The 1,136,608-nt window shown below is 47.0% G+C and overlaps 1 protein-coding gene across 1 annotated transcript; it reads left to right on the top strand.

The window, feature by feature from the left end:
* Nucleotides 1–322,061: 322,061 nt before the first annotated feature.
* Nucleotides 322,062–1,106,851, top strand: LOC147750996 (NACHT, LRR and PYD domains-containing protein 1 homolog). Its single transcript, XM_086918888.1, has 10 exons — nt 322,062–322,673; nt 395,311–395,462; nt 419,816–420,160; nt 444,217–444,255; nt 587,975–588,100; nt 643,645–643,683; nt 771,701–773,483; nt 891,038–891,124; nt 1,057,012–1,057,179; nt 1,104,814–1,106,851. The coding sequence occupies exons 2-10, from the start codon at nt 395,399–395,401 to the stop codon at nt 1,105,151–1,105,153; spliced, it is 2,991 nt and encodes a 996-aa protein (XP_086775014.1). The 5' UTR covers nt 322,062–322,673; nt 395,311–395,398; the 3' UTR covers nt 1,105,154–1,106,851.
* Nucleotides 1,106,852–1,136,608: the final 29,757 nt, after the last annotated feature.

The following is a 1,136,608-nucleotide window of genomic DNA, read 5'->3' as shown; positions in this document are numbered from 1 at the left end:
CCTTTTTAAAGCTGTCATGCCACCATGCCCCTCATGTAAAAGTTCCTCAAGCTTGTTTCTCATACTAAATGGCACTACTAATTTATCACATCTTCTCAGAATTCCTTTAACAACAGATAACTCACTCCTAACCTCTGCAACAAGTCATTGTGCAATTTCCATCCATTATTATTAGGTAATTTTTTATCACTTTACTAATGATTACGTCATCTGCTATGGCCTGTTTCCAATCTGATTCCTCAATGGCATGACATACATCATCCAGATTCGCAACAATCCACCCGTCTTCTTCAAACCTCTCTTCGGTGTTTTCCAACTTATCCACAGGTAAACGAAATAAACAGTCAGCGTTTACATTTTTAGAACCAGGAACATACTTTAACACAAAATCATATTCCTGTAGACGATAAATCCACTTAGCAATGCGCGGAGAAGCTCTGCCCGCACCAGCTGTAGAAAATATGTCAATAAGAGGTTTGTGGTCTGTATAAAGTTCAAAATTAGGTCCCCAGAAAAAAGTACGAAAATGCTGTACTCCCCACCAGCACGCTAAGGCTTCTTTTTCAATAGTACAATAAGTGCCCTCTGCTCCCTTGAGCGTGCGAGAAGCAAAGGCTACCACTCTTTCTCTTCCTGCATGTAATTGCATCAATACGGCCCCCAAACCATAACCACTAGCATCAGTTACAATAATGCTTTTATCATTGGGGTGGAAAGGCTTTAGAGCTGTGGCTCTAGCAACGGCTATTTTGATATTATCAAAAGCTTATTAACATTCATTTGTCCACACATAGGTCACATTCTTCTTCATAAGTTCACGTAAAGGAAAAACATGATTTGAAAAATTATAAATAAACCTTGAATAATATTCTGCCAACCCTAGAAATGATCTCAACTGGTCTTTATCTCGAGGAATGCGAGCTCTCTCTAAATCTTCAACTAGTTTGAGTTTGGGCTTGATCCCATCTTGGGATAAGGTATGACCTAAATAATCTACTTGAGAGTGCAGAATTTACACTTTTGTAAACTTATTGTTAGACCAGCTTCTTCTAACTTGCCTAGTACAGTTCTTAAAGTCTTATCATGTTGGTGATCGTTTTCACCCCACACCAAAAGATTGTCTTGAAAGACTAGCACATTTGGGACATCCTTCAAAACCCTTTGCATCACCCTTTGGAAAATTGCAGAAGCAGATGCTAGTCTAAAGGGCATTCAAATAAATTGGTATGCACCTTCAGGGGTTATGAACAATATAAAATGTCTAGATTCTGGTTGCAATAAAACTTGATGGTAAGCACTTGACAAATCCAAAGTTGAAAACACTTTTCCTTTATTCACACTGGCAAGCATTTCATTAATGTGTGGCAACGAATGTCGATCAACCCATATATACTCATTTAAATCCCTCAAGTCCACACACATGTGAATATTGCCATCAGGTTTTGGAGCGATTACAATGGGATTTAACCAATCAGTTGCTTCTATTGGTTATATTATGCTTTCCTCACATAATCTGTTAAATTCCTTCTTGAGAGGTTCTCTCAATGTTACAGGAACATTTTGAACCTTGTGCACCTTTGGAATAGACCCGTCTTTAAGAATTATGTGGTGTCTAAATTTCTTCAATCAACCTAACTCTCTTTAGAACAGATTAGGAAAACTGGATATCCATTCATTATGCATTGTGGTTCTGTCTATCAGAGGTACGAAATGCATTGGGAAAAGCCTTATTTATCCACACGGATCTATGGATTTATGGATGTATAATTATGACATGCTTCAATATGTGAATTTCAACATTTGAAAAATGAAAATAAATCTAAGGATGACTCAATAGGAACAAATTTATTATTTATTGGTCATATATGATCTAAAAACTATACAGATCGCAGCGTCAATCCAAAGCAGCAGCGCCCAGAGGGTCGTTCCTAAACTTAAGGGAACGCTTTTTTGCTATATGAACAAACACACCTGATGTTCGACTAGGTGATACCTCCGTGGCACGCGTTATCCGAACAACTGTTCGGACTTCCAGCCTGTGCCCAACCGCCCCCCTTGTTTGCAAGTTAGATAATTCTTTCACATACTGCGACGTGTTCTCAATCCGCTTTGCAATTTCCAAAGTCTTTTCTAATGTGAAATCCTTTAAATCCAGTAATTTTTCCTGTATTTTTGAATTGTTGGTAGCTTTTATTAATTGATCTCTAATTGTCTCATCTCTGAGATCTCTGAATTTGCATGTTATAGATAATCTTCGTAACGCAGCTACATACTGTTCAATCCTTACCCCATGTAATTGTTTGCGAGAGAAGAATTTGTGTCTTTCTACCACTATGCTTAGTTTCTTTCCATAGTTTTCAGCAAGTGCTGCAAGAGCTAATTCATAAACATCGTCCACTTCTTCTGTAGTATCATCTCCTGCACTTCTCAAATTGATGACAGGCTTTGGAAGAGTTTTTAAAACTTTTCTCCCCTCTACACCTAGGCTCAGTTTCAACATTGCTAATTTCCTGCTAGAAACATAAACTTCTCCACCAATTACTTCCAAATACATTGTGAAAGTATCAAGCCAATCTTCCCAATCCATGCATGTAGGACCAGGCTCTTCCAAAAATACTGGTGGTAGAAGAATGGATTGAGTTGTCATAGTGAAGCAGTAGTTCTCAGTGCAAAAAAAACTTACAATGATGAAATAGTACTAGAGAAAGTCACATCAATTGTAAATAGTATCTAATTTCCAGTATCGAAAGATAACAGAAACAGGATATGCAATGAAGAAAAATTCTCACCCAGTGCCAGAAAGAAAAAGTCTGAGATCGCACAGCAATGTTAATTGCAGAATTTAAAAATGAAAATTGTTAATGTGGCGATGTTGGAACTACAAATTCCGACGTTGATATATGTTGGACCCGGCCCTTTTTGGCAGGTTCACCCCGAGACTTTTTGCTTTTTCCTAGCCTGTTTCTGGAACCTGGTGGTGGTGATTTTAGGCCTCTGCTCACTTTTTCACTGTGGTACAGTGTAAAGTGTGTGAGCTCTCTGTGTATGTGTGGTGAGTGACCTGCCCTCCTATAGGAATGAATGGGGAATATGTATGCCCACGGTAGTTCCTGATGTGTGGGGAGTGCAGGGTCGAGTTTGGTATGTGCGAACTCGTGAGATTGAATGCTGCACAATGATATATGCGGCATGATTGTGTCTAGTGTAGAAGTGCCACTTTTAGAAGTTGGCATATTTGTGTAATTTGTGTCTGGCGTGTGATTGGCTGAGGCTGGCTGGTGAGCCTGGCTCCAAGAATCTGGGAGGGTCTGCCTCGGTGGTGAATGGAGTGTTTAGCATGCTGATGTGAGGGGAGGAGTGAGCCTGGGCCTGCTTGTGGATTGACCGTCTGGCTTGAGGGTCCTGAATGAGGCTGGGTTTCCCCCACACAATGCTGGCTCCACCCCCTGATGTCCCTAGCCTGGCCAGTGAAAGGAATTCCCTATAACCAGTTCTAGCTGGTTCTCACACTGCCTGCACCCTTCTAGACAAAGGATTTCTCTGTATAAAAAGGGGTTGTGTCCTCTTCCAAAATGTTCTTGTTTCTGACTTGAATCCTGCCAGGGACGTGCTGCTGCTTGGGCTCAGGGGAAGGCTTGCCTCCCTGAGCCCTGCCCAGCCCCTGGACACCTGATGGACTTTCCTGGGGGAGCTGGAGGACTTTTCTTTGTTGGGAGCAGCTGTGCTCCACCTCTCTTGTCGCTGGGAGCGCTTTATCTTGGCTTGGAGCGCCTGGGAGCGCTGTATTTGCCCTTAAGCGAATGAGAGCACTTTTTGTGTCCATAGTGCTGTGAGCGCTTGATTCATGCCCCTAGCGCTTAAGAGCGCTGTATTCTTGCTGTTAGCGCTGAAAGCGCTCTGATTGACGATTTTAAAGTCCCCTGGCAGGTGCCCACCCCGCCAGGGACCTTGCTGCTATTTTTGTGCCTGATCGAGTGCCCACCTCGATTTATTATTTGCTTAACACCGGTGCCCACCCGGCATTGCCCTGTGTCTTCACCGCCGCAGCCCAGGACAAAGAACTACCGGGAGAGGCTTCCCGGAAGAGCCGCGCCGCATTGGTTGGCTGGGGGAGGCTCGTCTCGGTGAGCAGCGCTCCGATTGGTCGGGAGCAGTGCCGTGTCAGAGGGGGCTCGTCAGCAGAGATGCTCTGGGATTGGCCCAGCGCTGGTGGAGGCCCGCAGGAGAAGAGAAGAATCATGGCGGCCGGTCGACAGGGCTCCCGTGAACTGAGGGAGCCCTGCAGCAAGAGGAGCTGAGAGGTAGCGTGGCCGGGGCTCGAGTGAAGAGCCCTGTGTGCGGGCAGAGCCCCGGCCCGCAGCCCGAGTGCGGAGGAGTGCCGGCAGCAGGGGCATGCCGCAGAGAGACGGCGCGATGATGGAGCCTCCCCGCAGTAGAGCCGGTGAGTCGGGGGTGGGCTGTAAGGAGAGGGGGGCATCGGAACACATGTCAGTGTCCGCCCCCCGCCCCCCCCCCCCCCCAGTGGCGCGATCTTTGCTCCACGGGCCTTAGTATATTCAGAGTCCCCAGTGGGGGACTCCAACAACGGGGCAAAATTGGTCTACGAGCCCCGAGGCTCCCCAAGGCGGCAAATGTTTACATAGAGCCCGCAAGGCTCTTCAGAGAGGCTCGAGGGGGCAGTTCCTTTGTTTAGAGCCACGAGAGGCTCTGGGGGCATTCTTTATTATAGAGCCCCGAGGCTCCCTGCCCACGTTGTTGTTTTACGAGCCCAGAGAGGGCTCTTGGGGGGGCAAAGTTATTTTTAGAGCCTGTGTGGCTCCAGCTGGGTGCAGCTTTTGTTCTAGGGCCAGTGAGGGCCCTGGCGCAGTTTTGTTGATTCACAGCTGCCCAGCAATTAGTGGGCAGCTGCACCGTTTAGGCCCCTGACTTTTGGACACAGGGCGTCCTAGCCCCAACGAGGCCAGTTGGCCTAGGGACTGCCACAGGTAGTGACTTATGTAAGTTTTGCGCTATGTGATGTGGTGCTAGGAAATGTAATGCATTTAATATGATTACGCACCTTGATCTTACACCTCTGAATGTTTTTAGGTATCATGTGTTTTTGCGCTATTGAGTTGTGGTCTGGCACCTCTGAATGTTCTTATGCATCATGTGTCTTCCTTGTTCTTACACCTCTGAATGTGTTGGTTTATGCATCATGTGTTTTTCCTTCCTTACACCTCTGAATGTTTTAGGCATCATGTGTTTTCTCCGGTACCTCTGAATGTGTTTTGATACATCATGTGCCTTGTTCTTACACCGCTGAATATATGTTTTATGCATCAATTGTTTTCCTTCCCTACACCTCTGAATGTTGTGATGCATCATGTGTAATGTGTTCTTGCTTATACCCCTAATTTTACTGTGATACTTAGGTGGTTGTTCTTTCTAGAACAAGTGGTCCTAGTGAGGTCCTGGATCCCTGCGTGACATTCTCCTAAGGTGGTTAGGGTTGCGTAGGTGGTACTTACCTGTTACCAGTGTTTACTGGTTGTGTGCTATATTTGCTTATTTGTGCTACAGTGATTTTATATCCTATATTCTAATTTCTACTAAGTGCTGATTCTGACAGTGGCCCATGTGGCCCTGTCCTGTAAATAATCCCTTGTGAATATTGCCCATGCCAGTTGGCACAATGTACATGTGTGATTACTATCTGATGTGTTTTGACAATACAAAAGTTATTTTTATATAACCTTGTGTGGAGTTCCTTTTGTGGTGTGCCTGGGATGTTGTTGCTGTTGTGTGCGTGCGCAAATGCTTTACACATTGCCTCCGGGATAAGCCTGTCTGCTCGTGCCAAGCTACCAAGAGGGTGATCAGGGGTTATCTTGGCGTGTGACTCCCTTGCCCTGACTAGAATGGTGGTTTCTGCCTGGCTTTGGCGTCAGCCTTAGCCAACCAGAAATAGCCAGTTCTAACAATATACAATTGCGTCCTTTGGAATGTAAGTGCGTATTGCATGATCTCTTCAGTGAGTTTCACTTACATGAGAAGTCAGCGTAATTGGAACACATGAAAGCTTAATTCGTCCAAAATGGCTGCACGTTAAACGTCGAGCATAATACGTCATGCATCGTATGTGATGCTCGACTCTACTTTCACCAGAATACTGCAGAATCAAAGTTCCGGTCTAATCATAAGATGACTGCTCACGCATTCAGCACTCGCGCCTGTGTAATGATTCAAATTGGCGCGGGTGCACACGGAGACTCCAGAAAACTGACAAATACAGCAATATACGTTTTGTTTACGGTACCTACATGTGGTTTTCGACGAAAAGTGATTCCATGATATCTGTGCAATACACACGCTGCGGAGGGTCTTCAGGGCTTCCAAAGCGGCGATCAAATGATTTTGCCTCGATGAAAAGCCAAATTGCAATTAAAAAATGCTAAGAGTTCCGCTGTTCTCTTTTGTTTCACAAGGTGTATCCCATCCTTGTCGCCATTTTTAAGGAGATTAAACAACTGTATTCTTAGAAGAAATGCTTTATTAAACATATGAAGAGTAACCCCCAGCAGCCGCTCCTTATCAAGCTCAGCCAGCACTGTGCCTGGACTCCACAATCCAGAATCCAGTGATAGAGCCAGCAGTTGCTATGAACCGGTTACCAAAGGAATAGAATACGCATTACACATTATATGTTAATAGGACATAACAAAAACAACTCACCTTGCGCTCGCCGCAATGCGGCAAGCGCAAGGTAAGTAGTTTTAATTATTTTTTAATCCCCAACCAATCCCGGTCCCCGACTCCGCTTCACCGCTCTTACCTGTGCCGGCCGGCACTGATAAGGAGCCTTTGAAAGTTGTCAGCTTATGTTGCTGTCTGCTTCCCATAGCTCAGCTTACTCAAAACATACCTGTTGACTAGTACCGACTACAGTCTACTGATAGATGAGAAATCCTTACTCTGCTAATGCATAGAGGTACAAAATTGTCAAAAATATAGTGATATGTTCTTGCACAGACATGCCACTGCAGTAAATGTCATAAACCTGGCCATGTGATAGGTCAGACGGCGCCAGGCACGAATGGGCTGCCCAATGCGCTGTTTAAATGTGATCTAGAGTTTTGGGAAGGATTATTCCATCCCCTATTCACAATTCAAATCTATGGCAGAATGTAAAAATGTCCTAGCTATTGTAAGGGAAAGCTACAGTTCTGTTCATGAAGGCGAGGATTATGTTTTACTTTCTTCAAATTTTCATTCCAGCAGACATCTAAAATACATGTGAAAACTTCACTTTGCACGAACGGGGACCAGCGTTTACAACGCAACTTTTACCACGCACTACCTTTACCACGCAACTTTTACAGCGCAAGTTGTTACAACGACTTGCGCTGGGGGGCGCTGTAGGATAGGGAATGGTTTAATTTACTATCCAAAACCTTCCCTACTATCCACGGGGACTGGAGTTGGAATAGTAAATTAAACTATTCACAATCCAGCGCCCCCAACGCAAGTCGTTGTAATGATTTGCGTTGTAAAAGTTGCGTGGTAAAGGCATGCGTTGTAAAAGCATACGTAGTAACGACATATATCCTCCATGAACACATGGGAAGAGCACATCAGTTCATCCAATCATCATGCAGGAATCCCTTTAAATTCCCCTGTAGACTCTCCTGCCTTCTCTTTATTCCTGAGACCGTAGCCATTGCCAGTCACTTCCCTACTACTGTTTAAAGGATTCGTTTCCTGCAAAAATAGGAGAGCAATTACTTTCAAGACACGCCATCGGAAGGAACATAATAAGTATTCTGCATCATGATAAGGGCATGAAATATCACCATTATACAGAACAATATACAGCAGATATTCAAGATACAGTACATAACTCAAGTAACTCAACCTATCCACCCTTCATGCTGCCCACCATTCCCTTTTGCAGGTGGGCCAATGGTTGGCAGCCACTGGGAGGGCTTATCTTTGCCTCCATTTCTTTAATGGAACTGAATATTTTTCATTCTATGTCAGGACAGGAGGTAAGGATTATGGTTGTTTCAAGCTTTTTAACTACCAATGTAGCTATGTTTGAGACTGGTTTAAAATAAAATCACTTGAATCCAAATACCAATTGGCTGCACCGAGAATGTTCCAAGGTAGAATGTTTTAGAGGCCATAGCCTCTCTGGCTGAGTGGACACCTTAAACCTTAGTGTTTATGGAAGCCTCCTGCAGAGCCCATCTCACCCACCTAGCAATTGTGCGAGACGAAACTGCCTTGTGAGGTTTACCAATAGCAATAAGTAGTTGTCGTTCCCCTGGGGGAAAGATCTTATGCGTCATACTCTTGTATGCCTTGATACTCCTCACCATATATTACTTAAGCACATCCTGAAAAGAAGGGTCGGAGACAGTGCAAGAACTACATTTTGTTTGTCAAGATATGTGGAATGTAACCCCATCCGGGGTAAATACTCTACCTTTTAATATCTAGAGCCCAGACATCCGAGACATGTCTACAGGACACGAGGCACAACAGTGTAGTTAGGTTTGCTGATAGTTCTTTCCTGGAAAGGTATTTATTACTCGGACACTAGAAAAAAAAGGTGAGTACCTTGTTTACATCTAAGAAAACTGAATACCTTGGTTCCAGGGAGAAAGACAGCTGTATATCCATAAGTAGTTCAGTGATTCGTGGGTGCTCCCCAATAGGGGGACCCCCAACAGGAGTGTGGCCTAGTGAGATCGCCGATCTGAAAATATTGACTGACCTATTCACCATGCCATCTGAAGTCAAAGAGGCCAAGAAGTTGAAAATGTGGGAATCTTCTGTCCGCATGGTATTCAGATTCCTCTGCTTATGCCAATCCATCCATCTCAGCCATGCCGACCTGTATCTCTTGATGGTCCCGTTAGCCCATGCCGTAGAACGCAGGTCTGCAGCCTGTCTCAAAAGGCCTGGGACTTTCCATCGTTTCTTCTAATCTTCCACACCATAATCCAGAGTGTCCTCCAGAACCAGATGATGTAGGTTCCCCGATGGATCCTGGAAAAGATCCAGAATTAGCAGTAAATGGTTTGGAGAATCCCAAGAAAGTTCCATCAGTATCGGATACCAAGCTTGAGATCTCCAGATAGAGCTTACCACCACCAGATCCGCCCATTTCCTCCACACTGGGCCCTGAACCGTACTATCATGGAGAAAGGAGGGTAAGTGCAGCCTACCTTTGATGTCCAATTCTGAAAGTAACCATCCTTTACTGCCACCTGGGATGCGGCCTCCAGCTGAAGCCATTTTCCAACTGATGATCCAGGCGCTATACAAAGAGGCCCACCATGAACAGGCCACATCTGCTCGAAACATCTGGAATACCAAATGATCTAACGTCCACATGCTCACATCCTGATAGTGCCTTGAATGCAAGTCAGCCACCTGGTTGGAGATCCCTGGAAGGGGTTCTGCTGTCCCAGAAATCTGGTAATGTAGGCAATAATTCCACATGCTCTTGGCAAATTCGATAAGGTCTGAGTCCTCATGCCCCCTTAGTAGTTGATATTAGGCCTGGGTGGAGTTTGTGGAGTGCTGCTATGCGGAACTCTGCGAAGTGACAAAAAAACGTCACCGCGCTAGGCAGAGTTCTGCAAGCACCGCAGTGCATTAGGTTGTGCTATTCGCACTGACCTTTAGCACCAGGTGCTTGTCCCGCACTGTAAAATCACAGTGAATGGCATCACACACAGCATGTTCTACTCGAGTGTCAGCTCCCTCAATGTGAACAGAATGTTTCTGAACGCGTCCAGTAGCAACCATTCGCGACCGACCACATTGAGAAATCTTACTGGGAGGTGATTTGGACTAAGATTTTCCTTGCTCGTGCTCGTCAGCTTAACGTTAAGGAGCAAAGAAAAACTCAGCTCTGCAGAGTTTTTTGCAAATCTGTGCACAACGGGGAGCGCGGAATGGGAAAGACTCTGCAACTCCATGAGCAGAGCAGAATGTTATGCCCAGGCCTACTTGATATACTTAAGCACCACAAAGTTGTTCATTTTCAACAGGACACAAGAGTGGGCCTTCTCCCTTGGTCCAACCCTTTACTGAAAAGGATCCCGCCAGTAGTTTTAAGCAGTTGATGTGCAGTGTTTGTTTTTGAGCGGATCATTTTTTGCCTGTGGAAAATTCGCCACATCTGGCCCACCCAGTCAGAGCCCCTGGCACCTGATTCCATTCATGAAGTCTGGCTGGGATCCAAAGATCATTCTCCCAGTCCAGGCCTCCGTGTGGGATAGCCACCAGTACATTTTTGCCTTGGTCTGCTCCAAGAGACACACCCTCTGCGAATACACATGTGTAAGGGTGTCAGCCTCCAGAGGGCCTGGGAATGCACAGACTTGAATGGAGGACAAGAGAAGACCCATTATCCTCTCAATCTGCCAGAGGGAAGTAGTCAGTCTGGACAGGGTCTTATGCAACTCTTTCCCAAACTCAGCCATTTTCAGAGAAGGAAGGCTCAGGATGGCCTATGTGGAGTCCATCACAAATCTCTGAAATATGAGATCCTGCATCAGTACCAAAAACAACGTTTGCCATGTTGATGACAAAACACAGAGACTCTAACAGATATACTGTTGCCTGGAGATGGTCTGTCAGGGATTGGTCCATAAGGAAGATGTCGTCCAAGTAGACAATCAGGCACATACCTCTAGCAATGAGGTACTCTATCACTGGTTGCAGAACCCAGGTGAAGCACCATGGCACTGAGGAAGTCCGAACAGAAGGTTTGTGAACTCGAACGCCTGATGATGCCGTAGGAATTTAAAGAAATGACAAAAAGGTGGTAACACTGGTATCGTAAAGTTTGCGTCCTTCAGATCCAAATGCACCATCGAGTAGTTGGGTCTCTTAGGCAGTGTATTCCCTCCATCTTGAAGTGGCAGAAGACCAGCCACTCATTGAACTCCCTGAGGTTTATGATGGAGCACTGACCCCTGTCTATCTTCTCCACCAAGAACACATTGCGGAGGAAACCATAGGGATGGATAGTCATTGGAGTTATGGCTTCCTAGGTTTAATGATCTGTGATCTCTGCATCCTCCAGAGATGTGTCCTGTAGGGAGAAGACAAGGGGGTGAGAGGTCTGGACTGTAAGTAAATCAGTAAGTAATTCTTTATTTGAGTCAATTAATTAAAAGGTCTGGCTTGGGGAGCCATAAAACTCAATCCAGAACCTCTATATTGTCTGAAGGACTCATGAATCCAATGTCTATATCTGCCACTTGTGAACCAAACCTGCCAACCTGCCCCGTAGTCTTGCTTTAGAAAAAGGGTGAACACTCACAGTGAGAGGTTCCCTGGTTGTTGCCACCTCTGAATACTCCCCTGGAACCACATTGGCGTGTGTAGCCCCTTATGGGGAAGAAGCCCCCGAATCTGCTTTGGTTTTGTCATTGGCCCCGCTTGATGCCTAGGCCTCTGGAGGAGGTTGGATCCTGGAAGTTGCCTGCCCCTACCACCCCTGAGAAAACTCTAGGGGTAAATATTCTTTTTATAGATGCTTGTGCATTGTCCTAGAATTAAACGGAGAAACACATTTGTCTAGCTCTTTGATAAAAGGATCCCTGAAGAAAATCACTTGGGCCATCAGACCCCAAATTTTGTGTTGACCTTGATCATGAGTGACTAGCACTTCTCTGTTGATAGAACGCTGTTGGCATTGCCCAGCAATATGATAGCTCTTTGAGCCCAGCCGAATAGTGTCTCTAGAAATATAAGCAACCCAGATTCTTTGGGTTCTTCAACCATTTCGAGGATGTTGGCCAAGGAACCTGTTACATCCAGCAGTTCGTCTTGACAAGATCACCAGGCACATCAATCCCTTGGTTGTCCCATACATATTTGGGCAAAAAGGAGGCCATCTGGTGTCAGTTTCGGGGTGAGTGCAACTTTGCCATCCACGGGGGCCCTCCACCCTCAGGCAGTTGTGGCTTTCTTCATCTAGGGGTTCAATTAGCTACTTTTTCAGCTGAGGTCCATTCCATGGAAGGGGGGTGTAAGATGTCCTCCAGCACAACCATATTGGACATTGTGTTAAGGGACCATTCCGCTCGATGGTATCAGTGTATGGTGGCACCAAGATCTGTTTTGGCCTAAATCCCATCTGAGTTCCCTTGCGAATCACCCCTGTCAAGGGGTTGGGGATAGATCCTGCAGTGACTGAGGCACTTTTGTTTGGGGCCTGAGTGTTGGGGTGGAACACTGAGAAGTTCCAACTCACTCCTCCTTATTCCTCCGAAACTAAAAAAGAAAACCACCCAATACCGATCATTTTCTGGCAATGCGCCCAGGATGTGGAACGCTCTCCCTAGACTCCTCAGATGCAACCCCTCCTTCTCCTGTTTCAAAAGCGACCTGAAACTCCATCTCCTTAACAAATCCTTTCCTGACCAATGTCAACTAACCTAGACTTCAATATCCAAATGGCTCTTCCCTCTCTTGACATTCAATGATTTTTGGTGACCGGTCTGAGCGAACCACCTTTTTTTCTTTATTGTCTCCCCCTGCGATGCACGACGTACTTATTTTTCATGCTGTATTCTTTTCTCTTGTGATCTCTGGTTTTGCTCCCCTGCCTGCCTACTATGTAATGCAATCTCATTCTGTGTTTTTTAACAGTGTGTATGCAAAGCGCTCTGATACCTACGGGTCAAGCTAGTGCTATATAAAACTTTTAAAATAAATAAATAAATAACATTAAAATAAAATGGTCGGGGAGGACGCACGGAACAAGGATGGCCGCGTGAGCTCTCGGCTCCCGGGACCCCAGCAGCCCGTTACATCATCCTGACCTCTAACCTGTGCCCTGCCGGTAAATTCAGGCAGAGAAAGTAAAGCGATCAGAAGAAGACCCTATCAATCCATACTTATTGTGGAAGGTGTCTTGAGAGCGATATAGTGCAGGGCAAAGGACCCTGGTCTGTCCTGGGACGCGACGGACGGTCGGCGCTCTCGGCTCTGGGGCGTCCACTGGAGCCCCCGCAGAGGGGGGGCGACTGCTGTGATGGGGGCGAGGCAGGATCCAGAGAAGACTGTACCCTGGACGTCTAGAGGTCCGAAACAAGTGCAATCCAACAAACTTGACCGCTACACGCTACCCAGGGGTCCCAGGTGGAATCCGGGAGATCCGCGTCATCGGGAGGAGGCATAGGTGGCGCCCTCTCTGAGCCAACTTTAACAGATGTGATGGCAGTGATCAATGGAGTCCAGTCATCCCTGGGAGGGGATTAGAATCGTTGGACAATAAACTTGAAGCGGTCACGATAGAGGACAACCTGATACGTGCGGATCTCATGAAGGCCAGCAAGAAGGTGAAGTCGCTAGACATCAAGACGGCCAGTTTGACGGACGATGTGGCGGAGCTGCAGCGGGAGGTGCGTGACCTTAAGACGACCTGAGATGCTATGGATCGGAAGCTGGATGAGCATGAAGGGAGAGGCAGGCGCAACAACGTACGTATTCACGGAGTGCCTGAGAAGACAGAGGGGCAGGAGCCGGATTTGTTTGTAGAAGACATTATCCATAATCATCTCAAGCAGAAGAGTCTTAGTAACTTCTTCACAATTGAGAGGGCTCACAGAGTGCTGGGCGGGAGACCGCGACCGGGGGCACCCCCTCGCCCGATGATCACCAGAGTGCTTAACTTCCGTGATCGAGATGCTGTTCTGTGGGCATCACGGACGGGGACCCCCCAGCAATATGAAAATGCGACAATTTCCTTCTTCCCGGATTTCACCCAGGCAGTACAGAAGCTGAGGCAGAATTTCCTCTCAGTGAAAAGGAAACTCAGAGACAAGGGGCTGCGTTATGCAATGATGTATCCAGCTCGGCTGCGGGTGGAACTGGAAAGGAAGGCCTGTTTTTTTGACAACCCGGAGGTGGCTTCGGATTGGATTGACAGCAGACTCCCGCCTGAGACGGCGAATTGGAAACTGATGGTAGGGGCTAGTGACTTCAAAGAGATGGTTAGCGGTAGCGGAACTGTTTTGAACTGCGGGGGAGCCCTCAGCGTGGGGGCGGCTCAGTGGTTGTGTATCTTTATCCTGGCAGACTACACTATAGCAACGAACTGATTAAGGGCGCAAGAGATCCTTTCGGGGCTGGGGGGAGGGCTGGGGGGAGGAGCGGAGCAATGATTACCTCCTCTTACTACATTTAGTTAGCCATTGGGGGGGGTTTTGGGCGACAGGCACACTGCGAGTTGGGGATGGGCGTTAGCCATATGCAGGGGTGCAGGGAGGGAGGGTGGGGAGTGGGGTGGTCAAAGAGATCCGGTTCAGAAATCCTATTGTATACACTTATTGCTGAGTTTTTCTTTATTTTTTTTCTTTGTAAAAAAAAATAAAGAAAATAAATTTTAAAAAATGGTCTGTAATCAATGGGGAGGTATGGGTTAGAAAAGCTCTTTCGAGTCTGTCAAAAGTGACAAGTATGACCCCTTATTCACGCTTTCTCTTTCTGGGTCCTGCACCATGCTGCCTCTGAAGTTGAGGAATCTACGGTCTGAGTAGGTCTTCCCTTTAGGGGAGGTCTTCAAACCACTTTTGTGCCCTCTCTAGCAGTTTCTGCTTAAGGATCTCCATGGCATCATAAACAACCTTGCATTAAGAGGCATCTACAACCTCGCAGAACTCACTGTTCAAAGAAAAGTAGGAGACATACATCCTCTGATCCCTGCATGTTGATGGTAGAATGTGGGACTGTGGGGTTCCCAGATGTATATATAAAGCCCAGAGGGCTGAATCTAGTAGATCTAGAACCCCGGGGAACTTAGAACCAGTTTCGCCCTAGTTAGAGAACATCAGCCAGGTATATATAGCCTGGTTCCAGTGACACAATATGCTTGGGACCCACATCTGGGCATGCCCCTCTGACTTAGGGCAACATTATAAAGTATAATTAAAGGTGGCAGGTAGAATGCTACAACTAATCTCAGCTACTGGTACCAAACTATAACTGGGTGAAGAGCACTAACTAGGGAAAAAACAGTCCTGGGTTGCTTGCCATCTGGTTTTGGGAGGTCCTATCTTGGCAGTTAGGCCTGGTCTTTTCTCATTGGACCAGAGTCAAGAGTGATTTACATTAGACTGGGTCCAAACTGAGGTGGCATGGTGTGCAAGATAATGATGCACTGCTATACAGCCCAAGCAATTACCATTAGCAATTACTGAACACGTGCTCTCTGGCAATCAGATTGTACTGTCCCTTGTAACCACTCACATGACTGCTCTTTGTCCAACCATCAGGTGCCTTGTAGAAGTGATCCACAAACTCCACCCAGGACTGATGGGGCAGCTTAAGGCTGCCCATAAATGTTTGAGTATACTTCTCAGGGGTGAGGCCATAAATCCTGACAAGGACGTGCTTATTGAGGGGATACCTCATCCTGTGCCCGTCCCTAGGGCAAGTATTGCATCCCTTTCTTCACTGGGAATGTGCCTCCTGAGGCTGGCTGCACAATCCTCCACAGAGACCCTGTCCATTTCCAAGACAACCCCATAAGCCTCAAAACACTTGTCAATATCATCCCTTACAAAAACCTTAGGCACCAGATTGTTAGGAATGTGGACCCTGCTTTCTTGACTGGGTGCTGGGGCAACCCTTCCACCATTGTTGCTGGACTCCGAGACCTGCTTAGCTTTTAGGTCCAGCTCCTGGTTACTCATCTCATGAAAACAAGGAATAGGGGGGGAGAAGGAGGTTAAGCCAAACTAGGTCGGCCTCCAGTCTATATCAGAAAATCAGGAACCCACTATGAAGGGTTCAGAGACCTAGTTTGTGTGTATGGTTACTGCCAATTTTGTCAGTGTGTACCAAAATGAGAAAGAAAAATTTCTCGTAGTCCGCTAGTCGCAGCACGCCACTTTTCGTAGAGAACTGGGATGGCCCCAATGATGAAGCATGTCACCGTGGGGAAACCCCGGTGAGTGAGGGGACTCTAGAAAGCATGATTGCTTACCTTTAGCTTACTCTTTTGTTTCATTGCCTGATCATTCACTGAGGCGATGGGTAATTTGAACTGTGGGTCCAAGAGGGCTGCAGGTAGAAAGCTGGCTGAAGAACTAGAGGAGCCTGCCCCCTTAGTCGTAGCAGAGTCTGTGCTTCCCATCTAAGGGTCTGCTGCAACAGAATTAATAGGGTGCAAGAGAGTGACAGATAGACAATGCTCAGCAATTTTTATTTCTTTGCTTAAGACACATACTGTGCGCTGGACAAATCCATCCAAAGAGGTGCCAGTCTGTGGTTTGGACAGGTTGGCAGTTGGCTTGTAATTCTGCATTCTTGCTGGTCGGAATGAGTTCTAAAATATGTGCTCTGGCAATACCTTATTATTAGTTTTTTTTCTTGGAAATTGTTTATTGAACATTTAAATTCAGCAAGTCACAATGCTAGACATGTACAAATTGGTACAATTTGAAATTGTCTGCGATTAGGTTTGTCCTCAGCATATGTGGAATGTCCTGTACGACCGTTAGATATTAGAGGAAGACAACTTACGGTGAATACTTCAAATGGTACAGGTGGAACTACATTCCGATGAATGTCACACCTTTGGTCGAAAGAAATGGCCAAAGCCAAAACAAGTTAGTCAAATCAACTAGTCTATGTAGCAATTTGTTCTGCCAAGTACAACTTAGAATGTCTCTGTAAGGTCAGTCGAGACTTCCAACACTAGTACAATCTGCCAACTGTGGTCTTGGCTGCAGGGGAGTAACACAGGCCCACGTAGCCCCCGCGGTGCGGGGGGGCCTCTAGCTTCAAGGGGCCCCCTCGGCAATGCACTGTGTCCGGAGAGCTCCTGATGAGCCCAGAGGAGGCCCCTCTAAGTACCGTGCAGGGAGGCCCCCTCACTTTTCGTTACGCCAGTCGTGTATGCGCAGCAAGGAAGCACCCTCCCAGCATTCTGATGAAGGTTCTTGACAGCAAGGAGGAAGAATCAATCATGAAGCAAGTAAGATATTATTCTCTTCAGCGGGCACAAACAACAGTTGTACCAAGATGTGTTGACAGTTACCCTGAGAAAATGCAAAGAATGCTAGTAAAAGAATTTAATAGGGAACAGCAGATCCCCCACTCATAGGGCCCCTAGAGAATGGAGGTGGGCCACTCCTTTCGCCTCAAGTTCAAAGGCAAGCAGAGGGCACTGAGGCAATTAACAAAGCAAAAGCTTAACAGGCAGCAGGAGCCTAAATAATGACAAACCTTTTGGTGTCGATGAGACATTGGGGAAAGGACAGCTGGGCTAATTAGGACTGGATTTGTGGTCCACTGGCTCCAAAGCTTTTCTAAAATCTTGCACATCACAGACCTGCACACCTCACAACTCATCACAAAATGCCCCTATGTATGTATGTATAGGCATTTATATAGCGCACTACTTACCCGTAGGGTCCCAAGGCGCTTCGACCGCTGCGAAACCCTTCCTGGCTTCCCTGAGAGATGGTCCCTTAATGGGTATCTCCAGGGTGAGACCAGGCATCCCCGGCGGTCTGATGGGGCCGTTAGTGAAGATGAGGCAAGCTAATGCCCAGAGTTGCCGAGTGTGATCGCTGATCAGAGTGGGCACCGAGGCGAGAGAATTATCGAGTCCGCTGACCCTGGTCCAGAAACCTGCCGCGCTGGGAATCGAACCCTGGTCCCGGGCCGTCCTCTGCTCTCGGGTCTGCCGCCTCTAACCAGTGAGCCACACTACTACAGACTTGGAGAGACTAACTCACTATTGCCAAGCACGCAAGTATCCTAGGCAACTCCATTGGGGACTCCCAGTTGGCCAGTTACATTTCATTTTCTATGTCATGCAGGTGGGAAGTGGACAGAAGACAGCACTAAGCACACCCGATGTTAACATTCAAACTACTTTCCCTGACTGTGAAGGGACTAAACTCCCAGAATAGGCAGTAACAAATGCTTAGTTATCTATTTAAGCACTCTCCAGATGTGGTCTTTCTTCGTGAAACCCACCTATCGCAGCAGAACTAGTTTTAGACTCAGCACAACCCTTACCCCGTATCCTACTTTGGGTGCCAACCCCCATACAAACAGCAAGCATGGCGATCTTCTACAGACCCAATTTGAGGGAAAGAAGGAGTCACAATTACAAGAGACAGAGAAGAATGCTTCACTAAACTCCAACTTGCTTTTGCACAACACACCTCATTCCCTCTTCAGTCTTTTCGCATACAACAAAGCCCGGGCTCTTTTAGCAAACAACAGGGGGATGCAAAGGGTGATATAATAGTTGTGGGTAGCTTAAACTTCGCATGGGACAAAGTTGGATAGGGTCAGAAGGTCATACACAGGCACAATGGCCATGTAAGTGGAACTAAAAGAGAATTCATAGACTTAGTCCAGACAACTGGAGGTACCTCTATCTTTCAGGAAATAACTTTTCTCACTACTCTCAATCGCAAGCCATATACTCAGGTATGGATTGCTCACTGACTTTCTACACTCTGATTTGCTCTCTCATGAAAGTGGCCATGTCCGTTTATTCAACTTCCAATCACACACCTTTGCAAATGACATAGGAGAGGAGTGTACGCCCCATAGGGCTATTATGCATATGCGGTGATAATGCTTCAGAGTCCTGTAGATACAGCGATAATGGCACATGCAATATATTCTTTGGCGATAATGCCACCGTGGGTGTGCACATTAGTATTGATCTGGAAACATTAAAGGCAACCCTGGGGGTACTGGAATCATTGGGACAGACCTGGGATTAGAGAATGGTGCAGTGTGCACAATAATCACGCTCAATAAACGTAATCTATGGCAGTGTTTATCATTTAATATAGAGTTATTTAAAGGGGGCATGTAGAATGGAATCCCAAAAATACGCTACTTGACTTATAGCTCCCCTGTTCCCAAAAGAAATCTGATGTCACCACGTGCAATGTCTCGCCATATTAGCATAGTGTCTTACGAAATGATATTGGAAACTTGACCATCCTAATAGTAGTTTCTTATATTAAACATTTTTTCCTTAGTGTTGCCTTTCTCTAAAAGTCACACACCCCAAACATAGCTTGTACATATCTCCTCTCCTTCTAAAATGTTTATATCTGTCCGAAAAATGACAAAATAATGTGTCTGCCTTTTCACATACACTGCTTCTCCCAAGCAGGGACAGTCCGATGTTCCTACTGTGCCGAGTCCCTAATGCAGCGCCTTCCGTACCTTCAGTATTTCTGCTCCTACCTCATTGTATCACTGTACCAGACAGCTGATGCTCTTCTTTTCCACTTGCCACTCTGGCTTATGTCGCTCTTTTCGCAGGATCTTGCACTTCTGTTGCTTTTTACTGTACTTTTTCTTCCATCGCTCAAAGTTCTTCACGGGGTCTGTGCGGTTGTTAAACCTAGGAGCTTTCTGGGCTACTGAGGAATCAGGTGTCTGGGACTGAGTGGTCTCCATGCGGATATCTGGCAGAAAGCATATAACCCAGTGCCTCTCCTACTCTCGAATGGTAAACTCACAAGTACTCCAGTGCACATACATCCATTCTGCGCATTCCTTACTGCGCCGGGGCGTAAAAGAGTCACAAGGGTAGCCGTTTTAATTACAGGGAAGTCTCTGTTGTGATCAAAGCAAGTTGCCGATTGCACAGGACCTTGGACTATTATCTTCCCTACTCTGACATGGTTACCTCCATGAACAGGACAGTAGCTCTGTACAAACTCTTTGCTTAATATCACTGCTATGTAGAACAGTATAAGAGTATTTCTGATAGACTGCGGTTGTCACTACAAAATCTTTTTATGGCCCTGCTTACCAATATATTAAAACAGCGATCAATTAATGCGTCCAATGTGTAGAACACAGCCTTCAAAACAAGCATTTGCAATGCAATAAGGCTCGCATTTACGCGAGACCTATTGCATTCCAAATGGGAATGCGGGCAGGTGGGAGTGCCGGGAAAGGGGGTGAAAAGGCACAGACTCGAAGTAAAGGGGCCAGTAGCCATGGAAGGATACAATTGACAACATGGCCATCATAAGCCTATAAACCAATCGGAAGCCATCATTTAGGAAGGACAAAGACACAAGTAAGTAAAAAATATGGGCGGGGGTGTGGGCAGAGCTTTCCTCACATACTGAACTACCCCAGATCTTCACTAGAGCAGCGCTTGCACGCTGAGTCTAGGCTCAACCTAAAAATAATTTAAAGGAAAATGCTATCTAAAACAATCTGTTTAAGAATGATTCAAGATCGTCAGGGAAAGACTCTCTCCAGAACAAAGCTGGCTCTACCAAGGGTCACCCTTACAGGCTGGGGTCCTGGGCCGAAAACACCTGCTACAACCTATGTATCAAATAAACTGCTTACCTCACCGCCTGGCAGAGGGAGTCAACCTTTTTTTTTCATTGAGAGAGAAGCTGTGATAAGATGGGCAGTGCAGGAATGTCGAGTGTTTTGTAGGAGATGAGAATGGGGCAGTGCTGCTTAGGGTGACCAATGCTGAATTTTCAAGTCTCGCCTTCGCAGCGCGCATGCGGTGCACAAGCAAATGACCTTTTGCCGTCATTTTGGCTTTTCAGCCAAGCATGTGCACGCGTTCCATTGCCTTCAATCGCAAAGGCGTGCACGTCAGGAGATTCACTTGTGGGATCGCGCGGCCCATCTGGTCACAATTATCGCTCCCGCCCCCTTCCTCTTGCAACCGCCGCGCGAGGCGCTCGTGTTTGTTGCTTGTTTAAAATTATAAGTGCTCGGGTGTCTATTAGGCAGAACGTTACGTTAATTGCTACAATACAAGCAAATTAATAAGATTTACAGCAACTTAGTGAGACGAGGACTAATGCTTCGCTTTATTCCCCCTGGATCTGCTGTCTATTGCCGCCATTCCTTGCACAGAAGACTGGCTGGAGCTCTTTGAGGCATCGCTTGTTCGCGGCCGCTTCATCAGTTCACGACTGCTGAACCCAGTAAAGTTCCAACTGTTTCGTATGCAGATACATATTATTTTTATAGACTCAGCTCGCTCTTGGGCCCTTAGAGCCAGGCCGGAACCCTGGCTTAGATCGCCATGTGAATTCTTGGCCTCCCCACCTCTGTTAAATGCCTATTGTGGTTGGTGGCGGCAATGTCATGTCTTGTTTTAGGACTTGTGCCCTGGTGCTAACCCACAACAGTCCAGCGCACTCTGTGCACGCAGACATACTGCGCGCAAGTTGCGCTGTTAAGAGTGCACCACCACAGACACCCACCCGTGTGCTCGCCCACACACAGTCTCGCACACCCATGCACACGCACACACATGCACAGTCACTCGAACGCGCCCGCACACACATGCACGCTTAGGTGCTACAGAAAGAGAGAGCGCTAGCTTCTGAATAGCGATGAATTTGGGCAGACAGCAGGGCACCTTCAGTGTAAACTTGTGCCCCCTGGTCTAGACAGCTGCATGTAGGAGTTAGTGATGGCCAGAGGCGGTGCAAACGGCAGGGAGGCTGGGTGTGTGTAGGCAGGAGTGGGGGGGAGAAGAAAGGTGTTGGAGGGGGGCTGGTGGGTGTTGATTAGGCTAAGCACAGTTGGCGATGGAGATGATTTTGTGTTTTGAGTGAGCACTGCCCCCCACCTCCTGTAGTGGAAAGCTATCAAGCCTGCAGCTGTCTCTTTCCTGTGGGGGTGCCACACTGGTGAGTGGGGATGGTAGGCTATAACGTTTTCCACTATCTATGCACACCTCCGCTTTGTACAATGATTGTGAGGTTTGGCACTGGCTTAGTTTCAATGCTGCAGTGAAGGAGGTGGGGCAGATGTGTGTTGCACTGTTTTGTAGAGGGCCCGAAGTTAACGCTAAGGACCCGTTTCTTTAGGTAACTGGATTGATGCGTTACAGTGTGTGGGGTGCAGATGTGTTCTCTGATGGGGCACCGGCTGAGGCACCAGAGAGGTGGCTGGGGTGCACTTGCTTGGTGCTATGGGTGGATGCCCCAAATGGTTTGGGGAGCAGACTCGGTGCAGTGGATTTAGACGGAGGTGAAGGGCAAAGGCTTGTTGCTCTCGATACAAAGGGCAAAGGCATGGCACATTAGCAGAGGCGTGGCCTCCAGCGGTATAACAGGTGCAGTGACACTGGAGTGCAGAGGCCCGAGGGAGACCCGAGGGGCCCTCTGAACACTGATTATTGTTGCACTTTATAATTCAAACAGCAGCCAAGGTGGTGGTGGGGGTGGGTTGACTTCACTTCCTTGCACTAGCGCCAGTCGCGCACTGGAGAGATGAGAGCATGTGAGACATAGGACGGATGTCCCGGAAAATGGCTGCACTTGCCTCTTGCACTGGAGTGTGAGGCAACATGGTACTACTCACTAGTCCCAGTAGGTTGTAGATATCTAAGGCGGGCTAGGATAGAGAACAAGCATTGGCACAGCCAATAGGTCTCCCTTTTGGGACCTTACGAGTGTTTAGTCATGCAACATTTGATGTTTTTGCACCAAGGCAAATATGTTGGAGAACTGAACATTTATAAGGTCCCAAAAGTGAGACCTATTGGATATGCCAATGCTTGGTTTTTATGCCTTTGGACAGTCCTTCTCAGGGGAGAGCATGGTCTTTGAATGGTATTCATTTTATTGACCACAGAGGTTTCTTTGAGGAGGCTTTGCAAGAATGCAAGAATTAGATGCAGACCCAGTATCCTGTTTTAGCGCATAACCTTGCAGCCCTAACAGAAGATCTCTGTAAAAACCCTTGAGCCCACCGTGATATCTTTTGCATGTGTTTTACACAAGCTATAGAGCCCAACTCGATTGGAACAATCTAGTAACCCTCCCCTAAGGAAAAAGAATCCTTTTGGTTTAAATAACTTCACCCACTAGGGGTACATCCACTCACTACCCTAATCCTTTTCCAAAAGAGTGCTCCTGTGCATCTCACAGGCTGTAGCACGCTTGTTCCGTAATGGAATGGAAAGGAACTCTATGATGTAGCAGGCCACCAAGGGGGTACCCCTGGTGGGTGAGGGTAGAAAGAAAGGAAGAGTTAATCAATAGTGCTAGTAAGAAAAAGGAGGAAAGAATGAACAAAGGTAGGACAGAAAACAAAAAGTAGACAGGAACAAAGGAAAACGTTAGGGAAAAGTAAGCATAAGGGAAAGAGAATAATGAAAAACAGAAGAGGAAAACTGGGGGGAAGGAAAGAATGGAAAATGAAGGAATTAAGGAAAAAGGAGGAAAGAGTAAGGAAAAACAAAGATAAAAGGTACCAAAGAAGAATGAGGAAAGGATGGGAAGGAGATAAGTAGAAGGAATAGGGAAGCAGGACAACAAGGAAAATGAAAAAAAGTTGGAAGAAAGGGAGGAGAAGAAGAGAAAAACAAAAGATAGGAAGAGAAAATGTAGTAACAATGGATGAAATAAAAGAAGGAAGAAAAAGAAAGGTAGTGAGCAAGGAAGGGAGGATTTAGGAGGGAGACAGAAAAAGACAAAGAAAGGAGCAAAGCAAGCATCGAAAAAAGAAAGCGAGAAATAAATAAATAAAGCAAGTCAACAAACGGAAGGACTGAGGGACTAAAGGAAGGAATGGAAGTGAAGGACCAAGTAATGAAGAAAGGAAGGACGGGGGAAACATCCTTTACCCCGCATGCGTTACTCCGCATGCCATTACCACACATTTTTTGCACTACAAAATCTTTTACAATGCAGGGCTTTACACAACAAACTATTACAACGCATTCCCCAAAGTAACGCCCCGGTAGAGTTAGAATAGTAAATTGTGTTGCATGGAGAATGTGTTGAAAAGGATTGAGTTGTAAAGCCCTGCGTTGTAAAAGATTTTGTGGTGCAAATAATTTGAGTAATGGCATGCGGAGTCACGCATGCGGGTAAAGTGTCCTATTCAAGGACAGGAGATGGAGCAATAGGAGGGGGGGAAGTAGGGAGATCGGGGTGGAATAAGAAGGGGACATATAGGAACTTAAGAAGCATAAGGAGGAAAGAAATGGAAAGAAGGAAGGTAGTAAGGAGGAAGAAAGTGCTGGAAGAAGAAATTAGTAAGAAAGGAAAAATTTATTGAAGATGAACAGGAACTCAATATAATGGAGAAATCATTAAGAAGGGTAAAAAGGAAGAGAGAGAAAGAAAGTAGGAAAGAAAAGGGATGACAGGAAAAAAGAAAGCTGTACTCCCCTACGAACTGTGCTCCCCTGGTCCCCATATTTTGGGGTTCCTCTTATCAATGAGCAGGTCTTTTAGGTAGGACAAGGGCTAAAGTGTCCCTGGGCTTGACTTTGTGGTTGTAGGCTTTTTTGGGAAAAGGCAAATTGGGGATTATACCTGAGGAATACTTTGGCAGTAAAATGCTTCTTTTGAAACCATTCTCTTTCATTATGTTTTAAGTTTTTTCAAAATGTATGTTATACAATGAAACGTTTGAGCTTATTTTTTGCATAAGCCAATCACACTTAGCAAACCCAACCCTCTTTTAGTTTGCACTTGTCCACTGTGCTCGTTCGTATGCTGCACTTGGATTGATGCTTTCCACCCCATCCAATTTACTACAAGTTTGTTAGGCAGTTTCACAGAAGGGAGAAGGGTAACCGAGCCCATGTAAGCAAATACTAGGTTGTTACATTTCCAATTGTATTTGTTAGGTTTGCTTAAAAGACACCGGAGCTGCCAACTTATAACTGGGGAACCAGGTTCCAGTCTCAGTGTTGGATCAATATCCTGCCATTCTGAGCAAATCACTTAATCGCCCTGTGCATATAATAAAGAAAGAAATGTGTCCATGTGTAAAGCAAGTAACCAGTGTTTAAGTAAAGTGCTCCAATATCTCTCGGTCATGTTTGCACAAAACTGCAAAAAGGAATAGAATACATGAAAATATATTTATAGGGAGTATCTACCCAAGCTACTAGTAAATGTTGAGAGGCAACCGTTTCTTAAAACACCAGTCCATGGGCTATAACGGTGCCTCCAACTGTGCCAAATGTTAATGTTACTGCACACTTTTTGCAAAACTTAAAACTGAAGGTGAATTTCAGTTTTCTGGAAGGAGTGACGGGCTATTAACCACCTAATTGTGACTGAACGCCACATGGAGAAGAAAGGGGAGGGGGTACTGCTGAAGGAAGTGACCCAATTAGTGCCACCCGTGTCACTCTCGACCTCCTCTAGCCTTCCACTAATGAAGAGTTGATGGCGCAGTAAAGAATACAAGTAAACTAGTTTATTCACATAGTACTCTGCAGTGGGGTCTAATCTGACCAGCCTCCTATGCTGGCTGACGAGGTGTCGCGTCGTGGTGGCAATAACGACCGACACTTCTTTATGGTTTAGGAGAGCTTTATTGCTGCACATCCATCCTCGTCCCTGTCCCTACTCTAACCGCCCCCTTGGTTCCTATTCCCCGGCTCCTCCCGTTCCTGCTCCTCCCTCTGTCTCCACCCCTCAACCACTAGACTGCGTCTCACCATACTACATCTCCCCCTTTCTTAACAAAATGAGCTTAATGTCCTTAGTGTTCGAAGTTCTTCAATCCGCCACACGGGTTGGCGAACAGCCTGCTCTTCGAGCCTCAGTAGTGTCGAATCCGAGGTGGGCTTGACTTTGGTCGATTTTTCTGTTGTCTCAATCAGGGCGTTCTTGATCACGTTGCGTGTGGACTGTCTGCTCTCACATTCCGCAGTCGGCGTGTCTCTTTCCCGTGGTGTAACTACTGTTGGTTTAGGTGCTCGATCTCTTTCATGGGTGGATAGTGTTCTGGTCCTCTTCCGAGCACCCTCATCCGCTTTTGCTTCCGTTTGTCTTGTCCGGTTGAAGGCAACACTGTCCTCCAGTTCAGGGTCATGTATGCCAGACGGTATGGTGTTGTCTGATGAGACTGTCTTGGCTTGGTCCAGTAATTCATTCACCGCCTTTATCTTTACTGCCTTTTGCCTCGTCAGGTCAAGAACAACACTGTCTTCCTGTTTCGAGTCTGGGGTGCCGGCCGGGGAGGTATGAACGGTGGAGGTCAGCTTGGTATGACTTGGAGATTGATTTGCTGTCTCGGGTTGTGTCTCCCACACCTGCTCGCGCCTGGAACAGGCAGACTCTGGGGTCAGCTGAATGTTAGTGTGTCTTGTTCTCCTCCGATGATGGCTTAGTTCTCCTGACACGTCTGGCTTCCTTTGCGGATTGACTGGTTGGTCCGTTTTTATTTGGGTACTTTTGGCCACGATGCCGGATTCCGTTTTGCAGGACCAGGACCAGGGCCTTCGAGTCAACCTTGCTGCCCCTACCCGGGGTGACGGTGTGGTATTAGTGTCACGATGCACATGTGCTCGATGCGACGGGTTGTCTGGTGGAGTGATCGAGTGTGCATTGACATTGGTGTGGGACACGTCGCTCTCGACGTGAAGAGTGTCCCTTGGGTTGCTGATGTGTTCAGGTGATTGGTGCCATGGCCGGTGTCGGGGCCACGACTCTGTCGACTCAAAGGATCGGACCGAAATGCTGTCCGAATCAGAGGAGTTCTCCCTCACTTCCCTCTGAGAATGTTTCTTTAAGAATGTTGCACGTGGTGGTTGTCGGGACCATGACTCTGCCGACTCAAAAGATCGGACCGACGTGCTTTCCGAATCAGAGGGGTGCTCCGTCAGTTCCCTCTGTGAGTGTTCATTTGGGAGTGTCCTACTAGGTGGTCTTCGGAGCCGGGTAGTCCGTGACGAGCTGCTTTCCCCTTCGGAATTGTTTTCGAAAAGCTTCTCCATGTGTCTTTGTTGGAATATCTTCAACGCTGTCTCATTTGGGAGATTGTTTGAAGATTCCGTGCTTGTTCCTTGTGCTTGATCCCAAGCTTTTGCCTCTTCGTTCTTCTCGTCTGATGTTACCCATCTACGCTCTGTTCCTTCGTTGTCGCGGGGCCCATGGATGCTTTGGGGCCCATAAAGGCATGAATCATGGCATGGACCAGTCCGTCTTGTGTGATCTGGTTCTCCTTCCCAATTGCTTGATGTTCCAGCACCTCTGACTTGGGGTTTGTGTGTTCTCCGGCCAGATGTTTCCTTGGACTCGTCTTCACTGCTTGTCGACTGATGTCCCTGCGCCGACTTTCGGTGTTGGCCAGTGCGACCCCTTCTTCTCTGGTTAGTCTTTCTCTCCCACTTGCTGTGCGGGATGCCTTCTTGACCAGGAGTGCGATCTGTCCCACTTGATGCTCTTTCTTCCTCCTTTGAATGACTCTATGAGGAACTCCTGGGGAATGAATAGCTTTTTGGAATCGTCTTTTGGATGGTTGACTCTGGGTCATCTGACTCCGAGCAGTCCTTGGTTGACCTTGAGTAGTCGGCTGCTGAGAAATCTGACTCTGAGTAATCCGTGTCATTTTCTTTGTCACTGTGTCTTTCCCGTTGTCTTTTTGCTGGTCTGTCTTCCCTCTCTCTCCTTTCAGTTCTGTTTGTGTTCTGAGGGTTATCTGTCCGGGCGTCTTGATAATTTGCTTTCAGATTCGAGGCCTTTGATTTGTCTCTTACCTTGACGTGCAGTCCAATTTCAGCCTTCCTGATGATTTCTTCCAGTGACCACTTTCCTCGCAAGATCTTGAGTTTCGTGTCGGGGTTTGCGCAGCCTTCAATTATCCGGAGTCGGACTGCGTCCTCATTCGTGAAGGTGTTGAAGTGGCAGCCTTGTACCAGGTTTTTTAACCGAGTGATGAAGGTTGGCAGTGGTTCACCTGGTTCCTGCCGAGCTGTGTTGAAGGTGATGCGCTCTCGATCCACTTCCGTTTGTGCGGAGAGACGGGCACGTAGTTTCTCTTGGAGTCTTTTATAGAGGTCTGTGTCCTCTTCGGAAAATGTTTCGATTGGGCATCGGCCCTCTGGACCCACCAGATGGAGGAGCAGCGTTAGGCATTTCCTCTCTCTTTGTTCTCCATTGGCATCCAGGAAATCACTCAGTGTGGCCAGCCATTGGTTCCGTTGGAGACACAGACTCCAGGTGTCCGTCTGCATCCCTGGGGGTGGTGCTTCAAAGCAGGGATTGAACTGTCGTGCGATTTCTTCCCCCGCCATAAGAGGAGGATTTTGATGGATCACGTTCGCAGAGCACCGGCTGTTCGCTTGTCTTCTCGTCTTCGTAACTGATTTGTATGTAGTCGAAGCCTGCGGTCTAGTCATGCGCTGGGACGTTAGCAATGCTTGTTTGGCCTTTGCCAGTGCTCGCTCGGTCTTTGTTAATGCTTGATTCTGTTATGTTCGCCAGTGCTTGTTTGGTTTTCAGCGATACTTGTTTTCTTTCTTGGCTGTGATTTATCCAATGCTTGTTGATCTGCGTGTATCGATGCTTGTGTGTCAGCGATACTTGTTTTCTTTCTTGGCTGCGATTTATCCAATGCTTGTTGATCTGCGTGTATCGATGCTTGTGTCTTTGTGCCTGGATCAGTGCTTGTTCCTTTGTATGTACCAGTGCTTGTTGATTTGCACGTATCGATGTTTGTCTAGTTGCATGTATCGCTGCTTGTTTATTTGCATGTACCAGTGCTTGTTTACTCTTAGCCAGTACTTTGTCTTTGCATGTACCAATGCTTGTTGATTTGCATGTATCAATGTTTGTCTTCTTAGATTGCTTCTTGCATTTGCATGGGCTTGTTTGTCGTCTTTTCAGCGCTTTGTTATCCTTCACTTGCATTCGCCAACGCCTGTTTGCATGCGTCAATGTTTGTTTTGTTGCAGTCACCAATGCTTGCTTCACTTACAGTTGCCAATGTTTGTTTATTCTTCACTTGCATTCGCCAATGCTTGTTTGCATGCGTCAATGTTTGTTTTGTTACAGTCACCAATGCTTGCTTCACTTACAGTTGCCAATGTTTGTTTACTCTTCACTTGCATTCGCCAATGCTTGTTTGTATGTCTCTTGCCCTTGCCAATGATTGTTTGGTCTTTGCCAATGTTTGTTCGTCCTTTACCACTGCTTGTTTATTCTTAGCCAACATTTGTCTTTGTATGCACCAATGCTTGTTGACTTCCCTTTGCCAATGTTTGTTTTTCTTTTGTCTTTACCAATGTTTGTTTTGCACTTACCAGTGCTTGTTTTCGGGCCCTGTGGCACTCACCAATGTTTATTTGCAATTTCAGGTCTTCTGCCTGACCTCAAAATGGCCGCCGATGATCCCTCGCAGGGGATTGGACACTGCTGCCTGACTCCAAAATGGCCGCGCGGGAATCTCGTTTTCGACGGGATTTCGGCCGTTTTTCTTCGTTTTTCACCGGAATCACAGTATTTCCTTAGCGCTTCCACTCACCACTTGCCGGTTGCAGCCAGGATCCACCGCTGGAGTCAATGCTTCAGGTAGGGTCACTTGTCTTGATTTCTGCCGCCGGGGTGGGCTCCCGGTGGGCACTTCTGGGCACTTGCAACTTCTTTTGGCGCGAACAGCGCTCGGTCAGCACCGCTTGGCAGGCGGTCTCCGTGGGGCGCCGTTCTCCACGCGAGGGCACTTTCTCTCTTCTCTTGGGGTCTGGCAGAGTCAGGGTAGGCTCCTGGCTTCTGCTCCTGCAGCGCTGGCTGGACACCGCGCTCTCTTGCACAAGTCGCGTTTTAGCGCGAAGGGGTCACTTCTGCCTCGGGCGTTGCGACGCTTGGTGCCTCGGCTCCCTCTTGAGTCCCTCCCAACTGCTGGGGGGGGGACAGGGTCACCTGCTACTGGCTTCACGTGGCAGGTCGCAATTTCGTCCTTCTGGTCAGCGTCGCCTGCTCCTCGAGGCACGCTGGGGACAGGGCTCTCTCGTGAGGGTCGGTGGGGTTCAAGCACATCCCACCCTCGTCGCCAGCTGTCGCGTCGTGGTGGCAATAACGACCGACACTTCTTTATGGTTTAGGAGAGCTTTATTGCTGCACATCCATCCTCGTCCCTGTCCCTACTCTAACCGTCCCCTTGGTTCCTATTCCCCGGCTCCTCCCGTTCCTGCTCCTCCCTCTGTCTCCACCCCTCAACCACTAGACTGCGTCTCACCATACTACACGAGGGACTGACTCTAGTAAGCATAAAGTTACATTATGTATGTTGCGGAGCCCACAAAGACCCACCTACTATGTAAAAACACAGATAGCTGTCGTAATACAATGTGGGTACAGAACAGAAGTGTCAATTCCTCAGCCTGGTACGAGCTATCTACTGCTCAAGGTCGTCCGGCTTATCCTCTCCACTAGAAAGGTGGGAAAAGGCCTCTATGTAACAGAAAAAGGCATGCGTTAATGTGAAAGTTTCAACATCAGAGAAACGGTACTTACCAAGGACCATTTCTCGTAAATGAGCAAGTAACAGTTTTGATTATAATACAAAATGGCGTCTTCGAGAACTAAAATGGTGGCACAGATGTCAACGTAACTTACATAACATCTGCGTTTACTAGTTGCGTCTACAAACAGTCTGCAAATATAATGTATTAGCGATATAAATGCTAACATAATATTGGGTAAGATACAAGTAATATGACAATATTACGGTACAATTCTAACAGACCCTCCTTTTAACATTATATGCTAATAGGGACACCTTTATTCTTGCTATCAGGTAAGGGTCCTTACAATTCTAACAGTAAAGAAAAATACAGTCATACAGACAATAATATGTCAGGTACGAATATGTATATAGGCATTGCCAACGTAAGGAAGAAAATGACACTAAACATTAGCAGTACAAGTAACATCAGGAGTAGATCATGCAGGGGGCAAACCATGAAGATGGGACCAGTGCTAACTCCTCTTTGGATGATACGGGGCCACCTACACAACATGGCTCTCTGTTAGAGACCCCCCTCCCCGCTTGCGCTCCCGCCTCCCCCTCTACTTGTAAGCTTATAGTGGCAATAACACCAGGACTTCACCCACTTAGGGGCGGTACCCTAGCGACACATGTAGGCCCACGCCCTGATCCATTAAGCCCTCGGGCTCTTGCCTAGAGGGTCCCACAGATAAGTTAGGCCCCCCATTGCCAGTCCACCTTGTTTATATTTATGGGATTTGTAAAGCGCATGACTACCCTTGGGCATCTCAGCGCTGATGTGATGGAGAGGTAAAGGCAGTGAGCATGTAGTCTTACGGGAAAAGCCATGTCTTGAGTTTTTTCCTAAAGGATGCTTCATCAGTGGCATCACTAGGGGGGTGCGGTGGGTGCGGACCGCACCGGGTGTCACCCCATCATGGGGTGACACCAATCTGGTTACACTGCTGGCTCGCTGTGTAACACTGCAAACACAGCTCTGCACTGCAGTGCAGCCTCAAGCCTGTTCGGTTCCTGTTGCTTTATTATATAGTGCAAGCGCACGGTGTGCAGCGCACGCAAGGTACTAAAATACTGCAGACAGTGCACGTTGCCACGCATGCACGCACCTCCTACTATAGAGTGGTGATGTGCTTGGCGTACCCAGTTTGTGGGTCCCAGGGCCGTTAATCTTTAGCGCTACCAATGACGGCCCTGGGACAGCCCCCGCGCGCTGTGTTCCTCTGACGTCAGCACCACGTCTGTGGAGAGACAGTCTCGGCAGGGAGTGCGTGCGCAGCGCTGCTAGAATAAATTGCGCATATTACCTCCAGTAAGTACCTTTGGTATGTTTTTCACTTTACAAAAATATTTTAACCTTTATTAAATTACGTCCGTAATGTAACATTCAGTTAAATGGATGCCTCTAGTTTTACTCCTAGGAGGACGAGTCAACATTTCTTCCATATCCTTTCTGATTCAGAAAATTGAGCATTCTCGAGGTAGGGAAAACAGCTATTTTGTAAAAGAATGACAGACATAATGCAGTTTTTGTGGAGTCATTCATTCTAATAAATGACATTTTTGACTGGCAGCCAGTACTGCGGGGATTTCATTCTCTTTGGTAAATGTCCCATGGCACACGAGTAGGGCTTTCCGCGGCGCCACCAGACAAGTCCACGTGACGGGGCCCCCATGCTAGACAGCACTTTACTGCCATTTGTTAAAGCAACGCATCTGTAACCTGTTATAACAATAGGCCCGTCTTTTTTACATTTATGACGTGTGTCCTGTGCTGCACCGAGTTAATAATCCTTGCTTTTTCCTGGTGCAGGACATAGCTGGTCAACTGTGCTCATTTTTGTTTTTTTTAGTAGTAAATACATTTATTTCGGCATACATGTCATAAAAGTTTGCAAATCTTCGTCAACAATACAAAAATAAAAGCACTTGTAAATTGAAAAGGTAACAATGCATGTCCTGATTCTACAATTACACATTCAAAACATATCCTAAGGTGCCGTTTTTAATTTAATACCAAAATGACCGACGATACAGGGGTTGGTCTGGATTAAATAATGCCTTTTCCAAAGGGACTGATGTAGAAAAACAATTTTCTTAATTATCTTTATTAGAAAGCATTATTGTGTGCCAAAATACAAGGACAACGCATTCAGATCATCAGCGCTGGGCGCATTTCGGAGCAATGACAGCAGATGCCAGCTTTATTTGAACTCTTGCCCACCACACAATGTGTCCACCACACAAGGCTTTGTCTGGCATGCATCTCCCACCCCTGCCAATCTGCCTCTCCTTCTCTGGCAGATCCCTTTGTTGACCATCTGAGATCAGAATAACTGCTGTGCAAAACTTAGAGAGCATCCTGAGTTTCAAATGTCCCCTCAATTGCTAGTTTTCTGGATAGTGTTATGTGTGAATCACAACAGTTAACTGCATCTAGCCCCGAATTTACATCACATTCGTGGTTGAGTACTTTAGTAAATACAAAGTAACGCAAAGCAGTGCAAAGTGCTGCCTTGCGCTACTTTCTGTCTTGTAGGCATTACATGGGTGCAGCATGGGTGTTCACTTACATCCACCCATGTATTTTGACACAAACCCAGATTTACAATGACTTTGCGGCAAAATGGTTTACCTACCCAACAGATGTAACGAGAAGAAATATCTTTTTCTCCTTCTTAATTGCTCTTTCCATGTGTAGATTGTTTTTGTGTAGGAAGGTGTCCTTTCCTACACAAGGACAATCCTGCCTGTAACACAGGCACACTTATTCTATGGGCAAAGGTGCCTGCAGAGGAGTTAGGCAGCTCACAGTGAGCCAGAGCAAGAAGGGAGCATAAATGCTGCTTATCTTTGTAAATATGGAGACATTTTTATTTCTTCCTTTCAGGATGAACGGCACAGCAAGTTCTGTTGCTGCGCCACGTTAAGTTAAAAAATAGTAAATGCGTCCTTAACTGTTTTCCAAAGTATGCCTGAGTTGCCACATTGGAAAAGTGCCTGCTCTGAGCTAATCTACATCATATCACGCTAAAATGACGTACCTCCGCATATAAATGATTGTAATCAGTTTTTCAAATGGTCGCTGGTGACTGGTCCCCTTGCCAGTCCTCAATGTTTGGAATGTCCATCGGGGTCACCTCTGTGGTAGGGACAGACTGTCTACTATTCTGTGCATGACCTAAGCACCGTCGATGTGAGGTTCACAAGCTTCTTGTGTTTTTCTTGCTATGTGCATACGTCAGCGGTAAGTGGAGATTTTAGGTGGGACAAAACAAAGAACATGTTCTGGAAGCAACTATCCAAATCTTATAAATATACTTGTCCAAGATGGAGGTGCAAAGTCTGATAGATGAGGCCGCTCGTCAAGGACACCATCGGTACTGCTCTAGCAAAAATGTCACTTTTCCTGGAAATCCAAAAGAGAGGGAACTCAGGTCAAAATAAGAATTATTCACAGGCTCAACGTACAAGAGTAGTAGGACTCCTGCATCGGTTTGCCAGATGTGGACGTACTGTGCATTCACGAGTTAGACCCAGTACCGGCTTGCACAGGTATGAGCAGGGGGGCGGGTTGGTGGAAGCCGACAGACTATGGGTTAAGTAATATTACATTTTGTTTTTTTATTTTACAGAGTTTTATATAGCGCAAACTTGGCCCGAATCGGATATCATACAGAGTTTTTTATGGCGCGAACTTGACCCGAATCGGGTGTCAGAGTTCTTTACATCGATTTACAAAAGGGGGTGGTGATGAACAGAGTGTCTGAATTGAGCAGACCACTCTTACCCAGTCCAAAGATCAGGGCTTGATCCATCACCGTTATTTATCTCACTGCCCCATCCCAGCTCAGAACCTGGCTATATGCAAATCAGTCTGTCCCTGGCCCAGTGCATCATGGGAACAGGGCAGACTAAACTACCAAGCCAATTCTTTACCAGAAAGGAGACAAGCTACCGGGGACCGGTTTCTGGCATTTCAGCCTCTTCGGCCCGGCTTGCTTGAATCCTGATGGAGCAGTGAGAAAGGGACTCATGTCTGAGTATACCCTGCCACACCTATAGTGGCCAAAATCGATTTACAAAAGGGGGTGGTGATGAACAGAGTGTCTGAATTGAGCAGACCACTCTTACCCAGTCCAAAGATCAGGGCTTGATCCATCACCGTTATTTATCTCACTGCCCCATCCCAGCTCAGAACCTGGCTATATGCAAATCAGTCTGTCCCTGGCCCAGTGCATCATGGGAACAGGGCAGACTAAACTACCAAGCCAATTCTTTACCAGAAAGGAGACAAGCTACCGGGGACCGGTTTCTGGCATTTCAGCCTCTTCGGCCCGGCTTGCTTGAATCCTGATGGAGCAGTGAGAAAGGGACTCATGTCTGAGTATACCCTGCCACACCTATAGTGGCCAAAATCGATTTACAAAAGGGGGTGGTGATGAACAGAGTGTCTGAATTGAGCAGACCACTCTTACCCAGTCCAAAGATCAGGGCTTGATCCATCACCGTTATTTATCTCACTGCCCCATCCCAGCTCAGAACCTGGCTATATGCAAATCAGTCTGTCCCTGGCCCAGTGCATCATGGGAACAGGGCAGACTAAACTACCAAGCCAATTCTTTACCAGAAAGGAGACAAGCTACCGGGGACCGGTTTCTGGCATTTCAGCCTCTTCGGCCCGGCTTGCTTGAATCCTGATGGAGCAGTGAGAAAGGGACTCATGTCTGAGTATACCCTGCCACACCTATAGTGGCCAAAATCGATTTACAAAAGGGGGTGGTGATGAACAGAGTGTCTGAATTGAGCAGACCACTCTTACCCAGTCCAAAGATCAGGGCTTGATCCATCACCGTTATTTATCTCACTGCCCCATCCCAGCTCAGAACCTGGCTATATGCAAATCAGTCTGTCCCTGGCCCAGTGCATCATGGGAACAGGGCAGACTAAACTACCAAGCCAATTCTTTACCAGAAAGGAGACAAGCTACCGGGGACCGGTTTCTGGCATTTCAGCCTCTTCGGCCCGGCTTGCTTGAATCCTGATGGAGCAGTGAGAAAGGGACTCATGTCTGAGTATACCCTGCCACACCTATAGTGGCCAAAATCGATTTACAAAAGGGGGTGGTGATGAACAGAGTGTCTGAATTGAGCAGACCACTCTTACCCAGTCCAAAGATCAGGGCTTGATCCATCACCGTTATTTATCTCACTGCCCCATCCCAGCTCAGAACCTGGCTATATGCAAATCAGTCTGTCCCTGGCCCAGTGCATCATGGGAACAGGGCAGACTAAACTACCAAGCCAATTCTTTACCAGAAAGGAGACAAGCTACCGGGGACCGGTTTCTGGCATTTCAGCCTCTTCGGCCCGGCTTGCTTGAATCCTGATGGAGCAGTGAGAAAGGGACTCATGTCTGAGTATACCCTGCCACACCTATAGTGGCCAAAATCGATTTACAAAAGGGGGTGGTGATGAACAGAGTGTCTGAATTGAGCAGACCACTCTTACCCAGTCCAAAGATCAGGGCTTGATCCATCACCGTTATTTATCTCACTGCCCCATCCCAGCTCAGAACCTGGCTATATGCAAATCAGTCTGTCCCTGGCCCAGTGCATCATGGGAACAGGGCAGACTAAACTACCAAGCCAATTCTTTACCAGAAAGGAGACAAGCTACCGGGGACCGGTTTCTGGCATTTCAGCCTCTTCGGCCCGGCTTGCTTGAATCCTGATGGAGCAGTGAGAAAGGGACTCATGTCTGAGTATACCCTGCCACACCTATAGTGGCCAAAATCGATTTACAAAAGGGGGTGGTGATGAACAGAGTGTCTGAATTGAGCAGACCACTCTTACCCAGTCCAAAGATCAGGGCTTGATCCATCACCGTTATTTATCTCACTGCCCCATCCCAGCTCAGAACCTGGCTATATGCAAATCAGTCTGTCCCTGGCCCAGTGCATCATGGGAACAGGGCAGACTAAACTACCAAGCCAATTCTTTACCAGAAAGGAGACAAGCTACCGGGGACCGGTTTCTGGCATTTCAGCCTCTTCGGCCCGGCTTGCTTGAATCCTGATGGAGCAGTGAGAAAGGGACTCATGTCTGAGTATACCCTGCCACACCTATAGTGGCCAAAATCGATTTACAAAAGGGGGTGGTGATGAACAGAGTGTCTGAATTGAGCAGACCACTCTTACCCAGTCCAAAGATCAGGGCTTGATCCATCACCGTTATTTATCTCACTGCCCCATCCCAGCTCAGAACCTGGCTATATGCAAATCAGTCTGTCCCTGGCCCAGTGCATCATGGGAACAGGGCAGACTAAACTACCAAGCCAATTCTTTACCAGAAAGGAGACAAGCTACCGGGGACCGGTTTCTGGCATTTCAGCCTCTTCGGCCCGGCTTGCTTGAATCCTGATGGAGCAGTGAGAAAGGGACTCATGTCTGAGTATACCCTGCCACACCTATAGTGGCCAAAATCGATTTACAAAAGGGGGTGGTGATGAACAGAGTGTCTGAATTGAGCAGACCACTCTTACCCAGTCCAAAGATCAGGGCTTGATCCATCACCGTTATTTATCTCACTGCCCCATCCCAGCTCAGAACCTGGCTATATGCAAATCAGTCTGTCCCTGGCCCAGTGCATCATGGGAACAGGGCAGACTAAACTACCAAGCCAATTCTTTACCAGAAAGGAGACAAGCTACCGGGGACCGGTTTCTGGCATTTCAGCCTCTTCGGCCCGGCTTGCTTGAATCCTGATGGAGCAGTGAGAAAGGGACTCATGTCTGAGTATACCCTGCCACACCTATAGTGGCCAAAATCGATTTACAAAAGGGGGTGGTGATGAACAGAGTGTCTGAATTGAGCAGACCACTCTTACCCAGTCCAAAGATCAGGGCTTGATCCATCACCGTTATTTATCTCACTGCCCCATCCCAGCTCAGAACCTGGCTATATGCAAATCAGTCTGTCCCTGGCCCAGTGCATCATGGGAACAGGGCAGACTAAACTACCAAGCCAATTCTTTACCAGAAAGGAGACAAGCTACCGGGGACCGGTTTCTGGCATTTCAGCCTCTTCGGCCCGGCTTGCTTGAATCCTGATGGAGCAGTGAGAAAGGGACTCATGTCTGAGTATACCCTGCCACACCTATAGTGGCCAAAATCGATTTACAAAAGGGGGTGGTGATGAACAGAGTGTCTGAATTGAGCAGACCACTCTTACCCAGTCCAAAGATCAGGGCTTGATCCATCACCGTTATTTATCTCACTGCCCCATCCCAGCTCAGAACCTGGCTATATGCAAATCAGTCTGTCCCTGGCCCAGTGCATCATGGGAACAGGGCAGACTAAACTACCAAGCCAATTCTTTACCAGAAAGGAGACAAGCTACCGGGGACCGGTTTCTGGCATTTCAGCCTCTTCGGCCCGGCTTGCTTGAATCCTGATGGAGCAGTGAGAAAGGGACTCATGTCTGAGTATACCCTGCCACACCTATAGTGGCCAAAATCGATTTACAAAAGGGGGTGGTGATGAACAGAGTGTCTGAATTGAGCAGACCACTCTTACCCAGTCCAAAGATCAGGGCTTGATCCATCACCGTTATTTATCTCACTGCCCCATCCCAGCTCAGAACCTGGCTATATGCAAATCAGTCTGTCCCTGGCCCAGTGCATCATGGGAACAGGGCAGACTAAACTACCAAGCCAATTCTTTACCAGAAAGGAGACAAGCTACCGGGGACCGGTTTCTGGCATTTCAGCCTCTTCGGCCCGGCTTGCTTGAATCCTGATGGAGCAGTGAGAAAGGGACTCATGTCTGAGTATACCCTGCCACACCTATAGTGGCCAAAATCGATTTACAAAAGGGGGTGGTGATGAACAGAGTGTCTGAATTGAGCAGACCACTCTTACCCAGTCCAAAGATCAGGGCTTGATCCATCACCGTTATTTATCTCACTGCCCCATCCCAGCTCAGAACCTGGCTATATGCAAATCAGTCTGTCCCTGGCCCAGTGCATCATGGGAACAGGGCAGACTAAACTACCAAGCCAATTCTTTACCAGAAAGGAGACAAGCTACCGGGGACCGGTTTCTGGCATTTCAGCCTCTTCGGCCCGGCTTGCTTGAATCCTGATGGAGCAGTGAGAAAGGGACTCATGTCTGAGTATACCCTGCCACACCTATAGTGGCCAAAATCGATTTACAAAAGGGGGTGGTGATGAACAGAGTGTCTGAATTGAGCAGACCACTCTTACCCAGTCCAAAGATCAGGGCTTGATCCATCACCGTTATTTATCTCACTGCCCCATCCCAGCTCAGAACCTGGCTATATGCAAATCAGTCTGTCCCTGGCCCAGTGCATCATGGGAACAGGGCAGACTAAACTACCAAGCCAATTCTTTACCAGAAAGGAGACAAGCTACCGGGGACCGGTTTCTGGCATTTCAGCCTCTTCGGCCCGGCTTGCTTGAATCCTGATGGAGCAGTGAGAAAGGGACTCATGTCTGAGTATACCCTGCCACACCTATAGTGGCCAAAATCGATTTACAAAAGGGGGTGGTGATGAACAGAGTGTCTGAATTGAGCAGACCACTCTTACCCAGTCCAAAGATCAGGGCTTGATCCATCACCGTTATTTATCTCACTGCCCCATCCCAGCTCAGAACCTGGCTATATGCAAATCAGTCTGTCCCTGGCCCAGTGCATCATGGGAACAGGGCAGACTAAACTACCAAGCCAATTCTTTACCAGAAAGGAGACAAGCTACCGGGGACCGGTTTCTGGCATTTCAGCCTCTTCGGCCCGGCTTGCTTGAATCCTGATGGAGCAGTGAGAAAGGGACTCATGTCTGAGTATACCCTGCCACACCTATAGTGGCCAAAATCGATTTACAAAAGGGGGTGGTGATGAACAGAGTGTCTGAATTGAGCAGACCACTCTTACCCAGTCCAAAGATCAGGGCTTGATCCATCACCGTTATTTATCTCACTGCCCCATCCCAGCTCAGAACCTGGCTATATGCAAATCAGTCTGTCCCTGGCCCAGTGCATCATGGGAACAGGGCAGACTAAACTACCAAGCCAATTCTTTACCAGAAAGGAGACAAGCTACCGGGGACCGGTTTCTGGCATTTCAGCCTCTTCTTTACATAGCACCAGTTGCATTACATGAAGACACATTAATTTTTTGTTAGGCACGGGGAGATTAGGTTATTTGCGTAAAATCACAGGATGTTCAGCGTCATTGCCGAGACTCGAGCCCATGCGGTAAGTCGTGAGGGGGTGACACCATGAGTTACCCGCACCGGGTGACACCAACCCTAGTGACGCCACTGTGCTTCATTTTCAGTGAGTCAGAGCTCTGGGCCTAAACTGTTCCAGAGTGTTGGTACCAGATGGGTGAAGGATCTTCCACCCCATCTGGCTCTTTTGATTGTGGTCGCTTTCATCAAGAATTTTGAGCTTGATCTAAGATGTTGATGGGGAGAATAGTGGGCAACCAGCTTTTGGATAAGGGTGGGATCCCTCCAATACATGGCTCGGTGGGCCAGACTTAAGGACTTAAATTTTATTCTTGCTTGAGTCGGGAGCCAATGCAGTTCTCGCAATGCTGGTTTGACTGATTGCCATCTGGGTATGTTCAGTAGCAGTCCGGCAGCAGCATTCTGAATAATTTGTAATCTATTTGATACATATTTGGGAGAGCCAAGGAAAAGAGAGTTGCCGTAATCCAGCCTCGATATCACTAAGGCATGGACTACGGTGCTCCTGGCGTCCTCTGGGAGTAGGGATATAATTTTCCTAATGAAGCTTAGCATTCCAAATAAGTGGCAGATAATTTTTTGGCCTGTACCTCCAATGTTACATTCTGGTCCAGCCACATACCAAGATTTTTTATGGCTGCTTTGGGGGTGGGAGAGGGCCCCCAGCTGGCTGGCTAGAAGATCTCCGATCGAGGATTGAAGTTGTTACCCAGAATCATCAGTTCTGGCTTATCCCCATTCAACTTAAGTCTACAGTCCGCCATCCATGAACCAATTTTTTCTAGGCAGGGGACGAGTGGTCGATGGTCTGAGTTGACAGAGCCTGAAATTGAGAACACTAGTTGACCTTTAAACTCCGCTAAACTTTAACCTACTTCTAATAATATCTAACTACCTAAGTATCCTACACCTTAACTTTCAATTTGTTGCTTCCTCCTAGTGTAGCCTTCCTACAAACCCCCCTCTTTCTGCTCCACCTCTGTTAACAACCCTAATCTTAAACTGTAACCATGTCAAAAGTAGCTGCCAACCGCCACTAAGAAAAAGCCTTCCCCTTCTCTCAGACCTTTCAACACCCCCCCCCCGCCTATTTAGGAACTGTTAGCATACCTTCTGATGTTCAAGGTCCTATCTAGTGCTTCTTTCACTTGTATTAGATAAAGCTCCACCCCATAGTGAGACAAATGAACTCATTCTCCCCTGGCTAAATTGACCGCCTCATATTTCAACTCTGGATGGTGCACCCAATCAAAAGCCTAGTACCGGCAAAAACAGTACACCTGCAGATCTCAATTAATTTTTCACCTAGCCTTATCAAAAGCGGCAGGCCTCCCCCCCTCTACTGTCTCCTTGGGATAAATAAAATCCACAGGACAAAGCATCCAGACCACTGTTGCCTGATTTCCATTAAGTCCCCCTTCATCAGTTTTAACAAGGTTAATCCTTTACATACCACTAAGTAATTTTCCCCTAAGTGTATTACTAACATATCCTAACTAACATATGTATGTGCATCGCTTCAACAATTTATTTAAATATTCCATCAAATCACAGCATCTCATTACACCTTTGCTGTGCCATGTGACCTTTAATAAACGCTTGTCGAGTTTGAGGTTCAAACCGTGACCCTTCTGAATTGCTTGTTTCCAGTCCAGGGAGGACCTGGCCTGGCAGTCCGGGCTGGACTGTTCCCATTGGGCGCAGGGTCAAGACTGATTTGCAAATGGCTGGGTCGAAACTGGAATGGCATGGTGAGCAAAAAAAAACTATGGATTTTGGCCCAGAACTCTGTACTGGGTTGAATGTATGACATTGCTCTGCATTCTGAACATCAATTGTTATTTTTGCATTTGTCACCCCAAGTGGGACGGGTATGCCCAGATGTGAGTCCCGTACTCTCCATGCCGCTGGAGTCAAGCTATCCTGGCTGATGAGGGCTGAAAGCCCGAAACCGGTACTAGGATACTTGATTCCAGTCCAGGGAGGACCTGGCCTAGCAGTTCAGGCTGGACTGTTCCCATTGGGCAATGGATCAAGACTGATTTGCATATGGCTGGGTCCAAACTGGAATGGCATGGTGAGCAAAAAAACAATGGATTTAGACCCAGATCTCTGTACTGGGGTGAATGTATGCCATTGTTCTGCATTCTGTCCATCAATTGTTCTTTTTGCATTTGTCACCCCGAGTGGGACGGGTGTGCCAGACGTGGGTCCCATACTCTCGATGCCGCTGGAGTCAAGCTATCCTGGCTGATGAGGGCTGAAAGCCCAAAACCGGTACTAGGATACTTTATTCCAGTCCAGGGAGGACCTGGCCTGGCAGTTCGGGCTGGTCTGTTCCCATTGGGCACAGGATCAAGACTGATTTGCATATGGCTGGGTCCAAACTGGAATGGCATGGTGAGCATAAAACAATGGATTTAGGCCCAGATCTCTGTAATGGGGTGAATGTATGACATTGTTCTGCATTCTGTCCATCAATTGTTTCTTTTTGCATTTGTCAACCCGAATGGGACGGGTATGCCCAGACGTGGGTCCCATGCACTCCATTCCACTGGAGTCAAGCTATCCTGGCTGATGAGGGCTGAAAGACCAAAACCGGTGCTAGTATGCTTGTTTCCAGTCCAGGGAGGACCTGGCCTGACATTCGGGCTGGACTGTTCCCATTCGGCGCAGGGTCATGACTGATTTGCATACGTGTGGGTCCAAACTGGAATGGAATGGTGAGCAACAAAGCGATGGAGTAAGGAACAGATCACTGCACTGGGGTGAATGTATGACATTGTTCTGCATTCTGTCCATCAATTATTCTTTTTGCATTTGTCAACCCGACTGGGACGGGTATGCCCAGACGTGGGTACCGTGCACTCCATGCCACTGGAGTCAAGCTATCTTGGCTGTTGAGGCCTGAAAGTCCAAAACCGGTGCTAGGATGCTTGTTTCCAGTCCAGGGAGGTCCTGGCCCGGCAGTTCGGGCTAGACTGTTCCCATTGGGCGCAGGGTTAAGACTGATTTGCATATGGCTGGGTCCATACTGAAATGGCATGGTGCACAAAAACACAATGGATTTAGGCCCAGATCACTGTATTGGGGTGAATGTATAACATTGTTCTGCATTCTGTCCATCAATTGCTCTGTTTGCATCTGTCACCCCTAGTGGGACGGGTATGCCCAGACGTGGGTCACGTGCTCTCCATACCACTGTATTCAAGCTATCCTGGCTGATGAGGGCTGAAAGCCCGAAACCGGTCCTAGGATGCTTGTTTCCAGTACAGGGAGGACCTGTCCCGGCAGTTCGGGCTGGACTGTTCCCATTGAGAGCAGGGTTAAGACAGATTTGGATAAGGCTGGGTCCAAACTGGAATGGCATGGTGAGCAAAAAAACTATGGATTTTGGCCCAGATCTCTGTACTAGGGTAAATGTATGACATTGTTCTGCATTCTGTCCATCAATTGTTATTTTTGTATTTGTCACCCGAGTGGAACGGGTATGCCCAGACGTGGGTCCCGTGCTCTCCATGCCACTGGAGTCACGCTATCCTGACTGATGAGGGCTGAAAGACCAAAACCGGTGCTAGGATGCTTAATTCCTGTCCAGGGAGGACCTTGCCTGGCAATCCGGGCTTGACTGTTCCCATTGAGTGCAGGGTCAAGACTGATTTGCATATGGCTGGGTCCAAACTGTAATGGCATGGTGAGCAAAAAAACAATGCATTTCGGCCCAGATCTCTGTACTGGGGTGAATGTATGGCATTGTTCTGCATTCTGTCCATCAATTTTTCTTTTTGCATTTGTCAGCCCGAATGGGACATTTATGCCTAGACGTGGGTTCCATGCTCTCAATGCCACTGGAGTCAAACTATCCTGGATGAAGATGGCTGAAAGCCCAAAACCGGTCCTAGGATGCTTGTTTCCAGTCCTGGTCTGGCCGGACTATTAACTGGAATGGCAAGGTGAGCAAAAAAACAACGGATTTAGGCCCAAATTACTGTACTGGGGTGAAAGTATGACATTGTTCTGCATTTTGTCCATCAATTATTCTTTTAGCATTTGTCACCCTGAGTTGGTGTGAGGTTTTTCCTTTCTTGCGCCTGCCTAGATTTCAATAAACTACAACTTCCAGGAGCCTTTGCTTCAGGAAGTATATTATGGGACGTGCCCAGACTATGGTGCACGTAATTTTGAGTCCGTCCTTTGTGTTGGTGGTTTGTTTCCAGCCTTCGGGTGGTGGCAGGAGCGGCTGCTCCTGTCACGGAGAAGATTAACGTAGCGGAGCCGAAAAGAAAGTAAGATTCAGCTGGGGACTTCGCGCTGGGAGCCGTTTGCTCACGGATTTCCCCAGATCTTTTGAACTTTGTGCTAGTATTTGTGTACTCGTATTTTTCCGATACGAGTGGGATACCGACTGACTTGTTTGCGGTTAAGGAGCGCTGTGGCGGTTGCTGCGCGTGGCCTTTGGAAGGCTCTGGTTCTCTGTGGAGTTTTGTTTGGACTGTGCGAGGATTCACAGCGGAGCGTAGTGGTGTTCCACACGCTGCCGTGTGTGTTTGTGTTTTCTTCTGGAGCGGTGAGGTGGTCGCAACTTCCCGCTGCCGGATATCTGGTGGTGGTTTTAAAAGGTTATTGAACAAGCGGAGCATAGGGGTGGTCTCAACTCCATGCTGCCGTCTTTACTGGTTTCTCTATAGATAGCTATCAAAGGAGTAAAGAGGTGGATTTAACACTTGCTGCCTTCGTTCGTTTATGGGAACTGATATATATACTTTAATGAAAGCATTGGTAATTCCTGTGGAGTGCTAAGAGAGCTTCATCTCAAACTCAATAGGTTCTGCTATTTCTGGGGAAGCAGAATCAACAAAGGGTCACTTAGAAGTTCTGCTCTACATAATATGGTGTGTGCACACTCGCTAAAGATTCATATGCGTTGTATGTTAATAACTGGATATGTTATAACCTGTGCATTCATTTACAGGAGTGTGAACTGGGACTCCCTTATTTAGCGCTGGAAGATTTATTACAGCCTTTAAAGTTACAGGAGCTCCAGTGAGATATAATGAGAGTAGGGTTGTATGCTGCCTAGTATTTATCCCTGTTTTGTGTTTTGTCATTTCAGAACCCTTGTCCCTGCTGACCCTTTCCCTTCCCAGGTCCACTATTCTTCATTTATCCCTCACCTGCTGGTTCGGACACCCTGTGATTTACTTTCGGGGTGTTGGTAACAGCTGGAGGTGGAACCCATATATTCATCAGCCGGATCCTGCGAGGCGGGCCTTGACAGTTGGACGGGTATGCTCAGACATGGGTCCCAAGCTATCCTGGCTAATGAGGGGGATCAAGCCTGAAACCTGTCCTAGGATCCTTGTTTCCAGGCCAGGGAGAACCTGGCCTGGCAGTTCTGGCTGGACTGTTCCCATTGGGCGCAGGGTCAAGACTGATTTGCATATGGCTGGGTCCAAACCGGAATGGCATGGTGAGCAAAAAAACGATGGATTTAGGCCCAGATCTCTGTACTGGGGTGAATGTATGATATTGTTCTGCATTCTGTCCATCAATTGTTCTTTTTGCATTTGTCACCCCGAGTGGGACGGGTATGCCCATACGTGGGTCCCGTGCTCTCCATGCCACTGGAGTCAAGTTATCCTGGCTGATGAGGGCTGAACGCTCAAAACCGGTGCTAGGATGCTTGTTAACAGTCCAGGGAGGACATGGCCTGGCAGTTCGGGCTGGATCGTTCCCATTAGGCGCAGGGTCAAGACTGGTTGGCATATGGCTGGGTCCAAACTGGAATTGCATGGTGAGCAAAAAAACAATGGATTAAGGCCCAGATCTCTGTACTGGGGTCAATGTATGACATTGTTCGGCATTCTGTCCATCAATTGTTCTTTTTGCATTTTTCACCCCGAGTGAGACGGGTATGCCCAGATGTTGGTCCTGTGCTCTCCATGCCACTGGAGTCAAGCTATCCTAGCTGATGAGGGCTAAAAGCCCGAACCGGTCCTAGGATGCGTGTTTCCAGTATAGGGAGGACCTGGCCTGGCAGTTCGGGCTGGACTGTTCTCATTGGGCGCAGGGTCAAGACTGATTTGCATGTGGCTGGGTCCAAACTGGGGTGGTGTGTAGTGCAAAAAAACATTGGATTTAGGCCCAGATCTCTGTACTGGGGTGAATGTATGACATTGTTCTGCATTCTGTCCATCAATTGTTATTTTTGTGTTATGTAATAAATGAAGACATGTTGCTGAAACTTATTGCAGAAAAAGGAGGTGGGCCCACCAAGAATCCGAATACTGGCATGGTACACGCACCGTGACAGGCAGTCTCGAGAAACCAACACCATTATTATCTGGAGCGAATGGCTAAATGTCTACAGATCAAAGTAAACTACCAAAAATACTCCGCTTAGTGGAAATCTAATCAGCAGGAGTGACAACCAACTCTCCTCTAAAAAGTAGGAAGATCAGCCATGTACATTGTCGGGGGATATGTAAAACAATTACTTGTAGGCCAAGGGCTGCAATATTAGTCAATGAAGAAGCAGTGCTCAAAGGACGTTGTTGTTGAGACTTCTTGTAAAAATAATAAATGACTCGGGCACGCTAAGGATAAAAAAACCCTGAATGATTACATGCTCCATGACACGCAGTCTCGTATACCAAACCGCGTGACTGGGAAGGCAAAATTGACAATTTTAACAACTGGACACTCCACTTGTTTGATACCTGCGGGAGTAAAAAGAAAGAAAAGAAAAGGGCATACTAGCTGTATCAAAATTAACTCACCTCTACAGTGCAGGATGGTTGTTCGCACACATTGTCGGGGGACATGAATGTACGTTGGATATGTGTGCCTGCTAGCTGTTTGTAATGTGGGTTCACCCGTTATCCGACTACTTCCTAGTGAGCACGTGAAGAGTACCGGAACTGTAGTCTTCCAGTCTCCCTTGATCTACTTGACGGATAATGCCTCCTGAAGGATTTATAGGATTTGTCACTGTAAAATCAGTTGAAGGTATTTTTTAAACATTCACGAGCGATTGCTGAAGAATGATAACAAAAGAGACAGTTTAATGTGATAATTAAGCAAACACAGAAACCAAAGGTTAAGAATTGTTAAAACCTATTGTGACAGTTTGCAGTCACAAATGAAAATTATTATTAGAAAATTAGAACCTGCCATGTGAGAGGAGGTGTGCCCATTCACATTCATCATCAATGCCGAACATAGTTTTACAGTGGACAGTCCTATCTCATTGATACTTTGTATACCCTGGCTGGAAAATTGATCTATTAGTGCATTATATAATAGACAGCCAAGGTATATCATCATTAAGCCCTCTTTCTACTGTGCCCAACCTGAAGACCCATTTTTGTTCAATCCTCAATAGGGTGTTTCTCATGCTGGGTGCCGTAGATGGCAAAGTGGGATTGTCCAAGACAGTCCACCACCGGTCCCCTGCATTATGGTTCTTCTCCAAGAAATGTTTTCTCAGTTTGGTTGCTTGTTTTTCGCACCTAATGGTGCTTTTGTGTTCCAGTATGCAGGTCTTAACTCTGTGGGTAGTCATACCCACGTACCTCAAGCCGCAAGAACATGTAATCAAGTATACAAGTCTCTCGCTGTTACAGTTTGTGTGCTGTCTTAACACCCAATATTTTTCTGTCCTGATGTCAATCATCTTAAGTTACAGGGGTCTGTGTGCATACTGTAATGTAGCGCTCTAGTGTATGCACGTCGCGTGGTGACGCGACGTGCCGGCGGCCATTTTGACGGCTGCGCGCGCATCCCCGGAGAGAGGCGCGAATGTCGGAGAGTGGAGCACATCGGCTCGGTGCTCTCTAAGATAGATATAAGATTAAACCAGCGTAACTCCCCATACCTGTGTCCTGTCTTTATTGGGTACACCTGCACCTTTACAATGGCGATGAGGGCGGGATGGTGAACAAAGGAACACCTAGAAAAAAAAAATAAGAAGCACAATAGAGACAGACAACCAGGACAGAGGAGGAAGGTTAGCTGAACCAGGCACATGAGACGACCAGCTAAGCGTCAACCTGCAAGTAAGCAACCACACGCTGCAAGCTATCATTAGAGAGCGCAGCAGAGCCCATAGCCTCACTGACACCAAACGAACACTGGGGGGAGAAAAAAAAAAGGGCGAGCTGAAGACAAGAGCACCCAAGATAACCTACGACCCCACAACCAAGGGCATCAACGCTGGCTACCTCAGGAAAGAACGAAGGGGCAGACACAGAGAGTCCCCATCTACAAACCAAGAAACAGGAGGGAAACAGTGCGCCAGGCAGTCCCAGAAGCCACAGCGGTACGCCACCCACAGAAAGGCGCGAAAAGATGTGCGCACAAGCGGCGTATGCAACAGCCCCAGTGCAATTCTTACCTAAACCAGGGGAACCCCTCATGAAGTGGGACGATTGGAGAGACTATATTGACAACTTCATAGAAGTGCTCGAAGACGAAAGTGATGAAAAATTCACCAGCAAGAGGAAGAAGTGGATTCTGTTACATAATCTAGGCCCGGAGGGGCTCAGAATCTACAAGAATCTAGTACCCAAACAATGAGGGAGCACAGATGACGACGTATGTGCCCATGCGATAGATGACTTAAATGAACACTATAAGCCGGCAGTCTGTGCATCGATAGACAGATTCAACTTCCAGCAAAGGAAGCAACGACCAGGGGAATCAGTGGAAGAGTACGTGGCGGCACTAAGAAAACTGGCGTCCACGTGCAAATATGACACATTCCAAGATGAATTCATCAAGGATCAAATTGTGATGCACACCACGAGCACGGCTATGCAGGACAAGCTGTGGGCCAGCGGCGACGCCACGTTGAAAGAGGTGATGGTGATAGTCAAGAGGGCAGAATTGGAGCGCAGGTGCGCGGATGCGGCGAAGAGAGAGACGGTGCCATGTCCAATGGTGAACAGGGTAGAAGACGAGGAGCCCCGCAAGGACTATAGAAACAAAGCATCCTCATCGAAGGGACCCAACAAGTGGCAAGGCAACCCAGGTCCTCTGGGAAAACAGACAGGGAACAATAAGAAGGCATGTTATAGATGCGAAAGCTGGGCCCACGAAGCACATGACAGGAAGTGTCCAGCGTTTCACGCCAAATGTATGTACTGTGGAATCGTAGGTCACTATGAGAAAGTGTGCCGCAGGAAATCCTCCAGGAGCATGGTGAAATACATCAACCAAGAACGAGAAGACCGAGAAGAAGTCGTGGAGGAGGCTGATAACACCGTACTCTGCATCTACGACCAAGTGTTGAGCGTAGACAACAAAAGATCGACAAAGCCGGTACTGGACATGACGATCGGAGGAGTGCCGATAAGTATAGTGGCAGATACTGGCTCGCCCTACACCATAGTCCAGAGAGCGGAGTGGAACGAAACGTTCAAGCCACACTTGGGCCCGGACCTGAAGAAATTAGACATCCGACCAGTCACGTACAATGGAGATCGCATACCCATGGTCTGATTCAGGCCTTTAAAGTTTGAGTTCAGAGGACGCACCGCAAACTGCAAACTAAATATATCGGAAAGGGGACCATCTGTGCTGGGATGGCTAGACCAGGGCGACCTGGGCATCAAACTGGATCCAGGAGGGAAAGAGCAGATACTGCTCACTGAACCTGAAGTTTGGCCAGACCTGGACAAGTGGAAGAGAGAATACCCCAAAGTTTTCGAAAGCACAGTGGGAAAGCTAGAAAAATTCTCACACAAAATAGTTCTTAAAGAAGAAACCATACCGGTGTCTCATAAGGTGAGAAATGTACCCCTGGCAGTGAGAGAGGCGGTGCAGGATGAAATGCAAGAATTGGAAAGGAAGGGGATCATCGAACCGATCACGTACGCTGAGTGGCTGGCGCCATTGGTGGTGGTCATGAAACCCAGCGGGAAGGTCAGGCTATGCGTAGACCTGCGCGAATTGAATAAAAACATTGTGGTGGAGAAGTTCCCCTTGCCAAGGATCGAAGAGATGTTGGCCAAGACGAGAGGAATCAAGTGGTACTCTACCATAGATTTGACCTCAGCATATCACCAAATTGCATTGCTCCCGGAGAGCAGGAAATTAACATCATTCATTACCCCCTTCGGGTGCTACCAGTACCGCCGCATGCCGTTTGGACTGGCATCGGCGGCAGCGGTGTTTCAGAAACGTATGCACCAACTATTTAAAAAAATGGATGGCATCCAGTACTTCCAGGACGACATCCTGGTGATCGGGCGAGACAAGCTAGACCACGATGCAAAACTAAACAAAGTACTGAAGGTCTTGGAAGATAAAGGACTCACGGCGGAGTGGGCAAAGTGCCGGTTGGGCATGGAATCAGTGACCTACCTAGGGCATGAAATCAGAGTGCAAGGAATCACACCAAAAAACGAGAACGTAAGGGCGATTTGTGAAGCACCACCACCCGCTAGCAAGGGGGATGTCAGGTCATTCTTAGGAATGGCAGATTACTACACTAAATTCGTGCAGCATTTCGCAACAAAGACGCATCACATGAGAAAGCTGACAAGAGAGAGTTCGGTGTTTTGCTGGACGGAGGAAGCTCAAAGAGAATTCGAGGACATCAAGAAAGATATAGTAGGAGCCATACCCCTGCAATGATATGACCCCCAGGGCAGGACAGTGCTCACAACAGACGCCAGCGACAAGGGATTGGGCGCGGTGATGATGCAGGACCGAGGGCAAGGAGTGATGGAAACCCTCAGTTTTGCATCCCGCACACTGAGCGACACAGAAAAGAAATACAGTGTCATTGAAAAGGAGATGCTGGCAGTTGTATGGGCAATGACAAGGTTCAGACAATTCCTGTGGAGCACACGGTTCCAGTTAAAGACGGACCACAAACCTCTGGTGAAGGTACTAACGTCCAGAGGACATGCGAGCGCCACTCCCAGGATTTCGAAGATGACACTGAAACTACTGGAATTTAGATACGATGTAGAATACATCCCAGGCAGTCGGAACAGAGTGGCGGACTACTTAAGCAGGGCGGCGGCCATGGAGCCTGGAGAAGAAGATCAGTCAGGTGGAGAACAAATGGTAGCCCTAATGGAGGACCAGGAAAGAGTTATCAGTAATCTGGAATGGAGCGAAGCCTACAGTGAAGACCAGACCATGCAGGAAGTGAAAACATACATTACAAAGGGCTGGCCAGATAAAAGACAAACCAATGAGAACCTAAAACCGTACTACGAGGTCAGGGAAGAGCTGTCAATGGACGATCAAGGAGTGTTTGTTTACAGGGGAGACATGGTCATACCCCCAGCAGGCATGATTACGAATTTATTGACAATACTCCACGAAGGTCATTTAGGGATAGGAAAGATGAATGTTGGACAGGCCACGTGAAGGGCCGCTCCCCCTCTGCCCGACCCGGCCCGAGCCCGGTCCCTCAAGTGTCACACACCACCACTTCACGTTTTCCGTCCCCTCCGGGACCCTTGCCTCGGAACATATCGACCTCGTGGGCCCGATCCCCTACTGGCCCGCGCGCCCAGCCTGGGCGCCATCTTGGACACTCCGCCACGAGGCCGCGTGGCCCCCGATCGACCCCAACCCTGGGCCTGGCCAGGCCTCAGACATCCCGGCACCACCATCCACCCAGGAGGTGAGCGGACTACTTGGCAGGTCAATGGGAGAAAGAGGTGTCGATGGCTCTCCCCCGCCAGGTGCCGCTCGGCCACAACCTCCCCGGGCGCTGGCTCCACCCCCCTGCTGGGTGTCTGGACCCCTTCATCCCGGACCCCCCGACCTCCAAGTGCGAGGGTCCGGACATCAAAGGGCACCAGCCCTATAACTGGGGCAGCTCCAGAGCAGGAAGGCAGTTGTATCCTGGAGTCGAGAGACGCAGAGAAGAACTCATCCTTGACGGACTACTGGCGCTGCCGTAGCCCTGCCTTGTGAACTATCGTCCTGCCTGCTGGCGCTGCCGCAACCTTCGTAACCTTCATCGTCGTCGGGACCTGCTGGCGTGGCCGCGGACCGTTTGTAACTACCATCTCCATCGGGACCTGCTGGCTCCGCCGCGGACCGTCGCTTCCTTCATCCATCTCGGGACCTGCTGGCTCCGCCGCGGCCCGATCATCTAGAACGCCGAGCTCGAGGATTGAGAGCTATTTTCATCTATTGGTAACAAGACTGTCCCGCTACCCCTTTTCCCAATCCAGAGACCAGAATCGAGGGGACCCCTGAGTCCAGACCTCCTTGTATCATTTTACCGTACTTAAAGAATTGCTTATAAAGTATTGTTAAACCTTATCCTGGTGTGGTGTCCGTCTGTGGGGGGGAAGTTACTTGTCTGTACGATCGCTGGAGACGGCTCTCCCCGGAGACCTCTCCCCTTATCCTCGGCCGACCCTCCCGGTCCGTCTAACATTGGTGGCCAGCGGCGCGATCCGAATCACCGCATAATCGTACAGAAAGTAGCTCACCCCACGACGAAATCACGATGACAACCAAAGAAAGCGGATCCACCGAGAAATTTCAGATGGAGAAATTGGACGAGTACAGCCATCGTGAATTAAAACAATTCTGCATCGAACTAGGTATCGCTACCACCGGTCTAAGTACCAAAGACGATTTCAAGCATGCCCTAGAGTCCTGGGCAGAAACCGGGGCCGTCGGAACCACCGACCAAAACATCGCAGCAGTAGAAAAAAACACCACGGCCCCCGAGGAGCGAAGAACGGGTCTCTCGCAAGACGAGATCCAGGAACGAGAAAGGACACGACTACATGAACTAGAAATGGCCCGGCTCAAAATGGATGTTGAACTTAAATTGGCCGAACAGAAACTGAGCTTAGAGCACCTGCGTCTCCGAGAAGAAAGAGAGGAAAAACAGAGACAAAGGGAGCTCGAGGAAAAGAGACTGGCATATGAACACGAGCGAAAATTAGCTGAGATAGACTTACGCAAGCAGAACAAAGAATTAGGGGTGCCCGAGCAACCCCACACCCCAGGGACAACAGATAAAAAGGTACACATCCCCAAGGATGTCGTTCGAGAATACTTCCGAGAGGACGACATCCAGCAATGGTTCAAGGCCTACGAAATCGCTATGACCGCCCACCGGATCGATCGAAGCGACTGGGGAGCCGGTCTATGGGGGAGATTCCTCAACGAGGGCCGCGATGCCCTGCTACAGCTCCCGGACCACCAGATGACCTCCTATGACCACATGAAAGCTGCCCTCCTCACCCGCTATGGGCTCACACCCGAGATGTACCGTCAGAGGTTCCGAGACTGCACCCGCATCCCGGGTACAACTTGGGTGGACTACGTGAACTATTTTAGCCGAGCCTTCGAGGGCTGGATCAAAGGAAGCAATGTCACAACTTACGAACAACTATTCAACCTCATGGTGTGGGAGCATCTATCAAACAATTGCTTCATTGAGCTCCGGCAGCACCTCCTCGACAGCAAATTGACTGATCCACGGCAGCTCGCAGCCGAGGCTGACCGGTGGGAAATCACCAGAGTAGGCCGAAATGGATCCTATGAACAGAACCGGAACAACAACGGTCAGCACCGTCCCCGAGGAGGAGGAGGGGGCCAAGGACGAGGAAGAGACAACGCTCCGGCCACCCCCACTACCAGCACCACCCCCCGGCCAACCGGGGCAGCACCCCGGCGCGACCGGGATACAGAGCCAATGTCACGTGTCACCGATGCCAACGAGTCGGCCACTATGCAAACGACCCAAATTGCCCACAGTACCAGAGCCCAAGACCCCGTCAAGTGGCCGCTGCTGCCCTGGGGGAAGAACAGATCTCCGAGGAGCAGGAAGAATATGAGCAAGAGCATCAAGAATGGGAGCCAGCCGCCATGGCTCTAGCATGCTTAGGGGGGAAAGACATGGTCCCGCGGGTCCCCCTACCCGCTAACACCCGGAAGTACAGCCAATGGGTGAACATCAATGGACGCCAGGCCGAAGCCCTCCGTGACACCGGGGCCAGTGTAACAGCCGTCCGCTGTCACCTGGTGACCCCAGAACAGTTCCTACCAAACATTCTCTGCCCTGTCCGTTCAGCCGATAACTCGGAAAGTCTGTGTCGGATGGCCTGCGTCCCTTTCGAATGGGGAGTGGTCTCCGGCATGTTGAAAGTGACGGTCCGGGATGATGCCCCCGTAGACTGCCTCCTGGGAAATGACCTTGAAAGCTCTCCGTGGGCAGCCGTAGAACGAAGAGAACACCTGGGGATGTTAGGCATCCCGGACTGGGCGTGCGTCACCACCCGGTCCATGGCCGCCCGTGCCAATCCCCGACTAGAGGAACCCGAATGGCCGGCGCCTCCTCCCCCGGTCGCCCCAGTCGAAGACACCGACCGTGCCGTCCCCCCAGAACCAGCTCAACCTCCGGACCTCGCTGGCCTCGACCAGTGGCATCAAGAGGGGGGGCCCACACAGGAGCAGTTTCGCCAAGAGCAGAAGACCTGTCCCTCCCTCGAGGGACTCCGCCAACAAGCCCTCGCCCAGAGCGCAGGGGATACCTCCGGAACACATTGGATTTACTGGGACAATGATCTGCTATACAGTGAGCAAAGGATCGCGGAGCTGGGGGCCAGTCGAGTGCTAGTGGTACCCCTCCGTTTTAGAGACTTCTTGCTAAACCTGACCCACGATGTCCCCCTGGCTGGACACCTGGGTCAGGATAAAACCTACAGCCGCCTAGTGACCCACTTCTTCTGGCCCAAAATGAGGAATGATGTACTCCAGCATTGCCGATCTTGCCCCACGTGCCAAGCCAGTGGAAAGAGCGGCCGCAAACTAAAAGCCCCCCTGCAACCATTTCCCGTGGTCACCACCCCGTTCGAGAGGGTCGGGATAGACATTGTGGGGCCCCTGGACCCCCGTACAAAACAAGGACATCGGTTCATCCTGGTACTGGTGGACCACGCCACCCGCTACCCCGAGGCTGTTCCCCTGCGAACTGTGACAGCCCCGGTAGTCGGCCGGGCCCTGAAGGGGATCTTCTCCCGTGTGGGCTTCCCCCGAGAAGTCGTCAGCGACAGAGGCACGAACTTTATTTCCAAATATATGAAGTCCCTCTGGCAACAGTGTGGGGTCACCTACCGATTCACGACCCCCTATCACCCTCAAGGAAACGGACTCGTCGAGCGGTTCAACCGCACGCTCAAAGGGATGATTGGGGGGTTGGAAGAGCCCCTCCGTCGCCAGTGGGATGTGCTGCTGCCGTGCCTCCTCTTCGCATATCGAGAGGTCCCCCAGAAGTCCCTCGGCTTCAGCCCGTTTGAATTATTGTATGGACATCCCGTACGAGGGCCTCTCAGTCTAGTCAAAGAAGGCTGGGAAATGCCCCCTCTAAAGAACCCTCCAGATGTCTTCAAATACCTCCTAACCCTCCGCAACCAGACCCATTGGCAGATCGGCCTCACACCCCGGGCCCGAACGATCTGCATTTTCCACTCCTGATGGCCATTATCATTTCAAGGTCATGCCCTTCGGCATGAAGAATGCTCCAGCAACAATTCAGCGGCTCGTCAATCAGGTCTTGGCCGGGCTCGAAGGATTCAGCGCCGCCTACCTAGACGACATCGCTGTGTACAGCCACCATTGGTCCGACCACCTCCACCACCTCCGAGCGGTGCTACAGGCCCTTCAGCAAGCTGGCCTCACGATCAAGGCCAGCAAATGCCAAATTCGTCAGGGGTCCGTAACCTACCTCGGACACCAGGTGGGAAGCGGCCTGGTGGCCCCTCTGCAACTCAAGATTGCCGCCATCCAGTCCTGGCAACCCCCCATCACCCAGACCGAGGTACGCGCCTTTCTGGGACTCACGGGCTATTACAGACGGTTCGTGAAAGACTATGGTACCATAGTGGGACCCCTCACAGAACTCACGTCCAAAAATCAACCCAAGAAGGTCAACTGGACCCCAGATTGTCAAACAGCCTTCGAACAACTGAAGGCCGCCATGTGCTCCGCCCCTGTGCTCCAGGCCCCCGACTACAGCCGGGAATTCGTCGTCCAGACGGATGCCTCCGACCACGGCATTGGGGCGGTCCTGTCTCAATTGAACACCGAAGGCCTTGATCAGCCAGTGGCCTTCATCAGCAGGCGACTCCTACCTCGAGAACAACGCTGGAGCACCATCGAGAGGGAGGCCTTCGCCGTGGTATGGGCCCTCAAAAAGCTCCGGCCCTACCTCTTTGGCACACACTTCCGGGTGCAGACCGACCACCGACCCCTGCAGTGGTTGATGCAAATGCGGGGGGAGAACCCAAAACTACTACGTTGGTCCATCTCCCTACAAGGGATGGACTTCACTGTTGAACACCGGCCGGGGCCAGATCACGCCAACGCGGATGGCCTGTCCCGCTTTTTCCGCCTCGACGAGGAGAGTCCCCAAGAGGATGGGTGACTCTCCCCGCCTTCAGCTGGGGGGGACGCATGTTGGACAGGCCACGTGAAGGGCCGCTCCCCCTCTGCCCGACCCGGCCCGAGCCCGGTCCCTCAAGTGTCACACACCACCACTTCACGTTTTCCGTCCCCTCCGGGACCCTTGCCTCGGAACATATCGACCTCGTGGGCCCGATCCCCTACTGGCCCGCGCGCCCAGCCTGGGCGCCATCTTGGACACTCCGCCACGAGGCCGCGTGGCCCCCGATCGACCCCAACCCTGGGCCTGGCCAGGCCTCAGACATCCCGGCACCACCATCCACCCAGGAGGTGAGCGGACTACTTGGCAGGTCAATGGGAGAAAGAGGTGTCGATGGCTCTCCCCCGCCAGGTGCCGCTCGGCCACAACCTCCCCGGGCGCTGGCTCCACCCCCCTGCTGGGTGTCTGGACCCCTTCATCCCGGACCCCCCGACCTCCAAGTGCGAGGGTCCGGACATCAAAGGGCACCAGCCCTATAACTGGGGCAGCTCCAGAGCAGGAAGGCAGTTGTATCCTGGAGTCGAGAGACGCAGAGAAGAACTCATCCTTGACGGACTACTGGCGCTGCCGTAGCCCTGCCTTGTGAACTATCGTCCTGCCTGCTGGCGCTGCCGCAACCTTCGTAACCTTCATCGTCGTCGGGACCTGCTGGCGTGGCCGCGGACCGTTTGTAACTACCATCTCCATCGGGACCTGCTGGCTCTGCCGCGGACCGTCGCTTCCTTCATCCATCTCGGGACCTGCTGGCTCCGCCGCGGCCCGATCATCTAGAACGCCGAGCTCGAGGATTGAGAGCTATTTTCATCTATTGGTAACAAGACTGTCCCGCTACCCCTTTTCCCAATCCAGAGACCAGAATCGAGGGGACCCCTGAGTCCAGACCTCCTTGTATCATTTTACCGTACTTAAAGAATTGCTTATAAAGTATCGTTAAACCTTATCCTGGTGTGGTGTCCGTCTGTGGGGGGGAAGTTACTTGTCTGTACGATCGCTGGAGACGGCTCTCCCCGGAGACCTCTCCCCTTATCCTCGGCCGACCCTCCCGGTCCGTCTAACAATGAAGTTGAGAACCAAGCAAAATTACTGGTGGCCAGGCATGGACCTACGGGCTGAGCGGCACGTCAGGGATTGCTTACATTGCCAAGGAGCAGACAAGACACTCAATCCCCTTCGACCAGCTCTGAGAAAATTCGACCCTCCACAGAATCCGTGGGAGGAACTGTCCATAGACAGCTTGGGCCCGATCTTGGATGGACAAGGCATCCAAAAGTATGGGTGCGTCCTCATTGACAAATATTCGAAATGTTCCGAAATGAAGGTGGAGGAGGTGATGGACACAGAGACAATCTTAAGGTTTTTGGCCGACACGTTTGTGAGGGAAGGCATTCCCAAATCCATCCTGAGTGATAACGGCCCCCAGTTTACCTCAGACAAGTGGATCGGCTTTATGGAAAGAAATGGCATCCTCTCTAAACACACTTCAATCTACCACCCCGCCGGACATGGACTGGTAGAACGTTTCAACAGAGTAGTGATGGGGTCAGTGCAAGCGGCAATATCAAACAACAAAGACTGGGAGAAGGAAATATGGCATATGGTGTGGGCATATAGAATCACCCCCAAAGAACAGGATATAGCCCCTTTCAAATATTGAGGGGCCGTGACCCCTTCACAAAGGACAACCGAGTATGGAAAGAGAAAACCATAACGAGTAAATGGTCCCCGGCAGTGGTCCAAGCCAACTTGGAAAAGGCACAGGCAATATATGCCAAACACAACAACAACCGCAGGAACGTGAAGGATACTGGGTTAGAAGAAGGCGATTGGGTGCGAGTCAAGTTAGCAACGCTGCAAAGGAAGGGGGACAGCAAGTACAGTAAACCACTGCAGGTCAAGGAGGTGTATGACAGAGCGGCCTTGTTGAGCGACGGAAATGTATGGTCTCAGGACCGCATGGCGAGATGCAACAAGGTACTACGGTGGAGTCAAGATGGATTGGATCTAGAAGGCATGGAGGAACCCAACGCAGAGCAGGAACAAGTTGATGTGGAATCGGACGTGAGTAGAAGAGAACGTGGCGAGGAGCAAGGTGACAATAGCAGCCAGGGAATGGTGAAGGAAATGGACATAAGGAGTTCAGGGGAGAGCGCGGCCGCACTGAGAAATGAAGGGGGTGGTGCAGAGACTCACGAGAGGGAGACCGCACCTACCCCGGTAAGACTGACCTGGAGGGGAAGAACTGTGGTGAGACCAGCCAGGTTTCGAAACTTTGACATGAGCGGTGGACTGTAAGTTAAAAGTTTCATTGTTTGGAAAAAAGGGAGATATGTAATGTAGCACTCTAGTGTATGCACGTCGCGTGGTGACGCGACCTGCCGGCGGCCATTTTGACGGCTGCTCACGCATCCCGAGAGAGAGGCGCGAATGTCGGAGAGCGGAGCACATCGGCTCGGCGCTCTCTAAGATAGATATAAGATTAAACCAGCGTAACTCCCCATACCTGTGTCCTGTCTTTATTGGGTACACCTGCACCTTTACACATACCCACACGAGCCACAGAGGTAATGTCTTTGTACATGTGGGCGACCCCATAGAGTTTTTTTGTCTGGTAATTTGGAATGGACTTGGTCTAGTATGAACCAGACTGTCTTTTAAATCATGTCTCCTTTTGAAAGCGAATAGGAGTTTCTATAAGGATTGTTTGCCCTTGTTCAGGATATGCCAGTTCCTTTTTTTTTCCCAGTTTAGCAAGTGGCTTTTACATAACCCAGAGTAACTAGCAAGAGGTCTCCCCATCATTTCGACAAGAAAAGTGCAGTGATTGTCACCACTAAGTGCCTTCAGCTTCGCTCCTCTCTGGACTGGGCACAGGCCAGCATCTGGGAAAGCATGCAACCACACTGTCTTCCGTTTAAATCTTTCATCTGACTTAGATTGTTGAAGTCGCAACCCTAGGCTCCCCACTCTTCTATCCTATCCCCCAATTCTGTCCATTTCAATCCTGTAACTCCTTTTCTCCCCAACAGCTCAGACACCCTGAAAGCCTCAAAGAACATCCAGGACATCAATGTAGAGAACAGAACTACCTCCGTCATCTCTCTGCATATGTCCGGCAGTACTCCTAATATGTTGCCCAACAGTTCAGTCAACACTGGCCTCCTAACCCGCACCGACTACCTGGTTCCCTTCCCCATTCAAACAGCATTCTTCTCCCTAGCTCTCTAGCGCATAATCCCAAAACAGGTTGCCCATGAAGGCAATCCTCGCTAGTCTCCCCGTAATCGTAATCCAAGATAGCCCATCTTGATCAATGCCAAGATATATTAAAGAACATCTAGCTAGAAATTATGTCAAGCCTGCAAGTACGAACTTCTAGTGGATTCTGCCAGAGACCCAAGCAACCTTTCTTGCCTATGTCCCACAATCCCGTCAGCACAGGTGTTTTGGCCTTGTCCGCCTACGTGGCCAGCCCATGGAACCTTTCCAATTGTGAACAAGACAAAGCATCCACAATGTCATTGTCCACCCCAGACATATGCCTGACTTTACATCCTATATCATGCCTCAAGCATCCCATTATGAACACACACAGCAGTTTAAGCACACGTAAATCCCTTTCTGACTGTTTGTTCACCACATATACCACTGCCATGTTGTCTACTCTAAAAAGATCATTCCTATGTGCCAGTTCCTGCCACCAGAGTGTGATTTCTACTACAAGCAGGAAACATTCCAGGAAAGCAATGCTCTTGCCCCGATGTTTCTGGTTCCCTGAAACTGATGCCCCCTGCTGCGTCCGAAAATATCTGGATGTTCCGTTTGCACTCTTTTGTGGCCATCATTGTGACGCTATTGAAATCCTCCAGAAACCTGTGCCACCTGCGGAAATCCTGCCAACAATCGCATGTGAGGGTGTGCGGCCAGAGTCCAGCTAACAACAGGGTCAGTCTCCTAAACGATGTTCTCCCTATCCTCACTACTCTGCTCACAAAGTTCAAATGCCGCAACAGCATGTGTACTTCAATATAACCTTGATCCAAAAAGAGCGCTGTAATTAATCAAAATCCCCAAGTTAATTACTCTTTATGAGGTTCAATTTACAAAAAGTCCATAGGCAGTTTTATATGTATCAAATTAATGCATTTTATTTCACAATGTTCGCTTCATAACTCCGGATCACACCATAATAATCAATGTCAGCCGAAACGTTTCGCCCATTAGGGACATCATCAGGGCTTAAAACATTATTATTTGCAGTTAATTTCTAACCGGATACCCTTCTTGGCAGCATCCATATGTCCATTCAATTGTATGTGTGATCTTTCAGTTCCTCTGTTCAATTCAAAATGAAGTCCATCTGGTCGGTGCGATCCTTCCTGCCAAGGAAGGATCACATCGGCCAGATGGTTGGTAACTAACTGCGAATAATAAGATTTAAAGCCCCGATGATGTCCCTAATGGACGAAACGCATTGGCTGACATTGATTATTATTGTGTGATCCTTATTGCTGCCGACAGCTCTGTCTTCCCTCCATCTGACTCTCCACTTCCTTCCCCCCGCTGAACCCCCCTATCCAATCCAGCTGGCCCTGACTCCCATCAGTTGGCACTGTTGGGGCCACAATCTGTTTCTCAGGGACCTTCTGTCCCTTACTTCTGCTTCCTACCCCCTCCTCTCCTAGTCATGAGGGCCTTCGTTTTCTCTATTTATTTATTGGTTTTTGTAGAGAGCAAACTTTACCCGAAGGTGTCAGAGCGCTTTACAATAGAACCAGTTACATTACATAACAGCTTCAAAGTACATGAATTACATAAAAGATACAAACAAATAAACTCTGAATTCACATAAGAATGGTAGTAAGTATCTACATCTACTAGATACTAGTGGTTAGAGTTACATATATACAAGTTTCAAATTCACTCAAGGTTGCATTTTAAGAAAAGTTGATGTGATTAGGGTTGGTCAAATATATATTCCATATGTACGAATTTTGCCGTTTCAAGCCTTGTATACCAACACGCGGAACGCTTTTTGTATCAGAGCTGAAAGGGAATGCACGCAGCTAGAACCTCGTGTGATTTATGATTCCCATATCGTGGGACTGTGTATCAATAATGGACTTCTGAATTCAGACTCTACAGAGTGTGTATGTACATGACCACACTTATACCGCGTGTTTGGCTTACATTATGCCAGACTTATACTAAAGCTTTTACTTATGAAGCTCAGAAACTACGTCGCTGTCCCCTTCTAATTTATTATTACGACTATTTAGGAGGACGATTCTGTTTTTAAACGTTGAGAAGATAATTCGCTGGACTAATATCTCCTGTGATTGAGAAGGAGGCAGAGCACCCCATATCATATACTGAGTGATACTTATCAGTTGAGAACCATTGGGAAACATTATTGCAATTGTCCTGATGAAGGCGGTCAAACATTAAATAAACCGCCGAAACGCGTCGATGCCTATGGAGCAATACTGGAATAGGAAATTAAGGAAAATTCGAAAAAATTGTTTTGTTGGAATTTAGTCCTTTTCCCGTAGCTCCTTTTTTATTGGAATGTTGAATTTATTTATTTCATAGTGTTCCGTCCTGTATATGTTTCCCATTTTTAATAAAATATAGTGTATGTCAATAAATTGTCTAGATCTACTTTTATTATAGTGTTTTCACTTAATTTTTTAATATTGTTTATTTTGCTTCCTTGTTATAATTTGATATTGGTGAGTTTATGTGTTTGTCTGTAAGAACTTGTCTCTCTACGGTGATTCGCCCAAAGGGAATTATATTTTGACTTGTGTCAATTGTGGAACCCATTCCCTTTGGTTTTGGGGTCCCTCTCTCTTTTATTAGCGAATTTCACAGACACCAGTGACCCATTCATCCCACCTCACTATTTGTGCCCCTTGAATGCCTTATGCATCCAATGTGTCCTCCTCCTCTTGTAAATCGCCTGTTTCTAAGGCCGCGTGCTTCTGGGTCTACGAATTCCTAATTTTTGGTTGAGCATTCAAGACCCATTTTAATTTCTTTTGTGGGCTTAAAACCATTATCCTGCTCTTGACTTGTTTGTTTCAGTGACCTTAAAAAAGCCTTGCTTGCTAATGGCCAGTCCTGCCTCTTTGTCCCTCCTTTCCTAGGTCTCGGCCTGACGTGAGCAGCACATGCGCTGCTCTCGTCATACGAGAGGTTCTTGGAATCAATACAGATTCCGAAGCTCTCGGAGGCGGACTTGAAGCCCTGTCCATCTTTTTAATTGGTTACCATCATCTTACATGCAAAACGCTAGCTTCTGATTGTAAAGGAGGCTTCTTAATCCCTCCTTGTTGCCGCCTTGTCTCCTTTTGGCCCCGCCTACCAGGGTTGGATCGTTTACCGGCGGCGTGACACTCTCTCCTTTGTTAGTCCCCATGCACTTTTTTCTTCTCACTCGGCTTTGGCACAGTCAGACGTGTGTTTATTTTCGCATCGCTCTTTCACTTAAAGTGAAAGCGCGATGCGAAAATAAACACGCGGCTGACTTTGCTGTACCGCGCTTGTTTACTCATGCATTCATCCAAGGAACAACTACCAAAGTAGGAGGCCCCTTCTTGGACCAAAACACCGGTACTGCTTTCATGACTTCCCTTTTTTTGTTGGTGACCTCGACTTGGGCGATAGCGAAAGAAGGCTCTGTAAGATGAATGGCTTCCTTTGAATCATGCACCAGCTGGGATGCGGGGAGGGCGCAGCTCCTTGTCTTCAATCTGTGGAGGCCTTTGCGTGTTCCTTTTGTAGATGGGTGTTTCCTTCACAACGTTCTGCTATTGCTGAGATGTGCAGAGAGCACGTGACGGTCCGGTGCGAACAACCAAAGCAGAAATAGATTCAGAAGGGAGGGCCTGTATTAGTAATGATGCGTGGAACATTTCAGCAGAATCCTGACAGTCGTGGACGTCTAACTGAGAGTTTGTTAAAGCGAATTCTTCAGAATCTGAGCTTCCTCAATTCCCTTAGCTTTCACCTGCACAATTGGCTCGTGGCCAAAAATCTGAGCGTTCGGGGGGCGTGGCTAGCAGCCGAACGTAATGGCTGCCTAGTTGAGGAGCTCCTGTGAAACCGCTGCCCTCCAAACAATCCTGTGCACATATCTGGCATTATTTCAGCCTCCAGGGGCTGGGACTGAGGTCTGACACCGGGCGGCAACAGTTGGCGTGAACTCCGGTGCTGATTACTAGCTGGTTTTAATCTTTTAATCACTTTTGTTTCGCATTTTGTTTCTGTTGTTTTAACTTGTGTCGTATTCTCCTGCTCTATCTCTGTTGCCTGAGGCGGAAAGCCGGGTGATGCTTTGGCTCTTACCTGCTATCATTACTGCAATTTCTATACTTACTCCTCTACCTTTTGACTAGCGTGCCGCCCCTACCGTCCCTCACCCATTCAGCCAACTTGGAGCTGAAGGGTACTCTGGGACTAGTAGGCAGTTAACTTCCTCAGTGGCCATCTTGGGGGGAGGCAGGCCCGCTGGTCGGTGGACTAGTGTTGCTGCCTCTCGCAGGCATGCTATAAATTTGGATGCCCTTTGCTCCGCGCAGCCGACGCGAGCAGCGGACACTCCTCCTACGCGCCGAAGGAGCGCCTAAGGAAAGCCCGTCTTCGCCCGTCAGCGTCCCGGAGGCGGTTGGGTGCGGGCGGGAGGAGGTTCGGGGCTACTTATCTATGGGAAGGATACTGAAATACACGTCTGCTGAGCTCTCCACACTTAGGGGTAATGTCATCAACTGTTGTACTGTATTCCCCAGTAGACCTCGAGGCAACAGGCGCTGCCCTGGCTGTGGATGGTTACCAGGTAATGGCTCTAAATCCATCCCCGAGAACATGCCTATCTACTTCACTTGCCTACTTCTCAACACTAGGTCTCTTAGCAAGCATGCACTAGATCTATTTAATTTACTATCCAAGATTAAACCCACCTGTCTCTTTCTTACCGAGACATGGTTGGGAGATTGTTCAGGCCCGGATATTGCCACTGCACTCCCTTCCAACTACGTCATCTATAGGAAGGATAGGGCCAACGGCAGGGGTGGTGGAGTCGCAATGGTGGTGGACAACCGGTTCGCCTACTCAATCATTCCCACGGATGACATTCAGGGGGCAGAGGTTTTGGGATTTTCTCTGTCGCTTTCACCTTATCAATCCTGTACTGGGCTTTTGGCCTATAGGCCCCCTGGGCCTATGGGCTCTTTCCATGAGGAGCTCCAGTCCGTTATCTCACCTTTGTGTTTGAGATCCAAACATTGCCTGCTTCTGGGCGATTTTAATATTCACATGGACGAGATGGATGCGGCTGCTAATATTAAGATCATGGACACAACCATCAATCAATCAATCAATCAATCAATCATGATATTTGTATAGCGTGCTACTCACCCGGAAGGGTCTCAAGGCGCTGGGGGAGAGGGGTCCGCTACTGCTCGAAAAGCCAGGTCTTGAGTAGTTTCCTGAAGGTGAGATGGTCCTGGGTTAGCCGAAGGTGGATGGGGAGGGAATTCCATGTCTTGGCTGCCAGGTTTGAGAAGGATCTTCCTCCGGCGTTGGCTCTGCGGATGCGTGGGACGGTGGCGAGGGCGAGGCTGGTCGACCGTAGCTGGCGGGTGGGCGTGTAGAAGGTCAGGCGGTTGTTGAGGTACTTGGGGCCTTGGTCGTGGAGAGCCTTGTGTGCATGGGTGAGGAGTCTGAACGTGATCCTCTTGCTGACGGGGAGCCAGTGTAGGTCTCTCAGGTGGCCGGAGATGTGGCTGTGTCGGGGGATGTTCAGGATGAGTCGTGCGGAGGAGTTCTGGATGCGTTGGAGTCTTTTCTGGAGTTTGGCTGTGGTTGCGGCATAGAGGGAGTTTCCGTAGTCCAGTCGGCTGGTGACGAGTGCCTGGGTGACCGTCTTCCTGGTTTCGGTGGGGATCCATTGGAAGGCAACCATCCCTCTGGGGCTTACCCCTTACCTATCTACCCCCACTCACAAAAAAGGCCACATTTTAGATCAAGTCTTTTCTACAATCCCTATTGATGCAAGTACTCCAGTACCAGTCCTGTGGTCGGATCACTATTTGGTGAACTTTCAGATTACCCGACAGGACAGAATATCTCCGAGTGCCAATGGCTGCCAATCTCCTGCTTCCCGTGCCTTCCATCGCGTTTCATCTGATATGCTGGCGCAGGCCTTGTTATCGTATCCTTGCCAGCTATTGGGTGATCTCGAGGCCGATTTGAACCTCTTGTAATCTTGGTTAGCAAAGTGCTTGGATGAATTAGCTCCCCCCTTGGCTGCCCGTAAAAATTCCTCGCGGGCTTCGGCCCCTTGGTTTACACCTGCACTGACCGAGAGTCGACGGCAATGTAAGAAAGCCAAGAGAGATTGGCGTCGGCACTACGATCCTCTGTCTAAAGAGGCTTATAGGGGCTCCATTAAGAGGTATCACAGTGACATCACCTTGGAGAAAAAATCCTATTTCGCTAGGAGAATTGAGGCAGCCACCAATACGAGCAAAGAAATCTTTTTAATAGTAAAGGAATTTACCTCACCTTCCTCGAGTACATCCAAACTTGTCCATTCTGAATTATGGGTCTCTCAATTAGCTGATTTATTTGCAGCAAAATTAAAAATATCCAGGCCTCTTTTTCACCTCCCGGTGATGTTGTAGTTTGCGGTTTCACTCTCCTCTCACCCTCTTCGGCTGCCGAAGGTCCTGTTCTGTCAAGTTTTCCCTCCCTTTCCCACACGGCTTCGCTGGACCTTCTTATCAAGTTGAAGTCAGGCTCCCCTTTGGATCCCTGCCCGGCCAAATTTCTCGCCAAAACAGCGCACGTGATCAATCCCTTAATCAACCCAGTGCTAAATCGTTCTTTTAGCACGGGAGTGGTCCTGCAGGTATGGAAGCAGGCCCTTAAAAAAACCTAACCTTGATCCTATGATTTACGCCAACTATAGACCTATCTCTCTTCTCCCAGCTTTTGCCAAGATTGCAGAGAAGCACGTTCATTCTTCTCTCCCCAATTTTTTGGAGACTAATGACATCTTTCATCATACCCAGTCGGGTTTCCGGGCAAATTTGAGCACGGAAACTGCATTGCTGGAAGTAACCGAGGTAATCAAGGAGGTTTTGGACTCTGGGGGAAAAGTGATGTTGGTGATGTTGGATCTCTCGGCGGCTTTTGACACTGTCCCCCACAGCCGTCTCCTTTTAAGACTCCGTAAGATTGGTCTGAGGGGGACGGTGTTCAGCTGGTTTGAGTCCTTTCTAGCTGATCGCCAACAAACGGTCTGGGTCCCCCAGTACTCAGCTGTAGTGCCGCCATTGGAGGTAGGACTTCCCCAGGGCTCAATTTTGAGCCCTACTCTTTTTAACGTCTATATGGCCCCTCTGGCGGCGCTGGTTGAGTCCCACGGTGCCCGGATTGTTTCGTACGCCGATGACACCCAGCTCCTCTCCTCCTGTGATAAGAACTCGGAGTTCAACGGCAAAAGTATCAGGGGTTGTCTTGGGGCTGTCTTCGAGTGGTTTCAACTTAATACCCTCAAGTGCAATTCTGATAAGTCAGAGGTGCTTTTCTTTGGCTGCCCTCCCGATTCGGGCTGGAAGTCCTGGTGGCCAGAGGCCATGTTTCCATCTTTGGCCGACACCTCCGTGGATAAAAACCTTGGGGTGAAAGTAGACAGTGGTCTCACGTTAAAGCCTCAGATCCTTGGCCTCGTTGGTCAGTGCTTTGGTCTCCTTAAAATGCTCAGAAAGTTCCTGCCATTACTATCTTTTGCCCATAGAAGAACTACTGTCCAAGCACTGATAGGCTCACGCCTGGATTATGCCAATGTGTTATATCTTGGCCTTCCGGAATTCCTGATATCACGTCTGCAAACTGTGCAGAATTCTGCCGCGAGGGTAATTTTCGGTCTTCATCGGAGATCCAGTGCGAGAGACCTCTTAAAGGCCCTCCATTGGCTTCCAGTTCGGAAGCGTATCATTTTCAAGGCGCTCACTCTAACATTCAAAGCTCTACATGGCACAGGTGCCAAATATATTAGGAAAAGACTGAACTTTTATTTGCCTTCTCGGTCGCTCAGGTCATCTTCATTGGCCTTGGCTTCCCTTCCCGGCAATAAAATGAGTGCGCATCGGAGGTCGATCCTTCAAACGTTTGGCGCCACAGCTGTGGAATGCTTTGCCTCTGTCCTTGCGGAAGAACGTCAATCTCTTAGTTTTTAGGAAAGACCTTAAGACTTGGCTTTTTGTACAGTAGGTTTGCCATCTCCTCCCACTCCGTTTCCTCCTTGGGGTCTAAAGCGCCAGGACACTCTTAGGAGTAGCTGAGCGCTATACAAGACATATATTAACATAACATAACATAACATCGGCGGCAGAACGGAGGAGATCCGTTCACGTATGCAGAAGCGGCCTGTGCAAGTGACGGAGACCGGGGACTAAAGTAGTGTGGTAGAGTCGGCATCGGATCCGAGGTGGGAGGAAGACGGAGCGGCGAGGTGCCGGTAAAGAGTGCCGCCTGCAGCGGAACCAACAGCGGACTTTGGCGAGTGCCCAGCAGAGACACTAGAGTTCGGGGGTCCCACTCATGCCCACAGCGTTGAGGGATAAGTGGCTCAAATAGAGCGGAAAGCAATTCGGAATGCAGTACGGCGGCTGGACCGGCGCGACTTGCAAGATGGCGGTGGGCGGCTGCTGACGATATCGGCAGCTCTAAGGACTGAGGGCGGCGTGGATTTATTCCCAGCACCCAGACGGACGATCTCGGAGCCCCGCAGAAGATAAAACGGGACCCTGAAATAACAGCAAGCGGCAACAGTGACACTTGGGATCCCCGACATTAGTGTATACGGTGGGGGTAGCGCTGGCGCGGACGCGACTGTGCCCCCCCTGATGCCTGGCCCGTTGCTGCCCTCTCAAGCGTGCAGACACCACAACAGCGGCAAGTGGGGGCCATTTGAAAGCGTGGCATACTGATAGCCTCTGAGTCAGGTCAAAGGTGGGATCCAGACAGTAATCAGCCCAGCTATACCCCACGGGCTCATCGCGCAGGCATCGCTATAACCCGGAGGATCACAAGATAACTGCTGGCTTCTATGGATACGGCGGCGATCTGCCCGACAGTTCGCCCCCGTGGAATCATGCGACATGACTCCACGCCACAGTGGGGAGCGGTGGAACGGTAGCAGCAACGCAACACCAGAGGCGAAGATCCGAGGAGATTAGTGGCAGGGACTGGTCGCGCTCACACCCACTGAAGACGAAGAAAGCAAGTGGGACGACATACCCTTGATAAATACACATGAGCAAGAGGCGGAGTGGCAGTACCCACCGCGACCACCCATCGGAACGGCACAAGGTGGGGAGTACCCGACCGCTCGCTGAGGGAAACATGGCAGGGAGAGGCCCCAAAGCTAATCACACTTAGGCAAAACTGGACAAATATGCGTTCGACAAGAACTCGACAGCGCACTCAGAAGGGTGCACACCCATAGGGAATAGCTCGGAGGGGAATGGAACAGGGGGGAAAAAAATTACGCTGAAAGACGTCATGAAGGCACTGGCCAGAGTGCAAACCACGGTGGGTTCTATCTGAACCGAAGTCTCTTTGCTCCGAGCTGACTTACACAAATTGGCACCGCCCATACGTGTGTATAACTCTACAATAAACTTTTTCCCGGATTACACCGCAGCAGTATCTAGACGCAGAAGGAGCGTCCAGGAGGTGAAACGACTACTGAGAGCCCGAGAGCTGCCATACTCTATGATCTTCCCGGCGAAGCTTCGAGTGGTTGCAGATGGACGGACGTGGTTCTTCGACACACCGGAGGCGGCCCAGGACTGGATTGAAGGATGGCGAACGATGGGGAACCAGAATCGAGGGAACAGATAGCGGCGACGTCGAGAGGGAGAGGAGGACGACCCGGAACCACACGAAACACGACACCCAGGCTCGGAGCAGAAGCTGGACCAAGACAAAGGATAAGTGGAAGGCCATGGCGAATGCCACTGGATGCTCTGCCAGTGAACTGATCAGCAGAGACAAGTAACCTGTGTCACATCCGAGGCTGTACCGGCCGATATGGCGGGCCGAGGTGGGCCCCGGAGGCTATAGAGGGCTGAGGCCTCCACTGGACCTCTTACCCCAGACACGCAAGTACTATGTTGTTGGGAGGGAAAAAGCACTCTGCTGTGTTGGGGTGGCGGGTAGTTACAAGTCCGCCAAGCAGTGAGGCAGGGAGGGCGGGGAAGGGATGGGGGGGAACAGTTGTTAGTTTTTGTTATTGGTTAGGAATGTTTAGTGGAAATGATCACATGGCAGCGCAGCAATCACAAGACAGGCTTCTGGCGCAGGCTATTTACACTTGGTTAGCAGGGATTAGTGGTGGGGATCAGGGGGGAACACAGCGCTTAACAGATAGGCCCCTAGCCCAGGAGTCACGACACACACCAGAGATTTTGAGCTATCGCGCACGCGAAGAGCGTAGGTTCAATGCACTGGCTGACGCCAACCCCACCTGCTCGGTGGTATGTCAGTCGGCACCACTGGGAAATGGGACACCCGTTACAGTTAAATGTCTTCGATGGCGTCGACCACATTCCCTAGTGACCCGGGGGACACGACACAGTGTACATCGATACCCCCCTAAAACTTTTGACGTGGAACATAAGGGGACTGGGGGACAAAATAAAGAGGGGATTGATATTACACGCACTGAAGCGTCATAGCCCGACACTAGTGCACCTCCAAGAAACGCATCTCACCGGAACAGCTTGTAAGGCATTAGACAGGTGGGGATACCAAATGATCACACACTCCGAATTTTCCTCGGGGTCATAGGGATCCGGTATCGTGATTAGGAAGAAGTCGCCGTTTATGGTCTTACAGACTAAGGTGGAGCACCAGGGGTAATTTGCTGCAGTACAAGGCCAGTGGGAGGGCAAACTCCTAAATATAGTGTAGGTATACATACCGCCAGCGCTCCATTCGGTGGCCCTACCAGCACTTGGCGACTTCCTGCTCGCGCTCCCAGAGGGAGACCTAATCATCGGAGGGGATTTCAACACTACAATCTATGCTGAGCTAGATAGATACCCCGCACGACGGCAACAGCCTGGGCCCACGCACTTCCAGGGATTCATAGAAGCAATGGGACTCATAGATATATGGCGTCACACCCATCCTAATACTTGTCAATACACATATCACTCCTCGGTGTATAATAGTCTCTCCCGGATAGATTATTTTTTAACATTGGGCACCAGCCCCCAGACAGTCGAGGAAGTGGACATAAAGCCGAGAGGCATTTCGGATCACTCCCCGATAGTGCTGACGCTCTTGTGTCCACAAAAGGCAAGACAGCAGCTCTACCCGATCTATCCCGGTTATCTTAAGGTCTCTGCCATTAAGAAAGAACTCCGTGCAGCAACAAAACACTATTTTGTGGAGAACTCGGATTCAGTAGATTCAGCAGTAATATTATGGGAGGCGTACAAAACGGGTGTTTAGGGGACAAGCCATTGCGTCCATCACTGGACATAAGAGGCTGAGTCAGAGGGAGCTGATGGACCTAGAACTAGCCCTTGCGGAGGCGGATTCAGCCTACACACGCTACCCAACTCATGACACAGCGAATACCTTGAAACTCCGCCAACGACAACACAAAGATTATCTCAAAAAACAGACCATGACCAGCATTGCACTGACCAAACAAGGGGACAAGGCTGGTTCAATGCTGGTGTGGCTGGATAAGAAGGGGGAAGGCACGAAGGGCATACGTCAATGGAGATCACAGGAGGGGTCTATGCATACACACCCGGAAGAAATAGTGTGATTATTGGCTGAACACTTCAGAGAGGTCTACACTCCAACTACAATATTGACAGAGGAAGAGATATAGGACTCCCTAGAACAGATTGGGATGCCGACTCTGACACGACTTTGGAGCTGGAAGGGGAGCTGACTCTTGAGGAGTTGCAAACGGCGATTACTGCAGTGAAGTCAGGGAAGGCGTTGGGACCCAATGGGTTACCCATAGAATGGTTTAAGCAAATGTCAGACACACTAGGCCCACCCCTATTGGCGATGTACAAAGAAAGTTTAGAAGCAGCCAAACTCCCACTAGACCAACGTATCGCAACAATAGTGGCGATCCTGAAACCTGGGAAACCACCGGCGGAGTGTGCGTCATACCGCCCGATATCTCTGTTGAACGCTGAGGCGAAGATATTGGCAAAGTTATTGGCGAACAGGTTAATGGTCCATTTACCACACTTAATCCACCCAGATCAGTCCAGTTTCATGCCTCACAGGAATACAGCGCTCAATCTGAGGCGAGTGCAGGGGGCACTGTCAAGGGCCCCATTACTGACAGGCCCGACGGCAATATTATCATTGGATGCGAGAATGGCATTCAATATGGTTGAATGGAAATATTTATTCGGAATACTGAAACGGGTGGGTTTTGGCTCCAAATTCTGTGCATGGATACGGCTCCTGTATACAGCACCCGTGGCCCGAGTAACTGCTAATGACCACTTATTAGAAGAAATACCGCTGGCACGGGGCACGCGACAGGGTTGCCCCTTGTCCCGCTACTCTTTGCATTGGTGCTGGAACCTCTGGCAACAGTGATCAGAATGACTACGTTGCTTAAGGGCATTGACTGGAAGGAGGGATGGGAGGACCACCTGTCGCTCTACGCCGACGACATATTGGTGTATCTCAAAGAGCCGGAGAGCTGAATACCGGAACTTCTTAATCTTTGTCATTCCCATGGGAGACTCTCGGGATACACGATTAATTGGACTAAATCAGTCATTTTCATCCTACAGGGGCCTCCCCCAGCGCTCCCGGCGGACTGCCCTTTACTGATAGCGGAAGACTCCTTTAAATATTTAGGAATCCACATCACCAGAATTCCAGCCGAATTTTTTGTTAAAAACCTGGCACCACCATTAGAAAGACTGAAACGAGACGTAACACACTGGGCATCACTACCCCTTACACTGCTCGGGTGAGCTGCATTATATAAAATGAAGGCACTCCCTAGATTCCTCTACATCCTAGAAAACACGCCAGACGCAGTCCCGCCCCGTTATTTTCAACAGGTGGGCGCACAAGTGACACTCCTTCTATGGGGTGCGAGGACAGCCTGTATTGCTCAAGTGAAACTCTATAAAAGCTGGTACGATGGGGGAATCGCACTTCCAGACCTCCGATTGTACTATTGGGCGGCACAACTTAAAATAATAAATCACTGGATCCACATACCCCAGACCGACCCAGCGTATAAGGCAGATAGGGAACAACTGGGAACAAATAATATGCTGGCAGTACTGTATAACAAAGGTTCGATTTCACAGTTGACTGGCCCCACTAAACACACTGCCCAGATCTGGTACACAGCGCAAGCTAAATTGGGCTGGAGAGGGGTGGTAACCAAAATGACTCCACTTTGGGACACCAAAAGATTAGGGCAATTACGACGTAGTACAGGTTTCACGCATTGGGATAATATAGGAATATCCACAGTACGGGATTTGTGGGATACGGGAACGGTGATGCCCTTTGAGCAACTACAACAACAATACCAGCTAGGCGCGAATGAGAAATTTAGGTACATGCAAATACGTCACGCCCTGCCAAAAGCGATACCGCCAGAGACAGAGGTGCCGGAGGCCTCCCCGATGGAAGACCAGTTACTCACAGAGTTCATGGATAGAAAGGGCCAACTCATTCACATATCGGAAATTACTGAATAACTTGCCGGGCCCCACTGCTACACTTAGAACCAAATGGGCGACAGACATGGGTGAATTTGATGATCAGGAATGGCAGGAAGCGCTAGCGCCGCCTAAGGAGGTGGGAATCTCTAGTAGACTCCGGCTAGTGCAACTTAAAGTCCTTCACCGCATATACTACACGAGGACCACTTTACACAAGATGCAGAGAGCGGCACACCCATTCTGTCTCAGGGGCTGTGGGGAGGAGGGAACCTTTTTACACACTGTCTGGGATTGTCCGGTTCTGACAGGCTATTGGCGACAAGTTCTGCGCACCATATCTCAAACAACAAAAGTGTCACTCTTACCAAATTTGTGGGAACCCAACGACCTTTCTCGCTACCTCCGTATTTGGGTCACATTGGGATTCATGATTGCTAAGCGGAATGTTGCACAGAAGTGGGGGGCAGCGCAGGCCCCAACACTGTCATCATGGTGCAGAAACATGGACTTGACGATGATCACTGAACGAACAATATATGCTAACAGGGGCAGCCCACGGAAGTGGAATAAAATTTGGACAATGTGGAACACTTGCCGGGGAGAAATTTGCGACCCACTGCCAGAGGATGAAGGTGAAAGTTCAGACGAGGGGGAGGAGGAAGGGTAAAGGCCTAGTGCGAGATTACAGAGAGGGCGTGCTAGAGGGACGATACGATATGCACGCAGTTACCATAGACGGCTGTAAATGTATTAAATGATTTCATTGTGCTGGGAACATACATGAGCAATGCCATGATATGTAATGCCACTTGCTTATTGTTTCAAAATAAAAACAGTTAAAAAAAAAAAATCTGAGCGTTCGATTCCTGAACTTTCTGCTGAAATTATCTACCACCGAAGAGCTGTCCGCTGTCAAACTTCACATTTTTGTAATACATAAACTACAAACATTTTGCCTAGTGAAAGAATCAGATCAGCAGCTCTTGTGGAGAATACCATATGTATATCCGGGTATTGTTGCTGCCCGTCAACCGCTATCAGTGTTGAATAGCATTTTAGGACCCTAGTGTAATTTTCCCAATTCATGCCCTTAAATAGGTATAAATCACCTTGTCCTTATGTAGGCATAGAAATCATAACCATATTTAGACATGACTGATGCAGTCCAAATACGGCTTGGCTACTTCCACTAGTTCTGAAAATCCACAACGATTTCTTGAATAACTTGGCTTCAGCAGTTAGGGACTTCCCCTTGCTTGAATATTCATTTGTCCAAGAACTCATGGAGTTTTCAAAGAACTGAGACTCTTTGATGACGTTATTATGTCCAACTTTACGTCAAACTCAGCACCTTCAAGGTATAAATATGCCTACACTTGCCCAAGCAAACACACAGTGGTTTGGAGCAGTTCGACTATCTACTTGCCCGACGCATCCTGCTACAGCAAGTGCTGAAAGAAGCCGACCCTCCAGCAGACGCACTGAGAGAGACGCTGTCTTTTTCTCTTGCCGTGAAATCCAGCTCCAGTGTTTCCAAGCTCCCCTTGCGGGTTGTTGGGAAATCGAGTCCTGAGACTGACCTCCTTCATTCTAAACCAAGGTACGGAGCTGATTAGACCCTAAGAGAAATCTTGGATAGATTCTTGGCAAAAGAATACTAAACTTATGCTACACCACACTTACTTCTTCCCTCGTACTAGACTTAGGTTAGGTACATAGGGGTAGGCGTATTTTAGAAACACCAGTTGAGGACTTTTAGTCTTAATTTATTCATGTATGTATTTTATGGCTTAGAAACCATACCATGCCTTTACAGTATTATTTCATAATACTCTTCTTACTGTACGTGTTATACTTTACAGCCAGTATTACGATTGTAGCAGTTCATTTCTTCTGCATGAGAAAGAAGACTGTTCAATAAATGCTTTTATTGAAAATGCCCGTCTCTCTGTTTTTCTGCACCTCTGATGAAACAAAGCATGCACGATTGACTAGGTAAAATATCTATCTATTGTTTCGACGACTCTGAAGATTCGTTTTATCTTGGGGAAACAAAGTTGTCATGTTTATCCGGTTGTCAGAAACTAATCCCTTCTTGTTTATTCGAGAAAGTTTCTAGTGACCTCTGAGCTAGCTGGCACTCACAATTAAGTTTAATATATTCGATAGAGACCTAGTAGACCTAAGTCCTACGTCACATCTATAGGATATATTATTCCAATGCGCAGAGCCTCTTGGGAATATAGGAACTATACTACCTGGTGCCCAATGTTTGGTAAGGCACTAATTTAACGCTAGATACTAGAGTAACTTAGTCGTGCTTTTCACAGAGACCCATTTTTCCCGTAAAATACTCCCAATAGACGTCTGGAGTGGGTTAAAAGATAAAATATCCGCCATAACTGAGTAGGACGAAAATCCTATGTATTCGTTTTTGGGTTTTTTCAACGTTGAAGGATACGGTGTTCCAAAAATATTGTGCACCTTATCTTTCTTTCCTTGAAACTTGCTCTGCAAGACTTTCAACAAAATGTTGGATACCTCCAGCAGACGCACTGAGAGAGACGCTGTCTTTTTCTGTTACCGAGAAATCCAGCTCTAGTGAATCCAAGCTTCCCTTGCGGGGTGTTGGGAAATCGGGTCCTGAGACTGAACTCCTTCATTATAAACCAAGGTACGGAGCTGATTAGACCCTAAGAGAAATCTTGGATAGATTCTTGGCAAAAGAATACTAAACTTATGCCCCACCACACTTACTTCTTCCCTCTTACTAGACTTAGGTTAGGTACATTGGGGTAGGCGTATTTTAGAAGCACCAGTTGAGGACTTTTAGTCTTTATTTATTCATGTATGTATTTTATGGCTTAGAAACCATACCATGCCTTTACAGTATTATTTCATAATACTCTTCTTGCTGTACGCATTATACTTTACAGCCAGTATTACGATTGTAGCAGTTCATTTCTTCTGCATGAGAAAGAAGACTGTTCAATAAATACTTTTATTGAAAACGCCCGTCTCTGTTTCTCTGCACCTCTGATGTAACGAAGCATGCACGATTGACTGAGTGAAATATCTATCTATTGTTTCCACAACTCTGAAGATACGTTTTATCTTGGGGAAACAAAGTTGTCATGTTTATGCGGTTGTCAGAAACTGATCCCTTCTTGTTTATTCGAGAAAGTTTCTAGTGACCTCTGAGCTAGCTGGCACTCACAATTAGGTTTAATATATTCGATAGAGACCTAGTAGACCTAAGTCCTACGTCACATCTATAGGATATATTATTTTAATGCGCAGAGCCTATTGGGAATATAGGAACTACACTACATGGTGCCCAACGTTTGGGAAGGCACTAATTTAACGCTGGATAATAGAGTAACTTAGTCGTGCTTTTCACAGAGACCTCTTTTTCCCATAAAATACTCCAATAGACGTCTGGAGTGGGCTAAAAGATAAAATATCTGCCATAACCGAGTAGGACGAAAATCCTATGTATTAGTTTTTGGTTTTGTTCAACGTTGAAGGATACAGTGTTCCAAAAATATTGTGCACCTTATCTTTGTTTCCTTCAAACCTGCTCTGCAAGACTTTCAACAAAATGTCGGATACCGACGACGAGAACGGTGGACCCGCAGGCAATAATGCCCGACCGGGTTTAGACGTTACAGGTCTCCAACAGAATGACCCGGATTCTATAATCATCCCGGAAAACTTAAGGAAAACAATAGCTTTAAAGCTTATAGAAAATGGCCTATCACCAAGAGGTGGTAGAGTTATATTTGTTATAGAGGCACACAAATATCGGCAGACAGAGGTATTCTATTCATGGATTTTCTTCACAGAAGCAAATCCAACAACACATGTGTTCCACTTCTACAAGATAGAGGAACCTCCAGCGGAATACGCTCCTTTCGAGGACATTGAAATTCCACTAACTTACCAAGAGCATCACCTCTGGTTTAAAGGCGCCCTACAACATCAAAATCACATTACCAGGCTTGGTCCACTAGGTAGACCAGGAGCAACATGGCCGGTACTAGCCAGCTATACACCACATCCTTCCATTGAACAAATGACAGGTCCACAATTATTAGCTCAGCTAAAACAATTAATTAAAATACATAGACAATTGGTACAATATGTCTTGCGGACTCTAACAGTCTAACCTGCTATAAGAATTCCACAGCAAACCCCACATCAGGGGAACATAAACAAAATTACACCACAGACTATACAATCAGTCATTGGTAAATTACCCACAAAAAGGGAACAAATTCCATTCTGGTTAGCTCAAAAAATTACTCAGATCGAGGCAGTATTTCCTGATTGTACACCTCATGAGAAACACAGGATTCTAACAATCTGTTTACCAATGGGGATTGCACCACAACTGGAGGACTGTGACACTTGGGGTACAGTCTTTGTTGCAATCTACACAAAAACACATGGTGGTCCGTCCATGGTGGTGATACCACACGTTCTGAAACAGATTCAAAATGAATACGGGGCAGAGCTGCTTTAAATCTCGGTATGAAATTACTGAAGGATTTCAAGCAGGTCTCAGCTATAATATTACGGAATATTAAAGGTGAGGCAGCATCCATGACGATCCGCCAAAAACTAAAAGAACTTGATGTAACTGAGCAACCGTATGAACTTGCCAGAATAATAGAAAAATCCTATGAAGAACTAGGTAGAGATAGTTTGGGAGGGAAACCAGTAAAGCCCGAACTGACAGAAATTCCTGAAAAAGTTTTTATCAAAAACACGCTCAATACTCCTAAAAAGAAGTGGGAAAATACTAGACAGACACTTCCTAAAGAGAAGTGTTCTCAATCTAGAGGTAGGTCTCCTCAAAAGGAGCACTCTGAAAAGAGATATAACCTCAGAAATAGGGATAATTTGAGAAAACCTGATAGATTTCAAGATACTGATGCACGTTCCTCTTGTACCTTTCAGATTTCCTTGCAGAAATACGAAAGAAGAGGACGATCCGAACACAAGGAAGAATGTGTTAAGTCCAAAGAGGATCAAAACGTTCAAAAAAATAAGAAAACTAAATTCACCAAAAAGAAGGTAGCAGCTCTGGGGGCAAGATGGCCGCCGAGACGCCGTAGTGGATGGTCGCACCCTGTAACCCTCCTGACTGGAAAGATGAGGTGTACTACGTGCTCATATGCTTAGATTGCAGACTTACAGATTTGCAGATTCACCGATCTACTACCAAGCTAAGTTGATTTAATCTAATCTGTTGCGGAAAATTTGCCCTTCTTATTGGGAGAAAAGTACACTCGATACTGATAAAAAGCGATGCTGAGAGAACTCACTGGCTTGCTTTTTTTGATATGTGACTTTCCACAAGAGAAAAAGTGGGCTCTGCAGAAATATCTGCACAAACACTGTTCAGCTTTGATTTCCCGTTCGCCCCTATCTGGAAGTTGCTATTGGAAAGCTGCTTCAAAATCTATGGCTTCAAAACCTGCACTTTACTCTAGGAAGAATCGTGACCGAGACGATTAGAGCCGTGACTCCGAGGTGGAGGGGGATATGGATAACCTCGGGGCCCCAGCGCTTAATTTAAGAGGGAAAGCGCGATCTAAAGCGCAGCAAAGGCGAGAAGCGGCAAAGGAAAATAAACTAAAGAAAATACGTGAAAAAGAGGAAGGAATGAAAAAAAAGAATGTGACTGTCCCAGCGTCAGCTATTGTAAGGAGAAGAGAGGAAGCAAAACTCACCGCTGGGGAGTTACTTGGAAAGGAAACTGCACTCCGCCAGATGACCATAGTTGAGACGTTTTTGCCCGCAGCAACACCAGTAACGACTGACCAAACAACTTTGCAGTCAAATCTGCCACAGGGAGTGAGAGTCCCCACGTTGGTGAGCCTGTGCAGGATGTTGCAGCCTGCTGTGGAGAGGGAACCATTTGAGCAGGCAGGAGCAGATGGGGATGGTACCTGCACGCTCGAGGCACAGCCTCTAACTGAAGTTACAGAGGCAGCAGAAGGCGGAGACTTTTCTACAGCTGTGGAAGAGGGCGGACCCAAGCTCTTAAAGGAGAAGGTCACAATTCATTTGGCACCAGTGGTATCTGGAGTTAAAGGGCCAGGCGCAGGCCAAAGCCTGGTGGAGGACACTGTTGTAGAAAAAAGTAATTCTGAGGCTGCAACTAACTTAATTGAAATAGAGCTAAGGGTTGATAAAGATATTAACTTGGATTTAATTAATAAGAGGGATGCAAGCACACGCAAATTACCTGATGCACTTCCTGCCTCTCCCAGTGATGAGGTCTTTTTCACTGGTAATGACGAGGCGGATGATGAGGAAAGTATGAATGGAAGTCTGGGATCAACGACAGACACGGAGTCAGAGACGGAGAGTTCAGATGATGAAACAGTGAATACTGACACGGGAAGTAATGAGACTGTATCAGGGACTGACTCTGAAAATTCCTCAACTCCTATCAGTGGTGAGATAGAACCTATAGATAAAGAATATAAGGATTCAGTTCAAAAAACAGTGCAAAAAGACGCCTCTTCTAGATCAAAAACAAATCCTGAGGGCAGTATCAGAACTGTGGAAAAAATTAAAACTAAGAGCAAAAAAAAGAAGTCAAGCAAACGAAAAGGGAAATCTAGACAACAGAGATTGTCAAAGGAACGCAGAGGCAATATGAAAACAGTGGTAAAAAAACTAAATTTGGATAAGATGGCAGAGAACTCTGTAACACCGGCAGATGAGTTTGTAAATGGTGAAACTCTGGACTCTGCGGACCGTGGTGCGGATGGTGGTATGTCTAATTTTGAAGTTTTATTTACAACATTAAAACAAATGCAGAGTGAGGCTCGCATTGAGAGCCAAAAAGCAAAGCGCAGGGCTAAACATGCGAATAGGAAAATACAATCCTCCTTGCGTAAGGTCAGCAGGTTGTATGAGGAGATGGCTGAGAGAGTCTCTGAAGTAGAGACTAGAACCGGGAAATTAGAAGATGATATGGTCAAAGTGAAGGATGACAGAAAAGAACAAGATAAGACTACGGCTGACATGTTATGGAAACTCGAGGAATTTGAGAACAGACAAAGACGCAACAATGTACGCCTGATTGGAATACAGGAAGGGAAAGAAGGGAGTGATGTTCCGGGGTATGTTGTTGACTTATTAAAGGGTGCCCTCCCAGAGTTGTCTACATGGGATCTCGACCACGAAATACAAAGGGCGCACCGTTTTCCTCTGATCCAGAAAGCCGCGCAGAGTAAGCCTCGCGCAATACTTCTATACGTGGGGAATTTTCTTCTGCGAGAAGAGATAATCAACAAAGCGAAGCCCCAAGCTAAATGCAAATACAACGGCGTAGAGTTCTTTGCACGTCCTGACTTTTGCCACACCACTGTGGAAAGAAGGTGGAGGATGAGGCAGCTCATTACCCCATTTCAAAACATAGGTTGTGAGGCTTACCTTCTGTATCCCGCTCGTTTGAAGATTGGAGTAAATGGGAATTTTAAAATTTTCTACTCTGAGATACTTGCACAAGAATATCTTAACTTTTTGCAAGACCAACGGAAAACAAGGCACAAGGAGAATGTTGAGAATAACGATCATGCAGTAGCTCTTAGGGATATTCCCCAAAAGAAACAAAGATAAATATAATATGGAAAATAGAGACTGTGTAAAGTAATTTTTGGGGACGAAAAGCTACATATGAGGACTTATTTAAAACAATAGAGGAAACTGTTTGCTCAAGGTCTATGAAAAATGTATTTGTTTTTCACTCCTCTTTATCGGATGGTTTTCTTGAGTTGTAGCTTTTTCTGCTTCAATAAGTAAAGATTGGTATTAATACAAGAAGGATTGTGGTAGAGGTTGAGCACGAATAGGGGTGGTATTTGTTGGACATACACTGAGCACAGTAAGCTGAAGGGAAAGTTAGGGGGGTTGACGGGTTTGGCATCCAGGAGGCAAAAGTCGGCCAGACATAGGTCCGTTGGACCTAATTTCCTGTAGGGGGGGGGGTGGGACTCTGAGGGTGGGCAGTCTGGGTGGGGTTGGGGATGGGCAGGGAAATGGACAGGGCACAAAGGTATAAGACACTTAAGAGGATTTGACAAAAGTAATTTGTATCAACTGTATGATATGTGTAGTGACACTGAGGATGTGGAAGACAACATTGAAATTAACAGGGAAGTCTATTTATTCAGTGTGCTAGGCCTAGTATTGTATATTGTTTCTAGAACATTAAATAAAAGCAAGCAGATAGGGTCTGAAGAGAATTGGCTGGGGAAAAAAAATAAAATGAAAAATGTCTTTTAGATTAGTGACATGGAATGTATGCGGCCTAAATGATGTGACGAAAAGGCAGAAGATAGGAATACGGCTACGGCAAATGAATGTAGATTTTGTGTTTCTTCAGGAGACACATGTAATGAGTACCCAGGAGATCTATCTTAATCAGCTGGGGTTTCAATTAATAGTTGCTTCTAAACAAGGAGTAAAACAGAGAGGGGTAGCGATTCTATCGAGGGATAGAAATGTAGTAACAAGGAGAAAGTTAAGAGATAATTGGGGGAGATGGGCGATGGTAGAGGTACTATTAGGGGGGGGGTGTGGACAACATTAGTTGCAGCATATGGTTCTACACAGGACGATCCAGAAATTCTGCAATTTTTGGATTCTGAGTTGGCAGACTGGGCCCCTCGAGTTATTATAGGTGGAGACTTAAATATTGACGGAGCGGAGGGTCTAGGATCAGGCTCAATAAGACAGTATAAGGGTAGGAAAAAAAAGGTCTACAAGGCCCTTACTGATCTTCTAGAAAATAATACACTGCGAGATGTCTGGGGGTCAATTAGATCGAAACAACTCGGTTATACATATTATTCAGCACCGCATCAGATATGCGTTAGGCTGGATTACTTCCTGGTTTCCAATGATTTAATTAGTATAGTGGAAATTGATAGACTTCCTCGGATACTTAGTGACCACAATCCCCTAATCCTAACGATAAAGCAGAGTGGGGGAACAACAATAAGAAGGGAGTGGACATTCGAAAGGGGATTGCTTTTAGATGATGATTGTATAAAACATATGTCTAAATGGATTACTGAATTCTTTGAATATAATAGAGGAACTGCTGCAGTTGGCATAGTATGGGATGCCTTTAAGGCAGGAGCACGCGGTGAAACGTGTAGTTATAGTGCCTTCAAGAGGAAAACAGAAAGACTGCGATATAAGGAGAGAGAGGGAAAAGTACTGGAGGCAGAAGAACAACTTAATAACTGTGTAATAAGGGGAGAGCCGACTGAACAATTCGTAATAGAATTACTGAAGGTGAAAAGTGAAGCAGAGGAAGAACTTGCTAATAGAGCCGCAAAGCAATATACAATCAGAAGGGAGAGATGTTACGAGTTCAGTGAGAAAATAGGGCGAGTCCTTGCTATACGAACCAGACAGATAGCGGCGGCAGGGACGATTAAGGAAATAAAGGATGAAAATGGACAACTGCATTCAGATCCAGAAGAAATTCGGGAGGTCTTTAGGAAGTTTTACCAATCTTTATATGATGAGAAAGATCCCAGTAGTATCGATAGAATAAATGAATATCTCCAGAACATTGAGGTAAAAACTATATCCCCTGAAGACGCAGAGGAATTAGAGACCGTGTTGGACGAAACTGAGATTAAAGAAGCAATGACTGCTCTACCCTCGGGGAAGGCTGCTGGACCTGATCAGCTACCGATTGAGTTTTATAAAACTTTCTGGGGATGTTTAGGTAATAATTTAACTCAAATATTTCAAGCTGCACAAAGTGGGGTATCCATTCCCAAATCCTGGAGCGGGGCAGATATAGTATTAATTTAAAAAAATGAAAAGCCTCCGAATGAACCAGGTTCGTACCGCCCAATAACATTGATGAATAATGACACCAAAATTTATTCGAAGGCACTGGCTGCAAGATTTGCAAGAATTATAAGCAACCTGGTTAGTGATAACCAACATGGGTTTATTCCTGGTAGAGGGACAACTCACCATATCAGAAAAGTTATAACTTTATTTGATGTGGCGGAGGTAGCAGGAGACCCGATGGCAGTTATGCTTTTGGATGCGGAAAAAGCATTTGATCGGGTCTCCTGGCAGTATTTGTGGCAGACCCTAGTTAGAGTTGGGATTAGAGGAGGCTATTTGAAAGCAATTCAGACTTTATATATGGACCCAGGTGCAGCATTAAGGATAAACGGGGGTATAACTGGTCAATTTAAAATTAAGAGAGGAACTTGTCAGGGATGTCCTTTCTCTCCCCTGCTATTTGCCATCTATATGGACCCCTTAATACGGAAGATAGAGTCAGCACCAGAGATCACCCCAGTCAGTACAGCTCTTGGGCCATGCAAGATATTAGCCTATGCTGACGACGTTGCGGTGATAACACCTTGCCCTACGGAAGCAACTACGTTTGTAGAGGCTGAGGCCTTAAGATTTGGACAAGTCTCAGGGTACTCACTGAACGCGTCTAAAACTCAGATTATCAAAAACTCTTTTACACCATGTGAAGATAGAAGAGTAGTGCCGGCAGGGAAATACCTCGGAATTAATATTATGTCTAATTTAGATAGTTTGGTGGATAATAATATTGCCCCAGTAATCGAAAAGGCAAGAAAAGATCTGGATTGTTATGAGAAATTATATTTATCATTAGTTGGGCGAGTTAATATTATTAAAATGCTGATCTTACCCAAACTGCTGTATCTTTTTAGGGCAATCCCTCTTCTAATTGAAAATAAGTGGTTTAAAACTTGCGAAAGTATGGTAAATCGGTTTATTTGGGCTAGAGGTAAAACCCGGAGGGCATTGAGGTATATGTCCCTTCCCAGGGAGAGAGGGGGGTGGTCACTGCCGGATCTAAAGGTATATTATTGGGCTGCAGCAATACAAGGAATGCTTGGATTAATTGGGGGGCTGAGATGGATGGATGGGATAAGACAGGCTCGCTGGCTATATATGGTTTAGCTCTGGGTACAAATGCTGAAAATATTTTTTTAAGATTTACTGATGGAAGTTACTTTAAAAGAACACGTTTCAAGATAATTATGGCGGCCTACAACATATGGAAAGGATTTTCCAAAAAAGTTGGAATAGGGAAATATAGTGTATATACTAGATTCAAAAATAATCCCTCATTACCTAGGGCTGTGTTTTCAGGAATGGTATATGAAGAATGGGAGAGTCGAGGTATAAGAATGATTGGTGATATGTGGGATGATAATGGCATCTTACAATTTATAGATTTGAAAAATAAGTACATGTTAAACACAAATCATTTCTTTAAATACCTTCAAATAAGGAGTTGTATATTAAATAAAAAAGGGGGAGCTCTAGGCTTTGGGAGGAGTATAATGATGGATCTCATACAAAAAGGTAATGACTGTACAATAAAAAGATTTTATTTAGAAATGACAAAGTTAAAAAAGGATGATCTTGACAAATGGATAATTAAATGGTCCTCAGATTTAGATATAGCTAGAGAAAGAGATATTTTCTCTGAATCACTTGAGATGGGATGTAAATTACTATGCTCAGCGTCTCTTCAGGCCCAGCACTACAAGAGCCTGTATCACCTGTATTATACGCCATGAAAAATTGCTCAATGGGGGGCTGTGTCGGGCATCTCGTGTTTTAGATGTGGCAGTATGGAGGCCAATTTGTTACATATTTTCTCTACTTGTCCACATTTAGATAAGATAAAACAAGATATCGGGATTTTTTTCCGGAATGCCTTAGACACAACAATAGAGTTGGACTCAGCAACTATTTTGTTGGGAATATCCCCCAACGGACAAATTAATTGTAAATATTTTTTGTTTGTAGCAATGTCGATTTTTAGATTGCTTGTGGCCTCAACTTGGTTAGATCCAAATCCTCCCACGTATCATCAATGGCTTGGAAAAACTTTGTCAATACAAAAATTGGAAACAGCTATTTACTCTAGGAAAGGGAGAAAGGGTAAAAAGCTGGGTATACAAATCTGGGGTACTTTGATTCAATGGAAGGCTGGAACTGAATAAGGTATTTTGAGGAATATATGTATTATGGAATGCTAACATATATTATTTGTATCCGTATATATTATGATAGGATCTGTATGTAGTATGTATATTGTAATATTTCACTTTCCCTTTTTCTTTTGAATATGTGGTTGAGTATGTGGCTGCCTTATGAAACTTATTGTGCCTTGTCCATGTAATGGGGGGGGGGGAAATAAAATGTGGGGAAAAAATGTATCAATAAAAATATTTTAAAAAAAAAAGAAGGTAGCAAGTCTTAAAATGAGACATGCCGAGGATCTTGAGGAAACAACTAAAGAACGGGAAGTGCGCTCAGACAATGCTGGACAGCGCAGCAGTAGTTACCATAGCTCGCAAGATCCTGAAGGTTCATCTGGAGACAGTGGACTTGAATGAGTATATTCAAGCTGAAACTGCTGATACCAGGGTTAGCGTGCCCCATAAGTTATATGAAGTAACACTCCGGATAGAGGGGGACATAACTAGAAAAATAAAAGCACTCTTTTGGGAAAAGCTATCAAAGGGTTATGACATCCTTCTGGCTGAAAAAGACTGGCCACCTGAATTTGTCAGGGAGTGCCCACATGGCGAAGAGTTCATTATGCCAGCCTTCTCCAATCATATTCCTATTCATAAAAAATACACCTATGCCAGAAAATGGGCTGTGGCCCAGGCTCCAGCATTATATAAAAATTATGTGGGATGGGATGAGGACTCTCCTAACCATAAGATCCAGTTAAAAAATCAACCTACTGCTCAGAGGCAGTACCCAGTTAAGCAAGAAGCTAAAAAACATGTCAGGGAGATCTTAGATCAACTTCAATACTAAGGGGTGATTGAAACATGTACCTCGTCCATGAACAATCCTTTGTTTCCTGTCTCCAAACCAGACACTACATATCGTCTAGTTTTAGACTACAGACATTTAAACTCTTGTTGCAAAACCTTTGCAATAAATAATGCACACAGTGCAGCACTGATGAATAACATCGTGCGCAAAAAATATAAAACCACATTAGATATTTCAAACGGTTTCTTGTGTCAAAATATCGCACCTGAAAGCAGGTACTTTACCGCGTTCTCAATTATGGGGACACAGGGTAACTTCTGTCGTCTCCCCAGGGATTCAAGGATAGTCTGGGGTTATTTTCAGCCAGAGTAACAGAGTTACTGCAAATGTATGTTGATGAGGCATTATCTTAAGTCGATGACATCTATCTTACAGACGATGATTTGGGCAGGCACTTGAACAGGGTGAACACCATAATACATGGTTTGGCCTCTCAAGGGTACAAATTCAATTTTAAGAAATCAAGAATTTCCCACCTCAACGTCCTATTCTTAGGATACGAACTTTCAAGTGAAGGCAAAAGCCTGGCAGCAAACTTTTTAGAGAAATGTGCTCTGCTCCAACCTCCAAAAACGCTGAAAAACTTACAGTCAATACTAGGCTTCCTGAATTTCGGAAGAACTTACATTCTAAACTACTCAGAAAGGTTTCAACCTCTCTACGAACTAATCAAACCTGATCTCAAACAAACTAATTGGACTCAAAAACACACAGAAATTCTGCGTTCAGTGCAAACAGACATGTTAGCAACAACCCATTTACAGACACGCGTAAACATACGCAACCTTGTAATCTGAATCATCCCATGGAGATGCAGATTCACATACCTAACCTTTAATGAAGGTGAAAAGGTACCAGTAGCTTACAAATCACACTTGTACACACAAGCTGAAATGAAATTTACTTCAACAGGTAAAATTCTGACAGTGGTTCAAACCGCAGTAGTAAAAGAGAGAGCCCTCGCGCAGGGAATACGCATAAAGGTCGTTACTCCTGTACCTGCCTTAGAGGCAGTGACAAAGGCAAGCATTCCAAATGCAAAAGCTTTACATCCATGATGGATACACTGGGTTAATTCTCTTGCTGCAACAGACGTTGAATACGTTTTTAACGCCTACTTGAAAACTCAAGAATTTTTCCAATACGAACAAGAATGTCCAATGCCCACTGAGATTCTGCCTCTAGAACATTACGGATGTATAATTTATACAGACGGATCAGCACAGCCCGCAATTGGTGGTAAACAAGCTTATAGTGCACGATTGTTAAAGGTCGCTGGCACGATGGGAAATTCTGACCTATGGTCACAAAAACTCAATCTCTTGGAGACTGTACAGCTCAGCGAGCTGAACTACAGGCTTTCAAGATGGTGCTGGAAAATAACAATCGCGAATTCCCCACACTCATAGTGTGTGATTCATATTAATGTGTCCAGTCTTACAATGAATACTTGCAGAACTGGGTTCAAAACGGTAGCACAATCAAGCATAAACTGCTTTGGGAACAAGTAGTTCTATTACAGAAAGAACTAAAAAAGACTCACGTGATCCATACACTGAGTCATCAGTGTGATGGCGTTCACGTTGCAGGGAATTCATTGGCTGATGAAGCCGCAAAGGCAGCTGTGCAAACAGCTTCCGTAGCGGCAATCACTTGCTCAAAAACAAAAATAGACAGCAAAATAATGCAGGCTGTCACCGCTTCCAACAAAGACTGCGGTAAAACATTACCGAAAGGCTTTCCACTCAAGTACTCATATATAACACATATATAGCACGTGCAAATAATGTTCCTTTTGCTCGAACCCCTGGAGTGGGGGATAGAGGTATTCCAAACATGGAACATAGATTAGGACTAATTTTAGCAGCACATGAAGGGCTCCCCTATGCAAATGCAGGTGTTTCCGCCACAGTGTCATTATTAAAGCAAAGATACTGGTGGCCGTGCATGAGGAAACAGACGCAAAACTATGTTTTGGAAAGTGAAATCTGCCAGAAAATGAAAGTTTCAACAGTGAAACGTCCTGCGCAGATGCCCCTTCTTATTTTAGATAAACCACTAGCGTGGTGCGTTTACCTGGGCCACTGTGCTCCCTTACAGAGGGACGGCAACTATAAATATATCATGGTCGCAGTGGATTCCTGCTCAAGATTCATTTGGATGTGGCCTCAGCGCTCGGCTGACGCCCGAACTGTTATAAAAGATTTGCGAGTCTTTATCGGCACATACGCAATCAGCTCGCTACATTCTGACCAGGGTCCGGCATTTAGCTCTCGAGCTTACAAAGAGGCCATGTCCAGCTTGGGCATTGCATTGCGGTTGTCGAGTCTATTCCATCCTGTGAAAATTCAGTAGTGAATAGAAAAAACCGTGACATAAAGCAATCTATAACAGCTAGGGTATTAGGCTCGGGTGACGGATGGGTCAAACATCTAATAAGTGTCCAACGTAGTCTTAATAATCTGCCAATGAATTGTCTGGGTGGAATCACTCCATATGAAATCCTTTTTGGTACTAGAATGATAATCGAAGACCTTGATCGTCATACTTCAGTGGTAGAACAAAAACCCTTTGATATCAAAGACCGTTTGTCTGTTTTGCAGGACTTAAACGAAACACGGAGACGTCTAAGCAACACATTACAGAAGCAAACAACCACTGAAGAAAAACCATCTGTCCCAGCAAGACCTGTCTGGATTCCAAAGATTGGGGATCTAGTCAGAGAGAAAATAGCGGATAAGAAGGAATTTGGGCCTTCTCACAGAAAACCAGTACCTGTACTAGCAGTTCAAGGATCAAGAACAGTGTTACTGCCGCCCCTTGCTGGAAAAAAGGAGAACCGGTCCGTATCAATTGACCTGGTAAAACCAAATCATGTGGCCGATAATAAGTAGTAGGCCCAGTGGACTCCAAAGATGTAGCAGACGACCAAATCTTGCTACCATCCAAGAGGTTCAAACTGAAAGACTCATCACTTTTGAAGAATCTGCAATGAGAAAAGAAGGACTAAGCAACGAAGCCATAAAACGTGTGCCTCTTGAAACCCAAATAACAGTTCATCAAGACACTCCCGTCTACAATGATGTAGCATCTGACTATACTAATATGTCAAGGTACCAAGCAGCTCCAGCGATCTCAAATAATCCAGATGCGATACCAACTATTGACAGAACTGCCTCTGGCTATGTCACCAACTTTGATACCTTTTCTGAGGATCCCAGTATGCCTGAAATAACGCCAACAAATAAAACTTTCAAGGAACAAGTAACAGAACTTTTTCACCAGCTTGCAAATACACATCTGTTTTCACCATGGTTTGAATTTTGGATTGTGTTAGGTGTACTATTTCTCCTACTATGGCTCATTCTTGTTTTAAGTTTGGGAAAGCTGACAGATGGGAAATATAGTAAAATGGAAACAGCAAGTAAAAACATCAACTTACTCCTGAAGCCACACAAATCATCTCATCGTGAACAATAAATAAGGATATTTATGCACTTATATAGCGCACGACTACCCGGAGGCATCTCGGCGCTTGTACGAATACCGCCAAGGAACCCTTCCTGGCCTTTCCCTGTGAGGAGCCCACTCCTGGGCACCCCTAAGGTGAAGTCAGGCATCCTCACCGTTGTTGAGGCCGTTGTAGAGATTAAGCAAGCTATTGCCCAGAGGTGCAGAGTGGGGCTCATGATCAGAATAGGCACCGAGGCGAGAATGATCAGGTCCGAGGAAATTGAGCCCAAGACCCGCAGAGGCGGGAATTGAACCCTGGTCCCGTCCAGACTACTGCATCAGGGTCTGCCACTCTAACCATTGAGCCACACTTCTCTACCTGTCATCAGTGAACATCATAGCTGTTCCTCTAACTGGCGGTATAGCATGGGACAGAACTGAATATGACATTTATGGTCCGGTAGAGCTATTGAAGATTCCACACCAATTTAAGGTTTCCTTGAGTGATTTTGTTTCACCCAGCACATTTTCTGATGATTGGGACTTTGAGACTGTTAATAACATGATGGCAGACTTAGAAATGTCAGCAAAATTTGCAAAACATGAATACTTAGAAGGTTCATCAAATTATGAAGAAATGTATTGTTTTAATCATTTTGGTAAACATTTTTTGCACAAATCTGTAAACCCTAGAAATGTTTTAACTGATAATTATTGGGAACATTGTCCGACACCACCAAAGGGTAGCTCAAAAACCTTTTATTTACAAATTTCCATACTTCTTAGGTTTTAATGTCACAAATCCAGAAACATTTTACTTTACAAATTTTAATAAGACAGGAATGAAAAGTATGTTGACTAACACGAAGCAAATTTATTCTGCATCCTTTTATGCTCGATTGTCCACATTAGGTTTTGACTTTTGGAAAGACAACATTAAGACAAAAACTGTCTAGGGCACAAAGGACTGGCAGGTGCAAGGTTTAGAAGCCTTATTTAGAGCCTGCATCATCCCAGAACAAATAATGTTTTTAAATGAAACTGTTCAACAGACATCTTGTCTTGCCCTAGCTACGATAAAAGATTTAAACAAACCGTCCATACCTAAACCCACACCAGAGAGTAATAGAACTACAGATGAGGAGGTAGACGTAAACTATATTTTACAACAGGACAGAACTAATCCTGATTGGAAAAAATTGTTAATCTGGCCCACAGACACGAATAACTGTCAAGATAGATTCCTGAACAAGACACAAGGGTTTACAGTAACTAGGCCATATCCAAGATATGTCCAGAGACAACATCCAGGGATAGTAACAACTTACAGTGTAGGAAAACTGTGCCTTGAGTGGCTACAAAAATCCGCACTCCCAGATATAAAACAACACTTAACTTTACTTAAAGATGGCATTGATTTAAGGGAATTCTTACTAGGACCTCGCAAACAACGTCATAAACGTTTCATGTACGCCGGTATATACGCTGCTTACAATGAAGCATGGAAAGTCATGCAAATGGAAACTGCAGAACGAATACGATAAATTGATCGTATTAATTTAGAGAAAGCACTCTCTGTAGTTGACAATGGGTTAACGACTCTGTCATCCAGAATTTATTCTTTGGACAGCATTGTATCCTCTGCCATAGACATACTGGAACATGTTGCAACATGGACAATCTCAACAGCGTTCTATAATGCTGCTAAGCTGGTCGTTACAAAACCTTCGTTCAGGCTATGTGCCTTGGCATCTAATCAACACCACGTCAATGTTTACTGGATTTAACCTTATCTCTTTGGCACAGAGGGGAGCAGACTATACGGTGCTGAGCATAGAAAAACTGGAAAGATTACTATTAACCATTTCTGAGAAACCAGTCGTTGAATGGATAATACATGGCACCATCACGATACCAGTGACGATTTTCCAGTTTCAGTATTGCTTAAAACACATACCAGCAGGCCAGTATGAAAGGTTGGGTAAAGAATACATAAAGTCGACCTGGGATTTACCATACACACACAAATGTTGGAGTGGGGAAAAGGAGGTATTTCTTAGTGGTAAAAATTGCAAAACAACACTGAGCGGTACACTTCTATGTCAGGGTATTAATACATGGAGCCTGCGATGGTTCTTTACCAACTTATCCTGCCACCTGCAGGGTTCCCCGGCAGCAGTGATAGATCCAATTTTTAGGCTGCTTTCCAATGGGAGCTGCATAATGTTGAAGGATCACAGCTGTTGTGGAATGATGCCAGGAATAGCCTATCTCGTTAGTGTGTCAGCCAAGGTCACTTGTTGTATGCAAGTATTGTTTCCAAAAACCAAGACAGACAGGGAGTCACCGCTATGGCCTTCACTGAACATCTCTTCTATATGAATTGATACTTTAAGCAGAATGAAAGTCATTCTTTTACAAAAAACTGTGCCACTGACCTCATTCAGAGAGACATATCATATAATATGCAAGTTGGAAGGTCCTCTGCAGAGATACATGCCTTATTATCAACAAACTGCGTATCTTAAACATGTCTGATACCAGTGGTATTGTACATGTATTTAAGACTATTTTTTGGGGACTGTTAGCACCCTTTGAAGCAGTCCTAGGCATTTTTCCAAACTTTGTGCACTCTGTGTTCGGCGGCCTGCCTCTCATCTTGGGACTCGTAGCAGGGATACTATTTGTATTCCTTCTGCTCCGTTATGGTAAGTCCAGACACCAGCGATACCCAGAAAACCATGGAGAACACTCTTCTGGCCATGCAGTTTCGTGAGCGCATGACACAGATTCTTGGCTTGGCTCGTTTGAGAGATCTTAATACCACATGGTTCCTTTCGTTCAGACCAATCTGGCAAGATTGCATCTTACCTGTTCTACGATGCCTGCTTTGTGGAGAGGAATGCGTGTTGGATATCTGTCTGACACTTCCATCAGCACTGCCAGCGGATGTTGACGCTTTGCTTGGTTCAGTAACGGCTCATGCATTGTGTTGCCCCCAACGGCTACCAATCCTGATGACGGCATTCATTGAGGTCTCACCGGCAATTCCAGTTGAGGGTGAGATACGTGGACCAAAAGGCACACAGGTACCATCTACTGCAAACATTGCAAATGCGACTGACGCTGACGACGATGCTTCTCATCTGTGTACGATTGATCTACTTAATGAAGTGGTTCAACTTTCACCTACTGTGGTAGATGATTTCTGTGCCAGCTTAGAAGATTTAATGTTTTCTCCTGACACCGAGAATTATTTTTGAAATTAGCACACAGCGTTCTATGTACTCTGAATTCAACCTTCACTTTTCAAAACAAACACTTATAGCTTTTGAACTCTATTTTTCTACGATTTGATTTTACTTTTTCCAAAATTTTCTTTTTTCTTTTTGGCACAAAGTAATCTGCTTAAAGTAGAACTATTCTTAGAGAACAAAAATTCTTTGAATACTTCCTAGAAACAATATTGACCTTATCCACAAACCAAAACAGTTTACATATTCTGTTATGGGATGGTCTCGATTTTTTTTCTGTAATTCAGAGCCATTTCATTAATGTAAATTTTCGTGATTCATTCAGTTAGCATTGCCAATATCATATTATATGCTTACAATGAAATCAATGCTTTTAAATGCGTACTGTACAAATGCTCATTTTACATGTGCAACCATTTCAAAGGCATTTTTATGTATTTTTGGGTGGTATTGTAAACATATGCTTTAGATATGTTTTACTTCTTAGATTTAGTAATGTCGAACATAATAAAGTGGAGTGGGTGTTGTATAGCATTTTAGGACCCTAGTCTAATTTTCCCGATTTATGCCCTTATATAGGTATAAATCACCTTTTCCTTATATAGGCATAGAAATCATAACCATATTTAGACATGACCGATGCAGTCCAAATTCGGCATGGCTACTTCCACTAGTTTAAAAATCCACAACGATTTCTTGGAAAACTCGGCTTCAGCAGTTAGGGACTTCCCCTTGCTTGAATATTGATTTGTCCGAGAACTCATGGAGTTTTCAAAGAACTTAGACTCTTTGATGACGTTATTATGTCCAACTTACGTCAAACTCGGCACCTTCAAGGTATAAATATGCCCACACTTGGCCAAGCAAACACACGGTGGTTTGGAGCAGTTCAACTATCTACTTGCCCAACGTATCCTGCTACAGCAAGTGCTGAAGGAAGCCGACCCTCCAGCAGACGTACTGAGAGAGACTCTGTCTTTTTCTCTTGCCGAGAAATCCAGCTCCAGTGTTTCCAAGCTCCCCTTGCGGGGTGTTGGGACATCGAGTCCTGAGACTTCCTTCTAAACCAAGGCACGGAGCTGATTAGACCCTAAGAGAAATCTTGGATAGATTCTTGGGAAAAGAATACTAAACTTATGCTACACCACACTTACTTCTTCCCTCGTACTAGACGTAGGTTAGGTACATTGGGGTAGGCATATTTTAGAAGCACCTATTGAGGACTTTTAGTCTTTATTTATTCATGTATGTATTTTATGGCTTAGAAACCATACCATGCCTTTACAGTATTATTTCATAATACTCTTTTTGCTGTACGCATCATACTTTACAGCCAGTGTTACGATTGTAGCAGTTAATTTCTTCTGCATGAGAAAGAAGACTGTTCAATAAATACTTTCATTGAAAACACCTGTCTCTCTGTTTCTCTGCACCTCTGATGAAACGAAGCATGTACGATTGACTGAGTGAAATATCTATCTATTGTTTCCACGACTCTGAAGATACGTTTTATCTTGGGGAAACAAAGTTGTCATGTTTATGCGGTTGTCAGAAACTAATCCCTTCTTGTTTATTTGAGAAAGTTTCTAGTGACCTCTGAGCTAGCTGGCACTCACAATTAAGTTTAATATATTTGATAGAGACCTAGTAGACCTAAGTCCTACTTCACATCTAAAAGATATATTATTTCAATGTGCAGAGCCTATTGAGAATATAGGAACTACACTACATCAGTAAGTGTTATCCTGATGCTAAGAGTCCAAGGAAAAGAAGGACTGGTTCCGCCCATCCTTTCATTGACAGAAGTGCTCAGAGTTTCCAGTTTCGCAGACGCTTTGAAAGAAATAACATCACCCACGGGTCAATTGAGGAAAACACTTCTACTCCATCATGTTCTTGGGAGTTTTCACATGTATGTGACCATTGTGCGTGAAGTCAACACACTTAAAACTGAGTCATTTGCACTCAGGCATAATTTAGGCAGCCATTGTTTGAAGGTTTTTTGTTCAGGTGTGTCAGTGTTCTTGGCACCAAGTATGCAATTGGCAAGGTGTCGCCTGTAGGCTCATGACTAGTACGGCTCTGAGTATGTGCTCTTAACGAGTGACAGTGATGTCATTCAGATCCACGTGTTCTCTTTAGGTTTTGCTAGTTGTGAGACTGATGGAGACGTCTTCAATGGTGCATACCGTGTTTGGCACAGTAGAGGTGCCAAGCTACCCAGCAAAGGTTGTCACTCCTTCCAGGTTTGTGGGGGATCTTGAATTTAAAGTCTTTGAATCAAAGACCCTACTTCACCATCCCAGAGGCATTTTGTTAAAACTATATAATAGCCACACGACTGAATGGCTCTACTTCTAGGATTTAGAGGACACTTTTGTTGTGTCAGCCAGGTTGTGACTTGCACAGGAGATTATCTGATTTTTCTACTGGGGGTTGAGTAAGTGAAGGGGCCTTGCTAGGGGCCAGGCGTTGTTATGGCTGTTAGGCCATTGTCACGGTTCCCCTGTGCCCGCCTCCCACTTTTAAGGATTAATGGAAAGGGTGTGTGCACAGGCCACATTTAAAGTGGCATGAAGGTCAGAACTCCCAAGGAGATGGGGAATCAGATTCTAGTCCTGGTGATGGAGCAAGTTTGTGCACGTAAAGCGACTTGTTTGTATTCAGCCCTCTCAAGAATAATATTAACGTACTAATTAATATGTTTTGTTTACATATTAATTGCACTACACGACATTTATAGTATCTAGGGGAAGCTTGTTTATGTGCTTTTATTAACCGTAACTCTATAGCACTAAAATGGCCGCCGCAACGCAGGATTTCTACTGCGCATGCCTATGTCATACTCACGTGACATGACGTATTATTCCGCTGGCTGGGAAACCTTTGCTTCTGCGCACTAGAACTAAGATGGCTTCTCTATGTTTTAAATGTGCTAAAGCTTGCATCGCTGCTTTTGCTAAATTGTTTGTTCTGCCTAATCCTAAACGCTGTAGTTAAAATAAAACAATGGGAATAGAGTAGAGATAAGTGGTATACAGTGCATTCATTTATTTCTTGTTCTAAATTTGTTTCTCTTCTATTTTTGCCTGTATCGTACTTTGGGCCTCACATGTACTTCTGAACTCCTTCTTTGGAGGAACTGAACCTGTGCAAAGAAACTCAAACTACTGAATCATTGGCATTGAACTCATGCCAGCATCAGACTTGAAATGTGAAAACTCTGGTAACATGACCCCTTAACCCTGCCAGAGGAACCTGAACTATACAAAGTTATTACAATGTTATAGATATTGAAACATTCACTGCTGGGTGGAATAAAAGTGCATGGGAAAATAAAGTTATTGGACGGAACGTAATTTGAATACAGAGTTACCTCATATCAATATGGTGTGATGACCTCTCCTCGTCTTTTGACAGATCAAATTGAGGGATTCACACATTTGCAACATTTGAGGGTGGTATACTGCCCTGGAAAATGGTATATCTAAGGTAGACTTAGCTAGTTAGATTGTTCGACTTGTCCGAATAGCTGACCTCTCACTGACCCAGCGCACTCAATAGGCACTCAAGAGCAGAGGTGCTGGCGGAGCACTATGTCAGAAGATTCGTTAACCCACTCAGGGTCCGACTGTTAGCTGCAGAGAGGGGTGTGACGGAGGCGTTGCACTTTAGCTGTGGGTGCCGGTCCTGACCTGTGGTGGTTTTGTCCTGATTCAATTTGGTCCGTACCTGTCCAGATTTCTGGTCTGCATCTGTTCTATCCTGTTGGCACCTGCACTTTTGGTGTTCTGTCCTTTATCCCAGCCCGGGCTAGGGTTGGTCTTCACACCAATCTAGGTAACTATAAAAATCCATGTGGGTACGTCTTTGTACTGTTTTTTCCCCCTTTCTACCCTTCCTATGTTTCAATGCTTAAATGAAAGTTTTCTTATTTTTGCTTAATTATAATTATTGTTGGTTGATCATGTTTCAATTAATGTAGTATGAACATTGACATTTACATTTTTACATAGATAAAAAGGTAAACCTTACCCGAGTCTGTAGTTATTCTATGAGTGCAAATGTTTATTTTACTGCCTATTATGCTAACACCTTTGATCTTTTAGGACTCTAGGTAACGATGACTAGGATTGGTATGTCAAATGGTATAGGTCCTGAATGGTTAAACAAATTTGTTAACTGTAGGGTTACCTATTTAAAAAAGTAAAAGGTTTTATGGGCCCAGGTGAGTATGGTAAAACGAGCAGGTAAACCTGCACTCTATCAGTTATTTTGGTAGCAGAAGATGGTTAGGGTTTATTTAAGATAGATAGTAAGTCAAGTTAGGATTATTGATTTGTATTTTAAATTTGAATTTATGTATTAACCAAACTTGCTTGTAACTGTTATATGTTTTGTTATGGAATCCCCGGGGGAAGAATAACAGTTGGTAAATGGAAGCCACTCTGTAGTGAGGTCACTTGCCTGTGGAAGTAAGTGCATGGTTAGGTAAAACCAGAAGCACTAATTTAGGAACTATCTGTGTAAATGTGTGAATAATTGATAGCAAAGAGTTCGCTAGTAAAACTTTAGTGTAATATCACCTAGAAAGGGTCACACTAAAGGAGTAACAGGTTCTTCTGAGCTTGATTGACAGCAAAGGGGTTCGCTGGTGAAACTTTGGCCTTATATCACCTAGAAAGGGTAAGCCCGAGGGAGTAACAGGTTCTCCGATACTTGCGTGAAAGGTAGACGGAAGGGATCTACTTGTAGTGATTGAAGAGTAAACGGAAGGGAGTTACTCGCAGTGAGTGCAATTCATCTTTTCTTTGAATTAGTCACTCAGGCACAGTGGCGAATGTGTTTACGTTGTTAATTAGTGAAATGAGCATTTAAAAGTGAAAAGAAGTAAGTTCTCGTATTGCCTTGCAAAGGAGGGAGTCAGTTGCAGAGTTGCGCTGACGTTACTTAGAGCCGCGCTGGTATTGGTTGAGACAGCGGGTGTGTAGCTGAGGTAATACTGTAAAGGAGGGGTGAGTACTGGAGCGTGAGAACTTGTCTCACAAGAAAAAGCCGCGCAACTATTGGTTGAGTTTATTTGAATTCTAATTGCCGATTGGACATTGAAAATTAAGAAACGTTCTGGTATTGAAAGTCTTTTTTATAAACAATCGAGTGTCTTTGTAAATAAAAGCGACATAAAATTACATGTGGCATTTAGACCCAGCAATAATAGGAAATAGACCCGATTGGACGTACTTAGGTTTTGCGCAAGAGCAATACATAAGAGGAAGACCTCATATCATGTACGGAGATAAAAGTAAAATGTCATTTTTTAAGAAGGCTAAACATTTCTTTAAGAAAGATAAACTGATTAAGACCAGAGAAGGGATTATTATTCCACCACCAAATACGCCCGCATAATACATGATGGTTGAAAGGAGCTATCACACTTGCGTGTGGTTAGAAAACTGGATAGAATATACAAAAGATGATGGAGTTTTGGCATTCCCAGAAAATGGCACTTTCAATGGCAGAGTTTTTTACAATTTAAGAACACGCATGAATTAATTAGATCAGTGGTTCCCAAGCTTTTGACTCCTGAGGACCCCCATGTGCATGTCCCATGGTCCCGACAGGATAAATTATCATTTTGGGTGCGACACAGAACCAGATTGGCAGACCTGGTGGCCACGGGATATGTTCCCTCCGTCCTGCTCCTCTCAGGTTGCTAAGAATCTGGGGGTGAAGATGGATAACAGGCTTACCTTGAAATCCCAGATCCTGGGGGTGTCGGGCATTTGCTTTGGCATCCTCAGGATGCTGCGGAGGTTTCTTTCTCTGTTATCCGTGGAACATAGGACGCTGACTGTCCAGGCTCTGATTGGGTCCAGGTTGGATTATTCCAACGTTCTTTACCTGGGCCTCCCAGAGTACTTGTTGCAGCGGCTTCAAGTGGTACAGAACGCCGCCGCCAGGGCAATCTTTGGCCTTAGCAGGCGCTCCAGGGCCTCGGGCTTGCTGGCAACTTTACACTGGCTTCCTATCCGCAAGAGGATCGCCTTTAAGGCGCTGACCTTGGCCTACAAAGCTCTTCACAAGGAGGGAGCCAAGTACCTCCAAAAGAGACTGGTCTTTTATCATCCGACCAGGTCTCTGAGGTCGGAAGCCCTGCACCTTGCTGTTGTCCCCCGGGTAAAGAAAGCGCGCCTCGGAGGCCGCTCCTTTGGACTGCTGGCATCTCAGCTGTGGAACTCTTTACCACTGACCCTGCGGGGAGCCACCAGCCTACTGGCTTTTAGGAAAGGCCTTAAAACTTGGCTGTTCACTCAGTAGCCGGTCTTCCGTGAATCTCTGGCCCACTCTTCTGTTAGTTTTTATCTGGTGTTATGTTTGTATGTTGCAGTATTGTCTCTTTCTCCAATAAAGCGCCGGGACACTCTTTTTGAGTAGCCGTGCGCTATAGAAATAAATAAATAACATAACATAACATAACATAACATTTACGAACGATTTCCCAAAACTCAGAGAGAAACCTGTAGAATGGTACAGGCAGGTCGAAAGATTTGTAAAGGTCTCAAATGTGTTGCTAAAAGATTTGGATGGGTTATTTGACAGTGTTGTTCCTGTAGATTTATGGACAGAATGTAAAATCGCAGTCGATTGGCCTAATGATGAGTGCCCTAGAGACCCGAAAACAGTTGATGAGGTTATGAAAACGTATAATCAAGTAATACTGTACTTAAAGGAAAGGTACCCCCAAAAGAAACTGACTGGACAAGAACAGAAAGAACTACCCAAAATAAAGATGAATCAGTACATGCATACCATAAACGCCTTTTACAGGTATTCAAGCAGTACAGTGGCTTAGAAAGCATTGATATAAAAGACATGGCACATTTTATTTATCGGTTTGTGTCTGGATTAAAACCAGAAATTTCGCAAATGATTAAAGATCATAAAATCTGTTCGCAGGCCAAACAAATAGATGACATTTTGAAATATGCAAAATATTGGGGAGGTGAGATAGACAATAAACGAAAGAATTTGGAAGAAAAAGTAATGTGGGCACAAGTAAAATTAGCAGAGCAAAAAGAACTCCAATTGAGCAAAATGAAAAATAATCAGACTCAAGGAGATGGAAGTGGGGGCAAACCAAGGGGAAAATTCAATAGAGATGAAGCTAAAAAGAAGTTTCCATGTCACAGGTGGGGACAATTGGGGCATTAGAGAAACGAGTGTAAAGCTGTATTAAATAGTAATGTGCAAACTAGCACTTTGAATCCACAGACGCAGAATGAGGTGTTGAATAAACAGCAACCACAGGTAATACAGAACCAGTTACCACTAGAACCTATGCCAAATGCTGGAAGACAAGTCTCATACAGTGTGGAAACCACAAATTGGGAGGGAAGTGCTAGAAAAGAAGCAGTGACACCACAATTTCTTTTGAGTGACACTTACTTTGATGAAGACAGTTTCTGACGGTGCCTGAGAAGGGAGGACGAGGAGTGCATACTTGGGGCATCCTTTCCGGTAGATCAGTCATGGCCATATATTGAAGGAAAAGTAGAAGGAAATTATGTCACCTTTTTATTGGACACTGGCGCAACCCGTCTACTGTGAGAACAGCAGACGTTCCAAACCTACCCCTCTCGCAAGAAGCGATCCAAGTAGTGGGTGTTTCTAATAAACAAAATCAGTACCCCAGTTACAGAACAAATGGAAGTCAGAATAGGCAATTTTAAAGAGATGGAAAAAACAACGAAGACTACAAAGGAAAACTAGATCGCTTCAGGATAATTGGTATCGCATCAATACACAATCATGTGCCCAGTGTCATCATCTGGAATTCCTAACAGTCCTCCCTTGCCTCTCTTGTCAATCAGAGATGGCAACAGAAGAAGGCTGTATCCTTCCATGCGATTCTCTCAGAAGGAAAAGACAAATTAGATTGTGTGAATAAAATATGGGAAGTTTTCAAACGATATCAAATGTGCAGTGCAAATGGAAATGTGCAAATAAGTGTTTTTCTTTAAAAGGATAAACTGCTGAGTTATAAACTATCTACTGGTAATCCTACCAATCTTGCAGTTTTCCTAGTAAAAGCAACGTGAAAAGTGAAAAAACAGAACAGTTCGAAACTAATCACTGTTCATATGGTCTGGTCGACATGTTTCAGCCATTTCGGAGTCCTTACCCCTGGCTTTCTTCAGGACCAATCGATTTAATTGTCACTTCATTTACAAACAAAAATGAATAAAATTCATACATACAGTGTCACTGTTATGTTAGTGGTGTTCAAACCCTTGGTAGGCATAATGACAGAACTGCATCTGAAACAAATAAGCGAAAAGCATTTTCCTTATATACACTAGCCTTCATATTCAATTCTTCTATACATACAATGGATGTAATCACTTCTTAGTTCTATTTACGAAACGCACACAAAGCACTCTACGAAATCGGACCAGAATGCCTCAACACACGACTGTCCTTCTACACCCCCTCACGCCAGCTACGATCATCCAACCAAGCCCTGGCCACTGTACCTCGCATCAACAAAACCACCATGGGAGGTAGATCATTTTCCTACCTAGCAGCTAAAACCTGGAACTCACTTCCCACTCACCTTCGCCTTACTCAGAACCACCTAGCATTCAGAAAGCAACTTAAAACGTGGATATTTGACCAGTAATTCCCCACCCCTCTTCAAGCGCCTTGAGACCCTATGGGTATGTAGCACGCTATATAAATTCTCTGACTTGACTTGACTTGACTACCATCACTACTCAAGGGATAAGCCTCACCTCACTCGGCACCAGCTCGGATTTATGAGGGACCGCTCTGTAAAAAAATAGTCCAACCACAAAATTTTGTGTCACCTTGATCATCAATACAACAATAACAAATCAAATAGCAACCTTTATTAAAAATTCACAACCATCAACGGTGGGAACTCGATCGAATCTGACTATTGTCATTACTGTCTCCTCGATCTAGATATGTTAGAGCATTCTGAATAATCACTATATATACACTTGTCAACAAAAGCTGAGATGAACTGCCTATGTTGAGTATGTATGCACTAACTCCAGCCATCATCAATCGCCGTGTATCTAGACCCAGAGAACCACGAGCACCACATGTTCAACTGGTAGCCGCAACGTGATCTCTAAGACGAGAAAGTGCTTCCATATGTCCGCTGCCTCATAGTAAAACAACCACCCTGTGGCTCAGTGCAGAAGGAGTCACGTGCAGCGCATACTGCATTTAGATGTCATAATTCGTTCTGCGAATTGATATAACATAAAATTATTTCGCCGAACAAATGGGGAAATGTGTAGCCCTGATAGCATAACACGCTCAATCCTTCTGTATCGAATTAAAGCGCTTACATTACCAAAGGACCCCCAGCTAGCCTAGGTATCGAAAAAACGCCCACAATTGAATACAGGACTCCCACCATTATGTATATTACGTTTCTTCTATCAAGACAATAGATTTGCATAGTCGGCATATGTCCGCTCTAGGAAAAATAGGAATGTGCCTGGCGCCTACCTATACATCGGTACCCCCGGTCCGATCCTACACTGGAGTGGAGGTATCTGTGCGAGGCTCAATGCGCCATTTTATTTTCGTCATCTACGAGTGCCTCCGCTCGCGCTGAGATGACGCCAAGACACAAATAGAACTACTCAAATAGAAGTGTCCTGATGGAATTTGTAGTTTTCTAATTCTAAATATGCACAAGGCATTCTCGTAATGTTTACATCACAAATATTGTGATAGCAACAGTGTTTTAAAAAAATTCGCTCTATTATAGTCCTGACAAGGGAAGACAATATTTCTTCCTTTAATTCCTCTGGTGTATCTATACTTATGTCGAGGAAATACAACTAACACTGCTTAGTTATGAATCATGATGATGCCGGAAAAGGTATATCTTGATTTCGTTATAAATTCCAAAACAGAAACTTATTTTTCATTACTGCCAAATAGTGTGGTTTTGCAATTTCCGCTGGCTAATCCAAGGTTTCTCAAAAACAGAAAAATATACCACCATCTCCTCAAATATTGATAATATATATTGTTCTAACCAAATGTGATGTGTGTTCAATGGAGTAGTACTGGAATGTTTACTCATCGTAGATGTAACCACAAAAATGGCTACATCATGTTAATATTTGGGGACTATTGTCACTAATCAGATGGTATCTACTATTCTGACCACATGTGATATGTACTCCATGGAGTCAACTAGAATGTTTATTTAATATATGTGTTGCCCCAGAGATGGTAACAGAGTGTAGATGTTCTTAAGACTGTTAATGCCAATCTATAGGTTACCTATGAGAAAATGGTTGTTGAAAAAAATGATTTACTCTATCATTTTATCATGAATTACTCATAAATTCTCAAGACAACACGTTGTGTACAATTTTCATCATGGTGATGTACTAATCAGAAACTCAAATAAATCTTTTTCCAGATAATGCCATCCAAGGGATGGTATCATTCAATCCCATTTCATCACTTGACAGTTTGAAAACCCATCTCTGTTCACGTTGGAAAAGTAAATTGGAGATAGTGCAGTGTGGTGGAATAACAGGTTTCTCTAATACTGTCCACTCAAAATCGTCTGGTTTGTGATTTTTTTCAAAGAAATATCTTGTAAGTTTAGTTACAGTTTTGTTTCACCTGAAGGTGCTCTTATTCTCCATCATTCTGAGTTTAACCTTCCTGGTAGTCATGCCAACATATGTATTATTGCAGGGGCACCTGATTAAGTAGATTAGATTAGAGCTATTGCAGTTGGTGTACGGGTAATGCGGGATATGCGCCCAAACGAAACCACTGAAGACTGTTGATATTGGCGGTACCAAACCCTGGGAACAGAGGTTTTTCACCAATTGCAATAGTTCACAATTATGTGAAGTTGGACATAGTTGTATTGGCCTTACAGAGTACTGTACAAAACCTCACCTAGACATAAGAGAAGAGCCATTAAAAAATTCAGAACATGAGCTATTTGTAGATGGTTCATGCATGCGACATGAAGAAGGAGGATTAAGTGCTGCATATGCTGTGTGTACTTTATGGGGTCCAGTCGAAGCATCTTATTTACCTGGAGTCAAGTCTGCTCAAATAGCTGAATTAATTGCATTGGCAAGGGCTTGCAAAATTGGGAAAAATCTAAGCATGGGCGTAAAATCCGTTCCGCTCGCGGAATTTGCGGATTTTTGGCAAATTCGCAATCTGTGAATTTTCGCTAATTTCCCAAAAATTCGCAAGTTTGCGTGCAGCGGATGTTTTTGCTTGGTGATACAATATTGCGGCGCGCGGCGTTCACTTACCATCATTCAGCGTTTGCAGAGTTGTTTTTCTCCATGTTTTGCGTGTGCTGCGCCATTTTGGATCTTGCTGCGGGATCATGCGGGAGTTTGTCGACCGCGATTACATCATCGCGGCTTGCCACCTTGCATAGCGAGAGTTTGTCAACGCGAGTACGTCATAAAGGCCCGTGATCACGCATCGCGGGAGTTCGCAATTGCGAACATGTAGATGCGGTGGGCAGAAACAATCTTGCACTCGGGAAATTGCAAAATTTTCAATTCTGCACAAGAAATCCACCAGCAGGCAGCATAAACCTTCTGAAAATTATGATTTTTATCAGAATAACTCCTTAGGTTGACATTTGCCTGCACTTTTTTTTTGCAAGGAGTGCATTTTGGGGAGGGTGGGAGGAAGGAAGTGCCCCACAGTCTCCAACTTCCTCTTCCTGTCCAGCAGGCTCCTCCCAGTGCTTTGTTCATGTCCTGGTCACTTTGATTTGGATCTTGACCTGGAAGGATTACTTTTTGTGGATGCTGCTGGATATTTGGATTTGAGGCATTTTTGTCTTTCTTTGGATCACTTTTGGATTAGAATTTTCACCAGTAAGTTTGTTTGGGGCATTACAGTTGCTGCAACTATAATTTTGGAACTTTTTCAGCACATTAAATAAAATATATTGTGGGTAGCCACAGTATTCAGTGGGACCAGGGTTAGTTATGGGTGCATGATACAACTGTTTTGTTGAATTTCAACATGATTTAGGGCATGGATAGCATTGGATTGTGGTGATGTTTGTGTGTTTTTCGATTTTTGGGCTGTTGTTGGGGCCTTTTGCCCAGGGGTACTCAGTGGTGCATGGACTGAGTCTTTCTGTGGGGTCTCTTTAATGTAAACATCGTGGAGGGCGTGGAGGGCATGGATGGCATTGGATTGTGTTGATTTTTGTGTGTTTTTCAATTTTTGGGCTGTTGTTGGGGCCTTTTGCACAGGGGTACTCAGTAGTGCATGGACTGAGTCTTTCTGTGGGGTCTCTTTAATATAAACATCATGGAGGGCATGGATGGCATTGGATTGTGGTGATTTTTGTGTGTTTTTCGATTTGTGGGCTGTTGTTGGGGCCTTTCGCCCAGGGGTACTCAGTGGTGCCTGGACTGAGTCTTTATGTGGGGTCTCTTTAATGTAAGCATCATGGAGGGCATGGATGGCATTGGATTGTGGTGATTTGTTTGTGTTTTTCGATTTTTGGGCTGTTGTTGGGGCCTTTTGCCCAGGGGTACTCAGTGGTGCATGGACAGAGTCTTTCTGTGGGGTCTCTTTAATGTAAACATCATGGAGGGCATGGATGGCATTGGATTGTGGTGATTTTTGTGTGTTTTTCGATTTTTTGGGGTGTTGATGGGGCCTGTCCATGTGGGTGGGGGCCATTTTGAAGACTGGTACAGGCAGGGCCTGGCCATGTGGTGGGGGTCTAGGGGCTATTTGGAAACCAGGCAGTGTGCTTTGTTGTATCATAGGCCTGCACCCAGTCTGCCATGCTTTCATCCATTATGCCCAGGGGTACTCAGTGGTGCATGGGCCTAGTCTTTCTGTGGGGTGTCTTGAATTTGAACATGATTGAGGGCATGGATGGCATTGGATTGTGGTGATTTTTGTGTGTTTTTCGATTTTTGGGGGTGGTGTTGGGGCCTGTCCATGTGGGTGGGGGACATTTTGAGGACTGGTACAAGCAGAGCCTGGCCATGTGGTGGGGGTCAAGGGGCCATTTTGAAGCCAGGCAGTGTGCTTTGTGCCATAGGCCTGCATCCAATGTGCCTTGCTTTCATCCATTATGCCCAGGGTTACTCAGTGGTGCATGGGGCTAGTCATTCTGTGGGGAGTCTTGAATTTGAACATGATTGAGGGCATAGATGGCATTGGATTGTGGTGATTTTTGTGTGTTTTTCGATTTTTGGGGGTGGTGCTGAGGCCTGTCCATGTGGGTGGGGGCCATTTTGAGGACTGGTACAGGCAGGGCCTGACCATGTGGTGGGGGTCTAGGGGCCATTTTGAAGCCAGGCAGTGTGCTTTGTTGTGCCATAGGCCTGCATCCAGTCTGCCATGCTTTCATCCATTATGCCCAGGGGTACTCTGTCAGTGGTGCATTTTATTGTTCTTTCCATTTTGGGGGGTGGGTATAATAAAAATGCTTACTTGCAAACTATTAATTGAAGCGCTACATATGCAACATTTATTTAACTGATGTTCTTCTGGCTTTGTTTGCTTTTAGGTGCAGAAAGACGAATCATCAGCCTCATCGTTCCTCATCAGTGCCAGGAACAAGTCCTGCTGCGGTGTGTGCAGCACAACGTCACGTGTGGCCACAGACAACTCTGCAACTTGTGCAACTGCAGCCTGCTGTTCTGACATCTGAAGAAAATGGCCCCAAAAATAGTTGCCCGTAGCTCCTCTAGCAAGAAAGTTGCCAGTAAGGAGCAGAAGAAGCAAGTGGCGCCACTTACCAAGGAGACTGGTGTGCCGACCGCCGCATTTTTTGGGAAAAAAAGTACTTCTGCAGCAGCAGCGGGGTCTGCTGGGGACCAAGCTGGGAGCAGCACCTCCGCTCCATTGGGCTCAGTGCCACCACCACCACGCCAACTTAAGTCCAAGCCCTTGAGTGCTGCAGAGGCAGCCAGTATAGTTGTTCAATCAACATCGACCAGTGATGTTGGCTCATCGCAAGAAAGTAGCAGCATCCCTCAATCAACACAGGTTGTTGAAACTCATCTGACGAGTGTTCAACAACCACAGCCGCAACAACAACCACATGTGCAAGTACAAGCCCAAGTACATGTGGAAGGAGAGGCGGCGCAAGGAGATGCGCAAGCAGAGGTGCATGGAGCGGCACAAGTGCCCACAATAGCTGTTCCTCCCGAAGTAGGGGCACGTCAGGAAATCGACATTCAAGCCGAGGTATCATTTGAGGAAGCCACTCCTCCTGATCATTCATTGTCTTTCAGATCCCTAGCAAGGAAAAGATCAAGGATGGTGTCTACATCTTCTTCAAGCACCCTTCCTTCTGGTGATATGGATGAAAATAGGGAACCACCACGGCCGTCTGAGAGTGAGGCACACCATGATTTGACAAAGGTAGCTAAGCGTAAAAGGAAGGTCCCCGAAAGTCTCATAGTTATGGAGTGTGATGATGACGCTGAACAAGAAGTGGCGTATACTCCTGCTGATGAAGACTCTCACAACGACGACGCAGTCATCATAGACGTCACTCCAGCCTCAGCGGGCATGCAGCAAACAGACATTTTTACCCTATCCCGAAATGCTGCTGAGCGTGATATTGGCGACGTGGCAATGGGACCACCACCAATGCAGTTAACTAGTACACCACCACCTACAGCTTCCATATTTTCTCGCCAGAAGGGACGTCCATCCACCTCGACCTCCATTTCCTCAATTAGTGGTGCTGTAAGTGCACAACGTAGTAAATTTCGGCAACACACATCCTCCACTTCATCTGGCATTAGCATTCCCAGTATCGCCTCCTCTGCCCCCCACAGACATTTGAAGTCCGCAGTTTGGGACTTCTTTAGTGTTAGCCCAACAAGGGAAAACATAGCCATTTCTACCATTTGTAAGCTTACAAAGTTAGTCATGGTAAGCTTGTTACCAACTATGGTACCGGAGGCCAGAGAGGTCATCTTGAGAGACAGCACACTGTCAAATTGCATGCGCACCTATAGGAGATCAAGGCAGCCCGAATTACAAGTCAACAAATTGTATCCGTTGATGTTTCGTCTGATGATGACGAGGAGGAAGAAGCGTCAAACATTTCTTCACTTAAACCCAGTACCCCTGTCAGCAGCACACCCCCTGCAAGATATATGAGCCACACTAAGAGTGTGGGAGAGAGTGAGATACCAATGCAAAAAAGTTCATCATCACCGAGCGTAACTGGGTCAAAGAAGTCATCAACATCCCGTAAAATGGTCCAGCCCACCATTAGAAGCATGTTGTTTTCAGATGCGCCATTTGAACGCAACCACCCAACGGCGCGCCTGTATAACACTAAGCTGGCTAAAATGCTAGCGCTGGACCTTCTCCCTTTTTCTTTTGTGGAAGGGGTGGGTTTTCTTGAATTAGTGGCAACGCTCTGCACTAAATGGAAGGTTCCTAGCTGCTTCTATTTTGCCAGAGTTGCGGTTCCAGTACTACATGAAGATGTGCCGGAGGTGATTGGGGCAGCTTTGCAGAAGAGTGCTGTTCACACTATACATCTGACAGCAGACTTGTGGACCAGTTGCCAAGCCGTTGATTACATGTGCATCACTGCACACTGGGTCTCTTTTTCAGGGGTTAAAGCAAAGCTAAAGACCCGTACAACGTTTTTAAAGCTGCTCGGAAACATGCAACACTAGCCATGTTTGCCATGGAGAAAAATCATACAGGAGAAAACATTTTGCATGAGTTTAACACAAAGGTATTTCAATGGCTGTCTCCAAGCAAACGCATGATTGGTTATGTTTCCACGGATAATGGCGCCAATGTAGTTAAGGCCATGGATAAGGGTAACTATTTCAGAGTGCAGTGTTTGGCGCACTGTATAAACCTGGTTGTTAAAAAATTCTTGAGTGAAGAAAGTCCAGTGTGCGAGTTACTGACCACCTGCCGAAGAATGTGCACACATTTCAACCATTCTTTTAAGGCCCGGAAGCAGCTGAGGTGCCTGCAACATGAACGTAAACTGCCAGTGAAATCACTCATCCAGGAGGTGCTAACACGTTGGAACTCAACCTTCTACATGCTTGAGCGTCTGTATGAGCAGTATGCGGTAGTCGATCAGTATTTCTTTAAACTGGGTACACCTATGACTGACCTGAGGATACAGGTGGAGCAATGGCAGCTAGTTAAAAGCCTGACAGACATGCTTCGTCCTTTTGAGGTCTTCACGCGTGCAGTCAGCAGGGAGGACTGTAATTTGGGAAAAGCTATTACATTGTTGAGCATGCTAGAGCACCAACTGAAGGCGGTGTCTTCTACGTTTCAAAAAAATGGAAAGCAAGGAGCATTTGAGTTGGCAGAGAAGTTATTACAGCGCCTACTTTGCGATGAACGTCTTCAAAAGTTCCACACAGAACAGCATTCCATTTGTGCTACTATTCTGGATCCACGTTACAAAAAGGCAGGGGCAGGCAGAGTATTCTTTCCTTTTGATGACGCAGATGTTACAAAGTACAAACATTGCCTAGCTGTGTCAGCCAGTCGGTTTGAAAGAGAACGGCAGGAAATTGAAGGAAAAGGCAGTACATCAGCATCAGCAGGCCATCCGGAGTCAAAAAAATCCACTTCTGCATCTGTGGCTGTGGCAGAAGTGAGTGATTTTCCCTCTCAGCCGTTAAAGACACTAGCAACCGTATCATCTGCACCAGACACAACAGTAACATTGTGTGAAGAAGAGGATTGGCTAACTCAGCTTGGGTTTGCTTCTGAAAAGGTCCCAGAAAAAAGTAAGCAAAGTGGAGGAACCCTGGAGAACCTTGAGTCGATGGTGCAGGACTATCTGAATGACTCAACAGAGGTCTATGTTCATGATGAACCATTGGCGTATTGGCATGGGAAAAGAGATGTGTGGCCAGAGATCACCAACCTGGCTATAAATTACTTGTCTTGCCCAATCGCAAGCGTGTCTTCTGAACGTGTTTTCAGTGCTGCTGGTGGCATTGCAATTTCCAAAAGGACCCGCCTCTCGCCCAAATGTGAAGAGGTTAACAATTATCAAGATGAATCATCACCTCATACCACCTGATTACAAAATACAAGAATGCACGCAGGAAGAAGATGAGGAGGACACCAACTTAGATGAGGGAAGTTCTTCTCTGTTAACTGACCTACTCCCGTCTGAATTCGCAGAGTTTGTGGACGAGCTCTTCTTCCCTGACACCGAGCCCTGAAAATGAGTCAATGAATCACTAACTTTCTTTTTCGTCCTTATTCACTTTTATTCCTGTGTGTCTGTCTTTCTTTGTTTTGCAAAATCTATATCAATAAAAACTTTAATCACCTACTCACAAAAACAAGCCCATCAGCAGAACTGTCTTCACTTATTTGCTTATTGATTTGAAGGTGCCGCAGTCTGCATTCCTCAGGTTCATAAGTTCACAAGAACATGCTCCTCTATCCTCCTCCTCCAGACTCCTATTTCCCTCAAAGCAGATGGCTGGATTACACCAAATGAAGAAAGACTCTGCAATTGTGGGGGTGTTCTACTTCTTTGCGGGTGAGTTGACAGGCCTGGGGCATTGCTGTGAAGGTCTAATACCGGATAAAAGTGGTTTGGAGAACATCGGAGCAGAAAATGTTTTTGCGCTTTTGCTCACTTGCCTGTCTTTGGGGAGCTGTTTGTGGGGCTTCCAGGTTTTTGTGGGTGGGTTTTGGGGTCTGGGAGCACTGCTAGCACAGTCTAATGTTGATTGCATTTGTTTTTCAGGAAATCCATGGTGGAAAAGGGGAGTTAGGGCCTAGCTGCACAGCGTATTTGGACTGAATTGAAGGTAGGCCCATTTTTGCTTTTTGCCTGTTTGGGGATGTTCTGCTTTTTGCGGGTGTCTGCAGGGGTCTGGGGGCATAGCTCGGAAGGTCTAATATCGGAATCAAGTGTTTTGGACCAAATCCATGGTGAAAAAGTTTTTTCCATTTTTGCTTACTTGCCTGTCTTTGGGGTGATGTTTGGGGGGCTTTCAGGTCTTTGTGGGTGGGTTTGGGGGTCTGGGAGCACTGCTGGCACAGTCTAATGTTGATTGCATTTGTTTTTCGGGAAATCCATGGTGGAAAAGGGGAGTTAGGGCCTAGCTGCACAGCGTATTTGGACTGAATTGAAGGTAGGCCCATTTGTGCTTTTTGCCTGTTTGGGGGTGTTCTGCTTTTTTGCGGGTGGCTGCAGGGGTCTGGGGGCATAGCTCGGAAGGTCTAATATCGGAATCAAGTGTTTTGGACCAAATCCATGGTGGAAAGATTTTTGCATTTTTTGCTCACTTGCCTGTCTTTGGGGTGATGTTTGGGGGCTTCCAGGTTTTTGTGGGTGGGTTTTGGGGTCTGGGAGCACTGCTGGCACAGTCTAATGTTGATTGCATTTGTTTTTTAGGAAATCCATGGTGGAAAAGGGGAGTTAGGGCCTAGCTGCACAGCGTATTTGGACTGAATTGAAGGTAGGCCCATTTTTGCTTTTTGCCTGTTTGGGGGTGTTCTGCTTTTTTGCGGGTGGCTGCAGGGGTCTGGGGGCATAGCATGGAAGGTCTAATATCGGAATCAAGTGTTTTGGACCAAATCCATGGTGAAAGAGTTTTTGCGTTTTTGCTCACTTGCCTGTCTTTGGGGTGCTGTTTGGGGGGCTTCCAGGTTTTTGTGGGTGGGTTTTGGGGTCTGGGAGCACTGCTGGCACAGTCTAATGTTGATTGCATTTGTTTTTCAGGAAATCCATGGTGGAAAAGGGGAGTTAGGGCCTAGCTGCACAGCGTATTTGGACTGAATTGAAGGTAGGCCCATTTTTGCTTTTTGCCTGTTATGGGGTGTTCTGCTTTTTCGGGTGGCTGCAGGGGTCTGGGGGCATAGCTCGGAAGGTCTAATATCGGAATCAAGTGTTTTGGACCAAATCCATGGTGAAAAAGTTTTTGCGTTTTTGCTCACTTGCCTGTCTTTGGGGTGCTGTTTGGGGGGCTCCCAGGTTTTTGTGGGTGGGTTTTGGGGTCTGGGAGCACTGCTGGCACAGTCTAATGTTGATTGCATTTGTTTTTCAGGAAATCTATGGTGGAAAAGGGGAGTTGGGGCCAAGCTGCAGAGCGCATTTGGGGCCAGCTGTAGGTCGCCAATTACCGGTCGGTAACGGCCGCTTTCGACCGTTACCGACCGGTAATTGGTTTTTGACATGTAGGGGCCATTATTTTACAGAATTGGTAAATTTACAGATTCTGTAAATTTACCGATTCTGTAAATGTACCGATTCTGTAAAATACTGAATCGGTAATTTTACCGATTCGGTAAAACCCAGATGTAGGTAGCACTGTTGACAGTGCTACAGGCCTTCAGAATTCGGTATTTTACCACCCAATCCAATTGGGTGGTAAAATACCGAATTCAGGTGTACAGTCACATCTGTGCATGTACCCCTGTGCCATGTGACACACAGACATGCCTTAAGGGCATGTATGTTTGCCACATGACACACAAGCCTGTACTTGGGGTGCTAGAGGGTGTCAAAGTGACACCCCCTGCACCCTTGCAGGATTCAGTACCACGTTGCGCCCTGGAGCACTGGTTACTAAGAAAAGACACTGCGAAGACCCCGAGCCTTCACTGCCGGGCCAGCTTCAAGTGAATAAACTATATTGGGTGCTGTCATTACTGTGAGGAGGGGGACAGCGTCTTGTTTAAAATGGCACCCTACCTAGTTTAAAGCATTGTCTTTGTTTGTGTTTTATCGTTTCAAGTAATTTTAGCATGCTCCTCATCAAATGGTTCCCTGATGATAAAACAACATCACGGCCAAGAGGCATATCCAGCGTAAATGGTGAATCCCCATTTGGAAATATTTATCCCATAGCTACATTCTGTAAATGCTGTGTGAGGACGTTTACAAGGTCACGTCAGTGTGTTTGTCTTCATATAATTTGTTTTCACACTGCCCGAAATAAAGCGGTTCCGATTTGCTACCAAGCACCCATAGCAATGCACCTGAGCATGAGTGTGTTCACCCTCACCTCACTCATCTGTTCTTCCATACCCGCACCAATGAATCCATCCTTCTCTACCCCACGCTTCAGTGATAGACCACTTGTCCACTCACTGTCAATCCATTGACACACTCACTATTACATCCTTTCATTTACACACACGCACACCCTTTTTTTGGTTTTATTGTAATTATTGTGAGGTAAGGAAGGAATATTTACAAACGGAACAGAATAAAAGAAAGCGACACATTTTGTGTGATTAAGTGTTTAGAATGTGTCCATGTATATATTTGGTTTGGATGACAATAGTGGATATATACAGAGTACTTTATACATCTCATACATGTCATTTTCCCACAGTCAGTTTAACCGAACAAACAAGACATAGGTAAATAGATTCCTAACTCTTCATCTAAGTGTGGTTGCTATCAGAATTTAATCCATCCAATATTTTGTAGAATAATCTCAGAATGGTTCCCAAATGTCTTTGGGCTAATCCCATTCAGGGATCAACATATTGAATATTTCTGTTGTTGACTTCCTCTAAATGGCATCTCTCACCCAGGTGGACACGCTTGGCAGGGAACTTTCCCCCAGCAGATCGCCACACATCTTTTTGCCTGCAGCAACAAGGCGGTTGGTCTGTGCACTGGCGTGGGTATATCTGCCATGTATCCCATTCGCTCTACCAGAGGAGAGCCCAGCACCACACAAGCCAGAAGCTTATGAAGATCACCCATTCACACTTGCATGTCCAACCAATATACAAAGCCATCCTTCACATTGTATTGTATTGCAAGCTTCTCGTCCACATGTAGCGTTACCTACTCTTCCAGCCTCTCACTCACCCAAGTATTCATTCATTCATTCATCCATCCACCCCTCTTTCATTCACTTACCCATTCCGCTACTCACACATTCATCCGCTTACTTCCTTATCCATCTACCTAGTCGTCTTCAACCCAATATTTATCTCCCGCTTATCCACCTATTTACTCTTGAATCATCCTCTCCACCCATCTTCCAGCCACCCCTGAACACATCCACCTGCTCACTCGTCCACCACCCTATTAACTCCACAAGCTCAGTCAGCCATTCACTCACTCAGCCATTTACGCACTCACTCACTCAGCCATTCACCCACTCACAAGTCTCTTCATTCTCACCACTGACCGGTTTCCATAAGTTTTCCCAGGACTTGGGCATGTACAGCATCATCTCTGGTCTCACCCTAAGAAAACAACGCTTAGGGAAATTCTGGGCGCAGCACTCAAGGCGCTCTCCAGTGAGTCGCCACAGGGCTCTGCCCCCTCCTCCCCCCAACACACTCTTTTTTTTTTTTTACTTTGATTAGTGCAGCGCCGTCTTCATGGACACTGCGCTATGCAATGCAATAGGTGTTGCTTTTGGTATTGTGAATAACAATGTCTTTTAATTTTTTTAAAGACATTGCCATTTACAATGTCAATAGCTCAAAATAATGTAATTGCAAGACCTATTGCATTGTAAATGCTTATTTTTATCCTGCACGCATGCGCTGTAATTTCACTGATCACCTTTGTCTATTTTATTTTACCGAATTCTGATGCCACGCTCACTGTCAAGTGCTGCCTCTTGCTCTACATTGAAAGTCTCTGTGAGGGTTCTTGATACAATTAATCACCATGTCCCATTTTCAGGTTGGTGCGTTTATCTCTTTTGTATCAGCTGTATAAAGCGATGGAATGTTTCTAGTGGAAAACAACTCTCTCTCTTGGTGTAAGCAGGCACACATATGTTGCGTTTCCTGTTTTCTTTAATGACAGTATTTCCTCTGCACTCTACGCGTAATTTGCACTAACATTAGACGGACCGTGAAAAATAACAGTCTGGGTAACTTGTCAGCCAGTTTCATGGAGATGACGTGACTAAGAGCCAGTAGCCCACAGATGACCACTTCACAGTTTGGTCCTGATTAGTGTCTGATTTTGAAGCTAAAGTTGAAAAGGTTAGTGCAAACTGAACACCCTGTCAGCCCTTCATCCTCTTTGTATTCACTGAAGAACAAGCATTTGCAATGCAATAGGTCTCGCATTAGGAAAGTTTGAGCTATTGGTATTGTAAATGACAAATTTTGTATTTATGTGTTAGTTTTTAAAATAGCGAAATTAATAGCTTTGTCATTTACAATGCCAATAGTTTTAACTTTCGCAAATATGACACCTATAGCATTTCTAATGCAATATGTGTTGTATTTACATGACTTAGATGTATTGATATTACAAATAACAATGGCTTTACATTTTTTTAATAACTAATACTTAAATAAAAGCTATTGTAATTTATAATGGCAATAGCTTAAACTTTTGTGAATAACTTTTGTGCAGATTATGTTCAGTGTATGTTATTGTGACAAAAATCCAAGAACAGAAGTGAAATATTGACATCTTTTTGTGACATTTGTAATAAAGCTTGAAACATTAAGAGAACATATTTGAACCAGGTGTTGTTGAATGGTTGCACAGATTGATGCTGTGGTGGCGCTGAGTGATGTTGTGGTGGCGACGAGTGATGCTGTAGCGACGAGTGATTCTGTGGTAGCACATAGTGATGTTGTGGTGCCCCAGAGTGATGCTGTGGTGGTGCTGAGTGATGCTGTGGTGATGCGATAGAGTGAGTGCGATAGATAGATAGAGGGAGGGCGATAGATAGAGGGAGGGCGATAGATAGAGGGAGGGAGGGCGGCAGATAGATAGAGTGAGGGCGACAGATAGAATGAGGGTGACAGATAGATAGAGTGAGGGCGACAGATATATAGAGTGAGGGCGATAGATAGATAGAGTGAGGGCGATAGATAAATAGAGAGGTGGCCTCGAGGTGGACATGGTGGTGACCGTGCTGGTGGTGGTGGAGATGGTGGATATGGTGGTGGAGGACGTGGTGGTGGTGGACATGGTGGTGGTGGACATGGTGGTGGTAGTAGTGGTGGTGGACGTGGTGGTGGTGGAGATGGTGGTGGTGGACATAGTGTTGGTAGATGTGGTGGTGATCGATGTGGTGGTGGTGGGTGTGGGCGTGGTGGACCTGGTGGATGTGGTGGTGGTGGAAATGGTGGTGGGTGGTGGACGTGGTGGTGGTGGAGGTGGACGTGGTGGAGGTGGATGTGGTGGTGGTGGAAGTGGTGGTGGTGGTGGTGGTAGTGGTGGTAGACATGGTGGTGGGTGGTGGACGTGGTGGTGGTGGACATGGTGGTGGGTGGTGGACGTGGTGGTGGTGGACATGGTGGTGGGTGGTGGATGTGGTGGTGGTGGAGGTGGGTGTGGTGGAGGTGGGTGTGGTGGAGGGGGGTGTGGTGGTGGTGGACATGATGGTGGTGGACATAGTGGTGGTGGAGGTGTTGATTGTGGACGTGGTGGTGGTGGACGTGGTGGTGGTGGATATGGTGGGTGTGGTGAAGGTGGGTGTGGTGGTGGTGGACATGATGGTGGTGGACGTAGTGGTGGTGGAGGTGGTGACTGTGGACGTGGTGGTGGTGGATGTTGTGGTGGTGGATGTGGTGGACGTGGTGGTGGTGGATGTGGTGGATGCAGTGGTGGTGGATGCGGTGGTGGTGGATGTGGCGGTGCCCAATGTTTAGAGGGGACTGGCCCCTTTACGCAACAATAGTTGTGTTTACACAACAGAGCTGCCGGTTGCTTCGTCAATTATTGTCAAGGATTGTTTGGGTTTAGAAACCGGTTGGGCATTGGCATAGCCAATAGGTCTTGCTTTTGGGACCTTATAAGTATTTAGTTATGCAGTACAATATCCTTGGTGCAACATTAACTGTTGCATGGCTAAACACTTATAAGGTCCCAAAGGTGAGACGTATTGGCTATGCCAATGCTTGTTGTGGCTTGGACTAGCTTGGATGCAGTGCGTCCTGCTGCACCCAGAGAGCTGGGTAGGGATACACACTGCACTGGCTTGGGTGCTGTGCGTCCTGGTGCTAAAGAGAAACGCGGGGAATATTTATATGCCCATACTATGAATGTGGTAGCATGTGTGTGTGTTGACCTGCGTTTTGGTGCCGTTCTGTGTGCCTGAGTCTTGTATGCGTGCTTGTGAGTCCGCATAGGTGCTTATAAGTGTCCTTGCATACTTGTGTTTATTGTATAAAAAAATATATTGTGTACCATTGTGTGCCAGTGTATCTTTGGTGCTTGGGTATGTATGGTGTTTGTGTGTCATCTATACTTGTTTTTATGAGTGGTTTTATATGTGCGAGTGTCTGTGCTTTGTGTGTGTTACTAAGTATGTGTTAATCTGCGTGTCTGTGTTTGGTTACGTTCCTCACATATGTTAACTCCAGCTGTGGTGGACACAGAAACCCCCTTTGTTAGGCAAAATGTAGAAACATATTTTTATTTTTACTTTCTCAAGCTAAAACAGCCCCATCAGTAGATAGGTTAATATTATTATTTCTGCAAGTACATATTTCTGAAACGTGCCGATAACTAGCCCTATACCACAAACACTTAGTGTACCTTTGCCCATAAGAGTTAGGACTCCTTTTACCAGCATTTGAAGGGTGAAAGGTTGGTCTATCCATTGTAGCTAGTAACATAGTATGGAAAAATCAGTCCTACGACTGTACCGAGTGGTATGTAAATAGGTTCAGGTCATTGATGGACGAAATGGAAACAAGTTTTCAGGAAGTATAAACAGCCTGGCGAAATGCGATGGGGGTGGTGGGGGCTTGGAGGAGAGAAGATGAAAGCATATGCTAACGAGGGTGCGGACTTGAAGAGACGGGAAGATCCCGAGGACTGACTATGTGTTAATGATAGGGAAGGTGAGAGAGCTAACGGACAGAGAAATGAAGCAAGGAAATGTGGAGTGGGAGAAAAAGAGAAAAGAGAGAAAAGTACAGAGAAGGGAGGCAGAGATGCGAGGAAAGAGACGGAAGGTAGAATAGAGAGGTGAAAAGAAATAATAGATTGAGAGAAAACTATAGAGAGGAATTTGCACTTGCACCAAATCTGCAAGCAGCCACAGGTTAGTAAGAAGGATGCATAGCTTGAAAGAGGTGGCAATGCCTGGTAGTCCGGTAATTGCAATCAAAACTATTGATGAACAGAGTGGAACCTTTACCCCTTCTGAACGAGTCTTCCATCATGATCCCTAAACCACCAATGGCAGGCACTCTGGGGTCACTTGTGCCTGGTAAAATGAATCAGTTTATCAGGGATATGGTTAATGGTACAGGCAATATGATGGGTGTACAGGTATCTGTGGACTAGACTCGTTAAGTATTTGCCTGGCTTGCATGGCTGCAATGCAGTCCAAGCGAACGGCAATAGGTCAGCTCACTTGCAAGTTTTTTCGGGATGGGGGGGGGGGCGTTGGGGGTTAAGAAAGAACACTGTTTCAGTGAGGCTTACATACAATACCTAAATGGAGTTCGGAAGCGCATGTGGACAGTAAATACATTATTTCCAAAGTCCTCAAAATATTATTTGTACCAATCATAGGGAGAGACACCGCATGCTTTCATAAAAAGTTGGCTTTTAAGTCCTGCTATTATTATCTTTCGATTACCGTTTCTACTTTGGTCTATTTTTTGGAACCACGTACACACAAAGGATGATGTGTGGACTTAGTTACTGTAATAAATTTGCTAGGGAGTAATACGTAGATGGCCTCAGAGCCCACACACGAGATAAAAGTAGTGTACACAATGAAAGAGCTAGCGGCCGCATATTTTTTACTAGAACACACGATCTATATAATAGTCACGACAGCAAAGTATAGCATCGACGTCCTTGTTTTAATTTTAAATATCTTTGCGTTCCATAATCCTTTTTCTTTCCAAGCCTTTTCCGATAATACACATGCAATAATAACAAGGATAACAGGCGTCCAGCAACTACAATTAAGGAAGTAAAAAACAACCAGTGAGCAATGTGAACGCGTCTAGCGTTCGGGTTTTAAGAAGAAGGTATGCAAAGGCGAGCTGCCAATTACAGAGGCCCAAACAGTTCAAATAATTGAACACTTTCGCTTGCATAAAGCCAGCTCTGCAGGGGCCGGCGGACAATTAAGTATGCACAGAAAATAACATCAAAAGGGCGAATAAGTAAGGCATTCACCCTTATTACAAAACTAAACAACCACAAGAGACTGCGGGCCTGGCCGACAATTTTAAGTGCTGGAGGGAATGAATAAAGCGAGAGCATGAGGCGTTTGCGTGCATTAACACATGGCAGCAGGAGGGGGTGATTCAAGGGATTGAATAAAGCAAGCGTGCAAGGCGTTTACGTTATTAGAAGAGGTGATACAAGGGATTTAATAAAGCAAGCGTTCAAGGTGATAATGTTAGTAGACTTATTGCAGTGTATGTTAACACATATCAGCGGGACATACTGTCCGTAGGGTCGGGGCGGGTGGATGTTTTGTTTGCCTTAAGCGGCTGGAACACGTATCAATAGCAGTAACGGCGTGTGTGTTGTGTAGCTCAGTGCCACCCGTAAAATGCTCGAGGGGGTGAAAGACCGACAGCAGAGAGCTGTTAAGTGAAACAAGCATGGTAGTTGCAAAAGAAGCCAACAGAACGGCCCGGCTCTACCCTGCAACCTCCAGCAAATCCTGCTCTGTTTGTGGCCTGCCTGCTTGCAGGGGGATATGTGGAAGTAGAGGGCTTGTGGTGGTGGGAGAGGTGGAATAGGCAGCGAGTGGCGGGTGAGATTTGTGGCACTGGGGAGAGGTGGAATAGGCTACGGGTGGCGTGCTGGGGATTTGTGGCGGTGGAGAGAAGTGAAAGAGGCAGCAGGCGGCAAGCTGGGGATTTGTGGCGGTGGGTAGCGGTGAAAGAGGATGTGGGTGGCGTGCTCAGATGCTTTTTTCAGCTATTTACAGCTCAGAGTTTGATGTTGATCAAAGTGTGGATGAGAGTGGTGGAACGGAGTTCACAACATAGATGAGGGGAGCTTGCAGTGTCTGTGGTTGGCGGGGTGGGAGGAAGAATAACATCGACCAAGGAGCAACATGGAGCTGGGATACAAAGCACACAGGTGAGGAAGCAACACAGGAGAAGAGCAAATGCGGGAGGGCAAAACATGGAGAGGGGCGGGGAGAAGCAAAGAAGACGGAGATCAATACTACACAGGTAAGAAGAGAAATACACAAGGGAAATAGCAGGAAACATGAATGACTAATGCGTGATTTACTAAAAGAAAAAATGTAGTGCCAGAATATTAAGCAGTGGAATGACAATTAATGATGCCATGCTCCGGGGAACACAAGAAGAGGAAGGAGAGCCCACACAAGCCAAAATAACAAGCTCTTGGCATTGCTGTGGGGAGGGGGGGAGGAGAAATGCGAGACACGGCCTAGTGGCCGTGAAAAGTGTGAAGCAGGGGGCTGGGGAGCGGATCCCTTTGAAGCACGGCCTCGCGGCCGTGAAAGTGAAACAGCCTGAGGCCGAGCGCACGCTGGGGGATGTCTGTGGGAGGGAGGCTGATGGCATTCATGTGGACGCGCTTTCCGCTTCAGTAAGCCACACAAACTGTCCGAAATCCGCTGGTTTCAGAGCTTGGCTTGCCCACAATACTCTCGTCTATTTATTCCTTGCGGAATATAATAGTCGAGACCTAAAAACAGATAGGGACACGCTATCATGAGGTTGAAATAAATTTCATAGTTTGTGTTATCACTGCCTTCTTCCCCCAAACCTGCATGCATTGCATTCCCCTTCCACACTTGAATGTTGCAGACTCATAGAAGAAACAAACAGCACAAATAAAGAGTTCAGATTGCATGAATCTTGGTACGTCTGGATTACCTGCACATAATACGGAATCTGTGCAAAGTTTGCCTTGAACGGACATTCCGACCAAGTACGGACAAAGAGAGGCATTCTTCGCGTGCCATGCACCTTGGCAGCAGATGTAGCCTGTCAGCTGTTCTTATGCCCATTCCGAACAATGCACAGGAAGAGCCAAGTGGTGACAAGCACTCCCGAACCTCTGACTCAGTTATATTCAGAGTTCCACACATGTAATCTATGCGCCTACCTTAACCTTGAGTGCAGTACAGGTACTGTTATTCTCAAGAATAGTAGCAGTCAGGTATTCCACCCACATGGTAATCCCAATAAAGATTGTGTAGAAATCAAGGGATTGAGCGTTTCTACTGTTTTTAGGTCTCGCCTAACGAACTCAGCACATGCGCTACTTCGCCTTGGTGAGACTATTGTCGTCGCTTTGGTTTGTGAAGGGAGACAACCATGTGCGCGCAAAGACAGGCAGTGTGCAAGAGCATGACGTCTCCTCTCTGACATCTCCTCTCACACTTCTCTCCTCGCACGCTTCATTTAGCTTTCAGTTTCACTGGCAGACAAGCGCTTGTTATTGCAGGTGCTTTCCTATAGGACCTGGTTGACTGAAGCTGGGCAGCACAAGGCGCTATACTGGAGCCAGGTCTTGTCACCTTATGCTGACTTTATGTTGGCATAGAGACATCTTGGATTGGTGATGCAGTGGACCGGGTTGCAGGAAGAATAACGCAGATGTTTAATGCTCCTAAAAGGCCTTTACGGGTAGCTTTGTAAAGCACTCGAAAACGTTAGACAGAATTACTGTTAGTACTGTGAAAACAGTGAGATCTGCTTAGCACCAAACTCCCTCTTTGAGCACCTCTCGGTGCCCACTGTAATCAAAGGGCGAGGTAAGCGAACCAGAAATATAAGGTGCCGATGACAGGAACCAACTAGTCCCGGAGGAGGGGAAGCCAGCAGCAGTGGGGCAGTTAGCGCTGAGGGTTGATCAGGGCTGTGAGGAGTAGAGCGTCTGACTGGGGACCAGGGGTGAGAAGAGCAGGGCGGCCTGCAGCCTGGCGGCGACCAGGTTAATAAACGGTAACCCCGAGCTGCAAGTTGGCCAGTGACGCAAGATGGCGTCATCTTGTGGGACATGTCGTCTTACCTCCATCACACCTTGTACAGGACTGAGCCAAGCACCTTTTGTAGAAATTCAGAGATCATGGGATTTTGTGACACAGCCACTATCGGCTAACATCATCCCCTCCCTCCCAAGGGCTGTGCAATGGGTCACGTGGTGTTGGTTACTTCACTATCATTATGTTGCCCAGCCTCCATTATAGTTTGTAAATGAAAGTATGCTGGTGCCTGAAACTCCTGGTCAGACGTACGCAGCTCGTGCAATCAAACGTCGACCTCTTTAACACCTTGGGTGCTAGGGGTTTTCCCCTTCTGTGCTGATCCTTGGTGAACTCCATTGTTCATGACGAGCTCAGCTCGTCGTAAGCACAGCTCAACCGTGCCTCATGACGAGCTGAGCTCGTCATGAGCAGCGAAGGGGTTAATTCACTTCTAGACTGGACCTTTTCCTGACCGTTGCACGTTCGTGTTTTCTCCCTTTGTTACGCATCACTCCCATTCTTGATATCTGCCCTGGAGGTTTCTCCTATTTACCCCTCAACTCCTCACCCCTTTACCACAAGTTGACCCCATAAAGAACCCAGGACCGTGCATCATGTCATAGATAAACCTCACCCCCCACCCCTGCTGGAGCTGTGTTCATACTGTGGGCTGAGATATCATGATTTTTTACACTTCCAATTGTAACTCGGTTATTGCAGCGCTCAGAAAACATAAACACGAGAGTTCCTGGGCACCCTTAGCTCGAGTTCCTCCTATTACCAAAGATGAAAGGAGAGTCCTGCAGTGTTTGGTGACTGTGGTTTTTAGGCATGTGGCCTGTGTGTTGTGAGGCATGGGGGGGTCTTGCAGTAGGATTAAAGGAACAGGAGCAGCAGGACCCGTGGGAGTAGAACTGTTACCAGTAGCTGGAAATGATTACATGCAGTGCTTAAGGGAAGCTCCGGGGGTCGAGGAATGTATGCGTTGGTTAAGGTGTTCATCTTGCTCCATGTACTCACTAACGCTGTTTTTCCGGAACTGGCCTTTCCTGTGACTTCCTGATGCATTCTGGGTGTTGTAGGCTTGGTTTACTTACACTGATTTTTCAACAACTATACTTCGTGTAGGAATGAAGTGGATGTAAAAGGCCCACACCAGATGCATGTGTTGAACATGGCGTGAGTTATTTGGTCACTCAAGGTGAGGGGCTGTGTTGGTACCAGGTGGGTGAAAGGTGGGTTGGTAATCTGCAGATTATATGGGTGAAGATTATTAAGAGAGCTGCTCTTGTAGGTGAACCAAACGAAGCGTTTTTAGGGCTCGCCTTTCCTATTCCGCAGGAATAGGAAAAGAGCCCTAATGCAGCCAAACCATACTTCAGGCCAAGCAAGGGCTCTCCAGAGGATTTTGGGAAGTGCAGGCCTCGTGCACGAGCTTGCCTGAGCCTTCTGCCTATCAGCCTGCCAGTTCTCCCCCCCTAATTATTCACTTCACTGACTCTGGCTCTTCAAAGGCCCTGCTCCCCGCCCCCCCCCCCCCGCCTGCACTTCCCGGCCGCTTGCCTTTCGTCCCTTAATCTCCCCGTGACTCCCCCCTCACCTCTCCCACTCCACTGCTTCAGGCCCCCACCATTTGCTCAGGACATTGCTTGTTGTCAGTGACCTCTCACAATGCTATGCCATCCCTACGTGCCTAAACTCCCCTCCCTCCGTGTTCCAGCCGCTGCGCCTCAACTCCCTGCTGGGGAGTGCCAGCACACCCTACACTTGTGCGCCTACTCTCTCATCGTGACAACACTCAATCGGTCATACGACCCACCAGTCCTCCTGCTACTGCCTGTCATGCCTGTGCCCCGTTCTTCATTCCTTTGCTTTCTGTGCGCTTGTATCATCTTCTATATAGTCTCTACCTGCACTCCACAAGCTTCCTGCCGCAGGGGTTGTGGAATTTTATAAAATATATACTTGATTACTTCCAAAATCTACTTATCCCGTTAACAAAAAAATCCACTTTTGCCGTCGTGCAGAGAGAAGACACATTTCGGCAGCATTCCCATTATATAGGAGTTTTGGTAACTGCGTCTCTTATTGTGCCATGGCTCATGTACTATTAGGGGTTGGTTTCCCTCGAAGTTCTAATTTTGCCACCTCTCTTCAAATCTGTTTAGATCTCGGTCATGAGCTGAGCAGAATGTAATTCCCATATGGCAGAGTAATCGTGTTTTTTTTTGTTACTTCAGTTTAGCGTGGCTGTTGGTGCTACCGCAAAAGTAAGTTGCCTTTGCAGGAGCGTTTCCATTTCAGAAGCGGCAATGCGTTTATAGCATTACTGCCTAGTTATAATGCCACAACAGGAGAATGGTCTTCCCATTTGTACCGCAGCTGTCTGTCTGTGTCCGCATTGGGACAGGATGTGGCGTAACAACCACATCTGCTGACTGTGAAACTGGGTTCAAGTATCGCCGTTGGCTCAACTTCCTTTGATTAGGGGCAAATCACTGATTCGCCACGTGCATAAAAAAAAGAATTTGCTTGATGCAACTGGTGCTCATGTAAAATACTCCAATACCTTTTGCTCCAGTTCGCGCAATATAAACCTGCAAAAAATGGCCCTGTTCATGCCACTGTGCAGTTATCGCAGTGGAAGATGTATGGCAGCATCCACACTGGCCGCAGCAAGATCAATAGTCACCAGATTCAAGCAGAAATAATGCTCAGCCCTACGAGCCTTCTCTTACATTAGTTCACGTCATGTCTTTAGGCTATAGACAGTATAACTTGTAACAGTCTGTAAGCCCCAATGTCACTGCAGGAGCCCTCTACATAGCAAGAAAACAAATAAGCTGGAACTGTAAAGAATGATTTGAGTCTGGTGCAGACATGGCATGGCATATCACAAATTCCACAGCACATATTACCAGAGATGTCTTTTTCGATCGGGTGGTTTTGAAGACTCGCTAGAACATTTACTTGAAGAATACAATAGAGGGGGACCTGCACTAGTGCGAGAGAGCAAGCATGTATATAGAGCACATGACATCCCTTAATATGGCAGGTACGGCCAGTAAATAAAAGACAACAGACTTTCTGTCTTGTTATCTCTGCTGCTTGGCGCTGAGGTCCAGCATGGCTGGTGTCCCCTAATGTAAAAACCAAAATCCCCTGCCACTGCTGAACCATGCTGTGAAGCTGTATAGGCAGAAAAGACACTGGGGACAAGGAAGAAACTGATCGTCGTAAATGTCTAGGGCCTCATTTATGAGGCCCCTTGCGCCATCGGAACTTCACTTTTCATGAAGTTCCGTGGCGCAGAAGCCTGCGTGGTATTTATCAGGCAGCAGTACGCCAGTTTTTATGGCGTACTGCTGCCTGATAAATATCAGTCCCTTTAACGCAGTGTCCTGCGTTAAAGGGGCGTGCAATGGGTGTTGCTGGGGGCGTTCCCAGCAACATCCATGGCCTTTTGACACTGCCCCAGATTTACAAGAAATCGTAACTCTGAAGCAGTGGCAAAAGCTTACGCCTCCCCAGGGGAGGCGTAAGGGAGGCGCAACAGGAAGAAATGTCTTTATTTCTCCTCGTGTTTCCTTTTTAGGTCTCGCCTGTCGATGCGCATGCGCATCGAGCAAACGAGACTATGGTGGCTTATCCACTCTTTATCCAACTTGCAAGGAATCGTGGCGATTCCTTGCAGTGCACGAGAAATTTAAGCTCAATGCGCATGCGCATTGAGCTTAAAAGCGCGTGCACATGCCCCCAGCCGCCTGCCTTGCCTACTCTCCCAGCTGGTGCCGCTCCACCCCCTGCGGCATCAAAGGCTTTCACAGCCGGCCAGCCATGCTTTCAGTTTCACGACCGGCCGGCCGTGTGAAGTACATTTCAAAGCCCGCTCTCCCTGCTCCGCCCCCTGCTCCGGCCGAGACGCATTTCTCCTCCCCCCTCCTGGGTCAGGTTACCCTGCTTTCTCTTTCGCTTTTTTTTCACCCGGTGACATTGTTGCCTTTAGCCCTTCCCTCACCTCCTCAAGCCGTTACTCGTTGCCTCTTACTCTCTCTGTATTTTGTTCCAATATTCATTTATTCTTCATTCAGGTTTCCGCAATACGGACAATACTTGTTTTGTTTTTGGGAACCCGGTAGAAAACGGTGAAACATTTTGGATGTAAGTTTCCTTCATTTTTTTTACTGCGGTTGCCATTTGCGGCACGCAATGAGGATTGTACACAGTGGTGAAGGTTCACTCGTATCTATTATTTCCATTTAGCACCACAGACTATGTACCTTTGACTATTTTTCTCATTATATGAACACGACCGATATGGTGTAACTTGATGTGCAATGGGAATGTGTTAAACAGACAATAGTGCCAGTAAGGCACACTCCACCCCGCCGGAGCCTCGCATCACTCTGCAGTCTCTGCCTCGCGCCCGCCATTGCCCCCTCCCCTTCAAGGGGACTGAGCACGTGCTCTCATTATCTCACCTCCCTTTATAATTAATTTACGGTCTTTGCAACTCCCCAGCCATATGTTGCTTTGTTTTCGCTGCTTCTTTGTTGTTGTGTCGCCACACATCCGCCTCTCACCGCACCGACGCCACTCACCCTCACTCACCCTCAACCCCTCACCCTCACTCACCCTCACCCTCACTCACCCTCACCCTCACTCACCCTCACCCTCACTCACCCTCAACCCCTCAAACTCACCCTCACTCACCCTCACTCACCCTCAACCCCTCACCCCCTCACCCTCAACCCCTCACTCACTCTCACTCACCCTCAACCCCTCAGCCTCACCCTCACCCTCACTCACCCTCACTCACCCTCAACCCCTCACCCTCACTCACCCTCAACCCCTCACCCTCACTCACCCTCACCCTCACTCACCCTCAACCCCTCACCCTCACTCACCCTCAACCCGTCACCCTCACTCACCCTCAACCCCTCCCCCTCAACCCCTCACCCTCACTCACCCTCACTCACTCACCCTCAACCCCTCACCCTCACCCTCAACCACTCACCCTCAACCCCTCACCCTCACTCGCCCTCACCCTCACTCACCCTCAACCCCTCACCCTCACTCACCCTCAACCCCTCACCCTCACTCACCCTCAACCCCTCCCCCTCAACCCCTCACCCTCACTCACCCTCAACCCCTCACCCTCAATCACCCTCAACCCCTCACCCTCACTCACTCACCCTCAACCCCTCACCCTCAACCCCTCACCCTCAACCCCTCATCCTCAACCCCTCACCCTTAACCCCTCACCCTCACTCACCCTCACCCTCACTCACCCTCACTCACCCTCACCCTCACTCACCCTCAACCCCTCAAACTCACCCTCACTCACCCTCAACCCCTCACCTACCCTCACCCTCACTCACCCTGACCATCACTCACCCTCAACCCCTCACTCACCTCAACCCCTCACTCACCCTCACTCTCACTCATCCTCACTCACCCACAAACCCTCACCCTCACTCACCCTCACTCACCCTCACTCACCCTCAACCCCTCACCCTCACTCACCCTCACCCTCACTCACCCTCAACCCCTCACCCTCAACCCCTCACCCTCAACCCCTCACTCACCCTCACTCTCACTCATCCTCACTCACCCTCAACCCCTCACCCTCACTCACCCTCACTCACCCTCAACCCCTCACCCTCACTCACTCACCCTCAACCCCTCACCCTCAACCCCTCACTCACCCTCACTCTCACTCATCCTCACTCAACCACCCTCAACCTCACTCACCCTCAACCCCTCACCCTCACTCACCCTCAACCCCTCACCCTTACTCACTCACCCTCAACCCCTCAAACCCTCACCCTCACTCACCCACCCTCAACCCCTCACCCTCACTCACCCTCAACCCCTCACCCTCACTCACTCACCCTCACTCACCCTCAACCCCTCCCCCTCGACCCCTCCCCCTCAACCCCTCACCCTCACCCTCACTCACCCTCACTCACCCTCAACCCCTCACCCTCAAACCCTCACTCACCCTCAACCCCTCACCCTCAACCCCTCACTCACCCTCACTCTCACTCATCCTCACTCACCCTCAACCCCTCACCCTCACTCACCCTCACTCACTCACCCTCAACCCCTCACCCTCACCCTCAACCACTCACCCTCAACCCCTCACCCTCACTCGCCCTCACCCTCACTCACCCTCAACCCCTCACCCTCACTCACCCTCAACCCCTCACCCTCACTCACCCTCAACCCCTCCCCCTCAACCCCTCACCCTCACTCACCCTCAACCCCTCACCCTCACTCACCCTCAACCCCTCACCCTCACTCACTCACCCTCAACCCCTCACCCTCAACCCCTCACCCTCAACCCCTCACCCTCAACCCCTCACCCTTAACCCCTCACCCTCACTCACCCTCACCCTCACTCACCCTCACTCACCCTCACCCTCACTCACCCTCACCCTCACTCACCCTCAACCCCTCAAACTCACCCTCACTCACCCTCAACCCCTCACCTACCCTCACCCTCACTCACCCTGACCATCACTCACCCTCAACCCCTCACTCACCTCAACCCCTCACTCACCCTCACTCTCACTCATCCTCACTCACCCTCAACCCCACACCCTCACTCACCCTCACTCACCCTCACTCACCCTCAACCCCTCACCCTCACTCACCCTCACCCTCACTCACCCTCAACCCCTCACCCTCAACCCCTCACCCTCAACCCCTCACTCACCCTCACTCTCACTCAACCTCACTCACCCTCAACCCCTCACCCTCACTCACCCTCAACCCCTCACCCTCACTCACTCACCCTCAACCCCTCACCCTCAAACCCTCACCCTCACTCACCCACCCTCAACCCCTCACCCTCACTCACCCTCAACCCCTCACCTTCACTCACTCACCCTCACTCACCCTCAACCCCTCCCCCTCGACCCCTCCCCCTCAACCCCTCACCCTCACCCTCACTCACCCTCACTCACCCTCAACCCCTCACCCTCAAACCCTCACTCACCCTCAACCCCTCACCCTCAACCCCTCACTCACCCTCACTCTCACTCATCCTCACTCCCCCTCAACCCCTCACCCTCACTCACCCTCACTCACTCACCCTCAACCCCTCACCCTCACCCTCAACCACTCACCCTCAACCCCTCACCCTCACTCGCCCTCACCCTCACTCACCCTCAACCCCTCCCCCTCAACCCCTCACCCTCACTCACCCTCAACCCCTCACCCTCACTCACCCTCAACCCCTCACCCTCACTCACTCACCCTCAACCCCTCACCCTCAACCCCTCACCCTCAACCCCTCACCCTCAACCCCTCACCCTTAACCCCTCACCCTCACTCACCCTCACCCTCACTCACCCTCACTCACCCTCACCCTCACTCACCCTCACCCTCACTCACCCTCAACCCCTCAAACTCACCCTCACTCACCCTCAACCCCTCACCTACCCTCACCCTCACTCACCCTGACCATCACTCACCCTCAACCCCTCACTCACCTCAACCCCTCACTCACCCTCACTCTCACTCATCCTCACTCACCCTCAACCCCTCACCCTCACTCACCCTCACTCACCCTCACTCACCCTCAACCCCTCACCCTCACCCTCACTCACCCTCAACCCCTCACCCTCAACCCCTCACCCTCAACCCCTCACTCACCCTCACTCTCACTCATCCTCACTCACCCTCAACCCCTCACCCTCACTCACCCTCACTCACCCTCAACCCCTCACCCTCACTCACTCACCCTCAACCCCTCACCCTCAACCCCTCACTCACCCTCACTCTCACTCATCCTCACTCAACCACCCTCAACCTCACTCACCCTCAACCCCTCACCCTCACTCACCCTCAACCCCTCACCCTCACTCACTCACCCTCAACCCCTCACCCTCAAACCCTCACCCTCACTCACCCACCCTCAACCCCTCACCCTCACTCACCCTCAACCCCTCACCCTCACTCACTCACCCTCACTCCCCCTCAACCCCTCCCCCTCGACCCCTCCCCCTCAACCCCTCACCCTCACTCACCCTCACTCACCCTCAACCCCTCACCCTCAAACCCTCACTCACCCTCAACCCCTCACCCTCAACCCCTCACTCACCCTCACTCTCACTCATCCTCACTCACCCTCAACCCCTCACCCTCACTCACCCTCACTCACCCTCAACCCCTCACCCTCACTCACTCACCCTCAACCCCTCACTCACCCTCACTCTCACTCACCCTCACTCAGCCTCAACTACTCCCCCTCACCCTCACTCACCCAAAACCCCTCACCCTCACTCACCCTCACCCTCACTCACCCTCAACACCTCACTCACCCTCACCCTCACTCACCCTCACCCTCACACACCCTCAACACCTCACCCTCAACCCCTCACCCTCACTCACCCTCACTCACCCTCACTCACCCTCACTCACCCTCACTCACCCTCACTCTCACTCACTCTCACTCACCCTCACCCTCAACCCCTCACCCTCAACCCCTCACCCTCACTCACCCTCACTCACCCTCACCCTCACTCGCCCTCACTCACCCTCACCCTCACTCACCCTCACCCTCACACAGTGCAATAGTTCTCAGACCATTTCAGTTAGAGCTTTTAGAAATGTTTATGGCTTTTTTTATTTGTAATACTTTAGCATTGGCTACAGGAAACAAAAATGCTAAACATTTACAAAAAAAAACCCATAAACAATTCTAAAAGCACTAACTCTAATGGTGCGAGACCTATTGCATTTCCAATGCTTGTTCTATGTGTGCTGCATTCTGCAGCCCACATAGAAAAAGGAACAGCCTCGTGTGATTATTTTTGTACAGAGAGGTTTCCCTTCCTGTACAAAAATAAACTTCCCCGCAACGCAGGCACCCATGCACCATTGTGCAAGGGTGCCTGCGCTGGCGCAGGCAGCCCATTGTGCGCCGGCGGAGGGGAAAAGGACAGGAATGCGCCGTATCTGCCCTTTTCTTTTGCCGTAGGGAAGCGCAGCAAGAAGGCCTGCTGCGCTTCCCTACGGCAAAAAGTCATAAATGAGGCCCCTAGAACTCAGATAGAGACCCCTCTGAGATCATCTGACCGGACTGTGAAGGGCTTATATCCATGACGTCACCTCGGAAGAGAGTTGTAAAACCACGACCAAGAGTGAGTAATTTTTGATACCGTAGCCAAACTGGTGTCTTGTATCTGTAAATCGTGTGTGGTGTAGAATAATAGGGCACCCCCATTGCAGCAGAAAGTCCCTAATTTTAGTAGCTGATATGGAAAAATGAACCAATTTTGTTTCTGTGCCACTCCTCAGCATGAAGCATTACCGTTCCTAGGAGGGCATCATAAAATGCCGGAACACTATCACTGAAGCATCATCAAACCTTTATGGAAACATCTAAATAAGTCCCCCTCCCACAGTGTTAATATTTCAAACCATGCTACCAGCCCCATCGGGTTCATGGGGCCTTCATAATGCCAAAAGAACACGTATTTAATCTCTCGCTGACCCCCAGGGTTGTACAAGCTAGAGAAATTGCGAAATTCGGAGTGTCACTTCTCGCCCAAAGTGTCCGCTTCAGTGTCCTGAAAGTGATCAAGGCTGCTGGTACCAAAAACTATTATTGGAGTGGTAAAGCTGAAACTTGTTTATTACAGGATCAATAAAAGAATATGAAAAAATATGACGCCCTAAATGATAGTAAACAATCACTCAACTTGTAAATCTTGACATCTAGCCTGCTTTAATACAATAATAAACATTTGGGAACAGATGTTCATTGCAGCAGAAGGTACATGGCAGCATTGTGAATGAATGTTCGGCAGAAAGCCCAGGATGATGGACCCTATAAACGGCCAAAACAAAGGCGAATGCGTGCATTGCACTGGAGATGTATTTAGGTGATGTTACATAACTTGTTTGACATTTTCGTCTGTGTTGTGCGCATGCTTCCATTTGCCACCATGCATCTGTGAGACACTTCGTGCGCCAGCCGGCCCCTCTCCGCCCCTTCCTTTCATGGCCTTTTGTTCTGCATCTGTGAGCCACTTAGTGCACCAGCCGGCTCCTCTCCGCCCCCTTCCCTTCATGGGCCTCTGCATTTGATCTTTATCTTTGACGAGTCTTCCTTCCTGTGCTCCGTCCCCGCCACAGATGCTTCCAGTCTCTTCCACAACTCCACAGAGCCACATTAAACTATAAAACAGCCCGAAATACCCACAGTGAAAAACGCATGCCACAATTAAATACCCACAGTGAAAAATGCATGCCACAAGAGCCACCCCCTCATACCGCTCACCGCACTGCTTATTAAAAAAATTATATTTCTTTGCAGTGTTATCTAACACCAACTCGACCTGAAGGGATCGGAGCGCTTTATCCCACTTCATTTAATAGCCCTCCCCCTCCCAGCACACGGGCGTCTGGCAGCTTGTTACACCTTTGTCGCCACTTAATCTCCTCGTGTTGTCCCACCCCACCCCCCACAGCTCCTACAATACTGTTTTTTAGGTCTCGCGACCTATCGATGCGCGCAAGCGCATCGAGCGGAGCGAGAATTCATGTCGGCAAAACACAAGTCAAACCAAAGGGCTTTCAGCCCCGCGGTTTTCTTGCAGTTCACGTGTACATGCACGCGCATCGCATGCAAGCCCAGCCTCTCGCATTCCCAGGCTCTCCCGCCCCCATCCGGCATCAGGCTTCTCCTCCCCTAGCAGCACTCCTCCCACACCAGCAACTCCCCCCTCCCACACCAGCACCTCCCCTCTCTCTCCCCGCAAACACAGCCTTGCCCTAGCAGCACTCCTCCCACACCAGCACCTCCCCCTCCCACACCAGCACCTCCCCTCTCTCTCCCCGAAAGACAGCCTTGCCCTAGCAGCACTCCTCCCACACCAGCACCTCCCCCCTCCCACACCAGCACCTCCCCTCTCTCTCCCCGCAAACACAGCTTGCCATTTATTTTTTTAATGCAGCACACTTTGTACTCCAAATTTCACAGAATGCTGAATTGGAGTGGTTTTGTTGTTTTCTTTAATTGTAGATTTTAACCCAGATTTTGAAAATGGCCACTGACACCTAGCAACGTGAGCATTTGGTGTTGCTTGTTGACTATGCGGCAGTATCAAACCAGAAAGGATAGCCCAGAAGGAGTGGCCTCGGTATCAAGGAGCCCTACACCCCGTGAGAGAGGGGGACCCCTACCATGAGCTTCCTGCACAGGCGCTTCATTGCGGCCCGCAGCAGCTGCTGCCTGGAACCAGGGCTGGACTGGAGTTCTGGCATCATTTAAAACCCGCCTGGACTCTGTTGGACTCCAAACAGCCTCGAGGGCTGCTGGAGACAACCAGTGTGGTTAAAAGAAAACAGGATGTGCAGGCATGGATGCTGCAGAAAAACAACAAAGCAACAAACAGCGCATGCAATTCAAAGCGTGCAGCTGCCCGCAGAAATTAAACACCCGTCTCTACAAGCGGCCCTTCAGAGGGGAAAAACAGACATTTTAAATACCGGCCTGACTGCTACAGGATAACGAACCCTATCACCTTCAACAAAAAACAAACATTTTAAATACCGGCCTGACTGCTACAGGATAACGAGCCATATCACCTTCAACAAAAACACGTTTTAAGGCTCCAAAGTTTAACGTACAGTGTAATGACAAGCTACGGCGACGAGATGCCCGGGGTTCGAACCTGAACCCACGGGGTGACTCCTCCCAGCCAGGCACAGAGACCGACACTGGGGGTCAGTCCTCTGCAAGCCCACACAGGCTGCACCCTCCGGTGCAAATTCTTATTAACCCCAGCACCTTCAGCTTTTCCACACAACAGAGTGCATACTATGTTGGCTTTTATCGGGGAAAGGGAGCGCCCGAAGAGGCCCTTCCACCGAGTAAACACAGGCACTGTACAACCCCCTGCCGTCCAATGTTGAATGGCTCCAGCCAAGCCACGCTCCTTGCCCCATTTTTTTAATTCACATGCGATGCCGTAGCAGTGCAAATATCACATTCTGTTATGCCCACATTAGACATTGCTGGGCAGGCTGCTGTACATGATCTGTGTAGTAAACCTGCTACGCCCCCTGTTTATAGTAAAAATCTGTTAAAAAAAACAGGAGTGACATAAAGAGCAGTTATTAGAACTTCACTTAAATTAAATGAGCCCTTTTACTGTCTTTTGGTTTTTAAAATCCAGTTGTTACTGGTGAATAAGCCCACACGGTAAACTGCCTCAATCAGTACTTATTTTAAGGCGGAATGTATCTCTATTTATGTCTGTGCGGCCTGTTGCTGAACTATCCTCCGTGCAGCCAGAAGAACAGAGTTCTTAATCCAGTTTGAACAAATGTATCCCTCGTTCCTTAATTGACAGAATCTAGATGCACAAGGAGACGTGCAAACATCCGTCAAAAAAATGTTTTACGTAAAGAGAAGCAGTTAGCGGGGTGTTTTTTTCACTTGTTTTTTTTCGTTTATTCCATGAACTAGATTGTGATTTTCCTTACAGCAGTAGTTTGCCAATGAGCAGAGCAGCTATAACCTGCACCCTGACAGCCGGAAGGGTTAGTTTATTGAGAGCAAGATAAGAAAATACCTAACTTGTCAAAGCTTCCATTAGTGCCTTCCCGCGGACTCTTAAAGGTCTGCAGTTCTATTATTTTCATGAATCCTATTCCTGATGGGTTTTTAAGGTCGGAGTGCATTGCCTGCTACAATACCTTACGGTCACATTTTTCCTCGGACCAGAAAGCGTTTTAATTTAAACCTAATCAGGGAGCCAGTTCTCTTTAATTAGTTTAACATTTTCCTCCGGGAACCAACGCACTCAATGTCTGAATACTTTGACATTCTTCATCGATTTTGTATAATTTATATTTTGTATAAAGCTGCATGTCTTGCATGCGTCTGTCTAAACCTAAGCCATAGTGTTTGTGTACGACTAAGAATTTGCACAAATTCCACATAACTTCATATGTTTAATATATTTGCACACTGAAACATTGTTTTTCTCCAATAAATCCTGAGATTTGTAGTCTGTAGCAGTCGCTTTATTGAAGTTTCAACAACACGACCAGCTCAGGCAAGCTCCTGACTGCAACTATCTCAGAACAAGCACTGGCGTTGCCAATAGGTCTCGCAGTAGGAAAGTTGGAGCTATTACAATTGCAAATAACAATGCCTTTTATTTTTGTTTTCATTTTAAAAACATAAAGGGCTTTGTCATTTACAAAACCAATAGCTCCAACTTTCCTACTGCGAGACCTATTGGCAACGCCAGTGCTTGTTTGTATATATATTTTTTGGTGGAAAATTATAAAGCGTAAACTGGACCCGAAGTGATCAGAGCGCTTTACATAAACCGCATTACAGATGGACACATTACATTTTCAGGCATGTGGAGATTAAATGATTTGCACCAATCACAGGATGCCTGAGCCGATACTCGAACCTGGTTCTCCATCTTGAAGGTAGGCTGCTCTGGCCATTATCCCACGCCTGACCACTGCTCAGTGGACTGTTTACTTCCTGCGCTGGCTTCATGAAAGGCTTACAGCTGCAGTTTCAATTACCATGCTCTTTGCTTCTGTGTTTATTAAGCTTCTGCCACCACAATCTCCTCGTGCTGACCCCTCAGCCAACACAGTTGTTTTTTGCGCCTTTGACGCCACTTATTATCCCTGTGCCACCCCCACCAAGCCACCCCCTCATACCGCTCACCACACTGCTTATTTAAAATTATATTTCTTTGCAGTGTTATATAGCACCAACTTGACCCGAAGGGATCAGAGCGCTTTATATGATCACCAGTTACATTACAGATGAACACATTCCTTTTTCAGGTACAGGGGGATTAGGTGATTTGCACACAATCAGAGGATGCTTGAGCCAACGCCGAGATTCGAACATGGTTCCCCAGCTTCACGGTCAGCTGCTTTGGCTGTTATGCCACATCCGGCCGCTGCTCCCTCCTCTCCTGTTCCTCCCTCTTTCCTCCTCCTCATGTAGTCACTCAATCTAGGCACACCTCCCTCATCATTTGCCAATGCTTGTTGTTATTTGGCAAACAGTGGACACACACAATATTTCTAAAAAGTGATAATATAGTATTCAATGCAGCTATGAGCCTTAGTGCAACAGCCTAAGAAAGTATAAGCACAACAATGTTTTTACAGTCTGAAATAACGAATGCTTTTTTATTTCATGGGCACATTTCAAGAAATGCAGGTTTTTGATCATCCCAAGAGTAAGAGGATGTACTGCGGCAGGTGCAAGAGGCTGTCTAAGCAAGCACTCGTGCACTAGGGCCGGTGTATGCCACATTTGTTGGCACTTCGCCCGGAGCACATTGTTGCTAACGCCCCCCCCTACCACAACACTGCTTTTTTATATATTTTTTTGTGCAAAATTAGAACCCACACACACTCTGCACCCTCACACACACTGCACTCTCACACACACTGCACCCTCACACACTGCACCCTCATACACTGCACCCACACACACCCCACCCACACACACTACACCCACACACCACCTCCCCACACACTCTGCACCCTCACATACTCTGCACCCTCACACTCTGCACCCTCACACACTCTACAATGTAACATACACTCCAAATACCACTCAGTGTCACATAATTACACTCCACATAATTACACTGCACTCAATGCAACATACACTCCAAATACCACTCAATGCCACATAATTACACAGCACTCAATGTAACATACACTCCAAATATCACTCAGTGCCACATAATTACACACCACATAATTACACTCTACTGAATGCAACACACACTCCACACAATACCACTCAGTGCCACATAATTATATGTTACATCATTACCCTGCACTCAATGCAACATACACTCCAAACAATACCACTCAGTGCCACATAATTACACTCCACACAATTACACTCCACTGAATACAACATACACTCCTCATAATACCACTCAGTGCCACATAATTACACGCAACATAATTACACTCTACTCAATGCAACATAAATACACTCCACATAATACCACAGTGCCCCATAATTATATGCTACATAATTACACTGCACTCAATGCAAGATACACTCCAAATAATACCACTCAGTGCCACATAATTACACGCCACACAATTACACTCTACTGAATACAACATAACCTCCCCATAATACCACCCAGTGCCACATAATTATATGCAACATAATTACACTGCACTCAATCCAACATACACACCAAATACCACTCAGTGCCAGATAATTACACACCACATAATTACACTCTACTGAATGCAACACACACTCCACACAATAACACTCAGTGCCACATAATTATATGCTACATAATTACACTGCACTCAATGCAACATACACTCCAAACAACACCACTCAGTGCCATATAATAATAATAATAATAATAATAATAATAATAATAATAATAATAATAATAACACAATTTTTAAAGCGCCTGGCTGCACAGAAAACAGTGTGTCCCCGCGCTAAATGCTACTACATCGCCAGAGGCAAGGGCAAGGGTGAGCCATGAAGTGCAAAGGGAAGAGGGGGGTTATGCAGGGGGGAACAGGAACGTTTTGAGTTTTCCCCGGAACCTAGTTTCAGAGGGTTCCATTCGGAGATTGAGCGGGAGTTTGTTCCAGCATTTGGAAGCCAAGTATCTAAACGAACACCCACCCATCCTAGCTCTGGTGATTCTGGGGAGTTTGAACAGCATCGTACCAGATGATCTTAGGTTCCTGATGGGGCGATGCATAGTAAGAAGATTTTTCAAATATTCTGGACCTTTGCCATGGGCGATACGATGCACGAAACAGAGGGACTTGAATTTGATTCGCTCCTTAATAGGGAGCCAATGGAGTTTAGCCAGAGCGGATTTCCCAGATGCTCTGCGAGGAAGTCTGAGCACAAGGCAAGCGGCAGCGTTCTGAACGCACTGGAGTTGGTGTAGGCCTTTTTTGCCCAAACCTATAAGCAGAGCATTCCCATAGTCGAGATGGGGGGTCACCAAGGCATGGACGATGGTCTTTCTGGCTTCGATGGGAAGGAGGTCTAAAACCTTATGGAGGACCTTCAGTATGCTGAAGCACCTAGCTGTCACTTTACTGACTGAGATTTATAGGAGAGATCTCAGTCAAGTGTTATGCCCAGGTTACGCACCGAATCCGCAGGACAAGGTGGGTTACCTAGTTCCGTAGGCCACCACATGTGTGACCATGCTGAAACTGATTTCCCTACCACTAGCAGTTCTGTTTTATCGCCATTAGGGCGCAGGCAATTGCTATTCATCCATGATGCCACTGATGACAGACAGTTAGAGAAATTGGTGGCATCTTCTCTGTGGTCGGGCGTGAGCTTGAACATCAATTGGGTGTCATCAGCATAGCTGACAATGCCCACCCCAAATGCTTCTACTATGCGAGCCAGGGGTTCCATATAGATGTTAAACAAAGTAGGGCTCAGACTCGAGCCCTGGGGAACCTCACGGCTTGCCTTCCTGAGAGAGGATTTGAAAGGGGGACAGTGCAACTGAAATACTATAATTATATGCTAATTATATGCTACATAATTACACTGCACTCAATGCAACATACACTCCAAATACCACTCAGTGCCACATAATTACACACCACAAAATTACACTCTACTGAATACAACATACACTCCCCATATTCCCACTCAGTGCTACATAATTACATGCCACATACTTACTCTATACTCAATGCAACATAAAGACACTTTATCTGTCTATCTATCGCCCTCACTCTGTCTATCTATCTATTACCCTCCCTCTATCTATCTATCACATCCACGCTATCTATCTATTGCATCACCACAGCATCACTCAGCACCACCACAGCATCACTCAGGGGCACCACAACATCACTATGCGCTACCACAGCATCACTGAACGCCACAGCATTACTCGTACCCACCATATCACTCAGCGCCACCACAGCATCAATCTGTGCAACCATTCAACAACAACTGATTCAAATATGTTCTCTCAATGTTTCAAGCTTTATTACAAATGTCACAAAAAGAGGTTAATATTTCACTTCTGTTCTTGGATTTTCTTCACAATAAAATACAATGAACATAATCTTCACAAAAGTTATTTACAAAAGCTATTGCCATTATAAATTACAATAACTTTTAGTTAAGTATTAATGATTAAAAAAAATAAAAGCCATTGTTATTTGTAATATCAATACATCTAAGTTGCGTAAATACAACACATATTGCATTACAAATGCAATAGGTGTCACATTTGTGAAAGTTAAGACTATGGGCATTGTAAATGCCAAAGCTATTAATTTCGCTATTTTCAAAACAAACACATAAATAAAAAAATTGTCAATACCAATAGCTCAAACTTTCCTAATGCGAGACCTATTGCATTGCAAATGCTTGTCTTCTTTGCCATCTGTCATTAAATGAGTTCTTGTGGATGAACGTTACTGATGCAGGTTGAGTGAAGTCCATTTAGTGATGTGTTCTGGTAGTACTGTATTGGTGCAATGCTATAGGTCTCGTATTCACTCGAATTTGAGGTATTGGCATTGTAAATGACAATGCCTTTTATTTATGTTTTGTGTTTTGGATTTTAAAACATACATAAAAGGCATTGTCATTTACAATACTACTAGCTTAAACTCTCGAAAATGCGAGACCTATTGCATTGCAAATGTTTGTTGTTTTTTTATCTTGGAGGGTGAGCTGATAAGTGGAGAATACCTGACACCATTGCCAGCAATGTACACTCATGCCTGTGCAAAAACAGTGTCTTCGTATAGATAAATGTGAACATATTTATATTTACAACATTCAAATGCTTATATGCTTAAATCCACTTTCTTAAAACCTTGTAGTCCCAGCTCTCTTTAAACAGAGCATGCTTCTGTTCTGCTCCTCTTTTGCAGCTGTGTGAAGCATATCCATCATCTGCCATAACTGCCTACATACAGTGCATGTCTGAAATTGACCGCTCTTGTCCATAAGTGGGCTCTAAGTAGTGTATACCATGGCCATGTTTACTTTACCAAGTTACTTTGTTAACATAGCCATTGTTTAACTGAACAATGGCTATTAAAGCTCATAATATGGTAGGGTGTGAACTTTTTTTCTTTAGTTATTCACTCCACTGCAAAAAAACCCCCATAAATAAACAACATTGCAATTTACAATGCCAATAGCTCCAACTCCAGCAAATGCAAGACCTATTGCATTGCAAATGCTTGTTAAACTAGTCTGGCCTCTCTGCTTGCAGGCCCCTCCCCGTCCTAGGCATAAATTGCTGAGCGAGCCTCCGCGCGGCTCACCACCTGCTTTTTCTTAGCCCCAGGGGCCACTCCCAGAGCTGTGAGGGGACTTCTGCTAAGTACCTAGCTTCCCCAGTGTTGCCAAATTGAGGTATTACCCTCACAAATGGGCGACATTTGTCCCATTTGTGCAGGGAAAACCCATACCTTTAGGGGGGCTAGTCCGTGCCTATCAAGTTTGGCAGCAGGGTCCAGGATTGGCGAATGAGCGCACAAAACGGCTGATGGCTGAGGAATGATTGGAGGAGGACCAGGCCAGCCTGTCCACTGTGAGGGACTGTCCAATCATGTCCATGATGATGTATGTACATGCCCGCCCCCACCTCCTCACACGTGCAGCGGCTGAGCAGTAGTGCATCCCACGTGTATGTGGTAAGTGCAAGCACACCTGTTTGCAATGCTGCATGTGGTGCTTGCACTCTAGCATAGTGGTGTGGAGCGGCTGACCGATGGTACCGTGCTTGTGGGTCCCAGGGCGGTCAATCTTATAGCGTGCAAAAGCGATACCAATGACGGCCCTGGCCATCAAATTTGGCCAGCCCAGGCGCAGTGCTTTTAAATGCAGTGACCGTGAACCACACGCTCTCTCTGGGCGGCGCGCGGGGGACGGACGGACCGTCGTTGGGCTCAGCCTCGGACAGACAGTAGTGTCAGTGGGCTGGCCTTGCTGTCAGTTGATTGTGCCTGCGACTGCTATTTATGTGCCTGCGACTGGTATTTATAGTTGGATTACCTATGCCTCTAATGCTTGCCTACCAGCCATGGCGAAAAAACATAATAATCACCGGCCTCCTGCTCCTTGGTTTACAGAGCAGTTAAAAGCGGAAAAGACCAAATGCAAAGCTTTGGAAAGAAGCTGGAGAAGGAAATATACCTTCGAGTCCAAAAACATCTATAAAGCCACATTGAAAAAATATCATGCTCTATGTAAGAAGGCACAAGCTGACTATTTGTCCTCTACTATTCTGGGGGCAAAAAACTGTCCCCGTACTTTATTTTCTATGGTGAAGAAGTTAGCAGGTTCAGAGACTCAACCTAGTCCACCTGTTCTTGATGAACCACTATGTGACTCTCTTGCTGACTTCTTTATAAATAAAGTTAAACAAATTCATCAGACATTAGGTGGAGTTTGTGTGTCAAACCCGGCTCAGCTTGTTAGTGAGCGGACTGATACTATGGTAGAAGACTCTCTGTTAAATTTGGAGCAGTGGTCTTCATTGGACACTGATGCCTTTAAAAAATTTTAGCGAGCATTAAATCAGGCTCGCCATGTGACTTGATTCCTTCCACAGTACTTCTACAGATGGAAGAACCCGCTTTAAGAGTGGTCATGGAGCTCTTAAATGCTTCTCTTAGGGAGGCAGTAATGCCAATGGCTTGGAAACACACTATGGTCCTGCCATTGTTAAAAAAGCCAAATGCAGATCCGGCCATGCTGGCTAATTTTAGGCCTATTTCCCTCCTCCCAACTTTCTCTAAAGTTTTAGAGAAGCATGTGAATGGCCAATTAGCCACGTTCGTGGAATCTTCCGAATTTCTGCATACATCACAATCTTGTTTCAGACCAGGGTTTTCTACCGAGACCAAAACTGTTGGGCGTCACTGAGGTGCTACGCCAGCGCCTGAATGATGGTAATACAGTGGCTCTTATATTATTAGATTTAAGTGCCGCTTTTGATATGGTTTCACATACCGTATTAATAAAATCTTTACAGGCACTGGGCATTGCTGGTTCGGCGCTTGCCTGGTTGTCCTCTTTTCTAGCGGAACGTACCTTCCAGGTGTTCTCTCCTAGGGCCACTTCAAAGTCCTTTACATCCCAGTATGGAGTACCTCAGGGCTCTATTTTGAGCCCTCTCTTTTTTAACATTTATGTGCAGCCCTTAGCAGTGATCGCTGAAGCGGCAGGGCTTACACTGTTTTCATACTCCAATGATACTCAAATCATCTTTTCCTTGTCGGCTGATGGGAAACAGGACCAGTCTACTCTGCAATTGGGCTTGCGCAACATCGCTGCCTGGATGCAGCTCAATTTGCTCAAGTTAACGGGGATAAGACGGAAGTGCTTATCTTCGGAAAAAATTCTGAACATTGGGGCCCTCAACATTGGCCTGACGAAATGGGGCCCTTACCCAAGCCCTCCTCTCAGGTACGCAATCTAGGCGTTATTATTGACAATAAATTGTCAATGAAACAACAGGAAGTACAAGTTGCAGCCACCTGTTTTACCATCTTAAAATGGCTAAGAAAAATAATCTGGATTCTCTCTTTGGACACCAAAAAGACGGTGGTCCAGGCACTTGTAACATCTCGCCTGGATTACGGCAACGTCCCTTTTTTGGGGTCTAACAAAGATGTACTTCGCAAGCTTCAGGTGGTGCAAAATTCTGCAGCTCGTTTGCTCTGTGGACTTCCCAGAATGTCCAACACGGGTAACGCTCTGAGAGAACTGCATTGGCTGAAAATAGAACATCGTATAAAATTTAAGGCCCTGTGTTACAAGTTTAGAATTAAGATTGGTTCTGTGCCTAAATACTTACAAGATCTGGTATGCCCTTACCATCCCTCTCGACTTCTTCGCTCTTCTGCGGATGCGCTTTTTGTGATTCCTAGGATTAAGCTGTCGAGAGTGGGTGGTCGTTCCTTTTCCCTACTGGGACCCACCTTGTGGAATTCCTTGTCTGCTGTGATGAGGAGGGAGAAGCTGTTTCCCAACTTTCGTAAACAATTAAAAACTTGGCTTTTTAATCAATATTGCTAATGCTAGATCACTGTTATGCTTCTGTTGGCTTGCGCTGTGAAACCTTTGTTAGGTAGCTGTGCGCATTATAAAAATAAATTAACATAACATAACATAACTGCTAATTTCTCAGTTGGTGGACAGTGAGGATTAATTTGCATGATCTTCCATGGTTTAAATGTACAGACTTGCTGGCTTTTAGTTTACTTCGTCTCATTTTCAACAGATCTCTGTTGTCGGGCACTACCTTGCCCTGGGAATTCCCTTGTGTTTTGTAGCTTATTATACTAGAGCACTTACACTGGACAACATTGATTTGCCTTTACTGAACCGTTGCTCGGTTTGACTTGAAGTGAGATTGCGTTTTCTCCCGACTCTGTCTTTTCCACGCTATCCTGTGTATGATGGATTTGTATTTTATTGTGCTTGTTGCGCTACACACCCTCTCTGATTTTTATTCTATGTGTGTCTTCCTCACGGCCTAGTTGACCCTGGTGCTTTTTCCCCTGCAACTACATTAGTTAAAGTGTTTATGTAACTGTGAGTGGTGTGGCCTTTAAGACGATCTAGGTTGTAGTGTAGTTCCTATTTTCCCAATAGGCCCTGCGCATTGGAATAACATAAACAGTAGTATCGACGTAGAAGTGCGGATCTTCCAGGCCTCTACTGACTATGCTAAACTTAATTGGGTTTGTTACCAACTAGCTCAGAGGTCTCTGGAAACTTTCTTGACTGAATAGGAAGTGAGCAGCTTCCCTGGTACAGACAAGAAGGGATTCAGTTTTCCAACAACCGTGCAACATGACAACTTTGCTCCTTAGATAAGAGTCAGTCTCGAGAGTTGTGTGAACAATAGACAGTTATTTTACTCAGTCAGTGGTTGTGCAGATTACTTTCACAATATGTAGAGAATAGAGAGACGGGCGTTTTCAATAAAGGGTAACATTTATTGAACAGTCTTTCTTCTCGTACAAGAGAAATGAATTGCCACAATTGCAAGACTTGTTATTATAAAAAGTACGTACAGTAAGATAAGTATTGCGAAATAATACTGTAAAAGCATTGATATGGTTTCTTAGCCATACAATGGTTTAAAATGAATAAAACATATATACATTCATATGTACATTAGGCTAAAATACTCAACTGGTGCTTCTAACTACGCCTACCCCAGTGTACCTGACCTAAGCCTAATACTTGGGAGGGGAGTAAGTAAGTAGCTTTAAGTTAAGTTGGTTTTGCCAAGGTTTGCTTCAAGAATTCTCTCTAAGGGTTTAGTCAACACCATACCTCTGGAATAGAATGATGGAGGTCTGGTATCTCCTTCAGGGGCTTGATATCCCAGTCACCCGCAAGGGTAGACTAGAAACGCCGGAGCTGGATTTCTCTGCAGGAGAAAAGACAGCGTCTCTCTCAGCGCATCGAGGAAGAGGAGGGGCAGCGTCCGCGGGCAGCTTGCATCTGCTGGGCTCTTGCAGGGGACGGCTGTTCAGCTCCTAAGTTCACCACACCATCGTTCGCTCGTTAGCAGCGATAGCAGTAGTGATAGCAGCGAGGCTATTATCAGCATAACAGCAGCAACTTCAGCGAAAACAGCAGCGTTTGCTTAAGGCAACGTTGGTAATATTTATACCTGAAAGGTGCCTTGTTTGACGTAAGATTTTGGACATAAGACGTCAATAAAGATGTCACTAGGAGGGGATCGTCTATCAGTGCTCATTAGAGTTCTATTACTAATCAAAACATAGCAAGTGGGGCTTTCCCAGGTTGCTGAGTTTTTATCTTATTGAAGAACTCAGAGTGTTAATCTAGGAATCTTAGATAGTAACTTCTGCTATGTCATTGCACTAATTAGCTGCACAGGAAGTGGCAGAGGAAGCGATTCTGAAATGTGGCTCTGTTCGTGTGAGGCCAGAGACGAGTTTCTGATTATAGCATTTGATCGGTCATGCCAATATAGGAGTATAAGGGGATTATAGCCGTATAGGGGCATAAGGTCACAGTATCGATCAGGGTCCTAGATCCCACACCCACTCCACGAATTCATGTCCATCAAATTACTAAAACTAGAGCAATAAGATGCATGTGTAACATTGCCCACCCCAAAATACATATATGCATTTGAAATAGGCGTATTTGTAATACGTGAAAATATAGGCACTGTATGTTTTTGAAGCATAGAAATCATTCAAAAATCATAGCATATGAAATCAATGAACAATTTTGCAAAAAGAATTACACATGAAATATCTCTGAATACAGAAAAGAAGGGCGAGATAATTTCATCACATATAAATGCATTGCAGTAAAATGTGCTAGAGGCTGGTGTAAAGTTATTATGTCTCTAGATGTATCTAAAAATAGAAGTAGAAGCTTCTGTTCTCTATGAATAGTTCTACTTTAAGCAAATAATTTTTCGTGCCAGAAAAAAGGTGAATATTAAAAAGTGTTCAATTCAAAAGAATTAATGCTTGAACGGGGAAAATAGAGTTCCAACGCTTTTAGCAGTTTTTGTTGTTCAAAACTGAAGGCCGAATTCAGAGTTCATGGGAACGCTGTGTGTCGGAATGCTTCTCTAAAGTTATTGTTTCTGTTCGGGTGAGAACATCATATCAGACAGGCTCTCAAAGAATTGGTCTACAAAATCAGGTGACAGTTCGACCAAATTCGATAGTGCTGTAACTTGGCAGGTGTGAGAATGATTGCTGTCATCAAAGGCAGGATCAGCAATGTTCACAGAAGGTCGTACTTGGGTGATGTTGCTTTTGTCACTCGCTCCACTGTTACCACCTAGTCGTAGCACAGGAGTCTCAACGAATGCCGTCAGCAGGATTGGTAGCCGCTGGGGACAACACAATGCGTGAGCCGTTATCGGACTTAGCAAAGTATCGATATCCATTGGTACTGCTGATGGAAGTGAAAGACAGGTGTCCAACATGCACTCATCTCTGCATAGCATACATCGAAGTACAGGTAAGATGCAATTTTGCCATATCGGTCTGAATGAAAGGAACCAGGTCATGTTCAGATCTCTCAGCCTGGCCAATCCAAGGACTTTAGTTATTCTGTCCCGGTAGCGCACTGCTAGGATTGTTTCCATTCCCATAGGAGTCATGTCTGAGCCGTGGCTTGCCATATCGGAGCAGGAGGGTCAAAAATAAAATCCCTGCTACAAGTCCCAAAAATAGGGGTATGCCGCCAAAAACAGAGTGGACAAAATTTGGAACGATTCCCAGAATTGCTTGAAATGGTGTTAGCAGTCCCGTAAAAATCGTCTTAAATATGCCTGGGATGCCTGTGGCACTAGACATGTTAAGGAGTTGGCTCAACATTTCTACGAAATGCACGGGGCAGTTTGTTGATAAAAGGTCATGAACCTCCGGAGCTGTCCTTGCAACTAGGAGATCATACGTCTCTTTTGATGACGTGATGGGCACTGTTGTCTGCAAAAGCACAGACTTCATTTTGCTTAAAGTATCAATTCGTATAGAAGAGAAATGCAGACGAGGCCAGATGAGAGTCTCTATGTCTCCAGGGCCGCTCGGGAACAATGCTTTCATACAGCATTTGACCATGGAAGTTACGCTTACGAGATACGCTTTTCCTAGCAAAAGGCCACAACATCTGTGATCCGTTCTTAGAATGTAACTCCTATTCGCGAGTTGCATAAAGAAAGGCTCTATCTGCGTTGCAGGTGTCACAAGCTGGTGGCGTGAAAGGTTGTTAGAATTACCTTCACAGGCTCCGTGTAAATTAATACCCTGGCACAAAAGTATACCGCTTAGTGAACGTTTACAGCTTTCACCACTAAGAAATACATTTTTGTCGTTGTCACTATAGCATGAATGTGTGTATGGTAATTTCCATGCTGACTTAACATATCCTTTACCCAATCGTTCATACTGGCCAGTAGGTATGTATTCAAGGCACTTTTTAAATCGGAAAGTTGTTATCGGAATTGTGATAATTCCGTGTATTATCAATTCAATGACAGGACTTTCTGACATTGTCAATGGTAATCTCTCAAGTTTTTCGATGCTCAGGATTGTATAGTCTGCTCCTTTCTATGCCAAGCTGATTTGTTTATCAGTAAGGTTAAAAACGGAAAACAATGACGTTGTGTTGATTAAACGCCAAGGCACATAGCCTGAACGAAGATTTTGCAGCGTCCAGCCTAATTGTACAATAGAACGTAATTGTGACTGGCCATGCTGTAACATTAGCAAGTCTCTGTCTATTATATCAAAGGCAGAGGATACAATATTGTCCAACAAATATATTCTGGAGGACAGAGTCATTAACCCATTGTCCACTACAGAAAGTGATTTTTCCAAATTAATACGATCAATTTCTCGTATTTTTTCTGCTGTTTCAATTTGTGTGACTTTCCAAGCCTTGTTGTATGCAGCATATATGCTGGCCGCTATGAAACGCTTTTGACGCTGTTTGCGTGGTCCCAAAATAAAATCGCGCAAATCAGTACCCTCTTTAAGTAAAGACAAGTGTTGCTTAATTTCAGCCAGTGTGGATGATCCTAGCCATTCGAGGCAGAGTTTCCCTACACTGTATGTTGTTACTATCCCTGGATGTTGTCTCTGGGAGTATCTAGGGTCTTGTCTGGTCATTTTTAACCCCTGTGTTTTATTCAGGAATCTATATTGACAGTTGTTTGTGTCAGTAGGCCAGATTAACCACTTTTCCAATTAGGATGTGTTCTGTTTAGATGTAACATTTTAGATACGTCTATCTCAATATCTGTTGTTGTATTTTCAGGTATTGGTTTTGGAATAGACGGTTTGTTTAGGTCTTTGATTTTAGCTAGGCCAAGACAGGATGTTTGGTGAATTGTGTCATTTAAAAACATCATTTGTTCTGGTATCATGCAGGTTCTGAATAATGCTTCTAGGCCTTGTACCTGCCAATCTTTTGTACCCCAAATGGTTTTTGTTTCAATGTTATTTTTCCAATAATCAAAACCAAATGTCATAATTTTTTCATAAAATGCTTCTGAATATATCAATTTAGTGTTTGTCAGCATTGTTTTCAATCCTGTTTTATTTAACAGTTTGTAATAAAACGTTTCTGCATCACTGGTGTTAAACCCTGAGAAGTACTTGAATTTCTCAAAGAATGTTTTAGAACTGCTTTTAGGTGGTGTAGCACAATGTTCCCATTGATTATACTTAAAAACATTTCTAGGCTGTGCAGATTTATGCAAATAATGATCGCCATAATGTGTAAAACAGAACATTTGTTCATAACTAGACGAACCTTGTAAATAATCATGTTCTGTGAATCTAGCTGACATTACTAAATCAGACATCATGTCATTAATACTGTTAAAGTCCCAATCATCAGAGAATGTACTAGGTTTTACAAAGTCACTTAAGGAAACCTTCAGTTGATGAGGATACTTCAGGATCTCGACCGGACCATAGATCTCATAGTCAGTTTTCTCCCATACTACCCCACCGGGTTATTGGAATGGCTGTGACATTTACTGTTGACAGTTCTCTTTTCTTCACGTGGGATGATCTGTGTGGTTTGAGGACTAAGTTGATGTTCTGACTTGCTGTGTCCATTGTATTGTAATAAACTTTCCTAAAATTAAAATTAGGCATAGAAGGAGTATAAATACCCCTGAAATAATCCAATGCTCAATCAACGGTGCATCCAGATATACTTCTTTGATTTGTTGAAAGAGTTCCGTTGTTTTTTCTTTAAAAGTCTTTTTTGTTTCTGGCATCACTTCGGGGTTACTTTGATCCTCGGAAAAGTAGTCGAAGTCGATGAAATAACCAGAGGCAGTTCTGTCAATTGTTGGGATTGTTCTTTCAATCTGTCTTTCGGTATCACTTTCTGATGCCACATTATTGTAGACTGGTGTTTCTTGACGAACTGTTTCAATCTGTGTTTCAAGAGGCACGAGTTCCATGGCATTATTGCATAGTCCCTCTCTGTGCACTGCAGGCTGATCGAATGTGATTAGTCTTTCAGTTTGAACCTCTTGGATTGTTGCAAGTTTGGGTATTCTGTTGTTTCTCGGGAGTCCACTGGGCCTACTGTTGATTATAGGCCACATGCTTGTGGTTTTACCAGGTCGATTGATACAACTCTGTTCTCCTTTTTACCAGCAAGGGGCGGTAGTACTACTGATCTTGTTCCGGTGACTGCCAAGACAGGTACTGCTTTTCTGTAAGAAGGCCCAAATTCCTTCTTCACTGCTATTTTTTCTCTGACTAGATCCCCAATCTTTGGAATCCAGACAGGCCTTGCTGGGGCTGTTGCTTGTGGTGCCTCGTCAGTGGTAGCTGGCTGTTGCTTTAACTTTATGTTGCTTAAGGATTTTCTTATTTCATTCAAGTCCTGTAAAACAGCCAAACGATCTTTGATGTCAAAGTCTGTTTTCTTATCTTGTACCACTGATACTTGACTATCTAAGTCCTGAACTCTCATTCTAGTTCCGAACAATAGTTCGTATGGGCTGAAACCTTTTAGAGAATTTCTTGGCAAATTATTAAGACTGATTTGGACACTTATTAGATGTTTGACCCACCCAGCACCCAAACCTAATACCTTCGCTGTTATGGATCGCTTTATGTCCCGGTTTTTTTTTTACTACCACACTATTCCCTTCGGGGTGTGACGGACAAGAATACCGCAACCCAACTCCCATGCTGGCCATGGCCTCCTTATAAGCTCGAGAGCTGAAAGCAGGACCCTGGTCAGAATGGAACATGGCAATTGCGTATGTGCCGATAAAGACTCGCAGATCTTTTATAACCGTTCTGGCGTCAGCCGAGCGCTGGGGCCACAATTTTTAAGTGTGTTTAGCCTTAATGATGTACAATGGGACGCGTTTCTCTTTTTTGATAGCGCGAATAGATCGCCTAATGCTTTCTATTAGGGCTTCTGACACTACACTGGCTGGTTCTTCACTGCGATCTCTGTTGCAGTCTTCACAGTTTTTTGCAAACTCATGAATATCTTCACTCATTTCCGGCCACCAGTACTCTGATTGCAATTCTCTCAGGGAGTCCCTGATTGTTTGGTGTCTTAGACCCAACCCCATATGTGCTTCCTGTGTGAGGAAGCCCCTCCGGTCCCTGTTTGGAATTACCCTATCCCCCACTCCAGGGATTCGAGCAAAAGGAACGGAGTTTGCATCGATTACGTATGCATAATTGAGTGGATAGTTTACGGGTAGTGCTGCACAGTCGCCTTTTACGGTTGTTTTTACTGCCAGCATGGTTTCCCCATCTATGTATTTTTCTGCACGCTTTTTTGTGGCTACGGAAGCCGTTTTAGTTGCTTCCACTGTGGCTGTGTTAGCCAATGAATTCCCTGCAACGTGAACGCCATCACGTTGAAGACTCTGGGCGTGTATCACGTGAGTCTTTTGTAGTTCTTTCTGTAAAAGAGCTACCTGCTTCCAGAGCAATTTATGCTTTATTGTGGCACCTGTGTCATCTTTATAATCGTTTTCAATCCAGCTCTGCAACTTATTGTTGTAAGAGTTAACGCAAAAATGAGAATCACACACGATTAGTGTGGGGAATTCACGTTCTGCATTTTCGAGCGCCATCTTTAAAGATCTGATTTCAGCTCTCTGAGCCGAACAGTACTTCACTGATTCAGTTTTTGTTATTTTCGGTCTGAATTTACCGCACAGCCAGCGACCTTTAACAATCGCACAGGCTGCATCGTAGGATTTGCTCTCTACGTTGAAATGCTGTACAAATCTATCTGTATAGATTATACAGGCGTATTGTGGGAGAGGCAGAAGTTCGATTGGCAGAGGATATTCTTCTTCATATTCTAAATCATTCAGTTCTTCGAATTGCGGGGCAAAATAGTATTTCACATCTTCCGCTCCTAGAGAATCTATACACTGTATCCATTTCGGATACAGTGACACTGTAGGCAGGTTTACTGGGCTGAATAGTGCCTCGAAGGCGGGTTCCGCTGTCAGGATATTAATCCTTTTGCCGTGTGCTAGTTCTCGTTCATTGGCTAATGCAATTTGCACTGCTTTCACAGTATTTTCTGTGGGACTGAATGTCTTTTCTACTTGTGTGTACAAGTGAGATTTAATTGAAATTGGTACCTTTTCTCCCTCATTAGAGGTTAGGTATGTGAATCCGCATCTTCCTGGGATGACTCAGATTACAAGATTGCGTTTGTTGTCACGTGTATCTAATTTTGTTTTCGCTAACATGTCTGTTTTCAGTGATCTCAAAATTTCTGTGTGTTTTTGAGTCCAGGTGATTTGTTTAAAATCAGGTTTAATTAGTTCGTAGAGAGGTTTAACCCTCTCTGCGTAATTTAGAATGTAAGTTCTTCCGAAATTCAGAAAACCTAGTATGGATTGTAAATTCTTCAGCGTTTTTGGAGCTTGGAGTACAGCGCACTTTTCTAAGAAGTTGTCCGCTAGGCTTTTTCCTTCACTTGATAATTCGTATCCTAAAAATAATACTGTCAGATGGGCAATTCGAGACTTTTTTAAGTTGAATTTGTAACCCTCTGCTGCGAACCCAAGTATAATGGTGTTCACTCTTTTCAAGTGAGTATCCAAGTTGTCGTCTGTGAGATAGATATCATCTACGTAAGATAATGCCTCATCATCATATATTTGTAGTAACTCTCTTACTCTAGCTGAGAATAGTCCTGGGCTGTTCTTGAACCCCTGTGGGAGCCTAAAGAAATTTTTCTGAGACCCCATTACGGAGAAAGCGGTCAAGTACCTGCTTTCTGGTGCAATGTTTTGACAAAAGAATCCATTAGATATGTCTAATGTCGTTTTATATTTTTTCCTAAGTATGTTGTTCCTTAGTGCAGCACTATGCGAATTTTGTACTGCAAATGTTTTGCAACATGCATTAAGGTGTCTGTAGTCCAAAACTAGACGATATGAATTGTCTGGCTTGGAGACAGGAAACAAAGGATTGTTCATTTGAGAGGTGCATGTTTCAATCACCCCCTGGTATTCAAGTTGATCTAAGATCTCCCTGACTTGTTTTTTAGCTTCTTGCTTAATGAGATACTGCCTTTGGGCAGTTGGTTCACTTTTTAACTGGATTTTGTGAGGAGGGGAGTCCTCATCCCATCCTACATGATTTTTATATAATGCCGGTGCCTGGGCTACTGCCCATTTCCTTGCATATGTATATTTTTTGTGAATTGGAATGTGATTCGAGAAGGCAGGCATAATCATTTCTTCGCCACGAGGGCACTCCCTGACAAACTCTGGGGGCCAATCTTTTTCAGCTAACAGAATATCATAGCCTTTTGAGAGTTTATCCCAAAATAGACCTCTTATTTTCCTAGTCTTATCACCCTCTATACGCAATGTTATTTCGTATATCTTATGGGGCTCGCCAAGTCTGGTGTCGGCAGTTTCAACCTGAATGTATTCATTCATGTCCACTGTCTCCAGATGACTCATCAAGATCTTGCGGGCTATAGTGATTTCTGCTGCACTGTCTAGCATTGTCTGTGCCCACTCCCCGTTTTTCAACTGCGTCCTCAGTATTCTCGGCATGGTTGATTACTCTAATACTGGCTACCTTCTTTTTTGGAAATTGAGATTTTTTACTCTGAGCAGGTTCCTTGTCTTTGGACTTGGTGTGCTCTCCTGGGTCTGACCGTCCTCTTCTTTCCGATTTCTGCAAAAAAGATCGAGAGTGACGTGTATCAATACTTTGATATCTATCAGGCTTTTTCAAATTATCCCTATTTCTAAGGTTATATCTTTTCTCAAAGGGCTCCCTCTGGGGAGACTGGTGTTCTCGAGTCGGAGTTCTTTCCCTCCGTCGAGGAGACCTTCCTCTGGACTGGAAAACTTTTTCCTTGGGAGTGGATTGTTTATTTCCATCCCAGCTCTTCTTAGGAGTATTTGAATTATTTGTAATAAATAATTTTTCAGGATTTTCGAGCAGTTGGGGCTTTACTGGTTTCCCATCCAAGCTGTCTGTACCTAATTCTTCATAGCATTTCTCTATGATTCTGGCAAGCTCAATTGGTTGATCAGTTATATCTGTTTCCTTCAACTTCTGGCGGATCGCCACAGATGCTGCTTCTCCCTTTATGTTGGCTAATAATATAGCCGAGACCTACTTGAAGTCTTTCAGTAATTTCATACCAAGAGTTAAAGCAGGTTCTGGACCGTATTCATTTTGATCTGTCTTAGTACATCTGGTATTACCGCCATAGACGGAACACCATGTGTTTTTGTGTACATGGAAGCAAAGACTGTACCCCAAGTGTCACAGTCCTCCACGTGTGGTGCGATTCCCATAGGAAGGCAGATGGTCAAGATTCTGTGTTTCTCGATAGGGGTAGTATCCGGAAATACTGCCTCTATTTGAGTGATTTTTTGCGCTAACCAGAAAGGAATTTGTTCCCATTTTACGGGTGTTTTACCAAGACATGATTGTATGTTCTGTGGTGTGATTTTATTAGTGTTTCCCTGGTGAGGGGTCAGCTGTGGTACATTAACAGCTGGTTGGACTGTTGCAGTCCGCATTACATATTGGACTAATTGCCTATGTATTTTTATAAGTGTTTTTAGCTGTACTAACAGCTCTTCTTTTGACATTTTTGCAATGTCCGGATGTGGGGTGTAGCTGGCTAGAACCGGCCACGTTGCTCCTGGTCTACCTAGTGGACCGAGCCTGGTAATATGATCATTATGTTTTAGGGCGCCTTTAAACCAAAATAAATGTTCTTGGTATTTTAGTGGGATTTCAGTCTCCTCGAAAGGAGCGTACTCTTCCGGTGGTTTCTCTATTTTGTATTAGTGAAACTCTTTTGTTCTAGCGTTTGCCGCTGGAAAGTTTATCCATGAATAGAATACCTCTGTCTGCCGATATTCGTGTGCCTCTATCACGAAAATCACTGTACCACCTTGTGGTGTCAGTCCATTTTCTATAAGTTTTAACGTTATAGATTTTCTTAAATTGACCGGGATGATTATTGCACCCGGTTCAGTAGTCCTGTCGGGACCCTGCTGAGTCGCATTTACTGCACCCCCAGTGGTTCCGTTGTTTTCTTCTGACATTCTATAAATGCAGGTTTTGCAGAGCAGGTCTCCAAGGAGACAACGATTAGGTGCAATTATGGAACACTGTATCCTTCAACGTTGAATAAACCAGAGCTTTACATAGGAATCTCTTCCTACTGAGTTCCGGCGGATTTTAACCTTTCACCCACTCCAGACGTCTATTGGAGTATTTACGGGAGAAAGGGGTCTGTGTGAAAAATGCACGACTGAGTTACTCTAACGTCTTGCGTTAGTTTATCGCCTTACCAAACGTTTGGGCGCCATGTAATGTAGTTCTTATTTTCCCAATAGGCCCTGCGCATTGGAATAACATAAACAGTAGTATCGACGTAGAAGTGCGGATCTTCCAGGCCTCTACTGACTATGCTAAACTTAATTGGGTTTGTTACCAACTAGCTCAGAGGTCCCTGGAAACTTTCTTGACTGAATAGGAAGTGATCAGCTTCCCTGGTACAGACAAGAAGGGATTCAGTTTTCCAACAACCGTGCAACATGACAACTTTGCTCCTCAGATAAGAGTCAATCTCTAGAGTCGTGTGAACAATAGACAGTTATTTTACTCAGTCAGTGATTGTGCAGATTACTTTCACAATATGTAGAGAATAGAGAGACGGGCGTTTTCAATAAAGGGTAACATTTATTGAACAGTCTTTCTTCTCGTACAAGAGAAATGAATTGCCACAATTGCAAGACTTGTTATTACAAAAAGTACGTACAGTAAGATGAGTATTGCGAAATAATACTGTAAAAGCATAGATATGGTTTCTTAGCCATACAATGGTTTAAAATGAATAAAACATATATACATTCATATGTACATTAGGCTAAAATACTCAACTGGTGCTTCTAACTACGCCTACCCTAGTGTACCTGACCTAAGCCTAATACTTGGGAGGGGAGTAAGTAAGTAGCTTTAAGTTAAGTTGGTTTTGCCAAGGTTTGCTTCAAGAATTCTCTCTAAGGGTTTAGTCAACACCATACCTCTGGAATAGAATGATGGAGGTCTGGTATCTCCTTCAGGGGCTCGATATCCCAGTCACCCGCAAGGGTAGACTAGAAACGCCAGAGCTAGATTTCTCTGCAGGAGAAAAGACAGCGTCTCTCTCAGCGCATCGAGGAAGAGGAGGGGCAGCGTCCGCGGGCAGCTTGCATCTGCTGGGCTCTTGCAGGGGACGGCTGTTCAGCTCCTAAGTTCACCACACCATCGTTCGCTCGTTAGCAGCGATAGCAGTAGTGATAGCAGCGATGCTGTCATCAGCATAACAGCAGCAACTTCAGCGAAAACAGCAGCGTTTGCTTAAGGCAACGTTGGTAATATTTATACCTGAAAGGTGCCTTGTTTGACGTAAGTTTTTGGACATAAGACGTCAATAAAGATGTCACTAGGAAGTGATTGTCTATCAGTGCTCATTAGAGTTCTATTACTAATCAAAACATAGCAAGCGGGGCTTTCCCAGGTTGCTGAGTTTTTATCTTGTTGAAGAACTCAGAGTGTTAATCTAGGAATCTTAGATAGTAACTTCTGCTATGTCATTGCACTAATTAGCTGCAAAGGAAGTGGCAGAGGAAGCGATTCTGAAATGTGGCTCTGTTCGTGTGAGGCCAGAGACGAGTTTCTGAATATTGCATTTGATCGGTTATGCCAATATAGGGGTATAAGGGGATTATAGCTGTATAGAAGCATAAGGTCACAGTATCGATCAGGGTCCTAGATTAGAACGCAACAAGGTCTGCAGTGATTTCCCTGCACATTGTCTCTATTTACACTAATGTAACATGTCAGCAACTTCGGCATGCAACTTTTAAATTTCCTGCTAATGGATTGTGTGCCTTTGTGCTTTAAATGTGATTTTTATATATGGATGTCCTGTTGGTTTGTTGTATGTCTTATTACCATTGTCTTGGAATATGTCACTTAGGAATTCCACTTTAAAGCATATTAGTGTTTCTTGTCTGTACTCTTGTGTTTTTCCCTTCTGTCCTTTTACAGTTTTTTATGTTTTGTTTTGTGACTTATTATGTGTTTTTGATTTGTGTCCTTTTACATGTCAATTTCAGCCCTGATGAAGTTAACAGTGAGAGAACAAAACGCATTGGCTGAGCTTAATGTGTTATTAACACTTTGAAAATATTAATTGAAAATAAAGACTTTTCAAAATACAAGAGTATCTTGGACTTCTTTGCCTGGCGCACACCCACTTGCAGCTGCATCTTTCATGATCTGGAACACAGAGACATCACGTAACGGCTGGTGCTGGGGTTTCAGTGTGCAGGAACTTTGAATTTGGGAAACTTATGTGAGGAGCAGGACTATTAGTCCGCCTTGCTGTTAAAGCTTTGCTCTCTAGCTATGTAGGATATGTGACTGCTACATCTTTTAACTCTCACTGAGTCATGCAACACATCTTGTACATTGATTTACACACTTGCATGATTTATTGTCAATGTGTATGTTATGTAAAGCACTCTGACACCCTGCATTGGGTTGAGTAGGGCTATTAAAGAAATTAAATAGTGCTATTTAAATTATGTCTGTAAATACTGAGACAGACCAACACATCTGACATTTTTACAGTTCATGCACTTATATAAAGGGACTGAAAAAAGTCAAAAGCATGCCTCACATAAGTACCTGTGAAGAGATAACAAGTAGCATACTTTTGTTTCCCTCCGTGGCATTTACATTTAGGTGTGAGGTTCCAGGCCACTCGATCAAAAGGAGGTCAGATTGCCCCTTATCTTAACCTTTATCTTTAAATGAAAAACTGGGACTAGACATAACATGGATCCCTCCAGCAAATACATTATCCTCCATAGTTTCCTTACCAGGGGCATATGTACAACGAAAAAGAGCATTCTGTATGTTAAATGATATGTTGTTTTTTACAAGTGTAATATGCATTTTGAATCAATACATGATGCTTAAAGCGCAGTCATATGAGATGCCATGGAATTTTAAAGGGGTGATGCTGAATGGAATAACTCTGAATGGTTCTGTGGGGTGCATGTTCCCAGCGTGCTAAGTATTTAAAATGTTGTAGTTTCACTAAAAAGGAATGTGGTTTGGGCAAAAAATGGTATAGGATTAATTTTGTGTTTCTGTATTGTTTTAATAAAAAGTGCATTAGAATCCATTAGATGTTAGATGACTATTTCTGCTGAATTTGGACTTATACTTGAGGGGCTTTGGGCTTGGGACGGGCCTCAAAATCTGGTAACACTGAGCTTCCCTGCTGTGCCACCCCGGCGGTGAACACACCCATACGGCCTCAGCCACACCACCTGCCGCGCCAGCCAGGCTTGAGCAGGTCCATTCCCCTGCCTCCGCCAGCACTTCCTGCACTCTGAGATCTATGATATAAACTACAACAATTTTTTTCTAAACAATTTGCTGCCAGCAACCGTGTCCCAGTCCTGCCAAGTATCACGCATCAGATCTGACACTACTGCATTTCAGTGTCGTGTGCCGCATCACTGCACTTAAATGCATTGTCACGCATTTTAATCATGCCACTGCCTCTCTGCTGTAACCAGCGCTGAAAGTAACTGGCAATGCCAGGCTGCTAGCGCGCACCTGTAGCCTGCGCCAGCTATGCTGGTCCCCGCAGATTTGCCGACCGGGGCACTGCCAACAGCACTGGCTCAGTACAATTAGTTAATCTTGTGCACTGCTGCATTGTAATTCCCGCCCTGAGCGGCTGTGTCACTCACTGACTACAGCCAGGCCCGGCCTGAGGTCCCCCGGACAAGGTAGTGCTCTGCCCAATCATAAAGAGGCACCCGGTCTGGGCCTGCCCCAGTCAGCTAGTGGCTCTGTGATAACTAGATGTGGCGCTGCGGGGGCGATGTGATGTCACCTCCTGGAAGGAAGCGAGGATTCAAGAAGCAAAACTAGGGAGGCGTGTGTGACCGGCAGCTAACTGGACCACAGCCGACTGCCTTACCGCTGCGGTGTGGTTCCCAGCTTCCTTGAACACACACACCTACCTGTCTGAGGTAGCCTGTATCATGCCCAGTGGCCAGCATTGCTGTGGGCGAGGTCCGAGTCGGTTTGCGTCTGCTGAACACCTGCACCACTAACTAGCTGACTCTTGCCAACTCTTCTGACGCAGAGAAAAAGTAAGTCAGTGCCCAGCCTAGCGTAGCCCTGATGAGACAAAGGAAAGCAGATTAGAAACGCACGCACTCCTTCACTTTTTTTATTAATGTGTTCAAGTTCGTTTTATTTAGGGCAGCCAGCCACAAGTGGGGGGAAAAACATAATTCCTGAGATCAGGCTCCCCCGGCCTCTGCAACCATGTGTATCTAGTGTCTTCACCAAGCGCGGCCGTCTGAACTATTAGGCAGTCTGAACTGGCATCTTCTTGTTTATGGGTCACTTGCAAGGGTGCCTGGCCGTAGCTGGTTTCCCAGCTTGCCAGCACCTGCCCAACTCGTGTCCACTCACATAAGTTGGAGCTGTAGGGCTCGCAGGCGGGCATGTGTAGCAAAGCGGACATGGTGAACGTGTTAGACCTGACATCATTGGCTTGAGTCTCTCCTCCATTTTTTCTGTTTGCCTCTACTGTTTTACGATGTTTTGCTGGATAATGCTTTGGGCACCGTGCCACCGCTGATCAGTGCCACAGCGCAAGTGCTCCCGATGTTAAATTGATGTATCGATTGTATCCATGTTTGGCTTATGTGGTTTACTGTCAGTCCCTAGTCTAGTGCACCAGGAGTGCCGGGGCTTGTAAATCCAAATGCCACTCGTGGGCTTGCAGCACGTGTTGTGCCACCCACAAGAGCGGCCTCGTAAAAGAATGTCTACGGGTCGGTCATTGCGAGACCCACGTGCAGTCTGGTACTGTCACGCGGGCTGCGCAAGTATACCTACTTGCCAGTCCCTCAAACCTTCCCTTAACTTCATGTTAGTCACCTCTATGGTAGGCCCACGGGCAGGGTGTGTTGTAAGTATAAGGTAGGACACGCCTGACCAAGTTGGCATGTCCTGATAGTGAACAACAGCCATCTTCGTTCTTCACTATTGCGAGGTAGCCTGCTCTCCATTAGTTAGAATGGGCCGCCGGGATTATTAATGCTATGATCCTAGTTGGCTTGGGGAGTATGGTGCAATGTCGAGTTTGGTATCCCTGAACTCGGGGTTTAATTACGCATCCGTTGGTATGGATGGTTTTTGGACTCTGGGTTTGAAAATAGCACTTTTAGAAAGTGCCTATTTTCTTGTCTAACCATTTCTGGTTTCTGCTGGTCTTGCGTGTGTGTGACAGGAGCTGGGTGGCTCCAGAGGTCTGGATGAGTCAGTGTGGGATGAGTGGGACATTTGCGTTGAGAGTAGGGGGAGAGTAGTTGCTGATAGCCTGCCCTGCCTGATACACTGCTGGCTCCACCTCCTGCCAAGCGACGGATGGCTCTGTGCCTGCCATGGACGATCCTAGCCCCACCTCCTGCCAGGAGGCCGATAGCTCTGCTCCTGCCAGTGACAATGCTGGCTCCACCTCCTGCTGGGCGTCTGAGGACCCAGCCCCGCTCAGTGAATAAGCCAGGTGCTTCTGCCTGGCTCCACCCACAACAGACCCATGATGTTGGGAAATTCCCCTGCATGGACAAAGGGATCAAAGCCGAAAAGGGGTATAAGAGTAGGACCCCTGAACTAAGAAATCAGATCACTTCTGACAAGGAACCCTGTAACCAAGGACAAGAAGCCTGCTGATCTAAGGACTTGCCTACCCCTTCTGCCAGTGTGCTGTTTGCTGGGGGGGAATCCTGCAGTGCTTCTTCATTTTTGCCAAGGAACCAGGAGAGAGGAACTGTGTGTGTACTCTCACGCTTGCTAAGAAAATCTCCAAGGACTGGAAGAGTGCAAGTCTCCTGCTGAAGTCACAGGTCTAAAGGACTTCATCTGCTTAAAGTGCTATTTGCTGGAACCTGTGAATCCAGCACCTCTGAAAGAACCAGCAATCTCGACGCCGACGGACGTCGCCGAATCCAGCTCGACATAGTGAGTAACGGCTCCAGTGTCCCGCTTCCTCGACGCCGGCCGCCGGGCCCGATCGACGCCAGCAGCAACGCCAGTGAGTAGTGAGTTCGGCTCCAGCTCCAAGGGACCCCGTGTCTGCACCGCTGCTGATCGCATCGCCCTCGTGCCCTCTCGACGCCGTGAGCGCTGCTCACACTTGCAACAGAATCATCGACATCGATGACTGCTGAGGCCTGATCGACACCGAAGACGCGACGCCGGATTGCTCGACGCTGCTGATCATCGTGTGCTTCATTTTCCAAGGTACTGTGTTGTTGGGGGTCCGTGTGACTCCGGGCTCGACGTAGCGCTCCTCGTGGTCGACGCCGAACCTTTGGATTAGCTTTGCCTCGACGTCGTGTAGCTCCCGTGTGGATTACCTTGTTGCTAAGAGCTGTGTTTCCAAGAAGAAGAATTGCTTTGATACGAAAAGACTTTGTCCTAAAGAAGCATCCGCATTTGAACTTTTATTTATTAAGATTGTGTATATTTTTGTCGTTATTTGGTCTTGTGCTAAGCCTTATATAAAAATCCTCATTTTTATAATACTACTGTGTCGTGTCCATTTGTAGTGTATTCACTTTATTACTGTATGTGGTCATAAATGCTTAACGCACAGCCTCTGAGATAAGCCTGTTCTGCTCTGCCAAGCTACCAAGGGGGTGAGCAGGGGTTATCAAAGGGTGTGATCCCCTTGCCCTGACTAGAAAAGGTGTGTCCCTATTTGTCAGAAGTGTATACCTCTGCCAACTAGAGACAGCCGGTTCTAACATTGGTGGGTCAGCGGTGAGGATTTGAGCTTTGCATTTATGACCCATGTGCAGTGATTAGTGTGCGCTACATAGCGAAAGCAGACCATAGCGCAGCCACAATCTACTTGGAAGGATTCCATTATTGGTTCTCCGCTTTTCTGAAGCTTGATTTTTTTAACACTGCCAGTTTTGACCATGAGTGACACCGGAGTCACTACCCCTGTTGTTGTTGAGGAGGAATTTGATAGAGCGAAGATAAACGTCTACAGATTGGAGGAGCTGAAATCCTTTTGCAAGAAATTTAAAGTTCCTACCAAAGGTCTCAAGGCTAAGGAAACATATCTCAAAGCATTGCAGGCCTGGTTGGAGGCCAGAGATCCCACTGATCCGGTGGTGGTACCGCCAGTGGAAGGGGAAGAGGAGGCGCCAGTGAATGGGCCTGAGTCCTCTCCCGGAAGCAGTGTTTCCTCCAAAGGTCTTTCCCCTGAAGAACGAGAAGAAAGGGCGAAGGAGCGTGCATACAACATGGAAATGGCAAGGCTAAAGATAAATGGGCAGTTGGAGTTAGAAAATGCAAGAGGTAGAAGAGAAGGTGATTTGGAGACCAAAAGATTAGATTTTGAAAGAGAGAAGTTAGCTTTGGAGCGTGATACCAAGTTGAGGGAGTTGGACATCCAAGCTAAGAAGTTAGAATTGAACCCCTCTGGTGACAGCATCCCATCTGTGCCTGCAGAAAGTAGGTTTTATTTTCCCAAAGATGTGATAAAAGATTATCATAGGAACGAAGATATTGGTCAGTGGTTTAAAGCATATGAGTTAGCATTGTTGGCCCACCAGGTCCCTGAGAAGAATTGGGGAGCGGGGTTGTGGGGTCGCTTTTTGAATGAGGGGAGAGATACCGTGTTAGACATGCCTGTTGAGGATAGAATGTCGTATGCTCATATGAAAGATGCTTTAATGTTGCGGTATGACCTAACCCCCGAGAAGTACAGACAAGCTTTAAGAGAATGTAAGAAGTTGCCTGGTATGACGTGGGTTGAATATGTGTCTTATTTTTGCAGAGCCATGGATGGTTGGGTAAAGGGCAGCAAAGTGGAAAGTTATGAAGCTCTTTATGATTTGTTTGCTTGGGAGCATTTGTCTAATAACTGTTTTCCAGAGCTGCGCCAGCACCTTATTGATAGCAAGATATCTAACCCTAGAAAACTTGCTGAGGAGGCGAACCGCTGGGTCAGTACCAGGGTCCACAAGGGTCCAGTGGGAGACTCAGCCAAAGGTGGGCAGGGTCCCCAGCAGAAGAGTGGGGGGGACAAGGGTAAGCAGAAGGAGTCTCAGAAAGGGCCCCAAAGTAATCCCCAAGGGAACCAAGGGAAAGGTTCCCATCCTCCCCCTGAGAAGAAGCCAGGGGCCCAGACGGGTAAACCTGTTCATAGGGGCCCCCTAACCTGCTACGTTTGTGGGCAGGTGGGACACCGGTATTATGACCCCCAGTGCCCCATGAAGAATTCGAATGCACCGCCGCGTGCACCCCCGTCAGTTGGCGAGTGTAGCCCTGGGAGGGGAGGAGATGGTTGTCCCTGGTGGGAGGGGTCCTGCAGAAATGTCCCTGGTCTCGCTAGGAGACATGCAAATGGTCCCTCCACCCCCTCTGCCTAGTAACACTAGTAAATATAGGCAGTGGGTGACCATTAATGGCCATAGAGTGGAAGCTCTCAGAGACACCGGAGCGAGTGTGACAGCTGTCAAGTGTCACTTAGTGTCCAGAGAGCAGGTGGTTCCCCACGCATTCTACCCTGTGATAGCTGCTGACAACTCCCAGAAAGAGTGTGAGGTAGCTCAGGTTTCCTTTGAATGGGGGGGAGTTTCAGGTACTCTTCAGGTTGCTGTGAGGCCCGCCATGCCTGTTGATTGTCTCCTGGGCAATGATTTAGAAAACTCCCCTTGGGCTAAGGTGGAGAGGGAGACGCACTTGAAAATGTTGGGTGTGCCAGAGTGGGTGTGGGCAACCACTCGATCGATGACAGCGAGTAAGGGTGTTGATGGGGTCCAGGAGCCTGAAAGTACGGCCCAGGACCCAGCTGTGAAGAGAAGAGGCAGGAGGTGCGGGAAACCGGTCCCCGCAGTTCCCGTGGTCCAGGAGGAGGTAGACCCTGAGGGGGATGCCCTGGAACCCACAGGGGAACAAATTGCCGAACTGGGAGACCTGCCCGAGCTGACCCATTGGCAGCAGGATGGTGGTCCCTCCAGGGAGGAATTCTGTGCCGAACAGAAGGTGTGCCCTTCACTTGTGGGTATGAGGCAGCAGGCCTCAGCCCAATCCTCAGGTGATCAGTCAGGGTCACATTTTGTGTACTGGGAGAACGACCTCCTGTATAGCGAGCCTAAGGCTGCTGAGCCTGGGTCAGCCCGTGTGCTGGTGGTACGCCAGCGCTTCAGAGCCTTCAGACTGGGTTTGGCTCATGACGTTCCGTTAACTGGACATCTGGGGCAGGACAAGGCCTATGACAGGCTTGTCACCCATTTTTATTGGCCTCAGATGCGAAGGGATGTAGACATCCATTGTAAGACTTGTCACACTTGCCAGGCAAGTGGGAAAAGTGGAAGGAAGCAGAAGGCTCCCCTCCAACCTTTTCCAGTGGTCAGTACCCCCTTTGACCGGGTGGGTATTGACATTGTTGGGCCCCTGGACCCCAAGACAGCCCTGGGCAACAGGTTTATCCTGGTCTTGGTGGACCATGCCACACGGTACCCGGAAGCCATCCCTCTCCGAACAGTGACGGCCCCCATGGTGGGACGGGCACTGATGGGTGTTTTCTCCCGGATGGGGTTCCCCAGAGAGGTGGTGTCAGACCGGGGCACCAACTTCATTTCTAACTATATGAAGTCTCTGTGGAAGGAGTGTGGGGTAACCTACAAGTTCACCACTCCTTACCACCCTCAAGGAAATGGGCTGGTTGAAAGATTCAACCGGACCCTTAAAGGCATGATCATGGGTCTTGAAGAACCAATGAGGCGGAAATGGGACGTCCTCTTGCCATGCCTGTTGTTTGCTTACCGTGAGGTGCCGCAGAAGTCTCTCGGGTTCAGCCCCTTTGAGCTTTTGTACGGTCACCCGGTAAGAGGGCCTTTGAGTCTGGTCAAGGAAGGCTGGGAGCAATCTCACAGGAAACCTCCCCAGGATGTATACAGTTACATGCTGGCCTTTCGGAACCAGACTCGGCGCTTCAGAGAACTTGCTCAGGCAAATCTGGAGGCCAGCCAGAAGGAGATAAAGCGTTGGTACGACCGGAATACCACTCTGGTAGAGGTTCAGCCTGGTCAAGAAGTATGGGTCATGTCCCCTGTGGAACCTTGTGCGCTCAAGGACAGGTGGACTGGACCGTTTAAGGTTGTGGAGAAGAAGAGCGATGTCACCTACCTGGTGGACTTGAAATCTCCCAGGAACCCCTTGCGGGTCCTGCATGTCAACCGTTTGAAGCCCCACTTAGAAAGGTCCGAAGTGGGCATGCTCCTAGCTACAGACGCTGGAATGGAGGAGGAGAGTGAGCCTCTTCCTGACCTCCTGTGTGCTAAAGAGCAAGACGGGTCAGTGGATGGTGTGGTCCTCTCTGACACACTGACCCTTGAGCAGAAACAGGATTGTCGCCACCTGTTGGGACAATTTCTGGATCTGTTTTCCTTGGTTCCGGGTGTCACTCATTGGTGTGTCCATGACGTTGACACCGGAGACAGCCCTCCTGTGAAGCACAAGGCTTACAGGGTGACTGACAAGGTTCGAGCATACATTAAGGAGGAGGTCTCCAAAATGTTTGCGTTAGGGGTGATTGAGTCCTCTAGCAGTCCTTGGGCCAGCCCAGTGGTCTTGGTCCCGAAGGCTGCAGCGCCTGGTGCTTCACCAGAACTTCGGTTCTGCGTGGATTACCGAGGACTCAATTCAGTCACGAAGACTGACGCGCACCCCATCCCCAGAGCTGATGAGCTCATTGATCGGTTGGGGGCTGCCCGGTACCTTAGTACGTTTGATTTAACGTCTGGGTACTGGCAGATCGCCTTAACCGATGGGGCAAAAGAGAGGTCAGCATTCTCCACACCAGATGGGCTATACCAGTTCCGGGTGATGCCCTTTGGGATGAAGAATGCCCCTGCCACCTTCCAGAGGTTGGTCAACCAGGTCTTGGCTGGACTGGAGGATTTCAGTGCCGCCTACCTGGACGACATCGCAGTGTTCAGCGCCAGCTGGGAGGAACATTTGCTCCACCTCCAGGAAGTGTTGTTGGCCCTGCGCAAAGCAGGCTTCACAATCAAAGCCAGTAAGTGCCAGATTGGGCAGGGTTCTGTGGTGTACTTGGGGCACCAAGTAGGGAGCGGCAAGGTTGCCCCCCTGCAACCCAAGATTGATACCATCCTGGCCCGAGCACCGCCCAAAACCCAAACTCAGGTGAGAGCCTTCTTAGGACTCACGGGTTATTACAGGAAGTTCGTCAAGGATTACGGTAACATTGTGCACCCCTTGACTTCGCTGACTTCCCGGAAGCAGCCACGAAACGTGATCTGGACTGATGCCTGTCAAACGGCCTTCGACACCCTGAAAACTGAAATGTGCACAGCACCTATACTTCAGGCACCCGACTTTTTGAAAGAATTTATTGTCCAGACGGACGCTTCAGAGCATGGCGTGGGGGCTGTTCTAGCTCAGGTGAATGAAGAGGGCCGAGACTTGCCTGTAGCCTTCATCAGTCGGAGGTTACTCTCCTGGGAAACGAGGTGGAGTGCGATAGAGAGAGACGCATTTGCTGTGGTCTGGGTGCTGAAGAAGCTAAGACCCTACCTGTTTGGGACTCACTTCCGGGTTCAGACAGACCACAGGCCCCTCAGATGGTTGATGCAGATGAGGGGTGAGAATCCAAAACTGTTGAGGTGGTCCATTTCCCTACAGGGGATGGACTTTACGGTGGAACACCGCCCTGGTACAGATCACGCCAATGCTGATGGTCTGTCCAGATTTTTCCGCCTTAGTGATGAGGACTCCCTAGGTCAAGGGTAGTTCTCCCCACATTTCAGCTGGAGGGGACACGTGTTAGACCTGACATCATTGGCTTGAGTCTCTCCTCCATTTTTTTTGTTTGCCTCCACTGTTTTACGATGTTTTGCTGGATAATGCTTTGGGCACCTTGCCACCGCTGATCAGTGCCACAGCGCAAGTGCTCCCGATGTTAAATTGATGTATCGATTGTATCCATGTTTGGCTTATTTGGTTTACTGTCAGTCCCTAGTCTAGTGCACCAGGATTGTCGGGGCTTGTAAATCCAAATGCCGCTCGTGGGCTTGCAGCACGTGTTGTGCCACCCACAAAAGCGGCCTCGTAAAAGAATGTCTACGGGTCGGTCATTGCGAGACCCACGTGCAGTCTGGTACTGTCACATGGGCTGCGCAAGTATACCTACTTGCCAGTCCCTCAAACCTTCCCTTAACTTCATGTTAGTCACCCCTATGGTAGGCCCACGGGCAGGGTGCGTTGTAAGTATAAGGTAGGACACGCCTGACCAAGTTGGCATGTCCTGATAGTGAACAACAGCCATCTTCGTTCTTCACTATTGCGAGGTAGCCTGCTCTCCATTAGTTAGAATGGGCCGCCGGGATTATTAATGCTATGATCCTAGTTGGGTCGGGGAGCATGGTGCAATGTCGAGTTTGGTATCCCTGAACTCGGGGTTTAATTACGCATCCGTTGGTATGGATGGTTTTTCGACTCTGGGTTTGAAAATAGCACTTTTAGAAAGTGCCTATTTTCTTGTCTAACCATTTCTGGTTTCTGCTGGTCTTGCGTGTGTGTGACAGGAGCTGGGTGGCTCCAGAGGTCTGGATGAGTCAGTGTGGGATGAGTAGGACATTTGCGTTGAGAGTAGGGGGAGAGTAGTTGCTGATAGCCTGCCCTGCCTGATACAATGCTGGCTCCACCTCCTGCCAAGCGACGGATGGCTCTGTGCCTGCCATGGACGATCCTAGCCCCACCTCCTGCCAGGAGGCCGATAGCTCTGCTCCTGCCAGTGACAATGCTGGCTCCACCTTCTGCTGGGCGTCTGAGGACCCAGCCCCGCTCAGTGAATAAGCCAGGTGCTTCTGCCTGGCTCCACCCACAACAGACCCAGGATGTTGGGAAATTCCCCTGCATGGACAAAGGGATCAAAGCCGAAAAGGGGTATAAGAGTAGGACCCCTAAACTAAGAAATCAGATCACTTCTGACAAGGAACCCTGTAACCAAGGACAAGAAGCCTGCTGATCTAAGGACTTGCCTACCCCTTCTGCCAGTGTGCTGTTTGCTGGGGGGGAATCCTGCAGTGCTTCTTTATTTTTGCCAAGGAACCAGGAGAGAGGAACTGTGTGTGTACTCTCACGCTTGCTAAGAAAATCTCCAAGGACTGGAAGAGAGCCAGTCTCCTGCTGAAGTCACAGGGCTAAAGGACTTCATCTGCTTAAAGTGCTATTTGCTGGAACCTGTGAATCCAGCACCTCTGAAAGAACCAGCAATCTCGACGCCGACGGACGTCGCCAAATCCAGCTCAACATAGTGAGTAACGGCTCCAGTGTCCCGCTTCCTCGACGCCTGCCGCCGGGCCCGATCGACGCACGCAGCAACGCCAGTGAGTAGTGAGTTCGGCTCCAGCTCCAAGGGACCTCGTGTCTGCACCGCTGCTGATCGCATCGCCCTCGTGCCCTCTCGACGCCGTGAGCGCTGCTCACACTTGCAACAGAATCATCGACATCCACGACTGCTGAGGCCTAATCGACATCGAAGACGCGACGCCGGATTGCTCGACGCCGCTGATCATCGTGTGCTTCATTTTCCAAGGTACTGTGTTGTTGGGGGTCCGTGTGACTCCGGGCTCGACGTAGCGCTCCTCGCGGTCGACGCCGAACCTTTAGATTAACTTTGCCTCGACGTCGTGTAGCTCCCATGTGGGTTACCTTGTTGCTAAGAACTGTGTTTCCAAGAAGAAGAATTGCTTTGATACGAAAAGACTTTGTCCTAAAGAAGCATCCGCATTTGAACTTTTATTTATTAAGATTGTGTATATTTTTGTCGTTATTTGGTCTTGTGCTAAGCCTTATATAAAAATCCTTATTTTTATAATACTACTGTGTCGTGTCCATTTGTAGTGTATTCACTTTATTACTGTATGTGGTCATAAATGCTTAACGCACAGCCTCTGAGATAAGCCTGTTCTGCTCTGCCAAGCTACCAAGGGGGTGAGCAGGGGTTATCAAAGTGTGTGATCCCCTTGCCCTGACTAGAAAAGGTGTGTCCCTATTTGTCAGAAGTGTATACCTCTGCCAACTAGAGACAGCCGGTTCTAACATTGGTGGGTCAGCGGTGAGGATTTGAACTTTGCATTTATGACCCATGTGCAGTGATGAGTGTGCGCTACATAGCGAAAGCAGACCATAGCGCAGCCACAATCTACTTGGAAGGATTCCATTTTTGGTTCTCCGCTTTTCTGAAGCTTGATTTTTTTAACACTGCCAGTTTTGACCATGAGTGACACCGGAGTCACTACCCTTGTTGTTGTTGAGGAGGAATTTGATAGAGCGAAGATAAACGTCTACAGATTGGAGGAGCTGAAATCCTTTTGCAAGAAATTTAAAGTTTCTACCAAAGGTCTCAAGGCTAAGGAAACATATCTCAAAGCATTGCAGGCCTGGTTGGAGGCCAGAGATCCCACTGATCCGGTGGTGGTACCGCCAGTGGAAGGGGAAGAGGAGGCGCCAGTGAATGGGCCTGAGTCCTCTCCCGGAAGCAGTGTTTCCTCCAAAGGTCTTTCCCCTGAAGAACGAGAAGAAAGGGCGAAGGAGCGTGCATACAATATGGAAATGGCAAGGCTAAAGATAAATGGGCAGTTGGAGTTGGAAAATGCAAGAGGTAGAAGAGAAGCTGATTTGGAGACCAAAAGGTTAGATTTTGAAAGAGAGAAGTTAGCTTTGGAGCGTGATACCAAGTTGAGGGAGTTGGACATCCAAGCTAAGAAGTTAGAATTGAACCCCTCTGGTGACAGCATCCCATCTGTGCCTGCAGAAAGTAGGTTTTATTTTCCCAAAGATGTGATAAAAGATTATCATAGGAACGAAGATATTGGTCAGTGATTTAAAGCATATGAGTTAGCATTGTTGGCCCACCAGGTCCCTGAGAAGAATTGGGGAGCGGGGTTGTGGGGTCGCTTTTTGAATGAGGGGAGAGATACCCTGTTAGACATGCCTGTTGAGGATAGGATGTCGTATGCTCATATGAAAGATGCTTTAATGTTGCGGTATGGCCTAGCCCCCGAGAAGTACAGACAAGCTTTTAGAGAATGTAAGAAGTTGCCTGGTACGACGTGGGTTGAATATGTGTCTTATTTTTGCAGAGCCATGGATGGTTGGGTAAAGGGCAGCAAAGTGGAAAGTTATGAAGCTCTTTATGATTTGTTTGCTTGGGAGCATTTGTCTAATAACTGTTTTCCAGAGCTGCGCCAGCACCTTATTGATAGCAAGATATCTAACCCTAAAAAACTTGCTGAGGAGGCGGACCGCTGGGTCAGTACCAGGGTCCACAAGGGTCCAGTGGGAGACTCAGCCAAAGGTGGGCAGGGTCCCCAGCAGAAGAGTGGGGGGGACAAGGGTAAGCAGAAGGAGTCTCAGAAAGTGCCCCAAAGTAATCCCCAAGGGAACCAAGGGAAAGGTTCCCAGCCTCCCCCTGAGAAGAAGCCAGGGGCCCGATGGGTAAACCTGTTCATAGGGGCCCCCTAACCTGCTACGTTTGTGGGCAGGTGGGACACCGGTATTATGACCCCCAGTGTCCCATGAAGAATTCGAATGCACCGCCGCGTGCACCCCCCGTCAGTTTGCGAGTGTAGCCCTGGGAGGGGAGGAGATGGTTGTCCCTGGTGGGAGGGGTCCCACAGAAATGTCCCTGGTCTCGCTAGGAGACATGCAAATGGTCCCTCCACCCCCTCTGCCTAGTAGCACTAGTAAATATAGGCAGTGGGTGACCATTAATGGCCATAGAGTGGAAGCTCTCAGAGACACCGGAGCGAGTGTGACAGCTGTCAAGTGTCACTTAGTGTCCAGAGAGCAGGTGGTTCCCCACGCATTCTACCCTGTGATAGCTGCTGACAACTCCCAGAAAGAGTGTGAGGTAGCTCAAGCTTCCTTTGAATGGGGGGGGGGGGTTTCAGGTACTCTTCAGGTTGCTGTGAGGCCCGCCATGCCTGTCGATTGTCTCCTGGGCAATGATTTAGAAAACTCCCCTTGGGCTAAGGTGGAGAGGGAGACGCACTTGAAAATGTTGGGTGTGCCAGAGTGGGTGTGTGCAACCACTCAATCGATGACAGCGAGTAAGGGTGTTGATGGGGTCCCGGAGCCTGAAAGTATGGCCCAGGACCCAGCTGTGAAGAGAAGAGGCAGGAGGCGCGGGAAACCGGCCCCCGCAGTTCCCGTGGTCCAGGAGGAGGTAGACCCTGAGGGGGATGCCCTGGAACCCACAGGGGAACAAATTGCCGAACTGGGAGACCTGCCCGAGCTGACCCATTGGCAGCAGGATGGTGGTCCCTCCAGGGAGGAATTCTGTGCCGAACAGAAGGTGTGCCCTTCTCTTGTGGGTATAAGGCAGCAGGCCTCAGCCCAATCCTCAGGTGATCAGTCAGGGTCACATTTTGTGCACTGGGAGAACGACCTCCTGTATAGCGAGCCTAAGGCTGCTGAGCCTGGATCAGCCCGTGTGCTGGTGGTACCCCAGCGCTTCTGAGCCTTCCTACTGGGTTTGGCTCATGACGTTCTGTTAGCTGGGCATCTGGGGCAGGACAAGACCTATGACAGGCTTGTCACCCATTTTTATTGGCCTCAGATGCGAAGGGATGTAGACATCCATTGTAAGACTTGTCACACTTGCCAGGCAAGTGGGAAAAGTGGAAGGAAGCAGAAGGCTCCCCTCCAACCTTTTCCAGTGGTCAGTACCCCCTTTGACCGGGTGGGTATTGACATTGTTGGGCCCCTGGACCCCAAGACAGCCCTGGGCAACAGGTTTATCCTGGTCTTGGTGGACCATGCCACACGGTACCCGGAAGCCATCCCTCTCCGAACAGTGACGGCCCCCGTGGTGGGACGGGCACTGATGGGTGTTTTCTCCCGGATGGGGTTCCCCAGAGAGGTGGTGTCAGACCGGGGCACCAACTTCATTTCTAACTATATGAAGTCTCTGTGGAAGGAGTGTGGGGTAACCTACAAGTTCACCACTCCTTACCACCCTCAAGGAAATGGGCTGGTTGAAAGATTCAACCGGACCATTAAAGGCATGATCATGGGTCTTGAAGAACCAATGAGGCGGAAATGGGACGTCCTCTTGCCATGCCTGTTGTTTGCTTACCGTGAGGTGCCGCAGAAGTCTCTCGGGTTCAGCCCCTTTGAGCTTTTGTACGGTCACCCGGTAAGAGGGCCTTTGAGTCTGGTCAAGGAAGGCTGGGAGCAATCTCACAGGAAACCTCCCCAGGATGTATACAGTTACATGCTGGCCTTTCGGAACCAGACTCGGCGCTTCAGAGAACTTGCTCAGGCAAATCTGGAGGCCAGCCAGGAGGAGATGAAGCGTTGGTACGACCGGAATGCCACTCTGGTAGAGGTTCAGCCTGGTCAAGAAGTATGGGTCATGTCCCCTGTGGAACCTTGTGCGCTCAAGGACAGGTGGACTGGACCGTTTAAGGTTGTGGAGAAGAAGAGCGATGTCACCTACCTGGTGGACTTGAAATCTCCCAGGAACCCCTTGCGGGTCCTGCATGTCAACCGTTTGAAGCCCCACTTAGAAAGGTCCGAAGTGGGCATGCTCCTAGCTACAGACGCTGGAATGGAGGAGGAGAGTGAGCCTCTTCCTGACCTCCTGTGTGCTAAAGAGCAAGACGGGTCAGTGGATGGTGTGGTCTTCTCTGACACACTGACCCTTGAGCAGAAACAGGATTGTCGCCACCTGTTGGGACAATTTCCGGATCTGTTTTCCTTGGTTCCGGGTGTCACTCATTGGTGTGTCCATGACGTTGACACCGGAGACAGCCCTCCTGTGAAGCACAAGGCTTACAGGGTGACTGACAAGGTTCGAGCATACATTAAGGAGGAGGTCTCCAAAATGTTTGCGTTAGGGGTGATTGAGTCCTCTAGCAGTCCTTGGGCCAGCCCAGTGGTCTTGGTCCCGAAGGCTGCAGCGCCTGGTGCTTCACCAGAACTTCGGTTCTGCGTGCATTACCGAGGACTCAATTCAGTCACGAAGACTGACGCGCACCCCATCCCCAGAGCTGATGAGCTCATTGATCGGTTGGGGGCTGCCCAGTACCTTAGTACGTTTGATTTAACGTCTGGGTACTGGCAGATCGCCTTAACCGATGGGGCAAAAGAGAGGTCAGCATTCTCCACACCAGATGGGCTATACCAGTTCCAGGTGATGCCCTTTGGGATGAAGAATGCCCCTGCCACCTTCCAGAGGTTGGTCAACCAGGTCTTGGCTGGACTGGAGGATTTCAGTGCCGCCTACCTGGACGACATCGCAGTGTTCAGCGCCAGCTGGGAGGAACATTTGCTCCACCTCCAGGAAGTGTTGTTGGCCCTGCGCAAAGCAGGCTTCACAATCAAAGCCAGTAAGTGCCAGATTGGGCAGGGTTCTGTGGTGTACTTGGGGCACCAAGTAGGGAGCGGCAAGGTTGCCCCCCTGCAACCCAAGATTGACACCATCCTGGCCTGGGCACCGCCCAAAACCCAAACTCAGGTGAGAGCCTTCTTAGGACTCACGGGTTATTACAGGAGGTTCGTCAAGGATTACGGTAACATTGTGCACCCCTTGACTTCGCTGACTTCCCGGAAGCAGCCACGAAACGTGATCTGGACTGATGCCTGTCAAACGGCCTTCGACACCCTGAAAACTGCAATGTGCACAGCACCTATACTCCAGGCACCCGACTTTTCGAAAGAATTTATTGTCCAGACGGATGCTTCAGAGCATGGCGTGGGGGCTGTTCTAGCTCAGGTGAATGAAGAGGGCCGAGACTTGCCTGTAGCCTTCATCAGTCGGAGGTTACTCCCCAGGGAAACGAGGTGGAGTGCGGTAGAGAGAGACGCATTTGCTGTGGTCTGGGCGCCGAAGAAGCTAAGACCCTACCTGTTTGGGACTCACTTCCGGGTTCAGACAGACCACAGGCCCCTCAGATAGTTGATGCAGATGAGGGGTGAGAATCCAAAACTGTTGAGGTGGTCCATTTCCCTACAGGGGATGGACTTTACGGTGGAACACCGCCCTGGTACAGATCACGCCAATGCTGATGGTCTGTCCAGATTTTTCCGCCTTAGTGATGAGGACTCCCTAGGTCAAGGGTAGTTCTCCCCACATTTCAGCTGGAGGTGACACGTGTTGGACCTGACATCATTGGCTTGAGTCTCTCCTCCTTTTTTTCTGTTTGCCTCCACTGTTTTACGATGTTTTGCTGGATAATGCTTTGGGCGCCGTGCCACCGCTGATCAGTGCCACAGCGCAAGTGCTCCCGATGTTAAATTGATGTATCGATTGTATCCATGTTTGGCTTATTTGGTTTACTGTCAGTCCCTAGTCTAGTGCACCAGCAGTGTCGGGGCTTGTAAATCCAAATGCCGCTCGTGGGCTTGCAGCACGTGTTGTGCCACCCACAAAAGCGGCCTCGTAAAAGAATGTCTACGGGTCGGTCATTGCGAGACCCACGTGCAGTCTGGTACTGTCACACGGGCTGCGCAAGTATACCTACTTGCCAGTCCCTCAAACCTTCCCTTAACTTCATGTTAGTCACCCCTATGGTAGGCCCACGGGCAGGGTGCGTTGTAAGTATAAGGTAGGACACGCCTGACCAAGTTGGCATGTCCTGATAGTGAACAACAGCCATCTTCGTTCTTCACTATTGTGAGGTAGCCTGCTCTCCATTAGTTAGAATGGGCCGCCGGGATTATTAATGCTATGATCCTAGTTGGCTCGGGGAGCATGGTGCAATGTCGAGTTTGGTATCCCTGAACTCGGGGTTTAATTACGCATCCGTTGGTATGGATGGTTTTTAGACTCTGGGTTTGAAAATAGCACTTTTAGAAAGTGCCTATTTTCTTGTCTAACCATTTCTGGTTTCTGCTGGTCTTGCGTGTGTGTGACAGGAGCTGGGTGGCTCCAGAGGGCTGGATGAGTCAGTGTGGGATGAGTGGGACATTTGCGTTGAGAGTAGGGGGAGAGTAGTTGCTGATAGCCTGCCCTGCCTGATACAATGCTGGCTCGAGCTCCTGCCAAGCGACGGATGGCTCTGTGCCTGCCATGGACGATCCTAGCCCCACCTCCTGCCAGGAGGCCGATAGCTCTGCTCCTGCCAGTGACAATTCTGGCTCCACCTCCTGCTGGGCGTCTGAGGACCCAGCCCCGCTCAGTGAATAAGCTAGGTACTTCTGCCTGGCTCCACCACAACAGACCCAGGATGTTGGGAAATTCCCCTGCATGGACAAAGGGATCAAAGCCGAAAAGGGGTATAAGAGTAGGACCCCTGAACTAAGAAATCAGATCACTTCTGACAAGGAACCCTGTAACCAAGGACAAGAAGCCTGCTGATCTAAGGACTTGCCTACCCCTTCTGCCAGTGTGCTGTTTGCTGGGGGGGAATCCTGCAGTGCTTCTTTATTTTTGCCAAGGAACCAGGAGAGAGGAACTGTGTGTGTACTCTCACGCTTGCTAAGAAAATCTCCAAGGACTGGAAGAGTGCCAGTCTCCTGCTGAAGTCACTGGGCTAAAGGACTTCATCTGCTTAAAGTGCTATTTGCTGGAACCTGTGAATCCAGCACCTCTGAAAGAACCAGCAATCTCGACGCCGACGGACGTCGCTGAATCCAGCTCGACATAGTGAGCAACGGCTCCAGTGTACCGCTTCCTCGATGCCTGCCGCCGGGCCCGATCGACGCCAGCAGCAACGCCAGTGAGTAGTGAGTTCGGCTCCAGCTCCAAGGGACCTCGTGTCTGCACCGCTGCTGATCGCATCGCCCTCGTGCCCTCTCGACGCTGTGAGACTGCTCACACTTGCAACAGAATCATCGACATCGACGACTGCTGAGGCCTGATCGACACCGAAGACGCGACGCCGGATTGCTCGACGCCGCTGATCATCGTGTGCTTCATTTTCCAAGGTACTGTGTTGTTGGGGGTCCGTGTGACTCCGGGCTCGACGTAGCGCTCCTCGCGGTCGACGCCGAACCTTTAGATTAACTTTGCCTCGACGTCGTGTAGCTCCCGTGTGGGTTACCTTGTTGCTAAGAACTGTGTTTCCAAGAAGAAGAATTGCTTCGATACGAAAAGACTTTGTCCTAAAGAAGCATCCGCATTTGAACTTTTATTTATTAAGATTGTGTATATTTTTGTCGTTATTTGGTCTTGTGCTAAGCCTTATATAAAAATCCTTATTTTTATAATACTACTGTGTCGTGTCCATTTGTAGTGTATTCACTTTATTACTGTATGTGGTCATAAATGCTTAACGCACAGCCTCTGAGATAAGCCTGTTCTGCTCTGCCAAGCTACCAAGGGGGTGAGCAGGGGTTATCAAAGGGTGTGATCCCCTTGCCCTGACTAGAAAAGGTGTGTCCCTATTTGTCAGAAGTGTATACCTCTGCCAACTAGAGACAGCCGGTTCTAACATTGGTGGGTCAGCGGTGAGGATTTGAACTTTGCATTTATGACCCATGTGCAGTGATTAGTGTGCGCTACATAGCGAAAGCAGACCATAGCGCAGCCACAATCTACTTGGAAGGATTCCATTTTTGGTTCTCCGCTTTTCTGAAGCTTGATTTTTTGAACACTGCCAGTTTTGACCATGAGTGACACCGGAGTCACTACCCCTGTTGTTGTTGAGGAGGAATTTGATAGAGTGAAGATAAACGTCTACAGATTGGAGGAGCTGAAATCCTTTTGCAAGAAATGTAAAGTTCCTACCAAAGGTCTCAAGGCTAAGGAAGCATATCTCAAAGCATTGCAGGCCTGGTTGGAGGCCAGAGATCCCACTGATCCGGTGGTGGTACAGCCAGTGGAAGGGGAAGAGGAGGCGCCAGTGAATGGGCCTGAGTCCTCTCCCGGAAGCAGTGTTTCCTCCAAAGGTCTTTCCCCTCAAGAACGAGAAGAAAGGGGCGAAGGAGCGTGCATACAACATGGAAATGGCAAGGCTAAAGATAAATGGGCAGTTGGAGTTAGAAAATGCAAGAGGTAGAAGAGAAGCTGATTTGGAGACCAAAAGGTTAGATTTTGAAAGAGAGAAGTTAGCTTTGGAGCGTGATACCAAGTTGAGGGAGTTGGACATCCAAGCTAAGAAGTTAGAATTGAATCCCTCTGGTGGCAGCATCCCATCTGTGCCTGCAGAAAGTAGGTTTTATTTTCCCAAAGATGTGATAAAAGATTATCATAGGAACGAAGATATTGGTCAGTGGTTTAAAGCATATGAGTTAGCATTGTTGGCCCACCAGGTCCCTGAGAAGAATTGGGGAGCGGGGTTGTGGGGTCGCTTTTTGAATGAGGGGAGAGATACCCTGTTAGACATGCCTGTTGAGGATAGGATGTCGTATGCTCATATGAAAGATGCTTTAATGTTGCGGTATGGCCTAACCCCCGAGAAGTACAGACAAGCTTTTAGAGAATGTAAGAAGTTGCCTGGTACGACGTGGGTTGAATATGTGTCTTATTTTTGCAGAGCCATGGATGGTTGGGTAAAGGGCAGCAAAGTGGAAAGTTATGAAGCTCTTTATGATTTGTTTGCTTGGGAGCATTTGTCTAATAACTGTTTTCCAGAGCTGCGCCAGCACCTTATTGATAGCAAGTTATCTAACCCTAGAAAACTTGCTGAGGAGGCGGACCGCTGGGTCAGTACCAGGGTCCACAAGGGTCCAGTGGGAGACTCAGCCAAAGGTGGGCAGGGTCCCCAGCAGAAGAGTGGGGGGACAAGGGTAAGCAGAAGGAGTCTCAGAAAGGGCCCCAAAGTAATCCCCAAGGGAACCAAGGGAAAGGTTCCCAGCCTCCCCCTGAGAAGAAGCCAGGGGCCCCGATGGGTAAACCTGTTCATAGGGGCCCCCTAACCTGCTACGTTTGTGGGCAGGTGGGACACCGGTATTATGACCCCCAGTGTCCCATGAAGAATTCGAATGCACCGCCGCGTGCACCCTCCGTTAGTTGGCGAGTGTAGCCCTGGGAGGGGAGGAGATGGTTGTCCCTGGTGGGAGGGGTCCCGCAGAAATGTCCCTGGTCTCACTAGGAGACATGCAAATGGTCCCTCCACCACCTCTGCCTAGTAACACTAGTAAATATAGGCAGTGGGTGACCATTAATGGCCATAGAGTGGAAGCTCTCAGAGACACCGGAGCGAGTGTGACAGCTGTCAAGTGTCACTTAGTGTCCAGAGAGCAGGTGGTTCCCCACGCATTCTACCCTGTGATAGCTGCTGACAACTCCCAGAAAGAGTGTGAGGTAGCTCAGGTTTCCTTTGAATGGGGGGGAGTTTCAGGTACTCTTCAGGTTGCTGTGAGGCCCACCATGCCTGTCGATTGTCTCCTGGGCAATGATTTAGAAAACTCCCCTTGGGCTAAGGTGGAGAGGGAGACGCACTTGAAAATGTTGGGTGTGCCAGAGTGGGTGTGTGCAACCACTCAATCGATGACAGCGAGTAAGGGTGTTGATGGGGTCCCGGAGCCTGAAAGTACGGCCCAGGACCCAGCTGTGAAGAGAAGAGGCAGGAGGCGCGGGAAACCGGCCCCCGCAGTTCCCGTGGTCCAGGAGGAGGTAGACCCTGAGGGGGATGCCCTGGAACCCACAGGGGAACAAATTGCCGAACTGGGAGACCTGCCCGAGCTGACCCATTGGCAGCAGGATGGTGGTCCCTCCAGGGAGGAATTCTGTGCCGAACAGAAGGTGTGCCCTTCTCTTGTGGGTATGAGGCCGCAGGCCTCAGCCCAATCCTCAGGTGATCAGTCAGGGTCACATTTTGTGTACTGGGAGAACGACCTCCTGTATAGCGAGCCTAAGGCTGCTGAGCCTGGGTCAGCCCGTGTGCTGGTGGTACCCCAGCGCTTCAGAGCCTTCCTACTGGATTTGGCTCATGACGTTCCATTAGCTGGACATCTGGAGCAGGACAAGACCTATGACAGGCTTGTCACCCATTTTTATTGGCCTCAGATGCGAAGGGATGTAGACATCCATTGTAAGACTTGTCACACTTGCCAGGCAAGTGGGAAAAGTAGAAGGAAGCAGAAGGCTCCCCTCCAACCTTTTCCAGTGGTCAGTACCCCCTTTGACCGGGTGGGTATTGACATTGTTGGGCCCCTGGACCCCAAGACAGCCCTGGGCAACAGGTTTATCCTGGTCTTGGTGGACCATGCCACACGGTACCCGGAAGCCATCCCTCTCCGAACAGTGACGGCCCCCGTGGTGGGACGGGCACTGATAGGTGTTTTCTCCCGGATGGGGTTCCCCAGAGAGGTGGTGTCAGACCGGGGCACCAATTTCATTTCTAACTATATGAAGTCTCTGTGGAAGGAGTGTGGGGTAACCTACAAGTTCACCACTCCTTACCACCCTTAAGGAAATGGGCTGGTTGAAAGATTCAACCGGACCCTTAAAGGCATGATCATGGGTCTTGAAGAACCAATGAGGCGGAAATGGGACGTCCTCTTGCCATGCCTGTTGTTTTCTTACCGTGAGGTGCCGCAGAAGTCTCTCGGGTTCAGCCCCTTTGAGCTTTTGTACGGTCACCCGGTAAGAGGGCCTTTGAGTCTGGTCAAGGAAGGCTGGGAGCAATCTCCCAGGAAACCTCCCCAGGATGTATACAGTTACATGCTGGCCTTTCGGAACCAGACTCGCCGCTTCAGAGAACTTGCTCAGGCAAATCTGGAGGTCAGCCAGGAGGAGATGAAGCGTTGGTACGACCGGAATGCCACTCTGGTAGAGCTTCAGCCTGGTCAAGAAGTATGGGCCATGTCCCCTGTGGAACCTTGTGCGCTCAAGGACAGGTGGACTGGACCGTTTAAGGTTGTGGAGAAGAAGAGCGATGTCACCTACCTGGTGGACTTGAAATCTCCCAGGAACCCCTTGCGGGTCCTGCATGTCAACCGTTTGAAGCCCCACTTAGAAAGGTCCAAAGTGGGCATGCTCCTAGCTACAGACGCTGGAATGGAGGAGGAGAGTGAGCCTCTTCCTGACCTCCTGTGTGCTAAAGAGCAAGAAGGGTCAGTGGATGGTATGGTCCTCTCTGACACACTGACCCTTGAGCAGAAACAGGATTGTCGCCACCTGTTGGGACAATTCCCGAATCTGTTTTCCTTGGTTCCGGGTGTCACTCATTGGTGTGTCCATGACGTTGACACCGGAGACAGTCCTCCTGTGAAGCACAAGGCTTACAGGGTGACTGACAAGGTTTGAGCACACATTAAGGAGGAGGTCTCCAAAATTTTTGCGTTAGGGGTGATTGAGTCCTCTAGCAGTCCTTGGGCCAGCCCAGTGGTCTTGGTCCTGAAGGCTGCAGCGCCTGGTGCTTCACCAGAACTTCGGTTCTGCGTGGATTACCGAGGACTCAATTCAGTCACGAAGACTGACGCGCACCCCATCCCCAGAGCTGATGATCTCATTGATCGGTTGGGGGCTGCCCGGTACCTTAGTACGTTTGATTTAACGTCTGGGTACTGGCAGTTCGCCTTAACCGAGGGGGCAAAAGAGAGGTCAGCATTCTCCACACCAGATAGGCTATACCAGTTCCGGGTGATGCCCTTTGGGATGAAGAATGCCCCTGTCACCTTCCAGAGGTTGGTCAACCAGGTCTTGGCTGGACTGGAGGATTTCAGTGCCGCCTACCTGGACGACATCGCAGTGTTCAGCGCCAGCTGGGAGGAACACTTGCGCCACCTCCAGGAAGTGTTGTTGGCCCTGCGCAGAGCAGGCCTCACAATAAAGCCAGTAAGTGCCAGATTGGGCAGGGTTCTGTGGTGTACTTGGGGCACCAAGTAGGGAGCGGCAAGGTTGCCCCCCTGCAACCCAAGATTGACACCATCCTGGCCTGGGCACCGCCCAAAACCCAAACTCAGGTGAGAGGCTTCTTAGGACTCACGGGTTATTACAGGAGGTTCGTCAAGGATTACGGTAACATTGTGCACCCCTTGACTTCGCTGACTTCCCGGAAGCAGCCACGAAACGTGATCTGGACTGATGCCTGTCAAACGGCCTTCGACACCCTGAAAACTGCAATGTGCATAGCACCTATACTCCAGGCACCCGACTTTTCGAAAGAATTTATTGTCCAGACGGATGCTTCAGAGCATGGCGTGGGGGCTGTTCAAGCTCAGGTGAATGAAGAGGGCCGAGACTTGCCTGTAGCCTTCATCAGTCGGAGGTTACTCCCCAGGGAAACGAGGTGGAGTGCGATAGAGAGAGATGCATTTGCTGTGGTCTGGGCGCTGAAGAAGCTAAGACCCTACCTGTTTGGGACTCACTTCCGGGTTCAGACAGACCACAGGCCCCTCAGATGGTTGATGCAGATGAGGGGTGAGAATCCAAAACTGTTGAGGTGGTCCATTTCCCTACAGGGGATGGACTTTACGGTGGAACACCGCCCTGGTACAGATCACGCCAATGCTGATGGTCTGTCCAGATTTTTCCGCCTTAGTGATGAGGACTCCCTAGGTCAAGGGTAGTTCTCCCCACATTTCAGCTGGAGGGGACACGTGTTAGACCTGACATCATTGGCTTGAGTCTCTACTCCATTTTTTCTGTTTGCCTCCACTGTTTTACGATGTTTTGCTGGATAATGCTTTGGGCGCCGTGCCACCGCTGATCAGTGCCACAGCGCAAGTGCTCCCGATGTTAAATTGATGTATCGATTGTATCCATGTTTGGCTTATTTGGTTTACTGTCAGTCCCTAGTCTAGTGCACCAGGAGTGTCGGGGCTTGTAAATCCAAATGCCGCTCGTGGGCTTGCAGCACGTTTTGTGCCACCCACAAGAGCGGCCATGTAAAAGAATGTCTACGGGTCGGTCATTGCGAGACCCACGTGCAGTCTGGTACTGTCACGCGGGCTGCGCAAGTATACCTACTTGCCAGTCCCTCAAACCTTCCCTTAACTTCATGTTAGTCACCCCTATGGTAGGCCCACGGGCAGGGTGCGTTGTAAGTATAAGGTAGGACACGCCTGACCAAGTTGGCATGTCCTGATAGTGAACAACAGCCATCTTCGTTCTTCACTATTGCGAGGTAGCCTGCTCTCCATTAGTTAGAATGGGCCGCCGGGATTATTAATGCTATGATCCTAGTTGGCTCGGGGAGCATGGTGCAATGTCGAGTTTGGTATCCCTGAACTCGGGGTTTAATTACGCATCCATTGGTATGGATGGTTTTTGGACTCTGGGTTTGAAAATAGCACTTTTAGAAAGTGCCTATTTTCTTGTCTAACCATTTCTGGTTTCTGCTGGTCTTGCGTGTGTGTGACAGGAGCTGGGTGGCTCCAGAGGTCTGGATGAGTCAGTGTGGGATGAGTGGGACATTTGCGTTGAGAGTAGGGGGAGAGTAGTTGCTGATAGCCTGCCCTGCCTGATACAATGCTGGCTCCACCTCCTGCCAAGCGACGGATGGCTCTGTGCCTGCCATGGACGATCCTAGCCCCACCTCCTGCCAGGAGGCCGATAGCTCTGCTCCTGCCAGTGACAATGCTGGCTCCACCTCCTGCTGGGCGTCTGAGGACCCAGCCCCGCTCAGTGAATAAGCCAGGTGCTTCTGCCTGGCTCCACCCACAACAGACCCAGGATGTTGGGAAATTCCCCTGCATGGACAAAGGGATCAAAGCCGAAAAGGGGTATAAGAGTAGGACCCCTGAACTAAGAAATCAGATCACTTCTGACAAGGAACCCTGTAACCAAGGACAAGAAGCCTGCTGATCTAAGGACTTGCCTACCCCTTCTGCCAGTGTGCTGTTTGCTGGGGGGGAATCCTGCAGTGCTTCTTTATTTTTGCCAAGGAACCAGGAGAGAGGAACTGTGTGTGTACTCTCACGCTTGCTAAGAAAATCTCCAAGGACTGGAAGAGTGCCAGTCTCCTGCTGAAGTCACAGGGCTAAAGGACTTCATCTGCTTAAAGTGCTATTTGCTGGAACCTGTGAATCCAGCACCTCTGAAAGAACCAGCAATCTCGACGCCGACGGACGTCGCCGAATCCAGCTTGACATAGTGAGTAACGGCTCCAGTGTTCGCTTCCTCGACGTCGGCCGCCGGGCCCGATCGACGCCAGCAGCAACGCCAGTGAGTAGTGAGTTCGGCTCCAGCTCCAAGGGACCTCGTGTCTGCACCGCTGCTGATCGCATCGCCCTCGTGCCCTCTCGACGCCGTGAGCGCTGCTCACACTTGCAACAGAATCATCGACATTGACGACTGCTGAGGCCTGATCGACACCGAAGATGCGACGCCGGATTGCTCGACGCCGCTGATCATCGTGTGCTTCATTTTCCAAGGTACTGTGTTGTTGGGGGTCCGTGTGACTCCGGGCTCGACGTAGCGTTCCTCGCGGTCGACGCCGAACCTTTGGATTAACTTTGCCTCGACGTCGTGTAGCTCCCGTGTGGGTTACCCTGTTGCTAAGAACTGTGTTTCCAAGAAGAAGAATTGCTTTGATACGAAAAGACTTTGTCCTAAAGAAGCATCCGCATTTGAACTTTTATTTATTAAGATTGTGTATATTTTTGTCGTTATTTGGTCTTGTGCTAAGCCTTATATAAAAAACCTTATTTTTATAATACTACTGTGTCGTGTCCATTTGTAGTGTATTCACTTTATTACTGCATGTGGTCATAAATGCTTAACGCACAGCCTCTGAGATAAGCCTGTTCTGCTCTGCCAAGCTACCAAGGGGGTGAGCAGGGGTTATCAAAGGGTGTGATCCCCTTGCCCTGACTAGAAAAGGTGTGTCCCTATTTGTCAGAAGTGTATACCTCTGCCAACTAGAGACAGCCGGTTCTAACAGTGAAGTAGCTTGATGATTTTGTGGTATGAACCACAGGAAAGTCAGGCGAGAGCATATCTTTAACATGGCTCTCATGCTCCTGGCCTCCCCCGCCCCCAGACAACATAATGACTGTCTGTCTTTGATGCTGCTTGCAGCTATTCTTGTTGTTCACACCAAAGGAGCCTACATGCCCCATACATACTGCTTACAGATTTCTTTTATGGCTAAAACTTTGGTTAAACTTTGCCCGCCCTCTGTACCACGTCGTCAGCTGCAAAAGAGAGCCCTGCTGCAGCTGGGAGCATATGCCATCCTGACACCGCAATATTGAAAAGGTCTGTAAAAAAATAATCATGTCCCATTAACAGCAGCACTGTGCATTTGTTCTGAGGTATAGTTTTCACCCTTTGACCAAATATTTACCTCTAATTATATTATTATTCAAATTGAGTTATATTCTTAGTCTTAATGAGTCGCACTGATTTTAATTGGTGACTACTTCTGCAGCCATCAAGAACGTTTACACATTTTGGGTCTGTTAACGAAAAAGAATATTGTTGAAAGCTATTTTCAAAAGCGATCTCACTTTGCACTGCAGTCTGTGGGTTATGAGAAAGGCTGAATACAAGAATAAGTTATGAAAAAATGAAACTTGTATGAAAAAAAGATATTAGGAGCTGTCTTTAATTTGTTACTAAGTGTTACATATGAGGTAGCGAAACATTATTCATAAATACCCTCAAAGCTTATAAATCTCACACAGGAGCAAACTGAAAACCTGGCAGCTATGCCCATGCCAGCCACAAAGCAAAGCACCCACCCCCTAACTAAAACAACTACTGAAACTACAGAAATCAACTTAACTGGCTGGTGAGATCCAGGCAGAGAAAGGCACAGCAGTTACCACACAGGGCTCTTTCTGTCACTGCTAAACAACATCCTGTTGCTTCCTCCAGCGGCAATTGCTCCGACCAACTGCCATCACCATAGTGCCAATATCGGCCCGCACACCAGCCCCCCATAACATATTGTATACCCCATAAATAAACAGACAAGACAACTTGTTGATGGGAAAACGTTGCTGCAGGTTTATTAGCATAACTTATGACAAAACATGGTGGGTTATCTTACAGACGATCCAAAGGCAAGCCGCCCCTTGCAGCTTGCCACCTGATAGGCCAAGTAGCATCGCGGCCTTGGCCAGACGGTGCTTAGCGGTTGTGGTGAGAGAATAGCCCCTCCCATATCCGGTGAACCATTGGTCCACCCTCTTGCTCACACCCCCCCCCCCCCACGAGGGGCGGAGCGTTCAAGCGACCCCCGGTTGTCCAGGTTTCCAACCGCCCGTAGGATAACGGGGCGCTGTCGCACCCCAGGGCATACCGCACAGATCTCCCAGGAATATTGGGACTCAGCACCCTTTGTGCTTCTGAATAGGGTACTCCTGAGTACCTTTCCGCCTCTGAATCGTCCTGTAACTCTGCCTGCAACACAAATAACAGATATTAAAAGAATAACTCCCCCCGCCTCCTGAGATGCAGGGTAAGCGGCAGGGAGGGCAACATCGAGGGAGAGGAGGACAAAGAGGCCGCCTAGAGGGGGGGGAAGCCTTAAGTACTCATACCCTCCCCCCACCCCCCCCACCCGGCCGGAAGTGACGCGCCTTCGCCGAAGGAGCTGACGACTCACAGGGCTGCTATGCTTGCCATCTTGTGGCTCTAAGGGGTCCGCCCTCTTATGGGGGTCCGCCCTCTTATGAGGGTCCCCTGCGGCGACGAGTCGGTCGGCCAGCATAGTGCCAATATCGGCCCGCACACCAGCCCCCCATAACATATTGTATATTCCATAAATAAACAGACAAGACAACTTGTTGATGGGAAAACGTTGCTGCAGGTTTATTAGCATAACTTATGCCAAAACATGGTGGGTTATCTTACAGACGATCCAAAGGCAAGCCGCCCCTTGCAGCTTGCCACCTGATAGGCCAAGTAGCATCGCGGCCTTGGCCAGACAGTGCTTAGCGGTTGTGGTGAGAGGATAGCCCCTCCCATATCCTGTGAACCATTGGTCCACCCTCTTGCTCACACCCCCCCCTACAAGGGGCGGAGCGTTCAAGCGACCCCTGGTTGTCCAGGTTTCCAACCGCCCGTAGGATAACGGGGCGCCGTCGCTCCCCAGGGTCCAATGCACAGATCTCCCAGGTATATTGGGCCTCAGCACCCTTTGTGCTTCTGAATAGGGTACTCCTGAGTACCTTTCCACCTCAGGATCGTCCTGTAACTCCACCACAGCCCTGGTTGTGGCGACCGTCGCAGCCAGGGCCCCCCACCTGAGCTCACTATCTTACTCACAGCCTGCTGATACTATGGCTTCCTGAAGGTTCGAAAGGAATAAGTCCATGCCTACCCTGGAGAGGTGAACTCCTTCCTCATCGAAGCATCCGGTGGATTTGGCGTGAAGTTCCCCATGTCTGATAAAGCCAAAACCCATCAGCTAGGCGAATTTACGCATAGTGCAGTTAACCCTCCTGCGCGCTACCTCTAACGCTTGCCCAGAGCGTGCCCCGAGCCAAACCAGGCGTGGCGTGATCTCAGACCACCACAGCTCACAGGACCCTAATAAGTTACCTATCTTGGTAATGTTCACCTTCATGTCCCTCAGCAGAAATCTTTTACCCAGAATAGGTAGGGCGTTCCCTCCCAGGTGCAGTAATAGCACGTCTGGGGGATGGGGGTGCGCCTGTAATTCTTGTTTCAATATACCCAGGACCACATTCCAACGCAAGCCATTGAATCCGCGCCATAAAAATTGAGTTTTGATAAACCCATGTTTCCACTTTCTGCTTTCGACCACAGAGCCAACTTGGACATACCCTCGTGGCCCAACACCCAGACCATTGTTCCTGGTAAGTAAAGAGAAGTGGTGTATGAAACTACTTTTATTAACACAAGTTAAAACCACACTGCAAATCGATACATAACATAACATACCGTTGCGGGATAGGGCCTGATAACTAGCCGCTCAATGATTGTATGGCTAGTGGCCAGGTTGGCTTCACAATTACTGGTTTTTATTTCTATTAAAACACTCCTAACATTCTGTTGAATAACTGCAACCTAGATATTGCTTTCTGGTCTAATGTACCTCTTGTAACAATTTGAATGCCATCTCCCCACTTGCTTTATACCTTCTATGTGTAAACCCTCGGAGAATGCTGTAGTGGCTGCACCTATGCGGAAGGAGTGCGTGCAAAAACGCTTGCCCGGTGTAGATACACCTGACCACACCAAACTTGCTTGCATGACATGTTCCACTTCATATTTGGAAAGGGGTGCCATCTGCATGTATGAGGAGATATCCATCCACTGCCGGGCGTATGGCTAGATTGGCAACCAGTAGACTAACTTGGCAGAACTTGTTCAGTCCTAGGCTTTGCAACCAAAACACCTTCCCTCTCCCCCGCTGGTCAGTTTTAGATTGTCGCAGCGTGATCTTGAGTGCATCGCCTATCACTGACACATCTTGCAACTGGATTGCTACACCAGTCGTGTCGTTCTTAGATCTAGCCACCAGTTCGCAGATCCTAAACGCACCAAAGAAGGCCAAGCTGAAAGTGGTGGCGAACAGTGACGCCTCGAAATCTGAGGTGGTGACCTGGACCAGCCAATTTATCATGCCTTGCAGCATATGGAAGTCAATGGGTGATCTGCTGTCAGGTGCCTTTGGTTCGCTTCTAGCCCACCCTTTTAATACTGCCCTAATTACAAAGGTCTTGGTAGGGTCAGCCTGTCCCTTTAGCTTGGCGTGGTGGCTGATGGCTGCTAGGTGGCCCGCTATCCACGAGTGGCTCTTCTTTAGCCCACAGGATGAAAGCCTGCACTCTCAACTCAACGGCTGCCCTAGTGTCCTCCCACGCCCCAATTGTGGCACAAAATTTTTCAACGCATGCTGTGTATCTCTTGTTGGTATTAGGTGCCAGCGACAGCTCCCCCAGGGCCCTCATTCATTTTACCACTTCAACAGGTACCAGAGATGTGCCGGGAAGGGGGTGGCTTCCTCTCTCGCTTTTGGCCAAGCATCTAGAAACCGTTGCCACTGAAAACGAGAGAGAGCGTCAGCCGCAATGTTCTTAGTACCTTGAATGTGGCGCGCCCCGCATTTGACATTGTTGTACAGGCAAGCTCGCACCAGCTTGCGCAGTAAGCATAACACCAAGGGGCAACTGGCAGAGTGGAGTTTATGGCTTGCACTACTGCCAAGTTGTCCGACCAAAGCAGGACCCTTTTGGTGGACAATATTTTAGGCCATAAGTGGAAAGCCACAACAATGGGAAAAAGCTCCATGGCAGTGATCTTTGCTGTAACCTTTTTCTTAAGCCCGGCATTGGGCCATTTCTGAGCGCACCAATCCCTGTCTAAGATGGCGCCAAAACCGTGCTCACCAGATGCATCCGTGTAGAGGGCAAGATTGGGGCTGCCAGCCCAGGGAGCCCTACAAATCACTGCCCCATTGAAATTGACCGGGAACTCAGCCCACATGGCCAGGTCATGCTGAATGCCTTTGCTCAACTTCACCATGTGGTGCTTTTTGGAGATACTGGCAGTAGCCCTAGCGAGTCTCCTGGCAAAGACCCTACCTGCTGGGATGATTCTAGAAGCAAAGTTGAGGAGACCTAAGATGCCCTGGATGCACACCAGGGAGGCCCTATGCAATCCAGCTAGCGCTTAAATTTTGTTCGCCAGGTCGTGCACTTTTTCTGCTGGTAATCTCGACTCCCCTGCAATAGTATCAATCTCTATTCCCAGGAAAGTCAAAATTTGCGCTGGCCCCTCTGTCTTACCAGTTGCGAGGGGGACCCCCAAGTGATTTGTGAGAAGTATAAAGTCTGACAATGCCTGAGAACAAAGCTGTGTCCCGTCGCTCCCGATGAACAAAAAGTCATCTAGGTAATGAGTCACCCCTTCCACACCGTATGTGTCTTGGAGTGCCCATTGCAGAAAACAACTAAAAGCTTCGAAATATGCACAGGACACAGTGCAACCCATGGGCATGCATTTGTCATAGTAGAACTTACCGTCTAGCTTGAAACCTAGTAGGTGATAGCTGCTCGGGTGAACTGGTAGTAACCTGAAAGCTGATTCAATGTCTGCTTTGGCTAACCAGGCTCCTCTGCCAGCCCTCCTGACCAAGTCCAATGCTATGTCCAGCGTACCGTAGGACACAGAGCATGCTCCATCCTCTAAACCATCATTGACCGAAGTCCCCTTAGGGTAGGAGAGAAGATGAATGAGTCTGAAGGCACCTGGTTCTTTCTTAGGTACTACCCCCAGGGGAGATATGACAAAGTTCTCTAGCGGGGGGAGCAGGAAAGGTCCACCCACTCTGCCGAAAACTCTCTCCTTCTCTACTTTCGCCCTAACCACCTCTGGTTGTTCTTTTGCAGATCTGAGGTTGTCTGTGTCCTTGCTCCCCAGGGCACGTGTAAAAGTGATCTTGAAGCCTTCATGAAAACCAAACAACAGCAAACGGCTGTCTGCTTCTAAGGGATAGCGCCTGAGCAAGGGAGTGATGTTGTCTAGAATAACTGGAGACACACCCACCGGAGCTTGCAGTGGGGAGGGGGGGATGTGAGGGGAAAAAAGGAGAAAATGAGCACCCAATACCGCCCATGTGCTGCGCAGGGGCTGAGTGGGGAAGCGTGGACGGGGGAGCCAGCGTTGGAGTCTTGCTGACTGCCTCAATTTTGCTGCCCCCCTCTTCCTGCTGGCTGCGGGCTTTGTTTCGTGTGGCAGGAGGTTGCGGGGAGGGGTCCCCCACAGGTGTGACACTCATGTAAGAATTTGCATGTCTTACACCAGGAGCAAGACCCGTTGTTAAATAGAAGGCATGTCCCTTCGGGGACCGCTTGAAGCCCCCTCTATGTTCTCCCCCTCTTCGGCCTCCGCGAAAGGCATGCTTGCCCCTTTCCCGGAACTGAAAGGAACCCCCACGGAAGACTGCCCCCCAGGGAGACTACCTTGAGCACCAGCAGAAGTCTGACCACGTGCACCCATGTGCTCCATCCAGAGCTGCACTTCTTTTTGATCCCAGTTCATCTCTGGGCATTGCGACATTTTCCTTCTAAATTCCCTGTCATAATTGACCCAACCATTGCCACCCCATTTCAAAGCTGCATTGTGTATAATCCTGGAGTACTGGACCAGGCCAGGGCCCTGTTCAGGACATTTCTCCATAGTGACGGACGCTAAGAGAAGGCTTCTAACCAATTTGCAATGTTCTTTTCAGGCCATGGCTGGTACTTAACCTTTTTGTCGTCTTCCTTAGCCCCTATCTTCCTAGCGTCCATGTCCTCCTGTCGCAACATAAGAAGCCTGAATATATCCAAGAACTCCCTTTTCCATATCCCTTCTTTTGCGGCCTGCAGCACTTGCCAAGCCAAGGAGCAACGCCCGGAAAGGAGCGGGCGGTGGATACAGCAGGAACTGTGGATGGCAGGAAAATGGGCAATGGGCTAACAGCAGGAGGGACCCCTGCATTAATGACGGTTGTAGATAAAGGCGGGCTGGGAACCAAGGGAGGAGCGACCGGGGGAGGAGCGACCGGGGGAGGCACTGCGCTCTGCGCCCCCAGGCCTATTACCAATGGTGTGTTCACTACCTGCGGAGTTCCACCCTGAATGTTAGGCTGACCAGAGGACCAAACAATAAATGCTGCCGGGGCAGGATTCACATTATCAACGATATTCTCACCCCCTTGAGACGGGCCTGCCACTGTAGACCCTGCTTGGAAACGTTCCATGAAAGTGTTCAAAGTATCCATTATTTTAGCAAGGTCGTCTCTGGTTGCAAAATTACCTTGGGCACCCTGGCTGTCCCTTGTGAGGACCGGAGTTGGAGGTGGGACAATAGACACCTGCGAAGGGACCTCCCGGGGGGTCGACACAGTTTTGCTTTGCGGTGTCGGCAGCGGTTCCTGCGGGAAATCCCTAACAGTGGGCTTTCAGATCCGCTTGGGCCTTGAAGGGGAGGCATTGGTGCTGTTCTGCGGTTCCGGAGGTGGCGATTCGCCCATGTATCCAGAATCCTCTGGTTCAGGGGCATGCATCAAGCTCTGAGCCCAAGCAAGGCCTTTAAGCTTTGCCATTTCAATAAAGTACGCCCACTGTGCGTCCTGAGAGGTACCCGGCAACAAGTCCTCCACTTTGGTAGTCTCTGGAAAAAGAGGGGGTGAACTGTGGCTGTCCATTCTCACTTCTGCTCGCCCTCACGAGATCTGGGGATAAAAAGTAGGATCAGCCACAAGAAAATAAAATGACAGTAGTTGTTCTGTCCGTCCAGCGCTACCGAGCTGATCGTGTCCCAGACCCCTACATACTTACATAACCACTGATAGAGAATGGACCTGAACGGAAAGTGTGCTCGATGCGGTAGAGACTCTGCGAGCGAGGGTGAAAGTGGTCTAAGAGAGAAAGAATTAACGTTACTTGGTGCACTTGAACGTGACGCTCTTTCCGACATACACTCTGCCTGCTCCATCCTCCCTTTAGCAGGCCAACCACCCCCTTTTTGTCCCCTTCTAGACAGGATCCCAGCCATATACCTGCTTCTGCTAAATTCAATTCTTTGCTCAAAGGACAACGATGCTCGTCCGTTGCACCGGCTGTTTTGCTTTGACTCCTGTAATATAAAACAAAATTGTAATAAAGTTCTTTTCATCCCTTCCGCTGATTCGTTTTTCTGCCTTGTTCCTTTAGCTTTGGCGTTGTCAATCCCCAGCCCAGCTCTCCTCTGGACAGTCCTTCGTAGAAGTAAATAAGGTACTCCCTTCCTGTAAGTACACACATGTTAGCACCGCATATTAAAATTTTATTTCTTTTATGCATGTCTACAACTTTTGCCCTATAACCTGTAGCCACACCGATAAAGAGACACAAGGGATGGAAAGGGCAGCACTGTCTGGCCGGACACCCTTTGCAGGTAGTTCCCCAAAGCAGGTATGAAAATAAACGCCTGTCAACCTTACCAAGGAAGCGAAGTCCGGGGGCCTGAGGGCAGACCGAATGCCCCTAGCGCCCCAACCGTGTGGCGGCCGCAATCATAAAGCCCGCGGCGAGAGCCTGCACCATGTGTAATTCCTCTTGTGCCCTGAATGCCGAGAGACATAACGCTTAAAGAAGCTTAAAAAGGAATGCCATGTTGTACCATTATGTAGCGTTAGGCGGTGCCTAACGTTCGCCTGCGAAGAGGGCACAGAGAGCAATGCACCAGATATCGGGAAAGAAGAAACACGCAGCCATACCCTGGGCGCGTCCCCCCGAAGTCGGAGGAGAAAAAATGTGCAGTCGTAACCCTAGAAGGCCCGGACGCTGGTACTCTGCGTGGGGCGTCCGCAACCAACCAAAGTTGCACTTCCCAAATGGGTGCCCGGCCCCCTTGTGGCACAGCCCCCAGATCCTTCCCCGTAAAATAGAACATGAGCAGGGCAGCATGGGCTGACGGGAAGTTGATGGACATAACGGCTCCCCACGTATATCACTACAACCACCTGGGCGTAAGCTTCAACAAACTAACTAGACAGATCCCCATCTGCATCGGGAGCCCGCCCTGACACAATAACCTAGATATTGCGTCGTCTCAGTGACTTAAGGGAAAATAGAATCGCCGGCCAGTATCAGAAGTGAGGATGACATATCCAGCCTCTGGAATGTAATTCCCGCCCGAGCCGCGCAGCCAACCCAAACGTTGATCGCGCGCACACCACTTAAAATTGTTCTTATAGCGGCCTAAAAACTGGAGCGACCACAGAGAGTCTAAACCCGCTACAAGTCCACATACCACTCCTAAAATGTTACGCATACCATACCAGATGCGAGTAAACCTTCCTTCGCATGTGATGCCTAAAATGCCAGATGTGAGTAGACCTTCCTTCGCAAAGTCCCGGAGCATAGCCCCCCGAACAAGGAAAGAGAAGCCAAGATGGCCGCACCCGGGCGCCCTTACCCACGTGTGCAGTACCCCTAAGCCGCAACTGAAGCCAAGATGGCCGCACCCGGGCGCCCTTACCCATGTGTGCAGTACCCCTAAGCCGCAACTGAAGCCAAGAAGGCCGCACAAGAGCGCCATTACCCATGTGTGCAGTACCCCTAAGCCGCAACTGAAGCCAAGATGGCCGCACCCGAGCGCCATTACCCATGTGGTCAGTATTTCTATGCCGCAACTGAAGCCAAGATGGCCATACCCGGGCGCCATTACCCACGTGGGGAGTAGAACAGCAATGCCCCTGCACTACACAATTGTGTAACACATTACAGTAATGACATTTGTGGCGAAAGATGATCAGTGAGTATACATCCACACTTTCGGAGTGACTTTATAAGGATCAGTTACTCCAGGTTCAGGTACAAGAGTTCCGTAAAAGAAAGAAAAATGTTCAGTTCTTGGTGTAAAATAATAGGTTTATTGTTCCTTTGTTAATGCCAACACGTGTTTCATCGCAGGGAACCTACTGCGAATCTTCAGGGCTGGACGGAAAACACAAAAAAGGTGCATTTGCAAACGGTTCTTATTGTAAAAGCAGAAGGTTGGTGACTTGCCAAAGTGAGAAAGTGGTCATGCATGTAGTGACTCTGTGCAATTGTGACATGTTTGGTATCACAGTGAATTCGTGATTATATAAACGGTGCGAGTGGTAGAGTGGGTCTATAGTGACATGTATTGATATCCTTTATTACTTTTTGGTGCCACTGTCTGTCTGAACACTGGATTTAGGAACATTGCGTTGGTGATGGTAGGTCTAAACATTTGCCGTAGAGAAAGTGTAGTGGTATTGTGAAAAGGGTGTGACTGTGTTTGAAAGGGCGATAATCCCAAGTGACATAGGTAAACATGTGAGTAAAATCAAGGTTACGTTTAATGCAAAACACACGTTTATCTGTATATAGCCCTAGTTGAACGCTTAACATATACTGCCCTACTAAGGCCTAGTATCATAGTTACTTCACTATGCATAAACTGTAGGTAAGATAAAGAATTCGCCTGGCTGGCTAGTTCAGATACCCTTGTGGCCGGTTGTTTAAGGTTTATTCAAGATAAATTCAGAAAGCCTTGATGAGTAAGCGTTATGTGTTTTGCAGATGTGTGTTGTTGGTTGAAAAAGACCTACATGTAATGTGTCGAAGGTAGCACTGACTAACGTTAGTGAGGGAATTGGATACATCTTAACGGTTGCGAAAGAGGATAAAGGAGGAACTGGTCTTATAAGGTGATGGAAATTGGATATTAATGGTGATGTAATTTTAAGAAACTTTGTTGTTTCTATCAGGCTCCAAGAACTAGCTTTCGGGTTAGAGCTTCGAACAGTATGTCCCGCTTACCTTCGTGAGGAAAGTATGACAAATTATGTCAGAATGGTGCGGAACGTCCGTGTCAGGACGAGATTCTTGTTAGTAGAACCGTGTGAAAGAGAGGTGTGTAGCACGCTGCCCGCGTGTTCACGGAATCTGGGTGGGAACAAGCTATATTTAAATTCCCGATTGTTACCCTCATGGCGAACACGCACAATCGACAAAGGAACTCGTAATATGTAAAACACACTTATACCTTATTCGGTTAAGATGTGTATCTATAACCGGGAGGAGTTGACGATAATAAACAAGGTCTCTTGGTTAAAGACATGCATTTCATGAAGGCGGGTACACCTGAAAAAGAAGGATTAGGTGAAGGCGGGTACGCAAAGAGAAATACTCTTTTGTTAAGTTCGGTTGAACGCTGGATATATAATCCACTCTAAACGGGGGAGAGCTGGCTTACCTTCTTAGTATTGAACTCCCTCTTGTGGTTCCCGGTGCCGTTTTACGATGACGGTCACGTGACGGGAAGTGTGAGCCGGTTATATACCGGAAATCCGTCTTCTACTCCCTGAATAGACTAGAGCGTATATGTCTATTCCGAAGGGGATCAGTTAGAGTCCCTGAAAAGAAGAGTTACTATAAATTATTGGTGATAAGTGTTTGGAGAAGTGGCATGTCGTTCGGGCAGCGTTAATTTTCGAAAAGCTCAGTGCATTTAGATGCGAGTAGAGCTGTGGGAGGCTGTGTTTTAAACGGTCTTATTTAAAATATCGAGGAGCCATAAATGACAGTTCGTGATATGAGAGCATTACTCATAAGTCGGCGGGTTATGAACAGGAATTAAACTGTAGTGTACTGTACAGAAATTCCTAGTTGAATTCTTTTATATGGGGCTGATGTGTAACACAGGAACACTTACTAGTGGGGCAAGGTGTGCCTAGTGGTGTACATGTGAATTGACGTTAGCATAAGGATTATGCTATTTATGTAAATTAAGAAAGAGAGAACTGATCATAGTGTGTCTGTGAATAGATATTGCTGGATGGGTTTTACTATTCATTCACATTACATAGGGAGACAAGCATTGGTCAAAGAGTTTCATCACAGTCTGTTAACCTAGGAAGTACTGGAGCTCGGGATCATAGTTAAGCCCGAATTCAATGCTCCGGAGACGCATGATCCAGGTGGCTTCTTTTCGTCTCAGAGTCAGTTCACGGTTACCCCCTCTGATATGGACGGGCACTGTTTCGATTCCGTAGAAAGACACACTAAAGTCCTCCGTGTTTGCCTGACACTTGGCTACATGAAGGGCTACAGGATATCTTGGATCTTGTTTTTGGATGGCTCTCATGTGTTCCGATATTCTGTCTTTTAGCATCCTGATAGTGCTTCCTACGTATTTTTTACCACATCGACATTCTATTATGTAGATCACATACTTTGTGGTACAGTTGATATTGACTCTGATGTCATAGTTTTCTAGTTTGGGTCCTTGAAAGTGCTTGGTTTTGTGCTTAGCCCATTTGCACATCGTGCAGAAACCACATTTGAAAAACCCATTGTTGCGTTGGGTTAGCCAATTAGGGGCCACATCCGCCTGGGGGACGGTGGGGCTCAGTCTATTTCTCAACGTTCTCCCTTTGCGAAAGGTGATTTGTGGAGTGACCGGGATCAGTTCTTTCAATATCGTGTCTTCTTTAAGCAGATCCCAATGTTTGGTGATACTTTTTCTGACTGAATGGTGTAAACCATTGTACTCAGTGATCATTCTAATAGTAGAGTCTTTAGGTTGTTTGGGGTTCGTCATTTTAAGAATATCCGGTCTTTTGATTTTAGCGAGTCTTTTGCTAGCTGACGATAGTGTGGCCTTTGGATAACCACGTTTCACAAATCTAGACTCCATATCCTGGACAGTTGATTCAAGATCTGTGTCATCACTGCAGTTGCGTCTTGCTCGCAGAAATTCTCCGTAAGGTATTGCCTTAATCTGGTGAGGAGGATGGAAGCTGTCTGCACGGAGTATAGCGTTGCAGGATGTTGGTTTCCTGTAGAGTTTACTTTCCAGCTTGTCATTCTTTACATAGAGTTCCAGATCTAGGAATTCTATGTTGGTTTTGCTGGATTTCATGGTGAAACTGAGTTCCCAGTTGTTTTGATTAAGGTGGTTGGCAAATTGTTGTAGTAGGTCGTCTGTTCCTGTCCATAATAGAATACAGTCATCTATGTAGCGACCCCAAAACAGAATAGAGTCTGTGTATCTGCTTCCATGGGTGCCCCAAATATGGTCAGCTTCAAATGTACCCATGAAGAGGTTGGCGAAGGAGGGGGAGAATTTAGAACCCATGGCTACTCCACGTTTTTGTTGGAACCATTGTTTGTGGAAAATAAAGTAGTTGTTTTCAAGGATCAAGGTCATCATGGAAATAAGCATTTGAGTATGTGCCCATAAGGATGCCGGTCTGTTCGATAGTACGCGAGTAATTTCTTTTAGGCCTAGAGTTGGATTGATACTAGTGTAGAGTGCTACAACATCCATGGTCACTAAGGTAGTGTTGGGTTGCCATTCCAGGTCACTCAAAAGGCTCAACATTTGTTTCGAGTCCTGTATATAGGAAGGAAGATTTCTCACTAATGGACCCAGAAACACGTCCACATATTCCGCCAGTCTTTCAGTAGGACCCCCTATTCCAGAGACGATGGGTCTGCCTGGTGGGAAAGGGAGATCTTTGTGGATTTTTGGGAGAGTATATAGCCAAGGGTACGTGGGTTTATTAACTTTAAGGTAGAGATATTCGTCATCATTTAATAAACCATCCTCTTTCCATTTGCGTAAGTGGTCGTTGATGGTCACAGTTAGTGGACCCATAGGGTTGCATGCAAGTGGTTCATAGCAAGTGGGATCTGCTAATTGGCTTAATATTTCATTATTGTAGTCATCAGTGTTCATAACCACGATGTTTCCTCCTTTATCTGCCTCACGAATAACAATGGTGGGAATTTGTATGAGTGTTTTAAGTGCATAACGTTCTCCTTTAGTTAAGTTATCCTTAAATGTAAATGTTTCATTCAGTTTGCTAGTGTTAATTTTGTTCAAGTCTTCCAGAACCCGTTTATGAAAATTGTCAATGGTGTTTCCACCCGGTAAGGTGGGTATCCAGGTGGATTTGCTCTTGAGACCACTCACAGTCCCAAGTTCTGTGTCTATATTGAGGTCCTGCAAAAGTTGCTCCATTTCTATGGGACTATCTTCTCGTTCAGTAATAGACAACAGTAGATGAGTGGCTTGTACATCCTTTATTGTAAGCTCATCATGCAATACAAAGTCAGGAATATTCAAAACATTTTTGTTAGTGCAAGTTTTACCGGCAAAATGTTTTTTAATTTTAAGATTGCGGACAAATTTGAAGAGATCTATCTTGGTTTGGCAGATGTCTCCTGTGGAGTAAGGATTAAAGTTTAGACCTTTAGAGAGGAGTTTATTCATGTCGGGAGTTAGAGAGAAAGACGAAAGGTTTATTACTTGAACATCGTTGTTCACACTTTCTATTTCCTCATCGTCCCTGATCTTAATTTTTTGCGGTAATCTTCGCTTACCTCCTCTACTACCTCGTGGGGAGTATTTCTATGCTGCAACTGAACCAAACCCGGAATACCACAAAACTGTGTAATACAAATACCACGATCGCGGAGCCCTGGTAACCACAACAATTTCCAAAATATATTCCAGCCCTCTCGGACCCAAAGAATGGTGAATGGCCCTCTGCGTGGACGCCATTTCTCCCGGGGACTCGCCAGTGTCGGCTGTAAACCACATACACTTGATACTCTCTCAGGCCGTCCTAGGGAGAGTCCTAGGTACAATGGGGGGGACCGGCAGTGGTACAAGTTCCGCAAACACTGATGTAAGAAAACGACTCCTGTGACTCCTCTGCCAGGTCAAACTGTAAGGGAAGTCGCGGGGAAGACCACAACACCTCCCCTACCCCAAACTGGAAGCAGCAGGGAGGGAGGGAAAACACGGGCGGGTCACCCGCCCGTCATAGGCAAACAATTCATTCCTACTCCCCAGCGGAGGAAAGCCCGCTCCGGGATGTTGAGACGAGGCTGTGAAATACCCCCCCGTCGGACCATGTCAAAAAGCCGCCGTGAACGAAAGCTTGCTCACAAGGAAAACCAGTGACACTACAAACCATCCCCTTGGCCTAGAGCCGGCGGGAAGCACACAACGCTGTGCCCAGATCACCACCCCCAAACCGCACATATCGCACACAAAAACAAAATAATATCATGAAGCATTCAATGATAGCACGCCCCAGCTTCAGCGGCCCGCTCCTATGCAGGCCACCCGGCCCAGCTCCGCTCCCATTATGGGGGGAGCAGGCACGAAGGGGGTAGAGCGCTCACCTTAATTCCAGCGATTCCTGGGCACGACCAACATCGAGGATAAAGAGGCCGCCTAGAGGGGGGGGGGAGCCTTAAGAACTCCGGCCCCACCCACCAGCCCGGCCGGAAGTGACGCGCCTTCGCCGAAGGATCTGACGACTCACAGGGCTGCTATGCTTGCCATCTTGTGGCTCTAAGGGGTCCGCCCTCTTATGGTGGTCTGCCCTCTTATGAGGGTCCCCTGCGGCGACGAGTCGGTTGGCCCGCAGTCAACCCGGTGTACTCTATATCAATATTGCACAATTTGCATGGCTAAGATAGTCTTTTGAGCAGCTGCAGTGCCTACCTGCCCTCCGTTACCGAGGACTGCAGTCACGCGTTCTGTCCCCCATTATTGTCCTTCCATTTCTGGTACTTTGCAGCAGTTTTAAGATATTCTTAGAGTTCTTCGTTGCTCAGTGGGACGTAATTGCTAATATTTGTATGTTTCCTTCGTCTTCATTGCTTGATTTTACTTGCGAAAAAGTGTCACTCATAGTTCTTGAAATGTCACTCATAATTGCACTGAAACTATGAAAATGTCACACATAGCAATCTGAAACCTTGGCAGCTATCCCCTTCCCAAAATGGTGACACTGGGTGTAAAAAGGCTGTTTGCATATTTGGGCTAAGAGCCCAAACGGTCCTAGCCCCTAAGGAGCCCATATGCATCCCAGGCTGTCCCAAAAACCCCACGGGGTTGGGGGCACATTTCCCTGTGGTTGGCTGCCCCGCCCCCTCCCCTTGCTTCACCGCACTGTAAACTGGACATTTTTGGTCAAAGTCAAACATTTAGAGACTCCTACATTTAGCTTTGGTAACATGTCTTGAAACGATAGTTTGTGTGTTTAAAGGTAGCTTGTATCTTTTACAAAATTCCTCTTAGCTGCTAAAATGTCTAGCTCCGTTCTTTGTGGCGGAAGCTAACCGGTGATAACAACAATCTTAAGTTTCGGTTTCTTTTTCACTTTTCAACAGGAAGAAGCTGCAATCGGTTCGGTGAAAACCTGATGGTAAGTTATGGTGAAAAGTATAGTGTTTCTCCATCCAGTATTTCGTGGTGCAGTGTCGCGGAAGGCTGTGACAGGTTAGAAGAGGACCCGGAGACGGCGTTTTGTACTTGGAGGCTTTGTTAAGCCTCTGTAAGACGCCGAGGTGAAAATGGCACTAGTAGAGAGACGGGTCTATTTGGGAACGATTTTAACAACCTTTTTCTAATTTTACACAAACCGTTTCACCATTTTTTGCTTTTAATAAAACAACCAGCACCATTCCTGAACAGTTATGTGCCGACATCGAGGTGCCTATGGAGGAAAAAGGCGCCTCCGGTATTTTGACGCCATTATGGGCGAGGCGAGGGAGAAGCAAGCCAGGGTGCCTGCTCCCCCGAAAGAAATGGATATTCACAACTCTTTCAATTTTAGACTTTATGGAACTGTGACTCAAAGTAATTATATTTTGCGTCAACCCTGCATTCACTCCTGCAGCTATGTGGATGCGTACACCAACATCTGCGGGGATGGAATTAATTCAGAGAGCTTTCATAAGGTAAACCAGTACATTCCCCTCCGATTATTTTAACTTGCTTTCATTTTTCATGAGAGGCGTACGTTACATTTTGTACGTATTTATCTTATGAAAGGTAAACAAAATATAGCACAATGTTTTTAGCGACGTCACTGGCCCCGCCTCACCCTTCCCTACTTTTGTTATGCACTTCAATCGACGGCTGGGTTATCACACCTCAGAAACAAGCTAGCGCTTAAATTTTGTTCGCCAGGTCGCGCACTTTTTCTGCTGGTAATCTCGACTCCCCTGCAATAGTATCAATCTCTATTCCCAGGAAAGTCAAAATTTGCGCTGGCCCCTCTGTCTTACCAGTTGCGAGGGGGACCCCCAAGTGATTTGTGAGAAGTATAAAGTCTGACAATGCCTGAGAACAAAGCTGTGTCCCGTCGCTCCCGATGAACAAAAAGTCTTCTAGGTAATGAGTCACCCCTTCCACACCGTATGTGTCTTGGAGTGCCCATTGCAGAAAACAACTAAAAGCTTCGAAATATGCACAGGACACAGTGCAACCCATGGGCATGCATTTGTCATAGTAGAACTTACCGTCTAGCTTGAAACCTAGTAGGTGATAGCTGCTCGGGTGAACTGGTAGTAACCTGAAAGCTGATTCAATGTCTGCTTTGGCTAACCAGGCTCCTCTGCCAGCCCTCCTGACCAAGTCCAATGCTATGTCCAGCGTACCGTAGGACACAGAGCATGCTCCATCCTCTAAACCATCATTGACCGAAGTCCCCTTAGGGTAGGAGAGAAGATGAATGAGTCTGAAGGCACCTGGTTCTTTCTTAGGTACTACCCCCAGGGGAGATATGACAAAGTTCTCTAGCGGGGGGAGCAGGAAAGGTCCACCCACTCTGCCGAAAACTCTCTCCTTCTCTACTTTCGCCCTAACCACCTCTGGTTGTTCTTTTGCAGATCTGAGGTTGTCTGTGTCCTTGCTCCCCAGGGCACGTGTAAAAGGGATCTTGAAGCCTTCATGAAAACCAAACAACAGCAAACGGCTGTCTGCTTCTAAGGGATAGCGCCTGAGCAAGGGAGTGATGTTGTCTAGAATAACTGGAGACACACCCACCGGAGCTTGCAGTGGGGAGGGGGGGATGTGAGGGGAAAAAAGGAGAAAATGAGCACCCAATACCGCCCATGTGCTGCGCAGGGGCTGAGTGGGGAAGCGTGGACGGGGGAGCCAGCGTTGGAGTCTTGCTGACTGCCTCAATTTTGCTGCCCCCCTCTTCCTGCTGGCTGCGGGCTTTGTTTCGTGTGGCAGGAGGTTGCGGGGAGGGGTCCCCCACAGGTGTGACACTCATGTAAGAATTTGCATGTCTTACACCAGGAGCAAGACCCGTTGTTAAATAGAAGGCATGTCCCTTCGGGGGACCGCTTGAAGCCCCCTCTATGTTCTCCCCCTCTTCGGCCTCCGCGAAAGGCATGCTTGCCCCTTTCCCGGAACTGAAAGGAACCCCCACGGAAGACTGCCCCCCAGGGAGACTACCTTGAGCACCAGCAGAAGTCTGACCACGTGCACCCATGTGCTCCATCCAGAGCTGCACTTCTTTTTGATCCCAGTTCATCTCTGGGCATTGCGACATTTTCCTTCTAAATTCCCTGTCATAATTGACCCAACCATTGCCACCCCATTTCAAAGCTGCATTGTGTATAATCCTGGAGTACTGGACCAGGCCAGGGCCCTGTTCAGGACATTTCTCCATAGTGACGGACGCTAAGAGAAGGCTTCTAACCAATTTGCAATGTTCTTTTCAGGCCATGGCTGGTACTTAACCTTTTTGTCGTCTTCCTTAGCCCCTATCTTCCTAGCGTCCATGCCCTCCTGTCGCAACTTAAGAAGCCTGAATATATCCAAGAACTCCCTTTTCCATATCCCTTCTTTTGCGGCCTGCAGCACTTGCCAAGCCAAGGAGCAACGCCCGGAAAGGAGCGGGCGGTGGATACAGCAGGAACTGTGGATGGCAGGAAAATGGGCAATGGGCTAACAGCAGGAGGGACCCCTGCATTAATGACGGTTGTAGATAAAGGCGGGCTGGGAACCAAGGGAGGAGCGACCGGGGGAGGAGCGACCGGGGGAGGCACTGCGCTCTGCGCCCCCAGGCCTATTACCAATGGTGTGTTCACTACCTGCGGAGTTCCACCCTGAATGTTAGGCTGACCAGAGGACCAAACAATAAATGCTGCCGGGGCAGGATTCACATTATCAACGATATTCTCACCCCCTTGAGACGGGCCTGCCACTGTAGACCCTGCTTGGAAACGTTCCATGAAAGTGTTCAAAGTATCCATTATTTTAGCAAGGTCGTCTCTGGTTGCAAAATTACCTTGGGCACCCTGGCTGTCCCTTGTGAGGACCGGAGTTGGAGGTGGGACAATAGACACCTGCGAAGGGACCTCCCGGGGGGTCGACACAGTTTTGCTTTGCGGTGTCGGCAGCGGTTCCTGCGGGAAATCCCTAACAGTGGGCTTTCAGATCCGCTTGGGCCTTGAAGGGGAGGCATTGGTGCTGTTCTGCGGTTCCGGAGGTGGCGATTCGCCCATGTATCCAGAATCCTCTGGTTCAGGGGCATGCATCAAGCTCTGAGCCCAAGCAAGGCCTTTAAGCTTTGCCATTTCAATAAAGTACGCCCACTGTGCATCCTGAGAGGTACCCGGCAACAAGTCCTCCACTTTGGTAGTCTCTGGAAAAAGAGGGGGTGAACTTTGGCTGTCCATTCTCACTTCTGCTCGCCCTCACGAGATCTGGGGATAAAAAGTAGGATCAGCCACAAGAAAATAAAATGACAGTAGTTGTTCTGTCCGTCCAGCGCTACCGAGCTGATCGTGTCCCAGACCCCTACATACTTACATAACCACTGATAGAGAACGGACCTGAACGGAAAGTGTGCTCGATGCGGTAGAGACTCTGCGAGCGAGGGTGAAAGTGGTCTAAGAGAGAAAGAATTAACGTTACTTGGTGCACTTGAACGTGACGCTCTTTCCGACATACACTCTGCCGGCTCCATCCTCCTTTTAGCGGGCCAACCACCCCCCTTTTGTCCCCTTCTAGACAGGATCCCAGCCATATACCTGCTTCTGCTAAATTCAATTCTTTGCTGAAAGGACAACGATGGTCGTCCGTTGCACCGGCTGTTTTGCTTTGACTCCTGTAATATAAAACAAAATTGTAATAAAGTTCTTTTCATCCCTTCCGCTGATTCGTTTTTCTGCCTTGTTCCTTTAGCTTTGGCGTTGTCAATCCCCAGCCCAGCTCTCCTCTGGACAGTCCTTCGTAGAAGTAAATAAGGTACTCCCTTCCTGTAAGTACACACATGTTAGCACCGCATATTAAAATTTTATTTCTTTTATGCATGTCTACAACTTTTGCCCTATAACCTGTAGCCACACCGATAAAGAGACACAAGGGATGGAAAGGGCAGCACTGTCTGGCCGGACACCCTTTGCAGGTAGTTCCCCAAAGCAGGTATGAAAATAAACGCCTGTCAACCTTACCAAGGAAGCGAAGTCCGGGGGCCTGAGGGCAGACCGAATGCCCCTAGCGCCCCAACCGTGTGGCGGCCGCAATCATAAAGCCCGCGGCGAGAGCCTGCACCATGTGTAATTCCTCTTGTGCCCTGAATGCCGAGAGACATAACGCTTAAAGAAGCTTAAAAAGGAATGCCATGTTGTACCATTATGTAGCGTTAGGCGGTGCCTAACGTTCGCTTGCGAAGAGGGCACAGAGAGCAATGCACCAGATATCGGGAAAGAAGAAACACGCAGCCATACCCTGGGCGCGTCCCCCCCGAAGTCGGAGGAGAAAAAATGTGCAGTCGTAACCCTAGAAGGCCCGGACGCTGGTACTCTGCGTGGGGCGTCCGCAACCAACCAAAGTTGCACTTCCCAAATGGGTGCCCGGCCCCCTTGTGGCACAGCCCCCAGATCCTTCCCCGTAAAATAGAACATGAGCAGGGCAGCATGGGCTGACGGGAAGTTGATGGACATAACGGCTCCCCACGTATATCACTACAACCACCTGGGCGTAAGCTTCAACAAACTAACTAGACAGATCCCCATCTGCATCGGGAGCCCGCCCTGACACAATACCCTAGATATTGCGTCGTCTCAGTGACTTAAGGGAAAATAGAATCGCCGGCCAGTATCAGAAGTGAGGATGACATATCCAGCCTCTGGAATGTAATTCCCGCCCGAGCCGCGCAGCCAACCCAAACGTTGATCGCGCGCACACCACTTAAAATTGTTCTCTTAGCGGCCTAAAAACTGGAGCGACCACAGAGAGTCTAAACCCGCTACAAGTCCACATACCACTCCTAAAATGTTACGCATACCATACCAGATGCGAGTAAACCTTCCTTCGCATGTGATGCCTAAAATGCCAGATGTGAGTAGACCTTCCTTCGCAAAGTCCCGGAGCATAGCCCCCCGAACAAGGAAAGAGAAGCCAAGATGGCCGCACCCGGGCGCCCTTACCCACGTGTGCAGTACCCCTAAGCCGCAACTGAAGCCAAGATGGCCGCACCCGGGCGCCCTTACCCATGTGTGCAGTACCCCTAAGCCGCAACTGAAGCCAAGAAGGACGCACAAGAGCGCCATTACCCATGTGTGCAGTACCCCTAAGCCGCAACTGAAGCCAAGATGGCCGCACCCGAGCGCCATTACCCATGTGGTCAGTATTTCTATGCCGCAACTGAAGCCAAGATGGCCATACCCGGGCGCCATTACCCACGTGGGGAGTATTTCTATGCTGCAACTGAACCAAACCCGGAATACCACAAAACTGTGTAATACAAATACCACGATCGCGGAGCCCTGGTAACCACAACAATTTCCAAAATATATTCCAGCCCTCTCGGACCCAAAGAATGGTGAATGGCCCTCTGCGTGGACGCCATTTCTCCCGGGGACTCGCCAGTGTCGGCTGTAAACCACATACACTTGATACTCTCTCAGGCCGTCCTAGGGAGAGTCCTAGGTACAATGGGGGGGGACCGGCAGTGGTACAAGTTCCGCAAACACTGATGTAAGAAAACGACTCCTGTGACTCCTCTGCCAGGTCAAACTGTAAGGGAAGTCGCGGGGAAGACCACAACACCTCCCCTACCCCAAACTGGAAGCAGCAGGGAGGGAGGGAAAACACGGACGGGACACGCGCCCGTCATAGGCAAACAATTCATTCCTACTCCCCAGCGGAGGAAAGCCTGCTCCGGGATGTTGAGACGAGGCTGTGAAATACCCCCCCGTCGGACCATGTCAAAAAGCCGCCGTGAACGAAAGCTTGCTCACAAGGAAAACCAGTGACACTACAAACCATCCCCTTGGCCTAGAGCCGGCGGGAAGCACACAACGCTGTGCCCAGATCACCACCCCCAAACCGCACATATCGCACACAAAAACAAAATAATATCATGAAGCATTCAATGATAGCACGCCCCAGCTTCAGCGGCCCGCTCCTATGCAGGCCACCCGGCCCAGCTCCGCTCCCATTATGGGGGGAGCAGGCACGAAGGGGGTAGAGCGCTCACCTTAATTCCAGCGATTCCTGGGCACGACCAACATCGAGGATAAAGAGGCCGCCTAGAGGGGGGGGGAGCCTTAAGAACTCCGGCCCCACCCCCCAGCCCGGCCGGAAGTGACGCGCCTTCGCCGAAGGAGCTGACGACTCACAGGGCTGCTATGCTTGCCATCTTGTGGCTCTAAGGGGTCCGCCCTCTTATGGTGGTCTGCCCTCTTATGAGGGTCCCCTGCGGCGACGAGTCGGTTGGCCCGCAGTCAACCCGGTGTACTCTATATCAATATTGCACAATTTGCATGGCTAAGATAGTCTTTTGAGCAGCTGCAGTGCCTACCTGCCCTCCGTTACCGAGGACTGCAGTCACGCGTTCTGTCCCCCATTATTGTCCTTCCATTTCTGGTACTTTGCAGCAGTTTTAAGATATTCTTAGAGTTCTTCGTTGCTCAGTGGGACGTAATTGCTAATATTTGTATGTTTCCTTCGTCTTCATTGCTTGATTTTACTTGCGAAAAAGTGTCACTCATAGTTCTTGAAATGTCACTCATAATTGCACTGAAACTATGAAAATGTCACACATAGCAATCTGAAACCTTGGCAGCTATCCCCTTCCCAAAATGGTGACACTGGGTGTAAAAAGGCTGTTTGCATATTTGGGCTAAGAGCCCAAACGGTCCTAGCCCCTAAGGAGCCCATATGCATCCCAGGCTGTCCCAAAAACCCCACAGGGTTGGGGGCACATTTCCCTGTGGTTGGCTGCCCCGCCCCCTCCCCTTGCTTCACCGCACTGTAAACTGGACATTTTTGGTCAAAGTCAAACATTTAGAGACTCCTACATTTAGCTTTGGTAACATGTCTTGAAACGATAGTTTGTGTGTTTAAAGGTAGCTTGTATCTTTTACAAAATTCCTCTTAGCTGCTAAAATGTCTAGCTCCGTTCTTTGTGGCGGAAGCTAACCGGTGATAACAACAATCTTAAGTTTCGGTTTCTTTTTCACTTTTCAACAGGAAGAAGCTGCAATCGGTTCGGTGAAAACCTGATGGTAAGTTATGGTGAAAAGTATAGTGTTTCTTCATCCAGTATTTCGTGGTGCAGTGTCGCGGAAGGCTGTGACAGGTTAGAAGAGGACCCGGAGACGGCGTTTTGTACTTGGAGGCTTTGTTAAGCCTCTGTAAGACGCCGAGGTGAAAATGGCACTAGTAGAGAGACGGGTCTATTTGGGAACGATTTTAACAACCTTTTTCTAATTTTACACAAACCGTTTCACCATTTTTTGCTTTTAATAAAACAACCAGCACCATTCCTGAACAGTTATGTGCCGACATCGAGGTGCCTATGGAGGAAAAAGGCGCCTCCGGTATTTTGACGCCATTATGGGCGAGGCGAGGGAGAAGCAAGCCAGGGTGCCTGCTCCCCCGAAAGAAATGGATATTCACAACTCTTTCAATTTTAGACTTTATGGAACTGTGACTCAAAGTAATTATATTTTGCGTCAACCCTGCATTCACTCCTGCAGCTATGTGGTTGCGTACACCGACATCTGCGGGGATGGAATTAATTCAGAGAGCTTTCATAAGGTAAACCAGTACATTCCCCTCCGATTATTTTAACTTGCTTTCATTTTTCATGAGAGGCGTACGTTACATTTTGTACGTATTTATCTTATGAAAGGTAAACAAAATATAGCACAACGTTTTTAGCGACGTCACTGGCCCCGCCTCACCCTCCCTACTTTTGTTATGCACTTCAATCGACGGCTGGGTTATCACACCTCAGAAACAACATAGCAGTTTCTAGGTGGTAATACCAGAGCCACGCCCCCTCCAAATCCGCCTCCTCTGCAGAAGTCTCTAGTTTCCAAGGTCCGACCAGTTCAGTCTGTCTGTGTGTTTGCTTTCTGGCAGTTGTGGTGCCCACATTACACAAATAGAAACAACCAAACCTAGAACGTAGATTAAAAAAAAACCTGGACGGGATAATTTACGCGTGGACTCGTAAGAAGGTTGAAAACTCAGTTTTTTGCAGGAGATTCTCTCAATCTTTATTATCAAGCTTAAGGTGCAGGTGAAACCAACCATTAAGAGGACGTGTAACTCCCTGACATCCAACAAAACAAGCATTTGTAAATGTATAGGCATTTATATAGCACACTACTTACCCGGAGGGTCCCAAGGTGCTTCGACCGCTGCGAAGCCCTTCTTGGCTTCCCTGAGAGATGGTCCCTTAATGGGTATCTCCAGGGTGAGACCAGGCATCCCTGGCAGTCTGGTGGGGCCGTTAGTGAAGATGAGGCAAGCTAATGCCCAGAGTTGCCGAGTGTGATCGCTGATCAGAGTGGGCACCGAGGCGAGAGAATTATCGAGTCCGCTGACCCTGGTCCAGAAACCTGCCGTGCCGGGAATCGAACCCTAGTCCCGGGCCGTCCTCTGCTCTCGGGTCTGCCGCCTCCAACCAGTGAGCCACACTACTTCACTTAGTAATGCAATAGGTCTCGCATTAGGAAAGTTTGAGTTATTTGTACTGTACATGACAAATTTGTTATTTATGTGTTATTTTTGAAAATTGTGAAATTAATTGCTTTGTCATTTACAATGCTAATACTTTTATTTTTTGACAATGTGACACCTATAGCATTTTTAATGCAACATGTTTTGTATTTACTTGACTTAGAAGTATTGATTTTACAAATAATGTTTTTTTCTTTTAAATAATTAATACTTATATAAGTTTTTGTAATTTATTATGGCAATAGCTTAAACTTTTGTAAATAACTTTTTGTGAAGATTATGTTCAGTGTATTTTATCGTGACTAAAATATAAGAACAGAAGTGAAATATCAACTTTTTTGTGACATTTGTAATAAAGCTTGATACATTGAGAGAACATATTTGAACCAGTTGTTGTTCAATGTTTGCACAGATTGATACTTTGGTGGCGCTGACTGATGTTGTGGTGGCAACAAGTGATGCTGTGGCGTTCAGTGATGCTGTTGTAGCGCATAGTGATGTTGTGGTGCCCCTGAGTGATACTGTGGTGCTCCTGAGTGATGCTGGTGTTGTGCGATAGATAGAGTGAGGGCGATAGATAGATGGAGTGAGGGCGATAGATAGATGGAGTGAGTGCGATAGAGTGAGGGCGATAGATGTGTGTGGTTGTGTGTGTGTGGTTGTATGTGTGTTGTATGTGTGTGCGTGCATGGTTGTATGTATGTGAGTGCGGTTACAGAAGGATGTATGTGGAAGAGAGCAGCAGATCAGCATATGCTGCAGAGGTCCTCGTGTGTCGGTCGGACAATTTTTATGAAACAATAAAAAGTTTAAAATAACTCTAGTGAATAATGTTCCTGTTGGAGAGGGAGAGGGAAACCATTCTAAAGTAGCGCAGAGGGTTAGTGTGTGTGCTGCAAAAGAACTTGTACCATGCCGATCACAGTACTGAGTGAACTATGAGTAGCGCTATGAAAATGAAATGCACATCTATGAGGGACTGTGGAGAGACGAGGGGCACTGTTGGAGGGTGGCAGTGCGGGAATTCGCGGAGAAGAATGTCGGGTGGGGAGCATGGGGCAAAAAAAGGCTGTTGCTATGGGCGCCACCCGCGTGAAAGCCGGCCCTGGTGGCGTAATAATATAATAGAAATACCTTGCGTTGATGAAATACGCCACTAGAGGGCACTGCACATTTAAAAACACAACGTGACCCTGAGGCACAGCAACGTTTCACCAGTCTCGAGCAACAATAGTCTAAATACGAATCACAAGAATTTCAAGTTTTTTCTATTGAAGTTGGTGCTACACAGTACGATTATGGCGTAATATGAGCACATTTGAAGTGCAATCAAAAGCTATACTGTATGAACGGGATCCGTTTTAGACTGATGCCAGAACTTAACCTCGCGGTTCCGTTTTACTCCGTGGGTGGCAAAAGTGCATAAAAAACAAGAACAAACAAGCTCTTGGCATTGCTGTGGGGAGGGGGGGAGGAGAAATGCGAGACACGGCCTGGCGGCCGTGAAAAGTATGAAGCAGTGGGCGGGGGAGCGGATCCCTTTGAAGTAAAGCTCTCGGAGGCAGGCGGCTCGGGGAGCAAATGGTAACAAGCATTTACAATGCAATGGTCTCGGCAATATTATAGGTAGAGCTATTGGCATTGCTCATTCTTTTTTTTGTATCCCTAAATAAATGGCATTGTCATTTATATTGGCAATAGCTTAATTGCTTGCATATGCGAGACCTATTGCATTAGCAGAGAGAGAGTGAGGTAGTGAGATAGAGAGAGAGAGTGAGGTAGTGAAATAGAGAGAGAGTGAGGTAGTGAGAGAGAGAGTGAGGAGATAGAGAGTGAGGTAGTGAGAGACCAAGAGAGTGAGGTAGTGAAAGAGTAAGGTAGTGAGGGAGAGGGATGTTATGAGGTAGTGAGATAGAAACAGAGAGTGAGGTTGTGATGTAGTGAGATAGAGAGAGAGTGAGGTAGTGAGATAGAGCGAGAGTGAGGTAGTGAGTTATATAGAGAGAGTGAAGTTGTGAGGTAGTGAGAGAGAGTGATTGTGTGCTTTGCAAAAATGTCTTAAAAGAAATCCACCATCATTTGCATGCAAAAGGAGCAGAAAAAGATTTTTTTGTTAATAAAAAAATGGTAGTCACAAATAGAAATCCACAGACTGCTCAGCGAGTAGAATAGCTTTTTTGTGCAAAGCTTCTCTTTTTATAGCTTTTTTCCTCGCTGTGCTGCTGGTTTGCTTGGGCGTCGTCTGGCTGCTCCGCCTGACGGAATTGTCAGGTTATCTTTTATTCACCGGAGGATGAAGGGGAGAAAACACACGGGCTGTTTAAATCAAGCCAGGCAGGGGGTCGGGCCTGCCTTTCTCACAGGCAGCGGGGATGCCAGGAATTAGAGACATCAAAAACATGCAACAGATGGAATGAGAAAGTAAAAGAGGGAAAACAGTGGAAAATGGAGAAAAAAAAAGAACGTGCACAAGTGAGATATTAAGGCACAAGTGTATGGGGTGAATAAAAAAAGCATGAAGTTGAATCGAGACTATGTAGTCTGCCTTCTTCGTATTCGGCCCCTCTGATATTCGTAGCTCTGGCGTATGGGAAAAGGCTTCGTAACTAATGTATAGATGAGAGACGGAGCAAGGAAGGCATATGAGGAAGAGAGGTGGGAGGTAGAGAGGAGAGACTAAGAGAAATATGAGCTAGAAAAGTGAGAGGTAAAGGGGAGAGAGGCAGCGGTGCAGAGGGCATGGGCAGTAAATAGTAGAATTGCAGAGGGCTTTTATGATAAAAAAGGCTTGACATGGAAATTTGAAATGAGCAGCATATATGAAGTCAGATCAGAAACATTTCAGGATGAGTGATAACAGGTGGGATTAGGAGATGGGATTCGAATTAAATAGCTGAAAAGTGGCTACAAAGTAGAGAGAATTGCCGATAGCAACATAGCAAGAAGAAAGAGACCCAATAAAGGAAAAAAAGAGACTGTGACGAGAGGAGTGACATTTAATGGAGTACATATAGATGACAGTGAAAGAGCTCAGAGGGGGTCAAGGAATAGTGGGGTGGAAAGGCAGAGATACAGAACACTGGACTGGCATTAAGAGAAAGCGCAGTGAAATAACAATGAAAGAGTAAATACAAGAGAAAGAGAGAGATTAGAGGTGTGCCAATGGGAAGGGAATCTACTCAAGTATCCGCAAAATACCAGTGGCATGACAAACAACAGTAAGGAAGACAAGTGATTTGGCACAGAGAGAAAGAGCAGCCTAGAACCTCAAAAAATATAAACACAACAGCAGGCTAGAGGGAGAGAATAGAGAGTGCTTGAAAACACCATAGAAATGACATTGAGATTAAAAGGTACATAAAAACATTAAAGAGATGAGATCAAAGGGAATGAAAGCATAGAGGATAAACTGAAAGAGGTCAGAGTAGAGAGTATGTATGATGAACAATAATGTTTTTGAAATGTTAAAGTCCCTCCTCGAACCAATAGAGGTTAGGTTACGCTGTCTAGAGACAGTATTGAAAAATATCCATAAGGACATAAGCGCCCCTAGTTTTGGTTTGAACACTAAGGTACCTCATGCGGCGACCAAAGTAAACAAGCCACCTTTGGCTGATAAAGGCGCCACTGTGGCTAAAATTATTGTGCCAAAGTATCCTAGCTTTCTCACAGGGGAAACCCAATAAACCCTTGTAGGCTTGGGCAGTTTCTAGTTCAAAACATAAGATGCTACAAGGGACTTGTTTGCAAGACGTTGACTCTTAATTAACGAGTGGTTTGACAATTTCCACCCTTGTGTATCCACAGGATATCTGGTTAAATTCAAAGCAACATAAATGTAGGGAAGGTAAAGATACAAAAGAGAGCTGGAGAAGGTGGGTTTGTGCTGAAATAAATCTTTACTTCAAATAAATGATACGGGATAAGAGCAAAAGTAAATTTAAGCAGTGAGAGTCATGAACTAAGAAAGACAATTAATTTCTCAATAATTCATAACCCTAGGTATCAGCTCCAAATGATTCAAACAAACAACCCAAATTAAATAATAAAACGTGGTTGAATGATGGCGTCGAGCGACAGCATTTAAAGGAGATGATAGCTAGATGTCGACGTTTCGGTCTTGGTTGTGTTCATCAATAAGACCTTCATCAGGACGATGTTGTGTTTCAATGCTGTGAACAACTCCCTATGTAAAAATAAATCAATTAATATTATAAACCTATTAAAAAATAAATCAATTCATAGTTATTATAGACCCTACCAAAGCTCTATATACAAACAACTGAAAGTTATTAAATGAAGAGAAGTAGCGACCCCTTCCCGGTGATACTTCTACGCAGTTAAAAAATCAAATGAACAGTCAATATGACTGAGTGTTAACTCATGCGGATATTTGCGTAAGACATCATGGATAGAACATTCAATCCAGCATTGGTTAATCATTTACAATTTAAAAACCATCTCTACTCCTTGATTCGAGAGTTTTAAAAAAATATCTACGAACGACTTAACCTTAGTAAGTCTCATGAAGGAAACCCTTAAACATGTATATTCTACTAAACATGTCAGGACATCTTAATCTAGGCATTTGCAGCGATGATCAAAAGGTACCAGCTATTGGGAACCAAAACTAAGCAAAGTAACATTGTCTTAATTAGACAACAGTTGGAAGGTCATAAACAGATTAATTAATGACACATGTTTATACATTAATATGAAAAATTACATTTTAACAGTTATAGCCAGTTGACAGGTAAATGAGAACACAGAATTTAAAAAATTCAGAGTTTATAAAAATCCATGTATAAATTCGAGTTTGTCATCATGAATCCCATTTATATGTCAAAACATTATTTGCAAGGATGGTTATTAATGACATACCGGAGAGTGTTAAGAAGGAGCCACAAACAAGTATTCAGGCGGTCTGTGGAGCAATCTACAGAATGAAAACAGACCCCATCAGTCTATTTGACAAAGACCGATAGTCCATTGTGATCAATTGAATCGTATAATAATTACCTGGTAACTCGACGGAAATAAGCCCACGTATTTGAATTGTGGTGAAATGTCGAATAGTTTAAACAAATAGTCCCTTGCGTTTCCACTGTTCCAATATTAATGAACTCTATTGGTTCCAGATTTAACAGCTCATTAGCTGGCCTGGACTATTCACCACAATTCAAATACGTGGGCTTATTTCCGTCGAGTTACCAGGTAATTATTATACGATTCAATTGATCACAATGGACTATCGGTCTTTGTCAAATAGACTGATGGGGTCTGTTTTCATTCTGTAGATTGCTCCACAGACCGCCTGAATACTTGTTTGTGGCTCCTTCTTAACACTCTCCGGTATGTCATTAATAACCATCCTTGCAAATAATGTTTTGACATATAAATGGGATTCATGATGACAAACTCGAATTTATACATGGATTTTTATAAACTCTGAATTTTTTAAATTCTGTGTTCTCATTTACCTGTCAACTGGCTATAACTGTTAAAATGTAATTTTTCATATTAATGTATAAACATGTGTCATTAATTAATCTGTTTATGACCTTCCAACTGTTGTCTAATTAAGACAATGTTACTTTGCTTAGTTTTGGTTCCCAATAGCTGGTACCTTTTGATCATCGCTGCAAATGCCTAGATTAAGATGTCCTGACATGTTTAGTAGAATATACATGTTTAAGGGTTTCCTTCATGAGACTTACTAAGGTTAAGTCGTTCGTAGATATTTTTTTAAAACTCTCGAATCAAGGAGTAGAGATGGTTTTTAAATTGTAAATGATTAACCAATGCTGGATTGAATGTTCTATCCATGATGTCTTACGCAAATATCCGCATGAGTTAACACTCAGTCATATTGACTGTTCATTTGATTTTTTAACTGCGTAGAAGTATCACCGGGAAGGGGTCGCTACTTCTCTTCATTTAATAACTTTCAGTTGTTTGTATATAGAGCTTTGGTAGGGTCTATAATAACTATGAATTGATTTATTTTTTAATAGGTTTATAATATTAATTGATTTATTTTTACATAGGGAGTTGTTCACAGCATTGAAACACAACATCGTCCTGATGAAGGTCTTATTGATGAACACAACCAAGACCGAAACGTCGACATCTAGCTATCATCTCCTTTAAATGCTGTCGCTCGACACCATCATTCAACCACGTTTTATTATTTAATTTGGGTTGTTTGTTTGAATCATTTGGAGCTGATACCTAGGGTTATGAATTATTGAGAAATTAATTGTCTTTCTTAGTTCATGACTCTCACTGCTTAAATTTACTTTTGCTCTTATCCCGTATCATTTATTTGAAGTAAAGATTTATTTCAGCACAAACCCACCTTCTCCAGCTCTCTTTTGTATCTTTACCTTCCCTACATTTATGTTGCTTTGAATTTAACCAGATATCCTGTGGATACACAAGGGTGGAAATTGTCAAACCACTCGTTAATTAAGAGTCAACGTCTTGCAAACAAGTCCCTTGTAGCATCTTATGTTTTGAACTAAAAGTATCCTAGCATCATCTCAACCCCAGGAGGCGCGAAAGTGAAGACCCCCAACCCTAAACAATCACAGAATCCAGCCAAGCCCAAGACAACTCCCCAAGTAACATTTAAAGACCCTATACCTTTGACCCCTAATCTGGACTCGGCCCAAAAAGATAAAACTGAGGCCCGAAGAAACATCCATCTCCCTCCTGATGCCTGTCCTTATGTAATAATTTTGACAGGAGTCACGGAAATTTTACCATCAGTAGTAGAATCCTTCCAGGCCCATAAAAATAAAGTGTGCCACTGGTTATCAAAAAATCATCCCCTACCGCCGAACATCCCAAGTAACATCTTAATGGTGGAGAGAACCTCATGGGTAGGTGGGAACAGAAAAAACTTGCAAGGGGATTGTATCGTGGTAACTTTTGAAAACCCAAAAGTGGTAGAACATATCTGCAGAGGTACCTCTCGCTATCAAGCGAGTACTGTCACTGCTAGGCCTCTCTCTTATTTCTACCTACCTGCAAATCAATTGGACAATAGATGGTGTTGGTTAAGGGGCCCACATGAACAAAAAGCTAGACAGAGATTCAATTTCCCATGGGAGGCGCAAAAACATGGGTGGGATGAGGGCAGCGATGATGGCTGGAACGAGGTCAGGAGAAGAAGAGGTAGACCTTTTCAAGGAGGGTTCGCCACAGGGTTACAGACCGGCTACCCACTCTATCACCATCAGACTGCGAATGGGTATGAAAATTACTTTAACATTCCAATGGCTAATCGCTATGAGTGTCTGCCAAACATGGACTGGGTTGATTGACAAAAACAGGGCTCACTACCCAGTCAGATGCAAAATATCCCTTCCATTCAACTACTAAATGAAAATAGCATCCAGGTTGTGCAGGAGGTAAATACTGATCCAACCTTAATTACTGATCAGAGTGGTGAAGGCGGAGTTTCACCGTGCGATAAAATAGACAAAGTATCGGGAAGGGGGGAGATAATCTTGGCAACATGGAACATTGCTGACCTTAAAAGCAAAGTGGATGACCCCTTCTGGAGGGATTTCATAGACACCATGGATATATTAGCCATTCAGGAGACATGGGATACTCAAAACATACTCACAGTCGATGGCTTTACCACCTTCTTCCTACCAGCGATTGGCTCAATACGGGGGCGGGCTAGAGGGGGATTGGCTACTCTGATATCCACTAAAATCCCTGGCACATACACTGAAATAGTTACTGATTGTCCCTATTGTCTCGCGGTTCAAATTAATTACAGGGGTTTCCATAATGTGCTAATAGTGAACTTCTATAATTCCTTTGACAGGGACCACTCAGTCAGTAACCTGATGATGTTAAATTCTTTTTTGTCCAACTTTAAAGAATCCATAGAGCATGACTGCTCTATCATATTAATGGGGGACTTTAATGTTCATGGTTGTCAGGACAAATGTCCTTCTAACGATCTATTTGGTCCTCCGGATGAGGAAAACATCCACTTTGAACACTCAGATCAGGACATTCTCTTGGAATCCTTGCTGGCCGAAAATGGGTTAATGCTGCCCACTGGGTGCAACGAGGCTATTCCTACATTTACTGGACCCGGCAGCGGGTCCGTAATTGACTATATCTTTCTAAGCAGTAGCTGTGGTAGCCACATTACTAGCTATTCAGTTGTGCGATCCCATTCTAGCGCCCATAACCCAGTTATATTAAAGGTTAAGAATGTAATTTTTACCAGAGAAAGTGGACCGAATTTTGGTTGACAAATGCAATATGCGGCCGACCGACCAAGCACATAGAATCAAGTGGTGTAAGATAATCCCAGAGGAGTTCCTTTGTGAACTCTGTAACAGTAGCCGGGAGGAACTAGAGCTTTGCATGGACGATCAGGCGGGGGACAGTGAAGTTGTGGAGGCGTATAGAAAGATCTGCTTCGACATTCTCTCCAACCTGACACGTCAGGGTAAAAGCAGAGCACAAGGGAAGGAAGGCTGGTTTGATAAGAATTGCTCTGCTGCGAATCATAAACTTAAAGTAGCACTTAAATACAAACCAGTAGATAGATTGCTCGTGGCCTTTCTTAGGAAAGAATATAAGAAAGTCGTTGAAAGAAGGCGACGTGAGATTAGACAGGACGCATGGGCTGATTTGACATCAGTTGATGTGTTAAAAAGTAGTGCAAAGTTTTGGGCCGTGGTGAACCAACCTTATTTTGCTGACCCTGGTAATAATGAACTGGATTGTGGAATCCAAGAAGATAAATGGCATTCGCACTTTAAGTCTGTCTACGAACAGGAGAGCTTGGGGGCAGAGGGCCTGACCACCTTTTCCCAATTGCCTTATACCCTAACTGTGAATGAGGATGAGGTGGCCGTGGCCATTGGCAAAATGACTAGTAATAAGGCTCCCGGGCCGGACGGCGTTCCCTCCGACCTTTTTAAAGCTGATATTGTATTCTGGTCCAAAATTTTAGCAAATGTTTTTAATAGAATCTCAAAAGTAGGAATTCCAGAGACATGGACTCAGTCGGTGATTGTCCCTATTTACAAAAAAGGGGATAGGGGTGACCCTGGAAATGACTGCCCTATATCTCTCATCGATTCCGCAGTTAAGGTCCTAGGGAGAGTGGTCCTATGCAAACTTACCGAATGGTTAGAGGAGACTAACACCCTTTCCCCTCTACAGTACGGTTTTAGAAAGGGCCGTATCACCATCGATCAAAGTCTGAATTTACAACTGCTTATTGGGAAGTACACAATAGCGAAGCAAGGATCTCTATATATTGCCTTTATGGATCTGTCCTCGGCATTTGATCGAGTAAACAGATCCAAGTTGTGGGGCCAGCTCCTTAGCATTGGAATAGACCCAAACATTGTGTATTTCTTAGCAGACCTTCACAGGGACCTTACAGCTACGGTACGATATGATAGAAAAGGGAACTGCACGGATAAAATCAGTATCACCAATCCAATTACACTATATATAAACAACTTGGGTGGAGTTCTGGGTGCAGCGTGTAAGGACATCCCGAGGGCAGGGAAGTACTCACTGCCCGCATTATTATATGCGGACGATGCTGCTCTCTTAGCCAGAACTGCAGTGGGTCTTCAAAGTTTGTTGAACTCTTTTTATGTTTTTATGATAAATCTTGATTTAAGTGTTAATTATGGTAAATCCCACGTTATGGTGGTGGGCAAACAGGGGAAGGCCAAAAAAAATGTAATGACTATGCATTGTAATGGACACAAGCTGGCAAAAGTCTCTAGATTCCCTTACCTGGGGGTCGTCTTCGATGATAGTTCCACCTGGCACCCCCAAATGTTGGAGAAAAAAAAGGCCTTGGCTCGCTCCATTTCGGCGGTGCTGGGCTTTTCACGTAAACTAGGGGTGAAACCCCTTGAGGCGGTTCTAAAGGTATATGCTGCTAAATGTATTGCCATCGCTATGTATGGTGCAGATTTGTGGGGCTTTAGGCCAGTTAAACAGCTACAGGTTACGGAAGACAACTTCCTTAAAACGATTCTTTCTCTCCCAAGATCCACGGCCAGCTTCATAGTCCACCAGGAATGCGGCGTGGATTATTTGGAGGATCGAATCGCAATGGCCCCCCTCTTAAAATGGATATCAGTCTGGCTTAACCTGGAGCTTGAAGTGAATCACGAAATTTTTAAGGATTGCCTAATGCTAGATCACTGGGACAAGATCCCCTGGTTAAAATATATACAACAAACATGTGTAAAGATGGGTCGGCCTGAATTGTTTATTGACCCAACTAAACTGGTGAAAGGTGATTTGAAGTGGGTTAGAAACACTTTTTTGCTGAACAGAGGGATGGATAGAGAAGGCACAGAGCTGTTAAAGCCTTCAGTTAGGTCTCACCAACTGATTGTTTCCCCTGGCCATGATTTGGAACTCTACCTAAAGGTTGTCAACAACTCAAACCACAGGTATCTTCTTACCAAGTTCCGATTGAATACAATCCATCTATTAATTTCAGGCCGCCCTGGCTGGACCAAGCAACTGGATCTAGACCTGTGCAATTGTGACAGTTGCTCAATCATGGATACTGTTCACTTTTTAGGTCTCGCCTGTCAATGCGCATGCTCATTGAGCTTGCGAGACTATGGGGGCTTAAACAGACTTTAACCAACCTGCGATTCCATGGCGATTCCTTGCAGTGCCCGTCAAATTGAAGCTCAATGCGCAAGCGCATTGACATTAAAAGCGCGTGCACATGAAAGGGACAAGGCTCCCTCCCACGGCAATCCCCAACCCCATCCACCAGCACCTCCCCTCTCTCTCGCACATGAAAGCCACATGGCTCCCTCCCACGGCAATACCCACCCCCAGCCGCCAGCACCTCCCCTCTCTCTCCCTGCACACAGACAGGCTCGCATTCCTCCACAGCCAGGCTGCCATTTCTCACCCCCCTCCCCAGCCACCAGCTCCTCCCCTCTCTCTCCCTGCAGTTTCACGGACATGTCTCGTCTTAAACCCTTAAACATGCACAACTCACACACTGAAAAACACTATTTATAAAACAAAATTCGGCAGCCTTCGACATCGGTTCCCCAGCCCCCAGCCGCCAGAACCTCCCCTCTCTCTTCCCGGACACAGCCAGGCTCGCAATTCTCCTCCCCCTCCCCATCCGCCAGCACCTCCCCTCTCTCTCCAGCCAGGCTGCCATTTCTCACCCCCCCTCCCCAGCCACCAGCCCCTCCCCTCTCTCTCCCTGCAGTTTCATGGACGTGTCTCGTCTTAAACCCTTAAACATGCACAACTCACACACTGAAACACACTATTTTTAAAACAAAATTCGGCAGCCTTCGACATCGGTTCCCCAGCCCCCGCCGCCAGAACCTCCCCTTTCTCTCCCCGGACACAGCCAGGCTCGCAATTCTCCTCCCCCTCCCCATCCTCCAGCACCTCCCCTCTCTCTCCCTGCAGTATCACGGCCGTGTCTCCAAGTTGCAGCCCCTTCCTTTCTGCTGATACTTAGTTTGTATCGAGTGCCGAGGCTGCATACTTAAGACCAGGGCTTCAAACTGAGCCTGCAAAGGGAAGCCGCATTGAAAGCCCCCTCAGCCACCCACACGATCAAGCCACACGAAACAGATAGAGGGCTACCATTGTATTTTGATTTTGTTGGGCTCTGGCTATTGGCATTGTAATTTATTGTTAATTATCTAAACTGATAAATTAAAGGCATTGTCATTTGCTCCTCCCCTCTCTCTCCCTGCAGTTTCACGGACGTGTCTCGTTTTAAACCCTTAAACATGCACAACTCACACACTGAAACACACTATTTTTAAAACAAAATTCGTCAGCCTTCGACATCTGTTCCCCAGCCCCCAGCCGCCAGAACCTCCCCTCTCTCTCCCCGGACACAGCCAGGCTCGCAATTCTCCTCCCCCTCCCCATCCGCCAGCACCTCCCCTCTCTCTCCCTGCAGTATCACGGCCGTGTCTCCAAGTTGCAGCCCCTTACTTTCTGCTGATACTTAGTTTGTATCGAGTGCCGAGGCTACATACTTAAGACCAGGGCTTCAAACTGAGCCTGCAAAGGGAAGCTGCATTGAAAGCCCCCTCAGCCACCCACACCATCAAGCCACACGAAACAGATAGAGGGCTGCCATTGTATTTTGATTTTGTTGGGCTCACCAGCATTTGAACGCTGGCTATTGGCATTGTAATTTATTGTTAATTATCTAAACAACACTCTAACACTCACTGCACCTCACTCCCTCACCCTCAAACACCCTCAAACACACTCAGCCACACTCAGCCTCGCTAACTCTCACCATAAACACACCTCAACCTCACACACCTTTAACCTCATCACCTCACCCTCATTCACCATCACTCTGCCTCACACCCCATAACTCTCAAACTCACCCACTCACACACCCTCACACTCCCTAACTCACCCTCACACATCCTCAACCTCACACCATCACACTCCCACACACTCACACTCCCTCACTTAACATCAAACACCCACACTCACCCTCACACACCCTCACTCCCACCCTCACCCACTCACACAACATCAAACTCCCTCACTCACCCTCAGACACACTCACACTCACACAACGTCACACAACAACACCCTCTCCCCCGTCACTCAGACTCACTCACACTCACTCACAATAACTCACACTCACGCTCACACAACCTCACCCTCACACACCGTCACACACCCTCTACCTAACACCTCTATCACCCTCACTCACCCTCACACACACTCACACTCAGACACCGTCACACACCGAAGCCTCACACACCCTCACTCACCCTCACACTCACACACACACACCCTCACCCTCAAACAACTTACACTCACACACACACGATCTCATCACAGCCACACAACACTCTCACACTCACTATACATCACACACTCTCAGACACAAACAACCTCACTCACCCTCACCCTCCCTCACCCTCACAAACACTCCCCCTCACCCACAGTGACAGACTCAACATTCAAACTCGCACACCCTCACTCACCTTCACACCCTCACAACACTCACCCTCAATCACCCTCAAACTTTCACCTTCAATCACCCACACCTATCATCACACACTCTCACATCCCATTACCCTCACCCCCTCATTTTCACACACCCTCACCCCATCACACACAATCATACTCACACCGTCACCCTCAATCACCCTCACACACCATCACACACCCTCACACCCCCTGGACATCACATCCAATCACCCTCACACCTTCCAAGTCCACCCTCACAACCCTCACTCATACTCACACCATCACCCTCACTCACACACCATCACACACCCTCACACCCCCTGAACATCACATCCAATAACAATCACACTCACACCGTCTGAGGCCACCCTCCTAATCCACCCTACAACACCACCCTACAACTCCACCCTCCAAAATAAATGCGCATCTATGTTAATGCAAGCAAAGCTTTTGCAGTGCGGCTTGATGTGTACCTTACCAAAAAAAAAAAGAAAATATTTTACATGTATAATATACAAAAAAAATTACTGATGTCTTTGATTTTGGATTCAGCGCTAACAACAGCATCAATAAACATTACACAGGTCTCTTAGCTTCAGAAACAACGCTTCACAACATTAATACATTTGAAGTATACAATATTCATGGAGAAAATATAAACACTTATACCCATCTTCACAACAACTCTCACTCACACCCACTCACACCCTCACACACCCTCTCCCTCAGCCTCACACACCATCACTCATCCTCAAACTCCCTCGCAACCTCACACACCATCACTCAACAACACACCCTCACCCTCAACAACCTCACCCTCACACACCCTCACTCACCCTCCCCCACTCACCCTCACACACCATCACTCTACATCACCCCCTCACCCTCACACCCCCTCACACCCCCTCACCCACCCTCACCCACAGTCACACACTCAACATTAAAACTCGCACACCCTCACTCACCTTCACACACTCACACCCTCACAACACTCGCCCTCACTCACCCACACATAGCATCACACACACTCACACCCCATTACCCTCACCCCCTCATCTTCAAACACCCTTACCCCCTTACCCTCACAACTCTCACACCCTCACTCATACTCACACAGTCACCCTCACTCGCACTTACACACCATCACACACCCTCACACCCCCTGGCCCTCACATCCACTCACCCTCACACTCACACCGTCCAAGTCCACCCTCCAACTCCACCCTACAACACCACCCTACAACTCTACCCTCCAACTACTACTCCACCCTCCAACTACTAATCCACCCTCCAACTACTAATCCAACCTCCAACTCCAAATGTAAATAGCATTAGCCAACATTTAATTACCCTCACAACTCTCACACCCTCACCCATACTCACACAGTCACCCTCACTCGCCCTTACACACCATCACACACCCTCACACCCCCTGACCCTCACATCCACTCACCCTCACACTCACACCGGCCAAGTCCACCCTCCAACTCCACCCTACAACACCACCCTACAACTCCACCCTCCAACTACTACTCCACCCTCCAACTACTAATCCACCCTCCAACTACTAATCCACCCTCCAACTCCAAACGTAAATAACATTAGGCAACATTTAATTCAATAACAAAACATCGGATTACACACTTGTAGGTATTCAAAAATGGAAACTTAATGCATCGCGAGGACAGTGCACCAATTAATACATAAAAACGCAGAAAAGGATTGTTAAATATAACATTTTTTAAGAAAAAAATTTAATCTAAAGAGATAAGGGAAACATCTGAATACACAGCGAGTAATACACCAATTTAAAAGGGGACAAAGACATCTAAAGGACACAAATTCACAACATAAAGCAGTTACTAAAGTAAGGGGAAATAAATAAACCATTAAACAATGGTGGGAAGAATCCACAAAACAAAGAAAGTGCGTAATCACAAGAGCACGAGACCTCACATCCTAATTGCAATTATTCCATAAGTACAAAAAAGTATTCCACTCAAACTACACAACAAAAAAATTCCAATTTTTAAAGGTGGCTTCATACTTATACTTTGCCACAATTAATGCGCATCTGTAGGCGGAAATGTAAAAGGAGGTAAACTTTGTCTCTAATGAGCAAACACAGACAAAATCAATGCACATCTATGTTAATGCAAGCCAAGCTTTTGCAGTGAAAATTTATGTGTACCTTTCAAAAAAATGCAAACTTTTTACATGCATTACATAAAAAACGTTACTGATGTCTTTGTTTTTTAATTCAGCGTTAACAACAGCATCAATCAACCTTACATAGGTCTTGATTCGCTTCTAAAACAACGCTTCACAACATCAATACATTTGAAGTGTACAATATTCACGGAGAAAAAATGATCACTTATAGGCATCATCACAACCACTCACACCCTCACCCTCAGCCTCACACACCCTCACTCATCCTCACCCTACATCACACCCTCACACTCTCACATCATCACACCCTGAATCACACTCATACCCTCACACACCATCACTCACCAACACACGCTCAGCCTCACTCACAACCTCAAACCCTCAGACACTCACATCCACTCACCCTCACACTCACACCGTCCAAGTCCACCCTCCAACTACACTCTAAAAATACAATACCACACTACAACTCTACCCTCCAACTACAACTCCACACATAAATAGCGTTACGCAACATTTACGCTCACCCCCTCATCCTCACACACACACTCACAACACTCACACCCTCACTCATACTAAAACAGTCACCCTCAATCACTCTCACACACCATCACGCACCCTCAAACACCCAAAGACTCACATCCACTCACCTCACCCTCACACCGTCCAAGTCCACCCTCCAACTACACACTATAACTACAATACAACCCTACAACTCTACCCTCCAACTACAACTCCACCCTCCAACTCCACACATAAATAACGTTAGCCAACATTTATTTTAATACGTAAAAATCGGATTACACAATTGTAGCTATTCAAAAATTAAAACTTAATGCAACGCAAAGACAGTGCACCAATTAATACACAAAAATGAAGAAAGGGATTGTAAAATAAAACATTTCTTTCACAAAGATCATAAATACACACAAAATAGGCAAACATCTGAATACACAGCAAATAAGGCAACAATTTAAAAGTGGATAAAGCGAGCTAAAGGAAATAAAAATCACTACAGAAAGCACTTACTAAAGTAAGGGAAAATAAACCATTAAACAATGCAAGAAAAAAACAAAAACACAAATACAGTGCGTAATCACAAAAAAAGCGACTCTGGTGTTGCTCTGACTGATGCTGCTGTTGCACGAAGTGTTTTGGTGGTGCTAAGTGCACAACCACAGGAACACCAGACACCTAAACAGCATCAAACAGCATCAAAAGACCACAACTCAACAACACAACAGCCAACGCCCCTTGCACACGCAGCTGTTCACAAACATCTAGGGAAGTACAGAAAATACAAAAACATCCAAAGACGTCTCCCCTTATGCCCATAAATTGGAAGCAACACCCTTATTCTCACTATTGCATACATCAAAGATAGTTCACATACACATTCTGATCTAACACATAGAAAGCTAAAAAACACAAAAAACGCTTGGGAAAAATAATAGACTGCATACACTACTACAAAGTCACACATACTGTGGCAAACTCCAAAAGGCTCACATGCACTCACCCTCACACTCACACCGTCAAAGTCCAGCCTCAAACTACACCCTATAACTACAATACCACTCTACAACTCTACCCTCCAAATACAACTCCAGCCTCCAACAGTACACATAAAAATCGTTAAGCAACTATTTCATATACACGTACAACGCGGATTACACACTTGCACCTATTCCAAAATGCAAACTTAAAGCAACGCAAGGAGAGTGCAGCTATTAATACACAAATATGCAAACAGGGATTGGAAAATAAAACAGTTCTTTCACAAAACGCATAAAATACACACATTACATCACTGTGCATCCTCTTAATACATTGATAGGGAACATAAATTCTGCAAATACAAAAAGTTTCCTTTAATACATCGATTACCTCAATAACATATAATCAGGATAATTCAGCATCACAGGAAAAAACAATGCAAACACAACATACATAAATATAATAGCAACTAAATAGTACTTAGAAATTCCAACAACAGCTCTTGTACGTCAAATAACAAACACCAGCTAAAAATACATTACATTACACTTTACGAAAACATATACATTACATATCGACGAATAAAAACAAGACTTTAATTTACATTACATAATAATCATTTACAAATATTGCGATCAGAAACAAAAAATACCCTCCTATTCATTCGTTAAGTTAAACATACTATAGATACTACATTACATTACTTAAAGAAAACCTTTGGAATACATTCTTACCTGTCAAACGACGCAGCAACAGCACAGGAACAAGAACACGCCTTCCACGCATCAACATTCTCGATCTTCTGGGGAATTCCACCGTTGACGTAAGCAAATCAGAACGCAACGTCAAAAACGTCGCGTTCCGATTGGCTACAAATAAACGTCAAGGAAACGTAAACACTCACAACACAAAAAAAACTAGAACGCTAACGTAGGCAACGTCAAGGTGACGCATTGCGTCGGCCATTTTAAAAATAATACTATTAATACGGGACTCCACTGACACAAAAACACACACATAACACCACACATTAATTAAAACACACACACAGTTGAATTACATAAAAAAATACACATAAGGCAGGACAATTACAAAGGGAAGCTCGATCACGCGTTTTTCCACACGACACATATTAAAAAATTCTTATTAACATACACACACTCATAACATCACCCTCACACCCCAAAACTCTCACACACCTTCACACACCCTCAATCACCCTCACACAACATCACCCTCACACACCATCACACACCTTCAGCCTCACACACACTCACTCACACTCACCCTCACACACAATCACACCCCCTCACACTCACACACACTCACACACCCTCACTCCCCTCAAAAACTCACACCCCTCACAACAAGCTCACACTCACTACACCGCACAGACTCACCCTCACACACTCACCCCCCTCACACTCTCTCACCATCTACACCCCTCAGCCTCACACACCCTTACCCTCATCCCCTCACCCTCACACACCCTCAATCACCCTCACACCATCACCCTCACACACCATAACTCTCACCCTCAACAACTCACACACACTCACACTCCCTTGCTCACCCTCACACACACTCACACCCCCTCACACTCACACCCCATCACCCTCACACACCCTCACTCCCCTCACAACCTCACACCCCTCACAACACTCTCACACTCACTACACCTCACACAATCACCCTCACCCTCAGCCTTGCAAAATATCAACATCAACACCCCTCACCCTCACACACCCTTACCCTCATCCCCTCAACCACATTCACCCTCAGTCACCCTCAAACACCCTAACTCTCAAACTCACCCACTCTCACACCCTCACACTCCGTAACTCACCCTTGCACACCCTCACCCTCACACCATCACACACTCACACTCAATCATTCACCATCAAACACACACTCACCCTCACACACCGTCACACAACATCGCTACACTCACAACCTCACACCCCTCACAACACTCTCACACTCACTACACCGCACACCCTCACCCTCACAGACTCACCACACTCACCCTCTCTCAACATTAACTCCCTCAGACTCACACACCCTTATCTCATTCAGTCACCCTCACACACCCTCAGTCACCCTCACACCCTCACACTCACACACCCTCACCCACTCACACAACCTCACACTCCCTCACTCACCCTCAGACACACTCACACTCACACAACGTCACACAACCACACCCACACCCCCTCACTCACACTCACTCACACTCACAATGAATCACACTCACCCTCACACACCCTCACACACCCTCTGCCTAACAACACCTCTCTCACCCTCAAACACACTCACACTCACACACCGTCACACACCCGAAGCCTCACACCACCTCACTCACCCTCACACTCACACACACACACCCTCAGCCTCAAACACCTTACACTCACACACCCATGCTCCCCTCACACCCATCACAACACTCTCACACTCACTACACCTCACACACTCTAAGCCGCAAACAACATCACTCACCCTCACCCTCACACACACTCACACCCCCTCACCCTCACATCCCATCACCCTCACACACGCTCACTCCCCTCACACCCTCACACGCCTCACAACACTCTCACACTCACTACACCTCGCACCCTCACCGTCACCATCAAACACCCTCCCGCACACTCACCCACCCTCAGCCTTGCAACTTGTCACAATCAACACGCCTCACACACCCTTACCATCATCCCCTCACCCTCATTCACACTCAATCAACATCACAACACCTAACTCTCAGACTCAACCACTCACACACAATCACACTCCCTAACTCACCCTCACACACCCTCACCCTCACACCGTCACACACCCACACACTCACACTCCCTCAATCAACATCAAACACCCTCACTCACCCTCATACACCCTCACCAACACACACCGTCACACACACTCAGCCTCACAAACACTCACTCAACTTCACCATCACACACACTCACACCCCCTCACACTCACACTCCCTCACACTCACAACACTCACGCTCACACCCCTCACCCTCACATCCCTCACTCTCACACCCCTCACCCTCACACCACTCAAGCCACAAATGGGTGTGCGATGGGAGGACGCTCAGCTTGCAGGGCTGTGCTTCTATCCCCTGCTGCACTCTCCTGCTCTCTAAAAGGTGGCATAACAACAAAAGCTGCCATCAAAATCACGTCAATAAAAAATCATGTGGCATTCCAAATGCTATAGGTGTCACATTCACAAAAATTACAACTATTGGCACTGTAAAGGACAAATCTATCAATGTAGCTATTTGGAGAAACTACACACAAAAAAAAATCATTTACAAGACCAATAGCTCCTACTTTTCTAATGCGAGACCTATTGCATTTCCAATGCTTGTTTTTTTTTGTGTGTGGTAAATAAAGTATTACCCTGTCATAATTTCTATACTTAAACAAAGGGTCATGCATAAAATGAGAGGCAGAGTCCGTGGTGCCCGATTCAAAAGGGCTTTATTTCAATAACTCGAGTTAGGGGAGAATCGGTTCCATCACCACTAAGGTTCAGGAAGGGTCTTCTAAACTTTATTCACAGAGTACAATATTTATACATTCAATTCGTACATAGGGAGGAGCGCTCCAGGCAGAGCAAGAGAAAGAGAGATAAGAAACATGTGGGCGTGCATGAGGGCTTTCACTTGAGGAGTCATAGGTGAGTCATAGGTGGGTGGATACATGGAGGGGGGTTGCATGGCCAGCTGGAACCTTTGCCCTACTTGTGTGCGCAACTTGATCATGACGTGCAACTGACGTGTAACTGGGGGGAGCTGACTTTCGGTCTGGTAGCGAGGCCTTCAGTGTCAGGGCAACCAGCACGTCTGGTATTATCTGATATCTTAAGTCCGGGGATGTATTATCTGAAGCAAAGGTCGCTCATCACCAAGAGCCGGTGTGGGCATATATTTCTTCGTTCATTGCGTGGGGGCCTTGAGCTTTCTATGGACGCGAGCTCTGCAAATCACTTAAACGGAGACAGAAAGGCTAAGTCCTATCTCTGCAGACGGGTTCTGTTTACCTCCTTCACCAGGCAGGAATGTGATTCTGTAGAGCAAGCTGATAACTGTTGTGCAAAATACTGTCTTGGCAGCCCCGTGCTGGGCCCCTCTCGGCTTAGCCAAATGTATGCGAGGTCAGGGATACGTAGCTACAGCCCTCAGAGTGTCTGGAGGCATGAAACTTCAATTCGGGGACTGGCTGAGCCACGAAATGGAGAAATGGGTTCTTCACGATATATTAAAAGTGCACAATGCAAACACATGGGCCACTTGGGCCTCAGTGCAAAAGTAACGTTTCTTTTTATGGAAGACTTGGTGACTGGCATCCTAATGTGGGACGTAAATGCAGAGGCATCATTATTGCGGCCATATAGGGAAAATGCATGGGTGACATGCACATACACTAAACTTTGGGGTACACGCAGGGGACATATTGGCCATGTAAAATTTATTTTTCCTCATTCCCTCCTTGTCCCCTACTGTACCCTTCAGGACACATCTATTTTCATGAGACCGTATATTTGTTCATACAGCATCATTTGTTCATCTTTGATCCTTTGTATATGTGGATGTGGAACACAGGCAGTCGCACACAGGCCGCAAATGGCCGGGCCACACTGCAGACAGAGACAGCAGCCGAATATCATAAGCAGTATCATTCCTAGGAACGACAACACTTTCCATCCCCAAGCCGATATTACACCCCAGAGCCAACTGGACCAAGTCCATGTGCCTGGGTCTTGATGTATATCATGAGCAATCTTGTGGAGCCTTGTTATTGCTGCGTACACAGATGGCGCGTTATTTGGAATGAAAACGCAGCAACTGGAGCCGATCACCCTACAGGCCCCGCCCCTATCCGCCAGGATGACGTCAAGAACAAGGCGGTTCTGAAGAACAACAAGTCTCATGGCAGACTGCTCCTGGGTCAAGTTCGCCAGGGCAGATGCAGTCTCATTCACAACTGCTTCCAGAGTTCTTGTTAACCTGCGTATGAGTTTACTGTTTTGGACGGGACCTATGAAGAAAAAGAATCCTTTGTTGAAATCTGTATATTGCTCCCAAGCTGTCTCAGTCTGATCAATCTCTGAGGAATCGGTCTCTCTCCTGTGTCTAACATGCTCTAGTCGTGAATCTCGATGATAATGGGATGGGGCCAGAAAGACGGGTGGCAGCAGGAACACTATATAGCATGTCCCATCCCAGTCTAAGAGCAGATGTACATAGGCTGTCTGACCGCAAATGAAATAGGTATGGCGAGATGCTTTGAAAGAAGACTTTCCTTTATCATTAAACTCTACTACAGCATTACACTCGCTGTGTCCCATATGTACTGATCCTTTCTTTCTAACGAACAAATCACCTTTTACTGGTAGGACTGAAATAAACGGTGGACCTACATTTTACATGGGCTGAACATTCAGCATTATAAAGCTGAGGGAAGCATTTCCTTGCTCGTACTCTTCATTTTCTAGATCGGTCCCCTTCCTTTGGGGGAGTCCGTCTTCGTCTGGAAAACATACCTCATTCATTACTTTATTCAAGTTTCCGTATATCCAGTCACCCTGGTAAACTATGGACTTTCTGTCTAGTGATGACATTAAGGCAAACCATGCTCCGCACGAACCATTGTGGGAGAACGGAAAAGGGAAGAAGGGCAGAACTCCCTTCGTCTTTTGATAAGGCGGGAGTTGGCCACATACCCAGCAATCAGTCGCATTGCTGGTCTGATGAGAACGGTGCAACATCCGAATGAAAGTATTGTTGTGCAGGGCTAGTCGATATGACAGTTCATGGGGTGGCAGTTCACTAAATGTATGCTCTACGGTGTTATTAATGGAAGAGTGTATATGTGAGGCAATAGGAGGAAAGAAAACATGTAGTATTAAGCTGACACAGATTATAGTGATGCACAGAAGAGAAAGAAGAATCAAAGATACTATACATCTACTACGTAATATCTTGCAGTATTTCTCTTTCATTTTGCTCTTTTTACTATTGTTGTCCGCGATCTTATACATGTCAGAAATCTTGTCTAACCGATTCACCACCTAGTGGACTTAAATGATTAAACGTCGTCTGGCTTTCTAGATCGTAATTTGGACCTGTACTCTTGCTGTGGAGTCTTTTCTAGCAAAGGGGGCTCAAAGTCTGTAATGTCTTTATTCTTTACCAAAGTTCCAGAGTCTCCAAAGTACCGTTTGCAATGATGGGCATGAAGCCATCCTTTTCTCCCTTCGACTTTGATGGCTGTCCTCGTTGTTAGTAACACTAACTTCGGCGCCTTCCAACACGGCTCAAGGGGGCTTGATCGATCAAAGTTCCGGACGAACACGTAATCGCCTGGTGCTATGGCGTGCTCCTTGACCTGGGTGTTGTCAGGGAAGGCGGCGGCAACCTGTGAACGACAAGAGAGTAGTGCAGACATCAAGGAAGCCAGGTAATCTGTAAGCATGTTACTGTCAACATCAGTTATTTTCTTAGGCATAGGCGTACCCCACATATTCGGCGGTCTACCGAAAACCACTTCATATGGAGATAGGCCTGTTCTGGAATGGGCTACCATACGCATGTAAAAGAGGGCAACCGGCAAGGCTACCATCCAATCCACGCCTTTTTCTGCACAGATCTTTGCTAGTTTCGTCTTTATTGTCTGATTATGTCTTTCTACAAGGCCTGCTGCTTCAGGGTGTCGTACACAATGGAACTTCCAGTTATATCCTAACAGAAGAGACACTTGTTTCATTAATACAGAGGAAAAAGGCTGACCATTGTCTGAGTAAACGACACGGGGCAATCCGTATCTAGGGAAGAATTTGCGCACCAATTGCCTGGCGGTTGTCACAGCAGTATAATCTGGGACTGGATACGCTTCTGTCCATCTAGTTAGTGCACACACAACTACCAGGGCATACTTGTAACCTCTACATCTGTCCATTTGGATATAATCCATCTGGAGGACCTCAAAAGGGTGGTCAGGAGGATGAAATCCGCCTTGTTCCACCGGGATGCCTTTACCTGGATTGAACTGACAACAGATCATACATGTTCTTACTTTTTGTTTCGCTGCTGCACGCAGGTGCTTGTTAAACCAGATATTTTGTAAGCTGTCTATCATTGCCTTCTCTCCCAAGTGTGCTGGACTATGTGTTGTGTTTATGATCACTTGTACCATGGAATCTGGAAGAAACCATGTGGCTTTTCCCTTAGTCATCCAACCTTGGTCAGTTTGGACCCCTCCTTGTTCAGTCCATCACTTTATTTCATCTGAAGTGGCATGTGTCTGTATGTCGAGTACATCTTGAGAAGGATCCCTGACTGTCATGCTATTAGTCAGTAATGGTACCTCTGTCCTTGTTGTGTCTGTTGGTGTCTGGGCTGTAAGTTTAGCAGTTCGGTCTGCCAGGTCATTACCCTGGGAAATGGTGTCTGTAACTTTGGTGTGTGCTTTGCATTTCAGGATAGCTATGGCTGCAGGTAAATGTATTGCTTCCAACAGGGCCTGAATAAGCGGGCCGTGCTGAATTTTGGCCCCGTGAGAGGTCAAGAAACCTCTCTCCCTCCACAGTACTCCGAAATCATGAACTACGCCAAAAGCATATTGTGAATCTGTATAAATGTTCACTTTCAAGTGCTTAACTCTTATGCAGGCTTGTGTCAGAGCGATGAGCTCTGCTGCTTGTGCTGACAGTGTGTCTATTCTTTGTGTCTCTATGACTTCAGTAGCAGTGGTCACGGCATATGCTGCCACTAATTCTCCTGCACTCGTTCTCATGCATGATCCATCTACATAGAGTGTTAGGTCAGGGTCTGGAAGTGCAACATCTGTCAGGTCTTGTCTTGGTTTCGTCACTATATTCATTACTTCCACACAGTCATGTGGTGCGGTGTCTACTGTACTTGAGGGCAAAAGTGTAGCAGGGTTCAGAATGTTACATCGTATGATCTCTATGTGTGGTTGAAATAACGTCAGTTCATATCCTGTCAGTCTCGCTACGGTCAAGTGTTGTGTCTGTGTCCTGTTCAAGAGAACTTCCACTGCATGTGGTACCTGTACTGTCAGGGGGTGTCCCAGCACTATCGAGTCACTTTGTCTTATGGCTAGGGCTGTTGCCGCAACCGATTTCAGGCACGCAGGCAGAGCCTGGGCCACTGGGTCCAGTGTACTAGAAAAATAAGTACAAGGCTTGTGTTTTCCTGCTTGATCTTGTGTGAGGACAGATAATGCTGTTCTATCCCGTTCAGTTACGAAAAGCATAAAGGGTTTGCTGTAACTTGGAGTCGCCAAAACTGGCGCTTGACATAAGGCTCTTTTTAATTCCTCAAATGCCAAGGTGTGTTCTTGGGTCCAAGGGAGGACAGTCGAAGACGCTGCCTCCTGTGTTGTCAATTGTATGAGTGGTTTGGCTTGATAGGCATTCTGGGGAATCCACTGCCTGCAGTATGAAGTGAGGCCAATGAAGTCCCGTACTTCCTTTTGTGTCTTGGGCTGTGAAAGGTTAGAAATTAACTGAATACGTTCTTGTGTCAGCTGTCTACCCCTCTTGGACAGCAAGTGTCCAAGGTACACCACTTGCTGTGCACAGAATTGTAACTTTGAAGGGGACACTTTGTGCCCCTTGTCTGCCAGAAAGTGCAAAACCGTCAGTGATGCATCTTCGCAGTCTGTTTCTGATCGTGCTGTAATTAGGATGTCGTCTACGTACTGTATCAGTGCTGTGTCGGTAGGCATATTAATACTGTCCAGCTGTCTTTTTAATGCTTGACTGTAAATGCTAGGGCTTTCTGTAAAACCTTGTGGTGCTCTCGTGAATTTAAAACTGCGTCCTTTTAAACTGAACCCGAAAAGATATTGGCTATCAGGATGAATGGGAATGCTGAAAAAGGCATTTTTCAAGTCAATGACTGTAAAGAACGTTGCCTCAGAATCAATAGCAGTCAGTAATGAAGAAATGTCTGGGACCACTGGGTATTGTGGGACTACGCATTTATTCAATTCTCGAAGGTCAACAACTAGTCTGTAAACTGGTGGTGCATTAGGGTCTGATCGTTTAAGGATAGGAATGACAGGTGAGTTACATACATTCGAGTCAGTCTCCACCACCACCCCTTGTGCAATGAGTTCGTCAATAATTTTCAATAAGGCCACTTCGGCATCAGGTGGTAACTTGTATTGTCGTATACGTGGTAGTACTACTCCTGCTTTGATAGTGACATGGTGTGGTGTTATGTTCATGTAACCTACGTCAGTCGGACCTTGTGCCCATAGGTGCTGTGGTACATTCTGGAGCCTGTGGTCAAAATCTGTCAACACATAATGTCCCTTAAAATCACGTAAGAACAGTCGCACTCCCTCTGGAGAACAACAGATAACTGCTCCTAGTTCTTTTAATGTCTTTATACCAAGTAAGTTTTCTGGACATGATTTAGTAAGTAGCAAGTCTGTGGTACGTGACAGTGGACCAACCCCGAGGGAGACTGGTTTCGATACTTCATTAACAATAGGCTTTCCTGAAAATCCCAGGGAAACATTCTGTGAGCCCGAGAGAGGTGCCCCTGGAACCTCGTCATGGCTGATGGTAGTTCTGCTCGCCCCTGTGTCAATCAGAAACTTTCTGTCCTGTCCCAGTACACAACTATGTACATACGGACCCTCTCAGAAACTTCAATAAGGGGCAAGTTAACTTCCCTCTCAAGGCTGTTTCATGAGAACGATTGATATTCTGGATAGTCTAACTGTGTGTACTGATACATTTGTGGTGTGGCATGAACAGGCGGTGGTGGGGGTGGAAAAGTCGCTATTGTCTGTTGTGTGCTCTGTTGGGTGCTATTTTGCCTAGGAGTGTGTGGTCGTTCTTTTGTCTTGCCTGTAGCTATATTGTGTTTCAGGACAGCACATTCCTTTACATAGTGGCCTGGTTGTTTGCAATAATTACAGTTCCCCTTGACAGGTGTCGTGCCATTTTTGTTCGTATTTGCCGGTACCGTTTGGGCAACCAGCACCTTCATTTTTGTCTCTTTCATGCGTCTCTTTTCCTGATCCTGCTCTTCTCTAATCCTGTTCTGGTGATATTGTAGCATCTACAACATTTGTGAAGGGCTGTTTGCTTGCCAAGTACTCTCAACCTTCAGTACTCTATTCTTGATCTGGGGTAAGGAATTCTCTACTAATTTGCTCACGAAAAGATGTGGATATGATTCGCTACCGGGCTTAAGGCCACTATTAATAGCAAAGCATTTCTCAAATCTAGAATAGAAATCGCTTGTGTCCTCTTCTTGTTTTTGTTTTCAGGCTGGAATAGCATCCCAGTCTTCCTTTTTAGTAATCAATAGTCTCGGCAAAACCTGTATTAGGAGTTCAGGTAGTTCTTTAGCTTTGTCACCAAGACCAACCCCCGGGAGCCTGCCTTTATCCTCTGTTTCCAATGTTTCCCAGCTTAACTTTTTCTCGCCCACCTCCCAGTCTTTTTCCTTAAGCTTTTCATAAATGCCTGCAGGCAATAGTACTTTCAGTAGTTTCAGAATGTCAGTGTACGTATAATCTCCGATGCCGAGGATATCTTTTAATTCTCGGTGAAACCCCCCCCCGGGTCTTTATCATGGCAGGGCAGCATCTTTTTCATTTCCAGTATTTCTAATTTCGTCAAGGGGGTGTAAACATACACCCGTTGAAACTCATTGTTTGCATTTTTGACGGGGTGTACCTCTCGTAGGGGGTTCTGTCTGTCTACGTATAGGTGCTTTCTGTCGTGGTGTGAGGCGGGAAGCATGCATGTGGTCAGACAATTTATGTACTTATGTCGTTGATCCAGGATGACATTAATTAATTCAGTACCCAGGCCTGTCCATCTGTCTAGAAGTATGTCGTCCAGTAATTTATACAATTGACCGGGATCGGAATATTGATTCTCATACAACGTTAATAAATGTTGGACCTTGTAAATACCGGCCAAACGCTGTTCGTTCGGCAGGAGGCTCAAGAAAGTCTGGGCCACTATATCATTGCTATATATATTGGAATTGGACACCCACTGGGTGGCTGACCGGGCCAACTCCATTTCGTGTGGGGTGTGAGATCGCTCGCTCTTTATCCGTCGGTTCAGTGCTTTTTCAGTAGCTTGGAATAGATTTTCAAGGGAATATCTTTCTTTTATAGCCGGCCCCTGTTTACAGTAGTCGAGGCACTTGGGCCTGTCAAACCGTCGTGCATTGCCTACATAATTCATTTCGTCCTTTGCCTCGTCTACCTCTTCCGTTGATGACTCACTCTTCTCGTCAGACTCTACTTTATGTGTTGCTAATATTTCCTTTCGTATTTTCTTCATCTGTCTGTCCCTGTTTATCATGCCGACCGGCATCTATGTTATCACTCCATTCTATCAAACCAGGCTTTACATCCCCGTCTCCTTCGTCTTGTTCCCTGATCAGGCAGTTAATAACAAACCGGAGGATGTAGTTCTTAACCCCCACCTTTCTGTTTTGCATGGCCTGTGCTATACTCTCGGGTCCCTCCCCCGTCCTAATGAAACGGTATATTCTATCTAGGTGGTCTTTCATATCTGGTAGTTTGTCCAAATATGCGACGGCTTGTCTTAGTCTTAGTGAAATCACGAGCATTGAGCCCTTTCCTGGTTCTGGATCGTATATTCAGTGGGCGATTGCTACATCTATAGTAGGCTCCCCTCCCCCTACGGCCCCTTGTCCTACGTCGTCTTTCACGAGCTGCTGGAGCTGGTCCGCTGCTGGGGGCGGAGGGAAATCTGCGTTTGCGTAGTCCGGTGGGGACCCTTCTAGATAGGAGGAAATAAACGCCTCAGATGCTGTTGGCTTTATTCTACGTACTCTATAGGGTACAGGTGGTGGCGTTCGCGACCTACGGGGTGTTTCTGGGAGGGTCACTCTGGCTAGTTCTTCTGAGAGGACGGGATAAATACCAGTAACGACGGCATTTCTTTCTCTATCAGCCTGTTCTGCTTTGACCCGTTCCCCCTCCTCCCGCAGCTCTTTTTCTTTGGCTTTTTCCGCTGCTTGTTTAGTTCTCTCTGCTTGGTGGAATTCTTTCTCTGTTCTCCTATGTGCTTCTTTGCGCCATAACTCAATGGCATCTTTCTGAGAGGGTCTTGATTTCTTTTTCCATAGCGCTTCCTCTACTCTCATAATGCATTCAGAATCCCACGTTCCCGAGGAAGGCCATCTGTACTTCTCCTCTAAATCCTTTGTGTAATCTACCCATAAGTCTAAATACAATATGGCATCTAGCCCGTGCTTATTATACATATAATGACCAGGTGTGTCTCTAGGCGGGATGTTAACTGACTCTTCTAGTATGCCTTTTCTGGTCCCTATCTGACGTAATTTCGAAAACAGTGGCATGTTGAAACCAACACAATGAAAACACAATACACACCAAAATAATCTGACTGAAACAACCATTAACACTAAAACAGTTACAGTTTAACTGATACATAGAGTTAAACATTTAAACATGTACTTGAAAACAGTTAACTTTATGCACTGGAATACAGCACAACCATACCGGTCTCATAAATGAGACACGTCTTTACCGTGTTCACGTTTACCGTGAACCCGTCTTTACCGTGTTCGAGTGAACGAACCCGTAATACCGTGTTCATATAAATGAACCCGTCTTTAACTTTATGCGTTCCCCATAGTGGTACTCACCGGGAAGCAGAACTTGAAGGCCTCGGAAAGTTGATACTGCGCATGCGCGGAACAGGTGGACCTTTGGAAACCTCGGACCTTGCTCTCTCACAGGTTGGGCTCTGGTTGGGATGATCCGGGATCCTCACCGCCTCGTATGGATGCCTGGTCGCAGTCCATCCTCCTCCGTGGGCCTGAGGGAGTAAGCGGGAAGTCCCGCTGGCGTGTACACTTTGAAGTCCGTCACGGCTGTAGCAGGGGGCAAGGACTGGACCTACATCTCCGGCGCGTGGGGAAGGGGATTTGTCCCTGTTCGGGCGCCAGATTTATGTGGTAAATAAAGTATTACCCTGTCATAATTTCTATACTTAAACAAAGGGTCATGCATAAAATGAGAGGCAGAGTCCGTGGTGTCCGATTCAAAAGGGCTTTATTTCAATAACTCGAGTTAGGGGAGAATCGGTTCCATCACCACTAAGGTTCAGGAAGGGTCTTCTAAACTTTATTCACAGAGTACAATATTTATACATTCAATTCGTACATAGGGAGGAGCGCTCCAGGCAGAGCAAGAGAAAGAGAGATAAGAAACATGTGGGCGTGCATGAGGGCGTTCACTTGAGGAGTCATAGGTGAGTCATAGGTGGGTGGATACATGGAAGGGGGTTGCATGGCCAGCTGGAACCTTTGCCCTACTTGTGTGCGCAACTTGATCATGACGTGCAACTGACGTGTAACTGGGGGGAGCTGACTTTCGGTCTGGTAGGGAGGCCTTCAGTGTCAGGGCGACCAGCACGTCTGGTATTATCTGATATCTTAAGTCCGGGGATGTATTATCTGAAGCAAAGGTCGCTCATCACCAAGAGCCGGTGTGGGCATATATTTCTTCGTTCATTGCGTGGGGACCTTGAGCTTTCTATGGACGCGAGCTCTGCAAATCACTTAAACGGAGACAGAAAGGCTAGGCCCTATCTCTGCAGACGGGTTCTGTTTACCTCCTTCACCAGGCAGGAATGTGATTCTGTAGAGCAAGCAGATAACAGTTGTGCAAAATACTGTCTTGGCAGCCCCGTGCTGGGCCCCTCTCGGCTTAGCCAAAAGTATGCGAGGTCAGGGATACGTAGCTACAGCCCTCAGAGTGTCTGGAGGCATGAAACTTCAATTCGGGGACTGGCTGAGCCACGAAATGGAGAAATGGGTTCTTCACGATATATTAAAAGTGCACAATGCAAACACATGGGCCACTTGGTCCTCAGTGCAAAAGTAACATTTCTTTTTATGGAAGACTTGGTGACTGGCATCCTAATGTGGGACGTAAATGCAGAGGCATCATTATTGCGGCCATATAGGGAAAATGCATGGGTGACATGCACATACACTAAACGTTGGGGTACACGCAGGGGACATATTGGCCATGTAAAATTTCTTTTTCCTCATGTGATCACTTTAAGGACATTAGGAAAAAGTTTATTATACCCTTGTTAAAGGGGAAAGGGTTTAGACAAGTTAAGCCAGCTTTACTGCATCTTCAACTATTAGCAGATATATGGGAAATCTACAATGTAGCTACATTCTTAACCATAGCGGTGAGACTTAGTAAAAAGATCAACTGGTCCTAGATGATTTACTGTAAATATTGACCATTGTAAATTGAATCAAGTTGTAATCTAAATTCTTTGTATTGCTTTTTATAGAATGATGTATATATCGTCGCTTTTAAACTTTGGCATCATGTGTTGCATATTTTAACGGGTATTCCCTTCTCTTTATATATCGGACTTTTTATGCTGCCTGGTGACTTGTGGACCAATTATTATATGTTCTGTACTTTTATGGTTTTTGTAATTGAACCAAATAAAGTATTTCTTGAACTTGAACTTGAGAGTATGTATGTGAATCATGCCAGTCCTTTCTAAAATGAAAATTGAAAAAAAAAATATGGACTGTAATTTTTCCTGGGTCACAACCCTAGGAAGCTGAAATCTCAGTGAGATATGAACAATTCTTCACTCTCGCAGTGTAGTTTTGTAGGTGATGCAGGCTCGGTTTGTTGCCCTACATTTACCTCATAGGGAACAAGGAGAGATCGATTTCCACTACCGCATCCAAAGCATAATGCCAAACTCACCTTGTAAGCTTTAATTTTTTTTATACGAGGGCCCTCTTCCAAATTAAGGCACACACTCAACCCTGTATCAAAGAATGCGGGAACCAGCCTGCTAGACTCTCAAACAAAGCACCGTGCTCACTGAGCCACCATGATTATGGAAAGATGCAAGGATTCACACCCTCCTCTCCTAAATAAACAAAGAGAAAAACACATTTCAATGGTAGGCAGCGCTCCCCTGAAGGTGAATCACAAGATGGCAAATAGGACTGTAGCGAGAATGAAGTGAAAGACGACTGCTCTTCCATCAAATGTACATCTCATAAGAGTAGCGGCAAGATAAAAAATAAAAAGTGAAGCCAGGCACACAGCTGCGAGGGGCACAGCTCACAGTTCCATGGGGTACACTGTGCAATTGTAAAGACACAGCGCCCAGGATAATAGGACAAGCCTGTGAACGATGGAGGATAGTACCCCGAAAAGAACCGAATATTCGTAATATAATATAATGTATTATATGATGCAGCCTGAAAAGCTACGCTAGTTAACCAACCCATGTGCCCAGCTTACAACGCCCGGAGGCGGTGGGCCGATCTCACCATTACGGCGCATGTGAACAGTGCCGGAGAGTCTCAGCGGCAGGAGGTGCGTGACGGGCTTTGGGGCGTACTGTGGTTTAGGACTCCCTAGCAGTTTCAACAGCGAAGGAAGGGCAACGAGGTATGATTCCCAGCTCGAAGAGGTTACTACTGTACTGGTGAGGCTTGTGTGAGTGCCGCGCTCAGCCGTGTGTGGGGCGGGAGAGCCCCGCTTTGTCGTTCTGTGCGGGCCGATCCAATAAGCAGCTGAACTTGTTAATGGCCCTGAAGGAAGGCCACGCACAGCGTAAGAAGATTCCCTCCCCAGCTGATAAGGAGAGGGGTCGAAGGCCTCTGGGGTCCCCTGCAGTGAGAACTAGAGTGGACTGGCTGTGGCTGGTCAGCATAGCTAACAAAATAGTGTGACCTGGTCATTGGGAGCTGCTAGCTGACTTCAAGGAAGGGGGCATGGGGTTTGCAGGTCTGATCGGGACGGGGAGGTATTGGAGGGCGGCTGTGGCGACTGCCTCAGGGCCTTGAGTTGTCTTGACTCTGAATGGTCCCCCTCCCTGTGGAAAGATGTAAGACTTGGGGGGGGGGGCAATGTGGCCTATCGGGCCCTGGCTGATTGGTGATGCCAGTAAAAGTGTGTGGCCCAAGACTCTGACTCCACTATACTTGGGTAAAGACCTGAATGCGAAGCGGCTCAGTGGCGACCTCAAGGGGCTATGGGATCCCACTTGGACGGCGAGTGCTGGTGGGTTGGCAGTAATTTCAATACTCTGGATTTTAGTGAGCAAACAACCTGACCCAGCCGGCCACTACAAAAAGGAGAACGTTAGGGGGAAAACACCAACACAAAACAAACAAAAAGAACGCATGACACAGACGTAACAAGCCTACCTGGTAACCTCTTGCAAGGATACAGAGCAAAATAATATTGCTACCAGCGCCTGACCAGGCACTAGCTTTTGACTACGTGATTGGCCGACCCGGCTCGGAGTACAGCTGAAGCCAATTGATGCTACACACGTCCTTGGCGGATTCCTGCTGCTGAAGGGGCCCCAATGGTGAAAGATAAGGTGCATAAAGCGGCAAGTGTCCACACAACTACTCAATACACAACCCGAGGCACCCTCAGCAGAGATTGACGAGTCAGACTGGGGGTGCGGGCCTGACAATGAAGAAGTAGAACTGGAACCCACTAGATCGGATCTCGTGGCTGCCATTCAAGGGTCCAGAAAGGTGTTAGAGGACCGCATTGATGTTAACCTGCTAAGGACTGATCTCCGAAAAGTGGCTGACTAGGTGACCACAGCGGAGGCTGATATAGTAGAATTGTGAGGAGATGTAGTAACTCTCAAACAGCATGCGGCGCAGATGATAATGGCCACGTAGGCATTGGAGTGGCGTGCTGAGGATGATGTGGGAAGCGCTAGGTGTAGTAACATATCTGTGCTAGGAATTCCCGAAAAAGCTGAACAAAGCTCACCTGAACAATTCCTAGAACAGTGGATTCGCACGCAGCTCCTACCTACCGGACTGTCTCCTCTGCGATGGAAAGGGCCCACAGTGCGTTGGTGCCGCCCCAGCCTCCGGGAGCTCAGCTCCGTGTACTGATAGCTAAATACTCAATTATCGGGCCTCCCACCTAGAGAATCCCCGTGGGCAGAAGCGTGGATGGGGTCTCGTCCGAGTAAAAATACTCCACAGCAAGCAGAACAAGCAGAGCTGCCTGCAGGGAGAGCTCAATGAAAGGGTCTTTGTCGGCTGGTGAGCAGGGGTAACACAGTGATGGAGAGCAGGAGAAGAGGCACTGGGCAACACGGAATCGCAGTGTCCTGGAGGGCTGGCACAGAGTGCAGGAGCCACACTAGAACGTGTACAAGAGGATGGATATCCAATCGCGCCTCACAATACTCGCGGGGGGACGGGACTCGCGCGCGGGGGGGGGGTTTAAAAAATACATTTAAATAAAACTTACCTGACTGCCCGTGTCCGCGCCAGAGCAGAGGAAGCGGCTCTAGTTTTCGGCAGGAGCCGATAGCCTCTGAATCAGCACAGCGTGTGTGCAAGGAAGCGGCAGGAGCAATTTGCTTCTCCTTGCATCGCGTGTGGACGGTAAAGACAGCAGCTCGGATCCGACGCGCTGGGTGGAAGCCCCATCCGCCGTTTGTGCCGGAGCATGTGCGCTGCATCACCGTACTCTGCGCCGGCTGGGCAACAATGGCGGCCACAAAGCTTTCCAAAATTTCGGATTCGGGGGCGTGTTTTGCTGTGCTGAGTGACGGACGACGTCACGAGCTAAAGAACAGCAAAACTTACGACCCGAATCCGAAAGAGACGGGGCTTGTTTGGAGTGGCTCCCTTCTCTTCCAATGGCTGGCCTCCATTTAGGAAGCCAGCCAATGGAAGCGAGCGAAGCTGAGAGGCGGGTCTAAACTGCCCTACTATACAACATAAGATCTCCGGACCGGAAGCTGCTTCGCAGCTTATAGGTCCCGAGACCTAAAAAGCGCGTGCATGTGCACATGCACTCGACGTAATCCGCAATGGTTTCAGAGCTTGGATGAGCCTCTATACTCTCGTCCTATTATCGCTTGCGCGATTAATAGGACGAGACCTAAAAAGCATTTCGGACGATTGTCATCGCAACTCAGCGCTCTAACATTAGAGCTAATGCAGCACTTTAAATCGGAAGGGTACATCGCCAGTGACAGATGCTAGGGGAAGCTCCTGCTGACTAGCCCAGAAGCTGCTTTGAGCGCCTGGTTGACGTTCCTCCATCTTGTTTTACATACTCCTTCATTCGTCACGTGGTGTGATCGTGGGTACTGCATGATTCAGTGACAGGAACAGATTAAGCCTGATGCAGAGCGCTTCGTAGAACCTACAGCTCGCCTTTCAAGCTTAATAAAGTAATCCAGAGACTCTTGTTGTCTTCTGCAGAGATCGTTGTGAAACCCACAAGCCAAAAAGTTCACATCTTGGTTCATTATTTATGGGCCTGCTGCAAGCATCTAAATTTAACTAGCAAGACGGAAGTGTGAATCTTTGGAGAACTTCTGTATTATTACAGAGTTTTTCTCCCAACACTACAAACGTACTCAGACGTTAATAGTTCTGATGTCGATGATGCAGCAAAGGTGGGCGAGCCAACAAATTAAGCATCGTAGAGCCCGTTAGGAGCCAAATCCTGAAACTATTTGCTATGCAAAAAACAAACCACGCAAAATCTAATAAATTCGGTTCATAATTAAACAGGCATTGGCAAAGGCAACAGGTCTTGAGCTATTGGCTGTTCCAATGTACTTTAGCCATGTTATACGCCGACATGGTTGCTGTTCAGCATGACTAAAAGTTAGTGTCTTAGAAAAGAGTGCATAGTTGCCAAGGCCGTACTTCGCACCCAGCGATATCCCGGTAGGCCGGAAGGGTGGGGGCCATGTCATGGGGGCCGATTTTGCAGCAGTGCTGCAATTTCGCCCCACTTTAACAAACGCAGCAGGGACCCGTCTGACTCAATTGCCAGGGCTGGTTTACGATTCCAGTTCAGCCCTGAAAGCTGCCAAGGTTTCAGAATACTATGTGTGATATTTTCATAATTTCAGTGTAATTCTAAGTGACGTTTGGACGACTATGAGTGACACTTCCCACAAGCAAAATCAAGCAATGAAGACGAGGGAAACATATAAGTAGAACAAACTACACCCATTTTAGCAACAAGAAACTTTAAGCAGATCTTAAAAGTGCTGAAAATGGAAGGACACTTACCTAATACCCTTATTTATTTATTTTATTTTATTTATTTAGGACGTTTTCTATAGCGCTGTCAAGACCCGGAGGTAACAGAGCCCTTTACAGTAAGAGAATGACATAAAATCAGCAGAGACATGACATATGAAAGGTATTAGCAGTCAGCGAGTGTCATAGTGAGCGGAACATAATTGTACTGCAGAACATCTTTGGTTACAGGATTCAGTGTAGTCGCATAGTTCAGGGGTTGCTTTCTGGCCCGAGTTATCCACAACCAAGAGAGCGGATAAGGAACAAGGATTTGAGTTGGCTTTTAAATTTCACAAAAGACGGTATAGTTCTGATGTGCGGGGGGATGGAGTTCCAGATTTTGGGGGCATTTCCCGTGAAAGAGCAGTCCGCTGTTATTTTTTTTTCTGGTTTTAGGTAGGATGAGCAGGAAGGAGTTAAAGCTTCTCAGATTCCTGGCTTGGCCTGCTTTTTTGAGTTTTTTTGCCAAGTATTCGGGTTTGCCGGTATGAAGGGCTTTGTGGGTTAGGCAGGACGTTCTGATGTTACTTCGCATTTCTACTGGGAGCCATTTGAGTTCTTTGAGTGCTGGGGAGATGTGATCAGATTTTTTGATGCCGTTGATCCTTCTGGCTGCCGCATGTTATGTTGTTTTGATCGGTGCCAAGTTCGATTTAGTAATACCTGTAAGGATTGCGTTCCCATAGTCCAGTCTTGACAGTACCAGAGATTGAGTGGCCAGTTTGAGATCCTTGTTAGGAATGTAGGGTTTGATTTTGTTCAGAAGTTTGAGGTTAAAGAATGCACTTTTGGCCGAGTTCTTTTAAAAAAAAAAATGTTTGTCCTCATTTTGCAATTATACGTATAAGGTTTATGATGGGAGCCCATTCCTTCAAACATTTGTGCCTTCACAGCTCCTTATTTGCCATCCTGTGGAGGGGAGTTTCCCTTTACCGGTTGTTTTTGGTTTGGGGTCTCCTGTGAGCTTTATCATAATCAATAATTCTGTTTTTTTGGGGTGAGCTAGCCCTCCTGGCTACTCAGCGGGAATTTTTCCCGTCTGAATTATTGTCACCGCTTTAATCATAGGACTTTGTATTCCGGGGCCACATTAATACGTTAAAGTACCTGATTCATAGAAATTTTCTCAGATTTCCCAAAAACTAAACTTTTTACTGGGTTTCCCTTTTCTATCGCTTCTATTTGTTTTTATTATTGAGTTTAGCCAGTCCCCATGCAGTGGTGATATTGGTTTAACCCAATTTATGCATATCTCTCGCCTAGCTAGTAGTATCAGTAGAAACAGTAAGTTTTCCTGTTTTTTTGTTAACTTACCCCGATCAATATTAGAGTCGATCCCAAAGATAATAAGAGTTGTACTTCTTGCCAGAAAGAGTCGAGGATGGGGCATTCTTTGAACATATGTAGGCCATTTTCCCTTTCCAGTCCGCATTTAGGACAGGTCTTTATGCTGGCTCCCTTGAATTTTGATAATCTTTTCGGGGTCCAATATGCCCTATGTATAGTAAATAGGTGGTTTCTCTTCAGAGCAGCTGGTTTTGTGATAGTCCAACACTTTTCCAGTGATTTTAGCCAGATATTTTGTAGGTCTAATTCTGGTATAATTTTCCTCCAAACTGCATCTGGGATGAGTAAATCTTCTTCTCCTGCTGTAATTAGAGCCCATACCACCTAGATATTTCTTTTTTTATTGGGATGGTTTTCAGCATTTCTTTCTCTATATCCTCATTTCTCTTTTTCTCCTCTGTAAGCGATTTAGCCCAGCTTACAAGTTGGTAGTATTTAAATTTGGACACTGATGAGCTTGTATTAGCGACCAATTGATCCCAGGAGATTATGCAATTTTCTGTCATCAACTGGCCCCATTTTTTGAATCCTGCTGCTTTCAGGGGTAGGGCCGAAGAGTCTTTTAAGCAATCTGGTGTGCCTGCAGAACCCCAAATGGGGGCCTGAGAGCTATAATACAGTATATTTAGAGTGCTTCTGACTTGATACCATAATTTTGCTGCATTGATTAGGATCTTTAGTTTTATCTTTTAGAAACTTTTTGGGTGTCCAAATTCATATAGGAAATGATCTATTCTTCCTGTCATATTTTGTAGGAAATCGGGGTAAAACTGGTAATTCTTAAGAAGAGGCCTCATATTTTTAAATTGGAAAGCCTTACAGTATTCGAGAAGGTCAGGACTGGCGATTCCCCCATCATATTTTCTTCTCCTTAAGTTTTTTCCATGCGATTCTTGTTCCTTTAGATGACCATATGAAGCTTGTGATTTCTCCTTGAATTTTTTTTAAGGCATCTCTCTTGAATTCCAATGGTATAGTGTTAAAGAGGTAGGTGAATTTGGAGACAATGGACATTTTTATTATGTTTGATCTTTCCAGGAAACTAAGAGGAGGCCCGTCCCATACTTTGAGTAGTTTCCAAGTTTCTACAGCAATTCTGTTGAGGTTTATCTGAGGTACTTTTTCTATATCCTTAACCAAAGTAATACCTAAGTATTTTATTTTATCTTTAGAATATGGGGTGTTGTGGTGCGTGTTTCAGCTTATGGCCTCGGTTTTTTCTTGGTTTGTCAAGTACCCTGAAACTCTGCCAAAATTGGCTATTGTGGTCTCTATTGCTGCAGAAGAACTCTGATAGTTATTTGTGAAGATCATCAGATCATCTGCATATAGTGCCACTTCTTTGGACCATTCCTGATGTTTAAAGGGAGTTATTGAGCTGTGGTTTCTCAGGGAGCTTGCCAAGGGTTCAATATATAAATTAAAAAGTAGGGGTGATAGCGGGCATCCTTGCCTTGTTCCTCTTTGTATTACAATATTGCTGGTAAGGCCCCCGTTGACAAGTATCTTCGCCCTTGGTTTTTTATATATCTCTGCTACCATGTGGCCAAAATTCTCCCCTAGATTGGATTTACTTTGACTTTGTTCAGGAATGTCCAGTTGACCCTGTCAAATGCTTTGGCAGCATCGAAGGTGATTATGGTCAAAGGGACTTTTTCGGAGATGGCTATGTCTATTGCAGCAAAAAGCTCATGGGTTATTTCTTGTAGTTGTCTTCCTTTTACAAAGCCTTTTTGATCAGGGTTAATCAGTTTTGTCATTATCGAGGCTAGTCTCTTTGCCATGACCTGCATAAAGATTTTATAGTCACAGTTGAGTAATGAAATAGGTCTGTACGACTCACATAGTGCTGGGTTGTTTCCTGGTTTTAAGATTATGCTGATGGTCGCGTCGTTCCAGGAGTCGGGAATTTTATCCTGTTCTTTATAAATTAGATTTAGCAGCTCTGTTAATGGCAGGGCCAAGGAATCTCTCAGGATTATGTAGAGCTCGTTGGTTAATGCGTCTGGGCCTGCTGCTTTCCCTTTTTTCAGGCCTTTTATAATGGTTCTTACTTCATCAATTGTGATTTCAGCGTTTAGTTCCTCTTTTTCCATTTCCGTTAGTAGAGGAAGTGGTATGAGCTCTAGGTAATTCCAAATATGTTCCTCTGTAGGATTTGTGTCCTCCTTGTATAGGTTGGAAAAGAAGTTCATGAACTCCTGCATTATTATAGAGTCCTCAGTGCTTGGTTCATTTTGGTTGTTTTGTTGAATGCAGATTATTTTATTTCTAGTTTGGTCTTTCTTCGTTTTCCAAGCCAGCATTTTACCGCATCCTTCTCCATATTCGTGGTTGATAATTTACCGGCTTCCGATCTTTTCCTCACTTTATTTTCAAGGAGGTCGACTAGTTTCTCCTTTAGTTGTAGCCTTTCCTTTTCTAGTGTGTCTTTGATATCTGGAGTATTTTCCGCCACAATTTGAAGATCGAGCGCTTTTTTATCTTTTTCCATACCTCCAACTTCTAGTTTTGTACGTCTAGATCTGTAGGTTCCCATACTTAGTAACTTTCCCCTTATGACAGCTTTATATGTGTCCCAGGTGTTTTGTTTTGATGTGCCAACTTGATTATCCTCAAAGAAATTTGCTGTGGTTATCCCTAGTTCTTCTTCTGCCTGGGGGTCTAGTAGTACTGTACGGTCGACCGCCCATCTAGGTTGTGTGTTGTTTTTCGTTATTTGTAGGGTTAGTTGGACTGCCGAGTGGTCGGACAGATGTTCTGGTAAATGTTCTATACTCCTGACATTACCTCTTAGACTCGTATTTATCAAGAAGTAGTCGATTCTTGATCTGTGGCCAAGCTTTTTATTATGGAAGGTATAGGGGTATTTTTTGCCGCCTTTTTCTTTCCACATGTCCATCAGCCCCAGGTCATTTTTATAGTTACATAGCTATTCCCTCATTGTGGGTACATTTGTTTGTCTTCCTGGGGGAGATCTATCCAGACTGGGGTCTATCAAAATGTTATAATCGCCCCCTAAGATTATCGGTGCAGTTGTTGATAGTAATTCTGTGTAAAGTTTTTGCAGAGGAGTTGGGTCATCTACGTTTGGACCGTAGTAGCCTGCTAGTGTGAACGAGTTATCATGTATTCTTACTTTAATTATGGGCCATCTTCCTTTGTTGTGAACTACCTTGTGTTCAATTTTGGCTTTGAGTGTTTTTTTGAGGATTATTGCTATGCCTTTGATGTTACAGTCCTGGTTGGTACAGACATAGGCGTCAACCCAGCTGAGATTTTTCATTATTCAGTCCCATTCTGCACTTAGGAGGTGCGTCTCCTGTAATATGATCTTTTTGGCCGAGTTCTTGATGTGTTTTATCATGTTTAGTTTGGATTCTAAGGTGATGCCAAGAGATTTAACAGAGTCTGCTAGAGTACGATTCCCTTTGAGCGCATCGATTGCTTTTAGCCATTCGGTGATTTGCGGGTTGTCTTCCTTGTTCGAGATGAGGAGTGTCTCGGTCTTGTCAGGATTTAGTTTCAAGTGATTGTTTGTCAGCCATTCTTGAACATCTTTCAGGACATCATTTAGTCTATGGATGTCATTGAGGGAGGAAGTTTCCAGATAGATTTGTGTATCGTCCGCGTAGAGGTGGATGCGGATGTTGGCTTTCCTGAGTAGCTTGGATAGTGGTTCAATATAGATGTTAAAAAGCTGAGGAGAGAGCACCGATCCTTGGGGGACGCCCTTGTTGACCTGCTGGGTGTCGGAGGTGAAGTTCTTAATTTTTATTATTTGCGTTCGATTGTGTATAAATGAGGATAACCATTTGAATACTACCTCGCCAAGGCCAGCTCTTTCTTGAAGAGCCTTGATGAGGAGTTTATGGTCCACGTATCAAATGCTGCAGAGAGGTCAAGGAGAATGAGGAGGCAACATTTGTCTGAATCAAGAGATCCGTGGATATCATCTATGATGTTCAGCATCGCTGTTTCTGTGCTGCAGCCTTGTCTAAAGCCAGACTGGAGGGGGACTAGGAGATTGATGTTGTCCAGATGCTGAGTCAGTTGCAGAAGTACGCAGTGTTCAAGTGTTTTAGAGAGCTAAGGGAGGTTAGATATTGGTCTGAAATTGTTCAAGTCTGTTGAGTCAAGACCGGGTTTTTTCAGCAGGGGGTGACTTGCCCCATTTTTAGGCAGTCAGGGCCACTCCATTTTTTAAGGAGCTGTTTATGATTTTGCCCCATATAGGTGCAAAAGCGTGCTTCATTTTCTTGATTAGTAAGGGAGGAATGGGGTCTGAGATATGTGCTGATGGTTTGGAGGACGAGATCAGCGAGATTATCTCTGCTTCTGAAACGGGGCGAAAGCTCAGCCAGGGGGTGATCGAAGAGGCGGGAGAGAGGGCCTGAGGTACAGCCGTGCTGGTCTTATTGGGGTGTGATTTGTTGATGTCAAGTGATAGTTCAATTCTTGTGATCTTACCGTTGAAGAAGTGGGCGAAATTGTCGCATAGTTCTTTGGACGCCTGCACAGATGAGGACAGTGGCTTGGAGGTTTGTTGTCTGATGATGCTGTAAAGCTCCTTCGGTCTGTTTTTGGCTTTGTCCAGTGCCTCGCGGAAGAAGCTGGATTTCTTGTTTTTGATGTGGTTGTTGTATTTCCTGCGGGCTGATTTCAGTTGGTCGCGAAGGATGGCGGTTGGGTTGTTTCTCCACTTTCTTTCTTTGGCTCTTAGGATTCTCCTTTCTGCGTTGAGGTCAGCGTTGAGCCATGTTCTGGATGGGATAGCTCTGCTTCTTTTGAGCTTTAGTGGTGCTAGTTTGTATGGACACTAGCTCAGAATTATAGCAGTCGGTGAGATCACTGGTGGAAAAGGTGCGCTTTGTTGACCGGTGGAAGAGAGCTTAACTGACCTTCCAGGATATCCAGGGGTAATGGGGAGAGGTTTCTCATCCATTTGGGGGGGGTCTTGAGGAGGTTTATGAGAGATAATGGGGTGATTGATATGAAATAAGATCATGTGGTGGTCTGACCAGTCGACTGGAAGGATGTGGTTGACCGTGATTGATTTCTTTTGTGAAATGATGGCATCCAATGTGGCTCCTTTGTAATGAGTCTCCTCAGTGCAGTGTTGTTTAAGGTTGTTATCATAGAGGAGGCTGGATAACAATTGGATTAGAGGATTTTGTGTCTCGTTCCAGCGAAGATTCAGATCACCAAGAATTAGGTTATTGGAGTCGCCGAGTGCGCCTTGTGCTATCAGGTCGGATAGTTGTTCTCCAAAAGCGTGGTTTCTGCCAGGGGGGGGATAGAGCAGGTGACACAGTAAAGAATCCTTATCTTTGGTCTTGATGATGGCGGATAAGCATTCAAATGAATCGTAATCAAAAGAGGTGGTTTCAGAAATGTCCAAGCTGTCCTTGTGGATGATAGCCACCCCTCCTCCGGTTTGCTCTAACCTGTCTTTGGCAATGAGGGAGAAGCCAGATGGTACCAGCAAATCTAGGCAGGGAGGAGATATCTTATTCAGCCAGGTCTCCGTGAGGAACGCAATGTCAATATCATGAGTCAGGATAGCTTCAGCTAGTTCCGCTGCGTGGAGTGAGGCCGATCTGAAGTTGATTAGTAAGCAATTGGAGAATTGCTCCTGATTACTGGCAGATTTATCTTTAGTCTCCCTAGGTATGGCAGTGAGGACCAGGTGTCTCTGTGGTTTGGTGCTGGGAAGGTCTTTCCGGTGACCTGTGATTACTTGGATTTTGGATTTGGGAGAATCTAAGGCGGGAGTGTCGTATGCAGCGGCTAGTAAGGCTGCTTCACTGTCTGACATAGGTGCTTCTGTTCTGAAAGGCCTTGAGGTCAGGTGTTTTGTGTCTGATAGAGTGTCTGTGATAGAGTATGAGTCTTGGTCCTAGGGAAGGGGACTCAGTTTTTTTGCGGTCTGCTGTGGACAGGATCCCAAGACCTTGTAGGGGGGACCGTGAAGCTGGGTACTAGGGGTTTCTGTGGGCCTAGGGGTGCTGTTAGCGTTGACGATGTGGGCAGTCAACGAAGGGCATTTAGAGGGTCTGCGGGCTATACCTAGGTTAGAGAGGATTTCCATTAGGCCCTGGGAGATTGCATCAATCTGGTTTTCGATAGCCGCAAGGTGTTGTGACATGGAATTGAGGGAGGGGTTGAGGGCATCTAGGGTAACGCCAAGCGTGTTGTGGTTCAGGTTGAGGGGTTGAGGGATTGGGGGAGAAGACGGAGGAAGGGGAGGGGAAGGGTAAGGGGAAGGCTTTGAGTGACTTAGAGCTGGGATGAGGCTCGTGGGGAGGGGGGTTCTGAAGGCGAGGTAGTATTTTCTGTAAGGGGCTGTGGGAGGCGGTAGCTGTGGGAGGTGTGGCGGGTGGAAGGAGGAATTGAGGGTGGGGTTAGAGTTTCCTGTTGTGGCTGGTTGGCAGTAAGTGTGCGTTGTGATGCGGCGGTGCGAAGAGGAGCGTAGCGGGCAGTAATGGTATCGCGGTAGAGAGGATCATAGTCTTCTCTGTTAGCAGTGTGTGTGGGTGTAGAAGGGGTTGAGGCGGGGTGAGGTAGGGTTGGGGGGGCTGATCTTAATGCGGGGAATAGGGAGTCGAAGGCTTCAAGGTTCTCGTTCTTAGCCTGAATGAGGACCGTGCCGTTGGTGTAGATGGTCACGGTTGTGTAGCCTCTACCGACCGATCTGAAAGGGAGTATAGTGGTAATTTTGCAACTATGGGAAGTGGATGTGGTTTTGGCGATAAACAGTTGCGTTCTGATCATGGAGATCCAGTAGTCCGGTCTCTCAGTGTGGAATATAAGGTCCATCTTAATTGGACCATCGGAGGCCGAGTGGTAGATGTCTGTGATTAGGGTTTCCCTGTGTTGGCGGATAAGTTTCTGTTTGAAAGTGTGTCTCAATTTTGTAGAGAGGATGGGAGGGAAGATGACGGTGAAAGAGTTTCGGCTATGGGGTTTCAGGTGGGTAGGTAGTACTTGTGAGGAGGGGAAGGCCGGTCTCGAGCCATCCTGAAGGTAGTGTGAGCGTGAGGGGACCTGGTTTAGCTACGGTGTTACGCTTAGGTGATGCGGGAGGGCAGGAGTCAGGCCATCAGGGCTTCACGCCGGCGCGACTCACCTAAGCCTGTGTCCCGGAGTCCTGTAGGTCATTGTATCTGGTGTCCACGGGCCGTAGAGTCCTTGTCGACAGCCTATTTTTGGGTGGGCGTGGGGGGTTTGGAGCTTTACTTCACACGAGGGGGGCTGTTTCTGTGCCATGGAGTCCAGTAGGTCCTGTGGGTCCTTATAGCTGGTGTTCTAGGGCCGGAGAGTCCTTGGTGTCCGCCATTTCAAGGACAGGCGCGGGTTGACGAACTGTTAGAATCCAGTAGCTCTGCAACGTGAATCAGTCTTTGCGTTGGTGGATGTATACCTTCTATCTTATCCCAAGAATAAATATACTACATGTACATTACAACAAGGACCATTCATCTTTATTTTACTGTATTTAACATGGATCTCTGTGTGTTGGACGTTCTCGTAATAACTGAAATCGAGTAGAGGTCGGTCCAGGTGGCCCCGGTAAGGCTCCGGCCAGGAGGAGTCCGTGAAACCTCTATTTTGAGGTCAGGTGCGGAGGTGGCGACCAACGAGTGTCAAGCAGCCCAAGAGACTCCACCTATGTGGTGGTGGACAGCCCCTTTCCGTGTGATAGATGGATCAGCAACATCCGAGACCGCGGGGAAGTCGGGCCAGGCGGCTCTGGTGAGGCTTCGGTCAGGGGGAGTCCTCGCTCTCCGCCATTTTGAAGTCAGGTGCCGAGGAGGTGAACATCGAGAGATAGGCAGCCCAGGTGGCTCCGCCTATGTGGTGGCGAACATCTCAGTTCTACATAGCAGACGACCCAGCAACAGCCAAGACCGCGGAAAGGTGGTAGGCGGCTCCGGTGAGGCTCCCGTCAGGAGTAGTCCTCGCAATCCGCCATTTTGAAGTCAGGCGTGGAGGTGGTGATCGGCGAGAGTCTAGCAGCCCAAATGGCTTCGGCTATGTGGTGGCAAACATCCCATCACCACATAACAGACGGCCCAGCAAAAGCCAGGACCTCGGGGAGGTGGTAGGCGGCTCCGGTGGGGCTCCGGTCAAGAGGAGTCCTCGCGGGCTGCCATTTTGGAGTCAGGCGCGGAGGCGAGAGTCAAGCAGCCCATGTGACTCCGCCTAGGTGGTGGCAAACATCTCATCGCCTCAAAACAAAAGGTCTAGCAACAGCCCATATCTCTGGAAGGTGGTGGGCGGCTTCTGTGAGGCTTCGGTGAGGCTCCGATCAAGAGGAGTCCTCGCGGGCCGCCATTTTGGAGTCAGGCATGGAGGCGAGAGTCAAGCAGCCCATGTGACTCCGCCTAGGTGGTGGCAAACATCTCATCGCCTCAAAACAAAAGGTCTAGCAACAGCCCATATCTCTGGAAGATGGTGGGCGGCTCCTGTGAGGCTCCAATCAAGAGGAGTCCTCGCGGGCCGCCATTTTGGAGTCAGGCGCGGAGGCGAGAGTCAAGCAGCCCATGTGACTCCGCCTAAGTGGTGGCAAACATCTCATCGCCACAAAACAAAAGGCCAAGCAACAGCCCATACCTCTGGAAGGTGGCGGGCGGCTCCTGTGAGGCTCCTGTGAGGCTCCGGTCAAGAGGAGTCCTCGGGAGCCGCCATTTTGGAGTCAGGCGCGGCGAGAATCGAGAGGGAGACTGTGGCCGATCTCCCCCACCAAATGGCAGACGACCCAGCAGCAGCTGAAAGGATTGCGGAGAGGTCGATGTAGGCGGCTGTAGGCGGCTCCGGTACCGGTATGTTTTGCTCTGGAGGTGTCCTGGGGTCACAGGAAGGCAGGGGAGCGTCGATCACGTTTACGTGTGATCCGGCGGACAGTCCCTGCTTTCCGATAGCGTGAGTCAGGGTGCACTTCCTTACTTAGTTGTCCGGTGGGAGGCCGGGAGCTGTGCGGGGGGCATCGCGGGTGGGGGACACTGCTTAGATGTTAGTTGTCCGTGCAGGGAGCTCGATTTTGCAGCCCCCTACCCCAGCGGCCATCTTGAATTAGGGTTTCCCTGTGTTGGGGAATAAGTTTCTGTTTGAAAGTGCGTCTCAATTTTGTAGAGAGGAGGGGAAGGAAGATGATGGTGAAAGAGTTTCGGCTATGGATCGTACCGTAAAGCACATGTGTAACCATGAGAGCTGCCCAGACCTCTCAGGCTGTTACCTACCCCAGCCTCCATGTTATTTACACAAACCCAGAGCTGCGTTTTGAAGCACAGGTGCTAGGTATGACACTTACTGTGCTCCACAGAATTGACAGTCACATACGCACAGGCTGACTCAGTGAAGATGTATTGTATGAAATAGAAACATTTATCAGGGGCTTGCCCAGTCCATGCATGAGAATGGAAGCTCATGTTTAGCATTAGCTTAACATTAGTGACAGCAGTAACATGCAGGACGGATCCGGTGAGTGCAATAGTAGCAAGCGCAGTACAGATATAAGGCATAGGTGCCAGTAACATGCAGAACAACAGAAGCAAGTCAGCTATGGAATGCTCAGTCTTCATATTAAAAAAGAGCTCAGTGTTTTAAAGCTCCAGTGGCAGAGATGTACATGATAAGATCAGTCTGTGTGTGATGGCAGCAGTACAGGTAAATCAGTGACTGTAATGTGACTGACAGCAGATGAGACTGAGTAAAACTGTAGCAATGAGATGCCACGTATGACAATTGAAGCACACTCATAAAAGGCGGTAGTTATGTACGACACAATAGAACTAGTTCTGTAACCCATACATAATACCACCAACCCACAGCCCTGAGGCTGTAACCTACCCCAGGCTCCACATTATTTACACAACCCCAGAGCTCAGGATTGAAGCACATGTGACACTTACTGTGCTCCAGCAGTGGTCGGGCCCACGGGTCGTCAGACTTGAGAGTTACATATGCACCAGCTAAGTCAGTGAAGAAACATGCGGTGCCTGCAGCTGCAGTGCTGGTCTGACGGCAGGTCTAGCCGCCATAACAACTCCCAGCCCTGCACAGACTCTGCTATGGTCCGCAAGGAGTAGAGTGGTCTCCTCCTCGCCGGCTGGCTGCGCCCCGGCACATGCATTCTGAAACGATGCCTGGCTGCTGAGCTTAGTGTTGTGACTTCACCGCAGCAGGCTGCCTGTGAGGCATGACCTCTCCTGCATCGTTCTGGATCAGGCCTATGGGTTGACAGACTTTAGCTTCACATACAGCACAGGCTGTCTCTGAAGAAAAGAGCAAGGGGTGGGCCGGGTACGTGCTCACCGCTGACAAACTTCAAGTATGTCAGTGCGAGTCAGTGGACAGAGTCTGTCCTCTCCTGGCTGCCTCTCTCGGCATTAGCCATTGGCCATTTTCAAGACTGACTCACTCTATCATGTGTGGCACAGTGAAACTGAATGCAATGCCTCAGCAGTAAATATTGTTACATTGTAACCTTCCAGCTTACCATAGCCAGCCCAGTCATGAGCCAGCCACCCTCAAGTCTGCCGCAAACAGTGCAGCCTGGCTTTCTCACTGTTTTTAACAGTGCTCGGCTCCGGCTTCACAATTGTGACGTTACAAATGTGTGACTGTGCATTTCAATGCAGTGATGCGAATCAACATAGTGAAATGCATTAGTCTAACGCCTGATGCATGTTACTTGGCAGGTCTGAGTGGAGTGGAATGTCGTAGAGTTGAATGGTGAAGAGAGTAGAGTAGTAGAGTGGAGTGGCATAGTGTTGTGTATTGCAATGGCATAGAGTGGAGTGGCGTAAAGAGAGTAGAATGGACAGGTGTAAAATGCATTGGCATAGAATTCAGCAGCATACAATGCAGCATCTTGTAATGAAGTGGCATAGCTTAGAGTGTCGCATAGTAGAGTGAAGTGGCATATAGGTTGGAGCAGTGCAAAGTGGAGGGTTGCAGAGTAGAGTATAGTGGCGTAGAGTGCAGTGATGCAGAGTCAGAGTAGAGTGGCATATGTAGACTGCAGTGGCATGGAGTGGTGCTGAGCAGAGTTGATTACACTGGTATAGAGTAGAGTATAGTGCTGTTAGTGCAGTGGCATAGATTGCAGTGTAGTAAAGTGGAGTGCTGCAGAGTGCTGTGATGTAAAGTGGAGTGATAGTGTAGAGTGGTGTAAAGTGCATTGGAATAGAATGGAGTAGTACAGAGTAGAGTATGATAAAGTTAAGTGGCGTAGAATGCAGTGTTGCAGAGTAGAGTGTCGTAGATTGTAGTGGTGTAGAGTATAGTGGCATAGAATAGAGTGGTGTAGAGTACAGTGGAATAGAGTGCAGTGGCGTTGGGTACAGTGGTGCAGAGTCAAGTGCAGTGGCGAACAGTGAAGTGGTGTAGAATAGAGTGATCTGTTGTAGAGTTCATTAGTGCAGAGTCTTGCAGAGTAGTGGCATAGAGCACAGCGGCAAATAATTCAGTGACATACAATGCAGTATCATAGAATGCAGTGTTGCAGAATTACGCTAAAGTTGTAACTGATGCACATTGCTCTTTCCTACCCACAAGTGCCACAGTGTCACAATGCAACAGCGATGAATGTGAAGGACAAGTTTTTGTAGCCCCGCAAGACGCTACTCAATGTGTAATTAACATAGACGTATTGCTTTTGGGTTACTAACAATCCCCTAAAGCATGGGTACTCACCAACTTTCTCTCGTGGGCCAAATTTACAGTGTGGTTTGTGTCCGAGGGCCACACCAGTGGGGGGGGGGGGGTGGGGGGGGGGGTCAGTGGAGAGGGGGTGGGGCTAGAGCAACAAAATAAACTGTGGACATGAGGTTGAACACAGGTCCCTGCAGCGGAGGCCTTCGTCCACTGAGCCACCAGACCCGGCATACACACATCTCTCTTTCTCTCTCTCTCTCTCTCTCTCTCTCTCTCTCTCTCTCTCTCTCTCTCTCTCTCTCTTTCTTTCTTTCTTTCTTTCTTTCTTTCTCTCTCTCTCTCTCTCTCTCTCTCTCTTTCTCTTTCTTTCTTTCTTTCTCTCTCTCTCTCTCTCTCTCTTTCTCTCTCTCTGTCTCCCTCTCTCTCTCTATCTCTCTCTCCCTGTCTCCCTCTGTCTCACTCACTCTGACTGTCTCACTCCCTCTCTCTCTCTTTCTCTCCCTCCCTCTGTCTCCCTCTCTGCCTCTGTCTCCCTCCCTCTGTCTGTCTCCCTCTGTCTGTCTCCCACCGTCTGTCTCCCTCCGTCTGTCTCCCTCCGTCTGTCTCCCTCCTCCCTCTGTCTCCCTCCTCCCTTTGTCTCCCTCCATCTCTCTGTCCCCCTCTCTCTGTATCCCTCCTCCCTCTGTCTGCCGCCCTCTCTCTGTAACCCTCCTCCCTCTGTCTCCCTCCCTCTCACTGTCTCCCTCCTCCCTCTGTCTGTCTCCCTCCGTCTCTCTGTCTCCCGCTCTCTGTATCCCTCCTCCCTCTGTCTGCCTCCCTCTCTGTAACCCTCCTCCCTCTGCCTATCTCCCTCTCTTTGTCTCCCTCCTCCCTCTGTCTCCCTCCCTTCCTCCCTCTCCCTCCCTCTACCTCCGTCTCCCTCCCTCTACATCCATCTGTCTGTCTCCCTCCCTCTCCCTCCCTCCCTCTGTCTGTCACCCTCTCCCTCCCTCTGTCTCCCTCTGTCTGTCTGTCTCCCTCTGTCACCCTCTGTCTCCGTCCCTCTGTCACCCTTCATCTCCCTTTCTCTGTCTCCCTCACTCTGTCTCACTCTCCCTGTCTCCCTCTCCCTCCCTTTCCCTCCCTCTCTCTGTCTCCCTCTCCCTGTCTCCCTCTCCCTCCCTCCTCTCCCTCTGTCTTCCACCCTCTACCTCCCCCTGTCACCTCACCCTGCCTGTGTGTGCCCGGGCTGAGACAGCTTCCCAGGCACACACACACACACACACAGCAGCCGCACCCGAGCACTTCACAGGTCTTCAAAAGACCATTTTCATGTTAATAAGGCTTTGTTGCATTTCACCTCTTCTTAGGCGCCTGCAGCTCCACTTTATCACTGGAATCGCCCCGGCCCCCACAGAGCAGCAGAGCCTCTCAGAGTTGCGCTGCTGAAACCCTCAGTGTTTGCAGACACTCTAAATTTTTTTTCCAAAAACACAGGTACGATGTCTGTAAGGTCCGCGGGCCGCCAAGGAAGGCTTGCCAGGCCGCTGGCGGCCCGCGGGCCATACTATGAGTACCCGTGCCCTTAAGGGATCAGGGGAATGTGGAAACAGCAAAAACTGTATGTTGTTATTGACAGTATACAACCCACTGAACTAAGTAGAATGAACACTTTTGAGTTTTTTTGTTGTTGTTTTTTTTTGCAAAATACATGAATTAGTCGGAAAATAACTCGAAATTAACAGAATACATAGCCAAGAATACTCTTACATACACCAAAAGTTTCATAAATAAATAAGATACACTTGATAGATCATTAATAATAGATACAGAAACATATGTTAAACAGAATCAGAATTAGCCATACAGTAAGATAGTCCATAAATGCAACCAATATCAATACAATCAAGATAAGAAAAAAGGTAATAGGACCACCAATCACGTTGCAGCTTCCAGATAATTGGTAACTCTACCCCAGATTTCTAAACCAAGCTTCTTTTTCCTATGCCCTTTAAGTGCATATAAACTGTACTCCATATTATGGACTGCGAAGAAGCGGGCCCTCCATAATTCGAAAGAAGGCGGTTCCTGTTGTAGCCACCAGGAAGCTATTATCAGCCGATATACGGCTGTTACTAGAAATATTAATTTTGCATGTTGTTGTAGTGCAACTGGAACTGATGCACCCATTTCTACACCTAATAATATCTGTGTTGCACTTAATTGAACTTGACTTCCCAAAATGATAGAAAGGTAATTCTGAATCTGATTTAATAAAGTTGTTAATCTCGGGCAACTAAAAAAAATATGAAGATCATCCGCAGATAAATATCCACAACGAAAACATTTCCCCATATTGTCACCCGGCCATTTAGAAATCTTATCGGGTTTGTAATATAGATTGAATGTGGATTTATAATGCTGTGCAGATAACTTTGCTGACATGAATAAATTCGAAGCCGTCTCCAGAGAATTTTCTATCCGTATATCCTGTCTCCCTAATTTATTACCCCATTTGATATTTTGTTGAACTAAGTCATCAGACTTACTACTTAACGTATGACCATATAACACTCCTATTTTAACCTTTTTTATATTGTCTTCAATTAGTGCATTCGCTTGGAGAATTATTACTTTCTGAGACAGGAAATTCCTGATTTGCAGATATTTTACGAAATCCTCCCTAGGGAGATGATATTGCACTCGTAGTTGTTCGAAGGACTTAAGAGAACCATCTCTATAAAAATCCCCCAACAACCTTAATCCTTTTTTCCACCATACATACACAACCCGATCCCATAAATCAATTGGCAAAAATATCGGGGATGTTAATGGTGTATACCATGAAATTTTCTCTATACCCAGCTATCTCCGTAGTGTTCTTCAAGTCTTATATGCAGCGATCAAAACCTTAAAACGTGTGCGTTTATAATAACTCCAATCCTGGTAGAGAAATAAGCAATTTTTAGCCTTTGAGCCTAATAACATCTGATAGATTGACGGGCTCTCTGCCGGGTTCAAAGGACCTATCCCTGTTAGTAAAACATTCATGCCTTGCAGCATGCAAGCATAGTAATAAAATGTGAAATCAGGAACCGCCCAACCTACTACATTTCTTGGTAAGGTCATATAACGACCAGCACGGCGGGCTCTACCTCCGGCCCACATAAAGCGCATACAAAGAGTTTGTAATTGTGCCAGGCTGGCTGTAGAAATTTCTAAAGGAAGACACCTAAAAAAATATAATATTTGTGGCAATATCATGTTAGTATGAATTTGTAGAGCGCACGTTCACCCTGGGGTTTCTTGGCGCTGTGTACCGCTGGGGAACCCGTCCTGGCTTTCCCTGTGAGATGGTCCCTATTGGGCATCCCCAAGGTGAAGCCAGGCATCCCCGGCAGTGAGTGGGCCGTTGTGGAGATTAAGCAAGCTATTGCCCAGAGTTGCAGCGTGGGACCCATAGTTAGAGAGGCACCGAAGCAAGATTTATCGAGCCCGCTGACATTGGTTCCGTACCCTGCCGCGTTGGGAATTGAACCCTGGTCCCGGGCCGACCTCTGCTTCTGGGTCTGCCGCCTCTAACCGGTGAGCCACACTTCTCCATTTTTAATAGACTGCAGCGACCGACTAACAAGAGATGTAGACATTCCGCCTGAGCTAACTGTTTCCGTACTCCAAATATTAGATCCTCCCAGTTAGCCTTAACCAAAGCCATTGGTGAGGTCCTTAGCTTAATCCCCAAATAAATTACCTCTTTACAAACCCGCACATCCGAGTATTTTGTCAGGTTAGCACATAATAGCTGAGTTTTAGCAGCATTCAATTTATAACCCGCAGACATCCCGAACTTCAAAGCTAAACTTTCAATTTCTTGCATTGCAGCAGCAGGGCATGACGTGACTACTGCAACGTCGTCCGCATAGGCTAGGACTATAAAAGAATAGTTTTGTATCATAACCGGAGGGATCTTAGAACTAGATTCCAGCATTCTTAAAAAAGGCTCAATATATAGGGAAAATAAAAGAGGTGAGCAGGGACACCCCTGTCTGGTACCCCTTTGTATTTGGACCAAGTTAGATACTAGTCCCATGGTGCTAATACGGGCAGTACAGGGCTCCACAAATCCACTCGCCCGCTCGCAAATGCGAGTGAATTTTCAGCAGGTCGAGTCAGTTTCAAGGCCTACTTGACCGGCCTGGCGAGTGCTAACTGGTAGGTGCAGTAGCATGTGGAAGGCTCTAGGTGGCAGCATTGCGGTGCGGTGCGCGATGAAAGGCTTTAGGGGGCATCGTGCACGCACTGCCTATTGTTTGGGGGCCAGGGCCGTCAATCTTGTAGCGCGCGAAAGCGCTACCAATGACGGCCCTGGCCTGCCCCCGCGCTGTGCTGCTCAAAGTGCAGCAGTGACGTAGCACGCCACCACACGTGCTCTCCTCGGTGGAGTCGGGACTCGGGACAGAGTGCAGGGCGATTTGGCCTGCAGAGGTGAGTCAGTTTCGACAACTTGCGTTTACATCCTTTTGTCAAATGAGGCTGAGCTGACTGATCCGATCCGCTGAGACGGCGTCACAGCATGTTGTGTTATGCATTAATTTGTTAAGCTGTGTCATGCCATTTTATCGTAAGGCATGTCTAGTTACTTTGTGCTGTGTCATGGCACGTTGTCCTTTGCCATTCCTGATATGTTTTGCCTAATTCCATTTGCTACATGACCTGAAAAGATTCTGAATTGCCATGCAGTGCTGTGATGCACGCATTAGACAATATGTAAAACACCGTCACGAAACAGAGCACGCCTGAACTGCTACCTCACTGAATACTCGTGTTGGCATTAAAAATATTTTACACAACACGCTCAAGTGAGCCACACGCATACTTATGATTAGCTAGTCCATACGACAGACACAATGTTTTCCATCTTATTATGACCGTATTCTTACAAACATCGTGGTTTTCAATGGTGTGTGAATGTAACGTTTAATGGGCATTTTTAACATCTAGCGCCCAGTCGCTTGCTACCTATAGCAGACATATCACAGCATCTAGGCAGCAAGCTCATTTACTTCTTCCCTGCTAATTTGTCATGTAGTCCGCAAAGCAAATGTGGCGGTCTTTAGGCCCAGCTCCGGCTCCCTCCCTCCACCCCCATGACGATGGCTGATTTAAATCATGTGTGCAAATGTGTTCAGAGCTACCGCCACGCTTTGTGTACATGTCAGTCACCCTTGCTCCGGCTCCCTCCCTCCACCCCCACGACGGTGGCTGATTTATATGGGCAATGACCAGAGCTACCGCTTGTGTTTTTAAATAGCAGTCAGAAGAGATTTGGCGCTGAAAGAACCTCGGCGCTGCCAATCAAATTTGTCCGGAACATTTGTATAACAGCAATCACTAAGGGAGCGGCGCAGAGAGTGGTATTATCCTGCCTGTTTATCTTGTTGTGGAGCGCGGCATCTTTATTCCTTAATTAGAGCATTTGTTATCGTTCAGCCTCTGCGTCCACTTTTGTAGCAGCTTGCCTTTTCCTGCCACGTTATGTTCCGAGTGTATTTTATTGGTACTTGAGCATAATGAGGTATTTCATGTGAAGAATTTTTAATGGGTTGTCAGTTTTGAACATTGGTATGACTTCCCATTGTAGAACCTGGATGAGCCTAGCAGCCCAAACAAGTGAGATTTATCCAGTGCACCCTCGGACAAATGCAGCTCTTTAATACCTTCATAACTTTAAGTAAAGTTGCTCTAAATGAATCTCGGGCACCTGCTTCCTCCTGCACAGTTGGATGGCAGTTACCTGGTAGCAAGGCTAGCTGGTACGATTCCACTCTCTTTCACACCGATGGTCTCTGAATGTCTACCGATGGTCTCTTTAGCGCTGTTATAGGGGGGAGCCGTTACAGGGCTGGGCCCTAACCCCCTCATTTCCTTTCACTTGATTTCACTTGTTTTTCATACTTGTCGTCCGTGTTTTCTCTCTCACCTTCTAACTATCTTTCTTCTCTGCCACCTTTTCCCCTTCCTGCCCCCTCATTTCCTTTCACTTGATTTCACTTGTTTTTTATACTGTCTGTGTTTTCTCTTTGTCACCTTCTAACTATCTTTCTATTCTGCCAACTTTTCCCCTTCCTGCCTTTGTGCTGGGTCATGATCTGATGACCAAAAAAGAAGTCCCCGTCGCTAAAATGAAGTGCCGGTACTCTCTACCTACCACCCCTGGCACAGCCTATCTTACTGTTATTACCACACCCGAAAATCTTTTCTATCCTGCACATTGTCTTATACATGGATTTGTCTTCGGTTTTCTCTTTTTCAGAGACAGATTAGGCCACCTATAGTACCTGCTGGCCGATCTGGGGCTGAGTTTCTGTCCCTTTTGACGCTTTATTTTTTTACTGATGTGTGGCTTTTTTTAATTCTCCTGTGTACAAATAGAGGTGGTTTTGAAAACAACATGGTAAGGTCTGTCTCAATAAAATATTTTTAAATTTTAAGTATTTCCCTGCTTTAGGACTAACGTGCCTAGGTATCAATAAACCTCAATGGAGAGTTAGTGACCTCATGTTTGCTACTAAACGTGCCTTTCTAAAGCAGTTTTTTGGCATCTCATTCAGTGAGCCTCTCTAGCATGGTCATTTTTCCAAATTAACATAACTAGTCAGTGTCTGTCTTCTCGCAGTATATATGATGCCTGCCATTTGCATACCATCTCAGTGAGTCTTCTCTGTACATTTTCTCAATCAGTCTCCTCGGTCACTTAGGTCTGTTACAGGTATGTTAACTTTCAAGATTAACTAAGTGACTGCTGTAAACTTTGGGCGACGTAAAGTTTAATTTTCTGTTTAGTATGAATCTGATTTGATTTACTAATACACCAGCACTGTAATGCCAGTAGATCTGACTAAGTGACTTTACAAGAATGTTGTAATGTAAAGCGTTCCTTGCAAATAGCATGGGAAATTGAATTATATGCATTTATGGAAGCAAAGAATTGTATAATAGAATGACATTGGTGTAGTAAGGTCAAATGAGAGTTGCACTGTCAAGCAAGTCCTAAACTGTGCCCTTGAAAATGCAATCTCGAGCTGCTGCATAAGAATATTTGTATGTTTCCTCACCTTCATTGCTTGATTTTGCTCGCAAGAAAGTGTCACCATCAGGATTGTGCAGATTGTGTGACCACTAAATTAAATGGGTGATAACTTAATCAAATTTGCCGTTAATTTGGTTGGCCAACGTTTTCCTGGGTTGTTGGCGCTGCAAATGTTTTAAAAAAAGTCCATTATGCGATCAATTTGTTGGTCGAGTGCATTGCGGTTAGGTCGAGTAGAAAAGTCTACTCACTCGACCTGCAGGTCAAGTGAGATTTTTTAGATTTGTAGAGCCCTGCAGTAGGATGTAAGTAAAGCGTCTGGAGTGATGTAATAAAATCAGGACCAAACCCCCTGCGCCTCATTACGTCCCATAAAAAGCACCATGAGACCCGATCGAACGCTTTTTCGGCGTCTAATAGAATTAAACACAAAGGCTCCTGACTAACATTAACAAAATCAAATAAAGTAATTACCCGGCGGACGTGATCCGCCGTTCCGCGCTGTGGGATAAACCCATGCTGTATAGTAGAAACTAAATTCGAAATTACACCGGATAGTCAATTTGCCAAAATCTTCGAATAGATTTTGCCATCCACATTTAAAAGCGAAATTGGGCGGTAAGACCCAGGTAGATTCGCAGGCTTGCCTTTTTTATGAAAAACTACTATACATGCCTCGCTCCAACTCCCCGGGGGTACACCCTTCTGAGCGGATCGCATCGTTACAAGAAGATCAGTTTTTAAAACAGAAAAAAATGACTTATAAATTTCGAGGGGTAACTTATCTGGGCCTGCTGCCTTCCCACTAGCTAATCCATTAACTGCCAATTCTAGTTCTTCTAATGAAATAGGAGCCTCTAGGCTTTCTCTTTCATTATCCGATAAATCTGACATACAAAATTGGTCTATAAGATTAGCAGCCCTGTCTGTCTCCCTCCTCCCTCTGTCTCCCTCCTCCCTCTGTCTCCCTCCGCTCTCTGTCTCCCTCTCTCTGTATCCCTCCTCCCTCTGTCTGCCGCCCTCTCGCTGTAACCCTCCTACCTCTGCCTGTCTCCCTCTCACTGTCTCCCTCCTCCCTCTGTCTGTCTCCCTCCGTCTCTCTGTCTCCCGCTCTCTGTAACCCTCCTCCCTCTGCGTGTCTCCCTCTCTTTGTCTCCCTCCTTCCTCTGTCTCCCTCCCTTCCTCCCTCTCTCTCCCTCTACCTCTGTCTCCCTCCCTCTACCTCCATCCGTCTGTCTCCCTCCCTCTCCCTCCCTCCCTCTGTCTGTCACCCTCTCCCTCCCTCTGTCTCCCTCTGTCTATCTGTCTCCCTCTGTCACCCTCTGTCTCCGTCCCTCTGTCACCCTCACTCTCCCTTTCTCTGTCTCCCTCTCTCTGTCTCACTCTCCGTGTCTCCCTCTCCCTCCCTTTCCCTACCTCTCTCTGTCTCCCTCTCCCTGTCTCCCTCTCCCTCCCTCCTCTCCCTCTGTCTTCCACCCTCTACCTCCCCCTGTCACCTCACCCTGCCTGTGTGTGCCCGGGCTGAGACAGCTTCCCAGACACGCGCACACACACACACACACACCCACACACACACGCACACAGCAGCCGCACCCGAGCACTTCACAGGTCTTTAAAAGACCATTTTCATGTTAATAAGACTTTGTTGCATTTCACCTCTTCTTAGGCTCCTGCAGCTCCACTTTATCACTGGAATCGCCCCTTCCCCTACAGAGCAGCAGAGCCTCTCAGAGTTGCGCTGCTGAAACCCTCAGTGTTTGCAGACACTCTAAAAAATGTTTTCAAAAACACGGGTACGATGTCTGTAAGGTCCGCGGGCCGCCAAGGAAGGCTTGCCAGGCCGCTGGCGGCCCGCGGGCCATACTATGAGTACCTGTGCCCTAAAGGGATCAGGGGAATGTGGAAACAGCAAAAACCGTATGTTGTTATTGACAGTATACAACCCACTGTACTAAGAATGAACACTTTTGAGTTAAAAGTATTTATTGCTACATGAACATTTGGTTTCTTAGCACATCTAAAACAACTACACAGAATATTAAAAAAAACAGCAAGCAGACACATTAAAATAATAACAATACTCAATAGTAATAATAATAATAATACGAGAATAAAATTAACATTTTCCCGCATTATTAAAATGTCATATAAAAATATTATCTCGAACCTAACACCCTAATGCCTACTAATATGCTCTTACAGTGAGATCATGAAAGGCGGAGCAACTAGCAATCTAGATTTTTTTACGGAGAATAGACGCCCTGCATACCTTGTTGACAGCAAAGGCTGCCTTTATCAGAGGAACGTCTGGGCCATCATGGAGTCTCCCAGGTCTTTCTTAGCAAGCTACCAACCTCATCCAAAACTCTCATGTTCCAATCATCCCTAAGGATTAGAAGTCAGCCCAGGTGTTCTGCTGTAGCGGATGCCTGGAAAGGGCTATTAATCTAACACCATAATTATGCCGTACCCATACTTTCCACCCGAACCATAGCTTTGCCTTTCTTTATGCCAAAAAGAATATGAACCCGGAACAGCTCCTCTCAGACAACATGCTCTACCTCAAACCATAAAATACATTTTTCCTCTACCTTAGGATGGGGAGGTAGCTAATAGGGCTGGAAACATTGACATTTCCTCTTCTGGGGACTCATTATCCCTGCCAACAACACCTGTCTGATCACCATAGTTCCTAAACAGTATTCTTGAGTCTTCAACAGTTTACTTACTTTTACACTATGATTACTTTGCCTTGTTCATTTTTTTTAAACAGTAGTTCTTTATTGCACTTTCGTCATATATACACACATAGTGAAAGACATAGATCAAGTGCATACTACAAACGTATATATCATGCATTACATATTTTGCTTCATATGTCCACCGTGTGATCAAGGTAAGACTGCCCTCGAGTCTGTCCCATGAGAGCCTTATCAGCATTAAGTGATAATTAGTAACAATTCACCATCTCCTAGATAGAGCTTAACTCATGAAAACAATTGTCAGAAATCTGTCTAGTGCCACTCTTTGAGCAAGCACTATCCCACAGTGAGTCTCCGTGTCGGTCAGGGGTAGGGAGGAGGCTGCAGCAGGCCTATGGAGTGGACAGAAAGTAAGAAAGAAGGCTGTTGTCACAATGTCAAGGGATGGGAAGCAAAGCTCAAATGTCCATCCCACAGTCACCCACTGTGAGTCGATACACATCAAGTCCACCGCCAACTGCATAAGAGCATGGCAGCCAATGAATACAGAGCCTCAAGTAGGGCGGCCATCTGTGTTTGCCCACAGTTTTTCCAAGTATGTGTCCCGTTGTGTCGGCCCTCCCTGCCTTGGTAGAAGTGAGTGCCAGGCAGTAGTCTCGGCAGCTGCCCATTTAAAAAGGTTTCTAAGTCACAAAGACAGTGCGGGGGAGGGGAGGGCAGGGCTGTGGTGGACTTTCACAACAGCGTTATGCGGCATTTAAATAGGCTATACGTCAGGTCTACAAACATTGTGACATATTTGTTCTTGCATGTACAGAATTTTAGACCCGTACAACAAACAGTGTAGTGGATCCAGTTGTAGGGGACGTCCAGGGCACCAGTCAGTGTACATACAGGTACAAGGCGTCCACCCACTATTTGCTCAGGGTGAATGCCCTCCTCTCCCCTGCTAATAAGTTGGGCCCCACAGAAATATGGGGAACTTGCCCCAGTGTAATTTTGAGACACCGGCACACGTTCATCAGCTCCAGCACGTTCTCTGCTTTCGATTACCAGCAGCAACGTACAGGCAGCGAGGGGGCTTTTTTTTCACCTCCAACTGGGCAACGGGGAAGACAGAAGTTAAGGGGCCACCAGGCCTCCTTTTGATTGAGTATGGGACTGGAGCTGCCCTGGAACCTCGCAAATGCACCGGCGAGGAAACAACAGCACACAGCTTGTTATCCCTTCACAGGTACTTAAGAGATGCATGCTTTTTAGGTCGAGGGACCGTAGGAAGTCCGGAGAATTATTGATTCTTAGAGTGTCTGCTTCATCCCGCCTCTCTTTTCCTCTCTCCTCCATTGGCTGGCTTCCTAAACGGAGGCCAGCCATTGGAGGAGAGATGCGTCACTCCAATTTAGCCCCGTCTTTTTCGGATTTGGGGGCGTAAGTTTTGCTGTTCTTTAGACAGTGATGTTGTCTGTCACTCATAACCACAAAACCACGCCCCCGAATCCGAAATTTTCAGATGTTTGCGGCCGCCATTGTTGCCCGATCGCGTCTGGCCCTTGCATCCCCGCCGCCGCCTGCCAGAAGACTGCAGTGTGCTCTATCTGCCGTTTTCATTTATTTATTTAATTCACCGGGAGCCTACCCCGGATTGCCGCCGCGAGTCGTTCTCAAGCCCCCCCACCCCGCTGCTGGCCCGGGGATCCTCTGAGAGGCGCTGTGCCCGCCTCCAAACTCCAGGACCGCGGTGCGATTGGTTACCGCAGCCGCGACCCGGAAGTACAGTGGGCCAGGCAGGAAGCGGACGGGAGGTCTCCCCGCGCTCCTCCCCGGCAGAGAGAAGAAGCCCGTCCCCAGCCGCCGCTGACCCGAGAAGCCCAGCAGCCCTGCCCGTGGCAGAGAGGAGCCGTCGCCTCTCCAAACAGCCGGCGAGTGCCGTTTTTCTTGCTTTTGCCCCCCTCCAAGGTGTGAACTTAGTTCTGTAATGTACCGCACAAGCACCATCCACACAGAACAACCTGCCCCATGCCATCCACAAGCAGCACCCACAGAGCAGCCAGCACTATATTCGTCGCCCCCAACTCCCGGAGCTGCCAGCAGAGAGACCTGCACTAGAGTCACCGACACATCGCCTCATCGGCGCAACATATTGCTTTGCCAATGCTGTTTTCCAAGACACTGTTTCTGTAGTTTTTAAACATAGCTTATTGCTGTTGTGTAGTGCCTAATGCATTCTGCACTGCAGACCATATTGTTTCGGGGTTCGGACTTCCAAACTTTCGAGGTGCTCGTGCTGTGAAGACTCTTTGCAGAGCTGTTGTTATGAACCTAAGAGCAGACCACCCTTTCTACTGTGAACAATTTATAATCTAAAAATGCACACATTGGGTTTGTGAGAAGCGGGTGTTTGCCATCTTTTCAGCGTTTCCACCAGCTCAGAGCAGGCGATACCTGTTAATCTACTCTAAGTCTTCACCAAAGGTACTAACGAAAGCCAAAGCCTTTTATTTGTCTTTTTGTATTTTGCTGGGCATGCGAATCGGTATGGCTCGGTTAGGGTTTATGTGAAAAGTATGGGGGAATTTAGCAGTAGTTGATAACAAAACTAGTATGTAAGGCAGGGCCGGCATTTCCATAAAGCAAGGTAAGGTAGCAGATGTAGGGTGCTACACCAGACAGCGCCAAATCACAAGATCAACACATTGCTTTTTTATTAAGTGACAATGATTGCTGCAAAAACAAATTGCTATTTTGTGTGTAACAAAGACAATCCTACAACTGGTTCTGGCTTAGGGAGGTGGACAAGCTTTGGTAAACATGTATACATATTACATGAGGTGCAATATATTAACGTCCAGGAGTGATCAATGCACATGAAGTAAACTTCGCTGGGTTGTCAGTGCTTGATGATCATTTTGACAATGTGCTCTAGGACGTTGCAGATCTTTAGTTGGCAGGGCTAGAACAACAATCCAGAGCAGACCTGGGAGACGTCATAGCAGCTTCGGATTGCACTTAGCGCACTAAAGCTTCAATAGCAGGGAATGCTAGATACATTGGGTTTAAATGGTGCATTTCAGAGCAATTTTCCAAATATTTTCTTTACAAAGCTGGTTATAAATGATTCTCATCAGTAGTCCCAAATGTGAACTAAAGAACTAATACATTAGTTTAAGATTTAGCAAAGGATGCGAGTGCAATTTTTTTCCATAACAGCAGATCATGTATGCACCTTTTAGAAGACTGATTTCTCAGTCCAAAACGCTGGAGGCACAGCAGGCAAATGTGTGTGCAAAAAGAAAAGCACTGCTAATCTGATGCAGTGTGCACCACCTACAAATGCCCACTGAAAATCATATGTCACATTTTCATACAGTACTAGGAAATAATGGCCAGCACTTTTCCTGAGCCATTACATATTCCATCACCATTTTTGTACCAGAAATTAAAATATCACAAGAATCAATCCCACTACATGCCATGTTGCTGCTATTGCTTATCGCGAGTTGAGTGCAAGCTGCACTCACTTCGGCACGTGAATAGGGAGGGGGCATGCAGAGAAAATGTTTGCCAGCAACATTGGGCAAAGTTGGAAAATTTATTTCAACGGCACCAGCTTAAGTTATCCGGCATCATCCTAAGGGAAAACACTGTACCCTGCCTACTGAAAACCTGGATCTCCTGTTGTAAATGTCTCATGGGCAGAACTTCCGGCACCAGAAAAGCTTTGCTTGCTGGCAACTGTGAGGGGGTGCAGGGGATCAGCATGGAGCCTGGAAACAATGGCACAGTAGAAGGCTTGGATGGTGGATCTCCTGATGTTTGACATGGGCTCAGCAGTCCACCTGCCACTTAGTTGCTCTTTGCTGCATCAATAAAGGTTTCCCGCTGCTGTGATGGCCGCCGAGGCTGATCTATAAAAAAAAAAAGTCCTGAAGGAGTAATTATGCATGCATAATGACACAAAGTTGCAAAGTTGCAAGACAGTGGATTTGCAAAATAGCATACCCTTATATGTGTTCACTCAAGTACTAGCACATTGTACATGCTAGTACTTGACCATGTGAGTCACAAGCTTGTGGTACTGATGTGTGCATAATGACACAGTTGCTGTTTCCACACATTATTCCCTATTTTAAACCCAGGTCTCTGAATTGAGTGCACAAACACCTGGAACACACCGCATAAATTTGACAGACATTAATGTTCAGGTCTAAATGGCACCCTTGGTGCTTACATTGTTAACCTATTTTTGTGTCCCGCTATTGGGCAACAAGATGCAAAATGCAAATACAACATCCATGTTTTCAGTTACTTTTTTGTGCCAAGCATACATTTGGTGATTAGGATTCTGTCTTTTTTAATATTCCTAGTGTCAGATAAATAAAAAGTGCTTCAGAGATGTGTTCCATGGTTTTTGATACTTTTACCCTCTAGTTTAGTCTGCTTAGATTTGGTTGGTAAGATCGGATTTGTGTTTCATAACTGGAAGTGTAGTGAGGTACCAGTTTTTGCTGGTATTGTTGGTCTTGTAACTCGTAGACATTGATGATGGTAAGTTGTTTAAAATTGATCCTTTACTCCTCTTGGGGTCCACTGATGTCCTTCGGGGCCTGAGTGATGCAGTTTGGCATCTTTGGGGTTTATCATTCTCACTGCTTGTAAGCTCTGGAGCTTCTGCGCGTGATTGGCCAGTTTGAAGCAGTCTAGATAAGGCTTGTTCAATACCTTCATTATCAGGGTGATGTGATGGCTCATTTGGAGGAGGGGAATCAACCTTTTAGCTTTATAAACTGACAACTGATGTTTCGCATGACACCTGTGGTCTGAGGAATGAAAGAAAGCTATATGTCAAGCCAGACTCCAATAGTTTTGTTTTTATTATTTGGCTTTCTTTACTCTTAATACAATCTCTCCCAATTTGTTTTAAAATGATTAAGCTTGGTTGTCTAAAGACACAATATCATGGGTTTCCTAAAACTGCGCGTGTAATACATTGGTAAAAGTCTTTCCTAGTGGCTAAACTTAATTTATATAACGCCCCTAGGTTGAAGGCGTTTATGTTATTTTAGAGAAGATTTAAAAATTTGATGGACTCACGGCAAAAAATATGAAGCTACGTGATCTTGTGTATGAATTCTCCGTTTTTTCTTGCCTTCTGCACCCTGATTGTGCCGCTTTTCTTGCCTTCTGCCCCCTGATTGTGCCGGTTTTCTTGCCTCTGCCCCACTGATGGTGCTGTTTTCATTGCCTCTGCCCCCCTGATTCTGCCATTTTTCTTGCCTCTGCCCCCCTGATTCTGCCGTTTTTCTTGCCTCTACCCCCCTGATTCTGCCGTTTTTCTTGCCTCTGCCCCCCTGATTCTGCTGTTTTTCTTGCTGTGTGTGTTGGGCTCTGTGTGTGTTGGGCTCTGTGTGTGTTGGGCTCTGTGTGTGTTGGGCTCTGTGTGTGTTGGGCTCTTTGTGTGTTGGGGGCTCTGTGGGTGTTGGGCTCTGTGGGTGTTGGGCTCTCTGGGTGTGTGGCTCTGTGTGTGTGTGGCTCTGTGTGTGTGTGGCTCTGTGTGTGTGTGTCATATGTGTGTGTGTGTGGCTGTGTGTGTGTGTGGCTTTTTTGTAGGTGTCTGTGTGTGTGGGTGGCTCTATGTGAATGACTGTGTGGGTGGCTCTGTCTGTGTGTGCGCGGGTGGCTCTGTCTGCGTGTGCGCGGGTGGCTCTGTCTGTGTGTGCGCGGGTGGCTCTGTCTGTGTGTGCGCGGGTGGCTCTGTATGTGTGTGTGCGCGTGTGGCTCTATGTGTGTGCGCGTGTGGCTCTGTGTGTTTATGCGCGTGTGGCTCTAGGTGTGTGCGCGTGTGGCTCTAAATGTGTGTGTGCGTGTGGCTCTGTATTTATGTGTGTGCGCGGCTCTGTCTGTGCGCGCGTGGCTCTGTCTGTGCGCGCTTAGCTCTGTGTGCGCGCGTGGCTCTTTTTGTGTGAGCGCGTGGCTCTGTCTGTGTGCGTGGCTCTCTGTGCGCACGTGGCTCTGTCTGTGTGCGCGCGTGGCTCTGTCTGTGTGCGTGTGTGGCTCTGTCTGTTTGCGCACGTGGTTCTGTCTGTGTGCGCGCGTGGCTCTGTCTGTGCGCGCGTGGCTCTGTCTGTGTGCGCGTGCGTGGCTCTGTCTGTGTGCGTGCGCGCGGCTCTGTGTGCGCGCGCGTGGCTCTGTGTGTGCGCGCGTGGCCCTGTCTGTGCGCGCGTAGCTTTGTATGCGCGCGTGGCTCTGTCTGTGTGCGCGCGTGGCTCTCTGTGCGCACGTGGCTCTGTCTGTGTGCGCGCGTGGCTCTGTCTGTGTGCACGCGTGGCTCTGTGTGTGTGCGCACGTGGTTCTGTCTGTGTGCGCGCGTGGCTCTGTCTGTGTGCGTGCGCGTGGCTCTGTGTGCGCGCGCGTGGCTCTGTGTGCGCGCGCGTGGCTCTGTGTGTGCGCGCGTGACTCTGTGTGTGCGCGCACGTGGCTCTGTCTATGTGTGTGTGTGTGGCTCTGTCTATGTGTGTGTGTGCGCGGCTCTGTCTATGTGTGTGTGTGTGGCTCTGTCTATGTGTGTGTGTGCGCGGCTCTGTCTATGTGTGTGTGTGTAGGTGCGCGGCTCTGTCTATCTGTGTGTGTGTGTGTGTGTGTGCGCGGCTCTGTCTGTGTGTGTGTGTGTGTGCGCGGCTCTGACTGTGTGTGTGTGTGTGTGTGCGCTGCTCTGTCTATGTGTGTGTGTGTGTGCGCGGCCTTCAAGCATTCTGTGAGGTACTAGCCCAGAAATTGGAGGAATTTACACTAAGAACTGACGCAATAGAGTTTGAGATCCCTAAAATCAAGGAAGCTCTGCAAACTACCTCAGCGGATATGGCAAATTTAACGGCCCAGAATAAAGAATTGAAAGACTATCTTGAACGTCTGGAAAATCATCAGAGGAAGAACAACCTGAGGCTTATAAACATTCCTGAAGCCCTTGAGGGAACACATATAAAGGGGTTTGTGATTTCCTTGTTAAAGGAAACACTGTTGAGGAAAACTCGCCCAGTATCGACCTCGCGCATGAGATACAATGGGTGCATCGTGACCCATTCAAGAGGAATTTAGCCAAACAGAAACCTAGGAAGATTCTGGTCAACTTTCTGTCAAAGAGCTAATTTTAACCTCAGCTGTCAGGGAAGGCACTATAACATCAAGCGGTCTAAATCCTTTTTCCTTCTCCATAGGATCTGATATATCTTACATCACTGCAACAAAACAGTGAGAGCTGGGGAAGAGGTTAGAGGAGTTAAATGGGTTGGGGGCCAGGGCACAGCTGAGGTTTCCTGCGTCATTACGTGTAATGTGGAATAATCATATGCATCAGTTTCGCACGGCTGAGGAGGTGGATGCTTTTATTGTTAAGATCAAAAATGAGGATGGAGTGTAGGAAGGGAGGGTGTCAAAGTTGAGTGGGCCCCTAGCCGGTAAGACCATAGATTTAATTGTTAAAGTAATTGTTTTTTTCTCTAATGCCCTAGGGGGTGGAGACCGAATAGGCTCTGCCTAATGGAAGGGAGGGTTCACCATGGGGAAGGGGGTCATAGGGTGGGGAAGTGGGGGAAAGGGGTGGGGAGCAGTGGGTAAAAATCAAAAAAAGTGCCTCATCTCTAAATCAATAACTGTCCGTCTGTTTTGTTTTGAGTGTTTACAATTTGATGGCAGGAAATCCTCTATGGAAAAGTGAGGTTAAATTAATCTCATGGAATGTGAATGGGTTAAGATACCCTCGCAGACAAAGGCTGGTACTGAAATATTTAGAACTCTCCTCTGCCCAAATTTGTCTTATTCAGGAGACGCACTTAAGCTATACAGAATGCCGTCCAATATTCTCTAGAATCCCCTGGGTAAAATATTATTGTACCTCTCAACAAACAATCTATAGTAAGGGAGTAGCAATTCTGATTAAGCAGGGGGCATCTTGCTCTATCAAATCTGTACAGACCGATCAGACAGGGACGTGGATAGTGGCTCAGTGGACTTTGGAGGTTTAGAGCTAGCATGTGCTTCATTTTATGGACCCAATGTCGACGCTCCAACACATATCTGTAAGCTACAATCTAAATAAATTGAAGTAGCCCCTCCCCTGATTATTGGAGGTGATTTTAATGTTTTCCTCGATCCACTAAAAGATAGATCAAATCAGAGCCACTATATAGGGGACCTTCAAGTTCGTCGAGCCATGAAGAATTTGCTGCACAACCTGGAGCTAGTTGATGTCTGGAGGGCAAAGATGGGGGATACCTAGGGGTTCACATTCAACAATAAGAAGCATGGTCATTCATCCAGAATAGACTATGTCTTAATTGACAGGTTTAGCCTGGAAAGGGTGTCAGGGATAATGGTATTACCTATTTACCTATCTGACCACGCGCCTGTGTCATTCTCCTATACAGGGAAGAGACATAAGCTATAATCCAGAAGGACGCTTAATAGAACTATGCTAATGGACCCTGAGATTATCCGGACCATTAAATTATCTTCCCTAGACTATTTTTCTATAAATATGGGCTCGACGACCCTGGATTTTGTCTGAGACGCCTTCATTGCTAACCTCTAGGGCGGGCTACATGGTCTTATATGCTCGAAGAATAGGGCAGAGGCCCGGGAGCTACAGATGATTGAGGGGAAAATCCTTCAGTTAGAGGCGGAGAGAGATCGGCTCAGCCAGGGAAGTCTAGGAAGGTTGGCACAAGTACTGAGAGACCTAGAAGGCACCCGGCAGGGGAGTATAGGGGCAGATTGGATCAGACGTGCAGGGCCCAATGGCTGACTAAAAATATGCAAAACTTTGAGTACGGGGAGAAGGCAGACGCTCTATTGGCATGGAAAGCTAGAGTGGATCTTTCAAAGAACAACATTAATGAATTGATCATAAATGATAAAGGAGAGAAGTCAAGCAGATCAGAGGACATGCAAGCCTGCCTTCTTTCTCTCTTCTCAGAGCTTTACAAAGAGGAAATGGTGCCTTCCTCTGAATGCATGCAAAATTGGCTGAGAAGGAAATCTCTGCCGACCTTAACGGATGACAGCCGTGATAGTTTAAATGCTCCAATTACTTTAGAAGAAATTAAAGATCAAATAAATAAATATGAAAATAATAAAGCCCCGGGTAAGGATGTGCTCCCAAGTGAGGTCTATAAACTTTTATCGGATGGGCTGGTCCCGATATTGGGTACTCTATTTAACTCTGTATATAGTCCGACAGGACAGGTCCCCTGGTCCTGGAAGGAAGCAACCATCGTACTAATCCTTAAACCGGGGAAGGATCACCTAAAAGCTGATTCTTACTGACCAATCTCCCTGCTGAATGCCGATTATAAGATCTTTATGGGTATTCTGGTGGGGAGATTGGCCAAACTGGTTCCGAATTTGATTAATATCGATCAGAAGGGCTTTTTATCATGTAGATATATCCAGGACCAGACACAGTTTGATTGGCAACATCGACCTGGCCATGGCAAGATCGGACCCCTTGGCTATGGTGGCCTTGGATGCGGCTAAGGTATTCGACAGGGTATGCTGGGTCTACCTCTGAGAAGTTCTTGGTGCAATGGGCTTTGGCCCTATCTTTATTCAGACCCTGAGAACATGTTATCAGGGAGCCTCTGCAAGGATCCTGTTGAATGGTATGTTGACCTCCAGTTTTAGCATTCAGAGGGGAACAAGACAGGACTATCCCTTTTCCCCCTTGCTGTTCAATATTTATATAGAGCCATCAGCTCTAGCTATTAGATTAGACAATTTAATCCACCCTTTTAAATCTCAGCTTTATCGGTGTAAGTTAGCCTTCTATGCCGACGACTTGTTGTTATATACCAGCAATCCGGGGGCGGTTATACCAAGGGTCGAAGCCCTTTTGGAAGAATTTGGCTCTTTCTCTGGCTATCTAGCCAATACTTCTAAAACAGAGGTAATGTGCTTGAACATAGACCAATGGGAGGGCATTACAAACAAAGAGCTAAAATACTTGGGCATCTTCATTGTTAAAGAGCTGAATAAAATCCCCAAGATCAGCTTGAATAAGATCATCAAAGAAATAGATCGCCTCTTTGCCAGATGGAGAAATCTTCCTCTGACAATCTTTGGCAGGGTTAATCTGGTGAAGATGGTTATCCTTCCCAAGCTGACCTACCTGTTTAATGCAATCTCGTTGGTATTTCCCAAGAAGGGCAATTGTAATAATAATAATAATAATACCGATATTTATATAGCGCGAACAGCTACCTCACAAGGAGGTGTCCCGGCGCTGAGTGATCATTTTTTCCAGGTAGGAATGGACGGAGAAAGGGGAGAGAGTGTTTAGTTATTCTGGGAAAAGAGCCAGGTCTTTAGCTGCCTCTTAAAACTGGCTTCCGTTGGAGCCAGTTGGATGTTGACCGGTAGGGCGTTCCAGAGTGTCGCCGTGCAGGCAGAGAAAGATCTGCCTCCAAGTCTGGCTCTCTTGGCGCGGGGGATAGAGAGCTGGTTTCGTGAATTAGAGCGCAAGCATCTCTCCTGATAGTATCTGGGGAGTCTAAGCTTTAAATAGGAGGGGCAGGTCCCCTTTTGGGCTCTAAACGCCAGAGTTAGAGCTTTAAACTTGATTCTGCAGGCTACAGGGAGCCAATGCAGATCGCGCAAGTACGGAGAGACATGCTGTTTAAAAGGGATGTTTTTTAGCAGTCTCGCAGCCGCGTTCTGCACGATCTGCAGTCGTTGCACCAGATATTTGGGTAGGCCGAGGTAGAGGCCGTTTGCGTAGTCCAGTCTGGAAGTGACTGTAGCATGGACCACCGTCTTGCGACAGTCTTCAGGCAGAAGGGACAGAAATTTGCGAAGGTTTCTTAGTTTATGGAGACAGCACGCAGAGACCTGCTGTATATGTGAAGAAAAGGAGAGACTCTCATCCCATCTTACTCCCAGATTTTTCGCGTTGGTGCTGGGTAGAGGAGGGATACCCATTTCGGAGGGCCACCACAGGCTTGGGGGGGGCCGAGTATGTTTGCCAAAGAAGATGACTTCCGTCTTGCTCGCATTCAATTTGAGTTTGTTTGCATTCATCCATTTGGCAACATCTCGTAAGCATCCCTTCATATTGCTGAAGGCTGCCTCTGAGACGTCCGAGAAGGGGAAAATTAGTTGTGTGTCGTCGGCGTATGAAATCGCCTTGACACCCCAATTAGCAATAAGGGAAAAGAGAGGAGCCAGATAAATATTAAAAAGTAGTGGACTGAGGGCCGAGCCCTGAGGGACACCACACCAGAGGGGTTTAGGTTTTGAGGAAAGGGGGCCCAAGGCTACTTTCTGGGTACGATCCGTGAGATAGGACTGTAGCCAGCCCAGAGCCTTATCTTCCAGGCCTGTGTTTTTAAGCCTTGACAGTAGCCTCACATGATCCACAGTATCAAAAGCGGCAGATAGATCCAGGAGCACCAACATAGCCGATGCTCCTGAATCTAAAGACCACCTGATCGACTCAGCCACTTCTATCAGAGCGGTCTCAGTGCTAAAGCCCGCCCTGAAACCCGACTGGGTTTCATGTAGTGTGTCTCTTTCTTCTATGAACCTGTTCAGTTGGCGCTGTATCAGTTTTTCAAACATTTTGCCAGGGGCTGCTAACAGGGAGATTGGCCGGAGATTGCTCAGATCATCCGGGGCACCGTTTGGTTTCTTTTTTAAAGGCAGGAGTGTGGCATGTTTCCAGCAATCAGGGAATAGACCAGTTTTGATAGATGTATTCCAGATATGTAGCAATGAAGTGGCAATTGAGTCCGACATCATTTTCCAGAGCTTGGGCGGGCATGGGTCATCAGGAGCCCCTGATTTACATTTTAGTAGTTCCCTTTTGGCCTCGGCGAGGGAAATAGGATGGAATTGAGCTAAGGCGGGGAGGGAAGCCACATTATCATTTGTGTCGGACATGATTGTGGGCTCGGGACTGGTGAAGGTGTCGTAGACTTTCTCGATCTTCTTATCAAAAAAGACCGAGATGTCCTCGCAGAGTTTCTCCGACGGAGTCACTTCAGTTTCAATTGCCCGAGGTTTAAAAAAGGATTGAACAATTTTAAAAACTTCCTTGCTGGATTGTTCAGCTTGCTGAATGGAGGTCGCAAAGAACAATTGTTTTGCTTTTTTTATGGATTTGTGGAAAACACGCAGGGCTTCTTTATAGCAAATTTTTGCTGATGTGGAATAGTTTATCCGCCAGAGACGCTCTAGTTTTTTGCAATGACTTTTTTCAGCCAATAGCTCAGTCGAGAACCATGGGGCCGAAGGGGATTCTCTGCGTGATGTAGCGATTTTTGCAGGCGCGATAGTATCCAGCGAATTACCTATCCAGAGATTTAGAGCCACAGCGTCCGAGTTCACATCTGATGACAGAGTTGGAGTAGTGGCTGAGAGAGCAGGACAGAGAGTCTCTGCTGATATGTTAGCCCAGTTTCTGCGAACATAGGATCGTCTCCCTTTTGTCTGGTGGTGGGAAGGGAAGGAGAAAGAAAAAGGGATTAAGAAGTGATCCGTCCAAAGCAGTGGTTGTGCGGTTTTGGCTGAACAGTCTGGGATATTGGAGAATATCAAGTCCAACGTGTGGCCTGCCTTATGCGTTGGTTCCGAGATAATTTGGAATAGGTTCGCCGCTTCCAGAGTAGAAATAAGTTGGGTGGCTAGGGGGCAGTCTGGGCTGTCAATGTGAACATTGAAATCGCCAACTGCAATAAAATGGGGGTGAACTATTGAGCTTTGGACTATAAGGTCCATTAGTTCGGCAGTATAGTTGGTGAGGCAATCCGGGGGCCGATAGATGATCAGGCCGGCTAGAGACAAATGGGGGTTTATTTGAAAGCAGAAATGAAGCCCCTCAATGCCTGGGATGGAGGTAGGCGTTGAGGAGGATAGTGTATATTTGTCTTTAAAAATAATCGCTACCCCACCGCCCTTTTTATCATTTTCTCTGTTTGAGACGCTCATTTTGTAGCCTGGTGGGACAGCCAGTGAGATAGAAGCTACACTGTCCGCAGACAGCCATGTTTCTGTAAGAAATAGAGCGTCCCAATCAGAGTCCTCTAATAGCAGCCAGATGTCGTCAGCATGCCTGGGGAGGGATCTGCAATTTAATAGGGCGGCTTTAATAGTGATGTCAGGGTGGTTAATCGGGGAGCCTGTTTTAGAATTTAAAACTGCTGTTTTAGGGGGTGGAACGTCGCGAAGTGTCGTGTGGCACACCGGACATGATTGCGGTGGTGTAACGTTGGCCAGGTCATACCTGAGAGCATGACAGGGATTGTCTGTATTCAGGGCTAGTAATGCAGACTTGGACCAAACGATCCGGGTGGCGTCCCTACTCTTACCAACAGCGTGGCTGGCGCTGGTCGCGGTCCCGTCGCGGACGGGCGCAGACGGGCTTGGCTTAGGCGCGGCTTCGGCGCGCATCCGGCGCGCCCGCTGCGCCAGCCCGCTGCGCCGTCTGGCCGGAATACACATTTTATAGTGTGTGAGGAGGGTGGGAGGGCAGCGCGACTAGAGCGCAGCCCCAGCCCCAGCCCTACCTAAGATGGCGCCCACCTCGGCAAACAGCAATTCCCAAAAGACGGCTGGGCGAGGCAGGGCAAAGGAAGTAAAGCGTGGAAGAAGGTGTCAGTGTACCTACATCAATTCCCCAGCTAAAATCACTATTTAGAGCCCCCCAATTTAAAATGTTATAAAAACGCTATTTCGCCGTTTTTCCCCGTTTTTCACACCCAAAATCGTCAATACATCTGCCAAAAATAAAATCACTCGCAGCCCTAGTGTCTCTCACTAGGGAGAGCTCTGTACGATCCAAAGTAAGATTGGGAGCTTCATTTGGGGAGACAAAGGAGCTTCATTGTCATGTAAGAAGCTGAGACGTAGGCTCATCAAGGGGGTGTTGGCTCTCCGGGATTTTGGTTGGTACTCGGTTGCTTTTCAGTTAAAAAGCATCCGGATGTTACTTCTAAAACCGGAGGAGACTTTCCTTGGGAGGCAGCTGGGCGAAACGGCCCGATGGAGGGTGGAGGTGGTGGTGCAGGTTTCTTGTTCAAGTTTGGGGCCCGAGGTTCTGTAAACGAGTCCGATTGAAGGTTCTTAGGGCCGCCTTGGAAATTTGGTATAAAGTAAGATGTAGGTGGGGGATTGGGTACTACTCAGATTTTGCACCTATATGGGACTCCCCCGGGAACCCGCATTGTCTGAAGGATAGTCTTGCAATACCAATCAAAAGGGCGGTTATCACTATCTGGTCAGATCTTTTAGCAGCAGAAGGAATCCACCCTTGGGTGGTATTAAGCGTTAACGTTGGAACTGGTTTTTCCAGGTTTAAATATATACAACTTGTACCTGGTTTGAAGTGGAAAAGGGGGATATAAGAGGAGACTGGGAGACGGAGCAGTTCCTTCAAACAGTACATCTAAGAAGGTAAGACATTTCTATCTGGTATAGGAAGCTTTTGGATGCAGATGATTTGGAACTCCCCCCGCAATATACAGTCTGGAATCAGTCCCGTTTGAGTCCCACATTGTAGATCTGTATCAGCCCTCTTTGAAGCGACTCTATAAATTTATTAAACCGGCCAGCTTAAAGAAAAAACACTTTTTTTGTCATCAACAGACTTTATTATACACCTGCTAAAATAGCCAAGTTTGCGTCTCTATCCACCCCAAAATGTCCGAGGTGCAAGACTCTCAATGCTAATGATATTCATATCTTCTACGAATGTTCTGAACTTACAGCTTTCTGGAAGGGAGTGGGGGACATCCTATGTGGCATTTTTAAAGTAAAAATTGAGGTTAACGCTTCTCTAGTAATTTTTGGTGAGGATGGATTGTTCAGTTTGAATTTATCGCAGGCTCACAGAGGGCTGTTGTTATATTTGGTGTTACTCGCCCGGAGGGAGATCTGCATGAAGTGGAAAGAACCGCGGCCTGAGATGTGAGGATTGGCTTAAAGCCACGTTTGCCAAGGCTAGTTTAGATCAAAGAGGAACTGGGTAAAGTACGGTGAACATCTGGCAGCCCCTAATGAATTGGGGCCTTGATTTGGGATTAATATAGTTCCAGCTGGCTTCTCCCGGTCCAATGATTGCACCAAGCCTTCGTCAAACGTGGCTGGTCTGGCTGACCTAAGCAAGTGCAGCAAGCCGTAGGGCGCCCAGTTGGTAACGACGGCTTTCAATAAGATCTGCAGACATTTATTGGTGAGATGAGTACAAAAAAAAAATAACATACACATATCAGAGCTTCACTTCCAGTGAGGTTACTTCCTGTGATGCCACGTGGAATGTCACGCGCCATGATGTCATGTGCTTTGAAATCACTCATCATGATGTCACTTGCATACTGCCTGACTTGGTCAGCCGCCCACTTCTTTTGTTTAGGACTTGTGCCCTGGGGATGTCCAATTTCTGGGCTGGCCCACACCATACAGTAACAATCTGCCTCCCGGCACATACACCATGTGTATTTCTGGCCCAACTCCGGGAAGATGCGGTATAGGTGCGCAGGAGTGAGGTATGTCTGGTGTAGGTAGCTGAAATGTGTGTGTTTCAAATGTGGGTTCCTGGAAACCCTTCTGTTTTGCTCCAGTGGAAGGGACCACTTCCTATCCATGAGCTCTTGCCCGAGTAAGAGGGCCCATTTATCTCTTAGGGCATATAAACTGGGGCTGTGGGATACCAGCAGCATCTTGTAAAATAAATGTAATCGCTAATCTGCCCACGCCATGTTCCAACACCAATTGCAACATTGGGGATATGGTGGGTTATATCATGGCTGTTAGGGCATTGTGGGTCAAGAATTGGCCTATATCAATATCATAGTGCACCATGAGGTTTTGTAAGTTCATCAAGGTTATATGTAAGTACAAATCACCTATCCTGAGTATGCCAGCCTCCATCTACGATCTTATGTTTTGTTGGTAAGCCACAATGCAAATTGCTGGGAGTAGCATTAATGGCAGGTTAGGTGCGTAAGGTGTGGAGCTGCACCTGGGTTGGACACACATATGCTAAAAGCGTTTGGCCACAGTGGAAAGGCGTCCCATGTATAGGGCATCATTCTGGATACAAAAGACAGCCCAACATACCCTGGCCTAAAGGCGTGCAAAACAGACAAGCGCTATGGGTTAGGCGTATTCGATAGCCAGTGCACGGGCCACTGTCGCTGCACCGCCGCATAGTTCACAGCTCATAATGAGGGGCCCCAAACCCCTCCTTTATAATGGAGCATACAATGTATGGAGGGCCCCCCCTCTTCCTGCCAGTACCCCATATAAAGTCAGATAAAATAATACCTAAATCTCAGAAGGAAGGCCGGGGAAGAGGGAGTGGGAGTTCAGAGATGTGGTTGATCAGCCCAGGTAGAACCAGGGTTTATGCTACCACAACTCTACCCATTGGTTGACTTCCAGAATGTCATGGAACAAGGTACGCTCGCCATCACCACCCCTAGGTTGTCCTGTACTCAGTCATCATCTGAGTGATAAATAGTGACACCCAAGTATCTGAAGGAGCATTATAGGTCTGGAATTCATCAGAGTGGATAAAGGAAAGTTTTGGCCCAGTTAAATTTAAATTTAAATCGGTAAAACAAGAGGGACCCTAAGGCCAATGGGACAGAGCACTCATTTGTAATGAGATTGATTTATATTGTGGAATGTAAAATCTTTATTGTCCTGACATAAAAGACACTGCATGTTGTTACATGACCACGACTGTTGTGTAGAAAAACACACCATTAAAGCTTCATGCATTTTTATATCCTTGTGGTACTCGCTTTTTTGAGAAGATAACACATTGAATACAGTATGTGTGTTGATTGACTGGTTCATGTTCGACGTGTTGATTAATCTCTATATAGTGTAATAAACAGATTTCCCAAGGGGAGATTCTCTCTTAACAATCCAGTTGTCAAGCCAGATGCAGCACCAAACCTGTCTACAGTTCCCATCACTCGTGGTAGGTCCCTACGTGTGTCTCTGAGATATGCTAAGGTGTCATCCGCACACAGCGAGATCGCCTCCCACACGTCTCTGCTTGTTATCCCCCACTGTGGACCCCGTAGCCAAAACAAGCCTGTCAGGGGTTCCAGGGTGAATGTAATTGGTGAGCACTCTCAACCCTTTCTGGTGCCTCTGCCCACCTGAAAAGTTGATACGATTTCCCTGCCTGTGGAACCTGGGAAAATGGATCCGCATTCAAATGATCAATCCATTTCAGAGTCTCGGGTCCCTGACCCATTCTGAGTAGCGCTCCCCTTAAGTAAGTCCAGCCCAGCGTATCAAACACTTTTTCCATGTTTACGGAAGTGATGCTTGAGGGTGTTCCCTCATTGGATGAAAGAGACACCTCAAGTTGAGAAACCTATTCTTCCCAGCATGGTGAGGTAAGTCAGCAGCCTATTCACAATTATTTTCCCAAAGATCTTTCAGTCTGTATTGAGAAGAGAAAGTGGCCTCTTATAAGAGGCTTTGATCATTCTCCTGTTTGTGGGTGGGTGGTGAGGAGACGCAGTGGTGACAGAGAAGGAGGGTGGGCGAAGCAACATGGAGGACTGAAGCAACAAGCAAGGCGGTGGGGAAAAGAAATAACAGGCGAGATAGCAATGTGGAGTGTGCTGGGAATAAGTGCAGACTGTTGGTGCAAACTCAAGTAGAAGCTGCATTTGAGCGAATGGACCGTTTGTCCTGACTGAGGTTTAACATAAATTAATCAACAATATATCTGTGACAGTGAAGCACATTAGACTCCACAAGAATGATACAGAGTAGTAGATTTCCAATCCACAATGTTTTATTAACAAATTATTGAAGTTATAAACTCAAACCATTCAAATTAGTCATAAATCATTTATTGTCATTAAATGCGCTGGTCAGTAGAATTCAGAGCGATTCAAAATAGCAAATATAAAGACAGACTTTTCAAGTTATCATCAGCAAATTGACCAAGTTTTAATTATCCCTGAAAATAAATTCCCTAGCATGATAAGCTACGAATTCAAAGGAAGGAGAAAAACTGAGCAGACTTCGTTAAAAAGTAAAGCCTCTAGAAGGTAGAATCAAATGGAAATTCATTCAGTTATAAGAGAAATTATTTTCTCCGAAGTCCAACTCTTTTTGCAGGAGCAAATAAGACATCTAGGGGCTTATTTACAAGTCCCTTGCACCACTTTTGCGTCACTTTTCCCATATTAAAAGTGACGCAAAAGTGGCGCAAGGGGCTTGTAAATCTTCCCCCTAGTCTCAAGAGAATGGAAAAGGACAACTTAATCTAGCCAGCAATGCACAATTAAAAGATACAATTCTCGACAAGATGCAACATTCCCTACGGTTCTCAGGGAGAGGAGAGCAATCGGGATCAAAAATCACGATATCGGACGTCAACCATCTTCTCAGCCATCATAAATGGAACTTTTCTGCTGTACGACCTTGAAGCGATATCTCGTAGCAGGATGATATATCGTGGTCAGCCTGTCCTCAGTACAAGTGCAGGGATTCCTTGGTCAGCTTTCAGTGAAACACATAGAGATGAAGCATTTTGCAGCAATCTGATTAGTGAGAACTGCCGCAGTTTGGCTCCTGAGGCGAGAAGGAGAGAAAGAACTCAGCAGCCAAAAGCACATTAACATGTTCCTTTGAGTCATTTAAACTAAGGCCTAAGTTAACTGAGGTAACTTAACGGGAACTCCAAATGTTATGTTATGCAAAACAATTCCCCCCTAAGATCAGTCAGGGAATCATCATACATTACGTTCATAAATCTGAGGTGACTGATTTTCAAATGCCAATTGTTGACTTCTTCGGTTTACATCTTTACTCCTCCAGATCCCTCAGTTCATCATCTCCACATCTCCTCAAGCTCCACTTTTTCTTGCTTTCATTTCCTCCCATTTCCCTTTGTCAGATTCTCTTCCTTTCATTTTTATCCAGTTTATAGCTAAGATAACAATAATCAATATCAGGTCAAAATAGTTCCTAATAATCTATTGTTAATGCCACTAAGCCATCTATTAACTTCAGAAAATCCTTTTCTAATTTCCTTCCAGGCACCTGTTGCTTCCAACTCCTTCAAATCTTTAGAAACATCAGAAATATTAAGATTAAACCTGTTAATTTCACTACTCTGGCTGGGCATGTGCGTAAAGCACTGCTGAATGTGTTACATTCAACAGACTCCAACCTCTTTTGTGAGTAAAGTATCTAAAGCAAGCTTGTTCTGTAGAACCATGCCCTAATTGCCACAAGTTCTGTATTAATAGTGGATATGCTTCAGCTTGTTAATTTCAAGACTCATTGTAGATAGCTTTCTAATCCTCACATCATTCAAAACTACTCCTATAGAAGGAATCATAGGAGGAAAGATGTTGCCACCTATTTGGGAACCACTATGCTTGGCTATCCCATGAAAAACTGTTCCTCTGCCATCTATCTCATCTACATAGTACACCTTAGGGAACACTGAAGCTAAGTAGAAGCTGCTTACCCACTTTGCAGGAAACTGAAAAGAAGCATTCTTCCCACACACAATAAACTCCAGGATTAAAAGGATCCTTTTCACTGAACACTTGATCTCCCAACACCACTGATCTCTGTGCTCATTCAGTCCATCAAGTCATCTACAAGTATCTATTTTTTTCTTTTCTCCTCATAAAACAAAGCTTTCCTTCGTTGTGCTAATCTAAGTTGAACTTTATCTGTATCTCAGTATTTTGCGTTTAACCTCTTCCTTTTCCCACTCACACTTAGTCCTCAACTCAATTTGTTCCCTTCTGTCTTTCAATCCTTTAATAAACGTACATGCTCCAGTACGTTATGCACTTTACTAGCTGATCTGCTGCTAATCTCTTTTGGTGTTAACATTTGAAATATTTGGGAATTTGTAAGTGTTCTTAACTCATTTTAAGGTGTCAGTGTAGGCGCAGCGGCTGTTTCTACCTGTGTTTCAGTGGCCACGTTCAGAGCCACTTCCTACTTTTGCACATTAACAAACTAGAGCTGCCATTTTGACGTGGTGGTCTAGTTGTTAGGATCAATATGCCTGGCTACTTAAGGCACACCAGGGCATGGGCGCAAAGTCACCTTAATGCGTTGGCATTACTTTGTGCACTTAACTCGCTGCTAATATTTATTTGTGCAAAAAAGTGGAATATTTGGTAATTTTTAAGTGTTTTTAACTCATTTTAAGGTGTTAGTGGGGGTGGAGGGCAGGGGCTGGTTTTTCCTGTGTTTCAGTGTCCGCATTCAGAGCCACTTCCTACTTTTGCACATTAACAAACTAGAGCTGCCATTTTGACATGGTGGTCTAGCTGTTAGGATCAATCTGCCTGGTTACTTAAGGCACACCAGGGCATGGGCGCAAAGTCAACTTAATGCGTCGGCAGTACTTTGTGCACTTAACTCGCTGCTCTGCTGCTAATATCTTTTTGTGCAGAAACTTGAAATATTTGGAAATTTTTAAGTGTTTTTAACTTGTTTTGAGGTGTTAGTGGGGGTGGAGGGCAGGCACTGGTTTTACTTGTGTTTCAGTGGCTGCGTTCAGAGCCACTTCCTATGTTTGAACATTAACTAACTGTTTGACGCCATGGTCTAGTTGTTAGGATCAGTCCAATTTCCTCTCTAATAGAACTCAAATGGTCTTACTCGGCGATTTTTCTTCCAACCCATTCTCACTGCCTTGTGGAGTCCCTCAGGGTTCATCTATTACCCCAACACTTTATAATATCTATGTGCCATCGTTGGCTCCCCTGATCGAATTCTTTGGCTTTAGTTCGACTTCCTACGCAGACGACACCCAAATTGTGGTGCCGTTGTTGCCAGGAATGATGCTGAAAATGGCATCACAGCTCCATGACTGTATGACAGCTGTTGAAATTGGATGGCACAAAATTGACTTAAACTCAACTCCGGAAAAACTGAGGTTGTGTTGTTTGGCAATGACCCCAGCTTCTGGACCCCTGGATGGTGGCCGGGTACATTGGGTCCTCTTCCCACTCCCAGCAAGAAGGAAAAAAATCTGGGAGTTTGGATAGATAATAAGCTCAGTTTAGAGATCATGTGAATGCGTTGGCCTCTTATACCTCGTATATCCTTAGATCCTGTAGAAATATCATGTAATTTCTGCCCAAAGACAGTCTACAAACAGTTATCCCTGCACTAACCATGTCAAGGCAGGATAATTGCAGTAGCCTCTTTATCAACCTTCAGGAAGGACTAATTACAACTTTTACAGAATGCAGCGGCTAGACTGCTTACAGGTATACCAAAATATGGCTCTATCTCGGTTGAGATTAGAAGGCTTCACTGGGTTGTCTGCAAGGAAACGTGTCCAGTTTAAAGCCCTGTGCATGGTCTACAAAGCCCTTCAAGGAGCTGGTCCATAGTATCTAAAACAACAATTTCATTGGTATGTACAAAAATGATCACTTCGTTCAGCAGAGGCCAAACTGGTATTGGTGCCCTTTGTATGAAAAGCCAACTGGGGTGGCAGAAGTTTTGTGGCCTGCGCAGCTAAGGCCTGGAATGGTCTCCCGCTACATCTTAGATGCATGACAAATCCACTTGCATTTAGTAAGGCGTTGAAAACATGGCTCTTTTCTGCTTAAATCCGGATAACAGTCTCTATGTCTTTATGCCTTTTTAGGACTTCACATAGCCCCAGGACACCTCCGGGTAACAGTTGCGCTCTACAAATGCCAATAACATTAAAATTAACCCGCCTACTCAAGGCACACCAGTGGGCGCGCCTTCAGTGCACCAAAGGCAAGCCCCACAGCGCCCGTCTGCATCTGGCCGGGGCCAGAGACCCTGCCAGTTTCTCACTATGGGCCAGATGTAGGTAAATTTTATTTTCCGACCTCTTAAATACCGAGTCATACCGACTCGGTATTTCAGAGGTCGGAAAATAAAAGTACCGAGATGTAGGTAAATGCAGATGTGCAATTACCGAATCGGAAACAGTCGGTATTTTCCGATGCCCTTAGGATTGATTGGGCATTTACCGGTCGGTATTTACCACATCGGAAAATACCGACTGTCACAAGGGTGCAGGGGGTGTCACTTTGACACCCTCTGGCACCCCCAAAAGAGGCTCGGGTGCCATGTGGCAGGCATACCTGCCCTAAGGGCAGGTCTGCCTGTCATATGGCATAGGTGTGCATGCACACATGTGCATGCACACCAGAAACGGTATTTTACCATCAAGTAGTATTTGATGGTAAAATACCGGTTTTGTACTGCTTGTGGGACTCAGAAGAGTCCCACCTACATACCAATTTACCGGAATCCGTAATGATACCGACTCGGTATTTTACATACTCGGTAAATTTACCTATCGGTAAATTTACCGAGTCTGTAAAATACAGGGACCTACATGTCAAATTGCTCTTACCGGTCGGTAACGGCCGAATTCGGCCGTTACCACCCGGTAAACGCCTACCTACATCTGGCCCTCAGTGTTTAGTTTACATATATCGAAAGAACTACTCCAACTGAATAAGGCACAGGGTAAGAATTGCAGGCATGCAATGGCACAGTTCAAGCAAAATGTAACTTCAAGCTAGGAAATCACATACCACCTCCCACATGCCCCAAACCATTAAAAAGTACACATCACACCCACAAGGCACAGATGTACTTGCTGCACCGCAGATCTCTGCCAAAACACAGCTCGAGCTATTCATCTTCTTAGAAGAGAAGAAACAGGAGGCCCTGTTTCTCACAGAAGCATGGCTCAAAGAGGAGTCAACTTCAGACATAGTGATGTCCCTCCGACCTGGCTACTCTATATCGAAATGTGATAGAAAACATAGAAGAGGTTGGCAGGGTAGCCATAATCTTCAACGAAGAATTGATGGGAGCTTTTACACCCATCGACAACACAAGAAGCGAGAGCCTACTATTTTCACTTGGGCTTTTCCCCCCTTTCACCTTCTCGGACATCGTGATGTACCGCCCCTCAAGGACTGCCTCCCGTTTGCTCAAGTACTACCAGAAATAGTCGCAGAATGTAGTAATCCAAAAGCAAATTTTACACTATTAGGAGACCTGAATTTATCCTTTGAGGACAATGGATGTGATACTGCCAAAGTGCTACCTCAAGATCTAGCTGCAGTACAATAAAGGCAAATGGGCAAGACGCTAACACACAGTGGAGGTCACCTCATCTCCCCTGTCTTTACAAACATTACAGACCTGGTTACAGATGATACAATCCAAATGTTGTGGTCTGATCACCACATAGTCCCCCTCTGGCCTGATTTTCCTAAAGCTATAGTAGAGCAGCCCTGCACTCCCAAGACCCAAACAATCTTGGTCCAACCTCGATTTTGGAAATGGATACACACACAAATCGTTTTTGCCCCCAGAATGATTGGGCACACAGTGGAGAGGTACAGCATATTAGAGAGCTGGATAAATAACTCATTGAATCCTTTTGTCCCCATCACACTTAATAAGTGCAATCAGACAAATGGCTGGGCTCTGTGGTATACACTCGAGCTGCCTGGACTAAAAAGAGAAGCCCAAAAAATGGTAAGAAAATGGACAAAATCATATGATACCTAGAGCTTCAAAAAAGCCACAAAAAATTATCAATGAGCTATAAGGCAGGCTAGAATTGCATACTTTAGGACAAAGATAGGGAATGCCCCTAACCCATTCAAGGAACTGTCTAAGGTGGTAAATAGTCTCATGAAATTACCATCGAGCTCCGCAGAGTCCCCACTTTCAGAAGAACTTTGCAATATGTTTGCCAACTTCTTCATCAATAAAGTAAAAAAAATCTTGAGCCTCCTGCCAAATACGGTCATGTCTAACCCAACCCCATTGGCAGGGCCAGGGAACGGAGCCAAACTAACCTAGTTTACGTGCACTAGGATATGAAATCACGATATCAATCATAGCGCCCCTAAAATTTGAACCTCTGCTTGATCGGAGTTAACACCCTCCTGTCCATTTTCACGGACATTCTCAGACACTCCCTGGCATGTGGCAATGTCCCCCCAACCTGGAACATACTGTAGTAAAACCTTTACTAAATAAATCATGGCCAAGCCTCTCCTCGCACAAAACTTCAGACCTATATCTCTACTCCTGGTAGCTAGAAAGGTATTCGAAAAACATGTCAATAAACACCTTTTGGGCTTACTAGAAACCCATGTCACTCTCCCTCCTACCCAGACGGGCTTCAGACCAGGCAGTAGCACTGAGACCACCCTGTTCGTTGCCACCGAGGAACTCTGGTCAATTCTGGACCAAGACAGCTCATCAGCTATGTTAGACCTGAGTGCAGTCTTTAGCACCATCTCACACTCAATTCTCATCCAGAGGATGCTGGAAGCCAGAATGTCAGGGATGCTCTAAAATGGTTAGAAGCCTACCTGGACAATACAAGCTTCCATGTATGTGAAGAAGCCCTCTTCTCAGCCGTCCACCTTTTACAATGTGGGGTGCCACAGGGCTCGTTCCTGAGCCCCACACTCTTTAATCTTTACGTACCCCCCTTGACAGAAATCATGTGAGCACACTGCCTCGCCTTAGTGTCTTATGCAGAAGTCACGCAGATCATCATTGGCCTCACATCAGAGTCAGGGCGAAGATCCACCCAACTTAACTCCTATATAAAACAGGATAAGACAGGATGTCTGCCAGTAGCCTAAAACTTAATGGCAAAAAGACGGAAGTACTAGTGGTCTGCAACAACCGCTCAAGGTGGACGGAACAGTCATGGCCAGACTACCCGGGAGAGCTTCCAACCCCCTCCCAGGCACTATAAAGCTGGGTTTTTGGATCAACGACAAACTCACGATGTAACACAGGCCAGACAACTTGCTGGATCCTGTTTTGGAATTCTGAGAAAGCTCAAAATATTCCTGCACATGCTACCGCTATCCACCAGGAGGGTGGTCGTGCAAAGACTGATTAACTCACATCTAGACTATGGAAATTCCCTGTATGTGGGAAGTTCAAAGTATGTGATGAAAAGACTTCAAGTAGTGCAGAATGCTGCATCCGTTCTTAAAAAAAATCCCCAAACATCAATTTGCCGGTGCGGCACTAGCAGCCCTGCACTGGCTCCCAGTGCAGAAAAGAATTCACTTTAGGCACTATGCATATGCACTATGCATTGCCCATTGGGCCCTACATGGGAAAGCCCCACTCATTATTTAGAAACAAATCAATCCCTATGTTTCCAATAGGTCTTTATGGTCCGGGAATCTTTGGCTCTTGATGGGGCCAGAGTCCAATAGAGCTAGAGGCGACAGTTGCTCATTTGCTTACATTGTCCCTGAACTATGGAATCCGCTCCCTGCCGAATTTAGATTCAACCAGTCCGAAGCCAGCCTCTGAAAATTCCTTAAACTCATCTTTTCTAACTCCTTGCATCATCCCTACGTTAATTAGATAATCTGGCTGGTGTGTTGTCAGCGCTGGGAGGACTGGTCGGGTAGCTCCACGCTCCACAAAAACAGCAGAATAGAATAGAATTGAATAAAATCATCCTCAGCTCTAGTCAAGTTACTGGTCATCCCTTCCATACTGTATCCTTATACCTGCCATTATTGTAATTGTGTTTATATAGTACTTACCACCTCTGATGAGTAATCAAAGCACTTTTTTTGGCAAGTAGCAACCTACTCCGGTACCCAAAAAGGATTAGTATTGGCTAATGTGATTTATTTTGAGCAGTGGACATGCAAGTCTTTTAGTTGGATTGAATAGGATAATGGAGGGATAGAAGAGGAAAAAGTCTAGAACATGTTATTTAGGAGATCATAATAGGATGAGGTTTGGGATAAGTAAAAGGAAAGAATTTAGAATGGGTTATGTGGGAAATCATAGACGTAAAACGAGGTTTGGTTTGAGTCGAGGAGGGCTAGAGGAGGGAAGAGTCTAGAAAAGGGTTATTTTGGAGATCATAGTAATAGAATGAGGATTGGGACGAGTCAGAGAGTGGAGGTAGAGGATATATTGAGAGAGGTATAGGGTGAGAGGTTAAATAGTGCATTGAAGCCATTACATTTTTTTTAAATTCTTCTACAGTAGGAGTAAGTAATAAATATATAGATACATAACTGCATAGAACGGGTGTTCATGTATAAGGAAGATAGCATATAGAGATTTAAAGTTGTATTAAATAAACTTAGACTTTCAAGTGTTGTTGTACTTGAAGTTAATTTATTTGTATATTTTTATAACTTTTTTATTGCAATGTTCTATTTTCCTTAATATTTCTGTAGTGAAGCACTTGTAGATAAAATATTTATGATAATATTTACATATTGTGATAGATAAATAAAACTGAGACCCATAAGCATTTAAATCATATAGTTTTCATGAAAGTATGCATTGACCTATATACATGTTAAGCATAGAATAATATATATTTAACCATAAGTGATATTTACATTTGCTAAGCGACCAAAAGACTATCTATGTTTACAAAACCATAGTTATTATACATATTAGTACAAAGAAATACACATATCTATATACATACAGATAATCAAATTGTAATTGTTTGCATACACAGAGATGTGTTGGACATTACTGTTTGGGTATGGTGATTATGTAGGAAAGAGCCAACTCATGAGTAGTCTTCTGAAAATAAGATGGTTATTCGTGGGTCTTATGTTTGGGGGTAATGAATTCCACAGTTTGTCTGCGTGAACAGAGAAAGATGTACCACCTATTTTTTTTCTTGTGTGTTGGGTTTTTGGGCAAGGCGCCAATCTTGGGCGGAGATTCCTATGTTTAATGTATCTGGTGATTTTATTCCTGATGAAATGTGGTCCTGTTGCCACACCAAGATTACACACTCTGACCGACACCTGGTGTGTAACTTGTGCCAAGACACCTCAAAATGTCCAGACATTCTGTCGACGACACTTTGGACATCTTTGGATTCAAAGAGTACCATCATGATGGCCACTCCAGGCCTCAGCAGCAAATGAGGGCTTCTTTTCGCATGGTGACAATCCGGAGTTCGAGCTCAAAATCCATGATCTTCCACCAGGACAAACTGTGAGTACTGTGCCCCTTCCAGCGGGGCCACTGTTGCAGGGATTCTGCTCAGACACAGAACTGTGCACAGAGACCCAGGACCTCAGTGAATTGTGGTGGACCAAAAAACTCACCTCAGTACCTAGAAACCCTAACGACTAGCATCAGTGTCACATTAGCTCTTCGTCCTGTAGCAAAGGAACCAATGATTAGACAACCCAGAACACGCAAGTTAGGTTATACTCAGGAATGGTGGGAAGCAAGAACACTCTTTCGTTTTTTTATTCTCATACCAGTCCACAACAGGAGTAAAAAGAGAAACGGGAAAGGTTAAAATATTTATTTTAACAACGTGCTCTAATATGCAGTATCTTTGCTAACACAAGCAGACATATGATTAGAAATAAAATGATCAGCATGGTTACAATTCCATAAAACACAAAAGGATAAATTATATTACAATGATGGGGAGAACAGGTCTTATAGCGCCTAGTATATCACCCTCCCTAGCTAGGAACTATGGGGTCGATTAGGATGGCAGACGGACAAAGTCCGTCCGCCATCCTGTCTGGGGCAGGCACCGTCCGCCACAAGGGCGGAGGTACCGTGCCCCGAATTAGGATACACCCGCCACAGTGGCGGGTGCATCCCGCATTTTTAACATTGCAGCCGATGGTGCTGAAAGCACCCTCCGCCGCAATGTCAAAAGTGCAGGTTGTGCGTTTCACAGCACAACATGACAGGCACCCCGCGGTGCCTGCCATGTTGCACTGTGAAATGCAGGGGGGTACCATAGGTACCCCCCATGTGCACCCCCCACCCCTTCACCCTGGGGGCCCGCAACGGGCCCCCAAAGCATGGACCGTATGCCTTTTCATGGCGGCATTGCCGCCACAGAAAGGCATTTCCCTCAGCCCATCCTAATATGGCTGGCGGTGTCTGATAGACACTGCCACCATATTAGACCTTTTCCGCCAAAAGCGGCGAACGGTCTTCCCGTCCGCCACGGTTCCCCCGCCATTGTAATATGGCGGGGGAAATAGGTGGTGGACAGGCAGGGATGGCGGACGGATCGCCACCGCCTGCATGGCGGTGGCGATCCGTCCGCCATCCTAATCGGCCCCTTAGTTTTATAAAATGTCTTTTAGGCGTATGTGGGGGACTCCATACCTCTAAGATCAGCGGGAGTGTATCACATCAGGATCTAAAAAAGTTCACTGTCTCTCTGGAAACGGAATTCTTCCAAGTGCCTGAAATCATGCCTACACTGCAATATTAAAGGTGCCAGAATCTCCGTTGGCTGCAGCTGCATGTGTTATATCTAAAACGTGAGCCGATCAGCCCAAACAACAGCTACCTTGTTATAAGAACCTTGGAGGCTTTAGCACTCACTGTGCAGACTAGGGTCGCGATGTAAGTCTAGGGATGCCGAAAACAAGCCCTTCTCATGTGAACTAATTCACGCAGCCTAACTTACAACAGCTATATTCAGTGCTGTGTGCAAAAAGCAGCAAAAGGTAAAATGGCGTTTAAACTTCTGATAAGCCTATGTTAACATAGCAATGTGGGCAAACAAGGCCCAGCCCTCACTACACCACAACTCCAACAAACCATCTCAAAGGATTGGCCATCTGGTTCTGGCCGACAAAGCTTTCGCACGGGCCACCACTGCTTTCGAGCCATGGTCGGTACCGAACAACTGTACCGGACATGCCTAGCCCTGGCTTGGCACTGAAAATACACTGCAAGTCCCATGCCCACCAATCATCGCCCTCGAACAGAGACTCAGAATCAAGAGCTCCGGCGCCAAAACCTTGGTCCAACTCGACCCCGAAATCAAGTACATCGGAACAGAGATACTTGATGTCCAAACCATCGGTGACGAAAGTCGCTTAGGAACCTAAGTCTGACACCTTTTCCAAACAAAAGGCTGGCTCCAAAACAAATAACCATGTACTTGAAAAACTACAGGAACAACCCAATTCCAGACAGAAACAGCTAGTAATTCACCCTGGCACTTGTCGCATCTTGGCTACACCTCCTCAGCCACAGGAAAAGCCAGCCAAAAGACAATTAACTTTTGAGGAAGCATTGTAGTAGCCCTGCTCACCAAAGCACCAAAACAAGGTATACAAAGCCACCAGTAAACCACCTATTAGTCCATCCACCACCATCACAAGTGGAACCAAGGGCACACTGTACACAACCTTCACCTCCGGCAGACACACACTGTTACCTGGAGGGCTTGATTCACTCTTTTGAAGACCAGAGGGATGATTGCAGCTAGTATTCTTCCCCTCACCCCAGATGAATTGTGTGACACTTAACACTGACCCACCTGCAGACACAGACCCGAATCTGTATCCGGCAAAACCTTCCCTTCCAGTTGATACCACCACATATCATTACATTTTTTGTTTGAATCTGTTTATTGAGAAAAAAAGTTTTTGGGTTGCTATTTTTTCTCCATCCATGTATAAATAATCGTCAAATGTATAATGCCTATTAACATTGGAGCGCTTGAATATATGACATACAGTGCAATGCATAGCAGAAATGTACAATAATAACGACCAATGCTTTACATATTTGCGCAGAAATGAGTCCATAAGATGGGATCTGAAATGATATGCAGTGTGGAAAAAAACCCATATATGCATTGGATATTGGTAATTACAGCAAGCAAATGATGGACGGAATGCTGGCAATGCAAATATTCGCCCCCAGTCAAAAGATCTGGGTTAAATCCATCATTCTTTTGCCCACTACGCCACCGGAGTTTGGACCCAGCCATATGCAAATCAGTCTTGACCCTGTGCCCCTTGGGAACCGTCTAGACTGAACTGCCAGGCCAGGTCCTCTCTGGACCGGAAACAAGCCTCCTGGGACCAGTTTCAGGGTATGTCACCCTTCTTCTGCCAGGCTAGCTTGAATCCAGTCGCACAGTGAGCAAGGGAGCCACGTCTGGGCATACCCATCCCACTTAGGGCAAAAAGTGTTACAGCAAACAAATGATGGACGGAATGCTGACAATGCAAACATTCTCCCCAGTCAAAAGATCTGGATTAAATCTATCGTTCTTTTGCCCACTACGCCACCCCAGTTTGGACCCAGTCATTTGCAAATCTGTCTTGACCCTGTGCCCCATGGGAACAGTCCAGACCGAACTGCCAGGCCAGGTCCTCTCTGAAACCGGAAACAAGCATCCTGGGACCAGTTGCAGGGTATGTCTTGATTCTTCAGCCAGGCTAGCTTGAATCCAGTGGCACAGTGATCAAGGGACCCACGTCTGGGCATACCCATCCCACTGAGGGCGAAAAGTGTTATAGTCTAAGGAGTTATTTCTCCCAGGGATGTAGATCTGGGCATAATCAGATAAAGCCGGTGTGACGTCACTCCAATAAGCATGTAGTAATGGGCAAACCCGGAGCTTGTTAAAAGCATTGTGGGCATGAAGCATCTGTTTTCTGGTAATATCTATTTATTTTAGCAGGGGTGAGATAACCCTGTGTATTATGGAGAAGTGTAAACGATTTAAGTGGGCATAGCGTGGGATGTGTTATGGACCCTCCAGAAGTGAAGCCCATTCCCTGTCACTGCAGCGGCAGGACATATCTGTCTCCCATCGCTTACACAAATTGAGGAGTTTTGGGGTGGTGTGTAAGTGCAGAGAGTCGGCGAGCCAGCGCGTGAGTTGTCTGCCCGGCCCCCATCATCTGTAAGTTCTGGACCGTGGGATGCGTCAGATGTTCCGAGGTTATATCCCCCCAGTGATATCATAGTGTGTTGATCGTTACCAAAAAGGGTATATCCAAAATGTGTCACTGGGACCTGGGTATGATGCAGTGAGTACAATATAAGATTGGTCCCAGTAGAAAGTTATTCAACATCAACAAAACATAAAGAAATAAAGAACATGTTAATCAACCAAGTTGTATATTTGGAGGTCCAATGTTATTTAATCCCACTGAACACTATCTGTATATATATATATGATTATATCAAAGCAATACCAGACATAAGTGCCCCCAAACAGAGAAAAGAGGAGGGGGGTTGAATATAAAGGGTATGGTGATTCGAATGAGGATAAGAGGGTATACAGAGAGGATATTGTGTAAATCACATAATTCTTGACATGAAGAAACAACGGCTCAACTTTAAGCCACATGAATCAAAACAGTATCCATACAATGCGTAGCCATGCTTGGAAATAGTATCACAGTGCAGAATCACTGTTGATTAAGCTGGCGAACAGTAAAAATGTTGATGTTTCGACCCCAAATAAAATTTAGGTTTCTTATTTCCGTACGGTGGACCTTCCTCAGACTGAAGTGAAAGGGAAAGGGGGCACTAGTAGTGTGTTGATTAGAGACTGGTGGAGCAAAATGTGTCCTTGGGGCAAGCCTTCTTCCTCCATTAGCGTCTTGTACGTTGCCAATGTGCCACCCCTGTACAGGTTGTCTAGAGTGTGTAAACCCACTGTGTGCCATGCTGACAGTTCTGATGTTGTTGTACCTACAGTTTATGAGTCCCAGCAGTGCCAGTCCTGACGCATAAGGGAGAACATGCTTGGTAATGTGTAAGCATCTACGATAACACCTATATGCCACTTCTAATTAATAAGAGCGGTTTTGGTGGTCGTGGTTTCGTTCAAGGATGAAGTAAGTCATTATTTCGAACAGGGACCACTCAGGCATGGACATGGCGGTGTCGGATAGGTGTAGACCAGGGGCGGCTGGTGACATTTGAAATTGGTGTGGCGTAAAAGTTGAGGATAAGTGTTATGTCGATAGCGAGCGAGCCGAGTATCATAGGAGGGACTCGAGGGGAGATGGACTTGCAAAGTGTGTGCAAATGGAGCATTTTACAGAAAATTTGAGAGGGCAAGAATGTTTATAAAGCAATGGTGTACACTTGAAATATGCAAATACATTACAAAATACCCCATATCTTACAGCACTAAACGAGCCTCCTCTGCTCGAAGTGCCTCTTCTACACTCCGTGCCTTCTCTGCCTTACGTGCCTCTTCTACCCTCTGTACTTCCCCGGCCCTCCGCGCCTCCTCTGCTTTCCATGCCTCTTCTACCCTATGTGCTTCCTCGGCCCTCCGTGCTTCCTCTGCTCTTCCGTGCCTCTTCTACCCTCCGTGCTTCCTCTGTCTTATGTACCTCCTCAGTTTTAAGTACCTCCTCAGCCCTCTCATCCTCTCTTGCCTTATGCTCCTCTTCTACACTCTGATGCACCCCGTCTACGCTCTGCCCCCTTCTGCCCTGTGATCTTCTTCTGCCCTCTTCACCTCTTCTACCCCTTTCCCATCCTTCTCTCCCTGCGCCTCTCCCATGGCCGCTTCGTCTGTCTTCTTTTCCTCCTCTTAAACCCCTCACACTGACACGTGAAGCTCTGCCAGTGCTGGGAGATGGATATCAGTTAGTGCCCAACCGCAGGCCAGGAGCTTTCTGCGATAACCAACTGCACCTGGAAACGATTAACATTCAGCAAGATGTGGATCTTGCGGCTGGTGGAAAGTTTTTCAGCATTCACCTGTCAATCATCATTTGTTTAGCAATGATTTCCCTAAACTGAGCAATTAATATATGAATTAGAGGCCTGGGTACAGCCGCATAACGAGTGAACACGTTCATTGAGAACTTTACAGCTGGGATTGGGAAGAAAAGAAGCAAGAATTTAACACTCCCGATTATTAGACCCGGAAGCGCAGTAAACTCCCCACTCCAAAAATACAAGCGTGCGTGGACTCTGTTCACCATCTCAGCCTTCTAACTTCTCTCACGGCCATATGATGGACTAATTTGTGAGCACGTCATACACTGTAATTAGCTGTACTTGTGAGCTGATTACACACGAGGGTCAGCCTGTAACAAACGTCCCCAAATACCAACAGGCAAACAGTCGTGGCTCACATGCATCGCAAAACTGGGGGGGGGGGGGGGGGGGGGGGGGTTGTCATGCAGGGTGGGGGCCTGGGAAATTCAGAATGAAATATAAAACTTACCTCACACACAGCCGGTCTGCGCCACTTCTGCTCTTCTTGCCGCCTTCGTGAACGGGGCTGGTGCGGACTGGCAGCCCCTCTCAGCCAATCCTGGCGCTGCCAGCAGCGCCAGGATTAGCTTAGGGCATGACTACTACTCGCCCACAGCACGCCCATTAGGAGACCACGGGGCTCCTAATGGGCATGCGCAAACAGGTGACAACACGAGTGCGCATGAGTGGACACGGTGCGAAAATTCGCCCTCCGTCCCACTCATGCGCACTTGTGTTGTGCTGCTGCCTGTTGCCCCCCACTGGTCTGACAATCATGTCAGTCAACATGACGCCAGACCACCCACCCCCTGAAGGGGTGGGCGGTCCGGCGTCATGCTAACTGACATGATTATCAGTTCTCTCTCGGGCCTCGGCATCTGTGAAACACCGAGGGAGCTGCGGGCGGCTGCGGGCGGGGGGCTACGCCCCAATGGACGCACCGCGGCCGGTGTAGACCCGACAGGCACTGCGCAATCCATTGAATTTGAGCAGCCAGATAGTATTGCTGAAACTGTGGGGCTGCTAGGCCTCCGTTGTTAGTGGAGGACACAGAGCTTCGCCAAGGCAACTCTGTATCTCGACTTGTTTCAAATAAAGTCCCGTACTTGTTAAAATTTCCAAAAGAACGCAGCTGGAATGTAAATGAGAAGATTGGTAAAAAAATTACGAAGGCCGGGTAAAATTACCATTTTAGTTAAAGCCACCCTCTCCATGACCTCTAATTGCAGTGTGCACCAGCATGCCATCCTCGTATGTTGGGACTGCCCGGGTGACGTTATCATAAAAAGGGTCTGACATGGTGTGATATACCTTTATGCCCCGATATTTAAAAGTGTGTTGTTGCCAGTTCAGTCGTGCCTTTCAACTACTCAGGGATGGCTATATTCAGGAGGAAGGGGAACACACAGGACTTCGCCCAGTTGACACTTAGGCCTGATATGTCTGCAAATTGTGTCAGAGTGGAATCAATTGTGTTAGGAACATTGTATATGTCGCGTAGGTACAGTAACATGTTGTCAGCCTATAAAGAGACAATACATTGGACTACCCCAGGGTGTTCCCAAAGATGCATGGTTCAATAGCCAATTAAATAATAATGGTGACAGCGGGTAGCCTTGACGTGTGCCTCTGTTAATAAGTATATCTGCTCCTGTTTTGACTGATAAGTGGGCTAGTTTATAACAATTTCACCAGCCTAAGGAATCGAATGCTAATTCCATATCTAGCTAAGATTGCAAATAAATAATTCCATTCCAGGGAGTCAGAAGCTTTCTCAATGTCCAGTACCAGCCAGCCAGCTCAAGACCAGTTAGTGGGGCTTACTTCAGGACCCTGAAAAAACGACATGGGTTTAAATAAATGTTACATGTGTGGACAAAACCGTTCTCGTCCGGATGCACCAGAATCGGGAGCAGGGGTGTAGTTCCGTAGCTCAAGTGTCTGGTTTGGTGGTTCCGAACCCGTTCAATAAAGGTCGTCGGAAATAGACGATTCTGGTATCAGCGGACCGCAAATCACGAGTGCGGTATGTACGAGTGTTTTCGCATTAATCGATCTATGAGAACACTATGTATTTAGGGATTTCGTTTGAACCCTCGGGTTCCATTTTGTGTGCGGCAGCCATTTTGTGTGGTTGCCCTCACATAGGCCGATGACTACGGCCGAATAAGTCCTTGAGACACGTACACCTTAGTTGACTCCTGAATGACCTGGCCGAACTGACTCCTTGCCCGAGGCTGACCTCGCTGAGCCAGTTCCTTGTTAAGCAGCTGGTCAGATAAAGATCAAAGAGCAGGACGTGCCGAAGTTTACAGTACACTGCACCCACCTTTCTATCTTGCTTCCAATCTGTTTCTGCTCCTTCTTTTACAACATGATTACTGATTTGGGTTGAGGTTTTATGATGGGTTGTCCGGCCTGATCGAACAAGAAATTGGAATGTGCTTAGTCATTTCTGGTGGGCTGGACAACGGAAAGTGGGATTGTCGTCATGCGATATGTTTGAAATGTCACTCCGTGATTGGTCAGTTTGTATGTAACCAATGTTAGTCTGGAATGTTGCCTGAGGCCTGATTTTTGGCATAAAAGACCATGCTCCGCTCATTGAAATTGTGCAGTCACTAGCGAACCACCCGTGTTGTGCTTCGTAGACCTCTGTTCCTGGTTGCAGCCAATAAACTTTGGTCTTTGACGTCATCAAGAAGCGTCCCGTGTCTCTGTTTGCCAAGGCAGGGGAACTCGAAGGCATCGGGCGTTTTCCCTGACGCCGCTGGGTTCTAAAAACCCAGTCCTTCAGTGGGCGCCCAACGTTAGGCGACTTCAGCGGTACCGGTCCAAGCCCGAAGATCGTGGAGAGCTTCGTGTGGAAATTCTGGAGGAAAGCCAACCACTTCATCGACCCCTGTATGTCGTCGTGGTCCGAAAGTCTTTGCTGCGAGGTTTCCCGCTTTCCGACGGCTACGAAGGACTGCTGCCCTGACTGTCGCCCTGTCTTGGAGCCTTAGACGATTTGTAGAGCGAGACGATAGACGGGTCTTCTGGTGACGCCATCGACATTTCAGTTAAGTATGAGTGGAGCGTCTCCCAGTCCTTAGTTTGTTTTGGTATCCTTTAGTGGATCGCTTTGATTTGGTACCTGCAGGCCCCAAAGCCAAGGGACTCGTGTATTCACGAGACTATCGTTTCCAGATTTCCCTTGTAGTTTGAAGCTAGACTAGTGAGCAACGATGCCTGGTTTTAGCAGACTTGGAAAGATATTTGGTTGTGGTTGTTCTAAGGATTGCCGGTTAGAGGTTTCGTGTCGGTTCCTCCAATTGGAACTCCTACATATGATCTCTATGTGAAGCATGGTGTGGGTCCCATTAGTTATAATGACATCTGGGTAAAATATACGAGGAAAGACGGTGTCCTACAGTGGCCCCGTTATGGTAGTTTTGAAACTGAGATTCTAGATAATCTCGAAGTTAAATTGTTCAAGAAGAAAGCCCGGCCGGCAATGTTTGACCCTTTTCGCATATGGCGCAAAGAGGCCAAACAGAAAGAAATTAAATTAGCGTAGAAGAATAAACGAGAACGAGGTTTGTCAATGGTGCAAGCTGCTATAGCGTATAGGGATAATGAGGAAGAGCAAGAGAGCGAACAGATGCTTAGGGTTAGGAAGTTAGCGGTAGACAAATGCTACCCAGTTTTGCCGCGTACAGAGCAGGAAGAAAAGAAAGATCTTGCGACATTAAAGGATCATTCGCATCTATTGAGTTCGCCACCCCCTTATGCACAGAGTGCTACGGCACCACCGCCACCAGTTGTAGTTGTGCAACCTCCGGTTGTTGTGCCACCTGCAATTCTTCCACAGCCAGCTCCTCTTCCGTTGGCTACTGTTCCTTTGGCGCAGCCTCCTCAGGGGCCGCCAACTTTGCCTCGTCCTTCGTCTGCTACTCCTACGCCTATCGATAATGCTTCTTCTGTTCCGACTTTGGATTCTTCTACTATTGTTCCGTCTTCTCTTATTCTTTCATCTTCTCCTTCTGCTAGACAGAGAATGACTGCTGCTTTTTCAGGTTTCCTTTCTCCTTTGTTGGGACAATTGGGTATGTCTCCAGTTAGTGAGCGTAGACAATCACGTAGTCAGTTGCCTGGTATAGATGAGCGTACAGTTTTGGATCACATGGCACGTAGATGGGTTACGTATACTTCTCAGTACGATATTGGAAGTGTTATGGATGCTTTTCGCCAGTGGGAAGCACCAACACAGCGATATGTCTTTGAGATGATGTGTGTGTTCCTTCATGAACAATGGGTTGACGAAGTAGGTCAGGCTCCTACTGAATTGTATCAAGTGCGTTCCGAGTTTGCGAAAGGGACCATTGTGAGTCTTCATGACACTGAGAGAGCAGTTGCGACTATCTTGTCGTTTCGTAGCGACACCCCTTCTGAGCGTTTGTTTGAGCCTGATTCGTCAGTTAGGAGAAAAGCGCGTCAATATCCGATGCGTGAGGTTCCTCCAGTTTGGAGACCTGCTGATCCTAATGCTGCTCCACCTGTTGTTGCGCACTTTCAGCGAGTATGGGTACATGTTCCTTGGAAGCGTGTTGAAGTTTTGGCGATTAAGCAGTCTTTGCCTGATCCGCGCAAAAATCCAGCAGGCTACTATAAAGAGCTCACTCAGACTGTGGGTTCGTGTATCATGAATTTGGCAGACATAGATATGTTGTTTGGAAATGTTGTCCCACAGCCCATTTGGAGTACGATTCGGCATACGGATCATGACCAAGAATTAGGTGATACACGGGTTAATATTAGTGCTGCGAATGATAGACAGGTTGGAGGAGCTAAGCCTGAAGATCTCATTACTCAACTTCCTGGTAGGATAATTAATTATATGAAGACTTTGATGCCTGAAGTACGTGTTAATTGGGACAAGTTGTCTGCTTGTAAGCAGAAGAAAGACGAGACGGTGTCCGACTTTTTAACGAGGTTTGAAGAGACCTTTGTGGATCATAGTGGTCAGGATATGGCTACTGAGGGTGGCCAGAGATTGTTCGTCGACAAATTTGTACATAATTTGCTTCCCGAATTGTGTACTAAGCTGAAAGATTCTGAAAGTGCTTGGGCTGTTTCCACGTCAGCGCAGATTTTAGCTACAGCCCAGTACTATGAAAATAGGCACAAAGATGAGTTAGAGAAAGCGGATAAGAAGACTAAGGAATTGAAGACTAAAATTCTTCTACAACAAGCTTATCCACCCTGTACTAGTAATCGACGTGATTATCAACAGAATCAGCAATATTCGAGAAACTCGCAAAGGAACGAGTCTTCTCAACAGCGTTTTCCGTATGGGCCTAATCAGTGTGCGTATTGCAAAGAAGAGGGCCATTTTAAGAATAGTTGTCCGGTGTTGTTACAACGCACAAATGGTTCTTCTGGTGTAAGAGGTCGAGGTCGAGGACAGAATGGGCGTTCTTTGCCTCCACAGAATTCAATGAATAGTTTTGATCAGCAGCAAGGTTCGTCTGGTAGGACAGCACAGTACTATGCGGACGACTACTACATTGAAGGTGAGAAAGTGGATAGTAATGATTGTTAGGACAGCCATAGACAAAGAGAGGGAGTTGTTTCAGTTCCAGTAGACCAGAGTGGACCTTATGTTGAAGTGATTGCATCAGTGTGTCAGAGCCTTTTCTGTTAGACACTCGTGCTACGAAGAGTTCTATAATACACTCTAAACTCCCTGGCGCACCTTTGTCTGTCTTTGAGAACGTTTCTGTAGGTTTTTCTGGCGCCCCGGTCACAAATCCGATTTCTGCTCCGTTGTCTCTTTCTGTTGGACCTCGTAAGTTTGAAGCACCCCTCATTTTGACTACAGGTTGTGGTGAGAACTTGTTGGGATTGGATTTATTGAAGAGATTATATGCCACGTTGTATTGTTCTCCGTCAGGAGTACATCTTACGTTGGGTGAGAGAGTGATCTCTCCGATGTACATATCGAAAGACAGACTTCCACCTGAATTATCTTCTTTACCAGATTCATTATGGGCTACTGGTCCGAATGATGTAGGTCTTTTAGAGATTCCTCCATATGTTGTGACGCTGAAGGCGAATGCTAGGTTACCGCGCATTCCACAGTACCGTATCTCGAGTGAAATGAAATGAAATGAAATGAAATGAAATTTAGGTTTTATATAGCGCATGGCTGCCCGTGAGCGTCCCAGCGCTGGGATTGCAGAACTTCTGAGGGTGAAGTCGGAGAGAGGGAGGAAGTTATTGCGGGAAGAGGTGTGTTTTTAGAAGCTTGCGAAATTTCAAAAGATTGGTCTCAGAACGAAGATGAAATGGCAAAGCATTCCAGGAGGTGGCCGCTGTAACCGAGAAACGGCGTCCTCCAGTTCGGGCTTTTCTGGTTTTGTGGACTGTGGCCAGATGACCTTGAGCTGAGCGTAGGGGCCTGTTGGGTCTGTATGGGAAGATCATAGCTTTTAGCATTGGGGGCCCTTGATTTTGCAAAGCTTTATGGGTAGAGCAAAGGGCCTTAAATTTGACCCTTTCGCGGATCGGCAGCCAATGTAGTGCCTTAAGGGCGGGTTTGGCTGAGACTCTGCGAGAGGTCCCAGTAAGAATCCTAGCAGCAGCATTCTGTGTTCTTTGAAGAATGTTGATCGTGGATTCTGGGGCAGCTAGAAAGAGAGCATTGCAATAATCTAGTCTTGATAAGACTAGACCTTGAACGAGCAATTTCTGTGAAGGTCCTGGAAGTAGAGGGAGGATCTTTCTGGTGGAACGCAGTAGCCCCACACAAGTGCCAGCTGTTTTTTTCGCTTGCGTTTTAAGGGATAGGTCCTGTTCAAGCCAAAAACCCAGACTTTTTAATTCAGTCTTGGGTTGAGGGAGGGGGCCTAAGCATGCTGGCCACATGGCGGATGGAAGAGAAGATATTTTATTTCCCAGCAGCATGAGCTCAGTTTTCGAGCCATTTAGCTTGAGCCTTGAGGAGGACATCCAGGCATGAATTCCCTCTAAACAATCATGAAGGTTTTTAACCTTGTCCTCTTCCAGAGAGAATGATACGATCATTTGGGTGTCGTCAGCATATGTGACGGCTTTTATCCCAAAAGGGGAGACCACATCTTCCAGGGGGGCCATGTATGTGTTAAAAAGTGTAGGGCTCAATGAAGAGCCCTGGGGGACCCCACACTGGAGAGGGAGAATGTCGGATCGCACATTCCCTTCGCAGACCTGAAATGTTCTGTCTTTTAGAAACGAAGAGAGCCAGCAAAGGGCTGTGCCCCTTACTCCCAAACTAAAGAGGCGCTTAATGAGAGTTTTGTGGTCCACCGTGTCGAATGCAGCGCTTAGATCCAGGAGGATCAGTAACACTGATCCTCCCGAATCCAAGATGCATCTCGCCTCTTCAACTACCTTCAAAAGGGCTGTCTCCGTCCCTTGACCCGGACGGAAGCCTGTCTGTGTGGGACGAAGGAGATTGTTGGTTTCTAGGAAGGCAGACAATTGCTTGTTGACCACCTTCTCTGCAATCTTACTTAGTCCAGGAAGGAGTGAAATTGGGCGGAGGTTGGTCAAATCTGCAGGGTCCATACCAGGTTTTTTCTGAAGAGCTTTGACAATGGCGTGTTTCCAGTTGGGAGGGACCACTCCTTGGTTAAACGAGGCATTAATGAGGTTGGTGGCCAAATGCGAGATGGTGGGTCCAACTTGTTTGAGGATGTGGATAGGTGCTGGATCATTAGGGGAGCCACTTTTCAAGTCTGAAAGGACTTTTAAAAAATCGTCGTCAGAAAGTTGGTTGAAACTGTCTAAAGTTGGACCACTGACGGAGGCTGATGGGGCGGTCAGGGGATTATCATCATTTAAAGGAGGGAGTGACTGTAAAATATTGATGATTTTATTTTGAAAGAAACAAGCTACTTGGTTGCATCTGGCAACTGTGGGTTGTTGGTTTGAGGGGGTGTTGGGTGAGCTCTTTAACTATTTTATAAGTCTCACGAGAAGAATTAGAGGCAGCTTTGATTTTTTTATCAAAGAAGGAGGCTTGGGCTGCTTTTCGCGCCGCTTTATAAGTCCTCATCGCTGATTTGTATTCTTCCTTGATGGTGGGGTCCCATTTTTTCCTCCATTTACGCTCATGGATTTTGCAGATTTTCTTGAGGTTCCTGAGTTCCTGTGAGAACCATGGTGATTTAAAGGTGGTACTTTTTTTCTTTAAGTCTAACTTAGGGGCGACTATATCCAAGGTGGAGGTGATCCAGTTAGTGAAGTTATCGTTGGCTAACACAGGGTCAGGGTCTGCAGAAGGGGTAGATCGTGTCAACTCCTGTGTCCAGTCTTCGAGAGGTATTCTGGACCATAGTCTGTCCCGTTCTCTTGGAGTTTGCAAGTGGCCGGTGATTTTGCTAGTTTGCCACGTAAAAGGGATGAGAAAGTGGTCAGACCAGGGGAGAGGGAGTGAAGGGCGAGCTTCAATTTTTGTGAGATTGGCAAAGAGAGGGTCCAGGAGGTGACCCTTAGTGTGGGTTGCCTCTGAGTTAATCAGATGAAGGTCAAGTACTTTTAATTCTGAGACAAGATCCCCAGCAATTTTATTAGTACTGTCCTCAAAATGTAGATTTAAATCGCCAAGCAGGATAAAATTAGGGGTCAAGGTACAAGATGAAGTGGTGGTATCCAATAGTGAGCTGACAAAGTTACCTGTGGTCCCCGGAGGACGGTATATCAAAAGACCTGACAGGGATTTATTGGGAGTTAGTTGAAGTGAGAAATGAGCACTTTCACAGTCCTCAATCCCTCCTTCTTGTAGCCTGCAAGTGAAGGAATTCCTGTAAATAATCGCTAGTCCGCCTCCTATGCCTTTTATTCTGTTTTGATGGCGTATGAGGTAATCCTTGGGTAGCATACTCACAATATCAGCATCTGAATGAGGCGTTAGCCAGGTTTCCGTGAGGAATAGAGTATCTAATTGTAGGTCCTGAATGAGCGTTTTTATCTCTAACGCATGCTTGACAGCCGATCTGCAGTTCAGTAAAGCCAGACTGAGGCTGTTGGTTGTCTGGTTGGTGAGTATCTCAGGAGCATCGTTATGGAAGGTAATTAAAGGGATCGGAGTTGGGAGTGAATTTGCCGCGCAAAATTGTAGGAGGTAGTCCCTTGTGTGTCTAATTCGATGCTCGTACAAAATGGGCATAGTGGCAGGCCCTGTGCCCGGACGGGCCCAGACGGGCGTGCCTTTGGCGCGCCTTCGGCGCGCCTTCGGCGCGGACGTGCATGTCCGTTATTTTTATTCATGGTAGAGGGGGAGGGAGGAGGGTGATGGTGAGCGAGCACTTTTGGCGATTATCTATGATCTGATCGAAAAGGGTGTAATTGAGGAAACGAGTGGTAATGTGTGTAATAGTCCTGTTTTGCCTGTTCTGAAGAGAACAGATTCTTCACAGCCTCCTGTATATAGGTTTGTGATCGATCTTCGCGAGGTAAATAAGATTTTTGTTCCACAGTTTCCTGTTGTGCCTGATATCACCGCTTTGTTGACTCTGATTCCGGCTACAGCCACATGGTTTTCGGTGATTGACTTGAAGAATGCTTCCTTGCATCCCGATTGCCATGGAAAGTAGAGATATCTTTGGATTCTCTTTAGGAGGACGAAGTTTCCGCTTTAAGCGCGCTCCTCAGGGCTATTGCGAGATTCCATCGGTCTATAGCCAAGCTTTGAAAACACAACTTGATCTGTTGGTTTTACCTGATGGTGCTGCCCTTATTCAATATGTTGACGATTTGCTAGTTGCTGCTGCCAATGAAGAGATCTGTAGAAAAGCTACCTTGTCGTTGTTACGCCACTTGTCTGATTTTCATCAAAAAGTTTCTCTCTCCAAGTTGCAATATTGTCGACAAGAAGTAACCTACTTAGGTCACCTCTTATCGAAGGAGGGAAGGAAACTGACCCCAGAGAGAATTCAAGCTATTGCGAAAATGAGTGTTCCTACAACACAGAGAGAAGTACGTGCGTTTTTGGGTATTACGTCGTACTGTAGACAGTGGATTCCTAATTTTTCTTTGCTAGCGAAGCCTTTGATAGCTCATACTGTTAAGGATACTCCAAATCCTATTCCTTGGACTGACGAATGTCAGAAGAGCTTTTCCGAATTTCGTAATGCGTTGTGTTCGGCTCCTGTGTTGGGTACTCCCATCTACAGTAAGCCTTTCACATTGTATGTCCACGAGAGAGAGGTATGTGCATTGTCGGTGTTGACTCAGCAGTTTGGCGATAAGCAACGTCCATGTGCGTATTTTTCGTCGACTTTAGATCCGGTAGCTAGAGCGTTGCCGAGTTGCTTGAGAGCTATAGCGGCAGTGGCTGTTTCAATTCGACAATCTGCTGGTTTGGTTATGGACAACATGTTAGTAGTAATGGTTCCACATGCAGTGGATACCTTGTTGAACCGTACCAAGACACAGCACTTAACTAGTGCGCGGTTGTCGGGTTACGAGTTGACCTTGTTAGCGAGTCATGTGCACATTAAACGATGCAACATGTTGAATCCAGCCACGTTGTTGCCAATTTCAGTTGAGACAGATGATAGTGAAGAACAACATGATTGTTTTCTTAGAACTGAGGAAGAAACGAAAGGGAGAATAGACCTTAGGGATACTCCTCTTCCAGAGTGTGATGGTACTTTGTGGGTTGATGGTTCGTGCTTTAAGTTGCCGAATGGTGATACAACTGCGGCATATGCTGTTACGACTTTGCATACGATTGTTGAAGCTGCTCGTATCCCACATAATTCAGCGCAGGCAGCGGAATTGATTGCATTAACGAGAGCATGTGTGTTGGCAAAAGGAAAACGAGTGAATGTGTATACTGACAGCCAGTACGCGTTCGGTGTGGCTCATAGCTTTAGGCGTTTGTGGCGTGAACGTGGGTTCTTGACTTCGCATGGAACGAAGATCCAGCATGGGCAGATGGTGAATGAACTTCTTGAATCACTTACTTTGCCGTTGCAAGTAGCGATTGTGAAATGCAGTGCCCATAAAAAAGTTACGGATGATGTTGGCCGCGGAAATGCATTTGCGGATGAAGTTGCGAAAGAAACTGCGAGAAATATGATGAGCCGAATGTATGTTGCAGGTCCGGTGAGATGGGTTCCAGAGAAAGTATGTGTGAAGATATGATTGAGAGTGTGAAACCCATCCAAGCTGAAGCTACAGAGAAAGAGTTGAATGAATGGAGAGAAAGTAAGGGTAGATTGGACTCGAATGGTTGTTGGACTGATTTGTCTGAGCATCAAGGATGGTTGTTGCCTGACGCGTGTGTGCTTCCAGTTGTTACAATGGCTCATGGGATGGCACATATCAGCGTGAAAGGGATTTGTAAGTTGTTGGCTCCGGTTTGGCAGAATGCGGGAATTCCCAAATGTGCAGAGAATTTGGTTAAGAACTGTATGGTGTGTCTGATGTATAATCCTGGTAAGGGAACTCCAAAACCAGCTGGTCATTTTGCTCCTCCTACGTATCCGTTCGAGGCTTTGCAGCTAGATTTCATCCACATGGAGAGATGCAACAACCTGAAATATGTCCTGGTGGTTGTTTGCTCCTTCTCTAGATGGGTGGAAGCTTATCCTTTGAAGGACAATACTGCCTTGTCCACAGTGAAAGCCCTAATAAAGGAATTTTTCCCTAGATTTGGCTTGCCGAGAATTATCTGGAGTGACAATGGGAGTGAATTTGTGGGTCAAGTAATGAAGAGAGTATGTGAGGGATTAGGAATTCGGCAGACGTTCCACGCTGCAAATCACCCCCAATCAGCTGGTTTAGTCGAGGGCTATAATGGCACCTTACAGTTGAAATTAGCCAAAATCCAAGCGAGCACTGGTTTACAATGGCCAGATGCTTTACCTTTAGCGCTTTTATCCACAAGAATGTATGTGCATTCGCGAATGGGTTTGAGTCCGTATGAGGTTGTGTTTGGTCGCCCGGCGAATATTTGGGGTGTACCAAGACCAACAACGTTTAGTGACCTCGAGTATCCTGTGTTGCTTGATTACTTGCACGAACTGACGGCTAAATTGCGTGTCAAATAAAATAAATGAATTTTTTATGATTTTTAGGTCTCGCCTGTCGATGTGCATGCGCATCGAGCAAGCAAGACTATGGTGGCTTATCCACTCTTTATCCAACTTGCAAGGAATCGTGGCGATTCCTTGCAGTGCACGAGAAATTTAAGCTCAATGCGCATGCGCATTGAGCTTAAAAGCGCGTGCACATGCCCCCAGCCGCCTGCCTTGCCTACTCTCCCAGCTGGTGCCGCTCCACCCCCTGCGGCATCAAAGGCTTTCACGGCCGGCCGGCCATGCTTTCAGTTTCACGACCGGCCGGCCGTGTGAAGTACATTTCAAAGCCCGCTCTCCCTGCTCCGCCCCCTGCTCCGGCCGAGACGCATTTCTCCTCCCTCCTCCCCCCTCCTGGGTCAGGTTACCCTGCTTTCTCTTTCGCTTTTTTTTCACGCTCATGCTTATGATTTCTTTATTGTATCTTGTGCTTCTCCGCCCATCTAATGGTTGTTAGTGCGCTTTACGTTTGAACAGCCATAGAAAATGAGATTTCTTATATAATAAATATTTAACTTGCATACAAATGGGAGTGCTTTAGTGGGAGAGCGTGACAATTGTTCGTAGGGATCATTTGAAGATAGGGAGGTGCGTCATTTCCTGTGGAAAACGCGGAAGAGACTTTTCACAGTTGAATGGAAGGGGTGAAGGTAAAGTGTGTTATAAGAGGCATTATAGCATGTACACATTTTGTTTGGCCGTCTCATTGAAGTAACACGCATGCAATGCACTCTATACTATTTTAAGCTCATGCAATAAAATAAGCTCTTGAATTAGTACTTGGAAAATATTTCAGTACATAGACTTATGACACGTGCATTGCGACTAGGCTCATTTCAGTAATATACGTGTGTTCCAATTGTGAAATGACATCCAGAATTGATATTCTATTTATCACACCAAGCCACCCTGTGCTTAATCAAATCGCTCCCTGTATTATATCAGAACGCAATTGATAACGTGTTTTTAAATATAAGCCCCTTTTCCATCTTTGTTTTGTTTTTGTTTTGCCAAGTAAGCATAGGCATTCCAGCGCCTATCGAATAACGTTTCGAGGCACAAAGGGTCTCACAGTAATGCTTTTCACCACTTTTATTGTGACACTTTATTATCGCCAGGTCATTATTAATAATTAAAGGATAGGCGATTACACACGATCCTTACTTATCGTATGCATAAGCAAATGCATATTATTTTTGGTAAATGCGGGTTTCACCAAATTCAAATGCCTACGCAGCGCCAAATGAGTTTGAGCGATAAAGGCGACACTAGAAAGGGAGCCGGGAGCAGAGGAAACTGTCCTGTAGCATTTGTACTTGCATAATTTTACTCAAAAGACCATACCCTTTAATTATTTACATTTTTCTCCAGCCACATACAATAAAATATATATTTTGTGAAGAACTTCTTAATCCTCTAGTGTGGTTTCCTGATTTTTTTTACTTGTTTTTTTATTAAATCCGCCTCCACTGTATCAGGGGTTTCACGATTAGTGCTGGAAAATCAGATTTAATGGCGCTGAAAAAATGTAGATTAATCGTGCTGGAGCAGCGGTTTAATCGAACGCCCTCTTTGTTTATAGCATCCGGGGTAAGCTGGCAGCCTCATTGGGAAGCATGCCTGCCCCTCTCTTTGAAGTGTTTTTTGTACAGCAGCGCATTGAGGCGGCGCAGGCGCTCTACACGTGACCTATGACATAACACGCGGTAAAGCTTCTCAAAAGCACATCAGGGGTTAAATGTTAAATTTAAAAAAGGACCCTAGACACATATTCTCTCTTCCATCCTACAGAGGAGCCCAAGCGCCTATCTTACAACTTTTCGAGGCTTCGAGGCACAAATGGGTCTCACACCAATGCTTTTCGACGCTTTTAGTGCAACATTTTAATATGGCCAGGTTGTTTTTTTAAATATTTTAAGAACAGAAACATACATGGGATCGTTACTTTGTTACTTTTTTTTTATTTAGCCCAATTGTCTTGAAAGAGCTTGGCAATTCAAATCACACCTGTACTAAAATGCAAGGCACTTAGCTGCCCTCCTTCCAAAATATCAGATATACACATACATTGTATTTTTTTTCTGTTTGGTGCATTTCTTATCTGCAAAGGACACTCTGTAAACAGAAAGCATCTCCAAATGTGCCCTCCATAGCAATACATATTATTATTATTATTATTATTATTTCTCACACCCTCACTCACCCTCACACACACTCACGCAACGTCACACACCCGAAGCCTCACACCCCCTCACTCACACTCACCCTCACACCCCCTAACCCGCACACCCCCTAACGCTCACACCCCCTAACGCTCACACCCCCTAACGCTCACACCCCCTAACAATCACCCCCAACCCTCACCCCCTCACTCTCACCCCACACCCTCACCCCCTCACCCCTCACCCCTCACCCCTCACCCCCTCACCCTCACCCCCTCACCCTCACCCTCCACCCTCACTCACCCTCAACCCCTCACCCTCACACCCTCAACCCTTCGCCCTCAACCTCTCACTCACCCTCACTCACCCTCAACACCTCAGCCTCACCCTCACTCACCCTCAACCCCTCACACTCACTCACCCTCACCCTCACTCACCCTCAACTCCTCACCCTCACTCACCCTCACCCTCACTCACCCTCACCCACACTCACCCTCCCTCAACCCCTCACCCTCACTCACCCTCAACCCCTCACCCTCACCCTCAAACCTTCACCCTCAACCCCTCACTCACCCTCACTCTCACTAACCCTCACTCAGCCTCAACTACTCTCACTCACCCTCAACCCCTCACCCTAACTCACCCTCACCCTCACTCACCCTCAACACCTCACTCACCCTCACCCTCACTCACCCTCAACACCTCACCCTCAACCTCAACCCCTCACCCTCACTCACCCTCACCCTCACTCACCCTCACCTTCACTCACTCACCCTCAACCCCTCACCCTCAACCCCTCACCCTCACTCACCCTCACTCACCCTCACTCACCCTCACTCTCACTCACCCTCAACCCCTCACCCTCACTCACCCTCAACCTCTCACCCTCACTCACCCTCACCCACCCTCACCCTCACCCTCACTCACCCTCAACCCCTCACCCTCACACAGTGCAATAGGTCTCAGACCATTTCAGTTACAGCTTTAAGAAATGTTTATGGATTTTTTTATTTGTAATTCTTTAGCATTGGCTACAGGAAACAAAAATGCTAAACATTTACAAAAAAAACCATAAACAATTCTAAAAGCACTAACTCTAATGGTGCGAGACCTATTGCATTTCCAATGCTTGTTCTGTTTGCAGGTTAACTCTCCACCGAGGATCTACTTATTTTTGTTTTTCGAACCGCCATCCGGGTTCAGCTGTAGGGTCGCGGTGCCAAGTCTTTGGAGTGCAAGCCTGAGACACTAGGTCGAAGGTTCCGGTTGGCCTAAGGGAGTTGCCCTGGGTTGACATAGGCATTCCGTTGCATAGAACACCCTACCATCGCGAGCAGCATATTTAGTTAGGATGGATTTCTTCGAGTTGGAGAGACCTGTAAGGACAATGAACTTTAAGACTAAGATATGCAAGCTGATCATACAGAAGAGATTTTTTTATACCATGTTTGTTTTTGTTATTGAGTTTAATGATATTTTTAATTGGTTATGTGACATTCTCTTTTAAAGTGACGTTTATTCCCACTGTGCAACCTACACCTCCACCTACTATTTCTTCTCATTCTTTTCATCCTTTGCCTGAACATGAGGTAGTTAGACGATTGGAATTTGCAAATAATTCCTTTATTCAACTTTTGCACCAACACCAGTTAGTGATGAATACAACGAACTGTTGGATTTGTGGTCTAATGCCCCATACGACCGATAAAGGTATACCGTACTTGGTTCTGCCTTTTAGCTTAAATGGTTGTATTTGGGCTTATAGAACAATGTTTATCTATGCCCATAGTGTCTATCCCCAACGTTCAGTGAAAGACAACCCAAAGAATAGTGCTCTGGTCAAGGGTATAGTCGACATGATTAGGGGGATTAGTTCGTATGAGACTATTCCGAGAGATGAGACACAAGCATACATTGGTTGGAACGTTACTGGATATGGAGTTAGTCTGAGTGTTAACCAGCGAGCTAAAAGTTCTCCACCGATTTGGATAGTGCCCCATCAGGGTCGCTATTGTCTGCAGGGTAATGGCAAGAATCCGAGAGCTCAGCTAGGGAAGAGCGTTTGTACTGACACCTATGTATTTACGTCTCAGTCTTCCCCAGCATTTCTAGCCGCTAAGGGTACCTATTTTGTTTGCTACGACAAAGCATATACATGGTTGCCTCCTGATTTTTCAGGCACATGTTTTGTTTCCTTCCTGTTGCCTCCCACTTTTACAGCTGCGGCAGATTACCATAAGATGAGAGTTGCTAGAGGTGTTTTCAGTCAGGAAGATACTGCATGGCAAGAGTTGGGAGATTTCTTTAAGGGTTTTCTGCCGTTCTGGGGACCGATGGCTAACAGCAGGAATATTCGCCAGTTGACGAGAGTGGTTGAGTCCACCATAGTTGAAACTGCCGGTGCCCTTAGTAACTTGACTGCTGAGCTCCAGTCGGATAGACTTATGACACTTCAGAATAGGGTTGCCCTTGATGTCATACTAGCAGACAGAGGTGGAGTATGTAAACTGATTCAATCGAGCTGCTGCGTTTTCATTCCAGACAACGCTCCGTCAGTCTTCCTGGCTATTTCCAAGCTACATAAGATCTCCGGTTCTGTCCATTTGGATAAAGGAGATTGGTCGTTGATGGGATGGTTATGGGGATTGATATCCACCTGGGGATGGAAGATTCTGATGGTCATTGGGATGGTCTTAGCTATCCTTTTCTTGTTCTGTCTCTGTGTACAGTGTGCTCCTGCTATTTGTGGCCTTTGTGCTACTTCGTGTACAAGGAGACCTGTCCTGAGATAGGGACGAGGTTCTAGGATGATGTTACAGCAACATATCGATGATATCGATGATTTGATGATGATAAATCCAGATTCAGACTGACATGAGTTTGGGTTTTTGTTGCCTATGTAAGGGTAAAAGGAGGGTCTGTAGTTCCGTAGTTCGAGGGTCTGGTTTGGTGGTTCCGAACCCGTTCAATAAAGGTCGTCGGAAATAGACGATTCTGGTATCAGCGGACCGCAAATCACGAGTGCGGTATGTACGAGTGTTTTCGCATTAATCGATCTATGAGAACACTATGTATTTAGGGATTTCATTTGAACCCTCGGGTTCCATTTTGTGTGCGGCAGCCATTTTGTGAGGTTGCCCTCACATAGGCCGATGACTACGGCCGAATAAGTCCTTGAGACACGTACACCTTAGTTGACTCCTGAATGACCTGGCCGAACTGACTCCTTGCCCGAGGCTGACCTCGCTGAGCCAGTTCCTTGTTAAGCAGCTGGTCAGATAAAGATCAAAGAGCAGGACGTGCCGAAGTTTACAGTACACTGAACCCACCTTTCTATCTTGCTTCCAATCTGTTTCTGCTCCTTCTTTTACAACATGATTACTGATTTGGGTTGAGGTTTTATGATGGGTTTGTCCGGCCTGATCGAACAAGAAATTGGAATGTGCTTAGTCATTTTTGGTGGGCTGGACAACGGAAAGTGGGATTGTCGTCATGCGATATGTTTGAAATGTCACTCCGTGATTGGTCAGTTTGTATGTAACCAATGTTAGTCTGGAATGTTGCCTGAGGCCTGATTTTTGGCATAAAAGACCATGCTCCGCTCATTGAAATTGTGCAGTCTCTAGCGAACCACCCGTGTTGTGCTTCGTAGACCTCTGTTCCTGGTTGCAGCCAATAAACTTTGGTCTTTGACGTCATCAAGAAGCGTCCCGTGTCTCTGTTTGCCAAGGCAGGGGAACTCGAAGGCATCGGGCGTTTTCTCTGACGCTGCTGGGTTCTAAAAACCCAGTCCTTCAGGGGCGCCAGGCCATCTGCAAGAATTGTTGCTAATATTTTATAGTCTGTATCAAGTAATGCCAGTGGTCTAGAAGAGCCGGTGAGTTCAGGACTCTTATTGGGTTTGGGCAGAGATTTAGCTGTTGCTGCTCTTTGGGAATCTGACAGTGTTCCAAAAGAAATGGTTTTATCATAAATTTGTAGTAGGTGCGGGACGAGTTGTGTGATATATGCCTTTTAAAATTCAGATGGTAGCTAGTCCAGTCCGGGAGTCTTACCTTTGGCCAATGCCTTGATGGCGTTTCGAACTTCAGTCAAATTTAAAGGTTGATCTAATTCCAGCCATTCGATGGCAGGGATGCTGGGTATAGTAAGTTCAGCAAAAAATTACCTATATTTATCAGGGTTTGAGTCAGTGACTGACTGGTAAATTTTCAGGTAGTGGTGAGTCAACTCATCATGTATGACGCTTTGAGTGTAAAGGAGGAAACCTGGGCTAGAGCGCAAGCTTTAATGGGTCTTTAAGGCTGGTCCTGACGGATAAGCCATGCCAACAGACGTCCTGCTTTCTCCGCAGTGGCATGTGTGCATGCTGAGTGTGCAGCATAGCTGAGGCAGCGCAGACGTTTTAATAATGCAGGATGTTCGCGTCTCGAGTCAGTTAGTGCAGCTGATTCATTTGGGTGGTCTCCAGCCCAGGTTTCCAGTCTTAAGAGTTTGCGCTCTAAATTAGTGATGTCTTGTGTAAGCTCTGGTCTCATGTTGCTCTGTGTGCCCAAAAGTGTTCTCTCAGTGTCACCTTGAAGGCATCCCACTAAATTAAGCTAGTGGAAGCAGTACCTGTGTTATGTTGAAAATAGTCGGCAATCATTGAGCCCAGTAAAGCTCGAAAAGGAGGATCCTCCAAGAGCATTGGTTGAAAACTCCAAAAGGGAATAAGGCAAATTGTGGTCTCCTATTGCGCCTGTAAGAGTTGAAGGTTTTCATCAGAGAGTGTGCGTCCTAAATATTCTATTTTCATGATAGAGGGGAGCAGCGATGGCCATCTAGTCATCCTCGTACTATTACATAGTGTCCCTCAGGATCTATAATCGAGTCCTCTATTATAAACAGAGTTACAGGTCTAATCCTCAACAGTGCTCCACGAGCATAACTAGAAAAGTTGGTTTCATAGATCTGACCTCTCCACTGGCGCTGTAGTCACTTGTTTTCTACTTGTGTATAGGGAGTTTCTTGTAACAGTGCTATATGCACCGAGTGGTGTCTAGGGAGTAATGGCGCGATGGCTTATGCATGCCCTGACATTCCATGTAATTCTGTTAAAGTGTGTCGTGAGTGATGTGCTCTGGTACCCATCCCTCTTGTGTCATCGTCTCGCCAGTAGGGGCGAGGGGTCTTGCGTATGAGAAAAATATTATGTGAAGTGAGTGTCAGAGACTGAAGAGTACATGAGTTGTAACAAACAATTAAACATATTTTAACAACAAAAGTGTATTGTAAATACCAAAAGAGCAGAGGCACAACTAGTATCCACCCAAACAAATAAAAAATTCTCACAGGTAAAGTCAGTCAGACAGAAATCTAGTGGAGGACAGCAAAGGTGCCAATAGATGTTAACCTTGCTTAGGTGAAATTATATTTCCGGGGACTCGTATTGCTCATTGATACATAGTATCTGCCTTACCCTCTTAACACTGGTACAATAGTTAATGTTTAGCTGGAAGTGCCATCACAATTAAAAGAGGTTTATACCTCATACCTGTAAGAGATGACACACCTGGCAGGGACCAACAGGGTTCGAAGTCTTGGACATGGGCAAGGAGCAGTAGGAGGATTGCAAAGTGTGCCCGAGAGTTATGAGAAATGTCAGACAATGTCGTTGGACAGCTGTGGAGTTATTTCTGAAGGTGCAGTCGAGTCAGTTCTGGAAGGGCAGGACTGCATTTGAGGAGCCATCGCCACTAAGTGATCAGACAGATTCCTCTTCTATTCTTGTTCTCCCAGTGCCGCCACGGTCTGCAGCACCTGTTGACGTTCCTGAACCATCTGCTCTGAATCGGGGACAGCTTTTAAGGAAGAATGCTTGTTATGGGATATCTATAATGGTGTCCCCTTCTCGTCCCTCGTTGGTTCACAGTGTCCATGCTCATTGGCCTGTCAGTCGTGGAGCGTCCTCTGGATTCCAACTAGTCCCAAACATCTTCAGCGGAATCAAAAGAGTGGGATTTCCCCTCACTTACAATGCGCAGGTGTGCTGGAAATAGAAGAGAATATTTCATTTCAGAGGATATTAACCAATTATCAGCAACGCCTCAAGACATTGCCTGTTACCCTCTACATTTAAAAACCTCAGAACTATACATAGCAGCAGTCACTGCATATCTCCAAAGCAGGGAACAAATTTCGACATAAGGGATTCCGGTCATTAAAGCTTTTCTAGAGGGTCTCAAAAGAGCTATCTCACCTATAGTTACTCCAAAACCAGCTTGGAACCCTCAATATTGTGTTAACAAGGTATTAATAGCTCTCTCATTTGAACCTTTACACTCATGCCTTCCCCAGTTTCTATCCTAGAAAGCTACTTTTCTCATTGAAGTCACTTCACTTAGATGTGTCAGTGAGCTCCAGGCATTAACACTAGAAGAACTGTTCTTTTAACTTCATAGAGACTACGTACCAACCCTAAAAATGTTCCTAAGGTGGTCTCACAGTTTCACTTAAATCAATCTAAGTGAACCTGATTCTGTCATGGTAAGAGCTTTACACACACTGGATGTAAAAAGAGCTCTCATGTATTATATTGAGAGAACTCAATCATTCAGAAAGACAACAACTTTTTATTGCTGTCTCAAATCCACATAAAGGAAGGGCCATATCTAAAGCAAGCATTTCATGATGGATTGTAAAATACATCCAAACTTGTTACACTAAAGCTAAATGAGTTCTACCTATCCCTCCAAAGGCTCACGCAACTCAAAAGAAGGGAGCCTCCATGGCCTTTTTTGGCAATATACCTATGGCTGACATATGTAAGACCGATACATTTACTACACTGCATACATTTACAAAACATTACTGTGTAAATGTCATGACCCCTCAAGAAGTCAATGTGGGCCAAAAGATTCTAATTATATTATGTCAAGCAAACGCAACCCATACAAGTTAACAACCGCTTTGGGAGAAAAACTGATTTACAGTCTATGCTAAGCATGTATACCTACCGCCACACATGTCATCTAATGGAAAATGTTTCTTACCCAGTAAGCATCTGTTTGTGGCATTTAGTGCTGTAGATTCACATGCGGCCATGTGCCTCCCCTCCTCCCCAGACTTCTGTGTTTGTTGCAATTATATACATTAAACATTTAACTATTTTCGCATGATCGTCTCACTAGGATACATCATCCTTCACACTCCACCCTCACCCGCCAAGTAGAAAACATCTAATAATGGAGTTGAGGACCATGCACATTGCAAGCAAGAGGAGGAATCACTACAACTTGTGACTCAAAAGACTTCTTTGAACTAAAACAACTTGCACACTTCCGAGCTCAATACTAGCTAGTGGACTTATGCTAAGAATCCTAAGCACTACATGCCACAAACAGATGCTTACTGGGTAAGTAACATTTTTCTTCCATTGCAGATAGGAGACCCAGATGAGGTTATAAAACTCCTCTGGGAACACAACTGTGCCGAATCATGAACCACACCAAACCCATATTGGCTGTCAGTTAGATGGTGGCTCTCAAATTTTTAGAGATCCTTCAGGCTCTAGTTATAGGGCTCAGTCCAGTTACTTGCTTGAAGGTTACATTGCACAAATAGGAGGCTTCCACTACACCTAGATTGCAGACAGCATAGGCTGCTTTCAGAACTCCTCATCCATCTCTTAAACAAGCTGTTTACAAACAAGATACAATTGGGTCAACCCCATTATCTTATTTCATCAATAACAGGCAAGGGCAACAATATAGCAGGGTTGACACAGGAACACCTCCATAAAGCAATGTTGTCTTCAGTGATGATTAGTTGCTTATATTTGGCCGGCCTAATACGTGTCATGTGATATGTTTGCTTGTGGGTGAGTAAGATTTCAAAAGAATGGGGAACCTAGCTGAAAGGGGGTACTCCATAACTATGCCCTTACATGCTGGCACCACCTTCTGCAGCTACTATGTCAAGAGTTGCAGAAACAGAAGCAACAGAGCATTTGAAATTTGCCTGGGTCTGTATAAACACTTACAGCGAGCACCCAACACATTCACAACAGTACAATACAAAATCCCTATTATAGTCAGGCATTCCTAGAGCTGAGGTGAGACAGAGGCTTTCTTCCAGTTTGAGAAATGCACTCAGGCATTCGTTGTCCTGAGGTAGCAAATCAAACACATCTTGGTGTGTAAGCATCTGTAGAGGCTTTGCCACTAGGGAAAAGTTGGGGATCCACTTACATCAACAGCCCTTCATTACCAGAAACATCCTGACTTCTCATTGTGTTTTGGGAAGGTTCATTCTCAGTGTGGTGGAGATTCTCTCTTGAGACACCTTTCTAGCTCCTGTCGCAATATGGTGTCCCAGATACAGGACTCCCTTCTGACAATATTTCAGGTTGGTTGGGAACACTTTATGATTGGTCTCTGCCAAGTGAATAAATAAGACAATGGTGTCTTGCCTGAATACATCTTGTGTTGTCTATGCCACTAATGGGTCTTGGATTGCACTGAATCAGAACTGTGTTGCATAATAACTGCAAGGTCTCCAGATTTTGATTCAGTATCTGGTTGAAAATCAAGGGGCTTTATGTATACCCCTGTGGGACTTTGCACCATGCCAGAGCTTAATTTTGAATTCAGAATGTAAAAGGGAACATGCTGTCCTCATGCAAAGGTATGTAAAAAGAATGCTTGGCATAGGTCCATGACCGTGAACCACTCTGCGATGTTGGGTATCTGACAAAAGCATCACAACAGTATTCGGTACCACAAGACAAGGGACAATAATATTGACCTTTTGCAAGTCCCCCACCATTCTCCAGCTTTTATTTCACTTCTGCAAATCCATTATAGGTGAATTGCAAGTACTCCCAAGTATCTCCTTTCTATAGCATGGACTCATTTATGGGCACAATTTGAATGACTGTCTCTGGTGAGAGGTTATTCTCACAGGTTCAACATCTTTAGTCAGGCCAATATTCATGCCAGTACAATCCCAGACTTCCTCCTTCGCGGAGTCCTGTAGATTAGAGGATAATGTTCTCCCTTGTCAAATCCTGGAGCAATCCAACAGCTGACTTCTGTGTGTTCAGTTTAAAATCTTCATCCTTACTGTGTGTCTGAAGCTTGACACCATTAGATGTGCAATAGATCAAGCAGTTGAGCTTGCAAAGTAAATCCTTGCCCAGTAAACTGACTGGACTCGAATAACATAATTACAAACTGATGGTTTTCTTAAAGGGTATCTATCTTACATGGGATGATAGCTGAAACAGGATTCACAATCTGATTATTGGAAATGCCTACAACTTAGACGTGTTCTCCTGAGAGGCTTAGGTTGGAATCCCTACAGTTCCAACTGTAGACAAGGTGGCTCCTGTGTCAACCAAAAGTGACATGGGTGGTTATTGACCTCTATATACACATATGGGCCATGTCAAGGACTCTAACCTGTTGAAATCCAGGATTGCTGAAGTGGCGTTGTTCCGGACAATCCCTTCTCTTGGCGCCAACACCAATTGGTCGGAACTAGTGACAGCATGCACCAAGTTGGGGGAAGAGGGTAGATATTGTGAATGATATCTGACTGTGCTTGTTTTTGTCCTCAGCTCCAATTGTCTAGCTCAAGGTGGACTAGGATGAGTGCTTCCTCTTTTGTGGAAATTACTGTTAATGTTAACTCTGTGACTTTACTCACATGTAACAAATACACAATAAATAGTTTACACTTAAACAAAATGTTCAGGTTGGAAAAAAGTCTCTTCTTTATTGTCCTTGATGGTTATTTTGGAGAGCTTGAAACAATGTACCTTATTGTCTCACAAGGAGCTGATTATCCCTTATTAATTCTCATTGTTCCAGCAGTCTCGAGTAAGCCATTAGTATTTTTTTCTCATATGAAGGGATGGGTGGAGCCCTACAATATGGGCTGTTTCTTTGGTTCTTTCCCTGTTGAATAACTCAGAAAATCATTATAGTTAAAAGGTTTCCATGCAACTTGTTCTTGAGCTCTATAGTCATGTGATTTAGAGTGAAGGGAGAAACTGTTCGCTCAGTAATAACCTCTCACTTTCTTTTTCTTATTAACAGGGGCGAGTCCATTAATGCAACAGCATCGCAACGAGAAGACGGCAGTGCTGGAAGACAAACACGCTGGAATATGAAGTCAGGCAAGTCTGTGTGGGAAATCCCTGGAACTTGAGTGCGGGAGATCCTTGGGTCGGGAGCCAGAAAGCCAAGACAGAGGGCATGGCTTTAATAGGCAGGAGAAAAACAAGTTGGCCATCGAGTCAAGTGACTTCAGGAAACCCTTCTCAAAATATCGTGATATTGCCTGTGTCCCATACAAAGAGCAAACAATTTGTGCCAATGGTTTACAACAGTAACAGTGGTTTAATCATGCTGGATGAGGCCAAGTGCCAGAGGTCGTCACATGGAGAGTCACATGGGGGAGGGGGTCCTTCTAATGATCTTGGTTGTGGCATAGGTCTGGACTAGGTAAACGGAACATGCTGGGTCCCTTTGGGAGTATTATTAGAGGCAAGCTCAAAAGAAGGGTCAAGAGTGGAAGTCAGAAAACGTGCACGTAGCATAGGTCACTACAGGCCACTCTGGTGTACCTCAAAAAATTCGCCAAGCACACAATCTTTTTTTTTTTTAAACAAATGTTATTGTTTTTTAACAGGTAGCAAACAGGCCTGGGCGTAGGATGCGTAGCAGCACTACACCTAGCTTCACGTAGTGCACGTATTCCGCATAGCATAGCTGATGACACTTTGTACTTGTCTGCACTATGAAAAAAATGGCAAAATAATTGCAAATGCACCCTGTACAGTGCCAGTTATGATAAAGTATCTCTATCTTTATATGCCAAAGTACACATAGTACTTTCTCAAAAGTGAAACTGATAAATTAGCAAGCAGTGAGAGAGGTGATGATTTTGGTATCCTCCCTAACCTAGGGGGAGTACCAAACAGATGCCTTGAAAACAAAAAAGCACATCTTATTGAACGATTTGGTGGTGGCCCCATCCTCTTAGGACCACCCCAAACAGTTATTGGCAAAAAAACATTCCCAACCAAAGGCCCTCCAAAGCATTATGGAATGAGATTAGCAGTGGGCAGTGAATATTATATAGTACCTAACATCAAAATAATTTTACAAAGAGCTTCAGTTCAACTGCTGGTTACTAGATGCCCCTCACGAGTCAAATGCAAATGCCTGATGAAAGGGTTTCAATGGTTTTGCATTTGACTTGTGAGGGACATCTAGTAACGACTAGTGGAACTGCAGCTCTTTGTAAAATTATTTTGGTATTGGATACTATAATATTCACTGGCCACTGCTAATCTCGTCCCATAATGCTTTGCAGGGCCTTTGGTTGGGATTGTTTTCTTGCCAATAACTGTGCTTGGGGTAGTCCTAAGAGGATGGGACCACCACTGAAGGTCAACAAAATGTGCTTTTTGTTTATGCTCTTTGTGTTCAACGCACCTGCTTGGTCCTCCCCCTAGGTTAGCGGGGACCCCAAAATCATCAGCTCTCTCATTGCCTAATTGTTTTATTGTGAAAGTTCACTTTTGTGAATTGGTTATGTGCTTTTAAGTATGTAAAATTGCTTTTTCAAAGCGTCTGAGGATGTTGTTAATATAGCTGCTATACTATGTGATTAAGCACAGTTTTAGTGCTGTACTACATGCAATTTGCAAAGTGCCAATTAGTACAACTTCTTTTGCATGCTCCAGTAGTACTAAGCCCAGGGATACAATCAGTACAGTGCCAGGTAAGGCCACAGTGCATCCTATTACAATGAAATACAGTACATTCCTTTTTGTTTAGTCTATATAGCAGCGATCCATTCACTGGAACAATGCTAGATAATATCTGTAAATCAACTTGTTTCTCACATTTTTAGTAGGCCTGCTGTTCCCTGGTTCCAGCCCCTCTAACAATTATCCCCTGCCTCTCCATATAACACCAAATTTATTTTTGTGAAGTCCCACTTTCCCTTCGGCCCCCTGGTAGTCTGCCTCCAGTTCATGTGCCACTGGGCTCAAGCACAAATCCCCCCCTGCACCTATCTCTACTATTTGTCTTCAATTGTCTTTCAAGCGTGTTTCAGGTTGTTGGGGACTGTCGGGGGAGTCCTCGTCAGAGTCTTTTAAGCATTCCACTAGTGCATCCCAAGCTCTAGCCTTATTTATGGTGCTTCGGCCTCTCCTCACCTCCTGAAACAGCGCGGCTCCCTCACATCCCGCCCACTGCGCCAGGGTCTCTTTCCATTTGGGTACCTGGGGGCTGACAGACAATTTTCACTTCATAGTTATTGCCCATTTCGCCTGACTTTATGCTTGGCCAGTAGGGGGAATCCCCCAAGTAGGCAAACTAGCAGTGTGCAAGAAAGGGTCCTGTCAGTTAGTTTATTAATGGATGCTACGATTCCCTTCATATAATCTCGTAATCTTGTGCAGGCCAACACCATGTGGAGCATCTCAGCTCCATGCTTCCTATACCTAGGGCATTCCACACCTTGTGCCCCATAATTCCGCATTCTTTTCCCTGGCGTAAGGTACGCCCAATGCAGGAAATAATAGTTAATGAGTTTTAATTCGGCATTATGGGAGACCGGGTATATGTTAGCAAGTATCTTGATCCAATGTGAGTCGGAGATAGGATCTTCAGTATCCTCCGCCCATTTTTGGTGCAGTTTCTCTAACGGTGTGCTGATGCCTGCTCTTAATGCTCTATAATCTTTTAAACATTGTCTGTGCACTATTCCTGTGTTTGCATTACTCACTGCTATTTACCTTCCGCCCCGGTCCGTCACGGCTTCCTGTGCCGCTTGTTACGGAGGGCAGAGAAGGCAGGAGGAGTGCTTTCGGCCTCCACTCCCTGAACCAATCAGCTCGCTAGTTGGAGGTGGGAGGGGACCTTAAATGTGCATGGGGGGAAGGATGCGCAGCGGACGCGCGCAGCGGGCGCGCCGCGGGCGTGCCACCGCCAGACGCTAGACCCCCTAATGGTTCGGTAAGAGGAGTGCTGGCTTATTCCAGGGAATGTTTGCTGTCCCTCCGCGCACAGTCCAATCCGTGCTGCCTTCGCTTGGGAGAGGGTATGGAGGGGCCGTTTTGTTGCCGCTACTGCGGCTTTGATGCTTCCCCCGCATCGTCGGCCCCTGTAAAACCCACCTTAAAATTTCTCCTACTCAACGCCCGCTCCATGGTGAAACATTATATGGATATCTATGATCTTGTTGAAGATGAGGCTCCTGATGTGCTTTTTATTACTGAGTCCTGGTTAACTGAGGACACGGTGGCTGAGCCTGGATTAGCTTTACCTCCTGAATACAGTATTTTGACCGTGAACAGGGCAACGAGGGGAGAGGGTTACCTATTATCTTCAAGTCTAAGTTCCCTTGTTCCCTGGCCAGAGAGCCCGTAGTGGGGTGTGAATGAGCTCGTTTTGTTGTCCCTCTTACCGCGCATTTCGCCCTCACCGGTCTCCTAGTGTATCGCCCTCCGGGTCCTGCCGCTGATTTTAAGTCCGCTATTATCGAGGCTGCTAGTTCTCTAGCCTTGACTTCGGCTAATTTTATCCTCCTCGGAGATCTCAATCTTCATTTCGATCTCCCCGCTGACTCTGAAATTGGTAGCCTACTTGCGTATTTCGCTGCCTGCCAGTTAAGACAACTGGTGGTGGGGGCGACCCACTCTGCCGGTCACCTGTTGGATCCGGTCTTTTCTAACATCCCGGGGCTTACAGCTAGGGCACCCAGATCAGTGTGTTGGTCAGATCACTGTTTAGTGTCCCTCTCCCTACAGCTCCCTTCATTACTCCCTAGAGTTAATCTTAAATCTACGCTTAGACGTTGCTGGCATAAGCTTAGGCTGGAGGAGCGCTTCGCCGCTTTAGAGGCTTGTCCTCCAACTCTAAGCAGGGATCCTGATCAGGCCTATAAATCATTTTGTAAATGGCTCACATGTGCTTTGGATTCCCTCATCCCGGTGAAGCAGTCTGTGAGTCGCTGCACTAGATCTAATCCCTGGTATAACGATTCCCTGGCTACCGTGCGTAGCGCCTGTAAAAAGACTTGAGCGGGTCTGGAGAAAGAACTACGACCCAGAGGCAAAAAAAAGGTACCAGGACGGGATTAAGACCTATCATAAAGCGATTCACTTGGCACGGGCTGCTTACCTTACAGATTAAATCAAGACTAGTAAAAACCCCATTAAATGTATTTTTAAAATCTTGAGTGATTTTAAAAATAGAAAAAATCCACCTGTCCATACCTTTTCGTCTGGAGAGCAGTGTGAAGCTCTGGCCAAATTCTTTATCCTGAAAGTGGAAAACATCTACAAATCTTTTTCCAGCTGTCCTACGGACCAGATAACCGCCCCGGTTCCTTTACCTATTAACACCTTATCGGCCATTCCTACCATCACTGAGGATGAGCTTTGTGTTCTAAGTAGTAGGGTCAAATCAGGATCTCCTTTAGATCCTATGCGGCCAGATCTCGTTAGAGACTGCTTCCCGGTCCTTCTCGATCCTCTTTGCCAAGTTATTAACTCCTCCTTTACTTCGGCGGTGGTACCACAGGCTTGGGAACTAGCCAGGGGGGTCCCCCTGCTGAAAAAACCCTCCCTTGACCCCACTAAACCTGAAAACTTCAGGCTGATATCTCTCCTGCCCTGGGCCGCCAAAGTGGCAGAGGCTCACGTTAACAACACCCTTGCGTGCTTTCTGAATAGCAATAGCATTTTGGATTCATCCCAGACTGGCTTCCGCCTGGGACATAGTACTGAGACCGTACTCCTGGCTGTGTGCGAACATCTGCGGTCCATTCTGGATGAGGGTCAAACAGCGACGCTGATCCTGCTCGACCTCAGCGCCGCGTTTGATACCGTCTCCCATCAGATCCTTCTGCGCCTCCTGGAGGAGGCGGGGGTAGTGGACCGGGCCTTGGACTGGTTTCGCTCCTTTCTTACAGACAGGGAGTTTCAGGTCACATCGCCCCCTTTCTTTCTCAGGTCCATCCGAGCAAGCAGGGGGTTCCTCAGGGCTGGGCCTTGAGCCCCTGCTTGTTCAACATCTATGTCCAGCCTCTGGCGAGAATAGCGCGTGAAGTCTGCCTGACCTTGGTGTCATATGCCGACGACACCCAACTGGTGGTAGCCCTCTCGGATGGCGGGGTCTGTGGCCCTGTGCAGTTCCGGGCTGGGCTTGAGGCGATTTCTGAGTGGATGACCAATAACTGCTTACAACTTAATGCTAGCAAATCTGAAGTGTTGTTGGTGGGTAGAAACAAGGACCTTTGGAGCACGCAGTGATGGCTGTCCTCTATGGGTTATGCTCCAACCCCGTAGCCAGTGGTAAAGAATCTGGGGATTTGGCTTGACTCCATCTTGGGGTTTCAGGATCATACTAAACAAGGTGGCTGGCACCTGTTTTGGTCTCCTACGTGGCCTTAGGTCCATCTTGTTTTTTTTTTATTCTGCCACGCGGCAGTTGATAGTTCAGGCCACTATCTTGTCACGCTTAGACTATGCGAACTCCCTTCTGTTAGGGGCTAATAAGGCGGACGTGCATCGCTTACAGAGAGTCCAGAACGCTGCGGCACGGGTCCTGCTTAGGCTCCCTAGATTCTGCTCCACTTCGGGCACCAGCAGGTGACTCCATTGGCTGCCAGTGCAGAAAAGGATCGAATTTAAAGCACTTTGCCTAGCGTTTAAAATTTTCAAATTTTCCGCCCCAGAGATTCTATCAAAATTGTTGACCCCTTACATTCCCAACCGCCAGCTTCGTTCGGCGGAGCAGCTGTTGGCTGTGGTCCCCCGTGTGAAACGTGCTAGAGCCGAGGGGAGGTCCTTCTGCTTTATGGCCGCGAGGCTATGGAACTCCCTTCCTGCCCAGATCCGCCATTTGGATGATTTGTTCCCCTTCCGTAAAGCCATTAAAACTTTTTTATTCCCTTGTTAATTGTGTCGCTGCCTCTGCCCATTGCCGCTAGCGCCGGGACGCCCCTTTGCTGGGGCAGCTGCGCGCTTTATAAAATTACCTAATAAAAAAATAATAATAATATAGAAGTGTGACTACATGTACCTTACTGGACTACTCAGATGAACTGGTGGTTCTGCTGTTCCTGCCCTCCAGTGATTTCGTATAGTTATCGTTACTCCTGGGACTCTTTCTGCTACACCGCGCAGTATCTCATAAGCCTCCGAAAGCTCCTCAAAGGATAACAACTTGCCATCTCTATAGAGGTCTCCCAACCCGGGTTATGCCCACGTTCGCCAACTCCAGCACTCCTAGTAGAGCTCTTGTCCTGTTTATAATCTCTAGGGCCTGCAATGGCAAGCCTGGAATGTATGGGTACGGGTGCAGATACGCTGCATGCACTGCCTTACAGCAATGACACATTGTCGTCAGTTCCCTGATGTTTCCCGAAAGGGGCAGCTTGGGTGTCATTAGTATCTGGAACAGTGTGATAAGCACTCAGTGTGCCACCAGAGATCCTCCCCACAGGGTTCATCCGACTATATAACCATTGATCAAGCAAGCCATTAAACTTGGGCTGCCATGTAATAGATCTCGAAGTCAGGTGGTATCAATCTCCCATTGTCCGTAGGCCTGCGCACTTTGGCAAGATCACTTGCCGTCTGCCAGCCCCCCAGATAAGTTCTAACAACAAAGAGCTCAGTTCGGTAAACAGGCCCCGGAGAATTATGATTGGTAGTGTGGCAAAAAAATAAAGCAAGCGAGGGAGTGCCACCATTTTCCCGATTGCTATCTTGCCTGTCACCGCTAGGGGCAGGGTCTTTCAGGACTTCTACACGGGCATGAAAGGCTCTAATTCCCACCCAAACATATCGTCCAGCACGTCCTTGGTAGTGTGGTATACCTTAATGCCCTGGTATTTCATGCAGCAACCCTCCCACACAAGGCTGCGGCCTACCTGGGCTCAGGGGAACATGAGCGTTTTTGACAGTTTATGTGAAGTCCTGATATGGAACCGAATTGGTTCAACAGTGAGACTGCCTCTTGGAGGTCCCTCTCCGTGCTGGCCAGGAAGAGAAGCATATCGTCCTAATATAATGCAGTTTGATGGGATGTAGTCCGACGGAGCAGTCCTCCATTAGCATCCCCCTCCTGAACCTTACAGGCCAGAGGTTCAACTGTGATGACGAAGAGCAGGGGAGAAAGTGGGCATCCTTCGGGGTCCGCCTCCCAACCACATAGGCATTAGATGTGACCATGCCAGTTCCCACTTGCACAGAGGGTTCTGTGCTTAGTCCATTCGATGAACCCCACCCTAAGCCCATTTTCTCCATCCTCTGGTACAAATAGCCCCATCAAAGGCTGTCCAATGCCTTTTTTTATAGATCAAGACTATTATTGCCTCAGTTTCGTCTAGTGTCCTGATATCTAAAATGAAATTAAATGAAATTGGGTATTTATAAAGCGCGCGGATACTCACAAACAGTGTCCCGGCGCTCATCACCAACCGTAACAGAAGAACCCGCCCCACCAACCATAGGGATGTATGACGATGCAATGCATATGAGAGCAACGCATACCATTTACATCGCATTGAGCGTTACATCGCATGCATTTACCACGCAAACCATTACCTCGCACTCCGCCTTCACATGCATTAAAAAGACCTTCACGACGCACACAAATACCGCGCATTCTATTACATTGCAAAAATCTCCCTAACAGCCCCAGAAAACACACTACGATGCCCTGACACAAAACAGCAAACAGTAAAGCCCAAAACGGTACCATACAATACTCTTAACCCTAAGCCCTAACCCTAAATCCTAAAACACTACCATATAGGACACTTAACCACAAGCCCTGAAACCCTAAAGCCTAATACACTACCATTTACAATTCTTAACCCTAATCCCGAACCCTAAAGCCTAAAACACTATCATACCTGACTCTTAACCCTATGCCCTAACCCTAAAGCCTAAAACACTACCATATCCGACTCTTAACCCTAAGCCCTAACCCTAAAGCCTAAAACACAATGATATACGACCCTTAACCCTGGGCCCTAAACCATAAACACTACCATATACTACTATTAACCATAAGCCCTAAAGCCTAAAACAGTCCCCTCCACTACACTCCCCATCAAGTACCTTAAACCCTAAAACACTAAGAGTACAGCGTCGTCTCTCGCTGTGGTTCCAGCATTGTCTCCCCGCTGTCCATGTCCCGGCACCCGTGTTGCAAAAGCGCCCGCGATGTAATGGCATGCGTAGTGAACGCACGCGCCGTAACGTCGCGTGCATTGTGATGGCATGCAACGTAAACGCATGTGATGTAACGCATTCGTGGCGATGGTCGTTCGCCCAACCATAGTGTTATTGTCATGGAGAACAATTGATGTATTTTCATCACTGTGTTCCTCCATGGTGTAAACCCAGTCTGATCGGGGGTGTATGAGCGTGGGCATGTGAGCGAGAAAGGTGGGAAGCCAGCACCCTACTCAATATATTCTAGGTCCACGTTAAGCATGAACAACGGGCAATATGTCCGAACATCCTGGGATTGCTGCCCTGGTTTTAGTAGGGGGACCACCAGTGCTTCTCTCATTGTCATAGGCAGTTTACCGGCCTCTCTGGCTGCAGAGAAGACCTCCACCAACATGGGAGCCAGTTCCTCCACATATTTGGCATAGAACTCCTCTGGGAAGCCGTTGGTCTCTGGTACTCTCCCTCGAGCTATGTTTTTAATGGCTGCACGCACCTCCTGTATTGTTATAGGACCTCCCAAGTCATCAGAGTCCTCCGCACTAAGGGGCAGCAAGGGTGCCGTCCTCATAAAGTCAGTCAGAGTCTCTGGTGGGGGCTTGATGGGCATAAAATCCCTTGTAATATTTGTAGGAGAGTAGGGTCTGCTTTCCTATGGTCACCCCAATTTTTGCTTTTTGCTTCACTGGTTTTCGACTTAATGTGGCTGTGGGCCTGCTAATCAGACCCACAGCCTGCTGTTCTCTCTCTAAATTCATAACCATGTACTTTAGGTACATCTCCAATTAGATATTGGGTCACCTTATCAGCCCCTGTACAGTGTACTATAGGTATTTATCATCCAGTTTAGGGCACCACTCCAATCATCAACAATCAGTTCAAAGTTTCTCAGAGTCCAAATCCAAAATTAGGAGTCTTGATATTTTCTCAGTTCAGTTTTTTACAGTGAATGTTGGTGTTTTCTACAATTGCACACGGTATGCATAGACTTTCCTCTCTTTTTATTTCTCTCCCACCTTTCCTTTCCCCTCCCCGCTTGCCGTTTTCCTTTTTGTGATTTATTTGATAACATTATATTGCTGCTTTTCTCTAGTAATAATTTATATTCCTTGATTACTTATCTCTGTAGTAAGAGTCCAGCATTTTAGGAGGAATAATGAGACTCTAGATTGTCCGTAAATAGAAAAGAGGTTTGTAATCCTCCAAAGAATTACGTAAACTTCTAAACGATTTTCATGTGATGTTATGTCATGTTTTTAATACATACAATGGTGTTGTGTGTTTTTTCTATGTATTTATATGGTTGTATGTACAATTTTATATGTAGTTTTTATATATATATTTATGTGACTGTTTGTCTTTATATATGTTTGATTATTCCAGCCCTGAAGAAGTTCTGGTGGTTCAGAACGAAACGCGTTGGCTGATGGTTCTTTTGAATATAAGAAAATAATAAAAAACTGAACTGAGAAAATATCAAGAGTCCTAATTTTGGATTTGGACTCTGAGAAACTTTGAACTGATTGTTGATGATTGGAGTGGTGCCCTAAACTGGATGATAAACATTTTGGATTCACGTTTTACGTGAGGTGCCCCTGGACAGAGGGTACCGGTTTTCTCAAGTGGCACACTGAACTTATTTTCTTTTACTTATCATGTCTGGTTGATACGAGTTTGGTGCTACATTCTGGTGCTATATCCACTGTCCATTCTTATGGTTGAGTGTACTATAGGTACCCAGGGCATAGGTGCATCCAAGGTCTACCAGGGGCTGCAGCATATCTTTTGCCACCCCTGGCTGGCCATCCAAAATGACACAACTGGCTGATCACTCAGCTGGGGCAAGGTGGTGTAATCACCCCTTGCTTAGATATAGTATACCTATGTCTAAACCTATATCTGGACACATATACACCTATAAGTCACTCCTATGGCAGGCCTTAACAATACTGGAGGCAGAGTGCTTGGTTTTATGTGAGATGGTGCTATAGCATGAGCTGAGCCTGTCTGCAGCTTTCGGAACCATGTCCTTTAGATGTTCTGGGATATTGCCATACCATATACTCTTAAGTGCATTATGAACCTTGCGGTTCACTGCTAACTTTGGCTTGGCTTTATCAAAACATGCCGTGTAAGGTGTCATACGCTTTGGAATACTACCCCCTCACCAGTCCTGGCGACGGGGGTAGCATTCCACCCTTCTAGAGGGAGAAGACATGTTAATTTCCTTAAACGCGGTTAAATCTAACCAGAGCCTCAGCATCACAAAATGGATGCTGCTGCCACAGACACAAGTCTGGCCTCCTGCTGCTGACCGAAACTCCGGCAGGGGAGGCTTGGACAAAAGGTTTCCTGTCACAGGGAGTTGTTACACCACCCCAGACAGGAGATAGTGGATTGGGGCAGGGAGGGCTGAATGAAACTAGACACTGCCTGGGGCACACAAGGTGTCCCATGCAATGTCCAGTTCAAACCGGTGCTGGGGCTCTCCAGCCCCAGCTCTGGCACGAAACTGGACAAAGGGAAAGGGGTGTAACCACCCCCTTCCTGGGTCCCACCCATAGGAGGGACCTAGCAGGAGATCCAACCCCTAGATTTGGAATAAAGGTAGGAGCTGTGCCAATGCACCTCAGATAAATCCTGACTGAAACTTTGAAACTGACCCTTCGACATCCTACTCGACGTAGAAGACTGAAGAATCTCCCTTGTGGCCAAGGAGTGGCCACCCTGTGCAAGCAGGCACCATCAAACGCATCAAGGCTTTCTTTGTAGTTGCTCCCGCTGGAGCTCGAGCGACAGAGACCGACAAGACCCAGACTCCCAGACATCCGATAGCCCGATCCACAGTCCCAGCAAAGCTGAGACCTGTGGAGGCAACACGAGACGTGAGACCGGCCATCTTGAAAAGTCGACAAAATGCTTCCTGTGCAGCTCCCGAGGCACCCTTGACGCTGTACTTTAGGGTTTAAGAAGCCCCAGCCCCGAGCAGCCTGTGCACCGAAGATCACCTCTCCACACTCATTGAGTGCTGCGTGGGGCCCTTTTGCACTTTTCCTGCTCAACGCGTTGTCCGGTCACTTGCCCGTTGGCTAGTGGCCTCTGAGACGATGAACCTTTGATTTTGAATTGCTGGTCTGGTTGCTCCAGACTGGCCCTAGCTCCCCTGAAAAGGAGCCACTGATCTGACCCTCCCGGTCCGATCCAGAAGACATCTTCGAGTCCTGCATGGGTTGCATTTGCCAAGGCTTGGTGACAGAAAGAGCCTTCGTGGGACAGTTCGTGTCCACCAGCTGGTCATCCTCGATCCTTCCTGGTCCACGTGGCAGCGGAGACAAACTACTCGACAGCACCTGATCGCAACCCGACACTGCCTGGTTCCGTCCTGGTCCCGTCTGCTTTCAGGTACTCTACATCTTCGATCCACCCTTGGATCCAACCGGACTCTTCTCTCCTGGTCGCCTGCAACATCTTTTCCTCCAGGCTCCATAGAACTCCACGAAGAAACCCGACGCACTTTGGCACCTATGCACCCGCTTCCTGTGGGTGAGGTAATGAGGGTACTCCGGTGCCCCTGTAGTGATTTACATCTCTAGTGTCCTAGTTTCAAGTGGCTAAGTTCTAGTCCAGTTGGAAGTCTCCTAAACCCATAACTTTCAGATTTTTACGTACCATTGACTTGTATGGTAAACGCGGTTGCCTATAGACACTGCACCCGCATCCTGTGGGCCTCCTATGTCCTAACCTTCGTTAGTCCAGTGTAGGCCCAGCGATTCCCAAGGCCCTAGACCTTACCATTGTTCATGACGTGGTACTTATACCACTTTTTTAATATATGGTTTGAGTGGCCACCCAGCCTATCCATAATTGTGCAGCGTATTGTATGTTATATTGAGTTCTTTGTTTAACGCTTGTGCTTCTGTGCTCATAAAGAGTATAGGGGATTATTCTAGAAATAAATACATATATTTTGTAATATATAACTTGTGTGGTGTCCTTTCATTTGATATTTAAAGGATTGCATGTGGTAAAACAGCTGGCTTCACATGCCCTCTTGAGTTTAGCCTAGATTTGGAATAAAGGTAGGAGCTGTGCCAATGCACCTCAGATAAATCCTGACTGAAACTTTGAAACTGACCCTTCGACATCCTACTCGACGTAGAAGACTGAAGAATCTCCCTTGTGGCCAAGGAGTGGCCACCCTGTGCAAGCAGGCACCATCAAACGCATCAAGGCTTTCTTTGTAGTTGCTCCCGCTGGAGCTCGAGCGACAGAGACCGACAAGACCCAGACTCCCAGACATCCGATAGCCCGATCCACAGTCCCAGCAAAGCTGAGACCTGTGGAGGCAACACGAGACGTGAGACCGGCCATCTTGAAAAGTCGACAAAATGCTTCCTGTGCAGCTCCCGAGGCACACTTGACGCTGTACTTTGGGGTTTAAGAAGCCCCAGCCCCGAGCAGCCTGTGCACCGAAGATCACCTCTCCACACTCATTGAGTGCTGCCTGGGGCCCTTTTGCACTTTTCCTGCTCAACGCGTTGTCCGGTCACTTGCCCGTTGGCTAGTGGCCTCTGAGACGATGAACCTTTGATTTTGAATTGCTGGTCTGGTTGCTCCAGACTGGCCCTAGCTCCCCTGAAAAGGAGCCACTGATCTGACCCTCCCGGTCCGATCCAGAAGACATCTTCGAGTCCTGCATGGGTTGCATTTGCCAAGGCTTGGTGACAGAAAGAGCCTTCGTGGGACAGTTCGTGTCCACCAGCTGGTCATCCTCGATCCTTCCTGGTCCACGTGGCAGCGGAGACAAACTACTCGACAGCACCTGATCGCAACCCGACACTGCCTGGTTCCGACCTGGTCCCGTCTGCTTTCAGGTACTCTACATCTTCGATCCACCCTTGGATCCAACCGGACTCTTCTCTCCTGGTCGCCTGCAACATCTTTTCCTCCAGGCTCCATAGAACTCCACGAAGAAACCCGACGCACTTTGGCACCTATGCACCCGCTTCCTGTGGGTGAGGTAACGAGGGTACTCCGGTGCCCCTGTAGTGATTTACATCTCTAGTGTCCTAGTTTCAAGTGGCTAAGTTCTAGTCCAGTTGGAAGTCTCCTAAACCCATAACTTTCAGATTTTTACGCACCATTGACTTGTATGGTAAACGCGGTTGCCTATAGACACTGCACCCGCATCCTGTGGGCCTCCTATGTCCTAACCTTCGTTAGTCCAGTGTAGGCCCAGCGATTCCCAAGGCCCTAGACCTTACCATTGTTCATGACGTGGTACTTATACCACTTTTTTAATATATGGTTTGAGTGGCCACCCAGCCTATCCATAATTGTGCAGCGTATTGTATGTTATATTGAGTTCTTTGTTTAACGCTTGTGCTTCTGTGCTCATAAAGAGTATAGGGGATTATTCTAGAAATAAATACATATATTTTGTAATATATAACTTGTGTGGTGTCCTTTCATTTGATATTTAAAGGATTGCATGTGGTAAAACAGCTGGCTTCACATGCCCTCTTGAGTTTAGCCTAAGACTGCTTTTGTCCATGCTACCCCTAGGATAGCTGGTTTATAAGGTTGACTTACAACCAATCATCATTATGGTCGTTTGGACTGGTGCAAGGTGCTCACTAGAATAGTGATCATCATATACCAGGCCAACTTCTCACATTGGTGTGCAGCGGTTGGGATTTGAGCTTGCTGTTTGTTTTACCAATTGTAATCTTTGACAATATCATTTGAAAGATCACATCAAGTACCTTAGGTACATATAAACAAAGCTTAACATACTTAAGTTCTACTGAACTTAGTGGTTGTAGACCAAAGGGCTTAGCACACCCTGACTACAACCTCTAGAGAGGTTCAAGTAGGTAAACACATAGTGTAGGTAGGTGCACCACCTTCACCTCACTAGTCATGCCTGGCACAGGTGAATCATCCAGTTCTCTACCTGTGGGTGACCCTCACAAGGCACCATCCAGTTATGAAAAACTCAGCTTTAAAGACTTGAGTGCCTTATGCATCTCAAGAGGGCTGAAAGGGGTCATAACCCCACAATCCCCATCCTAATACATATCCTGGAGACAGCAGATAGTGGGAAGGCTGAGGAAGTCCCCCCAGTTAATACAGGAGAAGGGGTCTCCAGAGAAGATGACACCATCGCCCCAGAAGATGAGGAGGTAGATGGGATTGAGTCAGATGATCAGGAGAATGGTCAAGTTCAGGTCAGAAGACTTAGCAGGGCCAATGTAAGCCTACATGGGGATAGAGAGGTGCTAAACCTTCCCAGACCTAATAGTAAACTTTTCCCTGGCAATAGAAGGGATAGATCTCCTTCCAGGGAGTCTAACCATTCTAATGCCTCAAGGGGTTCTCAAAGGGGAATGTCTTCCCCCCCCAGAGAAGAGAACATGAGGCTAGGATGAGATCTGTCCAACTTCAAATTGAGAAGGAAGAGGTAGCCCTGGCCCAAGCTAAACTTGCTTTAGCAAGGGAGCAAAGATTACGTGTATTAGATTCCACTGGTGGCAACAGTATCCCTAAGGATAAAGACAGGTCCTATGATCATAGAAACCTGAGTAAGATTGTGCCCCCATACAGAGATGGGGATGACATCCACAAATGGATAACTGCTCTTGAGAGAGCCTGCATGGTACAGCAGGTTCCTCAAGATCAGTGGGCAGCAATCTTGTGGCTCTCCTTTTCAGAAAAAGGGAGAGATAAGCTCCTCACTGTTAGACCTGAGGATGCTAAAAACTACACTGTCCTGAAGAGTGCTCTTATTGAGGGTTTTGGCCTAACCACTGAACAATATAGGTTGTTGTTCAGAGACACCCAAAAAGCTCAGACTCAGGACTGGACTGATTTTGTTGATTGTGCCACTAAGGCTCTGGAAGGTTGGTTGCTTGGTAGTAAAGTTAAGGACTATACAGGATTGTATAATTTGATCATGAGAGAACAAATCCTTAACTGTCAGAACCAGTTGTTGCACCAACACCTGATTGACTCAGATTTGACCTCTCCCCAAGAACTGGGAAAGAGGGCAGATAAGTGGGTCAGACCAGGGTTAAGCAGAAACCCCAGAACCAAGGAGGGGATCAAAAGAAGACAGACCAGAAGGGTGGAGATCAGAAACAAAAAGACCCCCAAAATACTACTAATGAGGGGGGTCCCAAACTGGAAAGAAAAAGAAGAAGAATGATGGCCCAAAGAAACCTTGGTGTAATTACTGTAAGTCAGTTTCTCACTGGTTTAGTGAGTGTGTAGGAGAGTAGGGTCTGCTATCCTATGGTCACCCCAAATTTTTGCTTTTTGCTTCACTGGTTTATGACTTAATGTGGCTGTGGGTCTGCTAATCAGACCCCCCAGCCTGCTGTTCTCTCTCTAAATTACTGCCAATGCACTCTAGGTACATTATGAATTGGAACTGGTTCACCTTATTGGCCCCTGTAACAGTGTACCCTAGGTACCCAGGGCATAGGTGTTTCCAAGGCCTACCAGGGGCTGCAGCATGTATTGTGCCACCCCTGGCCTGGCCTCCATATTTGACACAACTGGCTGATCACTCAGCTGGGGAAAGTTGGTGTAATCACCTCTTGCTTAGGTGTAGTATACCTATACCTAACCTAAACTGGACACATATGTTCCTATCAGCCACTCCTATAGAAGGCCTCATCAATCCTGGAGGCAGAGTGCGTGGAAATATGTGAGATGGCGCTCTAGCATGATCTGAGCCTGTCTGCAGCTGTCGGGAACAACTCCCTTAGCTGTTCCGGGATATTGCCATACCATATACTCTAAAGTGCATTATAATCCTCGCGGTTATATGCTAACTTTGGTTTGGCTTTATCAAAACATGTCGAGTAAGGTGTCATACGATTTGGAATACTATCCCCTCGACAGTTCTGTCGACGGGGATAGCATTCCACCCTTCTAGAGGGACACGACATGTGCATAGCCTTAACCCCGGTAAAAGTTAACCAGAGCCTCAGCATCACAAAATGGATGCTGCCACCACAGACACAAGTCTGACCTCCTGCTGCTGGGAGTCCTTCCAGCGAGGGAGGCTTGGACAAAGGGTTTCCTGCCTTGGGAGGTGCGAGCACCACCCCAGACAGGATTTTGTGTATTGGGTAGGACAGGGCTGAATAGATTGAGACATGCCCGGGGCACACAAGGTGTCCTCGTGCATAAGCCAGTCCAAACCGGTCCTGGGACTTTCCAGACCCAGGCCTGGCGAGGAGCTGGACAAAGGAAAGGGGGTGTAACCGCCCCCCTTCCTGGTCCCACCCAGAGGAGGGACCTAGCATGTGATCCACCCCTCAGATTGGGAATAAGAGTGGGAGCAGTGCCCTAGCACCTCAGATCATCCTGAATCAACTTGAAACGAAGAAGACGACTGGACTTCGACATTCTGCTGCACAGAAGACTGAAGAGTATCTCCCTTGTGCCCTAGGAGTGGCCACCCTGTGAAAACAGGTACCAACCAGCAACTCGACGTCTGCTTTGCCGCCGCCTCCCGCCGGAGCCCGAGCCCAGAGCCTGACAAGACCCAGACTCCCAGACTTCTCACAGCCCGATCCACAGTCCCTGCAAAGAAGGGACCCGTGGAGGCACCGAGAGACGTGGGACCAGACCTCTTGGAAGACCCCCGAAAAGCTGACTGCGCAGCATCCGAGGCACCCTCGACGATGTGCTTTGGGGACTGAGAACACCCACCACCGAGCAGCTCTTGCACCGAAGATCAGCCCCCCAGCATCTCCACGATCTGCGTGGGGCCCTTTTGCATTGTGCCACTCGACGCGCCATCCCGGCCACTAGCCACGTGGTCAGCGGCCATCTTGGCGACGAAATCTACGAACTACACTGCGGGTCTGACTTGCCCTCGCTCCTGTAAAAGGGAGCACCCGCTCTGACCTTGCTGGTCCGAGTGATAAGCCTTTTTCGATTCCTGCGTGGCTTGCATTAGCCAAGGCTTGTTTGTTCCAATCAAGTTGCCGACACCGCCAACAGCCAGAAGCCTGCGTGGGACAGCTCGTGATCGACTCCTGGACGTCCCCGACCCCTCGTGTCCACGTGGCTGCGGAGAGAATCTACACCTCAACGCCTGTTTGCACCCGACATCGCCTGGTTCCAATCTGGTTCCACGGTAGTCACTGGCTAGTGACTTTGAACATTGTCCCCTCTGCTTTCAGGTCTTCACATCTTCAGATCCACCCTTGGATCCACCGGAACTCTTCACGTCGAGCCGCCTGCAGCATCTTCAGCTGCAAGCACCATCGACCAGCGTGACAAAACCCGACACTACTTCGACCCTATGCACCCGCGTCCTGTGGTGAGGTAACTCAGCAACGCCGGTGTTCCCACACTGGTACACACCTCTAGTGTCTGTGTCTTAAGTTTCAGCTTTCTAGGTCACTCAGAAGGTTCCTAACTAACTAACTTTGTACTTTTTACGCACCATAGACATTGCATTGGTGAGTGCGTGCACTTTAAACACTGCACCCGAGTCCCGCAGGCCTTTCCCGACTTAGTCACTGCTAGTCCCGATCAGCTCCAGCGATTCCCAAGGCCCTAGGCCTGTTCCCTTTTCGATTGGTATCTCTTATACCACTTTCTTAGTATATGGTTTAGGTGGCCCCTAGGGCTCATCCATATTGTGCAACTTTTGTGTATTTTAAACTGTCTTGTGTTTAACGCTTGTGCTTCTGTGCTCATAAAGAGTCCAGGGGATATTTGTAGTTAATAAATCTATATATATATTTTCAATATATATATATGTGTGGTGTCCTTTCATTTGGTATTCAAGGGGGTTGTATATGGTAAAACAGCTTGCTTCACATGCCTTTCAGAGTTTAGCCTAAGACTGCTTTGTCCACGCTACCACTAGGATAGCTGGTCTATAAGGTTGACTTACAACCAATCATCATAAGGGTTGCTTGGCATGGTACAAGGTGATCACTAGAACTAGTGAGCATCATATACCAGGCCAACTTCTCACATTGGTGAGCAGCGGATTGGGATCTGAGCTTGCTGTTTGTTTTACCATTGCAATCTTTGAGAGTATCTTTTGAAAGATCATACAGGTACCTGCTAGGTACATATAAAACAAGACTAGTATACTTAAGTTCTACTGAACTTAGTTGTTGTAGAGGATAGGGAGTAGCACACCCTGACTACAACTACTAGATAGGTTTAGTAGGTAAACACCAGTGTAGGTAGATTGCAACATATCCACCCACACTAGAGCAATGTCTGGAGCAGAGGGGTCCAGTGGACTTACTCCTGTTGAGAGTGACCCTCCAAGGGCACCATCCGGATTTGCGATATTTTCCTTTAAGGAACTAAGACAGCTTTGTGTCTTAAGAGGTCTGAAGACAGGGCCATCCCCTACTACAGACCACCTTAGAGAGCTCTTAGACCAGTCTGAGGCTCTAAAGACCTCTAAGGCAGACCCCACAGGGACTGCTGATGGAGGCTCTCCTTCTGAAGATGACAATACTGATGCCCCTGTCCCCATAGTCCAGGTAGATGAGGGTGACCAAGTCACTGGAGCTCCTCAGGTAGATGAGGAGGAGGAAGAAGAAGAGGAGACAGAAGGGGGGAGCAGTGATTCTGATGATGGCAGAAATAGTCAGGTGTTAGTCAGCAGGCTTAACCAGGCTAACTTAAGTGTATTTGGGACTGAAGCAAGGATGACCTTGCCCAGGCACCCAGGTGGACTTAACCAGGAGCATAGGAGGAGGAGGAATCACTCAGGTGACTCCAATACCTCCCAGGCTTCTAGAGGTTCTCATGGTAACTCCAGAAGGGAGATGACTAGCCCTCAGAGAAGGGAACATGAGGCCAAAATGAGAGAGGCTGAGCTTAGGATCCAGAGACAAGAATTAGAAGTTGCCCTGGCCCAAGAGAAACTTGCTAGAGGAAGACAGCCTAGAGAGAGTGGGGTAATAGAACCCACTGGTGGCAGCGTTATCCACAAGGATAAAGACAGGTCTTTTGATAACAGAAACCTGAGTAAGATTGTGCCCCCCTACAAAGCTGGGGATGATATCCACAAATGGATGACTGCACTTGAGAGAGCCTGCAAGGTACAGCAGATCCCTCAGGAGCAGTGGGCAGCAATCTTGTGTCTCTCCTTTGAAGGCAGAGGCCGAGGCCGAGACAGACTCCTCACAGTTAGTGATGGGGATTCTAGAAACTACCTGGTCCTGAAGAGTGCTCTGATTGATGGGTTAGGCTTAACCACTGAACAGTACAGGTTAATGTTCAGAGATACCCAGAAGACACAGAGTCAGGACTGGTCTGAATTTGTTGAGTGTGCCACTAAGGCTCTGGAGGGATGGTTGCTGGGAAGCAAGGTTACAGACTATGAAGGATTGTACAATTTGCTGATGAGAGAACACATTTTAAATAATTGTCAGAACCAGCAGTTGCATCAACATTTGGTTGACTCAGATTTGACCTCTCCCAAAGAATTGGGAAAGAGGGCAGATAAATGGGTTAGAACCAGAGTTAAGCAAAAGAACCAGAACCAGAACCAGGGTGGTGACCAGAAGAAAACAGACCAGAAGGGTGGGGAGCAGAAAGCTAAAGACCAGAAGTCTTCAACAGGGCCCCACACTAATACAGAGGGTGGGTCTCAAACTTCCAAGAAGAAGAAGAAAGAAGGTCAAAGAAAACCCTGGTGTAGTACTTGTAAAAACACCTCTAACTGGACAAGTGAGTGTAAAAAGGGTGGAGCCCCCAGCACTGCAGCCCCTAAGGCACCTGCACCCACTAGTACAGCTAGCAGTGCTGGTCCACAAACCAAGGGGGTAGTGGGTATCACCTTGGGAACTGAAGGAGATTCTGACCTAGTCAGAACCCTTACACAGGCTGTTCTGATTTGTGAGGGGGACATAGATTTGGCCCCTACCATAAGTCCCAGTAATCTGGGCAAATACAGACAGACACCTTTGATTAATGACAAAGTGGCTCAAGCTTACAGGGACACATGTGCCAGTGTCACTATGGTGACACCTAACTTTTTGGACACTGGACAATACATGCCAGGTGATAATTACCTGGTGACCAATGCCAGCAATGTCACCACTACCCATGGCGTGGCAATTGTTAACTTTTCCTGGGGAGGGGTAACTGGCCTAAAAAGAGTTGTGGTTAGTGCTGATCTCCCAGTTGAATGTTTGTTGGGCAATGACCTGGAGAGCTCTCTATGGTCAGAAATTGAGTACAGGACTCATGCAGAGATGTTAGAGATATCATCACATGTCCTTGCTGTGACCAGGTCACAGGCCAAAAAGTGCCTCTCTGAACCTCAGGTCTTGGATCCTGGAACAATGGACCAAGCACCTTCCAAGAAGAAGAACAGGAGGGTAAAGGCTGTGCCTTCCCAACTGCCTACAAGTGAGGATCAGCCTTCACAGGAAGCTGGTCTTGAGACCCCTGAAGGAACTGTCTCTGAAGAGCTTGAACCTGATCAGGTTGAGTTTCTGGGGACAGGGGGACCTTCTAGGGCAGACTTGGGGCAAGCTCAGTTAACCTGTCCTTCTCTTGAACCCCTCAGACAGCAGGCTGCTGCTGAGGCTGCTGGGAATGCTCAAGGTGCCCATAAAGTATATTGGGATGATGGACTCCTTTATTCAGAGGGTAGAGACCCCAAGCCTGGTGCAACCAGGAGGTTGGTTATACCTCTGCAATTTAGGGGCTTCCTACTTACCTTGGCCCATGATATTCCTTTAGCAGGACACCTAGGCCAGAACAAGACTTGGGACAGGCTTGTCCCTCACTTTCACTGGCCTCACATGTCTGAAGACACCAAGGAGTTTTGTCGCTCCTGTGTAACCTGCCAAGCCAGTGGTAAAGCAGGTAGCACCACAAAGGCCCCCCTGATACCACTACCTGTGGTGGGGGTTCCCTTTGAAAGAGTGGGGATTGATATTGTAGGTCCAATGGATCCCCCTACAGCATCTGGGCACAGATTCATACTGGTGGTGGTGGACCATGCCACCAGGTACCCAGAGGCAATTCCACTTAGGACCACAACAGCTCCTGTTGTGGCCAGGGCCTTACTTGGAGTTTTCTCCAGAGTGGGGTTTCCTAAGGAGGTAATATCTGACAGAGGTGCCAACTTCATGTCAGGATATTTGACAGCTATGTGGAAGGAATGTGGTGTCAACTACAAGTTCACCACTCCTTATCATCCACAATGTAATGGGCTTGTTGAAAGGTTTAACAAGACCCTAAAGGGTATGATCAAAGGATTACCAGAAAAGCTCAGGCGAAGATGGGACATCTTTCTACCCTGCCTTTTGTTTGCTTACAGAGAGGTCCCTCAAAAGGGGGTTGGCTTCAGCCCCTTTGAATTGTTGTTTGGGCACCCTGTAAGAGGACCCCTATGTCTAGTGAAGGAAGGATGGGAGTTACCTCTCAAAAAGCCTAAACAGGACATAGTGGACTTGGCTTGACCAAAAGGCTGTCTTGGTTGAGTACCAGCCAGGACAGAAGGTATGGGTGTTGGAGCCAGTGGCCCCAGCAGCACTCCAAGACAAATGGTCTGGACCCCATACCATTCTTGAGAAAAAGGGAGAGGTTACCTACTTGGTGGACCTAGGAACTCCCAGGAGCCCCCACAGGGTGCTCCATGTCAACAGACTAAAGGCATATGTCAACAGGGAAGACATGGGCTTGCTCATGGCTACAGATGAGGGACAGGAGGAAGAGAGTGACCCTCGCCCAGACCTGCTCACTCAGAACCCTGAGGATGGCTCAGTTGATGGTGTGGCTTTAGATAGCAGCCTCACTGAACATCAGCAACATGACTGTAGACAAGTTTTGCAGGCATACAGGCATATGTTTTCCTTGACACCCAGTCAGACTAACTGGTGTACCCATGTGGTGGACACTGGTGACAGTCTTCCTGTAAAAAGCAAGATTTACAGGCAACCTGACCAGGTCAGGGACTGTATAAAGACTGAGGTGCAAAAGATGCTGGAATTATGTGTCATTGAGCCTTCAGAGAGCCCCTGGGCTAGCCCAGTGGTTCTGGTCCCCAAACCTCACACCAAAGATGGCAAGAGAGAGATGAGGTTCTGTGTGGATTACAGGGGACTCAATGCTGTCACCAGGACAGATGCACACCCTATTCCAAGGGCAGATGAGCTCATTGACAAGTTGGCTTCTGCCAAATATTTGAGCACATTTGACTTGACAGCTGGCTACTGGCAAATCAGGTTAGCTAAGGAGTCTAAAGCCAAGACAGCATTTTCTACCCCAGGTGGGCATTATCAATTTGTGGTGATGCCCTTTGGTTTGAAAAATGCACCTGCCACCTTCCAAAGGTTGGTGAATCAAGTCCTTACTGGGTTGGATGATTTTTGCGCAGCATATCTGGATGATATTGCTGTCTTCAGTTCCACCTGGGAGGATCACCTGGTCCACCTGAAGGAAGTGCTTGAGGCTCTGCAAAAGGCAGGCCTCACTATCAAGGCAACAAAGTGCCAGATACGGTTGTGTACCTGGGCCACCTTGTAGGTGGAGGCCAAGTTCAACCACTGGGGAGTAAGATCCAGACCATCAAGGACTGGTCCCCTCCAACTACCCAGACTCAGGTCAGAGCTTTCTTGGGCCTGACTGGGTACTACAGGAAGTTTGTTAAGAACTATGGGTCCATTGTGACTCCTCTTAATGATCTGACACCCAAGAAGATGCCCAAAAAGGTTCAGTGGACAGTAAACTGTCAAAAGGCATTTGATGACCTGAAGAAGGTCATGTGCTCTGCACCTATTCTGAAGAGTCCTGACTACTCAAGAGAGTTCATTGTCCAAACAGATGCTTCTGAGTTGGGAGTGGGAGCAGTGCTTTCACAGCTTAATGTAGATGGTCAAGACCAGCCCATTGCTTTTATTAGCAGAAGGCTGACCCCCAGAGAAAAACGTTGGTCAGCCATTGAGAGGGAGGCCTTTGCTGTGGTGTGGGCCCTGAAGAAGTTGAGACCATACTTGTTTGGCACTCACTTCAAGATTCAGACCGACCATAAGCCCCTCTTATGGCTTAATCAGATGAAGGGTGAAAACCCCAAACTACTCAGGTGGTCCATTTCCCTCCAGGGGATGGATTTTACAGTGGAGCACCGCCCAGGGACTGACCATGGCAACGCAGATGGTCTCTCCAGGTACTTCCACTTAGAACATGAAGACAAAACTGGTCAGGGTTAGTCTAATGTCCCAGCATTTGGGGGGGGGGGGGTTGTGTAGGAGAGTAGGGTCTGCTATCCTATGGTCACCCCAAATTTTTGCTTTTTGCTTCACTGGTTTATGACTTAATGTGGCTGTGGGCCTGCTAATCAGACCCACAGCCTGCTGTTCTCTCTCTAAATTACTGCCAATGCACTCTAGGTGCATTACAAATTAGAACTGGTTCACCTTATTGGCCCCTGTAACAGTGTACCCTAGGTACCCAGGGCATAGGTGTTTCCAAGGCCTACCAGGGGCTGCAGCATGTATTGTGCCACCCCTGACCTGGCCTCCATATTTGACACAACTGGCTGACCACTCAGCTGGGGCAAGTTGGTGTAATCACCTCTTGCTTAGGTGTAGTATACCTATACCTAACCTAAACTGGACACATATGTTCCTATCAGCCACTCCTATAGAAGGCCTCATCAATCCTGGAGGCAGAGTGCGTGGAAATATGTGAGATGGCGCTCTAGCATGAGCTGAGCCTGTCTGCAGCTGTCGGGAACAACTCCCTTAGCTGTTCCGGGATATTGCCATACCATATACTCTAAAGTGCATTATAATCCTCGCGGTTATATGCTAACTTTGGTTTGGCTTTATCAAAACATGTCGAGTAAGGTGTCATACGATTTGGAATACTATCCCCTCGACAGTTCTGTCGACGGGGATAGCATTCCACCCTTCTAGAGGGACACGACATGTGCGTAGCCTTAACCCCGGTTAAAGTTAACCAGAGCCTCAGCATCACAAAATGGATGCTGCCACCACAGACACAAGTCTGACCTCCTGCTGCTGGGAGTCCTCCCAGCGAGGGAGGCTTTGATAAAGGGTTTCCTGCCTTGGGAGGTGCGAGCACCACCCCAGACAGGATTTTGTGTATTGGGTAGGACAGGGCTGAATAGATTGAGACATGCCCGGGGCACACAAGGTGTCCTCGTGCATAAGCCAGTCCAAACCGGTCCTGGGACTTTCCAGACCCAGGCCTGGCGAGGAGCTGGACAAAGGAAAGGGGGTGTAACCGCCGCCCTTCCTGGTCCCACCCAGAGGAGGGACCTAGCAGGTGATCCACCCCTCAGATTGTGAATAAGAGTGGGAGCAGTGCCATAGCACCTCAGATCATCCTGAATCAACTTGAAACGAAGAAGACGACTGGACTTCGACATTCTGCTGCACAGGAGACTGAAGAGTATCTCCCTTGTGGCCTAGGAGTGGCCACCCTGTGAAAACAGGTACCAACCAGCAACTCGACGTCTGCTTTGCCGCCGCCTCCCGCCGGAGCCCGAGCCCAGAGCCTGACAAGACCCAGACTCCCAGACTTCTCACAGCCCGATCCACAGTCCCTGCAAAGAAGGGACCCGTGGAGGCACCGAGAGACGTGGGACCGGACCTCTTGGAAGACCCCCGAAAAGCTGACTGCGCAGCATCCGAGGCACCCTCGACGTTGTGCTTTGGGGACTGAGAACCCCTACCACCGAGCAGCCCTTGCACCGAAGATCAGCCCCCCAGCATCTCCACGATCTGCGTGGGGCCCTTTTGCATTGTGCCACTCGACGCGCCACCCCGGCCACTAGCCACGTGGTCAGTGGCCATCTTGGCGACGAAATCTACGAACTACACTGCGGGTCTGGTTGCTCCAGACTTGCCCTCGCTCCTGTAAAAGGGAGCACCCGCTCTGACCTTGCTGGTCCGAGTGATAAGCCTTTTTTGATTCCTGCGTGGCTTGCATTAGCCAAGGCCTGTTTGCTCCAATCAGGTTGCCGACACCGCCAACAGCGAGAAGCCTGCGTGGGACAGCTCGTGATCGACTCCTGGACGTCCTCAACCCCTCGTGTCCAAGTGGCTGCAGAGAGAAGCTACACCTCAACGCCTGTTTGCACCCGACATCGCCTGGTTCCAATCTGGTTCCACGGTAGTCACTGGCTAGTGACTTTGAACATTGTCCCCTCTGCTTTCAGGTCTTCACATCTTCAGATCCACCCTTGGATCCACCGGAACTCTTCACGTCGAGCCGCCTGCAGCATCTTCAGCTGCAAGCACCATCGACCAGCGTGACGAAACCCGACACTACTTCGACCCTATGCACCCACGTCCTGTGGGTGAGGTAACTCAGCAACGCCGGTGTTCCCACACTGGTACACACTTCTAGTGTCTGTGTCTTAAGTTTCAGCTTTCTAGGTTACTCGGAAGGTTCCTAACTAACTAACTTTGTACTTTTTACGCACCATAGACATTGCATTGGTGAGTGCGTGCACTTTAAACACTGCACCCGAGTCCCGCGGGCCTTTCCCGACTTAGTCACTGCTAGTCCCGATCACCTCCAGCGATTCCCAAGGCCCTAGGCCTGTTCCCTTTTCGATTGGTATCTCTTATACCACTTTCTTAGTATATGGTTTAGGTGGCCCCTAGGGCTCATCCATATTGTGCAACTTTTGTGTATTTTAAACTGTCTTGTGTTTAACGCTTGTGCTTCTGTGCTCATAAAGAGTCCAGGGGATATTTGTAGTTAATAAATCTATATATATATATTTTCAATATATATCTGTGTGGTGTCCTTTCATTTGGTATTCAAGGGGGTTGTATATGGTAAAACAGCTTGCTTCACATGCCTTTCAGAGTTTAGCCTAAGACTGCTTTGTCCACGCTACCACTAGGATAGCTGGTCTATAAGGTTGACTTACAACCAATCATCATAAGGGTTGCTTGGCATGGTACAAGGTGATCACTAGAACTAGTGAGCATCATATACCAGGCCAACTTCTCACAGAGTGCACTAAGAAAGGTGGTGCCCCTTCCACTGCAGCCCCTAAGGCAACTGCACCCCCTAGTACAGTCAGCAGTGGCAGCCCCCAAAATAAAGCTATAGTGGGGTTAACCATGGGTACTCAGATGGAGTCTGGCCTAGTCAGAGTTCCTACTCAGGCAGTCTTGATCTGTGATGGGACATGGATATGGCCCCTACTATGAGTCCCAGTACTATGGGCAAGTACAGGCAGACGCCTTTGATTAATGGTAAAATGGCTCAGACCTACAGGGACACATGTGCCAGTGTCACTATGGTGACACCTAACTTTGTGGACCCTGGAAAACTTGTACTGGGTGATAATTACCTGGTGACCAATGCTAGCAATGTCACTACTCCCCATAGTGTGGCAATTGTTAACTTCTCCTGGGGAGGGGTAACTGGCCTCAGGAGAGTTGTGGTAAGTGCAGACCTTGCAGTTGACTGTCTTTTGGGCAATGATCTAGAGGACTCCATGTGGTCAGAAGTGGAGTACAGGACTCATGCAGAGATGCTGGGTATTTCAGCACATGTCCTTGCTGTGACCAGGTCACAGGCCAAAAAGTGCTTACCTGAACCTGTTATGTTATGTTATGTTATTTTATTTTATATAGCGCGCAGATGCCGCAGCCAAGAGGCGTCCCGGCGCTTTAGGAGATGGTGGAACACAACACAGCAGAGGTAACCAGATAGGAATGGGACTAAACTGTGGAAAATAGGAAGGTTTTTAATGCCTTCCTAAAAGGGAGCAGGTCAGGGATGGAACGGAGTGGGGCAGGCAAAGAGTTCCAGAGAGCTGCCGCCAACACTGAAAAAGATCGTCCACCCATTCTAGCTTTTTTAAAACGTGGAACAATGGCTAGATTTAACCCTGAGGATCGAAGGGCTCTGGAAGGGGCATAGTGAAGGATTGTCTGCGAGAGGATAGGAGGGGAGGGTAACTTAAAAATTTTAAAAGTTAAGCAGAGAGCTTTAAACTTAATTATTTGACCTACAGGTAACCAGTGGAGATCTTGAATGGTTCGACGAGCAGAGACGAACTTCGGAAGGCCGACCAGCATCCTGGCCGCCGCATTTTGAACCAGCTGAAGGCGAGCTAGTTCTGCCTGATTCACGCCCAAAAACAGAGAGCTGGCATAGTCCAATCTGGTGAGAACCAAAGCTTGGACTATGATCTGTCTGGTGTCCGCATCAAAGAATTTGAAGATAGGTCGAAGGCACTGCAGGGCACCAAAACATGTACCAGCTACACGTTTAGTGTGGGGAGTGAAAGAAAGTTTGTCGTCAAGCCACACCCCGAGATTTCTAACTTCAGCTGCGGGAGTGGGAACAGGGCCCAGCTCGGATGGCCACCATTGGTCTCCCCACAGCCCACTTTCCCTACCAAAAATGATGACCTCGGTCTTAGAGGCATTGAGTTGGAGTCGATTATTCGCCATCCAGCCTGCCACAGCTTTAAGAGCTGACTGAAAGGTAGGGGCATCCATGTTGGAATCACCATTAAGTGCCAACGCCAGCTGCGTGTCATCGGCGTATGACACCATGGTGAGACCATAACTGTGGGCTACCTCCGCCAGCGGCTGAACATACAAATTAAATAGGGTAGGGCTGAGGGCCGAACCCTACGGGACACCCTGAAGAATGGGGCGAGGAGCAGAGACATAGGGTGGTGTAGATACTTTGAAGGTTCGATCCGTGAGAAAGGATCGGAACCACTCAAGTGCTACCTCTCCAACTCCTGCCTCCACAAGACGATGCATAAGGATCTGATGGGAAACCGTGTCGAAGGCGGCACTGAGATCCAATAGGATCAGTGCCGCCGTCTGACCCTGGTCCAGCATCTTCCTGATGTGCTCCACCACAGCCAAGAGAGCGGTCTCGGTACTGTGGCCCGCTCGGAACCCATTCTGGGAGTTGTCCAGTATGTTAGCTTCCTGCAGGTGAGATGATAGTGTGATTAGCATGCGCTTCTGCTAATTTGGCTAGCCAGGGGAGAAGGGAGATTGGCCGATAGTGTTCTGATTTTGTAGGGTCAAGGGAGGGCTTTTTAAGAATAGGGATGATAGTAGCCTGCTTCCATGCAGTGGCAACACTGCCGGTGTTAAAGGAGAGATCGATAAGACTATGCATGGCCGGGTAGCAGCACTCGGCGAGTCCCGAAATTGAGTGGGTCTCATAGGGTCATCCGGTGAACCGGATTTGACTTTTATCGTCAAGGCTTTGAACTCCTCTAGAGTGGGACTAGGGATGATTAGCAGTGGTTTAGGGACCATTGGTACGATAATATTCTCACTGATGGGGGGCTGAGAGAATGACCTGTAAATGGCCTCCACCTTTTCAACAAAGAACGAGGCCAAATCCTCACAATGTGCCAAGGAAGCTTCAAGAGTAGTAGTGGCAGTCTTTTTACTTGTGAGGTCCTTGCATACCCTAAAGATAACCTTGGTAGGATTCGTACTGTTCTTTATCTCCTGAGAATAGAAGGCAGCCCTGGCTGTGCATATGGCCCGATGGTACACTCTGGTGCAGGCCCTATAGGCCGACTTGAGGTCAGCGTCATAAGTTTTGCGCCATGCATGTTCCGCTTTTTTACAGGAAGATTTAAGCGTCTTAAGGGATTCGTCGTACCAAGGGCTAGAGGGACTTGATCTAGTCTTACTCCACCTGGCCGGTATAAGAATATCTAGTGAGTGATTTAACCACTCACAGAAGCTATCATAGCCAAGGGAAACTTCAATAGGGGGCTGAGGATGGTGCTTCATCAGAAGATGGTGAAAGTGCTCTAAATTCAAGTTTCTCCAGGGACGTTTGAGAGGATGTGCAGGATCTTGGAACAATAGACCAGACACAACCCAAGAGGAAGAGCAAGAGGGTTAAGGCAGTGCCTTCCCACTTGCCCCAGGTTGAGGATCAGTCCTCACAGGAGGCTGATTCTGTGATCCAAGAGGAGACTGTCCTGGAAGAGCTTGAACCTGATCAGGTTGAGTTTCTGGGGACAGGGGGACCCTCAAGGGCAGACCTGGGGCAGGCTCAATTAACTTGTCCTTCTCTTGAACCCCTCAGACAGCAAGCTGCTGCTGAGGCTGCTGGGAATGCTCAAGGTACCCATAAAGTGTATTGGGATGATGGGCTCCTTTATTCAGAGGCTAGAGACCCCAAGCCTGGTGCTTCCAGGAGGTTGGTCATACCTCTGCTATTTAGGGGCTTCCTTCTAACCTTGGCCCATGATATTCCTCTAGCAGGACACTTAGGCTAGAACAAGACTTGGGACAGGCTTGTCCCTCACTTTCACTGGCCTCACATGCCAGAAGATACAAAGGAGTTTTGTCGCTCCTGTGCTACTTGCCAAGCCAGTGGTAAGTCAGGTGGCACCACAAAGGCCCCCCTCATACCACTACCTGTGGTGGGGGTACCCTTGGAGAGAGTGGGGATAGACATTGTTGGACCAATGGACCCCCCAACAGCATCTGGGCTCGGATTTATACTGGTGGTAGTGGATCATGCCACCAGGGATCCAGAGGCAATTCCCCTGAGGACCACAACAGCCCCTGTTGTGGCAAGGGCCCTACTTGGAGTTTTCTCCAGAGTGGGCTTTCCAATGGAGGTACTTTCAGACAGAGGTACCAACTTCATGTCTGGATATCTAAAAGCAATGTGGAAAGAATGTGGTGTTAACTATAAGTTCACTACACCCTACCATCCACAGTGCAATGGGCTTGTTGAAAGATTTAACAAGACCCTAAAAGGTCTGAAAAGCTTAGGCGAAGATGGGACATCCTTTTACCCTGCCTTCTCTTTGCTTACAGAGAGGTCCCACAAAAGGGGGTTGGCTACAGCCCTTTTGAGCTTTTGTTTAGACATCCTGTAAGGGGTCCCTTGTGCCTTGTGAAGGAAGGAAGGGAGTTACCTCTCAAAAAGCCTAAACTTGACACAGTGGACTATGTACTTGGTCTCCGCTCCAGGATGGCTGAATACATGGAGAAAGCTTCCAAAAACCTTGAGGCCAGCCAAGAACTCCAAAAAGCTTGGCATGACCAAAAGGCTGTGCTGACTGAGTACCAGCCAGGGCAGAAGGTGTGGGTGTTGGAGCCAGTGCCCCCAGCAGCTCTCAAAGACAAATGGTCTGGACCCCACACCATAATTGAGAAAAAGGGAGAGGTCACCTACTTGGTGGACCTTGGCACCCCTAGGAGCCCCCACAGGGTGCTCCATGTAAACAGACTGAAGGCATATGTGGACAGGGCAGACATGGGCTTGCTCATGGATACAGATGGGGAGCAGGAGGAAGAGAGTGACCCTCTCCCAGACCTGTTATCCCATAACCCTGATGATGGCTCAGTTGATGGTGTGGCCTTAGCTGGCAGCCTCACTGACCAGCTGCAACAGGACTGCAGACAGGTTCTACCGTCTTACAGACATATGTTTTCATTGACACCGAGTCAGACTAGCTGGTGCACCCATGAGGTGGACACTGGTGACAGTCTGCCTGTGAAGAGTAAGATCTACAGGCAACCTGACCATGTCAGGGATTGTATAAAGACTGAGGTGCAGAAAATGCTTGAGCTTGGAGTAATTGAGCCATCAGAGAGCCCCTGGGCCAGCCCAGTAGTCCTTGTGCCAATACCTCACACCAAAGATGGGAAGAGAGAAATGAGGTTTTGTGTGGACTATAGAGGCCTCAATGCTGTCACTAGGTCAGATGCTCAGCCCATTCCAAGAGCAGATGAGCTCATTGATAGATTGGCGTCTGCCAAGTTTCTGAGCACATTTGATTTGACAGCTGGTTATTGGCAAATCAGGTTAGCTGAGGAGTCCAAGGCCAAAACAGCATTCTCAACCCCTGTAGGTCATTATCAATTTGTGGTGATGCCCTTTGGATTAAAGAATGCACCTGCCACTTTCCAAAGGTTGGTGAACCAAGTCCTTCCTGGGTTGGATGACTTTTGCGCAGCTTATCTGGATGATATTGCTGTCTTCAGCTCCACCTGGGAGGATCACCTGATCCACCTGAAGAAGGTTTTAGAGGCCCTGCAAAAGGCAGGCCTAACTATCAAGGCAACAAAGTGCCAGATAGGGCAGAGCAAGGTTGTGTACCTGGGCCACCTGGTAGGTGGAGGTCAGGTTCAACCACTGGAGATTAAGATCCAGACCATACAGGACTGGGCTCCTCCAACCACCCAGACACAGGTCAGAGCTTTCTTGGGCCTGACTGGGTACTACAGAAAATTTGTAAAGAATTATGGGTCCATTGTGACACAATTAAATGTTCTGACATCCAAGAAGATGCCAAAAAAGTTTCAGTGGACAGTTAGCTGTCAAAAGGCATTTGATGACCTGAAGAAGGCCATGTGCTCTGCACCTATCTTAAAGAGTCCTGACTACTCCCAAGAGTTCATTGTCCAAACAGATGCTTCTGAGTTGGGGGTGGGAGCTGTGCTTTCACAACTTAATGTAGATGGTCAAGACCAGCCCATTGCTTTTATTAGCAGAAGGCTGACCCCTAGAGAGAAACGTTGGTCAGCCATTGAGAGGGAGGCCTTTGCTGTGGTCTGGGCCCTGAAGAAGCTGAGGCGGCCATACTTGTTTGGCACTCACTTCAGAATTCAGACAGACCATAAGCCCCTCTTGTGGCTAAATCAGATGAAGGGTGAAAATCCCAAACTGCTCAGGTGGTCCATTTTCCTATAGGGGATGGACTTTACAGTGGAGCACAGACCAGGGACTGACCATGGAAATGCAGATGGTCTCTCCAGGTATTTCCACTTAGAACATGATGACTTATCGGGTCAAGGTATATTTTAATCTCCCTGCGTTTGGTGGGGGGTGGGGGGGTTATGTAGGAGAGTAGGGTCTGCTTTCCTATGGTCACCCCAATTTTTGCTTTTTCTTCACTGGTTTTGACTTAATGTGGCTGTGGGCCTGCTAATCAGACCCACAGCCTGCTGTTCTCTCTCTAAATTCATTACCATGTACTTTAGGTACATCTCCAATTGGATATTGGGTCACCTTATCAGCCCCTGTACAGTGTACTATAGGTACTCAAGGCATAGGTGCATCCAAGGCCTACCAGGGGCTGCAGCATATCTTTTGCCACCCCTGGCTGGCCATCCAAAATGACACAACCGCCTGATCACTCAGCTGGGGCAAGGTGGTGTAATCACCCCTTGCTTAGATATAGTATACCTATGTCTAAACCTATATCTGGACACATATGAATGAATGAATGGCATTTTGTACCGCGCATACTTAGCCCCAAGGGGCATCAAGGCGCAATGTTGTTGCTCCCGCCGGAGCTCGAGCGACAGAGACCGACAAGACATAGACTCCCAGACATCCGACAGCCCGATCCACAGTCCCAGCAAAGCTGAGACTAGTGGAGGCAACACGAGACGTGGGACCGGCCATCTTGAAAAGTCGACAAAGTGCTTCCTGTGCAGCTCCCGAGGCACCCTCGATGCTGTACTTTGGGGTTTGAGAAGCCCCAGCCCCGAGCAGCCTGTGCACCGAAGATCACCTCTCCACACTCATCGAGTGCTGCATGGGGCCCTTTTGCACTTTTCCTGCTCGACATATTGCCCGGTCACTTGCCCGTAGGCTAGTGGCCTCTGAGTTGACGAACCTTTGATTTTGAATTGCTGGTCTGGTTGCTCCAGACTGGCCCTAGCTCCCCGGAAAAGGAGCCACCGATCTGACCCTCCCGGTCCGATCCAGAAGACATCTTCGAGTCCTGCATGGGTTGCATTTGCCAAGGCTTGGTGACTCCGATTCGAGAACCGACACCGCAGACAGCAAGAGCGTTCGTGGGACAGCTCCAGTCCACCAGCTGGTCATCCTCGATCCTTCCTGGTTCACGTGGAAGCGGAGACAAACTACACGACAGCACCTGATCGCAACCGGACACTGCCTGGTTCCGTACATATACACCTATAAGTCACTCCTATGGCAGGCCTTAACAATCCTGGAGGCAGAGTGCTTGGTTTTATGTGAGATGGTGCTCTAGCATGAGCTGAGCCTGTCTGCAGCTTTCGGAACCATGTCCTTTAGCTGTTCTGGGATATTGCCATACCATATACTCTTAAGTGCATTATGAACCTTGCAGTTCACTGCTAACTTTGGCTTGGCTTTATCTAAACATGTCGTGTAAGGTGTCATACGCTTTGGAATACTACCCCCTCGCCAGTCCTGGCGACGGGGGTAGCATTCCACCCTTCTAGAGGGAGAAGACATGTTACTTTCCTTAAACGCTGTTAAATCTAACCAGAGCCTCAGCATCACAAAATGGATGCTGCTGCCACAGACACAAGTCTGGCCTCCTGCTGCTGACCGAAACTCCGACAGGGGAGGCTTGGACAAAATATTTCCTGTCACAGGGAGGTGTTACACCACCCCAGACAGGAGATAGTGGATTGGGGCAGGGAGGGCTGAATGAAACTAGACACTGCCTGGGGCACACAAGGTGTCCCATGCAAAGTCCAGTTCAAACCGGTGCTGGGGCTCTCCAGCCCCAGCTCTGGCGCGAAACTTGACAAAGGGAAAGGGGTGTAACCACCCCCTTCCTGGGTCCCACCCAGAGGAGGGACCTAGCAGGAGATCTAACCCCTAGATTTGGAATAAAGGTAGGAGCTGTGCCAATGCACCTCAGATCATCCTGACTGAAACTTTGAAACAAAACTCTGGACCCTTCGACATCCTACTCGACGTAGAAGACTGAAGAATCTCCCTTGTGGCCAAGGAGTGGCCACCCTGTGCAAGCAGGCACCATCAAGCGCATCAAGGCTTTCTTTGTTGTTGCTCCCGCCGGAGCTCGAGCGACAGAGACCGACAAGACACAGACTCCCAGACATCCGACAGCCCGATCCACAGTCCCAGCAAAGCTGAGACTAGTGGAGGCAACACGAGAAGTGGGACCGGCCATCTTGAAAAGTCGACAAAGTGCTTCCTGTGCAGCTCCCAAGGCACCCTCGACGCTGTACTTTGGGGTTTGAGAAGCCCTAGCCCCGAGCAGCCTGTGCACCGAAGATCACCTCTCCACACTCATCGAGTGCTGTGTGGGGCCCTTTTGCACTTTTCCTGCTCGACGTGTTGTCCGGTCACTTGCCCGTAGGCTCGTGGCCTCTGAGATGACGAACCTTTGATTTTGAATTGCTGGTCTGGTTGCTCCAGACTGGCCCTAGCTCCCCTGAAAAGGAGCCACCGATCTGACCCTCCCGGTCCGATCCAGAAGACATCTTCGAGTCCTGCATGGGTTGCATTTGCCAAGGCTTGGTGACTCCGATTCGAGAACCGACACCGCAGACAGCAAGAGCCTTCGTGGGACAGCTCCAGTCCACCAGCTGGTCATCCTCGATCCTTCCTGGTCCATGTGGCAGCAGAGACAAACTACTCGACAGCACCTGATCACAACCCAACACTGCCTGGTTCCGTCCTGGTTCCATCCTGGTCACTGGCTAGTGACCTAGACTCTGTCCCCTCTGCTTTCAGGTACTCTACATCTTCGATCCACCCTTGGATCCAACCGGACTCTTCTCTCCTGGTCGCCTGCAGCATCTTTTCCTCCAGGCTCCATAGAACTCCACGAAGAAACCAGACGCACGTTGGCACCTATGCACCCGCTTCCTGTGGGTGAGGTAACAAGGGTAGTCCGGTGCCCCTGTAGTGATTTACATCCCTAGTGTCCTAGTTTCAACTGGCTAAGTTCTAGTCCAGTCGGAAGTCTCCTAAACCCATAACTTTCTGATTTTTACGCACCATTGACTTGTATGGTAAACGCGGTTGCCTATAAACACTGCACCCGCATCCTGTGGGCCTCCTATGTCCTAACCTTCATTAGTCCAGTGTAGGCCCAGCGATTCCCAAGGCCCTAGGCCTTACCATTGTTCGTGACGTGGCACTTATACCACTTTTTTAATATATGGTTTGAGTGGCCACCCGGCCTATCCATAATTGTGCAGCTTATTGTATGTTATATTGAGTTCCTTGTTTAACGCTTGTGCTTCTGTGCTCATAAAGAGTATAGGGGATTATTCTAGAAATAAATACATATATTTTGTAATATATAACTTATGTGGTGTCCTTTCATTTGGTATTTAAAGGATTGCATATGGTAAAACAGCTGGCTTCACATGCCCTCTTGAGTTTAGCCTAAGACTGCTTTTGTCCATGGTACCCCTAGGATAGCTGGTCTATAAGGTTGACTTACAACCAATCATCATAAGGGTCGGTTAGACTGGTGCAAGGTGCTCACTAGAATAGTGATCATCATATACCAGGCCAACTTCTCACAATATTCCTCAAATCTACTATTTATATCATCTAGTCTGTAAAGTATCTCTCCAGCAGCCGACTCCACCTCCAATATCAATGACCCTAGCGGGTGGGATTGGTGAGCCAGGCTAAAATCGTTTCTGCTTTATCCCACTCTGCATGTGCCCTGGCCATATATTTTCTGTAATCAAAGCACCTGACATTTTCTATGTGTACCGCAAATCGATCCTTCGCTTCGAGAAGTGGTAATTATAATTCCAGGTGTCCAGGGCGGGCCCTCTCTAAGTCCCTCAGTGTATGCTTCTGAGTTTCTACCTCCTGTAGCACCGTTTGCTTGAACCCTGGTACCTCAGCAATGCATCTGCTCCACAGTACTGGCTTAAAGGCATTCCATTCAGTAAGCAGGGATGACGTTGACTGTGCATTGTCAATGAACTCCATGATGGCTTCCTCTATTGTTTGCTGGACTACTGGTTAATCGAATGTCGGGATGTGAGGATTTTCCCTGTGCCAGTCTAGTGCCAGGAGTATTGGGTTATGATCACACACCATGCAGCAGAGGTACTCTGCATGTCTCACCGTGCTGTGCATGTCCAGCGAGCAAAGAAAAACATCCAACATGACTTGTAGGTCATGCATTTTGGAAAAAAAGGAGTAATCCCTAGCAGTCGGGTGTAGCTTCCGCCAGTAGTCTTGTCAGTGCCCATCGTTGTTACCCGTCTTTAAAAGTGTGTGAAACCCACACTATTGGGGAGTCACCTATGGTTGACGGTGAACAATCCAAAGCAGAATCAGCCACACTGTTATTGTCTCTCCCTATTATAATAGACTGTGTTAGGTGGACAGCTAGCTTACGCAAAATGTTAGTTAAAAATCTCCCTTGTTATGTGTTAGGGGCATACATCCCAATGATGGTCAGGTACTGTCCCCGTAACCTACCTGTGACCAGAACATGCCGTCCATGTGGATCAATTTCCCTCATTTACTGAAATGGGACTCCGGGTAGAACCCAGATCTTGACCCCCTGTACGAAGGCAGAGTATGTCGTGGCATAAATGTGTCCTCTCCAACGCATGTGGAGAACATCCCCCCCAGGTTAGTTAGGTGGGTCTCCTTTAAAATGGCGATATGGGCTCCCCTGCTCTTTAGGTAGGCATGGATTTTATACTGTTTCGTCATGCTATTTAAACCCCTAACATTCCCACTAATAAGTGTATAGGTTAAGGGGGTAGCCAGTCAGGAACCATAATACCCCTAAAGGGCAATCAACAAAAACTAACCAATACCACAACTCCAGGATTAGAAATGAACTCACCCCCATCCAAACTATCAGAAAACATGTCAACTTTCGCTCATGCATCCAATGCATAACGTAACAAGCATTTACAATGCAATGGTTTTGCCTTTGTTAAAGTTTGAGCTTTTGGTATTGCTTTTGACAAATGGTCTTTTCTAACTTCTTTGAATTATGTGTAAAACGTGACTGGGAATAGGAATCGCTTGTACCGAAGCACCTCCGTGGCCCTCTGCAGTATGAACATATTCGGCATTGGATATATTGTATTATATAGTCTGCCGTCATCCCTGAAGATGCTAGGGACATTATAAGTGCCCGCAGTTTATTTTTGGTTCCTGTCTGCATTAGAAGATGTGGCGAGTATCACCGTCCTGGAACTACACTCCTTTTTTCGGGGGGGGGGGGGGGGGGTGTTGGAATGTCCCCCCCCCTCCTCCCCCGGCCTCATCCAACGCCCTCCTTCTCCTTTCCCTGGGGGTAGGAGCGTTCCCGAGACCTCATTTTGTTTGCTTTAGATACTTGCCAAAGTGCCACCATTGCCTACGTTACGTTTGTTCTTGTGCTTGAGTGTCTGCCGTTTATTGCAGTATTATACCTCTACTTGTACTTTGTACGCCTTTGTAACTTGAACACGTCACTTTTTCCTCCTGTAATGTACCGTTTGCTACCTCTTGTATTTTGTGTGCTCACAATTGTCACTTTTGCCTCATGTAACTTATCGTTTTCTTTCGTATTTTTTCCCTTGTAATTTTCTCCTCATGTATCATTACTCTTCCTATTGTGACGCGCTCCGACACCTTCGGGTAGCATCCGCGCTATATACCAAAAATATAGCTGAGAATTTTGTCCACTTTTAGCTGCATCAACAGAAGACACACAAGTTCATCTACTTGATTTTAATGCATGGGGCTATAAAAAAAAGTCCAACAAAAAATGGGTAACAAAATCAGCCCCTCTACGGGCATAATGTTAGTTATGTCCAAGCCCACAGAAAGATTCTTACTTATTGTAAAATTATAGCAGTCACAAGCACCCCGGATAGACCGCAATACTTGCCCAGTCCCTGCATTTGACTGCACAAAATACCACATTTGTCGTCATCCTCAGACCAAGACATATTGGCTAAGCATTCCCCTTCCAACTAAAAAGAAATGAGTGCCTCAGTGAAAAATAAGTAACGAGTCTTCAATACTTGAAATGTAGCTGCATTTGGGATCAAACCCACCTCTCTGCAGAAATCCCAATAGGATAAACGCCGTAGGTAGAAAAGAAGGTTTACTTTTGCAAAAACATTCTCTCAAGAAGTGCAGCAATATTACAAATGTGTGCATCACACTTTTCAGGGCAGCTCGGTGTCAAACAAGAGTGATTACCAAGCTTAAAGGGTTGGCAATCATAAAACATGAACACATTGACTGTGGTATTTACGAGGAGGAGTGCACCACAGAGGATAAGTAGGTACCCTGTGAGGCACAGTTATCTAACAGAGTCTGGTTGGTAAGGCACTTTTTAGGTCGTGCCTGCAAGCAGCGTGCATGGGCTGCAGTTGCTTGGTGACCTACTGAATCTAAAAAAAAAAATAAGTAGGTCGAACCTGCAGGCAGATGCATGCGCTGGCGTCGCTTAGTGACCTGTTGTATCTAAAAAAATAAAAACCTTAAAAAGAGGCTTTTAGCTCGCCCAATTTTTACCATACTTTGGCATCATTTTCACTCTTCTCAACTGCCGCCTAAATTGGAAGCACCACAGGCATCAATTTCCATGTGTGGCGCATGGACGAGGTACATGCTGTAATTGATTTATTATTATTATTTTTTTCTCAATAGCACAAACTCGACCGGAGCGCTTAACATGAGCACAAGTCACATTACACAAGGTCACATTCATTATTTTTTTACCATGTGCTTTTGGGGGCAAAGTTCCAGGAGATTTGTACTGGACATTAATTCTACAAGGAAGACCCCTTGTGTGTGCATTTGTTTTGTCCTTCTCTCCACGCCACCACACTCCACTCTAATATATTCCACTCCAACACAGCCCACTCCACTCTAATCCAACCCACTCCACTCTGATTCACAACATCCGCAGAAATCCACAACTAAGTTCTAGAAAGGATCTATGTAGCAGCGTCGGAGTGGGACAGAAAATAGACTCTTGCCGTTTGCAAATCAGGACAGTTTTAACCTTGCAAAGACTTGCTGTATAAGTGTCTTGCAAGGTATGGACGACTGCATGCATTTGAGTTTGCTGCAGGCAATATTTGTGGTCATATAAGAGAAATCAAAGGTAAAAACCTGCCCACCAGACCTGAGGCGTTGAAAGTAGGGGTACGGGGGAGGAGGGGTTGCTGTGGAATTCTGAAGTTGATGTTGCTACAAATTTCAATAGTTTTTCTGTAAAAGTAATGTTAATCGGCACTTCATTTCGAAAAAAAATAAATGGTGATTTTCCCAAGGCCATCTTACTAAGATTAATTAATGGAAGCAGTCTGCAGCAGATCCAGGAGCACACGCTGTTGTCACTTCTTTAGGAGGACAGCAACATGATGTAAAATATTGTGTTGCTAGGGCACACTACTCTTTTATCTGGTGTCCAAAGTATACATCCGAGTCAGCCCCAAGAAATGTAGCTTTAAGATATTTCGGTTTGAGGGCATTTTATTTTCCGAACTGGAGGCACGCCCACCTCGGATAACAAGAGGCAGCATGTAAGCACATTATAAATCTCACAGAAGCAAATTCCGAGAAGCTTTTCAGAATGCAACGAGTGTGCTGCTCAGAGCACAAAATATATTATACATATACACTCCCATGAATGACATACATTTTTACACCTCAGAGCCTAGGAGGCGTGTTGTACACCTCAGAAAATGAGATGCAATGTAAATCTCAGATAACGAGATACACTGCATGCCTCTGAGAACGAGATTAATTACACAACTCAGATAAAGAGAGTCACTGTACGTTTTTGGAGTGAGATACAAAATAAACGTGCAGGAATGAGCTAAGTTTGATCCGCGGCTGCTGTTAAACATAGCTGCACGTTAAGGAAAAAAACTGCTATGCCATACTCGGCCCTGGCTGTGTCATAACACTATTTTTTTCTTTAATTTCTACCAAGCTGCACATCCGACACGCTGCAGTACAACATGGTTAACAACGGGTAAGCCACGACAACAGGGCAAGCCATGACAACGAGGCAAGCCAGGGCAACGAGGCAAGCAACAACCAACGGGGCAAGAAACAATAACAAGGAGGGGGAGCGTAGGGGCCGGCTTAAAGACACATGCACTCCTATGGATTGCAGCAAGAAGAAACTAGGGTCGACTGTGATGTCGGAGTATTCTGTGAATATGACACGAGGTAAACGGAGGGAGGGGGAGGGGGGGGCGGAAAGGCACGGAGAGCGGGAGGGGGTCGGGAACGGCCACACACGAGGTAAACGGAGGAGGGGGGGGGGCGGAAAGGCACGAAGAGCGGGAGGGGGTCGGGAACGGCCACACACGAGGTAAACGGAGGAGGGGGGGGGCGGAAAGGCACGAAGAGCGGGAGGGGGGTCGGGAACGGCCACACACTGACAGTGGGAGGGTGAGGGGCGGGAACAGACACACACACACGGACAAAGCAACAAACTAAAAAACAAAGCACTAACCTGGACATCTTTCGGCAGATCTCTTGCTTCCTGCTCTCCACTCCTCCTCCCGATGACGTGGTGGAGGCTCGGCCGGCTGGGCCAATCCCAGCGCGGCCCTGGCTGGAGGCGGACGGCTGCTTCCTTCGGCTGGCCGGCCTGAGGAGAGGGAGGGAGACGGGCTGCCACGGAGCGGGAGGGAGGGGCTATCGAGCGACTTTTGTGCAATGTCCCGAGCAGGAAGGCAGAGACAGGTGCCGGCAATGCCGGACCAGATTCGGGGGCGTTCCCGGCTTTTGGCTGACGTCGCGTGACGTCGGCAAAAGCCAAAGAATCTCGGGAACGCCCCCGAATCTGGTCCGGCATTGACGGACAGGCCCTTCGTCCAATGGCTATGCTCCATTTATGGAGCTAGCCAATCGAAGGAGGGGGCGTATCCCGACCCACACACACAACTCAAGAGGTTTTTTGGCGCATGCGCAAAGCGCATGGCCAGGCAAAACCTAAAAATTGAGGAGGTGCTTTCACTCAGGCACATCCAGGCTTTACCTCACTCCATCCGGAGAAAGAAAAAAGGTTATCTGCTTATTGTTAACAAGCTAATCTCACTCTAGGAAGTCATTTTGAATATCTTCATGTCAGGTACCCCCTGTGGTTACTCCTCCAGCCTCCTCCCCAGCCTAATCCGACTGCTCCCAGCCTCATAATATTAAATGAGATCGTCTGCTGTCTGTGGGGTAATCGGCAGAAGGGAAACCTCCGTAGTGCCAGAGAAACCCAAAGCCTGGTCCAAGTCGGGGTTCTCCTCTCCCCCATCCCCTTTCTCCGACGGGGGCGCAGATCCTGTTCCGCTTATAGCTGCCACAACCTATACTGCACGCTGGCACTCCTGCATAGCCTGGGTTTGTGTCGGGATCGCTCCTGCTCCAGGATTCACCAGCAGCTGCCATTGTCTCAGTCCTTTTCTCTGTCTGTTACTGGAAGGTCCTTTCTCCTGTCAAGGGAGCTGTTTAGTCCAGTCCCAGAGCTGGATTGGGGTGCTGAAGAACTGTGTTGAGTATTTATGGCGGACTCGGAGTCGCGCAGGGACTAACAGGGCATATGTGATGCCCAGTTGCCGTAAGTGATGTTGGGCCTCTGTGAATGAAGCCCGCTTCTGCTGCACTGCTCTGAAAATGTCAGGAAAGATCATGACTCTTTTGTTCTTCTACTCTACTTTGATCCGGGCTCGGGTCAGGATATCTCTATCCTTGAAATGCAGCACTTTGGTGACCACTGGCCAAGGCCCTTCTCCAAGTAGTGGAGGTCTTGAGGGCACAGGATGGGCTCTTTTGATTGTAAAGTTTGAGGACAACCTTTCCGGTGCTATCTCTGTGCGGGCCTAAGATCATTTTTTCTTGGCCTGTTCTATGCATCTTCTGCCCGCCATTCAAGTGCCTTCGATAAGGGTGCCTTTTCTCTTTAACCCGGTCCCCAACCTTCTTTAGTGGACACCACCTGTTGGGCCTCTGGGTGGAGGGCCCCCTACTGCCCTGGGACAGGTGCCCCTTCCCCAGCCACGACTCCTCAGCCGACCGACAGTGCCAGCATGCAGCTAAGGCTGTATTGTTAGTCCTGGTCCACAAATGTGTTTGCACCAATACTCGCTGCTATAGCCAAGTGTTATCCCTCAAGGTCCAGGGTCAAGTCACTTCTTACCTTTCGGTTAGGGGGCGACCCCCAGGGATGTAGAGGGATGATGTACTCCATGCCATGCACCGCCAGGCACTGAGTACTGCTATGGTTGCAGCTGCGTGCTATGGTTGCAGCTGCTTGCCACAGTGAGGCAAACTGCTCTGGTGAGGAGGAATGTGGGCTTCTGCCCCTGCCGCCGATGCACTGCTGCCAATTACATCTGTGCTCCCCGGTCCACTGTTGCTCTCGACCCCAGCAACACCTCCCAAGATGGCAACTACATGCTCTCCTGTGGCAGGCAAGTCCGGTGCCCGAGCTTCACAGCTGGGTCTCGGGTCCCACCAGAAGCTCAAAGGAGGGAAGCCCAGTCCAGCCGGGGGGGAGGGGTGGGGGAGGGCAGGGCATTTGCTTCAGGTATTCTCCCCAGGTCTCAGGTGTGCAGAGTGGAGGATGGGCATCAACCCCCTTCATTTCTGGTGGCAAGATCAGCTGCAATTTCCCTTGATGAGTCTGGATGGCTGGGCTCTGCCGGGAGCACCATCAATCAATCACATTGGTGCCAAGCCATGCCCCCTAACCACACAATCTTTGTTCCCTCTCAGGCACGATCATTGTGATTGATCAGAACCTGGATCTCCGAAACTGTTGTAGACCAGGAATGTGCAAACTCAGAGCTTGTAAAAGAGATTTGCTGAACTCTAAGGTTTGGTCTTACATTAAACTTCAGACCATTTGTATTTTGCTGCATTAAAAGAGCTTGGGGCACTTTAGCATTTTGAGGTCTTTACATTTGCATTTGTGGGGGTGCCATTCTTTTTTGTAACATTGTACCAGCTCGTGCTGTGACACTAGAATGGATGGATCTTTTAATTTTGTGAGCAGGCCTCTTCATTATATATTTTAGGCCAGCAGCACCAAATCTCTATCATGACATCATGAAGAGTGCTGCACCACCTATCTTACGCTGTAAAGAACCGTGCATAACGTCAAGGACAGCCCCCTACAGTGGTGTTTGTCTGCAGGCCCTGCTTGATGTGCGGGAAAACTGCTGCTGATCTGCAAGATCAAGAGAGAGGGTCCGGGCCTTCCTGCTCCCACAGTTTGAAGTAAGTCATAACCTCTCCTGTTTTCTGTCTCTGTCTAGCTCCTCACTTACTGAAAACCGTGACTCGTCTCCAAGAACTGCCTCTTACCCTCTCTTTCCCCTCCTTTGCTTCATTCGTTCCCCTGTGAAATCGATCTAAAAAGGAAGTAATAGCTTTTGCTGGGAATGTCTTTTTCTGACATTTTCTAATCCAAAGTGCAGCCTCGGAATGGAGGTTAGTAAGCATGATCTATGTGCACCCACTCCACCAGACACTTTTTATGAAAATACCTGCCCACTGGACACCTATATAGGGATTCCGCTTTGAGAAGGTACTCTCACAGGAGAGATATGCTATGTACGTGGGAGTCACACCTGCTTCATAGAATGCTCAGTATAGCACTCTCTCCCCACACCATACGATATGTAAATATTTTGCTTGAATGGCACTTAGGTGAATCTTTTTGATCTGACTATGTGAGTGTTTTAAACGGAGGCCTCGGAACAAGCAGCGCTTGCATTGTAAAAGGACGGTGTCTGGCTCTGAATGCGCCTCGGTCCCACGCAGAGCAGCACCACAGAGGCTAGGTGCACCTGGGGACATGTGGAGGCTTAGGAGGCAACACGCCTAGACGTCTCCATGGCCAAGGGAGGCTGACGACGTAGAACACTGGCTTTCACCCTCACCCCCTAGTGGTAGGGGCTCCAGTAATGCGTGTTTTAAGCCGTGGCGCGAACAGGTCTTTTTCAGGCTGGGGTGTGGTGCACGGAGGGGGTGGGAGCCTGACCTCGGCTCTTGTCCATTGAGGCTGTGTATGAGGCCCTTACCCGCTGGAGGGAAGGAGCGCCCAGGAACGGCCTACTCAGAGCTCCAGCCAGCTACTACCCTGGTACTGAGATGGGACAGACACCTGTGTGAGGAACGCTTCCACCTCAGGGGGGAGGAGGCCAGGAAGGTGTGTGCTCTGAGCTCCTACCACAGTCCTGAACCAGAGGGTGTGGAGGGGGGTGGGGGTTGGGTAAGGGGAGGAACATGCCCTTGGCACCCCGTAGATGGTGCAGTGTGTGTGATAGGCATTCCAACCTCAGAGGGCAGGAGGCCGGAATGAGGCCTGCTCAGAGCAGCTTCAGCAACAAACTGACCTGGACATGAGGGGGTGATGGGGATAGGGGCATCTTCCCCTACCACCCTTAGGAGATGCTGCATGTGAGGCCTGGACCAACTTGAGAACAGGAAAAGCAAGGAAAGGGCAAACCAAAAGTACTAACTCTAGTGCTATGCACAAACAGAGCCTTGCAGCCAAAGGTGTGTGGGAGAAAAGTTCATCCCGTATTATGGAACAGTGAGTCATTGGCCACTTAAGGGCACAGGGCCAGCCCCTGCTCCACCTGACTCCCAACAGTGCCCCGTGGAGGAAAAGAATATATACATCACACTGTCTGGGGAAGTTTGAGCGCATTCAAGTATGTCAGGACATTATACTTAATAGGCAGCCATCACTATCACGTCTTGGTTGGATCCATCCACCTGCCAATAACCGCCACCTACCTGCCTCCCTCTAAGCTCCCATCCACCTGTTTGCCTCTATCCTCCCATCCACCTGCCTCCTCTAAGCTCCCATCCTGCTGCCTCCTCTAAACTCCCACCCACCTGCCTCTAACTTGCTATCCACCTGCTTGTCTCCCATTCACCTGCCTCTTCTAACCTCCCACCCACTTGCCTGCCTTTAACCTACTACCCACCTGCCTGCAAGCTCCCATCCACCTGCCTGTCTCCCATCCACCCTTTTACTATTTCTACACCACTCTCGACTCTGATGGCCAACCCGCTGTTATTTTGTTTTTATTTATTTTATTTACTTAAATGTGCACTGCATACACAGAACTATGCATGGACTGTTTGTTAGGTGCGATGCTATGTTGTCTCAGCCTCTTTGTAGAAGATTATTGTTATATTATGTTATAGGGAATTTATTGAGCGCACATACTCCAAAGGTCTCTTGGCCCTGAATTGGAAACTACCCCAGAAGCAGTCTCTGTGGCTCTTTGCACTCACCAGGATAGACATGAGTGCACACGGTGTACATATTACACAGAATATCTATAGATGAAGAATACTTGTGGAGTTCAGCAGTGCCATTGAGGTAGCCTGTCTGTCACGTGGACAGGAATGACCTAGGAAGTGCAGAGAGCTTTGAAAATAGCAAGAGGGGAAATCAGAGCTACATGGCTCCTCCTGCGCTCAGTGTTTCTTGTGCCCCACCGGGCACACATCATGTCAGAGGATGGTGATGGCGGTAACATTTTGCTCCCCCCCAGGAAAAATTTCTGCAGACGCCCATGCCACATTGCTAACTAACTCCCTGCATTTCTGCACTGACACTGGGACCATAACCTGAATTTGCCACAGATGGGTGATCCTGAAATTCTCTTTGTGCTAACTTTCTTTGGGTCATCACAAATCTCTCTTTGATCCTCTTCTGTCTGTGGTAAATATTTTAGTAATTTACCTTGATCGGAATTTCTATATTATCAATAAGGTCAAGTATGAAGAGCAGAGTCCGTGGTGGTTCGAATTCAGGGTCTTTATTCAGTAACTCGAGTTAAGGGAGAGCTCCGTCACCTGAGGAGGATCGGGAATGATCTCTCCTTTATTCAATGAAAACATGGTATTTATACATTTCTGACATAGAAAAAGAGGAAGGAGCTTCCCTTTAATGAAGGCACATGTCTTATGTTGCAATTAAACAGAAGTCATGGCAGAGGAGATGAAGCTGCGTCATGATAAAAGAGGAAGTCACGAGAGAAGCAGAAATGTGGAGAAATAACCCTAGGCTGGTTCCGTAGATAAGAGAGAGAGATGGTCGTGACAGGATGTCTGTTGTCCTGTTTCAGCAGTCGGGGGCTTTTCTTCTCGGAATTGGTTGTCGTGTCTTAGCAAACAGGGCTTATTTCTCGGAATCAGCCCGACCATAGGGATGTGGTTGCAAATGGGGGGCTTGTTCTCGGAATCGGCCTGACCATAGGAATGTACGGTTGAATTTAGAGGAAGAAGTGCGTGTGTGCGACTTTATGTTTGCATGATCGTTTTTTTTTTTAGTTACCGACACGATGAGCTCGGGACCTGAAAGAGAGGGTGTATAATTGGACATAAACTACGAAAAATAACCATTTTCCACATTCCCTCCTTGTCCCATAATATACCCTTTTAAGATTCTTTTTCCCTTAATCTACCTCTATACTCATTAGGTTGTCCACTTGTTCCTGTAACATGATCCTTTCCTTCTCTTTCTTTCTGTACTGGGGTCTAGGAATGCAGGCAGTGATACAGAAACTACAGAGGGCTGGGCCACACTGAATACAGAGGCAACAGGTGAAGAGAATGGCTAGAGCAAGACCTGCTATCGTAAGGATCTTCCATCCCCATGAGGACAGGAGGCCCCAGAGCCATCCCGTCAGGGACCAGGCAGCAGTGTCTGCGTCTAGTTTCTTGGAAAGTACATGAAGGCGGGAAATGGCAGAATACACTGAGGGTGCATTATCTGGAATATATATACAGCAGCTGGATCAGATCAGTTCACATACGCCACCATGGTCCGCCAATATAATATCTAGGACCATGCGGTTCTGCAACGTCATGAGTCTATCGGCAGCCATCTCCGCGGTGATATTGCTTAATGCACCAGCTGTTTCGTTTATGGCTCCCTGGACTACACGAGTCAGTTGTCTTATGTGGCGGCTGTTGATCATGGGCCCCCAGAAAGGGATGATTCCTTTGAAGAAATCGCCAGCCTCTTGATCCGCTGTGTCTTCGGCATCTATGGCCCCCCTTCGCCGTCTATTAATTACGGTCGGAGGGTTACTTAGATGATAATCTGCTGGAGCGGTGTAGGTATGGGGGGAGGAGAAATGCAATGTAGCACTTCCCGGACCAGCCTTGGGGTAGCCAAGTACGTGCGTGAGATCCACAAATAAAATAAGTGTTGGGGGCGGTGGTCATCGTTGGGAAGTTCAGATCAGGTAGATTGTATGTCTTATTACACTCACTGTCTCCCATTTTCTGACCCTTGCCCTTTCCTCTTACGCAGAATAGGCCCTTATGGGGCACAGCCCATCCTCCCTGCTCTGTCCGTCTCTTTTGGACTGAAAATGTTTCCCTAAAGGAGGTAGTGTTGTTAAAGAGGGAATAGCTGGTATTTTCACGATTATCTGCTCGTCCCCATGTCACAGTGAAATCTACCATCTTTTGAACAGCGCGCACTGTCTTGGTTTTTATCTCGTTCCAGGTACTAGCGTTTTTGGTCTTAGTCTCAGGGATGTTTCTAACAGAAGCGGAGAATATCATAGAGAGAGCATAGGTAGATCCAGCATAGCCGAAAGGGAGAGGGATGAAAGGCATTCCTCCATGTACGGAATGTGGCATTAAGCCACAGACCCAACAGTTGGTTTTGTTAATAACCAGTTGGTGTTGATGGAGTGTGGAGATGAACGTGTTATTGAAAAATTCTTTTCTTCTATTTTCGAGATCCGGAGGGAGATCTACATGTGAGTGCATAGCTGTGTTGTCCGAAAGCGTGGGGGAAGAAGATGGAAAAGTTAGATGAAGGAACCAACCTAGGCAAGCCATGATGCAGAAAATAAGAATCATTATAGAGAGGAAGATTGAAACTTTGTTCTGTAATAATTTTGCACAATGAGTCCTTTTCTACATGATTCGGCTGCTAGTCTGAGTCAATTATGCATACGTGACCGGACACTTCCCAGCAACCGCTTCACCAAGACTCCGTCTTGGGCTTAATTAGCCACCGGTAGGTCGAGGTCAGATGCAATGTCTCTAGTCTGTTTCTGATAGGATCGCAGCCGCGATTTGTACTCTTCTTGGGGTAAAAGTTCTGGAAGAGGTGAAATAAAGTCTGTCGTTTCAGTGTCTTTGTTCTCGGGGTCAGCAGCAGTGTCCGAAGGAGTGGGTCCGAAGAATCTTTTGCAGTGGCTCACGTGTAGCCAACCTTTCCGGCCTGCTACTTTGATTGCAGTCCTCGTCGTGAGTAGTACCAGCTTGGGAGACGTCCACCTTCTTTCCAGAGGGCTGGTGCGGTCGAAGTTCCGGACCAGGACCCAGTGTCCAGGTTGGATGGCGTGCTCCTCGGGCGTGGTCTTGTCTGGAAAGGCTGCAGCCACCTGTGAACGGCAAGAACGTAGTGCAGACATCAAAGAAGCCAGGTAATCTGTCAGTACATTTGAATCAACATAAGTTAGCTTTTTAGGAGATGGGACACCCCAGATATTCTGAGGTCTCCCATATGTGACTTCATAGGGTGACAGACCCGTCCGGGAATGTGCCACCATCCGCATGTAGAATAGAGCAACTGGAAGGGCTGTAACCCAGTCTATTTGTTTGTCAGCACATACTTTAGCCAGTTTAGTCTTTAATGTCTGGTTATGTCGCTCGACTAGACCTGCTGCTTGGGGATGTCAAACACAGTGTATCCTAACAGTAAGGAGACTGCTTCCATTAATTTAGAGGAGAATGGTTATCCATTGTCAGAGTAGATGACTCTTGGCAACCCATATCGGGGGAAAAATTCCCTCACCAATTGTTTAGCTGTCATCTGGGCACCGTAGTCTGGGACGGGGTATGCTTCAGTCCATCGGGTTAAGGTACAGACTACTACGAGGACATACTTATATCCTCGACATCTTTCCATTTGGATGTAATCCATTTGGAGGACTTTAAAGGGGTGATCCGGAGGATGGAACCCTCCTTGTTCAACTGAGACACTTTTCCCGGGATTGAACTGACAGCAAATCATACAGGTTCGTACTTTTTGTTTGGCTGCTGAATGCAGATGCTTGTTGTGCCATACCAAGTTCAGACTGTCTAACATTCCTTTTTCTCCTAGATGTGCGGGACCATGGGCAGTTTCTATGATTACGGGAACCATTATGTCAGGGAGAAACCATTTGGACTTGTCTTTTGTTATCCAGCCCTGATCTGTGTGAGAACCTCCCTCTTCCTCCCATTTTCTCTTTTTGGTCTCTGTAGCTTGGTTTTGGATGTCTACTACATCTTTGGTGGGATCGATAACTAGACAGATAGTTCTAATAGTGGTTTCAGCATTTAGTGTTCCTGTCTGAGCAGCATGTTTAGCTGTGGCGTCCGCCAGAGCATTACCTCTAGTGACAGAGTCCATGACTTTGGTGTGTGCTTTGCATTTCAGTATTGCTACTTCTGTAGGTCTGTGTATTGATTCTAGTAGCTGGAGGGTAAGATCCCCATGTTGAATTTTTGTTCCATGGGAGGTTAGAAAACCTCTCTCCCTCCATAGGATGCCAAAATGATGGACTACCCCGAATGCGTATTGCGAATCGGTGTAGATATTGACTAGTTTTTCTTTTGACCACTCGCATGCTTGTGTGAGAGCTATTAGTTCTGCTGCTTGGGCTGAATGCACGGGTATTCTGGCTTCTAGGAGGACTGTGTTTTCTGTAGTAACAGCATAGGCTGTTGAAAGTTCGCCTGATTGGAGTCGCATACAGGAACCATCTACAAACAGTGTGTGTTCTGGTGTACTTAAAGGAACTTCTACAAGATCAGACCGGGGCTTTGTGACTAGTTCAACTATCTCTAAGCAGTTGTGAGTCTTGTTATCAACTGGAACAGCAGGCAGCAGCGTGGCTGGGTTGAGGATATTGCATCGTTTGATGATGATGTGGGGTTGGAATAAAGTGACTTCATAACCTGTAAGGCGAGCTATGGTCAAGTGTTGTGTCTGTGTCCTATTCAAAAGTAATTCTACTGCATGTGGAACTTGTACTTCAAGAGGGTGTCCTATAGAATCACTTTGTCGTATTGCCAGAGCCGTAGCGACGGATTTTAAACAGGCAGGCAAGCCTTGTGCAACAGGGTCGAGAGTACTGGAGAAATAAGCACAGGGACGATGTTTGCTGGCCTGTGTTTGTGTGAGTACTGACAAGGCTGTACCTTCTCGTTCTGTGACAAAGAGGACAAAAGGTTTGGCATAATCAGGTGTAGCTAGGACAGGTGCAGAGCATAATGCTTATTTAAGGGTGTCAAAAGCAAGAGTATGGTCAGGTGTCCATGGCAATGGGGAAGAGGTTGCAAAATCGGAGGTCCTTAGTTGTATCAGGGGTTTGGCCAAGTATGCGAACTGGGGAATCCACTGCCTATAGTTGGAAGTGAGGCCAATGAAGGCACGGACTTCTTTCTGTGTCTTAGGGACAGGAATGTTAGAAATTAATTGGATTCTTTCAGGTGTGAGTGCCCTACTCTCCTTTGACAGCAGGTGTCCTAAGTAGGCCACCTGCTGTAAACACAATTGCAATTTCGAGGGTGACACCTTGTGGCCGTGCTGTGCAAGGAACATTAGGACAATTCGTGATGCTTGTTCACATTCTGGTTCGGAACGTGCAGTGATCAATAAGTCATCGACATATTCTAACAATGTTGTATTTGAGGGCAGAACAATGTCGTCTAACTGTCTTTTTAAGTGCCTGACTGTAGATACTGGGACTTTCTGTATATCCTTGAGGAGCTCTTGTGAAACAGAAACTACGACCTTGTAGTGAGAATCCAAATAGATACTGACTGTCTGGGTGAATGGGTATACTGAAGAAAGCATTTTTAAGGTCTATTACTCTAAAATGTGTGGCATCAGGATCTATAGCAGTTAGCAGAGTACTGATGTCAGAGACCACAGGGTATTGTGGTACCACACATTTGTTGAGTTCACGTAAGTCAACCACGAGTCTGTAAACTGGTGGTGCACCGTCATCTGTTTTCTTTCGTACTGGCAAAACTGGCGAATTACATATGCTGGAAGGTACCTCTGACTACTCCTTTTTGTATCAAGTCATCGATAATCTGAATAAGGGCTTGTTCCGCATCTGGAGGTAACTTGTATTGTCGGACACGAGGTAGGACAACACCTTCTTTTAATGTGACCATGTGTGGTGTAATGTCCATGAATCCCACATCAGTTGGATCAGTAGCCCATAATGTAGCAGGAATGTCCCTTAATCTGACGTCTAATTCTCGTGTGGTGAAATGACCTTTGAAATCTCTGAGGAATAGTCGTATTCCTTCCGGGGAACAGCATATCACAGCACCCAGTTCCTTTAGTGTCTGGATGGCAAGTAAATTTTCGGGACAAGATTTAGTAAGTACCAAATCGGTGGAAGTTGTAAGAGGGCCAACCTGAAGTTATACTGGTTCAGAAACCATGTTGATGACTGGTGTACCTGAAAAACCCAAGGAAATACTATTTGCGCCAGAGACGGGTACCTTGGGAACTTCGTTGTGTTGTACTGTCGTCCTACTGGCCCCGGTGTCTATCAGAAATTTTGTTTCTTTACCTAAGAGCTTAGCATTTACATAGGGACCTTTTGGTCGACCGCGACCGGGATCAGTGGACGACTATCGTGTTCCTCCCAGCTATTCTCATGAAATTGTGGGGAATTCAGGATAGGATGACACTGGGTACTGGTAGAGTTGCGTGGCCTGTTTAGTATCAGCTGGAGGAGCTGATGTGGGAACAGAGGGTCGAGGGGGATAGGTGCGAGGTTGTGTCTTCCCAGTGGCAATATTGTGCTGTAATACTGGACAGTCACGCACAAAGTGGCCTGGCTTTTTGCAATAATTGCAGGTAACTTTTTCGTGTGATGCTTGAGGTTGTTTAGGGGTCTGTTGAATCGTATTAGTCTGTGCTACCAATACCTTCATTTTAGTATCCTTTGTCCTTCTTTTCTCCTGTTCCTGTTCGTCCCTAATTCTATTTTGGTGGTATTGGAGCATATGAAGTGCTTGTGAAGGGGAGCTTGCTTGCCAAGTACTTTCAACCTTCAGTACTCTATTTCTGATCGTAGGCAAAGCATTCTCTACAAATTTTGAAACAAATAATCGACTATAGGCGTCTCCACCTGAGGAGAGACCGCTGTTGATAGGAAAACATTTCTCTAATCTGGTATAATAGTCCCCTATATCCTCATCTGGTTTCTGTTTGCATGCAGAGATAGCATCCCAATCTTCCTTTTTAGTGGCCAACAACTGGGAGAGTATTTTAGGGAGAAGGCGAGGGAGTTCCAGAACTAGAGATCCCAGGCCTTGTCCAGGATCTCGGGTATTTTCTTCTGCATCCAGAGCTGCCCATGCTACCTTTTTCCCTTCAACCTCCCAATCTTTTCCTTTTAATTTATCATATGTTCCTTGAGGCAGTAGGACTTTGAGAAGAATATTGAGATCCTTATAAGTAAAGGAACCCATTTGAAGAATGTCCTTGAGTTCCCTATGGAAACCCGTAGGATCTTTCTCGTGAGAAGGGACCATTTTCTTCATCTCTAATATTTCTAATTTTGTCAAGGGAGTGTAGACAAATGTTTGCTGTAACTTTCCTGCAGAGTCTACGACAGGGTGTACTTCTCGGAGGGGGAATTGACCTTGGTCATAGTGATGGGGATTTGCGTCATAAATATCGGAAAAGTATTGGACATATCGTTGTCGTAGATCTAGGAAAATATTAAGGAACTCTTGTCCCCTTGCCACCCACCTCCCTTTCAGGCAGTCTCGTAAGAGAGGATGTAACTTTTTGGGCGGGCAGCCAGTATCTTCGTACATCGAAATGAGGTGTTGAACCATATAGATGCTAGCTAGTCTTTGAGATGCCAGAGGGATCGATAAAAACATTTGAGCGACTATATCAGGGCCATATATAGAGTATTGGGATACCCAATGGGTGCTCGATCGAGCGAGTTCTTTTTCTTGGGTTGTGAGTGGAGGTTCGTCGTCCATCGAATCATCCAGAGCTTCTTGTGTTTGTTGGAATAACATATCTGAAGAAGCTGACAATTTTTTAGTCTTATTTCTGTATTGTCCGCTACTTTGAGAACGAGGGATACGGGAACGTACTGCTCCTTGAAAAGCAGTTTCTTCTTCCCTGTCTGTACTCTCATTCTCTGTGTCCTGGGTAGGGGCGTCTTTTTGATGTGAATCGGAAACCTTACTGGTAAAGAGAGGGATAAAGAGATCTATTTATTTTATTTTATTTTAACTTCCTGTTACCACCGCTTGATCTAGCTGAAGTAGATCGTCAGGAACTTTCTTCCCAGCACTAGATATCATTCGGATAAAACAAGTGATCATAAATCGTGAGAGGCATTTTCTATGGGCTATAGTTCTATTTTTGATAGCCTCTTGTAGGGGTTCTAGATTTTCTCCTGTTCTGAGAGCCTCGTAAATTTTATTTAGACAATTAGTGATATTTGGTACTTCTCGTATACCTTCTAGGGCTTCTCGTAAGCGATAGGAGATATCTGCTTGTGAACTTTCCCCTGGGATCGGGTCGTATTCACATTCTAACATGGGTGGAACTCCACCCGAAGTGTCAGGGATGGATTCCGTCTGGGTAACTACTCGTCTGGCTGTTATTTGGTTAGTGTATGCAGGAGGCTGTTCCATTAAATAGGTGGTAATGAAATCTTCGGGTACGGAAGGAACCTTGGGACGAGGAGGTGCTGTGGGGATTTTAGGGTCTGAACTATCCTCGGACCCTATCTTTTGCGAGAGGACAGGATATATACCCGTTATGGAGGCCGAGACCTCCCTTTTCTTTTGTTCAAGATTAATATCATCATTCTGATCCTGTAACTTTTTCATCTTACTTTCTTCTGACATTCTCTTTGCTTTCTCCACTTTCCCTTGTTCTTTCTGTTCCTTTCGGTGTGCTTCTTTCGTCATATTTCTACACTCTCTAACATCGAGGGTCTTGCTTTCTTTTCCCAACATTTCCTTTCAACTGCCATGATACAATTCAAATCCCATGTGCCACTTTTTGGCCATCTGATCGCAATGTCTAAATCTTGAGTGTAATCTTCCCAAAGATCTAAGTACAAGATGGCACCAATTCCATATTTCATATACATGAAATAACCGGGAGTATCCTTTGGGGGGACTGGTACATGTTGTTCCAGTAACCCCTTCCGGGTCCTCAGTTTACACAATTTAGAAAACAAAGGCATTTTGTCAAATACAAATAAAATTTACACTCGAAAAACTTGATATACCCTGGGTATCAGAGTACAAACATACCGTTTTCTAGAAACCTAGAACCCGTCTTGACCGTGTTCTGAAAATCAGAACCCGTCTTGATACACCCCCAGCAGTACTCACTGAGGTGCAGAGAACTTGAAGACCTTGAAGATCTGGTCACTGGTTACGCAGCGCTCTTGGTCAGGGACTTGTCGGGGTTCAGAAGACCTCGGACTCGGCAATCTTCACAAGTTTCGGGCTCTGGGTCGAGACTTCCGCTGTCGTCCTCACCGCCTCGTGTGGATGCTCAGACCTCGGTACAGCCTCTCTTGGACACGAAGGAGTTCATGCAGGAACACCCTGCAGCGTGCACTCTTTTGAAGTCCGTCGATGTCTTGGAGAGACAGGTTCGGGTCCGCATCACCGGCGTGTGGGGAGAAAGGGAAGTACCTGTTCGGGCGCCAATTTACTGTGGTAAATATTTTAGTAATTTACCTTGATCGGAATTTCTATATTATCAATAAGGTCAAGTATGAAGAGCAGAGTCCGTGGTGGTTCGAATTCAGGGTCTTTATTCAGTAACTCGAGTTAAGGTAGAGCTCCGTCACCTGAGGAGGATCGGGAAGGATCTCTCCTTTATTCAATGAAAACATGGTATTTATACATTTCTGACATAGAAAAAGAGGAAGGAGCTTCCCTTTAATGAAGGCACGTGTCTTATGTTGCAATTGAACAGAAGTCAAGGCAGAGTAGATGAAGCTGTGTCATGATAAAAGAGGAAGTCACGAGAGAAGCAGAAATGTGGAGAAATAACCCTAGGCTGGTTCCTTAGATAAGAGAGAGAGATGGTCGTGACAGGATGTCTGTTGTCATGTTTCAGCAATCAGGGGCTTTCTTCTCGGAATTGGTTGTCGTGTCTTAGCCAACAGGGCTTATTTCTCGGAATCGGCCCGACCATAGGGATGTGGTTGCAAATGGGGGGCTTGTTCTCTAAATCGGCCTGACCATAGGAATGTACGGTTGAATTTAGAGGAAGAAGTGCGTGTGTGCGACTTTATGTTTGCGTGATCGTTTTTTTTTTAGTTACCGACATGATGAGCTCGGGATGTGAAAGAGAGGGTGTATAATGGGACATAAACTACGAAAAATTACCATTTTCCACATGTCTCACATCCAAATCATTACTGCTCTACGTTGCATTTGCACGCTTCGACTGCCAACAAATTACATTGTAAAAATGCAAGCAAACCAAGAACGAACTGAGACACAAAGTTACTTAGATTTCCTCTTTCGGGATTTTGAATGCCACTATGCTGCCTGGAAACCTGGATTAACCTCTCATAATCAGCATGCACAGACTCTTTAGACTCTTGAGTAGCTTAACATTTTCAACCAATCAATCTCTTTCTCTGGCACCTTTGTCTTTAAAAAGGCACTCACCTGATTATATTTGTCAATGACAGTAAGAAGGGGCATTTGTTTGAGCAACTCTCGGCGGTTCCTCAGTCAGCTTGTGCACTTCCAACTTGTACTTGGCACACAAATTACTAGGAATGACGATACCAAAGAAAGTATTAAAATCTCCCCAACCTCCTTTGAAGGTTTCACAAACCACTCAACCTGAGTTTACCAAAGGTTTGAATTTTCGCTCAGTTTTGACTACAATTCTGAGGTACCTGCACATATCTACCCCGATACACCTCTCTCAGTTGGGGATCTTTTACCTTTTTGGACACCCTACCCATCTGGTCCTCCAGAATCGTTGTTAAACCTGACATTTTTGGTGCGGTATTCCAACAAACGTTTTGCCTTCATGCCTCCTGTTTTGCTAAATTTGTTTTGTTGGCATTACGACTGTGTCTACTTTACCACTGCTAACCATTGCTGACATGCTTGTGCTCTTCTCTTCAAACGCTGCGAAATTAGCCTATACCCAATTGGCACATTGCATTTACTTGTAGGTCCCTAGTAAATGGTACTACATGTACCCTGGGCCTGTACATTTTATGCTACTATCAGACCTGCAGTACTTGTGCCACCCATTAAAGTAGCCTTGTAAAACATGTCTCGGACCTCCCACTGCAGCTTGTCGAGCAGTTTTAAACTGCAATTTTGACCTGGTAAAATAAATGTTTTGCCTGGCTAAAACTTTCCTTTTTCACTTTTACAAGTCACCTGTAAAGGTAGGCCATATAGGCTCCTAGAGAATGGCACAATGTATTTAAAAAGTCAGACACATGTGCTTAGGTTTTAGATCTCTGGTCAGTGAAAAACTCCTAAAGTTGTTTCTCACTGTTGCAAGGCCTGATTTTCCTACTGACTAACACTGGGTTATCTTATTACATTTAATAAGTGATGACTTTAAATTAGGAGCAGATAGAGATATGAAGCTTACACTGGAATAATTTGTAATTCAAAATCCTCTTAAATGGTACAGTCGGATTTTAAGTCACAATTCTAAAATGTTTTAGAAAGTTGGCATTTTCTTGTCCGAAACATGGGCCTTCTACCAGTATCCTGGGTCACATGACTGTAAACGACTCTGCTGTTGGGTTTGCTTATTACTTCCAGACAGTGACACAAAGTGGACTTAGGTGTGGACAAGAGTTGTCATTCTGGCAGGATGACTGGGAGGAGCTATAACCAACCCATCAAACTTCAAAGGAAACACAGACATATGTACGCACACACTCACACACACACCCACACACACACACACTACGGTAAGACCTGCTTTTCATGGTACAGTGACCACCAGTGATAATCGGCAACGCAAGAGCTGTACTTCGTGCTACAGCTGTGACAGCCTGCGGTGGCCGTTAACATGAAGCTACAGCAACAACCATCCGCGACGCATGACCAGCTCTTTGCGCTACTGCATTACAGCGACAACCATCCAAAGCGCTCTACCTGTTCCTCGCTTCTTTCTTCACCACAAAGGAACTCTTTGCGCCGGACTCAGAGGGTAACCCTTCAGTGTGAATAACTTCGTCCTTATATCTGACCGCACTACATCATGGTTGGCCTGAACTTGTGACTTTACCCCGGCCTTGCACTAATAGATTACCACCAGTGGAGCGTTTTGATTTTAGGTGCTATTTGTACCTAATATTTTAACATTGAATATTCTCTGGTTCTACTAATCTGATTTTTGTCGTTCTGGTGTCATTTTATTTATTAAAATTTATAATTGTTTGTGTGCTGTATTAATACTTTGCACGTTGCCTCAAAGTTAAGCCTTACTTCTTTTTGCTAAGCTACCAAAGGGTTAAGCACAGGTTATCTTAGTAACTTTGTGATTCACCCTGAGAACGATTGTCATTGTTTCTTGAATGGGGCTTCCACCCACCTCACCCAAAAAACTAATTTCTTGCTATTGTCTCTTCTATTCTTTCTCTTTTCTATTGGAGCCCAACAATCTTTTATTTTTTGGAAAATCACACCATCTTTGAATGTTACCAACTAATTTCCTTACGTGTTATTTTAGTTCAGGCGTATGCAAGTTCTTAAGAATTTCCCCACTTATGAACATCCTGAAATTCTTCCTTAGTCCCTGACTTTTGGGCAAATCAACCCCAAACTCCATGGCTATTCCTTCTAGAATTTCATGAGTCTCACAATCACACCTAGCAGCTTCTTTGCACACAAACAAGAGTTTATCCTCATTGTACCAATCTATGAGCTCCAAAACAAGATTTCCCTTCACAACTGCCTTGATTCTGCCTTCAATCTCAAAATATCCAGTGGCTTTGAAGGGGCATCCGTCTCTTGGGTTTGTGGCACAGGGCTTTCCATAACTTCTACTGGCGGCACATTTGCAATGGGAGTTACTCCTGTTTGGGCGCGTGTTCCTATATCTATAGCAGTATCTTCCCCTGATGAACTCTGAATTGTGAACGTACCTGGGGCTGTGACAATGACAGTAGTACTCCTAATGATGGACCTAGTCTTACAAGGGAAAAATCTCCCTCGGGGAGACTCGAATCGTTGGTCTACAGGTGGTGGATTCCCTCCAGGCCATTGATTCCCACTGGCCTTATGAACAGTATTATACAGAGGTAATCGGGAAGTCAATAGATTGTGTTAAAGGTTATCACTTGAGTTGCTATCACTCATCTCATCTTACTTTTCCACGACACCACATTGTCCCTCCATTCTTGCTGTTCTGTATCTAATCTTGCTTCCATCGAACTGTCTACAATATTCAGGTCTGATATTTCTCCTTCGCTTTCACATGTGAGGCACGCTCCTAGGCATTCAAAACCTCATGTTGAGCTGATATGGATAGGGGTTTCATCGTTTATAAAACTCACCTCAAATTATCAAATATTCTCAAATTAAAATCCATGTATGTGGAAACTGCAAGGACCCTTCATTCACAGTGATCTTATTCCATTCATTTGATCCAAATACATGTGTATGTAAACTGACTCTAGTTATCATATAATGAGTGAACAGCCTTTGGAGGGGCCTCCTGGATGGGCCTCCATGCCCCCACGGATAGGTATTCTTACATTTTCACTAAACAAAATGTTCCATTTCTTTCAAATATTCCTGTTTACTCTGAATGTGGCGTAATGAAAAAGTCTATAAAATAACCAACAGTTCTGGTAATTCACAATGCAATACGCAACAACACTAGTACCCAATCTCAACACGACACCACTGTGCCAACCACTCACAGCACAGCACTCTGACATAACGATCAATCCTATGGTGGCAGACATACCAACTGACCACTACCAGTGTGGCACCTCATGACGTAACTCACAGCACCTCGCCCTCAACAGTGATCAGCTTTGCAACAGCAAATTAATAATAACCAATAACAAAGCAATAACTCTAATCTGTTCAAATGAAGTAAATTCAAAGTCTCCAGTCACTCTAGGTCAAGAATGAGGATAACACCCTCTTGATGCTATCACACACACAAAGTGAATTCTCGACCGGCTCGAAATCACCCTGACTAGTTCGATCTTCCACTCCGTGCAAAAGGATTAACCCAACACCAATCTCTGTACATCCTCACAATAGCATCTTAAGAAATCCCTATCTTTTTGTGCGGCCTGTAGTACTTCAGCCTGTAGCACTTCTCTTCACTTAAAAAATTAATTTAACTCAATATCTATATTAAAATTTTAGACCTCGACAGGCTTGATAATCAAACTTCAACTCTTTGCAACAAGCCTGTTTCTCTTCATAAGTTCAAGCAGTATACATGAAACAGCATTTCAAATCTCAGCTACACCACCAAACCCTCCTAGACCCAAATAGATGGTGTCAGCATATAGTGCCTCTAGAAGTCAAAATCAAACCAAGATTGTCATGTAAATGAGAAAGGATTTGTTCAGAAGTTTACCTCTTTCAGCAGGAGCAAATAAGACATCTAGGGCAAGATGTGCAAAAGTTAGGAATATCAATTTCCTAATTTCGATTTTTTGCAACTCGCAATTAGGAAATCACCATTCCTAATGTATGAAACTTTTTTGAGTTTCATTAGCTATTCGTAGTGGGTCACGTATAGACCTACCACATTGATATTAATGAATTAGCTCGAACTTTGTGCCCTACTATGGCTCATTGCCATCCCATGAGTTACCACCAACTTACACTTGACTACAAATTGCAAATGTTTTGCAATCGCATTTCAGTCGCAAAACATTTGTACATACCATTCTAATTCGGTATTAGGAAGGTGTGGCCATAACACTCCCATTCAAATACTGAATCGCAAAACCCAATTTGAGATTAGGTTACAAGTTACCGAATCACAAATTGGGCTTTTTACATCACTCAAATCATTTTTGCAGTCACAACAGCCCGATTCCAGAATCTGGCCATTTGCGAGCGCTAGAATAATTAATACATGTAGCCCCTCTAGTCTCAAAGAAAAGAGGCATCTGAATCTAACCTGCTCAGCAATGCACAGTTAAAACATAAATTAGCTACAAGATGCAACGCACCTCAGTGTTCTCAAAGAGCGTAGACCAAACACGATTGAACATTTCACGGTATCAGGGGGGTCAACCCTTTTCCCAGCCATTACATAATGGACGTTTTCTGCTGCACGTGTCGACCTTCGAGAGAGATATCTCGTAGTAGGAGGATACATATTGGTCAGCCTTTCCTCGGCACAGGTGCAGGGATTCATTATTCAGCTTTCAATGAGAGACATGAAAATAAGCAATTCTCACAGAAACCAAAACATTTTGCCACAATCTAATTAGTGTGAACTACTGCAGCTTGGCTCCTGAAACGAGAGAAAAAGAGAAAGAACACAGCAGCCCAAAGCACTTTTCATGTTAGCGTGAGTCCTTTAAAATGAGGCCTACATTAACTATGGCTAACTTAATGTGAACATCTTACTGTATACATTAGTGTATGTTATGCAAGTTAGTCTATGTTATACAAATTGAAAAATAGTGACAGAGTGTCACCATTCCACTGTAATTGCACAAGGCAGGGGCCCTCCTGCTCTTCAACATGGGAAGTGCAAAAGCATGACAAAACCCCCACTTGTGAGTCAGGTAGAAGCCTTTAACAGCCCTTAAGCGTTGGTCAACGTGGAGTGCAACCAGAAACCCCCAGCTATAAGCAAGAGCAATATATTTGTGTAGTATCCTTGTGATGATGTGTGATGTCACTTCAATGGACGTTGTCATGTGTGTGCCTGTCATGTTTTGATGCCACACTGTGCTGCATTCTGTTTCTCATGCTGCACTAGTCCTTGGGTTTTAGTCCCATGTGACGTTATTTGTACATTTGGGTGTTAGTCCCAAACAATTTTTTTACTTGGGTGTTAGTCCCATAGTGTTCTTCACATGAGGGGTGGCATATTGGGTTTTCGCCACAGTCTTCTCACGTGAGAAGTACTTCCTTGGGTGTCATTCCACTCATTGTATTTTAGTCTGGGGTTATGTTTTCCCCTCACTTCTGTCATAATTGTCTTGCTCACTTGTAGTATGTGAGCTCTGCATTTATTACTTACTTTTTTTATTTGTTCATTATTAAAGGAGGAGGATAGTGTTAGTGTTTTTCTATTTCTATCGCTTTCTTCCTTCTTTCTTTTCTTAGTTGTCTGTTTTGTCTGTTTTTTCCTGTTATTTCGCATTCATCCCTGGGTTTACAGATTTCTTGCAACTATTGTATATTTTTTACTGTGTATAGTTTTTCTCTTCATAGTTATTTTCTCTTTTTATTTTTCATTTTGAGAGAAAGAGGATAATGTAGTATCCTCAGGTTGTATATATGTTCCTTTACTCCTCTGCATCCAGCTGCTCAGCCAGTGTGAGTGTTCCGGTTAGAATGTTAGTGTGAGTGGAATGCTTGCGTGCATGTGGTCAGTTGAGGATGGGCTGAGCTGCTCCTGGTGGGGCTTATTGTATCTACATCTATGAACTTAATAAATCACTTCTACTTATACCTGGCCACGCTCCAGCGTCTACTTATGACACCCGAACATGTGTGACGAGCCCACTACAATTTGCCATAAAAATGCATAAGGGGGCTAAAAATACACCAATCATTCTCTATGAATCGCACAACACATCCAACTGTGGGCAAGGTGATGGAACAATTACAACAATTTCCATTCTTGTACAGACTGGGGGAGAAAGGTACTCAATGTGCTTTTCACTTCAGTATTATCATCCCATCAACCTCAGTTGCCCCCTTATTTAGGTTTTTTTAATGGAAAAAAACGTTATACCTGTGCTTCTTTATCAGCTCTATCCATTTCTGCCAAGCATTCAACATCAGTATTGACATGCGCTTCTAGGAGAAATGACACTTTCTACATTACATTTACTAGCATTGATAATAGAATAAAGATTTGCATTTTGTATAAGCACATAGAGGCACCCGAAATAGAGACACTTTTACACTCCGACCAATACAGTTACATACGCCCATCTTTAGACAGTCCAAAATACTTATGAAGAAATCAAAAACCTTCTTAGGGGTCCCACTAATACTTGGTCCTTTTAAACCAACACAGAAGAAATTGGCACAGAAGCTGAAATATAAAAGAACATCTTTATTAACCTCAAATGAGTGAGACTACGCACACAGAAGCCTTAGAAACTGAATGAGGCAGTCTGAGGAGTGCAGAAAACAGAGGCCTTACATATGCTTAGGGTTACATAGTAATCATAAGACCAAGGGGCAGTCCTGGCACATGTAAGCATGCAAAAATGACTAAGATGGGCATACAAGATCTACTTGCTCAACAAAGTGGGAGGAGAGTTACTTCTCCATACAGCAGCAAAAATAGCCTGACAGTTATACTAGAGAAGCAGGTGCATTCCACTAGCTAGGCTCTTCTGGGCATGTGCGAAGGTGGAAAATGCTAAATATAGTTCGTTTCTAGGCAGATTAAAAGAGCAGTCAACACTGAGGGAGGACAGAGCACATGGCGAGCACGTGGCAGTACATGGCAAACAAAATGGCTGCCAGAAATACAAAATGGCTTTCACAAAACGGATAAGATAACTTCTAAATACAGGATGGCTTCTGCTAATGCTAACCCATTGCTGTCAATTTACAACACTTACAGTAATCAAAGTACACAAACCAACGGGAGAGGGCGCACTAGTATGCACATTGTAGGATGTAGGGTGACAGGCAGCAAAATAACGCACAGCTCTTTCGGCACACATGAAGAAAACCATTTATCAGCTATTCGCATGGACAGATTGGCTGGAAATCAAAAATATAAATACTTTATGACGTTGTCAATTTAATACATTAGCAGTCTCAAAATGTGGGCAAATTTCAGTAACCATGCAGTCATCATGCAGTAATTTATATAATGTCCATTATTTACCCAGGCCAATATAGTCAAACAATTTGTTTGGTATGGTAATTAGTTATCTAGTGCTGTTAACAAAATTAATTGTGAAAAGGTGCAGCATCAAGTATTAAAAAAGAAAAAAGAAGATATGCACACAATTTGTTCACTCTGCTGGCCTGTACAACATTTTTCCATCAGTGTCGGCTTTGTTTGCTTTGCATTGCAAAATGGGGGATCTTGTGGAATTAGGCTGCTTTGTGGTCAGGCAAGTCCAATGATAATCATGGAGTTAATGGCTAATTTCTTTCTTCAAAATGACTGCTGGCTAGACATAACTTACTTTTTACCAGCAGCAAACCAGTGAAAATGGGATGTATGACGGTACAACGCGTACCGTTACAACGCGTACCTTACGATGCAGGTTTAACAACGCAAGTCGTAACGACTTGCGTTGGAGGGGCGCTGGATAGTGAATAGTTTTATTTACTATTCCAACTCCAGTCCCCGTGGATAGTAGGGAAGGTGTTGGATAGTAAATTAAACTATTCCCTATCCTAGAGCGCCCTCCAGCGAACGTCGTTGTAACGACTTTCGTTGTAAATCCTGCGTTGTAACGGTACAGCGTTGTAACAGTTCCGGTGTAAAGGATGTTTCCCGTGAAAATGCCAGATTCTATTTCAAGAATATGGCCCTAAGCTCAACTGCATTTCTGAACAAGGCGTTGGCTGCCCAGCCATTAAACAGTCCAGCAGTCCTATACACAACAGAAAAATTCCCTGATTCCTAATTTATTTTCAAAAGGATTTGACTTATGAAAGAAGCATGTGGGACAAACACAATGACCCCCTCACCCCCGCCCACTGCAAGTGGTGAACAAGCATTTGCAATGCAATAGGTCTCGCATTTACCAGACTTTGAGCTATTGGCACTGTAAATGTCAATAGCAAATGCAAGACCTATTGAATTGCAAACATTGTTTGTTTCCAGGCGCCCATGCATCGCTTCCACCTAATAGAGGCTATGCCCGTTTCTTTAGACGAGCCGTGTCTAAAGAAAGGGCATGGCTTCTATTATTTGCAAGCACAGCATGGGGCGCTTGGAAACAAACCACCCAAAAAATATTTGTTAAGCAATAGGTGTTGCATTTGCGAGAGTTTAAGCTGTTGTCATTTACAATAGCAATAGTTCAAACTCTCCTAAATGCGATACCTATCACGTTGCAAACAAGCGGCCACCCTTGTACCGGCTGCTTGGACAGTGAAACCGCGCATGGCGTGCTGAACATAAGTAAAGCAGATCATGCCAGCAGTAGGGCAAATTAAACCCATTAAAGAAAATAGTGCTTACAGAGCAAATAACACAGATGGTGTAGCAACCAAAGTAAAAAGGCCAGTCCTCATGTGAGGTTACAAATGAAGACAAGGCGATACTAAGGAGGAACTAACAAGCTGATTACCGAATCAGAAGCCAGCATTTACAAAGGACAAAAACACAAGCCAATGAAAAATAAGGGCGGAGAGTTGGCGGAGCTTCTAGTGCATACTCTAATACAGCATGCCTTGCAGAGCAGCACATGTACTGCCCAGGCTCGACCCAAAAAGTACATTGCAGTGAAAAAATGAGTTAATTAGACATCCCTTTGTAGCAGACCAAAGGAGGATGCTGAGAAATATAGGAGTTTTGTTGAATCACACTAACAACTTACATGCCTCAGACATTTTCAGAATCACAAGTGAAACAAATTGCTTTTATAAAAAGCATTCACAATTGAAAAATAGAGATATATTTTAAGAACAAACAGAAAAGTATTGGAACCGTTTAACAGTAAAGCTAAAAGTAATAGTATTTAGTTCTTGCTTTCTTCGACTTGTTTGAAAAATGTAAATATGTCTAGAAAATGTAATTGATGATATAAGAGCCACTTTATAAAAATGCATATTGCGTTTGTGCTCAAATGTAAAAGGTCTGGCTTACGTTCTACAGTTTACCATTATTTTTTAGACCTACACTAAACAGCAGATGCACTGTCTTGAAGAGACTATTGCATTCAATATGTGTTGTGTTCCTTGTCTCGCCCCTCCTGCAGACAAAAAAGTGCTTTGACATGGCCAGTGCTGGCCCTGTCATACCGCTTTTTTTCCACGACTTTCATCCATGCTTAACAGCAGCTCTGCTGCTATAGCACATAGCTAAAGACATTGACAACGCCAATAGCCGTCGCATTGCCGAGACCTACTGGCTTTGCCAGTGATTGTTTTATTATTATGTTAAGGATTGTCTAGAAAGTCGGCCTCAGGGATGGCAAGTGGTTGGGATTAATTCACTTATTCCTTCCACTTTGTTAGGTCTCGCCTAATCAGCGTGCATGCGCTGCTTAGGAAAAAGACCATTTGTAATCGATTCGCTTTTTGCCCTAAAAACGTGCACGCGTTGCATTGCTTTCAGTGGCATTTATACACGTTTGGTGATTCTCTTGCGGGAGCGAGCTTTGACACCATATGTTTGTAATTAACTTGCAAACATATGGTGCCCCTGCTCGCTCCCGCAAGGGAAACACTCTGCGAGTCTTTTTTTTTGGGCTGGTGCTCGATCTCGCGCGCACTACTTGCGGGACGCTGCATTCTTTGAATTCCTTGTTTGATCTGTAAATGTAATCATTTGAAAATGAACGATGCAGTTCTTGCTTTCCATCTACTGGCCACTGTTGTTGTTTTTACTTGAACCCTTGTTCTTTAAACACTGAATCTATCTAAAAATAGTTTCTCTGTTGTAAATATTTGAAAAGGCTGGTGCATTCGGACCATAAATTGAGCAGTTAACGCTTCATTTGACAAATTCTGCTTCTAGATTTTTCTCCCTTACCTCGTATTCATCAGTGCGTGCTGCCCCATGATCTTATGGTTTATGCGTTTCAACTCCCTATTATTTAAGTCCTGACTAAATTACAACTATGATTCCAATTTCAATATTTTGCGGCATGACGCCTATAAATTCACGTGTGGTCTTGGCCCGCCATCTAGTGGTAAAGTCCGGAATGTTTCCAAATGTTTTGTCAGATCTGTGCGCGTCCACATAAGGTGCTTGCAATAGACAGATTAGATTGTCAGGGGGTCAACAGAAGCCCCACAATCTTCCTTGATTCAATTTAATTCCCGGATTTGTCGGGGCTTTCAAGTGAGGAAATCAGCTGCATAGTATTTTCCGGGTTCCACTCATGGTGACAACCCGGTGCTTTGGATGACGACTTGACTCCCAATTAATAGTCAATTATGGGGTGCTTTGTTTTTGGCTATTTTGATTTCTTTCTCAGACGTGGAGGACACAACTTTCAAGTTTTGGTATAAGAGCTCTTAGAAGATGACACATCCATTTGACGCTTAGATTACATTCACTGTCATCCAGAGGCGCAACTAGAGCCAAATTTCGGTTAATAAAAAATTTCGGGGGGTGGGGGGCTAATTCTTCCAGCAATAGTCAGAGTGGAGATGCAGGGGCTCTAGAAGGGGTGGAAAAACAACACAGCCTCATTAACAAGCAAATGGTATTTTAAAGACCTTTAAAGTACTCAGGTGTGGCTGTGTGTGTGCCTGGGAAGCTGTCTCAGCCGGGCTGCCACACACGACGGGGAGGGAGCTGAAGCCCCTTGAGCCCAGTGGGTGCTGCGCGCCTGCTGTCATCAAATCGGTAAGAGGATGTGGTCTGAAGGCTATATTGCCGACTTTGGAGTTGGGAAACGAAGGTTCTGTAGTAGGGGATCTCTGTGTATAGTCATAATCTAGTGAATAGTCCCGCCCATGTGTGCGGACCCTGGAGCAATCAAAAATAATCTCTTAAGTCGTCAAAAAATGCAGAACTGCACAGACACCTTAGAGAGAATTTTAAGAAAGATAATGCAGCCTATATCCACAGGCTACACTGTCCAGTACTTCTACTAGAAATTCCGCCAAAAATCCACAACAGCACAGCCTGTCCAGATTTCTCCACAGAGAAAAACTTTCCTTTTCCAGCAAAACCCTCTGGAATGATAGAGAGGAAGGAATGGACAGACAAGCCCCATAGGCTGCCATTATGTGGCTCAAAACAGGATACTGTGCCTTTAAGAGAACCTTCCAGAACTCTCTCAGTATCCCAGAATGCACAGCAGGCCCCTCTTACTTCCAGTTCTTTTTTCCTGCTAGCAGGACCCTGGAGCATTAGCTCTTCTTTTTTTAGCTTTTTTTATTCAATTTTTGTGATAATTTTGGATTTTTGCAGCTTCACTCGACGTCTTTGGTCTTTATCTACATTCTGCTGTGTTTTTTTGGCAGAATTTCTGCAGTCTTCTTGTCATTGTACTATTTCTGTCTGACAAGTGCTTTGTCTGCAGCTGAAATAAAGACCAAAGCTGAAGCTCACAGGGTTTATAGTCTGTGTTTGCCTGTGTCTTTTGACACCTGTCTTCTCTGTAACTTCTTTTCTAGGAGGCTTCGGCTCCCAGGTTTGGAGCAGGGGAGTTTGAAGGCATCTTCAGCCTCTGGGTAAGGAGAGGGTAGGTCCTCTACCGGTCCCCATGCTGTGACCTCTGGGGTTCTCCTCAGTAGGGGTACGTCTGAGCTATGACGCGGTTCCGGTCAGCGTCGAGGACGTCATGGAGTGCCTTGACGTCATGGAATGCCTTGACGTCATGGAGTGCCTCGACGTCATGGAGTGCCTCGACGTCATGGTGTGCCTCGACGTCATGGAGTGCCTTTGACGTCATGGAGTGCCTTTGACGTCATGGAGTGCCTTTGACGTCATGGAGTGCCTTTGACGTCACGGAGTGCCTTGACGTCATGGAGTGCCTTGACGTCATGGAGTGCCTTGACGTCATGGAGCGCATTGACGTCATGGAGTGCCTTGACGTCATGGAGTGCCTTGACGTCATGGTGTGCCTCGACGTCATGGTGTGCCTTGACGTCATGGAGTGCCTCGACGTCATGGAGTGCCTCGACGTCATGGAGTGCCTCGACGTCATGGAGTGCCTCGACGTCATGGACCAGTGAAGCTCGACGTCATGGAGCAGTGATGCTCGACGTCATGGAGCAGTGATGCTCGATGTCATGGAGCAGTGAGGCTCGACGTAGAGGAGCAGTGATGCTCCTTTTGGGGCGTTGGTCGCTTAGGCTCCGCTATCTTCCGTTAGGCCAGACGTCACCGTTATGGATGGCTCGGCGTCTCTGTGCAGTGCTGCTTGATGTCGATGTACAGCAATGTCGTAGAGACAGTCACTGTCTTAGTGATGGCGACGTCGTAGTGAGGTCGACGTCATGGGTTACAGCTGCGGAATACTTGCCGTCGCTTGACGCCTGGGTCTTGTTCCAGGCGTCGCTCCGTGGTGAGCCTCTCTTCGTAGGAGGGGACTTTGTGTTCCCGGCAATGTCCACTCACGACGCCGTGCAGTTGATCAGCGTCGAGGAACCCTTCTGATGGGGAGTCTGTGGCTACTTACCACGTGTAAGCGGGGGACGTTGGTCCTTCTGCTTAGTTTTGAGTATTCGCATACCTACTCAGGGTCTGGGTCGCCTCCTGCTCTGCCACCACTGGTGTGACCACCGGGGATGTTTCGGAATTCTCTCGATTCCCTCTCCCACCCACCACCCCAGGGGCATTTGGCCCCTCAGTCTGCGAACCCCCGTGCCTTGATGCCAGGGAGGTGTCTTCCATGAGTACGGGGAGGCTCTCTCCTCCACTTAACTGGTCGGCGGTACTTAACTTTCATACACTACCACCTGCCAGGAGGTTCTGGCTTCGACCATACTCCTGACTTGGTCACAGGGGTGGCGGCATGCAGACAGCATGCTGTGGCCCGCTGTTGCTTGGCCGTTGTGGTAAGACCCCTGTGTGGGGGTGTTTCTCCACCAACTATGTCGGAGCGGAGTTTTTCTCTCCTGCCGACCCCCAGGTATGGTAGATTTGTCCTACATTGCCATACTTGTATTCGTCTGACGTCTCCGCAGCCTGCGGCTCAGCGGTTGCTTCTACTCTCCTGTTCTTTGGGCAACCCTTGGGCTGCCATGAGGGTAGTGAGTGGCCCGCATGAAGTCTGAATCGGAGATTTTTGAAGGCTGTAGGTTTGGGGCGTGGAGAACGGCTTAAGGCCTTCCGCCCTTTCTAGCGGCGTCTTTTCCTCCCAGAATTTGTCTGTGGTCCCGGGCCGCCATTTAATAATTCACAAGTATATTGTGCGCATACGCGGGAGAGCTTGATGCTCCTCGGCGAACAAAGGCCGGCCGGGTCTAGACAGTCTTCGTTTGTCAGCCCTCCTCCAGCAATTCCACCGGTTCACTCGCAGTTTCAGCTGCGCGAGTTCCGAGCGGAGGCCGTTACCCTGTTGGGAAGCAGGGAGATAATACGTCCTTCGGTCTCTAAGAGAAGGTCTGTAGTCATGGTGCTTTCGGGTGCGAGAGAAGGACCAGATCGAGTTCAGGCCCATTCTGGTTTTGCGTTAACCGCTTCGCCGCGGCGGCTTTTCCCGCTGTGCGCGGCATTTTTAAAAATCCCGCGTAACGTGACAAAGCCAGCTCGTCATCCGCGCAGCGCAGGTAACGCCCATGACGAGCTGGCTTTGTCATCCGCGTCGAAGGGGTTAAGCAAACGGAGGTTTGCTGTCTTTGTGCTGGATTTATCCTTAGCTGCAAAGAGGAGGATGGCTGTGCGCTATAGGCCTGCAGGATGCGTACCTCCAGGTGCCCATTCCTTGGAAACATCAGAAATTCCTGCGCTTCCTCCTCAGCACCAATCACTATCAGTACACCGTACTACTGTGTGGTTTGAAGTCTGCACCCAGGACTTTTTCAACATGCATGGCTGTGATAGCAGCGCACCTGAGACAAAACAAGGTGTTTGTCTACCCATACCTGGACGATTAGTTGATCTAAGCCTCCAACTTCCAAGAAGCACGATTGCACTTCAACAGGACGACTGTCCTGCTGGACCATCTGGGGTTGCACATAGATCTGTCCAAGTCTGTCCCGATCCCGGTATAGTTCCTGCAGTACTCGGGAGCCTCCATCAATACGATGTCGGCTAGCGTGTCTCCCTCGAGGAGAGACTCTTATCCATCCTTTGAAAGGCTCAGGCTCTCTTAGCTGCTCCATCTACAACAGTGAGGACGATGTCTTCTCTACGGGGATCAATGGCCTCTTGTACCTTCCTCACTCCGCATGCGCGCCTACACATGTGGGCGCTACAGGACGGTTTGGAGGACCAGTGAAACTAGAACAAAGGGTGTTGGGACGACCGGATTCAGTTATTTCTTCACGCCCAACTGTCCCATAGATGGTGGTGCTCAGCAGAGAATATCCTCAGAGGGGTTCCTTTCCACAGGGACTTCCCGACTCGGACTATCGTTACGGATGCGTCTCTCCTGGGCTGGGGAGCGCATTCAGACCATCTACAGATCCAGGGAGCGTGGTCTCCGACAGAGTCCATGTCTCACGTCAGTTTCCTGGAATTCAGAGCTATTCACTTGGCACGGAAGGCCTTTCATCTGTCCTTCCAGACCGACTCCTTGCTTGTGCGGACGGACAACACGACCACGATGTTTTACCTCGACAAGCAGGGGGGTGCCAAATCACGCACACTGTCACAGGAAGCGCAGGCGATCTGGCACTGGCTGTTAGCCAGAGGAGTGACGATAACGGCGTCTCATCTGCCAGGTGTGCAGAATGTTCAGGCGGACGCGCTGAGCAGACTGATTCAGAAAAAACGCGAATGGGTCATAGACGACGAAGTACTAGGAGACTTCTTCGCAAGGTGGGGGACTCCAGACGTAGATCTTTTCGCCACCGCCGAAAACAGCAAATGCCGAGACTTCGCCTCCAGGTACTACCAGCAGGGGACGCTAGGGGAATGCGCTATGGATCGACTGGTCGAACAGCTTTCTGTGCGTTTTCCGCCCATTCCCCTGATTCCGGCGGTGCTCATCAAGCTGTCCCAGTCCAGGGCACGGATGATCCTGTTTGCCCCGGAATTAGTCCAGGCAGTGGTGGTTCACGGACCTGCTTCACCGGTCTCTCCTTCCTCACATACGGCCGTTCGGGGGGGCAGATGGTGCCCCCCAACCTCTCGTCTTTGAGTTTGGCGGCATGGCTCCTGAGAGAGTGCAGTATGGCCATTTGAATCTACCATAAGATTGTATGCACATACTGAAGGAGGCTAAGCGACCTTCCACTAGGGCTTCCTATGCTTACAAGTGGAAGAGATTTTGCATCTGGTGCAAGTCCAAGAACAATGATCCAATGACGTGTAAGGAAGATGTCATCCTTCCGTATCTTCTATATTTGGCGCAGTCTGGCCTTACTGTTCATTCCATTAAGGTTTATCTCGCTGCACTGACTGCCTACAGGAAATGCCCTTCACAGACTTCCTTCTTGCAGATCCCTGTGATCATGGACTTTTTGGAAGGCTTGAAGAAAGTGTTCCCTCCTGTCTGGCTTCCTTCCCCTTCATGGGACTTGAATGTGGTGCTGTCCAGATTGATGGAGGAGTCTTTCGAACCTATTCATAAGGCTTCGTTGCAGCACCTGTCCTGGAAGGCTGCTTTCCTCGTGGCCATCATATCGGCCCGCAGGGTGAGTGAAATTCAGGCGTTGTGTTACCAAGAACCTTATGCTGTATTTCATGCTGCTAAGGTTGTTATGCGTACTCTCCCTAAATTTCTTCCAAAAGTTATCTCTGATTTCCATGTTAACCAGGCCATAACTTTACCTATGTTTTTTCAGAATCCTTCATCTCCAGCGGAAAGGTCTCTGCATTCCCTGGATGTTAGGAGGGTGTTGAAATTTTATCTGGATAAAACCAAAGATATTTGTAGGTCAGACCAATTGTTTATCAATTATGGATCAGTCAGGACCGGTCTTGCTACCTCATAACAGTCCATCTCGAGGTGGATTGTGTCCTGTATACAATTGTGTTAATAGAAGGGTAATAAGACCTTAGGGGGTAAACCTAAGGCTCATTCCACCAGGGGCAAAGCTGCCACTACTGATTTGCTTCGTACTGTTCCTATAGCAGAAATCTGCAAGGCGGCCACTTGGAAGTCGGTCCATACCTTGCTAAGCATTATTGTCTGGTCACTGATGCCAGGACAGACGCTCAGGTTGGGCAGGCTTCGCTGAGAAATCTGTTCGCACAGTAGTGGTGTTAATTCTATTCTCTCCACCGCCGCTTTGATGTGGGGATGGGCTTGCCATTCTATTTACTAGATTATGACCATACACAGAGATCCCCTACTACAGAAGGAGTAGTTTCTGTCCTGTAACTCCAGTTCTGTAGTAGGGGTATCTCTGTCATAGTCATAAGCGCCCGCCTCCTCCCCGGTGGAGAAAGATATTATGTACGGAATGCTCTGCTGTGCATTCTGGGATACTGAGAGAGTTCTGGAAGTTTCTCTTAAAGGCACAGTATCATGTTTTGAGCCACCTAATGTCAGCCTATGGGGTTTGTCTGTCCATTCCTTCCTCTCTATCATTCCAGAGGGTTTTGCTGGAAAAGGAAAGTTTTTCTCTGTGGAGAAATCTGGACAGGCTGTGCTGTTGTGGATTTTTGGCGGAATTTCTAGTAGAAGTACTGGACAGTGTAGCCTGTGGATATAGGCTGCATTATCTGTCTTTAAATTCTCTCTTAAGTGTCTGTGCAGTTCTGCATTTTTTGACGACTTAAGAGATTATTTTTGATTGCTCCGGGGTCCGCACACATGGGCGGGACTATTCACTAGATTATGACTATAACAGAGATACCCCTACTACAGAACTGGAGTTACAGGACAGAAACTACTCCTTTGAGCCTCTGGGTCGCGCCCACATCCTGTGATTCTAGGCAAATCACTTAAACTCCCCCTGCCTACCAAAACAAGCATTTGCAATGCAGTAGGTCTCGCATTTACGTGAGTTTGAGCTATTGGCAGTGTAAATGACAATGCCTTTTGTTTATATTTTGGTTTATAAAACATAAATAAAAAACATTGTCATTTACAATGCCAATAGCTTAAACTCGCGTAAATGCGAGACCTATTGCATTGCTAATGCTTGTTGTTGCTTGTCGTTCTTTGACTTCTTTGACATATTTTAACATTTCTAAAGAATGTTACTGAAAACTCGACGGCCTCTTTACAAAATGCATTTACCGATTGGGCTCAACTGCAGTAAGTCTGTGTTCTTCCCGATTACGTCAGTTTCTTCACATTTGTCTCCAGGTGGATAGGCAAACATTATTTCTGTAAATCATAACAATGCTTGTGCCTTCTTTTTTAACCCACAGTAACAAAACCAAGTGATCGCTGTGCGTGGAAGTAAATCGGGAAATACCAGTTAATTTATGGAGATAAAGAAGAAACCAAAATATACCAATGAATTCCACATTGAGCATCCCTTTGTGCACTGTGACTATGCTTCTAGCGTCGTACATATCAGGTAAGTGTAAACTCAGTACTGAGAGAAGGCTTTGAAACTATAGGTTCCGTTTTACAATGACGTCATTAAAATATTTCCTTCTGATATGAAAACATTCCAAAAGTTCAAAAATCACACAATGGTTCATACCATTGCGTTATTTAAATAAAGAAGAAAACAAGGGTAATTGTAAAACACATTAAGAAGTAACGAAAAAAGAACAGTGCAAACTTAAAACGTGGCTTATTGTCACAAGGCTTGTGGTAAGTTTTCACAACACGGAAGACATAAGATTCACTAAAGGTCCCTGTGCGTTGCGGGAGGGCCTGGCAGGCAACAGAAGTACTGCACAGCGTATTCCCCCTCTGTACATAACAGCACATCTGGCCCATGGCTGGTTCTGCATTAGTCAATATCACATGATGTCATCAGGCTCCCTGCCATCAGCAGACGTGGCAGAAGATGCGGGATGGGGAAGATGACTCATCAAAAATGCAAATTCATGTTTTTCATATCCATCCTTGCATGCACGTTGCTGTGTGGAGTTTCTGCAAGGTAGAGGCCAGAAGTACACGGCTGACTGACTCCGTCTCCTCTATCTGGCCACACCACCAGGTACAATGACAGGCAGGCCAGAATAAGCACATCATGTCATGAGAGAGAGATGGTCACACAAATGCGCTGGGCACTTCCACGGCTGAGTCCTCTGCATGCATGGGTGTGCAAAGAGGTTATCCATAAGGACTGTATCTGCTGAATAGAGCAGTATCTCAGTCCTAAATACAACAAAGGTGTGGGATGACGCCAATGACAGGCGAGCTGCTGTGCAAATAAAATAGCCTGTATAGAGGGGAAGGCAACAGAGAGCACCCAGGGAGCGAACCCACCAGAAGTGGTAGAGTCATGGCGCTGAACGACAAAGGATGGGGTTGAGAAGGGGAAGATTGAAGAGTTGACACGGGGGAGGATTGTGGGAGCTGAACCATGGTCTGGACGGAAACGCAGGGTAAGTAAAACACCAGCGAGTTGGGGAGAGTCAGAGCAATCCTGTCCATGCATGAATCAGAAACCCCCAGAAACTGTGCCCATTCCAGTCCATCACATATAAAATCCAACAAGCGGTACCACTTTGCAAAGGACATCTGCCAGTGACACCATCGCCTGGGGTTTAAGTCTTAGCCAGTAGATAATCTGATGAAGAGCAGATTATTCTAAACTATATGGATGTGAGCCAAAGCGCCTGCTTGAACTTCAGACTCACAGCTGTATAGAGCCTGGGAATAATAGGCTATAGCCTGGGTTAGACTGTCCAACCACAGTCCTTGAGAGCAACAGTAAGGCCAGATTTTCAGAATAATTATTAGTTCGAGGCATGTGAACTGTAGATCACATGCTGCCTTCTAGCGTTGTGTCCGAATGCGGGCACACCTGGTGGTGGAGAAGCATAAAGAGCCTAAGATGATATGGTTGCTTTGTTGGCCCACATAACTGGTCATTATTCTCAGCACTGCTAGGAGGCAGGCAGCATCCCACTAAAAAAAATGTAGTACTTTACACGAGCCTTTTTCAATAGACTGCCAATTTAGGCCCTGACTACCAGTTGATCAGAATTTTGTATCCCCGCGTAAAAACCTTTTTGCCCAGTGATTTGAATTCTTAGTTGAGTGGAATTTATCACTTTCATTAAATTTCGACAGGTCCAACCTACCGGAACTTAGCAGGAGAAAGGTGTATGGTATTTACTGCACCATGTATATTTTGATGTGTCAAGCACCGACACCCACATGTTATTTCCCAAACAATCTGAATAGCTGCTATTTATCGCTCCCGATAAATAATGTACCCCAGGATATTGTTCTTTATCATGTGCAATAAATAGCACCTGCATTCCGAAAAACTCTGAATCAGGGTCTTAGTCTGTCACATTAATCTGCTTCACTAAGGCATCCCAGTGCTGAAAAAAAACTTTAAAGCTACTACTACTACATTCAGGTCACAAAGAATTCTATGATGGGTGAAGTGGGAGTAGACCAGATTTTCCTGAGTGAAGTAAATTGGCATGAGGGGGGTGTAAAAAGATTCCGTTCCAATTTGCACTTCAAGCATATACTTCAACTTCATGGGGTGTCGACAATAGACGATTGACTATGTCTTGTCCTGGGACTTCAATGGTTAAATAGGCAGCTCATTAAGTAGAACTCAGTGTGCAACTTTACATATGTTATGTAGACATACAAATTGGCACTTCTATGTGCCAGTTCCAAGTGCTCCCATACATGCCTCCTTTCAGCTAGAGATAACGCACAATGGCGATGTGGGGGGGTGGACTGGGTGTCAAGCAGAGAGACTTACCATACACATTGTTGCAATGATATTTCATTACCATCTTTATATAAGCATTTTGGAAAAAACTTGTTCCATTATACATACAAATGTACACATACATAAACCAGTGCAGTTTGTGTCCCAGTGAATTAGACCATAGAACCTATGCTACTCTTAGTGACATTACTGTGATATATACAGAGAACAGTTTCTATTTTACATTCATAACATCAAAGAAAGGGCGACCCAGAAGTATATATACAATTGTGTCAGCAACAATTTAAACAATTGGAAACTGTTGTTGTATGGTCTGCCACTTTATATTGTGCTGCTATAGCGAAAATGTATTCTTTTAAAATTGCGCCGTGATTTTACTTACTTCATTTGCACCTTACCTGATAATTTTAGAAAGCGATCATTTAGTCAGCTGTTTCCTCATTGTTGTTACCTTCCCAGCCTGTGCCCCGTTCCACCGCTGGTGTTCCCGTTTGCGTGGAGGGCACATCGGCAGACATTGGGTCCCCGCTCCCATTGGCTGGTGGTTGTCAGGTGGGACGCCAGACTCGTGACCTCACTGATTTAACCGGGTCGACTAGAATCCTCGGTTAGTCCGTGCTCCCAGTGTATGATCACTATGCTCTGGTTGCCTGTGTGTGATTTTTAAAACTGCATTGCTGCTATAGCGAAAATGTATTCTTTTAAAATTGCGCAGTGATTTTACTTACTTCATTTGCACCTTACCTGATAATTTTAGAAAGCGATCATTTAGTCAGCTGTTTCCTCATTGTTGTTACCTTCCCTGCCTGTGCCCCGTTCCACCGCGGGTGTTCCCGTTTGCGTGGAGGGCACGTCAGCAGACATTGGGTCCCCGCTCCCATTGGCTGGTGGTTGTCAGGTGGGACGCCAGACTCGTGACCTCACTGATTTAACCGGGATGACTTTCTTTGCGCACAGCGATCATGCACAGCGAATATGCGCCGAAGTTGCGCCAAAGTTAAGCCCGTCCGTGACCCGTCCGCGCTAAGGACGAGCCAGGGGCCAGGCGCACGGGGCCTCGTTTTGAACTTCAAGAAAATTGTGAGCTGTATTCTCATGCCACACTTCTCGCACTTAGACCCCCGTTCAAGCTGTGTCATTTTACCTCTCCTCCTGATATTCTTGTCAACACTCAATGTTGTAAAGGGGCCAGGAGATCTACACGCCCCCGACATCATCATCATAGAAAACAGGCCAAACCAGGAATCAAATCACCTGCCCCTAATTTTCTTAATGAGGCTGGCTTGCTTTTAAATGCCAGGTCTTTGGTCCGTAATAATGTTGCATTCAACGACTTTGTCTCTCAAAATAAGCCTCCCTGGGTCTTTATCACCAAAACTTGGGGTTCTGAAGCTTCAGGCCCAGATCTGGTGGAGGCAGTTCCGGAGGGCTATATTCTGTCCAGAATGGATAGGATTGGTCATAGGAGGGGGGGGGGGGGGGGGGGGGGGGGGGGGCTGGGAATCCTGTTTAGAGACACTTTCACCTGCCGTATTGAGCCTCTTTCTTCGCCTTCTGACAACTTTGAGGCTCTGCATTTCTCTATTAAATTTCTCCCCTCAGCCTCCTTCTCGGGCATTCTTTGTTATAGACCCCCGGCCCTAGAACGACTTTCCCTCAGGACATTCTCAAACTTATAGAGCCATACGTTGATAAGCCACAATTTAGCATCTTGGGCGACTTCAACTTTTATTTAGAGGCCTCAGAGGCTAAGGACACATTAGCACTTGTAGACGGCTTAGCCGCATGCGGGCTGGGCCAACTGGTTAACGGCCCTACACATTTGGCTGGGCATACGCTGGATGGCATCTTTTCGAATGATGCCAGACTCACGACTGGCACACCCATCCCTCTTTCTTGGTCCGATCATTGGGCAGTTCCTTTCCATTACAAAGTAATTTCCACTCCCTTTAATAAATCTAAGAGCAGTGTGTGGGAAACCAGAAGGAATTACAGAGCGATCAACAATGACACTATGTCACTGAATGCTCTTAGCTGTACTTCCTTGGCTGATCCCAATAGGGCTGCCTCTGATCTCTCCAGCGCCCTAGGCAGTGCCATAGACACCCTTGCCCCGGCCAAACAGCACTATTCAGCCCGAAAAAGTCCTTCTCAATCCTGGTTTTCTGACCGCTTAAGATCTATGCGTCAGAAATGCAGGCGACAAGAGAGGTCTTGGAATGCTCGCCCTGACTTACAGGGAAAAGCCTTGCACAAATCCCTACTTAGAGATTACAAGAAGGCGATTGTCGAAGAAAAAAGGTGCAATTTTACCAACCTCACGGCCTCCCTTAAATCTTCAAGAAACCTGTTTAATATAATCGACTCTCTTTCAGCACCTAAATCAGCCGATCCCACCATCCAAACACAGGAACTCTGTAATAACTTAGCAAGTTTCTTTCATTCTAAGATATCTATAGTTCACTTGAAAGCAGCAATCTTGAGCTTGATGCCAACACAGCAGGCCCCCTCCTCTTACCAACCCCCCTAACGATTAATGAGGTTGATGCTCCACCTAAACCGGAGCTCACGTGTTTCCCCCTCCTGTCCCTAGATGATCTCAATCTCCTACTTGATGCCGCCAAGTCGTGCTCGCCCCTCGACCCTTGCCCTTTAAAAATTCTGAAGACCTGTAGAGGGTCTGTTCTTCCCCCTTTATTAGAGGTTATGAACATGGCGATTAGCGAGGGGATTTGCCCCTCCCCTTGGAAGACTGCCGTTGTTAAGTCATTGCTTAAGAAGCCCTCTCTTGACCCGGGAATACTGAAAAACTATCGTCCAATTTCCCTACTCCCTGTCCCTGCTAAGATACTGGAGTCTCATATAAATCGTAACCTATCTGTTTTCATCGAGAATTCTAACTTGTTAGATTCCTCTCAACATGGGTTTCGGGCATCCCACAGTACTGAGTCTGCCCTTACGGTTGTGACCAATAAAATCCGGTCTGAGGTTGACAGGGGACACTCTTCTCTACTAGTGTTATTAGATCTCACAGCAGCCTTTGACACCTTGTCCCCGTCAATCCTGATCTCCAGGCTCAAGGTAATCGGTTTAGAGGGTTCTGCCCTTAGTTTACTCTCCTCCTTCCTTCATCATAGGGAGCAGAGAGTTAAAATGGGCGATTTTCTTTCAGATTCTCAAGAAGTGCAATGTGGGGTTCCTCAGGGCTCGTCGTTGAGCCCCTTACTATTTAACATCTATGTTACCCCACTTGCTAATGTGGTAAGATCCTTTGGTCTTGATGTGTTATCGTACGCCAATGACACTCAGATCCTGGTATCTATCACCCAGCCAGCTAGCGATGTTGCCCCCAAGTTCAGAGCATGTATGGAAGCAGTCTCCCGATGGATGGTCCGTAATTTTCTAAAACTAAACGGCGAAAAGACTGAAATCATGGTCTTTGGAGGGAGCCAAGATCTTTGGTCAAAAGACTGGTGGCCTCTGTCTTTGGGAGAATGCCCCTGCCCCACTCTTACCGCCAGGAACCTTGGAATCTTAATTGACCCCGCTTTATCATTCGACTCCCAGGTAAACAGGACAGTGTCAACTTGCTGTGGCATAATTAGAATTCTTAGGAAAATCGCCCCCTACCTGTCCCTGGTAGCTCGGAAACAATCAACAGTTGCCTTAGTTTCATCTAGGCTAGATTATTGCAATGCCCTTTATAGTGGCATCAGCAAAGGCTCCATCCACCGTCTTCAAATGGTACAGAATGCAGCGGCCAGGATGGTCTTAAACCTTCCTAGACTCGCTTCTGTAACCATAGTCAGAAGGGACCTTCACTGGCTTCTGATTCCATCTAGGATCTCTTTTAAACTTCTCCGTCTGGCCCACAGTGCTATACATGGCTCAGGCGCGGAGGGAATCAGGTCTCTTCTATGTGTATACACCCCCTCGAGAACCCTCCGGTCATCATTTAAGAACATGCTTTCGGTTCCCAGATTCGCTATGGTGAGATGGGGAGGTAGAGCCTTTTCCACCTTGGCTCCTAAACTTTGGAACTCCCTTCCCCTGGAGCTTTCTAGCCAGTCTTCCTTGGCGGTTTTCAGGAAACATCTGAAGACCTGGCTTTTTTCCCAGGCATACAAGGGAGCGCGCTCCTAGCGGTCTTTTGGTCCTGTTATCTGGTAGCCTGGACTTCTCTGTTTGTCTGTTTTGCGCCTTGATGCCCCTTGGGGCTAAGTATGTGCGGTACAAAATGCCATTCATTCATTCATATTGTCAACGACGTTTCGACCCTAAAAGTTTGTAGGGTCTCCTCAGGACTAACCAATGTGGGGACACCTGCAGAGAATAATGGTAGGTATGTATTTACTGGGGGCCATCTCATTAGGACGGTGGCAAAGGAGAAACTGGATTAACAGGTAGCTGGTGGTATGTCAATGAATACCTGAAGGTGGCCTGCCCTGCAATCAAAAGAAGAGGTGGCACCGTGGTGATAAAGTGAAAGGCAAAACTCTCAGGGGTCCCGGCCGGGAGCTGTGGGAGAATCACATACAACAAGGGTTGGAAGGCAATCCCAATGTAAGTCATAAAACTAAAGGCTGTTAGAGGGTAGGCAGAACACTTACCCCACGTGAGGGTGAAGATGGCAGGTACGAATATAAATATAGCCGGCCCAGGGGCTCCGTCTTAAGAATATTTCAGTGGGGCAGGAGATGCGCGGGACTGTGGAAATAAATAAAAGAATTGCGGCCTTCTGTTTAGGTGCGTGCTATGCAGGCAAGGATATATGGAAAATATATTGCTTACCGGCTGGCGCACGATGGCGCACACAGCGCCTGAGAGAGAATATTAGGCAATTTGGATGAGGACACCGAAGGGTTCCGTATTACGTGTAGTTTGCTCCCGCTGTGGGCAAAAGAATAATAAGGAGGGCATTAAGTAATAGTCCATAGTGTCAGGAAGTTTAAATATCGCATATGCAACAGGCATGTACCTTCAATCTGTGTGGCAGCAGGCCTTGCTCTCCACACTATCCGTACGTGATGCGTCTGCTCCTGTGATGGGATGACAGCGAATGTCACGTACCACACGGTTTATATGGGTGACGTGTCCGTTAAAGACTAAACTAATGGAGGCAGAGCCCGGATGGGTTCTATGACTCTGTGTTCTATCGTGGGATGGTGATAGATATAAACGACAGACTGGTCGAGCAATTGTTGCATCTATCAGTGGTATTGATGGAGCTAAAAGGATCATATTGTGACCAAAGGGTGCATATTGAGTGTCTAGACGTGGTAAAGTATCTCGTATTCAAGGTAGCAATAATAAGTAACGAACAATTCATATATGATGTGGACGCATGGCTGTGTATATGCGATTGCGCCACATATGGTTAACAAGGATTATCATACAGTACATGATGACAAAACTATCACCACAGATACAATGCACCCTTTGGTCACAATATGATCCTTTTAGCTCCATCAATACCACGGATAAATCATGTTCTCTACACCACTAGTATTAACACTGAGCTCTATTGGACGATACAGTTCCTCAGCATGTCAGCCATCACTGCTAATTTGACTGGGATTCCGTCGCAATGGTATCTTCTTATTTTATTTAGAACCGCATTCCGTTACGAAGACTCGGGCTATTTATATCTATCACCATCCCACGATACAACACGGAGTCATAGAACCCAACCGGGCTCTGCCTCCTTTAGTTTAGTCTTTAACGGCCACGTCACCCATATAATCCGTGTGGTATGTGACATTCGCTGTCATCGCACCACCGGAGCAGACGCATCATGTATGGATAGCGTGGAGAGTGTTGTAAATATGATTCTAGATTTATAATGTTGATGTAGTCTGTTTTTAATGTTGTTGCCATATGTATACACTTCTAGAATACTACCACTGTTCCTTTGTTGTGATCTCACCTAGCTGAGATTCCAGTCTCGACAGTTAGAGTCTGGTCAGCTTGTGAGATACACGTTTGTCTTTGGGCTGCGAATAAACTTGTCAAACTTCTCTACATGTTTACTGTTTCGTGATTGATTCAACTTACAACATTTTGGCGTGAGATTGTTGTGCTGACCAGGCAGTGAGAAGCTTCAGTTTTGCAGCAGAGGGATTTAATCCATTGGAGGAAAACACAGAAGACAAACGGTATCCACACGGGAATCGAAGCCACGGTGTGCAGAGCGGCGATTGAAATATCGATACTGAGAGACTTTGGTGAGAGCGTGAATTTTTGGAGAAAGGGTGACGAGTTACGGTGAGCTGACTTTTAAAAATGTATGCACGAGCGAAGCTTTCGTTGTGGCACGTATTACTTGGCAACCAGCGTCCTTAGCAACAGCGTCGCCAAGCAGCAACGTACAAGCAAAGAGTGACGCGCAAGTAAAGCTAGCGTATCCGTACAGTGTCACCTAACGTCATTTCGTTAGACATAAGCGTCCATCTTTGTTATGTAAATGCGACGCCTCAGTGAATAGACTCTTATTCTTACGTTATCTTAAAAGCGTTAAAATGTGCATGATTACGACGAGCAAGATCACGCACGGTGATACGCTCACCTTAATCTACACAAACTCTGCATTGTAGAGCGAAAACACACCAAACGTGTTAGCACGAAGGAGAGAAGAACACTTGGAGAGTAAGGCTATGAGATCAGTTTGACATCATCTTTGTGGAATACTTATTCTAAATGTATGGTGATTATAACAATTCATCTCAACCTTTTCTAGAGTGCAATCAATAATCGGAAAAGTGCTCATCATACATTTCACTTTACTCATCTTCTTTCTTGTATTAAGGTTATATTGTAAAAGTTTATATACATTCAGATGGTGATAAATGTGTAAAGCTGATTCAGTTCTGAATTAAATTTACTTCCGTGTGTTAGTAACTATTTAGAGCAAAGATGTCACCACCTCAATTTTTAAGTGAACCAGGTAATCCTCAGATTTTATGGGAAGGTTGGATAGTTATGTTTTATAATTACATGGAGGCATTGGATGGAGAAGACCAAAGAGGAAGAAAGCTTTATTGATGACCACTTTAGGGAAGGAAGGTCAAAGAATATTTAAGTATCTTCCTCAAGTTTTACCATCCAGCAGTCAATCTCCATTGGATGAATTCAAGGAGTCAGTTTCAAGACTGGAAATAAGATTTGCAAAAGAGGAGAACTTGGTCATGAACAGGTACACATTTTACAGAATAAACAGCGTGAGGAAGAATCTATAGACGATTTTGTTGCTCGGTTGCGAGAATTATCTGTAAAATGAAATTTTGGGCAGATGACGGATGAATTAATTTGTGACCGATTGATTGTTCAATATAACAATCGCAAAATACAGGAGAGGTTGTGGGCAGCAAAAAATCCCACTTTAAAAGTTGCAATTGATTTAGCAAAGGTTGTGGAGGAATCCGAAAAAAATGCACGAGAGAGTTACAAAAATGTGGTTCTGAGCAGAAAATTGCAGAAATATCGGATAAAACTTTAGTGAATAGTGATAATAGTGATGATGATGGTGGTGCAATAGCTCTAGTAAGAAAGAAAGGTTATATTTTGCAAAAGAAGAGCTTTTCTAACAAAAATCAGAACATATTTTGCACAAAATGTGGTAGCAATGCACACAGTTCGGATGCAAAATTTTGCTTTGCAAACACCAAGGAATGTTTGAAGTGTGGCAAAATAGGACATTTTGCTAGGATGTGCAAGAATAAAACTAAATCCAAAGTGGCAGTTGTGGGTGATGGGTGTTGTTAGACGGACCGGGAGGGTCGGCCGAGACTACGGGGAGAGGTCTCCGGGGAGAGCCGTCTCCAACGACTGTACAGACAAGTAACTTCCCCCCCCACAGACGGACACCACACAAGGTTGAAGGTTAACGAGACTTTATATGCACTTCTTAGGTTACGATGATATGATACAAGGAGGTCTGGACTCAGGGGTCCCCTCGATTCTAGTCTCTGGTTTAGGAAAAGGGTAGCGGGACAGTCTTGTTACCAATGAGTGGAAAATAGCTCTCAATCCTCGAGCTCGGCGTTCTAGATGATCGGGCCGCGGCGGAGCCAGGCAGGTCCCGAGATGGACGAAGAAAAACGACGGTCCGCGGCGGAGCCTGCCGGTCCCGGTGAAGATGATGGTTACAACGGTCCGCGGCCACGCCAGCAGGTCCCGACGACGATGAAGGTGATGAAGGTTGCGGAGGTTGTGGCAGCGCCAACAGGCAGGACGATGGTGCACAAGACAGAGCTACGGCAGCGCCAGTAGTCCGTCTAGGATGAGTTCCTCTTTACGTCTCTCGACTCCAAGATACAACTGCCTTCCTGCTCTGGAGCTGCCCCAGTTATAGGGCTGGTGTGCTTTGATGTCCGGACCCTCGCACTTGGAGGTCGGGAGGTCCGGGATGAGGGGGTCCAGACACCCAGCAGGGGGGTGGAGCCAGTGCCCGGGGAGGCGATGGGCGAGCGGCACTTGGCGGGGGAGAACCATCGACACCTCTTTCTCCCATTGACTTGCCAAGTAGCCCGCTCACCTCCTGGGTGGATGGTGGTGCCGGGATGTCTGAGGCCTGGCCAGGCCCAGGGTTGAGGTCGGCCGGGGGCCAGGCGGCCACGTGGTGGAGTGTCCAAGATGGCGCCCCAGGATGGGCGCGTAGGCCGGCAGTGGATCGGACCCACGAGGTTGACATGCTCGAGGGCCGGGGTCCCTGAGGGGACGGAGGACGTGCAAGGGTGGTGTGTGGTACCTGCGTGACCGGGCTCAGGCCGGGTCGGGGGAGAGCGGCCTTTCATGTGGCCTGTCCAACATGCGTCCCCCCCAGCTGAAGGCGGGGAGAGTTACCCATCCTCTTGGGGATTCTCCTCGTCGAGGCGGAAGAACCGGGACAGGCCATCCGCGTTGGCGTGATCTGGCCCAGGCCGATGTTCGACTGTGAAGTCCATACCTTGTAGGGAGATGGACCAGCGTAGTAACTTCGGGTTTTCCCCCCGCATCTGCATCAGCCACTGCAGGGGTCGGTGATCGGTCTGTACCCGAAAGTGTGTGCCAAAAAGGTAGGGCCGGAGCTTCTTGAGGGCCCATACCACAGCGAAGGCCTCTCGCTCTATGGTGCTCCAGCGCTGTTCTCGTGGTAGGAGTCGTCTGCTAATGAAGGCCACCGGTTGATCAAGGCCTTCGGTGTTCACTTGAGACAGGACTGCCCCAATGCCATGGTCGGAGGCATCCGTCTGGACGACGAACTCCCGGCTGTAGTCGGGGGCCTGGAGCACAGGGGCGGAACACATGGCGGCTTTCAATTGTTCAAAGGCAGCTTGACACTCTGGGGTCCAGTTGACTTTCTTGGGCTGGTTTTTCGACGTGAGTTCTGTGAGGGGTCCCACTATAGTACCATAGTCTTTCACGAACCTTCGGTAGTAGCCTGTGAGGCCCAGGAAGGCTCGGACCTCGGTCTGTGTGATGGGGGACTGCCAGGACTGGATGGCGGCAATTTTCAGCTGCAGGGGGGCCACCAGGCCGCTTCCCACCTGGTGCCCGAGGTAGGTTACAGACCCTTGTCCAATTTGGCATTTGCTGGCCTTGATCGTGAGGCCAGCCCGCTGGAGGGCTTGCAGCACTGCTCGGAGGTGGTGGAGGTGCTCGGACCAATGGTGGCTGTATACAGCGATGTCGTCTAGGTAGGCGGCGCTGAATCCTTCGAGCCCCGCCAGGACCTGATTGACGAGACGTTGGAATGTCGCTGGGGCGTTCTTCATGCCGAAGGGCATGACTGTGAAATGGTAATGGCCATCGGGTGTGGAAAAGGCAGAACGTTCTTGCGCCCGGGGTGTGAGGCCGATCTGCCAGTAGCCCGCCGTCAGGTCGAAGATACTGAGGTAGCGGGCAGCTCCCATGCGGTCGATCAGTTCATCTGCCCGGGGGATGGGATGCGCGTCTGTTCGGGTGACCGCGTTCAAGCCCCGGTAGTCGACGCAGAACCGAAGTTCTGCGGTGGTGCCGGGGGCAGCTGCTTTGGGGACCAGTACTACAGGGCTGGCCCAGGGGCTGTCTGAAGCCTCGATGACCCCGAGGGTGAGCATCTTGGCTACTTCTTCCTGGATGCAGGCCCGTACCCGATCTGGCACGCGGTAGGCCCGGTGGCGGATAGGGGGGCTGTCCCCCGTGTCTACATCGTGCACACACCAGGAAGTGACACCTGGGGTGAGGGAGAACAGGCTGGCGAACTGTGATAGGAGAGCTTGACATTCCTGACGTTGCTCTCCGGTGAGGGTCTCCGAGAGTCGGACCCCATCCACGGAGCCGTCTTGCTCCCGAGTCCGTAGGAGGTCAGGGAGGGGCTCGGAGTCTTCTTCAGCCCCAGTGTCTGTGGCCATCAGGAGGCTGAGTTCTGTACGCACAAAGTGGGGCTTTAGTCTGTTAGCGTGGAGGACCCGGAGTGGGTTCCGGGAGGATTCCAGGTCGATGAGATAGGTGGCAGGGCCCTTGCGCTCGATTACTTTGAAGGGCCCCGTCCATTTGTCTTGTAGGGCGCATGGCTCAGTGGGGGACATCACCCATACCTGTTGTCCAGGTTCAAATTCAATGGATGAGGCATTCCGGTCATACCACTTTTTCATGTCCTCTTGACTGGCCTCTAGGTTGGCTTTTGCTAGTTCCCGGAACCGCCGGGTCTGGTTGCGGAGGGTTAAGAGATACCGGAAGACATCTGGAGGGTTCTTTAACGGAGGCATCTCCCAGCCTTCTTTGACTAGGCTGAGCGGCCCTCGCACTGGGTGTCCATATAGCAGTTCAAATGGGCTGAAGCCCAGGGATTTCTGGGGGACCTCTCGATAAGCGAAGAGGAGGCACGGCAGCAGCACATCCCACTGGCGACGGAGGGGCTCTTCCAACCCCCCGATCATCCCCTTGAGCGTGCGGTTGAACCGCTCAACGAGTCCGTTCCCTTGAGGGTGATAGGGGGTTGTGAATCGGTAGGTGACCCCGCACTGTTGCCAGAGGGATTTCATGTATTTAGAAATAAAGTTCGTGCCTCTGTCGCTGACGACTTCTCGGGGGAAGCCCACACGGGAGAAGATCCCCATCAGAGCCCGGCCGACTACCGGGGCGGTCACAGTCCGCAGAGGGACAGCCTCAGGGTAGCGGGTGGCGTGGTCCACCAGCACCAAGATGAATCGATGGCCTTGTTTTGTGCGCGGGTCCAGGGGCCCCACAATGTCTATTCCGACCCTCTCAAACGGGGTAGTGACCACGGGAAAGGGTTGTAGGGGAGCTTTTAGCTTGCGGCCGCTCTTTCCACTGGCTTGGCACGTGGGGCAAGATCGGCAGTGCTGGTGCACATCGTTCCTCATTTTGGGCCAGAAGAAGTGGGTCACTAGGCGACTGTAGGTTTTATCTTGTCCCAGGTGTCCTGCCAGGGGGACATCGTGGGCCAGGTTTAACAGAAAGTCTCTAAAACGGAGGGGCACCACTAATACTCGGTTGCTCCCCAGCTCGGCGATTCTTTGCTCGCTGTACAGCAGATCATTGTCCCAGTAGACCCAATGAGTTCCGGAGGTATCCCCTGCGCTTTGGGCGAGCGCTTGCTGGCGGAGTCCCTCGAGGGAGGGACAGGTCTTCTGTTCTTGGCGAAATTGTTCTTGCGTGGGCCCCCCCTCTTGAGGCCACTGGTCGAGGTTAGCGAGGTCGGAAGGTTGAGCTGGTTCGGGGGGGATGTCACGGTCGGTGTTTTCGGCTGGGGCGACCGGAGGCGGTGGCGCCGGCCATTCGGGTTCTTCTGGGCGGTGGTTGGCACGGGCGGCCATGGACCGGGTGGTGACGCACGCCCAGTCCGGGACGCCTAACATCCCCAGGTGTTCTCTTCGCTCCACGGCTGCCCACGGAGAGCTTTCAAGGTCATTCCCCAGGAGGCAGTCTACGGGGGCATCGTCTCGGACCGTTACTTTCAACATGCCGGAGACCCCTCCCCATTCGAAAGGGACGCAGGCCATCCGACACAGACTTTCCGAGTTATCGGCTGATCGTACAGGGCAGAGAATGTTCGGTAGATACTGTTCTGGGGTCACCAGGTGACAGCGGACGGCTGTTACACTGGCCCCGGTGTCACGAAGGGCTTCGGCCCGGCGTCCATTGATGCTCACCCATTGGCTGTACTTCTGGGTGTTAGCGGGTAGGGGGACCCGCGGGACCATGTCTTTCCCCCCTAAGCATGCTAGAGCCATGGCGGCTGGCTCCCACTCCTGATGCTCTTGTTCGTATTCTTCCTGCTCCTCGGAGATCTGTTCTTCCCCTAGGGCTGCAGCGGCCACTTGGCGGGGTCTTGGGCTCTGGTACTGCGGGCAGTTTGGGTCGTTTGCATAGTGGCCGACTCGTTGACATCGGTGACACGTGACGTTGGCTCTGTACCCCGGTCGCGCCGGAGTGTTGCCCCGGTTGGCCGGGGGGGGTGGTGCTGGTAGCGGGGGCGACCGGAGCGTTGTCTCTTCCTCGTCCTTGGCCCCCTCCTCCTCCTCTGGGTCGGTGCTGACCATTGTTGTTCCGGTTCTGTTCGTAGGACCCATTCCGGCCCACTCTGGTGATTTCCCACCGGTCAGCCTCGGCTGCGAGCTGCCGGGGATCCGTTAACTTGCTGTCGAGGAGGTGCTGGCGGAGTTCAATGAAGCAATTGTTCGACAGGTGCTCCCATACCATCAGATTGAACAGTTGTTCGTAGGTCGTGACGTTGCTTCCTCTGATCCAGCCCTCGAAGGCTCGGCTAAAGTATGTTACATAGTCCACCCAAGTTGTACCCGGGATGCGGGTGCAGTCTCGGAACCTCTGACGGTACATCTCGGGTGTGAGGCCATAGCGGGTGAGGAGTGCCGCTTTCATATGGTCATAGGAGGTCATCTGGTGGTCCGGGAGCTGTAGCAGGGTGTCGCGGCCCTCATTGAGGAATCTCCCCCATAGACCGGCTCCCCAGTCGCTTCTATCGATCCGGTGTGCAGTCAAAGCGATTTCATAGGCCTTAAACCATTGCTGGATGTCGTCCTCTCGGAAATATTCTCGTACAACATCCTTGGGGATGTGTACCTTTTTCTCTGTGGCCCCTGAGGTGTGGGGTCGCTCGGGCACCCCTGCTTCTTTATTCTGTTTGCGCAGGTTGATCTCGGCTAGGTTCCGTTCGTGTTCGTACGCCAGTTTTTTTTCCTCGAGCTCCCTCTGTCTTTGTTTCTCCTCTCTTTCTTCTCGGAGACGCAGGTGCTCTAAGTTGATTTTTTGTTCGGCCAACTTAAGTTCAACGTCCATTTTGAGTCGGGCCATTTCTAGCTCGTGTAGTCGGGTTTTTTCTCTTTCCTGGATCTCGTCTTGCGAGAGACCCGTTCTTCGCTCTTCAGGGGCCGTGGTGGTTTTTTCTGCGGTGCTTTGATCGGGGGTTCCGGCAGCCCCGGTCTCTGCCCAAGATTCTAGGGCATGCTTAAAATCGTCCTTGGTGCTTAGTCCGGTGGTAGCGATACCCAGTTCGATGCAGAATTGTTTTAGTTCACGATGGCTGTACTCCTCCAATTTCTCCATTTGGAATTTCTCGGTTGATCCGCTTTCTTTAGTTGTCATTGTGATTTCGTCGTGGGGTGAGCTACTCTCTGTACGTTATGCGGTGATTCGGATCGCGCCGCTGGCCACCAATGTTAGACGGACCGGGAGGGTCGGCCGAGACTACGGGGAGAGGTCTCCGGGGAGAGCCGTCTCCAACGACTGTACAGACAAGTAACTTCCCCCCCCACAGACGGACACCACACAAGGTTGAAGGTTAACGAGACTTTATATGCACTTCTTAGGTTACGATGATATGATACAAGGAGGTCTGGACTCAGGGGTCCCCTCGATTCTAGTCTCTGGTTTAGGAAAAGGGTAGCGGGACAGTCTTGTTACCAATGAGTGGAAAATAGCTCTCAATCCTCGAGCTCGGCGTTCTAGATGATCGGGCCGCGGCGGAGCCAGGCAGGTCCCGAGATGGACGAAGAAAAACGACGGTCCGCGGCGGAGCCTGCAGGTCCCGGTGAAGATGATGGTTACAACGGTCCGCGGCCACGCCAGCAGGTCCCGACGACGATGAAGGTGATGAAGGTTGCGGAGGTTGTGGCAGCGCCAACAGGCAGGACGATGGTGCACAAGACAGAGCTACGGCAGCGCCAGTAGTCCGTCTAGGATGAGTTCCTCTTTACGTCTCTCGACTCCAAGATACAACTGCCTTCCTGCTCTGGAGCTGCCCCAGTTATAGGGCTGGTGTGCTTTGATGTCCGGACCCTCGCACTTGGAGGTCGGGAGGTCCGGGATGAGGGGGTCCAGACACCCAGCAGGGGGGTGGAGCCAGTGCCCGGGGAGGCGATGGGCGAGCGGCACTTGGCGGGGGAGAACCATCGACACCTCTTTCTCCCATTGACTTGCCAAGTAGCCCGCTCACCTCCTGGGTGGATGGTGGTGCCGGGATGTCTGAGGCCTGGCCAGGCCCAGGGTTGAGGTCGGCCGGGGGCCAGGCGGCCACGTGGTGGAGTGTCCAAGATGGCGCCCCAGGATGGGCGCGTAGGCCGGCAGTGGATCGGACCCACGAGGTTGACATGCTCGAGGGCCGGGGTCCCTGAGGGGACGGAGGACGTGCAAGGGTGGTGTGTGGTACCTGCGTGACCGGGCTCAGGCCGGGTCGGGCCGGGGGAGAGCGGCCTTTCATGTGGCCTGTCCAACAGGTGTGAAATTAAAAGGCATTTGAACAAGATTTTAGTTATTGGGGAATCAGATATAAGTATATGCCAAGAAAGGAGAGAAAAGAGACCCAAAGCGAAATTTATCATAAATGATAAAGCCATCGATCTTATGGTTGATTCAGGTTCGAAATGGACAATCATTGCTGAATCAATGTTGAAAGAAGTCTGTGGTGAAAAGTCACTTTTAAGCAGTGACATTTGTCCTACAGGTTTTCAGGGAGAGACGATTGACCTCCTAGGGTATTTTGAAAGTAACATTTGTTTCAAGAATAGGGCAACAGTTGGCAAAGTATATGTATCAGTGGATGGTCCACCCATTTTGGATTGGATGCATCAGTAAAATCTACATATCATTGTCAACCCTAGGGCAGATGTGCAAGTTATGGTAATTGATGATTTCAGTATAAAGGAAATCTTACTGGGTTCTAAAAATGTGTTGAGGGATGAGTTGGGAGAGTTAAAAGGGTATGTGCACAAAATTTTGTTAAAAGAAAAAAATGCAATTCCAACTCAGCACAAAGCAAGAAGAGTGCCCATTGCAGTGAGGGAAGAGGTCAAAAGTGTCATTGAAGAAATGCTTCAAGGGGGATAATTGAGCCGGTTGAAGCATCCACATGGGTTTCTCCGGTGGTTATCACGCAAAAGGCTGATAAAAAAAATAGATTTTGTGTTGATCTAAGATCATTAAATAAAAGTGTAGTAGCTGATGTTTTCCCTTTACCCAATATTGGTGAACTGGTTTCATGTCTACAAGGTGCTAAATTATTCGGCAAACTCGATCTGAAGAGTGCATACCATCAGATTCGTCTTCATGATGAGTCCAAACATCTCACAGCTTTTATAACCAATGAGGGAACTTTTCAATTTACAAGGTTACCTTTTGGCCTAATTTCTGCATCCAGTGTATTTCAAAGGATGGTTACAGAAATCTTCAGGGGCATAAAAAAGTATTATTCTTCCAGGATGATATACTTATATTGGGGGATACAATTGTTGAACACAATGATGTACTCAAGGTTGTGTTATCTAGGATTGAGGAGGCTGGTCTAACACTGCGCAAAGAAAAGTGCTCATTCTTGGTACAGGAGATAGAGTATTTGGGCTATGTAATTACGGCTGAAGGTGTTACACCTAAGAAAAACTTATCGTTGGCGATTTAATCAGCTCCTTGTCCAGTGGACAAAGATCAATTGAGATCCTTTATGGGATTGATCGAATTTTATGCCAAATTTGTAAGAGACTTTTCAAGTAAGACTTATGTACTGAGGAGTTTGTTGAAAAAAGGTGCAAGATTTACTTGGAGTGATGAACATACACATTGCTTCAACTTTATTAAAAAAGAATTGTGTGATGCAAAGGTATTGACCCCATTTGATATCAAGCGTACTTCGATTCTAATGGTGGATGCAAGTAGCATCGGGTTGGGTGCGGTGTTGTTACAGAGACATGGCAATGAAGAAAAAACAATAGCCTTTGTTTCTCGTCCTTTAAGCTCATCTGAACAGAATTATTCCGTAATAGAAAGAGAAGGGCTTGCTGCTGTTTGGGGTACACACTACTTCAGGACTTACCTTTGGGGTACTAAGTTTCTGTTAAGATCTGATCACAAGCCTTTAGTGAATGTGTTTGCTCCTGGTGGTGCAGGTAAGGGTTCACCCAGACTAGCAAGGCTTGCTTCGAGATTGCAGGATTACCAATTTGATTAGTATTTTGTTCAAGGTTGGCGAAATGTCCAGGCCGACTGTTTATCCAGACTTCCAGTTAGGGATGAAAATTCTGGTGATGTTGCTTTTGAGCCTCAAGAGGAGGGTGCAGTTGCTTTCTTTCAGGATGTTATATCCCTTGGTGAAGGTACGTTTTCGAAAATTGAGTGGTGTTCTGGCATGGAGAGATTTGGCATTACTGAAAGTCATAGAACTTATAAAATCAAGCACCAGGCGTGGGAGCACTGTTGAACCATTGGTGAGGCCTTTCCTAAAAGTATTGGATGAATTTTCAGTTTCGAATGGTGTGGTTTTAATGAGAGGGGACAGGTTTGATCCTCCATGTTCTTTGAGACACAAGCTTTTGAAGTTGGCTCATGAGGGGCATTTAGGCCAAACGCTCTCTCAGCGTAGGATAAAAGCTAATTTCTGGTGGCCTTCTATAGATGCTGATACAGTGTCCTTTCTTGAGCATTGTGAAAGTTGTAAGGAGGGTGAGAAAAGGCTAAAGATTGTGTCTAGTCAGGAAGTGGGGAAAATTAACTCACCTGATCAACCATGGCATAGTATATGCTTGGATTTCATAGGACCAATGGATGAATTACCTATCAATCAGCGTTTTGCGATTGTAGTTGTAGACAATTTCTCGAAATGGCTGACAGTCATTTTTGTTAAGGAAATCACTACTGACTGTACAATCAATTTTCTTAAAGGAGTAATTCTCGGTGAGGGTTTCCCATCAATTCTTATAACTGATAATGGGACACAATTAACGTCTAATAAGATGAAAATGTTCTTAGAGAACTGTGGTATAATTCATCATCGCACTAGCCTATATAATCCTCACGGTAATGGTATTTGTGAAAGAGTGAACAGATTGGTAAAGGGCATAATTCAAATGACATATGCATAAGGTTATTTTTCAAATGAAAGAGTTCAAGAAATGGTTGGGGCTTATCGCTCCACTCCACACAAGCAGGACACTAAGTCTCCGTTTGAGATGATGCGGGGTAGATCTCCGGGTACAAAATTGACACCTTCATGGCTAAAGAAACATAAAGTAGATTTTTCACCTCAAATTAGTCAAAAAAAGTAATTTTTTTCGATTTCAGTGGGAGATTTAGTAAAAGTTAAGCCAGGCAGAATTTCTAAAGGTCTCACAAAGTTTAGAGGACCGTTTATTGTAAAACAATTGTTTCCACATTATGTTGTTCTAGAAAACGGCGAAAAGTGGAACTATCGCAGGATTGAGTTATATCAAAAGAGATCTAATTGTGACAGAATGTCCGAACATTTGTCAAGCAGTAATGGGTATATGTTATCTACTCAAGAAAGCGTACATTCTCCTGCTCTGACAGAGTACAAGAGAGAGGAAGGTGATGGTGATGCCTCACATCATCTCAGTGTACTTATTCATATTGATCTAGAGAGAGTACTTTATCTCCCAGTGTTTTTGTATACAGACACTGGTTTGACAAATGATATTATCAGAAGCTCAAGATCTCGTCGACCACCTGTCTATTTGGAGGATTATATTTGTTGATGTCCTGATGTATTAATTTTACTTGTCATTTTTGTTTTCCTTTCTTTAGCGTTCCAAGGGAGGGAGATGTGTTGTAAATATGATTCTAAATTTATAATGTTAATGTAGTCTGTTTTTAATGTTGTTGCCATATGTATACACTTCTAGAATACTACCACTGTTGCTTTGTTGTGATCTCACCTAGCTGAGATTCCAGTCTCGACAGTTGGAGTCTGGTCAGCTTGTGAGATACACGTTTGTCTCTGGGCTGCGAATAAACTTTTCAAGCTTCTCTACATGTTTGCTGTTTCGTGATTGATTCAACTTACAACAGAGAGAAGGCCTGCTGCCACGCAGATTGAAGGTACATGCCTTTTGCATACGCTGTATTTAACCTTCCTGACACTATGGACTATTACTTAATGCCCTCCTTTTTATTCTTTTGCCCACAGCGGGAGCAAACTACACGTAATATGGAACCCTTTGGTGTCCTCATCCAAATGACCAAATTTTCGCTCTCACACGCTGTGAGCGCCATTGTGCGCCAGCCGGTAAGCGATATATTTTCCATATATCCTTGCCTGCATAGCACGCACCAAAGCAGAAGGCCGCAATTTCTTTATTTATTTCCACAGTCCGGCGCATCTCCTAACCCAATGAAATATTAAATATTAGTTAGACGGAGCCCCTCGACAGCTATATTTATATTTGTACCTGCCATCTTCACCCTCACGTGGGGTAAATGTTCTGCTTAACCTCTAGCAGCCTTTAGTTTTATGACTTACATTGAGATTGCCTTCTAACCCTTGATGTATGTGATTCTCCCACAGCTCCCGGTCGGGACCCCTGTGAGTTTTTCCTTTCACTTTATCATCACGGTGCCACCTCTTCTTTTGATTGCAGGGCAGGCCACCTTCCGGTATTCATTGACATACCACCCTGTTAATCCAGTTTCTCCTTTGCCACTGTCCTAATGAGATGGCCCCCAGTTAATACATACCTACCATTATTCTCTGCAGGTGTCCCCACATTGGTTAGTCCTGAGGAGACCCTACAACCTTTAAGGGTCAAAACGTCGTTGACAATATAAAGTGGCAGACTATTTAACAACAGTTTCCAATTGTTTAAATTGTTGCTGACACAATTGTATATATACTTCTGGGTCGCCCTTTCTTTGATGTTATGAATGTAAAATAGAAACTGTTCTCTGTATATAACACAGTAATGTCACTAAGAGTAGCATAGGTTCTATGGTCTAATTCACTGGGACACAAACTGCACTGGTTTATGTATGTGTACATTTGTATGTATAATGGAACAAGTTTTTTTCCAAAATGCTTATATAAAGATGGTAATGAAATATCTTTGCAACAATGTGTATGGTAAGTCTCTCTGCTTGACACCCAGTCCACCCCCCCACATCGACACTGTGCGTTATCTCTATTAAGATTCACATCATAGGATTCCACAGGAGCCGTTGTTTTTCTTCTAAACTGTTACACTCAGGCTCCGAGTGAGTAGGGTTCCCCTGTTCCCCAGTCCAGTCCTTTCAGCTAGAATCTGTAACATATGTATTTTCACTGTGCTACTCACGCATGAAGAGTATATGTCAGACAAATACATCTTCCTGCAGAATCCTCACCTTATGAATTATCCTTTCAGGCATCACACTGTTTGGGAAACCTTTTCTCCAGCAATAGGTCTCCAGTACCGCTGGGTGACACCCCCCCCACCCACACACACACAGGTGACGACACAGGAGTATATTAGGCGCCAAGTGGTGTTCTGGTTGCAGGTCCTCTTTTTCTGTACCTCATCGCTGCAGGTCCTGATCTTTCTTAGTGCTCCACTGCAACAGTGAATAGCTCTAATGGGTCCACCTAAGATTCCATATTTTCTCTTATCACAGGTGCTGAAAGAAAATGTCCTTGGGAGACGCATATGACATCTGCATGTGGTGTTCTTGTTGGTACCTGCTGCTGGGGTCTGAGGCTCTCCAAAATCGATGGATCCTGCAAAAGTTTTCTCTTTTACCTTTAATTAAGTCTCCTAAGAAAGAACATTCTTTAATAAGATCTTCCCACAAAAAAATACAAAAAGTTCCGAACAAACAAAATTGCTCTTCTTCCTCTAAGAAAAAGTCCTGCTCCAGAATCCATTAGGAGTCTTGACCCTGTTCCCCCAATGCCAGATTCTTCCTCGCTGTTGTCTTGGCCGAGCCCCTTGGCTAATGCTATAAAGGAAGATGCCACAATTTCACTGCAAGTTGAGACCTTCCATCTAGTGATACTAGATTTGTTCATAATGACTCAAGTTCCCTCTGGGCCTGGTATGGCCAAGGGAGAGCCTGATGCTGTCGACTTGGTGCCTGTGGTGGCTTCAACCCCAATGCCTCCTGACTTCTTACCTCGACAGGATACGACTCTGATGCTTCAGAAGTCAAAGTCGGCTAAGGCGCAGTCTTCTGTTCCTTTGGTGCTGCCTTCAACACAGCACTGCCCTTGGAGCAATCTACAGCACTGCTTTCATAATTATCAAAGTCTGAAGCAAATTTGAGTTGGCACAGAGAAAGCAAAAGCATGTTTTTAAGATGTGCCTTTGATATCACCTCTTCCTAGGTCTCAGAGATTTCCCAGAACTTTCAAGTGGTATTTGCATCTGAATCTGGGGCTATTGCCATGTCTGATAACAATTATGGCCTTACAGCAAATGATGATATGAAGATTGTAGCCTCCTTCTCCTCTGTAATACCGATCTTATCTTATATCTTTATTTACAAAGTGTAAGCGGCTTGGATACTTCTACAGAAGGGGATATCCCTTATCACTTTGGATTCCCTCTATGTAATTCACCACCGTGGTACGAAAAGCAGCAGAAGTGTCAGAGTCGACCTTGCCTTATGCGGAGAGAAAATCTAACATTTTAATGGAAATATTGCAACCAGCACCTTCAGCTTCTGAGGCCTTTTCCTCCTTCAGTGAGGTTGTTCTAGAACCAGTCTTTTTTTGATTTTTGATTTAGTTTTTTACAGTTTTATATAGCGCAAACTAGACCCGAAGATGTCAGGTATCAGAGTGCTTTACATGAGACCAGTTTTGTTACAGATGGACACATGAACTTTTGTTAGGCACGGGGAGATTACGTGATTTGCCCAGAATCACAGGATGTTGACCATCGTTGCCTAGACTCAAACCCAGTTCCGGGGTCGATTGCTCTAGCCATTAGGCTACATCCTCTCCCCTTGAATGAAAGAAATACTTTTTGGGCCCAGAAATCCATAGGCAAAGATCCACACAACATAGACATTTTAGGGCCTGTATTGTCGGGCCCCAGCAGTCCACAGACAAGGTTCCAAACAACATATATGTGCATTAAGTAACCCAGAATTTCTTTTACCAAATCCTTCACTGAAAAGTCTGATGGTCTAAAGTTCATTTTCAAAACTGAATCCAAATGCCTTCCAGGCTTTACGTTAAATACAAGAAATCCTTATTAGCAGACAGAGTCAGTAAGCTTTATTCTTGCCTACTTCTCAAGAGGTGGGAGAACAGAGTCTGTCCGTGGCGCCTCAGACAGCCAGTAGACACCCTTGGCTCTGAGGTCCAGCCAGCACTGGACTGCCAGGTCATAGTGGTGGTCACCGCCCTATCTAGGGCAGTGAGGCAGTCACTTCTTTGTTTTACTTGGATAGCCATGCATGGCTGTCCCTGTGCATCAGGGAAGTTTGTATTTTGCTTTGAAGCAGCAAACCTTAGTTTCGAGGTCGTTTCAGCACGGTGGCCCGTTTGGGTTTGAATAGTAATGAAAGGTACAACCACCTTATCAGCAGATGTACGTTCATTACAGAGATCCCACTCCACAGGCCGGTGAAGATCTCAAAATTTAGCGAGCACTTCTAATTTGAACTGGTGGAATGGTTTCGCTGACCCCCAAATATATACAATTAATGTAGAATTGTTACATAATTGAACTAACATAGGGAGCCTTGTACCGAAGGCAAAAAATATATCATGCAAATAACTTTAAAAAGAAACAAATGAAAACATTATTTGGCATTTCTCCATCTTATAAAAATGTTTGTTGTTTTGATAGGCAACTGTGCTTCAATGATAAGAGCCCATATGCACGAAGATGTGCTGCTGCCTTGTCAAGGGGCCTACATTGGAGACTTCATCTTGGAATTCCTTGTTATCAACTGGCAGCGCTCTGAAAATGACGCAGTTGTGCACAGCTTCTTTCATGGAGGAGATCAGCCTGAGTATCAGGAAGAGGAGTTCAGAGGACGGACACAGCTATTCCCTGGAGAGTTTCAGGAAGGAAACGCGTCTCTGTTATTGAAAGATGTGCGAGCGTCTGATGCTGGGAGTTACACCTGTCACTACATACTGTATGACAGGTACCCCTACACACCTCAACACCTTGTACTTCAGATGCAGAGTAAGTGCACTCTTGTGAATTTGATGTTTCTATTTGTTTGGTGGAGGGAATCCAGGGATGTGGATCCCTTTGAATGGAGGAATTTGTGCTTAAAATTGAACAGCCTCAGATAAACAGCATCAGAACTATATCAATATCATTTGGAGAAAGAAGACGTTTGGCTTAGTTGAGTCCCTGTAGATAGATGGGTATCATTTTAATGCTTACATTGGTTTTTATTGTTGTATGACAAAAAGCGAAGGCACTCAATAAAGCTGTGACATCTCAAAGGTTCAGCTTTATCATAACAAGTAGCAACATTTTTTAAATAGATCCTCGTGGCCACCCACCCAACTCCCCTTCTCCCTCCGGGTGCCCAGTCAAGCTCCAAACCATTAGAGAGATGATGTATTAGCAGGGGTTCATGTAAATGGATTGTCAGAGTAGCTCATTGTGCAGGACTAGTCAGTAAGAGCAACCTCAGATATCTGGGACAGGTCAACTCTGTAAACTCATGTGAGAGGAGTGTGATATACGGTTGCCAGATATCCCGTATGAATCCCCTTGCTGAATGAGTGTTAAAGAAAGCCTCTCCATCCCCAGTGCATGCCAAATATGATTTAGCAAATTCTGCCAGGACAACAACTTCTCTGTTCCCCAGTAGGTTAATATAGACTGGTGTGCCGCACCCAGTGCTTGAGCTATATGTCGGGCCCTTCAGGATTTAGGTGGGTATGTGAGTGGGTTGGGAAGTCTCAATATGATATATGAGGGGAATCTGGACAGCTAGGTATTAAGGTGAGCATCAATGTCAGACAGGATCTCATTCCAAAACGATGTTAGTCTAGGCCATTCCCCCAGAATGTTTACCAAAGTTCCAGTAGAGTCTCAATGTCTCCAGCGCCTATCACTACTCGCTGGATTCCCTCTATGTAATCGAACTGGGGTACCAATAAGTGGACATTTTTGCTACAGTCTCTATGCTGGAGGTGTTAGATGCTGTATAGCATGCACAGTAATAAACATCCTGCCATTCCATAGGGGACAGTTGTCTGCCAAGTTCCAATTCTCATCGGACCTGCGCAGGGGACTTCAACCTGGACTCATCATGTAGCAGTATCCCATATAGTTCGGTAATGAGAGACCTATTAGAGTCCTTCCTGAGAAGCCAACACCTAAATTTGTCAGTTGCTGTTGTGCTGCCTCCGTAATTGCCGGCTGCATCAGCTAATGTCTGATCTGTATATATCGAAACCGTTCCCTTTCCGGGATAGCAAAGTCAGCAAGCAGGGAGGCAAATGTGAAGGGGCCTTCCGCATCGAAAAAGTGGCCTATAGAGCGGCACCCCGCTTGTTGCCAAGCTCGTAACAGTATGCTATCTAGACCCGGGGTAAAGTCTCCATTTCCCACAACCAGATTTAAGGGGGAAGGAAATGACGTATGGCCTCTCCGGATCACCTTCAGGGTAGGCGTGGTGATCAGGGATAATTTGAGATTTACAGGGAGGGGGGTTCAGGACAGAAACAAAACCTTCCATAAAGCCGTTCCCGCCAGTGTTTTGTTCATAAACATCCATGTCTTCTCCGGTTCAGGGCGAGACCACTTTACTGAATAATGAAGATGTGTCACCTGGAAATATGTAGTATGCATAGGACTCCCAAGCCTCCCTCGATCAGGAGACACCAGCTGCGAATACATTTCATCCGGAGTCATTTACCCGCCCACACGAAACGCTGTAGTGCGTCTTGTAGAGTCTGAAACATCCCTGCCGGGGGCTGTTGGGGGAGTGTTTGGAAGGTGTATAGAATCTTGGGTAGAATCTGCATTTTAAGGGCGGCGAATTACATGTTCCTCACCCCAAAAGCATACCCCGGTAATGTTTGGGTTATCCCTGACGTTTTGGGCAAAGGGCTCCATATAGAGTACAAATAGTAGGTGACAAAAGGGGCACCCCTGCTGCGTGCCACAACGTATGGGGAACTGGGGTGAGCTTCTCCCATTGACTCTTAGAGGCCTTTGGGTCCCAATAATTGCTAAGAATCTTGGCGCAGAACCGTTCCCCTATGCCAAAGTGAGCCCGCGTCTTGGCTAAGTAGGGCCAGTGAATGCGGTCAAATGCCTTCTCTGCGTCAATGTAGAATGGCATGACTTCTCCTTGGGAACCATTGGCTTTGTCTAAGAGATGTCAAATGCATTTGGTGTTGTCTGCACAATGTCTTTTGGGTTTGAAACTTGTTTCATCAGGGGCCACCAGTCCGGGCATTAAGGGCATGAAGCAAACTCCTAGTATGCCCGTAAATAATTTTGCATCAACATTTAAGAGGGAGATGGGTCGATAGGACCCACACTGCAGTTTGTCTTTACCTGGTTATGCTAGGAACACTATGGAACCTTCCGTCATTGAGGGAGTAAGTGAGGCCGAACCCGTGATGGAGTTAAAACCTCTAGTAAGGAGTGGAGCTATGGATGAACAGAAGACCTTATAAAAGGCTGCGGGGATTCTGTCCAGGCCAAGCGATTTAAGGGATTTCTGCCTAGAGATCACTGATATGACTTCCTCTATTTTTATTGGACCATCTAGTCTTGCTGCCTGCTGTTCTGTCAAACGAGCCACTTTGGATTCTCCCAAATAGTTAGCTGTGTTATGGGAGGGAAGAACCTGTGCGGAACAAAAAGGTCTTTGTAAAATTCCCCGAACCTTCCGCCACAGGCCCATCCCCCTCAACCAAGGCTCCCTCTTCAGTCAGTATGGAGTTCACCATGGTAGCTTGACGTAGGGCTCTGAGTTTATTCGCGAATAATCTCCCACATTTGTTCTCGCCTCCATAAAAGGAGTGTTTGATGCGGAGAACGGGGTATTCTGCGCTATCTCGATCCAACCCTGCTAGTTGTTTCCGGGCAGACTCCAACTGACAACACATTCTAGGGGCCCCTGTGCGGTGATGGATCCTGCGTCTGTGCTTTTGAATGTTTATCCCCCCTTATTTTGTTGTCCGCGGCTGAGATGTAGATAATTTCCCCTCATATGACCGCCTTCAGGGCGTCGCAGACTATCGAGTTGTGGGTACCAGGGGTATAATTAATTCTCAAATAATCCCCAATTGCTATCTTTATTTGCTGGACCACCCGAGTCCCCGCAGGAGGGTCTCCTGCTGCCACCATGTACAGTTGGTAGTGTCACTGTGCTGGTGTGTAAGGTCCAGCAAAAGGGCAGAGTGAACCAGTCACACAGAAGGGGGCCCCTGAAACAAATAACAGGCTGAGGAAACAAGGGAAATCAGAAATTAAATCATGACAGTAATTCTCTGCCTGTATACAAAGTCACACTGTGCTAACAGTCACTGATACAGTACCACAAACATGAAACACTGACCTTCCACCTTCCAAAGTATGGTACAAAGAAACAATAAATATCCAAAATATGAAATCTATTTATTAAATATAATTTTGCAATTTATATAAAAACATAGTGAAAGTTATACCACTATAATCCAAGCACATCCTACATCACACACACACACACACAGACGCGCACGCACACACATGCACACACACACACACACACACGCACACACACGCACACACACACACACACACACACACACACACACACTCATTCGACCAAACAGAAACATACCCACAAATACTCATACGTCCTACAAAGTAAGGGTTCAACATTTACCAAAATATTGATATGTACACAAAAGGAAATACCCCCACACACAATATAAAGCAATTAATAAAGCAATTAATAACTCTGTGATATCAACAAGAGTGGAATAAATGAGAACAATAGCAACATTAACACATAAGTAATCAGTTGATGGTACAATTCATGTTTAAAGTCAAATGTATTCCCAGACGGGGGAGACAAGAAAAACATCACATTGACAAGATGAGCTCCAGTGCCGATGCGCGTTTCGGTGTGTGACCCAATTGTGGGTCTCACCTTCTTCAGGGCGCACTGGTCAGGTGCAAAATGGGGGAGGACGAGCCTGGAACAAATGACCAAATAGATGCCAACAGAAGATCAGACGTGAAAAGAATAATAAGTGGTCTTTGAGCCCAAACCAAATTCAATGGGACAGCCAGGTCCCTAAGCCAGGAGAATATAATATCAGAGTCCTAGAAAGTAGAACCCGGGCACACGCACTGCAGACAATTTGGTCACACACCGAAACACACGTCGGCACTGGAGCTCTTCTTGTCAATGTGATGTTTTTCTTGTCTCCCCCTTCTGAGAAGAAATTGGATTTTAAACATGAATTGTACCATCAACTGATTACTTATATCATGTGTTAATTTTGTTATTGATATTATTTAATCCATTCTTGTTGATATCACAGTTATTAATTGCTTTATATTGTGTGTGGGGGTATTTGCTTTTGTGTATATATCAATATTTTGGTAAATGTTGAACCTTTACTTTGTAGGACGTATGAGTATGTGTGGGTATGTTTCTGTTTGGTCGAATGAATGTGTGATGTAGGATGTGCTTGTATTATTGTGGTGTAACTTTCACTATATTTTTATATAAATTGCAATATTATATTTAATAAATACATTTGATATTTTTGGTATTTAATGTTTCTTTGTACCATACTTTGGAAGGCCAGTGTTTCATGTTTGCGGTACTTTATCAGTGGCTATTAGCACAGTTTGACTTTGTATACAGGCAGAGTGATCAGACAGTCAGCGCAGTTCGATTTCCACTGAGTTGAGTGCCATCTACACATCTCTAGAACCCAGGAAGTGCTCCAATCAGGCAAATGATTTATGTACGTGGGAATAGAAGATGTAATCTCGCGTTAGTGGTTGGCGATCCCGCCAGAGAACCCTCAATCCCATCTCTTGGAGCCATAGGGCTCTACCTGCGGTAATAGCTCCCGCCGCTCCCTGCCTCAGGGCAGAGCAGTCCAACTTATTATGAAAAACTAGGATAAGGTCCCCCCCGAGCACAACCCACCATTCCTGTGTTGTGATAGGGTCTGCTACAGCCCTGAACAAGAACTATTCCTGCCTCTCGTTAGGTGTATACAGGGATCCTATTATCGGTGTATGTGGTCCTAATGGATGCGATAAACCAAAAGGCGGCCTCTAATTTCTGCTAATTTGGATTTCACTCCCCCCCCGAAAAGAACGGAACAATAATATTGCTACTCCTGCTGCATTACGTGCAGAGGAGGAGAAATATTGTTGGGGAAAGACCCTGGATTTGAGTCCATGTCAATCACTTGCTAGTAAGTGAGTCTATTGTAACAGGCAAATAGCATGTGTATGTTCTAGATAGGAGAGGATAGCACGTTGTTTAATGGGGTAATTGAGCCCTTCAACATTGAGAGTCAAAACCCTGACTGTTTTGTGGAGATGTCATACAGTAATTCTCTCATGTGAGAAACCTGCATCCCAGCCCTAGAATGAGCCCCTTTCAGTCTAGAAGTAGAGATGATTCGCCCACCCTGGATGTAGGAAACATAAAATGACTAAGTCCTAGTGATGATCACCCCTAAACAAATACCCCAACAAAAACAATCCAGTGTCCTTGGAACAAGGAGGGGACCAAAGTATCCAACATCAGTCCAGTGGTGAAAAGACAGTAGAGGACTGTGACCATCACTTCAATGCCCAATGTGCCCCTCCCCGGACTCCCTCAGACCCCCAACACCTCCCCACAGGCTCAATTTGCAACATGCTCAGGTGGGGTGGTCTTTGGATACAGAATCCTCGTAAAACCTTTCCAGAAGAGACTTTCTCTCTGAAGTGATCATGGTGGAGTCCGGTCTGGCCCTTCCAGGCCCAGAAGAGGGTCATCTCCATCTCGGACGCCTGTCAGCTCTGTGCCCCACATGCCGCTGTGAGGGAGCAAATTGAATAAGCTGCTCATGTCATCGAAAGATGATTTGGAAGGGATGCCCCCAGGAGTATGGAACATTTTTGTCCCTGAGGAGTGCTGTAACCGGGCGAAACTCCTGTCTCTTCTAGAGTGTGGTGGCTGAAAGATCCTGGAACAATGGCAATATATGACCGCAAAACTGTACCAGCGGCGATTCTCGGGCTTTGCGAAGATTCCGTTCCTTTAAGAGGAAGTCATGATCGCAAGTCAAGATATCTGTAGGCCATGTCTCTCTGGGACTCAGGCGGTCCACCCTGTGAGTTCTGTCCAAGCAAATCTCGGAGGCTTGTGTGTCCCCTCGGATCTGAGCGAATACAGCAGGCACGTAGGCTTCAATCTCTTCCCCTTCTGCTGCCCGTGGGGCACCCTTATTCGTATGTTGTTCTGTTGAGATCTGTTTTCCAAATCCTCTGCGTGGGCCCGTAGATCTGATAGACGGAGTATTTCCTGTTGCAATTGCTAATTTCTTCATCCCAGGTAGTCTCATGGTTTTCTAGCACCTTCACTCTACCTCCAATGTCAGTCACTTCCTTTCGAACAGCCTTCCGCTCATCCGCCAGGAAGTCATTTCTCAGTGAGGCATACAGGGTCTCCAAATATGGGTGCGTGACCGGGTCTCTAGATCCTCTTTATCCGGTGAGGCCACTCTACTGAATGTCATCTGACAGTCCAATCTGAGGACCTGCGGTCTTGGCGAATATGTTTTTTGAGGGTGCCCCCCTTCTTGTTGTGTGCAGCCGCAATCCAGCTGCCCTGGTCTGGGTGGATAGTCAGGTGTCTCAAGTGTCCACTGGGCCAGCCCCCCTGGGTCTCCACTATCCACCACTCCAGCCTCAGCCAGCCTTGATTTATCTTGCAAGTGAGTAGGCTCTCTCTTGTCGGTAGGCCGTGTGGACCCCTACAGACACCTTCTCAGTCAAAGCAGCGTGTCTGATAGGCCACCCACGCACCTGTTCTACAGTGCCCCTCTGGTACGATTGCCAGCGCTCTCCTCTGGGTTTCGCCACCGCCTTGATCCAGGCAGCCGCCAGTGCCAGCCACCAATGCCGACAGGTCACCTCAGCTCCCTGGGCAAGTTCACCTAAGACGGCCCGCAGCACCTCCAAGCGGGTTCCCCCGCAGCTCTTTGTATCCTCCAGGTGCCAGTCGAGGGAGAACCAGCAAGGTCCTCAGGCTACTGATCGCGCAAGCGAGTAGTTGCGTAGGCGGGCAATGCGGCGATGCTGCCCCCAGAGCTCCTCATTGCAGGAGACTTTACCTCAGCAGATCCAGCTGAGTCCAGTCCAGGCTGCACCGTCCCCACCAGAATCCACGGCTCTGTGCAGGGATCGTGATGCCTCAGGGGGGGTTCTGCGGTTTTCATCAGCAGCACTGTTTCCTCAGCTCCTCCCCTCGGTCACATTGAAGGGCAGGCGGGAAGGCCAGGGGATGCCGAGGACAGAGGGACAGAGAAACACGTCCTAACTGACTGCCATCTTGGCCACGCCCCCCTAACATTTTTAATATTGTAGGGGTTTTCTTTTTAAAAGGTTAGGAATTTTACTGTTCGAATGGAAAAAAGGGTTGTAAAAAGAATTAACACGTTCCTTTATCTACATTTTGCTTTCAGAACAAGAAAACAACCCGCATTTAAATGTCTGATTAATGGGTGCAGTAAAATTAGCAAGCCCTTCCACCACTGTCACTGCTTCGAGGCACAATTTCACGTACCTTCTTATGCTATTTTACTTTTGGCAGGAGCTTCATGAACAACAGAAACAGGGGAAATTACACCCTAGCCTCCTTTTACAATGACAGTCCCTCATCCTTCAGCAGTTGTCATGCCAGAGGGGATTGGTTACAAATAGTGCAGTAGGTGTAGTAACAACAGGGACCCAAGAGCCTTAGGGTGCACTGAACCTATGTTATGGCTGAAGTGTGATAACCACGCAACGGATAAGGTTCACCAGGGCCCATATTATGTTTGTTACACCATTACGTCCTGGGATAGTAAACCTTATTGATGTAAACACAAAGCTATTTATTTAGCTCTGTAAGTCATTTACCCAGCATCAAACAATGTGGCCAAGGTGGAAAGAAGACGGAAGAATCCGGTGTCTCTGGTTTCTTTCTGTTCTGTTTAACCACTAGACCAATCCTCTCTATATAGATATGAAGTCTATTAATCAATCAATCATGAAATTTGTAAAGTGCACTACTTATACATGAGGGTCTGAAGGCGCTAGTGGGAGGAGGTGTGCTGCTACTGCTCAAAGAGCCAGGTCTTGAGTAGTCTCTTGAAGGTGAGTAGGTCTTGGGTCTGCCGTAGGAGGATGGTGAGGGTGTTCCAGGTCTTGGCAGCGAGGTAGGAGAACGATCTGCCGCCGGTGGTCGCTCTTTGGATGCGGGGGATGGTAGCGAGGGCGTGGTCGGCAGAGCGGAGCTGGCTGTTAGGGATGTAGAAGGTAAGTCGTCTGTTGAGGTATGCTGGTCCAGTGTTGTGAAATGCCTTGTGTGTGGGTGAGAAGTTTGAAGGTGATCCACTTTTTGACGGGCATCCAGTGCAGGTCTCGCAGGTAGGGTGTGATGTGGCTGTGTCGAGGGATGTCGAGGATCAGGCAGGCAGAGGCGTTCTATATGCGTTGCAGTCGTTTTAGCAGTTTGGCCGGGGATCTCGTGTAGAGGGCGTTTCTGTAGTCCAGCCTGCTGCTGACTAGGGCCTGGGTGACCGTTCTTCTTGTGTCGGTTGGGATCCACCTGTAGATCTTCCGGAGCATGCGGAGGGTGTTGTAGCAGGAGGAAACTGAAAGTGTGCACTGTGATAACATTTTGAAAAGGTAATTTTAGGACATTTAATTCTGAAGTTTTATGAAATTTGCATTGTTGGAAAGTGGGCTATTACTAGTGGGAAATTTGAATCTGCCACTGGCAATAAGGCCTCTAACACAGTATAGGGCTCAGAAATGTATTCCCATGCTTAACCCCTTGTAGCTTGGTTTCGAGCAGGCAGGCTTAACTTCAGGGACAGGTATGTAAAGCATTTAAAAACACCAATTCAGTAAATAATTAAGACAGTATGCATAATAAAAATCCAAAACCAATTGATAAAAATAGGAAATATTCTTACTTTCAGATGACATCAAAATGAAAATACTCCAATGTTGGGACCCAGAGATATGAATTTTAAAGATTAAACACTTTCTAGTGCTTAGAAATCAATAGTGTCAATTCTGGACATTTGGTTGCCTCTGAACAGGACAAAGTCAAGGTTTGAGGCTGACCGTGATGGAGCCCTGGTCGTATACACTAAGCGGCAGGCATCGGTCAAGATTTTACCTTTTCACTTAGAAACTTTGTTGGAGGATTTCTCAGCAGACGTTGTGCAGCATCCTTCAGCAGGCTGTACTCTTGGTGGAGTTGATACAGGTGAGCTCTGTTAACCTGTAGCTTACAGGGAGCTCACTCTTTATTCCTCTTGGAACAAGATCCATCCAAAGCTCTGTAGTTCCAGATATGCACCAAGAGCAGTCAGTTAGAATGCAAGGCCTGATGGTGCAAATCAACTTTTCATCTTGGCGATCATTCTTCTCTCAGTTTCATGCAGCAGAGCTAAGACGCACTGCCCCTCTCAGATCCTTATTCAGTGTTCTCTGGGGTCACACAGGAGTGCACTCCTGTCCAGTGAGGTGCAGGACAACACCCCAGAGCATGACCATTTTCTCCAAAGTGATGCACAATGGTCTCCCAGATAGCACTATTTCTCCAAAATTCAAACTGGCTGAAGTTCCAGCAGAGAGCCAAGAGCCGGCTAAACAAGCCTCCAGGGTGGTTTATCTCCATATTCTCCTTCCCCCTGGTGTCTACCCATTCCTTCCTTAAGCCTGCTATCTGGCTGGGTTCAAAGAGTAGGGCTGTGAATAAAACTGGTTTCTTCTGCCTGTATCCTCCTTCTATTGAAGATCATTTTGTACAACCCCTACCCCTGCTCTGCCATTCCTATGTAGCAGAGCCCTCTCCTCCCAGAATAGTCCTTTAACGCCAAGGGCTACTTATCACCTCATCAAAGCATCCTGGCAAATCCACTTAACTGTGACTAATAAGGACAGATTACTGGAAGGCTGAATATTGGCTTACAGACAAGAAAGTCTTATAACTTCTTGTCTGTACATTATAGGATATATTCAACAATGATATATTGTTGGATTTATCAATATCATCTAGTAAGTCTTTGAATTATATTTTTCGGGTTTTCCTGGCAGAAATTATTAATTAATAATTTCTTGCCATGTTAACCTATGTGGCTGGAGAACTGCAATGGGGAAAATGAACTGGGCAATTTCTCCAACACCAGGGTATAAAAACATCTTGTTCGAGGCATATGATCTGCAGATTACACACTATGCATTAGATCGCCACCTGGTGTTGGGCTCGGATGATTGCACTTTGTTATTGTTCTGGAAAAGTCTTTGGAAGTCACAAGATAGGTGACTCCTCCTGTGGACCAGAAATTGACGCCCAGAAGTGGCGCCGTGAAATCTTATATATTTCACTGCGTCACTTCTATGACCTTTTCCTGCGTCTGAACGCCCCCCTGCATACATTATACCTGGCGCAGGTATAATGTAGCGCAGGGGTTTACAAAGTGACGCATCTACCTAGATGCGTCACTTTGTAAATATGGTGCAACAAGGCACATTTTTTACGCTGCTGGTGTGTCACAAAAAGTGACGCACCGGCGTCGTAAAAGTGACGCACGGCCTCATAAATGAGGCCCCAGGTCTTTATTGGGAAGGTCATGCCAATCATAGGTGTACCCTAACCCATAGTGTACCCTAAGGTATGTAGGTGTTTTCACTGTATTCTTAGTGCATTTTCAGCTTAGCACAGTCCCTGGCCCTGGTTAGGCAGAGCCCAGGGACAGTCAGAGTCAATTGCCACCAGTACCAGTCAGCAAAAAAAAAATGTTAAAAAAATAGGGCTGCCCAGGGCGCAGGATGACCTTGCAACATGTACACATTAACTTAAGTGGTCCTAAAAACATGGGGATCTCTAAAAGGGATGTGGCTTGTGTAATTAAGGGTATGGCTTAAACACTTAAACTATATTTCTGTAGTAGGGGATCTCTGTGATGGTCATAATCTAGTGAATAGTCCCGCCCATGTATGCGGACCCCGGAGCAATCGAAATAGTCTCTTAAGTTGTCTTCATCTACAGTCCTGCATAGACACTTAAGAGAAAATCAAAGACAAATAATGCAGCCTAAAATTACAAGGCTACACTGGCCTGTACTTCATCTTGAAGTGACAAAAAAATAGCCAAATATTATTCAATTTTACACACTTTGTAAAGTTTCACACCTAGAGAAACTCCCCTTCACAAAAATCCTTTGTCATGATAGAGAGGAAGGGTTGGACAGACAAGCCCCATGAGCTGCCATTATGTGTCTGGGAAAGGGATACAGTACCTTTAAGGAACTCTCCAGAGACCCTCGGTATCCCAGGATGCACAGCCAAAGGCCTTATACTTTCAGTTCTTTTTTCCGGCTCCTGCTAGCAGGACCCTGGAGCATCGAGCTTTACCTTTTTGGGTATATCTTCAATTTATGGAACTTTTCCAGTGTTTTGAGTGTTTCACTCGACATCTGGGGTCTTCCTCTTCCAGTTGCTGTGTTTTTTTTACCAGTTTTGCCACCTCTTTATTGTCGAAATGCCAGCTTTATTCGACAAGTGCCCTGAGTGTGGTAGGAAGAACGCAAAATCTGACCCCCACAGAGTGTGTATACTATGTCTCCCTTCTAGCCATGTAAATGTAAATGTATTTGAGCTTGTAAAGCGCACTGCTACCCGTAGGTTTCCTGGCGCTGTATAACGCTGGGGAACCCGTCCTGGCTTTCCCTGTGAGATGGTCCCTATTGGGCACCCCCAAGGTGAAGCCAGGCATCCCCGGCGTTGATGGGGCCGTTTGTGGAGATTAAGCAAGCTATTGCCCAGAGTTGCTGAGTGGAACCCATGGTTAGAGTGGCACCGAAGGCGAGATTTATCGAGCCTGCTGACATTTTGGCCCAACACCCTGCCGCGTCGGGAATTGAACCCTGGTCCCGGGTCGACCTCTGCTTCTGGGTCTGCCGCCTCTAACCAGTGAGCCACACTACTCCACATGTCCCTGACTCCTGTGATATTTGTCACTCTTTCTCCAGGAGGACCCTGCGTGACAGGGAGAAGATTTGTCTCCAAGGCTTGGAGCAGAGGAGACATCAAGAAACAGGTGGGACTTCTGGGCATGGAGGGACTCTATCTTCATCCTCTGCCCGTGCATCGGCCTCTGGGGGGCTCCCCAGTCAAGAAAAGGCCCAGAAAAGGCACCGGTCCCTGTCGACGTCGATGGCTTCGACATCGGCGTCGAGAGGTATGACTACCATCTGCTCCCCATCGACCCAGGGCTCTGGGCCGAGTGACGTCGCAGTTCGGCGTCGAGGGGTAGGACGTCGAGACCTCGGACGAGGTCAAGGAGTTCACCAGTGTCCACACATCATTGACGTCGCGATCTTTCCCCAAGAGGCAGGCGCTCGCCGTCGAGGCGACACCGCCGTTCACCGTCCACGTCAACGCGAAGATCGACATCGAGGAAAGAAAGATCGCCATCGAGGGGAAGACACTCGACGTCGGGGAGTTCAGCGACATCACGAAGGTCGACGCCGAGAAGAAAGACGTCGAAGAGATCCTCGTCGAGGAGAGAAAAATCGACATTGAGGGGTGATAAGTCGAAGTCGAGGCCCAGAACAGTGTCTAGTGCCTCTGTGGTGAGCGTCTCATCTTCATCAGCGAGTCACCGGTCGTGCCGGCGCTCGCGCTCAGAGAGGTCGGCCTCCAGAGTGTCCTCTCCGAGGCCTGCTCGCAAGAAGAGAAGAGTCCTTAGGTCACTGGAATCTGATTACTCCCGGAACTACTCACCCTCGGGGCCAAGGACGCCTGCCTCCTCCGCCTCTCCCACAGCCTCCTCCTCCTCCTCTTCCTCCTCCTCCGCCACCGCCTCCACCACCTCCTCCTCTTCCACCTCTGCCTCGACCTCCTCTACTGAACCCGGTGGTTCCGGCACTACCTGTTCCGCTTCCGCGGCCCCCGGGGCCAGTGGTTCCTGCAAGGCCTAGAAAGCCAAGGTCAAGATCCAGAGGGAGGCATCACTCTCGCAGTGAGCGTCGATCCTCAACGAGGTCACGCCATCGTTGGCGGAGGGACAGGTTGGGGTCCAGGTATACAGACTCGTCTAGCGACAGGAGGTATTCTCCCACTTTGTCAGACTCTACTCCAACGAGCATTGCCCCAATGGATGACATTGTGACTTTCCAAGATGTGCTGCTGAGGGGGGCCATGAAGTTGGGGATCACATTGACTGTGCCCACCCCAACCACTTCCGTGATCTTTGAAACGTTGCAGCGCAGACACCTCTCTCGCCCTTTGCTGCCTTTGGTGCCAGGACTGGAAGAACCGGCCATGGAGCTGTTTCTGACACCGGCCTCTGTGAAGTCGGCGCCATCGCAACTTCAGAAGAAGTACAGGCCCCCGGATTCTGATCCAGCATTCTTGAGAGCGGATCCTGTACCGGATTCTGTCATTGTGACAGCGGCCAAGAAACAGCATTCTACTGCCCCGTTGTCTACTGTTCCTCCAGACAAGGAGAGCAGGCACATGGATTCGCAGGAAGGAAAGTCTGTAGTATGGCTGCCACCTCAATGAAGGCAGCTAGTGCATCAGCGCTTTTGGGCAGATATGATCGCTCGTTGTGGGAGTCCCTGCAGCCATTCATTGAGCTCCTCCGGAGAGACAGGAGGGAAGACTTCTAGGAGATTCTTAATGAGAGCATGATGGTCTCAAATCAGGTCATCAGTTTGGCGGCTGATGCCTCTCTCCTGGCTGTGCATGGATACTGTCATGGCATTAACTTGAGGCGACATTCCTGGTTGCGCCTTACCTCTCTTAAACCCGAGGCGCAACAGCGGATTGCTAATTTACCCTTTTCAGGATCCACCCTCTTTGGGGCTCATGCGGACGAGGAAATGGCCCGCATGAAGGCAGAAGTGGAAATGCTGAAGGCTGTAGGTTTGGAGAAAACGAAGGAGCAGCGGAAGTCATACCGTCCCTTCCAGAGGCATTACTCTTCCCAGAGGTATCAACGGGGGCAAGGACGCCACGCTGGACAACTACAGCAGCAACAACAGCAATAGCAGCGACAACCCTTCCAGAAACGTCAGAGGGGCAGAGGCGGACAGCAGTCCTCCTCGGCGAATAAGGGCCCGGCCGGGTCTAAGCCCTGAGGAGTTACTTCCCCCTTGTCCGTTACCCGCTCCGGTGGGGGGAAGCATACAGTATTACTTGGCAGAGTGGAGAAAAATTACTCAGGACAAGGAATATTGTTTGCAATGGATACAGTCTTCGGTTTGTCAGCCCTCCTCCAGCTATTCCACCGGTTCCTTCGCACTACCAGCTGCGAGAACTCCAAGCGGAGGCCTATACCCTGTTATGAAAAAGGGCGATAGAAGACGTCCCTCTGTCTCAAAGAGGAAAGGGTCTATACTCACGGTTCTTTCTGGTACGCAAAAAGGACAAGAACGAGTTCTGGCCCATTCTCGATTTGCGACAAGCAAACAAATGGATTCGCAGGGAGAAATTTCCCATTCGCATGCTGTTCTTGCACCAGATTTATACTCAGCTGCAGCGAGGAGACTGGCTTTGCGCAATAGATCTACAGGATGCGTACTTCCATGTGCCCATTGCATGGAAACACCGGAAGTTCCTGCGATTCCTAGTCGGCACCAATCACTATCAGTACACCGTACTACCGTTTGAACTGAAGTCTGCACCCAGGACTTTTTCAAAATGCATGGCAGTGGTGGCAGCGCACCTGAGAAAGAACAAGGTGTTTGTCTACCCTTACCTGGATGACTGGTTGATCGAAGCCTCCACCTTCCAGAAAGCGCAATTGCATTTCAACAGGACGGCCATTCTGTTGAATCAGCTGGGTCTTCACATAAACATGTCCAAGTCCGTTCCAACTCCTGTTCAGTACCTGCAGTACTTGGGAGCCTCCATCAATAATATCAGAGCAAGCGTGTCTCCTTCGGAGGAGCGACGCTTAGGTTCTCCTGTCGGTTCCATCAACGACAGTAAGGGCGGTGTCTTCTCTTCTGGGGTCGATGGCCTTGTGCATCTTCCTCACGCCACATGCATGCCTTCACCTGAGATCACTGCAGGAATGTTTGGAGGATCAATGGGACCAGAAACGAGGGAGCTGGGACAACAGGATCCAACTTTCTCTACACGCTCAACAGTCTCTGAGATGGTGGTGCTCGGCGGAGAATCTCCTCAAGGGGGTCCCTTTCCAGAAGGACATTTCCACTCAGACTATTGTGACGGACGCGTCTCTCCACGGCTAGGGAGCACATTCAGACCATCTTCAGATCCAGGGAACGTGGTGTCAGGCAGAATCCATGTACCATATCAACTTCCTGGAACTCAGAGCGGTTTATTTGGCGCTGAAAGCCTTTCATCCGTCCTTCCAGACCGACTCCTTGCTGGTACAAACGGACAATATAACCACAATGTATTACCTCAACAAGCAGGGGGGCTCGAGATCGCGCACACTGTCCCAAGAAGCACAGGCGATCTGGCACCGGCTGTTAGCCAGAGGACTGATGATAACGGCGACCCATCTACCAGGTAAGCAGAATGCTCAGGCGGACGCACTCAGCAGGCTTGTTCAGGAGAACCACGAGTAGGTCTTAAACAACGAGGTGCTAGGAAACATCTTCGAAAGATGGGGCACCTAGACATATGCAAAAACAACAGTTGATGGACAGAATGCAGAACAATGTCATACAATCACCCCAGTACAGAGATCTGGGCCTAAATCCAGCGATTTTTTTGCACTCCACACCACCCCAGTTCAGACATGGCCATATGCAAATCAGCCTTGACCCTGTGCCTAATGGGAACAGTCCAGCCCGAACTGCCAAGCCATGTATTTCCTGGACCGGAATCAAGCATCCTTGGACCGGTTTCTGGCTATCAGCCGTCATCAGCCAGGATAGCTTGACTCCAGTGGTGTGGAGAGCATGGGACTCACGTCTGAGCATACCCATCCCACTTGGGGTGACAGATGCAAAAACAACAGTTGATGGACAGAATGCAGAATAATGTCATACATTCACCCCAGTGCAGAGATCTGGGCCTAAATCCATCGTTTTTTCGCACTCCACACCACCCCAGTTCCGACATGGCCATATGCAAATCAGCCTTGACCCTGTGCCTCATGGGAACAGTCCAGCCCGAACTGGCAAGCCATGTCTTTCCTGGACGGGAATCAAGCATCCTAGAACCGGTTTCTGGCTATCAGCTGTCATCAGCCAGGATAGCTTGACTCCATTGGTGTGGAGAGCATGTGACTCACGTCTGAGCATACCCATCCCACTCGGGGTGACAAATGCAAAAATAAAAGTTGATGGACAGAATTCAGAACAATGTCATACATTCACCCCAGTACAGAGATCTGGGCCTAAATCCATCGTTTTTTTGCACTCCACACCACCCCAGTTCAGACATGGCCATATGCAAATCAGCCTTGACCCTGTGCCTCACGGGAACAGTCCAGCCCGAACTGCCAAGCCATATCTTTCCTGGACCGGAATCAAGCATCCTAGGACCGGTTTCTGGCTATCAGCCGTCATCAGCCAGGATAGCTTTACTCTAGTGGTGTGGAGAGCATGGGACTCACGTCTGAGCCTACCCATCCTACTCGGGTGACAAATGCAAAAACGACAGTTGCTGGACAGAATGCAGAACAATGTCATACATTCACCCCAGTACAGAGATCTGGGCCTAAATCCATCGTTTTTTTGCACTCCACACTACCCCAGTTTAGACATGGCCATATGCAAATCAGCCTTGACCCTGTGCCTCATGGGAACAGTCCAGCCCGAACTGCCAAGCCATGTCTTTCCTGGACCGGAATCTAGCATCCTAGGACCGGTTTCTGGCTATCGGCCATCGTCAGCCAGGATAGCTTGACTCCAGAGGTGTGGAGAGCATGAGACTCATGTCTGAGCATACCCATCCCACTCGGGGTGACAAATGCAAAAACAACAGTTGATGGACAGAATGCAGAACAATGTCATACATTCACCCCAGTACAGAGATCTGGGCCTAAATCCATCGTTTTTTTGCATTCCACACCACCCCAGTTCAGACATGGCCATATGTAAATCAGCCTTGACCCTGTGCCTCATGGGAACAGTCCAGCCCGAACTGCCAAGCCATGTCTTTCCTGGACCGGAATCTAGCATCCTAGGACCGGTTTCTGGCTATCAGCCGTCATCAGCCAGGATAGCTTGACTCCAGAGGTGTAGAGAGCATGAGACTCATGTCTGAGCATACCCATCCCACTCGGGGTGACAAATGCAAAAACAACAGTTGATGGACAGAATGCATTACAATGTCATACATTCACCCCAGTACAGAGATCTGGGCCTAAATCCATCGTTTTTTTGCATTCCACACCACCCCAGTTCAGACATGGCCATGTGCAAATCAGCCTTGACCCTGTGCCTCATGGGAACAGTCAAGCCCGATCTGCCAAGCCATGTCTTTCTTGGACCGGAATCTAGCATTCTAGGACCGGTTTCTGGCTATCAGCCATCATCAGCCAGGATAGCTTGACTCTAGTGGTGTGGGGAGCATGAGACTCACGTCTGAGCATACCCATCCCACTCAGGGTGACAAATGCAAAAACAACAGTTGATGGACAGAATGCAGAACAATGTCATACATTCACCCCAGTACAGAGATCTGGGCCTAAATCCATCGTTTTTTGCACTCCACACCACCCCAGTTAAGACATGGCCATATGCAAATCAGCCTTGACCCTGTGCCTCATGGGAACAGTCCAGCCCAAACTGCCAAGCCATGTCTTCCCTGGACCAGAATCAAGCATCCTAGCACCGGTTTCTGGCTATCAGCCGTCATCAGCCAGGATAGCTTGACTCTAGTGGTGTGGAGAGCATGGGACTCACGTCTGTGCATACCCATCCCACTCGGGGTGACAAATGCAAAAACAACAGTTGATGGACAGAATGCAGAACAATGTCATACATTCACCCCAGTACAGAGATCTGGGCCTAAATCCATTGTTTTTCTGCACTCCACACCACCCCAGTTCAGACATGGCCATATGCACATCAGCCTTGACCTTGTGCCTAATGTATGACATTGTTCTGCATTCTGTCCATCAACTGTTGTTTTTGCATTCGTCACCCCGAGTGGGATGGGTATGCTCAGACGTGATTCCAGTGCTCTCCATGCCACTGGAATCCAGCTATCGTGGCTGATGAGGGCTGAAAGCCCGAAACCGGTCCTACAATGCTTGTTTCCAGTCCAGGGAGGACCTGGCTTGGCAGTTCGGGATAGACTGTTCCCATGGGGCACAGGGTCAAGACTGAATTGCATATGGCTGGGTTCAAACTAGAATGGCATGGTGAGCAAAAAAACGATGGATTTAGGCCCAGATCTCTGTACTGGGGTGAATGTATGACATTGTTCTGCATTCTGTCCATCAACTGTTGTTTTTGCAATTGTCACCCCGAGTGGGACGGGTGTGCTCAGACGTGAGTCCCGTGCTCTCATCGTGGCTGGTGAGGGCTGAAAGCCCGAAACCGGTCCTACGATGCTTGTTTCCATTCCAGGGAGGACCTGGCTTGGCAGTTCGGGCTGAACTGTTCCCATGGGGCACAGGGCCAAGACTGATTTGCATATGGCTGGGTTCAAACTGGAATGGCATGGTGAGCAAAAAAATGATGGATTGAGGCCCAGATCTCTGTACTGGGGTGAATGTATGACATTGTTCTGCATTCTGTCCATCAACTGTTGTTTTTGCATTTGGCACTCAAGACATAGATCTGTTCGCCACCGCCAAAAACAGCAAATGCCGAGACTTCCCCTCCAGGTTTTACCAACCGGGGACTCTAGGGAATGCTCCATGGATCAGCTGGTCGAACAGCTTTCTGTGCGCTTTTCTACCCATTCCCCTGATTCAGGCAGTTCTAATCAAGCTGTCGCAGTCCAGAGCGCGAATGATCCTCATTGCTCCGGACTGGCCTCGACAGTGGTGGTTCACAGACCTGCTCCACTGGTCTCTCCAACCTCACCTGCGGCTTCCATGTCGCCCGGACCTTCTAACTAGGTTCGGGGGGCAAATAGTGTACCCCAACCTCTCATCATTGAGTTTGGCGGCATGGCTCCTGAGATAGTATAGTATGGACACTTGAACTTGCCTGACAACTGCATGGAGATACTCAAGGAAGCTAAGAGAACTTCCACCAGGACTTCCTATGCCTACAAGTGGAAGAGGTTCTGCATCTGGTGCACGTCCAAGAAAGCTGAACCTACCTCTTGCAAGGAAGATGTCATCCTTCCATATCTCTTGCATTTGGCTCAATCTGGCCTTAATTTCCATTCTATTAAGGTTCACCTCGCAGCATTAACTGCGTATAGGAAATACCCTTCACAAACATCCTTCTTCCAGATTCCTGTAATTAAAGATTTTTTGGAAGGATTGAAGAAAGTGTTTCCTCCTGTTAGGCGTCCGTCGCCTTCATGGGAATTGAATGTGGTGCTGTCCCGATTGATGAAGGATCCTTTTGAACCCATTCATAAGGCTTCCCTGCAGCATCTTTTCCTGGAAGGCGGCCTTCCTTGTGGCTATAACATCGGCCCGCAGGGTGAGTGAGATTCAGGCCTTGTGTTGCAACAAGCCTTATACAGTATTTCATGCTTCTAAGGTTGTCATGAGGACTAAAGTGATTTCTGATTTTCATGTCAATCAGATGATAACTTTGCCTACATTCTTTCAACATCCTTCTCCTCTTGCGGAGAGGTCTCTTCATTCCCTGGATGTAAGAAGGGTGTTGAAGTTCTACTTAGATAAGACCAAGGATATTCGTAGGTCAGACCAATTGTTTGTCAACTATGGTTCGGTCAGGACTGGTCTTGCCACTTCTAAACAGCCCATCTCTAGATGGATCGTGTCCTGTATCCAGTTGTGTTACCAGTAGGCTAACAAGACGTTAAGGGGTAAGCCTAAGGCCCATTCCATGAGGGGCAAAGCAGCTACAACGGCTTTGCTATGTAATGTTCCCATTGCAGATATCATAATGAAAGAAAGAGTTCTCCCAGATAATTTAAGGTCCAGAGGGGGGAGAGACAAACCAAGCAAAAAGTACAGAACCTCAGTAGGGACCTATATATAGGTCCCTACTGAGGTTCTGTACTTTTTGCTTGGTTTTTTCCCATTGCAGATATCTGCAAGGCTGCCACCTGGAAGTCCGTCCATACATTTGCCAAACACTACTGCCTGGACTCTGATGCCAGAGCAGATGCTCAGGTTGGGCAGGCTTTGTTGAGAAATCTGATTGCACAGTAATAGTTTATCTGTTTTCCTCCACCGCTGGTTTGGTTTGTGGGGATGGGCTTGCCATTCTATTCACTAGATTATGACTATACACAGAGATACCCTACTACAGAAGGAATAGTTTCTGTCCTGTAACTCCAGTTCTGTAGTAGGGGTATCTCTGTTATAGTCATAAGCGCCCGCCCTCCTCCCCGGTGGATGAAAAGATAATGTACTGAATGCTACAGGCCTAGCTTTATACACCTTCAAAAAGAACTGAAAGTAAAAGGCCTTTGGCTCTGCATCCTGGGATACCGAGGGTCTCTGGAGAGTTCCTAAAAGGCATGGTATCCGTTTTCCAGACACATAATGGCAGCCTATGGGGCTTGTCTGTCCAACCCTTTCTCTCTATCATGACAAAGGATTTTTGTGAAGGGGAGTTTCTCTAGGTGTGAAACTTTACAAAGTGTGTAAAATGTAATATTATTTGCCTATCTTTTGTCACTTCAAGATGAAGTACTGGCCAGTGTAGCCTTGTAATTTTAGGCTGCATTATTTGTCTTTGATTTTCTCTTAAGTGTCTATGCAGGACTGCAGAAGAAGACAACTTAAGAGACTATTTCTATTGCTCCGGGGTCCGTGCACATGGGTGGGACTATTCACTAGATTATGACTATAACAGATACCCCTACTACAGAACTGGAGTTACAGGTAAGAAACTACTCCTTATGTGATTTCTGTTGTTTGCCCCTGACAGGTACTTTTGGTGCTTCTCTTACCTTTCCTGTGATAACAGCCGGATATATAACATAACTAACCTACCCTTAAAACTAGCCAGGACTAATAGGGTTGTCAATAGTTATTAGCTATTTAAGATAAATGAGCAACACTAATAATGTTGTTCTCAATAATTAATATGGAAAATGTTTTCCATTCTGAAATTCTAAGACTGTAAATTAACCATTACTGGGGCCTGTGGAAATGTTGACTCTGTTAAACATGTATGACATTTGTCTCTCCACATCAAATCCACCTGCTGGTTCTCAGTCAGTGGAGCTACGCTTCTTCGTTATTGAAAAGGAGCTTCCACTGGAGTTGCATTTTTTTTTCATGTGCCTACTTTTTTTGTTATAACTCTTCAACATGCTGCACAGCAGCCACACTGCTCTACAACATAGCTTAAAGACATTGGCAAAGTCAATAGCTCTGGTTAAACACAAGGTCCCAAAGGCGAGACCTATTGGCTATGCCAATGCTTGTTTAACTGGGAAGGGTACCTAAAAGATGATGAGTGGCAGAAAGCCATAGTTTTTTATCAAGTTGTTTTCACAGGACCCCCATAACTCATCTGCCCCTTAGTATATATCCGAAGCTGGGGCGGATGATTTGGGGGACTGTACACAGCATAAAATAATAGATGGGTAAAAGGATGTAAATTGCAGGGATGTTTTTCACACCAGGGTTGAGAGTGGCATCATAGACACTCTCTTTGTTTATTTGATGGCACTCAAAAACCCTTAGTGACAAACATAAAAACATCTCCGTAGTTCACAGTTACCCATTTGTAATTCTATATATGTATTGGGACAGTTTACACCCATTGTGTGAAATTCACCCTTGATAAACAAAAGGGAAAGTGGCCTGACAGTACTACTCCTTGATGCTCTCCAGATATTCAGATTCACATTTCTACATGCCCTGCAGTAAATAGGGTCCTCAAAAATCAAGTAACTAGACATAGTGATCGAGAGCAGATGTGAAGATCGCAATATAAGATAACCATCCACCAGCTGTAAAGGTCTCTAAATAGAAATTAAATGTGTGATTTGGGAGCCCTAGGGATCTTGGAGGGAAAAGACTCCAGTAAGCCTCTGGCAGTGTACACAAACCCACCAACCCCCTTAAACAGGAACCTGTCCGACAAGTACAAAGGGCCTGGATTAGACTTTGGCGTATAACTGTTACAAATGTAACAAATTTCCTTCTGCCTAATTACAAATGCATTGCATCCTATGGCACTTCTAATGAGATGGACGAGATATCCGACATGGTTGTAACTGTCAAACTCAAATTAAGTCCATAGTGTCCCTGCTCATTGAGATGGAAGGAGAGAGGCCTTTGAATTGGCGTCTGGATGCAAACAGGTCTATGCTGGATAGACACTAACTAAGAAAGAGAACGGGAACAGAAAGTTGTTGAGCTCCAGCTTGAGCTGATATGAGTGAGTGGGAATACATGACTGCGGAAGCCCGTTTGCGTACACTTGAATGTCAAAAGCTGTCAACCACATCCCCTAAACGAACGTCGAGATGCACAACTCTTTGATCTGCCTCTTCTTTCCTCGCATGCTGCAAATATGGTAACGGGCATTCTGGATCTCATCGTTCTCTTTTTTTTTCATTTCTCTTTATTATGTTCAAGTTACTAATGGTCTTCCATCGGGGTATCTCCCTCCACTTCTCGTATCTATTTTCTTTCTATTTACATTCTTTCTATTTACATTCTTTATATAGCTCAGCATAACTAAAGTGGTGTCAGCATGCTTCATAGTATGCCAAACAGCTGATATAGATCTCTCTTAAACCGAACAAGGTTCTATATTAAGGACTAAAACAATGAAATAACTCTGAAAGATATCTTCATAGAGAATTCTCACTCAAGAGCTTGAGGAGCATCAATTTAGACAAGCAAAAGGGAAGATACCTAGAACAATGGTTTTGAGAGTGGGTGGTTGATCGCCAGGAGGAAGAAATTGAATCTGGAGAATCACAGAGCTTTAATATTAAGAAAGAATTTCTGGAAAGGGGTGGGAGCAGAAGGGAAGAGAGGGGAATGAATGGCAATGAAAATAGAGACATTGAGCGTCAGTGGGTTAATATATGACCAAATGATGGGAGGGAGAGTTGGGTCCTAGTAAGAGTTGGTGTCATTCAATTCCTTGGGAAGCATTTTGGCTATTTAGTTGTATAATTTCGTTAAAGGAGAGGAAGAATTGGAACCAACAGAAAATGATAACAGGATATGTGTTAGAGGACCATGACTGAAAGGGGAGCCAATGTAAGTATCTTAGTACAGGAGTGATATGATCAAATTATTTCTTTAGTCTCAATCTTCTGAGCTGATCAAAGTTATGAACTGTCTAAAGCTTCTATTCAACTATTGCCTTTTGCTGTACTAGATTTTTTCAGTTTCATTACTTATTTCTTACATCTTTATTGACCTCCGAGGGAGCCGTCTACGGCAATGTCTGCAGAACCTGCCATCTTTGCTCGGCCCTCAGTCGTTGCGATCGCCCTCTTCCCCTTGCAAACATTCTTCCTGCATTCATTTGTGAGGAGAATATAACGTAGGTTCTTAACTTGGTGAGCCTAGGGGAATTTTTCAGTCTTATTTCTATAATTTTTGCTGATCGTGTGGTGGTGGACTTTGCAGGGTTTATGCTTGAAAATATGCAAAATATACCAGAAATGTTGCTGTAAATGGTATTTTTTGTATAAGCCAACGGTTTGTTTAATGCATATGTCTTTTTTTAATGCAGTTCATAGTACAGTTGCACGATTATAATCCCATATTATAGAGCCAATTTAACAATTATTATTTGAGAACAGTTATGTCTGCTATGTGACATGTGATACAGACATAAGGCATAATATGCATTTATAATCCTGATTTTCAACTGAGTGAAAACAACTTTATGCAAATACATGTATTTGGGTAAGAGTCGACATTCATTTGATACATTTTAATTAGTATTTCTTTCATTTTTCAACAGATGAAGACAATTTGATGGTCTTCCCTCCAGATTTACACGGTACCATTAATTTTTAAGCAACCATTTTGGTCTTAATGTATTGAAGAGTAATGTTTATAGTAAGAATTGCCCTTAGTGAGGAATGCATTAGGGAGAGCTGCCCTTAGTGAGACTTTTCCTGAGTGTGGGCTGTCTTTGGAGAGAAGTGGCCTGAGTGAGAGCTTCCATTCCTGAAGCAAACAGTGAGTTTAATGTATATTAGAACATTGGAATGTTGGGAGCTATGTTCCTTTCTCACTTTGTACTGCACAAGTTGTGTTGTATGATATTTGAAAATTGTATATCATGGTACAGCATTTTCTTTGATATTGACCATAATGGAGTTGCAGGGTTATGGATAGTGGAGATTGGAGATTGGGCTGTCGCCAGGTTTTGGCTTGAGGCGTTGAAGAAAAATCAGCAGTGGTTCAAAAAGCAGAGACTCTATTACACGCGGAAGTGAAAAGGAGGTAGAAAATTGTGGTAGAGGGCTGTGTGGTATGGGCGGAGAGGGATATGCTAGGTGTGATTTGACGTTTCATATTCTTGGGAATGATAGAGTTTCATGTGTTTAACTTATTGGTGTGTTGAAAAGGAGTATTTAGGAAAATTGTTCTGAGAGTGTGGTAGGAATAGGTCTTTCTGCTAGTGTGTTTTGTGTCTAGGTGAAGAACAAGCATTTACAATGCAATGGTTTTGCCTTTGTTAAAGTTTGAGCTATTGGCAATGCTCTTGACATTTTTTTTTTAACATAAATGGCATTGTCATTTGCAATGCCACTAGCTTTATCTTTCGCAAATGACACCCACAAACACCTCCAGAGAGCCCCCCAACACACACCCTCACAGAGCCCCCTCCACACACTGCGAGCCCCCCCACACACTGCGAGCCCCCCCACACACTGCGAGCCCCCCCACACACACTGCGAGCTCCCTCCACACACTGCGAGCCCCCCCACACACTGAGAGCCCCCCCACACACTGAGAGCCCCCCACACACTGAGAGCCCCCCACACACTGAGAGCCTCCCCCACACACTGAGAGCCTCCCCCACACACTGAAAGCCCCTCCCCCACACACTAAATGCCCCCCCCACACACAGAGGTATAAAACAATTCCAGTGGAAACACAGTGAGGCCCACCGGCATGTAACTGCAGCACTGAAAAACTACCTATGACAGATTATATCTTACCTGTCCATGGAAACTCACTGTTGCCATTATGCTGAACGCATTATGGCCAAAACCTTCTATACAAATATTAGAGCAGTGCTTAATCTAAACATATCAAAGCAGTGGCTACACTGTAGTGAACTGTTACATGTGTATAGTGCTTCATAGGCTTGACGAGGCCACGAAGCACTTCGATTCTCACTGGGTCCTAGGTGCAAGGCTGTAGAATGAGCTATGAGGGATGAGTTGAGGTGCGCGTGGTTCGAAGACATGCTTCAGATAAGGTGTGGAGTTTAGTTTGAGGAACTGCAGTCGTGCATACCTACTTACCCTTTGTACAAGTCAGACATTTTATTGTGTTTCTAGTAAACGGAACTGCTAATTAAGTCTTTTGTACTTTGGAAACTGTAGGAGACTGTCAACATGCATTAGTGTAGCAGGCACTGAAATTCAGAGTTTGGCCGTCTGCACAGAGGTCCTACAAGTTGGATTATTTGTTCTGAATGGAGGAGCAGACAGTAACGGTGCAAATCCTGAGCATAAAGTTATTTTTTGGTGATACAAGTACAGTTTCTGTTAAGGGTTGCTCAGTGAGCTACACACATTGCTTTAAAGGCGATCTTTCTAGATACTATGAGCCAATACAAGTAGAAATGGGCCATATGGGAGGTCATATTGCATTTGTAGATTTTGCGCCATCTGGCTGCCACATTTTGAATTCTCTCAGTAGTAGGTACGGTACTCTGAAGGAGCACCCAATGGCATAGTCATGGTGAGATTGTATAGGGGTAATGACAGCTTTTACTGTTTGCAGAAACCACAGGTAAGAGACAATTTTACTTGCGAGACTGTATTACCGGAAGAGGAACTTATTGCATCAGGGATTATGCGAACAATTCCATATTTAAAAGAACTCAAGATCGGGCATGGGCTTGGTTTTCTTTTACTGACTAACCTTGCAAATTAAAGCAAGTGGCTGGGGGAAAATAACGAACACTAAAATGCACTGGAAACTTACTTCCGGCGGTCCCTAAAGGCTTTTAGCTACACTTGTTGACATCAATTAACAAGGAGAGACGAGACGGATCATGAAGCCCACCTCAGAGACATATTATATAGCTGCTAGGGTGTCAAATCCTCCCCTATTGACCCCGGAGAGGGGATTCAGCCCTCCACCCCCGACTCCTCCCTCAGGGCACACACTCTGACACATGGAACAAGGCAAGCAATGGCTTCCCGGCCCCACTCACTTTCAAAAGAAGCCCAAAACAAACATTCGTCCTACCAAAACAAGCCCAACAAGCATTACAATGCCGGAGACACAGGGGGAGGAGGGAACGGCACACAGTGGGAGGGGGGGGGTGCGGGAACGGGCACACATAGACAGCGGGAGGGGGGGCAGGGGAAGACAGCAAGCACTCACAAAAATGAGAAAAACATACCGGGCAAAGGCTTCAGTTCCGAGGGAGGGGTGGGGAATTCAGCGAGAGCGGGCGGGAAAGGCGAGCACGCCCACAGTGCACTGGGGCGCCATGACAGCGGGAGGGGACTCGCGGTCTCTCCAGTGTTCCGCTGGTTCTCCTCCAGTTGGCGTCGGGCGAGGCTCCTCCTCTCGGGTGCCCCGCCGAAGACGGGGCGGCGGCTGCGGGCTCCTTCTCATGGCCCGAGCAGGAAGGCGGGTGCCGGCAATGCCGGACCAGATTCGGGGGCGTTCCCGAGAATTTTTGGCTTTCGGCTGACGTAGCGTGACGTAGCCAAAAGCCAAAAATTCTCGGGAACGCCCCCGAATCTGGTCCGGCATTGACTGACAGGCCCGTCTTCCAATGGCTAGCCTCCATTTATGTAGCTAGCCAATGGAAGACGGGGGCCGTTCCTGTCTCCCCTACTATACTCATTAGGTTTTCGCCTGCGCGAAAAAGCTGCGCAGAGCGCAGCTTTCGCCAGGCAAAACCTAAAAAGTGTAGAGGGTAACTTAAGGTATTAGAGGAGATCACTGAGCACGTGCCTCCTCTGCCTTGAGACGAACAAGAAATGTCTAAATGTGGAAAAGGTATTGTGTTCCGTTTTTGGTCCCATTAGATGGAAGCAGATGGCAGAGTGGGGAGGCCTTCTCTCTTGTGATAGGTCAGACAGCTCAGTCTCACAGGACGCTGTTTTATACTGAAAACCGAGCCCATTGCTGATGAACAATATGATGCAACAAATGTGGAAGATTTCTTGCAAAATCCATCTGTGTCCTATATGCTTTTGTAAAATGTCACCGGCATGAAGACTCCATGCCCCAGAAGGTCTTCTATACCACAAAAAGAGATATCTCTCGGACTCAGACTCCTTCCAAATGAAGCAACAACAACAACAATACATACCACTCACCAACATATCAGCTGTACCTCTGAGATGTGGATTATGAGTTTCATTTTAAGTAGCTCTTAAGATCATTACTGTATGCATCTTTAATTTTTATTTAACCTAAGTATTAACTTCCAATCTCTTTAAATACACAGCAGGCACAATAACAATAGATATCCTTGGCCTTGATGCCTTTATTTGTTAAACAAGGGCATGCCATGCATCGAAGTCATCACAATGTACAGTGCAACGCATTGAAAAAGTATTAAGTGAAAACCCATTCCCCATAGTAACCCCTCAAAAGTAAAGACTGTGAAAATATTAGAATGCATTTAAGCACATATCCAGTACGTTGTCCCCAACTTTACTAGGGTAGGAGTTAAAATAGTAATTTAACCCAATCGTGCAGTGGGTGGAACATGGGTTTTGCTGGGTTTAGGGATCTAAAACAGATCAACATTTTTGTAGGAAGATATTTTTAAGGTGTGACAATATCTATATTTTAGCATAAATATGTTTTTCGCACATTACCTTTTCAGATATACTAAATTGTTATGTATAGCGGTCACAGAGATTCATTAGCGTGAAGAACTGTTTTCTAAATCCAGCTATGATGTAGCACTAGTGGGTAATAGAACTTGTTAACCACTGCCGCCTGCTCATAAAGAAATTCTAGACTATTCTCGCTGTGCTCTCTTAGAGCCTGCCGGAGCAGCGCTGGAAATCAGTGAGCACAGGATGGCACAAAAGGAGATGGGTGGCAGGAGGCCTTGTGTTTTTTTATTTTTTATTGTGGACGGGGAGCAGAGACCATGTTATGTATAATTTCTCAGTTACCTACCAATTGAAAGCAGGGGCAGATGATTTTGAGGACAACACATATACAATTATAGAAGGGTAAAAAGTGAATTAAGGGGTTATTTTTGTTACCTCATGGTTCTAAGTGACATCGTAGACAACTCGAGCTTATCTCTTGTTGTATATGTACTTGATGTCACTCAGAACCCCTTGTTAAAGAACATCCTCCTAGTTCATTGTATTATGTATCATGTATTATGAGACAATTTGAACCACAGTCTGGTTATTTACTGCAGTGACATCACAAAAGTGGTTAACCACTGTGTCCCCTTTGGTCTGCTTCCTTGTCTGGGTCTCCAGAGACCCAAGTGCCTTAGAGGAGTGGCGGTCTCGTCTGCTTTATGTTGCCTCTCCTGGGTATCCATAGACTTGAGGGAGGTGCAAAAATACATCAGTACTATTCCCCTGCCAACCTCCTGCTCCCCTGTCAATGCTGGTCACACTAGTACTGAGAGAAGAAAGTAACCTGTGCTGTCAAGCGCTGTCACAAGGCCACTTTCAGCATGGTGGTGGATCTCTGATCTCAGTGTGAGAGTGGAAAGCAAGGCTTTTGGCTGGAAGGGTGTGGGATTGTACACACGGTAGGTGGCAGGAGACTAGGGGCCAGATGTACGACCATTGTATGACCATTGGAAATTGTGGCTCGCAAATTGCGCCAAATTGCGAGTCACAATGTGCGAGTTGCAATTTGCGAGTCACAATTTCCACTGTACAACAGTGTCTGAGACACTGTTTGCGATTCCTAATGGGGCCACACATTTTATGCCTTATGCATAATAATGAGGCTGTCACAATTTGCGACCCCATTGGGAATGACTGGCACTCCCACGAAGTGTGGCCTGCTGGGGTCAGCAGACCTCCATGTCTTGGGCAGTTTAAAAAAAATGCAGCTCGTTTTCCTTAGAGGAAAATGGGATGCATTTAAAAAAAAAAAAATAGTTTTTGTTTAATTTTTTAAGGGCAGGTGGTGATCCCTTGGACCACTGCTTGCTTTGAAAAAATGTTTATCCCTGGGGACCCTTCCCGTTTGCGGATAGTTTACCACCCTCTTGAAGAGGGTGGTAACCTGCGAGTGTTTTTGGACTGCAATTGTGGTCGCAAAACATTCTTACATGGGTGTTGGACTCGCTATTAGAAAGGGACGCCCTTGAAATGCCCCCAAGTCGCTAACCCTATTTTGCAAGTCGCTATTTAATTAGAGACTCTCACAATGGGGTTAGTACATGGGCCACAGGTTTTTTGCATGCGCCAGCAGGTCTAAAACACATTTGCGCATTAGGAGCAGAGATTAAGCGCACCAATAGGAAATCTCAGGTTCAACATGTCTCCCATAAAAAAACGTTTTTGTTTGATTTAATAGACTAAACTAATGTTTCATGTATAATATGAACCTAGCACACTTATAGGCTACATTTGAACCCTGACTTGCCTCGCAATAGCGAGTGGGTGAGTAGATTTTTCAAGGCCTGGCATTATGTCCTAAGTACTTGTAATAAGGCAGACGGGTTATCTGTCACATTTGTGATGGAGAACCCATTGCTCAAACTGTAAATCAGGCCCATAGTGTACCTGCTCATTAAGATCTAAGAAGAGCAGCATTTGAATTGATGCCTGGATGCAAAAAGGACTGTACTGGAAAGACACCAGCAATGGAAGAGAATGGGGCCAAAGAGCTGTTGAGGTCATGCTTTGGGTGATGCAAAGTGGTAGGGAGAGATGACCTAGGAAGTCGGTTTGCATGTTGTTGTATCCTTGAATGTCAACTGCAATCAGCCACTTCCCATAAACTGATGTTCCACCATCAGATTATTTATGTCTACTTGTCTTATCTATTCTCTGTTCATACATAAACATAACTATTAGGGCTTTGTTACAGGGAAAATTCAGAAACTATAAAGTGCTATCCGATTAACTGAGTTCCAAGACTGAGTGTGGTCACAATTCATATACATTCAATAATATGTGAAGCACATTTGTTTCCACAAAGATGACAGAGTATTCAGTTTCAAACCAAGAAGGTTCATTTAAAGTTAAAGGTCTACAGAAGGCAAAAATCATCAGATTAGCTGTCATTCAATATTCAAAATCTGTATGCTTCAATCAACATGCAGTTGATATGCAAATCAAAGCCATTACAATCTTATAGAAAAGAGGATGATGCACTATAAGGAAGCCTCTATAGAAAGTTAAAAGGAAAATCAAAGTTCTGCTCTAAATCGAAACTCTTAGTCTCTGTCTCCATCTGAATCTGAAGTACGCAGTTGAGCTCTGCACTATATTTAAGGCACAATTCTAATGTTTTGCAGTTAGAAATGGGATACCTTGCTTGCCAGGGCTTGCGCCAAAGTCAGTCAGAGACCACCACTCCTAAGTCAGGGCAAGGGAGTTACACGCCAAGATAACCCCTGCTCACCCTCTAGGTAACGTGGCGCGAGCAGCAAGGCTAAACTTGGAGGCGATGTGAGTTAAGTATTTGTGCACGCACCCCAGCAACAACACCCAAGGCCCACCACAAAGGAAACTCCACACAAGGTTATATATAAAAATAGCCTTTGTATTACACCAAAACACATTAGATGAAAACACACACTTTACAATGTGCCAACAGGCACAGGCAGAATTTACAGGGGATATGTACAAGACAGGGCCACATGGACCACTGTCAGGGATCAGCACTTTTAGAACTTAGCACTAGGTAGAATTAGCACTTAGAACATAGAATATAAATCACTGTAGCATAAAATAGAACATAAAGCACACAACCAGTAACTACTGGTAAAGGTTAAGTACCACCTACGCAATCCTAACCACCTTAGGAACAGGTCACGCAAGGAACCAGGACCTCACTAGCACCACCTGTACTAGCAAGAACAACCACCTAAGTATCACAATACCTGTAGGGGTATAAGCACATAACGCATGATGCATAACATACATTCAGAGGTGTAACATCAAGGCACATGTCGCATTAAAAACACATTCAGAGGTGCAGCAAAAGAACAATTGTGCCAAACTCGCATAAGTTACCACCTGTGACTGTCCATAGGCCAGCTGGCCTCGCAAGGGCTGAAATGCCCTTAGTCCCAATGCCAGGCAGGCTGCGCAGGTAGCCAAGAGCACAAGCCTAAACGTAGCAGTTACCCACAAAGTGCTGGGTAACTGGTGCAAACAATGGGGCCAAACGTTGGAGCCTAGTGGGGCTCTAGAAGACTGATTGCCACCTAGAGCCTCTCCCCACCACGCTGGGCTCCTAAAACAAATGAATGCCGCCACGAGCCTTCTCTCAGGCTCAAGAACAAGGGTGAGGAGAGGTACTGCGTGGGAGCCTCGGGGCTCTGACCAACACTCGTGTCCCCTAAGAGCCTCTTCTGGGCTCTTCAGCAATGATGGGCTGAGCCTCGTGGGCTCAAAGAACAATAACTGCCCCCTCAAGCCTCTTGGGACTCGTAATACACAAGATGCGGGTGGGGAGCCTCGTGGCTCTACAAAGAAATGCCCCCGAGCCTCTCGGGCCCCGTAACAACTGGGGCGTCTTGGGAGTCCCTCACGGGGACTCGGAAACAGAAATGCCTGGAGCCTCTCGGGCTCGTGACTACGAAGAACTGCCCCCAAGAGCCTATCCAGGCTCTCCACACAAAATGTGGCCTTGGTCCTGGAGGGGAGAGGGCGGGCACCGACAGCGTGTCCCGACGGCCTCCTCCCTTTACCAGCTCTCCCGGCCCCCACTCACCGGCTCTCCTTGGGTTTCCCAGCTCCTGCTCTGTGCTCCGGGGCTCTCCCTTGCTCTCGGGAGCCCCGGGGGAGGGATGCCGGCTGTGGGGCGGGACTTCCGGTCAGGCTGCGCTCGGATTGGCCGGCTGGTCAACCACATCTGGTCGTCGCGGGCAGCGCGGCGGCCCGTTTCAGCCACTCATAGGCTGGGGATCAATTTACCGAGGGGTGGGCTCCATCGAGGTAAATTGAAAAATGGCAGCAAGGTCCCTTGCAGGGTGGGCACCTGCCAGGGGACAAAATACTCGAAAATAAGCGAGGTGGGCACTCGCCAGGGCAACCATGAGCAGGGTGGGCACCTGCACAGCAATTGACGCGCTCCCAAGCACTACAAGCCAAATAAAGCGCTCTTAAGCGCTAGAACCAAAACAAAGTGTTCCCAGGCGCCAGGGGCAAGGCAAAGCGCTCCCAAGCGCTAGGGGGCAAGAACAGAGCTCCAGCAGAGTTCTGGGTAGGCAGGGGGGCAAGGCTGGGCCCAGAGCCAGCTCACTGGGCCTCCAGGCAGGGAGGCAGTCCAAGTGGCGGTCCTCCTGCCCAGCAACAGCAGCAGCCCCCTCAGGATCCTGGAAGAGAACATTTTGTTAGGGGACACAGCCCCTTCTTATACTTCAAATTCCTTTGTCTGTAGGTGCAGGGTGGGGGAGAAACCAGTCGCAGCTGGTTTTGGAGCACCCTCGATGGGCTCAACCACCCCTTTCATTCACTGGCAGGGCTAGGGTCATTAGACGCACCACAGGGGGCATAGCCAGCATTGTGCGGGGAAAACCCAGCCTCATTCAGGACACAGGTGCACTCCTCCCCAGCCATCAGCATGCTAATCTCCACACTCACCACCGGGCAGACCCATCATGACTCATGGAGCCTGGCATCCCAGCCAGCTCCAGCCAATCCCATGCCAGCACCTTCACAGCACACATACAGCCATGTCTAGAAGTGGCACTTCCCCACTAGACACATACACGTCGCACATACCATTGCGCAGCATTCACTCTCACGAGTTCGCACATACCAAACTTGAGCATGCACGCCTCACGCATCAGGAACTACCAGCGACACAGACCTTCCCCATGCATTCCTATGGAAGGGCAGGCTAACCTCACTCCACGCACTCAGAGTGCACACACACTTTCCACTGGGACACAGTGAAAGTTCGCAGAAACCAAAAATCACTACCACTGGGTCACAAACACAAAGCAAAACATTTACGGGTGAACCTGCCAGAAGGGCCAAGTCCAACATTTGCACATATACACAAAAGTCTCAGGAAAGCTGTCCAATCAGCCTATAGCAAGGTGATAAAATTACATAGTCGGCAGATTCTCAAGTCTTTCTCACAAGCTTCCTTATATGTCCTTCAACCTTACACTATCTGTAACAAAAATAAATACATGGACTAATCCACACACTGCAGGTGTGTTCTTGAATGCGCTATTCATTAAAATATTCCATGATAATCACAAGGAAAAGGAAATAAAAAATGTGCATGGTAAAGTAAGAGAAAGAACATCACCTCCATCAGCATGAGAAATTCAGTTTGCCAAGAAATGAATTGCTTAAAGCAAAGATGGGAACCAACATTTGCCATTTTAAAATGTAGAGCTACATTAGCAAATGGTAATTTCAGCATGAATAAATACAATTTCAATCTAGAAATACCATTTGCATGTTTATGTTACTATGAATTTAATGCAAAATAATTAATATTTAAAAACTCATTCATAACCAAAGCACTCTTTACAGGTACCCATACAACTGATATAGATCTCTCTTAAACCGAACAAGTTGCTGTATTACGTACTAAGACCACAAGTGAACTGTTGAATTATATTCATTGTAAAATCTTACTGAAGTGGATGAGGAGCATAATCAAAGAGAGAAGAGAGCTTAGAAGAGGGGTCTCCAACCTTTTCATTACTGAGAGTGTAATAATGAATTTTACGATTGATAATACCCCCAATTCGAACTTGCATTTCCAAAACACCATGCTGTTCCTCCAGTACTTGATGAACAGCATACATCTGAAACTGAACTCTGATAAAACAGAAATAGTTGTCACCAAAAATAGGTTTGTCCTCTGAAGTCCTCCTTCTGGCCATTCAGTGGGAGAGTTGATCCCCTCTGCTGGGCTGTGGCTGATCACCGCCTGGCTGACTGGGACACAGAGAGACGGGGAATCAGCGAGAACTGTCCACAACAACCACACAGTGAGAGCGTCCGCAGAGGGACTGATGGCATAGACACACTCATCTCCCACCCCCCACACACGACAGAGACCCTTGACGGTGGAAAAGCACCTTGGGCCCATGTCAGTGGAGCAACCTGTGGTACTACGGGCCCCCACACCAAGATAGCGGCATAAAGCCCGATAAGGTCCCCACTGCGTTGATGGGCACGGATGGGGCCCTGGTGCTGCTGCTGACCTCCGTGGTGGAGAAAACCACATGTGCAGAAGTGGTGGGCGCCCATTAAGCCAAACCTCAAAAGGAGAACATCGAGGGACCTAGGCCCACCCATTCCACCCAAGTAACAGCTGGGGCGGAGGGGTCCCACCTGGCACAACGAGTATTTCAAGTGCCCAGGGACCGCATTACTGTGAGGCCCATGCAGGAGTGGCGAAGCAGTGCAAACGCACCCCTGGTTGAGAACCAGTGGCCAGACATCATGGGCAAGCCTGACACCAGACAGCCTTAGCTCTCCTTTGAACAACGCAAAACCCCACCGCCCCTAGAGAAGAGTTGTCGGCGGCCGTCATGAACCACTCGTCATCACCAGAACCTAACATTCGCGAAAAGTTCATGGACCTGAAGCAATCCCTCTCGGCCATAGATGTGAAAATAGACTCAATGTCGGATCGACTGGACCGGCTCAGGGACAAGGTCTCAAACCACGATGAACATATCGCGGAAGTCAAACAGCTCATCTTCCCTCTGGACGATGAGGGCACAGTCACCAGGGAGAAGCTCCTTGGGAAGGAAGAAGGCTTGGATGTGATCAGAAACAAGAACGAAGACCTCGAAACGAGGTCGCACCGCAACAACCTGCGCATTGTGGGAGTCCTGGTGACCACGGCCATGACCCCAGTGGATGACTATGTGGAGGAAATGCTCAAGACACTATTTGGAGACTCCCTATTGCCTGTCTGTATTGTGGAGCGCACCCACAGATGGTTTGGTCCGCGGCTGCCACAGGGGGCCCCAGCCAGGATAATCATTGCACGCCTGCTGTATTACAGAGATCATGATACTGTGCTGGCTAGAGCCCATGACCTTCAAGAAATGAGATATCAGGTTAACACAATCTCCTTTTTCCCTGATTTTACCCTCACAGTGCAGACCACAAGGAGAGAAATTGTACCAGTGAAGAGAATGCTGCAACAACAGGACATTAGGTATTCTCTCCTTTAACCAGCAAAGCTCCTCATCTTCCACTCTGAAAATACTTTGTTCTTCTTCACTGACCCCAAACTAGCCTCCAAATTTGTCCGCTCCCTTAAGCGCCCTGCACCGGCTGCACATGCGGGCAGAAGCCAAGCAAGAGGTGACCCTCTCGATGAAAATGACTAAGACCCTGGATGACCAGCATTAGGATGGCAGGGCGGTGTCATCGCTTGCCGAGGGGGAGATGATCCCCCATGTTATACACTCTCTCCCTCGAAGTTGACTATTTCTCCTGAAAAAACATTGAATTGCTTGCTCGAAGAATTGAGTGAACCTTCCTCCGAAGGCATTTCGTCCAGGCATCCAGCATACATTTGCTGGGATATGCCGAGCCCCTGGTGCCAACCCCAGGGATGAGTCCCATCTTTGCTTCAATTGTTGGCCCGCGTTGGCCTGTTTGGGGTGGGGTAATGTCACCTCCTCAACAGTGGCGTAACAAAGCTTGGGGGGCCTCTGCAAAGTTATTGGAGGGGGCCCCCTCACCCATGGACCCAGTCAGCAGCTGCCAGGCTAGGGGCCCGCTGCCCATGTACAGTGCTGGCGGGGACCCCTGGTGCTCAGGGCCCCGCGCCACAGGGGCTCCTTGGGTTTATGTTACACCACTGAGTAGAATGAGGTAAGGTAATGAGAGGAATGAGGTAGAAAAAAGGTGTAAGAAAGAGGGGGAGTGGCGAAACAGAGAAATGTCTGAAAGAGATAGAAAACGAGATAAGATTGTAGCGAGAAAAACAAAGCAATAAAGAGGTGAGGTAAAAATAGAGATGAGATTCTATGAGAAGAGAAGTAGATGGGGAGAGATACAGGGAAGTCAGGCTGAAAACGAGCAGCATGTCACAGAAAGAGGAATGAGGTAGAGAGAGTTGAGGTAGAGAGAATTGAGAGTGACAGATCAAGAAGATGTATTCACAGAGTGATGGTGAAAAGGTCAATGTCATAGAGAGGCTGAAGGAGTTAAAGTCGATTGTGATATATTGAGAGAGAAAGGCGAGGTAGAGAACGCTAAAATAGAGAGGTGGAGAGGATGAAGGTACATAGAGAAAGAAAGAGAGAGGTTAAGGAGAGTGTTAAGGGAGGAGAGGTGAGGTGAACTGAGGCGAGAGAAGTGACACCGATAGATTAATTATCAATCGGATAGTCACCATCTGCTTGAGAGTGCAAGGGTTAAGGGTTGCAGGCCAGACATGCAAACTAAGGGGCAGATTGTTTTATTTTTTAGCACAGCAACCAAAGTTACTAGCACTGCATTACACACGGGAAGAAAGCACCCTAGAGCTATATTCACAAAACAATTGCCTATTGCTGTTCACTGTCTTTGCTGGTGCACATACAGGCTGCCTAACACAGTGCACATCCTTTGACCATGCTGCTGTCTCGCATTGATTTGCATTGAAAGCACCCCCTTTTCCAGTACAAAACTCTATACATAGACTGTTCTTAAGACTTCCACACATTATCTGTGTGCTATACTGTGCAGCACACATTAAATGTGTTTAATGTTTATAAAAATGAATATATTTTTTCATGTTAGTATATGCTTTAAGGAGGTGTTAAGTTTTTTGTATGCAAAGCGGACCACGGCTATTCTAGTAGTTTTAAATTTACATCAGTGCTTCCACTAATCTGTCCATGTTACACCTAACTAATGCCCCTTGATGCAATGTGGTGCAAAGGGGAGCAAAGCACTATTTATACTGAGAAAATTGAATCTCTCTAGCGCAAAATTCTTCTTGCTCTAGAAAGGTAATACCCTTGCAAAAGTTCATACTGCCTAATGTCACTTGGTGTGACTTTGCCCTGGCCCAACCCATGAGTAAATATGACAATACATCGATTTTAAGTGTGCTTAGCTCTCAAATTAGAAAATTGGGGGGCTGCTTGAAAGATGTGGGCCCTAGACAATTGCCTACATTGGCCATACCTCAAAATGTCTCTGCTGAACTAGGCCCACACTAGGCCTCGTCTCCATCTGTCAGGCTGCTGCTGTCTCTTATTAATCATCGTGAATTTAATTTTCATTATGACATCAAACACAGCAAAGTATGCATCGTTTGTTTTAAAATATTATGCTCTCAAAGAACATCAAAGAAAGCCCTCTCTACTTCCAAGACTCTTCCTGCTTGCACACAGAACATTTATGAGTCTTTCCATTGTTTACTGTAAGACGTACTTTGCCACTACCAAAGACAACTAGTACCTTTTATAATACTGTACTGTGATTTATAAATGAATCAATTATTTTTTGCCTAACTGATGCTGATTGTGCAAATCTTCATTGCTTTCCTTGATAGAAAATACAATATAAACATTTAAATTAGGTGGGAAGATGGATATTTTTGGTACTCTACTTGGGATGCTGCTTATTTCTCAGTCGATTTGCTACTTTGATTAGGGCTGTTTTTCTGATTTTGCTAATTTTTGCATTGAATCCTATAACCGAGAGCTTTCATGGCAGTTGATTTCTATTGTTGTATGATTAATATAGTGAACCGAGCTAAATTGTTGCCTTTTGCATGTGTTCTTTAATATTGTAATAAACCTCCATGGTTCTTCATAAACTACTGATCTCGAAACTAAGGGGCATATTTACAAGGGCTTTTCCCTGCTTTTTTGACTTACAAAGCCAAAAATGCGGAGATAAAACCAGCGCCCTATTTACAAGAGGGTGCTAACATGCATAATCGCATGTTGGCACCCTTTTTCCCAACGCGATGCAAAGTGGGCATTACTGGGCGAACCCCAGATGGGCTACCTTGCAAATATCGCTGATGTTTACATCGCGATATTGACAAGGCAGCCCACATGATTTTCGCACATAGTTGAGTTTGGCGAAAACTGCAGTTTTCGCCAAAATCTAACGTCTGCTAAAATCCTGACTTAGCCATCCCTAACATAGGGGGTGAATTATGCTGATATGACCCTCTGGGTCATATCAGCAAGGTTATCGCCCTTTTTGTAGGCAACATCGCTGAAAAACCAGCGATGTTCCCTGCAAAAGGGAGATAACCTCGCTATCTCTGGAATTTTTATCGCCCTGGAGTAACCCGTTGATAAATACCAGAGATAGCCTACGATAATATAATTATCGCTAAGTACGGCCAGCGATGATTATCGCTGGCCGTTGTTATTATACCCCGTAGTTTTTGAGCAAGACCTTTCCTCCTAATTGACTGTATGTTTGCAATGCTACTTTGAAACTTCTCTTTAGAGACACATTACCTTATCTGTGCTTGAGGGAAACACCATCCCTGACCACACAATCTGGGTGCCACTATCATGATAAATATACAAGTCATAGTGCCAGACGGGCCACAACCCCCTATCTTGAGAGTTTGTAACTTTTCAATGTTTTGCTATTAGATTTTGTTGCAAGACATCGATACATCAAGGTCAGAATCCCTGCCCGAAAAGGATACCCAAGACACATCCCTTCCAAATAGTGATTCTGAAACCAATTTAAATCCCTTTTAGAGAGTCAGAAAAGCTTTGCCATTTTGCTAAATCAGTATAGAACATATGAAAAAGGGTTTTAGCGTTTCTGATGGTTTGCAACTGCTAAAATCCTTTGTGCATCAGTCCGCTACTGCCTCCTCTTTCTGACCTCAACACATAGCTTGGCTTATAGCACATCAGACCCCAAGCTGAATGTGCCTGAAAGTGCCACCATTATACCCAGTGCCATGGCACACATTTGTCTAACCACATAAATAGGTCCTGCTTTTTAAACTTCAAAACCTCTTGGCAAAAACTGTTATGAACTCATTTAAATGGAATGAAGGCCTCAGGGTCTCTGGCAAATTTGTTTTTGACGACGATCCCAGGAGGTGACATGAATATGGTATGTATGTTCCATATGAGACATTAGCCTACTGGGATGCTGACACTGATGTTGCAAGAGGTATTGCATTGGAGAGACCATATTAGGCACTCTAGTGAAGTGTGGGGCCATATAGTAGCAAGAATGTATGATCCCCCACATTAAACAGTATAATTCTCCCCACACTGCAAGAATCATTGGGCTTCTATTACTGTTGCCGTGAATCCACTGTGCCACTGTGAAAAGGGAGGCACGGGCCTTGGAGACTCAGAGAGCTCCGAAATGCAATATGTGCATGCCAACACCAGCAAGAGACCTGTCCAATGGCCTCATGCACTAATGTACTAAAAGTGGCTCAGAGACAAATGGGGGAAGTGATCCAGGAGAAAAAGTCTGGTATGCACCAATAGGAGTGTAAATTCCAGGGAGGGATCGTCATTATTTTCTTATCTAATACTAGCAACAGCAAAAAATCTTTTTAGCCATGCCCTGCAAAATTGCTTCATTTTCTCTGGCAACTCTTGGATCAGTAAATTGTCTTTCGAGCTGTTTTAGAAGAAATAATTACAATAATGTGACACTAATTGAGTTGTATGACATATGTTCCAGCACAAACTGGTGCTGCGTGCCATTAAGGTCACACCTAAGAAATAATTCTGCTATTATTGAACCACTGGTGATGCATACATTTAATCCAATTGCGATGCCCTATGTGTACCATTTCTAGAAGTACTCTGAAGACCATTGGTGTGGTAAGGGGTGAATCACTGTGAACCATTGTAGGTGATTTATGTCAAAGAACTTCGTGAGGTGAAGTATTATTGGAGAATAATAAATAATTAATGAGGAATTGTGAAAAGATTATCTAAGGAGCAGGTGCCCCATACCCCACTTAATTGTGACCGGTCCTCTAACCAATCTAGGCCCTTTCAGACCCAACTGTCTTGCCTTGCGGGTCCTGCCTTCCTCTTCTGCTCTTTCTTTTACCGCTTGTGCCTCTGTTCTCTTTTCACTAGTGTTAGTCACTCTTTTCACCCGATTTTCTGCCTGCTTTATCTCTCACCCCTCGTACCTCTGCGGCCTTTTCACTCATTTCTGTTACTCTTTTCACCCGTTTTTAGGTCGAGCGTCAGCGAAGGACCATTAGTCAGCGCTTTCGGGGGAACTGAGACAGCGTTCGGGCACGCGCCTCTGCTGTCTCAGATTCCTCCTCGAGGGCGCGCACGGCACCATGCACATCCCCTGCCTCGCATTCGCAGCCTCTCTCAATCACACACAGCCACACTCACGCATGTGCGCACACACACATACACCCACGCAGGCACAATGCATCGGGGCACGCATATACACACGCACAGCTAACAGACACACAGCCACACATATACATACACACGCACAGCTACACACGCGCGCACCCCCCCCCAACCCCACTTACCGCATCGGTGCAACTCTGGAGTTCAGCCGCCACCGCGGGGCTCTCCCTCGGGCATTGGAGCCCCGCGTCACCACTGCTCCTCTCCTAGCCAGCCAATCCGTGGGCGCGGGCTTCCAGCAGGAAACGGAAGTCTCGCCCCACGGCAGTTTTCCGCACGCACACGTCTTGTTATCTAAAGGTGACCCAACCGTGGCTGCGGGTGTGTGAAGGACGAACTTGCGTACTAACTTGCGTACTTCTAGCGCCTCAGCAGTCGTGAAGTGGCCGAGACATGCTTGAAGTAAAGCTCTAGTGTGTGCTTCTCGGGGACCCTGGCGGCAGGCTTGCCGGCGCCGGTCGATCACTAATGCATCTACCCCGCTGTATTTCCCGGCAGTGTGACGTCTACGCTGCTAGCGCCAGGCGTGCTCTGCCAGCGATAGCGCCTGGCGCGCTTTGGCAGCAGAGGCGCTGTGCGCGATCATCATATTAAAGGAGCTGCTCTGGACTCCGTGCCCCCCGCACTCCCTCCCCCTCCATGGCAAGCTGTGCTGACGGACAGTGCCACGGAGTTGTTCAATAAACTTCAATTGTTTCAGATCCTAAAAGTGTGATGTGTCTCATCAGTTCAGTTCATACGTCTTTATTTCAAAGTATTTTATTTTAAAAGACAGACATTAAAAACTCTGCTCTAAACTTAACACAGTGATGAAATAAATACTATTATTTAAACAGTCTTCATAACATTAAGAATTTCTGAATAAAAATTAAATCCCAAGCACAATGCTTCTCAAGGTAGGTCTACTACAGACGACATACAAAGATGCATATGTACAATGGATAAAACATGATTAAATTTAAAGACGTCAGAAAATACGTAACATCAATATTAAAACAGGTGATCAACTATCTGACTGATGGGTGCTTAGCTCTGATGATCCAAGACCACCCCAGAAATGTTGCCACTGCAATGGCCACTGGGTCTGATGTATTGGTCCGTAATAGCCATAGTGCCTCCAACCCCACCCGTGTTCTCATATTTATACAAATCGGTTTTAGCCATTTTCTCTGGGGTGCTGAGTTTTCAAGGCAAACAAAGAGAACATGGCCTATTGACTCTTTTTGGTCCCTGCACCATGGGCAGAACTCATTAGACTGCCCACGCCATTTACTAGTAAAAGTTCTCAGGGGGAGCGACTCAATCCTAAATTGTGCCTTATCATAAACTGCAACACTGTGGCGACAAGTTAAACTCCCCAGTCCAAACCCACAGGTGCCTAAATAACAAACTGGATTATTCGCAGTGCATATCCACAAGTTGCTGGGGAAGTAACCGGATTTCCTTTAATAAATCTACACTGGCATTTGTGGAAAGTGTTGACGTTAAATGTCCCTATGCTTCAAAACTAAGATTTGCATGTTTTTGTGGGGCATTCACATCCCCTATTCAAGCTGACCGAGCGTTACATCGGCCGCAGGCTCGCGCTCACGTCCACGGACGTTGATTGAACAAACTCATGCCAGAGAAACATGCAAGCGAGGCAGCATTTATTCAAGCCTCCAGGCTTTGGAACTCCCTGCCTATTCCCAACTGTCAGGAAACCAAAGACCTCTCGACAACTGAAGACATGGCTTTTCCCATAAATTCCAAATAGGAATAGGGGTACTCCGAATTTTGTTTGCGGTCAAGAGGTGGGAGTAGCAAGTAGCAAAAAAGAACAGGAGCAAAACCTCTTACAGTGACCTAAAAGTATTCAACAATTTTGGCAATTAAGTCAATTATTTATACGAAGGATGCATCTGATGACACATTACATTTCTCTCATATTTGTTGTTTTTTTATTATTTATTCTTTGTTGTACAAAAATATATATACTTTTTTGATTTTTCTGCAGTATTCATTTACATGACATACATAAATAATACATTTAAATAACAATTGATATACATTTGTTCAAGTGTGTTATATTTACTGAAATTGATGTTTTAGATAGAACCCCTTATGAACTAGTGTAAACATTCATTCCAGCATACATACACATACTTTCTCACATACAAACAACAGTGACAAAATACATAAAAAAAATTGCAGGCTTTGTGATGAAATATTATTGTTGTCCAATACAAGACTCCTCGTAGTGTGATATCAATCTCTCAGAAATCAGGAAACAGTACATGTAGGATCGTTGTGATCTCTGTTTAAGTTATTTTCCACATTTTGTTTATATGTTATTTCAATTTGTCGCTTCCGAGGGTCTTTGTATGCCTACAGCCTACGTACGTTTCGGTGATATTAAATTCAGAATCACCTTCTTCAGGGCCAATTTGGACTACACCAATGTATGCAATGGTCATAAACTGCGGGGTTCTCTTTGGTCTTAATATTTAAGGCAGTAAGGTAGAAAAAATTCTACTGTGGCATTGATGAGGCGCCTAGTATTGTCTGTTGATGGAAGTTCTTAAAATGGCACAGTCATATAGCTGTGAGGTCTATTGACATATGGGTAAGTAGTGATGATTAGCTCCTAACCCAATTTCAAGGAGTTTTCCTATGATGCTCTTATATCAGAGGAGGCAGGGTTCTATGTGTAATTTTCTGTATTCTTTTTGTTAAGCTTTGCAGTACCTCAAGGGGAGACATATATCGCAACTTGGTTTAAATCAGGGATACTGTTCCATCGTAAACAGGGTGCCGAACGCCGTGTCTCTGGCAGAAAGCCCATCCATGTAAGTTTATATTAATTTATGTATAAAGTACCTTGAAAACATTACTTTAACGAGACAGACTAAGGCTGTTTAAAAGGCCACACCTAAAACTAGCTAATTCTAGGGCTCAAAACGGGAAGGTATGACATTCTTTCAATATATCTGAATGTTAGCGTCATTTAATTTCCTGTTCCGTATTCATGCCCTGCCCTGTTGTTGGCATACTATATGTTTAATTGTGCATAGACGACTTGTAACCTTCAAGCCATTAGCTGATGCTGAGTAAGTCAGAAGAAAGTGTTATCTGAGATTCCAGACTGTACCTTAAGACCATCCTTGTTTGTCGGGCTGGCCCCGAGAGGAGCAGCACCACCGACTGCTGCGTGCGCCTGTGCCGACAAATATAATGAAGGCCACCAGCCAGCCCTGCCCCCGCCCCCCACGCGCATACGCGTCCCGGAAGGCGGAAATTCTGGACTCGGAGGGAGTAAACAAGTGTGTGTGCGCCACGCCCGCGCTCATCCACCTGTCCGCCGCAATTCATCGATTTAATATTAAGAAAGAGTCTGCTCAGATCTGCCTTGCACCGTCCACTCTCGATTAGAGTATCGAGAGACTAGTCGCCAGTCGGGGGCCCGCAGTCAATGTCAGTCCTGCCTGCAGTCGCACCATTAAGAGAGCCTCAGTAGGCTCAGTAGTCACACCCGGGGCCCCGGCCGTGGCCCCGCCTACCATTCGTATAATTTCAGGGGCCCGGCTGGGGCCTCGGGCCGCACCATTCCTGAATCAAGAGGCCAGCCGCCAGAGTGAGACTGTGGACACCATTTATAACTGTTACTGCCGCCCTCATGGGCCCCGGCCGGGGCCCGGCTGCGGCACCATGTAACAATTTAATACAATTTAATAACCGCACCACCAGTCCTCGAGCTGCAGGGCCCAGTCCGGGGCCCAGACAACATAAGTGCCTCACTCACACGTGTGACGGCCGGGGCCCGGGCCGCATCATTTCGAACTTGACTCTCAGCACCATTTCGAAGTCTCTCAGGGGCCCCGGCCGGGGCCCGCGCTGCGCACTATTTTGTCAGAGCCTACTGGGCGCCACAATTTATTAAAGAGGCCGGGCGCGTGGCGTGCGTGCCGTCTATGATGTATTAAGTGAGGGCGCCGGGGCCCCCTGGAGCGCAGGCCCCCCGCAAGGCGGAGGCTGCGGGGGCTTGTTACGCCCCTGCTCCTCAACATGCACAAGGACTCTCTGGAATGAGGTACACTGCCTCCCTCCTTTCGGGAGGCGCTAATCGTCACCATCCTTAAACCTGCCAAAGACCCACAGCTCTGTGATTCATACAGGCCACTCTCGACAACAAGATACTTGCAAAACTGCTTTCAACCCGACTGCTTACACTACTGCCCATGGTGTTGAGGCCTGACCTGTGCGGCTTTGTACCCGGGCGGAATACCTCCCACAATCTTCTAACTTTTTTTGCGACCATGCAGGCGGTGGACCACTCTCAATCTGTGGCAGCCATTTTTTTTAAATGCAACTAAGGCCTTTGACACCTTGGAGTGGCCGTACCTATTTTCTCTCTTCTCTCGTATTGGCATCAGCCCCATCATTCTCAAGAATATCGCTCGACGGCGAGGTTGAGGATTAATGGGTTAGTGTCCCCCCCCATCCCGGTGGCTGGGAGTACACGGCAGGGATGCCCACTTTTCCCCCTGCTATTTGTGGTGGTGACTGAGCCGCTTGCAGCCAGACTTAGTCAGCAGTATGCCCGGCGCGGCTTAGACTTCACTCCACAAGTGATATTAGTATCTATGTACGGGGGCGACATGACACTATCCGTTCAAAACCCAGCGGAGAATCTGGACCCCCTCATTCAGGAGGCTATCCGATTTGGTGGTGTATCAGGGTCACTATAAACTGAGGGAAAGCTATTATCTTTCTGCTCACTCCCGCCACCACCCCTTCCAGTCGGAATTCCCGCTTCAATGGGCGGACGCTCCGGAGAAATATCTGGGGATCTGCCTCAGCAGGAGCACTGCAGACCTATGGATCTATAATTACAGTAGGCTTATGGATTGGAGGAGAGGAGATTAAAGAGGTGGAAGACTTTCCCACTTTCATTGGGCCGACTGGCCTTTGCCAAGATGGTAGTCCTCCCCAAGTTTTTATACGTGTTTGTTAACCTGCCGCTCACCCTAACCGCTGAATTTAAACAGCGTTATGCTTGAATCTAATTTCTTTAGCATGGGCGGGTAGGCAGCCCTGTATTGCGTTGGAGACGCTGACACTACCATTCGAGCAAGGAGGTATGGGCGCCCCAGACATGCAGTTGTACTACAACTGCGCCCAGGCGCAGTTTGGGTACCACTGGGTTTACCCCACTCTGTTCATGGCACACACTGTCCCGGAGAGCGATCGAGCAGATCCGATTCCACTGCACATGGTGATCTTTGGACCCCAACACAGACCCCGAGCCGAGATTGACATGGTAGGCTGCACAGGGTGGGCGTGGCAGGAACTTAAACGCAGACCTTGTCTGGAGACATTTTTTGCCCCCTCAATACCACTCACCAGACACCCTGAGCTGCCCTTTACCACGAAGATGGGGGTGTGCCACGACAGAGGAAGCTCAAACTCCATACAATGGGGTGGGCATTCCCCGATAGGGTATTCATCACCCTAGACGCCACGTTCGGGAATGATAACACCGGAATGCTGAACAGGCTGACATATTATCAGCTGAGGGCATCACTGCGGGCACTTTTTGTGTCCTCCCCTGTGGCACCTTCGACATTTCAGGTGCTGGAGGATTTTCTGGTGAACCCTTCACCACGGAAACTTATCACTCGACTGTACGCCGGAATGCAGCAAACGTTGCCGATATGAGTTCCATCTGCCCAGTGGGAATGGGAGGAGATCCTGGGAGGCCCCTTTAAAGAGGGAAGATGGGCTTACTGCTGCACGCAGTTAAAGGAGATGTTGCCTAACTACAGGCTGCAACTTATCCACTTTAAGTTTCTCCATATGCTGCATAGAACCCCGGTGTGGATGAGCAGAGTTGGCTTATGTGAGGATGCACGGTGTGGGCACTGCCGAGCGCCAGAGGCCTCCTTCTTGCACCTTGCCTGGGAATGTCCAGAGGTGGCAAGATTCTGGTAGGGCATCTTTGACGTGTTGGACGCAATGACTGAATGCAGAATTGAGCACTCCCCCCTAGAGGCCCTTCTGGGGTAGGTACGCAGAGTGTCTGTGGAAAACAGAAGACTGGTTACAGTGCTACCCCTGCTAGCAAGCCGATCTGTTGGGGCCACAGGTGTAGCCAGCGAGTGGCTGAACGGCTCAGGGACACAGCATTCTGCCACAATCAGCTGTCTGACTATTGGAAGTTAATGCCAGTACAGTCGCGGGCGAAGGACATATGGGCACCGCTGCAACGCTATCTTGACTCCCATCCTCTCAAGAGTAGAGAGACCACCTCTGTGGGGACATAGGCATTGCAAATGGACTGCGGGAACTCTCTCCCGAAAGTGCCGTACTAGCCGCTATAAATAGCATCAATAGCCCGGTGAGGGTCAGAGAGCACCCTATTCCACCCTCTCCCTCTGCATCCCCCCCCCCCCCCACCACACTTTTCTCTACCTGCTTTCTTTCTCTCTCTCTTTTCTATAAAGGCTGAATGTCACCTGCCAACTTACATGGAAATATAATGCTACAGCACACTGAGTAGAAGTCAACTGACAGCTAGACATTTGCAAAATCACAATGTATGAGATTGATGATCCCTGTCTGATATGCTTGTTGACTTTATCGAGTAGCACTGAATATAAGCAAAGTGTTCTGCTAAAAACAATTTAAAAAAAGTGCAACAACCCATTTTCTGAGATGACCAGAGATGGCATAAATTCCCTTGTTCATGAAAACCTGTTTAACCTTTAAGAGGTTTATGTTTTGTCTTCTTCTCAAATTTGCTTCTCCAAATAAAATTCCTTATTTTCCTCACAGCCCAATGTAGAGCTAACACCTCTTTTTCTAGAACTAAAACAATTAGCCTTGCATCTCTTTAGGCTCCTAGAAATTAAAAGAATGGTGCTTTCAACACCACACCACACTGTAATAGAAATGCACCCAGTCTCTTCGAGCTGACATTTTGTATTATGACAATGGAGTCACCAGATTGAAAGCTCTGGAGATATTGAACACTGCTAACACAATTCTTCAACATATTAAAATTCTCCTCATACAAAGCATTCCATGATGGTGCATTCAACACCACATACACACTGCAATAGAACCTCACTGCAATAGAATAGCACTCAATGCCTTTGAGCTGGCATCTCTTATTATGACAGTAGAGTCACCAGGTTGAAATCTCTGGAGACATTGAACACTGCTAATCAAATAATTTAACACATTACATTTCTCCTCATACAAAACATTCCACTGAAATACACACCCTTTTTATAGAAGACCCTCATCTTATGTGCCTTATCTGCAAAGTTGGGAATAAACTTGCTTTAGTATTCACACATCCCTAATAACCTAACTACTTATTTGGAACTTGGACTAGGCATTCCACAGATAGCTTTAAGTTCAATTCCACAAGACAAAATCTGTGGCTAAGATACTCTGTTTAAGTGAGATTAAAATTACAATGTCTAACTCTTAACGTAAGGCCACACTTTTCCACATTCTTAAACACCTCTAGAACTCTTTGATTGCGTTCATAGTTTTTTTTTCAAATATGAGTACATCATCTTGTAGATTTTCACAACATCTGCATTCCTAAGTACACCCTCCATAACCATTATAAAAATAGCAGCTGCTGAAATGAGCCTAAAAGGCATCCTTAAAAACTTGTACATGTCTAAAGGAGTGACGAAAGCTCTTAGGTCTTGGGAATCCTGACGCAACCGCACTTGACGACATGGAGAGGTTAATTCCAGTGTCAAAAATACTGTGCACCCTTTATCATGGACCACATCTCTGTAACGTTGGGATGGGGATAGTAATCCACTACCACACACTTGTTAAATTCACACAAATCCATACACAACCTGGCATCACCACTAGACTTATGTGCTATCACAGCATGAGCTAACCATTCCATAGCATGTACCTCTCAATTATCCCATTGGCCTTCAAATTCTCTAGGTCTTCCAACATGGCCTCTTTCACCATAATGGTAACGTTCATGCCTTTACTGACATGAGATGTGGAATCATTTTTGAGTTGACTCTTTTGCACATACTCTTTAAGACATCCTATAAGCTTCACAGCACTCCTTTTCACAATCAGATCTCTCTTCTTCAATCTGAGCTACCACATTCTTTTCTCTTAACCTGACAGTGCATACCTATTGAGATCAGGATACAACTGCAAATCTCTTTGGTAGAAGTGACAAACCAGAGAGTCCCCTTTCACTGAGACATTGATTCTGCCAGGGGTAGATCTGTCTTTGAAGAAAATACAGCATTAAAATATTCTAATAACTTAATATGCCTCCCTCCATATCCTATGGGGTGAATATTGGGTTAAAACAAAGACACCTTTCCCTTTAGCTGAGTTTCAAAAACCTCTCTCGGAATCAAAGTGATTTCGGCACCTTAGTCAAATAATATTTTGATTGGTGCATCCTCAGTCAGTACCTCTTCGACAGGCCCATCTTTCATGTAGTCGCAAACTTGCACAACAATTTATTCATTTTCCTCCTCATAACTGCAGAATACTTCACTGACTTTCTTGCATACTCACCTGAACTACAACACTGGGCAAAATTACCCTTCTTGCCATATATTTTACAAGTAGCTTTCCATCCGACACGGTCATTATTGGACATATGCCCCTGGGATCTACATCTAAAACGTTCCCCTCGAAAACCTTTGGTATCTTTAACTTGATATTTATCTTTGGTCTTTAACTTCACTTGAGATTTTGTGGTTAAGGCAGGTATCCTATTTTATCTCTTGAGAGCAAGCATTACTGTGTACACATGACCTAGCAATGACAAGGACTGACGATAGTGATGGATTATCCTTATACCAGAACGTTTCTTTAGCTTTCTCCCCACTGCAACCTAACATGAATTGATCCCGCCTAACGTTCCTCACAGTTGGACCCAACATTACAATCTAAGGCCAATTTTCTCTCTTTTTGAAAAATATTTTATTAAGTCAAAAAAAATCAGATCACATACTCCCTTGGCAAGCCAATGGGCACACATAATTTATAGGCAAACATTATTATAGCCAAAAGAAATAGTACAGCTAGTGACCAGGTAAAGCGAAAAAAAAAGAAAATACCAAGAACTCAAACAGTGGCAGAGTCCTAATTGCAATGGCGAGGGTGAAGCAAAAAAAAGTAACATCAAATGAAAATGAAGTACATTCAGTCTGCGCAAAATCACAACCATTGATAAATAGCAATCTACAGATCCAAGTTGAACAGTGCCCATATTCTATCAAACCTCCAGAGTCTATTCAGAATCATGCATTTGCCAGATGGTTGCCCACCACTTGGTAGCACGCGGGGATACTGCTGAAACCCAGGATTTGGCAATGCAAAGTCTGGCTGAGACTGTAAGTATAGAGAGCCGCCGTCTTAGCCCAATATCAAACTGCAATCTGTAAATAGAACAATAACAAACAAGGCATTAATAGGCCCACATCTGGGTACGTGTTCAAGTAGGGGAGAAAACACATCACAATGTAATACAAAACATCAGTACGAGAAATAAGGTGGGGGGGAGGGGAGCAGGGGGGAAACAAAGCCACATTACGTTAGGACTAGATAGCATTAGGAATGTCGGGTCAGCGGGAGAGAGGTGCATCCAGAACTTCGGTGAGGGGAGGTGTACACACATCGCCCCGGTACGCATTCCACTGACCCCAAATTTTACCTCACTTCCTCGGTCTACCACGTGCCACATACACCGTTTTCTTACGAAACATACACCAGTCCATGTTCTCCTTCCATGCCGATAGCGTGGGCGGCCTCTGGGAGCCCCACAACTGGTCTATATCTCTCTTGGCAACCATATTTCCCAGGGTCGCCCACTGAGTCTGCGCCACATTATAATCAGTTGGTTCCAATACATTCAGCAAGCAACGCCTGGCTTCGGGTAGTAGTGCAACACCCGTGACCTCTGTCATCACTGCATGCACTCGATTCCAGAACACTGCTATCTCCGGGCATTCCCAAATTATGTGGAGGAAAGTACCAATTAAGCCGCACCACGCTTGCAAACCCCATCAACAGAATAACCCATACGAATCAAGCGAGGGCCAGTCACGTAGATCCGGTGCAGAATCTTAAGCTGCACGAGTCGGAGACGGGCTGGAATCGCGACCTCCTTGGGTGAGGATATCGCAGACTGCCAGTCCTCATCATCTAATTCTAAGCCATCATTGGTCCAAACCTCTCTAAGGTGTACCAACAGATCAGCACGGTCGTTAATCAATTTTTTATATATCAAAGAAATAGTGCTGTCTGGAACGTATCCGTCAAGCACCCAATCTTCGAGTGGGGACGATTCCGGGATAGCAACACCTGCAGGAAAAACCGTATTCAATGCGTGGCGGACCTGAATATAACGGAAAAACTCCTTGTCATTAAGTTCGTATTCTACCTTCAGCTCCTCGAAGGTCTTAATCCTATCTTTGGCCCAGAGGTCGCTTACTTTGCTAATACCAATCCTGTCCCAGTTCTCAAAGCCTTTCGTCCTCCACAAACTACCCAATTTATCAGATGCATAAAGCGGAGTAGCCCGGGTCAGTCGGTCTGTCCATCCCATTGCCGCGTTCGCAGACTTCCACACTCGCACTGCTATATTAGTGGGTCCCAACAGTTTTCCTCCCGCAGACTTGGAGTAAAGCGCCCTGTTATAATCTCCACCCGGTAGCTGCCACTTATCCATCTCGAACGCGGGGGTTCAAAACCGGACCGTACATTCCATGATTGATCACTCCCAGCTGGGAGGCCCAGTAGTATCGCTTGATATCCGGAAGTGCGATATCGCCGTCATACCAGGGAAGCGTCAATTTGGCGAGGGCGATACGCCGACCTCCGCCCTATATCAACTGCCTCTGCAGACTCTCCACCTCACGGAAGTAATCCGCCGGAATTACATCGAACGTGTTCTGAAGCGCGTATAAAAACCGCGGCAAAGACATCATTTTGAACAGAGCTGCACGCCCCAGGGGGGACAAAGGCAGTCTACACCAGGCCGCCACATCAGATTTTAACCGTTGGAGTGGAGGAAGCAGATTACGTTCATAACGGGCATCGGGTCCAGTGTAATAAAGACCCCCAGATATTTTAAACCTGTGTGTGCCACCTGTATAGGACAGCTGCGCGGTAAAGAGGGAGTGTCACCCGAAAGTACGTAAACACAGGACTTAGTCCAATTAATCACAGGGCCGGAGTTCCTCCCGAACGAGTTCAGCACATCAATCAGTACTATCAAGGACTTTCGAGGTGACGAGAGATACAACAGGATGTCATCTGCATATAATGATATTCAATCCTCAAATTCTGGGGTCCACTGAATGTCCTTCATTGATGGTTCCCACCGCAGCCAAGCCGCCAGGGGTTCCAAGGTGAGGGCAAAAAGAAGTGGGGACAACGGGCACCCCTGTAGCGTGCCCCTCCCCAGAACAAAGGACTTGAAAACCCGACCATTTACCACAATCTGAGCTAATGGTTCCTCGTATAGAAGTTTTACCCAGCCGATTAAACCAGAACCGAAACCAAACTTTGCAAGAGCAGCCCAGAGATACGGCCATTCCACAGTATCAAAGGCCATCGTAGCATCCAAAGAAACCAAGATGGCCTGATCACGCAGCGACGCCACTCTCGCCAGGACGCCATGTAGGCGTCGCAGGTTCAGAGCCGTGCTGCGATGTGGAATGAAACCAGTTTGATCCGGATGGATCAGGTCACCGATCACCTTTATCAGGCGGTTTGCCAATAATTTTGCTAGGATCTTGGGCTCCGCGTTAAGGAGTGATATAGGCCTATAGGATTCGCAGCGATCTCGCGGTTTCCCCTCCTTATGAATCACCACGATGGTCGCAAGTCGCTGATCACGGGGAAGGGAGCCGATGTCTCTCGATTCCAAGAACATAGCACGAAGATGCAGCGCCATTTTGTCGGGACGCAGCTTGTAAAGCTCGATTGGGAGACCATTAGGGCCCATAGCTTTTCCCGAGCGGACGGTTCGGATAGCAGCTGCCACCTCATCAACCGAAAATGCTGCGTCCATCAAATCCCTATCTGAGTCCGATAGGCGCGGCAACGCGATGTCCCTTAGGAGTAGATGGGAGCCTTCCTCTGGTCTATCGGAGACTGGGGAGTATACATTTCGAAAATGTTCCGCAAAACACTCCACAATCTCAACCGGGTCAGTCACACGCACTCCATCAGCTCTCTCAACCACAGGAACTACACGACTCGCCCTCTCCTTTTTGTCTAACCAAGCAATCAGCTTCCCAGCCTTGTCTCCCACATCGTACAGCCGTCCCTTCTGCCCCCTACTAGCAGTTCTATTAGCATCCGTTACCAGGGCTCTATAATCAAGTTGTTTGAGACCAAGGACATGAACCTTCTCCTGAGTGATATCCACCTCTAAATCCCCTTCCAACTCAGCTATTTCGGCCTCTAGGCGGACCACTGCCTCATTTTTACTTTTCTTAGCAGCAGCGATTAGCGATAGCGCCTGTCCACGGATAACAGTCTTAAAAGCCTCCCACAATGAAACAGAAGAGGATACAGACCCCACGTTCTCACTGAAATAATGGTCCAAAGACTTAACCAACTCAGCCCTGGTTTTGGGGTTACGGAGATACCAAGGGTTAATCGGAGCCACTCGACCCTCAGGACCCATCTTCATATCCATCAAAAGCCACAGTGGGGAGTGATCCGAAATACCCCTGGCTAGATGTCTAACTTCCATTACCAAGGAGGCCCGCGCAGCTGGCATCAAGATATAATCAAGCCTAGAGAGGCTACCGTGAGCGCCAGAGTGAAAGGTGTATTGCGCCTGTCCCGGATGCAGTAGCCTCCAACAATCTACCAGCCCCAGCATCTGCAAAAATTCACCAAACCAAGACTGTGATTTCGTGAGGTCCCTGGGGGGGCTGCGGTCCTCCCTACCGGAAACAACAGAATTGAAATCTCCACCCATAATCAGAGTGCCCTCAGGGAGTCCCAAAACCACCCTCCCCAGATCAGCGAAGGTCGTGGACTGCAGCCCAGGTGGAACATTTACAGAAAGCAGTGAGATGGTCTTCCCCTCCCACCTACCAGTGAGCACAGCATAGCGTCCCCTATCATCAAGGATTATGTTGTCTACCTCCAGGGGGAGGGAACTCCTAAATAGGATACCCACCCCTCTAGATCCAGTGGTGAATCCAGAGTGTGCAATTAGACGATACCCTTGCCGATTCATAGTGCGGCATGTGTTGCCAATCAAATGTGTCTCTTGCAGTAAAACTACATCAGGGGAGAGGCGTCTCAACAGTTGTAACACAACCCCACGTTTTATCCTGTCCCCCAACCCATTGACATTCCAGCACAATAACTTCAACCCCCTACCCCCACCCCAAAAGCATGTGCCGAATCCACCCCATAGCGAACAGAACACCCAGATCAAGATGTAAGATGATGTGTTGCTTTGAAACAAGATAAAACACAAAACCTCCCCCCCACCCCCCAACAAAGCCAGAGAATACACCCCTCCACCCTGCACCCCTGCGATAGACTCAAAAGCCACCCCAACTTGCAGTGTGCCTGTCCCCCAAATATAAACTAGTCTACAAAAAGAAACCCGGAGGAGGAAGAGTCCCATTCTCCCTCGCCACCTCTGAGTACAGTACCATAAGTATCGCAAAAGTCATGAAACCACAGCAGCCAGTTCTGTACACTGTCCGAAAACCAGCTACCACTTCTCATTCTTGCTCCGACGGGCCACCCTCAGCTCCTTCAGTCCCACCAGAATGTTCCGAGCGATCACGCTGTGCAGGCAACGTGTCAAGCCAGTCACTCACGTTCTCGGGTGATCAAAGAAGAACATCCGTTTATTGTGTTCAACACGTAGCCGAGTTGGGAAAAGCATTGCATATTTCATACCCATGTCTCGCAGTCGCCGCTTCACTCCCAGAAATCCTGTCCTTTGTTTCTGAACGAACTGGGTGAAATCAGGGTAGAAGCTCACCGTAGTGTTTTCAAACTTTGTGGGGCCGCCCACTCGCGATGCCTGCAGGATAGCGTCTCTATCTCTGAAAATGAAGATTCTGGCAATTATAGGCCGCCGCGGGGCACCCAGTTTCGGCTTCCCACCCGGCACTCTGTGTGCACGTTCCACTGCAAAGAAGTTACTCAGGCCTTTGGGGGCGCGATGGTTTAAGATGAGGTCCTCCACGAGGAGATCCACGGTGAACTCTTCCGATTTTTCAGGGACCCCAATGATACGTATGTTATTGCGTCTGGCCCGACTTTCAAAATCCTCCGGTCGGCGAGCGAAAAGATCATTGGAGGATCGTAGGTTGCGAACCTCCGTCTGTAAATCGGAGACATCAGTCGTAAGGCTGGAGGTCTTCAAATCCAAGGATTTGACCTTTTCGTTGGTTTTTGATAAGTCAGTCCTGATCAGGTTGACATCAATTGCCACGGTGTCAAGCTTTAGAGCCAGAGCCTCATATTGTTGACCAATGGAGGTCTTCATACTAGCAATGGCACCCATGACATCACGCAGGGTCAAATCATCCACCGCATTTGAGGAGTCGCCGGCGTCCTCCAGGGACCTATTCGCACCACGGGGGACCCCCTAGGATGGGTATAGCGGTCCATTATGTTCGTTTGAATAGTGCCCCCACGATGAATGGTCTTGGTCTTTCGTTTCTCTCTATCAGGCTTGCCCGCCATTTTGGGTGCTGCGTCCCGAAGGGGCCTTTGGGATCTGGTAAAAATGACTCCTCACAATTCACCCACGGGGATCCCCGAATGCGAGTCCCGGCGGGATATCCCACGACCAGGGACACCCTGCAGTTGGCACACAGTGAAGTTGCGGTGTCCGGCTCCCGGGTTTGTCAGAGCGATGCAGAAATAGGAGGAGGCAAAGGAACCAAAAACGAAACCGAAAGTTAACTCTGGGATCGTAAGCGAGACCCCGTTGGCCGTTGTTGTTCAACTACACCTGGGCACCATGAGGACTCGAGCCCCGGGCAGTTCCATGGAGCAGGCCACAAAAGATCAGAGTATCGTAGTTGCAGTTCCCGGAGTCCAAATCAATTTCTGGAAACAGCTATTAAATCAGCTGGGTTGCGTTGTCAATAACCCGTCGTCGTAGTCAGGATAAAATTCAGGATAGATGCGGGAGGTGGCGAGGGTCTCGGGAGCCCTGAGCTCACGCGACCATCTTGGTTATGCGCGAAGCTCCTCCTCCTATCCCAGCATTATTGCCATAGGAGTAACCTGGAGTTCATATCCAAAACTTGCCGTAGCCAAATATAACACCTCTTCGCAGAACATCTCAAGGGTGAGGCATGCATATAGCATATGAGGAATATTTGCTGATTGACATAGACTCTTAGGACAGCTAGTTTTCTCTGGATAAATATTCACCCCCCACCTCATGAGTTTTTCTGGTGTGTAATATAACATGCATACAGTCTCACATTGCTGCAATTTTAATTCAACAGAATGCACAACGCCGTCAATCCTCTCTAAGGCCCATTATATTTCTGATAGTAACTTCTCCTGATAGAGCACTTTGCTCCATTTAGCTGCCAGGCCAAGACGGTCATCACTCCTATACTCACTAAACCCTTGATAAGTCATACTAATCAACTATATCTGATTAGTATTAAGGATTTTTGACAATATACCTGAGCCTTCCAGATACATTGACACCTTACATTCAGTGTGAAAATAATCCCTCAGCTTTAAATATTTTAAAAAGTAATAACGAGGGAGGTCAAACTCAGTTTGTAGCTCAGTAAAAGTGTAAAAACCAATCACATTGAAAGGCTGCCCAAATGTCAATTAGCCGGACCTGTGCCACACTTTATAGTTACAAAAACAACAGTTGTTGGACAGAATGCAGACATTGTCATAAATTCACCCCAGTACAGTGGTCTGTGCCTGAATCTATCGTTTTTTTGTTCACCATGCCATTCCAATTTGAACCTAGCCATATGCAAATCAGTCTTGACCCTGTGCCTCATGGGAACAGTCCAGCCCGAACTGCCAAGCCAGGTCCTCCGAGGACTGGAAACAAGCATCCTAGGAACGGTTTCAGGGTTTCACTCCTCTTCAGCCAGGATAGCTTGATTCCAGTGGCATGGAGAGCACGGGACCCACGTCTGGGCTTACCCGTCATACTCGGGGTGACAAATGCAAAAACAACAGTTGATGGACAGAATGCAAAACATTGTCATACATTCATCCCAGTACAGAGATCTAGGCCTAAATCCATCATTTTTTTGCTCACCATGCCATTCCAATTTGAGCCTAGCCATATGCAAATCAGTCGTGACCCTGTGCCTCATGGGAACTGTCCAGCCCGAACTGCCAAGCCAGGTCCTCCATGGACTGGAAACAAGCATCCTAGGACCGGTTTCGGGGTTTCACCCGTCTTCAGCCAGGATAGATTGATTCCAGTGGCATGGAGAGACGGGACCCAAGTCTGGGCTTACCCGTCCTACTCGGGGTGACAAATGCAAAAACAACAGTTGATGGAAAGAATGCAGAACATTGTCATACATTCATCCCAGTACAGAGATCTGGGCCTAAATCCATCATTTTTTTGCTCACCATGCCATTCCAGTTTGAACCTAGCCATATGCAAATCAGTCTTGACCCTGTGCTTCATGGGGACAGTCTAGCCCGAACTGCCAAGCCGGGTCCTCTGTGGAATGGAAACAAGCATTCTAGTACCGGTTTCGGGGTTTCACACCTCTTCGGCCAGGATAGGTTGATTCCAGTGGCTTGGAGAGCACGGGACCCACGTCTGGGCATACCCGTCCTACTCGGGGTGACAAATGCAAAAAAAACAGTTGATGGACAGAATGCAGAACATTGTCATACATTCACCCCAGTACATAGATCTGGGCCTAAATCCATTGTTTATTTGCTCACCATGCCATTCCAGTTTGAACCTAGCAATATGCAAATCAGTCTTGACCCTGTGCCTCATGGGAACAGTCAAGCCTGAACTGCCAAGCCAGGTCCTCTCTGGACTGGAAATAGGCATCCCAGGACCCGTTTCGGGGTTTCACCCCTCTTCAGCCAGGATAGCTTGACTCCAGTGGCATGGAGAGTACGGCATCCCAAAACTGGTCCTAGGATGCTTGCTTCCGGTCCAGGGAGGACCTGGCTTGGCAGTTCGGACTGGACTGTTCCCATGAGGCACAGGGTCAAGACTGATATGCATATGATCAGGTCTAAACTGGGGTGGCATGGTGAGCTAAAGAATGATGGATTTAACCCAGATCTCTTGACTGGGGTGAATGTTTTGATTAGTTCTGCATTCCGTCCATCAGTTGTGTGTCTTTTGCTTTCCCGCCCTAAGTGTGTCAGGTATGTACAGACGTGGGTCCTGGGCTCACTGTGCCACTGGTATCAAGCTATCCTGGCTGATGAGCGGTGAAATCCCGAAACCGGTCCTATGATGCTTGTTTCCGGTCCAGGGAGGACCTGGTTTGGCAGTTCGGGCTGGACTGTTCCCATGAGGCACAGGGTCATGACTGATTTGCATAGGGCCAGGTCTAAGCTGGGGTGGCATGGTGAGCAAAAGAATGATGGATTTAACCCAGACCTCTTGACTGGGGTGAATGTTTTAATTTGTTCTGCATTCCGTCCATCAATTGTGTGTCTTTTGCTTTCCCGCCCTGAGGGCGCCAGGTATGCCAAGACGTGGGTCCTAGGCTCACTGTGCCACTGGAATCAAGCTATCTTGGCTGATGAGGGGTGAAATCCCAAAACAGGTCTTAGGATGCTTGTTTCTGGTCCAAGGAGGACCTGGCTTGGCAGTTTACGCTGGACTGCTCCGATGAGGCACAAGGTCAAGACGGATTTGCATATTTCCAGGTCTAAACTAGGGGGGCAAGGTGAGCAAAAGAATTATGTATTTAACTCCTCAGATCTCTTGACTGGGGGTGAATGTCTTGATTTGTTCTGTATTCCGTCCATCAATTGTGTGTCTTTTGCTTTCCCGCCCTAAGTGCGCCAGGTATGCCCAGACATGGGTCCTGGGCTCACTCTGCCACTGGAATCAAGCTATCCTGGCTGATGATGGGTGAAATCCCGAAACCAGTCCGAGGGTGCTTGTTTCCGGTCCAGGGAGGACCTGGCTTGGCAGTTTGGGCTGGACTGTTCCCATGAGGCACAGGGTGAAGAGTGATTTGCATATGGCCAGGTCTCAACTGGGGTGGCATGGTGAGCAAAAGAATGCTGGATTTAACCCAGATCTCTTGACTGGGGTGAATTTTTTGATGTGTTCTGTATTCCGTCCATCAATTGTGTGTCTTTTGCTTTCCTACCCTTAGTGCGCTAGGTATGCCCAGACATGGGTCCTGGGCTCACTCTGCCACTGGAATCAAGCTATCCTGGCTGATGATGGGTGAAATCCCGAAACCGGTCCTAGGGTGCTTGTTTCCAGTCCAGGGAGGACCTGGCTTGGCAGTTCGGGCTGGTCTGTTCCCATTAGGCACAGGGACAAGACTGATTTGCATATGGCCAGGTCGAAACTGGGGTGTCATGGTGAGCAAAAGGATGATGGATTTAACCCAGATCTCTTGACTGGGGGTGAACGTTTTGATTTGTTCTGCATTCCGTCCGACAATTGTGTGTCTTTTGCTTTCCCACCCTAAGTGCTCCAGGTATGCCCAGACGTGGGTCCTGGGCTCACTGTGCCACTGGAATCAAGCTATCCTGGCTGATGAGTGGTGAAATCCCGAAACTGGTCCTAGGATGCTTGTTTCCGGTCCAGGGAGGACCTGGCTTGGCAGTTTGGGCTGGACTGTTCCCATGAGGCACAGGGTCAAGACTTATTTGCATATGGCCAGGTCTAAACTGGGGTGGCATGCTAAGTAAAAGAATGATGGATTTAACCCAGATCTGTTGACTGGGGGTGAATGTTTTGATTTGTCTGCTTTCCGTCCATCCATTGTGTGTCTTTTGCTTTCCCCCCCTAAATGCACCAGGTATGCCCAGACGTGGATCCTGGACCGACTGTGCCACTGGAATCAAGCTATCCTAGCTGATGAGGGGTGAAATCCCGAAACGGGTCATAGGATGCTTGTTTCCGGTCCAGGGAGGATCTGGCTTGGCAGTTCAGGTCGGCTTGTTCCCAAGAAGCACAGGGTCATGACTGAGTTGCATATGGCCAGGTCTAAACTGGGGTGGCATGGTGAACAAAAGAATGATGGATTTAACCCAGATCTCTTGACTGGGGGTGAACGTTTTGATTTGTTCTGCATTCCGTCCGACAATTGTGTGTCTTTTGCTTTCCCACCCTAAGTGCTCCAGGTATGCCCAGACGTGGGTCCTGGGCTCACTGTGCCACTGGAATCAAGCTATCCTGGCTGATGAGTGGTGAAATCCCGAAACTGGTCCTAGGATGCTTGTTTCCGGTCCAGGGAGGACCTGGCTTGGCAGTTTGGGCTGGACTGTTCCCATGAGGCACAGGGTCAAGACTTATTTGCATATGGCCAGGTCTAAACTGGGGTGGCATGCTAAGTAAAAGAATGATGGATTTAACCCAGATCTGTTGACTGGGGGTGAATGTTTTGATTTGTCTGCTTTCCGTCCATCCATTGTGTGTCTTTTGCTTTCCCCCCCTAAATGCACCAGGTATACCCAGACGTGGATCCTGGACCGACTGTGCCACTGGAATCAAGCTATCCTAGCTGATGAGGGGTGAAATCCCGAAACGGGTCATAGGATGCTTGTTTCCGGTCCAGGGAGGATCTGGCTTGGCAGTTCAGGTCGGCTTGTTCCCAAGAAGCACAGGGTCATGACTGAGTTGCATATGGCCAGGTCTAAACTGGGGTGGCATGGTGAACAAAAGAATGATGGATTTAACCCAGATCTCTTGGCTGGGGGGTGAATGTTATGATTTGTTCTGCATTCCGTCCATCTATTGTATGTCTTACACTTTACAGTTAGTCATAAAACACCCCCGGAAACACTGGGTTGTCCCAGAGCGGTGTAATCCTGTGACCTAACTGTGTGGAATATTTGGTACAAATTTCTCGCCAGATAGTTTACGTGTCCCTAAAAACGTAAACCTTAATGGCTTCTAATAATTGGTGTCTGGTATTGCCTCATCATCGACATGTGCGCTGACCCTCAGTTCGCACACACCAGAGACCATAGACAGAATCCTGGCATTATTCTGCATTGATTACAGAAAAGGCTGTAAATTCAGTGCAAATAAAAGGGGAGAGCAGGTGCCCCTGCAGAGTACCCGCTAGATCCTAAAAGACAGTAAAGATATCGCAGCATATGCCAGTTTAGCTGAGGGGGACTTATCCACCAGGAAATCGACGTAACTATCCTAACAGAATCATGGCTATCTGATTCATCCTCCCCATGCCTAAATCTTTTAGTCCCCCGAACTACTGCATCGTGAGACTAAACAGGCCAAACAAAAAGGGTGGAGGCATCGCCTATATACATAGAGCTGACATTCCCATTACGAAAGTACAATCAGACCTCCTAGAGTCATGTGAATATCTCGGTCCGTCCTTGAGATCCGTAGACAATCAAATTTGCAAACTTCACGCATTTTACCACCCCCCAGGAAAAAATATCATATTCATAGACCAGCTGATAGAATTCATCACTGCAAACTCTACTCCCCATTTCAATGATTTTTTCCTAGGAGACTTAAATCTTCACTGGGAGGATCATACTGACAATCAGATCAATCTACTCAAAGCCTTCCTTGATGATTATTTACTAGTTCAAGAATTCCATCTACCAATCCATTCTAAAGGCTCTACCTTAGACTGAATCATCTCTAAAGAAAAAGCTGTCAATAAAATCGAGATCATCCTTTGCGACTGGTCTGATCATCACATCATTACTTTCCAAATACCCCACATAAAAATGAAAACCTCTTAACAATCAATAAAACCCAGAAAATTGATTTGTGGCACTAGAGGGCTCAACATGGAAAATCGCGCTGCACGCTGTGGGAAAGAATTGCAACCTCCTAAAAACATGGTAGACGTCAGTGACCTCACGGATTAGTACAACAATACGATGACGAGCATAATTGAGGACATAGCCCCTTTAAATCTCAAAAGGGTCCCCGACAAATATAAAAGCCCCTGGTTAAACGGATCCCTTAATGAATAAAGACCATCACTCAGACTAACAGAGCGGAAATGGCGACAACACCCTTCCTCACCCCATTTAATCCAACTAAGACAGGCCAGAAAGGCCTACAATAAAAGCATTCTAAATTCCAAATAAAGACTTCTTTAGGGAAGAACTGGATAATGCAAAAAACAGACCGGGGAAACTATTAGAACTGCTAAAATATCAATCCAACAAAAGGGCCCAATCTGCACCAACAGCTACAAAATCGAATATAAGCCGCGAAGATTTCTCCTCCTTCATTACAGCCGAAGCCAAATCGATGGAGGTGGAGCTAAAAAAAACCAGCAGAATGCCCCTTGACCAAAAAGAGCACCCCAGCTAAGCCTCAATATCAACCAGCTCTGGAAATGCCTAAAAATAATGCTTCATGTTCAGAATTCAAGCCTTTCATTGACTTAGATATTGCAAAGATTATCTCGACCGTTAAACCAAACAATCATTTGAACGATCCTCTACCTGGAAATTGTTGGTTTACAATAAACCATCTGCTCATCCCCTCTTGGTCAAAGATCTTTGACGCTTCGCTATCACAAGGCTCGCTACCGGACTGCCTAAAAACAGGGCAAGTCACTCCAATATTAAGAAAAGAACCCCTCAGATCTTAACAACTTCAGAGTAGTAATAAAAATTATCATGTTAGGCAAAGTCCTGGAAAAATGTGTACAGGAACATTTGAGCCAACACATCTATGAATTCAAACTGCTGAATAACTTCCAATCAGGATTTAGACCAAACCACAGTACTGAAACAGCAATTCTGCACATCGTGGGGGATGCTCTACTTGCCCTTTACAACAATGAAACCTGTCTCCTAATCCTCTCATCAGCATTCGACGCTGTAAACCATGCCAAAATACTAGATCGTCTGAAAAATAGGATGGGCTTAGAGGGTACAGTCCTAAAGTGGTTTAGTTTGTTCTTAGCGAACAGATCGCAAACATTATCTGCATCATTCAGAAATTCTATTGGAGTACCTCAGGGCTCAACACTATCCTCTGCTCTATTCAATCTGTACATAGAGCCACTAATAGAAATCTTACAACAAGCAATCATCTCCTTCCACATGTACGCAGATGTCACACAGCTTTACATCAAGATCACATCAATAGAAGAGAAAGGTATCAAGAACCAGGGACTAAAGAGAAACGGCCATTGGCTAACCAGTAATCACCTCAAGCTTAAACCGCATAAAACTGAATTCCTTCTGATTTCCCCCAGAAAAGCTCTACAAGCATCCTAGAGTGGACCAAACTGATCACCGCACTAAACTGTACTCCGAGGAGTGTAGATTCAACCAAATCCCTGGGAATTATGCTAGACAAAAACCTGACCATGCTAACACAGGTGGACTGATGCAAGTAGTAACATCTGCCTGGCTTGTGGAGGTCAAAAGGAAACTATTGCCCATTTTCTATTCGCCTGCCCTGTATATGCAACCCCAAGGCGTGTTTGACTTACCCCAATGTGCAAATTACTGGGTACAAATAGAAGCGTCAAAGCGGAAAGGCTTATATGCACCAGCACCTTGCCATTTATTTCAATAGCAGTAGCCAAATACTTAGGGTGGGTGTTAAGACAGAATTCAACTCAAATCTGGGGTAATTGTTTGTGAATAGCAACTGTAATTTATTTAGTTTGACCATGTAGTATGAATGACCAATATCTGATTTTAATAGTTTTTTATCTCTTTGTAAATTAATGTTATTTTACTCTAATTATTGAAATGAATTTCTATTTCTTCGAATTGTACAGATTCCGTTTTTAAGTTAAACTTTCATACATGCAAATTTTAAATCCTTATCCTGTATGTATTGTGGATGTTTTATTCTTTGCTTTTATGAGTATATCTCAAATAAAGCTATTTTGACTGACTGGCTAACACATATTAACACGATGACAAAAAATGCCTGTTTCCATTTAAGCTACCTCAGAAAACTGAAACCTTTCATAAATAACTCAGACCTTAAAACAGCAGTCCAGACACTAGTCATATCGAGGATCGAGTACAGTTGCACAATTCTAGCTGGCCTTCCCAAGATTTCAACAGCACCATTAAAACCCTGTCTCAGTGCAGCCACAAGACTTATAACTGTCTCCAGAAAATGTGACCACATCACCCCTCATCTGAAAGCGCTCAACTGGCTGCCTTACGAAGCAAGAATACCACTAAAAATGGCATGTATCACTCATAAAGCGATACACTACAAAACACCAGTGTACCTAGCCCAGAAAAGCACACTATCAGGAGGATGCCGTGTTTCGCAGAGTTATGGAGATCTATTACTGAAACCGGCCCTCTTCCGAAAGAAAATAACTTATGACCGAGCTTTCTCTGGTGCAGCACCAAGAATTTGGAATGCTCCCCCCTAACAATAGAAGAATTTTGTACATCTCTGCTTTAAAAAACTTAAGCCAAATCTTTTTTATGTGCAAATTCCTTCCATAATCTCAGCAGACTTGACATTATCAGAGGTCCTTGTTCATACACATGCTACGTCTCATCGAACACTAACCTCATTTTGGTCTTGTATATATGAATGTTAAAGCTCAAATGTTTCTCTAACAAATCAATGTACAATTACTTATGACCTTGTTGCTTGCTGTACACTGATTTTTTTTTACTAAATCTACATGGCGTTCATGTTGTTCTAAGTTTAAAGATATGCAAATGTAAAGCGCTCTGATACCCTATTCAGGGTCATGTTCGCGCTATATAAAACACCAAATGATAAAAAAAAAATACAAAGCCTAAACCCATTTGCAAAATTGATCACCAGTGGCGCTCCTCTGCCCCACTGATTTTTAGCAGTGAAATAAAGGGAAAATAAAATGATAATAACTTGTGTTATTATCATTTTATTTTCTCCTACTTCCGCTGCTTTGTGTGAGGGGACTGGGGCATGGGAGGAGTGGTAGCACCCTCCTAAGTGTGCAATGACTGTATGGCCGGCCAAAAATTCTTACACACTTCACATGTTCTCCATGCAGGCTGCATTGAAGCTTGCGTGGAGAAGATCCCCAGGCTCCCAGTCAACGTCTGAGAGCCGAAACACGGCGCTCAGGCCAATCACAATGCTGCTACGGCAGCGTTGTGATTGGCTGTCTGGGAGCCTGGGTGTGCTTCCTGTTCAGGCCAGTGAGGGAGGACTATGGAGGAGAGACGTGGCAAGGAAAAGGCAATAAGGTACGTTTTTTAATTTTATTTGTAATACCTACTTCCCCTGCGTCCTCTCCCCCTCCCGCCACTTCCCCTACCCTCCAACCTCCGATCTGTGCTGGCTGCCACTGTCGATCACCGAAACGAAAAGCCCCCATTATATTCCATAAACATTCCCAGGCTACTGAGTCAAAAGCCTTCCCGACATCTAATTAAATCAGGGCAAGCTTTGTACCCAATATCTCTGCTACATCAAAAGCAGAGATTGCAGTGTTGATGTGACTTTTGGTGTCTCTGTCTGGAATAAACCATGCTGTTTTCTGAAGACTATATCTGGTAGAAGACAGGCGAGCAGCATAGCTAGAACTTTATTGAGAATATTAGCGTCAGCATTAATGAGAGAGATGGTTCGAATCATACCCATCTCCTCTGATGGTTTACACTTCTTCACAAACTCTGTTATATTGGTCGTATTCCAGGTGTGCAGTACTTTGCCAACCTCATTGATGTACTGCGTTACCCTTATAAGTGAAGAAATTATAACATCCTTGAATGTTTTATAGAATTCCAAAGGAATTTAGTCTTCGCCTGCCACTTTCCTGAGGGCAGAGCTGTGATGGCAGCCTCTAGTTCCCCGGCATGATATCTATCTGTAACAATGCTACCTGAGATTCCTCTACATTCGACAACCTACTAATCTCAAAGTAAGCCATCACTTTCAGAGCACAGGAAGTTTAAGGTTGTCTATATATTACCTGGTGGGATGGAAAGAACTGCTCAGCAATGGCTTGAGGGAGAGTATGAGCCGACCGTCTCTGCCTTTAATACTCTTTTCAGGCACCTAGCTTTTCTATCTGAGATTTGATGGGCCAATACTCAACTGACCTAATCCCCATATTCATCCTGAAGAGCCTTATTTGTAGGTCAAGCATAAACAGCGCTTATGCTGTCAGGCGATCTGTTGTATGGGCTTTGTTGGGTCTGACTCCTCCTTTGCTTAGAATTGGATTTTATCTGTGTCACTAAAGAATGGTAGCCAGCAAATGGCTAACATTTGCTGCATATTCCACCTTTTCTCTGAAGTTTCTGCCCATGGAGTATTGGCTTGGGGATGAGCAGCGATGCGCATGCTGCAGCAGTGCATGTGAAGCCAGCCTTCACGCCCCTTGTTAGGTCTCGCCTAGCAAATGCAGCGCATTCGCTGCTTCGCCTTGGCGAGACTATTGTCGTCGCTTTGGTTTGCGAACGGAGACAAACGATGTGCGCGCACAGACAAGCGATGTGCACGCACAGACAAGCGATGTGCACGCGCATGGCATCTCCTCTCTGCAAGCACACAGCGTGCTTTCACTTTCCGTCCCCCCGTCGGCTCCACGGAGACAGCTTGTTTCCTTAGTGGTGGTTTTATTGTTGCTTGTCCTGTCGTAAAGCAAATTGGCTTTCAAGCCTTTCGATTTTAGAATTGGGATAGGCTTGTCTCGCGCTCTGTGACAGGAGCTGTGCAAGGCGTTGTTGCTGCACTTTTTATACGTTTTATGAGAAGATGCTCTGGCACTATGAAGTGCAAGCACTACAGGCCCTTTCAGAGAGTCTAATCCCAGAAAGATATCACACCAGTGTGGGCTGTACTCGGTTTATGGCACTTGGGACAAGTGAACACTCGCAGAATAGAGAATTGCAGCTTATGACGTGCGACACTATTGGGGGTTTAGGCTACACCTCTGGGTTTTGATGGGAGGGGCTAGTGCGATGGCTCAACCAGCGGTGTCTTTGACCCTTGTATCAGTCCGCCAAGCTGTCCCCGAATTCAGGTGTCAGTCTTTTACAACAGTGCTCGATGTGTTCTACTTTGTGACCAACTGTGAAAACTCAACAGAACAATGGAATGTGATATGAATCAGAATCCTTCTCTGTCCCTGGGCTTTAGTAGGAGGAGGACTTTTCCAGGTGTTTAACTCTGCAATTTCCATAGTAGCGTTCCCAGGCTGCTCAAAAGCAATGGTTTATTGTTGCAGTTTTTATAGTTTGAAAGATTTTCCCCAAATCTGCTACACGAGCAGGGAGAACCCCAGCTGGAAATGCACTTTTACTGAGTTGGTGAATATAAATTAAGTCTGTTGCATATCTATTGTTAATTGCTAAGTCTATTAAGTCTAATGTTGATGTCCAAGCATAGTCAACCTGAGACCCTGGGCATCTATGCATAATTTAATTTACTATGTGTTCTGCCCCACACTTCATTGTCCTTCTCAAACCAATTATTTATTTGATATCATTTTTATCTAGTCGCTGGGGCAATGGATTTTCAGTTATAAGTGCAATGGGGTCTCTCGTGTACATTGGGTAAAGTCTGTAAAAGCTTGTGTGTGAATGTGTTTCAGCAAATTTGCTGATGTGTGAGACATGCATGAATTCGTAAAATACATCAGAGCTGCACTCACAACTCTTAGCACTGCCAATGCACATGTGTGCTGTATGTTGGAAGCCCTTTTCATACCAAGTATGTATGGGTGATTTTCATGTTATATTTTGTCCCAGTGTATTGATGTGACTGCTTCTAAAGAAGTAATCTCAAAAGGAATGCCCTATAAACACAGATTCTTTTAAGCCATGGGTAAAATGGGCAGTGTTCTATGGCCCCCCCTTTCAAGGAGCCACTCGGGCACTCTCTACCACTCACTATACCTACCACTACTTCAATATCCCGTTTCTCAGCCACTCTCTGCCACACTCCTCTACTCTCTGCTGCATCTCTCAACCACACCCCTCTCCTTGCATCTCACTGGTCTGTTTCCAACTCCGTTCACTGTCTCTCCTTCACCTACTTTACCTTTCTCTCAACCTCCTCTTTACTTCTCTCTCATCTCTATAACACACCTCTCCCGACCTCTCACCCTCTATTTTGCCACATTCTACCTCGGCTCTCCAACATAGTCATCTCCTGTTACCTCATCTTTTCACCATCTTTCTCTCTTGCTACAAAATCTACCAATTTATTTCGCAATTTAGTCACTGTTAGACGGGGACCCGGAGGGTCGGCCGAGTACAGGGGAGAGGCCCCCGGTGAGGGCCCTCTCAGGGAATCGTACAGGCAAGTAACTTCCCCCCCACAGATAGACACCACACAGAGATGAGTTCTGCACACTTTTATATATATCTTTAGGCAAGGTGACTGACGATACAGCAGGACCAGGATACGAGGATCCCGTCAATTCTAGTCTCTTTGGGGGAAAAGGGTAGCGGGACAGTCTGTGTACCGGTCCGGTACAGAAGCAGCAGAGGTGGAGCTCACAATCCTCGAGCTGTAGGGTTCGCAAGGAGGGGCCGCGGCAGCGCCAGCAGGCCTTCAAGATGGTTCACGAAAGGAGGAGCCGCGCCAGCAGGCCTTGAAGATGGACTCACAACGAGGAGGGCCGCGGCAGCGCCAGCAGGCCTTGAGGATGGTTCACAACGAGGAGGGCCCGGCAGCACCAGCAGGCCTTGAAGATGATTCACGACGAGGAGGACCGCGGCAGCGCCAGCAGGCCTTGAAGATGGTTCACGACGAGGATGAGCCGCGGCAGCGCCAGCAGGCCTTCAAAGGTGGTTCACGAAGAGGAGCCGCAGCAGCGCCAGCAGGCCTCCAAGGATGAGTTCGCCTCGGTGTCTCTCGACTCCAGGATACAACTGCCTTCCTGTTCTGGAGCTGCCCCAGTTATAGGTCTGGCGCCCTATGATGTCTGGACCCTCGCACTTGGAGGTCGGGAGGTCCGGGATGAGGGAGTCCAGACACCCAGCAGGGGGGTGGAGCCAGCGCCCAGGGAGGCTGGGGGCGATCGGCACCTGGCGGAGGGGAGCCATCGACACTCCTTCTCCCATTGACCTGCCAAGTGGTCTCTTCACCCCCTGGGCGGATGGTGGTGCCTCGATGTCGGGGCCTGGCTAGGCCCGAGGCCGAGGTCGATCTGAGGCCACGAGGCCTGGTCGTGTAGTGTCCAAAATGGCGGCTGGGCCAGAGACAGGGGTTCTGGAAGGGACCCGGGCCAGCCGATACGGTGGCATTCAGGAGCCAGGGTTTCGTCGGAGAAGGGCCGCGGGTTGCCCCGGCGGGTTGCAGGGGTGGTTCTTGTCCGGGGAACAGGAGGAGCAGGGGTCCGCGACCCGCCATGCGGGGAGGGGACGGCCCGGCCACGAGGCCTGTCGAACATGCGTCCCCCCCAGCTGAAGGCAGGGAGAGTCACCCATCCTCTTGGGTACTCTCCTCGCCGAGGCGGAAGAAGCGGGACAGGCCGTCTGCGTTGGCGTGATCCTGGCCTGGGCGATGCTCCACAGTGAAGTCCATCCCCGGCAGGGAGATGGACCAACGTAGCAGCTTCGGGTTTTCCCCCCGCATCTGCATCAGCCATTGCAGGGGTCGGTGATCTGTTTGCACCCGGAAGTGGGTACCGAAGAGATAGGGCCGGAGCTTCTTGAGGGCCCACACTACGGCGAAGGCCTCCCGCTCGATGGTGCTCCAGCGCTGTTCTCGGGCCAGCAGGCGTCGGCTGATGAAGACCACTGGCTGATCAACCCCCCTCTGTGTTGAGTTGGGAGAGGACGGCCCCCACACCATGATCTGAGGCGTCCGTCTGCACTATGAATTCCCGGCTGTAGTCGGGGGCTTTGAGCACGGGGGCGGTGCACATGGCGGACTTCAGGTTCTCAAAGGCCGCCTGACATTCAGGAGTCCAGTTGACTTTCTGGGGGTTCTTTTTGGACGTGAGTTCTGTGAGGGGCCCCACAATGCTGCCATAGTCTTTGACGAAGCGCCGGTAGTACCCGGTGAGCCCCAGGAAGGCCCGGACCTCTGTTTGGGTGACCGGGGGCTCCCAGGACTGGATGGCGGCAATCTTGAGCTGGAGGGGGGCCACCAGGCCACTTCCCACCTGGTGTCCCAGGTAGGTCACGGACCCTTGGCCGATCTGGCACTTGCTGGCCTTGATGGTTAGCCCGGCCTGCCGTAGGGCGTTCAGGACCTCCCGGAGGTGGTGGAGGTGTTCTGCCCAGTGGCGGCTGTACACAGCAATATCGTCCAGATAGGCGGCGCTGAATTCCTCCAGACCCGCCAAGACTTTGTTCACGAGTCTCTGGAAGGTGGCGGGTGCGTTTTTCATTCCGAAGGGCATCACCTTGAAGTGGTAGTGGCCATCTGGGGTGGAGAAGGCGGATCGCTCCTGGAAACCTGGGGTGAGGCCGATCTGCCAATAGCCCGCTGTCAAATCGAAGATGCTCAGGTAGCGGGCGGCCCCCATGCGGTCGATCAGTTCATCTGCCCGTGGAATGGGATGAGCGTCGGTCCTGGTGACGGCGTTCAGACCCCGATAGTCTACACAGAACCTGAGCTCGGGGGCGACGCCCGGGGCGGCGGCCTTGGGGACCAGCACGACCGGGCTGGCCCAGGGGCTGTCAGACGGCTCGATCACTCCCAGAGCTAGCATTTTGGAGATTTCCAACTGGATGCAGGAGCGTACTCGATCAGGCACCCTGTACGCCCTGTGTCGGATAGGGGGGCTATCCCCGGTGTCAACGTCGTGGAGGCACCAGGGGGTGACCCCGGGGATGAGGGAGAACAGGTCGGCAAATTGTAGTAGCAGTTCTTGGCAGTCTTGGCGTTGCTCTGGGGACAGGGCATCTGAGAGGTGGACTCCCTCCACGGAGCCGTCTTTCTCGAGCGTTTTCAGGAGATCAGGGAGGGGCTCGGAGTCTTCTTCAGCCCCACTGTCGGTAGCCATCAGGAGGCTAAGTTCCGAGCGCACAAAGTGGGGCTTGAGTCTGTTGGCGTGGAGGACACGTAGGGGGTTTCGGGGTGACTCCATGTCTACCAGGTAGGTGACGGGGCCCTTGCGCTCTACCACTTTAAAGGGTCCTGTCCATTTGTCCTGAAGGGCGCAAGGTTCAACCGAGGACATCACCCGGACCTGTGGTCCCGGTTCGAACTCGATGGATGAGGCATTCTGATTATACCAGCGCTTCATGTCTTCCTGGCTGACTTCGAGGTTGGCCTTGACAAGTTCCCTGAACCGCCGGGTCTGGTTCTGGAGGGTCAAGAGGTACTTGTATACATCAGGGAGTCTTCTGAGGGGCCACCTCCCACCCTTCTTTGACCAGGTTGAGGGGGCCCCGGACGGGGTGTCCATACAAGAGTTCGAACGGACTGAAGCCCAGGGATTTCTGGGGGACCTCCCTGTAAGCGAACAGGAGGCACGGGAGCAGCACATCCCATTGGCGACGTAGGGGTTCTTCCAGGCCCATGATCATCCCCTTGAGGGTGCGGTTGAATCGTTCCACTAGTCCGTTCCCTTGCGGGTGATAGGGGGTCGTGAATTTGTATGTGACCCCGCACTGTTGCCATAGGGACTTCATGTACCTGGAGATAAAGTTCGTACCCCTGTCACTGACGACTTCTCGGGGGAAGCCCACCCGCGAGAAGATCCCCATCAGGGCTCGGCCCACCACGGGCGCCGTCACGGTTCGGAGAGGTATGGCCTCGGGATATCGGGTGGCATGGTCCACCAGGACCAGGATGAACCGGTGTCCCTGTGCTGTCCGGGGCTCCAGGGGCCCCACAATGTCTATTCCCACCCTCTCAAAGGGAGTTGTGACGATGGGGAAAGGTTGCAGGGGGACTTTCAGTTTTCGGCCGCTTTTCCCGCTGGCCTGGCAGGTGGGGCAGGCCCGGCAGTGGTTCGCTCCTCCTCCCCCCCGCGGGTGGTGGGGCCCTTGGGAGGCTCTGTTCTGTTCGCTGGGCCAGCTCCGAGGGACTCGGGTGCTCTCCCATCGGTCTGCTTCGATGGCGAGTTTCCGAGGTTCGGTCAGCTTACTATCAAGGAGGTGCTGTCTAAGTTCGATGAAGCAATTATTGGAGAGGTGCTCCCATACAATAAGGTCGAATAATTGCTTGTAGGTGGTGACCTGGCTGCCCTTGATCCATCCCTCGAAGGCTCAGCTAAAAAAGTTCACGTACTCCACCCAGGTTGTACCAGGGATGCGTTTGCAGTCTCGAAATCTCTGCCGGTACATCTCGGGCGTGAGCCCATAGAGAGTGAGGAGGGCGGCCTTCATGTGGTCATAGGATGTCATCTGGTGGTCGGGGAGTTGCAGCAGGGCGTCTCTTCCTTCGTTGACGAATTTTCCCCATAGCCCGGCTCCCCAGTCGCTCCGTGGGATTCGGTGGGAGGTCATTGCTACTTCGTAGGCTTTAAACCATTGCTGGATATCATTGTTCCGGTAGTACTCCCTGACGACGTCCTTGGGGATGTGGACCTTAGGGTCCGTAGGGGCAGTGGGGCTCTGGTGCCCGGAGACGCCAAGGTCTTTGTTTTGCCGTCGAATTTCTAGCTCCTTCAAGTTGCGCTCATGCTCGTATGCTAGTCTTTTTTCTTCCAGCTCCATCTGGCTCTTTTTCTCTTCTCGTTCTTCCCTGAGCCGTAAGTGTTCGAGGGTTATTTTTTGTGTTGCCAATTTGAGTTCTCCATCTAAGCGGAGTCGAGCCAGCTCCAATTCGTGGAGCCGTCTTTTCTCCCGTTCTCGGGCCTCTTCGGACGAGAGGCCCGATCTTCTTTCGTCTGCAGGGGTGGTACTTGCTTTGGTGGTCTTGAGGCTTTGATTTTGGGGTGGGGATGTTTCCGTCTCCACCCAAGATTCTAAGGCGTGCTTGAGGCCATCTTTCGTGCTCAGTCCCGTGGTAGCAATGCCCAGCTCTATGCAAAATTGCTTTAGTTCTTTGTGGCTGTACTCTTCCAGCTTTTCCATCTGGAATTTTTCTGTTGTTCCACTCTCCTTTGTCGTCATTGCTGCTGTGTGTCGTGGGGTGAGTTACTCTCTGTACGATTATGCGTCGGCTCGGATCGCGCCGCTGGCCACCAATGTTAGACGGGGATCCGGAGGGTCGGCCGAGTACAGGGGAGAGGCCCCCGGTGAGGGCCCTATGAGGGAATCGTACAGGCAAGTAACTTCCCCCCCACAGATAGACACCACACAGAGATGAGTTCTGCACACTTTTATATATATCTTTAGGCAAGGTGACTGACGATACAGCAGGACCAGGATACGAGGATCCCGTCAATTCTAGTCTCTTTGGGGGAAAAGGGTAGCGGGACAGTCTGTGTACCGGTCCGGTACAGAAGCAGCAGAGGTGGAGCTCACAATCCTCGAGCTGTAGGGTTCGCAAGGAGGGGCCGCGGCAGCGCCAGCAGGCCTTCAAGATGGTTCACGAAAGGAGGAGCCGCGGCAGCGCCAGCAGGCCTTGAAGATGGACTCACAACGAGGAGGGCCGCGGCAGCGCCAGCAGGCCTTGAGGATGGTTCACAACGAGGAGGGCCGCGGCAGCGCCAGCAGGCTGAAGGACTGGGTTATTTAAGACCCAGCGGTGCCAGGGGACAACACCTGAAACCTTCGTGGGTAACCTGTTCCGGCGTACAAATGACAGAGACATGGGACACTTCCTTCGGCGTCAAAGATTCGAGGTTTATTTACTGCAGGGAACACAGAAGTCACGTGAAGTACACAGTCGGTATGTTCGCGGGATCTGATTCAATTTGCTACTGTGGATCGCTCCTTTTTATACACATTTCTCTCATAGGTTAACATGGTACACAAAGGTTTACAACTTGGTTCCCATAATTATCCCCGAGAGGGGTCGCTTTGATGTGTTCAAGGTCCGGAACATAAGTACAGAAACATTTGGCGGTTCCCAACTGTAAAAACCCATCTTCCCGCCACTAGTACATTCCAATCGGCAGTAAACAGATCGAAGAAGGAACAGAGACAGGTGCGGAGGAAGGCAGAAACAGTGGGGAGATCGGAAAGGGTGTAAAAGGGGTGGTATCGGGAAACACGAGCTGCAGGCATCAAAGGGACGTGCCTAATGAGATGCAGGGCTGAGACAATAGACCGGCACGGCAAGATGAGCCTCGAGCAGGGCCATCTGCCTTACAGTATCATCCCCCTCATCATAAAGACACTTTCAAAGGAAATGTGTCTTCCGCAAGAGTCTTGGGAATCCCAGGGTCGCGAAGCGGACAGCGTCCGTTCGCTGGCTACTTGAGGGCAAGAGACAAAATGGATGCCGTATCTAAGATGGAACCCGTGGGTACAGATAGAAACCCACGAAACAAACGAACGGTTCAGGTTAGCACAGCGAAACTGCGCACACCCACTAAACTCGTCATTTGCGGTTCATAGATACCAGACTCGACCATATTCGTGCGAGTCGAAAACACCACTTACGATCGTCACGGAACCTCAGACGCTCCTTTTGCCCTCATGTAGGCAAGCACTAGTCAGAATCATACTCGATATTCATCAGACCGTCTAGATGTTGCTGCAACATAACTCTGTCCAACTGAGCTCCTTTGGTAACAGGCGGCTGTCTTATACACGTCGTAGCACAGAGGCCACATAAGGCAGGACCACACTGCACACAAAGGCAACACGTGAACAGGAACGCCACAACAACTCCGATGATCATCAGAATCTTCCAACCCCAAGTCGACATCAGGCCCCAAAACCACCCAAGCAGCGTCCAATCCCCTACGTCCACGTGTATGGACTCAGAGATCTTATGCAACTTTGAGATGGCTTGATAAACAGTCGGAGCGTTATCTGGAATAAAAATGCAGCAGCTCCAATGGATCACCTTACATACTCCACCTCGATCTGCTAAGACCACGTCTAAAACCATACGGTTTTGTAACGTCATAAGCCTATCCGCCTGAAGTTCTGTGGTGATATTACCAAGGGCACTGGCAGTGATATTAGCTGTCGATTCCACCACTCAAGTCAACTGTCTCAGGTTCCTACTATTGACCATAGGTCCCCAAAACGGGAGGAAACCCTTGAAAAAGTCTCCTGCCTCTTGACCGGCAGTGTCCTCTTCGCTAATCACGCCTCTCACAACTCTAGTCTTGTGATAGTCTGCATCTACAGTGAACGTCGGAGGCAACAGATTTGCGATAAAACATGAGCCCACAAAGTCGGAGGGCAACCATGTATACGCACGATCATGGCAGACAAAGTATGTACCCTTGGCAGCCAGAAACACAGTGGACGAGACCATCGGCAGGATATAAGTCTCGGAGCAAGCACTCTCTCCAAGACGAGCTTTCGATCTTCGGCCACGACCCATTAGACAGAAATTACCAAGGTGGGGTACGACCCATATCGGAGGCGAGCTCCTGAGCTGCTTTTCACCAGTGAGTGCACTATACTCGACCTTACTCAGGACCCTATAGGCTTGCACCTCTTCCTCTGGGATGAGCGACGGCTCAAAGATATCTCTATCTAAATCCTCTATCGCTATAGACAAAGGCTTCTGATATGAGCCGGGACCAGAGTAGGGAGAACGTGGCTCTCGATTGGGGTAGGAATCTAGTGCACTTCGAAACATTGTTTGGAATGCTCGAGCTGAACCCTGGGAACTATAAGTTAGGACCAGATATGGAATTCCCTTATCCGTGGTATGTGGCATTAACCCACACACCCAACAATTAGTAGTGTTAACCACTAACTGATGCTGATGAAGGAGCTGAATAAAGGAATTATTTCTGAATTCCGCACGTCTAGCCTGTTCGTGTTCGGGTAAGATATGGAATGAATGAGGGGATGCAATGGAGGTAGATTTAGGTTCAGAAGTAGGAGTAGGTATGGCAGAAGGTAAGAAGTACGACATCATGTAATACACCCCACCCGCCAATAGCGAAGAAACAGTCAGAAACAGTAGGAACACTTGAAACGTGAAACATTTGGTACGAATAATTTGTTGCAGTTTGAATCTTTGCGCCTGAGCTTCTTCCAAGTCCATCAGCTTCGAAAACGCCATCCCCTACAACCGTCCGCAACGTTTCTTGACGCACTTCGTTCTGTGTAGCAGTAGTCAATCCCTAGGAGTTCCCAGGAACCGACGGTCTTTGACCTAGCGCCAAGACCTACTAACCAGAAGGAAGTACACGCGCGGCCCTACGGTACACCTGGATGCAAGGTATCTTATTCACAATGTATGTACAAAAAGTCTCTTAGCTGTGGAAGTAAAAACACATAGATGGAACGAAACTCAATATTTACAAAAATAATCACACTTATACGGGTGTTTTAGACTGATCGTGGCAAATGGGATAATGTAGTTGTCAAGGGTCGGAACGGAAATTTTTTATTAGTCTCTGGTGTTGGATCGCAAAAAGTATCGAGTTTTCCCAGGACGTGTCTGTTCGTCAAACAATGGATCCGATGAAGGAACAGAGTTCTGCTGATCAGTCGATTGTTCAGATCTTGAGTCTTGTGATGGCAAATGTTCAACAATGTCTTTCTGTTGCGCTGAGGATTCTCCGACAGGCTGTGCGTCGCTAAAGGGTACAAAAGTCTGTGGTCCTTCGGCTTCAGATGAAGCAATGCCCTTCCTCACCCACGAGTCTGCCGGTAAAGGTATGGGAACCTTCTTTGTATGGGTGGCGTGCACCCAATTTTTGCGCCCTTCCAAACGGACGGCAGTTCTCGTGGCAAGGAGGACCTGGAAGGGTCCAGTAAAGCGGGGTTCCAAATTCTTTTTGCGAGCAAAATTGCGAGTAACCACCCAATCTCCGGGTTGGAGCTGGTGGCCTGGACCCTCCGTCTGCGTCGGCAGTGCTTCGTAAACCTGTTGGTGAATTAACCTCAGTTTAGCAGTCAGATCATGAAGATAATCAATCAACATTGGGTACTCAAGATTAGAAAATACACCCGGTCTAGGAACCCCCCAAACATTCGCAGGACGGCCGAACACTATTTCATAGGGGCTGAGCCCTACTCGGGAGTGTACTGTCGCCCTTGTTGACAACAAGGCAAGGGGCAAAGCGTCAGGCCACGAAAGACCAGTCGTAGCCTGAATCTTAGCCAGTTTGAGTTTAAGGGTGCCATTATACCCCTCAACCAAACCTACTGACTGGGGATGATTGGCGCTATGGAATTTTTGATTAATTCCAATGCCCTTACACACACTCTTCATCACACTCCCTACAAACTCACTTCCGTTATCAGACCATACAATTCGGGGCATTCCATACCGAGGAAAGTATTCCTTCAGCATGATTTTCGCAGTAGACAAGGCTGTATTATCTTTAAGAGGATAGGCTTCAATCCATCGGGAGAATGCGCAAACCACAACTAAAACGTACTTCAGATTATTGCATCGCTCCATATGGATGAAGTCTAGCTGGATTACTTCAAATGGATATGAAGGGGGAGCAAAATGGCCAGGAGGTGTGGGGGTCCCCTTACCAGGATTGTATAACATACATATCATGCAATTCTTCACCAATCTCTCAGCACATTTCGTAATACCGTCATTCTTCCACACAGGAGACAACAGCTTACAAATACCTTTCGCACTAATATGTGCTAACCCGTGTGCCATTGTCACAACAGCCAGCACATACGCATCTGGCAACATCCACCTCTTGTGCTCCGACAAATCGACCCAACAACCATTCGCATCCAACTTTCCCGTACTCTCTTTCCACTTCGTCTTTTCAGTCTCAGTGGCCTCATTCTGAATTGCTCCCACACTCTCGATAGTGTCCTCACACATACTAGTCTCTGTAGGCCACCTAACCGAACTCGTCACATACATTCTAGTGCTAAGGTTCCGGGCAGTCTCCTTAGCAGTCTCATCCGCAAATGCATTACCACGGCCAACATCATCCGTCACCTTACGATGCGCACTACATTTAACAATCGCTACGTGCTTAGGCAACATAAGTGCATCCAAAAGATCATTCACAAGCTGTCCATGCTGAATCTTCGTGCCATGCAACGTCATAAAACCTCTCTCTCTCCACAATCGTCCAAAGCTATGAGCGACGCCAAAAGCATATTGGCTGTCGGTAAACACATTCACTCGTTTCCCTTTCGCCAACACACACGCTCTAGTTAGAGCGATCAGCTCTGCAGCCTGGGCAGAGTTCTGATTCAATCTTGCAGCATCCACGACAGTATTCAACGTTACCACAGCATACGCAGTAGTCACATCACCATTTGGCAATTTAAAACATGAACCATCCACATACAAAGTTCCATCGGGATCTTCCAAAGGAGTGTTTTTAAGGTCCACTCGACCTTTTGTTTCCTCCTCAGTCCTTAAGTAACAGTCATGCGCTGCTACTTCATCTGACTCTGCACTAATTGGCAATAAAGTCGCCGGGTTCAAAACATTGCAACGTTTTATCTGAATATGACTTGCCAAAAGCGTCAACTCGTACCCAGACAACCTCGCACTCGTCAAGTGCTGAGTTTTCGTACGATTCAAAAGAGTGTCAACTGCATGCGGAACCATCACCGTAAGCATATTATCCATGACCAATCCTGCTGATTGTCGGATGGACACCGCAGCTGCCGCTGTTGCTCTCAAACAACTCGCCAATGCTCTAGCTACCGGGTCCAAGGTCGAGGAAAAATATGCACATGGACGTTGCTTATCACCGAAAGGTTGCGTTAAGACACTCAACGCACAACCTTCCCTCTCGTGAACGTATAGTGTAAACGGCTTGCTGTAGTCAGGAGTACCTAACACAGGAGCCGAACACAATGCATCACGCAGTGCAGAAAAACTTTTCTGACATTCTTCCGTCCATGGTAAAGGAGTTGAAACATCCTTACACATTAGAGCCACCAATGGTTTCGCTAACAATGAAAAATTCGGAATCCACTGTCTGCAATATGACGTGATACCTAGAAAGGCACGCACATCTCTTTGGGTTGTTGGCACAGATATTCGCGCAATGGCTGCAATTCTCTCTGGGGTCAACCTTCTTCCCTCCTTTGACAATAAGTGACCTAGGTAGGTTACTTCTTGACAACAATATTGAAGTTTAGAAGGTGACACCTTGTGATGCAAGTCACAGAGATGTTGCAACAACGACACCGTAGCAATTTTGCAGATGTCCTGAGTGTCTGCAGCCACCAATAAGTCATCGACGTGTTGAATTAAGGCTGCACCAGCCGGCAACATAAATGCATCCAGTTGACCCTTCAAGGCTTGACTGTAAATCGATGGACTCTCACAGTAGCCCTGAGGAGCACGCTTAAACCGGAAGCTACGACCACCAAGAGAGAAACCGAAAAGGTCTCTGCTTTCTTCGGCAATCGGAATGCTAAAGAAAGCATTCTTCAGATCGATCACCGAAAACCAAGATGCAGAAGCTGGAATCAGAGTCAGTAGCGCCGTGATGTCAGGCACAACAGGGAACTGAGGAATCACAATTTTATTTACTTCCCGTAAATCGATAACAAAACGATAAACAGGTGGTTTTGAAGGATCGGTACGTTTCAGAATAGGCAGTACAGGGCTGTTGCACACGTTTCCCCTGGTCTCCTCAATAACATCTTTCTCGATCAAATCATAGATGATCGCTAACAGTGCTCGTTCACCGTCAAGAGAGATTCGATACTGGGGAATACGTGGCAATCGCACATTAGATTTCAGATGAACAACATAAGGGGAGATGTCAAGCAGGCCCACGTCATTGGGACCTGTTGCCCACAAAGATGCAGGAAGAGAACTCAATTCCGGTGGAAGCTTATCGAGAGACAAGTACATTGGAGAGACGACTCTCTCACCCAAAGCAAGCTTTACTCCCGCAGGAGAACAATACAAAGTCGCATACAAACGTTTTAGCAAATCCAGGCCCAAAAGATTTTCACCACAACCAGTGGTCAAAATCAACAGAGCTTTCAGCTCACGAGGCCCAATTGTAAGTGACAAAGGGCACGAAACCGGATTGCTAACAGGGGCGCCAGAGAATCCAACGGAAACATTTGTTAAGCCAGACAAAGGTGCGCCAGGGAGTTTCGAATGCATGATGGAACTTTTCGCTGCACTAGTGTCCAACAGAAAAGGCTCAACGACGCCCGATGTGGAAACTGTGACGTAAGGCCCTCTCTGATCAACCGGAACTGATACCACTCCCTCTCCTTGTCTTTGGCTGTCCTAGTAATTACCGTCGTCAGTTCCCTGATCGTCGTAATAGTCATCTACATTATACTGCGCAGATCGTCCTTGCGATGATCCACGTTGATCAAAACAATTGTTGGAATTTGACGAATTGTCTGAACGATCGTTGGGAGCACCACGACCCCTACCACGTGATGTCTGCTGAGCACCACCACGACCTCCTCTAGACGAATTACCACTGTTACGCTCATTCAAAACAGGACAGTTGAATTTTAAATGTCCCTCCTGTCTACAATAGGCACACTGATTGTACCCTAACGAAGATCTTTGCGAAGAGGAGTCATTTCGCGATTGCGACCTATTAGATTGCGACTGCGATCGATTCCGTTGCTGCGAATCAGTCTGATTCGAACGCGGAGGATACGCTTGCTGCAACAACACCTTAGTTTTGAGTTCCTTCGTCTTTTTATCAGCGCGGTCATTCTCTTCTTTCTCCCTATTCTCATAATATTGTGCCTTATATATTTGAGCAGATGTAGTGACAGCCCACGCACTCTCAGAATTTTTTAATTTGTTGCTCAAATCAGGCAATAGGTTAGAGACAAATTTATCCACAAACAACCGCTGACCACCCTCAGTACTCATATCCTGACCACTGTGGTCGATAAATGCCTCCTCAAATCTCGTAAAGAAATCAGAGACACTCTCGTCCTTCTTCTGTCGACAAGCTGACAACTTGTCCCAGTTCACCCTCATAGCTGGCATAAGCGTTTTCATCAGGGTAATGATTCTCTGAGGGAGAGCAGTAATGAGCTGTTCAGGCTTAGCCCCACCAGTTTGTCGTGTATCTGCCGCAGTAAGAGCAGCCCAATCACCACCTAATTCATTTGCGTGATCTTCCTGACGGATCTTGGCCCACACCGGTTGCGGTACGACATTGCCAAACAGCATATCGATATCGGCAAGATTCATTATCGTAGCATCTACGAGCTGCGACAATTCCTTATAATACCCTGCAGGATTTTTGCGAGGGTCAGGCAAAGATTGCTTCACCTGTAAAACTTCTGATCGTTTCCATGGGAGATGTATCCATACTCTCTGGAAATGTGGCAGGACAATAGGAACAGCAGCAGCATCACCTGGCATCCACACGGGTGGAACTTCACACATGGGAAACTGACCACACGTATCTAACTGTCTCTCAACATCCTCAACGAACAATGCTTGAGGTATCGGAGAGGGACGGAGAGCTAATAATTGCTCGATGGCACGTCGAACATTGGTACCCACTACCATTCCACACGAAAACTGAAGCTGTAAGTTGGTCAAAGCAGTTAATACATCTTCCGATGCATCTGCCGATATTTGATCGCGCAAAACCTTGCACATTTCTTCAAAAACATACCGTTGTGTCGGTATATTGAATTGACTAAACGTATTTAATACCGATCGTGGTGGATTCCTATAGGGGTGCAGCATCCATGACATCGCCATATTGTACAACGCAGCACGTTCCCTATTACCAGGGAGCTGACTACGTCTTTGTGGACCGTCCGAATCAGCGGACTCAGAAATAGGTCCAAGAGAATTAGCAAAATTAGCAGCCATCGAAGGGGTACGACGTCGAGTAGTTGGAGAAGTATACGATAGAGTAGAAACAAGAGAAGGAGTAGGAACAGAAGAAGCAGTAGGAGTAAGTAGAACAGGAGCAGTAGCGGGAGCAGGAGTATGTGGAAGTACAAGCGGAGGAGCAGTAGGAACAGCAATAGGCAAGGGAGCAGGAACAGTCGGAAGAACAGGTTGAGGAGCGGGTACAGGAGCAGGTACAGGAGGAATCGCAGGAGCTGCGGTACCCTGTGCGTACGGAGGTGGTGACTTCATAAGATAGGACATTAAAGGATCCTCAACTAATTCCTCCTTCTTATCCGACTCCGTCGGCAAAGCGGGATAACATTTATCTATAGTCATACGCTGAAGCCTATCAAAAACTTCCTTTTCCTTTTCCTCCTTATCACGCTGAAACTGCTCTGCTTTCTTTACAATGGTAGCAACACCATCTCTTTGATTACGCTTTGTCTGTCTGATCTCTTTCTGTCGGGCTTCTTTACGCCACAACTGAAAGGCATCAAACATGGCCGGCCTTGACTTTTTCTTAAACAATTTAGCCTCAAGGTTATCTAAAATCGGGGTCTCAAAACTACCATGGGGTGGCCAACTAAGGACACCATCTTTTTTGGTGTAACGAATCCAATATTCATTAAAGGTAATCGGACCTAACCCGTGCTTACTGTAAAGCTCATAAGTGGGAGTTCCAACCGGAGGTATCGGACACGAGTCCTCCAGCCGGGAATCCGTACCACAACGTCTGAAACAACTAAACAAAGTACTACGACCAGACATCTTGCACACTAGCCGAGTTTCACAAACGTCAAGGGTTACGGGATTTACCAAGTCCCAGCAAAGAGCAAAAACCCTTGGTTTTTGGCGGCTGCAGTCGTCAAATATTACAACAAAGAACCAAATACGAAGAACCACAAATGCAATGGAACCATGCAACAACTAAGCAACCACAACCAAGGACTCTGGGAGCGACCCACAAATACTTAACTCAAAGATCGATGGCGTCACCATGAAGGCCCGTCAATCGTCTCGCTGTACCAAGGTCTACGCCAGGCGCCAAAACAGGTCTACAGTCAGGGCAGCAGTCCGTCGCAGCCGTCAGGAGGCGGGAATCTTCGCGGGAAAAGTCGTCGGGCCACTTATGTCGACAACAGGATCGATGAAGCGGGGTGCACCTTCCCTCGGAGATTTCACACGAAGTTCCTCACGATCGTCGGGCTTGGACCGGTACCACTGATGCAGCCCGACGTGGGCGCCAACTGAAGGACTGGGTTATTTAAGACCCAGCGGTGCCAGGGGACAACACCTGAAACCTTCGTGGGTAACCTGTTCCGGCGTACAAATGACAGAGACACGGGACATTTCCTTCGGCGTCAAAGATTCGAGGTTTATTTACTGCAGGGAACACAGAAGTCACGTGAAGTACACAGTGGGTATGTTCGCGGGATCTGATTCAATTTGCTACTGTGGATCGCTCCTTTTTATACACATTTCTCTCATAGGTTAACATGGTACACAAAGGTTTACAACTTGGTTCCCATAATTATCCCCGAGAGGGGTCGCTTTGATGTGTTCAAGGTCCGGAACATAAGTACAGAAACATTTGGCGGTTCCCAACTGTAAAAACCCCATCTTCCCACCACTAGTACATTCCAATCGGCAGTAAACAGATCGAAGAAGGAACAGAGACAGGTGCGGAGGAAGGCAGAAACAGTGGGGAGAACGGAAAGGGTGTAAAAGGGGTGGTATCGGGAAACACGAGCTGCAGGCATCAAAGGGACGTGCCTAATGAGATGCACGGCTGAGACAATAGACCGGCACGGCAAGATGAGCCTCAAGCAGGGCCATCTGCCTTACAGTATCATCCCCCTCATCATAAAGACACTTTCAAAGGAAATGTGTCTTCCGCAAGAGTCTTGGGAATCCCAGGGTTGCGAAGCAGACAGCGTCCGTTCGCTGGCTACTTGAGGGCAAGAGACAAAATGGATGCCGTATCTAAGATGGAACCCGTGGGTACAGATAGAAACCCACGAAACAAACGAACGGTTCAGGTTAGCACAGCGAAACTGCGCACACCCACTAAACTCGTCATTTGCGGTTCATAGATACCAGACTCGACCATATTCGTGCGAGTCGAAAACACCACTTACGATCGTCACGGAACCTCAAGGCCTTGAAGATGGTTCACGACGAGGATGAGCCGCGGAAGCGCCAGCAGGCCTTCAAAGGTGGTTCACGAAGAGGAGCCGCGGCAGCGCCAGCAGGCCTCCAAGGATGAGTTCGTCTCGGTGTCTCTCGACTCCAGGATACAACTGCCTTCCTGTTCTGGAGCTGCCCCAGTTATAGGTCTGGCGCCCTTTGATGTCTGGACCCTCGCACTTGGAGGTCGGGAGGTCCGGGATGAGGGAGTCCAGACACCCAGCAGGGGGGTGGAGCCAGCGCCCAGGGAGGCTGGGGGCGATCAGCACCTGGCGGAGGGGAGCCATCGACACACCTTCTCCCATTGACCTGCCAAGTGGTCTCTTCACCCCCTGGGCGGATGGTGGTGCCTCGATGTCGGGGCCTGGCTAGGCCTGAGGCCGAGGTCGATCTGAGGCCACGAGGCCTGGTCGTGTAGTGTCCAAAATGGCGGCTGGGCCGGAGACAGGTGTTCTGGAAGGGACCCGGGCCAGCCGATACGGTGGTGTTCAGGAGCCAGGGTTTCGTCGGAGAAGGGCCGCGGGTTGCCCCGGCGGGTTGCAGGGGTGGGTCTTGTCCGGGGAACAGGAGGAGCAGGGGTCCGCGACCCGCCATGCGGGGAGGGGACGGCCCGGCCACGAGGCCTGTCCAACAGTCACTGTCTTGCTTCAATCACCCCCTTTGTAAATGTTTTCCCTCTACCATGCCTCACTACCTTTCATTTCTTCTTACTCTACTGCCAGTTTTTAGGTCTCAGCCTGCGATGGCTGCGCTTGCGCAGTCTATCTGGCGAGACTTAATGAGATAGAGAGAACATCACTAGCGAGGTTAAGCCCCGCCCCTCTTCTCAATTGGCTGGCCTCCTAAACTTTGGCCAGCCATTGGAGAAGAGGTCCTAGTGACGTTCTTCTGTTTTTTTTTTTATCTTTAAGCCCCATCCTTTTCAGATTTTGTTCCTTGACTTACTGCAGAAGTAAAAGGTTTCTTATCTTCTTTATGGGTCCAGATGGCCCCATAAAGAAGATAAGGAACCTTTTACCCCAGCAGGAAGTCGGGGCGCCCAGTCTGGAAAGGACGGGGCTTAGAGACAAATGGCGAGAGCTTGTTTTGATTTAATTTTGTGGCCGCCAATGCTTGTTAGTGATCCGACCCCAATACCTAAGTTTTGTCAGCCTCCACTGTGGCCTCCTCCCAAGAAAACTCCTTTGGGTTGAATTTGTGAGGCTTAGGAGGGCCAAAGTCCTTGCCTTTCCATATGTTCACGGTTGCGCAAGTAACATGTTATCACAAGTCAACTGCACTAGATCAGACCAAACTGGACTGAAGCAGCACATTTTCCTGGGCTTGTCTAGGCTCTCCCTACCCAACCCATACTGCAGCGACCCCCTCCCCTTTCTTTCCAAATGAATCATCCCCTTCGTGGCCAATTGGGGCTTGACAGCTCACGCACACCCTTTTCCCAATCCTAGACAAACATTTCCCCCACCCCTCTTTCACACACACGGCTTCTCTCACCTCCCTGCCAGTGCCGGTTTCACCAAGGCTAGATATGATCTCTGAAGCCCCTCCCCCTTCCCACCGTGACCCCGCCTCCCCTTCACGAAGGTCGCTCTATCAAATCCTTTCTACTCGGCTTCAGTGTCATCAACTGCTACAGCGGTCAGTCCAAGAATCTTTTTAGCTTAAAAAAGCAGGCGCGAGTCTGCACAGAAAAATCACAGAAACACTAACAGACCCAGTCACACCCTCACACAACCTCTCACCCTCACACCCCCTCACCCCCACACCCCCTCACCCTCACACCCTTTCACCCTCACACTGCCTCACCCTCACACCCCCTCACCCTCTCACCCTCACACCCCCCTCACCCTCACACCCTCACATCCTCACCCACCCTCACACCCCCTCACCCTCACACCCCCTCCCCCTCACACCCCCTCACCCCCCTCACCCTCACACCCCACGCACCCTCTCACCCCCAAACTTACCCCCTCACCCTCAGCCCCTTCACCCTCCATCACCCTCACACCCTCACACCCCCTCACCACCTCACCATCACACCCCCTCACCCTCACACCCCCTCACCCTCACTCACCCTCACACCCCCTCACCCTCACTCACCCTCACACCCCCTCACACCCCCTCACCCCCTCACCTTCACACACCCTCTCACCCTCACACACTGTCACCCTCACACCCGCTCACCCTCACACACCCTCACCCTCACACCCTCACCCTCACACCCCTCACCCCCTCACCCTCACACCCCCTCACCTTCACACACCCTCACCTTCACACACCCTCACACACCCTCACTCACCCTCAAACACCCTCACCCCCTCACCCTCACAACCCTCTCACCCTCACACACCCTCTCTCACTGTCACACCCTCACCCTCCCTCTCCCTCTCCCTCTCACCCACCCTCTCACCCCCTCTCACCCTCACTCACCCTCACACACACTCACTCATCCTCACACACCCTCTCACCCTCACTCACCCTCTCACCCTCCCACACCCTCTCTCACCCTCCCAACCTCCCTCTCACCCTCACACACCCTCTCAACCCCTCTCACCCCTCCCTCACTCATCCTCACACACCCTCTCACCCTCACTCACCCTCTCACCCTCACACCCTCACCCTCACACATCCTCACACCCTCACCCTCACAACCCCTCATCCTCACACCCCTCACCCTCACCCCCCACCCTCACACCCTCATCCTCACAACCCCTCACCCTCACTCACCCTCTCACCCCCACGCACCCTCACACACCCTCACCCTCACACCCCCTCACCCTCACTCTCACACACCCTCACACCCTCTCACCCACCCTCTCTCACCCTCACACCCCCTTTAAAGAAAATGTATTTTAAAAAGTTTTGTATAGCGCTGGCTAGACCCAGAGGTATCAGAGCGCTTTACATGATCAGGATAGTATAAGGCATGGTATAAAAAGCATAATAACAAAATAAAAACACAACAAAATTACAAGATCGAGTAGGAATGAAAACAGGAGTTGGAGCAGTAGACTACAGGTAATATAGGTATAGCGGATTACAGGAAGAGGGTCATATATTACAGAGACAAATATGGTATCATGAAAAGATATCAGGAGTCGGGCACAGGTTAGAACCCCAGTAGTAGTTAAGGAGGTGGGTTTTGAGGTCTTTTTTTAAGCTGGCGTAAGAGGGGTTACATCGAAGGTTTTTTGGGAGGGTATTCCAGATATTAGGGGCATTGCCAGAGAAGGAGCGAGATTTGTGGTTTTCTTTTTATGCAGAGGGGGGATTAGGAGTAGGGCGTTGGTGCTTCTCAAAGGACGCGTGGTACCAGCAATGCAGAGTTTCTTGGATAGGTACTGCGGAGTGTTTTGGTGGAGGGCTTTCTGAGTAATGCAGGCCTATTTGTAGGTTGATCTCCCTTCGATAGGGAGCCATTTAAGTGATTTGAGAGCTGGGGAGATATTTGCAGTCTTTGATGAGCCTGGCTGCAAGGTTGAGCACAGCTTTAATAGGAGCAAGGTGGACCTTGGGGATTCCGTTGAGGATGGCGTTGCCATAGTCAAAACGTGTAAGAACCAGTGATTGAACTGCAAGTTTAAAATCTTCGATGGGTAAGAATGGTTTGATTTTCTTGAGTTGACAGAGAGTGAAAAGGGCTCCTATGGCGGAGTTTTTGATGTGAACATTAAGGGAGAGGGTGTTGTCGATGGTGATGCAGAGAGATTTGACGTCCAGCCAGGTCCTCTCTGGACTGGAAATAAGCATCCCAGGACCCGTTTCGGGGTTTCACCCCTCTTCAGCCAGGATAGCTTGACTCCAGTGGCATGGAGAGTACGGAACCCAGGTCTAGGCATCCCAAAACCGGTCCTAGGATGCTTGCCTCCGGTCCAGGGAGGACCTGGCTTGGCAGTTCGGACTGGACTGTTCCCATGAGGCACAGGGTCAAGACTGATATGCATATGATCAGGTCTAAACTGGGGTGGCATGGTGAGCTAAAGAATGATGGATTTAACCCAGATCTCTTGACTGGGGTGAATGTTTTGATTAGTTCTGCATTCCGTCCATCAATTGTGTGTCTTTTGCTTTCCCGCCCTAAGTGTGTCAGGTATGCCCAGACGTGGGTCCTGGGCTCACTGTGCCACTGGTATCAAGCTATCCTGGCTGATGAGCGGTGAAATCCCGAAACCGGTCCTAGGATGCTTGTTTCCGGTCCAGGGAGGACCTGGTTTGGCAGTTCGGGCTGGACTGTTCCCATGAGGCACAGGGTCATGACTGATTTGCATATGGCCAGGTCTAAGCTGGGGTGGCATGGTGAGCAAAAGAATGATGGATTTAACCCAGACCTCTTGACTGGGGTGAATGTTTTGATTTGTTCTGCATTCCGTCCATCAATTGTGTGTCTTTTGCTTTCCCGCCCTGAGAGCGCCAGGTATGCCAAGACGTGGGTCCTAGGCTCACTGTGCCACTGGAATCAAGCTATCTTGGCTGATGAGGGGTGAAATCCCAAAACAGGTCTTAGGATGCTTGTTTCTGGTCCAAGGAGGACCTGGCTTGGCAGTTTACGCTGGACTGCTCCGATGAGGCACAAGGTCAAGACGGATTTGCATATTTCCAGGTCTAAACTAGGGTGGCATGGTGAGCAAAAGAATTATGTATTTACCTCCTCAGATCTCTTGACTGGGGGTGAATGTCTTGATTTGTTCTGTATTCCGTCCATCAATTGTGTGTCTTTTGCTTTCCCGCCCTAAGTGCGCCAGGTATGCCCAGACATGGGTCCTGGGCTCACTCTGCCACTGGAATAAAGCTATCCTGGCTGATGATGGGTGAAATCCCGAAACCGGTCCGAGGGTGCTTGTTTCCGGTCCAGGGAGGACCTGGCTTGGCAGTTTGGGCTGGACTGTTCCCATGAGGCACAGGGTGAAGAGTGATTTGCATATGGCCAGGTCTCAACTGGGGTGGCATGGTGAGCAAAAGAATGCTGGATTTAACCCAGATCTCTTGACTGGGGTGAATTGTTTGATTTGTTCTGTATTCCGTCCATCAATTGTGTGTCTTTTGCTTTCCTGCCCTTAGTGCGCTAGGTATGCCCAGACATGGGTCCTGGGCTCACTCTGCCACTGGAATCAAGCTATCCTGGCTGATGATGGGTGAAATCCCGAAACCGGTCCTAGGGTGCTTGTTTCCAGTCCAGGGAGGACCTGGCTTGGCAGTTCGGGCTGGTCTGTTCCCATTAGGCACAGGGACAAGACTGATTTGCATATGGCCAGGTCGAAACTGGGGTGTCATGGTGAGCAAAAGAATGATGGATTTAACCCAGATCTCTTGACTGGGGGTGAACGTTTTGATTTGTTCTGCATTCCGTCCGTCAATTGTGTGTCTTTTGCTTTCCCACCCTAAGTGCTCCAGGTATGCCCAGACGTGGGTCCTGGGCTCACTGTGCCACTGGAATCAAGCTATCCTGGCTGATGAGTGGTGAAATCCCGAAACTGGTCCTAGGATGCTTGTTTCCGGTCCAAGGAGGACCTGGCTTGGTAGTTTGGGCTGGACTGTTCCCATGAGGCACAGGGTCAAGACTTATTTGCATATGGCCAGGTCTAAACTGGGGTGGCATGCTAAGTAAAAGAATGATGGATTTAACCCAGATCTGTTGACTGGGGGTGAATGTTTTGATTTGTTCTGCTTTCCGTCCATCAATTGTGTGTTGTTGGACAGGCCACGTGAAGGGCCGCTCCCCCTCTGCCCGACCGGGCCCCGAGCCCGGCCCCTCAAGTGTCACACACCACCACTTCACGTTTTCCGTCCCCTCCGGGACCCTTGCCTCTGAACATATCGACCTCGTGGGCCCGATCCACTACCGGCCCGTGCCCCCAGCCTGGGCGCCATCTTGGACCCTCCACCACGAGGCCGCGTGGCTCCCGATCGACCCCAACCCTGGGCCTGGCCAGGCCTCAGACATCCCGGCACCACCATCCACCCAGGAGGTGAGCGGACCACTTGGCAGTTCAATGGGAGAAAGAGGTGTCGATGGCTCTCCCCCGCCAGGTACCGCTCGCCCACAACCTCCCCGGGCGCTGGCTCCACCCCCCTGCTGGGTGTCTGGACTCCTCCATCCCGGACCCCCCGACCTCCAAGTGCGAGGGTCCGGACATCAAAGGGCACCAGCCCTATAACTGGGGCAGCTCCAGAGCAGGAGGGCAGTTGTATCCTGGAGTCGAGAGACGCAGAGAAGAACTCATCCTTGACGGGCTATTGGCGCTGCCGTAGCTCTGCCTTGCGAACTATCGTCCTGCCTGTTGGCGCTGCCGCAACCTTCGTAAACCTTCATCGTCGTCGGGACCTGCTGGCGTGGCCGCGGACCGTTTGTAACCACCATCTTCATCGGGACCTGCTGGCTCCGCCGCGGACCGTCGCTTCCTTCATCCATCTCGGGACCTGCTGGCTCCGCCGCGGCCCGTCCATCTAGAACGCCGAGCTCGAGGATTGAGAGCTATTCCATCTATTGGTAACAAGACTGTCCCGCTACCCTTTTCCCAATCCAGAGGCCAGAATCGAGGGGACCCCTGAGTCCAGACCTCCTTGTACCATTTCACCGTACTTAAAGAATTGCTTATAAAGTATCGTTAAACCTTAACCTGGTGTGGTGTCCGTCTGTGGGGGGGAAGTTAAGTACCAAAGACGATTTCAAGCATGCCCTAGAGTCCTGGGCAGAAACCGGGGCCGTCGGAACCACCGACCAAAGCATCGCAGCAGTAGAAAAAAACACCACGGCCCCCGAGGAGCAAAGAAAGGGTCTCTCGCAAGACGAGATCCAGGAACGAGAAAAAACACGGCTACATGAGCTAGAAATGGCCCGGCTCAAAATGGATGTTGAACTTAAGTTGGCCGAACAAAAACTGAGCTTAGAGCACCTGCGTCTCCGAGAAGAAAGAGAGGAAAAACAGAGACAAAGGGAGCTCGAGGAAAAGAGACTGGCATATGAGCACGAGCGCAAGTTAGCTGAGATAGACTTACGCAAGCAGAACAAAGAATTAGGGGTGCCCGAGCAACCCCCCACCCCAGGGACAACAGATAAGAAGGTACACATCCCCAAGGATGTCGTTCGAGAATACTTCCGAGAGGACGACATCCAGCAATGGTTCAAGGCCTACGAAATCGCTATGACCGCCCACCGGATCGATCGAAGCGACTGGGGAGCCGGTCTGTGGGGGAGATTCCTCAATGAGGGCCGCGATGCCCTGCTACAGCTCCCGGACCACCAGATGACATCCTATGACCACATGAAAGCTGCCCTCCTCACCCGCTATGGGCTCACACCCGAGATGTACCGTCAGAGGTTCCGAGACTGCACCCGCATCCCGGGTACAACTTGGGTGGACTACGTGAACTATTTTAGCCGAGCCTTCGAGGGCTGGATCAAAGGAAGCCATGTCACAACTTACGAACAACTATTCAATCTCATGGTGTGGGAGCATCTATCAAACAATTGCTTCATTGAGCTCCGGCAGCACCTCCTCGACAGCAAATTGACTGATCCACGGCAGCTCGCAGCCGAAGCTGACCGGTGGGAAATCACCAGAGTGGGCCGAAATGGATCCTATGAACAGAACCGGAACAACAACGGTCAGCACCGTCCCCGAGGAGGAGGAGGGAGCCAAGGACGAGGAAGAGACAACGCTCCGGTCGCCCCCGCTACCAGCACCACCCCCCCGGCCAACCGGGGCAGCACCCCGGCGCGACCGGGATACAGAGCCAATGTCACGTGTCACCGATGCCAACGAGTCGGCCACTATGCAAACGACCCAAATTGCCCGCAGTACCAGAGCCCAAGACCCCGCCAAGTGGCCGCTGCTGCTCTGGGGGAAGAACAGATCTCAGAGGAACAGGAAGAATATGAGCAAGAGCATCAAGAATGGGAGCCAGCCGCCATGGCTCTAGCATGCTTAGGGGGGAAAGACATGGTCCCGCGGGTCCCCCTACCCGCTAACACCCGGAAGTACAGCCAATGGGTGAGCATCAATGGACGCCAGGCCGAAGCTCTCCGCGACACCGGGGCCAGTGTAACAGCCGTCCGCTGTCACCTGGTGACCCCAGAACAGTTCCTACCAAACATTCTCTGCCCTGTCCGTTCAGCCGATAACTCGGAAAGTCTGTGCCGGATGGCCTGCGTCCCTTTCGAATGGGGAGGGGTCTCCGGCATGTTGAAAGTGACGGTCCGGGATGATGCCCCTGTGGACTGCCTCCTGGGAAATGACCTTGAAAGCTCTCCGTGGGCAGCCGTAGAACGAAGAGAACACCTGGGGATGTTGGGCATCCCGGACTGGGCGTGCGTCACCACCCGGTCCATGGCCACCCGTGCCAATCCCCGACCGGAGGAACCCGAATGGCCGGCGCCTCCTCCCCCAGTCGCCCCAGTCGAAGACACCGACCGTGCCGTCCCCCCAGAACCCGCTCAACCTCCGGACCTCGCTGGCCTCGACCAGTGGCATCAAGAGGGGGGGCCCACTCAGGAGCAGTTTCGACAAGAGCAGAAGACCTGCCCCTCCCTCGAGGGACTCCGCCAACAAGCCCTCGCCCAGAGCGCAGGGGATACCTCCGGAACGCATTGGATTTACTGGGACAATGATCTGCCATACAGTGAGCAAAGGATCGCGGAGCTGGGGGCCAGCCGAGTGCTAGTGGTACCCCTCCGTTTTAGAGACTTCTTGCTAAACTTGGCCCACGATGTCCCCCTGGCTGGACACCTGGGTCAAGATAAAACCTACAGCCGCCTAGTGACCCACTTCTTCTGGCCTAAAATGAGGAATGATGTACTCCAGCATTGCCGATCTTGCCCCACGTGCCAAGCCAGTGGGAAGAGCGGCCGCAAACTAAAAGCCCCCCTGCAACCATTTCCCGTGGTCACCACCCCGTTCGAGAGGGTCGGGATAGACATTGTGGGGCCCCTGGACCCCCGCACAGCACAAGGACATCGGTTCATCCTAGTACTGGTGGACCACGCCACCCGCTACCCCGAGGCTGTTCCCCTGCGAACTGTGACAGCCCCGGTAGTCGGCCGGGCCCTGATGGGGATCTTCTCCCGTGTGGGCTTCCCCCGAGAAGTCGTCAGCCACAGAGGCACGAACTTTATTTCTAAATATATGAAGTCCCTCTGGCAACAGTGTGGGGTCACCTACCGATTCACGACCCCCTATCACCCTCAAGGAAACGGACTCGTTGAGCGGTTCAACCGCACGCTCAAAGGGATGATTGGGGGGTTGGAAGAGCCCCTCCGTCGCCAGTGGGATGTGCTACTGCCGTGCCTCCTCTTCGCATATCGAGAAGTCCCCCAGAAGTCCCTCGGCTTCAGCCCGTTTGAACTGTTATATGGACACCCCGTACGGGGGCCGCTCAGCCTAGTCAAGGAAGGCTGGGAAATGCCCCCTCTAAAGAACCCTCCAGATGTCTTCAAATACCTCCTCACCCTCCGCAACCAGACCCGACGGTTCAGAGAGCTGGCGAAAGCAAACTTGGAGGCCAGTCAAGAGGACATGAAAAAGTGGTATGACCAAAATGCCTCCTCCATCGAATTTGAACCCGGCCAACAAGTATGGGTGATGTCCCCCACCGAACCATGCGCCTTGCAAGACAGGTGGACAGGGCCCTTCAAAGTGGTCGAACGCAAGGGTCCCGTCACCTATCTCATCGATATGGAATCTTCACGGAACCCCCTCCGAGTCCTCCACGCTAACAGACTGAAACCCCACTTTGTACGTTCAGAACTCAGCCTCCTGATGGCCACAGACAATGGAGCCGAAGGGGACTCCGAACCCCTCCCTGACCTCCTACGGACTCGGGAGAAAGATGGCTCTGTGGATGGGGTCCGACTCTCGGAGGCCCTCACCCTGGAACAACGCCAAGAGTGTCGAGACCTTCTGTTGCAGTTTGCCGGCCTGTTTTCCCTCACCCCAGGCGTCACTTCCTGGTGTGTGCACGACGTGGACACGGGGGACAACCCCCCTATCCGCCACCGAGCCTACCGCGTACCAGATCGGGTACGGGCCTGCATCCAGGAAGAAATAACCAAAATGCTCACGCTCGGGGTCATTGAGCCCTCAGACAGCCCCTGGGCCAGCCCAGTAGTACTGGTCCCCAAAGCAGCCCCTCCCGGCACCACACCGGAACTCCGGTTCTGCGTCGACTACCGGGGCTTGAATGCGGTCACTAAAACGGACGCACACCCCATCCCCCGGGCAGACGAGCTAATCGACCGCATGGGAGCTGCCCGCTACCTCAGTATTTTCGACCTGACGGCGGGCTATTGGCAGATCGGCCTCACACCCCGGGCCCAAGAACGATCTGCATTCTCCACTCCTGATGGCCATTATCATTTCAAGGTCATGCCCTTTGGCATGAAGAATGCTCCAGCAACATTTCAGCGGCTCGTCAATCAGGTCTTGGCCGGGCTCGAAGGATTCAGCGCCGCCTACCTAGACGACATCGCTGTGTACAGCCACCATTGGTCCGACCACCTCCACCACCTCCGAGCGGTGCTACAGGCCCTTCAGCGAGCTGGCCTCACGATCAAGGCCAGCAAATGCCAAGTTGGCCAGGGGTCCGTAACCTACCTCGGACACCAGGTGGGAAGCGGCCTGGTGGCCCCTCTGCAGCTCAAGATTGCCGCCATCCAGTCCTGGCAGCCCCCCATCACCCAGACCGAGGTACGCGCCTTTCTGGGACTCACGGGCTATTACAGACGGTTCGTGAAAGACTATGGTACCATAGTGGGGCCCCTCACCGAACTCACGTCCAAAAATCAACCCAAGAAGGTCAACTGGACCCCAGATTGTCAAACAGCCTTCGAACAACTGAAGGCCGCCATGTGCTCCGCCCCTGTGCTCCAGGCCCCCGACTACAGCCGGGAATTCGTCGTCCAGACGGATGCCTCCGACCACGGCATTGGGGCGGTCCTGTCTCAATTGAACACCGAAGGCCTTGATCAGCCAGTGGCCTTCATCAGCAGGCGACTCCTACCCCGAGAACAACGCTGGAGCACCATCGAGAGGGAGGCCTTCGCTGTGGTATGGGCCCTCAAGAAGCTCCGGCCCTACCTCTTTGGCACCCACTTCCGGGTGCAGACCGACCACCGACCCCTGCAGTGGCTGATGCAGATGCGGGGGGAGAACCCAAAACTACTACGTTGGTCCATCTCCCTACAAGGGATGGACTTCACTGTTGAACACCGGCCTGGGCCAGATCACGCCAACGCGGATGGCCTGTCCCGCTTTTTCCGCCTCGACGAGGAGAGTCCCCAAGAGGATGGGTGACTCTCCCCGCCTTCAGCTGGGGGGGACGCCTGTTGGACAGGCCACGTGAAGGGCCGCTCCCCCTCTGCCCGACCGGGCCCCGAGCCCGGCCCCTCAAGTGTCACACACCACCACTTCACGTTTTCCGTCCCCTCCGGGACCCTTGCCTCTGAACATATCGACCTCGTGGGCCCGATCCACTACCGGCCCGCGCCCCCAGCCTGGGCGCCATCTTGGACCCTCCACCACGAGGCCGCGTGGCTCCCGATCGACCCCAACCCTGGGCCTGGCCAGGCCTCAGACATCCCGGCACCACCATCCACCCAGGAGGTGAGCGGACCACTTGGCAGGTCAATGGGAGAAAGAGGTGTCGATGGCTCTCCCCCGCCAGGTACCGCTCGCCCACAACCTCCCCGGGCGCTGGCTCCACCCCCCTGCTGGGTGTCTGGACTCCTCCATCCCGGACCCCCCGACCTCCAAGTGCGAGGGTCCGGACATCAAAGGGCACCAGCCCTATAACTGGGGCAGCTCCAGAGCAGGAGGGCAGTTGTATCCTGGAGTCGAGAGACGCAGAGAAGAACTCATCCTTGACGGGCTATTGGCGCTGCCGTAGCTCTGCCTTGCGAACTATCGTCCTGCCTGTTGGCGCTGCCGCAACCTTCGTAAACCTTCATCGTCGTCGGACCTGCTGGCGTGGCCGCGGACCGTTTGTAACCACCATCTTCATCGGGACCTGCTGGCTCCGCCGCGGACCGTCGCTTCCTTCATCCATCTCGGGACCTGCTGGCTCCGCCGCGGCCCGTCCATCTAGAACGCCGAGCTCGAGGATTGAGAGCTATTCCATCTATTGGTAACAAGACAGGATTTAGACCAAACCACAGTACTGAAACAGCAATTCTGCACATCGTGGGGGATGCTCTACTTGCCCTTTACAACAATGAAACCTGTCTCCTAATCCTCTCATCAGCATTCGACGCTGTAAACCATGCCAAAATACTAGATCGTCTGAAAAATAGGATGGGCTTAGAGGGTACAGTCCTAAAGTGGTTTAGTTTGTTCTTAGAGAACAGATCGCAAACATTATCTGCATCATTCAGAAATTCTATTGGAGTACCTCAGGGCTCAACACTATCCCCTGCTCTATTCAATCTGTACATAGTCACTAATAGAAATCTTACAACAAGCAATCATCTCCTTCCACATGTACGCAGATGTCACACAGCTTTACATCAAGATCACATCAATAGAAGAGAAAGGTATCAAGAACCAGGGACTAAAGAGAAACGACCATTGGCTAACCAGTAATCACCTCAAGCTTAACCCGCATAAAACTGAATTCCTTCTGATTTCCCCCAGAAAAGCTCTACAAGCATCCTAGAGTGGACCAAACTGATCACCGCACTAAACTGTACTCCGAGGAGTGTAGATTCAACCAAATCCCTGGGAATTATGCTAGACAAAAACCTGACCATGCTAACACAGGTGGACTGATGCAAGTAGTAACATCTGCCCGGCTTGTGGAGGTCAAAAGGAAACTATTGCCCATTTTCTATTCGCCTGCCCTGTATATGCAACCCCAAGGCGTGTTTGACTTACCCCAATGTGCAAATTTCTGGGTACAAATAGAAGCGTCAAAGCGGAAAGGCTTATATGCACCAGCACCTTGCCATTTATTTCAATAGCAGTAGCCAAATACTTAAGGTGGGTGTTAAGACAGAATTCAACTCAAATCTGGGGTAATTGTTTGTGAATAGCAACTGTAATTTATTTAGTTTGACCATGTAGTATGAATGACTAATATCTGATTTTAATAGTTTTTTATCTCTTTGTAAATTAATTTTATTTTACTCTAATTATTGAAATGAATTTCTATTTCTTCGAATTGTACAGATTCCGTTTTTAACTTAAACTTTCATACATGCAAATTTTAAATCCTTATCCTGTATGTATTGTGGATGTTTTATTCTTTGCTTTTATGAGTATATCTCAAATAAAGCTATTTTGACTGACTGGCTAACACATATTAACACGATGACAAAAAATGCCTGTTTCCATTCAAGCTACCTCAGAAAACTGAAACCTTTCATAAATAACTCAGACCTTAAAACAGCAGTCCAGACACTAGTCATATCGAGGATCGAGTACAGTTGCACAATTCTAGCTGGCCTTCCCAAGATTTCAACAGCACCATTAAAACCCTGTCTCAGTGCAGCCACAAGACTTATAACTGTCTCCAGAAAATGTGACCACATCACCCCTCATCTGAAAGCGCTCAACTGGCTGCCTTACGAAGCAAGAATACCACTAAAAATGGCATGTATCACTCATAAAGCGATACACTACAAAACACCAGTGTACCTAGCCCAGAAAAGCACACTATCAGGAGGATGCCGTGTTTCGCAGAGTTATGGAGATCTATTACTGAAACCGGCCCTCTTCCGAAAGAAAATAACTTATGACCGAGCTTTCTCTGGTGCAGCACCAAGAATTTGGAATGCTCCCCCTAACAATAGAAGAATTTTGTACATCTCTGCTTTAAAAAATTAAGCCAAATCTTTTTTTATGTGCAAATTCCTTCCATAATCTCAGCAGACTTGACATTATCAGAGGTCCTTCTTGTTCATACACATGCTACGTCTCATCAAACACTAACCTCATTTTGGTCTTGTATATATGAATGTTAAAGCTCAAATGTTTCTCTAACAAATCAATGTACAATTACTTATGACCTTGTTGCTTGCTGTACACTGATTATTTTTCACTAAATCTACATGGCGGACATGTTGTTCTAAGTTTAAAGATATGCAAATGTAAAGCGCTCTGATACCCTATTCAGGGTCATGTTCGCGCTATATAGAAAACACCAAATAATAAAAAAAAAATACAAAGCCTAAACCCATTTGCAAAATTGATCACCAGTGGCGGCTCCTCTGCCCCACTGATTTTTAGCAGTGAAATAAAGGGAAAATAAAATGATAATAACTCGTGTTATTATCATTTTATTTTCTCCTACTTCCGCTGCTTTGTGTGAGGGGACTGGGGCATGGGAGGAGTGGTAGCACCCTCCTAAGTGTGCAATGACTGTATGGCCGGCCAAAAATTCTTACACACTTCACATGTTCTCCATGCAGGCTGCATTGAAGCTTGCGTGGAGAAGATCCCCAGGCTCCCAGTCAACGTCTGAGAGCCGAAACACGGCGCTCAGCCAATCACAATGCTGCTACGGCAGCGTTGTGATTGGCTGTCTGGGAGCCTGGGTGTGCTTCCTGTTCAGGCCAGTGAGGGAGGACTATGGAGGAGAGACGTGGCAAGGAAAAGGCAATAAGGTACGTTTTTTATTTTATTTGTAATACCTACTTCTCCCGCGTCCTCTCCCCCTCCCGCCCCTTCCCCTACCCCCCAACCTCCGATCTGTGCTGGCTGCCGCTGTCGATCACCGAAACGAAAAGCCCCTATTATATTCCATAAACATTCCCAGTCTACTGAGTCAAAAGCCTTCCCGACATCTAATTAAATCAGGGCAAGCTTTGTACCCAATATCTCTGCTACATCAAAAGCAGAGATTGCAGTGTTGATGTGACTTTTGGTGTCTCTGTCTGGAATAAACCATGCTGTTTTCTGGAGACTATATCTGGTAGAAGACAGGCGAGCAGCATAGCTAGAACTTTATTGAGAATATTAGCGTCAGCATTAATGAGAGAGATGGTTCGAATCATACCCATCTCCTCTGATGGTTTACACTTCTTCACAAACTCTGTTATATTGGTCGTATTCCAGGTGTGCAGTACTTTGCCAACCTCATTGATGTACTGCGTTACCCTTATAAGTGAAGAAATTATAACATCCTTGAATGTTTTATAGAATTCCAAAGGAATTTAGTGTTCGCCTGCCACTTTCCTGAGGGCAGAGCTGCGATGGCAGCCTCTAGTTCCCCGGCATGATATCTATCTGTAACAATGCTACCTGAGATTCCTCTACATTCGACAACCTACTAATCTCAAAGTAAGCCATCACTTCCAGAGCACAGGAAGTTTAAGGTTGTCTATATATTACCTGGTGGGATGGAAAGAACTGCTCAGCAATGGCTTGAGGGAGAGTATGAGCCGACCGTCTCTGCCTTTAATACTCTTTTCAGGCACCTAGCTTTTCTATCTGAGATTTGATGGGCCAATACTCAACCGACCTAATCCCCATATTCATCCTGAAGAGCCTTATTTGTAGGTCAAGCATAAACAGCGCTTACGCTGTCAGGCGATCTGTTGTATGGGCTTTGTTGGGTCTGACTCCTCCTTTGCTTAGAATTGGATTTTATCTGTGTCACTAAAGAATGGTAGCCAGCAAATGGCTAACATTTGCTGCATATTCCACCTTTTCTCTGAAGTTTCTGCCCATGGAGTATTGGCTTGGGGATGAGCAGCGATGCGCATGCTGCAGCAGTGCATGTGAAGCCAGCCTTCACGCCCCTTGTTAGGTCTCGCCTAGCAAATGCAGCGCATTCGCTGCTTCGCCTTGGCGAGACTATTGTCGTCGCTTTGGTTTACGAAGGGAGACAAACGATGTGCGCGCACAGACAAGCGATGTGCACGCGCAGACAAGCGATGTGCACGCGCATGGCATCTCCTCTCTGCAAGCACACAGCGTGCTTTCACTTTCCGTCCCCCCGTCGGCTCCACGGAGACAGCTTGTTTCCTTAGTGGTGGTTTTATTGTTGCTTGTCCTGTCGTAAAGCAAATTGGCTTTCAAGCCTTTCGATTTTAGAATTGGGATAGGCTTGTCTCGCGCTCTGTGACAGGAGCTGTGCCAGGCGTTGTTGCTGCACTTTTTATACATTTTATGAGAAGATGCTGTGGCACTATGAAGTGCAAGCACTACAGAACCTTTCAGACAGTCTATTCCCAGAAAGATATCACACCAGTGTGGGCTGTACTCGGTTTATGGCACTTGGGACAAGTGAACACTCGCAGAACAGAGAATTGCAGCTTACGACGTGCAACACTATTGGGGGTTTAGGCTACACCTCTGGGTTTTGATGGGAGGGGCTAGTGCGATGGCTCAACCAGCGGTGTCTTTGACCCTTGTATCAGTCCGCCAAGCTGTCCCCGAATTCAGGTGTCAGTCTTTTACAACAGTGCTCGATGTGTTCTACTTTGTGACCAACTGTGAAAACTCAACAGAACAATGGAATGGGATACGAATCAGAATCCTTCTCTGTCCCTGGGCTTTAGTAGGAGGAGGACTTTTCCAGGTGTTTAACTCTGCAATTTCCATAGTAGCGTTCCCAGGCTGCTCAAAAGCAATGGTTTATTGTTGCAGTTTTTATAGTTTGAAAGATTTTCCCCAAATCTGCTACACGAGCAGGGAGAACCCCAGCTGGAAATGCACTTTTACTGAGTTGGTGAATATAAATTAAGTCTGTTGCATATCTATTGTTAATTGCTAAGTCTATTAAGTCTAATGTTGATGTCCAAGCATAGTCAACCTGAGATCCTGGGCATCTATGCATAATTTAATTTACTATGTGTTCTGCCCCACACTTCATTGTCCTTCTCAAACCAATTATTTATTTGATATCATTTTTATCTAGTCGCTGGGGCAATGGATTTTCAGTTATAAGTGCAATGGGGTCTCTCGGGTACATTGGGTAAAGTCTGTAAAAGCTTGTGTGTGAATGTGTTTCAGCAAATTTGCTGATGTGTGAGACATGCATGAATTCGTAAAATACATCAGAGCTGCACTCACAACTCTTAGCACTGCCAATGCACATGTGTGCTGTATGTTGGAAGCCCTTTTCATACCAAGTATGTATGGGTGATTTTCATGTTATTTTTTGTCCCAGTGAATTGATGTGACTGCTTATTAAGAAGTAATCTCAAAAGGAATGCCCTTTAAACACAGATTCTTTTAAGCCATGGGTAAAATGGGCAGTGTTCTATGCCCCCCCCCCCTTTCAAGGAGCCACTCGGGCACTCTCTACCACTCACTATACCTACCACTACTTCAATATCCCGTTTCTCAGCCACTCTCTGCCACACGCCTCTACTCTCTGCTGCATCTCTCAACCACACCCCTCTCCTTGCATCTCACTGGTCTGTTTCCAACTCCGTTCACTGTCTCTCCTTCACCTACTTTACCTTTCTCTCAACCTCCTCTTTACTTCTCTCTCATCTCTATACCACACCTCTCCCGACCTCTCACCCTCTATTTTGCCACATTCTACATCGGCTCTCCAACATAGCCATCTCCTGTTACCTCATCTTTTCACCATCTTTCTCTCTTGCTACCAAATCTACCAATTTATTTCGCAATTTAGTCACTGTCTTGCTTCAATCACCCCCTTTGTAAAATGTTTTCCCTCTACCATGCCTCACTACCTTTCATTTCTTCTTACTCTACTGCCAGTTTTTAGGTCTCAGCCTGCGATGGCTGCGCTTGCGCAGTCTATCTGGCGAGACTTAATGAGATAGAGAGAACATCACTAGCGAGGTTAAGCCCGCCCCTCTTCTCAATTGGCTGGCCTCCTAAACGTTGGCCAGCCATTGGAGAAGAGGTCCTAGTGGCGTTCTTCTTTTTTTTTAAATCTTTAAGCCCCGTCCTTTTCAGATTTTGTTCCTTGACTTACTGCAGAAGTGAAAGGTTTCTTATCTTCTTTATGGGTCCAGATGGCCCCATAAAGAAGATAAGGAACCTTTTACCCCAGCAGGAAGTCGGGGCGCCCAGTCTGGAAAGGACGGGGCTTAGAGACAAATGGCGAGAGCTTGTTTTGATTTAATTTTGTGGCTGCCAATGCTTGTTAGTGATCCGACCCCAATACCTAGGTTTTGTCAGCCTCCACTGTGGCCTCCTCCCAAGAAAACTCCTTTGGGTTGAATTCGTGAGGCTTAGGAGGGCCAAAGTCCTTGCCTTTCCATATGTTCACGGTTGCACAAGTAACATGTTATCACAAGTCAACTGCACTAGATCAGACCAAACTGGACTGAAGCAGCACATTTTCCTGGGCTTGTCTAGGCTCTCCCTACCCAACCCATACTGCAGCGACCCCCTCCCCTTTCTTTCCAAATGAATCATCCCCTTCGTGGCCAATTGGGTCTTGACAGCTCACGCACACCCTTTTCCCAATCCTAGACAAACATTTCCCCCACCCCTCTTTCACACACACGGCTTCTCTCACCTCCCTGCCAGTGCCGGTTTCACCAAGGCTAGATTTGATCTCTTAAGCCCCTCCCCCTTTCCACCTTGACTCCGCCTCCCCTTCACGAAGGTTGCTCTATCAAACCCTTTCTCCTCGGCTTCAGTCTCATCAACTGCTACAGCGGTCAGTCCAAGAATCTTTTTAGCTTAAAAAAGCAGGCGCGAGTCTGCACAGAAAAATCACAGAAACTTTAACAGACCCAGTCACACCCTCACACAACCTCTAACCCTCACACCCCCTCACCCTCACACCCCTCACCCTCACACCCTTTCACCCTCACACTGCCTTACCCTCACACCCCCTCACCCTCTCACCCTCACACCCCCCTCACCCTCACACCCTCACACCCTCACCCACCCTCACACCCCCTCACCCTCACACCCCCTCCCCCTCACACCCCCTCACCCCCCTCACCCTCACACCCACACACCCTCTCACCCCCAAACTTACCCCCTCACCCTCAGCCCCTTCACCCTCCATCACCCTCACACCCCCTCACCCCCTCACCCTCACACCCCCTCACCCTCACTCACCCTCACACCCCCTCACCCTCACTCACCCTCACACCCCCTCACCCCCTCACCTTCACACACCGTCACGCTCACACCCGCTCACCCTCACACACCCTCACACCCTCACCCTCACACCCCTCACCCCCTCACCCTCACACCCCCTCACCTTCACACACCCTCACACACCCTCAAACACCCTCACCCCCCTCACCCTCACAACCCTCACACCCTCACACACCCTCTGTTAGACGGACCGGGAGGGTCGGCCGAGGACAAGAGGAGAGGTCTCCGGGGAGAGCCGTCTCCAGCGATCGTACAGACGAGTAACTTCCCCCCCACAGACGGACACCACACAAAGATAAGGTTTACGTTCTTTATAGGCAAACTTAAGGTACGGTAGAATGGTACAAGGAGGTCTGGACTCAGGGGTCCCCTCGATTCTAGTCTCTCGGATGGGAAGGGGGTAGCGGGACAGTCTTGTTACCAATCTGGCAAAGGTGATGATATGATGGATAGCTCACAATCCTCGAGCTCGGCGTTCTAGATGGACGGGCCGCGGCAGCGCCGGCAGGTCCCGAGATGATCGTAGGTAGCGACGGTCCGCGGTGGCGCCAGCAGGTCCCGGTGAAGATGGTAGTTACAACGGTCCGCGGCAGCGCCAGCTGGTCCCGACGAGGATGAAGGATTCAGAAGGTTGCGGCAGCACCGGCAGGCAAGACGATAGTTCTCAAGGTAGGGCTACGGCAGCGCCAGTAGTCCGTCAAGGATGAGTTCTTTACGGTGTCTCTCGACTCCAGGATACAACTGCCTTCCTGCTCTGGAGCTGCCCCAGTTATAGGTCTGGCGCCCTTTGATGTCCGGACCCTCGCACTTGGAGGTCGGGAGGTCCGGGATGAGGGAGTCCAGACACCCAGCAGGGGGGTGGAGCCAGCGCCCGGGGGAGCTGGGGGCGATCGGCACCTGGCGGGGGAGAGCCATCGACACTTCTTTCTCCCATCAACCTGCCAAGTGGTCCGTTCACCTCCTGGGTGGATGGTGGTGCCGGGATGTCGGGGCCTGGCCAAGCCCAGGGTTAGGGTCGAGCTGAGGCCACGCGGCCTCGTGGTGCAGTGTCCAAGATGGCGGCCGGGCCGGGCGAGGGAGCCGGTAGGGGTTCGGCCCCATGATACAGAGATGTCCGGGGGCAGGAGTCCCGTATGAGACGGGGTGCGGATTGCTTCTGTGGGTAATACCTGGTGGGCCGGGGCTCGGGCCCTGTCCTGCGGGGAGGGAGCAAGCCCTTCATGTGGCCTGTCCAACACCCTCTCTCACTCTCACACCCTCACCCTCCCTCTCCCTCTCACCCTCACCCACCCTCTCACCCCCTCTCACCCTCACTCACCCTCACACACGCTCACTCATCCTCACACACCCTCTCACCCTCACTCACCCTCTCACCCTCCCACACCCTCTCTCACCCTCACAACCTCCCTCTCACCCTCACCCTCACACACCCTCTCAACCCCTCTCACCCTCACTCACCCTCACATACCCTCACTCATCCTCACACACCCTCTCACCCTCACTCACCCTCTCACCCTCACACCCTCACCCTCACACATCCTCACACCCTCACCCTCACAACCCCTCATCCTAACACCCCTCACCCTTACCCCCCCACCCTCACACCCTCACCCTCACAACCCCTCACCCTCACTCACCCTCTCACCCCCACGCACCCTCACCCACCCTCTCACCCCCTCTCACCCTCACTCACCCTCACACACGCTCACTCATCCTCACACACCCTCTCACCCTCACTCACCCTCTCACCCTCCCACACCCTCTCTCACCCTCACAACCTCCCTCTCACCCTCACCCTCACACACCCTCTCAACCCCTCTCACCCTCACTCACCCTCACATACCCTCACTCATCCTCACATACCCTCACTCATCCTCACACACCCTCTCACCCTCACTCACCCTCTCACCCTCACACCCTCACCCTCACACATCCTCACACCCTCACCCTCACAACCCCTCATCCTCACACCCCTCACCCTCACCCCCCCCACCCTCACACCCTCACCCTCACAACCCCTCACCCTCACTCACCCTCTCACCCCCATGCACCCTCACACACCCTCACTCTCACACACCCTCACACCCTCTCACCCACCCTCTCTCACCCTCACACCCCCTTTAAAAAAAATGTATTTTAAAAAGTTTTGTATAGCGCTGGCTAAACCCAGAGGTATCAGAGCGCTTTACATGATCAGGATAGTATAAGGCAAACATGGTATAAAAAGCATAATAACAAAATAAAAACACAACAAAATTACAAGATCGAGGAGGAATGAAAACAGGAGTTGGAGCAGTAGACTACAGGTAATATAGGTATAGCGGATTACCGGAAGAGGGTCATATATTACAGAGACAAATATGGTATCGTGAAAAGATATCAGGAGTCGGGCACAGGTTAGAACCCCAGTAGTATTTAAGGAGGTGGGTTTTGAGGTCTTTTTTGAAGCTGGCGTAAGAGGGGTTACATCGAAGGTTTTTTGGAGGGTATTCCAGATAGTAGGGGCATTGCCAGAGAAAGAGCGAGATTTGTTGTTTTCTTTTTATGCAGAGGGGGGATTAGGAGTAGGGCGTTGGTGCTTCTCAAAGGACGCGTGGTACCAGCAATGCAGAGTTTCTTGGATAGGTACTGCGGAGTGTTTTGGTGGAGGGCTTTCTGAGTAATGCAGGCCTATTTGTAGGTTGATCTCCCTTCGATAGGGAGCCATTTAAGTGATTTGAGAGCTGGGGAGATATTTGCAGTCTTTGATGAGCCTGGCTGCAAGGTTGAGCACAGCTTTAATAGGAGCAAGGTCGACCTTGGGGATTCCGTTGAGGATGGCGTTGCCATAGTCAAAACGTGTAAGAACCAGTGATTGAACTGCAAGTTTAAAATCTTCGATGGGTAAGAATGGTTTGATTTTCTTGAGTTGACAGAGAGTGAAAAGGGCTCCTATGGCGGAGTTTTTGATATGAACATTAAGGGAGAGGGTGTTGTCGATGGTGATGCAGAGAGATTTGACGGAGTTGGACAGTGTGCGTGAGCAATTGAGTGCGTTAAGGTCTGCGATCCACGATTGAATGGGGAGACGGTTCTTTTTGAGGGCAAAGAGGATGATTTCAGGTTTTTTTGGGTTAAGTTTGAGATGATTAGACTGGAACCAGGATTGAATCTTGAGAAGGGAGTTGTTCAGGTGTAAGATGTCAGCGTGAGTTTTCATCTTGTAATAGATTTGGGGGTCATCCGCGTATAGGTGGTAGTTGAGGCCTGCTTGTCTAAGAATGAGGGGTTCCATAAAGAGGTTAAAAAGGGAAGGGGAGAGAGTAGAACCTTGGGCCACTCACCCTCACACACCCTCTTACCCTCACACACCCTCACTCACCCTCACAACCATACCCTCACACCCCCTCACCCTCACACCCCCTCACCATCACCCCCTCACCCACACGCCCACTCACCCTCATACCTCCTCACCCTCAGACCCCTCACCCTCACACCCCCTCACCCTCACACACACCCACACCTCACACACCCCCTCACCCTCACACACCTTCACCCTCAACCCCCCTCACCTTCACCCTCACCCTCACCCCCCTCACCCTCACATCCCCTCACCCTCACTCACGCTCACGTCACAATACCTCACCCTCACACCCCCTCACCCTCACACCCCATCACCCTCACACCCTCACCCTCACACATCCTCACCCTCACACACCCTCACCCTCTCACCCTAACTCCCTCAGACCCACTCACACCCCCTCACCCTGACACACACCCACACCCTCACCCCCTCACCCTCACACACCCTCACTCACCCTAACACCCTCACCAACACCCCCCACCCTCACCTCCCCTCTCACCCTCACACACCCTCACACACCCTCACACACCCTCTCACCCTCACTCACCCTCTCACCCTCCCACACCCTCTCTCTCCCTCACAACCTCCCTCTCACCCTCACCCTCACACACCCTCTCAACCCCTCTCACCCTCACTCACCCTCACATACCCTCACTCATCCTCACACACCCTCTCACCCTCACTCACCCTCTCACCCTCACACCCTCACCCTCACAAGCCCTCATCCTCACACCCCTCACCCTCACCCCCCCACCCTCACACCCTCACCCTCACAACCCCTCACCCTCACTCACCCTCTCACCCCCACGCACCCTCACACACCCTCACCCTCACACCCCCTCACCCTCACTCTCACACACCCTCACACCCTCTCACCCACCCTCTCTCACCCTCACACCCCCTTTAAAAAAAATGTATTTTAAAAAGTTTTGTATAGCGCTGGCTAGACCCAGAGGTATCAGAGCGCTTTACATGATCAGGATAGTATAAGGCAAACATGGTATAAAAAGCATAATAACAAAATAAAAACACAACAAAATTACAAGATCGAGGAGGAATGAAAACAGGAGTTGGAGCAGTAGACTACAGGTAATATAGGTATAGCGGATTACAGGAAGAGGGTCATATATTACAGAGACAAATATGGTATCGTGAAAAGATATCAGGAGTCGGGCACAGGTTAGAACCCCAGTAGTAGTTAAGGAGGTGGGTTTTGAGGTCTTTTTTGAAGCTGGCGTAAGAGGGGTTACATCGAAGGTTTTTTGGGAGGGTATTCCAGATAGTAGGGGCATTGCCAGAGAAGGAGCGAGATTTGTGGTTTTCTTTTTATTCAGAGGGGGGATTAGGAGTAGGGCGTTGGTGCTTCTCAAAGGACGCGTGGTACCAGCAATGCAGAGTTTCTTGGATAGGTACTGCGGAGTATTTTGGTGGAGGGCTTTCTGAGTAATGCAGGCCTATTTGTAGGTTGATCTCCCTTCGATAGGGAGCCATTTAAGTGATTTGAGAGCTGGGGAGATATTTGCAGTCTTTGATGAGCCTGGCTGCAAGGTTGAGCACAGCTTTAATAGAAGCAAGGTGGACCTTGGGGATTCCGTTGAGGATGGCGTTGCCATAGTCAAAACGTGTAAGAACCAGTGATTGAACTGCAAGTTTAAAATCTTCGATGGGTAAGAATGGTTTGATTTTCTTGAGTTGACAGAGAGTGAAAAGGGCTCCTATGGATGAGTTTTTGATATGAACATTAAGGGAGAGGGTGTTGTCGATGGTGATGCAGAGAGATTTGACGGAGTTGGACAGTGTGCGTGAGCAATTGAGTGCGTTAAGGTCTGCGATCCACGATTGAATGGGGAGACGGTTCTTTTTGAGGGCAAAGAGGATGATTTCAGTTTTTTTTGGGTTAAGTTTGAGATGATTAGACTGGAACCAGGATTGAATCTTGAGAAGGGAGTTGTTCAGGTGTAAGATGTCAGCGTGAGTTTTCATCTTGTAATAGATTTGGGGGTCATCCGCGTATAGGTGGTAGTTGAGGCCTGCTTGTCTAAGAATGAGGGGTTCCATAAAGAGGTTAAAAAGGGAAGGGGAGAGAGTAGAACCTTGGGCCACTCACCCTCACACACCCTCTTACCCTCACACACCCTCACTCACCCTCACAACCATACCCTCACACCCCCTCACCCTCACACCCCCTCACCATCACCCCCTCACCCACACGCCCACTCACCCTCATACCCTCACACTCCCTCACCCTGACACACCCTCACACCCCCTCACACACCCTCTCACCCCCTCACCCTCACCCTCACCCTCACCCCCCCTCACCCTCACACCCCCTCACCCTCACACCCGCTCACCCTCACACATCACACACCCTCTCACCCTCACACCCTCCCACCCTCACACCCTCCCTCACCCTTGCACACCCTCTCACCCTCACACATCCTCACTCACCCTCACACACACTCTCCCTCACTCACCCTCTCACTCACCCTCACACACCCTCTCACCCTCACCCACCCTCACACCCCCTCACCCTCAGACCCCTTCACCCCCCTCACCCTCACACCCACCCCACACCCCTCTCACCCCCACACCTCCACACACCCTCTCACCCTTACACACTCTCACCCTCACACCCCCTCACACTCCTCACCCTATCTCCCTCAGACCCACTCACACCCCCTCACCCTGACACACACCCACACCCTCACCCCCTCACCCTCACACACCCTCACTCACCCTAACACCCTCACCAACACCCCCCACCCTCACCTCCCCTCTCACCCTCACACACCCTCACACACCCTCTCACACCATAACTCACCCTCACACACCCTCACACCCCCTCACTCACCCTCACCCCCCCTCACCCTCACACCCCCTCACCCTCACCCCCCCTCACCCCCCCCACCCTAACACCCCCTCACCCTCACACCCCCTCACCCCTTGCCCTCACCCCCTCACACCCCCTCACCCTCACCCACCGCTCAGCCTCACACCACCTCACCCTCACACCCCCTCACCCTCACCCTCTCAACCCCTGACCCTCACACACCCTCACATCACGTCACCCTCACACATCCTCACACTCTCTCACACTCTCTCACCCCTTCACACTCACACCCCCTCACCCTCACACCCCCTCACCCTCACACAACCTCACTCACCCTCACAACCACACACCCCTGACCCCCACACCCCTACACCCTCTCACCCTCACACACCCTCTCACTCTCACACACCCTCTCAACCTCACACACCCTCACTCACCCTCACACACCATCTCACCCTCACACACCATCTCACCCTCACACACCCTCACTCACACCCCTCACCCTCACCCCCCTCACCCCTCCCCCCCCTTCATACCCTCTCACATCCCCTCACACACCCTCACCCTCACAAACCCCCTCACCCTCACACCCCTCACCCTCACACCCCCTCACCCGCTCACACAGCCTCACCCTCACACACCCCCTCACCCTCACACCCTCACCCTCACACACCCTCTCACCCTCACACACCCCTCACTCACACCCCTCACCCTCACTGTCACACCCCCTCACCCTCACACCCCCTCACACACCCCCTCACCCCCCTACAACCTCACCTCCCCTCACCCTCACACCCCTTCACCCTCACACCTCTCACCCTCACACCCCTCACCCCCACACACCCTCACCCCCACACACCCTCACCCTCACACACCCTCACCCTCACACCCTCACCCTCACACCCCTATACCCTCACCCTTCACCCTCACACCCCCTCACCCTCACACATCCCCTCACCCTACCACACACCCTCACACACCCACACCCTCACACACACCCTCACCCTTCTCACCCTCACACCCCCTCACCCTCACACCCTCACACCCTCACACAGTGCTTAATTTGTAAATAAATTAGTGCCGGGCCCTTGACATGAGGACACTAGAGCTTGCACCATCCAGTGCCTCTGGCAGCACTGCCAATAACAGCACCAACACACTACTAATCACCACCCTCTTACAAGTATGACAAGTCATGGTATTACAGACCCCCAAAGCTATAAGAATGGATTTGGAGGCAGAAACTAATAATTGAAATAATAAACAGAAGTTGTTGTGCTCGTATCTAAATTGGCTGACAAGACTGTCATGTGGCAGACAGTCATAAGCCCTGGTGCTGACAATTAGGTGCCAATGCTGAGCACCGGAAAGCACCAGCACAAATTAAGCACTGCCCTCACACCCTCACACCCGCTGACCCTCTCACCCTCACACCCCCTCACCCTCTCACCCTCTCACCCTCCCACCCTCACACCTCCTCACCCTCACACCTCCTCACCCTCACAGCCTCACACCCCCTCACCCTCTCACCCTCCCACCCTCACACCCCTTCACCCTCACACCCCCTCACACCCCCTACCCTCACACAATCACCCTCACACCCCCTCATCCTCACACCCCCTCACCCTCACACCCTCTCACACCTCACACCCTCACTCTCACACCCCCTCACCCTCACACCCCCTCACCCTCAACCCCACACCCCCTCACCCTCACTCACCCTCACACCCCCTCACTCACACACCCTCTCACCCTTACACCCCCTCACTCACCCTCACACCCCCTCACCCTCACAACTTCACCCTCACACCCACTCACACCCTCACACCCCCTCACCCTCACCCACTCTCACACACCCTCACTCACCCTCACACCCTCAGACCCCCTCACAGTCACAACCCTCTCACCCTCACTCACCCTCCCCCTCAGCCTCACACACCATCTCACCCTCACACACCCTCACACACCCTCACTCACCCTCACCCACACCCTCACCCACCCTCTCACCCTCACTCACCCTCACACACCCTCACACAACCTCACACACCCTCTCACACCATCACTCACCCTCACACACCCTCTTACCCTCACACACCCTCACTCACCTGCACACCCACACCCCCTCACCCCCTCACCCACATGCCCGCACCCTCACACCTCCTCACCCTCACACCCCTTACCCTCACAACCCCTCACACACCACCTCACCCTCACCCTCACTCACCCTCACATCCCCAAACCCTCACCCTCACTCCCCCTTACCCTCACAACCCTCACACCCCCTCACCCTCTCACCCTCCCACCCTCTCACCCTCTCACCCCACACCCTCACACCCCTCACCCTCACTCACCCTTGCACACCTTCACACACCCTCACTCTCCCTCTCACACACTCTCCCTCACCTTCACACCCCTCACCCTCATACCCCCTCATACCCCCTCACACCCCCTCACCCTCTCACCCCCTCACACCCCCTCACCCTCACACCCTCACCCTCACACACCCTCACCTCACATCCCCTCACCCCCACACCCCCTCACCATCTCAACCCTCACCCTCTCACCACCTCACCCTCACACCCCCTCACCCTCACACCCCCACCCTCACAGCCCCTCACCCTCACCCCTCACACCCTCACACACCCTCTCATCCTCACACCCTCTCACCCTCACCCCCGCACACCCTCACACACTCTCTCACACCCTCACTCACCCTCTCACCCCCTTACCTTCACACCCCCTCACCCTCACACCCCCTCACCCTCACCCCCTCACCCCTCACCCTCACACCCCTCACCATCACCACCCCCTCACACCCTCACCCCTCACCCTCACACCCCCTCACCTTCACACCCCCTCACCCCCACACACCCTCACCTTCACCCCCCCTCACCCTCTCACCCCCTCACCCTCACACCCCCTCACCCTCACATCCCCTCACCCTCACATCCCTCACCCTCACACCCTCTCACACTCACACCACCCCTCACCCTCTCTCACCCTCATACCCTCTCACCCTCTCACACCCTCCCACACCCTCACACTCTCTCACCCCTTCACCCTCACACACCCTCACACATCCTCACACCCCCTCACCCTCACACTCTCCCACCCCTTCACCCTCACACCCCCTCACCCTCACACACCCTCACACACCCTCACACATCCTCACACCCCCTCACCCTCACACCCCCTCACCCTCACACCCCTCACACCCCTACACCCTCTCACCGTCACACGCCCTCTCACCCTCACACACCCTCTCAACCTCACACACCCTCACACACCATCTCACCCTCACACACCTTCACTCACACCCCTCACCCTCACACCCTCACCCCCCTCACCCCCCTCACCCTCACACCCTCACCCCCTCACCCCCTCACCCCCTCACATCCCCTCACACACCCTCACACCCCCTCACCCTCACACACCCCCTCACCCTCACCCCTCACACCCACACACCCCTCACCCTCACACCCCCTCACCCACTCACACAGCCTCACCCTCACACCCCCCCTCACCCTCACACACCCTCTCACCCTCACACACCCTCACTCACACCCCTCACCCCCCTCACCCTTACTGTCACACACCCTCACCCTCACACCTCACACCCACACACCCCTCACCCTCACACCCTCACCCCCCTCACCCTCACACCCTCACCCCCTCACCCTCTCACCCCCTCACATCCCCTCACACACCCTCACACCCCCTCACCCTCACACACCCCCTCACCCTCACCCCTCACACCCACACACCCCTCACCCTCACACCCCCTCCCCCACTCACACAGCCTCACCCTCACACACCCCCTCACCCTCACACACCCTCTCACCCTCACACACCCTCACTCACACACCTCACCCCCCTCACCCTTACTGTCACACACCCTCACCCTCACACCCCCGACACCCCCCTACACCCTCACCCCCCTACACCCTCACCCTCACACACCCTCACCCACCCTCACATCCCCTCACCCTCACACCCCTTCACCCTCACACCCCTTCACACTCACACCCCCTCACCCTCACACCACTCACCCTCACACCCCCTCACTCTCACACCCCCTCACCCTCACCCCCACACCCCTATACCCTCACACACCCTCACCCACCCTCACATCCCCTCACCCTTCACCCTCACACATCCCCTCACCCTACCACACCCCCTCACCCTCACCCCCTCACCCTCACACTCACACCCTCACAGCCCCTCACACACCCCCTAACCCTCACACCCTCACCCTCACACACCCTCTCACCCTCACACACCCTTACTCACACCCCTCACCCTCACCCCCCTCACCCTCACTGTCACACCCCCTCACCCTCACCCCCCTACACCCTCACCCTCACATACCCTCACACACCCTCACATACCCTTACCCTCACACCCCTTCACCCTCACACCCCTTCACCCTCACACCCCCTCATCCTCACACCCCTCACCCTCACACCCCCTCACACTCACACACCCTCACCTCCACACCCCTTCACCCTCACCCCCTCACCCTCACAATCTCACCCTCACACCCCTATACCTTCACACACCCTCACCCACCCTCCCATCCCCTCACCCCTCACCCCTCACACCCCTTCACCCCTTACACCCCCTCACCCTCACACATCCCCTCATCCTACCATACCCCCTCACCCTCACACACCCTCACCCTCACACACCCCCTCACCCTTCTCACCCTCACACCCCCTCACCCTCACACCCCCTCACCCTCACACAGTGCTAAATTTGTAAATAAATTAGTGCTGGGCCCTTGACAGGAGGACACTAGAGCTTGCACCATCCAGTGCCTCTGGCAGCACTGCCAATAACAGCACCAACACACTACTAATCATCACCCTCTTTAAAGTATGACAAGTCATGTTATTACAGACCCCCAAAGCTATAAGAATGGATTTGGAGGCAAATACTTATAATTGAAATAATAAACAGAAGTTGTTGTGCTCGTGTTAGACGGGGACCCGAAGGGTCGGCCGAGTACAGGGGGGAGAGGCCTCCGGTGAGGGTCCTCTCCGGTAATCGTACAGACAGGTAACTTCCCCCCACAGATAGACACCACACAGGAATGAGTTCTGCACTCTTTTATATATCTTTAAGCAAGGTATTTGGCGGTACAGCAGGACCAGGATACGAGGATCCTGTTGATTCTAGTCTCTTTGGGGGGAAAAGTGTAGCGGGACAGTCTCAGTACCGGACAGGTACGGGGGTAGCAGGTGTGGAGCTCACAATCCTCGAGGTGGTGGGGTTGCAAGTAGGGGCCGCGGCAGCGCCAGCAGGCCTTCAAGATGGTTCACGAAAGGTTGAGCCGCGGCAGCGCCAGCAGGCCTTCAAGATGGTTCATGTAGGAAATGGGACCCCCGGCCGGCCAGGGCTTGCGCCACAGCCAGTCAGAGACCGCCACTCCTATGTAAAATCGACCCCTGCTCACCCTCTAGGTAACGCGGCGTGGGCAGTCAGGCCTATCTCAGAGGACATGTGTGAAGCATTTGCGCACGCACCCACCAACAGCAACATCCCGGGCCTCCCACAAAAGGAACTCCACACAAAATAGTTCCACGCCCCATGGACCGATAGACATACACAGACTAAAAATAATAAAAATTAAAAAAAATTGAAAAAAATGAAGACATAGGCCCAACCAGGCTACCCACCTGGTACTCCTTAGTTGTCCATGACTAGGACCAGGCCCTAAGCCATCCAGATACCACTGGTCCCTGCTAATCCGAAGTGGGGGGCGGTACCCCTGGCCCACAATAGCCATTCTCCACTCCCTTTCTCAGTGTAGCCACGACTACCACTGTTCCTTCCACCTAGGGTCCGCACCCTCAGGCTTGCCAGAGGTCACGGGCAAGAATGCCCCACCCTACCTCTACTTCTGAGGTTCCGCGCTCTCCCAGGAGAAACACCCTCAGAACACATTCTCCTACCAGTCTTGGAATTTCCTCCCTCTACTGGTCTTCCACCTGGGAACCAAGCGTTCAGCTCTCCCCAAGGCAAGCCGCGGCCGAGCCAGCAGGTCTTCCTTGTCCGGGATACAACTTAACATAAATTCAACAAAATGAGCCGCGGCAGCGCCAGCAGGTCTCAGTGTTCAGCTCTCCCCAAGGCAAGCCGCGGCAGCGCCAGCAGGTCTTCCTTGTCCGGGATACAACTTAACATAAATTCAACAAGATGAGCCGCGGCAGCGCCAGCAGGTCTCAGTGTTCAGCTCTCCCCAAGGCAAGCCGCGGCAGCGCCAGCAGGTCTTCCTTGTCCGGGATACAACTTAACATAAATTCAGCCAGGGCGACACCTGACGCCTAAAACACATTCAGCGGTGTACGGAACACATGATGCGTCAAACACATTTAGCAGGGAAAGGGGGGACACCTGACGCATCAAACACATTCAGCGGTGTACGGAACACATGATGCATCCAACACATTCAGCGGGGTAAGGAAGGACAGGATTATCGTTGATTCAGCAAGCTCCCCATCCCAGAGAACTTACACTCCATTACTCAGCACACCTCAACATTCCTCCACACACCGTCCCCTAGACTGGTAAGACAGTTTTCCACCGCCCCTGATTCCTCAACCTGACCCTTGTGGCACAGGTACCATTACTCTAGGGAAGGGACAAGGACCATACACATTTGAACACAATTACGCAACCACTACTGGATCCCACCCTTCTGGTGAATCAAGAAACCATATAGCACTAGGGAGATGATTTACCCTCCCAAGCTAGGGACACCTAACTCACAGTATACATGCACACATTTTTCCACAGAACAGACATTTAAGTAACCTTTAAAACTTTCCACAGAGCGGGTATTTCTATTAATCTTTAAACATTTTCCACAGAACAGACATTTTTAGCAACTTGACCTGACCCCATGTGGCACAGGTACCATTCCTCCAGGGAAGGGTCAGGGACCATACACATTGAACACAATTACGCTGCCACCACTGGATCCCACCCTTCTGGTGAATCCAGAAAACACATTGCACTAGGGAGTTGATCTACCCTCCCGGGCTAGGGCCACCTAACCAGAACACATTTTTCACAGAACGGACATTTAAGTAACCTCCTAAAACAACAATCTCCTTTCTTTGCGACCATTTACAATACAGAGTTTTTGTAGGGAGGCCAGTTGTCGTTGTGGTACTGCGGAAACACAAGTCCGGATCCCACCGCTAGCCACCAGTGTAGGAAATGGGACCCCCGGCCGGCCAGGGCTTGCGCCACAGCCAGTCAGAGACCGCCACTCCTATGTAAAATCGACCCCTGCTCACCCTCTAGGTAACGCGGCGTGGGCAGTCAGGCCTATCTCGGAAGACATGTGTGAAGCATTTGCGCACGCACCCACCAACAGCAACATCCCGGGCCTCCCACAAAAGGAACTCCACACAAAATATATATATGAATAGTCTTTGTATTAAGAAGGACACATAGGAACACACATTGTACAAGGGGCCCGAGGCACGGGCAGGGGGTACAAGGAAGAAGGTACAGGGCAGGGCCAAGGGGCCCCTGCCAGGGGTATGCACATGATGGATCTGGCATTAGAACACATATCAACTGGGAGCTTCCTAGAACTAGCAGTAGAACTCACTCTGACCAGGAATCACATATAGGGGACATCTGGTATTCCGGAGGGAAGGGAGGACAAGGTACATAACACAACAGAGGCCCCCATCAGCAGGGCAACACATAATAATTCTCAGCCTCACATGGATATTAGTCAGAAGCACCCCCTAGGCCAAATGGCCTTCCTGGGGCAAGGGCGCCCAAGAGTCTCGATGTTCAGGGCGGCTGCAAGTAGCCGGGGGCAAACCTAAACGTGGCAGCTGCTCACGAAGTGCTGGGCAGCTGAGGGGCGTCGGGGCAGCCTCGCAGGCTCAGGGAAATAATTGTGCCATGATGGAGCCTCTTGGACTCCCGGACAAAAGATGCTGGGCGGAGCCTCGCTGGCTCGAGAGGACCAGGGGCAATGGTGGAGCCTCTCGGGGCTCATGGATACGTTGGAGCATCTCGGGGCTCAGATCCAAGGGACTGAGGTGGAGCCCCGCCGGGCTCAAGGGGACAAAGGTCAATGGGGGAGCCTCTCGGGGCTCAGGGACTAGGTGTGGGCCGGCGGGGTCCCTTCTCGGGGGACCCGGCATTACTGGGGCCCCACGGGCCTCGGATCACCCCAATAGGATCACTCGAGGGGAGGAGCAGGCACCGGCAATGAGCCCCGACGCTCCTCCCGCGTTCAGCACTCACCGGGCCTGAAGTTGTCTCTCCTCGCTCCCCAGGCTCCCTCTCGCTCCTGGGGGCCCTGGGGGGGGAAGCAGCAGTTCTCTTGAAGGCACGCAGGGGCGCGGAGTAGGCTCCCGCTGCTCCCTGCATTCCCGGCTCTCCCTCTTCCGTCACGCAAACTCCTCGGGCCGCTGTCCAATCCCAGCGCGGCCCGGGGAGACGTCAGCAGCCCAGTCTGGGCCAACAGCCAATCCCAGCGCGGCCCGGGGGAGGGTATTACGAAGGTCCCGGGCCGGCGGTGGTGAACTCGGGGGCTTTGTGAGGAGTAGGCTCCCTCGAAAGTATGCCAGATAAGGGGGTAGGCGAGGTAGGCACTCGCTGGGCGTCGGGCCCTCGTAGAACAGGGCGAATGCCGGGTGGACACCGGCTGGTTGAACACAGCACTAGTTACAGGGATGAGGCACTCCCAAGCGCTAGGGCAGGAGTATAGCGTTCCTGGCGCTATAAGGGGAAATAGAGTGCTCCCAAGGGCTGGGGGTTAGAAGGAAGCGCTCCCAAGCGCTGGATGAGGAAAGTATAGTCCATAGAGAGTCCAGGACCTCAGGTGGAGCATAGCAGCTCCTGGAAGAGGAAAGGCCATCCGAAGTCCAGGAGTAGGGCAGGGCCCAGGGAGGCAAGCCAACCCTGAGCCCAAGCAGCAGCAGCCCCTGGCAGATTCAAGTTAAGAACAAGAACAAGTCCAGAGTGTCGCAGCACCCTTTTTATACACACATTCTTGGTCTGAAGGGGCAGGCAGGGAGAGAACCAGCTGGAACTGGTTATGGGGGGATTCTTTACACTGGCCAGGCTAGGAACATCAGCCGCACCCCAGGGGGTGGAGCCAGCATTGTCTGGGGAAAACCCAGCCTCATTCATGACACTCAAACCAGACAGTCAATCCACAAGCAGACCCAGGCTCACTCCTCCCCTCACATCAGCATGCTAAACACTCCATTCACCACCGGGGCAGACCCTCCCAGATCCTGGGAGCCAGGCTCACCAGCCAGCCTCGGCCAATCATACGTCAGGCACACATTCCACAAATATGCCAACTTCCAAAAGGGGGACTTCTATACTAGACACACTCATGCCACATATACCGTTGCGCAGCATTCAATCTAACGAGTTCATACATACCAGACTTGACCCTGCACACCCTACGCATCGGGAACTACCGAGGACTCATCCATTCCCCATGTATTCCTATGGAAGGGTAGGTCGCTCTCTCTTCACACGCACTCAGAGGGGGAATCACCATCCCCAGGTTACATATACCATAAAAACTTCAGGGGCGGACCTGCCAGACGGGCCAAGTCCAACAGTTCACGAAAGGTTGAGCCGCGGCAGTGCCAGCAGGCCTTCAAGATGGTTCACGAAAGGTAGAGCCGCGTCAGCGCCAGCTGGCCTTCAAGATGGTTCACGAAAGGTTGAGCCGCGGCAGCGCCAGCAGGCCTTCAAGAAGGTTCACGAAAGGTTGAGCCGCGGCAGCGCCAGCAGGCCTTCAAGGTGGTTCACGAAGAGGAGCCGCGGCAGCGCCAGCAGGCCTCCAAGGATGAGTTCGTCTCGGTGTCTCTCGACTCCAGGATACAACTGCCTCCTGCTCTGGAGCTGCCCCAGTTATAGGTCTGGCGCCCTTTGATGTCCGGACCCTCGCACTTGGAGGTCGGGAGGTCGGAAGGTCCGGGATGAGGGAATCCAGACACCCAGCAGGGGGGTGGAGCCAGCGCCCAGGGAGGCTGGGGGCGATCGACACCTGGCGGAGGAGAGCCGTTGACACTCCTTCTCCCATTGACCTGCCAAGTGGTCTCTTCACCCCCTGGGTGGATGGTGGTGCCTCGATGTCGGGGTCTGGCTGGGCCCGAGGCCGAGGTCGACCAGAGCCCACGAGGCCTGGTCGAGTAGTGTCCAAAAGGGCGGCTGGGCCGGGGACAGGGGCTCTGGAAAGGACCCGGGCCAGCCGATACGGTGGTGTTCAGGAGCCAGGGTTCCGTCGGGGAAGGGCTGGAGGTTGCCCCGGCGGGTTGCAGGGGTGGTTCTTGTCCGGGGACAGGAGGAGCAGGGGTCCGCGACCCGCCATGCGGGGAGGGGACAGCCCGGCCACGAGGCCTGTCCAACATGCATCCCCCCCAGCTGAAGGCAGGGAGAGTCAGCCATCCTCTTGGGTACTCTCCTCGCCGAGGCGGAAGAAGAGGGACAGGCCGTCTGCGTTGGCGTAATCTTGGCCTGGGCGGTGCTCCACAGTGAAGTCCATTCCCTGCAGGGAGATGGACCAACGCAACAGCTTCGGGTTTTCTCCCCGCATCTTCATCAGCCATTGCAGGGGTCGGTGATCTGTTTGTACCCGGAAGTGGGTACCGAAGAGATAGGGCTGGAGCTTCTTGAGGACCCACACTACGGCGAAGGCCTCCCGCTCGATGGTGCTCCAGCGCTGTTCTCGGGCCAGCAGGCGTCGGCTGATGAAGACCACTGGCTGATCGACCCCCTCGGTGTTGAGTTGGGAGAGGACGGCCCCTATGCCATGATCTGAGGCGTCCGTCTGCACTATGAATTCTCGGCTGTAGTCGGGGGCTTGGAGCACGGGGCGGTGCACATGGCGGACTTCAGGTTCTCAAAGGCCGCCTGACATTCCGGTGTCCAGTTGACTTTCTGAGGGTTCTTTTTGGATGTGAGTTCTGTGAGTGGCCCTACAATGCTGCCATAGTCTTTTACGAAGCGCCTGTAGTACCCAGTGAGCCCCAGGAAGGCTCGGACCTCTGTCTGGGTGACCGGGGGCTCCCAGGCCTGGATGGCGGCAATCTTGAGCTGGAGGGGGGCCACCAGGCCACTTCCCACCTGGTGTCCCAGGTAGGTCACGGACCCTTGGCCGATCTGGCACTTGCTGGCCTTGATTGTTAGCCCGGCCTGCCGGAGGGCGTTCAGGACCTCCCGGAGGTGGTGGAGGTGTTCTGCCCAGAGGCGGCTGTACACAGCAATATCGTCCAGATAGGCGGCGCTGAATTCCTCCAGACCCGCCAAGACTTTGTTCACGAGTCTCTGGAAGGTGGTGGGTGCGTTTTTCATTCCGAATGGCATCACCTTGAAGTGGTAGTGGCCATCCGGGGTGGAGAAGGCGGATCGCTCCTGGGCACCTGGGGTGAGGCCGATCTGCCAATAGCCCGCTGTCAAATCGAAGATGCTCAGGTAGCGGGCGGCCCCCATGCGGTCGATCAGCTCATCTGCCCGGGGAATGGGGTGAGCGTCGGTCCTGGTGACGGCGTTCAGACCCCGATAGTCTACACAGAACCTGAGCTCGGGGGCGACGCCCGGGGCGGCGGCCTTGGGGACCAACAAGACTGGGCTGGCCCAGGGGCTGTCGGACGGCTCGATCACTCCCAGGGCTAGCATCTTGGAGACTTCTGACTGGATGCAGGCGCGTACTCGATCAGGCACCCTGTACGCCCTGTGTCGGATAGGGGGGCTATCCCCGGTGTCAACGTCGTGGAGGCACCAGGGGGTGACCCCAGGGATGAGGGAGAACAGGTCGGCAAACTGTAGTAGCAGTTCTCGGAAGTCTTGGCGTTGCGCTGGGGACAGGGCCTCGGAGAGGTGGTCTCCCTCCACGGAGCCATCTTTCTCGAGCGTTTTCAGGAGATCGGGGAGTGGCTCGGAGTCTTCTTCAGCCCCACTGTCGGTAGCCATCAGGAGGCTAAGTTCGGAGCGTACAAAGTGGGGCTTGAGTCTGTTGGCGTGGAGGACCCGCAGGGGGTTTTGGGGGGACTCCAGGTCCACCAGGTAGGTGACGGGGCCCTTGCGCTCCACCACTTTGAAGGGTCCTGTCCATTTGTCCTGGAGGGCGCAAGGTTCAACCGGGGACATCACCCAGACCTGTTGTCCCAGCTCGAACTCGATGGATGAGGCATTCTGATCATACCAGCGCTTCATGTCCTCTTGGCTGGCTTCGAGGTTGGCTTTGGCGAGTTCCCTGAACCGCCGGGTCTGGTTACGGCGAGTCAAGAGGTACTTATATACATCAGGGGGAGCCTTCTGCGGGGCCACCTCCCATCCTTCTTTGACTAGGCTGAGGGGGCCCCGGACGGGGTGTCCATACAAGAGTTCGAACAGACTGAAGCCCAGGGACTTCTGGGGGACCTCCCTGTAGGCGAACAGGAGGCACGGGAGTAGCACGTCCCATTGGCGACGTAGGGGTTCTTCCAGGCCCATGATCATCCCTTTGAGGGTGCGGTTAAATCGTTCTACTAGTCCGTTCCCTTGCGGGTGATAGGGGGTCGTGAATTTGTAGGTGACCCCACACTGTTGCCGTAGGGACTTCATGTGCTTGGAGATAAAGTTCGTGCCCCTGTCACTGACGACTTCTCGGGGGAAGCCCACCCGTGAGAAGATCCCCATCAGGGCTCGGCCCACCGCTGGCGCCGTCACGGTCCGGAGAGGTATGGCTTCGGGATAGCGGGTGGCATGGTCCACCAGGACAAGGATGAACCGGTGTCCCTGTGCTGTCCGGGGCTCCAGGGGCCCCACAATGTCTATTCCCACCCGCTCAAAGGGGGTGGTGACGATGGGAAAGGGTTGCAGGGGGACCTTCAGTTTTCGACCGCTTTTCCCGCTGGCCTGGCAGGTGGGGCAGGCCCGGCAGTGGTTCGCTACATCGTTCCGCATCTTCGGCCAGTAGAAGTGGGTCACCAGGCGGCTGTACGTCTTGTCCTGCCCCAGGTGCCCGGCAAGAGGCACATCGTGTGCCAAGTTCAATAGGAAGTCTCTAAATCGGAGGGGGATCACCAGCACCCGGCTGGCTCCCAGCTCCGCGATCTTTTGCTCACTGTAGAGCAGCTCGTTGTCCCAGTAGATCCAGTGGGCCCCTGATGTATCTCCTGCGCTCTGGGCTATGGCTTGTTGTCGGAGGCCCTCGAGGGAGGGACACGCTCTTTGTTCCTGGCGGAACTGTTCTTGAGTGGGGCCACCTTCTTGGCGCCACTGGGCCAGCTCCGGGAGGTCTTGGGGTTGACCCCGTTTTCCGTTGTCGGACCCCGGAGGACCAGGCTCAGGGGTGGTTTCTTCGGTGACAATCGGCGGGGGAGGCTCAGGCCACTCTGGTTCCTCTTGGCTGGGGATGGCGCGGGCGGCCATGGATCGGGTCGTTACGCAGACCCATTCAGGGAGACCCAGCATCCCCAGGTGCTCCCTTCGCTCAACGGCTGACCAGGGGAGCTTTCGAGGTCGTTCCCCAGAAGGCAGTCCACCGGGGCATCGTCGCGGACAGTTACTTTTAGCATGCCGGACACCCCCCCCCCCCACTCGAAGGGGATGCGGGCCATCTGGCACAGGCTTTCGGAGTTGTCTGCCGACCGTACTGGACAAAGTACATTTGGTAGTACCTGGTCAGGGGTCACCAGGTGGCAGCGGACTGCGGTCACACTGGCCCCTGTGTCACGGAGGGCTTCCGCCCGGCGTCCATTGATTGTGACCCACTGGCTGTATTTCTGCGTGTTGGCGGGGATGGGCGCCCGCGGGACCATGTCCCTCTCTCCTAGACAGACCAGGGACATGGCAGCTGGTTCCCACTCGGGCTGGTACGGCTCGTACTCTTCAGCGTCTTCTTGGCCTGGCTCTTCTCCAAGAGCGGCGGCGGTGATCTGGCGGTTCATGGGACTCTGATTTTTTGGGCAGTTGGGATCATTGGCGTAGTGGCCGGGTCGCTGGCATTTGTGGCAGGTAACGTTGGCGCGGAAACCTGGTCGCGTTGGAGGGCTACCTCTTCCGGCCAGGGGCGGGGGATTGCTAGTGGAGGGCACTGTGACGGTGTCCCGGCCCCGACCCTGGCCTCCTCCTCCTCCCCGTGGCCGGTGGGGCCCTTGGGATGCTCTGTTTTGCTCGCTGGGCCAGTTTCGAGGGACTCGGGTGCTTTCCCATCGGTCTGCTTCCATGGCGAGTTTCCGAGGTTCGGTCAGTTTACTATCAAGGAGGTGCTGTCTTAGTTCGACAAAGCAATTAATAGAGAGGTGCTCCCATACAATGAGGTCGAATAATTGCTCGTAGGTGGTGACCTGGCTGCCCTTGATCCATCCCTCAAAGGCTCGGCTAAAAAAGTTCACATACTCCACCCACGTTGTACCAGGGATTCGTTTGCAGTCCCGAAATCTCTGCCGGTACATCTCGGGCGTGAGCCCATAGCGAGTGAGGAGGGCGGCCTTCATGTGGTCGTATGATGTCATCTGGTGGTCGGGGAGTTGCAGCAGGGCGTCTCTTCCTTCGTTAACGAATTTACCCCATAGCCCGGCTCCCCAGTCGCTCCGTGGAATTCGGTCGGAGGTCATTGCTACCTCGTAGGCTTTAAACCATTGCTGGATATCATCGTTCCGGTAGTATTCCCGGACGACGTCCTTGGGGATGTGGACCTTGGGGTCCGTCGGAGCAGTGGGGTTCTGGTGCCCGTAGACGCCGAGGTCTTTGTTCTGTCGTCGAATTTCTAGCTCCTTCAAGTTGCGCTCATGCTCGTAGGCTAGTCTTTTTTCTTCCAGCTCCCTCTGGCTCTTTTTTCTTCCCGTTCTTCCCTGAGCCGTAAGTGTTCGAGGGTTATTTTCTGTTCTGCCAGTTTGAGTTCTCCATCTAAGCGGAGTCGAGCCAGCTCCAATTCGTGGAGCCGGCTTTTCTCCCGTTCTCTGGCCTCTTCGGACGAGGGGCCTGATCTTCTTTCGTCTGCAGGGGTGATACTTGTTTTGATGGTTTCGAGGCTTTGATTTTGGGGTGGGGATGTTTCCGTCTCCACCCAAGCTTCTAAGGCGTGCTTGAGGTCATCTTTCGTGCTCAGTCCCGTGGTAGCAATGCCCAGCTCTATGCAAAATTGCTTTAGTTCTTTGTGGCTGTATTCTTCCAGCTTTTCCATCTGAAATTTTTCCGTTGTTCCACTCTCCTTTGTTGTCATGGTGGCTGTGTGTCGTGGGGTGAGTTACTCTCTGTACGATTATGCGTCGGCTCGGATCGCGCCGCTGGCCACCAATGTTAGACGGGGACCCGAAGGGTCGGCCGAGTACAGGGGGGAGAGGCCTCCGGTGAGGGTCCTCTCCGGTAATCGTACAGACAGGTAACTTCCCCCCCACAGATAGACACCACACAGGAATGAGTTCTGCACTCTTTTATATATCTTTAAGCAAGGTATTTGGTGGTACAGCAGGTCCAGGATACGAGGATCCTGTCGATTCTAGTCTCTTTGGGGGGAAAAGGGTAGCGGGACAGTCTCAGTACCGCACAGGTACGGGGGTAGCAGGTGTGAAGCTCACAATCCTCGAGCTGGTGGGGTCGCAAGTAGGGGCAGCGGCAGCGCCAGCAGGCCTTCAAGATGGTTCATGAAAGGTTGAGCCGCGGCAGTGCCAGCAGGCCTTCAAGATGGTTCACGAAAGGTTGAGCCGCGGCAGCGCCAGCAGGCCTTCAAGATGGTTCACGAAAGGTTGAGCCGCGGCAGCGCCAGCAGGCCTTCAAGGTGGTTCACGAAGAGGAGCCGTGGCAGTGCCAGCAGGCCTCCAAGGATGAGTTTGTCTCGGTGTCTCTCGACTCCAGGATACAACTGCCTTCCTGCTCTGGAGCTGCCCCAGTTATAGGTCTGGCGCCCTTTGATGTCCGGACCCTCGCACTTGGAGGTCAGGAGGTCCGGGATGAGGGAGTCCAGACACCCAGCACACCCTACGCATCGGGAACTACCGAGGACTCATCCATTCCCCATGTATTCCTATGGAAGGGTAGGTCGCTCTCTCTTCACACGCACTCAGAGGGGGAATCACCATCCCCAGGTTACATATACCATAAAAACTTCAGGGGCGGACCTGCCAGACGGGCCAAGCCCAACAGTTCACGAAAGGTTGAGCCGCGGCAGCGCAAGCAGGCCTTCAAGATGGTTCACGAAAGGTAGAGCCGCGTCAGCGCCAGCTGGCCTTCAAGATGGTTCACGAAAGGTTGAGCCGCGGCAGCGCCAGCAGGCCTTCAAGAAGGTTCACGAAAGGTTGAGCCGCGGCAGCGCCAGCAGGCCTTCAAGGCGGTTCACGAAGAGGAGCCGCGGCAGCGCCAGCAGGCCTCCAAGGATGAGTTCGTCTCGGTGTCTCTCGACTCCAGGATACAACTGCCTCCTGCTCTGGAGCTGCCCCAGTTATAGGTCTGGCGCCCTTTGATGTCCGGACCCTCGCACTTGGAGGTCGGGAGGTCGGAAGGTCCGGGATGAGGGAATCCAGACACCCAGCAGGGGGGTGGAGCCAGCGCCCAGGGAGGCTGGGGGCGATCGACACCTGGCGGAGGGGAGCCGTTGCCACTCCTTCTCCCATTGACCTGCCAAGTGGTCTCTTCACCCCCTGGGTGGATGGTGGTGCCTCGATGTCGGGGCCTGGCTGGGCCCAAGGCCGAGGTCGACCCGAGGCCACGAGGCCTGGTCGAGTAGTGTCCAAAATGGCGGCTGGGCCGGGGACAGGGGTTCTGGAAAGGACCCGGGCCAGCCGATACGGTGGTGTTCAGGAGCCAGGGTTCCGTCGGGGAAGGGCTGGAGGTTGCCCCGGCAGGTTGCAGGGGTGGGTCTTGTCCGGGGAACAGGAGGAGCAGGGGTCCGCGACCCGCCATGCGGGAAGGGGACAGCTCGGCCACGAGGCCTGTCCAACAGCTCGTATCTAAATTGGCTGACAAAACTGCCATGTGGCAGACAGTCATAAGCCCTGGTGCTGACAATTAAGTGCCGGTGCTGAGCACCGGAAAGCACTAGCACAAATTAAGCACTGCCCTCACACCCCCGCACTCTCTCACCCTCACACCCTCTCATCCTCTCACCCTCCCACCCTCACACCCCCTCACACCCCCTCACCCTCAAACCCCCTCACCCTCACACCCCCTAACCCTCACACCCTCAACCTCACACCCCCTCACCCTTACACCCCCTCACCCTCACACCCTCACTCACCCTCCCACCCCCTCCCCCTCATACCCTCTCACACTCACACCCCCTCACCCTCACACACACTCACCCTCACCCCCTCACATCCTCACTCTCACACCCCCTCACACCCCCTCACCCGCACCCCCTCACCCTCACACCCCCTCACTCACACCCCCTCACCCTCACACCCCCTCACCCTCACACACCCTCTCACCCTTACACCCCCTCACTCCCCCTCACACACCCTCACCCTCACACACCCTCACCCTCACAACTTCACCCTCACACCCTCACACCCCCTCACACTCACCCACTCTCAAACACCCTCACTCACCCTCACACCCCCTCACCGTCACAACCCTCTCACCATCACACACCCTCACTCCCCCTCCCCCTCAGCCTCACACACCCTCTCACCCTCACACACCCTCACACACCCTCACTCACCCTCACTCACCCTCACCCCCTCACCCACCCTCTCACCCTCACTCACCCTCATACGCCATCACTCACCCTCACACACCCTCTTACCCTCACACACCCTCACTCACCTTCACACCCACACCCACACCCCCTCACCCTCCCTCACCCACATGCCCCCTCACCCTCACACCTCCTCACACTCACAGCCCTCACCCTCACACCCCCTCACACACCACCTCACCCTCACTCCCCCTCACCCTCACAACCCCTCACCCTCACACCCTCTCACCCTCACACCCCCTCACCCTCTCACCCCCTCACACTCTCACCCCCACACCCTCACACCCCCTCACCCTCACACCCCCTCACCCTCACACCCCCTCACCCCCTCACCCTCGTCCCCTCACCCTCTCACCCTCACTCACCCTCACACCCACTCATCCTCACACCCTCTCACCCCCTCACCCTCACACCCTCACACCCTCTCACACACCCTCACACACCTTCACTCACCCTCACACACCCTCTCACCCCCTCACCCTCACAACCCCTCACCCTCAGACACCCTCATTCACCCTCACTCACCCTGTCACCCTCACACACCCTCTCACCCTCACACACCCTCACTCACCCTCACACACCCTCTCACCCTCACACACCCTCACTCACCCTCTCACACCCTCAACCACCCTCACCCACCCTCACTCACCCCCACACACCCTCACACACCCTCACTCACCCTCACACACCCTCACACACCCTCTCACCATCACACACCCGCACTCACCCTCACACACCCTCTCACCCTCACTCTCTTGGACATGGCTTGCCTGGGGTGACGACTTCCCTTGTAAACTCCAGGCTCCTGAGGGGAGAGTTGGGCTCGCAAAACAGTTTTACTGTTGCGTATTTCACTTGGAGAGCGCTGGATGGGTTTATGATTTCACTTGGAGAGCGCGGGGTGTGTTTATTTCCCACAGTCTCTGAAGTCGCATCTAAGTGCTGCGGCTGGTCCATTTTGCAGGGCTATAGGGGGTGCTGTATAGCGTGCCTTCACTGTTCGCTGTCCCGCCTTCTCGAGGATCATGTCTCTCCAGCCAGACATATGTCCAGGATAGCACCCCCTCCCGTTGTCAGACGCTGATTGATCCAAAGTCTAATGGTCCTAATTTACATCTTTGCCGTAGGCTCTTCCTTTGACACCCCACCCCCACTCTCATATGCTCCAAGTCTTCACCCCTCCCCCCAAAACAGCAACGGGATCGCTATTCACAGAGTCTCAAATATGCAGAAGGTGGTCAACACCTTGTCCCCTCCAAGGTGACCCTGTGGGGTCTCAGCCCCAGCCTTATAAAGGGCTTGGGGTCTCCTTCAGTGTAGGGACCACAATACCCCAGGAGGGTAGCGGAGGATGCCGGGATTCCCAGAGAATGTAACCAGTGATGCTCCCTACCAAGGGGGTGTACCCTTAGACGTCTGTCCTCACTGGGGACAGTGCCAAGAGGCCTGTCTGTGAAGGGAATGTAACTAGCGCCTGCCTACAAAGGGAATGTAAGCCTAGATGGCTGCCTGCTAAACCATTGTTGCTGTAGACGCCTGGATGCCCTGAAAGTACAGTCACAGATGTGTTAATACAAGGGAATGACTGTGGAATGTAACCATACATGTGTACACACTGGAATAACTAGATGATGTAACTTCCACAGCCTGGAAACATAGGTGTGTATATATCCTGTTACGCTTGCAGTGTGACTACCAGTGTCAAAGGTTACAACAGGGGTGTGGAATTTAATAAAATATCTCCTTGTCCATGGGGCAGGCTGCTTAATAAATCTACTTGTCCTGTAACAAAATCCACTTGTCCCCCTTGGCCATGTAATGCAGCAACAAATTACGCAGCAATCTCGTTATGTAAGAGTTCTGATATAGCCTCTCTGATTATGCCAGGGTTCATACCATAGTAGTGTTTGAATACTAGCAATTCCCTTATGCTGCTATGTTTCTACAGGTCTACATACTGGGGTTGAAAGTAGTGGTAAGCAATAGTTCCAGGGTTGGAATTCACTTTTTAGTCTGTGCAAAACTACTAACGTGCATGTTTTAAGGGTTTTCACCAATTCTTCTCTAATCATTTCCCATACTGAGAAGGGTTGGAATTTTACTACTGACAGTGGCAGACTTAAAACTTCTTCCAGGGGTGGGAAAAAAGTGGTTGGAGGAAAAGAGAACTTCAAAACATTCAGATTTTCACATAAGCAAATCTACACCTGCATATTTGCTCATGCTAAAATGCAGTTCACAAATATTTTCTGGGAGTACTATTTCTTGGCCTAGTTCTTTAAATTCTTGTGAACTCATGGAAACTGTACACATGCACTTTATGCAAGGATATATACCATGGATGCACTTTTGAGACTTTCTTTAATAATTGAGCCTCTAATTAGGCCTGGCTTTAACCATGACCTTTTGTTTTGTTTTTTATTTTGTCTCTCTCCATCTGTCTTATCAGCTGGCATCCATGTAAGTGACTGTATTTTGCTCTTTTAGAAGAAGCATAGTGGCACACAAAGTAGTTTTGTTCAGTGCCCAGAACCACTGTGGCAATGTGTGCTGAGACCAACATTTTTTTGTTTTGCTTTTGCCAATGCTTGTTAGAATGGTGAGGACCCAGCAGCTCCCACACTGTTAAGGTTTTACAAAAGTCATGCCTAAACAAGTCACTCCTTGACAAAACCAAAAGGCTGACCACCAATTTCAGACCCACTGGATTTGCCAATGCTTGTTTCTTCTTGTTTTCCATATTCGTATTTAAACTGGTTACACTGATATTCCATTCTGAATATTTTTATGAAATACTAACATACATCAACATGTTACTAAATGATGCTGCAAAGATACGGTACCTAAAATCTTACAGTAGTTCACCTAAATGTTTCCTTTTCTTACATGTTTTTTTTTGTGAACGTTTTATTTTGAAACCAAAGAATCATCACTCTTGCTTTCAAGCTTCTGCAAATATTTGCATATAATCAGAGAGCATTTTGGGTGCAATATACAGAACCTTATATTATTAAACTTTGAAAATGTGTGTACACTTTTATACTGGAACCACCGTCAGTAGTGCTGAGTTTAAAACATTTTCTTTTAGTGCTCACCCTAATAATAAAGGCTTTGCGTTAATTAACCATATATACAAGTTTGAACAGCATTAACACACAGATTACATATAAACACACACTTTACCTTAATTGTAGAGAGTGCCCTTTCCTGAGCCACAATCTGGTAATGTAAACTGGCAGCCAAAGGGTTTGTGCTGTAGGGGGTTGGGCCTACTTGTCCCAAGACCAAAATGCACATTAAAACTTGTTGCCCTTGACCCCTGACCCCAAACAATATGTCCCGGGGGCATAATTCTAGATTCTTTACGATTGTGGAAATGTCATTAAAGACTGTTACACACCCAGGGAATGTAATTGCAGATGACTCTTAAGCAGCTATTGTGAATGTGCAGTGCTGCTGTGTTATTCGGTAGATGTGCAGAGACGGGGCAGCTGTGGGAACGAGGTTAGACAACTCGGGCAATGAGTAGGTAAGTAGGTGATCGGCCTAAACTGGGGAATGACTGCCCGAATGCTGACTGACCAGCTATGGAAATCTCACTGATCACTGATTCAGAGAGTAGAACATGCTGCCAAGAGGAGGGAGGGGGCAGGAGGAAGGAGATGGCAGCCATGAGAAGGGAATACTGTGTAACCTGGTTCCTATGCTTCAAGCCTTTGCTGGCTCTTGGAATTATGCTCTGGGGCTCTGTGTTTGTGTGTGTGGCTCTGTGTATGTGTGTGTGGCTCTGTGTGTGGCTGTGTGTGTGTGTCGCTCTGTGTGTGTGTGGCTCTGTGTGTGTGTGTGTGGCTCTGTGTGTGAGTGTGGCTCTCTGTGTTTGTGGGCGTGGCTGTGTGTTTGTGTGGCTCTGTGTGTGTGTGGGTGCAAATGCAATAGGTCTCGCATTTGCGAGAGATTAAGCTATTGGCATTGTAAATGACAATGCCATTTATTTATCTGTTTTCTAAACCAACACATAAATAACAATTTTGTCATTTACAATGCCAATAGCTCTAACTTTTGCAAAGGCGAGACCGTTGCATTGTAAATGCTTGTTTCTCCATTGTTAACTTCTTTCCATCATCGCTTTCGCACCCCTCTCCTCTCTACACCCCTCTTGTTAGACGGGACCTGGAGGGTCGGCCGAGGACAAGGGGAGAGGTCTCGGGGAGAGCCTTCTCCAGCGATCGTACAGACAAGTAACTTCCCCCCCACAGATGGACACCACACAAAGATAACGTTTAACGTTCTTTATAAGCAATCTTGAAGTACGGTAGAATGGTACAAGGAGGTCAGGACTCAGGGGTCCCCTCGATTCTAGTCTCTTGGAAGGGAAAAGGGGGTAGCGGGACAGTCTTGTTACCAATCTGGTAGTTACGATGAGATGATGGGTAGCTCACAATCCTCGAGCTTGGTGTTCTAGGAGGACGGGCAGCGGCAGCGTCAGCAGGTCCCGAGAAGATCGTAGGCGGCAACGGTCCGAGGCAGCGCCAGCAGGTCCCGACGAAGATGGTAGTTACAACGGGCCACGCCAGCAGGTCCCGACGAGGATGAAGGTTGCAGAAGGCCGCGGCAGCGCCAGCGGGCAGGACGACAGTTCACGAGGCAGGGCTGCGGCAGCGCCAGCAGTCCATCAAGGATGAGTTCTTCACGGTGTCTCTCGACTCCAGGATACAACTGTCTTCCTGCTCTGGAGCTGCCCAGTTATAGGGCTCGCGCCCTTTGATGTCCGGACCCTCGCACTTGGAGGTCGGGAGGTCCGGGATGAGGGAGTCCAGACACCCAGCAGGGGGGTGGAGCCAGGGCCCGGGGAGGCTGGGGGCGATCGGCACCTGGCGGGGGAGAGCCATCGAAACTCCTCTCTCCCATTGACCTGCCAAGTGGTCCGCTCACCTCCCGGGTGGATGGTGGTGCCTGGCTGTCGGGGCCTGGCCAGGCCCAGGGTTAGGGTCGAGCTGAGGCCACGCGGCCTCGTGGTGCAGTGTCCAAGATGGCGGCTGGGCCCGGGCGATGGTGCCGGTGGAGGCCCAGGCCGGTGTTACGGAGATGTTCGAGGGCAGGCGTCCCGTGTGGCACGGGCTATGGGTTACTTCTGGGGGTGGCTTCTGGAGAGTCGGTGTCCTGGCTCTGTCATGCGGGGAGGGAGCGAGCCCCCTTCTGGGGCCTGTCCAACACCTCTTTATACTTATTTCTTCCTTCCCTCTTACTTCACTGCTTTCTCTACCTCACCCACTCTACCACTGTATCAATCTTACTTCTCTCTATCTTTACTGTCTCTCTACATTACTAATGTTTTCTCTCCACCATATCTTTCTTTCCCACGTTTACCCATCCCATCCTACATTTCTCTCTCCATCACCACATTGTTTACCTTTTCCCATCCTCTAGATCTAACGCATCCCTCTTTTTACCATACCTCTCTGTCTAACCCCCTGCCCTCTCCGCGCCTTTTATGCTGTTTACATTTCCTTCTCCCTGCCTATGGCTCTCTCTGCCTCAGTCTACATACTTTACTATCTAAGCCTTTTGTCTTTACCTGCTTCTTCCTGGTTCTCTGTATTTTGTGTCTGGCTATGCCACCTTTATCTCTTTACCCGACATCACTTCTACCTCACGTTTCTCTACTTCTTCTCTCACTACCTCACATCTTGTGATGCTACTTCTCTCTCGCTTGCTCTTTAACTCTGTCCTTCTGCTTTCTGTTATTTCCCTTAATTAGTAGATGGAGAGGTTACTGTCTAACAACTGAAATGCACACTTAGAAAACAGAGAGAAGGGACAAGAAGGGGAACAGCATTAAGAATAAAATTATCAGTATTTCACCTGATGGAATGTTGAAAATCCCCAGTGTAGTGATTTGCTTTTCACTGTGGCAGCAAGAGTGCCAGTTGTGAAGTTGATTTATTTGTGGGTATCGTGAATATCTGACATTAAAGCTACCATTTGAAGTTTTATCTGCATATGTGATGTTTTCATAATATGCATCTTTATGCTAAAAATCTGCAAAGTCAGTTTTACCATGTCCTTAATAAAGTGAGAGGAACAGGCTTGTTAGGCACTGAATTCCACAAGAATAATTATTGTAAGACAAAATCTGGTATCCAGCACAAAAAGAAATGTCTTTATCAACACTTGTTTAAGCTTTCTTTTGGTACTTAATGGCTGTCAGGATCCAGGTAGTTTGAGCTTTTTGTCCTGCTGCTTTGTGTATTTAATATATTTTGACCGTCATGAGGGCTGAAATTGACTAAAATGGGTAATACATGAACAGTTGTTTCTGCCAGTGCCATAAAATAGGTGTTGTCGGAGGCCCAATAAATCCTTAAAAAGGCCGGTGTGAACATTTGTCACTCATACTATTCATTGTAACTCTAAATTATCAAGGGTCTCTACCCCTTTACTCTCCTAGATCTTCTCTGTACCTCTAGAATCCCTTCCTTTTTTTGGTTTGTTTGTTTGTTTGCTGTACTTGGTTTTATTTCATAACTCTGGCAATAGCCGGTCAGACGCAGCACTTTCTCAAACTAGTTTCAAACACTTACTGCTGCACTTACACTCCTTGCTGTACACACTCGTTACTTCAGCCCCCCACTCAGGGTTGCATGCACCCTCTGAGTCAGTCGTTTCCCCCTTACACTTGTTTCACATATGTATACTCACTTATTTATACATAATTCTCTATTCACTCATTTGTTGCTGCTGACAGCGCAGAGACGATAATTGGTGTACATTGCTGTGGTACAGAGTTAAAGAAGCATTGAAAATGCTATAGGTCTTCCCTTTTAAGTTAAAGCCATTTGCTTTGCTGAACAATACCATTAGCAAAGCAAATGGCTTTAACTTAATCAAAGGCGAGACCTATTGCATTTTCAATGCTTGTTTTTTAATGCAGTTAACCTCCAGGTTGACCCGAATGGATTGGCTGCCTGTGAGTCACTCACGAAAAGATATGGTACAGCCTACTTCGGGATCTCATCTGACGACCTAGAAAAGGGACTCACTATCCAAGGTGCTGTGGTAGAGTGGTTTCAGAACCGTGCAAGCTAGGTGTGCATGTCCGAACGTGACTGCAAATGGGAAACTGTTGGACCGGCCTCGTGGCGTGGTCCAACCCCTCCCGCACGGCGGGTCCCGGACTACTGCTACCCCTGTTCCCCTCCCGCAGGGCGGGTCCTGGACTACTGCTACCCCTGTTCCCTGGACAAGAACCACACCTGCAGCTCTCCGGGTCACCCCCCAGCTCTTCCCCGACGGAACCCGGACCCGTAACCACAACCTTCTCGGCTGGCCCGGGCCCTTTGCCGAACCACCGTCCCCGGCCCAGCCGCCATTTTAGACCCTCCACGGCCAGGCCTCGGGTCAACCTCCACCTCAGGCCCAGCCAGGCCCCGACATCGAGGCACCTCCATCCACCCAGGGGGTAACGAGACCACTTGGCGAGTCAATGGGAGAAGGAGTGTCGATGGCTCCCCTCCGCCTGGTTTCGATCGCCCCCAGCCTCCCTGGTCGCTGGCTCCACCCCCCTGCTGGGTGTCTGGACTCCCTCATCCCGGACCCCCCGACCTCCAAGCGCGAGGGTCCGGACATCAAAGGGCGCCAGACCTATAACTGGGGTAGCTCCAGAACAGGAAGGCAGTTGTATCCTGGAGTCGAGAGACCCGAGACGAACTCATCCTAAAAGGCCTGCTGGCGCTGCCGCGGCTCATCCTCTTCGTGAACCATCCTTGAAGGCCTGCTAGCGCTGCCGCGGCTCATCCTCGTGAACTATCCTTGAAGGCCTGCTGGCGCTGCCGCGGCTCATCCTCTTCATGAAACCATCCTTGAAGGCCTGCTGGCGCTGCCGCGGCTCACCCTCTTCGTGAACCATCCTTGTAGGCCTGCTGGCGCTGCCGCGGCTCAACCTCGTGAACTATCCTTGAAGGCCTGCTGGCGCTGCCGCGGCTCGACCTCGTGAACTAACCTTGAAGGCCTGCTGGCGCTGCCGCGGCCCCTACTTGAGAACCCTCCAGCTCGAGGATTGAGAGCTATACGCCTGTACCGGACCGGTACCGAGACTGTCCCGCTACCCCTTTTCCCCCAGAGACTAGATTTGAAGGAACCACCGTATCCTGGTCCTACTGTATCGTCCAGTATAACCCGCTTAAGAATACCGATAAAAGTGTACAGAACCTATCTTTGTGTGGCGTCTATCTGTGGGGGGGTAGTTGCTCGTCCGTACGATCTACGGAGAGGGCCTCGCCAGGAGGCCTCTCCCCCTTGTTCGGCCGACCCTCAGGGTCCCCGTCTAACATTGGTGGCCAGCGGCGCGATTCGAGCCAACGCATAATCGTACGGAGAGTAACTCGCCCCACGACACACAGCAACAATGACGACAAAAGAGACCGGAACAACCGCAAAATTCCAGATAGAACGGCTAGAAGAATACAGCCACAAGGAATTAAAACAATTCTGCATAGACTTTGGCATCGCAACCACGGGACTGAACACCAAAGATGACCTCAAGCACGCCTTGGAGTCTTGGGTGGAGACGGGAGCGTCCCCACCCCAAAACGAAAGCATCGAGACCACAGAAACAATTGCAACACCCGAAGAAGAAAGAAGAGCGGGCCTCTCTTCCGAGGAGGCCAGAGAACTAGAGAGGAGCGGGCTCCACGAGTTGGAACTGGCTCGACTCCGCTTAGATGGGGAACTGAAACTAGCGGAAAAAAGATAGCCCTCGAACACTTACGGCTACGAGAAGAACGAGAAGGAAAAAAAAGCCAGAGGGAGCTAGAAGGGAAGAAACTAGCGTACGAACACGAGCGCAGTTTAAAAGAACTAGAGATTCGAAGACAAAACAAGGACCTCGGCGTCCCCGAAAACCAGAGCTCCCCTCCCCCTACGGACACCAAGGTCCACATTCCCAAAGACGTCGTCCGAGAATACTACCGGAACTACGACATCCAGCAATGGTTCAAGGCCTACGAGGTAGCTATGATCTCCCACCGTATCCAGCGGAAAGACTGGGGAGCCGGGTTGTGGGGGAGATTCGTCAACGAAGGGAGAGATGCCCTGCTACAGCTCCCCGATGCAGAGATGACCTCCTACGAGCACATGAAAGCCGCCCTTCTCACTCGCTATGGGCTCACCCCCGAGATGTACCGGCAGCGATTCCGAGACTGTAAAAGAATCCCCGGTACCACTTGGGTGGAATATGTGAACTTTTTTAGCCGAGCCTTAGAGGGGTGGATCAAAGGCAGCCAGGTCACCACCTACGAACAATTGGTCGATCTCATCGTGTGGGAGCACCTCTCCAATAATTGTTTCATTGAACTAAGGCAGCATCTCCACGACAGCAAGCTGACCGAACCCTGGAAACTCACCATCGAAGCGGATCGATGGGAGAGCACCCGGGTCCCCCGGAATTGGCCGGGCGAACAAAACAGAGCCTCCCAGGGGTCCCACCGTCCGCGAGGAGGAGGCCAGGGTCGGGGCAGGGACGCCGCCACGGTGCCCCCCACCAGCAACCCCCCGTCTCGGAAGAGGAAGTCCTCCGACGCGACCGGGGTTCCGCTCCAACATTGTCTGCCACAAATGCCAGCGGCCCGGCCATTACGCCAATGACCCCCACTGTCCGAGAAGTCAATCCAACAATACCCCAGGTCCAATGAACCGCCAGATCACCGCCGTCGCCCTCGGAGAAGAGCAAGGCGAAGAAGAAGCCGAAGATTGCGAACAATATCAGACAGAGTGGGAACCGGCAGCCATGTCCCTGGTATTTCTAGGAGAAAGGGACATGGTCCCGCGGGCCCCCATCCCAGCCAACACGCAGAAGTACAGCCAGTGGGTCACCATTAATGGACACCGGGCCAAAGCCCTCCGCGACACGGGGGCCAGTGTGACCGCAGTCCGTTGCCATCTGGTGACCCCCGATCAAATCTTACCCAACGTCCTTTGTCCAGTACGGTCTGCGGACAACTCCGAAAGCCTGTGCCAGATGGCCCGCATCCCCTTCGAGTGGGGGGGAGTGTCGGGCATGCTGAAAGTGACCGTCTGAGACGACGCCCCCGTGGACTGCCTCCTGGGGAACGATCTTGAGAGCTCCCCCTGGGCAGCCGTTGAACGAAGAGAGCACCTGGGGATGCTTGGTCTCCCTGAATGGGTCTGTGCAACGACCCGATCCATGGCAGCCCGCGCCATCCCATCCACCGAAGAACCCGAGTGGCCCGAACCTCCACCGCCTGTCGTCACTGAAGAAACGACCCCTGAACCCGGTCCACCGGGGTCCGACAACGAAGAGCCTGACCCACTCCGAGACCTTCCGGAGCTGGCCCAGTGGCGCCAAGAAGGTGGCCCCACTCAGGAACAGTTCCGCCAGGAGCAAAGAACGTGTTCCTCCCTCGAGGGGCTCCGACAGCAAGCCCTAGCCCAGAGCGCAGGGGATGCCTCGGGGGCCCATTGGATCTATTGGGACAATGAGCTCCTCTACAGTGAGCAGAAGATTGCCGAACTGGGGGCCAGCCGGGTGCTGGTGGTCCCCCTCCGATTCAGAGACTTCCTCTTGAACCTGGCGCACGATGTGCCCCTCGCCGGGCACCTGGGGCAGGACAAGACTTACAGCCGCCTGGTGACCCATTTCTACTGGCCTAAGATGCGGAAGGATGTGATCAACCACTGCCGGGCCTGCCCCACCTGCCAGGCCAGCGGGAAGAGCGGCCGTAAACTAAAAGTCCCCCTGCAACCCTTTCCAATCGTCACCACTCCCTTTGAGCGGGTGGGGATCGACATTGTGGGGCCCCTGGAGCCCCGGGCGGCGCAGGGTCACTGGTTCATTCTCGTTCTGATGGACCATGCCACCCGCTATCCTGAGGCCATACCTCTCCGGACCGTGACAGCGCCCGTAGTGGGCCGAGCCCTGATGGGGATCTTCTTGCGGGTGGGCTTCCCCCGAGAGGTCGTCAGTGATCGGGGCACGAACTTTATCTCCAGATACATGAAGTCCCTATGGCAACAGTGTGGGGTCACCTTCAAATTTACGACCCCCTACCACCCGCAAGGAAACGGACTAGTGGAACGATTCAATCGCACCCTCAAGGGTATGATCATGGGCCTGGCAGAGCCCCTACGCCGCCAATGGGACGTGCTGCTACCCAGCCTCCTGTTCGCCTACCGGGAAGTCCCACAAAAGTCCCTGGGATTCAGCCCCTTCGAGCTCCTGTATGGGCACCCCGTCCGGGGTCCCCTCAGCCTGGTCAAGGAAGGGTGGGAGGTGACCCCCCAAAAGGCTCCCCCCGATGTATACCGGTACCTCTTGACCCTCCGGAATCAGACTCAGAGGTTCCGAGAACTCGCCAAGACCAACCTCGAGGCCAGCCAAGAGGATATGAAACACTGGTATGATCAAAACGCCTCGTTCATTGAATTCGAGCCGGGACAACAGGTCTGGGTCATGTCCCCGGTCGAACCTTGCACCCTCCAGGACAAATGGACCGGACCCTTCAAGGTGGTGGAGCGCAAGGGCCCCGTCACCTACCTAGTGGACCTGGAGTCCCCCAGGAACCCCCTCCGGGTTCTCCATGCCAGCAGACTTAAGCCGCACTTTGTACGATCAGAGCTTAGCCTCCTGATGGCTACCGACAGTGGGGCGGAAGAGGACTCCGAGCCCCTCCCCGACCTCCTAAAGACTCTCGCACAAGACGGCTCCGTGGAGGGAGTCCACCTCTCTTCCACCCTGACCCCAGCACAACGCCACAGCTGCCAAGACTTGTTGCAACAATTCGCCGATCTGTTTTCCCTCACCCCCGGGGTCATCCCCTGGTGCCTCCACAATGTCGACACCGGGGATAGCCCCCCTATCCGGCACAGGGCCTACAGAGTTCCCGATCGGGTACGCGCCTGCATCCAGTCGGAGGTCTCCAAGATGCTGGCTCTAGGAGTAATCGAGCCCTTCGACAGTCCCTGGGCCAGCCCGGTCGTGCTGGTCCCCAAGGCCGCTGCCCCTGGCGTCGCCCCAGAACTCAGATTTTGTGTGGACTACCGGGGCCTGAACGCCGTCACCCGAACAGACGCTCACCCCACCCCCGAGCGGATGAGTTGATCGACTGTCTGGGGGCCGCCCGCTACCTGAGCATCTTTGACCTGACCGCGGGCTATTGGCAGATCGGCCTCACCCCAGGCGCCCAGGATCGATCCGCCTTCTCCACCCCGGATGGCCACTACCACTTCAAAGTGATGCCCTTCGGAATGAAAAACACCCCCGCCACCTTCCAGAGGCTTGTGAACAAAGTATTGGCGGGGCTGGAGGAATTCAGCGCTGCCTATCTGGATGATACTGCCGTGCACAGTCTCCACTGGGCGGAACACCTCCAACACCTCCGGGAGGTCTTGATCGCCCTCCGGCGGGCAGGACTGACAATCAAGGCCAGCAAGTGCCAAATCGGCCAAGGATCCGTGACCTACCTGGGGCACCAGGTAGGAAGTGGCCTGGTGGCCCCTCTCCAACTCAAGATCGCAGCCATCCAGGCCTGGGAGCCCCCGGTCACCCAAACAGAGGTCCGAGCCTTCCTGGGGCTCACCGGATACTACCGGCGCTTCGTGAAGGACTATGGCAGCATTGTGGGGCCCCTCACAGAACTCACATCCAAGAAAAAACCCCCGAAAGTACACTGGACCCCTGAGTGTCTGGCCGCCTTTGAGAACCTCAAGTCCGCAATGTGCACCGCCCCAGTGCTCCAAGCCCCCGACTACAGCCGGGAATTTATAGTACAGACCGATGCCTCCGATCACGGCGTTGGAGCAGTCCTCTCCCAAATCAACACAGAGGGAGTTGACCAGCCAGTGGCCTTCATCAGCCGACGCCTGCTGGCCCGAGAACAACGCTGGAGCACCATAGAGCGAGAGGCCTTCGCCGTGGTGTGGGCCCTCAAGAAGCTCCGGCCCTATCTCTTCGGTACCCGCTTCCGGGTGCAAACAGACCACCGTCCTCTGCAATGGCTGATGCAGATGCGGGCAGAGAATCCGAAGCTGTTGCGTTGGTCCATCTCCCTGCAAGGGATGGACTTCACTGTGGAGCATCGCCCAGGCCAAGGCCACGCCAACGCAGATGGCCTGTCCCGCTTCTTCCGCCTCGGCGAGGAGATTACCCAAGACGATGGGTGACTCTCCCTGCCTTCAGCTGGGGGGGACGCATGTTGGACCGGCCTCGTGGCGTGGTCCGACCGCTCCTGCACGGCGGGTCCCGGACTACTGCTACCCCTGTTCCCCTCCCGCACGGCGGGTCCCGGACTACTGCTACCCCTGTTCCCTGGACAAGAACTACACCTGCAGCTCTCCGGGTCACCCCCCAGCTCTTCCCCGACGGAACCCGGACCCGTAACCACAACCTTCTCGGCTGGCCCGGGCCCTTTGCCGAACCACCGTCCCCGGCCCAGCCGCCATTTTAGACCCTCCACAGCCAGGCCTCGTGGCCTCGGGTCAACCTCCACCTCAGGCCCAGCCAGGCCCCGACATCGAGGCACCTCCATCCACCCAGGGGGTAACGAGACCACTTGGCGAGTCAATGGGAGAAGGAGTGTCGATGGCTCCCCTCCGCCTGGTTTCGATCGCCCCCAGCCTCCCTGGGCGCTGGCTCCACCCCCCTGCTGGGTGTCTGGACTCCCTCATCCCGGACCCCCCGACCTCCAAGTGCGAGGGTCCGGACATCAAAGGGCGCCAGACCTATAACTGGGGTAGCTCCAGAACAGGAAGGCAGTTGTATCCTGGAGTCGAGAGACCCGAGACGAACTCATCCTAAAAGGCCTGCTGGCGCTGCCGCGGCTCATCCTCTTCGTGAAACCATCTTTGAAGGCCTGCTGGCGCTGCCGCGGCTCATCCTCTTCGTGAAACCATCCTTGAAGGCCTGCTGGCGCTGCCGCGGCTCATCCTCTTCGTGAACCATCTTTGAAGGCCTGCTGGCGCTGCCGCAGCTCATCCTCTTCGTGAAACCATCCTTGAAGGCCTGCTGGCGCTGCCGCGGCTCACCCTCTTCGTGAACCATCCTTTTAGGCCTGCTGGTGCTGCCGCGGCTCAACCTCGTGAACTATCCTTGAAGGCCTGCTGACGCTGCCGCGGCTCGACCTCGTGAACTAACCTTGAAGGCCTGCTGGCGCTGCCGCTGCCCCTACTTGAGAACCCTCCAGCTCGAGGATTGAGAGCTATACGCCTGTACCGGACCGGTACCGAGACTGTCCCGCTACCCCTTTTCCCCCCAGAGACTAGAATTGAAGGAACCACCGTATCCTGGTCCTACTGTATCGTCCAGTATAACCCGCTTAAGAATACCGATAAAAGTGTACAGAACCTATCTTTGTGTGGCGTCTATCTGTGGGGGGTAGTTGCTCGTCCGCACGATCTACGGAGAGGGCCTCGCCAGGAGGCCTCTCCCCCTTGCTCGGCCGACCCTCAGGGTCCCCGTCTAACAGCAACAGTATGTCTTTAAAAAAGAAAGTAGTTGAGCAAACTAAATTTAAGGAATTTATACACACTAACTGCTCTTTTATGTACAGAAAACCCCACTCCAATACCATTACAACCAGCGTTAGTGTATAGGAATAACATACTATTAGTGCTCCCGCATATCTGTTAGTCCCAGCACGCCCCTTTCAGTAGCAGGTTAGGGCTGAACCCTATGATGAAGCATGCCACCAAGGGGTAACCCTGGTGGATGAGGGTTACTTAAAAGGAAAACCTTTTCCTTCCCAGGATGAGGTTGATATTCATTTCTATTCTCCTAAGAGTGACTTTCTTTGGTTATTTTGAAAATAGTTTGGAGAACGAGTCCTCCCCATTTTCTTCTATCTCCCCCATTGTTTTTCTGATAATTCAATTCATAGGTAGCCGATGTCCCCAATGAATCTGTGAGTCCATGTACCAATCCATGATTGCATTGGGCTGGCAGTGCGATTCTTAGCCAAAAAAGCCTTAGTCTTGCCAGATTGGTGTCCATTTGGTATTCCGTTTTGCTGTTTTAGGTTGCCCTGGTTAGTTGAAGACTGTCGCCTAGTTGATTTTGCATTATCCACCTGCTCAGTAGCTCCCAAACTTGTATCCACAATCAGATCTACTTATCCTCTGTGTTAGACGGGAAACCTGAGGGTCGGCCGAGCAAGGGGGAGAGGCCTCCTGGTGAGGGTCCTCTCCTCGGATCGTACGGACGAGCAACCCCCCCCCCCCCTACAGATAGACGCCACACAAGAATAGGTTCTTAGCACTTTTATAGGAATTCTTAAGCAGGTTATAGCAGTAATACAGCAGGAACTGGATACGAGAAGCCCTCTTAGGCTTAGTCTCGGTGGGAAGGGGGTAGCGGGACAGTCTTAGTACCGGTCTGGTACAGGAATGCCTGACGCACAGCTCTCAATCCTCGAGCTGGAGGGTTCTCTGGTATGGGCCGCGGCAGCGCCAGCAGGACTCCAAGGATAGTTCACGAAGATGAGCCGCGGCAGCGCCAGCAGGACTCCAAGGATGGTTCACGAAGATGAGCCGCGGCAGCGCCAGCAGGACTCCAAGGATGGTTCATGAAGATGAGCCGCGGCAGTGCCAGCAGGACTCCAAGGATGGTTCACGAAGATGAGCCGCGGCAGCGCCAGCAGGACTCCAAGGATGGTTCACGAAGATGAACCGCGGCAGCGCCAGCAGGACTCCAAGGATGGTTCACGAAGATGAGCCGCGGCAGCGCCAGCATGCCTTCAAAGGTGGTTCACGAAGAGGAGCCGCGGCAGCGCCAGCAGGCCTCCAAGGATGAGTTTGTCTCGGTGTCTCTCGACTCCAGGATACAACTGCCTTCCTGCTCTGGAGCTGCACCAGTTATAGGGCTGGGGCCCTTTTAAGTTCGGACCCTCGCACTTGGAGGTCGGAGGGTCCGGGATGGGCGAGTCCAGACACCCAGCAGGGGGGTGGAGCCAGCGCCCAGGGGGGCTGGGGGCGATCGAAACCAGGCTGATGGGGGTCCATCGAAACGTCTCCCCCCATTGACTTGTCAAGCGGTCTCTTTACCCCCTGCTTGGCTTGTGGTGCCTCGATGTCGGGGTTTTGCTGGGACTGCAGCTGGGGTCGGGCCGAGGCCACGAGGCCTGGTCGTGGAGGGTCCAAGATGGCGGCTGGGCCGGAGATGGAGTTCTGGGAAAGGGTCCGGACCAGCCGAGAGGGTTGAGGAGATGTGGTCGAGTTCCGTCGGGGGAAAACTGGGGGCGGCCCGGTGGGGCGGCACTCGTGGTAGGTGGAAGGTGCCGTTCTTAGCCGGGGAACAGGGGTCAAGATAGTCCGGGATCCGCCATGCGGGAGGAGTGGGACCACGCCACGAGGCCAGGTCCAACATGCGTCCCCCCCAGCTGAAGGCAGAGAGAGTCACCTATCGTCTTGGGTATTCTCCTCGCCGAGGCGGAAGAAGCGGGACAGGCCGTCTGCGTTGGCGTGGTCGTTGCCGGGGCGATGCTCCACAGTGAAGTCCACCCCTTGCAGGGAGATGGACCAACGCAACAGCTTCTGATTTTCTCCTCGCATCTGCATCAGCCATTGCAGAGGTCGGTGGTCAGTTTGTACCCGGAAGTGGGTGCCGAAGAGGTAGGGCCGGAGCTTCTTGAGGGCCCACACTACGGCGAAGGCCTCCCGCTCGATGGTGCTCCAGCGTTGTTCTCGGGCCAGCAGACGTCGGCTAATGAAGGCCACTGGCTGGTCAATTCCCTCTGCATTGATTTGGGAGAGGACTGCTCCGACGCCGTGATCGGAGGCATCGGTCTGTACTATGAATTCCCGGCTGTAGTCGGGGGCTTGGAGCACGGGGGCAGTGCACATGGCTGTTTTGAGGGTCTCAAAGGCGGCCTGACACTCCGGTGTCCAGTGTACCTTTGGTGGGTGTTTCTTTGACGTGAGTTCTGTGAGGGGCCCCACAATGCTGCCGTAGTCTTTCACGAAGCGCCGGTAATATCCGGTGAGCCCCAGGAAGGCTCGGACCTCTGTTTGGGTGACCGGGGTTCCCAGGCCCGGATGGCGGCGATCTTGGGTTGGAGGGGGGCCACCTGGCCACTTCCCACCTGGTGCCCCAGGTAGGTCACGGACCCTTGGCCGATTTGGCACTTGCTGGCTTTTATTGTTAGCCCTGCCCGTCGGAGGGCGGCCAAGACTTCATGGAGGTGTTGCAGGTGTTTGGCCCAGTGGAGACTGTACACCGCAATATCGTCTAGGTAGGCAGCGCTGAACTCCTCGAGCCCCGCCAGCACCTTATTCACGAGTCTCTGGAACGTGGCGGGGGCGTTTTTCATCCCGAAGGGCATCACCTTGAAGTGATAGTGGCCATCCGGGGTGGAGAAGGCGGATCGCTCCTGGGCGCCCGGGGTGAGGCCGATCTGCCAGTAGCCCGCAGTTAGGTCGAAGGTGCTCAGGTAACGGGCGGCCCCCAGGCGGTCGATCAGCTCATCAGCCCGATGGATGGGGTGAGCGTCTGTTCGGGTGACTGCGTTCAAGCCCCGGTAGTCCACACAAAATCTGAGTTCGGGGGCAACGCCAGGGGCGGCGGCCTTGGGGACCAGCACGACCGGGCTGGCCCAGGGGCTGTCGGAGGGCTCGATCACTCCCAGAGCCAGCATCTTGGATACTTCCGAATGGATGCAGGCGCGCACCCGATCGGGAACTCGGTAGGCCCGGTGCCGGATAGGGGGGCTATCCCCGGTGTCGACATCGTGGAGACACCATGGGGTGACCCCGGGGGTGAGAGAGAAGAGATCGGCAAATTGCTGTAATAAGTCTTGGCAGCCTTGGCGTTGTGCTGGGGTCAGGGTGGAGGAGAGGTTGACTCCTTCCACGGAGCCGTCTTTTTCTAGGGTCTTCAGGAGGTCGGGTAGGGGCTTGGAGTCCTCTTCAGCCCCACTGTCGGTAGCCATCAGGAGACTAAGTTCTGAGCGAACAAAGTGAGGCTTGAGTCGATTGGCATGGAGGACCCGGAGGGGGTTCCTGGGGGACTCCATGTCCACCAGGTAGGTGGCAGGGCCCTTGCGCTCCACCACTATAAAGGGCCCCGTCCATTTGTCTTGGAGGGCGCAGGGTTCGACTGGGGACATGACCCAGACTTGTTGTCCCGGCTCGAACTCGATGGATGAGGCGTTTTGATCATACCACCGTTTCATGTCTTCTTGGCTGGCTTCGAGGTTGGCTTTGGCAAGTTCCCTGAACCGCCGAGTCTGGTTCCGGAGGGTCAGGAGGTACTGGTACACATCAGGAGGAGCACTCGGGGGGGGTCACCTCCCATCCTTCTTTGACCAGACTTAGGGGACCCCGGACGGGGTGCCCATACAATAGTTCGAAGGGGCTGAACCCCAGGGACTTCTGTGGGACCTCCCGGTAGGCAAATAGGAGGCAGGGCAGCAACACTTCCCATTGGCGTCGTAAGGGTTCTTCCAGACCCATGATCATCCCCTTGAGGGTTCGATTGAAGCGTTCAACCAGTCCGTTCCCTTGCGGGTGGTAGGGGGTCGTGAACTTGTATATGACCCCGCACTGTTGCCAGAGGGACTTCATGTATCTGGAGATGAAGTTCGTACCCCGATCACTGACGACTTCTCGGGGGAAGCCCACCCGCGAGAAGATCCCCATCAGGGCTCGGCCCACCACGGGCGCTGTCACGGTCCGGAGAGGGATGGCTTCGGGATAGCGGGTGGCATGGTCCACCAGGAGGAGTATGAACCGGTGACCTTGTGATGTCCGGGGCTCCAGGGGCCCCACAATGTCAATCCCTACCCGCTCAAAGGGAGTGTTGATGACCGGGAAGGGTTGCAGGGGACTTTCAGTTTTCGGCCGCTCTTCCCGCTGGCCTGGCAGGTGGGGCAGGCCCGGCAGTGGTTGATCACATCGTTCCTCATCTTGGGCCAGTAGAAGTGGGTCACCAGGCGGCTGTAAGTTTTGTCCTGCCCCAGGTGCCCGGCGAGAGGCACATCATGAGCTAGGTTCAGGAGGAAGTCTCAGAATCGGAGGGGGACTACCAGCACCCGGCTGGCCCCTAGCTCGGCAATCTTCTGCTCACTGTAGAGGAGTTCATTGTCCCAATAGATCCAGTGAGCCCCCGAGGCGTCCCCTGCGCTCTGGGCTGCGGCTTGCTGTCGGATCCCCTCGAGGGAGGGACACGTTTTTTGTTCCTGGCGGAACTGTTCTTGAGTGGGGCCACCTTCTTGGCGCCACTGGGCCAGCTCAAGCAGGTCGCGGAGCGGTTCAGGTTCTTCGTCGTTGGGCCCCGGTGGACTGGGTTCCGGGTCGGTGTCTTCAGTGGTTACGGGTGGTGGAGGTTCGGGCCACTCGGGTTCTTCGGTGGCGGGAATGGCGCGGGCGGCCATGGATCGGGTCGTCGCACAGACCCATTCAGGGAGGCCAAGCATTCCCAGGTGCTCCCTCCGCTCAACGGCAGCCCAGGGGGAGCTCTCGAGGTCGTTCCCAAGGAGGCAGTCTACGGGGGCATCGTCTCGGACGGTCACCTTCAGCATGCCCGACACTCCCCCCCCATTCAAAGGGGACGCCGGCCATCTGGCACAGGCTTTCGGAGTTATCCGCAGATCGTACTGGGCATAGCACATTGGGCAGGATTTGATCCGGAGTCACCAGATGGCAACGGACGGCCGTTACGCTGGCTCCTGTGTCGCGGAGGGCTTCGGCCCGGTGTCCAATAATGGTGACCCACTGGCTGTACTTCTGCGTGTTGGCCGGGATGGGGGCCCGTGGGATCATGTCTCTTTCGCCCAGACATACCAGGGACATGGCTGCGGGTTCCCATTCGGGCTGGTACGGTTCACAGTCTTCAACTTCTTCTTAGCCTTGCTCCTCCCCTACTAGGGAGACGGCGTTGATCTGGCAGTTTAGCGGACCCGTGGGGTTGGATGGTTGGTTTCTCGGACAGTTGGGGTCATTGGCGTAATGACCGGGTCGCTGGCATTTGTGGCAGGTAACGTTCGAGCGAGATCCCGGCCGTACTGTGGGACTTCCTCTCCCGGCCAGGGACGGGGAGTGCTAGGGAGAGGCATCGTTGCAGTGTCTCGTCCCCGGCCCTGGCCTCCTCCTCCTCCTCGCGGACGGTGGGACCCCTGTGATCCTCGGCCTTGATCTCCCACCCAGTTTCGGGGGACCCGGGTGCTCTCCCATCGATCCGCTTCAATGGCGAGTTTCCGGGGCTCGGTCAGTTTGCTGTCGAGGAGATCCTGCCTTAGTTCGATGAAACAGTTATTGGAGAGGTGTTCCCATACGATGAGATCGAACAATTGTTCGTAGGTGGTGATTTGGCTGCCCTTGATCCACACTTCTAGGGCTCTGCTAAAAAAGTTCACGTACTCTACCCAGGTGGTACCGGGGATCCTTTTGCAGTCTCTGAATCGCTGCCGGTACATCTCGGGGTGAGCCCATAGCGAGTGAGGAGGGCGGCTTTCATATGTTCGTATGAGGTCATCTCAGCGTCGGGGAGCTGTAGCAGGGCATCTCTCCCCTCATTGACGAATCTCCCCCACAACCCGGCCCCCCAGTCTTTTCGCGGAACCCGGTGGGAGGTCATAGCCACCTCGTAGGCCTTAAACCATTGCTGGATGTCGTCGTTCTTGTAGTACTCTCGGACGACATCTTTGGGGATGTGGACCTTAGTGTCCGCAGAGGGAGTGGAGCTTTGGTTTTTGGAGACGCCGATGTCCTTGTTTTGCTTCCTAATTTCTAGTTCCTTCAAACCGCGCTCATGTTCGTAAGCGAGTTTCTTCTCCTCCAACTCCCTCTGGCTTTTTTTCTCTTCCCGTTCTCCCTGTAATCGTAGGTGTTCAAGGGCTATCTTTTTTTCTGCTAGTTTCAGTTCCCCATCTAAGCGTAGTCTAGCCAGTTCCAACTCGTGGAGCCGGCTCCTCTCTCGTTCTCGGGCCTCCTCATGAGAGGGGCCCGGGTTCCTCTCTTCCTCAGGGGTTGCAAGGTTCTCGGTGATGGTAATGTTTTCGTTTTGTGGAGGCGATGCTCCCGTCTCCACCCAAGTCTGCAGGGCCTGTTTGAGGTCGTCTTTGATACTTAGTCCTGTGGTAGCGATACCCAAGTCTATGCAGAATTGCTTTAATTCCTTGTGACTGTAATCTTCCAGCCGTTCCATCTGGAATTTCGCGGTTGTTCTTTGTCGTCATGGTCGCTGTGTGTTTTTCCGTCTGTAGTAGGGCGAGCTACTCTCCGTACGATTTGCGTCGGCTCGAATCGCGCCGCTGGCCACCAATGTTAGACGGGAAACCTGAGGGTCGGCCGAGCAAGGGGGAGAGGCCTCCTGGTGAGGGCCCTCTCCTCGGATCGTACGGACGAGCAACCCCCCCCCTACAGATAGATGCCACACAAGAATAGGTTCTTAGCACTTTTATAGGAATTCTTAAGCAGGTTATAGCAGTAATACAGCAGGAACGGGATACGGGGATCCCTCTTAGGCTTAGTCTTGGTGGGAAGGGGGTAGCGGGACAGTCTTAGTACCGGTCTGGTACAGGGATGCCTGACGCACAGCTCTCAATCCTCGAGCTGGAGGGTTCTCTGGTATGGGCCGCGGCAGCGCCAGCAGGCCTCCAAGGATAGTTCACGAAGATGAGCCGCGGCAGCGCCAGCAGGACTCCAAGGATGGTTCACGAAGATGAGCCGCGGCAGCGCCAGCAGGACTCCAAGGATGGTGCACGAAGATGAGCCGCGGCAGCGCCAGCAGGATTTCAAGGATGGTTCACGAAGATGAGCCGCGGCAGCGCCAGCAGGACTCCAAGGATGGGTCACGAAAATGAGCCGCGGCAGCGCCAGCAGGACTCCAAGGATGGTTCACGAAGATGAGCCGCGGCAGCGCCAGCAGGACTCCAAGGATGGTTCACGAAGATGAGCCGCAGCAGCGCCAGCAGGACTCCAAGGATGGTTCACGAAGATGAGCCGCGGCAGCGCCAGCAGGACTCCAAGGATGGTTCGAAGATGAGTTCATCTCGGTGTCTCTCGACTCCAGGATACAACTGCCTTCCTGCTCTGGAGCTGCACCAGTTATAGGGATGGGGCCCTTTGATGTCCGGACCCTCGCACTTGGAGGTCGGAGGGTCCGGGATGGGCGAGTCCAGACACCCAGCAGGGGGGTGGAGCCAGCGACCAGGGGGGCTGGGGGCGATCGAAACCAGGCTGATGGGGGTCCATTGAAACGTCTCCCCCCATTGACTTGTCAAGCGGTCTCTTTACCCCCTGGTTGGCTTGGGGTGCCTCGATGTCGGAGTTTTGCTGGGCCTGCACCTGGGGTCGGGCCGAGGCCACGAGGCCTGGTCGTAGAGGGTCCAAGATGGCAGCTGGGCCGGAGATGGGGTTCCGGGAAAGGGTCCGGACCAGCCGAGATGGTTGAGGAGATGTGGTCGAGTTCCGTTGGGGGAGAACTGGGGGCGGCCCGGAGGGGCGGCACTCATGGTAGGTGGAAGGTGCCGTTCTTAGCCGGGTAACAGGGGTCGAGATAGTCCGGGATCCACCATGCGGGAGGAGTGGGACCACGCCACGAGGCCAGGTCCAACACTCTGCCAGAGAGCAATCTGTATTAGCTGATACTGCTGCCACTTCTGCCACTTCTGCTGGTAGTGATAGAGTATTACTCATTACAATGCGTTTTAGGTTGAGGACCGTAGGCTGCGCTTGCGCAGTCTCGGTCAGAGAATTAATGTCTCCTAGAGTGAGGCATTAACCCGCCCCTCTTCTCCATTGGCTGGCTTCCTAAACGGAGGCCAGCCATTGGAGGAGAGGGGCGTCACTCCCTTTAAGCCCCGTCTTTTTGCGCTTCGGGGGCGTGTTTTTTGTGTTCTTTCTATCTGTGACGTCATCCGTCACTCAACAAAAAACACACCCCCGAATCACGAAAATGTCGGAGCTTTGCGGCAGCCATTTCTGCCCGACCGCGTCCGGCCCTTGCATCCATCCGCTTGTTTATGTGTGTGTTTTTTAATTGACCTAACTCGCGCATCCGGGTCTGATCCTTTTGCGATCTCTTTGCGACGTTCACCGAAGTTTGTTCTGTTAATGCGTGAGGGATGGAAACCTTAGTTGACCCCGCTGGGTTTCGAATATGCGAACTGCAGGTTTCACAGTGAACTCTACGGAGGCACTCAACAAACGGACTTGGGCTGGAATTGGCAAGGGGTGTTGGTGCCCAGAAAGAGTGCACGGGTAAAACTGGGAGATTCTGGCTCTGCGTATATATAAAAAAACAGACCGTAAAACGTGCGAAAAAACAAAGTTTGCAACTGGTATTCAGACCATTTACTGTAATATCTGCAGAGCCCAGCCAAGATTGCTACACCCGCCCCTAGGCTATGTCTTTGTTAATGTGCGGACTTCCTCTTGCGACACTTCCAGCGCGAGCCTGCCTATGATGCCATTGTTGTCGCGCGCTTCCTGTAACTCCCCAGTGTTGTCATTACTGTGGATTGACGGTCTCGTGTGGTCCTTGTGCTTCGGAGACGCCACCCGGCTCCGTCCTCGCTTTGTTTCGGAGGGTAATCTTTCACCTTAACACTTCACGCTCTCTGTGGTACGATTAACCAAGGCAATAGATTACTTATATTAATAATACCAAGACTACCTAAGTCTAGACTCTCGGTGCCAGTGGTTTTCTAAAGGAGGTTCTTAAGAGAGAGGCACAATTTAGACGTGTACGACAGGCCACGGGCTTCTGAATGTTTTGTTTACAGCTAAGGAATTATGCATTATGATCTACCAGACAGAAGTATTACGAAGCCGGACTGAAAAAGTAAATGTGAAATTTCCTTCTATTTGCTGAGGTGCGCAATTCTAAAATTGGTCCCCAGTGTCAAGGCAGAGATCCTGTTTTGGAACAACCTGCTCATGGTTCTCATCAGCGCCCGAGGGATGTAATTGCCAGTTTGGTGTTTGTATTAGGACCGGGAGGGGGCACGGTGGGCTGGCAGCGGGGGTGAGCGGGCTGCAGATGAAAAGACCAGCGGTGGGGTGAGCAGGGTGGAGGCTGCAAACGAGGGTGGGGTGGAGGTGGCCGGCTGATACCTGTGGGCAGGGTTTAGCAGGGCAGTGAGATAGGCATGGCCTGTCTCAGAGGCCTCCGTGTAGTGCAGCTGACCAGTGCTGGGGAGAAGGGACTCCGAGTGTAGTTGCAACGAGCCGGTGAGGGCCTGCCGCGAGAGGACGGTAAGTGCTGCCGTGAGAGGATGGTGAGTACTGCTGTCGCTGGTGTCTGTCAGACTCCTAGTCAGACCCCGAGGAGATTCGGGCGTTGCCACTAGTGTGCAGTGCGTATTTGAAGTAGGCGAAGATTACAGTAGAGCAGAGTACGTGTTTGTGTAGGACAGGACATGCCACACGCACCTTCACTGTAAGATTTATGTTTACATGCTGTGTTAAATTCATTTTACTCCTTTGTCTTTTATGTTCTTGTATTCTCTCTCTGTTGTGATTTCATCTATTCGACTTATCATTTCGGATGTTTTCAGCCCATCTCCTAAGAGGTTTCATTTTCCTCATTCCACATCTCTGCATAACTCCTGCCACCACATTTCTTGTTTTGCATTCTTCCCCTCAGCTTGTTTGTTTTCGTTTTTGTTACCTAGGGCCTTTCTAATGCTCCTGTGTCTTGATGTTAGTCATTGGTCCAGTATTTCTTCATGGAATTTGAAGTCTATAAACACAGTAAACATATAAATATGTTTTGCCTATGCAAATTTCAAGAAAGTTATTTTGCAACTGTATAACTTATTCAGTCCTCCTTCCACAAACCTGCAGCAAATTTGGTGGTTAAATCGCTACCCACATATTTTTGAAGGATAGCTTAGATGTAGGTCGCCCACCAGGGAGAGAAGGCAGAAAGATATACACATACCCAATGAAAAACTTTTGCTAAGGGACGTTATGGTGGTTTACTTAGATTTAGTAACCAACATATGTAACATATTTGCCTAAAAAGGCATAATTTGAAGTGATGCTATGGTTACAGTCCAAACCTTTGAAAATTGGTGGGGTGAAGACTGCGAGGGGTGTTCGCTGACCTTCATCTGATCTCCCTGTTTTCAGAGCCCAAAACTATGCCCTTTAACCATGGTCAGCGCACACTGGCTACCATTTGTAGCCTTGGGCCACATTCTACACCCAGATCAAGTTTTGCACTTCTCTGGAAGGCCGGGGTGTGCCCTACAGACTATGGTTGCAGGGTGTTTCCTTTGGCCATGCTGTGTGCCCAATAAGCCAATATCTAGTTTTTTCTTGCCGTGGCCTTTGCCCAAGCATTGTGCTCATCACCCGGTACACCCTTACTTGGTGCTTGGTGGTAGCTCTGCACTGTTGTAACTCAGTGCAATGTTTTCAGCTTCCATGGAAGGCAACATTGGGTACTTTTGGTGGTTCTGTTGGGGTTGTTAACTGTAGTTCCTGAGCTGCTTTGACAAAGTCAACTCTCAAAAGCCACGCCCAACCTTAATGGCTCATGCCCAAACCTTGTAGGATCACACTTTCAAAACATTACACATTTGCCAGGCCTTTGTAGGACAGTGCACCTTCCTGTCTCTCTCACAATCTCTCTCTCTCACTCTCTCTCTCTCTCTCTCTCACACTCTCTCTCTCTCTCACACTCTCTCTCTCACACTCTCTCACACTCTCTCTCTCACACTCTCTCTCTCTTACACTCTCTGTCACACACACTCTCTCTCTCACACACTCTATCTCTCACACACTCTCTACTACTCAACATTACTCACTCATAATTAGTCACTCTATACTACTCACTCTTTACTACTGAAACTAAAAATACACTTTGTATATGTAAGGGTGTGGCTGTGCATGTAAATGTGTGTGGCTCTAGGACTCTTTACTACTCACTCTCTCACTATTTAATACTCACTCTTTCACTTTTTACTACTCGCTCTCTAATACTCTCTTTACTAATGACTCTCTCCTACTCACTAACAACTACTCACTCTACTACTCTACTACTTACTCTGTGTGTGGGTGCTAATGCAATAGGTCTCGCATATGCAAGCGATTAAGCTATTGGCAATATAAATGAAAATGCCATTTATTTATGATTTTAAAAAAAAGTCATGAGCAATGCCAATATCTCTACCTTTAATAATGCTGAGACCATTGCATTGTAAATGCTTGTTAGCGTTTGCATGATGTGGTCAAGCCAGCAGTTACCATTTCCATTATATCAGAGTCTCCGCCCAACAATGCAGCCGGTAAGCCAGGGGTATTCTCTGTTTCGCCAACACATCCACCTGAGCTAAGGCGCCTGCCATTTCCAGAGACATCAAAGGAATTGACTTGGATTTGACCTTATAGGAAGTAAGCTGTAAAGTGCTGCTACTATGTTGCTCCACTGAAGCTTCTGAAGCGTCTGTTTCTGCTACAATGTTGCTTTCAGTATACTTTGCGGGCCTCAGGGGAAGTAAGGTTGCAGACCAGTCTTCCCCTGGGGATTTCGTGCATAGACCGGAAGGACAAGGTGTGTGGGTGGCATTAGAGGGGCAAGGGGAAGGGGTGGGATCTGGGAGGGCTTAAAAGGTGTTAGGAGGGGAGAATCAGCCTCTTCTGAATACCTAAGCACCACCGGGGGGACTTAAGGAAACTTTGTCCACCCACCCACCCTACAGGTCTTAAGTGATGGGCTTGGGGGTGGCTTTTGGGTCTGAGCGTGCCAGTTTAGGGCAGGTTGCAGGGCAGAGGCATGGCTGTACTTTGGATGGGTGCTGAGTCACATACGGGCGATCCACCCCTCGAGGGGGAGAATGGTACACGGGTGACTGATAGCAGGGTCCGGGAGGCAATGAAGGAAATTCAACAGAGGATGCTCGGAGGGCAAGTGAAGGTGAGAATGGGGAGAGGAAGGAGGTCACCGATTGAATGGGGAACAGTCAAACAGGTGAGATGGTTTTGAGAAGGAGGAATGGAGAATGAGTCGGTATGGGGTGGGGAAAGTACATGTTCGAGGCATGTGGGCTGCTGAATTCATATCTGTGCATAGATCGCCACCTAGTGTTGGGTCCGGATGATTGCACATTGTTGTCTGGAAGAGTCTTCGAAGTATCACGAGATAGGTGGCTCCTCCCCTGGACTACAGTGCGCATGGGCACCCTCTCCATCCTTAGATTGTTTTTTTCCGCCATTGGGTTCGGATGTGATTTCCAACTCGGAGTTCGGAATCGATAAAAAACTTTTCTAAAGGCCAAAAGGCCTTCGGGGGCGTCAGTATTGTTATTCGATCGGTACCGACAACTTTCTTTCTGTAGTTTCTACTCAGAACGTCGACTCGGGCCGCGTGGCCTTTTCGACACCAAGGGACCGATCGTCGATGGAACGAAGTCCATTCAAAAGATGCCCCAACTGTAACTCGAAATTTCCACACATAGATAAACACCCTGTGTGTAACAAATGTTTATCTCCGGAACACAATGAAGCCGACTGCTTAGCTTGTGCGCAGTTTCGATCGAAGAAGACACTTCAGATTCGAAGAGCAGCGAGGCAGATGATGCAGAAGCCATCTTTGAAGACGACGAAGAGGTCGTCGAAGCTGAGGACTCAGACCAGCAGTCGGAGCAGGGGTCGGAACATGACTCCAACTACTACGTCGACGAAGAAGACAACATCGTCGAGGTAGGGGACGACGATCCAAGCATAGGAGCCGTCGAGGACGACTCCGGCGAGGACACAGGGCCAACCGTGAGTACGGAGCCCAGTACATTTACTGATACGCTTCCCGAGGCTCAGGCCGAGGCATCGCCGGAAGGCCTTAGCCAAGATCCTAACATCGATTCTATAGCGCCACAAATCAGCCCGGCTAAGAATATACGACAAGAGCCATCAGTGCAACATTACCATTCCTTGGTAATATCGAAACCGAAAGTGAAGGAAGCAAAACAGAAACCGAAACTAATAGACTTTACAGTCTTCGGACCGAAAGGTGCGGATCCATCGGCGCCGACCAAACACAAAATGGCCGTCGACCCGGCTGGGTAGCATCTGAGGGTTGTCGAGCCGAGAGCCAGTACACCCACAGACATGCCTAAACTGAAGGCCGTCGAACCGACAAGATCGATGGCGACGCAAGGCAACATAAACAAAGGACTCCCGCAAAAGATGGTTGTTGAACCGAAGCAGAAAGTCGACAAGCCGAAGATTGTGCAAACCAAGACGCTCGAGCCGAAGGCAAGGATCGAAGCGAAGGGGTCCGTCGAGCCGAAGAAGCAAATCATCGCTCCGAAGCAGCAGGCTTCAAAGACGACACAAAGCCAAAAAGTGGTTATCAAACCAAAGAAAACGGTCGGATCAATAACAATTTCGGCACCGAAGAAGTCTATCCAGCCGAAAAAGACTGTGGATGCACAAAAGTCCCTCGGACCGATAAAATTTGGACTTCCAACGCACATGAGGCAAAAGACGGTCGAACCAACAACGGAAATCGACCTGACGCTAACAAAGAAGGCGATAACGGGGAGAAGAGCTCAAGCACATGAAGAGCAACAGCCCTCAATAGAAGAACAATCAAAACTGTATGTTGACCCGATACTGGCAGAGTTACCCTATTAAAAAGGAAAATCAGACCAGACACTTGCGCTGAAACCTATAAAATACCACTAAAGAAAAAAAGAGACTCTTCTACATCTCCTACTCTCTTTGAGCCTATCAGACCACATGTGCAAGAGATTTATACATATTCTCCCACACACACAGATGAGGATGTGGAATGTGAGGATAATGAAATTTATAATTATCCTGTGGACTTTGACCAGGACAACCAAACTCAACAATGGTCTGATCCTGTAGATCCTGTAGACTCTCAGCCCATGCAAGACAATACTGCATACCCTGTTACAACTTCGCCTACAGAGGACAAAGCTGCTAGATAGAGCTGCATACAACCACCACGTGGAAATGCATGCAGACCCCATTGAGGAGGACTTCCTTTTTGATACTTTCAACACCTCTGAAAGATCAGTGAAAACATTGCCAATGTTAAAGGGGGTGCTTAAACACGCAGGGGACATATTTAAGGAAACAACCAGGGCACGAGTCATTAACGCCCGGATAGAAAACAAATATAGGCCAGCACCAGTGGACCCTACCTACATTAGAGGACAGCTACCTTTAGACTCTTTGGTAGTATCCAATGCAAGTAAAAGTGCAAATTCGCAGGCTACTCGCAAGGCTCCACCTCCAGACAAAGAGTCTAAAATTCTGGAAGCCTCGGGCAAAAGGGTAGCTGCTCAAGCAGCTAACATATGGAGAATTTCAAACACACAAGCCCTGTTAGCCAGGTATGACAGGGCCCACTACGACACACTAGAGCAAATTCTCCAGCATCTACCTGACCTTTATAAGGAACAGGCAGAGTACCTAATACAAGAGGGAAAGCTCATATCTAACGCCTCCATCATGTGTGCGCTAGACGCAGCAGACACAGCAGCCAGGGCTATCAATACCAGTGTCATGCTAGACGACATGCGTGGCTCTGCATATCTGGGTTTAAAAATGAGGTTCAGAGCACTTTACTCAATCAACCTGTGAACCCTGATTATTTGTTTGGCCCTAATGTGGACACAATATTAGACAAAATGAAGAAGGATACAGAGACAGCCAAGTCAATGGGAGCCTTGCAGTCACAACAATACAGAGGTGGTTCCTTTCGTCGCTCCGGCAACAGAGGAGCTGCACGAGCAGGCTCAACACAGCAAACCTCATACTACAAGGGGAACACGCAAAACACCTATAACAAAAACAGTAGAGGTGGATACCGTGGCAATAACAGCAAAGGTAGAGGACAAGGAAATAACACCACCAGATCCTCTACCAATACCAAGCAGTGACTTCTTGTCACTACCCCCAGACCATGTAACACCGGTCGGGGGAAGATTACAGCAGTTCCTGTAAGTCTGGGAAAACATAACCACAGACAAGTGGGTAAGGCAAATTATCCAGCATGGCTATTGCCTAGAATTAACCTCCACACGACCCAATATTCCCCCAAGACACCGTCCTATGTCCGCAGAACACCTACACTTATTGCAGCAGGAAGTCATCAGCATGCTACAAAAAGGGGCCATAGAACTAGTACCAGTAGAACACCAGGGTACAGGGGTGTACTCACTGTACTTCCTAATCCCCAAAAAGGACAGGTCTCTTAGGCCAATTCTGGACCTCAGGCCCCTGAACCAATACACTTTATAAGAGCATTTCCACATGCTCACTCTACAGCAGGTGTTGCCACTGTTGCTTCAAGGAGACTTCCTCGCAACACTAGACCTCAAAAGACGCATATTTCCATATACCAGTACACCCAGCGCACAGAAAATATCTCAGGTTAACCATACAAAATCATCACTACCAATTCAAGGTCCTTCCTTTTGGGGTGACAACAGCCCCAAGAGTTTTCACCAAGTGCCTAGCGACAGTAGCTGCACATCTAAGAAGACAACATATTCATGTCTATCCATATCTGGACGACTGGCTGATACAAGCACAGTCAGCCCAGCAATGTGCCAGCCACATGTCACGCACAATTCACCTCCTGCACAGATTAGGTTTCTCGCTGAACTATCCAAAGTCCCATCTTCAGCCGGCTCACGTACAACAATACCTGGGAGCGACTATAGACACTCTGGCAGGGAAAGCACAGCCAAATTCTGTCAGAATAAACAGCATTCAAAAGCTAATCCAAAGGTTCAGGCCCCAACACTCTGTACCAGCCCGAGTGTTTATGCAATTAATAAGCATGATGGCCTCATGCATTTTCATAGTCCCTCATGCATGACTACACATGCGTCCGCTGCAGGAGTGCCTAGCACGTCAGTGGAACTAGGCTCAAGGACAATTAAACGACCTAGTGTTGGTGACCAGTCGTGCATACAACTCTCTGCATTGGTGGAATCCACAAAACCTTTGCAAGGGACGACTGTTCCAGGAGCCTGTACCACAAATAGTCTTAACAACGGACGCATCCCTGATAGGGTGGGGAGCCCATATCCTCCACCACACAGAGCAGGGCTTAAGGACCACGCAACAGAAGAAAACGCACATCAACCTACTGGAGCTGATGGCAATTTTTATGGGAATGAAAGCGTTCAAAGTACATCTGTGCAACAAGACAGTGTTGATCCGGACGGACAACATGACTCCGATGTACTGCATACAGAAACAGGGAGGGACTCACTTTCCACAGCTGTCACATCTAGCTCAGAGCATGTGGAAGTGGGTCATTCAAAGAAACATTTTTCTCATGGCAGAACACCTCCCAGGCAAGGACAATCAAATAGCGGAACTGCTCAGCAGACACAGCCAACAGGTGCACGAGTGGGAGATTCATCCCACAGTGCTTCAACCATACTTCCTACAGTGGGGACAACCAAAGATAGACCTGTTCGCCACAAAAGAAAACGCAAAATGCTGGTACTTCGCCGCAAGGTTTCCACACCCGCAGTCTCAGGGCAATGCGATATGGATAAACTGGTCAGTCAAATTTGCCTACGCTTTTCCACCAGCACCATTGATACCGCTAGTGGCACGCAAACTGCGCCAGCACTCCATGACGCTAATCCTGGTTGCTCCAACATGGGCGAGGCAACCGTGGTACACCACGTTCCTCGAACTTTCCGTGGTGCCTCATCAAAAACTAAAACTAACACCCAGTCTCTTAACGCAGAGCCATGGAGACATTCAGCACCCAGATCCGCAACAGCTGAACCTTGCAATCTGGCTCCTGAAGTCATAGAGTTTGGCTACCTAAACTTACCTCCTGACTGCATGAACATTATCAGAGAGGCAAGACGACCTACCACAAGAGCATGCTATGCGGCAAAGTGGAAACGTTTTGTCATTTACTGTAACAACAATGGCATAAACCCACTAGACGCATCAACTTGAAATATCATATGCTATCTTTTGCACCTACACCGCTGCAATCTAGCCTATACATCCATAAGGATACACTTAGCTGCCATTGCAGCTTACCTTCAAAACAGGCAACACCTTTCACTATTCAGAGTGCCTGCAATTAAAGCATTCATGGAAGGGCTCAAACGAGTGATCCCCCCCAAGACACCCACCTTCACCTGTCTGGAACCTAAACGTTGTTTTAACCAGACTGATGGGACCACCTTTCGAACCTTTATACTCATGTGAAATACAATTTTTAACATGGAAGGTGGCTTTTCTCTTAGCAATTACTTCGCTTAGAAGAGTTAGCGAGCTGCAAGCCCTAACTATTCAGGAACCATTCTTCCAAATTCACGCAAATAGGGTTGTGCTTAGGACAAACCCTAAATTCATGCCAAAAGTGGTATCCCACTTCCACATCAATCAAACAATAGAACTTCCAGTGTTCTTCCCAAATCCACAGTCAGTTCCTGAAAAGGCTCTACACACACTAGATGTTAAGAGGGCTCTCCTATATTACATAGACAGGACAAAAGATTTCAGGAAGACAAAACAGTTGTTTGTTGCTTTTTCACCACAACACAAAGGAAACCCCATTTCAAAATCTGGCCTAGCCAGATGGATAGTTAAGTGCATTCAAATATGTTATCTTAAGGCAAAACGCACTTTAACAGTTCCACCAAGAGCGCATTCTACATGCAAAATGGGGGCATCCATGGCTTTCCTAGGAAACCTTCCTCTAGAGGAAATACGTAAAGCAGCCACATGGACCACCATACATACTTTCAGAGTGCAGAGTGCAGATTCAGAGTGCAGAGTGCAGATTCAGAGTGCAGATTCAGAGTGCAGATTCAGAGTGCAGATTCAGAGTGAAGAATGCAGGTGCAGAGTGCAGCTTCAGAGTGCAGATTCAGAGTGCAGAGTGCAGATTCAGAGTGCAGATTCAGAGTGCAGATTCAGAGTGCAGATTCCGAGTGCAGAGTGCAGATTCAGAGTGTAGAGTGCAGATTCAGAGTGCAGATTCAGAGTGCAGGGTGCAGATTCAGAGTGCAGATTCAGAGTGCAGAGTGCAGGTGCAGAGTGCAGATTCAGAGTGCAGGGTGCAGATTCAAAGTGCAGAGTGCAGATTCAGAGTGCAGGTGCAGAGTGCAGATTCAGAGTGCAGAGTGCTGATTCAGAGTAAAGATTCAGAGTGCAGAGTGCAGATTCAGAGTGCAGAGTGCAGATTCAGAGTGCAGATTCAGAGTGCAGAGTGCAGATTCAGAGTGCAGAGTGCAGATTCAGAGTGCAGATTCAGAGTGCAGAGTGCAGATTCAGAGCGCAGATTCAGAGTGCAGATTAGATTCAGAGTGCAGATTCAGAGTGCAGATTCAGAGTGCAGATTCATAGTGCAGATTCATAGTGCAGATTCAGAGTGCAAATTCAGAGTGGAGAGTGCAGATTGTGAGTGCAGAGTGCAGATTCAGAGTAAAGATTCAGAGTGCAGAGTGCAGATTCAGAGTGCAGAGTGCAGATTCAGAGTGCAGATTCAGAGTGCAGAGTGCAGATTCAGAGTGCAGATTCAGAGTGCAGATTCAGAGTGCAGAGTGCAGATTCAGAGCGCAGATTCAGAGTGCAGATTAGATTCAGAGTGCAGATTCAGAGTGCAGATTCAGAGTGCAGATTCATAGTGCAGATTCATAGTGCAGATTCAGAGTGCAAATTCAGAGTGGAGAGTGCAGATTGTGAGTGCAGAGTGCAGATCGTGAGTGCAGAGTGCAGATTGTGAGTGTAGAGTGCAGATCGTGAGTGCAGAGTGCAGATTGTGAGTGTAGAGTGCAGATCGTGAGTGCAGAGTGCAGATTGTGAGTGCAGATTGTGAGTGCAGAATGCAGATTCAGCGTGCAGATTCAGAGTGCAGAGTGCAGATTGTGAGTGTAGAGTGCAGATCGTGAGTGCAGAGTGCAGATTGTGAGTGTAGAGTGCAGATCGTGAGTGCAGAGTGCAGATTGTGAGTGCAGATTGTGAGTGCAGAATGCAGATTCAGCGTGCAGATTCAGAGTGCAGAGTGCAGATTCAGAGTGCAGAGTGCAAATTGTGAGTGCAGAGTGCAGATTCAGAGTGCAGATTGTGAGTGCAGAGTGCAAATTCAGAGTGCAGATTGTGAGTGCAGATTCAGAGTGCCGAGTGCAGATTGTGAGTGCAGAGTGCCGATTCAGAGTGCCGATTCAGAGTGCAGAGTGCAGATTGTGAGTGCAGAGTGCAGATTCAGAGTGCAGAGTTCAGATTGTGAGTGCAGAGTGCAGATTCAGAGTGCAGATTGTGAGTGCAGAGTGCAGATTGTGAGTGCAGAGTGCATATTCAGAGTGCAGAGTTCAGATTGTGAGTGCAGAGTGCAGATTCAGAGTGCAGATTGTGAGTGCAGAGTGCAGATTGTGAGTGCAGATTGTGAGTGCAGAATGCAGATTCAGCGTGCAGATTCAGAGTGCAGAGTGCAGATTGTGAGTGTAGAGTGCAGATCGTGAGTGCAGAGTGCAGATTGTGAGTGTAGAGTGCAGATCGTGAGTGCAGAGTGCAGATTGTGAGTGCAGATTGTGAGTGCAGAATGCAGATTCAGCGTGCAGATTCAGAGTGCAGAGTGCAGATTCAGAGTGCAGAGTGCAAATTGTGAGTGCAGAGTGCAGATTCAGAGTGCAGATTGTGAGTGCAGAGTGCAAATTCAGAGTGCAGATTGTGAGTGCAGATTCAGAGTGCCGAGTGCAGATTGTGAGTGCAGAGTGCCGATTCAGAGTGCCGATTCAGAGTGCAGAGTGCAGATTGTGAGTGCAGAGTGCAGATTCAGAGTGCAGAGTTCAGATTGTGAGTGCAGAGTGCAGATTCAGAGTGCAGATTGTGAGTGCAGAGTGCAGATTGTGAGTGCAGAGTGCATATTCAGAGTGCAGAGTTCAGATTGTGAGTGCAGAGTGCAGATTCAGAGTGCAGATTGTGAGTGCAGAGTGCAGATTGTGAGTGCAGAGTGCATATTCAGAGTGCAGAGTACAGATTCAGAGTGCAGATTGTGAGCGCAGAGTGCAGATTCAGAGTGCAGATTGTGAGTGCAGAGTGCAGATTCAGAGTGCAGAGTGCAGATTGTGAGTGCATAGTACAGATTCAGAGTGCAGATTGTGAGTGCAGAGTGCAGAGTGCAAATTCAGAGTGCAGATTCAGAGTGCAGAGTGCAGATTCAGAGTGCAGAGTGCTGATTGTGAGTGCAGATTCAGAGTGCAGATTGTGAGTGCAGAGTGCAGATTCAGAGTGCCGAGTGCAGATTGTGAGTGGAGAGAGCAGATTCAGAGTGCAGAGTGCAGATTCAGAGTGCAGATTCAGAGTGCAGATTCAGAGTGCAGAGTGCAGATTGTGAGTGCAGAGTGCAGATTCAGAGTGCAGAGTTCAGATTGTGAGTGCAGAGTGCAGATTGTGAGTGCAGAGTGCAGATTGTGAGTGCAGATTCAGAGTGCAGAGTGCAGATTGTGAGTGCAGAGTGCAGATTCAGAGTGCAGAGTGCAGATTCAGAGTGCAGAGTGCAGATTGTGAGTGCAGATTCAGACTGCAGATTGTGAGTGCAGAGTGCAGATTGGGAGTGCAGAATGCGGATTGTGAGTGCAGATTGGGAGTGCAGATTCAGAGTGCAGAGTGCAGATTCAGAGTGCAGAGTGCAGATTGTGAGTGCATAGTGCAGTTTGTCAGTGCAGAGTGCAGATTGTGTGGGTGGCTCTGTATGTGTGTGTGGCTCTGTGTGGGTGTAGATGCAATAGGTCATGCATTTGCGAGCGATTAAGCTATTGGCATTGTAAATGACTATGCCATTTATTTAACGATTACGCTATCTGCAATGTAAATGACAATGCCATTTATTTATGATTTTTTTTAAAAAAAACACCAAAAAAAATGTAATGAGCAATGCCAATAGCTCTACCTTTAATAATGCCAAGACCATTGCACTGTAAATGCTTGTTGTGATACTGGTTTACCCAAAAACCTGCTCACACTCCTAATTATGGGGCTAGGTCTGGGGGTTATCTTGTGCGAGCAATGCCTGATACAAATTAGATATACTGCTTCTAGTGCCCAATAGCTTTGGAAACAGGTACTGTAGTGCAGTTTTGTCTCTATGTGCACCCAATTGAATTGCAGAGTTAGTGACCCACTGTTGAACCTGGCCAGGCCCAAACCAATTTAGCATAGAATAAATGTTTTAGATGTGAAAGCATCAAGCATGTTGGCAAGCATCTTACATCCTCCTTGTCCCACCCCTCCCCCCACCCTGGCCTCTATACCTGAAATACGGTGCCCTCAGCTGCAGAGGGTGAAATCATCATTATAGTGGATGAGGGGTTGTTTGGAGAGGGAGAGATCACCAGACCCCTAGCAGTTATGCAGGTGACACAAACCCAGAGAGTTGTACTAGCTGGTGTGCTGAAATATGCATTCGGTGGCCTAAGCCTTTTCTTCAACCAAACAAGATCCCATAAAAGCCTTTGGACGATAGCATGGTTAATATGCCTCCAATGTATCTGTGAGTCTGACATGCTCCACTTGACTGCTACTCTCAGCAGAGATGCCTCATAATATAGAGAAATATCAGGTAGGCCCAGCCCACTCGCCTCTCTACACTGCATCAAGATTTTCTGAGAGACTCTGGGTGGCCTTCTCACTCCACACAAAGTGCATTAAGTATTGTTGTATTTGCTTGAAACATCTACTTTCGACCCAATCCGGAAAGCCTGAAACTTGTATAATAAGTGTGGGTGTATTAGGTTCAGTGTATGAAATGAAAGTCGTCTGGATATTGTACAAAAATTTTCTTTATTGATTTCCATCCATAAAAGCGGTAGAGCCTCCCACATTATATGGTGTATTGGAAAAATAAGGGGGGTTGGGCCCAATGGGAAAGAGGGCAGGTCGGGCCACTGAATACTGTAGAACAAGGGAATTTACCTAAGCCTCTGATGTTGATTCAAACAAAAAATGCCTAAATAAGGATAAACAAAACTTTATTGGTTTATCCTGACATTGATTTATGTCATTTTTCTTTTTAATTAATTATCAAATTCTTTTTATATCTAGACAGAACAAGACCGTCGTCAACTTCATGTATTGCCATACAATTTACAACACGGTGAAAAACAAATCATGAACATTTACAATGAAAAAAACATAACAGTGAACATGTGATTATAAATACAAGAACAATGTGCTCATAGTTTCCAAGAATAAATCAATTAACAGTTACCAAAAACCAGTAATCAAAAACTGAATCGGCAGTGCAAATCCTGTGGGGCGAAAAAAGAACTTTTTGAATACCACCCCGGTTCCTGATACAGTGTCACTCTATTCTTATTTTAATCAGGGAATAGATGCCGTATAACAAGCGAATATCGCTGGCATTGAATGTCATTCAATGCCAGCGACATTCGCTTGTTATACGGCATCTATTCCTTTTCTGCGTCCCATCCGTAACAGTTTAATTTCAGCAAAAAAAAGTAGATGACATACCTTGTCCTGAAGAGGGCGTCGTGTCCATATTCCCTGATATACTACTTTCAACAGATAGAGCGCTACTGCTGTCTCCCTCTCGTTTTGAGGGCCCCAAGCCTCATTGAAATGCCCATCGAGAATAATCTGGCCCCTGGCCATTCCTGACAGGACCAAGAGAAATTGAGCGAGGTAAGCTTCCTGGGGCATATTTGGATCACATACTGTAGCTAGTGTAACTGGGTGTCCACGAAGTGTCCTAGTTTGAAATAGATATCTGCCTTCCCTATCAATTCTAGTCTGAGAGTCTGAGAGACTACGAAGGGAAAGTTACGTTTGAGCAGGATGATTACACCACTCTGCTTGATGAGTGCAGAAAGCTGTGGGATATTATATATGCCTGGTCTGTTTTTCACTAGGTGTTGTTTCCTGCAGGCATATAATATTAGATTGTTGGTCTCTAAGAGTCTACCAGAAAGAAATACTTCTAAATTGTGTTCTGGAACGTCTTCTCCTATGCCAAGTATCCTTAGATTTTTCTTGGATTTACCCTATCAGAGCTATTTTCCAAATCTTACAGCTTATCTAAAGCAGATCACAATTGTTGTTCTACCGATGAGGTAAGACAAGATGTCGTTAACATGCAGCTCCCCGAATGTCAAGTCTAGCATCAGTGTCTAGAATGTGTTGAACTACCAAATCAATGGAACCCAGGTCAGAGCCCATATCCGCCAGACTTTAATCAAAATCCTGGCGCAGATCATCTCAGTTCTGTTTAAAGGGGCAAAAGATGTCTACGGGGCATTTCTCTCAGTTCTGCGCACACCAGCCTTGCCCCAGACTGAGGCATTCCTGTCCCCAGCTGCCAGCCCAGGTCTGAGCAGGTAGGCAAGCTCCCCTTGGTTATCTTTTTCTTTGGAGGCATGCAGAGTTCTTCCTAGCTCCCCCTCTCCCGGGACTCATTTGAGGGGAGGGTACCTCCATTGTCTCTTGGAACTTAGAGGAGTAGGCACTACAGCGCTGAAGTCATGGGCCCCGTAGAGGCGAGTCCTCACAACATCTCTCACAAACAGCTCCTATAATGTCTGCCATCCCTCCAGGGAACCACTCATCGCTCACATACGAGGCTTCAGAAGATACCAAGCCTCCTCTATAGAAGCTAATGCCCAATAGTTCCACAAGGGCCTATTTGTGATCGCTAATAGCGGGGAAGCACCTCCTCACTGCTTTAAGCCCTGCAGGGGGACAGGGCTCAGCTAAACAACAATAAAAAGGTACAGTAGCTTAGTATTATGTTAACCTAACCAGAAGGAAGACTTTACCAATGGTAACACAAAACCAATATTTTTGGGACGGAAAAGCCACAGCCACTGACTCGTGCCATGCTTCATCATTGCCAGTCCGCCCCACCAATCTGAGATAGTACTAACATGGCGGTCTCAACCTCTGAAGTAGGGAGAACAGAATAAATGCTTCTCGTCTTATAAAGAGTCCAGATATATTTCAAAAACGACCTCTGTGTAAACTCAAGGTATTCTCTTTATTCAGTGGCGAGACAGGGTAGGATTAAAATATAATACTGGATGTAATTGTGAGTTAATGTCTCAAACATCCATTATAAACATCGTCTGCCAACACTTTTCGTCACAAAAAAGATCCCCTGAAGGGCATCCAGGGCCTTCGTCTGGGCAATACAGGTACCCCTCCATTTCGTCCTGCGTTTATGTATGTACATGCAGGAAAGAGTAGGTCTTACCTCTACCCATCCATTAGTTTATTTCTACCCTGTTATTTTAGGGTTCAAGCAAACTAATTTCACAGGAGGAAAAGCACTCCTGAGTAAAGAGGACTGCACCGGCTGCAGTATGTGGTATCACAGGACCTGAGACTTGATGAATGTGCGTCTACAGGAGTGGTCCCCACCGGTGTGACTAGCTGTCTTGAACCTTAAAATAATAGGGCAGAAATATGCCTCTGACTGGGTAGAGGTGAGGCTTACTCTCACCTGCATTCATGTACACGGATGCAGAATGGACTATAGGGGGACCTTTCTTGCCCTGGGAAAGGCCTTAGATCCCCTTCGGGGGGATCTTTTTTGTGGCTGGAACAAGCGACCACTGCTTCATCCGGCCTCACAGATCAGTCCTTGCCGCCCCAGCCTCCTCCGCACTCGGCCAAGCTTTTTCTCGGCTTGGAACATTCGCTGCACTACAGTGGACCAGGATCAGGCGCTCTCCCGCCAACGGCGTCTTTCTTCAGAATGGAAGAACTGACATTGATTGAGCGGCTTTGCCTCCTGGAAAGCCAAGGCAGGTGCCAAAAAACACAGGCTGCGAGCTGAACAGAAAAAGTTTGGCTAGTCCACAATTTTGGCCACTTGCTATGGGGGCTTAGGCCCATTTTTCAGTAACTGGACTTTATAATGATACAAAACCGCATTAAGTCATAGCCATTATTTGTCAAAATTGTAAAGCAATTGAAAAGATAAAGGTTCTGTAGCATCTGTCTGGACTTGAAATTCCTTGGAGAAGCCAACTGCCTTTAGCACCGCTGCTGTGCACAGGGCCTCCTTCAGGATATCAAACGCATTCTGGCACACCTATGTCCCACCAGGTTTGCTCTTTGTTGGCATGCTCCATCATTGGGATTCATCCCAATCCTCTACAGATCGAGGCGTGCTGCAACTTGACGATTATGCAGGAGCACTTGCTGGTGCTCCTGCGTAATCGCCAAGTCGCAGCATGCCTCGATCCATATAGGATTGGGATGAATCCCAATGATGGAGCATGCCACCAAGGGGCAACCCTGGTGAGTGAGGGGTCTCTAGGAAAAAAGTTTTTTCCTATTGAGCGATTACAGTGGAAACACGCTGCATCCTACACACCGACTCCCTGGGCATGTTTTCTTTGAATCTTCCGATTATTGTGTGATACGTATCTTTAAGGAGGATAAACCTAGCCTTTACCTCTACCTCCCCTCTTTGTAGTACATCAATATCCCAAACACCTTCTTGGAAACAAACGTAATTCACAGTAAAACATTACCAGGTTTTTTTTTTTTATTGTTCAGCAGATACAAAGAATTGCTGTCAATTGGTGACCATTACTTAATAGTTATCTTTTTCAATGCTACACTGACTTCTTAAAGGTTTTAGAACAGAATCTTTGTTCAGAATATTCAAGACTCAGACCTGAAATTTGTAGAGAACCAAATTAGTGTTATTCACTAAATTCTGTACCTCCTTCGAACAGAGAATTTGTGATCAAGGTCAGATAGCAAAGCCTCAGAGTCCGGCAGTGTCGTGAACCTTTAGTTCAAGAAACTGAATTTCCGAGTTGCCAAGCTGTCTGTCATAATGTGCAATGTGACTCAATAGCGTCCTGTAAGTAAGATAAGGTATTAGAGATGCAGATGCTAGAAAATAGAAGTACATTCATTAGAAGTTGGAACTTACAGGTATTTCTTTTATAAATTGTTGTTGATACAGAAGGGAAGTATGCCTTGTGTCATACAAGCACTGGGCAAATGGAACTAAATTAGTGTTCTTAATTAAACGAATTACTTTGAAAAGGAGTACATACATTTGTATTTAATATATGTTTGTACATTTTTACAGAGAACAACAGAAGGTCCTGGTCTTGGCGATTATGCCTTCTCCCTGTGCCACTGATTATAGCTGCTCTGTTATTGGCCATGTTCAGAAAGTTCAGAAACCGTCAGAAGTGGTTGACACCCCCAGAAGGTATGCAGAGTGTTCCAAGCTGTCATATACAAATGCTCGAACATAAGTACTGCTGTCAGAAACCATGCTTGTGCTAGAAAATAATTTCTTTCTAGTCTGTATTTGCCAACAACACAGGATTGATACTGAGTTCAGCAGCATTGACTAATTCTATTAATTACAGTAGGAGGCTACATTTGCAGGTCAATTGAGCACCATGATCTACTCTTTCTTTTCTTTTATGGGAAATGTTTTACTTTAGGGATTGACAATTTTAAAAGACAACAAATGAATATACAAGAACAGAGTTCTCATCCATTCATGTGCACAGGAACTAAGTAATGTGTTGCAATGTTCCTTGTATACCTAAAAATCCACCGTTTTCAACTGTCCTATGTTGCTGATAAGAGCTTATAAGCCTTGTGATAGGATGAGCCAAAATGGAGGGTGTTTCTATGGGGATCAGCTCTCAATTCCCTCACCCTTAACCCGACTCTTTGTTCCATTGGGCCGATAAGGCTCTCATTCGGGAGCTGCACGGCTCTGCGCCGCTCTGCACTAAATCTGGGGAAACCTTCAATTATACAGTAAGAAGTGCACTCTAACTCCATTCAGAGGTCCTGGACCCTGAGGACAACACTTGGGCATCAAGACTCACTCCCATAGAGGCAAGCAGAGAGGATGAGGCCAAGTCCAGCTGTGTCTGGTCATCTAGAAAGCAGGAATGCCTATGGAAGCTTGTTGTGTTCCTCTAGCTCAAACAGAAGGTCAGCTAACGGAGCCTTGCAGTCACTACTGGGGTCCTGAGTTGAAGGCAAGCAGGTCCAATCTTCCTTCAGGATTCTCAGACATCATTAGGTGCATATACTATCATATACTAGGTACATATAAGTAAGTTAAATGTGCCAATTAGATATATGCCAATTTCCCCTTGGTTAAAAGGAAGGCCATACGCACGTTATCACTAATTAGCAAGGATAACATGCATAGATCCTTATAGCCAACAAAAAAAGTTCAGCAAAAATAGAGTTGAGAAGGCAAAACAAATGTGGGGGGAAACCACGCAAGAGATGCTCATTTCTAACCGTTGCTGTCCATGTGTTCTCACTTTCTGCATGTGCTCACGGATCCCTAACATCCCAGAAGTCTTTAATTAGGGGCTGAGCACATGCAGCACAGTGACCTTGGGAAGGCAATAATTAAGTGACATCAGACAATAAGTGTTGTGCTAGGCCCCCGGTGGATACCACCTCGTGTCGCAGGGGTCTGGATAGCTGAGTGTGATGGTTGCATGAGTGAGAGGGTCAAGACAAAAGTCCAGGTCGTCATGTTACTGCTCCCTGATGCACAAGAGAGGTGCAGGTTCTGCAGGTACTGACACCCCTCCTCCACCCCCCAATCCCCTTGAGGGCTAGGAATCCCTGTGGCCAGCTTTTGGGCCATGCACGGGACGAGAATGCTGCAGATTTTGCATCGCCATTGCTTTTGGAGAATCATTGGCAAGCAGGAGCTGCAGGGATGGAGTGGGCGGTCTATGACCGCCTATGGGGAATGATGGCAGTACAGGGCCACCGGAGTAGCTTGAGAGGCTCCCCCAGAGAACTCACAACAACAACAAGTTATTTGGCTGAAGTTAGGGGCTTATTATTACCAGCTCACTCCCCAGGAGAGTTGTTCTTCGGTTCACAAATTTGTAATTTGGAAAGAGTCTGAGGCTGCAGAAAGTGTTGGGGGGACTATAAGTGGTGCAGCGGTCCCTGGAAGGGCTGCAGGTGAGGAACAGGGGGCAAATAAGCCTGTACAGTTGGTGGAGCCCGGGGTCCCAGCTCTCATGTTGGTGGTGGTAAGGATCATCTAGCCAGCAGTACCTAATGAGGGGCGTGCCGGGGAAGTTGCAAAGGGCTGCAGGATGTTTGGGCACTTGTTGGTTCAATTGACTGTGACAGCTTTGGGAATGGGGCCTCCTCTTCAGAGGGAGAGGGGCCTGGTCTGGAATGAGCTCCGTACAATGGTGGCTGTAGTTCAGAAGGGGACAGGTATAGGGTGAGCCTTCTGATAGTGGTGAGAGTAGCCTGCGATGGGGAGGTGGAAGTCAGGGCAAGAGGCACGTGCCAGAATTGCGTGGACCGGATTCGGAAGGTGGCAAGTGACCAAGGGGAGAAGACAACTAGTGCTCCCGGGGATGGGGCAAACTCTTGTGGGGAGATTCGGTAGGTAGAAGAAAGAGGTCAGGGCTATTGGGAATCCCGGGGCTTTGGTGGCATAGAGAATTTCAAGAGGATGCAGAAAATATGGTGGGAATTGAGGGCGTGTTTTTGTGGAGGAACACCGGATTCAGGAAACCAAGACACAAGTACGGAAAGCATTGGTAGTGAGGTGCAGGGGCAGGGCTTAATAGCAGGGTCAAGTGCGGCACAGACAGCAGCAATTGGTTCAGCAGGGGGGACTGCTCTGCATCGACACAGGTGGGATAGAAGCGGAATAATTTCTCACGGGACGTAGGGATACTCTGCGGGGGCTGAAACCACAGTGAAGAGGATTGATATTGTATTTCCATTTACGGGCATTGGAGACAGGCGCGGGCCGTGCTGGTAAGAGCTGGGGGGGGAGGGAAGGGGGGGGGATTTGACAGACGAGATGAGGGAAAATGTATTATTTATTGAATTTTCCCTCTGCGTCGTCTGTCGAATCCCATCCCTCACCCTGACGCCCCACTGCTCTTACCTGCACGGGCAGCTCCTGATTGGTGACCCCTTGAGGGTCATTTGATGCAGACTACCAGGGGAGAATGATACGGTGCAGGCAAATGAGCTGGATTTGCTGAAGTCCATGAAGTGGGACTAGGAAATGCTGTAGGCAAGCTTGGATTTCACAGATGATTTTTGGGCTAGGCTATTGCCTATGAGGTATTGGTGGGGCGTGCAGCGGCCAGGTGCGATCAGTAGAGCCAGGAAGGAGCTGAATAGAAAGATTTCTGATTTTATTGGATGGTGATAGTGGTGCAGGTAATAATGATTTGATTTGATTTGAATAAAATTTATATTGCGCAGACAATAACCCGAAGGCATCAAGGCGCCTAACAACTAATATCATAAGCAAGGGCTTATCACCATTACATGTAGGCCTGCACAAAAAGGTGGGTCTTCAGAGCTCTTCTGAAAGCCTGGAGAGTGGGAAGGTATCTTAGTTCCAAAGGGAGGGAGTTCCACCACTTGGGTGCCAGGGTGGAGAAAGCCCTGCCCCCCCATTTAGTTCTCCTGAAACGGGGGGCTGACAGAAGAAGTCTACTCGAAGAGCGTAGGTTCCTAGCAGGAGCGTAGCGGAACAGAATAGATCCTATACCCGTAGGACTGTTTTTAGCTAGTGCCCTATAGGTCATGCACAGGGTCTTGAAGCGGATACGATCCTCCACAGGAAGCCAATGTAATAGCTTTCTAGCCGCTGTGGCTGAGGCCCGTTTGGGGAGGTCCAGGACAAACCTGGCAGCAGCGTTCTGGACTACCTGCAAGCGCTGCAGTAGACTTTTATTCAGTCCCACATACAGCGCATTGCAGTAGTCCAGTCTGGAGCCAATCAGGGCAACTGTAAGCTGTTTCCTTGCCTGCAATGATAGGTAGTGTCTAATCCTCCTGAGGATGTGGATGATGCCCCAACAGGTAGAGATGGTTCTGTTGACCTGTTTATCCAGGTTGAGGGCGGGATCAATCGTGACCCCTAGATTTTTAGCAGAGGAGGTAGGGGTGGGACAGACTCCTAATGAGTCTGGCCACCAACTAGATGACCAAACATCCTCTTTCCCTCCAAACACCATCACCTCCGTCTTCTCTCCATTCAGTTTTAATGAATTGTAGATCATCCATTGCCTGACTGCCTCCATACAAGATCTAAAATTGGAGGCAGTCGGGGCTGCTGATTGGGAGAGAGAGACGAGGATTTGGGTGTCATCCGCATAGGATACTATCTCCATCCCATAAGATCTAATTAGCCTGGCAAGTGGGGTCACACAGATGTTGAATAGGGTCGGACTCAAAGCCGACCCCTGAGGGACCCCACATTGCACAGGCAGGGATGGAGATAGATACTCCCCCAACTTCACTCTTTGCACTCGATGGTTGAGGAAAGAGGTGAGTAGATCAAGGGCTGCCCCCTGAACCCCCAACCTCCCTCAGCCTAGATGTTAATACTGAGGGAGAAAGGGTATCGAAGGCCGCCGTCAGATCTAGGAGGATCAGGAGGGTGGTCTGGCCTCCATCAACACGCGTGCAGATATTATCCAGCACGATGGTGAGGGCAGACTCCGTGCTGTGTTCCCTCCTGAATCCATGTTGGGAGGAGTCAAGACAACCCGAATTCTCTATATATGCAGCAAGATGCTTGTTAAGATGTGTTTCAAGCATTTTTGCAGGGGCAGGGAGGAGAGAAATGGGCCGAAAATTTCTCAGGACCGCAGGGTCCAAAGAGGCTTTTTTTAGTAGGGGTTTTACCACCGCATTTTTCCATTGGGTGGGAAAATGGCCATCTCTCAATGCTTTATTCATAATGTCAACCAGCGGGGGCAGAAAAACATCCCTGCACTGTTTGAGAATCCTAAGTGGACATACATCCAAGGGGGAGCCGGATTTGGTTTAATTAAGGAGGTTGTCCAGGTCCTCTAGAGAGAGAGGAGGAAAAGAGTCTAGGGTTCCAACAGGAGATGTTTCTGCAGGGGTTAGGTCCAAAGCTCCCAGGGCAGGGGGCTCAGTAATAAGGGATCTCTGCAGCTCCAATGCAGAGTAAATATCTAATTTTTTTGCCTGGAAAAAAGAGGCAATATTATTGCAGAGCTCTTGGGATGCCACTACGGGATCTGGGGTTTGGAGAGTTATGAGGGAGTCCACTACCCTAAAGAGCTCTCTAGGAGAGGACATAGAGGTTGTCAAGGCCGTAAAGTGTTCTTGTTTGGCCTTTATAATTTCTCTTTTATAATTCCTCAGCAAAGTCTTATGGGCTTCCCTATCCTTTAGATCCCTACCGGAATGCCACAACCGCTCCTGCCTCCTTACTTCTTGTCTAAGAAGTCTGAGATGTTCGGAGAACCAAGGGGCTGAAGGCCTTTTCCTGGCTCGATGGCGTAATTGGATAGGGGCAAGTTCATCCAGTGCCTCAGTCACAGTCCTTTCAAACTGTGTAACTGCCATAAAGACGCGTTCACCTTGGGATATGGACAAGTTGGGTACCCACGGGGTGAGAGAGCTACTAGTAACATTTTTGAAATTCCTGCCCAATTCCTTATTACTTAAAGTATTTTTGAGCGTATGGGAGGTGGGACAGGATAGCTCAAATGGGACAGCCAGATGGTCAGACAATGATAATAGAATGGAATCCTTGATTTTCAACCTCTCATCATTGGAAAAAATTCCATCGAGCGTGTGACCTGCTCTGTGAGTAGCCCCTCCAACCAACTGGGCAAATCCACATGCTGACATGGCTTCAAGCAAGGAGAGAGTATCCTTAGTATCATACTTCTCCAGATGAAAATTAAAATCACCCAAGATCATGAATTCTTTCCGACCAAAGTAGGGTTCTAGAACATGAAGGAGCCGTTGTTCAAAGTTGGTACGAGAACCGGGAGGGCGATAAACCAAGATTCCATTAAATATGACATTTTGGCCACTTTTTATGGAGAAGAATAAAGCTTGAAAGCTGTCTGTGGGGTCAGAGATGGGGACAGTGTGACAATGGAAATGGTCCACATACAGAATTGCTAACCCTCCTCCCACCCGGCTCAATCTATCTTGACGAGCTAAGCAGTATCCCTCAGGAACAGCTTCAATGAGATCGGGCCCAGACGAGTCCTTTGCCCACGTTTCCGTGATGAAAACCAGGGAGGGCTTCCTATCTAAAACAAGATCCCTGAACATGATGTTGTTTTTAATGAGCGATCGAGTGTTAAGAAGAAGACACTCTTCCTTCGGAGTGTCAAAGCTGGGGGAGGTGGGATGTTTGGACTGATGACTAGGTGAAGGGGGAGTGGGGCTAGCCGTATCCCTAGTCCGACATCCACACGATAACTTGTCGAGAATTGCGTCAGGCGAATGGGAATAAAAACATGGGAGCCTGGGTGGTTTAAGCGCAAGCAGAGTCTGAATAGAGTATCTAAAATGCGGGGGGTCAGGGGCATCTAAGCCATAGGTCCAGCCGTCCAGCCCGTCCTTAGCACGGACGGGCGCAGACGGGCTGGACTCTGGCGTGACTCCGGCGTCACTGCGGCGCACTCGCAGCGTGCACACGCTGCGTGCCATGATAGCCGGTTTAAGTAGGGCTCTAGCTAGTCCTCCTGACTGCTAGAGCGCGGGAGAATCCAGTGTTTCCCTACACCCACCCAAGATGGCGCTCACCCAAATCCTAAGCGCAAGGGACCGGCCCGCCAAAGTAGCGGTGAGGACACTATTAGAGTGCAAGAATGCGAGCGGGGATTTAAAAACAGGGGAAACCGTGTTGAAATGAAATAAATTAAAAAGACAAAAAACAGGATGATTAAAACACTAAGGGCGTCCTGAAGCGAGCCTTGCTGTAATAGTAAAAGCGAAGCAAGGAGAGCCTACCTCCTGCCCTGCTTATGTAGAGATCCCGGCATCAGCCTCTAGCCAGTCCTCCTGACTGCTAGAGCGCGGGAGAATCCAGTGTTTCCCTACACCCACCCAAGATGGTGCTCACCCAAATCCTAAGCCCGAGGGACTGGCCCGCCAAAGTAGCGGTGAGGACACTATTAAAGTGCAAGAATGCGAGCAGGGATTTAAAAACAGGGGAAACCGCGTTGAAATGAAATAAATTAAAAAGACAAAAAACTGGATGATTAAAACACTAAGGGCGTCCTGAAGCGAGCCTAGCTGTAATAGTAAAAGCGAAGCAAGGAGAGCCTACCTCCTGCCCTGCTTATGTAGAGATCCCGGCATCAGCCTCTAGCCAGTCCTCCTGACTGCTAGAGCGCGGGAGAATCCAGCGTTTCCCTACACTCACCCAAGATGGCGCTCACCCAAATCCTAAGCGCATTAGTACATTCCTTTTGAGCTACCCCATTTTCGTAGACACATTAGTGTGCGCGTGTCTGAGCAGGGCAGTAACCTGTATTTAGAAAGATTGACTGTGACACTGGAAGAGTGCCTAAATGACCGTAAGAAGCTCTAATTTAGAGGGACTGAATGACACCTTGAGGGGTAGTCTTTCTGTTGGTGGAGAAAGGCAAACTGTTCAGCTGATTGAGGAAAGATGGGTGGGTGTTGTAACAAGCAACAAACAATGGAACAATGGAGCCAAGATTTGAGGCAAAAACGACAGCCTGGTCTAAGAACGGGCAGGTTCAACAAGATGGTTAATGTGAGTTCCGATGCAAGGACCACAAGGACTCCTATAATTTGAAAGGTTGGATAGTGTTTGGGGAGGGGGGGTGTTGGGGTTGGTAGTTTCTCAGGGGAGGCTGATTGATTTAGACCCTTTTGTTAGCCCAGTTGACAGGGTAGCTTGTGCAGCTCAGACGAAGGCCTAGGTGATCTGCTTACCACTTGTAAATAAAGCTGCCTTTTGCACTCAAAACAAGAGGAGTGGTGTGATCATTAGGTGGGGAGAGACGAGGGAATCACATTGGTCTTGTTACGTATAGCCACTCCCTTCAAGTATGGATGTTAACACTTTCAAAGCAGCATCACATTTAATATAAAATAGGGAAAATAAGGAAACAACAATGTAGTAAACACAATATCCACAAAGACAAAATATTGGTACTGAAAGTTCACTATAATACTGACGACTGGCATAGGCTGGTCGCTTTTCGCTTTACAATACAGTGCAGTGCCTGCTTTTTCTTTCTTTTTTCTTGCAGTTTTATATAGCGCAATCTTGGCCCAAAGGCATCACAGCACTTTTACATGAGCAAATGTATAAACATGACCTCGCAATCCATTACTAAACATGGTGTAGGCAAGGGGATGTCAGAAAAATAGTCATGGGAGGATGTTAGGGTTCATTGACTGCTCCACTCACCCTCTCTTCCTGTGGTCATTCCTAATTAGGAGACAGTTGAAGTCCAGGTATCTGATACCATAATAGGGCGAGCCAAGGAATACTCTATCAGTCCTGTTAAAAACATGTTCGAGGCATGTGAGCTGTAGATCACATGCGTATGCATAGATCGCCATCTAGTGTTGGGTCCGGATGTTTGCACTTTCTTCGAAGAAGTCTTCCTAGTCACGAGGTAGGTGACTCCTCCTTTCGGTGATAGTGCGCATGGTCATTGACTTCATCTTCAGATTTTTTTTTCCTCCATCGGGTTCAGATGTGACTCGCTACGCTCTGGTTTGACGACGATCCTTCCGTTCCTCTCTGTGCGTACAACATTCACCGTCAATGGTATTGTTTCCGATCGCGTACCCCTTTCTTTGTGGATCGTGTTATTGCTTAAAACTAATTTCGATCATAGAGCTCATGGTAGGCCGGTGGGCCTAGCCCCCGGTTCGACTCGCAGTCGATGAAACGAACTCCCTTTAAGTTCTGCTCTCAGTGCCACGCAAAATACTTGCGCACCGACTCACATGACGTCTGCAACCCTGTGTTTGTCACTGGAACACAGTGAACAGGACTGCAACGCGTGCCAAGCTTTCCGCTTCAAAAACACTCTTCGGGACTGTCTGGCCCGACGATGCAACATGCTGAGCCCACACACAGGCTCCATTGCGGACCTCTTCGGACCTGAATCGGAGGAGGAAGAAGCCGGCGACCCCATCGGAGCCATTGAGGAAAAGGAAGAAATCTCCCTTTTTTGATGACGGCTCCGACCAGGATGAAGACATCCCGCATCAACAACATACTGTAAGTACAGTCTCTACCTCACCCCAACTTCCAGTTCCACCGAAAAAGAAGGCTTCGGACCAACTCGGCCTCCGGTCGGCACCAAGACCATGCTTCCGATGCCACGCCTCTAGGCTCGGCACCGAAGCCTACCAAAACGCCTTCCAGCTCCGAAAAGCCTCATGCCAAATCGTGCACGAGCCAAAGCCTTCAGGGTCGAAGACAAAGTCCGGCACTGAACATCACCACTCGATACCAAAAACAACCTCGGATCCGAAAACAACAACCAAGAAACCATCAGCACCAAAACCTTCGGTGCCGAAACAGAGTGAGAAGTCAAAATCACCTAAAAAGCATACTTTCTGTGATCCACTCGAAATACCGGATCTGAAACAGAAAATTCTGGTTATGCATCCAAAAACTGGACATATTACCACCAAAGTGACTTTAAAGAGGGGTGCTACTGCAGAAGAGGAATGCAACATTCCATAAAAAGAAGAGAACTGTTGGGACAAATCCTTCCCCTCCTCCTCTTCCTCTTCCTTCACCACCTTTACCCCAGGCTCTACCTGTGCCAACTTCACAGAGCACTCACCACCACATACACCTGACAACCAGGGTGATGGGGATTGGGAGGATGATGATTACAATCAGCCCAGACCTACAGATGAGTGGCAGGACTATAACATTGACTCGCCTACTGACAACGATCCAGACCTATATCCTACCAAACCCTCTCCACCAGATGACAGTGTAGGCTATATTGAACTACTAGGCAGGGCTGCTAATTACCATTGGATCCAACTCTATAAAGAATCCCTTGAAGAGGACCTCCTTTTTGAGACATTAAATAGCACACAGAAATCTACACACATGTTGCCCATGTTGAAAGGAATGAACAAACATGTAGACAACATCTTTAAGGATCCTGTCAGAGCATGTATTCTTACCCCTAGGGGAGATAAAAAAAATACAAGCCTGCCCCATTGGATCCAGTCTACATAAAAGGACAACTACCCTTAGACTCATCAGTAGTTTCTAATGCACGTAAAAGGGCAAACTCCTAGACTACTGGAGGCCCACCACCCCCAGATAAGGAGTCAAAACTCCATGATGCTTCAGGGAAAAGGGTAGCCTCCAAGGCAGCTAACTTCTGGCGCATATCTAACACTCAACACTCAAGCGTTGCTAGCAAGATATGACCACCGCACTGGGATAAAATGGAACAACTCATTCAGGGCCAGATGTAGAAGCCCTAATACCGGTCGGAAAACGAAGAGGGATACTGAAGTGGCTAAATCTATGCGAGCCCTTCAGTCTCCACAAGGCTGTGGTTCAAATCAGCGATCCTTTTATTGAGAAGGGTACAAAAATACTTCCACAGACACTGTGTCCACCTATAAGGGTAATAACCAACCCTCAGCTTCCAAAACCTTCTTTAGAGGCAATTATAGAGGAAACAACGACAAGGGCAGGGGTAGAGGGGTAGAGGTTCCAATACACGTACGTCGCCCTCCAATACAAAGCAGTGACTTGCCCATGGTTCTCCCAAGCATTTCACACCTGTGGGGGGATAGCTGTCCCAATTTTGACCAAAGTGGCAGTCAATAACAACAGACAAGTGGGTTCTCCAAATTATCCATTCTGGTTACTGCCTGGAGTTCATCAACACTCCTCCAAACATTCCCCCAAAGTCACACAAACTTTCACCGGATAACCTATACCTTCTCAAACAAGAGGTACAATCCATCCCTACTACTAAAACAAGCTATACATCATCTTCAACAACACACAGTGCAAGGGCTGTGGAACCCCCAGCAAAAGTTGATCCACATAAGTCATTTAGAGCTCATGGCAATCTTTCTAGCTCTCAAAGCCTTTCAAGATCACCTGTCTGCCAAAGCTGTATTAGTCCGAACCAACAACATGACAGCTATGATTTACATACAAAAACAGGGGGGGACACACTCTCTCCAACAGTCCCACTTAGCCCAAGACATCTGGAGGTGGGCTATTCACCACAATATTTATCTCCAAGCGGAACACCTCCCAGGAGTCATGAGCCAGATTGCGGACCTCCTCAGCAGGCAGAGGTCTAAACTTCACGAGTGGGAACTTCACTCTCAAGTTCTCCACCCATACTTCGAAGCCTGGGGCGTCCCTCACATAGACCTGTATGCAATACCCGAAAACGCAAAATGCTAAAGCTTCGCCTCCAGATATCCACACCTGTTGTATAGCGTTTTAGAACCCTAGTGTAATTTTCCCGATTCATACCCTCACATAGGTATAATTCACATTACCCTTATATAGGCATAGAAATCATAATCATATTTAGACATAACCCATCCAGTTCAATTTTGGCGTGGCTACTTTCACTAGTTCCAAAAAGCCACAACTATTTATTTGAAAACTCCGCTTCAGCAGTCAGGGACATCCCCTTTCTTGAATATTGATTTGTCCTAGAAATCATGCAGTTATCAAAGAAATACCATTCCCTTGGGATTCTTTGGTGACGTTATTATGTCCGACTTTACGTCAAACAAGGCACCTTCATGGTATAAATATGCCCACACTTGCCCTAGCAAACACACAGTGGTTTGGAGAAGTTCGGCTATCTACTTGCCCGACGCAGCACCCTACAGCAAGTGCCGAAGGAAGCCGACCCTCCAGCTGGCGCACTGACATAGTGGCTGCCTTTCTCTCGCTGACAACCCAGCTCCAGTGTTTCCAAGCTCCCCTTGTGGGGTGTTGGGAAATCGAGTCCTCGACAGAAATACCAGACCTCCTTCATTCTAAACCAAGGTACGGAGCTGATTAGACCCTGTGAGAAATCTTGGTTAGATTCTTGGCAAAGAAACTAAAACCTATGCCACACCATACTTACTTCTTCTCTCGTATTATACTTAGGTTAGGTACATTGGGGTAGGCGTATTTTAGAAGCACCAGTTGAGTACTTTTAGTCTTTGTTATTTATGTATGTATTCTATGTCTTAGAAACCATACCATGCTTTTACAGTACAATATTATAATACTCTTCTTGCTGTACGCATTATACTTTACAGTCAGTATGACAATTGTATCAGTTCATTTCTTCTGCATGAGAAAGAAGACTGTTCAATAAATACTTTTATTGAAAACGCCCGTCTCTCTATTTCTCTGCACCTCTGATTAAACGAAGCATGCACGATTGACTAAGTGAAATATCTATTTATTGTTTCCATGACTCTGAAGATAAGTTTTATTCTTGGGGAAACAAAGTTGTCATGTTTGTGTGGTTGTCAGAAACTACTCCCTTCTTGTTTATTGGAGAACGTTTCTAGTGACCTCTGAGCTAGCTGGCACTCACAATTAAGTATAATATATTCGATAGAGACCTAGTCGACTTAAGTCCTACGTCACATCTATAGGATATATTATTCCAATGCGCAGAGCCAATTGGAAATTTAGGAACTACACTACACACCCATTGACCAAAGGCAATGCTCTATGGATAAACTGGTCAGGGATATTTGCCTACGCTTTTCTGCCTCGCCCACTCATTCCATCAGTGGTTCGGAAACTCAGACAAACATCCCTCAAGCTAATACTAGTGGCTCCAACATGGGCACGTCAACCCTGGTTCACAACCCTGTTGGAACTCTCTCTGGTACCACATCAAAAATTACATTTAACTCCCAGTCTCCTCAGCCAGAGCCATGGAGAAATCAAACACCCAAATCCCAAACAATTGAACCTCGCGATCTGGCGCCTGAAGTCATAGAGTTTGGTTATCTGAACCTTCTACCAGCCTGTACAAACATTATCAGGGAAACTAGAAAGCCTACCACAAGAGCTTGCTATGCAGCCAAATGGAAGCAATTTGTTATCTATTGCAATAACAATAACGTCAACCCTCTGGATGCTTCCATACAAAACATTATCTGCTACCTGTTACACTTACAGCAGTCGTCATTGGTCTATACATCCATGAGACTGCATTTCGCTGCATTTGCAGCCTATCTTCAAAATAGGCAGCATTTATCGCTCTTCAGAATGCCTGTAATCAAAGCATTTATGGAAGGACTGAAAAGAGTTATACCACCAAGACTTACACCTTCCCCAGTGTGGAATCTTAAAATAGTCCCACAAGGCTTTATGGACCCACCATTTGTACCCATGCATATATCTGAGCTACAGTTCCTTACTTGAAAAATGGCTTTCCTCTTTGCAATCACTTCCTTGAGGAGAGTGGGTGAACTTCAGGCACTAACAATAGAAGAACCCTTTTTCCAGCTATACAAAGACAAAGTAGTTCTTCACGCCAATCCCAAATTTCTACCAAAGGTAGTATCTGCATTTCACATTAATCAGTCGGTTGTATTATCTGTTTTCTTCCCTCAACCTGACTCTGTTGCAGAAAGAGCTCTACACACCTTAGATTTTAGAAGAGCACTGTTGTATTATATTGAAAGGACCAAATCTTTTCGTAAGACTAAACAACTTTTTGTTGTGTTTGCACCACCTCACAAGGGCAATCCTATATCCAAATAAGATATTGCTAGGTGGATCGTTAAATGCATTCAGAGTTTCTATGCAAAAGCCATAAGGACTCTAACTGTTCCTCCTAGAGCACATTCCACTCGTAAACTAGGAGCTACAATGGCTTTTTACGCAACATCCCTACTCCTGACATTTGCAAAGCTGCACCATAGTCCACACCACACACATTCACCAAACACTATCGTGTGGATGTGTTAGCCAGACAACAGGCTAATGTGGGCCAAGCAGTATTAAAACACTGTTTCAGACAACTTCATCAGATACAGGATAGCCACCGCTTAGGGGAGACTTCTGTATAGTCTATGCATAAGCATGTGATCTACAGCTCACATGCCTTGAACTGAAAATTCTACCTACCCAGTATGCATATGTTCTTGGCATGTAGAGCTGTAGAATCTCATGCGCCCACCCACCTCCCCAGGTACCTGTAACTGCTGTAGTTCTCTTGATACGATACATACTTTTACATGGCCATCTCTATTTTTTACTACTAATCCATTCTCTCACCCTCTGTGGGAAAACAATCTGAAGATGAATTTGATTACCATGCGCACTATCACCAAAATAAGGAGTCACCTACCTTGTGACTAGGAAGACTGCTTCGAAGAAAAACAAAGTGCAAATATCCGAACCCAAAACTAGATGGCGATCTATGCATAAGCATGAGATTCTACAGCTCTACATGCCAAGAACAGATTCATACTGGGTAAGTAGCATTTTGCTTTTGCTGATAGTGTGACTATCTAGCTGGCAGGGTTTATATTTGAAAATCCATAAAATATTTCAGAAATGTTCTTGAAAAGATAATATTAAATGTTATTTTTTTTTTTGTATTAGCCAACATTTTAGTGAACACACGTCTTTAAACGTCTGACAGTGACTAGTTTATTTTAGAAAGGAACGCGTCCAATTCGGGTCAATAATTTTTCTTCCAATGTTTCCTGGACTAGTACTTGTTATTTCATAATTTATTCCCTCCAAATAATAACTAGGCAGTCTTGCATTTCAATTTAATCCTGATGTTTATTCAATAAATATACTTCATCACATCTCAGCCCAGGCAACGTGTTTTGTCCGTAAGGACATCATCAGGGCTCCAATTCCTGTACACCTTTGCAGCTGACCCTGTACTGTCCTGGTGAGCCAGGCTGTCACAACAGCCCGGCAGTGGCTGTTTGTGAGAAAGTGCCCTCTTTCTTGCATGGTATGCCCCCACTTTTTGCTGAACTGCTGATGTGCTTTGACTGAGTGTGCCCTGGGCAGCTGCCAATCAGGTACCCTGGGCCTGTGTTACTTTCCCCAAACTGCATTGAAGCCTAAACCCAATTGGCATCTCTGGCCACATGTCAGTCCCTGGTAAATGGTACCATAGGTACCCAGGGCCCTCTGACCAGAGAATGCCCCTAATGGCTGCAGCACTTATTGTGCCACCCTTAGAGGCCCTGTGCACTAACACACACACACTGCCTTTGCAGGCTGAGTGTCTTGGTGCAGAACAAAACAAAGAGTCGACATGGCACACATCCCTATGTGCCATGCCCACAACACCCTGCCGTGGCATACCTCAGTCACCACTGTAGCTGGGTGCCCTATGCCAGTGGTGTGGGTACAAGTGCATGAGCCCTGTACCCCTACAGTACCCAGGTCCATTCCTGGGCCCGGTAAGTGCAGTGCTGCCATTAAGAGTATATGGTGCTGGGAGGTCATCATCAGGTACTTCACAGCACCATGATGGCTACACTGAAGACTGAGAAGTTTGGTATCAAACTTCTCAGCATATTAAACCCACACTGATTACAGTGTGGCATTTATTGTAAGGTGCACGACAGAGGGCAACTTAGAGTTGCCCCCTGAAACTAACCCACGGCCAGTGTCCTGACTGAGAGGCTGCCTAGGCTGCCACACAGCAGACATGCTGCTGGACCCCTGGGTCGAGAGCCATTCGCTCTCATGGGCCTGAAACAATGCACCTCCTGGGGCGAGATGCTAGGCCTCTTCCCCCAGGATGGGCACGGGAAGCTTCAAAGGCATGCCACCTTTGTGAGCTTCTCCAGACTACTCGCTGTACGCTGCAACTTGCCCCCACCGGTTCTGACCCCCACTCTGGTGGGAAGATCAGCGGGAAAACCAAAGTGAGGAAAGGAGGTGTGCCAGCCTCTGCCAACCCCACCCCTCAGGTGGGGGAGGCGAGGTGAAGCACAACTCCGGGCTCACGCCATCTTGAGGATGGGGAGCCCTACCCAATCAGGACTAGGCTCCTGCCCCCTGTAACTGGAGAGTGGCAGGGTAGGGGGTGTACCCACCCCATGGAAGGGACCCATTGGTCCCTGACCCTTACCTACTTGTAACGCCCCTAAATTTAGTATTTAGGGGCACACTGAACCTTCCTTCCTCAGATTCCGATTCTGAAACTACAAGAAGAACAAGAAGAAAAAAGACCTGCGTTGCAGCTGCTAACAACAGGACGACACCAACTGACTTGGCCCCAGCCCTATCGGCCTGTTGACCCTCGAACCTGCTCCTTCTAAAACCCCGGCGTCTCCATGGGTCAGCAAACTCAAAAACCCTAGAGGACCTGACTGCCTTGCTCAACTAAAGACTGGGACTCCCACGAACAGTGGTTCTGCTCAAACATCTACAGCTCCTGGTGCCAACCAGGAACCGCGAATCCATCACACTCTGCACCCGGCGAGTCAAACCCGTTCCCGAGTGAACAAAGACCACAAGGACGTCCCTCCGGTGACTGTGACCAAGAATCCAGCCCCCAAGGACTCCACTCGACGCTCCTGACGACGTCTGCAGCCTCAACTCCATGGATCGCCCAACCGCAACCAGCAGAGGGTAAGATTTCCAGACGCCTAAAGACACCCCTGCACCCGGGGCCTCAGGCCCCCTGTGCCTGACTCCTGGGTGTCTACCCAACCTACAGCTTCCCAACTTACCCCTCGTAATGGTGGTCGCACCTGAAGAATCTCCGTCCCCGAGCTTGCAGCCTTTGTTCGTCTCGCAGCTTTCCCATTAAAATCCAGTGGGCGCCCGACGTCCCAAAAGCACCCTGCACCCAGCCGCCCCAGTGCCACTGGAGGTGCACTAACTGTTTTGATCAACTTCCCCACTTACCCTGAGTAAGTGACCAGGAGCTTCGCTCCCACAGCCACGTGACTTGCCTGCTAGCAGCCACCAACCAAAGGTCTCCAACCCGCCATAGGTTAACATTGGGCCTTCTCTCTCTGCACCCAGCTGCCCCTGTGCCGCTGAGGGTGTCACTATTGTACCAACCTGAATCTGGGAGACCCCTGAATCTTACCCCAGAACCTTAACTCTGCCAGTCGAGTACTTACCTGAAAGCCGATAACTTGCATTTTCAAGAATAGGTTCTTAGCACTTTTATAGGAATTCTTAAGCAGGTTATAGCAGTAATACAGCAGGAACGGGATACGGGGATCCCTCTTAGGCTTAGTCTTGGTGGGAAGGGGGTAGCGGGACAGTCTTAGTACCGGTCTGGTACAGGGATGCCTGACGCACATTACCCCAGACACCCAGCAGGGGGGTGGAGCCAGCGACCAGGGGGGCTGGGGGCGATCGAAACCAGGCTGATGGGGGTCCATTGAAACGTCTCCCCCCATTGACTTGTCAAGCGGTCTCTTTACCCCCTGGTTGGCTTGGGGTGCCTCGATGTCGGAGTTTTGCTGGGCCTGCACCTGGGGTCGGGCCGAGGCCACGAGGCCTGGTCGTAGAGGGTCCAAGATGGCAGCTGGGCCGGAGATGGGGTTCCGGGAAAGGGTCCGGACCAGCCGAGATGGTTGAGGAGATGTGGTCGAGTTCCGTTGGGGGAGAACTGGGGGCGGCCCGGAGGGGCGGCACTCATGGTAGGTGGAAGGTGCCGTTCTTAGCCGGGTAACAGGGGTCGAGATAGTCCGGGATCCACCATGCGGGAGGAGTGGGACCACGCCACGAGGCCAGGTCCAACACTCTGCCAGAGAGCAATCTGTATTAGCTGATACTGCTGCCACTTCTGCCACTTCTGCTGGTAGTGATAGAGTATTACTCATTACAATGCGTTTTAGGTTGAGGACCGTAGGCTGCGCTTGCGCAGTCTCGGTCAGAGAATTAATGTCTCCTAGAGTGAGGCATTAACCCGCCCCTCTTCTCCATTGGCTGGCTTCCTAAACGGAGGCCAGCCATTGGAGGAGAGGGGCGTCACTCCCTTTAAGCCCCGTCTTTTTGCGCTTCGGGGGCGTGTTTTTTGTGTTCTTTCTATCTGTGACGTCATCCGTCACTCAACAAAAAACACACCCCCGAATCACGAAAATGTCGGAGCTTTGCGGCAGCCATTTCTGCCCGACCGCGTCCGGCCCTTGCATCCATCCGCTTGTTTATGTGTGTGTTTTTTAATTGACCTAACTCGCGCATCCGGGTCTGATCCTTTTGCGATCTCTTTGCGACGTTCACCGAAGTTTGTTCTGTTAATGCGTGAGGGATGGAAACCTTAGTTGACCCCGCTGGGTTTCGAATATGCGAACTGCAGGTTTCACAGTGAACTCTACGGAGGCACTCAACAAACGGACTTGGGCTGGAATTGGCAAGGGGTGTTGGTGCCCAGAAAGAGTGCACGGGTAAAACTGGGAGATTCTGGCTCTGCGTATATATAAAAAAACAGACCGTAAAACGTGCGAAAAAACAAAGTTTGCAACTGGTATTCAGACCATTTACTGTAATATCTGCAGAGCCCAGCCAAGATTGCTACACCCGCCCCTAGGCTATGTCTTTGTTAATGTGCGGACTTCCTCTTGCGACACTTCCAGCGCGAGCCTGCCTATGATGCCATTGTTGTCGCGCGCTTCCTGTAACTCCCCAGTGTTGTCATTACTGTGGATTGACGGTCTCGTGTGGTCCTTGTGCTTCGGAGACGCCACCCGGCTCCGTCCTCGCTTTGTTTCGGAGGGTAATCTTTCACCTTAACACTTCACGCTCTCTGTGGTACGATTAACCAAGGCAATAGATTACTTATATTAATAATACCAAGACTACCTAAGTCTAGACTCTCGGTGCCAGTGGTTTTCTAAAGGAGGTTCTTAAGAGAGAGGCACAATTTAGACGTGTACGACAGGCCACGGGCTTCTGAATGTTTTGTTTACAGCTAAGGAATTATGCATTATGATCTACCAGACAGAAGTATTACGAAGCCGGACTGAAAAAGTAAATGTGAAATTTCCTTCTATTTGCTGAGGTGCGCAATTCTAAAATTGGTCCCCAGTGTCAAGGCAGAGATCCTGTTTTGGAACAACCTGCTCATGGTTCTCATCAGCGCCCGAGGGATGTAATTGCCAGTTTGGTGTTTGTATTAGGACCGGGAGGGGGCACGGTGGGCTGGCAGCGGGGGTGAGCGGGCTGCAGATGAAAAGACCAGCGGTGGGGTGAGCAGGGTGGAGGCTGCAAACGAGGGTGGGGTGGAGGTGGCCGGCTGATACCTGTGGGCAGGGTTTAGCAGGGCAGTGAGATAGGCATGGCCTGTCTCAGAGGCCTCCGTGTAGTGCAGCTGACCAGTGCTGGGGAGAAGGGACTCCGAGTGTAGTTGCAACGAGCCGGTGAGGGCCTGCCGCGAGAGGACGGTAAGTGCTGCCGTGAGAGGATGGTGAGTACTGCTGTCGCTGGTGTCTGTCAGACTCCTAGTCAGACCCCGAGGAGATTCGGGCGTTGCCACTAGTGTGCAGTGCGTATTTGAAGTAGGCGAAGATTACAGTAGAGCAGAGTACGTGTTTGTGTAGGACAGGACATGCCACACGCACCTTCACTGTAAGATTTATGTTTACATGCTGTGTTAAATTCATTTTACTCCTTTGTCTTTTATGTTCTTGTATTCTCTCTCTGTTGTGATTTCATCTATTCGACTTATCATTTCGGATGTTTTCAGCCCATCTCCTAAGAGGTTTCATTTTCCTCATTCCACATCTCTGCATAACTCCTGCCACCACATTTCTTGTTTTGCATTCTTCCCCTCAGCTTGTTTGTTTTCGTTTTTGTTACCTAGGGCCTTTCTAATGCTCCTGTGTCTTGATGTTAGTCATTGGTCCAGTATTTCTTCATGGAATTTGAAGTCTATAAACACAGTAAACATATAAATATGTTTTGCCTATGCAAATTTCAAGAAAGTTATTTTGCAACTGTATAACTTATTCAGTCCTCCTTCCACAAACCTGCAGCAAATTTGGTGGTTAAATCGCTACCCACATATTTTTGAAGGATAGCTTAGATGTAGGTCGCCCACCAGGGAGAGAAGGCAGAAAGATATACACATACCCAATGAAAAACTTTTGCTAAGGGACGTTATGGTGGTTTACTTAGATTTAGTAACCAACATATGTAACATATTTGCCTAAAAAGGCATAATTTGAAGTGATGCTATGGTTACAGTCCAAACCTTTGAAAATTGGTGGGGTGAAGACTGCGAGGGGTGTTCGCTGACCTTCATCTGATCTCCCTGTTTTCAGAGCCCAAAACTATGCCCTTTAACCATGGTCAGCGCACACTGGCTACCATTTGTAGCCTTGGGCCACATTCTACACCCAGATCAAGTTTTGCACTTCTCTGGAAGGCCGGGGTGTGCCCTACAGACTATGGTTGCAGGGTGTTTCCTTTGGCCATGCTGTGTGCCCAATAAGCCAATATCTAGTTTTTTCTTGCCGTGGCCTTTGCCCAAGCATTGTGCTCATCACCCGGTACACCCTTACTTGGTGCTTGGTGGTAGCTCTGCACTGTTGTAACTCAGTGCAATGTTTTCAGCTTCCATGGAAGGCAACATTGGGTACTTTTGGTGGTTCTGTTGGGGTTGTTAACTGTAGTTCCTGAGCTGCTTTGACAAAGTCAACTCTCAAAAGCCACGCCCAACCTTAATGGCTCATGCCCAAACCTTGTAGGATCACACTTTCAAAACATTACACATTTGCCAGGCCTTTGTAGGACAGTGCACCTTCCTGTCTCTCTCACAATCTCTCTCTCTCACTCTCTCTCTCTCTCTCTCTCACACTCTCTCTCTCTCTCACACTCTCTCTCTCACACTCTCTCACACTCTCTCTCTCACACTCTCTCTCTCTTACACTCTCTGTCACACACACTCTCTCTCTCACACACTCTATCTCTCACACACTCTCTACTACTCAACATTACTCACTCATAATTAGTCACTCTATACTACTCACTCTTTACTACTGAAACTAAAAATACACTTTGTATATGTAAGGGTGTGGCTGTGCATGTAAATGTGTGTGGCTCTAGGACTCTTTACTACTCACTCTCTCACTATTTAATACTCACTCTTTCACTTTTTACTACTCGCTCTCTAATACTCTCTTTACTAATGACTCTCTCCTACTCACTAACAACTACTCACTCTACTACTCTACTACTTACTCTGTGTGTGGGTGCTAATGCAATAGGTCTCGCATATGCAAGCGATTAAGCTATTGGCAATATAAATGAAAATGCCATTTATTTATGATTTTAAAAAAAAGTCATGAGCAATGCCAATATCTCTACCTTTAATAATGCTGAGACCATTGCATTGTAAATGCTTGTTAGCGTTTGCATGATGTGGTCAAGCCAGCAGTTACCATTTCCATTATATCAGAGTCTCCGCCCAACAATGCAGCCGGTAAGCCAGGGGTATTCTCTGTTTCGCCAACACATCCACCTGAGCTAAGGCGCCTGCCATTTCCAGAGACATCAAAGGAATTGACTTGGATTTGACCTTATAGGAAGTAAGCTGTAAAGTGCTGCTACTATGTTGCTCCACTGAAGCTTCTGAAGCGTCTGTTTCTGCTACAATGTTGCTTTCAGTATACTTTGCGGGCCTCAGGGGAAGTAAGGTTGCAGACCAGTCTTCCCCTGGGGATTTCGTGCATAGACCGGAAGGACAAGGTGTGTGGGTGGCATTAGAGGGGCAAGGGGAAGGGGTGGGATCTGGGAGGGCTTAAAAGGTGTTAGGAGGGGAGAATCAGCCTCTTCTGAATACCTAAGCACCACCGGGGGGACTTAAGGAAACTTTGTCCACCCACCCACCCTACAGGTCTTAAGTGATGGGCTTGGGGGTGGCTTTTGGGTCTGAGCGTGCCAGTTTAGGGCAGGTTGCAGGGCAGAGGCATGGCTGTACTTTGGATGGGTGCTGAGTCACATACGGGCGATCCACCCCTCGAGGGGGAGAATGGTACACGGGTGACTGATAGCAGGGTCCGGGAGGCAATGAAGGAAATTCAACAGAGGATGCTCGGAGGGCAAGTGAAGGTGAGAATGGGGAGAGGAAGGAGGTCACCGATTGAATGGGGAACAGTCAAACAGGTGAGATGGTTTTGAGAAGGAGGAATGGAGAATGAGTCGGTATGGGGTGGGGAAAGTACATGTTCGAGGCATGTGGGCTGCTGAATTCATATCTGTGCATAGATCGCCACCTAGTGTTGGGTCCGGATGATTGCACATTGTTGTCTGGAAGAGTCTTCGAAGTATCACGAGATAGGTGGCTCCTCCCCTGGACTACAGTGCGCATGGGCACCCTCTCCATCCTTAGATTGTTTTTTTCCGCCATTGGGTTCGGATGTGATTTCCAACTCGGAGTTCGGAATCGATAAAAAACTTTTCTAAAGGCCAAAAGGCCTTCGGGGGCGTCAGTATTGTTATTCGATCGGTACCGACAACTTTCTTTCTGTAGTTTCTACTCAGAACGTCGACTCGGGCCGCGTGGCCTTTTCGACACCAAGGGACCGATCGTCGATGGAACGAAGTCCATTCAAAAGATGCCCCAACTGTAACTCGAAATTTCCACACATAGATAAACACCCTGTGTGTAACAAATGTTTATCTCCGGAACACAATGAAGCCGACTGCTTAGCTTGTGCGCAGTTTCGATCGAAGAAGACACTTCAGATTCGAAGAGCAGCGAGGCAGATGATGCAGAAGCCATCTTTGAAGACGACGAAGAGGTCGTCGAAGCTGAGGACTCAGACCAGCAGTCGGAGCAGGGGTCGGAACATGACTCCAACTACTACGTCGACGAAGAAGACAACATCGTCGAGGTAGGGGACGACGATCCAAGCATAGGAGCCGTCGAGGACGACTCCGGCGAGGACACAGGGCCAACCGTGAGTACGGAGCCCAGTACATTTACTGATACGCTTCCCGAGGCTCAGGCCGAGGCATCGCCGGAAGGCCTTAGCCAAGATCCTAACATCGATTCTATAGCGCCACAAATCAGCCCGGCTAAGAATATACGACAAGAGCCATCAGTGCAACATTACCATTCCTTGGTAATATCGAAACCGAAAGTGAAGGAAGCAAAACAGAAACCGAAACTAATAGACTTTACAGTCTTCGGACCGAAAGGTGCGGATCCATCGGCGCCGACCAAACACAAAATGGCCGTCGACCCGGCTGGGTAGCATCTGAGGGTTGTCGAGCCGAGAGCCAGTACACCCACAGACATGCCTAAACTGAAGGCCGTCGAACCGACAAGATCGATGGCGACGCAAGGCAACATAAACAAAGGACTCCCGCAAAAGATGGTTGTTGAACCGAAGCAGAAAGTCGACAAGCCGAAGATTGTGCAAACCAAGACGCTCGAGCCGAAGGCAAGGATCGAAGCGAAGGGGTCCGTCGAGCCGAAGAAGCAAATCATCGCTCCGAAGCAGCAGGCTTCAAAGACGACACAAAGCCAAAAAGTGGTTATCAAACCAAAGAAAACGGTCGGATCAATAACAATTTCGGCACCGAAGAAGTCTATCCAGCCGAAAAAGACTGTGGATGCACAAAAGTCCCTCGGACCGATAAAATTTGGACTTCCAACGCACATGAGGCAAAAGACGGTCGAACCAACAACGGAAATCGACCTGACGCTAACAAAGAAGGCGATAACGGGGAGAAGAGCTCAAGCACATGAAGAGCAACAGCCCTCAATAGAAGAACAATCAAAACTGTATGTTGACCCGATACTGGCAGAGTTACCCTATTAAAAAGGAAAATCAGACCAGACACTTGCGCTGAAACCTATAAAATACCACTAAAGAAAAAAAGAGACTCTTCTACATCTCCTACTCTCTTTGAGCCTATCAGACCACATGTGCAAGAGATTTATACATATTCTCCCACACACACAGATGAGGATGTGGAATGTGAGGATAATGAAATTTATAATTATCCTGTGGACTTTGACCAGGACAACCAAACTCAACAATGGTCTGATCCTGTAGATCCTGTAGACTCTCAGCCCATGCAAGACAATACTGCATACCCTGTTACAACTTCGCCTACAGAGGACAAAGCTGCTAGATAGAGCTGCATACAACCACCACGTGGAAATGCATGCAGACCCCATTGAGGAGGACTTCCTTTTTGATACTTTCAACACCTCTGAAAGATCAGTGAAAACATTGCCAATGTTAAAGGGGGTGCTTAAACACGCAGGGGACATATTTAAGGAAACAACCAGGGCACGAGTCATTAACGCCCGGATAGAAAACAAATATAGGCCAGCACCAGTGGACCCTACCTACATTAGAGGACAGCTACCTTTAGACTCTTTGGTAGTATCCAATGCAAGTAAAAGTGCAAATTCGCAGGCTACTCGCAAGGCTCCACCTCCAGACAAAGAGTCTAAAATTCTGGAAGCCTCGGGCAAAAGGGTAGCTGCTCAAGCAGCTAACATATGGAGAATTTCAAACACACAAGCCCTGTTAGCCAGGTATGACAGGGCCCACTACGACACACTAGAGCAAATTCTCCAGCATCTACCTGACCTTTATAAGGAACAGGCAGAGTACCTAATACAAGAGGGAAAGCTCATATCTAACGCCTCCATCATGTGTGCGCTAGACGCAGCAGACACAGCAGCCAGGGCTATCAATACCAGTGTCATGCTAGACGACATGCGTGGCTCTGCATATCTGGGTTTAAAAATGAGGTTCAGAGCACTTTACTCAATCAACCTGTGAACCCTGATTATTTGTTTGGCCCTAATGTGGACACAATATTAGACAAAATGAAGAAGGATACAGAGACAGCCAAGTCAATGGGAGCCTTGCAGTCACAACAATACAGAGGTGGTTCCTTTCGTCGCTCCGGCAACAGAGGAGCTGCACGAGCAGGCTCAACACAGCAAACCTCATACTACAAGGGGAACACGCAAAACACCTATAACAAAAACAGTAGAGGTGGATACCGTGGCAATAACAGCAAAGGTAGAGGACAAGGAAATAACACCACCAGATCCTCTACCAATACCAAGCAGTGACTTCTTGTCACTACCCCCAGACCATGTAACACCGGTCGGGGGAAGATTACAGCAGTTCCTGTAAGTCTGGGAAAACATAACCACAGACAAGTGGGTAAGGCAAATTATCCAGCATGGCTATTGCCTAGAATTAACCTCCACACGACCCAATATTCCCCCAAGACACCGTCCTATGTCCGCAGAACACCTACACTTATTGCAGCAGGAAGTCATCAGCATGCTACAAAAAGGGGCCATAGAACTAGTACCAGTAGAACACCAGGGTACAGGGGTGTACTCACTGTACTTCCTAATCCCCAAAAAGGACAGGTCTCTTAGGCCAATTCTGGACCTCAGGCCCCTGAACCAATACACTTTATAAGAGCATTTCCACATGCTCACTCTACAGCAGGTGTTGCCACTGTTGCTTCAAGGAGACTTCCTCGCAACACTAGACCTCAAAAGACGCATATTTCCATATACCAGTACACCCAGCGCACAGAAAATATCTCAGGTTAACCATACAAAATCATCACTACCAATTCAAGGTCCTTCCTTTTGGGGTGACAACAGCCCCAAGAGTTTTCACCAAGTGCCTAGCGACAGTAGCTGCACATCTAAGAAGACAACATATTCATGTCTATCCATATCTGGACGACTGGCTGATACAAGCACAGTCAGCCCAGCAATGTGCCAGCCACATGTCACGCACAATTCACCTCCTGCACAGATTAGGTTTCTCGCTGAACTATCCAAAGTCCCATCTTCAGCCGGCTCACGTACAACAATACCTGGGAGCGACTATAGACACTCTGGCAGGGAAAGCACAGCCAAATTCTGTCAGAATAAACAGCATTCAAAAGCTAATCCAAAGGTTCAGGCCCCAACACTCTGTACCAGCCCGAGTGTTTATGCAATTAATAAGCATGATGGCCTCATGCATTTTCATAGTCCCTCATGCATGACTACACATGCGTCCGCTGCAGGAGTGCCTAGCACGTCAGTGGAACTAGGCTCAAGGACAATTAAACGACCTAGTGTTGGTGACCAGTCGTGCATACAACTCTCTGCATTGGTGGAATCCACAAAACCTTTGCAAGGGACGACTGTTCCAGGAGCCTGTACCACAAATAGTCTTAACAACGGACGCATCCCTGATAGGGTGGGGAGCCCATATCCTCCACCACACAGAGCAGGGCTTAAGGACCACGCAACAGAAGAAAACGCACATCAACCTACTGGAGCTGATGGCAATTTTTATGGGAATGAAAGCGTTCAAAGTACATCTGTGCAACAAGACAGTGTTGATCCGGACGGACAACATGACTCCGATGTACTGCATACAGAAACAGGGAGGGACTCACTTTCCACAGCTGTCACATCTAGCTCAGAGCATGTGGAAGTGGGTCATTCAAAGAAACATTTTTCTCATGGCAGAACACCTCCCAGGCAAGGACAATCAAATAGCGGAACTGCTCAGCAGACACAGCCAACAGGTGCACGAGTGGGAGATTCATCCCACAGTGCTTCAACCATACTTCCTACAGTGGGGACAACCAAAGATAGACCTGTTCGCCACAAAAGAAAACGCAAAATGCTGGTACTTCGCCGCAAGGTTTCCACACCCGCAGTCTCAGGGCAATGCGATATGGATAAACTGGTCAGTCAAATTTGCCTACGCTTTTCCACCAGCACCATTGATACCGCTAGTGGCACGCAAACTGCGCCAGCACTCCATGACGCTAATCCTGGTTGCTCCAACATGGGCGAGGCAACCGTGGTACACCACGTTCCTCGAACTTTCCGTGGTGCCTCATCAAAAACTAAAACTAACACCCAGTCTCTTAACGCAGAGCCATGGAGACATTCAGCACCCAGATCCGCAACAGCTGAACCTTGCAATCTGGCTCCTGAAGTCATAGAGTTTGGCTACCTAAACTTACCTCCTGACTGCATGAACATTATCAGAGAGGCAAGACGACCTACCACAAGAGCATGCTATGCGGCAAAGTGGAAACGTTTTGTCATTTACTGTAACAACAATGGCATAAACCCACTAGACGCATCAACTTGAAATATCATATGCTATCTTTTGCACCTACACCGCTGCAATCTAGCCTATACATCCATAAGGATACACTTAGCTGCCATTGCAGCTTACCTTCAAAACAGGCAACACCTTTCACTATTCAGAGTGCCTGCAATTAAAGCATTCATGGAAGGGCTCAAACGAGTGATCCCCCCCAAGACACCCACCTTCACCTGTCTGGAACCTAAACGTTGTTTTAACCAGACTGATGGGACCACCTTTCGAACCTTTATACTCATGTGAAATACAATTTTTAACATGGAAGGTGGCTTTTCTCTTAGCAATTACTTCGCTTAGAAGAGTTAGCGAGCTGCAAGCCCTAACTATTCAGGAACCATTCTTCCAAATTCACGCAAATAGGGTTGTGCTTAGGACAAACCCTAAATTCATGCCAAAAGTGGTATCCCACTTCCACATCAATCAAACAATAGAACTTCCAGTGTTCTTCCCAAATCCACAGTCAGTTCCTGAAAAGGCTCTACACACACTAGATGTTAAGAGGGCTCTCCTATATTACATAGACAGGACAAAAGATTTCAGGAAGACAAAACAGTTGTTTGTTGCTTTTTCACCACAACACAAAGGAAACCCCATTTCAAAATCTGGCCTAGCCAGATGGATAGTTAAGTGCATTCAAATATGTTATCTTAAGGCAAAACGCACTTTAACAGTTCCACCAAGAGCGCATTCTACATGCAAAATGGGGGCATCCATGGCTTTCCTAGGAAACCTTCCTCTAGAGGAAATACGTAAAGCAGCCACATGGACCACCATACATACTTTCAGAGTGCAGAGTGCAGATTCAGAGTGCAGAGTGCAGATTCAGAGTGCAGATTCAGAGTGCAGATTCAGAGTGCAGATTCAGAGTGAAGAATGCAGGTGCAGAGTGCAGCTTCAGAGTGCAGATTCAGAGTGCAGAGTGCAGATTCAGAGTGCAGATTCAGAGTGCAGATTCAGAGTGCAGATTCCGAGTGCAGAGTGCAGATTCAGAGTGTAGAGTGCAGATTCAGAGTGCAGATTCAGAGTGCAGGGTGCAGATTCAGAGTGCAGATTCAGAGTGCAGAGTGCAGGTGCAGAGTGCAGATTCAGAGTGCAGGGTGCAGATTCAAAGTGCAGAGTGCAGATTCAGAGTGCAGGTGCAGAGTGCAGATTCAGAGTGCAGAGTGCTGATTCAGAGTAAAGATTCAGAGTGCAGAGTGCAGATTCAGAGTGCAGAGTGCAGATTCAGAGTGCAGATTCAGAGTGCAGAGTGCAGATTCAGAGTGCAGAGTGCAGATTCAGAGTGCAGATTCAGAGTGCAGAGTGCAGATTCAGAGCGCAGATTCAGAGTGCAGATTAGATTCAGAGTGCAGATTCAGAGTGCAGATTCAGAGTGCAGATTCATAGTGCAGATTCATAGTGCAGATTCAGAGTGCAAATTCAGAGTGGAGAGTGCAGATTGTGAGTGCAGAGTGCAGATTCAGAGTAAAGATTCAGAGTGCAGAGTGCAGATTCAGAGTGCAGAGTGCAGATTCAGAGTGCAGATTCAGAGTGCAGAGTGCAGATTCAGAGTGCAGATTCAGAGTGCAGATTCAGAGTGCAGAGTGCAGATTCAGAGCGCAGATTCAGAGTGCAGATTAGATTCAGAGTGCAGATTCAGAGTGCAGATTCAGAGTGCAGATTCATAGTGCAGATTCATAGTGCAGATTCAGAGTGCAAATTCAGAGTGGAGAGTGCAGATTGTGAGTGCAGAGTGCAGATCGTGAGTGCAGAGTGCAGATTGTGAGTGTAGAGTGCAGATCGTGAGTGCAGAGTGCAGATTGTGAGTGTAGAGTGCAGATCGTGAGTGCAGAGTGCAGATTGTGAGTGCAGATTGTGAGTGCAGAATGCAGATTCAGCGTGCAGATTCAGAGTGCAGAGTGCAGATTGTGAGTGTAGAGTGCAGATCGTGAGTGCAGAGTGCAGATTGTGAGTGTAGAGTGCAGATCGTGAGTGCAGAGTGCAGATTGTGAGTGCAGATTGTGAGTGCAGAATGCAGATTCAGCGTGCAGATTCAGAGTGCAGAGTGCAGATTCAGAGTGCAGAGTGCAAATTGTGAGTGCAGAGTGCAGATTCAGAGTGCAGATTGTGAGTGCAGAGTGCAAATTCAGAGTGCAGATTGTGAGTGCAGATTCAGAGTGCCGAGTGCAGATTGTGAGTGCAGAGTGCCGATTCAGAGTGCCGATTCAGAGTGCAGAGTGCAGATTGTGAGTGCAGAGTGCAGATTCAGAGTGCAGAGTTCAGATTGTGAGTGCAGAGTGCAGATTCAGAGTGCAGATTGTGAGTGCAGAGTGCAGATTGTGAGTGCAGAGTGCATATTCAGAGTGCAGAGTTCAGATTGTGAGTGCAGAGTGCAGATTCAGAGTGCAGATTGTGAGTGCAGAGTGCAGATTGTGAGTGCAGATTGTGAGTGCAGAATGCAGATTCAGCGTGCAGATTCAGAGTGCAGAGTGCAGATTGTGAGTGTAGAGTGCAGATCGTGAGTGCAGAGTGCAGATTGTGAGTGTAGAGTGCAGATCGTGAGTGCAGAGTGCAGATTGTGAGTGCAGATTGTGAGTGCAGAATGCAGATTCAGCGTGCAGATTCAGAGTGCAGAGTGCAGATTCAGAGTGCAGAGTGCAAATTGTGAGTGCAGAGTGCAGATTCAGAGTGCAGATTGTGAGTGCAGAGTGCAAATTCAGAGTGCAGATTGTGAGTGCAGATTCAGAGTGCCGAGTGCAGATTGTGAGTGCAGAGTGCCGATTCAGAGTGCCGATTCAGAGTGCAGAGTGCAGATTGTGAGTGCAGAGTGCAGATTCAGAGTGCAGAGTTCAGATTGTGAGTGCAGAGTGCAGATTCAGAGTGCAGATTGTGAGTGCAGAGTGCAGATTGTGAGTGCAGAGTGCATATTCAGAGTGCAGAGTTCAGATTGTGAGTGCAGAGTGCAGATTCAGAGTGCAGATTGTGAGTGCAGAGTGCAGATTGTGAGTGCAGAGTGCATATTCAGAGTGCAGAGTACAGATTCAGAGTGCAGATTGTGAGCGCAGAGTGCAGATTCAGAGTGCAGATTGTGAGTGCAGAGTGCAGATTCAGAGTGCAGAGTGCAGATTGTGAGTGCATAGTACAGATTCAGAGTGCAGATTGTGAGTGCAGAGTGCAGAGTGCAAATTCAGAGTGCAGATTCAGAGTGCAGAGTGCAGATTCAGAGTGCAGAGTGCTGATTGTGAGTGCAGATTCAGAGTGCAGATTGTGAGTGCAGAGTGCAGATTCAGAGTGCCGAGTGCAGATTGTGAGTGGAGAGAGCAGATTCAGAGTGCAGAGTGCAGATTCAGAGTGCAGATTCAGAGTGCAGATTCAGAGTGCAGAGTGCAGATTGTGAGTGCAGAGTGCAGATTCAGAGTGCAGAGTTCAGATTGTGAGTGCAGAGTGCAGATTGTGAGTGCAGAGTGCAGATTGTGAGTGCAGATTCAGAGTGCAGAGTGCAGATTGTGAGTGCAGAGTGCAGATTCAGAGTGCAGAGTGCAGATTCAGAGTGCAGAGTGCAGATTGTGAGTGCAGATTCAGACTGCAGATTGTGAGTGCAGAGTGCAGATTGGGAGTGCAGAATGCGGATTGTGAGTGCAGATTGGGAGTGCAGATTCAGAGTGCAGAGTGCAGATTCAGAGTGCAGAGTGCAGATTGTGAGTGCATAGTGCAGTTTGTCAGTGCAGAGTGCAGATTGTGTGGGTGGCTCTGTATGTGTGTGTGGCTCTGTGTGGGTGTAGATGCAATAGGTCATGCATTTGCGAGCGATTAAGCTATTGGCATTGTAAATGACTATGCCATTTATTTAACGATTACGCTATCTGCAATGTAAATGACAATGCCATTTATTTATGATTTTTTTTAAAAAAAACACCAAAAAAAATGTAATGAGCAATGCCAATAGCTCTACCTTTAATAATGCCAAGACCATTGCACTGTAAATGCTTGTTGTGATACTGGTTTACCCAAAAACCTGCTCACACTCCTAATTATGGGGCTAGGTCTGGGGGTTATCTTGTGCGAGCAATGCCTGATACAAATTAGATATACTGCTTCTAGTGCCCAATAGCTTTGGAAACAGGTACTGTAGTGCAGTTTTGTCTCTATGTGCACCCAATTGAATTGCAGAGTTAGTGACCCACTGTTGAACCTGGCCAGGCCCAAACCAATTTAGCATAGAATAAATGTTTTAGATGTGAAAGCATCAAGCATGTTGGCAAGCATCTTACATCCTCCTTGTCCCACCCCTCCCCCCACCCTGGCCTCTATACCTGAAATACGGTGCCCTCAGCTGCAGAGGGTGAAATCATCATTATAGTGGATGAGGGGTTGTTTGGAGAGGGAGAGATCACCAGACCCCTAGCAGTTATGCAGGTGACACAAACCCAGAGAGTTGTACTAGCTGGTGTGCTGAAATATGCATTCGGTGGCCTAAGCCTTTTCTTCAACCAAACAAGATCCCATAAAAGCCTTTGGACGATAGCATGGTTAATATGCCTCCAATGTATCTGTGAGTCTGACATGCTCCACTTGACTGCTACTCTCAGCAGAGATGCCTCATAATATAGAGAAATATCAGGTAGGCCCAGCCCACTCGCCTCTCTACACTGCATCAAGATTTTCTGAGAGACTCTGGGTGGCCTTCTCACTCCACACAAAGTGCATTAAGTATTGTTGTATTTGCTTGAAACATCTACTTTCGACCCAATCCGGAAAGCCTGAAACTTGTATAATAAGTGTGGGTGTATTAGGTTCAGTGTATGAAATGAAAGTCGTCTGGATATTGTACAAAAATTTTCTTTATTGATTTCCATCCATAAAAGCGGTAGAGCCTCCCACATTATATGGTGTATTGGAAAAATAAGGGGGGTTGGGCCCAATGGGAAAGAGGGCAGGTCGGGCCACTGAATACTGTAGAACAAGGGAATTTACCTAAGCCTCTGATGTTGATTCAAACAAAAAATGCCTAAATAAGGATAAACAAAACTTTATTGGTTTATCCTGACATTGATTTATGTCATTTTTCTTTTTAATTAATTATCAAATTCTTTTTATATCTAGACAGAACAAGACCGTCGTCAACTTCATGTATTGCCATACAATTTACAACACGGTGAAAAACAAATCATGAACATTTACAATGAAAAAAACATAACAGTGAACATGTGATTATAAATACAAGAACAATGTGCTCATAGTTTCCAAGAATAAATCAATTAACAGTTACCAAAAACCAGTAATCAAAAACTGAATCGGCAGTGCAAATCCTGTGGGGCGAAAAAAGAACTTTTTGAATACCACCCCGGTTCCTGATACAGTGTCACTCTATTCTTATTTTAATCAGGGAATAGATGCCGTATAACAAGCGAATATCGCTGGCATTGAATGTCATTCAATGCCAGCGACATTCGCTTGTTATACGGCATCTATTCCTTTTCTGCGTCCCATCCGTAACAGTTTAATTTCAGCAAAAAAAAGTAGATGACATACCTTGTCCTGAAGAGGGCGTCGTGTCCATATTCCCTGATATACTACTTTCAACAGATAGAGCGCTACTGCTGTCTCCCTCTCGTTTTGAGGGCCCCAAGCCTCATTGAAATGCCCATCGAGAATAATCTGGCCCCTGGCCATTCCTGACAGGACCAAGAGAAATTGAGCGAGGTAAGCTTCCTGGGGCATATTTGGATCACATACTGTAGCTAGTGTAACTGGGTGTCCACGAAGTGTCCTAGTTTGAAATAGATATCTGCCTTCCCTATCAATTCTAGTCTGAGAGTCTGAGAGACTACGAAGGGAAAGTTACGTTTGAGCAGGATGATTACACCACTCTGCTTGATGAGTGCAGAAAGCTGTGGGATATTATATATGCCTGGTCTGTTTTTCACTAGGTGTTGTTTCCTGCAGGCATATAATATTAGATTGTTGGTCTCTAAGAGTCTACCAGAAAGAAATACTTCTAAATTGTGTTCTGGAACGTCTTCTCCTATGCCAAGTATCCTTAGATTTTTCTTGGATTTACCCTATCAGAGCTATTTTCCAAATCTTACAGCTTATCTAAAGCAGATCACAATTGTTGTTCTACCGATGAGGTAAGACAAGATGTCGTTAACATGCAGCTCCCCGAATGTCAAGTCTAGCATCAGTGTCTAGAATGTGTTGAACTACCAAATCAATGGAACCCAGGTCAGAGCCCATATCCGCCAGACTTTAATCAAAATCCTGGCGCAGATCATCTCAGTTCTGTTTAAAGGGGCAAAAGATGTCTACGGGGCATTTCTCTCAGTTCTGCGCACACCAGCCTTGCCCCAGACTGAGGCATTCCTGTCCCCAGCTGCCAGCCCAGGTCTGAGCAGGTAGGCAAGCTCCCCTTGGTTATCTTTTTCTTTGGAGGCATGCAGAGTTCTTCCTAGCTCCCCCTCTCCCGGGACTCATTTGAGGGGAGGGTACCTCCATTGTCTCTTGGAACTTAGAGGAGTAGGCACTACAGCGCTGAAGTCATGGGCCCCGTAGAGGCGAGTCCTCACAACATCTCTCACAAACAGCTCCTATAATGTCTGCCATCCCTCCAGGGAACCACTCATCGCTCACATACGAGGCTTCAGAAGATACCAAGCCTCCTCTATAGAAGCTAATGCCCAATAGTTCCACAAGGGCCTATTTGTGATCGCTAATAGCGGGGAAGCACCTCCTCACTGCTTTAAGCCCTGCAGGGGGACAGGGCTCAGCTAAACAACAATAAAAAGGTACAGTAGCTTAGTATTATGTTAACCTAACCAGAAGGAAGACTTTACCAATGGTAACACAAAACCAATATTTTTGGGACGGAAAAGCCACAGCCACTGACTCGTGCCATGCTTCATCATTGCCAGTCCGCCCCACCAATCTGAGATAGTACTAACATGGCGGTCTCAACCTCTGAAGTAGGGAGAACAGAATAAATGCTTCTCGTCTTATAAAGAGTCCAGATATATTTCAAAAACGACCTCTGTGTAAACTCAAGGTATTCTCTTTATTCAGTGGCGAGACAGGGTAGGATTAAAATATAATACTGGATGTAATTGTGAGTTAATGTCTCAAACATCCATTATAAACATCGTCTGCCAACACTTTTCGTCACAAAAAAGATCCCCTGAAGGGCATCCAGGGCCTTCGTCTGGGCAATACAGGTACCCCTCCATTTCGTCCTGCGTTTATGTATGTACATGCAGGAAAGAGTAGGTCTTACCTCTACCCATCCATTAGTTTATTTCTACCCTGTTATTTTAGGGTTCAAGCAAACTAATTTCACAGGAGGAAAAGCACTCCTGAGTAAAGAGGACTGCACCGGCTGCAGTATGTGGTATCACAGGACCTGAGACTTGATGAATGTGCGTCTACAGGAGTGGTCCCCACCGGTGTGACTAGCTGTCTTGAACCTTAAAATAATAGGGCAGAAATATGCCTCTGACTGGGTAGAGGTGAGGCTTACTCTCACCTGCATTCATGTACACGGATGCAGAATGGACTATAGGGGGACCTTTCTTGCCCTGGGAAAGGCCTTAGATCCCCTTCGGGGGGATCTTTTTTGTGGCTGGAACAAGCGACCACTGCTTCATCCGGCCTCACAGATCAGTCCTTGCCGCCCCAGCCTCCTCCGCACTCGGCCAAGCTTTTTCTCGGCTTGGAACATTCGCTGCACTACAGTGGACCAGGATCAGGCGCTCTCCCGCCAACGGCGTCTTTCTTCAGAATGGAAGAACTGACATTGATTGAGCGGCTTTGCCTCCTGGAAAGCCAAGGCAGGTGCCAAAAAACACAGGCTGCGAGCTGAACAGAAAAAGTTTGGCTAGTCCACAATTTTGGCCACTTGCTATGGGGGCTTAGGCCCATTTTTCAGTAACTGGACTTTATAATGATACAAAACCGCATTAAGTCATAGCCATTATTTGTCAAAATTGTAAAGCAATTGAAAAGATAAAGGTTCTGTAGCATCTGTCTGGACTTGAAATTCCTTGGAGAAGCCAACTGCCTTTAGCACCGCTGCTGTGCACAGGGCCTCCTTCAGGATATCAAACGCATTCTGGCACACCTATGTCCCACCAGGTTTGCTCTTTGTTGGCATGCTCCATCATTGGGATTCATCCCAATCCTCTACAGATCGAGGCGTGCTGCAACTTGACGATTATGCAGGAGCACTTGCTGGTGCTCCTGCGTAATCGCCAAGTCGCAGCATGCCTCGATCCATATAGGATTGGGATGAATCCCAATGATGGAGCATGCCACCAAGGGGCAACCCTGGTGAGTGAGGGGTCTCTAGGAAAAAAGTTTTTTCCTATTGAGCGATTACAGTGGAAACACGCTGCATCCTACACACCGACTCCCTGGGCATGTTTTCTTTGAATCTTCCGATTATTGTGTGATACGTATCTTTAAGGAGGATAAACCTAGCCTTTACCTCTACCTCCCCTCTTTGTAGTACATCAATATCCCAAACACCTTCTTGGAAACAAACGTAATTCACAGTAAAACATTACCAGGTTTTTTTTTTTTATTGTTCAGCAGATACAAAGAATTGCTGTCAATTGGTGACCATTACTTAATAGTTATCTTTTTCAATGCTACACTGACTTCTTAAAGGTTTTAGAACAGAATCTTTGTTCAGAATATTCAAGACTCAGACCTGAAATTTGTAGAGAACCAAATTAGTGTTATTCACTAAATTCTGTACCTCCTTCGAACAGAGAATTTGTGATCAAGGTCAGATAGCAAAGCCTCAGAGTCCGGCAGTGTCGTGAACCTTTAGTTCAAGAAACTGAATTTCCGAGTTGCCAAGCTGTCTGTCATAATGTGCAATGTGACTCAATAGCGTCCTGTAAGTAAGATAAGGTATTAGAGATGCAGATGCTAGAAAATAGAAGTACATTCATTAGAAGTTGGAACTTACAGGTATTTCTTTTATAAATTGTTGTTGATACAGAAGGGAAGTATGCCTTGTGTCATACAAGCACTGGGCAAATGGAACTAAATTAGTGTTCTTAATTAAACGAATTACTTTGAAAAGGAGTACATACATTTGTATTTAATATATGTTTGTACATTTTTACAGAGAACAACAGAAGGTCCTGGTCTTGGCGATTATGCCTTCTCCCTGTGCCACTGATTATAGCTGCTCTGTTATTGGCCATGTTCAGAAAGTTCAGAAACCGTCAGAAGTGGTTGACACCCCCAGAAGGTATGCAGAGTGTTCCAAGCTGTCATATACAAATGCTCGAACATAAGTACTGCTGTCAGAAACCATGCTTGTGCTAGAAAATAATTTCTTTCTAGTCTGTATTTGCCAACAACACAGGATTGATACTGAGTTCAGCAGCATTGACTAATTCTATTAATTACAGTAGGAGGCTACATTTGCAGGTCAATTGAGCACCATGATCTACTCTTTCTTTTCTTTTATGGGAAATGTTTTACTTTAGGGATTGACAATTTTAAAAGACAACAAATGAATATACAAGAACAGAGTTCTCATCCATTCATGTGCACAGGAACTAAGTAATGTGTTGCAATGTTCCTTGTATACCTAAAAATCCACCGTTTTCAACTGTCCTATGTTGCTGATAAGAGCTTATAAGCCTTGTGATAGGATGAGCCAAAATGGAGGGTGTTTCTATGGGGATCAGCTCTCAATTCCCTCACCCTTAACCCGACTCTTTGTTCCATTGGGCCGATAAGGCTCTCATTCGGGAGCTGCACGGCTCTGCGCCGCTCTGCACTAAATCTGGGGAAACCTTCAATTATACAGTAAGAAGTGCACTCTAACTCCATTCAGAGGTCCTGGACCCTGAGGACAACACTTGGGCATCAAGACTCACTCCCATAGAGGCAAGCAGAGAGGATGAGGCCAAGTCCAGCTGTGTCTGGTCATCTAGAAAGCAGGAATGCCTATGGAAGCTTGTTGTGTTCCTCTAGCTCAAACAGAAGGTCAGCTAACGGAGCCTTGCAGTCACTACTGGGGTCCTGAGTTGAAGGCAAGCAGGTCCAATCTTCCTTCAGGATTCTCAGACATCATTAGGTGCATATACTATCATATACTAGGTACATATAAGTAAGTTAAATGTGCCAATTAGATATATGCCAATTTCCCCTTGGTTAAAAGGAAGGCCATACGCACGTTATCACTAATTAGCAAGGATAACATGCATAGATCCTTATAGCCAACAAAAAAAGTTCAGCAAAAATAGAGTTGAGAAGGCAAAACAAATGTGGGGGGAAACCACGCAAGAGATGCTCATTTCTAACCGTTGCTGTCCATGTGTTCTCACTTTCTGCATGTGCTCACGGATCCCTAACATCCCAGAAGTCTTTAATTAGGGGCTGAGCACATGCAGCACAGTGACCTTGGGAAGGCAATAATTAAGTGACATCAGACAATAAGTGTTGTGCTAGGCCCCCGGTGGATACCACCTCGTGTCGCAGGGGTCTGGATAGCTGAGTGTGATGGTTGCATGAGTGAGAGGGTCAAGACAAAAGTCCAGGTCGTCATGTTACTGCTCCCTGATGCACAAGAGAGGTGCAGGTTCTGCAGGTACTGACACCCCTCCTCCACCCCCCAATCCCCTTGAGGGCTAGGAATCCCTGTGGCCAGCTTTTGGGCCATGCACGGGACGAGAATGCTGCAGATTTTGCATCGCCATTGCTTTTGGAGAATCATTGGCAAGCAGGAGCTGCAGGGATGGAGTGGGCGGTCTATGACCGCCTATGGGGAATGATGGCAGTACAGGGCCACCGGAGTAGCTTGAGAGGCTCCCCCAGAGAACTCACAACAACAACAAGTTATTTGGCTGAAGTTAGGGGCTTATTATTACCAGCTCACTCCCCAGGAGAGTTGTTCTTCGGTTCACAAATTTGTAATTTGGAAAGAGTCTGAGGCTGCAGAAAGTGTTGGGGGGACTATAAGTGGTGCAGCGGTCCCTGGAAGGGCTGCAGGTGAGGAACAGGGGGCAAATAAGCCTGTACAGTTGGTGGAGCCCGGGGTCCCAGCTCTCATGTTGGTGGTGGTAAGGATCATCTAGCCAGCAGTACCTAATGAGGGGCGTGCCGGGGAAGTTGCAAAGGGCTGCAGGATGTTTGGGCACTTGTTGGTTCAATTGACTGTGACAGCTTTGGGAATGGGGCCTCCTCTTCAGAGGGAGAGGGGCCTGGTCTGGAATGAGCTCCGTACAATGGTGGCTGTAGTTCAGAAGGGGACAGGTATAGGGTGAGCCTTCTGATAGTGGTGAGAGTAGCCTGCGATGGGGAGGTGGAAGTCAGGGCAAGAGGCACGTGCCAGAATTGCGTGGACCGGATTCGGAAGGTGGCAAGTGACCAAGGGGAGAAGACAACTAGTGCTCCCGGGGATGGGGCAAACTCTTGTGGGGAGATTCGGTAGGTAGAAGAAAGAGGTCAGGGCTATTGGGAATCCCGGGGCTTTGGTGGCATAGAGAATTTCAAGAGGATGCAGAAAATATGGTGGGAATTGAGGGCGTGTTTTTGTGGAGGAACACCGGATTCAGGAAACCAAGACACAAGTACGGAAAGCATTGGTAGTGAGGTGCAGGGGCAGGGCTTAATAGCAGGGTCAAGTGCGGCACAGACAGCAGCAATTGGTTCAGCAGGGGGGACTGCTCTGCATCGACACAGGTGGGATAGAAGCGGAATAATTTCTCACGGGACGTAGGGATACTCTGCGGGGGCTGAAACCACAGTGAAGAGGATTGATATTGTATTTCCATTTACGGGCATTGGAGACAGGCGCGGGCCGTGCTGGTAAGAGCTGGGGGGGGAGGGAAGGGGGGGGGATTTGACAGACGAGATGAGGGAAAATGTATTATTTATTGAATTTTCCCTCTGCGTCGTCTGTCGAATCCCATCCCTCACCCTGACGCCCCACTGCTCTTACCTGCACGGGCAGCTCCTGATTGGTGACCCCTTGAGGGTCATTTGATGCAGACTACCAGGGGAGAATGATACGGTGCAGGCAAATGAGCTGGATTTGCTGAAGTCCATGAAGTGGGACTAGGAAATGCTGTAGGCAAGCTTGGATTTCACAGATGATTTTTGGGCTAGGCTATTGCCTATGAGGTATTGGTGGGGCGTGCAGCGGCCAGGTGCGATCAGTAGAGCCAGGAAGGAGCTGAATAGAAAGATTTCTGATTTTATTGGATGGTGATAGTGGTGCAGGTAATAATGATTTGATTTGATTTGAATAAAATTTATATTGCGCAGACAATAACCCGAAGGCATCAAGGCGCCTAACAACTAATATCATAAGCAAGGGCTTATCACCATTACATGTAGGCCTGCACAAAAAGGTGGGTCTTCAGAGCTCTTCTGAAAGCCTGGAGAGTGGGAAGGTATCTTAGTTCCAAAGGGAGGGAGTTCCACCACTTGGGTGCCAGGGTGGAGAAAGCCCTGCCCCCCCATTTAGTTCTCCTGAAACGGGGGGCTGACAGAAGAAGTCTACTCGAAGAGCGTAGGTTCCTAGCAGGAGCGTAGCGGAACAGAATAGATCCTATACCCGTAGGACTGTTTTTAGCTAGTGCCCTATAGGTCATGCACAGGGTCTTGAAGCGGATACGATCCTCCACAGGAAGCCAATGTAATAGCTTTCTAGCCGCTGTGGCTGAGGCCCGTTTGGGGAGGTCCAGGACAAACCTGGCAGCAGCGTTCTGGACTACCTGCAAGCGCTGCAGTAGACTTTTATTCAGTCCCACATACAGCGCATTGCAGTAGTCCAGTCTGGAGCCAATCAGGGCAACTGTAAGCTGTTTCCTTGCCTGCAATGATAGGTAGTGTCTAATCCTCCTGAGGATGTGGATGATGCCCCAACAGGTAGAGATGGTTCTGTTGACCTGTTTATCCAGGTTGAGGGCGGGATCAATCGTGACCCCTAGATTTTTAGCAGAGGAGGTAGGGGTGGGACAGACTCCTAATGAGTCTGGCCACCAACTAGATGACCAAACATCCTCTTTCCCTCCAAACACCATCACCTCCGTCTTCTCTCCATTCAGTTTTAATGAATTGTAGATCATCCATTGCCTGACTGCCTCCATACAAGATCTAAAATTGGAGGCAGTCGGGGCTGCTGATTGGGAGAGAGAGACGAGGATTTGGGTGTCATCCGCATAGGATACTATCTCCATCCCATAAGATCTAATTAGCCTGGCAAGTGGGGTCACACAGATGTTGAATAGGGTCGGACTCAAAGCCGACCCCTGAGGGACCCCACATTGCACAGGCAGGGATGGAGATAGATACTCCCCCAACTTCACTCTTTGCACTCGATGGTTGAGGAAAGAGGTGAGTAGATCAAGGGCTGCCCCCTGAACCCCCAACCTCCCTCAGCCTAGATGTTAATACTGAGGGAGAAAGGGTATCGAAGGCCGCCGTCAGATCTAGGAGGATCAGGAGGGTGGTCTGGCCTCCATCAACACGCGTGCAGATATTATCCAGCACGATGGTGAGGGCAGACTCCGTGCTGTGTTCCCTCCTGAATCCATGTTGGGAGGAGTCAAGACAACCCGAATTCTCTATATATGCAGCAAGATGCTTGTTAAGATGTGTTTCAAGCATTTTTGCAGGGGCAGGGAGGAGAGAAATGGGCCGAAAATTTCTCAGGACCGCAGGGTCCAAAGAGGCTTTTTTTAGTAGGGGTTTTACCACCGCATTTTTCCATTGGGTGGGAAAATGGCCATCTCTCAATGCTTTATTCATAATGTCAACCAGCGGGGGCAGAAAAACATCCCTGCACTGTTTGAGAATCCTAAGTGGACATACATCCAAGGGGGAGCCGGATTTGGTTTAATTAAGGAGGTTGTCCAGGTCCTCTAGAGAGAGAGGAGGAAAAGAGTCTAGGGTTCCAACAGGAGATGTTTCTGCAGGGGTTAGGTCCAAAGCTCCCAGGGCAGGGGGCTCAGTAATAAGGGATCTCTGCAGCTCCAATGCAGAGTAAATATCTAATTTTTTTGCCTGGAAAAAAGAGGCAATATTATTGCAGAGCTCTTGGGATGCCACTACGGGATCTGGGGTTTGGAGAGTTATGAGGGAGTCCACTACCCTAAAGAGCTCTCTAGGAGAGGACATAGAGGTTGTCAAGGCCGTAAAGTGTTCTTGTTTGGCCTTTATAATTTCTCTTTTATAATTCCTCAGCAAAGTCTTATGGGCTTCCCTATCCTTTAGATCCCTACCGGAATGCCACAACCGCTCCTGCCTCCTTACTTCTTGTCTAAGAAGTCTGAGATGTTCGGAGAACCAAGGGGCTGAAGGCCTTTTCCTGGCTCGATGGCGTAATTGGATAGGGGCAAGTTCATCCAGTGCCTCAGTCACAGTCCTTTCAAACTGTGTAACTGCCATAAAGACGCGTTCACCTTGGGATATGGACAAGTTGGGTACCCACGGGGTGAGAGAGCTACTAGTAACATTTTTGAAATTCCTGCCCAATTCCTTATTACTTAAAGTATTTTTGAGCGTATGGGAGGTGGGACAGGATAGCTCAAATGGGACAGCCAGATGGTCAGACAATGATAATAGAATGGAATCCTTGATTTTCAACCTCTCATCATTGGAAAAAATTCCATCGAGCGTGTGACCTGCTCTGTGAGTAGCCCCTCCAACCAACTGGGCAAATCCACATGCTGACATGGCTTCAAGCAAGGAGAGAGTATCCTTAGTATCATACTTCTCCAGATGAAAATTAAAATCACCCAAGATCATGAATTCTTTCCGACCAAAGTAGGGTTCTAGAACATGAAGGAGCCGTTGTTCAAAGTTGGTACGAGAACCGGGAGGGCGATAAACCAAGATTCCATTAAATATGACATTTTGGCCACTTTTTATGGAGAAGAATAAAGCTTGAAAGCTGTCTGTGGGGTCAGAGATGGGGACAGTGTGACAATGGAAATGGTCCACATACAGAATTGCTAACCCTCCTCCCACCCGGCTCAATCTATCTTGACGAGCTAAGCAGTATCCCTCAGGAACAGCTTCAATGAGATCGGGCCCAGACGAGTCCTTTGCCCACGTTTCCGTGATGAAAACCAGGGAGGGCTTCCTATCTAAAACAAGATCCCTGAACATGATGTTGTTTTTAATGAGCGATCGAGTGTTAAGAAGAAGACACTCTTCCTTCGGAGTGTCAAAGCTGGGGGAGGTGGGATGTTTGGACTGATGACTAGGTGAAGGGGGAGTGGGGCTAGCCGTATCCCTAGTCCGACATCCACACGATAACTTGTCGAGAATTGCGTCAGGCGAATGGGAATAAAAACATGGGAGCCTGGGTGGTTTAAGCGCAAGCAGAGTCTGAATAGAGTATCTAAAATGCGGGGGGTCAGGGGCATCTAAGCCATAGGTCCAGCCGTCCAGCCCGTCCTTAGCACGGACGGGCGCAGACGGGCTGGACTCTGGCGTGACTCCGGCGTCACTGCGGCGCACTCGCAGCGTGCACACGCTGCGTGCCATGATAGCCGGTTTAAGTAGGGCTCTAGCTAGTCCTCCTGACTGCTAGAGCGCGGGAGAATCCAGTGTTTCCCTACACCCACCCAAGATGGCGCTCACCCAAATCCTAAGCGCAAGGGACCGGCCCGCCAAAGTAGCGGTGAGGACACTATTAGAGTGCAAGAATGCGAGCGGGGATTTAAAAACAGGGGAAACCGTGTTGAAATGAAATAAATTAAAAAGACAAAAAACAGGATGATTAAAACACTAAGGGCGTCCTGAAGCGAGCCTTGCTGTAATAGTAAAAGCGAAGCAAGGAGAGCCTACCTCCTGCCCTGCTTATGTAGAGATCCCGGCATCAGCCTCTAGCCAGTCCTCCTGACTGCTAGAGCGCGGGAGAATCCAGTGTTTCCCTACACCCACCCAAGATGGTGCTCACCCAAATCCTAAGCCCGAGGGACTGGCCCGCCAAAGTAGCGGTGAGGACACTATTAAAGTGCAAGAATGCGAGCAGGGATTTAAAAACAGGGGAAACCGCGTTGAAATGAAATAAATTAAAAAGACAAAAAACTGGATGATTAAAACACTAAGGGCGTCCTGAAGCGAGCCTAGCTGTAATAGTAAAAGCGAAGCAAGGAGAGCCTACCTCCTGCCCTGCTTATGTAGAGATCCCGGCATCAGCCTCTAGCCAGTCCTCCTGACTGCTAGAGCGCGGGAGAATCCAGCGTTTCCCTACACTCACCCAAGATGGCGCTCACCCAAATCCTAAGCGCATTAGTACATTCCTTTTGAGCTACCCCATTTTCGTAGACACATTAGTGTGCGCGTGTCTGAGCAGGGCAGTAACCTGTATTTAGAAAGATTGACTGTGACACTGGAAGAGTGCCTAAATGACCGTAAGAAGCTCTAATTTAGAGGGACTGAATGACACCTTGAGGGGTAGTCTTTCTGTTGGTGGAGAAAGGCAAACTGTTCAGCTGATTGAGGAAAGATGGGTGGGTGTTGTAACAAGCAACAAACAATGGAACAATGGAGCCAAGATTTGAGGCAAAAACGACAGCCTGGTCTAAGAACGGGCAGGTTCAACAAGATGGTTAATGTGAGTTCCGATGCAAGGACCACAAGGACTCCTATAATTTGAAAGGTTGGATAGTGTTTGGGGAGGGGGGGTGTTGGGGTTGGTAGTTTCTCAGGGGAGGCTGATTGATTTAGACCCTTTTGTTAGCCCAGTTGACAGGGTAGCTTGTGCAGCTCAGACGAAGGCCTAGGTGATCTGCTTACCACTTGTAAATAAAGCTGCCTTTTGCACTCAAAACAAGAGGAGTGGTGTGATCATTAGGTGGGGAGAGACGAGGGAATCACATTGGTCTTGTTACGTATAGCCACTCCCTTCAAGTATGGATGTTAACACTTTCAAAGCAGCATCACATTTAATATAAAATAGGGAAAATAAGGAAACAACAATGTAGTAAACACAATATCCACAAAGACAAAATATTGGTACTGAAAGTTCACTATAATACTGACGACTGGCATAGGCTGGTCGCTTTTCGCTTTACAATACAGTGCAGTGCCTGCTTTTTCTTTCTTTTTTCTTGCAGTTTTATATAGCGCAATCTTGGCCCAAAGGCATCACAGCACTTTTACATGAGCAAATGTATAAACATGACCTCGCAATCCATTACTAAACATGGTGTAGGCAAGGGGATGTCAGAAAAATAGTCATGGGAGGATGTTAGGGTTCATTGACTGCTCCACTCACCCTCTCTTCCTGTGGTCATTCCTAATTAGGAGACAGTTGAAGTCCAGGTATCTGATACCATAATAGGGCGAGCCAAGGAATACTCTATCAGTCCTGTTAAAAACATGTTCGAGGCATGTGAGCTGTAGATCACATGCGTATGCATAGATCGCCATCTAGTGTTGGGTCCGGATGTTTGCACTTTCTTCGAAGAAGTCTTCCTAGTCACGAGGTAGGTGACTCCTCCTTTCGGTGATAGTGCGCATGGTCATTGACTTCATCTTCAGATTTTTTTTTCCTCCATCGGGTTCAGATGTGACTCGCTACGCTCTGGTTTGACGACGATCCTTCCGTTCCTCTCTGTGCGTACAACATTCACCGTCAATGGTATTGTTTCCGATCGCGTACCCCTTTCTTTGTGGATCGTGTTATTGCTTAAAACTAATTTCGATCATAGAGCTCATGGTAGGCCGGTGGGCCTAGCCCCCGGTTCGACTCGCAGTCGATGAAACGAACTCCCTTTAAGTTCTGCTCTCAGTGCCACGCAAAATACTTGCGCACCGACTCACATGACGTCTGCAACCCTGTGTTTGTCACTGGAACACAGTGAACAGGACTGCAACGCGTGCCAAGCTTTCCGCTTCAAAAACACTCTTCGGGACTGTCTGGCCCGACGATGCAACATGCTGAGCCCACACACAGGCTCCATTGCGGACCTCTTCGGACCTGAATCGGAGGAGGAAGAAGCCGGCGACCCCATCGGAGCCATTGAGGAAAAGGAAGAAATCTCCCTTTTTTGATGACGGCTCCGACCAGGATGAAGACATCCCGCATCAACAACATACTGTAAGTACAGTCTCTACCTCACCCCAACTTCCAGTTCCACCGAAAAAGAAGGCTTCGGACCAACTCGGCCTCCGGTCGGCACCAAGACCATGCTTCCGATGCCACGCCTCTAGGCTCGGCACCGAAGCCTACCAAAACGCCTTCCAGCTCCGAAAAGCCTCATGCCAAATCGTGCACGAGCCAAAGCCTTCAGGGTCGAAGACAAAGTCCGGCACTGAACATCACCACTCGATACCAAAAACAACCTCGGATCCGAAAACAACAACCAAGAAACCATCAGCACCAAAACCTTCGGTGCCGAAACAGAGTGAGAAGTCAAAATCACCTAAAAAGCATACTTTCTGTGATCCACTCGAAATACCGGATCTGAAACAGAAAATTCTGGTTATGCATCCAAAAACTGGACATATTACCACCAAAGTGACTTTAAAGAGGGGTGCTACTGCAGAAGAGGAATGCAACATTCCATAAAAAGAAGAGAACTGTTGGGACAAATCCTTCCCCTCCTCCTCTTCCTCTTCCTTCACCACCTTTACCCCAGGCTCTACCTGTGCCAACTTCACAGAGCACTCACCACCACATACACCTGACAACCAGGGTGATGGGGATTGGGAGGATGATGATTACAATCAGCCCAGACCTACAGATGAGTGGCAGGACTATAACATTGACTCGCCTACTGACAACGATCCAGACCTATATCCTACCAAACCCTCTCCACCAGATGACAGTGTAGGCTATATTGAACTACTAGGCAGGGCTGCTAATTACCATTGGATCCAACTCTATAAAGAATCCCTTGAAGAGGACCTCCTTTTTGAGACATTAAATAGCACACAGAAATCTACACACATGTTGCCCATGTTGAAAGGAATGAACAAACATGTAGACAACATCTTTAAGGATCCTGTCAGAGCATGTATTCTTACCCCTAGGGGAGATAAAAAAAATACAAGCCTGCCCCATTGGATCCAGTCTACATAAAAGGACAACTACCCTTAGACTCATCAGTAGTTTCTAATGCACGTAAAAGGGCAAACTCCTAGACTACTGGAGGCCCACCACCCCCAGATAAGGAGTCAAAACTCCATGATGCTTCAGGGAAAAGGGTAGCCTCCAAGGCAGCTAACTTCTGGCGCATATCTAACACTCAACACTCAAGCGTTGCTAGCAAGATATGACCACCGCACTGGGATAAAATGGAACAACTCATTCAGGGCCAGATGTAGAAGCCCTAATACCGGTCGGAAAACGAAGAGGGATACTGAAGTGGCTAAATCTATGCGAGCCCTTCAGTCTCCACAAGGCTGTGGTTCAAATCAGCGATCCTTTTATTGAGAAGGGTACAAAAATACTTCCACAGACACTGTGTCCACCTATAAGGGTAATAACCAACCCTCAGCTTCCAAAACCTTCTTTAGAGGCAATTATAGAGGAAACAACGACAAGGGCAGGGGTAGAGGGGTAGAGGTTCCAATACACGTACGTCGCCCTCCAATACAAAGCAGTGACTTGCCCATGGTTCTCCCAAGCATTTCACACCTGTGGGGGGATAGCTGTCCCAATTTTGACCAAAGTGGCAGTCAATAACAACAGACAAGTGGGTTCTCCAAATTATCCATTCTGGTTACTGCCTGGAGTTCATCAACACTCCTCCAAACATTCCCCCAAAGTCACACAAACTTTCACCGGATAACCTATACCTTCTCAAACAAGAGGTACAATCCATCCCTACTACTAAAACAAGCTATACATCATCTTCAACAACACACAGTGCAAGGGCTGTGGAACCCCCAGCAAAAGTTGATCCACATAAGTCATTTAGAGCTCATGGCAATCTTTCTAGCTCTCAAAGCCTTTCAAGATCACCTGTCTGCCAAAGCTGTATTAGTCCGAACCAACAACATGACAGCTATGATTTACATACAAAAACAGGGGGGGACACACTCTCTCCAACAGTCCCACTTAGCCCAAGACATCTGGAGGTGGGCTATTCACCACAATATTTATCTCCAAGCGGAACACCTCCCAGGAGTCATGAGCCAGATTGCGGACCTCCTCAGCAGGCAGAGGTCTAAACTTCACGAGTGGGAACTTCACTCTCAAGTTCTCCACCCATACTTCGAAGCCTGGGGCGTCCCTCACATAGACCTGTATGCAATACCCGAAAACGCAAAATGCTAAAGCTTCGCCTCCAGATATCCACACCTGTTGTATAGCGTTTTAGAACCCTAGTGTAATTTTCCCGATTCATACCCTCACATAGGTATAATTCACATTACCCTTATATAGGCATAGAAATCATAATCATATTTAGACATAACCCATCCAGTTCAATTTTGGCGTGGCTACTTTCACTAGTTCCAAAAAGCCACAACTATTTATTTGAAAACTCCGCTTCAGCAGTCAGGGACATCCCCTTTCTTGAATATTGATTTGTCCTAGAAATCATGCAGTTATCAAAGAAATACCATTCCCTTGGGATTCTTTGGTGACGTTATTATGTCCGACTTTACGTCAAACAAGGCACCTTCATGGTATAAATATGCCCACACTTGCCCTAGCAAACACACAGTGGTTTGGAGAAGTTCGGCTATCTACTTGCCCGACGCAGCACCCTACAGCAAGTGCCGAAGGAAGCCGACCCTCCAGCTGGCGCACTGACATAGTGGCTGCCTTTCTCTCGCTGACAACCCAGCTCCAGTGTTTCCAAGCTCCCCTTGTGGGGTGTTGGGAAATCGAGTCCTCGACAGAAATACCAGACCTCCTTCATTCTAAACCAAGGTACGGAGCTGATTAGACCCTGTGAGAAATCTTGGTTAGATTCTTGGCAAAGAAACTAAAACCTATGCCACACCATACTTACTTCTTCTCTCGTATTATACTTAGGTTAGGTACATTGGGGTAGGCGTATTTTAGAAGCACCAGTTGAGTACTTTTAGTCTTTGTTATTTATGTATGTATTCTATGTCTTAGAAACCATACCATGCTTTTACAGTACAATATTATAATACTCTTCTTGCTGTACGCATTATACTTTACAGTCAGTATGACAATTGTATCAGTTCATTTCTTCTGCATGAGAAAGAAGACTGTTCAATAAATACTTTTATTGAAAACGCCCGTCTCTCTATTTCTCTGCACCTCTGATTAAACGAAGCATGCACGATTGACTAAGTGAAATATCTATTTATTGTTTCCATGACTCTGAAGATAAGTTTTATTCTTGGGGAAACAAAGTTGTCATGTTTGTGTGGTTGTCAGAAACTACTCCCTTCTTGTTTATTGGAGAACGTTTCTAGTGACCTCTGAGCTAGCTGGCACTCACAATTAAGTATAATATATTCGATAGAGACCTAGTCGACTTAAGTCCTACGTCACATCTATAGGATATATTATTCCAATGCGCAGAGCCAATTGGAAATTTAGGAACTACACTACACACCCATTGACCAAAGGCAATGCTCTATGGATAAACTGGTCAGGGATATTTGCCTACGCTTTTCTGCCTCGCCCACTCATTCCATCAGTGGTTCGGAAACTCAGACAAACATCCCTCAAGCTAATACTAGTGGCTCCAACATGGGCACGTCAACCCTGGTTCACAACCCTGTTGGAACTCTCTCTGGTACCACATCAAAAATTACATTTAACTCCCAGTCTCCTCAGCCAGAGCCATGGAGAAATCAAACACCCAAATCCCAAACAATTGAACCTCGCGATCTGGCGCCTGAAGTCATAGAGTTTGGTTATCTGAACCTTCTACCAGCCTGTACAAACATTATCAGGGAAACTAGAAAGCCTACCACAAGAGCTTGCTATGCAGCCAAATGGAAGCAATTTGTTATCTATTGCAATAACAATAACGTCAACCCTCTGGATGCTTCCATACAAAACATTATCTGCTACCTGTTACACTTACAGCAGTCGTCATTGGTCTATACATCCATGAGACTGCATTTCGCTGCATTTGCAGCCTATCTTCAAAATAGGCAGCATTTATCGCTCTTCAGAATGCCTGTAATCAAAGCATTTATGGAAGGACTGAAAAGAGTTATACCACCAAGACTTACACCTTCCCCAGTGTGGAATCTTAAAATAGTCCCACAAGGCTTTATGGACCCACCATTTGTACCCATGCATATATCTGAGCTACAGTTCCTTACTTGAAAAATGGCTTTCCTCTTTGCAATCACTTCCTTGAGGAGAGTGGGTGAACTTCAGGCACTAACAATAGAAGAACCCTTTTTCCAGCTATACAAAGACAAAGTAGTTCTTCACGCCAATCCCAAATTTCTACCAAAGGTAGTATCTGCATTTCACATTAATCAGTCGGTTGTATTATCTGTTTTCTTCCCTCAACCTGACTCTGTTGCAGAAAGAGCTCTACACACCTTAGATTTTAGAAGAGCACTGTTGTATTATATTGAAAGGACCAAATCTTTTCGTAAGACTAAACAACTTTTTGTTGTGTTTGCACCACCTCACAAGGGCAATCCTATATCCAAATAAGATATTGCTAGGTGGATCGTTAAATGCATTCAGAGTTTCTATGCAAAAGCCATAAGGACTCTAACTGTTCCTCCTAGAGCACATTCCACTCGTAAACTAGGAGCTACAATGGCTTTTTACGCAACATCCCTACTCCTGACATTTGCAAAGCTGCACCATAGTCCACACCACACACATTCACCAAACACTATCGTGTGGATGTGTTAGCCAGACAACAGGCTAATGTGGGCCAAGCAGTATTAAAACACTGTTTCAGACAACTTCATCAGATACAGGATAGCCACCGCTTAGGGGAGACTTCTGTATAGTCTATGCATAAGCATGTGATCTACAGCTCACATGCCTTGAACTGAAAATTCTACCTACCCAGTATGCATATGTTCTTGGCATGTAGAGCTGTAGAATCTCATGCGCCCACCCACCTCCCCAGGTACCTGTAACTGCTGTAGTTCTCTTGATACGATACATACTTTTACATGGCCATCTCTATTTTTTACTACTAATCCATTCTCTCACCCTCTGTGGGAAAACAATCTGAAGATGAATTTGATTACCATGCGCACTATCACCAAAATAAGGAGTCACCTACCTTGTGACTAGGAAGACTGCTTCGAAGAAAAACAAAGTGCAAATATCCGAACCCAAAACTAGATGGCGATCTATGCATAAGCATGAGATTCTACAGCTCTACATGCCAAGAACAGATTCATACTGGGTAAGTAGCATTTTGCTTTTGCTGATAGTGTGACTATCTAGCTGGCAGGGTTTATATTTGAAAATCCATAAAATATTTCAGAAATGTTCTTGAAAAGATAATATTAAATGTTATTTTTTTTTTTGTATTAGCCAACATTTTAGTGAACACACGTCTTTAAACGTCTGACAGTGACTAGTTTATTTTAGAAAGGAACGCGTCCAATTCGGGTCAATAATTTTTCTTCCAATGTTTCCTGGACTAGTACTTGTTATTTCATAATTTATTCCCTCCAAATAATAACTAGGCAGTCTTGCATTTCAATTTAATCCTGATGTTTATTCAATAAATATACTTCATCACATCTCAGCCCAGGCAACGTGTTTTGTCCGTAAGGACATCATCAGGGCTCCAATTCCTGTACACCTTTGCAGCTGACCCTGTACTGTCCTGGTGAGCCAGGCTGTCACAACAGCCCGGCAGTGGCTGTTTGTGAGAAAGTGCCCTCTTTCTTGCATGGTATGCCCCCACTTTTTGCTGAACTGCTGATGTGCTTTGACTGAGTGTGCCCTGGGCAGCTGCCAATCAGGTACCCTGGGCCTGTGTTACTTTCCCCAAACTGCATTGAAGCCTAAACCCAATTGGCATCTCTGGCCACATGTCAGTCCCTGGTAAATGGTACCATAGGTACCCAGGGCCCTCTGACCAGAGAATGCCCCTAATGGCTGCAGCACTTATTGTGCCACCCTTAGAGGCCCTGTGCACTAACACACACACACTGCCTTTGCAGGCTGAGTGTCTTGGTGCAGAACAAAACAAAGAGTCGACATGGCACACATCCCTATGTGCCATGCCCACAACACCCTGCCGTGGCATACCTCAGTCACCACTGTAGCTGGGTGCCCTATGCCAGTGGTGTGGGTACAAGTGCATGAGCCCTGTACCCCTACAGTACCCAGGTCCATTCCTGGGCCCGGTAAGTGCAGTGCTGCCATTAAGAGTATATGGTGCTGGGAGGTCATCATCAGGTACTTCACAGCACCATGATGGCTACACTGAAGACTGAGAAGTTTGGTATCAAACTTCTCAGCATATTAAACCCACACTGATTACAGTGTGGCATTTATTGTAAGGTGCACGACAGAGGGCAACTTAGAGTTGCCCCCTGAAACTAACCCACGGCCAGTGTCCTGACTGAGAGGCTGCCTAGGCTGCCACACAGCAGACATGCTGCTGGACCCCTGGGTCGAGAGCCATTCGCTCTCATGGGCCTGAAACAATGCACCTCCTGGGGCGAGATGCTAGGCCTCTTCCCCCAGGATGGGCACGGGAAGCTTCAAAGGCATGCCACCTTTGTGAGCTTCTCCAGACTACTCGCTGTACGCTGCAACTTGCCCCCACCGGTTCTGACCCCCACTCTGGTGGGAAGATCAGCGGGAAAACCAAAGTGAGGAAAGGAGGTGTGCCAGCCTCTGCCAACCCCACCCCTCAGGTGGGGGAGGCGAGGTGAAGCACAACTCCGGGCTCACGCCATCTTGAGGATGGGGAGCCCTACCCAATCAGGACTAGGCTCCTGCCCCCTGTAACTGGAGAGTGGCAGGGTAGGGGGTGTACCCACCCCATGGAAGGGACCCATTGGTCCCTGACCCTTACCTACTTGTAACGCCCCTAAATTTAGTATTTAGGGGCACACTGAACCTTCCTTCCTCAGATTCCGATTCTGAAACTACAAGAAGAACAAGAAGAAAAAAGACCTGCGTTGCAGCTGCTAACAACAGGACGACACCAACTGACTTGGCCCCAGCCCTATCGGCCTGTTGACCCTCGAACCTGCTCCTTCTAAAACCCCGGCGTCTCCATGGGTCAGCAAACTCAAAAACCCTAGAGGACCTGACTGCCTTGCTCAACTAAAGACTGGGACTCCCACGAACAGTGGTTCTGCTCAAACATCTACAGCTCCTGGTGCCAACCAGGAACCGCGAATCCATCACACTCTGCACCCGGCGAGTCAAACCCGTTCCCGAGTGAACAAAGACCACAAGGACGTCCCTCCGGTGACTGTGACCAAGAATCCAGCCCCCAAGGACTCCACTCGACGCTCCTGACGACGTCTGCAGCCTCAACTCCATGGATCGCCCAACCGCAACCAGCAGAGGGTAAGATTTCCAGACGCCTAAAGACACCCCTGCACCCGGGGCCTCAGGCCCCCTGTGCCTGACTCCTGGGTGTCTACCCAACCTACAGCTTCCCAACTTACCCCTCGTAATGGTGGTCGCACCTGAAGAATCTCCGTCCCCGAGCTTGCAGCCTTTGTTCGTCTCGCAGCTTTCCCATTAAAATCCAGTGGGCGCCCGACGTCCCAAAAGCACCCTGCACCCAGCCGCCCCAGTGCCACTGGAGGTGCACTAACTGTTTTGATCAACTTCCCCACTTACCCTGAGTAAGTGACCAGGAGCTTCGCTCCCACAGCCACGTGACTTGCCTGCTAGCAGCCACCAACCAAAGGTCTCCAACCCGCCATAGGTTAACATTGGGCCTTCTCTCTCTGCACCCAGCTGCCCCTGTGCCGCTGAGGGTGTCACTATTGTACCAACCTGAATCTGGGAGACCCCTGAATCTTACCCCAGAACCTTAACTCTGCCAGTCGAGTACTTACCTGAAAGCCGATAACTTGCATTTTCTCCATAGGGTAACATTGACTGGTTTTCACTTGGAAATTCTTCAAAGTGTGGAGTTTTGAAACTTTTAAATATTCACTAAAAATCACCCGATCAACGTTACCAGGAGAGATGTCAGTGCTGGAGCTAGGACCCACTTATGCGGATGATGTAGCGGTGGTGACGGTAAGTCCGGTAGAGGCACTAGCGGAGATTGAGCAACTAGCCCAGGAATTTGGTTCTGTATCAGGATACAAATTAAACTCATCGAAAACGCAAATCTTATGCACAGGTAACATTCATAGTAATGATCCTAGAGTGGTTTCGGAACCATCTACTTAGGTATAATAATAAAGACAACTATGAAAGATATTGTGGATGTAAATTGGGCTTCTACATTGAAGCATGTTAAACAATCATTAGATAGATGGGGACGGTTACAACTAACAATAATTGGACGAGGGAACATCATTAAAATGAGCATTTTATCTAAAATGTTATGTTTGTATAGAGCCATACCGTTGGAGATTCCTTTAAATTATATACAACAACTACAATCTGTATGTGCGAGATTTCTCTGGGCTCCTGGGACATCTCGACGGGCTATGAGGTTTATGACACTCCCAGTTGAAGGAGGCGGCCGGGCTATCCCTGATTTTTTGCTATATTTTTATGTATGCTTTCTGCAAAGAATGAGCTTAATACTAACAGGGGAGGAGGTAGTGGATCCAGCTGAAGCACCATCTATATTCTATTTGTTGTTAGGAACACAAGCTACACGCAGGTTATTTAAAGAACTTGAAGGCAATTATTACAAGAGAACACGTTTTAAAGTTTTAGAAGCAGCTTTCAGAGTATGGAGGGCGGTATCTAGAATGATAAAATTAGAGAAGGTGACTTATTATACACCATTCGAAGCAGACAAAATATTGCCTTCAGTGTTCTGGGACCGGGTGGCTCGCGATTGGTCGCATCATGGCGTTAGCCTAATGGGGGATTTGTTTGACTCAAATGGATTTATGTTAAATTTTGATGATCTAGCTACAAAATATCAATTGACTGGGGCTTCCTTTTTCAAATATCTTCAAGTGCGGGATTTTATAGTTAGGAAACATATTCAACCAATGCCTATTCCTACAGTTGAAGCCATCCGATCTCGTAAAAGAATTGGTTTTTTATATGATTTGTTGATGGATTATCGACCAGATGATCTTCAAAAACATAATGAATATTGGAAGGCTCAATTGGGGGAACCAGGGTTGTCTATAGAGTAGGCGATTTTGGTGTCCAAAGAAGCTTTTTTGTCCGCTAATCTAAAGGCTCAGTTTTTTAAGACTGTATTTAGACTGTATTATACTCCAGAGCGGATGATGAAATGGGGCCAACAATATGATGGCAAATGTTTTCGATGTGGAAGTGTCACTGCTGATAGTATTCATATATTTTTCAGTTGTAATAGATTGTATCAATTTTTGAGTAGTATAGAAAAGTTTCTTACTCATGTTACTCACACTACTGTGAAGATTTCCCCCGCACTTATGTTATTGGGTATTGGACAAAATGTGGATAAGGGTACTGCTCTATATACATTTAGATATTTGTTATTTGTGTCTATGACTGCTGCTCGCTTATGTATAGCATCAGAATGGCTGCAAGAGGAACCTCCAACTTTAAAATTTTGGCCAGCCAAGTTATATAACCTGTATGAACTGGAATGGAGTCTTTATGCTTTAAAGGGGGCAAAAAAACGGAGACTTGGTCGGTTAATCTGGGGGGTAATCAACGAACATTTAGAATTTTGATATAATGAACTTGGTACTTTCACAAAACGTGCTACCATGAATTTTCTATGATTTGTTAATTATCGTTGATATTTCTTGTGTTTGTATGTGCCGTTAACATGTCCTGACTGTGGAATAATAAAAAAATTTAAAAAAAAGAAATATTCACTAAAAATCACCCGATCAACGAAAACAAAATTACTCACCTGTTACCAGGAGAGATTCCAGTGCTAGAGCTAGGACCCCAGCACTGATCAGAAAAAGAAACTACAACTGTGATTTTCCGATAACCTAACTGGCCTACATAGGATAACATTGGCTGGTTTTCGCCAGAAATTCTTCTAAGTGTCGATTTTTGCAACATACAAATATTCCTTAAAAATCGCCTGTATAACAAAAACGATTTCCTTCAACTGTTTGGAGGAGATGCACCAGGGCTGAATCCAGGATCCAGCCCGGAGTAAGAAAAACGTTCGTAAAGTAAATGATATTGCAGTTTGCTTAAAATTCCCATTGAGCTCAATGTTATAATTGTGTTAAGTTTGTGTTGCATATAGCAACCACTGTATCTATTGCATTCAAAAGTCTATTGCTCATTGAAAGTATTCAACTGTAGCATCTCATTCTGAGAAAGTATTCTTATACCAACCTGTGGTTCTAAAATAAAACAACAATATATTTTTATATACAAAACAATTGGCCTAGAGTTCAGTTCTTGAGTGTGTGAGACCATTTGCTGACTGAGTGTGTACGCCAAATGCTTCACACTGACCTCTGATACTGCCTTACTGCTCTACCAAGCTACCACTTTAGAGAGTAAGGTTATATCCAACTTTAACCTCTGCCAAACCTCTGGGGACTGCTGGACTCTGTACACACTGTAACTTACTTTGGTGCAGTATATACAGAGACACTTTCTTACACTGTTCTATTTCATAGTACAGTAACACAACTATAGGCCCACACTATAAATAAAGTGTTTACTTAAAATTTGTGAGAAGTGATAGTAGATATGTGATATAGAAATAGGAATATTATGCATTTATGATCAGGATGTTCAGCTACTGTGATAGCCACTTTAGGTAAATATATGTATTTTATTGGGTGGCGTCATTATTTTGATACTTTTTAATTTGTCACTCTTTCATTTTTCAACAGCTCAAGAAGCTTTACTGGACAGCAGTCATACCTTATATGGTACAGTGTGTTGCTTTGTATTTTTACCTATTTTGACCTTAGTGAGAACTCTGTTGATAAGCAATGTGAGAAACAGTCTTAGGGAGAGCTGTCCTTGGCAAGACTGCCCTTCCTGAGACAAACTGTGAGTGCTTCCTTTTTAGGTCTAGCCTAGAGCCAGCTCGCATGCGCTGCTCTGCGAGATGTATTGTAGAGGAGTAGGGAATAGAATGCCCATCCACTCTCCGCCCATATTTGCAATTGGCTTGTGTCATTGTGCATCCTACTTGTTGGCTTCTGATTCATCAATAGGCTTCTTAGATCCTCCTTAGTACCGCCTCTTCTTCATTTGTCACCTCCCATGGCGATTGCCCCTTTATTTCGGTTGTTACAGGTAAGTGTTATTTAGACTGCGAGCACTGTTTTTTTTAATGAGGTTCTACTGCAAGCACAACATGCTTTGTTGCCTTCTTTACTCCACCCCTCCCTCCTGTTGTTTTGCCTTCTCCCCCCTCCTGTTGTCCTTGCCTTCAAACCCCTCGCCCGCCCTCACATTGTGCGTGCCTTCTGCCCCCTCCCCATCCCCACCCTCCCTCCCGTTGTCCGTGCCTTAATTCGCTGTGTCCACCAGCCATCTCTTTAAGATCTTCAGTTCAAGGGCACAGCACTTCACGACTGATGGATGTGAACTATTGTAAAGGTTGTATGAAAACATCCATTTGTATGGCCATGGCGGTTTTGCGCAAGTGTGAATTTTCCTCCCTCGTGGCATAAATCATCATGTCCTGCCTGCTTTGCATATTCTGAACTCAAGCTGTAGAACGTTAGTGGGAAGGTAATATTAAGTGTGCCACACCTTTTTATTATAGTGAGAGGTGTGTTTTCTGGTAAGTGCATGGTTGCATGAGTGTTACACAATCTATTTTAATATGGGAAGGGCAGTGTTAATAAAATGGTTATCCTCTGTTCCTATCGAAGACGAACTAATTGTGGGGTCGCATTTTGAATAGAAATTGCAGTTTTCTTAACATATCCAAGTTTTTAATAGAAATTGAATTATTTTTTTCAATGTGTAAAAATGCTTCGACAATAACAAGAGAATGTTGCTCGATTTGCATTATCCCATAATGATTCCCTATTTTTCAGTTAATTGTTGCATACTTTATGTACTGGCCTCACTATTTCATCTTGTCCACTTAATTTCTTTTGCCACATAATTCCAGTGGCCTGTGTGTAGTAGTTAAATCACACTTGAGACAAGCATAAGGTTTTGTGCGTTATTTGAAATCCTACTACCGTGAAAAGAGGGAAAAAAGTAATCAGCAACCTGCCATGAGGAATAACATCGCTTGCTGTATTTTTGAGAGGTGTAAACTTCTGTATAATATTACCTTCTTCCACTTTTGCGAATATCAGCTTTTACTTTAACCATAAGTTCTCCCTTTTATGGTTTAACTCTTTTTGATTGAAAGCGACATCAAAAGGAAAAACCATAAGTACAACAATCACCTTTGGATCATTTGCAGGTGCAGTGACATAAAAGCAAATGGGGATCAATGCAGGTATGTTGCGGTCTCCAAAATATAGTCTGAGAAACCCCCAGCCGCTGAAATGTCGAGCTAGGTGATAATAACAAAAGAAGAACTCCCCCCCCATCCTGCCTCCCTTCCCTCCCCGTCCAGTGCTCACAAATTTCCCCGTGTTCCCTGTCTCTCCTATCCGTTGAGTCCCTCCCCTCTATCTCTGCTTTTAGGGATCTGTCTCCTGCGGCTCCAGGAGCCTCAGCAGCCGGAGGTATATAGGGCAGGTGAGTTCCCTGAACTCTGTGATCAAGAGTGATCTAAATGGTTGCCAAAGCTCCTCGTACTGATCTCCCTCCCCCGCCATGGTGAGTGATAGTTTTTCCATGCCCAGCACGTGCCACAACTTGTGCAGCCAGCCGGTGATGGAAGGGATTGTGTCGGTGCGCCAGTGTGCAAGGATATTTTGCACTGCTGAACCAAGTGCAATGGCCATTTGGTGGCCTCTGCGAGATCGTAGGGGGTACGTGAGGGCGTTAGGGAGCCCTAATAGCACATATCCTGGGAAGCGCGGAAGCTCCGTTTGAAAGTGTTTGTCTACCTCATCTAGCACCTGTGTCCAATACACTTGAAGATGTTTGCAATCCCACAACAGGTGGACCAGGGTGCCAATCTCGTGCAGGCGTTCCGGAGTGTAGTACCAATATGTCGTTATTTTCGTGAGTGTCTCTGTAAGTCCTATGTGGTACGCGGAGTGCCGTGCCCTGTAAGATATCTTCTCCCACTCTTTGTGGCTAAAAGCCCTGCCTAATTCTCTCTCCCATCGTTCCCTGCCGGGGTTATAAATGTGCGTCTGTGGTGTCTGCAGCATTTTGTATAGATCAGATATGAGTTTAGCATTTGAGGTGCGAGATAGGAGCCATCGTTCATACGGTAAAAACCGTCTGTCTGCGTCTGTACTCACCTGCGGCTGAAGTGCCCAATGTCTGACTTGAAGGTCCCGCATCCGGTCTGCCTCTGGTAAGTTATACTCTTGTTTAAAGTGGGTAAATGAAAGCACTCCCTCCGGGCTGTAGATGTGATATAGAAAGCAGCAGTCTGCCAGTCTCCAATGCGCAAAGGCCAAGTTCTCCATGGTTGGTGTAAAGTTTGGGTTATCTACCAGCGGTGTGAGCGGGGACGGGAAAGTTGTGAGGCCATGTATGAGGCTGGTGGCGTCCCACACCTCCAAAGGGATGCGCGTGATGAATGAGGCATACAGATTGGCAGGCCTGTGGCTTTTCCGAAGAAAGGGAATTTCCTGCAGCGGCCGGCCTGCCACAGCCTGGTCCTGGAAGAGCCAGTATTTCTCCGATTCCCATCTGCTCCATTCCACCAGGTAGCGCAATTGCGCCGCTTGATAGTATTTGTACAGGTCCAGTATTCCCAGGCCTCCGGATTCCGGGGCCAGAGTGACCAGTGTTCTCCGCATTCTAGGTTTCCGACCCTGCCAGATGAATTGGGCAAGTTCGGCTTGCGTTTGCCGTATCCAGACGGTTGGCGGTCGCAAGGGTAGGGCCCAGAAAAGATAGAGAATTTGGGGTAAGATGGTCATTTTAAGTGCTGCAATCCTACCCAGCCAGGAGAGTGGGAAACGTCGCCAGCGTCCTAGTTCCTCACGTATCTTCCCGCTGAGCTCTGTGTAGTTCCCCACCACCATAGTGATAAGTGAGGGGGCCAGTTGGATCCCCAGGTATGGGACTTTGCCCAATGCCCACTGGATGGGAAATAGGCCCTGTAAATAGGTTCTCGTGGAAGGAGATAGTGATAGGTCTAGAGCAAGCGATTTGTCTGGGTTCATTTTGAAACCCGCCACTTTGGCGAGTGCGTCCAGTTCCGCCATACAGGCTGGTAAGGCAGATTGTGGACTTTCTAAGGAGAGCATACAGGCTGTGATCTCTCGGTTTTGACGTACGCGTTGGGCAAAAGGCTCCATGTACAGGGCGAATAAGAGGGGTGAGAGCGGGCACCCTTGTCTTGTGCTCCTCTCAATGCTAAAACTAGCCTAGCTGTATCTGTTTACCCGGACCATTGCAGTAGGGGATCTGTAACAGTTAAAAACGAGGTTGCAGAATTTCTCTCTAATCCCTACTTTAGCTAAAACCATTTCCAGATAGGGCCAATGGACTTTGTCAAACGCCTTTTCGGCGTCCACCGCCAGCATCAGTCTCTCTCCCGGAATGCGGGTAGCTTTTTCTATCAGATGCGTGATGCGCTTCGTGTTATCTACCGTCTGACGCTCAGGACATATAAAAGAAAGTTATACTCACACCATTTGTGTAGCATTCGGAATCGTCTCCCCGGGGGCAGAGCCAGCACCAGAAGCGGAGACAAATGCAGCCTGAAACCCCCGAAGACGCTCGTTTTAGCAACTTACGAGGTACAACAAAACCTCGATAAAAACTTAGTGGTGACACAATACCCACTTTAAATACTACACAAATGGTGTGAGTATAACTTTCTTTTATATGTCCTGACGAATGCCCCATAGACCCGGCTGGGCAAGGAGGGGCAGAAACATGTTAACTGTTATTTACGAGTGGTATAATATGATCTAGTAACACGATCTACAACTATACCCAGATTTTTTATTAACAAGCTACATCTCACCCATATTAAAATACGTATTAGACATTAGCTTGTTTTTTATTTTTATTTTTATTTTTATTTAAATTTTTTCACTGTGGGCACTGATTTATCTCTGGACACTATCGCACTGTACCAGAGGTTGCCTCAGGCTTGAGTGTGGGGCGGAGAAAAGATACACTGCTTAAACGATCTTATCACCGCGTCTATGAGGGTTTTTTAAGAAACCGAGGTAACGCGGGTACAAGTGTCCATTCTATTTTTTGATTCTTTGTATACTGATAAGGGGAACTGAATGGACAGGTATTCCTCCTCCCTCCCTGTTGATTACCATATGTTATCGTATCCTTTCTGTGTAATAGCATGTCCCTAAGGCGCCACACTCTCGGGGCTTAAGATGTAGGTGGCAGAGTGAGCGTTGCGGTGACTGGTGCATGGTCTGAGAGTGAAATAACTCTTATCTCTGTTGAGGTCCTTAGTGCGCATGTCGGTCCTGAGGTCAAAGGTAGTCTAATCTGGCATAAGTTTTGTGTGCGTTAGAATAGTAGGAGTATTCTATATCTCGGGGGTGGTGTGTGCACCAGAGATCGTGGAGGTCCAAATCCCTCAACCGTTCAGCGCCTCCAGGGGAGAGCGCCCCTACTTGGTGAGTGCGGTGGCTCGACCTGTCTAATACATTATTGAATACCAAGTTTAGATCACCCCCTAGTATGATATGTCTGTCTGGCGTGGCTGTGATTTCGGTGATGGCTGAGTGAAGGAATTGTTCTTGGCTTTCATTAGGGGCATACACTGACCCCACCGTGAACGTGAGACCCCCCATGGTAAAGCGATATGCAAGCAGCCTCCCTTATTTAATACCTCCCCCTTGAAGTGTCGCGCCACCAGGATCGCTACCCCTGCAGTTTTGGCCGAGCCAGAGGAGAAGAACTGTATGTGGAATTTACGGGAGCGTAGCCGGTGGCAGTGTTGTGCTAATAGATGAGTATCCTGCAATAAGCATATGTCTGCGTGCGCATTTTCAAGGCATGACAAAATTGCTCGCCGTTTGACGGGGTTGTTGAGGCCCCACACATTGAGTGTCAGTACTTTAAAGGTGGTGGGAGGCATAACCTATGGAAGATCTGGTAGCGCTAATGTTTGAGGCCTGACATGGCCGGGCATATCCGCGCGTGATTGTTTGGTGCGCGGGGAACCCCTCTCCCTGCGCGGGGAAAGCAAACGAGGTTAGAGTCCTAACACCGAGCACTGGACAGCCTTCCCTCCCCCCTACCCCAACTCCCCCAAGAACTCCCCCCCCCCCCCCAACCCCCCTCCTGGACCCATCAATAACTCCTCGCTGTCCCCCTTCTCCCTTCCAAAACCCAACAGAAAAATCCCTGGACTGGTTCATAGTCCCAGGCCAGTTATCTCCTAGTCCAGGCCTGTGGTAGTGTCAAGTAGGGGAACTTGTGGCAGCAGCGAACCTTTCGGCCCCCCGCCCCGCATCGCCGGACCCACTTATTCCAAATGCTGAGAGAGCCCCGCTTTGTACAGTCCTAGTCCTGCAGCTTGGTGTCCTTGGACACCTCTTGGATGGCTGATGCCTGCTCTTGTGCCATGGTGGCCAGGTCTGGTTTCAGCTTGGTCTTGGGCGTGCGCCGGCGCCCCACCCGCTGCCACCCATCCTGTGTCGGCCGCGAGGTCCTCTCTTGGGAAGGGCGCGGGGAAGCATCTCTTGATGTGGATTCCTCCGGGAGGTCAATGCCCAGGACTGAGCACGTTTCGCGCAGGGACCTAAGCTGGTGCAGGGTTCCTCCCCACTTGAAGATCAGTCTGAAGGGATGGCCCCACGGACCTTTTTCTCCCGAAGGAATGCCGGCGCCACTTTAAAAGCCTTTCTTTTGTGTAAGGTGATCGCCACTTGGTGCCCCTGATGTTGGAAGGGCTGTTGCCGGCGCGCCTCCCAGAGAATCCTTTCTTTTAGTGGGAAGTCAGGTAGAAATGCCAGAATGTCAGGTGGTGGGGCGGATGCTCGACGTGGCAGGCCCACCCTTTGTGCCCTATCTATGTGGATCAGGAAGTCATCTGGTTCTCCTAGGATCTCCCGGAACATACCCCGGAGGAAGTCGTAGATATTGTCCCCTTCTGTTTTGGATGGGACACCGCGGACCCTGATATTATTTCGTTTAGAACGGTTTTCAAGGTCCTCAGCGTGTGCTTGCAGCTCCACTTGCTGCTCTCATAGACGAAGGACATCTTGCTGCAGTTGCTCTAGTTCCTCACCTCTGGACAATTCCGCCTCCTCTACTGCCGCTACGCGGTCCCCCAGTTCATCCACTTCCCTCCGTAATTCGCGGTGTTCCCCAGCCATTTCTTGCTTAAGTGCTTGGAAATCTTCTCTTAGCGAGTTCAATATGGACTCAAGAAACAGCTTAGTGATAGGCACCCCCTCGTCCCCTTGTTCCGCAGTGTCTTTCATCGCTGCTGGGGAAGATAGGCCTTTCTCTCCTTTAGAAGCTCCTTTCACCAACATATCCGTGATAGTGCGTCCGCCCCTGCGGTTCGATGTTGCCATCGTGTCCCGGCTTCTGCCCCCTCTGCGGTAGAAGGCAACAGCGGAGCGCGAGCCGACAGCACCTCAAGATACGTTCTCACTGTCCGCGCAGGCGGCCTCCCTTCCGCGCCAAGCTGTGTCGGGGCCCGGCAGCTCGGGACCGCACCCCAAATGCAGCAGCTGCGACGATGGAGCAAGGAATCGGTGCCCCGCCAGTCCAAGCCCCTAGTTCTAGGCCTGCGCTCCTACCGGGTCAGAGCGCTCAGATGTCGGGAGACTCTACAGGTCGTGCTGTCCAGTCGCGCCCCCCTTGGCGGTCGCCTCAGCGCTGATGATACTCTGTGTAGGACAAGACTTTGTTAGGGCTCCGAATCGCCTTCAGGCCCCGCTGGTGTTCTCCTCTGACCCCCGGGGGTCACTCACCACCCTGATCTGTCCCCCAGATGTAAGGGATGTGCTGCTTCCCCGGCTCACTCAGCGCGCTGGACGCTCTGTGCTAGGCCCCAGGCCTCAGGACTCAAGTTTCACGCCACTGGGGGCGCTTCCACTACTGCTTGTTCACTCCCTTAGGCCCTGGCGTCTGCCTTTCCCGTGGGCCTCCACTAAGGGGGTACTGTGCTGTCACGCTGTGACGCAGGGACGCCCTCGATCCCCTCTATCAGCCACCTCAGTCCCTATTGGGGCCACTCTGTGCTCCGCTGCTTCCAGCAAGTGCCCGGGGATACTCCGCTGCCCAGCTCCCTCGGCGTGCCGGCCCATCCATTGTAGGCCCCAGGCCTCGAGTTTCGCGCCTCCCTCGGCGTCCCCGCTGCTGCTCACCTCACGCACTCCGCGCCGCCGCTGCACTACCTCCACCAGCACCAGGCTGCAGTCTGGTCCCACCGCGTTCCTGTGAGCGGTCCGCTGGGGTCTCGCTGCTGCGACCTCCTTCTCGTTGATCGTGGACTCTGCAGACCGCTCCGCACCTCCAGACGTAGGCCGCAGATCCCGGGGGTCGAGTCTCGCGCTGGCCGGCTCAGGGGCCCCCTCACCTCCGCCGTTCTCCTCTGATGCTACTCGCCCCCAGCCCCAGGCGCTGCAACCTCGCTGCTTCCGCGGCCGGTCTTCAGTCCGGTCGTCAGCCCCTCGGCAGCCGTCCCTGTGGTCCTCATGCGGGAGAGAGGCGTTGTGAGTTACCGAGCTCTCCCGGCCGCCATGACACTGAGCGCCGTGTGCTCGGGGGGAGTTCGTCTCCGGGAGGCTGCTATATCTGCTACTGGTCTTCGGAGGACTGGCCCTGGCTCCTCACACTATCCCCAGTAAGATGCTGTAGATTACGGGGTTCAAGTGCTGTGTAATGGGCCTCAACGGTGGTCCGGGACGGGAGGCCTCACTAGTAAGCGTCCGTCCATGTCGCCATCTTGACCACGCCCCCCAAGTTGTCCCTTTTAAACCGGATCCTATTGCAAAGTTTAGAAGCAGTTTATTTTTGGGCATCTGCCCTGGAAGCTTTTTTTCCACCGGATTCCCGTTGTCAGAACTCTGCAGCACTTTTTTTGCAAATGATTCCTTGCGGGGATTTTCAAGCGCTTGGAAGAAATTCAGTTGCATCGTATCCTGCGCCGTAATAGTTTATAGACATCTGCAAATTTCACGCAGAGGACGCGACAGGGCAGACTGCTCGGATTGTTTTGGACTATCGAACGGGCTGTGGATCTTTCTCTTGAAAACAACCGAAATCTGGTTACTATTTTGTAACCTTGTACCGTTGTTACTCTTTCGCCAAAGGGTACAAAGTTGGCTTGAGCCAAGAGTTGTTTGCCTCATCTAAAGGGATTATTTTGTTTGTTAATTCTTCCCATGTGTCCATTCAATTTGTCAGTGGCAAAAGGCCCCCACCGCTGTCATCCCTAATTAAAATCCTGTCTTCTGAGTTGGGTATTTTCTTGGAAATTCTGCAGTTTGTTTTAGACATGTCGAAAAAAGTTAGAGATACTCCAAATCACAAGTGTTGGGGGTCTGTGGAAAGGACCACCAGTCTCCAGCATAGGGAAAGCATGGTGGATTGTGAATTTTGAATCTGTGTTTGGAAATCAATAACTGTTAGAGGCATATGAGCTGCAGATTACACACTGTGCATAGATCGCCACCTAGTGTTGGGCCCGGATGTTTGCAGTTTGTTTTTGTCCTGAAAAGTTCTTTGGAAGTCACAAGATAGGTGACTCCTCCTTTGGATCACATTGCGCATGGGCATCGGCTCCATCCTCAGATTGTTTTTTTCCGCCATCGGGCTCGGATGTGTTTCCTGTGCTCCGGTTCGGAACCGAATTTCCTTTGGCGCGCAATCCTCACCCAGTTCGGCAGTATTTTTTCAATCGCGCTCCCTATCGAAGCGATTCTTCACCACTCCGAAGTCTTCGATTCCGGTCATCGACGAAGGCCTTCGGGCCTAGCTGAGCCTTACTGTTCGAGGCATGTGGGCTCCTGAATTCATATCTATGCATAGATCGCCGCCTAGTGTTGGGTCCGGATGATTGCACCTTGTTGTCCTGGAAGAGTCTTCGAAGTATCACGAGATAGGTGGCTCCTCCCCTGGACTAACGTGCGCATGGGCATCGACTCCATCCCCAGATTGTTTTTTTCCGCCATTGGGTTCGGATGTGTTCGGTTCCCTCCTGTCGGAATCGATAGTTATTAACTTCACTTGGCTTAAGACCAAAAGGTCTTTAGGACTTGCGTCGGTATTGTCTTTCGTTCGGGTTCGTAACTTCTCGGCTCCGAACCAACATTACTCTTCCGCGTGCTTTCGGCGCGGAGGGGCCTACTCGGCGCTCCAGACTCTTCATTCTTCATCCATCATGGACCGAAGTCCATTTAAGCGATGCCCGATGTGTGCCTCGAAGTACCCACATATCGATGTACACCCGGTGTGTAACAAGTGCTTGTCACCGGACCACGACGAGGCCAATGTATGGCCTGTTCCAAGTTCCGGTCCAAGAAAACGCTCAAGCTCCGTCGAGCTGCGCGCCTGGAGGCCCAGCGAGCAGCCCCACCACCTACGGACATCTTCGATGCTGGGGATGTCGAGGACGATGATATCCAGGAGATCACGGAATCTAACCCCGCGTCGGAGGTCGAGGACGAATACGACGCAGAGGCCGAGGATTTCGATGAAGTCGTCAAGGAGGTAGGGGACGACGACGGGGCCCTTGCCACCGTAGAGGATAGCTCGGACGAAGAGCTTCCTCAGACTGACTCCGGGGCCGTCCAAACTCAGGAGGCCCAGGTCGAGGGATCGCCTTCGGGCCTTACCCGAGACCTTGATGTACGTTCCACGGCTCCGCCTTCCGGCCCGGCCACGGACATTGATACAGAATCACTACCGGTACCTCCAAAACCGAAAGTGAAACCTACGGTCTCGAAGCCGGAAAAATCGAAACCGAAAGTGCAGGTCGCACTGGTCGGGTCGAAGACTTCGGACGCCTCGGCGCCGAAGAAATCGAAGATGGCCGTCCAGCCGAAGAGCCATGCCAAAATGGCCGACCCGAAGGCCACTGCATCGAAGCCTAAGGTTAAGGGGTCCGACGCAGCCGCATCGGCGCCGAAGACGGTCGACACCGCCAAGGGTCGACTCGAAGGCAAGAAAACGGTCGACGACCCCAAAAGGTCCACTCTCGATCCAAAGAAGCGGCAGGACGACCCGAAGTCCCTCTCTGCCTCGCCGAGTGCGTCGACTCCCAAGGGTGCTTCCTCGGTCTCCGCTCCAAAGCTAGCCGCTAAAGACTCTATCGAACCAGCGTGTCCATCCGCCTCGTTCACTAAGAAGGTTACGGAGTCCCTGCAACGAATCAGGGAAGGGGCCGCAGCAGTCGAGCCGAAGGACCCTGTGCCGCCCAAGCCTCTGGAGAAAACGGCGAAGGCGCCTACGCCGATGCTTTTCACCTTGCCGCCTAAGACGGCGCCGAAGGCTTTCGCGGCTAAACCAAGGGCCGCCGTGCCCGAGAAGGTGTCTTCGACGCCGAAACAGTCGTTGGTGGTCCCCGGCCCACGGCAACCACCACTTGCAGAGGAGGAGCGTCAGGAGCATTTTATCGACGCCAACACGGGCAGACTTTCCCTCCTGAAAAGAAAAATCACCCCTGAACCACTATTGGAGTCATACAAGATTCCACTTAAAAGGAAGATGGACTCTGCTGGTACTCCTGCCTTGGTGGAGCCCATTTCGCCACAGGCTCACGAACTCTCGCCCACTCATTCCAATGTCGAGGCAGGTGAAGGCGACGACGAGGATGAGTACAGCTATCCCATCTACACAGACCCAGAGGATGTGACTGAACCATGGTCTGCTGGTGGCGATCCAGGGGACCCGCATTCTGGACAGGAGCCTCAGCTTTTCTCAGCCAAAACTTCCCCCACTGAGGACTCTGCGGCCTTCAATGCCCTCATTGAGAGGGCAAATGGTCCTCGACATAATTTCACTGGTAAAAATAATCATAACATTTGATCAATCTTATTAACTCCACAATCAGACTTAATCTATAGTCTTTCTAACACGGATGATGTTAGCCCACAACCTCAAAGAACATTTACAGTATGTGCCAATAAATCAATAAGCTCGAAAAAAGAGGGGGTTCAGCTGAGGCAATTAATTTAATATATCATGTATTAACAAATGGAAATCAATATTTCTATATACATATATTTACACAAATCCTAAGACGAAATACATTTTTACTCTAAAACAGGAAAAAAGAGAACGTGCACAGAGAAAGATAAAGCTTGTGCTCAAGTGAATGATCAAGAAGATCAGGAAAACAGTGTAGATCATTTATATACAGGGAAACATTGAGCCTGTCCTAGGTATAGCTTGTAAAAAATACTTCTTTTTTACTCGCTAAGTGCTATCTACAATTCCTTGGTCCTTAGATTGCCCCGTTGGCAATAGGATTACCAGGGAGAAGGGGATGGAAGGTGGACTGGGGACAGGGGTCACTAGGTACAGGCTCCCAGAAGGGAATGTCGTCGACGTTTCGACCCAAATAAAGAGTGGGCGGTTCAAGTCCTCAACAGCGGGTCTTCATCAGGACGGAGTGACAGGGGATATCTCTCAAAGTGCACGTCAATTAAAACCATTTGTATGGCACCTGTAATGATAAATGAATAGTGGGGCTAAGTATCACTGTATGTTTTTAATTTTGTCCACTAATGACCTATGTGAAAAAGCACTCACCCTCCCGCCATTAGTGCTACACCGCTGACCATTGCAACGGCAGTCACTATATATTCCAGTGATTCTTGATATATATCATAATAGGACTATGGCTTTTGAAAATAGATCCTGGATATAGGGTTTATAGCCAATGTTGGCATTTGCAATACAACTCCCCTAATTAAATAGCCAACCCAAGTAAAACCTTGTAATATTGATGATTTTCTCTATGAAAAGCAGTCACTCATAGGTGACCAGAAGCGGTGTAGCACTAATGGCTACCTTTCCTTTATATTTTACAGTATAAATTTTGGACACTTGCATAATACAAGTGCGGACCGGTCGTCGCACTTGGACGTATCAAGGCACCACGGGAGGGTGAGTGCTTTTTCACATAGGTCATTAGTGGACAAAATTAAAAACATACAGTGATACTTAGCCCCACTATTCATTTATCATTACAGGTGCCATACAAATGGTTTTAATTGACGTGCACTTTGAGAGATATCCCCTGTCACTCCGTCCTGATGAAGACCCGCTGTTGAGGACTTGAACCGCCCACTCTTTATTTGGGTCGAAACGTCGACGACATTCCCTTCTGGGAGCCTGTACCTAGTGACCCCTGTCCCCAGTCCACCTTCCATCCCCTTCTCCCTGGTAATCCTATTGCCAACGGGGCAATCTAAGGACCAAGGAATTGTAGATAGCACTTAGCGAGTAAAAAAGAAGTATTTTTTACAAGCTATACCTAGGACAGGCTCAATGTTTCCCTGTATATAAATGATCTACAGTTTTCCTGATCTTCTTGATCATTCACTTGAGCACACGCTTTATCTTTCTCTGTGCACGTTCTCTTTTTTCCTGTTTTAGAGTAAAAATGTATTTCGTCTTAGGATTTGTGTAAATATATGTATATAGAAATATTGATTTCCATTTGTTAATACATGATATATTAAATTAATTGCCTCAGCTGAACCCCCTCTTTTTTCGAGCTTATTGATTTATTGGCACATACTGTAAATGTTCTTTGAGGTTGTGGGCTAACATCATCCGTGTTAGAAAGACTATAGATTAAGTCTGATTGTGGAGTTAATAAGATTGATCAAATGTTATGATTATTTTTACCAGTGAAATTATGTCGAGGACCATTTGTTGTCTATACTGATGAATACCCAGGTCCTTTGACTACATTGGGTCTACCCCTGTTTTATAACAGTCTCATTGAGAGGGCAGCAACCAATCACAACGTCCATCTCCATGCTAACCCAGTGGACGTCGACTTCCTCTTTGACACCTTTTCGGTCTCTGAAAAGACTGTAAAGACTCTGCCAATGCTGAAGGGTGTTTTGAAGCACGCAGCTGAGGTGTTCAAAGAGCCCACCCGGGCGAGGGTCATCAACCCAAGAATCAACAAGAAATACAGGGCGGCGCCCACTGATCCAACTTATATCAAGGGACAGTTGCCTCTGGATTCCCTGGTTGTCTCCAATGCCCGCAAAAGAGCCAACTCACAGACTACGGGTGATGCTCCTCCCCCAGACAAGGAATCAAAAGTCTTTGAGGCTTCAGGGAAAAGGGTGGCAGCGCAGGCAGCCAATATGTGGCGTATATCCAACACGCAGGCGCTACTGGCACGTTATGACAGGGCACACTATGATACTCTAGAGACCCTTTTACAGCATTTGCCAGATCAATATAAGGAAGCAGCAGAAATGTTGATACAGGAGGGGAAGCTTATCTCCAATGCTTCCATAAAGTGCGCGCTAGACGTGGCTGACACCGCCGCACGCGCTATTAACACTAGCGTTATGCTTCGTAGACATGCATAGCTAAGGATATCTGGGTTCAAGCCGGACATTCAAACTACCATCTTGAACCAAACGGTCAACCCTGATCACCTGTTTGGCCCTAAGGTTGATACCACCCTTGAAAAGATGAAGAAGGACACCGACACCGCAAAATCGATGGGTGCCTTGCAATCCCAGCAGTTTCGGAGTGGGTGCTTTCGTCGCTCCAATACTAGGGGCACCTCAAGGGGTCAACTCTCGCAGTCAGCGCAGTTCTACAAAAGCAACACCCAAACTTCTTATTCCAACAAGGGTAGAGGTGGTTACCGCGGCAACAACACCAAGGGCAGAGGACGTGGCACCAACAGTTCCAGGTCCTCCACCGCCAACAAACAGTGACGCCTTGTCGCTGCCCCCCGACCATGCAACACCGGTCGGGGGGAGACTCCAGCAGTTCCTACCCGTGTGGAAGTCCATCACAACGGACAGGTGGGTCAGGACACTTGTCCAATTCCGGTTATTGTCTGGAGCTCACATCAACTCCACCCAACATACCCCCAAAGCACCGTCCTATGTCCGGCGAGCACTTGCACTTATTGCAGCAGGAGGTCGCAGTCATGCTGCAAAAAGGGGCAATAGAGCTCGTGCCCTTGCAAGAAAGGGGTACGGGAGTTTACTCCCTGTACTTTCTTATTCCAAAGAAGGACGGATCCCTCAGACCCATCCTGGATCTCAGGCCCCTCAACTTTTACATCCTATTAGAGCATTTCCACATGCTCACACTGCAGCAGGTTCTCCCACTGCTTCAGCAGGGGGACTTCCTGGCAACTCTGGACCTGAAGGATGCCTACTTCCACATTCCACTACATCCTTCACACAGAAAATACCTCAGGTTCACCATACAAGACCAGCACTACCAGTTCAAGGTTTTGCCTTTTGGGGTCACCACGGCACCCAGGGTTTTCACAAAGTGCCTGGCGACGGTGGCGGCACATCTCAGACGTCAAAACATTCACGTCTACCCCTATCTGGACGACTGGCTCATTCAGGCGAAGTCGGCCCAGCAGTGTGCCGACCACGTGTCCCACACCATTCACCTTCTGCACGATCTGGGTTTCTCACTGAATTACCCAAAGTCCCGTCTCCAGCCCGCCCACATACAGCAGTATCTGGGTGCGACTATAAATACTCTGGCGGCCACAGCACAGCCGAATTCAGTGAGAGTCAGCAACATTCAGTCGCTGATCCAAAGATTCAGACCTCAACACTGGCTTCCAGCGAGAGTGTTCATGCAGTTGATAGGCATGATGGCCTCCTGCATCTCCATTGTCCCGCACGCGAGACTACATATGCGTCCGCTTCAGGAGTGCTTAGCACGTCCGTGGACTCAGGCTCACAACCAGTTGAAAGACCTAGTGTTGGTGAGCGGTCGGGCGTACAACTCTCTGCATTGGTGGAATCCACGAAACCTTTGCAAGGGCCGACCGTTTCAGGAGCCTGTGCCACAGATTATCCTGACAACGGACGCTTCTCTCCAGGGATGGGGAGCGCATGTACTCCAATACACTGTGCAGGGACTATGGACGCAGCAACAGGGGAAGATGCACATCAATGTTCTGGAACTGATGGCAATCTTCATGGCACTAAAGGCCTTCAAAGTACATCTATGCAACAAGGTCGTGTTGATCCGGACGGACAACATGACGGCAATGTACTACATTCAGAAGCAGGGAGGCACGCACTCTCCGCAGCTGTCTCATCTGGCTCAGAGCATGTGGAAGTGGGTCATTCAGAGGAACATCTTCCTCATGGCGGAGCATCTCCCAGGCAAAGACAATCAGATGGCGGACCTGCTCAGCAGGCACAGCCACCAAATGCACGAGTGGGAGATACATCCATCAGTACTCCAGCCGTACTTCCAAAGGTGGGGTCATCCAGAGATCGACCTGTTCGCCACTCAGGAGAACGCAAAATGCCAAAGCTTCGCTGCCAGATTCCCACACCCACTGTCGCAGGGCAATGTGATATGGATGAACTGGTCAGGCAAATTTGCGTACGCTTTTCCTCCAGCCCCACTGATACCGCTGGTGGCACGCAAACTCAGGCAACACTCGATGACTCTCATCCTGGTTGCTCCAACATGGGCTCGGCAGCCATGGTACACCACGTTTCTGGAATTGTCTGTGGTACCACATCAGAGGCTACGTCTCACCCCCAGCCTTCTGACGCAGAGCCATGGCGACATTCAGCACTCATATCCGCAACAGCTCAACCTGGCGATCTGGCTCCTGAAGTCCTAGAGTTTGGCTACCTAAACCTACCTCCCAATTGCATGGACATCATTCGGGGGGCAAGGAAGCCTACTACTAGAGCCTGCTACGCGGCAAAATGGAAGCGGTTTGCCATTTATTGTTCGAACCACAACATTAACCCGCTTGATGCTTCCATTCAAGACATCATCTGTTACCTGTTCCATCTGTACAAGTGTAATCTGGCCTATACTTCCATTCGCATTCATCTGTCTGCGATGGCCGCGTATCTCCAGAATAGACGACACCTTTCGCTATTCAAGGTGCCGGCCATCAAAGCTTTTTTGGAAGGCCTCAAACGAGTCATTCCGCCACGGACTCCACCAGCTCCTGAGTGGAACCTCAATGTGGTTCTTACCAGACTGATAGGTCCTCCCTTTGAACCACTGCATTCCTGCGAGATTCAGTTCTTGACATGGAAAGTGGCTTTCCTCGTAGCAATTACATCGCTACGGAGGGTCAGTGAATTGCAGGCCCTCACAATCCAAGAGCCATTTATCCAAATTCATTCCAACAGGGTGGTGCTCCACACTAACCCTAAGTTCCTGCCTAAGGTTGTGTCTCAGTTCCACATCAACCAAACAATCGAATTACCTGTTTTCTTTCAAAATCCTGAGTCACTGGTGGAGCGGATGCTCCACACCCTTGACGTTAAGCGGGCCCTATTGTATTACATTGATAGGACCAAGGATTTTAGAAAGACTAAACAACTCTTTGTCGCCTTTGCGCCACACCACAAAGGTAACCCTATTTCCAAGGCTGGTATTGCTAGGTGGATTGTTAAATGTATCCAGATCTGCTATGCAAAAGCAAAACGCACTCTTACCATTCCGCCAAGAGCCCACTCCACCAGGAAGTTGGGGGCCTCTATGGCCTTCCTTGGAAACATTCCCTTAGAGGACATATGTAGAGCAGCAACATGGTCTACCACACACACATTTACTAAACATTACTGTGTTGATGTGCACTCCAAACAGCAGGCAGCTGTAGGGCAGGCTGTTCTCAAGACACTTTTCCAAACTGCTGCAGCTGGCACGGGCGGCCGCCGTTAATGGAGGGACTGCTATGTATTCTATGCACAGATATGAATTCAGCAGCCCACATGCCTCGAACTGTATATGCTACTTACTAGTATGCATCTGTTCTTGGCATGTAGGGCTGCTGACATTCATATCGCCCACCCTCCTCCCGGTGCCTGTAGCAGCTGCAGTATTCACGTGTTTATTCATAGCATGGTCATCATTCACTGAGTTTCACTCCATCTTGGCCATAATGGCTAAAAACAATCTGGGGATGGAGTCGATGCCCATGCGCACTGTAGTCCAGGGGAGGAGCCACCTATCTTGTGATACTTCGAAGACTCTTCCAGGACAACAAGGTGCAATCATCCGGACCCAACACTAGGCGGCGATCTATGCACAGATATGAATGTCAGCAGCCCTACATGCCAAGAACAGATGCATACTAGTAAGTAGCATATTCACTCTGGCTCATGGAAAGGACGTCATTCAAGAAGTGTCATTGATGTGGGTCGAAGTTTCCCCACACAGATCTACATGAGGTGTGCAACCTTTGCCTCTCACTGGAGCACAAGGCTAAAGACTGTTCCCCTTGTGCCTCTTTCCGTTTCAAAAAGACAATTTAGGACCGACGAGCTCTAAGAACAATGGCTCGCTCGTCAGCTTCGATCCCGGACGACATCTTTGAAGAGGGCGTCGACGTGCCAGAACACCAGTGGGCCGAAGAAAGTGCCATCTACTCCAGTGCCGAAGACTCAGACATCGAAGGACATCACTCCAGCTCAACGGGTCATAAGTAAGACCGTCGACCCCAACCCTTTCTCGACACCCTCAAAAAAGGCTTCGGTCACACCCTCACCTTCAGGCCCAGGTGCACACCAAGAGACTGCTTCCCACACCCTGCCTTCGGGCAGGGCAAAGAAGTCTACTAAGCCTTCAGGCAGCTCGGGCGCGAGTCAGCCTATTCCCGGTGTCAATCCCATACCGACCGCTGCTCCGACACCTAAGCACTCGGCACCGAAGACTGGCACCGGCTCACCGATAATAATAAAAATAAGAATAAAAAAACACCTACAGGTCCCGACTCATACGCTTCGGAGTCGAAAAAACACCCGGAACCAAAAAAATACATTCCGGTAAAAGACATTTTGAAAGGTCATACTTCTAAGCCATAAGACCCTAGACCAGCTACCGAGTCAGTGCCGAAAAAAACCTCCTGAACTGAAAACTTCGACGCCGAAGGATCCGCCATACACAGAAGAGCCTTTTACACCAGATCCTACTCAAAATACTCTTGTAAAGGATCCTAAGACTGACCAACTAGCTCTTAGCTCTAAGAAGAGACCACTAGAGGTGCCTGCACCTCCTCCTCCTCCAAAGAAGAGAGACATTGCAACCTCTCCATTAAGGGTCCCTTCTCCACCACCTCCCCATTCTAGTCCTCCTCCTACACCTCCTCCTCCACATCATTCGCCTACACCATCCACTAATCCAGATGATGATGTAGATACAGACTCTGATGACACAGGTGGGGGTGCACATGACCCAGTAGGGACCAATACTCCCCCTCAGTCACCTAATCCATGGGATGATTATAACACCCCTGATGTGCCTTACGTCCCCCAAGACGATGTATACCCTTCCAGGCCTTCCCCACCAGAGGACACTATAGGTTTTAACCTACTAGTCCAGAGGGCTGCCCAGTACCATGGGGTTGACTTGCACACCAATACTCCTACTGGACACTTTTGATAATACACAAAGGTCCACTGCCATTTTGCCAATGCTTAAAGGGGTAATTAAGCATCCAACAGAGGTATTTAAAGTTCCGTTCCTCAACCCTCGCATTGAGAAAAAATACAAAGCTGCCCCTACAGATCCAGTTAAATTAGAGGTCCAGCACCACTGGATTCTTTAGTAGTATATAACGCACGTAAACGTGCTAATTCACAAACATCAGGTGTGGCCTCACCACCAGATAAGGAATCTAAACTCCTTGACGCCTCTGGTAAGCGCACAGCGTCACAGGCAGCTAACATATGGCGCATTGCCAATACTCAAGCGCTATTGGCAAGATATGACAGGGCACATTATGATGAATTAGAATCCATAATGCAGCATCTACCAGATACATATAAAAACCGGGCCAATTAACTCATACAGGAAGGTAAAAATATCACCAACACTTCCATTCGTTGTGCCCTAGATGTCGCAGATACTGCCTCAAGGGCAATTAATACTAGTGTCCTTCTCTGTAGGCATGCCTGGCTACGTATTTCAGGTTTCAAACCTGAAGTGCAAAATTCCATTCTCAATCAGCCATTTGATGAGAAACACCTATTTGGCCCTAATGTCGATGTATTTTTAGAAAAAATGAAAAAAGACACAGACACAGCCAAATCTATGGGAGCCTTTCAATTGCAAGCTCCCAGACGTTCTTTTCGTCGCTCATCATATAGAGGCAACACAAGAGGCTACGCCTCCGATAGCCCCTCCACTTCCTATAAAACCCCTAGTGAATCCACATTCACTAGGGGCTACCAAAGAGGGGGTTATAGAGGTAACAACAACAAGGGCAGGGGCAAAACCAACAACTCCCACTCTGCCTCCACTCCTACCCAATGACTTTCCTCCGCTTCCCCCCCACCATTCCACTCCTGTGGGGGGAAGACTACAACAATTCCTTCCTGCCTGGACCAACATCACATCAGACAGGTGAGTGCGACAAATTATTCAACCAGGTTACTGTCTAGAACTAACATCTACCCCCTAAACATACCACTCAAACAGCATCCAATGTCACAAGAGCATCTATTACTGCTAAAGCAAGAAGTAATATCCTTACTACAAAAAAGTGCAATAGAGCCAGTTCCTCTGCATCAACAAAACAAGGGAGTTTACTCCCTAAACTTTCTTATCCCAAAGAAGGACGTCCCTCTAAGGCCTATTTTGGACCTCAGACCGCTACTGCAGCCCTGGGGGAGTACATGTATATTGCACTGAGTGCACACACAGCCCACTGCAGAAAACCTTGCAGTACTGCAACACCCAACACTGGTGCTTGTTTTATCTAGTTAACTCCTGGGATTTGAGCTTGTAAGTTGCACACAGCCCTCCTCAGCAACCAAGATATATTCCTGACTGCATTCAGGGACCGCTTTGCCCAAGAAGCGTGCAGTTTTATTGGCAATGGTTTGCCCTAGCTGCACATCCTGCAACATTTCCTTAGTTGAACCATAACTATTTTAGCTGTAATTCAGTTTCTTCACTGAGCCTAAAACACCACCTTGAATGAATAAGGAACTTATATAATGAAAAGCACTAACAGTTCACATCGAGGCAATTCCATGCCTAAGGAAGGAGTGCCACAAATTCCACAGATCTGCAGGGGTATGCCTTCAAGTTGTATTTCCAAAGTTTAATATTTAGTATAAATTGGATGCTTGGAATTTCCTTTTACTAGGTCTTGCCTATGGAGGGCTTTCAACTTTTTGTTGTCGAATGACCTCTGTGGACCACACCAAAAACTTTCAGTGGGCTACCATTGGCTGACTTTCTTGTCACTGTCATTTGCTTGCTTCTTATTCCATGGCTTTAATTCCTCTTCTTGTATTTGCTCCTCCCTGAGTACACAGCTCCTTTACCATCCTTTTGATTGGAAGACATGGGTTCGAGACATGTGGGCTGCTGAATTCATATCTGTGCATAGATCGCCGCCTATTGTTGGGTCTGGATGATTGCACATTGTTGTCCTGGAAGAGTCTTCGAAGTATCACAAGATAGGTAGCTCCTCCCCTGGACTACAGTGCGCATGGGCATCGACTCCATCCTCAGATTGTTTTTTTCCGCCATTGGGTTCGGATGTCTTTGGGTTCCCTCTAGTCGGAATCGATAGAAAACTTTCTTGAGGCCAAAAGGTCTTTAGCTATTACGTCGATATAGTCTTGCGTTCGGTCTTAGTCTCTTCAAGCTCGGTCCAAGCCGGATTCTCGACACCCGCGTGCTCTCGGCGCGGAAGGCCCAGTCAACGCCCCAGACCTGTCGACCCTCCATCATGGACCGGAGTCCATTCAAGAGATGTCCGGTCTGCAACTCTAAGTATCCCCACATCGACGTCCACCCGGTGTGCAACAAGTGTCTGTCGCCGGACCACGATGAAGCCAAGTGTATGGCTTGCTCTCGCTTCAGGTCCAAGAAGACGCTTAAGCTTCGACGAGCTGCGAGCCCGGAGGCCCAGCATGCTGCACCTGCGCCTGTGGACATCTTCGATGCGGGGGATGTCGAGGACGAAGTTAGCAGCACAGGCGGCCAACATCTGGCGCATTTCTAACACACAAGCGCTTCTGGCGCGCTATGACAGGGCACACTACGACACTCTGGAGACCCTGTTGCAGCACCTGCCTGATCAATACAAGGAAGGGGCTGAAATGCTGATTCAGGAAGGGAAGCTAATCTCTAACGCTTCAATTAAGTGCGCTCTGGACGCGGCTGATACTGCCACCAGGGCTATAAACACTAGCGTTATGCTGCGGCGACATGCCTGGCTGAGAATCTCTGGATTTAAGCCAGAGATCCAAACCACTATCCTTAACCAAACAGTCAACCCAGATCACCTGTTTGGCCCGGAGGTTGACACCACCCTAGAGAAAATTAAGAAGGACACGGAAACTGCTAAATCCATGGGTGCCTTACAGTCCCAGCAGTTTCGGGGTGGGTCTTTTCGTCGCTCAAACGCTAGAGGCGTTTCAAGGGGCCAGCTCTCCCAGTCCACGCAGTACTACAAAAGCAACACTCAGTCCACATACACCAACAAGAGTCGAGGTGGATATCGTGGCAACAGCGCCAAGGGCAGAGGTCGTGGAAACAACAGCTCCAGGTCCTCTGCCACCAGCAAACAGTGACGCCTTGTCACTGCCCCCCGACCACACAACACCGGTCGGGGGGAGACTCCAGCAGTTCCTGCCGGTCTGGAAGTCCATCACCACAGACAGGTGGGTCAGGAAACTCATTCAATACGGTTATTGTCTGGAGTTAACATCCACTCCACCCAACATGCCCCCAAGAAGCCGTCCTATGTCAGACGAGCATTTGCACTTATTGCAGCAGGAAGTTACCGTTATGCTGCAAAAAGGAGCAATAGAGCTCGTGCCTATGCAAGAAAGAGGCACAGGGGTCTACTCCCTGTACTTCTTAATACCAAAGAAGGACGGGTCCCTCAGGCCCATCCTGGACCTCAGGCCACTCAACCATTACATCCTGTCGGAGCACTTCCATATGCTGACCCTGCAGCAAGTGCTTCCGTTGCTCAGTCAGGGGGATTTTCTCGCAACTTTAGACCTAAAGGATGCGTACTTTCACATTCCACTGCACCCTTCACACAGGAGATACCTCCGGTTCACCATCCAAAACCAGCACTACCAGTTCAAGGTTTTGCCTTTTGGTGTCACCACGGCACCCAGGGTGTTCACGAAGTGCCTGGCGACAGTGGTGGCGCATCTCAGGAGATGGAACATTCACGTCTACCCTTATCTGGACGACTGGCTCATCCAGGCAAAGTCAGCCCAGCAGTGTGCCGCCCACAAGTCCCACACCATTCACCTCCTGCACGATCTGGGATTCTCACTGAATTATCCGAAATCCCACCTCCAGCCCGCCCACATACGGCAGTATCTGGGTGCGACTATAGATACTCTGGCGGCCACAGCACAGCCGAATTCAGTGAGAGTCAGCAGCATTCAATCGCTGATACGAAAATTCAGACCTCAACACTCGCTTCCAGCAAGAGTGTTCATGCAGTTGATAGGCATGATGGCCTCCTGCATTTCCATAGTCCCGCACTCGAGACTACATATGCGCCCGCTTCAGGAGTGCTTAGCACGTCAGTGGACTCAGGCTCATGGGCAGTTAAAAGACCTAGTGTTGGTGAGCGGTCGGGCATACAACTCTCTGCATTGGTGGAATCCACGAAACCTTTGCAAGGGCCGACCGTTCCAAGAGCCTGTGCCACAGATCATCCTGACAACGGACGCCTTTCTCCAGGGATGGGGAGCTCATGTACTCCATTACACAGTGCAGGGACTATGGACGCAACAGCAACGGAAGATGCACATCAATGTTCTCGAACTGATGGCAATCTTCATGGCACTCAAAGCCTTCAAAGTACATCTGTGCAACAAGGTCGTGTTGATCCGGACGGACAACATGACATCCATGTACTACATTCAAAAGTAGGGAGGAACACACTCTCCGCAGCTGTCTCATCTGGCTCAGAGCATGTGGAAGTGGGCCATTCAAAGGAACATCTTCCTCATGGCGGAACACCTCCCGGGCAAGGACAATCAGATGGCGGACCTGCTCAGCAGGCACAGCCACCAGATGCACGAGTGGGAGATACATCCATCAGTACTCCAACCGTACTTCCAAAGGTGGGGTCATCCAGAGATAGACCTGTTCACCACAAGGGAGAACGCAAAATGCCAAAGCTTCGCCGCCAGGTTCCCACACCCACAGTCGCAGGGCAATGCGATATGGATGAACTGGTCAGGCAAATTTGCGTACGCTTTTTCCCCAGCACCAATGATACCGCTGGTGGCACGCAAACTCAGGCAGCACTCGATGACTCTCATCCTGGTTGCTCCAACGTGGGCTCGCCAACCATGGTACACCACGTTTCCAGAACTGTCCATGGTACCGCATCAGAGGCTACGTCTCACACCCAGCCTTCTGACGCAGAGCCATGGCGACATTCAGCATCCAGATCCGCAACAGCTCAACCTGGCGATCTGGCTCCTGAAGTCCTAGAGTTTGGCTACCTGCACTTGCCTTCTGACTGCATGGACATCATTCGTGAGGCAAGGAAGCCCACCACCAGAGCATGCTATGCGGCAAAATGGAAGCGGTTTGTCATTTATTGTGCAGACCACAACATTAGCCCGCTAGATGCGTCTATTCAGAATATCATCTGTTACCTTTTCCATCTGTACAAGTGTAATCTGGCCTATGCTTCCATTCGCATTCATCTATCTGCAATGGCCGCTTATCTACAGAACAGGCAGCACCTCTCACTCTTCAGAGTGCCTGCCATTAAGGCCTTTCTAGAGGGACTCAAACAAGTCATTCCTCCGCGGACTCCACCAGCTCCGGAGTGGAACCTCAATGTGGTCCTCACCCGGCTGATGGGTCCCCCCTTTGAACCACTGCATTCCTGCGAGATTCAATTCTTGACGTGGAAAGTGGCTATCCTCATAGCAATTACATCGCTGCGGCGAGTTAGTGAACTGCAAGCACTAACTATCCAAGAGCCATTTATTCAAATTCATTCTAACAGGGTAGTGCTTCGCACTAACCCTAAATTCCTTCCTAAAGTTGTGTCTCAATTCCATATCAACCAGACTATTGGATTGCCTGTTTTCTTCCAAAATCCTGAGTCATTGGCGGAGAGAATGCTCCACACCCTTGACGTCAAGAGGGCCCTGATGTATTACATCGATAGGACCAAGGATTTTAGGAAAACTAAACAACTCTTTGTTGCCTTTGCACCACACCACAAAGGTAACCCCATTTCCAAGGCGGGTATTGCTAGGTGGATCGTTAAATGTATCCAGATCTGCTATCTGAAAGCCAAGCGTACTCTCACCATTCCACCGAGGGCCCACTCCACCAGAAAGTTGGGGGCCTCCATGGCATTCCTTGGAAATATTCCTTTGGAAGACATATGTAGAGCAGCCACATGGTCTACCACACACACATTTACAAAGCATTATTGTGTTGATGTGCACTCCAAACAGCAGGCAGCTGTAGGGCAGGCTGTTCTAAAAACACTTTTCCAAACTGCTGCAGCTGGCACGGGCGGCCGCCGTTAATGGAGGGACTGCTATTTATTCTATGCACAGATATGAATTCAGCAGCCCACATGCCTCGAACCGAATATGCTACTTACCAGTATGCATCTGTTCTTGGCATGTAGGGCTGCTGACATTCATATCGCCCGCCCTCCTCCCCGGCGCCTGTAGCAGCTGCAGAATTCACACATACTTCTAGCATGGTCATCATTCACTTAGTTCCACTCCATCTTGGCCACAATGGCTAAAAACAATCTGAGGATGGAGTCGATGCCCATGCGCACTGTAGTCCAGGGGAGGAGCTACCTATCTCGTGATACTTCGAAGACTCTTCCAGGACAACAGTGTGCAATCATCCGTACCCAACACTAGGCGGCGATCTATGCACAGATATGAATGTCAGCAGCCCTACATGCCAAGAACAGATGCATACTAGTAAGTAGCATATTCGGTCCTTGCACTGCTGAAATTCATGGATCTACTTTTTAGGTTGAGCCTGGGCAGCGCATTCGCTGCTATGCGAAACATGCTGTATTCAGGTATGAGATACACACAGTGGGTGATAAATTACTGAGTCTATAGTAGGTGCTCTCAATTGCCAGTATATCAGTTTTCACTCCTATCTATAGTAGTGGTGCTCAAAGGAAGGAGGAATCCCCCCACCTCCGAAAGTTTTGATCCAAGAGATATCTCTAAGTACCACAAAGCGATTCCCAAGCACACACTTTCAAATCAATAATATACACAATATGCAATATCTTGGGCAGTCTTTGTCTTTTCTTCTTTATTTTCTTTTGTTTCTTAATGCCCAGTCAACATGTGTTTCGTCGTATCGAGTATTTCCCACTACTTTCTTAGGGCTGTCTTCTTCCTGGTATATGCGAATTCGACCTTCTCCCCGGTTCTACTTCGTCCCGGTAGTATCATAGGCGTGTCTCAGTAAAATGTACTCATATGTATTCAGTATGATGTGTACATCTTCTTGATGTTCCTAAATTACTTATTTCCGTAATGGCAGTATCCAAATTCAATATTCGATCGTGTTTGGGTTCACTAATCTGTAACCCAGACGTTCACTCTGCAGCTACACAGCCTACACGTTGTATCTCCTTGTAACACAATAGGACAAACGCTGTGAAGCCGCGTAGTGAACGCCTGGATTACAGATTATAGGAACCCAAACATGATGTCATCAGCCAGGATACCTTGACTCCAGTGGCACTGAGAGCACAAGACCCACGTCTGGGCACGCTCAGTACAGAAATATGGGCCAAATCCATTGTTTCTTTGCTCACCATGCCGTTCCAGTTATAACCCAGCCATATGCAAGTCAGTCTTGACCCTGTGCCCAATGGGAACAGTGCAGCTCGAACTGCCAGGCCAGGTCCTACCTGGACTGGAAACAATCATTTTAGGACCGGTTTCGGGGTTCACCCCTCATCAGCCAGTATGGCTCGACTCCAGTGGCATGGGGAGCAGGGGACCAACGTCTGGGCATACCCGTCCCACTCGGGGGTGATGAACACAAAAAGGACAATTGATGGACAGAATGCAGAACAATGTCATACATTCACCCCAGTATAGGGATCTCGGCCTAAATCCATTGTTTCTTTGCTCACCATGCCATTCCAGTTTGAAACTAGCCATATTCATATCAGTCTTGACCCTGTACCCAATGGGAACAGTCCAGCCCGTGTGTCTTTTGTACTATTTATTAGTGGCCATGCCCCGTTCTTTAGACATTGCTCGCCATATTCAGGTTACAGCGAGCCAAACCTAATGAAAGGGGAGTGGCTACCATTAAAGTGAAAGCACAGCATGGGGGGCTTTAACCCCAAAAAACTTTTGTTTGTGAACTTGTAATGACTGATTTTTCTGCTTCTTCAGGTGTCTCAGCTAGTTATACAGGCAGCCATTACTTATCCGAGTCCCTTTCCTAGAAAACATGATGTATATTTTCTTTACGATTCACTCAACTTCAATTCCGCAATTGTCACGACGCCAAGATATTATCAATTTTCCCTACACACTCTCCACCCGACGATCCTGTGAGTCTTGATGCCAAAATGTAATGACTGATTTTTCTGCTTCTTCGGGAATCTCAGCTAGTTATACAGGCAGCCATTACTTATCCTAATCCCTTCTCAGATTGCCTAAAAGCAACTCACTTCAGAATGCTTACTTGAGAAAGGTATAGAACAAACTACTAAAGACGAAATAATTCATAGCTCCGAGGGTATGTATTGCAACGCCTTCCGACGAACAACGCAAATCTACACGAGCAACGCACCCTGGTGCGAAATCAGCAACGTCTCCCGACGAACAACGCAAATCTACGTGAGCAATGCACCCTGGTGCGAATTCAGCAACGTCTCTCTCCATCTGCACGAGCAACACCTTTCGGTGAAAAATCCGGACATACCTCATACGCTATGTTGGGTTGATCTACTAATACTTCTGGTATTCCTGCTTAGGAGCCGATTTCCCTTCCGCATCAACAACTACTTGTTTAGAGGGGAAGCAACCCATCCCTCTGTAAGCACTTGGTAAAAAAGGGGGGCCGACCTTCCTTTACAAAGAATGAAAACCAAATACACATTCCAAGGGTCTTTATTACATGATAATAGTGGTGGCAAGAAATAAACATTAACACATACATACACGTAGAACCTGAAAATGAAAGGTAAAATTAGATAAAATTAGATATACATTGAACATCTCACCATATTACTAAGCATCTGTAACTTGAAGAAGAGTCCAGCTCTCTCTTTCCCTGTCTGTCTCTGGTTAGGCCAAGACTCTCTGCTCCACAAACAGGACTGCACGTCTGCACCGTGAAGTTTCATCAGACCATCAAAGCCGCCAGACTGTCGTCTCACAGGCCATCAATTCATTTCCCCCTCTCTTGGACCCACTTTCACTAATATAAGTAAGTAAGTAAGTAAATTCTTTATTGCATGATTAATAAAAATCTTTGCAATTGGTATAAAACGTGCTTGTCTTAAGCACTTTTGCAAAGCACATACAATAGCAAAGGATAAAAGGAATACATTTCATTACAGTCACATTCGTATTAAAGCATTTCAAGATTTAGCAATGTTAATAAATTTGTAAATAAATATGTGCAAAAAGAATCTTGTGCTATCTTTAAATAGAGAGGAATTAAAAGCCCAAGGATTCCTGTACGGCACTGTCTGTGTGTGATTTCTTTGCTTGCTATAGCAGGAAAAAAAAGGACACTGTCAAACATTCGCAGATGAAAGTTTTTTTCATGTAAGGGTTTTTCGCAGGTCATATTTATTCCAGATCATGGACTAACGGCTGGGTTTAATGCTGTATTTGCTAGTTTCATGAAGCGAACCAGTCTACAGGCTAATTGAATGTCCTCCCTGTTAAAGCATGCCAACAATGCCTGTCGACGGGTTCGCAAACGCCTTTGGTTACACAGCTGAGTTAGTTGTCTCCTTCGTTCACTGTCTAGGGCTTTGCAGCTGTATAACAAGTGCAAAACGTCCACTTTTGGATCTTCGCAGAGTCTGCACTTTGTGTTGGATTCCGAGCGGTTCAACGGGGGAAGATGTTCTTTTGATGGTTTTACCCCCATTCTCAACTGTAAGAAGGATTCCTTCACCGCCCTTGAGAAGCCAGTATCTAGATAGGCTTGTGGTTGGGGCCTGGTGTAGCTCTGAATTACAAACCATGCGTGAGTCCTACTGGTTAGTGCTGCTTTGTCTTCTTCCAGGGATTGATACTTCACAGTTTTGTTAACGAGCCGTTTGAAGCATTTGTGTGTGCAGCTTGTATCCCAAAAGTCTTTTAGTGCAAGGGTGCTTATTGCTGCTTGAAGATAGACCATTGCGGGGCTGTTCATGTTACTTTCCAGCTCTCTCCATAGGTAAGTGTTCAGGGAGCCCGTCTCAGAGCTCTTTACCTTATGCCAGCATTTTGCGTAAGCACTCTTGCGTGCTATTTGTTGTTTTTGTAGGCCGAACTCTAGCCTTAGTTGAGCTGGCGAGGTGTACGGTGGGAGACTGGAGAGTATTCGCATTGATTTTGCTACTGCTTTGTCTAATGTGGGCTCGTCTCTCCCTCTCAAACATTCGCTACCATAGGTTATCGATGGCAGTAGTCTTGCTTGTAGAACGGTTAACAGAGGGATTAGATTTGGTCCCGCTATTTTGTTCTTAATGCTCTTTAGAGCAATTGCCAGGGATATCCCTCTGGTCTTAATTGCCATTTTTTGTTGTTTGAACCAGCCTTTTGAATCAAAAATTATGCCCAAATATTTATATTCTTTGACTGTTTCCATCTTCTGACCTCGCAGGAACCATTGTGGGTCCGGCTTTTTAGATTTTTAATTTAATATCATTGTCTTTGATTTCCCCAAATTTATGCTTAATCCGTTCTTTTCAGAGAAATTGCTCGTTGTATTAATGAGATGTTGAAGGCCAACGGGGGTTTGGCTTATTAGTATTAAATCATCCGCGTACAACAGGTTTGACAAAGTGAGGCCCCCTAGCTTTGGGGCGTGATGATTGCATTTATCAAGGTCGTTGGAAAGATGGGACATAAAAAGGTTGAACAGGGTCGGTGCGAGAACGCACCCCTGCTTCAAACCTTTTGTTGTAGTTATTTTTCTTGATAGACAGTTACCTGCCCCCAATTTTATTTGGATCCAGGTTTCTGTAAGCAATAAGATCAGTAGGTTTAACAGTTTGGGGTCGGGGTCCCAGCTTGAGAGCTTAGCCCAAAGTTTTCTTCTGTCTATGCTGTCAAATGCGGCTGAATAGCCAATGAAGCAGACATACAGCTGTTTTTTGTGTTGAATTGTAGACTATTAGCAGGGAGAGGGCCAAAATATTTGTTGTTGTCCCTGTGTTTTTTTGGAACCCGGTCTGGTTAATGGGGATTAAGTTTTTCTTTGATGCCCAAGCAGTTAGTTCTTCTAATAAGAGCCCCAAAAAATATTTGGCATCTGTGTCAATAAGGGCAATGAGCCTATCATTTTTTGCTTCGCTCCTATTGCCTTTTTTATGGATCGGGGCGATAATTGATCCCATCCAAGAGTTTGGGATTTGTTCGGCCACCCAGATTTTCGTGAAGATTGGGAGCATTTGCTTGGCCCAGTAATTTGTATCTTGTTTGTAGAGGTCGGGGGGAATTCCGTTTGACCCCGAGGCTCCCTCTTTCCGGCCTTTCGCGATTCTCCCCTTAATCTGTGTTGTTGAGCCTAGGAAGTTGGTCTCCTTGGCTGGTTGCTTTTGGCCCTTCGTTTTCTCTTCCCAGATCTCTGGGTTTTGTATTACATTCTCGGTTTCATTGTTAAAGTGATTGGTTAGATGTTTTACCCAGGTCTCCTCCGTGATGTGGGAGTTTATTCCAGGGGCTTTAGGATTCTCAATTTTGTTAACGGTGTTCCAGAATCTCATGCTGTTTTTGCTTCTTGCGTCGTAAAGCAATTTCGCCCATATTTTGTCTGTGGAGTCCTGTTTTTTTCGCCACAGGATCTTATTCTTGTTGGCCTTTAATGACCGCAATTCGGTCAGTAGGTTTTCGTCACTCCCGTTTTTCTGCAGACCGCGGAGTGTTCTATTAATTGCTGTTTTTATTTGCATTAATTTGGAGGTTCGGGGTGTCTGAGGCTGAGTTTTTGGATTACTTATCAGCCTGGCATGTTGGTCTTATAGCCTCATTGGTGCATAGATTTCTTGTGAGGAATTGCTCTTTAAGTTAGCTAGACCAAAGATTTTCAGAAAGGTTTCCCACGCGAGAATGTGTCTCTTTCTCGAAGCTTCTAGAAGAACCCACCTACCGTTCTCACAGGATTCATGTACCGCCTCTTACCGGGCACACAACATCAGCTGGCCAAGCGTTTGTTGCATCTCCGGCGCAAAGAGAGCACATTCCACCGATAAGAACCGGTCCATGCTGGTTCACTGCTAGCGAATAACACCTCAAACATAAAACATTACCCCTCACCTAGAGAGGCTCAGCAAGATGGTGTCAGAAAAAGAACTTGGCTTCGCTCGAGCACAGGCCCTTAGGCCCGAAAAGGAGCAAAAGCAGTGTATATGACAGCTTAAGGTTGTCAAAGTCTATAGACAAGCCCTATAAATAGGTGGAATCAGAGTCAAAACTACATCATATACTGAGATGGTGGTGGGCAATGGTCAAAACCAAGCCAATCAGAACCAGCACCTCAGTCAGCACGCTCCACCCTTGACCGATGTACAACACCATCAAATGTATAAGGAAATCAGGTTGGACGTAGATCAATAGTAGAATATTAGGAAGCATAGCTAACAGATCTAGTCTTAACATGAGGGCGAAACATACCTATCAAAGAAGGAATACATTGAATAAAACAACAAATAAGAACAAGGAAACAAACTACTAGAAATAAACCACCCAATATTAGACGGAGTAACTGTAAATCTGGTAACCACCCAAAAAGCTAATCAAAGCACCCTTGATCTAAATTTTGTCGTATTTCCCGGTACAAATCATGTAATACATTAATATGGTGCTGGGTGGAATTAGAATGGTCAGAAAGATTGAAGCAGCAACGCCCTTCAAAATCAGAACATCCATGATCATCCTTTAAAAGTAAATAATCAATAGCAGCCCTATATTGCAGGATAGCACGACGCTCACCGTGCGCATCTAAAAGAAATTCAGACAAAACAGTAGAAGTGTGATTTAGAGACTTGTCCATTAAGCAGGCTAGCTTGCTAATAGCTCTGGAATTGTAAATTGATAGTCCAGGGATACCTACAAGGGAGGCAGCTAAACTAATATATTCAGTTTTGGACAAAAGATGAAGTTCAGAGTCACATGTTTCAGGCAATAGGGGTGCTTCACGTACAGTCTGGGAATGCATGGAAGAGGTCGAAAAAAATACTGGTATACTTCATCGGGATAAAGCACATGGACCATCAGAAATATTTGCAGGAATATAGGATCTCAATATATTACCACATGAAAGAAGCCATCCAGGGGGCAGTAACACATTATAATAATGACTGGTGGTCAAAATGATACGTTTACACTTCATAGAATTACGGGCTGAAAAGCACATATCAGGGACACTATTGAAACACAGTATTTTTTCATGTTGGGTAAAAGTCAAAACGTTCTCCATTTTTGTCTGCAGACATTTTCCAATAAGTTTGGGATTACAGGTAAAATTATAGCAAATATCTCCTTCGGAAACATTAATGGTAGAAATAGCAAAGGTAAACGGGGAATCCGGTTCAGTTAGACACCACATTTCTCCTCACTTGCGCATTCTACACTGGTTACCTGTGGCAAGTCGCATAAAATTCAAGGCGCTCACCCTGGCCTATAGAGCCCTTTATGGGACCTGCCCAAATTACTTAAAAAAACGACTGCCTAGATATTCTCAGGCCAGACTTTTAAGGTCTAGCTATAAGGTCCATCTCCACGTCCCTCGAGTGAAAAGGGCGCGCTTGGGTGGCAGAACTTTTTCCGCAAGTACGGCACTGCTCTGGAACACCTTGCCACAGGAAATCCAGCAAGCACCCTCTGAACCCTGTTTCAGAAGCCTACTGAAAACATGGTTTTTCACGCAATAAATCTCATCTCTTTGCACTATGACTCTCACTGTTCACGCCAGCGCCGGGACACTTCCTACGGAGATAGCTGTATGCGCTCTATAAAACTCAGTATTATTATTATTATTATTATTATTATTATTATTATTATTATTATTATTATTATTATTATTATTATTATTATTATTAGTACTTGGCCCAAAACGCAATAATCATAAGCGTTAAAGTCACTGGAAATGAAGTCTGGATTAGTCTCAGTGATGTTGAAAAAATGCAATAGAACAGTTGTCGGAGTAGGGACCGATACAAAGCAGGTTGACAGGAGGTCAGAGACAGACCTCATCGGTGACATGCAGAAAGCAGAGGAGTTAGTCAATCGATGTGCCAAAGATGCCCAAATGTTGACATAAGTATCCAGCGCTGACATGGTGCTGCGTTCTCGGATGGTCAGTTCAGTCTGGAATTTCATCATTTCTCCTAGGCCTCAGATGTACCAGGCCAACAGGAGTTCTGCGACGACACACCCTGCAGCAGCAGTCCATGCAATGATCTACAAAGAAAAGGAATCAGAAACAGGCATTATTCATTCTAGAAGATAACATTTATCAGCTGGGACACAGTCCCATTTTTCATGTCCAGGTCTCATAATCAGTGTGGTATTATCATTGGCAACTGCTATAATTTTGGCCTGTTCAGGGGGTTGATTGGGCGATTGCACCCACACTTTTGCTCCCGGATTTCTGTCCGTTGAGCCGAAACCTCCTTCTCCACGTACAGTTAACATTGTTGGGGCAGTTCCTTTTTGCAACACTCCACTGAAAACAGGCATTATGACCAATTGAGCAATACGAACTGCAGTTCTTATAGGCAAATCCGAGTCACCGCTGTTCAGGAGAATTACCTTAATCTCTCCTTGATAATCATGATCAATTACTCCTCCCAGAACCTGGACACCCCTCAGGGCCAAACCAGAACGGGGAGCAATCCATCCAAAATGTCCGGATGGCATTTGAACACCCAATCCGGTCTCAATGACAACAATATCATGGCATTTCAATAGAACAGGTTTCAGAGCATGTAAATCAAGTCCAGCAGATCCAAGTGTAGCTCTATGAGGAGCCAAAACACCAGGAATGATTTCCCAATACATAACAGTACTTTCAGTTGTGTGAGATTTAACATTTACAGGGGGTGACAACATTCTCATCAAGGGGGTTTCAAAATTGAAAAGGGGGCGATTATTCAAAATCAACAAAGCATCATTCAGATAGTCTTTCCAATTGCGCAAGGAGCCATCAGACAGTTTGCGCAACTGGTCTTTCAGCAATCCATTCATCCGCTCAATCAGGCCTGATGCCTGTGGGTAATAGGGTACATGAAAAATCCATTCAATGTTATGTTGGGCACAATATTCTTGCATCAATCTACCTTTAAAATGTGAACCGTTGTCTGACTGGACCTGTAATGGTCTTCCATAGTATAATGTAAGCAGATCTAAGGTTTTAGTGGTATTTAATTGGGTAGCACATTTGTAAGGAGCAGCAAGTAGATAACCCAAAAAGGTGTTTACTATTGTGCATATATATTGACAATTCTTACTCATGGGCAAACGACCTACATAATCTATTTGCTAAATCTGTGCAGGTGACTTACCTCGGTGTAGCTGACCTCTCACTATTTGGGGAATTTCTCGTTGTCGAGAATGCTGACAAATGGGACATTGCAAAATGACAGTTTTGATAACATCTAATGGAATGCATATTCCTCTATCTGCAGCCCACAGGCTAGTAATTTTCTCTCCAAAGTGTCCTGCTTTTTGGTGTGCCCACCTCGCCAGGCCCATGATATTGGAATCTTGCACATCCACCTCCGCCTCAGAGATTTTAGATTTTTCATCTGCAATAACGTTAAAAAGTGTATCAATGGAATCTATAGAAGTATGAGCATCAACATGAAAGACTGTAACAGTACTTTGGGATAACAGACTCCAAATCTCTTTCCACAATTCTTTTCCCCACAACTCTTTCAAGTGAATTTTCCAATCATGATTATACCATGTAGGGAGCCATACTGCCAAACCATTTGCAATTGACCAAGAATCAGTATAAAGATGACAGACACTTGGAAGTTCTTGTTTCAAAGCTTGATGAACAGCATATAATTATGCGAATTGGCTGCTCTTTCCTTTACCAGTGGTACTCAACAACTTCTTTGTGACAGGGTTGTACGAGACTGCTTTCCAATGCCTCTTTGCTCCTATGTACCTCGCTGAACCATCCGTAAACCATATGTGCATTCTATCCTCCACGGAGAGATCACTAAATGGCTTACCCCACTGTACTGGAGATTCCCGTACTACAGGTACGAAACAATCACTTTCCGTCTCTTCGATTGGGGCCTGCACCACCTGTTCATGTAACATCGCAGTTCCCTTAGGACCCACACGAGCCCTGTCCTGAATGTACCACTTCCACTTAATGGTACTAGCTTCCTGTGCATGACCAATTCTATGAGTCTTAGGGGAGCTTACCACCCACTGCATGATAGGAAGCTCAGGTCTTAAAGCTACATCGTGCCCTAGTGTTAGCTGTTCTGTATCCACCAAAGTCCAATAACATGCAAGTAGCTGTTTCACAAAGGGTGTATAACGCTCACCAGCATTAGGTAATTTCTTAGTCCTCAAACCTAAAGGTACTTTCATTCTGCCTTGTTTTTGCCATAAACTCCAATTTGCATAGGAACCTTGCACAGTCACGTTCAAATCGACAGCGTCATCACGCACTGGCCATAAATCTAAAGCATGTTGAATCGCCTCTTTCGCCTACTCAAATGCAGTCTGCTGCGCCTCACCCCACTCAAACGTATGCTTTTTACGTTTAACCTTGTACAAGGGGGCCAAAATCTGACTCAAAAGGGGAACATATTGTCTCCAAAATCCAAACAAACCAATAAACTTCTGAGTTTCTTTCTTATTCCGTGGTACAGCAAACTCTTTCATTTTCTTTTTTTTTTTTTTATATTTTATTATTTTCACCTGGTATTAAGTTACAAAAACATTCAAATATTATTTCAGATTAAACAAGTTTGTCACATACAGACATGATCTGCTCCCAAAAAGAAAATAAAAAATGGAAAACAAAAATTAGAAAAAGATAATCATTAATGTACTTAAGTCAAGACTTAATGTTAGTTCAATTCAATTCTAGTTTCCCCCATATTTTCTCATATTTCTGCAATGATTTGACGCCTCTAAGTTCTGCCAACGTACATTCCATGGTGTTGATTTCATTAACTAAATACCACCATTCCAAGGCGATAGGTGGGTTAGGACTGACCCAAGCTCTAGCTAGAGTTAATTTAGCGCAGGATAATAGGATAGATAATAATACGGGATGTGGTTGATTTGTAGTATATAAACCTAATATTACCATAGGGGCTGTTATTGGTGTGCTGGTAACGTTTTTTATAACTAAAATTTTCCCCACTTCTTCCCAGAACTTCCCAAGTTTTGGACATGTGAATAGCATATGTGTTAAATCGGCTGCATATTCGTCACATTTTGGACACTTGGTTTTTTCACCCAGATTGTTATTTGGGGCCCATTTAGAAATCTTTTCTGGTGTGTAGTATAGCATATATATGGTTATATATTGCTGTAGACGTAAACTAGAGGATCTTACATAGTGGTGAATGTTAGTGTACGCATTGGTTATCTGTTTTCCTGTTATATTAGTTCCTAGTTTCACATTCCATTTGCTTGCTATTATTTCGTTATCATTCGTTCTTAAATCTGTCAATATTTTATATGCCAAACTGATTATTGATTTCTCCTTTTTTGAGTTTAGGATATCCCAGATACCCCCGCTCGATAAGACTTTAATTTTGTTCTTCCGCACTAGAAAATCGTAAATTTGCCTATATTTAAACTCGTGTGTGTCTAGTAATCCATATATTTGTTTTAAGGTGCGGAAATCCATCATGCCTTGAGTGGTATATAAGTCCCCTAGTACCTCGATTCCTTTCGATTGCCATCTTCGGGATTCCCCGTCACTAAATATGTTAGGTAATCCAGGATTATCCCATAATGTTAGTTGGGTGTGATATATGGTGCTTTTACAATGTATTTGTATATCTTTCCATATCTTTACTAGGTCCCGTGCTGTCTTAAATTTAACCCTTTTGTAGAAGTTCGGGTCTGTAATACGAAGTAGAAACTGTTTAGAATCTTCTTTTAAAAGTAAATGGTGGTAAAAAAGCAGATTCGCTGGGTCTAATAAGGATCTAATACGCCTTATAAATGAGGCCCAAAAATAAAGTTTTAAATCAGGAAAATTGAGACCGCCTGATCCAATTTGGTTTTTTAACATCTTTAGCGATCTCCTAGCTCTCTTATAACCCCAGATAAAGTTGCAAAAAGCGCTGTCTAATTGTTTGAAAAAAAGCCTATTTTGTGCCATAGGAATTGATCTGAATAGATATAAGTATTTGGGTATAATTTTCATTTTTATTAGATTTATTCTGCCGATTAAGTTTAATGGAAGTCGGTGCCATTTTTTTAGATTCGAGGTGGTAGTTTTCATTAATTTATTATAATTAATCTTGTTTATCTCTTTGATATTTGAGGTGATTTGTACTCCTAAATATGTCGCAGTCTTACAAATTTCAGGCATTATTTGGAGGGGAACAAAGTTAGCTATTATTTGAGTTTTGTGAGTGTTTAGTTTGTAGCCAGATACATTGCCAAATTTGGATGCTTCTATATTAATTGTTTTCAAAGAATCAATAACCTCAGTAGTGTAGATGGCTATGTCGTCCGCGTATGCGGTTATTTTTAAACTCTGCCTATCTGTTTTGAAAGGTGTTTTCTCTGGTTGATTATCCAATGCCTTTAAAAAAGGTTCTAATGATAAGGCAAATAATAGAGGAGATAAGGGGCACCCTTGACGGGTGCCTCTCCGAATTGTGAAGTAGTTTGACGTGAGGCCGCAATAGCTGATATATGCAGACGGATTATCATAAAGTGCCTGGATCCCATTTAAAAAGTTTCTGTTGAACCCCATATATCCCATTGTATGCCATAAATAATCCCACCCCACCCGATCAAATGCTTTTTCAGCGTCGAGCATTATCATTGCTAAGGGAGTGGACTCTACTTCTGCTATGTCGAAAGCTGTTATTGCCGTGTTTACGTGAGCTGATGTGTCCCTCCCTGTCACAAATCCGTGTTGTTGTGTGCTTACTATTTTAGGCAATAGCGGTGCTAGTCTTCTTGCTAAGCATTTTGCGAATATCTTTGCGTCGGCGTTAATTAAAGATATAGGTCTGTATGAACCCATCTCCTCTTTGGGTTTACCTTTTTTGTGGAAGAAGATAATTTTCGCCTTATTCCAAGAACTCGGAGCGGACCCTGTTCTACTTATATGGTTGATTACTTCTAAGAGAAGGGGTGTTAGCTCTTCCATACATGTTTTATACAATTCCAGAGGAATAGTGTCTTCTCCGGCAGCTTTGCCTGATGGTAATGATTTTATAGCTTCTCTAAGTTCTTGTTGGGTTATTTCTAGAGCCAAGTTCTCTGCTTCATAGATTGTTATTTTATTCGTTAAGTTCTCTTTTAAGTAGTTATCAATTGTTTCACTATTGGGAGTGTTTTCCGGAGTATATAAAATTTCGTAATATTTGGCAAACTGTTGTATTATGTTGTCTGTCTGATTATATCTCTTGTTGTCAACTCCTATGATTTGTGAGATCGTGGATTCTGCTCTATCCTCCGCTACCTTAAATGCTAGAATTTTACCAATTTTGTCGCCCCCTTCATATTGTGCGAATTTGTATTTATGAATCTGTGCGCTTCTTTTTTTAATCAAAGTTTCTTTGGTCTTGCATTTTAACCGACTAAGATTGGTATTGATAGCCAAAGTTGGAAGGTTTCCTCTTAAAGCCTCCACTAGTTTAGCCTCTCATGCAACTATATCCGATGTCAGGGTTAAGTTATATTTACGTCTTTCTTGATTTTGTTTTAGGACATACGTCTGTACGAACCCTCTAATACTAGCTTTACATGTGTCCCAGACTGTTAGACAGGAAGCAGTATTTCTATTAAAAGTCAGAAATTCTATAATGTGTTGTTTCAGTTGTGAAGTAAAAATCGTATTCGAAATTAAATTCCTTGGAAACGTAAAGGCTCTAGGGGGATTGCGTTTTTGAAGGGTAGTTAGTTCCACCATTATGGGGTTGTGGTCAGATGTGATACGTGGGTGTATGACCATTGTTGTGATAGAGCTCATCAAGGAGTCTGATATTAGAGCCATATCTATACGTGAGCATAGCTTGTGAGGAGCAGAGTAGTAAGTATATCCTGGAGCATTAGAATATAATGAGCTCCAAACATCTCTAACATTATGTAACTTACACAGGTTTAAGATAGATGATCTAGTTCTGGGCATTCGAATATGGTTACCAGGGCGTGTTGTGTCCGACTGACGGTTCATGATACAGTTAAAATCACCCATTATTATGATTTCTCCTTCCCAGTCTAATAAAGCTATATTTAATTCTTCATATATTCTTGGATCTTCTTTGTTTGGTCCGTACACAACACAAACCACAAGCTTCATATTACTATGACATAGTTGGGTGATTGCCCACCTCCCCCGTTTGTCATGTTGCGTCTTAATTATCTCTACCCTGAATCTTTTATCTTTTAACATGGCCACCCCTCTGACATGTGAAGCGGCTGCTGAATATGTTATCATCTCGAAGCCCAGTTGATTCAGCAGCTTCTTATCGCTATCTATGATATGGGTTTCTGACAAAAATACTAGCTGTGGGTTATATAGATGTAATTCTTCAGCGACTAAGTGTCTTTTGCGCTTATTGTTTAGTCCTGACACGTTCCATGCTAAACATCTAATACTTTGCATCTTTGAAATAATAAGAATAGACAATAATACCTATTAACAACGTAGTTTGACATTTTCTCACGTATGAAAGAAAGTATTTTACAAACTTAAATCTCTTCTTGAATTTTTCTACCAGGTTGAAAATATTTTTTTCTTCCCCCCTTTTTCCCCAACCCTTTCTCCACCCGTCCACCCCACACACACACCCCCCAAACTGCGAAGAACTACCCTCCCCCTCCCCCCCTTACCTACTGCTGCCGTTGATAAGGCAGCGCTTGCGGCGAAGAACCTAGGGCCACCCCCCCCTCCTTCCTTAATGATTTTACATCTGTTAATAGTGTTGGATCGATTTCCCCTCCACATTTTTTTTTTTTTTTTGGCATATACTACCGCCTTTCATTTCAGCTCTATAATTATTTACTCTTATTGACGCTCAACATTGGTTAAGAATGCCTGCGCTTCTTGTACTTCATAAAAGAAGTTTGTGTGTCCCTTCAAGGTCACTTTGAGTCGAGCCGGTTCCTGCAGATATGCTGAGCCTCCCAGTTTGTTGATTGGATCAATTAATTTGCGCATTTCCCATCTCTTGTCCATCGTAGCTTTGCTTAGATCTGAACGCGCAAAGATGGTAAAGTTATCAATGATTATTGGAGTATTGGGTTTAGCTTTTTGCCATACCGCTTGCCGTAGCAGAAAGTTTCCAAAGTAGATCAGAAACGGGCGTGGAAATTTACTGTTGAGGCGTTTTTGACCCAGAGGAAGCCGATGTGCTCTTTGGATTTGGGAGTCCCAGTCCCAGTCAGAGATAATGCTCGGGGCATCAGTTTCACCAAGAAGGCCCTAGGATCGGACCCCTCTGCCCCTTCCGAAATACCGTACAGTTTGAGATTTGATCTTCTTAAGCGATTTTCCAGGTCATCCACTTTCCCCTGTAGCTGGATTAGTACTGAGTCATGTCGCTCCACAGTGGCATCAACCCTTTGCGTTCTTTCTTCAACCAATACTGTACGCTGCTGCAACTCTGTTACTTCCTGTGTGACTCCCTTTAGTATGGAGGCTATGTCGGTTATTGATGTTTGCAGTCTTATGTTATCATTTTTTAGCTGCTGATAGTGTGCCTCCGACTCTGCCCTCTGATTCACAAGAAGATTTAAGATAGCATCTAACTGAGGGTGGTCGGTATTGCCCATCTTGGGCTCTTCCCTTGATTCACCCTGTTTGTTTTCAGCATTAAATTGGTTTGGTTCAGAGTCCGAGCCCAGATCCGCTGTAGCTGCTGAATCCAATGGAGATGCACCCGCCAGGACTTCGTCCCCCCCTTTAATTTGTTCGTTATCCTGTTCGTTAATGATAAGAATCGGAGTTTGCATCATTGAGTTGGACCCGTTTTCCTGTCGCTGCTGTATCCCATTGTCACAATCTGTAGGGCTGCCCCCTGAGAGCCTTAAGGTCATATTTTTGACTAGTCCTTTAGCCTCCATCCACTTCCTTAGAGGGCTTTTGTCAATAGTAGTCTTCCTTGTACTCAAGGGCATTACCCCTGCTACCATGCTGGTCAGATTTCTGCCTTTTTTTTTATAGATCGTCTTGGCCTTGCCTCTGCGTTTCCGTGGAGGTGGTTTATTCGAAGTCTTGTTCGTAGGTTTGTCTAATTCCTCCTCTGTATCATAGTCACCATCCTCAGAAGAGGGGTGATCATCGTTGACTTCCGAGATTTGCCCTGACATGTGGTTACTCATGAGTTCAGCGGCAGGATAATTAAACTGTTCCATTGTATTTTTGCCATTATCTGCGGTGATTACCATCCCTGCCAGTAATGATGGTTTGGCAGTGTTTGGTGCCTCAGTTGCCATTTCTAGCTCAATGGGTATCTCGGGACTTTCCAGCTATATTATATCACAAGTCTTGTTGCCTTCGGTCATAGTAGGGGTGTTAACTTTATTGTCGTTTTTATTGAGTGAGCCTCCTTCCCCCCCTACATTTGTCCCGACTTTTTCACTTTCATTAGTGTCTATGTTTTTTTTTAACATTGTATTTTTTTTTGGAATTGTTCCACAGTTAAGTATAGGAGGGTGCAGGACCGCCTTACCTGCCATCTTCTTATCACTCCCCTTGACAGTAGCTGTTTTTTCGTTTTTTTCAGGATTGCCTTTTGCTCCATGAGCTGAAGAAACTTTCGTTGCCATTTCTGCTTCTTTTTTGTTCAACTCCATACTCGCTGTCGTTTTCTCCACGCCCCCCTGCGTTCTAGTTGCTGGAATCCCTGCAGTCTGTTGGGTTGGAGCTGGGACAGGGGCCGGGGTCAGGACCGCCGTTAAGTCTCCCGCCGAGGGCAAAGATACAGGTACTGATACAGTAGACGCCGCTGCAGCCGCCGCAGCTGTTGTTGAGTTTTTTGTATTTCGCGTTGTTCGCGAAGGGTGTTTAGGTGACATGCCTCCAGTAGCTGCAATTATAACTGTAGACTGTAACCTTGTTTTAGCCAGACCTAACACAATGATCCCAGAGCGTGTGAGCCAGACCTTCACAGCTCTACAAATCTTCGTTGTCTGCCACAGCATCCGTCAGCCTTTAGCTGTGATGAATAATAATTGTTGCAAGTGAAGTTGAAACAAAGTTGCAGCTATGTTTTCCCAGCGCTTTCTGTGCGTAGCGCTGAAGCGCTGAAGCTGCCGGCTAGTATCGCCCCCGCCCGGCTGCCACTGCCGAAACCGCCAAAAAGAGCTCCCAACCCCACACCGTCAAAGACGCTGCAGAGGGCGACAGGATTGACCAGAAACCACCAATCCGACAAACTGCAAACTGCAAGCGGCAACCGGACTCCGCTCCGAAACCGATGCTTCGCATCAACCAGCTAACGCGGGTGAGTCGGTCTGAGCGATGTCTGGGTGTTTGTTTTTGCCGCTTCTGCTTATCTCACCCTTCCCGGTTACTACGTGTATTCCGTAGGTTTCCCGGCTCAACACCGCCGTGCTCGTTGCATTTCGCTGGTTCCAGCTATCAGGGTCAGGAGGGTTTAGGAAAGTCCGTTGGTACAGCCGATTCTGCTTAGAGGAGGGGAGAGAGCTCCTAGTCCGCCGCAGTCAGAGTCCTCACTCCGCCATCTTGGACTCCGCCCCCAACTCTTTCATTTTCTGCTTCACTTGTGGAATCACTTCTCGATTTCTCTCATGCCATTGTATACCTAGGAATTTTACACTCTGCGACGGACCTTGCAATTTGTCAGGATTAATTTCCCATCCTTTACTCTGCAAATGAGTAACAATTTGATCTAGCTGACATTGAACTTGTTCTTGTGTTTCACCTTGAATCATAATATCATCAATATAATGACAAATCTGTACTCCTGAGCTCAAAGGTACTTCATCTAAATGCTCCGCCACCAGCCGGTGACAGATCGTTGGACTATATAAATAGCCCTGGGGCAAACTTCGAAATGTCATTTGTCTGCCATTCCATGTAAAACTGAATTGTTCCTGGCATTCGGGGGCAATGGGAATAGAAAAGAAAGCATTGGAGATGTCAATAGTTGCATACCATGTTCCTGGGTGTCTTTGAACTTTTCCTATTAAAGTAATAATATCTGGCACAGCAACAGTCAAAGAAGGTGTATGCTTGTTCAATTCGCGATAATCAACTGTCATATGCCAAGAATTATCACTTTTGCGCACAGGCCACACGGGATTGTTAAAAGCAGAAGTAATCGGAATTATAACCCTGGCCTCCATCAGATCTTGGATGGTAGCACTGATTTCATCATACCCACCTGGGATTCGATACTGTTTCATTGAAATGAGTTTGGTCGCTTGGGGCAATTTCACAGGAGGGATTTTTAAACGTCCTACTCTCACAGGTTTAGTTGAAATATAATTCTGCAAACCAAACTGATAATAACCATCACTCAAATGTAAGGTCATTCCTTTCAAAATATCAATGCCAATTATGTATTCAGAAAGGGGCACCACCAACACACTATATTCTCGTTTTGATATTTTCCCTATTCTCAACTGGAGATTTGTTTGCACTGCTGAGGTCTCTTTACCACCCAATCCGGTGATAGTAAAACACTGTCCTTTAAACTTCTTGGGATTCCCAGATATCAAAGTGGCCTCCACTCCTGTATCTACCAATGCCCGGGCCCGTTGCACATTTCGATGTTTCAAAATATTTCTATATCTACATATGGTCTGTAATCTCTACGAGCCCAATTCTGTACCGGAGCTTGACCTATTTCCTAGTCAGCTTTACCTTTGTCAGATGCCCAAGACAGATCGGGATAAAGACTCTCATATCGTTTGGGTAAAATCTCTTGCTCGTAAACTCTTTCCTCATAAAATGGGTTCTTTCCACTTCGGTAGGACTGTGACCTACGATCGGGATATTTTTCTCGTTCATCTCTCACTCTCCGCTCCGGAGAGTTACCTCTCTCGTCTCTGTCTCTGCGTTCAATATATTCCTCTCTCCCTCTCTCTCTGTCTCGAGATGGTCTAAACTTGGGAGATGCTTCTCTCTCTCGTCTATCATGATAATCCCAGATATCATCTTTCCTCCTTCTATGGCGGCCCTCGTCACCACTTCCATCAGAATCTCTTTGGTCATGATCTTGTTTGTTAACTCTCCTGCTCCCTTCCTTCCTGTCTAAGCCTCGCGTTCGGAACATTTCCCATAATTAAGCAGTAGCCAATCCATCAATCTCTGCCGCATTCACCCCATCCTTAAGTAGCCCAAGAAACATATCTCGTCTACTCAGTCGATTATTGTCTGTACGAACTTCGGGTCTAGATGGTCTTTCTGTCTTCATCTATTCTCCCAGCTCACCTAACTCGCAAACCGCTTCAATCATATCAGCCAATATGTTTCCCATTTGATTAATTAACATTGTCATCATCACCTGCTTATAAGCAGGAGGAGCAGTACGAATGATCTTATTTCTCACAGAAGAGTTAAGCACTCCCTCCATTAATCGGTGTGCCATATCTAAAACAATAGAGGTTTTCATCACCTCCTCTTTCAATCTCTGTGTTGCGTCTCTCAGTGTATACCATGGTTTCTCATTTACTGGCCAGTCTGATTCAGTTGGATATTTATGACTACAGCCAGCCACAGCCAGTTGCAACAAACTGATTTGCTCGTCACTCTCATAATGTCTGAAATGTTCTTGAACAGTTGGGTCTGTGCTTAACGTGCAGAACTTCACTGCATCGCCACGGTCTAACATTATGCCTGCAGCACCCAAATCGAAAATTCAAACCATCCAAGTAAGTAAACTCTCACCAGATTTCTGCTGAAATCTGTCTAAAATGTCATTGATTTCTTGTTGCGTAAAATCCTCCAGGCAATCAAGAGGTTGAGGTGCCGGGTTTTTAGGAACCCGGTGGTGCCAGGGGATAACACCCGAAGACCTCTGAGTTCTCCCTGTTCCGGACCACAGAAACACAGAGTCTTCTAGGTGAAGTCAGAGATTGAGTTTTATTGGCTGCAACCAAGTAACAAGTGTCCTAGAAGTACAACAGCACGGGATGTAAGTTCTCAGGAGACTGTTCGTTTTTACAGAACCAGCCATCTTCTTTTATAAAAATATTACACTTCAGGCAAGAATTCTTTGTTTTATGATGCAACCATATACATATTTGTTCAACAAAAGGAAAAGCACAGTCATGACGGTCAGCCTATAATTTCGTGTACAGTTAGTGATAGATTACCCAGCTCGGCCCAGAACTACCATCAGATATCGATGAAACCCCAATAAACTCGGGCACCTCCTCATCGTAAAACTGGCCATAAACAAGGGACATGGACAGGTGTATGTGTGTGGATAACATGGTCTGTATGTAGTGAATGGTTTATGGCATGTCGTGCCTTGATGCTATCTTACTCGGCCACTGGGCGAGGGACTGCCCGAACAGGTTCAGCTGGAGGCAGTGGAGTCAGCTCGGCCAGGTCATGGGGAAGTCAGCTAAGGTGGACGTGTCCTTTCAGATCAAACTCGGCCTTAATCAAGTGACTATATGAGGGCAAGCCACAAGATGGATGCCGTTCACAAAATGGAGTCTGAGAGTTCGGGACGGAAACCATGATTTAAGGGTGATAGCATCACTTAATCACGACGCAAATGCATAGGGATAATGTCCTAATCATTACCGGTCTGTAGACACCAAATTCGTCATGGTACGATGATATTTTGTGACACGAGTGTTGGGCCTCGGTACCATATTATAGCAGGGTCCAGAATTTCAGAACTACAAGGGACCCCTTGAGGATGGTTAGGACCACCCTGCAATTTTCTTTGATGAATCGGTTGCGCCTGCACTTCCCTGCGCACTTCTGTTTTGTCTTCTCTTTGAACCTTAGCAGGCTCTGCTCTGTAATTTTCCTCCTCACCTGATCCTGAAAACTCTGAGGAGTCCCAAATATTTCCATCCCACTCTTCAGGATTCCAATCAAGTCCTGCCTTTGCAATAGCTAGACGTACCTTCCTGGTGTTAACTCTGCCTCGTCTATGTCTGTACTTTTATTTAGCAATACATACTGCAGCTTTTTCTGCAACACTCTGGTACGTTTCCAACTTATCTGAGAGCAATTTGTTCTGACATCTCAACAGCGCATTCGCATTTTTCATACTGCTCTTCAAACTCTTTACACTCACGTTGTATTTCCACATCTTTTTCATGCACTATTCTATAAGCATTTAACAAAATCCATCCTCTTCGTCCTAATATAGGAAGCTCCTCCCCCTTCACTACCAGCACATTCTGTAAACATGATACTACCTGAGCCGGTTCAGCCTCGAGCAAACACGAGTTCCAGTTTTCACTCAAACCCGACGAATTAGCCAACTCATGAGCCAATACTCCATATGGAGTCGATTCCCATCCAGGAATCTCTACAGGTAATTGAAATTCAGTCTTTACTTTGCTAGAAAACATGATGTATCTTTTCTTTACGATTCACTCAACTTCAATTCCGCAATTGTCACAACGCCAAGATATTATCAATTTTCCGTGCACACTCTCCACCCGACGATCCTGTGAGTCCCGATGCCGAAATGTAATGACTGATTTTTCTGCTTCTTCAGGTGTCTCAGCTAGTTATACAGGCAGCCGTTACTTATCCGAGTCCCTTCTCAGATTGCCTAAAAGCAACTCACTTCAGAATGCTTACTTGAGAAAGGTATAGAACTAACTACTAAAGATGAAATAATTCATTGCTCTGAGGGTATGTATAGCAACGCCTTCCGACGCACAACGTGAATCTATGCGAGCAACGCACCCTAGTGCGAAATCAGCAACGTCTCCCGACGAACAACGCGCATCTGCACGAGCAACGCACCCCGGTGCGAAATCAGCAACGTCTCCCGACGAACAACGCGCATCTGCACGAGCAACGCACCCCGGTGCGAAATCAGCAACGTCTCCCGACGAACAACGCGCATCTGCACGAGCAACACCTTTTGGGGGAAAAATCAGTACATACCTCATACTCTATGTTGGGTTGATCTACTAATACTTCTGGTATTCCTGCTTAGGAGCCGATTTCCCTTCCGTATCAACAACTACTTGTTTAGAGGGGAAACAACCCATCCCTCTGTAAGCACTTGGTAAAAAAGGGGCCAGACCTTCCTTTACAAAGAATGAAAACCAAATTCACATTCCAAGGGTCTTTAATACATGATAATAGTGGTGGCAAGAAATAAACATTAACACATACATACACATAGAACCTGAAAATGAAAGGTAAAATTAGATAAAATTAGATATACATGGAACATCTCACCATATTACTAAGCATCTGTAGCTTGAAGAAGGGTCCAGCTCTCTCTTTCCCTGTCCCTCTCTGGTTAGGCCAAGACTCTCTGCTCCACAAACACGTCTGCACGTCTGCACTGTGAAGTTTCATCAGACCATCAAAGCCACCAGACTGTCGTCTCACAGGCCATCAATTCATCTCCCCCTCACTTGGACCCGCTTTTACTAATATAGAATGTGTCTCTTTTTCGAAGCTTCTAGAAGAACCCGCCTACCGTTCTCACAGGATTCCTGTACCCGCCTCGTACCAGGCACACAACAGCAGCTGGCCAAGCGTTTGTTGAGTCTCCGGTGCGAAGAGAGCACATTCCACCGATAAGAACCGGTCCGTGCTGGTTCACTTCTAGCGAATAACACCCCAAACATAAAACATTACCCCTCACCTAGAGAGGCTCAGCAAGATGGTGTCAGAAAAAGAACATGGCTTTGCTCGAGCACAGGCCCTTAGGCCCGAAAAGGAGCAAAAACAGTGTATAAGACAGCATAAGGTTGTCAAAGTCTATAGGCAAGCCCTATAAATAGGTGGAATCAGAGTCGGAATTACATCATATACTGAGATGGTGGTGGGCAATGGTCAAAACCAAGCCAATCAGAACCAGCAACTCAGTCAGTTCAGAACTTCACAAACAAATGTTTTTTTTTGTAAAAGCGCCCCATGCCGTGATTTCCGCGCCCCTGTCTTTAGACGCGGCTTGCTGTAACCTGAATACGGTGAGCAGCGTCTAAAGAAAGGGGCGCGTCCACCATCCATTAAAGTGGTCTCACATTTGTGAGAGTTTGAGCTATTGGGATTAGAAATTACAATGCCTTTTATATATGAGTTAGTTTTCAAAACACATATAGAAAAGGCATTGTCATTTACAATGCCAATGGCTTAACTCTTGCAAATGCGAGACCTATTGCATCGCAAATGCTTGTTTACATAGATGCCCATGTGACAGCTGCCTATAGTGATAATTGTCTTTAGCACAAAATGAACTTTATTGAGAGCCTGACTGGTCTTTGCTCCCATGCTGAACAAGCATGGGCAAAGTCAATATGTTTCGCCTATGCAAGATCTATTGTCAATTTTTTTTTAACCATGTTGTAAAGCAGTGCAGCTGCTGTGGAGCATGGTTGAAAGTAAAAAGAATTGCTTGTAGGGGATATTATGTTATGAAATAGCCTATCATTGCATAGGATGGTATGCTATAGTATTGACTGTCATGGTATGGTATGATATGGCCTATTATATGGTATGGTATTGTATTGTATGGCCTGTCATTGTACAATATGGTCAGTCGTATAATTTGGTATGGTATGGTCTGTCATTGTACAGTATGGTATGTGGTTTGGCATTGCTTTTCATTGTTTAGTATGACATGGTATGTCCTGTCATTGTTTACTTTAGTTTAGTATGGTATGGTATGATATGGCCTTACATTGTGTAGCATGATATTATGTGTATTTTGAAAGTGCACTATTTCCCGTTAGGGTATCCTGGCACTGTTATATTATGGCCTGTCATTGTGTAGGATGATAAGGCCTGTCATTACATTATGGCATTGTATGGTATGGTAAGTGTTGGACTTGGCCCATTTGGCAGGTTCACCCCTAAACTTTTTGCTTTTAGATGTGACCTGGTGTTAGTTGTTTTTGGCCTCTGTGCACTTTAACACTGTGTCCCAGTGTAAAGTGCGTGCGCAATCTGAGTGCGTGTGCTGAGATTGGCCTGCCCACCCATAGGAATGCATGGCGAATATGTGTGTCCATGGTAGTTCCTGTTGTGAGAGGAGTGCAGGGGCGAGTTTGGTATGTGCGAACTTGTGAGATTAAATGCTGCGCGATGGGGTGCGCAGATTTGATGTGTCTAGTGTAGAAGTGCCACTTCTAGAAGTTAGCATGTCTGTGCAGTAAATGTGAATTGACTGTCTGGCTTGTGATTGGCTGGAGGTGGCTGGTGTGCCTGGCTCCAGGAGTCAGGATGGGTCTGCCCTGGTGGTGAATGGAGAGATATGCATGTTGATAGGAGGGAGGAGTGCACCTGGGACCTGAATAGGGCTGGGCCTTCCCTCCACAATGCTGGCTCCACCCCCTGTGGGGAAACTGATATCCCTAGCCTGTCCTCTGAATAGGGAGAGGGGCTGAGCAAAACAAAGTGCTCCAGGGCGGTGCTTTCCTGTCACAATGCTGGTCCCACCTCCTGTAGATTGTCTGATGTCTCTGCCCTGCACCTGTGTCACAAAGGAAAATATATGTATAAAAAGGGGCTGTGACCCATGAAAAAGATTCACTCTTGTTCCTGACTTGAGGGGGGCCTGCTGCTGCTGGGCACCAGGAGGAACCGCAACTGGAGACTGCCTCCGTGCTGGAGGGCCCTGTGAACTGGCCCATGGGCCCAGCCTTTGCCCCCCTGCATTCCCAAAAGAACTGTTTGAGGCATATGAGCGGCAGATTACACACTATGCATAGATGGCCACCTAGTGTTGGGCCCGGATGTTTGCTGTTTGTTTTGTTGTAGAAAAGTCTTTGGAAGTCACGGGATAGGTGACTCCTCCTTTGGATGATACTGCGCATGGACATCGGCTCCATCCCCAGATTGTTTTTTTCTGCCACCGGGCTCGGATGTGTTTCCAGCGCTCCATGTTGGAACCGATTTCCTTCGGCGCGCAATCCTCACCAGCTTACAGAAATTAAGTTTCGAATGCTTTTCCAGTCGACGCTACTCTTCAACACCGAAAACTTCGATTCCGGTCATTGTTGACGGCCTTCGGGCCTAACTAGGCCTCGAACCAGCTCATGGAAAGGACGCCATTTAAAAAGTGTCCTCAATGTGGGTCGAAGCTTCCCCACACCGACCTTCATGAAGTGTGTAACCTTTGCCTCTCCCCTGAGCATGAGGCGAGAGACTGTTCCGCTTGTGCCTCTTTCCGCTCCCAAGAAGACTATCCGGGACCGAAGAGCGAGGTGAACAATGGCTCGATCTTCAGCTTCCATCCCGGACGACATCTTGGAGGAAGGCGTCAACGTTCCAGAACAACACGACTTCGACAGCAATTCCGAGGCAGAAGACTCTGATGTCGAGGACATCACTCCAGCACAACGGGTCGTAACTAAGAGCGTCGACCCCCGACCCTTCCTCGACACACCCAAAGAAGGCCCTGGTCACACCCTCGCCCTCGGGTGCACACCGACACACTGTTTCTACTGCCCCACCTTCGGGCCCGGCTAAGAAGCTAATGAAGCCTTCAGGCGACTTGGGCTCGAGTCGGCCTTCGCACGGTGCCTGCGCACACTTACCGGCACCGAAAAAGACAACTTCACCGGCCATTCTGACATCCAAACTATCAGCGCTGAAACATACCACTACTCTTTCGGCACTGAAACCCAGGTCGGAACCAAGCAAACCCGCTTCGGATTCGAAAAAACTACCGGAACCGAAAAAACCATTGGATTAAAAAAACATACTGGAACCGAAAAAACCATCAGAACCGAAAAAAGTTTCGGAGCCGAAAAAGACTCCTGCTTCTCCAGTTAAAGACTTTGCCAAAAGGACAAAACAAACCTCTTCGGTGCCAAAACCTTCCTCCGCACCAAAAAATCGGCCTCCTGCAGAGGACTTACCTTATCCAGACCCTGCTCAAAAGACTCTAGCTAAAGATCCAATCACTGGACAGCTGATTTTGGCTTCAAAAAAGCGACCACTGGACACACTAGCTCCAGCTCCACATTCAAAGAAGAAGGACATGGCTACCGCTCCCTTAAGACTGCCTTCCCCTTCTCTTTTACCTGTACCATCACCACATCCTCCCATACCACAACATTCCCCAGCATCCTCTATCATACCAGACAATGACAACAGGGATGATAGCACTGATGACATGGGGGTAACATGCCTGATCCAGCTACTCCTACAGGATCACCTGACCCGTGGGATGTCCCAAATGTCCCTCAGGATGACATATACCCCTCAAGGCCTTCCCCACTAGAAGACGCTATGGGTTTCAATCAATTAACTCACAGGGCTGCGCAATATCATGGGGTAGACATGCATACAGACCCTGTAGATGAAGACTTCTTAATGGATACCTTTGATAGTGCACAAAGGTCCTCATCCATTTTACCAATGCTTAAAAGAGTGATTAAGCATGCTCCTGAAGTCTTCAAAGACCCAGTCGGAACTTGGGTCATTAACCGTCGCTTAGAGAAAAAATATAAAGCTGCTCTCTCAGACCCAGCATATATTATAGCTCCTGTGCCACTAGACTCACTTGTAGTTTCCAATGCACGCAAGAGAGCAAACTCACAAACACCAGGTGAAGCTCCACCACCAGATAAAGAGACTAAGCTACTTGATGCATCAGGGAAAAGAACAGCTTCTCAAGCAGCAAACATGTGGCGTATCGCCAATACACAGGCATTATTAGCCAGATACGACGGGGCACATTATAACGAATTAGAATCATTAATGAGGCACCTCCCGGATAAGTATAAAGATAGAGCAAATGAACTTATCCAAGAGGGGAAAAACATCACAAACACCTCTATTCGGTGTGCACTGGATGCAGCAGATACTGCCTCTAGGGAAGTTAACACCAGCGTCCTATTACGTAGACATGCCTGGCTACGCATATCAGGGTTCAAACCTGAAGTACAAAGTGTCATTCTTAATCAACCCTTTGATGAGCAACACCTATTCGGACCTAACGTAGATGTATCACTAGAAAAAATGAAAAAGGATACAGATACCACCAAATCTATGGGAGCCCTGCAGTTGCAGGCTCCCAGACGTTCCTTTCGTCGCTCATCCTATCGAGGTGCCACCAGGGGATACTCTTAGGACACAACTTCTACCTCGTACAAAGCCCCTACACAGTCCACTTACAGTAAGGGCTACCAAAGGGGTGGTTACAGGGGTAACAATAACAAAGGCAGAGGTAAAAATAACTACTCCAGCTCTGCCTCTACCCATGCCCAATGACTCCCTTCCCCTTCCCCATCCCATTCCACTCCTGTCGTGGGAAGACTTCAGCAATACCTGCCAGCTTGGGAAAACATCACATAAGACAGGTGGGTACTCTAAATAATTCAGTCAGGTTACTGTCTAGAACTAACATCCACCCCCCCAAACATACCACCCAAGCAACGTCCAATGTTACAAGAACATTTAACACTACTCAGACAGGAGGTAATATCCCTCCTGCAGAAAAATGGAATAGAAATAGTTCCAAAGCATCAGAAAAATAAAGGAGTATACTCACTATATTTCCTAATACCAAAGAAGGACGGCTCCTTAAGACCCCCCTAGACCTCAGGCCTCTAAACATTTACATACAGTCGGACCATTTTCACATGGTCACACTCCAACAAGTCCTTCCACTTCTGGTACTAAACGACTTCCTGGTCACACTAGATCTCAAGGACGCCTACTTCCATATTCCCATCCACACAGCGCACAGAAAATATCTCAGATTTGTGCTAGAAGGGCAGCACTACCAGTTCAAAGTGCTCCCATTCGGAGTCACAACAGCGCCAAGGGTGTTTACCAAATGCCTAGCAGTAGTAGCAGAACACTTAAGAAGACAACATATTTATGTCTTCCCATATCTAGATGACTGGCTCATAAAAGCCAGCTCATACACCCAGTGTGTACAACACAATCATGCTACTATTCAATTGCTTCACGACTTGGGATTCACAGTAAATCTCACCAAATCGCATCTGCAACTCTCGCACATAAAACAGTATCTCGGCGCTACAATAAACACCCAACAAACACTACCTTATCCCTCTCCACCCAGGATAACAAGTGTACAAACTCTCCTAACAAAATTAAAACCGCAACACTCGCTACCAGCTTGAGTGTTCATGCAGCTCATAATGGCATCTTGCATATTTGTAGTACCTCACGCAAGATTGCAAATGCGTCCACTTCAAGAGTGCCTAGCACACCAATGGAACCAGGCTCCACTTCAACTACCAGACCTAGTGTTGGTAGACGGTCTGACTCATCGTTCTCTGCAATGGTGGAACACTAAAAACCTTTCCAAAGGGCGACCGTTTCTAGAGCCAGTTCCTCAAATAGTCATGACAGCGGACGCATCGCTCTCCGGGTGTGGAGCTCACCTACTGCATCACACCATGCAAGGTGCAACAGAAGTTACTCCACATCAATCATTTGGAGTTGCTAGCTGTGTTTCTAGCCCTAAACATTTCAAATGCAAGAGTCAGGCAAAGCTGTCTTAGTCCGCACAGACAATATGACAGCGATGTACTACATAAACAAACAAGGGGGAACACACTCTCTGCAGCTCTCTCAGTTTGCACAGCAGATATGGAGATGGGCTATACCGCTAAAGATCTTCCTCTTAGCCCAACACGGCCCAGGAGTACAAAACACTATGTTAGATCTGCTAAGTCGACAAACACAGCAGATCCAGGAGTGGGAACTACATCCGCAAGTTCTTCATCCGTTCTGTCAAATGTGGGGACAACCTCAGATAGACCTCTTTGCCACCCATGAAAACGCAAAATGCCCAAGCTTTGCCGCCAGATACCCACACCCATTGTCCAAAGGCAATGCGATATGGATGAACTGGTCAAAACTATTTGCGTACGCTTTTCCTCCTCTCCCACTACTTCCGTTAGTGGTACGCAAACTACAACAACATTCCCTGACGCTCATTCTAGTCGCTCCAACTTGGGCCAGACAACCGTGGTACACCACGCTGTTGCAGATGTCTGTAGTAGGACACCAAAAACTAAACCTATCTCCATGCCTATTAACACAGAACCATGGAGAGATCAGACACCCAGACCCAACTCAGCTCAACCTAGCGACCTGGCTCCTGAGGTCATAGAGTTTGGTTACCTCAACCTTCCTCCAGAATGCATGAACATTATTAAAGAAGCTAGACGTCAAACTACTAGAGCATGTTATGCTGCTAAGTGGAAACACTTTGTTATATACTGCCAAAACAACCAAATTAATCCCTTCGACGTGTCTATTCAACACATCATAGGATATCTATTATACCTTCAAATGTGTAATTTAGCCTATACGTCTATCAGACTACACCTTGCTACCATTGCAGCATACTTACAAAATAGACAACATCTATCTCTTTTTAGAGTACCAGCTATAAAAGCTTTCATGGAAGGACTCAAAAGAATAATTCCTCCCAGAACGTCACCGGCACCAGTGTGGAACTTGAACATTGTTCTTACAAGATTAATGGGTCCTCCCTTCAAACCATTACATAAATGTGAATTGCAATTCCTAACCTGGAAAGTAGCTTTCCTAGTAGCAATTACTTCTCTCAGAAGGGTTAGTGAACTACAAGCATTTACCATTCAAGAACCTTTTTTGCAAATGCATCATAAGAAAGTGGTTCTTCGTACTAATCCTAAATTCCTTCCTAAAGTCATTTCACCATTGCATCTAAATCAATCAGTTGAGCTGCCCGTATTTTTCTCGCAGCCTCAAACAGTCGCAGAAAGAGCTCTACACACCTTAGATGTCAGAAGAGCATTACTGTAGTATATCGGAAGCACACAAACTTTTCTTAAAACAAACCAACTTTTTGTGTCTTTTTCATCGCCACATAAAGGCAACCCCATATCAAAATCAGGGATCGCCAGATGGATTGTTAAATGCATACAAATATGTTACCAAAAAGCAAAACGTATGTTAACAATTCCTCCAAAAGCCCACTCAACACAAAACATAGGGGCTTCAATGGCATTCTTGGGGAACATTCCCCTAGATGACATATGCAGAGCAGCTACATGGCTTACACTGCACACATTCACAAAGCATTACTGTGTAGATGTGCAAACTAAACAACAAGCCACTGTGGGCCAGGCTGTACTAAAAACACTGTTTCAAACAACTGCAACAGATACTGGTGGTCGCCGCTAGGTGTGGTTACTGTTATACATTCTATGCATAGTGTGTAATCTGCAGCTCATATGCCTCGAACGGAAAATACTACTTACCAGTATGCATCTGTTCTTGGCAGGTAGAGCGGCAGAGTTACACACGCCCACCCACCTCCCCAGCTACCTCTATCTGTTCCAGTATTATCTTAATTAGATACAAATCACATGGACATCACTACCTCTTGTACAGCTCCATCACTTCCCTAATGGCGAAAAACAATCTGGGGATGGAGCCGATGCCCATGCGCAGTATCATCCAAAGGAGGTGTCACCTATCCCGTGACTTCCAAATACTTTTCTACTACAAAACAAACTGCAAACATCTGGGCCCAACACTAGGTGGCCATCTATGCATAGTGTGTAACTCTGCCGCTCTATATTCCAAGAACAGATGCATACTGGTAAGTAGCATTTTCCTTTCCCTGGACTTTGGGGGACTGGCAATCCTAGCAACTTGAAAGCGCTTTATTTTGGGTGCAGAGCACTTGTCTTTCCCCAGGAGCACGTGGGCGCCACAGCGCGGAGCTACCGCCTCGATCCCAACATAGGGAATCCTGCATATCTGCCCCTTTGGATATGCCTAGCGGGTGCCCACCCCGCCAGGGACGTTGCCGAGTTGTTGGAGCCCCCAGCGGGTGACTACCCCGCCAGGGGCTGTGTCCTGAAAAATGGGAGCCTACCCCGTAGTGGCGTCCTCCGCGGGTGCCCACCCCGCTCTCTATTTTTAATTTGGAGAGGGAGCCTACCCCTCGGGTGTACCTGTTTTTAACTGGAGCGGGTGCCCACCCCGCCCGTTTTGGCCCCATCGGAAGGCCGCAGCTACCGAGAAGACAGGCGGGAGCCTACCCCGCTCTGACGGAAGCCCACACACTCCGCCGGTGATGAGAGAGAAAGGCAGCGCAACGCGGCTGCCCGGTCAAGCGGGGATGTCACAAAAGTGGGCGGGCCGCTCCGAAGTAACCAGTGCACAAGTCCCGGGTCCCAGCAGGGGGCCCGGGTGAAGTGAGTAAGGCCAGGCAAAGGCTCGTTGTCGGGGCTCCCATACTTGGGGAGAGCCCCGCTTTGCACCGTGAACAGAGGAGCTCCACGGAGGAGCTGCAGCATCTGGCAGTAACACGGAGGGGGCACGAAGCACAATGTCGGTGCCTACCCCCGCCGCATGTCAACCCCGCCGCCGACCGAGGAGTCTGCATAAAAGCACAGTGAGTGGGGGCTTCCTAGTTGCCAGTAGAGTGGGCCGGAGCAAGACACCGGGTTGGGGGGGCTGCATGTTCACAGCTGCACCGCCGTAGCGGGCAGCTGCCTTGGCTTGGGCAGTTCTTTTTTCGTCCTGAGTCCCGGAGGGGACTCCAAGGTGCCCACATCTTCTTCCTGTCATCAGCCCTCGCATCTTGGGGGCACATTGTTTATCGAAGTACCAAGGAGGACTTGGGGGCACATTGTGTTTGAGGCATGTTCGCTGTTGAATTCCCCTTTTGTACCACTTTTGGCTGCCATAAGTGTGGCAGGGTATGCTCATACGTGAATCCCTTGCTTACTTTGCCACTGGATTCAAGCAAGCCGTGCTGAAGACGGCTGGAATGCCAGAAAACGGTCCTCGGAAGCTTGTTTCCGGTCCAGGGAAGGCATGGCTTGGCAGTTCGGGCTGGACTGTTCCCATGAGGCACAGGGTCAGACTGATTTGCATATAGCCATGTTTGAACTGGGGTGGCAGAGCGGGCTAAAGAACGGTGATGGATTAAACCCAGATCTTTTGACTGGGTGTGATTGTTTGATTAGTTCAGATGCTCCGTCCATTACCACCCCCTTTTGTACCGCTTTTGGCCGCCATAAGTGTGGCAGGGTATGCTCAGATGTGAGTCCCTTGCTCACTTTACCACTGGATTCAAGCAAGCCGAGCTGAAGACGGCTGGAATGCCAGAAACCGGTCCTCGGAAGCTTGTTTCCGGTCCAGGGAAGGCATGGCTTGGCAGTTCGGGCTGGACTGTTCCCATGAGGCACAGGGTCAGACTGATTTGCATATAGCCATGTTTGAACTGGGGTGGCAGAGCGGGCTAAAGAACGGTGATGGATTAAACCCAGATCTTTTGACTGGGTGTGATTGTTTGATTAGTTCAGATGCTCCGTCCATTACCACCCCCTTTTGTACCGCTTTTGGCCGCCATAAGTGTGGCAGGGTATGCTCAGATGTGAGTCCCTTGCTCACTTTACCACTGGATTCAAGCAAGCCGAGCTGAAGACGGCTGGAATGCCAGAAACCGGTCCTCGGAAGCTTGTTTCCGGTCCAGGGAAGGCATGGCTTGGCAGTTCGGGCTGGACTGTTCCCATGAGGCGCAGGGTCAGACTGATTTGCATATAGCCATGTCTGAACTGGGGTGGCAGAGTGGGCTAAAGAACGGTGATGGATTAAACACAGATCTTTTGACTGGGTGTGAGTGTTTGATTGGTTCAGATGCTCCGTCCATTACCACCCCTTTTTGTACCGCTTTTGGCCGCCATAAGTGTGGCAGGGTAAGCTCAGACGTGAGTCCCTTGCTCACTTTGCCACTGGATTCAAGCAAGCTGGGCTGAAGACGGCTGGAATGCCAGAAACCGGTCCTCGGAAGCTTGTTTCCGGTCCAGGGAAGGCATGGCTTGGCAGTTCGGGCTGGACTGTTCCCATGAGGCACAGGGTCAGACTGATTTACATATAGCCATGTCTGAACTGGGGTGGCAGAGTGGGCTAAAGAACGGTGATGGATTAAACCCAGATCTTTTGACTGGGTGTGAGTGTTTGATTGGTTCAGATGCTCCGTCCATTACCACCCCCTTTTGTACCGCTTTTGGCCGCCATAAGTGTGGCAGGGTATGCTCAGACGTGAGCCCCTTGCTCACTTTGACACTGGATTCAAGCAAGCTGGGCTGAAGACGGCTGGAATGCCAGAAACCGGTCCTCGGAAGCTTGTTTCCGGTCCAGGGAAGGCATGGCTTGGCAGTTCGGGCTGGACTGTTCCCATGAGGCACAGGGTCAGACTGATTTGCATATAGCCATGTCTGAACTGGGGTGGCAGAGTGGGCTAAAGAACGGAGATGGATTAAACCCAGATCTTTTGACTGGGTGTGAGGGTTTGATTGGTTCAGATGCTCCGTCTATTACCACCCCCTTTTGTACCGCTTTTGGCCGCCATAAGTGTGGCAGGGTATGCTCAGACGTGAGTCCCTTGCTCACTTTTCCACTGGATTCAAGCAAGCCGGGCTGAAGAAGGCTGGAATGCCGGAAACCCGTCCTCGGAAGCTTGTTTCCGGTCCACGGAAGGCATGGCTTGGCGGTTCGGGCTGGACTGTTCCCATGAGGCACAGGGTCAGACTGATTTGCATATAGCCATGTCTGAACTGGGGTGGCAGAGTGGGGTAAAGAACGGTGATGGATTACACCCAGATCTTTTGACTGGGTGTGAGTGTTTGATTGGTTCAGATGCTCCGTCCATTACCACCCCCTTTTGTATAGCAGTGGTAGCAGCACACCTAAGAAGGCATCCATGTGTTCCCCTACATGGAAGATTGGCTCATAAAAGCCAACTCATACACACAGTGTGCAAACCACACATCTCAGACAATTCAGCTGCTGCACAGTCTGGGTTTTTCCATAAATTACACAAAATCACATCTGCAGCCCTCCCACATCCAACAATATCTGGGAGCAACAATAGATACCTCAGTGGCAAAAGCATATCCAAATCCAGCCAGGATAGCCAAAATGCAGTCTTTAATTCAAAGATTTCACCCACAACACTCCTTGCCAGCTCGAGTGTTCATGCAGCTTATAGGCATGATTGTCCCTCTTACCCGACTTCTAATGCGTCCATTGCAGGAATGCCTAGCACAGCAGTGGATCCAAACTCAAGGACAACTAAAAGACCTACAGCTAGATTCACATAGTCCCGTTTTGCGAGTCCTTAATAGCGATTATTAAGGAATCGCTATTAAGGACTTGCAAAGCGGGATTCATGTAGGAATCGCTAAATAAGTTGCGATTCCTACACATTCCTTATTTGCGATTAGCAAATTGCTAATCGCAAATAAGAAATAACTCCCCATTCATTCCTACGGGACTAAAGGCCCATAGGAATGAATGGGGAATCAATCCTTTTTTGCGATTAGCAATTTGCTAATCGCAAATAAGGATGCGATTTCAAGGGTGCCAGAGGTGTCCAAAGGACACCCTGTAGCACCCCTGAAATGTGAATTTACACTGATGTTGTGCACACACATGTCCAAAGGACATGTTTGTGTGTAACATGCAACTTAGAAAAATGCATTTAAATGCATTTTTCTAAGTTTTCGCTATTTACCACAAGGTTTGACTTCGTGGTAAATAGCGCTCCTAAATTGCGAATTCGCAATATTTAAATGTTTCATGAATAGCATTTAAGGAATCTCTAATAGAGATTCCTTAAATGCTAATCCTCGCAAATTTGCGAATTCTTTATTAGCGATTTTTGCATTTGGGATGATGAATACCAAATGCAAAAATTGCACTGGCCCTTTTGCGAGCGCATTTCGCTTGATGAATCTGGCTGCTAGTGTTGGTAGACAGTCGCACTTACAACTCTCTGCAGTGGTGGAACCCACCAAAACTTTCCAAGGGGCGACTGTTCCAAGAGCCGGTTCCACAGGTAGTGCTAACAGCGGACGCATCACTGACAGGTTGGGGAGCCCACCTACTTCAATACACAGTCCAAGGGCTCTGGACAGTCAAGCAGAAGACACTGCATATAAACCACTTATAGTTGCTAGCAGTATTTCTAGCGATGAAAGCCTTCCAGAAATACTTGTACAACAAGGCTGTATTCATCCGGACGGACAACATGACAGCCATGTACTACATACAGAAACAGGGAGGGATACATTCTCCGCAGCTGTCTCACCTAGCACAGAGTATATGGAGGCGGACAATTCCAAAAACATCTTTCTCCTGGCAGAACACCTCCCAGGAATAGACAATCAGATCGCAGATCTACTAAGCAGACACAGCCAACGGACACACATGGGAAATTCACCCTCAAGTCCTCCAACCATTCTTCAAAAAGTGGGGGCATCCAGAGATAGATCTGTTTGCCACAAAAGAAAACTCAAAATGCCAGTCCTTTGCTGCCAGGTTCCCACACCCGTTGTCACAGGGCAATGCGATATGGATGAACTGGTCAGGCAGATTTGCGTACGCTTTTCCGCCAACCCCACCGATTCCATTAGTGGCACGCAAACTAAAGCAACAGTCTCTCACAATGATCCTGGTTGCTCCCACATGGGCAAGACAGCCATGGTACACAACACTCCTAGAACTCTCAGTAGTCCCACACCAAAGGCTGCGCCTATCGCCACAGCTTTTAACACAGAACCGTGGAGAAATCGGGCACCCAGATCCCAATCAGATGAACCTAGCGATCTGGCTCCTGAAGTCTTAGAGTTCGGATATCTTAACTTGCCTCCAAAGCAAGACGCCCAACTGCTAGAGCATGCTATGCAGCTAAATAGAAAAGATTTGTAATTTACTGTAATAATAACCAAATCAATACATTAGATGCCTCCATCCAAAACATAATATGTTACTTATTACATCTTCAAAGATGCAATCTAGCATACTCTTCCATAAGGCTACACCTTGCTGCTATAGCAGCATATCTCCAGAACAGACAACACCTGTCCCTGTTCAGAATACCACCTATCAAAGCTTTTATGGAGGGACTTAAAAGAATTATCCCTCCAAGACATCCACCTTCGCCAGTCTGGAACTTAAACGTAGTACTTACCAGACTTATGGGGCCACCTTTCGAACCACTCCATTTGTGCGGATTACATTTCCTAACATGGAAAGTGGCATTTTTAGTGGCCATTACCTCCCTCAGGCGAGTGAGCGAGCTACAAGCACTAACAATTCAAGAACCTTTCATGCAAATACATCATAATAAGGTAGTGTGGCAAGATGGCGCCTGAGTGAGCGGTCGCATCAGCAGCACTCTTTGAGCCTGGGCATGCTTCGTCAAAACTCAAATCTCGACCTTGCAAGAGAAAATCTGTGGTGCAGGACGGGGAGAGTAAGCGATAATGCTAACCTTCACCTTCACCTTCACCCCGAGATCGAGTGCATGTCTTTAGAGAGCACCAAGTATCGAAACACCGTGATCCATGCCCCCAAAAAAGCCAGATGCCGGAAAAGCGTGAGGTTGAGCCTGAATGAGATGCCGGCTCTGGTGCTATCGGAGCTGTATCATTAAGGAGAGACACAGAGACATAGAGGAAAAAAAAAAGCCAGTGACAGGCCACAACCTTTGCCTCAACCGTGGATACCTGATACCGGAGCCCGGAGCTTGCACTAGTGTTTGAGACCGGAGATGCTTTTTTCTTTTCTTTTCTTTTCGGTTCTCGTGGCTCATAGCTGTGGTTCGTGCCTGTGTGCCAAAAAAAAAAAAAGCGGGGTTCTGGCTGAGAAAACCGTGAGTTGCCTGTACAAAATTTTCCTTATTTATATACACATATATATTTTTCTTGATCTCTTTCTGATGATTGATGGATTTTTTAAAGTTCAGCTTGTGTGTAACCTAATCACCCCCAAGGGTGGACTGCGCTATATATGTGGAATGAGTACAACGCCTTCAAAGGAACTGGATCGGAGCTTGAGTTTTTGAGCTCATCAGCAGGGGGGGGTATGGAGAATGTAGGCTAGCAGAGGCTAGCAGAGGCTAGAAAGCGCTACGAGAAGAGCCCGCGCATCTTCTGTTTTTTTCCTGGCGAACTTTTTATCTTTCTCTGACTTTCTCTGCCTGACGTGCCCGCCTGCCCGTTCTTATTGCGCTCTGATCGCTCATACCCCGCAGCCCCTCATCCACCCTTCAACCTCACCTGGTGCTTCCCAACTGCTGCGGACGCCATACTCGATCACCGACACTATTGCTAGGCGTCCTCTGCTAACACGAGGACAGGCACCGTAAATCTCACGCGCATCGCGTATTCCGCGTATCCAGTTGCCGGGGAGACGTAGAGAGCCTGTGCTCGCAAAGAGAGGAAACAAGCAGAAAGTAGAGGAGTAAAAGGGGCAGTAAAAGGGGGCGAATGCAAATTAAAAGGCAATTCAAAAGGCCAGCGTGGCAATAAAAGCGGGGGGACCCTCAAGATTGTCTTGGAGAAACAAAAAAACAATCTAAATCTGAATCAGCAGCTAAGATTTGTATTACAATATCAGTGATAATTTGTGTTTCCAATACAGACTGGAACATTGCAGGACCCTTGAGTAAACAATATAGTACACTTAAAGGAGAAGCCTGGACAGCCATTAAAGCCATTAAAGCAGCGCCAAAAGCGCCAAGAAAGCAAATCTATTGGTGTACCAAAAGGGGCTGGGAAGGTAAAAGAAAATACCGGAACAACTCCAAAACTGGTGGCAATTACAGGCACAGGCACAGTACCAGAAAAAGAAACAGGCTCTGACTCTGACTCCGAACCAATCGCAGGATATGGAGAGAAGAGAGAAAAGAGATGCTGCTGCCGGAGATGTCGGAACGGGGATGCAAACAACTGTGTTGAACACTACAGAACTTACCGGAGGAAAGGGGGAAAAGGAAGCTACGGCCCTGCAAAGCACATGTGAGGTCCAGGCACGAATCCTAGAAGGACTGGAACACTCGGAAAATGCACAGAACCTGGAAAGCAATCAACCCCCACAAAACGCTGAAATTGAAACGGTATATGCTTCACAAATAACCAATGGTAGACAGAGAGGCCCTGAAACTAGAGGATCCAAAGCAAAGGAAAAAGATTTGGAAAGAAATGAACCTCATGAGAGTGGGAGAACTAAAAATAAAAATGTGGAAAAAAACTAGAGAAGGAGAAGGAAAAAGCAAAACGGAAAGAGAAAGAGAAAGAGCTCGAGAATGAGAAAGAGAAGGGGAGAGATATAGAGGATAACGCCGAATTGGAGCTAATGGCCAAGAAAGCACAGAGGCTACAAACAATAAAAAATCTAAAGGCCGCCGCAAAAAACACAGGTTCCCCGGCTACTTCTCAGCCTAGAATTTCTAATATCTTTAGCCCCCTACCTAAGGATGGCATGACCAACGCTTTAAAGAATGAAAAATCACAGAGCAAACATCCAAGCGATCTGAGCGGAACTTGTGTGGATGGCCCAGGTGTGCCCCTAGAGAACATCGATGTAGAGGAAAATGACACTCTAGATCCGGACCTAGGAAACTAGATCATAGTTCCTAGTGTGAGCATTGAAGGGACTCGGGCACCCACAACGGTAAAAACAATGATACCTAATCAAAGGGAGCAATCGGATCAAAGTAAGATGTATCCTATGGGAGCTTTGAATATCGAGCACCTCTCTTCTTCTCCCAGTACGCAAATGATTCCACTGGGGAAAGATCTACACCTAGGAAACAATTCATTCTCCAAGGAAGATTCTGATTCGGACATTTATGAAACAGGGATGTCCATTTCAAGTGAGTCAAGTGAATTAAGTGACACAAGCAAAGCAAGCCCAGGCTTACAAATGGGGACTATATCCTCGAAAGTCTCTGGCTCTCACGAATAGAGAAACCTCAGCAAAACAAATTCCAGGAAAAAACGAGGAAAAAAGTGGACAAGACGCAAAAGAGAATGTAAACTTATTAACGAAGAGACAACAGATCCAGGTACTAATACGGATCACGCCAAAGCTAGAACGAATCTCGCACGAAAAAGCCCGATTTCAAAATCATTGGGAGAAACACCACGTCAAAACCACAGCTTGGTTGAGATAGAAGAGGGAAGCTAAAAAACAACGGGAAACAGATGTGGCTCTGGAATGACAGTAGAGCCCCCATTGAGTGAGATGTTGAGCTCAATAAAGAATTTCCATAAGGATGTCAAAAAAGATAGCCAAAGGAACCGGGCTGCCATTGAAAAATTGCAAGGTGCAGTTAAAACAGTCGGCAACATATGTACTGAGATCTCGGAGAGATTTGCCGCAGCAGAAACTAGCACGGAAAATTTGGAAACTGACGTCACCAAACTGCAAAAAACAGAAAAGGAGCATGATGGAATAATAAAAGACCTTATGGCGAAAGTTGAAGATCACGAGAACAGATCCAGAAGGAATAATTTAAGGTTTCTTGGTATCCCAGAAAGTTTTGAAGGAAATGACGCTAGAGGGTCAATGATTACTCTACTCAAAACAGCATTCCTTGAATTGGAGGCCTGGGATATGGATAGAGAGATCCAGCGTGTCCATCGCTTCCCTTTGATGCTACCGAAACAGGCTCACAAGCCACGCCAATACCCCAGGGCTATGTTGGTTCACTTTGGGAACTTCCTTCTTCATGAAGCAATCTATGATCTTGCCAGGCCCACAAGCCAAAGGGAATACAAAGGGTTTAAGTTTTTTGTCAGACCAGATTTTGCCCACACCACCGTAGAGCGAAGGTGGAAAATGCGCCAACTACTCGCGCCCTTTGAAGAAATTGGAGCTAAAGTTTTTCTACAAAACCCGGCACGGCTGAAAATTATATTCAAAGGCTCAACAAAAGCTTTACTAGTGAAGTACAGGCCGAGGACTACTTAAGAGGAATTTCAGAGACGGGGACACGAAACTCGGGGAAATAACAAAAAAACACATAAAGGAACAGTAGATGGAAATGTTCATTGTGTGGAAGTATGGGGAATTACTAGAAGGGACGAGCGGGGTGGAGAATAACATAAGCTTACAAAGCATATTTTGAAATGATATTTGAACATGTATAAAGGCTTTGGGAAACACCATATTCCATAAACCTGCCCAGGCCGCGGGGTCCGCTGTGGCGATCTGACCATACGGGCGCCCACAACTAGGACCCGGGACCTATGATGCCTCATGGGATGGTAAGGGGGGGGTGGTGGGGGGAACCAAGGGTGGGATGAGGGAGAAGTGGGGGGAGTATAGGACCAAGAAATTTCAAGCACATGAAGGGTAGAAAAGACTTTGTTACTGTGGTGTCAGATAATTTTGTAATGACTAGGAAACTAGGACATGGATATGTCGCAAGGCAAATGGCAACAACATTTATTACATTATGGCTAAGTTAAAAATTGCTTCACTAAATATCTTTGGCCTCAATGATGTCAAAAAAAGGCAGCCCCCTGGTTCTCCGAACATCTTAGACTTCTTAGACAAGAAGTAAGGAGACAGGAGCGACTATGGCAGTCTGGTTGGGATCTAAAGGACAGGGAAGCTCATAAGACTATGCTGAGGGAATACAAAGGAGAAATCATTAAGGCCAAACAAGATCATTTTACGGCCCTGACAACCTCAATGTCATCTCCTAAAGAGCTCTTTAAGGTAGTGGACTCCCTTATCACTCTTCAAACCCCTGATCCTGTAGCGGCATCCCAAGAGCTCTGCAATAATATTGCCTCTTTTTTCCAAGCAAAAATTATTGATATTTATTCTGCCTTGGAGCTGCAGAGATCTTGTATCACTAGGCCCCCTGCCTTGGGAGCCATGGACCTTGTCCCAGCAGAAACATTTCCTGTTGGAACCTTAGACTCTTTTCCCCCTCTTTCTGTGGAAGATCTCGACAACCTCCTTAATAAAATTAAATCTGGTTCCCCCATGGATGTATGTCCACTTAGGATCCTCAAACAGTGCAGAGATATCTTTTTGCCCCCGCTGACTGATATTATGAACAAAGCTATGAGATATGGCCTTTTTCCCACCCAATGGAAAAAAGCGGTGGTAAAACCCCTACTTAAAAAGGCCTCTCTGGACCCAGCAGATCTAAAAAAATTTCGGCCCATCTCACTCCTCCCGGCCCCCGCAAAGATGCTTGAAGCACATCTTAATAAGCATCTTGCGGCATACATAGAGAACTCGGGTTGTCTTGACTCTTCCCAACATGGATTCAGGAGGGAGCATAGCACCGAGTCTGCCCTCACCATCGTGCTGGATAATATCCGCACGCGTGTTGATGGAGGCCAGACCACCCTCCTGATCCTCCTTGATCTGACGGCGGCCTTTGATACCCTTTCTCCCTCAGTATTAACAACTCGGCTGAGGGAGGTTGGGGTTCAGGGGGCAGCCTTAGACTTACTCACTTCTTTCCTCAACCATCGAGAGCAAAGAGTGAAGTTGGGAGAGTACCTATCTCCATCCCTGCCTGTGCAATGTGGGGTCCCTCAGGGGTCGGCCTTGAGTCCGACCCTATTTAATATCTATGTGACCCCACTTGCCAGGCTAATTAGATCTTATGGGATGGAGATAGTATCATACGCAGATGACACCCAGATCCTCGTCTCTCTCTCCCAATCAGGTGTTCCGACTGCCTCCAATTTTAGATCTTGCATGGAGGCAGTCGGACAATGGATGATTTACAATTCATTAAAACTGAATGGAGAGATGACGGAGGTGATGGTGTTTGGAGGGAAAGAGGATGTTTGGTCATCTAGCTGGTGGCCAGACTCATTAGGAGCCTGCCCCACCCCTACCTCCTCTGCTAAAAATCTAGGGGTCATGATTGATCCCGCCCTAAATCTGGATAAACAGGTCAACAGAACCATCTCTACCTGTTGGGGCATTATCCACATTCTTAGGAGGATTAGACACTATCTATCCTTGCAGGCAAGAAAACAGATCACTGTTGCCTTGATTGGCTCGCGGCTGGACTATTGCAATGCGCTGTATGTGGGACTGAGTAAAGGTCTACTGCAGCGCTTGCAGGTAGTCCAGAATGCGGCTGCCAGGTTTGTTCTTGACCTTCCCAAACGAGCCTCAGCCACAGCGGCCAGAAAGCTGTTACACTGGCTCCCTGTTGAGGATCGTATCCATTTTAAGACTCTGTGCATGACCTATAGGGCATTAGCCAAAAACAGTCCCACTGGTGTAGGATCCATCTTGTCCCGCTACACCCCGGCTAGGAACCTACGCTCCTCGAGCAGACTTCTACTGTCAGCCCCTCGATTCAGGAGAGCAAAATGGGGGGGGGGGGGTAGGGCCTTCTCCACCTTGGCGCCCAAGTGGTGGAACTCCCTTCCATTGGAATTAAGATCCCTACCTACTCTCTCGGCCTTTAGAAGGGCCTTGAAGACTTATCTTTTCGTGCAGGCCTATATGTAATGGTGATATGTCCTTGTTTTGATATACGTTGTTAGGCGCCTTGATGCCTTCGGGTTATTGTTTGCGCAATATACATTTTATTCAAATCAAATCAAATCAGAAGGTGGCAGCGGGGCTACAATTAATGCAAGCTAATATCGTCTGTATACAAGAGACTCATATTGAAGGTTCTCAGCATTACTTATTGAAATCATTGGGGTATAACCTTATCACTGCTTCGACACAGGGATTCCGAACTAAGGGGGTGGCAATTTTAGCAAAAGGTGGGGGGGCTCCAATTTGACAGAGTACTTTCTGATAAATTCGGTAGATGGGCAATCGCCGAATGCAAGTATAATAAGGGGCTAAATAAAATGACAATCTGCACCATTTATGGGAGTGTCTGTTAGGAACCAGAGACGCTCACATATGTTTCCAATGAGCTAACTCATTGGCCCCTACCTCTCATAGTTTGTGGGGATCTTAATTTACATCTCCCTGGGGACTGGACAATGGGGCCGGAATTTAAATATCATGGTAGGAAACCTAGAGTTTTTCGGGCGCTAAAAGATTTGTGTATGGTACATGGCCTAATAGATGGGTAGCAACATAATCATAGGGGAGATCCTGTCTTCACGTTCTATTCATATCCACACTCGCGACATGCAAGATTAGATTACATGCTTAAGTCAAATTCATTGAAAGCTGCATGTACGGTAGATAAATTACTGCGTTTATTGTTGGACCATAATCCTTTAATTTTGAACCTATCTTATACTTTGAATAATCATCCAATTATGACTTGGACGTTTGAAAGGGCTCTGTTAAAGAATGAAAACTACTGTCAACACATGAGGGGGTGGATCCCGGGTTTTATAGCAGATAACCTTGGAAGTGCACCCGTAGCAATAGTGTGGGATGCTCTTAAAGCGGGCATAAGAGGCGAGACACTACAATTCTCGCTTAGGTCTAATAAGGAAGGGAAACGCCACCTAGCCGTACTACATCATAACTTGGGTAAAGCAGAGGAGGATCTAATCGCTGCAGCTCTACAGGGCCAGATGCTGGATAATGCATTGGCTCAGGTAGCCATCGCGAGAAATCTTATCACAGAAATAATAGTGGAAAAAGCCATCATTAAAGCATCAGTTAATAAGGAGAAAGTGTATGAGCTGAGCGAACTGGTTGGGCACCAGCTGGCGGTGCGTACTAGAGAAGAGGCATCAGCAAGCACTATTAAAGAAATTCAGGACCCCAAAATAGGCTTAAAATCTGAACCAGCCGAAGTAGGGGCCGTGTTTCAGAGATTCAATCAAGACCTCTATACAGAACCCATAGTGGGGCTGGGGGACCCAGATTTATATTTGGATGTAAATCAAGGGCCTAGATTTAAGAAGAAAGATCAGGAAATGCTGGATGAGTTACCTAACTGGGATGAGATCCTGCTCTCTTTAAATGCGCTAAATAGTGGGAAAGCGGCAGGACTGGACGGGATTCCATCAGAGTTCTATTTGAAATTTGCTAATCAATTAAAAACAATAATGATGGTTTTATTTGCTCATATATTTCAGGGAGGGACCCCCCCACCTATTGGTCAGAAGCTAAGATTGTGGTCTTTCTGAAAAAGAAAAAAAAAATCTGCTCGATTTAGGTTCATATCGCCCAATTACCCTGATCAATGGGGACTCAAAAATGTACTTGAAACTTCTAGCAGCTAGACTGGCACCAATAATAAATAAAATAGTATCAAAATATCAACATGGGTTTATACCAGGACGGTCAACAACTGACCATGTTCAACGGATGATCTTGCTATTCGATTATACGGAGTCAACAGAGTCCTAGAGATTTTTATGGACGGCAATGTCTCATTGTGGAATTAATAACAGATTCATCATGGCTACTCAAGGGCTATATAATAAGCCGAGCGCTAGAGTATTGGTTAATGGGCTCCTGTCAGAGAACTTTTTGATCACGAGAGGAAACAGGCAGGGATGTCCCTGCTCACCTCTTTTGTTCGCGATATATATCGATCCATTTATTCGATCGTTGGACAAGTGTGTATCTATACCACCGATTCAAATACGTAGTTATAACACCAAAATGTTGGCATACGCCGATGATATCGCGCTTGTCACTAGAGACCCCAATCTAGCCATGCCGGTGATAGAAGAAGAGGTACAAAAGGGGGTGGTGATGGACGGAGCATCTGAATCAATCAAACACTCACACCTAGTCAAAAGATCTGGGTTTAATCCATCACCGTTCTTTAGCCCACTCTGCCACCCCAGTTCAGACATGGCTATATGCAAATCAGTCTGACCCTGTGCCTCATGGGAACAGTCCAGCCCAAACTGCCAAGCCATGTCTTCCCTGGGCCGGAAACAAGCTTCCGAGGACCGGTTTCTGGCATTCCAGCCGTCTTCAGCCCGGCTTGCTTGAATCCAGTGGCAAAGTGAGCAAGGGACTCACGTCGGAGCATACCCTGCCACACTTATGGCGGCCAAAAGCGGTACAAAAGGGGGTGGTGATGGACGGAGCATCTGAATCAACCAAACACTCACACCCAGTCAAAAGATCTGGGTTTAATCCATCACCGTTCTTTAGCCCACTCTGCCACCCCAGTTCAGACATGGCTATATGCAAATCAGTCTGACCCTGTGCCTCATGGGAACAGTCCAGCCCGAACTGCCAAGCCATGTCTTCCCTGGACCGAAAACAAGCTTCAGAGGACCGGTTTCTGGCATTCCAGCCGTCTTCAGCCCGGCTTGCTTGAATCCAGTGAGAACTGCCAAGCCATGTCTTCCCTGGACCGGAAACAAGCTTCCGAGGACGGCTGGAATGCCAGAAACCGGTCCTCGGAAGCTCGTTTCCGGTCCAGGGAAGACATGGCTTGGCAGTTCGGGCTGGACTGTTCCCATGAGGCACAGGGTCAGACTGATTTGCATATAGCCATGTCTGAACTGGGGTGGCAGAGTGGGCTAAAGAACGGTGATGGATTAAACCCAGATCTTTTGACTGGGTGTGAGTGTTTGATTGATTCAGATGCTCCGTCCATCACCACCCCCTTTTGTACCGGTGATAGAAGAAGAGGCACACCTATTTGGATTAGTATCTGGAAATAAATTGAACTCCAACAAAACCCAGATTGTGCTTAACAATAAGATTGTGATGGGAGACTCAAGAGTGACGGAGGAGGCCGTATACCTAGGCGTTACAATAAGTGCAAAAATACAAAATATTGTTGATATCAACCTAAACCCATTAATTTCTCGTACTAAGAAGGAGTTGGCCCGACTGGATAATTTACGTCTGACTATAGGGGGCCGCTGTAATCTAATTAAGATGCTTTTTTTGCCCCGATTTTTATATTTCTTTAGGACCATTTGCCTTGAGTTCTCCCCCAAAATCTTTAGGCTTATTGACTCTATGCTCTCAAGCTTTATTTGGGGATATAAGAAAACAAAAACTTGGCTGACATGGACAATGCTCATAGCACCGGCACCTTGACTAGTCGTTTTATGGAGTCCAAAAATTCTTACCTTTTTGAACCTTTTATGGATTTTATTTTTCCTCTTTTGGCGAGGAAATTGTCCCTGCAATGGAGGTTTGGCACACTCCCCACCAAGGTATTTACCCACAAATGGCTCACTGGGGGTGACAAACTCTGTCCTTGTTGTAAAACCAAGAATGAAGATGATTTGCACATAATGTTTGTTTGCCACGCATACCAGAATCCCAGGAAGCGTTGGATTGCACCGCTGTGCCGAAACCTGGGTTTTCGGGATTACCTACAAGCATACAGGGTTATGAAAACCAACACCCTGGGACACATTGTTTTTGCGGTATCAAAATTCCTAATGGCAGCTTGGTTAATAAGGAAGAAAATGTCCCCCTGAAATGGTGCCACTGTGTTTCCTTACCTCATGCAGACCCTCTAGCCTTTTTATATGTAAATATTGTGTAATATATGCATTCCATTTTACTGTGTATATATGTACTGTATTTTACTGTATCTTTTATGGCCTATGCGGCCGAAATAAAGAATTTTTGGAATTGGAATTGGAATTGGATATAAGAAGCCCCGACCGGCCCTTAAACGGTTGGTACTACCAAAGGAAAAGGGAGGTTTATCTCTACCTAACTTCAAATTGTATTATTGGGCCACCGTCCTGAAATATTGCGCCAAACTGATTTTCGCATGATGGTATTAACCAAGAGATCCCTTCCCCCCAAGAACTTATACTAGGAGAAGATTGTGCTGGTTGTTTTTGGCGACATACCAACGATAGCTACTTTAAGAAAGTCAAGTTTAAATCTATTGTAGGGGTTTATAAAGTGTGGAGTAGTGTTCGTAAGATTTTGGGGTTACGGCGATTTTCATTTTATACGCCAGTGAGCAGTAATAATGATCTACCACCAATATTTCTTGATAGTTGTATAAACAGATGGGTCTCGGTAGGGGTGGTGCAGCTGGGCTGCTTTTATAAACAAGGCTGCCTTAAGATTTTTGAAGATCTACAGGAGGAATATAACATTAGCCATAGGGACTTCTTTAAGTTTTTGCAGGTCAGAGATTTCTTAACAAAGAAAACTGGCGGGCGGGAGAATTTCTAGAATAATCAATTGATTGATAATCTGTGTAAAAAAACGACTCCCAGGATTGGGGAAATTTAAGAAATACTGAATCTAGTCTCCCCAGATGATATGGATAAACAATGCGCTGTTTGGCAGGTCCAGCTGGGAGTTCATACTACAATCCCCCGCCTGGCCTATGATTTAGCCCTAAATTCGATAATGTCGATAAAGTTACAAGCACAATTTTATAAAACATTTTTCTCCCTGTATTACACACCTAAGAAAATCGCCAAATGAGGAACAGGGAAGTGAACTACATGTCTTCGTTGTGCACTCTATGGGGCTGATATTATACATATGTTTGCTACATGTAACATGCTTACCGGCCTGATCAAAGATATTTCGGAATTTCTATCAGAAGTATGACAAATAAGAGTAGAAATTTCAACAGAGGAAATCATGCTGGGGGTAGCGAACGGTGAACAGCCGACAAACACACAGGGATTGATATTTGTGTCCATAGCAATACTCCGACTTAGTATTGCCTCAGCCTGGCTAGATCCTAACCCACCTGTATTCCAACAATGGAGGGCTAGGCTATTAGCGACCTGTAGTCTGGAAGTGGCAATCTATAGAAACAAAGGAGCTAAAAAAAGATTGAGGGGCATGCGGATCTGGGCACCGCTCTTGCTGTGGATTCAGAGACATACATGAATGTATTTTGTCTGTTTATTTCTTGTTTTCTTTTCAGGAAATGCGAATTATATTGGATTAATTTCGGATTTATGAATGTAATAAGTCGTTTCTTTTTGACATGATCTTGGTCGGGGAGATGGGGGGAGGGGTGGGTGGAAATGCATTTATTATGTAAAAACTGTAAATAAAAAGATTTTTAAAAAAATAATAAGGTAGTGTGCTCCGTACTAACCCTAAGTTCATGCCAAAAGTTATAACAACGTTCCATCTCAATCTGTCAATAGATTTGCCAGTTTTCTTCCAAAACCCGCAGTCAGTGGCTGAAAGAGCTCTACACACACTAGATGTAAAAAGAGCTCTATTATATTACGTTGACAGAAATAAAGCTTTCAGAAAGACAAAATAACTATTTGTTGCTTTTGCTCCACAACATAAGGGTAACCCTATTTCAAAAACAGGAATAGCCAGATGGATAGTTAAGTGCATTCAAATATGCTATCAAAAGGCCAAGCGCACTCTAACAGTTCCCCCAAAAGCCCACTCAACGCGCAAAATGGGGGCATCCATGGCTTTCCTAGGAAATATTCCACTAGAAGACATATGTAGAGCAGCTACATGTTCAACCATACACACTTTCACCAAACACTACTGTGTAGACGTGCAAGCAAAGCAGCAAGCTGCTGTAGGCCAGGCTGTCCTCAAAACTCTCTTTCAAACTGCTGCAGCTGGTACAGGTGACCACCGCTAGAGGAGATACTGCTATACAGTCTATGCCAAGATATGAATTCCAAGGAGGGGTTTGGCCCAATAGGGAAGAGGGTAGGTAGGGCCCATTAATAGCGAAAAAAGAGAATTTACCTATGCCTCTATACACATATTTACAACATTTAATGTCATTAAAGAGTAAACCACACTGTTAGTCAACTCGGACAATGATTTATGTCAGTTATTTATCAAAACTCATGAATAGTTTATACTTTGTGGCAAGAGAAAAATACATAGTCAACTTGACATTGAACACACAAAAAGAGATTTTTGCAAGGGATAAAGCAAGAATAAACAACATATGAACCAAAATTGTGTGGATTATCGTGAACAAATCGACAACAAGTGCAAATACATTATACACGGTGAGTAAATTATGTCAAAGCAACAAACAACAGTTTTACAAAAGTTTGTATTGAATTCACAATAAACTACGGGGATACGTCTTATTCAATGTTTGCCCCGTTGCCTGTAAAATTGTTAATTATGCGTACTGTGTTGTTTACAGGACAAAAACTTATTATAGAACCAAAATTAAATTGGGACTAGCCCAGAAGTTTGGGCGAATCAATGTTGATAAATGCCAACGCGTTTCGAATGCCAATGTGTGGTTCATCGGATTCTCATCAGGGCGTGGATTGAATCCATTTGTAACTGTTGGGGAAAAGGAACAAGGGGGTTTTAATTAAAAACTAGGATTTTGACTTGCGAAAGCTTGTCCCATATGAATGCTTCTGCTGTCACATACCTTATGCGACCAAATTGTTTTGGTCGATTGGGTCAGTTATCCTAAGCCGTGGAAGTCAACCTGTAATTTAGTGACAATGGCATAATCAGTGTTTGTACACTTAAGTACAATGTACAGTTAGTGGGCAGCTTCCACGTTTAGGCTGCTCTAGACCCTTGCGCACTCTTCTCTTGGCTGCCTGCACAGCCTGCCTTGACTCTGCTGGACAAAGGGCATTTGAGCCCCACGAGAGGCCAGTTGGCCTAAAGACAGCGTTCCTGTGTTGAGCCCCCGCCTGGGGTGCACTGGGGTCAGTACCTACTGTGATTCTGCGCAAGGTGATTGCCTACTGTGTTTATGTTGATAATTGCCTAATGTGATTTATGCGTAATGTGCCACGCCTTTATGCCTGTGATACCTCTAACTATGTTTTCATGCTGAGGAGGTTGTTTTGCCTAGTATAGTTTATACTAGTGAGGTTATGTGTCCCTGCGTGATCTATGCCTATGGTGATTAGTATTGCGTAGTGTGTACCTACCTTTTACCAGTGGTTACTGGTTGTGTTCTACAATTGTTATTTTGTGCTACAATTATTCTATGTTCTAGAAGTGCTATTTCTACTAAGTGCTATTTCTACTAAGTGCTAATTCTGACAGTGGTCCATGTGGCCCTGTCACGTGTATATAATCCCCTGTAAATACTGCCCAGTGCCAGTTGGCACAGTGTAATTGTGTGATTATGATCTAATGTGTTTATGATAATACAAAAGCTATTTTTTTATATATACGGTACAAAAGGGGGTGGTGATGGACGGAGCATCTGAATCAATCAAACACTCACACCCAGTCAAAAGATCTGGGTTTAATCCATCATCACCGTTTTTGCAATTTTTTTTATATATTAACTTGCGTGGAGTTCCTTTTTGTGGTGTGCCTAGTGTGTTGTTGCTATGTGCGTGCGCAAATGCTTTACACATTGACTCCGGGATAAGCCTGACTGCTCATGCCAAGCTACCAAGGGGGTGAGCAGGGGTTACCTTGGCGTGTAACTCCCTTGCCCTGACTAGAGTGGTGGTTTCTGCCTGGCTTTGGCGCAAGCCTTAGCCAACCAGAAATCCCAGTTCTAACAGTAAGTATGATATGGTATGCCTGTCATTGTATAGTATGATATGGTATGGCATGTCATTGTATGGTATGGGATTGTGCGGCCTGTCATTGTTTGGCATGGCATGTCATTGTATAGTATGGTATGGTATAACCTTTTGTACATTATGGTGTGACTACGGTATGTCCTGTCATTGTATAGTGTGGTATGGTATGGCATTTCATTGTATAGTATGATATGGTCTGGTATGATATGGTCTGTCGTTCTATAGTATAGTATGGCCTGTCACTGTATAGTATGAAATGTTATGACCTGTCATTGTATACATTAAGCTACAAGAGGTAGTACAAGAGAAGCGGTGTAACAAACCCCTTTCCAATATAAGGTCTTTTCACGCTAGAATGTTCTATCCAACTCGTAACTATGCAAGCATAAAGCAATTTAAAACACACCCTGTTTTTGCACAAAATATTTTAATTCTGCCCGACATCCTGTAGATCATGAAACTTACCAAAAAAGTTATTTGTTACAAACCAAATGAGTGATTACTTAATACTTGAAAGACATGAAAGTATTTTGAAATCATTGTTAAAAGTGATGTTAATAACCAGTTGGCTGCTGGTGTTATGCTGCACCAAGGAAAGCATGGAGTAAAACCATGAACAACACCACCTAAGAATTAGGGATAGATATAACTCACATAATTTTCCGTATTGTAATTACATAGGATTACAGCAAAATTACACAAGATTACACGGAATTCTGCGAGGGGTGTAACCCTGCATTTAGCATATTTTCCTAGTGCAAAATTCAGCCTTGTGTCCAAAATAGACCCAAGGATGCATTTTGCGGTAAGAAAATAGTGATAAATTCAAAAGAACACGACCAGCAGCAGCCAGCAACCATTCATACTAAAGTTTTTCTTTTTGTTTTTTTATTCAAAAGATCTTTATTGACAGCAAAGCCATTGACATCACCAGTGATAACACATGAGCTCGGCATGCCCCCAGATGCGGTACCAATTTCTCATAAACAGCCCATAGTAGGACGTACACGGCCGTTGTGCCAGCATCCCGGAGGCCTGGCGGCGCGGTAGTGTAGTAGCCGTACAACAATGTCATTCAAGGGTTCACAATGCAGGCAACATACTGGTGTGATGTGGCAACTGGCAATCAACTTATCCATGTGATATACAGCGATCCAACGTCGTGGCTACAACAAGAAATTAAACAGTGCCCACCAAACTCCCTCCCCACCCACTAGTGTGTGTCTGTGCGTCCGCCTATCCCGTCCCAACTGTAAAAGCTCCCGAGTGTGCCTACCCTGTGTCCCCTCCCCCGGCCCCCCATATCAAACAGCCCTTACTCAGTTACCTTCCATCAAGGTATCCTCGGATTCTCACAGCCACCCCCAGTCAACCGGGGACTTCCCCACTCCTTCCCTCCCCCGCACCACAGTGAACATTGTTAGCTTCGAGCTCCTCTATTCTATCTTGCAATTCCACCGCCTCTGTGGTGTCAGAGCCATCCTCCTCACCCTTCTGTACGTGCTCCTTGTAAAGATCCCAAAAATTCTTGGGCCTGCTTCTGGGCGGGAGTAGGTCGCTGTACAGTTCTGTCTGGGTACAGCAGTACTGCAGGTCCCTCAGCCATTTAGCCTTCGTGGGGAGGGGCCCCCGCATCCAGCAAGTCGCTACCACCCGTCTTGCCAGGAGCAGCGCCATGTCTGCGAGGCGACGCAGTCCCGGGGCTAGTGGCTTTGAATAACCGATTAGCGCCAAGGCAGGAGTGCGAGGTAGAGGTTCCCCTAGAATTTGGTCTAGTTCCGCAAATACTTCCCCCCAGAACGCCTGCACTCCAGGACATTGCCATGCCAAATGATAAAAATCGGCTACCGGAGTCCGGCAGCGTTCGCATTCGGCCGAGGTACGGAGGCCATAGCGATGGAGGCGCTCAGGAGTATAGTACACCCGCTGCAGATATTTGAAATGCACCAAGCGGTGCCTGCCGTTCAGGGATATCTTGCGCGTGCTTGAGCAGCAGTAGCGCCACATCCCATCATCTATGGGGGATTGGAGGTTGGCCTGCCAGGCCTCCCTGGCTTTCGACGGCTGTAGACGTTGCTGCATCACACCCAGCTTGTTAAGCTGTGTAATGAGCTTCGCCGAAGAGGTGGACTTCAGTATATAGGTCAATTCCGGGATCTCCTCAGGCTCCTCCAGGTCTGGGCCCAGTATTTCACGAAAGGCCGAGCGGAGCCTGTGGTATTGGAATTTTTGTAACAGGGTGTGGCCTGCCTCAGCAACAGTTAACTGGTCCCAAGTTTTGAGTACGCCGCCCTCAAACAGGTCTTCCATTTTCGCTATACCAAGAGAACTCAATGCCTTAACCACTCCCTTCTCACCAAGTGGATCAAGCCAAAGGGCCCACTCCACAGGCAGCAGTGGGGAGTAAAGCAGTGTGCAGCCCCGAGAGCGTACCAAGCAAGTCCAGGCATGATTGGTCGCCTTCAGCGAGTCTATCCGGCCAATTGCGCGGTCTGTGGGCAGGCAGACAGTTGCAGGCAAAGGAAGCGGCTCAGCAAACAACCGTTCCAATATGAGGTGCGGGGTCCGAGGTTCGCCGTGCACCCACGAGTGTAAATGCGACGCCTGGGCGACCCTATAATAGCGTTCTAGGTCCGGCGCTCCCAGCCCCCCCATCTCGCAAGGGAGCATCAGAGTCGTCCAACTGACTCTGGGCTGCTTCCCCCCCCAAGCCAGTCTCACCAACACCGAGGTGAGCTGCCGAAAGAAGGCCCTAGATAACACCACAGGCAAATTCAGGAAGAGGAACAGAAAACGGGGAAGCACCACCATTTTCATTAGTGCTATTCTACCCGAAAGTGAGAGCGGGAGCTTGATCCACCTATCCACGTCGTCCACTAGGTTGTTATAAGCTATTCCGTAGTTGTCTCGGACAAGGACCTCCGGGTCCGTATGGAGGTGAATGCCCAGATAGCGTACTGAGTCGGTGGACCATTGCAATGGGTACTCCATTTCGAACTGTCGTGCCACCGGGGTGAGTGGGAACGCAATCGATTTGTCCCAATTCACCTTCAGGCCCGACAACGTGCCGAAACGGACCACCTCGCGGAGCACCGCAGGCAAATTAACTTCCGGTTCTCTGACGTATAACAGCGTATCATCTGCGTAAGTTGATATCCCAATCTTATAAGTAGGGAAGCCAATACCTTCTAGGCTGTGGTACTCCTGCATGGCACACGCCAAGGGTTCCGCCACCAGAGCGTAAAGCAACGGCGACAGTGGGCAGCCCTGTCGAGTGCCTCTACCTATGTTAATCGGATCCGTTACTCTATCACCCAGGCGCAGCCTAGCAAATGGTCGATGGTACAGCGCCCCAACCTGCTGAAGGAACTGCTCGCCCAAACCCAGTTTGCGCAACACACGGACCATGAAAGGCCATTCGACCGAGTCGAACGCCTTTTCCATGTCAAGGAAGATAGCCAGCGCGCTGTTCTCCTGCTTGACATGCTGCATCGCGCCCAACACAGTTCGGATATTGTAGGTTAAATTCCTGCACGGGACAAATCCGGACTGTTCCGGAGCGACCAACCCAGGCACCAATAGGGCCAGTCGAGTGGCCAGGACTTTAGCATAGATTTTGGCGTCTACGTTGAGCAGACTTAGCGGTCTATACGAACCGCAAAGATCGGGCGGTTTACCCGGCTTAGGTATAGTGATGAGCAGCGCCTCCCGCATGGTGGTCGGCATTTCACCGTTCTCGCAGATGGAATCAAACAGGGAGACCAAGTGCGGCAGTAGCAAGTCCTTAAATGCCTTATAGAAACCAACCGTGAGGCTATCCGAGACCGGCGCGCTTCCCGAGCGCATACCTGCCAGTGCCTCTAGTATTTTGTCTTGGTGGAAGGGGGCCATCAAGAATTCTCTGTCCGAGTTCTTGAGGAATGGCATGGCTATATGGTCTAAGTAGTCCTCCATCTCACCCTCCACCCCCTGTGTTTTGGACCGGTATAACTCCGCGTAATAGCTCCTGAATGTCTGTAGTATCTGTTCCTCGTCCGTCACTGTGTCTCCCTCCGGGGTCCTCAGCTCCTCAATGACTAGTGGGCGTCTCGTGCTGCGGACCATGCACGCAAGCAGCGCACCAGGCCTTTCCCCTTCCCCATATTGTCTTGCTGTGGCATATTTGCCCATATAGAGGACCTCTCTGTCCGCCAGTGCCTGAAACTCGGACAGAAGTTGGGAGAGCTCCCGTCCTTCCACGTCGCTGCCAAGCTGTAGTCGCCCAGCCTCGAGCTCCGCCATCTTAGTCTCCAGAGTGGCTAGGTCCCGCCGAATGGATCTTAGCACGCTAGAATGTTTCGACATCGCCACCCCCTGATGTAGACCTTAAATGCCTCCCAGACCGTAAAGAAGTCGTCCACAGTGCCTAAGTTTGTTGCAAAATACTGTTCTACTTCCTCAGCTAGTTCCCCCCTGAAGGCCTCGTCTAGCAACGCAAAAGGCGGGAGTTGCCAAGTGAAGGCAGGGATCCCCCTCCTGGACGTAGCGAGGCGGAGAAGAATAGGGGAGTGATCCGAAAGCGTGCGTGGGAGAACTGAACATGAGCTAATGTTGTTTAGTACCAGGGGGGGCGCCAACCAGTAATCTATCCTGGTATGCACATCGTGAAATGCAGAGTAATGTGTAAACCCACCCGTCCTTGGATGTTTCTCCCTCCAGACATCCACCAAGTCAGATTTGATCATTTCAGCCGCCATGTACGTGGCCGAGGCCACAGGCCTCCGAGTAGGGCCCGCAGAGCGGTCCAGAGCTGGGTCGAACACAAAGTTAAAGTCCCCGCCCCACAACATCCAAGGCTGTGCATGCGTTCTAGCAATAGCAGACAGAGTCACATAAAATTCAGGGTGGTCATAGTTAGGGCCATAAACATTCACTATCAGCAGGTCCATCCCCTTACCCACACATCTCGCTAGGACGTATCTACCTTCCGGGTCTGAGTGCACCGGAATGAGCCGCAGCTGTGACAATGGATTGGCCCAAATTAACACCCCACGGGCATGTGTGGTGAAGCCCGCAGCAACTGTGTTCCCGGACAAACCCCTGGAGTTAAGCATCCTGCTGGAGAGTGGCAGGTGTGTCTCCTGCAGCAGAGCAATGTCTACATGATGTCTACTGAGATAGTTAAGGACCTTCCTCACTTTACGGAAGTCATTCAGGCCCCGTACATTCCAAGTCATTAGATTCAGTTCATTCGGGGCACGTGCATGCAAATTCGGTGTGGGATCAGCCATTACTAAGTTGCTTCAGAGCATGGTCTGCGAGGATGGGTAAATCAGGACACAGTGGGACACACAATCTCAAAGTCGCCAGTCGGCGCTTTCGAACAGGGACAGCAGCACATTGCAATTCACACACTCCGCAGTCTAACCCCTTTAACAACCCCAAACAAACACACTCCCCAACCGCCCCGAGTCTCGCTCCCACCCCCGATACATCAACCCACCCACAGCCGACCTCCCCCAACCTGGTCAGACAGATCCCACTCACCCCCCCCCATGTACCCCCAACAGGTGTAGTGTCAAACAGCCCGACACCAACCCCTCAGAGAGTAAAACAACCAAAGGCACCAGGGCAGAGCGCACCAATATAGTACACTACGAACTGTTCCGAGAAAGTGTCTGTTCCGCACCCCTCCCAGCCCCAATCGGGAGTCAGTGCTCGAGGCTTGGCAAGAGGTACTACCCAGTCCCGCTCTAACTGGCCCCCCCGGGCTTTCGCTGCTTGTCCGAAGTACTCTCCCTCCATGCACACATCGCCTTACCAGTGGTGCACAGGTCCATCGTGTACTCAAGGTGTCCATCCCCAAACCATAAGGCAGATGCCCCTGTAAGGCCGGGGCACACCAGCCGTTAGGGTCCGTTAATTCCCTGTCGTGCAAAGAGTCAACCCCCACTCCAACCGCCGTTCAGTCCTGCTCCTCCAGAGACGATCCCGCCTCGTCCTCCTGGCCATTCCGGTTCTCCTTCCTTTCCCGTGTCCAGGTCTTGAGGGACTTATGTAGTTCTTTCGGGTCCGTGAAATAGTATGACCTACCACCCGTATTGATCCGGAGTTTGGCAGGATACATCATTGCATAGTCCAGGCCCAGTGTTCGGAGTTGCTTCTTGTACGGTGCGAACTGTCGCTGTTCCTCCTGCACCCTGGCTGTGAAGTCCGGATAGAGGGAAATATTCATGCCCTCATGTTGGAGCTTGCCCTTCTCCCTAGCCACTTTCAGGGCGGTGTCCCTGTCGCGATAGTTGAGCAGTTTCGCGATTATGGGGCGAGGTGGCATGCCAGGTTGAGGCTGTGGGCCCAAGGTGCGGTGAGCGCGTTCCACAATGAACATGGGGGAAAAGACTACATCACCCAAGAGTACTTTCAGCAGTTTCTCAACGTATAGTTCCATTTTCCCTGTTTGCGTGGATTCCGCAACTCCTGTAATACGGAGGTTGGATCGGCGAGAACGCGCCTCCAGATCCTCTGTCTTGTCTCTGATAACAGTCAGGAGTCTATCGAACTGCTTGCGTTCCTTGTCCCACTCCATTTGGGCTTCCTCGGCCTCAGTGAGACGGCGCTCCGCCATGTCCAGGCGCTCCGCATGTTTGTCCACCCGTTCCGCCATTCGATCCATGCGGTAGGACAGAGCGTCTATCTTGGTGCCCACCGCTGCAATGCTATCTTGAATGCCTTTCTCCATGGCGGCTAACATGTCCCGGATCTCTGTAGGCACCGGGGTCGTCGCCGCCGTCGCTCCCTTCGGCGACGCGTCCGGCGCTGGCACCTCCGATCCCTTCGGACGGCGCCGTTCAAAGGAGATCTTCCCCTGAGTTGCATCGTTCTTCCCCATTGTAGTCTCCGATGTGTGACAGCACTGGGCAAGAGGGCCACCGGTCAGGTCGTGGAAGGATCTTCTTCGTTTCTCAATACCTTGCCGCCAGTGGTCGGGTAGCTGGTGCGCCGAAAATGGCGACAGCAATGGCGGGCAGTACTCTGTCGTCCGCAAGGTTCAGATCTTCCCAGTGCCAAAGGCGGTCAGGTCCTCACCATCGGCCCCAAGCAATCCGGTCCGTAACAGGATAAGGGCAGTTGGCAGAGCCGTATGCGACCGCCGTGAGACGTCCAGGCTGCGACACCGGGCCAGTTGTCGCCCCACCACGTGGCGCAGAGCTCCGGAGTTATGTACTTCACCGCTCCGTCACTTCTCCAGGCTCCTTTCTCACAGGTTCTGTGGAGAGCGGGTAGTAAAGGACGTTGCGATCCAAAAGTTGTCCCAATCGTGCGTCTGCTCGCTCGATGCCCGGCAGCCGCCAGTGTTGAGGCCGCACGTACAGTGACGTCGCTCGGCCTCTATGCCAGGATAGTGCGCTGCTTTCGGCCTAGTCCGCCACTGCCTCGCCACCAGGCACAATGCTCCGGAATGTTCAGGAAAGCATGCCCTGCAGACGGCCAAAAAAGTCCCCGATCGCAGCCCGGGGTGCCAGCAGATGTTCCTGGGCGAGCTACAGCCAATTCGAGCACATCAAGGATAGTTAAGCAGGATAATTCTGGAGCTTAGCGAGGAGCCGAAGGCTCACGCGTCCGCCATCGACGCCGGCTGGCTCCGCCCCCCCCCATACTAAAGTTTGTTGTTCCTGTGCTAAACTTTTGTCCAGGCATACTAAAAACGCATACACTTTTACAGAGTGCTGCAAGCAGATGAGAAAACTAGCCCATGACAGAAAGTGGAAACAATGGACGGACCCGCTGTAAAAATAGGAGACTGTTCTTAGTCCATGCTCCAGGGACGGGGGAAACATATAAACAGAAAATGAAGCCAAAGTAAAGCCAGCACGTGCTTACCAAACAGGATCCAGAAAACGAGACTGGCTTTGAAGCCAACAAATTGAAAGTAATAGGTGAACTCTTAGCCACCTGTATGTAAATAAGATGTCTTGTAAGAGACAGGTAAAACTGATAAAAAAGCCTTCAGTCAGAGCAGCATCCGTGGCAGGATAAGACATAAATAAAAACTGTCATTGGTGAAAAATCGGTAAGTCAAAAGGGGAATCCCTGGAGTCAACTTATTCACCTCCCCCTGTCTTATTAGGGAGAAGGATCTATAGTCCACTATCTATCGGGGAAAATATAAGGATTTCCACAAAGAAATAAAATCGTTCACAGTCTAATTTTATTAAAACCAATATCTAAGCAATTAATTACACAACAAATTAATACAAAAACAATTTAAAATCCAAGGAATATTCCTTGAAAACGAGCATAAGCAATTGAAACCAATATTGTTCAGACACAATTAAAAATTACACACAACTAATAGAGACATGTATATAACATTTCAGCAGTTAATAGACATAAGACAAAGCAATATATCATAACAAAAAACCCCTCCTATCGTTGTGGCTCACGAATGTCTCTGCCACTTGATGTTACTAGATCCACAGGCCTAAAACACTTTAACTTATGTAAACATTAGTGGTGTTGTTGGATATCCATCTAGAGTTTACCAGGCCCTGATTGGATTCTTTTTATCAGAAAACATGCGTCGACGCGTTTCGGTGCGGTACAATTGATACTGTGGCACCTTCTTCAGGACTTCTCTTGTTGGTGTTTCAAGAAGCGATTAGTTACACCTTATCTGTGAATGTATAGGAAGAAAGGTACGGAGTCATTTATCGTGCAGGATATCAACCTCTCTTCATTCAGTGTACTATAACAGTCTCTCTCCTAAGTGGGTGCTAGTTGTTATCAGCAGTTAATAGGAACATTATGGTTTAGATTACAGTCATGTCCTAAAGTGCCTATTTCCAGGTTGTTAGATGGTTGCTCAGTAGTAGCTCTTATTCATGTGGATAGTACCATGCTCAGATATGTATAGACCTTCTTAGAGAACTTATTTTCGTTTACACTATACATGCATTACATACAGTACAATACCCGACTCCAATTTACAGAGTTCTTATTGGCAAATTAACATGACATTTCCTCCGAGTCTGTTTCAGTGTGGAAACTGATATGGGGAAGTAACACACTTTGGTCTAGGAAGAGTTTCTGCTTAAAGGATCCTAAACATACTGGATAAAGTTCAATCTCACCCCCACTTGCTGTGGAAGACGATCCTGCATGGGATCTGCGTAGCGTAGCACTTTGTCTCTGCAAACTTTCCTAGTAAATAATATCAATACATTAGCGCAAATAGTTGTATAGTATATGCTCCAACCTAACCAGATAAATCAATATTTTATTCTAGTTACCTCTCCCCTATCATAGGAGCTCCTGCTCTTGGGGTGTCTTTCTTTCGTCCTATCGAACTACTTCATAATGTTTTGTTGCATCTCTGTATGGGCGAAACACATAGTATTTGTACTGTGTATATTTCCTTTTCCCCTATTCATAATCTAGTAGTGGATTTGTATGTGTCTTACCTCGTAGGGTATTAAAACTATCCTTGAACGGGCATAGGTTATCTCAATTCCTCCCAAGAACTGGATATGTTCTGTTCAGACTGAAAGGGTACAGGAGAACAATTAATATTTGTCCTGTGATGTTATCAAGCTTATCATTTAAAAAGAGTGTACTTGGTTCACTGCTAATGTGCTACCCTCCTGGATTGATACTAATATACTTCCATCCTAAATTTACATGTAGGTTTCAATCTATGGGACAGGGACCAACATTGTAGTGATCTGTCATTTCATTGGAATGGCATTTAACATCTTTAGTATATCACCGCCCCCCTTGGGCTTAGTATAGCGTTATCTTTCTGGTTGCATTAGTAAACGGGGAGCTCCAGTGCAAAGGAGGAATATCCTCCCTGCTAGGTAGCGTTTCAATGTAACTGGCTAAGGGCGTCGGTCGCTACCCCCCTTATGGGTGTGAATACATCCCTTGGTCAATTATGTCCCCTAGAGTCATGGATTTCCCAAGACAGACACTTAGGAGTAGCGTATGCTTTGAACGAACACACGTAGCCTAGGACGTCTCTTACCTTAGTCTCAAAGGAGCCGCGTTTCTGCCTCGTTCCCTCACTCACTCGAGTGTTGGGCAGAGGTGCCTGTATTTATATGTGTAGGTCGGACTATTATTGAAAACACCTGGCTCTTCGTGCGGTGAATCGGCGCCTTGATTTGTGAGGCAGACTTAGGCGCCATCTTTGAACGGTAATACTCTGCCGTGATTAACAGGGTATAGCATCTACACTGTTTCTCAATTCTATAGAGCTCCATATTTCACACAATACCGCCTTGTTTTCCATTACTATAGAGCTGCATATTTCATACAATACCATTTTCTATTTAGGTGCATGTGTTTAGTCGTATAGGTAAGTATACAATTGGAAACACCTAGCTCATCGTGCGGTGTATCGGCGCCTCGATTGATGGAGCGAATGTAGGCGCCATCTTGGAACGGTACTAATATGCCGTGTTTAGAGTGGTATTGCATATAGTTTATTACCTCATGCCGTGAAACTACCACCTTCATTTAATTACCACTATGTGTTATATAAATGGCGGTGATCTGGCTAGAGTTAAGGTCTGCCTGGGTATTTATAAAATCGCCGGTATTGGTGTTCTATAGGACCGTTTGGTGAAAAATCACCTCTGCTAAAATGCTTTATCGGTCTTCATCTACCTCCCCCGTTTGTAGAAAGTGTTTGAATACTTATTGTTTCTCCCTATGAGGTGCTCTACCTATTCAAATTAAAGTCTGTGAAACAAAAGCTTACCCAGTGTCTCACACAATGTGTAAAAAAATGAAGAACAACAGATGCAAGAATAGATGTGTATATATATCTTTACTTCCCACCACTTTGCTTCTTTGGTTTTTCCCATCATCACATGAGTATTGAATGGATATATATGGGCAGAATTGTGACTGTAATGAATGTTTTCAGATATCTATTTGTCTTATTTTTTAATGTATTTATTTATAAACCGCACATCTCTTCGAGCTCATGGTGTTCTGAATAGTTACACAAATTAGTGTGTATGATTGAACAGGGGTATACAATGACAGCAAATTACATTAATGTACATTACAAATTCTTTAATTTTTATATTACATATATTTTTTTAATATATTTTTGACTTTAGACAAAACATAGTAGTGATATTATACATACTTTGCGATTCAGAATAAATGTCTTACCCTGCAATCTGGTACATAGAATGCCACAATAAGCATTTACAGATTTTACTATGTCAAATAAGGCTTGCCAACTGGGCAGGCCTGGAAAAATCCGTAACAAACATTGTAAATTGCCCATCCTGCTGCATCGTGACACAAGGAAAGTTTAGGATGGTGCGACCCCAGCTCAGTTGCTGCCTAAGTCGTTGATGGTCTGTTCATCCATAACGATGCTTAGGGCCATGCTCAATTTTCTGGAAACATCACTTACAACGCAACTTTTACCACGCAGTGCCTTTACGACGCAACTTTTACAACGCAAACCATTACAACACATTGCGCTGGGGCGCTCTAGGATAGGGAATAGGTTTAATTTACTGTCCAACACCTTCCCTACTATCCACGGGGACTGGAGTTGGAATAGTAAATTAAACTATTCACTATCCAGCGCCCCAAAGCACTATGCGTTGTAATGGTATGCGTTGTAAAACCCGCGTTGTAAAAGCATGCGATGTAAAAGCATGCGTTGTAATGTCGTACATCCTCGGTTTTCTGATAGGTAATATTGTAGAGGGCAGTAAGATGCTGTCATTGCATAGAGTGGAGTGGAGGGAGGCCACATGGATAAATTCTAGGAATATAGACAGCAGGCCAGCAACTTCACAGCAGTCTAACGCTAATATAATTTTTTGTGCGTTCTATATAATCATGTCGGACTGTGCCCCAGTACTCCGCCAATGGGTACTTAGCAACCCTCTATACTTCTCCCTGAGGAGGGCTGTGCTTTTGGCCCCGCCCATTGTATAAACTTTTTCCCACTGCAAAATTAGGTGGCTAATGGGGACCTTCACTTCATCGTTGTAACTCATTTAGCTGGTAGAAGAGAGAAATCTATGAATCTTGTTGTGGCCTTCTTATTGTTAGGTCTATGGAACAACCCTAACACGCAGTGCTAGATTTTGTTAAGCTTGGTGCGCTCAGTGGCCTGCGCAACATCATGAAGTACCACCTGGAAAAATGATTGCACCAATGGACAGGACCATATCATATGCAAAACATCCACTTGTAGAGCATAACAATGTGGGCAGATGCCTGCCGTGGGATCACAGCAATTATATATAATAAAAAATGCCCACCATTTTTTAAATAAATGTTTGGGGAGGTCGGCATGAATAGGGCTCAGGGAGGGAGGCCACATGCCCCCTCCCCTTAATAATAGAATTTGGTCCAGGGAATTGGTGTCCCAAAGCCTATTAAGGCTTATGAGGGCATAGCCCCCTCCCCTTAAAATTAGAATTTAGCCCCGGGGGATGGGTTCACCGGGGCTTATTAGGCTCAGGGAGGTGACTGTTTCTTGAAGCCCAATGTCACAAAACACTGAAACATGTGGAATTCAAGTGCCCTCATGAAGCTGCCACATTCTCAGGAGGAAAAAGCCAAAGGTGTGAAAAAGCTTCTTGCTGATTAGGTCTTCACAGAGTGGGAGAAGACTAAGAGTCAGTAATCCAAGCGAGGAAGTCCCACAATTGAAGTGGCAGAATGAGTAAGTGGAGGGAGCAAAGAAACAAGTGAAGGAACATGGCTTTGTTTAGACACATCCCTCAATGAGACCAAGGCCTTCAAATAGTGAAACAACTTGAAAAAGACTTGACATCAACATCACATGAGAGGAAACATAGTGATTTGAGAAAGACAGTAAGAAACCAAGGGAGGAACTGCCATGAAAAGAAAAGAGAACAAACACCTGAAGTGGACTATTTGTGGTGTCGCTATAAAAGGCAGCTGCAATCCATCAGGAAGATGATTCCCATTTTGAAGTTGAAGGAAAAAGGAGCAGGAGCCCGGGACGGAACAGTCCCAGGCGGGAGACTCTCTCAGCCTGCAGCTGCAAGCTTCGTATTGCCTCTTCTGAGCCCCGGTCCTGGAAGAACCTGCAATATACTGCAGTTCTCTGGAGGTCAGGTGATCAAGAAGCTGCAGACACAACATAGATGAGCTATCAAATGCTGGCTCCGGGGGCTTGCATCACTCTTGGGTGAAAAGCCCAGACTAAAAATTGACTTCACCACTCCCGAAACGGTAGTCTACAAGACAGCTGTATAGTACTATACAAATGGTACACCCTGCGCTGAAGAATCTTATTCACTGAGCAACTCTTAAACGGCGGGTCTACCAATTGTGAGGCTCATCCTTCGTTAATTCTTCAGTGTACCCAACACCGAAACATCTGGCTCCCATGCTTCGAAAACATTGCACACTGTTGTAATAGCAAATCAAAAATAATAATGAGGCTTTAGCGCCATCTACTGGCCTTTTTTCATACATCTGCCAGTCAAACAATTTTAAACCAAGTTAACCATGATTTAACCTCCTTCCTGCTCTACGCCCATAATTCTGTCTGGATACTACTCCCAGTTAAGCTACATGAAGGCATTTGTAACAGAGAGATTAAGCCCTCCGAGCCAGACCTGTGGTTACTCCCCTGGACATCAAAAAAGCCCCACATTGACCAGCAGCCATCCCAGCGACAATCACGGGGCCGGCGGAGGCCCGCTCCAAAGAGGCCCTCCCACGTCGGTCCTGTCTTCTCCACTACTCGGAGGTCCCGATGAGCCGCGTCCCACCATTTTGACTGCACCGAGCTGCCGTCTTCCCGGGCAGAGTCCCGACCCCGGTGATTAACGCCGCGGCACCATAATCTGAGGGGGCACCTGATCCCGGTGACCAAGACCTGGAAGCCCGCCACCACTCATTGTTTCATCACCATCCTCCTGGGGGACTCGGCAAACTCGGCCCGCCTGACCCCAAGATGGCACCCGTGGAGCGCCGCGAGTGAGGAGGCAGACACAGCAGCCCCCCTGGAAGCGCTCACAACACCATGGACATCAGGTGAGCCGAGGCCCCCCATATATCTCCTGCAGGGGTGATTCCCTGGCTGAGGGGTCCGGCGAGGCCTCATTGTTGAACTGAATACCCCCTCCTAGGACTGCCACAGGAATTGCCACAAGCTTAGAAACAAATGACTCGCTTACGCCAGCTTTTTCACCCATCGGAGATGAACAGAGTCTCACTGCCCGCATTCTCCAACAAGACAATACAGCCCCCAGGCAGGAGTTATGTACCTCTGTCTGTTCAAACCTTATGCAACCTTCCCCCCTCTCTGCTCTGACTATTTCCAGCTTCTGTCCTCTGCCCTCCCATGCCCTTGCCCTTTGTCCCCACCCTGTTTTTCTGTGAATCCTTAGACAGACTCCCTTTCGTCTCTTTGGTTGTCTCTTCCCTTATCCTCACTCCCTCTCCTCCCCTACCCCCCACTACTTTCCCTCGCCTTTCACTCCTCCCCTAATTGTATTGCTGATTGTTTGATTTAATGTTTCTTGTTGATCTTCTTCTAGTATATTGTTGAACCACATTGTTGCACTTCCTGTCGTCTCTTCTTTCGTCTTCTACCGCATCCTCACTCTATTTATGTCTCTCCCTCCCTCCTCTCTCAATGTTTTGAGACTGAACTATTTTGTCTGATGCCCGATGGAGCTACTTGGTTTAGCTATAGGGGAGATGGGCCTTGGATTCCCTCCTTGGTCGTCACCTACCCAGTCGGTCTTTAGGCAGACTTCTTTTTGTCTCTCCTTATTTGTCTCTTCCCTAGCCCCTATCCTCTCTCCCCTGAATCTCTCCCCTTGCCTGCTACTCTGCCTATTCCCTGTTCATTGTGCCCTTTTGACTAAGCACTCCTTCTCCCCTTGTTGGGGAAAGATCCAATATTTATACTCTGGAGTCTCAGCGAACCCGCTGAGTGAGTCCACTGTGCAAAGGGAGCCACTCACACTTGAGGTATGGTATGGCACCCCTTGCCAAAGCACTCCCTCTCCCCTTGTTGGGGGAGGATCCAGTTTGTAGGCCTTGGAGTCTCAGAGACCTCTCTGAGAGAGTCCACTGCGTAAAGGGAGCCTCTCGCAATAGAGATAGGGAAGGGATACCACTTCCCTTGGGATCACAGCTTACTGGACTTTGGACGTTGCCTTGACTCGTCTACCGGTTTGTGTCCCTGTCACCCTTCCCCTCTTCTCCCTAGGCTATGTCTCTCACCCTCCCCTCCTCTTTCCCACCTTCTTTATCTGTCTACTTCCCCAACTCCAAACCCCCCCCTGAATCTCTCACCTTGCCTTCTTTTCCCCTTACGTATTTTGTGCTTATTGTTTTTCTCGACCTTACAAGTAACTATGTTGCCATGCTCTTAGAACTGTTTAACCTTTGTAACGATGTAACCTGTAACTTTGATCTGATTCTCATGTAAAGCGCTCTGATACCTCCGGGTCTAGCCAGCGCTATATAAAACTTTTAAAATAAATAAATAAATCGATCAAAACCAGATGGTTATATCCAGTATGACAAAGATCGGCTTTCCTTGTCTACCAGTTAACTGCTGCCTTTACCAACAAATGTTTCTCCATAATGGCTAATCATGACAGACAGAGGTCTTCCTCTTAGGCCAAGACAGACAGTGGGATTTACCGACTTACACAACCACTCACACGAGCACCCAAAGCAGAGCATCATGAGACATAGGATCATCTCCTCACCGTCAGTTATCCCAAATTTCCCATTGTCTACAGCATCACCCAAAGAAAAGTGTAATCCGCATTTCCTGTTAGGCCTATTCCAGAAAGGTCTAGAGCTTTTATTGACAGAACCCAAGAATGATGGATCTTAACTTAACCTCATCAAATGGCTCTAGGGTTTCTGAAACCATTCTACCATGAGAAGCATCTGTTCTAACAAGATCTTACCCTGGAGCTGAGGGAAACAAATTGGGTCCTATTCACGATTTGCATTTTGTAGTATGTTAAGTAGCGCAACAGTGGTAAAACTCATATTCAAATATTCTACAGAATGTCTGGAGGGGTTTATCGAAGAACGTGCTAACACAAACTAAATCCCACAAAAGAGTACGATTATTCCTCATCACAACCTATAATTCTGATGTTACTACAGTCCTAAAGGTCTCGAAACAGTTGGAAATGTGCTCCAGGCCAATCTTGGAGTAAGTCTAGGACAACACCGGGCCACCCATAGACACAGCAACACACTCTCATAGAAAATAATGGAGATAGGGAATTCCGCAGAGTGAAGCTCCTCAAGCTCTTTCCACACCTAACAGAAAGAGGAAAAATACAGGTCAGCAACGAGCAGAAAGAGGCAAAATAAAGGTCATAAGTGAGCTGAAAACAGGTAGAAAACGAGCTGAACCCACTAAGTTACTCATGCACCCGCTCACAGAGCAACACAGGCACTCACACACCCACTCACACACTCACGCACCCACTCACAGACCCACTCTAAACACTAACTCACCACCTAGTTAGACACTCACACACTGAATCACACACCCACTGAGACACTTGTGCACTCCCTCACTGTTGCCCTAGTATATAAAAACTACCTTTAAGTCCCTAGTATATAATAGGGCATGCCAGTTTAGAGACCCGCAGCCCTTTCTGTACTGAATGTGTGCACTGCTGAAGCGATTTTAAAAGTAGCCCTATGTTGCAGGACTGCTTTTAACATGTAAATTATGCCCAAACTCGACTTTGGTGTTTGGGGCATTTCTACATTAATAAACTGCAATACTTTGGCATATTAGGTATCCCCAGGGTCTGCCCTAGGTGTCGGAGTAGTGGGTGGGTCCGATACTTATAAGGAGGACCCTTATAAAATAGGTTTTATATACCCTGGGGATAGTGAAATGACACATTTCACTTCCCTCATTGAAGTACAGTGCTTCCCAAAATCGACCTTTGTGCTAGAAGCACTGTGGAGTGTGAATCTGCAATATTTATACATAATCAGAACCCTGTAAGTCTCCCATAGGTGTTTCAGGGGTGGGGTTTCCTGTAGATATAAGCAGGGTATTTTTAAAAGATGTTTTATAAGCCCTGGTGTTGGAGAAAATTGCCCACTTCATTTTCCCCATTGCAAATCCCTAGCCATATAGGTTATCGTGGCAAGAAGTTATTAATTAATAATCCCACTTGGAAATGGAGACAAATAATTAGTTCAATAATTTACTAGAATGGTATTGATAAATCCAACAATGTGCTATTGTTGAATTCATCTTAAAATATACAAACAAGAAGTTATAAGACTTTCTCGTCTATAAGCCAAATTCAGTCTTCCAGTGATCTGCCTTGATTTGTCAAAGATAAGTGGATTAGCCAGGCTACTTTGATGAGGTGATAAGATGCCCCTTGGGTGACAGAGCCATTTTGGGAAGAGAGGGTTATGCTGCATAGGAATGCCAGAGCAAGTGGGAGGGGTTGTAAACCATGATCTTCTAAAGGAGGGCACAGGCAGATGAAACCAGTTTAATGTATACCCCTACCCTCTGAACCCAGCCCGATAGCAAGCTTAAGGAAGGAATGTGTAGATGCCAGGGGGAGGGAGTCTCTCCTGAGACTTCGGCCATATTGTATTTTGGAGCAATAGTGCTTTCTGGGAGATCATTGTACCACACTTTGGAGGAAATAACCATGCTCTGGGGTGTTGTCTTGCATCTCATTGGACAGGAGTGCCCTCCTGTGTGACCCCGGAGAACACTGAATAAGTATCTGAGAGGGGCAGTGCCTCTCAGCTCTGCTGCTTGAAACTGAGAGAAGAAGAAGGATTGCCAAGCCGGAAACTTGATATTGCACCATTAGACCCTGCATTCTGACTGACTGCACCTGCTGCATTATCTGGAACTGCAGCCCTTTGGGTGTACCTTGCTTCAAGAGGAATAAAGAGTGGACAACAAGCTGGAAACTTGATTTGCACCATCAGGCCCTGCATAATGACTGACTGTGCCTGCTGCATTATCTGTAACTACAGCTCTTTGGATGTGCCTTGTTTTGAGAGGAATAAAGAGTGGGCTCCCAGCAAGGTATTGGTTAACAGAGCTCACCTGCATCAACTCCACCAATAGCCCCATGCCTTGAGTGTATCCAGTGTACTTTTAAGGGTGTTGTCCTGGTGCATGGTGGTCCAAAGTTTCAAGGACCATCTTGGAGATTCCAGACCATTGGATTATGTTTGGAACACTTTGGACCTTCAAGAGGAACTCGCCCATCGTATCGGGGACTGGCTCTGCCCGCCTGCAAGGCGGTGGTACCACAGGGCCAATCACAATGCGACCACAGCACAGGTACAAGGTACCATGGGACATGCGAACCAAGAGCAGCAACAACAAATCGTAGCAAGATCTACAACGGTTGTTAATTTGTCCTCAATAGCACTATCTAGTGAAGAGGAAACAGTACTTAATCTTGGCTTGAAATTCGTGCCAAGTAAGAATACCGACTATACCAAACTCAAATTAGAGGCGATACAGTTTTGCAGAAAAATAAGATTGAAGGCATTTTTTGCAAATAATCCACCTATTGATAGTACGAAAACAACAGGTCTTAGAAATAAGTCAGAATTTGTCCCTCATACCAACATCCCTAAACAGGTGCTGGCATTTGAGCAGGTACTGCTTTCCTCTATCAATATGATTGAGAAAAGTAAAAGTTTCACCCACCAGAATATGAGTAAGAAGCAACGAGAGACAATTGGTTTGCTTAAAGATGACCCATCTATCGTCATCAAACAAGCAGATAAGGGCGGGGCAGTAGTCATCTGGCCCCGCCCGATGTACCTGGCAGAAGGTGAGAAACAAGTAAAGAACACCACTTGGGATCGCCCACTATCGGAGGATCCAACTAAAGACATTCAGGGACAAATTGCCAAAGTTTTAGATTACGGCAAAGAGAATGGCTTCTTGGGAAACAAGGAACATGACTACCTTATTAAGAAATGTCCTAGGACTCTGGTCCTGTATCTTCTTCCGAAGATCCATAAGAGCATGCAAGAGCCCCCTGGCCGCCCCATAGTTTCGGGGTGCGACCCATGTCTAGAGCCGATCGCACAGTATGTGGACTTTTTCTTAAAACCTTTTTTGAGTCAGGTAAAGTCATATTTGCGAGATACGACTGATTTTTAGGTCTCGCCTGTCGATGCGCATGCGCATCGAGCTTGCGAGTCTATGGTGGCTTATCCACTCTTTATCCAACTTGCAAGGAATCGTGGCGATTCCTTGCAGTGCCCGTGACTTTTAAGCTCAATGCGCATGCGCATTGAGCTTAAAAGCGCGTGCACATCAGTTCCCTCCCTCCCCTTATCTCTCTTCACTCTGTCTTGTTTTTTTACCCGCTCCGCCCCCTCCCCTGCCCGCCGTGTCGCATTTCTCCTACCCCCTCCCCTTCTCTCTCTTCCCTCCGCATTTCTCCTCCCCCCTCCCCTTATCTGCCTTCCCTCCGTCTGTTCCCTCTCCCCGCTCCGCCCCCTCCCCTGCCCGCCGTGTCGCATTTCTCCTCCCCCCTCCCCTTCTCTCTCTTCCCTCCTTTCCCCCACCCTACAGCCATTAACACGGTTTCGTCTTTTTATTAATATGTGGCGATTCTTAGACTTGTTCTTGTTTCATGTGAAGTGCTCTGTTGCCCATGTGGCTTTGTTTGCGGTAGACGGATACGCCTAAAAAATAAATAAATTAACGACTATTCCCGTTGTACGACTTGGACATCATTTACACGGGACAAGCTATGCGAAATCCCATTCGCTCCACTCTCGTGAGGCTGTCTGAAGAAGGATAATTAAGTGAAATTGGCCCATATGTCGGTGCCCAAACTTGTCCATTCATTATCTCGCATACCACGCCTGCTCTCTCTCTTGCCACAGACCCTCCACAGCCCCCCAGTCCTTCATTAGCAAAACATGCTCAACTGTGACTAATACGCTTTTAAAATATAATTAGCAACATGCATCCATCTCAAACTGGGATTCCTGGACATAATTGCTGCCCAAAGCAAGAGTGATTTGGCTAATTATCTATTTTACGTGTAACTGACTCGCAGCTTTCAAATTAATTGGAAAGGATCAATTACTTGTTAGCTTAGCTTTCTCACCCAATCTAATGAAACATTGGTGCGGACTCCTTCCAGGCACTACTGATTAAGACATGAGACGCTGCATCTGCTCTGTGTTGCTTCTGTTAAGCGGCGCACTGAAAAGTAGACTTGCACGAGGGAATGAATATTTAGGATACAAATGACATTAGCCCACACACCTGTTGCCAGGCACACATAGGAGCAGACCTATGTTTTGACATAAATTAGTGTGGGTATAATTTGGTACGACTTTGGCACATAAAACAAAAAACAAAATAGAATGACGTATTTTCCATTTTCACAAGCTGTACAAAAAAAGGCGCGCATACATGTAGCTATCAGTGAAGCGGGTGCAGTGGCACCGGGGCCCAAAGATGGCAGGCTTTCCTGCGCTGTATGCAGTTATCTAATGGTCCGCGTGCTCCGACTTATTTTCTTTTGTGATTGCCTGCCTGTGTCCCGGCTCTGTTTTCTCTTCTTCCCGCAGTTGGGATGAGGGAGAGAGTGACGCTGGTGTGTGGTCAGCGAAGCAGCAGGTGTTTTGAGGCTGCCTCAGATGAGCTGCTGCTCGTCATGGTCTAAAATTGAAAATATGTTTCAGTTGGCCTGCTCCAATTGACTCTATATGATTTGCCGCAGAAATCTTCAATAAAGTTCGTTATAAAAAAAGCATGTTTTTCGTGGCACTGAGACTAATAGCGAGGTGACGCCCGGTCCACCACAACGCTGTTAATACCGTCATCATTGCGCACACAGCTTTATCTTTTTAATGCATCTCACACTGTATGGTCCTAATGCTTTCAATAATGATGACTTACGTTGGTGGCGCTAGGCAAGACGCTGCTGCTAAAAGCCGTTCTTTGGCACTTTAGCTTGAATGATTTTAGCGACTCGTAATGTAGCTAAACTGCACCTGTAAAACTTGCTAGCACCAGGACTGCAGATACAGCTCTGACTCCCATGAATGAACTGCAGCTCGAGCGCATCTTCTTATGGCCCCTCGACTAATACTGAGATTAGTTCATGGACCATGAAGCTAAGATCTTTCACAGTATGGGGCAGATCAGAAGACGAGGGTTTGGAAAGTTTCTGTCCCCATTGTGCACAAACTATTTTTTTTTTAGTTTAAAGAGGATTTTATTGAAATCACAAAATGTATTACACATAGATTAAATTCAAAAGTGAGTAAGCAATACAATGCATGTAAATGTGTTGGGACCCTCAACTCCTCACCCTCACTCACCCTCAACACCTCACCCTCCCTCACCCTCACTCACCCTCACCCTCACCACCCTCAACCCCTCACCCTCACCCTCACTCACCCTCACCCTCACTCACCCTCACCCTCACTCACCCTCACTCACCCTCAACCCCTCACCCTCACTCACCCTCACCCTCACCCTCACTCACCCTCACTCTCACTCATCCTCACTCACCCTCAACCCCTCACCCTCACTCACCCTCAACCCCTCACCCTAACTCACCCTCACCATCACTCAACCTCAACACCTCACTCACCCTCACCCTCACCCCCTCACCCTCAACCCTCACTCACCCTCACCCTCACTCAACCTCAACCCCTCACTCACCCTCACCCTCACTCACCCTAAACCCCTCACCCTCAACCCCTCACTCACCCTCACTCTCACTCATCCTCACTCACCCTCAACACCTCACCCTCACTCACCCTCAACGCCTCACCCTAACTCACCCTCACCCTCACTCACCCTCAACCCCTCACTCACCCTCACCCTCAACACCTCACCCTCAACCTCAACCCCTCACCCTCACTCACCCTCACCCTCACTCACCCTCACTCACCCTCACCCTCACTCACCCTCACTCTCACTCACCCTCAACCCCTCACCCTCACTCACCCTCACTCACCCTCAACCCCTCACCCTCACTCACCCTCACCCACCCTCACCCTCACCCTCACTCACCCTCAACCCCTCACCCTCACACAGTGCAATAGGTCTCAGACCATTTCAGTTAGAGCTTTTAGAAATGTTTATGGCTTTTTTTATTTGTAATTCTTTAGCATTGGCTACAGGAAACAAAAATGCTAAACATTTACAAAAAAAACCCATAAACAATTCTAAAAGCACTAACTCTAATGGTGCGAGACCTATTGCATTTCCAATGCTTGTTTGGTAAAAGTTGAAGGAACTAGCTTTGATGTACAGTCTCAAATTATGGTGACGATGGACGTCACGTCGCTATATACTCAAATTCCTCAAGAAGAGGCTCTACAAGTGATGGAGATTTATCTTGACCAGAGAGAAAGTCCACATCGGGTCCCCACTGCTTTTATATTAGAATTCAACAACAACATTAACCTAGGTTCCTGTGTCACTTAGCCTCCAATTATTTGAGGGAGAAAAAAACACACTATTTTCCGTTGGTGGTTGGGTTATTTATTTACCCACATTTTCAATTCACTAGTATATAGTAAAAAGGGGGCAACTGATCTCCACAGATTTTCACACAGAATTTACCAACAAACATTTACAAATACATACACTACTTAATACATACAACGGTATTTTACAAACAAATAAATTCACAGATTTTTACACACAATGTTCACAATTACTGTCAACAATCCAACGTGGAACACAAAATAAATGCTCTTCGCAAGACAAATCAATTGCACTGCAAGTCTGCGTAAATATTCACAATATTCTCATATCTTGTTTACATCTTATTCATTCTCCAAGATATTATTGCTGTATTCCTAATAAAACTCAGCTGTATTCTCGCTGTGCCGACGCGTTTCGAGACACACAGTTGCCTTAGTGTGCTCTCATCAGGGCATCTTACTTATCCACAATTGGGTGTATCTATAAGTACAAGAAATGAAACACCTGTCACTTGTCTGCAATATTTACATGATTTAAAAAGCTTATACCAATGGCTGTGTGGGACTACCTACCTGCCAATGTGGTAAAGCGTTATTTAGCTGAGGCTGTCATTAAACGTATGATGAGAGCACACTAAGGCAACTGTGTGTCTCGAAACGCGTCGGCACAGCGACAATGAGTGCTTAAGGAGCTTCATAGGGTAGCCCCTGTCCTGCATGTCATGACTTTGTCCTGGTCAGAGATGATCTAATGTCCAGAACTGGCACTATTGTCCTCTAACCACTAGAAAGTCTTTAATCTTAAAAAAATCATATCTCTGGTTCCCTACCGTGAATTATTTTCGTTTTGGTGTCATTTTAAAGATTCAACTATTTTCTTTGCTTTAATAAATTGGTGTTCGATTTTTTTGGTGTCTTAATTATTTACTGAATTGGTGTTTTTAAATACTTCACATACCTGTCTCTGAAGTTAAGCTAATAGGGTTGAGAATGGGAATAATTTTCTGAGACCTATTCTGAGCCCTAGACTGTGTTAGTGGCCTTATTGCCAGTGGCAGATGCATATTTGCCGCTACTAATAACCCACTTTCCTAACACCCACTCACTCACTTTCAAAGGTTACAGTTAGTAAAGGACATTAAAAAACAATAGAAATTCCCGGGAAAAAAACAAAGGTTATTGGGACGTTACAGTCAGGAAACATAATTTGAAAAACGTTAGAAGTTTACAGAAAAAAACAAAGGTTACAGGAACGTTATAGTTAAACTCAGATTTCACTCGTACAAAACCATAGAAATTCAGCAGTTATTGTTACCGGAGCTAATTATAACTTAAGACCCCGCAGCACACTTCTTATGACTGCACATATTACATCGCTCATGACATGGTCGTGGACCAGGGTCAGCGGACTCGATAATTCTCGCCTCGGTGCCTACTCTAACCAGGGATCACACTCGGCAACTCTGGGCATTAGCTTGCCTCATCTCTACAACGGCCCCCCACATTGGCCAAGGATGCCTGGTTTTACTTTGGAGATACCCAGTAGGGACCATCTCACAGGGATAGCCAGGACGGGTTCCCCAGCGGTCTACAGCGCCACGACGCCGCAGGGCAGCAGTGCGCTTTACAAGACACATACATTTACATTTACATTTACATGGTCAGTGACATCACTGATGCCAGCTCAAATTACATCACGGATGTCCATGAAAAATATAAAAATACATGCAGTGGGAGCATTGTGAAACTCCGGCTCATAATAGTCATTCATATTTCCAGAATGAAGACAGGTCTCATCCCTCAGCTTTCTATTTTTCATAATGCCCACAACAAATCCTGAAAAACTTAAACACAACTAGCAAGCGAATTTATTCAGAGGAGTTTAATCATAATTTGGCCATACAGAGATATGAGCATTGGAAAGAAAATATTGACGAGAAAGGTATCCAAGAAACCAAAGATTAGCAGGTTCAAGGTAAAGAAGCCCTATTCTGGGGATGCATTATACCCAAAGAAATTATTTACTAAATGAAACAATCCAGCAGACTACCTGCCTGGCATTTGGAACTATGAAAGACCGCAAACACTCAATGCCAACCGTTGATTAAATACTGTTCGCCAATTGGCAACCTCAAATAAACATGTCTGACTCTGAAATAAATGCTATGATCTAAAATGGAAAGTATAATGCTTCACGATGACCTCCTGAAGGTTTAGCCTTATAGCACTATGATTCAAAAACATACACACCTCGTTTCCTTTCCAACACCCCTGGTCCAAAAGCAAATCCTTCTAATCCCCAATATAACAAATGAATACCTGTGGTCATTCCTAAGTATAATGTGGATCGCCCGTGCTAACGCTGAATAGCACATTCTAGTCTTCCGGCTTTAAAAGAGCATTTTTTCCCAATTGAAGGAAATATGGATTTTTCGAATTTCCTCCTGGGACCACGCCCCGTTAAAACTAAACGATTTGTAGCAACAGAAATATATGCAATTTGTAATAAGCGGAACCAATACTCAGAAAGATAAGCTGATGAAAGAATCCAAAAGATAGGTAAAGAAAACATGCAAGCAGTTTTTAGGATTATCGACAATGGCATGCACACACTCTTCAAAAGAGTGTATTACTTAAATGACATTATGTCCTAAGCATTAGATCTCTTTAAAGCTCATTAAGAGCTATAATACGGTTACACTGGGCTTTACCATCTCTTCGATCAGGTTCTGTGCCCTGGAAACATCTGAATGAAACTGCCATTTTTGAGCCCTACAACTTAACATTAACACAGAAAAAAATGACTAAGAAGGAATCCACCTACACCTTGTTAAGCATTGAGCAAATGAAGGGAAAACAGTTTTCTGTGCGTAAACATCCACCTGTTACATGGCTGATACACAGTGGTTTCTCTGCCAGTTACAACTTTCCATTTTCATGATTGCCAGAAATATACATCATCGGTCTGCTACTGAAAATGCACAATTCACACCTGCTTCATTTGTGGAAATGCACGTCTTCCTACATGGGATTAAATGAAGTGTTTATCAGTTTTATCTGCTGCAGAAATCCTCTAGGTTGAAAACTACTGTGCAATTCAATTTCTTTGCATGGAATGTATAATGCTTGGATGCCTGGATTGAATTGTGTCTCATCAGTAACTCCCACTAGGGTCCATCCTGACGCACTTTTAAACCCAACTAACTTTATTTGATTACAGTTTCTAAAACACTATGGGGTTGTTGAAGATCTCTGTACCTACCACATCAGCATGCATTCAAAGGTGTCACTTGGCCTATAATTGATATAAAAGACATGTTTTTCGACAAAATTTGTAAACTTGTAACAGTTTTACTACAAAATGAAGTCCCTTCGACTTCTGCCTCAGAAATCTACAATTTGCAGACAGCCAAAACTGCTACAGAAATGGAGGATGTTACAAACACAATACTAAACTTATTTTGCAGCTATCATACACAAAGTTTTTAACACATCCAGTACAACTGGTAATGTGCACTTTTTCAATAAACATTGGGTCTGGTCTGTGACTGGATTTAAAGCAATATTCAGACCAGTTCCATCATTGTTTTACTGCATGTTCTCATGTCTTTTTGGATGCTTTCTCACCATCCTTTTACTTATCTGCTTTGGTGTTTTCATCTTACTCCTGGTCCAACAGGATATCGACAACATGGAGTACTCGTATGCAGCTAATCAAAAGTGCAGAGAAATCCTGGTGTACTATTTAGGATATAAGTGGCTTACTGAAGTCAGTTAGAGCTGAAGTCTGCCTTTTTGCAAAATGGATGCTTGACAAGTTAAACCAGTCTTTTGGTGCCTGAACTGTGAAATTTAAATGATCCTGGAACTACATCTGGAACACACTCTAGTGGCTTTCCTAGACGTGGCAGCGCTTCTGCAACCACTGCAGTCACACCGGAAGCAGTGTTGAGCAATGCATTTGCCCATGCTACAAACTGCTTGCAATGATGGATCAATATTGCCCTTTGAAGAGGGTTCTGAGGAATGGCTAACATTGCTGTTATCCTTTGAGCCACTATCAAACTTCTCGTACCATCTTTGAGTGCTTTCAAACCGCAACATCTCTTTTAGTGCTTTGGGCCATCCACCTCACAAGCAGCTGGTAACATGCTTATGTCACCAATCCATCTTGACGACCATTCGTATGCTGCCAATAATCTCGCTATCATGGAACCATCTCCAACTAACGACTAGGAGCAGTTGCCCTGCCATCTGACCAAAAAACAGGAACAGAATCCCATATCAAGTACAAGACTGTCATGAATCTCCTCAAAAAGAAAAACTATAATCAAACAATTTTTTTCCTTATGTCATTTTCATTTTTTCCTAAGATATTCAGTATCTTGCGTGGTCTACTTAATTATCAAATTGCATCTCTTCCCAATAAGATGTTCTGATATGACAATGTCTTTTATATGAAACAAAATTTCATTTTACTGCTAGAAACGTGCAAGGCTTGACGATAACTATTCATGCAAAGCTTAATAAATTATTTTATGATATTTTACAATAATTCATTTCAGTCTGTTTATTCTGATTTATTTATCAGAATAATTTTAGTTAATTTTAGTTATGAAATGTAATATTTCCATTTCAAGAGTATCAATGTTGCTTGGTATTTGTTAATTTTATATTATTCCTGTAAAATAGAGTCCATAGAATGATGTCATCCACATGCATTCAATTCAATTATCTCATACTCAGACATATAAGCCAGTGATGCCATAAAATCCCAAAGCCTGACTCCATTTTGAGCATGATATGTTAGCCCTTTTGCCCATATGCCACATGTCATTATCTTTTGCAGAACTTAATAAAGTGTCAATTCATTCAAACAATGACTTTGCTAACACCTAAGGCAACATAAGTCTTCTATGAGTTCCCTGATATCCACATTTCAAGGTCTGTCAGTGAATGTTCAAAATACAAATGCAGTCTGCGTTGACGTATCTTCTCCTGCTAATTTAAACTGTTTATGTCTTGGACCAAGTGTAAGGTAAGAGTCAGTGGTCACCCTATATGAACTGAGTATGGGCGAAATGCGTGAATTTGCGATCCGCAAAATCCGTGAATTTGCGGATTTTTATTTTGCGTGTTCGCAGGGTTTTTTGAGTATTCGCGAGCTGCTTGCAGCGCACCGACCGCGAAGTTACCCATGCGGTCGTACATGGGCCTTCTTGTGCGCGTTGCGTATTTCCGTTTCTGGGCTCTATTTGCAATCTCGCGTTGTGTGCGGGGCGCGATTACGTGTTCGCATGCGTTTTTGCGTCCTCGCGGGGAAATATCGCGCGAACTTACCCACGCGGTCTTCAATGGGCGCGGCCATCTTGTTTTTCATTCATTGCTATGGTTCTGGGCATGCTTTTTCTATCCTGCTTTCATCTTTGCAATCCTTTGTTTGTTTAAAAATTTTTTACATCTTTTTTACTCATTATCTATCCCTCTCTTTTTGTACATCTATATTTTGTGTTTTTCCTACTTTTGATTACTTTTAAAGCTACTTTTTTTTAACTGTTTTCTTTTCTTTACTTTTTCCCTATTCTTTCCTATTTTTTTTCTTCAGCTGTCCAGGACCATGGCAAAGGGACCCGGGAAGAGCAAGGGGAAGGGTCCCGCACCCCGCACCCGGATCCTATGCGGGTGATTGAGGGGGGAGCAAGTAGTGGCCAGGGAGATTTTCACCGCGTTGGAGGTGGCCGCTCTTATATATTTTGTTCTGCGGCTCCTCCATAAGACCGTGGCAGCAGGGTGCAGGCCCGGTCAAGGGTATGGCCTCCGGGAGCGTCACCAGCGGTGGGATAAGGTGTGCCGGGCCATGCGGAGGGAGTCGGGGGTCCAGCGCTCCTATGACCAAGCGACGCACCGGTGGGCTGACATCCTCGACCGGGAGCAGGACCTGCTCGACCTGCTAGGCGTGGAGATCCCTGGCCTTGGTGAGTAGCTATTTAATAACTACTTTTTTTTTTTCTTGTCTGTGTTTTATTGCTAATATATGTTTTTCCCGAAGAGCAAGAATGCCCCCGATTCGATTACATTGGAGGTAAAATAATGTTTAAATAGCTTCTGCGATTGCAGGTGCTCGCCTCCTAAGTGGCGTTGCTACTATGCTTACTTGTTTGCAACTTTGTGCTCATTTGGCCTGAATATGTATGAGTGTAGTACTTTACAGAACTGCGTAATGCTAGAGAGACTAGAGACTCAAGTCAGTCCTGCTGCCACTAAGAAGAAGAGATAGTGGTGGATTGATAGGTTGAGTATATTATGATCTGTTATTAGTAGTAGGACATTTTTTAGTGGTCTGCAATCATGATGACGGACTGTGTCTGTCACGTCCCGTGCTGCTGAGGGCTGGCAGTCGTAGTAGAACCTTTTTGTTGTTGGTTTAGTTAGTGATTTACATAACTTTCCAAGTAGACGGTCTGCGAATCCAGCAATACTGTACTAGTATCCTCCTAGTTGACCAGAACATATAGGTCAATACATGTAGTGCAATTGTTGGTAATTTGTTTCCCCCAAGATAATTTTAGATTGTGGAAAAAAAAATCATCCATGTTTGTGTTTATTTCATGATCATCAGCATCTCCCAGGGGCAAGAAGAGAGCAACACCCCAGACTCCGGCGGAGCAGAGTGGGCAGGAACGGTCCTCTGCAGGCTCTTCTGCTGGCCCCAGTAAGTTGTTCTGTTGTTAATATAATTATACTTCCCTAACTTTTACAGCTCCTATTCATTCCAAACTGTTTCCGAATTCTATTTTTTACAAATTAGTCTTTGATCTTCTTGTAGACTGTTTCTACATTCTTATCCTGCCTCTCTACCATCACTCTCTGTGCTACTACTATTTACTATTATTTTTGAGTCAGTCTGTGTAGGTAGCTAAGCTTGCCCAGTTGGCAAACGGTGTGAAACAAAACTCTGATCCAGCAATAGCTCTAGAGGCGCTCCGTGCAGTCCTCTGGGTTGCCCTTGCTGTCTATTCCAGTCTTCTTAATGTTAGTGCTTTGACAATTTCCAACAACAAAATGTCAATGTCCACCAAGAATAAGCTAGTAGTTGGCTTTTTGATTTGATAGTAGCACATACCATACCGCTAGTGTTTCAGGGACTATTCTGCACATACAGAATTATGGACAAGAGAAATAGGACATTGTTGATGATAGGTGCAGTTCGACTTTCCACATACCTCAGTCAGAAGTAACTGTGCGGGACTCGGGAGCCCTCACCTTGTTGGAACTTCAAATCCTCCTGGTGGTGATGAGGAGTAGTTGGTTCTGTCGGTAATTATAAAAATGTTGCAGGTTAAAGAGCAAGCATTCATCAGGTGTGCCAAAAAGAGTTGCATGTTATGGCTAAGCATATAAGTTAACACCCTCCCCAAAACCGTGACTTCTTTTCAGTCCCAATAATTAAAAATTGTTTAACATTTTCTCTTCCATTACGAGACGAAGTAGGGGGTGGTGTATGACATCTAAAAATATGACATGTTTTTTCTAGGCGTCACAACATCGGATGCAGCACTTGCCACCACCAGTGCCGGGGCCAGCAGCGTGGAGGGGTCCACTCAAGCGGCGAATGCGGCGGTGCCACAAGTGCCACCAGGAGGAGCTGAGGGGGATGGCTCAGCAGCGGGGGACGGTGGTAAGTTATTATTATACTCCTTACTTATTGACATTTTAGAGTAGGCTCGCAAAGGAGTGTATGATGTACTGTACAGTAGACAGTACACTACTACAAGTACACTGTACTGTTAAGAACAGTTACTGATTTAGAACTACATTTTAGCCAATCACGGAGAAGACAGTCACCCTTGACTTAGCAATAGCATTAGCGGCAGTAGTTCTCGAGTAATCAATGGACCTCTCTATTTGACTTTAAATCAGCTGGGAAACTTTTATCGTGAAGACAAGTCAAATCAGATGAACTTGAGGGATGTGATGAATGAAAAGGGAAAGAACTTAGGGTCAATGGAAGGACGAGCGAGTCGTAACATTTATGACTGTAAAGAATGATACGTGTTTTTGAATGCAGGCAGAGGTAGCTGATGCATGGCTGCTTGAAGCAAGGATGGTTGGAGGAGAAAGAAAAAATGACTGCCTGTGTGGGTGAATCAGAAAAATCATGTGTGGTGTGCATTCATTTGCAATATATCATTTGGGTGAAACTCAAATGCAAGTCAAGACGGTGGTTTACCAAATAAAATGAAAAGGATGTTATTTGGTTGTTGAGAAAAAGTAAAGTTGTTACAGTTGAGACATTAAGAAGAATGATAGACGTTTACTTTGGAAGCCTGTATGGTATCTTCTTCCTCATACATAGCAGAGGTGTATGTAGAGCAGACGCTCAGTGCATGAAGTGTTACTTTGTTCTAACAGCATGTACGTGCCAGAGTAGCAAAGCAGAGGAAATCCAAATGGTACAAGTTGTGATTGTTCAGAAACTCTCCCTTGCCTAAAGTAACAGTACAGTAGTTTACTTTGCAAGCACAGCATATATTGGGAATGTATTGTATAGTTGACAATTATATCAAGTCAAGCCCCTTCCTCCGGCAATTATGGTTACCACACTCACTCCCTATGTTCATAATTTTCTTTCTGCTGTGTTAATCATGGGTGGACTATCGCTGTTGTTCACTCAATCTATCACAACAAAGCACCTAAAGTCATCCATCATATAAGCAAACAGATCATGTGATCGGCTGGATACATGATCAGAAATTAATAATCTTCATTTTCCTTTTGTAGTACTGAAGGCCCAGGGGGGGCAGTGCGAAATATAAATTACATTGAGCAGTAGCCCTTGATGTAACCGAGTATGGCCAGTGCCACCCCTATATAAAAGTAAGGGCTTCCCTATCCCCACCTGTATGTACTGCTTAAAGTAATGCATGCAAGTCTGCGTCATCATGGCTTGTGTCTCTTTTTCTTGGGTGCAAGCTGACTGAGCTGGCATTATGCCGGCTAACACAAGTTCACGTACAAGTAATTTCTTTCGCAAAACTAGAGAAAAAAAAGAAGAATACTGGTGTACTCTCTGACTCTCTGACTATGTATTGAGTCCATAGTGCTGCCTTGTAGTAGAATTCCTGAAACTCCCACTGTTACAGGCCTACAAAGACGGTGGAGAGATACATGCCAAAATGTTATACTGTGCTAGTGTTACTGTGAGACAACTTTCTGTTTAATTATTTTGTGTTATTGTTAAAGAGTATTGGTTACATTATTTATCTTTCTTTCTACATATAGATGCTCCCAAAAAGCTCACCAGACAGGAGATAGTTGTCCGGGCCATGGCCCGGAAGCTGGAGGCCATTTGTGTGGAATATCGCCGGCTGTGGGCTCGGGAATTGGAGGAGGGGGCGTCAACATCAACAACCTCCTTCAGCACTGCCCCCGTGTCCACCAGCCAGCAGGCTCCAGCACGGCGCCGTGCTCGGACAGCCTCCCGCCCCCGCTCAGCTGCAAGAACACCAGCAGCTGGCCCCCCAGAGCCTGAATGGCATGCATGCGCCACCTACGCCTAAGAGTGGACTACCTTATTAAGCAACTTATAACGCGCAAACTAAACCCGAAGGTGTCAAGGCGCCTATCAAAACCAATCAAAAAGTTTGCAGAGCACCACTAAGGGTATGCACGTGTAAAAAGGTGGGTCTTCAGAGCGGATCTAAAGGCTTGTAGAGTGGGGCGGGACCTTACTTCCAAAGGGAGGGCATTCCACCATTTAGGTGCCAGGTTAGAAAAGGCCTTGCCTCCCCATCTTGCTTTTCTAACACGGGGTACAGAGAGAAGAAGTTTGTGACTGGAGCGAAGATTCCTGGATCGCAAGGTGGACAATCTTGAGAAAAAGCTCCGGGACCTCCGCAAGGAGCGGCAGGACCGCCTGTCCAGACACCGCCGGAAGTGACTGTGTCCCTTGCCCCTTTTTTAAAGACTGTTGGGGGGTGGGAATCGGGAGTTGGGGATTATTTGGGACTTTTCAGAGGACTATTTGAAATGGACAATTGTTTGGGTTAGGGAGGGGTGGGATTAGTTTATTTTTGTTAGGGTAAATATATAATTATTTATTTTACATACTTCAACATAGTGTACGCGTTGATGCGTTGATGCGTTGATGTTATTTTGTGGGGTGGTGGGCGGGGGTTACGGCACGTTTGGTTTCCTCAAACTTACCAGCAGAAACAAACACCACTCCGACGGAAGAAAGGAGAGTGGGTCTCTCCCCGGAAGAGATCCAAGAATGAGAGAAAAGCAGACTCCATGAATTGGAGTTGGCACGGCTCCGGTTGGATGGAGAGCTGAAACTGGCGGAACAAAAGATAAACTTAGAACACTTACGGCTCCGAGAGGAGCGGGAAGAGAAACAAAGGCAGAGAGAACTCGAAGAGAAAAAACTGGCATACGAACACGAGCGCAAGCTAGCAGAAATAGAAATGCGGAATCAGAATAAAGATCTAGGGGTGCCCGAGCGCCCGCACACCCCGGGCACTACCGAACCAAAGGTCCACATCCCCAAGGATGTCGTCAGAGAATATTTTCGGAACGACGACATACAGCAGTGGTTCAAGGCCTACGAGATCGCTATGACCTCCCACCGGATTGATCGAAGTGACTGGGGAGCCGGGCTATGGGGGAGGTTCGTCAATGAAGGCCGCGATGCCCTGCTACAGCTCCCGGACCATCAGATGACCTCCTATGACCACATGAAGGCCGCCCTCCTCACTCGATACGGACTCACGCCCGAGATGTACCGCCAGAGGTTCCGCGACTGCAAACGGATCCCGGGTACAACTTGGGTAGAGTATGTGAACTATTTCAGCCGAGCCTTCGAGGGGTGGATCAAGGGCAGCCACGTAACCACCTACGAGCAACTTTTTAACCTCATGGTGTGGGAGCACCTCTCCAACAATTGCTTCGTCGAGCTCAGGCAGCACCTTCTCGACAGTAAATTGACTGAACCTCGGCAGCTCGCCGCTGAAGCTGACCGATGGGAAAGCACTCGAGTGGCCCGGAGTGGGCCGAGTGAACAAAACAGAAACAACCAAGGTCTCCATCGCCCCCGAGGAGGAGGAGGAGGCCAGGGCCGGGGCAGAGATGCCATCCCGGCAACCCCCGCCAGCAACACCCCGCCCCCGGCCGGTCGGGGAAACCCCCCGATGCGCCCAGGGTTCCGAGCCAACGTTACTTGCCACCGGTGCCAGCGAATTGGACACTATGCCAGCGACCCGAGCTGCCCGAAGAACCAGACTCCCGTGCCCCGCCAGGCCGCTGCCGCCGCGCTAGGAGAAGAGCAAAACTCCGAAGAGTATGAAGAGTACGAGCAGGAGCAACCCGAGTGGGAACCTGCCGCCATGACCCTGGCCTGCCTGGGGGAAAGAGACATGATCCCGCGGGCTCCCCTACTCGCCAACACCATAAAATACAGCCAGTGGGTGAACATAAATGGGCGCAAGGCCGAAGCCCTGCGCGACACCGGGGCCAGTGTGACGGCGGTCCGCTGTCACCTGGTGACCCCGGAATAAATCCTGCCAAACGTTCTTTGCCCCGTCCGATCAGCCGATAATTCAGAGAGCCTGTGTCGGATGGCCTGCGTCCCCTTCGAATGGGGAGGAGTGTCCGGTATGCTAAAAGTGACTGTCCGCGATGATGCCCCCGTGGACTGCCTCCTGGGAAACGACCTCGAGAGTTCCCCGTGGGCGGCCGTTGAGAGAAGAGAGCACCTGGGGATGTTGGGCCTCCCGGACTGGGCGTGCGTAACAACCCGGTCCATGGCCGCCCGTGCCATCCCCTGACCCGAAGAACCCGAATGGCCAGCACCTCCTCCCCCGATCACCCCAGAGGAAGACGCCCTCAGTACTAATCCCCCAGAGCAAATCCAAGAAGGGCCCACTCCGCTCCAAGATCTTCCAGCTCAGTGGCGTCAAGAGGGTGGACCCACCCAGGAACAATTCCGGCAGGAGCAGAAGACCTGTCCCTCCCTCGAGGGACTCCGACAGCAAGCACTCGCCCAGAGTGCGGGAGACACCGCAGGGGCCCACTGGATCTATTGGGACAATGACCTACTATACAGTGAGCAAGGAATTGCCGAATTGGGGGCCAGTCGAATGCTAGTGGTGCCCCTCAGCTTCAGAGACTTCCTTTTGAACTTGGCACACGATGTCCCCCTGGCTGGGCACTTGGGGCAAGACAAAATGTATAACCGCCTGGTAACTCACTTTTACTGGCCCAAAATGCGAAATGACGTCTCCAACCACTGCCTGGCCTGCCCCAACTGCCAGGCCAGCGGGAAGAGCGGCCGAAAAATCAAAGCACCCTTGCAACCATTCCCCGTCGTAACCACCCCGTTCGAACGGGTGGGGATAGACATTGTGGGGCCCCTGGACCCCCGAACAGCACAAGGGCATCGATTCATCCTGGTCCTGGTGGACCACGCCACCCGCTATCCCGAGGCCATTCCTCTTCGGACTGTAACAGCACCAGTGGTAGGCCGAGCCCTAATGGGGATCTTCTCCCGAGTAGGATTCCCCCGGGAAGTCGTCAGCGACAGAGGCACGAACTTTATCTCCAAATATATGAAATCCCTCTGGCAGCAGTGCGGGGTTACGTACCGGTTCACGACCCCCTATCACCCACAAGGAAACGGACTGGTCGAACGGTTTAACCGCACTCTCAAGGGGATGATCATGGGCCTGGAGGAACCCCTACGTCGCCAGTGGGATGTGCTGCTTCCATGCCTCCTCTTCGCCTACTGAGAAGTCCCCCAGAAATCCCTCGGTTTCAGCCCCTTCGAGCTCCTGTACGGCCCCCCTGTCCGGGGGCCTCTCATTCTGGTTAAAGAAGAATGGGAAATGGCCTCCCAGAAGACCCCTCCGGACGTGTATAAGTACCTCCTGACCCTCCGCAACCAGACCCGGCGATTCAGGGAACTCGCCAAAGCCAATCTCTAGGCCAGTCAGGAGGACATGAAGAAATGGTACGATCAACATGCCTCCTCCATCAAGTTCGAGCCTGGTCAGCAAGTATGGGTAATGTCTCCCATCGAGCCTTGTGCCTTGCAGGACAAATGGACAGGACCCTTCAAGGTGGTCGAGCGCAAGGGCCCTGTCACCTATTTAATCGACATGGAGTCCCCCCGGAATCCCCTCTGGGTCCTTCACGCCAACAGACTCAAACCATTCTTCGTACGCTCGGAGCTCAGCCTACTGATGGCCACAGATAGTGGGGCAGAGGAAGACTCCGAGCCCCTCCCTGACCTACTGAGGACCCATGAGAAAGATGGCTCGGTGGACGGGGTCCGACTCTCCGATGCCCTGACCCCGGAGCAACGCCAAGACTGTCGGACCCTCCTGCTGCAATTTGCAAACCTGTTCTCCCTCACCCCCGGGGTCACCCCCTGGTGCCTTCACGACGTGGACACTGGGGACAGTCCCCCTATCCGGCACCGGGCGTACCGAGTACCAGATCGGGTGCGCGCCTGCATCCAAGACGAAGTCTCCAAAATGCTCACACTCTGAGTCATCGAGCCATCCGACAGCCCCTGGGCCAGCCCAGTCGTACTGGTCCCCAAAGCTGCTGCCCCGGGCACCACCCCGAGCTCCGATTCTGCGTCGACTATCGGGGCCTGAACGCTGTCACCCGAACCGACGCTCACCCCATTCCCCGAGCAGATGAACTGGTTGACCGCATGGGGGCTGCCCCTTACCTGAGCATCTTCGACCTGACAGCGGGCTACTGGCAGATCGGCCTCACCCCCAGAGCCCAAGAACGATCCGCCTTCTCTACCCCGGATGGTCACTACCATTTCAGAGTGATGCCATTCGGCATGAAAAACGCCCCCGCCACTTTCCAACGACTTGTGAACCAAGTACTGGCGGGCCTCGAAGAATTCAGTGCCGCCTACCTGGACGATATCGCTGTGTACAGCCGCCACTGGACAGACCACCTCCACCACCTCCGAGAAGTCCTGCACGCCCTCCAACAGGCCGGCCTCACCATCAAGGCCAGCAAGTGCCAAATTGGCCAGGGGTCCGTGACCTACCTCAGGCACCAAGTGGGGAGCGGTCTGGTGGCCCCTCTCCAGATCAAGATCGCTGCCATCCAGTCCTGGCAGCCACCCGTCACCCAAACCGAGGTCCGAGCCTTTTTGGGGCTCACCGGATACTACAGACGGTTTGTGAAGGACTATGGCAGCATTGTGGGGCCCCTCACGGAACTCACATCCAAGAAACACCCCAAAACCGTCAACTGGACCCCGGTCTGTCAAGCGGCCTTCGAGAAACTGAAGGCCGCCATGTGCACCGCCCCTGTGCTCCAGGCCCCCGACTACAGCCGAGAGTTCATCGTCCAGACGGATGCCTCAGACCATGGCATTGGGGCAGTCCTCTCCCAACTAAACACCGAGGGAGTCGACCAGCAAGTGGCCTTCATCAGCCGACGCCTGCTGGCCCGAGAGCAGCGCTGGAGCACCATCGAACGGGAGGCCTTTGCAGTGGTGTGGGCCCTCAAGAAGCTCCGGCCCTACCTCTTCGGTACCCACTTCCGGGTACAAACAGATCATCGACCCCTGCAATGGTTGATGCAGATGCGGGGGAGAATCCCAAACTATTGCGATGGTCCATCTCCCTGCAGGGGATGGACTTCACTGTGGAGCATCGTCCAGGCCAGGACCACGCCAACGCGGACGGCCTGTCACGCTTTTTCCGCCTCGACGAGGAGAGTCCCCAAGAGGATGGGTGACTCTCCCCGCCTTCAGCTGGGGGGGACGCATGTTGGACAGGCCTCGTGAAGGGCTCGCTCCCTCCCCGCATGACAGAGCCTGAACACCGGCTCTCCCGGTGCCACCAGAAGAACCACCCCGACGACCCACAGAAGCAACCCGCAACCCGTCCCCTATGGGACGCCTGCTCCCGGACATCTCTGTATCACTGGCCCGGGCCACCGCCAGCACCATTGCCCGGCCCAGCAGCCATCTTGGACACTGCACCACGAAGCCGCGTGGCCTCAGCTCGACCCTAACCCAGGGCCTGGCCAGGCCCCGAAATCCCGGCACCACCATCCACCCAGGAGGTGAATGGACCACTTGGCAGGTCAATGGGAGAGAGGAGTGTCGATGGTTCTCCCCCGCCAGGTGCCGATCGCCCCCAGCCTCCCCGGGCGCTGGCTCCACCCCCCTGCTGGGTGTCTGGACTCCCTCATCCCGGACCTCCCGACCTCCAAGAGCGAGGGTCCGGACATCAAAGGAGGCCAGACCTATAACTGGGGCAGCTCCAGAGCAGGAAGGCAGTTGTATCCTAAAGTCGAGAGACACCTAGAAGAACTCATCCTTGACGGACTGCTGGCGCTGCCGCAGCCCTGCCTTGTGAACCATCGTCCTGCCTGCTGGCGCTGCCGCGGCATTCTGCAACCTTCCTCCTCGTCGGGACCTGCTGGCGCTGCCGCGGCCCTCTGCAACCTACATCGTCTTCGGGACCTTCTGGCGCTGCCGCGGCCCTCTGCAACCAACATCATCTTCGGGACCTGCTGGCGCTGCCGCGGCCCTTTGCAACCTACATCATCGTCGGGACCTGCTGGCGCTGCCGCGGCCCTCCTCAAGTGAGACTTGCCATCCGAGCCTGCTGGCGCTGCCGCGGCCCGACCTTCCAGAACTCCGAGCTCGAGGATTGTGAGCTATCCAGCAGACCACCTCAAATACCAGAAAGGTATCAAGACTGTCCCGCTACCCCCTTTCCCTTCCAGAGACTAGAATTGAGAGGACCCTTGTGTCCCGATCTCCCTGTACCGTGATATTTTGCTTCGAGAACTGCATATAAAAAGCCTTAACCTTATCCCTGTGTGGTGTCCATCTGTGGGGGGGAAGTTACTCGTCTGTACGATCGCTGGAGACGGCCCTCACCGGAGGCCTCTCCCCTTGTCCTCGGCCGACCCTCCAGGTCCCCGTCTAACAATAAGTATGGGGAAAAAAGAATTGCATGGATGATTATGGCTACAACAAGAACAGTGTCACAGCAGCGTAACAACAAGTCTTCTTGACATGTAGGAGGATGATGTTGACGATGGATCCAATTGATGGTGGGCATGAAATTCAGAATTTATTTTAAAATACTCGTTGTTTTTTTAACCAGAATTACAATATCTTTGGAATCATCTAGCTGCCTTAAAATTGATTTGAGGAGGTTGCTTGCACCTTATCCTCCCCAGCAAGTGTGTGGAATTATTGTTGTAATTTACTCACACCTCAATGAAAACCACACAGCCCCGGGGGAAGAGGGTTAGGGTTTGAAACTTGGATGGGAATGGGGTTTGTGGGGAAAGGTTTGTGGAGAGAGGAAAAAAAACACAGCATGGACAAACAACAAATGAAGATAAACAAATCTTTGGATACAAAGCTATCCATAAATCTTTTAAGGGACATAAAGGAAGTGCATGCACTACTGCATGCATGAAGTTGTTTGCTAAATTGATAGGTTACTGAAAAGTAAGTAGTACTTTCTACAATGTACTAACTATGAAGAAACAATGTGACAGTACAGGGTTGCAGTACTTATGCAAATTCACTTGCCTATCTGCCCTCAGAGTGAAGAATCACTTAGTACATTAAATTAGTTTAGGAAATAGCAAAGAAAAAAGTATACAATGGCTGGAGGGATGAATTGAAGCAGAGAGCAAACAAATGCACATAGACACACTCATAGAAGTTCATAGCAATAACATTACTTAAAAGATAAGTAGAAATGAAGATGGATACTGTAACTGTATTTTGTTGTAGTTGTCCTGTTGAATTTGGGAAGTTGCATGCATCCAGCCATTCCTCTTTTACATGGTACTCCTCCATTCCATCTGACGCTCCGTTGATCAATGTTGGGGACCATAAGACACCTTGTCCACTGCCTGTCTGGTGGATGCTGAATTGCGGCTCACTAAAGGTAAGCCTGAGTTCATCCTTTTTCCCATTGCACAGGGTAAAATCCGGCCTGTAATTGTTGATGGAAAAACAGGAAGTGATATTAAAACACCACGGAGAAAAAAATATAAGGTACGCTGTGTAGTGCAAAAATAACACTTTTAGTTTCAGAGTCAACAGTATTAGAATACATACAAGCATCATTTCGAAAGTGCGTACTCTGAGTCTCCTTTTCAAGGATAAATAAGTGATAAATAAATTTGCTGATCTTTCCCCTCAAGCTAGGTGTAAAGTGTAAACTGCGATTTTAGAACAAAATTAGACCTTCCCAGCAGTGCCCCCAGACCCCTCAACCCACCCCCAAAAAAGTAGAACACCCCCAAACAGGCCAAAAGCAAAAATGGAAAATGCCACACTTAAAAAATCTACAGAGGCCTACCTGAAAATCGCTCCAAACGCGTTCTGCAGCTAGGCCCTAACCCCCCTTTTCCACCATGGATTTTCTTCAAACCACTTGCAATCAAAATTAGACCTTGCCAGCAGTGCCCCCAGAACCCTCGACCCACCCGCAGAAATGGAGAACACCCCCAAAAACATGCAATACTGCTAGGCCTCAGTTTAAATTGTGCCAAAACGCTGTCTGCAACTAGGCCCAAACCCCCCTTTTCCACCATGGATTTTCTTCAAACCACTTGCAATCAAAATTAGACCTTCCCAGCAGTGCTCTCAGACCCCTTAACCCACCCCCAAACATCTAGAACCCCCCCCAAGCAGCCCTCCAAAAACATGCAATACTGCTGTCCCCAAAACATGGGAAATTGCAAAAACGCGCCTTGACAAAAAAGTGCTGTTTTCAGCACTTCCACTACTTCGATCCTCTTGAAAATTAACCGGACACTTGTTCCAGTGATTCCCAAGAATCTCAGCAAGGCAGAACAAAATCGATCCATTGTACTGTGTACGACTAGTTCACCCAAACACACTCGCACGCAAAACACCAAAAAAGGCCACAATTCGGCCAATTCAGAAAAAACGCAAACCCCCTAAAACCTTACCAACATCATTATGAACGAGCCTGCATCGGGCCCTGAGCCCTAGACTCCGGGAACCCTACCAAATTATTAATTAAACCCAAAAACCCTAGTAAACTGCACTGAACCCTAAACCCTAGATATGCTTTGTCTGTCTGTGTCAAAGAGCCTAGGTATGCTACACCAGGTTGCTTCGCTCAGTGGTGCCTGCCTTGACCGTCTGCATGGCCCTGCCGCAAGCATGGGCCAAAAACAAAAATCTGTTCTGCTCGCGAAATTTACTGTTTTTCTGCGGCAAATTCACAATCCAAGAATCTCGCGAAATTGCCGAAAATTCGCAAACTCTTGAGCGCAACGGATTTTTGGCCCATGCTTGCGACAGGGCCATGCAGAGGGTCAAGGCAGGCACCACTGAGTGAAGCAACCTGATGTAGCATACCTAGGCTCTTTGACACAGACAGACGAAGCATATCTAATTGTATGCAGCAAGCCACATAGCCCCAATTTTTCATGAACTGCTGTACTCTGTAATCTGCCTGGCATAACAATACTACACTGCCTCGACCACTCCATACCACGACTAGACAGACATGTAGTTCTGCTGTAGTAGTTGTTGTAGACTGGTTTACCTGTTTGACACTCACGAATTGGCCATAGTTGTTCCCTAAACCCGCGCTAATGATCCATCCATCCCAGTGAGTGACTGTAAAGAAAAAAGATATAATATTTAATCAATCATCATGCTATATTGGCAAACAGTAAGTCCAAGGACATTTTGCATATTGGAAAATGCAACGTAATGGCCCCTGCAGTTGAAGTATAATTTGAATTAAACAAGGTAAAAAAAAGCAGAGTAGACTTGAGTTACATTTAGTGTGTAAAAGATTAAATAATAACAGAAGACATATGATTAATTTCATGCACAACAAACAAACAGCAATTGCTTTCATCAGAGCCAGACAGCCATTGATGTCCACTGCATGCCATCTTCTTCTCATTATTCATTACCTGTTCCACTTTTTGTCCGCATCTTCTTCTGAAAGTGCGGGACCACAGGGCAGCCTCTCCTGTCAATCAATTTCAGAAGTAACTGTCAGCAATCAGCAAGCATGTAGTCAGTAATTCCAGTCCCACTTGAGGGGACTCGTCTACGAGTACGAAGACAAAGTTTCTTTATTCTGCGTAATCCAGCCATCTGCCTTCAGGGAAATGGATAGGGAAAGTCTGGAGAGGAGGAGGATAGAGGAGCATGATTGAGTTGTGAACTTGTGAACCTCAGGAATGCAGACTGCGGCACCTTCAAATCAATAAGGAAAGAAGATGAAGACAGTGCTGCTGATGGACTTGTTGTGATTAGGTGATTAGAGTTTTGTTGTGGTAAAAGTTGCAAAACAAAGAAAGACACACAGGAATAAAAGTGAATAAGGTCGAAAAAAAAAGTCATTTTCAGGCCTTGGTGTCAGGGAAGTAGAGCTCGTCCTCAAACTCTATGAATTGAGACGGGAGTAGGTCATCTAACAGAGAAGAACTTCCGTCACCTATGTCGGTGTCCTCTTCTTCCTGCGTGCATTCACGTATTTTGTAATCTGGTGGTATCAAGTGCTGATTCATCTTGATCAGTGTTAACCTCTCCACATTTTTGGGTGAGAGGCGGGTCCTTTTTGAAGTTACAATTGCACCAGCAGCACTGAAAACACGTTCAGAAGACACGCGAGTGGGCAAGACAAATAATTTAGAGCCAGGTTGGTGATCAGTCGCCAATGAGGCCTTTTCCTATACCAATAAAGAAATGGGTTCTGATTAACAAAGACCTCTGTCGGGTCATCCAGATAGGCCTGCACCATCGACTCACGGTTCTCCAGGGTTGCTCCACTTTGCGTACCATCTGTGGCCTTTGCATCACTGGAACGAGCAAACCCTTGATGAGTTAGCCAATCCGCTTCCGACAATATTATGGCTGGGCCTGGTGCAGGTGAGGATGATGATACGTTTGCTGGTGTAGTTAACGGCTGTGAGGGAAAGTGACTCCCTTTGGCCACAGATTCAGAAGTGGAACTTGACGCCGGATGGCCTGCTGATTCAGTTGTACTTCTGCCGGCTCCTTCAATTTTCTGCGGCTCTTTTTCAAACCGAGTGGCTGACACAGCTAGCTAATGTTCGTACGTTGAAACATCTGCTTCATCAAAAGGAATGAATGCGTTGCTGGCCACTGCCTTTTTGTACTGTGGATCCAGAATAGTGGCACAAATGTAATGTTGTTCTGTATGTATGTTTTGAAGCCTTTCATTGGCAACTAGGCGGCTTAATAACCTCTCCGCCAACTGATATGCGTCTTGCTTTTCAGCATCATCTCGGAACGTTGAAGACACCACCTTCAGTTGGTGCTCTAGCATGCCCAACAATGGGATAGCTTTGACCAAAGAACAGTCCTCTCTGCTGACTTCAGGCGTGAAGACCTCAAAAGGACGAAGCATGTCTGTCAGGCTTGCAACTAGCTTCCATTCCTCCAACTCTAGCCTCATGTCTTTCATAGTAGAACCCAGTTTTTAGACATACTCATTTATTACCCCCCACTGCTCAGGCAGACGCTCAAGCATGTAAAAGGTTGAGTTCCAACGTGTTGCCACCTCCTGGATGAGTCCTTTGACTGGCAGTCTACGTTCATGTTGAATGCTCCTCAGCTGCTTCCAGGCCTTAAAAGAATGGCTGAAATGTGTGCAGATTCTTCGGCAGGTGGTCAGTAGCTTGCTGACTGTGTTTTCTTTTTTCAAGAAATCTTGCACCACGATGTTAATACTGTGCGCCAAACACGGCACTCTGAAGTAGTTACCATCATGCATGGCCTTAACTATATTACTGCCATTATCCGTGGAAAAATAACCAATTATGCGATTTCTTGGGTGCAGCCATTCATTGACATTCCTATCAAACTCCTCCAAAAGGTTAGGTGCAGTATGAGTTTTCTCCATGGCAAACATGGCTATTGTTGCATGTTTCCGAGTAGCTTGAAAAACTGTGTCTGTGTCAACACCTACTTTTAACTTGTCTTTAACCCCTGCAAAAGAGACCCAGTGTGCAGTGATGCACATGTAATCAAGGGCTTGGCAACTGGTCCACATGTCTGTTGTCAGGTGGATAGTGTGAACAGCACACTTCTGAATAGCTGCGCCGATCACCTCCAGCACATCTTGATGTAGTGCTGGAACAGCAACCCTGGCAAAATAGGACCGGCTAGGAACCTTCCATTTAGGACAGACTGTTGCCACAAATTCTAGAAAACCCACCCCTTCCACGAAAGAACAAGCATTTACAATGCAACGGTCTCGCCTTTGCAAAAGTTAGAGCTAATGGCATTGTAAATGACAATGCCATTTATTTATCTGTTTTCAAAACCAACACAGAAATAAAAATGTTGTCATTTACAATGCCAATAGCTCTAACTTTTGAAAAGGTGAGACTGTTGCATTGTAAAGCTTGTTTACCACTGGTCTGATGCCTCAAATATGTTATAGGCTTATTTTGAGAAAAGGAGGAGAGGGATGAAGAGGGAGAGAGAAAAAAAGTGAGAGAGAGAGGGGAAAAGAGGATGGGGAGGAGAGAGGTGAGAAGAGGGAGAGGGAGGTGGAGGAGAAGGGAAGAAAAGGGAGGAGAGAAAGAGGAGAGGAAGAGATGAGAAGGGAAGAAGAGCGAGGAGGAGAGGAAGAAGCGATAAGGAAGAAGAGGGAGGAGGAAAAAAGGGAGATGGAAAAATAGGAAGGAGGGGAGAAGAGGAACAGGAAGGAGTGAGGACAGGAAGAGAGAGGCGGGTTAAAGCCACACTACTGAAATCAAAAAATCTCACCTGCGCGACACTGCTGTGCAGTGAACGCCAGGCTTCGACCTAAAAAGGAAGGCCAAGAAAAACTCGGCACTGAGGCCTTGAGGTTGACTGCACGGAGCTGGATTACACCCTTAGTCAGATTGAAAGAAAAGCCCAGGACAGGAATCACTATCTAACACCCTTAAATAAATACGGTTGAGTGCACAAAGCAAACATACAATCCTGTAGCTGTTTAGGGTACACAAAAGATACATAGCCTTTAAAGTGAATAAAAATGTGGTTAACAGAAACGGCACAGAGCTCCTCAAATGAATACGGTTTGAGTATACCAAGGCTATAAAAAAAATTGCATATGAATTTTCGTCTGAAGACAGTCACTAAGGTGAGTGGATGTTTCTATTCTTTGTACTCTCTAAATCTAGGATACACAGACCCCAAGGACACACAAGGTTTAGAGAGCACAAAAGTCTGGACTCCCAAAATCTCTGTAGTCAGAGGTTCAAGAGACTACAATATGAAATCAAAATCCAGTAAATGTTTCATATGGATTGATTACTCAAACTATCATTCTATGGTGTTGGTCAGTCTTTTAGACGACTCATCTACAGAAAGGCAGTCACTGCACAAACTGCTGTCGTACTCTGGGATATCTTTTTAACCTATTGTCCCAAAATCAACCATCCTCAACTCAAGAACAAGGTGACTCTTATTAAAGTAGCTAACGAAGTGGTTCAACATTTAAATTCTGGAAAGAAATTGGTACTAAAGAAAAACTTTAATTATTATTCCAAAGCTACTAAACACTCAGATCATATCCAGTATTCTGCTTCACACCTATTTTCTACATGCAATACTTCACAGATTGTCAAAACCAAAGCCTGTAGTTCTCCACATCATAGCCATCCAGCCCCAGATTCTCAAGATAGACTCCTTCACGCAGCTTTGTAAACTAATTTGTTGGCCTTTGGGGAATACAAGTCAGTACTCTAATAAGCTCTACCCCTCGAGTCTGATTTAGTAGCAATTTATGGTTACGTAGTTATAGAACAGCTTTTACATATAAGAAAACCTATGCTTCTCGCCATAGATAGGTTTCTTTTCCCAAGCAAGGAACTAGATTCAGAAGAACTGGGCCAGTGCAAAGAGCAGTACACCCTACCCTGCCTAGGGCAAAGTAGTGTCCCTAGCTCAGCAGTTCCCAGTCGTGCACTAGAACAGGAGCATCCCTAGTCCACCAACCACTACCCTGGGCTGAAGCAGTGACCTACTTCTACCGCCAGAGTTACGAGCCACGGTGTATAGCACCACCTCCAACCTCATCCACTCCTCTCCTCATGCTCCATGATGAGTGTCTATAAGGGAGAGGGTGCAGCAGACAACTCTTAAAAGTTCTGTTAACACGGTTTGATTAAGCTCCGCTCTCAGAACACTGTAGTGCTGCAATCCTTCACGAGGACACCTGTACCATCCCAAGATGCAGCAGTCAGCGATTTCCATTTTGTAGCGGTCACACCCTGCACTAGATGAGCAGAACCTACTGGTTCCAGAGCCTGCAGCACTGGGCACGTCCCAGTGGGCAGCTGTGAGGAGCACCATCTCTAATCAAGCCTGTGTGCGCCAGTCAGCCACCTATCGCTTGCACCCACTTCGCTCCAACACTCCTCTCTGAACAAAAGCCTTGCTTTCATCCTTCCATCAGCTAAGCTTCATCCAAATCAACACATCCGCGGAAGAAAAAGAGACATTTAAATAGCTATGTCCCGAGGCATAACGCAAAGTCAAGTGTTTGTCACCAACCGCTGGCGAAGAGCCCATGCTGCCAAAACCCCACCAACTACCACGGCAGGACCAGAAGTGTGACAAACCACAAGCTCCCCCAAGACCTGGACACTTCTCGTCTACACATCGGGCCCTACACTTCTCCCAGCTCATCTCTGGGCCTGCACATGCAGCTGCCACGACGAGAAGACAATCTTGCCTCTGGTTACTGTCCTGCGCCCAGATAACTGCGCCTTCTGGTGTGAAGTCCAGGGCGAGAGGAACCTTTGCTGAGAGAACAAGCAGTGAGGAGCACACCACTGTGCATCCCCGAGGACCCCCCCAAATACGATAGGATCGCCCTAGTGCAAGCAGTGGCGCAAATAGAACCTAGTAACCCCCAAAAACCGCACGTCACTCTAGTGGAAGCAGTGGGGAGCACACCCAATGTGAAGCATCTATGATCCCCCACCCCCCAAATACACACATCACCCTAGAGCAAGTAGAACACACATTAAGGATGCGGCGCCGAGGCCCACGAACCTGTCAACCTAGTGCTGGCAGTGGGGCGCACACCCAGTGTACAGCACCGAGGAGCCCCCAAAACCAAACCTGTCACTCTAGTGGAAGCAGTGGAGAGCACACTGTGTCAGCAACGAGGACCCCCCACCCATAGGCACGGATCGCCCTAGAGCTGGCTGTGGGGCGCACACCCAGTGTGCAGCACTGAGGACCCCCCATAGGCACGGGTCGTCCTAGAGCTAGCAGTGGGGCGCACACCCACCCGAGGTGCAGCTGCCGGGATGCCTTCCTCCCGCATTATTTACCAGGCAGCGGTGGCAGCCGCAGCTCCCGTGTGAAGCCAGCCCCCCACTCTAACTCCCACCCACCCCCAAGCATGGGAGCATTCATGCACCCCGTACCACCGAACCCACCCCAACCCCCTCCACCCTTCTAGCGCCAAACACTCACAGTCCTCCCGGGAGGCTCTAGCAACCGTGAGACGGCATCATCCTCTCTTCAAGGAGCCCGCCTCTAGGGGTGGAGGAGGGGTCCTGGGAGGGGCCGAGGAGAGGGGGCCGGACCTGGAAGGAGCCGGGGAGGGAGGGAGGGAGGGGAGGGCCGGCAGGGAAAGTCACAGATCGGGGGCAGGTTGGTTTATTTATTTATGCGTTTTTATATAGCGCAGACTTTACCCAAAGGCGTCCGAGTGCTTCACAACAGGAACAGTAATGATATGTGAGAACATAACAAGTGAACAAATTACAAAAGCTACCGACACCACACTGCTGCGGTGACACCTGCCGTCTGCAGCTCGCAACCGACACCACACTGCTGCGGTGACTCCTGCCGTCTGCAGCTCATCCGACATCGGCCAGCGGCCTCAGTGCGCAGCCCACCCCTTCCAAATACACGTCCAAAATGGCCAAAACATGCTGGAAATAAAAAAACATCCGCCCACCGCCGCAATGACGTTCACAGAGGGGCGGAGAGCGAAAAAATCACTGGACCGCCCACGAATCTGCTCCGACAATTACGGACAGATCTCTCTTCCAATGGCTAGCCTCCATTTATGGAGCTAGCCAATGGAACTGAGCGGCGGGACAAAGCCCCGTACTGCTAAAACATAAGATTTTGCCTGCGCGAACTCTGCTGCGCAGTGGACGCCAGGCGAAACCTAAAAAGGGGGAAGGTCCAGCGCTAGCATTTTAGCCAGCTTTGCGTTATACACACGTGCCGTTGGGTGGTTGCGTTCAAATGGCACCTCTGACATTCTGCTAATGGTGGTCTGGACTGTTTTACGTGATGATGATGATGCAGACTTCTTCAAACCAGTTAGCCTCATTGATGTACTTTTTCGCATTGGTGTCTCTCCCAGACTCTTAGTGTGCCTCATACATGTTTCAGGGGTAAAGGGTGTGGGCGCTACCACTGCAGTGCTGCTGCCAGAGGTACTGGGTGTACCAGAAAAAATGTCTGTCACTTCTTCACTTCCCCCCTGCATGATCAGCCCCTCGTCATCATCAGATGCAATATGAATAGATACATTTGGATTTGTTGTACTTTTGGCTCCCTGGATCTTCCTTAGGTGCGCCTCCCAAATGAGAGTGTTGTGTTTTTGGAGATAACCTCTCTGGCCTACGGTACCATAGTTGGTACCGAGCTTACCCCGACTAACTACAGTTCTACAAATCGCACAAATGACCATGTTTTCCGCCTTTTGGCTAACACTAAAGAAGTCCCAAACTGGGGACTGTAAATGTCTGCTGGTGGTGGAGGTGGTGGTGGAGGTGCTAATTTCAGTTTCAATGCCAGATGAAGTGGAGGATGGGCGTGGCTGAATTCGACTGTTGTGCACTTACAGCACCACTACTTGACGTAATGGAGGTCGAGCTGGATGGAGGTCCCTGCCGGCCCTTCTGACGAGAAAATATGGAAGTTGTCAGTCGTGTTGGTGTAGTAGTTCAATGCGTTGGTGGTGGTACCAGTGCCACGCCGCCCACATCCCGCTCAGCAGCAATTCGGGATAGGGTAAAAATGTCTGTCTGCTGCATGCCCGCTGGGGCTGGAGGGATGTCTGTGATGACTGGGTCGTCGTCAGACTGTTCATCAGCAGCATACACCACTTCTTGCTCTTCGTCATCATCAGCCAAAAGTGAAAGCCTTGCAGGAACCTTCCTTTTAGGCTTAGCTATCTTTGTCGGCTCATGGCGTGCCTCCTTCTCAGACTGCATTGCTGGGTTCCGATCAAGGTCATCAGAAGGAAGGGGGCTTGAAGAAGAACTTGTAGTGGACCTCCTTGACCTTTTTCTTGCTAGGGATCTTGAAGACAATGGATCATCCTCAGTAGGAGTGGCTTCCTCGGATGACACCTCCGCTTGAATCTTGATTTCCTGATGTGCCCCTACTTCTAGAGGAACAAGCATTGTGGGCAGTTGTGCCGCTCCATGCGCCTCTCCATGCGCCTCTCCATGTGCCTCTCCATGCGCCTCTCCTTGTGCCTCTCCTTGCGCCTGTACTTGCGCCTATACTTGCGCCTGTACTTGCGCCTCTCCTTGCCCATGTACTTGCGCTTGTACTAGTTGCACCTGTGATTGTCGTTGTGGCTGTGGTTGTTGAACACTCGTCAGCTGAGTTACACCCTGCGTTGATTGGGTGCTACTTTCTTGCGATGAGCCAACATCACTGGTCGATGGTGATTGAACAACCAAAGTGGCTGCCTCTGCAGCACTCATGGACTTGGACCTAACTTGGTGTGGTGGCACTGAGCCCAATGAAGCGGAGGTGCTGCTCCCAGCTTGGTCCCCAGTGGACCCGCTGCTGCAGGCGTTGTTTTTTTTCCCCGTAAAAAAGTGTCTGTGGGCACACCAGTCTCCTTGGTAAGTGGCACCACTTGCTTCTTCTGCTCCTTCTTACTGGCAGTGGCAACTTTCTTTGTAGAGGAGCTACGGCCACCTTTCTTCGGGCCCATCTTCTTCAGATGTCAGAGCAGCAGGCCGCAGTTGCACGAGTTGCAGAGTTGTCTGTGGCCATACATGACGTTGTGCTGCACGCACCACTGCAGGACTTCTTCCTGGCACTGGTGGTTCTCTTGTGCACCTAAAAGCAAAGGAAGTCAGAGGAACATCAGTTAAACACCCCAAAAATTCGAAAAACACACACAAATCAACACAATCCAATGCCATCCATGCCCTCAATGATGTTTAAATTCAAGAGGCCCCACACAAAGCCTTGGTCCATGCCCCATTCACTACCCCTGGGCATAAAGGGTGAAAGCAGGGCAGGCTGGGTGCAGGCCTATGGCTCTCAAAGCACACTGCCTGGCTTCAAAATGGCCCCTTGTCCACCAGCCACATGGCCAGGCCCTGCCTGGACCAAGCCTCAAAATGGCCCCCACCCACATGGTCAGGCTCCAACAGCAACCATAAAAAGTCGAAAAACACACAAAAAACACCACAATCCAATGCCATCCATGCCCTCAATGATGTTTAAATTGGCCCCACACAAAGCCTTGGTCCATGCACCACTCACTACCCCTGGGCATAATGGGTGAAAGCAGGGCAGGCTGGGTGCAGGCCTATGGCTCAAAGCAAACTGCCTGGTTTCAAAATGGCCCCTTGTCCCCCAGCCACATGGCCAGGCCCTGCCTAGACCAGGCCTCAAAATGGCCCCCACCCACATGGTCAGGCCCCAACAACACCCCAAAAAGTCGAAAAACACACAAAAACACCACAATCCAATACCATCCATGCCCTCAATGATGTTTAAATTCAAGAGGCCCCACACAAAGCCTTGGTGCATGCACCACTCACTACCCCTGGGCATAATGGGTGAAAGCAGGACAGGCTGGGTGCAGGCATATGGCTCAAAGCACACTGCCTGGCTTCAAAATGGCCCCTTGTCCCCCAGCCACATGGCCAGGCCCTGCCTGGACCAGGCCTCAAAATGGCCCCCACCCACATGGTCAGGCCCCAACAGCACCCACAAAAAGTCGGAAAACACACAAATAACACCCTAATCCATTGCCATCCATGCCCTCAATGATGTTTAAATTCAAGAGGTCCCACAGAAAGCCTTGGTCCATGCACCACTCACTACCCCTGGGCCTACTGGCTAGTGAGGCTGTACAGGCACCCCAAAATTAATAATAAAATCCACATATAACAGTGAGCTAAAATTCCATGACATAAATGAGATTTAAGTAAAAAATAAAACTCACAGAAACAGTTGTATCATGCACCCATGACTAACCCTGGGCCTTCTGGGTACTGTGGCTACCCCCAATATATTTGTTTTAAAGTTGTGAAAAAGTTTTAAAATTTTTGTTGCAGCAACTGCAATGCCCTAAACAAACAACACCAACTTACTTGTAAAATCTCAAATTCAAAAGTGATCCAAACTCCAAAGTCCAAAAAGTCCTCAAATACAAATATACAGCAGCAGCCACAAAAAATAATCCTTCCAGTTCCAGATCCAAATCAAAAGTGACCAGGACATGGACAAAGCACTGGGAGGAGCCTGCTGGACAGGAACAGGAAGTTGGAGACTCTGGGGCACTTCCTTCCTCCCACCCCCACACCCCCCAAAAATGGACTCCTTGAACAAAAAAGTGCAGCCAAATGTCAATCTGAGGAGTTATTCTGATCAAAATCATGATTTTCAGAAGGTTTATGCTGCCTGCGGTGGATTTCTTGTGCAGAATTGCAATTTTTACAAGTTAGGGAACGCAGGATGTTCATATCTCCCGCTGGAAGTCAACTGCGTGATCGCGGACCCTTATGACGTACTCGCGCTGTCAAACTCTCGCTGTGCAAGATGGCGGGCCGCAATGACGTAATCGCGGTCGAAAAACTCTTGCGCGATCACGCAGCAAGATCCAAAATGGCGCAGCACACGCAAACTGGGAGAAAAACAACTCGGCGAACACAGAGTCACGGTAAGTCAACGCCGCGCGCGCGATATTGTATTTTTCAAGCGCGACCAAGCAGAAAAATTTGCTGGCTTGCAAATTTGTGGATTTTTGGGCAAATTCGCGCGATTCGCGAATTTGCCAAAAATCTGCAAATTCCGCTAACGTAACAGATTTTGCTCCCACGCTTAATATGAACCCCATGAACTGACCACTGAATCAGAGTGGTCTTTGTTCTGGGTTATCGAAAGAGGTCCTGAGAGACTGCTGCTGCATTGGTATTTAGAGGAGAGGGGCTGAGCCAAGCTGATGTATGTTATCCTTTTGAGGGAACATTCTCTCCTTGCCGAAGTCTGATAACCACAGCACTGTTGATTTATGCGCCTCGTGCGCGTGAGCCAGCGTGGGTGGGCGGGGCCGCCGGGAACTCTGGGGGATGTAGTCCCCCCACTCGGCGGCCGCAAGGTGTAGGCGGCGGCGGGGGGGAACGGGATGCCCAGAGAAGGAAGCGCTCGTGAGCGCGTGTCCAGCAGGAAGATTCAGGATTCGCCCAGGTCCAAGTAGATTTCTCTGCTCGCTCGTTTGTTTTTTAATATGCTTAAATTATCTCGTTATGTACAGCAAGAATATTTTACCAGTTCTGGGCTGATGTCCTGATAAACAAAAATTCACTGAACAAAGCATAACTGTAACTGTCAGACAGACAAGGCTAAGAACCTCCAGCGCCTTGAGACCCTCACGGGTAACTAGTCGCACTTAACAAATACTGATTGACTGATTGATAATGTCTTTTTAGATAGAACATTGTACATTGTCATTATTTAAATGCCTAAGAGCTAGTGGCGAATCCTATGACCCTCAACGTAGGACAATTACTCAGAATATCTGAAAGACCTTTTCAAGGCTCACAAAGTCCCTAAACAGTGACCTTTTTATTTCAACACAGTAGATGGCTCAGATTTTTTACTGATTAATTCACATTATTTGGCTTTCAGAAAAATGTATGAAACCCCTTAGATATAGCTTGGAATGTCCCTAATGCTTGCTTCATACATCAGATGCAAATAATGAAACCTGTAACCTTGATGTTGGATATCTCAGCATAGTATTCACATGGAGAGCCTGATAATTTGAACTGTCACTAGAGCTTTGCAGGCTACTTTAAAATGTCTTCACATTCACTGCGTTTAATAAATGCCATGAGAGCTGCTTTAACGTTTAGACTGATTTGGAAAATTTAGCGTTGGTAAACAAGGGCACTCTGACATCAATGCAGGGTGCTTCACAAAGGAATTAATGATACCCCTTCCACCTCTTTATTTTCTATCACCCTGAGTCCATTCCTCCCTCTCGAATTGGATGAAGGTGATAATTTTTTTATCCGTATTAATATTTCCTTAATATTGTATCAACAGACTCATAAATGAATGAGGTTATCCTGGTCTATAATTTTCCAAACTTGCAATCTGTTTACTATTTTGGGTAGTAGATATGTGAACCCGAGTACTTCACGTTGGATATTGATTAAGGGAAATAAATCCAAAACCAACAATTTTGAATCAAGTAAAAATATTTCTAAAGTTGTTTTCTCTTTGCAGGAGCAATTGAGTCCTACAGAAGAAAAGTCCTCAGCACAAAAGAACGCTGTTGTAAATTTGCATTCAATGAAAAAGGATCTGAAGAAGAGAAAGATGATTGCTTACCTCGAATATTTTATGCAATGAGAAGAGAAATGCTCCATGAATGCTCTGGTAAAGGAAAATCCCACATGGGGTTTGCTTTCACAGAAACGGAGGGTACTGTACAGTCTAATGATCTGTTCACTGAAAAAACACTGGAGCTGATTTCGGAGCGGATGCTGATATCCGGAGATGCTGGGATTGGAAAAAGCTTCTTTTCAAAAGGGCTTCTGAAACAATGGGCATCTGGGCAAAAGGATCTCTGCTACAAATGTATAATTTATATGACTTTCAATGAGTTAAATGCAATTAAGGAACAAATAAGTGTAAGAAGACTCTTAGAAAGCAAGTGCCCGGAGCTCTCTCCAGTGCTCACTGAGCTGCTCGTCGAAGAAAAAATACTCATCATTCTGGACGGCCTGGACGAGTTTAATCATGATCTAAAGGACAGCTCACCACCACCGAATAACATATGTGATGTTGATACACTCCTTGATATAAGCACCCTGATAACAAAAGTCATTTACAAGGAGCTTCTCCCAGGCACACATGTTTTAGTCACGTCTCCCTTGAGTTATGTGTGTAAAATCAAAGAAAGTTTCACTTCTGCATTTATATTGGAAGCATTCACTGAGGATCAGGTCAAGGAATACTGCGAGAAATTCATGCCTTTCGACAACATATCGGAATCTATCTTGGACTGTATCCACAAACATAACTTATCCAGTTTGGTGTCAATCCCCCTCCTAAGCAGTACCCTGTGTCAGTTGTACAAGAAAGGAGGCCATTCTCAGAACGAGGGATCCCTGACCACAAGCAGCAGACTGATGTTCTCCCTTCTTCAGCGCAGTGTGGAGGCCACCTTAACAGAGACAGGACACATTGATCAAGAAATGCCTCAAAAATCTGAAGTCCCGTTAAGCATTAAAAATACTATCCATCAGCTGTGCAAGATTTCTTACGATAATATTATTTTTGGAATGCAAGAAATAAAGAAAAAAGACCTTGACGTAAACAATTATCTAATTTCTGGAATGCAGGAAACAAAGAAAAAAGACAAGGTGAATTGTTCAGAGACAGACGTTCTCTTGAAAAATCTTTCAGAATTCTTCTTCAAGAGAGACACTAAAGGAGACAGGTTTGAATATCGACATGCCAGCATACGGGACATGTTTGCTGCCTTGTACTGTGTAATGCAAATACAGGAAGAAAACGAGCTTGAGATATTCTTGAACGCCTTAGTTTTTGGCGAGATGCTCCAAGATTTAAAGTTCCCTCTCCTTGATAAAATTACCTCTGATCACTGGAAAAGGTTTCAGAACTTAATACGATATTTCTTTGGTCTTCTGTTTATCAAAAACAATAGCCTTTTATCCCAGCCACTTTCTCTCAGCAAAGATATGAAGAAGTTTCTAAAACATTGGTTTGAGACCTGGATTGAGAGGAAGCCACAAAAAATTAAATTCTTCAACTTCTTGCATTGTGCATTCGAATTGCAAGATCCTGATCTGAGAGAGGATATCTCACATTCGATCAAGAACGTGAATTTGTTCAATATACCTCTTAACTCTTTAGACGTCAAAGCATTGTGTTATTGCTGTCAAAACTCCATACTCGACGTGATGAATCTAAGATTGTGTGAGCTGAGAGACAAGGCCTTGGAACAACTCCGAATCACTATACACATGTGTAAAGATGTTATGTAAGTAAATAATTGGTGTTTATATTTTCTTCCATGCCTTTTTTAACCAACTTAATGAAATGGCGGAACTGAGTACATAACTTATTTTATTTAAAGATAGGACTTATTATTTTCGATGTATAATAAATAACCTAGCACATGAAATGGGTCCTTAGTTTGGAGTATTGCAGTATTTGCAGATTGTGGTGTAGGGAGATTTAGCAATTTCCTCTGAGCTAAGAAAGTATGATTAAAAGGGGAAACTACGGGGCATATTATCAAGCCTGTGCGCTAAAATTATCGCCGCTTTATCGGCCGAAAACGGCCGATAAAGCGGCGATAATGGGCTTGATAATATGCTCTGTGGAATTCCAATCGAAGCACATGTTAGATATGAAGACATCTAACATGGGCTTCGATTGGAATTCCACAGAGCATATTATCAAGCCCATAATCGCCGCTTTATCGGCCGTTTTCGGCCGATAAAGCGGCGATAATTTTAGCGCACAGGCTTGATAATATGCCCCTACAATTTTAGCCTAGGGGCTGGTGCAATAGTGACAGCACCACTGCCTCCAAAGCTGCGGCTGACCCACAGGATTTTAATGTTGTCTGCCTTGACTCAAGGACATTTTACAATAGAGATTCAGGAGCCACATCTGGAAGAAAATATGCCATTCCAGGGCTGCTAGCCAGGTCTGCAGTTACATATGATATTTCTTACTACAGCCTCCACTCAGGGAAGAGTTCTGTCTCTCAAAATAACACAAGATGCCACCTTGCTTGCCATATTTCAACACTGGCAGTTCCAGGGATGAAACATAAACATTTTCTTAGTTAAATATCTCTTTTACCCTGAGACCTAGAACACATCATATGAGTTGCGAGTGTAGTCAGATTGAGTTTTCAGAAATAAAAGCATTTTAGACCGGGACTGCCATTTATGTCTCTTTATAAATCATTTAATCAGAAAATATGACGCGGCTAGCCAAACAATTTTCTTCTGGACACTAGGTTGTTCTCATCGTCAATAATGTCTCGTTCTCACTCATCCTTTTGCCAATCTGCAGAGAGTAAGATGTCAAACTTCCTGTGTAAATATGCAGAGTGTTATGACTAGCAAATTGAAATCTAGTTGATGTAGCTATGTCTATAGCAGCAGAATACTTCTTCTATCATCTTCTATTCCTAAACTATAAATCCACTTGTTGATATGATATGTAAGAGCTGGAACGCTGGTTTGCTAGGAAGTGATGTCCTGAGGTTGCCTTTGAGTGTGTTAAAGGTAATGTGCATGGAGTAATACTCCAAAGCCCCAAGGGTGGTGTGTGTTGTGCTCTTCAGAATTAGGTGAGTTGATTGAGTTGTAATGGAAGTATGGGGTCACTGGGATGAGAATGTTTGTGGGAGAGGGATAGAAATTGTGGTTTATGTCACCCTTGGTATACAGTATGCAGAAATGTTGGTATCACATTTAAGATGGAATATCATATAGGGGCAAACCCACCTGTGGTACAATATACCCAGAAGTGTAGACACAGAACTAGGGCCAACATTATATGAGGTAGGGCAAATTTAGGTGAAAAATCACATTTTAGCCAAATCACTCTTGGTGCAACACCATCAGGAATGGAGAAAACACACCTAGGACTACAACTCACATTAAAAGATGTAACACAGTTAGCATCATATTTACATTTGAAATTACCTTTGGGATAATATCAGCAAGAGTAATGTCATACTTTTAGTTGTGGAAATCACATTTAGGTGCAAATATCTTTTAGATGCAAAATTACACTGCTGCAATGTAAGTAAATCTTAGACAGAATCTCTTTTAGGTGCATAAATACACCTCCGAGCAAACTCATCTTTGGTACAAAGTCACTTGCTACAGAGACAAATGCGGTAGCAGGATATTACAAAATACTTCAAAGAAGTGCATCAGTATGACATAAAATTTAGTAGACTGCACATTCAGGTGCAAAACCAACCTTGGCTCAACCTCAGCATGAGTGCGGAAAACGTTTAGGAGTTCAAACACAATTCTGTGTAAAATAACTTTTATGATGAATCACTTATAGGGCCAAAGTCACACTTTGTATAGATTATTCAGCATTGTGGTATCACATTTAAGAGCAAATAGTATTTACTTGCAAAATCACAATCAGTTGTACTATCATCCTGGTTGAAACATCAACCTGGTGAGAGGGTAGAAGCTGTGCCTTGCTGGATCATTGCACCGCTTGAGAAACCACACTTCCCATCATCCCCTGGGACACGACACGTGCATTTAAGAATGACGCCGACCCACGGCAGTTGTAGGCACTTGACACAGCCTGGTGAGAGGGGAGACATGCATTTAAGTATGACGCCGACCCACGGCAGTTGTAGGCACTTGACACAGCCTGGTGAGAGGGGAGACATGCATTTAAGTATGACGCCGACCCACCGCAGTTGTAGGCACTTGACACAGCCTGGTGAGAGGGGAGAAGCCATGCCTTGCTGCTGGATCATTGCACCGCTGGAAAAACCACACTTCCCATCATCCCCTTGGATTCCATACACACATTTAAGCGCAATGCCGCCCGCAGCGTGGGATGCACACATTTGCGCACCTGGGCCAAGGGCGGGCCCGTCCACGCCATTCAGCGCCCTGAAGAGGGCTGGCCACCCCTCTAACCTTGTGGCCTTTGCATCTGAGATTCCATAAGGCAAAGAATGGCCAAGCATAAGGCCAAAGCTGCAGAACATGGGGGTGAATTTATCAATACACTAGACTCATTCCTGACGAGGGCGGCTGATGTACTATCCAAGGAGATTGAACTCACCAAACGCCGCCTTTCCCTAGAGGAGGTAAGACCCGTTTGGAATCTAGTGTTATGCCCAAACCAGCAGATTTGACAAGCTCTGCTGTTATGACTACTCGTGATGATCTCCCCATAAGACTCTGTAGCTCCCTCTCAAGCCTATGTGGAACAGACGGTAGCCCCTAAAAGAACCGCTAGTAAAGAGAACAAGCATTAGAAATGCAATAGGTCTCGCAGCATTAGAGTTAGTGCTTTTAGAATTGTTTATGGGTTTTTTTGTAAATCTTTAGCATGAGGTTGAGGGTGAGTGAGGGTGAGTGAGGGTGAGGGGTTGAGGGTGAGTGAGGGTGAGGCTGAGGTGTTGAGGGTGAGGGTGAGTGTGGGTGAGTGTGGGTGAGGGTGAGGGGTTGAGGGTGAGTGAGGGTGAGGGGTTGAGGGTGAGTGAGGGTGAGGGGTTGAGGGTGAGTGAGGGTGAGTTAGGGTGAGGGGTTGAGGGTGGGTGAGGGTGAGTGAGGGTGAGGGGTTGAGGGTGGGTGAGGGTGAGTGAGGATGAGTGAGAGTGAGGGTGAGTGAGGGTGAGGGGTTGAGGGTGAGTTAGGGTGAGGGGTTGAGGGTGGGTGAGGGTGAGTGAGGATGAGTGAGAGTGAGGGTGGGTGAGGGTGAGTGAGGGTGAGGGTGAGTGAGGGTGAGTGAGGGTGAGGGTGAGTGAGGGTGAGGGTGAGTGAGGGTGAGGGTGAGTGAGGGTGAGTGGTTGAGGGTGAGTGAGGGTGAGTGAGGGTGAGTGAGGGTGAGGGTGAGTGAGGGTGAGGGTGAGTGCGGGTGAGTGAGGGTGAGGGGTTGAGGGTGAGTGAGGGTGAGTGAGGGTGAGTGAGGGTGAGTGAGGGTGAGTGAGGGTGGGTGAGTGAGTGTGAGTGAGGGTGAGTGGGGGTGAGTGTGGGTGAGTGTGGGTGAGGGTGAGGGGTTGAGGGTGAGTGAGGGTGAGGGGTTGAGGGTGAGTGAGGGTGAGTGAGGGTGAGGGGTTGAGGGTGAGTGAGGGTGAGTGAGGATGAGTGAGAGTGAGGGTGAGTGAGGGTGAGGGGTTGAGGGTGAGTGAGGGTGAGTTAGGGTGAGGGGTTGAGGGTGGGTGAGGGTGAGTGAGGATGAGTGAGAGTGAGGGTGAGTGAGGGTGAGTGAGGGTGAGGGTGAGTGAGGGTGAGTGAGGGTGAGGGTGAGGGTGAGGGTGAGTGAGGGTGAGGGTGAGTGAGGGTGAGGGTGAGTGAGGGTGAGTGAGGGTGAGTGAGGGTGAGTGAGGGGTTGAGGTTGAGGGTGAGGTGTTGAAGGTGAGTGAGGGTGAGGGTGGGTGAGTGTGAGTGAGGTGTTGAGGGTGAGTGAGGGTGAGGGTGAGTGAGGGTGAGTGAGGGTGAGGGGCTTTGGGTGAGTGAGGGGGAGGGGGAGTAGTTGAGGCTGAGTGAGGGTGAGTGAGGGTGAGTGAGGGGTTGAGGGTGAGTGAGTGAGGGTGAGGAGTTGAGGGTGAGTGAGGGTGAGGGTGAGTGAGGGTGAGGGGTTGAGGGTGAGTGAGGATGAGTGAGAGTGAGGGTGAGTGAGGGGTTGAGGGGTTGAGGGTGAGTGAGGATGAGTGAGAGTGAGGGTGAGTGAGGGGTTGAGGGTGAGGGGTTGAGGCGAGACCTAAAAACCTGACGATCGTAGGGTTTAGCAAGATTTTGGGGGTGAATGTAAAGAGGCTTGATGTGTGCATAAGTGCCTCTCAGGCAATACTTAGCATGAGCCCCTTCCCCTCCAAGAACACACCCCCACAGAGTTATTTTAAGTTTGCACAGCTGCATTTCATGTCCAGATGAATACTGAGAATGATAATTTTTCATCACTGAATAGAACTGATGTAGCTTATGAAAATAACACACAGTATTGCAACCCTGCATATGTAAAATGAGAAACAGTGTTGCAAGAATGTTTCTGTGACTTTGAGACTTGAACCCGTTTTTTTTTTTAAATATACTTTTTTGGTTGTTAAGAAATGAGCATAACAAAAAGACAACTGTTTGGCAGGGTTATGACGTCACTTCCTTAAGCTCACTAGAGCAGTCCAGGCAACCAGAACAAAACAGTGTGTTTTTCAGGCGATATGAGAAGGGCGACACGTAACGAGAGGCACATGTCCGTGCTGATTGGGCGGAGGTTTCCGCCCATCACGTGCCACCGCGACATCCGAACACAGGGCTTGCAGTGCTTGGCGCGCGGCCGGACATGGTGTCAAGCAAAGGGCGGGCTGGAGCTGCGCAGGGAGAGTGCAGAAAAAAACATAACCCTGCAGGTTTATTTTTTTTATTTAAACTGATGTTCTGGAGCTATATTTCAGCTCCTGCGTCCAAAAATCTTCTGGCACGCGGCCAGCTGTAATGAGGAGCAGTTGTGCGCTTTGAGCCTGCATGTTAAAACTCCTCGTTAACAGACACCACAAATGTCGAGCAAACAGCGTGTTTTGCAACCTCCGGATCAGCTTTTCTTACATCGGTGAGCTTGTCGTGCAGGCAGGCTCCTCCCCAAAAAAAGTAGTTAAAACCATAATGTGTTTACCAGAACACAGCTGAGAGAAAAAGTGCTGAATAGCAGGGCTGGGGAATGACATGGCTGAGAGTTAGTATACACAACACTTTAAAAAACAAGCCTTTCACCGTAACACGGCGGGCAGGGGAGGGGGCGGAGAGGGGAGAGGTGCGACATGGCAGGCAGGCAGGGGAGGAGAGTAGGAGGAGGAGGGGGGAGGAGAGTAGGGGAGGCACGGCCTAGCGGCAGGCAGGCAGGGGAGGAGAGGAGGAGGGGGGAGGAGAGTAGGGGAGGCACGGCCTAGCGGCCGTGCAATCAAGTAGTGAGGGGGCGGAGCTGGGGGAGGCTGTGAGAGAGAGTAGGCAAGGCTAGCGGCAGGCAGGCAGGGGAGGAGAGGAGGAGGGGGGAGGAGAGTAGGGGAGGCACGGCCTAGCGGCCGTGCAATCAAGTAGTGAGGGGGCGGAGCTGGGGGAGGCTGTGGAAGAGAGTAGGCAAGGCAGGCGGCTGGGGGCATGTGCACGCGCATTTAAGCTCAATGCGCATGCGCATTGAGCTTAAATTTCTCGTGCACTGCAAGGAATCGCCACGATTCCTTGCAGTGTGGATAAAGAGCGGATAAGTGCCAATACTCTCGCCTTGCTCGATGCGCATGCGCATCGACAGGCGAGACCTAAAAAGGGGAGTAACAAAGAGCAACAAGGCCACGAAAATAACTATGGGGTCCGAGGCCGCGCTAACACAGGGACCATTGATTGGTTTTGATGAACTTCACTGAAGAATAGAGCAAGCAGGTTATCTCACTGCTCTTGCAACCAGTACTCTGTACTTCGCTTCGCTATCCTATCGAACTGAGGGGTTGGCACCAACTGGGGAGGGTTATTTAAAGATGGGGAGCACCCAAGGACAGTCAAAAAGTGATTCCCATTTTTCAACAGCCCCACCAACTGTGACCCTGGGCCCGATGGAGTCCTTTTCCTTCTAACAATGGAGAGCAATCATAACAAGGGGAGAGGAGAGGAGGGACAGTCACTCAAACTCACGACTGCTATATATGATTAACCAAAGGATACCATCACGTTCCAGCCAGTTATCCCAACCTCTCCAGAAGCAGGATATTTCAACAGTAGAGGGTATACAGACCCGGGCACAAGGGCCTCTAAAACTCCAATGTTGTTGATGAGATTGGTTAGGGTGAGTCATGTGAGAAGACAAGTTGTGAGGCTGTGAATATACAGAGGGAACAGGGGGTTAAAATGTTATCGACGTTAGATCTCCCTCCAGCTGCCTGTCCATATTACAAATACCCCTGAGTTTAAAAGAACCAAGATAGAGTATACGGAACAATTAATGACTAAGGTATTACATCGGCTGACAACTATCAATAATGGGGGTTAAGAGCTCACTATTCATATCATCATGGCAAGGAGAGTGGCATGGGTGGGCAATGCGCCCAAAACTGTAATGGGAGACTGTATAGTTGTACATTTCAACAACTAAAAACTGGTAGAGAACCTATTGAGCACACTCCCAAATACACTCACGTTTGATACCCAGATTTTCACTCTTCCCTTGTTTTTTTTTATAAACCCCTAAGGCTAAAGTCCACAATGCAAAGCAGGCACAGAACAGCACTCTCTTCCCCCCTCCCCTGCCTAACTCTGAACCCGAAAGAGTAGTAATAGGTATGATAAATAGATGTGTCCCATATGACGGTCTTGAAGAATGCGGCTGACTAAACAAAGACCCTATGGCATTATCTGAGAATAAGCACCCTGTCTGCAAACTATTGATGGAAGTAGAATCAAAATAGCAGGGCACAGAAAGACAAAAAATGATCACCTGGAATGTATCCTGTCTCAGACAGAAATTAGATGACCCAAATTGGGTAGGTTTAGTGGAGAACTTTCATATAATATATTTTCAGGAAACCTGGGAAATAGGCACAACCTGTATGGACGGGTACGGTTCATTCCTCCACCAGCCACTCCCTCTAGAGCTGGCTGAGCGAGCGGGTACATTCTAACCTTAATTGCAAACACAGTAAGGTTCAAGGTTATAAACTTTCTAAATGAGTCCCCATAATACCATATCATGTTTTGTGAAGGTCTGAAAGGGTGGGACAGGATTCTGTTCAATTTCTATAATAACAACTTTGGTAGCATTTGGCTATGGTGGTGGATGCATTGGAGAAAGATATTGCCTCCTTTTCGAAAGAACATCATAACTCTCTTAACATATTATGGCTGGGAGACTTCAATGCCCATAGCTGCAATAAGATGGGAAAACCAGTGTGTGGATTGATTGACGGGGAGGGGGTGTTACACTACATTTTTCCTACAATGAATATGGTAATGCACCTACCAGATTGTTAACAATCAAGAATCTAGTGACAGTTAACACACCCAAACCTAACACAGGTTTATTAGAGCATACATTTGATACCTTTGATTTTATTGGTGCCTCTGAAGCCTTCGGCACATTTTTAGCCTTCATCGATCACTGAGCCATTGCATGCCAAATGAAATGGGGAAACTGGAATAATCTCCCAGCTGTTAAAGTAATAAAGCCAATTATAGCAAGCAGGGATGGTATTGTGCTGAAATGGGATAAGAGTGACACAGCGGAATTCACCCGAAGAATTATTACAAAAATGCAGATGGGGTAATGACCTGCCTAGATCTAAATTCAGATATGTGAGACATTTCATCAGCTTTTGAAGGGATTCTGGGTGAAATCAAAAGTAATCTGCTTCGACCTCATCCCCCTAATAGGTCTAAAACCGTACGCATGTTTGATGGTCCCTGTACAAAGGCACTAAAAAATCTACACACAGCCCTCAGGATTATCCCAAGAGACAAGGATCTAGTGACGAACCTGCTCTGCCAATACAAAGAAGCCAGCAGATCCAGACTAAGAGGCCTGAAGGAGGAGGCAAGGGATAAACGAAACCAGGCAGCGGCTTCAAAGAATAGTAGGGACTTTTTGGGGAGTAACTAATACACCAATTCTTAAAAAATGAAAATACTCTAATCTAGATCTTCATGTAACTGAGGAGGCACGGGTGGCCCATTTGGTAAAAATATTTGGAGTGTCTGATGAAGACATGTTGCCCCTGTTTAGCATCTCACCGGTTGACCAAAAAGTTAATATGGTTTTTGATTTGGTGGAGGTGAGACACGGGTTAGAGCAGTGCAGCACCGCTAAGGCCCCTGGCCCTGAAGGGGTCCCCATAGACTTTTTCTTTGATAATCAAGATATATGGGCACCTTTCCTGACTAATGTTCTGAACGTCATAGCCAAGATGGGCCCGCCACCTTCTTGGAAAAAGACAGTAATAATCATCATCTATAACAAGCATTTGCAATGCAATTGATCTTGAGTTTGGAATTTTTATGTATTTAGCAAACACCTACTGTTCTTTAACATGAAGGGGAAGTAAGCACCAAACTGCATGACATGCCAGGTATGGGAACACATGGAGAGAAATATTGCTTTCCATCTGGAAACGGTATAGTCCAAAGCTCTGTTTTCAATATAAAATCAGGGATTTTTTTGGTGGTCATATCACTGAAAATACAAGATGTAAAAAAAAAATATTATTGTCTCCGGGTGCTTGTGGAAGACAATTTCTATGGGCTGGAATATAGAGAATGCTAAAGTGCTTCTGGTATTTTACTGACCTCTGCTGGTCGTTTTCTATCAAGAAAGTTAAATAGAGGCAGTTGCCAGAATTTCTTTTTAAAGAAAGTTCTTCAGCAGAAACCAATCCTGGTGTTTTACCGAGCTCTACTGGTCGTTTTCTATCAAGACATTTAAAGAGAGGCAGTTGAACAGAAAAAAAATCCCTAAGTGGAAGCAGACAAATACTAGGGCTGATCTCCAGAGCCCACAAATACATACACATATAAGTATATACTAAAGTATATACAAGATCTTGAATGCTCGAACTAAAAATGAGGACAAGGCCTTGCCCCAAAATTACAGACCCATCTTTCTGTTGGACGGTACAGCTAAGCTGATGGGTCATTTACTATTTAACAGATTGAAGGATTGGGCCCGGGTGAGAAACATATTAATACCCTCACATTTCAGTTCTAAAAAAGGGAAAGGGACACTGGACTAATGTATTAATCTGAGTTTGATCAATTCCAAATACACAGTGGCTAAGAAAGGCCAAGTCTATGGCATTTATGGACTTATTAGCCAACTTTGACTGTGTAACTCACTCCAAGCTGTGGTTAGTCATGGAAGGCATGGGAATAGAGGATACAATAAGTTCGAGGCATGTGGGCTGCTGAATTCATATCTGTGCATAGATCGCCGCCTAGTGTTGGGTCCGGATGATTGCACATTGTTGTCCTGGAAGAGTCTTCGAAGTATCACGAGGTAGGTGGCTCCTCCCCGGACTACAGTGCGCATGGGCATCGACTCCATCCTCAGATTGTTTTTTTCCGCCATTGGGTTCGGATGTCTTTGGGTTCCCTCTAGTCGGAATCGATAGAAAACTTTCTTGAGACCAAAAGGTCTTTAGTTTATACGTCGGTATAGTCTTGCGTCCGGTCTTAGTTCTTCCAGCTCGGTTCCGAGCCGGATTCTCTACACCCGCGTGCTCTCGGCGCGGAAGGCCCAGTCGACGCTCCAGACCTATCGACCGTCCATCATGGACCGAAGTCCATTCAAGAGATGTCCCGTCTGCAACTCGAAGTATCCCCACATCGACGTCCACCCGGTGTGCAACAAGTGTCTGTCGCCGGACCACGATGAAGCCAAGTGTATGGCTTGTCCACGCTTCAGGTCCAAGAAGACGCTTAAGCTTCGACGAGCTGAGCGCCAGGATGCCCAGCATGCTGCACCGGCGCCTGTGGACATCTTCGATGCAGGGGATGTCAAGGACGAATCTATCCAGGACGTTACTGAGTCGAACCCCGCGTCGGACGTCGAATACGACTACGACGCGGATGCAGAGATGTTCGAGGCCGAATAAGTCGTCGACGAGGTAGGGGACGACGACGGGGCCCTCGGGGCCATGGAGGATAGCTCGGATGAAGAGCTTCCTCAAACTGACTCTGGGGCCGTTCCAATTCATGAGGCTCAGGTCGAGGGATCGCCTTCGGGCTTTACCCAAGATCTCACTATGGGTTCTACGGCCCCGCCTTCGGGCTCGGCCACGGACATTGCTCCCGAGCCACTCCCTGGAAAAACGAAACCGAAAGTGAAACCTAAGGTCTCGACTCCAGACGTTGCGCAGGTGCCATCCTCGAAACCAAAAGTGCGCATCGCTTTGTTCGGCTCCAAGGCCTCGGAGCCCTCGGTGCTGAAGAAGCCGAAGGTGGCTGTGGAGCCGAAGGCTCAAGTCAAGGGCGTCGAGACGAAGTCTGCCGCGCCCAAGACTAAAGTAAAGGTGGTCGAGCCGAGCGCGTCGGCGCCGAAGACGGTCGACGCCGGCAAAAACCTCAGCGACCCGAAGAAGGCTATCGGCGATCCGAAGAAAGCTCTTGGTGACCCAAAGAAACGGCTGGATGACCCGAAGGTTCTTGCAACTCCGCGTCAGCAGGACAAGGCCAAGGGCACGGCGCCCCGAGAGTCGACTCCAGGTGTGGCCTCGAGGGATTCCATTGAACCGGCGCGCCCATCCGCCGCATTCACCAAGAAGGTGACGGACTCCCTGCAGCGCATCAGGGACGGAACCGCGTCGGCCGGTCCGAAGGATCCTCCGCCTACGAAACCGGTGGAGAAACCACTGAAGGCGTCCACGCCCATCCATTTCACGTTGCCGCCAAAGACGACGCCGAAGGCTTTCGCTCCTAAGGCAGTCGCCAGCGTGCCCGAGAAGGTCTCCTCGGCGCCGAAGTCGTCGGCGGTGGTCCCCGGCCCACATCCTCGACGACCTTCAGTGGAAGAGCATCAGGAACACTTTATCGATGCCGAAACAGGCAGACTTTCCCTCCACAAGCGGAAAATCGCCCATGAACGCCCAATGGAGTCTTACAAGATCCCTCTCAAGAAGAAGAAGGACTCCCGTTCTGGTGGAACCACTTTCCCCACAGACTCATAATTTTTCGCCCACTTACTCTGATGTGGACGCTGAGGAGGGGGATGACGAGGATGAGTACAGTTATCCTGTCTATACAGACCCTGAGGATACCAACGAACCCTGGGCCGCTGGTGGTGACCCAGGGGATCCTCAATCAGGACAAGACCCTTAACTGTTTTCTGCAAAAACGTCCCCTACAGAAGACTCTGCAGCTTTCAATGCCCTCATTGAACGGGCAGCAAACAATCACAACGTCCAGCTCCATGCTGAACCGGTGGATGTCGACTTCCTATTTGATACCTTCTCAGTCTCAGAAAAAACTGTTAAGACTCTGCCTATGCTGAAAGGTGTTTTAAAGCATGCTGCTGAGATCTTTAAAGAACCTACTAGGGCGAGGGTGATAAACCCTAGGATTGACAAAAAATACAAGTCGGCGCCTACTGATCCTACCTACATCAAAGGACAGTTGCCTCTGGACTCCCTTGCTGTCTCGAATGCCCGGAAGAGGGCTAATTCTCAGACTACGGGTGATGCTCCTCCCCAGACAAAGAATCCAAAGTCTTTGAGGCCTCGGGGAAGAGGGTAGCAGCACAGGCAGCCAACATCTGGCGCATTTCTAACACACAAGCGCTTCTGGCGTGCTATGACAGGGCACACTACGACACACTGGAGACCCTGCTGCAGCACCTGCCTGATGAATACAAGGAGGGGGCTGAAATGCTGATTCAGGAAGGGAAGCTGATCTCTAACGCTTCAATTAAGTGCGCTCTGGACGCAGCTGATACCGCCGCCAGGGCTATAAACACTAGTGTTATGTTGTGGCGACATGCCTGGCTGAGAATCTCTGGATTTAAGCCAGAGATCCAAACCACCATCCTTAACCAAACAGTCAACCCAGATCACCTGTTTGGCCCGGAGGTTGACACCACCCTAGAGAAAATTAAAAAGGACACGGAGACTGCGAAATCCATGGGTGCCTTACAGTCCCAGCAGTTTCGCGGTGGGTCTTTTCGTCGCTCAAACACTAGAGGCGTTTCAAGGGGCCAGCTCTCCCAGTCCACGCAGTACTACAAGGGCAACACTCAGTCCACATACACCAACAAGAGTCGAGGTGGATATCGTGGCAACAGCGCCAAGGGCAGAGGTCGGGGAAACAACAGCTCCAGATCCTCTGCCACCAGCAAACAGTGACGCCTTGTCACTGCCCCCCGACCACACAACACCGGTCGGGGGGAGACTCCAGCAGTTCCTGCCAGTCTGGAAGTCCATCACCACAGACAGCTGGGTCAGGAAACTTATTCAATACGGTTATTGTCTGGAGTTAACATCCACTCCACCCAACATGCCCCCAAGAAACCGTCCTATGTCGGCCGAGCATTTGCACTCATTGCAGCAGGAAGTCACCGTTATGCTGCAGAAAGGGGCAATAGAACTCGTGCCTATGCAAGAAAGAGGCACAGGGGTCTACTCCCTGTACTTCTTGATACCAAAGAAGGACGGGTCCCTCCGGCCCATCCTGGACCTCAGGCCACTCAACCATTACATTCTGTCGGAGCACTTCCATATGCTGACCCTGCAGCAAGTGCTCCCGTTGCTCAGTCAGGGGGATTTTCTCGCAACTTTGGACCTAAAGGATGCGTACTTTCACATTCTACTGCACCCTTCAGACAGGAAATACCTCTGTTTCACCATCCAAAACCAGCACTACCAGTTCAAGGTTTTGCCTTTCGGTGTCACCACGGCACCCAGGGTGGTCACGAAGTGCCTGGCGACAGTGGCGGCGCATCTCAGGAGACGGAACATTCACATCTACCCTTATCTGGACGACTGGCTCATCCAGGCAAAGTCAGCCCAGCAGTGTGCCGCCCACATGTCCCACACCATTCACCTCCTGCACGATCTGGGATTCTCACTGAATTACCCAAAATCCCACCTCCAGCCCGCCCACGTACGGCAGTATCTGGGTGCGACTATAAATACTCTGGCGGCCACAGCACAGCCGAATTCAGTGAGAGTCAGCAGCATTCAATCGCTGATACAAAAATTCAGACCTCAACACTCGCTTCCAGCAAGAGTGTTCATGCAGTTGATAGGCATGATGGCCTTCTACATTTCCATAGTCCCGCACGCGAGACTACATATGCGCCCGCTTCAGGAGTGCTTAGCACGTCAGTGGACTCAGGCTCACGGGCAGTTAAAAGACCTAGTGTTGGTGAGCGGTCGGGCATACAACTCTCTGCATTGGTGGAATCCACGAAACCTTTGCAAGGGCCGACCGTTCCAAGAGCCTGTGCCACAGATCATCCTGACAACGTACGCCTCTCTCCAGGGATGGGGAGCTCATGTACTCCATTACACAGTGCAGGGACTATGGACGCAACAGCAACGGAAGATGCACATCAATGTTCTCGAACTGATGGCAATCTTCATGGCACTCAAAGCCTTCAAAGTACATCTGTGCAACAAAGTCGTGTTGATCCGGACGGACAACATGACAGCCATGCACTACATTCAAAAAGCAGGGAGGAACACACTCTCCGCAGCTGTCTCATCTGGCTCAGAGCATGTGGAAGTGGGCCATTCAGAGGAACATCTTCCTCATGGCAGAACACCTCCCAGGCAAGGACAATCAGATGGCGGACCTGCTCAGCAGGCACAGCCACCAGATGCACGAGTGGGAGATACATCCATCAGTACTCCAACCGTACTTCCAGAGGTGGGGTCATCCAGAGATAGACCTGTTCGCCACAAGGGAGAACGCAAAATGCTAAAGCTTCGCCGCCAGGTTCCCACACCCACAGTCGCAGGGCAATACGATATGGATGAACTGGTCAGGCAAATTTGCATACGCTTTTCCCCCAACACCAATGATACCGCTGGTGGCACGCAAACTCAGGCAGCACTCGGTGACTCTCATCCTGGTTGCTCCAACGTGGGCTCGCCAACCATGGTACACCACGTTTCTAGAACTGTCCGTGGTACCGCATCAAAGGCTGCGTCTCACACCCAGCCTTCTGACGCAGAGCCATGGTGACATTCAGCATCCAGATCCGCAACAGCTTAACCTGGCGATCTGGCTCCTGAAGTCCTAGAGTTTGGCTACCTGCACTTGCCTTCTGACTGCATGGACATCATTTGGGAGGCAAGGAAGCCCACCACCAGAGCATGCTATGCGGCAAAATGGAAGCGGTTTGTCATTTATTGTGCAGACTACAACATTAACCCGCTAGATGCATCTATTCAGAATATCATCGGTTACCTTTTCCATCTGTACAAATGTAATCTGGCCTATGCTTCCATTCGCATACATCTATCTGCAATGGCCGCATATCTCCAGAACAGGCAGCACCTCTCACTCTTCAGAGTGCCTGCCATTAAGGCCTTTCTAGAAGGACTCAAACGAGTCATTCCTCCACGGACTCCACCAGCTCCGGAGTGGAACCTCAATGTGGTCCTCTCCCGGGTAATGGGTCCTCCCTTTGAACCACTGCATTCCTGCGAGATCCAATTCTTGACGTGGAAAGTGGCTTTCCTCATAGCAATTACATCGCTACGACGAGTTAGTGAGCTCCAAGCACTAACTACCCAAGAGCCATTTATTCAAATTCATTCTAACAGGGTGGTGCTTCGCACTAACCCTAAATTTCTTCCAAAGGTTATGTCTTAATTCCACATTAACCAGACTATTGAATTGCCTGTTTTCTTCCAAAATCCTGAGTCATTGGTGGAGCGAATGCTCCACACCCTTGACGTCAAGAGGGCCCTGATGTATTACATCGATAGGATCAAAGATTTTAGGAAAACGAAACAGCTCTTTGTTGCCTTTGCACCACAACACAAGGGTAACCCCATTTCCAAAGCTGGTATAGCTAGGTGGATCGTTAAATGTATGCAGATCTGCTATCTGAAAGCCAAGCGTACTCTCACCATTCCACCAAGGGCCCACTCCACCAGAAAGTTGGGGGCCTCCATGGCTTTTCTTGGAAATATTCCTTTGGAAGACATATGTAGAGCAGCCACATGGTCTACCACACACACATTTACAAAGCATTATTGTGTTGATGTGCACTCCAAACAGCAGGCAGCTGTAGGGCAGGCTGTTCTAAAAACACTGTTCCAAACTGCTGCAGCTGGCACAGGCGGCCGCCGTTAATGGAGGGACTGCTATGTATTCTATGCACAGATATGAATTCAGCAGCCCACATGCCTCGAACCGAATATGCTACTTACCAGTATGCATCTGTTCTTGGCATGTAGGGCTGCTGACATTCATATCGCCCGCCCTCCTCCCCGGCGCCTGTAGCAGCTGCAGAATTCACACATACTTCTAGCATCGCCATCATTCACTGAGTTCGACTCCATCTTGGCCACAATGGCTAAAAACAATCTGAGGATGGAGTCGATGCCCATGCGCACTGTAGTCCAGGGGAGGAGCCACCTATCTCGTGATACTTGGAAGACTCTTCCAGGACAACAATGTGCAATCATCTGGACCCAACACTAGGCGGCGATCTATGCACAGATATGAATGTCAGCAGCCCTACATGCCAAGAACAGATGCATACTGGTAAGTAGCATATTCGTTACCTTCATATAGATTACAACACTTAAAAGGCAGGCAAGATGGCGGTCATCTAAGTACAGCTGTTTGCACCCTCTCATTTTGCCCATCCTGTTAACGATGACAAGGTCTCTCTTACCTGCTAAAAAAGGATGAGAGGGCTAAGGTACCCCTCAGGATTGCAGATTGAATTCTTCGGATGTTCATGTCTCGTATAGCCCAGGTTTATCTTGTTTGGAGATGACTCGGTTCGGTGACTGGCCATTCTCGCGGTTAGCGTTGCTGTTGGGGCAGAACCGCTCAAGAGGGCAGACCGGCAATGTCTCAGCTGAAGGCTGTCAGAAGCATGAAAGGCCGTCGAGGAGCTACAGTCTCAGAATCAAGCCCGACCCCTCTGAAACTGGGATATTGTCAAAGAAGCCTGCAATCAAATCGAATCTGGATTCGGGGGGTGCAATGGAGGGATCTGCTGCAACTGAACCTAAGGGAGGCTCGTCACATTTATTTTGAAAGCCCCCACGTACAACATCCAGAGGGAGTGGGAAAGCAGCTGCAGTGCTCGGTCAACCCTCCCAGGGTACTCTGGGTGAAGGTGAAGGAGGAGATGTTTTTGGCCCTAGGGGTGGGGGCGCCTCCCTCCTTCTGCAGCATTTGGATTCAGCACTTTGTTAGGAACAATCCCTGCCGGCCAGCACTGGAGTAGAGGTGAGCAAGACTCTCTCTACTGAAAATCTGCCATGCCATTCTGTGGTACAAGGGCCAGAGGAACTGGGAAGGGAAGATAGATCTTCATCCAACGTAGCAAAGTAGAACTGACCTTAACCGGGGCCCATAAGGTACATAAGTCGTCCCATCTTATCTGCAGGGAGAGCATACCCAGTGGGAAATCCAGTGGTAAACGGGGCAGGAGGCAGAGTGTGGGAACAAATTCTTCTTACAATCGGATATCTCTGATTGGTCGGATGCAGAGAGCCACAGCCATGAGAGTGAATCTAACCGCGCAGAGGAGAACAAAGATGATATCCCAAAGGACAGTGACACCGTGAAAAGAGGAAAAAAACCTAGCTTCACTAGAAAAATCAAGCAGAAATGAAGCAAGTGCTTGAAGAATTCTTTGGGGCTTAGCTATCTTCCCGGTTTTGGAAGGGGATGGCATAGTAATTGGTAATACTCCACAGGGAGGAGCGGAGCTGCCTCATTGGGGTCTATATATCAAAGTATGCAAAATAGAGCCTCCCGAGCACACAGATAAATAGTTCTTATCAATTTTCAATGTCTAGAACTTTATTCTTCTTTTGCCCAGTATGTATTTCCTTCAATTGGTACAGCACTCCAGTCCGTATATCCAAATCATATAGTATAATGAGTTTATCCAACACAAAACGGTTGAACTGGGAATGAATATTGATAGTGAATTTCAATATTTCTTGGGTCAGTAAGGCCTTTGTAAACTAGTTGAAGGTATCAAATTGTAATTAACTTTGTAAATAGGAACATCTTTTATGATTATATATGTGATGTACAGATCTGATGAAATCTGATGAAAAAAAATGTTTTTCTGTTGTGAATGTCAATTCTGTTATATGATTTAATGATGCTTTGTGCCAAGCATAAGTTGTACGAGTATGTTAACAACGGATAGGTTTTGTTGTTTACAATATGCATGTGATGTGTTTTTGAACTTTAAAAGTGAAGAAAAGTTACTTTTAGGAGTATGTTAGCCCTGGGATAAGGAATTAGTAATATTGTATGAAACTATAATTGTAACCATATGCTACTTCCTTTTCACTCTATTAAACTTTCCCTTATCTATTAACATCCTAAATTATGAACTATGCTGTTTATATTTCATCTATTAATATAGTGGTGGTTGTTGCATCATATAGAGATATACTGAAGTGATTGGGATTTAGATGTAAACATTTTAGCTGATATTCTCAGTGAAGCTGGATTGTAGACTAATCTCACTCCTCAATGTGAGATGGGATTTCTTGGTAACGGAGTTCAGTGCCCTATATAGGCCTGATTTTTGCTGATGATGCGGGAGAACTGGGGGATCTTAGAGAACGGTAATATAGGGGGTACCAAAGTATCATTATTTACTTATTTGAAAGGAAATGTGGAGATATAATACAGGGTATCGTTGAAATATGAGGACTCAGTGTATCTTTCAAGATACCGTACGTACACTTCATGATGGCGCCCAAGTACAAGTTGCATTTTTGGCATTAAGAAGGTAGCGGAAATTTTATGTTTGTTAGTATGTATGTAGATTAAAATACATATTCGAGATACGTGATTCTTATCTTACGAGTTAGAGGGTGTACGCACTAAGGATAATATATTAGGAATATTGATTTCCGTATTTTGTAATACAAGAGGTCGATGTATGGATAGCTTTTGTATTAACACTCCTCGAGATGGCGCCGAAGTCGAACCTCAATATGAGCCATTGTCAATATGGCACCTACGTATTGGATTAGGAGGAACATTACGGATAGGTGGTGAGCAGGGTTTAAGATGGCTCCCAATTATAAGTTGCATTTTGAGGCATTACGAAGGTTGAGGAAGATTAATGTTTGTTAGTATGTATTTGGATTAAAATACGTATACGAGATACGTGATCTTTAACTTACGAGTTAGAGTGCTATAAGTACTTAGGATAATATATCAGAAATATTGATTTCCCTAGTTTATAAGACAAGAGGCCAGTGTATGGATAGTTTTTGTATTATTAACACACTTCAAGATGGCGCTTTAGTAGAATGTCGATATAAACCATTGACAATATGGTGCTCACGCTGAACGCTGGTTTTCCCATTTAGATTAGGAGGAACACAACGGATGTGTGGTGAGCAGGGTTTATTATTTGTTTTGCAGTTAGGTGCGGTTAATTTAATGGTATACTTTACTTGAATTACGATAGTTCTAAAACTTCAATGACTATTATTTACGATATTTGGTTATTTCTTCTAGATTGCTGTTTTTTAATACGTGGGGTGAGGAGAACACTGGAGTTACGTGTATTACGGAATAAACGGGGTGAGACAATTTTACATTTTAATTGAATTCTTTACGGAGTGTGATATAGAGATAGTTGGTATGACAGAGAGGTTATTTTTACATCCTTTGAGTGTATGAGAATACTGGAGTCTTCATGTGAAGTGGTAACAGGAGTGAGATCAGCTTCACGATTGGCTTTGAAATATAAGTGGTTTGAACAGCACGGTATAAATAATGTGAATGTATGGGAATTGACTAGCGGTTGTGCAAGACTAGGGGTTGAGCCTTTTTTTTATGTTTTGTTACCTACAGGAAACATTGCTTTACACTACATAGATACTCTTTAAACTTGAGGATATAGCCAGAGGTTTTTTCGTGAATAATTACTGCCTACTTCGGGATGAAGATTGTGGAGTATGATGGAATGACAATAGGGTAATTTGATTAAGAGATTTTGAATTAATTAATTTCAAATACAGGCTCTTCTTCTTAACTCATGCTACTTGGTGATTCACTATACATGGTCTGTGTGTTTGTTGCTTATAGATATTGAAATTCTGGACAGCTATAGGATTATGATTACTATCAGATGGATATATTGATCGTTTTTGGAATAAATTTCAATGTCTTTACAATAAAAACTGCAAATGTACCGGTTGTAATATGGGGATATCTTCAGTGTTAATTAAGAGGCGTCTTATATGTGAGCCTACATTTGATAGCCTCACTGATTTTGATTCTACAGATTGAAAGTTGTGGGGGGTTTTACTTGTTCGCATTAAATGCAAGTTGCATAATTTTTTAACTATATACCTGAACTATTATATATCTATATATAATTTTTCTCTTGGGCCTTCACAAATTGTTCTGGTCTCCGGGTTGACACATATACCAATTTATGAACTTCCATTATCTTTAGCACAGGGTGATGGCTACTTCTCTAATACACATCCCTAATATTTCTTTCTAAATTTGGCTTGCTTCCTACATATATATATATATCTTCTAGAGTGTATTTTATTTGATGTAGAACTTCATTTACAAATTGTTTATTTGGGTTTGCAGCCCTGAAGAAGTCTATGTTGCTTGATAGAGCAGGACGAAACACGTGTTGGCTGCCTAACTTATGATTTTTTGTTGGATGAACTCCTTCTACTATATGATTTGGATATACGGACTGGAGTGCTGTACCAATTGAAGGAAATACGTACTTGGCAAAAGAAGAATAAAGTTATGGATATTGAAAATTTATAAGGGGAGGTTCTATTTTGTATGTATTAATGTCTACATATGCAGGCTGAGGTGGAGTTGTTTGGTAACCAACTCTTCTTCCCCTGGAAGCACATACGTTGAATAATTATTGTATTGAGACTGTGACCTATATCCTAGTAGAGCGCCTCTCGTATACCCGGTTACCTGTAAGCTTTGATTTCTATATATCAAAGTATCATGTCTCACAGGGAAGAGACATTTAGGAAGCTGCAGAGTCCAGACAGCCTGAGGGTAGATGCAGGGGGCCATCCGCAAGATATTTAAAATGTGTTCTGAGTTTACTGAGAGAAAGACTGAGGTGGAGAATAGGGTACTCATGCTGGAAAACGAGGTTTCATCACACATGACAGCATCCCTAGGAAAATCAAATGACAGACACTCAATTGAAATTATAAGACTTTGAAAACAGACCGAAATGAAATAACTTGAGGGTCTTAGGTATTCCAGAAGGAGTAGAGGGGGTTAATGTGTTGAAAGTTGTTTTAAAAGGGGCCCCGAGCTGGGGAATTGGGATTGGGCTCAGGAGATCCAATGTGCTCACAGATTTCCAGTTAAGCACAATGGAAGGGATAAACCTTGAGCAATCCTGATATATATATATATTGGAAATGTTCTGCTTCGCCAGCCGATTTTTCATCTAGCTCGACCAAATTGGCAGCGCTCCTTTAATGTTATACCTTTATTTGTTTGACCTTACTTCTGCCATTTCACGGTGGAACCTCGCTGGAGGTTATGCCAGTTGATTTTACCATTTGAGAGGAAGGGAGCCTAGGCTTTTCTAATGAAACCAGCTAAATAAAAGTAGTCTGGAAGGACAATCCTAATTTTTTCACATCAGAGATTAAGGCTAAAGAGTTTTTACAAACCCTCAAATAAGACTGTTTATGATTGGGGAAGAAGCAAGCGTTTTTTTTCTTTGTTACACAGGGGAGTAGGAGCAGTGAGAGAGACTACCACTTTTAGGTTTATGGCCGGGGTGGGCTTGCGGGAAGGGCAACATTCCATCACAGGACCTGATTAGTCCAACTGCATGCAAGAGTTGGTGGGGCGGGGGAGGGTGAAAGGCTTTGGGAGGGGTAGTATGGAGGATTGAGGGAAAGTTAAGATCAGTATTTTTTGGAGTAATTGTCATAGCATCCTCAGCTCTGTAAGGAGCAAGAAAATGGTCACTGTAGAGAGCATTACTCTGATGTGCAGTTTTAAAGATGATGGAAATTGGATCTTAAATATAATGACAGGCGTTAAAATTCGGATTTGTTCAGTGAATGTTTGTGGCCTCAATGATAAGACTAAAAGGGGCAAAACAGACAAGAGTCTTCAATGTATGCTGGCTCATTTGGTGTGCCTCCAAGAAACTCACATATCATGGAATAAGAGATGATGGTTGAAGGATTTGGGGCACGGTGTATGACCCTTTTTTTGAGATCCTCCCACTTGCGACTGCAAAAAAGGTAATGGCATGTACAAATGCTATTTTGCGAGTCACTGACTCGCAAAATAGCATTTGTGTCTCCCGCTATTAGGAAGGGGTGTCCCTTTCCAATACCATGTACAATTGTTTTGCAACCAAATTTGCGGCCGCAAAACATTCGCAGTTTACCGCCTACTTCAAGTAGGTGGTAAACCACTCACAAACTGGAAGGGGTCCCCTTTGTGAGTTGTGAGCAAGAAGTGGTTTCCAGTAACGAGGGTCACCAAAGAGCAAATGTCATGGACTTTTGAGAGAAAGCTTTAATCAGTCAAGCATATAGAGATCATATGGCAAAGTGGATAGTAGATTTTTTTTACATTAATATGGGGTCGGTGCCAGATATTATAGTTTGGGATACATTCAAAGCTGGGGTCCGAGGGGAAACCCTGAGCTTCTCCCTCCATCTGGGGTTGGTATGAGCACCTGCAAATAGCAGAAATTGAACTCATGGACAAAGTGACCATGGGTCAAGATATTCAGGGGTGTCAACAAGCAATAACAATTTTGAAATCCAAATGTAATCAATATTTTGGGGCAGAGGTGGCAATGAAATATGTGCAACATAGGGTAGAATCCTATGAGTTGGGGGGAAAATACTGGGCGGCTTTTAGCAAAAAGTTTGCAACAGCAAGAAGTAACTATCTGAATTTTTAAGATCAGAGATCAGTAAGGCTAAGTACATAAGTTAACACTGAGGGTGCTGAGTGTTTTTAAGGAGAACTGTAAGCAACTATTCACTGAGGAAATAACTCCACCAGGGGCTGAGGTTTCGGAATACTTCTTTAAAGACCTGGAGACAACAAACGTCACATATAAACAAAATGAGAGGCTAGCGGCCCCAATAAGCAGGGAAAAGTCTATACAATCATTAGCTTCTGGTAAGGCTTCTGGACCCGATAGTATCCCTTTGGAATGTTATAGATTATTCTTCCAGGTTTTACAACAGGACATGCTGCACATTTTTCTGCAGGTCCAAAGATGATATGTTCCCCCCCTTGTGGCAAAGTACCACTATAGGGGAAGCCAGAATAGAACCCATGGTCAAATAGACCAATATCTCTTAATAATTGTGACAGTAAAATCTATTCTAAAATACTCACAAATCACCTGGGTAAGATTATTACCCCTTTAGTTTCAATGCACCAACATGGGTTCCTTCCTGGTAGTAACACGATAGACCACGTCCGCCGGGTCATAGCATTTTTGGATTGGGCACAGTCCGCAAAGTCACCATTCGGAGTAATCCTACTTGACTCTGAGAAAGCATTCAATCGGGTCTCAAGGCAATTCCTTTGGGCAGTCCTTCAATCAAAAGGCTTCTGTAAGGAGTTTGTTGAGGCAGTTAAAACACTATACTTTTTACTGATGACTGCCATCCGCATAGTAGGGCAGGATTCAGCTTCTTTTGATATCACGAGGGGCACTAGGCAAGAATGCCAGTGTTCTCTTCTATTTGCCTTGGATATTGACCCCTTATTAAGGAAATTAGAGTTAAATACTATCATCAGACTGGTGACAGTGAATTAGGTTGAGTACAGAGCATTGGCGTATGCAGATGACATAGCAGTACTTACCATAGACCTGATTACAGCGCTCCCGGAGATTAAGACCTTAACTGATCAGTTTGGGGCCTGTTCAGGATACAAACTAAATGCAGATAAAACACAGGTCTTATGTTCAGAAAATTTGCAGAGCGTAGATTCATTAGTAGTTTCAGAGGCGGTTTATCAAGGTGCCAAAATTACAGCTGTCATAGATAAAAATGTTGATTTGAATATGGCTCCGATCTTAGATAATGTGAATAGAGAATTGGAAAGGTTGGATCATCTACATCTTCATTGTTCGGTAGGAGCAATGTGCTCAATATGTTGGATCTACCCAAGATGCTATGTCTTCAGGTCTATCCCTTTAGAAATGTCCTCATCTTGGATTTCGAGTTTGGAAAGGACATGTTACAGGTTCTTATTGGGGCATGGCATACCCAGGAGAGCATCTAAATGGACGGTTCTCCCTAGGCAATGAGGTAGCTGGGCAATCCCTAGTTACCTTTTTAGGTTGAGCCTACAGCCGTTGAGCGTACAGCGCTTGGGCTGTCGCTTTGTGACCTGTTGTGTATACTTTAGGAGTTGAACTCCACCCATTCTTTGCAGATTGCTTTTTATTGGTCTCTGTTAGTGCCCTTTAAAAATGCTTGCTTTCCAATGGGCAATCCGCCGTCTTTGTCCTTCCTCCTTGTTTCGTTTATCTCCATGCAGCCACAACCAAGTACTACATCATTACGCTCTACATGTTTATGCCTTCGTTTCGGGACTACTTTTCCTCTTCGTGTGTTTCCCAGCCTCAGGGCCGCACATGCTTTACATCCGCTGCGCACGTTTGTTCCCGTCAATTCTTAAAGTGTGGGGGTCCTGTTTTTGCACACTCTTCCCATCCTTGGAGTTGTTGTGTGAAGGTAGGGTTGTTCCTGGGCAAGAGAACCCTTGCGGCATGGTGAGTGTGGTGGGTGACTTGGAAGATAACTGGGACGGGGCGGTGTCTCGCCTGTGAGTTGGATTTTAGTCACACGTGCCTGGTTATTACTGCGGTGATGTGAAAGCGGCTTCATCCCGGGTCCGCGCTACAACAGCATTTTACAGCACCCAGCAGTTTCCGAGACCAAAGGTCACGGCAGGAAGAGAGCAAGGGGTTGGAGCAGGAGAAGTTCGAAGGGAAGTTTGGTGTTGCATTTCACTACCTAACTGTGGAAAGGGGCTCCCTTTTTTGGTACTTGCCTTAAGGATCATGGCAACCTTTCTACTCTACTTCCTATGGATACTGAGGCGCCCAATGAAGCCCCTTTTCTGTACAAACGTACCTGCCGCATGCATTGTTTTATGTGTAATGTAAGATGATTTTGTCTTTTTTGTGTTCAGTGTACGTCCAGGAGGGCCAGATCCCTGTCAGGTTTTCAGGCTAACCACTAACAAATTCAATTTAGATATAAAGTATACAAAACCCTGAAAATCTAGGAAGTATCTTGCCCTCCCGGAACCGAGTTGAACACCCTTGGTTTATAGTATCTATTGACCTGGGTCTGCAGATGCTGGATTGTCCTTTATGAGATAATGTGTTACAATGACACCTTTTAACCCTTTCGGTGACGTCACGGTGGGCGTGTGCAGAGGGAGGCCCGGGGCCGTCCGAACCACGCCCACCTATTATTTCACCCGCACCGCGCCGGAATTCGCGCCACGGTCAACGGGTTAAAGAGGAATTGCTGTTTATTTCTTTCTGTTCACACGTCTTCAGTAAGGATTAGGGGAGTAGTCTTAATGGATGTACTTGCTGTATTACGCCATGCTGTGCTATGTTATGCTCTGCTGTGAAAGACTGCACTGAGCCATGTTGTATTTAATTTTCTTTCATATTACGCTATGTTGTATTATGTGATACAGTGCTACGTGGTATAATTCAACACTATGGTGCTTTATAAAAATAGTGTGACATTTGTCATACACAAAAAAGCTCTATAACCGCACTGTCCATTGAAAGCAGACAAAATGGGGCGACAGCCTCAGCACGCAATTGTTGGCTGTTTACTGGACCCCATCTCGTTTGCCCAGAGGGGCCTTTCTTTTGAAGTTCCGTCATTGTCTCGGTTACTTGTTAAGTGTGTCTTCCTGCCTGTGTAACCTCCCCCTGCAGGAGGGCAGCACAGCCCCCAGGCTTCTCATCTGCGGAGTAATCTCTCTCTGCTGCTTATCGTTTTTTTCTCTTTTATTTTCGGCAACATGGCGAAGCGTTAATGGCGGGAGTGAATTCAGTCCCATGATTTATCCTATGGCAATACAATGTAGCGCCTCGAGCAAGTCAGCATGGCCCCTCTCTGCGTCGATATAATTTTCACAGCATTTGCATTGCATGCTCATTTAACTGCTAGTTAGGGAAAAATCAATAGGCAAAATATGGAAGTTCATTCGAATTTGTAAAGGCTACAATTGAAATAGACAAATGCATCCAAATACTGGGTTCCGATGTATAATGCAGATATCAAAAGTTGTCCCATGTGAAGTGCGATAGTGTTAGACCTGTCAGCCCTAGGGTGGTCTTTCCCTATTTTTTTTCGCCCTTGCCTCATTTTTCCCACCTTCTTTTTTTGTTGGCCCTTAGGTCTCTGGGCGCCTTTCCATGGCCAATCCATGTTAAGGTGCCAGTGCTCTCTACTCCAAACATGGCTGCCACTGGCCCCTGCTACTGCAGCGTGGTCTTTTTCTAGAAGCACCCTAGTTGCCATGAGCTGGCTGGGACCCCATACATTGTTGCAATGCCAGCCTGCCATCGCCTGCCCATAGGTAGAGTGGGGAAGCTCCTGGAACCTTCCAGAAAAAAGACTGAGCCTATTATTATTTTTTTTTCAAAACCTTTATTCAGAAAAGAAGGAGATACATGCGCAGGCCCACAACCAGCATGGCCGGCCGCAAAGACAATCAATGAAAACAGGAGAAACTGAAGCCAATCAGTAAACAGGATATTTCAAAGTATACCAAGTGCGTTGTGGGGCTCGCAAACAGGATATGAGGTTTTCATTTTTAAATTTTAGAAAAAGAGTAGGGGCTGTAACAACAAGGACATCGCACCTCACAGGATAGGAGCACAAAGGAAACGATTGGGACGTACCCCAATTACAGTCAGAGATAGGCTATAACTAAAGCGACTATGCAATACGGACAGCCACGGCGATAATACTGGACAGTAAACCACATTACAATAATCCACATTTCTAAAAATCACCCCAGAGAGCCTACCCCCCAAGAACAGAAAAACAGAGGCTTATCGAGAAGCCGAAAAAGAAAAGTGCAAGACCAAGAGACAGCCAATCCTACGAAAGAGGAAAGAACCCTCCCAAAGCCGGAAAAGAGCGATAGGGACTATAGAACAAACCAAACTAAAATAACAAACCCCCCCCGCTCCCGCCACCCTGCACCCCTGTAATGGCTACGGCCTAACCCACTAACAGCCGGCCTGTCGCCCCGGAACTGCCCCACAGAAGGGAAAATATAAGAAAAAGTGGAGGAGGAGAAATCAAACAAGCCCCCGGACACCTGATACCCCCCGCCGGCGGTGGCCCCCCCATAGCACAATCATCAACAATAAAGCAAAAACAGTTAGCATTATCACGGAGAGGACAGTAATCAGGAACCCCCCCCCCCTTCTACCCCCGGCCCGGTGAAGTAGTCGGTGCAGTCCCTGCAAAAGTAAACGGAGCAATCCCAGGGAAATAGAAGTCAACCCTGCGAGCCTCACGAGGAGAGCTATTGCCAAAGTCATAACAGTTGCAAACCAAGGGAGCGTCGCAATAGTCCAAAGCAGTGCCGAGGAGCAAGAAAACCTCAAAGTCCAAGTCAGCCCTGACCAGTGCGAATCCATTCCGGAGCACATCCCGACCAAGCCACATCCGACCAGAGGCAGTCAAAGCGTCCATGGCGGACCAAGGCAGTGACGGTGGAGCAAAGTCCGGTCCCAAAATGGCGGCATCCGTTATGCAGGCGGGCCGGAACAAAGGAAAATGGCGATCCCCTTCGACGGGACCCTGAGACTCGGCAATGAAGAACAGGACATCCAGCGACGACACACCATCGGGTAGGAGATGTAGAGAGAAGACCATGTACTTTAGCAGATGAAGGAAAGGTGAGGCCGACTCTCAAAGGAGCAAAGTCGGGCTGCCGCTCGGGGCCCAGCAGATGGAGGGTCGAATCGCTCGTCTGGATCGCAGATTTCTGTGCAGGCGCTGCAGCATCCGTGGCCGGTTGCGAGCAGACATCATCCAGTTTCACCGCCAGGGAGACACATGCGCCGGTGAATTATGAGCGGAGCGCCCCAATCGCCGCCATTACGGATCTCAATGAATGTGCGCCATCCATCCCCTCCATCCCGGGGTCCAGAGGACGGAGGGGGACACAATCTCCAGCCCACATCACCGGGCTCCGGGCACACATTTGGCGATCGCAACAACAAGGGCTCCCCGAACCCGCACACTCAGGTCAGACCCCGGCCGTGGGTGCAGCCTGTCCGCCCCCGGACCAGTAAACGAGGGTCAGGTCAGACCCCGGCCGTGGGTGCAGCCCGTCCGCCCCCGGACCAGTAAACGAGGGTCAGGCATACAACCCACAGCCACGGTGCAGGAGGATCGCATGACACGTCACAGTGTCTCTTCTCCGGCATCATCCATCGACGAGGACAAGAGTCAAGAGCGGAAAGAATTATTCAGACCTGGAAGACCGGCCACAATCGCGATCTCACAGCCGATGTTGATCAGGTCCCTCTCGGGTGTTTTTCAAAATTCGAGGTCCCGGCGGCAGCCCGGGAGTAGGCCAAAAAAGGGAACACGACATAACTTCGTCGCTGAGTAAGGTAAGAAATCCGGTAAAGCACCGTTGGCAACAGGCAACCTTCACACATCCAGGCACAGGGCGTGGGTAGAGGATAAACGACAGGATAGACGGGTCGTCGGCGGAGGTCGGCGGAGCCGGTAGCTTATGCGGCCATCTTGGTTTGCGGCGTAGCTCCTCCTCGGCGGAGCCTATTTTTGCCGCCTTAGAGAGTGGTCACCTGACCTGGACATATATAAGCAAGGGAGGGAAACTTTTTTAATCAGTTGGGGCATCACTGACCTGGGGGACCCACGCAGGAGATTTAGGCGGTAGGGCCTAGTTAGGGACCTATGCCACTGGGAGTGACAGGGCTGAGGTGCTGCCTCCCAAGTAGAGTGAGGAACCCTGAGCTAGCCCACTGATCTGTTCCGGGTGGGAGGGGAACCCAGGGACCATCTTCAGTGACCTGAGAACTTGATAAGCCTTCAACTCAACCCCCCCCACTTTTTTTAAGAAACAACCCATCAAGGGCGCAGGACCAATCTAGCGCCGAGAAGACTACTTGCCTGTACTACAGAGGACTACTGGGGGATCAACCAGGTACTGGACTGTGCTGCCCCTGCACACCCCCTGCTTCCACTTGGGCCTGTGCTGTCCTGCCTGCCTCCCCATGACTGAACTGCCAGAATTTCTGTCCTGCCTTACCCCCTGCCGAATTGCCTGAGTAGCGCTGTAACCTGCTCCCCTGATAAGCGCTGTGACTTTGTCTGCCTATCCTACCAGAACTGCTGAGGGGGCTCCCACATCGTGTAACCCCGGAGCGCTGTAATCTGCCCAAGCGCTAAATCTGCCCCCACGTGTTGGCCCATGTGAAGCGCTGTGGAGGAGAGGAGCGCTGGCCCAGTAACTCACCGCCACATTCCGGGGCTTGTTTGGTGTCCTGTGAGGAATTGCCCCCGTCGGCGTCCTCCTGTCCCCTCTGCTGCCCGAGCGCGCTGCCATGGTCACCGCCTCAGCCCGGGAGGCCTCTGGGCCTGGTCCCTGACATCGCGGCCCGATGCTCGCTGGGTGGCGCAGTCACCGCCTAGGCACCCCCCCTCGGCAGCCCCCAGACCAAGAGGGGGCCGCCGCTTCAGGATCTTAGACCGCAGTAGGCCTGAAGCCAGCTCCTGCCCCACGTGAAGGGGGAACACCCTCTGCCCCGCCCCTCCGAGAACCGCTCAGCCATTGTTCCTGGCTGGCGCGCCCCCGAGGCAGGACCCGTGATTGGCCCCTGCAGCCCGGCCCCTCCTCTGTCGGACCATGATTGGTTCCCGGGCCGTGGAAGTGCTCGAAGGCCCGGAACCAGCCAACAACACCGCCGGAGGGCCCATAAGGAAGCCCGGGCCCCTATAGAAGCCCGGGCCCTCCCTGCATCAGAATCCTCCGCAAGGGCTCCCCCCACGGAGCCAAAGACACCAAGGTAACCCCCGGGGGGGGGAGGAGGGCGGCCACGGAAGTGAACGCCGGGCCCGAGGGAGATCGAAGGGGGCCCCGGGGCTGCCCCACCCCTGCCAGGACTGTTGTTGGGCTCTATCGGCCTTAAAAGACTTGGTGAAGAAGTTCCTACGGGACTGCCCGGCCTCTGAGCTGTGCCAAGATGTTAGTTAACCCCTGCCCGAGGTCCAGTGGAAGGCCAGCTAGCGTAGGCCCTGAAGACTGGGTTGTTGTGGCCTAAGAAAGTGTTTTTGCCGAGTACAGGGTTTATATTTGCCGTAATGAAATGCCAAGTTCGCTTGCCTAATGAGTGGAAACCCCATCTTCCCCGAGACGCCCAACGTTACCGGATGAAATGTTTTACATGTTATGACCTGTTTATCTTAAGGAAATGCACTGTTTAACCCTGCTTGAGGAAATGCTTTAGCCTTGCATACAAAGCTCTATTCCTGCCGAGTGAGAGGTTGCCTGCTTCCTTATGGAAAGTTGGTGCGGCCAGGTTTCTGCTTCTTGATGAAATGTTTATGGAGAAATGCTCTATTGATTATTCAGTTACACCCCTCATTCCTTCAATGAAACTGTTATGGAAATGTGCTGATGAAATGTACTGATGAACTGTTTTATGCAGATGTTGATACCTTTATGGCCGAGATTACCTTGAGTGAGATGTCCTAATGAGTTCTGAATACCTTGCAAAGTGATCACCTTAATTTTGGTCTTAGATAAAATTGATTGATTTGAATCAGACACTTACTGGTGTGGACTCCGTCATTGCGTGTGCATTTATTGTCTCAGTGGTTGTGTGTGCTGTGTAGTCACTTAACACCTGAGCCTTCGGGTGCCTACCGGCTCGTGCCAGGCTACCCTCGGGGAACTGGTGACCCCAGTTCTTACAGATAGTTTATTTAGTTTCCTTTTTTCCTTCTCATTTTAGGACTTGTGTTCCTCCATGTGTAACATTAAATACATACTACAATTACCAGAATGCAAAACAAACTTCACTGAGGCACTCTTCTCCGGACCCTTAAGATGATTTGAATGTGTGAGAGCAGTCCCTGTTTGTTCCATTTACAAGGCACAGCTGTGGATTCTCGCCCTAATCCAGCGTAATCAAAGCAATTTGCCTGTAGTAATTGGGTACCCCCCAAAAATGAGGCAAAGGCAGGATTGGGGAGGAAATATAACTTTTAATGTATGCTGGGCTAGGAGCGCCGGGAGCCGCATCTGTGCACAGCTCAGGCTCCGCGCTACCTCAAAATGGCCGCTGCGTCTCGCCTCATCACGCAGCGCCAGCCTCTAGAGCGCTAACACTACATATCTCCCTCCTTTAATAAATCAACAATTTCAACACATGCATCACGGAGTTCAAGAGTCTCACTGCACAATCTTCAGAATTTTTCCATCTCATAGTCTCTGTATTTGGCTGGTGTTGCAAAGTCATCCTGTGCCCTGGGCACCACCCAACTTTTTGCTGACTGGAACTGGTGGTAACTGACTCTCACTGACCCTGGGCTCTGTTTAACCAGGCCCAGGGCCAGTGCCAAGCTAAAAGGAACACATTATAATACAGGTAAGACACCCAACATACACTAGGGTACACTATGGTATGGTGGGGTACCCCTGTAATTGGCATGACCTACCCCATAATCCCCTAGTATGTAATAAGGCAGGGGATTGAAAGTACCTAGAAGTCTCCAGTATCCTGGAGCATGGTAGTTTAGAGGCCAGCAGATTTTCTGCACTAGCATGTGTGCAGTGCTGAAGCCTGAGGTCAGTTTAAAAGCATCTCTGGTGGCCTGGACAGCTTTTAAACCTTAAATTGTGCCCAAACTCGACTTTTGGGGTAGGGGCCCTTAAAAATGAAAAACCTACCATGTTTTTGCATATTAGGGACCCCCAGGGTCACCCCTAGGTATCCCAGCAGTGGGGCGTCAGTTATCTATAAGGAGCGCCCTTATAAAATGAGTTTTTCTATGCCTGGGTAAAGTGAAATGTTATATTTCACTCCCCACATTGTATTAAAGAGCTGCTCAAATTCGACTTTGATGCTAGAAGGATTGGGTAAGGATGATCTGCAATATTTCTGCAGATTCAGAACCCCTGAAGTCTCCCCTAGTTGTACAGGGGGTGGGGGTCCTGTAGAAATTAGGGAAATACTTATTAAATATGGTTTTATAAGCCCTGGTTCTTGAAAAGTGGTCCAGGTCATTTTCCCTATTGCAAACCCCAAGCCCCATAGGTTAACATGGTAGGAAGTGATTGATTAATAAATATTGATAGGAGAGGACTAGCCAGACCATTCAAAGACTTCCCAGAATGGTAGTAGTAAATCCAACAATATTATATTGTTACATTTCTCCTAAAGTGTACATACAATAAGTTATGAGACTTTCTTGTTTGTAAGTCCAAATTCAGCCTTTCAGTGGTCTGCCCTGATTGGTCAGAGTTAAGTGGATTAGCCAGGTTGCTGGGAGGGCTGTGTGCTGTTCTATAGGAATGCCAGGCCAGGAGGTTGCATCGTAGACTACGCTCTTCAAAGGCAAGAGGGGAGTTCTGGGTTTCAGTCCACTATGACAGTTGTGACCCAGAGTCAGGGCTAGGCTTAAGTAAGGTATGTGCAGATGGTAGGGGGTGTGTTTAGCCAGCTCTTACCTCCTTGCTAGAAAATCAGCCATTATGGATTTGGAAGAATGATGCTGTAACGGGGAGCAGCCATCAAACACCCGGAGCAGCTCAACTGGGCCCCCGAGTGGGGATTCATCCTGTGACCCCCCCCCTCTTGTTTCCCCAGAACACAGAATGGAGCTGTACGGGATCCCCCGAAATGACGACAAAAATGACGCTGGTCCCTTTAACTGGGAACTCTTGGAAGAAGAGGAGGAGCCTAATGGAGCGTCAAATGCGAAAGTAGGAAATGCACAGGTGTGCTTGGTCACCGGAAGAGTTGACGGGAGCGGAGAGGTGTCGGAAGAGTTGGAGAGCGTATCAGAGGAGGAGAGCCGTAAGAACATCAGGCGAGAGGAGGAGACGAGAACCGTCGGCGGCGCCGGAGCCAGGAGGCCATCGGCACCACGAGCCGCCCAGCCGCACACCTGGAGGTGTGTGGCTACGCGAGGTACGAAATCGTATCGCGGGTTGGGTAGAGAGAAGGGGGAGGTCTGTCCCGTGTCCCAAGACCCCATGTTGTCTCCCGGTTTCCCTTCCCCTCACGACCCACCTCAGCATGCCCGTTTGGAGCGGTATAGCACCTGGTGTTCGTTCACTACCCTTTCCCTGTATTGGCCCGGAGTGGTGACCCCATACTGAATCTGTCCTCTTTTTCCTTCCTCCACATACTGCTGTTGCACCACCATCACGGAGGGGGAAGAAGGAAAGTCCCAACAGAGCCCTCGGCGCAGCCCCAGAGACGAGAGCAACCTCCCGGAAAGGAGAAGACTACGAAGTCGTTCCCCTAGAAGATCTCCCTGGAGAAAGACCTGTACAGATTATCTGTTATCACAAATAAAAACACCTGCAACAAAAACACGTCTCCTGCCCTTCCCTGTACAACCCGCTACAGTTGCACACTGGGACAAACTAATGCCACACTCCACAGGATGTGGTCATAACTATGAGGAGTTGCCCTGCTCTCATTGGTCAGCAGTGACCTGGTGCTTGACCCAGAGAATTTTGAATAAGTATCTGAGAGGGGCAGAGCCCTCCAGATCTGCTGCTTGAAACTGAATGAAGCAAGAAGTGCCCTGCTGAATTTTCTGTGCAAGGAACTCTAAGGCCTGACCTATGAAGACTGCACCATTTGAAACTACAGCCCTGTGAATTACCTTGCTGCCAAAGGACTAAGAGTGGACTCCCTGCAAGCTACAGGTTACCCGAGCTCACCTGGACAGCCCCACAAAGAATTGAAAGCCTGGAGTACCAGTGGATTTGTAAGGGTTTTGTTCCAGTGGATTGCGGAATTGAAGTTTGACACTTTCAAGGACCCTCTTGGAGATTCCAGAACGTTGGATTGCATGTTGGATACTTTGGGACCCGCAAGCAGAGCGCCAGGAAGGTGTTCTAACTGGACCCCGCTTGCTGAAGAAGGCGGCCCACTACAGTGGTGAGAATTCTTCAGAACAATGTATAAAGGTGTGTCCCTGACAGAGAAAACAAAATGACTTAAAGGGGCACTGTTGGTTTCCAAGCACTAGAAAGTGACTAATCTTTAAAAATTCATATCTCTGGTTCCTTACATTGGATTATTTTCATTTTGGTGTCATTTAAAAGATAAAAATGTTACCTATTTTTATAAATTGGTGTTGGATTTTTATTTTGTGTTGTGTCTTAATTATTTACTGAAATGGTGTTTTTAAATGGTTTACATGCCTGTCTTTGAAGTTAAGCCTGTCTGCTCGCAGCCACGTTACCAAGGGTTGAGCAAAGGAATAATTTTCTAAGACCTATGCTGAGTCCTATCATGTGTTAGTGGCCTTAGTGCCAGTGGAAGACCTACATTTGCCCCTACCAATAACCACTTTTCAACAGCTAGTCTTACCACTGTTCTCCCAGAGCGGGAACATCTGGAATTTCCTCGGCTTCTTCTCGACAAGTACTGGACACTCGTCTTCCTCCACTCACGTGGCACTCCCTTGGTGAAGCATTCCATTGGTTCTCCTGGTGTCCCCCAATGCTCTGTCTGTCCCATCTTCTTGCTGACTCTCCCTCGTTAACTCAATCAATCACTGCATTTATAAAGCGCGCTACATACCTGTGAGGGTCTCAAGGCGCTGGGGGGTGAACGGGGGGCTGCTACTGATCGAACAGCCAGGTCTTGAGGAGTTTTCTGAAGGCCAGCAGGTCCTGAGTCTGTCGTAGGCTGGTGGGGAGAGCGTTCCAGGTCTTGGCGGCGAGGTAGGAGAAGGATCTGCCACTGGCAGTGGTTTTCCGGATACGGGGAACTGTGGCGAGGGCGAGGTTGGCTGTGCGGAGGTTTCGGTTGGGGGTGTTGAAGCTGAGACGGTTGTAGAGGTATGTGGGTCCGGCGTTGTGTAGGGCCTTGTGTGCGTGGATGAGGAGTTTGAAGGTGATCCTCTTGTTGACGGGGAGCCAGTGCAGGCTTCTCAGGTGGGGTGTGATGTGGCTGCGTCAGGGGACGTCGAGGATCAGTCATGCTGAGGCGTTCTGGATTCGTTGAAGTCGTCTCAGGAGCTTGGCTGTTGTTCCTGAGTAGAGGGCGTTCCCATAGTCGAGTCTGCTAGTGATGAGGGCCTGGGTGACGTTTTTTCTCGTGTCGGGTGGGATCCATTTGAAGATCCTGCGGAGCATGCGGAGGGTGTTGAAGCAGGACGCGGAGACGGCGTTGACTTGCCTGGTCATGGATAGGGTGGAGTCGAGGATGACCCCCAGGTTGCGTGCGTGGTTTGTGGGTTCCGGGTCTGTGCCTAGCGATGTGGGCCACCAAGAGTCGTCCCAGGCTGATGGGGTGGGTCCGAGAATGAGGACCTCCGTCTTGTCTGAGTTCAGCTTCAGTCTGCTGTCCTTCATCCAGTCGGCTACGGACTTCATTCCTCTGTGGAGGTTGGCTTTGGCGGTGTGGGGGTCTTCGGTGAGGGATATGATCAGCTGGGTGTCATCGGCGTAGGAGATGATGTTGAGGTTATGTTGTCGTGCGGCATGGGCGAGCGGTGCCATTTAGATATTGAACAGCGTCGGGCTGAGGGAGGATCCCTGTGGGACGCTGCAGATGATCTCGGTGGAATTTGAGAGGAAGGGTGGGAGGCGGACGCTCTGGGTTCTGCCGGAGCGGAAGGAAGTGGTCCAGGCCAGGGCCTTCTCTTGAATTCTGGGGTCATGGAGGCATGCTTGATAGAGCGCGCAGTTCACCCGGGTCACTGGTGTACCAAATTTCCACGCACTGGGCCCTGGTGTGCATACAGATGACAGTGTTTTGCGTGAACCGGGTGATTTTTCCACACGCTACTATGAGTAATTCGGGGGGTGACTCTCACACCACTTACTATTCATGTACCTGACTTACCACAGGCACATTACTCCTGATGGATCAGGAGCTAGCAGTGGACAGGCGACAAGTTTCCTAAAAGGAGTAGAATTTTTATACACTTAGTACATTTATCCACACTTTATACTGTATAATAACCACAGACACCTGATGGGTTTTCTCAAAAATGTATATGAGAAATTTTAGAATGAATATGCCAGGATAATGAGGCAGATACAAATCAGTACATCAATGATTAGGATCAAAGCCACAATGTAACTATGGATTAGGGCAAGTACCATTAGAGTATATAGGGAACACTACAGAGTATAAGTATTACGGAACATGCTATTCAGCACAGGCTTAAACTAAGGCAGGGGACGTGAGAAGGACCTATCATGTGCACTTATTCTTAAACTTTATGCTATTCTTACTAAGTTCACTGCAAACATACTAAAGGGAAGGGAAAATGGAACACACTAATATAATATGACACTTTAATAATATCCTACAGGTAGGGAGAGAAGTGGAACATCACTAATAAACAACTGCATATAAATCACTTAAAGGTGATAGGGCAATATCACAGGCAAGAGTGCTTTATTAAGAAGAGGAAAAGTAAGAGTATAGTCAGACGGACACCCACATAAAATATTTACCTAGGACGGAAATGAAGACTAACCCTGGCCACGGGTCAGTTGGGACAAGTTCGGGGACAAGGACCCTCAAGGATTCAGGAATACCAAAGGTGAGCAGGTACAGCTCACGGACGGTCAGGACAGGATACCCCTCAGGATTTGGGTCAGGACTGGGCTCACCAAAGGGCACGACCAACACCTGCAGCCTCGGATGCAACGCCTGCGTTACCCCCTCTTCTGCACAGAATCCGCCAGTAACCCCGATTGGGTTTTTCGAATTTCCCAGCAAAGTGCTTCGCCAGCACTTAAGACTATTTCCACCCCTTGGAGTTTGTGGAAAGTGTGGACAGAGTGCTCCGCAGCGCTCTGTATCAATCACCTATAGAGTTCGTAGGGTCAGTGACAGGTCTGCTACTCGGACAAGTCGGACAATTTCTCTGAGCTAAACTAGACTAGTTATACTCTTTTGAGACCCCTAGACCACCCACAAATGTTGCAAGTGACAAGTTCTCAACTTATGATTGGTCAGGAAAGGTGGTTATGTCATGGTTACCACCTATAATTCTGTGTTCCCACAATGAATATTTAATTTTTCATACCCGCCCCTTGCGTTTACGTTCCCAGGCATAGGAATATGGAAAACAATGAGAGTGTACAGCATATAGAAACAATGTATCACAAGTTAAGTAGATATCAGCATCTTCTCCCATGGCCTAGGTAGGTTCCCAGGCGCATCTTGCTTCAGGAGCCAGCTGGCTGAGTTTTGCTTCTGCGCAGTTGGGTTTTTCCCTCATCACGTGTGCGGGGAGTTTACAGGCTTCAAAATGGATTCCATCTCCCGACCCCAGCCCATGGATGCGTAATACATGAAAAGTAAGTGAAAACAAATTAGAAACACAGACAAAATGAATACACTGTATACCAGGTAATGCTTCTCTGCACCCCTTACTTTATAATATCTATAGCATTAAGGTTAGTGCGAAAAAGATAGATATGCGAAAAGCAGCTTGAGCAAGCAGAGGGCATGGTTAAAGACAAGCGGCCATTTTAGCAACAATGCGCATGAGCAACAAAATCCCTCCAAAATGCGAGTGCGTCACATCACGTGGGTATGACCGACGCATGCGCAGACTGGATTTTCTGCAAAGCGGCCATTCAGTAGTGCAAGCTTTGTTATTACGGAAAAACACATAGGCAAGCCTCCTAGGGACACCCGCGTGTTAGGGAAAAAGGCGACATAAATGACGGACAGGTTGAATTAATATTATTATAAGTTAGGCGAGGTTCTTGAGTAAGAGCAAGTCGCTTTGCGTGCGAATCCTTGCTCCATCAATCCCCTCTTTGATGATATTTACTATCATCACTATACAGGAAACAGATGCCAACTTCATTCTTCCAATTCGTTCATTTCTATTTCAACAAATTTATTGTTGAGTTTTCTTTCAGCTTCTCTATGAGAATGATGATTTTTGGCCTTTTTATAAATCTGGTTTCTTAATTCTTCTAATTCCAACTCATCAACATTTCTCTTCACTCCTCTCTTATTCACAGTGTACTTCTTTTTACACTTTTGACATTTACAGCAGATGAATATGATCAGTACAGCCACACCTATTCCAGCTATTGGCATCAGTATTTTCCATAGAAGACTTTTACCTAAGTTAGAAAACCAACTACCTACAGAGGTGAGACCATCAGTCAGTCTCTTCCAGGCACTGTCAACCTCTAATGGTTTGAGTTATTTTTCCAAATTAGTTATGTTCCTTACATATTTATTAAGTTCGATACTTTTGTCAGGTATGTAGGTGCAACAATGTTGCGCCTTCAGCATCCTGCAGACTCCGCCCTCTTTTGCCAATAAGGTATCAAGAGCAAGGCGATTCTGTAAAACCATTGATCTGATCGCAACCATTTCAGTATTGACCAGCAGAAATCCAGCAGCAGTGTCAGTTGATAACCGATCCACTACTGTAGACAATTTGCAGATTCTGTGAGTATTTAGAACTACCCCCATTCCAGGTATCAGTGCACTAAATATATCACCTACAATTTCTCCTACACTTTCACGTTTTCTACGCGCTAAGCCATTAGTATTTTCATTGCTTCCAGCAGCGTTGTTCACATGGTATATTTTTGGGAAAACAATGCCAAAGTAGCAGCTTCCATACCAGTGATCCGGCAATTTGAAATACGCCTTGTTCCCACATATATAATATATTCCAGGAAACACAGGTTCTGACCCATTTTTGAAACCCCAACCTCCAATTACCTTGTAATTATGTTCACACTCGCTGGAACCGATGAATACATTGTTATAATAACTAGTCTTTTCTCTGTGAAGACAGAGTTTCCCTTTCCGTTCAAGATCCAGCAACAAAGCAGGAGCAGCTTCGCCTTCTGAGGTGCTTTCCATCTTTTCTGCCCACCTAGGGGTTCTATCCTTTTCGTCAGTGGCCTTTTTCTGAAACTTTTCCCTCCTTCTCTCTGCCATTTTTATAAACATCTTTTCCTGCTCTTGCAAGGAACAGGTCAGATTAGCTTGTCTAGCTTCATTTAAATCTATGTCACCTATAGTCAGAAAATATTCTCCCATGTAACGGGTCACCTCACTTCTAATATGTACAAGGTTTAGGTTTCCACGAACAGGAAGTTCTGAAAAAATTACGTCAGTGTTTGAGTAATAGTACTGTAAAGTGCTTCTATAGAATAAGCTTGCTAATATACTACAGGAAATACCGTAGGTCAGGGGCAAATGGTGATATGTCACGCCTTCAGCTACTGAAGTGGGTAGCTTCATGCAAACATAACAATCTTCTATTTCCATAGCTTCTACATAGTGCACTAAAAGGTTAGCAAAGACATTTAAGTGTGTCCTGTTTTTCATGCTGTGAAAATGTGGTCCACCCTCATCTGATGCTTCTAATTTATGTCGTGTGTGTCTCAGGCTAACTGTATTGTCACGTTTTTCTAAACTTCGTGGTGTGTCTTCAGTCTGTACAACTTCTGAGTCTAACGTCACTGGTTCAGTAGGGTACAAGTTAGGATCTTTACTTATCATAAAGGGTATAAAGACTGTTAGTCCTATCCATATCACTATCAACATTGCTACACTACATAAGCATATTTTACAGCAGGTTTTGCAACAACTAAATCTGGATCTTCCATTGACACTTGAATCAGACGTTATAGCTTACAGGTGGTTCTTTTTCGACCCCTCTTTGTTTCTTTATACCAGAGGCTCACTTAGGCGTGTCTCAAGGAGGGTCTTAGTCAGAACTCCGATCAGCAATGGGCTCTTCATCACTTTTGCCACTGTGGTTGGGCTCATCAATTTCTTCCAACACCAAGTAAGTCCATTCAGGGCTCCGATACAACCTGTTCTGTTTCTTTACTCTGTCACTTTTTCTGTGAGACTTGCCGCGGGCTTCTTTTCTTTCACTTTCAGCCCTTTTTCGGTCTTTTAGTTTTTCTTCAACTGTCTTTATTCGGAGTCTCAGTCTTTTGATGTATCGGGGTTCACCCTTACTCTTGTGGCTTTCAGTGGTCGAGGAAACTTGACCTTCCTCGTGAACTTTCTTGATTTCACTTCGTTGTGGCACTTTTGTCTTGACAGTGTCTATTTCCCTTCCTGTCTGACTAGTTCCAGGTCTTTCATCTATTTCTTCTGCCTGGTTTCTAGGCTGGCCTTGTTCAGGTTGGAGTTGTATTTGTTCTTTACTTTCAGGCGATCTGGATTCTGCTTCCTGAACACGTTCGTCTATATCTATCTGTTCCTGTTCATGCACTTCGATCCCTTGATTTTCTTCCGCATGAACTTCAACTTTAACCACTATCTGACCCTTTCCAGATTCTGGAGTTTCAGGAGGAGTGTCAATGACTTGATCTGTCCCTACTTGGCCTATTTCCTGATCAGGTTTGATGTGAGTCTCGATGACCTGACCTTCGTCCTCTAATTCTGTCTCACCTGCACTATCCCACTCACTATCTAGGTAGGAATATTTTCTGGTTCGTATTGGATCAAGAACCTGGTCGTCGGCAGGGAACCAATCAACGTCTTGACTTGTGCTCGGTAGTTCGATGTCAGCGAGATCTGGTCCCTCTTCGGGAGTCTCCTCAGCTGGACTACCTTCAGCTTCAGTCGCATTTTCTCCGGTTACCCGCTTCGTGTGGCTGGCATGGATCCACTTCGGTACGCCAGCACACTTTACAGCAGTTGTGGTGACAAGGATCACTTGTCTTGGCTTTCCCCACTTTGGTCCAAGGCAACTCTTCCGGGTGTGTTTCTTTAACACCACCCAATCACCTGGTTTCAGTTTATGTGCTGGAGTCTTGGGCCAATCGTCAGCTGTCTCTCCAATCTGGTGAGAGATAGAACGCACTTGGTCACCCAGCTGCTTGCAGTATTCTAGTACCAAATCATCAGAAATACTTAGCAGTTTGTGTCCAGGTACCCATGCCTGTCGCATCACTCTCCCCATTAGCACTTCATGGGGGCTCAGGCCTGTTTTTCGGTTTGGAATACTTCTCAAACTCATCAGCACAAGGGGCAAAGCTTCTATCCAGTTCATTTTGGTGGAATCACATATTTTCGCCAGTCGGGACTTGATAGTACCATTCACTTGTTCCACTATTCCAGAAGCCTCTGGATGATATGCACAGTGCAGCCTTTGCTCCATCTTAAATGCTCTACAGAGTTCCTTTAGGACATCGTTGGCAAAGTGCCCACCTTGGTCTGTTTCAATAGTCTCTGGAATTCCATATCTAGGTATCAATTCCCTGAGTAATAGTTTGGCTACAGTTAGGGCATCATTTTTCTTTGCTGGGTAGGCCTCCACCCATCTAGAAAATAGGCAAACTATGACTAGGACGTATCTGTATCCTTTGCACATGGGCAACTGTATAAAGTCCGCCTGCATCCTGACAAAGGGACCTTCTGCCTTTCCAATTGTACTTTGTTCTACTACAGTCCTCTTTCCTGCGTTGAATTGTTGGCACACTAGGCATCTCTGGCAAAGTTTTTCCGCTTGGTTCCTGAATTTTGAATTGTAGAATACCTTTTCAAACACACGACACATTGCATCCCTCCCCATATGCGTGGGTTCATGTATCATTCTGACCATTGGGTCTACCAGGCTGTCTGGCAGGACAGGCACACCAGTTTGGTTAACCACCACACCATCATTCCTGATTCTGCATTCGTTCGTCCTCCATCTGTCCCTTTCTTCCCTGTCTGTTGCTTGTTGTAAGTCTCTCAATTCCTCCCATGTAGATACACTTTCAAACAACATCAGTTGGCAGCTGTTTCCACCACCCCATAATCCAATTTGGAGGGACATTTTGTGTCGGGCACAAAACTGGGCAATTTGGTCAGCGTATCGATTTCCGGCTGTCACATCATTATTTCCAGACCTGTGAGCCGCACACTTGACCACAGCCAATTCTTTGGGCAATTGGATTGCTTCCAGTAAGTTCTGTACCACCTTTCCATTTCTGATAGGGGTACCTGAGGAAGTCATGAATTCTCTTTGTAACCATAGTTGGCCGAAGTCATGAACAACCCCATAACAGTACTGGCTGTCGGTATAAACGGTTACTCTTTTGTTTTTCCCCCGCTTACAAGCTCTTGTCAATGCGATTAGTTCTGCCACTTGTGCAGATGTTACTTCGCATAGGTAAGATGCTTCCAGGGTTGTCGCCAATGTGACTACAGCATAGGCAGCACTTAAACCTCCATCTTCATGTCTCAAACATGAGCCATCCACAAACATCATATTATCCTCATCAAGTAAGGCTATTTCTTTGATATCCGGACGTGGCTTAGTGCTGAAATCTGTCAAGTCTATGCAGTTATGCTCCATTTAATCCTCTGCTTCTACATCCAGAGGAATAGGCAACAGGGTTGCAGGGTTCAAGACATTGCACCGGGAAATAATTACATTTTCAGCACCTATTAGAATTCTCTCATACTTAGTCAGCCGACTAGGGGTGAGATATTGGGTCTTGGTTCGGGTCAGTAAGATAACAACAGAATGTGGAACATGTACAGTGACAGGATGTCCCATGACAATATTCTCACTCTGTTCCAGACTGGCGCAAGTAGCAGCTACTGCCTTCAGGCATCCGGGTAATCCAGCAGCCACTGGATCTAAAGTGGCCGAAAAATATGCCACGGGACGCCTGACCAGCCCATGCTCCTGTGTCAAGACTGAGAGCGCGCAATTGTCTCTTGTGTCACAGAACAGTTCGAAGTTCTTGGAATAATCAGGCATTCCTAATGCAGGAGCTGAGCACAGACAATTTCGCAATTTTACCCATGCGGACATGCTTTCTTCGTCCCAACTGACTGGGTCTTCCACTCCTTTCTTGGTCATTTTTATCAGGGGTTTTGCTAGTGCTGCGAATCCTACAATCCATTGCCTGCAGTATCCTACAACTCCTAGGAACATTCTTACTTCTTTCTGGGTTCTGGGCAGGTCCATAGTTTGGATTATCTTGATCCTTTCTGTAGTGACTTTTCGGATCCCTTTCTCTATCTGGTGCCCCAGATATTTCACTGAGTTCCTACAGAACTGTAATTTGTCTGGTGATACCTTATGTCCTCCCTTTCCTAAGTGATTCAGCAAGGCAATGGTATCAGTGACACAGTCAGTTTGGCTTTTAGACGCCACCAGAAGGTCGTCTATGTACTGTACCAGAACAGACTTTCTTGGCAGTACTAAAGATTCAAGGCATCTTTTTAAGATCTGGTTGAAAATCGATGGACTTTCGGTGTACCCTTGGGGGACACGATTCCAGACATAGACATGGCTGTCAAATTCAAAACTAAAAAGGAACTTGCTTTCAGGATGCAATGGGATGGAGAAGAATGCATGGCACAGGTCAATGACAGTGAACCATTCCACATTCCAAGGAATCTGATACAGTATCACTGCGGGGTTAGGCATAATGGGACAGCAAGGTACAACAATTTGGTTTACCTTGCGCAGATCCTGCACTACCCGGTACTTTCCGCTAGGCTTTTTAATGCGAATTACAGGGACTGCTCATTACTTCCTGTATGATGTTGGCTTCAAGTAATCGGTTTATTTCAATTGCGACTCCAGCCTTTACTTCTGCACTCATTTTATACTGTCTGGTTCTTGGGTACACAGCATTTGTTTTTATGGCTATTTTAACTGGATCTACATTTGCCATTAAGCCTACATCTCTTCCTGTGAAATCCCATACTTCAGGTACCACTTTTGACTGCAATTCTTCAGGAAGGTCTTCAATGGACAGGGGTCTAACTTCTGTGTCAGGTCTTACTAAAATCAATTTGTACAGGCCATCTTCATCTGGGGTCTGAATCTCGACACCATTTGGTGTGCAAAAGATGGTACAGTTCATTTTGCACAACAAATCTCGTCCTAACAGGTTCACGGGACTGGAGTCACAGACCACAAATCTGTGCATTTCCTTGAAATTTCCTATGGAAATCTCCATGGGTTCAGTTACTGGAGTACTGATTATTTGATTTGAAACACCCACTACTTGGATTTTTTCTCCCGAGAGGGGTAGGTTCGGAACATCCACTGTTCTCACAGTAGAATGGGTAGCACCAGTGTCCAACAGAAAGGTGACGTCTTTTCCTTCAACCTTTCCTTTGATGTATGGTCCAGTCTGGTCTACCGGTAAGGAGGCGCCAAGTACGCACTCCTTGTCCTCCCCCCTCAGGCCCCGTCAATCTTGTTCATCACAGAGGAAATAATCATTTAACAAATACTGCGGAATTGTGGCATTTCTCTCATTCTCTCCTTCCCATACCTCGGCCCTTTCATTCTGCTGACCCTGATTCTTATAATTCGGTCTAGGAGCGCGAGGCACTGGAGGCAGCTTTACCTGTTGCTGGTTCTTTCTTGTCCCCTCTTTCTGCACCTGTGGATTTAAACCATTTACAGGGGCATTACCAGCCTGCAGATGTGGACACTCGTCTCTCCAATGCCCTATCTGACCGCACCCGTGGCAGGGGAACTTCTTCATACCCTCCTCCCGACTCATTTTTACCCGGAGTTTCCCTCCTCCCCCAGCATTGGGATTTTGGGCATTATTAGTATTATTCAATTTACTTAACTGTTTTTCTTGCTGTTCAGCCAATTTCACTTGTGCCCACATAACCTTCTCCTTGAGGGCTTTCTTCTTGTTTTCTATTTCATCCTCACAGTACTTGGCATACTTGAGGACATCATCTATGGGCTTGCCCTGCCAACTGATCTTATTATCTCGAATCCACTGGGATATTTCAGGCCTCAATCCTAACACGAATCTATAACTGAAATGGGTCCTGTCTTTCATGTCCACATTATCAATTCCACTGTAGGTTTTGAACACCTGCACTAACCTTTCATAAAAGGAGTGGACAGTTTCATTGCGCTCTTCGGTAGTTCTATCTATCCGGGTCCAGTCAGTTTCCTTTGCGGGCACCTTTTTCTTTAGGTATTGTATGACTTGATCATACTTCCTCATTACTTCAGGTGAGGGAGCTCCGGTTTTAGCGTCACGCTCATATTCATCACTGGGCCAATCAATTTCAATTTTGCATTCGGTCCACAAATCTACAGGTACCACAATGTCGAAAAACCCATCCAGGTCTTTCAGAAGACACTTCTGAACCTTTATGAAGCGTTCGACCTGTCTGTACCAGTCAACTGGTTTTTCCCGTAATTTTGGAAAGTCATTAGTAAATGACACAATGTCTTGTCGGGACCAAGGGACATGGACATATTTTCCCCCAGGGACCTCCCTCATGGGACACAATTTTTCTGCTGGACTTACTTCTTTCAGCACGTATTCTGAAGTTTGGGGTTTAGTCCCACTATCTTCCTTTTTCTTTGCCCACCGGGTTTTCCATTTGTCTACATCCCCCCATTTTTGTAGAATTTTCAGTAATTCTTTTATTTGGGTTTGTTTCCCTGACACATTCATATTTTCTAAATCTTTGTCGGAGAAATCTGCTCTGTAAGGTTTCTGAAGGACTTTGGAGCGACTAACATCAATTCCCATGTCAGCAGCAGTATCCATTAATCTCTCATGGAGCAATCTAGTGTTTCGAGTAAGGTTTTTACTGATAAATAGTAACTCTTCTTCATTAAAGGAGTTTAACCGGTCCAATCCTATATTACCAGCCATTAGCTCCTCTATTTCGATCCTGAGCCTATAGATTTTTAAAGGTTTGGGTTGAGGTGTCTCTTTTGGGGTGTCCCTTTCTAATTCTTTGGTCCATCTATCCAATTCTTCTGGAGTAACTACAGTGGCACTCCTGACCCCTGAAGTGGTTCCAATCAGGACCTCTTTTGTCCTAGCTTGATGTCTTGCCCTAGGTACACTGGTTCCAGGTTCTCTGATAGGCAGATCCATTAAAGAAATGACTGACTCACATTCACTTTCTTGATCATCAACTATGAGCGGTTCCTTTCTTGGGGGAGGAATACTAGGGGTAGGTATAATTGGAGTTATGATTGGAGTTCTTGGATTAGCCAGTCTATCCCCATAAAGGGGTATGGCGGGACCAATAGTCACTGGGATAGTCAGTGAATCCGGACTGGGATTTATCTGAGCTATGGTCTGAATCAGTTCAATTCGCTGTTTGTTCAGGGCTTCCCTTTCTCTCTCTCGCAAAACCCTTTCTGAAGAATTGTCATGCATCACTTGGGGTACCAAGGGAGGATAGATATTCGGGGCAGTCGGAAGGACCAAACTTGGTCGGTCTTCCCCAAAAGGGCGATAATTTGGAATCGCGGTACTAGGTCTGCAAAACCCATCACCATCATTGGCTTTACTTTCAGTGCTAGTTGCGTCTGTCTCACTGGCTCTTCGATACCTGGGATATTTTGCGAACGGGTTTGGTGGACTCATAGGCTCTGACTCTACAAAATAGCAGGGGGGGTTTTCATCAACAAATCCTCCAGGTGTTCATCCTCTGAGTCCCCCACGGTCATTAAGTGACGGGTTTTCTCAGTACATTTCCCTTTCTCTTGTTCGAGTACCCCCATCATTGGACACAACCCCTCAACCATCATATTCTGTCTCCACTGTTTCATTTTCTGCTCTTTGGTTTCTTTTTGGACCCTTGGATACCATTTGCTTACTCCCTTGTCCATCCGGGGTCTATCTCTTTCTAGGGCTTCAATCTCCCATTCTTCTAATGCATCGTACTGGGTTAATCTGGGTCTGGGATGTAATTCATTTATTCGGGTTCTTAAATTAAACAGGATCCTACCATTAAAGGTATCATCAATAGGAAATGCTAGAACTCCGTCATCTGCAGTGTACTTTACCCAGTTTTCTAACCATACACAGGTATGATACCCTTTTTCAAACATCATGAAGGAGGCAGGAGTATTTGGCGGGGGAATGATCACACCTTCCCTCGTTCTAATGGGCTTGTCTGTTTTAAAAAAATTCTTTATTTTATCGGAAAAGGACATTTTTCTTTTTACTCCGTACATTATGCGCGGTCTACTTCGTAGAATCTGTTCCTTATAGAAGCCTAAATTCTGTGGATTAGGCAGGAACTCAGGATACCACATACACCTCTCCAAACCCCTCTCAAGCTCCTGTTGATTAATTTTGTTTACCTTTGTGCTTCCAATGCTAGCGCGACTTTTATTTCGCGACAGCCAATCAACACAGTGATTACAAAAGCCCTTGACCAATGGGTGCGCGGCCTTTCGCGAGACGAAGTCTCACGCTCCGGCACTCACCCCTCCCTTACAATTTCAGCTTCACTACACGCCCGCTGTCTCGACCAATACCAGCGCGCCACGGAGTGACGTCAGGGCAGTCTTCCGACTGACTCCCTTTTTCACAAGGTAACGGAAACTTAATTTTTCCTAAAGTGCGAGTGCAAATTTTAGTTAACAATATACAACGTTCGCCGCAGTGTCTCAGTGTTCTAAATAGAAAGAAAAATTTTCTCTCACTACAAGTAAACCACTTCTGTCTACTTTTCATTCACTTCGGGTAGACTTCTCTGCCTAACCCCTCACACGAGCAATATAGAACCTGCTACTCCTCTGACTCATCCACTTCTTTCCGGGATATATACTAAGTCAGGCTTTCACCAGCGGACTACCTTGCTTATCAGTCAAGCCTCGGAGATCCTATTACTCCTTCCGTATGTGTCCCTTACTAGGTGATATCACAATGGAAGTTTTACTAAAGGACTCGTGGCTATCATTTATTCAGATACAAAAAGCCCCTAATTAGTGCTTCCGGTCCTTCCTAACCATGCACTAATAACTCACTACATGCGACCTCATCAGCTAACCGGATTCTACTCACCGTTAGCTATAGACTTCCCCGGGGATTCGGACTACACTTAACGCTCACAGACAATTTTTGTTAATATTACATATAATACTTATAGCGGCAATACAAAATCATTTACATATATATATAAATTCTTTTAAAACATTTGCGCAATATTTGAAGCAATGCAATCAATAAAAAATCTTAGCAGCACATTTTATTTTCACGGTTTTATTTAACTATCTTGTCTACCTATCTTACTTGTCCTAACCATACTACTGCTACCAGAAAATTACTGATAGAGCTCGCAGTTCACCCGGGTCACTGGTGTACCAAATTTCCACGCACTGGGCCCTGGCGTGCATACAGATGACAGTGTTTTGCGTGAACCGGGTGATTTTTCCACACGCTACTATGAGTAATTCGGGGGGTGACTCTCACACCACTTACTATTCATGTACCTGACTTACCACAGGCACATTACTCCTGATGGATCAGGAGCTAGCAGTGGACAGGCGACAAGTTTCCTAAAAGGAGTAGAATTTTTATACACTTAGTACATTTATCCACACTTTATACTGTATAATAACCACAGACACCTGATGGGTTTTCTCAAAAATTTATATGAGAAATTTTAGAATGAATATGCCAGGATAATGAGGCAGATACAAATCAGTACATCAATGATTAGGATCAAAGCCACAATGTAACTATGGATTAGGGCAAGTACCATTAGAGTATATAGGGAACACTACAGAGTATAAGTATTACGGAACATGCTATTCAGCACAGGCTTAAACTAAGGCAGGGGACGTGAGAAGGACCTATCGTGCACTTATTCTTAAACTTTATGCTATTCTTACTAAGTTCACTGCAAACATACTAAAGGGAAGGGAAAATGGAACACACTAATATAATATGACACTTTAATAATATCCTACAGGTAGGGAGAGAAATGGAACATCACTAATAAACAACTGCATGTAAATCACTTAAAGGTGATAGGGCAATATCACAGGCAAGAGTGCTTTATTAAGAAGAGGAAAAGTAAGAGTATAGTCAGACGGACACCCACATAAAATATTTACCTAGGACGGAAATGAAGACTAACCCTGGCCACGGGTCAGTTGGGACAAGTTCGGGGACAAGGACCCTCAAGGATTCAGGAATACCAAAGGTGAGCAGGTACAGCTCACGGACGGTCAGGACAGGATACCCCTCAGGATTTGGGTCAGGACTGGGCTCACCAAAGGGCACGACCAACACCTGCAGCCTCGGATGCAACACCTGCGTTACCCCCTCTTCTGCACAGAATCCGCCAGTAACCCCGATTGGGTTTTTCGAATTTCCCAGCAAAGTGCTTCGCCAGCACTTAAGACTATTTCCACCCCTTGGAGTTTGTGGAAAGTGTGGACAGAGTGCTCCGCAGCGCTCTGTATCAATCACCTATAGAGTTCGTAGGGTCAGTGACAGGTCTGCTACTCGGACAAGTCGGACAATTTCTCTGAGCTAAACTAGACTAGTTATACTCTTTTGAGACCCCTAGACCACCCACAAATGTTGCAAGTGACAAGTTCTCAACTTATGATTGGTCAGGAAAGGTGGTTATGTCATGGTTACCACCTATAATTCTGTGTTCCCACAATGAATATTTAATTTTTCATACCCGCCCCTTGCGTTTACGTTCCCAGGCATAGGAATATGGAAAACAATGAGAGTGTACAGCATATAGAAACAATGTATCACAAGTTAAGTAGATATCAGCATCTTCTCCCATGGCCTAGGTAGGTTCCCAGGCGCATCTTGCTTCAGGAGCCAGCTGGCTGAGTTTTGCTTCTGCGCAGTTGGGTTTTTCCCTCATCACGTGTGCGGGGAGTTTACAGGCTTCAAAATTGATTCCATCTCCCGACCCCAGCCCATGGATGCGTAATACATGAAAAGTAAGCGAAAACAAATTAGAAACACAGACAAAATGAATACACTGTATACCAGGTAATGCTTCTCTGCACCCCTTACTTTATAATATCTATAGCATTAAGGTTAGTGCGAAAAAGATAGATATGCGAAAAGCAGCTTGAGCAAGCAGAGGGCATGGTTAAAGACAAGCGGCCATTTTAGCAACAATGCGCATGAGCAACAAAATCCCTCCAAAATGCGAGTGCGTCACATCACGTGGGTATTACCGACGCATGCGCAGACTGGATTTTCTGCGAAGCGGCCATTCAGTAGTGCAAGCTTTGTTATTACGGAAAAACACATAGGCAAGCCTCCTAGGGACACCCGCGTGTTAGGGAAAAAGGCGACATAAATGACGGACAGGTTGAATTAATATTATTATAAGTTAGGCGAGGTTCTTGAGTAAGAGCAAGTCGCTTTGCGTGCGAATCCTTGCTCCATCATGCTGATAGGGTGCGGTGGCAGACTGTGTCAAAGGCTGCTGATAGGTCCTGGAGGATGAGGGCGGCTGTTTCGTCTTTGTCCATCAGGATCCTGATGTCGTCAGTGGCGGCGATGAGGGCGTTCTCGGTGCTGTGGTTGCTGCGAAAGCCTGATTGAGATGGGTCCAGGATGTTGTTGTATTCGAGGTAGCGGGTTAGCTGTTTGTTGACGATATTCTCTGTTACTTTTGCCGGGAACGGGAGCAGGGAGATGGGCCGGAAGTTCTTGAGGTCCTTGGGGTCCACCTTGGGTTTTTTCAGAAGGGCGTTGATCTCGGCGTGCTTCCAGCTATCCTGGAAAGTTGCTGTCTCAAAGGAACTGTTGATGGTTTTTCGGAGGTGGGGCGCGATGGTTGTGCTGGCTTTGTTTAAGACGTGGTGAGGGCAGGGGTCGGATGGGGATCCGGAGTGGATGGAGTTCATGATTTTGATGGTGTCTTAACCGCTGACGTTGGACCAGGCGGTCAGGTGGTTGGTGGTCGCAGGGGTGGTGGACTCGGTGGTGGGTGCGGGGGTGTCGGAGTTAAAGCTGTCGTGGATGTCGGTGATCTTGTGGTGGAAGAAGGTGGCCAGGGAGTCGCACAGGTCTTGTGATGGTGGGATGTCATTGGTGTTGGAGCTGGGGTTGGAGAGTTCTTTCACGATGCTGAAGAGCTCTTTGGTGTTTTGTGCGTTGTTGTCTAAGCGGTCCTTGAAGGCGGTCCTTTTGGTGGTCCTGATTAGTTGATGGTGTCTGCGGGTGGCGGTCTTGTGGGCTGTGTGGCTGTCTGGTGTTTGGTCGTGGAGCCATTTCTTCTCCAGCTTCCGACAGGTGCGCTTGGAGATCCGGAGGTCTTCAGTGAACCAGGCGGCTTTCCTGTTGGTGTGGTTGTTTGTAGAGGTCTTGAGAGGGGCGAGGGTGTCGGCGTAGTCATTGATCCACTGTTTGAGGTTGGTTGCGGCGGTGTCTGGGTCGGTGGGGTCGGCTGGTGGTCTCAGGGCGAGGGTGGTAGTCAGTTGGTCCTTGGTGATCTTGCCTCTGCAGCGGCGTGGTAGCTGTTGGGTGCGGTGGTGTGTGGTGGGTTTCCTGAAGGTGAAGTGGACGCATCTGTGGTCGGTCCAGTGGGGTTCGTGGTGTGGTTGAAGGAGACGGGGAAGCTGGTGGAGAAGATGGCTCCCAGCGTGTGACCGGCGGCGTGGGTGGGTTCCGTCACAAGCTGTTTGAGTCCAAGGTTGGCGAGATTGTCGATCAGGGCGGTGGAGTTGGCGTCGTTGTTGTTCTTGAGGTGGGAGTTCAGGTCCCCGAGGAGGATGTAGTCCGTGGAGGGATATATGTTGTTAGCACGCATACTTTTACCACGCATACCATTAGCACGCAATTTTTACAACGCAAAATCCCTTACAACGCATACCTTTACAACGCATGACATTACATCGCAGATACTATTACAACGCATACAACTACAACGTAAGTATAGGTAAGTATATCATTTTTTTAAATAATGTAATTAATAATATTTTAAATAATTTAATTATTTAAATTAAATATTATTAAAGAATTTGTAAATATATATGTAAAAAATACCCCTGTACCCCAAAACCCCATCCCAGCCCTGAACCCTAAAATACCCCTGTACCCCAAAACCCAAACCCAGCCCTGAACCCTAAAAATACGCCTGTACCCCATAACCCAAACCCAGCCCTGAACCCTAAAAATACCCCTGTACCCCATAACCCAAACTCAGCCCTGAAGCCTAAAAATACCCCTGTACCCCATAACCCAAACCCAGCCCTGAACCCTAAAAATACCCCTGTACCCCAAAACCCAATCCCAGCCCTGAACCCTAAAAATACCCCTGTACCCCAAAACCCAATCCCAGCCCTGAACCCTAAAATTACCGCTGTATCCCAAAACCCAAACCCAGCCCTGAACCCTAAAAATACCCCTGTACCCCAAAACCCAAACCCAGCCATGAACCCTAAAAATACCCCTGTACCCCATAACCCAAACCCAGCCCTGAACCCTAAAAATACCCCTGTACCCCAAAACCCAAACCCAGCCCTGAACCCTAAAAATACCACTGTACCCCATAACCCAAACCCAGCCCTGAACCCTAAAATACCCCTGTACCCCATAACCCAATACCCCTAATAAATGTATTAAAAAAAGATAAACTTACCTCTACTTACGTTGTAATGGTATGCGTTGTAATAGTAGCTGCATTGTAGTGTAATGCGTTGTAAATACATGCGTTGTAAATACCCTTGCATTGTAATGGTTTCGTTGTAATAGTACTTTGTGGTAAAAGATGCGTGGTAACTGTTGTATACCCCGTGGAGGCGAGAGCGTGGGTGCTGACGAGGTCGGCGATGGTGTTGCTGAACTGTGGTCGAGGTCCGGGAGGTGTCTGAGTGTGGTGTTGAGGTCGGTGTGGATCTGGAAGTGCATGTGCTCGGCGGAGGTGAGGGTGTCGTCAGTGTTGGTCGAGATTCTGATGGTGTCTTTGTAGATGATGGCGATTCCCCCTCCTATCCCGTTCGTGCGGTAATTGTCTCTTCTCTCTCTGGGACTATCTCTTCAGGGGGTTCCATTTGCTGGTCACTTTCCACTTTAGTCCACTGTAGTATCTTATTGCATTTGAACATCCTGTCTTGAGACCAAACCTTTCCATCACTCAGTAACGCCACTCTGCTGTAAACCTCCTGTACTTGTAAAGGTGTACTGAATTTGCTATCACCTTTATTTATCAACTGGGCCAGTTTAACTCGTACCCACTCTCCTTTTACCAACATCGTTTCTTTGGCATTGCGCCTTTTATTGAAATGTTCCATATACACCTTCTGTGCTTTCTCCAGGTTGTGATGGACCACCGCAGGAGACCACTAAGCATGGGCGGAAAATCCGTTTCGCTCGCGGATTTTGAGGATTTTCGGTAAATTCGCAATCCGCGAGATTTGCGAATCTCCCGCAAAATCCGCAAATCCGCGAGCAGCCGATTTTGCTCGCACTGTTCGCGTGAGTTCGCGGCTTCCCAGTACAACTTTGCGCCCCGCGAATAAGTGCAAAATTGCAGAAATACGATCTTAGCAAAACTGAAACTACTTACCAGGTTCAAAAGTTCAGGCTCATCATTAGTAGCCATTTCCTGTAGTGCTTCCTGAGGGGCCCCTCCAGAGTTCAGTTGCCAGTTGCAACTATTATGTGACCCTGCTCTGAACCTCAGAATAGTTACACATATGCCACAAAGGTCCTGACTTACAGCTAAGGGAGACAAGCAGGAGCCAGGCTGGAAGTTCAAATCCATTAATCAGCCCCTAATTCATTATTGTCAGTTGGGGCAGGGCAGGTGTTGTAACTAATTTTGCAACAATGAAAGCACTTAGCAAGTGCAAAAGATCACTAATCAGGAAGCACTAAGGAAGCAGGTGCCAGCTAAAAAAATATTCTGTGACACATTAATCAGCCCCAAATTAATTCAGGTCACTTGAAGCAGGGAAGGTGTGCTTGCGTTGCCACAATAATGTACACTGACTGGACAACCAGAGGGTACTGTGATGAAACAGAGGGTGGCATGGGTGGGCCAGAGGGTGGCATGAGTAGTCAGAGAGTGGCAGTGGTGACAGAGAGTGGCAGTGATGAAGAAGAGTGTCCCAAACAGGCTGGACACGTAGAAACAACAAGTTCGCGAAACTTGCGACCCGACAGGTAAGTTCGCAATTTGCGACATTGTACAAAACCCTCGCGAACTGGCAGAAACCCGCGCAAACACAAAAAAAAAAAATCCGCAAATTCGCGAGAATTCGCGGATTTTGCGGATTGCGAGTTCGCAAATCCGCAAAATTCGCGAACGCGAGATTCGCAAAATTCGCCCATGCTTAGAGACCACTTGCTTGTGATTGTCCGTTCCTTCCATGCCACGTTATCCTTAGTAAAGGGATCTCTACCTCTCAAAATTTTGAAGGGACTGTATCCTGTGCTGGTAGGGGTGAACCTATATGCCCACACCGCGCTTTTCAGTTCCTTCTCCCAATTCTTTCCAGCCCCTATCGCCGATTGCACCAATCCCATAATGACTCTATTGAACCGTTCAGCTAAGCCATTCCCAGCCGGGTGGTACACCGACGTGTGCTTGATCTTGATTCCATTCCGATTCATGTATGTGTTCCACTTCTCTGACGTAATCTGGGACCCATTGTCACTTAATATAGATCGGGGAATTCCTTCCTTTAAAAACGTTGCTGTGAGGAACTCCAAGACCTTGTTCGTGTCCACTACTTCTTGTATGTCAATCTCTGGCCATTTGGAATACCTGTCCACTAGCACCACTACATATTTCGGAATTCCTTACATCCAGCACCGGGCCCAGAATGTCTATGGACAACTCTTCCCACGGGTAGTTGGGATTGTCAAATTTACCCAGGGAGGGCCGCAACAAGCTTTGGGATTTATCCGCGTTTTGACACTGCATACATTCTCAGACGTTCTATTTGGGTGTCCATCGTAGGCCACCAGTACATTTGTTTGGTTCGTAGTTTTGTTTTTACAATGCCCAGGTGACCCTCATGTAGGATGGCTAGTAGTTGCGGAATCAGGGACCCAGGAGGAGCCACCTTGCCTCCTCTTGACAAGAAAATACCTTGATCTCCCACTGACAGTTCCTTGCGTACTTCAAATAACTTTCTGTGCTCTGCCCTTAAGTGTCTCTTTTCCAGCCATCCCTGCAGCACAAACTTCTTCACCTTTGCCAGGTCAACATCCTTCTCATAGGCTTCTTCCCATTGATGCCCGTTTATTACTTTCTCATGGTCTTCTGGAAAGCCACACTGATGTCCTCTTCCTCCGTGATAAGCGGTGCTTCCTCCATGGCTGAAGCCCTGCTTAAGTAATCCGCTACCTTATTTTGAGTTCCGGAGATGTACTCCACGTCATACCTGTAGTCCAACAGTTTTAACGTCATCTTTGCTATTCTGGGTGTCGCATTAGCATGTCCGCTCGATGTGAGTACTTTAATCAACGGCTTGTGATCCGTCCTGAGTTTGAACCTCGCACCCCAAAGGAATTGTCGAAACTTCTCCATGGCCCAGACTGTCACCAACATCTCTTTCTCCACCACGCTGAACTTCTGCTCTGTGGGTGACAGGGACCGGGACGCAAAGCTGATGGTGACCGCTTCTCCTTCTCTCGTTTCTTGCATTAAGACTGCTCCTAATCCTTTCTCACTGGCATCCGTGGTCAGTATGGATCTCGCCTGTGGGTCGAACCCTTGTAGCGGTACTGCTGCACAGATGTCCTCTTTAATCCTCTGAAACTCACTTTGCGTCTCCTCTGTCCACTCGAACAATGTTTTGTCTCTGAGTAGTTGGCGTAATTGGTGGGTTTTGGTTGCGAAGTGCGGCACAAATTTGCTGTAATACTCAGTCATCCCTAGGAAGGAGCGCACTTCTTCCTTGCTCCTTGGCGTGATACCATGATCACTGATCTCATGACCCAAGTATGTGACTGACGTCATCCCAAAATGACACTTCTCCCATTCAGCGGTTCGGCCATTCCTTTCCAATACATGCAACGCCAGCATTCAACTGTATGCCCAGGTTGCCTTGGTCGACCCAACCCAGGACCGAAGGACTCTTCTCCACCACATACAACTTGCACATCGCACTGCGGTCCTTGAACTCAAACTTCAGAACTCGATATCCCACCAAGAGGATCGGCTCCCCTGTAAATGTGACTGGTCGTATGTCCGGAGGTTCCAGGTGGGGTCCTAGCTGTTGTTCAAAGCTCTCTTTCCACACTTTCCGTTGTACTATGGTATACGGGGATCCTGAATCTGCCACCATATGTATTCGCACTCCACCAATGGCTAGGTCACATTGCGGTTTCTTGGAGCGATTGCAGTCTATTCCCAGTATTTGTTCTTCGATGCACAACACATTGTCTTCCTCTTCTACTCCCTCAGTACTTTCAACTGGTTCCTGTGTGACATATTTAACCGAGGAACTTCCCATCTTGCGCCGACATACTTTCTCGTAGTGTCCCACTATGCCACAATACATACATTTGGCGCAGAACGCTGGACATGGTTTATCGTGTGCTGCATGGGACTGGCTACCGCACCTGTAACACCCCTTTTTGTTGGCATTAAGTGTGTTCCTCCCTGTCGCTGGTCTGGACGTCCACCTGGACAAAGTCTTCTTATCCCCCGTCTCTGCTCTACCTTTGTCCAGTGAACCTGCGTCCATGAGTTTGTTGACCATTGGTCTCTTTCTTTGCAGCCTCTGCACATCTTTTCGATAACTCAGCTTTCTTTACCATAGCTAAAACCTCTTTCAAGGATGCGTCACCGTTCACCCACAACTTGTCCTGGATTGCCGAGTTAGTGGTGTGCATGACGATTTGGTCTTTGATGAACTCGTCATGCAGGGTGCCGAACTAACACGTGATTGCCAGCTTCTTCAGTGCCGCCACATACTTGTCTATGGACTCCCCTACTCCTTGTTGGAAGTTGTACCGGTCTATGGATGTGCACACCGTTGGTCTGTAATGGTCATTTAGATCTTCTGTCGCATGTTGAAACACATCGACATCTGCTGCTTGTCTTGGCTCATGAACTAAATTCTGAAACACTCTGATGCCTTCCGGGCCCAGGTTATGGAGCAGTATCCTCCTTCTTCTCTTACTGGGGAAAGCCTCGCCGTTTTCGTCTTCCAGAGCCTCTAGGTAGTTCATAAAATACTCTCTTCAGTCTTCCCATTTCATTGTAGGGTCCCCTGGTCGGGGCAGGAAGGGAACCGGCGTGGTAAGGGAAGAGGGTTGCGCACACATCTCTGTTCTCCTGTCTGGCGCTTCTTCCTCACCTCTGGGGCTTCCTGGTGCACCTTGTCTGTGCCTGCACATGGGGCTCTGTTGGGGCGTAGGTCCCCCCCCCTGTACTTTGCTGTGCCTGCTCTGACAGGTTCCCGGCGTGACGCTGGTGCCTTGGGGTGTGGTACTAAGTGTTTAATTGCCCACTAGAGTGTCTTGTCTCCCTTTTTGGTCCTCTATTGGCCGGGCCACTACACTGGTGAAAACGCCACTCTGCAGCACGGTCCTGGTTGCCTGGGAAGCTTCACTCTTCCCTTGTCTTGGTGGACTTGTGGGTCCCTTGCCACCCCCTGCATAGGCTGTCTGGTAATGTTGCTTTGTATGCCTGGCGTGCTCTGACCTGCTTTTTGTTGAGTCCTTGCCTTGCACGTGGATGCTGCACTGTACCTGCGGTCCTGCTCCACTACCGCGCTCCTTTCACCTTGTGGCTGGTTCTTTTTGGCCCTCTCTTGCCTTGTGTATGCCTCCAGTGGTTCGTGGGGGAAGGGCACCTCCTGGGCGTCTGTTTCGCCGAATCCCGTCCTCGTCATCACTTTGTAGTAATTGGGTACTCCCCACAAATGAGACAAAGGCAGGTTTGGGGAGGAAATATAAATTTTAATGTATGCTGGGCTAGGAGCGCCAGGAGCCGCGTCCGTGCACAGCTCAGGCTCCTCGCTACCTCAAAATGGCTGCTGCGTCTCGCGTCATCATGCAACGCCAGCAGCTGAAACGTTAACACTACATTGCCCTGCATGCAAGATCCAGCCAAAGCATCGGGAACACAGAAAACAAGTATTTGCAATGCAATAGGTCTCACAGAGTTTGAGCTATTGTCATTTTAAATGTGTTGTATCTTGCCCCTTTAACTGTGATGCGACTAGGAGAATGTTAGGTGCATCACTGGAACTCTGGGGGACACTGAGAAGAAGACCGTGGATTTTAACGGTCGTCTGGCTCTTGTCCTCCGGTGGTTGTAATCAAAGAGTTACCTTGGACACTCTTTTGGATGGTGTCTATATTTTATTAATGCGACGAGTAGAGGCTACCACACCCACCAAAGAATCCAGCATGCGATAAAAGTCTGGGAAGCACGGAATTATGCATTAAGCATGAGAAGGAAGAAAGACCTGTCCAGCGTTTATTATCAATTACGAGACATTGCACTTTCCTCGATTGGCAGCTGTCATATGGAGGTGGCGGAATGCCTAAAATATTCCATATGTTTGGCCTAAAAGATATGACATTGGTAGTGAATGGACCTGTACGCGCGTTAGTGTAGAGTTCTTAGAATGATAGAGTTATGTTAGCGTTTCATGTTCTATTACTCACATGTGTTCCATTACTTACACGTGCCGTATGTTCTCATCTGTTGTCACGCATCTCTTGAAGAATGTTTATCTTCAAGAGATGCATTTCTCGAGGCGTCTCTGATCAGTAGTTTCCAACTGTGGCTGAGCTCACTTTTACAGTTGGAGATTGCTGTCTGAAGACGTGCTCCAGTGTTTATGCTGTCAACTTGGAATAAACCTATTTGCTACTTAACCAGTTCGTCTCCTGACTGTTCCTGCACTTCAGAGAACTTCACTACTTTACATCTTGGCGACGAGGGACTCTTTTCAACAAAAAACAGCGTATCACCTACCTTGCACGATCTCAAAATAAGCTCATTCATCGTTTCAAGGCTTTTCTGAATTCTATATCCTGAAAATCCGCCTCAAATTGATTATTTCTGCAAGAAATCGGACATTTTAATCCTTTTCTCTGCTTCAATAGGCTCATCTTCTTTCCCTCTATGACGTGAGCGAGATCGTAATCTCGTCTCGAGCATACGTCATCACGCGCATGCGTGCAGGAGCGTAGCTACGCTTTGAGGCCATCTTGGATTTTCAGATTGAGAGTTAAGAGTTACCATGGTAACCATTTACCGATCGGAAGGAAAATAACCGATCGTGTTAAAAGAGAGCCTTATCTGTGAGCGGTTTCTAAAGGATTTAGGTAGAACAAAGGAGTTTATTCAGAGTTTTACCCCTCATTGTAAACTTAAGAAATTTAAGCATTTTTAAAGTGAAAGTTTAATTCTTAAAATTTTTAAGAGTGTTTTACAGAAGTTAAAGGATTTAAGTTCATTTTTAAGAGCATGGCTACTAATCAACAGATTGTGACTTTGAATTATTTTTTACCAGTCCCTGGGAAGCCAAAAGAACCATGGAGACTCTGGTTTAAAAATGTTGAAAGCTACTTAGTTGCCATAGGAGCGGATGAGTACTCCGCAAAAAGAAAAATGGCAATTCTTTACAGTAATTTAGGCAAGGAAGGAAGGCACATTTTTAACAATTTACCTAATCCACTTTAGTGGTGATGAAATGAATGAATATGCTGGTGCAATTTTAAAGTTGAATAGAAAGTTTCTTGAACAGCCCAGTGTCATTCTTGAACGATTTAATTTTATGAAAAGACGTCAGGAACAAGATGAGACTGTAGAAGAATTCATTTCTGCACTAAGGAATCTTGCGGCAGAGTGCAATTTCGGAGCATATTTGGACACGGTCCTAAGAGACCAATTTGTGTACAATTGCTGCCACAAAAAGATACAAGAAAGAATATTAAGTTGCAGAGACCCTTCCTTATCTGAGGTTTTAGAGATGGCTAAAGGGATTAAAAGGTCAATTGTATCTTCTAAGTGTATTACTGAAAACATTTCATCCTTTCATCAATCTGACTTAAGTGTAAATGCAGCTTATTCAAGAAATAGGCCTTTTCAGAGGCCATTTCAGAGGAGAACAAGTGCATTTTGTTTTCTTTGTGGATCTAAAACACACTTGGGTAACAGTCCTGTGTGTCCAGCTCAAGGGAAAAAGTGTACCTTTTGTCAAAGGAATGGGCACTTTCAATCTGTTTGTCGAAACAGAAAAGGTTTTCAAATTAACAATATTTCTTCCTTTACAGGTGAAGACTCTGATGTTCAAATTATTGACTCTGAAATGAAAAATGTTACCATTAGTTCTGTTGACATTAGTACTTCTCAAGGAACTCAACAGAGAAGTTTAATTAAAAAGGAAATTCTTTCCATTCATTTAGTTTCCATATTAATGGTTGATTCCATTGGTTTGGAACGAGTTAAGGATCCTACTTGCCAGGTGATTGTTGATCACTTAGCAATTGATATGATGGCAGATTCAGGTGCCCCCATGACAATTATATCTGATACTTTGTTCAATACTCACTGGTCTTCTAGAATTACACTTGAACCTTTGGACCTCATACCAAAGGGATATGGGGGAAAACACATTGAAATGTGGGTTTTCTTCATTACCAATGTAACTTGTTTGGGCAGGAGTATTTATACAAAAGTTTATGTTGCCACTGATGGCAAATGTATTGTGGGGTGGCAAAACCTTGCCAAAATGGGTCTCAAACTAGTTCCTGGTTCCGAATTTCCTGTACAGATAAATGAACAAAGTAATTTTTGTGAACAAATTAATTTTTGCTCAGTTAATTCTGTTGATGTGGGAATTGTCAACAAAATTGTTTCTGAGTTTCCAGAAGTTTTTAATGATTCTGTTGGCATGATCAAAAACTATGAACATCGTATTCGCCTTAAACCCAATGCAGTCCCTGTTATACATAAGTTGAGGAATGTACCTCTTAGTGTAAGAGAAGACTTGAAGAAAGTCTTAATGAAGATGGTAGATGAAGGAATAATTGAAGCTGTGGACTCATCCTTGTGGGTCAGTCCGATTGTGGTCGTGAAGAAAAAGGACTCTAGCATTCGTTTGTGTGCTGACCTTAGGTCATTAAATCAAAACATTTTAATTGACTGTTATCCCTTGCCAAGGATACAGGAGCTCCTCACTGGAATTGCGGAGTCAAAATTGTTTACTCTTTTGGATTTGAGGAGTGCATATCACCAAATCCCTCTGACCAAATGTTCAGCGGAGCTCACCACTTTCATAACACCTTTTGGGGCCTTCAAATACTTGAGGCTTCCTTTTGGATTGGCGAGTGCCGCGAGTGTATTTCAAAAATTTATGGACAGTGTTTTGTGCAATGTTAAGGGTGTCCAGGCGTATCAGGACGACGTCTTGATTCATTCAAAGAGTGTTGATGAACATATTAGGGATCTACGAATTGTTCTGACACGTTTTAGAGATGTTGGAATTACCCTTGGTGAAAAGAAATGTAAATATTTTGTGGACGAATTGGACTATTTGGGTCATTCAATTTCTACCCTGGGTATTAAACCCAAACTCTCACTTACTCAAGCTATCTCAAATGTTATGTTATGTTATGTTATGTTATAAAGCGGTACCAGGCAATAAGGATGCTTTGAGATCGTTTCTCGGTCTCACAGAGTATTATTCTAGATTTGTCATGAACTATTCCCAGTTGGTTCAACCCCTTAGGATGTTAATTAAAAAAGATATTGCATTTTTGTGGAATGTGGAGGCGGATATAGCCTTCAATAACATTAAGAAGGTAATTGTAAATTCGCCGGCACTATCATCTTTTACGCCAGGTCTGAAGTGTGGTATTTATGTGGATGCAAGTCAGAAAGGCCTTGGCGCCATTCTTTCTCAGTGGAATGGTTCTTTGGAACATACCATTGGTTTTGCTTCTAGGTCACTTAACAGTGCTGAGTGCAATTACAGCACTATCGAAAAAGAAGCTCTTGGTTGTGCGTGGGCAGTTGAAAAGTTTAAGGTCTACATTTGGGGTTCTCACTTTTTGCTCTATACTGATCATAAGCCCTTGTTACATCTTTTGAACGGAAATGGCACCGGAAAAGCCTCTTCGAGGTTGGTAAGAATTCTTTCCAAGTTACATGAATTTAACTTTAGCATTCACCACATTGCTGGAGGTAGAAACATGAGAGCTGATGCTTAAGTATGGGCGTAAAATCCGCTCCGCTCGCGGATTTTGCGGATTTTCGGGAAATTCGCAATCCGCGAGATTCGCGGATTTCCCGCAAAATCCGCTAAATTCGCACGCAGCGGATTTTTTTTCTGGGTGATACAATTTTTGCGGCGCGCGGCATTCACTTACCGTCATTCAGCGTTTGCCGAGTTGTTTTTCTCGATATTTTGCAAGTGCTGCGCCATTTTGGATCTTGCTGCGGGATCCCGCGAGAATTTGGCAAGCGCGATTACGTCATCGCGGCTTGCCACCTTGCGCAGCGAGAGTTTGTCAACGCGAGTACGCCGTGTTCACGAATCGCGGGAATTCGCAATTGCGACTTTGTAGATGCGGCGCGCAGGAATAATCTCGCACTCGCGAAAATATAAAATTTGCAATTCTGCACAAGAAATCCACCAGCAAGCAGCATAAACCTTCTGGAAATGATGATTTTTCTCTGAATAACTCCTCAGGTTGACATTTGCCTGCACTTGTTTTGCGGGGAGTCCATTTTGGGGAGGGGGGGTGGGAGGAAGGAAGTGCCCCACAGTCTCCAACTTCCTGTTCCTGTCCAGCAGGCTCCTCCCAGTGCTTTGTCCATCTCCTGGTCACTTTTCATTTGGATCTGGAGCTGGAAGTATTACTTTTTGTGGATACTGCTGGATATTTGGATTTGAGGCCTTTTTTACTTTCTTTGGATCACTTTTGGATTAGAAATTTCACAAGTAAGTTTGTTTGGGGCATTACAGTTGCTGCAACTACAATTTTGGAATTTTCGATTTTTGGGCTGTTTTGGGGCCTTTTGCCCAGGGGTACTCAGTGGTGGGTGGACTGAGTCTTTCTGTGGGGTGTCTTGAATTTAAACATCATGGAGGGCATGGATGGAATGGGATTGTGCTGATTTTTCAGTGATTTTCGTTTTTTGGGGCTGTACTTGTGGCCTTTTTACCAGGGGTATTGAGTCTTGCATGGGCCTAGTCTTTCTGTGGGGTGTCTTAAACTTAAACATCATGGATGGAATGGGATTGTGCTGATTTTTCTGTGTTTTTCGATTTTTGGGGGTGTTCATGGGGACAGGCCATGTGGGTGGGGGCCATTTTGAGTGCTGCTACAGGCCCTGGCCATGTGCTGGGAGGCAAGTGGCCATTTTGAATGCAGGCAGTGTTGTTAGGCCTGCAACCATTTTGCCTACTTTTCAACCTTTATGCCCAGAGGTAGTGAGTCTTGCATGGGCCTAGTCTTTCTGTGGGGTGTCTTGAATTGAAACATCATGGAGGGCATGATGGAATGGGATTGTGCTGATTTTTCAGTGATTTTCGTTTTTTGGGGCTGTACTTGTGGCCTTTTCACCAGGGGTATTGAGTCTTGCATGGGCCTAGTCTTTCTGTGGGGTGTCTTGAACTTAAACATCATGGAGGGCATGGATGGAATGGGATTGTGCTGATTTTTCTGTGATTTTCGTTTTTTGGGGCTGTACTTGTGGCCCTTTCACCAGGGGTATTGAGTCTTGCATGGGCCTAGTCTTTCTGTGGGGTGTCTTGAACTTAAACATAATGGAGGGCATGGATGGAATGGGATTGTGCTGATTTTTCAGTGATTTTCATTTTTTGGGGCTGTACTTCTGTGGCCTTTTCACCAGGGGTATTGAGTCTTGCATGGGCCTAGTTTTTCTGTGGGGTGTCTTGAACTTAAACATCAAGGAGGGCATGGATGGAATGGGATTGTGCTGATTTTTCTGTGTTTTTCGATTTTTGGGGGTGTTCATGGGGACAGGCCATGTGGGTGGGGGCCATTTTGAGTGCTGCTACAGGCCCTGGCCATGTGCTGGGAGGCAAGTGGCCATTTTGAATGCAGGCAGTGTTGTTAGGCCTGCAACCATTTTGCCTACTTTTCAACCTTTATGCCCAGGGGTAGTGAGTCTTGCATGGGCCTAGTCTTTCTGTGGGGTGTCTTGAATTGAAACATCATGGAGGGCATGGATGGAATGGGATTGTGCTGATTTTTCAGTGATTTTCTTTTTTTGGGGCTGTACTTGTGGCCTTTTCACCAGGGGTATTGAGCCTTGCATGGGCCTAGTCTTTCTGTGGGGTGTCTTGAACTTAAACATCATGGATGGAATGAGATTGTGCTGATTTTTCTGTGTTTTTCGATTTTTGGGGGTGTTCATGGGGACAGGCCATGTGGGTGGGGGCCATTTTGAGTGCTGCTACAGGCCCTGGCCATGTGCTGGGAGGCAAGTGGCCATTTTGAATGCAGGCAGTGTTGTTAGGCCTGCAACCATTTTGCCTACTTTTCAACCTTTATGCCCAGGGGTAGTGAGTCTTGCATGGGCCTAGTTTTTCTGTGGGGTGTCTTGAATTGAAACATCATGGAGGGCATGGATGGAATGGGATTGTGCTGATTTTTCAGTGATTTTCGTTTTTTGGGGCTGTACTTGTGGCCTTTTCACCAGGGATATTGAGTCTTGCATGGGCCTAGTCTTTCTGTGGGGTGTCTTGAACTTAAACATCATGGAGGGCATGGATGGAATGGGATTGTCCTGATTTTTCTGTGTTTTTCGATTTTTGGGGGTGTTCATGGGGACAGGACATGTGGGTGGGGGCCATTTTGAGTGCTGCTACAGGCCCTGGCTATGTGCTGGGAGGCAAGTGGCCATTTTGAATGCAGGCAGTGTTGTTAGGCCTGCGACCATTTTGCCTACTTTTCAACCTTTATGCCCAGGGGTAGTGAGTCTTGCATGGGCCTAGTCTTTCTGTGGGGTGTCTTGAATTGAAACATCATGGAGGGCATGGATGGAATGGGATTGTGTTGATTTTTCAGTGATTTTCGTTTTTTGGGGCTGTACTTGTGGCCTTTTCACCAGGGGTATTGAGTCTTGCATGGGCCTAGTCTTTCTGTGGGGTGTCTTGAACTTAAACATCATGAAGGGCATGGGATTGTGCTGATTTTTCTGTTTTTTTCCGATTTTTTTTGGGGTGTATAACTGAACTGATGTTCCTCTGTCTTCCATTGCTTTTAGGTGCACAAGACTCAAGAGAACCACCAGTGCCAGGAAGAAGTCCTGCAGTGGTGTGTGTGCAGCATAACGTCACGCGACGTCACGTCTGGCCTCAGACAACTCTGCAACTCGTGCAACTGCGGCCTGCTGTTCTGACCTGCTCTGAAGAAGATGGCCCCAAAAAAAGTTCTCCGTAGCTCCTCTAGCAAGAAAGTTGCTAGTAAGGAGCAGAAGAAGCAAGTTACCAAGGAGGCTGGTGTGCCGGCCGCCGCATTTTTTGGGAGTAAAAAAAAAAGTACGCCTGCAGCAGCAGCGGGATCTGCTGGGGACCAAGCTGGGAGCAGCACCCCCGCTCCATTGGGCTCAGTGCCTCCACCACCACGCCAACTTAAGTCAAAGCCCTTGAGTGCTTCAGAGGCAGTCAGTGTACTTCTTTAATCACCATCGACCAGTGATGTTGGCTCATCGCAAGAAAGTAGCAGCAATGTCCCTGAATCAACACAGGTTGTTGTAACTCATCTGACAAGTGTTGAACAACCACAGCCGCAACAACAACATGTGCAAGTAGTACAAGCCCAAGTACATGTGGAAGGAGAGGCAGCGCAAGGAGATGCGCAAGCAGAGGTGCATGGAGGGTCACAAGTGCCCACAATAGTTGTTCCTCCCGAAGAAGGGGCACATCAGGAAATTGACAATCAAACCGAGGTATCATTTGAGGAAGCCACTCCTCCTGATGATCATTCATTGTCTTCCACATCCCTAGCAAGGAAAAGATCAAGGGGGGTGTCTACATCTTCTTCAAGCCCACCTCCTACTGATGATCTGGATGACGATTGGGAACCACCACGGCAGTCTGAGAGTGAGGCACACCATGATCTGACAAAGATACCTAAGCGTAAAAGGAAGGTCATCGAAAAACTCATAGCTATGGAGTGTGATGAGGCTCAACAAGAAGTGACGGATACTCCTGCTGATGAAGCCTCTTACGATGACGAGGCAGTCATCATAAAGGTCACTGCAGCCCCAGCGGGCATGCAGCAAAGAGACATTTTGACCCTATCCCGAGAAGCTGCTGAGCGTGATGATGATGTTGACGAGGAGGCAATGGAAAGACAACAATCATTGGATTTGGAGTTAACTAGTACACCAACACCTACCGCTTCCATATTTCTTCCTCGCAAGAAGGGACCTCCATCCACCTCGACCTCAATTAGTGGTGGTGAAAGTGCAAAACGTACTGAAGTTCGGCAATCCACATCCTCCACTTCATCTGGCATTAGCAGCAGGACCACCACCACCAGTATCGCCGCCTCCGCCGGCCCCCAAAGACATTTCAAGTCTCCAGTTTGGGACTTCTTTAGTGTTTGCCCAAAAAAGGAAAACGTAGCCATTTGTAGCATTTGTAAGCTTCGAGTTAGTCGTGGTAAGTTTGGTACCAACTATGGTACCGGAGGCCAGAGAGGTCATCTTAGGAGAACGCACACTGTCCAATGGTTTGCGCACCTAGATGCGATCAAGGAAGCCCGAATTGCACGTAATGAAAACGTTGATTTTTCATCTGATGATGACGAGGAGGAAGAAGACGATTCAAACACTTCACTTACACCCAGTACCCCTGTCAGCAGCACACCCCATGTGAGCCACACTAAGAGTGTGGGAGAGAGTGAGACACCAATGCGAAAAAGTTCATCAGCGAGCGTAACTGGGTCGAAGATATCATCATCATCATCCCGTAAATCCTTGGTCCAGGGCAACATTAAAAAGATGTTGTTTACAGAAGCGCAATATGAATGCAACCACCCACTGACGCGTCTGTATAACACTAAGCTGGATAAAATGCTAGCTCTGGACCTTCTCCCTTTTTCTTTTGTAGAAGGGGTTGGTTTTCTAGAATTAGTGGCAGCGCTCTGTCCTAAATGGAAGGTTCCTAGCTTGTTCTATTTTGCCCGAGTTGCGGTTCCAGCACTACATGAAGATGTTCTGGAGGTGATTGGGGCAGCTTTGCAGAAGAGTGCTGTTCACACTATACATCTGACAACAGACATGTGGACCAGTGGCGCAGGCGCTGATTACATGTGCATCACTGCACACTGGGTCTCTTTTTCAGGGGCTAAAGCAAAGCTAAACACAGGTGTTGACCCGGACATTGTTTTTAAAGCTGCTCGGAAACATGCAACACTAGCCATGTTTGGTTTGGAGAAACGTCACACAGCAGAAAACATTTTGGATGTCTTTAACACAAAGGTCCTTAACTGGCTGTCCCCAAAAAAACGCCAGGTTGGTTATGTTTCCACGGACAATGGCGCCAATATAGTTAAGGCCATGAAGCTGGGTGACTATTTCAGAGTGCCGTGTTTGGCGCACTGTATAAACCTGGTTGTCCAAAAATTCTTGGGTAATAAAGACAGTGCAGCGTACAGAGTAGTGGACACCTGCCGAAAAATGTGCAACCATTTCAGCCATTCTTTTAAGGCCCGGAAGCAGCTGAGGAGCCTGCTATATGAACGTCAAATGCCAGTGAAAGCACTCATCCAGGAGGTGGTAACACGTTGGAACTCAACCTTCCACATGCTTGAGCGTCTGTATGAGCAGTATACGGTACTCAATCACTATTTCTTAACACAGGGTACAGCTCAGAAGGAGGACCTGAGGATGGGTGCGGCGCAATGGAACATAGTTAAAAGCCTGACACGCATGCTTCGTCCTTTTGAGTTCTTCACGCGTGCAGTCAGCAAGGAGGACTGTAATTTGGGAAAAGCTATCCCATTGTTGTACATGCTGGAGCACCAACTGAAGGAGGTGTGTTCTGTGTTTGAAAAAGATGAAAAAAACCAAGACTCTTTTGTTCTGGCTGAGAAATTATTAGAGCACCTACAAGGTGATGAACGTCTTAAAATGATCCACTCAAACCAGCATTACATTTGTGCTACTATTCTGCATCCACGCTACAAAAAGGCGCTGGCAGGCCAAGCATTCATTCCTTTTGCTGATGAAGATGTTACAAAGTAAAAACAGTGGATAGCCTCCTCAGCCAAGAGGTTTGAAAGAGAACGGCAGCAAATTGAAGGAGAAGGCAGTACATCAGCATCAGCAGGCCATCCCCAGTCACAACAATCCTCTTCTGCACTTGTGGCTGCGGCACAAGTGACCTCTCAGCCGTTAAAGAGACTGGCAACCGGATCATCTGCACCACCAGACACAACAGTAACATTGGAGGCTGAAGAGGATTGGCTTGGGTTTGGTTCTCAAAAGGTCACAGCAACAGCTAAGCAAAGTGGAGGAACCTTGGAGGAGAACCTTGATTCGATGGTCAAGGACTATCTGAATGACTCAACAGAGGTCTATGTTAATGCTGACCCATTGGCGTATTGGCATGGGAAAAAAGAATTGTGGCTACAGCTCACCAACCTGGCTTTAAACTACTTGTCTTGCCCACTCGCAAGCGTGTCTTCTGAACGTGTTTTCAGTGCTGCTGGTGGCATTGTAACTTCCAAACGGAGCCGCCTCTCGCCCAAAAATGTGGAGAGGTTAACAATGATCAAGATGAATCAGCACCTCATACCACCAGATTTCAGAGTACGAGAAAGCGCGCCGGATGAAGACGAGGTGGACAGCAACATAGATGAGGGAATTTCTACTCTGTCAGGTGACACTGACCTCACACTGCCTGAATTCGCAGAGTATGATGACGAAGCCTTATTCTTATTCACGGACCGTGATACCGAGCCCTGAAAATGAGACAACGAATCAATAACTTTCTTTTTCGTCCTTATTCACTTTTATTCCTGTGTGTCTGTCTTTCTTTGTTGTGCACAGTTAATATAATTCAAACTTTAATCAGATAATCACAAAAACAAGCCCATCAGCAGAACTGTCTTCACTTGTTTGCTAATTGATTTGAAGGTGCCACAGTCTGCATTCCTCAGGTTCACAAGTTCAGAAGAACATGCTCCTCTATCGTCCTCCTCCAGACTCCTATTTCCATCAAAGCAGAGGGCTGGTTTACGCCCAATGAAGAAAGACTCAGCACTTGTGGGGGTGTTGTTCTACCTCTTTGCAGGTGAGTTGACAGCTCTGGGACCATTACTGGGAAGCTCTAATACCGGATAAAAGTGGTTTGGACCAAATCCCAGGCGGAATTTTTTTTGTGTTTTTGATGACTTGCTTACCTTTGAGGTGCTCTTAGGGGGGGTTCCGTCTGTTTGTGGGTGAGTTTCGGGGTCTGTGAGCACTGCTGGGACATTCTAATCTTGATTGCATTTGCTTTTCAGGAAATCCGTGGTGGCAAACCGGACTTATGGCCTAGCTACTCAGCGCGTTTGGACCGAAGGCCGCGAAATATTGTAATACATACCCGCTCCACTGTATCTCAGGTGTCGCAGCACACCTTGACGGCACTCGGCTGTCAAGGTGGCCCCGATGATGAAGCATGTCACCGACCAGGTCGGTGAGTGAGGGGTTCCTTAAAAACAAAGAAGGACTTCTTCTTTTTTTACATTAGTGTCTCATCCCACCAATATCGGTTGTCTAACCTTGCCTTTGGTGGTACTCCCCTCTTTTGTTACAGAAAAAAGGATGGAGTCAGGCTTCACATTAGCGAGCTACAATTCATCATCCGCCAGGCAGACAGTGGACAGGGTGTCTTCTGGTCACCAACATTGATGGACGAAGCGTCAGCTGCAATGGAGGAGTGCCGCTAATGAGAGGAATTTTTTTCTGCATGCAACTTACTTACCAAATTCAACAGGACAACTACAACAACATACAGATACAGTATCCTTTGTGTTTTTCTATGTCGTGATTACAAGCAGCGCAAGAACACGCATGCGCCACTAACCTTACTCCAAAGGCCAGCAGAGACGATAAGACGATAGTCCTCAAAGCCTCTCCCCATAAACTCTCAACACTGGGTAATCCACCACTGTTTAAGGGAATCTGGAAGGAGGCCGCGAGGTGAATGAGCAGAGGACGTCTATGGTTCCTCGAATTTCTCAGATCAACACTACCACAGTAGACATAGGGATCGACAGTACTGCAAGAGGATGAAAAGACAAACAACAGGTTCTTAGTGATTATTCGGTTGTTGCCCTTCCCGCCGTTCCCTTGATAGTTAAACTCACCAAGATCTATTCTTCTTCTTTCAGTAGAGATCTCAGGAGAATTAGAATCAATTAAGATTGCAAAAGGAGTACAAGAAGTTACTTCACTTCTCAACGTTTGCATTCACCTCGACTAAGTTTCTTTATGGTAGCTGAAATCCTGTTAGACGTTAACTGCACGTCTAAGTATCACCACAATACTTCTTGTGGACAAAGAGTTAATCAGAACAGCAAACTTTCTCTTCTCTCGTACGTCGGGAGGTAACAGGGTAAACAGAATTCTCCACGCACGTAGTATTTTAAATGTTCAGGCGGCAAATGGGTTCAAAAGTATAACAGACAAACACAAAGGAATTAAGGAGGCGATCCCGCACTCCCCGTAATACTTGCTATTTGTAGAAAACGGCTTGTGCAACTCCGCGGTGACTGGAATCCTTCAGGCTTGTTCCCCGGCGAGGCGCGTGCAAATACTCTGACCGCGCTGGCTCTTGATCGGCGATGAACACTCTAAGGATTCTGACCTCGCTGGCTCTTGATCGGCGATGAACACTCCCAGGAGTCTGACCTCGCTGGCTCTTGATCGGCGATGAGAAACACGAAAACGCCAACCTCCCAGTACTCACTGTCGGCGCAGTAGAAAACAGGCATTCACAAGATAGGAAACGGAGCAGTCTCTGGAACAACATTGACAAGCACTGGTCCAGTGATTGGGAGGAACCTATATAGTGTCCGCCCACTTCCCTGTTTCCTGGCGCCGCTTTGCCTTCTGGTACCTGTAGTTTTTCCATTTGGGAAGCATAATGAACATGCACTTATTCCTTCTTGTGCCAGTTAGGGTGATCGCTACATTCTATGACTGTGACTGCATTTCTTGGATCTCTCTCTGCTTCTAAATTGATCCCTTAACACATCACTTAGTCCACTCCACTATCACATCTGCACCACACATAGTCATTTGTAAGTGCTCCTACGTAATTTGATGGACGAAGCGTCAGCTGCAATGGAGGAGTGCCGCTAATGAGAGGAATTTTTTTCTGCATGCAACTTACTTACCAAATTCAACAGGACAACTACAACAACATACAGATACAGTATCCATTGTGTTTTTCTATGGCTGCATTTCTTGGATCTCTCTCTGCTTCTAAATTGATCCCTTAACACATCACTTAGTCCACTCCACTATCACATCTGCACCACACATAGTCATTTGTAAGTGCTCCTACGTAATTTGCAAGTCGCAGCACGCCCCAGCCCGTAGAGGACTGGGATGGCCCCAATGATGAAGCATGTCACCAAGGGGCAACCCTGGTGAGTGAGGGGACACCTACAAAAAGAGCAATTTCTCCGTTTCTATCTACTATACCTTCCAGACCAACCCCATTGAGTGTTGTGAATGGATTTATAGTGACCAGCAAGGCTCTCAGGTATCTGGCAACAGAGACCTTATGTTGAATATAGTTATCAATAATTCCACACACGCCCTGTACTGTCGCATTCTTTCTTCCACGGTTGTCGAAAGTACTACTTACTTTTCACTGACATGCATGCAGTAGTGAATGCACTTTCAAAGATTGATGGATAGGTTTGTACCCAAAGATTTGTTTATGTTCAATTGTTTGTCCATGCTGTGCTTTTTTTACAGGGTGTCTTCTGGTCACCAACATTGATGGACGAAGCGTCAGCTGCAATGGAGGAGTGCCGCTAATGAGAGGAATTTTTTTCTGCATGCAACTTACTTACCAAATTCAACAGGACAACTACAACAACATACAGATACAGTATCCATTGTGTTTTTCTATGGTTGCATTTCTTGGATCTCTCTCTGTTTCTAAATTGATCCCTTAACACATCACTTAGTCCACTCCACTATCACATCTGCACCACACATAGTCATTTGTAAGTGCTCCTACGTAATTTGCAAGTCGCAGCACGCCCCAGCCCGTAGAGGACTGGGATGGCCCCAATGATGAAGCATGTCACCAAGGGGCAACCCTGGTGAGTGAGGGGACACCTACAAAAAGAGCAATTTCTCAGTTTCTATCTACTATACCTTCCAGACCAACCCCATTGAGTGTTGTGAATGGATTTATAGTGACCAACAAGGCTCTCAGGTATCTGGCAACAGAGACCTTATGTTGAATATAGTTATCAATAATTCCACACACGCCCTGTACTGTCGCATTCTTTCTTCCACAGTTGTCGAAAGTACTACTTACTTTTCACTGACATGCATGCAGTAGTGCATGCACTTTCAAAGATTGATGGATAGGTTTGTACCCAAAGATTTGTTTATGTTCACAATTGTTTGTCCATGCTGTGCTATTTTTTCTTGTCTCCCAAAACCTTTCCCAAAAACACCCGTACCCATCCATTTTTCAAACCCTAACCCTCTTCCCCCGGGCTGTGTGGTTTTGATTGATGTGTGACTTAATTACAGCAATACATCCACACGCTTGCCGGGGAGGATAAGGTGATAGCAACAGGCTGGTGAAGAAATCCGAGGATATATTCTTACTCTGCTTGACAAAGACCCATGGCTAATGTCAAAGAACTTCAACCGAATTAGTAGTTATACTTTACCATTTGTTAGGCTACAATGTGGCACTGTTCTAGTGTACTGTCACCTGCTATGTTCTCTATTGTACCGTTGTATTGCTCAGGAGGACAAACCAGATTTCATTTTCTTTTTTTTCATAGGCATGCAACTGCCACTGTCACACCACTAGTACCACCACTATAAGGAAATTTCATCCGCCCAGGATTGCCAACCTTAATCGCCATTTCCCGTGGAGCCAGCCCTGTGCCTAGCCCTACTCTGAAACACAAATTACAGGTAAGATAAGCGTTTGGTGGGAGGGAGTATAATGGAGTATTAGGAGAGACGAGAGACTGACGGTAGTACTACTAAAGTCCTAGGACTCTTGTTTGGGCATTTACACTCAAAGGAAGAAAATGGAACTAAACTTTCAGGAAAACAAAGTTACTGTTAAACCCCCACCCACCAGGCAAGCAGTAAAAACAGGTATGGTCAGATAAAGTTTCAAAAAGTATATTTTTATAGCCCTAACAAAATAATCTCCCGCAAGACCCTCCCTAACCCCAACGGTTGTCCTTTAAAACTCCCAAACCCAACTCCCGATTCCCACCCCCCAAAAGTCTCTAAAAAAGGGGCAAGGGACACTATGGGTGGATGCTGTTTACTTTTTGGGCCAGGGCATCATGCTCCTCGCGGAGCAAGGCGTGCTCTAAGCGGAGCCCCTCCAACACGTTGGTAACGTGGTGGAGCTCCTGCTGAAGGCGGGACACCCTCAGGGTACTGCGGCGCTTGCGTGCCTTGCAGTGGCTGTGAGAGGCAGCTGTTGTCCTTGCTGCTCAGCGTTCGGCTTTGGCAGCCCGGCTCGGTCTGGCTGGACCACTGTGCTGGGTGGCAGCCCGTGGGGCACGGGGGACGATGCAGCCGACGTTGTTGTCGTGGTCGACTGCACACTTTCGTCGTCCTCCAGGGCCACCAGCCGCCGATATTCTGCAACAGTGGCATCGATCCTCCGTTGCCGGGCCGCTCTAGCCAGCTCCTTCCTCCTTGTTGGTTTGGAAGGAGCATCTATATGAAGAAAGAAAGACATAGTCTGTAACCAATGCTCTTTAAGATTAACTCAATCATTCAGCAGAAATGTGTGTTGCAGTACAACTAGCAACTTGCAAGTGCATTACATAACTATTGAGGCCAGTATCTATCTAACCTCCCACTTCTTCATCCTTGCTCTAACATTAGTGGGAGTTTAAGGAACAAATTCTACGAGCACTATGGACTTCCATTGGAGTCGACTATGAAAGTACACCAGTCTTATTCTTCTTCTTGTCTCTTGTTTAGGAAAATTGGTACGTTATCTTCTGCAAGCCGGCATAATGCCAGCGCAGTGAACTTGCACCCGAGAAAAAGAGACGCACGCCATGATGAGTGACCTAGACTTGCGTTACTGTACCGGTCCAGTACATGCAGGTGGTGAAGCTCTTACTTTTCTATTACGGGTGGCACTGAGAATACTCTGTTACAAGGGCTACTGCTTAATTAATTTAACTTTCACCCTACAGTGCAAATGAGTACTAGAAATGGAAAATGAAGAAGATAAATAATCTCTGATTATCTATCACTTCACATGGGATGTTTTTGCTTACATATGGGATGACTTTAGGTGCTTTGCTTTTTATTGAGTGACCAGTGATACATCCACACATGAATGACTGAGTACTACTAAACTTATTAAGAGAGGTAGGGAGTGGCCACCGTAATAACCGGATCTATGCTGTGCTTGCAATACAAACTATGGCTACTATTGATGGTAGTATTTGGACAAAATTACAACTTCTTTTCCTTGCCTTTCCTACACTGGAACGGACGTGCGGGTGCAGTGTTACATGCTCTTCAAAGTTACACTTAGTTCATCCTCTGACCGTCTACTCTCTCTAGATCATGGGTACTCACAAACTTTCTCTCAGGGGCTAAATTTACAGTGTAGTTTGTGGCCGAGGGCCGCACTGGTGGGGGCGGAGTCAGAGGGGGCGGGGCTAAAGCAAAACAAAAACTTGTGACCATGAGGTTGCACACAGGTCCCTGCAGCAGATGCCTTCATCCACTGAGCCACCAGACCCAGCATTTACATACATCTCTCTCCCTCCTGCTCTCCCTCCTGCCCTCCATCTCCATCTCTCTCTCCCTCCTGCCCTCCCTCTCCCTCCCCCTCTGTCATCTCACTGTGTGTGTGTCTGTCTGTGTCAGCCTTCAGCCCGGGCTGAGACCGCTTCCTCAACGCGCACACACAGACAACCACACCAAAGTACTTAACAGGTCTTTAAAAGACCATTAACATATTATTGAGGCTTTGTTTGTTGTAGCGCCCCTGCATCTCCACCCTGACAATCACTGCTTGCCCGGCCCCACAGAGCAGAGGCTTTGTTCTATTTCACCTCTTTGTGGCCCTGCATCTCCACTCTGCTCTGTGGGGGCCGGGGGAGCAGTGATTGTCTGCAAGGTCTGCGCACCTACAAGGAAGGCTTGCCGGGCCGCCACCGGCCCGCGGGCCGTACTATGAGTACCCCTGCTCTAGATACACATATGCTATCTAAGAGTCAGATAGTAGCATGATCCAGGTATATGGACACATACAGTTTCTGTGTCACCCACCCAGGCTGTTGTCCTTCCACCCAACATTGCTTCATCATTCACCCAGCCATGCATCTCATATTCTTTCCTTCCCAGCCACGTCTTCAATCTCAATAAGTAAGGAATATATAAGAGCTTACCTCTGCCCGCCACCACCACCGTCTCAACTCTCACAGCCGCCGCCTCCTCCCCTTAAGAATTGCCCTCCGCCTCCGTGTCGAGCACCACCACCTCCACGCTGGCCCCGCCACCAGATGTTCCACCTACAAAGTACATTTAAGAATGTTAGAATAAACCACTCACTAGTATTTGGTCTAGGAATGAAGACATGTGAAAACAATGTAATTTGTGACTGTCTACTTTAAAGTTTAAAAAAATGTCCCTTTTTCCAGGGAAGGGTGTTGTCTTGCTGCACTTTTTGGCACAACTGATGATGGCTGGCTTTTTAACACGCACCATTTTTCTCCAGACAGACAGAAGATGGACTCCTAACAACAAGATCAAGTTGAAAACAGGTGAGAGCTCGGCTCGACCACAAGAAATGTCTTCAATTAATCGCCAGCACTAACCACTTTTCCATTATCAGTTAAACGTTTAGTTTTATTATGACTTCATTTTAATAAATGTGTTTACTTTTAATAAAGCTTTTAAACTTAAAAAGACTCTGTGTTTTTTTGTCCAGACTAGAGTGACTGAGCGAAAGGTTTTGCAATTTTTGCAAGCATGAGTCCGTGCCTCTGACACTTCTTGACTCTGACTCCGTACTCTTGAGCTACGTTGGATAATCATCATTGGGGATCAATCAGCGATGAATTCGGGAGGTAAATGACTGTGCCACACTATGTAGTCTAGTCAGTCAGTAAGGACATTGGGGGTTCAAAGTCTGTTATCACAGAGGTATGTGGAAACTCTAACAGCGCCTATTATAATTGATAAGCAATGCACTATTTATTGTCCATAGTTCTGTTTCTGCAGAAGAATTGTCCCCGCAACAGTAGTGGTATGGATTGTCCTCCTATCCAAACCAAAAGGTAGTATCTTATTCTTTCTTGGTGGTCATTCACATTTTGTAGTTGGGAATTTTCAAACCAGATAGAACACTTCAAAAGACATTATGGACAATCCCAGAGGACTGCACTAAGTTGATAGAGCTATTGCTGACTAGAATGGGAGTTTCGCCAACCGTGCAATCTTAGTTAGCTACACAGACAGACTAATAAGAATAATCTAGTAATACCACAGGGAGTCAGATGCGCCATATCAAATGCGTCACGCAAAACTACCCTTGCGACACGGCAGATGCGCCTTATTTACAATGCGGCGCGCCCTGGCGCAAGGGTAGGCACTTGCGTGACGCATCTCGTCACGTAAGAGCGGCGCATCGCTGGAGTCACGTCGCCAACGCAATGCAACTCCAGTAATGCTCAGGGCCACCCAATACTTAACATGCTGTGTCAGTCCTTACGCCTGCTTCAAGCAGGCATAAGGAATTGAATTGACGAAGCAGCGTCGCAGAAGTGCCTGCGTTAAATCTTGTAGATTTCACGCAGGCACTTTTGCGAGGCGCACAGCCGCCGGACCGCCCACCCTGCGTACTAAGAACGCACCCATTGTGGTACAGGCCCATGGCTTTATAACGTGACGCATCTCCCTAGATGCGTCACGCTGTAAATGACTCGCAGGGATGCGCCACGTTTACGCCGCTGTTGCGTCACACAAGGCAACGTAAACGTGGCGCAAGGGGCTTGTAAATGTAATCTGCCCCCTAGTGTCTAGCATTACGCAGTTCTGTAAAGTACACTCATACATAATAGTTACTCAGGCCAATGAGACCACAAAATAGAAAACAAATAAGCATAGTAGCAACGCCACTGAGAAGGAGAGCAGTGCACCTGAAATGCACAGAAGATTTTGAAATATAATTTAACTACAATGTAATCGTCATCAGCGGCATTATTGGCTTGCTCCATGTAAAAAACAAAAATTTGCAATACAACAACACAGAGCAGGAGAAAACATAGTAGTGAGTGATGAAATAGCTACTACTACTCACCAAGCCCGGGGATCTCCAAGCCGAGCTGGTCCAGCAGGTCACGCTCCCGGTCCAGGAGGTCCGTCCAGCGGTGGGTGGCCTGGCTGTAGGTGTGCTGGACCCCGTAGAGGTGGGACATGGCCCAGCACACTTCTCCCACCGCTTCCGGCGCTCCCGGATGTTGTAGGCGCCGGCCGCGATCCTGCCGCCTCCCACGATGGTCCTGGGCAGGCGGCGCTGGACGAAGTAGACCAGCGCGCCCACTTCCTCCGGGCTGAAGATCTCCCGTCGCGCCTCCTGCTCCCCCCTCAATCGACCGCATGCTGTCCTGGCACGGGATCCAGGACTCCTCCTCCCTGCCGTCGCTGCGGCCCTCAAGTGCCTGGGCAGCTTCACGGCGCCTGGCTTCACCATGGTCTGGGCAGTTAAGGTAGGAAGTAGAAAATTAAGAAGGAATAAGATAGGGAAGAAGAAAAGAAAAGAGTTTAAAAAAGTAGTTTAAAAGTAAAGAAAAATAGCAGAAAAGACAAAAATATACAGCTAGGAAAAGAGAGGGATAGATAAGAAGCAAAATCGTTCAAAGAAAACTGAAAACAAGCAAAGGATGGCAAAGATAGCAAGAGGATTAAACACCATGCCCAGACACAGGAAATGAATGAAAAACAAGATGGCCGCCCGTTCACGAGCGCGAAAGTAAGTTCGCACGAGATTTTCCTCGCGATCTCGTGCGAACTTGTGCTCGCAATGCGCTTACTTCGCGAGATTATACATAGCGGGCGGAAACGGAAATACGTCACGCAAACAAAATGGCCGCGCACGTACTCGACCTTAGGGTAAATTCGCGTGTTGCGCTGCAAGCGGCTCGCGAATACTGCAAAAAAACTCGCGAAACAACAAGCCGCAAAAAAAATATAAAGCTCATTCGCACGAATTGGCGGCTACCGCGGTCGGTTTCGCACGACGCCGCGCCTCGCGAATAGCGCGAAAAAACCGAAAAACGATTTTTGCAAAAGCAATGAGCAGGTGCAAAAGGTCAACCTCATGATTTGTAACGATTCCCTGTAGTGCTTCCTGAGGGGGCCCTCCAGAATTCGGTTGCCTGCTTGCAACTATTGTGTGACCCTGCTCTGACCTTAACTGTATGCCACAAAGGTCCTGATTTACAGCTAAGGGAGCAGACAAGCAGGTGCCAGGCTGGAACTTCAAATTCAGTGACACATTAATTAGCCCCTAGTTCATTATTGTCAGTTGGGGCAGGGCAGGTGTTGTTAATAAACTAACCCCAAATTAATTCATGTCAGTTCAAGCAGGGTAGGTGGGCTTGCTTTTCCCCCCCATCTTCTACAGTGATGATGAACCAGAGGGTGGCATTGATGTAACAGAGGGTGGCATGGGTCAAAGAGAGGGTGGCAGTGGTGAAACAGAGGGTGCTGGGAGGCTGTGATGATGAACCAGACGTAGAAACAACATAGTCGCGACCGTTGCGAGCCGACAAGTAAGTTCGCAATTGCGAACTAGTACCAAATCCTCGCGAACTAGCAGAAACACTTGCAAACACAAAAAAAACCAAAAAAACGCAAATTCGCTGGAATTTGCGGATTTTGCGGATTGCGAGTTCGCAAATCCGCTAAATTCGCGAACGGCAGATTCGCAAAATTCGCCCATACTTACTGATGCTCTTTCGAGGTTGCCTTTAGAAAATAATGATGATGTGCTCGAGGATGACGTTGAGTGTGTTGTAGCCTCTTTAGAAGACTTGGTATTTTCTCCACTCTCTATTTCTGAGGAGGATTGGTTTAAATGCTATTCTGATGATGAAGTTCTTGTGGCTGTGAAGAATTTGATAGTGTCAGGTTGGCCCAGGATACGTTCCCTTCCTGCCCCTTTGAAGTCTTTTGCGCAGGTGTCTGGGGATTTGACAATTATTTTTAGGGGGGATCGATGTGTTCCTCCTTCAGTTTTACGAAAGAAGCTATTTTTTGCAGCTCACCAGGGTCATTTAGGTGTCGGTGGGACCTCACGTAAGTTGAAGGAACATTTCTGGTGGCCTGCTATGGAGAGAAATGTAAATGATTGGATTGATGCTTGTGGTACTTGTTTGGTGTCAGATAAACACTGGAAGTTACAGAATTTACCACTGCACAATGGTCCTGTTCCTGAAGAGTCCTGGGTCAAGTTGGCCATTGATTTTTCTCGTCCGTTTGAGATTCTCTCACAATCTCAGCTGTACATAGTTTCAATTGTGGATTATCACTCAAAGTGGTTTGATTTTGATTTTTGTTCAAATCCAGATTCAGTGTCAGCAATACGTTTCTTGAAACGAGTTTTTAGGATTGAAGGTCCTCCAAAGGAAATCGTTAGTGACAATGGTTCACATTTCTGTTCTGGTGTTATGGAAGAGTTTTTGAAGGGGTTTGATGTGAAACATTTAAAAGTTGCTCTTTATTCTCCCGCGTCAAACGGTTTGATTGAGTGTATGAACAGGTTTTTGAAAGAGGGCATCCAGACTGCAACTTCATGTAGTATGAATGTTGAGGATTTTCTAAGGGAAAACGTTTGGGCATACTTAGTTTTGCAGCGTGAATCTTTCTGGATTCACTATGCTGTGCATTATTCCGCGATCTGGTGGTTGGGTCCGGATTCGTAGTCTTTTTTCTCTTTTTTTTTTTTTGTAGCCCAGGTGGGCGTCGACGTCCCACCATTTGGTGCACCTTTGTGACGTCGGCACGCTTCCTGCGGAAGCTCCCACCCTTGGGCGCCATCTTCAGATTCTTTTTTCCGCTGTTGGATCTGGATCGTCGCATGAAGCTCCGGAGAAGTTTCAGGAGAAAAGAAGGAAATAAACCAAGTTTTTGAGGAAAAAGGACCGAAGGAAGTCGGAGAAGAAGACCTCCTAGAGCCAGAACGAAGAAAGAGGAGAAAACCTCGTGATACTCGACGGCCAAGGAGAAAGCGCGCGCAGGGGGCCCCCTGAGCGAGCACATGGACAACACCCCATTCAGGTTCTGCCGTAATTGCCACCACAAGTACGCGCAGAAGGACCCGCATCCGGTCTGCAACCTCTGCCTGCTGATCGACCACTCCAGCGAGGATTGCAACGCCTGTTCAATCTTCACGCCGAAGACTCTGAGAGTTCGAGAGAGACAGAGGGTGGCCCACCACACGATGCAAGGGAAAGGGACCACGCCGAGCCTCTACCAACTGGGTGCCTCCTCCGACGAAGAGGAGAACATTGCAGAGGGACCAGATGACTTCACGGTCGTAGAGACCGATGTGAGACCTTCAAAAAAGGTAGGAGAGTCTACGACCCCGAAAACCCAGACAGGGCCGAGAAAGCCTGAGGGAGAACCCCGAAAAGCAGAGGCTAAGTCCTCGAAAGGAGCGCCGGCGACGAAAGTTTCGACGTCCGAAGCCGCATCCTCCGAAAGGCCCAGCGGATCCTTCGAAAAGGACTCCCAGATGGCAAAGACCAGCGAAAAGCAAAGGTCGTCGAAGCAGGCCCTCGAGAAGGGACCCTCGAGCGAGAAGACGCTCAGAACGGCGTCGACGTTAAAGGTACCGTCGAAGAGACCTGCCGAAAAGCTCGACGCCGAGCAAGCGGCAGAGATGGAGAAAAAGAGAAGAAGGCTCGAGGCCGAAATGGCGAGTATGCTCCAGAGGAAGAAAGCCTTCGAGGAAACAATGAAGAACTATACGATTCCCTCGAAGACCTACTCGACTCCCTTGAAGACCGCTGCGACCGCCGAAGAGGTGGAGGTGCAGGAGGACTTCGAAGCCGAGGAGCCGCCGAAAACTCCAAACCCCACAGATGAGGGAGAAGAGGAGAATTTCTACCGCTCGGAAGGAGATTACCTCTGCGAGAGCTACTACTCAGAATCCTCGGCGTCGCTAGAGGAAGAATGGCAGGATCTCGAGGCCGATAACCCCGAGGAACCTGTGGAGACATACCCTTCGAGGCCTTCGCCACCAGACGACATCGGGGCTTACTATGAGGTCGTTAAGAAGGCTGCAGCAGTCTACAATGTGAAGTTGGAGGAGGAACAGACAAAGGCTGACTTCCTGCTAGAGACTTTGCTCCCCTCACAGACAAAAAGCAGCTTCCTGCCCATGCTGAAGAGCGTCACGGCCCAAGGGACTGAAGCCTTCAAGGAACCGGCCACATGCAGGTCAGTGACCGCGAGGACGGAGAAGAAATACAAGTTCTCCTCCGAGGACCCTCCTTATATCAAGGGCACCGTGGCAGCTGACTCCATAATCGCTGCAACTGCCAGAAGAAGGGCCAACGTGCCAACCACATCTGGGCCACCACCTGATAAGGAAAGCAGGAGGATGGACCTCACTGGAAGGAAAATTGAAAGAAATGTTGCTATGCATTGGAGGATGGCAAACTCCAATGCACTCCTGAATAGACACCAATATCAGCACTGGGATGAGATGAGCCAGTTGCTGAAACACATGCCTGAGGAGTACAGGCAGAGGGCACCTCGTGGAGGGGGGGAAAGGACATAGCAAATGCATGCCTCAAGACAGCCCTAGATGGGGCAGAAACATCTAGCAGGCTGATGGCCATAGGTATCACTGAGAGAAGGCAAGCCTGGCTCAGAATATCAGGTTTCAAGGCAGAAGTGCAAAATAACATCCTGAACACCCCCTTCAACGGGGAGACGCTGTTCGGGGCATCAGTAGATGACAAACTGGCTCAGCTGAAGAAGGACAATGAGACAGCCAAATCGATGGGAGCCCTACAATTCAGGGGGATGCGGAGAGGCACCCCCACAAGGAGACCAAATGGTAGAGGGGGAAACCAGCAATCACACTCGCAACAGTCGCACCACCATGGTCAGCAGAGTGACAACCAATGGCACCAGGGTCAACAGAGGCAGAATTGGAACTCCCAGAATAGGGGCCAGTCCTTTCGAGGGAGAGGAAACGGACGGGGCCAGAGACGGAGAGGTGGTGATCAACCCCCCCAAAAGTGACTCCGTGAAGAAGGAGGCGCTCACCCACCCAAAGCCTCAGGGGGGAGAGCACCAACAGCCAAGGGGAGGCTCACACGGACACGGCTCAAGAGAACACACAACACCAGTAGGGGGTAGGTTGAGATTTTTTCTACACGAATGGAGAAAAATAACCACAGACAAGTGGATACTAAACATTATACAGCACGGATACTGCATAGAGTTGGAAAAATATCCACCAAACAGAAAGCCAAAGAGAAGGGGTCACAAGGGCAAAGAACTGCAGTTGCTCCAAGAGGAAGCTCAAGAACTGCTCCTCAAAGAGGCCATAGAACAAGTCCCGCACAGAGAACGGAACAAGGGGGTGTACTCCAACTACTTCCTAGTACCAAAGGCGGACGAAAGCCTAAGACCCATCTTGGACCTATGGTTCCTGAACACCTACGTAAAAACTCAAAAGTTCAAGATGACTTCCCTACAAGAGGTCATCCCACAAATAAGGCCCGGGGACTACTTGTCCACGATAGACCTAAAGGACGCATACCTGCACATCCCCATGAACAGGAAACACAAACACATGTTAAGATTCAAGGTGAACAAAGACCACTACCAGTTCACAACCATGGCTTTCGGGCTCAAGTCAGCGCCAAGGGTCTTTACCAAATGCCTCGCGGCGGTGGCGGCACACCTACGAAGGGAGGGTATACATGTGTACCCCTACCTGGACGACTGGCTCGTCAAAGCAAACTCTTACACGAGATGCAAAGCTCACGCAGAACAGGTCACAAGAACGCTCACGAACCTGGGCTTCTCCATCCACTAGAGAAAGTGCTCCATGGTCCCAGAACAAATGAAAATCTTCCTGGGAGCCCTGATCAACACGGTCGAATGCAGAGTGACGCCCAGCGAGAAGAGAACACTCAGCCTGCTGAGGGAGAAACGTCACTACCAGAAGGGGCAAGTTCTGACAGTGAGGACGGTGTGCAAGATCTTGGGGATGATGGCGTCATGCATCCACCTGGTCCCCAATGTTCGGCTAAAGATGAGACCACTACAGGAGTGGCTGCAACAGTAATGGTCACAAGCAGAAGGAAGTTGGGAAGATCTAGTGGTTGTTACGCACAATGTGCAGGAGGAGATGAAATGGTGGACGAAGGAGAATATAACGATGGGGAAGCCTCTAACGCCACCGGACCCAACTGTGACCATCACCACAGACGCATCCCAGAAAGGATGGGGCGCACACATGAACAGGCTCAGAGTGAGGGGTCTGTGGAACCCAGGAGATGCAGTCAAGCACATCAACTACCTGGAACTGAAAACAGTGTTGCTGGCCCTCAAGGCCTTCCAAAAGCACCTTTACAACAAAAGGGTGATGATACAGACAGACAACACCACAACGATGTTTTACATCAACAAGCAAGGGGGGACTCAGTCATTTCCTCTGTCGAGCTTGGCTCAAGAAATATGGAGATGGGCGATCCCACTCAGGATAGACCTGCTTGCCATACACCTGCCAGGGAAGGACAATGTGGAAGCGGATTGTCTCAGCAGGCAAGCATCGGTGTCCCACGAATGGGAACTGAACAACCAAGAGACAGAGAACCTGTTCAGGAGGTGGGGCACACCAACTATAGACCTGTTTGCAACACGCCAGAATGCAAAATGCCAACACTTTGCATCGAGGGAACAGGAACCAAGGTCCCATGGGAATGCCGTATGGATAAGCTGGTCAAAGAAATTTGCATACGCTTTTCCACCGACGCCACTGATCCCCAGAGTCCTGAACAAGTGCAGGTCGAGCAACATGACTCTCATCCTGGTGGCTCCCCAATGGGCGAGGCAGACTTGGTACTCTCAGATTATGGAGATGTCGCAGGGCAGAGCACACAAGTTCCCAAAAAGAAGAGACCTTCTCTCCATGGAAGGGGGACAAGTTCTACACCCAGAACCAGAAAGCCTCTGCCTGTCAGCGTGGCTCCTGAGGACTTAGAGTTCGCACATCTAAAACTACCAGAGAGCACACTTCGGGTGCTGAGAGAAGCTAGGAGACCCAGCACGCGGAAGTGCTATGGGGAGAAATGGAAGAGGTTCACGCAGTGGTGCCACAGGAAAAACCTGGAGAGAAAACTGACTAGAGAGTCTACAGTACTCAGATACCTCACGCACCTGATCAAAGCTAAACTAAGCTCGTCCTCGCTGAGGGTTCACCTGGCAGCGATTGTGGCATACACAAGAGGAGAAACAGGACGAAGTTTCTTCCCTTCCAGAGTAGTGAAAAGGTTCTTGGAAGGAGCAAAGAGAATAGCGCCACCCAAGAGGATGCCGCCGCCGGCATGGAACTTGAACGTGGTACTGACGGAACTCATGAAGCCACCGTTTGAACCCATCCATAAAGCGTCACTACAAATGCTGACAATGAAGACAGCCTTTCTAGTAGCAATAACATCGCTACGCAGAGTGAGCGAGCTACAAGCTTTGACGCTGCAAGAACCGTACATACAAATACACAGTGACAGGGTCGTGATGAGGACAGACCCGCATTTCATGCCCAAGGTAGTATCTAAATTCCACATGAACCAAAGTATCCAGATACCTAGCTTCTTCCAGAAGCCCACGTCAAACGCGGAGAGGGCGCTCCACACTCTGGACGCAAGGCGGGCAGTAATGCACTATATAGAAAGGACAAAAGAACACAGGAAGACGAAACAATTCTTTGTGTCCTTCGCAAGGAGTCTCCTGGGTAGGCCAGTGACTAAGAACACCATAGCAAGATGGATTGCCAAGACAATACAGCTCTGCCACACGCAAGCTGGTGAAGAGCTCATGGAGGGGCCACAAGCCCAATCAACCAGAAAGAAAGGGGCAATGATCGCCTTCCTGGCAAACACGCCCATCCAAGACATATGCCTGGCGGCAACATGGGCTTCAGTGCACACTTTCACTAAACACTATTGCGTAGATGTGAAGATGAACAAGGAAGCACAAGTGGGCCAAAGAGTGCTTCAACATATCTTTAACAACCAACGCTCATCTTCCACCCAGCCGCCACATGAGTGACAAAACCGCTATGAAATCTATGCACAGCATAGTGAATCCAGAAAGATTCACGCTGCAAAACAAATAGTTTCTTACCTGTCGGTGTAGTTTTGCAGCTTGAAGATCTTTCTGGATTCACTAGCGAACCCACCCACCTCCGCCAGAAAGATGAGGCTGGAGAAGGTGGAAGGACATGGAGTAAGATAGGAACGTTTAACTAAGACAAATATACGTGAAGAAGTTTACGTTGAAGGAAAGTTTAATACACATAGCCATGGATTCACCACAAAAGAGAAAAGAAAAAAGAATCAGAAGATGGCACCCAAGGGTGGGAGCTTCCGCAGGAAGCGTGCCGACGTCACGAAGGTGCACCAAATGGTGGGACGTCGACGCCCACCTGGGCTACAAAAAAAAAAAGAGAGAAAAAAGACTACGAATCCGGACCCAACCACCAGATCGCGGAATAATGCACAGCATAGTGAATCCAGAAAGATCTTCAAGCTGCAAAACTACACCGACAGGTAAGAAACTATTCGTTACCCCTCATTCCACTACTGGCATATCCCCTTTCAGACTATTGAAAAAAAGGAATCCTCATGGTATTGTCTGTCCCTCCTGGATTAAGGATTTGACTTCAGAAAAGACTGAATGTATAGCTTGTTCAGACAAATTAGTTGTTATAGGCAACGTTGCTAGACAACAGGAGGTACAAAAGCGGAATTTTGATTCTAAAGTAATTTCAATTCCTGAAACATTTGAAATAGGGGATTGGGTTATGTTGAAAACCATGGATAGAGTAAAGAAGGGTTTGTCAAAGTTTTCACTTCCAACTCAGGTCCTCAAAGTGTCCAAAGGATCACTATTTTTAGATAAAAGAGGGTGGCGTAACAAGCGCTCTCTTGTAAAGCTAACATCAGATCAGGCTAGGATAGTTCTTAGAAATAAGCATGGGGATGAGAGCCCCTCCTGTTCCTTTCATGATTTTCCAACTCAACAGGATTCTCCAGTTTCAAATGATGTTCTTTTACCTAATCAAGATACCCCAGTTTTAAATGATGTTTCTTCTTCTACTCAAACTATCTTGAGTGAAGTTTCCTTTCCTTCTCAAGACTCCTTGGAAAATGCAGAAACTTCATGTCCTTCCTTCTCTTCTCCCTCTTCTGATTTGTCATCTAGGTCTCATAGGAATTGCTCTTTTCCTTCACGTTTTAGAGATTTTTATTTAAGTTAAGTTTCCTTTTAATTTCTCCTTTTCTTTATTTTGTTGGGAGGGAGGAGATGTAGAGTTCTTAGAATGATAGAGTTATGTTAGTGTTTCATGTTCTATTACTCACATGTGTTCCATTACTTACACGTGCCGTATGTTCTCATCTGTTGTCACGCATCTCTTGAAGAATGTTTATCTTCAAGAGATGCATTTCTCGAGGCGTCTCTGATCAGTAGTTTCCAACTGTGGCTGAGCTCACTTTTACAGTTGGAGATTGCTGTCTGAAGACGTGCTCCAGTGTTTATGCTGTCAACTTGGAATAAACCTATTTGCTACTTAACCAGTTCGTCTCCTGACTGTTCCTGCACTTCAGAGACCTTCACTACTTTACAGTTAGCCTGCATTTTTCAATTGTTAACATGAAGAATCTCACCGCGTGGGCCTCTGAGCCGCGAGCTGCAAACAGTCCTTGTGTCGATGTGCGCACAGTGGAAGCGCGTGAACCTGTTGACATAAGTGGAAACACACAGGGGAAACTCCTGCTCATTGCGCGTATGTCCTGATGAGTCAACATTATGACGACAGTATCTCTGGATAATAAACTAGAGCGCACAGCAGTATGTACTAAGCATGGGTGAATTTTGCGAATCTCGCGTTCGCGAATTTTGCGGATTTGCGAACTCGCAATCCGCAAAATCTGCGAATTCTCGCGAATTTGCGTTTTTTTTTTTGGGTGTTCGCGAGGGTTTCTGCCAGTTCGCGAGGGTTTTGTACAATTTCGCAAAACGTGAACTTACCTGTCGGGTCGCAAGTTTCGCGAACTTGTTGTTTCTACGTGTCCAGCCTGTTTGGGACACTCTTCTTCATCACTGCCACTCTCTGTCACCACTGCCACTCTCTGACTACTCATGGCACCCTCTGGCCCACCCATGCCACCCTCTGTTTCATCAAAGCACCCTCTGGTTGTCCAGTCAGTGTACATTATTGTGGCAACGCAAGCACACCTTCCCTGCCTCAAGTGACCTGAATTAATTTGGGGCTGATTAATGTGTCACAGAATATTTTTTTAGCTGGCACCTGCTTCCTTAGTGCTTCCTGATTAGTGATCTTTTGCACTTGCTAAGTGCTTTCATTGTTGCAAAATTAGTTACAACACCTGCCCTGCCCCAACTGACAATAATGAATTAGGGGCTGATTAATGGATTTGAACTTCCAGCCTGGCTCCTGCTTGTCTCCCTTAGCTGTAATTCAGGACCTTTGTGGCATATGTGTAACTATTCTGAGGTTCAGAGCAGGGTCACATAATAGTTGCAACTGGCAACTGAACTCTGGAGGGGCCCTTCAGGAAGCACTACAGGAAATGGCTACTAATGATGAGCCTGAACTTTTGAACCTGGTAAGTAGTTTCAGTTTTGCTAAAATCGTATTTCTGCAATTTAGCGCTTATTCGCGGGGCGCGAAGTTGTACTGGGAAGCCGCGAACTCACGCGAACAGTGCGAGCAAAATCCGCTGCTCGCGGATTTGCGGATTTTGCGGGAGATTCGCGAATCTCGCGGATTGCGAAGTTACCGAAAATCCGCAAAATCCGCGAGCGAAACGGATTTTCCGCCCATGCTTAGTATGTACACTCGGGCAACTGCATTTCAACGCAGTTAGTTATTTGTGAAGACAGTTTTGACCACCATTCGGTAGGAAGCTTATCTTGCTCATTTTTAGTTTTGGATTATTTTCCAGTTTTACTTTTTTTAACATATGTTACTGTTGGCAATTTGAAGAAGTTATCAAGAAAAGCATCACGCCTGCCTATCCTTCTGTTGGCAAAATGATGAAGATTTGAAGAAAAGTATTGCCTTTGTCTACTCTACAGTATACCAACCGTAAGGCCACATTTATTTTAATTATTTATTTTATCTTGTTGTGTTAGATTTTTATGTAACAGTTTTTGTGTTAATCTGTTATATCAGTTTATTTTGTTAGCTTGTTATTTTAATTACTTGCAGCATGGCGTCAAGTGTCATGAGTCAGCCACCACAATTTTTGTTGGAATGTGGTGAATCAACACTCCCCTGGAAGAAATGGAAACCCCAATTTGACTCTTACTAAATTGCCATTGGGGGAGAAAAGTTTTCAGCTGCCAGGAAACAATCTGTTTTACTACACAACCTTGGGATTGAGGGGAGAAATGTCTATGACAGTTTAGATCCTGTACCCATAGGTAGAAGGACTGGAGAACCAGGAAATGTTTATGAAATGTCTGTTTTATTACTCCAAACACATTTTGGAGCAAGAATATACGTTGCAATGGAGAAGCACACATTCTTTATGCGAGTTCAAGCAAAAGGAGAGAGAGTTAGAAACTATGTGACAGCGCTCAAATGGTTGGCACACACTTGTGAGTTTGTGCAACTAACTGACTCGCTTATACGAGATCAATTGGTCCATTACACGAACAACACTAGAATCCATGAAAAGCTTCTAGCAAAAAATCCAAATTTAAAAAAAGCTATTAGTATTGTTGAGAGTACAGACAACACTGCAAGCAGAAGGAAGGCAATGCGAAGTGCAATTACGACCAATGACTCTGTATCTGCAGTACATCCCAGTGATTGTGAAAGCACTAATCCAAATTCAGTAACTGTAGGTCAAAAGATTACCATCAAACAAGACAGGGCGCCAGGAAAAAATGAGAAACCAAAATGGAATGCCTATCCCAGTAAATATCTAAAACTGATAAGAACCAAGTGTGGTAGTCAGAGTCATGGTCCCAACTAGCGCAACAGTTTTGCTAAATTGCAGGAACTGTGGGAAGAGGGGTTCATTATGCACGCATTTGCAGAAATACCAAGGTAAATGTTATAGATGATGAAATAACCTATCCCCAACTAATCTTTCACCACATTTCTGAAACCCCCAGCGGAGTCATCCTAGATGTAAAGGGAATTGACTCTGATGTTGTGATTATGCCAAAGTGTGATAACTACATTGGTGCCAAACCTGTCTCTGTTCAAGCAGATTCAGGTTCTAGTTACATTCTACTGTGACAAAATGTGGGATTGCACTTTTAGTAAGGACAATATCGCTCTTCTGCCCCCTGATATCAACCCTGTAGGTTACGAGTGACAGAGCATTGATCTGACTGGTTATTCTACTCAGTCTATCACATTTAAGGGTAGAGTAACTGTAGGGAAAGTCTATGTCGCTAAAAGAGGTGATCACCTGCTGGGATGACGCCACCAGAAGGACCTTGGTATTTATTTTAAATCTAAATGCTTGTGAGCAAGTAATGTTAGTCATGCAGCAGGGTGAAGATCTGAAATTTCTTTTTTAGACATATCCTTCAGTTTTTATTGATAAATTGGGATTAGAGGGTTTAAATATAAAATAATTCTGAAATCAAAAACACAACCAGTAGTCCACAAGGTGAGGAAGGTACCCAACCTCATGATAGACAAATTACAAGAGGAGCTCAACAGATTACTTGAATTAGGGGTCATTGAAGAGATAGAGTCCTCAGAATGGTTAGCTCTGATTGTTTTAGCGCCCAAGTAGGATGTGTGTTGACTTGAGAAGTCTAAATAATTGCTTATGGGTTGACAGACAGCCTCTACCTAATATTAATGAAGCCCTTGCCAAATTGAATGATGCTTGTGTTTTTAGCGTGACAGACCTATCAGCAGCTTATCACCAAGTTCTTTTACACGAAGAATCGAGGGCTTTGGCCTCTTTTGTCACTCTGCTGGGAGCTTTCAGATTTTTTAGGATGCAATTTGGTCTAGCATCTGCTGCTGCTTGCTTCCAGAGGTTGATGAAGGTGGTTTTAGCAGGTATCGATTCAGTCCTTTTTTTCCTGGACAAAATACTTGTTTTTGGAAAGAACAGGGTTAGTCACGACATGGTATTAGACAAGGTCCTGTCAAGACTTCAGGAGTGTGGTTTAACCTTTAAGTGAGAAAAATGCAAATTTTGAGTGAGTTCTGTATCTTATCGTGGCCACTCTATTTCCAGTGAGGACATCAGTCCCAAAATTGATTTGGCAGAGTCAATTTCACAAGCTCCTACACCATCAAACAAAGATCATGTCAAATCGTTTCTTGGACTATCAGAATACTATTCAAAATGTATTAAGAATTTTGCGAGTGTTGTGCAGCCATTGAGATTTTAAAAAAAGGTGCAGATTTTGTCTGGTCTGAAGAATGTGTTGTGGCTTTTAACAAAGTTAAGGAGAAAATTTCCTGTATGCCAACGTTTGGACACTTTGGTGTAAAAAGAAAACCCATCCTAAGCACTGATGCAAGTATGCTTGGTTTAGGTGTGGTAGTGATTGGCTTTGCATCACGCTAACCCAAGGGAATGGAAGAACGATACTCAGTCATTGAGCGCGAAGCGCTAGCATGCATGTGGGCCATTAACCATTTCAAATTTTACCTTCGGAGTCTGCCTTTTCTTGTGAGGACAGATCATAAACCTTTAGTTCACATGTTTGCTTGCAGCAATGTGGAAAACACCACACACAGAATAAAGAGATGGATTGAGAGATTGTGGGAGTACAATATTATTGTAGAATACTTACCTGGTTTGAGGAATGTCCCTGCTAAGAAAGTTAGAGCAACCCTTCTCTCCCCTATGGAATTACCGGAACAGCCTTGGACTAAATTAGCTATGGACATTGTGGGTCCTTTCCACATTTTAGCGCCAAATAAAAGATTTGTGGTTGTTCCAGTTTAATACACTTCCTAGTGGGTGTCTGCTTGCTGCATGCTGCATGAGTTCGGTGATTACCAAGAACATAATAGAATTCCTCCGGGATGTTTTTACTTGTGAAGGCATTCCTGATGTGATGGTCACCGACAACGGTGTGCAATTTACTTCTTTGGAAATGGGAGAATTTTTTAAAGACCTATCTATTAGCCATCACTACCCGGCTCTTTATGCACCGCAAGCGAACAGACTTGTTGAGAGCAAGAATAGACTTGTAAGAGCTAGTTCTCAGTGTGCTGTGGAAACGAACATGTCTGTGAAGACCATCTTAAGGGAGAAATTGTGAGCGCATAGGAATACGCCCAACAGTGTCACTGGTGTGTCTCCTTTTAGAGAAACTCAGAGGTAGATTGGCAGGATCCAAACTCGCACAATTATGGCTATGTGGAAAATGTGTATGTTTTTTTAATGAGTCTAAATTGAGAGTGAAGAGATATCAGGATATGTACAAACAGAGGTATGATGCCAAAAGTGGTGTGAATTTTTTGGCGGGAATGTCCGTGCTATAGTGTTTGTGAAGAAAGCAGTTTGGTCCCCTTAAGGGCAATCCAATTTTTTGGGTCCAAAACGCATCATCAAAGTCATGAAGAATGTAGTAATGTTAGATGGGGTGATGTTTGGAGTATGCCTCTTCTTTTAATATGGGTTCCAAGAAGGATGTGATGGTTCATGACACCGTTGGTTCTAAGAAGTTTATGTTGGTCCATGACACAATCCACGATGAAACTCATTCTGAACATCTGTCTGTGGAAAAAAGGAGGAGGAAATTACCATTGTATCTCAATGATTATATTTTAGATTAATGATTTTCATGATTTTCCTTTTGCTAGTGGTGGGATGTTGTTTAGTTATGTTCATTTACTCTTATGTAATATTACCAACTGTATTTCCTTCATGCACTGTTCTTTAACATTGTTCTCTTTATGATCTTATCTGTTTCTTTTCTTTCTTGCCCTGTTTTCTTCTACTTTTCTCTTTGTTGTTTTGTGAAGGGAAGATGTGTTGTATCTTGCCCCTTTAACTGTGATGCACCTAGGAGAATGTTAGGTGCATCACTGGAACTCTTGGGCACACTGAGAAGAAGACAGTGGATGTTACTGGTCGCCGGCTCTTGTCCTCCAGTGAGTGTAATTAAAGAGTAACCCTGGACACTCTTTTGGATGGTGTCTTCATTTTATAAAAATGACAAATTCTTTTATTTATGTTTTTGAAAACCTGCACTTTTGTACTTATAGTCCTTGCTTAAGAGAAGCAAGGCTAGCAGTAAAAGAGGCCCAGTTACTGCCAGCCGTGCTTCTCGTGAGCAAGGACTATAAGGACAAAGTACACATCGCTTGCAGGGTTTCAAGACCCATAAATAAAAGGCATTGTCATTTACAATGCCAGTAGCTCAAACTCTCGCAAATGCGAGACCTATTGCATTGCACATGGAATTGTTTATAAATGTTTTTTTATTGGCATTTGCATGACAACAACTTTTTTCCAAACAGGCATGTCACATCAATTACACTGTTCCCAATGATAAGCGATCAAAATATATGAGCATTCAGCATAGAATATTATTGTGTTACTTATAATTGATCAAAGTCCCTGTATTTCCAATGTTATCATCTCTTTACTAGTGTTAAGAAATTAATATATATAAACCGTACCCCCTCTCTTCCCCATCCCTCCTCCCCCCTCCCGTTCACGGGTGTAATATCTGCTCCAGGGCTTGAAAACCATCGGTACTATCAAACACTTTCATTACCTAGGGCAGTCCCTATCGTATAAAAGGTTTCAGGAATGGGCAGTGGGCCAGTCCCTTCCTGGGTGGAGCAGGAAGAAAGCATCTCCCCTCCCGAGGAATCTTTATCTTTGGTTAGATATGTAATCATTAGGCACCAGGCCCTTGTATCTTCTTCAAGTTTATCATCCCTCCTGACCCTGTTCATTCGCACTGATTCTGCAGTGTCTCACTCCAGCATGTCTTTAAGCCACTTCTCAACCGTGGGTGAAGTTGGACTTAGTCAATGGATTGTAATTCACCTTTTTGCTAGTACGAGACCCAGCTGTATAAACTTTCTAGTGAGCTTCTTGCCTTTTTGCGTGGGTAGGAGACCCAACAACACTCCCTTAATGGTGGATAGAATAACCCATCCCGCGGCGGTCTGCAAAGTATCTATAACCGCCCCCCATAGCATGCGAGTTCAGGACAGTCCCACAGCATATGAATAAAATGTGCATCCAAGCTTTTACATCTAGGGCATGTGTCTTCCCAATCCAGATATATCTTATGTATTTTTTTGGGAGTGAGGTATGTCTGATTGTATTGAATTAATTTAAAATGTGTGCTGGAGCTTATCTGTTTGAGCTGAGGGGACATCCTCCCGCAGCGCTCTGTAGATGTACGAGACCAGCTTATGTCCCCCTGCCACAGTAGTTATCATCTGTAATACTGATGTGACCTGTGGTTCCTGCAGGAACGAAGACCACAGTTCCCTGCCTACATCGGAAATCTTAGCGTACTGTAAAAACTGTACTGCACCTGAATGAAAGGCATTATCTGCTTCCTCTTGTGTCATAAACCGCCCGTGAGATATAAGTCCCCCTTTAGGAGGCAGCCCCCTCCCTCCATTTATTAACATTCATTATTTGTTCTATCCGTTTGAAGGGCACCACAGCCCACAGTGGAGTTTCCGGGGCATACAGTGCTCTCTTAAGTACCTTCTGAACTACTGTGCCCCAAACCGATGCTACATGACGAATAATATAAGGAAGGGTTCCCGGCACTCTGAATTTCAGCATAAAAAGATCTTGGAGGAAAGTTTTGTCCATGCTTGCCGACCAATAATCGCTTCTCCCACCCCCATCACCTCTGTAGGGTGGTCAGCTTTAGCCTCTTCCGTTTGGCGCCCCACAATAGCTCCACAGTCAGGCTGTCCAGCTGTGAAAAAGACTTCTGAGGAACCAGCTATAAAGTGTTCTGTTGGGTATATAGGCATCTCGGCAGGATGACCATTTTAGTCAGTGCCACCCTCCCCATCAGTGTTAACGGGAGTTCCTTCCAGAAGGCTACAGACTGTCTGATACTATTTATCCTCTTCCCTATATCGTCGGCTAAATAGGCTGTGCTAGTATGCGTCAACGAAATCCCCAGGTATAGTACCCCCTCCAGTATCCTACCCTTCGCATCTCAACAGAAGGTAACTCAGTTTCAGGTTTCCCTGTTAATTTCCCCATGGGAAACAGCTTAGATTTTCCGGGGTTAAGACGCAGACCAGACCATCCACTAAACCTTTCCAGTTCGGCGATAAGTACTGGGACTGCCTCCTCTGGACGACGCAAGTATCCCAGCGTATCATCGGCATACACAGAAACTACATGTTTTGTTTCGTCCAATCGCATCCCCCACCCTGCCATTTTTATTCGTAAGGTGGAAGCCAGGGGCTCCATCGAAATAGCGAACAAGAGCGGGGACAGGGGGTACCCCTGCCGAGTACCATGTCGCAACCCAAAACTCGCTGAAACCTGTCCTCCTATATGCACCCTCACAGTCAGTTTATTATATATGACTTGTATCCATTTTATAAACTGTTGTCCCACTTACATTTTGGCCAGCACCGCCCACATGTAGTCCCACTCCACCAAGTCAAAGGCCTATTGAATGTCTAGTAATCCCAGCACCCAATCCTCCGGCTCAAAACTCGGGGCATGCCAAACATGTGTTAACCACCGTAGATTATGTGCGGTATTTCGTTTAGGAATAAACCCAGCCTGGTCTGAATGGATCAATTGTGGCATGTATGGCAATAAACGGGATGCCAAAACCCCACTCAAAATGTTTGCATCTACGTTTAGGAGAGATAATGGCCTACAAGAGCTAGACGAGAGGGGGTCCCTATCCGGTTTGAGGAGCATGGATACAATTGCCTCCAACATCGTATTCGGTAACCTTTTATTAGTTAGAGCCTCGTTGAACACCTCCAACAAATGATCTACCATCAAAGGAGCGTATTTCTGATAAAACTCTGCCGGGAGCCCGTCTCCACCCGGACATTTCTCTGGCTTCAAGTGTCGAATAGATACCAGAACTTCCGCCCTGGATATTGGTGCCCCCAGAGCTTCCACCCCTTCCAACGTAAGTGTGGGGAGAGCCAAGCCATCTAAAAATCCTGCAACCCTCCCACAGTAGTTTTCTGAGCACCCACACATGTGGATTCCAAATGTGATGCAAATTCCCTCAAGATCTCCCCTTGTGTTTGTAGGCAGACCCCATTGTTGTTCTGCAATCTCAGTATAGGCGATTGCTACTTTTCTGTTTTAATTAACCTCGCAAACAATGCCCCTGACCTATCCCCTTGCATATGCAGCCTGTTCCATGTAGCCAAATGTTCCTTTGTCTCATGTACAGTGCCCTCCAGGCCCTGTAGTTGACGTTCTAGTTTTGATATGTCCCTACCTAACTGTTGTTTCACCCCATAGGTGATCCTGATACACACCCCTCTCATGACCACTTTCATGGACTCCCATTCAGTCGAACTGGTGGTGGCGAACCCCTAGTTTTCTCTGAAGTAATTTTGTAGTGTGGGATGGGCGGTCGACCGGGACCGTTTATGTTACAACACATGGATATCTTGATTTCTGGGTATCCAGAAAGGATGCTCGATGCAGACAAACCTACTATTTACGAACTAGTCTTGGGGAGTGATATCAAGGGGTGTCTGATTAAGCTATTAGAACCTAGCTATTATAAAAAGACAAAAATTAAAATCTTGAAAGATGCTTATAAAGTATGGAGGAAGGTAAGGGGCAAATTAAGCATTCCAAAATTAAATGTTTATACACCATTGATGGCGGCAGGCACCCTTCCGTCAGTCTTCCAAGACCAATTAACGTTTAGATGGGGGAGGAGAGGGATTAAATTCCTCAGTGACTTATATAGGGAGGGATAGTAACTATCCTTCTCAGAATTGCAAGAGCTGTACGGGATAGACTTTTTAAAATATTAACAATTACGGTGCTTCCTCTCTAGAAACATGAAAAGCGCAGGATCAACATTGAAGATATCAATGATTGAGACAGTGGAGACCAAGGCTCGGATTTGCAAAATCTATGAGATATTGATTCAAGCATCCCCTGATGATATAGAGGTTCAGAATGCAAAGTGGGAAGCTAAGCTGGGAATAGAGGGAATCCATACTGAGGATTCACTGGAATTGGCAAGTCAGGTGCTAATTACAGGGAGCCTCAGAAGCCAACATTTTATGTCCATTCTCGACCTTTACTTTACACTGGTAAAAGTAGCAGGAAGGGAGGGGGATGTAACAGATGTGGGCTGCAATCAGCTGATACCCTCCATATGTTCTATTCTTGCCCTAAGCTGATTACTTTTCTTCAGGATATTGAGGAATTCTTGGAAAAGATCTTAGGTGTATTGGTGTCTATCAATTCCACCTCAATGATCTTGGGGGTATCAAATAGTTTGTAGACTAGTGAGGCGGTAATGGCAGAGACAGGCTTTTTGTTTTTAGCAGTGGCTATTACTCGACTGTGTCAACTCACAATGGCTAAGTGTGGATCCTCCCATTTTTAGTAGTTGGTGGGCCAAAATGTTAGCCATATATAATATAGAAACCCCCTTAAATAATCAGAATAGGTGAGTAGGCAAGTGTCATTGAGGGTTAAAACTGAGAGTTCCTCTTGGGCAGTCTAGTTATGGGTTATGCCAGAGAGTCTTAATTTGTTAGTTGGGATCCCTAGCAACATATGATCACCGGCTTCTCAACTTTGCCCTTTTTCCAAGAGTGGAGAGCTATGCTCACATTATATACTTTCCCTCCTTTATCCTCTATCATGCCTCCCGCGCGATGGGGCAAAATGGGTTCTTTTTTTAGAATAATTGCAAGAAAGTGGTTCTGTATATACTGGACCAAAGTATGGTACAGTGTGCACAGATGCCACAGTCCCCAGAGGTTTGGCTGAGGCTAAAGTTAGATATAACCTTACTCTCCAAAGTGGTAGCTTGGTATGGCAGTAAGGCAGTATCAGAGGACAGTGTAAAGCACTTGTGCAAACTCAGTCAGAAAATGGTCTCACACACTCAAGAACTGAACTCTAGGTCTATTGGTTTGTATATACAAATATATAGTTGATTATTTTAGAACCACAAGTAGGCATCATAAATACTTTCTCAGAATGAGATGATGCAATAGAATACTTTCTAAAAGCAATAGACTTTGGAATGCAATAGATACAGTTGCAGTATGCAACACAAGTTAAACACAAAATAACATTGTGCTCAATGGGAAGTTTTAAGTAAATTAAATAAAATCACTTTACAGATGTTTTTCTTACTCAGGGCTGGATCCTGGATCCTGGATTCAGCCCTGGTGCATTTCCTGTAAACAGTTGGAAGAAATCGTTTTTGTTACACAGGCAATTTTTAAGGAATATTTGTAAGTTTTGAAAATCGACCCTTAGAAGAAATTCTGGCAAAAAACAGGCAATGTATTCCTATGGAGGAAAATTGGGTTAACAGTAAATCACGGTTATAGTTACTTTTGAAGGTCAGTACTGGGCACAAAGATCCAGCACTGGGGTCTCTCCTGATAGCAGGTGAGTAATTTCGGTTTTGCTGTTTGGACGATTTTTAAAGAATATTTGAAAGTTGCAAAACTCAACACTTAAGAGAATTTCTGAGTGAAACCCAGCCAATGTTACCCTATGGAGAAAATCAAGTTATCGGTCTTTGGGTAAGTAATCGGCTGGCAGAGTTAAGGTTCTGGGGGTAGACTCAGGGGTCTCCCAGGGTCAGGTAGGTACAGTCATTACACCCTCACTTGCACAGGGGAAGCCAGGTGCAGAGTGAGTAGGCCCAATGTTATACTATAGAGGATAGGGGGCCTTTGGTTGGTGGCTCCTAGCAGGCAGTCCACGCAGCTGTGGCAGCTGAGCTCCTGGTCACTTACACAGGGCAAGTGGGGAAGTAGGATAGGATAGTTGCTGCACTTTCAGTGGCACTCGGACGGCTGGGTGCAGGGTGCTTTTGGTCCATCGGGCGCCCAATGTATTTCAATGGGAAAGCTGGTTGACAAACAAAGGCTGCAGGCTAGGGGACGGAGATTCTTCAGGTGCGACCACCACTTCGAGAGGTAAGTTGGGATGTTGTAGGATAGTTAGACACCAAGGAGAAGGGCACAGGGGGCCGTGGGGCGCCAGGTGCAGGGGTGTCTTTTGGTGTTGGGAAATCTTACCCTCAGCAGGTCGCAGTTGGAGGGGTCCCTGGTTGTGAGGCGGCAGGATTCGTCAGGAGCGTCGGGGAGGGTATTTGGGTGCCGGATTCGTGGTCACAGTCGCCGGGGGGACGTCCTCAGGTTCTTTGTTCACTCAGGCACAGGCCAGGCTCGGCGGGTGCAGAGTGTGCTGGATTTGCAGTTCCTGGCTGGCAGCAGGGGTTGTTGCTGTTTGAGCAGAAACACTGCTCGTGGGAGTCCCAGTCTTTAGATGAGCAAGGCAGTCAGGTCGTCCGGGGTTTTCAAGGTTGCTGACCACAGGAGGCGCTGGGGTTTTAGCAGGAGCGGGTTCAAGGATCGACAGACCTAAAAGGCTGGGGCCAAGTCAGTTGGTGTCGTCCTCTTGTTAGCAGCTGCACGGCAGGTCTTTTTCTTCTTGTTCTTCTTCTAGTTTCATAATCGGGATCTGAGGAAGGAAGGTTCAGGGAACCCCTAAATTACCCCAAAATTCCAAATTTAGGGGCGTTACAGGTAGGGCAAGGTCCGGGACAAATGGGTCCCTTTCCTGCGGTGAGTACACCCCCTATCCTGCCACTCTCCAGTGGGAGGGGTGCAATAGCCTAGTCCTGATTGGGTAGGGTTCCCCATCCTCAAGATGGCGGTTACCCAGAGTTGTGCTTCACCTCGCCTCCCCCACCTGAGGGGTGGGGTTGGCAGAGGCGGGCACACCCCCTTTTCTCACTTAGGTTTTCCCGCCGTTCTTCCCGTCAGAGTGGAAGCCAGAACCGGTGGGGACCAGTTGCTGAGTACAGCAAGTGACTTAGAGAAGCTCACAAAGGCGGCACGCCTTTGAAGCTTCCCCTGCCCATCCTGGGGGAGGAGACCTAGCACCTTATCCCAGGATGTGCATCATTGCAGGCCCCAGAGAGCGGAGGGCTCTCTTCCCAGGGGCCCAGCAACAGGTCTCCTGGGTGGCAGCCTAGGCAGCCTCTCAGTCCGGACACGGGATGTGGGTTTGTTTCAGGGGGCAACTCTAAGTTGCCCTCTGTCGTGCATTTTACATTAAATCCCACACTGGCATCAGTGCGGGTTTAATGTGCTGAAAAGTTTGGTACCAAACTTCTCAGTCTTTAGTGTAGCCATTATGGTGCTGTGGAGTTCGTTATGACAACCTCCCAGCACCATATACTCTTACTGGCAGTACTGCACTTACAGTGCCCAGGAATGGACCTGGGTACTGTAGGGGCACAGGGTTCATGCGCTTGTACCCACACCACTGGCATAGTGTACCCAGATAGAGGGGTGACTGAGGTATGCCAGGGCAGTGTGTTGGTGGGCATGGCACACAGGGTTGTGTGCCATGTCAACCCTCTGTTTTGTTCTGCACCAAGACACTCAGCCTGCAAGGCAGTGTGTGTGTGTCAGGGTACAGAGCCTCTAATGGTGGCACAATAGGGGGCGTGGCCTGCTGAGCTGCGGAATGGCCGCTCCTTGAGTGTGCTCCGCCGGTCGGGAAATAATCCTGTAATTATCCTGCACTTCGGAGTGTCCTCGCATCACCTAGACCCTGTGAAGCTGTAGCGGATAGTGTGGAGAGGCGACGTTTAAAATCCTGTAACTCCTGCATTCTGGGTGGCCGTGTAAGGACGAACGGCGTAACCCCTGTGCGGCCGCGAGGTGACGTGGCAGCCGACAGGCGGGGAGAGTGTCTAATCGAGCCCTCTGCTTCAGGGCCTCCATCTGGCTGCGGCGCCAGCGGTCGAGCACGACTCTGCGGTGGAACCAGTTTGACTGCCGGCGGGGAGCAACGGAGTACGCGACGGACGCTGCGGACGCCTAGTGAGTGGATCGGTGGGCGAGATGTGCCATACCTGAGACTGCTGCGTTTGCTTGTGTGACCCCTTAGAGGACGCCGACGCTGAAAGATGCGGTGTTGGGACGTGACAAGCTCGGAGTTGTGGCTGGCTTAAATAGGGTGGAGAGACCGCCACGATACGCCTGTGCGGACTTAATTGAGCTATAGTTGAGCTATAGTTGGGTTCCAAGTCGGGCGCCAGTTACATAGCGCAGTGACCACCATTTTGTAAGGGTATTTCTGCAATGCGCGACGCAGACGCGTGAGTGTCAGGTTTCTATGCTTGGAGCCGCCCGCGGAGGAGAACTGGTACGCGAAGCCAGGGCATATGTGCGGTTCGAAGGTTACCCCTCCTGGACATGATCTGTAGCCCTCTAATAGCATACAGATGCCATTTTGCAACGCCATCCCGCTAACACGGGGATACAGATATGCAGGGGGAATTGCCTATGTACGGGGGTGCTGAATGCGGTATTCTGCCCTGGACGATCCGTTGGCCCACTGAACATAGAGTCTGGTGCTGATACCGGCGGTGGAGCTGGCCGGTTGTGGAATAAGGTACAAGTGGATGACCGCAGAGTTAGTGGGAGACCCTACACTCCTGTGCATGCTGGTAGCGGCGTGGGTCTTGCACGCTGCTGGTTCGTGATAAGCTGGTGTGGTTTGCGAGAGACGGCCGCACTAGCCTGAGGGTTTCTGCCCTTGGAGTGCGGCGGTGCTTGAGTGGGCCTAAGCTGCGGTGATTGCCCTGCCGGTGTCACTAACTACAGGCCGAAGTCTTGCTCGTGGGCGAGAATCCGTTTTGGAGGCTTAACCTGCCGGCCTGCCCTGCGGACTTGTGATCATGGGGTGACAAGACGCCAAACAGCCTAAGCTCACCTTTGAGAGCAGGCGTTCTACCAAGCAGGGTGAAACCGAACCCGAAACGCAGGCGGAGAGCTCTCGGGATCAGGCTGAAGATGACCAGGGTCCTGATCTTAAAACACTTATGCTGGACATGCGCTCTAGCCTCCGCAACATAGACGCCAAGTTTGATAACTTGACAACTCAACTTGATGCTGTTAAAACACAGGTTGTGTTGCATGAGTCGCGGCTGGATGCTCTCGAAAAAAAACGCCATACTGAGTGCCACGAATTCCAAGTCGAGACCAAGGAACACCTGCTCCAGATGGATAAACTACTGGGCATCATCAGAGCTAAGAATGAGGTCTTGGAGGCGAAATCGAGACACAATAATCTGCGCATCATGGAATTCCAGAGACGGCCGCCATCGCTAAAATAGAGACCTATGTTGCCGACCTGATTCGTGAACTTTTCGACCCGCATCTCTCTGCAGTTTTTGTGGTGGAAATAGCGCACAGATCACTGGGACCAAGACCACCTGTTGGAACGCCACCTAGGCCCATCATTGCGAAGATATTGAACTATCAAGACAGAGACCTAATTCTGCGCATGGCCAGAGAGAAGGGCCAAATCACACATAAGGGTAATACATCTCGTTCTACCCAGACTTCACGCCGGTGATTCAGGCAGCGAGGAGGGAATTCCTCCCTGCTAAACCACTTCTACTGCAGGCGCAGATTCCCTATTCTTTGCTCTACCCCACCAAGTTGAAGGTCTCAGTGGACAGAACGCCACATTTCTTTACAGATGTAAAGTCGGCACTGAAATTTGCAAAACATGTGGGAGGAAAGGTGTCTAAGAGCAACAGGTGACAGTGGAGGTGGCAGGAGGTCATCTCAGTGACAATGATTGACTTGGGTATCGTATGAATGATCTGTAGTCCTTGCTTTGTCGCTGGGTTAGGGGGCTGGATTTGGCTGCCCGAGTTGGACTTGAGGTGTCCGTAGCTAATTCTCCACACTGACTCTTTTTGATGTTTAAGTTAACGGGTCTGGGATGTGCTGAGGCATTCGCAGACTTCCCGACCACCTTGTGTGATGCAAGGGTGTATGCCGGCGCTGCCACGCCTCCAAGGGAAGGATCCCAATTTTAATGTCTCATTGTTTGAGGTTTCACTTAGGGGAGGGTAATAACCTGCATCCTGATTGGGGGGTTGGAGTGGGTGGGGGGAGGTTGGGAGAGGTTGTTTTGTTGTTTAATGCCAGTCATGTTGCAATTTGGTGCATAGCTCCTGTCCCCTATATAGGTGTTATGTCGTGCCCTGGAAATTGTCAACTGTTAACATAACATAGGTGCACACAAACTCTGATACTACACTGAACTGTCTTACTTGGAATGTTCGAGGTATCAAAGATGGTAGGAAATCGAGGTTGGTACATGCCTATCTTGCTCGTCACAATATCGATATATGCCTTTTACAGGAAACACACTTAAATGGCACGCCATCCCATAAACTTCGCCATAATAGATGGGGGCATATATATTCAGCCATATATTCTAACTATGCCTGTGGGGTAGCTGTTCTGATCAGGAGAGGGCTGGACTGGAGGTGGAGATTAGCACAAAGGGATCCAGAGGGAAGGTATATCCTGGTGCAGAGGCTGCTGTGTGGATTATTCATCCTAATAGTGGTCGTATATGCCCCAAATACTGACTCCCCTGATTTCTTTAACGATATATGGTCTAAAATTAGAACTGGCTGTGACACGATTATATGGGGAGGAGACTTTAACGCCATAATCAGTGATGTGTTAGACAGAAGGGGAACTGCCAGAACTCTACACCCGGCAGCCAGCGCAGCTCTACAGGAGATTATTGCTGAGGGCGACCTCATAGACATTTGGAGAAGCAGACACAGATTGTTGAGGGAGGGTACTTGTATCTCTGACCACCACAATGCATGGGCTCGCTTAGATTTTTGGCTACTATCCAGAGATATGGCTGCCTGCACCGCTGTGGTTGAGCACCTGCCCCGCTCCCTGCCTGATCATGCCCCGTGCCTGTTGCAGCTGTCAATCCCTACCATGCCCAGGTGCGCATTTTCATGGCGACTCCCACCACATGCCCTACTTGATGAAACCTTCAAAGAGGAGATTAGAAATGACATTGAGGGCTACTTCCAGTTAAATGCAGGATCAGTTGACACTGAGGGCGCCCTCTGGGAGGCCTTTTATTTAGTCATAAGAGGGAAATGCATCGCTCGTCAGACGGGGGTGCTTAAGGCTATAAGAGGGTCCCTGGCATCCCTAGAGTCCGCAATTAAAAGCCTCAAGACACAGTATTATAATGAGGAAGATCAGGGAACTGCCCGTCGGCAGAAAGCCAAATTATTGGAATATGCCGAAGAGGCACAGCGCGAGGTGAAATTCCGACAATGATCAGACCATCCAGAACCGCAACACACATTCATGAGATTCGCGACGGATCTGGCACTGTAGTCATGGCCAGGTGGGTGTGCTGCAGGCCTTTTCATACTTCTACTCCACTCTATATACTGTTACCCAGAGTGAATTCCTGGAGGGGATGGAACCATTCCTTGATTCAATCGGGCTAGCCTGGTTTAACAATACATATAGGAAGTATATGGACCTCCCGATCACTGCCGATGACGTTGCCCAAGTTATCAAAAGTTTGCCTCTGGACAAAGCACTGGGCCCGGATGGCCTCACAACTGCCTTTTACATGGCTTATGACTAAACGCAGTCAAAAACACCGTACAACCTGTCAGCAATGAAGACAAAGCGCCAGGATGCTCCCTGGAGTGACAGAGCGCTATACAAAAACCACCAAACATCAAACATCAAACAAGAGCTGGCACCTAGGCTGCTAGCGGTGTACGAGGAGGCTTTGGAAGTAGGTAAACTGCCGGACACTATGAGAGAGGCAATGATAATTACGCTGCTGAAGCCGGGTAAAGCAGACGACGAGTTGGACTCCTATAGGCCCCTCTCATTGATAAATGTAGATGTTACCATTTTGGCCAAATTACTAGCTAACCGGCTGCAGCTCTTATTACCCCTGGTGGCAGTACCGGACCAATCAGGGTTTATTCCGGAGAGATCGACATCACACAATCTAAGCACTATTTTTTCTACATTGCATTAGCTGCACCCCAGTGTACATTCAGCTGTGTTGTTCTTAGATGCCACGAAAGGGTTGATACTCTAGAGTGGCCGTACTTGTTTGCCATACTAACTAGAATGGGTTTCAGCCCGCTCTTTCTCAGAAGGATCCATTTGTTATACACAGCTCCGAGTGCACAGATAAAAGTGAACGGTTTGGTCTATGACCCCTTTCCTATCTCACGGGGTACGAGGCAGGGATGCCCCCTGTCCCGTTACTCTTTGCTATAGCAATGGAACCGCTGGCAGCCCGAATCCGACAGCACCACACAGCGCGGGGAATAGGGTTCAGCTCCAGGAGCTAGTTGATCTCCCTATACGCGGATGATGTGACCCTTTACCTCATTAATCCAGAAGAAAACCTAGATCCTGTATTATGGGAATTTATCCGATTCGGGGGTCTGGCAGGTTACCTTTGAGTTCCCCCTGAGATGGGAGGCTGAAGAGATTACATATTTGGGCATCTGGATAAGTAGGAATCTTCAGGAAATCTGGAATCTGAATTATGGACGGGCTATGACATGGTTGGAGGGGAAGGTGAAAATGTGGGTACGGCTACCCCTGTCAATTACAGGGCGGATTGCCTTGGCAAAAATGATTATACTACCTAAATTTCTGTACCTGTTTGTTAATGTCCAGATCCCACTCACATCACATTTTTTTGCAACATTGAAATCACAGCTTGTCACACTGTCATGGGCGGGCGGGCAGGCAAGAGCATCCTGGGACATACTAACACTGCCTTTGAAGCAGGGAGGACTGGGGGCCCCTGATATGCCCCTGTATGCGCTCAAGCCCAATATTTGCATTTTTGGGTGCTTCCAACCCTGTTCCAGCCACACTTGGCAGTAGAGCATGATGCTGTAGCACCAATTCCGTTGCAGGTGGCAATCTGCGTGAAGGCGAAGCGCCCCAGGGGAGATGTCGACACGGCAGAGACTATACGATGGGTTTGGGATGAGTTGAGGAAGAGGGCGGGTGTCCCGCTGATGTATGCTCCATCGCTGTCTTTGGTACAAAACCCACTTCTACCGTATATTGAGGGAGGTATTGATAAATTACTGCAGCAGAAGCTAGGCCTCCATACATTTGCAGATTTGTTCCCTGATAATGAATTGATGCCCCCTCCAGCGGCTGCTGAAGGACAGAGGGTACCCTTTTCGGAGATGTTTTTATATCACAGACTTAAGTCGGCTTGCCGTGCACTGAGCAGCGAGTTCCCGTTGACACCCCCGACCTTTCATGCGCTAGATACCTTGGTAAGTTCCCCATAACCTTGGAGGCTGGTCACTAGACTATATAAGCAAATGCAACTTAGTGCACCTGTGGTCCAGCCTATAGCTCTGCAAAGATCGAACGATGAATTGCCTACCCCACTAACGGAGGAACAATGGGATTTTTGCTGTGGGCAACTCATGGAACTTTCGCCCAACTACAGATTGCATTTAATTAATTTTAAATACCTGCATAGATTCTATAGGACGCCGGTTGGTCTCCACTGGATGGGGCTTAGGGAAGATGACAAATGCTGGAGATGCGTTTACTCACCTGCAACACTTCTGCACATAGCTTGGTCTTGTACTGGGCTGGAAGAATATTGGTCTTCGGTGTTTGTGTCAATTAATCAGATTTTGGGTAGAGCAGATGTCCCGTCCCCTGAGCTAGGTGTTTTGGGATATGCCGAACATACTCTACCCAAGGCAAGAAAACTACATGCACTATTATTGCTGTATGCTAAACGTCAAGTAGCAATTCATTGGGGGAGGCGTCGGGTCACAACGATCGGGGTCTGGCTCACGGATGTCACTTATGGGCACACACAACTGGGGACGTTTTGGGAGCTAATGATACCCACTTCCAGACCCCGCGACATCTGGGAACCGTTTACACTCTTGGTGAGGGGGCAGCGGGAGGCAGATGGGATAAGCGAGGAGAGCAATGTCTGAGAAGTGCCTTTGCTAATTTGATGTTATATCCGTTTGTGCCAGGTCCTACGCATGAGAGAGGGCATACCCTCGATCAAGTGTTCTCATCAGTTCCAATTGCTGATGTAGAAACTTTGCCAGTGCTCTGGACGGATCATAGGCTGATCAGGTTTTCCGTGCTTGAGAATGGGCGGCCGGATAACATTGCTCCCATGTTGCCTAGACCAGCCTCGAGAGCGTTGCATAGAGTGACATCTGATATGCTAGAGCAGGCGCTCGCGGAACATCCCTGCCACCTCTCGGGTGATCTGGAAAGAGACACGGAGGCTCTGCAGTCGTGGTTGATTGAAAGGCTGGACGATCTTGCCCCACTGGCAGCCCCTCGGTCCACGGTAGTACGGCAAACTGCGCCGTGGTTCACAGAGGCGCTGTGGGTGGCTCGCAGCCAGTGCAAGGTTGCTGAGCGGGCCTGGCGCCTTCAGTACAATGGGGAGGCCAAACTTGCCTACAGGGCGGCTATAAAGGCCTATCACCGGGACATCCTAGGGGCCAAGAAAGAATACCTTGCTAGGAGGATTGAGGCGGCGGCGAACTCCTGTAAGGAGATCTTCACTGTGGTGAAGGAGTTCACGACCCCCAGTTCCCACTCACCCCCGTCAGCATCATCGGATGCGTGGGCGTGTGATCTCGCCAGTTTTTTCACCAACAAGATCAAGGCGATTCAGGCCTCCTTCTCGGAGAACGTTGAGGAGGGTGGCTGCGGCCCCGGGGCGGGACATGAGCTATCGCCCACGCCTGCCGCAGTGCTGACAGATTTTCCTGCTGTCACTAGCGAGGCGTCGCGGGTGCTGCTTGCCAGCCTCAAATCAGGTTCGCCACTTGACCCCTGCCCTGCCAAATTTTTGGCTGGGATGGCGGCGGTGGTGAATTCTCTGGTTAATCCCATCCTCAATGCCTCCCTGAGGGAGGGGAGGGTGCCTAGCACCTGGAAGAGGGCGATGGTTATCCCCCTCCTGAAAAAGCCGGGTCTTGACGCCGAGGTCTTGGCCAATTATAGGCCAATTTCACTTCTCCCGGCTCTGGCCAAGATCACCGAGAAACATGTCCATGGCGTCTTGTCGAGCTTTCTAGAAACCAACCATCTGCTCCATCCTTCCCAATCCGGATTCCGTCCCAACTTTAGCACGGAAACGGCGTTGCTGGAGGTCTCGGAGATCATCAGGGAGACCTTGGATGTTGGTGGCAAGGCCATGTTAGTCATGTTGGACCTGTTGGCGGCCTTTGGCACCGTCCCCCATGCGGCGCTCCTCGCCAGGCTCCATGACATCGGCATTAGGGGGACGGTGTTCAAATGGTTCACATCCTTTCTTGAAGGCCGCCGCCAGACGATCTGGGTCTCCCAGAGCTCCGCCAAGATGCCGCCATTGGGGGTCGGGGTTCCACAGGGCTCTGTGTTGAGCCCATCGTTGTTTAACATCTTTATGTCCCCTCTGGCGGCGGAGGTGGAGGCTTACGGGGCCCAGATCGTGTCCTACGCTGATGACACGCAACTCCTCTTCACATGCGGTAAAGATCAGCCATTTGACGGAGAGAGTATTCGGGGCTGTTTGGGCATGGTATTCGACTGGTTCCAGCACAACAACCTGAAGGCCAACTCTAGTAAGTCGGAGGTCCTATTCTTCGGCTGTGTCACCGACCCTGAGTGGCGGCAATGGTGGCCGTCTGAAATGAGTCCTCCCGCACAGTCATCCTTGGTTGCCAAAAATCTCGGTGTCAAACTCGACAATAAGCTGTCACTGAGAGCTCATGTCCTTGGTCTGGCCGGAACCTGCTTCGGCATTTTGAAGATGCTCCGCAAGTTTCTTCCACTGCTTTCTGCGGAGCACAGGCGGATTACCGTGCAGGCGCTTATTGGGTCCAGGCTCGATTACGCCAATGCCCTCTTTCTTGGCCTCCCTGATTACCTGGTCCAGCGCCTACAGGTGGCACAAAACTCTGCTGCCCGTGCCATCTTTGGCCTGCATAGGCGATCACGAGCTTCTGGGTTGCTGCAGAAGCTCCATTGGCTGCCTATCCGTAAGCGGATCATGTTAAAATCCCTTACGTTGATGCACAAAGCCTTGTTTGGCTCAGGGCCCGGGTATCTACGGCGTAGGTTGGCCTTTTACCGCCCAGCCCGCTCACTGCGGTCTGAATCTCTTTTTACTGCCGTGGTTCCACGTGTGCGGAAGGCCCGCACTGGGGGCCGTTCCTTCAGCTTCAAGGCGCCCCAGGTGTGGAATTCTCTACCACTGGCGTTACGCAGTACCCCTAATCTCTTTCAATTTAGGAAGAGCCTGAAGACTTGGCTTTTTAATTTCTAGTTGCTTTTTGGTGGGTCTTTTTCTCTTTCCTGTATTTATTTTTCTTGTTATGTTATTACACACTGAGCCGCCTGTGGAAAGCGCCGGGACACTCTTTTAGAGTAGCCATGCGCTATATAAACTTATTTTAACATAACATAACATAACATGTATCCACTAGGGCTCACTGCAGATGTTATAAAATCACTGTATATATGGGTGGAGAGTGGGATTTGTATTATGCGGATGCAGGCAGCACCCTATGTTGTAACTGTGTTATTGACCCTATGGAAAAGTTGTCTGATGGGCGGTGGTCCTCGGACATATGTAACCGACTAAATGTGTCCAAGTGTATTGATGTAGTGGCATGACAAATTTCAATCTCTATTATCTATATGACACAGGAATGCACTGAGCTCTGTTATGGATGGTATATAATGACTGGATTATGCTGTTTTTACAATATTTTGTATGTTGTTTGAAAATGACAATAAACAGAATGAAAAAATAAATGGTGGCACAATAAGTGCTGCAGCCCTTAGAGGTCTTCCCTGGTCACAGTGCCCTAGGTACCTGTGGTACCATTTACCAGGGGCTGACCTGTGGCTAGAGATGCCAATTTGGTTTTTGTCTTGGGGAAAGAACACAAGCCCTGGGAGCCTGATTGGCAGGGACCCAGGACACATCAAGTCAAAAGTGCATCAGAAATCTAGCAGAAAGGGAGGGGGGGGGTTACTGCAACAGAAACCTACTTTCTCACAATAATATTATTGTATTTAATTATTCAGGTCACCCACACTTTATCAGGATAAGGATCCTCTGTAAAGTTGCGAGAAAAGACATCTGGGGCCAGATGTAGGTAATCCCAATTTACCTATTCTTAAATACCGAATTTTACTGATTCGGTATTTAAGAATAGGTAAATGGGATGTAGATACATTTTCGGTAAAAATTACCGAATCTGTAAGATTCGGTATTTACTGAATCGGTATTTACCGATTCGGTAATTGCCATTCATTCCTATGGGCCTGGAGGCCATTAGGAATGAATGGCAATTACCGAATCGGTAAATACTGATTCGATAAAATGGGGGAAACATTCAAGGGTGCCAGGGTGTCACTTTGACACCATGTTGCACCCCTGACTCGTGCTTGTGTGCAGATGTGGCACACATACATGCCCTAAGGACATGTTTGTCTGCCACATGGCACAGTTGAAAATGCACAGATTTGCATTTTCAAAGGTATTCCTTATTTACCACCAACTTATAGTTGGTGGTAAATAACGAATCCTAAAATGGGAAAAGCACTCATTTGAGTGCTCCCTACATTGCAAATTCAGTAATTTACCGAATCAGTATTTTAAGGAATCAGTAATTTACCGATTCCTTAAAATATCGAATCGGTAAATTACCGAATTTGCAATTTAGGCCACCTACATCCCAAATGCCCAATACCGATCTGAAACGGCCGAAATTCGGTAATTTTGGCCGTTACCGACCGGTATTGGGCCACCTACATCTGGCCCCTGGTGTTTCTCTCTCTCTACATTTGCTTGGTTGGTTAGGGTTATTTAAGAATATTTATGTGTGTATCTTTAATCTGTATAATCAAATATGCTCTGAAGAATAAATGTATTGTATATGTCTGCTGTAAGAATTGCTTTGACATGTATGAATCGGTTTCTTTGCTTGAAGGTGCTCTAAAAAAGTTTCACTGGTTGCCAATAAGGTAGAGAGTGGTATTCAAGTCTGTCTGCGCAGCTTTTGAGGCACTGCATTGGATGGGTCTTGACTACCTGAAAAACAAATTCTAGTAGTACAAGCCATCAAGAACCCTGAGGTCTTCCACAGCATACAAGGTCCTGGGGAGTAAGAAGCTTCATTTACAGTAGATCACTTTCCTGGAATGCCCTACCTATTCATTTAAAAACGTGGCTTTTTAATTAGAAAGTATATCTGCTCATGCTGACATAGTTAGGTAGGTCTGTTACGAGCTAACGCCAAGACACCTCCGGGTAATCACTGTACTTTACAAATGAATGAACATAACGTATTTCACAACGTGTATTTGCTAAACAGTAATGAGAGGCTAAGGCACTGAATTTCAGTCTCAATACTTTTTCAGAACCCATACCGGATGTCCATAAAAATCAGCCTTTTCTCTCCCCAATCCTCTAGTCTGGCAATGAGTATTTGCCCACATACCTTAACCAATGAATCCAGGAAGGATATTAGGCTATTGCAACAGGGATCATTATAGTTGCTCCTCTTAAAGATGAGTATAATTGAATTTTGACCATGTGTTAAGTTACCCATTTGCCCACTGTCTTTATGACATTGGTAAGTATAGGGCTTCCATTATTAATTAATTTAGTAATTTCCATTTTAGTTATCTCTTGCTCCATGCTTTCAGTTTAAGATGTTGTCATGGATTGTTGTCAAAAAGACCTGCATGCCTCCATATTCATTTCGTGTTCCTCTTATAACCTTTATGTGTAAATCTGCAAATTTTTCACCACTTACTGTAAATTTGACTCTGATATTTCCATCTGTGTGGAGATATAATTGGCCTAATTATCCTACCATTTTCCTGTTGCTTCAATTTCTAAGTAAGCTTTTTAATTTCTTTCTCCTTCTCCACATGCTGCTTTTTAATATAAGTTTTATAAAATCGAATTATCATTATTCTAATTAGATTTCTAATTCGCTGTTAATTCCATCAGCCCCTAATCTTTTCATTTATATCCTTTGGCTGATTTTTCAGATATTCCAATTTTGTCTCTTTCAGTTTTTTGGTTCTTGACAGTTCTGCTATGAGCTCATATTTGAAGAACATTTCAGCCTTACAAACATTGCAGTTAGGATGTTTATGAAGTCACAATACTGATGTTAGTCTTTACAAACTCTTTGATGTTTGTAGTCCGTTTTTGCTCAAAGTTTTTATTATCTAGAATGCTGGGGTTTAGTATTTATCTCTCAGTATTATGAACATGTATAGTATTAAAGGAGCGTTGTCCTGTATTAGTATATTGTCTAATTTTACATCCACCAACTTCTGTGTTACATTTCTATCAGTGAGAAATCAATCCATTCTTGAATGTCTTTGTACACGAGAATATAAGGAGCAATTACTTCCTGTCAGATTCTTCAGCCCCACTAGCTTTTATGCTTTACATCAACAGCAAAATTGTGCTCTGCTGTTTGCCATGTTGTTCCTTGTGGTAGAACCTTTATCTAACAGCGTATTGAGAGTCAGATAACAATCAGCCCTAATTATTCACTTTTCTGTTTGCAATGTGTTAGTGCATCATCTGTTTCATTCAGTAGCGAAGAAGGTTTTGAACAGTGTGGGTGTCCATTTTAAAGATTTCTGGATAAGCTATGAATTTCAGTTTTTAGTATTAACCGTCTACCTTCTGATTCATGCATTGTTTGTTTGATGTTTCCTCCCAGCTTTTACTATAATAAAATATTAACTCCACTTGATTTACTTGAATACCAACTAAGGGAATCCAGACCTAGCAGTAAGAAATTTCAGGTAAAAGCAAGTGATGGGTAGACAACTACATGAAAGAGTGTGGACTATAAAGAGACATTGTTTTTTGAGTCTGTTGTAATGTGCACTTGCTTATAGCAGTGCTTGTTCCCCTTCTCTCCAGTGTTTCATCTTATTGTATTGCCACTGTGCCAAGATTCCACAAACGGCAATTGCTGTGTGGCTGGTGAAAGTGGCATTCACCCTCTGTGCTATCTTGGGAATAAACGTACTTAAGTTTCGACGTTGATATTTTTGGCGACGATCGCCAGCCACATGTGGTGACACCCAGCACGGAAGCGTGAAGCGCAAGACATGGGAAGCTCGGACCCATAACTGGTTGTCTGAAGTTTGCCGTTAATGGCGTGGATCGGCTCCTGAGGTGAGGAGCACTATCTCTACCTTCCTGCGCTGCCCGCCTCGTTTGCCTGCTGTGTCCGACTACCCTGAGATGTCTCATGTGCTCAGTGGCACTTTCGTGGGCTCATCAACGTGTGAGGCCTGCTTTGTTGAAGCGCCTACCTGTTCACCCCTGTCGCTTCTAAGTAGGGGGCCGCTGTTGATCTACATGATCCTCCCGAGGCCTGTGGTGAGTCTAGACTTTCTTTCCAGTGCTCAGCATCGTGTATGTGCCCGCTGCTTGAAGGCTCCTACCGTACATAGTGAGGGGTGGGAGACACTAGCTCAAACTTCCTCCCCTCACATCTTATCTCATCCTTTCCTAGCGCTGGCTGAATCTTCTTCACGTGACTCTTCAGAGGGAAGGAGTCTGCATTCTGGCAAGTGAAACCTCCTACATTGGGAAATTTTACACTCGCCCCCTTCTTGCCATTTTTATTTTTGCTGTGTATCCCATCTGAGCCTCTCTGAACTGTCTTTTCCTTGCAAATATGGCTGTTTCCTTCATTGTGCTTCCTTTTCCTTTTCTTGCTGAACCAGGTCAAACGTTCATGCCATGGGAAGAATTCATTGACTTATTTGACTATTACATCATAGCTCTATATGGCCTTGAGTTTTCACCTGAAAGGAAGAAAGCGTTGTTATTAGGTACTATGGGAAATGAGAAGCATCACATTTTTAAATACTCGTCTCAAATGTTAGGAAATCAGCCTGTGGAGGATGATGCCTTTAAGGAGGTCAATCTGCGTCTGGAGAAGAGGTTTGCCAAGGAAGAGAACATTGTGATGTCTCGCTACAAGTTTTACACCAGGCCCCAAAAGTCGGGCGAAACGTTGGATGAATTGGTCTCTTGTCTACGGGAGTTGTCAATAAAATGCAAATTTGGACAGATGATTGATGTACTTATTAGGTACCAACTGATTGTTCATTGTCACAGCAAGAAAACTCAAGAGCGTCTTTGGGCTGCAAAGAACCCCACCTTGAAGGATGCCATTTCCATTGCTATGGTTGTTGAAGAGTCCGAACGATGCATGAAGGAAATGTGCAAGAAAGAGGGCTCTGAAGGTGACGTGGCTGCTATTGAAAAGAAGGAAGAAACCACCAAAGTCTCAGTCCGCAAGCCTATTCCAAAGGCTCTCAGGTCCACCAAGTCCAAAGGTTGTTCCAAGTGTGGTAGAACTTTTCATCCGAGTGACTCAAAGTGGTGCTTTGCTTTAAAGCAAGATTGCAGGAAGTGCGGGCAGAGAGGTCATTTCGCCCGTAATTGCAGAGACTTCAACAAATCCAGGTTTGATCTGACAGAGGATTTCAGTCTCGTGGGAGATGGTGAAGACCGTGTGTTGATGGTCCTTCCAGGCAACAGTGTAATTGAGAAGAGGTGTTGTCCTAAAGCATCCTTTGGGATCTTTGGCAAGCAAGTGAAACTGATGGTGGACTGTGATTCTTTGTATACTGTTGCACCAAGGTGGATGTGGGAGAAAGAGTGGCCTCTAGTTCCGCTCTTACCTAAGGACATCGATCCAAGGGGAGAGAATTGTTGTTCTTGGCTACTTTTATTCTCCTATCATCTTTAAGTCTGGGCAGATTGTGGGTAAGATCTACTCAGCAGAAGATGGTCCCCGATCTTGGATTGGGGACACTAATTTGACCTTCATATTGTCATCAATCCCCATGCCCCGGTCAAGTTTTGTCAGTGGCTGGTGTTACCACTGAACACGTTTTGCCCGAAATAGATGATGTTTTTAGGGAGAATCTTGGTGAATTGAAGGTGTAAGATTGTTTTGGAATAGGGCACCATCCCTGTCAAGCACAAGCTGCAGAAAGTTATTGTGAGGAATGAGGTCAAAAAAATGTTAGAGGACATGCTCAAGGAAGGCATTATTGAACCGGTTGAGGCCTCCGAATGGGTCTCTCCGGTGGTTATCACAAAGAAGATTGATGGTAGGCTCAGGTTCTATGTGGACCTTCAAATTCTTAACCAACATGTGGCTGCTGATACCTTTCGCCTCTCCAACATCAATGAACTGTTACTTTTGCTTAAGGGTGGCAAGTACTTTTCCAAGCTTGATTTTATAAGTGCTTACCACCAGATCAAGCTACACAAGGACTCTAAAAAGCTCACAGCCTTAATTACCATGGAGGGCACCTTTCCCTTCACGAAGTTGTCCTTCAGTTTGTCCTCCTCTGCCAGCGTTTTTCAGCGGATCATGTCCGAAGTCTTCAGGGGTTTGGACCACGTAAAATGTTTCCAAGACGACATCCTTGTTTTTGGGGTGTCTGTTCACAAACACAATAAAACTTTGAGGTAGGTCCTTGGCAGATTGAGGGAGGATGGCCTAACCCTGAGGAAGGATAAGTGCAAGTTTCTGGTGGAGGAAATTGAATATCTCGGGGATACCATCTCTGGGCAGGGTGTCCGTCCTAAGGTCGATCTTTTAGAGGCAATCAGACATGCCCCCATTTCCCATGACAAGGACCAGTTCGGTCCTTCATGGGTTTAATCAAAAATGTTGCCAAATTTGTTGTGGGCTTTGCCACCAAGATCGAGGCTCTCAGGTCTCTGTTGAGGAAAGGGTGTCCTTTTGTATGGGGCAATGTCCAACAACACGCTTTTGTTTTGATTAGGAAGGACATTTGCGAGGCAGGTATTCTGGCACCCTTTGACACTCGTCTTAAAATCTTTCTAACTGTTGATGCCAGTGGTTGTGGTTTGGGGGCTGTGCTTTCCCAAATGCATGTCGATGTGGAGAGAACAGTGGCATTTGCCTCATGCTTCTGTCCGAATTCAAGAGCAACTATTCGGTCATTGAGCTTGAAGCTCTTGCAGCGGCTTCGTCAGTGGAGCATTTCAGAACCTTTTTGTGGGTTGATGACATTTATATTCGCACTGACCACAAGCTCTTATTTAAGGTGTTGAGCCCTGGAGGTGCAAGTAAAGGGTCTGCAAGACTGGCCATACATGCTTCTAGGCTCCAGGAATATCGGTACTGTGTGGCTCACATTCTTGGGTAGAAAAATGTTCAGGCCAATTGTTTGTCTCCTTTGTTTTTGAAGAGCACTGATGAGCATAGTCTGGGTTCATCTTGGGAGCAAGATAGTGCTGTGACTTCATTGAGTGATGTTGAGGGTGCGTTGGTTGTGCCTTCTCCACTGATGATTGGTGTCATTTTATGGATCAGGATGTTGTTCTTAAATGTGTGGAATGTATGTTAGTTCTTGGGGAGCGGAGGGAAAGCTCTTTGCCTGTCAGACCATTTGTGAAGGTGTTGGACAAACTGAGCAAGAGTAATCCTAAAGTCCTCATGAGGAATAATAAGTTTGTGCCACCTGAGGGCTTGAGACCCAGGATTATCAAGCTTGCGCATGAAGTGCACCTTGGCCAAGCCTTGACTAAAAAAACATGTGCGTTGAAATTCTGGTGGCCCTGCATGGATGAGCTGATCACGTTCTGGGTCGTGTGGTGTGACTTGTGCAGGAAAAGTGAAAAGAGACTCAAGACGGGAGGTCATGCCGTTCTGGGTCACATCGAAGATCCTGGTGTACCCTGGAGTACTGTTTGTCTGGATTTTATTGGGCCTATGCAGGGTGTGGGGGAGAGGTTGAGGAATGCCTTGGTGCTTATTGATGCACATTCCAAGTGGCTGCTTGTCAGATTCATGTCTGATGTTATGACTAAGAGGACCATTGAGCAGTTGAAGGACATTTTTCAAGAGGAGGGTCTATCCTGCATCCTCATCATGAACAATAGTACACAACTTGTTTTGCATGAGATGAGGGACTTTCTAAGTAAATTCAAATCATCCACCACCGCACAGCTCTTTATAACCCCCAAGCCAATGGCATGGTGGAGCGGGCTAATCGCCTGGTGAAGGGTACCATATCCATGGCTTTACAGAGAGGTAAGGATGTCAGGGTGATGGTGAGCGAGATGGTTTGGGCACATCGCACGACAGTCAACAGTGCAACTGGGTTCACCCTATTTGAAAAGATGTGTGGGAGGAAGCCTGGCACCAAAATTGTACCTGCTGGCTTCTCCTAGTCTTGCATCCAACCAGGTGGGCGGCGTCAAGTCTGATGGCAGAGGTGTGTGTGCCGATGACTGGCTCAAAGTTAGACATGGCAGACCCTGCAAAGGTTTGTCTACGTTCTGGGGGTCCCTTCAGGGTGAGGCAGGTTTTTGACAATTATGCGCTTCTTGACAAATGGAACAAATGCAAGATTGTGTTGTATCGCAAAGGGGAGGGAAGCTCAATGGTGACCGAACCCAGGTCTATTCTGTCTGATGACGGCTTGAATGGCTTCATGTTGATGAGTGATGCAGAGTTGTCCTTCAATGAGTCTGTGGTCAGGAGTGAAGTTGGCTCTGGGGATGCCTCCAATTCCCTTCCACCTGTTCATCCTTCTGATGTGGGCGCCAGAGTTGCCCGTTCACCCAGGTCTCACAGACCTCCTCGTTATTTGGAGGATTATGTTCAACCTTTAAGAGGGTCTTCTTGTGCTTCATAACCAATGTTTTTCTTCTTTTCGTTTTCAATGGCTTTAATTTTCCATGACTTGTCTTTTCAGTGACTCGTTTTTACTATTGCTTTCTGTTGCTTCATGCATTGTTTTGTTTACTTTGTAACTTTTGGGTAGAAGGGAGGAGGGGGTGTTGTAATGTGCACTTGCTTGTAGCAGTGCTTGTTCCCTTATCTCCAGTGTTCTATCTTATCTATTGCCACAGCGCCAAGATTCCACGTACGGCAGTTGCTGTGCGGCTGCGAAGGTGGCGTTCATGCTCTGTGCTATCTTGAGAATAAAGTTAAATAAGTTTAGGAGGTTGATGTGGGTGTCGTTACCACAGAGTCCTGTAAGAAGGACTACAAATCCCTGGATTTTCAGTGCCCAGCTGCCACAATCGTTTACTAAATTCAATGATTCTCAAGGACAGACACCTTGGTGTCACTATCTTAACTTTAATAATTCAAAAGACCCACCAGACGTCTTTCAATCACTAGTTAGTAGCCATGAATAACCCCCCATCCCCGTCTTCTCAATACGTGAATTTGCTGGAAAAGTAGAATGTTGAAAGAAGGTGTGAGAGCACAACATGGGAAACGATGTATAGTGTTGAAAGATAGTATTTGCAAATCCATGTAAGAGGGACAACAAACCTGAAGAATTCTGGCGCCCAGCTGCTACCACCACCTGGCTGAACAATTTGGTGATTGTGCGAGGGAAAGACACCTAGCTGCATGCAATCCTGAATGAAAATGTACAAGATACACCATATGCCCTTCTGTCATCCTTAGGCTTATATTACATTACCAATGACACTTAATTAGTCTTGGAATATCATTCTCTGCGAAGTCTGTGAATGAAAAATAAAACTGATTTGTTCTCCAAAACATGTCAAATCTATTTCTAGGGTCCCAGCAGTTTACTGTACTTTTTGTGTCAAATTATCCTTTCAGACTAAGTTCTAACGAACTGACGGAGAAAGCTGGAGAAATCTTGGGAAGCATTCTTGGAGACGAGAAGTGCGCCATTGAAAAACTATCGTAAGTAGCTGGGATAATATGGCAGATCCTAACTAATAATGATTTATGTTCTGGGTTGATGCAGTTTCTTAAAAAAACTTTATTTCCACTCACTGATGTGATAGCAACAGTGAAACTAAATGTGTTACAGAATTATAAACAATACGAGTTAAGTTAATGTTTTATTTTTCTGACAAGTTAAACCATCTAATAAAGGTAATGGCAAGAACATTTTTTTTTGTAATATAACATTGCTATTGGATAGTAATTCACTTAAGTCCGATAGGTCACATATCTTAGATGCGGCACATTTTCAGCTCAGTAAAGTACAGTAAACTCAAATGTCCAGCCCTAAATATAGTGCTGCGTTTCTTGCACACACTTTTGCTTGTTGATCAGATAGGCTGAGAATGCTAGCATGGCAAACATGCTTTTACCTGATGCTCATATGTGGGTTCTGTTTATGGTTTCCCTTTGTGAAGAGTCTCTTGACATCTGAATACACCAATTTAAGAACACTCACCACAGTGCGAGCCCTACTTCAGCCTCTTCAGGTGAGGAGGATGCATGCCTCTGTACAAAACAGAGATGTGATAACCAGTTTCTAGAACTACCGGCTGCACTTCCTAAAAGCTAATGCTGCAAAGGGGCAGTACTTCAGCTGGGGCACAGGAAGTACTGCCTTGTCAGGGCTTGTGAACAGAGGGCATCATGAAACACCAGCAAGAAAGCAATGCTTTTTATTGATTGGAATGATAACGTTTCCTGTGAACGAAGCTCAGGTGCTTGATGAACCACCATGTTAGACAGTAACCAAAATATATGCAAGTTCCTGCTATTCTCTCAGGAAAGTAAAACAATCCCACAACGCAGATAATTTAAAAGAGAGTAAGTAAGCAATCGCAGGGAGTATCCTGAATGAGAATTACCCAGTTAAGTGTCACATTAAACTAATTATACTGTACAAATGCTTAACATTAGTAACCTGTAACTGCAATGTTTGATTGCCAGTAGTAAACCCTGTTAACCAGATGTGTCCATATCTGAGCTGAAACTCGGAGCTCCCCTACCACATTTTCTTTATCTGTAGAGTTGTTGATACTTTTTTAGATTTTAGATGCCTTGTTCTAGTGGCAACACTTTCAGACGCGATGTATTCTAGAGACTTCTGTTTTAGGGTGTTTTCAGATTGTTTTCCCATCGCATTGAGAAGCTTGACTCCTGATGCTGAAAGATAACCTACTCTGTTATTCTGTGTTTCACAGCTTTCTAGTAAATACATGTTTAGCCTCCACCGAAACAGGAAGATGGAATGTTATTCCTCATAAGGTTTCAGATTCATAAATTTACATGAGCCAGTAATGAAACATCTGAGTTGTCTGTTACTGAGATTTAACCTTTGAATCTTTAACCAAATGTGTGTAGGTTGCATCCTCCGGTGCAGGAGTTCCTCTGCAGATCCTAACAGCATCATTAAAACTCCTACTGGTTCGAGAGGAACAAAAAGAGGGACCACAATAGAAAGATGTTATTTATGAAAGAGGAGGCTTCAACCTCATTCCTAGGTCCGACTCGTCTCTATTTCATGCTAATGTGTACGAATCCAACTAGTGTTGAGACAAATAACTACTACACCACAAAATTAACTCACAGCTGTGTACAGCCATTATCATGAAATTGAGAGCTATAAGGCAACACAATATTTTCCATCCTATTTTCACACCCTCACAGTTCTTTTCTACAATGATATGCATGGGCATGAAACACGTTCTTTCATGTCAAGCAATTCCTGTATCTGATTGAGATATCTAGCCGCAGATTCCTTAACTTAGAATTATCCCCAGGCATCAGACTGGATCAGGAAACGAATTTGAAGCAGCACCTCTGCACGCCGGGGGACGGCGCCACACGAGCCCGCCCTGACGTCGTCCACGGACGTGACATCAGCGAGGTCATATATGTCCCTCCCGGCGCACTGACGTCAGTTTCCTTCTTTCTTCTTTTCCGCGTGCAACGCGGATCCGGAGTAAGCGTTTCCTCTGGCGTGTTTTCAGCCCCCTTGCGTTTGGAACAGTGTGCGATGCCTTCGAGTTTTAAAACGCTGTTCGCTGCAAATGTCCGCGACGGACCCGCAACTTATCTGCATGTGGTGTCTGGGCGAACACCACGACTCGACGGATTGTGACGCCTGCCAACACCTCAAGCCGAAAACCCGGCGGGAGCACCAGATTAAGCTGCTTTCGGCTCGCCTGTCCTGGTCGGACTCGTCACGGCCCCCGGCCTCCTCTTCGCCGCCAGATCCCGGTGGCAGTGGGTTCCATTTGTGGCGTTGGTCGCTGTCTGGTTCCTGGCGCATCGTTCGCCCCTTCTGGGTAAGTCAGGGCGCATGTCGCTGAGGTCCTCGACTTCCCTTCCTTCTGTTGTCGAGGGCACTGGTTCCCGAAATTCTCTGGACATGTGCCCCCGGGAGTCGTCCCTCCCCTATCTGCCTTATCCTGGCGCGGGGCGACTCGTACCCAAATGGAGACCTATGCAGCGGCCCTGCAGGCCTTCCTTGGGTCCCCTCCTCTCCCTGGGGCGTCCTCGGAGCCTCCGCTACATGCAAGGTCTCCGGCGGACTCGCCGGCGGGTTCGTCTCCGGCGCCGACTGCACCCCTTGCCCCTAGGGATGATGGAGATATGGCAGTGTCAGGGCGCGGCACTGCTGGGTCCACCTCTTCGACCCATAGCTCCCTTAATGCACCGCATAGTCCAGTGGGGCTCCCTGTGGTGTCGCAGGTGGTTGCTGATGCTCGTAGCTTTGCTTCGAGCCCACCTCGGCCTTCCAGACAAGCGACTGCCTGTTCGGAGGCGGGGTCCGACTCCATTCCTTACTTCGGAGTCGGAGCCTGCTGTGGTTGAGTCTGATTTGTGTTCTGTCCTCTGACTATGGTTTACCCTAAGAGGTGTTTCCCCTGTTTTTCTTAGGGGCGTGATATACTCCAGGTGGGGTACCTGTATGCTATTGTGTAGCTCCACTCTGTGCCAGGCAGGCGTGGCGGTCCCGTTGGGCTCTCTACGTCTACTGATGCCATTATCTTACTGTTCTGAATCTGCGGCTAAAGGTCTCTATTAGATGCACGAGTTACTTACCCTCGGTAACGATGTATCTGGTAGACACTTTGTCTAGCCGCAGATCCCTTAACACCCACCCATCCTCCCCGTTCTACGAGGACCTTGACTGGTGGGCTTCTCCACTTTGCCTCCTTTCAGTTGGCACTGGTCTTCATCCAGGGTGCTCAAATTGGTGCGACCATTTTAAGAATTGCCATATGCAGCGCCTCCCTCCAGGTGACTTCTTTTCCTGTAGAGCTTTGCTTTTTGCTTCGCCTTCACCGGTAGAGCCTTCTTCTTCTTCTTGCATCACCCTGGAGCTCCTGTCTCCTCTACAGTCGTCTTCTTTGGGATCTGGTGGGCTGTGCTTGGGCCTTCTATTACTATAGGAGAAGTGCCGTTATTGTACTGCCTTCTCGCAGAACATTGTTGTTCTCCTGTTCTCCGCTCTTGTGGACCGGCACAGTTCTGCGTTGTAATAACAGTCAACCTTTGTCTGTCAAGATATTCTTCCCTTGTTACTCAGCCTCTGGGGAGGATCCACGCTTCCTTTTGCAGGGTTGTTTTTCAGAGTGATGTTCTGTCTTTACTTCCTGGTTTGTAAGTAGACAGTGTCTAATACTGTCCATCATGATGGTGTTATGCACCATCCGATTTCTTTGTTTTACGGATTCTTTCCTCCTTCGCACACTGTTCCCAAACTTTCACAGTTTTGTTGGTGGCTTCGCGTTGTGCCGCAGAAAAGTTTCTCAGAAGAAAACTGACGTCAGCGCGCCAGGAGGGACTTATATGACCTCGCTGACGTCACGTCCATGGACGACGTCAGGGCGGGGTTGTGTGGCGCCGTCCCTTGGCCCGCAGAGGTGTTGCTGCAAAGAAAAATCTGGATCCAGTCTGATCCTTGGGGATAATTCTAAGTTAAGGAATCTGTGGCTAGACAACATCTCTACCAGATACATTGTTACCGAAGGTAAGTATCTCATACGCTGTGTGTTTTTTTAGGAGTTTTGTTTAAAGAACATGCATCTTTCACTCCCTTTACCAAATGGTCTTTTTAGGCCGAAGCCTAAGACTGCATGTGCTGTCACTTGCAAGATCTTTAGTTTTCTATACAGTGGGCTTGGAGCCCACCCGTTAGTTATAATTAGTTGGCTGGATTGTCATTTTTTTAATTTTATTTTTTAAATATTTTTATTTCAGGTATTGGTCATGGACCATTACAGTTTGAAAGCATTGCATCAATCACATAACATGTGTCAAAGGTCCATTCAATTATACAAACTGTCAGGTATAATAGTATTTTTCTTCTTTTTGATTCCCCTTCTGTTTACAACAACTCCCCCTCCCTCTAACTTCCGGCACTTTTACATTTTCAACCATAATCATCTTGTACTGTGTCTGAATCTTTTGGAATAATATTTACTAGTAAGGTCCCTGCCATGTCCGTTTTCACTCCCTGCGCTAATGGCTCAAATTCACTTTATTCTCTTCCTTCCTGCACCTAGTTGCACGTCAACATTTGCCATTGGGTAGAACAGTGGGGGGGGGGGTGGTAGAGGGGGGGAGGAGTGGGTGGAGGAACTAGAGAAGGGGAGTGGGGGGGAGTGAGGGGGGCGGGGGGGAAGGGGGAGGACGGGGAGGTCTGGGAGGATAACATCCACTTCTCTAACTTTGCATCCCATTTCCGTTGTCTTCCTCAATTGATTGAGTCATGCTATTGTCAGCACCTGATTCAAAGTTTAAAAGCATTGCATTCCACTCCATTGAGATAGGAGTTCTCCGTAGGCCTCTTCGCTCCTCTCGCTGCAATTCCATACTCTCCGCCCTCCCCCATCGTAGTACCTCCCCGTGCCAAATGTCTGGGTCCGGTGGTCTAGCTGACTTCCACCTCATTGTTATTGTTCTCTTTGCCAGTAAGAGGGCCAAGTCAGCGAAGCGGGTCGCTACACTCTTTTTCTTTTCGGTAGGGCCCAACCCCAATATGCTGTGTGCCATAGAAGTGTATGGCCTTGCGGGTGCTATCCTGGTCAGTTTTTCGTGTACTGTTGTCCAGTAGTGCCCTAACTTGGGGCAGTCCCATAGCATGTGTATCAGTTGTGCGTCGTCAGCCCCACAGCGGGGGCACGTGTCTGCAGCATCGGGAAACATGGCGTGTATCCGGTGTAGAGTGAGGTACGCCCTATGTAAAAACATTATCTGAATACATTTAAATCTTGGATTCCTCGAAACCTTTCTTTCCTATTCTTTGTCTCTAAATTCCCTGCCTATGTCTCCCTCCCATCATTCACGGGTGGGTTGAAGTGAAAATGCCTTGCCAGTTCTAATGCCATTCGTAATCCATTTTGTCAAGTGGCTTCCTGTCCCCATTAAATACTGCATGGTGAGCAGCGGGTTCGCGGGTGGCTCTGTACCAGTTGGCGCCCAGGTCAATGTAATGTAATGCTTGACTCTGGCGTATAAGAGAAATAACCTCTCAGGAGTCTGATGCGATCTGTTAAAGTCTGCGTATGTCATAATAGTGCCATCAGCAAACAGGTCTCCCACCTGCAGGACGCCTGCGTCATGCCAATCAGTGAGTTCTCGCTCTGTCAGCGTACTTTTTCCAAGGGGAATCCCTAACAGGGGTATCGTAGGTGCATAGGAGGTCGCTGCATTCGTATACTTCACCGCTTTCCTCCAGCAACTAATAGAGAGTCTAAGCAGGTGTGGTGACGAACTGGGGACTTTAATCTTTGGTAGCAATAGGTTGTGTATGGCGCCATTTCGTCTATCGGTCTCTGTCATATTTAGCTCATGAAGGTTGCGGCCTGCCAGCCAGTAGGCTAGCCATTGCAGCTGACAAGCGTATCCATACGCCATCATATCTGGGACTCCCATGCCACCTTGGGCAGTCGGCAGCTGCAGTTTGGCGAGACTAATGTGTCGTCTACCCGAGCCCCACACCAGCTCTGTCAGTATAGTGTTTATTGTTATGAATGTGTTTGTGGGGATCAAAAGCGGTACATTTGTAAAGTAATACATGAGACGGGGCAGCACTACCATTTTAGAGATGGCCACCCTACCGGCCACCGACAGTGGCAGTGTGTTCCAAAACTGCACTTGTGTCTTTAGGGCGTTAATCGCTCTACCCAGGTTTCCATCTAGCATGTCCTTCGTCTCTCTGTATATTTGTATCCCTAAGTATTTGAAGGTCGTCGCTGCCATCTGTAAGCGATATGGGGGAAACCGCAGTTGTGCGTTCTCCTCAGTGACGTTAAAACAATAACCATATGACTTAGCGTCATTTATCGTAAGGCCTGATATTACCCGAACTTCCTCAAATATTTCCGGTTATAGGGTCAAGACAGCCCCTCATGTCCCCTAGGTATAGTATTATGTTGTCCGCGTAAGCCGACACCACATGTGTCACTGTATTCCTCCGTATCCCTCTGTGTTGGGCGAAAGTCCGGAGTTTATGTAATAGGGGTTCTAAAGCTAATATAAACAGGAGGGGCGACAGCGTACAACCCTGTCTAGTACCTTTCGCTATACTCAGAGGTCCAGAAATACATTTATTAGTGCGTATCCGGGCAGTTGGATGTGTATATAACAGAGTAAACCATGCTATGAACTCGGGCGGTAGACCAAATATACCGAATGTTGCAAACATATAGTCCCACCTAATGGAATCAAACGCCTGCTTCAGATCCAAAGATATGCATCCCTCCGTACCGTTTGCCGCGCCTTCGTGTAGCATTGTCTGGCTGAGCCTCCGTAGTTTCATCGCCGTACTCCGACCGGGTACAAAACCGCACTGGTCTGAGTGTATTAATTGCGAGATATAGGGAGCAAACCGCGCTGCCAAGATCTTACTAAGGATCTTGTAATCCGTGTTTAGTAGTGAGAGCGGTCTGTAGTTTGCTAGTTGGAGCCCGTCCCTACCAGGTTTTAAAAGTGAAACTATCAGCGCCTGCAGTGTCGTAGGCGGTAGCCCATTGGATTTCAGTGACTCTTGATATAATACGTGCAATTGTGGCGCAAGTAGGTCTATATAAGTCCCATAGAACTCGGCTGGTAAGCCGTCAGTCCCAGGGGTTTTACCCCGCGGTAGAGCCCGGATCGCCTGCCTTATTTCTGCAATCGTAATGGGGCGCGCCAAGTCCTTTCTCTGATCTGCCGTGAGCTGTGGCATAGTGAGGTCCGTCATAAAGGACTCATATTGCTCATCCGATAATTGCGGATGCCACCCATATAGTGCCTCATAGCATTCCTGAAATGTAGTGTTTATGTCAAGTTGTGTCTTAACTGGTGTTCCTTGTTGGTCATTCACTTCTAATATGGGGGTACACATGGGTGCATTTCGTATCAATCGTGCCAGTACGGGACCCGATCTGTCAGCTTGTGCATGTTGTCTGCATGTGTATTCTCTGTAGTCTAGTTCTCTTAATTCTTCGAGCAATTCAGCGTGGTAGATGTGTGCCTCCTGTAATTGCGTGAGTTGGTCATTCGTACCCGCTGCCTCACTCTCCAGCATTGCCAGCCTCCCCTCTTCCTCCTTAAGTCTTTCCATTGCTATGTATCTCATGCCCACTTTTGTACCCATCGCAACGCCTCGTATGGACACTTTAAAGGCGTCCCATTCAATCTGTCTCGAGCTAGCTGTTCCAGCATTCATAGTGAAGGAGTGTGTGATAGCATCTGTTAGCATGGATCTGAAAACCGTATCCTCCAGCAGTTCCAGCGGTAGGCGCCATGTTGGTATTGGAGTCGGGATCCTACCCCAGCGTATTGAGATTTCTACCGGGTTGTGGTCGGAGAATGTCTTCCCCATATGCGCAGCCCCAATAATACCCTAGAGCAGAAGATGCGATCTATCCTAGTGTGTAACTTGTGAGGTGGAGAATAGAAGGTATATTCCTTGTGTAGTAAATTTTTGCTCCTCCATACATCAGTCAAATCCCAACCATCTGCCCATTGTGTGAGTGCTTCGGGCTGTTTCCTACTCTCTGTTGCATGTAGTGGGGGATGACACCTGTCGAGGGAAATATCTAGGACTGCATTATAGTCTCCTCCTATTACCCAGTCATACTCCGACCATGCAGCTAGCACCCTGCTAATTGTGGCGAGGAACGACAACTGGTCTGTGTTTGGCGCGTATATACTGCCGAGCACTATGGGGGAACCGTCTAACGTCCCACGTACAAACACATATCTACCCTCTGTGTCCACTCTTTGCTCTCTCATTTTGAAAGGAACTGAGTTTTTAAGCCATACAGCTGCTCCTCTCGAGAACGCAGAGTAAGTAGTGGCGAACAATTGGCCCTTCCATTTCTTTTGTAGTTTAGCGCTCTCTGCACCATTAAGGTGGGTCTCCTGGAGGTTCGCTATATTCACCTGTCTCCGATTCAGCTGTGCTAGAATTCTATCCCGCTTGTGTACTGATCCCATACCCCGCACATTCCAGGTGCATATCTTATATGTGCTAGGAGTCTCCATGGCAGTGTGTCTCCATTACATATGTCAAACCCAGTACGATTCACGTGTAATGTATGTATGCAGGAGTCATAAGTGTTGTTGCTATATTAAACTCTCTAACCTTAAGGTCTCCATCTGAAAAGATCCGGGGACCAAACATCAGCGCCCAACGTGGGCAACAAATAAACGGAAGCGTGCCTGCGCCCTGGGGGGTGTGGTCGGACACACACACTCACTAGGTAGCCGCTGGTAGTTACAGCGATTTACCCTGTGTCTAACATGTACCCTGTTCCCTGCTTGCCCACCGCCGCCGTCACACATAATCATCATACATTACCAAGTGATGTCTTCAACAGTTACAATTAGAATTCGTTCGCCACTTGTGCATTGATTTTCGGGAACATTTTCAAACTATTGACAGATCCTGACAGTTCCGTGTGTGAGTCTGAGGTGCTGCCCATGTCCGTTTTATTCTTGGCATCATGCGCTGCCAGTGCATCCATCGTAAGCAAAGTCCCAGCTGAATTCGACCTTGGCCTGCCCGGTGTATTCCTTCCTTTCGCACTAGGTTTCTCCGTGAAGATGTCCCGTGTGATGGGCTGCATTGCTCCTTGGCGAGATGGTCCATCCTCTTGGTCTTCCTCCATGGGATCTTGCGTGTGCAGTGGCGTTAGTGCTACTTCCATCCACTCCGAAGCCTCCTCAGGGGATTCGAAAAAGTAAGTTTTGTTTCCGTGTATGATATTTAGGCGGGCTGGAAAGAGGAGTGCATACTTCAGATTACGGTCTCGTAGCTTGCGTTTCACTCCCACGAAAGTCGATCTGGCCTTTTGGACTGCCGGGGGGAAGTCCGGGTAGATAGATATCGTCTTGTTTTCAGACTTCAAAGGAGTGTTCTCCCTGGCTGCCCTTAGCACCGAGTCTCTGTCCTTATAGTGTAGTAGGCGTGCAATCAGAGGTCGCGGTGGAGCCCCCGGTCTGGGCAGTTTCGGAGGCATTCTGTGCGCCCGCTCCACACTGTATAGGGGAGTACGGTCAGTAGGTCCCACCACTGTCTTCAGCCAGTCCTCCACAAACTGTGTGGGGTTTCTCCCCTCGCTGCGTTCCGGGACGCCTAGTATGCGAACATTATTTCGTCGTGAGCGCCCCTCCGCCTCATCCACTCTACCTCTCAGCATCTCAAGCTGCCGTTCCATGTTCTCCAGTCTCGTGGAGTGTTTTGTTTGTTGTGGAATCAGATCGTCCAGAGCAAGTTTGTGTTCCGTGACTTTCTCCTCCAGTTTGTTGTGGTCGGCCTTCAGGAGTGACAGGCCCGTTGACATTGCATCAATCCGTGATTCCAGTGCTTATCTGGAGGCCCTTATTTCCGTCAAAATAAGGTCTAATTTAGCCTCCTGTGTGTCCTTGCCCGTCGGAGGTATGATTTCGTTGTTAGAAGAGGCCAGTGGGTCCTCAGGGCCGGTAGATTGTTGTTCGGCGTTCGCCACAGGGTCCTGTTGATTGAGCCTGTTTCTTCCCATGATTGCTTGTGTATACGCTCGGTTTCCCACTTTGGTGTTGTCGGCGCTATTCATGCACTGCCTCCATATGCTGGGAGGGCTGGTGGTCGAAGTGCGTTGCAGGGGTCCTATCCAGTGGTGGCAGAGGCTGTGGGCGCATGTACACTCGTACTGCTCAGACTGTCACTGCACTGCACACACCCCGTGTGCCGGTCCGGTTTCCCCTGTGTCTGGCAAGGGGGGAGGGCGTCCCCGGTACGACTCTCAGTGCCGTCGTGGTTCACAATTTGTGCTGCTGACCGCACTTCAGCACGAGGGCCATGTGCCGCCACCTCCTCAATTGTCAGGGTGTATGTATGGTTCGTCAATTCTATCTCTGCAGTCACTCGGGCTGGTGGTGGGCCGCTACCCACTGTTGATTCCGTATTGAGCACCATTCAGTATGTTGTGTGCATGTTATGGCGATTAGCGGTATGGCCCACGCCCTTCGTGCAATATAAGGTATCAGTTCATTACCCTTTATTTAGCCCGTGGGATCGCGTTGTCTTAGTATACCTTCACTATTCAGTCGCTCCCGGGCAGTTGAGGGCACTCTGTGGGGCTCATGCATGCATTGGTCTTCTGCAGCGCGTTACAAAATGGCACCCGTCTTCTTGTGCGCTGAGATCCGAGGTACTCTCCCCGTCTGGCCCAGCGCTCGGGAGTCGGTCTTGATCTCCGGACCTTCCTCCGCGCTATCGCTTCCCCCAGCCTCTTCTCCCTGTGCTGCTTACTTTATCTGTGACTCGGGCAGATCTGGTGTTGTGGGGCTGCTGTTGTTGGGTCTGCTCCCCGTCGCTTGGTCTCCCTGCGGTGGCTCACCTTGAGCCCGCTGCACTACGTCCTCAATCGCAACCCCGTGCAGTTGTTCCGTGGGGTTCAGACGCTGTCCGTCACGCTCACAGTGGGTCACGGTGCACACACCTCCAGACGCCGGGCCGATGCCTCTGCCCGTGCGTCGCACCAGGATCGGCTACTCCCTCTACACCAGACCGCGGCTTCCGTTGCTCAGCAAGGCCGCTCAGTTGTCAGCAGTTTTCCACACGTTTCTGGAGCAGGAATCACCTCCAAAGTTGTTGCCGCCGATTCCTCACTCTGTCATAAGCAATGGGGCGAAGGTGGGTGCCCAGAGGAAACAGGGGTCACAGGATATTTAGCGTATATTCAGGGCATGGGACGGAGCTGACTCAGTTCACGTCCTCCATGCTTGGCCCGTAGCCATGCCCCCCCCAGTTGGCTGGATTGTCATACTCATTTCCTTGCTTCTTATTAGCCAGTTGCTATAGGCCTCCTTCCTCTATGTGTGTTTGCCTCTCCCCTAGAGCATTGATCCATTACTTGTGTCCTTCCACTGCTCACGTTTTAAGGCATTACTTTTTTCTTTGTGTTTAAGTGCTCTACCAGAGTTAATCTTTTTCAGCTGGCTTCCTTGTGTATTTCTGCACCTAGTGTTCCTCTACCGGACACAGAGCTAGTAAAGTTCCATTTGGTTGTCAATCCTCTTGCCCTTTGTTGCCCCTGAATATGATTAGCAGGGCAAAGTGACTAAAGGCCATATGTATGAAGGTCACGATTTGCGATTCAGAATTAGCGATTTTTACCGAATCGCAAATCGATATGTATGTAACAAATCGCAAATGAATAGCGATTCGGTAAAAATTGCTATTTATTTGCGAGAATCCGAAAAGCGATTCCTTAAACCCCCAAAAATCGCTAAATTGTGATTCCTTAACTGGAAACATCGGAATTTCGCGATTTTCGCAAATCAGCCAATCGGAAACCTGGTGCAATTAGATGACATCACTACCAGGAAGTGACTGACTACCCATGCTGCAACAGTGCTGCTGAGGGAGAGTCACAGAGAGGGAGAGTGGGAGATTGAAAACTGCTACAGTTACACCATGGCTGAAAGTGGCAACATGGAAATGGCTGGAACACAGCAGCAGCAACAGCAGGAAGGAGGATGTTCCAGGAAAAGAAAAATGAAATTTTCTGAAGCAGAACTTGAGACCCTGATACAGGAAATGGTGCCAAACTACAATTTGCTGTTTGGGAAGAATTCCCTGAAGGTGCCAGAGACCAGGAAAAGAAGTATTTGGGCAGCCATACAGGCTAAAGTAAATGCGCTGGGATTGACACACCAGAGTGTGGACGTACTACACAAGCGCTGGTACAACCTGCGCCAGCGCTCTAAAGAAAAGTTAGCTGCCAGGCTGGAGCAGTCATGGCTCACCGGTGGAGGGACCTCAACTGTGCCAGAATCCACACCTCTGGAGGAACTTGTGGAGGGTACTCTGGTAACAGAGAGCGTGACGGGCGTGGCTGACCTAGACAGCTCGGAGCAACAAACATCCAGACCAGGTAAGAAGCATGCCATCACAACCCCAAACCCCACCCCCAGACCCCCTGCAGCAACCTAGAGGGTAGGGGAACCACATTTAATGCTAGAGCAGGTACAAAGACAGCAACAGCAATGCATTATGGGAGATGTAGTCACATGTAAATTAAAGTTGTGTAAACCAGCTACGCTAGGCAAATTTGGCATGTGCAGGTCAGGAAAAGGAAATGAAATAGTAATGTCAACCCAAACTGTGAAATAATTTATTTTCACATTGCAAATGAGTAAATTAAATAAATGGATGCTGTTCTGTCCACAGCACCAGCAACTACACAGCCAACGGGCACTGGAAGAGTGAGGGAACATCCAGACTCTGGAGACGCAGGGCAGGAGCCAGAATCAGATGGGGAGGATAGCCCTGTCAATCCTCCAAAGAGTCAGAGGCGGAACATAGTGAGGCCACTGCCACCAATGGAGGACGAGGCAGAGGACAGCGACAACAATTTGCAGTCCGAAGACACACGGCCACAGCAGAAGTCCAGGCCTCAAGACAACCAAGGTCTATAGGGCACAGCCAGGCGCAGACACCGCACGGCCACCAGCTTTGGGGATCAGGCAGATGATTCAGTGTTTGCAGGCTTGGAATTGAACATGCTCCAGGTGCAGCGCCTGCAAGCTAAACACATAAAGGCGTTACAGCGAGAGGTGAGGGCAGGGTTCAGGGGCATACATGGAGAAGTGAGGGGTGCCAGGCAAGCACTTTGTGGAGAGCTGCGCGCAGAACGTGCTGCAAGGGCAGGAGAGCTGGAGCGCATGGACCGTTATACACGAGCAATCAATAGATTGGCCTCTGCTACCAACGTCCAGACCAGGCGTAGCATCCTAATGCAGTGTGAGTTCTCACATAGCATGCAGGATATCGCCACTGCAGTTGTGCAGGCAACATCTGCTCTGGACGAGCTGCAGGCCCTCCGTACTGCAGGTCCTAGAGTACTTACTCCCAGTGAGGAAGACGCACAGTCAGTGCGGAGCAACAGCACCCCACCACCCATCATGGAGAGGCGCCGTAGTGGCAGGAGCAATAGGCCTGCTACGCACAGTTAGAAGGACTTTGCAGTCACACTGGTTTATTTGTTGCACTGTGACTTTAACATGTGCATGTTATTAGGAGTGTGAGTAGTTGCCATGGAGGATATGTGGCATTGTTTCTCCTGCTATTAAAACACAGTTACACACATTAGAGTTGGCATTGCATCATTATTTCATACCTAGAAGTAGTTGCGCATGATCTCATCACGCCTCTGGCGGCCAGCTGCAGCACCAGCGACACCAGCTGCCATGCGTCCAGGTCCAGGCCCCTCCACGTCAGAGAATTCAGATTCGCTCAACTCCACTGATGTGCCTTTCCTGGTGGCGATGTTGTACAGCATGGCACATGCTACCACCATTTTGCAACATGTTTCTGGGCTGTATTGAGTGCTCCTCCGCTTTTATGAATGCATCGGAATCGGCTCTTCAGTATCCCAAAAGTTCGTTCAATGGTGCCTCTTGTGGAAATGTGTGCGCGATTGAATCGCCGCTCCCCAGCAGTAGCAGGATTGAGGTAGGGTGCCAAGATGAAGTCCCGGACTGCCTAGGCACTGTCACCTGTGGTTTGAAATGTAAATGGTTAGTCACTGAAATGCACATGGTAGTCAGTAGAAATGTGCCCTATGTTTAAATGCATTTACTTAGTAAGTATCCTTCGCCAAAATCACCTCTTGAGAGTCTACGGTATAGCCCACTGTGACGGAAGATGAACGAGTCATGTGTGCTGCCTGTATACTTTGCTACTATGTCAGTGATGATATTTTTAGCATCACACACCACTTGTATGTTAAGTGAATGGTAGCATTTCCTGTTCCTGAATATGTACTCATTGTTTGAGGGGGGTGATATTGCGACATGTGTCCCATCGATACATCCTATGACGTGGGGGAATTGGGCAATATTGTAAAAGTCCTGCTTGACCTGGGCTAGTTCCTGTGGGGTGCTGGGGAAGTGAATGTGGTGTTGCATCCTCTGTGCCATGGCATCGAGGAACTCATGGAAAAAGCGCGACAGGGCACTTTGTGACACCCCTCCTGCTGTGGCTATCACCCCCTGAAAACTACCTGAGGCCAGCAGGTGTAGTGAACACAGGACCTGGATGTGAGTAGGGATGGCTTATGTCCTGCGTGTGGGGTGTTCAAGATAGGGTCTGAGTTCTTCAAATAATTCTAGTATACTGTCTTCCTCCAGTCTGTAGTGGGTGTAGATGTCCTCCTCTGTGCGCTGGTAGATGGTGATGCGCGCACAGATTATCATCTCCTGGCGTCTCCTCCTCTGCGCAGCAGCTCTCAGTCTTCGCTTCCTCACAATGACGTAGAGCCCAGACATTGTGGAAAAGAGTCTGTTGCATTTTGGGCTTCCTTATATACTTTGCACCTGGTTACCACTTGCTCCCACATGGTGGTAATTGCGATTTCTAAAATTGCGAATTTCGTTAATTCGCAAAGTGCAATTTTTTTATACATTCCATTGCGATTCCTTATTTGCGATTTATGATTTTGCGATTATCGCTAACTGGATGGTCGCAAATTAAGGAATCGCTAAGGGAATCGCAGAATTCAGACTCACGCAATTTAAAGAATCGCTATTTTAGCGATTCCTTAGATTGCGATGTGATTTTTGCTTCATACATTGGAAATTGCTAATTTTTAATCGCAAACACTATTTTTAGCGATTCGCAGCGTTTGCGAGGAAAAATTTGCTTCATACATATGGCCCTAAATCATTCATATGATCTTGCCTTTCTTTCAGCACCCTCCCCATTAAGGGCTTTTTCAGCATTGCTATGTTCTTTTTGTACAAAACTAACGTGAAATCGAACATATAAAGAAATAAATAAAAATCTATGTAATTTCCCTTTTAAACTCACAAGGTTTATTGGTAGGGTGATCGAGGGAGGCGGTTTAGACATTCGCTTGCAAAAGTTGTGTCTGAAACCTGGAAGCAAAAGCCACTGGCTAATGCTATCGCTTTTATGGTAGACCTATAACTTATGGCAAACACCGCTAATTGAAACCTTTCTTCTTTTTACCAAAGTAAAGTCATTTATTTCCAAAAAGGATTACATACACATCGAAAGTAAGGAACTTGTGTTGTGGATAATTGCTAGGAGTTATAATGATAAGGACATAGGAAAATTTGGGAAGACTATCATTTTATGTGAACATTTTTTTTTACAATCGCACATAATCTCAGCTGTAGACAAGTACAGCCAAGAACCTCCAAATACTGTTTTGTCTAAGAGAATCATTGATAATGTAAAACTCACAACAGTGCAGAGTTCTAAAAGTTTTTTGTTTTTAATTTTGAAGAGGTTCGTATAATTCACAGTATTTCATAGTACACCACCATAGTTGCATGCCGGCAGCATTTGGTGGTGTAACACACAATTTTAGGCCACAATGCAGAAGCCACAAATGAGAACCGCAAAGACTTCTGTTTGTCACAGAAATCCATAAGCTTCATACTGAATTAGGGAGCGTTCACGTAAGCCATCAAACCATCCAGTGTAAATGATTTTAACAATGGTCCTTTGCAGAAAGGGATGAGTAAGTTCAAGAGGACAGATTCCCACGTCAGGTGTTCCCAAAGTAACAAAATGGTTGCAAATAGTCCTTGTATGCGCATGGGAACTCTCTCTATGAAACATAGTTTCAATCCACATTGTAAGTCTATGAAGACTTTTCATAAGAATGGAATGCAAGCAAGTAAGGAAAATGCAGGCCTAAATTAAATTTGGTTCATGAAATATAGAATATAAAATAATGGAAATGTACATTTAATTCGAGAATCTTGAGATCCCTATATATTTCTTTAAACTCATTTGCACTCATAAAGCAGTCTAGTTTCCATCAAAATTAGCAGGTTTAACTATGACCAAGTACTACATTCTCAAAGTACCAACGTATACAATTATTTCAAAACATAAAATACAAAACAACAGTCCTCCCTTGCTATTAAATGGACCAATCAGTTTGACACAGAAATAACGGGGCTCATTTCAGAAGAAAACAGGCAAAATATCAGTAAATTAGGCTTGAGGGAGAAGATTTCACCCTCTATTTCCAAGCGAAATAGTTTGCTATGAACCTTTTGCACTAAACACCATCCAGGTTATACCAATTAAAGCTTTGTGAAGATGACAAATGTTGGTATTGCAAAGAGGAGGCTAGTTCCCATCAGCATATGTTTTACCACTGCCGACTTCTCAAACAATACTGGGACCAAATCCAGTCCAAATTGACATAAATTTTCCATACTCCGATAGCTCTAGACTATGTGACATTGATATTAGGCTTATAACTCAATGTTTACTCTATGCAGTATCGTTTAACCACATTTCTTACCATACATGGCGGGCATGTGTCTCATAATTCACACTAAAAAAAATTGACCTTCCCCCAGATTTCTCCTGCAATCTGAGTCACCCTAGACAAGTTTCATGCTCTAGAGGAAAAATAATAGCCAACTGGTTCACAAACTTGCCTTGGCCCCTAAGATACGTTTGGGGTATGGCTGATCATTCCCATGACATCCCCATCCCCCTCTTTTCTCTTCCCTCTTCACTACATTATTATTATTATTATTAGGGAAATTTGTAGAGCGCCTGGTTACGCGCACCGGCGTGTCCCCGCACTATGGTAAGTAGGGTAAACAGTCCAAGCAGCCATCACAGCCGCCTACCTCCCGTATAGGTGAGTCTTAGGTTTCCTTCTGAAAGTGGGCTCTGAAGGCTCCAAACGTAGCTCTAATGGCAGGGCATTCCACTGCTTAGCAGCCAGATATCTAAAAGACCTGCCCCCCATTCGAGCCTTCTTTATTTTTGGAATTTTCAGTAGCCCTGTACAAGAGGAACGCAGGTCCCGTGTAGGCTCATAACGAGTAACCAGACTCTGTAGCGGGACTGGGGCTTTGTCGCTCAGGATGGGGTGACACGTGGAAAGAGCCTTGAACTCCACCCTGCTCCTGACAGGAAGCCAGTGCAGGGCCTGGAGCGCTGCCTTTGAGGGTGATCTCCTGGGGAGCCTCAGAACTAAGCGTGCAGCTGCATTTTGCAGCACCTGGAGGCGGTTGATGGCCCTTCCCGTGGCCCCCAGATACAGCAGATTGCCGTAATCTAGGCGCGAGGTAACGAGGGCATGCACCAGCGTCCGACGAGCTGTAATAGGCAGAAGGTCCAAGACCTTCCTCAGAGTTTTTAGAACTCCGAAGCATACCCCCACCACCCGGCCAATCTGAGGGCCAAAGGCAAGGTCGGCATCAAGCCATACCCCAAGATTCCTTGCTTCCTGGCAAGGAACAGGTGTTTCTCCCAGACAGGGTGGCCACCATGCCGACGACCAGACCGATGGCCCTCCCCCCACCACGAGTACCTCGGTCTTGCTACCGTTAAGTTTCAAACAGCTGGCGGACATCCAGGTTGCCAGCTCTTGCATGCAAACTCTGAAGCTGTCCGCCGCAAGACTTGGCAAGCGTGAGAGGGAGATGACCAACTGCGTGTCGTCGGCATATGACACAAGGCGCAGGCCATGACTTTCAACAATCGCCGCCAGCGGGCAGACGTATAGATTAAACAGAGTTGGGCTCAGGGACGAGCCCTGTGACACGCCCTGGCCCAAGCTGATCTCCCCAGAGTAACATTCTCCCTGACGGACTTGAAAGCATCTGCTTGTCAGGAAAGACTGGATCCTTCTAAGCGCCGCTCCTGATACCCCTCCATCATTCAGACACTGTAGCAAGATGGAATGAAAGTGTTGAATGCTGCGCTTAGGTCCAGGAGGATCAGGGCCATAGTCTGGCCCTCATCCACTCCCTGCCGTATGGCCTCTACTGCCATAAGTAGTGCTGACTCCGTCGAGTGCTGTGGACGGAAGCCAAACTGAGAATCGTGAAGCAGGGAAGCCTCTTCCACAAACTCCATCAGCTGGAGGTTCACAGTTTTCTCAGCAACCTTCGCCATATATGGCAGGAGAGAAATAGGTCGAAGATTTTCTAACCTATCGTAGCTGATATTGGGCTTTTTTTGGAGAGGGAGGACCACCGCCCGTTTCCAGGCATCCGGTACAGTATGGGTCCCAAAGGAGATATCCAGGAGATGACGGATGTACGGCTCTAATACGTGCAAACTGCCCATCAGGCGTTTGGGCGTAGTGGGATCCCTAGGGGAGCCTGACTTTATTGATCCGCAGATCTGGATGAGCGCCTCAGTAGGCGGGGTGACGAATATAGTCAGCACCCGTTGTTCTCCCCTCACCCTAGGTTCCTCCTCAAACTCGGGGCCTGTGCTAGCTTGGCTTGGAAAGGCTGAATAGATATTTGCTACCTTATTAGCAAAAAACTCCGCTATTCGGTTACAGCTGTCCACCGAGCAGAATTCTTCTGGAACTGCCGCAGGCTTACCAGCCGAGAGCGATTTATATATTAAAAACAATTCCTTCATGGAGTTTTCTGCTTCCCTAATCCTGGTGTCGTAGTACGCCGTTTTAGCCTTCCTAATTAGTCTGTGGTAAGTGCGTCTACTTGCAACATAGTCAACTTTAGCTTGAGTGGCGAAGGCTGTCCTCCACTGCCTTTCTTCGCGTTTGCACGCAACCTTGGCTGCCCGCACCTCCTCACTATACCATGGTGCCGCTCTCTGAGCACGTCCCCCCGTTCTGGCCAGGGCAAGCGGAGCAACATGGTCCAAGGCCTCAGTGATACGCTGATCCAGATTAGTGTTGGCTTTCTCCACATCCTCCCCCCCTGGGCCACCCCCTACAACAAGTGCCTCATGGAACCTGGCTTGAGAGAAGGTAGCCCATCTCCGACTCGGACGATTTAGTGCAGACTGCTCCGGTAATCTAGCTCCCGGAATGTGTATCAAAAAGGGCACCAGATGATGGTCCGACCAAGGAATGGGTATGGGGGTCAAAGCCTCCACCTGTTCCCAATTGGCAAATATAGAGTCCAATAAGGGGCACCGCTGATGAGTGGGATCATTAACTTTCTGCTCAAGCTGAAGTGCACTCATCTCTTGGCAGAGATCCCCGGCCGCCTTGTCCGCAGGGTCATCCAGGTGTAGGTTGAGGTCACCCAACACCAGAAACGTATCCGCGCACAAAGCGGCCTCTGTAATACCTATTACCAGGCTCTCGCCGAATTTGGCGGATGGGCCGGGCGGCCTGTATATCAAGAGGCCCTTCACTGTGTAGCCCCCGTTCACCTGAATGGAAAAGGCACCCGCCTCGCTTTCCTTGATCACAATCTGCTCCAGATGGCACTGGTTTCTTGACATGGTTGGCTGCTACACCTTGTGTACATCTCACAATATGGAGCCACCCTTGTGCATTACTACAGACAGTTTCCTCATATGACTCCAGGTAGTTCTACTGAAAGAAACTCTTTAAGGCACGGCAATACTATACCATATTGTTATACAAAACATTTGCGTATATATACTTAAGGCACGGAAATATTATACCATATAGTTATACAGAAAAATCTGCCTATATACTTATGGGTGACTCCAATGCCTATCAGTGGCATGCTCTTCGACATCAGTACCAATTATTTAGTCTCTGCTGTTCGTGCACGTCTTATACCATCTGTACTATACTATGTTGGGTCGTAATATGTTACGCTTTTACCCATAATATGATGGATGGACTGTAATACAATGAATTATACTGTAATATGTTATGCATATTTAATGACACAAGGTCTATACACAGTTACTATGGAAATTTAAATGCTAATAAAGTCTTTAGAACACACTAAAACAAGCATTTGCATTGCAATAGGTCTTGCATTAATTAAGTTTGAGCTATTGGCATTGCTAAATATTGCAACACCAATTGCAACAAAAGTCTATAAATTGTAGGTCAAAAAAATGTGTATTTATTTTTGTAGCAATGGTGGCAAGCTGCACTTTAGATGAATATGTTTAAAGTAAAGTGCGCCATACTGCGATTGCTACAATAGTTAATTGTGGATGCATTAACAATTGATGTGTGCACTGATGGCTGGTGGTGTGTGTGCCTGTAGAAATTGTGCACTGATGGCTGGTGGTGTGTGTGCCTGGTGAAAGCGTGCACTGATGGCTGGTGATGTGTGTGTGTGTCTGGTGAAAGCGTGCACTGATGGCTGGTGGTGTTTGTGTGCCTGGTGTAAGCGTGCACTGACGGCTGGTGGCGAGTGTGTGCCTGGTGAAAGCGTGCACTGACGTCTGGTGGTGTGTGCCTGGTGGAAGCGTGCACTGACGGCTGGTGGTGTTTGTGCCCGGTGAAAGCGTGCACTGACGGTTGGTGATGTTTGTGCCCGGTGAAAGCGTGCACTGACGACTGATGGTGTCTGTGCCTGGTGAAAGTGTGCACTGATGGTGTGGTTGTGTGTGTGGTTGTGTGTGTTGTATGTATGGTTGTGGTTGTATGTGTTGTTGTGTGTGTCGGTTGTGTGGTTGTGTGGGTGGTTGTTTGTGTGTGTGGTTGTTTGTGTGTGTGGTTGTGTGTGGTTGTTGAGTGTGTGTGTGGTTGTGTGTTGTGTTTGTGGTTGTGTGTGTGGTTGTGTGTGTGTGTGTGGTTGTGTGTGTGGTTGTGTGGGTGGTTGGGTGTGGTTGGGTGTGTGTTTGGGTGTGTGGTTGTGGTGTGTGGTTGTGGCTGTGTGTGTTGTGTGGTTGTGTGTTTGGTTGTGTTTGTGGTCTGGTGAAAGTGTGCATTGACTGTGGTTGGGCTTGTGGTTGTGTGTGTCTGGTTGTGTGTGTTGTATGTGTGGTTGTGTGTGTGTGGTTGTGTGCTTGGTTGTATGGATGTGTTTGTGTGGTTGTGTGTGTGGTTGTGGTTTTGTGTGTGGTTGTGTGTGGCTGTGTGTTTGGTTGAGTGTGGTTGTTGAGTGTGTGTGTGTGGTTGTGTGGTTGTGTGTTTGTGTGCGGTTGGGTGTGATTGGATGTGTGTGGTTGTGTGTGTGTGGTTGTGTGTGTTTGTGTGTGGTTGTGTGGTTGTGTGTGTGGTTGTGTGTGTGTGTTTATGTGTGGTTGTGGTTTTGTGTGTGGTTGTGGTTGTGTGTGTGGTTGTGTGTGGTTGTGTGTTTGGTTGTGTGTTGTGGCTGTGTGTGTGGTTGTGTGTGTTGTATGTGTGGTTGTGGTTGTGTGTGTGGTTGGGGTTGTGTGTGGTTGTGTGTGTGTTTGTTTGTGTGTTTGTGTGTGGTTGTTGAGTGTGTGTGTGTGTGGTTGTGTGTTTGGTTGTGGTTGGGTGTTGTGTTTGTGGTTGTGTGTGTGTGTGGTTGGGTGGCTGGGTGTGTGGTTGTGTGTGTGTGTTTGTGTGTGTGGCTGTGTGTTGTGTGTGTGTGTGGTTGTGTGTGTGTGTTTGTGTGTGTGGCTGTGTGTTGTGTGTGTGTGTGGTTGTGTGTTTGGTTGTGTGTGCGGTTGTGTGCCTCGCCCTCGCGACCGTACCACTCATTTGCAGAGCCACCGCTGGAGGAAGATCCTTCTCCTACCTGGCGGCCAAGACATGGAACTCCCTCCCCATCCACCTACGGCTGACCCAGGACCATCTCTCCTTCAGGAAGCAACTCAAGACCTGGCTTTTCGAGCAGTAACAGACCCCTCCCCCCAAGCACCATGAGACCCTAGCGGGTGAGTAGCGCGCTATATAAATTGATTGATTGATTGTGTGTGCATGTGGTTGTGTGTGTGGTTGTGTGTGTGGTTGTGTGTGTGGTTGTGTGTGTGTGGTTGTGTGTGTGTGGTTGTGTGTGTTTGTGTGGTTGTGGTTGTGTGTGGTTGTGGTTGTGTGTGTGGTTGTGTGTGTTGTATGTGTGGTTGTCGTTGTATGTTTATGTGTGTGTGTGGTTGTGTGTGTTGTATGTGTGGTTGTGGTTGTGTGTGTGGTTGTGGTTGTGTGTGTTTGTGTGTATGGTTGTGTGTGGTTGTTGAGTGTGTGTGTGGTTGTGTGTTTGTGGTTGTGTATGTGGTTGTGTGTTAGTGTGTGTGGTTGTGTGTGGTTGGGTGGTTGTGTGTGTGGTTAGGTGGTTGTGTGTATGTGGTTGTGTGTGTGGTTGTGTGTGTTTGTGTGTGGTTGTGTGGTTGTGGTTGTGTGTGTGTGGTTGTGTGCGGTTGTGGTTGTGTGTGTGTGGTTGTTTGTGTTTGTGTGTGTGGTTGTGTGTTTGGTTGTGTGTGCATGTGGTTGTGTGTATGTGTGTGGTTGTGGGTGTGTTTGTGTATGTGTGGTTGTTTATGTGTCTGTGGTTGTGTGTGTGTGGTTGTGTGTGTGGTTGTGTGTGTGTAGTGTGTGGTTGTGTGTGGTTGTGGTTGTGTGTGTGTGGTTGTGTGGGTGGTTGTGTGTGTGTGTGTGGTTGTGGTTGTGTGTGGTTGTGGTTGTATGTGTGTGGTTGTGTGTGTGGTTGAGGTTGTGGTTGTGTGTGGTTGTGTTTTTTCGTGGTTGTGTGTGTTTGTGTGTATGCGTGTATTTGTGTGTGTTTTTGGTTGTGCGTGTGCTTGTGGTTGTGTGTGTGGTTGTGTTTGTGGTTATGTGTGTGACAGTAATACTAAAAGCATCTCAAAATAAAGGAACACAAACATCGAGTTTGTGGAAAGAGAAAGCACGTTGTAAGTCAAACGGGCAGCAGCACAGCATTAACACAACATGTTCTTTGATGTTTGATGTTCTTTGAACGAGAACATCAAAGGGGTGCCGCAAATGTGAAAGTGATCACTGGGTCTGGCGAGACCTAAAAAACTAAACCCTCTTGGCCATAAACAGGCTCACAAACTGCTATAAAACCGACCCACATGCTGACCCATCAGCCTATTGGTCACTGCCTGGCTGCCCGACCCTGCGGCATGAAGAACAAATGCTGCAGAAATACACGGATTTCCTCTAATACACGGTGTTGAAAGCAGATCTGTTTTACTGTGTATTGAAAGAAATTGTGGTACCTATGAGCGGAAATAACACAATTTAATAATTAACCTATGCTTTGAATTTTGATGAACTGTAAACTCAATTTAGTAAGCAACACTGCAACAACCCAGTTAATAATAATTTATTTACAGCCCTGGCTGGTCTGCCGTCCTTGGAAGTTTTCTAGGTTTGTTTCCTACATGCTTCCATGGTACCCATATGATGAGAACCTGCACGTGGTCCTCTAATATCAAATCACTGCTCTTCCGTTTGGGGGTCTCTTGTTGGGGCACAGGGGGCATGGCTTGAAAGACTCAGCAGGGGGGGTGAGAGGAAGCTAAACAATAGGGGGCCGGTGAGACTTCCTTGGTTGTTGCGAGAGACAAGAAGAACTCACAACTAGAATTAGGTGCGAGTCTCGGCGTCCACTCAACATCCTGTGATTCTGGGCAAATCACGTATTCGTCCCCTGCTAAGAAAAACACAGCATTGCTGCGCACCCCACCTATCCTGTCACAGACAGTCAAGGAGGCAGTCCGGCTTCCTTCCTTGAGGTGAGGGGCCAGCAGGGAGTCCTTTGAAGGACAGGGCCTGTTTCATTATGAAACGGCACAGAGGAAACCTGCTTTTCAGGTGGAAATCCTGCCATGTTTGTAAATATGAACGAACAAAAGTAGACATGCCTTAATGGAATAAGATTCTAGAAAAAATGCGCCCGCGTGCGATTTATGGCCGCCTTAATGGAATTAGCTGCTATGTTTACAGCCCTTGTGTGAATTAAAACCCAGCTTGTGTTTACTTAAACAGGAAGCTGCATATCTATATTGGAGCGAAAAAACTAGATCCAATTAAGAAAGGCAGCCAAATAAAATAGTTTCCACGGTTACCTTCCTAATTAAGCAACATTCTTTTTGAGCGCTGTTCTTTTCTGTAATGCAGCGTGTGAAGCCTCCCCAGAACGCTGGTGTTGTTTTGCTGTGGTGAAGTTTTGAATCATTTGGTGATCTGATTTAATACAGAGCTGATGCTAGATACGTTACAGCCACAAGCATTGGCTATGCACAGCGAGCTACAATGAGAGTTGTTGACCTGCCCTCCGTTTACTGCGCTGCCCCTGTTATTTGTTGCCTTTGACCTGAATCTTGCCTGGGCCAAACTTTTATTTTAGCAATGGAATAGCATCCGGCAACAGTGCGCCTGCATCAGGTGTATAATGCGCAAAAGTAATTATGTGTAGGAGGGCTGGTTGCTAGGAGATGGGTGGTTGTGTTTACTTCGCTGGACACAACATGCTGGCAAAGAAGGGCACTTCAAAGTTTTAGCAACAGTGGAAGAGACAGATGGCTATGGTGTTTAGCAGTGCGATGTTGCATCTATACCCTGGCCGGGAGGCTGGTGGTATCTCGCTGTAGTGACAGACGCTGCATTTTTCAATTATTTGGTGCTTTGCATATATAAAATGCTCACACTAGACGCCATAGAGCCATAAGTGTTCAGTTGGGCGAGCCGCGCGCAAGAAAATACAAGCGGCACTGAAGAAAAAAAACAACACAGCCACGAGTAGTGTGCGCGCCACTGCGAGACATATGTCTTCAATTATCACGCCCATGTCTGGGCACGATAATTGAAGACATTTGGGCATTGGTGCGCATAACTGATACCAATAGGCCATGGGTGGAGCAATGCACCCACCTTTGGCCTATTGCGTGCTCTGTTTTAAAAAAACACGTACTCAAAGCCCAATAGCGGAACCCAAAAGGAAAAGCACATGCACGAGCATGTGCGATTCCAGGGTCTGTTTCTAAACCCCCTACAAAACGGCTCGCCTGTGAGAGCACTGCTGCGCAGTGCATCATGAGAGGCAGCCCTAAAAATATAGGAATATCATTTCTAATAATTCTCATTAGTACATTTATGAAGATTATTCTCTGAACTTTTCAAAACATTTAATCTCATTATATATGTGCAGCATCCTTTTCTCCTTCCCCACTAAGTGCACATCTTCACCTATGCAAAACATGGAGTTTTAAAAGGAAATTCCTAAAATACACTTATGTCATCTAAATTACAATAGTTTCAGTAATTCTTCTCACACATTGTTATCTATATGAAGATGACACCCAGCTCCCGAACTCCCGGGCCCTGGATAACCAACGTACCCCCATCACCCGGCTAAAAGGAAAGCAATCACTCACCAGAACATTTCCCGAGTGGGACTAGCCTGGATTGACCTCTCTCCGCCTCTAAGCGAAGAAGATACGAGGATCGGCGCCGCGTCACCCTCAGTCTGAAACTGACGCCCCAGGGATGTTCGGCAGCCTGCAGACCTCAAGCAATCCCAGGTCACCCATCTTGGACCACGCTGAGGGATCGCAGCCTATTCACAGGCTTCACTCAACTCCAGAAACCGGTCCCTCTCGATCGACCTGCATCGGACAACTGGCAAAGACTGCACTCATCTCCACTACGTGCTGACCGGCGCAGGTAGCACCCAAACCCTCAAGGAACCCGAGGGATGCAATAGGGGACCATCGAAGGTGCAGCCTAGCCCAAGACTCTGACCGCTCCCGGCACCAGATCATCGCAAAGTCTGCCACCCAAAAACGGAGCGGGAGCCCTCACGAAAGCTCCGTAGTGCCTGACCCCAAAATGGCCGACTTTTCGAGACAGCGCTAATGGGAAGCTTTTGTTAACGGACTCCAGACATCTCAGGATCTCTCTGCAATGCTCCAGAGAAAGCCTCGACCCCTCCTAATACTCATTCTGCCATAATGGGCCCCGCAGGCAGCTTCATCGGAGCCACTGCAGAGCTCAGCACTGCCTGCCCTTGAACTGGCCGCCCCTCTCGCACCAAAGCCACGTAGTGCCTGACCCTGAAATGGCCACGCACTCAGGACAGAGCTGGAGATAACTCCCTACGAACGTTCTCCAGAGAGTGCAAAGGCATCCTGCTGCAGGCCAGAAAGAGCCCCAACCCTCCAGGACACAATAGCTGACATAATGGGGTCTGCATGCAGTGGCATAGGAGACAATGCTGAGTTATTCACTGCCTGCCCCTAAAATGGCCACCTTGCCGACACAGCACCCGAGTTCCTGAGTGGAAGATACCCCCACGGCGAACGGACTGCAATCTAACTCAAGAGCATCCTGCTTTGGGCCAGAACCCATAAGCTGGCATGACGGTGACCGCTGCCAGTTGGATGGGAGCCACCTCAGAGCTCTGCACTGCTTGCCCTAAAAATGGCCACACCGCAGACACAGCTTCGGAGTTCATGAGCAAGGAAACCAAGGATTCGAAAGGCACACTCCCTAAGGTAACCTCTCAGCCTCTGAGTATCCAGACAGCCCCAGGCACAAATCATTCCCCTCCTAGTGGTCAACAATTTGGAATAGCTATTAGAAAACCGGAGTGCAAGCCGCTCCAGAGTTACACTTCTCCAAAAATTGCCCCCCCGTCTGATACTTCTTTCCACTCAGACATCGCACCTCCCCCCGTCCATGTAAACTCCTCAGACAAGCCACCGACCAACCCTTAACTGCGGCCAGGCACATAATCATCTAACACCAGTGCCAGCATTGATATTAAGGCAGCCCGCTGCATCCCCCGCTGCAGCTCAGTTCTCATCCACTCACCTATTAAAGGCTGGTGGTTCCCATAATCTCTGACTCCAACGTCAGAAACCAGATCATCTCAAGCCTCTCGGTTTCTCTCTCTCCCTACCCCTTCGGGCCTCATATTGAGCATCCACCCAACACAACCGGTCCGACCTCGCTAGTAGTCCCGTCCCCCACTACAACCCTTTGTCCCCTGTGCTACCATAACGCACCTAGTTCGCAAAGACCCCGACAGGAATCAGCCCAACCGATGTCTTAAACAACATGCCTTTCACGATGTCAACCTTCCCCGACCCCCTTACCTCACCCTACATTAAACTGTATGGCCCGAACTCCTTCCTGATCAGTCCCCCCCGCCCCCAACCTCTCCCAAAGCGAAAAAAAACCTCAAACACAAACTGATCAGGCAATTGCCCGAATCACTCTTTGCTGACCTTTACCATTGTTCCACCAAAGGCCAAGTAAAAATGGACCTCATCTTTCACACGGAAAGCACCGACAAGTGGAATTCCATCCTTAGAGCACAACTCCAAAACCATCAGTACTCCCCATAGCTGCAAACTATCTTTCTCCACCCCTAACCGCAAGGCGCGCTGTGGGAACACCTTTGTGACCATTTACTCCAATGGCACAGTCTTGATTCAAGCCAACAATATCAACCTGGAGTCATTCGATCTCCTCTTTCCCTCTCTGAGGACTACCCTCACCCACACACAGCCTCCCCTCCCATCGGTCCCCCCCCTTCCTCGACAACCAGTCCCCGCACCAGAACATCCACGCCATACCCCCACCCGCCTCCACCAACCCTCTCACTCCGTCTCGATACACCTCCCACTCCTCTACCCTTAAGAACAAGACGCCCCCTCCTCCACTGGTCCGGCCCCTTGAACTCCCCCCAGCCATAACCCACTTCGAGCATTACCTGGTGACCACAATACCCAAGCTAAGTCTCCCAAGCACCCCCCACCCTTATAAGAAACCAACCACCACATCATGACCCCACCCACCCTGCCTCCAATCCCACAACCCCGACCGACTACACAACAACCACCAAAAGTAAGCAAAACGCTGTCCGATCTTCACCCCTCCGTGAAGACCCCACCAAAATCCCCCCCACTGCTCCCCAAGAAGAGACAGGGCGCCGACTTTCCCTGATTGAAAGCCAAGTGGCTACTATAATACAGGACCTGAAAGTCATCCTAAGCAACCTGGCCACATGCCATAAGCCGTCCTTAAACCCCCACTTGACCCCTATCACCCCCAACCTCTCTCACCAAACCACTCCGAAGGTTCCGCGGCCAAGCTGGACCTCACTCCCCCTCCCGAACCGAATTACAAGACCCAATAGAACTATGGAAGCCATGTTGCCTGTTGAAGCGACCCAGCTGGCCTCCTCGTACATCCCCCAGTCCTCGATCCAAGTAATCAATGGACTCAGAAGTGATCACCCCATCTGGACACCCCCAAGACCCCCACCCTCCCTCATCAACATCCCTACTACCCCCCTCACGAAGGAACGAAAAGAAGAGTCACCCCTGACCAACTGTGTGCAGATCATGGCATAATCTTAGCAAGAAAAGGGGGAAGGTAAATACATAAAGGAACCACAAAATCAATAAAATATCAAATGCTCTGTTTCATTTAATAAGTTTTCATATTAAAACCAAACATCATAAACACTAATATGACATAAAATAAGACAAAAACTAAAAAAAGCAAATTATACAATTTCAATACAATATAATCACATAATATTAAAAAAACAAAGTAGTGGCAATCAATGCTTTCCCCTGACCAACTGCGTGCTCATTAACTGCAGGTCAGCTACTTAACATGCCACGGAGTTAGCGGAATCCATCCTCAACCATGACATTAATATAGCCTTCATCACAGAGACTTGGCTGAACGACACCTCTCGTTCAATCATGGATATGCTCGTACCCCCGGGCTTCTCTATCATCAACATAGATAGGACAGACCGGAAAGGTGGGGGACTAGCAATCATTCACAACAACAACCTATCTGTGACGGAAATTGACACTTTCAATTACAACTCCTTCGAATGCCAAGCCACCAACATTATCACCAGTAACAATAATTCACTACTCTGTCATCTCCTATACCACCCTTCTGGCAACACCCCCTCATTCATGGAACACTTCTCAGATCTGGTCACCCACTGCTCTCTCCGAGACAGCAACAACCTAATTTTGGGAGACCTCAACATGCACTGGAATGATTTAAACAGCGCACCAATACAAAACCTGAACAAACTATTACAGAGCAACGACCTCACCCAGCACTGTTCAGAAGAAACGCACAACAAAGGTGAAATTCTGGATGCCATCATCGCCCAACATAACGTAATCACATTAGACCGCATCCTACCTGTCGACTGGTCAGACCACCACTTAATCTTATTCTGCATCTCCCAACCGATCATGCACCAACCTCCCATCCAAGATTCCCCCACATGGACAAGAAACCTAACACAGATCAACATGGCTGACCTGGAAGAAAAAATAACTACTCTCCTACCCATCCCCCAAGTTGGTCTCTCCACAACAGACCTCACATCCCACTACAACACAACCATGTCCTCTATCCGAGACCAACTTGCCCCCCTGAAGCTGAAAAAATCCAGGAACATCCCCTCCAGATCCTGGTTCAACAAGGACATTAACGATGAAAGGAGGCAGCTTAGAGCCACAGAACTTCTATGGAGAAAGGATCCCTCGGATAACCTCTGCGAAAAACTCAAAACTGCAAGAAAAGTGTACAAAAAACATATCATTAAGGAAAAAAACCAGTTTCTTCTGCACCGCCCTCGACAATGCGAACAACAGGCCAAAAGAACTCTTCAACATCATCAAGCAGCAAACCTCCAAACCCTCTTCAACCCCAGTCCAGGCCTCCAAAGTTCTATGCGACAACTTCGCAACCTTCTTCAACGAAAAAATCAACAAGATTGAGCAATCACTCGGCACCATCCTCAATCACGCCTCTAAAAACTCAGCCCCAGCAATCAAAATCACCTCTAGCTCTCGTCCCACTAAAACCTGGAGAACCTTCGACCTCGTACCTGAAGCTGAGATTCTCAATCTAATCTCCTCCTCCAAACCCTCTTCACACATCCTCGACCTTGTACCCTCTTGTTGGACCTGGGTTTACCAGTCTACATAGGGTAGCTTGGCACAAGGTAGGAAGACCTATCCCGAAGGCACATGTGTAAAGTTTGCGTCACACCCTTCAGTAACTCAGCGTCCATCCACTAGAAAAGAAAGACACTACACCAGTCTTAGGAAAATACGACTTGTTTTATAAAATAATCTCTTTGTTGTTCAGCAGTTCATGGTTCAATATATAAAAATAGCTCTACAGTGGTATACGTATATATGGGCACCAGTTCAACAAGGCAGACACAATGGTTCTTTTCTTCCCCAATTGAAAGGAGTTCACTACTAACTTTTACCCTTCCAGCAACAAGAAATATTCCACAGTCTTAGTTGCAACAGCAAGAAAATATCACTTCTCTAAGCAGTAAATTACAGTTGTTCCTTACTTCTTGGAAATTCAAGGTTTCTATTGAAAGCAAGTTAAAGAGTTTCATCACTTACATCCTACCTACAGTGAGAATTAGGTTTTCACTAAGTGTAATCAAGCAGAACATTACTGTTATAAGCATAGAACTACTCCCTCCTTCTGTCAGCTGGATTTCCACTGTAATAATTAGGGAACAGAACACTCATGGGAACAATATGTGCCTTATTGTCGATCAGTACAAGTAATCTCTTCGATTCTTTTCAACTGTTTTTAGCAGTTTAGAAAAGAGCAGATGGGTTCTTAACACAGGCAGATCCCCAAGCTTTTATTAGGGGGGTTCAGTACTTTTTGTTAGCTCATTCCTCAGTCACAACTCGATGAACAAGGGAGGTCTTTGTCTGACCACAAAAGCTTGGGGAGGCTTACTTCTTCACCGGCCGGTCCCCGGCGAACTCACCCTGTTAACCAAGCCTTCCCTCTCAGTCACACGACCTCCAGCGGGTCTCACACGGCCAACGAACACCTCAGCTCACCTCCGCCTCTGCGAAGCCGTTCAGCCCTTCACCAGGCCTGCGCGGAAGTTAGAACAGCGCTCCGCCTCTGTGGAGCCGCCCAGCCCTTTACCAGGCCTGCGCGGAAGTTAGAACAGCGCTCCGCCTCTGTGGAGCCGCCCAGCCCTTTACCAGGCCTGCGCTGAAGTTGGGACGCTACTCCGTCTCCTCATGCAAGCTGAGACGCTAAAACAGCCTCCTCCACCAGTGCCACGCTCCGGGTCTAAAGAGAGTCGCGGCGCTCCTCCGGAGGGGCGCTTCCAGACTTGCAGAGCCCTAAGCCCTTCACCACCAACGGGGACTAATCACAGGGGCGCTGCCAGTCCCAACCCACAGGCGCAGCGCTCCTTTCACCACCGGGAGCTCCGTAGCCGGGAGACAAGTAAGTTGGCAGTTCCTTGCTACAGACTTCCGACGGGGGCGGGTCACTTCGGGAAAGCCACGAGACTGGTCTTGCGGGGCACTGGGGGACAGCAAGTGTAGGTATGTACTTCTCTCACCCAGGTCTGGACTTAACTCAAAGGTCAGCCTCAGTCGCCCTCACCTGGCAATTCCACACCGTCCTCGCCTTATTTATCCCACTGGAGATACCCACAGGCCTCTTCTGCTCCAGGGGACCAAAAGTCAAAATTCTGACAGGGTCAATTCAGCAGGTGAGGGATAGCATCGAACAGTAGGGATAGCAGCCCCAAGAGGCTATCAAACCCCCCACAGCGCACCAACCTCCTCAATCCACAGCCTGTACTCCTGTCCTTTAGCTCTCCTCACGATACCTCAAAATGGCTGCCCAACATTCTGCCTTATATAGGCTGGCCTCAGAATGTCCAGAGAAGTCCAGAAGGTTCTGGAAACCCCCATTCTGTCCTATGGACCTGAATCCTGAGGCAGCCAAATAGGTGGCAGATCGAAGCCACCATTTTGTGGCTCCTGTGGTTCCAGCCAGAAAAGGCACCTAAGGCAGGGGAAAAAGACTATAGGGCCAAGGAGCATCTAACCCCTAGGTCAACATCTGAAAAATTCCAGTGGACATCAAAAAATGAAAGATTTGAGGGGCAAAAAGGGGACAAAAATAAATAAATAGATAGGAGGGACCACCCAAAGGGCTGACAGGTCTAACACCTCTCAACTGACCAAAAAGCTGAAACTCTCCCTCGCACCACGATGGTGCGAAATCATAAACAGTTCCTTAAAAACTGGCATCATACCAGATTGCCTCAAAGTCGGCCAAGTCACACCATTACTCAAAAAGCCTGGCCTAGACCCCAACGACCTGAAGAACTTCAAACCGGTTTCCAATCTCCCCTTCCTAGCCAAACTCCTCGAAAAATGGGTTCTCCAGCAACTGAATCGGCACTTGGACAATATCAACCTGCTAGACCAACACCAATCAGGCTTCAGAAAAGGCTGTAGCACTGAAACTGCGATCCTTAACATTGTTGATGACATCCTCAAATCCCTTGACACTGACCAATGTTGCCTACTCATTCTCCTAGACCTCTCGTCAGCCTTTGACACTGTGGATCACAATCTTCTCATCAGGGCTCTCAAAGACCGAGTAGGTGCAGACGAGGTGGTCCTTCAATGGTTTTCTTCCTTCTTTCACGGTCGCTCCCAAAGGATAAAAATCAAATCCTTTACGTCCGACCTAATCCCCGTCAACAGAGGTGTCCCCCAAGGCTCAGTACTCTCTCCTCAGCTGTTCAACATAGAAATGGAACCCCTCACAACCATCCTAAAAAAAACAACATACCCTTCCACCTATATGCTCACGACACCCAGATCTACCTGGAAACCTCCCCCATTAATGACATTCTAAGACTCAACAACACTCTCAAAGAAGTTCAACAATGGCTTGCCACAAACCACCTTAAACTCAATCAAGAAAAAAACAAAATCCTCCTTATCTCCAACAATGATGAAAACCCGCAAATCATAGAGTAGCTGAAAGCTATTGATGCTCTCAACGGCAATCTCACCCTGGCTAACTCAGTAAAATCGCTTGGAATCACCCTCGACCAAAAACTAACCATGACAAATCACATTAAGACCTCTGCCAAGAGTGCCTTCCTTAATTTGAAGCTCCTCAACAAAATCAAACCTTTCATCCCACCCACGGACCTCAAACAAGCCACCCAATCACTGGTGTTATCTAGACTGGACTATGGGAACGCAGTTCTCTCCGGTACAGCTCTCTCCCGCCTAGCCCCACTCAAAACAACTCACAACGCGGCTGCCAGAATGGTCACCGGAGTCAAAAAGTACGACCACCTATCTCCCGCACTCAGAGAACTAAAATGGCTCCCAGTGGAATTGCGTGCCAGCTTCAGAACTGCCTGCCTTACTCACAAAATGTCACAAAATAAGGTCCCCTTTGGACAGATTCTAAGCAGACAAAAAACTTGCAACTTTAACACACATTAGTCAGTTCACACTTTCAATTTCGAGCAGCAATCAAAATGATGTAAAAATAGTCAAAAATCATACAAAAGTACACAATTTATTAAAAAATTCACAATAAAAAGGATAAATAATATATCCTAATCTAGTACATGCAAATAATAATCATAGAGTGGGAACAAAACAACACATTGGTTAAAAAATATAATGGGATACTATAAGCTGATTTATGTAAATCATCCTCCAATCAAGTATAAATATCTTTGGTTTGGAGACGTTGTATAGTCCAATGATTTTAGTGTATCCCAATACACAAGGGCATCGACGCGTTTCGGTTTTGGCCACTTGATTTACAAACCAACACCTACATCAGGATAAAATTATAAACATTTCCACAATATAAGGAAAATCTCGTTATGATGGTATCAGGCCTATTTAGGTCCCTTTCGCAATTGATCTCGAGTTAGAAGACAAAATGATGCAATTCCACCTGCTGCCGCCCGTAGGGACTTTGGTATAGTTGTCGTCTTTCAGGGCTTAGCCGGGAGTATAACTGTAGATACCCTGTAGGAGGTCTTGCTATATATTTGTATGCACGCAAAGGCTGTTCTTTTCCGATACAGCTAACCCTCACGAATGCGAGACCGCCAGCAGTCTGCTTATGGGTAGCGCGCCTCCGTGTATCTGGGGTTCTGTCACTCAAGGTTACTCACAAAGCCTTACACACAGGGAAACCAGAATACCTGGCCTCCAAGCTCAAGAAAGCCGGCCAGTCAAGAAACCTTAGGAGTTCCAACACCCTCCTACTAATCCCTCTGAAAGCACGCAAGCAAAAAACTGCAGCTCGTTCTTTCGCAGGAAACGCACCCAAAATATGGAACTCCATCCCGGTTGACATCAGGACTACTCCCTCCTTCATAAAATTCAAAAGACTCCTAAAAGACTTATACCTCAACTGTACCTTCCCTAACTGTAATCTGAAGTGCACAAGCTGACACCTTGCTGCCAACAGACAATTGGTCCAACATTCCCATCCTCATCCATGCCCCTTAACCCCCTACTCTCCTCCACTCCCGGAGGGAGACGGAGCTCAGGACTTTACCCACGGATCGAAACTACCTTGGAACCACTCTACCTCAATGTGCTCCTCGGACGCACAGCACACTGGAACTTTTGATCACTTACGCTTTCTTGTTCCTCTTTTATGTGTTTTTCTCCCCTACTTGCTGTAAAGCGCTCCGATACCTTCGGGTCTGGCTAGCGCTATATAAAACCTCTTAAATAAAAAATAAAAAATAAATAAATTCTTGAGTCTACTTTTTTACTTTTCTATACCAACACAATTTAGTAAATCATGAACCTATTTTATTTAAATGAATGGTTATATCTAATGTACTCTCTTCTGCATGCTTTTATGATGCTGTAATTAAGTCTTCTCATGATCTGTTTCTCATAATTTTCCTACATAAATTTAGCACAATTCGTGCAAGTTTGTCATTTTTCTCCCAAAGGTGTCGAAATCTGTTTTATGTGTCAGCTAGAATGATTCAGCAGTTTATCTGCTTCATCAATTCTATGGCCTTCGGACAATAAATTCCCAATTAGTTTCTAACTGCAAGAGCTGGAGAGGATATGTAGAATCACTGAGTGTGAGACCATGTATGAAATAGGACATGTTTTTTTCTGGGGAAAAGATACACCCCACTTTAAAGTAAGAATTTGAGAAGTAATATCTGATACCAGCACCCGGTGACAGGATATCATTAAGTTCAGGATAAGAGATGGTACCCAAAACCTTCTGGGCATAAAGTAAAAGTAATTATATTACTACATTCCTTGACATTGATGTACTTCCCAAGGACATTAGTTGTCCAGACATACGGTGTATAAGAGCATTTTAATCTGCGCAGCCCAATATCATGACCATAACTACAAGCAAACAACTATGTAATCTTCATTATCATGTCAGAAACTCATCATTCAGTTGCCTATTTGGACAGGAGATGTAGGCAATGTATTGCTTGCTGCACAACTGTCCAGGACATGACATATATGCTGGAGCCCAACTTCAACTTGAGAAAGGTTTGCATTGACAGTAAACAGAACTATGCACGCCTTTCTGGGATAATTTCAGAATGTGGAGCTAATTGCTGCCTTTTCCTCTTGGCAGGGTGCAAGCCTGAAAGCTTTGCTGAACCTTAAGTGGCCTGCCCGGCTGCGGCTAATTACTTAATTATGTGAAATCCCCCAGTCACCTAAAGGAGTCCAGATATGTATGACACCGTGCGTAGAGGACTTCTCTACACTTCCCCAACTTCAGAATAAATACCAGCAAGGGGAGATGAACTGTATGGTGACTGTCTCCTGAGCACGCTCTCTCCCAGCATCACCTTTTTTTTTATTTTTGTCATCTTTTGATCCTGTCTTTATATATATATATATAGGTCCAGCTGGATTTGGAATGCAACTATTCCGCTTGAGAAGGGCATATGTCGCCCCTTTGTTTACTCTTATCCTGTGGGCTCAAAACCAATTTCCTCCTGCCTCGCACCCCCCTCTTAGTCAGAATTTCAGGGTTGGGAGGTGGCCATCTTCACAGCAGTCACAAGCTGTAGCATGGGATCTATCGACGCTACTAGTCTTTGTGCCTCCTGTCAGAGTACATGCCAGTGAATGAGTGCAACATTGGTAAGCCCAGTTGTAGCCCCCAGACATAAATCCGAAGCAGTCGCTGAAGCTCACAGAAATGGCCCATCATGGTCTCAGACTGGTGTTGTATGTATTGCGACTTATATAGCGCACTTATCACCCGAAGGCATCAAGGCGCTTGCCTTGGGAACCCGGCCTGGCTTTTCCCTGTGAGATAACCCCTACTGGGCATCCCCAAGGTGAAAGCCAGGCATCCCGCAGCGGGTGGGCCGCCGTAGTGGGGATTAAGCAGTTATTGCCCAGAGTTACAGCGTGGGACCCCATGATTAGAATAGGCACCGAGGCGAGAATTATCGAGTCCGTGGACATTTTTGGGTTCAGGACCCTGCCGCGTTGGGAATTGAACCCTGGTCCCGGGCCAGACCTCTGCATCAGGGTCTGCCGCTCTAATCAGTGAGCCACACTTCTCCACTTAGAGTCTAAACAGTATCCGAACAGCCGCATTTTGGGCTGTTTGCGGTGTTTGTATTTAGTATGTAGATGGGCCAGTATACAGAATAATTCTGTAGGTTAGGACAGAGTTCACTAAGGCACCTACAGCCATGATGTATGACTGACAGGGCATTTTTTACTTTTAGTTGCTGAATGATGAACTTGAATATAATTCTCATTTGTGAATTAAGGCTCGTGTCAGGTCAGCATCCGCAGTACTCTTGGGTTTCTAATTTGTTTGACGTAATGTGACTGGAGAAATTGGAAGGTGAATAAAGTGCAGTTGGCAGGTGGGCTCTGAACTACTGTCTTGGTTTTGGACGTATTGAACTTTAGCCTGTTTTGGCTCATACAGATTTGGTTGCTTTGGGACATTGCTTAAAAATTGTCAAATCTTCACATCAAGAACATGATGGAGAACACTGGAGGCTTCCTATGTGATGGGTATGGTCATGAAGAAAATACGTTACAGAGTCTGATGTTTTGGCTGCAGTCTTCAAGAAAGCACTTGAACCACCTAATATTTGGTCTGCCACATTTGCTACATCCTGGAGTCACTTCATGAGGAAACTGTGGGGGGGCGTGGCCACGAGCCGAGCATGGCGGACGTGTTGTGAACTAGCTCCGTCCTTTGCCCGGAACACTAGCTAAATATCGTGACACCCCGAATCCCCCAGACACCCACTTGAGCCCCCGAAAAACGCTGTGAGAGTGGCGAACTAGCGACGACAAGCCACGAGTCCCGCAAACCATCTGGGACCGAGAGCGACGGACGGCACTGGCGAGGCCTAGGTTCCCGTAACGAGCCACGGCCTAAATTTGGAAGGTGAGCCGGGCTCGGCGGGGGCTGCCGGCACTGCGGCGCGAGAGAACCGGCGGAGCGGAGCACTGCCCTGACAAGACGAAGTGACCGGAGTGAAACAGCGTTGGCACGGTGAATATCTGTACGATTTGTGTGCGAGCGGGGCGGCGCGGGCGCGAGCCTTGGGCCGGTACCAGAGGCTCCCTGGAGGCGAGCAAGCGCGGCACCCGGAACACTACCACCAAAGGGGCTGCAGCAGTGCAAGCATCGTGTGAGAGCTGTGGTGCCGCCGAGGGCTGGCCTGGGTGCCCCGCCGGTCGCTGCAGGGTGCGTGCAGAACCTGAGTGAGAGCTCCAGAGCCGAGTCGGAGGGGGTGCTCACCTCCACAACCGGGCCGAAGCAGGAGGCGCCATTTTGAGACCGCTGCACAAGCCGACATTGCACTGCTGGAACTGGCGTGGCCTGGCATCGACCAATGTAGAGACCGAGGCTGGGGCAGAGATATATGCACTGGGGCAACAAAGCAGCGGAGAGCACAGTCGTAGTGTCTCACAGGGTGCAACACAACAAGCAAGTTCCACCACGTGCCTCTGGATATCAATGTTGAGACGCCTTCTCGGGAGGTAGCAATAGAAGTGGAAAAGTGGGGCAACAACCCCTGCCTGCACACAATACGAATCCCTGGAGTGTTGTGAGTGGCGGTCACCCGATCCACCGACCGTTGTGACGTGCCGAGCCCCAGCGGAGAGAGCTGCGGAACACACAGTGAGTGCCGGATTATAACACTAGCAGGGCCTGGCAGTTGAACTAGACGCGCTCCTAGACTTGCGGGGCACTTGCCCCCATGCAGACACGTGTACCAGTGGGAGAGGCTGCGACTAAAGAACGAACGGTAACCGAAGACACGCAATACCCGCCTTGGCATCAAGTGTGCAAGTGGGATTCTGCCACCGCCACCCTGCAGACAAGAGCCATGGGGAAACACAGGGCCAAAGTGCAAGATCAGGGCACAAATGCAGACGTTCAGTCCACTGGATCAGAGGACCCGCTGGCCTCCTCCAACATCGAGATCATACCACAGACGGGCAAGTGCACACAGGACGCTAAGCTGGACCTCATATTGGCCGAAATAAAGGCCTCAAGGGAGGCACTGGGACTACGTATGGATAATATGGCCACTGGCTTGTCGCTCCTCAGGGGGGACCACAACAAGCTAGCCGAAAAGGTCGCGGAACATAAAATCGCGCTTGACGACCTGATACCGCAGCAGACGGACCACTCCACAAAAATTGAAAACATGGAGAAACAGATTTAATTACTCTGGGACAAGATGGACGATGCGGAAGGGCGGGCCTGCCGCAACAACGTGAGAATTTTGGGAATACCGGAGCGAAGTGAAGGGAGGAACGCCATGCAGTTCGTTGAGGACTGGCTGAAGAAGATTGTGGGTCCGCAAGACCTAACCCCGCTGTACAGTGTGGAAAGGGCACAAAGAATGCCAGCAAGGCCGGGTGCGCCACCAGGACCATTGATAGCACGCCTCCTACACTACAAGGACAGAGACTCAGTGCTGAGAGTGGCGAGGGAAAAAACACCGCTAAGGTATGAGGATAAGACCATCTCAGTATATCCGGACTTCACTCCGGCGGTGCAGAGAGCAAGGTCAACATTCCTAGGGGTGAAGCGCAAACTGCGGGACAGAAACCTGAAATATACCCTACTGTTCCCGGCCCGCCTCAAAATAATATACGAAAACAAGTCACATTTCTTTGATACACCCGAGGAGGCAGCAGAGTGGATGGAAGTGGCTCTGACACCGCCGGCTACGCAGGACCCGTTTGAAGAGGACCAAGGCGGAGGGCCTTCACACCAGGAGAAACACCAGCGCACTGACACGGGAGAAGAACACGCAAAAGAGTCGACGGCAAGCGGAGGGACAACGTCGGCCTGATCTGGGAAGAAAACGAAGGTAGTCCAGCTGACGAAGGCTGCGCTGGCCGCACACGACGCAAGAGGCAAATCGGACCTGGGCAGCAACTCGGGCACGCACACGGAGGTGTCGGGCTCTGCAGATAGCTTGCAGCTCTTTCCCAAAATCACGGCACAAGTGGCAAACGAATTCTGAGTGTGTCCTTAGAAGACTCCAGTTGGTAATGTATGAGATTAACGCAGGGCCGAGAGTGGGTTGACAGGGAATGAGGACACACTAGCTTAGGGCACGCTGTAGTACCACCAACAGGTCCCGGGCAGGTGTACGTGGACACCACCCCCCCAACGCATAGACATGTTCTGGTTTAACTCTTGCCCACGTTGGGCAATAATGTTTGGACCTCGGGTTTTTTCACTTGGGGACCTCAAAGTTAGGGGGTTACACGTTTTGATGGCACTTGGGTCAGTGCATATCCTACACATGGCTTTACTGACACAAAGCCTGATGAACACAACTACCACGGACAGAAATGGGGACTCCTAACACCTACAAAATATGCACCTGGAACGTACGGGGCATGGCGTTCATCCACAAAAGACATAGACTTTTGGCACAACTTAACCGGAGGAATGTCATGATAGCTTGCCTCCAAGAAACTCATCTGAACAGTGCAGAGAGCGTAAAACTGCTCAAAAAATGGAAGGGACAGCTGTTTGCTACCTCTTATTCTGTGTTCTCAAGAGGGGCGGCTGTATGGTTCAGGAACTCAGTGCCCTTTAAGGTAGTGGAAAAGAGACTGGACATAGAGGGTAGATACATATTTGTCCGTGGATTGTTGGATGGTTCCCCTGTTGTGATTGGCAGTGTGTATGCGCCGAACTCAGGCCAATCGGATTTTCTAACTAACATAAATGGAGTGTTGGCAGACTGGGCAGAATACCAGTGGATTATAGGTGGGGATTTTAATGCAGTCTTGGATATATCACTAGACAGGTCACACCCACCTCTACAAGCCACTGAAAGTAGGAGGCAGGCAGACGCACTCGCGCAGTGGGCAGATGGGTGGGATTTAGCTGACACATGGCGATGCAAACACTTGTTGACTAGAGAATACACTTTCTACTCCCCGCCCCATAGACTACACACTAGAATAGACCGAGTCTTCTGTGCCAAACCATTCCTGGGGGCGGTTACCACAGCGGAACATATGGGTAAGACCCTCTCTGACCATAACCCAGTGGAAGTCACACTGCAGTGGGGTAGGGTCCCGACGCCTATACCGACATGGCGCCTAACAGCAGACTTACTGGAAGACACTGTCTTTAAGACATCAATTGCAGATGCCATTACAAATTACTTCAGCATAAACACAGGTACGGCTAGCTCCCGGCAAGTAGAATGGGACGCCTTTAAGGTGTCAATCAGAGGGGAGGCGATGGGCACACGGGTAGGCATGAGACTTAATGTATTAGAAAGGCTCTGGGAGGTGGAGGGCCACCTGGCCATGCTGGAAAGTGAAGCTGCGGGTACGAACTTACCCTTCACACCGCTACAGGAGGCGCACATACATCATGCTGAACTCCTAGAGGAACTGCGTGTGCTGGATTATAGGGAGTACACATGCAGGCAACACGCACAAGCAGAAAGATCGGGGCCCTTACTGGCCCGTATAGTGCGAGATGTCCCAGCACACATGCCCATACTAGAGGTTACTGACCAAGGGGGGTCCCCAGCCACGACACAAATAGACATTAATACTGCCTTTAGGGACTACTATGAGACACTATATGGCCCACACCGACAACTCTCGGAAACGGCATTCTAGGAGTTCATGATGGGGCTCGACTTGCCGCGACTTGAGGACCATCAGGGGGAGGACCTGACACGCCCTATCACAGTTGCGGAGGTTCAGCAGGCCATACGCGCGCCCCCACGGAATAAAACCCCTGGGACAGACGGCCTCCCAGCCGAGTTCTACGGGGCCTATATCGACCTACTTGCCCCACACCTACATGTAGTGTACCAAGAAGTGCTGCAAACACAGGGACTACCACAGTCGTCCCTGCAGGCGCTGATAGTCTCACTCCTGAAGCCGGGCAGGGACGGAATGCACTTAGCCAACTACAGGCCCCTGTCATTACTAAATATGGATTATAAAATACTGAGTAAGATCCTTGCGACGAGACTGGCTCAATACATCCCACAACTAATACACCCCGACCAGTGCGGATTCGTACCTGGCAGGAGTACGGCTATGAACCTGCGGGGGCTCAGCCAACTCATGCTATGTGAACAGGCACCTGAGGAAACGGAGGGCTGTATTTCCCTAAACCTGAAGCAGGCATTTGACTCCCTCAGATGGGACTTCATGTTTGCGACGTTCGCGAAATTTGGGATACCGCCCGAGTATGTTGCCTGGGTCAAGTTGTTGTACACCCATCTGACAGCCCGGGTCCGCACGAATAGATGCATCTCGGCACAACTGGACATAGCAAAGGGAACCAGACAAGGATGCCCGCTGTCCCCGCTGTTGTTTATACTGGCACTTGAGTCATTGCTCTGTAAACTTCGAAGCTTAGCACACCATCGGGGCATAAGGAGAGCCGAAACAGTCCATGTGGTGTCGGCATATGCAGACGATATCATTTTATACTTGCGGGATCTGAGAGGTGAACTGGATCCCATCCCCGAAATCTTTGAGGACTTCCGAACATTGTCGGGCCTCACCATTAGCGTGTGTAAGTCCTATGGGTTCTGCTTCAACGCCACTGGAGCGACTACCCCGCTGTCCTACGCACCACACACTTTTCAGGTGGCGGAGACGACCTTCCGGTACCTGGGAATACAGGTATACAGAGGGGCGAAGGATATGATTGATGGAAACCTGGAAAGGGCGACCGCAGCGCTGAAATCGCAGGTACAATTCTGGACCGCCTTGCCATTGTCGGTGGCGGGCAGAGTGGCCATCTCCAAGATGGTAGTACTACCCCGCCTAATTTACTACTTCACGAGCCTGCCATTCACCGTCCCCGCTACAATGTTCAAGACGTTGAATACAATTCTAACGGAACTAGTGTGGGGAATGGGACGGAGACGTATCAGCCTGTCTAAACTGCAGCTTACCACTGCGACGGGCGGTATGGGGGTCCCGGACTTCCAGGCATACAACTATGCTTGTCAACTGCAGTGACTGGCCTACTGGCTGGCAGGACGCAACTTGCATGAAATTGGCATGTCAGAGGCGGACTGGTCGAGGGGGAACGTCCACACCCTGTTATTACCTAGGTCAGAGTTTCCTAGGTCGACACCTCCGCTGCTTCGACTCGCGATTAACTACTGGAGGAAGGCGGTGAAGTAAACGTCCCCTGCGTCCTCCTATGCCCCCACGATACCACTACTAGGTATCCCGTTGGGGACGGGACTGCTGTCAAACCAGACACTCACTACATGGCAAGAAGCGGGAGTGACACAAGGGGGGGATCTGTTTGCAGATGGCCAAGTAATGTCTTTTGAGGACTTTCGTGACACGCATCATACCCCGGGAGGAATGTTTCTCCTACACGCCGGGGTACGTCAATACATAGGCACCGAACGGGGAGGAGCCACCTACGAACTCGCTGCTAACAATGCAGTACCTCATGGGATTGGGCAGCCACCTGACAAAATGGATAACGAATGGTATAAGAGCGGGGAGGGCGACCTCGTTACAGCCTCTGCGAGACAAATGGGAGGGAGATATAGGGAGAGCAGTCAGGGACAAGGAATGGGAGCGAATCCTCAACTTCCCGAAGAAAGTGTCAAGGAACCCGAAATTTAACTTCATTCAACTTATGATCCTGCATAGGGCGTACCTAACACCCCACCGCTTACATGCAATGTTCCCCAACACAGCTGACACTTGCCCCCGATGCGGTGCGGATGATGCGCAACTAATACATATGACATGGGACTGCCTGAAACTAGGGTACTACTGGAAGACGGTCCATGAGGCTCTACTTAAATTGGCTCCTTCCAAGCCATACGCCAGTATAGAATATGCCATATTAGGGCTGGGGCCTGTGGAGCATAAAAAAAGCATAGCTACACAATTTACTGATCTGGCTCTGCTACTTGCGAAACGTACAATAACAATGCGCTGGAAGTCGGCTAGGCCGCCAGACCCAGAGGTGTGGAGGGCAGAGGTAGTGCGTTGGGGAAAGGCAGAGGGCAAGACATTGCAGCGCGAAGAGCGCAGGGGACTCAGGAAGACCCTAACGTCCCTGGAATGGAATGCTACACTTGGGGCGTTTGAGGCGGGTGGGGACACTGCATCTGATTCATCATCCACTGCTGGTTAGGATGTAGAGTATTAGGCTTGGATGTGTGAAGCTTCCCCTATAGCTGGCACCGACTTACACTCTGTTGGGAGAAAACAGATCTAGGTGCAAAGAATGGAGACCTTACGCACACCATACTGTATATAGTCCCTGAAAGGTCTGTGATGAGTCAAGAACTGTGAATCAGCCGTGCTAGGTAGAGTCATGTACCACAAATGACTAGTGTGAGTAAATACGAGTGCCGGGGGAGAGAGGGCAGGGGTGGGGGGCGTTTAGTATCAGAATAGTTGGGATATATAAAATGAAAATGTTTGATTATTGAACTAATACTGCTGGTATGTGGGAATAACAGAATGCGAAACTTATAACTATGTCGGAAACACTGTATTTGTTCTTACCTACTCTGCAAATAAAAAAGATTTTTTAAAAAAAACATGAGGAAACTGTGATCCATCATACTGAAGTGAGAAGAAAGATCAAGGAGGACTACTATGTAGGGATCCTTGATGTGTTATATTTAGCTCATTGACCCATACATTTACTACTAATGTCATCCAACAAGGAAATCACTGTTAAACCCTGTGATTAGGGTGATGGTATTGTGGTGCAGTACTGACTATAAGGAACAAATTCTTGACATGTTGAATGTCCCTGCACATTATTGTAAAGTCAATTCCTATCCGAGCAAAAGAATTAAAGATTATATTTTGCTCATGACATAGAGAGCCTTGGATAGAGGCGTGATCTGCAGCCAGGAGTTTAAGTACCCTAATAGACCTTATTTCAATATCCCAGTACTGTAAGATATGATCAGGCCACCCTTCAGACCAATAGTATCTACTATTGGATTCATCACGGAACGACTGTCGAAATATGTCGACATGTTCCTTAAACCGTTGGTAAATGAACTCCCTACTTTGATCTAAGGCACGGGCCATCTCATTGGGAAAATTGAAGGATTGACATTCAATTCCCATACTGATTTTCTAGTCTCTATGGACATAGAGGCGCTTTACACTAATATACCCCAGAGGGGTGCTCTAGAAGTAGTGAAAAGCGCACTTGAGAAGAACAATTGTCATGATGATGAATTATTCATTCTTGAATGTTTAGTCATGGTATTACAGGAAAACTACTTTGAGTTCAATAAGTCTGTCTTCAAAGAAGTCCAGGGTGTTAACATGGACGCGTCTTGCGCCCCGAATGTTGCCAATATCTATATGGGGGCATTTGAGGATCTATGTATTTTTAACTAAATTGCCCCAATTTATGAAAACATACACCATTGGCACATCTTTTTATATGGATTGGCCCTGAAGAACAACTGATTGAATTCACTCTTTGGCTTAACTTATGTGATACCCACTTGAAATTCAGCCCTAATATAAGTAGGGAAAAGATAGAATTCTTAGATGGATGAATACGGGTCATTAAAGGAACAATTGTGGTATCGCTTTATACCAAGCCCACAGCAAGGAACACCATTCTACAGTACGAAAGCTTCCATCCGCGTAGCCAAAAAGACAGTATACCATTCAGTCAGTTTTTAAGGCTGCGTAGGAATTGTACCTACATTGGGAATTTTAAAATACACGCGGAGGAACTTAGGAGTAAATGCCTAAATCATGGATATCTACATAGAGTAATAAGAGAGGTGTATAAGAGGGCGAAATATTACAACAGGGATGTCCTGTTGCAAAATAAGCCCCCTACAGATGACAACAAATTGGTATGCGTGACACGTCATTCCAATTTTTTCTTTTCTTTTTTTTTTTTTTAAAAACCTTTATTGCAGCATTTATAAAATACAAGTATGGGCCTAAAACCGCAGGGGGAAGGCTGCTAATCATAATTAGAACCCATTATATCGCGGTACAACACAGCTCATCAGCCGACAACCCTGAGGTCCGGCAGCGATTCAGGATTGAACTTGTGTTAGAACGCATGAATAAGTCACAGGATGTAATAGAGGTTTTATTTTATATTATCTAAATAAACGGATCAGGTGCCATACAATCAAACAAAAGGATACGGGGGACAGGCCAAGAAACAGGATATGCATCTAGAAAAAGCCATATGTGGAACTCTGGCGCCAATGCTTATGAATCCGAGTAAACAACAATACAATATACATTTTCGTGAGCGCCAGTTCTCAGGGCCTGCCCACCCGGAAGTCCAACTAACGTGAGCAGCATGAGCACTAAATTCCAGAACACAGTGTAATCAGAATAAATCACAGACTATACTGATCCTAAAGGAAAGAAAGGGAAGGGAGAAAAAGGCCATAGAAAATAAAAAAGGCAAAATAAAAAAAAACTCCAACCCCCCACCCTGCACCCCTGCCGATGGCTATAGCCTAACCCCACTAGCAGCGTGCCTTTCGCCCCAAGTAACTAAAACCCTACAAGAAGGCAAAAGAAGAATGGAGGAGGGCCTATTCGTATGTGCTCCCAGCCCCTTAGTCCCCCCGCCAGAAACAGACACCCCCTGTCGCAAAAAGACAGATGTAGAGCGACCCTTATAAAAGAAATTAGGAGGCACCGTGATACATCGCCCAGCCTCTTAAATCAAACAATTGCAGATCGAACGTCCATAATGCCATTCCAAACTGTCCCGGTTTAATTGATCTTAACCTTGACCCTTTCGAACCAGCACACGAACCCTCCCCAGCGAGACCCAAAAGCACACAAACGAGTCTCATAGAGGAGAAGGAAGTCATCGAGAGTCAATCCGTTACCACTTGTAGCTAGTAAGTCCATGAGAACTTCAGGCACAGAAAGTCTCCCTCTCCTAGCTGGACAGTCCCGATGTTTCTTGCCCCGGGGTTGTAAAATCTCCAAAAAGAGAGGAGACGACCACAAGATGAGAGAAGAGTCTACAACACAAGTCTCCGGGGGGGGGAACGCCATTCGATACCTCCAAAGTCAATAGTGATGGAAGGTGCGGTAGTACACTCACGACCTCGGGGACACCATCTTCCAGGGCATCATCCGATAGTTTGGATACTCGCTCCCCCACGGGGTCCTCGAATGGAGTCAAAGTGTCCGCGGCTTGAATGGCTGCAGATTGCTGTTCCAACAGTGGGGCAGGGTCCGGTACCACAAGTAGCATCCCAGATAGGCTTGCATCCATTTTAGTCAATAAAACATCCACTTGTGAGTGAAACGCCCAAAGTTCTGCCAATATTGACCTCAGCGATGGCTCAGACACAGTTCGATCCATAGTCTCACGCCCGATACCAATCACAATCACCTCCCCGGGTGAATCTGGCATCTCCGGGGGGGACAAACAGGATCACGAAAGGGCAAGCATGGACGGTGACCCTTCCTTCTCTACAGCCGCGGTCACCCGGCTTAACGCCGCAGGCCGGGGCCCCGACCCGCCTAACCCCGGCGGGAACCAACACCGGGTCCGCGGGACGGGGACCCCCACCCACAGTCAGTAGCAAGCAAGGTCACCTCTCCATCAATGCTGAGCAAAGTAAACAATTGCCGCCAAATTCGGGCGCAAAAGAAGCCTCCACTATGATTGACCGGACCCTGCCTGGGTCTCTCAGCCGATGTTGTTGCACTGCAGCCTGGCCTTGCAGATACTCAAGGCCCCGGCTTCACCGCTGGAACAGGCCACAATCTTCAACTCGATGTAACTTCATAAAACCAGCCGATAAAAATTTCCGGATTTCACCATCGGAATGAGGAACAGTTCATGCAAGCAGGGGCTGGGCGTAAAATCAGGATAATGTACAGGATCTTGTGGCGGGATACGGAGGTCGGCGGAGCCAGGAGCCTAAGCAGCCATCTTGTTTGCCGTGGTAGCTCCTCCCTCCGTCATTCCAATTTTAATAACAAACTTCGCCAAATTACCTGCTCTCAGTGGCATATTCTTAATACAGTTGAACAAACTAAGACCATGTCCAAACCAGTATTTGCATTCTGCCGAAATAAAAATCTACGTAACTCCTTGGTCAAATCCCATTTTGACACTACCAGACAATTTATTCAGAAATCCATTACTTTCAACTGCCATGCTAGTGGCTTTGCCATTGTATCCGCAGAACTGGAATGGGGAAAGAGGAAATTTCATTTTAATGAAATGACGAACTGCAGATCGGCAATTGTGGTATACCTAATTCTCTGCCCCTGCAACAAGGGATATGTGGACAAGACTAGCAGAGAATTTAGGATCAGATTGAGTGAACACAAATCCTCGATTAAAAACAAACGAAGAGGAGCACCCCTTGTCGAGCATTGGCTCGAGAAACAACATCTAGAGTCTGATCTTAGATGAATCATCCTAGAGAAAGTACATAGTCCTAAGGATAACAACATTGATGCCTTGAGAAGAAAAAGGGAAGTATTTTGGATGTTCACCTTGCAGACAGTGATCACAGGACTCAATGTAAAAAAAAAAAAAATTGGAAATTGATACTTGTATAGCGCACTACTCACCTGCAAGAGTCTCAAGGCGCTTGTACGAATACCGCTGTGGAACCCATCCTGGCTTTCCCTGTGAGGCATCCACTCCTGGGCACCCCCAAGGTGGAGGCCAGGCATCCTTAGCGTTGTGGGGGCCGTTGTGGAGATTAGGCAAGCTATTACCCAGAGTTGCAGAGTGGGACTCCATGATTGGAATAGGCACCAAGGCGAAAATGATCAGGTCCGTGGAATTTTTGAGCCCAAGACCCGCCAAGGCGGGGAATTGAACCCTGGTCCCGGGCTAGACTTCTGCATAGTAACCTGCCGTGCCCATTGTGGAGATAGGGCTTTATAACATTCTTTAACTCGTTCCTATCGAGTTACTCTGACCTTTTTTAAATTCTGTGCATATGTGGGACATCGATTCGCTATTCTTGACCGATTTGTGTCTTCTGTCTCTGTACATGCTGCTATTGTATTTTCCCTTGATTTCTTGAGGCGCCCCCTTGTGGATGTTCTCTTTGCAGGCAGCTGTTGTGGGATTTAATGGTCTAGATGCCCATTAAATGGGGGAATGCCCCACTCTGAATGTCTGTATACATACCTGCCGTGCCCATTCTGGATACTGGGTTTTTGTAACATTCGTTACTCGATTTTATCAAGCTACTTCAGTTACTTTTTGTTTACAGGTTAGGCTTTGATTTGTTACCAGCCTTGACAGATTTTTGTCTTTTATCTCTGTACATGCTACTATAACAGTGTTTCTGTATATCTTGGGCTTGCCTGCTTGTAGAGCACAGTGGTCCATTCAGGGAGTGATATATCGCCTTTGAGGTAGTTTTGCTCTACTTACTCCAATATGGCGACTACTTTCTAACAGCAGGCGATTTGCACAGCATTTACTTAGCTTTTCTTCAAAGAAATGTAGGGGCCGGTATTCCCATTGCTTACAGGAATTACTTTTCCTTTTGACAGCATTTTCGATCTGTCCTTATCCTTCCCTTTCCACCTTTGAGCTACCTTCAACATGACCCCCAGGTATACCCGCACCACTCATGTTGTGGATTCGGTCTAGTGAAGCGAGTTCTTAGATCCACGTTCGTTACGCAGTGACGTGTATTACAGAACTAACAGGATAGCAGGCCATGGCGGGGTGTGTATGTATATTCCAGCACATTTCCATGGGATTTGTGTGCCCGTTACTTGAAGACATGGAGACTACATCTCGTCCGCTGATCTGATAGAATGTTACAGATACGCAAGGGGGGGGATTCGAGATAGTGGCCCTAGAACTTGGGATACTTACTTGGATAGACGCTAGTTAAATGGACTTTGCATTATTTTCTTTTAGCGTCTTGCTGCCTGGACCCTTTATTTATTTATGCTGGGCGGAACCGCAGCCTATACCATTTGAAAATGTTATGAAACCTCAGAAGGTCGTACCATGTAAGTTACATTCTGCACCATCTAGCTTACAGACTGGTTAAGGTTTTAGTCTCGGTCCATTAGTTTTTCATTTTTCTCCTTTTTTTAGAATCAGTTTTTGGGCCCCAACCTATAGATTATCTTACCCTAATATCTGCAGAGAACCTTGACGCTTCACCTGTACATTTTGTGATCGGTAGGTACTATAAATACTACTTAGAGAGGTGTCCTCTCAATATCCCACTATATCCTTCTATATACGTACTAAGGACTTATCCAGGCCTTATTCATTTCCTCCGTAGTGACTGTAATCGGCCCCTGACGCCATAGCTATTGATGAATACCTAAAGGGATTGAAATACTTAACTTTTGGTAAGAACCCTTAATGTTCGCATCCTTCTGATAGTGTCACGGTCTAGAATATGAGCTTGCTTATTTTAAATTTATTCTAGAGTTTATACACTTAAGTAGGGTCTTTTGGCTTCCTGTATCCTCATTCGTATAACTCGCTCATAAAATGAATATCTTTTATTGTTGCTCAAGGAATTGAGGTCAGTCTAGGATTAAATTAGATACACTTAGTCTGGGCACATCACATATTATTATCGCCCTTAATGTCTCTACTTTCTTCCATCGTCTTGTTTAACAGGTAACACCCTCTAGGAGGAAAGAAATTATGTCCTTGGGCTTGAAACGTATTATCTACCGCGAGACCAAGTTCTCACCCCGTTCAGAAACGTAGGTTTTGTGTTATCTTTATTATCTTTGAGTTATCTCTTTCTATGCAGGTGCTTCCTGGTGTTGTTATTTGGTCTTATTGTTTATGTTTATCATCATTCTTTTTTTTCACATCACTTGGTGTATAAATATTCCTTTAATCAAGCACTATTCTTTTGGGTTTAACTAGGGTTCTTTTCCAAAGCTCCCTGTTCACTGCTATGTAAATAATAAATAATATAGATGTGCTTATATGAGTTTCCATTGTTCCCACAAGTTGTTTTTAAAGTTTAAAGCAATTGTATACAGAGCCCTCTGCACCACATGTAAGAAACATTCATGATAATTGACCACCTGAAGCGTTACTTACTTGCTGCGCCCTGACAAAGGAATTGTGGGTGTCTGATTCCACTCCGAAACGCGAGTCGGCGCTTTCTTTCTTGCTCTATGTATTTATGAAATGAATGATGTTATGCATTGATGTGTTCAGTTCAACAATGTTATTTAGTGTGAGTGTGTTGTGTATGATTGTTAGTTGTGTGTCTGGTGGTGTTTGACTGTATCTTGAGATGTTTATTTAACATGCTCTTGAGGCTCAATTCTTGTTGAGATTATGTAAATAATTAATACTGAAAGTAAATGAATATATTTATATATCTATATAAAAAATAAAAGAAAAATATATTTTTGATAAATAATAAGATGAATAATCAATATTGTAGTGGGGCAATGTATTTTTGATGATGGAGGTATCACCTGAATATTAATTGAATGTTAAGGAGAAGTTCTTTGTTGTTATTGATCACACCAAATATAGTCTGAAAAGAAGTAACGAGGCCAGAACACACGTTTAAAAAAAATTGCCAGGCCTTGGGTATTCGACGCATTGAATATGCGATGAATCAACTCCCCAAAATGTAGAAGGAGGCTGGAATTTAAAAGCGTTTGAATCTCAGACGCCGCATTCGCCACCTGGAGTGTGAAGGTTTCACATGCGGAAGTTATTGCAACTTCTTGTTGCAATTAAAGCGCCTTTAATCTGCTCAGCTTGTTGAAATCTGCTTTCATAGTTGGCATTGAAGGCCACCCTGAACTTTCTTGTGGCCTATGCGGGGTGGAAAAAGCACATTATTGCAACAAATTATGCGCTCGGAAACTGTTACAAAGTAAGGAATGTAAGCTACAGCATTTTTGGTTATTTAAAATAAGATAGCTACCGTTAGTAAGCAGTGTGAACGTGGGAACAATGACATGCGTTGGTTTACCCTTTAAAACACATGCGAGATTTGGAGTTGAAAGATAACATGCTCCGTACAACTGTATGTTTTTACAGACCAGGGAATGTCCCACGGTGGAATCACAATCCTCCCCTGTTAGGTAAACCTCAGTGTTGTCGCTCAAACATCGATGAGTGAAAGGTAAAAACCACAGTTCATGTAAGGGGTTCAAAGCGGCCCACAGGGTATGCTTCATACAGGATTTAAACCGAAACAGGGAGAAAGGTAAACCTATAACCCCATGGATTAACCAAACAGCAGAATCTGATTCCACTACAGAAAAGGGCAAAGGGTCTATTTTTTCAGTGTGCAAAAGAGTGTAAGTGGCATCCTTCATGGACATAAATTGATGTTTGTCTGTCAAATTAAAAGGAGAAAACAAAGCAGTTGCATTAAAAAAATCGGAGTCGCAGACCATAAGTATCGAAACGTTTGGATCAGCAAACTCAAGAGCAAGAACTAAGGCACGCAGCTCAGCCAAATGTGCAGTACAGTCTCCCAATGCCTGTGTATGCACTATTGAAGATTTGAATTTCCCATTCACCATAGTCCCGGCTACAATAGCACAAGCTTCTGAGTAAGCATGTTTTGAACTCGTTGAGCCGATCCATCAGTGTAGATAAGACACGCGTAGTCTTCCAAAGGAAGTAAAGACAAAGGAGGTGGATGAACATGTTCATACTGGAAAAACTCCTGTGTTTGAAGAGAGGCGTCAAAGATAAAAGTGACATCCGGGGAAGTCAAATAAGTAGCCCATTGTATCCAACGGGGACGTAAAGCTTTTGAGTTTGGCACATTTGCCTTCGTAACTCCTTCTAAGGCAGGGTAAGGTGTAACCACCAAAATGTGTTGTCCCTGTGCCAGGGTGCGTTCCTTCAGGACCGCCATTTGCACAGCTGTCAAAACTTTCTCGACAGTTGCAGCACATATACTGAATTAAGTTATAAAAGAATAATACTGATACCATCTAATTTCCATACCCCCGTAGACTTCTTTCCCTGTTCTACCCAGTCCCCCATGTTCGTCTTGTACCCTTATGTATCTGATAAGCTACCCCATATAAAGTCACATTTCTTCTGGGAGCAGATTCCTCTTGCTTTAGCCAGAGCCTTCTCATATGTTTTAAGTTTACCTTACTATTGCCCACCATTCTGCTACAGAGCAGGGGTTTGGAGAGATCCAGACCCTAGCTACGGCAAATCAAGTAGCCACCAGCATGATTGAGAAGAGGAATCTCAGACCATGACTATCCTCATTATAGCCCACCATGATTTCCGTCACTGTTGGAGAGTAATCAATCCCTATACATAACCTCAGGACGTGGCTTATCTTCTGCCAAAATGTGTCTAACTCCGGGCTAGTAGCAAACATGTGCACTATGTTTGCAGCATTCAGTCCGCATTTTGAGCATTTATTTTGGTCCCCTCCTTCACCTACCCCTTTTTGAGACCAGCTAGCAATCTTTTCTGGGATGTATTATACCATACAGATCGGGCTAAACTGCTGCAGTCCTAAGCTGATAAAGTGAATCTTTCTATCTATAGTTCCTAATACACGATTATTTGCTATAGGAGTATTATTTGACCGCAGAGTCTTACCCCATCTTGCTGCCAGCTTTTCACAACTATTCTACCTGAACTGACATAGACCTTGATACATAGTTCTAATTGCAGATTTCCGAAGCTTGCCAATTCCAAACCAGTTATATGCTTAAATTAGACAGTATGTGGCATCTTGTGCATGTCCTTTTGGACCTTGGACTGCTTCCTGATTTGGTGTGTAAATCATAGTTTTACTATTAACAATGAGTTTCAAATTAGCCTGCTGATATATTATCGCTTGAATTACTGCTGGAGGAATGTAGGAATTAGCTGTTCAAATTCCCATCTTTTTCTCGCTGATTCCACTGACATGAGAAAAACATTGTAAGTTTAACTGTCTTTTTCTCTTGAAGTATTCTTCTTAATAGGAAGTTGAAGGATTTTCTCTTCTTTACAAAATCTGTAAAATTGACTAGAATAAAATGTTATCTAACAGAGCCTTCAGGGGAGGTAAACATCAGTACTCTTTGACCTCTTGCTATGGTTAAATCTCCTCAATACTCAGGGAGAGCATGGTTCTTTTGATGTAGGGTGTCCGACCTCTATTGATTTAAAGCACTCTGGGCCAGTTGCATCAAGCATTTTTCTCCTCGCAAACGGGCCTTTACGCAAACTCGGCCCGTTTGTGATCGCAAACAATGCTTTTGCGATGCATCAAACACAATTTTGCGATTCAGTAACCTGTTACTGAATCGCAAAATAGGTTTGCCATTTGCTATTTGGAAGAGGCCTGTTTAGGGCGTCCATTCCAAACAGCAAATCCTAACAGTATGCATGAATGTTTTGTGACTATGAATGCGGTCGCAAAACATTTGCATTTTACCACCTACTTCAAGTAGGTGGTAAGACATTTGCAAATGGGAATGAGCCCCCGAGGGACCCTTCCCTGTTGTGAATGTTTGTAAAAACATTTGTAAGAGCAGGCAGTGGTTCCACGGACCACTGCCTGCTCTTTAAAAATGAAAAGAAAACCTTTAATTTTTCTTTTTGTAAAGCATCTCTGCTTTACAAAAAAAAAAGATTCTTTATTTACAATTAATCACAGACATGGTGGTCTGCTGATCTCAGCTTAGCCACCATCCCTATCAATCAATCAATCAATCAATCATAGCATTTGTATAGCGCGCTACTCACCCGGAGGGGTCTCAAGGCGCTGGGGGAGAGGGGTACGTTACTGCTCGAAAAGCCAGGTCTTGAGCTGCTTCCTGAAGGAGAGATGGTCCTGGGTTATTCGGAGGTGGATGGGGAGGAAGTTCCACGTCTTGGCTGCCAGGTAGGAGAAGGATCTTCCTCCGTTGGTGGCTCTGCGGATGCGTGGAATGGCGGCGAAGGCGAGGCTGGTTGATCGTAGCTGGCGGGTGGAAGTGTAGAAGGTCAGGCAGTTGTTGAGGTACTTGGGGCCCAGGTCGTGGAGGGCCTTGTGTGCGTGGGTGAGGAGTCTGAACGTGATCCTCTTGCTGACGGGGAGCCAGTGCAGGTCTCTCAGGTGGCCGTAGATGTGGCTGTGTCGGGGGATGTCCAGGACGAGTCGTGCGGAGGCTTACTGGATGCGTTGGAGTCTTTTCTGAAGTTTGGCTGTGGTTCTGGCGTAGAGGGTGTTTCCATAGTCCAGTCGGCTGGTGACAAGTGCCTGGGTGACCGTCTTCCTGGTTTCGGTTGCGATCCACCGGAAGATCTTTCGGAGCATGCGCAGGGTGTTGAAGCACGATGATGAGACGCCGTTGACTTGTCTGGTCATCGAGAGGGAGGAGTCCATGATGAAGTCCAGGTTACGTGCGTGGTCCGTTGGCTTGGGAGTGGTGCCCAGGGCAGGGGGCCCCCAGGAGTCGTCCCAGGCGGAGGACGATGATCCCAGGATGAGGACTTCCGTCTTGTCTGAGTTCAGTTTCAGGCGGCTGTTCTTCATCCACTCGGCGACGTCTTTTATCCCTTCGTGTAGGCTGGTTCTGGCGGTGGCGGGGTCGTTGGTGAGGGAGAGGATCAGCAGGGTGTTGTCGGCGTAGGAGATGATGTTGATGTTGTGTTGGCGTGCGATGGCTGCGAGGGGGCTCATGTAGACGTTGAAGAGGGTGGGGCTGAGTGATGATCCTTGTGGTACGCCGCAGAAGACGTCGGTGGCCTCGGTTCTGAAAGGGGGGAGGCGGACTCTCTGGGTTCTTCAGGTGAGGAACCAGAAAATCCACTCCAGTGCCTTCTCTTGGATTCCGATGTTGCTGAGGCGCTGTACTAGGGTGCAGTGGCAGACAGTGTCGAGTGCTGCGGAGAGGTCCAGGAGGATTAGGGCCTCTGTTTCCCCGTTGTCAAGCATGTATCTGATGTCGTCAGTGCTGCGATGAGGGCGGTCTTGGTGCTGTGGTTGGCTCGGAAACCGGACTGCGAGTGGTCGAGGGATCCGTTCGTCTTGAGGAAGGCGGCAAGCTGTCTGTTGACGTCTTTTCGATGACTTTGGCGGGAAAAGGGAGGAGCGAGATGGGGCGGAAGTTTTTGAGGTCGGTGGGGTCCGCTGTTGGTTTCTTCAGGAGGGCGTGAGCTCGGCGTGCTTCCAGCTCTCCAGGAAGGTGGCGGTGTTGAAGGAGGTGTTGATGATGTCCCGGAGTTGGGGTGCGATGATGGAATCGGCCTTGTTGAAGACGTGGTGGGGGCAGGGGTCGGTTGGTGATCCGAAGTGGATGGTGTTCATCGTGCGGGTGGTGTCTTCGGTGCTGACTGGGGTCCAGGCGCAGAGGGTGGTGGTGGGGGGCATTGGTTCGGAGGTTGGGTGCGTGGCCCTATGATTTTTGCGATTCCTAGAGGGTCCCGAATTGCGACCTACCTCATTAATATTCATGAGGTAGGTAATTTGCAACCCCTTAGGAATTGCAGAAAGTTTACTGCACACTTCCATGCATGCCGTTCTGCGATTCCCTAATTGCGAATTGGAAAGATTTGCAATTAGGGAATAAACATTTTTTTTTTGATGCATCTGGCCCTCTTCTTGTTCCATTGTTTTGGCCACTACAATCTTCTTCTGCCTGAGTTCTAATAGCTAGACTGAAGTTTTTACAGAGCTACTTCCTTTTATTCTGGCTTTCTTTCGTTGTTCCCAGGGACTATTTTACATGGCAAACTTCTTAAGCTTTGCACCCAGTTCTAAGGGAAGACTGTTTTCCTTTTAGTGACAAAGGTGGTATGAATGAGAAATATCAGAGCTCCTGAAAAAATTGTGCAAACTTGGTGAACCAGGTGGGCAAGGTAAAACATTCTTGATTTCCTTCTTCTCATCACTCACTTTTGTTTCCTTGTTTGCCATGCTCTTATTGGAAGCCCTCAGCTGCAGCTCTTCAATAGGAAGATTTTGTTATTGCATTTACTGATAATGTTAAATTCTCTCTCATATTTCCTTTTAGGTTTTTGATTTGGGTGAATATCTTGTTTTTTAGCTTGATTGTTCCTCCTTTGTCCATCTATTAGGCCCACAGGGTAATTCCCTTCCCTGCTCCCATCAAGTTGAGAAATGAGGATGCTGATTGGTCTGTTACACTGTGTGTCTCCTACTGACAGTTTTCTCAAAGGCTGAGTAACTTCACCACTTCATGTGGATGTCTTCCACCCTGGTTTTATGTCAGCGTTATCTCCCCAATCTTGCTTTGGTTTGCAATCATTAACGCTCTTGACAAAGCTCACCGTGGAAAAAATTTTGTCTTTGATTTTTTATTCCATATTACTTCCATACAGTGTACTTTGCAATCCTCAGGAACTGTTGCCTAAGAAGTGGGTTTCTTGACCCTAGGACTCAGCACGTATGGGTGCATTCATTCGCCAGTTCACTCCTTGCTTCAATTCAACTACAGCTTTTAAATTGCTTTCTCACTTTCGCTTCCAACTGACCCATCAGCCCCCGTAGAGCAAACAACATGTACCCAAGAGAAGGATACCTGTCGAACCTCGCTGCAGCTCAAACACCTCTCTCGAACCATCCAAAACACAGCTTTTCACTCCTTCAGCAGGAGTTCTCCATGTTATAGTTGCTTTACTCATTTAGCTGTTTTCAGCCTCTTCAGGTCTCATCGTCAGTTGTGGTTGCATTGTTCTGTCATCCAATTGTTTGATTTGTTGAAAGCACGCCATATTGCTGACCAACAAATGTCTTTTAGGATACTTGCCACTGCCACACCCACTGCTGTGCACAGCAATATAGCATCCTCTGTTCTTTTCTGAGAGCGATTATTAAATTATTTGCTTATCACTTGCAGAACACAATGTTGCCAGTCAATTGTCAGCTCTGGTTGTATTCTTGTTTGATGCAGCCTGCAAGCCAGCATCCTGGTTAAGCCTAAACCTTTCCGGTGTTCCGAGAAGCATTGTATCCCCATGTGGCGCTGCAGCCCCTACGTCACGGGGGTGCAGCGATTCTCAGAACTCAGCTATTCGCCGTCGCTCCCCCATTGCGCTTTGCCTCCCCCTACGTCACGGGGGAGGAGTTGTTCATTGTTCGTTCGCGCTTTGCCTCCCCCTACGTCACGGGGAAGGAGTTGTTCATTGTTCGTTGTAGCTTCTGGGAGACAGTCGCTGTGCTTACACACAGCCGCCATTAGTTTCTAAAAGTGGACTTACGCCAGCCATTCTTATAAATGTATGCAACTAATTTTGAAAACATGTCATTTGCATGGTTTAAAGCAAGTTATTTATCACATATTGTTTTAATCCTTCTTTTTAATTATGTTAAGTTGTTAAGTTGAGGGAAGTTGAGGGCTGTTTTCGTTTGTGGCTCATTTTTAGGGCTGTTTAAGTGGGTGGAAATGCGTTTTTTAGGGCTTTGGGTCCTATTAAGTAGGGTTCCCGGATTCTAGGGCTCAGTGCCCGACTCAGGTTCGTGCATATTGAGGTTGGCAAGGTTTTCATGGATTTTGGCGTTTTTTGGTCCAGATTTGGCCGAATTTTGGGACGTTTTTGATGTTTATTGGGGGGCGTGTGTTTGGGTGAAAATTCGTACCCTTTCCAGTGGATGGATTTTGTTGATAATTGTTGAGATTGTTGGTAATCGCTCCAACTAGTTTCCTTGTAATTTGGAAGATGATTCAAGCATTTCTTGTCGAAGTTGCGATTTGCAATTTTATGCAATGTGCGTTTTGGGCGCATGGAGAAATTGTTTTAGGGGTGTTCTATTTGCGCTAGGAGGACGGGGCTTAGATGAGTGGTATGGACAGTGTTTTGGCAGGTGTGCCTAATTTTTGGGCTTTTTAACTGGCACGGAAGGGTGTGTTTGGCCAATGTCGAATTTAGTAAAATGTTCGGGTTTGGATTTTTGCGTGTTTTGAGGGCGCTATAGCAGTGTGTTCCAGCTACTTCTTAGCTGATTTGGCGAGATAGGATGAGAGTTGGGAGTGTTTATTTTTGCTGAAAAGTGGTTTGAAGAAAATTGATGGAGGTTTGTATATTTTTGGTATTTTGAGAGACCCAATTTGAGGCCTTGTCTGTTTCCAATTTTTTCGTGTTTTCAGGACACGATTGGTGTGTGTTGCAGCTAGTTCTTAGCGGAGTATGCGAGCTGGGCTGATAGTTTGGGATGTTGTTTGTTGGTAGTAATTGTTTTTAAGAGAAAGGGTGGCTGGAAGTGGTGTTTTGGGCCTAGTGTGGAAGTGCTTTTGACGGGATTTGAGGCGTAGGCATGTTTTCATTGTTGTCTAGAGCTCAGGGCCCTGTTCTGTTTCGTGCATATTGGTGTAGGGAAGGTTTTGAGGGATTTTTTAGTTTTTAGATCGAGATTTGCCTGTTTTATGGCCCTTTTTGGTGTTTGCGGGGGGCGTGTTTTCAGGTCAAAAGTCGTACTTGTTCCAGTGGATGTATTTTGTGGTTTTTTGGTGGCATTGATGGTAATCGCTGGAACTAGTGTCTAGACAAGTTTGAAGAGTATCAGAGCAGTGGAAGTGTTGAAAATAGCAATGTGTGTGCGGAGTTGCGATTTGCAATGTTATCCAGTGGGCGTTTTGGCGCACATGGAGAAATTGTTTTGGGCGTCTTCCAGTTGCGCTAGGGGGACGGAGCTTGGGTGAGATGTAGGTAGTGTGGATTGTCAGGTGTGGGTATTTCTTTGGATTTTTGTGTTGAAGTGAAGGGTGTGTTTGCGATAATGGTGTGTTTTCTATTTTGCCGTGCTTTTAGGCCGTGATTTGAGGGTGTTTCAGCTAGTTCTTAGGTAAGTCAAAAGGGAGCTCATACAGATGTGTTCCTGTTTATTAGTGTGTGCTCACCAGGGTTTGGCTGGTGTTCATTGTGAGCAGCTAGTAATTGTGCTCACCGTGGTTTTCTTTCCCCCCCTAAGATATAAAAAGGAGCTTATACAGGCCGGTTCTAGGTTTTTATTGTACGTTAGCTAGGGTTCGGCTGGAGTTACTGGTGAGCAGTTAGTATATCTGCTAACCGTGGTTATTGTGTCCGTCCTAAGTCAAAAGGGAGCTTCTACAGGCCTGTTTCTGTTTTTTACTGTGAGTTCACTAGGTTTCGGCTGGTGTTCATTGTTAGCAGGTACTTTTTCTGCTCACCGTGGTTTTCTTTATTCCCTAAGTCAAAAAGGGAGTTTACAAAATGCCTGTTCAAGAATTTTGTACATTGGCTATGGTTTGGCTGGCTTTACTGGATGTTTCTGCTCAGCGTGGTTCTTGTATCCCTCCTAAGACAAAAGGGTGCTTTTACAGGCCTGTTCCTAGTTCTTACTGTGTGTTCATTAGGGTTTGGCTTGTGTTCATTGTGAGCAGCTAATATTTCTCCTCACTGTGGTTCTTTGTACCCCCAAAATCAAAAATGGAGCTTATACAGGCCTTTTTTTTTGTTTTTATTGTACTTTGGCTAGGGTTCGGCTGGCGTTACTGGTGACCAGATAGTATTTCTGCTCACCGTGGTGATTGTGTCCCTCCTAATTCAAAAGTGAGTTTTTGTTCCTGGTTTTTACTGTGAGTTCACTAGGTTTCGGCTGTTGTTTATTGTGAGCAGCTAGTATTTCTGGTCACCGTGTTTTTCTTAACCCCCTTAAGTCAAAAATGCAGCTTATACAGGCCTGTTGTAGGTTTTTGTAGATTTGCTTGGGTTCGGCTGGCGTTACTGGTGAGCAGGTAATATTTTTGCTCACCGTGGTTATTGGCTCCCTCCTAAGTCAAAAGGGTGCTTATACCGAGCTGTGCTTGGTTTTTACCATGTGTTCACTAGTGTTCGGCTGGCATTCATTGTGTTCTGCTTGTATTTCTCCTCATTGTGGTTTTTTGTACCCCCTAAGTCAAAAAGGGAGCTTATACAGGCCTTTTCTTTGCTTTTATTGTATTTTAGCTAGGGTTCGGCTGGCGTTACTGGAGAGCAGATGGCATTTATGCTCACCATGGTTAGTGTGTCCCTCCTAAATCAAAAGCGAGCTTATACAGGCCTGTTGTAGGTTTTTGTAGATTTGCTAGGGTTCCGCTGGCGTTACTGGTGAGCAGGTAATATTTTTGCTCACCGTGGTTATTGGCTCCCTCCTAAGTCAAAAGGGTGCTTATACAGGGCTGTTCTTGGTTTTTACTGTGTGTTCACTAGTGTTCGGCTGGCATTCATTGTGTTCTGCTTGTATTTCTCCTCATTGTGGTTTTTTGTACCCCCTAAGTCAAAAAGGGAGCTTATATAGGCCTTTTCTTTGCTTTTATTGTATTTTAGCTAGGGTTCGGCTGGCGTTACTGGAGAGCAGGTGGTATTTATGCTCACCGTGGTTAGTGTGTCCCTCCTAAATCAAAAGCGAGCTTATACAGGCCTGTTGTAGGTTTGCTTTTCTGTACACCCCAAGTCAAAAAAGGAGCTTATAAAGGTCCCTTCTACCTTTTTAGTCTGTGTCTACAAGAGTTTGGCTCGCGCTGATTGTGGAGCAGGTATTATTTCAGCTCACCGAGTTTTTTTGTGCCCCCTAAGTCAAAAGGGAGCTTATACAGGTCTGTTCTAGCTTTTTAGTGTGCGTGGACTAGTGTTTGGCTTGCGTTGATTTGGGAGCAGTTACTATTTCTGCTCACCAAGCTTTTTTGTACCCCCCAAATGAAAACGGATCTTATACAGGCCTGTTCCTGGTTTTTAGTGTGTGTTCACTAGTGTTCGGCTGGTGTTCATTGTGAGCAGCTACTATTTCTGCTCACCATGGTTTTTGTGTGCGTTGAGTAGGGTTTGGCTTGAGTTGATGGGGGGGGCAGGTATTATTTCTGCTGGAAATTAAGCTAATACAGGCCTATTCTAGTTTGCTAGTGTGCGTTGACTATGGTTTCATTGTCGTTTATGGTGAGCAGATAGTGTTTTTGCTCCCTGTGGTTCTCTGTACCCCTTAAACTCAAATTGGAGCTTATACAGGCCTGTTGTATTTTGGGAGTGTGCGTTGATAGTGTTGCTGCACCTCCTTTGCTGCTCCTGAAACACTGGGACATATACTTTTTGCACTTACATTTCTTTGTAGTACTAGTGTTACCCCCCAGTGTGCTTGTCATTTAGGATATTCCACCTTTCTTTTTTTTTGGAACACCGCATTTTGATAGTTCTTTTGCACCTGCCATTGCAATCTGTTCCACGTTGTGTGTTTGTTGTACTTTTGTACACTTCTTCTTTAGCTGATTTTTCACTTTCTGTAGAAGATTTTCTTACCTTTTCATGCAGTTTTGCTTCGTTTTATGTTTAATGTATGACATTGGCTCTTCCATGCTCTATCCAGAGTTCTGACCACACCAGTACATTTGTGCACATGTACTTTACCCATTTACATTCACTTCCTACAACCTAATTTACAAAATGTTAGTGTTACATAAAGTAACAGTCTTTGGTTGCTACTGTGTTACATTTTCCACATAGTAGGTAGGACACAGATTAATAGACTGAGCCTTCACCACCCAAGGACCTTCCAGCATTTTCTTTCCACCTCTTTTTCAAAGCCTTATGCAGTACTTTGTTATCTGTAATGACAGTTCTGTACTAGGATTATCTCTGTTATACTTCTAATCTAATGAATATTCCTGCCTATGTGTATGGACCCCTTGCGTAATGTAAATTACTCTGTCAAGTTGTCTTCATTGCAGTTATTTTTCATCCTGGTGGGGGGAGGGTGGGTGCATGACTATAACAGAGATACCCTTAGTACAGAACTTTACTGACTGCTAAGAAACTACTCCATCAAATCTGTTGACTTAACCTCTTACTCGTCCAGTGTTTTCTCCTCACAGTCCAAACCTGTATAATTCTTCTGTCATTGCCCTCTCAGTGCATGTTGGATCCACCACTTTATATTCATTATTAGACACCACCTTGTGCGTACCCACCCTGAAAATGGCTCCAATGGGCATTGTTCATGCAGACTTTTTCCTGGCTTTTCTTGCATTTTTCGTGCATTTTCGTGCAAATTGTTTTTGAAAGACCTCATCAACCCTTCTCGTTAAAAACAATGAAGGATGTGAAGCAACTTTATATGCTAGCTCTGCATGCCATATTAATCCCAAAATTATTAAAGTAGTTTCTTTTCACCTTTCTGCAATGTTCTTTAGTTGCAGTCTACTCTTGTGTTTGTGCGTTTCACAACAATTTAATGCACCATCTCCATGCATATTGTGTACGAAAGGACTTGACAATGGAGTCACATTATTTATTTTTTATCAATCTTTATTTCATTTTTTTAAAATAATTTCCACATGTACCAATTAAATTCATTTATTAGCATAAAAAATATTAAATACATTTTACATCATACATCACAAATACAAACATTATAGTAAAGAATTGTTGAGAATGTATCAAAAGTCACAATTGTTTAAAACTTTGCAATTCCAACAGTAACATTTAAAAATAAAATTCTGTACTTCACACCAAAATTTGTGGGCCCACAAATACTAATTACTATTTTTGAAAATTCTGTACTGTTCCAGTTTAGCTTTCATTTCTAAACATGATGTCCACTAACACTGAAACAACAGTACAGAACAGGTCAAAATAGTTTCAATGTTTCACAATGGTCATTTACATTTACTGACGTCTTTCTTTACTACTGACATGTTACATATGTTAAAAATCACTTACACAGTAAGTATTTGTTTTGCATGTTCGGCTGTACATTAACATGGTCGCTGTCTCCTGATATTTTTTCAAGGGCCTACATTCTTTTGTTAGCATCAATGTATTGAGATGGTGACAATTGAATTATGAACACTATAATATTCTTCTATGTATATGTTAGTAAATGAAACATGGAAACTTGGTAACTATAATAATAATAATTCACATTTGTAAAGCGCAAAATCACACGTAAGGGGCGCTGGGGGCCGTCTGTAAGATACACCAAGCTATTGCCCCCAGTCACATGGTGCTGGCCTAATCTCCTGCAGCTGATCGATCTGTGATCCCCAGATTCCGGAGTTAGTCACCCTACGTGGTGCCACACCTCTTCCCTAACTGTACAGTGCAGGCCTGACATAGTACTGACTGATGACATTATATAGGACACTGATAAATCACTAAGACATTGAAGTGTACTTTACAAAAAATTTATGTGCACACTTAAGTTACGTATAGTTTCATCACTTACATTTATCTGTAGACATAATTAATCATTAATGCTTGTAAATAAATCCTTGTACTTTAATGTTAAGCAATGTATGCAAGTGTTGTCCTCTATATTGCTGGGGCAATTAATGTTATTCTGCTTTTTGAGTAACTATTCAGATGTCGTATTCAGATTCAGTTGAGTTACATAGATATTTTCAATGCTTTTAAAAACTGGACAACTTTTTTAACCTGATAGATTTAAATAGGATAAATTTGTCCTGTATGTCAATTGTTCTCTGAAAGTACCCATCTAGCCCTAAAACACTGATGCCGAAAGTGTAAGAAGAGCCATGTAGAAATACCATTGGAAACTAGTGCGAAGAAGCATGCCTTAATACAAAAATCAAGTGCACTTTCACTTCCAAATGGCGTCTACAGAGGTGCTCACTTCCAAATGGAGTCTACAGAGGTAGCCATGGCCGTTTCAAATGTGTTATGCAGGTTCATACTGTTAGCTATCTCTCTCAATTTGCTTGCTCAACACGATTATTCCTTATGACTCGAGCATGAAAGTTAATCTACTAAAGGGTACCTATTAATTTTCAAAAAAAATTATTCTTGTTTTTATGATCCACCTTTTATAATATACACGCACCTTTATCGAAATTTGAAACTATTCTTTCTCTGACAAATACTGGCGTTCATTGAATCTAAGTACCTAATTATTAAAGTTCTCGTTTTCTATAAATCATTTACTTTCGCAATGTGTTAAGAGCACACATCTGTAGCATTACTTCTGTATTAGTGGATTTCTGTGTACTTATACTGTAATCACCCCGGAGCAATTAAAAATAATGTCATTGTCTGTCTTCTCTGCAGTTCTACATTGTCACTTAAGATGAAATTAAAGACAAAAAATTCAGCCTATAAATTCAAGGCAACATTGGCCACCACTTCATTGCGATTGAAAGTGTAAAGCATAGCTGAATACCATCACTTTTTAGATATTTGTCCTATAATACAATTCATGTGGAAAGAGGGGCTGAAGATCTTACCTGGTATATAAGAAATTGTATGCCTGCAGTATTGCCACACGTACACCAAAAATGAAAGGCCGCACACCACATTTTCATGCCTTATCAGCCAATCAAAGACTGAATAAATCGTCACCCAAGTGGCTCAGATGGTCCAGATTCTCCTCATCACCAGTAAGCACTATACCTAGCAGGTTTGGTAAACGTCTGGACTCCATTGCCAACAACGTCTCAACTACAGCACTAACATGAATCATAATATGTTCCCTGTGTTGTGCATTATTACGGGGTCCAGTAGTTGGCTGTGGAATCGTAGCCAAATCTTATTTTTACCTTGTACCAGATGTGGGCGTCAACGTCACACCTTTTGGTGTACTTCCCGTGACATCGCCATTCTTCCTTTAGTCTCTCCCACCATTGGGCTTTATTTTTGGAATTTTTTTTACCCATTTTCGATTCCGTTGGAATATTCAAGGAAGTCTTTTACACACCTAGGGGCATATTACCAACGTTAAGCTATATCGCTTACAATACTTAGCGACGAATTGTTTTACGCTACGCATCGCCAGAAATTATCACAGATAAACCTTGCTCTATTCAATGTTTATCGCAAAAGCGACAAAAATAGGCTGCATGCATCAATAACTTTGAAAAATCAATGATATTCATGCATTACCGAGGTAATGGTTTTAGCCATGTCATCCACCTTCCATTGGATAACATGGCTAAGAACAGCTCAGGTATGGTGTTAGCTTTTGGAGATATTTGTGCTTAGCGCCAATATTTACAAAAGTTGCAAATTCTTGATAATAGTTGAAATGTCGCATATCAACATTTCTCCTATTATTTTTCTCTGTAATGCCATCTTTGCATCTCTTTAGAGATGCAAAGTGAAGCGTAAAGAAAAAGGGTGCTAACATGCGTATTTGCATGTTAGCACACTGTTACTGATAGGGAGGGAGTTTTATCTCTGCTTTTTTGGTTTTTAAAGCCAAAAAAGCGGAGATAAATTCCTTGATAATATGCTTTCTACATTGGCAAGGTGTCTTTTTTTATTATTTTCCACGTATGTGCAACATCTTCTCCAGTCTCATCTTTATTGCGGAGGTGGGTGGGTTTGCTAGTGAATCCAGCAAGATGTTCAAGATGAAGAATGAAAATGACTTGGATTACAACAAAAGAGGGTGTCAACAACCCATCTGCCCGCCGAGATTGGGCAGGTGCGCCACACAGGTCGGAAACCTTTTTTATAATAGAAGATTATCAAAGGAAGATTAAGAATCTGCCTTACAAAGGGTCTACTAGCTTGAGTACGCTTAAAATGATGGAGCAGGTAGCGTCAGACAATGCCACAACAATCACTTGTTGTGCCATCTGTTTGGAATATGTTACTGAGCTATTTCATTCCCTGAATCTCATTGCTAGAACAGCAGTTGACTTCTTGTTTACACGCTGAAAATTTATGAATTGTTCAAAAAATATATAATTTCTTGACATCATCTACACATAGATGGGCATTACTGTTGTCATTCTTCAAAGATGATGATTCCAAATTTCCAAAGTCTTTGTCAAACACTGCATGGGAAGCACAATCAAGGGCCACAAGCCAATAAGCTCCAAAAATGCTCATGCTGTGGTCAAAGTGTACAAACTTGACGCACCTGAAACATCACGCATGTCCATCAATACTAGTGTATTTTAAAGCAGGATTAAAGGCAGCTGGCACGACCAAGAATCCAGTGGCCCAGAAAGCTGGGCCCGCTGCCAAGGAGCTGAACATCTCACAGGGATCATAAAATAAAATGTTGACAGACAGTACAATAAAACAATTCAATATTTACCTGGTAAAGTGGTACGATAAGTGTCCTTGTATATATAGAGCAAGCCACTGTTGCATACAACCATAAAGACTGAATGTGCAAGTAAAACATATTTTTTAAAAATCATTTCATAAATATAGTGTACTGTTGCCTATCGGATCCTTCAAGCAGAAGGGGAACATCTGACAGGTCGCCTGACAAGGATCTCCAACCCATCAGCCTACATAAGTCTGAATTAACCTCAAAACAAACAATATCATTATGTTAGGTTATGGACAGGTCAGTGCTTGTGAGGAGTGTGTGTTAAGTTTCCAATGATTTTGATTACTGGGAGTGCATAGATTGTGCCAAGCAACCATGATGTTCAACGTCCTGCATAAGCACAGTAAACTCACAATCTGATACAGGTGTAGCATTTGATAGAGAAATAAAAAGAATAAGGTGTTGACGCACATCGGCATGTTTGCATCAAAATCTGTCGACGGTGATTGATACGATGCGACCAAGAAGGTCAGCAAAGGATCATCAAATTACATTAATGACTAGCCCAGTTTTATCAAAAAGGTGGCATGGAAACATGGAATAATTTTTTAAAAGATTATGGAAAATGCAAGTAGGCAGGTGGATTGTAAAAGTCTGGCCCAGGGTCAGAGCCACATCCGACAAAACCAGATAGCCTGAGTGGATGGGGAGCGCGCCTCATTAGACAACACTACAAGAAACTCGGAGCAAAACAGGAGTAACCAGGCCTCTAGATCATTCAAGGTGAACAAAAAAGAGCTGGGCTCCAAGAAGTTGGCCAATAAGACAGCCGCCAAGTTCAAGAATCCAGCTGCCAAAAATGCTTCTCCCCCACCCCCTCCAAAGAGTTCCTAAAAGACTCAAGGGGGTGGAGGGGTGGGACACACCTTGAAGGCATTCCATAATATGCAACTTCACTAGGAGGCAGGTTACCTCCTTTCTTCCAGGAGTGGACCAAGATAACCATACAACAATGTACACTCCACAACATACAGTTTAGTATACTGCATACAGAGTAAAAAGCTATTGACCGCTCCTTCATTTTGGAGTTTTTAAAAAACGTATTCTGCAATGTGTTTTCCTTTCACCCCGAGTCACTCTTTTTGTGCTCCACCCTGGTAGGCTTTTCTGCGTGTGGTCAGTGATCTTGTGACCGACTCACCTGCATTCTGTTTGTTGTCATCCTATATTGTTGGAATCCTACTCATTTTCATTCTGCAACTTGAGCATCTTGCAGGATTGATTACCAAACCCACCCACCTCCGCATTAAAGATGAGGCAGCACAATCTGTTGCACATACGTGGGCAATTATCTAAAAAGACACGTTGACTAACTAAGTGTGTAAAAAACTTCATTGAATATTGCAAAGGAATACAGAACACAGGACAAAATGAGCAAAAAAGAATCACAAGATAGCGCACAACGGTGGGCACGTCCCCAGGAAGAGCGCCGATGTCACTGCAAGGACACCAAAAGGTGTCAAGTTGACACCGACATCTGGTGCGAGGAAACAACCATCAATTAGGCTATGATTCTGCAACAAACCACTAGACTCCGTAATAATGCACAGCACAGTCAACCTATTAAGATTCATGTTGCTAAACTGTACTTAGTGCTATGGTTGAAACGTTGTTGGCAATGGTGTCCAGACGTCTACCACCCCTGCTAGGTATAGTGCTTACTGGTGAAGAGGGGAATCTGGTCCATCTTAGCCAGTTGTGTCACGAGTAAATCAGTGTTTGATTGGTTGATAAGGCATGAAGATGACGTGTGTGCCGCCTTCAATTTTTGTTTTTTGTGGCAATACTGCAGGCACACTGGGGTCAACAAGGAGAGTCGACTGAACGCAAAGACTCACGCTGAGGTCAAGAAGAGACCCTCGATTGTTGTCATTGTGTCCAGTGTGAATACATGGAAGCAGAACAGGATAATATCTGCTGACATCAATCCAACTGCATGTTCAAGAACATCAATCCCAACAGACAGGTGGCTAAACCTAATTAACCAACATGGCCACTGTAAAGAAGTCACAGCAACCCCCTCAAACATACCACCCATGTAGCGGATAATGTACACAGTACATTTAAACCTGCTTCAACTCGAAAATCATCCACTCAAACAAAAAGACGATATTCCAGGACTTCCTTTAGGGGAACTGGAGTATACTTCAGTTACTTCCAAATTCTTAAAAATGTTGGGCCACTAACAGCAATTTTGGAAGTCAGGCCACTCACTTATTACATACAGTCAGAGCATGTTCATATGATCACTCTACAACAAGTACTCCCATTTTGACATTCCTATACATCCTGCTCCCTGAAATTATCTAAGACTTGTCATACATGGTGAAGACTATCAGTTCAAAGTCAATCCATTTGGGCTTCAAAACAACACCACAAGTGTTTACAAAGTCCTTACCAGTAGTAGCAGCACATCTTGGAAGACAACAGATACGTGTCCTAGACGATTGGCTCATAAAATAAAGATCACCCATTTAAAACACTCTTGTCCAGAAAGCATTTTTTGGGTGATTCTACAGGAATTAAAGTTGATTTCTGCAGAGTAGCAACGAAAGCAAACAGAAACGGATTGCAGAAAGCTATAATGGTGTTGCACTAATGAGTGTAACAAATAAAAAAATTAAAAATGTGTACCCTAATGCAAAATACGTGCACTGTTATGCCCACCAACTAAATCTGAATATGCAACAAACATTATGAAAGATGTGAAGCAAACATATTCTTCATGGGTGGAATGTCAGCCTTCTTCTCATGCTCCCCCCAAGTAACGTAGGTACTTCATACCATTGCTTAACTGAAGGATTCCAAAGGGAGGCCGAACTTGTTTTATTTTTCAAATTTGTACATGTCCAGGATGTTCCCAAGGAGCCCTGAAATACAGCTCACAACACATTTACATTTACAAAGCTGAGGAGCCTCAACGTGCAGCCACCACACTGCCTCTGCTGTGAGGCTGGACAGTTCAAAGGTATCTGGTGCGGTCAAAGTTATTTACCAATGAAGGGAGTCGTGTACACCATAGGGGTAAAGCTGCTCCTGGAGTGTCTTCTGAATGATTAAACCTTAGAGTTTTCATACAAGAACAGGTTGTTTGTGTGGCACTCAAATGTGTGGGACCATTTCATTGGCAGAACATCCTTCAATATTTTTTGGCCAAAGTACATTTGCTTTTTAATTCTAAATTTTAACAGCAGTATTATCTGTGGCTATAGTAAACTGAACTTACTCTGTCTGGTTGATCGAAGGGTTTCATCGCCATGAACGTGACACGTTTGCTTTGTCTACCGGCCAGTGAAGCAGAGGTGTACAATATGCACATACTGGCTTTCACAACACCTCATTTGGAAGGCAAAGCTACTGTATATTTGGGCAATGTCTAATCAAGTTAGCCAGTATTAATCAAGATCAGATAGAATTAAATAGTTGTTGATGTTATAAAATTACATTTTGTTGACCACTCAAAAAAAATTTAAAGAATTAAAAAAAACACACAGAAATGTCGAGCCATCTTCTTAACTGTCACAAAATGGAAGAGTACTACAAAGCTTGATGCCCTTGACGGCAGAAGATAAAGTTAAACAAAAAAAAGAGCTGGAAGCCAAGAAGGCGGCCAGTAGTATATGCAAATAAATAGCGGCCCCCCGACCAGGAGCACAAAAAAGGGTCCTGGGAGGGAGAACAGGACACACCTAGACGGAGATCCCGTCAACCGTGCAATTCTGTTTAATTTCATAGGAAGTAGTGTCAATATGTTCGTACACTGACTGGTTTCCAATGAAAATAAAGCCTGAGAAGGAAGGAAATTATAGAGGATGCTGAAGAGATGGAGGAAGACACACTTACTGCGGATGCAACTTGAATCTCGGAACATCACAGATCTTTTATATGTTCATATATGAAGTTTTTAACTGCAATAGGTTTACTGAATACTGTGCAACCGGAAGGACAGATATGATGCTTAAATTCATTCTGCTGCATGTGGGAGCGTTGGGCTGCGTGTGAACTTACTCCACGGTTGCACCACAAGGCTGAATCCTGGAAGACGGAAGAGGAAATGTGAGGATTAGAAGCAAATGGACATGAGCAACAGGTTCGTGGAAGACATGTGACGAAACACAATAGGCAGGTGCATCACACTGGTCTCAAAGCTGTATTACAATAGAATATTAACAATGGAAGCTTACGCTTGCAATGGCTGTACTCTCTTGAGTACGCTTAAATCTTTAAATTGATGGAGTGTGCAGCATCAGACAACACCACAACAATTTCTGGACAAACAGGGAGGAACCAGGAAAAATCAACATAACAGTGATTGATGTACATGTGAAGGAGAAGATATTCAACATTGAAAAGATTGACGTTGAGTTTTAGAAATTGGAAGAGGTCGACGCAGATTAAAAAATAATATACCTCAAGGAGACAGTAAATGCTGAAAGTTGACCATCATCCCGTTCACACACACCGATATTGAAACGTCTTATGACCGTACAAGCCATAAAAGAACAGTGGGGCATATTACCAACGTTTAGCGATATTTACCGCTAACGATGCTTAGCAACGAATTTTTTAACGCTAAGCATCGCCGGAAATTATCGCAGAGATAACTTGCTATTAGCAAGGTTTATCTCAGTAGTGATAAAAATCCTCGCGCTAACTGCCAATTGAGAGATTATCGCTGGAAAACCAACGATAATCTCTCAAAGTTTGGTGTTAGCTTGATGATAGGGGCTCACAAACTTAGCCATGATATCCACCTTCTATAGGATATCATGACTAAGTCAGGAAAATACCAGGTGTAAAAAAAGCAGTGCTAACCGCGGTTAGCGCTGCTTTTTTTATCACTAACAGGGTTAGCGAAATCCTTGATAATAGGAGAAATGTCGCTTAACAACATTTCTCCTATTATTTTTCTCTGGAACGCCCCCTTTGCATCTCATTAGAGATGCAAGGGGAAGCGTAGAGAAAAAGGGTGCTAACATGCGATTTTGCGTGTTAGCACCCTGTTGCTGATAGGGAGATAATTTTATCTCCGCTTTCTTGGCTTTTAAAGCCAAAAAAGCGGAGATAAATCCCTTGATAATATGCCCCAGTGACTCTTGGCGGCAGACCAATTTAGCATCAGCACATAGAGTACTGATACCTGTGAGAAAAAAAAATGAAGATATAATATGTACTGTTTGATTTCCAACCTGACTACACAGATATGTTGTTTTGAGCTGAATAGCAAACTCCAACTAAGACTAAATACTTGCACAAAACTGATTGGAGTGTTGGGTCCCAGTCATGGGATCGTTTGTCTGTACACTATCTGGCATGGATTTGCATCATTGAGTCATTTATGGACCCGTCAACTCTTCCGTACACAGATTTACACTAAACCTTTAAAAAGATCTTGAAGCCAAGAAGGCTGTCAAGACTTCATACAACAAAATAACTTCCCCCCGCCCAGGAGACCAAAAATGGGTTCCGGGCAGGGGGGACGGGAACACACCTCTCGACGGAGAACTCGTCGACCGTGATCCCGTTCATACACACCGATATCGAAACGTCTTATGACCGTACCAAGCCGTAAATGAACAGTGACTCTTGGCGGCAGAGGAAGCAGAACAAAAAAGAGCTGGAACAGTGACTCTTGGCGGCAGAGGAAGCAGAAGAAAAAAGAGCTGGAAGGCAAAAAGGAGGACAGAGCGATGGTGAGTCTGCAGCCATGAAGGAGATCGACATATCTCTGGATGACATTTATCAACTCCACAAACAAGAACAAAGTGACACATTGCGTGACTTATACACAATGGAACATCAGATGAACATCAAGCTGTATACGTTTGGGAATCAGCGAAAAAAGTTTCAACCAAGTTTGCAAGGAGTGGCTTCAAATCACATATTCGAGCAAGCTGTAGCTTGGAGCCTGTAGTGCACATGTACAGGTCTCCGCAAACAGCATAATGTAATGTTACTGCTTCGCAAGTTTCGTGCATGGAATGTACATAGCATCCATGAAGTGCACCATCCACTCGAGCCGCAGGCAGCTCTCAATATCTGTATTGAGTTGGGGCATGAGATTGGGATAAAAACCTGGCTTCAAATATCATATTCGTGCAAGCTGTAGCTTGTAGCCTGTAGCGCAGACGTAAAGGTCTCCGCAAACACAATTATGTAATGCTACTGCTTCACCAGTTTTGTGCATGGAATGTACATAGCATCCATGATGTGCAAGGTTCCGTAGTTAGGATCTCCCCATCCGGATGATCTCCCCCTTACAATCTTCGCATGCGTATTTCACCACGCACGCACGCACAGATGCTACATTACACCTTTTGATTGTCTATATGAGCTCCCCAGCACAGCCGCAAAGTCCCGTACTTGGTGTAATGCGTCCATGACGTAATGTGCTACGCGTTTATTATGGACAGAATGATAAATTATCGTTGACAGCTATCTACCAATTAGGAAGTTTGAAATCTATTTCTTGTCCTCCGTGCTACCCTCCCACCGCTCACTTCTAGAATACAGCAGATTTAAATCTGCTTTAGGGTTCCAGCGAATTCTCAGAGTGTTTTGAGGTTCTGGTTTGCAAAAGGCAACCTTCAAGACCAAGCAATCAGCGGCCAATAAAGGTGTCCCCGCCGACAAGGCTCAGGCACGGGGTGAAGAAAAAGCACTTTTGCACACTGACTTAAGCGGAAGGGGACCAAAAGGCAGCCGTCAAGACCAAGCAATCAGCGGCCAATAAAGGTGTACTTTTTCACAGTTGAATGTTCATATTGAATGCCAAGCAGGGGCAGTGTTTGACATCATAAAAAATGGTGTATATTAATCCAAAAACTGTGGACAGGTGGACAGGTGGAAGAAAAACCAATACTAATGTTAGGCTGTAGAGACAGGTACTTGTGAGCAGGATTTGTTAAACAAAAAAGAGGTGAAAGCCTAGAAGCCTGACGAAGGCCAAATGTCACCAAAAGAAATAGGTAGAAGCCTAGAAGGCGCACAATTTTCATTTAAGTAGCTGGCCCCCCTCCCCCCCCGCCCAGAAGCCCATAAAGGGAATCTGAATAAATTTCTGCCCCCCCCGAGTAGGTAACACCACCAGATCCGCAACCAACACCAAGCAGTGACTTATTGTCACTACCTCCCACCATAACACACCAGTCTGGGGACGACTACAAGAGTTCCTACCAGTGTGGCTAAACATCACTATAGACAAGTGGGTTTGACAAATTATCCAGTATGGCTACAGCCAAGAACGCATCTCCACACCACCCATTCAACATCCACTGTGCAAACAACATGTAGACTTGTTGCAGCAAGAGGTTATCATTATGCTGCAAAAAGGGGCCATGGAACTATTAGAAGACAACATATTCACATCGTTCATGCAACTTATCAGAGCCCATGTACATCAGTACACAGTGCAGGGCCTATGGACACCACAACAGAAGAAAATGCACATGAACATGCTAGAACTTATGGCAGTGTTCCTAGCCTTCAAAGTGTTCAAATTACACTCGTGCAACAAGACGGTGTTGATCCAGACAGACAACATGACAGCAATGTACTACATTCAGAAGCAGGGAGGTACACACTCTACACAGCTATCACATGTAGCTCAGAGCATGGAGTCAACAATCTTCAAGACTGCAACATGAGGTAATTGCACTTCCGTTAATATGCTTGATTTTAACTTTTAAATACAACGAATGAAAAGCTTGTTAAAATTTTAAATTATACGTTATACCTGATATCTTTTCATGGTAAACATTCAATCAATTCCAATTATTCCTATCCTGTTTTACAAGAACGGTTAAGGTATCACCACTTCATTGCTGCTACACAGAATCGTTGGAGAATGGTACTGCATTTCATAAAAATATTTCCACAAGTTTGAAAAAGAAGACAGTGGAAGTTATCAGAGGGTGAGTTGAAGCAGTTTGAACCTCGAGTATAGGTAAAAAGGCTTACCTGGAAATTGAATATGAATGAGCTTATGCGATACAGAATTAAAATAAACAAAATTACAAGTTAGATACAACATCCATAGTGAAGTAAGTAACACAAAAATAACATGCAGTTAAAAATGGAATGAAAATGTAGGACATTTAACAAAAATTCAAACGACAAAGCATCCAGACTTGGAGTAGGTAACATTAAAACAAGGTAAGAAAAAATTATATGCTATTACAATTCAAGTGGTTCAATTTAAGTGGAACGGCCGATGGTTTTCATTTTCAGCCCTTCGTTTCGTGCTTTCCTCAGCTCAATCAACATTGCAAAAAACATTATCACTCACCCATTCTTTAATATGAGTTGACATATCGGGACAGGACAGAAGCCCATGAAGGGTTCCTGGCGAGGGAACGGGACACACCCCGACGGAGATCCCATCGACCGTGATCCCGTTGACACACAACGGTGTCCAAGCGTCTTAGTGACTGTACAAATTTGTGAAAGAACAGTGACTCTTCCAGCTAGAAGAAGCAGAACAATAAAGAGCTGGATGCCGAGATGGCGCGCAAGAATACAGTGCCCAACACCAAGAAGCCAGCAGTTCAAAAAGCTGCAAACCCCGCACACAAGTTGGAACAGGGTCACGGGGGGCTGAACGGTACACACGTCGACGGCGAGCCAGTCAGTTGTCTGTGATCCCGTTGACACACACCAGTGTCGAAGCTTTTGCACTTTTCAATCTACATGTGAATACTGAATGAGAAGCAGGGGCAGCGTTTCACGACATAATGTCTCTGAAGTGACTAAACGGAAGAAAACAAAAAAGAGGGGGAAGCCTACAAGGCTGATGACCGAAAAAGATGACCCAAACAGAGGTAGACCCCGCACAAGTTTCTAATAAGTTGCTGCCCCCCGCCCAGAAGCCCATAAAGGGTTCCAGGCGAGGGAACGGGACACAAGTCGAGCCAGTCGTCCGTGATCCCGTTGACACACACCGGTATAGTATTGTCATTGGACGTGAAAAAAATAGTGAACAGTCACAAACAAACTACCTAAAGCCAAACAGAGGTAGAAGCCGCACAAGTTTCTAATAAGTTGCCGCCCCCCGCCCAGAAGCCCATGAAGGGTTCCAGGCGAGGGAACGGGACACACGTCGACGGCGAGCCAGTCTGTCTCATCGATCGAAGACTATGATCTCCTTCTTCTTGACTTTGACAAAATGGAAGACTACAGCAATGCTTGATGCCCTTGGCGGAAGAAGATAAAAGTGAATAAAAAAGAGCTGGAAGCAAAGAAGGCTCGATCGAAGACTATGATCTCCTTCTTCTTGACTTTGACAAAATGGAAGACTACAGCAATGCTTGATGCCCTTGGCGGAAGAAGATAAAAGTGAATAAAAAAGAGCTGGAAGCAAAGAAGGCGGGCAGTTGCAAATCCAAAGAAACAGCTGCCCCCCGCCCAGGAGCCCAAAAAAGGGTCCCGGGCGAGGGAACGGGACACCTCGACGGAGACCCCGTCGAACATGATCCCGTTGACACACACCAGTGTCGAAGCGTTTGCACTTCTCAATCTACATGTGAATACTGATGAGAAGCAGGGGCAGCGTTTCACGACATAATGTCTCTGAAGTGACTAAACGGAAGAAAACAAAAAAGAGGGGGAAGCCTACAAGGTCGATGACGGAAAAAGATGACCCAAACAGAGGTAGACGCCGCACAAGTTTCTTATAAATTGCTGCCCCCCGCCCAGAAGCCCATAACGGGTTCCAGGTGAGGGAACGGAACACAAGTCGACGGCGAGCCAGTCGTCCGTGATCCCGTTGACACACACCGGTATAGTATTGTCATTGGACGTGAAAAAAACTGTGAACACTCACAAACAAACTACCTAAAGCCAAACAGAGGTAGAAGCCACACAAGTTTCTAATAAGTTGCCGCCCCACGCCCAGAAGCCCAAAAAGGTTTAGCAGTGGCTTAACAAGAAGGCGATGATCACCGAGAGCAAGAAGAAACCGCGTTGGAGCTATCCATAGAAGAAATCTAAGGCCAACTGAACACCTCTGGATACAAAGCACTCAAATCGTATGCCGTAGATGTAGCAAGGCAGTGGCCATATAGTCCATAGAGCACTGTTATAAAGTCTACCCTTGAATTTTTTAGATTAATTATATTGGAAGAAGTGTAAATATGTGCATACACTCACTGGAGTGTTATCAATTCAAGCATATTTAAGTATTTCTTATAAATGGTGTCTTGAAGCATGCAGATGGTAGTTCAGCATGCATTTCATAAGGTGACCAGTGCGCCTACTGAAATCTTGGCTTCCCTGGAGGAGAATATCCTTTCTGAAGGGAGCAAGGTAGGTATTGTTCATAGAAATGTTACAAGATCATATTCGACCATTCAAGGATTACAAAAAAAGGTGGTTACACATCCTTAGAAGAATGGCCTTCATGATGCAATGCAAAGTGGACAACAGCCCTCTGGCAAAGGATGGACGACATGCGCAGCTGGTACGATGGCAGCCAATCTTTTCTCTTACATTTCCAAAAGGAAATTACGCTGGACGGGAGTGCGTGCCCTGAAATACATCTCCCAGCAGGTTTACATTTACAAAGATGACGAGCCTCAACATGCAGCCACCACAGTGCCCCTGCTGTGAGGCTGGCCAGTTGAAAGGTATAATGTGCCGGCAGAGCTATTTGCCAATTAAGGGTAGTCGTGAAGACCAGAGGGGCAAAGCTGGTGTTCGGGTTTCTTCTAAAGGATGAAACCTTCGAGTTTTGTGCCAAGAACAGTTTGTTTATGTGGCACTAGAATGAGTGGGACCATTTAATACGCAGAAGAGCCTTCAATACTTTTTTGCAAAAGTAAATTGCCTGTTAAAATTTCATTTTTTACAGCAGTATTGTCTGTGCCTACAGTAAACAGGACTTAGTCTGGACTTAGTCTGTCTCGTGGATACAACAGTTTCATTCCCTTCTCCTTGACTTTGATAAAATGGAAGAGTACAGCAATGCTTGATGCCCTAGGCGGAAGAAGATAAAGGTGAACAAAAAAGAGCTGGAAGCAAAGAAGGCGGGCAGTTCAAAATCTAAAGAAATAGCTGCCCCCCGCCCAGGTGCCCAAAAAAGGGTCCCGGGCGGGGGAAAGGGACACACGTCGACGGACATCCCGTGGAGCGTGATCCCGTTGACACACACAAGTGATGTAGCGTTCTTCAGTTCCACCTACACTCAGAAGCCGAGGATGAAATTACCACCACCACCACCACTGGCATGGAGAGCGCGCCTCATTAGAAAACACCACAAAAATCTCCGAACAAACCGGGAGTAACCAGGCATCTACATCATTCAAGGTGAACAAAAAGAAAGGTGGAGTCCAAGAAGGCGGAAAATATTTCAGCCGCCAAGATCAAGAATCCAGCAGCCTGCAATGCGGCCACTGGGACATCCGCCAAAACAGCCGCCCCCCGCCCTGGAGGCCCAAAAAGGGTCCCAGGCAGGGGAACGGAACACACCTCTACGGAGATCCCATTGAGCAGTATCCCGTTGACACACAACGATGTTGAAGCGTCTTATGACAGTAGAAAGCCATAAAAGAACACTGACTCATGGCGGCAGAAGGAGTGGAAGAAAAAAACGCAAAACCAATATTAATTTTAGGCTGTTATGGACAGCACAATGATTGTGAAGGTTGAAAAAAATGAACTTATATAATAATGTTAATCTCTGAAGTCCATTACACAGACACATGATTGTGCACTACGGCACACTTCCAAATAAAATCTATTATTAACAAGCCATTGCTTGAAATACAAGCCGGTGAACAATTGGTTATCAGCACAACGAGTACTGACACCGGCAAAAAAAAATGAAGATATAGTGTGTCCTGTTTGGTTTGTAACCTCACTACACAGATATGTGGCTTTGAGCATAGCAAACTCGAACTAAGACTAAATACTTACGCCAAACTGATAGTAGTGTTGGGTCCCAGTCAGGGGATCGTTTCAATGCACACGATCTGCCATGGATTTGCCTCTGCCGAGATGAATGGAGTTCCACTGGCGGGCGCAAAGAAGTCATAGTCAAACCACTGTCACAAAATACTGCGATCTGCCTTGAAAATGAGGCTAAGATGCGGCCAGGAGCCTGGTTAGGAAAGGCGTCCTACTGCCCAAGACTAGAGCGGAAATTACCGTTGCAGAAAAAAAAAGACTAAGGTGAAAACGAATGAAAGTAGAAAACAAACATTTCATACACATGGCCTGCTTTGTTCTGATAGCATCATGGGAGTGCAAGTGACACTATTTCCCCGGGGGACGGATGGACCTTTATGAAGCACAGTGAAGACACTGCAGAGGGAAGAGCAGAGATCGGACAGACGCAACCGAGGTGCTGCGATGGTAGAGTGCTCAGACTCAGACTGGGGTCAACAAGGAGAGTCGAATGAACGCAAAGACTCACGCTGGGGTCAAGAAGAGACCCCCAATTGCTGTTATTGTGTCCAGTCTGAATACATGGAAGCAGAAGTGGAAAATATCTGCTGACATCAACACAACTGCATGTGGAACAACATGAGTAATTTAGAGTGTTGCATTAGACGGTGATCCCAGTACATGGCGATTGAGTGAACAAAAAAACAAAATGGATCACCAGAGACTAAAGAAGGCGGACAAGTTGGATATTTGAAGAATTAGCTGACCCCCACCCAGAAGCCCATCAAGGGTCCCGGGCAAGAGAACGGGACACACATGTAGACGTAGATCCGTCTTATTCCCTTAGACTACATGGCAAAGTACAGCAACGCTTGATGCCCTCGAAGGCTGAAGAAGAAGTTGAAAAAAAATGTGTGGTGCACATTTACTGGCAAGTCAAAGTCCTACCATTTGGTGTGACAAGGAGGACAGACATAGATCGCCGCCTAATCTGGGGTCCGGATGATTGCACATTGTTGCCCTGGACTACAGTGCGCATGGGCATCCACTCCATCCTCAGATTTTTTTTTCCGCCATTGGGGTCGGATGTCTATTGGTTAACTCAAGGTCGGAATCGATAATAAACTTTCTCTTTGGCCAAAAGGCCTTTAGTTTTCGTCGGTACCAGTACTTGTTCCTGCTCTCTCAACATTTGCCAGATGAATATAAGGAGGCAGCAGAGATGCTTATTCAGGAAGGGAAGCTTATATCAAACGCATCTATCAAGTGTGCGCTGGACGCAGCAGACACCGCAGCCAGGGCAATTAAGATAAGTGTGATGTTACGGCGACATGCCTGGCTGAGAATCTCCGGATTGAAGCCTGAGATTCAAAACATCATACTGAAACAGCCTGTTAACCCTGATCATTTCTTTGGCACCGGAGGTGGACACCACCTTAGGAAAAAGTCTATGGGGGCTCTACAGTCGCAGCAGTTCAGGGGTGGTTCCTTACGTCGCTCCTACAATAGAGGAACTTCCAGAGGCCAGCTGTCCCAGCAGACAACATACAGCAAAGCAGGCATGCAGACCACCTACACCAAACAGAGTAGGGGTGGCTATCGTATGGTAACAACAGCTCCCGATCCTCCACCACTAACAAACAGTGACATCTTGTCACTGCCCCCAGACCATCCCACACCGGTCGGGGGGAGACTGCAACAGTTCCTGCCGGTCTGCAAATCCATCACCACAGACAGGTGGGTGAGGCAGCTTATCCAGTACGGTTATTGTGTGGAGTTAACATCCACTCCACCCAATATACCCCCAAGAGACCGTCCTATGTCCACAGAGCATTTGCAATTATTGCAGCAGGAGGTAGTTGTCATGCTACAAAAAGGAGCTATAGAGCTCGTGCCTGTGGAAGAAAAAGGTATAGGGGTGTACTTGCTGTACTTCTTCATCCCAAAAAAGGACGGGTCCCTCAGACCCATACTGGACCTCAGACCACTCAAGCAGTACATTCTATCAGAACACTTTGACATGCTCACATTACAGCAGGTTCAACCGTTAGTCAGTCAGGGAGATTTCCTCGCAACATTAGATCTGAAGGATGCATATTTTCATATACCGCTACACCCGTCACACAGAAAATAACGCAGGTTCACCATTCAGGATCAGCATTATCAGTTCTAGGTCCTCCCTTTTGGAGTGACGACAGCGCCCAGGGTGTTTACCAAGTGCCTGGCGACAGTGGCTGCACACCTGCGGAGACAGAACGTTCACGTCTACCCTTATCTGCACGACTGGCTTATCCAGGCGAAGTCGGCCCAGCAGTGTGCCTACCACATGTCCCACACCATTCACCTTCTTCACGATCTGGGGTTCTCACTGAATTATCCAAAGTCCCACCTTCACCCCGCCCACGTACGGCATGATCTGGGCGCGACAATCAATACTCTGGCAGCCAAAGCACAGCCAAATTCAGTGAGGATCAACAGCATGCAATTGCTGATACAACAATTCAAACCACAATGCTCGCTTCCAGCACGAGTGTTCATGCAGTTGATAGGCATGATGGCCTCCTGCATCTTCATAGTCCCACAAGCGAGACTACACATGCGTCCGCTTCAGGAGTACTTAGCACATCAGTGGAATGAGGCTCACGGACAGTTGAAAGACCTACTGTTGGTGACCGGTCGCGCATACAACTCTCTGCGTTGGTGGAATCCACAAAATCTTTGCAGGGGCCGACCGTTCCAGGAGCCTGTGCCACAGATTATTCTGACAACGGACGCATCTCTCCAGGGATGGGGAGCTCATGTACTCCACTACACAGTGCAGGGACTATGAACAGCACAGCAGAGGAAGATGCACATCAACCTTCTGGAACTGATGGCTATCTTCATGGCGATGAAAGCATTCAAGGTACATCTGTGCAAGAAGGTTGTGTTGATCCGGACGGACAACATGACGGCCATGTACTGCATACAAAAGCAGGGAGGTACACTCTCCACAGTTGTGTCATCTGGCTCAGAGTTTGTGGAAGTGGGCCATTCAAAGGAACATCTTCCTCATGGCGGTGCACCTCCCGGGCAAGGACAATGAGATGGCGGACCTGCTCAGCAGGTACAGCCACCAGATGCATGAGTGGGAGATACATCCAAAAGAGCATTAACCTGGATAGGAGTGCGTAGCCTATCCGGAATCTGTGGAAGCATCCAGTGCCATCCCTCTGGTCCCGATTCATCCTCAATCATAAATACGTCTGTCCCAGAGGCGCATCTTTCCTCTGGGACATAAACTTTTTTTTGGGTGCATAATAAAAATAGAGGAAAGAAAAAAAAGAATAGAAAACACATACCGATGTCGAGCCATGTCAGGGTCCATGACAAGAAGGGAGGCATGTTAAAGGCTGGATGTTTTGGATTCCTGGCTCACTATACGGATATGCATCTGGGTGGTGACAAGAAGCCATGATCTGCAGCTCACACAGTGCTACATGTCCAGAATACATGTCGCTGTTTGCTAGGACCCACAGAGACTTTAATGGACCCCGTCAACTCTGGCGTACACAGATTTACAATAAACCTTTAAAAAGAGCTTGAAGCCAAGAAGGCGGCCAAGCGTCCAGACAACAAAATAGCTGCCCCCGCCCTGAAGCCCAAAAATGGCTCCCGGCAGGGGAACGGGACACACCTCGACAGTAAAAGTACAGGACCCTTCTGGGCCTGTACTTTGGAAATCAGACAATTAAAGTACAGGCCCAGAAGGGGCCTGTACTTTGAAAATTGAACAATAAAAGTACAGGCCCAGAAGGGGCCTGTACTTTGCAAATTAGACAATAAAAGGGCCTGTACTGTGTAAATTCGACCATAAAAGTACAGGCCCAGGAGGGGCCTGTACTTTGTAATTTGAACACAGGATCAATAAATGGCCATTACTTGAACTTACAGTGATAATACACAAACACAGCTCAGAAAGGGACTTCACTTTGAATTGAAAGAAAATGGACAAACACTGCTCAGAAAGGGTCTCGAGTTTGAATTAAAAGAATAGACAAACACAGCTCAGAATGGGGCGGTACTTGAAATTTAAAGAATGGGAGTCACTGTACTTTTAAATTGGTGTGTTGCATTGTGTGGACGGCGAAAAATCGCTGGCCTCATGTTGTCCAAACTGATCTTGAAGTTTGTGACCGCTTCAGCTGTACTTGAAGGGGCAGGTACTTTGAAAGAGGGGGCCTGTACTTTGAAAATTGAACAAGAAAAGTACAGGCCCAGAAGGGGCCTGTACTTTGGAAATCAGACAATACAGGCCCAGAAGGGGACTGTACTTTGCAAATTAGCACCTTATGACGTCACACATTCTTTAATATGAGTTGACATATCGGGCCCAAAAATATGGGAGGCAATGCTTTTGCGTGCTTTACTGATTCCGGAATGGACACCAAGAGTCGACGAATGAAATTCATGAAATATTTTTCTACCAGCTTCAACACCAACCACAACTTTCCTCTGCGTATCCTTAAAAGTATAGAACAAATCTCCATCTATGTTGATGCCCTAGAAGGAATATCAAGGTGAACAAACAAGAGCAGGAAGCCCAGAATGTGGCCACTGGAACATCTGGCAAAATAGCTGCTCCCTGGCCTGGATCACAAAAATGGATCCTGGGCAGGGGAACGGGACACAGCTGAACGGAGATCCCGTCGACCGTGATCCCGTTAACACACCGATGTGGAAGTGTCTTCTGACTGTAGAAAGCCAAGAAAGAACAGTGACTCTTGGCCACACCTTGCTCATTGCACCATCAGGATTCAAGCAAACCGGGCCGAAGACGGCTGTAATGCCAGAAACCGGTCCCCGGGAGCTTGTTTCCTTCCCAGTGTAAGAATTGGCTTCTGTAGTTTGGTTTGTCCTGTTCCCATCATGCACTGGGACAGGAACAGACTAATTTGCATACAGCCAGGTTCTGAAACTGGGATGGTGCAGTGAGCTAAAAAACGGTGTTGGATCTAGCCCTGATCTTTTGACGGGGTGAGAGCTTTCTGCTTAATTCAGAGACTCTGTCCCTCACCACCCCCTTTTTGTAAATATAGTGACTCTTGGCGGCAGAAGAAGTAGAAAAAAAAGACCTGGAAGTCAAGAACTAATGGAGCAGAGCGACGGTGAGTCCGCAGCTATGAAGGAGATCGACATGTCACTGGATGACATTATACAACTTCATAAAGAAGAACAAAGTGACACATTGCCTGATTTAAACACAATGGAACAGCTGATGAACATCAATCAGTATACTTTTGGGAATCAGGAAAACAAGTTTCAACCAAGTTTGCAAGGAGTAGGCTGTCTGAGAAGAGGTCTCCAATCATAATTCTCTGGGAAGTGGAAGAGTATCGTAACAGCTGGAACTGGATTAAGCCCATTAAATAGACAGGGAGGTTGGTCAATGGTGAAAGTTAACAATTTCCATGAAAAAATATACAGAAAACTACTGCAACAGAAACGTACATTCACATCACAAGGTCTCCCAACGGGTTAGTGCAATCAAAATAAAAGCTGTCTTTTACTTCAAGGTGACTCGACCCTTGACGGTTGAACAAATGCCATGAATGGATTGAGGGGAGAAGATGCAGCGATCAAAGAATGAAAGAGGCAGCGGAGTGAACACCATGACAAAACAAATGTTAACTATTATGCCAAGACTTCATGGAAGGTTGCCCTCAATAAATGACCTTGCTTGCTTACATTATACGGCCCTTCTAACCATGATAAAAGGCAAAAAGGCTTAGGTGTAAATTGAATCTGAATGGGCTTAAGGCACGAAAGTACAGTCAGATGCCAAAATACCACCTCATATAAAATTCATCTTTGAAGTGGAGTTGGTGGATATAGAGTAAGTGTTACCTGTGAGATTCTATGCTGACCCACAAGATTCGAGCTTCCAGATTCCAGCATTGACTTTTTTCACTGCAGATGATATGCTGCATTTTACATTTTTTTAAAATAGATGGAATGAAAAGCATCTAAAATCATTTTTTGTTCTACATTCTGGAAGTACACTAATTTATACGTTATACCTGATATCTTTTCAAGGAAAACATTCTATCAATCTCAATTTTTTATGTATTTTGCTTTCATGTTTTCCAGAAATGGATTCAATACCAAAAGTGAAACATGTTTTCAAAATCAGTACCAAGATTTGTTTTTAAGAAAAGAAAAAAAAATCCCGTAATTCTGTGTTTTTTTTCTAGAAGGTAAAATCATTTCATTAAATCCTAAGAGCTGTAAAATCATTTTCCAAATGATTAATAATTTGGCGTTTATTTATGATAAAAAGTTAAAATTGAGGACCCAAATGGGCAACTTGGACCCTGGGGACCTTTCTAGCAACTAGTTGCATAGCCATTCTTTGAACTGAAACATGAAGAGAAACTAATTTTAAAAGGATTTGGACCTCTCCAGCCAGAGGTAAGCCTACAGCAAATTTACATATACAGAGGGTAGCTTTACACACGTTATTTCTCAAAGACGTGTTACACCAAAAGTGGTTGTCTTAAAGGAGCCTGTCATTCAATGAATGTTCTAGGTAGAGCATACTTTAAATCATAATATCCAAAGCCTGAAGCAACCAAGAGCGAATTCTCAGAATGTTTCGATATTCTGATTCGTGAAATGCTACTCCCACCGGGTCCGATCTCATCTTGAAGGTTTGCACACCTTCACGGATCCTGCTATTTCTCCTTCATCAGTCATTCCAGGTTATTCACTTCGACTACATGGGAAAGTACAGCAACACTTGATAGCCTGGAAGGCTGAAGAACAAGTGGAAAAACATTGTGCGGTGCACATTTACTGACAACTCGATGGAAAAGGCAGGATATGTTTTTGTTTTCAAGCCCATTGCACAGATACGAGTCTTAATGACTTTGACAAAATGGAAGAGTACAGCAACACTTTCTTACCTCGAAGGACGAAGAATCAGGTGAACAAAACAGAGCTGGAGGCAATAAAGGCGGACAAGTAACGCATGACAATAAGTAGCTGCCCCCCGCCGACAAAGGGTCCTGGGCGAGGGAACGGGACATACGCATATCTCAAATTGTACAATAAACAGCTGGTGGTCTACAAGCTAGACCAAAAGACAGTCGTCAAGACCAAGCAATCAGCGGCCAATATCAACATAGATTGAACAGAATTAAACGGATTTAATAGACATGGGTTGAATTGAATGAAACATGTGAAATTGGATTAAGCACATTAAATAGAGACTCTCGCCGGGGTCAAGAAGAGACAGCCAGCGTTTGAAATAGTTAGTCTAGAGGGAGAGCCCCTCGTTAATATAGTGGGAGTTGCGACTTACAATTATTTTGAATGTTGAAAAATATCAACATAGATTGAACAGAATTAAACAGATTTAATAGACAGGGCTTTTTTCCAGGAACAAATAAGGTACAATGATTTAGCAATTTTAAAAATAGGAAGCATTTCAACTCGTTAGTATAGCGGTAGAACCCCACTCACAATTATCTCCAATGTTGAAAAATATCAACATAGATTGAACAGAATTAAACGGATTTAATAGACATGGATTGAATTGAATGAAACATGTGAAATTGGATTAAGCACATTAAATAGAGACTCTCGCCGGGGTCAAGAAGAGACAGCCAGCGTTTGAAATAGTTAGTCTAGAGGTAGAGCCCCTCGTTAATATAGTGGGAGTTCCCACTTACAATTATTTTGAATGTTGAAAAATATCAACATAGATTGAACAGAATTAAACAGATTTAATAGACAGGGCTTTTTACCAGGAACTTATAAAGTGTAATGCTTTAGCAATTTTAAAAATTGGAAGCATTTCAACTCGTTAGTATAGCGGTAGAACCCCACTCACAATTATCTCCAATGTTAAAAAATATAAACATAGATTGAACAGAATTAAACGGATTTAATAGACATGGATTGAATTGAATGAAACATGTGAAATTGGATTAAGCACATTAAATAGAGACTCTCGCCGGGGTCAAGAAGAGACAGCCAGCGTTTGAAATAGTTAGTCTAGAGGTAGAGCCCCTCGTTAATATAGTGGGAGTTCCCACTTACAATTATTTTGAATGTTGAAAAATATCAACATAGATTGAACAGAATTAAACAGATTTAATAGACAGGGCTTTTTTCCAGGAACAAATAAGGTACAATGCTTTAGCAATTTTAAAAATTGGAAGCATTTCAACTCGTTAGTATAGCGGTAGAGCCCACTCACAATTATCTTCAATGTTGAAAAATATCAACATAGATTGAACAGAATTAAACGGATTTAATAGACATGGATTGAATTGAATGAAACATGTGAAATTGGATTAAGCACATTAAATAGAGACTCTCGCCGGGGTCAAGAAGAGACAGCCAGCGTTTGAAATAGTTAGTCTAGAGGTAGAGCCCCTCGTTAATATAGTGGGAGTTCCCACTTACAATTATTTTGAATGTTGAAAAATATCAACATAGATTGAACAGAATTAGACAGATTTAATAGACAGGGCTTTTTTCCAGGAACAAATAAGGTACAATGCTTTAGCAATTTTAAAAATTGGAAGCATTTCAACTCGTTAGTATAGCGGTAGAGCCCACTCACAATTATCTTCAATGTTGAAAAATATCAACATAGATTGAACAGAATTAAACGGATTTAATAGACATGGATTGAATTGAATGAAACATGTGAAATTGGATTAAGCACATTAAATAGAGACTCTCGCCGGGGTCAAGAAGAGACAGCCAGCGTTTGAAATTGTTAGTCTAGAGGCAGAGCCCCTCGTTAATATAGTGGGAGTTCCCACTTACAATTATTTTGAATGTTGAAAAATGTCAACATACATTGAACAGAATTAAACGGATTTAATAGACATGGATTGAATTTAATGAAACATGTGAAATTGGATTAACCCAGCGTTTCAAATAGTTAGTCTACAGGTAGAGCCCCTGGTTAGTCTAGTGGTAGATCCCACTTAGAATTGTCTTCAAAGTTTAAGAGTATCAGCACATATTGAATTGAATGAAACATGTGAAATTAGATTTACCACATTAAATAGAAACTGTGGCTGGAACTGGAATAAGCACATTCAATAGACAGGGTGTTCAATGTTGAAAGTTAACAATTGCCATCATTTCAACTCTGAAGGCGTAGAAAATTTTTCATAACTAGCTGCAACCCGCCCAGAATCCCATAAAGGGTTCAAGGCGAGGGAAAGGGGACACACGTGGACAGCGAGCCAGTCGTCCTTGATCCCGTTGACACAGCAGTGTAGAAACATGTTAGTGACGGACAGAAGACAGGAGACAACCGGAACTCTTAACGGCAGATGGAGATGAACAGTACTGTTTGAGCATCTTATTAACCAAGACAACACAGTAGAAAAGAGTCACACGAAAGACCTGTTTGAGGTCTGCCCTCGAAGGCTATAGAAGAAGCTGAAAAACAATGTGTGATGCACCAAAAGACAGCCGTAAAGACCAAGCAATCAGCGGCCAATAATTGTGTACACGTTGACTATGCTCAGGCACAGGGTGTATTAGTAGGCGCTGATCAACAACGGCTACAATTACATTACTAATTAGATAAATGAATATATAAATATCAAAGATTCTATAGGAAGCCACGAATGTTGACAATCATAAACACTCAAGAAACATCTAAAACAGAAAAAGAACTTTTGCTGAGTGTTTCTTAACACGATCCAACATACCACCCATTCAATATCCAATGTCCAAAGAACATCTAAACTTATTGCAGGAAGAGGTTAGTGTTATGCTGCAAAAAAGGTCTATAAAACTGGGTTCATTAGTACATCAGGGTAAAGGGGTATACTCACTATACTTCCTAATCCCCAAAAATGACGAATGAGTAAGACCAATATTAGACCTCAGGGCCCTAAAAAGGTCACACTGCAACAGGTACTGCCACTGCTGTGACAAGGAGACTACCTGGCAAATTTGGATCTCAGGCGCTTACTTCCACATACCGATACACCCCACACACAGGAAGTATCTCAGATTTACCATACTAGGACAACACTATCAATTCATAATCCATCCATTTGTTGCCAAACAGTGTGTACACTTGTTTCTTGAGTTCCCCATGCTTATGGGTATGATGTCTGAATTACTACCTTAATCAATATAATATTAAGATTGACATAAAAGCAATGTGTGATCAAAAAAGTATATACACAAATGTTCGGTTTGATTGGAAACCAAAAATGCAAAGGTTCCAAATAAACAGTGTATGTGTAATGTCTTGGCAGTTATACACATTTTTTGGTGGTACCAACTGTATCATTGTCCCTATTTTTTTTATAGTTATTTTTGTAAAATTGTAGTATTAGATATCAACTTCATTTCATAACCACATTAACATTTAATATGCCATTTGTCTACTAAATGCACGTTTGCTGACATTTTATATATGTCAATTGAGCAACGATGTCATTTTTTCGATTTTAATATGATGTTATGCGTATAATTTCTATATGACACACATTTTTAGATATGACGGAACTATAACTTCACATTTGTGTGCTTTGTAGCCGAGACTTAATTTTGTAAACTTTTTTTAACTACAAGATATATGATCTTTTATCATATTTATATTGTGAATAAACAACACAAAATAAAAGCAGGAAATAATGAGCAATTTCTACCTCAACATTTTCATCAAGGCTGCCTATTCTTATTGCTTATGAGGTTTAAATGAATTTTGCTGATATTTTGTTGGCGGGCTGTCATTGCCATAAAAAGATGTCTAATGTTGACTAGAACTCTTTGCACACGGCTTACCATGACTGGTTTGTCAACTGTAAATTGAGGGACTGATCAGGGTGAAAGTGATGCAGTCACATTTAAGGATAAGCACAATATGTGTTACAATTTTAGGTTAAAACATAATTTTGTCTTTTAGTGGGATAAAAAAATTATTGTCTTGGACAGGTGGCTCAGACTTCGAATTTTGCTGAGGCTATGTGATGAGTCAAATCTGAAACTGCAAAGCATAGAAATTATATGTAAGAAGCAGTGGCGTAGATGTGTGAATATCACACAAATAGTTCCAGGACAAACTTTGCATTACCCCACTTTTGGAACTTCTCCAGGTGGCTTTTAAGGATGAGGCAAGTTGAGAGAGACAATAAACAGTAAGGAAATGCATAACACATTGAAAACACACAATGACTACCTTTTTGCATTGTTGTAGTGTGCCGACCATACAGACACCTCCAGATTATAAATATAATTATTCATTGTGGGTACATGTTGCAAAGAGGGCATGGTGACTTTGTTGGAAATCAGGTCATCACGCTTCCATCAACAGGCCCGCTGGCAGATAAGGCAAGCACCGTATGACTGATAGAAATAGGTTGCTTAACATCCCTAAAAGCCCAGAGTACTTACTGTCAATAAGGGGTGTTGGTTTTAACGTTTGAAATGTGGATTAAAATGAAATTAAGTAAATAAGTACTACCAAGTATATATTAAAAAATTCTCTCACCATTTTTCAATCATGGATTTTGAATGAAACTATAGCAAATGCCAAAGAACAGTAAAGAAAGAAGTCAACTTTCTTACTAGTGACAATAGAACAGGACATGAGTTTAGAGAACATGGTGATGTACAGCCGACTTGCAAAAACTTGATAAATGACATAAATACCCTGCTTTTTCAAAGACATTTGCTACAAATGAAGCCTTGAGAAGGATGCAACGAAGATGTGTCAAATTTAATGCATCCATCTGCAGCACTCATGGCATAGGACGGTAGACTTAGCCAGAAGACTTGAGGAGGTACGATTACATTCGCCACAGACATCTTGGACGGAATCTAAATTTGAAGAGAGACAAACATATGGCTGAGATACCCGCCACCCCCTCTCAACACAATCCCCAAGGATGGGAAACCGGAAACGGTTCTGAACTTTTGGAAGACGGGAGGGAGTGACCCTCCCGGCCGTATTTATTAAAATATGAAACAAAATTAAAACATTAAAATAACAGTTTCATATTATGTACAATTTCATTTCCACATTGCGATGTTTGGCTAACCTTAACATATTCTCTAATACAAAGGTTCACCTAGCCGAACTAACATCCTACAAAACATTTAACTTGAAATTGTACATCCTAACGTTTAAGGGCCAACGGCAAGGTCGTAACCGGTGTCAGATCCCTAAACCAGAAATATCCCCCTCACTTGTGAGGGGCGACCGCACAGAGGTGTACCTCAAGTGCATCTACCAATTTCCCTTGACTTGACGGGGGCCCCAATAAACTCGACGCCATTTAAAGGTCGTCCGAGGACTCGTGTGAGGTGTCTAGAAGGTAGCGTAGACCCCCTCCCAAACCCCACACAACTTACCACATCTGCCGTCGCAGATGTCCTGGCCCCGGGAAATTACCCAAGAGGGGGCTGTAGCCCCTCCTACCCAGGAAGGGGCCTTGACCGCCTTTCCTTTCCTTTCGGCGGCCCATCCTTAGAAGGGACCGCCTCCCCGTTGAGGGGCCAATGGCCACCTCCCTCGAGCGCTCCCATCCGTAATGGGTGACGCCCACCCATAGGGATCTTCCAATTACTGCTCACCGATCATGACCTTACCGCCCGACCAAAATAAATACGACAATTCTAGCTAAATTACTAAATGACTAAATTACTTAAAAGACAGTAACAACAACAACTTTATTAAAAAGCATGCTTACTGATCAACACTAGAGCAGGATTACTTTATTTGCAAAACATACCACAAATTGACCATTCTTTATTGCATATTCAAAGTTATCACGATAATAATCACAACCTGCAAAAAAAAGAGTTACCACATCAAACTTTATTCAAAGACCACTTGCTGTCCTCAGGGGCTGGTGGGTGGGTCAAAATTGGCTCTTCGTTCCGTCTCGAGCTCACGTGCAGCGAGGAGGTGCAGCTTCAGAGCACAGGAACAAGAGGATGCTTCCTTGGCTTGTTGCTCCTTTTATCCGTCTTCAGGGCGGGCGTAAACCCGTCCCTGCCTGCCCCAGGGGCGTGGCCGGCCGCGTCAGTGTCTAGGCCAGCCCACTCCAGGGCGGGAAAAAGGCGCGCCCCGGCTACGCCGCTTCGGGCATACCAGCCGAGACTCGCCTCCCGCCCAAGATGGCTTCCCGGGGGGATCGTGGTACTCCGCCATACGTTCGGGGGGACCGAATGGTCGCCCCTTTCCATATGGCTGAGATACCCGCCACCCCCTCTCAACACAATCCCCAAGGATGGGAAACCGGAAACGGTTCTGAACTTTTGGAAGACGGGAGGGAGTGACCCTCCCGGCCGTATTTATTAAAATATGAAACAAAATTAAAACATTAAAATAACAGTTTCATATTATGTACAATTTCATTTCCACATTGCAATGTTTGGCTAACCTTAACATATTCTCTAATACAAAGGTTCACCTAGCCGAACTAACATCCTACAAAACATTTAACTTGAAATTGTACATCCTAACGTTTAAGGGCCAACGGCAAGGTCGTAACCGGTGTCAGATCCCTAAACCAGAAATATCCCCCTCACTTGTGAGGGGCGACCGCACAGAGGTGTACCTCAAGTGCATCTACCAATTTCCCTTGACTTGACGGGGGCCCCAATAAACTCGACGCCATTTAAAGGTCGTCCGAGGACTCGTGTGAGGTGTCTAGAAGGTAGCGTAGACCCCCTCCCAAACCCCACACAACTTACCACATCTGCCGTCGCAGATGTCCTGGCCCCGGGAAATTACCCAGGAGGGGGCTGTAGCTCCTCCTACCCAGGAAGGGGCCTTGACCGCCTTTCCTTTCCTTTCGGCGGCCCATCCTTAGAAGGGACCGCCTCCCCGTTGAGGGGCCAATGGCCACCTCCCTTGAGCGCTCCCATCCGTAATGGGTGACGCCCACCCATAGGGATCTTCCAATTACTGCTCACCGATCATGACCTTACCGCCACAGGCCGGATAGTTGACCGGCTATCCGGACCCCCCACAACACTCCTGCCTAAAGGTCATGTCATAAAGTCTTTAGCCAAGCTATCAGGTCTCCTATGAGTAACTCATTCCCCATCCGGGACAAATGAACACCATCCCCCAAGTACATATTATCCCCTTGTATACAACCATGCGAAACAGAATGCAGTGTACTTGAACGGAACAATCTACTCACTTTATTATTAATTTTCCTCACCGAATGATTCAGAGCAGACACCGAAAGAGCCCCCCGCCACACTTTCCGTGGGATCATATGGGACCATGCAATTGTGCACCCTGGAACTCTTCTCGCTAACCAACTTACAGTGGAAAGCATCGCCTCAAGAAGAAGTCGTCTACCAGTGGTCACCAAATCGTTGCCCCCAAGATGTACTATGACTACAGACGGCGGTGACCTCGTCCGCCCTAACAAACCCTCGAAAAATGACTGAAACTGGTCAATACAGAGCCCGCCCTTTCCGTAGAAGGACACACTGTACCCGTATTCCCCAGCCACGTGAATCATGTCACCTGCTTTGAATACGTCAGCGGCACGCCTCACGTATGAGTGGCCCACGACCCACACCTCCTTTTTCACAGCCGGTGATGTCTGACCGCTGGCCCCCCGGTGTCGGGTCGACTGCACAGTCCGCCCCGCCTCGTAGGCTTGCGCAACTGAAAACCAAACAAAAACAAGAAGCGTGAGTACATCATTACAGCTTCACAACATGTGCAACCGCACATACCTCTTATAACAGTTCGAGGACCAACGCCCCACACGTTTCACTTGTTCAACATTCAGACCCCTGGCTGTAGCCTCTGTAGCAGCCCCTATCCGAAAAGAATGGGTCCCAAACTCGCCGGGGTTCAAGCCCGCGGCCGAAATCGACATCGCAAGCACCCGCTGAAACTGAAACCTCGTCAGTGGGAAGGCGTCAGCGTGTCTCAACAAGGTCCCCCCCCATGATGCCACCCTTTGCGCTAAATATTCCTCTACGCACACCACAGGGCACATGGGAGACCCGGGAATCCTTTGTATAATTATGCAGTCCCCAATTGCACCCTGATCGGTCTTGGACCTGACAAACGAGACAGTCATTGTCTCCCCCCTGACCTGAACGTGCTCTCGGCACAGTCCCCCCATCGCATCCTGCTTGTTTTTTGCCACTAGTTCGCTTACCCGCATAGCCCCATGGAATGCTAGCGCAAAAGCGGCTCGGAATAACACTGTTTCATACTGGGATGAACACGTTGCAGGGAGTACAGATAATAACAGGGCCAACCTATCCAGACCTATCGGGCGCCTTTCATCTACTCTGCGACCCTCAAGGCGTTGCCACCCACGTAGCGCTTTTTGCACAACGAAAGACGCTGTCGGGTCCTGGATCCCATGAGCCCTTGCCATAAAGGAAATGGCGGCCCGATGCCTCTGGGCCGTAGCCACTGATTTGCCTGCCTGATGTAAAGACAGCAGAAATTTTACTACCAACTCCTCCTGGCCCCAAAGCTCCCCCCTAGCAGCCCCCAAAAAGGCCCAATAGGAACGGAACGCCCCTTCATATGCCTTCCTCGTCCTGGGTGCTAAACTCTCTCCCACGAGGTTTTGTAGTTCGGGGCACCGAGAGACCAAAGAGCTTCGGGAAAGGGTGCCGCCACCGGGTCCGCTGTGGGCAGAAAACCCCAGAAGGCCTGCATACGAAAACGAGAAAGCGCATCAGCCACTTGGTTCATTACCCCCGGCACACATGTCTTGCCTTAAATAGCACATTCAATTGCATACACAATAACACAATTTCTTTGAGTAGTCTCAGAATCCATTTGCATCGTGCTGCCTGGCTATTGATACACTCCACCACGGTCATGTTATCGGACCAGAACACCACAGAGTGATCTCTGAACCCCTCGGGCCAAGTTTTTAGGGCCACCAGAATGGGGAAAAGTTCAAGAAAAGCAATGTTACTTGTCAGCCCGCACTCATGCCACCATGACGGCCATTTTTGAGCCGACCACTGTGTGCCGAATATGGCACCAAAACCAATGCTCCCTGCCGAATCTGTCCACAGCCCCAGCTCCTCGGAGGACACCGCCGGTTTGTTCCAGACAATTCGACCATTGAAATCCACCAGAAATGCCAACCAAATGCGCATGTCCTGGCGAACCTCTGCCGAGAGCCTCGTGCGATGATGACCCTCCTTCAGGCCGACCATGGCTTGAGCGATCGAGCGGGAAAAGGGGCGGGCCATCGGCATTACTCTCAGGGCAAAATTCAACTGGCCCACCAATTGTTGTAATTGATGCAGTTTAACCTTAGACTCACTAATACACGTTTCAAGGGATGCCCTGAATCTTAACACTTTTTCTCTTGGTAATCGAAAACAACCTTCCTCTGAGTCGAGCTCGATCCCCAGAAACTCGAGGCAAGTCGAGGGACCCACAGTCTTACCTGGTGCCAATGGCACACCAAAATGATTCATTAAGACACAAAATTCATTCAAAGCCTGTCCACATTCTGGATCCCCGGCTGCCCCCAGAAACAAAAAGTCATCGAGATAATGCATAACATGTTGGAAACCCGTCTTCTTTGTGAAGACCCATTGCAGGAAACAACTGAACTTTTCAAAATAGGCACAAGATATAGAGCATCCCATTGGCATACATCTATCCATATAATAGTGACCCTGAAACATGAAACCAAGGAGACGCTGATCGTCTGGGTGTACCGGGAGCCACCGGAACGCTGACTCAATATCTGATTTTGCCATCAGCGCACCGGGCCCTAGGCGATTCAACATGGCAACGGCCTCATCGAAAGATGCGTACCGCACCGAACACACTTCCGGGTCTATCGCATCATTCACGGAAAGACCACGTGGGGCTGATAAATTATGTATCAGTCGAAACTCACCCGGGTCCTTCTTGGGGACCACCCCTAAAGGGGAACAAACAAAATTAGCCATCGGTGGCACCTCAAATGGACCGGCGACTCGACCTCGAGTAACCTCCTTCCCAATCTTTTCCTGTACCACGGTCGTATGTTGCAAGACCGACAGTTGGTTCTTACACTTTGCTACACCCTGAAAATCCCCCACTGGGATGCGGAAACCATATGAAAACCCGTTCCGCAACACCCCAGCGGAAGCCTGATCCGGGTAATCGTTGAGCCAAGGAATCATTGCCATGGTATCAATCGGAGTAGGTAAAGGCGCCCCTCGGACTATTTTAGACCTGTTTGGCGCTTCCCCTACCACCGTTATCACCCGTTTTGGCTCTGCACATGGACTCAGGATGGGATGGCTGCCCACACCCCCCACATTCGTGTCTAAACTTGCATGATCCCTGGGGCCTCGTACACTTACCCCTGTTAAAATTCCAACAAATCCCCCTTTTACCTGCGTTGCCGTTCGGCTTTGAGTGGTAGTCGTTACCCGCACCCGATCGAAAGGGTGTCCCAGTATATTGGCGAGAGGACTCGCCCCCGCTACTTCCTACCAATGGTATCTTCAACATACCTGTACTCTCCATTTTTGACCATGAAACGGAGTCGTAACAATCCCAAGTCAAGTTTTTGTCGTGTTCTTTTGCTTTTCTAAAAATATTATTGTAGCAGAACCACTGATTGCCCCCATATGATACGTAATACTCCATGATCCGTGACTGATAAATAGGCAATTCGGTCAGCAACTCGGGCCTACGTTCGCCCATGATGGAGGTAAAGATTCCCCATGCCCTGCCCCAAGTGCCAATGTTTTCGTCAACCTTAAAGGCGGCCATTTTTTGCGCGCCAAACACTCGGATGCATGAGCTCCTTTTGGCTCTTAACATGCTCCATCTCATAATGGTCGGTAAGCAAAGAAAATATGTTTACATACTCATCCGCCCACATCTTTTCCTTAATTGCCAGAGGAACATGCTGACCCAACCTCTCCCTTCGTGAAGGTGCAGACTCCTCCCTCGCAATCGGCAATGGCCGCTTACCTGAACCAGAAGCTGCATCTGTCGCCGGACCTGGTCCTGTTGCTTTTTCTACCGCCGGAGACAGCGGGGTAACTGACGATGGTGTCTTCACCGCCTCCCTAGTTTCACGCAGTTGCCTCATTAACACCCGGGCGTCGTCAGCCGTGGCGCCCTCGCTATCTTTCCCCAACCACGCTGCCAATTGTGCTGCCAACTCAGGAGGCATATCCTCCCCGGACACGGGAGTGACCACCACGGGAATCGGATTCCCCTCCTTCGGCACTGGAGTTAGCTCTTCACGTGGGGTATCGGGAACCGGGGTTTCCCCCCCAGATTCCCCCCTTCTGGACCTCATGCCTCTCTCTCCGGGCGCTGCTCCCGACAAAGGTCGTTTCGGTCCCCCTTCCCCGTCTCTTGCCGCCATCTGCTTCTTCAGATCGGTTACTTCTTTCATGAGCATGCGGAGCATCTGATCGGTAGTGACTCGCTTTCCGACTTTCTTGGGCATTCTCAGACAGAGTATCTATAAGACAAAAAGAAAGATTACCACGCTCAAAATTGGCTCTTCGTTCCGTCTCGAGCTCACGTGCAGCGAGGAGGTGCAGCTTCAGAGCACAGGAACAAGAGGATGCTTTCTTGGCTTGTTGCTCCTTTTATCCGTCTTCAGGGCGGGCGTAAACCCGCCCCTGCCTGCCCCAGGGGCGTGGCCGGCCGCGTCAGTGTCTAGGCCAGCCCACTCCAGGGCAGGAAAAAGGCGCGCCCCGGCTACGCCGCTTCGGGCATACCAGCCAAGACTCGCCTCCCGCCCAAGATGGCTTCCCGGGGGGATCGTGGTACTCCGCCATACGTTCGGGGGGACCGAATGGTCACCCCTTTCCATTTGCGCATTTAAGGAGCTACTGTAAAAAGTGTAAAGAATTGAAAGTTAAGTTATTGACATAAGTGATAAACAATTAACAGTGGAGACAATATAAACAACAACAATCAGTCTGTGCTTGATTGAAAATTGAAAAAAACACAAATAAATAGCAAATGTAAACTTTAAAACAGAAAAGTAGAGCAGTTCAATTGTCAAAAGAAATTTTGAAAAATAATTCACTCTAACCTGGGAACTGCATGAGCTTCATTGCAATAAACAGTCTGTATTCCATCAGAAAATAAGCATTTATTATCTCTTGTTGTGGAACGGGAAAACCAGTTATGTACGATTCTGCAAACTAAATAGACAGGTAAAAAAATCAAAGTTATACAAGTAACGAAATGTAAAGGAAATGTGCTTTATAAACAACAATTTACTATATTTCATTTGGAAAAAAATCAGCTACGCTCAGACAGTAGCGACTTTCCTTTAATGTGAATGGTCTAAAAAAAAAAAAAAATAGGCAGCCAAAAACCACCCACCTTAGACTTAGCTTCACATAAAAACATCGAAAATAACGTCAAATTATGAAAACAATATAGAGAAATTACCAGCATGCAAAAAACACCACAATTGTAGCTGTTGCTTGGCGTTACTTTCTACCACTAACTGCCATTGGTCATTGTCTTGACAATCGATTGCCTGTAGGAAAGCCCTTTAGAAACATATGAACAGTTATGTTTCATATTTGTTCTTCAACAAAAGGAAAATAACACAAGATGTAACTGAACAGAACTTAGTCATCTAAAATCCGTATATCCACAGTGTACTAAGTATGCAGTATTACAGATTACAAACATTTTAGATACATTGAAAGTACAGTGGTACCTCCAATTTGTTAAACACTTCTGGTACTTCACAGCATCGCCACCCAATGAGTCATATATTAATAAAACTTTGGGCAAAGGTTTCACTATCTGAAACGAAAAGGACAAGACTGACAATGAATATTGGAAACTTTGTATTTTTACATCCATTTGTGTCTTCAAAACATGTGGACGGAAAATGCAAGCAAGGGAGTAATATATTACAAAAAATCATCAAGCATAACAACACTTAGATGTAAAATTCATCAAGATCAACTCATTAATGTTTACACTCACCAATAGTTTCCAATGCATTCCGGTATTGGTCGGACACAGGACCGTCTCATTTTCAAAAAGAGGAAGCTATGCGATATAGAATAAAAAGAAAAAATAATACAAGTGACATACAACATCCAAACTAAAGTAAGTAACCCTAAAATATCATGCGGTTAACAATGGAATGGAAATGTAAAAAACATTAACAAAAATGACAACAACAAAGCATCCAGACTTGCAATAGGTAACATTAAACTAAAATAAGAAATTAGGTATGACATGACAATTCTTAACTAATTGTACCACCAACAATACCAAGAAAAAACAAATAAGAAACATGAAAAACATAAGAACAATATTTACCCGGCAAGAAGATGAAGGATAATTGCCACTGAATACAGAGGAAGCCACTGTGGCACACATCAATAAACACTAAATATAACAAAGAAAATATAATGAAGTGAAAAAAATATCATTAAGTTAAATGTAATAGATATTAACAATGAAAAGTAGACCTATTACTTATTGTTCCAAAGATAAGTACCTTTGGTCCTAGCAAACACATTTTGGACAGATAAGCATCTATGACCTTGAAAAATATAAAAAGAAGAAAACCTGTGCATTACTACAAGGACCAACATGAAAAGCATACAACATTACACTACGTACACTAAAAAATAATTTGAAGTACGCCTACCTCATCACATATCATTCTTTTCCTTTCAAGGTAGCAATCGAAGAACCATATAATTTAAAATTTGAAACTGTTGCTTCCAACCTTCCAGTAATAGGTTTCTTCCACACATCAAAAACTTTTTTTATGAAAACAGACTCAAAGAATGGGGGGGATAGAAGATGTGATGGAGACACTGTAAGCTGTGCTGTAGACTGTGAGATGTGTGCTGGAGTTGGTGAGAAGCTTGCTGGAGATGGTGCGAGCCCTGCTGGAGACGGGGCGAGCCGTGCTGGAGACGGGGCGAGCCGTGCTGGAGACGGGGCGAGCCGTACCGGAGACAGGGCGAGCCGTGCTGGACACTGGGCGAGCCGTGCTGGAGATGATGAAAGGTGACTTGGAGACGATGACATTTTAGATTGTGGAAGACGTGATGGTGACAGTGGAAGAGGTGCAGGACATGATGGAAGCACAGAAGAGCAAGTATCACTAGTCATTTTGCCTGCAAAAAGTTTTTTAAAAATGTACTTTATTAACAAGTTCCTTCAATAAACACAGTACTATAACATATAACCGGAACAAATAAAAAACATAAGAATTGCTCAGGATAGTCAATGAGTCTGCTTTTGAAAGGTTCATGTTGAGAACAACTCAGTTCGTACCAGTTAAAGAGAGAATTAAAGAGGCTGCGGAGATAACAACATGAATATTATGTCAAGAATAAAAGGAAGGTACTAAACCAAAAATTACCTGGATTGCTTACATTGTACGGCCTCAACATGTCCAAATTAAAAGTTCTACTTAATACTGTGTTTTTAGCATTCATTAGCTTTACACGCTTCCCTTGAATTTCAGCAACAGTGTAGGGTCCTGAAAATCTATGCTCCAAAACGCCACCTTTTCTGGTTGATCGCCTAATATTTTGCAAAAGCACTAACTCTCCTTTTTGGAAGATGTATGGCTGATATTTCTTGCAAAGTCTATTTTTATATTTGATTTTTTGTCTTTCCTGGCCAACCTCTATATTCTGCTTTGCCTGCTCCTGCAACTCTGCTGCTCTAATTTTAATTTCTGCAACAATTGCGGGATAATCACTTTCTGATGGTTGTACAAACTCAAGCTAATAAAGGAAACATAAAAATCAATAAATTATTTTTAATTGTTTAGAAGTGGAATAAGTCTTTAAAGATAATTATCGAATAAGACTTAACTAATGCATAATTGGTTTGTAAAGAAAATAAAAGAAAAGTACATAGAAAATGTAGGCCACATAACATTTGCCAGATACAAATATTAAGTCAAGTACTGAAAATCTCATACCAGTTCATCATCCAGCTCACTAGGGAATATTGCTTCACGGCCCAAGTACAGTAGAAACGGGGAAAATGTTGTGGTGGAATGCGGCTTCGATCGTAAAGCAAACAAAGCATGGTCTAAATAATGATCCCAATCAGTCTGATGCTCATTCACATACTTTGACAATGTGCTGTATAATGAAAAAAGATGTTGCATATGTCATTTTTAATACTAACGGATCGTTACTGGGCGTTGATTTCAACTTACATATGTGGTGCAGAAAAAGAAACGTGAGACAACATTACAGAAATTGAAAAGATACAAAAAATGCAACATGACATTAACGTATGCAGTAGTCACAAAGACAATAACAACACACATTACCTTTTAATGTTAGCATTTGTACGCTCATCTAACCCAACTGTCTGTGGATGATAGGCTGCACTTACAGAACGTTCAATGTTCAACACCTTACATAATTTAGAGTTAACCTAAAAAGAAAACATCAGTACATTCTTCAAAACAAGTGAAATACAAGTTACAAATCTGAATGATTAAAGAACAATTGAATACGTACTTTTCAAAAGAGAAAAACAATGACACAATATGAAAACATGACAACAATGGCAGAAAAAGATAGTTGACTCACTTCGTTCAAAAACTCCCGCCCTTGATCAGAGAGGATCCTTTTCGGACAGCCATGGCGGAGAAATATTTCCAAAAGTCTTGAAGCTACCTCAGATGCAGTCTTGCTTTTTAAAGGGAATGCCTCTACCCATTTGGACAAATAATCGGTTGCAGTTAAAATATATCTGTATCCTGCAGGAGTTGTAGGTAAGGGTCCCATCAAATCCACTCCTAGAAGCTCCCAAACCCGAGTCACCTATAAATAAACACAATTGCAGAACTATAGGATAGGAAATTACAAAAATTAATTTTGGTGAAAGTACTTGCAAGAAAAAGTATGAAAATTGTAAACATACTTTAATTGGTTTTAACTCTGGGCACTTCTTGAGAGATGGCTGTTCCCTTTGACAAGGATCACGATGTTTAATCTGCAAATAGATAATTCCTAAACTCAAATTAAAACGATGTCTGATTCTACACAAAGTCAAAAATGTTACCAAATCTGAGTACAAAAAAACAATTTAAGTACTAAAAAAAATGTAAATTCTACACTATCACAAAGGCAACAACTTTTTAAATAAGTATTTGAAGGCGCAAAAAACATTATCACTCACCCAATCTTTAATATGAGTTGTCATATCGGGCTGTAATGCTTCTCTGTGTTTTATTAATACCAGAATGTCCACCAAATGTCGACGAATGAAATTCATGAAATATTTTTAGAGCAGCTTCAGCACCAACAACAACTTTCCTCTTCCCATCTTTAAATGTATAGAACAAATGTCCATCTATCAACGAAAAAGAAAGAAAAAGAAGAAAGATTCACCAAACAAGCATGATCGAAATACCACATCAACAAGCAATGGCGCACATACTATAAACACATGGCAAAAAAACGAAATAATATTTTTAAAAAACTACCTTCAAATATGTAGTTTTTGGACATTTGACGCAATGTATGCTTCTCTAATTTTGTAAAACCTCCAGGATACACATTACGGGTAAAATAATCCACAAGGTGATTGAACTTTAGGGATCCATTTGGATTGCCACTGAAAATAAATAATAAATTTAAAAAAAACACAAATTAGGTAAATTGCATATTCTTCACGGGGAAAAGGGAATAATACACTGATAGCATAACTACCTCTAGCGTCTAAAACTAAGAAATTAATATATAAATGCCATACACTGTAACCAAATTAAAACACTACAAAGGCATTGACACAATCCTGAGGAAGGGAAAAATGGCATCAGAACAAATGGCAGCTGACATTGCAGTACAACACAAGGTAGGAAACAGAATTACAGTTAATATATTGTACTTTTAAAAAGGCCATCCACAATGACTAAGAAAGACTTTCTACGACATTAAACAGCAAATGAGAATTAATTTAAGTTGCAGGCAAATAATAGGGGACAAATACAAGGAATGCTCAAAAAACATAAAGTTTCTTTGTCATTATAGTGGGCCCAACATTGTTGACTTTTAGCATGCCTCAATGGACATGACTACAATTCATAAGACAACATAGTTCTTGAGTACTGAGTAAATTTGCAGGCGTCATGACATCAATAATGACATTCAGGGAGAAGCCAAAAAGTAACAAAAGATAAGTTCCCCATTGACCTCAAAAATTTACAATGGTATATATCCAACACTGTGACTCTAATACTTTAGTACAGTAGGGCAAACAACAAGAAAGAGTTTTTTTAAAACTTTGTCATTTTATTTTTTATCTTTTTAGTTGTATTTCTTAGTACAAAAATAGTTTTTCCATATATCGATTCATCACATTAATTCGTATACTTTATCAAAAAAACACATAATATAGAACATATCATTTTGTAATCTCATCTATAAAAAACTAGTTTTATGCAGGGAAACAATATACAAAACAATCAACACTCTCACAGAAACAACCATTCCTTATTCATCATACATGCTACATTCATTCTTGGATTCTGCGTCTGAGGGATCGCAGATGGACGTGCAATTGATACGCAAGGTCGACGCGTTTCGGCAGTTGGACCGCCTTCCTCAGGACCTGTATTGCAGAATACTCAGACAAAAACAATATTTCTATGGCCCCTGCATAATTAGATATCTTTTATTTGGAGAAGAGGATTCCTTATCAGATTAGCAGCATAGGAGTGGGTTCCTTATCAGATTAGCAGCATAGGTCGTCAGAACTTTATTTTTGTAGAAAAGCCTATCTTATCAGAAATTATCTTTTTGTCCTCTTGTATGTGCAAAGGCTTGTTTTATGGGTATGTTTTGGATCCGGCTATTTACTTATTATCACAAACTCTGGGACTTGGATTGTAGGACTATTCTCTTGATGAATACAAGCGCTAATAGTCGTTATGTTGTTTTAGTGGAACCGATCAAAGTCTTTTTTCTAAGTCAAACACTTCTTCTCATTGGGAACGGTATTCAATGCTGAAACAACACCATCGCTGGTGTTGTTTCAGCATTGAATACCGTTCCCAATGAGAATGCTGAAACAACACCAGCGATGCGAGGCAGGGCTCCTCCTTTGAAAGTTTCATGTAGGCGTCCTTGGCAGCGGAAGTAGGAAGGTCTGGACCGGACGACAGTGGACCCAAACATATTTAAACAAAGTTTCCCTGAAACTTTCAAAGGAGGAGCCCTGCCTCGCATCGCTGGTGTTGTTTCAGCATTGAATACCGTTCCCAATGAGAAGAAGTGTTTGACTTAGAAAAAAGACTTTGATCGGTTCCACTAAAACAACATAACGACTATTAGCGCTTGTATTCATCAAGAGAATAGTCCTACAATCCAAGTCCCAGAGTTTGTGATAATAAGTAAATAGCCGGATCCAAAACATACCCATAAAACAAGCCTTTGCACATACAAGAGGACAAAAAGATAATTTCTGATAAGATAGGCTTTTCTACAAAAATAAAGTTCTGACGACCTATGCTGCTAATCTGATAAGGAACCCACTCCTATGCTGCTAATCTGATAAGGAATCCTCTTCTCCAAATAAAAGATATCTAATTATGCAGGGGCCATAGAAATATTGTTTTTGTCTGAGTATTCTGCAATACAGGTCCTGAGGAAGGCGGTCCAACTGCCGAAACGCGTCGACCTTGCGTATCAATTGCACGTCCATCTGCGATCCCTCAGACGCAGAATCCAAGAATGAATGTAGCATGTATGATGAATAAGGAATGGTTGTTTCTGTGAGAGTGTTGATTGTTTTGTATATTGTTTCCCTGCATAAAACTAGTTTTTTATAGATGAGATTACAAAATGATATGTTCTATATTATGTGTTTTTTTGATAAAGTATACGAATTAATGTGATGAATCGATATATGGAAAAACTATTTTTGTACTAAGAAATACAACTAAAAAGATAAAAAATAAAATGACAAAGTTTTAAAAAAACTCTTTCTTGTTGTTTGCCCTACTGTACTAAAGTATTAGAGTCACAGTGTTGGATATATACCATTGTAAATTTTTGAGGTCAAGGGGGAACTTATCTTTTGTTAGTTTTTTTGCTTTTCCCCTCTTTCCCCGACCATTAAAATAACATTAGAGGGGGTCCCAACTTTCATGTTAAGAAGCCAAAAAGTACTCACCAAATGATGGCTCAAAAACAATTTTTAAAACATTGGAATTTAATGACTTTCGCAGACGGCAGGCCAAAAATTATATCCGCAGACTTCATTCAACCACTAATGACAATCAGTGAAACGTCTAAGAATACTCTGAAAATCATGGCTCAAAATACTTTCGAAAACAATGGGGTTGAATCACGTGGTCAAACTGCAGTGTCAAAAACACTCACCAACCATAAGAAACACAAGAGTGGGTTGCAGTACACAGTGAAGTCTTAGTGAAAAGAAGCAAGGGATGGACTACACACTGAAGTGGAACAGACGCGAAGCAAGGGTTGGACTGCAGACTGTAAGCAGGGCTGTGACTGTGACCTAGGTAAAGTTTGAGAAAGTTGTGAACAATTATGACTCGTTTTATTGACCATTGAATGTGCACACGTTGGACAATGACTGTGTGTTGGTCACCAACTCATGGATCAAATACACTTTCACAAATATTGGAGTTTAATAACATTTGCAGACGGAAGGGCAAAAAATACTCGCCAACTTTAAAGAACACAAGGGTGAGTAGCAGGACACAGTGAAGTCAAAGTGAAAAGAAGGAAGGAAGGGTTGGACTACACACTGGAGTGGCACAGACGTGAAGTAAAGAATGGACTGCAGACTGTCAGCAGGGCTGTGAGTGCGACCTACGAAAAATTGAAAAGAAATGTGAACAAATATGACTCTTAAGAATCAAAATTGATTAGGCACACGTTGCACAATGATGGTGTGATGCTCACCAACTCATGGTTCATAAACTCTTTCATAAACATTGGGTTTAATTACATTTGTAGACGGAAGGAAAAACAATTATCACCACAATTAAATAACACAAAGGTGGGTTGCAATACACAGTGAAGTGATTGTGAAAACAAGGAAGGGTTGCACTACACACTAAAGTCCAAGAGACGTGGAGCAAGACTCACAGCATTACATTTAAATTCAAGCTTACACTGAGAAAAGTTAATTGGAGGACATTGGCCATAGGGACTGAGTGCGTAGCACTGTTCAAAACGCACATGGGTGGGTTTCAACGTCGAATCGATTGTACCGAGACAGATTACAGCAGAGGTCTTCAGACTTTCTGATGCTGAGACCCCCCTGTCAAAAACTTTTAAGCATTGGGACCCCCTCCTGACGAAAATTTCTAGACCTTGAGCCTCCTCACTATCGATAACCATAAACGCCTCCAATTCCCACAGCAAATCATTTGGAAAGGGGCGACCACTCGGTCCCCCCGCACGTATGGCAGAGTACCACGATCCCCCCGGGAAGCCATCTTGGGCGGGAGGCGAGTCTCGGCTGGTATGCCCGAAGCGGCGTAGCCGGGGCGCGCTTTTTCCCGCCCTAGAGTGGGCTGGCCTAGACACTGACGAGGCTGGCCACGCCCTCGGGGCAGGCAGGGGCGGGTTTACGCCCGCCCTGAAGACGGATAAAAGGGGACGCAAGACCCGAAGGCATCCTCTTGTTCCTGTGCTCTGAAGCTGCACCTCCTCGCTGCACGTGAGCTCGAGACGGAACGAAGAGCCAATTTTGAGCGTTGTAATCGTTCTTGTTTGTTTTACAGATACTCTGTTGGAGAATGCCGAAGAAGGCGGGAAAACGCATGACTACTGAACAAATGCTGCGTGTTCTCATGAAGGAGATGGCCGACCTAAAGAGGCGAGTGGATAAGAACGAGGAAGGGGGGCCAAAACGTCCTTTGGCAGGAGCAGCCCCGGGGGGGAAAAACAAGAGGCCCAAGAGGGGAGCAGCGGGAGAAGACATCCCGGGTCCCAGTGCCCCGCTCGAGGCGCCAACTCCCGTGCCGGAGGAAGGGAATCCAATTCCCGTTGTGGTCACCCCCGTGTCCGAAGAAGATATGCCGCCCGAGCTGGCAGCACAATTGGCAGCGTGGTTGGGTAAAGGTAACGAGGGCGCCACGGCTGTTGACGCGCAGGCGCTGATGAAGCAACTGCGTGAGAAACGGGAGGCAGCCAAGGTGTCCGCGCCGGCTGCAGTAGTTGACAAGACACAAGGGACGAGTACGACCTCAGAGGCAGCGTCCGGTGCAGGTAAGCGGCCATTGCCGATTGCGAGGGATGAGTCAGCACCCTCTCGTAGAGAACAGTTGGGTCAACATGTGCCTTTGGCGATTAAGGAAAAGATTTGGGCAGGGGAATATGTGAACATCTTCTCGTTGCTTGTTGATCATTATGAGGTGGAGCATGTTAAGGGCCAGAAAGACCTCATGCATCCGAGTGTTTGGCGCGCAAAAATGGCCGCCTTTAAAGTGAATGAGAGTATTGGCAATTGGGGCAAAGCATGGGGGATTTTTACGTCGATCTTAGGGGAACGTAGGCCTGAATTGCTTTCTGAGTTACCGACCTATCAGTTGCGAATCATGGGGTACTCGACGTCACACCAGGGTAACCATTGGTTCTGTTACGATAATCTTTTTAGAAAGGCTAAAGAGCACAATAAAAGCTTGACCTGGGACTGTTACGATTCTTTGACATGGGATAAAATGAAGGAGTCAGGTATGTTGAAAATGCCGTTGGTAGGGAGTAATGTAGGCGAATCTTCCCGCCAATATGCGGGGACGCCCTTTCGAACTGGTACGGGTACCGATGATCACTCGAGGCCTGCCGGCAATACAGGGAAAAGGGGGTTCTGCTGGAATTTCAACAGAGGTAAATGTACTAGGCCCCAGGGATCGTGTAAATTTAAACACGAATGTAGTGGGTGCGGGTCGCCCCATCCTGAGTCCACGTGTAGAGCCAAAACAGGTGATAACGGGGGTAGAGGAGGCGCCAAACAGGTCTAACATAGTCCGAGGGGCGCCTTTACCTACTCCGATTGATACCTTGGCGATGATTCCCTGGCTCAGTGAATACCCGGATCGTACTTCTGCTGGGGTGCTGCGGAACGGGTTTTCGTATGGTTTCCGCATCCCAGTAGGGGACTTTCAGGGTGTAGAGAAGTGTAAAAATCAACTTTCGGTCCTGCAACATACGACAGTGGTACAGGATAAGATCCGGAAAGAGGTTACTCGGGGTCGGGTCGCCGGCCCCTTTAGTGTACCCCCGGTGCAGAATTTTGTTTGTGAGTTCCGACTGATTCATAATTTATCAGCTCCACGGGGTCTTTCTGTAAACGATGCAATAGACCCGGAAGTTTGTTCGGTACGGTACGCATCCTTCGATGAGGCCGTAGCCATTTTGAATCGCCTGGGGCCCGGGGCGCTGATGGCGAAGTCAGATATTGAGTCAGCGTTCCGATTGCTCCCGGTACACCCAGACGACCAGCGTCTCCTGGGTTTCATGTTTCAGGGTCATTATTACATGGATAAGTGTATGCCGATGGGGTGCTCGATATCTTGTGCCTATTTCGAGAAATTCAGTAGTTTTCTACAATGGGTCTTCACAAAGAAGACGGGTTTCCAACATGTAATGCATTACCTTGATGATTTTCTGTTCCTTGGGGCAGCTGGGGATCTCGAATGTGGCCAGGCCTTGGTAGAATTTTGTGTTTTAATGAAGCAGTTTGGTGTGCCATTGGCACCAGGTAAGACGGTGGGTCCTACGACTTGCCTCGAGTTTCTGGGGATCGAGTTAGATTCCAGTGAGGGTTGTTTTCGTTTACCTGCTGACAAGGTGTTGAAATTCAGGGCAACCCTGCAAATGTGTATTAATGGATCTAAAGTTACGCTGCATCAATTACAGCAGTTGGTGGGACAGTTGAATTTTGCCCTGAGGGTTATACCGATAGCCCGCCCCTTTTCCCGTTCAATTGCCCAAGCTATGGTCGGCCTAAAGGAGGGTCATCATCGCACGAGACTATCGGCTGAGGTCCGCCAGGACATGCGCATTTGGTTAGCATTTCTGGCGGACTTTAATGGTCGAGTTGTCTGGAACAAACCGGCCGTGTCCTCTGAAGAGCTGGGGCTATGGACAGATTCGGCAGGTAGTATAGGTTTTGGTGCCATCTTCGGCACGAAATGGTCGGCACAAAAATGGCCATCATGGTGGCATGACAATGGACTGACAAATAATATTGCTTTCCTGGAACTGTTCCCCATTTTGGTGGCCCTGAGAACCTGGCCCGAAGGGTTCAAAGATCACTCTGTGGTATTTTGGTCTGACAATATGACCGTGGTCGAGTGCATCAATAGTCAAGCAGCACGATGTAAACTAATTTTAAGACTGCTCAAAGAAATAGTTTTACTGTGTATGCAACTGAATGTTCTATTTAGAGCAAAACATGTCCCGGGGGTAATGAACCAGGCGGCTGATGCACTGTCTCGTTTTCATATGCAGGCTTTCTCGGGTTTCCTTCCCACAGCGGACCCAGAGCCGGCACCCTTTCCCGAAGCTCTCTGGTCTCTCGGTGCCCCGAACTTCGTCACCTCGTGGGAGAGAGTCTAGCACCAAGGACGAGGAAGGCATACGAAGGGGCGTTTCGGTCCTATGTAGCCTTTTTGGGGACTGATAGGGAGGGGCTTTGGGGCCACGAGGAATGGGTAGTGAATTTTCTAATGTCCTTACGTAGGGCTGGGAAATCGGTGGCTACGGCCCAGAGGCATCGTGCTGCCATTTCCTTTGTTGCCAGGGCTCATGGTATCCAGGACCCGACAGCGTCTTTCGTTGTACAGAAAGCGCTGCGTGGGTGGCAACGCCTTGAGGGTCGCAGAGTAGATGTAAGGCGCCCGATAGGTTTGGATAGGTTGGCCCAGTTGTTGGCCATACTCCCTGCCACATGTTCATCTCAGTTTGAGGCAGTGTTGTTCCGATCCGCTTTTACGCTGGCATTCCATGGGGCAATGCGGGTAAGCGAACTGGTGGCAAGGAACAAACGGGATGTGACAGGGGGTTTGTGCCAAGAACACGTTCAGATCAGAGGAGAGACATTGATTGTCTCCTTTGTCAGGTCCAAGACCGATCAAGGTGGGATGGGTGACTGCATAATCATACGCAGGATTCCCGAGTCCTCCATGTGTCCGGTAAAGTGCTTAGAAGATTACCTAGCACGAAGGGTGGCATCATGGGGGGGACATTGTTGAGACACGCTGACGCCACCCCACTGACAAGGTTTCAGTTTCAGCGGGTGCTTGCGATGTCGATTGCCGCTGCGGGCTTGAACCCGGGCGAGTTTGGGACCCATTCCTTTCGGATAGGGGCTGCTACAGAAGCTACAGCCAGGGGTCTTAATGTAGAACAAGTTAAACGGGTGGGGCGTTGGTCCTCCAATTGTTATAAGAGGTATGTGCGGTTGCACATGTTGTGAAGCTGTAACAATGTACTCACGCTTCTTGTTTTTGTTTGGTTTTCAGTTGCGCAAGCCTACAAGGCGGGGCGGACTATGCAGTCGACCCAACACCGGGCCAGCGGTCAGACATCACCGGCTGTGAAAAAGGAGGTGTGGGTCGTGGGCCACTCATACGTGAGGCGTGCCGCGGACGTATTCAAAGCAGGTGACATGATTCACGTAGCTGGGGAATACGGGTACAGGGTGTGCTTCTACGGAAGAGGCGGTCTCTGTATTGACCAGTTTCAAGCATTTTTCGAGGGTTTGTTAGGGCGGACGAGGTCACCGCCGTCTATAATCATAGTACATCTAGGGGGCAATGATTTGGTCACCACCGGTAGACGACTTCTCCTGGAGGCAATGCTTTCCACTGTAAGTTGGTTGGCGAGGAGAGTTCCGGGGTGCACAATTGCATGGTCCCATATGATCCCACGAAAGGTGTGGCGAGGGGCTATTTCTGTTCCTGCTTTGAATCACTCTGTGAGAAAGCTTAATAACAAAGTGAGTAGGTTGTTCCGTTCCAGGGCATTGCACTCTATTTCGCATGGCTGTATTAATGATGACAGTATGTATTTGGGGGATGGTGTGCATTTGTCTCGGGTGGGGAATGAGTTACTCATAGGAGACTTCTTAGCATGGTTAAAAACGTTAAAACATGACCTTTAGGTAGGAGCTTTGTGGGGGGTCCGGATAGCCGGTCAACTATCCGGCCTGTGGCGGTAAGGTCATGATCGGTGAGCACTAATTGGAAGATCCCTATGAGTGGGCGTCACCCAACACGGATGGGAGCGCTCGGGAGAGGTGGCCATTGGCCCCTCAACGGGGAGGCGGTCCCTTCTAAGGATGGGTCGCCGAAAGAAAAGGAAAGGCGGTCAAGGCCCCTTCCTGTGTAGGAGGGGTTACAGCCCCCTCCTGGGGAATTTCCCGGGGCCAGTGACGTCTGCGACGGCAGATGTGGTAAGTTGTGTGGGGTTTGGGGGGAGGTCTACGCTACCTTCTAGATACCTCACACGAGTCCTCGAACGACCTTTAAATGGCGTCGAGTTTATTGGTGCCCCCGTCAAGTCAAGGGAAATTGGTAGTTGCACTTGAGGTACGCCTCAGTCCTGTCGCCCCTCCCAAGTGGGGGGGGGTATTTCTGGTTAGGGATCTTGACACCGGTTACGACCTTGCCGTTGGCCCTTAAACGTTAGGATGTACAATTTCAAAATTTCAAGTCAATGTTTTGTAGGATGTTAGTTCGGCTAGGAGAACCTCTGTATTAGAGAATCTGTTAAGGTTAGCCAAACATCGCAATGTGGTAATGAAATTGTACATTAATATAATGTTTTTATTTTTTGTTTTAATAAATACGGCCGGGAGGGTCACTCCCTCCCTCTTCCAAAAACTTCAAGAACTGTTTCCGGTTTCCCTCCTTTGGGGATTGTGTTGAGAGGGGGTGGCGGGTATCTCAGCCATATGGAAAGGGGCGACCACTCGGTCCCCCCGCACGTATGGCAGAGTACCACGATCCCCCCGGGAAGCCATCTTGGGCGGGAGGCGAGTCTCGGCTGGTATGCCCGAAGCGGCGTAGCCGGGGCGCGCTTTTTCCCGCCCTAGAGTGGGCTGGCCTAGACACTGACGAGGCTGGCCACGCCCTCGGGGCAGGCAGGGGCGGGTTTACGCCCGCCCTGAAGACGGATAAAAGGGGACGCAAGACCCGAAGGCATCCTCTTGTTCCTGTGCTCTGAAGCTGCACCTCCTCGCTGCACGTGAGCTCGAGACGGAACGAAGAGCCAATTTTGACCCACCCACCAGCCCCTGAAGACAGCAAGTGGTTTTAATAATGTCTGAATAAAAATTTGATGGATAACTCTGATTTTCGTTTACAGGTTATGGTGATTATCGTGATGACTTTTAGTATGCAATAAAGTCTGGTCAAGTGGTGTTATGTTTTGCAAATAAAGTATTTTTGCTTTGTGTTTATCAGTGAGCATGCTTTTAATAAAGTGGTTGTTGCTACTGTCTTTTCATAGTTAGCCATTTAGTAATTTAGTTAGCATTGTCGTATTTATTTTGGTCGGGCGGTAAGGTCATGATCGGTGAGCACTAATTGGAAGATCCCTATGAGTGGGCGTCACCCAACACGGATGGGAGCGCTCGGGAGAGGTGGCCATTGGCCCCTCAACGGGGAGGCGGTCCCTTCTAAGGATGGGTCGCCGAAAGAAAAGGAAAGGCGGTCAAGGCCCCTTCCTGTGTAGGAGGGGTTACAGCCCCCTCCTGGGGAATTTCCCGGGGCCAGTGACGTCTGCGACGGCAGATGTGGTAAGTTGTGTGGGGTTTGGGGGGAGGTCTACGCTACCTTCTAGATACCTCACACGAGTCCTCGAACGACCTTTAAATGGCGTCGAGTTTATTGGTGCCCCCGTCAAGTCAAGGGAAATTGGTAGTTGCACTTGAGGTACGCCTCAGTCCTGTCGCCCCTCCCAAGTGGGGGGGGTATTTCTGGTTAGGGATCTTGACACCGGTTACGACCTTGCCGTTGGCCCTTAAACGTTAGGATGTACAATTTCAAAATTTCAAGTCAATGTTTTGTAGGATGTTAGTTCGGCTAGGAGAACCTCTGTATTAGAGAATCTGTTAAGGTTAGCCAAACATCGCAATGTGGTAATGAAATTGTACATTAATATAATGTTTTTATTTTTTGTTTTAATAAATACGGCCGGGAGGGTCACTCCCTCCCTCTTCCAAAAACTTCAAGAACTGTTTCCGGTTTCCCTCCTTTGGGGATTGTGTTGAGAGGGGGTGGCGGGTATCTCAGCCATATATACATTGGGGAAATTAATTAAACCGTGTTTAGCAAACCAAAGGTCAGTGGTTGGGGGCGTGGTCCAAGGTGTGACAAAAAACAAAGGCCCTCATTTATGAGGCACTGGAGTAGGGCAGCGATGCAAGTCTTCCTGCAGTGCTGCCCTACGACAATGTGAAAGAGCAATAATGCACCTTATTTATGAAATTTCCCCTTATGTTGGCATGGTGTTGCGCCCCCCTGGGGGGGCGCGCCCCACAGTTTGAAGAACTCTGCGGCATAGGGCTTGCTGAGGCCTTCGGGGACATAGGTTTAGAGTACGTTCCACATTCCAAAACACACATGTTGGGTTTGCACGCACACACAATTTGGGTTGAAAGAAAGGTTTAAACACATGAGCAGACGAAAAGCAAGCAAGCACGCACATGGCGGAGTTTAGACTAACGTTCGATCGATTAGGAATGGACTGACGCCATTTGCAAAGGGTAACCGGATGCGTAGCACATTATAAAAACACATGGGTGGCTCAAATATGAATACACGTGCAAATATGCATTGCCAGAAGACTCAGAGCATTACTTTGAAATTGCACACTGCATGTGGATCCAATCAGGTTATAACATGGTTAATACAAGAAACATTTGTGAAAAGCAAGCAAGCACGCACATGGCGGAGTTTAGACTAATGTTCGATCGATAAGGAATGGACTGAGGCCATTTGCAAAGGGTAACCTGATGCGTAGCACATAACAAAAAACACATGGGTGGCTCAAATATGAATACACGTGCAAATATGCATTGCCAGAAGACTCAGAGCATTACTTTAAAATTGCACACTGCTTGTGGATCCAATCAGGTTATAACATGAATAATACAAGAAACATTTGTGAAAAGCAAGCAAGCACGCACATGGCGGAGTTTAGACTAACGTTCGATCGATAAGGAATGGACTGAGGCCATTTGCAAAGGGTAACCGGATGCGTAGCACATTACAAAAAACACATGGGTGGCTCAACTATGAAGACACTTGCAAATATGCATTGCCAGAAGACTCAGAGGATTACTTTGAAATTGCACACTGCATGTGGATCCAATCAGGTTATAACATGATTAATACAAGAAACATTTGTGAAAAGCAAGCAAGCACGCACATGGCCGAGTTTAGACTAACGTTCGATCGATAAGGAATGGACTGAGGCCATTTGCAAAGGGTAACCGGATGCGTAGCTGTCATTAACCGATTACAAGTGGTCCAGAATTCAGCGGCTAGGCTACTCTGTAATATCCCAAAAACCTCCAGTGTATCCAGCCACATAAAAGACCTACATTGGCTCAGGGTGGAAAGCCGTATTAGGTTCAAAGCCCTGAGCTATATGTTTAGGATCAAATCTGGTACCGCCCCTAAATATCTCCAAACCCTCGCCACTCCCTACACTCCGGCGAGAGCACTACGCTCGCAAAATGCTGCAAACGTTTCCATCCCAAAGTTCAAATTTGCAAGAATGGGAGGTAGATCCTTCGCTGTCATAGGGCCCACACTTTGGAACAAACTCCCCCCCCATATCCGGAAAGAAGACAGGTATAACATCTTCAGAAAACAGCTAAAGACCTGGCTCTTCCAGAAATAATCCACCATCACTTACCTTCCTTCATAAACTTGCTTAATTTCTGTCATCGGCGCCGGGAAACCCTTGTTGGGTAGCTGCGCGCCATACAAATGCAAAAAATAAAATAAATAAAATAAAATAAGTAGCACATAACAAAAAACACATGGGTGGCTCAAATATGAATACACATGCATTTATGCATTGCCAGAATACTCAGAGCATTACTTTAAAATTGCACACTGCATGTGGATCCAATCAGGTTATAACATGATTAATACAAGAAACATTTGTGAAAAGCAAGCAAGCACGCACATGGCGGAGTTTAGACTAACGTTCGATCGATAAGGAATGGACTGAGGCCATTTGCAAAGGGTAACCTGATGTGTAGCACATAACAAAAAACACATGGGTGGCTCAAATATGAATACACGTGCAAATATGCATTGCCAGAAGACTCAGAGCATTACTTTAAAATTGCACACTGCTTGTGGATCCAATCAGGTTATAACATGAATAATACAAGAAACATTTGTGAAAAGCAAGCAAGCACGCACATGGCGGAGTTTAGACTAACGTTCGATCGATATGGAATGGACTGAGGCCATTTGCAAAGGGTAACCGGATGCGTAGCACATTACAAAAAACACATGGGTGGCTCAACTATGAAGACACTTGCAAATATGCATTGCCAGAAGACTCAGAGGATTACTTTGAAATTGCACACTGCATGTGGATCCAATCAGGTTATAACATGATTAATACAAGAAACATTTGTGAAAAGCAAGCAAGCACGCACATGGCGGAGTTTAGACTAACGTTCGATCGATAATGAATGGACTGAGGCCATTTGCAAAGGGTAACCGGATGCGTAGCACATTATAAAAAACACATGGGTGGCTCAAATATGAATACACGTGCAAATATGCATTGCCAGAAGACTCAGAGCATTACTTTGAAATTGCACACTGCATGTGGATCCAATCAGGTTATAACATGATTAATACAAGAAACATTTGTGAAAAGCAAGCAAGCACGCACATGGCGGAGTTTAGACTAACGTTCGATCGATAAGGAATGGACTGAGGCCATTTGCAAAGGGTAACCGGATGCGTAGCACATAACAAAAAACACATGGGTGGCTCAAATATGAATACACATGCCTTTATGCATTGCCAGAATACTTAGAGCATTACTTTAAAATTGCACACTGCATGTGGATCCAATCAGGTTATAACATGATTAATACAAGAAACATTTGTGAAAAGCAAGCAAGCAGGCACATGGCGGAGTTTAGACTAACGTTCGATCGATAAGGAATGGACTGAGGCCATTTGCAAAGGGTAACCAGATGCGTAGCACATTATAAAAAACACATGGGTGGCTCAAATATGAATACACGTGCTAATATGCATTGCCAGAAGACTCAGAGCATTACTTTGAAATTGCACACTGCATGTGGATCCAATCAGGTTATAACATGATTAATACAAGAAACATTTGTGAAAAGCAAGCAAGTACGCACATGGCGGAGTTTAGACTAACGTTCGATCGATGAGGAGTGGACTGAGGCCATTTGCAAAGGGTAACCGGATGCGTAGCACATAACAAAAAACACATGGGTGGCTCAAATATGAATACACATGCAAATATGCATTGCCAGAAGACTCAGAGCATTACTTTAAAATGGCACACTGCATGTGGATCCAATCAGGTTATAACATGATTAATACAAGAAACATTTGTGAAAAGCAAGCAAGCACGCACATGGCGGAGTTTAGACTAACGTTTGATCGATAAGGAATGGACTGAGGCCATTTGCAAAGGGTAACCGGATGCATAGCACATTACAAAAAACACATGGGTTGCTCAAATATGAAGACACGTGCAAATATGCATTGCCAGAAGACTCAGAGCATTACTTTGAAATTGCACACTGCATGTGGATCCAATCAGGTTATAACATGATTAATACAAGAAACATTTGTGAAAAGCAAGCAAGCACGCACATGGCGGAGTTTAGACTAACGTTCGATCGATAAGGAATGGACTGAGGCCATTTGCAAAGGGTAACCGGATGCGTAGCACATTACAAAATACACATGGGTGGCTCAAATATGAATACACATGCAAATATGCATTGCCAGAAGACTCAGAGCATTACTTTGAAATTGCACACTTCATGTGGATCCAAATCATGATATAACATGATTAATACAAGAAACATTTGTGAAAAGCAAGCAAGCACGCACATGGCGGAGTTTAGACTAACGTTCGATCGATAAGAAATGGACTGACGCCATTTGCAGAGGGTAACCGGTTGCGTAGCACATTATAAAAAACACATGGGTGGCTCAAATATGAATACACGTGCAAATATGCATTGCCAGAAGACTCAGAGCATTACTTTGAAATTGCACACTGCATGTGGATCCAATCAGGTTATAACATGATTAATACAAGAAACATTTGTGAAAAGCAAGCAAGCACGCACATGGCGGAGTTTAGACTAACGTTCGATCGATAAGGAATGGACTGAGGCCATTTGCAAAGGGTAACCGGATGCGTAGCACATAACAAAAAACACATGGGTGGCTCAAATATGAATACACATGCATTTATGCATTGCCAGAAGACTCAGAGCATTACTTTAAAATTGCACACTGCATGTGGATCCAATCAGGTTATAACATGATTAATACAAGAAACATTTGTGAAAAGCAAGCAAGCAGGCACATGGCGGAGTTTAGACTAACGTTCGATCGATAAGGAATGGACTGAGGCCATTTGCAAAGGGTAACCAGATGCGTAGCACATTATAAAAAACACATGGGTGGCTCAAATATGAATACACTTGCTAATATGCATTGCCAGAAGACTCAGAGCATTACTTTGAAATTGCACACTGCATGTGGATCCAATCAGGTTATAACATGATTAATACAAGAAACATTTGTGAAAAGCAAGCAAGTACGCACATGGCGGAGTTTACACTAACGTTCGATCGATAAGGAGTGGACTGAGGCCATTTGCAAAGGGTAACCGGATGCGTAGCACATAACAAAAAACACATGGGTGGCTCAAATATGAATACACATGCAAATATGCATTGCCAGAAGACTCAGAGCATTACTTTAAAATGGCACACTGCATGTGGATCCAATCAGGTTATAACATGATTAATACAAGAAACATTTGTGAAAAGCAAGCAAGCACGCACATGGCGGAGTTTAGACTAACGTTCGATCGATAAGGAATGGACTGAGGCCATTTGCAAAGGGTAACCTGATGTGTAGCACATAACAAAAAACACATGGGTGGCTCAAATATGAATACACGTGCAAATATGCATTGCCAGAAGACTCAGAGCATTACTTTAAAATTGCACACTGCTTGTGGATCCAATCAGGTTATAACATGAATAATACAAGAAACATTTGTGAAAAGCAAGCAAGCACGCACATGGCGGAGTTTAGACTAACGTTCGATCGATATGGAATGGACTGAGGCCATTTGCAAAGGGTAACCGGATGCGTAGCACATTACAAAAAACACATGGGTGGCTCAACTATGAAGACACTTGCAAATATGCATTGCCAGAAGACTCAGAGGATTACTTTGAAATTGCACACTGCATGTGGATCCAATCAGGTTATAACATGATTAATACAAGAAACATTTGTGAAAAGCAAGCAAGCACGCACATGGCGGAGTTTAGACTAACGTTCGATCGATAATGAATGGACTGAGGCCATTTGCAAAGGGTAACCGGATGCGTAGCACATTATAAAAAACACATGGGTGGCTCAAATATGAATACACGTGCAAATATGCATTGCCAGAAGACTCAGAGCATTACTTTGAAATTGCACACTGCATGTGGATCCAATCAGTTTATAACATGATTAATACAAGAAACATTTGTGAAAAGCAAGCAAGCACGCACATGGCGGAGTTTAGACTAACGTTCGATCGATAAGGAATGGACTGAGGCCATTTGCAAAGGGTAACCGGATGCGTAGCACATAACAAAAAACACATGGGTGGCTCAAATATGAATACACATGCCTTTATGCATTGCCAGAATACTCAGAGCATTACTTTAAAATTGCACACTGCATGTGGATCCAATCAGGTTATAACATGATTAATACAAGAAACATTTGTGAAAAGCAAGCAAGCAGGCACATGGCGGAGTTTAGACTAACGTTCGATCGATAAGGAATGGACTGAGGCCATTTGCAAAGGGTAACCAGATGCGTAGCACATTATAAAAAACACATGGGTGGCTCAAATATGAATACACGTGCTAATATGCATTGCCAGAAGACTCAGAGCATTACTTTGAAATTGCACACTGCATGTGGATCCAATCAGGTTATAACATGATTAATACAAGAAACATTTGTGAAAAGCAAGCAAGTACGCACATGGTGGAGTTTAGACTAACGTTCGATCGATAAGGAGTGGACTGAGGCCATTTGCAAAGGGTAACCGGATGCGTAGCACATAACAAAAAACACATGGGTGGCTCAAATATGAATACACATGCAAATATGCATTGCCAGAAGACTCAGAGCATTACTTTAAAATGGCACACTGCATGTGGATCCAATCAGGTTATAACATGATTAATACAAGAAACATTTGTGAAAAGCAAGCAAGCACGCACATGGCGGAGTTTAGACTAACGTTTGATCGATAAGGAATGGACTGAGGCCATTTGCAAAGGGTAACCGGATGCATAGCACATTACAAAAAACACATGGGTTGCTCAAATATGAAGACACGTGCAAATATGCATTGCCAGAAGACTCAGAGCATTACTTTGAAATTGCACACTGCATGTGGATCCAATCAGGTTATAACATGATTAATACAAGAAACATTTGTGAAAAGCAAGCAAGCACGCACATGGCGGAGTTTAGACTAACGTTCGATCGATAAGGAATGGACTGAGGCCATTTGCAAAGGGTAACCGGATGCGTAGCACATTACAAAAAACACATGGGTGGCTCAAATATGAATACACATGCAAATATGCATTGCCAGAAGACTCAGAGCATTACTTTGAAATTGCACACTTCATGTGGATCCAAATCATGATATAACATGATTAATACAAGAAACATTTGTGAAAAGCAAGCAAGCACGCACATGGCGGAGTTTAGACTAACGTTCGATCGATAAGAAATGGACTGACGCCATTTGCAGAGGTTAACCGGTTGCGTAGCACATTATAAAAAACACATGGGTGGCTCAAATATGAATTCACGTGCAAATATGCATTGCCAGAAGACTCAGAGCATTACTTTGAAATTGCACACTGCATGTGGATCCAATCAGGTTATAACATGATTAATACAAGAAACATTTGTGAAAAGCAAGCAAGCACGCACATGGCGGAGTTTAGACTAACGTTCGATCGATAAGGAATGGACTGAGGCCATTTGCAAAGGGTAACCGGATGCGTAGCACATAACAAAAAACACATGGGTGGCTCAAATATGAATACACATGCAAATATGCATTGCCAGAAGACTCAGAGCATTACTTTAAAATGGCACACTGCATGTGGATCCAATCAGGTTATAACATGATTAATACAAGAAACATTTGTGAAAAGCAAGCAAGCACGCACATGGCGGAGTTTAGACTAACGTTCGATCGATAAGGAATGGACTGAGGCCATTTGCAAAGGGTAACCGGATGCGTAGCACATTACAAAAAACACATGGGTGGCTCAAATATGAATACACATGCAAATATGCATTGCCAGAAGACTCAGAGCATTACTTTGAAATTGCACACTTCATGTGGATCCAAATCATGATATAACATGATTAATACAAGAAACATTTGTGAAAAGCAAGCAAGCACGCACATGGCGGAGTTTAGACTAACGTTCGATCGATAAGAAATGGACTGACGCCATTTGCAGAGGGTAACCGGTTGCGTAGCACATTATAAAATACACATGGGTGGCTCAAATATGAATAAACGTGCAAATATGCATTGCCAGAAGACTCAGAGCATTACTTTAAAATTGCACACTGCATGTGGCTTCAATCAGGTTATAACATGATTAATACAAGAAACATTTGTAAAAAGCAAGCAAGCACGCACATGGCGGAGTTTAGACTAACGTTCGATCGATAAGGAATGGACTGACGCCATTTGCAGAGGGTAACCGGTTGCGTAGCACATTATAAAAAACAAATGGGTGGCTCAAATATGAATACACGTGCAAATATGCATTGCCAGAAGACTCAGAGCATTACTTTAAAATTGCACACTGCATGTGGATCCAATCAGGTTATAACATGATTAATACAAGAAACATTTGTGAAAAGCAAGCAAGCACGCACATGGCAGAGTTTAGACTAACGTTCGATCGATAATGAATGGACTGAGGCCATTTGCAAAGGGTAACCGGATGCGTAGCACATTTCAAAAAACACATGGGTGGCTCAAATATCAATACACGTGCAAATATGCATTGCCAGAAGACTCAGAGCATTACTTCAGTTCAGTTTATAACTTTATTCGAATGTTTAAAAAACATCATAAAAGTGTACAATTTAAAACATTTCATATACATATACAAAAAAAAGCAGAAACAAGATAACATTGTCACATGCTGCGTGGATTGCTGCACATAAAATTACAGGAAAACCATACTATGTCTAGCTCTAATAGATTTCAATATAAAAGTGGCAGTATAAAAACATATATCTGGGCTTGAAAGTGAGAAGAGAAGCCTCAGAGCGCTATCAGTGGTACGCATAGAATATTTAAGGAACATAGGCTTGAGGAAACAGGTGCGTTGCGCTTTATACAAAGGACAGAGTAATAAAAAGTGCATTGTGCTTTGGTTGGAAGAGCCGTCACATGGACATGGGGTAACTGGGTGTGATTTCGTAATCGGGAAAGCAACCAAGTTATGGACTATACCTAATCTTAACCTTGAAAGAACAAACTGATGGGACTGTCTGTAGATAACACTAAGGTACATGGGAATACCCCGGCTATCATCTTTCAAGGACAGATGGAAAATATGGGTAGAATATTCTCTAGTAACATAACTTTGCACATCCGATTTCGCCCTAAGATAGACATTTTTAAGTTCCTGTTTGTCTAAAGTGTTCAGACAGGTAGGGTCATTTCCTAGGTCCATGTCAAACAGGTCTTTAACGGTCGAAACTACATATTTTAACCATGGAATACTCGAAACTTTGTCCAAGAGTAGGCAGTCTTTGATAATTTCTTTTGTAAATGCTGTTTCCATCTTGGTAAAAATGGATTTCCAAACCATCAGTGGTCTCAGTCCGGTGAGGTCAGACAGGTAATCCAGGTCTAGTTCCGAATGAGTTAAAACAGTAGATGCCGAGGAGGGGAGACAAAGTAGCCGTTTAATAAACTTGTTTTCTTCAATTTGTAGGGCCTTGGCATTACAATGTCCCCATACCCCCGAACCGTACAATGCTATCGAAGTACATCTGTGCTTGTATATGGTCAGCATGTCAACAATACGACGGCTTCCAACTTTGGAGGCAAAGCGGAAGACTCCTAAGGATGCTTTCCCCATTCTTGCTTTAACATTTGATTCCTCTAGAGCCCATGATCCTCTATCATTAAATGTAACTCCCAAATAGCAGAAATTTGTGACAATTGAAATATGGTTTTTCTTAAAAGAAAAGGGTTTAAACAGTTTCAGCTTTTTCCCACACACCATGACAAACGTTTTAGTATTGTTAATTTTGAGTTTTCTTTTCAGTATAAACTCATAAAAACCATCCATCAATTTTTGTAGGCCTATAGGGGTCCTGGAAAGAAGAACTGTATCATCGGCATAAAGCAATACCGGTATTGGGGTGCCTCCTACATGGGGGGCATCGGCATGGATTTGCTTTAATTCTTGTTCCACCGAATTAATAAAGAGTGAGAAAAGCAACGGGGCTAAAACACAGCCCTGTCGAATGCCAGATCTTACTCTGATCTTCCGTGTACACTCACCCTCAGGACCGTAACGAATTTGGGCGGATAAGTTAGAATAGAGTGTGGCTAAGAAATAGATGATATCAGGGGGGGCTCCCATCTCCAGCAGGGTTGTCCATAACAGGGCATGATCGACCAGATCAAATGCGCTTGAGAGATCTGTAAAGCACAAAAATAATGATCCCGGCTTGGCCTTGGTATACTTCCCTATTAAAAGGTTCAAATTAATACATTGGTCAATTGTACCAAGGCCCTTTCTGAAGCCATATTGCGACGGGGCAAGAATGTTATTATCAGAAGCCCAATCTTCCAAGCGCGCTAACAGGACCCTACTCAAAATTTTTAGTGAGGAATCCAGCAGGGAGATAGGGCGGTAGTTCTTAGCCTCTCCTCTATCCCCCTTTTTGTAGATTGGAATGATGATGGATTCACCCCAGGTGGAAGGGGTCCTGTTGTCCATAGCAGCATTAAAGGCTATGGTTAGTAATGGACTCCAGAGTGCTGGATCATATTTGTATAGGTCGATTGGTACCCCGTCTGGGCCTGGGGCTTTCCCCCCTTTGCTGTTCCTTATCGCCAAATCCACCTCGTGGATCGTAATTCTCGGGGATTCAGCTGGAGTATAGCTAGTGATGTTAAAATTTGCAAAGGCCCCTCCAGTTGGATCGAAAATCCCTGAGAAGTGGGCCACCCATCCCTCTTCGTTAACTTGGGCAGTGACGACAGGGAATTCCTCTTTTTGCAGGAATGGGCTATTGATGGTACTCCAAAATAGTTTACTATCCCGGAGGGCTGCAGCTTTGCTCAGGTCTTCCCAGGCTATTTCTCTAAGTTCTTGTTTCCTGATTTTAAGTTCTTTATTGTAATTAGCCCTCAGTGATTTAACCGCTTCCCTGTCTCTCGGGGTGGTTGAGAGGGCAAGTTTAAGGGATTTTAAAGCCTTTGTACATGCTTGACTAAACCAACCCTGTGTGGCCTGTCTGGTTTTAGCCTTCTTTGAGGTAAGAATTTGCTTAATTGTGGCACCCAACTTCTCAAAGTTATTTACAGATTGTTCAGGCGGGACTTCCGTATCAAGGCAGCTAAGTATCGTATTAAGGCCAGCTTTCACCACCCTGCGATGTAAATTCTCTGCTTTTTCCCCACTCCACTTTATGCGAGTCCCATTTGGTCTGCATGGGGTAATATCATCGACAACCCTACCGGAGAATACATCCCTATGGAGCTCACAATATAGGACCATGGTAAGTGCATTGTGGTCACTCAGGTCATGGTCTAAGATCTGGGGGACCGAGCAGTGAGAGGCTACCCGGTTAGAAATAATCAGAAAATCTATTATGGAGGTGGTGTTTCTCCCCTTAAAGGTTGGCGCCAGATTACCCTCGTTATCAGGGGCATGTTGGTGGATTAATATATCAATTTTTAACATCAGACTGTTAAGGGAGGTGCCATATGGAGAGTGTAAAAAGTGGAGTAAATTTTCCCCATTTTCCCCATCATGACCACAGGTAGTTGAGTATGAGAGAGGGCAAGTTCTGATATTAAAATCTCCTCCCCAAACAATATCATAAGATACAGTTGTATTACAGAGAATGGAATCCAGGGCCGATTCAAGTTCATCTACTACAGTGGTACTGGTGGGGTCAAAGGTGTTATTGTAATGGTTAATCAGTAATAAATTTCTATCCTTGCCTACCGATATTTCCAAAATTTGCGAATGGGACCCCACAATATGGCTTTTCCTTACACATAAAGGTAGGTGTACAGAAAGTAAAATCAACAAACCCCCTTTGGCCCTCCCCATTGCAGATTCCACCGCATTACAGTTATAGGAAACAAAAGCGTCAAAGGCAATATCCTCCACTGACCACGTTTCCTGCAGACATAAAATATCAAAATCCACAATTTGTTCCCTCCAGCCCAATACTGAAACCTTTTGCCGCCACCCAGCAATGTTCCAGCTCATCAATGAATAGCCCTTGGCCCTTTGATCCATTGCTGTATTAGAGTGGTTGGTTGGGACAGAGGATATAATGCGGGTCATATCTATGTAGACTGGGTCCACTACAGTAAGGGTAGCTGGGACAGGTGTAATGGGAGTAATGTTGGGGCTTTGAGTGATGGGTGTCATAACGGGTGAAATCTGGGCCTGGTTAATGGGGATAACTACGGTAGGAGTGGGTAAGTGAACCATAGACGGGGCATCAGGTTTAGTCGAGATGATGGTCGGGTTCAGAGGGCGAGAGACGGGATGTAGTCAGTCTACTCCCTCTAGGCCGTCTAAGCAAGCAAAGCGGTTTTGATCCATAAAGGAATGGAATTGAGGTGCATGTAGAGGTTGTCTAGGTGGTCTAGCATCAAATGCTCGTTGTCTGCCCCTCCGTTCCACAACAGACCAGTCCCCTCTTCTTTGTTGGAAACGGATATTGGGAGGTGGGAAGAAATAGGAGACAGGAAGTGTTTGGATCGTAGAGTCAAAAGATCTATTGAAACCTGCGCATATATGGGATACTGTGCGTGGGTCTCTAAAGCTAACGGTTAGGCAGTCCCCGTTGATGTTTTTAGGGGTCTTGCCTATCCAAGGGACCCTCCTTACCATTATAATTTCGTTGTGCAGGTGGCTCGGGAGTGGTCTATTCCAGTTGAGCCATTTTATGACTTTGTTCTTCAGGGAACTAAAGGTTTCTGATTCCCCAGATTCTAGAGGTGGTACTCCGGCTAAGATGACAGTAAACCGATTTGCCTCCGGGGGTAAATCGGGCCGTCTAGGTCTAGGGGTATTTAGTGCCTCACTTGGTGCGCCCTGGGCCGAATGATCTATTGGGTTAATTTGGCTTGGTTGCTGACTCGCCACATTGTTAGTTGTTGGATTAGTGGACTGAGATTGGATAAGGGGTGGTATGCAGGTATTAGGTGGGGGATGTTGGGTTGGTTCAAAACCGGATTGGTGGCAGGGATCGTAGGGGTTATGGTAGTCATGGGGATGTGTTGGTTCTGAAGGTTACCAAGGGTGGCTAAAATGGAGGCAGATGTTTTCTCTACATTGGATATTCTGGAGCAGAGCCTATCCAGTTTAGCCTCTAATGGGGATATGATTGATTTAAGTAGAGCCACAGCCCATTCCATGGATATTTCTGTATTCAAAGGTTGGGCATCACAGGGGGTAAAAGTAGTCTGGGATGGTGGTATCTCCCGTACCTTGGCTGACTTAGCAGCCCTCCCCAATTTGACTTCTTTTTTGTTGTACACTCTTTTCCGTTTCCTCACCGCACCCTCTCTTTCCCCACGGCTCTTGGACTCAGTAATACTCACATCAGGGTGGGATAAAATGGAAACATTATTGCTTACAGATACACAGTTAGGGTCAGCAGCAATGTCAGTTGGTATAACCGGGTTAACTAAATGGCTAGGGTCTTCTGTGGGTGGAGATAGTATAACCGCAGTAGCAGACTGCTCGCTGTCTCTAATGGGTGTTTTAACGTTGGCAAGGGGTCCTATAGATGATCGTTTAAGAGACATAAGTTCTGTGGACAAACGTTTTTCCAATATAACAATCTCCTTGTCTATAATGTTATTAGCCCTTATGAGGAATTTCTCCATACCTCCAGCGGTTGACAGGCTGCCAGTTAGAGAGGATTTAATCCTATTATCTCTGCCGGCCATAGTCCTTCCGGATGAGGACGCGCACAAGTTAGAGGGGTGGCCCGGTCCGGTCACTCCGGGTCACTAACGGTCAAAAACGGTCCCGCCCTTGTCCCGGGCTTCTCCCGGTCGCTCCCGCGAAGCGGAAATACTACACTCCTAATATACTGCTGCTGAGATTTCAATTGGTGATAGGCGGGGGGCGTGGCCAGCGGGGAGAGCAGCCCAGGTGTTACTGGTTGGGCGCGCAGGGGCTCCTGGTCACTGGAGTCCCCTGCCTTGCTCGCAGCCCCGCCGGTTCACTTGCCTGACCCCGCGCTCCTCCTCAGCTCCCGGTGCAGACCACGGATGGACGACGCGCTGCGGGACCCGCGAAGCGGGTCCGGCGAGTCGTGGGTTAAGATGAGGAGGGAAAGGTCCACAAAGCAGCTGGTCCGCCGCACTCCACAGGCAGGTAGCAACAATCCGTTAAGGGTGTCCCACGGGCGTTGGTGTAAAGGCAGCTTATGACTCCGTTGGCGGGGGGCGTGGCCAGCGGGGAGAGCAGCCCAGGTGTTACTGGTTGGGCGTGCAGGGGCTCCTGGTCACTGGAGTCCCCTGCCTTGCTTGCAGCCCCGCCGGTTCACTTGCCTGACCCCGCGCTCCTCCTCGGCGAGTCGTGGGTTAAGATGAGGAGGGAAAGGTCCACAAAGCAGCTGGTCCGCCGCACTCCACAGGCAGGTAGCAACAATCCGTTAAGGGTGTCCCGCCTTGTCAGAGTCAGAAGACGGACCTGTTCACCTCGCTGAGGTCTGCATCAAGGAGTAGAATCCAGTCTTTATAACTGCAAGTACCCCCGTCGTTTTGTACACCCCCTACGTCAGAGGGGTGCGATTCATGCAGGTTCTGCCTGTCTATTCGTGCTCCCCCGTCTGGCTGTGCACACCCTCACTCATTACTTTAAAATTGCACACTGCATGTGGCTTCAATCAGGTTATAACATGATTAATACAAGAAACATTTGTAAAAAGCAAGCAAGCACGCACATGGCGGAGTTTAGACTAACGTTCGATCGATAAGGAATGGACTGACGCCATTTGCAGAGGGTAACCGGTTGCGTAGCACATTATAAAAAACACATGGGTGGCTCAAATATGAATACACGTGCAAATATGCATTGCCAGAAGACTCAGAGCATTACTTTAAAATTGCACACTGCATGTGGATCCAATCAGGTTATAACATGATTAATACAAGAAACATTTGTGAAAAGCAAGCAAGCACGCACATGGCAGAGTTTAGACTAACGTTCGATCGATAATGAATGGACTGAGGCCATTTGCAAAGGGTAACCGGATGCGTAGCACATTACAAAAAACACATGGGTGGCTCAAATATCAATACACGTGCAAATATGCATTGCCAGAAGACTCAGAGCATTACTTTAAAATTGCACACTGCATGTGGATCCAATCAGGTTATAACATGATTAATACAAGAAACATTTGTGAAAAGCAAGCAAGCACGCACATGGCAGAGTTTAGACTAACGTTCGATCGATAAGGAATGGACTGACGCCATTTGCAAAGGGTGTCCGGATGCATAGCACATTATAAAAAACACATGGGTGGCTCAAATATGAATACACGTGCAAATATGCATTGCCAGAAGACTCAGAGCATTACTTCAAAATTGCACACTGCATGTGGATCCAATCAGGTTATAACATGATTAATACAAGAAACATTTGTGAAAAGCACGCAAGCACGCACATGGCGGAGTTTAGACTAACGTTCGATCGATAAGGAATGGACTGACGCCATTTGCAAAGGGTAACCGGGTGCGTTGCACATTACAATATTTGCCGTTTAATAAATGCACATGGTTGGGTTTGCACGCAAACAATTAATTAAAGAATTAGAACAATTCATTAAAAAGTCAGACATAACGTACAAAGTAAAGAAGTACAGGAGGAGAAAGGATGCAAGACTTTACTCACCGACTACAAACGAGCAGCGTAAAAGGAAATTTTCAAGAACGTCATGGTATTATATACACCACATAATGAGATAATTGGTTACATGAAAGGGATACAAAATATAAGTAAGCGATGATTGGATGGACTGTCATGCACACTTCTGATTGGTCTGCGCCGAATGTGCACCGATAAGGCGATACAATGAATTATAGCCTACGTAGTGAAACGTCATGAAAAAACAAATGCGCATGTGCAATGTTAGTGCTCATGCGCACAAACACAGGGGGGCCGCTCATGCACGGGGGCCGGTGAATCATGGAACACCGGCTTCCTAACGGGCGTGCCTAAGCTTGGATACTGTTTATGTTTCTTGCCAGTGCAACTTGTATCTATTTTTGACCTGTTGGCGGGATTGTGAAGGGGTTTCTGACCAGGGTCTGATACAGTTTATGTTGCTTCACTTGGCGATGCAACTATTTATCTGTTTTCAAATTATTGACAGCAGTGTCAAGTTGCTTTCATTGTTGCTTGAGTACTGTTACCGTTTTTGCTGTTGGTCTGTTTGTACTGATTCTAGACCCACTAAATGCCCTTGTGAGTATGGCCACATCTTCTAGATAGGGTCTGTTTCCAGCTACGGCTCTCTGCATTGCCATGTTTCTGTGTTCGTGGCCTGCAACCTGGGAATTTGGAGTTAGAAAATAAGCAGCACGGGATAGCAGGCCTCTCAACCTCCATTTCCTAACTCAGGGTATTTCTATTACAAAATTACGGTGAGTTGCACGAGTAATGAAGGAAGATGACTCCAGAGAATGGTTCGGAGATTCAACATTGGCATTCATTTTCAATGCTGATGTAACAGGTTTTTTCTATGGTTTTTGTTCAGGTTGGAGAATGGTTGTTCAGAGAATTGTTTGCTTCGGGTTTCATTGGCACCATTTTAAGAGTAGTTATGGAGAATACTCCATTCAAAGTGTGTCCTAATTGCCACTACAAATGTACATCCTACGATAAGCTTCCAGTATGGATCCTCTGTTTGCCTTGGGATCATAACTCAAAAACCTGTTTTTATCCTGAACCTTAAAAGATAGAGAAAAAATAGATGATCTCACAGTAAAAAAAAACAAGATCCATCTATGTCAGGAATGAGGTTTTCAGAAAATGGTGATGAGCTAGAGGTGACTGAAGAGGGCCAAGGAACAATGCAGTACTCATATTTGTGGGATATTGATGCACAAAATGGTGAAATTTGGGGGAAATTCTTACTAAAGCCCCCTGTAGTATAGTTCCTATATTCCCAATAGGCTCTGCGCATTGGAATAACATAAACAGTAGTTTAGACGTAGGACTGAGGTCGACTAGGTCTCTACTGAATATGTTAGACTTAATTATGAATGCCAGCTAGCTCAGAGGTCACTAGAAACTTTCTCGAGTGAACAGGAAGGAGTTTACTTTCCTGAATATACAAGAAGGGATTAGTTTCTGTCAACCGCATAAACATGACAACTTTGCTCCCTCCAGAATAAGGAGTATATCTCCAGAGTCGTGTGAAAACAATAGATAGCTATTTCACTCAGTAAATCGTGCATGCTTAGTTTCACCAGAGTGCAGAGAAATAGAGAGACGGGCGTTTTCAATAAAAGTTGTTATTTATTGAGCAGTCTTCTTCTCATGCAAGAGAAGTGAATTGCCACAATTGCAATACTTATCATAAAGTAAAGTGCGTACAGTAAAAGGAGTATTATGAAATAATACTGTAAAAGCATTTATATGGTTTCTGAGCCATATGATACTTAAAACGGATAAAATATATACAATAAATACAATGATAAAAGTTGAATAAACGTACTCAACTGGTGCTTCTAAAATACGCCTACCCCGGTGTACCTAACCTAAGCCTAGTACGTGGGAAGGAGTAAGTGAGCTGCAGTTTAAGTTAAGTTAGTTTTTGCCAAGAATCTGAATAAAAAATTCTCTAAGGATCTGATCAGCTCCGTACCTTGGTTTTAGAATGAAGGAGGTCTTGTATCTCTTTCTCAGGACTCGATCTCCCAGCAACCCGCAAGGGTGACTGGAAACACTGGAGCTGGATTTCTCGGCAGGAGAAAAAACAGCGTCTCTCTCAGTGCGTCAAAAGGAAGGGTCGGCTTCCTTCGGCACTCGCATCAGCTGGGCTTTGGGTAAGTAGATAGCCGCTCTGCTCCAAACCACCGCGTCTTTGCTTAAGGCAAATGCTGGTATATTTATACCTGGAAGGTGCCGAGTTTGACGTAAGGTTGGACATAAGACGTCACTAAGAACTGTCACTAAGAACTGGCAGTTGTTTCAGGACTCTCAGGAGTTCTAGGACAAATCAAAACAGAAGCAGGGGGAATTCCCGGGCTGCTGTAGGCTTGGTTTGTTTAAAGAACGCGTTGTACTTTCTAGGAGACTAGAGAAGTAGCCTTGCCGTATTTGGACTGCATTGGCTATGACTAAATATGGATATGATTCTTATGCCTTTATAAGGATATGATTTGTTATAACCACATAGGGACATGAATCAGGAATATTTAATTAGGGTCCTAGATACATTCACAACACCCACTCCACGTATAATGTCCATCATTACTAAATACTAACCAATATATAAACATATAAGTATGCATGTGTTTTCCAGCCCACCCCATAATACATAAAGTGCATTTAAAATGGTATAGATACACGAAAAAATGAGTATTATACTGTACGTTTTCAAGCAGTAGTATCATTCAGATAATATTTTTGTAGTGCATTATAATCTTCACTGAATGAATCACGAAATTTACATTTATGAAATGGCTCTTAATACAGAAGAGAAGGTCGAGACCATTTCATCACATATTTATACAAGATTGTACAAGTGCTAAAGGCTGATTCAAAATATTGTCTCTAGAGTCTCTAAAAATAGAAGTTCTGTTCTCTAAGAATAGTTCTACTTTAAGCAGAGTACCATGTGCCAAAAAAGGTAAATATTTTGGAAATAGGAAAAAATAATTTCGCTTTCATGGGAGAAAAATAGTTCCAAATGTTTTCAGTAGTGTTGTTTATAAAAACTGAGGGCCGAATTCAGAGTTCAGGGAACGCTGTGTGCTCGCTGTTTCAAAAGTTATTCTCGTTGTTAGGAGAAAACATCAAATCAGATAGGCTGGTGAAAAATTCCTCTACAACAGTAGGTGAAAGTTCTACCAAGTTTGAAAAAGCTGAAATAGTGCATATGTGAGATGCATTGCTATCATCGATGTCAAGATCAGCAATGTTCACAGAAGGTTGTACCTGTGTGGTGCCGCTTTCATCTCGTACTTCACCGCCACCTAATCGTAATGGTGAAGTCTCAACGAATGTCGTCATCAGAATAGGTAGCCGCTGGGGACAACACGTTGCATGAGCCGTTACCGAACCAAGCAAAGCATCGATATCCATTGGTACTGCTGATGGTAGTGTAAGACAGACGTCCAACACGCATTCTTCTCTGCATAGCAGACATCGAAGCACAGGTAAGATGCAATCTTGCCAGATTGGTCTGAATGAAAGAAACCAGGTAGTATTCAGATCTCTTAGCCGGGCCAATCCGAGGACTTTAGTGATCCGTTCTCGGTATCATATTGCTAGGATTGTATCTTCCATCGTAGCCTGAGTTTTGTATGTGACTTGGCTTGCCATATCGGAGCAGAAGGAACAAAAATAAAATTCCTGCTACGAGTCCCTAAATAAGAGGCAGGCCACCAAATAGAGAATGCACAAAATTCGGGAAGATGCCCAGAACTGTTTCAAAGGGTGCTAACAGTCCAGAAAAAATTGTCTTAAATACATGTGCGATGCCACTGGTATCCGACATGTTTAAGATTTGGCTTAACATTTCTACGAAATGAACGGGGCAATTTGTCGATATTAGCGTATGTATCTCTGCCGCTGTCCTTGCAACTTGCAGATCATACGTCTCTTTGGACGAGGTTAAAGGCACAGTTGTCTGTAAAAGAATAGACTTCATTCTGCTTAAAGTATCAATTCGAATAGAAGAGATATTCACAGAAGGCCATATTGCTGCCTCCAGGTCTGGATTGCTGTTTGGATACAATACTTGCATACAACAAATGACCCTGGAAGTAACGCTCATGAGATAGGCTTTCCCTGGCATCATGCCACAACAGCTGTGGTCACTTATTATAATGTAGCTACTGTTGGAAAGTTGTCTGAAAAAGGGCTCTATCTGTGTAGCAGGGGTGCCGTGCAGATGACATGAAAGGTTGTTTGATGAACCTTTGCAGGCTCCATGCAAGTTAATACCTTGACACAGAAGTGTACAGCTTAGTGAATTTTTTACAATTGTCACCACTAAGAAATACCTCTTTTTTCCCTTCACTATAACATCTATGTGCATAAGGTAAATTCCAGGTTGACTTGATGTATCCTTTACCCGACCTTTCATACAGGCCTGCTGGTATATACTTTTGGCAGTATTGAAACTGGAAAGTTGCTATCGGGATTGTAATGGTGCTATGTATTATCCATTCAATGACAGGTCTTTCTGACATTGTCAATGGTAATCTTTCTAGTTTTTTAATGCTCAGTACCGTATAGTCTGCTCCTTTTTGTGCCAACGAGATTTGTCTATCAGTAAGGTTAAAGATAGAAAATAATGACATTGTGTTGATTAGACGCCATGGCACGTAGCCTGAACGGAGGTTTTGTAACGTCCAGCCTAGCTGTAAAATAGAACGTAATTGGGACTGGCCATGTTGTAACATTAGCATATCCTGTTCTAGTATATCAATAGCAGATGATACAATGCTTTCCAGTGAATACATTCTGAAGGACAGAGTCGTTAACCCATTGTCCACTACAGAAAGGGATTTTTCCAAATCAATTTCTCGTATTTTTTCTGCAGTTTCAATTTGTGTTATTTTCCAAGCTTCATTGTAAGCTGCGTATATACCGGCGTATACGAAACATTTTTGACGCTGTCAGCACCTTCTTTAAGTAAAGTCAAGTGTTGCTTAATTTCGGGTAGTGTGGATTTCTGTAGCCATTCTAGACATAGTTTTCCTACACTGTATGTTGTAATTATCCCTGGATGTTGTTTTTGGGAATATCTTGGCTCTGGCCTATTCTGTTTGAACCCCTGTATTTTGTTCAGGAATCTATCTTGACAGTTATTGGTGTCTGTGGGCCAGATCAACCATTTGTTCCAATCAGGAATAGTTATGTTTTATTTTAAAATATAGGACACGTCTAACCCCTCATCTGTAGTGGTGTTTCTATCAGGCATAGGCTTTGGTATAGACGGGTTGTTTAAATCTTTTATCTTGGCTAGGCCAAGACAGGTTGTTTGTTGAATGGTGTCATTCAGGAACATTATTTGTTCTGGGATCATGTAGGCTCTGAATAATGATTCTAAACCTTGTACCTGCCACTCTTTAGTACCCCAGATGGTTTTTGTCTCAATGTTGTTTTTCCAAAATTCAAAACCATATGTAGACATTTTTTCATAACAATTTTCAGAATGAATCAATTTAGTATTTGTCAACATGTTTTTCACTCCTGTCTTATTCATAATTTTAAAATAAAACGTTTCTGGATTATTGTAATTAAACCCTGAAAAGTATGGACATTTCTCATAAAATGTTTTTGAACTGCCTTTTGGCGGAGTTGGACAATGTTCCCACTGATTATAACTGAAAACATTTCTAGGATTAGCAGATTTATGCAGATAATGATGCCCAAAGTGAACGAAGCAATACATTTCTTCATAATTTGAAGAACCCTGTAAATAATCATGTTCTGTAAATTTTGCTGACATTTTTAAATCTGACATCATATTGTTAATATTTTCAAAGTCCCAATCATCAGAGAAAGTACTTGGTGATACAAAGTCACTTAAAGAGATCTTGAATTGATGTGGATATTTCAAGAGTTCAACCGGGCCATAGATTTCGTAATCAGTTTTGTCCCATGCTATACCACCAGGTATAGGGATGGCTGTGATGTTCACTGATGATAGTTCTCTTTTTTCGATGTGAGAAGATCTGTGTGGTTTCAGGACCAAGTTGATGTTCTGACTTGCTGTGTCCATTGTACTATATTTTCCATCAATAAATCTACCCAAACTTTAAATCAAGATGAGCCACAGAAGGAGGAAAAGTACACCTAACACAATCCATAATTCAATCCATGGTGAAATTAGATATGTTTCTCTGAGTTGATGAAAGAGCTCTGTAATTTTCTTTTTGAAAGTTTTTGTTGCTGGCGTTTCTTCATGTTCACTTGGATCATCAGAAAAGTTATCAAAGTTGATAAAGTAGCCAGATGCAGTTCTGTCAATTAGTGGAATCGCTTCCCGATTTCCATTGATCTTTGGATTCGCTTCTTCCTTTTTCAAGTTAGTATAGTCCGAGGCTACATCATTGTAGACAGGTGTTTCTTGACGAACTGTTGCAATTTGGGTTTCAAGAGGCACAATTTCCCTGGCATTGTTGCATAGTCCTTTTTTATTCACTGAAGGTTTATCAAATGTCTCTCAGTTTGAACCTCTTGAATTGTAGCAAGGTTTGGTGTTCTGCTACTTCTTGGGAGTCTACTGGGCCTACTACTTATTATTGCCCATATGGTTGTGGTTTCACCAGGTCGATTGATACAACTCGGTTCTCTTTTTTACCAGCAAGGGGCGGTAGTACTACTGATCTTGTTCCGCTGACAGCTAAGACAGGTACTGCTTTTCTGTAAGAAGGCCCAAATTCCTTCTTCACCGCGATCTTTTCTCTGACCAGATCCCCAATCTTTGGAATCCAGACAGGTCTTGCTGGGACAAGTGGTTTTTCTTCAGTAGTCCTTGGCTTTAGCTTTTCGTTACTTAGACTTTTTCTTGTTTCATTCAAGTCCTGTAAAACAGCCAAACGATCTTTGATATCAAAGGTTAGTTGTTTCACCACTGAAGTGTGACAATCGAGATCATGAATGATCATTCTTGTACCAAACAAAAGTTTGTACGGAGTGATACCTCCTTGAGAATTTCTTGGCAGATTATTAAGACTACGTTGGACACTTATTAGATGTTTGACCCACCCGTCACCCAAACCTAATACCCTTGCTGTTATAGATTGCTTTATGTCACGTTTTTTTCTCTCCACTACCGCATTTCCCTCGGGATGGAATGGACTAGAGTACCGCAATGCAATGCCCATGCTGGCCATGGCCTCCTTGTAAGCCCGAGAGCTAAACGCAGGACCCTGGTCAGAATGTAGCATGCCAATTGCGTATGTGCCGATAAAGACTCGCAAATCTTTTATAACAGTCTGGCGTCAGCCGAGCACTGGAGCCACATCCAAATGAATCTCGTCTTAATATTTATGGGACCGCATTCTTGTATTTTTGTATTTGTATTTGTATGTCGATTTGTAGAGCGCGATTGCTGCTCGGGGGCGTCCAAGCGCTAAGAAACCAACAGAACAAGAGGAGGTAGCCCGGTGTTATTGGGCAGCAGTGAAGAGGAATGTTTTTAGCTGTTTCCTGAATGAGGTGAGATTGGAATTTTTCCTTAGGTGGAGGGGTAGGGTGTTCCATAGCTTGGAAGCGTTGTAGGTGAAAGTCCTACCGCCAGTTCTGGACTTTTTTATTTTGGGAATTGTGGCTGTGAAGGACTGGTTGGATCGCAAATTCCTAGTAGGGAGGTAGTGTGACACTAGGTTGCGAGTGATGAGAGGACCCGTTTTCCAGAACGCCTGGTGCGCAATGCATAAGGCTTTGAATTGTATTCTTTGGGGAATGGGTAGCCAATGCAGTTTTTTCAGTCCATTTTTGACTGATTGACGTCGAGGGATCTGAAGCAAAGTGCGCGCGGCACAGTTCTGCACCGTCTGTAATCTCCGTATCGTGTACTCAGGGGCGGCGAGGTAGAGGGCGTTGTTATAATCCAGTCGTGACTGGATAAGGCCCTGAATGGCTACTTGTTTTGCCTCCATCGGTAGAAGATGGAGTACCTTCCTTAGCACTCTGAGGAGGCCGAAGCAGGTGGCTGCCAGTTTGGTGGATTGGGTGCCGAAGGACAGAGATCTGTCTAGCCACACCCCAAGGCTCTTGATGCTGTCCTTTGGGGCCGGAGGGGTGCCCAGGCAGGGTGGCCATAGAGTGCTGAGGGAGTTAGGGTTGGCAGGGCCCAGGAGCATAAGCTCTGTCTTGTCTCCATTCATTTTTAATGAGGAGGAGGACATCCAGTCCTTGACTTCCTCTAGGCATTTCCTCAGCCCTCCTTTTGAGGTCTGGTTAACTTCCTGTGTCAGTGAGACCACTAGCTGAGTGTCGTCAGCATATGAAATGATCTTAATTCCATACTGACGAACAACTTCAGCCAGTGGCCTCATATATATGTTGAAGAGCGCCGGGCTCAGTGAGGAGCCCTGCAGGACTCCACATTTTGATGGTCTGCTGGTAGAGGAGGAAGTTCCATCAAATACCCAAAAGGATCTGTCCTGTAAGAAGGATTCAAACCAAGACAAGGCTTTGTCCTTTATGCCGATGTTTGCCATGCGGTCCAGCAGAGTGTCATGGCTGACCGTGTCGAAAGCCGCGCTTAAGTCAAGGAGGATCACTGCCACTGATCCTCCCTGGTCCAGGATGTTTCTGGATTCCTCGGTGACCATGAGGAGCGCGGTTTCGGTGCCATGTCTTGGTCTGAAGCCCGTTTGAGTAGGATCAAGAAGCTGGTGGTTTTCGAGATATTTGATCAACTGGCTGTTGATGTGTCTCTCTAGGATTTTACCAAGCCAGGGAAGGAGAGAGATTGGCCGGTAGTTACTGAGGTTCGAGGGATCCAAAGTGGGCTTCTTTAATAGTGCTCGGACCATGGCTTGTTTCCATTGTAGCGGGACTACGCCAGTAATAATGGAGGAGTTAAGGAGGTCCATGATGACGGGCAGGGTGATAGCCGAGGCTGACATAATGATGTCTGGCGGGGCTGGGTCCCCCGGTGACCCGGATTTGACTTTTTTTGCCAAGGACTCAAGAGTCGAGAGGTTAAGAAGAGCAAAGTGGTCCAAAGTGGGGGTGGAGTTCAGGTCAGAATGGCTTGCGATAGAGGGGGTGCTGGGAGGAGCAGGGAATGATTCATAAATGGTAGTAATTTTTTGCAGGAAAAAATCTGCCATGTGGTTGCAGTGTTCTGCGGTCTTAGTCTCATCTAGACTGGGTGGTAATTTGGTGAGGCTTTTCACGATGCGGAAAATTTCCCTGGGTTTAGATTTCGCCAGGATAATTTCGTTGGCGAAATAGGCTGTTTTGCTGGCCTTGATTTGTTCTTTATATATTTTGAGTAGTTTTTGGTATTGGATTTTGTTTTCTGGCAGAGAGTCCAGGCGCCATTTCCTTTCTGCTTGTCTACACTGACGTTTTGTAGTTCTGAGGGATTCAGAGTACCATGGAGCTGATTTGTGGCAGCGTTTTGTGGTGGTTTTCCGTTTAGGTAGGGAAAGGTCGAGTGACTTGGTAATCCATTCCTCATAAGAAAGGTTTGCGAGGCATGGGTCCTCATTAAGCGGGGGTGTGTTACTGGACAGTTTTTTGGTCCATGTCTCGATAGGGAGGCGGGACCACGGTCTAGCTATTCTTATAGTGGGTTTGGTGGCTGGGGGTCTGGTGGTGTGCCATAGAAAAGGGACCAGTAGATGGTCAGTCCAGGGGAGAGTGAGGGGTGGACTAGTTGTCAAATTAGTACAATTACTGAAAACTGGGTCAAGCAGGTGTCCTTGATTGTGGGTAGGGGAGCTGACCAGTTGGTGTAATTGTAACGCGGCAAGGTCGTCGGTAAGAAGAGCTGCTGTGTGATCTGGTTTGGCATCGAAGTGAAAGTTAAGGTCACCCAACAATGTGAAATTGGCGGAACTGCTGACACGATCTGCCACAATCCGTGCTAGTTGGATGTGGAATTGTTTTGGGGGGCCGGGAGGTCTGTATATGAGGGTGCCTGAGAAGCAGTTGTTCGGCGAGAGCTCCAGACTAAACGCTAGGCTTTCGCAGTCTGGGATGCTTTCTGCGATGATTCGGCAGAGGAACTGCTCTTTGTGAACAATTGCTAATCCTCCTCCTCTGCCTTTTGGGCGGTCTTGGCGGGAGATTTTAAAGCCAGGGGGAATGGCTGTAACCAAGGCTGGGTCCGAGTCTAAGGTGAGCCAGGTTTCCGTTAGGAAAACAATGTCGGGCTTGTGCACCTCCATCAAGAGTGCAAATTCATTCTTATGCTTGGGCAGAGACCTACAGTTAAGCAAGAACATGCGGTACTCGTGGCACTGGTCCGAGGGTGGGGGGGGCTTGAGAGTGCATTTGCAGAGGTTGCATATATACGGAAGACATTCAACGTGGTAAGGATGCTGGATACAGTTCATTTGTAGGAATCTTAGCTCTAAGAGTTTTTCGGAGCTGTACTGCCTGGGTTTCGTAGTAAAGGGTGTTAGGGGAGTGGCCCTAGGCCCGGACTCGGCACGGACGAGCGCAGACGAGCTTGCCTTATGCGCGCCTTCGGCGCGCATTCGTCGCGCCCGCTGCGCTCGTCCGCTGCGCTTCCGGCACATGCACATGTTTATAGCAAGGGGGCAGTGAAGAGGGCGTGGCCTCGAGTGGGCGTGTCCCCGTCCTAGCGTGAGGGATCCAGCTGGTGGGACCGTCGATTTCGCCCTACCCAGCGCTCGTTTTTGGGTTGCAATGGGTGCCTGTGCACAGTAATCGTGCAGCAGACAGGAGGGTAAGTTTTAAAAGCAGAGTCAAAATTTTAGGATTTACACAATAAAAACAAACAATACACTGCTGCTCCCGGCTGTGCCTCAGGAGCTGACTGGCTATCAAGGCGCCTGTGTTAGAGCGTGCTATTTAACTGAAATTGACGAAAAAGGGGCGTGGCCTCGAGTGGGCGTGTCCCCGTCCTAGCGTGAGGGATCCAGCTGGTGGGACCGTCGATTTCGCCCTATCCAGCGCTCGTTTTTGGGTTGCAATGGGTGCCTGTACACAGTAATCGTGCAGCAGACAGGAGGGTAAGTTTTAAAAGCAGAGTCAGAATTTTAGGATTTACACAATAAAAACAAACAATACACTGCTGCTCCCGGCTGTGCCTCAGGAGCTGACTGGCTATCAAGGCGCCTGTGTTAGAGCGCGCTATTTAACTGAAATTGACGAAAAAGGGGCGTGGCCTCGAGTGGGCGTGTCCCCGTCCTAGCGTGAGGGATCCAGCTGGTGGGACCGTCGATTTCGCCCTACCCAGCGCTCGTTTTTGGGTTGCAATGGGTGCCTGTGCACAGTAATCGTGCAGCAGACAGGAGGGTAAGTTTTAAAAGCAGAGTCAAAATTTTAGGATTTACACAATAAAAACAAACAATACACTGCTGCTCCCGGCTGTGCCTCAGGAGCTGACTGGCTATCAAGGCGCCTGTGTTAGAGCGCGCTATTTAACTGAAATTGACGAAAAAGGGGCGTGGCCTCGAGTGGGCGTGTCCCCGTCCTAGCGTGAGGGATCCAGCTGGTGGGACCGTCGATTTCGCCCTACCCAGCGCTCGTTTTTGGGTTGCAATGGGTGCCTGTGCACAGTAATCGTGCAGCAGACAGGAGGGTAAGTTTTAAAAGCAGAGTCAGAATTTTAGGATTTACACAATAAAAACAAACAATACACTGCTGCTCCCGGCTGTGCCTCAGGAGCTGACTGGCTATCAAGGCGCCTGTGTTAGAGCGCGCTATTTAACTGAAATTGACGAAAAAGGGGCGTGGCCTCGAGTGGGCGTGTCCCCGTCCTAGCGTGAGGGATCCAGCTGGTGGGACCGTCGATTTCGCCCTACCCAGCGCTTGTTTTTGGGTTGCAATGGGTGCCTGTGCACAGTAATCGTGCAGCAGACAGGAGGGTAAGTTTTAAAAGCAGAGTCAAAATTTTAGTATGGTTGTCTGCGTGTAGATAGCCTAATGCTGTCTAACAGAGGTGTCTGGGCAGGTTTCTGGTCCAGTTCCTGACTGCAATCTCTATTGCAGTCCTGACAATCCATTGCAAAGTTATAAATTTGCACGCTCATTCCCGGCCACCAGTATCTTGATTGTAATTCTATTAGAGATTTCAGGATCACTTGGTGCCTCAGACCCAGTCCCATGTGTGCTTCTTGAATCAAGAAGACTCTCCGGTTCGTGTTTGGAATTACTCTTTTCCCCACTCCAGGGATTTGAGCAAACGGAACGGAGTTCGCATCAATTATGTATGTATTTCCGAGTGGATAGTTTAGAGGTAATGCCGCATAATTGCCTTCCATTGAGGATCTTACTGCTAGTAGCGTTTCTCCATCTATTTGTTTTTTAGAATGCTTTTTTGTGGCTACGGAAGCCGGTTGACCAGCTGCCGCCGTGGCTTTGTCAGCCAATGAATTCCCTGCAACGTGAACACCATCACGTTGAAGACTCTGCGAATGTATCACAAGAGTCTTTCGTAGTTCTTTCTGCAAAAGAACTACTTGTTCCCATAGTTTTTTTATGTTATTGTGCCACCTGTCTCATCTTTGTAACCGTTTTCTATCCAGGTCTGCATGGAATTATTGTAAGATTCGACGCAGTAATGCGAATCTCACACTATTAGTGTGGGGAATTCGCGATCGGCATGTTGAAGCGCCATCTTCAAAGTTCAGCTTGCTGAGCTGTACATTTTCTGATTGATTCAGTTTTAGTGACCATCGGTCTGAATTTACCTAAGCGCCAGCGACCTTTAACAATCGCGCACGCAGCAGTGTAAATTTGTTTTTTTTCCCACAATGTAGTGTTGTACAAATCTGTCCGTGTAGATTACACAGGTGTACTGTTCGAGAGGCAGAATATTGATCGACAGAGGACATTCTTTTTGGTATTCTACATATTCTAGTTTTTTCATTTTCGGATCAAATGCGTGTTTTATGTCAGTTGCATCAAGAGAATTAACCCATTGTATCGATTTTGGATCTAGAGCTTTAGAATTTGGAATGCCTGGTCTTGTTACTGCCTCAAGGGCTGATACTGCTGTTAAAACAGATATTCTCTTCCCTTGGGCTAGGGCTCTTTCTTTTACTACAGCAGTCTGAACCGCAGTTAGAATTTTTTCAGTAGAACTGAATTTCATTTCAGCTTGTGTGTACAAGTGTGATTTGTAAGCTATTGGTACCGTTTCTCCCTCATTAGAGGTCAGGTATGTGAATCCGCATCTTCCTGGGATGACTCGGATTACAAGGTTGCGTTCGTTTGCGCGTGTTTGCAGTTTTGTTTTAGTTAACATGTCTTTCTGTAATGATCTTAAAATTTCTGTGTTTTTTTTAGTCCAATTAATTGGTTTGAAACCAGGTTTTATTAATTCGTAGAGAGGTTTAACCCTCTCTGCAGAATTTAGAATGTATGTTCTTAAGAAATTCAGGCAACCTAGAATTGATTGTAAGTTTTTCAGCGTTTTTGGAGCTTGGAGTACTGCACACTTCTCTAAGAAGTTGTCTGCTAGGCTTTTGCCTTCACTTGATAATTCATATCCTAAAAATAGGACAGTTAGATGGGCAATTTGTGAGTTTTTAAAGTTAAATTTGTACCCTTCAGATGCGAACCCAAGTATGATGGTGTTCACTCTTTTCAAGTGAGTCTCCAGGTCATCGTCTGTAAGATAGATGTCATCGACACAAGATAATGCTTCATCATCATATATTAGGCTGAAAATAATCCTGGGCTGTTCTTGAATCCCTGTGGGAGACGACAAAATTACTTTTGTGCCCCCATGCTGGAGAAAGCGGTTAAATATCTGCTTTCAGGTGCTATGTTTTGACAGAAGAAACCATTTGAAATATCTAATGTCGTTTTATATTTCTTGCGCACAATGTTATTCATTAATGCTGCACTGTGTGAGTTTTATACTGCAAAGGTTTTACAGCAGGAGTTTAGGTGTCTGTAGTCCAAAACTAGACAATATGAATCGTCTGGCTTGGAGACAGGAAACAAAGGATTGTTCATTTGTGAGGTGCATGTTTCAATCACCCCCTGATATTCAAGTTGATCTAAGATTTCTCTGACTTGTGTTTTAGCTTCTTGCTTAACAGGATACTGCCTCTGTGCAGTAGGTTGATTTTTTAACTGGATTTTATGGTGAGGAGAATCCTCATCCCACCCTACATGATTTTTATATAATGCAGGGGCTTGGGCCACTGCCCATTTTCTTGCAAATGTGTATTTTTTATGAATTGGAATGTGATTTGAGAAGGCAGGCATAATCATTTCTTCGCCATGTGGGCACTCCCTGACAAACTCTGCTAGAAGGATATCATAGCCTTTAGATAGATTCTCCCAAAAGAGACCTCTTATTTTCCTAGTTTTATCTCCCTCTATACGTAATGTTATTTCATATAGTTTATGGGGCACGTTAACTCGGGTGTCTGCAGTTTCCACTTGAATGTATTCATTCGTGTCCACTGTCTCCAGAAGATTCATCAGGATCTTGCGAGCTATGGTCACTTCTGCTGCGCTGTCTAGCATTGTCTGGGCCCACTCTCCATTGTTCAGTTGTGTCCTCAGAATTCTCGGCATGTTTTACTTTAATACTGGCTACCTTCTTTCTGGGAAATTGTAATTTTTTACTTTGATGAGCAGGTTCCTTGTCTTTGGACTTGACGTGCTCTTCTTTATGTTCTGACCGTCCTCTTCTTTCCGATTTCTGTGAGGAAGTCTGAAAAGATCGAGAGGGACGTGTATCAATATCTTGATATCTGTCAAGTTTTCTCAAATTATCCTTATTTTTACGGTTGTATCTTTTTTCAGAGGGCTCCCGTTGTGGAGACTTGCCCCCCCCCCCCGTTCTGGGGATGTATCTCTTCGTTGGGGAGCCCTTTCTCTGGTCTGAAACTGTTTTTCTCTGGGAGAGGTTTGTTTATTACCCTCCCACTTCTTCTTTTGAGTAGTTAAATTATTTTGAATGAAAGTTTTTTCAGGATTTTCTGTTAGTGTTTTTACTCGGTAGGTTGTACCGTCAACTGTTAATTGTACTAAATCTCTATATGCTTTTGTTAATTCTTTTATTTTAACTAAGAGTTCTTCGCTTGACATTTTTCCAATGTCTGGATGTGGTGTGTAGCTGGCTAGAACCGGCCATGTGGCTCCTGGTCTACCTAGTGGACCGAGCCTGGTAATGTGATTTTGATGTTTTAGGGCGCCATTAAACCAGAGCAGGTGCTCTTGGTATGTTAGTGGAATTTCAACTTCCTCGAAAGGAGAGTATTCCTCTGGAGATTCCTCTATTTTGTAGTAGTGGAACTCGCGTGTCACAGCATGTGCTGCTGGAAAATTTATCCAGGAATAGAATACCTCTGTCTGCCGATATTCATGGGCCTCTACCACAAATACGACTTTACCACCTCTTGATGATACTCCATTTTCTATACGTTTTATAGTTATAGTTTTTCTTATATTGACCGGGATGATTATAGCATTCGGGTCTTCATTTTGGATAATTGTGTCATCCGCTAAGAGTTGAGCTGCCAAAGCATCTCTTTCTTCGTCACTTTCCGGCATTTTACTGACTGGAAGTTTTGCAGATCAAGTTTCAAGGAAACAAAGAGTAGGTGCACAATATTTTAGAACACTGTATCCTTCAACGTTGACTAAACCAAAAACTAATACATAGGAATCTCTTCCTACTAAGTTCTGGCGGATATTAACCTTTTACCCACTCCAGACGTGTATTGGAGTTTTTACGGGAAAAGGGGTCTGTGTGAAAAGCACGACTGAGTTACTCTAGTATCTTGCGTTAGGTTATCGCCTTACCAAACGTTGGGCGACATGTAGTGTAGTTCCTACATTCCCAATAGTCTCTGCGCATTGGAATAACATAAACAGTAGTTTAGACGTAGGACTGAGGACGAATAGGTCTCTACTGAATATGTTTGACTTAATTAAAAAGGCCAGCTAGCTCAGAGGTCACTAGAAACTTTCTCGAATGAACAGGAAGGAGTTAACATTCCTGAATATACAAGAAGGGATTAGTTTCTGACAACCGCATAAACATGACAACTTTACTCCCTTCAGAATAAGGAGTATATCTCCAGAGTCGTGTGAAAACAATAGATAGCTATTGCACTCAGTAAATCGTGCATGCTTAGTTTCACCAGAGTGCAGAGAAATAGAGAGACGGGCGTTTTCAATAAAAGTTGCTATTTATTGAGCAGTCTTCTTTCTCATGCAAGAGAAGTGAATTGCCACAATTGCAATACTTATCATAAAGTAAAGTGAGTACAGTAAAAGGAGTATAATAAAATAATACTGTAAAATCATTTATATGGTTTCGGAGCCATATGATATTTAAAACGGATAAAATATATACAATACATACAATGATAAAAGTTGAATAAACGTACTCAACTGGTGCTTCTAAAATACGCCTACCCCGGTGTACCTAACCTAAGCCTAGTACGTGGGAAGGAGTAAGTGAGCTGCAGTTTAAGTTATGTTAGTTTTTGCCAAGAATCTGAATTAAGAATTCTATAAGGATCTAATCAGCTCCGTACCTTGGTTTTAGAATGAAGGAGGTCTTGTATCTCTTTCTCAGGACTCAATCTCCGAGCAACCCGTAAGGGTGATTGGAAACACTGGAGCTGGATTTCTCGGTAGGAGAAAATACAGCGTCTCTCTCAGTGCATCAAATGGGATGGTCGGCTTCCTTCGGCACTCGCATCAGCTGGGCTTTGGGTAAGTAGATAGCCGCTCTGCCCCAAACCACTGCGTCTTTGCTTAAGGCAAATGCTGGTATATTTATAACTGGAAGGTGCCGAGTTTGACGTAAGGTTGGACATAAGACGTCAGTAAGAACTGTCACTAAGAACTTGCAGTTGTTTCAGGACTCTCAGGAGTTCTAGGACAAATCAAAACAGAAGCAGGGGAAATTCCCGGGCTGCTGGAGGCTTGGTTTGTTTAAAGAACGCGTTGTACTTTCTAGGAGTCTAGGGAAGTAGCCTTGCCGTATTTGGACTGCATTGGCTATGACTAAATATGGATATGATTCTTATGCCTTTATAAGTATATGATTTGTTATAACCACATAAGGGCATGAATCGGAAATATTTAATTAGGGTCCTAGATACATTCACAACACCCCAAATGTTCTTTGCATTCCATGACTCAAAGTGATAGGTTCTCAGAGTCATAATCAATGTCACCTTAGTTGGAATACAAGTTCTTGACATCAATGCATTCCCCAGATGAGCAGTCATTAAAATACAATAGCCTTTCCAGGTCAAAAAGGAAGTTGTCAGACAGGATTTGTCAAAATATGTCGAAAAGACAGGCAACCACATTAGGTTAGAAAAACAAATGTTGTTTTGAAAAGATTTGAAAGGTCGTAGACCCGAAAAAGGTATTGATGGCCGTCAAACCAAAGAAGCAACCTAACAACATCAATACTGATTAGTTTGTGAAGACTTTCAGCATTAAAAAAAAGAGAAAGTCGCTCAAGATAGCAATAGTCTCATAATTCAGTTGAAAAGAAGCGTTTCCTGATGGCCTTTTAAAATAAAACAGCCTACGCCCAGATAGTCTCAAGCAAAAATTAAAATGATGACAGTGTACTCATACCTTGCCATGGGGTATGAAAGAGAGGAGAAGCTATTGCTAAAGAACTGGAAGATTTAAAAATTCCCAGCAATTTGGACATAAGTCAGGGATCTCCATCCTTTTCAATAGCGAGAGGCACTACTGACCTATGAAAAATATCCTGACTGCTGCCTCACATGCGAATTAGATAATGGTACATAGAGGCCAAGCCACTTTAATACTGCCTGTAGAACACCCAGATCAGCTGCAGTGACCACACACAATATCAGAAGAGCTGTATCGGGAAAGGTTTATCTGTGTCATCCCCAAGGGCCAGTTCTGCTCCTATACTCTTTTTATGGTTCACCTGTGAAAGGAGAGTGTCTCGCTGGGGTTTATATTCTCTTTCCCAGGAAATACATGGTATGACACAGCTACCATTATAAGAGGCAAGTTCAATCTGGTTGATTGCCCAAAAGTTCAGAGGTTTATGTGCAGAAAATAACACTGCCTGAATAATTCAAGATTAAAAATAGATACATACACACTTCATAGCACTATAGTAGTAACCATATTTGTGCAGCCTTCACCATACCCTTAAGTATACCTCTAAGAGAAAGATGAAACACTAATTAATTAATGAAATGCTTGCTTTAGAAAATGAAGTAGTCTTGAAGAAAGAAAGAAATGAAGAGAAGGGAAGAGAATGGGAAAAGAAAGAAAGAGGAAGTAGGAAAAGCAAGAAGTAAAGAACGAAATATGTGACCAAGAAAGAGAAAATTGAAGCCAGAAAAGGGACAAATGAAGGGATGATCAAAGAAAAGAAAGAAAGGAAGAAGAAGCACAGGTGAGATGGAGACATGAAAAAGAGAGAGCTACAAGAAGTGAAAAAAGAAGCAAGCAAGCAAGAAAAAGAACACAAAATGAAAGGAAAATAATGAAGAAAATGAAAGAAAGAAAGTGAAAAGTGAAAAGTGGATAGCAAACAACAAGCAAAAATTTTAAAGAAAGAGTGAAAAAGAAAGGCTGAGAAAAAATAAATAAACAAAATGACAAAGAGAAAGGAAAGAAAAAGAGATGGGTAAAACAGAAAGAGAGAAACATACAAATAAAGTGTTTTATAAGGTACTACTATCTTCCAAATATTTTGCTTCCATTGATTTAACTAGACTGAGACTTATCAGTATGGATGCTGCATTTTCATTATGATGGTATTTAAAGAGTGTGCTCTAATGAGAGGTATTTGTTTATTGTTTCTTTAATGTATTGCAACTTTGTTTATTTAAAAAGAGTTTAGGATGCATGTAGCTTCTGTGTGGTCACCTTTACCAGTCTTATATGTGCATATTCCTGAACTAACAAGGAGCAGGCTGCTGCTGGGCAGTCTGCAATCTACTGCTATCCCTCAATTAATTTGTTGAAGACATCTGACATATATATATATATATATATATATATATATATATATATATATATATATATATATATATATATATACAAACATAAACAGATCTGCAGTAAACTCAAAGAAATTAATTTTTGAAGATGAATGACATCAGTAATCTGTATAAATAACAGTAAACATTTGCACTTGCACTTTATTTAAATGAGCCTTGCGAATATGGGTAGACAACATTACAATATGGCGCCCATGATTGTGAGCCAGTAACGCACCTGTCCACTTTTTATGTTTATTCATGTGTGTATGTAAAACGGAAGTGAAACAATACTTGCCATAGCGTGAACAAGCCGAAAGGTGAAACACTTTGTTAGAAGGCTGTCTTTACTGCAATAAATTAAATTCAGCATCATGGAGTGTCCTGAACTTTTTCTTGGATGCGAGAAAAGTTGTTGTTATATTAAGGATTCCTGGAATCCGTTCATGACCGCCACGAGGTGAAGCCCCGTACTACCGGACTGTTAGAAGTAATTTCATATTACAAGTTTGGGGCTTCCCTCGAGTGACACCATAGCCAGTATTGGGTATTGGCGGATTATCCACAACGACTTTAAAATAGACTTTAGGGACTAGCAATTGGGTAGACCATTTACATTCAGAAAGAAATATGACCATCTATTCACGGAAACAGGAGAACAACAACAGCAAGTAAATACTGGCTCTACTATAACAAACAGTAGAGAAAAAGTTAACGTGACAGAAGAAAGTGATGTGTCAACAGCAACACCTCAGATGTCCCAGTGGAAAGATTAAGTCAAAACACCTCTACAAGCAGTCAAGGCAGAAGTAATTTCCTGAAGCAATTTCAAATACTTAATAGAGCCAAACATAACCAACAAAAATCAACAAGGCGAGGAGCAGGATTTACAGAGAGGCAGGGGCCGACGACGGCTTCGCCGGAAGAACCAGAAGAACAAACAATTAAGGAGGAGATGGAAAGGAAGATTCCAACAAAACGGCTCCAATGACAACCAGAGCCAAGAGAGGAATGACATGACTGTTGTAAACCTTTCGAAACGCAAGTTATCCATCACAGATATTAACTTGCTAACACTTGGCCTCTCTTTTTGTCCGACTATGAATTTGGACTATGTACAAACATGCATCGATGTATTTTGTTTTTTACGTAAACTAAAATGGAAAAAATGGTTTCATATACAGCCACCTAGAAACACACAACAAGGGAATGTTGCAGTGCCAGACACTTTGTGCATATGAGATGTGGAAATATTACATATACTAGCTCAGTTGGATGACAATGTTGAACATCATGATGATCCTTATGTAAATCTTGATAATCTAAACGTGACAGTTGATAATGCCTGCCTGAGCTGGTTTAGCTCCAAGTCAACTTTTATGCCAACAGTACATTGTGACGCGTTATAGGTATTTTAAAAGAGTGTTCTCAAAGATTTAAAAAAGATCAGATACACTAATTAAAATCAGTCCAAAGGAAATCTCACAGCAACCCGGCGTACCTGATTGGCTGACAGGACTACAGGTCTAGGAAGGAGTGTAATACATTTCCCCTCCCTGCCCGATCCAGAGCGCCGATGCGGCCATACTCCACCACCGGGAGGGTTGGGTCCAGAGTACACGAATAAGATGTGTCTCAAACGAAAACACGTGTACTTGACCTCACTATAGGTATGGTGGGAGTATGGGGCGTCTTTCCCTGATTCCTATATCCTCCACCTTTATTCACGGTCCTGATGAAGCGCGTAGGGATCCATAAGGGACCCGTTGGCAGCATGAAACATGTATCGACACAACACACTGATTCATGGATTGAGAGCAGCGGGAATACATCTGTTTCTTTCCTCTCCTTTTATTTGCTTAAAGAGCATCTCCATTCCGTCCAGATTTTAGCATGACCTAAAGGACCCCCCCCAATAAACTTGTCGGGGTACCAACTAGCTATCTTATTTTCACTCACACCAGTTCACTTGGCCCACACACTCACATGCACAAGTGTGGCAACTCCTGAAAGATCTCCATCAAACAGCCCTCTAGTAGGGCCTGTGAGGGACGGTAGCGCCACCCCCACGAGGAGCTGTGCCCAATGATGATGCTTTACACTCACACGGGTGTGTGAAGGCACAAAAACACACAGGAGTACCACTCCCCACTCTTGCATACTCTATCCTAGTTTTAGAGACACACATCCCTACCCGCAACCGATTTGGGCTGCTGAGAGCCCCTTTCCTGCTTTCCGAAGAATTGATACCATTTATTGTGTTTTACGAGCGGGTTTAGCCCCAAGTCAACAGTACATTGTGACGCGTTAGAGGTATTTGAAAAGAGTGTTCTCAAACATTTTAAAAAAGATCAGATACACCAATAATAATCAGTCCAAACGAAATCTCACAGCAACCCAGCAACCCACTTGAAGGCCTAGGACAAGATCAGTCCATTGTCATTAGTCAATCTGACAAAAGGGGCAACATTGCTGTGTGGGCTAAAGATTATTACTTGAAGAAAGGTCTACAACAACTAAGTGATCAGTCATGTTACCAAGAGTCATCCAAGTTAGAAGTGGTGGCATCCAATGTGAAATATAATGAAATGTTATCCGAATGGAGGGATCAAGGGCTATTGGAGTGTAGGAATGTCGAAGTCTGAGTTGCAAACATGCCAGAACTGCGATACTTTATCTCCTTCCAAAATTGCATAAATATCTAGTTAACCCGCTAGGGAGGCCAATAGTTTCCTCCATGGGTTCACAACTTGAAATTACTTCAAAGTACATCGATTTTTATTTAAGACCGTTTGTAACAACCTTACCAGCATATTTGAGAGATACTATGTATTTTTTAAATATATTTGATGGACTGGTATGGGAACAAGATTACCTGTTAATCACATTAGATGTGACAAGTCTCTACATGTCTATTAGGCACAACCTGGGGATCCAGGCCATTCGTCATTTCCTACGTGCTAGACCTATATCATTACTGCTTCATACTGAAATGGTAATCAAGATGGTATGGTTTTGTTTGACAGACAATTTCTTTTACTTTGATCAGAAGGTATACAAGCAGATACAGTTGACGGCAATGGGCATCTGCTTCGCCCCCAGCTATGCAAATTTATTCATGGGTTGGTGGGAGGAGCAGGTGTCCAGTTGCTGTGACATGTAAGATGCGCAAATTGTGTTATGAACAAGATTCATTGACAATATTTTTTTTTTTGGAAAGGAGATGAATTGAGTGAAACAGCTTTTATATCGTTGTTGAATAACAACAACTTGAATCTAGAACATCACGCATGAGTAAAAACAGGATTATTTTCCTAGAAGTAGAAGTTTTAGTGCAGGGCAAACATTTGGTAACAAAACTTCATAGAAAGGAGATTGTCAAAGTCAAAGTCAAAAGAATTTATATAGCGCGCTACATACCCAGAGGGTCTCAAGGCGCTTGAGGAAGGGTGGGGGGATTACTTGTCGAATATCCAAGTTTTAAGTTGCTTTCTGAATGCTAGATGGTTCTGAGTGAGACGAAGGTGAGTGGGGAGTGAGTTCCAGGTTTTAGCGGCCAGGTAGGAGAAGGATCTACCTCCCATGGTGGTTTTATTGATGCGAGGCACGGTAGCAAGGGCTTGGCAGGAGGAACGTAGCTGGCGGGGGGGGTGTTGAGTGTTGAGGCAATCGGGTCCGAGTTCGTAAAGTGATTTGTGTGCGTGGGTTAGGAGGCGGAAAGTGATCCTCTTATTGACGGGGAGCCAGTGGAGTTTTTTCAGGTGACTGGAGATGTGGTCTTTACGTGGGATGTCGAGTATTAGTCTGGCTGATGCGTTCTGGATGCGTTGGAGTTTTTTCTGGAGTTTTGCGGTGGTGCCGGCGTATAGGGTGTTTCCGTAGTCCAGGCGGCTTGTAACCAGTGCATGGGTGACCGTTTTTCTGGTTTCGGTGGGGATCCAGCGAAATGTTTTTTTGAGCATGCGAAGAATGTTGAAGCAAGATGATGAGACGGCGTTGACCTGCCTGGACATCGAGAGTGAGGAGTCTAAAATGATGCCCAGGTTCCGTGCGTGATCCGTCGGGATGGGTGCTTTTCCAAGAGCCTCTGGCCACCAGGAGTTATCCCAGGCGGAGGGGGAGGTTCCTAAGATAAGGACTTCTGTTTTATCTGAGTTAAGTTTTAGACGGCTATGCTTCATCCATTCAGCTACTTCTTTCATTCCTTCCTGAAGGTTGGTTTTGGCGGTATTAGGGTCTTTGGTGAGTGAGAGGATCAGTTGGGTGTCATCTGCGTAGGAGATAATGTTGAGGTTGTGTTGGCGTGCGATGGTCGCGAGGGGACTCATGTATACGTTGAAGAGGGTGGGGCTGAGTGAGGATCCTTGTGGCACGCCGCAGATGACTTCAGTGGCCTCTGACTTGAATGGTGGGAGGCGGACTCTCTGGGTTCTTCCGGTGAGGAACGAAGTGATCCATTCCAGTGCTTTTCCTTGGATTCCGATGTTTCTGAGGCGCTGTAGAAGGATGCTATGGCAGACTGTGTCGAAGGCTGCGGAGAGGTCGAGGAGGATGAGGGCGACTGTGTCTCCATTGTCCAGTAGAGTTCGAATGTCGTCTGTTATTATTATTATTGGACATTTATTAAGCGCCTGGTTACGCCACTGGCGTGTCCCCGCGCTATGACAAGTGGAGTGACTGTCCCCCCTCCTCCCAACCAAGCTATCTACTGAAAAAGATGAGTTTTAAGTTTCTTCCTAAACTGGATTTCGGAGGGTTCAAGCCGAAGTTCCAGTGGCAAATTATTCCAGCATTTGGGAGCAAGGTATCTGAAGGACCTGCCTCCCATACGAGCTTTAGATATTCTAGGTACTTTTAACAGCCCGGTCTGCGAGGACCGGAGACTGCGTGTAGGCTCGTAGTAGGCTACTAGGCTCTGGAGCGGGAGAGGTGCCTTGCCATTCAGAATACGGTGGCAGGTGGCAAGGGCCTTAAACTTCACTCTCCTCTCGATGGGGAGCCAATGGAGCGCTCGCAAGGCTGGCTTGGAGGATGATCTCCTGGGGAGTCTGAGGACCAACCGCGCTGCCGCGTTTTGAAGAACTTGCAGGCGACCGATGACCCTGCCTGTGGCCCACAGATAGAGCAGGTTCCCATAATCGAGTCGGGAGGTGACCAAGGCATGCACCAGCGTCTGACGAGCTGAGATGGGAAGCAGGTCTAAGACTTTCCTGAGGGCTCTCAGAACACTGAAGCATACCCCCGCCACCCGACCGACATGTGGGCCAAAGGTGAGGTCCTTATCGAGCCACACGCCCAGGTTCCTGGCCTCACGGCAGGGAGCGGGGACTTCCCCCAAACAAGGTGGCCACCACGCCGACGACCACGCCGACGGTGCACCCCCCACCACGAGCACCTCAGTCTTGCTCCCGTTCAACTTTAAACAGTTGGCAGACATCCAGGCAGCAAGGTCTTTCATGCAGTTCCTGAAGATGTCTGCCGCAAGACCGGGCGCGCGCGATAGGGAGATGACCAGCTGCGTGTCATCGGCGTAGGACACCAGGCGGAGGCCATGACCCTCCACAATGGCCGCTAGGGGGGAGACGTAGATGTTGAATAGAGTTGGGCTCAGGGATGAACCCTGAGGGACGCCCTGGCCCAGCTCAATCTCCCTGGAATAGCACTCACCCAGTCTGACTTGAAAGCACCTCTCAGAGAGGAAGGACTTGATCCAACCAAGCGCAGCTTCTGTCAACCCGCCTCCATTCAGACACTGTAGCAAGGTGGAATGTGCTACAGTGTCGAATGCTGCGCTTAAGTCTAAAAGGATCAATGCCATCGTCTGGCCCTCGTCTACTCCCTGTCTGAGTGCTTCTACCGCCACGAGGAGAGCAGACTCCGTCGAGTGACGGGGACGGAAGCCAAATTGCGAGTTGTGGAGTAGCGAAGCCGTCTCCACGAACTGCATAAGCTGTATGTTGGCTATTTTTTCCGCCACCTTCGCCATGTAGGGAAGGAGGGAAATAGGACAGAGGTTATCCAGCTTTTCAAAGCTAACGTTGGCCTTTTTTTGCAGGGGAAGTACCACCGCCTGTTTCCAGGCCTTCGGGACCACCTGAGACTCAAAGGAGATGTCCAGAAGCTGACGCACATAGGGCTCTAGCACTGGCAAGCTGTCCTTGAGCCGGCTGGGGGTGGTCGGGTCTCTGGGGGAACCGGATTTGATGGATCCACAAATGCGGAGAAGCTCCGTAGTGGAAGGAGTGACGAACATGGTCAGCCGATGTTCCCCTTCCCTTCTTGGGAGTTCCAAGGGGGCAATGCCGCTATCTGTCCTCTGGGGGAAGGAATTGTATATGTTGGAGACCTTGGTTGCAAAGTACTCCGCAATACGATTACAGCCCTCCGTGGTGCAAAGTTTCTTCGGTGCTGCGGCGGATTTTCCTATTGCAATAGATTTGTAAATAGAGAAAAGCTCCTTGGTGGACTGCTTGGCTTCCTCAATTTTATTGCAATAGTACGATGATTTGGCCTTCCTAATCAACATGTGATAGGCACGTCTGCAATCAGTGTAAACAGTTTTGGCCTGCATGGAGTATGCAATCCTCCATTGCCTTTCGGCGCGTTTACATGCAGCTTTGGCCGTTCGCAGCTCCTCATTATACCAAGGCGCCGACCGTTGTATTCGGCCGCCTAATTTCGACATACCCAGAGGTGCCACCTGATCCAGGGCTTCCAGAATACGTTGGTCCAGGTTGGAATTGACTTCATCAGCCCCGTCGCCCCCAGGATGACCTTTCTCGGTAAGTGCCAGATTGAATTTGGCCTGGGAGAACGCTGTCCATCTGCGCCTCGGATGTTTATCAGCGGGAGGGTCATTGGGGCGGAGTCCCTGTATTTCGATGGTAAAGGCGACGAGGAAATGATCGGACCATGCGATGGGAATCGGGGCTTGGGCGTCCACTTGGCTCCAGTTAGCAAAGACTGGGTCCAGAAGGTGACCCAGCTTATGGGTGGGTTGCAGTACCTTCTGCTCAAATTGTAAGCTAGCCTTCGTGTGGCATAGCTCGCTCGCCACTCTGTCCGAGGGGGTATCTAGGTGTAAGTTAAGATCCCCTAGGACCAGATATTTGTCCGAGCGTAGAGCGGCTTCTGTGACACCTTCCACTAGCTTTTCAACAAAGGCTGTAGAAGAGCCTGGAGGATGATAAATTAACAGGCCTTTCAAGGTGAAGCAGCCATTAATAGAAATGGAGAAGGCGCCAGCTTCACTGTCGTCAATCACAGTGCGATCCAGCTGACATTGATAATCTTGCCGCACAACAATGGCTATGCCGCCCCCTCTCCCACGTGGTCTGTCTAGCCTTTGTAGGCAGTAACCTTCAGGGATGGCCTCAATGATCTCCGGCATGGAATCTTGGTCAAGCCACGTTTCCGTGAGGAATAAAAGATCCCATCGTTTCCCCGTGAGGAGGTCATGAATATCGAGGGAGTGTTTCCGTAGGGAGCGAACATTTAGTAGACCACATACCAAAGTATGTTGGCCTGCGGTTAGCACCTTACCTGTGTTGAAGGTGTACTCACAGTGGCTGCAGCCCGCATTGGTCCCTGCGTCAATGCTGTGGGGGCATAGCCCGCATAGCTCTCTTCGGAGGAGAAGTAAATCATCTGGACTCCAGGAGACTTGACAGGAGGGAGAGGCAGGGGTTATGGCCCTGGGCCGCAGTCGGCCGCGGACGGGCGCAGACGGGCTGTTGCGGCGATGAGGGCGGTCTCCGTGCTGTGTTTGGCTCGGAAGCCAGACTGTGAAGGGTCGAGGGATTTGTTGGTTTCGAGGAAGGCGGCGAGCTGGTTGTTGACAGCTTTCTCGATAACTTTGGCCGGGAATGGTAGGAGCGAGATGGGTCGGTAGTTTTTGAGTTCGGTGGGGTCAGCTGTGTGTTTTTTCAGAAGGGCGCTGAGTTCGGCGTGTTTCCAGCTTTCCGGGAAGGTGCCGGAGTTGAGGGAGCAGTTGATGACGTCTCGGAGGTGTGGCGCTATGATGGAGTCTGCTTTGTTGAAGATGTGGTGAGGGCATGGGTCTGTTGGGGATCCTGAGTGAATGGAATTCATCAGGCGGATGGTGTCCTCAGTGGAGATAGGGTTCCATTCATTGAGGATGTTCAAGGGGGGTGAGGGTACGGCAGAAGGTTGGGTGGGTTGGTCTCCAGGTTGGTTGTCGAAGCTGTTGTGGATGTCTGCGATTTTGTCATGGAAGAACGAAGCTAGGGAGTCGCAAAGGGTTTGCGAGGGAGTGATGTCGTTGGAGTTGGCGGAGGGGTTGGTAAATTCTTTGACGATGTTCAATAATTCCTTGCTGTTGTGGGCGTTGTTATCTAGTCTGTCTTTGAATGCGGCTTTCTTGGCTGTCCGGATCAGTTGGTGGTGTGTGCGGGTGGCGTTTTTGAATGCGTCCCTGGTGCTGGTGTTTGGGTCTTTTTTCCAGGCTTTCTCGAGGGAGCGACAGAGCTTCTTAGATTTTTTAAGATCATCGTTGAACCAGGAGGCGTTTTTGCTGCCTAGTTTGGTTTGACGTTTTTTCAACGGTGCTAGGATGTCGGCGCTGTTGGATAGCCATTGGGTGAAGTTAATAGCTGCTTGGTCAGGGTTTGAGGTGTGGACAAGGGGGTTTTGAAGCAGCGATGAGGAGATCTGGTCGATGGTGATTTTGTTCCAGTTTCTTCGTAGAGTTGGTTGAGGGAGGTTGTGAGTTGTGGACTTATTGTAGGTGAAGTGAACGCAGCTGTGGTCCGTCCAGTGTAGAGTTGTGGTGTGACTGAAGGAGATATGTATGCTGGAGGTGAAGATGGGGTCGAGTGTGTGACCTGCGATATGGGTGGGGGTATTAACAATTTGTTTGAGTCCGAGGTTGGCGAGATTGTCCAGGAGGGTGGTGGTGTTGCAGTCGGAGATCTTATCCAGGTGGAAGTTGAGGTCTCCAAGTAGAATGTATTCCTTGGAGGGGAGAGCGTGAGGGGAATCAATCAGAGCTAATAGAAATAGCAGCACTGACAAGGATGTTTTGGTAGAAAAACTGCAAATGTGTAAGAGATTTGAGAAAAGAGGGTATACTAAGAAGGTGATTAAATCTGCAGTAGAAAAAGTGGAGAAATTACAGAGATCCAATTTACTAAATCCAAAGCAAGGGGAGAATGTTGAGAATCATGTCAGGTTTATAACGACATATTCGAACCAGGCATACAAAATCAGAAAGTTATTAAGCCGCAATTGGCATATTTTAAAAACTGACACAGTCGTAAAGATATATACACGAATCCCCTCAAATAACCTTTAGAAAAGGGCGATCGCTCAGGGACAAACTAAGTCATAACTCAGTGACATCCCAAATGCTAGGAAGTGTACGCCAGAATTCAGTGGGATTCACATGTTGTATGCGGTGTAAGGCCTGTGTTGATAGCACAAATTGTACGAGAGTGAAGTTACCTAACAGCAATATGGATTTTACAATCAAGGGGAGCTTTGATTGTAATACTGAGTTTTGTCTATACTTTTTGATCTGCCCTTGTAAAAAGTACTACATAGGCAGTATGATTCACAAAGCCAGAAAAAGGATTTTAGAACACAAACAAGCTATAAGAAATAAGAAATGTCCAATATCCGGTAGCTTCAAAATTCTTCATGGCCAAAATGACAAGTTATTAACCTATGTAATTCTTGATGCAGTAAGACCACAGGTGAGAGGGGACGATAGAGTATGCCAATTGAGAATTCTAGAGTCTAAATATATCATTGATTTTGAGACATCAGAGCCTGTGGGCATCAATTCCAATGAAGAGTTAGCTATCCATCTTGGTTAAACCCTCCCATGCTGATGACCAGCCACGGTGCTCGTGTGCTGATGAAGAGCTGAGCTCGTCATGGCCATTAGAACGCTCACACGCGGGGATTATTCCCCTGCTGTGCTGAGCGTTCTAAAGAATGGGCGTGGCCGTGACGAGCTCAGCTCGTCATCAGCAAACGAGCACCGTGGATGATGAAAAGCTGAGCTCGTCATCAGCACGGGGCGCTGTGTGCGCCTCCCCCGCCCCCCAGCACAGCGGAGGAATTACCCCAGCTGCGAAGGGGTTAATTGAACTATGAGCTGGTTACAAACACAGGGTATCAAACTAATGAGAAAAAATATCTGCGAATATCAAGTTTGATGAGAGATCTACTTTCCGTAGGGTGATTACATTAAGTTGCATTTTAAATTGTAAATATAATTTTTTTCAGTATATTTTCTTTTTCCTTTTCCGTTTTTGTAAACAGGGACAAGTGCTTTCTGGAGACAACCGTACAACTAGGTAGCAAGGCTCACAATTAAATTACAATGAATGTGAAGTGTTATTACTTGTAAAGGTTGAATCAATTATGAAGAGTGTACCTATGCTCACTGGGGCTGGATTCACAATAATGAAGATTAACAGAACTGTTTTTTGTATGCCTATTTAGGCAAGACATATGCAAATGAACAGCTTCAATGATAGGAAAATTACTGTTCCGACATGTGGATATACCGTGATGCTATTGAAATTGTCTTAACAATTTGTTTCAATTCATGAAGAATGTTTTTGACAGAACATCATGGAAAATATTTGTTCAAAAACAACAGTTTGATCAGAACTGTGGCTGTGGTACAAGGATGAAATCCTAAAATCAATGGATGTGAATTCAATTATACTGAAGGACAGAAAACAATATTTGTATTTGTTCTTTATTTGTATATATTGAGTTCCGAGATTACGGAGTATAATATTACAAAATGCTGATGAGGAATTTAGAAAACAATGGTTCATCAATGTCGCAGTCTGTCTGTACAATTTAATAGTCACTGTCAATTAAACTGTATTCAAACATTATCAAATGTCGAGACTACTTACTGTGAGAAGTATATATTTGCACTTGCATTGTACTTGATCTGCAGTAAACTCCAAGAAATTAGTTTTTGAAGATGAATGACATCAGTAATCTGTATAAATAACAGTAAACCTTTGCACTTGCATTTTATTTATAAGAAAAGTGAGCCTTGCGAATACAGGTAGACAACATTACAATATGGCGCGCAAGATTGTGAGCCAGTAACGCACCTGTCCACTTTTTATGTTTATACATGTGTGAATGTAAAACGGAAGTGAAACAATACTCACCATACTGTGAACAAGCTGAAAGGTGAAACTTGTTGGTAGAAGGCTATCTTTACTGCAATAAATGAAATTCAGCATCCTGGAGTGTCCTGAACTTTTTCTTGAATGAGAGAAAAGGTGTTGATATATATATATATATATATATATATATATATATATATATATATATATATATATATATATATATATATATATATATATATATATATATATATATATATATATATATATGTCTGCAACAACAGAAAAAGCTTCATTTTGCACTTGAAGCGTGGCGCTGCACGAAGTACTCACTTCCAAAGCCAGGTTGCCGTGTGAACGCGTCAGCTTTTAAAAAAAGACTGTTATGGTAACGGAGAAGCAGGCTGCTACGTGGTGATACAAGACCGCGAGGTCTGAAGCGTGGTTGAGTGCCCCTTCAATGCTTCAGGGCAATTGTTTGTAATAATGAAATTCAACATGGCAACCTGGCCGTGGAAGTCAGCACCATTCGTTAACACAAAGGCTGTGGAGCGGTATGAGCCGACTTCGTGCAGCGCCACGCTTCAAATGCAAAATTAAACTTTTTCTGTTGTTGCATATCCTACTAAGGAATGAAAACATTGCATCAAAATCCAAGGCATTGAACCTACTAAGGATTTCACTAATACTCACCTTGAGGGACTACAATTCCCAAGATGCTTCAAAGAGCATTGAACTAAACTCCGCCCATTGAAGGCGATTTGCATAAAGGTTGAAAATGAACAAGGTGATCCGTCAATGCTTGATATCTGCCCAGGAAGAAGAGGCGTGAAATGCCTCGAAACGCGCAGGTTTTAAAAAAAGACTGTTATTGCAACGGAGAAACAGGCTGCTACGAGGTGATACAAGACCGTGAGGTCTTAAGCGTGGTTGAGTGCCCCTTCAATGCTTCGGGACTACAGAACCTGCATGAGCTACACTTTTGTAAATCACATCCCCAAGCTACAAAGATCACTATCCAGCCACCAAGAAATTAGTTTAATCTGCTGCTTTCAAGAAAGAACATCAAGATGTACTGAATGTTGATAACTATTCGTTTTTGGGGCCCTGAAGAAGTCTCAATGTGTGAGACGAAACGCGTCGGCTAAGAAGGAAATCCATTTGTGTTCTTGGATTTTTTCCTGACCTGTATTTTGAAAATAAAGAACTTTGGAAAAGAAATTTTTTTACTGAATTCCGGATTCATTTATCACAGGACCCTCATACGTATTATGGACTTTTGCATTTAATTAATGAAACACTTCTTGGATGGGTGCTGATTCTTTATCTTTCATTGCATTGTGGGTTTTACCCTTGAAGGAACAGACAGGGTTGTGTTCCTTGGATTCACAAGCACCATCACCACGACTCTCAAGCCACAGGTTAAAGCAGGTGCATCTTTTCCTTGCCTCAACCCTTTTCTTTGTGTAAAACATATATATATATATATATATGGAGAACCAATGCTGACCTCTTTAGAAATCAGCGAGACACATGCTCCGGGCTCAAATGAAGGATTTATTTGGCAATTATGCAGTCGCTTCCTGAAGTTTGTGAAACGCCATGGCAGACGCGTTTCTGGCCCACATTGGCCGTCATCAGTGCCAGTTCCACAAGAAAACAAAATTTCAAGCGCTCCAGAGACCACTTCAATATCAGCAGTCCCTTGGCTCCTCCTCCTCCAGGTGAGTGTAGTAACAGCGTTGCACCTCCCAGGCGCACTGCCTGATGGAACCTGCAGTCCACGAGGTCCCGTATACCAGTGTATGGGACAACAGACTCACTTTCGTGCCCCCAATTGCTTGGCGCTTCCTGCATTCCACCACAGGGTTCCTGGGTATAATGTTCCGGCCATTACCTTCAAATGAGCCCTTTTCAGGCAGCGCAATGCCGCCTCCTCTCTCCCCTTCGCGCAGACACACACCAGCTGGTTAGTACCTCTGCTAGGGGGGGCGCCGTGTTGTGCTTCTCACACTTCACCACAGTTTTTGCTGATCCACGGAGCTCCAGAACGAGAGGGCGTGCCCCTTGCCGGTATCAGCAGAGACCCGGCTACACAAGGAGAACCAATGCTGACCTCTTTAGAAATCAGCGAGACACATGCTCCGGGCTCAAATGAAGGATTTATTTGGCAATTATGCAGTCGCTTCCTGAAGTTTGTGAAACGCCATGGCAGACGCGTTTCTGGCCCACATTGGCCGTCATCAGTGCCAGTTCCACAAGAAAACAAAATTTCAAGCGCTCCAGAGACCACTTCAATATCAGCAGTCCCTTGGCTCCTCCTCCTCCAGGTGAGTGTAGTAACAGCGTTGCACCTCCCAGGCGCACTGCCTGATGGAACCTGCAGTCCACGAGGTCCCGTATACCAGTGTATGGGACAACAGACTCACTTTCGTGCCCCCAATTGCTTGGCGCTTTCTGCATTCCACCACAGGGTTCCTGGGTATAATGTTCCGGCCATTACCTTCAAATGAGCCCTTTTCAGGCAGCGCAATGCCGCCTCCTCTCTCCCCTTCGCGCAGACACACACCAGCTGGTTAGTACCTCTGCTAGGGGGGGGCGCCGTGTTGTGCTTCTCACACTTCACCACAGTTTTTGCTGATCCACGGAGCTCCAGAACGAGAGGGCGTGCCCCTTGCCGGTATCAGCAGAGACCCGGCTACACAAGGAGAACCAATGCTGACCTCTTTAGAAATCAGCGAGACACATGCTCCGGGCTCAAATGAAGGATTTAATTTGCAATTATGCAGTCGCTTCCTGAAGTTTGTGAAACGCCATGGCAGACGCGTTTCTGGCCCACATTGGCCGTCATCAGTGCCAGTTCCACAAGAAAACAAAATTTCAAGCGCTCCAGAGACCACTTCAATATCAGCAGTCCCTTGGCTCCTCCTCCTCCAGGTGAGTGTAGTAACAGCGTTGCACCTCCCAGGCGCACTGCCTGATGGAACCTGCAGTCCACGAGGTCCCGTATACCAGTGTATGGGACAACAGACTCACTTTCGTGCCCCCAATGGCTTGGCGCTTCCTGCATTCCACCACAGGGTTCCTGGGTATAATGTTCCGGCCATTACCTTCAAATGAGCCCTTTTCAGGCAGCGCAATGCCGCCTCCTCTCTCCCCTTCGCGCAGACACACACCAGCTGGTTAGTACCTCTGCTAGGGGGGGGCGCCGTGTTGTGCTTCTCACACTTCACCACAGTTTTTGCTGATCCACGGAGCTCCAGAACGAGAGGGCGTGCCCCTTGCCGGTATCAGCAGAGACCCGGCTACACAAGGAGAACCAATGCTGACCTCTTTAGAAATCAGCGAGACACATGCTCCGGGCTCAAATGAAGGATTTATTTGGCAATTATGCAGTCGCTTCCTGAAGTTTGTGAAACGCCATGGCAGACGCGTTTCTGGCCCACATTGGCCGTCATCAGTGCCAGTTCCACAAGAAAACAAAATTTCAAGCGCTCCAGAGACCACTTCAATATCAGCAGTCCCTTGGCTCCTCCTCCTCCAGGTGAGTGTAGTAACAGCGTTGCACCTCCCATATATATATATTATAAAAAAAATCCAATCCTGGATTCTTTGGTACGAAAATCAGGCGCTGACACCGTAGGATCAAGTTATCAAAGAAAAGGTTTATTCCATTCGATTAGCTTGACGCGTTTCGTCGGCAAAACCGCATTGTTCACAACATCATAACACTGATAGTGAAGTGCATTATATACAAGTGATTGGCTTGGCAGCAGCCTACGTGGGTTGCCATGGAAACTTTTCCTCATACAACAGGCATGGAAGAGTTGTGCTCCGTGACATTAGGTGAGTCATGGTTTATCATGTAGTATTTCTTTTAGCATTATCAATATTTTGAAATGCTGTGACATGTGTTTTGGTATTAATTTATTAACAGAAATACAACCTAATCCGGCAAAAAACAATTTAAATTGATTGTTCATCGAGAATGTTTTGAGCACATTATTACACTTCGCATTTGTGTAGAGGGAAACGTTTGAGTTCTGGCCTTACCTTACCTTTGTGAAAAGATACGTGCAATATATACAATGTGCTTATTGTGGTGAGAATATAAAATTACATCTATCGCATTTGCCATGATATGACCTTTCACATAACGGAGTACTCAAACTGATGTTGCGCTGTGATGGGAACCCAGGAATGTCGGGCTGATTGCAGTACATACCAGTTCATGTTTATGAAGGCTAATGTGCCATGATTACAGAGTCTCTACCCGTTGTTTAGTCTGCCCCGTCCATGTATATGTTTGCAGGGTGAGATAACATATAGAGGCATGTATGCTGCTTCTGGCATATATTCGATACTGGTGTATTGGCTGTTGGATACACCGCCTGTAGGCTTCTGCGCCCTATGTTGCCCAAGTGGGCCTACGTGACAGAGACATGTCGCAGGTCAGAGACGTTTGGGACATAAGTGCTGTTGAGTGTAAGGTCACTTAATTTGGCCATGCATAGTGTAAGGACAAAGGGTCTAAAGTAAAAAATTACGGTTAAAAAAATTAAACTAAAGATTTAGGAATAAATCAATAATGAAATTAGCAAATTCTAAAGAATTCTTAGAAAATTGTGTGTAACTGTGTATTTATTTCTGCCACCAAGCAAAAAAAAGGGATTACTAAAAGAAAATATATTTTTTGTGTTTTAAGCACTTGTGTTACAAAATGTTTAGAGGAGTCGGTCCTGGGAAGGAGAGTCATATTAGACTATTTACTTTATATTAGTGTCAAGTGTGTTACATGTGGTTTCAGAGATGAACACTCATTGCTTCATCTCCATTCAGGCCATTAGGAGTCTTGGAGTCGAGTAGAATGATGTATCTAGAGTCCAATCTCCTGAGCGCTAGCTGTCTGTTACCAACCCTGGCATTTTTCTTCCACTTTCAATTACAAAGTACTTCAAGTCCTCTGCCCTGCCCCCATGGTGCACATTGATGTAGCGTGCCACAGGATATGCTGGGTCATCGTTATTGATCGCACGTAAGTGTTGCAATATCCTCACATGGACAGGGTGTATGGTGCTTCCTATGTATCTTTTGTTGCACGTGCACTGTAAGACATGGATTGCAAAATCTGTTTAGCATGTGAAGTTCTCTCTTATGTGTAGAGGGTTTTTTTTCTGAGTGGAAGCTGTACTTTGTTTGTGTTTATGCCATTCCTGCAGGCTTTGCATTTTGTGCATTTGTGGAAGCCATTCGTGCTCTTGAGCCAAAGATTGTTCTTCTCTTTGCATGGTGTGTTGGACACTAATTCTTGCTTCATTGACTTTGCCCTTCTGAAAATAATCTGGGGCAATTTGGCACATGAGGGTCCTATTGTGGGGTCGCTGTGTACCACTGGCCAGTGTCTGTATAGGATTTTCCGTAACTGGGTATGGTAAGCGTTATATCCTGTGATCAATTGTGGTGTCTCAGCTGATTTAGTTGATGTTGGTTGCACAGGCTGTTTCAAGATAAGTTTTTATCTACTCTTGGTGGTGCATTTGCGCTCAGCTTTACTAAGGGTTTTGTTCTTATAACCTCTGGCGCGCAGTCTGTTAAACAACTCCTGTTTTTATGTTTCGAAGCTTTCTTGTGTACTACAGTTTTACTTCATCCTGAGGCATTCTGCGTAGGGGATGCTGGTGATGAGGCTAGTGGGGTGAAAGCTGTCAGCATGTAATATATATATATGTATTTCTATCAAAGCTTTTAGGCATAGGATTAGCACAGTGCCATCCATGCCGACATAGAAAGGGACAAAGGGGCTGATTACGATTATGGAAGGCACGTCACGCCAGCCATGCAGTGGCGGTCCTTCCGCAACTATACAGCGATTTTCCCTCCGCCACATTACCATGGTGAAGGGAATCGCGCTCGGACCGCAACGGACGCAAAGACCAGACACGGAACTGGCACAGGCCACCGGTGCGATTGTCTGGTGGAGCGGTCTGCATCAATCAAATGGTGCTGGTGCCTAGCAGGCACCGTCCGCCAGATCACGATGCTGTCTCCAGCCATTGAAAGGCTGGTGGAGATTGGGTTGGGGGGCCCGTTGCAGGCCCCCTGTGAGTTGGGGGAGGTGTGGGTGCACTGGGGGGTACCCATGGTACCCCTTCATTTCACTGCCCCAAGGGGCAGGAACCGTGTGGTGCAAGCCATGTAGTGCAGTGAAATGCACAACATGCCATTCTAACTTCACGGCAGGTGCTGCTGTCAGCAGCACCCGCCTCAATATTAAAATGCAGAATGCGACCACCATGGTGGCGGTGGCATCCTAATTGGGTGTGAGGGACCGCCTCATGTATTGCGGACGGTCCCGGTTCCCAACACGATGGCAGACGGACTCCAGTCCATCGCCATCGTAATCAGCCCCAAAGTCTTTTGCCATTTCTACAGCAAAGACTTTAAGCATAGGACTAGCACAGTCCTATCCATGCTGAGCTGTAAAGCGACAAAAGCCTTTTACCACTCCAGGCACAGTAATACATCTTTGAATTCGTAAAATATATATATATATATAAAAGATACGCCTGCCTTCGGAAATCTCAGCCAGTAAGATATACATTTAACTTCAGTTACTATGTAACTTGTGCAAAAACAACAGGTGCCCAGACGTGGGTCCCGTACTCACTGCGTCACTGGAGTCAAGCTCTCCTGGCTGAAGACAGCTGATAGCCAGAAACCGGTCCTAGGATGCTTGATTCTGGTCCAGGAAAGACATGGCATGGCAGTTCGGTCTGGACTATTCCCATGAGGCACAGGGTCAAGACTGATTTGCATATGGCCATGTCTGAACTGGGGTGGCGTGGTGAGCAAAATAACGATGGATTAAACCCAGATCTGTGACTGGGGGTGAATGTTTTGCCAATGTCCATCACCTTGTGTGTTAATATGTAACTTGTACCAGCCCAATAACAGTAGGCAGCCCCAGCATCAGTGGCATATTGTGTACCATTTGTATATTTTAGTAGCGCTAGGGCATTCAGCTAGGTATGTGTTATCCAACTACCATTACATAAAGAGTGTCTGACATGCTGGCATATTTGAAAATCTCTAGAGTGCATCTCAGCACCATCCTTGTTTAAGTAGCACTGTTTTCAGGTTGGTACACGGAATCATATTTTTATAGTATCCTACAGCACTTCAACAGCACCTTGATATGATTAGCAATACCATAGAATATTTGAGCAAGCACATAAAAGACGGAAGACATATGGCACATAATAGCAGATATTATTTCATTTTATTTTCTGGCACAAGGCTTTTGATGGGCTTATGACTGGCAAAGGAATTATGATGATCATTACATCTAATATTATTGTACTGGAATCGTATTTACAATGGGTTTTTTAATGTAGATCATCTATATTAGAAACAAACTCCTTTACTATTGAGCTCTGTCTTCTATACATCCATTGTTTCTATTAGGCACACGGTTTTATGAGCAATACTGACAATGTTGCTGTAGCGAAGGAATAATGCTTCTTGAAATTGTAAGAGACCTTGAAGTACTGTAATATTTTGTGAGTTTTCTAACAGAACTGTCTGTAAAATCTACTTTGTTTAATGCAAAACATTTGACAAAATGTGTTGTAAAATGTACAGTAGCTCTCCATTGCTTCCACAATTATCTTGGGCAGTCGGTACACATATTGAGTTTATATGCGTATGCATCATGGGCTAATACCAGGGCATTTTCCATTGCTGGCCTTGGAGCCCATTAGTTTACTACTCAAGTATCACTCCAAGTTTCCTACTGTTTTCTTCATTAGTTGGAAATGTATTGTTAAAAGAGATGAGAACTTAAGTTTGTGTAAAGAGGAACTGTACATCATTAGTCATTGTAAAAGTGCCTTTGTTGCCAGGTGTTATTGATAATAGTGGGATTTATAACTTTCATATGTGTTTTCTCTATAGGCTTGGAACAAATTGTCTATCAGACTCTGGCACTAAACACATTTTCAAAGGTCTTGAAAACAACAGAAGCCTAAAAATCCTGTATTTGACAGATAACAATATTAGTGACTTGGGCACAGTAAGCATGGTAAAGAGTTTGAGATATAACAAGACACTCATGGAGCTTCAGTAAGTGTTTTTGTTCTCTATTTTGAAACTTGCATGTGAATTATCAGCAGATCTTGGTGATGGAATTACGTTCTCATGCTCTGCAAAAATGCCAGCTCAATTTTCTTAAACCATATTTTTCACTTAGCCCTCCACACCTGCCAGGACGTTTTCACCCCCATCTTGAACCAACCCCAGCATTATCACTGCTGTCTCCTAGAGAGATTAAGGGGCCCATTAGGATGTCAGGCGGATTCCCCCCGCCAGGCTGGCGGTGGCTGGCGGGGGGAATCCGACATCCGAATTCAAATTCCCCCGCCATATTAGTATGGCAGGGGGACCTCGGCGGAAGGAAAGACCGTCCGTCGCTTATCCTTGCGGCCGGGGCGGGAAAGGATTAATATGGTGGCGGTGTCTATTAGACACCGCCAGCCATATTACAATGTGCTTAGGGACATGCCTTTCCGTGGCATGCGGTCTTCACTCTGGGGGACCCCTGCATGCCTCCAGAGTGAAGGAGAGGTGGGGGGTGCACACTGTGGTACCCCCACTGTGGTACCCCCCTGCATTTGCGCGGTGCCTGCTGCTTTGTTTATGCAAATGTAAAAGTGTATTTTTAGCATTGTGGCGGGCGATGCTGGGAGCACCGCCCGCCTCAATGCTAAAAATACAGGCTGCGCCTGCCACTGTGGCGGGCGCATCCTAATACCCCCACAGGACCCCCGCCCTTATGGCGGCCGGTCCCGATTAGCGATGGAATGGCGGGCAAACTAATCCGCCCGCCATCCTAATGGACCCCTAGGTCCTTTTCTCCATGATCACCACAGTCCAATACCAACCCCTTTTTCCTCTTGCAGTACATGCTGTCTAAATAATTAAAAGAGGTAAAGTATGTGAAAACCTTATCTAGTGTCCGTTACCATTTCCCTACGCCACTGACCAAGATGCAGAATGAAATCTTGTGCTCCAGTTTTTTCTATCTCATAACCTGCATATTTTATAACTTTTTCCACTCAATATAACAAAGCCCTCAAAACCCTAATGCCAGTGTTCGTTATTATTCACCCAGCACCCTTGGTCCAGTATCATCCAGGAACTGAATATATACATTTCTATAATTTGTTTAGCAATCTAACCCATTTTACCATTGGAGCTGTTTCGTTATTTCTATTAATGTCTCAAAGCGTTCTGTATGTTTTTTCATTTTATTTTTTTGTGTATGTTAAATAGTTAGGTTATGTCTCTATGTTCGCATCAGTTATTCATTCAAGTATTCACTCAGCTATGAATTTGAAATTGTTGTTACATGTTTTCAAGTGAGGAGAAAAAGCTAGAGCAAGATGATCTTGTTTGCTGCAATGTTGAATATGTTAGCAAATGCCAAATAAGAGACTAAAGACTAGAGACAGATTTCACTTATGAGCAAGCCCTGTGTTCTTAGAAATGCTGCTTTTTTCCTTCAGAAAGAATATCTATTTTTGATCTCTTTTCTGCTTCAAGGACTCAGACAAGAGAGAAACTGCTTATTGCAGCAAACCTTACTGAGACCCTCTCTCCTAATTTCCACACAATCCTCAGCGAAGCATCATCATAATTTTGGTAAGGTTGAAACTCTGACAGTGTAAGGCCTTAACGTTGAGGCACTATGACATTTAGGGCCCCATTATGATGGCAGGCGGATCCCCCCCACCGGGTCAGCGGTGTCGATCTTCCCGCCATAAGTCCCTAGTTATCCTCCTGCCATATTAGTATGGCGGGGGGCACTGCGGTGGACAGAAAGACCGTCTGCCACTTTTCCGCTGGTCGAAATCCCGACTGGGCGGAAGAGGGACACAATATGGTGGCAGTGTCATCCATATTATGATGTGGCATGACTCCGCCATGGAAAGACATACAGTTTTTGCTCAGGCCTGTTGCAGGCCCCCAGTGGGTGGGAGGGGGAGGCTGCACTTGGGGGGTACCTATGGCATTGGCATTGGTATGGACAAGGTGGCAGGCACCGCGCGGTGCCTGTCACATTGTGCATGCAATGCACAACAGCCATTCACAACATTATTGAAGGCGGTGCTGTGAGCACCACCCGCCACAATGTTGTGAGTGCAGACTGCCACAGCCAAGGTGGCGGTGGCATCATAATTGACGGAGCGGGACCCCCGCACCACTGGCTGCCGGTCCCGGCACCGCTAGGGTGGGGGGCGAACAAGAGTCTGCCCGCCATCCTAATGATGCCCTTAGAAACATTCAAAATGGCTAAAGCAGTGGCCTTGATCTGTTGTGGATAAGGAACTTGAGAAAGGAATAAAATGCTGTTTTTAGGTTGGGTAAAACACAGATCCTTTCAGTGAGCACATTTCTTAGCAAAACGGGGAAGTGAAAGGAAAACTAATACTTTTGAACAGGTTTTTTATCTTTGCTATATAGGCACTCAGAAGTCAAAGATTGCAACTTACTTTTTTGCTATACCCCAAAGTGCACTGATCTAGGCATATTGTGGGTCATATCTGGAGGTCACTTTCATACCTGCATCACAGCTTTGCCAATTCACTAGCATTGATAGCAGGGCTGAAACGAACATATCAGTTTTACTTTCGGTCAACAGGCAGAGAGTATTCCTATGCTCCTTTCATAGCTGCTGAAATGCAGCATTTTGTCCTGTCGTGTAGTAATTAAAAAAAATAAAGTGGGTAAGGCCTGGCATTCCAGAACAAGGAATTCGCACTATCTTGTACTCTTGTTAACTCTTCCCATTTCGTCACAGGGTGGGGTTATTGATTATTCCTGATTCCACCCCAAGACAAAATGGGAAAGATTTATGACTGACCTTCAGCTTCCTAAAGCCTGAGCGGAAGAGTGAAACCCCTGAGGCTAATCTATATAGCGCCGCCAGAAGGAGGAGGAGACTGGGAAGCAACGTCACCGGGGATCGAGGCAACACATGGGCTGTGTGTCATAAGCCCTATTTACTCTACAGCGCAGCAACAAGACGTGCATTGCAGCTACTGAAGGTGCCTGATGGCCTGTTCTTTTGTCTCAGAGCAAGGCAGTCAGGCATAAGCTCTGTTTAAAATGTATAACCTCATTTATCGTGAAGGCTCTTAACTAAAGGGGCCACAAAGGATATTGGCAGAGACCCAAAGCTCTCGAGCACCAGCCGCTGCTGGTCATATCAGACAATTCGGGTACACAGGCTCAAGTTCAGCAATGCCTCATAAGGTAGAATAAGGCACTACTATGGCAATGCCCTCCCATCCGAGGGCCACCTTGGAATCGGACACCGTACACAGTGAGCATGCATTCGGCATGTCGCACAAGAGATGAGCAGCACGTTCAATGAAGCGGACCAATTTGGATCCCAAAACCAGTGAATCCGCTCACCACCAAGACACTTATGCATGCTGAGGTACCCATGTTGAAGGAGCCCATGCGCCTTCGATGCGGGCAAGACTTCTAGACTCCGCACAGGGCAATACGGTCTGTAGGCACTTTTCTGAATCTTCCACCCATGTCACATTGCCAGTTTGATTCCATCCGGTGATTTGGGCACTTGCAAGGGCACCGCTCTCCATTTGTCACAGGTAGATGGTGGGAGCCCTTCGTAGGAGATCTTTGATGTCCCTGAGATCTTGAAAAGCAGGGGTAAAGTTGACAAGATATTGGAGAGGACACTTTATGGTGCCACACAGCAGCAGGTAGTTGCTCTCTAAATGGCAGAAATCCTCCTTGTGCACAACAGAGTTCCTCTGGCAGTGTGCACCACGCAGTTCCAGGTTCTCCGGTCCCACGTCCACACAAGCATATCTCACCCTTTGCTGAAGTGTGGCACCAGCCGTTCTACTACAGTTTGTTTTTGAAGTTGGTAGTGGTTCAGAGGGTCTCTTTGAACCACAAATGTCTCCCCTAAATTACAGTCCTGTCTGCCAAAGGAATCCGATCAGGTATTATGGCTGGCTTCTGATGGCCCATCCACCAGTCAGAATGCAGCAAGTAATTTCAACGGCGGACATACATAATTTACTTTTCCCACTCCAATCAAGCTTAAGCCAAGAAAGGCGCTGGACACTAACATACATAATTTAATATTCCCACTCCAATCCAGCTTCAGTCAAGGAAGGTGCTGGACACTAAACATACATAATTTACTATTCCCAATCCAATATAGTTCAAATAAGACAAGATGCTATACAGTAAACATACATACATTTACTAATCCAACTCCAAAATAACTCAAATCAGTTGAATACAGAACACTAAACTTACACATTTAATATTCTCTCTCCAAACATAAATCAACCCATAAGAAATAACAAACATTTTAAAAAATATTTTAAATCTCCCTCTACATTATTAAAAAAAAAAAACATTAATATTACTCCCATAAATTAATGTATTATATTGAAACATGACATAACTTAAATGCAACACTATTCCGCATTGTCATTTCTTGAAATGAATAACTTAATAAAATTCCAATTTATAACATAAACTTTATAAACACCTAATTAACCACAAAGTTAAATATTTTCGTAATTAAAATAATTTGGATTTTTTTTAAAATACATATAAAAAGCTCATTTTACAATAATTACCTATTTATTTACATTTTATTTTAATAATCATTATTACATTTTATTAAAAATACTAAACAAACACTATAAATACCAAAATACAAAATGTAAAGAAATATTCATTTTCCACAATAGAAAAATGTAATTCGTTTTACAACACAATAAATAAATTCAAATAACAAAATACAGTAAAAATAAAACCTGAAAATTTGATAAAAAATATTAAATATGAATTAAATACAGATCTAAATATCTTTTATTTTTAATACTATTTTTTCACTTTTATTTTTTTAAATGTGTAAATATTGTTTTAATATCAAGAGCAACTTATCTCAACTTAAAAAAACATAAACACATAATATATTTTTTTAACAAAATAAAGCTAATCACAATTATATTTTATAACATACTACCAATATTTGTATAATTAATTACAATTCAAATTTTATGTAAAAAAAACTTTACCATCCATGTTCTCTAAAAATCCAACACCACACACATGAATTTCTATAAATAAATACTTTTTAATAAAATAATAATTTTGTAATAATTGTTGTTTAAAAATTTCTCAACAATTTCAAATAGCTACCCACCATTATCACCTACTATACTAACATCTTAATCTTTAAAAATAAGGTCATTTTTTAAAATTGAAATTATAAAAATATTTAAAAAATAACACTTATACCCACTAAAACACCAACAACCCAAATACAAGTATAATCAAATTAGTATTTAAATAAATATTTTAATTTTCTAATTATTTATACCAATTTTATAAATAATTTTTCATTTACTCTCCACCCTTATCCCCTATTATAAACCCAACACACTCATCCTAAAATGTTTTTATTAAACACAAAAATATATTCAAAAATGTATATGTAATTTTAAAAAATCACATAAAAATGTTTTTTTAATTAATATTAAAAACATTAAACTTTATTTTACTAAAATATCCTTATAATATAAAACCCTATTTTTAACTTAAATATTGCTTACAACAATATTTAATACAGTACCTAATTTTGCTATTCTTGACCTCGATATTACATATCATGATATTTCAATTACACTGTATTTTCCACACAATATTTCTGTCACATGTTATTTTTTTCGATATTTTTTCTGAATACCTCTCCAGTGTGGACAGGAGCCAAGCACAAAGGCACACATGAGAAGATTAGAGAATAGAAATGTCCATGTTCTATAGTGCAATTTCTACGCTGGTCATGACAAAGCCATCTTTACCACAGGAAAAGGGTTGTCGCTGCGGATCCAATGATATGGCCACGTATTCAACAGAACCATCTGTGCCAGTGCACCCACAATGGCAAGCTGGACACAGGTTTATGTGAACCCCGGGTGCAATGCTCACAGCGGACTGCACTGGCCGGCTCATCACATATTGGGAAATACCAGCAGTGCACCACGCACCCCAGTCTGCAGTGGCAGGCTCGTCTCATATTTGGGAAACACTAGTGGAGTCAACGCGTATTTTAGATAAGCACCACTCCCTACAGTGGGGAAGTGCCCCATTCGTTACGGTCACTACAAGAGAATCCGCAAAACACATGAGGAAAAAGCAAAACATTCAGGGGAAACGCTACCTGAAAGGCTCAGGTCTAACAGATGGTGATCCTCTTGGACAGGCTTTAAGGCTAGCAATGCTTTCTTCTTGAATGCATTGGTATCTTCCAGCCATGGTAATAACATCCTTCCTCCCTTTCATGCTCCCACACTTATTCCACTGGCTCTGGGGTAAAGAGTACGGCACATCACTGTGAACCGAGAGTGAAGACCAGGCTTTTCCTGCTGGAAAGCTGAGCCAAGCTGACATCCTACTGTCTCTGGTGAGGCTCCTATCCAGCGGTAACCCATCCTTGAAGTTAGAGGAGCTATGGTAGAGGTATTTGGGTATTGGGATTGAAAGTAGGGTGTTGTGTTTACTCAGTTGGAACAATTATGTAGTTGCAACCATCTGACTGTAGTAATTGTACATGTTGGAGGCAGGAATAATGGATCTACTCTAAGTTGCTATGTTTTGAGTGATTAAAGGTACCTTTTCACTTATTGTGCCTTGTATCCTAATTCCTACCTTATCTTCTGTACTGTAGAAGATTAGAACTGGATAATAAAAGTAGCTGTGAAATTAAGCATTCTCAGTAAAATGTGAAAAACATTATGATTGCACTATTGGGAAACTTCGATTTTGGTAGTATGTACCTAGATAGCTGGCCTTATGACACAACATCCATCTCTGAAGTGATAGTGTTCCCTTTATAAACATAATTAATGTCAAATATCAAATAATCTCCAACTCTTCGGCCTGGTGTTACATAATTATAACATCTACACATTTCATGTACACAAAGGCTCATTTAAGAGCCAACTTTGAGTCATAATACACATTGCTTATTTTTTAAATCTTTATTCAGGTGTTAACGAACATTTCAAATAAAAAATGCAATCAGTGCAAATAGTAAACATATGACAAAATAAGACATGTCTATCATTTATATATCATATCCATGTTAAATGATTAAAAGACAAAGGAAGGGTCTAAGAAGGGTGAAAATGAGCTAAAGGTGAACAGTTGAGACTAACAGGCGATCATACACAATGTTGAAAGCAGCAATATACTTGTGCTGCTTAGTAATTCACAGAGCTATGTTCCACAACAGTATATACCCAATGCAGCACTATTGTGTCCTTTAACACAGGTGTATAGGTCACAGATAGAGCATCAAATCAAGAAAGAGTGCCAATTACTCTTCCAAACTTTGCAATAGAAACAAAGTAGCATTCTATTGAGAGGTGTTCACAATGATGGGGTATCTACAGAAGACACTCCTCTCTCTAAGGTAGAGGGCTCTTTTCCACATAGAACTAAACTTGCAGTTAAGGTGATCCAACTGCAGCACTTACCTGGACCTAAAGCTCATTCGAACTCTGTTTTGTAGTGAATGTATTGATATGTCGAAGCATCAAAAAGTGCCAAGACCCTATGATTTGGGCGCACCTGCTATGCAGACACATTTGCACATCCTTTGGGTTGCTTACCAAACAGTGTGTATCTACAGCTGCATATTGGATTGTGGAATATGTTTCCTAAAAAGAAAATGGTAAAATGGTCAAGATTTATTTAATGCAGGTACACAAAAGAGTGCAAAAAGATTATGGTGTTAGACGTTGTGGGCCCTATAACAATTTCGGTCGGACGAGCGTTCAACCGACACCATAGCGAGAATGGAACTGCCCAACTATTAGTCGGCAGTTCCACCCGCTGTATTAGGATGTGACCGCCCTACGGACTGTAATCCCTACAATGGTGGGGGTGTCTGCTCAGGCACCGCCGTAGGGATTACAATGTCAGTTTGTGGCTGTATCTTAGCCGCCATGAAAAGTCAGGCAGAAAGTGACTTGGGGACCAGGTCCCCCTTGCCACCTTGACCTCCAATATGGGCCCCCGCCATATCCTTGCACCATGTGGCTGGCACTGCATGTTGCATGCCACATAGTGCAGGGATATGTTAGATGTGTTTTTCTGTAGTGCGGCATGTGCTGCAGTCCGCAGCACACACCGCAGTACAAAGAATACACATTGGGACTGCCTTGAAGACAGTCGCATCCTAATACCAATTGCGGGACCGCCGACAGCTAGTCGAACGGTCCCGTTCCGACAGGATGGTGGTCGGATGAAAGTCCGACCACCATCATAATGAGGCCCATAATCACATTCACATTTGGATACAAACTTCCTAACTCCTCTGTACACCCAAAGATAAAGTAAGTTTTTAATTTTGGGTTTATAAGGGATTGTTACATCCCATTTCCTATGTGTTTTTAGTAGATATTTAGTAGATAAAGTGCGAAAGTACATCTTGGAATTTTCTGAATTAATGATGTCCTTTTTTGTCGTTGTTATGTTGTGTCCAAGAGGTTGTATAAGAAGGATTATGAAGTACTATTACATATTATTAGTATATGTTTTTTACACAATTGCAATTTTAATTTTGTTACTATGCTAGTTCAGTACATTTAATTAAAATGAAATATTTGTGTCATGTTTACATTCCCAAGGTATTTTATGTTGAGGTAAGCATTTAACAGATTTTCAAGCCGTCTACCTTTGGGTGTAATGACAGTGGGCCAGATGTAGGTGGCTAAATACCGGTCGGTAATGCTGAAATTCGTTAAATTTCTGTGTTACCGACCAGTATTTAGCCATTTGCGATGTAGTAACACCGAACGCCATCGCAAATAAGGAATCGGTAAAAATAAGGGAAACCAGTTACCGATTCCTTATTTAGTGGTTAGCAGACACCGAAACCCCAAAATACTAAATCGGTAAATAAGAAATCGTTAAATAATCGCAAATGCGATGTACCAAAAATCGGTAATACCGAATTTTCGGTATTTAAGAGTCGCTAATTACTACTGACTCAAAGCAGGTGGTAATCAGGTGCACTGCATTTAAACAGCCCCAAAATGCAAGTGTCAACACAACGGCGGCCCTCTATGTAATAGCAAGGCAGCTACGTTTGTGAGCAGCAGGACTGAGGATCTGGAGACAGGAGGAGCGCATGTACAAACTGCGTGTTACACTGTTCCAAATGACTGAGGCTGAAATACATGAGAGGTACAGACTACACCCCCAAACCATCCTAGTACTGATACAGGACCTGCACCCACTCCTGGAGCATCAGACACCAAGGGCGCACGCCATACCAACACATGTTCAGGTGCTCTGTAGCCTGCACCTACTTGCGTCAGGAAGTTACCAGGGGGTGATAGCTGTGGCAGGTGGTGTGTCTCAGAGTTGCCTGTCCCTTTTCTTCAACTCCTTCTTGGATGCCATGATGCAGAGAATGCGTCACTACATCCGCTTCCCCAGCACACAGGTGGAACTGCAGAAGACAAAGCTGGATTTCTACCAAAAGGCACAGTTCCCACATGTAATAGGGTGCATTGATGGGACCCAAATACCAATCTGCCCACCTGCAGGTACAGAATACATACACCGGAACCGCAAATCTACGCACTCCATCAACGTGCAGGTGATATGCGATGCGGACAACATCATCACTGACATCGTGGCCAAATTTCCAGGGAGTACCCATGACTCCTACATATTCAGGAACAGTGGGACCTACACACGTGTGGCTGGTGGTGAATTTGGAGAAGGATACCTGCTAGGTAAATCAATGTGACACACCCTGATGTATACCTTGGATGAATGTGTTGGTGACTCTTATTAATGGCACTTCCTTTCCCATTTAGGTGACAGCGCAGATGCCGTGCAGGCATTTATCCTAACTCTATACCTCAACCCTTCCACCCCAAGTGAGAGAAGATACAATGTGGCACATAAAAGCAGGTGCAACGTTGTGGAGAGCACCTTTGGACTTCTAAAAAGCAGGTTCTATTACCTCCACAAAAGTGGAGGTGCACGTCAGTACCGCCTCATCATCTGCTGCAAAATAATAGCAACATGTGCCATGCTGCATAACCTTGCCACAAAGAAAGGAACAGCAGTGGAACTAACTGACTCTTAGGACGAAGGTGAGGACTGTCCACAGCCAGAGCACAGCACAGCAGGTGTGGCAGCAGCACCAGATGGGAGACACAGACGGGCTGAGATAACACGCAACTATTTCTGAGTGAGTAAGGAGACATAGCCAGTTACTGTAAGTGAGTGACAGTGTTTAATTATCAGAGCACACCACCACAACATGAAGGACGGCACATGCCAGGCCAGGCTTAATTCAAATGCAGTGTCCAAAACAAAAAAGGGTTACATCACCTATTTTGGTAAACCATGTGACGGCTGGCAGCACTTCCTGCGCCCACACACTGCACTCCTTCGTTTTTTGGCCCCACTGTCCTCACTGCCGGTCTGTCCTGTGGCAGTGCTGTGCCTTTCGCTGCGCCTCCTGGATTCTGTGATAGGGGGCTTGATGCTACTGTGGCTAGTAGCCTCTTCACTATCCCCCCATCACCTGTTGTGGCTACCTGTTTGGTCTGGAACATTTCTAGTGCACTGGTCACTGTGACCAGCCCCCTTGCCACATCACGGCTGCAGTGGGCCATCTCCTCCTGCATGGCCACCGAGTGCCTGCAGAGCAGAGATGTGGCACAATAGAGAGGCGGCTCACCGCCTTGGAGTAGTTGTCAATTTTCTGCCTCTCCATGCGCCTTGCCAAACGGTCCTCATCCAGCTCACTGCCTCGGATATGTCCCTCTTGCCCTCAGCCACACTATTGTTCATGGAACAGATTCCCTTCTCAATTCGCTTATTTAACAACAAGGGGTGGTGAAGGACAGAGTTTCTGAATTAAACAGAATACTCTCACCCAGTCAAGAGATCAGGGCTAGATGCAACACCGTTTTTTAGCTCACTGCACCATCCCAGCTCAGAACCTGGCTATATGCAAATTAGTCTGTTCCTGTCCCAGTGCATGATGGGAACAGGGCAAACCAAACTACCAAGCCAATTCTTACACTGGGAAGGAAACAAGCTTCCGGGGACCGGTTTCTGGCATTTCAGCCGTCGTCGGCCCGGCTTGCTTGAGTCCTGATGGTGCAATGAGCAAGGGACGCACATCTGAGTATACCCTTCCACGCTTAGGGTGGACAAAATATTTAACAACAAGGGGTGGTGAAGGACAGAGTTTCTGAATTAAGCAGAATACTCTCACCCAGTCAAGAGATAAGGGCTAGATCTAACACCGTTTTTTAGCTCACTGCACCATCCCAGCTCAGAACCTGGCTATATGCAAATTAGTCTGTTCCTGTCCCAGTGCATGATGGGAACAGGGCAAACCAAACTACCAAGCCAATTCTTACACTGGGAAGGAAACAAGCTTCCGGGAACCGGTTTCTGGCATTTCAGCCGTCGTCGGCCCGGCTTGCTTGAATCCTGATGGTGCAATGAGCAAGGGACTCACATATGAGTATACCCTTCCACGCTTAGGGTGGACAAAATATTTAACAACAAGGGGTGGTGAAGGACAGAGTTTCTGAATTAAGCAGAATACTCTCACCCAGTCAAGAGATCAGGGCTAGATCCAACACCGTTTTTTAGCTCACTGCACCATCCCAGCTCAGAACCTGGCTATATGCAAATTAGTCTGTTCCTGTCCCAGGCAAACCAAACTACCAAGCCAATTCTTACACTGGGAAGGAAACAAGCTTCCGGGGACCGGTTTCTGGCATTTCAGCTGTCGTCGGCCCGGCTTGCTTGAATCCTGATGGTGCAATGAGCAAGGGACTCACATCTGAGTATACCCTTCCACGCTTAGGGTGGACAAAATATTTAACAACAAGGGGTGGTGAAGGACAGAGTTTCTGAATTAAGCAGAATACTTCTCAATTCGCAGCATGTGCCCATTCATCTGTACCATCTGCCGCTGTACTGACCTTATGGCCTTGCCTTGCAGGCGCTGTACCTTGAGCATGTTCCCCTCAAGACCGGCGAACACACTCTCATCCTCACACTGTGAAGAAGGACTGGCTGCCCTTGCCCTGCGGCGTCTGGCAGGTGTGTGGGCACGCTCTGTGGGGGACTGTGAGCCTGTACCGTTGGTATCCTCAGCCACCGTGGACTCTTGTCCTCCTATGCTGTCCTCCTCGGACACCTCCTTCTGCTGGAGACTGGCCACTGCATGCCTCATGGCTCTCGGAGCTGATGGCGTTGATGGTGGCGGTGGTGATGGTGGTGGTGGTGGTGGTGATGATGATGGTGGTGGTGGTGGTGGGTTGGTGTGCCCTGCAGGCGACAGGACCTCCTCCTTTTGTGTCCTCTCTGTCCTGGGTGCCTTTCCTTTGCTACCCTTTGCTGCCCTGCGCGATGGCTCGCCTGTGAAGACAGAATGTACATTTGCTCACTTATCTGGCAGCATTTGCGTAGTAATAAATTTCATGCCTGACAATCAAACTGACTGTCCTCTGCTTGCTAATTGCTGATGTGTGTCACATGGCTTTGGGTTCAGTGGACTGACTGTTCTGACATGTTACTTCTGACTACATCTCCCATAATGCATTGCTTTTTCAGTAAAACATGTACTGGAGTGGGATTCACAATTTAAATTTGAATTTACAGAAATGTGTATAGCACACATATACCACGCGGTTTCTTGGCGCTTGTAGGATACTTAACCCGTGGCTGGGGTGACAGAGTTACTAGGGTGCGAAGGCGTGAGAAAATAAGAAGGTCTTAAGTGCCCTGCAGAATTCGATATAAGAGGAAATAGATCTAATATGGAGGGGAAGAGAGTTCCTGAAAGTAGGGGCAAGGACAGTGAATTTCAGGCCCCTAGATTTCTTTTTCTTGAACCGGGGGACAGAAAGAAAAAATTTAGTGGAAGAGCGAAGTTCTCTATTGGGGCAGTAAGTACTAATGGCGGTGGAGATGAAATCAGGGGCAGTTCCCGCCAAGGCCTGAAATGTGGTACAGCCCAATTTAAAGAGAGCCCGTTCCTTGATAGGCAGCCAATGTAGGGATTGGAGAAGAGGGGTGGTGTGATGGAATCTGGGCAGGCCATAAATCAGGCGGGCGGCCTGATTTTGGATTAGCTGAAGGCGACGAAAGGCATATGCAGGAGCGCCATTGTATACAATGTTCCCATAGTCCAGCCGGGACAGGACCATCACCATCAAAATTAATTTAAGGGCAGGGACAGAAAAAAACCGAGAGATTTTCCGTATAGTGCGGAGAGCAAAGAAACATGAAGAGACAACAGAACTAATCTGAGAGTGAGGAGTGAGGTGTTTATTGAGTGAAATCCCTAAGGTTTTTACAGAGGGGGAGGGTGTGGGGGAAGTGTCCAGGGAGGGAGACCAAAAGTTGGGGGACCAGGGACTGGGAGTGCTACCAGTGACAACAAGTTCAGTCTTGTCCGGGTTTAATTTCAAATGGTTGCCATTCATCCAATCACTGATGAACAGCATGACAGACTGAAAATTAAGTATACTGGTAGGGGAATGTGACAGATGGAAAATGAGTTGGAGGTCATCGGCATAGTTATACACGGTGACCTCCATTTGCTGAAGTGCGAAAATAAGTGGGAAAATGTAAAGATTGAATAATAGAGGAGAGAGAGAAGAGCCTTGGGGAACACCACACCGGACCAAGTGAGGGGGGGCAGTGAATTCAGCAAGATGGACGGCCTGAGAGCGATCTCTTAGAAAGGAGCTGATCCAAGCCAGAGCTGGGCCCTCGATGCCCGCCCCCTTGACACGGGTGAGAAGGATGGAATGGTCAGCCGTGTCAAAGGCGGCGGAGAGGTCTAAGAGGACGAGGGCCTGAGGAGTGTTGGTGTCTAGCCCCTCTCTGAGCTCGTCCATCACAGAAATAACCACCTTCTCGGTGGAGTGCCGGGGGCAAAAGCCGGCCTGCCGGGAAGCAAATCCCCCACTCTCCTCTACAAAGGCACCTAGGACCCGGGTGACATGGGCCTCCAGGGCCTTAGCCAAAAAGGGGAGGAGGGAGATGGGACGATAATTAGAGGGGGAGGCCGGATCGGCCCCCGTTTTTTTTAGAAGGGGGATGACAATGGCAGTTTTATGAAGGGCTGGAACAATCCCCTGTTCAAGAGAATCGTTGAGGAAAGTGAGGGGGGGGGAGATAGCAGCTCGTGAAGAGCTTGAGAAGGATGTGCGCCGGGGCAATATCCACGGGGGATCCAGATTTTACACGGGTCAGTAGGAAAAGAAAGGTTTCTCTAGTCAGGGGGGGGAGATGAGTCAAACTGGAGGTAGGGGGGGAGGCTGGGGATCACAAAAAGTAGGGGAGGGAGGCGGAATCTTAGCCTTGATAAGGGCAACTTTCTCAATGAAAAAATCGTTGAGAGAGTTGCACAACAGCTGGGAAGGAGGGATTTTGGCAGAGGCTCTATCAGACGAGGACAGTTCCCGGACTATAGCAAATATTTCCCTGGACTGGTTCTCTGCAACAAGAACTCTCCCTGAGAAGTAGGCTGCTTTAGCAAGGAGGATATCCTTTTTATATTCTTTGAGGATGGAAGTATAACGGGATTTCAAGAGGGGACAGTAGGCACGCCTCCAGGCTCTCTCAGCTTGATGCGCCTCCAGTTTTTTTACCTTAAGGGCGGGAGAGAACCATTTATTCGCATCATGGGCGCGTTTGACGGTAACACACTTCAAAGGAGCAGCTTGATCGCAAGCCCTCAGGAGCCAGCTGTTCAAAGCATCCAGCTGCCTGGATGGCTTAAGATCAGCCAGGTCAGGGTCAGAAGCTGATAGGGAGGAACAGAGAACAGGAATGTCAGCTCTGTTCCAATTCCTCGCCCAAGTGTATTTGGAAAATGGAATAGTGGGAGAGATACTAAGATCCAAAGAAAAAGAAATCAAAAAATGGTCCGACCAAGAACAAGGCTGGACGGAAGGAGCAGAAACCGGAGTATTAAGGGTCCAAATTTGGTCTAAAGTCAGACAATGCCTCATTGGGGATTGGGGTTAGGGAGTGGGGGGCACAGCATGCAGTGCATGCATCTTACCTTGTTTGTTGCCAGCTCTGGCTGAGCTGTCTGCATCCCCAATCCCACTCACACTCTCCGGCTGGAGGGTAGACTCAACCAGGAGATCCAGGGCATTTGGTCCAAGTGCTGTGTTTCTCCCTCCACTTGTAAGGTGTCTTACTTTTTCGGCTCTCTGCCAGCCTCTCCGTAGCACGCTTCCTCAGGTCATAACAGCATTTTTTGAGTTCCTCAATGGAGCGCTGGGTAACTCCAATGGCATTCATTTTTTCTGTATGACCAGCCAAATCTGCCTTTTCTAGGATTCAGGCATGTGCAGAGACTGTTTGCCAAAAAGTTTATTGTGGCCCTTCGTGACATCCTCAATAAGGACTTCCCGCACCCTCTCGCTGAATTTATGCTTCCCCTTTTTTTCAACTGCTCCCTGCCTGACAAACAGCTCCAGGATCAGTGCAGCTGCATGGGTGTTGCCACTTCCTGTTGAGAGGTAGTGAAGATGCACAGGATTGGCTGATTCGACAATTACAGATTTTTTAAATTACCAAATCGCTAATTACCAAATCGGTATTAAGGATTCGGTGATAACGATTCGGTAATGGTGAATCAGTATTTATTTTTACTGATTCTTTCCGAATCGTACATTTTTGGCGCTTATTACCGAATCAGTAATTTTTACCGATTTTTTAAGTACATCTGAAATACTGTGTTCTTAATAGCCATTCGGTAAAATTCACTATTAAGGACGCGATATTTCAGAATTACGTACATCTGGCCCCTGTATCGATTTCCTCAAATCAAGACTTTTTTCTGACTCAAGTGAAGTATCCTTATGTAGTATTAAGTTTATCATGCAAAACAATACATGTTGTTGGTATTCTCTTTTACCCACAATACATGTCTAGGGCTGTAAATAGTGTTTTTTTCTCCAGATCCATCACTTTCATGGCAGCATAAGCATAAACAAATTATTAGTAAATTGTTTGCATTCCGGCTTAAGATTCTTTCTTTTTTTTTTATATATATCTTTATTGCATTTTGTTTTTACTTTTCCCGATACAGTAGTACACAAGCATCCACATATATCGCTCCCTAACTACAATATTACTTACTCAACAGCATTGGACACACAAATCAGAGCAATTCTGTCTTATAATTTCCGTGCGTTCCATGTTTGTGGTATGCTATTACTCACACGTTTATCGATCGCCTTGGGCTCATATAGCCCGCACATTCTGTCATCTCCAATGGAGAGCTTTTGTAGGGGTGTGTAGCGCACCTTCTTAGAGCTGTGAATAGTGATACATGAAAACAGCAATGTATACAGATCAGGGCTTTGCATAGTTAGACTTGGCTCTTGAATAGCATCGTTTCATAACGAATTAAAGCGATATAAATGCAATTGTCGAGCTTGCTCATTCAATATTAATTTTATAACAAACCAACAGCATCTGACAACAACCGTCAATGAACCAAAACAAAGGGGGACATCAAATCGAGTGTGTATGTGTCTAGTGTTCAGCGTGTCATCTAAGCGTAGTTACCATCAGGCTATCATTCAGGTATAAGACGTAGGCTGCTACTTCTGCTACTTCTGCTTCCCATACAATACCATGTTGTTTCTAGTTACAAAATGTCGTTTGACAGGTGCTATTTCCATATGATATAAATGAGGAATGTGGGGGCCTTGCCCAGACCAGCAGTCACAGTTAGATGGCGCACTAGGTGTCAGATCCTGCCCGTTCCGCAGGGAGTGGCTGCAGCGTGACGGCAGCGCTTGTGAATGTTCGAAGCATATCGTCCCAGGTCTGTGCGATAGGAAACTTGCGCCGTCCCGCTGTCTCTTCCCTTCGAAGAGTGGTGCCCTCTGCTCGTGCCGAGACCTCGAGGGATTTCACCCAGTGCGATACCTCCGGTGGGCCCTTGTGTTTCCACCTCTTCGTTATAAGGCGCTTCGCTGTTATGACGCCCAAATCCCAGAATCTGGAGCTCACTTTGTTAGCCTTCTCTCTGGCTTAAGATTCTTTTTTGTTTGTATTCCGTATCCTGTACTACTTTTGTTATGATTAAAGTTATAGATTCAATTTTTAAAAGGAATTGATGGGCATGTTGGAACTGGTAAATAGATAAATCTTTCACATTCACTATTTTCAGTTTTGTAGTAGTTTGACATAAGTTACATTTGTAGATCCATGTGAGTAAGATTGGCACGTTAATGAGCCACTCACGGATATATTCTCACAATACGTTCTTGATAATATGTGTGTATTGTATGTGAAGGTGATTTTTTATGTAGGTTAATTGGAATCCATACAAACAAATAAAAGATAAATAGGGGAGAGTGGTACAAATTTATAAATTTAAATGATTAATCGTACTGTTCAGAAGAGAACATTCCTTTGAACAGCACCCCCAGCATCTGGGCTGGACTGGAGTGACTCTTCTGGGAGCACTTCAGCATTCAGTATCCCCCACTATAAGCATGACTCAGCAACTCCAGTTCAGTAGCCACATCTGCCTTGGTTATGTCCAGCTATGTCTCTGTCTTGGACAGTAAGCACTCTCCAGATTTGCCCTTTTGCCTCTATTGCTGTTTTATTGCTTTAATCAGAACAAATAGGTGTGCCAAATATGAACATTTGTTACTCAGTACAGTTTGTGCAACCCGGAATCCCCAAGCTTCTAAACAAAAGGTAAGAAGGTGCTGCAGGCACCGCCATAGGGATTACAATGTCAGTTTCTGGCCGTTTCTTGGCCGCCATGAAACGTCAGGCGGAAAGTGACTTGGGGGCCCATAGAGTGGGTAAGCTAGTTGGATTGGGCTCCTACCTTTGATCGGTAGTTCAGCAATTCATTATTCGATGTACAAGATGACAATTGATGATGCAGACATTTTACGCTGTTGGGTATGTAGAATAAAAATAAATTTCACAAAATTACTGCGTTACCCATTTATTTCATTAAAAGTAATGCCGTGGTGACACTTTCATAACAGTTGACACCTAGGACCTGATTCACAAAGGTAAGTTACACTTTTGTGTAAGTTTACACTTTGTAATACGTTTTTTACTTTCAGAGGGTAAACGTACAGCAAACGTCTTGTGTGGGTGGGTGATGTCCCTCCACAGACCCCTCCATTACCCTCCCTAAACCCCTCTTGCTTCTCCCAAATGCCATCTGCTGTAGTATCCTGCCCCATTTTCTACCCCCTCTCCTGTGTCCCTGCCCATATACAGCTAAAATATATATTTACATATGAGGCAACACCTCAGTGGGATTGAGAATTCCACAAATAAGTGTAGACAAAACATATATTTTGTAGTGTGTTTTGTAGTACTCCAAAATGCAATGTGAGAATCAGGCCCCTATTGTTTTATCAAAAATACTAGCAGCCCGTCCCGACGTTGTCCGGGTATGAATGGCTGCCGGCCAGTAGTATATTGTTTTGTAGGATTTTGTTTTGATAGCATTTCTTATCTGTGACAGGTCTATGAAACGCTCCAATTCACAGTGCACTGCTGATGCACTTAAGAGTGCGCGTTCAGTAGTGTGTGAACTCGAGTTTCCCTACTTTATTTTTCCTTGCAATCTTATATAGTGCAAACTCGACAACATGGTATGAGCACAATTTACATTACAGAAGAACACATTCATTTGTGGTAGGCACGGGGAGACAAAGCGATTTGCCTGGAATCACAGGATGTTGAGCTGATGCCGAGATTCGAACGTAGCTCCCCAGCTCTAAAGTTCGCATTTCTAGAACTTGTGGCGGGAGGTGTGTCTAAAAGTGTATGTCGGTGCTGGCCATCAATGAGAGAGACCTGCGCATTTTTCAAATGGGTGGTGTAAAAATATGAGTATGTTGCTGGAGATGTGGGCCGATGTGCCACGAATGTACTTACCTGGGGAGAGTAAACACCCATTATTCCGCAACTTTCTTTATCACTCCACATACTTTCATTACGAAAGTACCATGACTCCGCAATGCCATTATAACGCATGGCATTACATTTTATATGCTTTTGTTGTAAATGCATGAATGGTAAAAGCATGTTTTTTTAAAGTTTGGATAAGGTAAGTATGGGTATAGGGGTATATGTTTTGGGGTACTGAGGTATATGTTTTGGGGTGTTTGAGTATTTTAAGGGTTCAGATATAGTTTTGGATTATGGGGTACAGGGGTAGTTTTAGGGTTTAGGGATAGGTATGGGTTTTGGGGTACAGGGGCATTTTTAGGGTTCAGGGCTAGGTTTGGGTTTTGGGGTATTGGGGTATTTTTAGGGTTCAGGGGTAGGTTTGGGTGATGGGGTACAGGGGTATTTTAAGGGTTCATGGCTAGGTTTGTGTTTTGGGGTACAGGGGTATTTTTAGGGTTTAGGGCTAGGTTTGGGTTTTGGTGTACAGGGGTAGTTTTAGGGTTCAGGGGTAGGTTTGGGTTTTGGAGTACAGGGATATTTTAAGGGTTCAGGGCTAGGTTTGGGTTTTGAGGTACAGGGGTATTTTAGGGTTCAGGGGTAGGTTTGGGTTTTGGGGTACAGTGGTATTTTTAGGGTTCAGGGCTAGGTTTGGGTTTTGGGGTACAGGGGTATTTTTAGGGTTCAGAGGTAGGTTTGGGTTTTGAGGTACAGGGGTATTTATTGGGTTCAGGGCTAGGTTTGGGTTTTTGGGTACAGGGATATTTTTAGGGTTTAGGGATAGGTTTGGGTTTTGGGGTACAGGGTATATTTATAGGGTTAAGATGGGTTAGTGTTTAAGGGTGTTGGGGTATTTTAGGGAGTAAGGGTAGGTTATGATTATGGGGTGCAGGGGTATTTAAAGGGAGCAGGGTGGGGTTAGCACACGATATGAGACATGGCATGAAGGGCGGAACGTACCACACGCCCCCAGTGTTTGTCACGCCCACAGCACAACACAGACACGCCCACAAGGGACTACTTTGCTGGCACGGTTCTTTTACCTTTTAAATGTATATGGTGGGCGTCTGCAAAGCCTATGTCCTTCTGCTGCAACGCTGTATTTGGTGTTGTGATTGGTGCTGTGGTTCCTGAGATTACCCGTCTCAAAGGTTTGGGCTCTCTTTATTATATTAGTATGGATATACATGTTTTTCTCCTGGCCTTAAAGTAAATCTTCTCTGTGGGATTGTTTCTACGTTGTTAGTTTGTTAGTGGGATCAGTGTGGCAATGCTTTCTTGCTTTGTACCTTTGGGAGATTTTATAAAGAAAGTCATTCATGTACATAAAGTGACTTAAGAGATTATATTTTTGAAGACATGGAGTATCAGCATTGTAAGGAATTTGGTTATTGTTTGTAGGGGTGTAAATCTAACTCAAGCTACAATCACAATTTTTTTCAGGATGAGCCACAAAAGTCACAAATTTAACCTGTGCTTAACCCTCTGGTAGCATGGCACAAAAGCATTCAGACTTAACTTTGAGGCTATGTGCAATAATTATGCAGCACAAAGAAAGTAATAAAGTGAAAACAAAATACTAGACAAATTCCACAGCAATTCAGAAAAATAGAGTAAAATGTAATAATTCATATTTCACCAAAGCAAATTACATCCAATCAGTAGAACTGGAGCTATGAATTTTCAAAGTTTTAAGAGAAAAATAACATGTCAAACCGCCAAACGTGGTTATTGGATTGTGTGAGAGCGGGAAAACGTCAAAAGCTAAGGCTGACCGTGATGGAGCACATTTCAGATACACAAAGTGGATTGGGCCTGGTCTAAGCTTACCTTCAGACTTGGAAGAAATTCTGCACAAAACCTGGGAGAAGGTAGAATTCAGCGGACAAGGCAGCAGGCTGCAGCTGAGGAGGAGTCATTGACATGGACCGCTAGTCGAGGAGTCCGTGAAGCAGTTGACAATGGTGGGAAAAAGCTTCAAGCAGAGGAAACCAGATTTCCAGGATGAGGAGGTCATCATCGTTGGTGGGGAGTCTATTTCCGTTAAGCCAGTGAAGCTTTTTCCTTCGGCCTTAGACAACACTTTGGAAGCCGAAGAGCTCCGACAGGACACAGCTACAAGTTTTAGCTGAAGAGGGCTCAATGAGGCCAGAATCCACAGCTGAGAGGTCCCAATGTACAGGATTTGCTGTTGTGGAGAAGAACATAGCAGGAATTCAAACCAACCAGCGATACAACTTGGGCGGGTTGGCAGGTGGGTAGGTCCTGGTCTTCTGTCAATTCTTCTGGCACTTTTTGGTGAAATTTTGTCTAAGCCACAACTTTTAGGCTTAGGCAAGAGGAGCACCTATAGCACCACTTCCAAGAGTCCAGGACTGGTTGGGCAGAATTTGTAGAGTTAATACTAACTCCAGCAGAATCCAGATGCAAGATTCAAGGTCTCTGGAGCTTTTTATGTCCCTGTAGCTTACACAAGAGGCCAGGCACCTAGCCCTTGGAGTTACTCTGGTAGTCCTGAGTTCAAGCAGCAAAGCAGGCTTCATGCAACAAGGTAGTCTTCTGGGGAACAAGGTAGGCTTCAAGCAGCAGGGCAATCTCCTGGTAGCAACAGGATAGTCGGCTTGAGGGAGTAACAAAGCAGGCCTCGAAGAGCAGAGCATTTCTCTGAAGTACAAGGCAGTCCTTTTGATGTCCGGTGTAGGTCCAGGAGTATACTAAGAGTTGGTCTGAGGATTCAATATTTATACGTGGTGCCAGCCTTTGAAGTAGTGGAAATTTGTAGACCACCCCACATCTTTTTCTAGAAAGTCCCTGCCTTCCCATGCCGAGGCTTCATAAAGTCTAGGGTCAAAAAAGTCTAGTGTTAAGTTTCTTTATATATGCTGGAGGCCGCCCCACTGAAGTCCAAGTAGGGCATGAACCAGCTTCCCCCCTCACATCCTCTTAGGATGGTCCATCCTGCCCATACCTATGCCATTTGTCACACTGTCTGCAAGGAATACAAACAATACTAACTCATTTGAAATGACACATGACATTTCTACCTGTTCCCAATCAAAAGTTAGCACCTGTTAAATGTAATGTGGTCAGCCTATGTTATCGTATGGGAAAGGTAGACCTTGCAATAGCAAAACAACTAATTTAGGATTTTTTCACTACCAGGGCATGTAAAAATTAAAACACATCCTACTTAAGTAAAATACACACTGCCCTATGGCTATTTAGGGCCTTTCATGGGGGTGACATATGTATTAAAAAGAAAGCTTTAGTACTGCATAAATGCTTTATACATTGCCCTAAATTAGGCGTGTCTGCTCTGTGCCACAGCTACCAGGGGGTTGAGCTCAGATTAATTTAGTGTATTTGAGGCTTCACTCTGAAGAGAGTTGTGATTATTACTTTATGTGGTTAGCCATCTATTTCAACTAATAATCTAATTTCTTACAGTGATCACGTCTATGGGGCCGATTACGATCTCGTCCATAAAGCACTCCGACCAAATTGGTTCTGAAATGCTTTCCGAACGACTCAGTTCGGGGGAGTCCGACCGAACGATTTTGATGCATCCGGATGCTTTCGGAAACGAATTATTCGGACTCCTATTAACTTCAATAGGAGCCTGTGTTCCTCATGAGAACACAGGCTCCGATTGAAAGTAAAGGGGTGGCTGAGGAAAATCGTGCACCCTGTGGGGGGCACCCTTTTGAGCCTGTAACACTGTGCATGGTTGGGAAGAGGGGACCCATGGGCCCGATTCGGAGGGCCCCATGTGAAGGGGGGGCCTGTTAGGGTCCCCAAAGACCGATCCCGACAGTAGTTGCGTTTTGGGCAAACCAAATCGGAACGGCTGTCCGAATCTGTCATCGTAACCGCTCGCTCGGAAACAGCGTCCATAGAGCTGTACGATTCGGCTCTGAAAGGCGCGACCTGTCCTAATGTCTTTTGGAACAGATTCGGACAGCCCTAACGGTTTCGGGCATCGTAATCGGTCATTCCGAACTGGGTACGATTCGGTCGGAAACATGGGTTCCGAATCATATTTGGCAAACTCAAATCGGATTTGGTGCCCTTCCGAACTGGATCGTAATCGACCCCTATGTGTGTGCATGTATTTAAATGTAGGTGTTTTGTTTGTGCATGTTCACAATCACATATGTAATACCTTTTTTAGTGGGCATGCATCCAGTGAGGACTTCTGTACACATTTATGTGTATGTTTCTATATGTATGTGTGATTATCCGTCTTTTTATTTTTGTCTTTTCATATTTACAATCAAAAACATACTTTTTAAATGGATACATAAGCACCTATTTATATCTTTGTGTGTTTCCAGTAAACATTTTTAACTGCAGATTCCACACTAAGGGGGTCATTAGGATCGCGGACGGACTTGCGTCCGTCCGCGACCCCAGAGCAGGAAGGAACCTCCGCATGGCATGCGGAGCTCCCTCCTGGGCAATTAGGATGTGACCGCAAGGGTTGCGGTCACATCCTCTATTTTTAACATTGCGGCGGGTGGAGTTTCAAGCTGCACCCGCCGCAATGTTAAAAATGCACGCATTGCATTTGCATGCAGTTAGAGGCAGGCACCGCGCGGTGCCTGCCGCTTTCTGCATGCAAATGCAGTGGGGTACCATAGGTACCCCCCATGTGCACCCCCCCCCCACCCCCCCTTCACCTAGGGGGCCCGCAACGGGCCCCGGCAGTGAAGTTCCGTATGCTTTTCCACGGCGGAAAACCCGCCGCGGAAAAGCATAATTTACAGCCCCTACTAATATGGTGGACGGTGTCTGGAAGACACCGTCACCATATTAGAGCTTTTCCGCCGCGGTTGTAAGCCGACCGCGGCGGAAAAGCTGCGGACGGAAACCAGGACCCACCAGCCATCCTAATGTGGCGGTGGGTCTTTGGTCAGTCCGCTGCGGTTTTTCCGCATCCTTTGGGCTGGCGGTGCCTTCCGCCGGCCCCGAGGATGCGGAAAAACCGCAATCATAATGACCCCCCTAGTGTATTTCCCCAGTTACCAGACTCCATCTGAAATCTCTTGAAACAGCTCCTGCACACCAGCAGATGGCGGATTCGACTTCCATCGGAAGTCTGTCCAACTTCCAGACATGACAACATGATCTGCATGAAACATCATCCCTTTCTGACGTCTTTTCCCCCTCCTGATTATGCGGATGCAGAACTCCCCTTATAATGATTTCATATGTTTCATAGGTGTTTTCTAAATGTTACCCCCTTGCCTGCTTCTGTTTGCCGTTGGCCGACGGCAGCACTATCTCGCTAGTGCTGTCGTCGGCCAATGGCCGACGCGGCCCCGCCCATTTTGCAGAAGTGCTGCACTGCCGCAAAATTGCGGAAGCAGGAAAGGGGTTAATCTTAGCAATATGCATAGAACAGTGTTTAAACTATTTTGCAGGGTGCTAGAAGTTGATGTCAATGAAAGCTCTGCATGATGTCTGTTTTATGCGTCTTCGACCCAAGCTTGACTCCCTGATGTACCCGAAGGCCATCAGGGAATGGGAGGCCAAGCTCTATGACACAGATCACAGGAAGTGAGGCCGGTTTTGGTCAAGGTCACCTTCAACAGTTAAGTCAAAATCAAAAAACTAGGGATGAGTCACAGAAGAACTAGAAGCTCTCCCACTGTAGGAGAGGTCACACAGTTGGTGTTTGCAACACTTAACTCCAACTCAGACCTTATGCTATATCTAGAACCAATGCACCCTTAGTTACCCAGACCATCGTTGACTCCACAGAAAATTGAAGACTTCAAGGAGGCTATACTGCAAATTTTGCAAATTGTTCCTCTGGTATGTCTTCTGGCCCATTGATCTATTGGGACTCACACTGGCGAGACCTTCCACGCCATATACTGACTCTAGACAAAAGTTATTCCAGTCAGCTACCAGCCACAGGCATTGCCTGTACTCTGCCAAAGGCCTCATGGTTGCTCCCCCATTGACACATTATCCAGCTCCAGTGGCACCATTATGGATCCATCCCCTGCTCTGGCCTCTGATGCCAGAATCAGTCTCAGTAAGAGCATATACAATGGCCATATACACGGTTAACACAGCAAATTATCATGTTGATGAGAACTCTACGGTAGTTCCTCTACCTAGATTGCAATTTTTCAGGAGGATGGAGACCATTTCCGAATATATTCAGAGGCTGTACATGACCTTCAACATGTAGATGATATGCACTCTCCTCACTACACAGATGTTGGCCTTTGTGTTGACCCCTACAGAAGAAAGTCTCTCTTTTGCTGTAGTTGTTAAGAAGACTGCAGAAGTCTTAGAGCTACCATTGCTTACTGAGAAGATTATGGTGAACTTCTTAACAGCCATTTTGCATATTTTGTCTGTTACCCTTATTGCTGTTCAACAATGTATTTCCTAATTCAGTTCTACTTGGTTGTTCTTAACCTTTTTCAGCTCCAGCAATGAGTCTCTCCATCGCCAGATATAACAGACCATTGTCAGGTGACCCAAATGTCTCACTATGGAATGCCTTGTGGGGTACACCTTCACAAGTAAGGTATATACTAAGGGCCAGATGTAGGTGGCCCAATACCAGTCGGTAATGGCCGAAATTACCGAATTTCGGCCGTTACCGACAGGTATTGGGCATTTGGGATGTAGGGGCCACATTTTGGATTCGGTAATTTACTGAATCGGTAATTTAAGGAATCAGTAAATTACCGAATTCTTAAAATACCAATTCGGTAAATTACAGAATCCGAAATGTAGGGAGCACTCAAGTGAGTGCTTTTTACATTTAAGGATTCGTTATTTACCACCAACTACAAGTTGGTGGTATATATCGAAAACCTTAGAAAAAGCAATTATTTTGCTTTTCCAACAGTGCGATGTGGCAGACGTACATGCCCTTAGGGCATGTATGTGTGCCACATGTGCACCCATGCACTATTCAGGAGTGTAACAGGGTGTCAATGTGACACCCTGCCACCCTTGAAAAAGTATCCCCTATTACCGATTCGGTATTTACCGAATCGGTAATACTGAATGGCTTCCCATTCATTCCTATGGGCCTCCAGGCCCATAGGAATGATTGGCATTACCCGAATCGGTAAATACCGATTCTTAATTACCGAATCTTACTGATTCGGTAATTTTTACCGAAAAATTATCTACATCCCATTTACCTGTTCTTAAATACCGAATCGGTAAAATTCAGTATTTAAGAATAGGTCAATTGAGATTACCTACTTCTGGCCCTAAATCTTTTCCCACTGCCTTATCAAACAGAAAATCTAAAAGAATAGATGCTATCAGCAACAACAAAAAATGTATCTTCCAGTTTATCATGGTGTTCCTTGAATGTTTTTTGCCTCTCACACATTTACCTACGTCTTTTGAAGATGATATACAAGTTATTGCCTGTCTTACTGTTTAGATATGTACCACTGTTTTGCTGATACAGTGCAAGATGGACAAGATGCTATGAAATATATTCTATGTTCTAAACTACATACAGTGTATTCTGTTTAATTTGCTATGCGTACCAGTGTCATTATCAGACGACATCCTGGATGCACTTGACCAATTTCTCTTGGGAAGTCTAGGCTTCTCTAATTGATATGCGCTTTAATGGATACAAACGTATTGTTAAGAAAAATTATACATTCTTTGAGGGACTCAAAAAGAGTAAGGGGTGGCCTACTCCTTGGGATTACTTACACCCTTTAACCAGCTCCATCACCAGTACCAAAAATTCAGAGGCTACTCAGGCAGTTCACTTACACCAAAAGCCAATCTTCTCAGCCAGTGCACAATCCGGTGCACACTTTTCAAAGTGGGGTGAGCAGAGGTAGTGCCAAAGGTCAAGGTCAACAACAGCAGTGGCATTACTTGTCCTCTCCTTCTCCAGGCACCACCTCCAAACTTCTTTAGTTGACCCTCCATGGATGTTTAGGGGATAGTAGGCAGAAGGATCCAGCATTTCCTGACTAATGGGTCCTCTAAATCTTCCCACTTGGATAAGCTTTTTCTTTTACGGGCAACTTTTCCCATATTTCTCCAATTTAAACTCAATTATTTAATACAATCTTGGTACATCAACGCAGACAAACTCAGCAAAAATCAGGAGCCATGCCTGCACCAAGAGGTGGTTCCCAGTTCCTTTGCCCATTGAGGCGCACCCTTATTAGACCAATTTCCTACCTCAGAAAACTCTCAATTTCCAGGCTTATTATACCTGAAGTTCTAGAGGAGACACAGTATGCCTTTAGCCTTCTGTAGAGGTTTGCCTCACTGCCTCTGATCCTGCAGGTCCTGAAGAAAGGCAGGCAGAATCAAGAAGAACTGATTCTGATGGCTCAAAAGTTTCTGGGACTCCGAACTGCTGAGTCTAAGGTTCTACCCACAATTCATCTTTCTCTTTTAGAGGATCTGCTGTTCCAAAAGCAGGACAGAGTGCACCACTCAAACCTGCACAGTTTGCATCTTCATGCATGGACAGTGAGTAAACAGCTGAGCAGCTTTGATCTTCCAGCCGAAGTGGTGGATATCATTTTTGGCAGTTGCCATCCTTTCATCCAGTCCCATTTATGAAGGCCATTGGAATAAATGTGTTGCCTGGAGTGAAGGAAAGCAGATTATCTAATGTTGTGTGGTTTGTATTGTTGAGTGTTGGGCAAGGCTTTGATGCAGGAACCATTAAAGGTTACTTGTTGGCCCTTATGACCTTTCTCGTTTGCCTGATCAGCCCTCACTATTTAACTCACCCCTTGTGATGCATTTTTTAACTGGGCTTTCACCTATATTGTTCCCTGCTCTCTTCAATATGACAGAGGGGCATCAGTTTGGGCTTGACATTTTTGATGTGTGCCTCATTTTAACCCATTCCGCGTTGTACTCTAAAGCTCTTGATTGTCAGGTACCTTTCCTGCAATCCTACAGGGATTTTGGAAAAGGTGCTTGTTACATTAGACTTGTACATCCCTTCTTCTGAAAGTGTTTTCACATTTCCATACGGGCAGTCCATCATGCTCCATGCATTAATTTTTTTCCTGTATCTGTGTAAAGAGGTGAGGCTGCACCAATTTGATCGATAGTATGTCCTTAGTTTCTACATTGATGGGACTAAGGGGTACTATGTGAGTGATCAGCTGTTCATTGGGTTTACCGGTGTGAAGAAAGGAACAAAAGATGGTCACGAAGAGACCTTATCCTATTAGATTGTCTTTTGTATGAAGATATGTTCTGCCTTGACTAAAGATTAAGCTCTTGGCTAAAGAGTAACCTCTTCGGGGCATTTGGCCTCATTCCGCCAGAGCAGAAACTGTGACTACTGCCCTGGTGTTCCAGTTATGGACATCTGCTAGGCACCCAAGTGAACTTCTGTCCATACTGTTACCAGACACAACTACATTAATTCACATTCACAGAGAGGGCATTTCACCTGCTGGATTCCTGGTGTAAAGTCTAGCACCTTCGAGGAGGCATTGCTTTGGTATAAGTTCGCAACATATCCATCAAAATAATACATTATCTATCTTCAATAAAGCTTTTTCTGATAGATACTCTACCTGACCGCTCATTCCCCAACACCTTCCTCCCTTAATTATTCCTGAAAGTGGACTGTCATGAATTAATAATGCCCCAAGTTACAATCACTTACTGCCAGTCAGTAGGTTAAGCTCTGTCTTTGAAGGCACGGAAAAGAAGAATGTATAAGCTGACGTCATCGTGCAGGAATGGTACCTTTCTGCAGCTCGGTGTCATCATGTCTAGAGATGGGATGGGGTCATTACAGAATAATGATGGTACCAACAGCTGGCATGAAGTTGCTATTGGTAAGAGCTTCTGGATCCGTTTAGGTGCCTGTGGCTACTCACAGGGTGAGGAATCTGTGGTTAGATAGAATTGCCAGTGGAAAGAGTGTTACTGAAGGTAAGCAACTAATTGTAACATATGTGTTGTGTGAGTCTGGATGTTTGTAACCACTTATATTTTAATGAGTGGCCATGCCCCCAATTATACTTGTGTACATATGTATTTATATTTCTGTGTGTGTGGGCGGGAAAGGTTGTATGTGTCTGTGCAAATGTATATTTTTTATGGGCATGTACCCTGTGGAATGATGGTCACTTGTTTATGTGTGTGCTTTTGTGTATTTGGCTAAATGTGTCTTCCTGAACGTGTGTGGATGTTCACAGTTACATATATCAGTGTTTTAAGTAGGCATGCACCTAGAGTGTGGTCACAGACATTTACCAATCCATTTATGTTTTTCTGTATGTGTGTGTGCACTTGTATGTGATTCTTTATATATGGATGTCCCAACATTCACAATTTGTTATTTCTTTTAAATAGGCATGTGTCAGTAGGCACATACCAACTTATGAAACCGTGTATGTAAGCGTGTCTTTGTATGCATATTTGTGTATATATGTATGTGGTCAGCAGACATTAATCTTGTATTCAGAATCCAATAGGAGCAGTTGAACTCTTCCATCTCTCACTACCTCCACCATTACCACACATCGTAATACCAGGGACATTAGCACAAACTGGGAAGGCAGAATGGGATAAGGGAGAATTCTAAGACACTGGGCGCTACCACTTTGACTCGTCATCTTAGCATTATCACTGTGAAACCAACTCTCTGGGGCATATTATCAAGAAAGGGTGTTACATTATCGCCGCATTTATCGGCAGGAAACTGCTGATAAAGCGGCGATAATGGGCTTGATAATATGCTCTATGGAATTCCAATTGAAGCCCATGTTAGATGTCTTCTAACATGGGCTTCGATTGGAATTCCACGATGATGTAACGCCCTTTCTTGATAATATGCCCCTCTGTTCTTTGGTGTGGAACTTGTAATACCCGAAACTAAACATTCAAATAAGGAGACTCTGAAATATATGTTCCCTCTGTGAATACAGTAACTACTTTCCCTGTGACTACAATAACTACCTCAAGCTTTGTCACTTTGTTCTCTCTGTGGAAGTTAAGGTATAGTTTCTCGTTGACTCGTGTAGCACTGCACTGTAGTTAAACAAAGGTTAACTATTCTGCTGTTACTCATCTATCAATTCACCTACTATGCTTCAACTCTAAAACCTTATGCTTTGATACTTATACATAAAATGAGTAAATAATCCTGACAAAAGGTTCTACCAGTTCTGTAGCAGGACCTTTTCTAGTAAAAGGCAACAAACCTACAGTCTCCTACAACTTTATTTACAGTCCCCGCCGGACCCGCGCCCAGCGCCAGTCCCCCTGCCTCTCGTACCCCTTTAATCACCTGGTCCTCTGAGCAACTTGTACTCCTACGCCGTAGTACATGCAATCCGCCTAAATGTTGTAATCCCTACAGCTTGGACACCTTCTCTTATTCGTGTCTTTGCTATAACCATCATATTCCCGCCTTTATCAAACGGTTTCCACCACCCAACACTGTCGCTCATTGCTCTTTACCGCCTACCTTACATGCTGCCTTAATTAACTGCAGGTCTCTTCCTGCACACGCTTCGGGCATTTGGCTGCTGCTAGATACGCACAAGTGGGACATATTATTTCTCACAGAAACGTGGCTTAAAGACTCGTCCATGCCAGACATCAATTTGGCCATTCCCCCTGGTTTCCGATTACTAGGCATTAATCGAGATAACACCAAACCTGGAGGGGGTCTCGCGATAATTGCAAAATCCCACCTCACACTGAGCACTACTAAAATTGCTAACCCCGATCTTATCGAGGCCATTTATTTCACAATCAAGGACGCCGCATGTACTATCTTTGCTGGTATCCTGGTATATAACCCCCCCCCCGTTACTGCATCCTCTCTCAATGCCCTGATGCACTCCATTGCGGACTTTTCCCTCAAACACTCGCACTTTACAGTGTTGGGAGATTTTAACCTTCATATTGATAACTCTTCCTGTGCTCAAGCCTCTTCAATTCTGGAAACTTACCGGACTTACCTTGTCCCAATTAGTTAAAGGCCCCACGCACAAAGCTGGTCATACACTTGATCTGATTTTTTCAAATCACCCTGGCATTATTGTCCTTCCTTCGCTTCCCCTTACATGGTCTGACCATTTCCTTATCCCCTTTCATATCGCCATGCCTCCCCTTCCCCCTCCCTCTTCCCTTAACAGAGACAGTGGTCGTAAATGGACCAAGGTTATCTGTGAGGCTATTGATTCCCGATTTCAGTACCACTTTAATCAGACGGAAGATCTGGACAAGGAAACGGCAAGATACAATTCTGCCCTCACCTCTGCACTGGAATCCATTGCTCCTCTCGCTCCCATGGCGTCCGCCAGATCTCGTCCTTCGGCCCCTTGGTTCTCCCCTTTGCTACGTGAGGAAAAAAGTAAATGCAAAAGGATGGAACGCAAATGGCGCCAGAATTATGATCCAGTGGCCAAACTGGCATATAAATCTGCCTTAAACAAATTTCAAACACTCAAACGCTCCTCCATGAGAACGTATTTCTCAAACCTCATTCAACAGGCGCAGAACTCGTCCAAAACCCTCTTCACGATTGTGAAGGATTTTGTTACCCCTACGGCCATCAAAACCCAATGCATTCCAACCCAAGACTTATGCAATGCACTCTCTGACTTTTTTCAGGACAAAATCACTAAACTCGCCTCCTCTTTTGTCTCTGTCTCTCCCAACCTACCTCCAGATCCTTCTCACCCCACACACTGCTCTTTTAATTCCTTTAGCGAATTAACCTTTGACTCTGCCCTATCACTACTTCATCAAGTCAAGTCTGGCTCACCCTTAGACCCAGTACCTGCTAAAGTGATGGGCAATCTTGCCCCTGTCTTAATTAATCCCCTCCTCTCCATCTGGAACTCCTCCCTGACCCAGGGTCATTTTCCTTCAGTTTGGAAACAGGCTAGGCTACTTCGAATCCTTAAGAAACCCAACGCCGATCCCTCTCTATTCTGCAGCTACCGACCCATTTCGCTCCTGCCTAAACCCGCCAAGGTGCTGGAGAAAGTGGTTCAGAAACAACTGGCCCAGTTTTTGGAATCAAACAAACTGCTACACGATTCTCAATCTGGCTTTCGAACCGGTTACAGCACCGAGACTGCGTTGCTGGAAGTTTCCGAGACAATAAGGGAATCAGTGGATAGGGGTGAGGAGGCCATGTTGGTCCTCCTCGACCTATCCGCTGCATTTGATACGGTTTCCCATGTCATTCTTACATCTCGACTACAACAGCTGGGGATTGATGGCACAGCCCTAGCATGGATCAAATCCTTTTTGTCCGGACGGACCCAAAGGGTATTGTTACATCCATTTCAATCCGAAGACAAACCCCTCTTGTGTGGTGTGCCTCAGGGTTCAGCCTTGAGCCCTTTATTGTTCAATGTTTATCTGGCCCCTCTTACCAGGGTAGTTGAGTCTTGGGGAGTCAGGGTGGTCTCTTATGCTGATGATACTCAGCTTGTTTTTTCATTTAGAGATCATTCTGACTCCCTCTTCTCCAACTTTCGAAACTGCCTTGGCAACATTTGCACCTGGATGGCTGCTAATCATCTTGCCCTCAACACTGAAAAAACTGAGGTTCTCTTTTTCAACCAGAAATCCACTCCCCCTGCAACTTTATGGTGGCCCACCGTTCTTAACCCACCACCCATACCAGTACAATCAGCCCGCAACCTTGGCTTTAAATTTGATAACACCTTGTCCGGGAAAACTCAGGTCAATAAAGTTGCGGCGGCTTGTTTTAACAAACTGCGAATGATCAGGAAGATTTTTCCCTATCTCCCCCAGTCTTCCTGTAAAACAGTGGTCCAGGCACTCATCACTGCACACCTTGATTATGCCAACAGCCTTTATGCCGGTGCCCCCCAATATCTCATAGACCGACTCCAAACTATACAAAACGCGGCAGCAAGGCTCATTGGTAACATCCCCCCCCCCGCAACTCGGTCAGAGCATACCGAGAGGAGCTACATTGGCTTCCCATAGCCCGTCGCATTGACTTCAAGGTTCTGATCCTTGCCTTCAGGGCAATCAATGGCACTGGCCCTGGCTACTTGAGCAAAAGGCTTAAGATATCCTCCTCAGTAAGGCATCTGAGATCCAACAGTCTACGCCTTCTGATCGTCCCTCGATTCAGACTCACGCGTACTGGTGGCAGAACTTTCACCGTTACGGCCGCCAAGCTTTGGAATAGCCTACCCATAGATCTTAGGTTCTCCGATTCTGAACAAGTCTTCCGTCGCAAATTGAAAACATGGCTGTTTTCTAAGCACTAGCCAGCAAGTCCCTTGCAGACCTGCTCTTCTGACAGATAGTCATAAACTAGGCAACCCTCTCTATGATAAACAAGTAGTCTTAGCGCCGGGACACCCCCGCTGGAGGTAGCCGTGCGCTCTATAAGCTTCTTAAATAAATAAAATAAATAAATATACAATATCAATTAGTTTGGAATATGTTTCAATCAACAATATAACTTCTAGAAATTCTTTGCGGTTTCAAGGAAGCAACTGCTCTTTAAAAAAGGTAATCCTAGACATGTGTAGCATGGTCCCGGCTGCAGCAACACTGTATCACCTTTAGGACCCCTATCTGCATCAGCTTTGTACTTTATCACCCAATAACCACTAAATCAAACCCAATGACGCCAAACAATATTAAATGATACGTTCAAGGTTAAAACAGAAAATAAACGGATTGGAGTTAGTAAGTTAGTTCACTTTACCAGAGGACCCTTGAAAGGTGGGTCCCTGGGCAATTGCCCACTTGGCCCATGCCTTAAAATGTCTGCATGTATCACGATTGCCTAGTAAAACCACCATGGAACATGAGGGAAGTTATGCCCTTCTGTCAAAGATGACCAATGAATCTGCAGGCTATGTAAGAATTCATGGCCTGCTTGGAAATATTGTTAGTTGTTGGAAAATTATTGCATTGTGTATGTTATGTGCACATAAATCCTCACACCAGACAGCATGTGATATTCTTCAGGGATTGCCAACGTTTCTTTCCTTTGCAAACACTCTGCGAGCAGGTTTGGAGTATCTCTGTCCAGAGCTCACCAAGTTCCAAGCTGTAATCAATACCGCCAGTCCTGCTTCCATATATATTTGGGTGTATGTCTGAGCTCCCATTCCTATTAATATCTATGTTAACTTCTTCGTTCAAATTGCGGAGGATCTGGGAGCCAGAAATATTGCCTAAGCTGATGATACCCAGCTCCTGTTTACATGGGGGAGGGAAAAATTAGTGCTCCACCTCTACCGCAAAAATTGTTTGACCTCAGTCTTTCACCGGCTGGCCTCTGCACAACTTAAATATGATGAGAAGAAATTGAAAATCCTCCTCTGTGGAAAGTTTCCACCTCAGTTTAGATAAACACTCTGGCCGTCTGATTCTGCTTTGCCAGCTGGCCGGTAATTGCTTTGGGTTACTAAAAATCCTAAGAAAATGTCTTCCCCTTCTTCCTAGGGCCGCTAAAGAAACGGTTACTCGAGCCCTTATTTTATCTCGATTAGCCTATGCCAATGCTCTGTATCTGCTTAATAAACTACAAGTAGTTCAGAACGCGGCAGCCAGCCTTCTCCTGAACATCCCCGCCAGAAGCAGCGTGAGACAATATCTGCGTGCACTTCACTGGCTGCCAGTAGCAGAACGGGTTGAATTTAAATCTTTAGTCATAGCACACCGCGCTCTTCATGCCTTAGGACCAATCTAACTTCAAAAGCGCTTCTTTTTTTATACTCCTTCAAGACAACTGCGCTCTACATCTCAACTTTTGGCTCATGTCCCCCGTTTACATTTGCATAGGACAGGTGGCAGTTCCCTTGCTCTGAAAGCTGCTCTAGCATGGAACTTGCTGCCTCTTGCTCTCCATAGCATTCAGGACCCCATTCATTAAAAAAAAAAAAAAAAAAAAATTCTCTTTATCTAATCTGGCCCTTTTCTTTTTTCATCTCTCAAGGCTCGCGCCGGGACACTCTTGGAGTATGTGTGCACATTACAAATACAAATAACATAACATAACAGAGAGGTAAACAGAGAGAGAGGTTTGTGTGCGCGTGTACTGTGGTGTACTTTGTCTTTTTGTATTGTGCCCTGTTGGATGTGTGTGTATACGCTTGTCTATTTGCAAGTGCCTTCATAGGTGTGGATGTGTGTGTGTGTGTGTGTGTGTATGTTTATGTATGTTTGGATCTTCGTGTGTCTGTGTATGTATATGCATGTTTGTGTGGGTATATGTATGTATAGATGAACATTTTTAAATGTATTCAATTGAAATTTAATTTTTCAGTGCACTTGTATCTCACCAGGACATGTACACTTCTTCAGTATTCGTTGTTAAAGTTATATTATCCATCGCTTCTTGTGTTCACAAATGTTTTACACACTGCACAGTACTTGACCATGCATGGTGGACGGTTCCATTTTGGTTTAGATAGTATCAAGTATGTTTAGTTTAAATTCAAAATCAAAAAACATTTAAATATTCTGAATACATCGAACACAAGAAGATTCTGCAAGCATCTTCAAGGCATATGTGCTAACAGAAAATCTAACAATTTAAGTTGCATCAAATTGGCCATGCTGAAAGCCGAGGGTTCATATGCTGTTTCCCGAAGTTTAGTGCAAATTGTTAGGGGGTAAAAAGTTACTGAAGTTGCAAAAACTTAAGTCCCATAGAGTGAGACGTCAATCTTAATTACAGGGGGGCAACGGATCCTCTGTTACATACACTGACACACACATGTATTGTGATTGAAGATATGTAATTTCGAACCATTTTTAATGTGTGATGAGTGAAGTTTCAAATGGTTCGTCAGTGGTAACATACAGCGTATTATTTTCATTACTTTTTTAAATGCGTGTATGGATTATGCCATGTTATTGTTCAGATGGTACACCTAAAGACATTTAACCAGGTCTCAAGGGTGTTAATCTGTGTATTAACGTACAATATCGTTAGGTAAGTGTTGCAGAGATGGTCTACTTTTAGTTTGAACTATGATGATAACATTAGTTTTAACCTTTGCATTATTGTAATTAATGTGTCATAGTAGGTGCTTTAATACAGTTGTTGCCAAAAACATTTTTTTACTAAGAAACAGCTATACTCAAGGCATGTGTAGCTGTAGGTACACATGCTTTGCATACTTCTAACATATAGTGTTGGGTTTAGACTTGGTTTTCTTCAAGGACGTCTTTCAAGTCACGAAGTATAGTGACTCCTCCTATGTAATGCACATGGGCATCAGCACCATTGTTAGTTTGTTTATTTTCCACCATCAGGTTCAGATTTATATCCACTGTGCTCCAGGTCGACACCTTGTGTTGTTCGTTGTCTGACGTTTTCAGTTCTTCCATTCCTATTGGTGATGACAGTCATCAATGGCGGTACGTTTCTTTCTCTTCTCGACATTCATCAGGCTTAGCAACTGGGTTCCACTCAACACCGCTCTTGTGGCCCGTGCCACTCCCGGGGCTTTCAAATCAGTCTTCTTCTTCAAGACTTTCCATAATGGAAAGGACTCCCTTCCAGTACTATCCAAAGTGCCATTCCCCTGGACAGACCACCATCAAGCCTGCTACCTCTGTCTGTCTCCAGTGCACAATGAAACCTCCTGCTCAACCTATCTCACCTTAGTAGTGTAGCTCCTCGTATATATCCCTGATAGGCTCTGCTCATTGGAATAATATACACTATAGTTTTGACATAGGACTGAGGTCAGTATGTCTCCATCGAGTATATTAAACTTAATTACTTGTGTGTGCCAGCTAACTCAGAGTTCACTAGAAACTTCTCGAATAAACAAGAAGGTATTAGTTTCTGACAACCGCATAAACATGACACCTTTGTTTCCCTTAGAATCGGAACAATCTCAGAATCATGGAAACAATAGATAATAGTTTCACTCAGTCAATCATGTATGCTTCGTTTCTACAGAGTTGCACAGAAATAGAGAGACGGGTGTTTCAATAAAAAGGGTTTATTGAACAGTCTTATTTCTCATGCAAGTGATATGAACTGCTACAATCGTAAGACAGAATGTGACGTATAATACGTACAGCGCTAGCAGTAGGATAGCATAATATTGCAAGAGCATGGTGTGTAGCTACGACATATATTCATAAAAATACTACATAAATAACAAAATACTCATCTGGTGCTTCTATAATAATCAAACCCCAGTGTACCTAAGTAGGTGCTGTTTTATCTCTAGTCTAGTTTAGGCAAGAGTTGCCAAAAGTTTCTCTATACCTTAGAATGAGTGAGGTTGTAGTCTCTTTCTGGGTCTCAATCTCTAACACCCCGCAAGGGGAGACAGAAACACTGGAGCTGGATTCTCGGCGAGGAGGATGACAGCGTCTGGTCAGTGCATCAGGCGGGGATTTGACTTCCTTCCGAACTTGCCATGGCGAGCCACGTTGTGCAAGTAGGCAGCCGAACCGTGGTTTTACATGGCAAATGAATGGTATATTTATACCTTGAAGGTGTTTAGGAATGCCATTATTGATGTACAAGTCAGGCATAAGAACGTCATGAATGAACCCCTAAGGAATAGATGTTCATGCATAATAAATGAGTTCTTGGAGAAATCAATATCCAAGGAAGGGGAAGTCCTAAAGGCTTAAGAGTCTGGTTTTCTAAGAACTCTTTGTAACAAAGATGAACCGATGTTGTTTGACCATGCTTGTATTTGGTTAGCATGGGCAATGCCTAAATAAGGGCTGGATTTCTATGCCTAAATAAGGGCAATGTGAATTGTACCCATATAAGGGCATAAATCGGGAAATCTATATACGGTATCTTAATCGACACACATCACCCACTCCACTTTCGTATGAACAACATTACTAAATCCTAAACATGTTAAACATTTCTAAAATATAGCTACAGACGAAGTACTACAAACATGTCTAAAATACATTGTAAAAAATGGATTAGAACTGGCTGTAAGCATAAAAAATGCATTGGTGCAGTACATATTAAAGCAATGTTTAATTCCAAGCATATGTAGACATTTGAATGCTATATGAGTGAATCATAAATATATATATATACACATGATGAAATGGCTCGTAAATACAGAAGAAAAAGGGCTGATAGCCTTTCATATCAGTTTACATAAAATTGTTGTGGACAAGGTTACATATTGTCTCAGGAAGTATTCAACGAATTCTGTTCTCTATGAATACTTCTACTATAAGCAGATTACTGTGCCAAAAACGTAAAATACAAATTTGGAAAAATCATAGGAAAAACATTTCCAAAGTTAGTCCCTTGTTTTGAAAGAATGAACGCCAAATTCACAGTTTCTCAGTACACTGTGTGCCAAAATCAAAAGTCAGTGTTAGGACTTGGAGAAAACATGAAATCTTCTATTTCTGTAGACAAAAAGTAATCTACCGTTGTAGGTGAAAGTTGGAATACCTCGTTTAGAAGATTAACTGCACATAGATGTGAACTATCACCTTCAGCATCCGTCGCATCAGCAATGTTCGTATCGGATGTTACTTGCGTGCCTGTTATTTCCTCTCGTACCTCAGCAATAGCAATTTTTGCCTGTGAGATCTCAATGAATGCTGTCATCAGGATTGGTAGCTGCTGGGGACAACACAGAGCATGGGCTGTTACAGGGTCCAGCAGAGTATTGACATCCATAGGCATGGCTGATGGGAGTGTTAGACAAATGTCTAGCACGCATTCTTCACCGCAAAGCAGGCAGTATAGAACAGGTAAGATGCAATCTTGCCAGATTGGTCTGAATGACATAAACCATGTGGTATTTAATTCTCGTAGACGAGGTAAACCCAAAATTTGGACGATGCGCTCACAACACTTCATCTACAGCAGAGCTCTCTCCACAGTGAATTGGGTGTCGCTAGTGATTTGGCTTGCCATATCGTAGCAGTTAGGAGCAAAAATAGGATTTTTGCAACGAGTGCTAAAAGGAGCAGCAGTCTGCCAAACACAGAGTGCACGAAGTTTGGAATTATTCTGAGGACTGCTTGAAAAGGTGCTAACAGTCCTGAACACACTTTTTTAAATACATGTACAATACCGCACTTATCAGACATGTTTAAGATACGTCCCAGCATTTCTGAGAAATGTATAGGGCAGTTTGTATTGAAAAGGGCATGTATCTCGGCAGAAGTCCCTGCGACTTGTAGATCATAGGTTTCTTTGGCCGAGGTCATTGGCACTGTTTGTTGCAAAAGAATGGCTTTCATTCTGCTTAGAGTATCAATTCGTATACAAGAGATGTTCAGTGAAGGCAATAAAGGCGACTCCCTAGCTGTCTTGGTTTGTGGAAACAATACTTGCAACAGCAAGTGACCCTGGATGTAACCGTTACTAGATATGGGATACCTGGCAACATGCCACAGCAGCTGTGATCATTCAACATGAGGTAACTTCCATTAGGACCTCATATGGAGTGCCACCCCCTAGAGAACTTCTTGGCAAGTTGTTTAATGCATGTTGAACCCCATAAAGATGTTTAACCCACCCATCACCTGAACCTAATACCCTAGCTGTTATAGACTGCTTTATGTCCTGGTTTTTTCTTTCAACAACAGAATTTTCCTCAGGATAGAATGGAGAAGAATACCGCAATCCAACACACAAACTGGCCATGGCTTCTTTGTAAGCTCGAGAACTAAACGCAGGGCCCTGGTCAGAGTGTAGTGTGCCTATTGCGAATGTGCCGATAAAGAGGGGCAAATCTTTTATAGCAGTTCGAGCGTCAGCCGAGCGCTGAGGTCACATCCAAAGCAACATTGATTTAGTGTGTGTGGGATTGCATTCGTCCAAAGGGACGCCTGCACGTAGATAGTCTAATGCTATCTAACAATGGTGTCTTAACTGGGCTGGCTATGCTGTAGTCAGGTGTCTGGTGGCATTCTGTGCTGCGATCTCTATTGCATCCTATGCAGTTATTGATGAAGATGTGAATCTGAGTATTCATCCCTGGCCACCAGCACATCTCTTTTAACTCTAATACTGTTGTAGAGATCCCCTGATGTACCAGACCCTCTCCCAGATGTGCTTCGTAAATCAAAGCTGCTATGTGTTCCATGTTTGGTATTACCCTAGCCCCCACTCCAGGGATTCGTCATCAATTATATATGAGTATTTGAGTGGAAACTTTATAGGTAACACTGCACCGCTGCCTTTGCTTGAAGCATTGACAGCCAGTATTATTTCACTGTCTATTTTCGTTTTTGAACGTGTGATTGCAGCTACGGAAGCCGTTTGCCTAGCCCCCTTCGTGGCTTCATCAGCCAATGAATTCCCTTCAACGTGAACACCATCACGTTGATGACTCAGCGTGTGTATCACATGAGTGTTTTGTAGTCCGTTTCGCAACTGAACTACTTGTTCCCAAAGTGTTTTATGCTTGATTGTGCCACCTTTTGCATCTTTGAAACCATTTTGAAGCCAATTCTGTAAATATTCATTATATAATTGAACACATTAAAAGGAATCGCACACTATGAGTGTGGGGAATTCGCGATCCGTATTTTCAAGTGCCCTTATTAATGCTTGTAGTTCAGCTCGCTGATCTGTACAATCCTGTAGAGATTGTGTTTTTGTGACCATAGGTCTGAATTTGCCATCGCGCATACGACCTTTAACGATCGAGCATGCTGCACTATAAGCTTGCTTACCCCCGTAGCGGGTTGTGCAGATCTGTTAGTATAAATTATACATTCATACTGGTCAAGAGGAAGAATTTCAGTAGGCAGAGGACATTCTTGTTCGTATTGTAGGAATACTTGTGTGTACAAATGTGATTTGTATGCAATTGGTACTTTTTCACCTTCGTTAAAAGTTAAGAAGGTGATTCCGCATTGACCCGTAATGTTTCGGATCACAGAGTTGCGTACGTTTACACATGTTTGTAAATGTTTTGTTTCTAAAATGTCTGTTTGAAGGGAACATAACATTTCTGTGTGTTCTTTTGTCCAATTTATTGTTTTAAAATCAGGTTTGATTAATTTGTAGGGAGGTTTAACCCTTTCTCCGTATTTAGAATGTAAGTTCTTCCAAAATCCAGGAAACCTCGAATCGACTGTAAGTTTCTCAGCGTTTTTGGAGGTTGGAGCAGCGCACACTTTTTAAAAAAGTTGGCTGCCAGGCTTTTGCCTTCACTTGATAGTTCATATCCTAGGTAAAGGACGTTGAGATGTGCAATTCTTGATTTTTTTAAATTGAATTCATACCCTTTAGAGGCGAAGCGCAGTATAATGGTGTTCACCTGTTCAAGTGTCTGTTCAGGTAAATGTGTGTCAGATAGATATCATCGACATATGATAATGCCTCGTCATCATACGTTTGTAGTACCTCTGTTACCCTTGCTGAGAATAACCCCAGACTGTTCTTGAATCCTTGAGGAAGACAACATAATTGACGCTGGGTCCCCATTATTGAGAAATCGGTCAAATACCTACTTTCAGGTGCAATGTTTTGACAAAAGAAACCATTTGATATGTCTAATGTGGTTTTGTAGTTTTTTACATAACTTTTATTCATTAATGCTGTACTGTGTGCATTTTGCACTGCAAATGTTTTGCAACAAGAGTTTAGATGTCTGTAACCAAAAACTAGATGATATGAATTGTCTCGTTTGGAGACAGGAAACAAAGGATTGTTTATTGATGAGGTGCATGTTTCAATCACACTTGGTATTCAAGTTGATCTAAGATCTCCCTGACTTGTTTTTTAGCTTCTTGCTTAACTGGATGCTGCGTTTGTGCAGTTGGTTGAGTTTTTAACTGGATTTTGTGTTGAGGTGATTCCTCATCCCATCCTACATGATTTTTGTATAATGCTGGGGCTTGGGCAACTGCCCATTTCCTTGCATAAGTATTTTTTAAATGTACTGGAATATGGTTAGAGAAGGCTGGCATAATGATGTCTTCAAAATTATGTATGTAAGTAACCTGCACTCACGTTTGAATCTTAGTGATACCAATGATACAATCAATGTCTTCGAAAAATTATTATTCAACAAAATATACTATGGTGCAGTCCCCACGCTAACCTGGTAAGCCTCTCCCAGGGCACAATCAAATGTAAATATTTCAAACAGACACTGCTTGAAGATGAGGACGCACTGTTCACTAATCCTGTAAGGTATACAATCAATAATGTGTATTCAACTTTACATTTATAAACATTTCATCCCTGCCTTATGAACTTATATACATTTTTTTCAAATTGCAGACCGTTCGTGAAACACAAACACACTTTACATTGTAAGAAACATAAACAGTAATAGATTATAATTGGCATTTGTAAAAAATATCTCCCAAAATAAAAAACTGTGATCCGCTTTTCTTTGCAATTTGATGCGATGCAATGTTTAATTTTCTGAGATGCATTCAATTCTTAAATCTTCAGAACGAATGTTTTCAAACAGTTACCACTCCCAATGCATTTCGGTGCTTAGCACCTTCGTCGGGGGAATGCTGTAAAAATGTACAAATTTTACATGTTTCTGATTCCATCACAATTAACAAAAGTAACATCAGTCTATATACTATTCTCCATATTAACAAAAAACCAAAAGCAAAACATACTGTTGCAAGATACTTCATGAGCGTATTCACAAATCACGCAAAAAGTGCAAAGATTCCTAACCCCCATTCTCATACCTAATTAAACAGTATGTACATATTCTATTTCCTCATAAAACGCTGGTAGTAGGACTGTGGCTTCTCAACCTTCAAACGCTCTTAAGTTATTTTGCTTTTGTTTTTTTCTTAATATGGAGAATAGTATATAGATTGATGTTACTGTTGTTAATTGTGATGGAATCAGAAACATGTAAAATTTGTACATTTTGCATCATGATTTGAGTATAACCAAAGAAAGCCGCTCCTGTTTGTAGACGGAGACGTTTCATTGATTCGACCTGAAAAATATATTCCAAGAATACTTATGAATACCTGTATCCCTACTTGATACCGATTTGAAGCTTTTAAATTAATTTAGAAGAGTATTTTTTTGCTTTGAATTGTATAGTTGAATTGATTTACATCTGTTATACATATGTTGGAATTCTGTTGTTAATTCAGTGGTTTTGGCAGTCCATGCGCTGTTCCATTGGTTTATTTTAACTACCTTTGTTGTGTGTGTACTTTGAAGGTTGGATGCGAGTGGTATGTTGTGTAACAGTAAATGTGATTGAATGTATGAGTGATTGAGTGTTTTTATATTGGTCCCCTTGTCTTCAATTTACCCTAATTTTTAGTGTTGTCTTTTTTATAAAGTGAAAATTATGTTGAATCTTTTCATGAGATGTAAATATTAAATATTTGAAAAATAAAAAAAAGCTACTAATGAGCTTCCAAATGTATATGGTCTATGCATTTTGGGTAAGTAGTTTTTGAATAGCAATCTGTATTGGACCTATCCTACCAGAGACAGCAACAACAACATGGGCTACCCCAGGGGAGCTTTCAGGGGTAGCTAATGGAGCTGCCCCCGCTAAACATTGATTCGTTCTGCCTTCCCCCAGATCATACAACACCTGTCAGGGAAGACTACAGAGGTTTCTTTCACAGTGGGAGGAAATTACCTCTGATCAGTGGATTCTCTCCACCATCAGGCAGGGTTACTTATTAGAACTCACTACAACCCCAACAAGCATCCCTCCCCGCAAACAAACCCTCTCCCCAGCATACCAGCGCCTCCTTATGAAGGAAGTAGAGGCACTCACTTGCAAGGGGGCAATAGAGCCTTCAGCATCACACCAGCAAGACCTGTACGTTCTTATCCACAAGAAGAATGGGACACCCAGGCCTATACTCAACCTCATGCCCCTCAATGAATACTTCCTATCAGAGCACTTCCACATGGTCATTCTCCAGGAAGTTATCCCTCTGCTGCAGCAAGGCGATTTAATGACTGCACTGGACTTGAAGGACTCTTAATTCCACATCCAATTCCACCCTGCACACGGTTGGTACCTGCAGTACATGGTAAGTGGCCAGCATTCTCAATTCAAAGTGCTGCAAAGTGCCTGGCCATGGTAGCCACTCATCCCTGGAGGGGTAGCAGTCACATGTTTCCTTCTACTGGCTGATGAAGAGTGCAAACAAACACCAGTGATTGGCACATACCAAGACCACCATAAACCTCCTGCATGATCTAGGGTTCACCATCAACACATGAAAGTTCAACTGCCAGCCCATTCAGATACAGCCTTTCTTGAGAGCAGTTTTCAAATCAGTCACCTGGAAAGCTTAACCCAGCCAAGCGTGGATGCAAGCTTTTCAGTTGTTACTTAGTAGTTTTTACACAATTCACCCCTTAATGATCAGGACAGTCATGCGCCTCCTCAGCATTATGGCCTCCTGTATTGCCATAGTTCTCCATGCGAGATTGCACATGCTTCCACTATAATAGTGCCTTGAAGCACAATGTTCACACGACGGGGGTCACTGGTAAGATCTAGTGTTGATTTGGGCCAGCACATATCGCTCTCTGCAGTGGTGGTACAGTAATAATCTGTTGCAGGGATGGCCCTTTCTCAACTAAATTCCACAAGTGACCATCACAACGGACACTTCTCTCATGAGGTGGGGGCACATTCTCCAGGACTTGACCATTCAGGGCATGTGGGCACTCCACCAACTGGGTATCCACATCAAGTACTGGGCGCTACTGGCCAGCTGTTGGCTCTCAAAGCTTTCCTATGCCACCTACACACAAGGTAGTCCTCATCAGAACAGGCAATATGGCCACCAGGTAGTACTTCCAGCAACAAGGTGGCTTTCACTCAGGGTTAGCACAGGTCATTTGGTGGAGGGCACTCCACCACAAGATCCATCTAGTGGTACAGTACATACCAGGAGAAGACCACTACTTTGCAGGCCATCTCAGCAGGATACAGCAACTAGTGCACGGGTGAGAACTCCATCCGCTTATCCTTCTCCTTCACTTCCATTGTTGGGGGTTCCCTGACATAGACCTCGTTGCCACTGCCGAACCACCAAATGTTGAAGCTTAGTCACCAGGTTACTACACCCACAGTACATGGACAATGCACTATGGATGAACTGGTCAGGGATATTTGCCTACACTTTTCCTTTTCTCCCACTCCTTCCTTATGTAAGCTTCAGCAAACACCCCTCACTCTCATCCTGTTGGCTCCCACGTGGGCCACACAACCCTGGTTTGCCACCCTTCTCAACCTGACCCTTGTTCCTCACGAGAAGCTGCCCAACCAGTCAGACATTCGCTTAGAACCAGAATAAAGCCACGCGCCCAAACTCTAGGCAGCTGAAATCTAGTGATTTTACTCCTGAAGTCTTGGAATTTGGTTACTCAATCTGCCTCCTGAATGTATGTCCATCCTTAAGGAGGCCCGCAGACCCACCACAGGGGCCTGCTATGCTGCCAAATGGAGAAAGTGTGTTCATTACTGCCTTCCCAAACGCTTTGCCCTTTTGAAACCAGCAATCCAAGTCAGGGTTTGCTATTTGCTTCATCTGCAGATGTTTGGCCTTGCCTACACATCCGTCCATCTCCACTTAGCTGCATTTGCAGCTTACCTTCAAAATAAGGAGCATTCTTTCTTGTTCAGAATCTGTATCACCAAAGCCTTTATGAAGGGTCTTAGATGGCTTATTTGACCTAGGGTACCCCAGCCCCTGTCTGGAACCTCAACATTGTCCTAACTCAATGCAAGGGAACTCCTTTCAAGCATCTTCATTCATGTCGTACAGTTTCTCTCTTGAAAGGTGGTCTTCTCAGGCTAGTGAGTGAACTTCAAGCTCTTACCCTCGAGGAACCCTTCTTCCAGGTGCACAATAGTAGAGTCATCCGAAGGATTAATCTAAAGTTTCTGCCTGATTTGGTATCTTCCTTCCATCTTAACCAAAAAATGGAACTCTCAGGGGCCCATTAGGATGGCGGGCCGATTGCCCCCGCCAGGCTGGCGGTAACCACCGCCGGCCTGGTGGGGGCAATCCGCCCGCCATCCTAACCAGAATAAAGCCCCGCCATATTAGCATGGCTGGGGGGTCCGCGGCAGTCGGAAAGACCGTCCGCTGCTTTTCCGCCCTGGTCGCCTTGCGACCGGGGCGGAAAAGGTCTAATATGGTGGCGGTGTCTAATAGACATCGCCAGCCATATTAGCATGGGCTTGCAGAGATGCCTTCGGAAAGGCATGCGGTCTTCACTTTGGGGGGCCCCTGCGGGCCCCCGACGGGCCCCCGGAGTGAAGGGGAGGTGGGGGGTGCACACAGGGGATACCTGTGGTACCACCCAGCATTTGCATACATAAAGTGGCAGGCACCGCGCGGTGCCTGCCGCTTTGTGTATGCAAATGCATACAAGCATTTTTAGCATTGTGGCGGGTGGTGCTGAGAGCACCGCCCGCCACAATGTTAAACATGGAGGATGCGCCCGCCACCGTGGCGGGCGCATCCTAATACCCCCCACAGGACCCCCGCCCTTATAGCGGGCGGTCCCTCCACACGACAGGATGACGGGCGGACAATGGGCCCCTTAGACTCTGTGGCAGAGAGGGCTCTTCACACACTAAACATCAAAAGAGCCCTTATGTACTACATAGGACAAAGCCCTTTCGAAAGACACAACTCTTTGTCTCATTCACTAAACCACACAAAGTCCATGCTTTCTCCAAGCTGGCATAGCCAAGTGGCTAGTCAAATGTGTTCAGATTTGCTACTCTAAAGTCTTGCAGTTGCCTGCCCACCCAGGCCCCACTATAACCCTTAAAAGGGGGCCAACATGATTTTCCTTGGTAACATTCTTATAGCTGACATATGTAAAGCAACATCTTGGTCCACTCCACACACTGCCACTAAGCATTATTGTGCGGATGTTTTAGAACACCTACAAGCTAATGTTGGACAAGCTGTGTTATGTAATTTGTTCCATTTCTTGCAACATCTTCCGGCTGGCCAATGATTAGGAGAGAACTGCTTTAAAGTCTACGCAGAGCGTGTGTACCTACAACTACACATGGCCTTTTAGCATCTGTCACACAAACGCGTCGACACACGGACTTTCTTATATGTACAAACAATTCCTTTTTAGAATGATGTGTATTGTGAAATATGTATTGATGTAAATTGTATAAGAATTGAATATAATGTTGTCACTGTGAATAATATATGTAACTGATTTTAATGTATTGTGAGCAAATATGCATCTATTTTAAACTTAAACTTCTTTTAATAAAAATTACAAAGATACATACACGTTCATGTTGTGATCTGAATGTTTATATAGGGCTATGTTTAGTTTGAAATTGGTCTAAACAAATAGTTTTCTGCAATTAATTTGTACATAAGAGTTTAAACACACAGAAAGGAATTTCTTTTTTTGATTGTGCCATTTCCGGGTCCTTTCTGGGTTTGCTTGGGAAAACTCTCTCTTTTTTGGGGTGTACAGCACTACACGCCACAAACAGATACTTACAGAGTAACATTTAGCCCAACACTAGATGGCAGGAGTATGCAGAGCATGTGGAGTTACAGTATGTAGAGCATGTGGATCTACAGTACTACACACCACAAACAGATGCTTACATGGTAACATTTTCCTTTCACAAGCATGGCATACCAGATAAATAGTACAGCTATACAACTATGTTGCCGTCAATCAATTATTCATTCACTTGCAAAAACTCAATGCATATTTATTTTTTCCAGCTTATGTATGAACTTTTTTGGGCATGAGGGAACACTTAACCTAAACAAACTGAAGTGTGATCGACCAGATTTGAAGATTGTGACAAGAATCGCAGAGGATGAAGAGGTGCTCCGTTACACAGAAGAGAAAGTAAAGAAACTACTTTCAAGTGGATCAAATCAGTACAAAACAGCATGGCTCGTTCAACTCCTGAAAGCAGTGCTGAAGGATTTAAATGATGGTGAGAAGACACATAACTGTGACGAAAACGCAGTGAAGGAACGAGTACAAATATTGAAAAATAATATTTCACAACTTCTTGAAAAATATTCGATCCACCAGTCAGATCTGAAAGTTTAACCTGGATTCCAACAAGCACTGACAACGTCAAGTCATCCAATTTTATTGTTCACAAACAAACATCTATTTGTATTGTGCAATCCTGTGAAACAAACATAAAACAAACACACACAGGCTATAAATCAATTCATATTGACACACTGACACATAAGCACGCAAACATGTAGGCTCCTACAGTCACCTATGTTTGCATTAAATGCACAAATTCCTTCATTGCGTGCTCAAAAACACAAACACACACACAAACGCACATACACAGACTGACACATAGAAACCATACAGACAAATGCAAAAAAGTCCAAAGACAGAAACACATGTACTTATATATAGAACTGCATTTATATTCACATATGCACACTCCATGTATTCATACGAATGTTTTACTGAACTTAATGCTTTGCAGTAATCATAATGCATACTCTAGCTAGCTTCAAGCAAACTTGGCCTAAGACTCCATCTTTACTGTGATGTTTTTCCTCGTCCCAAGTGAATAGTTTGTTTTATTTTCATGTCCCACTAGAATGTAAATTAAATGTATCCAATATAGAAGACGAGGACTTTTAGAGGCTGTTCTGAATAAGTTAAACACAGTTGTCCCAGAGAGGATCACATACTATGTAACTTTACTGTTTCATGTTGCTTGTGAGAAGCTCTATTTAGTAGAATTATGAGAATCTTGTTGAATGTATTCAGTTATAAATGTTTCTCTTTTGCTTCATTCTAATTGGTTTAGAACCTGCAAACGATGTTTTACTGTACTAAATGTATGACATCCTTTGTTTAGAACCCTAAATAAGTGTGTGGTGGCTGGATGTAAGGAGCCCTCTTTCAACATATTCAACACATAGGAAAATATATGCTGGAAATCGACCCCTTCTAAAACTATGTGTTTTGATGATCTGAATTTTAGTGAGTTTTTGATTGACATGTGCCTTTAACTGAGCTTTGCCCTCTGATTCACATATGCACACTCCATGTATTCATACGAATGTTTTACTGAACTTAATGCTTTGCAGTAATCATAATGCATACTCTAGCTAGCTTCAAGCAAACTTGGCCTAAGACTCCATCTTTACTGTGACGTTTTTCCTCGTCCCACGTGAATAGTTTGTTTTATTTTCATGTCCCACTAGAATGTAAATTAAATGTATCCAATATAGAAGGACGAGGACTTTTAGAGGCTGTTCTGAATAAGTTAAACACAGTTGTCCCAGAGAAGATCACATACTATGTAACTTTACTGTTTCATGTTGCTTGTGAGAAGCTCTATTTAGTAGAATTATGAGAATCTTGTTGAATGTATTCAGTTATAAATGTTTCTCTTTTTGCTTCATTCTAATTGGTTTAGAACCTGCAAACGATATTTTACTGTACTAAATGTATGACATCCTTTGTTTAGAACCCTAAATAAGTGTGTGGTGGCTGGATGTAAGGAGCCCTCTTTCAACATATTCAACACATAGGAAAATATATGCTGGAAATCGACCCCTTCTAAAATTATGTGTTTTGATGATCTGAATTTTAGTGAGTTTTTGATTGACATGTGCCTTTAACTGAGCTTTGCCCTCTGATTTATTCACTCCCCCGTGGGGTGACAGTAAGTGCTACAAAAGTTTTAAATCAATCAATAAATTAATTTTGAATACATTGCATTAACTCCTTTATGACAAAATGTTTTAAAATAAAACCGTTAAGGCCAAGACTTCATTGTTTATAATTACTTATAGGACCAAATATGTTCTACCTTTCTGTTATTTGAACTTTGAGACCTTTGACTTCTTAAATTGAGACGGGTTCAGAGGAGAGCACCAAAGCCCGCCTAGGGACCACCCCGTTCCCAATCCATCAAGGCACGCTTTGGGTAAGATGGGATGGGTTTTGCGTCATCAGCAACATTACTATTCCTTTTCTCTCTTCCTGTTTCCCTTCTCATTACAACTGACTCTGTACTTCCTACATTATTCTTCCTATTCTCTCCATTTTATGTTTCACTCTTTCTGTGATCTATCTTCTCTTCCCTTTGCAAATGTGTCATAGCACTAATTTTTGGCCCTTTTGTAATTGTAATCACATTTATTTAGTGCTTACTAGTAGTAGGAAGTGATGCCTCCCATCAACCTGGCAGGAAAAGTGACATGTCTGGCAGGAAACTCCTGGCAGGAAATTTGACAGGTCTAGTCTTAAATTTGACAGCTCTGGCAGCAAACTCCTGCCAGGAAATTTGACAGCTCTGGCAGGAAACTCCTGGCAGGAAATTTGACAGGTCTAGTCTTAAATTTGACAGCTCTGGCAGCAAACTCCTGGCAGGAAATTTGACAGCTCTGGCAGGAAACTCCTGGCAGGAAATTTGACAGGTCTAGTCTTAAATTTGACAGCTCTGGCAGGAAATTTGACAGCTCTGGCAGGAAACTCCTGGCAGGAAATTTGACAGGGCCTGGGCGCAGACTGCTGGCCTCACACACTCGTTTTGTTTTAAAATGGGTGACATGTAGGGTTAATCCCAAAAGCAATAGGTTTGGCTGCAAACCATGGGGTAATTGTGTATGTGTTTAAAAGTGTGTAGAAAACTGCGTGGCTGTAGGCTTGAAATGTCTGTGCCTGTTTAAAACTGGGGGTTGCAGACAGCTGCTGGTTGAACAGCTGCGGAAGCAGTCCTGAGTCCCCACCCCAGGGTGTGGGAGGTGTTTTTTTTATTTTTGAAAAAAAGGGTCTTTCTGTAGAAGTAGCTGATTGTAAAAGGGGAGTTTTAAAATGTAGTTGGTGGGAAACCCATAGGATGTTTTAAAAAGCACAACCATGTTCACTTTCCCAGGAAGGATTGGGCCTGTTATAAAATAATAAACCAAAGCCACCCCTGAGCTTTGAGATGTTGAAAAAAGACAGATGTCGTGTAGAGCCAAAGCTTCCCATGAGAACCTGAAACAGGGTGCCAGCTGTTAGGATGTAATTCACACACCCCCAAAGCCCCTAGTCCAAAACTTGACAGGCCTGGCAGGAAATTTGACAGGCTAGTCCCAAACTTGACATGTCTGGCAGGAAATTTGACAGGCTAGTCCCAAACTTGACGGGTCTGGCTGGAAAAACTCTGGCAGGAAATTTGACAGGCTAGTCCCAAACTTGACAAGCATGGCAGGAAAACTCGACATGCATTTTTAATTTCTGGCGAGATGAAACATAGTCTTACACAAGCTTTTCTGGTGTGAGCCCCTGCTTCTGTAGGCCTGTAGAGGATACAGAAAACGTATTTACGGCATATTTATGTCAGCTACTACATTATTTTCAGACAGTACAGCTCAGAAATAGCAGTCAAAGGGCAACTTTTTTTATTTCTGAACTTTGTTGTCTGAAACTAAAGCACCAATTTCGAGAAATATCATGATACTTCCCAGCATCTAAATAATTCATAGTTAATATTTAGGTTCTGAACAGAGTACAGGGACGTTGTTTGGGGTACCTAGTGCTATAGCAGGAGGAGAGGTAGCACTGAATATACAATTGTGGCACACCTGCTCCATGGCATACATTATGTGTTCACACAATAAATAAGTGTACATACAAAATCAACACAACTAAAAGGTGCACTGCAAATGTGTCTTCAATCCCCAATTGTGTAGATTGTGTGCTGTATGTAGCATGTGTAACATTACACATGGACACATTCATTTTTTTGTTTGTTTTAGACAAGTGGAGGTTAACTGATTAAAGTCATCAGGCCTTAAAAGAGTGGTGCGCTTGTTTGGCATGATTCTAAAACGATGCCTTTCTCAACAGCGTCTGTGAACGCTGCTTTGAGAGGAAACCCTAGGAAGGCTTCAGGATGCCGACGGACTAGAGCTGCAAATGCATCTCTTCGCATAACAATGGGACAAGCAGCATCGCAAGAGATCCCCGTTCTCTTAACTCTGAATGGGGGATGGGTCCTGCCTCTAACACACCTTTCTACAGAGACGCAGCATAGGATGCTGGTGTGGAAACAGAGGCTGTCTCTGCAGAGCTTAAATCTGCGAGCAGTTATACAAACAAGTGCAACTGTTAAAGATGTATGATTTAAAGGCGCAGCATAGTTTACAGTGTATATTATTTCATTTGTACTTAAACATACGACAGTTCCATGGCGAGTTTGCAATGACTGAAAGGGTTACATGCCTCTCCGATCTCTTCACCAGCTGAACGTTTTGGAGTTATGGTGCTGAGGTTATTTAAGCTGTTCGCATCTTCAGTAGTGCGTACTACAAACAGGGATATGTGAGTAAACAAAAATTATATTGCTGGGGACTGGAACACATAATGGGGTGACCAAAGAGAAATCCAGGAAAGTAGAGGATGTGGGGAAATGACCTGAGCTGCTGTCTTTAAGAACTGGGGAGTGTTGGAATCACGGCACAGATCGATATCTTCTTATTCTGGAAGCACGTAAAGACTGCTCATTCTGCCTGATTTAACAACAATGATATTTTAGCATGGCTTCAGCACCAAATTAATTCAGGTCTTCTGATGAGGGCAATTTAAAACTGCTGTTATCGCTAAGCTCTCATTGAAGGCTCATTGTTAGAAATTTGTTTCTTTTACAGTGTCAAAGTTGCAGAAGGCTTACATGAAGTAAAAAAATTATTAACATGACGCATTTTTACAAATGCCTGATGTTTAGGGCTCTGTACAATTCACATTATTTGCTTTTAAAACACAAAAGCTTTTAGTTTTTCTCCATAGCGTGTAGACAATGCCCTTTCTTCAATCTACCAATGAAGATGTTAAAATATGTGCCTTGAGAGGAAGCTCATGGCAGGACTTCGATATGGACAGCTATCAAAGTGTAAATAGGCATCTGTGCATTACAAGGACCATTAGAATATCAAGAGGCCGGTGTTCCGGGATCTCATGAAGTCAGTTGCAGACTGGAGATTGGGTCCTGTTGCAAGGAAAACACTTTCGAGGAACAAGAAGCATCAGGTGCTTCTGATCTGAGACCCTGACTGCAGCAAGTATGGGGCTATAGTGCTAAAAAAGAGGCTGACTGATCATAGCCTCCTGCTCAGCGCGAGTTTACATTAAAAACAATAAAACAACATGTGCAATTTTAAAGCACATATTATATTTAAATGTATCCGTGTTGTCTAGTTACAGTTATACATTTAGAAATAATTCCTTCTACATCTACAAATGTCTGAGGCATTTTTACTTAGTAAAGGGACAACTATTTCTCAGATCCCTTCAAAAGCTGAGTACATATTTGTAGCTTTTTCATAAGGTTCTCAAGTTAATTGAAGGTCTGGTATGTGGAATATGGGAGTAGGTGCAAATGTTAAGATCTAGTGTTATATGGGAGGGAAGAGGATGACTTACATTCAACATTTATAAATAGAGAAAATAATAGTTGAGATTTAAGAAGATGAAGTGTCCACAGACCCCGTCGATGCAGGGTCAGATGGCAGTAATAAAAATGCACAGCGGACTACACTGACAAGCACATTCAAACAATTTTGCTTCTGAAACTTTCCAGTTTGCAAAGCAGGTTGCAAAGATTAAGTGTAGAGTTTGAAAACATTTGTCCAAGATAATAAGAATGTCCTAGGACAGGGGAGAGATGAGGAGAAAGAAAGAGACATGGATAGAGGGAAACTGAAAGAGGAAAAGACAGAGAGATACATACAAAGTCAGAGAAAGAGAAGTAGGGATGTGAGAGAGACAGCACGCTGCAAAGATAAGTCAGGGGGAGTCAGAGTGAGAGAACAGGATAAAAAGAATGGTACAGAGAAAGACAAAAGGGGAGAGAAACAGGGGAGAGAGACAGAGGAAAAGAAAGAGAGAAATACATTTGCAGACATGGAAAGACCAAGATAGAGAATTCCAGGAAGAGGCAGAAAGACAGTAGTACTTCTCATAATGGGTAATATGTTTATGAACAAGATTTTCTTGCCTTTATTCAGACTTTACAATCACTTCAGGGCAGCTGCCCCTTGCATGTGATTGGAACTATTGGAAACGGCACCAAGAGGCACAACCAAATATCTAAGCATAAATATGCCTTATAACCAGGGGCAACTAGAATTGTGCAACTGAGGCTGCCTGCTGGATGTCTGCAGACCGGTACATACAACCAAGATTGATCACTCCTTTCTAATGTATGCCAATTGCACCAAGGGAAGAAAATGCGTCTTTATCACTGGCTCACTGCTGCCAAATGTTTTGCATTGATACAACCATGTGTGCACACTATCAGATCACTCTCCAGAGACCTTAATCCTTGAGTGTATCCAGGCTGCACTTCTACTCAAATCATGGAAAATTAACCATGAATAAACTTACTGTCGAAATGAATGAGCTACAAACCATAGCAAGACATATCCGCTGGAAAACAGCGTAGCCTCATAGGAAGCAGATAGGACTTCTCTACAAGGGGGAATGATGAGAGAGAGTGCCTTACACAAGAAGAAGATTAAGTGGGAACAGAAGTGACTTGAATCTTCTTTCAAGACCTATCACCTAGATACAAAAGAGACTCCACTGCCTGAAACAGAAAAGTGCTAAGATCTCTCTTAACTCACTCTTTACCCCCCCCCCCCCCCCCAGAGCGGGTCATTCCCTTACCATTCCCTTACTCGTCTACAATGGCAAATTTATTAAGAAGGTGAAAATTCTATATGCACTTAGCAACTCAACCTTGCACTCTCTGCGTTACCTATCATCTAATATAACCAGGGCATCGTACAAAAGCACCCCCAAAACCAGGGCCACCAGAATTATGCAGCTAAGGAGTGCCAAATTATACATCAGAGTTAAGTAAATTATGCATCAGATTTGAGTAAATGATATGGCAAGAAAAATCTAATTATGCAGCATGAAACAGCACATTTTGTAATAGTATTACGTCATTATTTAGTAATTTGTAAACTTGGAAACACTGTTGGGGTATCGGTTGCATCTCATTAGAACCTATTTAACACCCAAATATAGCAATAAGCAACAGAAAGGTGACCATTCCAGCTTTGCAAAGGGCCTTTCACCGAGCAGCAACACGTGTTGCTTCATTTTTTTATAACTTTTGAACAGTTTGAGCTAGAAACTACTTTTTGATAATATCTGCAGATCATGTGATAGATTATAGCTTATGTGTCAAATGTGACAAATCTATAATGATGTGAAAATCGCTGCAGCTGCACAATTGAATACACCCAATGGCCTTACTCAAAGCATACATTAGATAGTTACTATATAGAGTTGTATATTACAGGGATTGAGGAAACCAAACCTGTAGAGGAATGGGGAAACCACATCTGTAGAGGAAGATTTCTTTTCCTGGCAAGACATACCTCAAGCGGAAACAGAGAAGAAAGCACTACTAGAAAGAAAATTTCAGAGGATGAAATTACTAACCCATCACTTAATGGCAATTAACCCAATTGTTGGAGAAAGATTCTATAAGTCGGGCAAAGCACAAATGCCTGACATTCATGATTCCCTCACACAAGGAAGATTAATCCACTGGTACTTGGATTGTTGTTGTACAAGGCTTTAGGTTGTGTTCATCTCAAACCCATCAGGGGCAACTTATAAAGTGGCCGCTATCACCAAATATTTTTTTTAATCAATGTATTGTTGAATACTCTAGTTAAATTTCTAACAGGCATATGGTCGCCCATCATAAACCCAGTGACAAGTGACATTTGTTAATAGATGGCGGCCCAGGGGTTCCGTGGACAAATGTATCCACTTCAGGAATCTTTGTTTTATCTCATGGGAACAGGTTTTGAGCCCAAGGGGTCCAATCAGATCTTCATAATTCTGAAGTCAATAGAAAGACTACTTCTGTACTATTGTAGGGTAACAATAAACATATTATTTTAGCACCAAGAGACCTAAGGGTACAAGTGCATTTTAAAATACACGTTTAAAATTATTTGTCCTTGGCTTCTCATTCCAAAAACATCATGGGACATTGTGTCTTCTGTTATGGCTCAGCATGGACACCTTGGAAGAAGCTATATTTATCTCACTGATACCGAAGAGGAATTTGTTTGTTATATGGGGTATCGGTTCCTAGCACAGCCCTCCGTACTTCCCCTCTATTCATAATTTTCATTTTTGTACATTTTAAGGCTAACTGGAACGGTAGTACAACATTAACCATGTCAAGAGTGCCCACTAGGTTTTGAATTGGAGTGGAGACAAAATAATCTTGAGTTTTTAGGAATACTTGTTAATTGAGGGTTCAAGCACAATATTGATAATAATAGGACATCCTTAATCTCTGAGAAGACTAATGTCTTTGTACGAAGATCCATCTTACAATTGTCTCTTTAGAGGAAGGCCTAAACAGTGAATATGGTGGGTGGTCCACATTTTGCCTGCTTGTTAGGATTGACCCCCCCTGCTCATCCTAATATTTCTACTTCACCAGGTAGACAAAGATATACTATTCTTTGGGGGTACATAAAACACACCAAACTCTTCTAAACTAAGGGCCGATATGCAGTCATGCGGTATATCATCCTGTGATTAAACAAGTCAACACAATTGGATGTTACGATATCATCTCAAAAATATTACCTGACCTATTTATTGTCTCCTTAATATTGTTCACAGAAGTATAGTCCCACTGGATGTAGATTTACTATTTTTAACTCCATTGGGGGGCAATCTTATTTGAAAATGTTTGTGACACAGTATTTACACGATATTCTGACAACGATATTGCTGTATCATATGTTTCAATTGTCACAGATTGCTATCTTGGTACCAAACTCTTAGACCTAATCAATAACGGCCCGACTAGATAGAGGCTACACATTCTACCCCAAAGGGGTAGGATTTTCACTGGATTTACCGTGGTTGCCTAAATCTGGCTATGCAGCGCACTTTGGTAAATAACTAACGCCTTTCATGGATAATTACCTTAACGTTGATGCACATTATGGAGCCGATTAGGATCGCGGACGGAAATGGGTTCCGTCCGCCAAGGAAGCGGCCAAGATACTCCGGACCGCTCCGCGGATAAACCTCTGTAGCGATTAGGATAAAAATGGAACGAAACTCCGACCGCAGCGGACGGACCACATCAAACTCTGTCCGCGGCGAACGGAGTACACCTGAGACCGCCGCAAGCGGACGGAACCTAAGAAACACTGACCGCCGCGGACGAACATGACCGCGGGAACAGCCACAGCCACTGCAATACCTGCGGAGGCTCCGTGGCCGCGATTAGGATAACACCGCCAGTTCCCGGGAACTCACCTCAATCCACGTCCGCTGCGGAAACAATGCAACGAGAAACGGTGCATCCCAGCGGAAGGCCAACACGAACAACAAATCTACCGTCAAACCAATGACAAAATGTCTGACGGAAGTAAATACAAAACACAAGAAACAGGACAACCACCCGCCTGAAACACCTACACCAATCACAAGCCACAATGACACCCCCCAAGCACCAACTAATCCACACAAGTCAACACACCCACCTAGCACCTGACTGGCAACAACCATTGGGATACAACCACTACACAGAGTATAAAATGACTCCCACCCACTACCACAATCCTTTGCATCACAGCATAGCTGCTAGCAAGAGACCCAATACGACCGACAGCAGACACAAATTGCACACATACACCCACCACTCAAACACACACACCACACAAACACCCACCTCACCATTCCTACACACCACACACCTGCATCTCCCAACCCACTCAACCCACACCTTGATCAGCACACACCATGGCACCCAAGAAAACCCCTAAATTCACTGAGACAGAGTTGAAGGTCATGGTGGATGAAATCATCCGTGTTGAACCCCACATATTCGGCACACTAGTCCAGCAGACCACCGTGGCTACTAAAAACCACATGTGGGACAGGATAGTAAGTCGGGTGAATGCGTCAGGGACCGTGCCAAGGACAAAGCACGAGATCCAGAGGCGGTGGCATGACCTAAAAACTAGGGTCAAAGGCATCTGTGCTAAAAACCATCTGCGAGCACAGCACACTGGCGGCGGCACACCCCCGGAGCCCATACCGTATACTGATTGGGAGGAAAAGGTGCTGGGCATACTGCACCCAGAGAGCCTGGAAGGAATTGACGAAGGAGAAGAGGCTGGTAAGTACAAACCAAGCACCACGACCACACCGACATGGTCTGCCTCACACAACTGAGAAGACACATCTCCCAGGCCCCAACCCATGCATGTGGGCCACATTCTCACAAAAATGTGAACGACTCCCAACAGGCCCCCATGTCCACAGGGAGGGTGGTGGTGGGTGGGGTGTGTGTGTGAGAGACCAGCACTACGACTCTCAACAGGCCCCCATGTCCACAGGGAGGGTGGTGGTTGGTGGGGTGTGTGTGAGAGACCAGCACTACAACTCCCAACAGGCCCCCATGTCCACAGGGAGGGTGGTGGTGGGTGGGGTGTGTGTGAAAGGCCAGCACTACAACTCCCAACAGGCCCCCATGTCCACAGGGAGGGTGGTGGTTGGTGGGGTGAGAGGTGGGGGGGTGAGTGAGATGTTACTACTACGACTTCCAACAGGCCCCCATGTCCACAGGGAGGGTGGTGGTGGGTGGGGTGAGAGGTGGGTGGGGTGAGTGAGAGGTTACTACTACAACTCCCAACAGGCACCCATGTCCACAGGGAGGGTGGTGGTGGGTAGGGTGTGTGCGAGAGGTCACTACTACGTCTTCCAACAGGCACCCATGTCCACAGGGAGGGTGGTGGTGGGTGGGGTGAGAGGTGGGTGGGGTGAGTGAGAGGTTACTACTACAACTCCCAACAGGCCCCCATGTCCACAGGGAGGGTGGTGGTGGGTGGGGTGTGTGCGAGAGGTCACTACTACGACTTCCAACAGGCCCCCATGTCCACAGGGAGGGTGGTGGTGGGTGGGGTGTGTGTGAGAGACCAGCACTACAACTCCCAACAGGCCCCCATATCCACAGGAAGGGTGGTGGTGGGTGGGGTGTGTGCGAGAGGTCACTACTACGACTTCCAACAGGCCCCCATGTCCACAGGGAGGGTGGTGGTGGGTGGGGTGTGTGCGAGAGGTCACTACTACGACTTCCAACAGGCCCCCATGGCCACAGGGAGGGTGGTGGTGGGTGGGGTGGGTGTGAGAGACCAGCACTACAACTCCCAACAGGCCCCCATATCCACAGGGAGGGTGGTGGTGGGTGGGGTGTCTGCGAGAGGTCACTACTACGACTTCCAACAGGCCCCCATGTCCACAGGGAGGGTGGTGGTAGGTGGGGTGTGTGTGAGAGACCAGCACTACAACTCCCAACAGTCCCCCATGTCCACAGGGAGGGTGGTGGTGGGTGGGGTGAGAGGTGGGTGGGGTGAGTGAGAGGTTACTACTACGACTTCCAACAGGCCCCCATGTCCACAGGGAGGGTGGTGGTGGGTGGGGTGAGAGGTGGGTGGGGTGAGTGAGAGGTTACTACTACAACTCCCAACAGGCCCCCATGTCCACAGGGAGGGTGGTGGTGGGTGGGGTGTGTGCACGAGGTCACTACTACGACTTCCAACAGGCCCCCATGTCCACAAGGAGGGTGGTGGTGGGTGGGGTGAGAGGTTGGTGGGGTGAGTGAGAGGTTACCACTACAACTCCCAACAGGCCCCCATCTCCACAGGGAGGGTGGTGGTGAGTGGGGTGTGTGCGAGAGGTCACTACTACGACTTCCAACAGGCCCCCATGTCCACAGGGAGGGTGGTGGTGTGTGGGGTGTGTGTGAGAGACCAGCACTACAACTCCCAACAGGCCCCCATGTCCACAGGGTGGGTGGTGGTGGGTGGGGTGAGAGGTGGGTGGGGTGAGTGAGAGGTTACTACTACGACTTCCAACAGGCCCCCATGTCCACAGGGAGGGTGGTGGTGGGTGGGGTGTGTGTGAGAGACCAGCACTACAACTCCCAACAGGCCCCCATGTCCACAGGGAGGGTGGTGGTGGGTGGGGTGAGAGGTGGGTGGGGATAGTGAGAGGTTACTACTACGACTTCCAACAGGCCCCCATATCCACAGGGAGGGTGGTGGTGGGTGGGGTGAGAGGTGGGTGGGGTGAGTGAGAGATTACTACTACAACTCCCAACAGACCCCCATGTCTACAGGGAGGGTGGTGGTGGGTGGGGTGTGTGCGAGAGGTCACTACTACGACTTCCAACCGGCCCCCATGTCCACAGGGAGGGTGGTGGTGGGTGGGGTGTGTGAGAAACCAGCACTACAACTCCCAACAGGCCCCCATGTCCACAGGGAGGGTGGTGGTGGGTGGGGTGAGAGGTGGGTGGGGTGAGTGAGAGGTTACTACTACAACTCCCAACAGGCCCCCATGTCCACAGGGAGGGTGGTGGTGGGTGCGGTGTGCGAGAGGACAGTGAAATGTAATGTATGGAAAGTAAAACATGTCATGTCCACAGTATTGATCATGAAAATCTTGTTCCTCAGGTGATCGCAATTTGACTGATGAAAACAGCAACTGCCCGCAACACTCGCCTCACTCACTTCCAGGACTCTCTTGGGACGATGCCACAGCCAGCTCCGGTGCGGAGGAGGGAGCGGGCCCAAGCACACTCCCAGGGTCATCTGGCTCACTGGAAATCCCTGCCTCAACAACCGTGGCCTGTGTCACTCCTGCAACACCTGCCACAGTGAGCCGTACAGCCACCACCACCACCTCCACCACCACCAGTACCACCACTCCTGCCTGTGCCACCCTGCCTGACCCACCCCACGACGCAGGGCCATCCACATCCCAGCCAAGCAGGGAGAGTGGACGGGAAAGGAGAGAGCCGAGGCCACATCACCCAAGCAGGAGTACTTCTCACCGGCGAGCTGCGGAAGGACACCCACCCCATCCTGGCGCTGAATCTCTGGAAGCCCTAGCCAGAGTCCAGGCTTCCTATGAGCGTTGGCAGGAACAGGCTGATCGTGCCCACCAGGACTCGGTTGAAAACAGCAATCTGTTGCGGTCCATTGACAGCCGCATTGGCCAAATAGTGGACCTCATGGGCCAGCAAACATCACTGTGGAGGGAATGGTTAGCCCGCAACACCCCCCCCTCAACCAAGTGCCCAGCCGCCACGGTCAGCAACACCACTGCCACCGCCACCTGTGCCCATGGACACGGATGTGGCCCCTGACCAACCTGCCCCCCAAGCTGACTCCGTTCCGGTTCAAAGACGGAGGGGCCGTCCAAGGCTGGAAGTAGGTGAGAGCAGTGGGGATGCTCCAACTACACGCTCAAAGAGGGGCCGACAATGACTCTAACACTGCCTGAGGCTGCCATCCACCCGCAAACTATCCTGTCACACTACGCCAAGTATTGGAACAGATCTGCTGGACTAGCTGCACATCACCCAATGTGGTGTCACCACGGTCTTTTCATCTACCATGACCTTCAACTCACACTCCCCCACCCAACACTTACTGGTAAATATCAACGAGCACCAATGCACAACCTGTAAATACATTTCACTTACACACTCAATGATGTGTTGCCTCCATGTTTTATTCACATGATTATCTCAGTAACAGACGTTACCAGGTGCAGGGATCCATGTTGTTCAGAATCATGCCTCTGTGGGAGTGACCTAGGGAAAATCAGAGACAGCAAGCAAACGTCAGGAAACTGAATCACACCCATCACAACACACTGCAGTGCAACATCCCACAAACCACACTCATCACAAAATCAGTGGATGAGAGGACACACATCATGGAGACTTGCATGTCCATAGAAATAACCACACACACATGCAAACATGACATACCAGAACAGCCAGCTGATGAACATCACATCCACACACCACCAGCAAACATACATAACGCATTGTCAACTGGCACAAGAGGTAGTTACTCACATTCAAGGGAAATAGCGATCAATGAGCTGACGCCTTTGGTCCACACCTTCCACCTCACCACTATCCTCATCAGTCGACAAGGGTGGGATGGGAGGCCGAGGAACTTGTTGGTCTTCAGGGTCCAAGATCAGTTCAATGTTATTGCGCAAGGCCAGGTTGTGGAGCATGCAGCAGGCAATCATGATCCTGCATACTTTGCCTGGTGAGTAAGGCAGGGCCCCTCCGGTCTTATCCAGGCACCGAAACCTAGACTTTAGCAGTCCAAAAGTACGTTCCACCACTCTATGTCTCCTTCCATGGGCATCATTGTATCGCATTTCACTCGCAGTAGTTGGATTAGGTATGGGACTCAGCAGCCAAGGCCGGTTTGGGTGCAGCGTTTGAAAATATACAATCATTGGCGCCGCCATGGTGGTGCACTGCTTCCGCTATTTTCGATTGGGCATACGCGGCCCGCGTTCCCTCTTCCCATTGGCTGAATGTGCACGGACCGGCACAGGGTGAGAAACTACAGCGCGCCTAGCCTGGGGGACATCGAGGACCAGAAACCCCAGCTGGGATCAGCTGGTTCCTCTTCCCCCAGGCGACACGCCCACGGACACGCCCACTGACGAGGCAGGACAAAGCTTCGTGACCCCCGCTTCGCGGGCGCCACTCACTGGTATTTGGATTTGGTGAACTGTTGCATACTTGTGCCTGGCGAGGGATCTCTACCTCTACCTGCTGTTTGTATCCCGTGTTGCTGTGCCTGAGCTGACACTCTCTTTCTCCATTGCTCCGTGGCGCGCCTCCCCTTGACTCGCTGGTGTGAGCGAGAGCTGCAATCTCCACGCTCTGTCTACCGCTCCCAGCTGGAGTCAGAAGGGTTGAGGCTAGGGTGAGAAACTACAGCGCGCCTAGCCTGGGGGACTGCGAGGACCAGAAACCCCAGCTGGGATCAGCTGGTTCCTCTTCCCCCAGGCGACACGCCCACGGACACGCCCACTGACGAGGCAGGACAAAGCTTCGTGACCCCCGCTTCGCGGGCGCCAGTCATTGGTATTTGGATTTGGTGAACTGTTGCATACTTGTGCCTGGCGAGGGATCTCTACCTCTACCTGCTGTTTGTATCCCGTGTTGCTGTGCCTGAGCTGACGCTCTCTTTCTCCATTGCTCCGTGGCGCGCCTCCCCTTGACTCGCTGGTGTGAGCGAGAGCTGCAATCTGCACGCTCTGTCTACCGCTCCCAGCTGGAGTCAGAAGGGTTGAGGCTAGGGTGAGAAACTACAGCGCGCCTAGCCTGGGGGACTGCGAGGACCAGAAACCCCAGCTGGGATCAGCTGGTTCCTCTTCCCCCAGGCGACACGCCCACGGACACGCCCACTGACGAGGCAGGACTAAGCTTCGTGACCCCCGCTTTGCGGGCGCCACTCACTGGTATTTGGATTTGGTGAACTGTTGCATACTTGTGCCTGGCGAGGGATCTCTATCTCTACCTGCTGTTTGTATCCCGTGTTGCTGTGCCTAAGCTGACGCTCTCTTTCTCCATTGCTCCGTGGCGCGCCTCCCCTTGACTCGCTGGTGTGAGCGAGAGCTGCAATCTGCACGCTCTGTCTACCGCTCCCAGCTGGAGTCAGAAGGGTTGAGGCTAGGGTGAGAAACTACAGCGCGCCTAGCCTGGGGGACTGCGAGGACCAGAAACCCCAGCTGGGATCAGCTGGTTCCTCTTCCCCCAGGCGACACGCCCACGGACACGCCCACTGACGAGGCAGGACAAAGCTTCGTGACCCCCGCTTCGCGGGCGCCACTCACTGGTATTTGGATTTGGTGAGCTGTTGCATACTTGTGCCTGGCGAGGGATCTCTACCTCTACCTGCTGTTTGTATCCCGTGTTGCTGTGCCTGAGCTGACGCTCTCTTTCTCCATTGCTCCGTGGCGCGCCTCCCCTTGACTCGCTGGTGTGAGCGAGAGCTGCAATCTGCACGCTCTGTCTACCGCTCCCAGCTGGAGTCAGAAGGGTTGAGGCTAGGGTGAGAAACTACAGCGCGCCTAGCCTGGGGGACTGCGAGGACCAGAAACCCCAGCTGGGATCAGCTGGTTCCTCTTCCCCCAGGCGACACGCCCACGGACACGCCCACTGACGAAACGTAGAAAAATCAAATAGCCTCCCGCGACGCGGGACGCGCGCGGGACCAAGCGCGGAACGAAGCCCGGATAAAGGGCGGGCCGTCTGAGGCCGTCCGAGGACGACCTAGGACGGGACGGGCCACCCCGCTAAACATCTGCTTCCAGTAAGCTAAGTTACCATCTGCCGTGTTCTTCACACTAGCGCTAATAACTGCTCTATAACCACAAAGGAAAAGAAATTAGCAAAAAATAAAATAAAAAAAAAAAAAAAATTTTAAAAAAAATCAAACACTGCGGAAACAAAGCGATGGGGCTTATAAAACTGCGATCTAGGACTATCTTCATGAAACGTATGGGTACGGAGGACGCTGTTCGGAAAACATCTGATAAATCAATAAAACATGGTCGCATTATACGGACCCCAGCCATCACTGAATATTTCTCTACTTTAACATCTAAAGATGAAATCGACAGAAAAATTCTGGAAACAGAAGAAATAGCCAATCCTATTTTGCGAACCAGGCTAGAAGAAATTACGCTCTCTAAACTTGGGTCAATCCAAAAATCAAATCTGAGCGTTATCATATCTGACAACATACAAAAATCTTTTGACAACTCCAAAGATTTTCAAACTCAGGGGCACGAGGAAAATCATTTAACATCTTCAACACCAAAAAAAGGCCCTGGAAATACCTGTCAATTGGAAGAACTTTGTGCAAACAATTCCAAGATTTCGCAAAATCAACCTGAACTAAAAACAACAAATAGTCCTCTCTTACAACAAAACCAAGCGCAACCTCAAACACTTGAATCATCCGTAGACCCATTTTTGATAAAAACGAACTATTCAGCTAACATCGTCACACCTATGTCAAAAGCCTTGTTCTCACTACACGAAATACTTGAGTCGGTTCTTTCCTTTCTGGGAAACATACTAGAAAACTCAGACCAAACTCTGGATGTTCAAATTGGGATTCTCAAGCATCTAGTAGAGGAAAAAAAGAAAAGGAAAGAACCTCCTGAAATGGAAAAAAATCAATCGAAGCCTACCGATAATGAGCAAAGGAACTACACAAATTGTAAAAATAGAGAAAAAGATATTGGAAAAAATGACTGTGCTACACAGACATCAGATCTTTCAAAACAAAAAAAAGGGAAGCTAGTACGACAACATGAAACACCAATATTCTCCCTGAAAAAATTATTCTCAGAAAAATCGGTTAATGATAAACAATACCCAATTTTTACTAAGGTAAAGAAATTGAATATTCTAAAAGATGAAAAGACGGATGAAAATACCCAAAAAGCCAGCTCCGACAAAACATTAGAAAGTGAAAAAGGAGAACAAATGAATAAAACTACCAATACTGAACAAGTAGAAGGAAAAAGAAAGAGGAAAAAACCAACAAGACGTATCCATAAGAAAAAAAACCGTAAGCTCAAATTCCAAAAGTTTGTAATTGTTAATAATACACAAGAAATACAAGAAATACAAGAAATGGAACCTGTAAAGACCAGGACCACTGACAGTACAGAAACTAGCCAAAAAAAACGAGAAGTGAAAGCGAAACTACTAGATCCGGTTGCAAAAGAGTTTCTCCCGTATAATGTCCTCGAAGAATCACAACATCAAAACATGACCGAAAGAAATAACAAAGGAAAAAATCAACATGGAGGTGGAACACCATACTCCAGAACATTACAATTCGAAGAACTATTCCCAATGGACATGATGCCACTCAACAGAAGAAGAATCATCAATCTCCTTCACCATATAAAACCTTTGGAATCCTTAAATAGTAACGAGATAGATCTTGTAATCTTTCCACAGCATGACAACAATAAAATAGCTACAGTAACCTTCTGGTCAAACGTCATACCTGGAATTATAATCAACGAAAAGGAAACATTACATAGACATGGATACGATGTCTATGTAAGAAGGGATCCCAATGCAAACAGAATTCCCCCAGGGTATGATGAACAAATTCGAAAAATTTCAAACTCTCACTACAAAAATTCTCTGAGAGAAACTGACACGGCCAGAGCAATACACTCAGGAGCTAACCACTCAGGGAAAGACTCTCTGAAGGTGAAAGTGGAAAATGGTGAAAGGCTAGTATGGCAACAAGATACAAAGGAAAAGGAATACAGAGAAAGTATTAGATCTTGGTCATGGGTATCTGAAAACTTGAACAGCAATAAAACCCCATCATGTTCAGGTCAATCTGTTTAGCAATGGTCTAAAAATAATATCCTGGAACATGGCTGGAAAAACTAAGACGAAATTGGTGGAAGCCATAAACAATAAACCGGATCTATTAATACTACAGGAAACCTGGGCAATTGAAACGTTCTCGCATAAAAACTACTTTGTATACGATATTCCAGCCAAAGCATCCAATCGAGGCCACGCAAAAGGTGGTCTGGCCATTCTCCTGAAGGAAGATTACAAGTGGGCCCAGGAAATTATCCAGACTAATTCATATCACCTGCAATGTCTAAAAGTCCTCCTAAAAACTAATAATGACTCTCCAAAAAAATCATTTCTGATATTCAATGTTTATGCCCCTCCCGGCAAGAACTATGATAACACCTTTTCTGAAATTATGGAAACCATCACACAGATTATCGAACATCAATCATATATCCCATATATAATAACAGGTGATATAAACGGAAAAATCTCCAACTCGCAAATTCATAAATGGATGCAACTCTACGATGAGGAACTTGTAGATCTCTCAGCCCCGCAATTCCCCAAGGGTGCTAAATGTAATAAAAGAGGGAAATTATTACTATCGAGTTTACCTTCCCTAAGAGGGGTAATTCTGAATGGGAACATAGAAGGAGATATCCCAGCACAATATACCAGACGGGGCAATGGAAGCTCATCCATTATTGATTATATCATCTGCAGCATGAGTTTAAAAGAGACTGTCACTCACCTAAAAATACAGCCAAGCCAAGAGAGTGACCATGCGCTGCTGATTCTAAATTCTGAATGGAGGCCTCAAACAGCCACTGATAGGCAGCTAATACATCATAGAAGTTCTGTTGTGGTAGACGTTGACCGAAGAAGAATTTTCTGGAACTCCAAATCAATGGATAGAATATCGACATTGATTGAACAGAATGAATCCTTACTAAAATACATCTCGGATAACCCAATAGAAAACTTTGAACACATTATTAATGGGCTAAAAAGTTTTCTATTGGACAATCTACAACAAGCCTCCAACGGTGCTAACTATGGAAACAATAATGGTTGTAAAAAAATTAACACACAATATACCAAAAATTCAATTACCAAGAAAAAATTGAACAGACTGGTACGTGCACAATTCTTGAACTATTCCATCACAACTGAAAAAGAAATTAATAAACTAAAAAACAAATTCAGTAGAGAAAAGCAAAGATTTAAAAAAGAAAATCAAGACCGCAATTGGGTGGACATCCAAGAAGCCGCAAAAGACATAAATTCTCGCAAATACTGGTCCCTTGTAGCTAAACTAACTGGCACGAAAAAGAAGCTACAAGCAATACCTGTTACACCAAAGGACTGGGAAACCTATCTAACAGACTTGTACAAAGCAAATTCGACCAAATTTGAGAGGAAATATGCTGAACAAGACAAGGCAGATGCTGATTCACAATTATTCAGAGTAACAGCTATCTCTGTAGAATGGAACATCAGAAAAGCGAGGAAAACAGGTGCTTCTGGACCAGATCAGATTCCGATAAAGATCTACCAGGCAAATCCAAGGGAATGGAGCAAGTTGTTTTCACATCTATTTAATTGCATCTTTAAAACTGGACAACTGCCTAAATCTTGGCAGGGGAGCACCATCATCCCAATACATAAGAAGGGGAGTAAGACAATCGCAGGAAACTATCGGCAAATTGCTTTAATGGATGCTGCTGGAAAAATCTTCGCAGCAGAGGTTCTACAAAGATTAAAGGACTGGGCTTTTTCACTGGATAAAATCCCCATGTTCCAAGCTGGTTTTAGGCCAAAACATTCAGTTACGGATAATATTGCTACCATTCAAACAATAATAGATAAATACGTAACCGGTAAATCTCAGGCGGTCTATGCAGTTTTCATAGATTATTCGACTGCGTTCGATCGTGTCGACCGACCTACCTTATGGCACAAACTGAAGGAACTTGGTATTCCAGACACACTGCTTCAAATTATAGTGAACCTTCACTCCAACACTTGGTCCCAGGTACAAATGGGAGGTGAAAAGGGTTTAACAGAAAGGATAAAAACAGCCAATGGCCTAAAGCAAGGGTGCCTCTTGGCCCCACTACTTTTCTCCCTATACCTTAGCGATTTACCCAAGCAATTACACCAGGGCTCAAATCTATCCCCAAAAATCGCTAATCAAAGTATTCAAGTGCTACTCTACGCTGATGATATCGTGATGCTTGATCTCACTCCCTTTGGTCTACAAAAATCTCTGGACATTCTTCATGATTACTCAAAAACAAATTTCTTAATCCCGAATTTAAAAAAAACAAAAATTATGGTTTTTTCAAGGAAGAAATCCAGTGTCAAATATAGATGGACTCTGGGTGGAGAAAAAATAGAAACTGTAAATGAATATCCATATCTAGGTAGAATACTCTCGAAGAATATTGCAAATGAAAAACATCTAGAAAACTTAATGAGGAAGTCAGAAGTACACACCGAGGCCCTATTAAGGCTATATCGGACAACTGGGAATCGGCACTTTTCCTCTTTAATAAAAATATACAAGGTAAAAATCCCTCCAGTACTGTCATATGCAACAGAATACATTCCGATGAAACAATGGACCTTCATGGACCGCAAAGAGGGGAAAATCTTAAAAAAGATAATGAAAGTTTCTGAATCCACGCCAGTCCAAGCGCTGCGCTTGGAATTTTCAATCACAAGTTCATTCGCCACAGCAGTAGCCAACGTAATAAGATGGACTTACAATTTACTCCATGCAAAGGAGGGCACATTAAGATATTTGTTAAGGCAAGAAATCTTCGAGGGAGAATCTAAAAATCAGACGTTTTTTAAAAATATGACAACAGTTTTACAAATGGCAGAGATTAACCCAGAATTACTAAAAGGGTGGACATCAGCCCAAATGAAACTCTTCCTAAAATGCTTCACCCCGAAGTTAAGCTACGAATTGGACTACCAACATTGTAAAAAACTGTCAACATACAAATCCTATGTAGAATCCTTGGAATATAAGCATAACCAACCATATCTCGGGTTCTCATTGACTCACGGTGCAAGGAGGACAATCACCTTGTTAAGAATGGGCACATTACCCACACAAACTTACACAGTACGATGGCTACCAGGAGGAACATTGTTATGCCCCCTGTGTGAAGGGGGAGACCAAAACTTGGAACATTTGCTGTTCGTATGTCCAAACGTAATAGTATCTACTGCACGGACAAGATTCCTTGCCCCTATTTACCGATCTTGTAGAATCTCTCGAGTAAGCGAATTAATAGAACTATGCAAACAGCCACCAAATGAATTCGTCTGTTACAACTTTTATAAATTTCTTAAATCTTTTTTAACATTGTATTGATTGAAACGTGTAACTATTTCTTAATATTTCGTAAATGTAAATTTGTGGTCCTCTGATGAGTACCGATACAAATAAAACTTTTTGACTTTTTTGAAAAAGACGGAGGGGCCGTCCAAGGCTGGAAGTAGGTGAGAGCAGTGGGGATGCTCCAACTACACGCTCAAAGAGGGGCCGACAATGACTCTAACACTGCCTGAGGCTGCCATCCACCCGCAAACTATCCTGTCACACTACGCCAAGTATTGGAACAGATCTGCTGGACTAGCTGCACATCACCCAATGTGGTGTCACCACGGTCTTTTCATCTACCATGACCTTCAACTCACACTCCCCCACCCAACACTTACTGGTAAATATCAACGAGCACCAATGCACAACCTGTAAATACATTTCACTTACACACTCAATGATGTGTTGCCTCCATGTTTTATTCACATGATTATCTCAGTAACAGACGTTACCAGGTGCAGGGATCCATGTTGTTCAGAATCATGCCTCTGTGGGAGTGACCTAGGGAAAATCAGAGACAGCAAGCAAACGTCAGGAAACTGAATCACACCCATCACAACACACTGCAGTGCAACATCCCACAAACCACACTCATCACAAAATCAGTGGATGAGAGGACACACATCATGGAGACTTGCATGTCCATAGAAATAACCACACACACATGCAAACATGACATACCAGAACAGCCAGCTGATGAACATCACATCCACACACCACCAGCAAACATACATAACGCATTGTCAACTGGCACAAGAGGTAGTTACTCACATTCAAGGGAAATAGCGATCAATGAGCTGACGCCTCTGGTCCACACCTTCCACCTCACCACTATCCTCATCAGTCGACAAGGGTGGGATGGGAGGCCGAGGAACTTGTTGGTCTTCAGGGTCCAAGATCAGTTCAATGTTATTGCGCAAGGCCAGGTTGTGGAGCATGCAGCAGGCAATCATGATCCTGCATACTTTGCCTGGTGAGTAAGGCAGGGCCCCTCCGGTCTTATCCAGGCACCGAAACCTAGACTTTAGCAGTCCAAAAGTACGTTCCACCACTCTATGTCTCCTTCCATGGGCATCATTGTATCGCATTTCACTCGCAGTAGTTGGATTAGGTATGGGACTCAGCAGCCAAGGCCGGTTTGGGTGCAGCGTTTGAAAATATACAATCATTGGCGCCGCCATGGTGGTGCACTGCTTCCGCTATTTTCGATTGGGCATACGCGGCCCGCGTTCCCTCTTCCCATTGGCTGAATGTGCACGGACCGGCACAGTCACACATCGGCAACCGCATGTGCAAGCATCCGGGACAGAGCATCATTTGCAACAATGTTCAATCAGTGGCTCCACCATGGCGGTGCACGCATTCCGTGGGGGAGGTGCAGGCCAACACATCCTTGTGATGATGAAATTGGAAATGGCAGTTCATGACCCCCCCTTAAAGTCACATTGCATCATCCACCGGACAGCCCAGCCCGGTCCACAACCGCCGTGCCAGGCCAGTCACCCACCGCCGGCCCAGCCCAGTCCACAACCGCCGTGCCAGGCCAGTCACCCACCGCCGGGTGTTCACTCGCCTGGCACAGCGGTGGGTGACTGGCCTGGCACGGCGGTTGTGGACCGGGCTGGGCCGGCGGTGGGTGACTGGCCTGGCAATGCGGTTGTGGACCGGGCTGGGCCAGCGGTGGGTGACTGGCCTGGCACGGCGGTTGTGGACCGGGCTGGGCCGGCGGTGGGTGACTGGCCTGGCACGGCGGTTGTGGACCGGGTTGGGCCGGCCGGTGTACGGTGGATGATGCAATGTGACTGTAAGGGGGGCCATGAACTGCCATTTCCAATTTTATCATCACAAGGATGTGTTGGCCTGCACCTCCCCCGCGGAATGCGTGCACCCCCATGGTGGCGCCACTGATTGAACATTGTTGCAAATGATGCATCCGTCCCGGAAGCTTGCACATGCGGTTGCCGATGAGTGACCGTGACGGTCCGTGCACATGCAGCCAATGGGAAGAGGGTACGCGGGCCGCGTTTGCCCAATCGAAAATAACGGAAGCAGTGCACCGCAACACCAGGGCCACTCATTGGCCCTTTTACAAAGAGGCATCCAGGGGTAACCAATTGCTGCCGACGTATGCCACTGACATGGGCTCAGGGCCCTATATATGTGTGATTTCCAAAATCACTCATTCACTGCTGTGATCCAGTGCTGCCTGTGACCATCACCTCGACCTGCTGCCGCTGAGCTGACCACCGACTGCTGCCTGTGACCATCACCTCCACCTGCTGCTGCTGAGCTGACCAACGACTGCTGCCTGTGACCATCACCTCCACCTGCTGCTGCTGAGCTGACCAACGACTGCTGCCTGTGACCATCACCTCGACCTGCTGCTGCTGAGCTGACCAACGACTGCTGCTGTATTGCCACAGTCCGGGCCCTTGCCATGCAGAGAGTGCGAGAGATCCGGTCTCGTCCCTTCACCGCAGCGGAACTAGATGTTCTCGTGGGCGGTGTGCTCAGCCACTACGAACAGCTGTACGGTGCACCCGGACAGGTGGTAAGTGCAGTGGTGTACATGTTGTTGGCCCTGAGGTGGTCAGTGGCTCCTGTCTTCTGTAGGCCTGCCGGTGTGCTGTGGGACCTTCACATGTGTTGTGCAGAGCATGGCTGCATGTAGATCCGTCTTTCTACGTACTTTGTGCATGTCATACTGTCCACTTACGTTATCCTCTTGTCTCCCATCATGGTAGGTAAAGCTGCACCTTCGCAAGGCCGTGTGGAGGACCATAGCACGTGATGTATGGGCAGTGGGGGTGTGCAATAGACGACACACACACTGCCACAAACGCTGGGACGACATATCCAGGCTGAGCAAGAATGTAGCGGAGATGACACTGGGGATGATACTAAGAACGGCACGTCTGGCCCGACGCTCTATGACCCCTCTTATGCACAGTATCATTGCTGTGACGCATCCTGAGCTGTCCGACTGGCTGAGTGTGGATCAACAGCAAACTAGCGGTAAGCAGACTGTATGTGTATGTTACTTGGGAGTGCAATGCATGTATTGTTGCTCAGACACAGTAGTGACTTCCGTGGTGCGTATGTTTTGCAGGAATGCCATGTTGGTGCCATTGGTGGAGTCTAATTTGACATCCATGGCCGCCATGGTGAGACGGCACTTGCTTAGTAGTTGAGTGTACAAGCACATGCCATAGAGGTCTGTGGCCCCATGGCAAGACATGTGTGAAGATCTACATGCACTTGCCCTGTCCGCATGATGTACATGTTTCACGGCCGCCACCGGTTATTTCATGTGAGGATGACTGGTAGGGGTAGGCCGTGTGCAGGATGGGGGCTACATGTTCTTTGTCTGATATGGAATTAGGGATTTTTTGTCCTTCTGTACGTGAGTATGGCCATGACTTACACCTCTTTTCTCTCTATTTCAGCTTTGGCAGAGGGCAGTGAGCCACAGACGACGGAGATGAGTGGTGGCAATGCATCCGGATCAGACATCACACATACGCAGACTGACACAGAAGAGGGCAGCCCCGGAGAGGGGGACAGGACCGTCCCTGAGGACTCGTATGTCGAGACACCATCGTCCTCATCTTCCGACAGTGTTGGTGAGTCAGCACTGTTGTCACAGACTGGGAGAGGGCAATCAACACCTTCGGTCGGGACACAGCACACATGGCCCACACTGCCGCCAACTGCACCATGTACTGTTCGTGCACGCAGAAGTAGGGGGAGCAGAGTGGCGTTAGGTGCAGGCACCCCTGCCCTGGTGACCCAAAGTGCACTTTGTGCTGAGGCTGTTGATCTGCTGCGACAGCTGTGTGTGGGGCAGACCAATATGATCAATGCATTCCAAGACCATGATAGGAAGTTGGGACAGGTGGTGGCATTCATGGAAGGGATGCATGGCAATGTTGCAGGTCTACACAGGACAGTTCAGTCATTGGCAAACACTGTGTCTTCTGCCATTGTACAGTCGCATAGACAGGGTGCTACTTCTGTTCCCCCATCTACACCACTTGATGTCTCAGGGGGGAGTGCATATTCTGACCAGGACTCTTATACAGGTTATTGTACTAGAAGCAGCCACAAACAGCACGTCAGGGCACGGAGGGCACAAACACCATCCCCTAGGTCAGCAAAATCTGTTACCAAAGACAACGTGAGATACACTGGAGTTCACACACAGGATCCACAAGTGGTGTTGGGGGAAATGCCTTCACATGCTACACAGGCATCCCACACAAAAGGTACTCCCAAGGCAAGGGATACTCCCAAGTCCATGGACACTCCCTTGGACAATGACACTACTAAGGCAAAGGCACCTCAAAAGAGCAGGGACACTCCCAAGGACAGGGACACTACTAAGGAAGGGGCCACTCCCAAGAGCAGGGACAAGGACAGTACAAAGGCAAAGGCACCTCAAAAGAGCAGGGACACCCACAAGGACAGGGACACTACTAAGGAAGGGGCCACTCCCAAGAGCAGGGACAAGGACAGTACAAAGATAAAGGCACCTCAAAAGAGCAGGGACACTCCCAAGGACAGGGACACTACTAAGGAAGGGGCCACTCCCAAGAGCAGGGACAAGGACAGTACAAAGGCAAAGGCATCTCAAAAGAGCAGGGACACTCCCAAGGACAGGGACACTACTAAGGAAGGGGCCACTCCCAAGAGCAGGGACAAGGACAGTACAAAGGCAGAGGCACCTCAAAGGAGCAGGGACACTCCCAAGGACAGGGACACTACTAAGGAAGGTGCCACTCCCAAGAGCAGGGACACTCCCAGGGACAGGCACACTACAGAGGAAGGGCCATCTCCCAAGGGCAGGGACACACCCAGGGACAAGGTGTCTTCTGGAGACAGGTACACCACAAAGGACAAGTCTGCTGCCAGGTACCGGGCACCGTCCAGGGAACAGGGAAAATCCAGAGACAAGACTCCTCCTACGGCCAAGGCACATCCAAGGGACAAGGCTTCTCCCATAGACACTAGCTCCATCAAGGACAGGCATACATCACCCCTGGCTGCACTGAGGCTGATGTTGTTGAAGGAACGGAAAACAGATGTCTCCGTGGCGGAGTACCCCCATACCTCCACTCCCATCCAGGCCCGTTAGAAGCTGAGGCAGGAGTCCCCTGTTGTTGCATCCCCCATTACACATGATGCTGAGTCCAGAAGGCAGGCACACAGCAAACGACAAGCAGGGTCCAGCACGTCCCCAGAGAGCAGAGCCCCAGCAGCAGATGCTCCACCTTTGGTGGGTGATGTTTCATTGGAGTCCGCACCACTTGCCAGTCCTGTCATGTCCAGGGTGCCCTCACATATCCCTAAGAAACGTAGACACACAACATTGACACCTGACCACACCGATGTCGCTCCAGTACAGCTATCCCCAGCTCCCAGAGCCACCCTGCCTCCTGGCCCATACAGCCCTGTGGCTCATCATTTCAGTGTTCTCAGTGGCGCATCAGAGAACCACTCTCAGTTGTCAGATAGTGGCACTGTGTCTGTTGTTTGCTGTCATGCATCATGTAGTGGCACTGTCTCAGTTGTGCCCTCTCCTGTTTCTGGTGCTGGTAGTGTGTCTGAGTCGATGGCTCATGTGTCAGTCGCTAGAGCTGTGGCTGTGTCTCCCACTCCTATGTCTGGTGCTAGCAGTGTGTCTGGGTCGATGGCTCATGTGTCAGTCACTAGAGCTGTGGCTGTATCTCACACTCATATGTCTGGTGCTGGCAGTGTGTCTGGGTCTATGGCTCATGTGTCAGTCACTACATCTGTGGCTGTGTGTCACACTCCTGGTTCTGGTGCTGGCAGTTTGTCTGGGTCTATGGCTCATGTGCCAGTCACTAGGGCTGTGGCTGTGTCTCACACTCCTATGTCTGGTGCTGGCAGTGTGTCTGGGTCTATGGCCCATGTGTCAGTCACTAGAGCTGTGGCTGTGTCTCACACTCCAGTTTCTGGTGCTACCAGTGTGTCAGAGGCAGGTACTTCAGGCAGTCCACCTGCTCCGTGATGTGCGGTGTGTTTACCTTCACTCACATGTATTTCGAGTTGGTGTGTATATTGTCAATTGTAACCACATTTGCATTGTTCTTGTCCTTGGGACGGGTACCTTGCACCACGTACTTCTGCTGCCTCTAATGTACCTGCTCTGTTGGCCATAATGCCCTGTTGGTGTTCTGATACTGCAGTCTGCCCTCTCATGTGCTGCCTCTGATTTACCTGCTCTGTTGGCCACAATGCCCTGTTGGTGTTCTGATACTGCAGTCTGCCCTCTCATGTGCTGCCTCTGATGTACCTGTTCGATGCAATGGACTGTTGATGCACTCAGCCCCTCTCATGTGCTACCTCTGATGTACCTGTTCGATGCAATGGACTGTTGATGCACTTAGCCCCTCTCATGTGCTGCCTCTGATGTACCTGTTCGATGCAATGGACTGTTGATGCACTTAGCCCCTCTCATGTGCTGCCTCTAATCTACCTGCTCTGTTGGCCATAATGCCCTGTTGGTGTTCTGATACTGCAGTCTGCCCTCTCATGTGCTGCCTCTAATGTACCTGCTCTGTTGGCCACAATGCCCTGTTGGTGTTCTGATACCGAAGTCTGCCCTCTCATGTGCTGCCTCTGATGTACCTGTTCGATGCAATGGACTGTTGATGCACTCAGCCCCTCTCATGTGCTGCCTCTGATGTACCTGTTCGATGCAAGGGACTGTTGATGCACTTAGCCCCTCTCATGTGCTGCCTCTGATGTACCTGTTTGATGCCATGTACTGTTGATGCACTCAGCCCCTCTCATGTGCTGCCTCTGATGTACCTGTTCGATGCCATGGACTGTTGATGCACTTAGCCCCTCTCATGTGCTGCCTCTGATGTACCTCTTCGATGCCATGGACTGTTGATGCACTTAGCCCCTCTCATGTGCTGCCTCTAATGTACCTGCTCTGTTGGCCACAATGCCCTGTCGGTGTTCTGATACTGCAGTCTGCCCTCTCATGTGCTGCCTATGATGTACCTGTTCGATGCCATGGACTGTTGATGCACTTAGCCCCTCTCATGTGCTGCCTCTTATGTACCTGTTCGATGCAATGGACTGTTGATGCACTTAGCCCCTCTCATGTGCTGCCTCTGATGTACCTGCTTTGGTGCCCACAATGTCCATGCTCTTGCATACTCTGTAATTATACCCCTATTATGTGTAATAATGCAAGTCAATCATGTGTCGTGGTTTGTCGTTGTCATTCGTGCTTGTGTACTCCAGTTGTGGATTTCTGTGTGCGATGTGATGTGGTTTCTCAGACATGACACTCCCCCTCCCAACGTCACGACCCTGGCAGGTACTCCCCTTCAGACAGCGAATGGTGTGTTGCGTACCTGTGTCGTCGTCGATAGTGGGCCATGACTTGCAGGTGGTAGATCGCGAAGAGTATCGGAAAAGCGTGTAGCGCTGGGTCCATGACGGCGAGCAGCTTGTGGTGGGTATCTATGCTATGTATGGTATCTTCGCTGTGGGGAATCCGCCGTGTTCAGGCAGGTTGTTTTTCCGCTGCGGTTTTATGTGTGTTTTCCGCCATCTTGATTTGGGGAACGGTCGTTGACGTCAGTCCGTACGGCGGTGTCTCTGGATTGGTTACGTCCGCCGCGGGGTCGGGTGAAGTTAGGCGGCGGTGCGTGCTCTTCCGTCGGGCACAGACTTTTGACACTCTTTCCTATCCTGATATGGCGGACGGAGTGGCCGCGGCAGGCGGACACGGAAACTGCATTTTCCACTTACTCCAGGGCTGCGGTCGCACTTCCGTCCGCCATCATAATGAGCCCTTATGTATTTTCAGTATTAATTTTCGAGATTCTAGTTCTTAAAACACACCAGCCCTTACGGGGAAATCTTTTTTCTGAGGACTCTTATGGATAAATACAGAACGAAATGTGTTCCTTAGAATGCAAAGCGTGCCTAAAATAGTGCTGTTTTGTACATTCAGTGAAAGAATTCCAAATATAATACCAAATCTTTTTCAGTCAGGTAGCACAGTAGTCTTTGGGGTGCCAATGTTAGTTGTAAGTGAATAGCCAAGTAAATGTATTCAGACACTAGAAATTAAAAGTAATTCTGATGGTTCAGTACTTTATTCATGAACACTGACAAACACCCATTCAAAAAACCCTTGAGGAGCGACTGGCATGGATTGTTCTGCTACACCTTGAGGACTCCTGCACCAACAACCAAGTCAAAAAACACCTTTGGGGGAGTGACTGGCCTGGATTGCTTTGCTGCACCTTGTGGATTTCTGCACCAACAACCAAGTCAAAAAACCTTTGGGAGTGACTGGCCTGGATTGCTTTGCTGTACCTTGAGGATTTCTGCACCAACAAACCCTTCAAAACCCTTGGGGAGCGACTTGCGTGGATTGTCTTGGAGGCACAGAGCCAACCCTTGGAACTTAAGGCAAGAATGGACCTGCGCAACTTATCACAGATTGACGCCGCCTGCAACAGTTTAAGGAAGGTAAATAATGGATGGCGCAATGATGTGTGTTTATGTGGTATTTAAAGTATACAAATATGTAGTTTTGAAAAATGTTAAATAGTACTATGTAGTATGGTTTGTAAACTGTTAAGCTTTAAGGCGATGTGTTGTGTTTAATGTGAATAATGGTGACAATGAAGTTTTTACAAGACGTGAATTGTAATGTTAGTTATTTACCAAAGTGCGCTGCATAGCCAGATTTAGGCAACCACGGTAAATCCAGTTAAAATCCTACAGTGGAAAATATCTTTCATTTAACATTTAGCAATACATTAAAAGGCCTGCAACATTGTAAGATCATTACTACACCATGTTGCATATTTCTTTCCCACTCATTTAAAAGTAGTATTTTGCAGGCTGCAAATACAAATTCATTTTTGCTCTGTGTTAGGTATTTTTGGCAACACTAATGCCTAAAACAACATAACACACAGTCCTTCATTCTGGATACTGTGGTTCGCACAGGTGCATCATTTTTTCATGAAGAGGTATGGTTACCACACATTTGATGTTTTACCCCATTTGGTTTCCCACTCAAATGGAGTTTAAAAGTGTGACATGGTCAGAGGCTTATGAATAGCTTTCCAGGTTAGGATCATTGGTCATAAGAGTGGGTTGTCCATTGCTATCATGAGTGGGGAATCATAGTACATGTGTGATATACCTTTGGGGTAGTGTGTAGCCTCTATCTAGTCGGGCCCGTATTGATTAGGTCTAAGAGTTTGGTAGCAAGTTTGCAATCTGTGACAATTGAAACATATGATACAGCAATATCGTTGTCAGAATATCGTGTAAATACTGTGTCACAAACATTTTCAAATAGCATTTCCCCCCCAATGGAGTTAAAAATAGTAAATCTACATCCAGTGGGACTATACATCTGTGAACAATATTAAGGAGACAATAAATAGGTCAGGTAATATTTTTGTAGATGATATCGTAACATCCAATTGTGTTGACTTGCTTAATCACAGGATGATATACCGCATGACTGCATATCGGCCTTTAGTTTAGAAGAGTGTGGTGTGTTTTATGTACCCCTAAAGAATAGTATATCTTTGTCTACCTGGTGAAGTAGAAATATTAGGATGAGCAGGGGGGGGTCAATCCTAACAAGCAGGCAAAATGTGGACCACCCACCATATTCACTGTTTAGGCCTTCCTCTAAAGAGTCAATTGTAAGATGGATCTTCGTATAAAGACATTGGTCTTCTCAGAGATTAAGGATGTCTGATTATTATCAATATTGTGCTTGAACCCTCAATTAACAAGTATTCCTAAAAACTCAAGATTATTCTGTCTCCACTCCAAGTGGAGAAGTGTGGCTCAGGGGTTAGAGGCGGCAGACCCGGAAGCTGAGATCGGCCCT

Source organism: Lissotriton vulgaris, chromosome 1_1, assembly GCF_964263255.1.
Source record: "Lissotriton vulgaris chromosome 1_1, aLisVul1.2, whole genome shotgun sequence".
NCBI classification, from domain to species: domain Eukaryota; kingdom Metazoa; phylum Chordata; class Amphibia; order Caudata; family Salamandridae; genus Lissotriton; species Lissotriton vulgaris.
This window is presented reverse-complemented; position numbering and strand designations above follow the sequence as displayed.

What these genes read in the sequence shown, in the direction of transcription:
- LOC147750996 (XM_086918888.1), top strand. Translation starts at nt 395,399, where the DNA reads ATGAATTCCACATTGAGCATCCCTTTGTGCACTGTGACTATGCTTCTA. An exon ending in CTTCCCTCCAGATTTACACG is followed by an intron (nt 444,256 to 587,974) that starts GTACCATTAATT and finishes ACATTTTTACAG; the next exon opens with AGAACAACAGAAGGTCCTGG. An exon ending in GTGGTTGACACCCCCAGAAG is followed by an intron (nt 588,101 to 643,644) that starts GTATGCAGAGTG and finishes ATTTTTCAACAG; the next exon opens with CTCAAGAAGCTTTACTGGAC.